Source organism: Ambystoma mexicanum, chromosome 6q, assembly GCF_040938575.1.
Source record: "Ambystoma mexicanum isolate Mex_15411 chromosome 6q, UKY_AmexF1_1, whole genome shotgun sequence".
Taxonomy (NCBI): Eukaryota; Metazoa; Chordata; class Amphibia; order Caudata; family Ambystomatidae; genus Ambystoma; species Ambystoma mexicanum.
The window spans coordinates 378896788-379816906 of record NC_090937.1 but is presented as its reverse complement, the minus strand read 5'-3'; the positions used below and the strand labels follow the sequence as shown (position 1 = coordinate 379816906).

Here is a 920119-nt window from a genome sequence, read left to right as displayed (position 1 = left end):
TCCTAATGCCACATCTTTTTTTTTGTTTTGGCGGGGCGGGAAGACTAACTTCAACTATGGAGGAGGCACAGGAGGAGGCACAGGTGGCACTTTTGCCAAAGCCTGGTAAGGATCAGACCAACTGCGGCTCATACAGACCGATCGCATTAATCAATACAGACACAAAGTTATATGCAAAGATTTTAGGACTCGGCTTGACCAGCTCCTCCCAAAGCTTGTTAGTACAGATCAATCAGGTTTTATCCGTAGCAGACAAACGGGTGATAACACTAGAAGAATTGCACACCTAATCGAAAAAGTGAATAAGAAGAACATCCCGTCTCTACTTATCACTTGGACGCTGAAAAAGCTTTTGATAGGGTAGAGTGGCAGTTTTAGTTTTACACCTCGGAAAAAATGGGGTTTGGGAATACATTTATCTCAATGATAAGGGCGAACTACTCTAATCTGTCACTCAGATTAATGATTAATGGGCAATTATCAGGGTCAATTAGTGTGGCAAGAGGGACAAAACTGGGTTGCCTGTTATCTCCACTATTATATGCGATCCATCTGGAACCACTGCTGGCCACAGTGAGGGCAACCAGGAAAATATCAGGAATCTCTTTCGGGGGAAGGGAGCATAAGGTTGCTTACAAATCCAGAACAGTCCCTTAACATACTGGATAGGGTGCTAAGCCAATTTGGGGCAGTGGCAGGATTAAAAATGTATATGCATAAATCAGAGGTATTACATTTGACTATTCCCAAAAAAAAGGAACAGGAACTTAGAGGAGCCCATCCGTATCGTTGGGCAGACAACTCTATACAATATCTAGGAGTCAAAATCACTAACACTATGGACTCCTTGTTATTAAAAAGATGTTAAGCAAATGGGGCACATTGACAATATCTTGGCTGGGACGTATAAATGTTTTGAAGATGGTCTTTCCCCCCAAAGCTTCTGTATCAGTTTGACGCTCCCAACGACAGTGCCCAAATCCTTTTTTCGTTCAATCCAGAGATACACAGGGGCTTTTACTTGGAACCACAAACATCCAGAATATCAAGGCACCTGATGATGACGCCAAAACAAAAGGGTCTGGGAGAGCCTGATTTTAGGGCATATTATCTAGCTATACAGGTTAAAGTAATCAAGGACTGGCTAAAGGATGATCGCGATAGGATTTGGAGCAATATGGACAAAGTTGTGGTCGGGGATCAACTGGAGGAGGTCCTTTGGAAGCCAAAGAGGGATAGACCACGGAACATGTACTGTAGTAAACTTGGGTCCTTGGTGGGTGATCCTGGGATGAAATGGTAGAACGAGCAACCTCCTTAACGTCACTGTGCACTCCCATATTTGGGAATCCCCAATTCTCCCCGGATGTTGGCATTAGGTCAGATTTTAGCAAATGGCAGAAGAGTGGATGCCATAGGATACATGACATGTTTAATGGGAATGAGATTAGATCCTTCCCTCAATGCAAAATTGACTTTGGAGTGGAAGAAGGGGAAAGGTTCTGCTACACACAATTAAGACATTGGCTACAAAATCATAAAATTAGCAAGGCTGCCACGAAGGTTTTAATGACCCGGGAGAAATTGCTCACCTCAAACGCAGGGGACAAACATCTGGTGGGGACAATTTATGGATTCATTAAAGAAGGGGAGGAGCTAGCGTCAAGGCGATATATGGTGAAATGGGAAGACTCAGTGGGTCAGCCGATTGATGAGGAATGCTGGTCACAATTGTGAGTGAATATACCCAAGCTTACTAGCTCTATACAGATACAGGAGATATGTGTTAAGATGATGGTCCAGTGGCACCACACGCCTATAAAGCTCCATAAGATGTTTAATACCATCCCCATCACATGTTGGTGGGAGGGCCGAGCAGAAGGCTCATGGATTCACATTTGATGGGATTGTCCGTTGGTCCGCCCTTTATGGTCTCAGGTTCAAAAAGCATTTAGTGAGATACTGAGGGTAAAGATAAAGGGAAATATAGGCCTCTCGATCTTGGGACTGGGAGGGTTTACCGTTGAAAGCCCAACGCAAGTTTTGTGATACTAATGATAGCAGGAGCTCTGGTGGTGGCACAAATGAAAGCACTTGAGTGGGTAACCTACATGATACAAGAGGACTACCATGGTTTCTTAGCAGACTGGGACTTGGTAATGAAGATTCTCCAGAAGGACTACAGAGGAACCTGGTGCCTGAGGACAATGTGACTTTTGTGATTGGCATAATACCAGCAAGGCATGCTTTCAAAAGACTTGTGAACAAAGCTCTCGAATGGAGGAAGGCTCAATAGAGGGGAGGAGAGGTGGCTAGTAAAGGGAGGTCATAAGAGGGGACAAGTAAGGAAAGAGGGTGGAGGGAGATGGGAAGTGAAACCGAGTTTTAATACTGGATCCTGGTTGAGAAAAGAGGGAGTTGGGGAAAGGGGAAGGGGGAGGGATGTTTAAACATGTTTATGTTCATGAAAATGCCAATAGAAATGTACATGGAAAAAGACCAGAATAAGTAAATGCGGGCTGGGAAGTTAACTAATCAATATCCTTATTGCAACAACAACAAAAATGAAAAGACCATTATGTGCGTGAACCATGCCTTTCTGCAAGCCTCCTTTCAATGTTATGCAACAGTCTCTTTGCTTCTTAATGTTTAAGATCATGCTCCTTACCAACTTAAAATATGAAGCTGTGGGTATCCTGTTCCTAAAAAGAAAAGCCCACTTTGTGGTTGCATGCTTAAGGTGTTTACCGATGTTGACTTTACAGTGATCATTCCCTTCAAGGATAACACTGTTTTATTTCCTTCTTACAGTAATGCCACATTTTATAAACATATATTCTCATTTAGATGCATAGTAAAAGTCCTTGCATGAAAATAACGAACAGGTAATCCCATTCCAGTTACTTGTTTAAATTAGCACAGTACTATGGAAACCTATCATCTCACAACGAAGGGCAAACACCATCTGCCCTAAACGGTGTTAGAAAACAGACCTTAACACACTGCTCCCCAGAAGTTCAACCTAGAGTCAAAGCGCAGGCAAAGCCGTGGGTATGAGCATGCTCTAAATAACACAGAAGTTATTTATTTGCCCTCAGTGCTTGATGAAAGCGTGTGGGGACATTAAAGCTTCACCAACACCCACCCACACATACTCACAAACCATATCCCCCGCCTCCACACCAAATACACCTTGAGAGCCGCCTGTCTTGGGTTGAAAAATACTAGAGGGGTCATTCCGAGGTTGGTGCTAAGGGAACAACAATGCCGGTAAAGGAATACCGGCATCGTTTTCTGCTATGGACTATTCTGACCAGGCCGACCACTATTAGCGGCATCGTAAAGTACAGTGCCATTAATAGCGGTCTGTGGGCGGGCACGGGACCCACCATGCCGGCAATAGCGGCATTCTGTAAACTGGAGTAGATCACAAGTGAAGCGGACTTGCAAATAATGGCTTCATGAAGGCAGAAAAAGTGGTTACCGGCATGCCGTAAATACCGGCATCACCGACCTACCGTAAAATGCCTTGAGCAATGTTCCCAACTGCCACAGCAGGTGCACACAATCAGCACAGGTGGAAGCAATGGAGTCTGGACTAGTACAAAAGGAGCACTCCCACACACCACACCCCCTCCCACACCAAGAATATTCCAATAATAGTAGCATAACTGGAGCTGGAGGACATGCTTGCATTGCCACAACATCAACAACAACAACAGCCGGTACCACAGAGGAGACGCAGGAGGAGAAGGAGGGTGAGACAGGCCCAGCATGCCCCACCAGTGCAGCCACCGTTACCACGCCAGCAGCCCCCAATCCCTCGCATCAGAGCCAGTCCTTTCAACCTAACCCCTGAGCAGATCCACACCCTGTACTGTCTGGACCGGGACACCATCACTACCATAGTGGACCTGATACACGACGACATTGTCAGCCTCATTGAAATACGCACCACCATCCCCACTCTACTGAAGGTATTGTCTGTGCTCCACTTCCTTGCCACAGGCATCTACCAGCACACAGTGGGGCACATGCATGTCATATCACAACCCTTATTTTTTCAGATTCTGAACCAAGTGCTGGATGCCCTCCTCAAGCACACAAGGGACTACATATCCCTACCACAGACTCCCCAGGAGATATTTGATACAAAAGTTGCCTTCCATGCACTGGCAGGCATGCCAAATTCTTTAGGTGCCCTCGACTGCACCCATGTAGAGTTGGTGGTCCCGCATGCCATGGAGGTGGTGTACCGCAACCACAAGCAATACCACCCCATCAATGTGCAGATGGTATGCGACGCCAGCAAGATCATCACACATTGTTGTGCCCGTTTTCCCAGATCAACTCATGACTCTATGGTCCTGCGGAACTCCACGCTACCAAGCCTCATGGAGCGACATGCTGGACGATGTGCCTGGCTGCTTGGTAAGTTGCAGGACTGGCTCATGGCATTGAAATGGGGGTAGAGATGCACACACCACCATGCTGCCAATGTAGATGTGACGCACAATGTGCACATCACCAAACACTGTGCCCCAAAGCATCAGAAACGGTATATGACACCCAAATACCATAGGAATGAAGTAAGGTTGACCTCTATCACTACATGACTAACAGGAAACCACCCCACATCCCACAACATGTGCACCACTCATCAGCGGCCCTCACCCTCCCTTACGCCATCCAGCACCATGCAGTGCATATGCACTATGTTGCTGTCTCCAGCATATCACCACACAGGACAAGCATCCCTGTGAGTGCATCAAACTGAACCTACTACGGAATCCACTGTCTGTCATGATGCCTGCCCCCGGGAAACCAGATCAGGCCCAGCAACCCCGAAAGCAGGCATCATGCCATTTTGAGCGCGCCCAAAGACCCCAGCTAGGGGCTGTTTGGGTGCAGTCCTGGCGCCTATGGCACCAGGCTCATAGTAGAAAAACCCACCTGATGCAGACCATGCTGCAAAAGGCCTCAAGCCAATTGAGGCTTAGGAGGGACTATTTTACCTGAGGGACTACTTTTCACTCGGGTGGGGCTATGGAAGGATACTTACCTGGGAGCATCTCCCGGCCGCTCGCCGACACCTAGGGAGACAAGAACAACAAGGTGAGCTAAGGGAAAACAAAAGGACAAGTAAGCAAGCTACCCCCCAAAGACTTACCTGATTACCACATGGGGTGCTTAGCTCATCTCGGGTCGGCTCAGCTTGCACAGCATCTTCGCCGTACCCCGGCCCCTAAGGGGAAACAAAAGGACAATAAGGCAAGCTACTCCCCCAAGACTTATCTGATTTACCACAGGGGGGAAATTGGCTCATCTCGGGTCGGCACAGCTTACACTGCATCTTCTCCACAATAGACTTACCTAAATCTTACCGGTTGCCACGTGGAACTCTTCCTGACGGCAAACCGGCAACCTGCAAGGAATCGGACAGAGTTAAGATCAGACATTTTGAACTCTTTCTACCTACCGTCTCACGGTGCCTTGCCTGGATTCTTAGAGTCAATACCGCTCTGGAACTCGCCATTTCCTCCACACCAGTGAAGTAACTGGTCATCTACGCGCCCCTGCGTTTGATGCAGGATGGAGAGCTCATCCTTCCAATCCATCAGGTGAGACTAAAGAGGAGATATCAAGAGTGATCTGTGGGAAGACAACGGGGGGTGGGGAAGGTGGGTTAAGGCTCAATTCCACGGGTGGTTAATCCCCTTTCTCCTTTGCAGAAGGATATTCCTGCGAGCCAGACAAACTAGGCTGAGTGGGCCAGTCCAGTCAGTCATCTCGGCGCTACGCGTCACGCTGGTGGAAACAACAGCGGCCCAGTTCCGATCGACGCCCCCGTGGGAGCCAGGTGAGCGTAACAGAACGCGAAGCCTACCCACAAACACCCACCTGGGTGTCATGGAGACTTCTGAAACTGATCGGTTGTCCCAATTATTAGGGGAATTAAGGGCCGAAGTGCACTCCGCCCGCCAAGAAACTAATGCCCTCAGAAGAGAACTGATTGTCTCAAAAGAACGAACAGATGATTTGGCCAGACAACTATTGCAAGCCCAGGCTGGGCAAACACCTCTACCAGGACTCCGGGCAAGTACCATCGAGTAACCCAGTGCACATAAACCTACCTGGAACCGCTACATTGGCTCCGCCCGAACGTTTTGCCGGAGACCCTAAAAGGTTCGCCGTATTTATGAATCAATGCCGCTTGCACTTTTTATGCAAACCTGGAGCCTTCCCAAGCGATCAAGCCAAGGTAGCCTTTGTACTGTCATATCTCAGCGGCAGTGCGGCGGATTGGTCTATTCCACTAGTCAATCAGGATGACCCGATTCTTCGGGATTTCCAGGGTTTTCAAACAAGCATGGAAACGACCACGCCCGACAAGCGTAGAGGTCCGCTTGCCGAGCTTAAAGAAGGACACTCAGACCTCGCATTTCACCATACCCATGGTCCTTGTAGATCCAGAGCAACCGTCACGCATGCACGGGTTAAAAGCATACGTTGATAGCGGAGCCATAGGAAACTATATGGACTATGAATTGGCTTCCAGGATGAATCTACCTCTCACCCGAAGGACCACCTCTGATGTTATCACCACAGTAGATGGAACGGAAATTGCCTCTGGGCCCGTAACTCATTCCACCACTGAGATGACATTGCTGGGTCAGGATAGGCACCGAGAGGCTATGGTGTTTGATTTAATCAAGGCCCCAGAGTTTCAAGTAATACTGGGGATACCTTGGTTGGAAAAACATAATCCCTGTATTGATTGGCGAGAGAAGAGGATATCCTTCCCAGAATGTGCGCACACCTGTTATCCAAAGAAAACTTTAAACGCAGTCCTGGCCCCAGTAACTCCATCTGCCGTGCAACTACCTGCTGAATACCAAGATTTTCCGGACATCTTCCAAAAGGAACAGGCAAACACTTTACCCCCTCACAGATCGTATGATTGTCAAATAGATCTCATACCCGGCGCACAACCTCCTTGCAGCAGGATCTATGCCCTTACGAAGCCTGAAAACCTTCACCTGCGCCAATACTTAGACCAATACCTTGCTAATGGCTTCATTCGCCGGTCCAAGTCCCCTGCATCTTCAGCTTTGTTCTTCGTGCCCAAAAAGGAAGGTGACCTCAGAACATGCATAGACTACCGCGTTCTGAACCAGATAACCATTAAGAATCGATACCCATTGCCTTTGATCCCTGAACTACTAGACCAGGTAAAGGACGCTTGCATATACACTAAACTAGACCTTCGGGGGGCATATCATCTGGTACGTGTCAAAGAGGGCGATGAATGGAAGACTGCTTTTCGCACCAAGTACGGGTTATTTGAGTATCAAGTGATGCCTTTCGGACTATGTAATGCACCAGCAGCCTTCCAATTCTTCATGAATGATGTCCTCCGAGAACTTATCGACGTTTGTGTTGTCGTTTACATCGATGATATCCTAGTATACTCCTTGTCAGAATCTGATCATGTAAAACATGTCCGAGCAGTTCTGGAAAAGTTACGCCAGCACAAACTATATGCTAAACTAGAAAAGTGCACCTTTCACACTACCGAAGTGGAATTCCTAGGGTTTATTCTGACCCCAAATGGAATCAGGATGGATACGCGTAAGGTGGACGCTATTCTTAAATGGCCTTCACCAAGCTCAGTCAAAGGAGTACAAAGTATGCTTGGCTTTGGCAATTTCTACCGCAGGGTTATCCCAGACTTCTCTCACGTTGTACATCCTATTACAACGCTTCTGCGAAAAAACAAACGCTTTGTGTGGACAAAAGAAGCCGTAAACGCCTTCCAGGAGTTAAAAGCAAAATTCACTTCTGCCCCTATTTTAAGACACCCACGTCCAGAACTTCCATACATAGTGGAAACAGATGCATCTAGTCTAGCCATAGGAGCTGTCCTCTCTCAAAAGGATCACGAAACTAACCAGCTTCACCCAGTGGCATTCTGGTCTAGAAAGTTTTCGGCTCCCGAATTAAACTATGCCATTACCGACAAGGAGCTGCTAGCCATCAAGTCCGCCTTCAAGGCTTGGCGGCATTACCTACTGGGTGCCAGACATACCATTACGGTCATCACCGATCACTGAAACTTCAAATATCTGAAGACCGCCAAGGCCCAATCTTCGCGCCAACTCCGTTGGGCATTGTTTTTCGCCGAGTTCGATTTTGTGATAACCTAGGTTGTAAGAACGGAAAAGCAGACGCCTTGTCCCGAATTGGAATGGGAGAAACGGACACAACCCAAGAACCCGTACCCATAATACCTGCACAGAGAGTTCTCGGCCTGACAACAGTACAGACACTGGAGGACATTCAAGAGAAGATCCAGCAACTCTTTGATCCAAATGCCTTACAGTACTGGGCAAAGAAAGGCCCAGAGTACTCTATCACCAATGATTTACCTTATTACCAAGGCCGGCTTTTTCTGCCACAAAAGGAACTACAAGAACTAGTAATTTCCCGTTACCATGATACCTTACTGGAAGGTCATCCTGGTATTGCAAAAACTGAAGCTAAAATTAAGAAACAATTCTGGTGGCCCACCTGGCGAAAAGACATTAAATTATTTGTCATGTCTTGTGGCATTTGCGCCCAAAATAAAAGTCAAAAGAAAAGACCCGCTGGACTATTACAACCTTTGGACATCCCACCTTGTCATTAGACTTTATCACGGATCTACCCCCGTGCAATGGCTTTAACACCATTTTAGTTATTGTGGACCTTTTTTCCAAAATGGCCCACTTTATTCCTTTAAAAGGGATACCTTCAGCTTTAGTCCTGGCCAAAGAGTTCCTTGAAAACATTGTTCACCTACACGGCTTTCCATCCGTGTTGATTTCGGACCGGGGTAGTCAATTCATTTCGCATTTTTGGAGAAAACGTTGCCAACTGGCGCAGATAGATGTTAGGCTTTCCACCAGTCACCACCCTCAGACCGACGGTCAAACAGAGAGGACCAACCAGACTCTTGAGCAGTACTTGCGTTGTGTGCTACATCAGTCAGAGGGTACTTGGAAAGACATTCTTTGGATTGCCGAGTCTGCGTACAATAATTCCGTACACTCGGGAACTGGACAAAGTCCTTTTTTTACCATCTATGGACACCAACCTCGGACCTTGATTCGTCCCAACACTTAGAGATGCCTGTGGTGGACCATCTCCACGCTGTTATTACACAAGCCTTTAAAGAAGCAACTGCACATTTGTGAAAGGCTAAGGAAAAATACAAGAAAGATGCGGATCTGCACAGGAGTGAAGCACCGCAATACCAGATAGGGGACCAAGTATGGTTAGCCATTAAGCACATCCCACTCAAGGGAACACGGACCTTTAACCCTAGGTATTTAGGACCTTACTCCATCAAGGCCATCATTAACCCTGTGGCTGTCAAGTTGGACCTACCTGCTCATATGCGGATTCATCCCGTCTTTCACGTGTCCCTTTTGAAGCCAGTACAACCAGGAACAAGACTAACCAAACCACCAGATCCCGTCCTCATAGACAGAGAGCCCAAATTTGAGGTTAAAAACATCTTGGACTCAAAAAGAGTGAGATCAAAACTCTTTTATCTAATCGACTGGAAAGGTTACGGACCACAGGAAAGGTCTTGGGAACCTAGTGACCATGTGCATGCACCGCAATTGGTGAAGACATTCCACTGAGAATTTCCAAACAGACCAAAGCCAAGGGGAAGAATGACTTTAGGAGGGGCCTTGAGGGGGAGTGCTGTCATGATGCTTGCCCCCGGGAAACCAGATCAGGCCCAGCAACCCCAAAAGCAGGCATCATGCCATTTTGAGCACGCCCAAAGACCCCAGCTAGGGGCTGTTTGGGTGCAGTCCTGGCGCCTATGGCGTCAGGCTCATAAATATAGAGTCAGTCCTGGTGCCATGGGTGCCAGGCTCATAGTAGAAAAACCCACCTGATGCAGACCATGCTGCATACTTACCTGATGCAGACCATGCTGCATACTTACCTGGTGCAGACCATGCTGCAAAAGGCCTCAAGCCAAATGAGGCTTAGGAGGGACTATTTTACCTGAGGGACTACTTTTTTACTCGGGTGGGGCTATGGAAGGATACTTACCTGGGACTTCTTCCAAGGCTATTTAAACCACGCCCAAACAGCAGCACACGCTTCGCGTTATTCTGCATCCAGCAGCGTAACGCTCACCGTGCCTGCAGCAGCTTCCAGTCTTCTGCCACGCCCGCTTCAAGCCCAGAGCTCCTAGAAATAAGAAGAAAGAAGGAGAAGAGGTTAGAACAGGAGCATCACAGTAATCCTTACCTGAATCCTTGATCCATCACGCACTCGAGCTGGAAGCAAGAAGTCACACGTGCGTCGCCTCGCATCTCGTGGCGCCGCGCTGAACTCACCGGCCTTCGCTGCATCTCCGCATTCCATCGCGATCTTCAGCATCTCCCGGCCGCTCGCCGACACCTAGGGAGACAAGAACAACAAGGTGAGCTAAGGGAAAACAAAAGCACAAGTAAGCAAGCTACCCCCCAAAGACTTACCTGATTACCACAGGGGGTGCTTAGCTCATCTCGGGTCGGCGCAGCTTACACTGCATCTTCGCCGTACCCCGGCCCCTAAGGGGAAAACAAAGGACTATAGGGAAAAACCTATTCCACAATAGACTTACCTAAATCTTACCGGTTGCCACGTGGAACTCTTCGTGATGGCAAACCGGCAACCTGCAAGGAATCGGAAAGAGTGAAGATCAGACATTTTGAACTCTTTCCACCTACCGTCTCACGGCGCCTTGCCTGGATTCTTAGAGTCAATACCGCTCTGGAACTCGCCAATTCCTCCACACCAGTGAAGTAACTGGTCATCTACGCACCCCTGCGTTCGATGCAGGATGGAGAGCTCATCCTTCCAAACCATCAGGTGAGACTAAAGAGGAGATATCAAGAGTGATCTGTGGGAAGACAACGGGGGGTGGGGAAGGTGTGTTAACGCTCAATTTCACGGGTGGTTAATCCCCTTTCTCCTTTGCAGAAGGATATTCCTGTGAGCCAGACGAACTAGGCTGAGTGGGCCAGTCCAGTCAGTCATCTCGGCGCTACGCGGCATGCTGGTGGAAACAACAGTGGCCCAGTTCCGATCGACGCCCCCGTGGGAGCCAGGTGAGCGTAACACTGTCACAGGGCCAGCACACCCACAGGAGTGCTGCATGTCACCATGGGAAAGGTCAGTGCTGATTGCCTAATATTGCACAGACTACTGCCAACGCTCCCTCTAAGTAAATCTCACAGAACACAACACCTCACTAATTTGACACTAACACAGCTGTATGTGTACGCGATGCATGTGCAACAAGACGTCAGTGCACACCACGTATCATCTTGAAGATACAACCCACACCATTAGTCCATGGCACTGGACACATTGAGGGACTGAAAATGGCGTCAATACATCCAGGGACATGTGCATGTGGGCAACAATAATCTGCAGGCATGTGTGACTAGTACAGCTGTCGATCATGAATCGCCTAACATTTACCTTCAATTGCCTCTCATGCAGGTGATAGTGGCTATCCCTTGAAGACGTGGCTCGTCACTCCTGTCCGAAAACCACAGAACAGGCACGAGGAGGACTTACAATCGCTCCCATACCCGTACCCGTGTGGTCATTGAGCAGACCTTTGGCCTGTTGAAGGCACGATTTCGCTGCCTCAGCTGGTCGGGTGGGGCACTCTTCTACAGGCTGAGAAGGTGGCCAAGAGCATCATGGCATGTGTCATGCTGCACAAAATGTGCATCCCCTGGAACGTGCCCCTGCCACCTGACATTGAACTGCTACCACCTGGTGATGATGAAGGGGAAGAAGAAGATGTGGCTGCATATCATCGTGGTGCCGATGCACAGGAGGGACGTGCTGTGCGCCAGTCAGTGATGCACAAAATTTCTGACACACATGGCAGCAGAGTGTGACATGATGGTTGTACAGAGGGCACTGGGTGCGGGGGTACATTTACACTATGCACTGTAAATGAATTAATGACACATGCACAATGATGAATGTCCACTCAGGTTTTGTTTTTCACACAACGGGTGTATTAATGTAAACGTAAGTGCAAAAACCCTCCACCACCCTCACCCCACTCCCCTCCCACCACAACTCCCCCACACACCCTTACCCCCCTCCACAACTCCCCCACACACCTTCACCCCCCTCCCAATCCCCCCACAACTCCCCCACACGTGTCCCATCGAGTCTCAAATGCCTACATGAGGCTGCCCTGACGCTCAATTGGCACTCCCTGGTCCAGGGGGCGGCATGTCTTTCCGGCACAGGGTACATGGCGACCTGCAGAGCGGGCTTGTCTGTGTAGAACTGGAGGAAGACGGTGTGGCCGCCTGCTGTGATTGTGTAGCGAGATACCCTGCCTCCATGGCATCTTCTATGCGGCCTAAGACCTGCCGGAGGGCCAAGACCTCCTCGCAGAGGCGGCTGGTGTTGTCAGCGAATGATTTGGCCATGGAGGCAGTGTTGTTCGTGATGGACCTGCCTAGAAAGGCTAAGTCCTGACGACACTCCTGTCTGGCCAGTCTGTTGTCCTCGACAAACTCCCGCACAAGGGCAGTAAGCACGTCAGACCGCTGTGGCCCTGCGGGTGCACCTGTGGAGGTAGTCGGCCCCTGGCTGTCCTGCCCAGCCTACTCAGCCTCCCTAGTTGTGAAAATTGGACTGAAGTGTCCCTCCGTCTGCTCCTGACCAGGCTGCTCTGGGGTGGTGGCGTGCTCTGTATCGAGGGACGATACTTGGGGGGATGCCGGTGGAGTTGGGGTACGGACCACTTCAGAAACATCGTCCTCCAAGGCCACCCATATGTCGTCCTGTGTGTCCTCCCCAGCCAAACTCGACTCCTCGGATTGTGGTGCCTCGCATGACTCCTCAGGATGGGCAATGGGTGGTGGTGGTGCATCGCCCTCTACGGGCCTTGGTGGCACCAGTGTGATGGGTACCTGGGGTGGCTTGCCTGTTGGTGCACGGCTCCCCCTGGGTTGTCCACTCGAGGTGGAAGGCCGGTTGATGTCATCCTGGGACCTCTTCCGGGGTGTGGACTGTGCAGGGGTTGCGGTCATGGTCAGTACCTGTGGGGGTCGAAGAGAGGGACGGCATGAGTGATGTTTTGATAGGCATCATACATACATTAGGACAATAGCTCATCCACACGATTGGGGGTAATAGGCATTTGTGATTGGATGAGCACGTTCTTTGATACATGGGTGGTTTATGCAGGCCTACGTCAGCGTCACTCATGTTGCCCAAGAGCAGTGCTATCTGACATGCATAGTAATTTGGCCCTGCACACTGTGTGACTCATGGCATTTACATCTTTGTGTGGTATGTGTCATGTACGATATTGCCTTGCAGCAGGCATCTGCATGTGTCTGTAATGCGTCCACCTACTTTGCTGGGAGTGTGTGGGTGGGACCATGGCTTGACTCTTTGAATTGACATATTGGTTGACTTTCATCAGATTTGGCATTGCAATGTTTACTTTGGACACTCACCTCCATCGCCCGATGTTGTGGCGCCACACTCCATCTCGCCAACACCTTCGATACCCTGCATCCCTATCATGCTGGCGCAGATGTCCTCCCATAGGGTGAGCTTGATTGGGGAACTGGGCCCTCCTCCTGTTCCCATGGCCTGGCTGCGGTTCACTGAGAGGATGTTTCGTACCCTCAGTCGCAGGTCGTCCCAGCGCTTGCAACCGTCTTTTATCATGCATGGGGTGTTCCCCACAGCACTGAAATTCTGAGCAACAAGTGCCCAGCTCTCCTTCATTACTGCCTCTCTCTTCATGTTATTAGAGAACACTATGGCAGCATGCTCCTGCAGTGTGTCTACCAGCATCTGCAGCTCATCCTCATTGAACCTTTCTTTCCGCTGGCGGGCAGCTCCCTTCTTCAGGGCCTTGGGCATAGTGGTGTTATTGGTGGATCTTTTCCAAGAAACAGCAGAGTCCGAGGGGTCCTGTGTGGTGAGGCTGGCAATGGATTGTGTTTTTAAAGATGGCCACCGTGCTCCTTCCCGCTCCTGTGCGATGACGTTACTTCCAGTTCCGCTTATTAGCAGTGACCGTAAATAGCAGTGACCGTTATTAGCGGTCACCGCTATTTACGGTCACCGCTAATGCCGCTTTGGAACTTGTTCCGCTTATTAGCGGTGACCGTAAATAGCAGTGACCGTTATTAGCGGTCACCGCTATTTACGGTCACCGCTAATGCCGCTTTGGAACTTGTCGGTAGTGTTATCTGCGCTATGCTTGATGCCGCTAAGGGCATTTTAGGATCCTTTAACGGCATGGTGCTAATGACCTTATCGGCATGGCGTAAAGCTTGTCCCCGCAAATTCGTAATAGTACTCTATTAGTGGACTGGTGACTGCCCGGACACGCTATTTACGCCATGCCGGTAAGGAGCATTCCTTACCTCTAGACTCGGAATGAGGGCCTATGTATAAAATGGTTCTCCGGTGTAATTCGACTTCCTTTTGAAAATGTTCATTTCGGTCGACCTATTTTTTTTATCTTTTTATGGGGAAAACTTTCAAAAAGACAACAGCATACTATATACAATGGCACTATCCTGTAGACAAAGTCATTTTCTTGGAGCAAAGGCTTGATATTACCCAACTGGCTCTGAACTTGAAATTAACTACCTATTCTCTAGTGGCTACTGGGTGGTGCTGTGTTGTGGGACTTTGCTGAAATGGCTAATTCCGCTTTCACATCTTTGAACGCTTTTTTTACAAGCCTTTTAAATCCAATATAACTTTGCTGGTGTATATATATATATATATATATATATATATATTACATGGCTAGCGGTAGCGGCTGTGTAGTTATGGTTAAGTTACTAAACTCATAGGAAGAAGAGCACTTTTTCTAGGAAGAGCACTTTTTCGGTGGCATATAACTTTGTTCCCCCTGGACCAATTCTCCCCAAACTTTGCAAAAAAAAGTATATGGCCAGCTCTGAATTTCTTTGTAAAGTTGGAAAAGGTGTTGTGCGGGGTGGGGGAAGGGCCACGGGGGGGGAGGGGCGAAGTTATAGGGGGGAGACACATTTTGTTTTTCCCATAGACTGAATGGGGAAAAACTTTGCGCATGGCTACAGCCTGAACGGCTGGAAGGATATTTACCAAATATGCGGCAGGAGCGGGGGCTTGGGCTGGAAAGCGTGCTTTTGTGTTTTTGGTGGAAATCCGACCAGTACTTTTGTTGCAAATCACAGAAATGTATGTCCCAAAAAATGTGTGACAACTGGGTCCGCTACACTGTCCCATTTCCCGGTTCGCTCCGCTGACCGCAGTCTGATTGGCGTGCGGCACACTGTGATGTCGGCGAAAATTGGACGTGCCCGGTGGTTGGCTGGAGGGAATAATGCTGTGCGTCAAAGTTTTCGGGAAACGCTGCCATGGTGTATCAAAGGATAGTGTTGTGGTGTGTGTGGCAAGACTGTAAGGCATTGTGAGCATGGCTGGGAGTGTTGTACGTATTGGTGTGCACACTCAAAGGGGTCTGATGAGGCTCCGCTTCGGCATTCCATTTACCTGTTCGCTGAGCGGAGAAAGGTTTGAGTGCAGTGCAGTGTGCGGTCACGGGATGTCTGTTAAAGGTGTTCAATGACGGCGGCATGTAGTATGGGAGGACAATGCAGCGGAGAAAGGGATGGAGAAACATAATGGACGTTATTTGGTGGTGGGAAGAAGGGATAGAAAAGGTGCGGGAGTGAGAAATGGTTCATGTGATATACCTCATTTGAAGAAGACGCTGCCTTGCCAGCGGTAGTAGTTCGTACTGCGCCAATGTGCAGTTACGTGAACAGACAACACTGTTGCATGGTGATTGCAGGCAGCGTTCGTAATGACATGGCAGCTGCAGAGTAAATGTGTTTCTGTGATGAGTGGTGGCAGGCACACTTGCAGAAGGGCAATGCATTGCAGGACACTTGCGTAGTATGGTGTGTTGTGTGAGGTAAGTCTGTATCCCTTTCGATGCACGGCTGCAGCCCTAGCACAGAAAAGTGTGTCCACTGGTTGGAAGTAGGTACTACATTGTGACTTTGTGTGTGCTTTGGCTGAAGTGCACATAATGTTGGTAGCATGGGTGTGGCGATTGGTAGAACAGTGTACACTTGTCAGTGTATGGGTGGACATGCAGCAGTGACGAGTCGTGTAGTGTGTTGCATGGCTGCAGTAACGGAATGGTGTACATATGGAAAAGGTCACGGTGCACCTGGATCTTATATGTGCTTGCCTAGTGGGTAGTGCCGAGATTAGTAAGTGTCGCAGTGCACTACAAATCATTGGTTGTAAGTACGTAGTAGTGTTGAGAGCAGGTGGAATGCAGTGACGCTTGTATTCTTTGGTTGGGATGCTTATAGTGCTTAGTGATAGGAAGTGGGTACCGGTGCCAAACACAGCGATCTGTGGCTGCATTACGGTAAGTGGAACACGTGTGCCTGCCTCCCTGCTTTATGGTGTGGTGAATGGGTGGAAGTGGTGGTGCGTATGTTGCATTTCTGATGTCTGCTATATGACTATATGTTCGACTGCATGGCTCTGTTACGTTGTGGTGGGTGTGGCCTAGGCCTAGACTGTTGGGTACATGGCCGAAGGCCGTAGGCCATGCACCCAACAGGCTAGGCCTGCATGTGAGCCACCAGAACATAATGCACTGATGCAGTTGTTACTCTGCATGCCTTTCAAGTTGGTGGGTATTACACAGTGGTTGAGGAGGACATTGAACAACTGGTAGAACAGTAGAAGTGAGTTGGTATGTGTACATTAGCGTACAGTGTTAATGATGGGCCTTGTTGCACAATAGGGAGGACATGTGACCATTTGTGTTTCATTTGCTTAGGCCCTTGTAAGACCCTTGCTGTAGGAAATGTTGTTACACATTGCGCCATGCAAGGAAGTCTTCAGCATGACAAATTTGCTATATGGAGAATGTACCCAGCCGCTCACATGCCGTTCTGCACAGGCAACACAATGGCATAGAGCCGTAAGAGGTGACAGTGCACCTGGTTCTTGTATGTGCTTGTGTTGTGTGTATTGCCCAGATTAGTGAGTGCTGCAGTGCCCTACGCAGCATTGTGTGTATGCACGTAGTAGAGTGTTGGGAGCAGGGTAAATGTTGTGAAGAGTGTCTTGTTTGGGTGATATGTTTATAATGCTTTGCAATCGGAAGTGGGTTGCGGTGGCAAACATAGTGATATGTTTCTGCATTATGAGAAGTGCAACACGTGTGTATGCCTCGCTGATTTATGATGTGGTGGTTGGGTGGAAGTGCTGGTGCGTATGTTGCCTTTCTGATCTATGGTATATGGCTATGTGTTCGCCTGCATGGCTGTGTTATGTTGTGCAGGTAGCAGAGTGATGGGAGTAGGCCCAATGTTGTGAAGATTGTATTCTTTGGTTGGTATGCTTATAATGCTTTGTGATAGGAAGTGGGTAGCGGTGTCAAACACAGTGATATGTGTCCATATTTAGGTAAGTGGAACAAGTGTTCCTGCATCCCTGCTTTATGGTGTGGCGTTTGGGTGGAAGTGCTGGTGCGTATGTTGTCTTTCTGATGTCTGGTATATGCATACATGGTCGCCTGTATGGCTCTGTTATGTTGTGGTGGGTGTGGCATAGGCCTAGAGTGTTTGGTACAAGACCGAAGGCTGCAGGCCGTAGGCCATGCACCCAACAGGCTAGGCCTGCATGACAGCCACCAGAAAATAATGCAGTGATGCAGTTGTTAGTCTGCATGCGTTTGAAGTTGGTGAGTAGCACACAATGGTTGTGGACAAAATTGTACACTTAATAGAACAGCAGAAGTGAGGTTCTATGCGTACATTAACATATGGTGTTTATTAGTGGCCCTGTTGCACAACAGGGAGGCACACGTCACCTTTTTAGTTTCTTTTGGTTGGGGCCTACTATGACGCTTGCTTGCGGAAGTGTTGTTACAAATTGCGCAGTGGAAGGAAGCCTTGTGGATTACAAATGTGCAATATGGATAATGTATACAGCTAATTACATACCCTTTAGCACAGGCAACACAATGTCATGGATGCATGCATGTGAAGATGAGGACAGGGTGGAAGTTGGCATGCACTATTGGCGATGGGGAGTGCATTACACATGACATGAGGAGTAGAAGATGGGTTGTAGTAGAGTGTGTTGTCAGGGCCAAGCGGTCAGTGCCGGTACAGCAATGGTAGAAGGGGAGTTCAATGAAGACATGAAAATTGAAACTTACACTGTAGTACGGCGTGTTGCATGTGCTACGCCTGTAGCTTCTTTGATGAATGGGTGGGTACAATGCATCGCAAAATATGTGCCCTGGAGTGCATTAGATTTGACATTATTGCCTTTGATGTGGTATTTGTGATTATTGCATAACATATTGGATTCCTGGGCATAGGGATTGGTTGCAATTTTTTACACTGCATACTGGATGCCTGGACCTCAGGGAGTAACAACTTGTGTAGTGTGTCCTGGCTACTTGTTCACTTGGATGACTGTGTATTGTAGTATTGGGTGTGGCCCAGGTGTATACTGTTGGGTGTATGGCTAAAAGGCCACAGGGTGAGGCGAGGTCTCAAAGAGCCTAGGCATGCACTGTAGTACGCCACCATAACACAGACATCTACTTTTAAGTATGTATGTGTCAAATGGTGGTGACGTTCAATAAATGGTTGTGCAGGAGCTTGTAGATGTGGTAGAACACCACCAGTGACCTCAAATGCGTGCAATTCTATATGGTGTACATTATTGCACCACCGTTGACATTAGGGAGCCACATGGCTCTATTACAGTTTGTCATAAGTTGCCTTTTCAAGCACCCACTGTATGTTACGTTTGTGAATTGTGGTTTGTGGTAAATGTTCCCCTTAATGAGATTTGTGTTGTGGTGGATGTGGGTAAGGACTAGACTATTTGGTACATGGCCAAAGGCCGTAAGCTATGCATCCAAGAGCGTATCCCTTGATGGCACCGGCATACCATAATGCAGCCCTGCTGAGTTGCCTTGGTATCTCTCAGAGGATGGTGACCTTCAAATAATGTGTGCTGAGAGCATTTGACACTTGGTTGAGCACCTGAAGTGAGGTGCTATGTGTTCACAAGCACATGGTGTAGGCAACTGCACGTGTTGCATTTTAGGGAGCCATATGTCAGCATGTGCTTTTAAAATGGGATTCCCTCTACATGACCATTGACTGAGGAAGTGTGTTATCGTATTGCACTATGAAAGGAAGTGTTTACCATCGCAAAGTTGCATAATGGAATCAGGCAGCAGGGAACGTCCATTTTGTGCTAATCTTATCCGTTGCCGCATCGCACTAAGCTCAAGTGCCCTTTTGGCACTAAATGATAGTCCCCACCCCTGAATCTGACATCACTCGACGCGTACGGCCCATTTCACAATGCAAATGTATGTCTCGTGTCAACGTTCTCTGCTAATGGCGTGTCTTCATGGAAATGGCAGGATGCCTCTTTCCTCAAGAAGTATAAACAGACCGCTTCCCATCAGACATCAGAATTGCTTGTTCGGTCGGTTCACGGTCTTTTTTCGAATAAACTGTGACTCGTTTCTTGCTCGTAGCCCGTGTGAACAGATACTAGTGCCAGCTTTACTATCGATTTTAATTTTGTCGTATCATGGCATCAATAATGCCCTGATACGAGCCTGAGTATTCCGAGGCTAAATTAGTGGAAAGAGAAACATGCGGAAACAATGGGGCTTCGGACGACAGTTGGGAAGACGAATCCCCCGATCAAGAGCCTGAGTCTAGTCGCATGGACGACGTCTCCACCTGGTGTACCTGCAATCGGTGCAAGGTCATGCCAACCGAGGTGAACTGCTGCTGCCGAGAAAACTCTGGATGCTTGGCCTACATATCGGAAGAAGACACACCACTGCTATGTGTTACCGAGCTGCATGACTTCAGGGCAGCCTGCCTCACAAGGTCCATCTTGAGGATTATGATGGTGCTTATGCACGAACTTCGAGCAACAGTTTGCTCTCGCAATCCAAGTAACAAGTAAGTGTGCTCTAGATGTGATTTAACGTAGGACATGGATGTCTCCTATATTATTGTAACTTTTTTACTATCGCTACCAAATTAATGTAGTCTGGCAATTCAATATTTCTCTCACGCTCTGTTCAAATCATAGTGGTCATCTTATGTGTCTTTCATGTAGAACCAAGAAACAATATTTCTATGTCCCCCAAACGTTATGGATTGCATGGGTGTTCACTTATGTGATGTGTCTACACTTTAACGCCCATGTTCATTGATCCATGAAGTAACATTTGTTCTGGCTACTATGCCATACAATACAAGTTTGCATGTTCAACTAAGGTTTGTACACTTATCATGTTCATATAAAGTTACAGCTTGTATGTTTCTCTTCCACAGGTGGTACAGGCTGGTGGCCTATCGTTCGTTTACATGTTGGCTTTTTGGTAGGCTTGGACACCGCGTTCAACGAGTCTGTGTCGTTGGAGCCATTCACACCAAATTCCCTAGTGACAGCAGACAGTACAGGGGATTCCCCCACACTGTGCAGCAACCAGAAGTGTACAATGTTTAGTACATATTTGACTTCAACATCAGCAACCGAATAAAATCAAATTTGAAATTTTAATGAATAGTTGTTTCAATTTTTCTGTGAATCAAGGACACGCTAACTTGTCCTGGCAGGGCTGGTGAGTGTACATAGTCCCCAAAATACAAATAAAAGCTTTAGTAAATGGACACATCCAGAAGGGAATGAGACTGGGAGAGTGGTTGAGGGAAGTATAAAGGCTTTATGTAAAGTCAGCACACAGAGAACTCTGCTGCATGTCGGTCGGCCGCGCTCATCTGGCCGTTGTGAAGGCCAGATCAATTCCACGGGTGTTGGTCAGTCCTGACTTTCCAAACTACATAACATTTTTTTACACGCAATGAATAATGCAAATCGTGTACAACCCCTAGAATGTGGGGATACCTATAAATAGAAACTACATATAAACACGTTTCATTTCAAGGCCTTTGTGGGCGTAAGGGGTGCAATGGTCTTACTCTCCTGGTGCATGATTAGAGGATTACATTCGAGATTTATTTATTTGTCCTGGTGCCATCAGACAAGAATGAGTGAAGCGACACGTGTTGGTCTTAGCAAAAAATATGAGGATAGGTTATATTGGGGGCACTCTAGGGCGGCCAGTGGATAAGGCTCACGCTTCTTCTACATCAAAGTGAGAATGTATGGGCACATGGGGCAACAATGCGAAAACTTCCACAGGACGGGGTGAAAGGCTCAAGAGCAGTTTTGTGGAGATGGATGAGGGCAGCATTTCACACACATGGCAGATGAGCTCGGTGGAATACACTGTTTGCTAGCAGCAATTCAAGCCAGTACATCTGTGTGAAATGAGTTTGTCTGGCACATGCTCAGGGGGAGGAAAAGGTGGAGGCCGGCTGTGTTCGTGGCGCTGCAAAATGAGAGAGGACGCTTCACATTCATCTGAACGTGGCCTACTCCAAAATTGAGTCAGAGGTTTATACAAAATGGATTCGGCTGTGTCCTGCAGTAGGCCCTCTTCTATTGTTGCCAGGATTTCTCTTCTGGCACCAGTGATGAGGCAAAACAACTCCTCCTTCCTTACACTGGCAGGATGTCCTCATAAGTGTAGATTCAAGGAGTTTGGAGTTTTATGTGGGACAGCCGGTCCCCTGCGCACAGATTCAGTCTATGGTTTGAGTATTGCCTGCAGCCTGGCACATGGTTTGTCTAAGAACCAAAACTCCAGAGTTCCCAAGAGGTTAGGTACTGGGTGGAGTGACAAAACCTTGTTTGGTGTGAGCGCCCACACCAAACAATGTTTTGTCACCCCACCCTGTCCTCATAAGTGTGTCGCCTCCATTCAGCAGTTTTTTCCGGCCAGTTTCCCCATGCCTCTTGGGCATCCAGCCCCCCTCCAGTATCAATGGCAGTTCGCACCTGTGGCCCTGCCCTCTCAGGGGTACTGGCAGGATGGAAATGTCTGAGCTGCCCTACACCTTCCACACTTCAAAGTTTTCTTCTGCAAAGTGACCATTTTACTTAGGACATCCCGAGACCCAGTGTCTGCAGGACTGTTGCCTTGATGCAGACCGCACACTTCAACCCACATAAGTGTGTCGCCTCCATTCAGCAGTTTTTCCAGCCCCTTTCCCCATGCCTCTTGGGTATCCATCCCCCCTCCAGTATCAATGGCAGTTCGCACCTGCGGCCCTGCCCTCCCGAGGATGCTGGCAGGATGGGAACATCAGAGCTGTGCTACACCTTCCACACTTGAAAGTTATCTTCCGTAAATAGCGGCCATTGTACTCAGGGCATCCCGAGACCCAGTGTCTGCAGGCCGGTTGCCTTGATGCAGACTGCGCCTCTTCAATCCACAAAAGTGTGTCGCCTCCATTCAGCAGGTTTTTCCGGCCCTTTTCCCCATGCCTCTTGGGCATCCATCCCTCCTCCAGTATCAATGGCTGTTCGCACCTGTGTCCCTGCCCTCCCGAGGGTGCTGGCAGGATGGGAATGTTCGAGCTGCGCTACACCCTCCACACTTCAAAGTTATCTTCTGCAAAGCGGCCATTGTACTCAGGGCATCCCGAGACCCAGTGTCTGCAGGCCTTTTGCCTTGATGCAGACCGCGCCCCTTCAATCCACGTAAGACCATGCCATAAACACGTCACTCATTCACATACACAGCCCCTTTTTTAAATTCTTTTTAAACCCCTAGATATTTACCCTGACAACATCTGTGAGCACTGGAAGTCAACTCGTGATAGTGCTACCTGTGATCATCTGTGAGCACTGGAAGTCAACTCCAGATCGTGCTACCTTTTCTCCTGCTACTAACTACCCGGCTTGCTGAATCTCATTGAGTGATAGTCAAGGTAAGTCCGGTCACCTGATCGTCTCTCTTTGATCTCTGTAAAATTCTATCTATTTCAAAGGAATGTACCCAGTAGTGTAATGTTCATTCATCTCATTGCCTTTACCATTGTCTTCTATTTAATTGGTTCTGTCCACAGTATATAGCAAGTGTCAACATTGTCATTTGGGATAGAATTGCATCCTTAGCGGACCATGTATATAAGCATTTTCCCGTTTAGATGCAAGAAAGTACATTCAACGGATGACTAACACGTTACGATTTGCGTCATCTCCATCAATTCTGTATGAAAGTTACCCTATTGTATAGTCGACTACGCCAAACAGGTTTTGCTTCTGTGACCAAAGCAAACATTGCATAGAAACATTATGATATAATTCCATCACAATCAACCGTTCGTGTAAAACATTATTCTAACCATATGTCCTTTATTTTAACCGTTTTTTAAAACAGATTTTTCAAGAATGCCTGCGTGTATGGTTGCCAATTGCCGTTCTAAGACCCATTTCAAACCTGAGGGCACAATAATGCATACATTCCCGAGGAATATAGATCTAATAAGAGAATTGGTCAGATATTGTGGATTTGCGCCAGACGAGCTGAAAATTAGAACCCTGGCAGTCTCGATGGACTTGAAGGGCAATAAATACTGCATATGCAGCAAGCACTTTGCCCTGGATATGTACAACCCATCGCAGTACACAAAGAAGCGTTGACTCAGAACCTCTCGTAAATTGCTTCCGAATGCAATTCTAACTCTATTAATGTACACACGGTACCAGATGAGTTCACGATGTTGAATTAGCTGTAGATGATGAATTAGCTGTAGGCCTTGGGGTACCGAACAGATAACTACATGAACAGATTTGTGCTTTCGGTGTAATTGTTTCTTACTAAACTTTGCATATTTAATAGATTGTATTACTTTAGAACTATACCACATTTTGCTACACATCTGTCCCTGGTTTTATGAGCATCGGAGATGACTATGCAATAGTGCACTTAGAAATAAGCATAATCTTATCGTAATCGGTTGTTTCACATTTCAATTCTTTTAGGCGAGCCTGTTGACTGAAGCACAGACCCTCGATACTGGCGACAACACCAAAAATTCAAGTATACCAATAATGAGCCATACAGACTTGCAGAGGTTCATATTATTGACAGTTGGATCTTCCCACACATCTAATGCAAATCCAAATTTCACTTTATCACTTTGTGGCAATTCACTGAAAATGAAGGAACTAGATTCTGCATCCTTTTCTTTCCCGGAGTCGACAACCACTTTGAGCGCTTATCAGGTAGTTTTATGATAACACGAATGTATTATACATGGAATTCTAAATAATATGAACGTTTATGTATCCCGCCGTTTCTTTACATAAGAGTATCAATTTTGCGTTTTCATATATATGTACCAAATGTCTGCATCCAATAGTCTCTGTTCAATTTCGCTGTTTTCATCCATTCTAAAACAAGTACTGTGCTACAGGGTGATGATGGTACCTCGACTACAGTTACATCATCCTTTGGAGCTGTTCCCGAGTCTGAGGTATGCAGAATGCAATGCCAAATGCTTCAGTGCAACATTAGAATAAGTTAGTTTTGCTTGGTGATCTCCGATCGAGTGCACTAGCCATCAATCAGGCAAAAATTCAAAATGTCCATTTAGCCTAAATGACGGATACGGTTTACGACTGTATGTATGTAAGCGACTTGTGGGTTGAAAGAATTTGATTCCAAATAGGTTTTTTGTTTGTTTTTTAAACATGAATATTCGAAGGGATGTATACAAGGAGGTGAATTAGAAGAGGAGGCACAAGGATCAGAGATGGTGGACCAGCTTGCAGGTGCGGTCACACCGAAAAAGATGCTTGCACAGACAATGAAGATGATAGCACAGAAATACAAGAAAACAAGGGTAAGTTACAGAGATATTCGTTTGGGGAAAGTGTTATATACTGCATGTTGGATTTACATTGAACATATTTTTACAACCCATCTCCTAGAGGCCCAGAAGCATAAGAACTATGAGCACACAGACAACATATAAAAACCAAGGATGCTGCTTGCCAAACAGATCTCACCATGGATCAACTATTATTTGAGGTGCAGCGTGTTCCAGTCAATAAGCAGACTAGAGATGCTTGTGCCCAATGGCCATAAAATGAATGGAATGTGACCGGCGAAGCAAGCAAAGTGTTGTTGGACCATTGCTACAATGTGAGAACTGGACAAGATGAAGATGACACTGAATATAGGGAAGATGCTCTTGAATTACTCACTGACCCCATCACACAATCTACACCCGCAAAAAAAGGGCCAACCAATAAACCATCGACATTGGTGGTTTCTCCAATTCGTGAAAAATTAACACAAGATGATATAACAGAGGCTGAAGCTTCAACTGAATTGACAGAGGACCTTGCCAAAGATCTGGACTTCAGTGTGGGCAGTTCGCCGGATAGGTCCACCACAGTTTAGTCAGAAACCACATTGACGCAGGACGATAATCTGGTAAAGGAGCACAAATACATTGTATTCGACAGTTGCCTAGTACAGTTTATACTGATGATGAAATGTGTCCATCCAATGAGGGGGGTAGAATGCTGGAAGCCATTGGTGAATGTTACTCGTATATCACCAGGCACAAACCTGAAAATCAAAGCCACCTGTGCCCTGCTCCATTTTCATGGTCTGCTCAACCGATGCTGGGCAAAGTGCCAGCTGATAATCTAGTGTGTGCAGCAGCTTTGCTTTTCAGTGGTTCAAGCTTTAGTAAGTTGTCCAGTTTCTGTACATTTGTGGGACTTCAGTTCCTCACTAAAACGCAGTATTTCAAATTTCAACATGGATTTTTATTCCCTGCAATCAGTGAAGCTTGGAAAATTGAACAAACATTCTCTGGCAAATGGTTCAGGCTAGCTGGCGATGGACAGTGCGACAGCCCTGGTTTTTCAGCAAAGTACTGCACATACCACTTTCAGGACATGGACACTAAAAAAATAGTGAGTTCTGTGGTCGTGCAAGTGTCCGAATATAAATCCTTAGTGGCCATGGAGAAACATGGTTTTGTAAAATCCCTGCAAGATCTCCAATCGAGGGGAATGCAAATAGACCTCATAGCAACCGACAGACATGTTTCAATTGCAGAGGTCATGCGCGAGCAATTTCCAAACATTCGCCATCAATTTGATGTCTGGCACGTAGCTAAATCAATCAATAAAAAAATCACAGCTGCTGGTAAAAAAAAGGGTTCTGAAAATATTTTGCAGTGGTCCCAGTCTTTCAGCAACCATCTTTGGCAGAGCTCCAAAACTTGTGATGGGTCTGTGGAAATTATAATTGAAAAATTGGGCTCATTAATGCACCACTGCTCCAACGTTCACTCATGGACAGAATACCAACATTTTCACAAATGTGAACATGGACCTTTATCGAAGGAGCAGGAACGCAAGAAGTGGTTGGTTCCATCTTCACCTGCACACAAAGCTCTTGAGAAGATCGTGTTTGATAAAACTCTATTAAGAGATCTGAAGGGACTCACAGAATTCTGTCACACAGGAGATTTGGAGGTGTTCCACAATGTTTGTTTGTTTTATTACTTGTATTGTGCTCCAGACCCTTAAGTATCAGGGATCATTGCATAGGATCACTTGTAGCTAGGTTACACATAATAATCACACACAGAATACAGTTTAGTTACACAGCAAAGCAAATTATATACATACATGTTGTTCAGGATAAGTCATGGGTATGGTCAGGGGCAATGCATTACTTGTCAGAGTCTTTGAGCCACCTTATAAGGTTCTGATGGAATTTGAGGTAGGGTTGATCCTCTCGCAAAGGAAGGGGTAGTGAATTCCAAAGTTGAGTTGCCTTGACCTGGAAACTAAGTCCTCCGACTCTAGCGAGTTTGAATCTTGAGGCTAAAAGGCAATTCGTACTGGATGATCTGGTAGGTCTTGTAGGAATTATATTGGTGAGTCTCTCTGAGAGATAGTGAGGTGCAGCGTTGTTTAGACATTTATATGTGAGTGACGCAACTTTTAATTGGAATATTTTGTGAATTGCAAGCCAGTTATTAGATTTTCTAGTTTCAGAGATGTGCTCTCTCCTCGAAATTCCAAGTGCTGCTCTAAGAGCATTATTCTGGAGGAGCTGGATTCTCTTGATGGTTGCCTTGTTAGCCCCAATGTATAGGGCATTACAATAATCCAGCTTCGAGTGCTCTAGCCAGGGTGATGCAGCTATTGTTGGAGAGGAAGGGTTTACCTGCTCGGATCAATTTGCAAGTATATGCAGTGGCAGAGGCCATCGCAATAACCTGCTTATTAAAGGTGAGGGTGGAATCCAAATAGACACCCAGGGTTTTACCTCATTGACGGCCGTGATAGGGTTGTTGTCAATGTTGAAGGTGGAATAGCTAGGTTCAATTTTCTGAGAGTAGAGGAGGTGCCCAGGATGATAATCTCTGTCTTATCATCATTCAGGCATAGTCCATGGTTGGCCATCATGCCTGGATGATGAGATACACACTGTTCACCAAGGCCAAATCCTTGTCATAATCCCCAGTAAGTGGTTATCATCTGCATAATTAGTGTAGGTGATACCAAGATGGTCCAGATCATCAAAAGGGTCTTTGTGAAAATGTTATATAGTGTGGGAGAGACGCATGAACCCCGGGGCACTCTGCAGGTGATGGGGATGGGGTCTGCGGCTGCAGTGGGGGAGAAGACCCTCATAGTCCTGTTATTGAGAAAGGATTGTATCCATACTATAGCTTCTTCAGAGAAATAAGCAGCCGAGTCCAAGTGGCTGCAAAGGACCTTGTGGTCCACAAGGTCGAAAGTAGCTGATAGGTCCAAGAGGAGGAGTAGGGCTGGTTTCCCTTTTATCCATGAGCTCGTCGATCTGGGCCTTTAGGTCCATTAAAGCTGTTTCAGTTCCATGCTGAGGCCGAAAACCAGACTGGCATGCTCCTAGCAAGTGGTAGGATTCCAAGTGTTTCTGTATTTGTGAATATCCCATCTTGTCTATGATTTTCAAAAGAAATTGCACTATTGTGATCGGTCGGTAATTGGTGGATATGGCAGGGTCTAGCCTCTGTTTTTTGAGTAAGGTAAGTACCCAAGATTCTTTGAGGTTGCTTTGTATATATCCTGTGGAAAATGAAGCGTTGATAAGTTTCGAGATAAAGGGAGTCCGGTCTCTGGCTGCATCCTTTATCAGTTGGGCAGGGCATTGATCTCCCTGGCAGTTGGATGGTTTGAGCGATAGAATCATTTTTTCAGTCTCGATGATGGAGACTTTAGAGAACTTAAAGCGAGGGGGGCATGTGGTATTTTTGGGAAGTGTGGAAGAGATTTTGTGAGGGGGAGTTACGGTAAGTGATGCTTTTTTCTTGGCAATTTTATCTTGTAGAGTGGCAACTTTGTTGGCAAGTGCTTGCTGTATGTTAGAGCACCAGGATTTATCTTTTACATAGTTGTCTGGCATTGGGGTGGGGGCTTCTAACTCTTTCAGGATAACAAAGAGTTCCTTTGTGCTTGAATTGGCTTGAGACATTCTAGTGTTGTAAGTTTCACGTTTGGCCAACCGTATTTCACTTTTATAGAGAACCGTTATATTGCTAAGCTTAGTTTTATTTTCATCGGAGAGTAGTAGTCTCCAAGATACCTCACATTGTCTTTTTTTAGTGCGTAATGATTTGAGGTGTGGTGTGTACCAGGAATTGAGGTGAGCTTTAGGTTTACTTTGTCTCATTTTAAGTGGTGCGATTAAGTCAAGTGAAGTGGACATGGTTTTGTTATACTCATTCACCCAGGGCTCAGGTTCTCTGGCAGAGAGTTGAGTTTAGGGAGAATCAGGGGAAGTAGATTGTCCAAGGTAATGTTCTTTTTGTTCCTTGGTGGAATGGACGGGGCCATCTGAGTGGGAATGGAGGTCGGTCTTTTAGTTGCTAGAGAGAATGCCACAAGGTGATGGTCTGTCCAGATCTGGCGGGAGATTGACGCAATAGCAATGTTACAATTGTAATCTGCCACCCAGTCGAATATTCTTCCTTTATTTTGTGTAGGGTGGAGCACTCTTTGGGTGAGGCCAAGTTCTGTCACAATTTTGGCAATGCTAGTTGCATGTGAGTCTTTAGGGTCATTGAAGCCTAGGTTAAAGTCCCCTAGTAGGATGATTTGGGAGGAATGTTTTAAGTCATTGGAGGGGATAGTACATATATCCTCCTCAAAGGTGTCCATGGGGCCGGGAGGTTCATATATCAGGTGGATAGTGAGAGTCTGAGAGTTGTTAGCAGATAGCTTAGCTATGAGACTTTCACAGGATTTGATGTCGAGGGATGGAACAAATATGATAGAGAGATTAGATTTGATAATAAGGGCTAAATAAGGGCTATGTCTCCTCCCCGTGCTTCACTTTTGTCAGATCTTAATATGGTGTATTCCTTGGGAATAACTAGCATTAGGGCAGGGCCAGCAGCGGCATGAAGCCAGGATTCAATAATAGCCAAGAAATCAAGGTTTTCAATCTGGATAAGATCGGCTATCTCAATAGCATGGGCTACCAACAATCTGGCATTTATTAAAGCACCCTTGAGGTGAAGGCTGGTAGATATTGGGGTTTCAGGGATTCCTGTGGGTAGGGTACTGGATGTAGAATGGGTGTTTGGCGCATAAGCCTTTGGCGTGCTGTGTGGGCTTTTTGCGCTAATATTGGAAGTTTCAGTGGGTGGGGTGGTCTTTGCCTTCCTGCGGTTTGTGGTGGGAAGAGTTCTAGTTAGTGGCTCATATAGTTTAGCTAGTCTAGAACTAAGTCTTTCGTTTCTAGCAGTAATGTTACATGATTGAGTGTCGTGTGTGGGAGCTTGCTGTGATCTCACAAAGTTGTTCGGCGTGCTGTGTGGGCTTGTTGCGCTAATATTGGAAGTTTCAGTGGGATGGGTGGCCTTCCTACAGTTTGTGGTGGGAAGAGTTCTACTTAGTGGCTCATATAGTTTAGCTAGTCTAGAACAAAGTCTTTAGTTTCTAGCAGTAATGTTACATGATTGGGTGTCGTGTGTGGGAGGTTGCTATGATCTCCCAAGGTTGTTAAGGTTGATCAGCGGTTGGGAGTTTGGCAGGATAGTCTGGGTCATTGTGGCATTTGGACCCGAGAGATAGTAGGGAGCTAGAGGGGTCCTATATTTGCCGGCTAGAGCTGAGAGTATTGTAGTGGGGAGGAGTAAGAGAAGCTCTGCAACACGCATCTTGTAATTGACGCAGTGGTTAAATGTGAGCTTAAGGTGCCAGCGGTCAATGGGCTAAATACAGTGAAGCGGGCTAGTTCGATTTAAGGATATGCAGGGCAGGCTAATTAGTACTAGAAGATGCACGGTAGGCTAGTTCAAATTACCAAAGGTACAATCAAATATGCTAATTCAGTTCATAGGAAATACAAAAATGCGGAATAGGCTAATCCAGTAATAACGGCAACATATAGGCTAATTCAAATTATAAGAGATGCAGTAGAATACGCTAATTCCATTTGGTAAGTAGTCATTAAAATAGGCTGAGGCGGTGTGCGAAGAGAGCATAATGGACTGAATCAATTATCTGAAGCGAGTAAAGCAGAGTAGGCTAATTCAATACTGGTGGCAGCAAGGTAGGCTGGTTCCAGTTACAGGCGATGCAGTAAAGTAGGCCGATTCAATTATCTAAGGCAACAGGTAGGCTGGTACCGTTTGTACAGGCGCGGCCGGATAGTTAAGTCTATTAGCAAGCAACACAACTGGAAAAACGATTTTGATCTACCAAGACATATATATATAACATAAAGAGGCTGTTCACTTTGATTGATGCATAATATTTGTTTGCAGAAGTCGCATGTGGCGCAGTCTGTATGTTACGATCGTAGTTAGATTGATGGCATGAGGTGCTACATGTAGACACAGTTCGAGTGCAGAGTGCTGGATTAGCCCAGCGAACAGCGTTGCACAAATAGTTAGATTAGGCAGTGCCTTTTAGGCTCTTAAAGTGCCTAAAGTACCGGCCCAAGAGATTGTATTTCGGTATACACGGTATGGAGTCTCGCACACTACTTGCGTTATTAGCGCATAACGAGAACATAGGCAGACAACAATCTAGAACTGCTGGGAAATTTGGGATGCTTCGATACGAAATGGCCTTTGGAAAAAGAACCAAAAAGTGGGTGGTCAAGCCAATATACCAGGAAATGGAATTCGATTTCGTGAAAGATCTGATTTTGACTGTGTTGGATATGCATACTCATGGAATTGTTCCTGGTTTGGTTCCTAGGACCCATACATTGCCACAAAACATTGCAAATGTGCCCTGTCCACCGAAAGCAGAACTGGTAGAACAGTTCGCTTCCCTATACAAATGATTATCAGCTATTTATATGTTCAACAATTTTGATACATTGTACATGACCAATGGAAAACATATGTAACTTGAATTTCAAAGCTATCAAAAATATAAATTGTCCAAATAAAGCGTACAAAAAAATGTCTTTCCAGATGTACCCTGTTTGTCAATTTGTTTTGCAAGAGGTGCCTGTTTGAGCACTCCATATTAGTTATATGGGAGGTGAATTTGAGGTGGTGCGGGGGTAGGGTCTGAAGGTGCAGGGTCCCCAAAGTACAAAATATAATAATAATAATTGTACACATCCATAAGAGAATGAGACCAGGAGAGTGGCATTGAGAAGAATAACGTCTTCATAGAGATTCAGCATACCGATAACCCTGCCGCCCTGTAAAATATTACATCAAACTCATTCCATTTCCAAATGATTGCAGGGGTGGGGGTACAGGGGTACTGCTCTTCCAAGACCTTATGAGTGGAAGCAAAACCAATACACTGTTTGAATTATAACACTTCGCATTGGACCAGCCGTGACAAATAGGCCAGTCTGACACAGACGCCGGAGGATAAAGGTGGAAGGCAGTCACTGTTCACAGCATTTGCAAAGGTCGGGCTGTTGGTGCTCCCTGTGCGCGGAGCTCGCTAGCAGAAAACTGGAGACGTGCTCAGCTGACAGGTGGATAATGAATTCCGAGTGTTTTCATAAAATTAGCAAATCTCTGGAAATTTCACGCTGCATTGGTGTATGCTAGCAAACAATTTGTTTTTCATAAATATTCCTAATGCTGCAGTGGTGCACGTGGGAATCAATGCCGTGGGCTACAAGGTCAATGCCTTGAGCTGTCTACTCCCTCGCGTCCTGCCACGTTTTTTTGTCGCTTCCATTTACCAAAAGCTAGCTAGGCATAAGCCCTATTGTTTTTTGTCCTTGGAAATAAAGGGAGGATTTGTAAGGAAAAGAAAGGAATGGGATGAGGTATGTAAAAATGTCAAACATGATAAGGGTCAGCATTCCAAAACTGGACAAAGTAACATTTCATTTTATGAAAAATTGCTGATCTGAAAAGTCACTCCGCGTTATGCCAAGAGAATACTGATTATTATGTAAGTTTTACTGTAGACAAAGGGGTCAAGGTTTCATTTTATGACCGGTACAGCTGGCTGGCTAACATTGCAATGGCTTATTTTTGCCAATTGGTGAGGAGACTCAGAAACAACCAGTGTGTACTTGTATTTGTCCCAGGCACGTGGGAAGTCCAGCACCAAAATGCATGGAGTCCACGTCTGTGTTCGCACAGGTTCCACGAATGCCCAATTCTAGGCTAATGTTACGTTAAAATGCCATCTATGTGTTATTCGAATGCTTCCGTCAACTTCTGCATCAGCCTCCCATTGCGAGCTAAACACACTGCATAGCACTAACCTCTCAATCACATCGTTGACTCCAACATTGCACGTTATTTTCTGTGTTTGTATTGTTTCTCGTTTGTGTTCATCCTTAGTTTTCACATGGTGCATAAGTAATGGATCGATTTGAATAAAATAAAGAATGGCTACTGAGACACATTTCTGTCATGTTTTCTACACAGCCGCATCCTGGCCTATTGCAAATTTCATAATTTCCAGATACCAATTAATGGCTTCTTCAGCCGGCAGTTGATGATACACCTCAATGGTTAGATGAACATCACGCAGTTTTGGGATGATCGCCCCGGCCAATATGCCCTTTCGACGTACCGGCAATAAAGGAGTACCTTGACAACGTTTACGGTGGTGTAGCAAAAAGCTGATGCCGAAGCCTTGCAAATCACAGTGCCTCCATCCAATGCGCTTATACCCAAAGGAACACTGTGTGACTCATGATAAACATTTGTGTATTGAGAACAAAAACAAAACATTTGGTTGAATATTGAAATCGGCGGATGTTCTCGGAGAGTTTATTGTGAAATAAAAGCACATTCTAAATTGCAGAGTATTGCGGTTTCCTTTAAAGATAGTGGGCCTCGTTACGAGCATGGAGGTAGCCGTGCCTGTATGTCAGGCACAGCTGCCGCCATGCTCGCTACCGGCTCCGCCTCCCGCGATTGGGCAATAACCGGCCCATTACGAGATGAAGGTGCCGGTAATTGCCCATTCGCGGGAGGTGATTATGCCGGGCTCCCGATCCCCATTCTGCCCCATAGGGCACAATGGGGGTCGGGATCATGGTTGCACCGGCACCGTTTATAACGGTGCCAGTGCAATCACGAGTTCTGCTTGCGGGTGTCGCACAGCCCGCCAGGTCAGACCTGGCGGGCTGTCAGGAACCCGCGAGGGAAACTCGGAATAAGGCGGTACGGTGTGGATGGTGCTGTTGCAATGCCGGCACCGTCCATACCATACCGCCAGGGTCGTAATGAGGCCCAGTGTTTTGTATTCAGTATAGGGACGCGCTGTGCTGTGAAAGGATGTGTGTTGATAGGTGATGATTGGCTGCGTTTGGCTATCCTGCACAGTAGCGTCACGGAGATAGGCGGAGGACCCGCCCCTGGAAGGAGATGTCAGAGAGACAACGCCGAACTAAGGTCGGGCTGACACACAAGCTACACACCACGGGAACTAACATGAGCACCCCAGGTGGACTCTGGTTCTAGAAAGGCCAGATGAACTCAGCAGAATCCATTAACTCGTAGCACGGATACCGCAGAAAGCAAACACCTGATCACGTGTACTCCCCGTATGAGACTCGAATAACGCAAGCTATGATAAAACAGTAATTAATCACCTGGCTGACAAACCTACACAAGGTAATCTTTTAACCATCAGAGCTGCCGAAAAAAGAAAGGAAAGCAAATAAGCTTTGGGACCTCAATAGAAGGGGCTGAAACACAAATTCCCCCAATTTCTGCAAGGCTGGTGTGAGCACAACATACTGCCGCAAACGGGGTTAAGATTATCTGGAGAGACTAAACCTATGGCTACGAGATTCCCTTTCTCCTCACTCGATCGACAACAGGACTGCACAGACCTAGAAAGGACTGGATGACACAAAGCTGGGATTCGCCATGTCACAGGACTGGAGAGACTCTAATTCCGGTACACTGACCACAGGACACTTTGAACCCATGGACTAAGGACACAATTGCGATCAAGAAAAAAAGACTGATAAAATATGCAGTTGTGATTTATCACTAATACCAATAAGTGATGCATGATATACTTACCTCGGATTTTAGCCCCTGAAGAATTTCCAAGTTCTAAACACATGATAAAATGATGGGAGAGAAACATGTCGGGCACACTATATGTTTGATGTTTCGAAAGTGGATGAAAACTGAATGAATGGAATGTGAGTTGGAGTGGGATGTGTACATTGAGGTATGCCCTAGTGTGGATAGGTGTACAGCACATGGCACTTTAAATGAACAAGTAATTGAACAAATAGGGTTACTTGTAAATGAGGTGAAGTTTATGTTTGTATTTGATTATGCCAATACTGACTCTGATACTAAAATTGCCACAGAACTACACCAATTGGTGTTCTTAATTTGTGTGCGATTAACAATAAAATATGTATATTATTTTATAAAATCGTTCTTTGAGAATGTTTTCTGAATGTCCAAAGTAAATAGGACATGACAATAAGCATCTCTCACATAGAGAAGCAACCAAAATCACAAGCTTTGTGTTCAAGGCATTAAGGGTTAATCCCTTTACATAGAGGGTATGCCTGTTGGTTTTCCCTCAACCTCTTTCTGTTGTTAATGTTGGAGAGTATCGCTAGGAATGGTGATGTCAGCTTCAGGGGCGGGGACTATGATTTAGTGCCGAAAGGGCACTTGAGCTTAGGGCGATGCAGCAACGGATAAGATTAGCACAAAATGGCCGTGTCCTGCTGCCTGATTTCGCATATGTAAAAGTGAGGAAAACCACGGTAAGGTGCATAGGAAAATTTTTTACGATCAATCAACGTCCGCTTAAATACACATGCCCGAACGCTTGGGACAATAATATGTTTGAGCGCACTACTCCTTTAAGTGTGCAGTGTGATTGAAAGCCAGTGCATGGTTCGCGTGGTGGGGGTAGGTGACATGGGGCCGACATACCAGAGTTCCTAGGTAACTAGTGCAGAATGGGTGCACGTCAGGCAGTTAGCCGGGGAGCAGGGAATAAACAGCAGACACTAAGAGAAATGGTTTGAGGTGCTTTTTGAACTGCCGATGATACCCCTGAACTGTCAGGGAGCTAGGGAGGCTGTTACAGAGGGAGGATACAGGCGAAGAAGCATACCTACCACAAACTTGTTATTTGTAGAAGTGCGTGGCCCTAAGGGAGTGGAGGCGCATGAGGGAAGCTCTCACGCATGCAAATATACAGGAAGTCACAGTTGGAGGTATTGCAGTCCCAGGGCCCAGAAGGCCTTTTTGCATAATGCAGAGTCTTCTCACTTTATTTTTACCACCCACTGGGAGTTATTGGTGATATTTTAGTGCAGGCCATATAGCATCCTAAATCGCATACTTCTCTTCTGGATTAGTTACAGAGGGCCGACGGTAGAAGGGGGCAGATTTAAAAGAAGAATGTGGCAATAGTGGTGCCTAGACATAATTGCAGCTGTGCACATAGTGATTTTTGGGAAAGCTCTTTTCGCCTAGTGCGATACATTCGATGCTGCTATTGGTGCTGTTTTTTTTATGATTTATGTAGGAGGTGGGTTAGTGGGAAATACATTTCGTAGAATTGTTGGAAGGAAACCAAAGAGTTCCAGTTTCAATATTACATTGTATGATGTGGGCAAGCACATATCGCTGAAGTGCTACTTTGCTTGTAAAGAACGTAATGGCCGCTCAGTGGCAGATACTGTGCGCAGAGGTGTTCCTTAACAGAGTTGTACACATACTGTGGGAGAAGTTAGCATACCTACATTTTGTCATGCTGGGTGCTCATGTGAGTGAACGTGGATGCAAAAAGTTTGCACTCTGTCACTTAACTTACTACTACAAGTGTTTTCCAATGACTGGATACTTGCAGGCTGATTTAGTAATGTTACTTTTGAAGTGTTGCGTAGATCCCACAGTGTTACATGCTAAGGTCTTGGATGCCATTGGTGGATGCGTGTGTGACTGTTTACACATAATTAATAAGGTACTGGTGGAGAAAGTAATAATGGAAACTGAGGAAAGACTGTTACTGTACTGGGACGTGGCCCTGCACGCAATTTGGGAACCGCATGTGCCACATTGTGTGCTTCTCAACATGCGGCCCAATAGAAATATGATTATGGAGATTATCCAATCAGGTATTTAGGGAGTGGTTCAGTGAACTGGACGGTCATACAGTGTTCCATTAATCTGCGTAGTGAGGGTGGCTGAGATGGAGAAATGCATTGTGTTGATTTTGGGTGATGCGTTTGTGCTCGATCTACACAAGTATGCTTCGGAAAGACACTTTGATGGCAATTTTGGTTTGGAAGGAGTGCACGCCTTGTGGAACGGTGTCAATGAGCGCAGTTTCGCCGATATGCATACACTTTGCAGAGACTTCGCCACCTTTGGGACTATGGATGTCGTCGTCCTTCAATATGGTGGTATGCATATGGGTTACGTGCCTTGTTTAGGTTTGTTCCGTCGAATCAGAATGTTGCAGAATGCATTGAGGCGCTGTTTTCCATCTGCCCAGGTGCTCGTTTCATCTATACTACCAAGAAGAGTATGGGTGACGGGTGATGAATGTTGTTCCGAACCAGACGCTGGGAGGTGTCTCATCAACAGAAGCCTGTCAGATTGTGTGCACTCGCGTGGGATGTTCTTCTGCAACAATGACCACATTAGTTGTGGAAATGCAGAGTTTCTTTTATGGAAATGGCCTTTCCTTGTCGCCCATTGGTAATGTGGTTTTGTTTGCCAATCTACAGTATGCAGTGAAGAGATTACTGTAATATTGTGACTGCAAGAACACAGAAAACTAATAAAAACAGAAGAAAAGGTGTCTCGCATCAAGCATCTAAAACGAGAAATTAAAAAATAAGAAAGCCTTTGGACAGCCTTCCTTAAAAACGAAATTGAAATGGTTACGTCCACAGCGTCACACAGCACGAAAACCTCATTTGTGCTACATATGCATAAGTATGCCCAGGAAAGACACTTTGATGGCCACTGAGATTTGGAAGGAGTGCACGCATTGTGGTGCGCTGTGTATGACAGCCTTTTTGCTGATATGCATGCCCTTTGGAGAGACATGGCCCCTTTTAATACTGGCGATGTTATCGTCATGAAGTACGGCGCCATGTATATGGGTTACCTGCCTTGTTTACGCATCCTCCGTCCACTGAAGAGGTTGCTAAATGTCGTGCAGATGCTTTGTCGCACTACCAAGGTGCTTTTCTGGTGCCTAATAGTAATAAGAGTGTGGGACAATGGTCATGTGAGTTGTTACGAGCCAGAGGTTGGAAGGTGTCCTTTGAACAGAAGCATGTAATAAAAATGTGTCCGCTGGTAGGATATTTCTCAGCAACAATGAACCCAGTCGTTGTGCAAATGCAGAGTCTTTGCAAGCAGAAGGTATTTCGTTGTACAACATTGGTAATGCCGTTTTGTTTGCCCGCCTACGGGATGTCGTATAAGTATATGCTGAAATGTATGATGCCAGGTGACTAAAATTTGATGGCAGTGCTATTTGTGAAGAGTTAATAAAAGCACAGGAAATGAACCTTCACATCTGGTGTGATCATTGATAGGCCACTGCAAGCGGCTATTGCAATTTAGGGTGTGGGTTACAGGAAGGGCAGATAATACTTTTCATAATTACAGTACGTACTGAGCTGGGTAGGCATTAATTGCAAAGAAAATGCAGCACAGCAGACCTTTTTATTAATTGCGGTCTTTGCAATGAGGACTGTGTGCCGCTGAGTCACAACCCCATTTCAGGAGAAAAAAAAACAGCACACAAACCCTCAGCAACTTTTACAATATTACTGTTTACTTGTAGACAACCATACGCATTATTGGGAAAGGGAAGGGGTAGCAGAAGTGGCTGCTTATTATGGCGAAATGGGGACTTACAGAACTTGGTTGTGAGGGGAGGAAGAGCTTGATGTATTACCATAACATCTCCCATGACATGGTTTTTGAGGGGATGGTGGCCTGTGACATGGAAAAGGAGTACACATGCAGGTGTGCCACTGCTGTTTTATTTTGTTCAAAATATATCCTTGTATGCAAACTTTATGGCAGTCCATTTGTTCACTACTTTTTCCACTTTCATCTCCAGGCTGTCCATTTCCGTATGTACAGAGTTTCTTTCCTTTCCTATGCCTGTATGCTGTTGTGCAAGGATTACCGCTTGTACTGCCTTGCTTTTCTTTGCAATATGTTCTCTTACCGAAAAGAGAATGTGTTTGGTGTACATGCAGAAACATATATTACATCATTTACGGTTCACTGTTCTGTGCGTACCAATGGGGTTACTATGGAAACTGTTTGCGTCATGAGGGACATTTTCGTCCTGCCACTCTAAGGTGCTTGCTATTGCTGCATTACACAAAAACACGTTATTGTTATGTTCTATTGCATACTGCAGCAGATGTGTAATTAATACATAAAGTTTAGTGTCCATACTACATTGTAGTGACTTTGAGGTCTTAGCACTTTCCACTCGTTACTGTGGCACTTCGTTCTTTGTTCACATTTACAGTAGCAGTGCGGTACATTGTTGAAGGTGGGCGTCACTTCTGTTGTTCATGCATTCCGTTATGGTGTGCTCCCTATGCCTTTGTCCTGTTTGCTTCATAAGTACACAATTTGCAAACCTACTCTTTTTTCACTTGCAATTCTTGCACATGGTGCGGTTTGTATATGTTCTTTGCGTTTGGTACCACTATGTAAAAGAGCACCTGCCTTCCTCAGCAGGTTGGATGCCACGCAATCTGTGCAAACAAACGCACAGTCCGCAAAAGCTGTCTGCATTAACATGGTGCCAGCAGTTTCACTAGCTGTCTGCATTAACATGGTGCCAGCAGTTTCACTATGTTGCACAGTTCTTCATTACAAACTACGGGTATCCTGCTAAAAACCAATGAAATTCACTAACAATAAACCTTGTTAACAGGACGTTATGGTTAAGTTGTACTACTAAAAAACCTATGAAATTCAATGGAACAACGTTGCCACAGGGACGTTATGGTTACAGGTAAAAACCTAAAAAACACACAAATTCGCTAGTTATGGTACGGTACACAACCATAACTCACGCTACCACTTTGCACGGCAAGGGCTACCACCGATGACATCAAAGATGACATCACAAATGTCATTGATGACATCACTGATGACATCACAGGTCTGACTCCCTCTTTTTTTGCTTCGTAACATATGTACAGTAGGTGCTTTTCTTCACTAACAATGAGGAACTACAAAGTGAAAAGGAGCTATATTTGTACACCGTACCCTTCTCATAGGTTCTTACACTGCTTTCCTTAGGGTTCACTCACATCACATGGTACATATAGATATAGGAAAAAGGCAAGCCTTAAATACAGCAATCATTTCTGTGCAGGAAGATAATCAGTTAGCTTATTAATATATTCTGGTCGCACTGCTACTATTTTGCTTGGTTTACTTTCTTTGTATATGCTGCTATTGGCATGCGTTATGGTGTCTTTTTGTTTTGTGTGCACTAGTACATTTATGTTGTAAGTGAGGGATTTGTAGGTACTTACTACACGTTTAACAGTCCACAAAAGTCTAAAAGGAAAGCATTCATAATTTGACTATGTAACATGGGAAGAATTGGATATTGCACCTGTATTATGCATGCTTCACACATTGCCTATGTTTGACTTCAGTTATGTAATGGAAATAAATGTGTAATCCAACACTGTTTATACCAATGTATTACCTAATCACCTATTTATGTAACTATAGTTCTCCCAATGACCTCTAATAGTTTTCTGCCAACATTACAATGACAATTCCTTCTGGAGACTTTCCATGACAACTAAATGCACATGTGATGTCATCAGTCATGTCATCAATGACATTTGTGATGTCATCTTTGATGTCATGAGTTTTAGTCCTTGCAGTGCACAGTGGTAGCACGGGTTATGGTTGTGTACAATAACTTGCGAATTTGGGGGGGGGTTTAGGTTTTTACCTGTAACCATAACGTCCCTGTAGCAACGTTTTTCCATTGAATTTCATAGGTTGTATAGTAGTACAACTTAACCATAACGTCCCGTTAACAAGGTTTTTTGTTAGTGAATATATATATATATATACACACACTATTGGGAAGAGGGGGGCGGACACAGAGCTCCCTGCAGCAGATGCATTAACCAACTGTGCTGTGCTAGCATGTTTCAAACCTGTGATTTGTATGTTACATTGGTTTTTATAGCAGATACATAAACTGAGTTCTTAGCAGAGCTAAGATGGCCTGCCAACTGGGGGTGGTGTGTGGCCAATTTCAGGCTTTTGTAGATAGCAAGACACTACTAGATGAACTTCAGTCCGGATTTAGACCCAAACATGGGAGAGACTGCTCTACTGGCCGTTCAGGATGACCTACTGGAGGCAGCGGATAGAGGGAAATCTACAGTATTATTAACGCTGGACCTATCCACGGACTTCGACATGGTGGATCATCTTCCGTGATCGGGAACCGGCACCGCAGGGTCCTTTTCTTTTTTCTCCGGAGGCTGCAGGGATTTCCTCCACAACCCCCGCTCACTATACTGTCAAGTATAGTGAGCAGGCTGTTGCGATGGACACCCCTGCATTTTTTTTCTCGGGTGTGCTGCAGGGGTGTCTCCCGCAACACCCCGCTCACTATACTGTATAGCATAGTGAGCGGGGTATTGCGGGGGACACCCCCGCAGCACCCAACTTTTATTTTTTCTTCATTTGGCAGGGGGCTGGTGGATTGCCCCCCACAACCCTCGCTCACTGTAGTGAGCGGGGTGTTGCGGGAGACCACCCCCCCAGCCCCAAGTCCGGCCCCACCGAAACATCTAAACAAACACCACAAAAAGTTTGGACTTTTGGTAGTCCAAACTTTTCGTCGTGTTTTAGGTCTTTTGGTGGGGTCGGACTTTTATAGTCGGTCAAATCGTACAATACCAGGAAAAGGGACCATGTGTTGGCCCTACATAGATCTTTACACTGGTTGAAAGTGGAAGATCATATTAATTTCATAATAGCCTGCCTTATGTACAGATGCGTCAATGAAATGCCACTGGAATATCTTACCGCCAGAGTGTGCTGCTATCACCCAACAAGAGATCTACGGTCTGGAAACAAAAGGTTGATGTGCGTACCTCAAGCTAAAAGGGTCTCTAAAGGCGATAGGAGATTTGGGGTATTTGGCCCCAAATTGTGGAATCAGTTACCAGGAGAGATCCGGGCATGTCAATCTATGGAGGTGTTTAAAAAGAGGCTAAAAACCTTTTTATTCAAATAATTGAAGTAAGCCGCAAGCCAGATGCAATAGCTACACACTCTACTTCTTTTGCATAGTTAACATCAACGCCCGAATGCAGTGGAGTTGTTTGGTGCGCGTAAGAAATGTGCAAAATCAAAATCAATTATAATTAGATATTGTTGGGAAAAGAAACTGAAGTCGTTTTTGAGGGTGACTCTTTCATACAAATCAGTGAAAACTTGGAGAGGGAGAGAGTTCACATATTGGCAATTCATTTTCTCGAGAACTTTGTTAATCCTGATATCTCCCCTAATATTACTTAATGGGGGTAATGGATCACCAGATATTCAGCCAGAAGCATCTCCCATAATGGATTCAAAGACACCATCTGGTTCTGCACCTGCTGGCCTAAGTTCACCCTTAGCCCCAACTCTGGTTTTGCACTCGCTAGTGCGACTACATTGAAACATGCGCTACGAGACCAAGATGCACACCCTCTAAATGACAGAAATTGTATGTATGCCTTCATGAACTTAAGAGCCATCTCTTAAGCAAACACCAATACCCCAAACGGAATTACCTTGCACCACAAGAGAAACATCCTGATGACGTCTTGGATCTTAATGTCCAGTCCATTATGCAATGAACCTCTGATTTAACTGCGACTAAAGAAACTGACGTCGTACAGTGCATTGATCTGGATGAGATGTCACTAGCAAGGGTGGCTGAAAGCAACAAGGCCCTTTGATCTGCAGAATCACGGTTGCAACCGCATAAAAGGTTGCATGATAAACAGTGCCACACACCCATGTTGTAGCTAACTTAATAGCAAAGGAAAAAAGAAAGGCTCAATTAATAATTGTCTTAGGAAACGCAGTTCCCGAATACTTTTGAGATCCTTGAACGTTGATACGAATGCCATCATAGTTATACCTGGAGAATCTCTGACTAATACCCAGATTGTTAATGGCCATGATGAAAAGAAGTCAAAGAAATCTAGGAAAAAAATTAAAAGGCAGTAACGTTGCTCCCTTGCAGTCTGCATCCCTGGCCAAAACAACAACAAAGGCCAACCCTAATTTTCCTTCGATTGTGCCATTTTTGCAAAATATTCACAAAGACAATTTGGGGCATAAGGATGGTTCAACAAATAGACCTCCTCATCCCCCCTTGAACTAATCAAATATGTCCTTGCATATTAATGATACTCTTAATTGGTGTGGCTCAGCTTCAGTTACCTCCAACCAAAACTTATGTAATACTGCAAAGCCATCTGACTAGGATTGCTCTTTTGTAAACCCGGCTAAACACTCACCACTGGACATTCGTTCACTAGATCAATGTTACCAAAAGAAAACAGCCATTCTCCAATCAATGATTGGTCAACTATTGACAGGGACTGCACTTACATCTGAACGATTATCTTTAACTATTGGTTTTGAATATATCTCTGGCGACTCAGACTTTACAGTTCTGAATCAGTCAATGATGCTTTCCCTACTTGGACTCAAGAAGCCGGAGTTGAGGCAGAGACATTGTACACATAGAATTTGTAGTTTAGACTAGAGTACATTTTATTGCTTTCCATTTTAACTCTAGACTACTCTATAATATAAATCATTAACTAGATGGAAGCCTTTCTATCAATGGGAACCAATGTTTTTCCTTTCCGCAAGACTTTGATGGCAAACACTTCGGAAAAGGGATGGTGGCCCAGATCAATGGGAGACCCCAAGACATAGTTCCAATTAAATGCACACAAAATGGTAATCGCCAGGTGCATATGTAACACCAAGATAACTTGGGTAGAGGCACCTCTACAAACCTTTCTGATTGGTCTTGGTTACATCAGCTTTTATCTTCCAAGGGAAAAGGTTATGTAGGGTGCCTGTGTTAGTAATACCGGTAAGCAAAGAATCCTATCATGAAACACCGGGGGGTAAAACAGTTTTATGAATTATGAAAGTATTTATCTTAATCCTGGTAACTATCCCATTTTTTATTGCAGGAGGTATGGCTCATTGAAATGCCCTCGCTCGACAGTAACACTCTATGTGTAGACAAATCTTACAAAGGTTCTTGAGTCCCACTTTGGTGGTTTACTCATGGGTTTTGAAAATGTACTCTTCTCAATTATGTGAATGGACAACGAATTGTGATGCTGTAAGAGCAGTGATTATTCATTGGGATAACGCATTTCATTTGAAAATCTCTATTGGACTCCTGCTAAAACTCAGCAAGAATTTGTATTTTCCATAATTAATATACTTTTACCCGAAAGGCATAGTACCTCTGGATCCAACTGGATTGTCCAAGCGGGGGACATGAACTGTACCTGTAGGGAGGACCACGATTCACTGAATACCAGTTCTAAGATTTTCGATACTGCATCGTGTTTACAAAGTTGCACGGATTAATCCAATATGATGACAGCCCGGGACCTTCATAAAGCTAGTAGCAATCTAAACGGTGACTATTCGGGTCACACTGAGTGGCACACAGGGAACAGTATTAGTACAATCAACTACATATATATTTTCCTAGAACTGTTCCTAAAAGCACAAATTCTGTATATTGGTAAACGATTGTAGTGTTCATGCTTGCTTAATGCTCACCCTACAAATGTGCCCGCAAGAACTGCCTAAGGTGCCTAGTGTATCAAATATTTTGGTCAATAACTCGAAAAATAGATTATGCTATCTTTCCGGTACTCTTTACTAGAGAATGGAAATGTAAAGCTTGTAATTTGGAATAACAATTTAGTCATTGCACACATTTGCAATGGCTATGTAAACATTCTACAATATATACTCCTAAAATTAAGATAAGTAATTTGTATTGTTGGGAAAACATGGGGCAAAATGCACAATCAATTTTATTGGGGTAAACGCTCTCTAATCGTGCAATATAAAAGTTGGGTTAGACAGCATACAATTGTCATGCTATCTAGGTACAGTGAATTGCTGCTTACCACCATTCTAATGAAAAAGGTTTTGGCTCCGGATCAATAATATGGGACAGTCCCAAATGTCAGTCCAGCTCAAACCAATGTCGGAGGAAACTTGGTGCTCTTTTTACACAGCTAAATTCAGCAGTTGTGGACTTTCTAAACAGATGATCGACATGCGGTCTTAACCCTGTTGGAATTGAAATATTTTTCCTGTTGAGAAAGAAAGGATCATAACCAAGTCAACACATTCCAGAGAAATGGGGCCTGATGGCATATGCAATCTATCCCTAAAAGCAAACTCGCATCTTTGGTACTTTATTATATTCAATCTATTTAAATAAATTAACAGTATCTGCACCAGTTCTTCCTCTTGGTGCCAAAGTTTTATCGTTCCCATCTTCAAAAAAAGGCAAAAGGGGTCATCCTCAAAATTATTGACCAATTACATTGCTGGACTCATCAAGTAAAAGCTTTGCCACATGAAGTCCTTCAAGATTTGGAAAAATGGGCATCTAATGAGAATGTAATGTCTACAAGCCAAACCAGTTTTCAGAAAGGAGTTGGTTGTTCATTAAATGGCCTAATTGTAAACATCCTACAACACCAGGCTTTCATTAAAGGAAGAACTACTTTATACATGACCTTCGACTGTGTTGATAGAACACATTTGTAAATAAACTAATAGAATGGGGCCTTCCCAGAGAGCTGCTGAGAATTGTAAAGCATGCTGACACTATGGTACAGGTGCACATTAATATGTCTGCACAATTTGTAAGGACATTCTTACTCTGACCAGTTTGAGGTATGGTTGCATTTTGGCTCCCTGCCTATTTAATCTGTACCAGTCAGATATATTTAACCACCTTCCCACGACCCAACACTTTCCGCCCAGGATTGGTAATCTTTTAATCGATTCATTCGGCTTCGCAGAGGATATTATGATCTTCGATCAGACCCCTTCTGGGTTACAGTGAACTCTATATAGATTAGAGACTTACATGGATGAAAATAACCTACTTGATTAACACCAATAACCTACTTTATTAACACCAAGACATCGTCTTTCATGATTTGTGAAAATGATAAGAAAAAATGTTTACCATGCTTGGTTTTTATACAATACTCCATAACAAATGTATGAACGTTTGATTTACTTAAGCTTTCTGTTGATTCCACACCTAGGGCGACTGATGTTATAAATAGATTTCAAAAAATAAGCTCACTCCTCTATCAGCCCAAATGTGGAAAATTCACATTAAATAGTGTGCTTTTTCTATGCACCCCTTCATAAAATTTTACAAGGGTAAGATCATTTTGACTCTGTCATATGGCTTAGCCGTGATAAATAGTCTGCAGTCAAGATTTAGATAAATTGAAAGGCCTTTTATGGAAGAAATCATTACACCTCCCACCTTGTCTATTTCAATAATTTGTGCAGAAATGGTCTCGCAATCTCTTCACTTTATTAGTGCCTATAAAAAAAAATGTATGATACTCAACAAAATACAAAATCCTCCCAATACATTCTTGTACGAGGACCTACGAGAAATCAATTTGAATAATTGTTTGCTCTCAGATTGTCTTATCTATCTAGACATAATTCATTAAAGTTCTGAGGAACTAATGAGTAATCCCAATAAGGTAAAGCTGAAAATATCCCAATCGGATTGGTCCGAGCAACATGGCACTTTAAGGAAATACAAGGTTCATATACACAAGCCCATAATAAGGAAACCTAACATTCTTTACCACATACTTACATTTTCGTTTCAATATCTTATGTACACTTGACACCATGCGTTCTCGCAGAGGCATTCCTTGACTTAATTGGACTTGTCGCCCCTACAACCTCCCCAAGGTTCTTGAAATCTGGAAACATCTTATTTTAGAATGTGAGGAACTTATCTACTCAGACAGCATTGGTTAGAACAGTTTGTTTTTGATACTTTTAATAATGAAATGTTGTGGGAGTCTTTTTGGCAGGTAACCGCAAATCAATCATCTTTGCTCTTATTAGAGTAATTAAATCAGTGTATGCTATGTTGGGTGAGACTTTAATTATGAATGACTAGTTCAATTGGAATCGTTATCTGACTACCTTGAATGAATTTGATTATCATATGGATACTATAATTTCTATTGTCTTCCTTTTTCCCTTTTCTATTTCTTCTTTTCCTTCTATAATCCTTGAGAGATCTACCTTGCCATACTGCTTGGAAAAAATGTATTTGAGTTATTTAGATGCTTGACATATTATGTAATTGTATGTGTAAAGTTTTATAAACTAATTTTCAATGAAAACAAAATAGCTTTTTATATAGAAAACACTACACATTAAATTGTCTTGTCGAAATACACAAAGTATCATTATTACATGCATCAAGGGTACTAATATTATCGCCCTTTAAAGAGTAGAATAATTAGTAAACCCCAGAGGAAGAAGGAGGTTATGATCAGCATGAAGCCACTTTGCTATTTTAACATGATTCAGATGTGTGGCATGCAAACTGCAGGTACAGCTCTGCAATAGGCACTCATCTTGCTGACCTATTTGTCTTCCCTGCAATGTAGTTTGGTTCTGATTCAAGACCATCTACCGTTCATTAATAGCATGGCAATCACAAAGGAGCAAGCATGGTTAACAGCATTCAAAAGTAAAGACCAATCAAAAACAGATTAGGAAGGCTGGTACGGTAAAAGAAGTCTTGTGGCACCAAGTCTCGATTCAATTTATGGTGGAGATAACATTTCCAGTGGCAGCCAGTGTCACAACAGATAGAGAAGAATAGAGGAAGGGCGCTAACTTCCAGTTACCAGCCGAAATTACACTGAAGGCTCAGGCTCCTAGTTGCACCCTCCTAAATCGGTGGCAGAACTGAATTGCTTCAGCAATAGGGACCCATTTGGGAACGTGTTCCAAGATCTTGTTTGGTCCAGGACTTGGGAGTGCTGACACAGCCCACTAAAAGAATTAAAAGGTGTCAACCTCAAGCCATGCCGAAATGCTTCTGTGACTGTTTCCTCTCATGACCAATGCCCTTGCTTGGAGAAACAAAAACATCAAAAGGACACCTCTCAGTGAAAACAGCATGCCAGCTTCTTCCAGTTGTGATGTGATAAAGGGTGTCTGAGAAACACGTAGGTGGGGAAATTGGGACATGTGGAGGTGGGCGGCGGTGGCATGGTGATCTGTAGTTGACACTGTTGAAGTTTCTTTTCCATTGTCAGCAACCAAGTGCACAAGATCCGGATTTTGAAACACTAAAAGAGCACACACTTCACACATCTCATCTGTGGTCTGATAACGTAAGGCCACGTGTTAGCATTAAAAACAGTAACATTAAATAATTGCACTTTGTAGCTCTAGGAAATAATTCCTTAAATGCAAAAATATTTAAATCTTGAGCTATTTGGGGAGAGCAAGTTAAAATGTACAATATTAAAAAAAATATACATTTGAACTCGATCAAATTTCATTTTTCCATTTTCACCCAATGAGTCTTTTATCTCGGAGTGATTTTTATCTTATACGGATAGGGGGCCAAAGTTAAGCCAAATCTTCCTTCCATCGCTGGTTTTTCCGAGTCATCAGCCAAGGCAAAAGAGAAGCTCTGCAAGAGATTCACAAACATCAAGAATAGTTCCATTTTGGCCAGCTGTTCCCCCATGCACACTCGACGACCTGGAAAAGACAAATATATATATTATGTATTTCTTGACATAAGCACACAATGCAGTCAGGTATGGGTTCACGTTTTCAAACACAAAAGACTGCATTCACGTTGGTCCAACCAGAGCCCTTTGTTTATTTCTTGAGAAAGATGGTGCTTCTGTACCACTTCATTCCTACACAACATTCTCTGGTGACCAGAGTGCACCTATTTTCGTCATGTAATCCTTTTTGCCCAGAAACATCTGAAATCGATAAAAGAGTGGACGCCATTTGTGCCACAGCGGTCCACGATGCCTGCCGCTAAAGCATTATGAATAATTGAAGATGTGGGTTGAGACCATAAAAGCAAGTTAACAATTTGTGATCTGCATTACAGAAACTTTGCACCAGGGCCAACATTGCAGTGGCGCAAAAATGCATTGCTGCAATTCATTTTTCGAGTGGCACAACTATTCCCCACTGTTAAGAATTACACCAAATTAGTGAAATATAGGTCACAGCTTTAAAGGCACCCATAGTTCATTAGATGCAAACTCAAAGTGAATATATTGGCATTACTTGTAAGAAGCAGAATAAAAAAGAATTATCGGCTATTGTTACTCAAATAGTACTTTTTTATGGATTTCCTCAAGGAGAAGAGGATCACTTTTGTACAGATGCGTAGGTAGTTGATTATACAGCATATTTCTTTTGTGTTTTTAATCTTAATCTGAGAAGCACAAGAGTTGCAAGAGGGGGGGCAGTGTTGGAGGGTAGTGATCGCTTTATGAGTCACAAGGAAACGCGAACAAATTGCTTGTCAGGGGAGCATTCCAGAATGTAGCCAGATGTAGTGAGAGCAGGTTCATAAAAAATGGGCCTGTGCAGCGTTCCACCACTACAACACTTTCGATTCAGCGTGTTTTGGGAAGTCCACCCTACTCATCCAGCGGGCTAACAGCAAAGGTGCATTGTACTGAGGCTGTCTAATCATGTGCCATAGTGCAACCCATGTCTACCCACCCCTTGCGCAGTCAATAAGCACAGAAACCGATTTGGTTAAAAAAAGGCACAAGTTTTATGTAACAAAGTACATGCTAAGAAGGTAACTTGCAGGTTGTCAACTATGGAGACTGAGGTATGCGGTTATACATTTAGCAAAAACACAAAAATGTGATGGGACAAGGCCAGTGTCTATATTCTCCCAACCCCCATGCCGACTGCAACAAATAGAACAACTCCTCCATCTGCTCAGTGTGGCCAGATGATCTCTAGTTTGGAGTTGCCAATAGAGGGCATCTCAACAGAACATGGTATAGAATCTCACCGTACCATGGGGCAATCTTAGGTGCGCCAGTTTGTCCAATACCATTTACCATTTTTGTAGCAATAAAGCCGGTCAACTTGCAACTGCCACAACCTTGCAGAAGGTTCCTCGCACTTCAATGAAGGTGTCCACCTTATTCCTTAGGAAAATCCCACCTTTTCTTGAGCAGTTTGTAACCTTTGTAGCCATAGATCATTACCTACACCTGACAAGTGTATCCAGTACTGTAAGAAGTATCCCAATTGCCAGTCAACTATCACAGCGTGCCTCCAAAACCAAACCATGCCTTTTTGAACTTTTCCATTGTTGCCTTTGCCTTCTACTGTGATTTATCTATTGCTTGTGCAAAAACTGCCTCATGACACTTCTCTCAGACCATCCTATGTGTCTCAGGATCCTCAATAGTAAAAGGTTGACGAGGCTAGAAAGCATAGCTGGAGCAATTTGCCTCGGTCCACTGATGTCAAATCATTATCTCACACATATTGGGCTACGCAGCTGCTGTTGTTTTGATAGCTTCTTTGGCGAAAACCTGTCAAAAAGGGCCAAACACAGGCCATGTTTTTTTCCGCACCACTCATGTTGTTCGGGCTAAATCCTTTGTCCCAACCACCTTCCCTTGCGCTCATCACCATTGGTTGTTATAAAGAAAAAGAAAAGTCCCATAATTCTTACTATCAGATATTCTGAGAAAAAAATGTTTGTTTTAAATAATTATTCATACATTGGCTACGTTTACGTCTATACAACAGTAAGTGGCACTTGCAGATCCCCAAACTAATACCTCCTGATATCAGAATGTGTCTAGGCCCCCTTTCTATGTGTGTCTGATGTACCCGTCCATCCGACATGGATTTGCACAAGTGGTTACTGCGGAGGAAGCCCCTGCTAACAGGGTCCCCATTTTATTTAATAAATCAGTGCATTATACAGAGCAGAAAACACCTGAAGGGTCGATAAGTAACCAGACACCACATTTTAGTAACCACTTCACTAAGACAACTATTGTACTAGAGCTAGCCCACTCACCTCACAGAAGGACAGCAGGGAATTACAAAAACTCGGGTACATATCTTAATTGGGTGTCCTTGGCCAGGGACTTACTAGCCCATTAAGCGGTTCTGTGAGAACCTGTAGAGTTCAAATACACCCTGTACGGATTTTGGACGAGCCACTATTTAACCTTGTTGTTACTGTGTGAGACTATGCAACACTTATCTGTTTGGTATTAGGTAACCCAGCTTTTGGTATAGGTCTGTACTACACACGTTGGTAGTGTGACTGAGCAGCCAGGCCTGTCTCAAGAGGGGTACATGTGAGCTGTACAATTGAAATTCGTAAATACAAGTAGCCAAGTAACACACTCAAGGTTTCAGTTATGGATATTTATTTATTATCAGTTTTATATAAGCATTATTTCAAAAGGCAATTTGTTGTAACAATTCAAAGACACTTTAAAATTACTTCTCAGAGTCAAAGCCAGTGCATAATCTTTGGATATGCTTCATACACTACTCCCACACTCTAAGGTGACTTCAATCACAAAGATACTATTTGCATTAATATATCACACCAATATACTTTTGTAGACTTGTAGAAAGGAAAGGGTTAGAGAAGTAAAAAGGCTAGAACAATTTCTCAGCAATTGTGAGGACTACTGAATCCTCCAATGAAGTCTAGATAAGTCTTTCCCAGCAGTACCAGTACACAACAAGCTACCACCTACGAGGGGCAAACAATATCAAAGTCAATGGATTTAGAAGAGTTCTTTTAGGGAGCCAGGACAGCCAAAGTCATTTGGACACAGTCTATGTATCTGATGCACTTCTTGGACAAAAGTCTTGCACAAAGTTAGAGAGTTCAGCAAAATCACTTGTAGGGTCACAAGCTGTTAAACTTGTGAGAAGGGAGTTGAAATCAACTCGAAAAAGGTAAGCCAATGCAATTCCCCAGTGAGAAAAGCGTGGTTAAAGGCAATAAGGTAAGTACCCCAAACCTAAACAGTACCTCTGGTTAGAAGAAGAGTGGTCGAGCTGGATTCTGTCTTGCTACAGCGGTGCAGACCCTGGTTCCTGAGCCTCAGTCATGGGGACAAGAGGGAGGACGTCTGGAGGACTCCTGCTGCAGTACTTGGGAGGTGGTTGGCAGCTACAGGCTCTTTTCGGTTCAGCTGCACTTTGCGGTTTCAGCGCTTAGCAAACAGCACTGATACAGATCTCGGACACCAGTTGGACTTCCTTCACTTTCTCAGTCCTGCACTCTGGTGAGGGGACTCTGGATCTGGAGGTCCTGCTTCTGGAGTGTCCATAGGAGGCTCCTGGAGCTTCTAGCCAGATTCGTTCCGCGGCAGATGTTGCTCTCAACTACGGACACTCAACCCCTGGCATTGGGCTCCCGTGGCAATAGAGGCACAGTAAATCGGGGATGGTGGTCCAGTGGAGTTTGTCTCAGCGTTAGTTGGTCCCACTAACCCAAGGGGAGAAGTCGTTCCATTCTGAGCTTCTCTGTCGAGGTGAAAAAGGAGGTCAGCACAGCAGCAGGGCTTCACCGGGCAATTGAAAGGTCCAACAGGTTGCAGCAAGCTTTGTTCATGGTTTCTTCATCTGGTGTTTCTGCCAGTGGTCGACTATGCCTCTAGTCCCAAGTCCTCGCTTTTTAAGCAGGTTTCTCCCATTCATGCACAGTCTAGGCTGTCAATCACACAGCAGGGTGCCAGCCAATCAGGACTAGTTGCATTCAGGCATTCCTAGACACAAAGGACAGGGGAGTTTCGGGACCCTCCCTTACATCCGGTCCTTCCAGACACACTGGATCCAGGGGTGGACTTGAGGGCTGAAGCCTGCCAAAGGCAAGACAAACAAAGGGCTCAAACCTGTCTCAACCTGTCAAAGACCTCACAAACAGAAAATGGAAAAAAAGTAGATTGGCCATTTTGACAAAATGGTCACCCATGGGTGCTGTACTGCAGCTGAGGGTTCAGCCTGTGGTAGAAATGCACAATGGTAGGAAAAAGTAAACCACTTCCACCAGCCATTTAAAGTAGTGAGGGTAACATAGAAATGTTAGATGAGAATGTAGGATAAGGGGCTACTAAGTAACCCCCCCCCCCAGCACTCCACATAAAATGGTGTGTGCTGGACCCACAAAGAGAAAAAGTCAATTTCACTTTACACTTCTTGGGAACGGTAGTTCACCCAAGAAAAGGTATTTAAACCTTAAGAGAAATCTAAAGTATTTCCCAGTGACACTGCACTGAAGGTGCTGTGTGTCACCATGCAGCCTCCAAAAACAGTGAAAACACAAAATCCAAATCAGGTAAAAGCACATGAGAGAGTGAGAAAAAGGTCTCATTCACTCCAGGGTTAAAATTAAAAAGTCCTAAGTCCAGCAAAAGAGCTGGCGTTCTCTAAGGTTGAAGGGAATTAGCACAGAAATGAAAATTCTCCCTAACAAACCTTTCCTTATTATTCATCTGCTCTTATCTTGATTGGAAATAGATATTATGGGACAATTGTGCCCCACCAAGGAGGGGAACTGATAGATACTAGCAGTCGTGGATTACGCCAAAATACCACTCAACAGATCTTAACGTTTTTGGTCCCATATTTTTTCTAGGATGGTGGTCCAAAATGGATATAGACTAACCAGAGCTCAACTTTCAGGACACCCGATGAGGTGCAGACACGTTTGCAAATGAAAACCCTCATCTCCAGACGCCCAAAGCCAGCACCCAGCTATTTTCCTTTCAGGAATCCACCTGAAGGTCTCCCAAGCAGCAGCCTTTGTAGACCAGAAAGACTCCCCTAGGCCGGCCTGCTGACTACCTGGAGCTGCCAGAAGAGCCACAACAAAAAGCCAACCAAGGATTAGCAAGCATCCTCATCTCTTGAAACTTGTGGCCTCATTTGAGGTTGGTGCTTTGTGTAGCACCTGGCCCAAATTGGGCCTGGCTAATGAGAGCTATATGGTTTGTCCACAGAGGGAAATCAATACATACAGATACAGAAACCAGGATGGGATAGTATTTTATTTATTGTTAATGTGTTTGTGTGGTTAATTATGGAACCTTAACCAAAAGTGATGGGTGGATAGTTTTGAATTCATCTGAATCGCTGGCACTGCTCTGGGCAACCTTCCACATGACTGTTTTTTTAGCCCATCTGTACCACTGCAAAAGGGGTCCAGTCATATGCAAATCAGTCAGGTACTGTCGCCAATTGGAGCAGCCCAGCCTAAATTGCTAGGACAGGTCCCCTCAGCATGGAAACAAGCAACCCCAGACATGTTTCAGGCCACACGTGGGTCCCGAGCCTGCTGGGCCTAGAGACCCAAGCTACTCCTCACTGATGACACCTAACAAGGGGAATGCTTGTGGTCTCGTCCAGAAGGGTTGTGACCTAGCAGTTTGGGTGGGACTGCCCCTTTTGGGGTGGGACCAAGTCCGATTTGCAAATGGTCTTTCCCCTTCTTTAATGGCTTGGCAGGTGAAAAACGATGGTCTGGAGGGTTGCCTATGGTTATGATTTATTCAAAATCTTCTAGCCATCAACTTTTCGTTTTGCGTTATTTATGGAACTTACCTGTTGTGTTGGAGAGGACTAAACCATTCAACCCACCATGTGGCTGGATGAAATGTTAGAGAAGGAAAAAGAAAATAAAATGGACATAACATCTCCTGCCAAGGAGTGGACTGGGCAGGGGAGTTCATGTTAAAGAAGAAAAACGTTGGGAATAACGGTTTTGGTGGAAGTTGAGAGAAGGAGTATGAGGAAGCACCTACATTCCCTTGAGGCTGTGGCCTCAAACAACCCCCTGGAGCTTAAGTGAATGTAAAGCCGGGCCATGTTGTCAGAAACAGCTCAGCTAATCAATGGGCTCCAGGCTGCATGCCCAGTGCAGCCCAAGCATCACAGAGCCAGCCTCCAAGACAGCCTGTCGGATTGCCATGCCGTGAAGGCCCAGAAGAAAAACCCTGGGCTGCATGTGCAGAGCGCCCCCAGAGAACATTGGGCCACCAAACACCGAGCCAGAATGGACGGGCCCTGGAGAAAAACACACCCCAGGACCTTGTGGAGGCCCAACGCAATGCTAGCCCAGTATCAGGTGGGCAGGGAAGTGTAGTGGGTAAGCCATGAGCGGCGTTACGGCCTGGGTGAGAAGTTCTCGAGACTGTACCAGAGCATGATGAAAAATGTGAAGGCTCGTGCACGCTTGTGCCGCACACACACCCAAGGGTTGGGCTCTTCCCTCTGAACTCCTCGGCAGGATTTTTCTGTAGGTACCAGACCGTGATTGCGGCCTCCCCATGGGAACAGGATGCTGTTGGAAGAAGAAAAAACATGTGCTGGGGCGCAGTGGTGGGTGTGGCGGCCCCACAGGGTACAGCGATGCCACGACAAAAGAATGAGGTGTGTGTGCATCAGGCCCCCAGGGTACAGGCCCACCGTGAGACAGTTGGAAACTGCACAGGCCATGCAGCAGCGATTGCGCTACCCCATGTTGTAAACGGGGCCAAGTAAATGAAAAGAACTGTGCATGAGGGGCAGCCTAGCCCCTGGGAGAGCAGCCCAAGGTGCTGGCTCTGCCATGCAATGGCAGTGTGTCAGCCCAAGATCAACCAAAGTGCCATTAAGGTGTGACTTGCTGCTGCAGTCACACCCTTTTATATAATCATGAAAATGCATACAGCTGTCATGTATTTACTTGTATAGATTTATTCATGGGTATAGTTATTTATGTATTTATTTAAATAGATCTAGGTCACTGGAGAGATAAAGTACCATGGTGTAATGGGGTTGGTTGACTCGGCGTCCTGCCAGAGGCCACCTGGGGGAAGGTGCTACCCACAGGGGGCAACCCATGGGCCCTATTCCTGGGTGGGTAGCACCCGGAAAGTTAGGAGTAATTTCCGAATGTCCCCCCTAAGCGCCCCTCCATGATCCCAATCAGGGAGGCTGGGCAGTCTAAGCTGCCCCTAGAGAGTAACTCTTGCCAGGGTAAGGAAGGGGCATTTAGATATTTAAAGTTTACAAGGTTCAGTTTGGTTTATGGTTATGTCAAAATAAAAAAGAGGTCCCCTATGGGAACCATTGTTTATTGGAAGGGTGTCAACGGTAAGGTAAGAACTTAGAGGGTAGCCCATCTCCTGTTGCAGGAAGGATTCAACATCAATTTTATTTTACAGGTTGCCTAGCGTCCCTTTGCTTGCAGCTGGTCAAGGATGACATGTGGACCATCCCTGGGCTGGGGGGGTTAAGGAATGTGCGCTCCCCCAGGCCAGGACACGAAACACTAAGGCTGCAACCATCATGGAGAGGTGGCCATGTTCTGTGGTTACATCTTCCTAGGCAGCTTATAGCTAGCATACCAGTAAAGGGCTTAATTGACAAGGGCAAGGGGACGGTCTGTTTGGTCCTGTTCAGACCTAGGGACCTCGCCCCCTTACTACTGCACTGACCAAGCAACTTACCACAACAGTACCTGGTAGAAAAACTACTACCAATTTGTAAAGACTGGAGGAGGGTATATGTACTGTCCTATATATGCCAGAGTAGAAGCACAGAGCACCCCAGCCACGATTCTCTATATCGTAGAATGGACGAGCAACCAAGACTTAAGCCCTCGGAAGGTGATGCAGGCTGGTACAGTGTAGTCCCGAAGCCCCTCACAAAGGAATGTCCACACACTATGTTATGTGCTAACACAGTTTTTTTATATAAAAATAAGGTTCAAGATATATACATCAATTAACAGCACACTTTATACTTTGGTAAATCTAATATGGCAAATATATACAATGTCTATGTGGTACACACTTCACTATTGACTCCTTTAAAATGCACCAACTGCTGACAGTTCTAATGACATACAAATCAAACAGTAATGTGTATCAGCATAGGAAATAGGAAGGAAGACAAGTCAGCTTAATCAATGGCAGAATAGTGATCTTACTACTAAGACACAGTTCTGTGTGAGGATCCCCCACCTGGGCAACCTGTAATAAAGTGTATTAAGAAGCCCCGCCCATATATGTTAAAATAGTCTTGTTTCCGGGTCAAAAATGTTCCACTACCCCAATGTACCTGGGTTTAGCAGAGTTTCGTCGACGGCTCATCGACTGATTCCTCGTGAGCGGACTCCCTTTAAAGCAGGAGCCACTGATGTCTAGTTGCCGTGAAGAAAATGTAAACACTGATGTCGGGACAGCAGCTTTCGAATTCTGCGGTGCTCATCGATGTACCTCAGTGACACAGTTAGGTGCCGCAAAGAGGACTCAGTGATGAGCGTAGGCCCGGCAGTGGGCGCCAGGGTTGGTGTCGACGGTCGAGACTCGACCATGGCTGGAGCTTCACTCATCAGTGTCTTTGTGAACTTCAGGTGGTGGGAAAACCACTGGTGGATTGTCCTCTGCGACCTCGACCTTCTCCGGCAGGAAAAAGCGGTTGACAGTGATGGCAACAGAGTCCTTGGTTTAAATGTACCTAGGCAATGGAGTGTTGCGGCTCTGGTCGTCAAGGTTACAGCGATCCTCCGCACCCCGGTTGACAGTGATGGACGTCGACGGCCTCGACGTCCTGGTGCTTTAGTTCAATGTTTTTGGCGGATCCCATCTCCAGTCAACAGCTGTTTGGGACAGACTTCCAGGGTGCCTTGATGAAGATCAGTTTCTGCACGATGTTCCCTCGTAGCTCGGGGAATAGGTCTCCTAAACAAGTTCTCTCTTGGATCAGTCCTTGACAGACACAGCAGCTTTCAGGTTCCGTCGACGGTGAGCGGCAGCAAACCTTCTTCAGGTGGGCTTCAGGGATAAGCAGCTTCAAGTTTCAACTTCAGCTTCTGAACAATTCTGGTGAGTGAGAGGTCCTCAGATATACAGATTTGTCCCTCATTCACACTGCTGAGCCAAGCTCAGTCAGCCAATCAGTCAGAAGGGCATTCAAGCAGGCAGGCAGCCAATCAGGCTCACTGTGCATTCAGGCCCTTCACTTTCATCCAGACACCCATAACAAGGAATGTGGATTGGGGCAAGCACCCAGCCTTTCAGCACACCACACTGCATTCATGTCAGTTTCAGGCAGGGCTGTCTCATTCATTGTGTCACACACACAGAAACCAGACACCCTTAACATGAAGTGCATATTGGTCACACACTCTGTTCAAACAGGTCCCATCCCAAGGGTGTACCAACAACATACAGTCACTGAGAAGGCTCCAGCCAATCTGGCCTGGACTTCCCCACAATACCATATATGGCTCTTCCACCCAACAGCCAGTCAGGGGAAGGGACATATTTTTAAACATGTTGTCAATCTGCGCAGCGACACCAAATTAATTCAATTGCACCAGTCTGAAAATGTTCATTTAATTACTGTCCACTCTACTCATTTCCAAGAGTGATTTATTGAACAATTCTATACATCTACAGTCTGTTTTGACCAATGGGTCGTTTTCAAGGCTGTTATATAACATATCCATTCATATTCACAGAAGATAAAATGTTTTGTGACAAACACCCAAGATAAGCGTTGTAACATTAAAGTCATTTGGCACACATGAAATTAAAATATAGTACATACCAAGTTAGCAGTTCATGGCAGGAGTGAATACATTTAAGAAGACACCAATTATTAGAGAATTAGATCTATTAAATTAACTGGTTACGGACAACTCATATTAGAATCGTCAAATAACACAAGAGCGCCCGATTAGTGAATCATCAAAACAGTAGATGCATTTTAATTCAATTACGACACTTTCTGCAAGTGTGATATGCCAGCTTCAAGCATGCCTGGAAGTTAATGAAAACTTCATAGTGAATTGTCTGAAAAAATCGTGTAATACGGATAGTCATGTTTCCGGAACAACTGATCATAAGTGAAGGTGTGGCCAAGTGTAAGCTGCCCGATTTACAGGCCGATTCATGGAATAATTAGCGCGGCGCAAGTGGCCAAAAACGTGCGAATCGCAGTGGAATAGCGAAAATCGCAGTGCAAGTGCGAAAATCGCACGAAAAGCAGCGCACATCGATTCATGGAAGGCCGTGCGCGAGAAAACCAGTGGATGTGCGATAAAAAAGTGCGCGGCGCACAGGCCATCTAACTGCGTGCGCCAGGTCACAGTGAAAATCACACAGGCCACAGCGAAAATCGCACATAGCGCGGCACACGCAACAAAAGTAGGCGGAACACGGGCGTAACACTCGGAATGGGGAACAACTTGCCAAAATGTGGGCATCACGGGGGAAGTACAGGGCACAAGTGCGCGGAACGCCCACACGCTCGCCTACAACACGTATTCATGGAATAGAATAGGGCAAAAAAGCGCACGCTCAAACCAGCGCACAGGCACAAACATGACCGCCACAAGAAAGCAGGCGGTAGCGTCTCTGCGGCTGTAAGAAATGTGCGCCAAAAGGTGCGCCAACAAATAGCACCTATATACTGCCATGATGAATGTCCTATACTGTGGCCCTCCAGGACAAATGACGTGCAAAGGGGTACCCACAAACACGGACACCCGCTGACAAAAAATACGTGTGCGTGTATACCGGGGTGCGCGGGAAGTCTCACACGCGATTTGTCAGGGTACGTGGATTACAGGGGTGCGCGGGAAGTTCCACACGCGATTTGCCCGGGTACGTGGATTTCAGGGGTGCGCGGGAAGTTCCACACGCGATTGGCCCCGTGCAAGCAGGGTACGTGTATTTCAGGGGTGCGCGGGAAGTTCCACACGCGATTGGCCCCGTGCAAGCAGGGTACGTGTATTTCAGGGGTGCGCGGGAAGTTCCACACGCGATTTCAGCAGGGTATGTGTATTTCAGGGGTGCGCGGGAAGTTCCACACGCGATTTCATCAGGGTACGTGTATTTCAGGGGTGCGTGGGAAGTTCCACACGCGATTGGCCCAGTGCAAGCAGGGTACGTGTATTTCAGGGGTGCGCAGGAAGTTCCACACGCGATTGGCCCCGTGCAAGCAGGGTACGTGTATTTCAGGGGTACGCGGGAAGTTCCACACGCGATTTCAGCAGGGTATGTGTATTTCAGGGGTGCGCGGGAAGTTCCACACGCGATTTCATCAGGGTACGTGTATTTCAGGGGTGCGCGGGAAGTTCCACAAGCGATTGGCCCAGTGCGAGCAGGGTACGTGTATTTCAGGGGTGCGCGGGAAGTTCCACACGCGATTGGCCCCGTGCAAGCAGGGTACGTGTATTTCAGGGGTGCGCGGGAAGTTCCACACACGATTGGCCCCGTGCAAGCAGGGTACGTGTATTTCAGGGGTGCGCGGGAAGTTCCACATGCGATTTCAGCAGGGTATGTGTATTTCAGGGGTGCGCGGGAAGTTCCACACGCGATTTCATCAGGGTACGTGTATTTCAGGGGTGCGCGGGAAGTTCCACACGCGATTGGCCCCGTGCAAGCAGGGTACGTGTATTTCAGGGGTGCGCGGGAAGTTCCACACACGATTGGCCCCGTGCAAGCAGGGTACGTGTATTTCAGGGGTGCGCGGGAAGTTCCACACGCGATTTCAGCAGGGTATGTGTATTTCAGGGGTGCGCGGGAAGTTCCACACGCGATTTCATCAGGGTACGTGTATTTCAGGGGTGCGCGGGAAGTTCCACACGCGATTGGCCCAGTGCGAGCAGGGTACGTGTATTTCCGGGGTGCGCTGGAATTTCCACACACGATTTCAGCAGGGTATGTGTATTTCAGGGGTGCGCGGGAAGCTCCACAAGCGATTTCATCAGGGTACGTGTATTTCAGGGGTGCGCGGGAAGTTCCACACGCGATTGGTCCAGTGCGAGCAGGGTACGTGTATTTCAGGGGTGCGCGGGAAGTTCCACACGCGATTTCAGCAGGGTATGTGTATTTCAGGGGTTCTGGGGAGTACCACACGTGAATTGGCCGTGTGGGTCCTCCCAGGTGTACGCTCCACAACCTCCACGGCCCCTGCAGGCAGCCCACACCACGGGGGACTACCCTGCACCCCTGCTCATGTCCCGCAGGCAGCCCATCCACCATGGGCATGCCCCCCAGCCAACCCACATGTCACCTTGCACTACTGATCAACAATGCATGTCTCCCACCACCCCCACCCCCCAGCCACCAGGGGCACCCTCCACCAGGACCCCACTCATGTCTCCCACCACCCCCACCCCCCAGCCACCAGGGGCAGCCTCCACCAGGCAACCACCCATGTCTCCCCCCCCCACCCCCCAGGGGCACCCTCCACCAGGTCCCCACTCATGTCTCCCACCACCCCCACCCCCCAGCAGTGCAGGGGCACCCTCCACCAGGCCCCCACTCATGTCTCCCACCACCACCACCCCCACCCCCCAGCAGTGCAGGGGCACCCTCCACCAGGCCCCCAATCATGTCTACCACCACCCCCACCCCCCAGCCACCAGGGGCACCCTCCACCAGGCCCCCACTCATGTCTCCCACCACCCCTACCCCCCAGCAGTGCAGGGGCACCCTCCACCAGGCCCCCACTCATGTCTCCCACCACCCCCACCCCCCAGCCACCAGGGGCACCCTCCACCAGGCCCCCACTCATGTCTCCCACCACCCCCACCCCCCAGCAGTGCAGGGGCAGCCTCCACCAGGCCCCCACCCATGTCTCCCACCACCCCCACCCCCCAGCCACCATGGCCAGCCCCCACCAGGCCCCCACTCATGTCTCCCACCACCCCCACCCCCCAGCAGTGCAGGGGCACCCTCCACCAGGCCCCCACTCATGTCTACCACCACCCCCACCCCCCAGCACGGTGGGGCACCTGCCAGCAGGCCCCCACTCATGTCCAACTCATGTACCCCTGCACCCCCACCCCCCAGCACTGTGGGGCACCTGCCAGCAGGCACCCACCCATGTCCAACTCATGTTCCCCACCACCCCCACCCCCCAGCACTGTGGGGCACCTGCCAGCAGGCCCCCACTCATGTCCAACTCATGTTCCCCACCACCCCCACCCCCCTGCACTGTGGGGCACCTGCCAGCAGGCCCCCACCCATGTCCAACTCATGTACCCCTGCACCCCCACCCCCCAGCATTGTGGGGCACCCTCCACCAAGCCCCCACTCATGTCTCCCACCACCCCCACCCCCCAGCCACCATGGCCAGCCCCCACCAGGCCCCCACTCATGTCTCCCACCACCCCCACCCCCCAGCAGTGCAGGGGCACCCTCCACCAGGTCCCCACTCATGTCTCCCACCACCCCCACCCCCCAGCCACCAGGGGCACCCTCCACCAGGCCCCCACTCATGTCTCCCACCACCCCCACCCCCCAGCAGTGCAGGGGCACCCTCCACCAGGCCCCCACTCATGTCTACCACCACCCCACCCCACAGCCACCAGGGGCTCCCTCCACCAGGCACCCACTCATGTCTCCCACCACCCCCACCCCCCAGCAGTGCAGGGGCAGCCTCCACCAGGCCCCCACCCATGTCTCCCACCACCCCCACCCCCCAGCCACCATGGCCAGCCCCCAACAGGCCCCCACTCATGTCTCCCACCACCCCCACCCCCCAGCAGGCCCCTACCCATGTCCAACTCATGTACCCCTGCACCCCCACCCCCAGCATCCAGGGGCACCCTCCACCAGGCCCCCACTCATGTCTCCCACCACCCCCACAGCAGTGCAGAGGCACCCTCCACCAGGCCCCCACTCATGTCTACCACCACCCCCACCCCCCAGCACTGTGGGGCACCTGTCAGCAGGCCCCCACCCATGTCCAACTCATGTTCCCCACCACCCCCATCCCCCAGCACTGTGGGGCACCTGCCAGCAGGCCCCCACGCATGTCCAACTCAAGTACCCCTGCACCCCCACCCCCCAGCACTGTGGGGCACCTGCCAGCAGGCACCCACTCATGTCTCCCACCACCCCCACCCCCCTGCCACCATGGGCAGCCCCCACCAGGCCCCCACTCATGTCTCCCACCACCCCCACCCCCCTGCCACCATGGGCAGCCCCCACCAGGCCCCCACTCATGTCTCCCACCACCCCCACCCCCCAGCAGTGCAGGGGCAGCCTCCACCAGGCCCCCACCCATGTCTCCCACCACCCCCACCCCCCAGCCACCAGGGGCACCCTCCACCAGGCCCCCACTCATGTCCCCCTGCACCCCCACCCCCCAGCATCCAGGGGCACCCTCCACCAGGCCCCCACTCATGTCTCCCACCACCCCCACCCCCCAGCAGTGCAGGGGCACCCTCCACCAGGCCCCCACTGGAAATGGAAATTACATGTTACACCCCCAATGTTCATGAAGCTAATGAACCCATGTCCGTCACACACAATGGTTGCAATTGAATGGGAAAACACCCAACATGACATGCATGAAACCAATGAGATGATACCACACAGTGAAGTATGAAAACAAAATTGTATTGAAAAAAATAAAGAATGCTAAAGAAACGAAACAAACTACAATGGGAATGAGAAAAAATAAGCTGCATGTCCGTATAAAAAAAAAAAACAGCAAATCAGAATCCAAAAAAATGTCGTCCAAAGTGAAATGTAAAAAAATATCTATGCAATCAAGAACTATGTAAAAAACTACCAAGGGTCCATGAGCCCAACTGAACAAAGGAAACCTACAAAAAAACCTAACTAAAATGCAACTATATACAAAAAGTGGAGCAGTGTCCGTCGACTCCAAATCATAATAAGAAACAAAGGAAACCTAAAACTAAAGAACTATATACAAAGGCGGCGGGCAAGTCCAGCGGCTCACTCCGTGGTGTTCCGGGCCAGGGCATCATCGAACTCCTGTTCGATGTCCCGGAGGCGGTCCAGTTCCATGGCCCCGAGGGTCCGCAGGGACGACGCCGTGTCCTCCTCCAACCCCCTGCGGATTGCCTCGAGGCACTCGGCCCGCCTCAGGGCCCTCCGCATGGAGTTCTCCGCCCTGACCATTGTGAGCCGCGCCTCTTCCGCCCGCCGCCGCTCCGCACCTATGGCATGGCCCAACCGCTGCCACACGGAAGACACTCTCTGTCCTGGGTCCCCCTGCCCTCCGGCCGATGCCTGCCCCTCCGATGTCGAAGGCCCCGAGCCTTCATGGCTCCCACCATGTTGCTGCTGCTGCTCTGCCTCTGCCCGTGCACTGCCTCCTGCTGCCTGCACATCCTCCGCCGGCTGGGGTGCAGTTGTTGATGTGGCCACCCCTGCTGGACCTCCGACTCCCGACTGTGGCAGGGATGCCTCCTCCACCAGCCTGGCCGCACCGTCAGAGGCAGCTCCACAGGGCACCCAGGTGACTGATGGGTGGGAAGATGGCACAGAGGACGACTGGCGCGTAGGGGGTCCAGTTGAGGAGGGGGTCGGAGCAAGCCCCATCAGACGGAGGAATCCGGTCTGGGTGACCTGTCCCAGCAGGCTGACGTGGTCAACGAGCCATTCGAGATGACGTGCAGTCTCTCCATGAAAAGACTGCAGGTCACCTCGCATGGCCCGTTGACGCAACGCCACACCAGCCAGGACAGGCTCAACCCGGACCTGGATGGCCACGTCCGCAGGCAGAGGAAGGCCAGTTGACGTCAGCTCATCCCCTGCCTGAAAACGGGTCTGGACGTAGGCATCCCTGCTGGTGCAAGATGATGCAGGGACAGGATCGGGGACAGGATTGCACACAGGCACCTCCGCGGCGGCCTGTGCTGCCTCCTGTCCCTGGTCCTGCACTGCACCACTAGCACCAGTGGGATCCCCACCTCCAGACCACGTCTCTGGTTCTTGCACGGCATCCTCCTCTACCAATCCCCCCATCAACCTGGATGACTCCGTGCCATCTTCCCCTGTTGGGCCCTGTGGGGTCCCAGCTGCCCCTTCTGCTGCCGAGGAGTCCAACTGCAACCTCCGCCTCTTGGACCTACCCCCGGCAGCTGCGGCCTGGGACGCGGCACCGGACTCCTCACTCCCCGACGAGATGACAACACGGGAGGGGAGCCGGGCCTTGCGTCTCCGGCTGGCGGTCGGATCCCCGCCGCTGTGCTCCACAGCACCTTCTCTGCCCTCTTCATCAGTTGACGTTGCAGACAGGGAGAAACAAAACACAGGCATCAGGGCACTGTACAATGGACACATACACACATGACAGTTGCACATGAGTGGCATTGGCAAACCTCAGACATGTCATCACAATCCCCAACACACATGTCAATGCAACTCGCACACATGAGCCATACCACAGCCATATCGCAACTGCCAGCACCATCCCTACACATACAACAGCATGAGCAGCCAAAGGGGAGCCAGACATCACATGCAACACAGGAAGTGCACCACACATGTACACACACCACCACACTTGCATGCATGTGTACACCTCTGCCAAGAGTCGCACTGTTCAGACGGGCATCCATGTCACATCTGCCAATCAGGCTTCCACATACCGCTGTCACATGCATCCATGTTGCATCACTGTTGCACCCTTGTCAAATACACACACATGCACATGTACACAGTGCTCATACATGCAGCCGAAAACAACATACATGCGTGACATCACGGACATGTCTACTTACATACACATTCATCCAAACATGTGTGCACGCACAACTGCATTTGCCATGCAAGCCTACACACACAAGCACCATCCATGTCTCACACATTACAGCCCTCGCATGTGTCAGCCCCACGGCCCTGTACACCCCCACCCATACTCGACCCCATACAAACAGATGTGCAACCTGCACAATACCGAATAATCACCACACGCACTGCTCACAATCAGGATGCATGTACACTCACCGCTCGACTCCAGACGGGTCTGCTTCTCCAGGACCTGGACGTGGAGCGCTGGGGATATGCGTTCCAGGACCCTCATCTGCTCTTCCGACAAGTGGCCCCGGCGCCCCTTGGCATCCGCTGCCTTCAAGAGGCGCCGGGCCTTGTTCAGGGTCCTGGACCTGAAGTCCTCCCAGCGCTTCCTGACATGTTGTAATTCCCGGACTGCCACCCCCTCCTCGTTGATGGCAGTCACAATGTCAGTCCAGATCCGAGTCCGTCCTTCCTTGTCGGCGCGGGAACCTCCGAAGAGGGCATCATACTGCCCCAGGACTTGCTCTACCAGGACACCAACTTCGGTGGCACTGAAGCTGGTGCCCCTCTGCCTCTCTGGCCGGGGGTTGTCAGTGGTCACAGATGGTGTTTGCCCTGACATGACAACCCCAGAGGCAGGAGTGGGTGGGCAACTGGGTCCTGGGGCTGGGCTGTGGAGCGATGGAATCCCAGTCGGGAGTCTTCGGTTCCAGCAGGGGTGGTCACAGCAACAGCACCCCTGGCTGATGTGCAGGCAGCAAATGGCAGTGCATGTGGGCAGCAGGCAGTCAGGCAGCAGCAGATGACAGGTGGGAGCGTGCTCGGGGCTCTGGGGGGCAGTAGTTCGGCCTTCTGGGCAGGAGCGTGGTCTTCCGTGTGCATACGCGTGGCCAGCTCGATACGGAGTGATTTGGCACGTGAAAAGTCTGCATGTCAGCGTGAAATTCGAGGAAAGGCCCTTATACGCGATTCTATTGGACCAAAGGCCCTCCGCACGGGTGTTTCCCACACAGCACGTGATGACAGAGCACACGTGGAAAGACTGCACGTCAGAGTGTCATCGCGTGTAATTGGAGAGCACGTCAGAGTCTCATCGCGTGTGATTGGTGGGAATGGGCCTAGCGCGTACACGCGGCAGTGACAAAGCGTGTGATTGGTGGAAATGGCCCTACACGCAGAAGTGACAAAGCGTGTAATTGGTGGAAATGGCCCTACACGCATAAGTGACAAAGCGTGTAATTGGTGGAAATGGCCCTAGCGCGTACACGCCGCGTAAGTGACGCTGGACGTGTGGACCTGTATAAAAGGTACGTGTAGAACACCATTTCCTTGTACGTGCTTTTCGTGGAGAGCGAGTGGGTGAATTCTGTACTTCTTGTCGTTTCACACGCAATTTACTTCACAGCGTTTCAAGTTCGTATTCCCTGTTACCTCTGACAGCTTTTTCTCTTTTACTGGTTTACCTGGGCCTGTTCCCTCAAACAGTGTTCCCTTCTACTGTTTCCTGTCTCCTCAGACAGCGTACAAATCTTCTTTTGGCGGGGGTGTTGCAATCAAACGCGCTCCTTTTTCACGCTCTTTTACCTGGCAGACGGTGAGTCACGCACGTATCTAACATCTGTGTTTGCCCCGTGTGTAGCCTACCCCTTCAGAGGTCATTCTAGGCTGCGTGTGACACGCATACGTTCAATTCTTGTGTTACTGGGTGCCACAGCGTAGTGCAGGTTTTTCTTTCTGCACACGTGGTCTAGGAGGTGTTGCGTGCACGTCATCTCCCTTTTTTGGGGCTCCTGTGCATAGCGTGACCCGTAATCTTTCCCCAGGGGTTACATTCAGCCTTGCAAGAGCACTAGGGTACAATTACCATCTGGTACCCAACCCCTTTGACCCCCAATTGCCCAGGACAATAGTTTACAGCCACTCCCATACGCACATTTACATCAGTGCCATGGCTGGGAGGCGAGGATTCCGTAAGGGTGGCAAAGGTGGAAGAGCCACAAGTGGTGGCCGTGGTGGATCCGGTAGGGGACGTGGTCGTTACTTGCAGGGTGAGCCTGTCCCCCCATTTGTGGAGGACCAGTCAAGGGCACCCATAATCCCCCCCCCTCCCGTTGAGGCTGATGTGGCTGACACCATCCATGCTCAGCCCTTGTTGGACCAGCCCATTGTGGCACCAGACCTGGCTGACTCCATGGCTGACTTCCAGGTCAGCAGGCCTATGACACGTGCGCTGGTGCACGTTGATGTCACCATGCCACGTGCATCTGGGGCAGCAAGGTCATCTGCTGCACCAAGTAGGCAGGGCGGAGCGGCTGCAGGGGCAGCTGCGGCTCCATCCACCCCAGCCCTCACACACCCAGCCAGGACAGTGTCGGTCCTAGTCCATCCTGCTGACATTCCCCCTGACACCATCACACTTGAGCCAATGCCTGCACCAACTCCCATGCTGAGTGTCCAATCCCACACTCCTCATACAGAGTCCACCAGGGCTCCTGCCCCTAGTGTCCAGAGCGGCGCAGGACACTCAGGATCACCACCACCTTCCAAGCGGAAGAGGAAGAGTGCTCGTCCGGCACAGGCTGATGCCCCAGACACGGCTACACAGTCCGGCCCGTCGAGGAAGCCCAGCTTCACGGATGACGAACTGAATGCACTTGTCGAGTATGTGTCCGCACATGACAACGAGATGGTCATTGTTGCAGGATCCAAGACCACACCTGCACAACGCCAGGCACACTGGCAGACCGTTGCGGACATCGTAAGTGCCCTTGGAATCGTGAGGCGCACAGCCAATGATTGCTATAAGCGCTGGAATGACCTAAAGCGCAGGGCAAAGAGTAAGCTGGCCTCAAGTCATGCCGCAACTCTAGTGACTGGAGGTGGGTCTCCAGTAGTAGACATGGAACTCACTCCACATGAGTCAGTCGCTGGGACCTACGTCACGGAGGAACAGATCCAAGGCGTGGGAGATCTGGCTGATTACGAGGCATTGTCCGGTGAGTGCACATGCATGTGTGTGTCATCCATGTGCATGGTGTGTGTGAGGGCTTCTGTTTGTGTGCCAGGTGAGAGTGTGTGCGCCTGAGTCGTATGGGTCAGCCATGTGCTTCATGCAATACATCCTGCGCAGCTGCATTTGGCCATAGCAGTATCCCTTCTGCCAACAGTAGACATCTAGCCCAACTGCACGCCAGTTGCCCTTGAAGTGTCACCTTGCCACAACATTGTTGCTTATTTTTCACTGTTCATTCAGTCAGATTGTTTGCATTCCACCACTTTCACTAGGCATGTCGCAGTCCTCTAGTCACATGTCTGACATGGCTATGGTAAAGTGGAGTGACTTTGTTACCTGGATATCATTTGTTCACACATGTCCCTGTGCAATTGGACCATTTCGGACTGGCAGCTCCAGGTGAAAAATCTGACCTGTTTGAATTAGAAAAGCTATTACATGCGGGAACTGGACTGAATGAATAGGTGCTGCCCTCCTCTCCATCTTCACTCAATAGCAATGGTACATGCCATCTGTGTGATGGCATGTGTGTTTCACCTGGCAATCACAGGCCAATGTGTGATGCCACTGCCAGGCAGCATGCAGAAAATGTGTTCATCTTCCATCTTGGTGTCATCAGTGTGTGCCATTTGCCTGCCCTTCATATGCAGTGAGGGTGCATGCATGGGAGGGTTTTAGTCATGTGGGACATGTGTCAATCAAGTACTGGTTCTCTTGCTTCTCAGCCCTCATTGTGTGCCATGGTGCTAATGCCTGTTTCCATTTCTTTGTTTTTATGTCTTTGCAGGGGAAGACGCACCCGATACTGCTGGGGTTGTGGAGATGGTGCAGACCCAGGAGGGGTCCGAGGGCCGACCAACCACCAGTGAGGGACGTGGTGTGGTGGTAGGTGAGAACCCACAAGTGCTGCAGGTCGTGCTCTCAAGGGGTGTCTCTGGCTGCACCTCCCCCGAGCTGTACTCAGGTGTTGATTCGGATGAGACCTACGTGCCGTCGCAGGTGAGTGTTCCAGGGAGGGATTCTGTTCTGTCCCACCCACCTGCACCAGGGTCAGAACCCTCAATGGGGATGTCAGTGTTGGCAGCTACGCCTTTGGTGGTTACGGATGCAGGGTCACACTCCGCAACATCTGATCCTGTTCCTGGGCCAGCAGATCAGAGGGGGAATGCCGTCCTGCAGCCTCAAGCAGTGCCGGCACAGCAAGGCGCAGTTCGCCTTGCCCCAGACAGGTGTGGTGCCCGCCGACGTGGTGGCCGTACGCCACTTGGCAATACCGCATGGGAGCAATCCATTTACGGTATGGCAACACAACAGGCAGCATCATCCGAGATGATGGCTCAGGCCATGGATAGGGTGGCCACTTCCATTGCCCCCCCTCAAAGGCTGATGGAGCGACTACAGCAGGCAACCGACTCCATCTGCCAGTCACACAGGGAGGACATGTTGGGGTCCAAAAGGGACAGGCGGGCGGCACTGGTGACTCTGCAGGAGGCCATCTCCATTGAGTCCCAGGGCCACAGGGAAGCCCTGAGGCAGGAGCTCCTTCACCTCAGGACGACTCTTGTTGAGCCTGAGGCTTCAACACACCAAAGGACAGAACAGCAGCTGGAGCGTCTCACCCGTACGCTCTCAGCTGAGATGCAGGCAACGAGGGCGGAGGTCCGGGCATCCCGTGAGTTGTTGCATGGGGACCTCCGCACACTCATCCTCCAGAACCAGACCTACCACACCCGCATGCTTGCAGCCATGGAGGAGCAGACTAGGGCCTTGCGTGGGCTGCCTCCCATAGTGCAACCACCTCCGGATGCAGCTGGACAGGGTGATAATAGCGATAGCAGTGATACTCCCACAATAGGGTAGCCGTGTGGGCCATGAGCCCATGGGGGTGTTTTTTTTTCCCAGGATCCACACAGGTGGGTTTTGGTGTGCACCCTGTCCTCGGACCTCCTGGGTGGCCTCCCAAACCCCCCCGGGCCCATCAATGGCCATTTTTGATTTTTATTTTTATTTTTTATTTTTATTTTTAATTTCTAATTAATTTTTCCCAATTTTTTTGGGACAATTTGTTGCCTTCCGTGGTTCCTGTGGGCATACGCTGCATTGTGGCTGGGCACATGCAGGCTTGTCATGTATTTGGTTCAGATGCTTGGGTTTGAGTCACACACACCCCTCCTGCTTCCCGTTTCCATGGGCTTGCAAAGGGTGTGCCCAAGTGACATTGACGTACATGGTGACATTGGACTCCCACTACATGTGTGGGTAGTCTAGTCAATACTGTGTATACATTCCTAGTGCATATTGCTGTTGTATTGTACACTGCATGTTGCATTGATGTGTAACTCATCATCTGTGTCTACCCAGGGACCCAGGACAGAGAGTGTCTTCCGTGTGGCAGCGGTTGGGCCACGCCATAGGTGCGGAGCGGCGGCGGGCGGAAGAGGCGCGGCTCACAATGGTCAGGGCGGAGAACTCCATGCGGAGGGCCCTGAGGCGGGCCGAGTGCCTCGAGGCAATCCGCAGGGGGTTGGAGGAGGACACGGCGTCGTCCCTGCGGACCCTCTGGGCCATGGAACTGGACCGCCTCCGGGACATCGAACAGGAGTTCGATGATGCCCTGGCCCGGAACACCACGGAGTGAGCCGCTGGACTTGCCCGCCGCCTTTGTATATAGTTCTTTAGTTTTAGGTTTCCTTTGTTTCTTATTATGATTTGGAGTCGACGGACACTGCTCCACTTTTTGTATATAGTTGCATTTTAGTTAGGTTTTTTTGTAGGTTTCCTTTGTTCAGTTGGGCTCATGGACCCTTGGTAGTTTTTTACATAGTTCTTGATTGCATAGATATTTTTTTACATTTCACTTTGGACGACATTTTTTTGGATTCTGATTTGCTGTTTTTTTTTTTATACGGACATGCAGCTTATTTTTTCTCATTCCCATTGTAGTTTGTTTCGTTTCTTTAGCATTCTTTATTTTTTTCAATACAATTTTGTTTTCATACTTCACTGTGTGGTATCATCTCATTGGTTTCATGCATGTCATGTTGGGTGTTTTCCAATTCAATTGCAACCATTGTGTGTGACGGACATGGGTTCATTAGCTTCATGAACATTGGGGGTGTAACATGTAATTTCCATTTCCATGTGGGTGAATGGGTTACTTGGTAGGGCTTTTTGGCTGTGGAGGCTGACCATAACGCACATGATTGGGGATTGTGAGGACCTGGTGGAGGGTGCCCCTGGATGCTGGGGGGTGGGGGTGCAGGGGGACATGAGTGGGGGCCTGGTGGAGGCTGCCCCTGCACTGCTGGGGGGTGGGGGTGGTGGGAGACATGAGTGGGGGCCTGGTGGAGGCTGCCCCTGCACTGCTGGGGGGTGGGGGTGGTGGTAGATATGAGTGGGGGCCTGGTGGAGGGTGCCCCTGGTGGCTGGGGGGTGGGGGTGGTGGGAGACATGGGTGGGGGCCTGGTGGAGGGTGCCCCTGCACTGCTGGGGGGTGGGGGTGGTGGGAGACATGAGTGGGGGCCTGGTGGAGGGTGCCCCTGGTGGCTGGGGGGTTGGGGTGGTGGGAGACATGGGTGGGGGCCTGGTGGAGGGTGCCCCTGCACTGCTGGAGGGTGGGGGTGGTGGGAGATTTAGTGGGGGCCTGGTGGAGGCTGCCCATGGTGGCAGGGGGGTGGGGGTGGTGGGAGACATGGGTGGGGGCCTGGTGGAGGGTGCCCCTGCACTGCTGGGGGGTGGGGGTGGTGGGAGACATGAGTGGGGGCCTGGTGGAGGGTGCCCCTGCACTGCTGGGGGGTGGGGGTGGTGGGAGACATGAGTGGGGGCCTGGTGGAGGGTGCCCCTGGTGGCTGGGGGGTGGGGGTGGTGGGAGACATCGGTGGGGGCCTGGTGGAGGGTGCCCCTGCACTGCTGGGGGGTGAGGGTGGTGGGAGACATGAGTGGGGGCCTGGTGGAGGGTGCCCCTGCACTGCTGGGGGGGTGGGGGTGGTGGGAGACATGAGTGGGGGCCTGGTGGAGGCTGCCCATGGTGGCAGGGGGGTGGGGGTGGTGGGAGACATGAGTGGGGGCCTGGTGGAGGGTGCCCCTGGATGCTGGGGGGTGGGGGTGGTGGGAGACATGGGTGGGGGCCTGGTGGAGGGTGCCCCTGCACTGCTGGGGGGTGGGGGTGGTGGGAGACATGAGTGGGGGCCTGGTGGAGGGTGCCCCTGCACTGCTGGGGGGTGGGGGTGGTGGGAGACATGAGTGGGGGCCTGGTGGAGGCTGCCCATGGTGGCAGGGGGGTGGGGGTGGTGGGAGACATGAGTGGGGGCCTGGTGGAGGGTGCCCCTGGATGCTGGGGGGTGGTGGTGGTGGGAGACATGGGTGGGGGCCTGGTGGAGGCTGCCCCTGCACTGCTGGGGGGTGGGGGTGGAGGGAGACATGAGTGGGGGCCTGGTGGGGGCTGCCCATGGTGGCAGGGGGGTGGGGGTGGTGGGAGACATGAGTGGGGGCCTGGTGGAGGGTGCCCCTGGTGGCTGAGGGGTGGGGGTGGTGGGAGACATGGGTGGGGGCCTGGTGGAGGCTGCCCCTGCACTGCTGGGGGGTGGGGGTGGTGGGAGACATGAGTGGGGGCCTGGTGGAGGGTGCCCCTGGTGGCTGGGGGGTGGGGGTGGTGGTAGACATGAGTGGGGGCCTGGTGGAGGGTGCCCCTGCACTGCTGGGGGGTGGGGGTGGTTTTTAGACATGAGTGGGGGCCTGGTGGAGGCTGCCCCTGCACTGCTGGGGGGTGGGGGTGGTGGGAGACATGAGTGGGGGCCTGGTGGAGGGTGCCCCTGGTGGCTGCGGGGTGGTGGGAGACATGAGTGGGGGCCTGGTGGAGGGTGCCCCTGGATGCTGGGGGGTGGGGGTGCAGGGGGACATGAGTGGGGGCCTGGTGGAGGGTGGCCATGGTGGCTGGGGGTGGTGGGAGACATGAGTGGGGGCCTGGTGGAGGGTGGCCATGGTGGCTGGGGGGTGGGTGGGAGACATGAGTGGGGGCCTGGTGGAGGGTGCCCCTGCACTGCTGGGGGGTGAGGGTGGTGGGAGACATGAGTGGGGGCCTGGTGGAGGGTGCCCCTGGTGGCTGGGGGGTGGGGGTGGTGGGAGACATGGGTGGGGGCCTGGTGGCGGGTGCCCCTGCACTGCTGGGGGGTGGGGGTGGTGGGAGACATGAGTGGGGGCCTGGTGGAGGGTGCCCCTGCACTGCTGGGGGGTGGGGGTGGTGGGAGACATGAGTGGGGGCCTGGTGGAGGCTGCCCCTGGTGGCTGGGGGGTTGGGGTGGTGGGAGACATGGGTGGGGGCCTGGTGGAGGGTGCCCCTGCACTGCTGGGGGGTGGGGGTGGTGCGAGACATGAGTGGGGGCCTGGTGGAGGGTGCCCCTGCACTGCTGGGGGGTGGGGTGGTGGGAGACATGAGTGGGGGCCTGGTGGAGGGTGCCCCTGGTGGCTGGGGGGGTGGGGGTGGTGGGAGACATGGGTGGGGGCCTGGTGGAGGGTGCCCCTGCACTGCTGGGGGGTGGGGGTGGTGGGAGACATGAGTGGGGGCCTGGTGGAGGGTGCCCCTGCACTGCTGGGGGGGTGGGGTGGTGGGAGACATGAGTGGGGGCCTGGTGGGGGCTGGCCATGGTGGCTGGGGGGTGGTGGGAGACATGGGTGGGGGCCTGGTGGAGGGTGCCCCTGGTGGCTGGGGGGTGGGGGTGGTGGGAGACATGGGTGGGGGCCTGGTGGAGGCTGCCCCTGCACTGCTGGGGGGTGGGGGTGGTGGGAGACATGAGTGGGGGCCTGGTGGGGGCTGCCCATGGTGGCTGGGGGGTGGGGGTGGTGGAAGACATGGGTGGGGGCCTAGTGGAGGGTGCCCCTGGTGGCTGGGGGGTGGGGGTGGTGGGAGACATGGGTGGGGGCCTGGTGGGGGCTGCCCATGGTGGCAGGGGGGTGGGAGACATGAGTGGGGGCCTGGTGGGGGCTGCCCATGGTGGCAGGAGGGTGGGGGTGGTGGGAGACATGAGTGGGGGCCTGGTGGAGGGTGCCCCTGGTGGCTGGGGGGTGGGGGTGGTGGGAGACATGGGTGGGGGCCTGGTGGAGGCTGCACCTGCACTGCTGGGGGGTGGGGGTGATGGGAGACATGAGTGGGGGCCTGGTGGTGGGTGCCCCTGGATGCTGAGGGTGGGGGTGCAGGGGGACATGAGTGGGGGCCTGGTGGAGGGTGGCCATGGTGGCTGGGGGGTGGGGGTGGTGGGAGACATGAGTGGGGGCCTGGTGGAGGCTGCCCCTGCACTGCTGGGGGGTGGGGGTGGTGGGAGACATGAGTGGGGGCCTGGTGAAGGCTGCCCCTGCACTGCTGGGGGGTGGGGGTGGTGGTAGACATGAGTGGGGGCCTGGTGGAGGCTGCCCCTGCACTGCTGGGGGGTGGGGGTGGTGGGAGACATGGGTGGGGGCCTGGTGGAGGCTGCCCATGGTGGCAGGGGGTGGTGGGAGACATGAGTGGGGGCCTGGTGGAGGGTGCCCCTGGTGGCTGGGGGGTGGGGGTGGTGGGAGACATGAGTGGGGGCCTGGTGGAGGGTGCCCCTGGTGGCTGGGGGGTTGGGGTGGTGGGAGACATGGGTGGGGGCCTGGTGGAGGGTGCCCCTGCACTGCTGGGTGTGGGGGTGGTGGGAGACATGAGTGGGGGCCTGGTGGAGGGTGCCCCTGCACTGCTGGGGGGTGGGGTGGTGGGAGACATGAGTGGGGGCCTGGTGGGGGCTGCCCGTGGTGGCAGGGGGGTGGGGGTGGTGGGAGACATGAGTGGGGGCCTGGTGGAGGGTGCCCCTGGTGGCTGGGGGGTGGGGGTGGTGGGAGACATGAGTGGGGGCCCGGTGGAGGCTGCCCCTGCACTGTTGGGGGGTAGGGGTGGTGGGAGACATGAGTGGGGGCCTGGTAGGGCCTGCCCATGGTGGCAGGGGGTGGGGGTGGTGGGAGACATGAGTGGGGGCCTGGTGGAGGGTGCCCCACAATGCTGGGGGGTGGGGGTGCAGGGGTACATGAGTTGGACATGGGTGGAGGTCTGCTGGCAGGTGCCCCACAGTGCAGGGGGGTGGGGGTGGTGGGAAACATGAGTTGGACATGAGTGGGGGCCTGCAGGCAGGTGCCCCACAGTGCTGGGGGGTGGGGGTGGTGGGAGACATGCATTGTTGATCAATAGTGCAAGGTGACAAGTGGGTTGGCTGGGGGGCATGCCTATGGTGGATGGGCTGCCTGCGGGACATGAGCAGGGGTGCAGGGTAGTCCCCCGTGGTGTGGGCTGCCTGCAGGGGCCGTGGAGGTTGTGGAGCGTACACCTGGGAGGACCCACACGGCCAATTCACGTGTAGTACTCCCCAGAACCCCTGAAATACACATTCCCTGCTGAAATCGCGTGTGCAACTTCCCGCACACCCCTGAAATACACGTACCCTGCTGAATTCGCGTGTGGAACTTCCCGCGCCCCCCTGGAATACACGTACCCTGCTGAATTCGCGTGTGGAACTTCCCGCGCACCCCTGAAATACACGTACCCTGCTTGCACGGGGCCAATCGCGTGTGGAACTTCCCGCGCACCCCTGAAATACACGTACCCTGCTTGCACGGGGCCAATCGCGTGTGGAACTTCCCGCGCACCCCTGAAATACACGTACCCTGCTCGCACTGGGACAATCGCGTGTGGAACTTCCCGCGCACCCCTGAAATACACGTACCCTGATGAAATCGCGTGTGGAACTTCCCGCGCACCCATGGAATACACGTACCCTGCTCGCACTGGCCCATTCGCGTGTGGAACTTCCCGCGCACCCCTGAAATACACGTACCCTGATGGAATCGCATGTGGAACTTCCCGCGCACCCATGGAATACACGTACCCTGCTTGCACTGGCCCATTCGCGTGTGGAACTTCCCGTGCACCCCTGAAATGCACGTACCCTGCTGAAATCGCGTGTGGAACTTCCCGCGCACCCCTGAAATACACGTACCCTGCTGAAATCGCGTGTGGAACTTCCCGCGCACCCCTGAAATACACGTACCCTGCTTGCACGGGGCCAATCGCGTGTGGAACTTCCCGCGCACCCCTGAAAAACACGTTCCCCGCTTCGCGTTTGCTTTTTGCCAGCCTGGTGAACTGGTCCAGGGTTAGCGCAGCCCTTTGCGATGATTTAGCGATTTTGATGGCTTTTCCTTGCGCGAGGGCGTTCTTGGGGGCGTTACTGGCGCTGCTGCAGGGTCGCTGCGATTCTCTGCGCCACGGCTGGTTTGGAAGCCTAAAATCCATGAATACGCTGTGCGCGGAAATCAGTTTTAGCGCACGTGCCTGGCGCAGTCAATCGCACGCGGAAACTCTGCGCCAGCCGCTTGCGACACTTTTCTGCAAAATTCTATGAATTACCCTGTTAGTCTTGACCCAACTGTGCCCATAATGCTGCATGCGTGACCTTTGAAATTTGTCATGCGTCCGGTAATCACCAATTCTATCCTGCACCAGACTCTAGAAAGTAATAAGATAGCAATCATATAATAACTTATTAGAACTCCACCAGCTATCACAGGCTATGAGTTAGTCACACAAGTGATACTACCCTTACCATATATGTTGCAGAATTTTCTGTTATCAGATAGTGTGTCCTCAATGGAAAACCTCCCAGAGTCAAAGTGAGTCGTAGTGCCCAAAGCACGGTCAATCGTCTTGAATATTAAGGTTTGATGCAGTGATCTGCAGTCAAGAGAGATATATGGGACCTCAATGTCAATGGTCGGACAATGCAGCATAATAGAGCACTAATATATGTGTGTGGACTGATTCTTACCAATACAGGATAGGACATATCCAGTCTTGCTTGTTTCAGGAGACTTCAAACACTTGTCTCGAACTTCACCCAAACTTGGGATAGAATTAGTAAGGCGTGCCTGGTAAAATGCGATTTAGATATTCATGTGACCTCAATCCTAGCTCTTTGGTTGCCCTAGCACCATAAGACCTCCACTAATCAATTGAGATCTTCACCCTGCCTGCCTGCCTGTACCTCACATTGCTTTTTGGTTGATTTTATGTGTACCTGTGCCCTCCATGGATTAATAGAAGGACTACATCCTGCCTGCACACAACTTTGGTTGCCTTCATCTGGATTGTACATTTTCGTTCTCAAACAGATTATTTCCTTTTATTCTCAGCAAAATGTTCTTGCTCCTCCTACTGTTAGTACTCTCCCTCTCTCTACTTTTCTCTTATTCCCTCAGAACACCTTCCATCCCTTGCTAATCCCACTAATCCTGTCTTCAGTTGTACACCCTTCTGCAATGAATCATCAAGTTTTGCCCCACTTACAGATGGCCTGCTCCCCACCTTACTGATAACTTTGGATTTTCACAACCCCACTCTAGTGGTGTATTAGTGAGGGATGGAATTCTGATTCTGCAACCCATCCGTGCTGCCATACATATTGACTGTGCTACATTATTTTACTCGTACAGAAAAGGCGGAGGCATTGGCCTTATGATCAACAAAGCCCACGCCTCTAATTCCCTTCCACCTCAGACATTCTGCGCCACTCCCTTTCAAATTTACTGCCAACATTAACTGTAGGAAGGACACCGTTGAACACCTGCAGCAAACTGCTGCCTTTCAGTGGGCTATAGATTTGTTAAAATACCTGGGCATATGGGTGACACCACACAACTTGAGGTTGTATCAAGCCAAGTACCCAGGGTTGTTCGCAGCGGTTTGTTCTGATTTATGGTCATGGGGTCGCAGGCGATCTCTTAGTTTGGGATGATTGCCACAGTAAAGTAAAGGCTGCTGTACAATTGCCATACCCTTCTGCTAGCGATTCCCTTTCTTCTGACAAAATGAGAGGGCCAGGTTAGTGAGGGCAACTCTCTAAGGGCTAGGCATAAGGGAGGCCTGGCACTGCCAAACATTATACACTATTATCAGGCTGCCCAGCTATGCACCATCCACAAATGGTTCAACCCGAACACAACCAGAGAGTGTACCCGCCTGGAGGAGGTGGCAGGGGAGCCTCTTAGATACATGATATGGCTACAGAGGGCGGGGAGACACCCGAGTATGTACGATTTCCCAACCAGTAAAACAACCATGCAGGCGCGGGATGGAGGGTGGCCAGGCAGGGCCTCTCGATGTTCCCCTTCCCCAGTGACCCCAATTCATTTTGATGCAGATTTCCGGGCCTTTGCCAGATGGCGAGCGGGGGGTGAGGGGATTAGTTCTAAGTACATCTTTTCGAAGGGGGCCAGATTCGCTCCTTTGAATCCTGTAAACCTATTTTTAGTGTGGGGGAGAGGGAGAGATTCCAGTATTGGCACCTACAGCATTGGGCAATGCAGCCGCATAACAAGATGACCGCCACCAGGACACTTAGCTAATTTGAAAAGATCACATTCTACTCTAGTGTATCTGAGGGGATGATATTCCCTCTGCATGCCAGACTAGTTGCCAAGCATAGTGGATACTTGTTGAAGATGAAGCAACAGACTGCATTACTTTTATTTTGTTGTAAAAGATTAATAAAAAGATTTAAATACAATTTGTTTTTACTGCTAGCCAACTTCTCTCAGCATCCCCTGTTACCATCTGCCTCACCTACCAACCACCAGTCCCTCTCAACTCCTTAACTAACCTTGAACTGCTTCTGGATTCCCTTCCCATTGAAATCCCCAGAGGACTCATGGGTGACTAACTTACCATAAAGTTATTCCAAACAACAACTTGAACTCTACCCTCTCCTCCGACTACTCCCTCACCTACCACCAGCATTTAACCATTTGCACAGTAACTCTTGAGCTAGTGTTCCTCTACCCCTACTTCCAACCTCACTATCAAACCCTCCCTTTCTGGCAACTCACTCTAGCCTCCACTTTAATATTAATGTCCCCCCTCACTTCCACCGCTACCCATGCCTACTATCTCTAAACATACATTTAAACCTGACTTGCTACCTCCTTACCTAGGTGAAGTCAGATCCTCCCTGCTCTCTGGCTCCTCTTCCATTTAATTTTAATCTGACCCGCCAGCAACCCTTGCACCTCAATTATGTTTCTCGTACCTTCAGCGCCTCTTCCCCCAGCCCAGACCCACCTCATAGGAACAGAAGAGCATCATCACCTCTGTACATGACGCAAATACTGGACCCCTCTTTTCTCCCTATCCATAGGAATGTCTGTGCCTCCTTCAACATAACTCTTGAATCTGTCAAAGCATTATATTTAATCAATCTAATCACATCCTTACACTCATCTACACAAACACACCTCTACACTTCAAGCCATGACTATCCACCCCAGGACAAACACTTCCTCCCTCTCCAAGTTTGCGTACTACTACTCTACTAAAATCAAGCACACCCGCAACACCAATACCACTCTCTCTCCACCCTACTTCCTTTTCCTCCTCTTCACTCTACCAGGTCCTCATTATGCACTTCCCTCTGCTTCTCTTGATCAGTCCCATTCTCAGGAGTGCCATCCTCTTCTGTGCCCTTGTTGAACAGTTTGCCCCACAAAAAGGCTTGGATATTGTACACCTCACATGCACCCACCTCTACCCCTTAGCAACACATCTCTCCCCCTCGGTGCTTTTCCATCCTAGTTCAATGTGGAAATTGCCCTGCTCTGAAAACAAGGTTTCAACGGACCCTGACAATTCCAGCAACTATCACACTATATCCCTGTTTCCTCACTACTCAAAAATGCTTCCAGATTTCATTTTCAACAGGTGCACTTCCTACCTGGACTCTTAATCCCAGGGAGCCTCTCCAATTTGGCTTTTGAGAACACCATTCCACGGAATTGGTGCTCACACATGTTTGGCACCCCTGCTACAACTCCAAACTATCCTCATACTAATCCTACTCAGTCTCCTTTGATACAGAGGACCACTCCTCTCTTTGGACGACAACCAGGTAAATGTTCTTGACTAGATTAATGCTTACCTCTTGCAATAGTCCTTTTCCATCTCTTGGGACAAAGATCCCTCTGACACAACCCCACTCCCTATTAGTGTCCGTCAAGGTTCCTTCCTTGGCCCCTTTCTAGTCACCCTCTACACCTCCTCCCTTAGACAACTAATCTCCTCTGGGCACTTCTACCACCACTTTATGGAAGTTAGCTAATTCATTATTCCCGTTGCTACATCTACTCCTTACCTTTCTAACCTTATTTCTGATGGTCTTACTGCACCCAACATTGGATGGCACTTTACGGTCTTATGCTGAATTTCACCAAAAACGAAGTACTCTGCATTCCTGCTTCCAATACCCTCCTGTCCTTTCTTCACCAATCTCATTTCTCCAGCATTGTATCTTTCATAGATTCACATGCTGTGAATATTCCCCGTCGTCAGGCTGGGAATCCCTAGTTACTTTAATTTAGTACTTTTGCTATGGAAAAATGTTTGACGCCTTGAGTGTCCCATCCACATCGTTATGGGTGCTTTTGGTTGGTCCCTACCAATAGGACGTCGAGGGTGTAGCTCTGCCCCAGCAGCTTCCGCACAGATTTAAACTGTCTTTTTAGCTGGTGGGATTCCTCAAGTTCTTCTCTTCACAGAGACATCTTCTTTATAATCAAAAAATATATTTTTCGACAAGACAGTTAATCCCGAAACAACCAATGACCCATTCGGCGGCATCGACAACAAACACTGAGACCGCCGGATCCCAAAAATCCTTGATCAGGGTCTGTGGTACGTGCGGCCTAAAAACATTTGAGGTCGACAGGCAGGTAGACTGTATATACTGCCTATACCCTAATCATTCCTCAGAAGGCCTCAAGGACAGAAAACATTGACTGATTTGCTTGTGCGCCCCGAGGCCTGCAGGCATGTTGGCACGTTACAAAAATTAAAATAAATAAATAAAATGAGGAGGCGTACCCGGCGTCAAAGGCAGGCTTGTCAAGGAATGGGAGCGCTACCACTCCCTCTGAAAAGCAATCGCCATCAAGCCATAGATCTAGGTTGGAAGACCGACCTATGGAAAAACAGAAAACGCAAACACAAGGTGAGACGAAATCGTCGACGAGCCACAACAAGGCGGCCAAACAACCCCGGTCTCCTTCTCAAAAGAAACCAGTAGGTCACAAAGGCTCGCAATCCGTGAATAAACAGTCGTAGAAAAACCCATAGACAACAGCGATGACGACCAAAACGGGACCATCGTCCTCAAAGTCTCATACGAGCAAGGGCTCACGCTCGTCAACAAAGTGACAAAAGGTCCACGAATACTCCACCTTCATCGGCGAAGAAGAATTACCACTCGTCGTCAGAATCCTGTTCTTCCAGAGAGGGGCATATATCCTCTTCCAAACAAGAGTCGTCGACGGCACATCCTTCGACGATGAAATCGGGGCATCACTCGTTGACGGTCCACTAGACGACGAAAAAATGAAAAATGAAAATACCAAGCAGTGAGAAAACACCAAGCGAGTACCCTAAAACTGTACACACACACCTGCCAACGAGTTCTACCGCGGTCCCACCCACAGAACATCCCGAACAACCTATCTCATAGCTGTAGGAGTAAAGTGTACTATCCTGTTCTAAAGGGATACTAAGAACCAACAGAAGAACCAACAGAGTCTAGGCAACTCTCTCTAGGTGTATCACCCATAACATACACCAAAATCATGCCTGATGAAATTCTGCAACATGAGATAATGTCAGATTTCGAGCCTCCTAGGAAGGTGTGCCCAGGAGTCACAGATTCAGATTCCAAAGAATGCAGAGTGATCCAATCTCAGTCACAGGACAGACCTACCATTGACCCCCAATCAAGAGGGGAAAGAACACCAGTAAAACAGCAAAGCGTACCCCTCAGGTTTCCCTCTACACCCTCAGGAACAGGGGGATGATGCCAACATACCCACCTATAAACCCACAGTCTCTTCTATCCCTGCAAGTACTTTCAACTCTGCAAAGTCTATTGGGGCAACTCAACGCTAGGCTTCCACCTCCTCAACCTCAGGTTTTCCCTCAATACAGAGGAGACCAGTAGCGCCAAACGCTCAGCACACAGGTCTCAATCTCCACCCAAGCCTCCTCCTCCTCCACATAGAGGTAGTCCGCTAGTAGGTGAACAAGAGGAAGGTGAACTAGTGGACACGGACCAGGACACTGATCCAAGGGACACAAGCTCTTCCACCAAATCTAACTCCCCTCATCAAGATGATACCTGTGATACACGCAGAGTAGTCCAGCACAGCCTTCCCCACCAGATGACATTGGTGTTTTCCACACCATGGTCTCAAAGGCGTGCCAAGAATTTGGGTTGACGCCAGCAGAGTAAAAGAAAGACTGTTGTCTTTTTGATCATATGGGTAAGCGCCAAAAAGCTGTGTTTGCAATACCCATAATGAACGTGTGGCAAGAGGGATTACGAACCCTGAAACACCCTTTCACTGAACCTGCAGTAAAAGGAAAACTAAACAAAAAGTTCAAGGCACCGGACACAACCCCAAATGTCTAACCTCTCAGCCCTCCTCGAAATCGGTAGTGTCAGCCGCGGCAAGGTGCAAGGCACGTGCGCAACACAAATGTGCCACACCCCTAGAAAACAAAGGCAGAAAAATAGATGCTTTTGGCAAAACTACTAACCATCGGGGCAACAACAGTTAAATCCATAGTGGCCCGCTATGACCGCGAAATGTGGCAGTGGCTGGCTCCCATCTTAGAGCATTTGCCTGAACAGCAACAAAAGTAGACCATGACAATTGTATGTGAGGGCAAAGAGGCCTCGAACCATAGTATAAATATCACAGTGGACTTTGCAGGGACGGGGTTCAAGCAGATTGGTAATGGGGTCGTCCTGAGAAGGTAAGGGTGGCTACACTGCACCGACTTTAAGCAGGAGGTGCAACATAAGGTCATGGACATGCCATTCAAAGGCAAAAACGTTTTTGGTGACAAAATCGACGAGGCTCTTAAGGCCATGAAGGCGGACTATGACTAGACTCGATCACTGACTGCCTTACAAGGCAGAAGGTCTTTCGGCCCTTTTCGGGGAGCCTCAGGTCAAACCAGGTTGTCCTTAACAAGAGACTTAGCAAGATCTGGCTATTTCTCCCAGGGATATAGAACGAACTACCAGTCTTCCTAACGCACCTGGCACTACCGCTAACTGCAATGCAAACGCAGCGCAGCCACCTCACAGAGAGGTAGGCAGAACAAATCCCAGCAATCACTGCCCCAAAGATACAACCAGAGGGAGGAAATGTGGTGCTTCATGTCGACAGGTGGCGATCAATAAAGGACAGATGGGTGCAAGATGCCATCCAACACGGCCATCTGTTAGAATTCAAGCGCAAACAGCAACCCTTACCATCTGTAACAGTGTCACATCCACACAGTTGAATCCTCCAGCAAGAAGTGCATCAAATGTTAGCAAAAAGGGTATCCCCGCACTCGAGGGGAAAAGGAGTATATTCAAGATAGTTCGTAGTAAGAAAACCAGACCAAAAGTGGTGTCCGATCATGGACTTCAGAAAATTAAACAAAAACATCAAGAAACAAAAGTTCAAAATGGTCACGCTATAAGACGTCATAAAGGCGGTACAGCCTCACAAGCATCTAGCAGGTTTAGACTTAAAAGACGCCTACTTTTACATCCCAATACATCCAAGACAACAACAGTATCTCAGATTCAATGTCAGGGAAAGTCGTTACCAATTCAGAGTCAAATCAGCCCCCAGGACTTTAACCAAATTCCTAGCTCCAGTGGCCGCTTTCCTCAGAAAACAGGGCCACCACATCTATCCATACCTAGACGACTGGTTGGTCAGGGGCCCAACGCACCAAGAAACAACGACTTCACTGACGCAAATGGAGACTCTACTCCAACAATTCAGATGTGCAATCAACTACACCAAATCCTGCGTAGTGCCATTGAAAAGTTTGGTGTTCCTGGGTGCACACTTCTTCATGGCACAAGGCCTAGTCACGAGTACACAGATTGATGACTCTGGCACACTCATTCACCCCAACCATGTTACGGTGCGCAGATACATGACTCTGCTAGGAACCATGTCATTCTACATTCCACTGATACCCAATTGCAGACTACACATGCGACTGGTGCAGTAGTTCCTGGCAACCCTGTGGTCGCAAACCCAACGTTCCTGGGGAGACAAGATAACCATCACTCCTGCGCTCTCAAGGTCACTGAAATGGTGGACAGTGCGCGACAACATCTCGAAAGGGATGCCACTGGTAGAACCGACCCACCAACTCACGATCGTGACAGATGCCTCCTTGGTGGGTTGGTGAGCCCACCTGGGCCATCACCAGATCAAAGGCATATGGATGTCTGAAGAATCAGCCCTGCACATACATTTCCTGGAACTGCGAGCGGCACATTGGGCCCTAAAGTCTTTCCTTCCACTGATCCAAAACTCAGTAGTGCGGTTCCTCAGGGACAATACCACCACAATGTTTTACCTGCGCAAGCAGGGAGGAACAAGATCAAGCACTCTGTTTCAGGAAGCTCCAACCATCTGGCACTGGGCTGTTTGCAACAACATCGCTCTGCAAGTATTCCACCTGCCAGGGATACACAACCAACGTGCAGACACCCTCAGCAGGGACATGGCACAATCCCACGAATGGTGCCTTCACAGCAACCAAACAAACTTTGCAGCGTGGGGCCAACCTCCACTGGACCTCTTCGCCAAAATGTCCAACAAGCAATGGAAGAATTTGCAAGCAGGTTACTGCACCCAAGCTTGCAGGGAGACGCGTTCACCTTCCCATGGATCGAGGTCTTAGCATATGCGTTCCAGCCAATTCCTCTCATCAGGAAGAGAATCCAGATGATCCGCAGATACCTTTGCAAAATAATTCTGGTGGCACCATACTCGCCCAGACAAACCTGGTTGTCGGACAACCCCTCTAGCTATTGGCAGACAGCCCAATCCATCTGGGAGCCCCCGCCAATCTCCTGTCACAGAACAACGATGCAATCCTGCATCACGACCCACGCTCCCTCAAGCTGACAGTGTGGCTCCTGATCATGCCCAATTCGGCCGCCTAGACATGCCGCAGGAATGCCAGTGCATGCTGATGGCAGCTAGGGACCCTTCCACTAACAGCTCGTACAACCAAAAGTGGAAAAGGTTCTATACATGGTGTTCGCAGCAGCCCAACCTAGAACCACTGACCATACAACCGCAACAGGTTCTTCCTTACTTGCTGAAGCTGGCAAAGGAAGGTCTTGCTATCTCCTCCATAAAGGTACTGTCACGATCCATGCCCCTGAACCCCTCAGGTATAACAGCCCCCTGGCAGCAGTGGGGCTAAAGCCCTTCACACTGGCCCCAAGGGCCTTAAAACTCCATCAGAAACATACATGGAGTCAGTCCTGGCGCCTTTGGCGGCAGGCTCATTATCAGGAATAGAGCAATACCCGTTTTGGACCTTAATCCAACATGGAGGCCTATTACACAGCTCAGTTCTTTAGAACCAAGCCATGCGGTCTAGTGTTTTGGGTGTGGCTGGCCTGGAACTACTTGGCCTGGAACAACTTTACCTAGGCTAATTAAACCACACCCAAACAGCAGTACACGCTTCGCGTTATTCTGCACTCCTGCAGCGTAACGCTCACTGTGTCCAGCTCCTGCTCATCTGCTTCTCCGGCGGCCCGATCCTGAAGCCCTAGATCCGGATTCCATTAATAACCTGGAAGAACAAGAACAGCATTAGCGAGCATGAACACTTACCTTTGAAGTAACCGGCCCTGAATCCATCCTGTGCTTCGCTTACCTCGCCCAGGTTAGCAATTAACACCAATAAACAGCGCAGCGCTCCGCGCATCAATAACTCACCATGGTCTTCGCCATCGGCACGGCAACTCTGAGATCGCAACCATCCCTGTGGAAAAAGAGACATTGTTGTTAGGGAACAGCGCAGTGGAGCAAGACGCCGAGAAGAAAGAGAAAACGGAGGGAAAGAAAGAGACAGAATAAAGACGGAAAAGACATTATAACTCACCTGGAAGACAGCAAGCAGAGTCGGAGTCACAGCCGGTCTGGACCCGACATAAGGGAACACAGACCAGTGAAGCAACTAGGTCTACGGAACGCCCGCACCAACCACGCGCCCCTGCACAGAAACGCAGGACGGAGAGTTCAATGCACAAAAACCTAAGACGCTACCCAACGTCTGGCACATAACCAAGCAGAGAGGGGTCCGGGATAGCGCTTAGACCTCCATCTAGTATTGTGTGGCGCCCCTGTCGATACCAGGTGAGTGTAACAGGTAAACCTGGTAGCAACCTCCAGCTTCACCAGAAGAAGAGGGAAACGTCCTCTGTACAGCGACAGACTCCTCAAGCATTTTATAAAGGGGCTTTTTTGTGCTTTTCCACCAAAGCAAAGAATACCACCGGTATGGAGCCTAAATCTGGTCCTAGCCGGCCTCATGAAGCCCCCTTTTGAACTTCTCTCTTTGGTGCACATCAAGTTTGTGACCTGTAAAGTGGCGTTCCTGATCGTTATTATGTCCTCAAGGCGAGTCTCAGAACTATAGGTGTTGGTGGTGGACCCTCCGTACCTCAGATTTGGAAGGGACAAAGTAACTCTCTCCACCAATCCCCACTTTATCCCGAAAGTGCCATCTGAATTCCACAAGAATGCAACTATCACGTTACCTATATTCTTCCAGAACGCGAGCTCACCAGTGGAGAGAACATTACACTCCCAGGACGTTAAAAGGGTGTTAAAATACTACCTGGACCGGACAAACTCCTTCAGAGCAGCAAGACAGCTCTTTATCGGTTTCCGACCCTTAAACAAAGGGAAAGCTATCACAAAGCAGGGTATCGCAAGGTGGATATCCTCTGCTATTTCCTTCTGCCACGCAAAGGCCAACAGGCCACTGCAGACTACAGCCAGGGCACATTGTACAAGGGCTACAGCAGCTTCGGCAGCTCTCTGGTCGGGAGTGCCCATCAAAGACATTTGCCAGGCAGCAACATGGGCAGTGCCCCACACATTCACTAGGCACTACTGCCTGCCACAACAGCACGCAGAAGACATGCAGATGGGATGAACAGTCTTTCAAGGGCTGTTCCAGTAAGGTAATCCCTGCAGCTTCCGGGGTTTTTTCTTGTAGTTAAGTATGTACACTTCTGGCATGGGCATAGAATGCAGAGGTTTTCAAATCTTTGTTTGCCTGGTTTTTCTCCTCCAATCATGTATACTGCTATAAAATCTATTCACAGCATATTGGAGAAGGGAGTAGTTTCTTACCTGTAACTCCATTTCTCCAGCATTGATAACTTTCATAGATTCACATGCGCCCTCCAGTCTTCCCTCCAGGCAAACATCCTCTTCAGGGGGTTATCCTCCATTTTGAGTGGTTAATATTTGAGGGGAAGCTGGTGGGGCAGAGCTACACACTCGACGTCCTATTGGTAGCGACCAAAAGCACCCACAACAATGTGGATGGGACACTGAAGGTGTCGAACGTTTTTCCATAAGAAAAGCACTAAATTAAAGTAACCGGGATTCCCAGCCTGACGACCGGGAATATTTGCGCCTTGAAACACTTGTGTATGGGCGCGTTATAAATGCCATATCATATCAGGTGACTCTATGAAAGATACCAACGCTGGAGAAATTGAGTGACAGGTAAGAAACTACTCCCTTCTGTCTTACCTACTCTCTGGGTTTGGGTTTCTCTCTCCATCCCAAGACTCTTTGCACTCCCACTCCTTCTCCTGCTTCACTGAAACTCCCTTCTCCTACACTTTAAAAATATTGTGTGCAAGCAGTGTGTCTGGTGTCCGGAGTTCACGAGAAGCGAAAAGCGGCCAGTCTTTTTACCAGGAGGTAAGAAATTAAAGCAAAATCGCTGAACATTTTCCACATAATTGATAAACTGGCCTTCTGATAACCTGTAGAGGAATTATTGAAGGCAATTGATCCACGAACAGGCAGTACAGTATATATTCATTGAGCAATCTACTTTGCGTTTTCTGACCCGCGTCTCCTGATCCTCAGCAGACTGTCTATACTTGCCTCTACAAGTGAAACACCCCGGCAACCAGTGGAGCCGTGCACTGAGGGGTGAGTAGAATTCTAGCAGTCTGTCAGAGAGCTAGGGGAGGATGGCCCCACTTTCTCCGTGCACCGGCCAGTGTTCAACGACAGAAGCAGATTCAGGAAAAGGCAGCTTAAGGAGCAGCCGACCAGTGACCAAGGACCCGTCCGGAAGGGGTAAGACGTCCGCGTCAACCATCTATCTGAACTCCCCCCGCCAGGAAGTCACGGAAACAGATCAGTTCCCGGCCCCGGACGTGCCTCCCGTACATCCACCAGCACCACCCCCTTTCAGAGTGTGAAGTCCACTCGCTCTGAGGCGGGCACGGGCCCGGCGGGGGTCACGTTAAAAACCAATGTCAGATCAACCAAAGACAGTTATCGGACTGGATCCGCTTACACTGCCTCGAACCTCGGCCCGTCTACCGCCATGGCGAGTGGCTCCCTGCCTGAGGCTGTCGGAGGACAGACTCGGCGGGGGCCTGACAGGGCAGGGCGATCCGAGCCTATCGAGGCAATGGAGGATTGCAGCCCTCCTCTTCTAGGCGCTGACCACCCGGTCAAAATAATCCACCGCCCACTCCATTATGAGGGGGAACACACGCCAAACATACTCTGCCCACAGAGAAGAGGCCGTACTCTCCTCTCAGTACGGGCGCGTCCGACCAGTCAAGGTCCCTCCAAAACAACAGCTTCTCTATGGCACACAAGACAACAGCGCAGATCCACAGCGGACCACATTTAACATCACGTCGTTCATCACCAAAAACCATTGCAGACCTTTCGATAAGGATCGACTCTACGGACTCAGGGGCTGAAGAGGAATCCGCAATACTGGACTCATCAAACTCAGAAGATGACGTATTTAGAACCAACGCAGACAGGAAGACAGTGACGCTACCGCAGTCATCCTGGAAATTGATAGAGAGCCTATAAAGGCTCCCTCCACGACTGTGTCCAACCATTCACCTCTAAATTCGACTTCACCTGTTCTGCTGCCCAATGAAAAAACTAAAACAAAAAATAGCAAAGACGTGGCAAGCCCCAACGTAAAGGGAATTAAGTCAAAAGTCAACCTGAAAGTAACAAAGTCAATAGCAAACAAAATCTACGCAAAAAAACATTGTTAGGGGGGCAACAAACCCTCTGGAGGGAATAAGTGCCTGTCAACACCGCTGATTTCATCCTCCCTAAAAGAATATTTCATCAAGCAACATAAAAGGAAATTTGACCGAGACAGATACTGAACTGTCAGATGCAGAGATTCTGGAGGCGATCCAAGAGACTCCCCCAGTGAACAAATCACGTAAAAAAGATATAACTGGGAGCACATCTCTTCCTAATCAAGAAATTCCATCCGCCAATGTCCAAGCTCAAATCAAGTCCCTGGAAATTGAGACCCTGGACAAGCAAATCATTGTAACCAGCGGGAAACTGACGCCAAAACAACTCTGTCTAATAGATACCTCAGAACTCAACGTCAAACATGAAGAAGACTGTGCACTACCTTGCTTAGGTTCGAGAAAAAACACCCCGACCGGAGCTATTGCAACGACGACCACCCCAGCCAAGCCAGTAAAAGACTGGGAGATAAGTGAAGCCGGACTGGCTTGGACGAAACCGCATATACAGGGGGGGGGGACCGAGAGAAACCAGTGGGCCAATCCATAGAGTTCCGTGATCCTCAGACAATCGGGACACTGGTCAGTGCAGTTCAAGACTCCATTAGCTCACCGGTGATAATACTCCCGGACCGACACCAATCACATCTTGGGATATCTTCCACGCATACTCTGGTTAAAAACAGACGACTTAGTGAAATCCCATCGTCAGTCCAAAAGGACTCCCCCAGCAAAAAACCGGACCTACTCTCACTCATGTCAGCAGTAGCAATTGCATTAGCCCCTTTTGGAAAACTTTCTGAGGCAATCAATTACTCTTTAAAAGACAATACTACAATGATTGCTACAATGACTTCTAAATTGACCTTTGTCGAAGAATACATAACATCCCTCGAAACCAAAACCATTAAGCACCATAGCTTGCTCAAATCCAAAATTACTACACTCGAAGAAAAGCTTAATAACAAAAACCAGACACCCCGGAACCTAGCAAACTTAATCTCGAAGGACACCCAAACTTCTACAGACCACACACAGTGTGAACTGGCCTTTATTTTCACTAAAACCAACACACGGTTGTCCGTGTCAAAACTTTCCTCCTCGACAAAGAGGCCGTCAACAAGTGATGCACAAGATAAACAACAAGCAAATAAAAAACAGTCTCAGAGGAAACAACCGAGAGAGGCAAACGAAGTGAAACAAATATGTGAAAAGTCGACACATGTCCTTCTCCAATTGAGGCACGACGACTCTCTATCCAAAACAGCAACTACAGCTGAAAGACTTAACAAGTCAAGTACTCCATCCAAAATCCTCTCCAAGCCAGATCGTTCACCTCGATCAATAGAAGAATTTCAGTCTACCAGCAAACTGATGAATTTGTCTCAACATTGGGACTCCCCTGAGGTTCTCCCAAATACACCTGATAAACTGAACCACAATGATAATGAGTGCCCCTCTTCCTCTGACCCTCAATCTACCGCACGGCAAGAACCAAATCTGATTCAAACTGACGCATCTGACACATCAGCCCAACGAAGGCATTCTCCGAGTGAGGCCAGAGGAGAAAACTCTGATAAAAAGACGACTAAGCGAATTCGCTCGTCGATGCAAATGAGGGAATTTGCTAAAACAGCTGACCATAGCAAAGCCCACCCACTACCTAAACACCTGGTCAATACAGTAGTAACCAATAACAAAGAAAAGTTAACCCTGAACACGATTGACGAGAAATTGAAAGAAATCCACATTTTCAAGCTTGAACAAATTTCGAGTAAAGAGGGCTACATAGTACAAAATAGAAAAAAAACGTCCTAAAAACTCTTGAGCAAAGTAACCACTCTTCGACATCTGAAAACAGAGGATTTCCTATTGATTGAACCATATCACAGGGAACACAAAGCCAAGGCCTATCTGCACATCAAGGATAAAGCTCTTTGTGAAATACCAAAAGAAGTCTTCCAAGACCTACAGCTTCTGGGTCTCAATTTGCGGGAAATACAGGAGAAATACACCAGTCAAACCGGGAGTGAAGAAGAGGAAACCGTCATCAAATCTGCATTATGTATCTCAAACTGAAGACCTTTACAAACAGAACCGACGGGAATACAGTCCTACCCGCCCAGAAAACCGTCACCATAAAACAAACACACACCATGAAGAACGTGGAAGGTGCTATAGTGTTCGTGGAGAGGCCAATACTGAAAACAGAAGAGATGACCGCCACGGATTTCATCAGAGCCCAATAGGTACAAGAACGCAAATGACCAGGTTCCAATCGCCAGATCTTCCCCAGAACTATGTTCAAAAAGAATCAGCAACAGAGATTAAAAAACTCTCCATTGAGAAAAAATCTGAAAAGACGACATACTGAAAACGCCTGCAAAGGCCCCTGGAAGTGGCTTCAAGATGCCTTCGGTACCAAACTAAGGAGATAACAACAATCATTAAGATCCCTCAGTCCCATTGAACGACTCCAACTACCGTCTACAAAAGCCCTTAAGAAACCGATGACGATGGGGTCCTGGAACACTAGAGGGCATACACACCTGACCCGTCCTAGCGATGTGAACGTAGGGACCTTTGACATTCTATGCCTCCAAGGAACTAGGCTAGTCAACAAACCCTTCTTGGATGGGTTTTGCGTAGCACTTTCACCGGCAACCAGGGCATTGATTGGCAGGACATCATCGGGCCTCTTGACAGCGATTTGCACAGGCTCAGGCCTAACCATAAGAAGCAAGCTAATGGAATCCTACGAAATGCTTGCTATCTCAACCTCATGGCACCACCAAGTTCCAGGGTCCAATGCTTGGACCACCTCTGACCTGGTTATCATCAACCTATACTGGAACCCCCAAAGAACAACTACCAAAACATTCTGTATGTCAGTCGCCAACGCCATCGATACAATCTACATGGATCACGACGTTGCAAACATAATCATCTGTGGCGATCTGAATGCAAAATGCACAAATTCTGATATACCTCCAAACACCTTTCCACTGCGTTCATCAGCCGACGAAAGGGGTCAGGCATGGTCCAAACTAATGAAATCTAGAAACTTCCACAACGTGGCCTCCCTTCAAGCCAGCGAACCGGTTATTCCTACATGGGAAAGGCAGGAGTCAAAAGCAACTCTGGACTACATATTCATAACGCAGACTCTGATACCGTATATAGCCTCCTTCGAGGTCTAGAGAACCAGTGAAAGTGACCATAATCTACTAACGATGTCTTGGGTGGGGACCTGTCTAGAAATAAAAATCTATGAGCCGACAGTGGAACCAAATAAACAGCAAACCCGCCTTCGCTTAACATCAGGAAATGTTTGAGAAATAAAGAAAAAATGTATCTTGTTATCAGTAACAGTATCAGTAAGGCATCTATCCACAGACCAGACTACCTACCCCTATCGACGGCTCATAGGGTCAGTTTTTCTGGAACCAATCAGAAATCAGCCTCAAACAAACACACTTTCAATTTAAAGGTTGTTCTCCATCGTCGACATCTGAGAAAACTGAAAAGAACTGCACTGGCCTGGAGAACAGAAGATGCATGGTTGACATACCATAAGGAAGTAATGATCTATAAATCCTGGAACAAGCACCGTAGATTCATTCTCTACCAGAATGATGCCGAAGCTATGCTGAAAACTCTTGCCACCAAAAAATCAAGAGATTTCTGGAGCCTGCTCAAAAGTGCCAATGGCCAGAAAGTGGATACATCCTTTAACTCAGTCTCTGAATCAAACTGGGTCAGTTACTTCACGGAATTGTTCCGGTCTCCATCGCCCCCGCAAAACATTTCCACCCAGTCTGTGCAAACAGCTTGGGTTTCCTTGACGGACGAAGAAGACATCAAAACAGTTATATCAAAACTCAAGTCCTCGAGAGCCCCAGACCCGCACGGCCTTACGAACACTGATCTAAAAATGCATCCAGAATAGTGGGCGTCGGTGATTAGTAAAACCTTTGCACAGTTTGAAAAAACAAAGCTAATCCCCATGTCATGGACAGAAGCCGTAGTTGTCCCTATATACAAAAAAGGATGCAGAGAAAACCCGGCTAATTATAGGCCAATAGCGCTCCTTGACATTTATCGGCAAATTTTTCACAACCCTCCTGGTCTCACACTTCCAGAAATGGGCAAGAAGATCCCCAAGCGCTGATCTTTTCCATACAGGATTCATAAAAGAGGCCAGTACTGCGGTAAATCTACTGCTTTTGAACATAATAAAATCTAACATCAAGTCTGGCGCTCCCAAGGTATACCTAGCGCTCGTAGACCTGTCGCAGGCATTTGATTAGGTCGACCGTAGCCAACTGTGGTCCAAACTAAAAACCTGGAAATGCTCCCCAGCAATACTTGAACCAAAAACGGCACTCCACACAAAAACAACTATGCGTGTCCACCTAAACCAACAGGGCCTGCTCTCAGATAAAATCCCCTCAGAGCGATGGGTAAAACAAGGCTGTCTGCTTGCCCCGGCACTTTTTATTGCCTTCTTGGGAGACAAAATTAGATCCTTCCCTCCCAAAGTTGGCAAGATTAGTGTGTCAAGACTGATGTATGCATACAATCTGATATTATTAGATCAGACCCAAATTGGGCTCCAACGCCAACTGACCAACCTGGCAGACTACATGAAAATTAACAACTTGGAAGTCAATAAATCAAAGACTAAAGTCTTGGGGCCTCATTACGGGTCGGGTGGTCCAGAAATAACAGTGGCGGTAAACCCGCCGCCACTGTTAATTCCGGACTGCCTGATCCCGAGTCCTGCAGGCGGGAGGTGGCGTTTCTACCAGGTCTGACCTGGCGGGTTTAACACAGCTGGCTGCAGGCGGACGTGGAAACACCGGCACCATCAAGAGATGGTGCCGGTGTTTCCACTTCCCCGTTCCCATTGAGTCCCATGGGACTCAATGGGAATGGGGATTTACCGAATTCCGCCTCCGGAATTCCCAGGACACCAGGGTCGTAATGCCCTGGTAATTCCAGGAGTCACAGAGGCGGAATGGTAATACGAGTCAAGCGGTAACCGAGCCGGGAAAAACGGCTGGTTGCCGCCGGACTCGTAATGAGGCCCTTGGTGTTTTCAAAAATTCAACAAAATGTAATGTTTCGTGATGATGAAATGCATATGCTGCCCCACTATCTCAACGGTGGTGGAAAAACGTCTATGAATAGGTATTGCCGCTCTTCCTTTGTCGTCCTAGGAGAAAGAAAACCTGAAGACGGGCCAAGGAGGATGATACGGAGACCGGGAACGAAGATCCAATGGGCCCAGTGGACCGCCCAATATTCCCATCAGGACCGGCGAGGAGAACTGATCGATCAGTACCGGATGGAGGAAAAGATGCTGAACTGTGCCATCTATTGGAAGAAGAGGAGGAAACATCCCAGATCTTGCGAGTCCCATCAGTGAAACTGAATGGCCATCGCAAGAGGGGGGCTTGTGGGATGTATTTACCCATGCATCCTAGCCCTACCTCAAAACTGTGCAGTACTGACATGAAAACATCATGATGGCCAGAGCTTCCCAGAAAATGCACAGGGAAATGCAGGAAGAATAGGCTGCCACCCATTTTTGCCGATGTTATGGGCACAGAAGGACACTGCCTAAAACCACCATTGGACTACCCGCACAGTAGTCTGAAACCATTGGGAATGGCAATGCTGATTGCCAAATGCAACCTAGAATTGTGGGGAATTCATTTCTTAAATCCCAAAAATGGGTGCAGTACCAGTACTCACCACTATCCAAAAGCCGGCGTTTTAAAACCACTCTGTTTCCCTGAAGGCAAGTCAAAATGCCTATTTTCAAACATTGCAATATGTGCAAAATATTCACTGAACACCAGCAGACATTTGGTAGAATGGAGTTTTGTGTGCCTACAAAATCTGGGAAATGAAGATCATAAGACAAGGTTTATAACAAGACTGGCTGAGCTGTGGATTGCAGCAGTTTAAGTTGCACTGGATTTAAAGACACTAAAATCGAAAATGTTAAATTAAATGAGTGACCTATGTTTGGTGTCACATGCCTTTGTAACTGTTGAAATGTCATAGTTTTGCACTTAGAATCAGCATTCTAGCTGCATGTGTAAAATTACAAGTTATTTTAAAAGCAACAAAAAGTTAGCTGAAGGTCCGGCTTAAGGAATTGAATTCTGCCTGGCAACTACCCCAGCAGCAGTGAAACTTGAGTCACCACTGTGTTCCCAGGCCATCTGCCCTTTTGCTGCTCACACAAAGGATATGCCATCTATCTGATAATTGAATTATCTGTGCTCTGCAGAGAGTGAACAAAGCCCTCTCCACTCAGGCAAGGGTTTTTTATTACAGACGTCGTAAAAAGTGGCTTCCTCCTGGAGAAGCTGGGAGGAGCACTGCCTGTGAGAAGCAAGCTGGCTTGGCAGAAACTGGAAAGACTGGTTTCTGTACCATGTGACCTGAAAAGACACACCCCTGCAGCAAGGATATGGTTTTATAAAAAGGGGGATAATTCATAGAGCGGACATGTGAAAATTTTATAAATGATACCATAATTCTTGTGATTTTTCTGCCCACAGTTTAAGACGTGGTAGGAACCGGTGGTATGTTCAGGGGGGTTTTAGCGGAAAAGTGGATATTACTCTAAATGTGTGCATGTTAAAAATCTGAAACTTCATCAGTTAATGTCCCTACCCCCTGCACACATGTATGTAAAGTTGGGTCCATGTCGGAAATTGAAAAAGCAGTTAAAAAGTGAAATATGTGCCAGTTCTGAATGCAAGCTCCCAGGAAGAGCAGAGTTTGAACAGGGGATACCTCCTGTAATGCATGATGGGTGCATATGATTTTAAAACAATATGTACCTCTGCAAATATGTATTTGTTTCAAATCTAGATTTGTGTGTAAGTTGACAGGAGGAGTGGACTTTCTGCAGGCTGTAAAATGACATCAATCTGACTCACAGTTCAGTTTGCCAATCAAGCGGAGGAATGGAAGTTTGACCAATTAGAAGCTGAGAGAGAGGTAGGGTCAGTGATGCTAGAACACACCCACATTCTAAACACATAAAAGCAGACAGACAGGACAGATAGAGAGATTCATTTTTCATCTGCCGCTGAAAGCTCTGCCGGAAAAATCCATACTTACCTCCATCAAACTCCAGAAAGCCAAACTAGAGACTTCAATCTATCCAGAGCAGAGAGACCCAAAGAACCGGTGCCTAGCAGAGACCAGACCCCTGTGAGCAGTTCCAGAGGCCAGGCGCTGTGAGCAGAACCCGGAAAGACCTGACCAGACTGAAGTCCGTGACCAAGTCGCTTTCCTGTTCAAAATCTCTTGTGAGTACTTAGCAAAACTCAGAACACATCTCTTAGTTTAAATTCATCTAATTCAATCTATTTAACCTAAGTAGAACTGCCTCCTAGCTGTCACCTGTCATTCTAGCTGCAAAAATTTGTCACTTGTCATTTTGAAAAAGTGTGCGTTTAAAATTTACAAAACCAAAAACGACCTTTACTAAATTACTCATATCTCCGCAACCGTTTGGGCTAGAGACTTGCAATAACTTTCATTTGGAAGCTGAGATCCCAGGCTTTTCTAGGACCCCAAAACGGTAGAGATAGTCCTTGCGGTTCCTTGGTAATAGCGCTCGGCGCATCCGCGAATTTTACCGCGATTTGCAATTTCTTCACATGTAAAAAAAAACTGCTGATGCCTGCTTTCCATTGGCCAGAAATTCGTTTAACCTGCTAACTATCCCTGCATCATTGCTAGTGTGAGCCTGGACTAATATTAACTAGATACCACTCACCCTGAACCTCTATAAGGGAATTAAAAGCAAATTTAGCATATTTCTCATTCATTGCCAGCACATATCCAAGCATTGCCTGTGTTTTCAAAACTCCTATCTGTTTTCTGTAAGCTTGGGGGGGATTGAACTGATTACATTGATTGCATTTCTGAGAACTGTGTGTTTTCCTCCCATTTCCTTGCATTGCATAAAGAGGGGGGGAGTGAATAGCCAGAGAAAAGTGATTACATTGTTTGGTTGAAATCATATTGCGTATTTTCTGTACTGCATTCATTGAATATTGCATCCACCTGAGCTTACATAAAGCATCCTCTACCACATTATACTTTTGTTCCTATTTACCAGTGTGTTACCTTATCCATTCATGTCAACTCATTAGTGATTATAAGAAGAGTGCTAGTGCCAGATTCTCCGTTGTTGATCTTTATCATATCAGATTAAGTGTGCTATTCAATTATTAATTTATTATAAAGTGGGATATATATACCTATTGTTTAAATTATCAAATAAACCTTTTAAACTTGCAAAACAGAACTACTTCTTGGCTCAGTGGGGTCAGGGGGATTCCAAGAGAGGGGTGTTATACAAGGGTAGTCATCCAGGACGCATGAACTGGACCTAAAGATATATCAATAAGGGTTTTCATTCAGTATTCTAGACTAGGCGTTAACTTGGCTGTAGTGCTGAATTGAATCCTCTTACAAAGTGGGGGCTCGAGCCGAGACGTTGGGTTAGATTTACCATTTGTGCAGCTTAACACAGTGTGCGAACTGACGGGATACATACATCCGGTTGGATCACCACGCTGCATTACGCTGTGAAGCATTCCTCAAAAGGGACACTCCAAGAAAAGTTCTGTTCTGCAAAAATAAAATACAAACTTCTGTAAGTCAGGACAGAGACCAATCTCTAGAATGACGACCTTAGTAGACATGAAAATAGCCAGAGAGCACCTCTTGCATAAGCTATTTGTGAGAGGTGAATGGACCGAACAGGGCCAGGATGTGTGGTTGCAGGCCATCACACAACAGGTCACTGAAACAGGGTCAGATATATATAGAGATCAGGGTCCCTTACATGTGGCCCTGAGTGAACTATATATGGCTCCTAAAGCCAAAGAGGAACACAATAAGATTGCCAGGATAGCAGCATACCTGTACCTATACGTTGGAGACATGCAGGATAGATGTGCGGAAAGCCAAAATCTGGCAAATAGGCAACAGATGGCATTACAGAAGGCCCAATCTGATCTGGACTCTTCTGAGCAGAGGCTGCAGAGGAGCCAGGAGTCAGAAAATGACAGCAGACGGTACATCACTAAAATAAAGGAGGATATGGATGTGCTGCAAAAGGAAAAGTCAGAACAGGATACCAGATTTCTGGCCCTACAGAAGGAGCACCAAGACAGTTTGGACTCCTTACTGCAGAGCCAGAAAAAGCTGGAGCAACAATTAGACTTTAACAGGGCATGCACGGAGCAGGTAGCCACCCTGCAAAGTCATCTAGATAGAGTGAAGGTAGAGAGCAACAAGCTGATCTTGAAAGACCTGGATACCCAGGCAGAGTTTGATGAAGAACGCCAGAAAGCTGGTGCCTTTCAAAGGCAGAGGGACGACCTGGCGGCACAAATGCAGGCTCTTAGTCAGGAAAGAGACGCCTTAGGCCAGGAAGTCTGCCATTTAAAAAGGAAAATGGAAGAAAATCACCTGGCCCACCAGGGGCTGGGTGACCTCCAAAAAGAAAACCAGAACTTGGTAGAGCACACCAGAAGGGTGGAGGATGCTCTAGCAAGAAAGGAGCAGGCCAATAGGGACACAGCTCAGGAGGTAACCCTCCTGCAGCAAAGACTGGCCCAGTTCTCCAGGACCAACCAGGAAGCACAGAGGGAAAATGAGGCCCTCTGTCAACACAATGATAGGCTCCAACAGCAGGTAGCGATGCAGGAGAAACTGATAGAGTCGAGTAAGGCCTTAACAGAGGAACTGAAAGCACAAATGCAGGCTCTTGCATTGCAACAGGGAGCAGGGGCGGATAGAGATGAGGTCCGCTGGGAAAGAGAGACTCCTGACCATAACCGCAGGAGCCCTAACACCAGGGGCCTTCATCTTCCCCAGTCCCTGGACTCTACCACCCCCGTGTCCCCTGGCGCACATGAGCACAGGGCCACAGGGATGGCAGATTACTATCCAGCTAAGAGTATGGGGCTCATAGGCCAGTACCATCCAGGAATGGAGGGGTGGGCATCCGGGTATGGGCACCCAAGTACAATACAGTTCAGTGGGGAACCCCAGGAGAGTAGGCCCATTAAGGGCATCCTGAAAACCTCTGCCCAGTTAGGTCAGTGGAGGGGGTACCCATCAAATCCTGACAGCAAGGAGGAATCTGAAGACTCCTCTGAACTGCGCAGGACACAGGAGACCAGGTCCCCACATTCTGCCAGCCATTCCCAGGCTCGCAGAATCCGGGAAAACCTGGAAGAACAGACGGGAACCTCTGGGAGCAGTGCCTCTGAGTCCGACGAAGAATGGACAAGGGTTACCCGAACCAAAAAGGCCAATAAGGCAAAAAGGGCCTTGCTCAAGGACCCCTTAAAGCAGATTAAGGCGATCAGGAGCGTCATCACGCCTTACCATAAGAACGCTAAGTATTCTGTTTGGGAGCACTTAGAGTTGTTTGAACAAATGATGGAGACTTTCCATTTGAAGGACAGCCAAAGCTGCATTCAATATGTAAAGTGGACCTTCTCCCCGGAATACTCCAGTTTCTTTGCGGGGCTGGAGGACCAAAATCATTTAAGATGGTCCACCTATAAGGCGGCCATCCTGAAACATTTTTCTGTTCACAGAAATCCTCAAGAGGCTCGCAAGGCAGCCTACAATTTGCAATGTGGGGAGGATCAGGCCCCACAAGAATTTGTGCAGGAGTTAAAGCGGGCTTTTGCACAGACCACAAGAAGGGTGCGCACGGATAGCCGTGAATTTATAAACACGCTTTTCCATGCCTTGCCCAAATATATCATGACCCAGCTCGTGAGGGATTTTCACGAGAAAAGATCTTTAGACTGGGTCATTGAACAGGCTACCCGCATCTATGAGGTGCAGAAGCCCATAGAAAATAAAAGCAATGCCCAGAAAAACCCCAAAGCCAACAGCACCCCTGCTGCTGCCAAGGTGGCAGAGGTAAAGGTCACCCCCGTTTTGGATTTGGAGATGGGGGGGCCTAAAAACCTACCTGCACCTAATAATGCTAGGCCCAGAAGGTCCTCGGGCCAGTCGCAGACAGGGAGCCAGGGAGGCAGCCCCACAAATGGGGTCCCTCGCTCTCCTGATTATGTAAGTCCACGTTACAAGGGAAATCGACCCATCCTGGGTTATGTGTGGACTCCTCCAGCCCAAGGGGGGGGATCCAGCCAAGCACCTAACCCAGGGAACTTCCCTCCAAACTTCCCACAGGAGGGCAGAAATTTACCAAACCCTGGGCAGAACTTTTTCCCCAGATATCCACCCGACTTCCAACCCCAAAATCATCCATCCTTCTTTCCCCAATTCCCTGAGCCCAGACCACTGAATCCGGGAGAGGGGAGGCCAAGGGTGGAGGGGTACCCAAATCTTCCCAACCCGGGGTATTACCAGAGGAGGGACAGCTACCCTTCCCGGGATCAGCCCAGGGGAGAAAACAGGGCCCCGTATCAGCCTGAGCGGGTTTCCCAGTTAGAGCGCCAGGTTCAAAACATGGCGCGGGATCTGGGTCACATACTGAGGGCTCAGCAGAACCCTCAGATGGGCGTGCCGGCGCAGAACGCACCCAACTCTGGACCTGGTGCTCCAGAACAATGACGGGGGCAGCACCCCGATAACACACCGGTTCCCAGGGAGGAGGCACAAAGGGAAGGGGGGTGTAAAGCCTTGGAGGAAGCTTCCTTCCTCACTTGTAAACAGCCCCTGGAAACCCCGGAACCGGAAACAAAATCTCTTGCCCCTGAAAGTCTGCCTCCTAAGGAGCAGAGGGGGGGTCGGAGAAACAAAAGACCCAAACAGACTCAATTTGAGGAGGAGGTACAGATCTTCCAATTTGAGGGAGAGGGATCCTCAGAGGATCCTGGAAAAAGGATCTTCTCCTTCAGAGAGGGGGGAACTCCTCCCAAAGAAAAATGGGTCCCTAGGGTTGCAAATCCAGACTGGGGAGATGTGGAGACTGAGCTACCGCCGCCCACCATCTCATCCCAGAACCAACAGCAAGAAAATCCCCTGGTTCAAACCCATCCTGGCGACTGCCTCCAAAAAAGGGGGGGCGGCCCAGAAACTGAGCCAGGGGAACCCACAATGGCTCTGATCTCCAGTTGCAAATTTTTTCTTTCAGATTCCCAAGACTCTCCACAGAATTCTGCCCAAATCTCCTCGCTAGCGATGTCCAAAACCAGAAAATTAGCCCACCAGTTGTCCAAAAATGTACATTATCTGTGCCCCCTTGAGGAGAAGGAGGGAAGATATTATGCCCCGGTACAAGTACAGGGGCAGGGTACAATCTCAGCACTGGTGGACACTGGATCTCAAGCTACCCTTCTGTCCAGAAGGGCCTTTGACGAACTGAATGCAGGAAGGGGAGAGAATTACCAAATTCCTCTCACCTCTCTTCCTGGACAACTGCAGAACTTTGACGGGAAGGAAATTCCCGTCGAGGGGACGGCAGACTTGGACATTAAGATCGGGCGACACAAGTTGAAACACCCGGTCATAGTTGTGACCCCAGAGGGCACCCCTTGTTTACTAGGGAATGACCTCCTGAGAAGGTTGTCACCCCTAATAGATTGTGTAAACAAGGTCCTCTGGACCCAGACTAGCCGACCAATAAAATTAAAACAGAGTGTCAACCATGTTAGTTTAAACGGCACCTGCCACATGGTTGAACAAAAATCTGACCAAGTAGAATTTCACTTCCAGAATAGCCAAATTCCAGACGTGACAGTAATAGCAGTAGGACAACAGACTGGTGATGGGGGGTCCTCTCTATTTCTGAAAATCAACCTTCCTTCCAGTCTAAAGTGGTATTCCACGCTGGAAGGAAACACTTTGAAATTCTATACCAATCCACAATCTGAAACTCCCACTCCTATAGTCCAGAAAGATGTGAAATCAGCTCAAAGCCTGGCTGATATTCAGCAAATTGGAGAGCAGTTGTTCATCCCTGTTCAGTTAAATGATGGGAAGGACTCTGTTCTCGCTCGAGTGTGTGTGAACAACGGTAAGAGCTTCATCAGTGAAGCCATGTTTCGCCAACTCCCAAAAGATCCAGCCATTCCCACCTTCAAACTGATAGACAAATGGGAAATGGACCTGGAAGCACCTGACTCCAAACATCTCCTGCCAAGCAGGTGTATGCTCAAAATCTCCATTGGCAACAAGAGCATAGTCCATAATTGTTGGGTCGTGCGAGACGTCACTGCCGCCTTTTACTTAGGCAGTGACATTCTCAATCGCTTTGCCATTAGTTTGGACCTAATAAACTTCAAAGCTTGGTCCCGATTAGCGGATAATCCCATGGGCTTTGATGATCCAGAAAAAGCATTTAGGTCAGCTCAATTGCTACCTTATGCAGTTGAAATTCAGGTTAAAGAGGAAGTCACCATCCCAGAAAGGACCCGACAATTCTCCCTGGAAGTGAAAGTTAAAAGGGGACAAGAGTTGAAAAACCCTGATGCTTACATACATCTAAATGCTTCTCTCCAACAGCAAGGGTTGGGGGTAAACCCGACTCCATTAGTCAACATAGAACATGACCCCATTCTAATAGAGGTGGATAACAGCGACTTAAAGAGTATTACTCTAGCCGCAGGCACCATTATTGGAATGGCGGTTGATGACCGACATTTCTCCATTGATCTTGTAAATGAACTGTTAGGACCCATCCCCAAGGACTGTTTTGACAGTGACAGTGATGACAACGCAACACCAGACAGGATTTTTACCCGGCATGGGGGGAACTTCCTGGTGTACACTTCCTGCCCCTATGGTAAGGAAGATGTGACCTGTGACTTCAGGAGGGATGAGGTGATTTTCCAGGTCCATGAGGGCTGCCTTTCCCACCTGAAGCCTCCGGTCCAAATCAGCACTCTGACCAGGGACTTCTCCACCCAGCTGGAGGAGGCCGCGGAGATAGCCAAACCAGAAGTCTTTCCAGGCTTCAGGCAGATGGTGGAAGAGAGAGTCAACCTAGCTGATGCCTGTGTGACTCTGGAACAAAAGCAAAAGTTGAAACAAGTTTTCTTGGATTTCCAAGATCTCTTTGCGGTAGACTCATATGACTGTGGTCGCACCGACATCCACACCACAACAATCCCCACGGACCCTGGCATGACTCCAGTGTTTGTGAAGCAATATCGCTTGCCTCTCGCATCAATGGAGTCCCTTACTGAAATAATTAAGAACCTTGAGTCCCGGGGAATAATCCGTCCCGTCCACAGCACCTTCAATAATCCGGTGCTGGGAATATTGAAGCCAAACGGCCAGTGGAGACTCTGCGCCGACCTCAGGGAGCTCAACAAACGGGTCCATACTTCCCGATGGCCTCTGCCCTACATTGACCAAGGGCTGGCCCAGATCCAGGGGTCACAGGTATTCACTGCAATAGACCTGACCAATGGGTACTGGACCGTGCCTGTCAGTAGGGAGGACCAATACAAACTGGCTTTTACCTTTGGGGGCCAGCAGTACACATGGACCCGGACTCCCTTCGGATACCTCAACTCCGGCAATGAATTCAACATTTTTCTACACAAGGCCATGCCCGACTTGGGTGCAAGGGGTAACCTGGCTTATGTAGATGATGTCCTCATCAAAAGCTCAACTGTTGAGGAACACATAGCGGAGATCCGTTATGTTCTGACACAGTTGAGGGCCGCCGGAGCAAAACTTTCCTTTCAGAAAGCACAGTGGTGTAGAACCCGTGTTAATTTCTTGGGGCATGAGATTACTCCTCAGGGTCTCTGTCCCCAGGAAAAGAAAGTGGAAGCACTTCAGAAACTGAAAGACCCCACAACTCTGCGGGAACTAAGGAGCCTCCTTGGACTGACTAATTACAGCAGAAAGTTCATTGAGGGCTACGCAGAGATCACCAGACCCCTGATTCATCTCCTGAAGGGGGGGGTCAAGTGGGAATGGGGTCCAGAACAATCCGAGGCAGTAAGACAACTCAAAAGAAGCCTCTCACAAGCGCCTTGCCTAGCTTACCCTATCAGAAACAAGGAGTTCTTCCTGGAGACGGGGTTCTCTAATACGTGCTTGACGGCAGTATTATACCAAAAGCATGACAAGGTCAATAAAGTAATCTCCTATGCGAGCAAAACTTTATCCTCTGTGGAGGAAAAATTCAACGATTGTGAGAAGGCACTCCTGGCAACGGTGTGGGCATTGAAGAATTACCGCCCGTTTATCCAGGGGGAACACATCATAGTGGAGACTCCACACCAGCCTCTGCAATATCTCCAAAGTGACAGAATCCGGGCCGGAAATGTGAGTAATTCCCGAATTACTTCCTGGATTCTGTCAATGCAAGGCTTTCCTGTGGAGGTCAGATATGGCCAAAACAAGAAGAGTCCACTCGCGCAAGGTCTGGCTGACTTGCATGATTGTGCCAGAGAAAACTGTCTCGAGGACGAAAGTCTAAAAATAAAGGACAACATGGAGGCATACCTTAATTCCCCCCACAAAGTCTTTGAAGAGGACAAGTGTGAGGGAATGCCCACTGTGTATGTGGATGGATGCTCTTACCATGTTGACAACAACGGGGAGAAAGAACTGGTGGCTGGCGTAGGGAATGCATGGGTGAATGAGTCCCCAGAACCCTCCGCTGGATACAAAATTGGTCCCCGAAGTAGTCAGGTGGCAGAATTGATGGCTGTGCATCAGGCCATCCTCACTGCTATCCAGCATCAACTCCACGAACTGGTCATGATCACAGATTCGGATTATGTACGGAACGGGTTCGTGGAGCACCTGGTTAATTGGAAAACCAGAGGCATGTTATGTGCTAACAACAAACCCTTGAAACATGGGAAGTTGATCCAAAACATTGATGATCTGGTCACCTCGAATGAGATGACCATCTATTGGAAGAAGATCAAGGGTCATTCCAAAGTAGAGGGACCAGACAAAACTGGAAATGACTTAGCTGATCAGCTGGCCAAAACCGGGGCCATCCAAGGGGATCTAATTGAGATTGAGTCCCTGTTGGGGGAAATCCAGGTCACTGCCATCACTAGGTCCCAGACAAATGCTCACAACGACCTCTCAATTGCACAATGGAGTAAGGAGACCCCTGATGCTGATTTGATTACTGCTCAGAAGGGGGATCCAATAATTGGTAAATTTTACCAGCACCTTGAGGACCCTGAGAACTTTCCCCTGACGGATACCGATTACATTGGGAAAGAGGACCTAAGAGTGTTGATGAAATGTCCCAAAATGTTCCGGATCCAAGACGGTTTGTTGGTAAGGAAATCCAAAGCTGGCCACGATCAGTGGGTGGTTCCTACCTCATTCCGAAGCCTGATGTTAAGTCACGCCCATGATGCGGCCACTGCCGGTCATAGGGGGTTTCACACAACATTGGAAATCTTAAGAGAGGTTGCATACTGGCCACACATGGGGCAGGACCTCGACCAATACTTGAAGGGGTGTCTTGTGTGTGCACAATTTCAGCCATCATCCCTCACGCACCGGGCGCCTTTACAAAAGAGGGGAATGACACTGCCATGGTCAGATTTACAAATCGACTTTGTAGGCACTGTGATTCGCTCGGCTAGGGGGAATAAGTACATGTTGACCGTGACATGCTTGTTTACCAAGTGGGTGGAATGTCTCCCAGCCCCAAATTGCAAGGCAGAAACTGCAGCGGCCTTGATGATTAACCACATCTTTTCCCGTTTTGGTCTACCTCAAAGGATTGAGTCAGACAGAGGTAGCCACTTCACCAGTGAAGTAATGACAAAGATGTGGGAGATACTGGGGGTCAAGAGAAAGCTGCATATTGCTTATAGACCAGCTTCTTCTGGGGCAGTAGAGAGATATAACCGGACAATTGTGAGCATATTAAAGAAGTTTGTGGCAGATTCTGGGCCAAGTTGGGATATCCGATTACCTCTGGTCCTAATGGCTATCAGATCTACCCCTTCATCTGCAACCAAAATGTCACCATTTGAGTTGATGACTGGGCGCAAGATGGTGCTTCCTCAGCATTTGCTCTATAGGACCCAAGAGCAGACACTGATAAATGCCTCCACTACTCATGAGTATGTAGAGAATTTAAGGAAACACCTCCAACATGCTTTTGCTTATGCTCATCGGAATCTAGAAAGATCAGCTGATAGCATGAAGACCCATTATGACCTGAAAACTTCCAGGAAGGAATATCAGGTGGGAGACCGGGTCTATCTATACAACTTCCAAAGGAACCAGGCCAAGCAGCGCAAATTTTTGCCTACATGGAAGGGACCCTTTGAGATCGTCGATAAGATCTCCCCTGTGGCCTACAAGATCCGCATCCCCAAAGGCGGTTCGGCAGCGGGGGAAGACAAGTGGGTCCACATAAACCAGTTGAAATGTTGCCATCCCAGGCACACTCTGCAACAACTGGAGGAATCCTCTGGAATCCTAGCGGGTACTGTCTCAGACTAATTCAGTTCCAATCATAAAACATACCACATCTAGTCTCTAAAATATTGTGATTTGCATGAAACTGTCTCTTAGTTATACTGTTTTTTTTCAAAATAAGAATGTAATGTTTCGTGATGATGAAATGCATATGCTGCCCCACTATCTCAACGGTGGTGGAAAAACGTCTATGAATAGGTATTGCCGCTCTTCCTTTGTCGTCCTAGGAGAAAGAAAACCTGAAGACGGGCCAAGGAGGATGATACGGAGACCGGGAACGAAGATCCAATGGGCCCAGTGGACCGCCCAATATTCCCATCAGGACCGGCGAGGAGAACTGATCGATCAGTACCGGATGGAGGAAAAGATGCTGAACTGTGCCATCTATTGGAAGAAGAGGAGGAAACATCCCAGATCTTGCGAGTCCCATCAGTGAAACTGAATGGCCATCGCAAGAGGGGGGCTTGTGGGATGTATTTACCCATGCATCCTAGCCCTACCTCAAAACTGTGCAGTACTGACATGAAAACATCATGATGGCCAGAGCTTCCCAGAAAATGCACAGGGAAATGCAGGAAGAATAGGCTGCCACCCATTTTTGCCGATGTTATGGGCACAGAAGGACACTGCCTAAAACCACCATTGGACTACCCGCACAGTAGTCTGAAACCATTGGGAATGGCAATGCTGATTGCCAAATGCAACCTAGAATTGTGGGGAATTCATTTCTTAAATCCCAAAAATGGGTGCAGTACCAGTACTCACCACTATCCAAAAGCCGGCGTTTTAAAACCACTCTGTTTCCCTGAAGGCAAGTCAAAATGCCTATTTTCAAACATTGCAATATGTGCAAAATATTCACTGAACACCAGCAGACATTTGGTAGAATGGAGTTTTGTGTGCCTACAAAATCTGGGAAATGAAGATCATAAGACAAGGTTTATAACAAGACTGGCTGAGCTGTGGATTGCAGCAGTTTAAGTTGCACTGGATTTAAAGACACTAAAATCGAAAATGTTAAATTAAATGAGTGACCTATGTTTGGTGTCACATGCCTTTGTAACTGTTGAAATGTCATAGTTTTGCACTTAGAATCAGCATTCTAGCTGCATGTGTAAAATTACAAGTTATTTTAAAAGCAACAAAAAGTTAGCTGAAGGTCCGGCTTAAGGAATTGAATTCTGCCTGGCAACTACCCCAGCAGCAGTGAAACTTGAGTCACCACTGTGTTCCCAGGCCATCTGCCCTTTTGCTGCTCACACAAAGGATATGCCATCTATCTGATAATTGAATTATCTGTGCTCTGCAGAGAGTGAACAAAGCCCTCTCCACTCAGGCAAGGGTTTTTTATTACAGACGTCGTAAAAAGTGGCTTCCTCCTGGAGAAGCTGGGAGGAGCACTGCCTGTGAGAAGCAAGCTGGCTTGGCAGAAACTGGAAAGACTGGTTTCTGTACCATGTGACCTGAAAAGACACACCCCTGCAGCAAGGATATGGTTTTATAAAAAGGGGGATAATTCATAGAGCGGACATGTGAAAATTTTATAAATGATACCATAATTCTTGTGATTTTTCTGCCCACAGTTTAAGACGTGGTAGGAACCGGTGGTATGTTCAGGGGGGTTTTAGCGGAAAAGTGGATATTACTCTAAATGTGTGCATGTTAAAAATCTGAAACTTCATCAGTTAATGTCCCTACCCCCTGCACACATGTATGTAAAGTTGGGTCCATGTCGGAAATTGAAAAAGCAGTTAAAAAGTGAAATATGTGCCAGTTCTGAATGCAAGCTCCCAGGAAGAGCAGAGTTTGAACAGGGGATACCTCCTGTAATGCATGATGGGTGCATATGATTTTAAAACAATATGTACCTCTGCAAATATGTATTTGTTTCAAATCTAGATTTGTGTGTAAGTTGACAGGAGGAGTGGACTTTCTGCAGGCTGTAAAATGACATCAATCTGACTCACAGTTCAGTTTGCCAATCAAGCGGAGGAATGGAAGTTTGACCAATTAGAAGCTGAGAGAGAGGTAGGGTCAGTGATGCTAGAACACACCCACATTCTAAACACATAAAAGCAGACAGACAGGACAGATAGAGAGATTCATTTTTCATCTGCCGCTGAAAGCTCTGCCGGAAAAATCCATACTTACCTCCATCAAACTCCAGAAAGCCAAACTAGAGACTTCAATCTATCCAGAGCAGAGAGACCCAAAGAACCGGTGCCTAGCAGAGACCAGACCCCTGTGAGCAGTTCCAGAGGCCAGGCGCTGTGAGCAGAACCCGGAAAGACCTGACCAGACTGAAGTCCGTGACCAAGTCGCTTTCCTGTTCAAAATCTCTTGTGAGTACTTAGCAAAACTCAGAACACATCTCTTAGTTTAAATTCATCTAATTCAATCTATTTAACCTAAGTAGAACTGCCTCCTAGCTGTCACCTGTCATTCTAGCTGCAAAAATTTGTCACTTGTCATTTTGAAAAAGTGTGCGTTTAAAATTTACAAAACCAAAAACGACCTTTACTAAATTACTCATATCTCCGCAACCGTTTGGGCTAGAGACTTGCAATAACTTTCATTTGGAAGCTGAGATCCCAGGCTTTTCTAGGACCCCAAAACGGTAGAGATAGTCCTTGCGGTTCCTTGGTAATAGCGCTCGGCGCATCCGCGAATTTTACCGCGATTTGCAATTTCTTCACATGTAAAAAAAAACTGCTGATGCCTGCTTTCCATTGGCCAGAAATTCGTTTAACCTGCTAACTATCCCTGCATCATTGCTAGTGTGAGCCTGGACTAATATTAACTAGATACCACTCACCCTGAACCTCTATAAGGGAATTAAAAGCAAATTTAGCATATTTCTCATTCATTGCCAGCACATATCCAAGCATTGCCTGTGTTTTCAAAACTCCTATCTGTTTTCTGTAAGCTTGGGGGGGATTGAACTGATTACATTGATTGCATTTCTGAGAACTGTGTGTTTTCCTCCCATTTCCTTGCATTGCATAAAGAGGGGGGGAGTGAATAGCCAGAGAAAAGTGATTACATTGTTTGGTTGAAATCATATTGCGTATTTTCTGTACTGCATTCATTGAATATTGCATCCACCTGAGCTTACATAAAGCATCCTCTACCACATTATACTTTTGTTCCTATTTACCAGTGTGTTACCTTATCCATTCATGTCAACTCATTAGTGATTATAAGAAGAGTGCTAGTGCCAGATTCTCCGTTGTTGATCTTTATCATATCAGATTAAGTGTGCTATTCAATTATTAATTTATTATAAAGTGGGATATATATACCTATTGTTTAAATTATCAAATAAACCTTTTAAACTTGCAAAACAGAACTACTTCTTGGCTCAGTGGGGTCAGGGGGATTCCAAGAGAGGGGTGTTATACAAGGGTAGTCATCCAGGACGCATGAACTGGACCTAAAGATATATCAATAAGGGTTTTCATTCAGTATTCTAGACTAGGCGTTAACTTGGCTGTAGTGCTGAATTGAATCCTCTTACAAAAACAAGGAAAGAAAAAAAAAAGACCACCTAGCCTGGTATCTGGACAACACTAAAATCTAAGTTGTTAAGGAATACAAATACCTTGGCATATTGATCGATAGCTCGTTAAGAGAAAACACTATGCAGAAATCGCTGTGGGACAAAATAAGAACCCTCACGGCCCAAACCATAGAAGTGGACAAAAAATGTGGCTAATTCTCGTTAAACCCGGCCATTCATTTCTAGAAGTCCAAAGTTGTCCCGACACTGACCTATGGAATGAACGCAAGTCTAACCATGCCTATATCAATTTGGCTGCAATTGGAAGGCTTCCTGTGGAAGTCGTTCCTTGGGCTCCCAAAGTCAATCTCCATGGTAGCAATTAGGTGGGAATTGGGCTTGTTGTCTTTAGCAGCAGTGGTGGTGGAACAGAGCTCAGTGCAACTCTACAGGAAGATTCTGCAGACTGATTCCCTTCCAGTATATCGGGTGGTAGCAGCAGAAATTAAGAGCGGTGGCTGTAAGCCTCTCAACGCTTGGGTAAAAAACCTGCAAGGAAAACTATATGATCTAGCCTGCTCCGAAGATTCACTCATCAGCAACCCTCAACGAGTGAATTCCAAAATAGAGATGCAAGACTGGATCACTACTAATGACAAAGCCATAGACACTAAGCTCCTAAAGCATCTTCCACCTTTGTTCAACAAATTAAAAACCCCTCTGAAGTACTGTGAATAATTCCCAGACAAAACACTGAGGAAACTCTTCATGAGAGCCCGTTTAAACCTACTTCCTACCCGGGAAGTTTTGGTTATCAGACTATTGGCTGCCTCAAGTGAGTGTCAATTATGTGGAAATCCTGAACGACCAGAAACCATAAGACACCTACTCATGGCATGCTCCCAAATGAGCAAGGAGAGAGAGGCGCACTTATCACCACTTATAGCAAACTTGACCACCATAGATGAAGAAGTCTGCTGGAGTCGCCTAATGGCTGGTGAAAGTGCCAGATGGACTATGACGACCGCAAATCTTCTGGACTTGGCCCTCAAAAAGACCAAACAGCAAATGCTAGTACCAGATTCATCATAACTGCAATCGTTTCTTCGTCACTTTGTCCCTCTTCTTTCCTCTTGACCACTCTTACTCTGTACTTCTATGTCTGGAACGACTGCATAAAGAGACCGTGTTTTTCTTCTAAACAAGTGGTGCCTTAAGCACAAAATAGCAATTCTATTTCTTCAATGATACTTGTAAAAATCTAAAATGATTCAACACAAGAATAAAAAAAATAATAATGATAATAATAATTACTACATTCTACTTGTTTAAGTTCTCACATTAGCCCCTCCTCATTAACAAGGAAATCAATCCCTCTACTATCACTTTACTCCTCCTCCCTGATAGTTTTGCTCACCACAGTACTATAGTTTCTGTCCTTTGCATAGCTTGTTCTGTATCATGCATTTGTCCTTTTGCTGCTGTAAAACATTTATCTCACATCATCCACCAGCAACCTATCATCTCTCATTCCCTATATTGTATGGATGTGACTCTCAATGGCCCTGCTGGCCCTTGAATCCCTTTGTACATTTTTGTAAAAATACTGATATCTTCTATATATAAAAATGTCTCTGTATATAGTCCTTAAACTGCTGGCAAAGTGGAAAGGTTTAATCACATGTTCAAATATTTGATTATAAAGCTTGTGAATGAAGAACTGCAATGAATTATTTATTACCATGGGCAGTGTTTGCTGTTTGGGAAAACTCTGATGCTTTCTCAAAGCGGTCCCTCACCCTTTGAGCTGGAGTATGGCAGGGAGCCCAGAGTAATACGGGCATATTAAACTACAGTTGGAAAAGAAAGGATGCTGGCCGCAACACCTACCTGTTTGTACAGCAAACCAAGAGGAGGAGGACCCTTGCACTGGAATTAGTCACAAAGCACGAGAGAAACACAGGACAAACAGAAACGGATAGATGATTGCCAGGCCAAACTTTGAAAATTCCAGTTGGGAGAAAAGGTCCTGGTACGGTTGTCTACGTCTGACAAAGGCGTGACCACCGATTCACTCAGATGTGTGTCAGAAAATGCCTATTGAATATTCAAAGCAATACCATAATGCAGATCTGGGTACATTTTTGAATAATTTCAAATGTCTTTACTTAAAAAAAGAAAATAGTTACAGTAGGTAAAAGTATTCTTGCATTCAGACTCCATCAGACCATTTGGCTACCAGAAAATTAATGCCAGATTTTGCATGAGAAAGTTCAGAAGATGTTGGACTTGGAAAACGTTCCACATCTTTATTTTATTGAGCTATGAAAACAAGATAATGATCAACAGAACTTCACAGAATTACAAGTGCCCAACACATTTTCACTGATTTTCTTCCCATAACACAATGAACATGCCCACCCTCAAATAACTGAAATCCCAGCAAAATAGGATACATGCACCTTAGGAAAACACTTCTTTCAACATTTCGATAGACAACACAGTGTTAAACACATCACATTTCAAACATGTTCAAGGCTCTCACTCTGTTAGGACAAGTTAGTATCCACAGCTCTCTCATCACATAGTCAAGACAGGTGACCAGATGTTAAAAACTGGTTCCTATAGTCTCTAAGACTTGCTGTATCTTCTCCATCACTACTGCATGCCAGACTCTCAATAACGATGAGAGGGCTGATGGGGGTCCAGCTTCATCAATAATGCCATTATGGCCTCTTTCGCTGCCAGTAGCAATTGAGTTAGTAGACGACCTCCCTATGAATGAATGAGAGGTATTCGCTCCAAATTAGATAAGCAGTTGCTCTTCAGGAACCTTCCTGCCTCATATGGTCTTACTCTTAGAACACACCTCCAAAAGTTACTGAGCTGGGGGCTAGACAAATATATATATGTAGCCGTGTCCCCTCTTGACCACATCCTTTCCAACATCTGTGTTCACACTTGACTGAAAGTGGGAGGGAGGGGTTGATGTCAGGTACAACTGATATATTCCCTAGCAAGAAGAGCAACACAGGTCAAGTCCATAACTAGGTTCATGTGCCCACGATTATACATCCCCCCGCCCCCCTTCAAACTTAGAGGGCACTCCAAGAAAAGAAAGCATACATTGATTCAGATTACTGCTAGGAGCACAGAAGGAAGCAAACATAATTTTGAGATTTTAGAGTGCCACTTACCACAATATGTCTTCCCTGAGTCGCTCTTCTGCTTTTTCAACTTCAAACAGGAAATCTTATGGAATCATTAACCCACTGCTGCCATCTTTCTTATGCATGACAAGTGGTATTGTGTTTGGCAGCATTTTTGTTTAAGCATTTGATGATTTTGTGCATGGAGGCATGTCTCTTGGAGTGCCAGAACTTGGAACAGTTTCTTCAACACCTCCTTCCATACTAGGATCCTGTTATTCGAAGAGTGTAAGCCTCCAACGTTCAACTCCCACATTTGATAAGGCAGCAGTTTTGTCAACCATCCCGCCCTTAGTCGTGCATGCATTGCATGTCCAACTTATGTAGTCACCGAAGTGCGTGCCTTGCCTTTTACTGCATGCCCATCAGATAACTTCCCCAGTAGACATTTCCAAGGTGTCAGTCCACATAAAAAGTAAAATAAACCATACTTCTGCCAAACTCTTTACAATGTATTGTATAATCCTCTTAGGAATCTCTCCCCTCCCCACAGCAGTGGTTAAGCAGTCACACGTAGCCTGTAATATCCTACCTTCATTCTGCCCTGCGCATTCTTCTCCCTGTCCCCGTAGACATTATGACCCCACTTGGACGTAAATTGGGTTTTCCCTGTTATGCAACAGACATCCATATGAGCCTAATATCCAAATAGCCTGCACCTCAAATCCAGTCTTGGTGAACTCCTTAGCGAGTGCCCACCGCTCACCTTGACCCCAGAGCCTTACCATCAACCATACAAATTGAAACCCACCTGCTATACCTCTCTCCATGGTCAATATGGGTTTACATGTTACTTGCAGCCTTTTTCTTCTTTTGACTTGCCATTGGCACTTTGCCGTGAATATGGGTGCATCTCCTCTTGCTGGGAAAGTAATGTTCAAAAGCCTGACTTCATGCAAATTGAAGACCATCTTCACCACCCTATCCAACTTGAGCTGCAGTCCTAAAGGCTGAGTCCATTTGTATTACATGTCTCACCTAATCAGTTAATGGGGGACCAATCTCATATGTGTCTTCTTGCAAGAGTCACCGGCGCCAGATCCTGTAAGATTTAGACTGTGCTGTCCATAAATTCAATGCTCCTGCGTCTATGGGCAGCCCCTGGGACCTCTTTCCTTGGTCAAGAAATCATGGACGTTAACCACAAGTCCAAACAGGTAGGGGCGTTATTATTGTCCCGTCTCAGCATGCCAATTCTGTGTGCTCTGCCGATCACCAAATCTTGGTACTGCCTCACCTACAGAACAAGGCCAACCAGGACTTGCATGCATTTCATAATGATATTTAGCTCTTATCCTGCCTTCAGGAATCACACTCTGTTTTCCAGGACTTCCATTTTGAGTTGATCAGCAGCTAGGGATAGGTCCTGGAGTGCCCCAACTGCTTTCATCCGTGCTGGGAGTCTATCTTCAATGGTAGTGACCACAGTTTCAACCAGGTTAACTCACTGCCCCCCACAGTGCATATCTCCCTACTGTTCTCTGCCACCAGAAGTTCAGATTGCAAATAAGCCAGCTTCAATCTGATTGTTTATTGATATCCTCCTTGAAGAAGATGAGAGTTTAGAAGAGTAGGTCCTTAGTCAGGAGTGAGCCTTCAGAGGGAACAGATTGCTGGTTGTAGGTTGGCCTGGTCGATAAAAAGGTCTCCATACCAGTAGCTTTTGCCTGTTTTTGAAATCTAGTCATCCTTTGTTTGGAATCTTCTGCCCACTGATCATTGTGGCAGGGGGTAGCTCTCATGATCATGCAGGTCCCCCTAGATATTACTTTCTTTTTTATGTAGGCTTTTCAAAGCCATGTACTCGCTAGACTTAAATAGGCTGAGCATGTGGCTAAATATCAGAGAGGGGCTCCAGGGTAGACATGCACAGTTGGAAGGATAGCAGTGCACCTCACCCATCGTCCTGCCACTGCCACCAAATGGCTTTTAAACCCTAGAGGGCCCCTTTATTACATTGCTCCCAGCATCCACTCATGCAAGATACCACACGCAGATGCAGTGCCTGGCCGCAGCATGTTGTTGGAGCCTGTGACCACTCACTGCCCTGTCCAGGTTCTTGGGCTGCTCATGTGAGGCCCACCCCTTCTTCAAGGAGTGCAAGCTAAGAGCAGGACCCTTAAACCTACTGCCAACCGGGCCTCCAGCAATGCTGTGTACTCTGGTCTTCTTCCCTTCTCCTCTGACAGCACCTTTACCTGTGCATGACATCCCCCACCGCCGCAAGGCTGCCGGCCACTATGTTAAAGAACTCTGCACAGAGCGCTCTGTGGTTCAGCCCTGCTCAACTCATGGGGACCCGATCTCAATTATAGCTCCAGAGTTAGCAGAATCTTCTCGTCCATCTTCTCCTTTACTTTTCTTCAGGGAGGCCAGCGACCGGTTCGTAGTGGTCTGGGGGCCAGGTACAGAGTGTTCTAAGAGCACATCTGCCTGGTCAGCCAACTTGGCCATTACCCCCTATATATTTAAACTTTTGATTGAACTAAAATGATATTGGCAGATGCCGTTGGCACCCGACAAAAAAAACTGTTTATGAACGGAATAATCTATTTCCATACACAGTACTTCCGTTGGGACTTCATTGTATTCCTGCTGCATTTTTCGTTGCTGTATGGAACCAGTTTTGTGACCCCCATCAAGCATATGCAGGGGCATAGTTAGATGACATGATCTATAGTCGTACCTGGAGTGAACTCATGTTTCATCAATACTTAGTAACCCAGATGATTTGTAACGCTGTACTAAAAGTCAACCCCAACATATGCCATTTGGCCCATGCCACCATGCAATACTTGGGCTTTGTCACAGAGGCAGACAGAGTGGTATTATTAAAGACAGAGTGGTATTATTAAAGAAGGTTTATTAAGGGTATTTGCAGGATAAGACGAAATAAACAATAAGTAACTTAAAGTAATATTCAACAATAAAAAAAGGATCTCCTTGAAATCAAAAGGTCTTAATTCAGTAAACTCAATCTGGGTTCTGTGACAAATCCAGGGAATTTGTCCCTTCTTCCCAGGGGGAAGCCACCGCCTTTGGGACTAGCGAGGTGAGCCTGCTACGCAAAACACTCCCTGGGGAGAGGGCATGCAGGGTCCCACAGGTCACTTTTACTGTGTACCGGGCTACATATAATGTGCCCATTGACATAGTATGTGAGAACATTATCAACTATTGTGAATGTCAACCAACACAGGTCAAGAGGAGCTATCATTTTCACTGAGGGCAATACATCCCGAGAGACGGGGTAGGTGTTGAACTGTTTGAACTTACTTAAAGAGATTTTTTTGACACAAGGAAAACCAAGAGCCCTTTATTTTTTTGTGTGTTTAAATTAACATTTGGTTATAACAGTACATTTGGTTTAATCTCCTCAGTGCATAAGAAACAAGGCTAAAGTCATTTTCCATCTCAAGCCACATTATCTACCCCCCTTTCTCCTCCCATGTATTCCCCTGTCCGTTTCAATGTTATCTGTTCTCGTTCCCCTCCTTGCAAGCCCCCCAATCTCCATGTTACATCCCCCTCTGTCCCCCAGTTCTGTGTCAAACATATAAATCCCCCTTACCCTATGGTCCCTTTCCTCCAAGATCAAGGTGGTTTTAAATCTGTGTTGATGTTAAATCATTAAGCATCTGACCCCAGTCCATCCCCACATCCTCCCTCTCCTCGATATCACCTGTTTCCTTAATATTGTCATCTCTGCAAAGCCCCATCTTTGCACATCTCTGACCCATGCTTGTACCATTGGGCCCGTGGGACTTTTCTAAGATATTGCGATTTGTATTTTGGCTAGAATAAACAGAAACTGTGTCATTTTCCAATTGGTCCTGTCCCTCTTTTTTTCCTGGTATCAGTCCCAATAAACAGACAGACTGTGTACACCCATAGGTTTCTGCACCAGTGTATTGATCTTATCCACCACTGTTTCCCAGAATGCTGTTACCACTGGACATTGCCATAGCATGTGTCGAAACCCTGCCAAATTTCCTCCACATCTAGGGCAGTTATGGTGTATTCCATGATTCATGGCATGAAGCCTCGATGGGGTCATATGAACCCGATGTAGAAAATTATATTGAATCAATCGGAATCGTACATTCCTGGATACTTTTTTACCTGCTTCCATATCTGGGTCCTTGTGTCTTCCACTATCTCTTCCCCTAGGTTCCTCTCCCACTTCTCCTTGACCTTCAAGTCCCGTCTTGGTTTACTAACCCGAAATCCCCCCTATAGGCGCGTGACGGCTCCCCTGCTTCCTCCCAGATTTAATATGGTGTGTAATCCTGGGTCTGTATCTGGTTCCTACGGGATCCCCTCCCATATATACGCTATCCTTTTCACCGACTCTGCATATAACAGAAAGGAAACCCCATGCATACTATGTTTATTCTTCCATTGTTTGAACGTGAGCAGCCGTCCCTGTCAAAAACTTCTCCTATCCTGCGACATCCCCCACTTTACAAATTGGTGAGACCAATGTTTTTCACTAACTCCCACAATCTGCTGTCGGACCCCAAGGGGAGTTCCGGGCTATACAACCCATCAACTCGAAAATTGCATTGGAGTCTGCCCCATACTTCTCTCAGAACCTTATATATGCTTTCCCATCCGACCGATCCTATCGGATCCCATAACAACTCAATGCCCTGTCTATGCTTCAGGAGGGTCCGCAGTAGTAGTCGCACTTCCCCCCTCGCTCGAATCATCCCAGCTTCTAGTGGCCTACAATTGCGCCTATATAAAGTACAATTCATAATCTGGAAAGGACAACCCCCCATCCTGATGTGGCTTCCTCAACATCACTAGGGACAACCTGCATCTTTCAGTGCCCCATAACAATTCCCTCAATTTGCCATCTAGGATTTTAAAGACAATGTTCTTGATTATATATGGGATATTGATGAAATAATACAATAAGCAGGGAAGAACCACCATGTTGCATAAGGTTTTCCTCCCCATCAGGGAAATTGGCAAGGTTTTCCAGAAGTCAATTGCGTCTTCAACACCTGCTAGTCTCCTACCAGTGTTGTATACAAATGTTTTCTCTATGTCGTGAAATATTTGTATCCCAAGGTAGCAGAAGGACATGAGTTCCCACTTAATGCCCCAGTCCGGGAGCTCCTCTATTCCCCTCCACCATAGAGATGCTAGCGGGAACAGTATGGATTTCTCTGCATTTATGAGGAATCCTGATAGCTTTTGAAAGTTCCCTAACACTTCCAACAGGATTGGTGCGTTTACGAGAGGGTTACCCACAAATAACAGGGTATCATCCATGTATAGAGATACGGTATGCTAGATGCCCCAGATCTCGATCCCTGTTTCCCGTATGCACTTCCTGAAATAACAGGTCAGTGGTTCTAGTGCCATATCAAATAAGATCGGTGATCCCGGGAAGCCTTGTCTCCATCGCCTAGACCAAATGCCTCCAGGATCCTGAACAGCCACTTCCACTCCACCGAATCAAAGGCCTTGGCGGCATCTAGGGACATTATCCACTTCTCTGAGACGTACGTGTTCCATAACGTAGTGTAGTCGCCTAAGGTTCATAGAGGTATTTCTGCCACAAACCCACATTGGTCTGGGTGTATCAGGCCCGGGACCACCTTTGATAGTCTGGTTACTAAACCCTTCCCCAATATCTCTGCATCCACATTAATCACTGAGATAACAAGGGTCTTTCTCCCTCTTCAATAGGACCGTAACCAGTGTCTCCCGCATCGATTCTGGGAGGATCCCCTTCTCAAACGCTGGATCGTACACCTTTTTCAGTTGGGGAATCAACAATTCCACATACCTGTGGTAGAATTCTACCGAGAAGATGTTGGTCCCTGGAGATTTATTCTTTTGCATAGGTACTCCTGGATTTCCCCCTCTTTTATGGGCACATTAAGGGCCTCATTTTGTTCCCCCGTCACCAGCAGTAGATGCACTTCGTTCAATATGTTGATCGCCTCCTCCTCTACATATAGGCCCTTGCTGCTGTACAACAACCGATAATATTCCTGAAATACCCTATTTACATTCTCCTGCTAAGTTACCAGAGTGGCCCCACAGTCATAGATCTGGATAATAGCAGTTATTCCTTCCTTCCTTATGAACCACGGCAATAAGTGACCCGCTTTGTCTGCTTTGTCCTCTACCACATGTATCTTGATAGTATATTAATTGCACTCAAATCCGAGGAGCACTTCCACCCGCTGCCCCTGCATCTTCTGAGCCTCTAGGTGTTTAATATTCTGTTCGCCCCCCCTCAAGGATTCATTCAGGGTCCTGCGTAGCCCTGCCATTTTTTATATGCATAGCGATCTCGGGGTCACTTTAAATGTGTCCCACACAACTCCCACATCTGTCACTGATCCCTCATTGACTCAAAACTGAACAATATCTTCCTTCAATGCGTCCCTGAAGGCCATATCCTCTCCAATGCATCCACCTTCAGACGCCAAAGTGGTATCACCGGCCGCCTCACCAACCAGCAGTGCATGGTCTGATAGTATCCACCTAAGATACTCAATTCTTGAAAACCATCAATCATGCCCCCTCCCAACAAAAATATAATCTAACTGAGAGTATGTGGCATGTACCAGGGAGAACAAAGAAAATCCCCACTCTTCCCCATGAGATTCCCCCCATATTTCCACTAAATCTAGATTCTGTATGACCATGCGAAGTGAATCCTACTGATTTTGACAGTTTTCCCTGACCTGTCCATATCTGGATCCAACCAACAATTAAAATCCCCATCCCAAAAAACCCACATCCTATCCTCGCACACCTTCTCTTGTACCGATCTAAAAAAGGTCTCTGTGTCAGTGTTCGGTGCGGATGGGTTTAATATGCAGAGGGACTGTCCCTCCAATGTACCTTGAAGTACCAAGGTCCCACCTTCTGTGTCTCCTCATGTGTCCGTAAATGTGTACCGGGGTATCCCTTCTTATCCAGATCAAAACTCCCATAGCATAGGAGGAGTACATATACCCAAATACTCTGCCTCCACATTTACGACATAGCTCCGCTAGATCCGGGCTCAACAAATGTGCCTCCTAGAGCTCCCACTTTTACCCTTTTCACCAGTTTCCCCAAGCCTTGGACATTCCAAGTTGGCCTCATTACGAGGTGGGAGGAAAGGGATTACCAGCACCGGTAAGGGCACCAGTGCCGGTAATCCTTTACCTCCCTACTACGAGTTACCTTTGTGGGTCCTTCCTTAATGCCTGGATTTTGCAGGCGTTAAGGACGGGACCCACAAAGGGACTCTAGAGCTAATAACGGTACCGCAATTTGCGGTACCGTTATTAGTGCCTTCCCCATTCCCATTGAGCCCTATGGGGGCTCAAATGGGAATGGGGAATGGCCCTGGTGAATGGGGAATTACCGGTCCCTCCGACCTCGGAATGGACCGGTAATTGCTCCATTCACCAGGGCGGAGTCGGAAGGGTTTTGGAGGCAGCCATGCAGCTAATAGCTCCATGGCTACCTCCAACCTCGTAATGAGGCCCCCTATCTTAAGTGTTGTGGCACCCAATTTCCAACATGTCTCGGCTTTGGGTTCCCAACCTCATGCACCATTCAAGCTCAGCCTGTCCCATGTGTCTCACCATTGGTCTCAAAGGGCCTCATCACTAGATGGGCGGAAGCCCTTAAATGCGGCAGTAACAGCATTACCGCCGTATTTAAGGGCTGGCCCTATCACGAGTTGGGCGCTAAATGGGCTGTTTTACCTCCAGCTTTTTTCTGGAGTTGAAAATCTCATTTAGCACCCTGTTTTCGGCACAACTACTGCCGGCTGCATTAGAGCTCAGTATTTGCGCCAAAAATGGACTCAATGGGGAATGGGGATTTACTGTTAACGCCCAATGCATGATCTGGGGCTAACAGCGCCGGACCGGTTGGCGCTAACGCGATTACAGCTGAGCAGTATTACAGCCAGGATACCGGCCAACTCGTGATGAGGCCCAAAATAGTTTCCCTGTAACCCAATGATAAAAATCTTGTTAACTGCAATCACCCAACCAATCCCTCTCCCAGTATTTCCCCCATCCCACCCAACTTCCCTCCATTGATAGCAACTCGTCTGCCCATCCATTTCATTCCTCTCATTGGTTGATCCCTATCAACCACTTTCCCTCCCCCCATAAATCTCCCCCCCCATATATCACAACTCAACTCTTTAACCTTCCAAAACTCAAACAGCACCCCTCTCCCCTGCTGGTCTTGCATAACGCCCTAGACTTAATAACCATTGGTGCCCTGTCGTCCCACCCAGGGTTCCCCCTTCAGAGCAGATGACCCAGTGGTCTCGGGTGATTGGCCACAGCTCGTGGCTCCACCGACTCCTCAACTTCACCAGTTTGTTTATACATTCTCCACTCCCTTCTCCCTATGTTGCCCAGGGTCTTACACCATTCACAACCAGGCCGAACTGCATTTCCCACTGTTCATCTGTTCATTTTCTATCATTGCCCTCCCTATTTTGCGACTCTCCTGTCTCCTCCTTGGCTACCAGCCAGGTCCACACTTCCGCGGCCACCAGGAAAAAAATGACTGTCAGCTAGCCTCTTTAATTTTGCGGGGAAGACCATGATGTAGCGCAAGTTGTTGTCATTCAGCTTCCTCTTGATCGCGTCAAAGGATCTCCTCTGCTTCTGGACCTCATGACTGAAGTCCGTAAAAATTAGGATTCACGTACTATCCCTTGGGAAGTGTCTCACTGTCTGGCTTCCTGCGAAATGGTGTCCCTATCTCTAACAGTTTAGCTACAATCACCCGTGGAGGCGCTTCTGGTGGCTGTGCGCTCGCGGGACCCTCTGTGCCCTTTAAACCATGAATAGCTTGGACAGACCCTTCAGCTTGAATTCCTCCAGTAAATGTCTCTCCAGGAATAACTATATGCATTGGCCTTCTTCTACCTCCGGCACCTCGATCAGGTGGATGTTACACTTCCTGGAGCGACCCTCTGCATCTTCAGCCCTGTCTTCCAATGTTCTGGTCGCCCCTACCAGGCGTGGTGTTCAACAAAGTCAGTTTCCTTGCCATTACTCACTCTTTGTTCCATGCGTGTCACCCTTTTTGGGCCTGGCATCGGCTGCATCTATCCTTAGTGCCGGCTCGGACTCCTCACCACGGCCCTCCTTACTTGGCACCTCTGCGCCTATGTAACGTCTGTGGGGCTGCTTTGTTTCCACGCCCAAGTGTCACCAGGCTAGTCTCTACCTCCCGACAAGCTGACACTGTCGCCCCTACTTCTTCGCCACCTCTGAAACCAGCAGGGCACCCTTGCCGAATCTCCCTCTCACAGGCTGCTGTTCACCCCGCCGGTGCAACCCGCTGTCTCCAGTCCTCCGTTAACCGGGAAGGCATGTCCTAATATCAAGCTCCAAGTCGCAACCCGATTGCAGGGTCTTCTCCGCAGGCCCCCTCCTTTCTGTACCTGCCCCTGCCACATCACCGCCAATGCTCCTCTCCACATTGGGACCGTTGTGCAACTTTCCCCCTATCTGCCTGGTCGGCCGCCTCTCAGGCTTACAATATTAGCTGCTCCCTCTTGCGCAGCAGTCCGCAGTCTACGCCGTGTGTACACCACTCGTCATGGGGAAACCCATGTCCTGACGATCTCCACCCGCTCTGGGAGCTGCTCTCCCACTGATATTCAGTCTGTTCAGTGATTTTGACCGATTTCAAACAGGAAATGCGCCGGCGGGCCACAGAGCTCCCGAGCTTCACAGCCTCATCGCTCGGCCCTTGGGCACGCCCACAAGCCTTTTCTTTCTTTTGAACTACAAAGACTGGCCCAGGGCCAGGAAAGACACTGAGAAATATTTTGGGTGGTGGCAGGAAACCAGCCACCAGAAGCCCAAATATAGTGCAAGTGAAACTTACTTAGGCCAATTTATATTGTTTAATTTTAGTGGTAGGGCGACCATAGGATAGACTTGGTTTTGGACACAGGTCAGAATTTATGTGAGACATCCTGATGAGCACCTCTATATTTTAGAAATTAGGGAACCTCTATCATAGCTTCACAAGGGATTGAGACTGGGGTTTGGAAGGACCAAGCAAACCCCACCCCCTCCACCAGGGATTGAGTAATCTACACATTCTTCCTATCCATTCTGTCCCCGAAAAACCAAGACTACTTCTTCCCCCTTGATTATTAGCAACAGTATTTTTTTTACTAAGGTAGCCTCTGTATTCTCTCTGCTCACCACTTCTCCTGTCCCTCCTCATGCTCCCTATTGGTTTTATCTCCAAACGTTCTTCTTCTGGTTTCCTCCAGCCTCTTGTACTCTTCTCCTAATCACTCCTGATGTTCTATCAAAACTCCACCATAATGATATCTCATCCATCCACATGATTTCTTCCACCACCCTGCTCACAACTCCTGCAAATCAGCTCATCACATTTTCTACACTCCTTCTCACAACCTTGGGCCCACTTCCTCCTCCCAGAATCTGCCAGTTTCCTTTGTTTTCCCTCCAACCTTCCTTCTTGTAGTGTCTCCATCCTCTTTGCACTTTCTGCAGCTCGCTGCCTGCAACCAGCCTCCTTCAGTCATCAGCTCCTCTATGCCAGAGCCTCTACGCCTTTTTCAAATGCTCCTAACACTCAAACCTGACCAAATGGTCAGCAACAATTATTGAGCTCTCATAACCTCCCTCTGGTTTACGTGCACCCTTAATGAATGCACCAGTAAACCATAATAGGCCCATGATTGGTTTACTAAACTGGCTGCACCGTGCACACCTGAAAAGTCCCCAACCCACAGCATAACACAGACCAAGCAATCAAGAGGCCGATCTGCCGGGCAGTTGGTCTTCGCACAGTGTTCTTTAACTAGACTGTTGCAGTGTTTGTGCTGTCCTGCACACTCCAAAACTAGACCCCAATAATCATATAGCTACAGTAAGTCTGGCACTCCTATTTATCAAAGGGCCGATAAGCATACTTAGTGGTAATATATATCCCATCAGAACCGCACTGCATAATACCGACCCTGGCATCTTGTCAAGGGGCATGCTTCATGTGTCACAGAGCTGGGGCATGGTGGGGTGGTTCAGAGGAACTCCTATTTACCATCCCCAGGCCCACAAGATGCGGCGTATGATGGCATCTGACACCACGTCATGCAATAGCCCAAAAAACAGCCACAGGATTTTGTCATAGCTTCAAGGTGTGGAAGAGACTGGGTCAGCTACAAGACGGGGAGGCTGACAGAGAAACCAGGCTCGTGCATCAGTTTTGAGTTATGGCAAACAGCTTTATTGTTGTCTTGCAAGACAAGCACATGACATGACCGCTCCAACCTCACTGCCCTCCTGCCCTTTTTAGGTCACTACATACCCGACACATTCAAAACCTAGGAACCTTCTGGAAACTCTTCATGCCTTCCAGCAGGAGTATCCCACCTCTCGCAAACACAATACATATTTTCATTCAATTCTAGTCCTTTGATTTCAAATTCTGGTTACCATGTCATTTGCCAAGTCCTCCTGGAATGTGTTCTACGGAGGGGTACTTATTCAATCATATCATCATTTGCACTCTGAAAGATCCTTTGTTCATAACGGACACCACCCGTTTATGCAGTCACATGGATACAAAACCATTGGCTCTAATTCCCTCAAGACAACACTTTTCCGTCCTACCTGGTGCCCATTCTCAACAGTAGGAGAAACAAGCATTGGCCTAAACCAACCAATTAAATCACATTATAATGCAGGAATCCGGTAATCTGTCAAATAAAGCAGATAAGGGTGCACTAAGGACATTTTTACATTCCACACTCGTCCTTTTTGCACCATGATGCAACATATATAAGTATTGGGCTTGTTATTGGTAGATTTCTATTCAGAGTTCCAGCAGTTCCTCACCCGGTTATGGATAATAAAGGTTTCATGGGAACCAGGTCTACGAAAACAGAGCCCTAAATTGCAATCTAAATTTCAATATTTATGAGGGCATCATTCTCTCTATTTGATCAAATATATCATTGTCAATTCTTACACTAGATTACAAATTTTACTTTCTGATGTTTGTGGGGTCTCTTCAATTTTCTTCACATGTGGCAACAGTTCTAGCAGGTTCTCAAATGCATGCAGAATCAATTGGTTCCAATTTTGCTCAAAGTCAGGGTGTAGACCACCAACTTGGGACCTTTCGGCAGGCCAGAAAACATTGTGAGTTCAGATACTAGTTTTGAGCACGAGGTGAGCATCAACTGAAGACAATGCAATAATCTGTATGCAACTAGAATTAACCTGAAACAAGACTCACCCTGAAAACTAGTACTGTTGGCGAATCCCCCCCCAACATATTTGATTTCCCACAAAGAGGATCTGAACTCTAGCTAGCTTGCTAAGACATTGCAGCTGAATTGGCCACAATAACCAATTGGTGCCTAGTCCTATCCACAAAACAGGGTTTGCTCCTGGGGTCTCATCAAACATCAAGCTGTATTTCCAGGTGGTTTCACCTCCTACACTGCACCGTGGGTTACCCAGTCCCCACTGCAGTCCGCCCATGGACCCTTTATGATATAACTTGTGGGGGCCCACACGCCATAAACTCGGCCTTTAGTTTGAAAGGAGCACAGCAGGCCTCTGCATTTCCAGCTGTTATACTTTCACATTTTCCTCAAAGGTCTGAGATCTTCTGGGATACCAGGCTCATTGCTGAGTTCCCGTAGCCAGGCTTGATGTTGCATGTCTTTGCAGATGCTTACAAGTTGGCTTTTTAGGAAGTCTTGCACCTCGGCACAGGCAAAGTACCACTCCAGTGATGACCCTGAAGCTGTGATGTTCCAAACTAACCGGATTAGATTTCTCATGTAGTTGAATTGAGGTCAGAAATGATGCAAAGCTCTACTATGTTGGTGTCAGTGTTTGTGAGCTGTGCTCCGGTAACAAGCCCTTTGGCTTGTTGAAGCTAACCTAACTGGTCACTATGAGACTGGCCCCTATACACAAAGTCCATGCTGCAAGGGCTGTGTTTGCTACATCCCACACTTTCGGAGAGAGCTTCCTCTTCCCCTTTCCAGACAGTAATACTTGCCACAGCAGCACTAACCCAATCGCTGCTCCCCTCAAGCAATTAGAGATCTGGGACGTCAACAGGAAGGCAGATAGATCAATTGAAAACGGTGATGGTACTAAATAATGCATTCACAATATCTCACAAACTGAATCTCACGAGACGGATGGAGATGATACACTAGTCAACCTATGAAATTCAGACATGTTAATTATCTGAGACACTGCGGATTTAATAATCAAACATGAATAGTCCCCCTCGCCTAACAGTGACAAAGTAGATACAATTCATGTACACATACTCTGTTCATTAATGTCCCGTTCTTTAAATTCATATAGGTTACCAATTAACAATTGTCATTATAGTGGTTTAGGTCACCACTAGTCTCTACCACCACCAACCTATATCATATATTCTGGTTGCTGCCACCATGACCGCCCCTCTCTGGGAGATTCCCATTCCTCGAGATCATCTTTCTACTCGCTCGGTGTACTATCATGTCCCACACGTTTACCCGTACCGTGCCATTTGTGAACCAAGCCTATTCTCTAACTATGTGCTAATCGCTATGAACAAAATACAGGTTACAAAGATAATAAAGAAGAAAGTTAAACAAGTGTGACAGTTTCGGCTAGCTCATCTCATTCAGGGCAGTTGGTACATGGACAGACAATGTTCTAGTTTGTGCTATGCAAGCTAAATTAATGGAGGGTTTGTGGCTGGCAGTGCTTTAGCCTAGTCGTAGTCCCTCTCAATTTGGAAGAGCATGACCGGGTTAGACAATCTGCCCAGATTGGCATTTAGCTGATTATGGAAGGAAATCCAAATGCAAGTCCACTGAACTGTCCCAGGACACTCCGAAGTCATAGGTCCTGCCTGGCCAAATCATGATGTACCATCAGCAGTGCCACTGCCATAACTCCACCTCTGAAGCAGTCACTAAGTCTGGAAGGTTAACCTTTCTACTAGGTCTAAATTCAAGTGTTGACAGTTCCTGCCCATGCAAGAGAACTGAATCATGTGTGCTGAACAGTACATAATAAAAAGCCATCAGCACATAGATCAGGTAACTCTTAGGCCTCGATTCCTGGTGCAATGCTTCTCTTAGAGGAGGAGGCATGCAACCAAACAGATTTCCTTTATTTTAATAGCCATTCCAGTGACTAACAGTACCTGAAGGGTCCCACTTTTGTGCCAAGGCTGTATTCTGGTGGAACTGGAACACCATCACTAATTCTCTTGGATGAAGAAAGTGGCAGGCCTCCTCTGGCTCTTTTGGTAAGGCTTCCCGCCCCTGCACAAGAATGCGCTAAACAGTAGCAATCAGTGTTTGCAGTAATTTAGGAGCAATTTATCAGCAAGATGAATGTTAACATGTGCATCCTACTCAGGCGAGAAGGGATAACACACTGGCCATCAACAAATCATTTCATGGGGGCTTAGTCCTGTCTTTCTCTTTGTGCTGCTCCTCATGCTGATCAATACTAGCGAAAACACCTTCAGCCACTTGAGGCCAGTCTTGCACACAATTTATTATTAATTATCTCTACCCTACCCAGGCACAGTGAGGATGGCGAGTGCAGTATATTTAAAGCTGAGCAAAGGTCCTTAATAAGATGGTTAACAAAGTGGTTACCTCTATGACTTAGTAATCGGAATGCCACATCTCTGTATAAAGTCCTTCAATAACACTGTGGCAATTGCGATAGTATATCCTCCCCTGCATGGATATGTTTCCATCCAGACAGAGAAAACATTGAGAACTAACATATACTGCAGATTGTTACATTCGGTGAGCTAAATAAAGTCCACCAGGAGCTTAATGGGAGGTCCATTCACTGGTGGATGTGCTCCTTGTGTGGTGAACACTGTTTTCCAAATGTTCTTCTGTCATATAACACACTGTATACAATAGATCTAAGCCATGGCTAGAAAGTCTATTGTCTACCAATCTTGGTTTATAGTGGAGATCATAAAGAGTTTTGACACAGGCTGTGGTATATTCTAGTCAAGTAAGATAAGAGAATTTTCAGTGTGACAAGGTGGCGATGTTTGTCCCACCACAAGCAGTCTTTATTTAGTTGGCAACCCTTTCTAGCCCACAAGTATATTGCAGGAGCTGCTTCCTGGATTGTGGCTAATTTGTCAAGCATTTGGAAGGGAGGTGACGCTAAGGCTCCTTTCAGTTTTTATAAATACTATGCATGAGAGCTGGATATGGCATCCAGCCAGTTTAGCAGCTGAGCCTTCAAAATCATTTGTACAAGCAATGTCACTATCAAAGGGTAGATTTGCTGCACACTTGATTATAGTTATCTGCATGGGCAGCATGATAGCTTGCAACAAAGCTTCTACATAAGTGTGATTATTTATGGGTGAAACAAACTAAGTTAGGAAGCTTCATTGCTTCCACAATTGTGTGCAACCCCTCATGCTTAGCTAGAATCAGTGTATACATTTACAGTTCGCTGATCTGCTAATTAACGGGCACGAGTCAGTGAGACCAGTTCTGCTACCTGAGATGATGTCACGCTGGACAGTTTTCCACTTTCCACTACTCCCTAAACATCTTCGTCCCTAGAACGAGTACATCCACAAAGTTTAGTAAGCGTTGTGTATTGGTGTATCAGGCATAGTCCTTCAAGGTGTCAAAGGGTAAATTGGTAATGGGCACACAGTTATGTGGTTCTCCATCAGCAGGAATTGGCAATAAAGATGGTGGGGTCCAGCAGAGGACAACTGGTCAGGGTAATGTTGGAGGAGTTTAGAAGCAACACGAGATACTTGTTCTATCGAGGCACAGATATGCGTTGTGTTTTGGTTTTCAACAATGATGTCACCACTGAATGGAGAACTGCTATTTCTAAAGAGGAGCCCTGAGCTATGTTTTTACAAAGGAGGCATGGCGGCTTTTCTGCTGCTACTGGGTCTAGCGCTTTGCTATAGTGTGCAATGGTTCTCTCATACTCACTGTGTGTTTGTGTTAGCACTGCTGATGCAAGCCCATTCCTCTCTTGGTAGCACAGGGTGAGTGTCTTCATAATCGGTGAGGCCTAACACAGGTGCACTAGCTAAAGTTTTTTTTTATAGTATTGAATTCCTTTTCTGCTTCTGATGTTCACTGACGCAGTTCTGGTGTATTGGCTTTGTATAGTCACGTAATGGTTTGACAAGCTCTGCATAACTTAAAACCCACTGCCTAAAGCATCCAACCATGTCCAGAAATGCTCTAAGGTGGCCTAGGAATTTTATATACAGTCTCCTTTTGGGATTCCGCTATGAATCTGTAACGCAACATATGTCCCAGATATTGTACCGTTTCCCTGCATAACTGCAATTTCTACTTAGAGGCCTTGTGCCCCTTCATTGCTAATGCAGTGAATAAAGCTTGGATATTGTGACGAATCGCGTGATCCAGACCCTTCCGCCCAGGGGGGAGTCTTTCATTTGACAAATTGGAGGGAGAAATAACAAAAAGGGTTAATTGAGTGTTTACCGATATATCCCTCACTTCCCTACTAACCTCACTTTTGTGATGTTTACATTTGATTTAGAAATCCACTTGTGTTTATTGCCCTATGTACTCAGGGCTTTTTTGATTGTCAGACCATGCATTGTTGTTTTAGGTTTTTTATACTTATATGTTTTATGTTTCGTAAATAATGATTAAAATATGCTGAATTTGTGCATTTTTGTCTAAATAAAATATGACAGCTCTCTAAGTGGTGTTGTATGTGGATCATCACAGCCTTGTGCGTGTGAAGGTGGGTAGCTTGTTTTGTGGAACCCCCTTTGTATATCGTGTATAACTGGTTCTCCTCCACACAGCCCCCGAAAAAAGAGGACCACCCATCTCTGTAGTTGTACATTCCACCATATATTTCGTCGCCAAAGGCTTTTGTATGGGGACATTATGTATGGGGACTTTTATTACCTTATACCACCAGGAGAGACTCCCCTCTTGGGGAGAAGGACTCCCGTTCTGACGAGGAACTCCCTGTCCAGTTCACCCAACAACCAAGCTTAGTGACACCTTCTGGAAGAAAACAGGAAAAATCACTATACATTTGCTACTGTGATATCAAACCTGAAAGAAAGTACCTGTCTGGTACTGCGAGAAAGGAAACCAATAGACCAATAATGAATATCAATCCAACACAAAAGACAGACCAATGTTACAAAGGGGAAGCCCCAGCACAGCATCATAAGTATTGGAGGAGGAGACACCAGAGAGCGAGAGAAGCCCCAGAGATTCATATCTGCTGTTGCAGCAAAGCTGAACAAGAGGAGGAGACGTGGCTTCCCACGCTGGGAGGAAGCTCGAGCAGGTGCCCGAGTCACACCTACAGAGAGTGAGGTTCTGGAGAGCTGAGAGAACAAATACAGGTCTCTGGAGAGACCCACTGAGATGTTGTAAGGCAAGGAGACGGAGAAGCATCTCCTAGATGCCAAGGCCACATATGCAACGGCACCACTGAGAGTGTTGGAATGAGAAGAAGAGAAAACGAGAGTTGCCGTCCTGACAAACAGAGAAGATAGAGCGGAGCCACAAACGCGATCCCTACACGAAGAGGGTAACAGGGAGAGTGGGAGACCCGGGAAGTGCAGCAAGTATAACGAATGGTGTATTCATATTTGTCCCAGTGAAAAGTAAAGTGATAAGAAGAGTGAGAATCATCACTGGGTTAATCATACTCATAACAAAACACTATTGGAGGGAGGGCCAAGGAGCAGCAACCTCCACCTGATGCTCACAATTCTTTCACACAACGCAGACAGACTTTTTTTTCAGACTCAATTTGTCACTTCTCAACTACAATACCAAACGCATAAGATAATCATAGATGCTGAGGGCAGAAACACAAAGATAAAGAGGTAAAAAAAAACTCTAACCCAACTCTAAAACCTCAAATTTCTGCATACACAACCACTTCTCTGCACAGCAATCCGCATGTATTTCACCACACTGCAACAACAGGCGAACAACACATAACCTGGCACAACAGCACATGGGAATTTGCACCGACCCAAAAAACGCAGTTCAGCTTAGTGAACGGTGCAAACCGAACTGAAGCTGCCAACAGTACATCACAACTCTCACTGCCCTATTCCCTCTTCACCCTACTAACCCCTTTACCTCCCTTTTTTCAGATTCTCCAGAGCGCTTGGGGACCACTCCGGTGGTCACGGTGCGCGGTACAAATACATGTAACATTAACAGTAGGTGGCCTGCAGCTCACTAAATCTCACTAAAGGAAAGTCTAACTATCCCTCAATATAATTGCTTGTATATCCCTAGTTGGTGCGGACGTGCCGCCATTCTATCTGCCGCCTTTCCTAGATAGGCGGCACTTCAGCACCGACTAGGGATATACAAGCAACTATATTGAGGGATAGTTCAACTTTCCTTTAGGGAGATTTAGTGAGCTGCAGGCCACCTACTGTTGAGAAGTGACAAATAGAGTCTCAAAAATAACGTCTGTCTGGGTTGTGTGAATTAATCATACTCATCCCAGTGAAAGGCAAAGTGATAAGAAGAATGAAAATCATCACTGGGTTAATCATACTTGTCCCAGTGAAATACAAAGGGCTGAAAAGAGTGAGAAACATCAAAGGACTACTTATGCTGGTCCCCATGAGATACAAGTTTGGAGGAAGAATGAAAAACACAAGCAATTGTTGATCGACCCAAAGAAGAGTGAGAGTTCTGATTGGAATAAGACTGTTTTATATTATTCAAGATGCAAATTGGATCTCGGGTAAAGAGAGACTTTCAAGTTTGAATAATAAACCCAGAGTGAAAGAACCTCAAGTAAAAAAAGGGAACCCCTCTTAAGAGGATGTCGAAAGACCAAAAGAAGAGAGACCTATGGAAGTGGTAAAGTCCACTAATTGAACTGGATGAACTGATACAAGTGATAATAACCAAGATCCATCTAAAGATTATAGATGAACAGAAACTTGCTGATAAAGCAGCCCCAGGAGAAGGGAGTGATTCTCCTGGATTTTAGTTGTTTTGTATTTATGGTAGGGTTAGAGTAGATTCGTTTTGACGGCAGACAGAATTTTCCTTTTTACTTTACATCTGAATGATGAGGAACCTAGTTAGTTTTGTTAGGTAGGGAAACCCATAGTTTAGGGAAAGTTAGGCATTACTCATATCATTTAAATAAAGCCAAGTTAAGAATGGAAAACCCTTGGCTGTCTCCTTCTGATCCGCCACACTATCTTCTTTGCGTACATCATATAATGGAGAGGCAAACAAGTTATCTACCTACTGTACCAGAATGGATTATCCAGGGTTCTTAATGCCATCTAAATCCTTCCTTCCTAGGCTGTTGTGAAAAGAGTGGGTGCCTCTGTGTAAACCTGGTGAAGCCTTGTCCATTTATACTGAATTCCGAGATAGGAAAATGTGAATATAAAATGGTTTTCTGGGTGTATGGAAAAGGAAGAACACAGGTCTACCACAGTAAAGTGCAAGGTAGTCGATGCAGGATGTGATCATAGCTGTTTTGGATAATACGAGGAAAGCAAGAATAACTACTGCGTTTACAGCTCTTAATTCTTGAACAAATATATTGGTGCTCCTTTCTAGCTTTCTGGCCGGCGTAATCTTAGTATTACAGGGATAAGATATAGGAACTATGATCCCTTGTTTTAACAAGGACTATCAATAGCGCCATCTCCACTTCAGCTTTGTTTTGCAAAGGGTACTGGGGAATATGTTTCGTGATATCCGAGTGCTGATTGAACACTACTTCCAGTTGGTCTAAATAATTGTGCAGAGATTCTCCCTTATTTTGTTCGCAGTTACTTATCTTCCCCCAATCTCTTTCTAGGGTACAACTCAGGGATAGCAGTAATGATTCTCTTTCAGGATCGTTCTAATTTTCTCTATTCCGGGATCTGCTACTGGCTATTGGGCCTGTAGTGTGAACCTCCTCTGACATTCCCTCTCAGATCCAAAGCCATCGTTGAATCCATACCTTCCCACTGGGGCACTGATGTCCCTGTAAATTCTGTAGCTGCAGCACCATGAGGTTGCTTTCAATATTCTGTCTTCTGTTCCTGGCACACAACACGTTGTTTCGCAACTGTCATCAATATGTACAGATAGCGGCTGAGTTGCCCTGTCCAGGAGAGGGAAGAGTATAGTTACACTGCAGCCTGTATGGACATTCATTCTTGCCCCACCTGTTTGCAATAATGACATGCCATACAATCTAGCTATTCCCCAGGTTGTCCCTGTTGGTACCTCCAATCCTCTTACCTCCAAAGCCACCCCTGAATTCGAACCTTCCCACTGGGGGATCTGAGTCACCTCCCGTCGCCCCGGGAGCTTGTCTTGGGAGTGGGGAGGAGGGGCTGAAAGGTTATACTCTCTCATCCATAATTTGCACTACTTCTAGTCAGGGGCGCAATGAATAGGGAATCAACGGTATATGTGAATCCTGGGGGCAGTCGACCTACCTGAACCTGGGTACAGAGTGATATAATATGATAGGTGCAAGTGCAATCAGGGCAGCATGGCTCTGGGTAAGTGCAATGAGGCAGGGAACTGTAGGGTTCCAGATACAGCCCCTAAGTGCGTGTTAGGCCCGGAAGCAATGCAGGGGCTATTGGTCGTGGAGGAGCCGGGTACACTGTCAGACTCTCAGGGTTGCCAGGCAACCACTGAGCGCAGCAGACAAGTAGGTCAGCAGGGGAGAGAGAGAGAGAAAGAAGAAGCAAAATGGAAGGTCTTGAGCTGTTTCCGGAACTTCAGGTGGTCCGGCTGAGGTTTGAGAGAGAGGCAGGGAGGCCATTCCAGAGGCAGGCACCTGCAGAGGAGACCTAACCCCACTCTTTGCCTAGAGAAGCATCAGACCCTCAGAGAGTTGGAGGTAGCTGAGTGAAGGGCTTGAGAAGGAAGGTATTTCGGAAGATAGAGTTGGATGTAGTATGGGCCCTGGCCACAGATAGCCTTGTGGATGATGCAGCGGGTCTTGAACTTGATTCTTGCAGCCACCGGGAGAGAATTCAGGGCTGGAGAGATACGGTCCCTGGGCATGAGGCCAAGGACAAGTCTCGCAGTTCTGTTCTGGATTAGTTGCAGAGGAAGGAGAGTAGAGGAAGGCAAATTGAGAAAGAGGCTCTTGCAGTAGTCCAGCCTAGAGAGAACCAGGGCTCTGGGGACAATTAGCTTTTGGGGGAAAGTGAGAAAAGGAAGAATACCTCTGAGGGGGGGCAGCTGGTAGTGGGCCTTCTTGGCAAGGTCAGTGATGTGAGGAGAGAAGGAGAGAGCGGAGTCAAAAATGACACCAAGTTTTTTTGCTTCACAGGAAGGCCAAGGAAGAGGACCCAAGGAGGGTGGCCAGAGTGAGAGAGGGAAAGCGGGAGCAGGGGTCCGAATGAAAAGGATCTCAGTCTTACTGGCATTAAGGCAGAGATCGTTGGAGGCGCACCACTCCTGAATGGCGGATGGACAGCCAGGAATGAGCGAGAGATGAGAGGAGGCTGAGGGGAACCTGAAGGAAAGCTGAGTGTCATCCGCATAACTGAAAGTTAGAGGAGAAGGTACAGATAAGGTGGGCCAAAGGGGCCAAGTAGAGAGTGACTAGAGCGTGAGAGGTTAGAGTCCTGAGGAACACCACATGTGGAGAGAGAGTTGGTGGAAAGGACCCAAGTTAGACCTGCAAGGGTTGGTCCAGGAGGAAGGAGGTCAGCCAAGCAAGGGCCTGATCGTGATGTCAAAGTTCTTACGGAGACAGTTGATCGGGATGGCGTGATTGACCGTGTCAAAAGCAGAGGAGAGATCTAGGAGGATGAGGACAGAAGGAAGGCCAGAATCGAGATTAGTGAGAAGATCTTAGCAGGTGTTCAGGAGAGCAGTTTAGTGCCTCTGGCTGCTCTGAAGCCAGACCGATGGTCATGGAGACAACCACCAGATTCAGTGAGGAGAGTAAGCTGGGAGATGGCCAGCTTTTCCTGGAGTTTGCCCAGGAAAGGAGTGATAGAGATCGGGTGGTAGTTTGCCGGACAGGAAGGATCAGCAGAAGGCTTTTTCAGGAGGGGTGCACAATGGAGTGCATGAGGTGAGAGGGGAAAGTTCCAGTGGCAAATGAGTGATTGCAGAAATCGGCTAAGTCTGGAGCAAGGGTGTCAATGTGATCCTTAATGGTTCTGGAGGAGCAGGTGAGCACCCGCTTGGACGACACTCTCATAGATTGGACTTGTCTAGAAACATCATCAGGTGTGGTCAGAGAGAAAGAGGAGAAAGGAGGAGGAGAGGGAGAGGCAGCTAGAGAAAGGCCAGAGGTAGACAAAGAGGAAGAGGCGATAGAGGACAGGGTGTCCTGAATTTTAGTGCTGAATTGGGAAGCAAGAGCCATACAGAGGGCCTAAGCAGGGAACAGGAGAGGTGGAGACTACAGAAGGATTGGCCAGCTCCTTACAGATTTGAAAGAGTTTGGCTGTGTTGTTAGAGGCCGCAGAGATGCGGGCTTGGATGTGGGCTCTCTTCTTGGACTGGACAGAGAGTTTGAATTGCCTTTGGAGCAGGTGACAAGCCAGTTTGTCAGAGGATGCACCCGATGCGCTCCACTTCCTCTCAGCCACCCTACACTTGCATTTCAGGGTGGCGAGGTCACAGTCACACCAAGAGTTTCACTTGGAGGTAGGTTTCAGCCAGATTCTCATGACAGGGGCAAGGACATCCAGAGTGTTGGAGATAGAAAGATGCAGGTTAGAGAGGGCTGTGTCAGAGTGCGAGTCAGCTGCAGGCGTAGGATGTGCATAGAAAGTGGCAGCAAAGGCATCCACTGACAAAGGCTTCATAGGCCGAATGGCCGAGAAGGTAGGTGGCAGTGCTGGGGTCGGCTTCGCCTGGGGCACAGAGAGCGTCATGTGAGAGGAGAGCAGAAAGTGGTCAGTCCATGAGAGAGGAGTAGTGAGAGGGTTTGAGAGGGAGATGTCTGAAGAGATTAGAGCATCGAAGGTGTGCCCGGCTGAGTGTGTTGGACCAGAGGGTAGACTGGAAAGTCTAGAGAGTGTTGCAGAGGTTGCAGAAGAGCCCTGAGGAGGGATTAGAAGCAGCCAGGTGGATGCTGAAGTCTCTGAGGAAAAGTTAAGAGGTAGAGGCAAGGAGAGAAGAGGAGAGGTCAGCTCACTCAGAGGAAGAGGGCAACCTGGTAAGGTGGCCTGTAAATGGTGGCCACAGTAAGAGAGAGGTCAGGAGAGATATAGAGCCTGCAGACCAGGCATCCAAAAAAGGAGTATGCCTGCGTAGGAATGACAGAAGCAGGGACCCACTCTGGATAGATCAGGGCTGCTCCAAGTCTGGGGCACTTGGTTCTGGGTTCGGAGAGCACCTTGTAGCCATCAGGGAGGAGAGTGTCAAAACTCCTGACAGAGCTGGCCGTGAAGCATGTCTCGGTGAGAGTGAGGATATCTAGGTCAAGTTCTTCAAGGAGGTGGCATATGTCAGAGGAGTATTTGACAGCAGAGCAAGAGTTGAGAGTAGCGATGTGAAGCAGGTTGCTACATTTGAAAGACTTCCGTGGTGGGGTACAGGCTTGAGGTACGCCCTGCAGAGGTGGTGGAGGGGCCTGAGAGAGGGTAGAGGAGGTAGAAGGAGATGGAAAGTTAGCCAGAGAAGATGAGGAGGGTGCAGGAGAGAGGTGTCGGAAGAACGATGTGACGGAGAAGCCAGAGAGGTGCAGGTAGGAGTAGCAGGAGAATGAAGGAAGTTGATAAGAAGTGGGAGACACCTACCGAAAAGGAGGAGATTGGGCTGAGGGCTCCGGACAAGATGGTGCCATTCAGATAGACAATAACGGTGGTCTTGGAGGAGTGGAAAGAGGCCAAAAGGACCTCCCACCAAGTTCCACCATTAATAGTAGAGGAGTACAAAGGAGAGAGAACAGAGACCATATGAAGGGTCCATGGGTCTGGAGAGGGAACGACAAAGAGGATGTCGGTAAGAGTCTGTCTGGAGGAAGCACTGATATAGTTATCAGCGATAGGGAGGCCTGGGTTGGAGACCAGGATGTGCCTCTTGAACCTCTTCCTTCCTGACAAGGGAGAGGGATAGGTTAGGAGATCGAGTACCAGTTAGAGAAGATAGGGGAGACGGAAATCACCATAGAGGGTGCAAAGAGGAGGGAGCGGAAGAGAGAGCGAGGAGAGATGAGCAGCATGAACCGCGCAGCACAGGATGCAGAGAGGGGTTGGGGATGTCACACAGTAGGGAGCACACAGAAGGGGCAGATGGGAACAATCAACAGTAAAAACGATACCCCCAGCGGGTTGGGGTCCTAGAGAGAGGTGAGAGCCTAAAGGACACAGATCACAGTACAACAGTAGCCACCGTTGGGGAGGCCTAGAGAGTGGGAGAGAGCCTTAAGGCACAGATAACAGTACAATAGGAACCACAGTTAGGGGGCAGACGGGAACAATCAACAGTAAAAACAGTAACCCCAGCAGGTTGGGATCCTAGAGAGAGGAGAGAGCCTAAAGGTCATAGGTCTCAGTACAATAGCCACAGTTGTGGGGCGGGGGGTGTTTAGAGAGTGGGCTAGAGCCTAAGGGCACAGATCACAGTACAATAGGAACCACAGTTAGGTGTGGGGGGGGCGGCTGGAGAGTGGGCGAAAGCCTAAGGGCACAGATCACAGTACAATAGGAACCGCAAGTGAGGGGACCTAGAGAAAGACAAAACACAAAGTATGGCTAACCGCTGAAAGGGGCGAGCCTAGGGTTGTGCAGAGAACAGAGTAGGCTATGTGCTGTGTGTGTGCCATGGGTTGGCAGACAACCGGTACCAGCAGCTGTTGAATAGGTACGTATAGCAGTAGGAGCAAACGCAGGGATGAGGCAGCCGCAGCACCCGCCTGCACCCTCTGAGGAGCTACATACATATAATGGTAAAGAAAAGTTATTAAATCTACTGCGGTTTCTTTGTCCTGCTTCCTGTTTCTCATCTAGAATTTGTTGGCAGATAGCGAGGAGTTACCCTGTCTAGGAGGGGAAGAGGATAGTTACGTTGCGACCTGTATGGACATTCATTCTTCCAGTCCCCACCAGTTTGCAATAATTGTATGTCATACAATCTGGATATTCCCCAGGTTATCCCCTACCAAAGCTGCCCAAGAATCCATACCTTCCCACTGGGGGGGCCCGATGATCCCCCAGGCCGAGATATTTGGCCTCATCACGGGTTGTGCGGTAACCCTTAAATGTGGCGGTAGCGCTATTACCGACGCATTTAAGGGTCCGCCAGATCATGGTCTTGGCGGATTTCTCCCCAGCTCTGAGCTGGGGGGAAATCCGCCAAAATTTTGCGCTCTTACCGCCGGCGGGAAATCCGCCGGCGGTACGAGCGCGAAATTTCCCCATTGAGCCCAATGGGGAATGGGGAATTCCCGAATGGGCTCGATGGGGAACGGGCAATACCCGTTCCGCCGAACCCGTGATCCGGCGCTATTAGCGTCGGGGAGTTCAGCAGTAGGACGCATTTCCCGCCGGCGGTAAGAGCGCGAAATTTCGGCGGATTTCCCCCCAGCTCAGAGCTGGGGAGAAATCCGCCAAGGCCATGATCTGGCAGACCCTTAAATGCGGCGGTAATAGCGCTACCGCCATATTTAAGGGTTACCGCCAGACTCGTGATGAGGCCCATAGTATTATACCAGGGAAGAAGGCGAGGAGGATGAAGTCCCTGAAGCTTTGGTAGGCTGTTTGAAATCTACCTCCCTTCCACCCAATGAATCTCCCTTACCTGTACCCTCCAACCCCTCTGCATCTGTAAGCATATTCGCAACGTAAACCCTGTTACAGTGGGAAACTACATCTCCCAGAGTCCCTGCTTTCCTGTTACCTACCAGAGTACTCCCAGTATTTCTTCTCCACGTCCCTCTGATTATTATTTCCCAAACTCCCAATCTGTTTTTACAAAACCCTACAAATCTCACCTTTCCGAATTCACCAACAACCCCACCCGCCCAGGACGAAGAATATAATTCCTTATAAAGCCTGCCAGGGTGTCCTAGTTTTGAAACCAGGCAGACTAGCACCGGAACCGTATACCTGACATGTCCCAACACAAGGGTCAGGCAGAGTCAGGCAATTGCCGATAACCACACACACCTGACTGCCCTTTCTCTCCCCGTAGGGATAAAAGGCAGAGCACGAGAGCACACTTTAAGGAAGCCCAAACCCACGAAGAAGCAGCTATTCCAGGACAGCAGTTCACATGGAGGAGTAAGGCGGCAAGACCCGAAAGGACGACAAGGAGGGAAGTGCCCTTGCCCTTTTCAACCAATACTTGCGAAGCCTCAGTGAAAGGAATCATAAGACCGGGAACCATAGCTGGCGTGTGGTGTGTCAGATGTCAACGGTGCACAGGGTCCTCCGGCACTGATAGCCAAGGCAGGGAGAAGCGCTTGCCGCCGTGGTACTGTCCTTGATTCCAGAGGCAAGAACCACCAACGGGTTCAGCACAGCCAGTGAGTCAGAGAGAGCTGATAGTAAACTGGACTGTGTTGAGCCCAAGGTTGCAAACGTCAACATAATATGAACAAATAACTTGTCTGTGATTGAACTTTTAAGAAAACCCAGTGAAGGACCAGCTGCAGAGTGATCTGGCACCACGTGGGCACTCATTTGAAGGACTCTGGCTGGTCCCCTTTGCTAAAACTACAAGAACCAAGAGGTCTTAGGCAAGGCCGACGTGAGGTGTCAAAGTGGTCATACAAGGGTACGCAAAATCCCTTGTACAGTCAAAATTCTTTGACACTTTAAGGAAACAAAGTGAACTGTGTTACTGGGGCAAATGTGAACCCGACTGAGGGATGCTTACGAATAAGGGTGACCAGTAACACACCCAAGAACATTGTATTAATAGAATTGTGTAAAGCATGACTGGGAGCTGAGACCCAGACTTAGGTAAGAAGAGAACTTAAGGGGTCTAGAGTGACTTTCTTGTGAACTGTGGCAAATGTGAACCCGACAGAGGGATGCCAAGAGAAAGCTAGGGGAAGGGAACCCCGCTTTCTGATGAGATTGTGGAATTGCAAACAAAGGCCAGTTTGAAGCCGACGGAGGGATGCCGAAAGAAATCTAAGGGAAGGGAACCCCGCTTTTCTGATGAGATGATAGAATCATGAACTGTGTTAGTATGGCTATGTGAACCCGACGGAGGGATCCCAAGGGAAAAGGGAAGGGAACTGAATCCTGCATTGTGTTAAAGCAAAGTGAACTGCGTATTTGGCAAATGTGAATCCGGCTGAGGGATGCCTGAGAATCGGGATGAACCATAATAGCCACGTGAACATTGTGTCGACAAGAGTGAACCCGACTGATGGATGTCAGTCGGATGTCATGATTGTTTAAAAAGACATTGGGCCTCATTACGAGTCCGGTGGTAACCGCGGTGGTAAAACCGCCTGGTTACCGCCGGACTCGTATTACCATTCCGCCTCCGTGACTCCCGGAAATACCAGGGCATTACGACCCTGGTGTCCTAGGAATCCCGGAGGCGGAATGGTGTAAATCCCCATTACCATTGAGTCCGTGGGACTCAATGGGAATGGGGAAGTGGAAACACCGGCACCATCTCGTGATGGTGCTGGTGTTTCCACGTCTGCCTGCAGGCGGGAGGTGTTCAACCCGCCAGGTCAGACCTGGCGGGAAGATCACCTCCTGCCTGCAGGACTCAGGATCGGGCGGTCCGGAATTAACAGTGGCGCCACTGTTAATTCCGGACCGCCCGACCTGTAATGAGGCCCATTGAGACTCTTGAATATTACAGATGATGATATTTTGAATGAAAGGCTGTAGTGAACCCGACTGAGGGAGGCTATTGTTGAAAGAAGGATCAGGCCTGGCTGAGGGGGATCCAGGGGTGAGGAGTATGTGAAGAGTAACCAAAGGAACTTTTTATTTGTTGTATATCGTCCATCGGGCCCTTTGAGGCAAGATGCTTTGCATAAAAGAGATTTGGACACAGAAGGTCCTGATATCGTTGAAAGGAACTGTAAGCTTGTGCTGGAGAAGCACAGGAGTATGCTGTGCTCGAGAGTCCCGCCTTGTCCCATGCTAAAAACGTGGGGAAGGGAGACCCAGGCTGTAACATCCTGACTTATTATTTTGAGAATACTTGTTTCTTTTCTTGAGAACATTTTTCCACAATATTTTGTAGCACAGCGGTAAGGATAGGTAATAGTTTTTATTTTAGTATAGACCCTTTATATTTGACTAGACTCCGCTTGGACTGTATTATTATTTGATGGTCGTAGCTTGCTCCCATCTTAGATTTAGATTAGGCGTTTATCTCACCCATAATACAGTTTAATAAACACCCTTGAACTGTGATCACTTGTGTCTATCTTTATAATACCATGCCTTCCTTACAGCTCCCTCGTCCAGTTTTGTGATACCAGAGTGCTGGTTGAACACTACCTTCAGTCGGTCTAAATAATAGGCCACGGCTTCTCCCTTATTTTGTTTGCAGTTGCCTATCTTCCTCCAATCTGTCTTTCTGAGGCACATCTTAGGGATAGCAGTTATGATTCTATTTCGCGCTTGTTCTAATGTTCCCTATACCAGCTGGCCCCAGGGCCTTCAGTGTGAACCTGCCTAACCTCCAGAGGCATAATTATGCTCATGCGGTAATTCATGCCAGCCAGGCAGGATTGTAGCATTGGATGACAGTTTGGAGCTCCTCAATGAAATGTTGAGGCCCCTCCTGGATCTTAGGGAAATGAGACATGGACTGTCACAAATATATTGTTGTCGGAGTCACCTCCTGTCACCATAGGAGTCTGCGTTAGAGGTGCATGAAAACTCATACGCTCCAAGTCTGAATTTATACCACTTCTAGGTAGGGATGCAGTGAACAGGGAAGCAAGGGTGCAAACCTGGGGGTAGTAGACCCACCTGAACCTTGCTTTTATTTAATTTATTTCTATGGCGCTGAAACAAGAATCCCTGAGGCATGAGAGCGCTGAGACTGACAAACAACAGAAAACATATAAAAACAGAGGAGTGATCCGCGGACAGGTACAACATGGTAGTGTTCAAGTTCATTCAAAGAGGACCGTTTTCAAATTGCGTTTAAAGCTGGGAAGACTAGGTCACAAACTCAGGTCAGGGCGAAGGGTGTTCCATAATTGTGGTGTCGAAATTAGAAAGCATCCATCTTTTACATGTGACACTTTTACCTTGGGGAGTTGTAGTAGATCAGTGTTGTTGGATCTGAGGCTGCGTTGGTACGGTTGCAAGTTGAGCAGTGCTACCAAGTAAGCCAGACTTTTTCCATGAAGGCAAGAGTGTGAAATCCATAGGGTACGAAAAATAACCCTTTTTCTATAGGAAGCCAGTGTAGGGATCTCCTTGCTGCCGACATATGTTCAGTTTTGCGCAGACCAATCACAACCCTCACTGTGTTGTCCTGAACAACTTGTAGGTGGTTGATTTCTCCTTTCTGAACGCATAGTAGGATACTGGCACAATAGTCCAGGCGGCTACTTATGATAGCCCTAGCCAAAGTGGCACAGCTGGACGCTTCAAGATACGGTCTGAGCTTGATGTAGTACAAGTTAGACACTAAGCAGCTGATGTGGGCCCTCATTGAGAGCTCTTGATAAATGGTAACTCCCACAGTCTTCACTTTCTTGAGGGTAGGGAGAAGGCAGTCTGCAATTTGGAAGGAAGAATAGGCTTGATCTAAATAACGCAATGTAGAACCAATGCCCAAGATTATGATCTCTGTTTTGGAGTTGTTCAAGGCAAGGCCATTATGCAACATCCAGAGATGAATTCGGTTGTACGTGGCGTTGATAACCTCAGTGTCTTTGATGTAATCGCCTGAGAGTGGGAAGAGACACTGAGTATCGTCCGCATAGTTGGCATAACAGGTACCTTCAGCATCTAACTGATCAAACAGTGTGAGCATACATATATTAAAGAGGGTGGGAGATAGACAAGAGCCCTATGGCACTCCACAGTTTAAAGCATATCCCTCTGACATAGCATCCTCATGGAAGACCTTGGCAATCCGGTCTGATAGGAAAGAGAGCACCCACCTGATTGCTTCCTTAGAGAATGAGGCCTGCTCAAGTAGTCTGCTGGCTAAGATGGAATGATCAACCAAATCAAAAGCGGCCATAAAATCTAGCAGCATCAGCAATGTAGCTTTGCCCTTATCCATATATTGTAAAATATTGGTCTTAAGGTCCAGCAGGGTAGATTCAGTGCTATGAGCGCCCCGAAAACCTGATCGCTTGAGGGTTAGTAAGCTACGTGCACTCAGGAACGTTTGAATCTCTCCATTTGCAATCTTGTCCAGAACCTTCAGAATAAAGGGGGAGTTTGTAATCAACCTATAAATACCGGCCACACAAGGATCCAATGATGGCTTCTTCAGACGAGGGGTGATCCATGCTTGCTTGACATCTGTTGGAACTAACATTTTTCTAACCAACGCATTTACAAACTTTGTAATGAAAGGGCAAGGAACAAGGCACAAGTTTTGACTATTTGGCAGGGCAGGGCAGATATCCCCCTTACAACTAGTAGGTTTTCTGCTGATTAATATACCCAGAACCTCTGCTTCAGTCACCTCTACAAATTTAAAGGGCTTAGGCAGGTCTGGTCGGTGCTGGACATAAAACAGTAGTAGATGGGGTATTCAATTAGGCTAACCTGGATTCAATGTCCCCTTTGATCATGGAAATCTTGCTGGACATAGCCTTTTCGATTTGGGTACACCAGTCTGAGTCTTTCACGACTGTGCCGTTAATCGGACAAGGGTCTTCGACTTCGATACTCTTTTAGTATCTTAAAAAGTACCTGTGATCCTCAATGGCCTAGATATGTGTCTCAATGATCTGGGCAACCTGCTTAACATCATACAGGGCAAGTTGTGGAAGAAGGTTCTGGGCCTATCTTTGGCTATACCTAACGCAGTCATTAGCTACGAACTATACTAATCCTCTCTGAAGGCCTGTTGTATGTGGAAACAACTAACGACATACAAAACAATCCTTGACCCTCACGAGAAATTCTCTCTACGAGGACAAACAAAATCATGAAGGAGGAATCTGTTACCTCAGTAAATTCCTTAAGAGTGAGGATGCATAACACACTATGCTCTATTGGGGTGTCCAAGTTAGAGCTGATACAGCGACCAGGGGTCATTAAAAGGTGTCTGTTTAGGGTGGATTGGGCCGAGACTATTGATAGCATTGGGACCTATGCCACTTATGCAGATTACTCACATTACACTCATTCTATGTATTCCACAGTACCTGCAACGCTTTCCCTGAGATAAGATACCTGTGAACTATATGCGTTTTAGGTTGAACTTGTTTCACTCGAGGGAAAGGACTAAGCACTGGAAGGACTATCTTCTTAGTAGACATCCATCTCTAAATTGTAGATTCTGTGGTAATTCTGACACAGTAGAAACATTGGGTCACTGCATGTCCACACTTTGTCATTACTAGGCCGTCCTGTTTTAAGGGAAAAGGTGGTGACTACTCTGAAGTGTCAATTAACTTGTTTTGGTGCAGACTAATGTGGGGGACAAATGTTTCTTTAATTTTAGCTTTGAATAATTTCTTGATTATTATTTTAGATGAATTGAAAGCTAGTGTATGATTTTATCTTTAATTGCATGTACTTTGTGAATTGTATGTAATCTGTTTTTTTGCTGTAGTTTTTACATATATGTTTCTGTTGAGTAAGGTTTCTTGTAAACCAAAAATGCAACAATACATTTTAAAGTTCCTTTGTGTCTGATTCAGCAGTCTCATAGGAGCACTTTTTTGCAGTACAGATGGCCTCTTTGTGCTCCTTGGCTGCACAAGCGTAGTTGGCTTTGTCATCAAGAGACCATGTTTTTTGCTATTTCCGGAAAGCCTTACTTTTCTTATGTTTCAGGTTTTGGATTTCTGATCAGTACCAGCTTTTGGATGGTATGGTCTTTTCTAGTCTTAGCTTCTGAGGAGCTAAGATCTTCACAGCTTTGGTCATTATCTCGTTATATTCTGATGACAAGTCAGTTGCTGACTTATACTGAGCAAGGTTATTCACATAAGGGGTAAAGAAAGGAGCTAAGGCCCCTTGAGTGAGTTTTCGTAAATTATGACAGAGCACTTTCCCTTGTGATGGTTTAACTCTCTTTTTGGTTGAGATCAGTGGTATTTCAAATTTTATGAAGCTATAATCCGACCATGGGCATGGTTTCACTTATATCTTATCAAGCCCAATTCCATGTGACACCACCCAATCAAGTATTCTGCCACCTGAATGGGTTGGTTGCAAGACGCGTTGAGTGAAACCCAGATTTTCCAATGCAATCAAAGTTGTTTTTGCCAAAGAGTCTAATGTGTCACGAAAGCCCAGATTGACATCCCCAACCATGACCACTTTTGGTTTAAGCGTGGAAGAGATCATTTCACATAAGTTGTCTACAAAGTCCGGCATAGGAGTGGGCGGACGATCCAAAATATATATATAGTGACGGAGTCTTGCACCATGGGTTTGCAGACCACTGGTACCAGCATCTGTCTAATAGGTGTGTGTTGCGAGATAGCGGTAAGAGCAACCGCCGGGGGTGGGGCGGCTGCATCATCCACCTATGCCCTCTGAGGAGATAGCATACGGTGAGAAACCAGAAGGTGTCTCACCCACTAGACCCTGTGAATCTGTCATCCAGGTGGCTAGGACACAGCCATCGCTTTTGCATCCAGTTCATGGGGGTGGACCAGAGTGGGAGGATCACCTGGGTGAGGGGTCTTTGGGGAGTGGGACACTGGATGGTGAGATGCGGTAGCCCCTTCCCTGTAACACCTTTACCCCATCCTACCAAGTAGGATACTTAGGAACTCAATCCCCCGCCCCCTTTCACAACACAAACACGTTCTCATGGACAGCTTGCTATGAGAGAAAATGGACTAACACCTGAGCCGTATACCTGACATGTCCCAATACAATGGTCAGGCACGGACAGGCAATTACTGACCACCACGCACACCTGATTTCCATTACACTTCCCCACATGGATAAAAGGCGGAGCATGAGAGCACACTCTCAACGAGGCAAAGCACACAAGGAAACAGCAGGTCCAAGATGGCCATTTAACACAAGGAGAAAGACGGCAAAACCGAAGCGGATCACAAGGAGGGAAGTTCCTTGACCTTTTCGTCAAGGAACTGTTACTTTCATGAAGCCTCGAGAATAGAAAGTAGGCGGAGGAATCCTGCAGTGTGTGTCGGAGGTACCTGGGGCCCTCGTGCATCTATAATCAAGGTGGGGAGAATCGCTAGCTGCCGTGGTACTGTCCTTGGCTCCAACAACAAAGCAGCATCAGTGAAGTCAACACAGCCAGTGAGTTGGGGAGACAGATAAAAGACCGGTCTGTGTTGAAGCCAAGGTTGCAAGCGGAAACATTGTATGGCGAGGCCTCGAACGAACATTTTATGAAACGTGTGTGATAACCAACACGAGTAAAGTTGAACTGCAGATGAGTGATTGGACTTTGAAACCAAGGTATACGACACCGCTGACAGGGTGGTCCAGCACCGCGTGCATGCTCAATCGAAGTTCTCTGTAAGGTGTCTAGCTGAGAGTTGACAAAAGCGAAAGAGTGGCAATGGATTGTGAATCGAATTGGTCCTGCAAACGGGTTAAGCCAAATCCCACGCACAATCGAAAGTCTTCGATGTTGATACAGTAAAGAAAGTTGATGGCAAAGTAGACAAAGTTGATCCGAGCCCGACAGAGGGAGATCATTTGAAAGATTTGTGTTAAAGCAAGTTTGTGTTACAATAGATAAATTGGTCTGAGCCCGGCAGAGGGAGACCGATTCAAGATTTTGTGTTAGAACGAATCGGAGCCCGGCAGAGGGGGATCCGGGGTGAACCGTGAATCCCCCGAGAAATTGGATACGTGGAAACCCTAAGAAAATTGTGTATATGTGAAAATACGAACTTTGTGTTAAAGTGGATCTGAGCCCGGCGCAGGGGGATCCTAGGTGAACAGTTAATCACCTGAGAAAAGCGTGTGTAGGAGAATCCTGGAAGGAAAGGAACTTTATTATTTGTTTGTTGCATCAGGCCCTCTGAAAGAAGAGACTTTGAACTGCAAAGAGACTTTAGCACAGAAGGCCATGATGTTGAAGTTTTGAACTCCACCTTCATGCTAGAGAAGCCAGAGACTGTGCTAAGCTCGAGTGTGCCGCCGTATCCCGTGCTGAAAACATGGGAAAGGGAAGCCACCGGCTTGAACATCCTGACATATCATTTCTTGAACACTTTTCTTTTGCATAACATTGTTTCCCACACTATTTGTATTTAGAGGTAAGGATTAGCAATAGGTGTATTAGAATAGGCCATTTTATTTTGACAAGACACCACCAGGACAGCGTTTTTATTATTTGATGGTCATAGCTTGCTCCCATCTTTAGATTTAGGATTAGATAGGAGTTTTTGAAACCCAATTGTAGTTCAATAAACACCCTTGAACTGTGGTCACTTGTGTCTGCCTTACTGTTGATACCATGCCTTCCTTACAATACATATAGTGGTAATAAATGCCTATTAAATCTTCTGCAGTTTCTTCATTCTGCTTTTCCTCTATAATTTGTGGACAGCTAGCTAGCTTGGAGTCTTGGCCTTTTTTTTAATCGCTCCCCGATTCCTTAAATGTCTAATTTGGCCACGCAATTATTTTTGTTCAAATCCTTCATCTTGCTCATTTTAGATGAGCTTTGCCTCTCCGAAGCTTCGTCAAACCAAGTTGCTTAAACCCACCATTGCCTCTGGCTCATTTTCCTGTTCTTTGATTCTAATGCACACTTTATGGTACATAACAGTTTCAAGTGGAAGGCAATTTTAAACAAAAAAATATTTGAGTTTATTATACTGCATTAGATGGTGCCAGGCCACCATATACTCACTCGTGGCAACACTGTACTATTCAGTGAACATGAAAATAGCAGATGTACCAATTGGTGGTATAGACATCTGCTTTAACTGACTGACGCTTGCCAAGGATGGTCATTTTTGCACTACTCATTCAAATCTTAACTCACGCCCGTTTCTTTTCAAAACACAATTTTGTACTATTTCATTATAATACAAACATTGCAACTAAATTTCTTGCATTTCCATTAGCCTTTACGATATCTAAAATAAGTCACAATCTTGTGTATCCTCCTCCCCCTTTGCCTCCAGAGAAGCAGGTCTTTCTCTCCCTTCTGCCTTGATAGGTTGTCTTTTTTTCTTATCAACGCACCTCATAAAGGTGGTGTTTCATAGCTTGAGGTTACGATAACTCGCTTGGTTGCTTGTTCCTAAATAAAAAAGTCGATCAATGGTTGCCAAGTTCTCGTAAATCTGTATATATTATCGTTCAGGTCTGCCATCAATTTCTCCACCACCCATACTGTCCATATCTCCTTCCACCATACGTTAACCGTTGGGGTATCCTTTTTACGCCAGACGCTGGCTATAACCAGTCTTGCTGTCAACATCATGGCCATCATCCACTTTTCCTTGAGGGAGTATAGTGGGTATGTCTACTTGATGGGTAATACCTAGCAACAAGATGCCTGGGTCCCAAGGTATTTCCCTCCCCACTGCTTCTCCCATTTGCCTCCACACTTCCCTCCAGTAAGGGTTTATTTTCGGGCATGTCCACCATATATGGTAAAAGGGCCCTGCTTCCCTCCAGCAAGATTGTGATATGGTTTTGTTCATTTTATGTAGTTTCTATGGGTCTAAATGCCATCTATGAAGGAGTTTGAATGCTATGTTCTTATACTGTAAGCATTTTGAGAAGATTTCTGCCTGGGGAGGCAGAATCCCTTCCCACTGTTTCCCTGTTAAGGCACAACCTATGTCTTGCTCCCATTCCTGTTTTTGTCTCGACATTGTGGTTGGTCCCACCTCTACAATGATCTTGTGAATGCTTTATATGAGGCCCCTAGTTCCTTCAAACCACTGGAGAAATCCTTCTAATCTAGTTAATGCTCCTTTAGCTTCTTCCCATACCTCCTTGTGCATTACCCAGTGTCTAGGTTGTAGGTATTCCAGCCGGTTTGACTTATTAAGGGCGAATTCTGCTTTACAATCTTTAAATGATTTAATCATGTTCTCCTGAAATAGGTCTTTTAAGCATATGCACCAGCTTTCCCTCCATCTAATGAAGCCATTTGGTACCGTGCGCGAAGTGTGGGTTGTTGAATAGTGGTGTGAGAGGGCATGGGAGGATCCCCAATTTTCCTTCTTTAGTTGCTCTGTCCTATCCATCTAGCACTGATGCAGTCACTGGGCTTATATAAATAGAGGGTGGCCCATGCTGCCTAGGTATCCAGATAAACTTCCAAAGCTTTATCCCTGCCACAGCTTTGTCCATCTCAGACCAATGTTTCCATAAGCTATATTTGGTCCATTCCCTGAATAGTCTAAGTTGGAAATTCATGTAGTAGCGGTTTAGATTAGGACAGCCCAACCCTCTCCTGGCAGTACTGCTAGTGAGTAGTCTCCTTTGCACCCAAGGTTTTTTCCCTTTCCACCGGATTATTAGGATTTTTTTTCCACCCTCAGTAGGTCTTTGTGTGAGACGGGAGTGGGGATGAGTTCTTGGAATAAATATAACATATGCAGCGGCACGTTCATTTTTGCCACATTGATTCTGCCGAACAACAATATTGACTGTTTGCACCTCTCCATGTCTAAGGCTATCAGGTTGAATACCCGTGGATAGTTCAATTTATGTAAGTGTGATACCTTCTTAGTTAACCTGACTACTAGGTACTTTATGGCTTTTGAGGTCCATCTTCTATTAGCACGAATATCAAGGTTGGAGTCTCCCTGGTAGCGTTCACGTTTAATAACTTTGATTTCGAAGCATTAACCTTGAATTTCTAGTCGTTCTGAGAAAGCTTGAACCTCTTTCATACCTTTCAGAAGGATCAGTAGGGGGTTCCAAGGCTGAAAAGAGCACCTTGTATTGAAAAGTCATATTTTGTACTCTCTGCTTCCAAATTTTATTCCTTTGATGACTTGGTTCTCTCTCATACGCCTGGCAAAGGGCTCTATGATCAGTATAAATAGGAGCAGCGAAAGGGGGCATCCCTGTTTGATCCCTCTTTTCATCTCTACCGATTCTGAACTGGATCCATTAACCCTGATCCTCGTTGTTTATTATAAGCATGCATCAACCAATGTTATACAATTCTCCCTGAATCTGACTCTCTCCAATCTGTATTTCATAAAATCCCAGTCAAATGCTTTTTCAGCATCCAATACCAACAGGGTGACCGAGCTAGCCCGGAAACATGTAGTTTCATCTTGGAGGTAGATGACCTTGCGGCTATTGTCAAATGTTTATCTGTCTTTAACAAAACGGGCTTGGTCTCCATTGAATATTTCCTGCAATATTTCTTCCAGCCTTGTTGCCCAGATTTTAGTGGGTATCTTAATATTGGTATTTAGCAAGGCAAAAGGTCTTGTGACAAATCGAGGGATTCAGTCACTTTCTCCAAGGGACGAGCCTCTTCCTGTGAGGCTAGGTAGGTGAGCCCACTAAGCAACATTCGCCCTAGGGGTGGCGTATGCGGGCCCTCATAGGGAGAGACTCCCCTCTTAGGGGAGTCCCTTTCCCATGAGGAACTCCATTCTTACTATGCTCCAAAAACCAGTACAACGCTATTAACTAGCAGACAACTAAACTCCTCTTACATCTATTATTGTAATGTAATATCAAAATAACAGTATCAACCTGGTATTGTGAAGAGTAGGAACGTAAGAGTAATGAAGAATGCTTGTCTGTCAAGTACTGAAACGATGAAGCCAACAGGAGTCATAGTTAATATGGCCACAACACAAAGGAAGGACATTCCTTGAAAGCCGGAGAAGCCCCAGCAGTGCATCAGAAAAAGAGGAGGGCCAAGAGAACAAGAGGGTGAGACCTGGGAGTTTCAAACAGGCCGTATCGAGAAGGCTGGGAAACTGAGGGAGACGCTGCCTTAGTTGCTAAAAAGCAGCTACGGTGAAGGGTCAACACCACACTGCTGGACCAGCAAACAGGAGGAAATCCACAATAGTCTCTGGAAGGACACTAACAGGGCCAGCAAACAGCCCTACTGTATGCGTGCTGGATAGGCGTTACACCAATATCAGACCCGAGGAGGTCTGTTCATGGGAGGAGAACCTGACGAGAGAACCGAAGGAGGAAGGTGGTGGTGTGGAACGGAACCAAACGAAAAACCCTTTCACTGCTGAAACTGCCAAAGAAGAACAAAGCGTGCTGGTAAAGGGACACGGGAGAATCCAGAGAATAATCGTGACGGACCACAGAGAAGGGAAAGAGAACGCAGACCCCTTTCAATACAGGTACTGGGGAGAGTGGGAGACCTGGGGATCGAGGCATAAAGAGTCACTCAGGGACCCTGCATCCTCGTCCCAGTGATTGGCAAACATATAGAAAGAGTGAAGGTCACTCAGGGACCCTGCATCCTCGTCCCAGTGATTGGCAAATGTATAAGAGCTACTCAGGGACTCACTATACTTGTTCCTGTGAGTGGCAGGTTTGTTAGCGAAACAAGAGTCAGACAGAGGCGTTGGCTACACAGCTCAGTAAGAAGAACATGATTCTGAAGAGTATAGGAAACAAATACACCAGGGTATGAGAAGACCCACTGAAAGAACTGAGGGAATTGTTGAAAGGAATAGCAAGGGGTTATTTGAGGATACTATATTGGAGAGACTCGTGCTGAGAAGCATCCCATCGAGATGGGAATCATTCTCCTGTTATTTTGTTATGTATTAATAGTGGTAGGGTTAGCTTAGGCTAGTTTCTGACAGAGGACTGACTATTGAGTTTGGACTTCATATCTGACGTCGAGCACCCTAGTTTAGTTTTATTAGATAGGGTACCCTACAGACTAGGGTTAATGAGGCATTTTCTTTATTATTAGAATAAAACATGTTGAACATGGCACATAATAGTCTGTCTCCTCCTTCTGACCTACCACAGCCTGTATGAGCCACATTCTTTCAAGACTTTTCCCTGTGATGGTAAGCCAGTTATTGTTGATTCCTTCATGGAACCAATTACCTCTCCCATCTCTAGAAAGGAGTTAAAAAAGCTTACTTAGGAACCTTATCAACTCGCTTTTGAAGATTTTGCACAAAAGGCTTATCAGTCCTTCTGGGCCGAGGGCCTTGTTTCCTGTGAGGGAGTTTATCACGTTCAGCAACTCCTCAATTGTTAACAGTGCCACCAGCATGACTTTCTGCATGCTGGATATTCTTGGTGTTGTGCCTTTTCAATGTATTCTTTTTCCCCCCTCTGTTGCTCTCTAGCTCATTTGTGTATAAGGTATGGTAGAACTGAGCAAATTCTCTTGTTTTACTTGCCTCCCTCACATGTCTTGTACCTGTTGTGTCTTTGATAATGGGGATACATCTCCTCCCCGTTTGGTTTTGAGCATGCCTACTAGGATTCTACAAGGCATACATCTGCTTTCAAAACTAGATTATCAGAGTTGGCTAATTACAATTTTCTTCATTAGCAATCAAGGTTATTTGATAAGCAATTGTGTACCAATATATTTAATGTCGCCAGAAGTTATTTGTACCTAAGACAAAAGGAGCATCAATACAGCATTTCTGTGTAACTCTGAAGACAGCGAGACGAGTGCCTGTAAAATTTAAAGGTTAGCTGCATGAATGGACACAAGTAAATACATATGATAAAATGGGTCTGAAAACTGTTTTCGGTGCAATGGTCTGTGTTTATGGGTGCAGTCAATGTTGCACAGGGCAGTGTCCCATATATTGTATGCTTGCCTCATCATTTGCTTTGTCAAGAGAAGTTCAAAAGGTTTCATAGATCAACAACTTCGCAATGTTAAAGGAAAGTCATAGCTGGAGCTTACGTACATAGCATGGTGTTGCGGTAGGCAGGATAACTGTCAACTTCCGGTGGACAAGATGGCACTTGCCTATCATTGAGGGTAAGATAGGCCCAAGTGCAGCATTCCAGCCCAAGCACTCATGAAAGAGGTGTTTATCGCTACTAGGACTCTGAGAAGCCATCTGTAGTGCACATGCTTTTTTTTTAACAGAACCAGGCTTTGCACAATTCATGCTTCCCTTTATTGAAATTACACATATGTCTGTGATTGGAAATAACTATTGAGTGGGCCTTGGGCTTGCGGTGTGGCACCCCGGTGGAGACTCGGCCTGGTGCACTGCCTCCAAGGACAGGGTGAAGTCTGGGCTGTGGCACAGCGGGCCACCATGAAATGTGGGCGGCTACTTGCGGATTCCATTTGCGTTCCTGGCATCCGGATTGGCCAGCTCTCTTCCCGCAGGTGCTAATATATAATGCAATCATAATTACACAGCAAAGTCAGCTCTAGGGGCTAACAACAGTGTACACTATTACAATAGGTCTGTAGATGCACAGCCTGGGTGGAACTATTGATCACTACTTTGCATAAAAATGTAGCTTATTTTGTGTATTCATTATGTAAGAGACTAAGCAGAGTAGATGGCGTAGCAGGCAGAGAACTTAGAAAACTAGGTGGAATATTGTGGTTTGCAGACATCTCATGTTCAGGGTAGATGAATTGCAGCAACAGAGTGATAATATACAATGGCCCTCATTAGGACCTTGGCGGAGGACCATGGTGCAATTTGCACCATGGTCCATGGCGCAAAGCTGCCAACTCCGCCAAGGTGGTTGGCGGACTTACCGCCCCATGCCGACCTTGGCGGGGCGGTAAGTCCCCAATCCCCATTTTACCCTTCCCCATTCCCATTCTTGCCCCATAGGGTATAATGGGAGTGGGGAAGGCGTTAATTACGCCACCGTAAATTACGGTGGCGTAATTAACAACGAGTCCCGTAGCGCCATGGATTTTTCCGCCTGCAAAAAGCAGGCGTAAAAATCCTTCCATGGCGCTACGGGAACTCGTAGTCTGGCGGAGAGGTACGCCATGCACTACGCCGGCGTAATACCCTCTCCGCCAGGGTCCTAATGAGGGCCAATGTCATTTAGCTTGGGATCAGCTCATGGGTTGAGCACCAGTTGCAAAGATGTATGATATCAGAAGCATTTGACAGAGTGATCATGTACATTTTCAAAAGTGTTCACTCGTCAATATGATGCACCTCCCCTACAAAATGAAATATAGTTGACACAGAGATTTAGATACACTATCCTCAACTTTACTGAAAAACATGGAGACAATGCAGTGTTTTACAGTAGCAATACTGTAATTATCCATTATTTAACAATGGAACAACTTTACTTTTTTTAAAGGCAGTTCTGCATTGTCATTCTCAACAAAATACACTCATACTGACTGGTATTTTCATAACAGAATATAGTTAGCTTAATAAAAGTGTCATCCAGATTATTTCTGGTTTGCAATTATTTCAAAACGAACACACTTTTCTTGGCTAGCACTGCAACACATGACTTTGGCCCTTTTAAGAGTAAAGGAGATTAATTTCTCTCTCTCTCTCTCTCTTTCTCTCTCTCTCTCTCTCTCTATCTCTCCCTCTCTCTCCCTCTCTCTCCCTCTCTCAACAACAACAACAACAACAGGGCAATAGAGGAATACAGGGTGAGCTGCGCCTTTCATTGAACATGGTAATTTAAATAGCTATCGGGTGCTACACAAGTGTCAACTTAATTAGCAATCCTACAAAATTACATAGCAAATTGCTATGCGACACTGATTATTTTATGCTTTGTCCTGTCTGGTTTGTTGCCCTTCTCATGAAAGGTTATTTTTAGTCCAGTGAACATCTCTCTGACCTGCTAGTTTGAAGCATAAACAGATGTCTGCAAGCCTACTGCGTTCTCCTAAATGCCTTACTTGATAACGTTGATCTATAAAGCTCCTCCCCTTCTTTCATTTCTGTTTGCAGATTTTCAGCTGTTTTTTCACTTATTCTAGCTAGTTTAGTGTCTTCGGCCAGGATGCGACCCCTAGGTTGAACACATCCCATGTGATATTGAATGATGTGTCCTCCAGACGGTTTATTTGGAAACATTCTTCAATGCACTGGGCTATTTCCTACCTGCTTCCTTGTCTCTTAGTACATACTGTGGGATTTCTCAGAGTTTCCGGGGCCTTCTCTCTCTACTATCAAATCTACTGAGCATGGTCTGAGAGCGCTCTTGTGGTTATGTTCACTTCCCTAGATCTTGAGAGGAACGTGTTGATGATCAATTAATAGTTTATCCTTGTAATGTTTCTATGTGTGTGGGAAAGAAAGGTGTAGTCTCTGGACTGTGCGTTATGGACTCTACATGCATCCTTCAAGGCTATTTCCTGAAAATGGTTGTGCATGATTGTGGGCCCTTTGCTGTTCAAGCTCGGCACCCCCTTTGAGTGATCCACAGAGGCTGACATTATCATATTGAAGTTTCCCACAAATATGATTTCAGTACCTGCATCTTCGCAGAGCTTGTCTAGGATTTTGAGCAAGAAATCCCCTGGATTTGTATTTGATGTGTACAATGAGGCTAGTGCTACTTGTGCTCCGAGTAGGTATCCTTGCAGGATTACAAATCAGCTCGCCCCATCGTGGCTTTCATTTTCTATGTGTATTGGCAGGTTCTTGCTTTTCATTATCGCCAACACCTCCTTTTCCTCCTTGTTTCTGATGCTAGATATATATGTGGGAACATTGACTGTCTAAACCTAGCTTGATTATTTTTTAATAGCTTGGTTTCTTGTATCAATGCTATATTTATATCATCTCCTTTTAGTAAATTGGACAAGCATTTTCTTTTATTTGGGAAATTCAATCACCTAATAGTTTATGTTAAGCATTTGAAAATAGCGTTATTGTAACTTTTGTATCCGTTTTATCAAATTTTGACTTGTGTCGCTGTGTGGGTATTGCCTGCTTGCGTGTGTCCCTTCTTTGCCTAGAAATTGATCCCCCCTCACTGAATGTCATCTCCCCACATTTCCCTGTGGTGCCCATGCTTTTCCCTGGTAAGACCCGCCCCACCTTCACTCCAGCTCTGTGCTACATTCATTCCCTGCCTCTTGCCGTTTAGCCCCTTTTGCTGGGAAATTCAGGCTAGCGGTCTAGTGGTGTCCCTGGCCCTTTTATTTTTTTAACCAATTTTATTTATGTTCGGCTGCAGGTACAGGGTGCAAACACTGAGAATAAAATAAAACAGGTACATTCAAATTGATTCCATTCCCCCTCCTCAGGCAAGGTTCTCGCCCCCTTCCCAGCTTGAGAACTCCCCCCTTCACCTATGAGGCAGCAGGTAGCGTGTTATAAATTGTAGTTTATGTGACTGCGCCAGAACCTTTTGATCATAATCAAGTACTGGCGCCCAGACATCAGCAAATCCATGGAGCATCTGTGACTTTCTCAGCCACTAAGATATCTCAAACATTTGCCCACCACAACATGAGCGACTCTCTGCCATTTTGCAACTCCTGGCTATTAGAATTTCAGCTGTCACCTATAAGTGAGTGATTTACTTGGCGGTTGCTGCCGAGTAGGAGAAGCGGCCGGATCCATGGAAGCCGGATCCTTGCTATTGCTACAATGGCGTCCACTCCCAAGTTTGAACCGTCGGCCGGCAGTCCCACCACATATGAAAGTAAGAGGCTTGCGGCCCGCATCCCCGCCAACTGTTAGGATCTAAAGTGTGTTTGATTTCATGTAAGGTAGCCAGGGGATAATATCTGTATTTTAACTTGAAAGCACATGCTTTATTTGTGACACATCTCGAGGAAGAGTAGTTCCTCATCCATCTATCTATCCAGGTTTGGTCTTCCACCGGCTGACCCAAATCCGCTTCTCAGTTCACTTGGTCATGTACTGGGGTTTAAGTGATCACATGGCTAATTGTAGGATCTTGTATGATTTGGAGATCCTGCCTCTTACTGCTCCCTCTGTAATCGCAAACTCTAAGGCACCCCTATCTCTTGGCGCTGCTTGTTTGACCAGGGGGTTCACTATCCAATGTCTGATTTGTGTATATCTGAATTGTTCCTTTTCTGCAAGCCCTAATTTCTCTTTACACTCTATGAACACCATCTGCCTCCCCCCTCAAACATCTGCGAGATATGTTGGAGTCCCCCTCATAACCAGGAATTGAAGTCACCCCCAGCATGTGGGGTGAAATCAGGGTTATGGAGCAATGTGTTAAGGGGCCAAAGCCCACTGGGAGACCCTTGGTTCTCATCACTGTATCCCAGTATCCCAATGTAGTTCTGGTTGCTGTTAGTAATCAGGACCAATGCTTTTGCGTTGATGGTGCTGTGTATGGTAGGGAGCAGAGGGACATGGGTGTTTGGGACTGCTCCAAGTCTACCCATTTCGTGGTGGAGGCTGCGTCATTCCACTATATTATGTGTACTATCTGGGCAGCAATGTTATAGTTTAGTAGATTTGTGACTCCCATCCCTCCCAAACGCACATTACCCATCATCACCATTCTGGGGATCATGGGTTTTTTCGCCACACCAATCTGAAGATTCTCTGTTTCAACCCCCTTAGGGCCTTCCATGGGATTTCCGCGTGGATTGGCGCAGAGTAATAAAGGCATCTTGGGAGCAGGTTCATCTTCACTGCTGTGATACAGCCCATTAATGATATCTCCTGGGCGTTCCAACGCTCCAAATCCACCTCCAGGGTCTTAAATAGCTCCAGGGAGTTAGAAGCGCAGATCGCCTGTGGGCTTGCTGGAATCCGCACCCCCAAGTATAACACTGCATATTTTTCCTGCGAGATCGGGCACGATGGACGGAGCAAATGTACTCTCCCCCGCCCCCACCGTCATTCCCACCCCCAATGCTGCTGATTTATAAAAGCTAATGACAAACCCGATGCTTGTTGGGATGACTCAAGTTCCGACATGGTTGCCCACAAGGATGACTGTACATTCGTAAGAGTCAACATGATGTCATCCGCATACAGTGAGATTTTATATAGTTTGCTTCCTACACTCAAACCTTCTATGGGGGGGGGGGGGGGTTGTCACTAATGCAGTTGGCAAAAGGCTCCAATTAGAAGTCAAAAATTAACAGGGGAAAGGGGGCATCCCTGCCTTGTGCCACAAGTAAGCGCTATTGAAGAGGAACACTCCAGATTCATACATACCATAGTTTTGGGTGTTCTATATTTAGCTGGGACCATTTGCTGGAATGCCGTCCCGAAGTGGAATGCCTGCGCAGTCATATGCTGGAAGGACCCGTCTACTTTGTCGAACACATTTGTGGCGTCAAGTGTTAAAAGGGTCATTTTACTATGTTAGGTTGTTGGTCGATGCTACCTCAAGAAGGTCAAGCACCTGCTGGATATCATCAACTGAAGTTATCCCTTGGATGAACCCTGTTTAGCCTGCGTCAACAAGTCCCGGCATTACCTCAGCTAATCTGTTTGCTAAAATCTTCGAATAGATATTTGCATCAATATTTAACAGTAATATTGGCCTATAGGCAGCGCAATCCCAGGGGTCTTTACCTGGCTTTAATATTAATATGGTGGCCGATGCTTCGATGGAATCTGTCACTTTACCCGACTACTGGAAGGAGCTGAATAATCTAGTGAGGGGATTAAAGAGTTTTATTAAACTGCGGGGTGAACACGTCAGGGACTAGGGCTCTGGGTTTCAATGTTTTGATCACTGCATCAACCTCCTCCAAACTAATTGGGTGATCTCACTGCTCTCTGTTCGTGTCTGAAAGGCGTGGCAATTTGGCCCCTTGTACTTATTGCCTTTGTGCCTCAGGGGTACGGGAACCAGCCATTATAGTCTTTCTGCGAAGGTTTACTGCTCTGTGCAGTTTGGCATCCTCTGCTTATTGTACTACCCCCTTGTGATCTCTCAATCCCACCACAAAGTTTCTCTGTTATAATCTTGCCAATTTCCTCACCAGGAACTTATTAGCCTTATTACCCTTTGCGTAGTACCCCTGCTTTGTATTTCAGGCCCGTTGCAGGCATCTATGCGTTTTCGGGGACCATTTCTTTTTATGTGCTAATTCCACCTCTGACACTGTGCTTTCTAACTCCTCTTTTGCCGCTTCACTTCTCTTATGATACGCTGCGGAGTGGGCTATCAGCTCCCCCCAGATAACCGTCGTCATTGCATCCAATAGCGTTGCTACCACTATTTGCTCCTCCTCATTTTCCCTGAAGTAATTAACTATTGCCTTTGCGAGATCATGCCGGAGGGCCATGTCTTAAAGCATTGGGTCATATAATTTCCACCGGGTTTGGAGGGAGGGGTAGGGATACCGATCCGGACGTCCATTACCACTGCTGCATGATCCGATAGTGTCCTGGTACCCAGGATTAACCTGCCTACGCACAGCACTATCTGGGGGGAGTTCAACAAAAGGTCAATCCTACAGAAGGTGTGGTGCACATGCGAGAAATTATTATAGTCTTGCTCTCCCGGTTGTACATGTCTCCACCACCTTCAAGGATCTAAAGAGGGGCAGCAGCTCCAGAGCTGTCCTAAAATCTTTCTGTGATGGGCAAGCGTTTTATCAATGCTAGGGTCCGGAACCACATTGAAATCTCTCCCAGTTACTAAATGACCTTCCACAAATAGGGTAATTTCTGACACCAAGCCTTTCAGAAATTCGTCTTGCTTCTCGTTTGGTGCATATATGTATAGGAGAGTGTAGATTTGGGTATGCAGTTTTTATATCGAACATTTTATATTGAAAGAACATATATTGAATATTTTATATAAAAAAATGTTATAGTGAATGCATTTAGGGGTGGGGTATAGGGTTAAATATTTTTGGGAAACGGTTGGGGTGGGTTTTTAGGGGTCGGAAAAAAATTTTCATTATAAAAGTTTCGATAAAGAATGATTCTTTATATAACAGTTCGATATGTAGTTTTGCCCACACAGTGTGCACTTGACCAGTTCCTAGTGATTGCATCAAATGCAAAAGCATCGAATGCAAAAGTTTCAAAAAAATATGCATTGAACAAATGATTTTTTTTTTATTTTTACTTTTAATGGGCGGGTCCTCCAACCCCTGTTTTTTACCCCTTAAAACCTATTATGCATTTTTTTGATGCATTTTTTTTTAAACCTTTGCATTCGATACTATGTATTCGATGCAATGCCTGGATACCCACTTGTCCCCTATATATCTGCCTCCCAAGCCATGTTTAACTTCCAATTCCGTGAATGGGACGTCTTCCAGAATAAGAATGGCTGTCCCTCCTTTTTTTTGACCCACTGGACGATATGTTCTGCATCAGGACCGCTTGTTTCCAAGTCTGGCAATATCTTGGGGAGCCAGATGTGGTCTCTGCGGTCCATCATGCTGGTAATCTATGGCTGCCAAGTTCAGTCACCCAGCTCGGTTTACTTGCGTTTTGAGGGACCCCCCGGTTTACAGGGCTTCCCCGCAGTTGACCACGGGGTGCATTGGGGCTTGAGTTTCAGCAACTCTGAAGGGGGGGGGGGGTTGTTGGCAGCCTGTCTTCCTCCCTGAGATGTGGCTGTTCCGCACCCAATAGATCTTCTACTTCCTCCAGCTGTGAAACCAGATTGTATGGAGAAGCCTGGTTTGTTATCATTAGAGAATCATTACCCATTTAGGGATTTAGTTATCCATCATTCATTCTGATTAGTAGTGATTAGATTATCCATTATCCACACATTATGTATGCATTTGTATTTGCTATAGAATGAGGCCTGTTATATTTGAAGTGCCTTGGTCGAGATTTGTAGAGACATGTAGAGATATGTTATATGTATTATGTATGCACTTAGAGACACGCATGAGTGTACATTGAGACATTATGTATAGCGCTTGCCATTGTGAGAGAGAGAGTAAACGCTAGAAAGCATGAGAGCCCTATGGCATTTTGAAGCCATCCTGAATGAGACAGACAGAAGAGAAGCGCCACTTGGTTCTGCGGGGAAGTTGTTTTGAGTTACAGGGGTATGAGGAATGCGTAAACAGTTTGGTTGTTCAGACACAGACAACGTGACTCTTGCCTTAGTAGAGAACGGAGAAGGGATGCTGGCATATCAAGCCTGCCTGGCTGATGTTCGCAGACAGAGATGGTGGGGGCCAGAGAGCGAGGAGCTTTGCCTCAGACAGTGTAACGCTCACCTGGTATCCACGGGGACGTCACTCAGCCTGTTCTGACCTCTTACGACCTCGAACCCTTCCCTGGAGTCTACTCGACTGGAGACTGGGCCTGAAACAAAGGATTGGTAGAGTTTAACTCCCTGTTGTCTCTGTGTGCTTGAACCCCTTCTCTCTGGGGTCCAACCCTTCCCTTTGATCCACAGCTCACCTTGTTTTCTTGGAAAGTGTGCTCTCCGTCCTGCTTTCAGCACAGAGGCGCGTTGATTGATGCAGGCTCGTTGCTGCCTAGTTACTTCACTGGCAAGAGTCCGACAGGTAAGTATGAGTCTTTTGAACAGAACTTCGTTCCTTTCCTTCCTTAGATGATGGCCGGCATCCGGGGATGGCGACGTGCTGCTAAGATGAGTAGAGATGAAGGTGAGTGAGAGCGCGATGCGACCCTTTTGTATTTGTATTGAACTGAGTTCTTTTTCTGTGTCTTTTAAGTGCCGCAACGTTTTCAGCGTGGATGCCGGTTATGAAGAAGAAATGCGGTGAGTAAGCACGGTATGCGGCGCCTCTAGATGCTTCCACGCTAACGTGGAGTGTCTTTTCCCTCTTGTAGATGGATGAGAAGTTCCGGAGACAGAGTTTCCCCAGAGCGGCTGGGATTCAGGTAAGCGTTTGAAGCTCGTACAGTCTTTAAAAATAAGCGAAGATTTGCTACTAATGCCTTTTTTCTGTTCTTTTCCCTTTTCCTTAGGAAGCGGCGTGCTGGGGTGGGAATGACACCGCCGAAGATGCCCGCAGAACAGACGAAGCGATGAATGATGGGCAGAAGTGCTGCAAGGTAAGGCTGTTCCTAACAGTGTTCTTGCTCTTGCAGGAGCTGAGTGCAGAAGAAAGATGCAGGCCTACTCGAGACCGATCCGAACACAGTGAGTGTCACGCTGCAGGTGCAGAAAACACAAAGCATGTTTCTCAGCCTGGGCGTGGCTTAAATAGTCTCTGGGTATCCCAGGTGTCTCTGGGCTGAACCACACCCAAAAGACTAGAATGCACATGCAGTTCTGGGAAACGAAATATGTGGGGGCATCCATCTTGTCCCCTTCAATGCACTACAAGTCCAATCCTCAATGTTATCCTATGGGAGTGAGTGAGTCTGGTGCCACAAGCGCCAAGTCTGACTCCAAGTGGGTCTTTGGAGGGATGGATAGGCTCTTGAGGGCCATGTAGGTGATCATGGCCTTGCTCCAGCCTGTCATCTTGGAGGGCTGGGGACATGAGGGGCAGGAATCATGACAGAGACATGCAAGAAGAGAGGGATTTCAATGTAGTGAATAGAGGAATATGATGTTAGGATGGTATGGTAACACGTAACACAGATAGCATGTGCAAGATGGGCTGAAATGTCACGATGACAAGAACATGCAGTGCATCACAGACTTTCAGGCACTGCTCAGATTTAGAAAGGTTGACAGATAGAAAGAGAGTGCATTTTAGCTTAGAGAGAGACATGTAACCATAGAGATTTATGTACGTCATTGAATAGTATAACCAGCGGTGAGGCTTTGGGAGTTGCTAGATGTAGATGTGGATGGAGCTGACTCTGAGATTGAGAGAGGCGTTTGGTGTGGCGTTGATGGAGGCATTGGCATGCAGCCTTGGCAGATCAGCTTGAGAGAGTTCGAGAGCTTTGCAGAAGCATTGAGGCAGTTAGAGTGACCAGACTGGCAGAGAGAGTTGGCAGGAAGACCAGACCACTGAGAGGCCAAGGAGAGGCCCTGACTAACTGGCTGGTTGCAGAGTGGGAAGCTTGCACATGGCAAGAGGGGAGTATTGATCTGAATAAGACACGTGCCACGGATTGTCTTAGAGAGAGAGTGAAGTGTGGTGTGGATTGGAGAGGAATGGTGTGGATTGGCGAGGAATGCTGAATGTTGATACTTGCCATATGTATGAATACACTGGATAAGTTGCTATTAGATTTCTTGCATTAGAAGCCTGTCAGGCTTACAGTTATTGCATTGCATTGTAGATTTGCACCAAGAGCAGAAAAGGTGCAAATTCGAGATTTGCATTATAGTAGTGTTTGCATCATGCATTGCTGTGTATGAATAAAAGTGTTTTTATTGTTGAATCGATTCATGTGTTTTCTTTGTGTCTTATATTTGTGTGTCCATAGTATAGTAACTTAGGAGTAACACAGTGCACAATTGCCCTGAGGGATAAGAGCAGGTGGGGGCATAGTGATCCACACCCCCCCCGAGGTAGATTTGGAGAACTAACACAGCGACCCGACAGTTCTTGTCTTACTCCCTATTGTAAATTGTAATGCGACTGGCAAGATCCATTGCTACCGGATCTGTTTGTCCTGAAGGTGGACCGTCAGTGGTTTGAGGGCTTTCCTTGATAAATCTGAATGGACGCGTTTCGAAATGTTATCTCCGTTTTTGCACGTAGTGCGTTCATGATGTCTTGCTTTGTCTTACAAATATGAACTCTTGTTATGACTTCAGGCAGGGGGGCCTGTAGATGCCCCCCTCGTTCCACGCAATCGATGGGTGTAATGCAGCAGCAGCCTTACCTTGTCATGGGTTGATAAGAGCATGCAGAAAACAGCGCCCACGTACTCCGGAAGGTCCTTGTCTAGTACCGTGGATGGGTTCCCTCTTAACTGTAAGTTATTCCGCAATGTTCTCTTTTCAAGATCTTCTTTTTTTGCTGCTAAGGCTTCAACGTTGCAATCTAAGGCCAGGACCCGTTGTGAGGGGTCGGCTATTGTCACCGTCTGGTCGGCTGCTGAGTCCTTGATCTCCCCAATCCTTTGTGCCGCTGCCGTTACCCAGCCATCCAGTCGGTCAAGCTTTGTCGAGAGCTCTGTCATGCAGTTTCTGAATTCCTGCTTGATATCCCCCATGAACATTTGGAAGTCTGCTCTGGTAGCCAATTGGCCTGGAGGATCATTCAGGTGTTACGGGGAGTGAATCATGGCAGCCACCACTTCAGTTTTCTTTCCTTTCTCTTGGGATTGGAGCATGGTGGCCATGTCTGATATTTTTGCCATTGTGTGCTGAAGTATGCCGCAGGCCTCGCACGCGTGAGCCCCAGCCCGTCGCCTCTCTCATCGTTTCTGGGCGCTGTTGTTCCCTTCGCCTCCCCTCACTCCCCGGTTTCCATCTGAACTCCTCTCTCCTGCTGTGTGACAAATCCTTGGATGCCGTCCCTTCTCCCATGGGGGAGGACCCTTCTCCTGTGGCCATGGCGGCACGGCCACAGTCCAATAATCCCCCTGGGGGTGGTGCACCGGCGGGGGTATAACAGAGGAAGGGAAACCACTCATGAGATGAGGGATTCCATCCTAGGAGACACACGCTACATTTCTGCCACTGTCCCAGCTCCTTCACCCTCTTACCCTCTCCAGAGTCCTAGAATTTCCCATACTTCTATGTATGTAAGCAGAATAGAAGTTCATCCTCCCCTACACAATACTGAAGCGTAAAAGAACGGTCATGACATTTTAGGAAAATATACTGAGACGAAGAAGATGCGCGCGGACTGTGGAAGAGCACCCTGTGGAACCACAGGGAGCATATCAGCCTATTCAATCTAGCCGAACCCAGCTATAGAATAAAAAGGAAAGAAGGACATGCAACAAGGACCAGTCCTCCCTGGAGTAGCCACGAGGGAAGGCACAGTGTCTGCAGTGCACAGGAAGTAAGTCGGGACGCCCAGGAAGAAAACGAGAGCTCCAGAGCCTGTCCCGAGATACAGGCAGGGACAGCAGGCTAGTGAATGCAGATGAAAGGTGGCCCTGAGGCTTTGGAAACGCAACGGTTTCCTGAAGGACGTTTGGTGCTGTGGGGCCACCACAGACCAAACAAAGCCCTCCCAAGCTCCATGAGTCCCGCAGCTGACTGAGGAAGATGGGAGAAGGCGCATACCCTCGTGAAACATAGAAACATGTACGAGAAGGAGCAGGGAGACGCTGGGAACCCGGAGAGGGGTGGCGAGTGGAAAAGGGAAAGACAAAACCTGAACCTTGGGTCTGGGACCCTGACAAGCTAAGAAAGTCATGGCAAGTAGAAAAGGGGGAGAGATACCCTGAACCTAGGGTCTAGGACCCTGACAAGTTGAAACATTTGTGGCAAGTAGAAAAGGGGGAGAAATACCCTGAACCTAGGGCCTGGGACCCTAAATGTATTATTGAAGAAACTTTTACACCTATGGTCATATATGGTAGTGTTTGGGGGGCGTGGCTAGAGGTCCATGGAGTAGGACGTGTCTTCCGAGCTGCTCCCGACGATCCTATATGATTCTGCATGAAAATAAGCTAAAAAAGGCATGATCATGCTCAGAAATACTCTATTGGACGTGTAAAGGCGCTGGGCAAGTTTGATGGAAAGCCGAGTCCTTGATTACTACAGGAAGATTGGCAAGATCAACTGGACGTTTGTGGCCGCGGTGCGACACCCCAGACAAAACGGCCGGCACGCTAGAACAAAGGAGGCAGAGGTAGGCCCAGCAGACCCACAGCGGACGAAGGCTGGCAGGAAGAGCGCAGCGGGTTGAATGTGAAGCGGAAAGCAACTGCGGCTGAGAGAACTGCACTGGGAATATTGACCCAGTGTAACACACCGTTACACTGCACGCCTGGTACCGAAGAGGCCCAGCCACGGGACGAAGGAAGAAAGGGCCGGAATAGCCCCATGAACAGGGCGAATAGCTGAGGGGTTCGCTCAAGCACTTGGCATGGAGGACCTGTAGAGACTTGGAAGGAGAAGAGGACCACAGCGCAGTGCACAAGCTGCTCACGACGCGCGTGAGCTGCAACAGACTACCCTCGAGAGCGAGAGGTGTAACCCCCAAAAAGCGGACCGGGATAAGGCGCAAGAGACATATGGGCCTGGCGGTGCCGCAGTGCGTCACAACCACGGAGAAGGAGGATCGGGGAAGCAGGACCAGCACGCTACTGAAATGCTGGGCTCTGGCACATAGACAGGACCGTACAATGTCGGTGAGAGGAGGCAAGACCAAGAGCAAGCAGCCCACTATGGGCATTTTTGCCAAGCCGCACCAGACTCCAACCACCCGGTACAGGCTGCGGCAGCCGCACCTGCAGAACTATCCCCGACAAAAGAGGATCACTTGATCCTAACAGCCATTACGGAGTTGAAAGCCTCGTGGGGGACAGTGATGGCTGACCTAAGAACCACTTTGGAAACCAAAAGTGGATGCGGTTTGGCTTGAGGTCAACCTGCTGCGACAGGATGTGAGGGCGCTGGCTGAAAGGACAAGCGGCCTAGAGATTGCGGTGAAATCCAACACGGAAACCAGCACAAGCAACGCAAAGGAAGTCCACATACTGAAGCAACAGGTCGCCAACTTGGAGAACCGTGTGAAGGAGGCTGAGGGGAGAGCGAGACGGAACAACATACGGGTGGTCGGCCTACCGGAGGGAGAGGAAGGACAGGACCCCACGGACTACATGGAGAATTTGATCCTGCAAGAAATAGGAGCCGACAAACTTTCACAAGGATTTGCCGTCGAGCGGGCGCACAGGGCCCTGATGAGGAAACCACGAACTGGAGCCCCCCCTCGGGCAATAATAGCAAAGATCTTGAACTATAAAGACAGAGAGAGGATCCTGGATTACTTTCGCAAAGGTGGAACGATCGAAAAGGCTTCTGCAACCATCACAGCATAGCTTGACTACACCATGTTGGTGCAGAGACAGCGTTATAGCTATGATGCGATCAAGAGGAGATTGCGTACGGCTGGAATCAAGTACATGCTTTTGTATCCCGCAAAGCTCAAGGTCCTGCACAAAATAAGGGCGTACTTCTTTGACAACCGGGAGGACGCGACGGCATGGCTGGATATCCAGGGTTGTCCGGAACAAAGCGAGAAGCAAGATCACTAGGATCACGATAAGTGAGGAGGTCACATTATGTAGGATGTGAGGATGGATAAGGGGGGGCCCCGGGGGAGAAACAAAAGGATTGTCGCATGGGTAACAGGGGCGAGGCAAGGACAGATAACATTGAAAATTGCAATAAGAGACATTTGGACTTGTTGGACTAGAATATAAAATGTGATTGTATATTGGGTAGCATTAAGCGCGCTCACATGGAAGCAAACGGGAGTAGCAGGATGGAAGCGACCTACCCCCAGGAGTTAGAGTAGTAGGGCCGCCATTAGGGCGACTTCACCCTGCTGAGCCGTGAGTACAGGAAATTACCAGAAAAGGGCTAGATGCTGGGGTGCCTGAGATCCAGGGATGGAGCTGGGCAACAGTTGGGTAGGGTGTTGGGTCGGGAGGGAACAGAGGGGAGTGCGTTGGAGCAGGGAAGGGGAGATGGAGGGAGGGAGGTTGGGAAGTTTGGAGTGTTTGTTGTTTGGGAATCTTAAGTTGGGATACGAGCCTGGGATACGAGCCTGTAGTCTTCATGACCATCAATCTGGCTTCAGAGCTGCCAGAAGCACGGAAACTGCTCTCCTGAACATCCGTGAAGACCTGCTCTTGAACCTTGATTCCAACACTCCGTGTGTTCTCATTCTGCTCGATCTCTCCTCTGCCTTTGACACTGTCAACCATGCCATCCTGCTCAACCGTCTCCGTGAAAACCTGGGTATCACTGGTCAGGCTCTGGCGTGGCTGACCTCTTTCCTTTCAAATCGACCCTCCCAGGTCCAACTGGGGTCCTTCCTCTCCGACATCTTTTTCTCCACCTGTGGTGTCCCCCAGGGATCTAATCTCTCTCCCTGGCTGTTCAACCTGTATCTGGCACCCCTTGCCCACCGCATCGCCGCTCTCTGCCCTAATTTCCAGTGCTATGCGGACGATACCCAGCTCATTTTCAGGCTACCCTCAGCCTCCCCCTCTCCTTCCCTCATCTCTGACTGTCTGTCTGCTATCCAGGAATGGTGTGCCGCCAATGACCTCTGCCTTAATGCCAGTAAGACTGAGATTCTACTCATCGGTACACCCACTCCCTCCTTCCCTGCAGCTCTCTGGCCTGCCTCCCTTGGCCCCCTCCCTGCTCCTACCTGCAAGGCAAAAAACCTTGGGGTCATCTTCGACTCCACACTCTCCTTCTCTCCTCATATTTCTGACGTCGCTAAGAAGTCACACTACCAGCTGCACCTCCTCAGAGGTATTCTTCCCTTCCTTTCCTTCCCCCAGAAGCTCACTGTCTCCCGAGCCCTGGTTCTCTCGAAGCTGGATTACTGTAACAGCCTCTATCTTAATCTGCCTGCCTCCACTCTCCGCCCTCTGCAACTCATCCAGAACAGAACTGCGAGACTTGTCCTTGGCCTCAAGCCCAGGGACCGTATCTCTCCAGGACTGAAATCTCTACACTGGCTCCCAGTGGCTGCGAGGATAAAGTTCAAAACCCTCTGCATTGTCCACAAGGCCTTCTGGGGCCTGGGTCCTAAATACCTTCAACTCTCTCTTCCCAAATATCTTCCTTCCCGAGCCCTTCGCTCATCCGCCTCCAACTCCCTCAGGGTCAGCCGCTTCTCGAAGCAACGAGCTGGCGGTAGATCTGTCTCCGCGGCAGGGGCCTCCCTCTGGAACAGCCTTCCTGCCTCCCTGAAACTTGAGGAGAACCATCTCCGGTTCCGGAAGCACCTCAAAACCTTCCTCTTTGCTTCTGCTTTCTCTCTCCCTCTCCCCTGCTGAACAGCTAATAGTCCTCACTGAAACTGCACTGATTCTGCAACTGGACCACTCTTACGGCCTCGGTCCTGGGCCCAGCCACTCTCCACTTGCACTGATGCCTTGGAACCCCTCTGTACTGCGGGACTGTCTCTGTATCCCTACAGCCCCCCCCTTTCCCAGCACTTGTTCTGCACCTACCTTGCACTTGCCAGCAGCTGGCCCTATTTATTTATTACTTTACGCCACTTACCTTGTACTGCACTTCCCCCCCTCCCCTTCCCCTTGCACTTTTTCCCCCTCCCCCACCCCTGCACTTGCGCGATCTGAATGACACCTGGCCTAGTAGGATCGTTGTCTGTCTCCCCTTGTTCCTCCCCTCCCTGCCTCGTCGCGCCTTGAAACACCTGTGTATAGGCGCGTTACAAATGCCATATCATATCATATCATATCATATCATAGTATGGAAATGTACTTGGTCATGGACTGCGCTTGTGGGGGGAGGAGAGGGACCCTGATATGCCATGGGGGATCTTAAAATAATTACTTGGAACGCCAGAGGGCTCAATAGTTATCTAAAGAGAAATAAGGTCATGCTATACCTACGCAGACAGAAAGTAGACATAGCCCTGCTGCAGGAGACTCATCTTACTCAAGACAAGATGGAGATGATCTGGAAAAAGTGGAAGGGGACTGTGGTGGGGGCATCATATTCGGCCTATGCCAGGGGCGTGATCATTTGGGTGGCGCCACATGTCCCGTTCCAACTGCTACAGTCCACAGTGGAGGCAGATGGGAGGATGGTCATGATGACAGGACTGGTAGAAAACAGGGAGATAAGCATCATAAACATGTACGCCCCGAACCAAAACACGGCGGCATAGTTTAGAACCCTATGCAACAAACTCAGTACATGCTTGGGAGGGGCAGTGATCTGGGGAGGAGATTTCAGCTGTGTGTTAAACCCTGGGGTATATAGGTCAGATGGTAAAATGGATAGACCCACCCCAGCTGCTAGAGCACTGCACACGCTGTTGGATGATTTCGGGTTTGTGGATGTATGGAGGTCACACCACCCCCAGGAGAAGCAGTACTTGCACTACTCAGCCCCACAAAACCTGCATACTAGATTGGATTATATGTTTGCCACACAAGAGCTAATGATTGAGATAACGCAAACGGAATATAAAGCGAGGGTCCTCTCAGACCACTCGCTGCTAATCCTGAGGTGGCAATACTGACCCCCGAGGGCAAAGATCCCGACATGGTGCCTCAGAGCAGAGGCGCTGAAAGACACCATCTTCAGAGAGGATATGAGGGAGGAAATAATAAACTACTTTGAGATAAATACTGGCAGTGTAGAGACAGCGGGTATGCTTTGGGAGGCCTTTAAAGTTGTAATGAGGGGAGTAGCCATAGCTAGGTCCAAAGGGCTACAAGGAGGGATCCAGGCTGAACTGCGAGATGTGGAGAGGGAACTAGAAAGGGCACTAAGGGAGGGAGGTAACACCAAGGAAGATGATGAAGTAATACGTAAGCTGCAGCAGAAATGTGCGGGGCACTGAGAGAGATTGTGTAATCTTAACTATAAGAAGTATATAGAGAGACAGCATGCAGGGGTGGGGGGATAAACCAGGGAGGGTCTTGGCATGGCTATACAAGAGTGAGACCCACAGGCCCACAATCAGAACAATAACGAGGGAGGATGGGAGTGTAGTGGACACCCAGGAGGGAGTTAACCAGGAATTTGTGGAGTACTATCGACTCCTGCACGGGGATGATGAGGACAGAGATTGTACAGAAATAGTAGAAACACTGGAAGATATAGGACTGTCACAGATCAGTGCCGAAGAGCGGGAGGAGCTGGATGCCCCGATTACCTTGGAGGAGTTGGAAGAAGTAGTGAGACAGTTGCTTACTAGCAAGATTCCGGGGACTGACGGACTCCCAAGTGAATTTTATAAAACATATAAGGATGAAGTGCTTCCTCCGCTTTTAGAAATGCTGAACGAAGCGTATGAAGTGGGTAGGCTGCCAGAGTCCCTTAGAGAAGCGACAATCATACCGCTGCCCAAACTGAATAAACCCGGTCACAACTGTGGATCATACAGACCCCTGTCAATGCTCAATCAAGACAGTAAAATATTGACAGCTGTTCTGGCAAATAGAATGAGGAGGGTTATTGCTAAACTAATACATCCCGACCAGACTGGCTATGTTCCAAACAGGAACATATCCAACAATCTTAGGCGACTCCATTGAGTTGTTGAGCATGCAAATGAGGACTAAGGCGAACTGGCAATTGTATCGCTAGATGCAATAAAGGCCTTTGATTTGGTCAAATGGCCGTGGCTGATGGCGGCCCTGGCTGGCTATGGGATAGGACCTGGGTACTTACAGTGGGTCAAAATGCTATATAGCGTGCCGTTGGCTAGAGTTAAAACTGGAGCGGTTATATCAGAGAGGTAGCAACTTCGTAGAGGTACTAGGCAAGGCTGCCTGTGGTCTCCTTTGTTGTATATGCATCCCTGGAACCCTTGGCCATATACCTGAGGCAACAGTACAACCCGATAGGCATTACTGTAGGAGGGGAACCGCACCTAATCTCTTTGTATGCGGATGACATGTTGTTGTATTTAAGGCACCGAGAAGAAAACCTCCAGTACATTCTGGAAGTGATGGAGAGATATGCAAGACTATCTGGCATAGCTGTGAACCCCCAAAAATCTAGTATATTTCCACTTGGCAGGTACAAGGGGATCAAGTTAGAACAGGTACCGGTGCTACAGATACCATGGGAGGTGCGCACGTTCCGATATCTTGGAATAGATATATACCACACGGTAGAAGAGGAGCACCAGTATAACACAGAGGAGGTGATCAGGAAAATAGGAAATAGCATGAAGTTTTGGGTTAAGCTACCCTTAGCGATGATGGGGCGAGGGGCAATGGTTAAAATGGTGGTCCTACCGAGACTCTTCCATTATTTCGGAAATATCTCACACCTTATAACAAGGCGGACCTTTGCTAAGATAGAAAGCATGTGCAGGGATTTCCTCTGGCATGGGACGAGGAATAGAGTAGCCCTCTGGAAGCTACAAAACTCATATGAAAAAGGGGGCATAAAACTGCTAAACTACAAAATGTACTACATAGCAAGCCAGCTGCAATACATAGCTAAATGGCTCTCTGAAGAGTCAACCTCGGAGTCCAGGCTGTTCCGACGGGACTGTGCCCCATACATCTTAAAGGAAATGATGTGGCTGCCTAAGGCAGATATGGAAGGGCGCCTAAGGATGATGATACTTGGGTGGAAGATCTGGCACAGGGCCTGCCAGCTGATGGTGAATTCCTTCCCCTGCTCCCTTCAGGTACCACTAGTGGCGCTGGCGGGCGAAGACAAGCAATTACGATTGATGATTAGGAAACACTGGGAACCGGTGTGGATAGCAACCATGGGTAACATATGGCAGGAGGGGAACATAAGGGACTTTGCGGTGTTAGAGGAAGAAACTGAGTTACATACGGCCAGTATATTACATACCATAGGGTGGTGCGGAAAATCAAGGAGACATGGTCCGAACTAGTACTAGAAGAGGAACCGGACACTACTATAGACACAATATATGACATCGCAGAGGGGGGACATGAGATATCCAGAATATATTAGTTGCTGATGTCCAAGGTGGGGAAGGAGTTGGCACAACTGAGACAGGACTTGGAAGAGGAAGTGGGAGCCCCAATGAGGGTTGGGATGTGGGAACGAGCCCAAGGGTACCACAAAAAAGTGTCAAGGAATGCAAGATTGCAACATTTACAATTGTATGTAACCCATAGTGCGTATATGACGCCCCAGAGAATAGCCAAATTTAAAAATGTAGGACGACAAGCATGCCCCAAATGTGACGAGGAAAACGCCGGAATGGTACATATGTTCTGGTCATGCCCAGTCATTGAGTGTTTTTGGGGTGAGGTGGCGCACAGGTTGGCTGAAAAAGGAGTCAAGATTGTGGTAGATATGGTGTGGGCCTGTTTGATGGGAGGGTTTCCGAAACCACGTAAACTCAAGCATGTGAGTAAATTAAAGGATTTAGCGTATGCACTTGCAAAGAGGAGAATTGCCATAGGGTGGAAGGCATGCCAAAGACCACAAATAGAAGTATGGTGGAAAGATCTACAGAAATGGGCCGAAGCGGAAACTGCGGTATGGCAAGATGCAAGTAATGTCTGGGGGGGGGCTGAGACCCTGATAGTCTGGAAACAATTAATAGCGGAGTTATTTGGGTTACTACAAGACCCAACGGAAAACATGGAGGAGGAATCCTTATCACAAGATGCAGAAACAGAACACGGAAGGGAATAGGCTCGTAAGGGGGGGATGGAGGGGGAGAAGCAGTGAACATGTTGAAGTGATGTATGCTTATAATGTTATTGTATGCACTGCAAGTTTGGTTTGTATTGTTTGTTGAAATAAAATTAATCACATTTAAAAAAAAGAAAAGAAATATATGGTAGTGCTTGGCAGGAGAGCAAACCAAGTATACCAAGAAAGAAAAGTGCTGAAGATAGGAGAGTCTTGGACTCGCACCCATAAGAGAGAAATACATCAGTTGCTCATCTTCACAGTCGCATTACCTGGGAGGAAGGTGAACCAGGTTGGCTGTGCAATAGGTAGTACTTGGTAGGAGAGTACACCAAGTCTACCTAGAAGGAGCATGGGTATGTTTCTTACCTGTAACTCCATTTATCCAGCATTGAAATCTTTCATAGATTCACATGCTATGAACAATTACCCGTTGTCAGGCTGGGAATCTTCGGTTAACTTTACGGTAGTAATGAAAAGAAACCTTTTGGGTGCTTTTGGTGGCCACCAATGGGAGGTCGAGTAAGTAGCTCTGCCCCTGCAGCCTCCCTTCTGATTCTAACCAGTACATGCTGAATTTTGAGTATCTGAAGGATGCTTTTCACTGAGACCCTTCTCACTGATGGAATGGCTATGAGGAATGCCACTTTCCAAAAAAGGCATTTTAGGTGCGTTGTTGCTAATGGCTCGACTGGGGCTCTCACGAGTCCCGCCAGGACACTATTGAGACTCCATTGTGGTGGAAACCTTTTTACTGGGGAAAAGTTTCTGAACAACCCCTTGAGAAAATGCTTGACCAGTCGATCACAGAAGAGGGACGCATTGGTACTGAGACAAGTTTTCTGACTAATGTAATAATAGTTTGTTGCTTTCCCGTGTGTCCCCGGTTGCCCATTACCTTTTTTATGACTAGGGACCATCCCTGGGCACCGTTCGTTCTTCTCCTTCGATTCCCTGTCACACTGCTGATGCGTCTTTCGCGGCGTCTGTTGGGCGTTCTTCACTCTTCCTCTCGGTTACTTGTCTTCCGAATGAGGAGCCATGCCACTTACGACTTCCCGGTGGAGGGATCGGTGCTGGTCTGAGGGTGGGAGTGAATTTGGGTTGAAGAACCGGTATCACCCGGGCACTGGTTTGTTGAAGAAATTACTCTTTGTATGATTGTATACAGATTTCACAAAGAATTGGAGCAGTCTTGTTGCTTTATATTTGTTGGTGATTTATTAATACACTCAGCCGGCACGTGTTTCGACCCAACATGGGTCTTAGTCAAGGCATGTGTGGTGATCAAAAAGCATATATTACGTTTGATGAGCTCTGTCAATAGGCTCTTGTTGTATAAACCCATGGGCCAGTGGGCCATTGCATCAAGATGGCTGGTGTTCTGAGGGCGGACTTTCAGCGTTCCCTTAGCTGCTTCCCAGCAACTCTGTATTTCGTGGGCTCCACGTCTTGCTGCAAATCCACCTCCTCTCAGCTTTGAGTTCTCAGGAGACATCCCTGCTTTGACAAACATTCCTCTCGCACTCCTTCTCCTCCTCTTCCTGACGAGTCTTTGACTCTTAATCCACTCGTCTCAGTGAAGGATTCATTTTCAATTAAAGGAACAGTGTCTCTTGCTTCAGCATGCTAATGTCGGTTTCCATCTTCTTCAGCCCAGTCTTGGTACTTGACATTATTTAATAAGTTTGACAATCCCATGTTGGCCTATCATGGTTTCTGGTTCAGGGAGTTCCTCACAGGATCGTAAGTCCTTGTCCCCAAAGGGGGAGCCTCTCCCAGTGTGGTCCCACTTACCTCGAACACAAGGGAGAGGTGTTGCAGAGTGGGCTCACTCCCCTAGCCTCACAGGGCGTGGGGCTCCCCCTTGGGAAAAAGAGACTATTTCCCTCAATTCGCCCCAACACACACAAATCTGGCCTTTGAATGGTAACTGGGCCTACTGGAATCTTTGTTGACAAGGCCTCCTGGACAGAATGATAACTGGCTTCACTGTGATAACTATGAATATTGGAATTTGGTCTTACAGTACTAACTGGGCATAATGGAATCTGGCACTGCTGTTAAACAAGGGCATAATAGTATCTGGCTTTTATAAACTAAGGGGGTAAAGTATAACATGTCAGTGGTTTCCTAATCACAGATATAGTAAACATTTCACCATGGTTCGGAGCAAGCCTGTACCATGGCCTGATGAGGATCCGTTTGATGATATATGTTCTAGCACGGTCATTTTGCCATCTCGTCCTTTGGTAATCTTCCTGCCTTCTCAGGTCAGAAAATAAATACCATACATGGGAAGCCCTTCCCCAGGCAAAACCTCAGCAGTGTGTATGTCCAGGACTATATAGCCCATGTCGGTTTAATTAGTGCAGATCCATGCCATTGTTTATCTTGGGCAGCCCCAGATCAAATTTGGCATAAAAAGGAGGAGTCCTGCAGCCGTTCTTCACATTGAGGTTTGGGGCAAAGACTCCTATGAAGAACATCAGCCAGTTGAAGACAACTGTTGAAGAAAACTATCTTTGCCCCATCAAATCCCTAACACTCTGCATTAATCTCCAGAAGACCCTCATCTGTGCTTTGAAACTTGAGCTTGCAGAATGAACCAGTGTGGGCCCCTGCAGGATGATCCTGCCATCAGAAGCTTTCGGAATTGTCACAACCATCTTGTGACTAACCAGCTTCTTGCAAGACATCTCCAATGCATTGGTTCTTGTTCCAAATTGCAACCTGCAACTCTGCAAGTACTCTACTTGTGACCCAAGATCTGTGTTCCTGCAGCTGCTGCTACCCTACTCGAAAAGGGGCCTTCCTAGAGTTGCGGCTTCATTGCCAAGAGCATCGACTGATGCCCCTGATTTGGGTGATCTTCGCTGCTACTCGTCTTAGTCATGCCCTGGCGTTTTCCTGTCATCGTGGGAACTACGGCGCCTGGACAGTCCTGTTTTAGGACCTCTGCAACCATCTTGCTGGAACAATAAACCACATTCTACCCAGACTTCATCCCAAATCCAAAGCTGAAAATTACCAGTGCAACCCCTCTTCCCTCTGAAACAGGACCAACTATTAAAGTAAGTAAGCCCAGAAATCCCGAGGACCCTAGGAGTGGTCTCTTAGAAAATCGGAGTAAGTGGTGGGAGACTGCATACCCATTTCCACCCCATCCCAACTCCAGGGATTGTATGGGCGTAAAGACCACTCCCCAACTCTCTCTTGCCTGGGTCAAGAGCATGTCCCTTAAAAGAAAAGTCCTGCCTCCAAGCACTGTAGTTGATTCCTCAAAATGTAAATAACCCAGCATTGAGGGCTTGAATACCTGGTTTCTCTGTGTCCCACGTACTAATAGTTGTAAAACTGTATTCTATAAATGTGTTAGCAAGTTGTTAGCTAAAATCAAAAAATCAAACTGTGGAGACCGAAGATCCACTTTTCTGTTACACACGTTACATTACTAAGTATGACACTCAAAAACCTCTCCGTAGGATAGCATACTGGGTAGATTGTGCAATAGACAACAGATGGAGGAGGCCAGAAACTGTTGTTTTTCTTTTTTTATGCTTAGGATAATCCTGGTGGCAGCACTTTCCAATAAACCGGCACTCAGAAGTAAGCAAAGATTGAATTGGCAGCCAAGCAAATGCAAACTGAATAATTCAAAGGGTGAGTGTCTGAACAAAATGTACTGTCAAAGAAGAAAGATTCAGAGATCAGGACCAACAACTCGTGAAAGCAGGTAAGAAGTAGCGCGCTGTATAGCTAGATGTCTGGTGGCTCTGTGAGATGTCAGTGGAGTTGGCATCTTTGTTCATTACTGGCATATTTACAGGTGCTACAAATTAAAAAAATAGTATATTATCTTACCTATTCCAAAAGGAATAAATGATTCTTTTTTCAGTATCTGCCCATATTCATCCAAGAATCGACTAGGGTTAAACGTGTTTGGTTGTTCCCATATTTTAGGATCTCTGTGCACCGACCACAAATTGGGTATTATCACACTGCCTTTCGGGATAGTATATCCCTGGAAAACTGCATATGTACACAGAAAAAAAGCAGAGCATACGTTATACACTGAAAGCAGAAGAAAATCACTTATTTTACACTGATGGTCAAACATTTACTTTACTATAGTGAAAATGTGTTGGACCTTTTTTGCGTTTTAAATTGGGGTTTACTAGTTAAGATCCAATCATTCACATTGTAAACTTACACTAATACTTTCCCTCCCTCCTCTCACTCACACTGTCCCCCCACCACAAAACATAAAAATCTGAGAAAATATGTTACTAGTCTGTTACTTAACGTAGAAAATCTGTATCCACAAGGCACTGGAAATCAACACTATTCAGCTTAAAATTCAGAGTTTATAAGCCGGTATCATTGAGGGCAACGACTGCAACAGAGAAGGACTGCTATTACTCAATTTAGACCTCCATTACCAAGCTCTATGTAGAAACTTGGCAAAAAAGTGTACTACTGTCAATTCAGAAGTGTTCTTATAGTAAGCAGTTGCAACTTCGACTTGGCGAATACCTGCCAACCTCAAAATTGGCCCTACATATTTTACCCTTCACAAAAGAATAAGAAGTGGGTAGAAGACTCTTCTTGGGTCCCGCAAAAAATACAAACTGTATTTTTGGGCCCATCTCAGTTCTGTGTAAATGTTGCCAGTTTGAGAGTACCAAAACAGAATTCTAGATATAAAGAGCATGCATAACAGGGCCTTATCAAATCCATATAGACTTCAAAACCAAAATCTGGCTTAACTGTCAAGTAAAGCCGACTAGTATTCAGATTGTCACAGGCCACCTGCATGGACTGTCGAGATGATACAACACTAGCTCACTTGATCAAACCCTTGGTTTCCCTGGTCATAGTTTCAGGTGACCTCCATAAGTGGCCATAGTTCGAATCTAAGAGCCAGGATTTCACGTGTTTAAGCCAGGGAAGTCACCATGATCCTTTGAAGGATATGACATACATGAAGGCTTCTCTATAACAATCCAGACTTGGCGAAGTCCAAAGTCTCAACCAGAATGAAATAGGTTTCAACTTGATAAAATCAGCAACCGGATGCAGGTCACATTCCATATGCAAACTAGCATTGGGGGTAGACAATGGTAGCATGAGTAGGGATTTCAAAAATGTATTTTCCTCTATACTCAAGGACTGAGTACCAACATATCCCCAAATCTCAACTCCATAAGAGCATGAAGTAAGTGCCTGTAATCGATACAACTGGAGGGATGGGGTGACAGCACCACTACAGTGACTATGATGAACGCCTAATGCCTCCTCTATATTTTTCTAGGGCAGCAGTGACTTTAACAACATGACAACAGGCCATTTTCACAAGACCTTGTACCTAGGTAATCATATGTCCTTAAGGGCTGTGCCATCCACTTCAATATTGAGCTTCACTGGTTTTGCCAACCTAGGCCTGAATGCCATTAGTTTAGTTTTCCCCTTATTTAGTACAAGGCATAGCTCCCTGCACATTTCAGTAAAAATTGCCAACGTGTGTTTAAGTCCCATGGGTGTTGTAGCCAACAACACTGCATCCTCAGCAGAAAAAAATGCAACCTCACCATGCCCAACCTAAGTGGATCCAGGCCGCGTGCCTCCAGCTCCTCAATTACTTCATTTACATATACGCAAAAGAGGAGCGGGCCAGCACGGACCTGTGCCTCACACCTCTATGAACATCAAAGGGCTCAGTGAGCTCTCCGCCTAGGCCCCAGCGTACTGATGCTTGGTTGCTGGTATACAGTAACTGAATTGAGGTCAACAGGGATATTCCTCTTGACCAGGGCCTGCCATAGTTGATTCCTTGGAACGCAGTCAAACGTGGTTAAGTCCACGAATACCACGTAAACCGTAACCACACTCAGTTTAATGTACTTTTCCAACAAAAAAAAAAAAAACAGCCGGAAGCTCTGCTCAATCGTACTGATCCCTTTCTGAAAACCTGCTTGGAGAAAACTCAGTATTCCAGATGTCTCTGCCCACCCTGGCAGACGTTCTAATAGTAGTACCGTGGCGAACATCTTTGCTGCCCCATCAAGTAGGGAAATTGGTTGGTAGTTCCCGGGCACATCCCTATCTCTCTTTTTAAAAATTGGAACAATTTCCACTTGGTGCCATGTTTGAGGGACTGATCTATGATTAATCGCAGCATTGAAAACTTAGGAAAGAATTGGGGCCCAGATCAGTTGTTCATCCTTATAAACTATTAGCACATGGTGGCAAGACAAACTGTGGTTTAGAAGTTGAAAAACACATTTTGATGTTTTGCGATTCAGAACATCCTTCCTATTAGTCCAGTGTCACAGGAGTAATTTTGTCCACTGCCAGGCATGTTGTACAGCTGTAGCATAAACAGTTGTTTGCTAGTAAAGGTCATTGCCATAAATATGCAGAATGGTGTGGTAATGGAAAAAGATCGAAGTTACACGTACGCCTACTTCTTCATCATGGGTATCGTCATTCAACTCATACAGTGACTAGCTGTCTATAAAGGGAAAGCTCTGTTAAAGAACATTAATTAGTTCCGCGATAAAAATATTGTCACAGTCAAGGGAGCAATAGACAACTCAAAGCCAAGGTTTAAGGGTCTTTATTAAACATTAAACATTAGGATGATCTGAGGTAATGTTGTGGTACATCAAAGAAAACAAGAACATCAGGCTATCTAATGGACCGTAATCTGTTAGACCTTTCCTCTCTCCTTTAGTCTCTGCTACCTTGTGGTCAAAAAAGTCACTCAGTCTTTTAGGGTGCCTCAGCACTGCTTTATTGGCTTTTGCAGATAGATGCTTGGCTTTCATATAAGATGCCAGGATGTGGTTCTTCCCTTGATGTGGAACTGGCACTACTACCCCTGGCGTTCCATGTCGTTTTATTTTAGGCTGGGCATGACACTATGTTCTAAAGATCACAATGGGTCCTAAGATTGTCTGGCTGCACACCATTGCCAGTTGTTGCAGATCCTGTCACAGCCTCTCCATCTACTTGGGCCTACACTACCCTATTAACTAATTAGAAGTTGGTCCCAGGACAAGCTGTCTCCTCTTCCTTCGGTTACATTTTCTCCCTCTTTCCTTCCTCGCCATCAATTTCCCTCCTCAGTATCTGCCTCCTCAATGCCTTGGCACGCTCTGCTCTTTCACTCTTCTCCCCCTTGGCTTTCTTCCTTTTGAACATATGGTCCTGGCCGGTAACCTGTCATACAGCGGATGGGAGGCAGAGTAAACTCTTACACCAAATATGCATGTACATTTTCCCCACACATTTGTTGCATTAGAGTAAGGGCTGGAAATAGGTTTTGTTAGCATAGGCCATTTTGTTTCGACAGACACCACTAGGACTGTGTTATTTATTATTGGATGTTCAAGCGTGCTCCCATCTTAGAAGTAGGGCAAGATAGCCATTCTTCCAACCCCTTTTCGAGAACTATAAAGGTTTTCCAAACGTATCTTTTGTGTCTGTCTTGCTTTTGATAATATGGGGTCCTCACAGGGGCCATAAGAAGTCTCTAATTTTCTAGGGGTGTGCTTCCAGACCTTCTAAATAAGTCCAGTAATTACCTAGATTGTCCCTTCCCCTTGTGTAATGGCTTGGCAGCCGAAGAACGATGGTCTGGAGGCATGCCCAGAGCAATGCCAGAGGTTATTATTAATTCTAAATCTTCCAGCCATTAGCTCTTGTGTTTTGCTACAGTCACCCCGAGTTGGACAGGTATGCCCAGATGTTGTGTCACATGCCTGCTGGGCCTAGAGACCCAAGCTACTCCTCATTGATGAGGCCCAACAAGGCCGAAACATCTCTGGAGATGCTTGTGGTCTCGTGCAGTTGGGGCTGCTACGTTTGGGGTAGGACCAAGCCTGGTTTGCATACGGTCTTTCCCTTTATGTAATGGCTTGGCAGGCGAAGAATGATGGGCTGGAGGGCTGCCCAGAGCAATGCCGCAGGTTAAGATTAATTCTAAATCTTCCAGCCTTCCATCTCTTGTGTTTTGCTATAAAGGTAGCAAAATGGGATTGCGGGCGCTGCGCGTGGAAGTGTTGTGAGTGAACACTGTCACTGCTTAAACCAAGGACCAAAAAGGATACATTTTTAAGCAAAAGACATCCTATCACACTTGCTCTATAAGGATGACCTATAATAGACAAAATAAATGTCGTACAAAAACAGCCAAACTGAGTGACCCTTCAGTTTCGAATTTTGTATAGAAACACCCAAATCTGAGCAGATCCAACAGACTTATTATAGGAGGCAATATAGGGTAGATCCTTAGACATTCCTCCTCTCAAGAACAGCAGATTTACTGGCTAAGAACAGACAGCACAATCAGCAGCCAGGGAGCAGAATTCCTACAACAGAAAATAACCATCTACAAGCCAACAAGACTCCGCAGATCAAGCAATGAAATCTGCCTGGAACCGAAGCCATATGCCAAGAAAAAACTAGGGGGCTCCTCCTATTCCCACCTGGCGGCAAAAACCTGGAACAACCTCCGGAAAGGAATAAGAAACACCAAAGACCATCTAAAATTCAGAAAACGACTAAAAACTTGGCTCTTCAACACCTCGGAACCAGATGGAAACAACTGAAACAATAAAATCGAAAAGCCAAAGAGAACCAGCTGACAGAACCCATGATGGTACAGACAACACCTAGAACTGACAGAGAGGAACACCCACAAGAACAAGAGAGACAATGCTAGGTGGAACTGACCGCGAGCGACAACCCAATCTGGAAAGAAAAATAGATAACACAGCTTACACAAACAGGCACAACTATCAACCTTACCTACTACCAAGCATCCCCCTGACAGACATGACTAAATGTACCTTGCATAAACCCCAAAGCAACTGTGCATCCACACTCACAAAACACCCATCCTCAAACCAAACCAAGCCATTTACCTAAATGAGACCACTATCATCACACTAAGAAACCCACAAGCAAGCTAGTAAGTAGAAGACCGAATGCACTAGACCGACATACACGATACCCTAGCAGCCTTCCTGGAGATGTACTGACTTCCTAACGCTTAACCCATCACACACAACAAATCATCTTAGACATAGGTATGGTGATTCACCTGCGCCAATCCAGACATCCTGGTACCGACTGAACTGTACCGTGTCACACTCGAATAGAGAGATGGATATGGACAGAGGCTGCAAGCAGATAGTTCCGCTGGGACCAGTTTGCATCAACCACAGACTAGGATTTAGTGGCTGGCCTGAGTAAGAACAAAGATAGAATTGTAGAGATTAACTAACGCAACATATCGACAGAGAGATGAGAGACAGCCTTGTCATGCTGAAACTAGATCACTGTGAGGAAGGCTTTTTTTGTCTAACTCTCAAAAGACCCACCAATGAATGTGCGTTTTCGCCAGGCTACAATGCTATTTAACCTAACCCTCACCCCTCTTCACACATCTCTTAAACCCTAACCAAACACAACCATACCTCTTAAACAACAGCAACCCGCACTTCACCACGCCGCAACAAAAAACACACCACACAGAACCCCACACAAAAGCACACAACGGATCCCGACTGGATACCACACCCAAAAGCTCAGCGAACAGTATTAACCAAACTGAAGCTGCCAACAGCACATCACAGTTCCCTTGCTCTCTCCAAACTTTACCCTACTAACGCGCTCTGACCCTCCTGCCTTTCTTTCAGATCCACCAGAGCACCAGGGGACCACTACAGTGGTGATAGTGTGCGGTATAAATATCCTCTAACATTAACAATAGAAACCTGAATTAAGTGATATAATGGCATAAACTGGCAGTGTTAAATAGCAGAGACAGGACAAACTGGTGATATTAGTTAAGATCAATGAGAGGACAATCTATTGCATTTGGAGAGCAGGAGCCCTACCAATTTGGTCCAATACCATCTAAGGGACTAATGCTATTCGATTGATGATGTGGAAATATCTAGCACATGCAACTGAAAGCAGGTTTATGCCGTTTATCTCACTTTCAAGATTTCCTTATTTTTTAAATGTTTGTGTATATGTATATATATATTAGCTATTCCCAGCGTTACCTATGCCGTTCTAGCAGATCTTAAAGGTCAATATCGGTCAGTAATTCATAGGGTAACTTCTGTCCCCCTTCTTAAATTTCGGAATTACCACTGATCACTTCCAGGAAGGGGGCGTAGGTTTAATGGTCACTGAAAAGGCTAAACGTATAGGAAGCTGTCTAAGTTTAATCAATCGATTACACAGGCCTCTATGATGTGCCTTTGTAGATGCATAATTATCAACCTTGTTCCATTGCAGAGAAACTGTGATGGCATAAAATTGCGTAGTAGCATAATTACAGCACAATTTTAGCTCGTGAAGAGGCATTCGTCCTACAGCGTTTCACTAGACTGAAACGTTGAGATGGTAATGGTAATTAACTGTTCATTGACACTGGAACCGCCATGCCCTGTGTGAAGAGAAGTGGGGGTGGAAAGAAGTAACTTGAAATTATTCAGAATGTTTGAGGTGCGCTTCGCTATTTGGACAGCACAGGGTAACCTAACACTAATAAATTGCATCAGCTGCGTAATGGAAACATACCTAAGCGGTATATATATATACCCTTCATGAAACTATGCTAAATGAGAACCTTATGCAAATTTGCACTTTGAGAATGGTTACGCGAAGCTAAGCACTATGCACTTTATTGACTAGCATTCAATGTATATTGATTCATGCACTTTATGACCTGTTTACAATCCATAAGCACTATGCACTTTATTGTTAAGGCTCAGATTTCCTTTTGGTCCATGAAGGTTGACATACCATTTGCCTTTAAAAACCTTTGCAACTGAAGTGGTTGCATTGTCTATTCACGTTAGTTTTGCCTCAGGCAACACTTTAATATGAGCAGAATGATTTGGCAAGGTTGCCATAAATAACAATGCACGACTGAACGCATATAAGAATGTGTCAAAAAGGCTGGGAATTACAATTACATTCCCGTGGTTATGTCTGTCCTGATAAAGGCGTGTTAGCAATTTAGTATATATGATAGCTGTCGTAATAGCCATTACAAAATGGCAACCATGCCCATTAGCTCAAATAGGCTGAGCTTTGGGTAGCAATGAAAACTAAAAAGGGACCACCACTGGTTGTAGAACCATAGAGTTGGGTAATGGTGGGTATATCTACACAATGTCACTGAGCACTCATTTGTACGTGATCGAGCAGTGAGGAAGCTGTGAAACGCGTTGTACCGTGTGATTTTCTACTTTGGCTGATGCTGCAATAAAACTGGATATTTTTAAAGGAAAACCCATTGCTTTTTGTGTTCAATAACGGACAAAGCTTTACTCTGGCGAGTATTTCAAAAATGAACTGCACTCTCCGCGGCCGATTAAAAGGCCATGGTCATGGAGAAAGGAAGCACAGCTCACAGCAAAATGTAGGTCTGAAAGTAATTTAATGTGCCATACAAAAAAAGACATCAATAAAAGATACGGCTGGAAGGCTGTAGAAAAAAACAGAGGTAGGACACCCGTAAGCGCGACCCACACACAACGCGTTTCACACTCAACTGAGTGCTTGATCACGTGAAGAAACAAAAGACCTGGGCACTTTAGTAGTTGAATAGATGCAGTCCTTTTGCTATTTCAATGGAACTAAAAGGGTGCTTGGGAAGATGGAATGGGCGGCGGCCATGATGGAGTGAAAAGGCAAGAATGGCCGGCAATGTAAATAAATGAGCGCAATGGTGGAAGTGGCACTAGAAACCAGATAAGACAAAGTGTCCATAACATATTGACCAAAGCACCCATTCCATGGCACCCAGACCCATGGTTTCATAATTCCACCAATGTGATGTGCAATATTAAAACACAATTTGCAGATCATAATATGTACACAGTTGAATGAATGAAGTTGACCACCACAATTGAAAAAGCAAACGAAACCCATCTATGAGGATCGACCATGCCATATCATAACCCCATATTACAAGGAAAACATATCATAGATATGTAAGTCATGGCTGGACATGGTAAAGGCTTTCTAATACCACCAGAACGAAGTAAAGTGCAAGCGAATGTAGCAGAAAAGTAATGTGCAAAAATGCACGACCAAAGTGACAATATCCACATATGCAAAAATGCAAAATACAACATTCTGATAAATTGAATAAAGTGCAAGTGCGGGCAATAGTAGCAGCATAATGGAGCACAAATGTGCAAGAGCAAGGCTGCAATATATAGATATAAAAAAGTTTTTTTAGCATGATACAACATTCTGGCCACAATAAAAAATTGAATAAAGTGCAAGTGCATGGCAGCATAATAATGTGCAAATGTACCATGCCAGAATGTTAAAATCTATGAGGGCAAAATTGCAGAGTATCACCGTTATAAAAACAGTATATAGCAACCTCGGAATGTGCAAACTAGCAAAGCCAGGATGGTAGCATTGACATGTATAGAATCACATGGTCTATGGCTAGCCAACAAGAAAAGGGGCGTGGGGGGAGTAGAGAGAATAACAGGTTGTAATTCTAACATAGACGGGAGAAGTAAAAGATAACAAATATACAGGGGGAAATGGCAACGATTGTGAGTACAAGTATACAAATCAAAGGGGAGCAACTGTGTAACAGCATAGAAAAGAAGGTGGAATAAACAGAACTTAGAAAAGCAAAAAGGACTGCACAAAAGATGATCAAACAAAACAATAAAGAATTCAGGTCCCATAAAGACGTGCTGCAGCAGCTAAAAAAATAGACAGAGATAAGTCTAAAGCAAAAAGACAAAAACACCAATTAAATAAGGTGTACAATAATCCAATACAGGACAAGGGTACAACAAATAGAGAAGAATGCCAACGGAGAACACCTAAAACAAAAGGAGATCAAGATGTGGCACAGCAAGAAAGAGCATAGCAGGAATGGGGCAGATCAGCCAGTCTTAGGTGCCCAGAAACGTGTAGAGCTCCTCATCGAGATTATGTCCATTAGGAAACTTGGTATCAAAGTCCAAGATAAATCGAGTTTTCAATTGTCTTAACTTTAAAACACGGTCTCCACACACCCAAAAGAAGGAAAGCAAACCGCACTCCAGGCGAACAAAATAGTCTCCACAATTAAGGGTCAGAAAGATGAAAGATCCGACTCAGCTCGCAGTAAATAACGTACTGTTTATTGTTAAAAAAAAGGCATAATGTCAAGCAGTAGGTCTGTGACAAAAAATCAACATATATTCAATGAAAAAAATGTTAAAGGACAGTTAAGTTAAATAACCTATTGTAACGAAACCCTAGTAATTCAACTAAAGCCACCTTAACTTCGCTCCCCCTGTTGCGCAGCAGATGGCCACACTGATGACATCACAGACAACTTAACTGATGATATTACTGGTTACATCACTGGTACTATCATGTATGATAACAAATATTATTTAACTGATGACATCAGACATAAGATCACTCTAGGTATTTGCACATATTTAGACCACCCTTACATTTCTACATATGTGATTTTAGCGTTTTAGCATTTTAGAATAATTCATAAAAATGACCACATTGTGAAAAATAGTCAACAGCTACAATCACTACTTGTGAAGCTTTCATTTGTAGGAGTTTGGTACAAGATGATATCTGAATTATAAGTACGAAAGAGTGAGAAATAGAGGAGACCCACTGCCCTCAGGAGTCATATCCCACCAACCGGGACGAGATTAAAGGGAGTAGGAGAGTTAAATGGCAATAGTGGACAAAGTGAGTCCCACAGCAGGGGCCGAAGCAGGGCATAGCAGGGCCACAGAGAGAAGCATACAGTCCAGCATAGAGGCAGCACTGGCTGCCCAAGGACAGGGTGTGTGATCATTAACTAAAGATTTTCATTGAATTTCAAGGGTTTTGTTATTCGATAGATTTCTTCCGCCCCACTGGCCATGGCCTTTTGCCATGCCCACTATATATTTTAGAACACTACCAGACCGCTAGCCATGGCCTTCGGCCATTGGCCGTGCCCACTGTCCATTTTAAAACACTAGCATTGGCCTTTGTCCATGGAAAGTCGGTACGGCAGTGCCCACTGTGCTTTTTAAATCACTCCCAGATCACTAGCAATGGCCTTTGGCATGTCCATTGGGCACAGTCAGTGGCCCACTGTGCATTTTAGAACACTACCAGACCACTTGCCATGGCCTTTGGTCAAGGCCAGTGGGCACTATTTTTTAAATCACTCCCAGACCGCTAGCCATGGCCTTCTACATTTAAGAACACGTGTGAGTTCCCATTGATCTTCCCTATAATACTTTATCTCCCACAACGCCATTTTCCATGGCATTGTGAATCCCTTCTCTTTCAATAAATATGTCATCTTGGGCTTTGCAACTGGAACGCGTCGAGTTAAGCCGGTCCTGAGTTCCTCAATGCGTTGAATTTCAGAGGGTTTGTTGCAATACGTTTCTTACCTTAGTTGATCATTAACTAAAGTTTTTTTATTGAATTTCAAGGGTCTTGTTATAGCCATGGCCAGAGGGCACGGCTGCACTGTGCATTTTAATTTTAAAACACTACCAGGCCACTAGCCATGGCCTTCAGCCATGGCCAGTCCGTGCCCACTCTATATTTTAAAACACGTGCATCCCATCGCTCAAAGGTGTTCATCAATCACAGACTGATTTTGACCTGTTTTGACAGTGTTATTGTTATGCAAACAAGATTGCAGGCTTTGAGAACTCACCATTTTTTAGGCAATGCGCATTGACATTACATTATTTGCCAAGGATCACACACTTTGGTTAAGCAGCGTGCTACAAACCCCTTGTTTTATGGCCGGTCTCTTGGTGACTGTTGTGATACATCGCATGGCCCCAACTAACTAACCACATTTAAGCAGCATGGAAAAGGGAACAAAATGACTGGTTGTAACAATAACATATGCCCAGGTACTTTTGCCCACATAGCGAAAATCAAAAGCTGGCATCCCTGAATTATTATTTAATTTTTTGTAAGGCGCAACACGCCCGTAGGCCTCAGTGCGCACAAAAGAAAAGAACAGAAACAGAGAGGAAGGAGGGAATCCATCAGGTAGAGAAGGAGCCCTAATCATTAGAATTAAACATGTGTGTTTTCAGCGCTTTCTTGAAGCTGGTGAGACAGGGGATAGCACTGATAGAGAAGGTAAGGGAGTTCTAAGGGCCTCCAAAGTTCTTTAGCTTGTGCCTGGTGTGAGAAACCTGAAGGTGTCTCCCTAGCTAGTCCCAGAGGATCTGTCATCCAGGTGGCCAGGACACGGCCATCACTATTGGATCCAGTTCCTGGGGGGGGACCAGTGAGGGAGGATCACTTGGATGGGGGGTCATTGGGGAGTGGGACACTGACGGGTGAGATGCGGTATCCCCCATCCTTCAACACCTTTCCCCCATCCTACCACATAGGACATTCAAAACCACTGCCCCCCCTCTTTTCCGACACAAACACTTTTACATGATACACCAGAGAGCGGACTAACACCACAGCCGTTTATCTGACATGTCCCAATACAATGGTCAGGCAAAGTCAGGCAATTGATCAGAATCACACACATCTGACGGCCCTTTCTCTTCCGAACAGGGATAAAAGGTGGAGCAAGAGAGTACAGTACGAGCAAGGCAGACAGCACAACGAGACGGCTAACCCGGCACAGCAGTTCAAGAGAAGGAGAAAGGCGGTGGGAATCGAGAGGGTGGCAAGGAGAGAAGCAACCTTGCCCTTTTCATTCCAGGCCCGCGTACCCTTCGTGGAGGAGAGCATAAGACCGCAAACAATAGTTCAAGTGTCATGCAGCAGATGTTAACGGTACATAGGGCAAGCCTATGCCGATAAGCAAGAGCGAGGGAAACACCCGCAACCGTCTTACCGGCCTTGACTCCAGTGAAGCCGAAAGACAAGCGGTACAGCACGGCCGGTGAGACGAGGGGAGAACCAATAAGAACCGGGCTGTGTTGAATGAGAATTGCAAAGTGGCAAGTCTGAACCAAGTTTAATGAACTGTGAAAGAACTGTAGAAAGAGTTAAGGGGAGACGAGCTGTAGAGGGAAACCAGCACCACATGGGTGCTAACACAAAAGACTCTGGTGGATCCCCATATGAGCAAAACTACAGGTACCAGAAGGCCGCAGGAGAGCAGCCGAGTTAGATCAAAGTGGTCCTACAGGAGGTCAGGCAAAATCCATTTACAGTTGAAAGTCTTTGATCTACGAACACGAGAAAGCAAGGGAAGTGAATCCCGCAAATACAAGTGAATGGGAAGTTGGCAAGAATTACCCCGATTGAGGGATGCTGACGAGAGGGGCAACGTCTAAAGTCCCGAGAAACAGTGTGTTCACAGATGCGAACCCGGCCGAGGGATGTCCACTATGAACTGTTTAAAAAGACTAAGATTTGTGAGCGAAGGAAAAGCCGTAGTGAAACCAGAGAAGGGAGGCTGAAAGTAAAGAAGCGTCAGGGGTGAATCCATCACCCCAAAGAAAATGTGAAGAGGAACTTTGTATTTGTTTGTTATTTTACTGACCCTCGAAGGCAAGAGATTTTTTTTAAAAAGAGATTTGGCCGTCAAGGCTTTTGAGAAGTTGAAACCGGAACTGTTGTCTCGTGCTGCAGAAAGCTTGAGAACTGTGCTGTGCTCCAAGATCCTACCTTTCTCCGTGCTCAAAACGTGGGGAAAGGAAACCCAAGCCCCTGCATTCTGACAATTTATTTGAGAACTCTTCATTCTTTTCTTAAAAACTATCCCACCCCTTTTTGCATTAGTTGTAAGGTTTGGCAATATGTTTCGTAGTATAGGCCCTTTTTATTTGACACAATGCCACTAGGACTGCCTTATTTTCATTTTATGGTCGACGCTTGCTCCCATCTCAGATTTAGGTTTAGATTAGGTGTTTTTCCAACCTGCATACAGTTTAATAAACACCCTTGAACTGTGATCACTTGTGTCTGTCTTTACTGTTGCCACCATGAGTTCCTCACATTGGGTATAGCTAATTTACTAGACCCACTGGAGCAGAGGGGTCGCAGAACAAGGGCCTTTGATATTCTGTTAGTTAGATACCGTGGTGCCTTATTGGCAAGGCATTTAAGGGTGAGGGTAAGTAATTGATGCAGAATTTGATGGTGTACAGGAAGCCAGTGCAGATACCTTCTTGATTCAGTGACATGATCCCGTGGGCCCAGGTTACAGATTGCTCTGACAGACCCATTCTGAGCTGTTTGAAGGATTTATAGATAGTTTTTTGATGTGCCCGCCAGTAGGCTGTTACAATAATCAAGCCGGGAATTCACTAGTGCAGTGGCCAGAGATGAAAGATGCTTGGATCATAGATAGATAGGGCTTGATATGTCTTAGGAGTTTATTGACATAGGCGCTGGAGGCTTTCACATGCAGTACGTGTTGTTTCATCGACAGCCCAGGGTCTAAAACAACTCCTAGCTTTTTGACAGAGGAGCCAACTGGGATGGTACAGCTTGAAATTGTGAAACAAATGTATTTGGGGGTCAAGCTTTTTTAACCGCTCTTGGAGCTGACAATCATCAGCTCTGTTTTTTCATTATTCAGCGCAAGGGGGTTGACGGTCACCCAGCCCTCAAGTTGTAGGTTCCATCAACAAGTGCAGAGTGAGAGTTGTAATCACCAGAGAATTCAAAGATCAGCTGGGTATCGTCGGCGTAGTTGGTATATTTCACGTCGGCGGTATCCTGCAGGTCAATCAAGAGATGCGTGTATACATTAAACAAAGATAGCGAAAGGCTGGAGCTTTGTGGGGCTCCACAAGAGAGGGATTCCAGAAGGGCCTGAATATAGACAGAGTCTGTGAACATATATCTTAAAGTGAAATATATAAATGTAGTTCAACTGACCTTCCCCTTAGAAGAGAGTGAGTGCACAAGACAAAATAGCATTGGACTTTAAAAAAAAGTAATGAACACCTGAACAATAACTTGAGAGAGGAAATGTTCCAATAAATATGATGGCAAACTATAAAAGGTACTCACCTTTTAAACCCGGCAATATGTAGTGAAATATTCTCTGGAAAATAAAATCCCAATACGAGACATGTGTTTGTGGTCTTTTGGGGGAGCGTCTGCACTGGGAACATGACAACCCAAGTAAAATCCCGGTAGACAAATACTTGAGAAAGCTTGCCAACCTCAAAAAAACTTGGGGTTTGCGCCGCCCTCTGAAAAAAAGTTATGCTGTCCACCCACGTGTCCTTTACTTGTGCCCTGAAAAGCAGCCACAATCAGGGGAAAATAACTGAACCAGTGTCCAGAATTTCTTGCCACATTCTGGGCAAATACTCATTACTTACTTGCCCTCTCATCATTTCCCCTCCTCACCTCCATGTCTGGCTTTCAACAATACTCTATAAAGATAATTTGAAAAGGGTTATTCTAGTTTGCCTCACATGTACAAGCTGGATTTGCAATTCTCCATGTATTACCCAGAGATAGCTGCTCTTTTCATATGGGTCTCATGGCACATTATCCTTTAGAGTGCAATACTTTAAAGGACTGACAGTAGCAAGGTTTTAAAAATTTAATGCGGATGCCATGTGTTTTCTTAGTGTGTTATGAGATATTTAAAACTAAGAAAACACACGGCATAGAGGAGTGTGGACTTTCTCCCATGTGTGCAGTTACCGGGAGCGACCCTGCTTAGTTTCAAAGTGGCTCAGGCCATGTTGCTCTAAAAGGTCTTGTAACTTGTGCTCATTTATTTGGCAACATGGCCTAAGGGGGCCGGCCCCTTCCTCGCTTTGAAGCTAAACAGGGTCTGTTAGAACTGAATTTCTATACTCTCTCCTGGTGGACAGATGTTGAGCAGGCCAACATATATTGTGACAGGAACAACTCTGGGAAGTTGTAGCCAAACCAGTTTAGGTAGCAGTGACAGGCGGCCTAGGCTAAGTTCTTGAGAAGGGGTGAGCTTGTAAAGACTCCACAAAGAGGTCACACAACTGGAATCACAGATTACATTTGGACAGGATATATAAAATATAGTTATTTAAACTATAGAAAAATGACTACAAGCAGGTAGACATATCACACAACACTAACAAACTAAGGATCAAGTTACTTAGCTGTAACTGTTGTTCTCAAGCATGGGTCTGGCATGGATTCACATGCTCATGAATATTCCCTGTCGTCAATCCTCGGTAACAGAAAAAATCAGTTTCAGTTTCATTTCTGAACTGTATTTCACCTAACAACCAATCACTGATCTCTGGGTCATACTGCCCCCAGCCAATGAATGCCCTCTACCTAAGCCTCTCCTCTGGCAGCCATCTTCAGATTTGGTATCACGTAAAGTGGCAGTTGGACCAAGAGAAGAGCCGCAGAGGGGTAGGCGGGAGGGTTCGCATGTGAATCCATGCCAGAACCATGCTGGAGAACAAAGAACAATTTACACTTGTTCTTTCTCCAGGATGGGGTCTGGTATGGATTCACATGCTCATGGAAAAAGAATACATATCAGTACAAACATGTACAACCACGGGATGTGGCATGGCTCAACATAAGCATCTCTTACCTCCTCACCAGGCTCACCTTCAAGCGAACGGGTTGCGCAGCACTGCTTGGCTGACTCTGGACTCCTCCATGGAATCTGTGTCGACGCAGTAGAATTTTTTGAAGGTGTGCGTCGACCTCCATGTAGCAGCCCTGCAGATGTCCAGCAGGGGAACACCAGACAGGAACGACGTGGAGGCAGTGATCGCTCTGGTAAAATGGGCTCTCGGACGGCCAGGCAACGGTTGGTTTGCCAACCGATGACAATGGGTGATGCAGCCGGAGAGCCACCTGGAAATGGAAGCCTTTGACAGGGCCTTCCCACGGTTCACAGGGCCAAAGTTCACAAAGAGCTGAGACGTCTTCTGGAAACTCTTTGTGTGGTCCACGTAGAACTTCAGCACTTTAGCCACATCCAGCGAGTGCAAAGTCCTCTCAGCCGGCGACGCAGGTGTCGGAAAAAACACAGGTAACACCAAGGGCTCATTTAGATGAAAGTGTGACGGCACCTTGGGCATGAAGGAGGGGTGCGTCTGCAGCACTACCCTCATCTCGTGAAAGGTTAAGTAAGGTGGTTTATAGGACAGGGCCTGAACATCACCGACCCATCGTGCAGAGGTGATGGCAACGAGGAACGCCGTCTTGCACAACATAAACTTCAGCAGAACTGTCTGCATAGGTTGGAATGGACGGCCCATGAGCCTAGTCAGTACCACATTGAGCTCCCACGTCGGGGCCGGAGCCTTCACCGGCGGGTACAGACAGAATAGTCCTTTGACAAACTCCTTAACCAGACGGTGAGACCACAACGATGACCGTCCTGGAGATCTGTTGTAGCGGGAGATAGCAGCCAGATGAACCTTGATGGAGGTGTGAGCCAACCCCGCCTTGGCCAACGACAGCAAATACGGTAGCACCTGAGGAGCTGTGACCCTCAGAGGGTATACCCACAGAACTCTAACGCTACAGGAGCCAGGCCTTCAGGTTCAGCGATCCTGGGTCGTGGTGCAGTATTGCGCCTCCTTCCCTGGCGAGAAGATCCGTGATCACTGGAAGCTTGACTGGAGGGAGCGCTGACAAGCTGAGAAGGTCCGGGTACCAGATCTGCCTCCGCCACGCTGGCGCGACGAGGATCATCCTGCACCGGGACTGTCAGAGTTGATTGATGACTCGAATAAGCAATAGCAATGGAGGGAACGCATGCAGAAACAGGCCGTCCCAGGGGAATGAGAATGCGTCCCTCATGTTCCCCGGCTGGGGAAACCTGCTGGCAAACCTACGGCACTTGGTGTTCATCGCCGTCGGTAATAGATCGATCAGGGGATTGCCCCATCTGTAGAACAGGTGATCCACTTGGTCCTGACGAAGCTCCCACTCGTGGCAAGAGCGAAGCTCCCTGCTGAGAGAGTCGGCAACAGTGTTTTTTACTCCTGCCAGATGAAACGGAACAAGGAACATCCCCTGGGCGACGGCCTAGTGCCATAGGTCCTGCGCCTCTTTGGAGAGGAGAGCGCTGGCGATCTGGTGCCCACCTGCTTCTGGATGTAGAACATCGTGGTGGTATTGTCGGTGAAGACCCGCACCACCTTGCCCTGGAGGGACAGAAGGAACGATTTGAGGGCCCAAAAAACTGCCCGCAACTCCAGAACGTTGATGTGCAATGTCTTCTCCTCGGGTAGCCACAGTCCTCTGACGTGAAGATTTCTGGTGTGAGCTGTCCCATCCTTCCAGGGAGGCGTCGGTCGTGAACGTCGCCCAGTGTGGTGGGGTCTGGAAATCCGTGCCTCCGGAAAGATGAGAGCGCACGCCCCACCACCTTATCACTTGACGGAAGCTCTTGTCGAGCGCAATCTTGTCCTGGAAGCTTCCTGACACTTGGATCCAACGGGCATCGAGGAACTCCTGTAGTGGGCACATCCATAACCTGCAGAGACGGACGAGATAGATGCCCAACGACATCGTGCCGAGCAGAGACTTGATGGTCCTCACCGTGGCGATCTTCAGTGCCAGCAGCTGCTGCACCTTGCCCAGGATGGCCGCTATCCTCTCCTCCGACGGTGATGCCAGGCATGACACAGTGTTGAGTAGGGATCCCAGGAACAGCGCGTCCTGCGATGGAGTTAAGCAGGACTTTGCATAGTTCACTGAGAACCCCAGATCTGTCAGAAGGCGAACGGTCTTCACCGTGTGGTCGACGGCAACTTCTCTTGATCTGGCCCGGATGAGCCAGTTGTCCAAGTAAGGGTAGAAGTGGATCCTTGCAGTCGCAGATGGGCCCTAGGCGGCAGCAGGCACTTGGTGAAGATTCTGGGTCCCATCTTCAGTCCGAAGGGAAGGGCATTGAATTGGTAATGCTTCCCTTGAACGACAAAGCGCAGAAACTTGCGGTGTCTCTTGTGAATGGGGATGTGGAAGTACGCATCCTCCAGGTCCAATGACGGCAGAAAGTCTCCCAATTCCAGCTGCCTAAGCACGTGTTGAAGAGTGACCATTCGGAACCTCTGGGACTTTATGTATTTGTTCAGTCGTCACAGATAGAGAATGGGCCTCCAGCCCTCGGTCCTCTTTCGTACGAGGCAGTACCTGGAGTCGGAGCCCCGGAGTCGCTTTGGAATCAACTCTATCGCCCTTTTCTTTAACATGGCCCGAACTTCCAGCAGCAGCTCAGGGACGTAGTTTTTCTGCCGGGCCACCGAAGGTATTCATGAACACTTTCGATGGAACTCCAGGGTGTGTCCGTGGGCGAGAGCGTCCAGCACCCAATGGTCGGTGGAGATCGTCTTCGACGCACTGACGAAGTTCACCAGCCGGCCTCCCATGGGGGTGTACGGCTGGGGGCCCGACTTCCTGGCTGGTTTATTCCTGCTTGGAGGTCGACGGGCCACCTCACGGTCCCTGACGACGATGGCGTCCTCCTCCGAAGATCTTGGAACGGCCTCTGTTGTTCTCCTGGGCCGAGGAGCGGGGGGTTGGGGATAAGAGGAAAAAGAGCCCCCGCTGACACCTCTAGAAGAGCGGGAAGACTTGCCTCCTGAGGACCGAAAGGACGGCAGCTGCTGCTGTAGCGTGCCAAGGGCACGTGCCGTCTCCGTGTCTGCCTTGATGGCCTGAAGGGACTCATCCACAGCTTTCCTGAAGAGGTTGTCGCCGTCAAAGGGCATTTTCAAAACCCTGGTCTGGACGTCCTGCAGAAGATTGGTGGCCTTGAGCCAACCACGGCGGCGAAGGCAAATGCTGTTGCCCATCTGGAGGAAACCCGAATCCGCGATGTCTGTGGCCACCGTATTGGCGTGGTCCAACTCCACTTCGCCCTCCTGCAAAATCTCCAAAGCTTCGGCCCTCTTATCATTGGGGAGGATGTCCAGTAAGGGGGCAAGCTTAAACCAAAGCTCCCGGTAGTATCGTGCCAGGATAGCGAGGGCATTGGCAACCTTAATGGTCGTCGCTGCAGAGGAGATCACTCACCGTCCTATCGCATTCAACTTCTTCCCCTCGTTGTCAGGAGGGGTGGACGCTGCCGAAGACGTAGACCCCGATGACTTCTTCTTGGCCGCCGCAGAGACCACCGAGTCTGGCGACGGTTGGGCCAGCAAGCACTTAGGCGCAGAGTCCGGCATCCTGTACTTCTTCTCCAGGTGGTCCCTCTTCACTGGGGGCCGTAGAAGGGTTCTTCATGAGCGCCAGCCCTTCATCCCAAATGTCATGCAAGAGAGGAATTGAAAGGATGGTCTTCCTCTTCGCCTCACGGCGTTGGTATAAGAAGCCCTCCTTCTTCTTCTCCTCCGGCGTGAGCTGGAAAAGCTCAGATGCTCTGGAGATCATTGCATGGAACGTTCCTATCTCATCTGGCAGGGAAGATATGGGCGGAGGCAACGGGAGGTCCCCTATCCCGCCGTTGTCATCCGTGCCCGTCGGCGTTGTTGCCCTGTCCGGCTCCATCTCATCTCGGGGTGGGGGAGACGGTGGTAAAGGATGGCAAGGAGGCAAGGGGTGCCTCTTCCTCTTCTTGGCTGGTGGTTCTCTTGTCGCCAGCAGGTCGGCCGTGAGCGAGCCATGGGTGGGGCCGTCAGCGTAACCGGCATCCTCCTCTGTATCTCAGAGACCAGAGTATGCAGCGTAGCAGCGTAGAGAGAATGTCCACTGAGAGGTGTCTCTGGGGCGGCTGAGGCACAGGGAATATAGGAAGCTTGAGCGCAGGGGCCGAGCCGAGGCCCTAGTCATCCTGAGGCCCTCCGTCGTCATCCTCAACGGTATCTTTGTTGTTGTCGCCCTCATCGTCGCCCTCATCGTAGGGCGCGACTCCGACGTTTCCCTCGTCGCCATAACCTTCCTGGATGGTCTGTAGGTAGACAAGCTTCTCCTCTGAGGATATATCTGTGGCCTGGGGGGCTTCCGTGCCCCCTCCCTTTCTTCGCATCCAGCGGAGACGGTCTAGGGGAGATGATCAGCATCCCTTTCTCCGCGGTCTTCTGAATGGGGTGGAACATGGTCTCTCTCCTGAGAGCGAGGGACACTCTTGCCTTAGGAAGGGCGCCCTACAGGTCCGCCCCCGCGGCCTTCGAAAGGGACGCTACCACCAGCTCGATGGAAGGCCGAGCCTTCGGAGGGTGCACCTGGGCCTTCACGGTCAGGAAAGGTCCCTTGTCCTGCTTGGCCTTCGTGGTCGTCCCGGACACCTTGTCCTACTTGCCCTTCTCCTTAGGGGATGGAATGGAAACTCGCTCCCCTTTGGCTTTCTTTGACAAGGGTAGGCTGGACACTGTACCCTGTTTGGTCTTCTCTCTGGTCACCTCCGGAAGGACCTTGAGCTTGCCCAGGTGGTCCGACTTCCTCTTGGATGAAGATAAGGAGTGTTGACTGGCAACTGAAGCAGCTGGAGATGTCGAACGCGCCCTGGCTGTCGAGGAGCCTCAAAAGACTTAGAAGCCCGCTCAGCTTTCCCAGATCTGGGTGAGGGATGCCCCAGGGTGCCACCAGGGGTAGAGGCCTTGGCCTGCAGCCACTCTTCCAGCTGTTTACGCCGATCCCTCAACGTGCGCTTCGAGAGCTCACGGCAAAACGCACACTCTTCCTCCTTGTGCGCGGGGTGCAGGCAGTAGATGCACTGGGAATGCTTATCGTCCATATAAACATTCTGAAAACCGCAGTCGGTACAGAGCTTGAAAAGAGAGGGGGAATCCTTCTCGTCTGCCATGATCCATGCGGTGTAGGCCTTGAAGAATCTTCTGGAAGCCTCCACAAAGAAACTCAACGAAATCCGCCCTTGAGGGGCGCTGAAGAATCAGAAAAACGGGTCCCTGTTAATTGGAAGGTTGATCGATGGAGCACAAGCTCGAATGACTGAAAAATAGAGTAAAACGCTTCCAAAAAGTGAAAAACGCAGTAAAAGCTTGAGAGCTAAGCACGAGGACTCCCAACACTTGAATGTGTGGTAACAATCTGAAGATGGCTGCCAGAGGAGGGGCTTAGGTAGAAGGCAGTATGATATAGAGATCAGTGATTGGATGTTAGGTTAAATACAGTTCAGAAATTAAATTTATTTTTTTCTGTTACCGAGGATTCCCAGCCTGACGATGGGGTATATTCATGAGCATTGAATCCATGCCAGACCCCATGCTATAGAAATACATATATACATTCACTTGATTATAAGGCATAATACAAATCAGAAACTTCTGCAAAGGAAAGGTTAGACAAGTATTATACACAAAAAGGTCCAAAGAGATGATCCCCATCTACAATTGTCTAGCCCTAAATTGCCTGGGGCCTTGTGCCAAATAGTTCAGGATACAATTCCACAGAAACTAGGATGCAGGAAAAAATGCAGGTAGGGTCTCTGGGGTCCAGTGAAGAGTTCTTAGGATTAGGGTTCAAGTTAGACTAATGCCCAAAAGTAGCCCCAACAGTCAGATGTTTTGCACAAGCAAGCAATGGCAAAGCCAAAAGTGTTATACATAAGCTTTATTATAGGCCCATTGACTTATAATGGGAGTATAGGGGTAGGTTAGAAACTCTGTAACTTACCTCTGTACTCTGACTCTTTCCCATACTTGGCAGAACAAAGAAAGGGTGTCTGACGTTGCTTTTCCAGCCGAAAGCCGCAGTCCTCGATTCCCAGGATCGAGCTGATCTACGGTTGGTGTCTTTTACTGTAGCAAGGACTCTCGGTCAAAGAATGCAGAAAAACTCGATGCAGCACCCCTCTCAGGACTGGACTCGGGTCAGGTAAGGAATTTTCGGACGGTGGTCACCACGCATGGCGATGCAAAAGGACTCTGCAGCCGCGGTCAGACATTCCCTTCTATCTTGGGTCCCCTTGATGCTAAGATGCCAAAATTTCGCTAGAGGTCGTTTTGCAGGGTCAATTGAGGATCCCCCAAGTTCCAGGCCGAAACTCGGTACAGTGACGCCAGCAGCACGGTAGCCCAAAAACAAAGCTGGTCAGCCACAGGACGGTTCCAGGGCACTTCCATAGGCCTTCTTTGGCAGGACACACAGGAGATGTTTGGAATGGATGGTTCCTCCACTCCAAGGGTCGTAGCTCCTTTGCAGGACTACTAAAGATCAAGAGCAAGACAGGGATCCTCCAGGACAGCAGCAGAAGTTGGTTGCTAGGCCTCCTTCACTCGGGTCTCAGGTTTCGCGAGTCTCACAGATGGATAGGATACTTGGCTCCTTCAGGTTTCTCCAGGATCTCTGAAAAATGGATGCAGGGGTCCTCTTCTTATCCTAAAAGCCAGGTAAGAGCTGAAACCCCCACTAGCCAATAGCAGGACTAGCCCACACAGGTTTGGGGGTGTTTGATTGTGTGAGAAGTGATCGCAGCAAACTGTTAAATAAAATACAGGCTGCATTCGATCACTTCTCAGATGATCAAACGCGCACACACCAATCCACCCCCCCCACCCACTATCTCCCCTCCCTACTTAACTCTTTGTTCACTGCCTTGTCCACTTCAGACCTGCAGCGGCAGATCCGTCCCTCTAAGGAGGGATCTGATCCGACGCCGCAGGGTCCCTTTTTCTTTTTTTTTTTTTGGTCGCCCACCTCCAATATGGAGGAAGCGGGGAGTACCCCGCAAACCCCCAAGCCTAATACATAGTGAACATAGGGAGCAGGGGACACCCCCTCGCGCCTTGAAACACTTGTGTATAGGCGCGTTACAATTGCCATATCAGATCATAACCCCGGCTCCACATGTTCGGTATGTATTAGCCTAATTATTCGGTTTTATCCGATCGAATGTTACTGGCCAAATTCGGTCAAATGTAACATTCGATCAAATAAAAACAAACAATTATACTAATATCCCCACACACAAACCCCAGCAGTGGTCCAATCAGGACCACTAGCAGGAACATTCATGCATACCACTCAGACACACTGAAACCAGTTTGTTCATTGGAGTCAGACTGACCCAGCCCTCATCCTGCCAGCAAACACACGCAGCCCTCCAGTAGCCCGCCAAAAGATCCTGCATTCCAGGGCACTGCAAGTCTTTATAAGGATTTTCCTGGCCTCTGAGGCCAGAAAGAAGGCTAAAGAACAAGATGGCAAAAGAACAGGTTAAAAATCTCGTGGCACGGCCATGTTTGACCATTAGCCATAGTTAGTAGCCAAACGCAATAAACAAGGTAAAGCTACAACGAAAATCCCCAAAAAGTGTTAGTCTAGGGCAAAACAAAAATGCACACCATTGTACAACAGTGTAAGCTGCACTGTACAATGATTAAAAGTTACCACATGTGATACACAAGTAACCAAAAATAGTAACACAGTAACACGACTAAGGGAAACAAAGTTTCCCAGTACTGACAGCCTGAAGGACATATCAGTTTCCCCATAACATATGAGCAAAGGCCAGTGTAGTGAAGTGTAAGGCTCCACTGCACTGTAAAAAGTACAGGTCAGATAAAAAAATAAAAGCAAAAAGTTTGGGGGTTCCATAAAGATGGAAGGAAAGGTGCAGTAACGAGAAATCTTTCCTAACAGGGTCGGTCCCAGTTACTGAATGCATGGAAGTCCTGCATGCCTATCGTGTCAATGGCCATGGCCCTTCGCCAGTAAAATCATATATTTTTATTTTCTTCACTTTTTCCTATAACAGCGGTTATGAACTACAAATACCCTTGGATATTATTTTGTTGTCCTTTCTACCCGCAAAACCCAAATATGCTTCCCTGCCCTCCCAAACCCACACCAAGTGCCCCCCTCATTCGTGCCTGCTCCCCACTACCTGTGAGGAACCTGAGGGTTCCCCAACATATTCTCGCCCCAGGTGGCCAGGGAAAGGCCGTCGCTTTCGGATCCTGACCCTGGGAGTGGATATGCGAGGGAGGATCACATGGGTAGAGGAGACCTCGGGAGTGGGGATGAGACACCCTTGGACGAGACATGGTATCCCCCATTTCCCTTTTCTAAAGAACCTAATATTCCTCAGGTCTTTGTAGGGTATTATCAGTGCCTTCCCTATTTTCCTAGACAACCTCCACCCAACATACACCACTTAGGTACTGAGACGAGGAGGCCACCATTGAAACAGAGGAAAGACTGCATGAAGAAACAGGAGCGGTCCAATTGCTGGCCTCATTTCCATGGAGCCGGGAACTTTAAAACAGGCTCAGTTGAGAGGTAAGAGGGGAAGCATGGCAAGTGTGAAGGGGAGTTCCAGGGCAGAAGCTATAGCAGCGAGCAGGCCCCTTGCCCAAACGCTGGGAAGTTTATGGAACCCGTTCCGGTGCAACAAGCAAGAGGGGCTTGTTGGCAGTATGAGGCAGAGCAGAGGAAGCAGTGCGGTGCAGAGCAAAGGTATCGGGAGCATTGGAGAGGCTCCCAAACGATCACCGGTGAAGGGTCGCTGATTGCCACTGGCCGGAGCTCCGCATTAAGCAGCAGGGAAGTGAGGAAGCTGTGGAGGAGGCCGAATGCCAGAAGGAACCAGAGCGAGCAGACCTTGAATGGAGACAAGATTTTGGAGAGCCGCCGAAAGGGAAAATCCAACCATAAGGAAGTCGGTGAGTCAACCTGGGTGAAAAGGGGGCCCGGAAATGGTGGACGGGTGGTTGTGAAGCCAGAGACATTTGGTTTTGAATATCTGAACTGAACATAATGAAAAAGTGAATGGAAAACAAGAATTGACACAAGTCAAATAAGCCAGCATTACTAATAAGCTAATATTTTTAAGAGTTCAATGATCCAGCATTTCCAAGAACCAAGAATAATTAAGCAAGCAAACTAAAATAGTAGCAAAGCTGGTATGCAAGAGAACAAGCTTCCTAGCAGGAGAGTGTACTGGAAAGCTTATGATGGATTGTGCAACTCTATAACAGAAGTCGCGATTCCTAGCAGGAGAGAGTACAGCCTCTGTTGGTTTTGTAAGTGAAAGCTACTGGGAAAGTGAATGCTAACAAAATCTTTGAGAAAAAAGCTTCAAAGGCCATTGAAAGGACATTGAGTCAAACCTCATTGGGAAGCAAAAAACAATGGCAAGAAACCTATGAACCAGAACCAAGCAAGGTGTGTCGATTGCATGACCGGTAATGGTGGACCATGTGGTCTGACAACTGCGCCTAGACTGAATACACCCACCTAAGGAAAAGCCACACTGTGAATAAATAAAGAAAGCATATGTGAACTCAGATTGATGAGCTGAACTCTATAAATTGGTGACAAGTAACCAAACTCGAAGAGCTGGGGAAATATCCCAAGGAACTGTGTTATGTTGAACCCTTAAAGATCCCAAGGAACTGTGCTATGTTTGTACCTGAATTACGCAAGGAATTGTGTTGTTTTGAAACATTGGAATACTTGAAAGCCAGGGGAAGGGAACTCCTTTGTGGTAAAGTGTACTATTTGAATCATGAGGTAGGGAAAACCCTTTTCCACTTAAAAGCTGGAAGAAGTTCTGAACTATTATTTGGAACACGTATCATTTGATGCTGACATCCCTACACAGTCTATTCAATTAGATGTGAGGGCAAGTATAGGGTTTGGACACAGACAGACATCTGTTTTAAACTTACTGACGCAGACTATCATTAGTTTCATTTAAATATGGAAATCTCACCTTAGCTTAGGGCAAGTTAGGCATTTTCCCAACCCCTCTTTTTAGTTAATAAAAGTTCATACGTTAAACTTGTATCTCCTTGTCTGTGTCTCATTCCTGATGCCTTCACATACCCGGATAGCCTCCTCACATTCCCTTCCCTCACCTATTCCCCCCCACAGCACTGCTGTTTCTGTGACGCAGTTTCCTATGAAATGCTGGCTATTCGCGGCTATTCTGCCCGATAACCGAGGTTACAGAAAAGCTTTGTGTTGCAAACTCAGTTCATACACCTCCTCCAACTCCCAAATTTAACTCTGTTTCCCATTACCTCCCCTCCACCTCCACCTAAAAGGCATTTCTCTGGCCTTTCCCCCTTTTTTTTCATTTTCGGCTAACCCAAGGATATAGCCGCGGCCATCTCTCCCATTGAGAAAAAAAAAAAGATAGCGGCTGTTTCATTTATAAACACTCAGATTCTTCTCAATTTACCAGAGGTATAGCTATTTATTTTGGAGAAGGGGGCACTCCCCTTCTCCTTCAAATATTTTAAAAAGTACAGGACGGAATAACCCCAAACCACAAAAGGATCGCGAGCCAACGCTTCTTGCCCAAGTTGTTTCAAACTTGGTCCAAATCTGTCCAGCAGTTGTGGCTGTGCGGTCTTTTGTCTATGGGAAAGTGAATGGGGACTAGGCCGAAACTGCGTTTTTTTAATTTCCTTAATAACCTTTTTATTTTTCAAGAATCTTTCCGAAACGTGAGAAAACTGAATTGCTAATAACCATTGACTCGGCATGACGGATTTGGCTGAAATTTTGCAAACCTATGTGCAGAGCTTGAATGATTTCGTATATATCCGAGGTTATTCGGCGGATAACCGCAGCTATATGATCAGCAATGAAAATATGCCACACGAAAAGAACCGTGGTTATTTGTAGGCGCTTGCGGGTAACCGGGGTTATTTGTAGTACATTGCCAATATAACCGTGGTTATAGGAAAACATTTTTTTTTAAAGAGTTTAAAAAAATGTGATTAATACAAAAATAAGTCTAATTTTACAGCTAAACTGAAGTGGGGGTGGGGGGTAATGAGCGTGGCCGAAGGATATGGCTACTGGGTTACTTGAGGGAACCGAACGGTGCAATATGGAAAGTGGACACGGCCGAAGCCTGTGGCAACTTAGTGGGACCAAAAGAAACATATTGGGGGAAAATGAACAGTGGACACGGCCAAAGGCCATGGTTGGAGGCACGTACAAAACTATGATATAACAAAACCTTTGAAATTCACGGAATAAACCTTAGTTAGCGGTTTTGATGGATTAAATCTAGTCAACTTAACTGCACCTTAACTAAGGTTTTTCCAGTGAATATATATGTATTATATGAATTATAGTGCAGTGGTCACCGCACTATAGTTAAGTTGAGTATCAAGTTCCATAGGAAACATGAACATTTAATTGCTAATAACTTTTGATTGCATGATGGCTTATATTTTGTAAACAGAAGGCTTGTCACGGGCCCCCCAGACTGGACATTTTGGGAAAGATTTGTTAAAATAAATGAAAACGGCATTAGGAAAGTAAATAAAATGCAGTTTTCAGCCTACTCCCATTCATTTTCCTATGGAGAAAAAGTCAAAATTTCTAAGCGGATGTGGGCAGTCATGATCATCTGAACTGTGCATCCCCCTGGATCTAATGATATGTTATTTACATAGCGCTTACGCCTAAGTGCCTTACATCGAACACATATACAGGGATTCAAACATGTGACCTGCAGGTCACACAAAAAATATTGCATCAGCGAGCGCTCAACCCACTGAGCCATCTTTCCGGACTCTTATTGTGTATGTCATTGTGAATCCCAGCTGCTATGTATGTGCTCATGGGCTTTGCAACAGGGGGGATGCCGAGTTAAGATGATCAACACTTCCCACATCCGCTGAATTTCAAGGGTTTTGTTGCGTTAAATCTGATCACATTAACTTTCCATTAACTGAAGTTTGTTCAGTGAATTTCAAGGGTTTTGTTATACCATTGTTTATTCAAGGCCTTTGGTCGTGGCCACTGTACATGTTCCACCTATATGTTTCCTTGGGGACCAATAGCCACGAACGTGCGCCCTGGCAAGTGATCACTGCCTTTGGCCATGCCCACAGTATTTTCTTACAACATTAGGCTTCTTTTAAGAGAACTAGCCATGGCCTTTGGTCATTGCCCGTGGCCACGGCACATATTGCACCACTAGGTTTCTTTGGGACCCACTAGCAATGGCCTTTGGCCTTGTCCACTGTACATATTGCACCAATAAGCTTTATTGCACCAATAGGCTTCTTTGGGGCCCACTAGCCATGCCCTTTTGGCTGTGGCGACTGTACATTTTGCACCAATAGATTTCTTTGGGGCCCACTAGCCATGGATGAACATGTTGCACCAATAGGTTTCTTTGGGGCCCACTAGCCATGCCCTTCTGCCGTGGCCATTGTACATGTTGCATCAAAAGGTTCCTTTGGACCCACAAGGGATAACATTTCTTTTTTTTCCCTTTACTCTTCCGATTCCTGTGGGTTTCCCCCGATAATGTTAATGAACTACAGATAGAGCGGTAATGAACTACTCATGCCTGTGGGAATACGCTTAAAAATGTATAACCTCTTCCTTGCCCTCACAGGCACTCACCAAGTGCTCCCGTCCTCTTTCCATGGTCCCTTATGTCCCTCACCTGCTTTTTCCCTCTCTGGCCCTCTCCCATTACCCCCCTTTCACTCTTTTGTTAGTCTTACGCCTTTTCTTTTCCGACCATGTCTTGTGTTATTACTGCGATAATCTTGCAAGATTCCCTCTGTATTCCCCCAATAATCCAATTCTAACTGTAACTGGCTCTCCAGACCACCTCCAACGCTCCAGCTACACATGTTATCCTCTTTTCCCCTCCCCACTTCTAGCGTGATGCAGTGTCCTTCTTTTTCCTCCAAATAGCTTTTTTTCACTTTTTGTTTTTACATTCCCCCGGTATTACTGCGGTAATCGCTCGCATTGAGAAAAACAAAATGGCTGCTTTTCATTTGTGAAATGCTCTTTGCTGCAAAGCGCAGTGGGCGATATAGATGTTTTTGGGAGAAGGGGGCACCTCTGCCCTGTAAAATATATTTTTTAAACGACTGGACGGAATAACCTTAAATCTGTAATGGAAATGATGTCAACGCTTCGTGCCCAAATTGTTTCTTTTTGGGTTCAATTCCCTCCAGTTTTTTTTGCGCGTCAGCTTGATTTGGACTTTGTGTGGGAAAAAGAATGGGAGTCGGCTGAAAAAGCTTTTCTGACTTTCTTAATAACTTAATAATGTATTCATTTTTTACAAATCTTTCCCATTATTTCCGGTATGGGGGGGCCCATGACAAATTCTTTGTTTGGAAAATATCAGCCTAATCCATCATGCAAGTCAAAAGTTATTAGCAATAGAATTTTCATATTTCTTATGGCTCATGTCACACACCTTAACTATAATGTGGTGACTGCTGCACTATAACATATCTACATTTCAAAAATATATTTACACAGACATTTAAGGCAATATTTAAGGTCAGTAGAAGACTACGAGAACCTTTAGGTTAAAAGTTAAACAATTGCTTATCATTGGTCAGTGTAAAGAGTATTAATGAGTGAACCTTTTCACAACTGAATGTTAACTGTGGATCACAGTGGCGATATTACAGGCATGTCTACTCTTAGATGCGCAAAGTCCTGATGACGTTGTGCACAATGGAACATGTTGAATACAGCGTTTATTCAGAAACTGTGTTGAGACCATGATTACAACTGTACATAGTCGTCTCAAACCTGCAACATCATTACACATTGTTATGGTCAATTGCAACGTGACTGAGCCACTCTAAATACTTATGGTGAAATAGAGGGGCCCAGTTAGCAACAGGTGGTACGCCATCAGATTAATGAAGAATGGAAGTCTGTTCAGATGTCTAGTAGAGCTTGCTAGAACCTCTATAGTTGTAGATTTAAAAAGCTAACTTTATATTGGACATCTACAGTTTTCTGAAATTGGGACACCCCATTCAGATAGATACCCTCATGGTGGTCTTGTTGCAGGTTGCAATAGATGCCAGGAGAACACAATCAAATTCTTTTTTTGTAATGACAATTTAACAACTTTTTGGGAAGTCAATTATTTTCCTTCTCAAAAGATTGAGGCAGACCCAAGATAATGTCTACATTACTGAAGTTCCTAAATACTATTCTATTGCTTCACTAATGAGGATTGAAAAGACTTAATGAAAAAAGAGGCAGAATGGTGATTCTTGAAAAGTAGAAATAAGATGTTCTTCAATGGAAGACAAAGTAAGAAGTGGAATTAAAAGTCCTTAATCTTTAAAGAAAAATGATTGAAGTTGGAAAGAATGTTGCAATAATGCTTGCATACTTAGAGAGACACACAGAGTAATGTGGTTCCCTTTCTCCTTTTGTTTTTAGAGCCCATCTTCACCAGTTTTAAAGGATGGGAAAGAATGTGTATTTTGATCTGTTATTTATATAGTGCCTTACGCCAAGGCGCTGTACATATGTAAATTTACAGTACAATATTTATGAATACACAATGAAAAAATCCATCAAAGAATAAAAATAGTAAGAATTAATATTAGAATGGAAAGGGGAAGAAAATAAAGGGCACCATTAAGATTGGAGAAGATAGTCCAACGAGGAGCGAAATAGAGAATAAGAATCAAGAGGAAAAGGAAGAGCCTTCCAGTGGAGCGGAGCAAGCAAGGAAAAGGAACAAAAATCGATTGAGCACAGGGAGGATGAGGAATAGATCATATATATTGAGATTGTGAACAGAGGACAACAGAAGGAACATAGAAAGAAACAAGTGATGTGAGCTGAGTAGGAGAAAAACCATAAAGAGATTTAAACACAAAACCAAGGAAATTAAATTTAAGCCGAGAATGAAAAGATAGCCAACCAAGAGAGGATAGGGTGGCCGAAGTAGAATCATGAGGAGAGCAAATACAAAAGACAAATTGAAGTATTCAAAACAGACTTTAAGGGGGCAAGACGAGAAACGGAAAGACCAAGAAGTAAAACAGAGCAATAAAATAACTGAAAAAATAAACAAATAGATCAAGAGTTTGGTAACACTAAAAGTAAGAAAAGACCTAACTATACATATGTTAAAAGAGATCTATGTGATTATAATGAATAAACTAAACTTTTAAAACAAAAAAATGCCAAATATTTTATTTTTTTATTTGCGGGGGTCCCCGAAACAACGCGTTTCCCTATGTCTGTAACCCCAACCCCCTCCCCATCTGTTTTAACCCTTTACCCGAGCCCCCATATAAATATTGAATAGAAATTTGGTATTTTTTCATTGTAAAAGTTTTCGTTATTAAATACCTCTTTTTTTATTCGATATAATCACTGGATACAGTTAAAGATAAGTGTGAGTCAAGATAGAGACCAAGATTACGAGCAATGGAGGAAATAGGAAGCCGAGAGGGAGGACACAGGACAAAGGATGGAGGGGAAGGGGATGAATAGTGCAAGCTGGCATACAAAAAACTTCAGGTGTGAAAAAAGAAAAGGACAAAAAGAGCTGGTTATCATCAACATAGAAGTGATGAGATAACCCAAAAGAGGAAATAATGGCAGGAGGAATGAGGGAGGAGTGTGGCTTGTTAAAAGGACGAACAACAGAACCTTGAGGAACACCATGAAGAAGAGGGGAAGCATCACAACAGGTCCCAGTCCATGAGACAGAATAAGAGTGGTTAGATAAATAGGAACAAAACCAAGATAGCACAGATCCAGAAAACCCAAAAGAAGAAAGCAACTGTAAGAGTAATGTATGTGGTCCACTGTGTCGAAAGAAGCAGATATATCCAAAAGTATGAGAATAGAGGAGTGCTTAGAATAGCGAGCTGAGAGCAAAGAATCACAGAGAGAGAAGAGCAGTTTCACTAGAGTAAAGAGGACGAGACCCAGATTGAAAACAAGGAAGAATAGAGTTAACAGTAACAAAGGAAGAAAACCTGATAGTAGACAAGCCGGTCCAGAAACTTTGAAAGATAAGGAAGAAGAGAAATAGGTTGGAAATTTGAGGCAGAAGAAGGATCTAGAGAAGATCTTTTCATAATGGGAAGAATAGTGGCATGCTTGAATGGAAGAGGAAAAATAGAAGTGCAGAGGAAAATATTAAACAGACTAGGAAGATCAGAATTAAGAGAAGGGTAGAAGAGGGTATAGGGTCATGTTAGGCAGAAACCTGTGTAGTTCCCTCTGGGACCAGGGCAAAAGATTTAAGACTACAGGTGTTTGGCAGTAAACCCACTTGGTAGCAGCCTGTACCACACAGATTCACTTGGTAGCTGTGGCTGAGCAGTCAGGCTTCCCTCAAGAAGAGTTAGGCAGTATACAGAGTATTCACAATAGGTCAAGAGCACACAATAGAACAAATAAACACTGACCAGGGCTTGGTGTAAAAGAGATATAATTATTTATTTAAAACCACATCTAGAAAAACACACAGGCACTAATAGTAAGCAATTCAAAAACACGGTCACTAAAAGATATACACTCCCTTAAAAGAATATTAGACAAGTCTTAAGTAAAGCCCCACTTATTTTCAGACAGCAGTGAGCGCTTAACGTAAATGGCACTCTAATAGTTCGTTTTAAAAAGGGAGAGAAAAGCAGAGAACAATTTGAAACAGAGCTCAACACTTTTACAAGAACAGAACAAGAGAGGAAGGCAAAGTCAAACTGTGAATTCAGAGTCAGTAGGCCGGATCCACTTTAAGGGAATCGAAACAAAATGTGTCCAAGGTCACACGGTTGCAGTGCACAAAAGTCTTGTAATGATCCAAAAAGGAGTTGGACCAAAGAAAGGGACCAGTTAGAGGGTCAAGGCGGCCAGCCCAGTCCAGAAGGTTAAGGAGTTATTATTACCTTGTTGCAATCTTTAGAACGGGAGGCCTGGCGGACACGGTACCTTAAAGTGGTGAGAACGCTCCAGCGGGGGAAGTTGTTCCTGGCAGCGGATGCAAGTCAGTGCTTCGTCCGGGGGAAGAGAGGATCTCGTCGTGGAGGAAGACAGGGGTCCGTTGCACTGCCAGGGAAGAAACCAGCCGCGGAGTTTCTCAGGTACAAGGAGCGGTCCGGTGATTCGCAGTTTAGTGGTGAGTGGCTATCCGGCTGCCGGGGTGCTTGGCACGGGCAGTTCGACCACAAACCGGGCTGGGGTGAGAAGAAAGAAAGGTAAACTGGTTGTGCCCACCAGTCAGGGGAAGAAGCCTCTCCAGCCGGGAGATCTTCTCTGACGTCGGGAAGTGGCGAGTCGGTTCCGCAGGGCTCCACGGGTGGCGTCGTCGTTGTAGGTCGGCTCAGCTTCTCCCTCGTCGGATTCTCAGGTCCTGTGGCGACTTCTGAAGTTCCAGTCCCCAAAGCCCTGCTTTTATGCAGAAAAACCCCCATTCACTCAGCCTAGCTGTCACTCAAACATGCTAAGTGGTGAGCCGGCCGGCTCACCACTTGGGCCAATCACACAAGAGTGCGACTTGAGTTACCAAGGTAACTCAGTCCAGGGTGCCTAAACCCCCTTCCACACCCCCTGTGCTTCCCAGACAGAGTGGCACCACTTTTGGAGGCTTCTGTGGAGAAGCCCGCCAAAAAGTGGAACAAAGGGCTCGACTTGGGTTGGAGTCACAGAAGAGAACACAAACGCCATTTTAGAATCGAGTCTTGGCAAAAAATATCAACCGGAGAATTAATATTAATTAAATAAACCGGCGGTATGTTCGAGGGTATAAGAAACAAATAATTAAAGTTGGTAGCCTCGAACAATGGGAAAATCCCATAGGGAAATATTCGCGGTCGAATATAAAAAGTAGTTTCCACTGCCACCAGCCAAAACTCGATCAGGGGTGATGGAGATGTGCCTCCTCGACTAACAGACTCCGGGGCAATCGAATTGCCTCGACCAGTACGTCCACAATATGATGCTTTGTGCTGGTTTCTGTTAATAATTTGGGACTAGTAAAGCCAATGGTGACTTTACATGCCCTGGGAGACAGTAGTCAGTCCCAGGGTATGGAGTCTATGGTGGTGTGTCACTATGACACCCCTGTGTTACTGCACGGAGGGTGCTGTGTAACACACATAGGAAAAACACATGAGACCCTATGGAGTAAAGGACCCCATAGCCCATAAAACACATTACCAATCAAAGGAATATCATAAATCATGTCCAAGAGTGGGAGAAAAAGAGTCTCACTCTTGGCAGGAGGAAAAAAACAAGCTCCAGAAATCCAGCAAAGCTGCTGGGGGACTCACTAGCTTAGGAAATTCAGCGTAAAGAGAGAATTCTCCCTAACAGGTCATTAGGAGAAGCAGTGGGATGGGTACGTTATAGCAGCAAAGAAATATCAGAGTTGGAAATCGAAGAAAAGGAACAAGTTACTTACCTGTAACTGTTGTTCTCCAGCATGGGTCTGGCATGGATTCACATGCTCATGAATATTCCCCGTCGTCAGGCTGGGAATCCTCGGTAAAGAAAAAAACAGTATCAGTTTCGTTTCTGATCTGTCTTTCGTAGTAATAACCAATCACTGATCTCTGCGTCATACTGAGCACAGCCAATGACTGCCCTCTACCTAAGCCCCGCCTCTGGCAGCCATCTTCAGATTTGGAAGCACGTGAAGTGGCAGTATGACCAAGTGAAGAGCCGCAGAGGGGTAGGCGGGAGGGTTCGCATGTGAATCCATGCCAGACCCATGCTGGAGAACAACAGTTACAGGTAAGTAACTTGTTCCTTCTCCAGCATGGGGTCTGGCATGGATTCACATGCTCATGAATAAAGAATACATAGCAGTACACACATGCACAACCACGGGAGGTGGCAAAGGCTCAACATTAAGCATTACATCAAACTCAACATTAAGCATCTTACCTCCTCACCAGGCTCACCTCAGGCGAACAGGTTGCGCAGCACTGCTTGGCCGACCCTGGACTCCTCCCTGGAATCCCGGTCGACGCAGTAGAATTTCGTGAAGGTGTGCGTCGACCTCCACGTAGCAGCCCTGCATTTGTCCAGCAGGGGCACACCAGATAGGAACGCCGTGGTAGCTGCGATCGCTCTGGTGGAATGGGCTCTCGGACGGCCAGGCAGCGGTCGGTTTGCCAACCGGTGACAGTACATGATACAGCCGGAGAACCATCTGGAAATGGAAGCCTTCGAGAGAGCCTTCCCCTGATTGACAAGTCCAAAGTTCACAAAGAGTTGTGACGTCTTCCGAAAACACTTCGTGCGGTCCACGTAGAACTTCAGCGCTCTAGCCACATCCAGCGAGTGCAAAGTCCTCTCAGCCGGCGACGAAGGCGACGGGAAGAACACAGGCAACACCAAGGGTTCGTTGAGATGGAAGTCCGACGGAACCTTGGGCATGAAGGAGGGGTGCGTCCTGAGCACTACCCTCGTGTCGTGAAAAGTCAAGTACGGGGCCTTGCAGGAAAGGGCCTGGATCTCTCCCACTCGTCGTGCGGAGGTGATGGCCACAAGAAACGCTGTTTTCCACGACAGAAATTTCAACGGAGCCGAGTGCAGAGGCTCGAACGGAGGTCCCATGAGCTTGGTCAGCACCACGTTGAGCTCCCACGCCGGGGCGGGAGCCTTCACTGGCGGGAACGATCTGAACAGTCCCTTCATGAACTCTTTCACCAGACGATGAGACCACAAGGACGTCCGCCCCGTGGTTCTGGTGTATCGGGAGATCGCAGCAAGAGGAATCTTGATGGACGCGTGTGCCAGTCCAGCTTTGGCCAGCGTCAGCAGGTACGGCAGTACTTGGGGAGCCGTAATCCGTAGAGGGTTAATCTTCTGTGCGTGGCACCAGACAGAGAACCTCTTCCATTTGTGTCCGTAGCATTTAAGAGTCGAGGACGCCCTGGCCTTTGCAAGAACCTCTCTGCAGTCGGCCGGTATGTCGTATCCTCCAAACTCTAGCGCTGCAGGAGCCAGGCCTGCAAGTTCAGCGATTTCGGGTCGTGGTGGAGGATGGCGCCTCCTTCCCTGGAGAGTAGATCCGCGTCCACCGGCAGCTTGATCGGCGGGGACGCTGACAAGTCCATAAGGTCCGGGAACCATATCTGCCTCGGCCACGCAGGTGCGACGAGGATCATCCTGCACCGTGACCTCTTGAGCTGGTTGACGAGCCGGATTAGCAGTGGCAAAGGAGGGAACGCGTAGAGGAACAGGCCCTCCCAGGGGAACGAGAAAGCATCGCCCATGCTCCTCGCCTGGGGAAACCTGCTGGCGAACCTCCGGCACTTGGAGTTCGTCGCCGTCGCGAACAGGTCAATCTGGGGTGTGCCCCACCGTCGGAAGAGGCGATCCACTAGATCCTGCCGTAGCTCCCACTCGTGGCACGAGCGCAGCTCCCTGCTGAGTGAGTCGGCGATGGTGTTTTTCATCCCTGCCAGATGAAACTGCACCAGAAATATTCTTTGGGCGACGGCCCAATGCCACAGGTCCTGCGCCTCCTTGGACAGTGCTGGGGACCTGGTTCCGCCCTGTTTCCTGATGTAAAACATGGTGGTGGTGTTGTCGGTGAAGATCCTCACCACCTTGCCCTTGAGGGACGGAAGGAAGGACCTGAGGGCCCAAAACACTGCACGGAGCTCCAGGACGTTGATATGTAGGGATTTCTCCGTCGGGAGCCAAAGGCCTCTTGCGTGCAGATTTTCGGTGTGCGCTCCCCACCCTTCCAGGGAGGCATCCGTGGTCACTGTCTCCTGGTGGGCTGGGGTCTGGAAGTCCATGCCCGCCGTCAGATGCGCGCGGGTGCCCCACCACCGGATCGCTCGTCGGAAACTCTCGTCGAGTGTGATCCTTTCCTCGAAGCTGCCCGTCGTTTGGATCCAGCGCGCGTCCAGGAACTCCTGCAACGGGCGCATCCGGAGCCTGCACATGGGAATGAGGTAGATGCAGGAAGACATCATTCCGAGGAGGGACTTGATGGACCTCACCTTGGCCGCGTCGGCCACCAACATCCGCTGCACCTTGCCCAGGATGGTCCTGGTCCTCTCCTCCGACGGGGAGGCCAGAAGGGACACTGTGTTGAGCCTCGCTCCCAGAAACAGAGCGTCTTGCGCGGGTACCAGGTGGGATTTGGCGTAGTTCACGGAGAATCCCAGGTCCGTGAGAAGTTGGACGGTCCTTGCCGTGTGAACCACGGCAAGCTCCCTCGTCCTGGCTCGGATGAGCCAGTCGTCCAGGTAGGGGTAGACGTGGACCCCCTCGCGGCGCAGCTGCGCCGCCACCAGTGCGAGGCACTTGGTGAATACCCTGGGTGCCGACCGTAGTCCGAAGGGGAGGGCTTTGAACTGGTAATGACGCCCTTGGACCACAAACCTGAGGAATTTTCGGTGCCCCTTTAGGATGGGAATATGGAAGTAGGCATCCTCCAAATCCAACGACGACAGGAAGTCTCCTTCCTCCAGCTGACCCAGGACATGCTGGAGGGTGACCATCCGGAACTTCTGCGCCTTGATGAACTTGTTCAGACGTCGCAGGTCCAGGATGGGGCGCCATCCCCCCGTCTTCTTCTTCACAAGGAAGTATCTAGAGTAAACTCCGGAGCCCCGAAGCCTCTTTGGGACGAGTTCGATGGCGCCCTTCCTGAGCATCGCCTTTACCTCCAGGAGAAGTTGAGGGACGTGAAGTTCTTTCCTGGCCACGGGGGGGACGCGCGGACACCTTCTTTGAAACTCGAGCGCGTGGCCCCGGGCCAAGGCGTCCAGCACCCAACGGTCGGTGGAGATGGACTCCCACACGCTGACGAAGCTCGCCAGCCGGCCTCCCACCGGGGTGCTTCGGTGGGGGCCCGACCCCACGGCCGGTTCAATCCTGCTTCGACGAGGCTTTGCCGCCTTGACCTCCTTGGCGACGACGGCGGGGTCCGCTAGACTTGCCTCGTCCTCTGTAGGCCTCCTGAGACGACGAGCGGGCCGCTTGACGGTAGGTGGAGAAACCGCCGCCGGAACCTTTGGAGGCGCCCTTGCCTCCGCTGCTCCGAAAGGGCGTCCGTCGTTGTTGCAGAACTCCAAGGGCCCGGGCCGTCTCAGTGTCCGCTTTAATGGCCTGAAGGGAATCGTCCACTGTTTTCCCAAACAGGTTGTTCCCATCGAAGGGCATGTCCAGGACTCTGGTCTGAACGTCTTGACGGAAGTCCATAGCCTTGAGCCATCCACGCCGCCTAAGGCAAACGCCGTTGCCCAACTGGCGGAACCCAGTGTCGGCGATGTCCGTCGCAACGGTAATGGCGTGGTTCGAAGCCACCTCACCTTCCTGCAGGATCTCCAGGGCCTCTGCCCTCTTGTCATCCGGCAGGAAGTCCAGCAGGGGAGCCAATTTGTACCAGAGTTCCCTGTCGTAGCGGGCCACGATAGCCAAGGCGTTGGCCGCTTTAATCGTCGTCGCTGCAGACGAGATGACTCTGCGTCCCATAGCGTCCAATTTCTTTCCCTCGTCGTCCGGTGGGGAAGTCGATGTGGAGGCCGCACCCCCGCCCTGCTTTCTTCCTGGCCGCCGCGGAGACGACGGAGTCCGGGGTAGGCTGCGCCCGGAGGCACAGGGGGGCCGTGTCCGGGACCCGGTATTTCTTCTCGTACCGGTCTCTTCTAGCTGGCGTCGTGGAAGGGTTCTTGAGGAGGGTGAGGCCCTCATCCCAAATGTCGTCCAATAGAGGCACTGCGAGGACCGTCTTCCTCTTGGCCTTGCGCCGTTGATAAAGGAATCCTTCCTTTTTCTTCTCCTCAGGGCAGAGTTGGAAAAGCTCGGATGCTCTGGCGATCATGGAGTGGAACGATCCAATCTCGTCGGGCGGAGAAGCCCTGGTGGGAGGTGACGACGGCAGATCCTCGTCGTATACCTCGTCGTCCGTACCCGTCGCTGCCGTGTCAGTCCCCGTATCATCCCCTCGGGTGGACGGGGAGGAGGGCTGGACGGGGCGCGACGGCTGAAAAGGAGGTGGAGGGTGGATCCTTCTTTTCTTGGTAGGGGGGAACACCAGAAGGTCCCGGTTCTGGGTCCCCCGACGGGAGAGGTTCCTCCGTCGGCAACGGTAGTCTCGTCCTTATCTCTGAGCATAAGGACTGTATAGCCAACAAAATGGCCGCCGAGTTGTCTTGCGGCGCTGGCAGAGGGGAATCCGACGGGCGATCAGGGGCCCCGTCGGTACCTGCGTCGGGATCCATCCCGACGGGCCGGTCTTCTTCCACGCCGAGGCCGTGGCTTAAGACCTCGACCAGCTCCTCCTCCGAGGTTGAAGCCGAATCTACGACGACGCCCTGCCCCCCCTTTTTCTTCCCCACGGGGGATTTCACAGGGGTCCTATCGATGGACACAAAAGAGGACTCCCTCCGAGGTGGCAGGGACACTCTGAGCCCCGAAGTCGCCACCACTGGTGTAGCCTCCACAGGCTGAGCCAGGGCCGCCGCGACAGTTTCGATAGAGGGCTTGGCCGGATGGATTAAGGCCTTCACCACCTTAGGTGCGCTCACTGCCTTATCCTTGAGGGGGGGACACTGCCTCGCTCCCCCTCCGCCTTCGAGCTCGACCGGGGCCTCTCCAGGAGCTTCGCCGGGTGCTCGGCCTTCCTCTTACCCGACCCAGAGCGTTGGCTCGTGGTTGATGGTACCGGGGAGGGTGCGCCCTGCCTGGCGCCCGTAGAGCCCGACCGTTCGGCGCTCCCGGTGCCAGCGGACTCGCGGTGCTTGGCCTTATGTTGGACCCCCGTCGCCGGGGCGTCCTCAAAGGTCTTAGAAGACCGCTCGGATTTCTTCCTCTTCTTCTCGCCGGACGGGCTCTTCCCTTCTAGCCAGTTGGCGAGACGTTGATGGCGGTCCTTCATGGTCCGCTCTGACATGTTGCCGCAAAACGCACAGTCCTTCTCCACGTGCGTCTTGTCCTCATGTAGGCAGTAAAGACAAAAAGAGTGTTCGTCCTCCTTGAAGACGTTCTGCAGCTGGCATCCAGGGCAGACCCTGAACAGCTTTCCGGGCGTCGAGCTTCCCTTCTCCTGGGCCATGACCGGGCCTGAGAAACTTCTGGAGTCCTCCAAAAGCGTAGCTCGACGAAATCTTCACCCTTGAGGGGCGCAGACGAATCCGACACGGGTCCCCGTTGATCGGATGGAGAGTCGGTGGAGCTTGAGGCTCTTTTGACCGAAAAAACGAAGTTTTTGAGAAAAAACGTGAAAAAAATAGCACTAACGCTCGAGAGCAATAGCACGAGGATCCCAACACATGAACGTGCGGTAAAAATCTGAAGATGGCTGCCAGAGGCGGGGCTTAGGTAGAGGGCAGTCATTGGCTGTGGTCAGTATGACGCAGAGATCAGTGATTGGTTATTACTACGAAAGACAGATCAGAAACGAAACTGATACTGGTTTTTTCTTTACCGAGGATTCCCAGCCTGACGACGGGGAATATTCATGAGCATGTGAATCCATGCCAGACCCCATGCTGGAGAAAGAAGAAATAACCATAGGTGATGAAGAAGGTACAGGAAAAGATGGGGAAGAAAGAGATAGAGAATGAATGGCCTCATTACATGTTCACTGCATTACCACTCCACCAAATTACGGGTTTGGAGGTAAGGTGGAGGAAAACCCTCCAGCAGAATGCTGTAGGTAATTCCTCCTCCTTAACATAAAGAAACTGCCAAATTGGCAGAATTACTGCTGATGGCAATTCCGCCAAAATCCCCATCGAGTCCTATGAGCTCCAATAAACAAGGACCAACAGCGCCTACCACCACTTGTAATATAGTGATAATTTTGGCAGACCAAGTGGCGGTAAAGGTAAATCCGTTTGGTGATATTCCGGCAGATTTACTGCCAAAATACCACCGAACTTGTAATGAGGCCCCATGACTCTGATCCTGACAAACTAAATGGCTAGGAAGGATGGATCCAAAAAAGGGATCTTTTGCTTCTGATGAATGCAACAAGTCTGCATACAGAAACTAGTCAACACGTAACTAGGAAAACATCTGGGAATTATTATGGGATCTCTCACAATTATTAATTAGAAAACTATACACATACGGTAGTTGAATAAAACAGAATACAATCTCCCTTTGAATGTATAGGAGTATTTTGTTCATTTGGTCCCTTGTTGGTGATCTCTATTTGGACATGATTGGGTAAGGCTGCACCCCACCTTTTTTAGATAGAGGTCCCATACAACATCCTATAAGGATAGAGATTACAAATAGAGACAGCTGACTTATTTTAAAGTCTGTGATAGGACATCTTTTGTTAAATAACATATGTTCCTTTTTGGAGTTACACATTTCAAAACCTATATAGGGGTTATAGTAACTCTTCAATTGGCCCTTAGTAAGTGGGCATCTGCTTAATTTTATTTTCAAATTTCTTTATTGGAATTTGTGTAATAAAACAGTGCCTCACTGGATCATACAGTCGCAGTAGTAATAGTCAGGACTACACAAAATAGGCCATTTGTGAATTAACGATTAAATAGAAATAACGAAACAATAACAATGTTAACAACATGAACAAGTCTCCGTGTGGTCGATGATCCAAGCAACAAGGGGGGGTCAAGCAGCAGAAGAGCACAGGTTAGGTACCGTGCTAGTGATCCGTTTCAGGTATCGTGTGTCAACAGGGGTCAGTAGCTCAAGGGGGTTTATCGTCATTGGAGGGGTTGAGTAAGGCCCAAGTAAGAGTTTTCCAGGCAGCGAGTCCCAAGCTCGTGTTTTCAGGGGATGTGGTGAGGCCGTTCTCCCAAGCTGTGGTTTCTGCCCCTATCCATCGCTCCAGTTCGTTGTGCCATACCTGATATTGTGGGCCTCCGGGTCGCTTCCAAGCCATAGCAATGGTCCTTTTGACCAGAATGCATGCCAGGTCCATGAGCTTGACTGAGTGTTTAAACTTGGCCAGTCTGGGGTATGTTCCAAGAAGGCACTCCTTCGGGGTCCATTCATATCTGGTTATGCCTGCCTCTCTGCATAGGAGTTCCACTCTCGCCCATAGTCGCCGGACCTGGACACATCCCCAGAACATGTGTAAGAGATTTGCTTCATCTCTGCCACACCATGGGCAGTTATGGTGGGGTAGCTTATATATTTTGGCTATTCTGAGTGGTGTCAAGTAAGATCGGTATAACATGTTGAGTTGTATCAGTTTAAATCTAGAATTTCTGGATACCGCATTAGGGAACGCTAGTGCTCTACCCCATTCGGTTTCAGACAGTTCGTGACCCAGGTCCCTCTCCCATTTGGTTTTGAGGTCCTGACTGCGGGGGTTGGGCCTGTCTATTAGGTGACTATATATGCGGGACACAGGCCTCCATCCATCCGCCAAGCTGTATAGGTGTGTTATGAAGGTGTCGGTTTCGGGCTCCTCGGGCCATGTGTCCCATTTAGTCCTAGCCAATTTGCGGATCCTTATGTACCAAAGGAATTGACCAGCCGGGACGCCAACATCTGATTGCAAGGAGGGGAAATCCCGGAAGGTGCCCTCATTGTATAGATCCCCCCAAGTGTATACTCCCAGCCTTTCCCAGTGTCGGATGGAGGGGAGGTCCACCGAGTTCTGGCATAGGTCGGCTAAGAGTGGTATGTCCGGGTTGTAACTGTGTTTCAGGTGGAGAAGGCTCATAACCCTTTGCCATACCTGACGACCCAGGGTAGCTAAGAAAGGAATCCCGTCCATAAGACGTTGAGGGGCCCAAATGAGTTCATTTAACCGGATTGGAGCAATCGGGTGCTGTAAAAGCAGGGTTTCGGGGGTAACATCATCGGCTAGCCATTTAGCCACAAAGCTTAGTTGGGCAGCCAGGTAGTAACGTTCCAGGTCAGGGAGCCGAATGCCTCCTTGTTCGTAGGGGAGGGTCAGCGTGGATAATGCAAATTTGTGCCTACTAGTTCCCCACAGGAAGTCTTTAAGTATCCTCCCTAAGAGACGGAAGAAGGGAGTTCTAATGTAGTAGAAAATATTTTGAAACCCATAGAGAAATCTGGGGAGAACAATCATCTTAATGATGGAAGCCCTACCCATCATGGATAGGGGGAGGCGAGCCCAAAACCCAATTGACTTGCGCAAGGGAGGCAGCGCCGCTACCGTGTTGTTGGCATGTATGAGTTCAGGCGTATGATAAATATTGATGCCCAGATAGCGGAACGTGGTGGGGCACCAACCTATGCCTAGTGAGGGGAGGTCATCTATGTGTGTATTCCGGAGGGCACCCAACGGAAACAGACAAGACTTGTGTCTGCTAAAGTGTATGCCTGATACCTTGGCAAAGTTGCCGAGGACCTCCAACATGGTTGGGACATTCAACAGTGGGTCCCTCACATAAAGGAGGACATCGTCCGCATATAGGGAAATTATGTGATCCACCCCGTCAATCCTTATGCCAGCGTCAAAGAGTTGTTTTCTAAAGAAAATGGCAATGGGTTCAAGCCCGATTATATATAGCATGGGGGAGAGCGGGCAGCCCTGCCTTGTGCCCCTTTGTATGTCCCATTCCGTGGAGATGAGCCGACCAGTTTTCACCCGAGCTCGCGGCTTGGTGTAGAGGACTGTGATCCATCGAATGAATCGTTCTCCGAAACCAAACTCCCTAAGTACCGCAATCAGCCATTCCCAGAAAATTGAATCGAACGCTTTGATGGCGTCCAAAGAAAGCAAAGCGTGGGATTTCCCTGTATGAGTGGGATGTGACAGTATGTGTTGTAATCTACGTAGATTGGCAGTGGTGTTACGGCCCGGCACAAAGCCGCTTTGGTCGGGGTGCACCACCTCACCAATCACCCTGGACAGCCGCTTGGCCAGAATGGTTGTGAGGATTTTAACATCATAATTGAGCATAGCGAGAGGGCGATAGGAGTCACAGTCATCTGCAGGCTTACCAGGCTTGAGGAGCGGAACCACCAAGGTCTCACGCATGCTCCCGGGCAGGATGCCCGATTCATAGGCTTCTAGGAACACCTCGTGTAGTAGCGGGGACAGTTCCGGCTCGTAGGTTTTGTAAAATTCGGCAGGTAGCCCATCACTACCCGGAGCCTTGCAGGTGGCCAGGGACTCGATGGCGTCTTTTATGTCATCTATGTTGATTTCAGCATCTAGAGCCTCCTTGCATGGCAACGGGAGTGGGGGCAGTCCAATTTCGTCCAGGGTGTTTGAGATTTCCTCGGAGGGCACCACATCAGTATGGGAGTATAGTCGGGTATAGAACTGCCCGAAGGTGTTATTAATTCCCTGTTGGGACCGTTGTAGCGTGCCATCAGCATCTCTTAGGGCTGTGGTCGAGTGCTTAGGGTGTTCTTTCCTGCACAGCCAGGCGAGTAGTCTACCAGGTTTGTCAGCGTGGGCGTGTGTTTTGTTGGTTCTGGTAATGTAATCAAATTTGGCAAGTCTGTCCCAGGCTTCCTTGCAGGCGGCCCTGGTACTGGCCAGCTTGTCCTCCTGTGGTTGGGGGTCCAGGGTGTTGGATTCTAGCTGTTCTATTTCAGATTCTAGTAGTTCGAGTTCGGTTCTTAGGTGTTTCCTCATGCCTCCAGCCTTTGCTATGACCTCTCCCCTTACAACCACTTTGAGAGCGTCCCAGACCGTGCTTAGGTGGTCAACACTGTCCTTGTTCTCACAGATGTAGTTCACTAGAGATTCTCTGAGGCTTTCCCTGAACTCTGAGTCTTTAAGTGCCTCAGTGGGCATCCTCCATGTGGGTATGGGAGAACTGGGTCCAGTGATGTTCCATTCAATTATCAGGGGAGAGTGGTCGGAGATGGTGCGACCCAGGTAGTTAGAAGAGTCAATCTGGGGGAAGCTCTCTTTGCCGGTGAAGAGATAATCGATTCTGGTGTGAAGATTGTGTGGCGAGGAGTAAAAGGAGTAGCCCCGGTCCCCGGGGTGTTGTTCCCGCCAGATGTCTACCAGGTCTAGACGATTTAGCATGGTGTTCATGGCGGTGGTAGCGGTTGACGTGTCCGCCAAGGGGGGAGCCGACCTGTCAAGCACAGGGTCGCTGACGCAATTAAAGTCGCCACCCCAAATAAGGAATGCATCTCTATAGGGTGCAATCTTTGTGTATAACATGGTGAGGTGCGCGGGGATGTTGTTGTTGGGGAGGTATGAATTGACAATACATATCTCTGTTTGTTCGATGTGGCCCAAGAGTATAACATACCTTCCATCAGGGTCTATTTCAGCTTTGGTAAGCTGGAAGGGGATGTGGGGACTGATCCAGGTGAATACCCCTCTAGCGAATTTGGAGTATGTGGACCCGAACCCCTGTCCACCCCAATATGATTTGAGTGCCGCCATGGATTCCTTGGTTAAGTGGGTTTCTTGTAATAGGGCCAACTCTATCCTTTTTCTGTGCAGATAGGATTTTATTCTGTTCCGGCGTGGATAAGTACCCAGACCCCTCACATTCCAGGTGGCGACCTTAAGGCGTGTGGGCATGATGGTGGCGAAGGGGCCGGGGCGATGGGCCCGAGGCAGTTTCAACCCTCCACGAGCCAGCTTCATGTGCTGAGCGGCTGCCCCCTGGGTCTGTACACCGCAATCTCCCTGCTGACCTTGATTGTTGCGTTGATGTGTTAATCGGAGACTTGTGAACAATTTTAACTTCCACTCGAACAGGTGGATTGAACAAGAAAGTTAACTGTGTGTTGCCCCCAGCAGCTGTTCTGGGAGGACAACGCTCGGGGGCTTCCGCTACCCATCGGCCTGTCCAGGTCATGTGGTGCGGTTGTGGTGTTGGCCTTGGGCCAGCCATGCTTGGGGTGGGGTGGGTTGTGACGATATCCGTGGGGTGGTCCGTAGGGCTCCCGTCCTTAAAAGAGCCAATCAATCGTTGCTGTATGAAGATCTATTTGGGTTCAGCCGTTGGGTGTCAAGATGTGATCCTCTCCCTCAGCCAAATTGTTGTGCTCCATCCACATAGTGGCTGCTGCCGGGGTCTCCATGTAGACGGCTTTGCCTTTGTATAGTATTTTGAGGCGCGAGGGATACAGGAGCATGTATTTGAGGGCGAGCTTCCGCAGTTGGGCTTTGACAGGTATGAATGAGTTCCTGGCTCGCTGCACTTGTGGGGTATAGTCGGGATAGATTACGATCTTGGAGCCATCGCGTCTGATCTCGCCTCCGTCCCTCGAGAATTTGAGGATCGTCTCTCTGTCGCGAAAGTTTAAGATCTTGGCGATCATCGGGCGAGGGTGTGATCCCGGAGGGGGTCGCTTTTGTAGGGCGCGGTGGGCTCTCTCGACAGAGAAGCCCTGTGTGAGCTTGCCAGCTCCGATTTCCTGTATTAGTAAGGACTCAATAAATTCTGTGGGGTCGATGCCTTCCATCCCCTCAGGAACGCCGAGGACTCTGATGTTATTGCGGCGAGCCCTCCCCTCTGCTTCCTCTGATCTCGCTTCAAGATGAGCCACTTGTCTCTCAAGTGTGATGACTTTTTGCTTTAAGTCCTTGGCAGTGTCCGTGGTGTCCTGTAGGTTTGTTTCCACCTTATCTATTCTTTCTGCTAGGTTGCGGGCGTCCTGACGGATGAGCTGTATGTCCACCTTGAGTTCATCTATCCTAGTCTCCATGCACGTCTGGAGTGCTGCGATAGCCTGTAGCACTTGGGTGTTGCTGGGGTCGGCAGCGTTTGTTGGGGGTTCTGTCTGTGTGGGGATCTCGTGTTGGCCGGGCTGTTTGGATTTAGCCCCCGAGAACGAGTCCATGATTGATGTACCCCTGTTCTTGTTGCGTGAGGTAGACATTTGTCCTTCCTGGTATTGTGACAGCAGGGATGAGCCACCAAACGGTCCCTAGGCAGTGTAAAAACAATGTGAGCCACACCGAACTGCGCGTTTCAGATTTCGGTGGTATCCTTTGGTAGCGCCGGTGGGCGCAAGGGGGTGTAGGTAGTTGCGTGGCCCAATGCAGGATATTCCCTCAGCAGGACAACGGGGTGCACAGCGATCCCCTGGCACACCGGGCCGCTATCCCGCAGCCCCACTGGGCCCTGCCGTCCGTGACTCAGGCGTGTTCCGGCTCTCAAGCGTTGGGTCAGGGTTTACAGTCTTACCGGTGCTTCTGTGCCTGTGCTGTTCGCTCACCAGCCGCCCGGTTATCTGTTCAGGATGGGAGGAGGAGGGACCTGCGCAGCTCGCCGCGGCGACAGGGGCCTGCTTAGGTCTCCGCCGCCCCAACACGCGGAGCTCCTCGCCGACGGGGTCTCCCACGTGGTGGCCGCTGCCCGTTCGCACTCCGTGTCTCCTCCGCGGCGATCGCGGAGCCGGGAATATGGCTCCGTCCGCTCCCCCGGGCAATGCGGAGGTTCTTTCAGGTGCTTGAGGGCCCCCAGCAGCAGGGTGCAAAGGCGTCCGGTCTTTCCACTCCGAGACAGGGGGGGCGGCGCCCGATGGATTATCTCCCCGCTGCCTCGCTGCCTCGCTGCCAGCTTGGCCCGTCCTCCGTCAAGCCTCGCCGCCGTCCGCCATCTTGTTTCGCCTGGGGGCAGCAGTACGAAGGCCGCGTTTTCGGGAACGCCGGTTCCGATTCCTCTCGTTCCAGCGCCGATCGGGGTCGGAATCGCCTCCCCCTCCTGGGTGTGAGTTTGGCTCTTGGTTGGGTCGGGAATATAGGTCGAGTAAAGGATCTGGGCCAGGATCGGGACGGGAGCTCCACACAGTCACGTCTTTACGCCATCAGCGCTGGCCACCTGGGCATCTGCTTAAACCATGTCATGTTCACATTGTCCTGCTCACAGGGACCCGTTGCAGCAGCCCCGCCAGCAGAGATATCTGGACAGATATCAGGCTTGTCAAACGTATTTCTGTTCATTGAAAAGTCTGTCCTCTTTTGTTGTGGACTGCCACTCATAGTTTTTGCTGGCATTTCAGCAGGTTCCAGGTGTAAGAATATGTTACTTACCATTAACTCCTGTTCTCAAGCATTGGTATCTTTCATAGGTTCACATAAGGTTGGAATATTCCCTGTAAGGCTGGTTTAATTTAGAAGATGATAGAAACTACATTCACTTTAGTATTCTCTCAGTGTTGACTTGGGTAGTTTCCCTTCAGACAATAGGCAGTGCCTCACATAGCTCCACCGCTGGAGACTATCTTCAGATTCGTAGAACGCATGTAATAGGGCCAAGATGAGCAACATGTGGGGCAGGCGGGTGGGTTGCATGTGAATCTATGAAAGATACCAATGCTGGAGAACAGGAGTTACAGGTAAGTAACATATTCCTTCTCCATCATGGGATCTTTCATAGATTCAGAAGCTGTCTGAATAGATTAACTAGGGTAAAAAAATATATGTAATGGGAAGCCCTAAAACTTAGCGCAAGCAGAACAGACAGGCTGGGAAATCCTGCGCCCAATAACGGAAATAGTCAAAGTTAATGGCAAAAACAAATCTTTGTTCCAAAAAAACAACAGCATATATTCCTTCAGAACAAACTGTCACGCACTTAGAGGATACGGTCAACCTCATGAATTAACTAGAAGAAAATGATCCATATACAGTACAATCCATATCGGACAATATCAACATCATAATGGATCTATCAGAAGAAGCCAAACTTAGACCAAAATCTAAATTCACTCCCCACCTCATGTCAGATAATGCTATAGACATTTTCCACAAGGTAACCACTAAAGACCTCAGAAACAACTATCTTGCACGCAAAAATCTAACATAATTTTACTCTGAAAGAAAAATCGGAACTGGTACAACTGAGCAAAAATCCAGAAATCACCATAAAGAAAGCAGATAAAGGAGGCAATATAGTCCTAATGAAAACATCAGATTACCTTAAATCAGCAAATGAACATCTGCAACAAACAGAATGCTATGAAAAACTACCAAATAACCCACTCAAAAAACATGTGGAGAACTGGAGAGTAATGACAACACACTGGCTGGAAAAAGGACTTCTATTATCTGTTCAATCCACATCCGATATTGGGCACCATTTATTTCATACCAAAAATACATAAACCATACGACAAATTTCCATTATGCAGACCTATAATTAATAGCATCAGCTCAATAACGGAACCCATATCCCAATATATTGATACAGATTTACATCCACCAGTCACAGGACTAGCATCATATATCAAAGACACAAAGCATGTCATCCAACAGCTGTAATAGGTTACCTGGGAAGATTTTAGAATAGTAATATTAGATGTATCATCCTTGTATACCAGCATATTACACAAAAAAGGACTGGAAACCACCAACTATTTCTTGAAAACCAGGTCTGTTTCTTATCTAAAACAAAACAAAATGCTACTTGAAATGCTACAATTCACACTTCACAATAAATATATTCACCTTTGATGGACAATTATACAGGCAAAATCAGGGCACAGCAATGGGTGCTAAATATGCTCCCTCATATGCAAATCTATATATGGGACATTTCAAAATAGAGCATGCCTGGCAACACATAGTATTCACCATAGACAACAGAGTTATATATTGGGGTTGTTATATTGACAATGTGCTCATTATTTGGAGACGAGGCAAAAAAGAATTGGAAGACTACTACAACTACTTGAATCAGAATCAATACAACCTAAAATTCACCCTCACAGAGAGCACATCATCCACCAACTTTCTGGATCTTAATCTTTACATCAAAAATGATTGCATTCATGCTACACTTTTTGTCAAACCTACGGCAGTCAATTCAATACTCCATGCAACCAGCAAGCATCCAACTCATGTAATTCAGATTATTCCATTTGGGGAACTTCTACGTATCAAGAGGAATTGCACGGAAGAAGAAGAATTTGAAAAACATGCGCAAAATTCCATCAAGAAATCTATGCAAGAGGATATTCTTATTCACATCTTAAGAAAATCTATCAAAAGACAAAATTAAGAACAAGAGCGGAACTACTCAATAAAAAATCAATTCCGAGCTCTAGAATGCATTCAAACAAAGTGAGGTTTATAACAATGTATAGTTCTAATACTAAATCCATGAGAAAGATATTGACAAAAAATTGGCATATCCTCAAGTCAGATGAAGACATTTCAGGATTCTTAGACGATACAGCATGTTTTACCTTCTGCAAAGCCAGCAATCTCAATGACTTAGTCATTCACATTTTACAAGAAAGAGCAAAGAAACAGTACTGCCACAACTCTGGAACAAACCAACATTAAAAAGCAATTATAAATGCGGCAAATGCATAGCATGTCCTCATTCTATAAATGGCAAAAAGAAAATACAATTGCCAAATGGAACCAAGAAAAAACAAATCAATTCATCAATTGCAATTCTAAGAACGTAACATATGCCATACAATGCATATGTCTGAAAACATATGTGGGAAGCACCACAAGACCTTTAAAAAACAGAATTCGAGAAAATCTACGTACTATGGAGAAAGAAGACACAAAAAGTCTATTAGGCTACCATGCCCAACAACACCACCACGGAGAGGCAAAAGATATGATTACATTCTGTGGAAATGAAAAAAATCAATCCCCCACCACGAGGTGGCAACATGGTAAAACTATTGAGATCAAAAGAAGCTAAATGGATTTGTTTAATGGACTGCTGCTAGACAGGATTAAATGAAGATTTGGAAATTACTAATTTACTTTAAATCCATTTAGGACTGAACCAAAAACAAAGAAATTTAAATATGATGATATATAAGATGCTAATTATAATAACTGCATGTACATTCCTAATGGGACATGCTATATAATTTTGCCAGTTTGGCCCCTTAAAATACATAGTGTATACATATTCATAAACGCACTGTTCTTACATTTCCAAAAAAAAGGTACAACATGCTCCGCCAAGAATTTAGATGCACACAAACATTCTTTAAGTCCAGAGTAATATTTGGGAAGCTAATTATGCAATTGAATTCAAGGGAAGGCGATCATAAAGTCAGCTAAATATAAAAAGATAAGAACAAAATCTTGTCATGACCCACAGGACACGCCCCTTTTGGTCTTCCTGGTCCTTATCGCAACGGGCCTTGCATTCCTTGACATTCCCAACATGGCCGTCCAGCGTTACACGCCTTCTGTGGTCTATACGTTGGACGTAACGTATTCTACTAATAGACCGCACCCCCGCGGCTCCGCACGTCTCAATGCTATTGCCAAGTAGCGATCAGACGTGTGCTCCGTAGTTTGCTGTATTGCTTTCCTGGTTCCTAGCTTTTCTTCTTCCATTCCTTGCCCCCTTCCCTTTCCTCTTGCTTCCTGGACTCGTGCGTCATCAGCACGTCTTCTTCGTTTCCCGGATCCCCGGATTGCTGCATCTCGGAATCTTAAACGCACGCTGGAGTCGGAAGAGACTCGCTCAGCCTTATTCAAGTCCAGGTCTGTCCGCAAGAAGACACCGCCCACGGAATCCAGCAAGGATCGGTCTCAGGTGAGAAGGGTGGAACTCCGTGACAGTTTGAGACGCCTACCGACCGCACTCGAAGTCGACATGGAAGCGGCCGTCCAGGACCTGATGCAAGGTATGCAAGAATTAACCACTGAGGTGCAGAATTTAAAGGCGGAAAACGCTGCTCTCAAGCAATTAGTTCTATCCCGTGATTCAGCTGCAAAAGAAAGTGTGTTACTGGGCGGCATTGTTGACAAATACGATGGGTTGGCAAAACCCTTCGTGGATTCCTGGACTCATGTTTGGTTCACTTTACATTTAAGCCCTATTACTTTTCCACTCCCAGGGCTAAGGTGGGTTTCATAATCTCTCACCTTTCCGGAAATGCTTTAACCTGGGCTACACCCCTAGTTAACTCCGGCGACGCTCTCCTAGATGACTACGATGGTTTCATACGGGCCCTAAAGACCATGTTCGATCGCCCAGAGCAGGTCTTTAGTGCCCAAGAACGCCTCTTAGACTTTCAGCAGGGATCCCAGGATGTGCTCACGTATGTAACCTGATTCAAGCAATTGGTCAAGGAAGCTGATTGGTCTCCAGAGGCAGGTTTTACCCTTTTAGGAGAGGACTAAGTGAGGAGATTAAAGATGAGTTAGCCAGAGTGGCCCGGCCAAACTCATTCCAGGCTCTTATGGACCTTGCCATGCAAATAGACTTTCACATCCAGGAAAGGAAGGCAGAGAAGAAAAAGTCTAGAGGAAACCCTCCGAAGGTGTCCTTTGAGAATACCTCCAAATCTGACACAAACCCAGAATCAGTCACCGAACCAGAACCCATGCAGATAGGAGCCTTCTGTGGACCCATATCCCCGCAAGAAAGGATGAGAAGGTGTCATCTGCCGTCAGGGCCATAGCCGAAATTGGCGGATGTTTCCGCGTTGGAGCTAGAGACACAGAGGTAGGGTGTTTTACTCCTTTCTCTGTGTTCTTGCTACCAGCCCCAGTTACGTGACGCAGCGCCGCTGGGAGTATTTAACTCCCCGCCTCCTGGTAGACGCTGCGTTGCAACCCACTTTGGACGCTTCCTGTTTCCGGGTTTTCTCGCTCCGATCCTCTGCCATCCACTTTTCGGATCTGCCAGAGGGTTTTCCTGTCCACCTGTGTTCCTGCTTCTTTCCTCGGAATGCTACTCCTCGCTTCTATTTCCTTCCTGTCCTCCGGCGGTACTCCGGTGTGCTTTATCCGTTTCTCTCCCTCCGATTTCTGATTTCGGGAATCCTTTCCGTACTCTCTTTCTGCTGGGCTCCTCTGAGCTGTGCTTGTCGCATACCCTTGATTTCATCTTCCTGGAACCAGTGCCATATCTTCAAACTTCTACAAGGAGCTTCCGTCTTCCCAGACTCTGCTACTCCTTGGTTTAGACTGTTGGAGATCTTCTACTCTGCCATCCGCCTCGCTCCATTGCTCTCATCAGCGATTATCCTGTCATCCGGATTAGAAGAGTCAACACTACACCTCAGGGTTTTTTCCCTTTCGGGTTTTTCCCTGATTCCTAGCTTGGTTCCGGAAAGGGAGTCACGGGACAGCTGTTTATCCAGCAGTCACTGTGGCTTCCCTCCGTGACAAGCACATTCATCTTAAGAAGGGAAGAGACTACCTTGCACGACGATGCCTACAAGAGACCGACAACTCAAGTGAGGAGAGTGTGCTTGCGGGGGAGAAAGAGTTTGAATTGCACCACTCATCACAAATTGCAACGCCAAAAGCTTCAAAGATGTCTGCTGAGGATCAGGTTCAAGAGCTGTGGAAAGCTTTTCAAGCAATGTCTCAGGAGCTACAAGGAGTAAAGACCGAGAATGCTCTTCTTAAACAGATGGTATCAGCTAGAGAACTCTCATCAAAGAAGGATTAATACAGGGTTGTGCATGTATTGTGCCTCAGACAAACACTTAGTTAGAGAATGCCCTCTGGCCCCTCCTCAGCGTTCGGGAAATGCCAACTCCCGATCCTAGATGGAGCAGGGCTTCGGGAGAGAGATGTTTGCTCCACATCAATTCCATCCTTGAACTCTCCTGGACAAAACAATCTAGTGATAGTACAGGCCTTCCTATCAACCTCCGGGAATAAGATGTATCCTGTTTTGGCCTTGGTAGACTGCGGGGCTATGGGAATATTCATTGATCAAGATTGGGTTTTTAGTCACCACATCCCATACGAAACACGAAGCATCATGCAGCCGGTGGAAGCGATCGATGGAATACCCCTCACTTCGGGGCCCATAAGCCTGCAGACCAAAGAGATCCAGCTTTCAATTAACCACCACCAAGAGCGGATTCGATTCGACATTATTAAGTCAGCTCATTACCCCATGGTACTGGGCATGCCCTATGTTAGGGAGAATTCTCTGTTTAGGCTGAATTTCCTAACGTATTGAGTCCCCCAGCAGCTTTGCTGGATTTTTGGGGTTTATTTTTTTCTCCTGCCAAGAGTGAGACTCTTTACCCTCACTCTTGGACATGATTTGAGTGTATTCCTTTGACTCTAGATGTGTTTAATGGGCTATGGGGTCTTTTACTACATAGGACTGTGTGTGTTTACACAGCACTCTCAGTGCAGTAACACAGGGGTTTCATAGTGACCCCCCAGTATAGACTCCATACCCTGGGACTAACTACTGTCTCCCAGGGCATGTAAAGTCACCATTGACTTTACTAGTCTTGAATTCTGAACAGAACCAGTACAAACCATCATATTGTGGACGTACTGGCTGGGGCAATTCGATTGCCCCGGGGTCTGTTAGTCGAGGGGGCACGTCTCCACCCCCCCTGATCGAGTTTTGGCTGGTGGCAGTGGATACTACTTTTTATATTCAACCGCAAATATTTCTCTATGGGATTTTCCCATTGTTCGAGGCTACTATCTTTATTATTTAATTAAGATAGCCTCGAACATACCGCCGGTTTATTTAATTATTACTAATTCTCCGGTTGGTATTTCTTGCCAAAACTAGGTTCTAAAATGGCATTTGTGCTCTCTTCTGTGACTCCAACCCAAGTCGAGCCCTTTGTTCCACTTTTTTGGCGGGCTTCTCCACAGAAGCCCTCCAAAGTGGTGCCACTCTGTCTGGGGTGCTTAGGGGGTGTGGAGGGGGATTTAGGCACCCTGGACTGAGTTGCCTAGACAACTCAAGTCGCACTCCGTCCTGATTGGCCCAAGTGGTGAGCCAGCCGGCTCACCACTTAGCATGTTTGAGTGACAGCTAGGCTGAGTGAATGGGGGTTTTCTGCATAAAAGCAGGGCTTTGGGGACTGGAACTTCAGAAGTCGCCACAGGACCTAAGAATCTGACGAGGGAGAAGCTGAGCCGACCTGCTACAACGACACCACCGGTGGAGCCCTGCGGAACCGTCTCACCACTTTTCCCAACGACAGATCTCCCGCCGGAGAGTCTTCTTCCTTTGACTGGTGGGGATAACCATTTTCACCGTCTTTTCGCCTTCCCGACGCATCTCGTGGCCGCCTTGCCTGTGCCAAGCACCCCGGCAACCGGAATACCACGTTTTACCACGACCGCAAAATAAAGGGTAATACCTTTAACCGGAAAACTCCACGGCTGGTCTCTTCCCTGGCAGTGCAACGACCTTCATCTTTCCTCCAAGTCGAGATCTTCTCTTCCTCTGGACGACGCAGAGACGTGCACCCACTGCCAGGAACAACTGCCACCGCTGGGGGATCCTTCCCACTTAAGGTACCGTGTTCTGCCTGGCTTCCCTTGCCACCGACTGTACGGGGTAGATTTAGCCCCCGGCTTTCGAACCTGGGTTAGCCTGGGACATCCTGGCTAAACTTTTCTGAGCCTCTCTACACTCTTTTCAAACTCTCTGCAAGACTTCCAAAGCCTAGTGTAACTGTGTGATCTTGGGTGCCTTTGTGCTCTGCTCTCTCTAAGAGTGGGCCCAGCCTATGGACTTTGGCTCACCAGTGACTTTTTGCTCTTCTGCCTTGCTAAAAGTGTTCCTATATCTTAGAGTGGTGTATCTTCACATATTCTGCCTTTTTCCCTCCCTTTTTCATGAACTTCTTGGAGTGCCATCTATAGTTAAGCACTCACCTCTGTCTGGAAGTAAGTGGTGTTAACTAAGACTTGTCTGATAAGGAATACGGGTTGTATATATCATAATAGTAACTGTGTTTAGAGTGTTTTACAATACGAGTGCTGGAGTGTTTCAAACAGTGTGTTTTTAAATAAATAATTATATACTTTGATACCAAAGCTCTGGTCAGTGTTTGCTTGTGCTATTGTGTCTGAGTGCCTATTGTGTATACTTTGCATACTGCCTACCTCTTCTTGAGGGAAGTCACACTGCTGAGCCACAGCTACCAGGTAAATCTGGGTGATGCAGACTGCTACCAAGTGGGTTTACTGCTAACACCTGTAGTCATAAATCTTTTGCAGTGTTCCCAAAGGGAACTGCACAGGTTTCTGCCTAACACCCTGGTTACTGAAACACAATCCGTATATCAATTGGACAGCAGGATCACTATTCCTTGGCTCAGAGTTTTGTATGTCTCTCTGTCTAATCCTGGACCCCTCATTTACCCCTTGCAAAGAACCACCAATAGACCATCAAGCACCTCTCATGGTTTCCAATATCGTGCAGGTTCCTAAGGCCTATCAGGGATTTGTTGATGTGTTCTCAACTGCCATAGTCCAGGCCTTACCCCCTCACAGGCCTGAAGACTGCGCCATAGACACGGATCCCTCAGCAGTGATTCGCTTTGGCAGGATGTTCATCCTTTCCGAACCTGAGAAAAAGGCCCTCCGAGAATACTTGGATACCAACCTTGAGAATGGCACCATAAGACCTTCAAAATCTCCAGCCGGAGCTTCATTGTTCTTTGTTCCTAAGAAGGACACGAAGGAACTCAGACCCTGCCTCGATTATCGTGGATTAAATCAATGCACCCTCAAGGACCGCTACCCTTTACCCTTAATCTCGGATATCCTGGAAGCAGTCAGAGGCGCTGTGATTTTCACGAAACTGGACCTCCGGGATGCCTATCATTTGATTTGTATTCGGGAAGGAGGTGAATGGAAAACAGCATTCAAAACACCCTTTGGTCACTTTGAATATCTGGACATGCCCTTTGGATTAGCTAATTCCCCAGCAGTCTTTCAACGTTTTATGGACAGGGTGTTCTCTGACATGCTATTCTTCTTCGTCATCGTCTACCTGGACGACATTTTGATCTACTCCAAGGACCTTCTAAAGCATGAAGAGCATGTAAAGGCAGTACTACAACGACTCCGTGAACATAAACTCTTGGCCAAACACGAGAAATGTCTGTTTCACGTTGCTTCTGTTCATTACCTAGGATTTATCCTTACTCCAGAGGGAATTGGCATGGACCTTTCAAAGGTAAAGACTATATTATCCTGGCCTGCTCCCACGTCCGTGAAACAAGTTCAAGCCTTCCTCGGGCTTGCCAATTTCTACCAGAAGTTTATACCAACCTTCTCTGAGATTGTTCAACCGATTGTTGCTCTCCTGAAGAAAGACACCCCCTTTGTCTGGTCTAAACCACAAGATAAGGCATTCCAACTCTTGAAGACAAGATTTACTCAATCCCCCATTCTGGCCCAACCCGACATTGATCGACCATTCCTTGTGGAAACGGATGCCTCTAACTACGCCATTGGAGCGGTGTTGAAGCAAGAATTTGAGGATAAACTAGAACACCCCATTGCTTACCTTTCACGAACCCTGACTCCCAGTGAGACACACTACTCAGTCCTGGAAAAAGAACTTTTAGCCAACCACCAAGCCTTCACTTAGTGGCGACATCTACTCCTGGGAGCTAGATATCCAGTCCAGGTCCGCATGGACCACCGAAATCTTCAAATTCTACAGTCATTAGAGTGTCGGAACAGTCGTCAGGCTCGTTGGGCTTTCTTCTTTGCCCAGTACCAGTTCCACATCACTCATGTTCCTGGATCACAAAACTTGATTGCTGACGTCTTATCTCGACGGCCTGACAATGAAACTACCGAAGATAAGGCCTATCCTAAGATGTTTCCCCACACGATTTTTGTAGCTCAAGCAGTCAATCTCCTGGAAGAAATCCGAGTACAAACCCAATCCTCTGAACTCTGGAATAATATTTCAAGAAAGAATCAATGGAACTTGAGAGCCAAGGAAGGATATTTGTTCAAGAACAACGCTCTGCTCATTCCTACACAAAAATTACAACAAAGAATAATAAACCTCTGTCATGATACCCTTCACTCCAGACATCGTGGCATCACCAACACCCTCCACCTCATACAAAGACAATTTTGGTGGCCTAAAATAAAGACTGACGTACAACTATACGTCCGAGCCTGTGCAATCTGTAGTCAGAATGAACATGACAAGAGGCCGGCGGGCCAACAAGGCCATGGGAATTTCTCGCTACAGACTTCATTGTGGAATTACCGCCTTCCAGAGGGTACACCACCATCATGGTCACCATTGACTTGTTCACTCATATGGATCATTTCACACCCCTCAGTAAACTACCATCCTCATCTGAACTGGCTGGAATCTTCCTGGAGCACATATTCCGCCTTCATGGACTTCCTTCCAAGATAATTTCTGATCGAGGACCTCAATACGTCTCAGAATTCTGGAAACACCTCTGTCAAATATTAGGAATCCAACGCGCTCTTTCATCAGGTTATCACCCTCAAACCAACGGGGCCACAGAACGTGCTAATCAGACTCTGGAACAATATCTTCGATGTTTTGCCACTAAGGTTCAGGATGACTGGTCGCTCCTGATACCCGTGGCTGAATTCGCCTATAACAATTCCGATCATTCAGCAGTTAAGACCAGTCCCTTTTATTGCAGCCAAGGATTCCATCCATCAGTTCTGCCCTCTGTTCTTCCACAACCCACACCGGTACCTACTGTCGACTCCTGGATTGAAACAATCATCAACATACATAAGGAGACCAAAGAGCACTTAGAGAAGGCCAGAACACAGACCAAGAGATATGCGGATTCCAAAAGAAGACCTGGGCCTTCTTATTCAGTTGGAGATCAAGTCTGGTTGTCCTCGAAATTACTACCCCGACATCTACGGCCAAACAAATTGGCCCCCCGGTATTATGGTCTGTTTTCCATCAAGGAAATTATAAACCAAGTCTCATACCGGCTCAAGCTACCAGAATCCTGGAAAAAGATTCACCCAGTTTTTCACACTTCCCTATTAAAACCTTACATTCAATCCTCCCGGAAATCCTGCAGACCCACTCCTGCGGTGGTGGACAATCAACTGGAATATGAAGTGTCCCGGATATGCGACTCCAGGTATAAACGGGGTCAGCTTCAATACCTGGTTTAATGGAAAGGATATCCCCCCAGTGAAAGATCTTGGGAACCACTTTCGAATCTGAATACCCCTCGATTGCTCAGAAGATACCACCGCATACACCCAGGTAAACCTGTAGGAACAGGTTTTCGGAGGAGGCATGCTGTCATGACCCACAGGACGCGCCCCTTTTGGTCTTCCTGGTCCTTATCACAACGGGCCTCGCATTCCCTGACACTCCCAACATGGCCGTCCAGCGTGACCTTCCGCGGTCTATACGTTGGACGTAACGTATTCTACTAATAGACCGCACCGCCGCAGCTCCGCGCGTCTCAATGCCATTGCCAAGTAGCGATCAGACGTGTGCTCCGTAGTTCGCTGTATTGCTTTCCTGGTTCCTAGCTTTTCTACTTCCATTCCTTGCCCCCTTCCCTTCCTCTTGCTTCCTAGACTGGTGCGCCATCAGCACGTCTTCTTCGTTTCCCGGATCCCCGGATTGCTGCATCCCGGAATCTTAAACGCACGCTGGAGTCGGAAGAGACTCACTCAGCCTTATTCAAGTCCAGGTCTGTCCGCAAGAAGACACTGCCCACGGAGTCCAGCAAGGATCGGTCTCAGGTGAGAAGGGGGGAACTCTGTGACAAATATATTAAGTTTAGATTTAGTAATCATTGTTATCTATATCTCAATTTAAAATGCAAGTTCGTATCAAACATCGGGGTCATTCAATTCAATCTGTATCCCGATCCAAAATGGCAGTTATGCAATGACATCATCGCACATAACTAGCGCGATTGAGGCATTGCGTAACTATAAAAAGGCGGCCAGCTTAAGTTAATGTGGTTATCATGCCGTGAACACCGTAATGAAAGACAAAACCACTCCAAACTCACAGGTAAGATGCAAGGAATTGTTAAATCAACCTTCCTTTAGAAATCTTAGTAAAGTCTGCAAAATTATTATGCATAGCAATATGTAATTTATACAATCTTTCTTTACCTTGTAGGAATCTAAATTTACTCACAGAGGATTATACACAATGTGGCACACACTAGCCCTAAACCTAACAAAGACCTGTTCAGATCACTACAAGAGAAGTAAGTAAGAGAAAATTATTTTGGCGCAGACAGAACTTAAGACATAAGTTACAAATGTTTGTAAATTGAGCATTTTCTGCAAATTAATTTTGGGGTCACTTTAACGTAGTCATACATTTTGTTACAGATTTAAAGTCAGAAATGACTAAATCCTCCTGAAGAACCGCTGTCATTTTCGAGTGGGGAAACACGTGCCGAGGAAAATGTATTATTTTTGAGAACTCCCATCTATGATATACTAATAGAGGCCAACATCTCAGAATTAAAGCGCAAAACTGAGCAATTGGGTATGAGGATCTTTTTCAATACAGTATTTATAAGAACCTGCAAAGGATAAATGACACATTACTTTGGCAACCAAGCCCAATTGAAATTGAAGAAAATAGATTATTAATTTTGGGAACACACCTCTATGATATACTAATAGAGGTCAACATTTCAGAATTATAAGCGCAAAACTGAGCAATTTATTTTGAAGACCTGTTTATATACAGTACATATAAGAGCCGGCAAAGGATCTATCTCACATTACCTTGGCAACCAAGCCTAATTGAAATGTAAGAGTTAAAAGAGTACATCAGAAAATGTCAACAAAGAAATGAACTGTGGCAACAAATAAACTAACAAAAGTGGCGCAATCTATCTGATCTCAATTGATTTATTACAAAGGTTAATGGCAAATTCTATTTATCAACAAACCATATAAAGTATGGACAGCTATGAGCACACAAGTCTCAAAAGCTCTCTGATCCTGCAATATGAAACATCAGGTTTTAACCACGAAATACTTCATCAATGAGGTCGCATCAGAAACTTAGTTGCAGAAACCTACGGAATTGAGGGATTGGTTAGGGGAATTTTCTACATACAGTTTATATATGGGTTAGTCTTTTCATTGGACATAACTATCTAATGGCCCAACCTTGGACCATCCCAAATTTGAGAACGGCAAGAAAGAGATCATCTTAGCAACAGGTAATTGGCTACTGCAACAGTAACAGGGCGGCATAATTTTGAGAGTTGTGATTGGATGGCATTGGTTTTACCAGCCTTGAACACTTGGCAGGTCATCAGCACATGAGCAATAAATAGTGGTAAAGGGAGCGTCATCAAGAACCTGCTTCTTCCAATTAAATACGATACCATCCCTTATTTCCTAGGCCACAGGCCAGGATAACTAGCTTTGAACTTGGCCTTGTCTGGCATCTCTTTTCTGAAAAAGTGTGGGGAAGGAAGGGAACCCATCAGTGTTTTGAGTTAATGAATGGACACAGTTCTCCAATTATAAGTCCTGTGTGAGACCATGTTCTGAATTATTCTGCTTAGGATTTTAGCTCACATTAATACAGGTGTCATTACTCTCTTTGGCCACTTGAGATTTGGTCGATCCATTCCTAATGCTGTATTAAGCTTTTAATTAATGGGCACCAGGCTTTCAAAGAATGTTTGTTCTCTACTTAATCTAAGAGAAATATGCCTCACGCTTGGGAATTATTATCTTCTGTTCTCTATTGTAACCATGCAGACATCCCTTTTCTAAAACAACCTTGGAAGGGGACATCGCAGTCTTCTTGATTGGCTTATGGCTATTCTCGGAGTGAAGAATTCCAATAGCACTAATACTAGTATGGCTGTTCAGAATTTCTTCCACCTCCTGTCATTTTAGTTTGTAGATCTGTTAACAATGTTATGGGCTCTGTCAGGGTCCCAATTTCCTCATCGTGGGCAAGTTGTATGTGCAGCAAGATGGGCCAGTTTTTGCACACATGCCACCCTCAATGGCCGTTATCAGATCAAGGACATACCATTTTGGAGCGTCATATGTCTTATTGCGCTCAGCTCCTCCTTTATGGCATTGAAGCTCTTCACTGTTGTGTTAATTATTTGGAACAGCGCCTATCTTGTAATTTGGAGCCATTTCGCATTTACAGCTGTCTGTATTCCAGGGAGGAAAATAGCTGAGAAATTCACTGCTGTTTTGCTGAACATTTTAAGCTCATCTGGTATGTCGTCGTAAGCATCCTCCGATTTTGCTGAAGAATAGTTTTCTCTTTTGTTGCAGGTAAGGGTGGTAGACCTTTCCCTTCTCAAATTTGCATCTATTTTAGGGAAGTTGGCAATTTGTAGGTCACTGTGGGGAACTATAAGAGCAAGGGTGTGCCTACTGTTACGAAGGAACAAAGCCCTCCCCAATTAGGAGGCAATTTCATATAGGCACTCAACCCACAATCCCAATAGTGGTCCATTTGTACAGCTGTTCCTACTTTCATTCCAGGAAAATCATACATTTTCATACACCCCTTGTTTTCTCCTACTTTTACTCTTCCCATATTTTCTTATGCATAGTGACACGTTTTCCACCAAGAGTATGTGTAGCAGACTTGCTTCACCCACATTAACATTCTGACATATTTGTCCCAATGCTTATGACAGTCGCCATTTATCTTGCGTACAATGACTCGTGGTTACTCTGTAAGCACTTCGGCCTTACAGAGCTGACCAGTCTGCCGATCCTACCTTCTTGCGTAAATATTTTACCTTTTATGTGAAGTTGACTTCTCTCCCAACACCAAAGGACGACTTTTCCCCTCTCATTATTGCAATTTAAAAATTGGTGTTCTTCAGTTATTATATCCCCGCTTCTCGGGCCCGATAATATACATTGTATTACTTAATTGTTTTGATTAGCATTGCTTGTGGTGGATACTGATTTTATAAAATGAATCTTTCATTTATTTCATTTTCACAGAGAATCTTTCTTTGTCACCCAAAGCATTGAGGCCTTCCACCCGTGAAACTGTCCTCTTGTCATCCATGTCGGCAAGTTATGTCAGGCAGTGTGCTAGGTGCACAGGCAATTCTGTGGCTACACACGTTCTGGAAACTCGCATGGAGTATGGAATGAGGGAAAACACATAGCAGCTCTCATCAGATATTCCTCTCCCCACCGTGCTCATGTGCTTATACCACAAGTTATTAGTCAGTGATAACCATATGGCATATAGCTACTCACATCTATAGAGTTTTCTATTATATTGCGTCTCACTCTTTTCATCTGGACATTCATTATAGGAGGGTTTCCTGCTCCCATATCATCCTCTTTTTTGCTTCTAGATACATTTTGATAATCTGCCTTAGGGACAGTGGAACATATCACTTCTCTCGTAACCAGGAAGACAATAAAACATAAAATATAAAAAATATTGCAATAAGCATAACAGCTAATTTGTCTACTCTTTGTAAATACAGAGTATTATTGTTTCTGAAAGATGAAAGCAAATATCTCACTGAGTTGAAAAGCCCCATTTTCTTTTTCTGGTAAGTCTCTACGCTGTCTCTGAAATGTTAATATCGACAAGAAACACTGCACAATTATCGCAAAAAGAACTCTTTTTCGGTCACCAAAAAGAGGGGCGAGAGGGAAGTTTCTGGTCTGCAAAGCAGGATAGGTATTGACTATGTAAGAGAAGACTGCAAATAATACCGTGTGTAAGGGCAACATTGAATGTCAGTATTTCCTCTCCTTGGGAAATTGCTATTTCTTTATTTGTACAGGTAAAATCCTTAGGAAAAATGTTTTTATTCAACTTTTTGCATTTGCTGATTGGAAATGATTAGTGAATTGTCTGTCTCAATCTGCTGGTTGCTGTTTGTTCCTTGTGGCTGATCGTGTCTGCATCCACGTCACCTCTTCTTCACCTTCAGATTGCAGGACTGGCGGCAGGGGGATCTGTCCTTTGTAGGATTTCACGTTTCTGAGGTGGAGCCAGCCTCGGCTTCCTTGGACTCATACTTCAGTGGGCGAGACCTCCTCAACGAGGTACAGTCCTTCAAAGCGTGGCTTGTGCCAGCGCCTTACAACATTTTTGATTAGAATGTTGTCGTCAGGATACAGGGCGGGGGGGTATGTAGTCATGCATTTCACTACCAAGCACATCAGCAGCATTACATGCGTCAGTTTGCGTTCGAGTGGGAAGAGCCAGAGGTATATGCATATGGCGTCCCGTCACCAGCTCGTGAGGAGTCAGGTGATGGTCCGAGTCAGGCTGATTGCGTAATGCAAATAGGGCTAAGGGTAGGCAATGGAGCCATCCTTTCTTCAGAGTCACTTTTAACTTCGCAATACGTTTTTTGAGAAGGCTGTTGAAGCACTCACAAATCCGGTTTGCCTGCGGGTGATAAGCGGAAGAGAATATATGCTTAATGCCCAATAGGATTGTGATGGGCTCAAAGACTTAATTTACAAAATGCGGTCCATTGTCAAAACGAAGGACTTCGCACACTCCCCATCTCGGGAAGACCTCACTGTTATAACGGTGCTCCAATCTACATAATGCTTGGTAGCGCGATCAAGAACACATTCATAACTTTTCCCGCGACTGCCCTTCCTCCTCGGAGGACGTTGCAGCATTTATTCCACACGCCACGTAGATGTGGTGTCATCAACAAAACATTACTCTTCTTCCCCATGAAACAAACAAATACATTCTACTCATGGTACAGTATTCAAGTCCTTACTCGCGCACATAGTCACTTAGCTTGTCTGGCAGCCTCAGAGCTGTTCTCGGGTGGTATAGGATGGGCAGCCATCTGGTCAGGCTCTGGAAGGGCTAGATGGCTGCGGTTTGGCTGATCGCTGTCCTGGGCTGCTACCAGGATGGATTCCAAGGGTTCCCTGCTCCCCCTCGTCCTCATCAGGGGGCCCCCTATCATAAAAACTGCCAGTCTGGTGCCAGCTCGCCATTTGTTCTTGCTCCCTTGTTGTCGGCCCTTTTTCAAGTCTGTCCCTGTCCCTTCCCAAGTCACTGCCTTCTTTCTACAATGTCTTGGGTACTTGTTTGAACCATGAGGCATTCCGGGTGAGTAGCTTCCCGTTTTTACTTGCTGTGACCATGGTTCCTTTTCGTTGCATCATAGTCCAGGGCACGGTCTCAAAGGTACTTGCTAGGTTTGTCCTCGATGGGTTGCTGAGGACTAGCACTTGGTCTCCTGCTTTGGTGTGTGACTTCCTGGCTCATCGCTTGAGACTCGTGTTCATTCCTCCTCATTCTCCTCTCACATGTTTTCCTCTTGTCTATCGACTTGGCTTTGTTCCGGCTGTGGTGTGGTATAGAGGATCGTAGCATGGCCCGAAACATATCAGCTGGGGGTGTGTTTGTTGATGCATGGGGTGTCAGGCAATGATTGCGGAGGGATCTAAATAGCTCCCATGGGGCGATTGGGACTTTGCGATCCTCGGGACTTTGTTCAGAGTTCTCATGAAACGTTTGACGTTCCTGTTTGCCTGTGGCCATCTTGGCATGATGAGGTGGTGCCCAATCTGGAGGTACTCCATGTATTTGGTGAATTCAGCTCCCTAGAAAGGTTCTCTGTTGTCGCGCTTCAGCTCCGTCGGTCGCAAACAACTTTTCTAGTGCCGGTATGAGGACTTCTGCTGCTGTGGAGCGAACAATCTCGACCTCTAGGTAGCGAGAGTGTTCCTCAATAACGACTAGAAGGTAGATCCCTTCGTGTACTGTGCAGAAGTCGGCCCACACCGACTCCCAGCCTTAGCGGGGCTCCAGTGGATAGGCAGTGGAGTCGATGTGGGTGAACCATACCCGGTCCCTGATTCTTGCTTTTGTCCGCACCATCCCTTGATGGCCCTCATGTGCCATTGCAATTATCCTCCCTTTTAGTGATGGTGGGTTCAATAAGCTTTGGTATGCTTACTGCCATGGGTTTTGCTGTGTTCACAATGGAGCAGATGTGTTCCTCTGTCTCGTGTGAATCTGTTATTTCGGACTCTGTGGCAGCTCATGGATGTCTTGACAAGAAATCCGCTAGGTTATGTGCTCCAGGTTTGTATACAAGGTCAAAGTCATATTGTTGTAGTTCTTGCCCACTCGTGCTGGAGGGTGTGGCACTGAGCCCGTGAAGATGGGGATTAACGGCTTGTGGTCTGTAAATGTTTTGAATTTTCACCCGCATAAGTAGAGGTGAAAATGTCTGCACCCCCACAGAACGGCGTTGGGCTCCATTTCAATGTGCAAGTAGCATTGTTCTGTGGGGGTGAAGGCTTTGGATGCGTATGCTACGAGCCGTGTTTCTCCCGCTGGAGATGTTTGCACTAGTTCTGCCTCCAACCCTACCGGGCTTGCGTCGATGTGCAATTCTGTGTGTAGGTTAGCGTCATAGTAGGCCATCATGGTGCTGGTCGACAGGGCTTCCTTGATGTTGTTAAAAGCATCTTGGTATTTTGCATCCCAGTCTCATTTTACACCTGCTTTGCTTAGGGCTCGTAGTGGCTCAGATAGGTGGCCAGGTTGTTTATAAACCTCCCATAATAGGTTGCCATTCTGAGGAAGCTGCGGATTCCGGTTGGTTTCGTGGGAGGCGTTGCTTCCTTGATGTCGGCCACCTTTAACGGGTCCGTTGATATGCCCCGGCTATTGAAGATGTATCCAAAAAACTCACATTTGTCCCTGTGTAATGTTAGGCCCGCTCTTTGCAGCCTGTCAAAAACTGCCACCAATCACAACATGTGTTCCTCCTGATCTTTGGCATGTACAAGAATATCTTCAGTGACATTCAGGGCCCCAGGAAGGTCTTGCAGGACAGTGTGAATAGTTTGCTGAAAAACCTCGGCTGCAGATGATATTCCAAAGTTTAGGCATTTGTATCGCTTCAGCCCGAGGTGCGTTGAAAATGTGGTGATGTACCTTGAGTCTTTGTGCAGCTTGAGCTCATGGTAACCTGCCTTTAAGTACATTTTTGAGAACGTCTTGGACCCTGTGAGGTCCGTGATGATCTCAGCAAGGGTCGGCGTGATGTGCCTCTCCTATGCTATGTGTGCGTTAGGAAGGCGCATGTCGATGCAGATTTTGATCTTGCCGGGTTGTTTCGGCTTCTTTGGGATGACCATCGGGGAGACCCATGGTGTTGGTCCGGTCATTTCCTCGATGATCCCTGCTTTTTCCAGTTCATGTAGCTCCTTGGCATCCAGGTCTCTCATGTGAAACAGGGTCTGCCTATTTCGTACTGCCTTTGGTTGTATGGTTAGATCGATGTGCAATTTTATCACTCTGCCTTGAGACATCCGATCCTTTCAAATAGATTGGGGTGTTGGGCTAGGAGGTAGCAGACTTCGTCGTCGCTCGGGATGTCACAGTTGAATTTAATGAGGCCCAGATCCTCTGTGGAGTCCCAGCTGAGCAAGCATTCGATACCTGCATCCACCACGTAGATTTACGAATGGATCGTCAGCCCGACGTCCTGCTGAGTGTGGTTTGGAATCGTCCGACCACGGATAGCAGCTTCCGGCTCATGCATGCGGACAGCTGTCTGTTTGTAGGGTTCTGAGGGGCATGACGTTAACCGAGGCTCCGGTATCAATAATTGTTCTTTTATAATGCACTGGAACCAGTGTTGCGCGTTTCTTGCTTCCAAGACAAACGTGTTTCACCTGAGCTATCCTTTCACATCGCAACCTCTTGCTCCCCTACCATGATGTTCCTTCAGGGCCTCTTTTTCTTCCTTCTGTCTTTCTGGTTTCCCCGCATCAGCACTGAGATTAGGTGTACTTTCCCCTTCTTTTTCCTGGTTTGGCGGGCTGCAATGGTCGCTATCGTCTAGCTTTCTTCACCTTCCAATTCTGTCGATGAGGAGTCGTTACCCACCTCGAACTGGCGTGCTTTAGCTTGCTTCCTGTCCCTGGGGGTCAGCCTACCTATGGGGGGCAGTGCTGGCCCATCGGGTTGTTAGAGGACCGCAGACCTTGGCGTAGTGGTACATGTGGCCGCATGCCTACACGTGGTGCCCTGTGCCGGACAGTTCCTTTTCCGGTGTCGCTGCCCACCACATCACCCACAGTCGTTGGGTCCAGGTATGCAATGTCTTCCGCCCAGCATGCGGGCAGGGCCTTGGTCCTCTCCTCGTGGCAGTAGTCGATCAGTGATGGCTGCTACCATTGTGATGGGTGGTATTTGTAGCCTCTGGAGCATGGTGCTCATGTGTGCAGCTCGAGATTGAGAAAGTTCCCTCTGTCTGCCATATTCTAGAATGAAAGATAGGGAAATTCCCTTTTCACTTAGTTTGATCGTCTGTAATGTTTCAGAGGACATCCCATTTATGAATTGCCGCCTAATCTCTATGTCAACGTTGTCAAATTCACATGACAGGGCGAGTCGTCGTAAACGAGTATGGTATGAGTCAAGTGTCTCTGCCTCGCCTTGCACCGTCATGCAAAAATTGAAGATCTCATAGTGTGGGTTGAGTTGGGGCATTAAATGATGCGTCAGGCCGTCCTTTGCTGATTTGTATGCATCATCTGTGTGTGGGGCCAGTGGCAGTGAGTTAAAGATGTGCAGTGTGTCATCACCTACGCTCAGTAGCAGGTGTAAGCGCATCGTTCCAGGTTTGGCGATGTCTTTGCAATCCATCGCCATCTCAAATTTTTCTAACCACAGGGCCTATCTGGTATAGGTCAAATGGGGCTATGGGAACCCTCCATGTCCCCCATAGCCTTGAGCGTGTGGCGTGGGGGCTGAAGTTTGGTGCCAACCTAGCAGGGGTCGCTGGCGTGGCAGCCATTTTTGTACGGCCTTGCGGTGTGGGTGCCTAAATGTGGCCGGCAGCGTGGAATTTTTCGGCACCTCTCCTCACTGCTGCACTGAGTAGTGCGCACCTTCACTCACATGATTCCGGTGCTGAGGCAATTGTTGTCTACTTTGCCCATTAACTGGTGAGTCACCAGGGCCACAAATTCTGTGGAGATGTCTGTGCTGCGTTGGCCTCCTATCGTGCTGCTCAGCCCTTGTGAGGTGTGGAGGGAAGTGGAGGGAGAGAAGGCGTGTTTTCCTCCTCACGTGTGCCGTGCCTTTGATCGTGCAGGGCGCGGATCACTTCGGCCTCATCGGCAGTGTTATAATGGTGCTCCCATCTATATAAGGCTCGGGAGCCGGGCCGCTGTGCACACTTATGGCAGCGCAATCAAGAACACATCTCACTTGTTCATAACTTTGCCCACGAATGCCCTTCCTCCCTTCCTTCCTCCTCTACATACTGGATCACTACACTGTCAAGATGTACGTTTCCAAGGTCCATCTGGAGTACTCGATTGAATATTGAAGGAGACTCACAGTACCCTTGAGATAAACAAGTGTGTTTCCACTTTTGATTTCTATGCAAAATCAAGTCTTGTGACTCCTTATGAAGGGGAATTGAAAAAAAAGCATTTTTAAAGTCGATCACTAAAATATTTAGCTTCAGACGGAATATTACACAATAGTGTGGCTGGATTCGGGACCAATGGAAATTCTGCTTCAACAATATTGTTTAGGGGGCGTAAGTCCTGAATAAATCTCCATGACCCCCCCATTGATTTCTTCAATGGCTACACCACAGTGTCACATGGGGATTCTTATGGCACTAATATTCCCTGTTGCACCAGAGCAGAAATTGTGTCATAAATGCCCTCATCTGCTTCTTTTGACATTGGGTACTGTCTCACTCGTGGGAAAATTGCTGCTGGCTTCTGTTTGATTTTAACTGCACCTACTCCCTTCAATAGACCAACATCATATGGACTGCTGGTCCACAGTATGCTTGGTACTTGTGCCAAATCGTCTCAAAAAAATGATGGTGTCCTTTTTTATCAATGCCATTCTCTGTGGCACTTCTCTGCTCTCAATTTTCATCCAATAGGTGAGGCTTATGAAAAACACTACCTCATCAGCTGAATCATCATCTCTAAACAGTTCCTTGCCTGTCAAATCAGTCAGTCTGTGTCCTTCATCAAGAGCTATCACTGCTCTCCATGCTTTTTCCTTGTCACTAGTCCCATCAATAATCACTCTCTCTCGCTATGACTGCTTCTAGTTCTATGAGAATCGCCTGTCCTTCCTCATCGTCCATAGGTACTTCTGGTCTGAACATGAATTCTGCAGGTAGTCACAATGTTTGCCCCTTATACCCGGAAGCCATGCTAACAGGATGTGCACTCCCGAAAGGAATACCACTGAGTCTAGTGGTATGCCCGCTGTGATTTCTTGTTAGAAAATGCAGATATAAATTCTTGTGCATTTATATAGTGAATTCCTGGAGTGGACCATATTATCCCCTGGTCAGTGAAGGATATGGCCATGTTGAGTTTGATCATCAGGTCCCCCCGCCCCCCAATATCTTAACTGGTGTCTTGCGGGATTACAGTAGTGGCATAGAAATTACACGTTCTCTTACAGTAATAGGTAAGTCGTCAGTTAAAGGAACCAAACTTGTAGTTACAGAAAAACCCTGTGCATTCATGGCAATGCCTGACAGTACTCCCCCCTCCCTAACACAGAACATACAAGGAAGAAAAATGTCTTGTCACCTATGATCACCCGACCCTGTGGTTCCTCTTGTGGCTCTCGTGTAATGGATAAGATTGAACACATCAATTAAGTCTGTGGGCTGTCCTATTGTAGGTATAGGTTCATCCCTGTCCCAGCGAAAGGATATCCTCCCACCGTGGTCACACTCCCTATTCTGGGTGTAGGCGTCTGTGATCCTGCACATGCGTTCCATGTTGCCATGGTGTTCTGTTGTACAGGTGTTTGAGGTTGCATCTGTGTTTGCATGGGGACTTGCTGTGTTTGCATAGGTGCATGTTGTGGCATTGGTGCCTGTTGTGCTTGTATTGATGACTGTTGTACAGGTTGTATTTGCGGCTCGTATGTCTGATACTGTGTGTGATCTTGGGCACAATATTCAGGTGGCTCGGCACTGTATGGTTGAGGATATTCTATCCCCCTCTTGGATCTTACGAATTTTGCAGCATCCCTCATCTGCTTCTACATACTCGAGAGACGTGCCTCAGTTTCCCACGCTTCACACACTGTTGAGGCTGTCCTCCAGATCTAGGTTGTCCCCTGTTAAACCTGCCTCCTTGTGGACCTTGAAATCCAACCCCTCTTCCTCTGGGTGCACCCCCCTATTCCACATGGTCAATAATTGTATTCTCTCCTTCCTGCAAAATTCCCTCCAGCCATTGGCTGTACCTGTTTTGTGTCTTGTGTAACCACTCCTTCTCAACTCGTCAAGATGGCTACTTCCAATGAAAACATCGACAACTTTTTCTGAACAAACTTCGCTTCATCCAGCTTTCTTTCCTCAAGTTTCTTTCTCCTGCAGTAATCGACAATGATGAACTATAGTTTATTGAATCTCTGGCCATAGTTTTGCTTCCATTCCCACTAATTTGTTCAATTGTCTCTACAATGGTTCTGGTAACCCCTGACACAATATTTGGTAAAACATAGCTATTGTCTTATTCCTCGGCTCCCTCATCTCAAGATGCCATCTCTCTTTAATCTCTTGAAAGTAAGCAAATGGGTCTTCGTCATCATGCATTTTGCACGTCATGATTGTATTCATGTTTGACGTATCAGGATATTGCACTCTGAGCGCTTGCCATACTACTGCTCTACCATTGTTAAATGGTGCTCCGTCATGAGTCGTATTCTGAGCTGTCACCCCGGGATAGCCCGCTGGCTTCCAAATGTTGTCAGCTCTCTCTCTGCAATAGTGGCAGTGAGCAAGCTTTTTATATCACCCACTGCTAGCGTCATCCCTGCAGTCATTTGTTCCAATTAATAAATCCACATGCCCTCTTGCGATGTCAAAGTTGGCAACTTGCACGTTAAATTATACTTATCCATTTGTAGCCATGGTATATATTGCATTATAAATTGTTGTCTGGGTTGAGGTTACTCAGACATCTGGAAGGACCTTGAGTGAGTATCACATGTTTTCATTTTAATTTCTTAATTTTTTTACTCATTTGCAAAATTTCAACCATTTGTATAGTCTTTCAAGTCATCAATCCTTTTTCATAAAAAATTAAGCATTTATTCCATTGACATAGGCATTTTTGTGAAGTCCAATGCATTTCAGTCTTTCTACACCACCTTCAAGGACCCATTTCTACAAAAGATATGACCAAATATATTCTGTAAGTAGATGGGAGGGTATTGTTAGTCCGTTAGTACATACTGTTTACTGGTCTATTGTCCTGCCTTTATTTCTGCTTCATATTTCCATGTGGTTTCTGGAGCTGCTTTGCTATGGTCAGGTCTTAGTTATAGACCTGTGTTGCTCTTATGTGACCTACAAAAGTGAAATGTAAATTTTTGCTATTGTGTTCATACTGATAAAACCCTTTAAAGATGGGCTATTTATGTATATAACGTACCTTGTATTCACATGGTTTTCTCCAATGTCAGCTGCCTATTCCCGTTGTCCTGTAAGAATATTTTTAAGAAAAAGGGATGGTGCATTTATCTGTCTCACCCACCAATGATGGGTGGGCTGCCGGGGGGGTTTGGTTATGTCCCTATTAGGGATTAGCAACTAACTTGGTTAAAATGGATGTTTTCTTGCTTTCCTGACGGTTTACCTTAGTATCTGTGTAGATCCCTTCTCCGGATAACAGGATCCGTCTGTTCAGAATCTCTGTCTGGAGAAAGGTTTTAAGTATGGAGATGGCGCCGGCAATTGTGTGCGCGATGACGTCACCGTGACGGCGATGTCATCGTGTGCAGGCTGCCATTTTGTTCGTTTTCATTGCCGCAAGCATGTGCAACAAGGCATGTGCATGGGCGTGTAAAAAAAAGTAGAGTACATACGCTTAGTATGTATTAGGTACCACGTGTCCTTAATTGTGAACCCTTTCAAATGTGACTTTGTGAAGGAAGTTACATTCATATTATTAATTGGTAATACTATGTTCCCTCGCAGAAGTTCATATACTCGGGAAGAAACAGAATATAATTGCTTAACACTGGAGGAAATGTATGTGTAATTGTTTTACATGGTGATAAATCCTGTGCTGGTATGTGTTCTGTATACCATAGTCATCTATAAATAGAATACAGTATATAATTGAACAGAGTGGCAATTCTTAATGATTTTCTTACATTCAACACCTAATACAAGTGTATGTTCTCTGTGTGTTTGATAGAAATTTCAAAATGTACTCTCCAAACTATACATAGTGTAACAGTCGCTTGTGAATGAGAATCAATTCAAAAGTATATACTACATCCGTTACAAGTATGCGTTCCATAAACGCTTAGTGAACATTTGAAAATATACCATTTCAAGATATATAATATGAAGGCTAATCAATTCAAAAGTCCATGTTACGTCCCTGTTACAAGTATGCATTCTATACTGTGAGAAACCTGCAGGTGTTCTGCCAAGTAGATCCCGGGAACCCCTTAATCAGGTGGTCACGAAAGGACTGACCCTCTCTTATCCCAACCCTGAAGACAAACGTGCAGGGAAAGACCACCTGGGTAGGGGAACCCGGGGTTATGCTCAGGAGAATGCCCATAGGGAGGCAAGGTATGTTACAGAGGAAGGAGAAGAGGAGCTTGAAATCTTTGAGACCTTTATGGGCTGTGCCACATCTGCCCCCTTGCTCCCATTAAATCTCTCTTACACAAACCCATCAACCCCCTCCGTACCGAACCAATCCCCTAGGATCCCAAACCCCTGTCATGCTTTCTTCTACCCGATTACTCCCATTCATTCTTCTCCACATCCTTCAGGTTATTCTGTCCCGAACACCCACTCTATTTGGGTTAGACTCTACCATTCCCATAATCCCTCTGGTTTATTTCACGATCCCAGTTATTTCCGTCTGCTTCAAGAACCCTACCAATGCTGTCCCTCTGATTGTCACTTTCCGAAATTCCCACAATCCCCCATATTCAGGTCACGATAAGAACTCTGGTCATTCTCGTTTGTTTCGAAAACCCCCCAAAAACCACCCCAAACCCAAATACGAAAGCTATAATTCCATGCAACACCTCTTTCCCTTCCGACCCTGTAAGATACTTTGACACTCCAACCATCCCCTTTTCCGACACAAACACTTTCGCAAACCACCAACAATGGACAAATAAAACTGTGTACCTGACATGTCCCACCCCGAGGGTCAGACAAAGTCAGGCAATTAACCTAAATCGCACACACCTGACAACCCTTGCCTTTCCCCACAGGGATAAAAGGCGGAGCCTATGAGCAAGGCGAGCAAGGCAGACAGCAAGACGAGACGGATAACCTGGCACGGCAGTTCAAGAGAAGGAGAAGGGCGGCGGGAATCTAGAGGGTGGTGAGGAGAGAAGCAACCTTGCCCGTTTCATCCCAGGCCCGCTGACCCTTCATGGAAGAGAGCATAAGAACGCGAACAATAGCTCAGGTGTCATGCAGCAGATGTCAACGTTACACGAGGCAAGCCTACGCCAATAAGCAGTAGCGAGGGAAGCTCCTGCGACCGTGGCACCGGCCTTGACTCCACTGAAGCCGAAAGACAAGCGGTTCGGCACAGCAGGTCGGTCGAGGGGAGACCCGATAAGAACCGGGCTGTGTTGAGTGAGAATCACAAAGTGGCAAGTTTGAACCAAGTTTAATGAACTGTGAAATAACTGTAAAATGTATTAAGGGGAGATCAGCTGCAGAGGAAAACCAGCACAACGTGGGTGCTAACTCAAGACACTCAGGTTGACCCCCATATGAGCTAAACTACAGGTACCAGAAGGCCGTAGGAGAGCTGCCAAGTTAGGTCAAAGTGATCATACAGGAGGTCAAGTAAAATCCCTGTACAGTCGAAAGTCTTTTATCTACGAACACGAGAAAGCAAGGGAAGTGAATCCCGCAAATACAAGTGAATGTGAAGTTGGCAAGAATGACCCCGACTGAGGGATGCTGACGAGAAGGGGGCAAGTCTAAAGTCCCAGGAAACTGTGTGTTGACATATATGAACCCGGCCGAGGGATGTCCACTATGAACTATTTGAAAAGACATTAAGAAACAAAAAGAAGAGAGGGGTCCGAGCCCGACCGAGGGAGATCCAGGGGTGAAGCCATCACCCAAGCACTGGCAGTCAAGAGGGGTCTGAGCCTTACCGAGGGAGATTCAGGGGTGAAGCGATCACCCAAAGTTCATTAAGAAAAGAACAGATTTATAAATAAGGAATAAGATACATGAAGGGTCAGCGCCCAGAAGAGGGAGACCCAAGGGTGAACACATCACACTATGTGAAGTGTGGATAACAATTGAGAAGAGTCAGCACCCAGAAGAGGGGGAACCAGGGGTGAACCCATCACCCAGCGCTCATTGGAAACTGAAGTTCATTTGTTGGTTAAAGGAACTTTTGCTTTTGTTATTTGAACAGAGCAGGCCCTCGAAGGCAAGAGACTTTCATAGGAAACCAGACTTGGCCATCAACGGTCCTGAGAGCTGCCATTGGAACTGTCATCTCGTGCTGGAGAGGCCCGAGAGTGTACTGTGCTCCAAGCTCCCATCTTACCCCATGCGAAAAACATGGGGAAGAGAGACCCAGGCTATCGCATCCTGACATATCATTTGAGAACACTTCTTTCTTTTCTTGAGAACAATCCCGCACCCCTTTTTGTATTAGTTGTAAGGTTTGGCAATAGGTTTCTTAGTATATGTCCTTTTTATTTGACACACGCCACTAGGACTGCCTTATTTTCAGTAGATGGTCGACACTTGCTCCCATCTTAGATTTAGGGTTAGATTAGGCGTTTTTCCAACCTGCACATATCATTCATTGTTCAATAAACACCCTTGAACTGTGATCACTTGTGTCTGTCTTACTTGTTGCCACCATGAGTTCCTTACAATACACGCTTAGTGAGCATTTCAAAATAACCATTTAAAGATATATAATATGGTGAGGACTTGTGAATGTATATTTAAAGGTGCACGCAGGTGTGCGATAGTGGTGATATTGTTTTACAAATGGGCTGCATTTAATTCACAGCAGACCTTGATTGGGTTGCAACTTAAATTCGGTTTCTGGCTCTACCCTATTATGTTGTATGTCATTGCTTTAAGAATGCTTATGAGGTTGTCCATTTTGTTGTTCATAGGAAACATGCACAATTGCACTCTTCGTTCATCCCTCCCGGGTGAGGGGAGTTTAACCTTTCTATCAAGAAGATTTTTCTACGGTCAAGTAGTTTGGCAGTGTTGAATCCTCCTTCTCTTATCTCGATGATCTCTAGTATCTGAAATTGTATTCGCGATATCTGATGTCGTGCTTCTTGGAAATGTCGAGTGACTGGTGATTTCATGTTCCCTGTCCGGATGTTGGACCGGTGATCATTCCACCGTAGTTTGGCTTTTCTTGTTCTTTGTCCAACGTAGTACTTGCCATTTAATGCTGTAGATTATGTTGCTACTATCACAAGTAGCTTAGCATTTCAAGAACATTTTCTTCCCCGTGTCACGGTGAAATATTATGTTCCCCTTCTGTACTAAACTGCAGTTGGTGCACCGGATGCACAGGAAAGTCTTGTATATCTGGGTTTTCTTGGCTGGTCTGTTGCTCCATATTAGCTTGTCTTTTATATTTCTCCTTCTTGTGTAGGCGAACATGGAGGTGATTCATTAAATTTTCATAATGTCCTATCTTGGCCCGGTTATGCCAGTGTTTAATGACAATTTTCTTGATTCTGTTACTTTGTAATGAGTATTTTTTAATGTAAATCAATTGTGGTTGAGTTTTGGTATTATTCTTCCTTAGGATTGCTTCTCTTGTGACACTCTCTAATTTGTCTTGCAAGTTTGAAATGTCCTCCTCTGGATAGCACCTGGCTTTTTATCAATTGGCCAAATCTCTTAGGTGCCTCTCGCAGTCAGTCTCATCTTGGACGATCTTTGTACCCCTGAGGAATTGGCTGTATGGCAGATTCTTTAATGTGTTTGGTAGGTGAAAACTCAGTCTGTGTAGAAGGTTATTGCGGTCGGTGGGTTTGCGGAAAAGTGTAGTTTATAGTTTGTCCTCTTTGTGTTGAACGGTCACGTCTAAAAAGTCTACTGTCTCCTTGCTATGTTCTGTGGTAAACTGTATGCTTTCGTCTATACTGTTTAAGTATCCACTAAATAGTTTAAATTCCCCTTCAGTGCCTGACCATAGTCCTAAGACTTCAATGTATCTGCCCCAATACTTGACGTAATTGTGCCAGATGGGATGTTCAAGGATATGTTCAGTTTCAAATTTGAACATGAAGGTATTTGCGTAACTAGGTGCCATGCTGGCACCCATAGATGTTCCTGATACCTGGATGTATTGCTGTTTCTTATATATTAAGTAAGAATTATCTGATATGAAGATAAGTAACATCATGAGGAATTCCTTCGATGCTTTTAGATCCCCGGCTTTAAGAAGAAGCCATTCAATGGCTTCTTGACCCTGGCCATGTGGTATAGAAGTGTAGTGGTTCCGGACATCTGCTGTAAATAAAATGTTGTGACTGTTGGCATTCAAGATGTTCAATATATTAATGTAAATGCGTGAAGTCTTTTATGTATGTACTGGTAGCTTGTATGAGTGGTTGGATGAATGAGTCTCGGCATGTACCTAGTGGATGTACAATGCTGTAAGTAGCTGACACCATGGGGTGCCCCGGTGGTATTTCTGGAAGTTTATGGATCTTGGGCAGAGTGTAGGAAATGAGTCCTCTTGGGTGTGGTGCGATGAGGTAGTTACTTGTCCTGTCTGAGATCCAGCCTTTTTCTTCTGCTTTGGCTGATAGCTTATCCAGATTAGATCTAATTTCAGATGTGGGGTCTTGATCTACGGGGGTATATATGCTCCTGCTTAGTAAATGAGTTTCACATTCTTTGTTGTAATCGTTGTTATATCATATGTATCTGTCTGAATTTACAGTTTCTTATTTTCTAATTCTGTGCAAATCTGCTAGATTCTTATTAATATCCTCTGGTATCTTTTCTAGGTCCATGGGTTAGAGTGCATTTGTGAGTTCGGTCTGTATCTCTGCAATTTCTTTAGTCAAATTGTCTAGTTCCTTTGATAATTATTATACTGTAAGGAGAATTAGTTCTAGGGAACATTTGTTAAGTATTTGCTGCCATTTGCAAACAAAGTCGCGGCTTTCTTGGCAAAGTTTGGGTCTGAGGGGATACGTAGTACTCGAGGGATGCGATGAGCGCAATAATATTTGGTGAGGGTGATGCTGGGTAACTTACTATGTATTTCACTGAGAATTCATCTTTCTAGATTTTTGATCTTGCTACTCAAATGTGTTGTGGTATTCGAAATGCCAGTGTCTCTGATGAGGTTTAATATGGCGTCTGCTCACAGGCATCGTGGCGCTGTTACAGCAGTAAGTAGGCTCCTTAGTTACAGTGCATACAAGAGAATTAAGAAATAACAAAGATATGTGAATAGGTTACAGGGCACACAGGAATTAGTTACAGTGGTGCAGGCCATTACATATGAAGTGTACACAGTTCAGTTGGTTACAGGGAACATGGGTATGCAGGCGTGAGGCAACAAAAGCGGGGGTGCAAAGGTTGGTTAAACAGCCAGGTTTCGAGTGCTTTGCAGAAAGCAGGGTGTGAGGATTCGTTTCTGAGGCTGAGTGGCAAGGAATTCCATTGGCTGGCAGCAATGAAAGGGAAGCTAGGACCACCTGCTTTGGCTCGTTTGACTCTGGGGATTATGAGTCGGTTTGAGTATGGTGTCTAGTGGGTCTGGAAGAGGCCGTTCTCACTACTTTCGAAGAAAGGTAGGGGGGTGCTGTGCAAGTGATGCACTTGTGAGTGATGGCAAGAGTTTTAAATAGGATACATTTTTTGATGTGGAGCCAGTGGACTTCGAGTCTGGCGCCAGATATGTGTTCTCTTTTGGGAATGTTGAGAGCAGCTCAAAAGGCGTTGTTTTGGATTATTTGGAGTTTCTTTATGTTTTTGGATCTAGTGCCAGCAAATAGGGTGTTGCAGTAATCAAGTCTTGAGCGCATTATGGCTCTGGCGATGGAGAGGCAGTACTCAGTGAAGAAAAATGGCTTGGCTGCGTTAATCAATTTAGTGTAATAGGCAGCTGAGGAGGCGATGGCCCCGACTTGACGTGACATGGAGAGGGTGGCATCAAGGTAGACTCCTAGAGCTTTGACTGAGCAGGAGAGAGGGATCTGTATATTGTCAATTGTGAAGATGGTGTATTGGCTAGTAAGTTTGTTTAGGTTTTTTGCGCAATGGGGGCCAGTAATATGGAGGTAACAAAGAGTTACAATGGCGACGGGCTCTCAACCCGGAGTCAGGTGAATTAACATCCATACAAGGCACAGCATATTTTCAAGAAGCCCGCTCAACAATCTGCCTGCCTTACCGGCTAGATCGGGTACATATTTACTTGCTAGCACGGCACCGGGTTTGTTAGCAAGAGGATTATATACTCCACTATGAGAAGAATAACAACCTTTACCATGTGAATCAGGTATTTAGACCAATTGTTTTGATTTATTCCAGTAACCATTATGCCAATCTACAATCTAATCTCTGAAAAAGAGTGACCAAACACAAATATCCATTTGAGAACACATTTTATTCCTCTCCCTACAGAAAGTTTAGCAATATCGAGCAGCCCGGACCCTCAGTATGCTGCGCCCACTGTACTGAAGACTCCACCACCGGAACACCCACACTTCTCCCTTCTAATTTTTAGGTGAAGTTTCTACTTGGGGCATTGCCAAATCTTGGGCAGTGTCTAACATGTTTAGTACCCCAAACCTGAACATACTCACGTTTCCTGACTGGGTTTCTGATTGATTGATATTTTATTTCTATCGCGCTCGTACACAAGTGTTTCAGAGCGCGACAATTCAAGGGAGGGGAACAGGGGAGAACAAAACAGCGATCTTACTAGGTCCAGTGACATTGAGAACGCGCAAGTGCATGGGGTAGGGGAAAAGTGCATGGAAGGAGGGAGAAGTGGAAAGTGCGAAGCAGAGGAGAAACAGATAAATAACAATAAATAAATAATAAAGGCAACAAACAGTGGTAATGCAGCCAGCAATTTGCAAGTGCAAGGTTTAAGGCAGCAGACAGGGTAGGTCTGATAAGTGCAGGAAGAAAAAGGGGGGGCTGTATGGGTACAGATACAGACCCCAGTGCAAGGGGTGGCTCGGAAGCAGTGCGGGAGGGTGGCAGGGTGAGCAGGTACCTGGGCCCGAAGGACAGAGGGTGGCCAGGTGCACAGTGCCAAGAGAGAACAGATCAGCAGGGGGGAAGGGGAGCGAAGGCAGAAGAAAAGAGGAAGGTCTTGAGGTGCTTCCGGAACCAGAGATGGTTCTCCTCAAGTTTTAGAGTGGCAGGGAGGCTATTCCAGAGGGAGGCCCCAGCCGAAGGTAGAGATCTACCCCCAGATCGTTTCTTTGAAAAACGACTGACCCTGAGGGAGTTGGAGGTAGAGGAGCGAAGACTGAGCAAGTTGTCTGCTTCCCTCTAGGATCCAGTACACATTGCCTTGAAGAAACCTATACTATTTGCCAAGCAGTTGGCACAACGACGAAATGTGTAAATGTGCCATACTGACATGTAGGGGCACCGCTGTGTAGCCAGGATGTGTACATACACGTAGGCAGACCCATACATGGATATCTATCTACCATGTTTGATAGAGGGACTTCAACTACTTTTGGATGTTATTAGTCGTACCTCTGTCAATTTAAGCATTGATGACGGAAATTAAGATTTGTTTACCCTTTACATAGAGATTGAGATTTGTTTCCTTTTCTCTATGAAATTAAGATTTATTCTCTCTCCTTATGGAAATCTGGATTTTTTCTTGATTCTTTTCCACTCTTTCACCAATTCCACTTTTTCAAATGTTTTTAAGTTTTGAAAGTGCAGATTTTGTTTTGTTTTATTTTCTTGGAACTCCAGCACTGAATAATTGTATTTCTTCCAAATGCGTCAATGCATTACAAGTTTCTTTGCCTTTTGAGCATTCCCACTATCTGTTTTTCTCAACTTTTTTGAATAAAATACTCCAGTTTGAGAATGTATGTGACTTGTGTTCCATTTGGTTTTGGGATACCATAACGTGATATATGCATCTGATAAAAATAACCACTAATTTACCTAATTTAATGAGGAATTATCCGATTTGCAGCGTGGACTATACACCCTTTTTGAGTAGGGTTTCCTCAGAACTTACTAGGAAGATTTCAGTCTTATTGCAGCTGATCCAGAGACGGTTGGCTGACATCCAGGCGTGAATAGTGGAATAGGCTGTGTTGAGGGCCTTGGCGTCAGTATCGTAGTTACCGCAGAGTGGGAGTAGGACTCAGGTGTCATCAGCATAGTTAGTATAAGCTATGCCAATGGTTCCATGTAATAATATCGCCACAAAAATCTCGCAATGCAAAAATATTGCCGAAAAATGGCCGTTTTTTGTGGCGACATTATTGCATGGAACATGCGGGGGACACCCCCGCAACCACCAAACTTTTTTTTTGTCTTTTTTTTTTCTTTTTTTTGCCCCTTTCCCCATATATATGGTCACCCAAATAATATCGCCACGGCCTTTTTTCCGGCGATATTATTTACGGCGACCATATATACATGGGGATAATATTACCTGATACCATGCCAATGGAGTCTAGGATGTCAAATAGAGACTTAGTGAAAATGTTGTAGAGAGTGGAAGAGGTACAGGATCCCTCAGGGACTCTGCAGTGGATGGTGGCGGGAGCTGCACAGGCCTGATCAGAGAACACTCTCATCTCTCTGCCTTGCAAGAATGAGGTGATCCACGCTGTGGCATTGGGTGAGAAGTGGGCTGAGGAGGTGAGGTGATGACACAGAATGTCCACTAGGTCAAAAGCAGCTGATAAATCCAGGAGGAGGAGTTGGGCAGGCTTGCCTGTATCCATTATATCATCAAGTTAATTTTTTAGGTGAAGCAGAGCATTTTCAGTGCCGGGACCAGGGCAAATGCCAGATTGACATAGGCCCAAGCTCTGGTTGGCTTCAAGTAAGTGTTGGACCTTAGTGTGGGCAGCTTTATCGAGGATTTTTAAAAGGAAGGGGACTGTAGTTATGCGCCTGTAGTTGTTGGGGGAGGCCGGGTCAAGTGAAGGCTTTTTTAGAAGTGGTCGTACCCAGGCTTCCTTAAGGCTAGGAAGTACCAGTCCTGAGGCAAAGGAGGCATTGATAAATGCTGTGAGAAATGGGACCAGTGTGACAGCACAGTCTTTGATGATCATGGCTGGGCAGTCATCACCTTTGCAGTTTGATGGTTTGAGGTGTTTCAGGAGGGTGAGGACTTTGGGTTCCGTGACCTCTCTGATAGAGAATAGGGGGAAGTCCTGGGCGGAGGGATTGGTGGTGGGTGTAGCTGAAGGTGAGGAAAGTGAGTTCTGGATGGTAAGGATTCTGCTCTGCAGAAGGTGAAGTTTGTTGAGCATGGCGGTTTGGGTGTTGGAATACCACGATTAGTCTTTAGAGATGACCTGCATGGCACGAGCTGGTGATACTAGTTCCCTGAAGATGGCGAAGATCTCCTTGGTTCCAGAATTCACAATGGTAATCCTTCTGTTGAAGGAGGCGGATTTGGCTGAGATTATTGCTTTTTTGTATTGCGCGGCTATCTTGTTCAATTTTAGTTTTGTGGATTCAAGTGGGTTAGTTTGCCAGGTGGAGAGGGCGGCGCATTTCATGGGGCAAAGTTTCAGTAGCTCTGGGGTGAATCAGGCATTTGCATTTCTGACAGTTTTAGCTTTCCTGGCTGACAGTGGGGCTATAGCATTGACTGCATTCTTTAGTGCAGTGTTGTATAGATCAGCCAGGATGGTGGGGTCACTGGAGAAAAGCGGTCTGAATGTGCAGTTTCTAGATAGGGCAGTAGCCTCTCTTTGGTTAGTTTCCTTGAGCTGCGAGCTGGAGCGGGCGGTAAAAGAGTGGTGAGGGGTTTTTGTTTAGTAGGCATGGGGATGCAGAAGTGGATGACATTGTGATCTGTCCAGGTTCAGGGGGCGTTTGAGCATATAGATGGGAAGCAGTTGTGGTCGGCTATCCAGTCCAGGATGCAGCCTTTAGTATGGGTGGGGTTTGTGATCGATTGTCTGGCTAGAGATTTGGCTTGTGAATCCTCTGGGTCATTGAATCCCAGGTTCATTCTCCTAGTAGAATGGAGTTAGAGGAGAGTTTTAGGTTGTCGAAATGTAGATGTAGGAGGGTCTCGTGGAAGTCAGCCAAGGGCTTGGAAGGAGGGGTTCCTTGGCTACGAGGGCCACTCCACCACCTTTGGTATGTAGGTGGTCCTGACGGTAGATGTTGTAGCCTTGAGGTAGGGCTACGGAGAGGGCCGGGCCAGAGGTTTCATGTAGCCAAGATTCAGAGATGGCAAAGAGGTCCAGGTTGTGTGCAGTGATCAGGTCACAGATTTCGAGAGGATGTGCTGGGAGGGAGGGGGCATTAATGAGAGCACATTGGAGAGAGGCAAGGGGTTTGGTGGGGGGAGGTTGCTGATTACGCCCGGGGTGGTAGTTGCAGAGGGGCTGGCTGGGTGAGCTTTGCTTCGCTTGCATCCAATGTGGGTGGAAGTATTAAAGCTATGGTTCGGCCTAACAGGTGACAGGTCAGTGTCGGCCTTCGAGTGCAGAGGTGTAGCAGGAGTAACATGCAGGAGAGACGGGGATGCAGTTGGATTAACCAAGTTGGGAGTTGGGTCATAGGCAGTTGGCATGAGGTCAGCAGAATCCGGGGAGGGTATATCTGTATTGGTGTGTGCAGTTAAAGTTGTGCATGGATGGCAGGCAAGCAAGGTGGTCAGGTATGATGGAGATCTAGTGATGTGATTAGAGGCAGTGGTGGTTTGTCGAGTGGTTTTCAGGAAAGTCAGGTGTATTTTGGGTGGTCTGGGGGTGGCTTTGGCAGGTGCAGCGCAGGGTAGTTGGCTGGAGGGGATGGCGAATGAGAATGTGGGGTTGCCTAGGTTCATAAGTGTGCTGTATTCTTTCTTTAGTTTAAGCAGGGAGACAATTCTTTTTGGGTGGGTGGGGCAGAGCAGCGACTAGGGTGGGTGGGCTCTCTGTGTCCTGATGACGTGAGTTGTGGGTGTGTAGTTGGGCATGTTTTAAGTTTGCTGCTGTGGGGAGTCAGGCACGTGTGGCTGTGATTAGGTGGGGGTGTGGGTGCACAAACCGAGTAGGCAATTTCTTGCGGCCGTGCATCTTGGGCAAGAGGGGCAGGGAGTTGATAATGTACGGGCACACAGCATTGTTAGACTGCGGTTGTGCGGAGTCTATGTGGGGAGGGGGAATGCATAGATGGCTGAGTGAGTAACTAAGGGTGTGATGGAAGAGGAAGATAGGCAGGAGTTGGCAGCTGCAGAGGTATCAGGATTAGCGGGTTAAGGTGGTATAAGGAAGCAGGATGTGTAGCATGGGCTGGCCATGAGGGCGAGGATTTGAATGGGCGGAAGAGAACTGTATTGCCCTTTTGGGGTGGTGTGGGATGGTTGTTGTGGGCACTGAGTTGTGGGCTTCATCGTGTGTGGACAATGGGGAGCGGGTGGGAGGGCAGGGAGCAGGACAGTGATGGTGGTTACATTGTTAGGCTGGGAGGAAGGTAGGAGCCAAGTAGGTGGGGGGTCAGCAGTGTTTAGATTGTAGTGCAGTTTGACATACAGATTGGTGTTCTTGGGTAGCAGGCAGGAGTCGTGCATCATGACAGGCGGCGTAACTTTGCAAGTTGCCAGGTGAACAGAGAGGCGCGGCAGGGAGCTTGTACTCTTTGGCTTAGTTTCCTATTGTACTGGTTCCCCAACCGGTGGGTGTGTGGATATAGGTTGGGCGCATATATGCACAGGGTTTGAGCCTGGATGGGTTAAGGTGTGAAGTGAGAGGTATGTCAGAGGGCCTAGGTTTTTGCAACCGAGAAGGTCAGGTGTGCAAGTGAGTGTAGCTGGAGACAGTTTGTGGGGCAAATCAAGGTAAATTGGGTTGAACACAGCTAGAAGCGATATAGTGGGGCATATCTGAGACTATTGGCAGCAGGTGTATGCCTGTTGGTAGCTGAGCATGAGTATGATCAGTATTCATTGATGTAATGGTGCATGTGAGGCATGGCAAAAAGTGGAGACAAAACACACATAGAACCAATAAAAAACACACCTAGAATCAATTAAAAACACACCTGGAATCAATTAAGAAACACACGTAGCATCACTTAAAAAACACCTAGAATCAATTAAAAACACACCTGGAATCAATTAAGAAACACACCTAGAATCAATTAAAAATCACCTAGAATCAATTGTAAATACACGTTGCATCACTTAAAAAACACATCTGAATCAATTAAAAAACACACCTAGAATCAATTGAAAATACACGTAGCATCACTTAAAAGGCACACCTAGAATCAACTAAAAACACACCTAGAATCAATTGAAAATACACATAGCCTCACTTAAAAAGCACACCTAGAATCAATTAAAAACACATCTAGAATCAGTAAAAAAACACAGCTAGAGTCAATTGAAAACACAAGTAGAATCAATCAGAACAGTGCTTGTGAGGCATGACAATGAGTTAGTACAAGGCACATCTGAGTGTAGGGAGAAAGAGCAGATTTATGACAATGTTTTTCGTGCGCAACAGGTTTACTCTGTGGAAGTAGGCAAAGGCAGTTTGTGGTGGTGCAGCCCACTTTAATTTGTAAGGTGGAGGAATCGTGAGAGCTCATGGGTAGCGGGTTTGTTCTCAATGTGTACAGCATAGGGGGTTAGGGCATGGGGCGAAATGAGGAACAGGGTAGAGGTTGGCCTGTGATGTAAGGTGGGAAGGCAAAGTCTTAACGGTGTAAGGAGCGTCAGTTTCGGCTTTCATTGAGGAAGAGAGAAGGGTCAGTTTGTGGCTCATCCGATCTCAGACAGGCTCAGACAGGAGCCTTAGGAGTCGGACCTTGGGATGTGGGCCGGCTTAGCCTGCCGGCGATGCGATTGGCCTGCAAGAAGCAGGCCTTGCCCAATCCGCGTGCTGTTTCTCCGGGGCAGGAAGCACTGGAGTGAATGCGAATTGGGCGTCCATCTTTAAATTACTTCTTGTGCCTGCAAGCTCGTGCAAGGCAGCTTGTGTACGAGGATCCCATGGGGGAGAAATACACGGCGTATCAGCAGTCGGAAAGTGGTGCAGGAAACAATGAATAATGCTGGATACTTTTCTTTATAAATGGAAAATCGGCGGTGCAGTGATCGACCATGCTGAAGTAGTCTCAGGGGGCTTACCTTTGTTGTCAATGCTGTATTACTTTGCAGACTTCTTGTGGGGAGGGGAGGTCACTGGCTGGCCTTTTCCTTTAGTCTCCTTCTCCTCGATGTGCTGGGTGAAAGTAAATATAACATGCTTTCGTTGTGTGTGCGTGCCTCCACTCATATTGTGCAACAACGGGATAAAATAGAAAATTCTGATTGAGTGGGCACAGCTAATTAATAATGTTTACAATTCTTTTCACTTTCAGAGTTGAACAAGTAACATACCCCTAGTAACGTTCTTTCAACTGAATGTTCCTCCCACGTATTCCTCATCTTTTGATATCTCCAATATCCAGCTTCAGCTGCTTCAGAAACAAATTAATTTTGGCAGAGGGCGCTGTGCGTCGATGTAGTCGACTCGATGTCCCTCATGGGTCTCCATCTCGAGGATGATGTCATTGAAGGTGTATATAGCACACGCAGTCCCCGTTGGCTTCAGTTCTGTTTTTCGTGTTATTCTTAAGTAGAACTACCTGCATTAAAGCGGATTTGACCATACTAGACTCTAAAGGAGCGTAAGCTGTAATAACATGGAAATTCTACGGCAGGGTGGGAGGGGCAATGAGGAATACGTGGGAGGAACATCCAGTTGAAAGAACGACACCAATCGAATACCAAGACTTCCAAGATGTTTTCCAGAAGGAGCAGGCTAATACCTTACCCCTTCACAGGCCATATGACTGTCAGATCGACCTTGTACCTGGAGCACAAATCATATGTAGTCGCATTTATGCACTCACGGAACTGGAAAACCTCCATCTGAATACCTGGACCAATATCTGGCAAACGGATTAATCCGCCCGTCTAAATCCCCGGCAGCTTCACCCCTATTCTTCTTACCCAAGAAGGAGGGAGACTTGAGAACGTGCATCGATTACCACTCACTAAATCAAGTAACAGTAAAAAACTGCTACCCTCTACCCCTGATCCCGGAACTGCTGGCCTAAGTCAAGGATGTCCAAATTTACACCAAATTGGACCTCAGGGGGGCATACCATCTCGTAAGGGTAAAGAAAGGAGATGAATGGAAGACCGCCTTTCGTATCCAGTATGGGCTGTATGAATATCAGGTGATGCCCTTCGGGCTTTGCAACGCTCCCGGCGCATTCCAGTACTTCATGAACGATGTGCTGCGAGAGTTGATCGACGTATGTGCCCTAGTGTACATTGATGACATCTTGGTGTATTCCTCTTCCAAACAGCATCATGTTAGGGAAGTATGCTCCGTCCTTGCAAAACTCTGTCAGCAGCAACTATACGCTAAACTTGAGAAATGCTCCTTTCATGTCACCAAAGTCGAGTTCTTGGGTTTCATCCTCACTCCAAGAGGCGTCCGGATGGATATGCACAAAGTAGATGCCATTCTTAATTGGCCATCCCCGTCTTCAGTGAAAGGTGTCCACAGTATGCTCGGTTTAGCAAACTTTTACCGCTGACTCATTCCGGGTTTCTCACAGATTGTACACCCGATCACTTCTTTGTTACGAAAGAAAAACAAGCATTTCCAATGGACTGAAGAGACAGAAAAGGCCTTTCAGGAACTGAAGAGGAGGTTTACCTTAGCCCCAGTTTTACAACACCCTCGCCCAGACCTCCCGTATATAGTGGAAACAGACGCCTCCAGCATGGCAATGGGGGCAGTTCTTACCCAAAGAGATCCCGGAACCGGCCAATTACATCCTGTGGCCTTTTGGTCACGTACATTTTCCACACCTGAACTTAATTACGCAATTACGGACAAAGAACTCCTAGCAATTAAAGGAGCCTTTAATGCTTGGAGACATTACCTCTTGGCTGCCAGACATACCATCACTGTAATCACCAACCATCGGAACCTTCAATACCTCAAGTCGGCCAAGGCTCAATCATCTCACCAACTCAGGTGGGCTTCATTTTTTGCGGAGTATGATTACATAATCACCTATCGACCCAGACTTCAGAATGGTAAGGCAGATGCATTATCTCGCCTGGGAGTTGATGAAAATGCCTACTCAACCCCAGACCCTGTAGCCATCATTCCGCGTGACAGACTACTTGGTCTCACCGCCACATTGTCTTTGGGTGAGCGCATTAAGAAATTCAGCTCCTAATGAACACTGAGGTATTACAGGACTGGGCCGCTCAAGGTGAACATTGCACAATCAAGGATCAACTCCTGTATTTTAGGGGACGTTTATATCTACCAAGTAAGGCATTACAAGAACAAGTCATTTCAGGTTATCATGACTCTCTGATGGAAGGGCACCCTGGGATAGCCAAAACTTTAGCCAAGGTGAAAAGACATTATTGGTGGCCAACCTGGCGAAAGGACATTGTACAGTTTATTCTATCGTGTGGCATCTGTGTGCAGAATAAATCCCTAAAGCAAAGACCTGCAGGCCCTCTGCAGCCTTTGGAGGTTCCACCTGCACCCTGGCACACACACTCGATTTCATCACCGACCTGCCACCCTGCCAAGGATTCAACACTATTCTAGTGGTAGTGGACCTCTTTTCAAAAATGGCCCATTTTACACCACTTAGGGGTCTACCAAATGCATCCAGTCTGGCGAAGGTATTCTTGGAACAAATCGTGCGACTACACAGGTTTCCCTCCACCCTCATTTCAGACCGAGGCAGTCAATTTGTGTCTAATTTCTGGAGGAAGAGTTGTGCAATGGGCCAAATTGATATCCGTCTGTCCACCAGTCACCATCCACAAACTGATGGCCAAACAGAACGGACAAATCAGACATTAGAGCAATACCTAAGGTAAATGTTACATCAGGTTGAAGAGGGTTGGAAGGATGTGCTATGGATAGCCGAATATGCCTACAACAATTCATTACACTCCAGTACAGGACAGGGTCCGTTCTATACCATGAATGGAAGAAAACCACGTACTTTGGAGTTGGACGTCCCTACGACCTTGGAAATGCCAGCGGTAAAAACTTTGCATACAACTATCACTCAGGCTTTCAAGAAGGTGGCAGAACACCTGATTCAAGCCAAAGAAAGACAGATAAGGTTTGCAGACCAACACCGACGAAGAGCCCCAACCTACCAAGTTGGAGATGAAGTCTGGTAAGCGTCTCGACATGTGCCCATAAGAGGATCCCGAACATTTTGTCCCAGGTACCTAGGACCTTACACCATCAAGGCTATCATAAACCCTGTGGTGGTAAAACTAGCTTTACCTTCGAACATGCAGACCCATCCTGTGTTCCACGTCTCACTTCTAAAGCCAGTTCAACCTGGAACCCGGATTAAGACACCACCAAATCCGATATTGGTTAATGGAGAGCCTGAATTCCAAGTTAAAGACATCCTAGACTCAAAAATCACCAAGTCCAAGTTATATTATTTAGTGGACTGGAAAGGGTACGGCCCTCAGGGCAGGACATGGTAGCCGAGTGAGCATCTCCACGCACCACGCCTGGTTAAACGTTTTCATCAGAGTCACTCAACCAAACCTGGGCCAGTTGGAAGGGGTACCTTGAGAGGGGCCTTAGGGGGGAGTGCTGTCATGACCCCTATCCCTGACCCCCTCAGTCGCAACAGCCCCCTGGCAGCAGTGAGGTTACAGCCCCCCACAGTGACTCCAAGGGGCTTAAGAACCCATCAACAGCAGACCTGGAGACAGTCTTTGCGCCTTTGGCGCCAGGCTCATTATCAAGGATAAGGCAAGCCCACTTTGGGCCTTATTCCAACATGGAGACCCTTCCTGCAGCTCTGTTCCATGAACTGAAGCATGCAGGCTAGTGTTTTGGTGTGGTTGAATCTTCAGGTGTGGCTGGATATATAAGCCACGCCGAACTGGGAATCACGCTTCGCGTTATTCTGCACTCCTGCAGCATAACGCTCACTGTGTCCAGCTCTAGCTTATCTGCTTCTCCGGCGGCTTGAACCTGCAGCATCACCCCTGGATTCCACCGGCAACTTGCAAGAACAGCATTATCAAGAAACACTTACCTGTGAGTAGCAGCTCCAACATCCATCCGCGCATCAGTTTGCGCTCAGTGGCTCACCCATCTCCGGAGCACTCTGCGGCCTGCAAGAACAAGAGCAGCATTAGCGAGGAACAATTACCTGTGAGTAACAGCTTCTTCATCCGTCCGCGCTCGGTGGCTTCACCATCTCCGGAGTACTCTGCAACCTGCAAAGTAAAGGACAACATTAACAGCAGGTTCTAACATCGCGTTGCGCTAATCTGCTACAGTGACGGAAAAAACACGCAAAAAACCATTAACCACTTACCTGCATACCCGATCACCGAACTAACTGAATTCCGGGTCATCAGTGCACTGTCTCCTGCGTGAAGGAGAGAAAAGGATACAGGTTAGCAAACTGGCTCACGTTGTGCAGTGCCGCACTTCGCGCTAAACTACTTATCTCAGCCTTAACCATCCGGCGCTGCGGCTCCGTGACAGCAACAATCTCTGTGAAGACAGAAAGAGACATAAAAGCAAAGAAGGGGAAAAGAACACCGAAAAGCACAGGGACGAAAAGAAGACAGGAGAAGTAACAAAGACTAAAAACACTCAACTGAGCACATTAAACAGGTCGGTGTCAGAGCCGGACTGGACCCGACACATGGGCACAGGACCAGTGAAGTAACTAGGCCCTCAGAACCCCTCAACTAACACGCGCCCCTGCACTGAGACGCAGGACGGAGAGCTTCACGCACAAGAAAATAAGGTGAGGCATAACCCATAGGGAAGGGACTTGGTCAGTGGGAGGTGGGAACCCCATCACAGGCTCAGTATCTAAACCCCCCATTCTCCTGTCATAGGACCTGTCCACCAGCCAACATACAACCAAGCAGAAAGGTGTCCAGGAGAGCGCACAGCCTCCATCCAGCATCGTGTGGCGTCCCCGTGGATATCAGGTGAGCGTAAAACACATGGCTCTGCTAATGCTGTCAGCAGAATCCGAACCTGACTCAAGAGACTCACATATGGCCCCTTTGCTAAGAAACCTTCTCTTTCCTCCCCTTCGTGAATATGTTCAGCCGCCATGGCTATACAGTCCCATGGAGTGTAAGTGTATTTCGCAAGGGCACATGTAGAGTTGGCTGATTTCCCAGCAGAAAAGACTTTCCTAGACCAGACGCCTATACGTTTATCATCCTGATATGGGGGATGGTCGGATACGCAGCCTGCTTGGAGGTAGTGGATGCTGCTTGCACCACCAGACTTCCTGGGGTATGTAAGGAACTAATGGTGGCAACAGTAAAGACAGACACAAGTGATCACAGTTCAAGGGTGTTTATTAAACTGGAAATGCAGGGTGGAAAACGCCTACTCTAAACCTAAATCTAAGATGGGAGCAAGAGTCGACCATCAAATGAAAAATAAGGCAGTGCTTGTGGCGTCTTGTCAAAGTAAATGGCCTAAAAAACCTTTTGCCAAATCCTTATAACTAATTATAGAAATAGTGTGGGATAGGGGTTCCAATAAAGAAAGACGTGTTCTCAAATAATAAGTCAGGATGTGATTGCCAGAGGTCTCCCTACCCCACGTTTTAAGCATGGGACAAGGTGGGTCTCCTGAGCACAGAACACACTCAAGCTTTCCCAGTAAGAGCCAGGGTCTTGGATGGTTCACTGTCTGTTCAGAAAAAAGTCTCTTGCCTTCGAGGGCCTGATATTTCCAACAAAAGTTCCGTTCCATGTGTGGCTTTGGGTGAGGCCTTCACCACTGGGTCTCCCTCTTCCGGGCGCAGACCCCTCGCAAGTCTTATTCAACAAAACATTCAAACAGTTCCTTTCTCAGCAAATCTTGGGTGACAACTTTCCACCCCTGGATCTCCCTCGGTCGGGCTCGGACCCTAAATAAGAAGGGGGACACTTCACTTCGCCTTGTCTATACCTCTTGCTTTCGTAAATCTTAATGTCTTTTTTTTAACCAATTCCTCAGGAGTCACCCTGGTTTATCGGCCTACCTCTGCCGGGTTCACTCTGGCCACCCTTTCCCCTAAAACAGTTCACCATGAACCTCCCTCGGTAGGGTTCACTTCTGTCAACACATTCTTCATCTGGGCTTCATGCTTTACCCCTTCTTGTTAGCATCTCTCTGCCAGGTTCACTCTTGCTAACCTTTGTCAGCCTCCCTCCTTCGAGTTCACAATGACTTTTCTCTCATTCACGACTCACAATGCCTTTTCAAGCATTTCACTGTGAACATCCCTCGGACGGGTTCACTCTTGTCAACACACCGTTCACGTTTCATTTCACCATGCAGGACTCATTCCCCTTTGCTTCACAATTGTCTGCTGGTCAAAGACTTACGACTGTAGAGAAGATTTTACAGGACCCCTGTATGACCACTTTGACCCCTCTTCTTGCCTTTCTCCCAAGGCCTTCTGGTACCTGTAGTTCCACAACAGGGTAATCGGCTGGAGCGCGCACCCACGTGGTAACTGATTCTGCAATGCTGGTTTTCCCCTTTCCTGATATCAACAGTTCTTGGTTTTTAACGTTCAATTAGCATCTTGCTACTTTCGTTCAGCACAGTTCGGTTTCTTTATCGGCTCTCCCCTCAACTCACCGATTGTGATGAACTGCTTTCCTTTCTTGTATGTAGAGTCAAGGCCGGTACCATTGGGCCATGCGTCTCTCCCCAGCTTGGCTGTCAGTGAATCAGGCACCTGGGTACCGCTGACACTGCAACACATGCTGGCTATTGTTCGCAATGTTACGATTCCTTCTCTTGAGGCTTCAGGGGACTCTGTCAATAAGCGCAATGTCACTTCTCCCCTTGGTATCCTCTTGACTCGCGCCGTCTTTCACCTCTCACATTGTGCGGTCTGCCTCGCTAGTCTTGTGCTCTCGTGCTCAACCTTTTATCCCTGTGGGGAAGGGAAAGGGCAGTCAGGTCTGTGCGATTCTGGTCAATTTTCTGACCCCTCTATTGGGACATGTCAGGTAAACGGCTCCGGTGTTAGTCCATGGTCTTTCTTGTTGTGCAAAAGTGTTCGTGTTAGAAAAAGGGGGGGCAGTGTTTTGGAACATCCTCTTGAGTATCCTACGGGATAGGATGGGGAAAAGGTGTTATAGGAAAGGATAGCCTTCGAATAAGGGGGTTTGGTAAATTCAGAGGGGCCAGATTTGTAGGGTTTGTGGAATAAACCAGAATGACTGGGATTATTGTCGGAAAATAAATAGGAGGGATTGTGGGAACGGCAGTGTTTGTTCCAAATAAACTGGGAGTGGGACAAACCATACTCACGAGGGGCAAGAAAATCAATTATAACGACTGCAGGAGGTAAGTCGAAACTGTCTGGTCATGCGATGATCCTCGGCATGCACAGCAGTCCATTGCTGTTTAATGCCCCTGAAGTCGTTTTTACACCATAAGTATGTACTAGCTTTTATTAACCACCTATTGTTACTTTGTAAGCACAGCACATTCTGCGCTGTTGCATCAAGGCCGCTACTCCCGGACAGTTGTCTGGGACCCAAGGAGGTAACCATTGGTGCCACCCACCACGGCTATAATGCATGTTTTTTTGAATTTCCACAGTGGTATTTACACAGAGTACTTTACCTCACCGATATGTTTTACATCTACATTATTTTTTTATATCCATGATTTGCCTAATTTGCCTTTGTTTATGTCTTCTTTTATTGTTTTCCTATTCATTAGTATTTCTTCAAAGTCTATGTTTTTTTACTTTTTTGTTTGCATTCTTTACTTTCCTACAATTCCTGACTTACCTCCTGCAGTGCTTATAATTGATTTTCTTGCCCCTCTGATGCCCCATGATCACACATGCTGCCTTCTTATGTATGTGCTGCATCGCGCCTTCCCCAACGCGATGCGGTCACGTGTCTATATCTTTCACTGTTCCCTTGGCAACGCTTGCACCCGCCGATGCACAACGGCATTCCTCCAGCCGCCGCAGCTACTGCTTCTAATGCTCAGGTATACTAGCACACTGCCTCTGACTTGCCCTTTTCTTGGCTCATATGTCTTTTACTAAATTTGGCCTCACTCCTACAGATCGGCAACTGGATTAAGTCCAGCATACGATCGCGAGTTATACATTGAATTCTCTTGAAGACTACTCGTCTGACACAGATTTTGAACCTTTTACCTCGTTTGGCTACACACTGTACGCGAGGTAACCTTTTTTATTTTTTCTAGCACTGCCGGTCAATTTATCACCCGATACCACACCTCTTTACTCATTATTCTTTTTCTTTTCTTTTCTACCTCGATATTTCAACCCGATCCGAATTCTTCCTCTCGTTGGTATGTGGTTATTTATTTTCATGTATTTATTTAATGACTGTGGTTTTGTTAATTATTTTATGTTACGCACTGGATGTTCTCTTACCATTATGCCATATTCCATGTTTTGTTGCCATCATTCTCCCACATTAGTATAGACTTGCCCTGACAAAGGAGTTTAACGCTCAGAAATGCATTGGCACATTAAGTCTACTCAAATTATGAGATGTGTCAGCCATGTCCTCACTAAGATTGTATTAGTGATCATTTTGTTAAATATTTTTTTTATATTTCTTTGATAAACACATATTACTCTAACCAAGACTTCGAATTTATTTGAACTTATACACAATTGATAAAGCGGAAGAAGTGAAATATTACTGTTTGGAACAGCTTGTTTTGAATCACATGACCCAGGTTGGGTTTAAACGGAGAGCGGCTGTGTGACTAGTTTTTTTATCTAGTCTACTGCTTTACAGGTCTTAGGTATAGACCTGTGTTGCTCTTATGTGACCTACAAAAGTGAAATGTAAATTTTTGCTATTGTGTTCATACTGATAAAACCCTTTAAAGATCAGCTATTTATGTATGTAACGTACCTTGTATTCCCAAGGTGTCCTCCAATCTCAGCTGCCTATTCCGGTTGTCCTGTAAGAAGATGTTTAAGAAAAAGGGGATGGTAAATGTATCAGTCTCACCCACCAATGAGGGGTGGGGGGAGTTTGGTTCTGTCCCTGGTAGGGAATAGCAACTAACTTGGTTAAAATGGAGGTTCCCACTAGTGCTTGACCGAGTGCTTACCTTAGTATCTGTGTAGATCCCTTCTCTGGACAACAGAATCTGTCTGCTCAGGATCTCTATGTCCGGAGAAAGGTTTTAAGTATGGCGGTGGCGCCGGCAATTGCATGCGTGATGACGTCACGTGACGGCAACGTCATTCTGTGCCGGCCGCCATTTTGTTTTTTTCATTGCTGCGTGCATGTGCAAAAATGCACGTGCACTGGCATGTATTAGGTACCACGTGTCAAATGGTGAACCCTTTAAAATGTGAATTTGTGAAGGAAGTTACATTCATAATAGTAATTGTTAATACTCTGTTCACTTGCAGAAGTTCATATACTCGGGAAGAAACGGAACGCAATCTCTTTACACTGGAGAAAAAGAATGTGTAATTGTTTTACATGGTGATAAATCCTGTTCTGCTATGTGTTCTGTATACCATAGTCACCCATTAATAGAATACAGTATATAATCGTACAGAGTGGCAATTCTTAATGATTTTCTTACATTCAACACCTAATAGAAGTGTATGTTCTCCATGTGTTTGATAGACATTTCAAAATGTACTCTCCAAACTATACATAGCTTAACAATCGCTTGTGAATGTGAAACAATTCAAAAGTACATACTACATCCCTGTTACAAATATGCGTTCTATACACACTTAGTGAACAGGCCCGAAGACCCAAAACACCGTCCCTCCACCTCTGGTGCAAAAAGCAAACCCCCACAGCAGCCAAATTCCCACAGCACATCACAGGCCTTGGCACTGATGTGCAGCAAGTCAAGCACTACGGCACCACCGACTACAACCATCTGCCCAGTGGTGTCTACTGTCTACTGAAGGCACTGGGTCCGCAGGAAGCAGCACCATTGGTGAGACTGCTGCCGCCGCAGCTAGCTCAGACAATGATGAAGGGGATGTCGATGTTGTCCTGGCTCCCCCCACTGGCTCCCTGCATTCCCCCTACCTGTCCCCATGCAGCCAGCATGACAATGGCATACAGGAGCAATCTCCTGAAAATTCCTGGCCGGCCACTCCATGCCCAGTGGCAGATGTGCAGGAGGGGAGCAGCACAATGGACACGCCAGAGCCATCATCAACAGGCCACAAAACCCAGGAGTCGATGCATGAAATTATCACGCGGCAACAACAGCTAAGCTCCCTCTTGACACAGCATGTCGCAGAATGCGCCTGCGCAAGGGGGGAAATGCGCGAATGTGCTGAAACTGTAAATGCTGCCATAGAGTCCACCTCTAAGGACATTTGTGCTGAACTGGCCGCGGTGCGGCACATACTTTCTGAGCTTGTCCAGACAATGAGGGACATGCGTCCCTGTGAGCAGCCCAGTTCCTTCTCGGCTGCCAATTCTACCCGAACCAGCCCCGTCCGCAGATCGGGCAGGAACCTGCGGCGTACAGACAGGGGAGCACCGGGTGCCGGGAGAGGGGGGGTGCCAATAGAGACGGCCACGTGGACCAATGCCACATGATGCACTTGAGCACAGACATCCACACCATGTTATGGGGAGTTGAGGGGGGAGTGGGTGTGTTGGGGAGTTGAGGGGGGAGTGGGTGTGTTGAGGGGGGCGGGGGAGTGGGTGTGTTGGGGAGTTGAGGGGGGAGCGGGGAGGGGGGAGTGGGTGTGTTCACTTATATTTACTATTTCAATACACATTTTGGTTATGCACGAATCACTTGTGTGGACATTCCTCATTGCATAAGTGTGTTTAATTGGTGAACAGTGTACAGTGTGCATGTCCCAGACACAACCAGTGCCCCAAGTGCCATCTCCATGTGACATCCCCCATACTTGTGTGCTAGTAGATTATTTTGATCAGCGTCTGACGCATGTCACGTCCCTCCTGTCCATTGCGTACTTCCTGGGGTGATGTACCATCCCCACCCTCCCCATCTTCTTCGTCAGGTGGTTGCTGTTCTGCGTCAGGGGGCAGGGGCACATTCCGTCTGATGCACATATTGTTTAGCATCACACATGCCATGACAATCTTTGCCACCTTCTCATGGCGGTACAGGAGTGACCCACCAGACCTGCTGAGGCTGCGAAACCGTGTCTTCCAGAGGGCAAATGTCTGCTCAAACACCACACGGGTTCGTCTATGGCCACGATTATAGTCCTCCTCTAGCCTGTTCTGTGGGTTCCGGACTGGGGTAAGGAGACACTGCTTCAAAGGTTAGCCTGCATCACCTGCATGTGGGCAACAATGTATGTGTAAGTTAACTCATCATGTTTAACCTTATTGAGTGATACCATAGCATGCATGTGTTTCTTCATCTCAAGCCCATTTCCATGCATGGATGGAGTCACACGATGTGAGTGCTATGTGTGTATTCCTCATATGGACTGTTTTACATGCCAGCGACTAGTGTGCGCTGGGGGGTCCAGTTACTTGTGAGTGCACATGCACTGTGTTAGTCCACGACGGTTATTTTTGTGATCGTGCAGATGTCCACTAATTTGTATGCTTTCATCCTGGCAATTGTGATGTCAGCCTCATGATGCTATCACTACGCACAACAAATGGTGTCATGCAATGTAGTTGGGCATCTGTGTCAGTGTAGTGGTGTATTGATGTATTTGACCATCATGTGACTCCTGTATGCGCAGTGATGGGGGACTGGCCTTTCAGTTCATGGTGTTTTATGGTGTGTATTGGCTATAGCCGTTGCTTGTAGCTGCATTTTGTTGAGGAAGATGCGGTCTGATTTCGTACAGTGCACATGGAGATGTCTGTGGGATGGTTGGAACACCGCTTCATTCGCATGGTAGGGCTGCTTACATCTTGCATTATGTGGTCAGGTGTCAAGTCCAGTCTGAGCTGCTTTTGGGGTATGAGCTTGCTCCATTTACTCTGGCACTCGCAGCTAGGTGAAGTATGCATCTCTCCCCCCCATCTCAGCCAGGTGAAGTATGCATGTATGCCTCAATCACCTACCCACATCACATTTCCATGAGCCTAACATGCGACTCACCGAGTAGCCAGGATCTCTGCCCTGCATGTCGCTCCATGTAGCGTTGAATCGTGAAGTTCCGCAGGACCATTGAATCATGGGTTGATCTGGGGAATAGGGCACAACATTGTGTGATGATGTAGTTCGAGTCACATACCATTTGCACGTTGATTGAGTGGTATAGCTTACGGTTGCGGTAAGCTACCTCCATGGCATGTGGAACCACAAATTCAACATGGGTGCAGTCAATGGCGCCAATGTAACCAGGTATGCCGGCCAGTGAATGGAAACCAACTTTGGTGTTCGAGATCTCCTGGACAGACCGTGGTAAGGAAATGTGTTTGTCTGTGTGCTTTAGGAGGGAATCAGGCACTTGGTTCAGCGTAAGTGAGGGTAATGGTTGTGAAATGCCATGCAGTTGCCCGAATGTGTGTTGGTAGGTGCCTGTGGCCAGGAAGTGGAGCACAGACACTACCTTCAGTAGGGGTGGGATGGCGGTGCGTGTTTCAATGAGGCTGACTATGTTGTCATGTATCATTTCCACAATGGTGGTGATGGTGTCCCGGTCCAGGGGGGATAGGGTGTGGATCTGGTCAGCGGTTAGGTTGAATGGACTGGCACAGATGCGTGGTATTGAGGGGTGCCTGCATGGTGGCACTGGCTGTGCTGGTGGGGCATGCTGGCCCTGCCTTGCCCTCCTTCTCCTCCTGCGTCTCCTCTCTGCTGCCTGTTGTTGTACTTCTTGTAGTTGTTGTTGTGGCACTTCCACTGCAATCAGGTCCTGCATCCCCAGCATTGCTAGTGGTGTTGGAATCATTGTGGAGTGTAACTGTATGTGGGAAGGGGTGGGGTGTGCTCCTTTCGTGCTTGCCCAGTCTGTATTGACTCCACCTGTGCTGATTGTGTGCACCTGTTGCAGCTGGGAACACTGCACATGGCCATTTACGGTTGGTCCGCGATGGCGTTATTAACGCTATGGCGGTAAGGTACTTTACGGCCTTCACAAGGGCGTTATTTCCATGTCCGCGTGACTCGTAATGTTCACACCTTAGCACCATGGCGGTATTTCCGGCACAGGAGTCGCGTGCCCGTGGCGCTTTTAACGGCACCGTTGATTACGGTGCCGCTATTAGCGCTATCTCGGGTCATAATCGGCCCTAGTGGTAAGCGATGCCGTAATCCTTTACCGGCATCCTCTTTCACTTACCGCCAGGGTCGTAATGAGGGCCTATAAGTTCAAAGGTGCACACTGGTGTGCAATAGTGGTGACATTGTTTACATATGGGCTGCATTTAATTCACAGCAGACCGTGATAAGGTTGCAACTTTAATTCGGTGCCTGGCTCTACCCTATTATGTTGTATGTCATTGCTTTAAGAATGCTGATGAGGTTGTCCATTTTTTTTTAAAAACGATTTTATTAATTTTCCAAAAACAAACAAACCAAACCCAACTTACAGTGGTAACATAATGTCAATCATCCCATAAATTGTTATATTCCAGCCCACTGTATCTCCCCGTCCCTCCCCACTCCCAAGCCTACTCCCCCACATTTCCACCGTCCCTCCCCACTCCCAAGCCTACTCCCCCACATTTCCAGTCTCCCACCTCTTGCTGTGGGGATTCCACTTCGGCAGAGCTCATTGAGTCTCCATCACTTGATCCATCATGCGAGGGCCCAAATAGTTCAGCTATCAATTGCCTCCAACCCGCTAGGGCTCCGGCTACTTCTCCTGTCTCCCTTTTACACACTTCCTGCCATACCACTGTTTCCGCCTCTGCCCACTTCTACAAATCCATATTGGGCCTATGACATGCTTTCCAGCCCATCGCAATCCTTCTCTTTGCCAGGACATACGCTAGATCTTTCAATTTGCTTACATGTTTCATCTTACGCTGTCTGGGGAACCCCCCTAGCAAACAGGCCCACGCAGTATCCACCTTCATGCGGATCCCCTTGTCTTCCAATTTCTGTGCTATTTCGCCCCAGTATCTCTCTATCAGTGGGCATGCCCAGAACATATGTACCATTCCCGCGTTTTCCTCATTACATTTTGGGCACACTTGGCATCCGGCGTTTTTAAATTTAGCTATCTTTTTTGGCTTCAGGTATGCCCTGTGGGTTATATTCAACTGTATCTGCTGCAGTCTAGCATTTCTCAATACTTTTTTATGATATCCTTGCGCTCTCTCCCACATCCCATCACTCATCGGGCCCCTACTTCCTCTTCCCAGTCCAGTCTAAGTTGCACCACCTCCCTGCCCACTTGGGACATTATCATTTCATACACTCTAGATGTTTCGTGTCCTCCTTCTGCTAAGTCATATATCATATCCAAAGTAGTGTCCGGTTCCTCCGCCAGTTCCACCTCAGACCAGGTGTCTTTAATTCGTTGCACTACTCCATGATGCGTGAGTGATATATTGCCCCGCACTAAACCCCATTAGTTCCACCAGCTCCTCAAATTCCAGTACCTTACCCTCCTGCCACACATCTCCCATCACTGCTATCCCCACCGGTTCCCAATGCTTCCTAATCATTAGCCTCAGTTGCTTTTCTTTTCCTACCACTGTGACCAGTGGGATCTGTGGAGAGCACGGGGACGCCTTGTCCATTAATCGGCATGCCCTTTGCCACATTCCCCACCCAAGACCCAACATCCCCGGGCGACCACCCAATTCCGATTTGGGCAACCATATCATTTCTCTCAGAAAGTATGGGGCGCAGTCCCTCTGAAGCAACCTGTGTTCTAAGGTAGGCTCCTCAACACATACCATCCAGCCTGACAAAGAATTTCCTGGGTATTGAGTATGGGATGTTCGCAAAGCAGTGCAACAATCTGGGCAGCGCCACCATCTTGAGCATCGCCCCTCGTCCCATCATCGCCAAGGGGAGTTTTGTCCAAAATGTCATACTACTCTCCAATTTCTCAACTGCTCTCTCCGTGTTATGCCTATGTTCAGCTTCTACCATATGGTATAGGTCTACCCCAAGAAATATGAATGTTGTAACCTCCCATGGTATCTGCAGGATCTGGAGATTCTCTAACGGGAGCCCTCTATATCTGCCCAACGGGAACACGCAGGACTTACTAGGGTTCACAGCTATGCCTGAAAGTTCTGCAAACCTCTCCATCACTTCCAGTATATATTGGAGGTTCTCTTCTGGGTAGCGCAGGTACAGTAACATATCATCTGCATATAATGAAATGAGATGTGGTTTCTCTCCGACGACTATACCTATTGCATCATATTGCTGCCTTAAATAAATCGCCTGGGGTTCTAAAACTAATATATACAGCATAGGGGGCCATGGGCAACCCTGTCTGGTGCCTCTGCTGAGTTGCCATCTTTCAGAAACCACAGCTCCTGTCTTCACTCTGGCTAGTGGCGCACTGTACAACAGTTCGACCCATTTAAGATATCCCGGTCCCATACCATAATTGGCCAGGGCCGCTGTTAACCAGGGCCATTTTACCGAGTCAAATGCCTTGATCGCGTCCAATGATACTATTGCCATCTCGCCTTCATCCCCATTAGCATGTTCAACCACTCGGTGGAGTCGCCTAAGATTATTTGAGATGTTCCTGTTCGGGACATATCCTGTCTGATTGGGGTGTATATATTTTACTGATGACCTTCGTCAATCTATTCGCCAAGACCGCTGTTAGGATCTTACTGTCTTGGTTCAACATCTACAGAGGCCTATAAGAGCCACAGTCGCTACCAGGCTTATTGGGTTTGGGGAGTGGTATAATGATCGCTTCCCGTAAGGATTCTGGTAATTTCCCAGCTTCATATGCTTCGTTGAGCATCTCCAGCAGTGGAGGGAGTACCTCTGTTTTATATGCCTTGTAAAATTTGCTTGGGAGTCCATCCGTTCCCAGGGTTTTGCACGTGGGAAGCTGCCCTACTACTCGCTCTAGGGTGATCGGGGCATCTAGCTCCTCCCTCTCCTCTGCACTAATATCTTCCAATATCTTCCAACGTGTCCCCTATCTCCTCCCTATTACTTCCTGTCTCATCCCCATACAAACGTCTATAATATTCTGCGAATTCCTGATTAACCCCCTCTTGCGTATCCACTGTGCCGCCATCTTCTCTCACTATCGTTCTGATTGGCGGCCTAGGGGTCTCATTTTTATAGAGCCATGCCAGGACTCTCCCTGGTTTGTCCCCTTCTGCATGTTGCCTCTCTATATATTTCTTATAATTGAGGTTGCATAATCTTTCCCGGTATACTGCACATTTCTGCTGTAGGCTGAGTGCCATTTCTGCATCTTCCTTAGTGTTACCACCCCGTTCCAATACCCTTTCTAGCTCTTTTTCAGCGTCCTGCAACTCGGCCAGGATCCCATTCTGCAGCCCCCTGCACTTGGCTATGGCAATTCCCCTCACTGCCAGTATTTATTTCAAAATAACGTATTATTTCTTTGCGCATGTCTTCCCTAAATACATTGTCTTTAAGTGTCTCTGCCAGCAAGCGCCATGTTGGTATTCTCCCCCTCGGGGGCCGGTACTGCCACACTACCATCAGTGGCGAGTGGGCCGAGAGGACTCTTGATTTGTATTCCGCCTTCGGTATTTCAATCATTAATTCGTGTGTGACAAACACATAGGGCCTGATCACGACTTTGGCGGTAACGCCGGCGGTTTTTCTGCCAGCGGTATTAGCCCTACCGCCGAACTCCCCAGCGCTAATAACGCCGGATCACGGGTTTGGCGGTAATGTAATTCCCCATTCCCCATTGAGCCCATACGGGAATGCCCCATTCCCCATTGGGCTCAATGGGGAAAATGTGCGCTCTTACCAACGGCGGATTTCCCGCCGGCGGTAATAGCGCACATTTTTGGCGGATTTCCCCCCAGCCGAGACCTAGGGCGAAATCCGCCGAAGTCCTGATTTGGCAGACCCTTAATTCTGGTGGTAAAAGGGCGACCGCCAGATTTAAGGGTTACCGCCAAAGTCGTGATGAGGCCCATAGTCTAATCTAGTATACAGGCCCTGTGGGGCTGCATAGTGTGAATATTGCCTATCCTGTGGATGGCGTGCCCTCCATGCATCGACCAGCCCAAAATCTGCCAACAGTGACTGCAGCGCCTTTGCAGCCGGAGTGGGTCTGTCCACTTTGGTATCTGATCTATCTATTGCAGGGTTTAGCACACAATTAAAGTCACCCCCCCACAACACAGCCCTCCCCCACACACTTTCACTGAGTTTACCATACAGGGTCCTAAAGTACAAAGCCGTATCCTGATTTGGAGCATAAGTGTTTACAATACAGATCTCTCTATTTTCCACCAGCCCTCTCATAACCACCATCCTGCCACCTCTCTCCGCTGCAGAATCCAGCAGCTGGAACGGGACATGTGGGGCCACCCATGTGATTACGCCTCTTGCATAAACTGAGTATGCTGCTCCTACCACCGTCCCCTTCCATTTCTTCTGTATCACTTCCAATTTTGTTTGCGTTAAATTAGTTTCTTGTAACAAGGCTATGTCCACTCTCTGCCTGCGCAGGTACATCATAACCTTGTTTCTTTTCAAATAGCTGTTGAGCCCCCTCACATTCCAAGTGACTATCTTAAGGTCTCCCATGAGTCATCTCATTTTCCCGGAGTGTAGGCGTCCCCCCAACTGAACACCCTCCCCAACTACAACAAACCACAGCACACAATCCCTCCCCCCCCTCTCCTACCCCAATCCCAACAACTGCCCAGCTCCATCCCTGGATCTCAGGCGTTCCCGCGTTTGGTCCTACCTTGGAATCCCAAGCTAAGAACCCAGCAGGGTGTCACTGCACCCATCAGTGGTCATCAGTGACCTAACTAAACTCTAAATGGGGATATAAAGACTAGCTCCCAGAGGCTTCCTTACCAAGCAATAGTCTCAGTGCTCACGGATCATGTTTCCTTCCAACCTATGCATGCCCGCCTTCAAGCTGCGTCCATGACTATAATCATGTCCCATAGTCTTAAGTCCCGACACCTTCAGGCGCTCCCTCTATACATTACTTATCTCTTCTTCCTCCATCTCTCACCTGGATGTCCGACTCCTGGAGGCAGCTTTGCGTGTCGAGCCATCCCATGGCGTCTTCCGGAGTATCGAAGAACAAGGTTCTGTTTTTATGAAAAACTTTCAGCTTCGGCGGGTAGAGCAACATGTACTTGTGGCCTGCTTCTCGCAATCTCCTCTTGACAGACCCAAAGTTCATACGGCTCTGTTGCACCAGCAGGGCATAATCCGGGTAGGCAGTTATGTTCGCTGTCCCTCGTTGTATTGTTCCGCCCTTGCGGAAGTGTTCAAGGATTCTTTCTCGATCCCAATAGTTAAGGATCTTGGTGATCATTGGCCTAGGCGGATTACCCGGCGGCGGCCTCCTCGTTAGGGCTCTATGCGCACTTTCCACCGCAAATCCCTGGGACAAGGCTCCCCCAGTGATCTCCTGCATCAGCATGGTCTCAATAAACTCTGTAGGGTTTAGACCTTCAGCTCCCTCAGGCAATCCAACGATACGGATATTATTTCTCCGGGCACGTCCTTCCGCCTCCTCCGCCCTGCATCCAGATTGCCCACACGTTGCACCAGGGCATGAAGCTCCAATTTGTGCGTAGCACAGTCCGCTGCGGTCGGGCCCACCTCTTTCTCAAGGTGCTCCGTGCGCTCCGCCAGTGTCCTGACATCTTGCCTAAGAAGGTTCACGTCCTCCTGCACCGCCCCAACCCTGAGCTCCAGCGCTGTTTTCAATTCCGCCACAGCCAGTTTAAGCTTGGTCTCCCAAGCCACCTTCAAATCGGCAATCGCTGCAAGGACCTCCTGGTTCGTACCCATAGCAGCCAAACCCCCTGGCTAGTGCTTTGTCTTTGCTCCTGGCTCCTTCCGGGCCAGGCGGTATCCTGGAGTATTTGTTTAGTGTAGGCTGTTTGCTCTTCAGTCTCGGAGGCTTGTTGGACATTTCGCTGCAGCAGGATTTTGTGGGTGAGTCCCCTCACTTATGGTTCCCAGCCCCGTCGGAGGCAGACTTCTGTCAGCGCTTGAGCCCAGGGGGAGTCGCCCCAATTGCGTCCCAGCACTATTTCTTAGCCGCAGGAATGGGTTGTGCTCTCCCAAGTGATCATATAGGTCCCCTCTTTGACTCCGCTAGGCCTCGGGTGCGTTAGCTGTGTGTGCTCCTCTCGTTACCCACACTTCCGTGCCCACAGCACTGTGGGCATCTGATGTTATTTGTGGTGCTGGACCTCAAGGATCAGGCCATGCCCTTGTCGCCACAACAGCCTTCATTATCTTAGGCTCACCGCCTCATGGGCTCATCTGCAATCCACTGTGCTCACAATCCTGCCACAATGTGGGGGAGTGCACAATGTATTGTGGTGTCGCCAGTATAGTTTACCTGAGGGAGCGCCAGTAACATGCAGCTTCTATAGTCCACCTCACGGACCCACTAATGGCCGTCTGAATGCAGCTTGTCCTAGTTGTTACATGCCAGCATGCATTTATTCCGTTCGGTGCTCCTCTGTTAACATTTGCCTCTGCAGCTTCGTACGGCCAGATCGCCCCACCCTCCTACTCACGATATGGGGCGCTATGGCCACTCCGTCGTCCAGCTGCTTAATCTTGCCCCACACGCAGGCTCCGCACCATCCAGCTGGGCCGATGCCCGTCACGGTCCATTACGCCACCCAAACTCCAGTACATGGGCTGGAGAGAGCCTGCGGGAGGGCGCTTCAATCCCAGCGCTGCAGTCCTGGCTCCCAGCGGTCTGCTTAGAATCGGAGCCTGTCTCTCCCCCTCACCCACCAGATAGTTCAAAGCGCTTCTACTGTTCGGACCGCGGGGTCGGCTTTGTTCTCCACGACTCCGGCGCGGTCCTAGCGCCGGCCGCCCCTCCGCCTCACGCTGTCTCCAGGGCTTTTTCACCTCACTCAGGGCTGACCGGAGCACATGTGCGCGTCGGTGGCACGCCGCAGGGTGCACGTTCACCAGGCTCTGCTTGCCCTACAGTCAATCACACACTAGGTGCCTCAGGTAATCTGCCCATTTCTCCTTCTTTGTCTCGGGAGGTCGCCATTTTAATTCTTCAGATTATCGTCTCCCCAGAATTTCATTCACCTCTATCTGCTGTTTCCAAAGTCATGTGGGCTCCAGAATGACAACAAGTGTTCCGTTTGTTTTCACAAGCTGATGCTTATGTTTCCTTTTTCGCCAGGCCAGTGCAACTGCACTTTTTCAACTGATGATTGTAGGATCCCCAGTAGCCCCACCAATAGCACGTCTGTTCACATGGCCGTGTAGCCACGCCCCCGTTGTCCATTTTGTGGTTCATAGGAAACGCACAAAATCACCACCACCGTGCACTGCTAAGACGAACACCCAGGACATGAAAAATGACATCACAAATGTCATTGAATAATTCAGAAAACAAGGAAGAGGACCAGGAAGATGAGGTAGCGGAAATTCCTACATCTAGCACCCAGAGAGAATCATGGGTGTGACAGCTGTTTACTACTGTTGGGGGTGTACCAAAGGCTAAGGCCCCAAAGTAAAATGCACTGCGATCGGGGACAAACCGGACAGTACTCCTATGTGACTACCTCCACCGGGATGCTCTCAGAAAGTCTGTTCCGTTCTCAGGAAATAGTAGGCTGTCTTCCTTTACCTCATCTTCCTCAACCAATACTGCAACCACACAGGATACTTCTGTGGGGCACGAAGTTCCACCAGCTACCTTGCAAGCCATAAAAGAAGCTGTTGATCCATATTTATTTAAGACAACAGTACTCTGTATATACTGCAACACACTACTGTGCAGGGGGGAGCAGTTTTGAAGTGCTTTCGAGGCTGTAATCAAGGAGCATGAGAAACACTGGCCCCTACCTTACATGGAATGCACACCCAACATCTTCCCCTGTTCACCTGCCTCTGCCCCTCCATAGCTGCACTTACTTCCCTCCCCACCTACTTCCTGGCCTCTCCTGAAAAAACAACATTTAAATTTAATTTTAAACATTTAAATAAAAAAACACCAACAAAAAGGTTCCTTAAGGAACCACCTTTCACAGTTAAAAAATAGAAGTAAAATAAAATAAGCTTATAGACTCCATATCCTTGCATTTTTCAGTAAAGTGGTTAGACTCAATAAGATTCTTCAACATTCCCATTAGCATTTTCTACTATGCTAATGGTCATAATGGACAATTGTATATTAGAGAAAAAGAAAAAAGCACAGAAACAATGTTCCGTCCCAAATACTTTTCTCTAGCATACAATAAGGACCATAATCCATGGCCCTTCCTGACTATCCGCAGTCTCCACAGTCCCCTCTCTAGACCATGCATTATTAAAAAACCTGGATTGCATGTGCACACCATCGCACAAGACAGCCCTTCGCCCCTTTTTACTGCTATGTTTGTAGCACTCCCTCATTGCCTGCTTCGAAGCAGTCACACATATATCTTACCAATCAGTTGAAACTCTACATATAACCCTATCAACATATTAAACTTCCACACAACAGCTAACACTTAAAAACGTTCTACGAATCTTTTGCATGTGCATTTCACTTGCTTATCCAAATAAATTGTACACACCGCTGCTATAAATGCACATATTGAGCAGTAAAGGAAGTGCATGAATGGCAAGAGAAATAGGGATTACCAAGCGCTAATACAAGCCCACAAGGAAAGTGCCAAGACATGAAAATCTGGGAGGCCACTTGCTACATGCTGGGGCAGAGGATTCCCAAGGGTGGGGTATACATATCCGCCAGAACCGCAAGGGCAGTGCTGAAGCAGGGGTTTAGGGGGGTGTACTTGTGTCGACTAGATATAGGGCCTGGGACCTGTGAGGTTCATGAGGGACTAGGCCACCAGTATTGGAGTATTGTATTATATAGGAGTATTGGAGTTACAACGGCAGAGGGCTCTAGCAGGGCAGTATTTAGGGAACCAAAGTTGGACATAATGTAGTCCTTACAATTAGCAGGCCAATGTACACATTTGAAGGCTTCAGCGATACAATCCCTCGGCTTGAGACCAAGAATAAGTCTTGCAGACCCATTCTAGATTAGCCGAAGGAGGCATAGACAACAAAGGGGGCGGTTAAGGAAGAGGCTGTTGCAGTAGTCCAGCCTACACAGGACCAGGGCTCTATAGACGTTGAGTTTCTGGGTGAAGGTGAGGTACAGCACATTGCCTGTAAGGAGGTAAAGCTGAAAGCATGGCCTTTCTTTACAGCTCCAAAATGTAAGGATTAAAGGAGAGAGAGGACTTAAAGATAACCCCAAGGTTTTTGGCCTCACAGGATGGTGAGAGTTGAAGGCCCAAAGACAGCGGCCAGAGGGGCACAGGTGTCACAGCAAAAAATATCTCCATGTTACTGGCATTGAGAAACAGACTGTTAGCCACACACAATGCTCGATGGCTGCTAGACAATTAGATAAAAAACAAGGACAACAAATGGGAAGTTTAAGGAAACCTATACATCATTAACATAACACTGGAAATGAGAAAAGAAGAAGGACATCAGGTGAGCCAGAGGGACGAAATAGATATGAAAGATCCACAATTATAGGATAGAACCCTTGGTTACTCTGCAGGTACACAATAAGGTGGTGGAGTACAAACAGACCAATGCAGCTGGTAAGGGCGGTTAGTGAAGAAAATAAATAGGCCAGTTCAGCGCTCGCTCCATGATGCTAATGGTATCATGTAACCGTTTAATAAGGATACAATTGCTGACTGTGTGAAAGGTGGAGGAGACATCAAGAAGCACTGTCCCCAATAGTACTACAACAATCATAAATACCACATACACTTTAATTATATCATTCCTCCACTACATTACCTATAATTACTATACGCACATTACTACTGTGGTGGTTGTGGTCAGTGGAGCTGATTCTTGGGGGCATGGCCTATGGCCATATCCCCAAGAATCAGGCCACCGGCTACCACCACTACAATAAAATTAAACTATATAACAAGTACGTACAATACACCTTCAAATAATAAAACTCGCCCTGAACCTCCAGCAATTGAAATGATGTCTGTGGACATCAATATTGACCGCAGACTCGGCTGCATCTGCACATCCTTTTTACACCTACAAAAACAGCTCCACATAATATTTATTCCACTCCCCGGACCTTTCTATGCCCTCTTTCAGTATTCAAATAGCCCCAAATGTGTTTCCCAAGCTGTTCACCCACAGCACTGTCCGCGGACTACCGCATTGTCCGCGGACTGGGCGGCACCTGCGCCCTCTTTTTTCACTTATAAAAACAGCTCTATATCATATTTATTCCACCCCCACTCTCTACAGACGCTCTTTCAACCACCAAATAACCCCAAATGTGTTTTCCAGAATTTTTCCCCACAGCGCTATCCGCGGACACCGGCAGCTGCTGCAGATATGATATATGATAGGTTATTTATAACGCACTTAATACCCAGAGGTTTCTAAGCGCGGTCCCGGGGATCGAACCTGTATTGCTCTGTGTCGTCCTGCTTCCAAGGCGAGCACGTTGCCACTGAGCTATCCTCCCGAGATAACATGGTTAGGATTGGTGCAGGAGGGTGTCAGTGGACCGAATAGGGAACTGAGTCAGCGGACCGGACCCAGATATCACACATTTGTTTCGTACATATTTTTTGGCCGTTTAAAAAAAAAAAACACCTGCCTGAATTAACACCAAATTAAAAAAAGAATGCTTTTGGGACCAAGCCGCTGCTCGTACTGCAAATTTTGTGAAAATCCATCCAGCGGTTTGGGCTGCAGGAGCGGGCAAAAACCTTTTTCCATTGCATAAATTGCGACCGCCCTATAAACGTGCCCCCCCTGGCTGAGATGAAACCACACCGATCTTCGCAGAATCATTCAGAGAAGGCCATACCCTTTTCTGCAAAGTTTCGTGAGGATTCATCCAGGGGGGCAACGTTATAAGCCACCCAAAAAGTGCTCTTTCTAGGAGGTCAGCAACTTAACCATAACTACATGGCTGCTACCGCAGGCCGTATTATATATATATATACATATATATATATATATATATTCCACTGGTAGCACTATTCTACTCTCCTTTTGGATTTATCCCTTGCATATATATGCTAGCTTCTAACATGCATGTAGAAATAAGGCCATTTGGCCCTAATATCTTTAGTATGGCGCCTTAAATTGATGTAAACACCAATAGCGAATAGATAATAAATGTGCATTCCCAAGTTAAAAGTTTAAAAGTATGCATTGCATGAAACAAAATGACACATTTAGGTGTGAATGTATAGTGGCTATTGGTCTCATATAATAGGAAACACTGTGCAAATGTTATAAGATGGTTGACCGTTTTGCATGATAAAATCAACCTGTTTTCAAAAATATGTTTTGAAGGAAATGGACTATAGTTTGTTTCCAAAATGTTGTAAGCACGCGTAAAAGTAGCTCAGTAAGACTAATTTGTAACATCCAGTGACCAAGTTCCGAGTCGGCAGCGAAAAAAAAGCGCCAGGCTTTGCATACTGATGCCATGCTGAAATAAGACCATATAGGTTGGAAAAGCTTTGGAGTGATTTTGTGGTTTCTTTATGGCAGATATATTAAGTGGAAATTGGTGATGCTGGTCTTACATGGCCTGCGGTAGCGGCCATGTAGTATGGTTAAGTTGCTCAACTCCTAAAAAGAGCACTTTTTGGGTGGCAAAATTATAGGGGGTTCCCACATTTTTTGAAATCCTCAAAGACACAAAGGAAAACATGTTTTGCTCGTGCATATAGCCCAAACCGCTGGACGGATTTTCACCAAACTTGCGTGAGGAGCAGTGGCTTGGTCCTGAAAGCGTGCATTTGCAAAGATGCTGTAAATCCGTCCAGTAGTCTTTTATAAAATGGGCAAAAAAGTAGGTAAAAAAACAATTAGTGATATCTGGGTCCGGTCTGCGGACTCATTTCCTGATTTGGAGTCTGCGGACGCCTCTGGACCAACCAGAGGGTGGCTTAGTGCCTGCAGACACCAATAACGCATGCGGATTGGATGTTGGAAAACGTGAGCTGTGTCATATGTTTTGAAAGGGTCGCCATATTGGATCTGCGGACAGCCGTTGTTGTCCACGGACAACACAGTGAGCAACAAGTCTGGAAAACAGATTTGGGGTTATTCGGTGGCCGAAAGAGGGCCTGGAAAGGATTGGGGGGGAGGGGTGCAAAAAAGTTGATAGGGAGCTGCTTTTATAGGTGAATAAAATCGTTGCAGGTGCCGCCGAGTCCACAGTCAATTTTACTGTTTCTCGCACTACATTGGAAGTCGGGCGGTTTAGGGTGATTCTTGTTATTTGAAGGTGTATTTTATGTATTTGTTAAATGGTTCAATTCTATTGTGGTTGTGGCCAGTGTAGGTTGAAGGGCTGCCCGGTGTGACGGTGTCCGCGGATGTCCGTGGACCCGCACATGCCATCTGTCTGGCATGGAAAGAGGACATTGGGGGACTAGCCAATAAAGTTTTGGGGGTTTGGAGGAAGAGTGGAAGTATACAGGAGTACAGGGTAGGAAGTGTTTTCTTTGTTGTGTGTAATGAAGATGGCTTTGGCTATGAAGAAGCAGAGTGTGTGGACGGTAGGAGATTCTTGGATCCATTCAATAAAGGTTTCTACTGAATCTCCTGGCATCTTTGCTATTATTGTATTGGCGAGGTGGAAGTTTCATGGTATGCAGATTGTGGCTTAAACTGGGTAACTTTATTACCATTCTGTGAGAGTATGGCTCACTTTAAACGTACAGATATTATTATTGTGCATTGTGGAGGCAACAGTTTGGGCTATGTGACTGCAGGATCTTTGCAGTTTGCTATGAAGGATATGTTCAAAAGCCTAATGAACTGTTTCCTACGAAGATTATTTTTTCTGAAAGCAATCAAAGACAAATATGGAGACGCTTATTTCCTCAAATGGAAGAAGCTAGACAGCATGTCAATAAATGTGTATGTGCCTTTTTATTTGCTTTAGAAATGGCATCATTTGCCAACGAAAATATCAAGTTGGATGGCGTAAATATTTTTCGAGGAGATGGAGTCCATTTGTGTGATGTCGGAAATCAGATTTTTCTTTTGAATATCCAAACATTTTTGTAGTTGAAGTAAATTTAAAAAAACAAAAAACATTTTTTTAAAAAAAAGCAGTTTTTGCGAAGGTTATAAAAAATAGTTAAGTTCAGTAGAACATTTGTTAGTTCAGTATATAATCTCCCCAAATTTATTTTTAAAAAGGCTCTTTTAAGAGCCATACATTTTAACGAAAAACAAGTTAATTGCTTTGAATTCCCCCACCCCACGCCTGGAATTTTCCAGGTGTCCGTGGATTATCGTACTGTCCGCAGACTATGCAAACTGCAAAAGGTCCTGTGGTTTTTATTTTTAGTTCTATTTTTTAACTCTGAAAGGTGGCTCCTACAGGAACCCTTTTTGTGTCTTTCTGGCTTTTATATTTTTGGTGGGATTTTGTTTTTTTGTAGGAGAGGCAAGGAGGTAAGGTGGGGAGGGAAGGGAGGGATGGGGCACCAACAACAGATACAGAGGGGCAGGTGCGCGGGGAAGATGTTAGGCGTGCCTTAAATCTAAGGTTGTGGCAGTGTTTCTCGTGCTCCTTGACTGTGGCCTCGAAAGCACTCTGAAACTGCTCCACCCTGCAGAGCGGTGTGTTGCAGTACAGAGTATTGTGATCCTCGAACGGTAACGGTCAACAGCATTCTGTATGGCCTGCGAGGCTGCCGTTGGCATCCTATGCCCCACAGGAGTAGCTTGTGTGGTGGCAGGAGCGGTTGAGGAAGATGGGATAGAGGAAGATAACCTACTTCTCCCTGAAAAAGGAACAGCCTTTCTCAGAGCACCCGGGTGGTTGGACCGAATGTGTCGTTGCATGGAGGTGGTCCCAAAAGAGTACTGGCCAGGTTGTCTGCAAGTGAGTACCACCCCGCAATCAATGCATTTAACCTTGGCAGCCCAAGCTTTTGGTACACCCCCCCCAACGGTCTTAAAGAACCACCACACCCATAACTCTCTCTGGGTGCGGGAGGTAGGAACTTCCTCTACCTCATCTTCCTGTTGCTCATCATCCTACTCTGCATCACTGCGCCAATTCTCCTGTCCAGGCCCTCCACATGGTGATGGTGGTAGTCCCTGGGAAGATGGGATGGCCATGACAGATGCTATTCTTAAACTCCTGGAAGTAGCTGTCAAACGATGCTCTCTCCTGGTGTGCCAAATTGAGAATGAATAAAAGTAATGGGTGGGTCCCTTCAAGTCCCCATTCAAGGGGTATACGCTGGGCGCATGGATGTAGGCAAATGAGTGCGTTGTCTTTCGACTAATTCAAAGTGCGTCATGCAAGACCTGACATGCGCAGACAGGACGCAGTGTCTGCGGACGCCCTATTGCGTAAATTGACCTTCTAAACCGTTGTCATGACTGCAGACTATTAATTGGGATTTCAAATAAAAAAATAAGAATTTATTATACAATAATGGGATTCTATGTGATTTTAACGAAAACATTTCAGAGAGGGATTTTTTACCGAAAACCAAAACAGCGAAAAATATATTTTCTTTCTATTTGGGGGGGTTCCCCCCAAGCTCCCTGTTCCCCTATGATTTAAAGCCCATCCCAGCCCCCTCCCCATCAGTTTTAACCCCTTACCCCACCCCCATAAATAAAAAAAACTAAACAATTTGGTGGTTTTTTGTTATTATTGTTTTGTTAAAAAATACCTCTCTGAAAAGGAATTCGTCAAAATCACTGGATACTAATAATATACACGATATTTATAGAAGAAAACCTAAATGTATTTATAAAAGGGATGGGGTATCAGAATGGGAAACATAAATGGGAGAGTTTGGAATTTCAATGAAATCATCTGGGGAGGGAGGGAGAGAAGTTTCATCAAAGCGTCTTTGATTCATGTTTTGTAAAATTGATTGGGGCGATTGCTGGGGACAAAGGGCACTGGTACATGTAGGACAGTGATCAACATTTCTAATAATATGATGTTTAACATAATTTAAAAGTCATTGCTAAGTTCATCCAATTTTGAAGACAAGATTTTTTTTTATTCTGTACAGTTGGGTTTTGGGATTGTATTTCAGATTGTTGGTATTTTGCATCATTAATGTGTAGTATAGTTTCTTCATGTAAAGTATGTAGCATAAGAAAAAAGAAATTATTTTAATGAGCTCTGTATAAATGATTTTTAAATTTTTTTTTTTTATTAAGTGTATTTGGTTTATTACAAACCTTTCACAATCAGCGAAAAGAATTTTGTTTCATAAAGAGATCTATCATAACGAAATCAACATCAGGCAAGTACAAAAACAGAGGTCATATGCAGGGAAAAACCAGAAAATCCTTAATAGGCTACTTAAAACAAGTTTTTGTTTTTAAACAATAATAATAAGTTTAGTCCAAACTAGACAGTGAAAAATAAACACTAAGCACTAAAATAACGCATCCTTTTAACCATATCAATTCACTATTTACAATGCATTTTCTACATCGATATGGTGTAGCCTTTTAAGGGTTTTTTCTAGAAATTTGACTGTTACAAAATTTATTTTTGGAATTTGGCAAGCATAAATTAGACTCCATCATTTCTCCGCGTCTAGGCCACATAGGTCAGCAATGTTGCTGGTTAAATACAAATTTCGAAGATCTCTTAGTTTTGTGCAGAATAACACTAAGTGATTTAGTGATTCTTCACTTCTTTTACACAATCTGCACTTTGTGCATATCTTTTCTTTGGTGTATCTTGCCTTTGTTGTTTTGTTTTGAAGGATATTCAATCTGAAGCGAAGTAGCAGATCTCTTTGTTTGCAATTTGGGAATTTTCTCAGATAGTCCGGTATGATGGACATCACACCACAATTGGTTTTCAAGAGTGTATGAGTTTTTGACAGAGCTCTTTTCATTTCGGTGTTTGACCAGTCCTCGGCCCAAAGCACTCTTTTTACAGCTATTGGAGTTTCTGCTAATGTTTGGGTTTTGAGGGCAGATTCTGTCAGAGTTTGTTCATTTTCTCTTTTCCAGTCTTCGACTACTTTTTCTTCGAAGTTATTATTTTTACAAAATATTTCAAATTGGGGAGGCTCAGGTTGCTCATTGTTTTTCTGTACGACATCAGCTTATTGTAGCGGATGTGTACGTATAGAGCTGTCAAACCAAGTTCATGTCGAATTACCATCATTGGTGTTGCTTTCGGTATCGGTAAGATGTTTTTCCAGAAGAGTCCATCCAAAGTGTTCCAGAACTTCTCTGAGATATTCATACAAGTCTCTGCTCCGTATGTTAGTCTTGGTATTACTTTGAGTCTGTAGAATGTTATCACCGGTCGGAGGGAGCATTATATTATTTATTTATATTGAAAGATGTATTGTTTACATAAAAGATTTCATCATCGCTCATTTCTTCTTTGGGAAAGTGTTCTTCTAGCCACTTAAGTATGTTTGCCATTTCTGTCAAAATAAAACAAACAGTGATATTTGCTTATGAGAAATGATTGCTCAACTTACAGAAAGAGTACTTGTTCGTCACTTTATAACTTTGGCGTTGTTCGACGAAAGGTCACCAAACTTTGCAGAGAGATGCACGCTGATTGGATGTTTGAAAACGTGAGGTGCGTCATATTGGATGGGTGGATCACGGCTTTTGTCCGCGGAGAGCGCAGTGAAGAAAAAAGTCTGGAAAATACATTTGGGGTTATTTTGTGGACAAAAGAGGGCCTGGAAAGGGTGGGGGAGTGGAAAAAAGTTTATATAGAGCTATCTCTATAGGTGAAAGAAAGCTGTGCCGGTGCTGCCGTGAATTTTTCTGTTCACTGACATTTTTGGGTTTTGGGGGGGCGGGCGGGTCTGAGTGTGTTTTGTTATTGGATGGTGTATTGTACATACTTGTTACATGGTTTAATTTTATTGTGGTCAAGAATCTGGCCACTGGCCACACACACTACAGTAATATGTGTATAATTATTATAGGTACTGTAGGGGGGAGTATATCGTATTTGCAATATGGTGGAATGATTGAATTGAATTGTTTGTTTACGATATTTATGATTGTGGTACAATTAAGGACAATATTCCTCAATCTCTCCTCCGCCTTTGACACAGTCAACCATTCTATGCTCATTAAACAGCTCCATGATACACTTGGCATCACAGACTGGGCACTGGACTGGCTGACCTCTTTCCTCACTACCCACCTGCAACTGGTCCGTTTCTCCTCCACCACCTCACCCTCTACCTGCAGCTTCCCCCATGGTTCTACCCTATAGCCGTGGCTCTTTCAATATCTATATTGCCACTCTGGCTTGCCTGACCTCCTCCTTTTTTCTTGATTTCCAGTGTTATGCCAATGACAAACAGCTTTACTAGAAACTTTCCTCTACTACTTCCTCCTCCCCTTCTCCCATCCCAGATTGTCTGACCGCCATCCAGGCATGGTGTGCGGCTAACAATCTCTGTCTCAATGCCAGTAAGATAGAGATGATTCTTATTAGGATACCTGTGCCCGGTTTCCTTTCTACCCTCTGGCTACCCTCCTTGGGCCTCTACCCTCACTATCTTGTGAGGCCACAAACCTTGGGGTCATCTTCGACTCCTCTGTCTCCTTCACTCCTCACATCTTGGATCTTGCCAAGAAGGCCCACTTTCAGCTTCACCTCTTTACAAGCATTTTACCTTTCCTCACCTTCCCCAGAAGCTCAAAGTCTCCAGAGCCCTGGTCCTCTCTAGGCTGGACTACTACCGCAGCTTCTTCCTCAACCTGCCCGTTTGTTCCCCATGTCCCCTTCAGCTGATGCAGAATAGGGCTGAAAGACATATCCTTGACCTCAAGCCCAGGGACTATCTCTTCAGCCCTAAAATCTCTACACTGACTCCCAGTGGCTGCAAGAATCAAATTCAAGACCCTCTGCATCATCAACAAGGCTTTCTGGGGTCTGGGACCATGCTATCTCCAATTCCTTCTCCATAAACACTCCCCTGCTAGAGCCCTCTGCTCCTCTAACTCCAATTTTCTGCTTGTGAAATGTTTCTCCAAACAGAGAGCGGGAAGCAGGTCTGTCTCTTTAGCTAGTGCCTATATTTGGAAGAGCCTGCTTGCCTCTCTCAGACTTGAGTCGGATTTCCTTAAGTTCTGGAAACTTCTCAAAACTCTGCTTTTCTTTTCCTCTTTCCCTCTCTCCCTTCCCTGCTAACTCATCCCACTGCCACTGGGACTAGCGTCCTGGTCCCTCATGAACCTGACAGTTTCCCAGTCTTATACCTAGTCGACACCAGTACCTGGCGCCCTTCAGCACTGTCCTTGTAGGCCCACCCCCTGGCAGCCAGTGGCCTCCCACCTTGGCACTGCTTGGCACTTCCCTCCCGGATTCCCAACAGCACTCGCCCCTTCCTACTCCCCCTTCAATTCATGCACTTCTCTCACTGCACTTGCAAGTCTGAATGCCACAAGGCCTAGTAGGACTACAATTGTTTATCTACTGTTTTTTGCCACTGTTTACTCCCCTTGCTACCTCCCCACTTGTGCCTTGTGGCGCCTGGAAACACTATCTTGTTGTGTAGGTGCCTAACAAATGCTGAATAAATAAAACAATAAATACCTGGACTATGTTTTGTTAGATGTAGATACTGTTTAATCTGCAAATGGAAATCCTGGAGAGTTTCACAGTAGTTTTTGATGGAGGTGGCTGTGGCTAGCAGGAGATATATAGTTGGAGAGTTCAACCTTTACATCTGAAGTGTTGAACTGAGATGACAGGGTTACATGTAGAATCTTTGTATGTGATTGGTGGATTGATGTGTGACATTGTCCAAAGTAGCCAATGAGGGAGTGTAAATGTAAAAAGGGTAGAAGGAGTGCCCTGGGCGATGGTGTCCACGTTCCATCTGGGTCTTTTAAAGATGCCCGGCATGGAAAGGGCACTGTGGAGATTGCAGATAGTCACGAAGGTTTGTAGATTACAGTCGTTATTATCTGCTAGAGAAACGTATTTGAGGCGGAGAATAGTTTCTGTTCTTTTTTCTTTTTCTCTGGTATATCCATTAACATAGTACAAAATGCTAATGGAAAATGACTGGAGAATCTTATTGAGTCTAACTACTTTATTGAAAAGCAGATGGACTCTATAAGATTATTTATTTTAGTTCTATTTTTTAACCGTGAAAGATGCTCTCCAAATGGAACCTTTATTTGGTGTTTTTTTATTTTGTATTTTGAAAAAATTGCAGGAGAGGCCAGGAAGTAAGGTGGGGGAGGGAAATGAGGGAAGGGGCACCAATCACAGATACAGAGGGGCAGGTGGACAGGGAAGATGTTGGGCGGGCCTGAAATTTAAAGTAGGGGCAGTGTTTCTCAGGCTCCTTGATTACAGACTCGAAAGCACTTCAAAACTGCTCACCCCTGCAGAGTGGTGTGTTGCAGCAAATACAGAGTACAGTTGTTTTGGAAAGATATGGATCAACAGCCTCTTTTATGGCTTGCAAGGTAGCTGGTGGGATCTTCTGCCCCACAGGAGTAGCATGTGTGGTGGTATTAACGGTTGAGGAAGATGAAGTAGCAGAAGACAGCCTACTACTTCCTGAGAAAGGAATAGCCTTTCTCAGAGCACCTGGGTGGTGTGAACCGAGTGTGGCAGCACATGGAGGTGGTACCAAAAGAGTACTACCCATATTGTCTGCAAATACTCAATGTATTCAACATGGGTAGCCCAAGCCTTTGTTACCCCTCGTACGGTCTTAAAGAACTGCCACACCCATGATTCTTTCTGGGTGTTGGAGGTAGCCATTTCCTCCATCTTATCTTCCTGGTCCTCTTGATCCTCCTCTGCATCATTGCGCCTTTTCCCTTGTCCAGGTTCTCCAGCTGGTTGTGGTGGCCCCTGGGGAGGAAGGATGGCCATGCAGGAGGCCATTTTTTAAGTTAAATAGCAGGTGTGCTAATAATCTTCCAAGCAGGTGCTCTCTCATGGATTGCAAATGATAAATGAGTAGGAATGGGCCTAAGAGCTGTGGAAGGGTAAACTTTCAGCTTGAGAATTCCTAGATCGGCTGAAATAGCAGTTGTGAAAAGTTCGCGAAGCACAGACCCGTCCGCGGACATGTCATCACGCTGCGCGTACGGTCACGTGATGCTGTTCGGGAAGTCTGCCATGATGTCAGACGCTCGAGAACGTCAGCGAACAAAAAAACTGTAAAAAGTTGTAGAAAGTTGATAGAAGTGTTTAGAATGTTACTAGGAGGTGGAGAATGGCACAGTTTTCACTTCAAACCTCCTAGATTGGCTGAACATGCTGCTATATGGGGGTGATTATGATATTATGAAGTTATGAAATTAGGGTGCACTGGTAAAAACCTATGAAATTCAGTGAAGAAAGTTGTTAAATGGACATTCTGGTTAAGTTGCACAAATAAAAACCTATAAAATTGGTATGTAGTGAAACAATTGATTTAAAAAGAACTAAATAAAAAAAAATCGATTTAGAAAGACCGCTCTGTGACCACACAGAGCGGTGTTTCTAAATCAAACTGTCACGCTCCTGCCGCACTCGAGTGTGCGCAGGGGCTGATAGGCACGTCGGGACCAGGAAAAGCTGTGCGGGAGAACATTTGTCCCCTTGTTTTGTATTAATGTCATTTATTTTTTAGCTCTCTCTTGTTTTTTTTAACTTTTTTCCCATATCAACAGTTATATTACCAATTTAGGATTAAGTATGCACTAGATACCAATCCAATCAACACGCTCTGTGCCATACAAGGATAACAGGGAAAGTATATACTTATAATGAAACCTTCCCTAAGAAGGTTTCCATGTTCCCGAGGGTAACATTTTATGTTGGAAAATTGCTTACCATCCGCACACACTAACAACTGTTTAAAATCACAAATACATCTTTCTCGATATGCATCAATGTCTATTGTGAGTGCTGTTTACCAAATAAGCATGGAAAGCAGTGTTCAGAGTCAGAAAACTACCTAGCTATCACGAGCATACGAGCTACAGTTTACTCAGTTCACACTATAAAATGCAAATGTGAAAACTAACCCATAGTGGACATCCACATACACCGACTTTTGACCTGCAGATTTAACCCACACCTTGCAAAATAAAAAATGTGGCTATAATACCTTTAGAAATACTCACTATTAACATATCAGGTCCCCAAATCTAATAGTCTCTAGAAATTCCATCAGCAATGCTTCAATGCATTGCATTTACACCACAGCTCACTAAAACATTTCTATTTCAAAGAACAGAAATAAAGCGCTACTTTCAATTACAGTGCTGCCTTGTTCTGTTGCACACAAATCATCCAGCATGTGTGCTCAAATGTATTAGCATTATTACGTATACAACTAAAGGACACTGCAGCCTACACCTTTTCATATGTTCTAAACTACTACACCATTAAGCCCTCACCATACCAGCTGAAACTGTTAGAAATATGACACCAAAACATATCTAAAAAATACCTGCAGCTCCAGGGAATGGCAGCTTGAGAGCTGAGCTCCTGAGCCCTGTGCTTATCTCTCTTTAAAATGGCTGAGAAAACACCTGAGAAACTACAACCATCTAAGAGACAGAAGGGAGAAGGTGACAAAATAGATGGTGAAAGCAGAGAAGATAAAGTATTGAACATGCTGACCATAATGACTGCTGATATTGCTGAAATCAATGCAAAACTGTTTGCTTCAGAAGAGAAATATGGTGAACTTACTTCCAAAGTTACCTCTGTAGAAACCCATTTAACTGTAATGGATGAAGATTCACGGAGGATGGCTGAACAGATAAGGGAGTTGCAGATGCTGACAGAGAGGTTGAACTTGAAATGCTCTGAACGAGATAATTTCTCACGTAGAAACAATCTGCGTATTGCAGGATTTCCAGAAAATATTGAACAAGGATGCCCTGCAGAGTTTCTGGAAAATGCATTATTTAAGATGCTCAAATTGGATCCAAAGACCCCACTGGAAATTGAGAGGGCACACAGATCCTTGGGGCCCAAACTTGCTGTTAGACAGAGACCAAGACATTTTATTGTTAAATTTTTGTGGTGTCCAGTGCGTGAATTAATCTTAAGAAGAGCTTGTGAACTGAAAGACAAACTGGGGAGGTAATAAAATTATGATCTTTGGAGACGTTAGTAAGGACGTTGTGGAGAAGAGGAGAGCGTTTAATGTGGCCAACTATAAAGCTAGAAGTAAGCATTTGAAATATTATATGCTCTACCCAGCAGTGTTGAGAGTGGTTTTAAATGGACAGACATTCCTGCACTGACTTTCGCAGTGCAGAAGCCTTTCTTACTGATCTGGACGTTGAACCTATGGAGGATTCAAGCACACAGAGAAATGGATTTCATGGAAAGAAGAAAAGATGAAACCTTTGGAGTGTGATTTGCTACTGTTGACTTCATTTTGTTTGTTTTGTTCATTTATTTCTTTGTTGTTAGCTAGTTTCATAGTTTTCATCTGTTTAAAATTATAGCTTAATCAAATCAAATGCAAATACCGTTGGAACTTGTATTTGTATTTGTTTGGATTCGTATTTCATTGCACGGGACTTTTCAACTGATATGCTGTAGTAAAGGACCTGCTCATTGGGAAACAACGTGAGGTACGTGACGTGCCGTACATGCGGAGGATGGCTCGCAAGGATCGGAACGTATTGTTATTCTACGTACGTTCTCTGGCTTGGCAAGCGGAGTATGGGTGCGGCAAGGGAAGTCCTTATGTCGAGTGCAGCGCTGCGGTTGATGTAGCTGTTGTCTTTGGCTGACAATGGACGACTGTGCTGCTTTGTATCTATACGCTGACCGTTTACCTTTCCATGCAGCAGTCACGTCTCCCTCTTCACATGTGGCGCTGAGGTGAGGTGTGGTTGCGGGGTTGGGGTCCTTGTAGCCATGAACATATAATTCTATTTGAACTATGTACCCCGGCAGCAGCATTCAATGATCGTGACGCTCAACTAGTGACTGGCAACGGAGATACTGTGTGCTCTCCTTGAGTCAACCAGAGCCATAATAATTACTTCTACATACGCTATTTGGTGAGCACTTAATCATTCGATTCACTCCTGAAACTCCCGTAGTACCACCTGCCTTTGGGATCTGCTAATGTGCCTTAAATGGGGGTCTACTGTCCTGTTTGGAGGGATTTATCCATCAATTGCAGTGGTCGAACAGTGAGAACAATGTGGAAGGGGCATTCACGAGTCCTGCATCGTTAACGATACTGTACGCAGTGTTTTTGTCCTCTGCAATATTATTACTGGCTGTCATGTCAGTGGGTGTGCGGTGCTGATAGGGATTGGTCTAAGCTTTACTTTACCAGCAGTCACTGGGGTCTTGATGAGATTGTCATGGCTTGCATGTGTTATTTTATTTTTAGCACCGATTTGAGAACGGATTGGGGCAGTCACCTGTCGGGAAGAATGGGAGCAACAGTCGTTTGACACTTATGGTGCTCTTTTTGCACGTTCGCTCATTTTCTTTCCAGTCACCTTGCTATAAGCAGTCATCTTTTCCATATTTATTGCTCCTCATGCATTTCGGCCTTCGAGGCAAAAGCATGGGAAGGAGCTTCGGATTGGTGACTTGGAGGGAGAGAGCTTTCTGCCATTGGAGGTGGTACTGTATAACGAAATAGGCATGGAAAACGTTTGCTTTCTGGAATTGCATAAGTCTTTTATGTGGAGTTCCTTTGGGAGTAAAGATGAGTTTTGTGGAGATCTGTGGCAGACGAATGTCTTGAGTATTTCCTTACATTCAGAACTGATTGATGCAACGGTGGTGCATGACCATTTTTTGGAATTTGTTGGTGACTGTGTGCATCCATCATTATTTATGTAACAGGAGGGATAGATCCTGCAGCTGCTCTTTCATTTTTGCTGCACTGCTTTTTCTGTTTGCGTATTACCAGTCCCTGCTTGGTTGCTACTCTGTTCTGCTTGTGTTGCTTTCTGTATGCCTTCCTCTTCCACAATGTTCTTTGCTTGAGTTGCTTCCATTAATTGACTGTTTTTTAACATGTAATTACATCTTGGAGTGCTGACGATGACTCTTTTGGGGAAGTTGTTGAGTGGGTTGGTGTAACCCTGCCTCCATGCATTCTTTCTGTTACATTATGGGTTTCGTGAGTGTACATTCTAACTGCTTGCCTTCATACCACATAACCTGGCATGTTGGAATGCCTACAGACTCTACAACTTGTTTTTTTAGGGACTGTAATACCTATGTGCCTTGCGCTCCAGGTGGATTTTGGAACGTTATCCCCAGACTGTACATTCAGTTTGATGGTTGAGGCTTTGAAATTGAGGTGCTCTAAACTGCTAGACGTCGCACAACCTGTGGTTTTCTAATGAATGTGCTGTAAGCCGACATGTTAGTAGGGGGTAGTGGTTGTATTACTTATTAAGGGATCTTACTAATTAGAATCTTGTTGTTGATGGCTCCTTCCTATGGTGCAAAAGATATGGGTGCAGTGTACGGGCAGTGTCTGAATGGGGGGTGTGGATTTGAGTGGGAGGTTAGCATTTTGCCATGATGCCCCAGCCTAGGTGGCAGGAAGTGGTGAGGATTCATTGATGCAACTTTGGGCTGTGAGTTATGTGCTGTAAATATATATTGAGTGGTTTTGCGTGCAAGTTATTGCTGTATTTCGGTATTCGCTATTTTTAATTGTTGTGTGGTCTCGATCGGTTATCTCATGTATTGGGATGGCGGTGGATCTTGGTGATTGGGTGGGTGTGGAAATTGTTCAGGAGTTTTGGTTTTGGATGGTATTGTTTTGACATATGCTTACAATATTCTTGTAAATTTGCATTTGTTAAGTAATTAACATGGCCGAGTTCTGCCTTGATGTGGTGGGGAGTTTGTTTACTATAGTGTGGGGTAGCACCACTGTTTTGTCCCTTTTGATGCTGTAAATTACATGTAGCATTTTGGTAACATTTCTGCCTCTATGTGGATGCACTATGTAGGAGGGGTTTTGTGGGTTTACTTGGAGAGTTCCATATGTTAGTTGGGTTAGAAGGTTTGTTTGTTGAGAAGGAACTTAATGATGATACTGATTTTACGGGCTCGGATCCTGGAGGAGATGGGTTGGACTGTGCTATATGCGGGTGGGGGGTGCACTCATGTGCTATATGGAGGTTTCATCCAGATACTAGTGTGGTTCTATTTATTGATAGTTTGTGTTTGTATGTTTGTCTTGTTTTGTCCTTGTGAATTGTTTGTCTCTGGAGATCCTCAGTTGAATAATATGGTGACTCGGATTGTTGGAAGTTTAGGTATATGTATCACTGTTCATTTCAGTGCTGCTTGGAGTTCAATTGGTGGTGATACTGTTTCGGATTGTTTGATTTTTTGAGTAGGTTACTATCGGGAGATGGGTTCGCTGTCAGTGGTGACTTGGAATGTTAAGGGTTTGAATTGCCCACGTAAACGTAGCAATGTTTTGGCGTGACTGTGGAGGGCCAGAGCGGATGTTGTGTTCTTGCAAGACACTCACCTGATGGATGAGGATAATCATTTTACTTAATTTGAGATTTCGTAGGCATTTCTCTAATTGTTATTTGTCTAAATCGAGAGGGGTCAGCATCTTATTTAGGAAAGGTTTGCAATTCAGTGTTAATAAACTGGTAATGGATGGGGAGGGTCGAATGATTTTTGTTGATATCCAGTGTTGTGGAAAGAAGATCACGTTAGGGTGTATATATGGGCCGTGTTCTCCAAACAAGTGCTTTTTTGAGGATATTTCATGTTTACTTAGTGAAATGCATGGTGAGATGGTTATTTTAGGGGGGGACTTTAATTGCGTTAGGGATTATAAAATTGACCTAACTAGTCAATGTAGGTATACTAATTTTGGTATTTGTAAGGAATTGATTTCTTCCTGCAGAAGTTTGGGTTAGTGGACATCTGGAGGGAAGTCCATCCGTCTTCAAGGGAATTTACATTCTATTCTCCAGTGCATGATACGTTTTCTAGGATAGATTATATTTTGGTGTCTGATTCATTGTTAGATAAAACGATTGCTGTGAACATTAGGGAAAGAGAGAACTCGGACCATGCTCTTCTGGACTTGCAGGTGGTTATGGATCGGGAGGTATCCACATGTATTAGGTGGCGTCTTTAAGTAGGGGTTTTGGAAGATAGGGAGGTTTGTGAAAGCATCCAGACGATTATGGAGAGATATTTTGAAAAAAATGAAGGGTCGACAGACTTCAGGATGGTGTGGGATAGTTTTAAGGCTGTATTAAGAGGGGAATTTATAAGTAAGATTGCACATTTGAAGATTAAGCATTTGAATGAATTGAAATGTATGGAAAATAGGCTTTCGGATTTGCAACAAATATATGTACAATCAAAGATGGTTAAGAAAAAAGAGGAGATGTTACAGGCTCAGAGATTGTTGGCTAGTAAGAAGGACCTATTGACTGAGATGGGTATTTTCTATACGAAACAAAAATTCTGGGAGTGTGTAGATAAGAGTGGGAAAATGCTTGCAAGTAGGTTGAAGGGTATGACGGAGAAGCCTTTTGTTCAAAGTCTTGTTGATGAACATGGCGATGTGGTAATGAAAAATGGTGATATTTGTAAATGTTTGAAAGGTTTTTCTGTGAAATTGTATTCAGAGGATGTGTTCCCATCTCAGGTGGAATTGGAAAGTTTATTTGTGAATTTGGATCTTCCTAGGTTGTCGTTGGAGGAAATCAGGGATTTAGAAACGGATATTGAGGTGGATGATGTTTTACTGGCTATTAAGCAACTAGTAGTGGGTAAATCTCTGGGACTGGATGGTATTCCTGTGGAATTTTACAGGAAATTTGAGACTTATTTCGCTCCTGTTTTATGTAGGTTGTTTAATCTGTTTATACGTGAAGGTGGTTTGTGCCAGTTGATGTGTGAAGCAATGATTACCTTATTACCGAAAGAGGGGAAGGATCGGAAGAGTTGTAGCAATTATCGTCCCATCTCATTACTGAATGTGGATGTGAAGATATTTGCTAAGATCATGGCTAATAGATTGGAAACATTTATGGGGAAATTGATTCATACATCCCAAGTGGTGTTTTTGCAGAATAGATTTGGTTATGATAATATCAGGACTTTGATGGATATCATGAGTTTGAAACAGGATGATCTATCGGATGCGGCCTTGATTTTTATGGATGTTGAGAAAGCGTTTGATAGGGTGAGTTGGAGATTTTTGCAGTTTACATTGAGGCAGATGGGGTTTGGGAATGGATTCCTAGGGATAATCAGTTGTCTTCAGAGTGGTGCCAAGGCTAGGGTTTGGGTTAATGGTGTTTTGTCTGAGGCATTTGGATTGACTAGGAGAACTAGGCAGGGATACCCGTTGTCACCCTACTTGTTTAATCTTGCTTTGGAGCCATTGTTGGCATATATACGTGGGAAGCGAAGAATTAGGGCCCTGGAATTTGGTAATATGGAAGTTAAAGTACTTTCGTATGCGGATGACATGGTGGTGGTTCTTGCGGATCCTGAGCAGGGTAGTGTAGTACTGAAAGATATCTTTGATAGGATGAGTGGGTTGTCGGGGCATAAAATTAATTGGGACAAAACTGAGGTGTTTCCAATTTCTAGTACTTGTGTGCGTGGTTTCTTTTTGGATTGGCATTGTAAGTGGACTACGTCCCATGTGAAATATTTGGGTGTTTATCTGACTAAGGATGTAAAAAAAATAGTAGAATTTAATGTGGGTAAATTAGTGGCTGCCTTGAGTAAGGATATTAGAACATGGGAACGATTGCCGATGGGGATTTGGGGTAAAGTCAACGCTATTAAGATGACACTTTTGCCAAAGATACTTTATGTTGTGCAATCTTTGCCTCTGAAATTTTCAAAAAAGATGCTGGCTAGTATAGACCATGTTCTTCAGAACTTTCTGTGGGGAGATAAAAAGAGACCTAAAATTCCTAAGTTTATTTTGACGCGTAGTACTAAAAATGGGGGTTTTGGATAACCGGATTTGGAACGATACTATAGAGGGTTTATTTTGAAAAAGCCTGCGTATTATTTTTCAGTGGGGAATGGACCAGAACCCTTGTGAGTGCTTATTGAAAGGTGTAAATTGAATGGTTTCCCGTTGCATGCTGTCACCTCAATGGGATGTCTGCCTGGGAGGGGTACTCGACTTCCGACTATTGCGGTGGCTAAAGAGGTTTTGGTGTGGTGGTTGAGTCTCTTTCAAGGGAACGGGAACTTGAACTTACACTATGGAGTGTCTATTTGGCTTAATCCGAGTTTACAATTTGCCAATAAAACCTTTTGTTGGAGAAGTTGGGTCTCGAAAGGGATTTTATGTATCAGAGATGTGGTGCGTGATGGTCGAATATTATCATTCGAGGAGTTGCAGAGGACGTTTCATTTGCCAGGGAGAGAGCTGAATAGGTTTATGAGATTGAAAGTTCTATTGAGTGAAAGGTTGGCAATGCTGTCTGGTCCCTTGGAGGTGGTATCGCCGGGTGGCAAGATTCTTGTGTCATCGCCGCTAATAATATGCACTTATACCAGCTTGATGCCGATATGTTCTAAGGATGTTGATGCTGACAGGAAAGCATTGGAGAGGTGGAAACAGGAGTTGGGCTGTGATATTACGGAAAAGGAGTGGGAATTTATGTGGAATGTAGGTTATAGAAGTAGGTTGGATCTCAGGTTGAGATTGATTCATTTGAAAGTGTTAGGGCATCTGTACTGGACCCCATTGCGTATGTATAAATTAGGATTGATTGCTGATGATTTGTGTTGGGGGTGTGGGAAGGGGAAGGGAACGTTGATCCATATGTTATGGTATTGTCCTCGGGTTTTAGACTTTTGGGTGGAAGGTGATCTTGTCCATACTTTTTCCCAGGATGCCTATGCAAGTGTTGCTGCTGTTGGGTAGGGGGCGTTGTGTGGTTACTCGTCAGTATGGACAATTGGTGGATAAAGCACTTGTGGTTGCAGTGAAACAAATACTGATGGTGTAGAAGACGAGGCAGAAGCCCAGAGTGGAGGATTGGATTAATAATTTTTTGGTATTGTCAAAACTTTGAGCCGGTGATGTTTGTTAAGACGGATTTCTGAACTCTGTCCTGGTGGCGCAGAAGTTCAGAAGGCCAACCTAATTACTTGGAACAGGGTAACCTCTGGACGAGCCAGACCAATCAAGGTAGCGATCGTGGCGGTCAAGACTAGGTCTCAAGAGGGGTGAGGGTGACTGAAAGCCCGCAATGAGCACACAAAGCAAGGACTCTTACAAACTACTCCAAACAGTTGTTATATTAAAAATATATACACATTTATTTCAAGGCCTTTAAAACAATGACCGTAGCGAGAAAATCACAATATAACTATATTAAACCAACACATACCATATCAACACAATATATATACAAATACGACAGTCGCAAGCGTTATATGCACGAAATGTGTAGTCCACCTAAAAGGGAGGGAAAACAGGCAGTGCGAAATAATGCTTAGACCCAGTTCACCTTCAGAGGCACCTAACTAGATGGAAGTCCGAGCCCTGCGAAGAGTGGAGCCTTGTGCTCAAAAGTACCTGCACGCGCTGCTGCCAACGGGCAAAAGGAGAAGCTCTTCGAGGAAAATCAGGCAGTTCAGTTTAGTGCACAAAAGAAGAAGAACAAGTTCCGCCACTCAAGCGCAGCCTCCACAGTGGGCAGAAGCAGAGCGTGAGTACGGACAAGGGTGCTGCTTTACACAGCGGGGAAAAGCAATGGGCTCCTGCAGGAGGGCGACCAGATCCTAGCTATGCTACTCACCGGTCCCCGATGCAAGCAGGCCCAGGCTTCTCCGCGTCCGTTTCAGCAGCTGGCAGGTTCAGAAGAGCAGGGAACGCCTCGTCGTCATGTCGAGTACAAAGACGTCCCAATCGAAGAAACCCGCACAGTTTGTTACCACAGCAGGGCAACAGAGCGGCCGTGTGTATCTGAGCCAAATGTACACTACTCACTCAGACTTGGGAATGCCAAGTGTACGAAGCGTGTGAGAGTGACAAGGACTCGAAATACTACACAACCTGGCGGCGGTTACAGAGCAAGACTCCCGTGTAAGCTAGTCAGTCAGCTGGATGGCCCAGAGACACTTCCGAAGGCTTACTGGCAGGAGATGGTGAAGATGCCGAGAATAGCTGTTCCCGCTATTCCAAAGGTCGAAGAACCAGTACAGGCCTTCTGGTTCGATCAAAGGCGAAAAGGGTTTCACAAGGCGACAGCAGTGCAGAGGAGAAGTCCTTCAGCGGGTCACCAGCGATTCCTCGGTCCAGCCTCTTGGTTGCAGGATACTTGGCTCCTGTATTCCTTCGTTCGTGAGAACTCAGGAGATCGACATGGTAGTGGTGTTTCCAGCCCCCTCTTATCCACGGTTCCCTTCGCGCCAAAACGGAGGGGACCCAATGGGAGATCCGCTCATCAACACTCACACCATTCGTGGACCAATCACGGACCACGGTGGTCCCAGGCATTCACACCACCCTAGACTCTCTGGCACCCAGGATGTGTATTGGGACCAGACATCCCAGCCCACATCCTGGAGGCGCACACAAGACATGTAGAAGCCCGCGAAAGCATCCGTGTTTCGCGGGAAAGTACATGCCCAAATAAGGAAGGCCCCGGGTCGGCTCGACCTGGGGAAGGTGAAGGGAGCAAGACGGTCAGCGGACAGGACAAAGGAGCCTCGTGGTCTGGCCATTTTGGGAGCCAGGCCACCATTTTGGGTTAAGCGCGAGAAACGCGCTTAGAACGGCAAAAGGAGCTCAAAACACAAGAAACGATTGCTGCCACCATTCCTGTCCCTGAATCACTTGCACCGATCAGATACAATCCTAAGCGAGTATCTAGGGCCTGTAGAAGGCTAGAGACCCAAGAGAGCTGTAACTTAGCTTACAGTGCCCTCTTGTGTCATGTTGCACGAAAGCCGCAACATGATAAAAGAAACTACGGGAAACAGCGTTCCCCGGTACTGACTGTCTTAAGGACATGTCAGTTTCCCCTTAAGAAAGGAGCGAAAGCCCAGAGGAGTGCGGCAGAAGGCTGCACTTCTCTGGCAAAGTCAAGAACAAGGTGAAAAACAACAGCAAAAAGTTTAGGGGTTGCCACAAGGAAGGAAAATTACCTACAATTACGAAATCTTTCCTAACACTCGCCCCTCCCAGACTATGGACAGGGGGAACTAATCCACCCCTGGATGAGTCTCTTGTTCAGGTCGGTTAAACATTCTGGACAACCCATCAGCATTGCTATGTTGGACACCTGGCCTATGCTCAATAGTGAAGTCGAAGCCTTGTAGACTTATGGACCACCTAAGCAACTTTGGATTCTCCCCCTTCATGTTCATTAGCCACTTTAAAGGCTTATGGTCAGTTTGCACAGTGAAGTGGGTCCCATAGAGGTAGGGCCTCAGCTTCCTTAGGGCCCACACAACAGAGAAACATTCCTTCTCTACCGTGGACCATCTGAGCTCTCTGTCCTTAAGCTGGCGGCTAATAAAACCAATAGGTGTTCCTTACCCTTCTCATCTACTTGTGATAGTACAGCTCCTATCCCAGTGTCAGAGGCGTCCGTCTGCACGATAAAAGGTCTTTGATAATCAGGGGCCCTGAAGACAGGGGCCTGGCACAAGGAGTCTTAAGCCATTGAAGGCCTTCTCACACTCGTCGGCCCAAGTTACCTTCTTGGGTTTCTTCGGAGTTGTGAGGGCAGTCAGAGGGGCAGCTATGGTGCCATAGTCTGCCACAAAATTGCGGTAATACCCCGTGAGTCCTAAGAAGGCTCTCACTTGGGTTTGCGTAGTGGGGGTAGGCCAGTCTTGTACTGCTTGTACTTTACTGGGAAGAGGCTGTATCCTCCCTCCACCTACTTCATGTCCAAGGTAAACCACTGAGCCTTGTCCAATCTGGCATTTACTAGCCTTTATGGTCAGGTGTGCTTTCTGAAGAGCCTGGAGCACAATCCCGAGGTGTTTCACATGGTCCTCCCAGGTGGCACTGAAAACTGCTATATCGTCCAGATATGCAAGACAGAATTCGTCCAACCCATTCAACACATGATTCACAAGCCTCTGGAAAGTGGCAGGTGCATTCTTCAACCCGAACGGCATTACCCGGAATTGGTAAAGACCGTCTGGAGTAGAAAATGCTGTCTTCTCCTTGGCATGCTCTGCTAAAGCTATTTGCCAATAGCCAGCAGTGAGGTCAAACGTGCTGAGGTACTTGGAGGCACCCAAAGTATCCACCAGCTCATCTGTTCGAGGCAAGGGGTGTGCATCTGTCTTGGTGACAGCATTCAGAGCCCTGTAATCCACGCAGAACCTCAATTCAGAAGTGCCTGCCTTTGGAACCAAAACCACTGGGCTGGAACAAGGACTACTAGAGGGTTCAATCACCCCAAGGTCTAACATCTTGTTGACCTCGGTCTTAATATAAGACCGTACTTTATCTGACATCCTGTATCCCCTACTTTTGGTAGGTACACTGTCTCCTGTGTCAATGTCATGTTTGCACCAAGGTGTCAAACCAGGTGACTGTGAGAACAGGGGGGAAAACTGCCTAAGCAAACTTTTCACCTCAGCCTGCTGATCAGAAGTCAGGTGAGGGGCCACTCGGACACCCTCAAAGGAGCTATCTGAAGGACCGCTTTGGAACAGGTCGGGGAGAGGTTCCGACTCCTCTTCCTCAACATCTGAAGCCAGTAGCAGTGCTGCGATTTCGACTCTTGGGACGAAAGCCTTCAGCCTATTCACGTGAAACACTTTTGGAGCCTGTCCAGGCCGTCCAAGGACCACTAAATAGTTAACCTCACCCAGGGGCTCCACCACTGTGTAAGGGCCTGACCATTTGTCCTGTAAAGCTCGAGGCCTTATGGGATTCATGATCAGGACTTGCTGACCAGGTGTAAAGTTGATGAGGGAAGCTTTCTGGTCGTACCAATGTTTCACCAGCGCTTGTCCTGCCTTCAATTTATCACTAGCCAAGCCCATCAGAAGTACCATCCGTTTTCTGAGCCCTAGCACATAATCAACTACGTTGGTAGTAACAGGGGGAGTGGGCATCTCCCATCCCTCTTTGACGATGGCTAAGGGTCCCCGTACGGGATGACCGAACAGAAGTTCGAAGGGGCTGAAGCCAACACCCTCCTGTGGTACCTCTCGGTAGGCAAAAAGTATGCATGGTAAAAGAAGATCCCATTTTCTTCTCTGAGGTTCCTCCAGAGCCCCAATCATGCTCTTTAACGTTCTGTTGAAACGTTCCACCAGACCATTGGTCTGGGGGTGGTATGCAGAAGAGAACTTGTAGGTGACCCCACATTCTTTCCAAATAGCCTGCATATACTTCGACATAAAGTTGCTGCCACGATCCGACACAACTTCTTTAGGGAAGCCAACCCTAGTAAATATGCCAAGTAAAGCTTTTGCAATTGACTTGGCAGTTACAGTTTTCAATGGGAATGGCCTCAGGATATCTGGTTGCATGGTCGACCAGCACCAGGATAAACCTATTGCCCGAGGATGTTTGCGGGTCAAGGGGACCAACGATGTCGATCCCTACCCTTTCACATGGTACCCCCACAACTGGGAGCGGTACCAACGGAGCTTGGATTGTCGCGCCAACCTTACCAGACAACTGGCAGGAGGCACAACTCCTGCAGTGACTTTCTACTTGCACCCCCATCTTGGGCCAGTAGAAGTGCATGGATAACCTTTGCTTGGTCCTCTTCATACCAAGGTGACCAGCAAGGGGAACTTCATGCGCCAACTGCAGGAGGAACGGCCTAACAGCAAGGGGAACCACCAACCTCCTATGGTCTCCTTCTGTAGACTCTGTGGGCTCACTATACAGGAGTCTACCTTCCCAATAAATCCTATGCGTCCCAGGAGGTTCACCCTCAAGCTGGGAGCAGGCCTGTCTCCTTAGGCCTTCCAGAGATGGGCACTCACGTTGGCCTTTACTGAATTTGTCCCTATCAGGACCCCCTTCAACTAACAAGTCTTTTAGTTCAGGATGATCGTTGGGGTCAAATACTTCGGGCATCGCCACCTCCTCGTCAGGCCCGGGCGATTGACCAACTTCCTCCACCGCAGTGGTAGGCGAGCTCGGGGGAATATTCTCTTTCCCTCGTCTTGACTTGTCGACTCCTTTCGCCTTGGGTTTCCCCTTCGGCTGGGGCAGCGTATTGGTCTTGGCCAATGCTGCCCGTGCTTGAGACCGTGTGTAGGGTCTTTCGGCAGTGTCTCCTACGAGCCCTAAAGCTCTGAGATCATTACCTAACAAGACCTTTCCCGGGACGTTTCTCTGAATGCTCACGGGAATCCTGACTGCTGTACCATTTAAAGTAAGATTTACAGGTATTACTGGGAACATACGGAGTGGGCCGTCAGCCAACTTAGTGGGCATCAGAGTAGCTCGGGCAACTTCCTCTGAGTCTACCAAGGTAGAATCCACTACAGTGCGACTGCACCCACTACCCCTAAGAGCTGGAGTATCTACCCCATTGATCAGCACACTGTCTTTAAAGTAGTGCTTGGTATTATCCGGAATCCTAGCATAAGCCTCTGCGACTTTAGGCTCCCAGGAACCCAGGGACACTAAAACTACCTCAGCCTCTATCCCGCTGGCAAATGAGTCTGAGGAGAAGGATGCTCCTGTAATCTCTTCTTCCTCGTAGGAGGAGAAGGCCAGATTAGCGGAGTGGACCTCCAAAGGTCTAACCTTACACCGGGGATCCCCCTTCACGTGGTCAGTTGCTCCACAAGCAAAACAATATCCATTGGGTCTGTTTACATAGGGAGGCTTATTGTAACCAGAGTTCTGTTTCGGAGGCTGACCTCCACTACCCTGCGAGTTCTCTTGTGTCTTACCCTTATTTTTCTTTTTGTGGCCCTTATGAGAAGAAGATTTATCAGATTCTCCACCCTCCATATCTTTGGACTTTTTCCCTTCCTCCTGCTTACCAGGATGAGTTTTGTCCTTATGGGACACTCGATGTGACACCCATAAGTCTGCTGCAATGGTCAGCTTCTTAGGATCTATCTCCTTCGAATCGGCCAAATGCTGCTTAAGCTCCGGGGAAGAAGATGCAAAAATGTGTTCCAGCATGACAAGATTTATCATGCCTTCGAAGGTAGAAACCTTATAACCTTCGACCCAGCCAGTTAAGTTTTTCAAGGATTCAGTGACATAAGATACCCAAGTGCCACCTTCCTTTTTCTTATACTCTCTGAAACGTTTCAAATATTGGGCCGGAGTCTTCCCAAACTTTAAAATGAGAGTTTGCTTTAACATTGCGAAATCAGCTCGCTCAGCCTTCGACATTTCCATAATGGCACTACAGCCAGAATGGGGCAGTCTGCTGAGTAACCAGGCAATCTTATCAGCATTGTCAACTTGTTGAACTTCGCATGCAAACTCAAACGCATTCAGCCAGTCCTAATGTCATTCCTTTCCTCATACACACTGAGCAGATCCTTCGGAAACCGTGGATGAGAGGAAGCCCCAGACCCATGTCCAGGACCCTTGGACCCATTTGCAAACTGAAGCTTGGCCAGTTCCAACTGGTGATCCCTGTCTTTTTGTTTTTCTGCCTGTTCGATTTTTAGTTTGGCTATGCTGAATTCAAGCTCCTGCTGCCTAAACCGCAGCTCTTGCTTCTTGAATTCAAGCATAGCCTCCCCATCAGCACTGGCAGAGGAAACATTAGACATCTCGTCCTCCCTGTCCTCGTGGTCGCGATGGATCAGTGCAGCGGCAGAACCGTCGGTTCTACCAGTGAGAGCAGCCCCACCACCTTCCGCACTGTCCTCAGAAGTTATAGCGTCAAGCTGCGCTTCTTGCCACGCCACGATTCTTTGGATCATTTCCAATTTCGTGCCTTGAGAGGAAACACCTCTCTCCGCACACATCTTTTTCAATGTTTCTGATTTGGAAGCATTTAAAGTTAACAAGGTATTTGTTTCCATACTGTTAGATAGGACTATGGCCTTTTTAAAGTTATACTACAACAATTCACTACGTGTCCTGGTTGGAATAACCTGAAATGCCTTAGTTCGTGCGCAACACTGGATACCTTCAGTCGTATCCCACCGCTGCCACCAATTTGTTAAGACAGATTTCTGAACTCTGTCCTGGTGGCGCAGAAGTTCAGAAGGCCAACCTAATTACTTGGAACAACCTCTGGACGAGCCAGACCAATCAAGGTAGCGATCGCGGCAGTCAAGACTAGATCTCAAGAGGGGTGAGGGTGACTGAAAGCCCGCAATGAGCACACAAAGCAAGGACACTTACAAACTACTCCAAACAGTTGTTATATTAAAAATATATACACATTTATTTCAAGGCCTTTAAAACAATGACCGTAGCGAGAAAATCACAATATAACTATATTAAACCAACACATACCATATCAACACAATATATATACAAATACGACAGTCGCAAGCGTTATATGCACGAAATGTGTAGTCCACCTAAAAGGGAGGGAAAACAGGCAGTGCGAAATAATGCTTAGACCCAGTTCACCTTCAGAGGCACCTAACTAGATGGAAGTTCGAGCCCTGCGAAGAGTGGAGCCTTGTGCTCAAAAGTACCTGCACGCGCTGGTGCCAACGGGCAAAAGGAGAAGCTCTTCGAGGAAAATCAGGCAGTTCAGTTTAGTGCACAAAAGAAGAAGAACAAGTTCAGCGACTCAAGCGCAGCCTCCACAGTGGGCAGAAGCAGAGCGTGAGTACGGACAAGGGTGCTGTTTTACACAGCGGGGAAAAGCAATGGGCTCCTGCAGGAGGGCGACCAGATCCTAGCTATGCTACTCACCGGTCCCCGATGCAAGCAGACCCAGGCTTCTCCGCGTCCGTTTCAGCAGCTGGCAGGTTCAGAAGAGCAGGGAACGCCTCGTCGTCGTTTCGAGTAAAAAGACGTCCCAATCGAAGAAACCCGCACAGTTTGTTACCACAGCAGGGCAACGGAGCGGCCGTGTGTATCTGAGCCAAATGTACACTACTCACTCAGACTTGGGAACGCCAAGGGTACGAAGCCTGTGAGAGTGACAAGGACTCGAAATACTACACAACCTGGCGGCGGTTACAGAGCAAGACTCCCGTGTAAGCTAGTCAGTCAGCTGGATGGCCCAGAGACACTTCCGAAGGCTTACTGGCAGGAGATGGTGAAGATGCCGAGAATAGCTGTTCCCGCTATTCCAAAGGTCGAAGAACCAGTACAGGCCTTCTGGTTCGATCAAAGGCGAAAAGGGTTTCACAAGGCGACAGCAGTGCAGAGGAGAAGTCCTTCAGCGGGTCACCAGCGATTCCTCGGTCCAGCCTCTTGGTTGCAGGATACTTGGCTCCTGTATTCCTTCGTTCGTGAGAACTCAGGAGATCGACATGGTAGTGGTGTTTCCAGCCCCCTCTTATCCACGGTTCCCTTCGCGCCAAAACGGAGGGGACCCAATGGGAGATCCGCTCATCAACACTCACACCATTCGTGGACCAATCACGGACCACGGTGGTCCCAGGCATTCACACCACCCTAGACTCTCTGGCACCCAGGATGTGTATTGGGACCAGACATCCCAGCCCACATCCTGGAGGCACACACAAGACATGTAGAAGCCCGCGAAAGCATCCGTGTTTCGCGGGAAAGTACATGCCCAAATAAGGAAGGCCCCGGGTCGGCTCGACCTGGGGAAGGTGAAGGGAGCAAGACGGTCAGCGAACAGGACAAAGGAGCCTCGTGGTCTGGCCATTTTGGGAGCCAGGCCACCATTTTGGGTTAAGCGCGAGAAACGCGCTTAGAACGCCAAAAGGAGCTCAAAACACAAGAAACGATCGCTGCCACCATTCCTGTCCCTGAATCACTTGCACCGATCAGATACAATCCTAAGCGAGTATCTAGGGCCTGTAGAAGGCTAGAGACCCAAGAGAGCTGTAACTTAGCTTACAGTGCCCTCTTGTGTCATGTTGCACGAAAGCCGCAACACGATAAAAGAAACTACAGGAAACAGCGTTCCCCGGTACTGACTGTTTTAAGGGCATGTCAGTTTCCCCATAAGAAAGGAGCGAAAGCCCAGAGGAGTGCGGCAGAAGGCTGCACTTCTCTGGCAAAGTCAAGAATAAGGTGAAAAACAACAGCAAAAAGTTTAGGGGTTGCCACAAGGAAGGAAAATTACCTACAATTACGAAATCTTTCCTAACAATGTTTTTGAGGCAAGGTAAGGAAAATAAGTATCAAGATCTTTGGAAGCCATTTACTGATCTATATGGTGATTCTGTATCTGAGGATTAGTTGTTTCTATTAGATCCGACTATCCGATGTTGTTTGTGTGCATCAGTTGAGGATTCTCCCTCGTTTTGTTTTTGTTTTGTTTTATGTAGTCTATGTGTGGTCTTTATGTTTTTGTATTGTTTTATGTTGCGTTTTTTGAAAATGGTACAAAATGGGTCTTGTATTATCTGAAATGTTTCAATTTTTATCCATGATTTGGACTTTTATTGCTTCTGTATCTATGAAACACTGAGAGTTATGTTTAATAATCTGTTTAAACTCTTAGTGAAATGTTTTGTTTTTTGAAAATCTTGAAAATACATTTTAAAAAAAAGACTTGCACAACCTTAAACTCTTTTTTTTTTATGCATTTGTTTATATAGTGCCGAACAGCCACAGGCTTCGGGGCGCACAAGAACCCAATGGTACGAACATTAAAGACAGGATAAGAGGAAAAAGACTAAGGATCCGAATTCAAGCCGCTTTAGGTAAAAAGCAAGGTTTTTAGTGATTTCCGGAAAAGAGGGCGATTCACCTCCTGTCGTAGTTCCACAGCTAAATAGTTCCAGGTACGAGCCGGCATGATTGGAATGGACCTGCCTTGGCCGTTTACCAGCTTAAATATGGGGCAGCAAACAAGGGCCAAATTACCTGAGCGTAAGGTTCTTTTGGGTTCGTAGATGACCAGTCTGGTCTTCAAGTAGGTTGGAGCTGTACCATAGCAGCCTTGAATTGGATACGGGCTGTAACTGGGAGCCAGTGCATAGCTTGCCTACTAGTGGAGATGTGATCTCTCTGAGAGATCCCTTTTATGATGCGAAGAGCATCATTTTTGCAGAACTTGGAGTTTATTATGGCATCCTTTGTTCGCACCAATTAAGAGGGCATTACTATAGTCTTGACAATATTATTGCATGTGCTATAGTTGTGCAGTCTGCCTTTGGAGATTAATGGTTTTATGTTCTCAAGTAATCTAAGATAGTATTGGCAATTTTTGGCAGTCTGGTTAACATGTGCTTCTGCACAGAGGATTCTCGGTGGGTGCCTAAGGTTTTAACTTTCCCTAATGTGTGGATGTTACTGTCCTTGATGTTAAAGCTAGAGTAACTGGCATCCAATTTAGCCAGAGCCTGACGAGATCCAATGATCAAGAGCTCTTTCTTCCCGCTGTTAAGACACATCCAATTGATAGTCATGCAGGGTTCGATCATGTTGTATGTATGTAAAAGGTTGGCTGTATCAGTATCATACTCAATATAATATAAAGGATACCTGGTATGATCTCTGTCTCCCAGGTAGACAACAGTTATAAACAGGAGAATGGACTGAGAGCAGGAGGATGGCAGACAACAATTTTGCAAATTTCAAACAACATATATTTATTTTCATACACTGTAAATATCCAATAGTGGTAAACAAATCAATACATTAAAAACCCAACTTTTCAATGTATCCGTAATGGCTCACACGCCATTCGCTCTACTTCATCAGGTGTACTTATTCCTACATACATCCGCAAAATTCATTCACTGTACAGTTCATATATCGGCCTTGTAACATACATGGCCTCTTTACACTTATTCACCAATTTCCCTACACCCATATTTATACTGGTGTGTCTCTCTATTATGCAACAAATGTCAGATGTTGTTGACACGTGTTTCTGTTGGAATCGGCGGGCATCAATACTATGGCCCTTAATTTTCACCAACCTTCTTCAGGACCGAAGTGGGTGTCTTGCTGTGCACCACTTCTACGCTTATGGAGTTGGTGTCACAATCCCCTGGGGAATCTGGATGGAAGTTCAGGACGTTGGGATCTCTCCCCAATAAACACAATCCATGTGCATCAATCATTAAGGTTTGAGTTTCTCCGGCAGTCTACCATCCGAAAACCAACCTAGTCTGATCCTGCTTAGCTTCACAGGGCAGGGCAGGATTGGCAAATGATTAGTAGCATTCAGGGTTCTAGGAAGCAGCACTGTTCATATTCTGCTTTACAGCCGTCACGGGCTCAACGCTGCCACCTCATGAAGCTAAGCAGGATACACCTTGGTTGGTTTGTGGATGGGAGACAAGACGTGCAATGGTCTTGTGACAAGGGGCGTAAGCTCCCAATATCAGCTCTAGGGGCGGGTTTTATGATTTACTGCCGCAGGGGCACTTGAATTTAGGGCGATGGATCAATGGATAAAATTAGCACAAGATGGCGGCTTCGAGATCGTGAGTTTCGCATGTGTAGAGTTGAGAAAATCAAAAGGTAAGATGCATAGGAAAGTTTTTCCGGATCGATCGAAATATGCTAAAAAAATACATGCCCCATCCACTCGGCCAATACAATTTCTGAGCGAACTACTGCTTTAAACACATACCTCTTCTTTCAAATACTGAGTCTAAAGTGATGTTGTAAAACCAGATAAATGTAGTTAGCCAATGCTTTTCATAAAGTTGACCTATATCTTCCACATCCCATTCTCAAAATTATATATTCTTCCACATTCTTCTGAAAATTCAGATTCATCACCTGACAAAATGAGTTGTTAACATCTGCTTCCGAACTTGTCTCAATTTTTCCATCACTAAAAAATATTTCAACAATGTCTACCAATGACAGTATTTATGCACTCTTCAACTCCACATCTGCCAATAACACACCTCTCCCGCAAGTCAATGTAAAAGAAATACCATCTTCCAATACCATAACATCTTACAAAATGTACCTTGTATCAACCAATTACACATTGTTTTCAAACTCATAATCTCATTGGTGTAAAACGTCCACCTTTACCTGTATAATCACGGTTACAATAGTGCCAGATAGAATCAAATAACCGCGGCTACCAAAACAACAGTTATAGCTGCAGGAATGGCATGCTGTCAAAATACACAACTTCCTATTGGCCGCTTCATAGCCACGGCTATGATAAGCACAGTTTAACTACAGCTATTTTGCCAGCCTGAAACACAGCTTAAAATACAATTTTTCAAAGAAACAAACCCAGGACAAACCACAATCAAACATATCCTAGTCATTGAAATCGTTAAAACAAAGGTTTTCTCACTATTATCCATGTACATTTTTTAGTTTCCACGGCCTATAACTGTGGCTACAATGGGCACTGTATAGCCGTGGTTACAATGTGGGGCAAAATCACCCGACGGCCATTTGCTAACAAAATAACTGCGGTTACGACCGCGCCTATAAGGCCGAGCTTGCAGTACCCACGACTATCCGGGTGGGATTACTTCCATATGGCTGTTTTGAAACAAGACTTAAAATGGTGTTTTTAGTACAACTATATCTTACATCCAAATGAATAGTTTCAGCACCATTGAGACTGAGAACAGTCGCAATCCTGCAATTTCTCTTTTTATTGTTTCCTGTGTTCCGTAATCGCGGTTATGAAACCATGGCCACCGCGTAAAGGCGATGATGCTTATCGCGGCTATGCAATGTTGCTTCTGACTGGTTTTCTGGAATAACCAGAGTTATTCTATCAAACCCACAGGAAACTTGTAGGATTCTCTCATTGCTTTTTGGTTTTCCTTGGAGACAGTTCCTGTGCAACCAGAAAGAGCTTTTTTAACAACAAAAACACCTATTTTTTCCTATCCCTGTTTACCTTCACTTACTCATAAAACTCTCTCCCTTGTCTTGTCATCTGTAAGTAGTGTGTATTATTTTAATTTTTTTTTAGCTTTTTGTTTTATTATTTCTTTACAAATTTTTTCTTTTAGGTGGAATTGTCTTTTATCCTGTATTTTTTCTGTACTTTAAACATTTTCCTCCCTTTCCAACACAAACCAACATGTCAGGACACGGTAGTGACAGCAGCGACATCGAGGAAGTCATTGGGGTTTTACCAGGCGCCCTTAGCGGGTCCTGCGAGCAGACCAGGGTGCTAACAACGAGCCTGTTAATAACTGGGCCGTTGTTAGCACCCTCCCAATTCCCATTGAGCACTATGGTGGCTCGAATGGGAATGGGGATGTTCAGGGTCTGGGTTCCCTGAATGGGGAATTACCGGGCCCTCCAAGGTCGGAATGGCCCTGTAATTCCTCATTCAAGGAACCCGGACCCGGTATCCGGTAAGGGGGTAGCCATGCCGCTAATAGCGGCATGGGTACCTCCTACCGTGTATTGACCCCCATTGTCCCTGTGCAACCCGAAGTTGTCAGCTGGTTCACCACCATCTTACCTCCCACCCACCACAAGAAGAGCTGCAGCATGCTGATGGAATCGGACAGCTTGGAGGTACTGCCTGCTGTCGGAGCACGAAAGCTTGAAATAGGTGGGGGAGGTCTGATGCACCTTATGTTGCAAGGTCCTGCGGCTGGAGCCGTCCGATGCGGCATTCCAGATCCTGGGCACCTCAGTCCCAATTCAACATCTCATAAGCGTGCACTGGAATGAGGTGGATGAGCCCTATTGGCAAGTCCACTTCAGACAGAAGGTAAAGGCCCACGGACCTCAAGTGGCACACTGTTACACTAGTGTTGCACCCACCTCATCACCTACTGAACCATCAACTCCGACCACATCTCCTCCAGCAACACCTGGTGGGGCTGCAACTGCAGCACCTTCCACCAGCAAGGCAACGGCGGCCGTTCCACCTGCAACCCAACCTGCTGTACTACGCCCGCCGGTGAACCTAAGCGAGTGCATGATCCTGTGCCACCACAGGAATGCCATGTAAGGTACCACCTTTGAAGAGTGGGAAATTGTTATTTCAAACCAGCACTGCCACTGCTAGGCTTTTTTCTTTAAGTGGCAATCCCCTCACCCCCTATTTTGTTCCAACCCTAATGTTCTTCCCTTCCAAGTTCCACACTCTTCATTGCAACCCCAAAAGGTTCATTTTAGAACCACGCTTCAAGAGATAAAAATAGAAAAGAAGGACATACCCAGTGTACAAATCGATCATTAACCCTTATATGATCCATTTTATACAGCGTGTGTGTGAGTAGACGCCCATCTTTGCATTTATTTTCCAATAACCGCAGTTATGAAAATGCACCAAAATGCACCGGGATGCTCCATTTTCACGTTTTATTTATTTGACGAAAATTGTAGATGTGCCTTTTTCAGTGTTTGAGCTCCCCAGATATCCTTAAATGCTCCCCGTTACCCTCCTGACACCCAAAACACTCTCCCTCCTTCCATTTGATATCCCAGCACTCCCTCTTCATGTATACTCAATATTTGATGTGACGCACTGTCAAGATCACGCCTTATATTGACGTTTGAGGTTGGCTTCTTCAAAGGAATATGGCGTCCAACCCCCTGGTCAGCCACCATAACCCAGGAGTTGGACACTGGTTCTTGGCCTGCCCAGGGGATGCAGAGCCAATTACATGTCAAAACCAATTTTTCAGGGAAAAAAACTGCACGTAGAATTCACTCAAGGTCCCCACAGCTCTTCCCAGGTACCAGTACAAGGAAGAGTACCAGCAGGCATGAAGAGCGAGGTGTAGAATCAGTAAGTACCAGGATGACAAAGAACATAGCAGGAATGAAGAGCGAGTAGCAACACGCAGAACCAGGAACGAAGATGAACAAGGATGGAGGCTGGAAGGCGAGGAACTAACAGAGTAGCAGAGTATCAGGAAAAGCAGGGTGCAAGCAAGGGAACAAGGCAGGAGGGAGAACAAGCGTCGGGGCAACAGGGAACAGTTGTGATGCACCGATCCGGGGATTAAACCAAGACTAAATAGGACAATAGTATTTCCAAACAGTCTTCTGGAAGCGTGACATCATTGTGCACTGGTCTGTGTATAGTCCATGGAATCAGCCATATTGGAATAGAGAAAAGGTTCGCCAGCGGCGCCATAGTGATCAAGATGAGGCACCAGGGTTGCGACAGTGAATCATGACATGCACTTACATTTCACATATTTAACGTTATGGTCTTATAGTTGCGGTTAGATGCGATTATAGCTCTGGTTATTGTAAAATTCCTTTGTGGCAATATCATTATTTCCTGGGTCCTGTACTCCACAATTTCACATACTGTTCTCTTCCCCCCAACCTCCACCTTTTGTCTGATGTAATTTTATCTCTTTCCCCCTCCAAATCACTTTTCCCAACTTTTTATTCGCGGCTAACCCCGCTACAGATCCGTATGTCGCATATGGACGCTGTTATTCCGTTGATGCTCCGGGCCTTTAACAAAAATTTGGTTAGCAAAATTTCAGCCAAATCCATCATGCGACGATGCAGAGGTGATTAGCAATTAATTTACATTTTTCGGGTTTCCTATGTATAGCGATACTCACCCTAACTTTAGCGCGGCAACCGCTGCACTATAATACTTTTTTTTGCCAAAAATGTTAGATTTGTTCTAGGGCACAGTATGAGTTGCTTTAGGTACTAAGTTTCTGATTTGACAGTTTACAGATGTATGTGAAAGTGGCATCTAGATCCCTGGATTACTCCCCTTCAAATCATGCTGCAAAGTTCTGGCCAAATTCCCTTGTCCCCCTTTTTTCACACTAATTAGTATACAGCCATTTCAGGTTAAGCAATGTTTTTATTCGGTTACATTAGGTATGTAGTTGTTTGTGGATTAAGTCAAATAGGGGAACCATGCAGAAGTTGCAGGGGAGAGAGACTGCAACCCTGTGGGATGCTGTATGTGATGTTCTGCATGGTTGCTTTGAAGTGAGGCCGGATAGTTTCTGTTCCAAGAGAAACAAGGGAATCCACATTAAAGCTGCAAGTTTCAACCCCTGCTTCAGCTAATCTGTTGATAATAATGTTGGGAACAATTATGTCTAAGGCAGTTGCTATGTCCAGAAGGATGAGAGCCCTGAGGGTGACGGAGCCTATGTTTTTTTAAGGTATCCCCAGATAGCTGGAAGGGTAGTTTCTGGTAGGCTCCTAGGTATGACCCTAACTGCAAATGGTGTAGAATTTCATTTGTGCAGGATGGTTTTGTAGATTTATGGTAGGCATAGGTGTTCTGGTGATCCTGCTGGATTGCTTGCGTTTATCCATATGAACAAGCAGTCCTCGTGATTGGTGGAAATGCTGTCATTCTTTACCATTGTGGCGTGGATCATATGGATACTGGGGTTTTCCCATCAAGGTCAGGCATCAAGGTCAGGCAAGGTGCAGTTTTGATCCAGATGCTCATCTATTTGGGATACTTCATTGGAGAAAGGGGATGAGATTGTGTCAGATGCTGAATGTTTGTTCATGCAGATAAATGGATTCCTGATTTTCATGACCAGTTTGAACATTAGCTTATGTGGGTATTTTGCTTGCTCAATTCTGCAGCCTAGTAAGCCTTTTTTTCGCTGATAAGGTTTCTCTATTGTAGATCTGGTTATAGACAAGTTGATCGAGGTTACAGTCGTTTTTTTCAGTAATTGTTGCTTTTTTTGACGTCTGAGACAACTGGTAATCGGAGAACCATCTTACTGCATGCTTTCTCAGTCCATTAGAAGAGTTTCTGCAAAGTGTTTGACATCCATTTGTGAACTGTTTGGGTTCCTTCTTCGATGTTACTGAGGTGCCGTAGAGATTTCTAGGGCTGCAAGTAAGCCCTTTGACAAATACTTTTACATCATTGCTTGGTCGTGGGACGGAGGGGTGCCTTACATTTATGGAGAGCAACACTTGGGGTGAGGATTTAGAATGGAATATCCAGTCAAGTATATGTCCAGGTGTGTGGATGTGTCCTCTCACTAGCTGTTTGAGTATGAATTTGAGGTTTGCTGATTGGCAATTTGCCAAGGAGCTTGATTGCCTCTCCAGCCACATATTAAAGCCACCTACGATGCTTAGATAGTCCCAGTTTACGGAGAGGTTTGCCACTGTGTGAGGATTTTGTTTGAGAATAGGGTTAGGGAGTAGGGAAAAGATGTAGGGTTTTAAAAGGGGACCGAGGGGAAAGATATGTGTAACTGTCCGGATTCACATTCTGGAATTGAGTTGGATATGTGACTAAGTCCCACTGACACAGCTCCATGATGTGACAACACTGGAGGTGGTGGATCGAGCAAGCCCTAGGGTCTCTCCTTCTTCCCAGCCTCATGTGTGACCATGGACCACCAGAGAGGGACAGAATAAGGATCCATGACAACGGTCATAGGTACATGGACTGCAGTAGTGAAGAAGGGAAGAACAATGACAAAATCCCTGCTTGTGAATCCGCTGAGCTCAAACCATGAAATCTCACAATCTAACTTCAAATTGTTTTCAATGGTCACCATGAGGAAGAGGGTAATAAAAAGTCTAGGACATCACTCATGCTTCAGAGCACAAGGGATTTCACTGCAGGAGAAACAGGTAGCTGGCTTGAGGACCCACATAGGCACCTGTGACTGGCCCCAATATGGTGGCAAGCCTTGGGTTAATCAGGCAACTAAGGAACAGAGCATTCTTGCACAAGCCACAACAAATAAAGGGAATGTTGAGGAGAGTTGAAACACTGGAGAGGGAGGTGGGAGCATGAAGCTCCAGACAATCTGTTGCTCTTGAATGTGACATGGCCGACGGGAATGCACAACTACTGACAGTGTCACAGGATTATATTAAGCAAAAGTAAAACATACCACCATGCATGGAAATGGTGTCAGGATGGCTGTAACAAAGGTTCTTGGGAAACGTAGTCCTTGAAAGCAGGATTACGTAAGAAGGATGGCAAATAAAAAGACATACAGAAAATTCCAGACAGGAAAGCCTCTTTTGTGATTTCTAGAGCACAGTTGTTATCTTTCTTTTGGGGACCCACAAGGCCTGTCCCTCACTCAGGATTTTAGGGATTCCTCCCTTTGCGAAATGTCCCAAAGGTCCTCCCCATCTAGGGGGTCTCCTTCACTCCATTATTTTAGATCTCCTCCTCTGTTATACACCCCCTCTTCCGGCTATTAAAGTCACTCTCTCTCACTACTTTTCAATCCCCTTCTCATGGGTCAGGGGTCTCTTTCTACGAGTCTCAGGGTGCTCCCGCTCCTTCACTGGAGCATCCACCCTCTTCAGGAGGTTCAAGGGACTCTCATCACTAGCACACACCCCTCTTTTGGGGTTCAAATAGCTCATTTTGCCCCAATTGAGCTGTGCTCCAGTGAGTGGGAGAATTAGCCCACCTCTCTTCTGGGCTCAAGGGGTCCCCTTTCTCTGGTGCTCTCCAGCTTTCTCAACAGACTGCTCTCCCCACTCCCCCAGCTCAGAGACACTGTTTGTGGATACCTCTTACCACCCTCCCATTGGCTGAGGCACATTTGAATTGCATGGTTAATATGCCTCCTATTCCAAGCAAGGGGATGAAGTCTTTTTGGATTTCTTTCAGTTTGTTTTCCAGTGCAGGAGCTGATGTTTGTCTGTTGTGCTAATCCTGCCTTGCATCCTGGCTTTCCCCTGTGCAGACGTTCATTTGTAGGTTTCTGGTGTTTAAAATGTAATCAGAAGGGACAGAAAAACCTCTAGTAAGTTCCTCCCTTTGCAGAATATTTTCCTTTGGGAAGGTGGAAGTAGTATTTCTCTTTAAAATCTGCAGCTGAGAGAGAAGACTGGTCACCTTCGCAAGCACTGCTGTTGGGAGGGCAGGAGTTGGGATCAGTTGTTTTTTCCCTTCAAGGATCCATAACAGTTGACCAAGAGCTCCCTCTGAATATGCTAGTGTTTCCCCAAAACATCTTTCTGAATCACTGGAAGGCATTATGGAATCCGCTACAAGTTTAGGATTTCTAAACCTAATGCATCTTGGGAAATGCAGTCCATAATGCGCGGTTTCTCGGGGACCTAGTAGTTCCTAACAAATTGTTCTCAAGGGGGTTGGGATTAGTTCAGGGCTGGTCCTGTAAGTCCTACTCTGAGGCAGATCGTTGGGTGAATGCGATCTTGGCACCGGGACTTAGTTGCAGAAGATAACAAGAGAGACTGGTGCAGCCAATCACACAAATTATAAAGGCAATTTGAACCAGAATCACAGTATAAAAGGAGGATAAATTGGGTAAAGAAGGACCAAAGTGTCATGATGCCTACCCCCGGGCATCAGGACCAAGGCCCTCAGCTCCGGGAGCAGGCATCCAGACATTTGTTTAAACCTCACTAGCCCCGGCTAGGGGCTGTCTGGGTTCAGTCCTGGCGCCTTAGACGCCAGGCTCATCATAGAAATCAGTGCAGACCATGCTGCAAAAGAGTCCAAGCCTACATGAGGTCTGGATGGGACTATTTTGTTACAGGGACTATTTTTTACTCAGGCGTGGCTCTAGGGAACTTCTTACCTGGAACTACTTTGGAGGCTATTTAAACCTCACCCGAACAGCAGCGCATGCTTTGCGTTATTCTGCATCCAGCAGCGTGACGCTCACCGTGCCTGCAGCCAGCATCCAGTCTTCTGCAACACCGGCGTGCCTGCAGTCAGCATCCAGTCTTCTGCCACGCCTGCCTCGAATCCGGAGCTCCTAGAATAAAGAAGAAGAAAAGTACAAGGTTAGAAAACGAACTTATTTCAAATTCCTCACCTAATTCCGGAACCTTTTCATCTCCGGACCTCGAAAATGTACATCAGTCCTGCACGCGTCGCTTCGCCAGCTCCAGCACGGCACCATACACAGCATCACAGCATCTTTCAATCCAGCACTGTCTCCATCATTTCTTCACCGTAATCCGGCACCTAGGCGACACAAGAAAAAACAAGGTGAGCCAAGAGAATCAACAAATACAACCTCTTACCACCATAGACTTACCACCAGCGGTATTATTCCATAACTCTCCACATTTTCATATGCCGCATCTGTAAAGAGGGAGAAAAAACAACACGTTAACGCATGCAATAGTTACCGGACAGCGTTGGGTAACCCAGACTCTTACCTGAACGCCAGCAGCAGCTACGAGACCTTCTTCTCACGAACTCAGTTGCAACTTAAGGAAGGAAGGGGACAAGAGTGAACATCGGGCACATTGAACTCTTTGAACTTGATACTTACCAATCCCGCCAGGGACTTCAGAGTCAATACTTACCGGAACTCTCCCAACGCCTTCAAACCAGTGAAGTAACTGGTATCTACGTGCCCCTGCAAGACACGCAGGATGGAGAGCTCATCTTTTACGAACATAAGGTGAGGTTACTAAGGGGATATATATGGTGCTTAGTGGGGGAGAGCGAGAACAGTTGGGAGGCCATCACTAAAACCCACAGGTGGTTAATCCCTGTCTCCATTTGCAGGAAAATACTTCTTCGGGTCCAGCAGACAAGACTAGGCGGGCCAGTCCAGACAGTGACTCTGCACTACGCATCACGTTGAAGGAGACCGCAGCTGTCCGGGTCCGATCGACACCCCTGTGGGGTCCAGGTGAGCGTAACACAAAGGCAACTTTGCGCATGCAGTGTTTTTCAAAGGTTTTCCCCCCCCGTGTTTTATTCATCAATCGTTGCTAGTGCATTCCATATTTACAATTCAGTTATACCATCTGAGAGGATCGGCCTGTGCTGATGGCAGGACATATTTGCAATTTGTACAATTAATCAATCAGCAGCATTAAAGGGCAGAACAGCCAACACGTGTTTTGATCAAGAGGGGTCTTTGTCAAGGTGTGGGGGTGTGGCTTATAAGGTGCACTGGTTGGACTGGTCCTGGGGTTAAGGGACCACTTGTAATGTAAGAAAATGGTGCACACAATGGTCTCAAAATCATTAGTGGCTTGGTTCTTAGGGTCTTTGAAACATTGGAGTAAATACTGGAGTCTGCTGCAGGTGCAGCACATTTTTCTGATATCACCTGTTGGTTAGTGCATTATTTGCATGTCGAGGAGAAGTAGCTCCTGGACCGACGCTCATTCAGTAGGGGAATCCAAAGATGTCATATCTGCCTAACACACCAATGGGCTTGGATTATCAAATAATGCACTAACCAATCGGTGATATAAGAAAAGTTTGCTGCACCTGCAGCAGCCTCCAGTATTTACTCTAATGTTTCAAAGTACTGGTGTTGCCCCAGACCCAGGCACATGCAGCCGGCATGCAAGCAGGCATAGCAACCAACATCAGACTAAAGCCAAGCCCAGAGCAGGTGATAAACCAGTTCATCTAGCTTTGAAGGATTTAGGTGAGGTAGCAAGCTGATCCTTGGAAAGAGAGTGGCAGAATAAGCAAGTGAAGCAGCTTCCTGGCCAGTATAGCTCAGACCTGTAGGCACTTTGGCAAGTGCCTACTCAGGGTTACAACTCTGATCCTGGAGGGGGGGGGGGGCAGATGATCTTTAAGTAGCTAATTGCAAGTCTGATGAGGGCTTTAACCCAGAGTCTAGCAAGAGCCAGAGATTTACCGCTCTGAAACACTTGTGGACCTGTTTCACGCTCTGAAACACTTGTGTACGAGCGCGATAGAAATAAAATATCAATATCAATACCAAGATAAGCAGAACAGAACCAGTAGTGGGCTCAGCCAAGGTGCCAAACAGAGTACCTCTAAAGCAAAGCAGACGATAGGATGTACTTGTTTCCACACTACAAGGATGACTGGTGCCTTATAATTACTTCCGTCTGAAAGAATCCCTGATCTGGAAGAGTGGGCAGGGGAGAAGATTCCTGTCAGTAAATGTATTTGTATCCCTGGCCTAGGGCAAGTGGAATCCTAAGTTCTTTCCTAATAGGCGTTTTGGCTGGTCTACATTTGCGGAGTCCAGAAATTACTCAAGGAGCGCTTCCAAACCAAGGAGCATCAAAAAAGGAATGATGGGGCACTAGAACCCCCTGTGACTAGAGAAATTGTTGATGGGGATTTGGACCACAGAGTAGGACATTAGGTCTTTATAGATTAGACCCTTGCACCCATTCTGTTTCCAATTCAATCCTGATATTGTTAGAACCCGGTTATCCCAATTTTATATGTGCTAGCAATCACAGTTTATAATTTCTCTAGGCCTTCATCCAACCTGTCCTGTGAGGTAAACAAAAGAGTGTTCAATCTCATTGTGGGTGTCGAGTGTTATGTTGCCCCCATTGACAAACAGTGTTTTTGTATGGATGAATTCTTTGTGTAAGATGGCAGTCCTTCCTCCTTTGTTCTTTGTTGGGTTCCGGGACATCTGATCTCTTGGGTCATGTTGCTGTATTAGTCGCATTGATTTGTTTTGTGGGGTTAGGGCGCTGGCCTCACATATGCACTCAATCTCCACCACACCCCTACTCATCCTGACACCAGCCTATTTTATTTTATTAAAAAAAGGGCCCTTACCCTGACCGCCAACAAAAAAAAAGGATGATGGAATTGCCTTTTGTAGGACAGGAGCATAATCTTCTCTCAGCCAAGTCTTTGTAACAAAGATGTTACAGAGGACTGCCACAAGGATTCCATAGATGCCTGAACAATGTTTGAAAAACAATCTCGAATTGATAAGGATGCAGGTTGTGTGTTGGGTTTCATTTTGGTTGGGCCATCTTTTTGGAGGCCATGTTGCCTCTAGGTCTCTTCATTACACCAACCAGTTCTTTCCATCTGTTCCCCCCCCCCGTGCACAATCTCGTTTCCACTCTTTTTCTTTGTTGGCTCCTAAGCTCTGACCTCTCTTCCCCATGATATTCGATCTTCCCCATCTCTAAATTATTTCTGCACAAACCTCAAATCTTTCTTGCTTAGCTCTGATCTTTAGTAGTTATCTTTAACTCTTTCTCATACTTTTACCTTGTCTTTGCTTATTCATGGATTTGTATACTGCCGTGTTTGTGCAACGCTTTGGTGAAAGTGCTTTATAAATTTAATAAAACACTAATATTCTGCAATTGTTGCCCCACTTTGAGAGACAGGGGAGTGCCTGAAAGTGACATTCACAAAGGAAAATAAATGTCTAAATGCAGCTTTGTAACATATTTAGATAAAAAAAGGACTCCTACCAAAACATTTGTCAGTCTACCACAAAATAAAAATCACAAAGTACCAAATAACATAGTAGGTCTATGTATCCTTCTCCTAAGCAATGCCATCTTCTTACTTACATTTTTCGAGGTGGGAGAACATGTTTTCTGCTTATTCCTGGGACACCTCATAAGATCGTATTTTATTCTCTAAAACTCGAGTGCTCAAAACCAAAGTATACTGTCAGTGAGTCAACAACGTAGCCTTTAACAGATGCACTGGGTAGACATCACATGCATCTGTACTTAACATTCAGGGCAACTACAGTAGCACACGTTAAGGAACTGTGGGTGCGCCGCAGCCCATCAGGTTGCTTGGAATACTGGCAGTAACCGCTAGTATAACCGAGAAGTTTCAGAAACCTGACTGTGTTGTCCAGTACTTGTCTGTTGAGCTGTGGGTGAGGGGTGACTTATGCATGCCCTCTGGGTTCTGACTCACCTGTTCTAAGGATGTCCCGATGGTCCTCAAAGGGGTCCCGGTGTGCCCATGTTTTCGTTGATTCACAGTGGCCCCCTTAGCTCTTATCAAGCACATTATTGTGCTCAGTAGCTCAGTAGTACTCCCAACCTTTTGATTATGGTGGACAACTTGCGGAGGTTTCTATTTTTTATGTACAGTCAGTCTAGGAAACATGTTCACGCTCCAAATGTATTGCATTCGGAACTCAAACATGTTTTCCTGGTCAGACATATCAGCTCGATGACAACAGCCTTGAGCTGCCTCATATATAGGCTTCTTAATGCAGTATTGCCGTCAAATAATGGGTACATAGCTAGTAGGTACCTTAATGACCTCTTAAAGTGCAGGAAGAAATTACACCTCAGTACTTAAAATTCAAGAAGGTTAATCTAGCTAGATGTCAGAATGCTTTGCAGATCCAAGGGATTATTGATCCACATTGGCCACAATGCGGACAGGCGAAGAGGAAATTACTAAATTTTCTGCAATCACAATACATACCAGTTGTTTCAGAAGCCATGTGAGGAACGGAAAAAGGTACAACCACTGTCATTCTCTGCACTTCCATGATTGTTGCTTCTGTGAAGGGCATTGAAGGTTTGTCTATTAGAGAAGGAGGACGGTCACGGCCGATGACTGCATCCACTTCTGACTGCACCTTTTCTGCATTTAGAAGGAATAACAAAGAGATGAGCGCAATCAGAGGAACAGTGTAGTGGACAGGTTTCGAACAATATTTAGATTGTTGCTGTTCACACCCATTAACAGCAGATCATATATGGTATTCATTACTCAGTCCTTGCGGTTCGTCACATTCCTTACTTATTGAAGACTGTATTTTCCAGAGTTTACCACCATTTTATTTTTTCCTTTATTCCTAAGAGTCCCATACTCCCCTGCCTCTTACTGTGTTTTCCTCCTTAATAAGAAAGTCTGATACCAGGCAGGAAGAAGAGTGAGGTAAGGAACGTTACCAGTCGTGCATGCCAAGAGAAATGATTAAGATACGTAATCTGCCTTTACCTCCCTTTGCTGCTTCCTCATCACATTTCTTATCTCTTCAAGATGTACCAAACAGTAATATGATCTGCCAGAATTGTAACCCAAACACCACCCGTACCCAGAAAAACTGATCCTTAGTGATATCATACAGAATCTATTAGTTCACCTGAATGATAACCTTGTGTGTTTGTTCTGGGACACGGCCTGCTCTCAGGCCCTGTCACGAGGGAGGAGGGAACCTGCCCCGCCCAAACATCCAGACCAGTGCCGGAGTGAGTACGGACTCCCTCGCACCCTTCCTACCTGAGTGAAGAATGAAGGCGGCGGGGCCAGGAAGGACCCCTCTGCAGCCAGAGCAGCGCTGCAGCGAGAGGAGACACCAGACACCGCACAGCGACGTTCCACATCCCTGCCAAGGAGGGTGGTGAGTCCGGAAACATCGACTGCAGGACGCAGCAATGATGCTGGCATCAGCAAGGGGTGCCACATCAATAACAACACCAGCGAGGCTCCAATGCACAATCTACTGGAGCCTGCGCCCACAGGGAGCCTCCACTAGTCCACCAGGGAATTTGTATTAATTAAATAAAGGCCAGGAAGCAGGGGTGTAGGAGAAACATGAAATCTGGGGAGGACAGGGGACACCTTGGAGACTTTGCTACAGACACAAACCATTTTTTGCGCGCTCTGTATGCATGATAAATTCTGTTGCTATTGTTTGTATGTCAACGAGATCCATTATATCTTTGTGTATATTGCACACACAAACATGAATGGGTCTAATGTGTAATGTGAATATTGGCGAGGTGGCTCAAGATGGACACCCTGCTCATCTGTGCAATTTCGGATGTAAGCGATACAAAAGACAGACAAATGACAGTTTTAACATAATACCCACAGCAGAAACACAGGTGTTTCGAGTGCCAAAGGTTAATCACGTTTGCAACAGCGGGGTGTTTTTAATCAGAGCACATGCAAATTGCACATGGGATAAAGTATACTGCAGTCACCGACCGAGGAGAGCCATGACCACATACGAAGCTGAAGCTCGAATCAAGGTCAAGAAACATACACTATACTATACTTTTGTGTGTTGTAGCAGAGTAACGACCGCTTAAAATGCATGGTCACCCCACTATCTGCTTTAAAATTTGCAAGCAAATTCGAATGGTGGCAGAAATCTGGCAGAGAGAGCCAGAGCACATTGGGGGGTATGGGGGAGCAGGGGTGGGTGCAGATCTGTCCTGCCTTGTTTAGTCCAGTCTGCATGAACACCCAAAACTGTGAGAGGTAATATAGGCAGACAAAGGGAGAGCCTCAACAGGAATGTAGGGTAATACACAGAGAGTGAATGTTACACAGCATGAGAACCTACCTATGTAGCCCCCAGAGGCGACTTCCCCACATCAAGACACTCAGGTGAAAACTGTACTTGTGAAAGAGGCTGCAATGAGAGCACCCGAAGCTGCTTCATGTCATTACAGAAAATAGGAGCATGTAATTAATTAACTATTGCTTTCAAGCAAACACATATTCTTTCAGTAGAGGTGACAAACCCAGCACATGCTGAACCGCAAAAGCAGAGGAATGCCAGCGTTCTAAGGATTGGCTTAGTCTGGGCTAGATGTGGGTAGCACTGTGAGGGCACTCCTAGAATCTTCCATTCAGGCAAAGAATGGTTAAGTGCCACTGTCAGGGATTAGTCCATAGAGCAATTCCTTACTACTGTCGAGAAGGTGTGGGGTAACCTGGGAAAGCTTACATGCTACTTTGAAACAATGTCCAGCGTAGCGCAGTAAGCTTCGGATTAAGGGTGGTAGTTCTGCCAGGTTGCAGAACACACGTGCCTCTGTTCAATTTCCCCATTTAAGATACTTAAAAATAGTTCCTAGTCCTAAAATGTTTTCTTTTCAACATTGCTCCAGCTAGAAGTTCCCTTCCACCAATGTGCTCTGATTACAAAGGTGGGTAACCTCCAATTCTCTCCCAAATTTCCACCATTGACGATTCCCACTGTTGACCATTAATGGTTAGAAGAAGAGACATGGGCGGTTCTGAGCCTTCGGAGCCTGGACATTTTCTAGGCCCTCTTCATGCATACACATCAGTTAGGGGCTGGTGGCAGCCTTTTGACAGGTGGTGCACGTGCACACCAACAAATGTAGGGGTGCAAACCAGTGGGCTGCTGTGAGATTACCAGCTGGCTTCTTTGCCTTGGCAGTTTGATGGGTGTTGAAAAGACACACAGAGCAACTCTTAAGCCAGTGGCCAGTGCTAAGATTTTCAGTAATCATCAGAATAACCCCCCCCCCCCCACTAATGCCCCTGTGCTGCAGTTCCCCTATTGCGTTTCAGGGCAGCTGCAGGGTGATGTGGCATAGGGCCAGGGTGGGTTACGGTAGGAGTATGACTGTTCTGCTTTCAGGCAGCCAACCCGACCCGTTACCCCACCCATAAGCAGAGGGACATGAGAACAAGAGGCAGGATAGAAAAAAACTGGTACAGAGAAGGCCGGGAGACACATAGGCAAATGTGGAAGAAATAAAAAGCAGTTTCTATATTTTTTATATTTTTTAAGGTAGATCCAAATTAAATACCTATCCAATGAACAACCACTGACCTCTGCCCACACCCGAATCCCTGATGCAGGGATACCTCGGTCCACACCAGACTCCCCGCTGCAGGACTACCTCCGCCCACACCAGATTCCCTGCTGGAGGCCTACCTCTGCCCACATCAGAATCTCTGCTGAAGGCCCACCTCTGCCCACACCAGACTCTCTGCTACAGGGCTATCTCTACCCATATTTACCAGCCTAGAACCGCCAGGCCTAACTCTTCCCATATCTGTTCAGCCTCCAACCTACGCAGCATAGCTTTGACTGAATGGCATATTTCCAGTCCATCCAGAGCACCATGCTCCCCACCTACCCATTTCTGAGTATCCATAGTGCACCTTTTGTCCACCTTGCACAATACTTGCCATCCCATTCCTGAGGGCCCTTGCCTTCTGTCTCTTTTCGCATACTACCTGCCCATTCCTGAAAGACACCCATGGCAACCTCCATGCTCCTGTCTCCACAGGCCCATCCATTCCTGACAACAGTTCACTTATATATATTACACGGCCACGGTAGTGCACGTGTAGTTATGGTTAAGTTGCTCATCTCATAGGAAGAACACTTTTTGGGTGGCTTATAACTTCGCTCCCCCTGGACGAATCCTCACCAAACTTTGCAGTATATGGCCCACTCTGAATTCTTTTGCAAAGTTTGGTGAGGTTTGGTTAAGGGGGGGGGGGCAAAGTTATAGTGCAAGCGTGATTTTGCAAATTTGGTGGAAATCCATCAAGTAGTTTTTTTTTAAAACGACCAAAAAGTAGGTCTCAAAAAATTAGTGATATCTATGTCCGCTCCGCGGACACATTTCCTGTTCGCTCCGCGGACAGGACACCTATTGGTTAATCGGCTTACGTCATGTCCGCGGACAAGGGACGTGTTCGCTGATTGGCTGGGGTGAGGCGTGAGGGGAGTGTGTTGGTGTGTAGGAGTGCTTGGGGAGAGTGGGGGAGTAAGAGATGGGTCAAATGCTGTATTTGTTTAGGTAGCAGGTGCACCTGATGTGTTCGCGATGTCCGCGGTCACTGCGGCTGTCCGTTGACATACTAAATGCTGGACGCACTACTAGCTATTTTACTTTAGTATGATGTTGGTTTTGGGTTGTAAGTAGAGCATTGATTGTAATTAATATCCCCTATAAGCAGACCACATACGACAGTCATGCACCCAAGACTCTAGGCCCTGGCAACAACTACCGCAGCAGAACACACCCATGCTACCAAACATTTTGACTGTGGTATGTGGGCTGCTTATAGGGGATATATGTTTTCAAAACTTTGTGTATGTTTCATTTGTAGAGTCTGTATGTGAAGTTTTGGCTAGGCTATGGAGTTAAGATTTTAGAGTTTGTAACAGGCACTGCGGCATAAGATATCCATAAAGGAAATATTTTGGATTGTGGTGTATGGTTAGATGTTTGCTTGAATGGGTGTGTTATGCAGCAGTGTTTCTGAGTCCATTTATTATATACTTACTGGTTGACTTTTTTGCGGTTGTATGCAGTTTTTTCATGACATGGGTAATTGGAGCAGACATTCTTTTTCGATCTCTGTGATAAAAGAAAAGATCATATGTTAGTGTAGGTAGTTCATAATGAGGTATTGCATTGCATAATAGACATTTCTGTCTTTTTTCGACCTTCATATTTAGTACTTTAGAAGTACTATAGTTCAAACCAGTGTACTGCGCAATTTGCTCAGTTTCTGTGTTTGTTTTTTAAATCATTGGGTCTGTGGGAAAACAATCCATGCTGGATAAAAAAAAACTTCTATGTTGTGGTACAATATATTTCTTTTATTGTTTTAGTGTTTATTTCTTGCTTCTTGCTAATCTTCTATCTGTTGGCTTGTTGCCGATTTTTGGGGCAGTTAGATACCAGTTGGCGCATTCTAATTATTTATTTCTACTTTTATGCTATTCATCTATCTGTTGGGTTGTTGCAGATTTTTTGGGGCAGTTAGATACCTGTTGGTGTATTCTAACTTTATTTCTTGTTACATTTTAATGGTATTTATTTATCTGTTTGCTTGTTGCGGAATCTTGGGGAAGTTAGATACCCGTTGGCGTATTCTAACTGTTTATAGTTTTGAAATTGAAGTTTTATTAATGTTTATGCAGAGATTAGCTATTAAATTTTGGTTTTAAGAATGTTAAATAAGCGTTTACAAGATTTGCCGGTACTCTCTGGTTTAGAGTAACGGTAGTATCATTACATTCAAACCATCCACATTTCTTTTTTTATGTATGCAGTGTAGTGACCTGCATTGGTTGTGGCTCCTGTGTGGTAGATTATACCTATTGTTGTGAAGGTTTTCTTACCAAGTGATACTTGACCATGTGTGAATCCAGTCAGCTTGCAGTTGTTTTTAGTACCATCTGCATGTAACGTAAAAGCATTAGTATTACATATTTACTATATGTCTGTATTTGTAAGTTGGAGCGATTATCTGAATTGCAGGTAGTACATAATCTGCCATGGTTGGCAATCTGAGGTGAATCAAAGCCAACATTAGGTTGGAGACCATGCTCACCTCATCTATTAGTAGTTTTCATTTGTTTCAAAACTCTGCATAGTTCCATTGCAGCTTCTGTAGAAAGTTTGTAATAAATTGATAGTTTGTTGTTTGTCAATTGTTGGAGGAACTTGCTGATGATTTTGATTAACAATGTTTTGCCTGTACCAGCTTGACCACTGATGTATAACAGTATAGGTTTGTAGTCTTCGCAGGTACAGTTTTTATTTTCATGTTGCACACCATATTTAATTTGTTTTGTTACTTCTTGGAAAATGCTACGCTGCTCATTGTTCAGTTGTGATTTCAGTACAGCAAAGTCTTCTGTAGCTTGTTCATACTGACACATGGTGTTTTCTACTTCTGTCATGGCTAATTCTGCCTCATTTGCCATTACTGGCTGTCCAAGTGGTTATTGGCTCCTGTTGCAGAAAGTTGACTACTGTCGGGAGTGTCCACTTCTAGCTGGGCCTGGAGTTCTTCTTTGTGTTGCTGTTCATTGTGCAAAATTGTTTGGTACTGTGTAAAGTTTACGTCTGTTATAGTGCTTTCATTTGCTTTGAAAGCGTCTTCATAGGAGTCATACGTATCCAGTAACTCTTCTTCTTTTCTCCATGGTTTAAAAAGCTGTATGTCATGATGCCTACCCCCGGGCAGCTGGACCAAGCCCATCCGCCCCGGAAGCAGGCATCCGGACATCTGTTTAAACCTCAGAAGCCCCGGCTAGGGGCTATCTGGGTTCAGTCCTGGCACCTTAGGCACCAGGCTCATAGTAGAAATCAGTCCTGGCGCCTAAGGCTAAGGCGCCAGGCTCATAGTAGAAATCAGTCCTGGCGCCTAAGGCTAAGGCGCCAGGCTCATAGTCATCACTTACCTCAGGCAGACCATGTTGCACATGCATCCAGGCCAATGTGAGACCTGGAGGGACTATTTTTCCACAAGGACTACTTTTCATTCGAGTGTGGTTCTAGGGACTTCTTACCTGGGACTACTTTCAAAGCTATTTAAACCACGCCCAATCTTCAACACACGCTTCACGTTATTCTGCATTTAGCAGTGAACGCTCACCGTGTCTGCAAAACTGCATCCAGCCTTCTGTCACGCCCGCCTCGAACATGGAGCCCCTAGGAGAGAAAGGAAAATAGAAGAAGAGGTTAGATTACAGACTTTAATCTGATTCCTCACCTGATTTCGGATCCTGCATCACTCCGAGCCTGAAGGGACATTCTTCCGGCATGCGTCGCATCCCAGCTGCAGCGCCGCTTCATTTTCACCAGCCCACAGCATCTCGGACTCGGCGCTGCCTCCGTGATTTTTCGGTGATTTTCAACACCTGGGGAAAAGACAAGAAAAAGCAAGGTGAGCCTAAAGAGACTAAAAAGACAATCACTTATATTACAAGACTTACCCGATTATCACCGGAGGCTTAATTCTTCAATACGCCGCATCTAGGAAAAAAGGAAAAGACAGTGAGCTAATCTCACACACCTTTAGAGGATAGTTTGGGTAATACAGACTCTTACCTGAATGCCGCCAGCAACCTCCAGACAGAATTTGCCGCCGCAAATCAACAGGGGAGTGCAAGAGTGAACATTGGACATTTTGAACTCTTTAAAAACTTGGCAGACTCCGGACTCAATAATCGTCCAGAACCCCAACAACTAAAACCAGTGAAGTAACTGGTATCTACGTGCCCCTGCATGCCACGCAGGATGGAGAGCTCACCAATCAAAAACATAAGGTGAGGACACTGACTGGGAATATCGGAGGTGGCAAGTGGGGAGAACGGGAGCAGGAAGGGGGGTCTGCATTCACACCCACGGGGCTAAATACCTTTCTCCATCTACAGGAGAATATTTCTACGAGTCAAGCTTACAAGACTGAGGGGGTCCGTCCAGACGGTCATCTTTGCCCTACGCTTCACGCTGGTGGAGGCCGCAGCTGTCCGGGTTCGATCTACGCCCCTGTGGGAACCAGGTGAGCGTAACATTGTAGCAGGGACATGTAATACAGTTCTTTATGTTGAGGAGTTTTTAATGACAATTTGATATGATTAATTAAGCTGCGTTTGGTAGGTTTCACTAAGCTGCCTTCACAATTTGCTACTCTATATCTACCTTTCTTTTCATCTGGTTTAATATTATTTTTGTATGTGAAGTTTTGGGCTATGTGGTAGAGACACATGGTTTCCAAAGTGGTACTTCTGTTTGGGTAGTATGTGTCTAGTAAATTTCAAAATGTCTTGGCTGTTGCGATCATTTTTGGCTATTGTTTCTATGTCCTCATATGATTTGAGAACTCTTTTTCTAGATTTAGCAGGACCAAGACTTAGCCATACTATATTGTCAGATTTTCCATACAAGGCAGTACTGGTTAAACGGTTTGCAGCTTCATAGCAGCCACATTCTCTGTGAGAGAGCATTTTTATGCCTAAGCTGTACAATTTCTGTTATAGTGTTTTGTCAGATGATATATCATCCCAGAGGTCCTGAAACTCTGTTTGCTCTGCTTTGGTTAAGTAGGCTGTGACATATCGTGCAACTCCAATGGAATTGTCTGCAATGTACTGCACATCTATGTTTGCATTCCATAGGAGGGCAAAGATTGCATTGTAATCATTGATGTATTTTGATTCATCTGTTCTTTTTATGTAATATGTGTTCTTAGGTGATTTACCTTTGATACCATGTCCAATTGAAGACATCAAGTTGTTTACTTGACTTGTTGTTGAAACTGGTCTAGGGAAACCAAAGCAGCATTTTAGGCCTCATCACGAGTCTGGCGGTAACCCTTAAATGCGGCAGTAGTGCTATTACCACTGCATTTAAGGGTCCAGCAGATCATGGCCATGGCTCTGAGCTGGGGGAAATCTGCGGCAAAATTGCCGATTTTTGGCGCTATTACCACCGGCGGGAAATCCGCCGGCGGTATTAGCGCAAATTTTCCCCATTGGGCCCATTGGGGAATGAGGAATTCCTGAATGGGCCCAATGGGGAATGGGCAATAACCCTTCCGCCAAACCGGTGATCCAGTGCTAATAGCGTCGGGGGGTTTGGCGGTATAATAGCGCCGGCGTTACCGCCCAACTCGTGATGAGGACCTTGGTGTAGTATTTTCCTTTGTTTTTATATTTGCAACAATATTTCCCACATTTGTGTCTTTGAAATTGTAAAATTTGTGCATGAAGGTCATTATGTGTTGTTTGTGAAGGGATTTCACAAGTGACATATTTGTGGATGACTGCAAAACAGTGGCATCACTGTCCTGACCAAATTTAGGAGCCTCTTTAATCCATAATAGCATGTGGATGTGCGGTGTTCCTCTGGCTTGGTATTCTTTTCTATAAAAGTGTTGCACTTCTCCGAGGGTAGGCACAGTCTTATTACAAATAAAGTATAGCATAGCAATGAAGCGATGATGGAAATATCCTGATACATTTACAGGATATAGAGAGCAGAGTTCTCCTGGTGTTTTTATATCTATGTTTGTTTTTGTTTGCTATGCGTAGGAAATCGTGTAAATCTTACCATGCATATTCTTCACAACTTAATGTAACAAACCTAGTTGGTGGGCCAAGGTTTCTTATCATACAGTGAACATCTCCATGACGTCGGAACCAGTATTCTTTTGTACCACGCATGTTTGCTAAAAGATTTGTAATACTTGACTGTAAAACCTCATATTTTTCTTGCACTTTTTGTAATAATTGCGTAGCTGACATATTTTGAAAATGGGTACCTGATTTTAATGTGTGTGCAACTCTGTAGCATAGGGTTGCTAGTTCACTTTCAAAGAGAAGGTGGTATTCCACGTTTTGTCTGAATATGGGGTCGTCAGAATACATTCGTAAAGAGCGATATTCTGATCCTCTTATCTGTGTGGGTCTATCATGGTACCTTCCTCCTTTTCCAGTAGGAAAGAGTAGAGGAAAGGCCTGTGCTTCTATACTTTTTTCCTGATTGCTGATTGGAGATCCTTTGGCTTGTCGCATTTGGTATGTTTCCAGTGCATCATCTATAATGGCTTTAGTGTGTAAAGGATGACTTGTATAATGGTCTAAAATATTGGATTCTGTAGCAGGATTAGAAGTTGAAATTGACCAGTTTCTGGTGACTCTTGAATTATTTCAATGGTTTCTCTCAGGTTTTCTTCAATATTAATTTCTTTGTAGTATTCATTGTTGTCCTTTAGCTATTGCAGGGCTTGTCTAACTTTATGTGAGTCCACGAGTTGTTGAGAAATATTTTTGTCTTTTGTAGGTACGCCATTTACTAAGACAATTAAAGATTGATCTATTGGATGTTGGACTCCCAGAGTGTGTACATTTTCTTTAAGATACAATGGTAAATAAACTACTTTGCCACAAATGCCTTTCACTAATTCAGAGGGAGGTCATTTTTCTGTTTTTGGTTGAAGGCGTATTATTGCTTGAAATGGGTGCAATGTTTGAATTATGATGCTCTCAAATAAATTGAGTTGTTGCAGGGGTTTTGGTAATGGGAATAATTCCAAGATATTTGTGATGGCATGTGAAGGAGTTTGGTTGTTGTCAAGTTTTGCAGTACAGTAACTGCAAAGTATTAAGGGAATCAGTAATTTCGTATTTGTTTTCTGCTATAAGGTAGCGAGCTAATTGGAACCATTTGGAATCTTCATTGTCTTCTATTTTGTACATTATGTCTACAGTTTTTGTGCTACTTTTACAGAAAGTTCTGCGGCAACACACACACACATGGTTTGGTACTTCAGCGGATGTAGTTTTAAACTTCAGTATTTCTTTTTTGTATGTGTGTAATACAAGGTTGCTATTTGTACAGTAGTTGCTAGTTTGTTTTAAAGCTATTGCATTTTGTAAGTGGCTTTCACTTCCAAAATATTTTCTCTGGATATGCTCTATTTCTTCGAGTAGTTGTTTGGCTGTACCATGTAGAAGATTGTTATTTAAAATGGCTGGTGCTAAAGCAGGACTTTTAGCATAGTAGAGTTTGTGGACCAGATTTCTTATAGTTGAATGATGTGTTGATATCATTTTGATATGATGGAAGGTGCTTTTGCAAATAGGTCCTAAAATGCAGGCTAATGAATGTCCTTGTAGTCCTGTGTATTTGCGCACTGGACAGGCATTCATATTTTGTAGTAGTTTTATTTTGAATTTGTCTTTGCTTTCAACATACTGATAGAGGAACTGGCGTAAAGATTTGAAAGATTTTTTTGGCAATGTTACACATTGATGTGCACGGCCATTTGTACACTAGACGTTTTGGTTCAGTGGAATGGAGAGGTGATACTGAGTTTTCTGGGGATATTTTTGTGAGCAGAGTTGCTTGTTCCATAATGGTGTTATTAAGTTTTACATACCCTTGTCCACTGCTATGTATGGCAAATGGGTTTGTTTGCTTTTTTTATATGCTTCTCCATTAAAATATGGTTCTGTGCTCGTGGTGTGACTCCATTCACCTCCACAGATGTTTAAGAAGCTATTGTTGTTGATATTCCGTTTATTGAGAAGTCTTTTTTGTAGTTTAGTAGTTTGTTTTGTTAGTGGTTTCCTTCTGTTTAAAACTAAAACAAATAACTTCCTTTTGAGAAGGATTGCACTGTCTATGAGAGCTTCTAGGATTCATTTTCTACGGTAGGTTTTAAGGGTTGTGCATGATTACTCTCCTGTTTTTATAAGGTTCTGAAGGACTATGTAGCGGAACATTTTTTGTAAAATATTTTTTTTGGTATGGTTACTTGCCACTACATCAAGGTGCACTGTTAGCAGCAGTGGTAGCTGAAGTCTTGTTAATCACTTTCTGTTTCGTTTTACATTTTGATAGAGGAGGCAAAGTTTCTGTACTGGAAGCTTGTTTTGTTTCGCTTAATGACTGTATTAGCTGTTTTGTTTGAATTCTTTGTACAAAATCTGCTAGAGATGGATGCTTATTATGGACACTTATTTGGATTTGCTCTACTTCTGCGTTGCTTTCTACGGAGTTGCTTTTTGGTAAGCATTCTTTGGGGTCTGTTGGAGAAAAAAAGAAAGTATGGATTGGGCTGTTGTGCAGTGTATGCGTGCTTTGTGCATGAGTGTCTGAGTATGATGGTAAGGATGTTTGTGGAGGTGTGTGATTGTGCAATGGGCAGGTACATCAAGTTGGGAAGGCTATTCTTGTATTTGTGCGTTACTAAACTAGGCTTCAGATGACAATAAAAAGTATGCAGCTCGTGAGGGGAAGCACTAATACTAAATCTAATGGTAGAGGGTTAATACACATGTTTGTTCTACAATACTAAAATGCTAGTGTGTTTGAGTAACAGTTAGAACATTATGGTAGTATTTTACTTACATTTTGTATGGAAAGAGTAGGTTTTTTCTAAGTCCTTGTTCGTACTTCAGACGCTGCTGCTTTTCAGGGGAGTGGCCTTCACTGCAATTGTAAAAGAAAGAAGTTAGTGAATATGTGTGTTTATAGCACTTTTGTTAATGTAGAAATTGTTTTTTTTGTTTTTGTAGTTGTAGTGTTTTCTGATAACTGAGCATAGTATGCACATGCACTTTTCTTTGCCTATGTGCATCCTGTATATTTTATTTAGAATCTGTTAGTTGAACACGTTTTACAAATGAGTATAACAGTAAACGTATAGAGCACACTTGGCTTTTTAAGGCTATGTTATTGGATGTTAGGAGATTGAAGAAATAATCATATGCATTTTTTGCAATGTTTACAGGGTAAATGGCAGAAATTGTACAGAAAAGCATGCAATGTGTGCATTTGCGAAGGTGTGGGAAATAAAGCAGAAATATTTGATGTAGAGGCAGTGGTGTTGTTTTAACTTGGAGCCTTTCTAATGATATTGTTTGTCTGTGTGCATGAATGAAGATGCATGTACTCATCCTGGCTGCGTGTAATTTTATAATTCACTAGAAAGCCGTTTTCCATAATTATACTGTTATTTCTCCCATCTCTTAATATGAAATAACACTTTTTAAGATGGCTCTGTGTGTAAACAAAAATTTGGAGAACAGAAAGGTTTGCAAGTTACACTTGATCATAGCAGATCGGAGAAATGACAGTAAGTTCATTTTACAGTTTATACAGAGTAAGTGGCAGTTACTCTGTTTATATGCATTCAAAGAAGAGCTGTACATGTACTGTGTAGAAAATATTCATACCTGTAGTCTGTGTTCCTGCATGTGGATGTGCATGAATCTGCCAGTAGAAATCTTGGGGAATTTTATAGTAGTTGTTGCTGTAGGTCCTTTGCAGCCACAGCCCAATGGTACTGAGAGTGACCGATAGTACATCTAAAGTGCTGATCTGTGATGATGGAGTTAGATGTAGAGTTCTTGGATGTGATTGGTGGATGGTTGGGTGACTGCTTAACAGTAGCCAATGAGGAAATGGTGCAGAGAGTAAGTGTAAAGGGTAGAGGTAGAAGGGCTGTCTGCGGACAGGGCGTGCCACATACGGGACTTCTCAACATATCTGGCATGGAAATAGGACTCTAGGGATCAGCCAGTCAGGTGTTGAGGTTGTGGTTTGTGTTGAAAGAGGCTGTGTGTAGTGAATATAGCAGAAGTGGAGAAAGTCAGGGTTTTGGTGGTTGGAGATATGTTTGTGCATGGTTTGGAGCAGTATGCTAAATTCAGGAATGTGGCCAACAATTTTGATGTTAAAGAAGTGGAGGTGGTGTGGAGCACTGTGCCTGGTTTCAATGTGCAGGGAATTGTACAAGTTTGTGGAGATATGGGCAGGGTGAACAGTCCACATTTAGTTGTTTTGCACTGTGGTGCTTTGCATTTGGGCTATGCCCGTGCCCCTACTTTGTTGGAAGATCTGGAACACTTGGTTCAGGCAATAATGAAAGTACTTCCAAATGCCAAGATTATTTTTTCTTGTTTAGTACCTAGGGCAATATGGGACAATAGTTCTGTTTTTTGTCCTTAACAAAATATTGCTAGGTGTGCAATCAACCAAGGCATGTTTGCTTTCATGCTTAGAGCTGGCTTGTTCTTTTGTAATAATGAGAACATTGATTCTGGTAATGTTGTTTATTTTAAAGAAGATGGCATGTCTATCCTTTATGGGAAATTATATGCTCTTTTGGAACATAAGGATTGCTTTGGAGAAGCTGATGTGAAGATTTTTGGAGGAAAATAAGAAAAGAGAAAACAAAAAAAGTACAAAATAAAAGGTGTTTCTGAAGCATCTTAAAAAAAAAAGCCAACCAGAAAGGGGAAATGGGGCACACTATTTAAATTTCCATTCCCCACTCTCAGATTTTACGATTTGTCCGCGGACACAGCGGTTGTCCGCGGACAGCACGTATTACATACAGGGATTTTGGGGTTGAGAGGCATGCAAATGAGACTGAGCAGAGCAAGGGATTGGTCAATACGGTTTACTGGATGTGTTGTGTAAGGAGAGAGTTTGTCAGAAAGTCTTTTTCATGAGATGATAGCTATGGCTGTGTGTTTCAGAAAGCAGATTGTTTGGATTTTGGGAGATTTGTGGATACATTGGTTGGAGGAGCATGCAGATCGCTGTGGAGTGGCTGCATGTCTTGGATTCACTCATGTGGAAATGCACTGGCATGGAGTGCATGGAATGAAGTGGCTGGATTTGGTACCTCTCAGTGCTACTTTGGTGATGACACAGCGGCATCCAGACATTATTATTATTCATTGTGGAGGGAACAGTTTAGGACATGTGTCTGGAATCTCTTTGCAATTTGCAATGAAAGAAGGACTTGGGAAAGTCATAGGGCCTCATTACGAGGTTGGCAGTAAGGGGTTAACAGCAACGGTAAGGGTGCCGGTGCCGTTAACCCCTTACTGCCACATTACGAGGTCCTTTAGCGGGTCCCGCTAAAGGCGGCTGGTTTTACCAGGCGCCCTTAGTGGGAGCCGCTAAAGGACCAGGTTATTAACGGGCCCGTTGTTAGCTCCCTCACTATTCCCATTGAGCCCTATGGGGGCTCAAATGGGAATGGGGATGGGTAAATTGAATGAGGAATTACTGGGTCCTCCAAGGTTGGAATGGCCCGGTAATTCCTCATTCAAGGAACTCGGAGCCGAGTTTGGAGGCAGCCATGCCGCAAATAGCGGCATGGCTGCCTCCAAACTCGTAATGACCCCCATGGACATGTATCCAAGCTCCAGAGTTATTTTTCCCGTATTGCGCTGAGACAAATGTGGCTGCGTTGTTTTTCATGTGGTCCACGAATGGAGAAAGCAAGGCGCAATTTGTTTATTTATTTATTTATTCACATTTGTTAAGCGCACAGCATACCGAAGACATTGTGGCGCTAGTTACAGTGTTGCTTATACTTAGTTGCATACAGTTCGTGTCCATACGGTTACATTGGACGAGATATACTTTTTTTTACAGAAATTCAAGAGCAGCAGGAGCACATGAGAACGGGGTTAGCTGAATAGGGCAGTTTTGAGCTTTTTCGGAAGGAGAAGAGGGATGTGTCAGTTCTGAGGTCAGTAGGTAGGGAATTCCAGAGTTTGGGTGCGAGGAAGGGGAAGCCTATGCCCCCTGCTTTAGTTCTGTTGATGCGAGGTATTACTAGTTGATTCGTGTATTGTGCTCTTCTACGTCTAGTGGACTGATATGTACCTATCGTGTCAGATAAATAAGGGGGAGCTGTGAGGTTGATGCATTTATGGGTGGTTGTGAGAATTTTGAAAGAGATACGGTCTTTGACTGGGAGCCAGTGAGCTGCCTTTCTAGCTAGTGCGATGTGTTCTTTCTTAGGTATGCTGAGGGCTGCTCTGAGTTGGGTTGTTTGGAGCCTAGATACGTTTTTTTTGGAGGTGCCGGCTAGGAGCGCATTACAGTAGTCTAATTTGGCTCCTACGGTTGCTCGGGCGATCGATAGGCAGTTATCCGTGGTTAGGAATGGTTTTATTGCATTAATTAGTTTGGTACTCAGTACTGAGGCCGAGACTATGGCGCTAACCTGTTTGTCCATGGATAGCGTGGCGTCTATGTGAACCCCTAGAGTTTGACTGAAGATAGGACTGGGATGATACAATTGTCTATGTTGAAATTAATGTACAGTGGGTTGAGGTTGGAGAGGGTGGATTTCTGTCCTAGAATGAGGATTTCGGTCTTATCCCCGTTCAAGCAGAGGCGGTTGGTAGCCATCCAAGCTTGTATGGTAGAGTAGATTTCCTGTAGGGTGGCGGTGTCTTGGTGGTAATTCCCTATCAGTGGGAGAAGAACCTGGGTGTCGTCGGCTTAGTTTGTGTAGGTGATCCACAGTGCGTCTAGTTTATCAAATAGTGGCTTGGTAAAAAGATTATAGAGCGTGGGGGCAGTGCAAGAGCCTTGTGGCACCCCACAGTGAATGATGGAGGGTGCTACATGTGCTGTGTTAGAGAACACTTTCATAGCTCTTCCCTCTAGGAAAGATGTTACCCAGGATGCTGCGTCATTAGAGAAGTGTGCAGCGTGTGTCAGGTGACTGGTAAGAGTAGTGTGGTCTACCAAATCAAACGTAGCTGAGAGGTCAAGGAGAAGGAGGAGGGCAGGCTTGCCTTTATCTAGGATGCTGGTGATTTTGTTTTTTTAAGTCTAGAAGGGCGGTTCCAGTTCCGTGTCCCTTGCGGAATCCAGATTGTCTTTTTCCTAGGATTGCGTTAGATTCAAGGTAAAGTTGAATCTGTTTGTGGGCGGCCTTGTCAAGTAGTTTCAGGAGGAATGGGACTGTGGTTATGGGTCGGTAGTTGTTAGGGTTAGCAGGGTCTAATGTCGTTTTTTTTAAGAGGGGGCGTACCCAGGCCTCTTTAAGGCTGTCTGGGACTATGCTTGTTTTGAAGGATGTATTGATGAAGGCAGTGAGAAGAGGGGTGAATGGTTCTGCGCAGTCTTTGATGATTTTGGAGATTTCGGTAAATGCAAATTTGGGCACGTTTCTTACTTTTACCTTAGGTTTTGTCTGTGCATGTGCACTTTGCTTTGGTAGAGTGTTGAAGTGGTGGGATATTTTATTTTGGAGGAGGTTTATTTTTGAGAGCATAGCCGATTGAATGCCTGTACACCAAGCATCGTCTTTGACGATCTCATCGGGGCATGTAGGTGGAACGGTTAGTTCTTTGAATATATTGAAGAGTTCTTTGGAGTGGGAGTTAGCATTGGAGATGCAGTGATTGTAGGCTTCAGATTTAGCAATGAAGATTGCGCCTTTGTATTTTTTTGCTATGGATTTGAAGATAGCTTTTGTGTTATCGCAGGGGTTAAGCTGCCAATTTTTGAACGCTAAGCGTTTGTCTTTGCGCAAGGTCTGGAGTTCCTCTGTGAACCAGGAATTGGAGTGGAAGGATTTTTTTTCTTTTTTGTTTTCCAATGGAGCAACCGTGTTGACAGCCATTGTGATGGTATCTTTGAATATTTCTGCGAGGATGTCAGGGTCAGCGGAGAACGGAGGCGCTAGGCATGGCAGATTGAGGAGTGCACTGATGTTGTCAGCGGTAAGTTTTTGGCACTCCTAGTTTGGGTCGCCGGTGCTTTAGTAGGCACTTTAGCGCTTAGTGAGACAGGGATGTCAAATAGGAGAAGAATGTTTACAAGGCCGCCTGTACCTTTTTGAGAGATGTTGGTATGTCCTCTTTTCAGAATGAAAACATTATGTTTCGTAGTACACACATTTTTCGCAGAGATGGAGTACATCTTACTTATGCCAGCAATCAGATTTTTCTGCGAAATATAAAAATGCATTGCAACCTTTTTTGGAATTACAGCAATCCATTTTGCAGTAGGTGTTGACCATTTAAAGTTTTTGAAACACAAAAAAACACCACAAAAAGGCTCTTTTCAGAGCCACCACTTCCTCCCAGAGAAAAGTGCAATGGTTCCAATAGGGCAGTACCCCCAAAAACTTAAATGTCTGCGGACTTCTAAAAAATGCACAGGGCCTTGCACTATTTATTTGTCACTTCTATTTTTCAACTGTGAAAGGCGGTTCTGAAAAGAGCCTTTTTTTTGGTTTTTGTTGTGTTATATTTTTTTGGTTTTTTAAACACGACACACAAGGAAAGGAGGGTAAGGAAGGGACACCAAACAAGGGGATAAGGAAGGTCAGGTGGAGAGAGGAAGATGTAGGGAGGGGCTTATTAAGGTAGTGGGCAGTCCTTCTCGTGCTCCTTGACCGCAGTTTCAAAAGCACTCCTAAGGTTCTCCCCCTGCAGAGTACTACGTCGCAGTACATGCACAATATTGTTACCCTCAAAAGGTAAGGGTCAACAGCGTCATGAATGGCCTGCGAGGGAGGTGGAGGGATGCTCTGTCCCACAGGAGTGTCTCTTGTGGGGGCAGGAGCGGAAACGGAAGATGATGCAGAGGAACTCAACCTACTACGTTTATCGCAAGGTACAACCTTACGAATAGCCCAAATGTGGAACAACTTTAGGTGTCGCTTCATAGATATCGTAGCATAGCTATACGAACCAGGCTTGCCATGACTCAGCACCATGTGGCACTGAGTGCAGATCACCTTGTTTGCACAAGCTTTTGGCAAACCATCAAGAGTGGTAAATAACCGTCACACCCAAGACTCACGATGAGTGCTAGTAGTAGGGACTTCCACTATCTCATCCTCCTCATCCTTTTCATCCTCCTCTGCATCCTCACGCCTGTTCCCCTTTGCAGGCCCTTGGGGAGGTGGTGGTGGTGGAGGGGGTGGTGCTGAGACAGCAGTAGCAACAACAGCAGCCATGGATGCCATCAGGTTAGCTGAAGCAAAAGCAGCAAAAGCAGATCAATCTGCAGTAGTAGAAAGACAGAATGAGGATGAGCTCTGGGGTGTGGCCTTTTATAGGGGTGCAGGTACACGCTCGGTGAACACCCGTGCTGTCCGCGGACATGTCGAACACCAAGAAAGGGCTCAAAAAGTTCCAAAAAGTATGCAGATCGCCAGGGACATTGTCTGGGACGTGCAAATACCTTGGATTGCTCAAAAAAGCACTTTTTAAATGTTCGGGGGCCCGGACAGTGTCCACAAATAAGGACACACGCTCAGCGTGGGTGCGGTCACATGATGACATCGTGGACACGTTCGCGAATGGGACGGCTGTCCGTAGGACACCAAATGCGCGGGGTCGGTTGTGCACATGCATGCGGATGTTCTACAGACAGTGTTCGGGTCCCCGAACTAATTAAAAGTGCGACACAGGTGCGGCGGACAGTTATGGACAGGCGCAATGTTCGTAGGACCTAAGGGTGTGGTGCGCATGTGCGCGGGTGTTCTACGAACAGTGTTGAAGTCCCTGAATAAAATAAATGTGCATCAAAACTTTGCGGGTAAGCGGACGGGATATGTGTTCTACGGACATATTCATTCTGGTTGCGGACATTGCGAACAGGGTGGGTGTTCGTAGGATACCTTAATTTGAATAGTTACGGACATGCGGACGGATTTAGTGTCCTGCGGAAACCTTCATTTTAACTACGAACAGTGCGAACAGCTATAGTGTTCTTAGGATACCCCCATTTTGGTTAATTGCGGACAGGCGGACATTTTGTGTGTTCTAAGGACACCTCCATTTTGATTGCGGATAGTACGAACAGGTATAGTGTTGTACTCAGGAGACCCCCGGTCGGCCATAGAGCCGAGGTTTGCTCCAAAGTACTTTAAGACGAGATAGCTGCACCCTTGAGATGGATGGGGGTGCAGATTTATTACTCCAACACCAATCAAGAAGGACAACTCAATGGTTTGGCAAAGGGAGTTCGTTTAATGACAAGTACAAAAAATGGGGAGTCATGGAAATCAGCAGTGATGCGATCGTCCTTCTCACTTTAACTCCAACGAACTTCACACAAGTTGTAACTTTTATACTCAAAACTCGTCATAATTGACGTGTAACACTCAAAAGTTAACATGCAATTCTATTGGTTAGGAAAAGGTAACTTTAATATAGGTACTATATCTGTATATGGTAACGGAGTGAGGGGATTGGGTAAACACTGCCAGGTGGGCATCTAAGCCCTACTTTCAAAAATGACTACTAAAAACGTCACTAAAAGTACAAAGTCTCATTGGTTCTACTAACTATAGGACCCTAGATTATTTGGTCTGTTGTGATTGGGTTGGTACCAACCCCATGCATATTCTTCCACTTCGCTTAGCAGCACGGTCAGCCAGGTGCGGGGTGCCCCTTAGTTACCCAGCATTTCTCCAATTAAGGTTACAATCAATCATCGCTTCAGCAACTATTTGTCAATTATTTCACTGTGGTTGGTCTCAAAACTGCATCTTCTGTCTGGAAAAGTTCCGATATCTCTGCCTGGGCAGATGCCAAGTGTAGGTGTGAACCCGTGCTTCTTCTCGCTCGGCTGGTCACGTGCTTCTCACACCGTGAATTTGTCTAGTTTCTCTCAATTTGTGTATTTGATTCTTATTTAGCTTTCCACCTGCCTACGCCTCCTTATCTTGACCTTTCAGAGACAGGATATTCTGATCTTAAGTTTCAATTATATGTAGCTACTGTTCGTTCCTTCTATTGATATGACCTTGGCTCTCCTGGCACGGGTTGCATCTGCCGAGTTTTCGATTCAACCGTCTCTTCTCGTTTTGCTAGAATAGGAATCTCTGCTCATTCGGCCTTTAGTAACCCAAGTTGATTCTGCTTCGTTTGCAAAGTGGAATATACTTATACTAAAGTACTTTGTTTTGAGGTAGATTATGTATAATGGTGCTTGCCGCACTATTCTTCTACTTAGCATAGCAAGCTGCACTATTTTCGTAGCTTTCTTGCGGTTCCAAGCATATTTACAGGTGTAAACTGATGGAATATCTTCATCTTGCTTACAGCTTGAACTTCTTCGCATTTCAACATCGTTCTTCCACTTTAGGTTCACAATATCTTTATTCATGGTGCTTCGTCTCTTTGTGTCATTTTCGGGTCATTTCTTCTTTCTGTGAGTCTGTCCGGGTCCTCGTGATGTCACCATTCGTCTTCCATTAAGACTTTTTTGGTTTCTTCTGGGACAGTACTTAGGCGGTCTTCGTTTCGTCTCATTTGCTGGTAGGGTTTTCTTAATGGATACCTTACTGTCCATGGTTGTCTGCGGCTCTCTGCTGGTTTATTTGCTCGTCATACATCACATCTTTTGGTGTGAACGTTCCTGGTACTTCAAAATGGGCGACTGGAGTGCAGGTTTTATTTGGGACCTCCTCTACCCTCCCCCCTCTGGGCGATTCATCAACCACTTTCACCTCCGTCTTTGGATTCATCTTACTCGGTTCTTCTGTATTTATCTTCACTCTGTCGCCTGGGTTCATTCCTTCTTCATCTTCTGGGTCTATACATGATGGTTTGAAGAAGTGTCTTTTTGGAGTCCATATTTTTATTACACCTTTCAGGCTTCCCGCTGTTCTTACATGTTCGTCTTTATTCCATGTCATTAGTTGACATTGGCCATTTGGGCTACAGAAAATCCATCTTCCCACATAATTTCTGTGCTTTCTGGGGAGAGAAACTTTGTTCCTTCTGGTGCGTGAATGCTGGCCTTCACAAAGCCTCTCATTTCTTCATCAGTCAGGTCTTTGGGCTTCCATCCTGGCTTTACATCAATCATGATCTTCATACCTATGGCTATTTTCAAAGTTTTCTGGCATTGTGAAATTATTATCTTGATAACACAATATCCTAGCAATATCATCACTAACAGGGCTCCCAAGAACTTGAATGCATCTGCCATCCATTGCGGGACCCATGAGAATTGTGATCCAAACCAGCTGCCGTCATCACCTTCGTCAGTTTCATTGATCATCTGGTTCTGCAGGTTTGTCAGCAGACTTATGGCTTCTGTTAGGGTTCCATTCTCCTCATTGGGAGAAGGTATACATGTGCAACATGATTCTCCAATTTTTGCACAAACTCCTCCATCCATAGCTGTGATCATGTCAAGGACATATCTGTTCTGGAGAGTCATCAGTCTGATGGCTCTGAATTCTTCCTTGATTACATTAAATCATTTTATGGTTGTGTTGATGGTCTGCAGTAACTCCCACCTGGTTATCTGCAACCATTTAGTATTTACTCCAACTTGGATCCTCAGCATGAAGATTGTCGTGAACACTGATGAGGTGAGGCTGAACAGCCTGTGCTCATATGTGATTGCATGAAAGGCTTCTTCTGATTTGGCAGAGAAATCATTTTCTCTATTTATTTGATTCATCAGTTCCACAGATCTCTTCTTCCTCAGGTGAGCATCTGATTTCAGGAAACTGTCAATATTTAGGTCATTTTTCGGGATCACCAATGCTGGAACATGGACATTCACTATTGTGCATATGCCTCCCCAGTCTCTTGGCAGTCTGATGAATGCTTTGGATCTGCATGCCCAATAATGATCCATAATTACTGCAGTTCCATGCACCATTTCTGTGGCGTCAAAAACTTATCCACAGTTCTTATTCTCTCCCATCTTTCTAGTGCCGTTATTCCTGAAGCAGAATTTTGGGCTTTCTAGTGGCACTAGCTGTAAAGGTCCTCCTCTGTCTTCGACCCATGTCAAAAGTTTTGCAAGCTTTGGCCACAAGGGCTTGCAGCCATTCTTCACGATGTCAACAGTTTCTTTGTAGAGTCCAGTGATCACCCAGGCTCTGCAAATCACCACTCCTTTCTCCCATCCATCTGGTTAAAGCACTATTCCCCAAATCTGCATTTGGTCTCTAGTCTTCCTCTTTCGAGCTTCCTCTGGAGTTTTTCCTTGGACATTTAGTGTCGGGTTCACTTCCCATTTTATTCCTGCTCCTTTAACTCCAGGCTTCTGGTACCTGATCACACAATTCCTAGTATGAGATCTGTTTCTTGTCTTAATGTCTTCAACATAATCATCTTCGTCGGGATAGGCTGTTTCAATTGCCCATAAAAAGGACGTGTCACTTCTCATGAACTGGCCTCTGGTCTTGCACATTGCTACGTGTGACAGTGTGCTGTCTGGACATCGATTTCTACAGCTACAAAGATCTTGGACTTCCCCATGCTGTATGGTAGGAGTGCACAAACAAAGCACTCCCCTTCTGAACTTCGTCTTCCAACTTCCTTCATGTGCTGGTACCAAATGTTGTTTCCAGATGTGCTGTGCTATCCAGGTACTCGTTTAGTTCATTGTCGTCTCTATGTATGTTTCTCTTGATTCTTAGTGTTTTCCTGTAGTTTGCTATAACTACATCCCTAAAAACATCTGTATGGCTTTTTCTTGCTGGAGGATTCTCAGGTATCTCGGTCCATGTTGCAGGCTTCCTCATCTGCGCCATTTGAGTGGACAAGAGTCTGGCAGCTCTTTCCCTCACTGCAAACATCCTTCTCCTGCTGGTTACAAATGCCGATACCAACCAGCCTGACACTGGTCCGGTGTATGGTTGTATCATAGAACTGGTATGTGTCCCTTGTGTTGGAACATATATGCTTGGCAATATAGTTTCTGCGGTTTTATTCTTTAGTTCCTCTTGTATTTTCCTTGCTTTGGCGTGAACGGCCATAATGAGGCTACTATCAGTTGTGTTCATGCAGAGAGCTTCTCCGAGTTGACTCTTGTTTTCTTAAGAGCTTCAGACGTGGCTGCTACTGTTGGCCTTCTTCCCAACTCTCCTTGTCTCTCCATAGCCTCTGCTGTGGAGTTTCTTATGGCAAGCGGTCTCGTCTTCTCTACTGTTTTGGCTTGTGGTTCTGCAGTCATTGACACTAGGCCTGCTTCGTGTGCATTCAGTGTTTGCATGTGTGTGGTTGTCAGTAATCTTTCTTCATTCATTCTTTGCCGACCCTGTCTGCGCCTTTTCTGTTTGGTTGTTACCACAAGTGTGTGTGAGTCATTGCCAATCACATCCATTTCAAGTTCATTCATTCCTCCATCAGATCTTCTAGGGACTGGAATGACTATGTAAGGTCTGGGTGCTTTTGTGGGTTTCATGCGTGCATCATTAGGTGGTTGCACTGGAATTGGAACGCTTTGTGCACCAATAATAAATGCAGTTCTGATCGTTAGTGACAGCAAAACAATGATGAATATGATACACAAATATATTATGCCCCTGTACGTCAGGCGGCAGCATTTACTTCCAGAGAAGCGTGGATGTCTCCCCTCCTGCGGGAGGACCAGATAGCTGCTCTGGACCCCCATCTCGATCATTCGCCAATTGTCTACCTTTATTGTAATCTTTTGTAATCTTTTGTCATGTGCGCCGGTTAATGTAACTGCTCCAGTGCTATTTTTAATAGGGCTACAGGCATCACCGGTTTACCAGTGCTGTCTTGTGGCCACAAGCTGTCAGAGGGGTTAAAAGAACACCCTCAACGTTTCCAAAGGTTCTTTTCTTCCTGTGGTGCCTCCCCTTGCAGTTCCATTAGCTGTGTCTGCCTCAAATTACTGTAACTCCCAGGTGCAATTCGTGCAACCATCATTCGCTCGTTGGCATGGATAACTTACACTTCCATGATAGTTTCACTTTTGGATGCCATACGCTTGGCTTCTGTGTCTGCTGCTTGATTTCCGCGTGAGATCAAATCTGTCCCCTTCGTGTGGGCAGCGCATTTCACGACCGCTATGCCCACTGGGAGCTGTAGTGCCTTGATCAGCCTGTCCAGTAAGGCTGCGTTCTGCACTGGCGTGCCGTCTGCTCGGAGGTAGCCCCTCCTTTTCCAGCACGCTAAGCCTGCCGATGTCAAATAGGCGGAGTCACTGTACACCGTTACTTCCTGGTCTGCGTGATTCTCAATGGCAAGTATCAATGCCAATAATTCTGCATCCTGTGCTGAATTGTGAGATGGTATTCATGCTCTAATAAGTACTCGGAATTCTCCATTTGCTGTGTGCTTCATTACAGCAACGCCTGTATATCTTTGTCCGTCACTTTGATCAATCCTCGAAGAACCGTCAATAAAGACGATCTCTCCTTCTGCCAAGGCATTTTCTTTCACCTTGTGAATTTCATCATAGAATTCTTCATAGTTCGCACAGTCATGTATTGGCTCTCCTTCAGTGAATGGCTCAGCTATAAACGTAGCTGGGTTTACTATCTTACATCGGACTACCTTAATCGAGGGATTTGATATAATCACTTCATAAGCAGAAGCCCTCTGAGATGTTAATGTGCCCTTTGGTTCTCTAGAATGGCAAATAGCGAGTGCTCGACGTACAACGTCATGGAGCATCCCATCACAATGGTTGTAACCTTCTCTATGGCGAACGCTGCAGCAGCTAAACTTTGTTCACACAGGAAATGACCTCTCATTACTGGGTCCAAATTTTCACTGTAGTAAGCCAGGGACTTGTACCCCAATGTGGTTCTCTGCGTGATTACTGCCATCATAACGCTGCCATTCGTGTGTGAAAACAGGTAAAATTCCTCTGCATAATTGGGAATCCCTAGAACTGGTGCTGTGTAAATGCCTTTTTTGAGTTCAGCAAATCCCTTCTCCATGGTCTCAGACCATTCGATCTTTTCTTTCGTTACTTGGGCCATCTTTAGGGCTTAGTGTAAGAGCTATAGTCGAAGACCCATGCTCTGACATAGTTGCATAGGCCTAAAAAGCTCTGCATCTGTTTTATCGTGTGTGGCTTAGCCGTGTTCAGTATGGCTTCAGCCCTTTCTGGGGTCACTCTCTTTCCCTCATGTGCGATCAGCTGGCCTATGTACAGCACTTCTTGTTTGACAATGTTGTAACTTCTCCTTGTCAACCTTATATCCTTTCTGAGCCAGTATAGTCAGTAGCTGAACAGAATCGTGTCTGCATTGCTCTTCTGCTGTACTGCAAATCAAGATGTCATCCACGTATTGCAGGACGACACTTTTTAGTGCAATATTGCTCAAGTCCATCTGCAGGACTCTGTTAAAACTTGATGGAGACTCACAATACCTCGTGCTTTTCAGATGCATTTGTCTGAATGTAAATGACGTCAGATCTTGTGAGTCACGGTGCAACGGGATTGAGAAAAATGCATTTTTCAAGTCAATCACCGTGAAATATTTTGCCTCAACGGGTTTATTATATAGAATTGTAGCCAGGTTAGGGACTAGAGGGAACACCACCTCAACAATATCATTTATTGGCCTTAGATCTTGGATCAAATGCCAAGACCCTCCCTTTGATTTTTTGATCGGATAAACCACGGTATTGCATGACGATTCTGACATCACTAAGATGCTTTGTTCCATCATTGCGGAAATTGTCTTAAAAATCCCCTCATCTGCCTCTCGGGACATGGGACATTGTCGGGCTTTTGGTAGACTTGCTCCTGGATTCAGTTTAATTTTCCCTTCTCCAACCCCTTTCAAGAGGCCTACATCATAGGGGCCTGTGGTCCATACTGAGACAGGCACCTGGGCCATATCGTCATCAAAATATTCAGGACGGTTTCGTGCCAACATCATTCTCTGAGGCACTTCTCTTTTGATCATTTTTACCCAGAAGTTGAGACTCACTTCCATCATTGTCTCTCCCATATATGTTTGCTCTTCAAACAGGTCGTCATCGGTGACGTCAGTCAATCGATATCCTTCTTCAATGGCGATTACTGAGCACCATTTTTGGCTCTCGTCACCATAACCATCAATCATGGCCATTCTCCCTCGTACTGTAGCTGTGTGTATCATCAAGGGAAATATTTGTCCCTTTTCCTTGTGCATCGGTATTCTTGGCCTAAATAGGAATTCATCAGGGGTTCTCATGATTCTGTCTGCAAGGACTGGCAGTCCTGCCATAAGCACACGCATACCATATGAAAATATTTCTGGCTCTAATGGTATAGCCTTCATGGCTGTGTGTCCCGCGTATGCTCGGATTATTTTGCATACTTTTGAATAGTGCATTCCTGGAGTTGCGCATACTATGCCCTCCTCTGTGAACAAGATTGTCATGTTTAACTTTGTCATTAAATCTCTACCCAAAATGTTTACTGGGGTCTGACGAGAATATAATATAGGCACATTCATTTCACATTCTCCTATAGAGACTGGAAGTGCATTTGTGAAGGGAACACGACTTGTAGCTCCTGTAAAACTCTGAGTATCTATGGCCTCGCCAAACAAGGAAAACTTGCCTTCACGTATGCACAAGTGTGTTGCACCTGTGTCAACTAGGAAGGAATATTCTTTATCCCCTATAACGACATCCACCCTAGGTTCCCTTTGAGGGTCTGGTGTCACTGATAGGATAGAACATATCAGGGTTCCCAGTGAGCTGTCCTAGTCCATATACAAATTTGGCCCAGTGTGTGCTGGTGGATTTCCCCCATTCCCCTTGTTACTTCCCATTCCAGGGTTCGTGGTCTGCCCTGTGCCAATCGTCTGCGATAGTTGCATCGGTGCCTGTTGGGATTGTCCTTGTGGAAAATTCCCCATATTCTGAGGTTGCACGCCTTGTTGCGCTCCTGGCGCTCGTTGCACTGTGTGATTTTGTGCAACACCCTGCTGTAAAACTGCAGGTAGATACGCCATGCCGGCTCCTGTCCCTTGGCCGTTCTGCATCATGCCTTGGTTTCTGCATGTGCACGCTAAGTGCCCTGCCATTCCACAAAACCAACATACTGGCGGTGGTCGGATCATTTGCCCATTTGACAAATCTTGATTGCTATTTTGCATATTCTGGAAACTTCCTTGATTACTCTGGAAACCTCCCTGATTACTCTGCCATCCTCTTCCCCTAAATCCTCTCCCCAGTGGGTAAAACCCACTAATGCCCCGATTATTCCACTGTGGATTAGTCACCTGATGCATGCTCGATTCAGCTACGCTGGTTATCATGGCTCCCCCTCAAGAGCATATTTTGACATTTTCTTCTGCACCAATTTCGCTTCCTCACCCTTTTGTGCAGCTTCCTTTTTGCGATTCTTTTCTTGCAGCAGTCTGCAATAGTGTGCGATGGTCAGCTGTATCTCTGCCCAAGGTTTAGCCTCAATTCCTACCAATTTCTTGAGCTGTTTCTGTACCGGCTCTGGCAGCCCTTGGCACAATATATGGTAGAACACAGGTATAGATATCGTAGAAGATTGATGAGTTTCGAAGACCCATGCGTCTTGAAAATTCTGTATGTAAATAACGGATCCTCAGACTCCTTCATTTTTTGTGTCATTATAGCTCCCATATCGGAAGGTGCTGGGTAAGGCACTCGTAGCGCTTTCCATACTGCGGCTCTGCAGTTGTTAAATGGAGCTCCGTCATGCGCGGTATTAATTGTGGTTACATCAGGTTAGCCTTCCCGTGTCCACACATCGTCTGCTCTCTCATCAAGTATGGCGATTAAGAGACCTTTGTTGTCCCCTATAGCTGGCGTGTTTCCTCCTGTCATTTTATCTAACTCGTGTATCCACTTTCCGGCTCCCGATGTCAGCATTGGAAGCTTGTTCAAATTTTCTCGATCCATGTGTGGCCATGGAGTATATTGTGGTCTTATTTCCCCTTTCCCGAGCAACGGAAATTGGGATGCATAGCCCTCTCTCTCTTCTCTCATTGTTCTCCTGTATATTGCATGGGGTAATATTCCCGTATCGCCATCTGCCTGGCAATGTCCTGAGCCTGTCCACGTAGGGCGATGATGACACCCCCCTCTGACCGTGAGATACTTCTTCATGTAGGTCTGACTGCATGGCTGACTCTGATGCCCTTGGTACAGACTTGTTAGTGTCTGACCATCTTATTCCTTTTTCCCTCGGGAGTCGTCTTTCGCTCCGTCTCTTCCTCATTTTCCTTGCGCTCCTCCCTTTCTGAGTCGGACATTGTCTGTGCCCAATTCGTGCCACCTCTCGTCTCGTTGATCCTACTTATTTCTAGCCTATCCAGGGATAGCTCTCTATTCCCACTACTTCGGGAGACATCCTCAGTGTCGTACAGCTGAGTGCTCTCCAGGCGCTCATCTTCCCCCTCCCTTTGGGGTATTTGTTCTAGCCCCATTTCATCATATATTCTATCGATTGTTTCTCCGATGCTTTTAGTGTCGAAGTCATCTTCCATATTAGCCCTAGACGTGCCTTGTACTGAATCGTATGTAGGAAAGAATTCTTCTATATCTTCCCAATCTACTACAGGATCAGGTTTTTTAACCTCCCCAGATATTCAAGATTGCGTGCTCTCTGTCTTCACTTACGTTCTACATCGTCATCGAATTCTTTGCGTTTCCTCGCCTCTTCTCTGACTATCTTCTTACTTTTTCTTTTCATTCCTACATTCATCTGCCCTTCGGATTTCCTCATCTCTTCGTCTCTTTATTCTTTTCTCTCGTATTCTTTGTTCTTCCTCTGACCTTTGCTGTTCCTGTCTGTCTTGATCATTGGCTGCTCTTGGTTTGCGATCAAGCTGTCTTTCTTGGCTTCACGATATAGCTGTTCTCGCCTTTGTCTGTCTTTCTTTCTTATTCTTTCGTCGCTTAACTCCTTCTCTTTCCCCTTTCTCTGTACATCATCTAACCTCTCCTTTTGTTTTGCATCATCAATGCCTTTGCCATCAAGTTTCAATAAAATGTGCCCTCCCATCCATTTGTCTTTTGCGAATGCTATCCCATCAGTTCTATCTTCGTTTCCCTTCCATCTTTTCCCTTCTCTCTCTTTGTCGAGAGATGCGCTTGTCTGTGCTTGATCCCTTCTTTCGTCATCGCGTCTCCCCTGGTCCCTTGGGACTGTGGAGGTAATATCCTTATCCTTATCTTTCCCTTGATTTTCGTCACTATTTTTCGTAGGTGACTCATATGCGGGGTTGCTATACCCCGTGGCTGCTTTAAGTTCTCTCACCGGGTATAATCCCTCGTATTTACTTTCTTCAACTTTTGTTTCGGATGGGGCGGGAGGCGCGGTAGGCGTCGCACTCCCCTCTGTGCATACGTTAATTATCCAATCTATTGGCGGCTCCTCTCCCTTCTCTTGTTCATACATTTTCCAAAATTCTAAAATAGCTAGGCGTTTGTCTAACTTTTTGCCCGTGTAGGTGGCATGCAAATATGTCGTCATATGTTGCAAGACAGCTTTCAATAAGGACCCACCTTGTGGCCATGGCATAAACATGTTGTGGGCGGTTCCCTTAACTCACTCTGTACTGTATTTCTTCATTTTGGGTGCGTGTTTTGGCAACTGTTTGCATAAGTGTGTCAATGGAGTTATGTCTTCAATGCTTAAATCTGTTCCCTTTCCTCTTATATAACACTTGCCGACACTTTTGCGTGACTTAAACAGTTCCAACAATATGAGCGAGCATCAAACACTGCAAACTCCAATCCAGGAGTTTCACAAAATTTTATACCTTCTATTTTACTCAAAAAACATCAATTCATATGCGATATTATCTCAGCTATTCAATCACGTAAAATGTAAATCAGTTTTCTCAAGGAAAATGTTTTGATGTATGACATCACAACAAAAAACATTTAAGACAGACGCTTAACAGACTAGACGAACACCAGCTGGTCACAGGTATTTCTGCCTCTAATCATTACCCCTTCATGGAGTCTAAAAGTACCCCTTTCACAGCGTCTTTAATTGTCGTGGTAGTCTATTTCTTCTCCTTTCTTTGGGACTATGGGTACACGTTTCTTCTAGCCGCTTGTATTAAAAGCGTAGGAATAAGGCGAATCCTCTCACTTCTCAGGCGTCTTCCCCGGTAACCTCTCTCTTCTCGGGTGTCCTCCCCGGTAACCTTTATTTACTTAATTATCCTCGAGTCATTATCCCTATATATATATATATATATATATATATATATATATATATATATATATATATACATTCTTCTCCACTTCTAAGTATATTTGGTTCTCCCACCTCCCTCCGTTACCTTTTCCCTTTACGTGTTCTAAAGCATGCACTTTTGCCAAAACACTCAATGTTCTTTACTCACCGTTCGCATGTTTCCTCTCTGGACGCTCGGGATCACTGCCTTCGTTACCGCCTTCTTCAGCATTTCACCCGCTCAGCTTCCCATAGGAATGGGAAGGGATAATGTGGGGTTACAGGTCCCTTCAGACCCTGGTCTGAAGTTTTTTCTTACACTACCACAGTCTACGGGGAGCTTCACGGTCTACTCGGCCGAATGGCAAAGGACTTGTGATATTGCTGAAGACCTAGAGTTACTTGATGTTGACGGTTAATGGGTGTCTTATTCTAATCAATAATCGATAATCAAAAACCATCAATCTCTGCTACCAAGTGTACTCCGGAGACCCCTGGCCGGCCCATAGAGCCAAGGTTTGCTCCGAAGTACTTTAAGACGAGATAGCTGCACACTTGAGATGGATGGGGGTGCAGATTTATTACTCCAACACCAATCAAGAAGGACAACTCAATGGTTTGGCAAAGGGAGTCCGTTTAATGACAAGTACAAAAAAGGGGAGTCATGGAAATCAGCAGTGATGTGATTGTCCTTCTCGCAAAGAACTTCACACAAGTTGTAACTTTTATACTCAAAACTCGTCAAAATTGATGTGTAACACTCAAAAATTAACATGCAATTCTATTGATTAGGAAAAGGTAACTTTAATATAGGCACTATATCTGTATATGGTAACGGAGTGAGGGGATTGGGTAAACACTGTGTGGACATCTAAGCCCTACCTTCAAAAATGACTACTAAAATCGTCACTAAAAGTATGACGTCTCATTGGTTCTACTAACTGTAGGACCCTAGATTATTTGGTCTGTTGTGATTGGGTTGGCACCAACCCCATGCATATTCTTCCACTTCGCTTAGCAGCACGCAGAACGGTCAGCCAGGTTCGGGGTGCCCCTTAGTTACCCGGCCTTTCTCCAATTAAGGTTACAATCAATCATCGCTTCAGCAACTAAATGTATTTCACTGTGGTTGGCCTCAAAACTGCATCTTCTGTCTGGAAAAGTTCTGATATCTCTGCCTGGGCAGATGCCAAGCGTAGGTGTGAACCAGTGCTTCTTCTCGCTCGGCTGGTCACGTGCTTCCCACACCGTGAATTTGTCTAGTTTCTCTCAATTTGTGTATTTGATTCTTATTTAGCTTGCCATCTGCCTACGCCTCCTTATCTTGACCTTTCAGAGACAGGATATTCTGTTCTTAAGTTTCAATTATATGTAGCTACTGTTCGTTCCTTTAATTGGTATGACCTTGGCTCTCCTGGCACGAGTTGCATCTGCCGAGTTTCGATTCAGCCGTCTCTTCTCATTTTGCTAGAATAGGAATCTCTGCTCATTCGGCCGTTAGTAACCTGAGTTGATTCTGCTTCGTTTGCAAAGTGGAATATACTTATACTAAAGTACTTCATTTTGAGGTAGATTATGTATAATGGCGCTTGCCGCACTATTCTTCTACTTAGCATAGCAAGCCGCACCGTTTTCTTAGCTTTCTTGCGGTTCCAAGCATATGTACAGGTGTAAACTGACTGAAAATCTTCATCTTGCTTACAGCTTGAACTTCTTTGCATTTCAACATCGTTCTTCCACTTTAGGTTCACAATATCTTTATTCATGGCGCTTCATCTCTTTGTGTCATTTTCGGGTCGTAATTTCTTCTATCTGTGAGTCTGCCCGGGTCCTCGTGACATCACCATTCGTCTTCTGTTAAGATATTTTTGTTTTTTTCCGGGACAGTACTTAGGAGATCTTCGTTTCGTCTCATCTGCTGGTAGGGTTTTCTTAATGGATACCTTACTGTTCATGGTTGTCTGGGTATCAGTACTTCATTAGGCATTGCTCTTCTAATAGGTACTGGGCAGAGCCCTACTGCGGCTCTCTGCTGGTTTATATGATCGTCATACGTCACATATTTTGGTGTGAACGTTCCTGGTACTTCAAAATGGGCGACTGGAGTGCAGGTTTTATTTGGGTCCTCCTCTACAGTGTCCTTACGACACCCCCATTTTGGTTAATTGCGGACAGGCAGACATCTTGTGTGTTCTAAGGACACCACCATTTTAATTACGAACAGTTATAGTGTCCTTAGGACACCCCATTTTGGTTAGTTGCCGACACCCCTGACACCCGCGCTGTCCACGGACACCCTAACTGCCTTTAAAAAAAAAATAAGACACAGGCATATACTAAGAACACACTTAAAATGTTATTGTATAACAGTATAAAAATTATGAAAGAGAGCGGGAAGCAGAAACTGAAACAAATACAGGTGAATTAGAGGTTTGGACATGATGTATGGGAGGAAGGGATGGACATGATGTATGGGAGGGAAGGAAGGGATGGAGGTTTCATTGTAACATTTTTCTTGCTGTGGAGGGTTTGGGGAATAGTTGGCTGGGACATGGAGAGGGGGAACAGGTACATGTGGGTCAGTGATATTTTATGTTTTCTTTAATGTGGTCCTCCACAAAGTGTTTTATAAGAATGACATTTTTCATTAACATATCAATTTTAAGTTCCATTCACTGCAGATTATTTTCTAATGTCTCTCTTGGTATATTATTTTTAGTTTCTGTATGGTCTGTTAAAAGAAAATGTGTTAAATACACATAAAGTACTGGTTATTAATTGGCTTACATAGAGAAATGTTGTGTCTACCATTAGTATCACTGTCTTCACTCATTTCATCCCGTGGGAAATTTTCTTGCAGCCATTCCAAAGTACTGGACATTTCTGTGTAAAAAAATATATATATATTAGTTTTAGTGTACCTAATACAGAAAGTTTATAAATATATGAAATAAATGTAGTGTACTTACTAGTTTCTTACAAACTTTTGGTGTTACTGCTGTGTAAGTGTGCTCTTGCTTTTTGCTGTGCATTTTCTGTGAGGTAATTCTGTTGGTGGCATATTTATTTTGTTTTGGTATATTCCATTATATTGCAAATGCGATTTCAGTGGATGGTTGGTGTCTTACATATACAGTTTCCACTTCTTATTTATTATTAAATGTAATGTATTTATGTACTGCTTTTTGAACATGTTCAGTGTTTTTATTGTATGATACAATAATGTAAGATACCCCCTGAGTTTTTGGATAGTGTTGATGGTGACCTCATCCATCCGCGGACCTGCGCACGGTCCGCGGACATCAAAATCACTAGCGGGTGCAGGGGGTTCAGTATTTTATATGTTATATGTATGTAAACTAGGGAATCCTAGTAAACATTTATCAAATTTATGTTATCTATATCTATGTTCAGCCAGAAAGCTTTTTTTAAGGGGTGTTATGGTTAGGTTGAGCTACCAAAAACCTATGAAATTCAGTAAAAAAAACTTTGTTAAAGGGACGTTATGGTTCCAAGTAAAAACAAAAAACCCTTGAAATTCACCAGTTATGGTAAGCTAAGCAACCATAACTCACGCCACCACGGTGCACTGCTAAGACTAACACCCAGGACATCAAAGATGACATCACAAATGTCATTGATGACATCACTGATGACATCACATGGCTGGCACCCTCTTTTTTCCTTTATTGACATATCTAGGCCAGTAACAGTCAGGAACTAAAAATTCAAAAATTACTATATTTGTAGACTTATAGTTCAAATATGTTCTTACAGTAATTCACTTGTGGTTCACTCACAGCATTTGAAACATATACATAGGGGAAAACACAGATTTGGAAGACAGCAATGCTTTCTATGTATGAAGATGATCAGTAAAGTTATCAACACATTCTTATAGTTGTGCTTTGTTTTTAATTACATTATTTTCCCTGGATATGCTCATATTTGTATACATTGTATGCACACTACTTTCCTTAGGGTCCTTAGGGTCCAGTCACATTACATGATAGTTATACATAGCGAAGTAGTAGCTTTGAAGCAGAGCAATCATTTCTGTGCATAAAGTTAATCAGTTAGGGTATGAAGATTGGCTGGTAATACTGTTTTTTTTGTTTACTTCATTTTCCCTGTATATGCTAATATTTGTATGTGCTGTTGTCTATTTGTGTTTTGTTTCCAATAATCCCATTATGTAGTAAGTGGGTTTTAATAGCTAGTTATTAAATGTTTCACAGTAGGCAAAACTGTAATAAGAAAGCATGTATCATTTTACTAGTCAGCATGGTAAGATTATTAATATTGCACCTCCATCATGTATGTTGCACACAATGCCTATGTTTCTATATCAGTAGCTTAGTATACTGGAAAGAACCTGATAATAGAATGGAATTAGTATCAATGCATTACTTAATGCACTACTTACCTCATATTTATCCCAATAATCCTTCACACATGTTTATCAACATTACTATAATAATCCCTTGTACAGACTTTTCATGAAAAGTAAATGCACATGTGATGTCATCAGTGATGTCATCAATGACATTCATTTGTGATGTCAACTTTGATGTCCTGGGTGTTAGTCTTAGCAGTGCACTGTGGTGGCGCAAGTTATGGTTGCTTAGCTTACCATAACTGGCGAATTTCAAGGGTTTTTCGGTTTTACTTGGAACCATAATGTCCCTTTAACAACGTTTTTTTCACTTATATATATTACACGGCCACGGCAGTGGCCGTGTAGTTATGGTTAAATTGCTGTCTCCATAGGAAGAGCACTTTTTGGGTGGCTTATAACTCCGCTCCCCCTGGATGAATCCTCACCAAACTTTGCAAAAAATGTATATTGGCCACTCTGAATTCTTTTTAAAGCTCTTTTCACGTCCAATGTACGGAGAGTCTTCTCCGCAACCGACGAAGGTGTTGGAAAAACCGTCGGCAGCACTATAGAAGAGTGCTTATGGAACATGGTAGGTACTTTAGGAATGAAATGAGGATTAGTAGCCAACACGACTATTATTGAAAAATCTCAAGTACGGTGGATCGATCACTAAAGCTTGTATTTCCGACAGTCGTCGAGCCGAAGTAATAGCCACCAGAAAAGCCAATTTCCAAGACAAAAATGTCAATGATGACGATGACATCGGCTCAAAAGGGGCCTTCATCAGCGCTGCCAGAACCAGGTTAAGACTCCAGTTTGTAGGAAACTTTTTCACGGGAGGAAAGGTTCGGAACAATCCTTTAAGGAAATGTTTAATCAGCTGGTCACTAAATAACGTAGTTGAATGTCTCTTCCGAGTAAATCTCGAAATGGCAGCCAGATGCACTTATGGATGAAACAGACAAGTCTTTTTGAGCTAGGAGTAGCAAGTATGGTAGAAGCTGTTCCGGTGTGATATTAAGCGGGACCAAACCTGGTTGACCTTCGCACCATATGCAGAATCTCTTCCATTTGTATGAATATGAAGCGTTCGTGGACGGCGCCCTCGCCGCTTGCAAAATGCGACGACAGTCCGCTGGAATCTCTAACGTACCAAACTCGGAGAAATCAGGAGCCAGGCTGTCAGACTGAGGCTGTCGGGGTCGTGATGCCAAACAACCCATTTCTCCTGAGACAGAAGGTTCGGGATTTTCTGGAACCTCATTGGTTCTGCCGCTGAAAGATGGAGTAGATCGGAGAACCTCACTTGTCTGGCCCAGTACGGAGCCACCAGGATCACCCGACATGGATTTCTGTGGATCCATTGCAGCGTCCAACGTATGAGCGGAAACGGGGGAAAGGCATACAGAAACTTGTCCGTCCACGGGAAAGAGAACGCTTCCCCTAGTGAGTCTTGCTGTGGCCACCTGCTCGCGTATTGTGGGCATTTCCTGTTGTCTCTTGTCGCAAAGAGATCGAGGGCCAGACGACCCCATTTCTCGAAGACAGGGTGTAGTTGTTGGTCGTTCAGTTCCCATTCGTGTAGTCGATTCATCTCCCTGCTGAGAGAGTCTGCTTGCACGTTTCTGACTCCTGGCAAGTGGAACGCCAATAGATATATCTTCTGCTGAAGGGCCCAATGCCAGATCTCCTGGGCTTCGGTCGACAGAGTTCTGGAGCGAGTTCCTCCCTGTTTCCTTAGATAAAACATTGTTGTTGTGTTGTCTGTCATAATCCGTACAACTGATCCCTTTATCCGTGGAAGAAAGGATTTCAGGGCCCAACGCACCGCCCTTAAATCCAGCACATTGATATGAAGGCCGGACTCCTCCGATGACCAACGACCCTGAACCTGTACGGAATCCAGATGAGCTTCCCATCCAGTTAGAGAAGCATCCGTCACCACTGTCATCTGGAACACCGGTTCCAGCAAGGGCATTCCCTTTGTCAGATTTATGGAAACTCTCCACCATTGAAGCGCATGCACGAGTTTGCTGTTGATCGTCAATTTGTCCTACCAACGCCCTTGACTCTGTGCCCATCGATCCGCCAAGAATTCCTGAATCGGTCTCATGAAGTGACGACAATTGTTGATTAAGGGTATGCAGGAGGACATGGTCCCCAGTAGGGACATGTACCTTCGCACTGAAACTCTGGTGTCGACTTTCCAATCCGATGCTTTTTGCTGCAGTTTCAGAATCCTTTCGACGGATGGCTTTACCAGTCCTGACTGCGTCTGGAACTCCGACCCCAGAAAGACCAAGGTCCTTGATGGCAATATGGAGGACTTTTCGAAGTTTATTGCGAAGCCCAAGCGTTGTAGGAGGCACATGGTGGCATTCAGACTTTCCTGTGCCCTTTCCGGAGACAAACCCCTCACTAGCCAATCGTCCAGATAAGGGTACACATGATGACCTTCTTTCCTTAACCAGGCTGCTACTGGAGCCAGACATTTCGTGAACGGTCTGGGTGATGATTTCAGTCCGAATGGGAGGACCTTGAACTGATAGTGGGTTCGTCCGACGACGAACCGTAGAAATCTTTTGTGTCGTCGACGCATCGGGATATGGAAGTATGCGTCCTGAAGGTCTAGCGACGACAAATAATCTTCCGGTTGTATCGAAGGGATCACTTCTTGGAGTGTAAGCATCTTGAATTTTAGATTCTTGAGCAGTTTGTTGAGAGCTTGTAGATCTAGAATGGGACGCCATTTTCCATTGGGTTTCTTGACGACAAAGTAACGGGAGTACACTCCCTGTCCTCTTTCTGCCACCGGGACCAGTTCTATAGCCCCTTTCTGCAGCATAAGCGCCACATCTTGCATTAGTATTTGAAGGTGGGGCTGCGTCAAGAACACCGGTGGAATGCGTGGTGGCTTGCCCTTGAACTGTAGAGAATGGCCCAGATGTATCGTGTCCAAAACCCATTGGTCTGTTGTTATGCGCGCCCACTCGTCGACGTGACGAGACACTCTGCCCCCCAGGACGTTCTGTAAGTTGTCATTGCTGGCTTTTTGGCCTGTTTATCTTTCGTCGACGAGGAGTAGGCGCCTCGTCGTCTGGAGGTTTGGTAATCTCTGCCTTTACGAGTAGCTTGGGCTGCACGTCTGTAGCCTTAGGAAGAGTAGGAGGGTCTGCTGAAACCTCTGTCTTTAGATGATTCAAACCGGGAGTTACCTGATGGTCCTCTGAAGGGACGAAAGGGACGAAAATTCCTACCACTCTGGAGGGCTCCAAGGGAAGGAGGCGTGTCAGAATCTTCTTTCATGCCCTTCAAGGCTTCATCCACTTTCTCCCCAAACAGGTGTTCTCCTTCGCACGGCATATCCATTACCTTATATTGTACCTCTGGTCTGAACGTCGTGCACTTAAGCCAGGCTTGCCTTCGTAACACTACGCCATTGTTGATTTGCTTAAAGCCTGATTCTGCCAGGTCGACAACAATGTTAATGGAATGATTGGAAGCCTCTTCTCCCTCACGTACGAGCAGCATGGCAGACTTCCTGTGTTCCTCCGGCAGATGGTCCAAGATAGGAGCTAGCCGATGCCACATCTCCCTATCATACCTGGCCATAATAGCCAGGGAGTTGGCTGCTTTAACTGTAGTCGCTCCAACCGATAGCACTTTCTTCCCAAAAGCATCTGGTCTTCTGGCTTCGTTGTCTGGCGGGGTCGTGCATTTGTGTTGCGACCTTGCCTTTCTGGCCGCGGCGGCGGATATCACTGATTCCGGCGAAGGTTGAGACGTCAAGCACTTGGGAGTTGATTCCGGAGCCTTAAATTTCTTTTCCAATTGACCTTTTACTGCCGGTTCTGAAAAAGGGTGACGCATGGTTTTTAGTCCCTCCTGCCAGACATGGTCTAAAATGCGGATAGCAAATATCGCCTTTCTTCTCTTGCCCATATGATCGAACAGAAAACAATCTTTTTTCTCTTCTTCTGGGACTAGGCCAAACTCTGCACATGCCTTACCCATCATGGCAAGCACCCACATCATCAGGTGATGATGGCTGCGCCGGACTCTTCGGAGTTTCCATCTCCGCTTCATAGTTCCATGCAGGGTCCCTTGAGGGGGATAACGAGATGTCTGAACCCGACCCTTCACGTTCCGACTCTGACAGTTCTCCTTCTTCCTGTAGACGAGAACGATCTTCCTCAACCGGGTAAGCGGTAGGAATTCTGGATGGAGGGCGCGGAGCCGGGCCTGGCTCGTCGACGACTGGCGAGGCCTGTAACACTGTCGGGACAAGCTGAGGTAACCGAGCGTCCAACCGCTCCAACAGCTTCTGTAATGTGTTCAACACCTCCAGGGACAGAACAGCCTGGGGATTCAGTAAGGAAGAGGTAACTGGAATGGCATTTCCACTAAAGAGCGAACCTGTTGGTTGTAATCCCAGATCGGTTGGATGTGCGACCGGATCATGGTCATTCTCCGCCGACAAGATGGAGAAAGATGCTTCTGGTTGCAGCAAGGCCTCAGGCGGGATCGGATCAACAACCTCCGGTTGCCATCCCACCGACGGGGCCACCGTCGACGATGACATCTTTTCCATAGGCGCTGTTTGATTCGACGAAATAGCCGTTGGAAGAGCCGCCGCCGAAGACAAAGCAGGCGTCGACGACCGGATCGTCGTCAATGAAGTCTGTGGAGCAGGGCCTTGAGGCGTTCCCGCCGTTTTTGACCTCGACTTGTGGGACGATAACTCTCGACTCGAGGGAGACTTATGACGGTCTCCTGAGGAGGATTTCGATGAGTCTTTTCTCCCCTTTTTAGATGAGGAGGAAGAACACGTAGCCTTATGTGAAGAGGAGGACTTCGCAGGATGTTTCTCCGAGGGGCGTTTTTCAGATGAGCGCGATTTCTTCGCCGGAGGCTCCGCCGACACTGATCGACGAGGGGGGGACAGGAGACTTAGATCTCGAGGCTGACAGCCTACCTCCGATGCCGGGTACGCACCCGCTCCGTCATTGAGCCAAGTAACCAGGCGTCTGTTGCGGTCTTTTAGGGTCTTTTGTGAGAAGCCCTGACAGATCTCACACGTGTCCGCCGTATGATGAGGGTGAAGGCAGTAAATACAGTCCATATGCCCGTCTCCTTCATATACTTTCTTATGACCGCATGTAGCACACAGACGAAATAACACCTTTCCAGACATTCTTCGAAAGAAACAGTCGAAGAAGAACGCACAACCTAATAAAATAGTAGACACTCTAGGTAATCCTACTACTTTGGAAGACGGTTGAAATCTGAGGGAGCCGCGGGGGCGGGGCTACTTATACCTCTACGTCCTAGTGGCGCTGCCGTACGCGGCCCAAAACGACATAGATAGGACACAAAAGTGTCGGAAGTTTTCCTATGGAAAAGGTCTATATAACTTACAGAGGATTCCCAGCCTGACGACGGGGAATATTCTAAGCATGTGAATCCATGAAAGATCCAATGCTGGAGAATGTATTAAACCCATCGCAGGGTGGCAGATCGGTGATGAAGTCCATGGATAATGTATGCCACGGTATTGGTGGCACTTCCAGTGGTCTCAACAACCCTGCAGGGTTTTGTTTTTGGGATTTATTTTGTGCACAGACACCGCACATGGTAATGAACTAGCGTCATCCTTCCTCCAAGAGGGCCACCAATAGTTCTTATGGATCTTGGCCCTGGTCTTGGCGATACCTGGGTGCCCTTCTACCAACGACTCATGGTAATTCGCTATAATCTTGGTACGTAATTCTTTGTCCTGAACATATAATCTCTCCTGGAAGTACGGCAGATTATTTCTGAGGGAGTATTGTTCTCCCTTACTTAACCACTCCTTTTGGGCGGTCGGGTCCATTTGAGCTTGGAGGTCAGTCTTTAGTTCTTCCCAGCAGGCAGTAACGGCTATCTGGTGTTGAATCCGCTCTTCGGGGATTATGGCTATGTGGTTGGAGGGGTTGAAGGCGTCCTGGTCCTCTCCCATTTTTGATAGAGCGTCATCTTTTCCATTGCGCACTCCTGGCAGGTAGGTTATTACAAAATCGTACTCAGCAAAGAATAATGCCCAGCGGAGTTGGCATGAGGATTCAGCCTTGGCAGTTTTCAAATATTGTAGATTACATTGATCGGTAATAACAGTAACAATGTGTTTAGCTCCCAAAAGGTAATGTCTCCAAGTCTTGAAGGCTCCTTTGATTGCCAGGAGCTCCTTGTCTGTTACTGCGTAGTTTTGTTCAGGTGCAGAAAACTTGCGGGACCAGTATGCTATAGGATGAAGCTGCCCTGTCTCAGGGTCTCTTTGTGATAACACTGCCCCCATGGCAATATTGGAGGCGTCAGTTTCCACTACACAAGGTAGATCAGGCCGAGGGTGTCGAAGTATAGGCGCTGAGGTAAATGCTTGTTTTAATTCCTGGAAGGCCTGTTCGGCCTCCGCTGACCAAAATAATTTCCTGTTCTTTTTTAGAAGAGACGCGATTGGGTGGACGATTTGCAAGAATTGTGGTATAAATAGTCTATAAAAATTAGCAAAGCTCAGTACACGTTGTACTCCTTTGGTAGATGTTGGGGAAGGCAATCGAAGAATAGCTTCAACCTTGCCATTGTCCATATGAACTCCTCATGGAGTAAGCATGAAGCCCAAAAACTCAACCTCTGTGACGTGGAAGGAGCATTTTTCTAGTTTAGCAAACAGTCGGTGCTGACAGAGTTTTTCCAACACTGCTCTTACGTGGCCAACATGTTCTTCCTTGGACTGCGAAAAGATTAAGATATCGTCAATGTAAACGAGAACACAGACATCCAGTAGTTCATGGAGCATCATTCATAAAGAACTGGAATGCCGCTGGCGCATTGCATAGCCCAAAGGACAACACCTGATACTCGAAAAGTCCGTATTTGGTCCAGAAGGCTGTTTTCCACTCGTCACCACTTTTAACTCGTATGAGGTGATAGGCGCCCCGTAGGTCCAGTTTAGTGTAGACTTGAGCACTCTTTACCCGGTCGAGTAATTCTGGGATGAGTGGCAGAGGGTATCTGTTCTTGACCGTTATTTGGTTCAATGCCCTGTAGTCGACGCACATTCTGAGGTCACCTTCCTTCTTGGGTACAAAGAAGAGCGCTGAGGAAGCAGGGGACTTAGACGGGCAAATAAACCCATTGGCTAGGTACTGGTCAAGATATGTTCGTAAGTGTTGATTTTCTTGTTCCGTCAAGGCATATATTCTGCTACACAGGATTTGAGCTCCGGTTATCAGGTCGATCTGGCAGTCATAGGGCCTATGTGGAGGCAGGGTATTTGCCTGTTCTTTCTGAAATACGTCTTGATAGTCCAAATATTCCGGGGGCAGGGCACCAGCAAGGGCCAGAAGAGGTTTTGCCTTGCTTTTGGATTGTTGCAGATGACAGGTTTTGATGCACTCTTGTGGAAAGGTCAGGACTCGTGTCTTCCAATCAATTCTGGGGTTATGGGTCTCTAGCCACCACATCCCTAAGATCATTTGGAACTGTGGTGCCCCGATAAGATCAAAAGAGATGTCTTCTCGATGACCATCCTGACATATCAGCGTAACCTTTCGGTGTGATGCATTACTGGTCCAGATGATAGTTGTGAGCCATCTACTACAGTTATGTTCTCCGCCTGTGGTTTATGCCAAAGAGGGAGGCCTATTCGTGCGGCTAGGGCCCGATCAATATAGTTACCAACTGCTCCACTGTCTATATATGCCTCCAAGGCGTGTACCTTTGACGGATGTTGGTGGTGAACTATGAGTACCGGAATGACTAGATGTGAGGTCTGAACTACTTTTTGCCGGAGCCGTATCTTGTTACTTATCGGTTTGGTTTGTTGCACCAACAGTTTTCATGGGAGGTTTAGTGGGGCAATCTTGAAGAAAATGTCCTGCCTTGCCACAGTATAAGCATAGTTGTTCCTGCCTCCGTTTCTCTCTCTCCGCCTTAGATATAGGGGCTCGTAATCCTCCAATTTGCATAGGTTCAGTGGTTTTCATGGGTCTTGCTTGGATTGTCCCTGGATCTCATATAGACTGATCTCCCTTCTGCCCTGGTGCGATCCATTTTTCTGTCTTGTAACCTGTGATCCAGTTGCAACGTTAGGTTGATGTATTCAGCACAGGCTTCAGGAGGGTTGACCACCTGGGCTAACACATCCTTTAGTTCCCCACGTAATCCTCGATAAAATAATATGGTCCTTTTCTCCTCAGGCCAGTTGGTTTGTGCAATCAAGCGATTGAAAGTGGCTATATAAGTCAATAAATCCTGACTCCCCTGACTTAAGAGCAATAGTTTATTATCTAGGGCCTGTCCTTGGGTGTGTCATGCAAACAACTTCTCCAATTCCCGTTGGAATTCCCCAAAGTTATGGAGCACAGGGTCATCCTGGTTGACCAAGGGTATTGACCAGCCGATGCACTGCCTCCTAGATACGAAAGTACAAAAGCCACCCTAGAGCCCCAAATGGGAAAGCAGATTTAGGCAGACAACGCAGCATTTAGCATTTCCCATTTGGGTCTCTCGGGCTCCCCACGGGGAGCCCGGGAGCCCCAAATGGGAAATCAGCTGCAGGTAGAAACACTACGCGGCATGTAAACATAACCGCGTGTGTTTCTGCCTGCTGTGGCTTTCACTTTGGGTCTCCGGTGCTCCCCGCAGTTGTTTTCCGCAATGCCGCGTTGTTTCTGCCTGAATCTGCTTTCCCATTTGGGGCTCTCGGGCTCCCCGTGGAGAGCCCCAAATGGGAAAGCAGATTCAGGCAGAAACAACGCGGTTGTTTTCCGCAATGCCGCGTTGTTTCTGCCTGAATCTGCTTTCCCATTTGGGGCTCTCGGGCTCCCCACGGGGAGCCCGAGAGCCCCAAATGGGAAAGCAGATTCAGGCAGAAACAACGCGGTTGTGTTGGAAAACGCTGCGGTTTTTCTTTCCGAGTTTCTCAGGCTCCTCTGAGCCGGAGGAGCCTGAGAAACTTGGAAAGAAAAACCGCAGCGTTTTCCAACACAATAACCTTCTATTTTTGTTTGCGGTCGCTTCAAAAGCGACCGTAAACATAAATACAACGTTTTTAAAGCTGCGGTTTTATTTTTAAGTTTTCCGCGCTCCTCCAGCCCGGAAAACTTAGAAAACAAAACGCAGCTAGTGCTTATTTAAAAATAAATAAATAAATAGCACTTACCGAGATTCAGCTGCAGCTTTCCTGCTCTGGTCTCCGGTCCCCGTCCTCCGCCTACAGCACTAATGAAGGGAAAGCCACCCAGCGGTAGCCTTTGTTTACTACAGCTGGCTGGCTTTTCCTTCATTAGTGCGGCAAAAGCAAAAGCCAGCACAGGCGGGGCATCCATTTCACAAAATGGATGCACCCATGTGCTTGCTTTTGCGAATTTTGAGCTTGAATAGCTCAAAACTTTACATAGGAAGTTTTAAAACGGAGAATGCTAGTATTTTTTTTTTTATGTTGCCTATCTATTTTTTAAATAAACATTTTTACTAGACCATCCCTTTAAGTCCCTTCTTAAAGGGTTTGTCTCTTGTCTGGAGGCCTGCACTTCAGCCCGTAAATCCCCAAGCAATTGGGCCAACTGGTCGGTCACAGAGGTATTCATAACGCCCAGGAAGAGATTCAGAGAGGCTTTGTATTCTGTTACGCTCACCTGGTCTCTGCAGGGATGTTGGAGCTGGCTCCCTCAGGTCACTTCTCTCCCCCAACCGTTGTCTTTCTGTGAATCCGGAAGGCTGGGCTTGATCCTGTGATAAGGTGAGAGGCAATAAGGATAGCGTGGTGGAGTCGCAGTTCCCCTCCGCCCTTTTCTGCCAAAATGTAGTGCGTAGCAGTTTACCCATGCAGGCTGACCTGCTTGTACGTAAGGATGAGCTCTCCGTCCTGCTTTTCTTCAGCAGGGGTGCTGCGGATGGACCTAGTTGCGTCACTAGTCCAAATTGTGGAGGTCCAGACCAGCTGCAACCATTCTGTCTTGACGGTAAGTTTTTATAAATAATGGTTCTTGTAACAATACTGTTTCAAGGAAGATTGTTCGTAATGGTATATTGTTCTCTCTCTCCCCTGTAGTGATGAAGATGACCCAGGAGCGTGTGATGGACAAAAGAGTCTGCTCCGGATGAACCCACCACTGGTAAGTAGGTAGTTTTTAGGAATTGCACCAAGTTTGTGAGTAGTGCTGCCTTAGCGAGTTAAAGTCTATGTGACCGCTCACCTTGTGTCTTTTATTCCCTTGCAGGCGCGGCAGATCGGCGATGGCTGGTGAGCGGTGACCGACTCCTTCTGGTTGCCGGAGATGAAGATCCGCGTGGAGACTGCGCCTTGATGAAGGCCCCGTGTTGGTGGAATTCGGGACAGGTAAGGATGCTGGGCGGTACCTGCAGAGGATTCCGGAAGGCAGGTAAAATGGATGCGGCTGTGGCAGAGTCGGGAGCAGATGGCAGCGCTTCCAGAGATGGTGTGGCCTCAGGTAAGGCTTGCGCAGCGACTGCAGAGTGGAAAGCAGGAAGCAGAATCCTAGTAACATGGTCGAGGTATCCGGAGACTGGAGATGCGCGTGTAGAACCAGATAGGTGTTGAAGGGTTCCGGAGACAGAAGGCGCACATGCTGAATCAGGTAAGAGTCCTCTGAACGGTGTTAAGCGTTACGCTGCTCTCAGCAAACTAACGCGAAGCGCCAGTATGCGGGTGGGGCCGGCTTATATAGCCTGGACCCAGCCACTCCGCTTAGGCCCTGCCTTGTGGCCCCACCTAGCTCCTCCTTCTGTCTTCTGCATGTGCCTTCCCTCCGATAACAGGGCCCCGCCCGGCCTTGCTTCACATGCCTTTGTTGTTCTGTGTGCCATGCACACTTTGAAATGAGCTTGGTACCATAGGCGCCAAGACTGTGTCCATTAGGACCCTGCATGAAGTGAAGCACTGGGCTCCTGCCCAGTGGCCATGACATTCACAAAGGTTTCAGGATCAGGAGAAGAGTGCTATTAAAGGCCCTTAATTTTAATAACACCTTGACTAAGGCCATCATAGTAAATCGTAAGTGTGAGGAAATTACTAGTGCTACGCAGGAGTACATGGGTGAGTAGTAACTAAAACACCCACTCACCCCACATTACTACTAATTCTGCAGGGATCCCAATCATAAATGTGAAACAGGCACAGCCCGACAGGTAACACCTCTTGGTATCGTGGTCTGAGGGCAGGCTATATCTTCAGGAACGTTTTGAGCACATAAAAGTAGCAAAACAAACAACTTTGTGCAATTATTCCAAAATAATATAATGTCCAACCAAGCTTCCCAAAAATATAGCTGTTTTTAAGCAAACAATTATAAACAATCAATCAATTACGAAACACTGGGACAACCTGCCCCTGCAAAGAAACAGAGAATGTTGACTTGTGAAAGGGTACTCTGGGTAGATGAGCAGAGGTATTCAGGCAATCAGAATGGGCAACAATGTAAATGTTCAAAGCTACGTTTACGAAGAAAAAAAAGGTAGAAAATGGGTACTTAAAAGTCACCATGGTTCCAGAAAGTGGCCCTTGTGATGGGACCACTTCACATTACCTTTATTCTTGTCTTGGGGTGCTCAACAGCATCAAGCTGGGTTTCCAGGCACAAATCTGCGGGACTCATGATTGGTTGAGTCAGCATTTGAGATGGCAAGCTAATGGCTTTCAGTGGTTCGGTTTAGCGGTTGAGTCGGCAGAGAGACGATGGCTGTGCTGGGTGGATTCAGCATTTTAGACTGGGAAGTTCAATGGCTTTCACCAGTGTAGTCGGTACTTGGGTCTGCTGCTCCCGTGATGTTGAGCCAGCAATCCGATTGCTCAAAAACGGTACCTGCAATGGTGCAAGCAGGCTTCCTGGCGGCTCAAAATGCAGCAAGCAGTTTGAAGGTTGCATACAGTGCCAAAAGCAGCAGTGTGGGCCCTGTGATGGCTCAACAATGTATTGAAGTGGCGAAAACAGTATTCCAGCTGCTTCTGGGTTTCTTGGTTGCTGGGAGGCCCCATCCAGGTACTACAGGATACGGTAAGTGTGTCCTGGGAGCATTGGATGGCACCTGTGGGGATGCTTCACCTCCAGTGAACAGGAGTCGGATTCCAGTGCAGCCAGCGGAAAGGCAGAACTTGTCCACAGTAGATCGCCACAATTTTTCCTTGGAGATGGTTAGGGGACAGAACTCTCCTCTGCTCTGAATTGGATACCTTCAGCGTTCTCATCCATGACAAAGGACTTGGAGATAGACTGAAGCCTGGGGTAAGGGGCTGTGATGAATCCTTAAGGATTCATCACTGATTCCCCGGCGATGATCTCCTCCCACATAGCTAAGGGAGGGCAGCTGCTACCTGATCCTGACCCTGTGGGTGGTATTAGTAGGGAGAATCATGTGGCAGTGGAAATACCGGGAGGAGGAGATGACTCCATTAGGAAAGAAGCAGTATTCTCCCCCCACCTTCCTTCTGAAGAAAACCCTATGACACTTAGAATTCTGATGGCATACTGTCATTCTGAGCAGAATACCATTCATACCTCATATACATATAACACACACCTAACATCTCCTGTCTCTAATATTTTTGTGCTATCCAAAAACCCTACGGACTCAACTCCCATAAAGTCTCAGGTACTGAGACGAGGACAAAGGAGTTAGTATGGATCAAAGGAACGCTAAGCTGAACATACAGGCTAGTTGTTATAATGAGGCCCAAGGGTGCGGCACATTTATAAATGGTGACAGCATTGCAGGAAAAGAGCGAAGCAGAAAGGAAGAAGAAGGAAGCCGAACCGAGCAAGAAGGCAGCAGCTCGGGAACAAACCGTGCTGAAGAAAGCAGGTGCTTTAATTCTGCTGCTCGCCAGCAGTACCTACCGGAGTGGCGTGAGGTCACAGGAGACACCGCAGGCACTGTGGGAGAACCGCTGGGGAGCCGGCAGCAATGGCAAAGCTGCCGGGAGTGCAATCTTGTCCATAAGCAGCAGGCTCACCGGCAGGTAAACGCGGAACAGACAGGAACGCTGGGAGAAGGTCTGCAGAGTGGGAAACGCCATTCCAGAGTGAAAGCTTCACTGCAGCAGCAGGCCATGGGTCGGTAACGCTCCGAGTCTGCCCAGAGATTTTGGGGACCCTGCGGCATACCTACAGGCACGTGAGCCATTAAGACATTATTTTCAATACCGACCAAGAGGAATACAAAGACAACATTTGCCCAAGTCTCCACACTTGTGATGTCAATATGGGGAAAGTTGGAGCAAGTGTTGCCAAAAGCAATGAACACTACTGAAGAAGTTAAAAGTCCGAACTGGAACAAGTCTCCATATATGAGATATCAATGTGGGGAAAGTTGGAACAAGTAGCGCCTCAAGCCAAGGAAGTATAGACAGTGAAGGACTACAACTGTGATATACTGGAAGACAGTGAGAATATTAAAAGAATCCCTAGTGAAAGAAGCACAATAGGCAGAGAGAATTTTGCGGAGCAAGATACCTGGCAGAGAAGCATGCCAGGGGATCTGTAAGCCCCAGAAAGGGATTCCTGGCAGGGGAGTACACCAGGCAATCCATTTGAAATACACAGAGTAATAAGACATTGTGGGCAGATACCTGGCAGGAGAGTATACCAGGGTATCTGAGGAACTAAAGGCTTCCTGGCAGCTGAGTATAGCAGGAGGTCATTCTACAGAAGTGGTTGCTTAAAAGAGACATTGCTGCCATCCTTAAGACATGGTTGCTTGAAGAAGGCACTTTTTCCATCCATAAGAAGTGGTTGCTTGAAAGAGACACTTTTGCCATCTTCAAAGAGTTATTAATAAGAGACTCTTGCTATCCTACCTGAAACATCCAGGGAAGGAAAACACCCTCTGGATGCAAGGATTATTTTGTTGGATTCATCTGCGTGTTTTTTAACACTTTTTACCAAACCTACATTAGAGACACTTTCCTTACACCCTTAGTTGTTCACTACTAGTGTGAGGGTTAGATTAGTATGTTTTGGACACACAGACAGTATATATAAATTTGATGACGAGATACAGACTGATTTTTAGTGTTAGTTTCCTAGGTAGGGAAACTGGATGTATGTGATTATTTAGTATCCGAAAAGTCGAATTCAAAAATCATAAATCAGACATGACCGTATAGAAATAATCACGTACATGACCCCCGCCTGCATTCCCCCCACACCTCTACCCTTAAAAATGTGCCTCTTGCTCCTCATTTACATCTGTATGGCCACGGCTCCACCACTGTGACGCGAGTTCCGCCTCCCCATAGAGAGGCGGAAATTCCACTGAAGGGTCCGCTTTTTAAAAAAAATAAATCTTTCTTCTTCCCCAACTGTCCTTGTTATGGAAACGGGGACACCGCTGAACCCCCCTAATTCCCACAATGTCAAAGAAGTGGAGCGGGGTACACCCCCGCAACCCCTGATCCCCTTCTTCAACATTTTGAGTCTTCATTTTTGTTTTCACTGCCGAATTCAGCATTTTTATTCTTGCTTTTTTTTCAAGAGCTTTTCCCCCCCGATACCAGGGAAACTCTCTTTAGGATAGGGACAGAGAGGCCTTTATCCAACCCTTTTATTGTAATAAAGATGTCTGATGTTGAAAACACTGCCACTTTGTGTCGCCTCGCATTTCTGACCCCTCACATAGTCCAATCCAGGCTGTCATAGGAAGTGCCTTTTGCCTTATGATATCACACCCAGCGAGCCTTATCTGCAGGAAATTGGATGAGGGTAGGAAGAGATAGAGTGTCCTAACATATATCAAGATTATGGAACCACTCTCTAAAGCTCCCTTTTCTCTCCTGGCTACTACGACCCCTTCCCATGCCTGCTGACTTGAAAGGGGCTCCAGTGGTCAGCGGCATGGTGTGAGAGTAGTTTTATGTCATGTCAGCGCTGCGTTTGAAGCACTGATTCCAAGGAGACCCTGGCAGAAGTTCCAGTGCCCTGGAGGAATGTGTTGGCCTCCCTCAGGGGAATCAAAGAGGCAGCATCCTAGTCATTGTTACACATGGCAAAAGGGGAGACAGACCAGGCACCAAGTCACACCAGTCTTGTCACAGCCGGCCTGTATCACATAGCCGATACTAGCTGGTCAGATAGCGCAGCGAGCTGAGTGGTCACTTCTGACATCTTTGCGTAGCCTGCTGATGCAGGTTCGAATCCCGACGGGGCCAACTCAGCCTTTCATCCTTCAGAGGTCGATAAATTGAGTACCATGCAGTCGGTAATAACATCAACTGTTAATACAGCGCTTTGATGCCCTTGGGTGAGCTAGCGCTATATAAAAACTGGTATTATTATTGTTATTAGTATGATATCAAAATAGCTGTGGTTGTGTAATTATGTGCTCTTATCGGTCACCATGAGTGAAGGAGTCAGGTGGGCACCACTAAATAGGTAAGTCAAATTAAGTTCCAGTTGAAAAGGTAAATTAAATCTTCAAGGAGCTGTTTAGCAAAAGGATCAAGTGGCACAAAGATCCGTAATCCAAAGTAACAAGAACAACTGGGGCGAACACAGTTATCCAGATGTTCTCACTCGCCTCTCTTAAAGGAGCTGCAATAATGATTCAAAGTATTACTGGCAGTGAGTGCCCGCCTGATACGAGACTGCTGTGTGTGAAACGGCCAACTCAGAGTTCTGGTGACTGGAGAGCCCTCCCAGGTTTGGGATTGCTGTGCTGCTGTAGGGTAGGGCTGCCTGGACAATCCTCTACAAGAACAGCTGACGCCCGATACATCGAGGTGGAGACACCCCCCTATCATCTCCCTCTGGGCCTGGACACGGACCGACGACCGGTGGCACGTGGCTGGGAGCCCGCTTGCCGCCGAAGGAACGTGGGGCTACTACCCCCTGATAGAGGCACAGCAGGCAGACCTGCTTACTTCTGCTGCCGGCTCGCCTACATCGCTGAGGGGTTGGACCTCTCCCTCCGCTGCACTCGTCCACGCGGCGGACTGCCTGGGGGGGTGAGGAGGCCTCCTGGAACCCACGACTAGATATTTGAACCGAGCCGGCGAGCTCAGCTCTACACTGTGAGCTCTGAAGATTCCCTCCACGCGGTCTGGGGACCGCTCGGTTCTGCCTCCTGGACCGGACCATGGGTGGCGGCCTCTGGTCGCCGGTGGGATCAACTGTGTGGGGCCGGTGTGGATGCCACAGCCCACTCTTATCTACACGTGGTGGCTGACGCCTGGGGCCTCTCTTGTTGGGGCGCCGCTGGAACTAGGGTTGGGGCATACGCCGCTTTAAGGCATGCTTCGAGCCATACATTGCCATAGCTGCTGCAACGCATGGCCAGTGACTGCTGTGACCTGCACAATCCAAGTAAGTGTAGTGGGGTTGGGACATTCATCTTGGAACATTAAGGCATGAACAGTACACCTGACGACCCAGGTACTCAGCACTGTGTCGCAATTCTCCATGAGCCCCCATGGGTCTCTCCCTGGTGGCGCTTCAGCCCATACTTGTCCACTAAAACCACAGGCGGAAACCTCACGGTTTAATGGCCGATATTGGATCGCCTAAACCACCACTCGTGCAACACTGCGGGGAACAGTGACAACTGTACAACCGGGATCGGCATTTACCTCAGGGGGGCTAAACATAAGAGACATGCTCCCCCACGGGGGTGACACTTAGCCCATCATTAATTTCTGCGCCATTGCTCATAAGCAGGTACCAGGCAAATCCTCCTTGCACGCCCCTGGAGCTGTTGGGGGTCCGTCCTAGAGCCTTGCAACCCTGGCCCCACTGGGGTTCCATACACCCACACCTATCACTATTATACCTGCTACCTCGTTGGGACCTACAACTGAATACAGTCCCCATAGTTGTATGAGCCGACAGAGACCATAAACTGAACAGCCTGCCCAGGAGAATGTCCACCAGGTCCCGGGTTGCTAACAAAGTCGGAGCCATGGTCAAATTCACCAAGGCGACGCCCAGGCCCGAATAGGAACAATCCTCACCAAGTCAAGACGGCAACGCAGCCTGCAACTGCGACCGCCCCAGACCTAACAAGTATGATGGAGTCCATGGCCAAAAATTTCACGTCCTTCCACTAGAAGCTGGACGACATAAATGCAAATGTTGCGTCACTCAAAACACAGCTTGACCACGCTGGCACTAGGATTACAGAGGCCGAAACCAGAATTGGGGCAAATGAGGATGGTATACAGGCGCTCCAGGTCACTGTGGCCTCGCTCACCCATGACATGAAAATCATCAAGACGAAATGCGACGACTTGGAATCCCGATCATGCAGGAACAACATTTGCATAATCGGGGTACCCGAGGACGTGCTTAAGGGGAAGATGGAACTAGCGACTGAGAACCCGCTCAAAGACCTGCTGGGCAACCTGGATCTGTCCCTCTTCTTCACGGTGGAGAAAGCCCAGCACCCTAAACCTGGGGACTTCCCTAGGCCCATAATTGAAAAATCTTAAGCTACCGGGACAGGGCCCACATCCTCCGCCTCGCACGAGAGAAGAAGGAATTGAGGCTGGGCTCACAGACCATCAGGATTTTACCTGACCTTTCCACAGGCGTGCAGCAGGAGAGACGCCAATTCCTTGGAGTGAAGAAAATGCTAAGGGAAAGAAATGTCCAATATGCTATACTATTCCTGGCACGCCTCAAGTTCACTTTCAGGGACAAACTATTTCTTCACTGTCCCGGATGAGGCGGTGAAGTTTATAGAGGCACACATCCCACTGCCTAACCCTGCTGAGGAATTAATGGAAAACAACTGAGGAAGGAAGACAACTTACTCAAGAGATCGTACCCTTGTACCCTTTATCCTACTGGTAATGTGTTGTTAGTGGCATAAGCAAATGTTAACCACCCTTCATTTCTTGCATTATGTGGTGGTATGCGCTCTGTTTCATTGTTCTGCTTTTGAGTTCCACTATCCTACTTGCAATGAGTTGATAATGTTATCAGAAATATTAACCGCCCATTATATGTAAAAATATCTGGTGCTTCACCACGGTTCCTAAGGTATTGGTAGTGTGGCAGCAGCGCACCCCTCTGAGGCTGCAATGGTCGTCTTGGAGGTTCTGTTCGGCCCGTGACACGGGTGGGCCAAGTTGGGGGCGGCTCACCGTTAATTGTTCTAAGGGAGGGGGAATTTACACTGCTTGTGGGGAAGGGGCAGTGAGGGAGGGGGTGGACACGTTGGGGAATGTTATATCAAAAATGCAGAGGCGGAGTGGCATTGCACATATCAGGTGAGCAATATGGTGACACTGCTGACACAATACCTTATACACAGAGGCGTGATAGCTGGGATGTCCCCTGAAAATATGATATGGCTACACGACTAATGTCGTGGAATGTGTGCGGGATAGGTAATTTCTCGAAGGCCCATAGGATCATTGCATATGCCCAAAGACATGGAGTGAAGATACTCCTTTTGCAGGAAACCCAGGCCTAGCACCCTCCTGGGGATCAAACAGATTCTACATGGCCTACTCCACACAGGCTAGGGGAGTGATGACGCTAATTCATAAGTCGGTTAAATTTATACTGAAAAAGAGCTATATAGACTCTGAGGGCAGATACATTATCCTGCATTCTACAATAACGAACGGGGAGTACTTGGTTGTGAAAACGTATGGACCCAATGTGGATACTCCCCAGTTCTTTGACACTGTAGCTTCTATACTCATGGGATATGTTGGGGTGCATATCATATGTAGAGGGTACATGAATTTGATACTAGATAATGATCTTGATAGAACAGGAGCTGCACCTAGGAACCTTTCATAAGCAGCTTGGAGATTACATTTGCACAGGACATCACTTGGTTTGTGGGACACTTGGAGAGGCCTTAATCCCTGGGAGCGGGAGTACACGTACTATTTGTCGGTGCATGATAGCTCGTCTAGGATAGACCTTTTTTTAACATCAGGCGATCTAACTGGCAAAGTCAAAAATGCTCAGATACTTACTCGTACATTATCGGACCATGCCCCAGTGACATTGTCCATGGTGCTGGGATCATCTCCGTCCGCCCGCACCGCTTGGCGCTTTAAGTTGGCAGCTCTATTGGATATAGTATTCGAAGCTGAGATCTGCTCTAATATTGAGACCTTTTTTGAATGCAATACACAACACGATACGACAGCGGGGGCGCGCTGGGAAGCCTTTAAGGTGTACATTAGGGGCATGTCTATCTCAAGAGAGGCGGGAATACTAAAAGTAATCAGAAATGACCTTCACCGCTCTGAGGCCAAACTTAAAGACCTGGAACAAGAATGTGCAACGGCAGCTACCCCTACCAAACTAGCGCAAATAAGGGAGAAACTGGAGGTTTTTGAGTCCTACGTCCTGCGAGAAATACGCTACTTCACTCGCCCACGGGCAGCGAGGAAATATGGGGAAGGCGAAAGACCGGGTAGAACACTGGCTAGATTGGTCCGGACGGAGGGGGGGTCAGTCTCAGATAGAATTTATCAGTAATGCACAGGGCGCCTTGCAATGGACGGACAGCAGATACTTGAGGTCTTCTCCAAGTTCTACACTGATTTGTACACACCATGCCAATCACACAATATACACGACATACAAGAGTTACTTGATCATATCCCTATGACGCACATTACCCAATCGACCAGGGATCAGGTCGATACCCCGATCACACTGGATAAAATAGTCAGGGCCTTAACTGATCTACCGAAGGGTAAGGCCCCTGGGCCGGATGGACTCACTTCGGAATTCTATCAGGAGCACATAGCGCTCCTTGCACCAAAAACTGCTGGAAGTTTGAGCCGAATCACTTCGCGAATCCACTCTCGCTCCTTCTCTACGAGAAGCAATCATAACTGTCCTTCTAAAACCTGGCAAGCCTAGCAACGAATGTGGATCCTACAGGCCGCTGTCACTCATGAATATAGACACAAAGATATTTGCCAAAACAATAGCGAACAGATTTCTGCCAATCATGATACATCTGGTACATGAGGACCAAGGTGGTTTTGTTCCTGGGCGATCGACAGCTCTTAACATCAGAAGGCTCTTTAATGTGATGTCCAGGATTGATCAAAATGTAGAGGCTGTAGCGGTCACGCTGAACGCCCAAAAGGCCTTTGACAAGGTCTCATGGCAGTATATGTGGGAAGTCCTGGGGAAAATGGGTATGGGTCCGAATATGATTAACTATATCAAACTATTGTACACAACCCCCACAGCGAGAGTCCTGGTTAACTCCCTAACCTCAACATCCTTCGCACTATTCAGGGGCACCCGCCAGGGTTGCCCGTTCTCCCCCATCTTTTTCGCGCTGGTCATTGAACCAATGGTAGATTATATTGGAGCGCAGCATGCTCGCAGGGAAATACGCCTAAAAGATACCCCTGAGATAATATCGCTATAAGCGGGCGACGTGTTGTTATACATCAAGAACCCAACCACAAATCTGGACTCCATTTTAAGGGGTGTAACTGGAATAGGCACCTTCTCCGGCTTCACGATCAACTACTCCAAATCTGAGATCCTTCCGCTCACCACAATAACTCAACAACCCACATGCGAGTACCCCCTCCGGTGGTCGCCGGGAGGGATCCGGTACCTAGGGGTCCAGGTGTCACTGTCTAAATCGACCCTGCTAATTGATCATTATGCTGCCGCGGCACAATACACCGAATTTTAAATAATGAGATGGCACTCCCTCCCGCTCTCGCTGTTTGGGAATTTGTCATTGATTAAAATGATCCTGGTCCCTAAACTTCTATAGTTTTGCGAACGTGCCGGTCTGGCCGGGAAAACAATACTTTGATAGACTACATTAAGCGTGCGCACAGTTTCTATGGCATGCCGGTGCGGTTCCCAAAAAGTGGGTACACATGACTTTATCATATGAGAGGGGGGGCTTCACCGCCCCCAATCTGATACTATATTTGGTTGCTGCACAAGCTCAACACGCCACACACTGGTACACAAATTCAGCTGCTCCACCCCATGTTAAACTGGAAAGGATTGCAGTGGCCAAAGTGAACATTATGTCACTAATCCTCCATCGCACCTACGAGGATGACTCTCCATCAGACCCCATTGCGACCACACTGCTAGCATGGGATCGACTACTACGCCCAATGTCAGAACTGCGCCCTTACTACAAATGGCTTTCTATCTGGGGATTCCCTGGGCTCGAACCCACGCAAGACAGACTCCTCTCCCAACGCTGGCAAATGCTGGGGTACCAAGCGCTGACTGATCTGTTCCCTGAGGGGAAGTTCATTACCCCACAAACATGGCGTCCTGGACATTCTGGATCGGCACTGGAAATGTTGCAATACTACTGACTCCGTGCTGCTGTCCGCACTATGGGGTCGTGCTATCCAGACGAACCCCCTGATACACTCGCATTACATTACATTGCTAATTCAAACGGTGCTCGTGGGGTGGTCTCCTCTCTATAAAATATGCAACTAGCAAAATCCCCAGATCAACCCCGTACAGCACGCAATGAATGGGCTGATGAACTTGACCTGGAGATCTCGGATGACATGTGGGAAAAATTGTGCTCTCACACAAGTAGGGTCTCCCTTAACTTTATGTTCCGCTGCATGCAATACAAACTACTGAATAGACTATACTACACCCCCTATAAACTTACCAAGTTCACCCGGAATCGAATACACACCGGCCCGAGATGCCGAGCAGAGAGAGCTGATCACATGCACATGTTTTCGTCATGCAGCGGACTCAAGGGTTTTTGGGATGAGGTCTTGCATGCTCTCTCCGAAATCATAGGTTCCACTGTAGGCCCTGACCCGTCTGGGGTGCTGTTTGGGATATGGAACAATGCCAGTGTCAAGAACATGTCTAGGTTTTTTAATGTAAGCTGTATGGTGGCCAAGCAATGTATTGTTCAGTGTTTGAAATGCTCTTCCCCCTCCACCTTTAAAATGTGGCTGAATGCACTTACCTGGACTCAGACCTGCAAGGAGGAGTACATTAACTCCTACCCGACGCAGTCTCGCCCGCCAAATGTATGGATTGCATTCTGTAGTTCCCTTATGAGGCAAACTGAAAGCGATCCGGGATCGCCCATACCTGGCGCTCCCATAGGAATGACCCAGGACACAAGGTAATGATGGAACTCTATGCTGTGTTAAAACATTCTTCAATGTATCATCTGCGCTTGTGAAATGCGAACTGTGTCTATGTTATTGAATAACGAAAGTTTTACTGATTGTCTGTGCGGTAAAAGTACGGCAATAAATACAAGTTAAAAAAAAAAGAATGGGCTCCTTAGCCGATGCATTTCGGAGTATGACTCCATCTTCAGGGCTGAGCGTTAATCAATTCACATGGAAATAGTGTCCCAGCACATATACAATGTTCACAGGTACATATGGTTTACCATCATATTTAAACAGTTTACAAAACGAAGTTCATACATACCATGGCAATCATTTGAATATTTGTGTTAAAGTGCCAGTCAGAGTAAAAGAAAAAGAAAAAGAATCAGGTAATGTTTCATATAGGTTAACTCGGGAAGATCAAAATGAAAGTAAGCATGTGCAGTACCTTGATGTGGGGACCTTCTTGATCTTAAGTTCAATATGCGTGCATTAGAACTATAAAGAGATTAGTGAGATTGTGCTAGATGACCCGAAAAGCAAGGATTACCTTGTTGCCAATTTCAAGCGATCCTAAAGTGCGGGATCTGTGGAAGATCCAAGTAAGAAGGCGTGAGAAAATACTCACGTTATTGCATCTTGTAAATAACATCCAGTGAATTAATGACCTGCAAAAAAGCGGGTGGAAGAAATTCTGCAGAGATGGCGCGATCGAGTGCACGGCTTCTCTTTGAGTACTGATGTTGTCCCGGTAACCGCAGGTGTCGTGACGTCGCGTTGCCAAGGGGCATGGCTACGTCCCTGGCGCCTTGCGACCGGGACCTTCTGTGAGTGCACAGAACGGCCGGGAAGGCGGGACTAGGGCGGTACTAAATTTCATCTCACGTTATATCATCAAGTAAATGAAACCACTGACCTGCCCAAAGAAGGTGTAAAAAGTTCTGCAGAGATGGTGCTGTGCATGGCCTCTCTTTGTGTGCTAATATTGTCCCGGTAACCGTGGGCGTCGTGATTTCGCGTTGCCAAGGGGCATAGCTACGTCACTGGCGCCTTGCGTCCGGGACCTTCTGTGAGTGCACAGAACGGCCGGGAAGGCGGGACTAAATTTCATCTCACGTTATATTATCAAGTAAATGAAACCACTGACCTGCCCAAAGAAGGTGTAAAAAGTTCTGCAGAGGTGGTGCTGTGCATGGCCTCTCTTTGTGTGCTAATATTGTCCCGGTAACCGTGGGCGTCGTGATTTCGCGTTGCCAAGGGTTGTGGCCAGGTCACTGGCGCCTCGCGTCTCAGTCCTTCTGTGAGTGCCGGGAAGGTGGGACTTGGGCAGAACTAAATTTAAGCGAATAGATAATGGGATAATATGTGCATGGAAACCATGTATGTAAAGGGAAACCAACAGATCCCCAAACAGGATAAACATAAGGAATTGTAAAAGATCATTCTAAACACGATCGGGCTAACAGGTAGAAAATACCCTGCAGTAGATAAAGTAAAAAGTAAAGCACCACTCTGCACCATACAGTGCAGGGATTGCAATACACAAGAGGCAATAGTAAATGTACAACACTGTTATGCATATACATTTCTGAAGAATACACAGTTGATAACAGTTCTATGCATATGCAGTTCTACAGAATAACAGTTAACAGTCAGAGGGGGTGCATATATCCAAATGGAGTCAGATGTAGCATAGATAGTGTATCTCTTCATTAATTCCATTTGGTGTAAGTGTTCGAGGCGATCGATCCAATAGGTTTCTATCTTATCTAGTTTCATGTTCATATTCTCATGTGGATTTGATCTCGTCACAGTTTCCAAAATTTGAAATCTAATTTGTGATATATTATGCCTTTTTTCAAGCCAATGTCTTGCAACCGCAGAATTGGGGTTTTGATTCCTAATGCAGGACCTATGTTAATTCCACTTGAGTTCGGCTGAACGTTTCGACTGACCAATGTAGTAGAGTCCACATGGGCATTTAATGGAAAAAATAATGTTTGAGGTATCACAAGTAGCATAGTTCTTCAATTACATTTTCTTTCCTGTACGTGGGTGATTGATGTCGTCTCCTTTGGTAACAAATCCACAATTGCAACAGTGTAGGCAGTGAAATGTACCAGTACGTGTCGTTGTTTGTACTTGAGTCGTTGGTCTGGTGGAGACCAATTTGTCTCTCAAATTCCTGCTCCTCTGATATGCAAACACTGGAAATTCCTTGAAAAGATGTTCGATCCTAAGGTCACAAGTTAGGGTCCTCCAGTTTTTCTTAATGATGTTCTTTATTCTATTACTCTGAATAGAAAATGTCGATACTTACACAAGAGGAGGTGCCCATTTTGTCTTGTTCTACTCTGTAAGTAGGGTGTTATGTTCTATATGATCAATCTTGGTGGTGGCTTCTTCTACTTCTTTTGTTTTATACCCATGGGCAATTCATTTCTTCCCCATTTTAGTAAGTTACTGTGTGTAGTCTTCTGGGTCACTTACAATGCGTTTGACACACAACATTTGGGTGAATGGTAAGTTTCTTATGAGGCTAGGTTGATGGAAACTCAATCTGTGTAAAAGGTTTGTACAGAAACTTCGGGCTGAAGCCGAAGTGCTTCAATGTTTCTTCTATGTATCCCCAGTCAAGAATGTCGAAAGCTTTGTGTGCGTCGAATGACAGGACAGCCATACCTGCCCCCCATTCTGTTAGCTGATTCGATGACATCTAGGGTGCGCCTGGTGTTATCCAGAGTGTTGAGGCCTGTGTTAAATCCCGTCTGGTCCGGGTGGATCATATCTGGGAGGATTCCCGCTACCCTGTGTGCAGTAGTTTTGAGAAGATTTCCGCGTCGACGTTCATCAGCGTGATGGGCCTATATGACAAACAGAGTTCTGGGTTCTTCCCAGGCTTCAGTATCAATACTGTGAGGGATTCCTCCATTGAGGAGGCGGTGCTGCCTGTCGATAGAAAGGTTTTATACAGAGATGCCAGGTGGGAAGCCAAGATATGGACGTATTTTTATGTTCCTGTGGTGTTCTGTAATGATTTCCAGCTTTTCCGCTTCCGTGCAGCAGGGCTTGCCGCTTTGGTCTTGGAGGACCAGAATGTTGTTCCTGGGGTGCAGTTTCTTAAGTTTATGCACTAGTAGTCGATTGGCCTGGTTGCTGTTGAGATAATAGTATTGCTTTGTGTACGCTAGGGCCTTGGCCGTTCAATCTGCCAGGTGCATTTCGAGGGCTGCTTTAGCTTTTTTGAGGTCTCTCCCAGCTTTCGCCGTCTGGCGTTCTTTGAAGCTCGCCTCCCGTTCCGCAACCTCTTCCTCTAGTTTGGAGAGCTGGAGTTGGTGTCAGCGTTTGTGTGCTGCTGTGCAGTCGATAGCTATTCCCCGGATCACCGGCTTCATAGCATCCAAGACCATGGCCTCGGAGGTGCCCTTTGCTGCGTTTTCCTCAAAGCAGTTTGTAAGGGAGTCCGATAGTTCAGTGTTACGCTCACCTGGACCCCACAGGGGTGTCGATCGGACCCGGACAGCTGCGGTCTCCTTCAACGTGATGCATAGTGCAGAGATGACTGTCTGGACTGGCCCGCCTAGTCTTGTCTGCTGGACCCGAAGAAGTATTTTCCTGCAAGTGGAGACAGGGATTAACCACCTGTGGGTTTTAGTGATGGCCTCCCAACTGTTCTCGCTCTCCCCCACTAATCACCTCCGATATCCCCTTAGCAACCTCACCTTATGTTCGTAAAAGATGAGCTCTCCATCCTGCGTGTCTTGCAGGGGCGCGTAGATACCAGTTACTTCACTGGTTTGAAGGCGTTGGGAGAGTTCCGGTAAGTATTGACTCTGAAGTCCCTGGCGGGATTGGTAAGTATCAAGTTCAAAGAGTTCAATGTGCCCGATGTTCATTCTTGTCCCCTTCCTTCCTTATGTTGCTACTGAGTTCGTGAGAAGAAGGTCTCGTAGCTGCTGCTGGCGTTCAGGTAAGAGTCTGTGTTACCAACGCTGTCCGGTAACTATTGCATGCGTTAACGTGTTGTTTTTCTCCCTCTTTACAGATGCGGCATATGAAAATGTGGAGAGTTATGGAATAATGCCGCCGGTGATAAATCAGGTAAGTCTATAGTGGTAAGAGGTTGTATTTGTTGATTCCCTTGGCTCACCTTGTTTTTTCTTGTGTCCCCTGGGTGCCGGATTACAGCGAAGAAATGATGGAGACAGTGCCAGATCGAAAGATGCTGTGAGAACTGGTGAGTATGGCGCCGTGCTGAAGCTGGCGAAGCGACGCGTGCAGGACTGATGTACTTTCCAGGTCCGGAGATGAAATGGTTCCGGAATTAGGTGAGGAATTTGAAATGCGTTAGTTTTCTAACCTTGTCCTTTTCTTCTTCTTTATTCTAGGAGCTCCGGCGGGCGTGGCAGAATACTGGATGCTGGCTGCAGGCCCGAGGGCGTGGCAGAAGACTGGATGCATGTACGGTGAGCGTCACGCTGCTGGATGCAGAATAACGCGAAGCATGTGTTGCTGTTCGGGTGTGGTTTAAATAGCCTCCAAAGTAGTTCCAGGTAAGAAGTTCCCTAGAGCCATGCCCAAGTAAAAAATAGTCCCTGTAACAAAATAGTCCCATCCAGGCCTCATGTAGGCTTGGACTCTTTTGCAGCATGGTCTGCATCAGGTAAGTAAAGTCTATGAGCCTGGCGCCTGTCGCAACCAGGACTGATTTCTATGATGAGCCTGGCGCCTAAGGCCGGGGCTGCTGAGGTTTAAACAAATGTATGGATGCCTGCTCCCGGAGCTGAGGGCCTTGGTCCTGATGCCCGGGGGTAGGTATCATGACACACGGCTGGATGCCACGTCTGACAGGATGTAATCCTGTAATTTCCATGACCTCTGCGGGAGGGGCCAGTAGGCCTTCTGTGTGTAGTCGGGCTATTACTGGTTCCAGTGTACCGTCAGACCGATGTGTATGTCCTCAATGCATGGGAATAGAACGCTGGACATCAGCAGTAGAAATATTCTCAAAAATCCCCCGTGGACGTGCAAGAAAAATATGTAATCTCAGGCTTTTGTATTAGCTAGTCTCTATGCATCAATTGTTCCGGTTTCCCTTAGGAACTCTGCCATCCCCAAGGCTCGGGCGAAGTCGGACCTGGTCGGCAGCAGGGTTTTATCGATGCTGGGATCCGGGGTGAGATTGAAGTCTCCTCCGATCAGCAGTCGGCCTTCGGTGAAGGTGGTTTCCGTTGGGAGGACAGTGCATAAGAAGCAGTCCTGGGCATCGTTAAGGCAATATATTGCTGCAATAGTGATTGGGAGTTCGATTAGTAGTCCTTTGAGCAGTAGGTATCTCCCCGCTGGGTCGCATTTGATGATAACATTCATTAGGGGGACCTGGCAGCTGAGTAGTATGGCAACGCTGCATTTCTTCTGGCCTGAGGAGGCAAAGAACCGCCTGGGGTAGCGTTGAAATCTGATTCATTTCTCATCGGAGGACAGCAGATGTGTCTCTTGCATGCACACGATGTTTGCTGCGAGTTGGGCTAGTCGGTGTTCGACCAATTTACATTTTCTTGGCGAGTTCAGCCCTTGGACATTCCATTTGATCATGGTAAGATCCGTAACGTTGTCCGTCATCTGGGTAGGCCATGTTTGTAGACTCCTTTAGTTGCCCTTTCCAGCAAGCCGTTGTAGGTCCAGCGTGGTTGTTGGTCGATTTGCTCCTCATTGAAATTGCCCGATTAACTTCCCATTCCCCCACCATTAAAACAAAACCAGGTTGTCAGGGCCAGCCTTCAACCAACAGGGCATCCGGCTGGACTAACGCACCCAATTTATGCAGAGACAACTATTCCTCTTCTGCTGATCGGTGAAATGTGGGCATCTAGTGAACCTGTATTGCGGGTCTCAAGCTGAAGAGCCCCCTGACATGTTGGCTGAGCATATGGGTTTGGTTCCGTTCTGTCAATCTTTGCTGTACCGCTTGCCCTTAGATGAGGGGCCTCTGATCCTGCGGCATCTCTCCGTTCGGGTCCAGGAATGTTTGGGATCCTGTGAAGCGGCTTGTCTGGAGGGCGAGTCTCTGTGGGGGTCCCCTTCCTCTGGGTTCAGCTGTTTCTCGGCTTCTAAGTTGCGTATGTGGCGGGGGTTGCCTTCCCAGGTGAAGGTCAGGGATGTAGGGTATCCCCAGCGATAAGGGATCTTCTTTTCTCTGAGCCACTCCGTGACCGGTCTCAGGACCTTCCTTTTCATTAGCGTGATGGCCGCAAGGTCCTGATATAGGGAGATGGAGGCGTCTCTGAAGAGTATGCAGGGGGGAGCTCCTAGCTTCTTACATTATTTCTTCTTTCACTTTGTAATAGTGTATCCTTGCTAGAACGTCGGGCGGGGTAGACGTGTTCAATCTTGTTCTGTGAACTCTACCGAGCACCAGGGGTGGGTGGGGATGGGAGTCGTCTGGTAACATCAGAATGAAGCGGAAGAGGTCATTAACATATTGCTCCAAGTCTGCGTCTAGTAGAGCAGTCGGAATCCCTCTCAGACAGATGTTATTGCGCCGGGAGCGATTCTCTACGTCCTGCTGCTTGAGCTCGAGGGCTTCCCATCTGGCTTCCAGTGCTGTAAGTCTGCCCGTGCCCATGTCAATCTCATAGCTGTGTTTGCAGGTCTCCTCTTCCGCTGTTCTCACCTCCATCTCCTGAACTCGCTTGTCTAGAACTGATCTTGCTCGTGACCTCCTCTGTCCCCTTCTGATACTCCTTTGTGATAGCTGATAGTAGTTCCTGTATATCAGATTTCGTAACCACCTGCGTCGAGGATCCAGGGTCCGTTTCAGTGCAGGTTTCTATAGCTATAGCTTCAGTGGCTTCAGTGCGGTCCCCCCTTTTGGACCTCTCCGTGGCTGGCGTCTACAGTAGCACAGCAATCTCTGTCTGTTTGGTTGTTTTTAGGTGCTTCGCCATTTTGAGCGAGATGCTTACGACCTGGTCAGGCAAATCAGGGGCCCTCTGTATTACCGGGGCCAAAGACCAGCTGTGTGAGACGGACCTCAGAGGTGGGCGATCTCACTATTGGGCACCTGGGGTGGGCTTGCCAAACCTTCACTTGTGTGCCCCCTTGTCTTAATGTTCAGAGTTTTTCGCCTAAGCCCCTGTATAGAGGGCACTGTTGCTGAAAGGGTTTTATAACCCTTTAGCGAGACTGGTTCCGTCTGTGTGCCGTCAGCACCTTCGTGATGCAGAGGACATGCTGCGCTGCTTTGCGCGTGGGCTATTTGTGGGTCAGGCCAGCGGGCCCATAGGTATGCTGCCGTAGCCCTTATCAGGCGGGGGCTCAGTTGTAGAGCAAGTGCTGAAGGAGCCGGGGCAGGGCAGGAGGAGCAGATTGCTGCGATCACTCCCAGGACGTTGTTGAGAAAGTCTTTAATATCTCTCAACCCAACCCTAGGCTAGCGTGGTTGTTGAGTCACAGGCCTGGCTGCAGTTGAGATGCCGCAAGGTTGCGGGGGCAGAGGGCTGTGGCTGTAGGCGGTTGGTTTCCCCCAGCTGCAAAGCGTCCTTGGGAAGCAGGGGTCCCATGTGGTAGAGCCCTCCAGGCTATCGACCACGGTAAGGGGTGCAAGGAGCGACCGCTGGCCCGTACAGCAAATGCCACCTTACCTCTGACGATGTACTCAAGGGAAGGATGTGAGGCGTGTGCTGGAGACTGCTGCGGAGTCCAGAGGCTGCTGTAGGGGCATGGGGGGTGGCTCCAGCTGGCTCCCCGGGCTGCAGATGAGTGCGCAGAGATGGCCCAGATTCACGCCAAGTCCGGGGGCTCTGGGAGCGCAGGAGGGCCTCCAAAATGTGTAGAAGAGTGGATCTTGGGAGAAGAGGTTACGGTAGTCCTGACTGATGCAGGTAGCGAGGTACCTGTTGCCGTTGGTCTCGACCCGCTCCGATCAAGGGTCAGTTGGGCTAGCAGTAGCTGTTCCAGGGCCATCAGAGAGGTGGATCGGAGCAGAGCGGAGCTCCGCTGCTGCGTTGCCTCCGCCCTTGGTCAGCCTCGGTACGAGCTGCACCCGCAGTCCGGGGTGGGCACTATTGGAGAAGCTGGGAGACGGCGGGTAGATTCCTGAGCCCGTTTATGCCCAGTAGGGTCTCAGCCGGGCCACTCTGTGTGATGCTGGTGAGGTAGGGGTATGAATGCTCCCTCGGACCGGCTGCGGCTTAGCCTGCTGTGTGCGTGTAGTCCTAGGGGTGAGGCGGAGGGTGTACCTCGGGCAGGTAGCCGACCAGGCCAGCATTAATGATCAGAGCGATTTTAGCCGTGAAGCGGAGGAAAGGCACTCGGAGGCAGAGTGGAGTGAGTTTGTTAATGTGTGCTCCAGAAGCACGGGTCCACAACTGCATTTGGAGCCTCTACCACATTCAGCGCAAGACTTTGCGCGCCATTTTGCTGCGTGTTACTTCGCCCCGCGCTGTGGGTAGGCAGAAGTCAGGCAGAATGTGCCTCGGGTCGTGGGCTACCACTCAAGCTGCTTTTGTGTTTCAAGAGTGTAGTTTCACCAGCGAATTCCCGTTGGATGCGTGGCACCAATCGGGAGCGCTTACGGAGCCGATCCGACAGCCATGGCTCCAAGCCACGCCCCTAACACTTTAAGTTTTAACTTCCTAACTAAGCGGCATAGTTCAACCTTGGTGTCAAATAGGGTACTACTAAAGGTAGACACACAACTGAGACCTTTCTGCAAAGTTTCTCTTTCTGGTTCAGTGAGAACCCTACTCGATATGTTGATAACTAGGTTTTCTTTTGTTCTCTCTCGGATTCGTCCTTCCCTTTGGTTTCCTCTTCCCCCTCCTTCTTTTTGTCTTGCTCCTAAAAAAGGCACAGGTTGCGGAAGCAGCTGCATCTGCTCTTCTATTATCTCCACTTAGAGTAGGTGATGTGCCTTGTCGATCCGTTGGTTCTCTCGTTGGTTCAGATTCAGAACTGGATGTGTTGCTACAGTTGTCTTGGTGAGGTTTCCTTTGTGGTGGTCTGTATTTATCCATCCATGTATAGACTTCCTCGTTCAGGTAGTCGTAGGTATCTCTCTTGAACTTTCTTAATTTCTTAACTTCCAATTCTGTCTTATAACTTTCTGCCTGTTAGCCCGATCGTGGTTAGAATTATCTTTTACTATTCCTTATGTCTATGCTGTTTGGGGATCTGTTGGTTTCCATTTACATGGATTACATGCACGTATTACCACATTATTTATTTGCTTAAATTTAGTTCCGCCCAAGTCCTGCGTTCCCGGCCGTTCTGTGCACTCACAGAAGGACCGGGACACGAGGCGCCAGTGACGTAGTCACGCCCCTTGGCAACGCAACGTCACGACGCCTGCAGTTACCGGGACAACGTCAGTACACAAAGAGAGGCCGCGCACTCACGCGCGCCATCTCTGCAGAACTTCTTCCACCAGTTTCTGCAGGTCAGTGATTCACTGGATTTTTTTACGAGATGCAATAACGTGAGCATTTTCTCACACCTTCTTACTTGGATCTTCTACAGATCCAAAAGTGCTGTAAAGTGCAGGATCATTTGAAATTGGCATCAAGGTAATCCTTCCTTTTCGGGTCGTCTAGCACAATAGTTCTAATGCACGCATATTGCACTTGAAGATAAAAAGGTCCTCACATCAAGGTACTGCACATGCGTACTTTCATTTTGATCTTCCCGAGTTAACCTATATGAAACATTACTGGATTATTTTTCTTTTTCTCAGTCTAGCTCTTTTAAACAAATATTCAAATGACTGCCATGGTATGTATGAACTTCATTTTGTGAACTGTTTAAATATGATGGTAAACCATATGTACCTGTGAATCTTGTATATGTGAGTGGACACTATTTCCATGTGAATTGATTAGCGCTCAGCCCTGAAGATGAAGTTATACTCTGAAATGCATCGGCTAAGGAGCCCATTCTGATGAGGATTCTGTTTGCCTCTATTTTTGTCATTTTATCGTTACTTTTGTGCTATTTTAATTCATCTTTTCAGATATGTTTAAGCTTCGGTGAATACTACCCTTATTTCTGGACTATTGCAGCTCCATGAAGAGAGCAGAATGAGAGCGTCTGGATAACTGTGTGTCCACAGCCAGTTTTTCTTGTTACTTATCAGTCACCATGCCACAACTAAGCATGGTTTCTATTTAAAGATGTATGTGCCAACAGACGAACACAGGAGTACAATTATTAGAATTTAGATCAGAGGTGCAGACATTTAAAAAGACTCCTCTGCTTGCTAGTGGTGCTGGAACAATTTTCAGAGTAGGGGTGCTGGGCAGTCACATTGCAACACCAACATTATAAGCTTGTTATCTATGCTGGTGCTAGCGATCTGCAGAGAGCAGTAAATAAGCGAAGCGTTTTCAACTAAAGCATGTGTTCAAAGATTCCCCTCATTAAGTTTTTGAAAAAGGGACTGGTGTGTTTTAAACCACCTTTTTTTCTTATTCCAATGGGTAAAAACATGATATGGTATAGTAGTGTCTATTATAGAGAGCATGAAATCTATTGAAATGGACTCTTAGGCCCTAATTCACAGAGCGTTTTCCAATTGGGGGGCGGGGGGTTGCCATTATATAACGCTTCTGTGAATTAGGCCCTTAGTGTTGAGAATTCAACAGAAACATCGAATGAACAACTAACAAGTATTTAAAGAATGAGGAGTTAATCACTTTTTTTCAGTTTTCGATGTTCTGTTTTTAAATACAGATCTGATTAGGATCTCATATATTAATACAATATCTCCCAATTTTCAGTACTTCTTTTGATGCAATAGCATTCTGCAGTGCTCAACATGTTTTGAAACCTCTTAATTGTGTTGCAGTTATAACTCTGGATGAAAGGCAGGAATAATGTGTGGTCAGTAAAAATATAGCCCCAAAGCAGAACTTTGCAATGGGATTATGTCATTCAGAATACCTTGCTGGGACAATACCCACAAAATATTCTGCCAAGAGCATTGTGCAGTAGAACAAGTACGTAAATATCAAAGGTATCTGCCCAAATAAAGACGGTTTAACAGTACTTGGAGCATAAATCACAAAAGAGCACCACTATCACCTTAATGTTCTAAGAGTAATACTGAATTGAATGCCTTTTTTCAATGGTAAAGGTTTTATTTTAAGTATTATGGATTTTAAGGGGTAAAAACGGTGGTTGAGGGGTGACCCCCCCATAAAAGAAATGAAAAAAAATGCATTTGATGCTTTTTTTAATTGCTTTTTTTTTAGATGCTAAGGCATTCGATGCTTTGGCATTCGATGCATTCACTATAAACCGAATGTTGGCATATTCTATGGGATGCTGAACAAAACTGTACTGTAAAGCTGCATATTCTATGTAGGTTATTTAAAATAGCCAACCCCGTCAAGGTTCTTTATGAGGGATGTAATTGCTTTAGTCTAAATAATACACAGAGTTACTCGGAGCTATGCTAATAACGCCAAGACCTATTCAAAACTCTGCTCTAAAAAAAGAATCACTAATATCTGTGTTCTTGAAAATATCCAAAGTCAACTGAACCTTTTTCATTGTAATGTCATATGACTTAAGGCCACCTTCACTGGATAACAGCCACATTGTTTCAAAGTTCGAAGCATGAGCACACACAAATACACCCAGAGCTATGCTCCTGATAACAGACACTTAATTTTCTGCAAGCTTGCTCAGAGCTATTTTCTGTATATCACTCACATGCTCTAGGAGGTAATAATGTCCAAAACTCACACTCAGCGCTGCCCTTGATCCCACCTACAATAAGCCACTAAGACCTCTATTAGTTATAATGTACACAATCATTCATAGCTCTGATCTTCACAACTACCAAATGCTCTGCTACTGACAATACCTATGGTCTATATAATAAAATGAATCTAATGTTTCAAATTTGGATGGGGAACTTTAACTTGGTTGTCAAAATGTAATCACTCGTATTTGTGACGTAAGGACATTTGCTAATGCATACACTTTTTCCAGAGTTTACCCCATATGCTTCTCGTAAAATATTTGGCCAATGGGGCACTATGTTAGTTACTGGAATGGAATACCCACTGTAGGCACAGATTTAGAAGGGAGAGCTATGCAACATCACCCATGTGTTTTAAAAGCACAGACCTGTGATAACAAAAAGAAAATTATTCTGGGTGTTTATCCAGCATGCTCAGAGAAATATGCTACTCCCCTTTTATTGCAATCACATGAGAGCAAAAATAGTACAGCATCAATATACTGAAACAAAGTTATTTTCTGAATGGCTTGGATAATTGGGAAGTGTTCGCCACCATACTAGTGTGCATTAAGCCTGCTCTAGACAAAAAGGAGATTTTGGAGTCCACTGCCATCCAGTCCTTGGCCAAGATGCTGAAACTGTCAATTATTAATGAGATTGCGACTTTCCAGAGAAAGCATAACATGACCCTTTCAAGCATTGCAGCCCTACTAAGATGTGCAGCTACTGCACATGAACGGAATACCAACTCTGCTGAAAGGTGCTGGCACTGTCTAATGACAATTGTTTGTTTGTTTGTTTATTTTATTTATATAGCGCTCCAGACCCGGGAGCTAAAGGGCACTTAAGGATAGGTTACAAGGCACAGTAATAGAAATTGCAATAATACATTTGTAAGAATATGTACAATATATACAGTCAGAGGTAATTAGATATACAGTTGTGGCGTTTATGTATGTACAATATATACAATTTGTGGTAGGCTAAATCAAACTATGGTTGGTGTTTTGTTCAGTAACCATCCAATGGCAAGTTTCCTAAATAGTTGGAAGGATTTGGTCAGCTTGATGTTCAGAGGCAGTGTGTTCTAGAGTTGAGAGGCGAGGACCGTGAAGCTCGAGCCGACAGCTCTTTTGGAGGTGAATCTGGGCACTGTGAGGCATAGAGTGTTGGAGGATCTGGTGATTCTGGTGGCTGGCTTCATGGTGAATTTGCTCGTTGGGGGGGGGGGCTAGGTGGTTTAAGGCTTTGTAGGTAAGGCACAGGGTTTTTAAGTCCATTTTTTGTTGAATGGAGAGCCATTTGCAAGAGATTCTAGTGGCAGAGTTATGCTCGCACCTAGAGAAGTTTAATGCTGCCCGTAGCACATTATTTTGGAGAACCTGTAGTTTGTTGATGATGGATTGGTTGGCACCTAGGTAACGGCTGTTGCAGTAGTCTAACTTGGATTGTATGAGAGCCCTAGCCAGCGTGAGGCAGCTGGTGGTGGATAAGAAAGGTCTGCAGGCTCTAATTAGTTTCCCGGTGTAGTCGGTGGCTGAACCGATCGTGTTTACTTGTTTAGTGAGGTTAGTATTGGCGTCAAGATAAAAGCCGAGGGTTTTCACATTTTTAGTGGTGGGGATAGTGTTGCCATCGATAATGATGTTGGGGTAGTCCGGGCTAAGTTTCTGTAGGTTGTTAGGTGATCCGACAAGGAGAAGTTCGGTCTTCTCATCATTCAGGCAGAGGCCATGTGTGGCCATCCATGCCTGACTGATGGAAAAGATTTTGTTAATCCTAATGACGTCAACACTGTAGTTGCCAGAGATGGTGAGGAGTATCTGGGTGTCATCTGCGTAGTTGGTGTAGGTGACACCCAGATGGTCCAGTTTGTCAAAGAGAGGCTTTGTAAAGATGTTGTAGAGGGTGGGGGATACACAGGATCCTTGTGGGACGCCACAGGTGATTGGGATGGGGTCTGCTGCTGCCTCTAATGAAAAAACCCTCATGGTTCTGTTGGCCAGGAAGGACTGTATCCACGTGACAGCGGAGGGGGAGAAGTGGGCGGCGGAAGAGAGGTGGTTGCAGAGTATTTTATGGTCGACCAGGTCAAAGGCTGCTGAAAGGTCTAGGAGGAGTAAGATGGCAGCCTTGCCTTTGTCTTTTATGTCATCAATCTGACTTCTGAGGTCAACAAGGGCAGTTTCTGTCCCATGTTGAGGTCGAAAGCCAGATTGGCGCAATCCTAACAATTGGTTGGTCTCTAAGTAATCCTGAATTTGCAGGTAGGCAACTCTATCAAGGATTTTTAACAAGAACGGAACCGTAGTGATTGGCCTGTAGTTAGTGGGAATGGCTGGGGCTAGAGTTTGTTTTTTTAGGAGAGGGAGAACCCATGATGGTTTCAGGTTGTTGGGTACTGAGTTGGTGGAGAAGGATAGGTTGATAAGCTTGGAGATGAATGAGGATAGGTCTCTTGCTGCATCTTTGATGATCTGAACAGGGCAGCTGTCTCCTTTGCAGTTAGATGGTTTGAGGGATGTTATAATTTTTTGGACTTCTGGTATGGTTACCTTTTTGAAGTTGAAACCCGTGGTAGTGTTAGAGGTGGTAGGTGTGCTCGGGGTGGGGGGGTTACTGTTAGAAAGTTGAAGTCTCTTGGCTTCAATTTTTGTTTGCAGGCCAGTAATTTTGTTGGCCAGGGCATTTTGGATACTTGTGCACCAAGGTTTGTCTTTCATAGACATATCCGTCGTTGGGTTGGGATTTTCTAACTCCTTTAGGATGGTGAAGAGTTCTTTAGTGCAGGAGGCTGCATTGTTTATTCTGACGTTGTAGGCTTCCTTCTTGGTACGGATTATCTCCTTTTTGTAGAGGGAGGAAATGGTCATGAGATTGGATTTATTTTCCGCTGATGGAGTTGTTTTCCATAGGGTTTCCATCTTGGCTTTCTGTTTTCTAAGTGATTTAAGTTCAGGTGTGTACCAAGAGTTCAGATGAGCTCTAGGTTTGCCGTTGCGTAGCTTTAGTGGGGCAACAGTGTCAACGGCTTTGGCCATGGCGTCATTATAGGTGCTGACTAGTAGGTTGAGGTCAGTGGTGGCAGGGATCATATTTGGGATTGGGAGAACCAGTGGTGTAAGGGTTTCCACGGTAATGTTGCGCTTGTTTCTGGTCAGACAGGCTGGTGCAAGGGGGCGCTGTTTGGGGTTCTGGTTGTTAATGCTAATGTCAAATGATATGAGGAAGTGGTCTGTCCATAAGAGAGGTTTGGGGGCTTTGCAGGTAATATTGCAATTGTGGGCAACAAGCCAGTCGATGGTTCTGCCTTTCTGATGAGTGGGTAGAGTAATGAGTTGAGTAAAGTCATGTTCAGAAACGGCAGTAGCAAGGGAGGACGCTGACGTGTCGCTGGGGTCGTTGTACCCCAGATTGAAATCGCCTAAGATGATTTTTTGTGAGTGAGGCTTGGAATTCTCGGCTATGAGAGATGTGATGTCTTCCTCAAAGGTACCTGTGGGACCCAGGGGTCTATATATTAGTTCCAAAGTGATACTACTCTGCGGGGTGGTTTGTATTTTAATGGTGAGGTGCTCGCATGATTTAAGTGGAATGGAGGTAGCAGATCTGATATCGAGTGAGGATTTAAATATAATAGCTATACCTCCTCTGCAAGCATTAGGTCTGTCAGCCCTGTCGGGCCAATTACAGCTGGTGTAATGCTGAGACGCTCCATTACCGTCTCATAAAAAGACTAAAATGCACATTGAAAAATGCAGAACATTCTTATAAAGAACAGTCGGATAGCACAACATTTGAGCCCCCCCCTCCCTGCGAGCCAACAAAGCATAGGCCGCGCCATACACCAGGCCAGCCTGGTCCACCACGCATGCGTAATGCCCATGATGACCATGCTGCTGCGGGGGAATGCCACGCACTGCACTAGGTGAAAGATGCAAGTATATTTTGAATCAAAGCGTAAACCTTTCACCTAGCATAGTAAAAAGGGGACGGGGCCTGGCACCAGGCACCCAAATGCACCAGCCCCAGTGGCAGCTGGTACATTATTTAATTGGGGGGTGTAGGGGCTAAATATTTGCCACAAATGATTGCCCCAAAATTATTTTTGTTTTTTTTACTAATGAGTTAAAATGGTGCATTATACATCACTCTTTTTGTGAAACATTTGGTAAAAAGACAGACAATTTGCTATCGGTTTTGAAGAGTAACTGATGAAAAAATCCAATAGATGCAAGTCAACAACAGTGCAAGGGGCATTACCGCACTCACTTTCATGATGCCTTTTTCCACAATATATTCCAGTATAAAAACATTTTCATGCTGGCTGTGCCCATATTTTTTCATGCTGGCTGCACCACTATATGGCAATATTCCCATATAACAACATACTCACGTTTGCACATAATGCCAATATTAATACTATAAGAAAACATGTCCAAGTTGTCTCTGCCAATGTATGTCAGGACCCCCACATAGGAATATACTCATGTTGGTTTTGCCATTAAAGGTTCCCCGCCACAATATGAAAACATGTCCAAACTAGCTGATCCAATGTAGGCCGGTCTAGACACATATTAATGCGTATATATTTGCTTTATCAAAGATGCACAGTAAAAAATGGCATGCCATAGTGTGATGAATCAGAGCTGATTTACAAAGAAAACCTGGCCTGGGACACCTCTCATGTGACCCGGAAAAGGCAGACGCTTCCTGATCCCAACACTGGGGGTTGTGCTCTGTGAGAGGATCACATAGGGGGTGGGGAGCAGGTCAGGACAAATGGGAAAACCACTTCAACAAATTTCCCTGAGACCCAACAAAACTAATGACTTAGTGTAAGATTGAAATTGTGGGAAAAGGTGACTTGAACATTGTGGATTTCAAGTCCCATAATGCTAAATGTACTGGGACGAAGAAGAGGAATGCAGCGGCCCTAGATTGCAAGTTGCAGCTTAATAGGGTTAATGACCCACACCTGAGGGAAACTGGGAGGCATAAAAGGCCCCCTTAGGTGCAGGCAATAGAGAAGAGTATTAATTAAAGGTGGAGTGGTTGCAGTATCTCCACATTGCAGTTGCAGCTGAAGGAGAGTAGAGACGCCAGAATCGCCATGGTTTGCAGTACGGATGCCGGTTCCGAGAGGGTCTCTTCCTTCAGAGACCTGAGGTGCAGAGATTGTGCAGCAGGAAGCGTTATTTGTACAAGCTTTCTCCCTGAAGATCATGGTTGCAGCCAGAAGCGTTATTTTTACAAACTTGCCCCCTGAAGATCATGGTTGCATAGGTAGTGCTGCGGGAAGCGTGAAGCTAAGAAGATGTCCCCCAAACAAGGCAAACTCTGGTGGCAGGCGAGCAACAGAGAGCCTTTGAAGCATAGAATGCTCCTGTTTTGCTCAGCGCGGGCCAAGAAAAACCAAGCAAGGCTGTTTTCCATGCCGCCCAGCGCAGGACAACCCGGGAACCCGAAGGCAGAGAGGCGAGTGGATGTGCACCTCAAACCCGGTGAGTTCACTTGAGTGTTGTGACCCCAGAGCGCTCCGTAACCGCCAGCTGGCCCGAAATGGGTATTTTAAATATCGAACTAATGGAAAAAGAGCAAAGTGGCAGAAACCAAAGTATGAAGTATGTAGAACTGATGTAAAGCAGAAAGATAATTATTTTGCATACCAAACAAACACAAAGTGGAGAAAGTGGCAGTATTTTATTTTTTTAAACCTTTATTTTTGCATTTTACAAGAACATACACGACTGCCCAACTGTGGGCTAGTAAACTTCCACCAAATACATTCTCCCCACCCTCTCCCCCACCCACTAATGTGCATGGCGTAGCCTTTGTCACTTCTACTCTCTGTTTGTGCTGGTTCCTATTCGTCCTGGTTATTTGATTGTGTTGGGGTTGACGGAATGAGGAGGTTCCGCCTTGGAGAGCAGATATGACACGTATGGTCCCCAAAGGTCCGGAGGTCTCGCATGTAGAGGCAGTGATTTTATTAATTCTGATTCCACCTCCTGGCAATAGAGAATGTCCTTCTGCCAAATTGTTAGCGTGGGGGTCGGGCCTCGGGCCCATGACATGCTATTCTTCTGCGTGCTAGTACTAGTAAGACGTTTGCCAATTTCCTCGTTGGAGGCGAAAGGTGTTTCGTCATCCCTAGTAATGCTACTGTAGGAATGGGCCTCAGTTCTTCTCCTATTATTGCTTCAGTCTCTCGGAGTACACTTGACCAGAACTGGGCCACTGTTGGGCAGCTCCAGGCGAGATGTAGGAAATCAGCCGCTGGCGATCCGCATCTGTCACATATGGATTCTGTCTCCAGGTGATGCATGCTTTTTTTCACTTGCGTGTAATATGTTTGATGCAAATAATTAAAATGGATTTGCTTGAAGCGTGAATTCAGTGCCACTTTTTGCGTCTGTTGTAGTATGTACTCCCACTCTTTGTCTGGGATGGGAGATTGTAGGGCTTTTTCCCACCTCTCTTTTATTCTTGGGTTTACTGGCACTGTGTCCGTCAGGAGAGATTTATATATTGTTGAAACCAGCTTTCCCTCCCCCTGCGCCTGTATCTTGGACGAATAGGTCTCCCATTTTACTTATTTTAGTTTTGTCTGCCCACTGGAGGAACACTTTTTCTGCAGTGAGGGGTATCCCTGGTATGACTTTAATGGGCAGGAGAGGAGAGTATCTGATTTGCACGTTGTACTTTTGGGCTATCTTCCTTCAAATTGCATAAGTGGACTGTACTATATTCAGTGTGGCATGGGGCACTGATTGCTGACTTATGACCACTGCTCTTAGTAAATTTGGTGAGGCCAGGGCTCATTCGATTTGGACATGTGGTCTAATGAACTAGGTAGAGTACCAATAGCTCAGGAACTGTGCTTGGGCCGCCCAGTAATATCCCTCCAGATCGGGGAGTGCAAGGCCACCTTTGGCCACCGGTAGCGTGAGAGATGTGTAGCCACCCTCGCCGGTTTACCCGGCCAAATCAACTCCAGCACCAGACTCCTCACATTCCCCAGGAAGTGTTGTGGCAACAGAATCGGTATGTTAGAGAACGGATATAAAAATTTGGGGAGAAGTACCATTTTCACCAGTGACGCCCTCCCCCATAGGGTTAGTGGGAGCGATTGCCATCTATTCACTTTTTCCTGTAGCGTTTTAGTACGATTCCATAATTATCTCTGAAAATATCGTGGTAGTTCAGGGACATTAGGATTCCCAGGTACCGTACGCAGGCGTTCTCCCACTTAAAGTTGTAATCGTCTGCACATTTTCTGGTGTTGGTAGTCAGTGGGAAGATGATCGATTTGGAGTGATTGATTTTTAAACCGGAAACTAGACCAAATTTTACTATTTCATGCATGATGGGATTTAGATTTTCACTGGAGTTTTGGACGAAAAGCACTACGTCGTCAGCGTAGAGGGATATTATCAATTTGTGGGGCCCTATGCTGAGCCCTCTTTGAAGTTGCTGACCACGTAGGCTTGACGCCAGAGGATCCATTATTAATGCAAAAATTAAAGCGTATAGTGGGCATCCCTGTGTGGTTCCACGTTCTAATTTTATGCTTGTGTACTTTGTTGTCCCTAGAGTGATAGTCGATTGAGGTTGATTATATAGAAGGGAGACCAGTTTAATAAATTGGTTCCCAAGTCCGAGTTGCCTTAGTACTGTGAACAGGAAGTGCCATTCGACAAAGTCGAAGGCCTTACCTGCGTCTAATAGCACTGCGATCGCCTGGTGATCGGGATCAAGTGCTGCCATTACCCCGAACATTCTCCTTATGCCGAATGTTTTGTTGCAACCGGGCACAAAGCCTGCCTGGTCAGCAAGTACCAGCGTTGGCATTAGGGGAAGCAACCTGTTGGATAAAATCTTGGCTAGGATTTTATTGTCGAGGTTTATTAATGAAATTGGCCTGTAGGACGTACATTCTACGGGGGGTTTGTCTTTTTTGTGTAGGCGAATTACGTTGGCTTCTCTTAGTGTTTGGGGGAGAATTCCGGACTCGTCGCTTCTTCGTAGACTTTTAGGAGGATGGGGGCTAAGATATGGGCAAAGGTTTTATAAAATTCTCCTATTAGCCCATCAGGCCTGGGAGCTTTGGTGTTGGGTAAGCTCTTTATTGCTTGTTGGATCTCCTCTAGTGCGATGGGGTCGTTTAGGGGCTCCCGGAGTTCTCTTTCCACCCAGTACAGCTCAGTGTCATTAAGGTAGTTAAGCAGGGCTTCTGTATCTGTGGGATGCCTGGCACTGTAAAGGTCTTGGTAGAAGGCGCGAAACACTTCTACTATGTCTTCCTCTCTGTGCACCAGTCTCCCCTGTGGGGAGCGGACTCTTTCTACTCGTGTTGGTTTCCTATCTGCAACAATTAAGCATGCGAGGAGGGCTCCAGGTTTTTGGCCTTCACCGTATTGGTGTATATGGTGTCCGTGCCCCAGAAATTTCAGTTCTCGTTCTGCTATTGATCTGAATTTCAGAAGTTCCTTCTTAAGTTCTGCTTGGGTTTGTGTTCCATTTGCGGTGAGCTGCTGATTTTCTAAGGACTTCAGACGATTCTTGCTAGTGGTCAGTTCACGGCGTATTAGTTTTAGTATTCCATTTTCTTTGGCTATGCACACCCTCCTTATGAAACATTTTAGTGCTTCCCAAAGCGTACATGCTGAGGTGACTGTGCCCAGGTTGGTTTCGATAAAAGAAGTGATTTTGTCTCGTAGCTCTGTTGCAAATACTTGGTCCGCCAGTGCTCCTGGTTTAAATCGCCAGTGGGGTGTTCTTGTTCTGGTGTCCGGGGGGATGCATTCCAGCGTTACTGTGGCATGGTCAGAGAAGGTTTTGGGAAGGATTTGACATTGACCCCATTGCCACTTGCGTGAGGAGAAGAGGAGATAGTCTATGCGTGAGCTCGTATTGTGGACGCTTGAGCGAAAAGTGTAGTCTCGATTCTCCCAGTTCTGGTGTCTCCAAATGTCTATTAGGTCGTATGCTTTGCAAATCTCCTGCACCTGGAGGCTGGCTTTGGACGGTTGTGCTGTTGCCGACTGTGTTTTGTCTTTTTGTGGATCAAGGTGTGTGTTTAAGTCGCCACCCCAGATTATGGTTGCATTGCCAATTTGTGCTAGGCGAGAGAGCACCCAGTCAAAGTTGGTTGCGCCGTCTGTGTTGAGGACATAGGAGGACACAAATAGCACCTCTTCCCCCGCTACGGCCCCCTGCACCAGGAGAGCTCTGCCTTCTGCATCTTTTTCTGTTTTTATCAGACGGAAGCATGTTGTTGGATGAATAAGGATCGCTACTCCTCTGGCGTATGATGAGTAGGAAGAGAAATAACGGTGGCAGCCCCAATTTCGAGCCCAAAGATGTTTGTTATGAGGTAGAAGATAGATCATTGCCACCTCCACCCTGTGGCGTTTGAGGAGTTGCAGGATCTTCCTCGTTTTGGCTGGGTGATTGCCTCCTCTAATATTCCATGTTGCTATCTTGAACTGGACTGGCGATACATTTGTTTAGAGCCCGTTGGAAACGAGCCGATTTCTAGTGACCAATGCCCATGCGGGCGGTACGCCAGGGGTGTGTGTGAGCCTTTCTTCATCGTGTAGAAGATTTGGTATGAACTTTGGGGTTGGAGGACTGAGGCGGCAATGAGGGAGGGACGGGCGGCGCGCATTCCCAACAACTCTGATGAACTTTTCCTTACATGGACAACCCCCAACTTGTCCGTTTGGAACCCCCCCAACTTGAAAACAACCTTGCTGCGCATGGGGCGCTGGTGTCCTCCCGAGATTTAAGGCTCCTTCTTCTGGATAACTTATATTGCCCTGGTGTTAGATTACGACTTAGTTTCGGCCGGCTTGATGTGTCTTCTTCATGTCGGATTTCTTCCTGCCCGTTCTCTCCTCGGCGGCCCGGGGACGTTGATTGGGGGTTTGCATCCCTGCCTATCAAGAAACAGAGTGGTCTCTTCTGGTGAGTTCAAAAATTGCATTCTCCCTTCATGTTGGATGCGCAGTTTAGCAGGGAAGAGCATTGAGTAAGCGATTTGGTTGTCGCGTAATCTGCGTTTGATGTGAGCAAAGGACCTTCTTTGGGCCAGTACTGTTGGAGAGGAGTCCGGATAGAATTGTTTGTCGTCAGCGTTGTATTGGAGGCTGCCCTTCTCTCTAGCCATTCTCAGAATTGTGTCTCTATCCTTATAGCTTAGGAGCTTGGCTATAATCGGCAAGGAGGTGCCCCAGGAATGGGCCTCGTGCTGGATCCTTTGGGCTCTCTCTACCACGAATAATTGTGATAGTTCTGTGGGTCCGAAGAGGTCCCTGCATATTTTCTCGATGTGATCCTTCATTTTGGTTTGTAATTGTTGTTCCCTGATTCCGACCACTCTTATATTGTTACGCCTGGAGCGCCCTTCGAGATCTTCATTTTTTGGTCAGTACTGCTTTCATTTGGCCTTCCAGTGTGGCTACCCTCGATGTCAGTGACGTCGCTCCATCATCTAGATCTGAGACTCTTTGTTTGACTTTATCTAGCCTATCGCTATGTTTGTCAAGGCGGTGTTGGAGTAGGTCCACCTTAGATGACAACGTGTCGATCTTGCTGTCTAGGTTGCCTATCCCAGCCTTCGGGTCCATTAGGATCTCACAAATATCCATAGGTTGGGAGTGCTCTTCCTTTGGATTTGTATGGCTTAGTGGAGATTCTGGGTGACTTTCAGGTCTGGGAGTCTTGGACGCTGGGCCTTCGTCAAAGTTGAGCTTCCTTTGTGACTTATCAGTTTTTCCCATTGTAGCGCTGTTGGAGACGCTTCTCTCACTTTGCGTTGGAGGCCGTGTTGCGTGGGGACTGGGATGATTACTCCGGAGTGTCACGTTGCGTTACTCTCTAGGTTGAATGGGGCCGTCTAGTGTTGATTTGCCAAAGGCATGTCAGATCCGCGGTCATGTGGGTTCGGTAGAATGTTGCCCTTCTAGTACTGCGGGGGGTGGGAGGGACGTGCCCGGGTGAGGTATTGCCAAGTCGAGTGCACCAGTGCGGTATCTAGGGCGGAGTAGGTGCTGTCTCAGTGAGAACTTGCGTGGGATGTGTTGGTGCTCTTCTTCGCTTTTGCGTGCGTGCGCCTTTGGGATTCCCTTATGGTCGCTGCACACTCTGATTGCGTGGTGGTTGGAGACTTTTGGGGTGCTTTGTGCAGGATTGTCTGCTTCCCAGGACATTCGGGAACATTTGGCCTAATTGAATAAACGGGAATCGAAATACCCATTAGCGCTGCACTGGCAGACATCACATCAACTTGATGAGATTAAGGATTTACGTTTTATTGGTTTAGCTCAGATATGTCCCTCTAAGAGAGGAGGCAATATGGAACTCAGACTTAGGCAATTGGAAGCAAGACTTATTTGTAAACACAGATTGGTTACTCGAGGACTCAATTTGGATCATGAATTTCATGTTTTCCTATGACTTAATCTGCAACTCAGCGCAAATTATTGTCTAAATTGGCCTTGACTAAGTATTATGTAACAATTATATTAAAAAAATGGTAAAACTGTGTTCCAATTGATGTTCTTTAATGGCTTTTAAAGTATAGTGTCAAACTGTTAAACAATGGTATATAAATACTACTGATCCACTCTACTAATGACTGCAATTATGTTAATAGGTTCATTGACTTTATACACAGTCATTTATTTCCCCCATTCAATTTTATTATTTTATTTTTTGGTTGGAAGTCCCACTGGCTCTGGGGATGCAAGCACATTACTCCTGTGTTATGTTTGGGAGGTACACTCCCCGTGATTTGATTGTTTCCACGATACCAATAGCATTAGTGATGCGGCAGGTTATACAGCCGTGGTAATTTTAGTTGATAGGGCTTTGATGTAATTGACAACACAATATTGTGCATTTAAATTGCACTGGTAATTGACCTATCTGCGGTGGGAGTTGGTCCCACCGTTTTATCTGCTTTTAGTATCCTGTTGCTAACCGTGGGGTGAGAACATGCTTTCATTGTGATGGGTTATGGTGGCCAGGACAATTCCCTAACCCAAAATGGCGGCCGCGATTAGATTGACTGTCTTCCTTGGTTCGGCGGTTCAGTTTCCTTTAATAAACACGAGACAGTGCTCACGCGTGCTCTCCCTTGAATCAGTCCGATGCTGGAAGGCTGGTGAGTAGGACGCGTGTTACTTTGACACAGTCCCTGCCTCTTAACTATGTCCAATCATTATTAATTAACAATTGCCTAATTCAGGCTTCTCTCTCCTTTCTTGTATCGGCTGGCAATTTGTGCTACGGGGATTATTTGTGCTCTACGGAATGGATTGATTGTGGTATCAATTATCTCCACCCACGGCAGCAACATGGGACTGATACAGTTACATATAATTGTTCACTTGCATTTGTAATTGGAACTCAGGTAATCTTTAATCTTTAATTACCTGAATTGGCAATTTGACATCCGTCCTTTCTATCATATACTAATAAACAGCCACATATTATATATTTTTTCTCCGTTTTAGCACTGTGATTCTTTTTTTCGTAATTTAAGCAAGTTATTGGTAAGTGTTGACCCTTGATAAACTATTGCTCAAGTACCTGTGTCTATCGCTATACTTTTGTTATACATAGAATGGTTGATTTGGTTATAAATTTCTGTCTTGCACAGCATATCCAATTGGACAAGCACTCGTGGGTAAATATTACAATTCAAATTACCATTTAGAGTATGGGCTAATTAGCCATTAATTTTATCCATGGCTGTCTAATCTCCGCACCACACTAATTCTCTTTGTCGCTTTTATTTTCTCTCCTGAACCTGGAATTACTTTCATGCCATCACTGATATGGTAACTGCTTACATGCATTTCCTTTCGCTTATGATTGTTCATTTTACTCATTGTTATGCTAACCTGCAATTAATTTATCTTATGATGCCATGCAATTTGCACAAATAAATTGGCAACAACTCCCCTCTCTCCCCCTTCTTTGTTCTAGCTGGTTTGGCCGTTATTATATGTATGTAACAATTAACTGCACATGTCATTTTTCAATCAATTGACAATGTATGTACAGCCTCAGAGTAAGAGCTTTGCTCGAAACACGTGTCAGGCTGTAGAACGGAATTAAAAATACATTACAACTGTTTTGATGTATTGTCTGTAACTTGGCGCAGTTCACTGGTTAAATTCACTCTGTTTTCTACTGAGGGTTCTTGGTCTAAGCACCCTCAAACTAACAGTTGAACGCTGCCGTCGTTACAACCCTACTAGTAGGCATTAGCGCTGGTGTTACTAGTGGCCTTTTTGACCGCCCCCCCTTTTCTGCTTCCCAGGAGGTTACTTACCGCAGGCCAAGTGAGGTCTGTGGTCTGGGTTTGCTTCTTCACCACCCCGGGGCCTGCCGGAGACAAAGCCAGCTTCAGTGTGGCGAGTTCGTATCACTAAGGCGGCTTCTCTCACATATGGCCTGTATGTCTTTAGTTGCACAGCCTGTGCCTCCGTGTGTGCCACCAGGCAGCGAGCTATGGTGCGCAGCGACCCCCCCAAGTTAGTGGGGGCTTGTTTGCAGCCAAGCGCGGCGTGCACTTGTGATCCCCGGTTATGTCCGGCGTGTGGAGGGGCGGAAACTGCCACGGGGCGGTCGGACCGCATGGCCCCTCACACCGGCCGTCCCCACCCTCCTGTTTTCGGACTGTGCCTCCCAGGCCTCCCCTGCTGTGCCGCTCACCTGCTCAAGAGCATCTCACTGCTGCGGAGTTCCAAACGAGTCTGGCGCTGCCCTCCTTTCAGCCTCGTTGGTGCCGCAGGCACTGCTGCTCTTCCCACTGTGCTTCTGCGACACTATTTCCGTGTGTCTAGTCCCGTATCTGCTGTCTGGTTTGCCGGCTGTTAGGGTCCCGCTGCAACGAAGTCCAGCCCTCACGGGGGTTTGTGTGAGCTACGGGGGGCAAGGTCCGCACCCAGCCGGCTGCACGCTCCCCCCTCTCTGCCCATTGTCTCTGCCACTCGATTACTGGATAAGGCGTGCGTTTCTTTCCGGGTCTGCGGTCTTGCCCTCCGACCAGCAGGTATCCGCTGCAGCGTGGCACCGAGCTCCAAAGGCCTGAGTGGATTGTGGAGGCGGGGCCCGCTCTGCGTCGGCCGCCTGTGTCGCGGTGGTCTGGTGCGCAGAACCATTTTTTCAAAAAAATTTGGTGGAAATGTGGGTTTAATGCTCGTTTGTTTCTTTGCCTGCACTTCAGGGTCAGTGTTCTTCAGGGATGCCGTGATGAGTCAGGATTTATTCAGGAGCTCAGCGGGAGCTCACAGAGGAGCCGCCATCTTGGTTGGCCCTTTAGCGCCCTCTCCGAGAAAGTGACAGTATAAGAACTTGGCAAGCAGTCCAGCAGAATATCATTGTGAATTTAAAGGTCAGAACACTTGTGCAAGGGGGCACTATTGCTAGAAACAAACAACCATTGCCAAAGCCAAGAAGGAAAAATTAGGAAACAAGTTGTTTGTAAACCCTATTCTCAGAGGAAGCAGCAATAGGAAAATCAATGTGTTCGGGGGAGGCGCTGCTGCGCTCGATTAAGATGGCTGCTGGCGTGTGAGGGTTCGCAGCCGAGCATCGCAGTGCTTTATATATCCTTCATTCCAGGTACAGAAGAATACGTGAGATTGCTGCCTAATCGGGGGAACTCACGCAGGACAAGTTTGCCATGTTTGGCACCCAGCTGCGGTGCCGTGACACTGTGATAGCCTTCGCCCCAGGGTGCGTGCGGCAGCCTGGGCGTCCACCCCGCCGCCATCGAGGATATTCGGCGCCTGCCTCTTTGAGGCTTCAATTACACTGCCTGGGGCTAAGCCAATCTCGGCCGCCGGCGCCAATTCAGAACCGGAGCCCAGGGCGGACAATACAGATAATGAGAGGGTCCCTCTGCCGCTCCCAACCTGCATCATCCACTCCGCCCGGAGCAGCCACTTGGCCACCGACATACCGGTCCTGCAGGCTGCAACAGCAATTATCCGCCCCAACAGTGAGTGTGCTGCTGCCTGCGCGGCAAGCCCACCTTCGGGCTGCGCCCGTGATCTTCAGTCCTCATTGTCCGCCACGGCCCGGGGTGGAGACTCATCCTGCGCACTGCGGGGGCTGCGCTATATCATCCACCAGCCGACCCCCAGGCTTTGCCAATATCGTCCACATCCTGCCATGCACACTCTCATTCCACCAGCTGCGGGCTGCAGAGCGTCAGCGGGCGACCAACGTGAAAAGTTCAGTGCGAGATCCGGTCCGTTAAACCGAGCCACATTAGCAACCTCTCTACACCACAGAGACCAGCAGATTAGTTGATCCAGGTGGGCTCAATCCCGGGACAGCCTCGGTTTTGGTATGCTGGGGTAGCAGAGAGACACGTCGCAAGTAGTTCACCCCCACCAAATAAATTACAATCCTGTTTCAGGCGCGGGGCTGCGCCAGGTGCACCACCATCCAGACATAACGCCCTACATGGTCAACTACAGGCGCGGAACTGCGATACCCTCCTCCCCTGGGACTGCCCTTACCAGACAACATTGCGCACCTACTGCTCTGTAAGGCATTTGTAGGGGCAGCAGTGATATCCATACAGTGGTATGCGAAACTACACTTCTGCCCGGATGCTCCAGACGATGCAGGTCATTACCCCCTCCAGCAGAAATCGACCACACACCTCTGCACTGTAACCAAAGGCAGAGTCTACAACATTGAAGCAGGATACTGTGCACTCTGCCCAGAACCGCCATCAGCCCTACAGTAAACCACACTCTGATACCGTTGGTCACCACGGTGCACCATAACTTTGGGAAAGACACTGGACAAGCCATCACAGCAACCCTCTCGGTTGCAAGTACTGTAGACTACCAGGCAGGTGCAGGTAGTGATACGTGCATCCCAAGTTGCGGCTCGGGAGCCGCAAGCAATAAATCCTCTGGTCATTCCATGAGACACTAGCCAATAGCAAAGGCGACCCCTTTGTGAGCCCCGGTTTTACTATAATACAATGCAAAAAAGTGCTGGGAAAAAGCAAAGTACAATCAACATGTTTGCGAAGCTGTCGCCCATGGCTGTTGGTGAGGGTTCCGGCACCGAAGGTGTACCCGGTTGCGTGGCCGAGGCATGCAAAACTAGCGAACAGCAACAGATGATGGACTATATGTGCTAGGGGTTCACTGCCTTACACACCAAGCTGGATGATATGAGCAGCACCATCAGCGTGATAAAAGCATGCATGGACAAATCTGATGCACGGGTGACATAGGTAGAGTCCAGAGTGGGCACAGCTGAGGATGAGGTCCAGGCCTTAAGAGCAGGCATTACCTCACTTGCAGGTGCCATTGATCGGCAAGAAAAACGACGATCTAGAATACAGGTCCCGGCGCAACAATCTGCAAATAATAGGAAAACCGGAAGATAATGTGGCAGGTCCTATGGAAGAATATGTGGTGCGCACTCTCATATCCCTACTAGACAACACGAAATTATTGCCACATTTCACCATTGAGCGGTCTCACCGTACGCTTACACCCAAACCCAAGCCTGTTGCTTCACCTCTCCCAATTAGAGCTTGGGTATTGAACTACCGGGACAGGGTTGCACTGCTGTGGGCAGCAAGAACCAAGAGAGAACTATTAATGGGCTCCAATAGGATCCACCTGTACCCGGATTTTTCAGTATCGGTGCAAAAGGAACATAAGACCTTCATGGCCACCAAGAAGAGTCTCCAAGACCATAATATGAAGAACGCCAGGCTTTACCCGGCCAAATTAAGAATAGGCAGAAGAATGGAGAATGAGGCCGATTACCTCTCTGTATCCGCTATATTTGACCGAACAGTCCTTTACATTTGTGTTATTCGCTATATTAGTCAAAACACAATTACCATGTCATGCCAGTTTTATGTAACTTAAAACAAATTTTATTTATACATCAATACATCACAATTAATAAAAGCATTTAAGATGGCTCATGTGCACTTTCCACAAGGAAACTTAATTGTCAATGATTTGTTAAATCAAAATGTAGCCTATAGTGGGGGTAGTAAGTGACACATACTTATATGTACACAAATTGACTTTTTAATTTTTCAAAATGTCATTATTTGTCAATTATTTTATTTCAGTTATTAGACAGAGGGACAGCTAATACCGTCTCTCATAAACTAGGGTTGTTGTTATGTATCCACAGGATATGTCTACATATTTTTCGGCTAAGGGGATGTATCAGAAACTATCCCTAGTGTCTATTCCCTTTGTTCTAGCCGTCTTCAGGACGAGTATATTTCTTGGAATAAGTGAAGTAATCACAAAGGCCCCATTGGTTCTTGCATCACAGTCACTACAATCAAAAGATACAAAATAAGTTTTAAAAACCAAAACTGGAAAGGAATCATTGCAAGTCATATGGCCCTAATGTTGTAAAGGACTGACCTGATCTACGTTTTCAGTCGGATTTGAGCTTTTTTATGTCAGGGGAAATAGAGTTCTTCCTTTCATATAGTGGGAGACTACTTCATTCATACTGCAGCTTTAATTAATTCCCGGATGGAAGGTGGCATCCTTTTCTTCCCATCTGTGGCACATGTAAATTGTATGTGTCATTATCTGTGCAATTTTTATTTTTTGCACAAGAACCGGTTTTCGATATATTACTAACCTTAGTCGGTTGTAATTCCACAAGTTCTTTTCATGGAGACAGGCTTCTCTTGTTGTAATCACCTGGTGATTTTTTCAACGGCGTCTCTAATATTTCCATCATTCAAAGAGAGACAAGTGGTTGTTACGGTGGAATTAACGGTTTTCAATGCAGGAAGTCCTTGATTATGACCACGAGGCTGTCCACATCAAGAATAAATTAGATTTTTTTGACATAGGGCCTCATTACACGGACGGCGGTAAGGGTTTACCGGTACCGGTAAGGGCACCGGTACCGGTAAACCCTTACCGCCTTACTACGAGGTCCCTTTGCGGGTAGGTACTTTAACGCCTGCTAAACAGCCCACAAAGGGACCAGGGTGCTAATTACGGTACCGCAAATTGCGGCACCGTAATTAGCGCCTTTCCCATTCCCATAGAGCCCTATGGGGCAAAAATGGGAATGGGGAAGGGCAATGGGGGAAGGGGGAATTACCGCCCCGCCAACCTTGGAATAGGGCGGTAATTCCCCTTTCCATCAAGGCGGTGCCGGTATTTTACCGGCATGGACCAAGGTACTAATAGCACCTTGGTCCTCCGCCTACCGTGTAATGAGGCCCATAATTTGTGATCATTTGAATGAATCATCTTGACTAGAAAAGTCTTGTTCAATTCACATGGATACTCATTAACCAGAGCGCGAGTCACCTTCTTCAGACCTATATTCACTATTAGACTCTGTTTTTGCGATTGAACTGGGTAAGCGAGTCGAGGAATACTTCGAGAAAAACACAGGCTCTGTTGACAGTTACGCATCCCTGTGGGAAGCCTTGAAGGCATAAATACGCGCCATTGCACTGGCGACAAAATCGAAGAGGAAGAGGAAGATGGATGAGGAAGAGGATACTATAGACCCATACCATTATTCGATATTTTTTATTTGATATTTTGTCCAAGATTTTTGGTGGATTTTGGATGAGGTTACAAGCATGGACGGACCTACAATATTTTTTCGCACACCCAGTTCGGTTTTAAAGCGGGTCCCAGAGAGAGATTCAGGATCAGAATTTTCATTTGTTTGCAGACAAATCCATAGTTGCCAACGGTGAAAACCTAACTGTGGCTTTTATCTTTTTTTCTGTGGCTTTTGACTCATTGGATTGCTGTAAATTGTGGGAAACTGCTCACTATAGGCATTCTCAGAAATGATTACATATTATAGCGGCAGTGCACGAAAATAATACTGCTGTGGTTAGATACAGCATTAGTGGCAAAGTGACTTCTCGAATACCCATAACATAGGGAGTGAGAAAAGGCTATTTTCCAGGCCACCTTAGGCTTAATTTGTTCATAAATTCCTGGTATTATCTTTGTGGGAGAGGAGCAGCTGTCCTTCAAATTGCAGATTTTAAGATTACGGTATTGTCCTACACAGAGGATAATGTCTTGTTAGTAAGAACACAAAATTCATCAAAAAAACGAATAAGCGCTTATGGAACATACATGAGCAATGTAGGCTTAACAGTAAATCAACAGTAAATCAAGAAAATAAAACAGTGGTCCTAGTTTTTGGCAGAGTTTTTTTAAGGTCTGGAGTCCAAAGCTGGAGAAGGTCAACACCTTTAACTATCCAGGTATTTGCTTTTGGGAAAATCTGAGTAACAGCAGTCATGTGGATAAGCAAATGAGGTCACTAGAGATAAATGGAGTATTTTAGTTTGACATGAATTTTAAATTGCAGTCACTCACCTGCATAAGGGTGTATTTGACCAAGGCTGAGTTATAGGCAATGGGCCTCATTACGACCCTGGCGGTAAGGGGTTTACGCCAGCGTTAGCTGCGCCGACCCCTTACCGCCAATTACGAGGTCCCCTAGCGCCATGGTGCTTTTAACACCTGCTTTTAGCAGGTGTTAAAATCCATGGCGCTAAGGGACCATGGAGTTAATTACGCCACCGTAATTTACGGTGGCGTAATTAACGCCTTCCCCACTCCCATTATGCCCTATGGGGCAAAAATGGGAATGGGGAAGGGTAAATGGGGATTGGGGACTTACCGCCCCGCCAAGGTCGGAATGGGGCGGTAAGTCCGCCAACCACCATGGCGTAAACGTAGTTTACGCCATGGTGGTAAAGTCACGGCCCAGGCGGTAACTTACCGCCTGGGTCGTAATGAGGCCCAATGTATGGAATCTGGGCCTCAGGGGTGATGTTAAAATCCAAATTGTACAGAATAAGTTCTGTAAAAGACTACTGGACCTGCCTAATTCGCAGTGCGCAGAGATTGACATATCCTATTTAGAAGATAATATCAGATTATCTCCAATCGTATTGTTTCCAAAAATGTTATCGAGCAATAGCACCTTGTTATCCAACTTGTATGTTAGCAAATTAATTCTAATGCTGTTGCTGCATTATTTAACCACAAGGTCAAGTGTTGAAGCTGGTGGCAGCATCTAGTGCCATAACAAAAGCTGTGCAATAGAATATTATTTCGAACTTCGCCAACAAGCTCAAGATGGCAAGACAAACAAATGTGTTGGAAAAGCCTTTCAATCACACTATACAATAACAATATCAACTAACTCTGGTCCACGATTGTTTTTAACCCAGAGCCCTCACACAATAAGTGCCTATTAACTAGGCTCAGATTTAATTGTATGGACATTAATATTGTGAATTTTAAACGCCAGCCTGAAACTGATAAAAAGCCACCATTCTTTTTGCCCGTTCTGTCCTAATGTTCCTGGAACAGCTTTCCATATGTTATTTATTTGTAGGAAATATACAGATTTTAGGAAAATATACTTAATCCCTGTATTGAGATGCAGAATTCTTAGACAGTGAAGCCCAGCATTTATCTGTTTCCTTTTGACTAATACATGGTCCCTTACTCAATTCGTGATGAGAGCAATGAAAACTAGAATGATGATTTCGTAAGGGATGTTTTATTGCATGATTTTAAAGATTTTAAAATATCAATTTATTTGAATGTATTTTGCCTGATTGTAATCAATATATATTTTGAATTGTTATATTGTGTATATTGTAAATTCTGTACTTTCATGATATTGATATTTCAAAAAAAGTATTATTTTCCTACCAAGAGATCCCATGAAGGAATAAGACATCTGTGAGGGTTTCCGATGCTCAACTGTGGAACAATCACAGCACAAGGGTTGTAATTCGATTATCCTGGATGCTTGATTAGGATACAACTTGATAGGTACCATTGCATTCAGAAATGGGAAGAGCAAGACTTTTTGCAACAAACCAGGAGTGGAAAATGTCCAGTGGCGTGCCCATGTGTTCCTTCTCAAGTCTGCAGACAATTCCTATCTGTAGCACTTTGTCCACTCCAAAGCAGTCAGTCAAAGGTGCATGATGGATGTTGCTGAAATGCAGGGGGATTTCAGCAAAGGGGAAAACAGACATGTGATATGAACCGCCTAATGCTGGAGAGAGCATGGAGGAAACCAGACTGCATTGAAGGCAGTTGTTAGAATCAAGCAGTTGTTAGAATCACGTTGACGTTCCTTTGAATGATATTTCAGAAGAGTTGAAGTACACTAGGGAAAAAAGGGAAGAAGGACATTTGTTTGGTCAAGGGCCTGAGGATGCTTCCCTGTGCCATACTGAGATCTCAGGGTGAAGAGAATCAGACCAGAAATTACTCTCTGTTGCAATTAGTCCTGCCCAAGGTAAGCACTATTGTTCCAACTGAGTGTGTAAAGACAATCCTGCTCATGTTGTCTTGTGGAGTGGTAAATGGTAATATTTGTGTTGCCTTATAACCTCAAATCTTGTGAAGCGCTGTGTTTCTTCAAAATGCCAGATTACATATGAGAATCATTACTCATGGTCCTTCAAATTTCGTCCTGGGAGTTCGGTGGGTGCGAAGGTTCCACCTCTTTGACATGCACTTTGTACACTTTATTTTCTAGGGTTTTCTGGAGACAAAGTTGTGGTCTCCATTGTAGGCAGATGTGGACTTTGGTAACCAGATTTTCCATACTGACCAAAGTGAGAAGACCTTGCACTGTTGTTCGGAAGTGCGGTAAGGCTCTGAAGGTGGCCCATAGCTCCCTCTAGTTGGAGGTCCTTGTGTTGTTTAGGGCCCAGTGGGCTTGCACAGATGGGAGTATCAGGGATCCAAACTATCCCTGCAAATTTTCATCAGTGGCGCCTCTAGAAATAGTTATGAGGGGGGGTAAAATCAAGGCGCACAAACAAGGAAATATATATATTGCCATGTGGTTTTAATTTATTACAAACTTGACATTATGTAAGTTTAGAGTTGGGTTAAGACAATAAAAAGGTTAGCATCAAGTGAATGTATACCCTAATAAAGTAATATGTTCAATGGTTGTAAAAAGGCCCCCAAAATATCTTCTAAAGACATTTGGTCTTATAAGTTATTTTACAGTGTGATTTTTTTAACACATTTTAATCATACTTTGTTGCTGTAGCTTAAAATCAATTAATGAAACAAAATACACAAAAAAGTGATTAATAGTCTGCAAGCACCCTCACCCCCCGCCCCCTTCATGAAGGATTTTCAAAGTCCAACCCATGGCACCCTGAATTGCCCCTCATCCATGACTACAACTTACAACTCCAACATGACATTTCCGCAGTCTTCCTTAAAGTGCCTTCTCAGTGCTTTAAACGGACATCCATAACAATGTTCCACCTAACCCATCTCCATCATTTCAAGTTTGGCATAACAATAAAATTGCGTTTTTATCTAGCGCTTCATGGCTTGAACTGTAAAGAGATTCTGTATAGCGCATCTCTGATATTTATGGTGGCTTTGTGGCGTTCTGCAAATAAAAAGAGATGAGTGGTTATAAGCAAGAAGAGAGTTGTGAAACATGGTGTTTCTGAGCGCAGGCCAGAAGTAAGAGTGTGCCAATATGGTTCTATGTAGTTTGCTGCATTGATACGTCCAGAGAGAAAAAATGAAAAATCTGTTAGATGACAGTGCTGTGTGATGGAGCCTTGGATGTAACAGGCCATGAGATGAGCTTGGAGACACCTGCTCCCCAAACAATTTCTGTTGTGGGATGATGTTAGTAGGCACAAATAAGCCATTTGTGTTTTGGTCCATGAGAGTAGTTTAATGGGCTAGTAGAGTGAAAGGTTAGTCAATCAGTTGGGAAAGGAGGAGGTGGTTAGGGGTGCCTGAGGAGTCCTATTATTGGAATTGTAGGGCTAGCCTAAAGTAGAGATCAAGTCACTTTACTATCCATAGAGATGCATAATTGTTACTGTTCTGGGTTCCATCTCATGAGGATTGTGGGATGGTGCTAGTGTCTTATGTCTGATGGGGAGAAAAAGTTGGGGAGACTGACCCGAACGGGTTCAGACCTCCAAGGTGTTATTCATGGAAACGTTGTGCACAAACGTATTGAATGTCAGAGAGGCTGACCCGAACGGGTTGGTCTCTATTTCATCCTGATTTTAGAGGTTAGTGCTCTGGTTGTTGTTTTTGTCCAGATTTGTGATCATTATGCTACAATCTGAGCTGTCCATCCCTTGGTTGATGCAGGGCCATGCTCGGTCATAGGAATTGTGCTGGTGGGTCTTACAGTCCCAGCTTGGGGTGGGTAGAGGTTGAAAATTCTAGTTGGTGTGGTCTTTGGATGGTGGCATACTAGTTTTTGTTGTCTAGTGAGAAGTAAATTTTTGAGAGATTTTTCCAAATACTAGGTGATCGTCCTCTGTGCAGAAGCGATACCTGGTGCATTGGGCTCCATAGTGTGGATGATAGGAAAAAGAAGGATTTTCAGGTACCTCAATTTATAAACTTCTGAAGGATGAAGGGCTACGTCAACCCAGCGAGAAGTCAAATGTGTGACTGCAGGTTGCACATAGAAGTCAAAAGTAAGTGCTTGGTCAGTAATCATAGAGCCGGGCATCCTTAGTCTAAAAATATCTGCTTGCGTTACTCCTGCACTGCAGTCCCTATCATGGCTCCTGACAGACAGTGAAGAGACAGCTTTTAAACTTTGGGCTCCACTCACCTGCAGGGAATACTGGGTTCAGAGCCCCAAATACCTATGGAAACTGCAACCTGCCCCAGAGTCTGAGGTCCACCATAAAAAAGGCATCATTCAGGCATACACGTTTAAGAGGATCAGTCTTGAATGTAGGTGGGTTATCTGCATGGAAATAGAGAAACTTTGCCAAATATTAAAATTATAATAGAGGTGAGTGAGTTGAGTGAAGTCAGTGGGGAGAAGAAAGAGAGTGAGAGTAGGCAAGATGTAGCTTTGTGTGTAGCTTGCAATTTCTGAACCTACTTCTGCTGCCTAAGCAGTCATGCTGCCTATGTTGCACCTAACCTCATTTATTTTCTATCAGAGCATGGGGGCAGGGGGTTGGCTTACCTTTTGTTATCCAAGCCGTGCCATACTCAGACTACCCATAAAGGTTTTAACTCACTTTTTATGTGAGCATTGATTGCAATAATATGTTGGTAGCTGTATGTCAGCAGGGAGGGGCTGGGGAAAATCGACAAATCGCTGAAAGCCATGGAGAGATCTTTTTTCCAGTCCCATTTCAGCCCTGGAAACATCCAAACAGTATGGGGGATGGCTATGAAGCAAAGGACTAACCCACTTTTGCTTATTGGTCCTAGATTTTAATAATATGCAGAAATAAAGTCCTTGAGAGGGGGTGTAAGGGCTTAGATGTTCAAGCACTTGCTTTAACCACACCTTAGTCAGTATTCATGCACAATACAGAGGGCCTCATCACGAGTTGGGCTGTATTCCTGGCTGTAATACCGTCGGCTGTAATAGCCCTAGCACCGACCGGCCCAGTGGTATTACCACCGAATCACATGTTAGGCCTTAACAGTAAATCCCCATTCCTGATTGGGTCCATTGGATCCAACGGGGAATTTTAGGTGCTAATACTGCGGGTTAATACAGCCAGCTGTAATACCGCGGAAAACAGGGATTTTCACCTCCAGAAAAAAGCTGGAGGTAAAACAGCCGATTTAGCGCCAAACTCGTGATAGGGCCAGCCCTTAAATGCGGCGGAAGTACCATTACCACCGCATTTCATGGCTACAGCCCAACTCGTGATGAGGCACAGAAACCTTTAGTCACCGTAGTGACTACTGGACTCCTTAGTCCAGTCCATAGTTCATAATCCATAGTCCTCTTTCCTCCATACATTTTGGACATCCATTCTACAGGATGGGACCGGAGCGTTTGATAGCACCACACAAAAACTGAAGTCCTTTTTTCATTTTTATATGTGCCCGGTACATGTGCGGGCACAGGCTCTGCCTCCCCAGGTGCCGCCTCTGGGTCCTGCTCTTCAGTACTTTTCGAACCGCCAATGTCAGCTCCTAACTCAAAGCTAATGGGATGGTGGGTGGGCATATGGAGGAAATGGGACTTTGGGCTAGGAGTACAGTAGTCACTATGGTGAGTACATTTTCTTACTCCTATGTCCAGTCCCCTTACCGCCATACAGTTTATTTATGTATTAATTCAAATTCTTATATAACGTGCCTCATGCACGCAGGCATCAGGGCACACAAAGACAAAACATACCGAGGTCAGAGGTGCAGTATCAGCAACAAAATCAATCATATCAGACAGAAGAAGCATAGTGTTTAGTCAGGAGGGTTGTTGACTAGCAGTGTCTTCAGTCCTTTATTTAAATCAGGCATCACAGTGATGGATCTCAAGGCAAGTGGGAGAGAATTCCAAGCAGTCGGGCCTCGCACATCAAAGATAAGACCGCCTGCGATGGCCAGGTTGAAACTGGGCTGTAACAGTCTGAGTTGGTTTTTTGCTTTTAAGGTTCGAGAGGGGATATAGTGCTTGAGTCGGGTGGAGAGATATTTGAGTGCTGTGTAAGAAATGCACCGATGTGTCAGAGTGAGAATCTTATGGGTCACTCTGAGCTTGACAGGGAGCCAGTGCAAATCTCGTCTTGCCAGTGTGTGCGATTAGACATGCCAGTAATGTCACAAACTGCGCTGTTCTGGGTGACCTGAAGGGAAGTCAGAATAGCCTGAGAACAGCCGCTCAAGAGACTGTTGCAGTAGTCTAAGCGTACATTTATAAGAGCAGTGGTAAGGATGGCAGCATTTTCGTGGGACACAAAAGGTCGGATGTTACCGAGCAACTTATTCACAAGGCCACAAGAGCTCTGGATTTGTGCCGCATGTTGTTTCATGATAAGTTCAAAAAGAGTCAAAAGTTACACCAGTTTTCACCTTTTTTGCCACAGCAATAGCTCCGATTTTGCCACTGGAGTTTAAGCAAACACAAATAAACGCTCACTGTATCATTAGACTATGTAATTGCAAAACATATCTATCAGAGCTAGGTGCATACCTCAATTCATGTGAACAACATTTCTCAATATCAAATGCAGTGGTAAAATGCTTGCTTTTGCTCACGGTTAATCCTCAGCATCCTAAATGGGATCTGCATGTAGTTCTCGCCACGCTGTGTCAAACCATTCGAACCAATGGCGACATCGGATTTAAGACTGGTTTCCTGGAAAACTGCTTTCTTGGTGACAGTTATGTCCGCCAGAAGGGTAGGGGAGCTCAAGGCTCTAGTGACTGATGAGCCGTTTACTGTCTTCCATCGTGACAATGTGGTTCTTTGCACTCACCCAACCTTCCTCTCAAAGGTAGTGTCCGAGTTCCACATTAACCAGGAGATATCTCTTCTGGTATTTTTTTCAAACCTGGATTCTGAGCCTGAAAAAAGCCTTCCCTCATTTGACGTACTATTGTCTTGACATGAGTTTGAGGATGGATGCTCATTTTGGCCAAGCAGTCCTTATGAACCACGTCAGCTAAGTTGGGAATAGCACCTTCCACCTATAGGGAGACATGTGCTTACGAATCTCCAAATGACTTGTAATTTTATTTCATTTCAGCTGTTGTGCATTTTTTTATGTGTTGTTACTTCATTTGTGCTGCCTAATGTCAGTCTTTTTAGCCTTTCTTTACCACTATCAAGTGCGAGTTAAAGCAGAGCTTCTATTAGCCTCTGCACGCACTTTTCCCTTTGGAACTACAGTTTCCTGTCGTCCTGTTGCGCATTTAATTTGATCACAGGTGCACCCGCGCCAGGCGCGAACAGGCTGGTTTTGTGCGGGTTTGGGTCCGATGCGGGTTCGAGCGGCGTGTGGCATTCGTGGACTAATGAAGCCACATGGCACGTAAATTCCCTGCTCACTCTGTAAGTGTTTCATTGGTTTTTCTTGGCACAAGTCGGCATGTCTCGCTTTGACCTAGTTGCATGTATTCACACAAACAGGAGAGCTAGACTGGCCGTGCAACTTGGAGACAACCTTTGCATGTGCTCTCTACCTTGAAAGAGGGCAGCGAGGCATCCTATCCTCATTAATCAAGGATATTGGTCGATATGATCCGCAATACCGTCCTTCTTTCTCTGGCTTCAATATCGGCACTAGAATGGATTCTTCCATACTGGGGGGCATTTGTCATTTTTCATATGCTTCCTCGAAGGTTTGTAACAGCCTTACAGCCAATTCATCAGCAAATTCTTTATAATATTCGGAAGGCCGTCCCCCCTAGCGTTTTGCCAGAGGACAACACCCCAATCACTGCCTGTAGTTTCTCTATTGTAAGTGATGGGCCCAGCACTTCTACCTGCTCTGTTCTGAGTGTGGGTAGATCGATATCCAACACTGTCTCCTCAATTTCCCGATTTCCATGTTCCCCTCTCACATCATAAAGTTTTATCAAACTGGCGAAACACTCAATTTCCCTCTGCGACCGCCATAGCTCCCCAAATCCATCTACTATTTCAGTAATCCTGCCCCAGTTCTCTGTGCATATCTTTAACCTGGCCAGGGGAACCCATGTACAGAGGGTGTCAATAGAACCAACAGTCTCTGAAACCACCAGGCACTGCTGCTGTCAGAGATGAAGAACAGCGAACACATGCTCTGAATGTTTATGATTCTTTACATAGTCTGGAACATCCTGGCTAGTAGTGTATGCCAGATAAATCCTATAAGGATTGGGTGTTGTGAGGCCGTCAAAGAGGATTTCTCCCAGTTTACTGATAGACCCAGATCATATAGCAACTCCAGGAGATAGCAGCGATGTGCATCCACTACCCCTGGGGACAAGACCCTCATCAGCCAGTCATCCAGTATGGGTATACAAGGATGCGCTGGAGGCAGAAGAAGGGTGCACCTGCTACCCTCATTTTTGTGAACCTCCCTGGGTGTCAAACTGAAGCCAAATGGGAGGACACAATCGTGATAATGGGTTTCTCCCACTGAAAATCTCAGGAATTTTCAATGAGGATGTGAAATCGGGATATGTAGGTATGTATCCTTCATATCCACTGCACAGATACAATCTCCCTGCTGAAGAGCAGAATTGATCTGTGCCAGAGTGATTATCTTGAATTATTTTTATAAGGGTAAAGACAGGTTAAAGTCTGCCAGATCCAGGATGGTGTGTAGGCCTTACTGGACTGATTTTGGCACCGTGAAAAGTCACGAGTCGGACCACTGGCCAATCTCTGAATTTGGGGCTCCTCTTCATCTTGATGAGCTTTCCTGTTTCAGGGAGGGAGACCCCAAAGCAAAATAGCTGGTGGTAGAAGCGGGGAGACTTGGAGAAAGAGGAGGAGGTTGGTCTCGAGAATATGGTTGCATGTGCAACTACCAAAGAGGATGGCTCAGGACAGGAGGACAATGCTACTTCCTCTTACTGTAGTAACCTGTACCTTACATTAATCGTCTTGTTCATGGGGGGTATAAAATGAGGTTTAGCCCAAATGTTCATGGCTTCAGCCTAGACTTGCCAACCCACACCAGATGTGATGTTTTTATGGAGTGAGCTCCTGCCAGAACTCCAGCTTCAGATGATGGAGGCTCCGGGATAGGAATTTCCAGAAAACCCAGTAGGTCCATAAGCTCTTCAAGCCAGTCGTGAAATGCTCTTGTTGAGGACAGAATCTCCTTATCCTCGCCTTCCATTGACGGCTTGTCAGGGTTTGTGGGATCCCTGCGGGTGCCGTTTTATTTGGTGTAGTATCTGGTGGAGGTGGCTTAGAGGCTGGGGCACTGTTTCACAACCACCAACACACAGCTCTTCACCATCCTGCAGCCATCACACCTTCGCGTCTGCTTTTTTAGGCCATGATGCTAATATTTATTAAGGAATCTGCACTCCATCTTCCATCTTTCTTGCTCCATGTTATTGTGACGAATCGCCTATAAGGTTGCAGCATCACTGATACTGAAGGCCTAGTGCAACGTCAAAACCTGGTGAGTTGTGGCTATTGGTGGTGGGGGCCGGGGGGTAATATTTCTGTGTGAGAAGATTTGGAGCTTGTGGGCGATCGCAGGGTAGACCTCTGGGTGTAATGAGCTGGGATTCCGGCTTTGCAGTTTGAGGCATCTCTCAGCACACTAACCAGCATACTAAGGAAGCTAAAATGGGTGACTGCAGTGCTCATATCTTAAGCTGCAGTGCCACTGAACCTTTGGTTCTTCCCTCCCATAAGCCTTACCAGGTTATGATAATGTTTGACTTTCCAGAAAGCCCCTTTCTATCATCTGGTTTTGTTCCTCATGCAGTAGAATAAGTGCTCCAGATAATATTTGGATGTGGGAATATTTTACTCCCCGTTTCTTAAAGTTGGGAGTAAAATATTTTTTTGTGTAAAGAAGGCATGGTATCACAAGTATGACACTGACACAAGAATTACAAGTTTCAAAACCTTCATTTGATTCTTGGGGTTTGGAGAAACTCCTACCTTGCCCTATAGCTATGACGGGAGTAGTCTCTACCATCAAATAATAAAGTAAAAACAGCCCTAGTCAGTCTATGTCAAATCAAAATGGCCTATACTAACAGAACCTAATGCCTGCCCCATTTCCCATACAAAAAGTGTCTAAAGGGGAATATGTATGCAAAGGGAAATCAGTGTCATAACAAAAGATCAATGTGGCTGAGTCAGCTCTCCTCCCCACATTGGACAGCACGCATTAAAGGGGCCCCTGTAGACAGCATGACACACTCTGGCTCAGGCTCTCAAAACAAAAGGCAGAACAAAACGTGGATCGCGGCCCATCAGGCCTTCCACATTAAAGTCACTTATTCCAGCATTCCAAAAGTTCTTTCACAGTTCAACAAAAACCTTCACGTAGGTCTCTCTCCGTCAGGCTCGGACCTCTCAAAGCTTTAACAGTTCACATAGGTCTCCCTCAGCCGGGCCCCGACCTCGCAATCACAGCACTTGCAGGGGTTCCCTTCCCCAAGCTTAATTCACACTCATTAGGGGTTCCCTTCCTTTAACTTATTACACTTCCGGTCTCCCTCAGTTGGGCTCAGTCCTTTTACCGATGTCGAAGACTTTCGAATGTGCAAGGTTTTCACCATAGTGCTCCGCAGGACCACTTCGCCTTTCTCTTCAGCTCACACTCTTATGTTTTTTCCCTCAGTGTCTCTTGGTCTTGGTAGTTCAATACCATAAGCACAACCGTTCAAAGAAATCTTTCTCTTCAAGCATTCACCTTTTTGACTTCCCCTTCTGCCAGGGTTAATCTTGACCATTTCGCATTTCACGTTGGAGGATCCTATAAAATAGGATGGGGCATGGGTACGGGAATGGGGGGAATACCGAGTCTCACCATCATTTGCCTCACCCCCACTCTCCGAAGACCCCTCACCCAGGTCATCGTTCTGCACTGGTCCACCCCCAGGGTCTGGATCCAAAGGCAATGGCCGTGCCCTGGCCACCCGAGATAGAGATACCCTTTGGTTTCTCACATTAGGGAGTAAAAATATAAATCCAATTCCCAGTTAAATATGTTTTAACTGGAAAACGGAAATGTTTTTGTAATTATTATTTATTTGCACCTAGTTATTCATACACATTAAAAGATATATGTTTACTTCTTTCAATTAGGCAATTATAACAGTAGTTTCTTCCTGAGGTACTGCGTGCACTACTGGTCCAAACATATCCATAGAGCTGTGTGAGTGAAAACAGGGGCACAAGATCCTATGTGTCAGTTTCCTATTTTTTGTTGGGAGTATTTTTACTCCCTATTTTTATTTTTGTCGAGTATTTGCCTATTTTAAGCAGTAAAAGTAGCCAATACACCCTTACCTGTAAGGCCGGGTAGAATGCATTTATTTGAGACAGAGAGACAGATAAAAGTGGCATTGGGAGCTAGAGAAATGGGTTCCGTCTGCAAATGTCATGGGGTAGGAATGCAGGGTTGCAAGTTGGGTGCCTTGTGAGACCTACTCCAGCCATGCCCTACTCAACAACCCCTCGCTAAGATCTCCTTATACTACACACTACATACATACCTCCATAGAGGCTCCCACACGCCTAGCCGTTAGCCATCAATACAAACCGAGCCACAACTAAGCTCCCCTCTTTAGTCTTGCCGCACTCTCCTATATACGTGACTAACCAGACCAAAAGCGCTGTAGTCTTATAAGCCCTTGGCCTCTTCCCCATGAATAACATACGCCCATGTTTCTCTGCCAAGCCCATGGAAAGCAGATTGGCGCACAAGAACCAGATACTTCCGAACCTGCACCCAACTCCACCACTGGTTTCGAATCTGTATTTCCCACTGTCCACTAATGAACGCCCCCCTACAACCTTTTTTCTTTAAGAGGCAAGCGCAGCGAGGCCACCAATAGTGGCAGACACGCGACATACAAGAACACTAACATACAATCTATCTAGAGCATCTACTCTGGACTTCGACCTACGAGGAAATATTGTAAGGAATATACTTTTGCTCTCCTTTGTAAATCCATGTCAGTTTTTTTCTTGTTTCTTGTGTTCTGTTTCTTCCCCAGTGATATCGCTATATCTCATTGGGAACTGGACTCAATTGGGAGACCCTTCCTCCCCCTAAAGATGGGAGTCATGACAAGGTACTGTGACGAATCCAGGGAGTTTATCCGCTACACAAAACTCTCCCTAGCGGACAGGGCAAGCAAGATCTCACTGGGGGTGACAGGGAAGTTTGTAACATCTCCCTTGACATCAGCGTCCCAAGTGTTTGTTGGATACATGAGGGATAATCACAATACTAACGTGCAGGGACCTTGAAATGTACTTGGTTTGGCTGCCCTTCCTTGATGCTGAAACTATGAAATCAATGGTGTTCTACCCCTCGTTGCAGAGAGGATTATAAAACCCTTACCTGTAGAGGAGTCGCTGTGGAACGAGCCAGCCGCAGTGAGCGCCAGTCCGAACAAGGCTGCATGCAGCGGAAGCCTACGCTGTAACGCCGAGACAGCACATCCTGGAGGCAGGGCCACGTCAAAAAACATAGTCTAATACGTAGTGGGCAGAGAGGGCTCTGAGCCCGCAGAACGCTGCCGAGCCCAGGAGGGCCGATAGCCACAGGCACCGAGGTCTCTGACAAAGAGAGACGACGACGCCACCGACGTGGCACACCAGGGTGCCTGAACCACGGCACCCGGACGGAAAAGCGAAACAAAGGAACTGATGATCCGAGAAGCGCATCTCCACGGCTACCAGAGTTATTGCCTCCCCAATGAAGAGCCCAGTGGACAAGCAGGCACGAAGTCCATGCAATGGAGGACAGAGCAACAGGGAGGCCCAGCATCGAAGCACTTAGAAAAAGGAGTGAAGAACCAGACTGAAATGTCTGAGGGTCCCTGCAGGGGCTACGAGAAACCAGAGAGTAATATAAACATGGGTGAAAACAGGCAGCGAGCCAAAAGCCCAGTCTGGAATGAAAGCCAAAGCCACTCATGGAAGTTGGAAATGCATGACATACTAAAACTATCAGTAGAGGCCAAAGGTCCATGCTAGACCAAGAGAACGTTTTACTTGAAAGTCTCTGGAACGTCCTGGAGGAGTGAAACAGAGCAGCTGCAAGCATGAAAGAACTACAAACCCAAGTGTCCCATTTGAGGAATAAACTTTTTCAGGTAGCCAGACTCTGTTGAGGGGCACAGGAGTTCCCCCTTTGCTTTGTGTTGAAAACCAAAGAGCTGTTTTGGAACTGTGCGATCAGGCCACGGCCAGCACATACCAAGAAGGGCGAAGGAAGAATACTCTTCCCTACACTAGGTTTTGTTTCCTTTATTAGTTGTAGAATCAGCCAGCAGCCTTGCACAGGTTTGGACAGAGGACCCTAGAGCTTTGGCGCTATACAAATAAAGTAACATAACATAACAGTTTATTTTTAGTAAGACATCCTGACAAGCACCTTTTTTTATTTTACAGTGTAGGGAACTTTCATCTTAGAAGTAGGGCTAGGTGAGTCATTTTTTTAACTTTAATAAAGCTGGAATATGTTGAAACATGACTTCCTGTCCACCTCCTATGTCTGACCTACCACCTACCCCTTTGACTCCCTGGGTCCAGACCCAGACTGTTGAACTGGTCCTGGTCTGTGGCAGCTTACCTTATTACAGTAGCTCCAAGAGTAGCCTCTCTTCTAGCCAACAAGAAGCAGTTGGTTTCTGAAGGCTCCCAAAATGGAGGCTTTAGTGCTATATAATCCAGAATCCAGACAACCATACTCTGTTGCCCATGTTTGTGTTAAGGCGAGACCGGAAAGCATCATGCAAGATAATTCTTCTGACATGGGCTCCAGCTGGTAGACCAAAGGAATATATGGGGTTGGTTGTGGGTGAGGGATTCCTATGGAATCCACATCCTGCGAGTTTGCCGGGGACAATACCTGCAAATGTTTTTGTGTGTGGTGGCTAGCAATGGTTACCTGCCAGCCCAAGGAATGAATTGTTCATGTGCGTTTGATTGGATGATCGGTTAACCTCTTCCCTACAGCTTGGCATAAAGAAGGACACTGTCCACTGCTGTGACTTGATCTCAAGCACCCACTGTTCTTGGTAAAGGGAGATGAAGGACCCACGGATGATGGCCATGGAACGCCTGAACCAGCATTTATAGGACTCTTTAAATTCTGGTGCCAAAACACTTCCTCTTTCCTGACCAGATGGAACGATTTCTGGTACTCCTTTCCCTTGATCCAATAGGAACAGCTGGATCCATTCTTAAGGATGCATTTTTATACTTCCACAACTCAAGAGTCGCCTGTGCTGCTTGACCTCTGAAACCGGCACCACATCATCCCTATGTCCCGGAGTGGCTGTTACCTCTGCTTGACTGTTTGTTTGATGATTCATCTGTGTAGAAATACCTGGTACCATTCTCCTGGTTTGGAGACAGCCAGTGACATGTCCTGCTTTACTTTATGAACCACAACCTGTGCCCCTGACATTGCTGTATATTCTTTCTTCTGTCAATGAGTCACTGATGACCTGCGCATATTTAGGAGATCCCTCTGACCTTGTGTGGGCACTCTGCTTCATTCCTCCAAGTTTGAGGTCTTCTGCTGCCGCCAGTGCCTATGCGGTTGTCAACTGAGACTATCCCTGCATCTACCACAAGGGCCCCACACTTTTCCTTAGAACGACTCATAATTCACTTCTACATCTGGATCTCCGGTTGGTTGGCGATTCCTACTCAGGTGTGGGTGTTTGTTGTGGTTTTTCAAAGGCTATAGGCTACTGTACTGAGCTAATCCATCCAAAGCTAATCCATCCAGAATTGAACCTTGAACTGCCCTGTGAGTGACATCACTCACCTGTGCGATCGTCTGTGCTGGGACTGGTGAATAAAACTTGACTGCCTGGGGAGGTTTTTCTGATCCTTCGTTTAGTTGAGTCTTCTTTGAATCTTTACTGCTTTCTGAGCCACATGTGCAGACCCCATACTTTCCTTGATAGGAGATCAATGTCCTATTGTTTCCTAAATGGTCCAAAGACTTTACAGCGGGACTTAGGTTAGCTGTGTTTAAGGCCTGTTTGCTATCCCAAAAAGTCCATTTGAACTTCGCAGACTTGAGTGAACAGTCTATGAGAGCACCATTTTTTTAACCATATATATTCTGAAGAGTTATTTTACTGTGCACTTAACTGTAAATTTTGTAGGAAAATCCTATTAAAATTGGTCTAATGAATATATATTTTACAGATATGTTGTGTTTCATCTTCCCTTATTGTGTACTTCTCAAAATTATTTCCCGTTTTAAACTAGATCTTCTGAAGCTTTGCCACGACTGCCTCAGTCATTATACCACTTGAAGAGCTAGGAACTCAAAGGAAACACTCTGAAAAACATGCAGGTTTCTCAGAGCCCTAAAAAAAAGAGCTTAAGAAAAATACCCCTAAAGCTATTATTGTTATCTTTACATTGTTAATAGGTCTTCATGGTTCGGTCATTATTTGGGTTTGTTTCGGTCTACGTTTACCGAAACGGTAATTGTGATTTTGACTCACCTCTTCCTCTCCATCAATAGAAATTGCTCTACTGGACAGTTACTCTCTTACTCGCTGCTTCATTATCATTGTTTTCACTCCTGGCCAGGCACGCAAGGCTGGCCTACCCTTCGGTAAATCCCTACAAAGATGTTATCATAGTGAACTTTGCAAATGTTTCATGTATCCAGCTCTTACCATCAAATGGGAACCTTGGCCCTCTCCACAGTCCCTGGCCCACTTTAGAATGTACTTCCTAATTATTTGGAGGGTATCGCTAGTATGCCTGTATCGCTTTTAAAAACAACAAAAAAGAATAAATGATCATATTTAATATTGTGTTCTACACCATTGGCTTTTACATTATTGCTTGTGTAACCAGCAGGCACTGGCTGACACTAACTTGTCTGAACTACACCAATGTGGATGATAGACATAAGCATTAATGTGAAAAGGAATCAGGATGAGAGATCCAAGTCCAGCTGTGTTTTTGAGTCCTTAGTTGAATGCAGGACTGTAGAGTGCTCAATGCACTGAGATGGACCGTGCGTTCTTGAGTCAGTGATTTGCTTCAGGGTCCCGGAGGCTGGATGTTGGCCTTGGTAGGTCTCTAGTCTGTTAAAGGGAAGACCAATATGTGTCAGTCTAACCAAGTACAGATGGTGATAGCAGCAACGGATAGTGCTCGTGCAGGTTGGTGAATGGCAGCATGTGTCTCTGATCCATGTGGAGGGAGGCAGTGAGTGTCAAAAAGAGCCTTACATCAACAGTTTGTGGTGTCAGGTAGTGATGGAGGTGCCCTGAGGCGTGTACCACAATAAACTTGTGTCAGGTGGATCTGGGTGTCTAGACATGCGTACGTGAAAGAGGACTCTTAACTATAGTGAAAACAGATTATACGTGGTTAAAAACGAAAAATCAATTCCGTGGGCGCGTGATCCAGTACAAGTGCTGACCTGGAGGCGCATCACGCAGTGCTGAAAAAAGATGACGGCACATGCTAGTATTGCGGGTAGCATGACATGCAAAAATTGCAGAATAAGCAAGAATAACACTGATGGCATGAGGCTCAGCGCGTTAGTCAGTGTGACCCAAGACAATCGATCTCTAAAAGTGGAAAGCGAGGTGTAGATGTTGGGAGAACCTAGGCAATCACAGGCACTTACCGGTTTGTGAATCCGACACAATCTCGAAACTCACAGCATGAAATGGTTGCTGTGGAGCTCGGGACGCTGGGGGTTCCTGAATCCGCCCACGAAGGAGTCGCGGACCAATAGAGCCAGGGGTGTGCGCGTCGGCTGACGTGTCACTGCTACAGGACCCAAGTAATTGGCTTGAGAGGTACCCAATCGCTGTGGGTTGGAACCACGTGACCAACAGTGTGTCCAATCACGGAATGGCCGTAAACAGAAAGTAAAAGTAGGTTTGCGGACTCGCAGCTCTGTCAATGGGCCCTGTGTGGGGATAGGGTGGTGCAGCCTGAATGCAAAAGGACTCCGGAATGCAATAGGAGTTCTGGGAAACGTAGTGCTTAACACATATAGTTACTGCTGCCAAAGTCCATAGATCCTATGGAAGAAACTGTGTTGTTGCATAAAAGATTGCAAGACCATGACACATGTACAGATCCTAATTAGTCACAGTGAAAGAGCACTATGGAATGTAACAGGTATTGTGTGAAACGTAGTAATTTCTAAAAGCAGTTGGTGATGTTATCAAAATAGTTTACATGAATCTGCGGTATGCTAAGGTGGCATATAGGTGACAGTGCTAGCCAATAGTGAAAACCAGTGTATTAGGGCTCTCTGTTCTGTGGAGTGGCGGGTAAAGTGGTAAAGTGGCCACAGTACCTGAGCAACTGTTTGTTTGCCATAATGTAAAGGTTTTCAAAAAGAAGAGAGTCAGGCAAAAAGTTAAAAGTACCAATATGTTTTAATACTCTTATTTATAATTCTAATGCAAAGGTTAGCAGGGTTATGAAATGGCTCCAAAATATAAAGTGTGAAGCGAAGAAGTTACTGTCTCAAGCTGTCAAGAGAATAAAGTGAAAGACCAGGCCCTCACACAACAAGATTCTCCCCCTTGCTCTTCCAAACAATAGTCAATTTCAAGGTTGCAAAAAAATGTAAAATAAAAAATAATCCAAGTAGAGTGAGCAGACAAATCAAAGTGTTCATAGTTCATATCAGCCTCACAGGATCACAAATCCTAGCAAAAGGTCCAGTTCTCAGAGGGGGTTGTCACTCCTCCCAGGATCCGTTCACTGGAGCAAATCCTCACCTTTGACCATTAATGCTTGGTACAGATGTCCGCAGTCACTACACCACAGTTCTCAGGCAGACTGGTACTGTCTCCCGGCAGGTCTCCTCTGCAGTTCGGCTGTTTCCCTAGCTCACCTGAGCCTGGCACGTTTCTCGGCAGCCGATACCATTTCCAAAGCGAAGACGAAGACACCATCCTTCTCTTCCCTCTCCAACTTTGAATGGCAGCTGGCCAAAGAAATTGCTTGAAAGACTAGAGTGTGTGAATTCGTTCTGGTCAGACATCCTCATTACTTGCTGCCTCTTCCTTGTCCCAGTGGTTTCTACTTGGGGTGTATTACAGACGTACATCAGGGCATTATGGAATGAGGATTTTGAGGGGTTTTGAGTAAAGGTGGGAGGGCCCAAGGGATATTGTGTTCTTCCAAGATGGTCACTACTCTCAATGGGGTCTTCCCTCCCCATGAGATCCTCCGTTGAGCACCACTCCCAGGGAGATTGTCAGGTAGCAGGCTCACCTCCCTGGCCACATGGAAAGGGGCTTCCCCATCTAAAGTAGTGACAACACCTCAGGATTTGTCACACCCTCCTAATCCATAACAATCTTTTGCCATGTTATTGGTGTAGAGCTGCCTCATTGCCTTTAGAAGATCAGGGGGCACATTTATCATTCATATTGTATGCCACAAAACACATCTGATCCAGTGCCACTGCCGAAAGGCCATTTTGCGATCAATAAAACTTTAAAGAAGCATAACTTTTATTTTTATTTATAAATTTAACAATAAGCAAAAACAGCCTAAAATCTGATCGATTGTGACGGCCCCCTTTTGGAAACCGGCCTATAGAGTGAAAATATTAGTGTTGGTCCCCATCCAGTCCTCTGGGTGTTTTAGGAGGACTTTCCCAAAAGTTTTTCCTGCTGTTTGCACAAGGTTGATTGGGCAGTAATTTGCGGGATCATCTCTCCTTACTTTCTAAAAGGGATTATTTCTGTGTTTCGCCAAGCGGGTGGAATTTTATTGGTATCAAGTATTGTATTAAATAAACAATTTCATTAAAAACAGGGCTCAGATAACAAATGTATTCGTAAGGAGGTCAATGGGTATACCATCTAGCAGGTTGCCTTACCAGATTTTTGGGCAATTATGCCTAATTTAACCTACTTAAATGCACAGAAAGCATTTAAGGTGGTTGCCACTATGTTTTTCTATTAGAGCAATCTTTCCTGAAATTCTGCTCTATATTCCTGGTAGACATTAGCAAAATAGTAGTATCAGGCACCTTTGTGGATACAACCCTTTAAGGGAGTTTTATTTCTTTTAGCCGTTTATTAACCTACTCCCAGAACCCTTTTGGAGTTATTAGACTCGATTGTTAATTTGAGCTTTTCCAAGTTTGTAATGGCGTGGACCTTTTTTTCTTCCATACAAGCTAATTGTATTCTCGGCATGATACTAGAATCAAATATTTATTGTACAAATCAGTTGCCTTACCCAGTGCCATTAACTTGTGCTTACACAATCAACACTACTCGTCATACCAGAACTCTCTACAGATTAAGAGGTGCTTAATCTCAGTATGTGGCTTGAACAATGTTAGGTACTTTGGCTAAAGAATTGATAATTATTTCTACATCATCCTGTTCACTGGTCAATCGCAATTCTACAATTGGTAATTACAGTTCTGAGAGGATAATGTTCAGGTCTGAGTTGTGCCACCCATCTACCCTATGGTTTTTGGCAAGCCGTAGAGGAATTTAGTTTGAGTTTGCCCCAGCAGGACACTGCATGTCAGGAATATTTAATAAGGTCAAAAGAGGATCATGCCCACTCTTCACACGACTTAAGTGACCTGACATAATGCCTTGAGGAAGTATTGATCAGGACATAGTTGACATAACTAGAGTGCCCTAGTCCTTTATCGGTTTGCCTAGCTAGATTATCATCCCTATGTCTACCAATTGGGGCTCTCAGACCCACTCTAAGCCATAACTGGGCTACTTCTAGGGCTAGGTGATGCTCTTTTGGGGGTTTTAGTGTCAGTAATATTTAAAGCAAGATCATCTTCATAAAAGATATTGATCATAACAACTAGTGTTTCAAATTGTACATTTAAGTTACCCATCACAAGACATGTTACTTCACCTCTTTGCTTCTAAATTGGAATCCATCTGCTGACAATTCTCCCAAGAGCATACAGAACATTCATTTCTGGTACCTTCAATGGTCTATTATAAATGCTAATAAGCAGAAGGTATGCCCCAATAGCACATCCATGACAACGGCTAGGACATCCGGGGACTCACTTTCCAATTGTTGCATTTTTGGTGTTAAGTCTGGACTTATCCAAGTTACAAGACCCCCAATAATTCAGCCAATGGGGCCTTTAGTTGATAAAGAATGAAATTGTATGTAGTCTTCGATGAGGGCTTCTTCACCTGCAGGCATTCTATGTTCTACAATCTAATGAAGTCAAAAAAGCAGTTATCTTCCATCTTATTTGCCAAACCTGCAACATTCCATGAAACAATGCAAAGGTTTTTCGAATTTAACGAAGAGCCTGCTGCAGAGTTTAAGTGTGAAAAATGATGTGTCCCAAGAGGGGTTCTCATATGTCAGTCCACAGCACAAAGGATAGGAGTAGCAATATCTGCGTATGAGTCTTGGGCAGAGCAAACATCACGGTTCCAGACCGGTACTCTGATGAACGGCTGATGGAAGCATAGCAGATTTACAAGCTGTGGGGTTTAAGCCTCTGGTACGCCATCCATTGCCCTGGTCTGTGTTCGTTATGTAATGAATTGTATCATAAGGGTTTTTCTGAGTTGGAGGAAAAGATTTGACCTGAACGGCAGAGCCATTTGGCAGGTAGGTTCTCACGTCTATGGAAAGGAGGCCATCAGCCGTATATCTATTAGTTAAATCCAAACTTACCAAATACTTACTCTTGCTGTATGGATCAAAATGCAGAACTGCACTCATAATTTCTTCCCTTATGACTGAACAACAACCTTTTGCACCAATGTATTGAGTGAATACATTTATTTTTAAGAGCATCCCCTCGCTCATAGGCACCAGCCACCAGCCACCAATTTAGGTACTCTGGCCACAAATACCAATCTGCCTCCCTTAGGATCATCCCTTTAATGGAATTAATTGATTGGGTATAACAGATTGGCAATATTTCTCGTTTGATAATCATTTGGCTGACATCCATAATTAGGGTCAGGGAAAGCAGGGAGTGGAATGTCTTAGATTATTTTCTGTGAGCAAATGACCGCCCTGACTTATCAGTGGCACTAACAGCAGCGGCCATAGGATCAGTGGCCCTAACAGCAGCGGCCATAAAATGGATTGATTGTGACATCACATGCCAATTGGGTGGTAGGACTGTATTCATACAATGTGGTCAGGCAACATGCAATCAGTCACCACTTTTGCCTCCACATTCTTTGTCTGAATCTTTGGAGCCATTGATTTCACCAAATTTCATCAACCTGATTTCATGTGAGAGAGTGGCTAACTCCTCGATTAGGAATTGTAAAACCGCAGATGTAGGTTCACTAAACGGCAGAGTCTGTGTTTGTGTACTTTGATCGCAATGGCCTTGAGACAACACATCTGCAGAAATAGATTAGATGTATCGATTGAGTCATGGTACACAATACGCTCCTTAGATAATATAGTGCTGTCTTTATCTTGAGCCGAAACAATGAAGAGGAGGAGGATGAAATTCTTGGGGCATCATATCATTCTTCTGTCCAGCTTTAACAGCTGCTCTTGGTTGCGCATACCAAACCAACAGTACCTCATTGATTTTAAAGGACGTTCTGGCCTTTCAGTTTACATGCTACCCGGCGGTCGGAATGATTTTTTTAACTGGTGAGGGTTCTATTTGGATCACCTCTGTAAGGCCAATCAGGTGGCTAGATGTTTGGTAACAGGGTAAGAGTAGGACCTTTTTTTGGTTCTCGAATAACATTTTAATATGGGTTGCTTTTGCGTGTTGATTCCACCCAGAGGTCCTCAATCTCAGCAATATGTTTTTTTTGCCCCTTAAATTGGGGTTGCGATGAGTGACAATTTCTTAGGTAAGTGAAAGTCTTTTTTAGGAGAAAAGCACCGTACAAAATTAAATAGACAAATTAATAATTAATTAGATCAATGATAATTATTCCACATTAGAAAAGCAGAAACAAACTTCAGAACTTGGTTAAGTAAATTCAAATGAATGTCTCTAAAGGGTCTTTCTGTAGAATCAAATTGAGTAGCATTCTTTTCTTAAATGAATGAAGTCAACAAACCTTACCATAACTTGATAAAAGCTAGGCAAAGTGCTTAATGTATAAAAATAGATTCATCTAAAAGTCCTTTCAGATCCCATAGTTAAGTGCTGCAAAAAATGGGTGATACAAATTACATATAAATGAATCATGTATGCAAAATGCTAGAAATCAGGATGAGAGATCCGTAGACAGCTGTCCAGTTTTGAAGCTATTTTATTTTGCCTTCAAAACGATTTTGCACAGATAAATAGAATTAAACATTTACAAGACTTTCGATAAGGACGAAAGTATGGACAGACGTTCATTTTTTCAAGGGAAATACAGGTGAGTATCGTCCTCTTCAATTAACGAGAGACAATTTCCACAGTGGTGCATAACTATACAATACAGGTAAGTAGTGACATAGAACTTGTGCAGGGTGCGACCCAGGACTGTGGTAGGTACGGGGGTATACAACAAAATAATGTACACAACACTATCGATCAACACCCTGCACAAGTTCTATGTCACTACTTACCTGTATTGTATATTTATGCACCACTGTGGAAATTGTCTCTCGATAAGTGAAGAGGACGATACTCACCTGTATTTCCCTTGAAAAAACAAACGTCTGTCCATACTTTCGTACTTATCGAAAGTCTTGTAAATGTTTAATTCTATTTATCTGTGCAAAATCGTTTTGAAGGCAAAATAAAATAGCTTCAAAACTGGACAGCTGTCTACGGATCTCTCATCCTGATGTCTAGCATTTTGCATACATGTACCCTCCGGGGCATATCAGGACTCCGCCAGGTGCCCTTTATTTAATCTTGATATAAATTAATCAGACAAGATCCTTGAAATCACTGTGTTCCTTAGGCTTGTAGTTCTCTAGTGCTTGGCGGCTTCTCCGGATGGTTTCCATACAGTCAAGATTATTAAAAGTAAGGTTCTGTGCCTAAGGTATACCTTAGATTAGTTATTTTAATGTTATTTCTTTTTATAGATTTTACAACAAACTATACTTTCCCCATCCAACTCCGCCCACCCACTGTCCCCGTTCCCCTAGCTTTCACGAGGGAACACCCGACTGGCTTAGGGGGCTTGCTCAAGTCCATCTCCCCCCAGCTTCCACACCAAGCTTTAGATCGAAACAATAGTGCAGTAAATAGTTAACGCATCACAAATATGACAGCCATGTAATTCTATGTCGAGACAGGAGGCGAGCATTATGCTTTTCTTTCTGTATTACTGCATATACAGCAATTTCAAATGTAAAAATGTTAACACATTTCCAAACAGATCAACACATTTTTTGACGTTTTGCTCTTTCCACTAAAAAGGGGTTGTTAGTTATGTCCACTTTAAAATGTTTCCTGGGAACTACAAACTCATAAAACTCTGTTTTCTTGTAGTCCAGCCTTGGTCCAAGTATACAAGCAGACCATGCTCTCTGCTATATGTAGTCATCTTTCCTAACACTCCTCCTCTTTCTTTGTTGCTGCATGAGGAGATAAGGACCTTTTCATATCACGTTATAAAAGTGTGGCATATGGTGTTTAGAATACAGTTAGCATGCAAGTGTTGTGAGAACGCTAAGTTTAGCAAACAGTATTTTGGCAGATTTATTGACACGCGCTTAATACAGTTTCATTGTTTTCGTGGCGTTTTCCAGAGCAAAGTATCGGAGGTTGGGGCCAGAGCCGTGGGCGAACGCACCCGCATTAGGCAGCCAGCCCCACCTTCTCCTTTAGAACTTTGACATTAAAGCATGGCGCGCGAAGGTCTCTAGGACCTCACGGACGCCAGCGAGCGAGGAGGTTTTCCCTCCCGACTCGCTTTGCACGACAGAGCTCTTCTGAGAGAGTTCCTTCGCGCCTATGAACGCGAACTGACTTCCCTTACACCCGAAAGCAGCAAGAGAGCGATATATACATTAAAAAAAAATGTTTTAAAAAAGAAGAAAGATATCAAAGTGTAACACTCCGTGTGGCTCATCAGCTGGGTTCCCTCCAACAGCTCTTAGCAGCTCATTGATCAAATGGCACATTATAAAGAGCACACACTATCACAGAGCACATCCCCAGAATGGAGTGCTGAAGAATGGGAGAACAACCTGCTGCAGAGGAGGAAGACCTCTCCCTCAGCTTTAAGAGGGTTCTGGGAAACTCCTTATCACAGGCAGTTACTGAGGGTATGATGCCCCTAGCCCAAAGGCTAGACCACCTGGAGGCCCTGCTTTATAAGCAAAAGGTAGAAGGTGAGAAACCCAAGAGAAAAAGGGCACTGAGCACGGGGGAGGGAACTTTAGCGAGACACCCTGAGTCTAGGGTCAACCAGGGCTGTAAGAAGGCTCGGAAGAGGACTACCTCTTTAATGCCCCGAGCACCAAAGAAGGGGTAGACGTACCGCCCCAAGAGTCAGCCGACCCCGTAAGTAGGCTGAAGAAAGCCTTTATGATGAGGGCAGCAGTGCCGGACTCTCGACCTGCTGCCCCAGGGGTGGATAATGAGGGGGAGTGGGAGGATGCTACCAGATTACGAGTGCGAGGAGGACATTGTTATGCCTAAACCCAGGAGTACGAGGAAACCTCAAGACGAAGAGGAAGAAAATGTTCTAGACATGTTTGACCATGAGGCAATAGCGCATCCGAGCTCCTAAGAATGGGTGCCATCGCCTAGAGTGGCCCAATATATGGCACAGCACCTGCGAAAGCCGCTAGACAGGGAAGTCAGAACGAAAATGAAGGCAGAATGCCCCAGACCTCTACTTCCGGGGAAAGTTACAGATAGCCCAGAATTGGACCCGATAACGGTGAAATTCGTCACAAAGGCCACAAAAGATATAAGAAAAGGTGTAGATAGAGCGTGGCGAGGGCGTCAGGACAGACTCCTAGGCCTGGCAGGCCAGATCGCCAAAGTAATGGACCTGGCAGAAAAGGCAGCAGATACAGGTGAACCAGTGGACGCTGTGGCCCTAGGAAGTTGAGCCCAATGGGCGGTGTCTATTGGGCAATGCTAACTGGGGCCAGTCGGCTGAGAGGAGGCGAGGAGTATTGCTCAAGATCGATGGCAAGCTGATTGGTCTGGCCTCTTACGAGGCAGGCGGAGAAGCAAAGGGCCTATTGTTTGGAGACACCTTTGCTAAAGAAATGTGCCAATTTGTGGGGACATATTCAGCACTTGAGAAAGTGCAAAGCTCCATCCAGCAAATTTTCCCGGGTCGGGTTTATGCGGGGACCGGACAGCAAAGAGGTCGGGCGTCCGGTCGTTTTGGGAAGTACAGAAGACCTCAAGGACACAGTGCCCAATACTGGGAAAATCACCAACAAGACAATTATTTCCCCCGACTAGAGCTTGCTTCCCCAGGAATCGCAGGGGGAGAGGCGCCTACCGGCAGTCGAACACGCCAAGCGATGAGTAACTAGCGAACAGTCCTTCCAAAAGTGGGGGGCAGGACGCATTGGTTCTTTAATGCATGGTGAGAATTGTCCGGCGATGCATGGGTATTGCAAGCAGTTTCAGGCATGCTGTTAGAATTTGTAGGCAACCCTGCGCAAGTGTGAGAGCCAGCAGAGATACGTATAGCCTCAGAAGAGCAACAGCTGTTATACAGCAAGCTGGGCAGCCTAGCGGACAAGGAAGAGAGACAGAGAGAGAGACAGAGAGAGAGAGAGAGAGAGAGAGAGAGAGAGAGAGAGAGAGAGAGAGAGAGAGAGAGGGACAAAGGGTTCCTCAGCAACATGTTCTTAGTACACAGGGGATAAAAGGTCAGGCCGGTGATCAACATGAAGAGTTTGAACGAGTGGGTGGTATACCGTCATTTCAAAATGACCAGCGAAACCTGCTCAGGACAGGAGACTGGCTGATCAGATTAGATCTCAAGGACGCTTATCTTACCATCCCGATAGCAGTGCAACATCGGAGATATCTCCGGTTCTGATGGGGGACAGACATTTGGAGATTCAAATGTCTCCCTTTCGGGCTGGCATCGGCGCCGTGGGCGTTTACCAAGATTATGCGCCCAGTAGCGGCAGTCATTCGAGAGAGGGGGATCAGGATTATCTTGTATCTAGACGATATCTTCATCATAGGGCAGAGCGCCGTAAGCCTATGAGTACAGGCGACTTGGGTGTGCAGACTAGTATCTTTGCTCGGATTCGTCGTGAACGAAAGAAAAATCCGACCTACACCCATTGCAGAGGATGGAGTTTCTGGGGTTCGTGGTAGACACCAGGAAAGTGTCGCTAGAGCTAACGATGGCAAAGATAAAGTCCATAAAGAAATAACTGACGGCCGTAGTAGCGAAGAAAGTTGTGTTGCTTCGCAGTCTAGCCCGGATAGTTGGGTTACTATGGCTTCCATACAAGCCATTTTTCTAGGCCCACTACATTACAGAGCTCTTCAGAAACTGAAAATAAGACACCTCAGGGGAGGTCTAGGGTATCATCAGTTAGTGACTTTGGACCAGGAAGCCACCACTGAGCTTCACTGGTGGCTGAAAAACATGGAAGCCTGGAATGGCACATCCATTTTCAGAGACACCCCGGACGCCGTGATAGAGTCAGACGTGAGCAGAGCCGGGTGGGGAGCGCGATGCGGCTCCTCGGAAACGGGGGGGGGGGTGGGGGAAGAGCTGTCGCTTCACATAAACTGCTTGGAGCTCCTTGCAGGTTCTTTCGCAATGCAGGCCTTCACCAAGGACCGAGCCAAATGCTGGGTACTTCTCAAGATGGGCAATATTTCGGCGGTCCGATATATCAACAAGTTAGGATGGACCTCCTCCAGGATGTCAGCCGAGCTGGTGAAGGATCTTTGGCATTATTGTCTGCGACAACAGATATCAGTGTCAGCAGAATACTTGCCAGGGATTCAGACTACAATAGCGGACTCGAATTTGCGATATTTTGTAGACTCCAGCGACTGGAGGCTCCCTTCAGACGTTTTCGAACGATTTCAAGAGTTATGGGGTCGTCTAGATATCAACCTTTTCGCATCCAGGCTGAATGCTCAGATCACCAAGTTTTTCAGCTGGAAGATAGACCCAACGGCAGCAGGGATGGATGCATTTTTGCAACAGTGGAAGGGGCAGTTCACTACTCCTTTCCCCCATTCGTAATGCTGACGAGAGTACTAGCGAAGGTCCGCAGGGAGCAGGTGGAGCTAGTGCTGGTAGTTCCGATATGGAAGTCGCAGCCGTGGTTTCCAGAACTGATGGAACTTTCTATGGATTTCCCGAGAGTGATTCCTCACAGGGTTGACATCCTTCGGGTCCTAGCAGGCAGCTTCATCCCCTGGTACTGGGAGACACACTGCACCTGATGGCATGCAGGGTTTCGGGCAAAGATGCCAGCTGCCAGGAATTTTGCAACTCGCTGCCGAGTGTATTAGAGACTCCGCAGCACCGTCTACCATCAGGAGCTGTGGTGCTGCTTGGAAGCGATGGAGCAGATACTGCTTAGGAGTTAGTAATGATACCGTTTCAGCCCCTGTAGTGCAGATACTGAACTCCCTAGCATAACAGTTTGCAGAAGGTGCCGCATACACGACAATTGGCGTGTACAGGTCCGCTATTTAGGCGGGGCAGGAGAGAGTAGACAATACACCAGTGGGAGAACACCCAGCTTTTTACAGCTCCTGAAAGGTATTAAGATGCGTAAGCCGCCGGTACTCAAGTATTCCTGTCTTTGGGACGTTCAAGCGGTTTTTCAGCTATTTCTATCGTGGCCAGAGAATAGGGACCTTTCCAGATCGCAACTGTCAAGGAAGCTAGCCATGCTTTTTTGCCTCATAGCTTGCAGAAGGGTCTCAGACGTGAAAGCCTTAGAGGTGGACAGAAAGATATTTTACCTGGAAGGATTGGTCTTTAATGTGGCGAATAGGACAAAATCAGATTTGGACATTAATTTCTTACCCATATTTTCCCAATAATAGCAAGTTATGCATAGCGCAATGCATTAAAGACTACGAGATAGCAAGGGAGCAGATTAGGGCGAGAGGAGTTTACGCAGCTTTTAATTACACGTAGGAAACCATTTCACACAATAGCGACAGCCACAATAGCCAGATGAGTTTGAGAAGTAATGCACTGGGCTGGCATTGATTTATCGATGTTTGGTGTGCATTCAGTAAGGGGCGCGATGGCTTCTAGAGCATTTTCCGCAGGTGTTCTATTGCAAGAGATCATGAAAGCTGCTGATTGGTCGAATGAGTCCACATTCAAAACCTTTCATTTCAAACCTATCTCCCAGATAGCGAATACAGTGATTGACAGCTTTGAACAAGCATAATGCTCGCCTCCTGTCTCGACATAGAATGAAGATTGCGCATGCTGAGAGCGCTGGACAGTCTCGATTCTATTAAAGACAAGGAGTCGAGCATTATATCCCGCCCAGGGATGTATAGTAATAATAATAATTATAATGAAAAATGTTTTGTAAACTGTTTCATCGCATATTTTAAGTAGAACCCACCCTGATGATTATGTCTCCATTGGTTTCAGGAGAAGACCAGAAGCAAACTTGAGAGTAACAGATTAGAAAGTGCCGGTGTGCAGTTCTAAAGATCCGTTGGATTGTTGGGAGTTCAGATGAGAAGCTCCAGTTCCGTTGGTTAAAAGTTCACAGTTGATGTTGAATGTTGGATGGACATTGGCTTCCAAAGAAAGAGGAGTGTTAGGAAAGAGGACTACATATAGCAGAGGGCACGGTCTGATTGGACACTGGGGTCAAGGCTGGAGTACAAGAAAACAGAGAGTTGTGGGAGTTTGTAGTTCCTAGGGAACATTTTAAAGTGGACAGAACTAACAACCCCTTTTTAGAGGAAAGCGCAAAATGAACAAAAAATGTGTTGATCATTTTGGAAATGTGCTAAAATGTTTAAATTTTAAATTGATGTATATGCAGTAATAAAGAAAGAAAAGGATAATGCTTGCCTCCTTGACTTTAATAGAATCAAGACTGTCCAGCGCTCTCAGCATGGGCAAACTAGATTGTACAGGATTACTTTAGAAAGTCGTCCAATTGGATTGATGGTGGTGGGGAACTATTAACAAGCCTTCTATTTGTGTCCTTTGGCAGGTAGGGCATACCTTTGGATTCTCCACCCGCAAGGGATTGTTCTCTTCTCTTCTGGTAACACCTCTTTGGGATAGCACAGGATCTTTTAAAATGAGGGGATAAACAACTATATAAAAAAGCCCTGGAATCGGGGGCTCCAAACTCAAATTCATTTGAGCTCCAGCTGCAGGAACTCCAGCAGCGAACTGCGGAAAACAGCACGCAACACAGATCGCTCTGCTCGATTGATTTTAGAAGGAGCCCGGGAGTGTAAGTGCTTAGGAGCGCTGAGATGAACGGCGCACACCACTCCATTCGATAAATAAGAAAATCATGCAAGTAATTCCATCTCGGAAAGGGTGGGCTGTTAACCAGACTCCCATATCATTAAACTCCATGCCAAAAACATAGTGCACACTTGTGCCCTGCTGCATTGGTCTCCTGATTTGCAGCTGCTGCTCTCCAGAGGCACAGAGCAGGTTGAGGTCACAGGTGTTCTGTTTGCATTTCAGTGGCATTGCTCTCAAAGGCTGCATTTACGTTTGCACCTCTCCTCCGAAATCATGAGCTATTATGGTACACCATCACCTGTTGGCAGGATGGCAGGATAATCTGTAGCTGATGTTTCACATAACTAAATCAACATCTGATTAATAGAATACCAGCGTCATCAATGTAACCAGCTATGGGATGCCATGTGGATTTCATGCACCTGCCTGTATGCAATCAGTGAATGAAATGAAGGTTAGGCTGCATACCTCGGTTTGCTCTATACCTCGGTTTGCTCTCTGGGAGGAAGGGAACCCCAAGCTCCATTGCCAGTCTTGGGATCTCCCAGCTGAAGATCTCCTGAAAGCCTGGGATCAAAGAGGCCATTTCATAACAGAGGCCTGCCTTACACTAGGGGCAGCGTACTAGAGAAACTTTGAAGAACTGGGCTTGGAAAGGTTCAGAGTTATGACAGCCAGAGAGCACAAGTGAGTTTGAGGAAGTATCCGTGCTTTGCTCTTCTTCCTGTTCCCTCCATGTGTTCACAAGGCACTCTTGGTTTGACATTGGGAGGGAAGTGTCACTCATCTCAATGATGGTGATTGGACCACTTGGAGCAGGCTTGCTTTCCTCCAATCCCCTGCAGCCGTTTACCTATAAAAGAGGTGGTCTCCCACTCCTTTCATTCGTTATGGACTTTTAATACTTCAAGTACAATTAATCTGGAACCTGTTCGGAGAGCAATCTCCATTCTAGAGCCCTCTGCCAGAGGCAAAGGCCGGTGCTCCAAGGCAGAGGAAAGCTCTGATCCCCATCAATTCCTAGGGACCATTGCAGAGGATATTTGCTGAGGGCTGGCCTTGCCCTACGGCCCCCTAGAGTAGGATTCACGGCATAGTGGGCCAAAACAACCAGGTCCCTCGTTTTCTATTCCAAACCAACTTGAACTGCATTAGAACCGTGTTGGCCGCGTTTGAACATCTAAGGCCTGAGGTGCTGCTTTGGCGCTCGCAGGCAAATTTCAAACCGTTGTTGGCAGTGCTCCAGATAAGATTTTGAGGTGGGAGTATTTTAAGCATGATTTTTCAAATTACAGCATAAATGCAAATTCAAGAGAGTACAAATGAGTTTTCTCCACTGCAAGCGTGCAAAACGTATCCAACATACACACATTGCATATGTAAAATCAGACCCGTAGCCCACAAGAGTTGTAGATCGAAGTCGTCTGGCTTGGCTTTAAACATTTTATTACACTTGTGGAAAATATTCTGCCATAAAATAACTTACAAGTACTTGGTACTTACACAGCTTCATTTTCAAAATTCTAGAGCCTAGAAACTCTGTTAAGAACTACTATAGATTGAGACTGATGTATTGCCTGCAGAGGGAGTGTGAGTAAGCAATTGTTGGCATATGATTTACTTACAGGAACTTGCACACATAATCTTAGCAAAAGCCACAAACTGCTAATCTACCTTTCCCGCTGTCTGCTGCAGGGAATTAATGTGGATCGCCAGACACTAGTTAGCAATATCACTTCAAATAACTACAAAGTGCACGCAAGCTGAACTGCATTATGGTTGGCATATTTAGAGTTTTACTGGTTTATTGTTTGTGTACAAAGCCAACAACCATAATTCTGGCAATTACAGTTAGGAAGAAATGCAGGCAAGTGTATAAGTTGAAGACTGGTCCCAAAGCCCTACTTCAACACTAAAGTGTGTGATCCTGGACAAATACTTTTGCCACTGTGCCTTTTTAGCAAAAATAGAAATTGCTAATACAAGTGATTTATTTCCAGCTAATTACTACTAAAAAAGCCTGACTGGCCTCTGTTCCACTGTTCCACCTGTAGCATTAATAGTTGTGACCATTTATATAATGCACATGACAAAGTTTATGTCTCTTAACTTACTCCTTGCTGCTTGTTTAATATAACTTCATATGAACTCCTCGAGTATTAAAGACTTGTCTGTACCTTCCCCCATCTTCTACTTCCATCCTAGGAGAGCAGTCTTGATTGCCCGATAGGTTTCCTCCTAGATATCCAAGAATCTGCATCTCGGACAGAACACGCATCACAGCAAATTCAGCTCATGACCGCTAATCACATCAGTGGTGGAAGTAGAAAAAAGGAACTGGTGGTCTTCTGGTTGCATCCAAAAAGGAGGGAGTATGATGGCCGGACAGATGGGGTGCAAGGCAGGGTGGAGTATGGGGAGTGGGGACCAGGATCACAAACCTTGGCTGAACAGTGAAGCAGGGATTTTAATCCACTCTGCAAATTTGACCACATACCTTCCAAGCGTTACTCAGTACAAATAGTTTGGATTTCAAGTTTACTTCCAAAAACAAAAATTGCATAATAACACCACATGGCAACATGTAAATCCTTACATCAACATGTTAAGCCTGAATGGTAAACTAGAAGTCCCAAAAATCTAGTTAACCCCACTGTACTTTCAGTGATTTAATAAAAGAAGTTGTGTAATACACTCAGATATGGAGATTATTGCCCTCTGCTGCCATCTAGTGGAGGAAAGTATGCTTTTTAATGAAAATAAATTCAGCGTAAACGGTACGCAGAAGAAAATTAAATGCTCCGTAATGGCTTTAATTACATGTGTATAAAGCCAAGATACGCACCTTATCTGTAGGGATGGTTGTTGGTACATCATCCTACTGGCCAGATGCTCGATCAGCTGAGCAAAGCTGCGTCATCTCAAGCAATCAAGCACCAGTGCACAGTGCAGACAACTTCGAACAGCTGCATCAAAACAAGCATTGGACCACCAGAACTTTGCGTGACAGCTCAACTTGAACCTCTGCATCAATGCATTACTCGACCCGAACTGCTCCTGGTGTCCCATCGACCTGCATTGCTGGATGCCGCCTTCAAACCGCATGGAGCACTGCTTGAACCGGCTTGATGCCGACCCACCGCCTGGGATTAATGAAATTTGCTGCACTCCAACCGAGTTCAACCCGCATCTACAGCAGCTTGGTGCCTGGTTCGACACAAAATGCCTGAGCATTAGAATCAGGTAATGTTAAGAGAGCCTGTCCACTTTTGTTTATGTCCCTTTTGCATTTTTCCTGGATGTGATGCTAGAAATGCATTGGAGGAACAGGGCATCCATGACCTTGCCCTGTACTCATTTATAATGTGTGTTCTGTGGTGTTTTCTGCACCGGACTCCATGTGGGACTCCTGGCAGTGCAGCTCTTCCTCTTTTTGGTTGTGGTGAACCGAGACCTTTGGGATATTCTTATGTCACCCATGGGTGGTGTTACAATCCTGTACCACTAGTGTATGTTTTTGGGCACCCGTGTGTGGCCCATAGAGCAAGGTATGGGCTGGTGGCAGCTCCCTGCTGAATTTGACAGGTGCTCTGAGTATCCTCCATTTTGGTATACCCAGGCCCTGCCACAGGTATCCGTGGATTCCTGGTAGAAGGGAAGATGGCTCCTGTTACCTTTTTTTCACAAAGTCCTGGGAAGCCCCGTCTCTGTCTCTTCCCCTGACTGGCTGTTGGGTGGAAGAACCATATATGGTGTTGTAGGGAAGCCCAGGCCAGACTGTCTGGAGCCTTCCGAGTGACTGTATGTTGTGATTACACCCTTGGGGTAGGAACTGCGTGAATGAAGTGTGTGATGAATTTGCATCCCATGTTATGGGTGTCTGGTTTCTGTGTGTGACACAATGAATGAGACAGCCCTGCCCGAAACTGACAAGAATGCAGTGTGGTGTGCTGAAAGGCAGGGTGCTTGCCCCAATCCACATTCCTTGTTATGGGTGTCTGGGTGTAAGTGAATGGCCTGAATGCACTCTGAGCCTGATTGGCTGCCGGCCTGCATGAATGCCCTTCTGACTGATTGGCTGACTAAGCTTGGCTCAGCAGTGTGAATGAGGGACCAATGTGTGTTTATCTGGGGACCTCTCACTTACCAATTTGTTCATAAGCTTAAGTTGAAACTTGAAGCTGCTTCTCCTTGAAGCCCAGCTGGAAGAAGAAGAATTGCTGCTGCTTTCCTTCAACGAAATCCGAAAGCTGTTGAGTCTGTCGAGGACTGATCCGAGTGAGGACCTGGCTAGGAGACCTCTTCCCCGAGCTACGAGGGAACATCTGCAGAAGCTGAGCTTCATCGAGGCACGCTGGAAGCCAGGCCCGAAAGGCTGTTGACGGGAGACGGGGTCTGCCAAGAAATCGTAAAGCACCAGGACATCGAGACCATCTAAGTCCATCGTTGTCGACCGGGGTTCAGAGGATTTCCGTGACCGCTGGAAGCCAGTCGAGTTGTGTTGCCCAGAAGCGGGGACAACTTGACGCTGTGCTGCTCGATGACCAGAGCCGCAAAGCCTCACCTTTATCTAAGAACATTGAAAGAAGGGCTCCCTTGCTATCAGCGTCGACCGCTTTGTCCCGCCGCAGACGGCCGAGGAAAGTCCGCCGGTGGGATTCCCGCCACCTGAAATCCACAAAGACGCTGATGAGTGAAGATCTGAAAACCAGCTGTGGCAGAGTCCCGGTCGTCGATGCCGACACCCGACAGCCACTGCTGGGCCAATGTTCTTCCCCAAGTCTTCTTTGTGGCACAAAACTCTTTACATCGAGGTGCACTGCACGCCTCGTCTTCGCAGGACGTCCAGGCTCCATCGTCGACGAGCACCGCAAAGGTCAAAGCTGCTGTCTCGATGAGAGTGTTCGCATTTTCTATGAGGAATCTCGACGCCCCGTGGCTCCTGCTTTAAAGGGAGTCCGCTCATGAGGGATCCGTCGACAACCCATCAAAGAAACTCTTCTAACTCAGGTACATTGGGGTATAGCTTTCCCCTGTCCCATGCAACCACCAAAATCCAAGGATGTACATCTCCTGACTGTCCCCTTTTGCATTGGATCACTGTTGGTTTCTAGAAGTGTGAGGGATGAGTAAGCAGATGATATGATTCATTTCACTCTCACAGGTGGTATCCACTTTTCTTCTAACATACTATTACTATCACTTTCTATCTTTGGCTTGTACTCAGAATTCAGTTCAGACTCTTTCATCATACTTCTGTTTCCGTCTTGAAAAAGGTTCCCCTCCTCAAAGCTCAGTATGTCTCTCTGGACAAACCCCAGTTCTATATGTTCCTTCCAATCACAACGTCTCTGAATAACTTTGTATCGATTCTATCTTTCACATTTCCTGCTTCACACTATATTACATGCAAAATGTCCTCTGCGTGTGTAACCCATTAGGTGGTCTCCTCAGCATTCTAATTCATGTTACTCCCACATTTCAAAGTTATATTAGTGTTAAGAATCGAGAAATGGGAATGTCTGCTGAGGTTACCCATGTAGAGTTTCTACCAGAAGCACAGTCTGATCTCAAATGAAAAAAAAATTCAAATAGAAAAGTCAGCTGTTAATATTTTAATGGAAAAGCTCTGCTGCCTTTCCACCATGCAACAGTCAGACATTAGCATTTGTGATCTTAGAGAGCTCGCTGTGCTGGCTTAGCATGGTTGCAAAGCCTTAGCGCATTTGGGTCACATTGTGTTAAAAGTCGTCTCAAAACATTTACAGACATGTTATCAGAGTAAAGTTGAAGACCAGCCAAAAAGAGGTTTAGCACAAAACGAAGATGTAAGATTACAATTTAAGGGCGTTACCTTGTATATCAGGATGGAGGGCCATGTACAGAACGCACCAAAGTAGCGTGTTGGTAGTGGTATCAGTGCCTGCGATAAAGAGGTCACCAATAATATAGAAGAGGTAATCTTCACTGAAGATGGTGGCACTGTTAATCTTCTTCTCATCTGCCACGTGAAGCAGATACATGTCAACGAAGTCTCTGGGGTTCTCTGGATCTAAAGTGTCTCTGTGCTGAACAATAATTCTCTTCAGGAACGCTGTAACGTCATTTACAATTTGGCGCAGTTCTTTAAAAGGCCCGAATGGAAGATAATAAAACCACGAGCATAGGTTGCTGAGAATAGCCTGGCTGTTGATAGAGATCTCAAGCCCACGGGACGCGAAGCACAGCATGGTTGTAAACTCTTTGTCAGTGTAGTCGAAGCGTCGCCCAAAGGCTACAGAACAGATTATGTTAGAGACTGCGTTGTTGATGATTGGTAAAGGGTCAAATGCCTCCGTCCCATGTGTAAGCATTTCTTTCTTCACATACTTAAATTCTTCGATTACTTTATGTTCCAGGCTGAGCTTTCCCAAGCCAAAATGGCGGAGGGTTGAGTGAGCAAATTTCCGTTGTTGCCTCCACACTGAGCCATAAGGTGCAAATACAATACCTGCGAAAGAGAAAGGAGGGTATCAAAGTTAGCTTATAAACTATTCTGTTCCTGCACAACCAAGTCCATGAGTCATGTATCACCACACAAGCCTTACTTTATATTTTATTCTTACATTTCTAAACCAGGGAAAAACAGGAATGATCTATGGTGCATGCTCGCGGAGAACACCTTGCATTACCCCACTTGGCACTTAAAAAAGCAAGAAACAGTTAACAAGCTATTTGGCCCAAAACATTTCTCACTGGATAAGAACACAACCTAAAGCTATTCTATAAGAACAACTTATTTTTTTTATTTTTATTTTTATTGTGTACGGTTTACAAAAGAAACCTTTACAAACGAAATCCTTAAATACAGAAAAAGAAGAAGCAAAAGAAAAGGAATCATACATTACTGTTACGTTGCATATTGATTTCATTTCATTACCAAGATAATAAAAAAAAACACATACAGATCCACATATCCTTCTATCAGTAAGTAAAATATAAAAGACAGTTAAAAAAATTCAGTGCACATAAAAATTTTCGACACAAATTTAGTGGTTAAAAGGGAAGAAAAATGTTTTCCCTTTACGTAATAAGAACACATTTAGCAGCAGTATCAGTTAAAATTCCAAGGTTTGTATACATACATGATAGACTTGGTAGTATATAAAAGTGGAATTCATCAAACAAATTGGTCAAATGGGAGGGGGATAGAGATCAAGAAACTCAATAAAACCCGCCACAGCGAGACCATCTTTAATTTTAGAAATTGAAAGAGACTGGGACCAAATAACATTCTCTGCCCCCAGAAGACCCAGGGTATTGAATCTGCCTAAGTAAATATCACTAAATCCTTTCAGAGCAGTACATTCTAAAAAAAAGATGGCGTGTAGATTCAATTACCCTGGGGGTGTGACAAAATCGACATAAAAGGTCCAAATCACTAATCTCCTTCCTTCCATAAAGAACTTCTTTAGTAGGTAGGAGATTCCATCTGAGTTTGAGAAGAGGTGAACGGTAATAGCGGTTGGGAAATTGAGTTAAGATAAAAGACAGGCAGCCTCTTTTCTTATGGTCAAATTGCAAATCACTGAGAGATGGGTAAGAATGCAATTTTTCCAGCGTATTACTCCAATCGCTAGTGAAAAGACATTCTTTGACTTTGTTGGTGTTAGTTAATAGGGTATCCCTGTCAGTGGAAAGGTCTGATAGAGTCTTGTCGCAGAGGACACTAAATCTCGAAAGAAATAAGTTTCGGTCTGGTGATCCCCGTGAGAAGAGCATTTTACCAAAATCAACATAAAGGGTATCCTGTTTCGGGGAGAGCAAAGCAGAGAAAAGTGTCAGAACTCTCCATAGAATTCTAGCTCGCAGAGAGACTAGACCCAATTCATACCTTATGGAAACTATTGGAACAAAATTAGGCAGCTTCATAACTTTTCTCCAGAAGATACCCTCAAGGGTGTCCCAGAAGGTCAGAAGAACAAGATAATGCAGTTCCATTCCGTATATTAGTTTTGGAATCACCTTTCCCTTGAAAAAATCCACTACAGGTTTGAAGGAGAACATGCCATATTTACTATCCAGCTTAATAGATTGAGAAATAAGCAGAATTATTTTGTGTCTAAGAGAACGTCTTAATTCAATGGCCGATGGTTGGGCCAGAATGAGGAATCCCAAATAGACAATTTTGTGTGCTCTAATGATATTTTCACCATCAATTTTACATACTTTTTTATTACCCTCTCTCCCTCTAGAGAAGACCATTGTTCGAGTTTTACTTGGGTTAATTTTTAACCCATTAGTTAAGGCATATTCTTCAAATTTACAGATAAGCCTCTGTAAGCTGACTTTGGTGTGATCAAAAAGGAGAAAATCGTCGGCGTAAGCCAGCCATGAGAGCCTGAGATCGCCCAATTTTGCATTTACCATGCCTGTACTTTCAAGGAATTCCCCTACGTCTGCCATGTAGAGGATATAAAGGCATGGACCTAGCGAGCAGCCTTGTCTAACCCCGATACGAGTCCTTATCCTTCTAGTGAGGGTACCTTTGAGATCGATCCTAATATGGACCCCCAAATTCTCATACATTGCCATAATTAAAGTGAGTCGACCTGCCAGAATCCCCCATTTAGTTAGTTTTTCCCAGAGTCTCGACCTAATTACTAAATCAAAAGCATTTGATAGGTCGATTGAAGCCACATAGAGAGAGCCACTCTATTTTGCCCATGTTGAACTTTGAAGGGCAGTTAGAATAAATCCATTAAGATTAGTTGAGTGTCTAACCCTAAAGCCTGTTTGTTGCTTTGGAAGAATATTATTTTCCTTAATCCAAACATTAAGGTGCGAGAGGAGCATAGCAGCGAAAAGCTTGAAGTCCGCATCAGTAAGGGAGATTGGTCTATAATTCTTGACCAATGTCCGTAGACCTCTCTTAAAAATGGGAACAATATGGGCGGTCTGCCAGCTAGATGGAACATTACCGGAATTAACTACATCTTGTAATAAGAGACAGAGGAGTTTAGCCCAAATTTCAGGTTCCGTTTTAAGTGTGTTATTTGTTAAGCTGTTAGGGCCGGGGGCCCTTGATTTCTTAGCTTTGACAATAAAGCCTAGTATTGTCTCATAGTCAATGTCAGGCTTCCAAGTATCGTTAAGCGCATACTCCCTTTTGTTGCAAAGCTCTGGGCCCTCTCCGTCCATATCAAAAAGTTCAGTGTAATGCGCGACCCATTTGGCATCAGGAATAGCATTCAACTGGTCGGCCACCCCCCATAATCCTGGCCAGAAAAAATAGCCCAAAAAGCCCTAAAATCTCTTTTGACAAGGACTTTAAGCATAAACTCTGCGTCATTTTGTAACAGACTAGATTTTCTGCATTTGCAGTAATTTTTATATTTTTGACGGAGAGCTCTAATTTTTGTTTTTTTGTTATCCCACGGGGGGTAAAATCACTTTGCCTTGTGAAATGTTGTATACTGTTCAGGTGCTGCTAGCGCTTGAAATTTCACTAATTCTTCTTGCCGATGTTAATGCCACTATCAGAATTGACTTTAGTGTCACAAATGTATTGTCTATTGAGGACATCGGCTCAAATGGTGTATGAGCCAGAGCTGCTAAAACAATATAGAGATCCCAGGAGGGGCAAGGCCTTCTCACTGGGGAAAATAATCCTTTTAACCCTTCCAGGAGTCTTTTTATGATAGAGTTAGCGAAAGTAAAAAAAAAGTAGTCTGCTCTGAATTCCTGACACCCCAAAGGCAGCTAGATGCATGTGTCTACCTGAACTCCTGAACGAGCTATCTGAAAAAGATATGTTATCCAGGGGACAATTCAGGGGGGCAATAGCATTCTATTGAGACCAGTGACAAAATAGTGTCGACTTGCTCTTGTATTGGGACCAGGTCCTTTCTAGCTCTTTGAATAATGTCGATATGCTCATCAGATAGCTTCCGATGGGGCACCAGGCTGCCAGGGCCATTGCTTGTGGGTTAGGGTGAAGCAGTGAGCCTCCTTGTTCAGACAACATCCAAGTGGATACTTACAGTGTGAGTGGTCCCCGCTAGGCAAACCGTGTGAGGTCCGAGTACCATACCCTGGAGGGCCACAGAGGGGCTATTAGAATTAATTTGCAATTCTTGGCTGTCTTGAATTAGTTGACAACCTTCTGCATGAGAATTAATGGCAAAAATGCATAACAGGTAATCTCCAACCAATCTATCTGAAAAGCATGTCCTTTAGAATTCTCTCCCTGGCATCGCCAGGATGCAAACTTGTTGTATTTGCCATTGCGGCTTGTTGCAAAGAGGTCTATCTCTTGGTGACCCCACATTAAGAACAACTCTTGAAGAATGCACTCCGCTAATTCCCATTTGTAGAAGTGCACTATAAGTCTGCTGAGCCTGTTTGCTTCTGCATTGTTTTGACCTGGTAAATGAGCTGCTTGAAGCCATAGTTCATGTTCTATTTATTGCCCATTGACACATCTGGAGAGCTAACTAACATAGAATTGGGGATTTGGCCCCACCCCGTTTGTTTATATAAAACATTGCGGTACTACTGTCAGTTAGAATGAGCACAACATTGTTCTGTAACTGGAATGAAGTACTCCAGTTAGTTTATATGTCTTTGGGGGTCATAACCCGTGTGTTGTGTGAGAACTTAATGTTGCACCCATACCTCTAGGTAAAAGTCTGTCACTATTGTCGCATGTGGTAGAGGGCGACAGGTTGGAGTGTGTTTTCTTTCATAGGAGATCCTCCTTGAGCATTGCAGAGATTGTTATTGTGTCCGATTGAGACCCTGTTTCCTGATCCTAAGACGTTGCTAAGTGAAGTTGTATCCTCCTCATTTTGAGACTTGCTAGTGGTACTGAGGAAATGCAAGCTGCAAGTCAACCCAACAGGTGTTGATACCACCACACTGTTGGGCACACCTTTGATAAGAAATGCTTCACTGCTGCCAAGAGGCCTTGCCGGAATGGGAAATAATCTGGCGTCCACTGTGTCCCATTGGAAAACTATGATGGTAATCCTCCAAGTGGGCGTCAGCTCTGGTATTGATTGAGAATTCCAGATAGAAACGTATGTTGATTAGGGCTTGTTGGGTCTGTGCCGCTTCTTGGGGAGACTCAGCCCTGATAAGCCAAATGTCAAGATAGGGGTAGACATGCTGACCCATGTTCCTGAATGGGCTGGTTATCGCATTCATAATCTTTGCGAAGACTCTTGGGGCTGAATTTAGAACAAACTGGAAAACTTTGTATTGGAAACACTTCCCCATGACAGAAAATCTGAGGCATTGTCAATGAAGATGCCATATAGGTATATGCAGGTAAGTGTCCCTCAGGTCCATGGCACATAACCAGTCTCCTGCGCAGAGAGATTCTGCAATCTGAGCAGGAGTCACCATCTTGACATTTTCTAGGGGTAAATAGAGGTTGAGGAAAGATAGGTCTAACACATTCTAAGCGTACTGGATTACTGTAACTCACTTTATCTGGCGCAGCCCGGCTATCTGATCAGGCGGTTACAACTACTCCAAAATGCCACGGCTAGATCTATTCTGCGCCCCCCCCTTTCAGAGCCCAATTGACCTCTCTACTGAGGCAACTTCATTGGCTCCCTATTGCCGATCGGATCATGTTTAAATCCATGTGTATGGCACATCGGGCCTTCTATGGCATGGGAGCGGACTATCTGCAGGCCAAATTCGTCCATTACATGCCTGCTAGTCCTCTCCGATCTCAGGCGGCTCTTTGGGTAGCGGTTCCCCTGTTCAGGCTAGCTCGAAAAGGGGGGGCTGGAATGACCTTCCTCTTGCTCTGCAGGGGACCGCAGACCACTTTGCCTTTCGTCGGCAACTGAAAACAAAGCTATTCCAGAAGAACAAGTTACTTACCAACTGTAACGTTTTTTCGACTGGATGTTCCTCCCACGTATTCCTCATCTTATGATAATTCGTTATCTCCAGCTTCGCTGCTTCGGAAAAAAATATTCTCGGCAGAGGGCGCTGTGCTCGAGGTTGTGGCGTCGATTGTCCCTCGACGGTCTCCGTACCGTGTCGACGTCACTGATGGTATAAGTAGCTCGAGCCGCGCCCGTTGCTCCAGCTGTTTTTTCGATGAAAACATATAGGAGGAACACCCAGGCGTGCCCCATGACTGATGCACACTTCGTGAGAGGAAAGTGTAAGAAAACGTAAACTGTACTGCGGGGTAGGATGGGTGGTTCGATGAGGAATACGTGGGAAGAACATCCAGTCGAAAGAACGTTACAGTTGGTAAGTAACTTGTTCTTCGAATGGATTGTGTCCTCCCACGTATTCCTCATCTTATGATAGACTCCCATAGCAGTAGTAATTTTGGAGATGGGAGTATTAGTTTTCAGTTTTCATGGACAGAATGCAGAACTGCCTTGGCAAATAAACCCTCATTAGAGGAGGCAGTATCCAAACAGTAATGTTTTACAAAAGTGTGTATTGTTTTCCAAGTAGCAGCTGAACAAATATCTGCTGCCGGGACTCCCCTCTTTAGAGCCGTAGAAGTAGCCATACCCCTTGTAGAATGGGCACGAAGCCCATCTGGTGGGTCTTTTCCTGCTAACCTGTAGCATTCAGTTATGGCTAAGATGATCCAGCGGGATATGGTCTGTTTTGTTACAGATAATCCTAGTTTATGACCAGTATAACTAGTTTATGACCAGTATAACCCACAAATAGTTGGTCATCTTGCCTCAATTTAGCCATTCTTGAGATATAGAAAGTGAGAGCCCTCTTGAGATCTTGTCTGTGCAATCTCTCCTCTTCCTTTCCCAAATGAGGAGGAGGATAAAAAGTTGGTAATATTATCTTTTGCGACAAATGGAAGTCTGAAACTACCTTTGATAAAAAGGAAAGTTTAACTTTAAGACTTATCCTTATAAAAAGTAGTAAATGGCGGTTTGCATGAGAGAGCCTGAAGTTCGCTAACCCTGCGGGCTGATGACAAGGCCACAAGAAGTACAGTTTTTAATGTTAAGAGCCTCAATGGGCAGGAGTGAATAGGCTCAAAAGGTATACAAGTCAATTTTAGTACTAAATTTAAGTTCCAAGTTGGGACATGAAAAGGTACTCGGGGGTATACATTAGTAAGCCCCTTTAAGAATTGAATGATCAATGGAATTTTGAAATATGAAACCTCTTCTGAGGTGCGCTTGAAAATAGACAGCGCAGCAAAGTATCCTTTAATTGTCCCTATCTGGAGCCCCAGATTGGCTAGATGCAGTAGGAAAGAAAGCACCATTGGGGTGCCACCTTGAGAAGGGTCCACATTCTTATCTTTGCACCAGTTACTGAACTTGTTCCAGCGACATCGGTATAAAGATTTTGTTGCTGGCCTTCTGGCCGAAAGCAAGATCTCCATTACGTCATCCGGAAGATCCCAATCCTTGTATCTCAACCTCTCAGAAACCATGCGTGAAGGTTGAGTGTCTTGACCTCTGGATGGAGAACCCGACCTTCCTCTTGCGAGAGAAGATCCTCTCTTTGCGGAAGACGTATTGGAGGGCAGATGGACATGTCTAGAAGGTCCGGGTACCACGTCCTCCTGGCCCAATCCGGGGCAATTAGTATCATGGTTTTCCTTAACTTTCTCAACCTCCTGATTACTTGAGGAATCACGGGGACTGGGGGAAACGCGTACAGCAGTGTAAACTTCCACTCCACTACGAATGCGTCTCCCAGAGCTCCTCTTTGAGGAGATTTCCTTGAGCAGTACTGCTCGCACTTCCGATTGATCACAGTGGCGAACAGATCCACTTGAGGGGTTCAGCAAAGGGCGACGATCTCTTGAAGGACTTCCTGAGCTAGCTCCCACTCGTGGGAGACTGTGCTCTGCCTGCTCAGAGCGTCTGTCGCCGTGTTTTGCTCTCCAGCTAGGTGATTTGCCGATAGAGAGATTCCTTCTCGTATTGCCCAGGACCAAAGCTGCACTGCCTCTCTGCACAGTGGTAGTGACCCTACTCCTCCTCTCTTGTTGAGGTAGTACATGGCCACTGTGTTGTCTGTCATTATCAGGACATTGTTTCCCTGTACAGAGGGCAGAAAGGCCTTCAGCGCTAGTATGATTGCCCTCAGCTCCAATAGGTTGATGTGTAGTTTGGACTCCGATGGAGACCAACGACCGCTGATTGTCAGATCTTTGGTGTGTGCTCCCCACCCCGTGAGTGAGGCGTCCGTCACTACTGTTATCTCCGGCCATGGTTGCCAAAAGGATTCTCCCTTGAGAATGTTGTCGTTGCAAGCCCACTATAGTAGATCCTGAGAAACTGCGCTCGGGACTTGCAGAAGATCCGACATATTCCCTGAGAACTGGGACCACTGAGTTCTGAGTGCCCATTGAAGGGATCTCATTCTCAACCTGGCCTCTGGTACTAGGAAAATGCAGGATGCCATGAGGCCCAGCAACCTGAGAAAATCGAAGACCGGTAGATGTTGGGCATTCTGAAACTTCGTTACCATCTGCTGGATGTGGAGAGCTCTACCTTCGGGAGGTGAGGCTTTTCCCGATGAAGTGTCCAAGACTGCTCCGATAAACTGGAGTTTCTGGGTTGGTATCATGTGGGACCTCTTGAAATTGAGGGAGAAGCCCAGTTTGTGGAGGAAGTGGCAGGTGATCGAAAGATGTTCCTGAGCTTGTTCTGGAGAACTTGCTCTGATCAACCAGTCCAGGTAGGGATATATGTGAATACCTCCTCTCCTGAGACTTGCTGCCACAACCGCCAACAGTTTGGTGAAAACCCTCGGGGCGGAGGTCAACCTGAATGGCAGAACTCGAAACTGATGAGAATTGCCAATCGCGAACCTCAGGTACTTTCTGTGCCCTGGATATATTGGCACATGAAAGTAAGCATCCTGAAGGTCCAATGATACCAACCAGTCTTGGAGTTGTAGAGCCTGAAGGATCTGAGAAAGGGTCACCATCTTGAACTTGTCCTTCCTGAGGAACTTGTTCAAGTTTCTTAAGTCCAAGATGGGTCTCAATCCTCCGACCTTTTTTGGGATGAGAAAGTATGGGGCGTACCAACCCCTGTTCCTCTCCGCTACAGGTACCTGTTCTATGGCACCTTTCTCATTCAGGGTTAAAGTTTCCTGCAACACGAGCGGGTCTGGAATTTTTACGGAGTTGGCTCCCGGTGGATGATTCTGAGGCCTTTTTAGAAAGGGGAGACAGTAACCTTGAGCTACTGTTTCCAGTGCCCAAACATCTGAGGTAATGCCTCGCCATTCCTTCAGATGTTGAGAGATCCTGCCTCCCACTGGTGTCTTGTGGAGCAAGCTCTCAGAGAGATTTGGAGGCGGCTGCAGGAGTGGCTGAGGGCAAAGATGCCGCTCCTGAGGCTGATTTCGCACCTCTTCCTCGTCCACCACGAGGGAAGTTTTTTCTGCCTCTTTGAGAAGCCTGTCCTCTTCCTCTACCAAATGAGGAGTAGTAGCGAAAAGAACGACCTCTCCAGGAAGATGATCCTGAATAGGTTTTCCGAGGCTGGCGCATGGAGGCACTAAGGGATTTAGCTGCCGCTTTCGAGGTCTGGAGTTTTTCTAGGCTTTCGTCAGCCTTACTGCCAAATAGCCTCGAGCCATCAAAGAGCATGTTAAGGAGTCTGGATTGCACATCCTGTGCAAACCCCGACTTCCTCAACCACGCAAATCTGCGCAACACAGTGCTTGTAGCCATGGATCTGCTGATACTATCAGCAGTATCCAGTCCAGACTGGAGACATTCCCCCATTGCCTCCTTTCCGTCTTTGACTATATTCAGGAAGCCTTCCCTTTCCTCGCCTTCCGGGATATGCTCAGCCACTGCCGAAATACAGTTCCACAGGGCATGGGTAAACCTGGCCAGGGTAAGGTGACATTTGTCGATTTCAGGGCCATGCTACCTGAAGTGAAAACTTTACGGGCCCAGGCATCAACTTTCTTGTCCTCTCTATCCGGATGGATAGTGGGATATGCAGTTTGTTTTGCTGTGGATGCAGCCTGAATAACCAGACCTTCTGGAGTCGGATGCCTGTTTAAATATTCAGGATCCGTACCAGCTGGTCTGTATTTCTTTGGGAAATTACTATTTGTAGCAGGAATGCTATCAGGATTTTCCCAATTTTTTTCTACTGTTCTCTGAAGAACCCTATGAAAGGGGAGAACTGGGTCTTTTTGGGGACCTTTGACAATTATATCTGTCATGTCGTCCTGTTCAAACACGGGTGAAGTGTTACCCCAACCCATGTTTTCTACTACCCTGTTCATAAGACCTCTGTACCCTGAGTCTGCATGTTCTGCAGGGTCAGGTTTGGCAAATTCTAACTCTGGGGAGGTGTCAATTCCACTAGCAGAGTGTAGAGTATCACTCAGGTCTCTCATTCTAGATTCCTGATCAATGAGTTCCTCAGGAACTTGTCTTGTGCCATATGAAACTCCAAAGGGAGTGACTTTGTCTTCCTCTGAGCCAGATTCCTCATAAATTGAGGACATAGCTTTAAAAAAGTCTGTTCTGGGCAACAGAGTAAATCTCCTTTCTTCCTCAACAATTTCCTTCGAAGGAATAGAAAAATCCTTCGAGGTTGTCGACGGGAACTTCGAAGACTTCGAAGAAGACTTCGATACAGGTGTCGAAGACGCTCTTGGCTTCGATGCTGAAGCAGTCGACGCCGATGGCGTTGATGAAGCCATCGAAGCCTTCGATGAATAGAGCTTTTTATGAGGCACCGGAGATGTGCTCGACTCTCGAGGAGTCTTCGACTCACGAGGAGCCTTCGACGACTTGGCGTCGACGACTTGGCGTCGACTCAAGTATCTTTGATACTACTGGCTTTTACCAAGGTAGTTCTCGACTTCTCTTTATCGTCCAATGGAGCGACCTTAGAGGAATGGCTCTTCCGAGGTTCTTTCGAGGGGGTCGGGGCCGCATTCTCGAAAACCTCCATCATCTTTTTACGGAATTCCTCCCATTTTCTGGGAGAATCCGATTTTGTCGGACATCGAATTTCTTCGGTCCACTCAGAAGATGATGACGATGAGGGAGATCTATGTCTCCTCTTCAGTTTTTTTGATGAGGAAGAAGAGTGTCTCGATCTATTCCTAGATCGAGATCTCTTGGAGTGTCTATGTCGATCAGATTCTTTCGAATCGGTCGATTTCTTATGCTTTTTGGACACAGCCTTCTTAGAGGCTTCCCTGCCCACCGACAGTTTACCTCTCCTCTCACGAAGGGCCTTCTCGGTCATGGACTGGCAGGAACCACAGTCGACGGTTCGGTGACTAGAACCGAGACACCAGAGACAAACTCGGTGAGGATCCGTGATCGACATTTTCGATCCACAATCGATACACTTCTTGAACCCAGTCTTGGGTGTCGAAGGAGTCGAAGAAGATGACATTTTCACGAAGAAAATCTCGGAGCGCGCCGTTCACGATAGCAAAGCGATCGGAAAAACGGAACTGCAGCAACGGGCACGGCTCGAGCTACTTATACCATCAGTGACGTCGACACGGTACGGAGACCGTCGAGGGACAATCGACGCCACGACCTCGAGCACAGCGCCCTCTGCCGAGAATGTCTTTTTCCGAAGCAGCGAAGCTGGAGATAATGAATTATCATAAGATGAGGAATACGTGGGAGGACACAATCCATTCGAAACAGTGATATAAGTATTTGTCCTCACGTCTCCAGCGCCATGGTGCCTCCGGGCGGAACGCACGCTTCAATAAATTCAGTTAACATAACATAACTCTCAGGCCAGTCTCGATTTTATTGTGTATAGTGAAGATCCTAGAACATAATCCAGTGTTCGGAATTGAGAGGAAATGGGAGCTATTTAGCTCCTGCTAATAGCCAACAAGAGCCTGGTGAGCTTCACAGCAGCAGCTACCAGGAGCTACATTTGGATCCCCAGGACAACTGATGCTGAACAAGCGTTCCCATGTGAATTTAACTCAGTGTATTTGGAACAATCGATAAATAATTATTAGGACCTATCTTTACAACATTTAAAGCTTAAGAGATCATAAATAATTGACAAAATGATTAGTTTGCATGTTATGTGGAAGTTAGATTTGCGGAGCGCTATGTACTAGCTCCTCGTTCCCCAGTAACAAGTAACTCCTGGTCACAAGTTAATGCTGGATACCCAGGAGCTGCTTTCAGCTCCTGCGCATCCAATGTTAATTTTGATCCCTGTAATCGCTAGCCTCAGTGTTGCACAGGGACTCTTTCTACCGTTTGAGATTCCAGTAAAGGGAAGCCAAGTTTTCAAGGTATAATCACATGGTTTTCTTAAACACATGAACTGATTGTATGGCCAACATTGGAACAATTGCTAACCTAGCTGCTGTTTATTTTTTCTTTCTACTTATTGGATCGGTGTAAATTGGAAAAATACATTCCACATCGATCATATATCCTTTTTCAAAACTTTCTTAAATCGTCAAAATGCAATTTATATGCACAATTATGATGACAACCTGTGACTTCAATTGATTTGTCTTATTGGTCTGAATGAACCACCGCATTTGCCTTGTTCTTTGTGTTTGGGCTTTTAACATCCTATATGTCTCAATTATTTGCATTATTTGTACTTTATAATTGTAATTATACAACCAACATGTAGCCTCAGTAGAAGAGCCCGTTGCTCGAAACACGTGTCAGGCTGCATCATCTGTTGTTTAAATTGAAAACCAACTGGTTTAAATTCTTGTTTGTGTGCGCAGTGTGATTGCAAACAACCCTCTTGTGCGAGATTCCGTCAGGCTCTCCACTTCCTTGGGAAGTGTTGGAGATCCTAACTGTATGAGTGGCTGGGATGCTGGGAGAGGAAAAGCCACAGGGAGATGAAAACCTTTGGAAACCACTGAAATTAACCAGCAGTATACAAAATGGTGACACCACTAATCTTTGTGCAGAGCCACTCTGCCACCCACAGGAGATTGATGGACCCGGACGATTATATCATTGTTTCTTTGGCTCCGAGGCTGATGCTGAGGAGGGGTGGGTGGGGCTGGGCAACCCCTTCAGGGTTAGTACTCTGCGGTGATCGGTCTGGTTTTCTAGTCCTCCTTTCTTGGAAGCCTCTAAAACCCCCAAATGATCTTGAACGGCCTTCAGGCCTGGTATGCACCTGTGAAAAATACTAATGATTTAGCAGTTTGCATGTAGGTCTTTTTCTTGGTCAATCTGTCATCAGTTGACGAGTGAAAGATCATTACCTTCAAAAAGAAGGTCTAAAATCCTGTCCTGCACATCGTAGGTGGGTTTAGTAGCTTGCAGCCAGGCTGACCTTCCCATGTCAACCCCTAACCACATGCCTCTACTGGCAGGGTCTCTGTGATCTAAAGAAGATTCAAGCAAATTTTGTAAGACCATCTTTGCCTCAATTAGACCAGATTGAAACGCTGCTTGCCTGTCAACCGGGCGGTCCTGGGCAAAATCAGCAATTTCCCTACAAAGCCACCGATTAGCACCTTCCAATAATGCACCCGCATTTGTTTTGTGTAAATGCAGCGATTCATTTAAGTATACTTTCTTTCCAAATGACTCCAAGAGCTTGTCCTCTGTTAAGGACAGCTGAAGAAGTTGCAGCTTGAATGGATGAGCCCACAGCAGCAGTCTTGACATATAGTGAGGGCGCTGCAACAACCGATTAATACAGTTGGGGATGCAAGGCAAGTAAAGGTCCTTCTGAGCGAAGTTGTCTGTACCAGGCATCCAACATTTTGCTGACCTGGCAAGAGTGTGGCTTTGCCCATACGGTTTTTTTCACCTCCAAGACATGCTTCTGCATTGGAATGCCAGACCTGGATGATGTTTGTAGAGCTAGAACCTCTGCTAAAACTCCTGATTCAGGTTGCTTTTGGGGGAAGTATAGGAAATCCTAAAATGTCTGTTAACCCTTCTAGCCTTTTAGTGAAAAGCTTTGGCAGAAGAGGGAAAATCCGCTTTCTCTTCATCCTCATCAGTATCCTGGTTCCTGCATCCTAAACTTGATCTTCTGCTTCCTGACTTCTCCTTGGGGAGCTCTCTAGGAACATTGTCCGTCCAGTCTGAGGGTTGAAACTCGACATTTTGTACATCCCTGGAAACCACATTTGGAGATGAAGACGGAAGAGGCAGCACTGAAGGGGACTGTGGTGCCGGAGCCAGCCCATGTGGTATTTCTTGAGGAAGAACTTCCTTAATGAGCCCTTTAAGTATATCTGACATTTGAAGTGATCTAATCAAATTCAGAAACCTCTCAAAAATAAATCTTTCCTTGCATGCTGGTGAACTTTGTACTGAAGAGCGAGGAACCCCTGATGAAGGCGTCCAAGTAAATGTGACTAAAACCCAAGGACCTTGCCTGGCCTGCTGCATCCATGTCTCTGAGTACCTAAAAGTGCTAGAAGAGGTTGGGTATTAGTTGTACCAGGGAACTTCACCACTTAACCAATCTACCCTTACCACCGGCTGCCTTGCGAAGCTCCCCCCAAAGAACTTTGAGTTTGGGGCCTTAAAGAGTTATCAGTAGCTCTCTCTGAGGGAGCGTAGTTCACAGAAGATGACGCCTTTTCAGAAGAGGCTGAGCGCACAGGGCACTTTCCCGCCTTGGTGCAATTTTGTGTACCTCAGAATGCTGTGGTAAATCTAGAGTATGCAGGGGAGCCGTGCCCGGCATGACACTCTTTAGAACAGGTTTTACTGGACCCTCGGTAGCTGTACCGTTTCTCATTTGGAAATCGGAGCAAGCTCAGGTAGGCTTGGTGCTCTCAGCCGAAGTGCTGGCATCGAGGCGCCCCATCAGGCCAAGCCCTGTCACAGAGCCAGCGAGCCCTTTGGACAAACGTCCAGTAGTAGACCTTTTATGCCACTGGGTAGGAGGCCCGGTAGCATCCATGGACCCCTTGGTGCGTACACTGGTATCTGCTTGAGCCTTGGGCCCGTTAGCGGTGATAGGATCTTTCTGACCCCTCCTAATCAGAGAACTCACAGGAAAGGAGTCCCCCTTTGAAAATAAAGGCGCCCTTAAATTTTCACAAGATATTCAGTGCGCAAAGTTCTTTCAGGTGCACTGATGGGTATTTAGGAAATCCTTCTCTCCACCTCACAAGCCTAAGCCTGTTCTTGATCGATCTAGGTGTCAATGCATTGTACGCCGCACACGAGTCCCACCGGTGGTCGGGCCCCAAACACGCTAAACAGGTTGAAGGTGGATCGGAGACCAGGAATGGACTGTCGCACACCTACCAAAACCAGGAGGTACCGACATGTGCCAGGGGCGCTGAAGGCCGTGGCAAATAGAAAAAAGAAAATAAAGTGCAGCAGCAACAAAGGAAAATGTCAAAAATACACTGATACAGTGCAGGCATCCATTCCCGTTGTGCGGAAAAAGGGACACCCTTTCAGTATTGAAGAATGGGGACGGGATGTAGGGGTAACATGTACCATCTAATGTGTTGCATTTCAAACTGCTTAAATATATAGTAGGGGATATTTTTACCAGGTTACTCACCGTAGTGACCACCTTACTCCTAGTCCATAGTCCCCTTTCCTCCATACTTATGGGGGCATCTCTCCGTCCTGTGGGACGGGACCGGAGCACTTTTGTAAAAAGCATCCACATTTTTTTCAAAAATTTGCCCCTCCTCTCTTTCCTGCACGGGGCCCGGCACGCTGCCGTAACCCCGCCCACCTTGGCTCCGCCCCGCGCATCGCCCATCAGTCCTTTTCTATCGCAGGGTCCAAGACCCATTAGCAATAACAGAGGAACCTTATTAGAGGGGACGGCGGGCGGGCGTATGGAGGAAAGGGGACTATGGAATAGGAGTAAGGTGGTCACTACGGTGAGTAACCTGGTAATACTCCTACGTCCCGTCCCCTTTCCTCCATACTTATGGGAGATTCCCAAGCACTCCTTACAGGAACTATGGGTGGATGGAAATACCCCTTACTGAAACAGGTTCTTCAGCACAGCCTGGCCGAACTGAGCGCCAGCCCTAGAGCTCATATCGAGGCAGTAATGCTTACAGAAAGCAGATGGGGAGGCCCAAGTAGCCGCTCTAACGATGGACTCCAGGGAACATACTTCTGAAAAGCAACCGCAGCAGCCTTGCCTCGCACCTGATGTGCATGGATACCCTTAGGAGGTTTCAGCTTTTGGACGGTGAAAGATTCCGTGATACAGGCAGCAATCCATCTGGAAATGGATGCCTTAGACGCCCGCCTGCCCTGGGGTTTACCGAAGGTCACAAACAGTTGGGAAGAACTCCGAAGCTCGGCAGTCCTGTCCAGGTAGAACTTAAGAGCTCTTCGGACATCCAGGCAGTGTAGAACCCTTTCCGCCTCCGAGGCAGGGTTCGGAAAAAAGACCGGAAGGGAAATCGACTGATTCAGATGGAATTCGGTCACTACCTTTGGTAGGAAAGCTGGGTTTGTCCTAAAGACTACCTTGTCCTTGTGGAAGACCAAGAAAGGATGCTCCACCGACAATGCCTGGAGCTCACTCACTCTCCTCGCTGACGTAACGGCTACCAGAAAGGAAACTTTCCAGGACACGTACTTGAGGTCAACCGTAGCCATTGGCTCAAAAGGTTTATGGCACTGCGCCGTCAGGACTACATTTAGGTCCCAAGGTGGGTGCGGACTACGAACCGGAGGGTAGAGTCGTGTCAAACCAGCAAAATGTCTCTTCACCACCGGGTTAGTTAACGAATAAGAACACCCGTCTGAAGAGAGGTAGGCGGAAATCGCCGAGAGATAAGTCCTGCAGGACAAGACATGAACCCCTGACTCTGCTAGGGATGAGACAAAGGACAGCACCGTGTCAATCGTCGCCACCCTCGGGTCCAATTCTTTCTCCAAACACCAATGACAGAACCTGAGCCATTTACTCTTGTATTGGGATCTGGTCGAGGGTTTCCTGGCTGCCTGGATAATGCGCATGTTATCCGCAGACAAACCCAAAGGCTCTAGAGCCGTGAACTCAGGCACCAAGCTGAGCGATTGTGGGGAGGGGTGCCACATCTGCTGTCGATTTCCCTTCCGGTCTTTTTTCCGAACCCTGCCTCGGAGGCGGAAAGGGTTCTACACTGCCTGGATGTCCGAAGAGCTCTTAAGTTCTACCTGGACAGGACTGCCGAGCTTCGGAGTTCTTCCCAACTGTTTGTGACCTTCGGTAAACCCCAGGGCAGGCCGGCGTCTAAGGCATCCATTTCCAGATGGATTGCTGCCTGTATCACAGAATCTTTCACCGTCCAAAAGCTGAAACCTCCTAAGGGTATCCATGGTGAAAAAGATCGGGAGTTACTGGTAACCTGATCGGCGAACACACCGACAGGTGTTGAAGTTCTGAGAACCAAAACCTGGCCGGCCACCACAGAGCTATCAGTAGAAGAGAACAGTTGACAGAACTCTTCAACTTCCAAATTGCTCGATGAACCGGCGGGAAGGCGTAAGCTCTCTCATGGGATCTCGAGTGCGTCCCCCAGAGAGGAGGCTCCCAGCCCCCCTCTGGAGGCGTACTGAGGAAGCTTCTTGTTTATCGCCGTTGCGAAGAGGTCCACCTCCGGTGTGCCCCAACGCAAGAAAATCCATGATAGGATCTCCGCCTTCAACTCCCACTCGTAGCTGACCACTGCCCACCGGCTGAGGGCATCCGCAGTGACATTCAGCTGGCCCGGGATATGCACTGCAAGCAGCCAGACCCCATGAAGCACGGCCCACTGCCAAATCTGGATGGACAGATCCACGAGAGGGGGAGACTTTGTTTGTTGACACCGCATTGTCCATTCTTATGCGGACCACCTCATCCATTCTTAAAATCGGCAGAAGCTCCAATTGATTTATGTGCAGGAGCTTGTCCTGAGGTGACCATAGGTCCGAGACCTGAAGAAGATCTAACGTCGCACCCCACCCGAAAAGGGAGGAGTCTGTCGTGATCGTCACCATGGGGCTTGGGTCCTGGAACCCGACACCCACTGACAGGTTGCTGAGAGAAGACCACCAGTCCAGGTCCACTCTCATGGAATCCGGAATCATTATCCGTTTGGAATCCGGGTCCACAGCCTGACGCCAGGAACTCCGAAGAGCCATCTGGGTCCGTCTCATTTTGAGACAAGCAAGATGAAGAGCCAGCACACACGAGGCCATGAGGCCCAGAAGCCTCTGTAACCACCAGGCCGACATGCTCTCCGACTGCGTAAACATCTGACACGTGGCCAACAGATCCGCCATTCTGTCCCCGGTCAGATACACTGGGCAGTCTATCGTGTTCCAACGAAAACCCAGGAAAGTCAGGTCCAGTGAGACCGTCATGGAGGATTTCCGCCAGTTCACCGAAAGCCCAAGATGGAACAGGAGCTGAAGGAGAGACTGGAGGTTGCCCGCTGCTGCCAATGGGCAAGGGCTGCATAGGAGCCAGTCGTCCAAATAGGGATACACATGGATACCCTGGTGACGAAGATGGGCCGCGATCACCGACATCATCTTCGTGAAGACACGCAGCGCCGAACTGAGGCCAAAAGGAAGCACCCGAAACTGGAAGTGCTCCTCTCCCAAAGAGAAACAGAGGTATCTCCTGTGTGGGTTCCAAATCAGGATATGCATGTACGCATCCTGAAGATCCACCACGCTGAGCCAATCGCCCGCCTGCAAAGAGGAGCGAATCTGGCCGGGCGTGATCATCTTGAATTTCTCTTGGGGTAGGGAAAGATTGAACTGGGAAAGGTCTAGGATGGTGCGCAGGTCAGCCTGGTTGGGTTTGGGCACCGTAAACGGCCGGAAGTAGAATCCCTCCCCTCGTCCCCCAAGGGGAACGGATTCCACAGCTCTGAGGAGCAGAAGATTCTGAACCTCGGCCTTGAGGGAGGGTGAGCCCGACAGCTGAAAAGGAGGGTTGAGGGGTGGGGTAGGGGGTAAAGGTAAGCGGAAGCCCGCTCGAGCGACTGACAAGACCCATCTGTCTTCTGTGATGGTCTGCCACGCCTCCCAATGAGACGCAATGCGTCCTCCCGCCGGGGTCTCGTGCGAGCGCGGAAAACCCTCATTTGGCAGGTTTATCGGTGGCGGTGCCACCTGAACCTGATGAGGAGGCTGAGGAGCGGGAGAAATACTGCGTATGCTGTTGTCTAAGGCGGTTATTCCCCGCCGGAGTATCCACTCTGCGATTTTTGCGGTCGAGGAAGCCCCTAAAACCAGAGGAAGGTCGACCTTGCGACAACGGCCTTTGAGTCTTGAAGGGAGGTTTAACCAGAACAGACAATGATTTGGCCGTCTGGGTGCTGTCTTTGGTTTTGGTGAGCTCTACATCAGTAGAAGGGTGAAAAAGCTCCTTACCATCAAATGGAAGGTCCAGAACCTTGTCTTGCACCTCCTTCGAGAACTTAGTGGCATGTAGCCATGCTTGCCGCGAGGTATCAACCCCCAGCATCAGACCCCGAGCCGAGGTGTCTACGTGGTGAGCCGCAGCCTCCAGGAGATCATGGGCAAAGACCCTGGCATCGGGAAGGCCTCCTCTGAAATCCTCCAGCTTCTCGATTGGAATGTGCTCCTCAAACTCCGACAGACCTCTCCACATCCGCATGTTAGCTCCGGCCAAAATCAATTCTGCATTGGCCTGCCTGAGCTGCAAGGCCGAATTGGCAAAGATTTTCCTCCCTAGGGAGTCCAGGAGCTTGTCCTCCTTTCCCAAGACCTGAGTCGCCGTCGCGGAGGAGGAAGCTGCAGGTCTGGATTGCAACGTGGCCGCAGCCACCACTGTGGAGGAGGGAGGCAGACAAGACGACAAGGCCACTTCTTCCGAGGAATGTAGCCTGTACCTCGCGTCAATCTTTTTATTGACAAAAAGTCCAGAGTGTGGCTTTTCCCAAACTCTCGGACCTCGGCGAGAACGTCCTTCTGTAAGAACAGGCCGGTACGCTCCAAAGGAGACAAGGTGAACGCCCCAGAAAGCACGCCCTCCTGCGGAGCAGGTGCCTCGGGCACCGGAACATCTAAGAAGCACATCATGTCCAGTACCCTGTCATGGAAAGCTCTGGTAGAGCGGGGCAGGTCCTCATTGTCCTGATGGCCTTGAGGGTCATCTGACAGGTCCGGCTCGTGCTGAGCCGAGTCAGGCACTGCCTTGTCCACTGGGGACAATGGTGGCACAGGCGGAAGTGCAGGGGGAGGCACCACGGGCAAGGGAGGCGCCGGCGGAACCACCGACGGGACGGTTGGAGCCGGAGGCGCGGGTGGACATATCGCCTTGAAAAGCCCATTGAAATATTCCCTCATCGGGTCGGTACGCATAAGCGCTTGAAATTTACTGAAAAAGGCGTCCTCAGGAGATTGCTTCGGAACCTGAGGAGGCCTCTCATTAGGTGGACAAATCCAGGGACGCAACCGGCAAGGGTGCCACACAGGCCCCTGCGCCGATGTAGCCACATAAATCAAGGGAGCCGCCCCTGCGGGCAACGAAATATTGTGCGGAAGAGGCATCCGGGCGTTCCAATCATAAACTGGCCGGAAAGGATGCGCACAAGGCACCTTAGGTTCGCCCGAAGAACCGAACCCTACACCAGGGGCCAATGGCGTAGTTGTAGGGGTAGTACCTAAAATGGGCGCTGTGGTCGTGGCGGAAACGGGTGCCATTTTGTCCTCATCTGAGGGGAACTACGGCACGTGAGGAAGTGAGGCAGGGGTCCCTGTCGATGGATCAGGGGTCTTAATTTTAGCCTTAACGTAAGGAACCTCGGCAGAGCCGGTACTATGAGGCCTGGAATGTTTCTGCGACATACCAACTGCCAACTCACCCTTCGAAGGAAGAGCCTCGGCACTGCCGGCAAAAGAAGAAACTTTCTTCTTTGCCCCCTCAACAGATCTGGTGTCACCACAAGAGCGGGAACGGTGCGCTGTCACCTACAGGGCCTTGCCCGGCCCCTCAGAACTGTTGGTAGCCTTAGCCTCTGTACGAGGGACCTCGGACCTAGGCCTGGTAGAAGCCTTATCAGCACGGGCCTCGAACATGCGTTCGGTAACCTCAAGCCCAGTCAAGACCTCGGGGCGTACCCCGGTTTTGTTGTTGAGGGAAGCTGAAAGAACGACCTCAGAGCAAGCTCCGGTACCCCACGACTCAGTAGAACTGGGTCTACACACAGCCCCCACAGGAGGGGCCTCAGAGTGTAGTCTGGTGATCACCGGCCCCTTACTTACCCTCGGAGAAAACTCTGGTAGAATTATTAGGCCCGACAGGCACCTCAGGGCGAACCCCGGTAAAAGAGCGATCAACGCCCCTCCCGGCTCGAGAGGAACCCGGGAAGGTATCCACCGGCTGGGGTGCTCTGAAAATCAAAGAACTTACCAGGTGTTTTTTCTTCTCGTCGATGAACGCCTGAAAATGCGAAGGAGGAGTCCATCCGAACACCTCCTCCCACCGCTCCAACTGACGTTGAAGAGCCCGGACCGAAAGGGAGTCACAGTAAAAACAGGAGTCCCAACGGTGTTCCGGACCCAAACACTCTAAACAAAGAGGATGGGGATCCGCCCTCGCAAAGCGACGGTGACACGATGAACAGTCTGGAAAAATCTAGTTTAAAAGACATAGACAGACTAGTAAACGAACGCTAGCGAGAGCCAGAGAGGGAAAAACGGAAGAAAATCTTCCGAGGATGCAAGTGCGTCAGGCCCCGATCGTGCAGAGAAAAGGACTGATGGGCGATGCGCACGGCGGAGCCAAGGTGGCCGGGGTTACTGCCGCGTGCCGGGCCCCACGCAGGAAAGAGAGGAGGGACACATTTTTGAAATAAATGTGGATGCTTTTTACAAAAGTGCTCCGGTCCCGTCCCACAGGACGGAGAGATGTCCCCATAAGTATGGAGGAAACGGGACGGGACGTAGGAGTATAGTTCTTATAATTCATGGCCATACACAGACACCCCCTTTAATATCTGTTACCTTGCTTAATGCATTGTAAAACATCATCCAGTTGATGATACAATTAATGTAGAATCTCGGTTGAAAAAAAAACATGCAGCTTTTAATATTTTGCAGAAAAAAGAATTTAAGGAGTTTAAAATGCAACAATGTTTTCGTTTTGTTCCTTAAAATGGGAAACGTGCAGATTCTTACTCATGTTTATTTTGTGCACTGCTGGAGTTGAACACATACGACCATAAACAGTTAATCAGTTCATGGCTGTAAGGTGTCACACAAAGGAATTTTTAAAGCTTGCTATAGGTGCAACTGGAATTCTGCTCTGTGAAGCCTCAATCAGAAGTGATGCAATTTTCCTATTTTTGTATTAGAGTTCCGTAGTGTTTTCGTATCTTCCCTGTAAAAATAATTATTTACATGCCGATGAACAAGTTACTTACCAACTGTAACGTTCTTAAGACTGGATGTTCCTTGCACGTATTCCTTATCTCTGATAAATCCACTTCGAGCTTGCTGGCCTCGGAATTTTGTTTTCAGTAGAGGGCGCTGCGCGTCGACGTCCCTCGAGTCTGTGTCCCTCAAAGGCATCCGTATCGCCACCAACGTCACCACAGATATAAATAGTCTTGCGCAGCGTCGGTTGCTCCGTTCCATTTTGAATAGCTGTGATTGTACTGTATGAGATGGTTAGTACCCTTGAAGGAGCGTAGGCTGCAACTACAAGGGAAGTTTTACTGCTGGGAAGGATGGGAGGGGTGATAAGGAATACGTGGGAGGAACATCCAGTTGAAAGAACGTTACAGTTGGTAAGTAACTTGTTCTTAGAATGGATTGTCTCCTCCCAAGTATTCCTTATCTTTGATAGACTCCCAAAGAAGTAATGTGTACAGGAGGTGGGAGTAAAATTTAGTAAGGTTTTAAGAATGCACAGAGTGCAATACAGCTTTCCCAAATTTAGTCTCCGGGCTAGTGGAGGAATCTAGACTGTAGAATTTGGTGAAAGTATGTGCAGACGACCATGTGGCAGCCTCACAGATGTCTTTTATTGGAACTCCTCTTTGGAGAGCTGACGAGGCTGAGATACCCCTGGTTGAATGATTCTTGAGGTGTTGAGGAGGGTCTTTTCCTGCCAATTTATAGCACTCTATGGTAGTTAGAATTATCCATCTTGAGATGGTTTGTTTCGTGATGGGTAAACCTAGTTTATGTCCTGCTTACCCCACAAACAACTGGTCAACTTGCCTAATCTTTGCAAGTCTTTTGATGTAAAAAGTCAAGGCACGCTTTGTATTCAGCCTGTGCAATCTCTCTTACTCTTTCCCTGGGGGAGGAGGAGGGTAAAACGAAGGCATGGTTATTTGTTGTGTGATATGGAATTCTGAGACAACCTTTGGGAGGAAATTCGGCTTCACTTGAAGAACCACTTTATCTTTGTGAAAAATAGTATGTGGAGGTTTGCAAGAAACAGCTTGTAGTTCGCTCACTCTTCTGGCAGAAGTGAAAGCTACTAGGAAAAAACTGTTTTTAGAGTATGAAACCTTAATGGGCAGGAATGAAGAGGTTCAAAAGGAGTGCCCATTAGACATTTTAAGACTAGATTTAAATCCCACAGGGGAACCTGAAAAGGAGTTGGGGGGAAGACATTAGTCAACCCTTTCAGAAACTGAATGACTAGAGGCAATTTGAAATATGAAGGTTCCTCAGCCGTGCATTTAAAGATTGATAGCGCGGCAAGGTAACCCTTGATTGTGCCAACTTGAAGTCCTGAATTTGCCAAGTATAGCAGGAAAGATAACACAATCGGTGTACTGCATGAAAAAGGGTCAATATCCTTATCTCTACACCAGCTGCAGAATTTGTTCCAACGGCAGCGGTATAAGATTTAGTTGCTGGCCTTCTGGCCAAAAGCAACACCTCCATCACATCATCCGGGGGGTACAAATCTTTGTATCTCAACTTTTCAGAAACCAAGCGTGAAGGTTAAGAGTCCTGATATCCGGATGTAGAATATGACCTTCCTTTTGCGAGAGAAGATCCTCTCTTTGTGGAAGACGAATTGGAGGACAGATGGACATGTCTAGAAGATCCGGGTACCATCTTCTCCTGGCCCAATCCGGGGCAATTAGAATCATGGGTTTCCGGAATCTTCTGAGCCTCCTTATTACGTGAGGAATGAAGGGAACTGGAGGAAACACGTACAGAAGTGGAAACTCCCAGTCCACCCCAAACCCATCTCCTCGAGCTCCTCCCGGGGGAAATTCCCTTGAGCAGTATCGTTTGCATTTCTTGTTGACACTCGTTGCGAACAGATCTACCTGAGGGGTTCCCCAAAAGGTGAAGATCTCTTGAAGGACTTCCTGAGCTAGTTTTTTTTTTTTTTTTAATAAATTGTATTGGTTTTTACAACAAACAAAACAGAACGATCACACCCGACATTTTTGGTTACAAGCTTCTTAGCATACATTTACATATTATTTGTTACTGTCTTCTCCCCTCCCCCCACTTTAACTCGAGCTTCCACCTCCGTTCTTCGGAATGCCCCTCTCTTGGGGTTAATCCCCTTCACCATTCTCGGACATGTCATATTCACTTAAATTGGCATGGGAGGATCCCGACAATGTGGCTACCATTTGTCTCCATGCTATCAGAGGTCCCACTTCATTATCCTCCGCTCTACTGGCTGTCTCGTACCATACTGTTGTCTCAGCTTCTGCCCATTTCAAAGGATCGCTCCACCATACCTCTAATCTGGGTCTATGGTCTGCTTTCCAGCTCATGGCTATTCTCCTTTTGGCCAGAATGTACATCAGGTCCCCGAGTTTACTGACATGTTTCAGGTTGCATGGTCTGGTAAATACCCCCAACATGCACGCCCACACGGATTCCACATTTAACTTGATTCCCTTTTCACATAGTTGGTACTTAACTTCTTCCCAGAATTTCCCCACCTCTAGCCACGCCAAGAACATATGGATCATCCCAGCCTCCACCTCCCCACACATGGGGCATTTTTGTACTTATGTACCCCCAAAACTGGCAATCTTACGGGGGGTCATGTATGCCCTATGGGTAACATATAACTAGATCTGCTGCAACCTCGCATTCCTAGACACCTTTTTATGATATCTCTGAGCTCTCTCCCACTGCCCGTCTTGCATAGGTTCTCCTGCTTCCTCCTCCCAGTCCCGTCTCAATTGAGGGAATTCCTTTCCCACTCTAGACCTCACCAGTTCATATATCCGAGATACTTCGTGCCCTCCCTCCGAGATATTGTACATCGTTTCTATGGCATTATTCGGTTGTTCTGCTAATGCTATTTTGGATCACGTTTCCTTCACCCGTAGTATATGTGATATATTGCCCCATGTGTATCCCAGTTTCGTCCACTATCTTTTGGAAGTCCAGTGCCTTCCCCTCTTGCCATATATCTCCCTGGGTCGCTAGGCCTACCGGCTCCCACTGTTTGCGGATCCCTTTCCTCAGCTGCTCATCCACCCCACATAGCGCCACAAGTGGTGCCTGGGGGGGGAGCATGGGGTTAGGTTTCCCATAGCTCGACATGCTTTGTGCCATGTCTTCCAACCCAGTTCCAGCAATCTCGATCGCCCATGCAACTCTGGTTTGGGTAGCCATATCAGTTATTTTAGGAAATACAGGTTGCTTTCGCCTCTCAGTTATCGAGATTCTGCTGTCTCGTCTTCCGATAGCCACCTCGTGACATATTCTAACTGCACTGCCAAGTGGTATATCTCGAAGTTCGGTAGATTTATTCCCCCTCTGTCATACGTATTCTGTAATTTCCATAGGGCCACTCTGTTTCTGGAGTTGTGCCACAGGAAACCTCTACATAAACTCTGGAGTTTAATGAAAAAGCGTTTAGGCAACATGTATGGGATATTTACAAAGAAGTGTAGTAGCCTGGGTAGGCCCACCATCTTGAGCAAGGCCGCCCTTCCTACCATGGCTAGGGGGAGCTTTGCCCAGAACCCCATGCTGTTCTTAATACCTTCTACTGCCCTTTCCGTGTTAGATTTGTGCTCGTCTCCAATCATGTGGTATATGTTAATCCCCAGGTATCTGAATGTTCTGGTCTGCCCGGCTATCTGCAAAATAGGTAAGTTCTCCCGTGGGACTCCTTTGTACCTCCCCAAGGGGAACATGCACGATTTTTTGGGGTTCACCGCTATTACCGAGAGAGTCACGTAGCGCTCCAACTCCAAGATATATTGCAAGTTTTCCTCTGGGTACCGCAGGTATAGCAACATATCATCCGCATACAACGATTTCAAGTGTGGTGCCCCCTTAGTGTGGACTCCCATTTCTTCATACTTCTGGCTCAGACAGATCGCTAATGGTTCTAGTGCAAGGATGTACAGCATCGGGGACCATGGACAGCCCTGTCTCGTGCCTCTACTGAGCTGCCATTTATATGAAATTTTCGCTCCCGTTTTTAACCTGCCTGTTGGGGTGCTGTACACCATTTTCACCCACTGCAGGTACCCTAGTCCCATCCCGTATTCTTTCAAGGCTGCCATCATCCAAGGGCACCTCACAGAGTCGAAGGCTTTCACTGCATCTAACAAGACTATTGCTATTTCACTTGGGTCGCTCTCCGCCTGTTCTATGATATGGTGGAGCCTCCTGTGGTTATCGGATATGCTTCTACCCGGGAAATATCCGGTTTGGTCGGGATGTATGAGTTTATTACTCTCTTCAGTCTGTTTGCTAGCACCACCGTGAGAATTTTGCTGTCCTGGTTTAGCATAGAGAGTGGTCTGTACGACCCACAATCTGTGCTTGGCTTGTCAGGTTTGAGGAGTGGAATAATTGCCACCTCCCTCAGAGATTCTGGCAGTCTCCCTTTCTCGAAGGCCTCGTTTCGCATGGCCAGTAGTGGGGGGGAGTAACTCTTGTGTATAGGTTTTATAGAATTCGCTAGGGAGCCTGCCTGTCCCAGGGGCTTTGCTCGTGGGCAGATGTATCACCACTGTCTCTAATTCCTCTATTGTGATTGGGGCATCAAGGTTCTCCCTGTCTTCCTCACTCAATTCTCCCGTTATCTCTCTAATTGCTGCTCTTGGTGTCTCGTTTTTGTATAGCAATGCGGTTTGTCTCCCCCTGCATGTTGTCTTTCAATGTATTTTTTATAGTTCAGGTTGCACAACCTCTCCCAGAGCCCCCCACAAGCCTGTTGTGATTGACTCACCTGTTTGGCGTCCTCCTGTGAGTTGCCCCCTCTTTTCATGATTACTTCTAGTTTCTTCCCTGTCTCCTGTAACTCTCGCACTATGCCCCCTTGGAGCCCTCTAGATTTGGATATGGCCGCTCCCCTCACTACCACCTTAAAGGCCTCCCATACTCTGACTCCACGCCTTCTGTATTATTTTCAAAATACGCAATTATCTCCTCCCTTAGGTCCTCTCGGAATGCGGTATCCCTCAATGCCTCAGCTCTAAGCTTCCATATTGGAATTCTGGCTCTAGGGGGCTGATGTCTCCAAGTCAGGACCAGAGGGGAGTGGTCCGATAATATACTCGCCTTATATTCTGAACCCGTCATTTCCCCCGCCAGTTCCTGAGTGGCGAACATGTAATCCAGTCTTGTATACAGGTTGTGTGGGGCGGCATAGTGTGAGTAGTGCCTATCATTCGGGTGTTGCTGCCTCCATATGTCCTCCAGCCTAAAGTCTCTCAGCAGGGCTTGTAGCATTTTCGCTGCGGGGGTGCGCTTCTCTAGTTTGGTGCCTGACCTTTCCATTTTGTGGTTCAGTGTACAATTGAAGTCCCCGCCCCATATAACCGCGCCTCCTATGTGGGGACTGATCTTACTGTATAGTGTCTTAAAATAGGCTACTGTGTCTTGGTTAGGGGCATATGTATTCATGATGCACAGTTCTCTGTTCTCTAGCAGCCCCTGAAGCACTACCATCCTCCCATCTGGCTCCACCGTGGACTGCAGTATCTGGAAGGGAAAATGTGGCGCCACCCAAGTGATTACCCCTCTGGCATATGCCGAGTACGTTGCTCCTTTGGTGGTCCCTCTCCACTTTTTCTTTACCACCTCTTGTTTTTCTTTGGTGAGGTGGGTTTCTTGCAATAGGGCTATGTCCACTTTTTGCCTTCTCAGGTACATCATTACCTTATTTCTCTCCAGATAACTGTTAAGTCCTCTGACGTTCCAGGTTACTATTCAAAGGTCTTCCATTATCATCCGTGTCTCGTCCCTTCTTTCTCCCTCCTTGTCCTTCTTTCCGAGTGTGCTTGGCGTGGATGTAAGCTCGTTCCCTGTCTAACTTCATCACCAACCCTCTTAGTAGCCCCCGTCCCTGCTTTCCCCAACTAAATTCACTGCACACCTCCCAACTGCCTCCTCTCCCCCCACCCTTCCTGTTCCCAACTGTTGCCCAACTCCATCCCTGGATCTCAGGCTATCCCACATTTGGTCCTTTCTCGGTGATGCCGATGTTAGGTACCCAGCAGGAGGTTGCCGATCTATCAGCAAACTAACTAAACTATCTATAGCGGTGTGGGAGCGAGTCCACCAGGTCTCCTGCAATTTAGCACTATTGTGCCATGCCTGTTGACATCTATTTGCTCAACCCACCTCATGTCTATCCCGGCTGGCTTGCCCTAGCTTATATTCAAGTCCCAGTGTCACGTTTTCCAGCACCTCGATAAATGCGGTTGCTTTCTTACTTCTCTGTTCAGTCTTCTTTCTGGTTGTCTGTTTCCGACGGGCAGTTCTGGGCATCCAACCACTCTGTCGCGTCCTCGGGGGTATCAAACAACAGGGTTCTGTTCCTGTGGTACACCTTCAATTTCGCTGGGTACATCAGCATATATTTGAAGCCCGCCTCTCGAAGTCTTTTCTTCACTGACCCATAGTTCATTCGTCGTCTCTGCACCAAGAGTGTGTATGCTGTAATGTTCGCAGATGCGCTTTGTATCGTGCCACCTTTTCAGAAGTGTTCTAGAATCTTCTCCCTGTCTCGATAATTCAGGATTTTGGAGATTAGAGGTCTAGGGGGGGCTCCTGGAGGTGGCCTCCTTGTTAAGGCTCTATGCGCTCTTTCCACTGGAAATCCTTGACTGAGCGCCCCTCCCCCAATTTCTTGCAGCAACATCGTCTCGACATTGTCCATGGGGTGTAATCCCTCTGCACCTTCCCGTAGTCCCGCGATGCGTATATTGTTTCTCCAGGCGCGTCCTTCTGCTTCTTCCGCTCTATTTTCCAGGTTGCTCATGTGTTTCAGGATGTGGATCTCTGATGTGTGGGACGCACATGCAGCTGTATTTGGGGTCACTTCTTTTTCTAGTTCGCCTGTGCGTTCTGCTATCGCTCTGACATCTTGTCTGAGTAGGTTCACTTCCTCCTGGACTGCGCCAACTCTGAGTTCCAATACTGCCTTGAGTTCGACCCTGGCTGACTCCAGTTTAGTTTCCCACGTTAGTTTCAGATCCGCAATCGCTTCCAGGATTTGTTGGTCTTTGCGTTCTGGGGTGGTACCTATGGGGGTCGGGGGCTTTTCCTTACTACTTGACCCTTCTGTCTGCTGCAGAGTTCTTGCATATTCCTCCAGCGTGGGTTGTTTCCCTTTTGTCTTGGTCTGTTTGCTCGCCATCACTATGTTGTTGTGTGCCTCAATTCAGGCTGTCGAGGGTGTGGTCTCCGGCACTTCAAGTCTGTTGTGTGGTTAACTGTGGTTCATGAGTGAGGCTTTGGTTGAAGTCCACGTATGCTCTTTATGTTGTCCCGCGAGTGGGTTGTGCTCTCCCCAGTCTACTGACTGCAGCCCCTCCTATTGCCTTCATGTACCGGCTTTTGTTGGGCTGTATCACCACCTCCCCTCCTTGGGGTTCGTGGTCATATGCCGACCTTGTGCCTGACCCGTCTCTTCTTTGTGTGCTGTTAGGCCTCTTGGCTGCGCCCCTTGATCCTGCTGCAATATGTCTGCCAGTACCTTGCATTAGCACCCTTATGTCCGTGCATTTGAGTCCGCTTCCAGCCTCAGCCCACCATGCTCCGTTATTGTTATGTGCAGTTCGGTTTGTATGCATTCACTGGCTGCTCTCTTCTGGCCATCCCAGGTTGTTTACGGGACGTGCTGTATGTCCGCTTTGTCTGGTTTTTATAATAGGTCTCCGGGCAGCGGGTACTTTGCCTGTGTTCATGTGCGATTTATCCCGCACAGCATTCCAGGGCTTTATTTCTTCCTTTTCTCGCTTGGCTGTGCCCTTTGCACCCACTTCTGCTTCTCAATTAAGCTACAGTGTCTGGGCTCTCCCCTGTACAGTTTTCTTCCCTTCTGCAGCATACTGCGGCTATGTGCGCCTTAGCCGTAGGGTCTGAGGGCCTGCATTATGCGCTTTTCAGTTGTTTCCCCTCCTATGTGCACATGCCTTATTTATTGGGAGGATGTCCAGGGGAGTCAGTTCACTCTTCCTCTTACTGTCGGAATTACCGTTCCAATCAGTTTGTCTGGGGAACATAGGGCTCCCCACAGGGTCTCGTCTCACTGTAGACGGGTGCACTCTTAGGCTGATGAGGCCTCGCTGGTGTCTATCCTCGTGGAGCTTCAATATTTGTTGTCATGCAGGTGAGCTGGGGTCGCTTCAGTGGTGTCGGCTTCTGCCGGCACTGTGTTAACCTGGACGGTTTCTATGCACGCCACAACGAGCTCTGTCCAGCCCTTACCGTTATGTGCGACATCGACCCTCCTCTCTAAACTTCTTATGGACCGCTTGTGGGCTGTTCCGCTGGTTCGCCTGGGTCTAGGGGACTAGTTGGCATTTGTCTATTGTCCTTACTTGTGCAGTGCTTTTCGTCGCCCTTCCGGGGCTGCTCCTCTCTCCCGCCGGGGGCTCTCGCGCAGGAGTCCTCGGTTTATTTCTTCACCGGGGCTGGCAGTGTGCTTGATCCTCACCGCAGGCTAGGCACTTGTGGGTCACTTTTCCGTAATCTTTACTTGGCTTCCTTTCCTGATATCGCAGCAGCCTCTGTGTCGGGCCGACTCGTGTGCTGCCGTTAGTGGCACCCCCTCAGTCCGACCCCTCTACGTTTCTCAGCCAGGGTCTGCCTTTGCTTGACTGCGGCGCGGCTCGGCTTCTTCTTTCGTTTCTGCTGTCTCACAGTGTATCCCTTTGTTCTCCAGTAGCCGCCATCTTGTGTATTACGCCGATCGACCGCTGTAGACTTCTGCAGCCTGCGGTTCACATCCCACGCTGAGATTTCCTCAGAAGTTACGCCCGCAGTGTGCTCTGTAACTTCATGCTTCTGTGGATCTTAATTTCCCCTTAGTAGCAGCCTCAGAGCATGTGCATATTCAAGGATCAGGAGCGGATCAGCAGGAGCCCCTCGGGACCACGTCCTACTCTGTGGCCATGTAGCCACACTCCCACTTCCTGAGCTAGTTCCCACTCATGGGAGACTGTTGTCTGCCTGCTCAGAGCGTCCACTGCCGTGTTCTTCTCACCGGCTAGGTCAACTGCCGATAGAGAGATTCCTTCTTGAATTGCCTAGAACCAGAGCTGCATTGTCTCTCTGCACAGTGGCAGTGACGCTACGCCTCCTCTTTTGTTGAGGTAGTGCATGGCCACTGTTTTGTGCGTCATTATCAGAATATTTTTTCCCTGCACTGATGGCAGAAAAGCTTTCGGTGCTAGCCTGATTGCCCTCAGCTCTAATAGGTTGATGTGTAGTCTGGACTCCGATGGAGACCAATGACCGCTGATGGTTAAGTCGTTGCTACGAGCTCCCCACCCTGTGAGTGAGGCGTCTGTGACTATTGTTATCTCCGGCCATGGTTGCCAAAACGGATCTCCTTTCAAGATGGTCCTTAGCGCCCACTGGAGAGATCTCATTCTTCTTCATAGAAAAATGCAGGATGCCATGAGGCAGAGCAACCTCAAAAATAAATAAATCCAAGGCTGGTAGACGCTGGACATTTTGAAATCTGATCACCATATGTAGAATATCTTGATCCCTCACCTCTGGTGGCGAGGCTTTTCCCAGGGATGTGTCCAGGACTGCTCCAATGAACTGGAGTTTTTGTGATGGTATCATATGTAACTTCTTTAAGTTGAAGGAGAAGCCCAGCTTGTAGAGGAAGTGGCGAACATAATCTAGATGGATCTGAGCTTGTTCCGGGGACACTGCTCTGATCAACCAGTCATCCAGGTAGGGGTAGAAATGAATCCCTCCCCTCCTTAGACTTGCTGCCATGACCGCCATTAACTTGGTGAAGACCCTCGGGCGGAGGTCAGCCCAAATGGCAGAACCCGAAATTGATAGTGAGAGCTGCCAATGGCGAACCTCAGGTACTTTCTGTGCTTGAGATGGATAGGCACATGAAAGTAAGCATCCTGAAGGTCCAGAGATACCAACCAACCCTGAAACTGGAGGGCCTGAAGGATCTGAGAAAGGGTTACCATCTTGAACCTTTCCTTCCTGAGGAATTTGTTCAATTCTCGTAAGTCCAAGATGGGTCTCAATCCTCTGTCCTTTTTTGGTATTAGGAAGTATGGGGAGTACCAACCCTTGTTTCTCTCCGCTACAGGTACCGGTTCTATGGCACCTTTCTCTAGCAGGTCTAAAATCTCCTGCATAAGGAGCGGGTCTGGAAACTTCAAAGAGTTGCTCCCCGGTGAATGACTCTGAGGAGTGTGTAGGAAAGGCAGGCAGTAACCTTGGGCAATGGTCTCCAATGCCCAGGCATCTGACGTAATAGCCTGCCATTCTGTCAGATGTTGAGTTAACCTGCCTCCTACTGGTATTTTGTGTGGAGAGACCTCAGAGGGGTTTTGGAGCGGATGACGCAGATGCTGAGTGTAAGGCAGCACCTGCTGATGCGGACTTGGTACCTTTGACCCGTCCACCACAGGTAAATCATCACTGGCCCCTTTGAGCTGGCTGCCCTCTGCCTTTTCCGAATGGGGAGTAAAAACGAAAGGGCTTTCCCCTCCAGGATGTACCTGTGGGGCGGTTTGGAGTTTGACAAATTGCAGCCACAAGGGATTTGGCTGCTGCTTTGGAGGTTTGCAATTCCTCCAAACTGTCATCAGCTTACTTGCCAAATAGAGAGGTGCTGCCAAAGGGCATATTTAGAAGTCTTGGCTTGTACATCAGGAGCAAAACCAGATTTCCGCAACCATGCAAATCTGCAGATTGTGGTACTGCCTGTCATGGCTCTGCTGATGCGGTCAGCAGAGTCGAGACCTGTTTGGAGGGACTCACACATTGCATCCTTCCCGTCCTTGATGATATTCAAGAATGCGTCTCGTTCCTCCCCTTCTGGGAGACGGTCAGATGCCGATGAAGCACCAAAGGGTGTGGCTGAATCTCGCTAGCGTGCAAATGGCGTTAACTGACTTAAGTGCCATGCTGCATGCCGTGAATACCTTTTTGGCCATGGCGTCGAATTTCTTGTCGTCCCTATCTTGTGGTATTGTGGGGTACGCCGATTGCCTGCCTGACGAAGTCGCAGCCTGTACTACCAAGCTCTCTGGGGTCGGATGCTTAGTTAGGTACAGAGGATCTGAGGCCAATGTTCTGTATTTCGCAGAGAGCTTTTTGTTTACTGCAGGGGTAACCTCTGGTGTTTTCCAATTTTCATTTATCTTTCTCTGTAATGCTGCATGAAAAGGAACTATAGGGTCTTCTTGAGGACCCTTATGTAAGATGTCTGTTAAGTCATCTTGGTGAAAAGAGGGTGCAGCTGCTGACCACCCCATAAACTCCATAATCCTAGCCATGAGAGATCTATAAGAGGTCTCTGCATGCTCCCCTGGTTCTGGTTTGCTGAAGTCTGCCCCTTGGGGGGTATCTATGCCACTGGCATCGTGTAAAGACTCCTGAAGATCTTTCAATCTGATTTCCTCTGATATTAGCTCCTCTGGAATATGAATTCTTGTAGATTGTAAGCCAAAAGGCCTGTCATTATCAGAGTCTTCCCCTTCCTCATAAATAGAGGACAAAGCTCTGAAGTAGTCAGAGCGTGGGTAAAGAGTAAAACCAATTTCAACCGATGAGGGAGCCAAATTGGTCGACACTGCTTGAAATAGGATAGGGTTGTGGTCGTCGATGTAGACATTATAGGTCTTGACAAACTCACAAACGGCTTAGACATACTCGAGTATGGCCTCGATGTCGTCGAAAGAATCGGAATTCTACTCGATGTCGTTGATAGGGCCGAAGCCTTTTTCAACTCCTTCGAATGATCCTTCGATGCCTCAGGTGCAGATGGTGCGGTCGGGGCATGAGGTTCTGATGATTTCTCCTTCATTGGGGTCAACAATGGCGTCGTCTTATGTGTCGAAGGCGTTTTCGACGACAGCGTCGATGACGCAGTCTTGTGTGAAGGGCGCTTGTCTTTACTCAAGGGTTCATGACGCTCTTTAGGGTTTTTATTCGCTGAGGTTGACGACTCTTTTTCGGGTCTTTCACCTGGGGTATCACCTCTAGGCATCTCTGAGGGTGACAAGGCCGCGTTCTCGAAGACCCCTAGCATTTCTTTGTAAAATTCCTCCCACTTAGAGCTGTGTTTAGTGGGGCAGGTGACCCTTTCTGGTAAATTGGAAGATGAAGAGGAAGGTGATCTATAGCACCTCTTCTTGGTATGTCTCGATCTGGATGAGTGGTGAGAAACACTACAAGATCTCGAGCGGGAATGTTTTCTCCGATGACGAGGAGACGAATGGCTCGACTCGGCCGAGGACAATTTCGAAGGGGTAGAAGATTTAACGGCCTTACCCTTTTCCAGCTTCCCCCTATGCTCCCTCAAGGCTTTCGCCGTCATGGACATACATTCCTCACACTCTGAGCATGGGTGCTCTGGGCCCAGGCACCACAGGCAGATCCTTTGAGGATTGGTTAACATTTTTTTCCACAATTCTGGCATTTTTTTAAACCGGATCGTTGCGTCGATGAAGCAGATGAAGATGCCATCGTAGATTTGAAGATTTCTTCAAGAAAATCAAAGTTTTAAAAAGATTCACTGAGGAACCGAGCGTTGCGTTTCCGAGGCTTACGAAGCGCAGAAAAACAGACCGGAGCAACGGATGCTGCGCAAGACTATTTTTAACTGTGGTGACGTCGGTGTCGACACGATGTCTTCGAGGGACACTGACTCGAGGGACGTCGACGCGCAGCGCCCTCTACTGAAAAAAAATTCCAAGCTGGAAGTGGATTTATCAAATATAAGGGATACGTGGGAGGACACAATCCATTTGACATAATTTTGGTTATATGTTTTTTCCAAACTTTGACAAAACCATTTAAATACCTAATTTTCACATAAAATAATTATCACATTTGCACACAATATATCACAATCCCAATAAGATAGTAAATTCATATTACCTCAGTAATAAAAACAAGGAAAGAAAATTAATGTATTTCAAAATATACAACACAACTTTATGTGCTCATCCATAAAACTCTTTAGATGAATCTAATAGCAGCAATTTTAAGAGCAGAAGCGTTTAAATTTAAAGATCTTCTCCTGAACTCATTGGTATGAATGTTACGAACTGCATGGACAAATCTGGCAACGTATTGTTCTCGTATTATCGCTAGATAAGGGCATTCTATGAAAAGATGTTTCAAAGTTTGACCCCTGGGTGTTTTACACTAAGTCTTAGTTACTGACCTGTAACTGTATTTGTCCAGCATTGGTATCTTTCATAGATTCACATGCTTGAATATTCCCCGTCTCTTTCTCATTCACTTCAGCAACTGTTATAAAGTACAGCTTCTTTATCTTTGCTTTCCTTAGCTCTTTTGAAGCATGGGTCACTCGGTCTAGGCGCAGTTGTCGGACCACAGACCCATCACAGGTCACACACCCGTTAACCCCTGCTTCTGTATTCTGTATTCTTCAGGCTTTCTTGCCAACACAGGTTTCTCTTTCTGGACCTGTGTCCAGCCTTCCAGTTAACGTGCGTATCTTGCCCTTTTACGCATTAAATATGGCAAATACGGACCATTTAATTTTGTACTGCGTACCGTGTACGCTTTGATTTATTCATTAAAAAAACATACTCTCCACCACTAGATGGCAATGTAGCATTTCTTTTGTCAGCAGCATAGCCTTCTTATGCATGATGGTGAATTTCCAACTGAAAGAGCAAGGGCCTCATTGCGAGGTATGCCGGTAAGGGAAAAATGATGCCGGTATGTAAATACCGGCATCATTTAACGTTCCGTAGCATTCTGACCCACAAACCCGGTATTAACGGCACCGTTATTTACTGTGCCGCAAATAGCGGCATAGGTGCGTACACGCGCCTCTTCAGGCAGGAAATACCGGCATGCCGGTAATAGGTGCCAATTACAACCCATGCAAACATGCAAATACCGGCATCGCAAACCCGGTAATAACGGGCTGCATGATGCCGGCAAAACAGGCATCGCGGACCACCCGCAAACAGTAACCAAGATACAAGGCAGCTGCCACAGGTGCACACAATCCCCACAGGTGGATTCAAAGGAGGCTGTGTCAGTATGAACTGAGCACACCCACACACCACAGCCCCCCCCACAGGTGTAGGCAATGTAGAGTGGCCCAGTACAAAAGGAGCACACCTACACACCACACCCCTTCCTACACCAAAATGCTACCACTAGCATTTGCAATCAGGGCGCAGGAGGACATGCCTATACTGCTACAACTACAGCAACAACAACAACTACAGCAGCAAGAACAGGCAGCACAGAGGAGACGCAGGAGGAGAAGGAGGGTGAGACAGGGCCAGCAATTACCACCAGCGCAGCCACCAGCGCCTCGTAGGCAGCCACCAATCCCTCGCACTAGACCCAGCCCATTCAACCTAACCCCTGAGCAGATCCACACCCTGTACCGGTTGGACCGTGACACCATCACCACCATAGTGGACATGATACAGAACGACATTGCCAGCCACATACAAATACGCACTGCCATTCCCCCACTACTAAAGGTGGTGTCTGTGCTACACTTCCTGGCCACAGGCACCTACCAACACACAGTGGGCCAGCTGCATGGCATTTCACAACCACTATTCTCACGCATGCTGAACCAAGTACTGGATGCCCTCCTGAAGTACGCAAGCACCTACATATCCCTACCACGGACTGCCCAGGAGATAGCCGAAACCAAAGTAGGCTTCTATGCACTGGCAGGCATGCCCAATTGTGTTGGTGCCATCGACTGCACCCATGTGGAATTGGTAGTCCCCATGCCATAGAGGCAGTGTACCGCAATCGCAAGCAATACCACTACATCAATGTGCAAATGGTATGTGACTCCAGCAAGATCATCACCCATTGCTGCACCTGATTTCCTGGATCCACACATCATGCCATGGTACTGCGCAACTCCACGCTACCCCGTCACATGGAGCGACATGCTGGACCACGTGCCTGGCTGCTCGGTGAGTTGCACAACAGGCCCATGGCCATGCTGTGGGGTACTCATGTGTGCGGATGCAGAAGGGGGGGGCTACTGCACCCGGGTGGGAAAGAGGGGGGGTACTTCACCAGGGTGGGAAAGGTGGGGGGATACTTCACCAGGGTGGGAAAGGTGGGGTTAATAGTACACCTGGGTGGAAATAGCATGTGAGTGGAGAATGAATGTAGAGCTAAACACTCCTCACCTGACCCAGCCAAACGTAAAATGACACATCACTGGGCCACATATCACAAATAATGCATATGGATGACAACAAGTATGAGGCACAACCGGGGCACCATGGTGATGGCAAGCAATGCATGACTGAATAGGATGGCAACTGTAGCAATGCGGCTAGTGTGACCATGCATAGTGAAGAGTATACAGCATGAATTGGAGGCTAAACATTGTCGCACTGCCACAGCACATCTGCCTCAGCATGCATGATTACACCCTGCATCATCTATTCAACCCCATCCAGTGTTCCACACCTCTTTACAGTATACATTCCATATAGGTGACTATTTGGTACACGTACAGGGACATGTGCATGCCCACACCAAATAGCTGCTGCCATGACCGTGCTCCCTGAAGGTGGCAGTTCAGAGTGACACACACCTATTTGTATCTGCTTGCAGGTGATGGGGGATATCCCTTGAGGCCGTGGCTACTTACCCCTGTGCGGAACCCGCAGAACAGCCATGAAGAGGAGTACAATCGTGTGCACACTCGTACCCGTGTTGTGATTGAGCAGACCTTTGGCATGTTGAAGGCGCGGTTCCACTGCCTAAGCAGGTCTGGTGGGGCACTCCTATATAGGCCTGAGAAGGTGGCAAAGATCACCATGGCCTGTGTCATGCTGCACAACATGTGCGTCTGAAGGAATGTACCACTGCCACCTGACATTGACATGCATGGGCCGGGTGAGGATGAAGGGGATGGAGACGGAGGCGAAGGAGCCCTCCTGCCAGTACGTGATGCACGAGACGGCCATGCTGTACGCCAAGCACTAATTGACGAATACTTTTGAAACACAGGGACGATGAATGACTTGTGTCAGTCAGACACTGGGCCAATGTGAACATGCACAAAGGGAATGTTGGTGGTTGGGCACTGAACACTAACACATTAAATGGATGAACACGAAAAATAAAAATGTCCAGACATGGATTTTTCTCATCACAACTTGTGTATTATTTGTAACAGCAAAACTGTGCCCACTCCCCCCTCGCAGAACCCCCCCAACAAACTCCCTCACCCACCCCACATACCCCAGTGAATAGGCCAACAAACTCCCTCACCCACCCCACATACCCCAGTGAATAGGCCAACAAACTCCCTCACCCACCCCACAGATGCCAGTGAATAGGCCAACAAACCCCCTCACCCACCCCACATACCCCAGTGAATAGGCCAACAAACTCCCTCACCCTCCCCACAGATGCCAAATGTCCCCATGTGTGCAACAAACAGTGTTGCCTTCACCATTTTAGTTCCTCACATTTTGTCATTTCCCATAATGTCATTTCTTTGCGACTTTGGGTCTGGGGGTGCCATGGCCGTGCGCTCCTGTGGGTTAAGCGCACAGGGCTTGATTGCACCGAGGTGGAAGGGGATGACGTGGTGGAGGTCTCTATTATCAGTCCCCTGGCTGGGCCATGGTGTGGCTGCTGCACTTGCATGATGTTCGCAAGAAGGGCCTGGGTCAGAGACCCCATGCACTCCCGGAATGCACACGTGGACGCCTCCACGGCAGCTGTATTGGCAGCAATGGCCGTGGCTATGGCCTTCATGGCCTCATCACCAGCGACGACCTCTTGTCGCATTATCTGGAGCATTTCTTCTTGGCGGGCCTCTACCCTTGCCAGACGGACCTCAAAGGGGGTTTCAGCCGCAGGTGTACTGGTGGCTGGCGGGGTGGTGGAAGGCAGGGTGGTGGCTGGCGGGGTGGTGGAAGGCAGGGTGGTGGCTGGCGGGGTGGTGGAAGGCACCTGCGTGGGGTCCTCGTCCTGGGCAGTGTCCTCCTCGAAGATGCCAATGTCCGATTCTCCAAGGTCAGAGTCATGCAGACATGGGTCATCCTGGCTCTCATTCTCCGCAGGTGGGGGGGGTGCTGGCAATGGGCGTTGGGCTGGGCGTTCCGGACATTACCTCTGCCTCTTCAGCCACCTCTGTGGACACGACGTCTGTGGTGGCCGGCGGGACAGCTACCACAGTCGCAGCTGGTGCCCCCTGCAAGGTTGATGCCTTGCGTGGCACACTGGGTGTGGCTGCAGGCAATTTCTTGGACGAGGGGGTGGCGGTGGCCCTGGTCCCCTTGCGTGCACTGGATGTGCTCGCACCCCTGTTCCTCTGTTCCACCTTCCTCATCGGTGCCTGGGAGATAGAAGAGATGCAGGTCATCAGTGATGTTGCCAAATGGCAGCTGTGATGTTTTGCAGTGTGATATTTTCATACATTCAGGTACAATTTAATTTCTGTTGTGTGGCATTTGGTGTTCTGAGGGGACATGTTGGCAATCATTGCATGGCTGGTGGCTTTGGATTGTTTTGGTGTCTGTGGGTGCCATTATGCCCGCTCCCGGGGAGCCGGTTCAAGCCCGGCGTCCCAAAAGCGGACATCCAGTCCCCAAGGAAGGACCCAGCAACCCCATATAGGGGCCCTTTGGACTGATGTCTTTTATGACAGTGGCTCATAAAAGACATCAGTCCTGGCGCCAAAAGCGCCAGGCTCATTATGGGAATGCTTGGGTGTACTTACCTGATGCAGACCATGCTGCAGGATCCCAGCCTCCTTGAGGCCTGAAAGGAACTACTTTACCTGTGGGACTAATTTACCATCCGGGCGTGGTCGGGGAAGGATACATACCTGATTGGAGGAAGGATACATACCTGGAACTTCTTCCAAGGCTATTTAAACCCCACCCGAACAGCCACACGTGCTTCGCGATGTTCTGCATCTAGCAGCTGGACGCTCACCGTGTCTGCTCCTGCATCCTGACTTCTGCCACGCCTGCCAGCATCCTGGATCACCTGCAAAGGAAGAGAAGAAGAGAACAGAAGAAGGAAAAGTCCTTACCTGCTAAATCCGCATCCCGGAGACATCTCGCCGAAAATCCTGAAAAGGAAGACTTTAATTTAAAAGCTCATTGCGTCGATCGCTGCAGCGCCGCATTCCACTCACCTTTACAGAGCGCCTCCATGTTCAGCAGCGATCATCCGGATTCGCAGTCACGCCCCAGCGCCTAGGGAGAAAAAGACCATAACAAAAGGTGAGAGAGGGAAGGGAATAAGGAAAGCTAAATCTCCATGTTAAGACTTACCTGTTGATTCATTCCCTCTTCATTTCGGGTCCGCGCCGCATCCTGGCATTTCCGGACCCCGGCCCCTAAGGGGAAAAAGAGACATCAGCGTTAATGAGCGAATGAAAAGACATTACCAAAAAACGCTCATTAAAGACTTACCTGATTTCTACAAGGATTTCACCTCTCATCTCGGGTCGGTGCCTGTTCCCCGGCATTCCGTACCCCGGCCCCTATGGGGAAAAAGACACTAGCATTAGTACATTAATGCATGGACACAAGGGGAACCTCTTATCAAAAAACTTACCTGGAAGCCAAGCAAGTTTGGTTCTCACCAATCCGAAAATCCAGTGAAGTAACTGGACACAAACGCGCCCCTGCATCAGAAGCAGGATGGAGAGCTCGTCCTTCCAGACCCTAAGGTGAGACGCTACGAGAAATCACAGAAGGGTTTCAAGGAGGGTGAGAGGGGAAAGTGGGAGGCTGATTGCATTACCCCGCAGACAGTTAATCCCCTATTTTCGCCTACAGAAGGATACTTCTGCGAGCCAGACAACCCAGATTTGGGGGCCCGGTCCAGTCCGTCTTCCGAAACCCTGCGCATCAACTTAGAAGAGGTCACAGCAGCGGGAACCAGGCCAGCGCCTCCGTGGGAGTCAGGTGAGCGTAACAGAACGCAAAGCCTTCCTACAAATTCCCACCCAGGCGCTATGGAAAGTTCTGAGACTGATCAGTTGGCCCAATTACTGGGGGAATTACGGGCCGAAGTACATGCTGCTCGTCAAGAGACTAATGCCCTCAGGAGGGAATTAATAATATCAAAGGAGAGAACTGATGACCTGGCCAGACAGCTTTTGCAAGGTCAAGCTGGGCAAACTCCTCTACCCGGTTCAGGAGGGAACCCCGCTCCTGTGGTTTCCAGTAGCCCTGTGCAGATTAATCTACCTGGAAACTTGCTGCTGGCCCCACCCGAACGCTTTGCTGGGGACCCCACAGGATTCGCTGTATTCATGAATCAGTATCGTTTACACTTCCTATGCAGACCAGATGCCTTCCCTAATGATCAGACCAAGGTAGCCTTTGTATTGTCATATCTCAGCGGCTGCGCTGCCGATTGGTCAGTTCCACTGGTTACTCAAGATGACCCGATTCTCCGTGATTTTCAAAGGTTTCAAGCAAGCATGGAAAGGTTATTTGCTCGACACTCTCAGGGGCAGGCTCTGGATGACGAACTTCTATCCCTGCGACAGGGCAATCAGGACCTCCTATCCTATATTGCAACCTTTAATAGACTAATTGTGGAAACGGGATGGCCAGAGGATAAAAGAGTCACGTTGTTTTATCGAGGCCTTCGCGGAGAACTTAAAGATGTCTTGGCCCAAGTTGTAAATCCCCCCCAAGAATGCACAGAGTATATAGACTTAGTGGTCCAATTGGATCACAGACTTCAAAACGGAAAAGCAGATCGGTCCAGGTTTGAGACCGGTGTGTTGGTCAAGACCCATGCTAATCCCAAGGGAGTTGATGTCTCTGAGGCTATGCAAATTGGAGGGGTTAAAGGACCCTTAACTCAAAAGGAACGTGAAAGGAGGCAGCAGTTAAAATGATGTCTTTATTGTGGGAATTCTGGACACTTTCTACGAGATTGCCTGGCAAAACCGCCCCGAAAGGCGGTAGGAGCCGCTGATAAAAACCATGAAGACTCTGTTTTGGGAAACGACTCTGCCCGACAAGTGTAGGGGTCCGCTTGCCGAGCTTGAAAACTAACTCTCAGACCTCGCATTTCATTGTGCCAATGGTTCTCGTAGATCCAGAACAGCCTAAGCGGTTGCATGCAATAAAGGCATACATCGATAGTGGGGCTATTGGAAACAATGTGGATCGTGAATTGGTCTCTAGGATTAACCTCACTCTCCGTCCTAAAACCAGCAAAGATGTCATCACCACAGTTGATGGAACTGAAATTGCCTCTGGACCGGTAACACATTCCACTACTGAGGTGACTCTTATTGGTCCTGACGGACATCGGGAGGGTGTTGTATTCGATGTAATCAACACTCCACAGTTTCAGGTTATTCTTGGAATCCCTTGGTTAGAGACACATAATCCTCGAATTGATTGGCGAACTAAGAGAATAACCTTCCCGGATTGTACACAAACCTGCTACCCAGAAAACCTGAAGATTAATCTAGCATCTGTAACCTCTGCCTCCATGCAACTACCTCCGGAATACCAAGACTTTCAGGACGTCTTCCAAAAGGAACAGGCCAACACGTTACCTCCTCACAGATCGTACGATTGCCAAATCGATCTGGTGCCCGGTGCACAACCCCCTTGTAGCAGGATTTATGCCCTTACCGAACCTGAGAATCTGCATTTGAGACAATATTTGGATCAATACCTAGCTAATGGTTTTATTCGCCTGTCAAAGTCCCCGGCATCCTCGGCTTTGTTCTTCGTGCCCAAAAAAGAAGGCGACCTTAGAACTTGTATCGATTACCGCGCATTGAACCAGATAACGGTTAAAAACCGTTATCCTCTGCCTCTGATCCCTGAACTCCTTGACCAGGTGAAGGACGCTTGCATATACACCAAGTTAGATCTCCGGGGGGCTTATCATCTGGTACGAGTTAAAGAAGGCGACGAATGGAAAACTGCCTTCCGTACTAAATACGGATTATTCGAGTACCAGGTGATGCCTTTCGAATTGTGTAACGCGCCGGCTGCCTTCCAATACTTCATGAATGATGTCCTTCGGGAACTCATCGATGTTTGTGTTGTCGTATATATCGATGACATTCTGGTGTACTCATCTTCGGAATCTGATCACAGAAAACACGTCAGGGCAGTACTTGAAAAACTGCACCAACACAAACCATTTGCTAAATTGGAGAAATGTGTTTTCCATACCACAGAAGTCGAGTTTCTAGGTTTCATCCTGACACCCAAAGGAGTCCGAATGGACTCAAGAAAAGTGGATGCCATCCTCAAATGGCCATCACCTAGCTCTGTAAAAGGGGTTCAAAGCATGCTCGGCTTTGCCAATTTCTATCGCAGGTTTATCCCGGAATTTTCACGCGTGGTACAACCCATTACTGCACTCTTGAGGAAAAATAAACGTTTTGAATGGTCTGAAGAAGCCGAGCAGGCCTTTCAGGATTTAAAATCTAAGTTTACCTCCGCACCTATCGACCTGGCTGCAAGAATGGCAAAGCAGACGCCTTATCCCGAATTGGAATGGGAGAATCTGATACAAGCTCAGAACCAGTACCAATAATTCCCGAACAGAGGATTCTAGGCATGACTTCGTTACAGACGCTTGAAGACATTCAAGCCAGAGTGAAACAACTCCTGGACCCTACAACCTTACAGGAATGGATACAAAAGGGATCAGACTTTACCACAGATAAAGGTTTACCTTATTTCCAAGGATGCTTATTCCTGCCACATAAGGAATTACACGAACTAGTTATTTCCGGTTATCATGATACATTAATAGAGGGACACCCCGGTATTGCCAAGACAGAGGAAAAGGTGAAACGACAATTTTGGTGGCCCTCTTGGCGAAAAGATGTTAAATCTTTTGTGATGTCCTGTGGTGTTTGCGCCCAAAATAAAAGTCAAAAGAAAAGACCAGCCGGTCTCCTTCAACCTCTAGACATACCACCAGCACCCTGGCACACCCTATCAATGGATTTTATTACGGACCTGCCTCCTTGTTCGGGGTACAATACTATTCTGGTAATTGTGGATTTGTTTTCCAAAATGGCCCACTTTATTCCTATGAAAGGTTTACCTTCAGCTTCTGTCCTAGCCAAAGAATTCCTCGAAAATATTGTTCGGCTACATGGATTCCCATCTATACTAATCTCTGACCGGGGAAGCCAATTCATTTCCCACTTCTGGCGCAAATGTTGTCAAATGGCGCAGATCGACGTAAGATTATCGACCAGTCACCACCCTCAGACTGATGGTCAGACCGAGAGGACAAATCAGACCCTTGAACAGTACTTACGGTGTATGTTACAGCAATCGGAAAGCAACTGGAAAGACATTCTTTGGATAGCCGAATATGCAAATAATAATTCGGTACACTCTGGAACTGGCCACAGTCCTTTTTACACTTTGTTTGGGCATCACCCTCGAACCTCAAACCTTGACTCACCTCAGAACCTCGGAATGCCTGCAGTAGAACATCTGCATTCTACAATTACCCAAGCCTTCAAAGAGGCAACTACACATTTACAACAAGCCAAGGGAAAGTACAAGGAGAATGCTGATCTACATCGGAGTGAAGCACCTCCGTATCAGATTGGGGATCAAGTGTGGTTAGCTACCAGACATTTACCACTCAAAGGGCCTCGAACTTTTAACCCAAAATATCTGGGACCTTATTCTATTACGGCAATAATGAACCCAGTGGCTGTTAAACTTGATTTACCAGCTAGTATCCGAATTCACCCTGTTTTTCATGTGTCACTTCTGAAACCAGTGGTACCCAGAACCCGACTACTCAAACCTCCAGAACCTATTCTAATAGATGGGGAGCCCGAATTCGAAGTGAAGAACATTTTAGACTCAAAAATGTTTAGGTCAAAACTGTTCTACCTAATTGATTGGAAGGGGTACAGACCTCAGGAGAGGTCGTGGGAACCCAGCGACCATGTGCATGCACCTCGATTAGTCAGGAAATTCCACCGACTCTTCCCAGACAAACCAAAACCCCCGGAGGGAACAACCTTGGGAGGGGCCTTGGGGGGGGAGTGCTGTCATGATGCCCGCTCCCGGGGAGCTGGTTCAAGCCTGGCGTCCCCAAAAGCGGACATCCAGTCCCCAAGGAAGGACCCAGCTGCCCCATATAGGGGCCCTTTGGACAGTGTCCTGGCGCCTATGGCGCCAGGCTCATAAAAGACATCAGCCCTGGCGCCATAGGGAATGCTTGGGTGCACTTACCTGATGCAGACCATGCTGCAGGATCCCAGCCTCCTTGAGGCCTGAAAGGAACTACTTTACCTGTGGGACTAATTTACCATCCGGGCGTGGTCGGGGAAGGATACATACCTGATTGGAGGAAGGATACATACCTGGAACTTCTTCCAAGGATATTTAAACCCCACCCGAACAGCCACACGTGCTTCGCATTGTTCTGCATCTAGCAGCTGGACGCTCACCGTGTCTGCTCCTGCATCCTGACTTCTGCCACGCCTGCCAGCATCCTGGATCACCTGCAAAGGAAGAGAAGAAGAGAACAGAAGAAGGAAAAGTCCTTACCTGCTAAATCCGCATCCCGGAGACATCTCGCCGACAATCCTGAAAAGGAAGACTTTAATTTAAAAGCTCATTGCGTCGATCGCTGCAGCGCCGCATTCCACTCACCTTTACAGAGCGCCTCCATGTTCAGCAGCGATCATCCGGATTCGCAGTCACGCCCCAACGCCTAGGGAGAAAAAGACCATAACAAAAGGTGAGAGAGGGAAGGGAAAAAGGAAAGCTAAATCTCCATGTTAAGACTTACCTGTTGATTCATTCCCTCTTCATTTCGGGCCCGCGCCGCATCCTGGAATTTCCGGACCCCGGCCCCTAAGGGGAAAAAGAGACATCAGCGTTAATGAGCGAATGAAAAGACATTACCAAAAAACGCTCATTAAAGACTTACCTGATTTCTACAAGGATTTCACCTCTCATCTCGGGTCGGTGCCTGTTCCCCGGCATTCCGTACCCTGGCCCCTATGGGGAAAAAGACACTAGCATTAGTACATTAATGCATGGACACAAGGGAACCTCTTATCAAAAAACTTACCTGGAAGCCAAGCAAGTTTGGTTCTCACCAATCCGAAAATCCAGTGAAGTAACTGGACACCAACGCGCCCCTGCATCAGAAGCAGGATGGAGAGCTCGTGCTTCCAGACCATAAGGTGAGACGCTATGAGAAATCACAGAAGGGTTTCAAGGAGGGTGAGAGGGGAAAGTGGGAGGCCGATTGCATTACCCTGCAGACAGTTAATCCCCTATTTTCGCCTACAGAAGGATACTTCTGCGAGCCAGACAAGCCAGATTTGGGGGCCCGGTCCAGTCCGTCTTCCGAACCCTGCGCATCACCTTAGAAGAGGTCACAGCAGCGCGAACCAGGGCAGCGCCTCCGTGGGAGTCAGGTGAGCGTAACAGTGAGGGGGGGGGGGGCCATGGGCAAGGTTGGGTCATGTTGCACCTCTGTTGGGATTGGAATTTTCACTCATCATGCGTGTGGTGCAGGGGGCGGCCCTCATTATTCTATTGATTTGTTGATGTCGCCTTGGGACATGCATTGGCGTGCCTAATCTGACTTCAACATCACTTGTGTCACATCATGTTTTGTTATGCGTGGATGTGATGGTTCACTCACCTTCCTCTGTTGTAGTTGCTGCGCCAAACTCCTGGTCTCCTATCCCCTCTATGGATTCCGGGTCAATAAATCCACTTGCGGTCTCCTCCCATGTGGTGAGCTTTACAGGGGAGTGTGTGCCACTGCCTGTCGCCATTGCGGCCCTCCGGTTCTCTGCCAGGATCTTCCGGACCTGGAGGCGGAGGTCGTCCCAGCGCTTTCGGCAATCCCGTACGCTGCTTGGGGTGCTCCCCACTGCCGACACCATCGTAGCAACCTCCTGCCACACCTCTTTATTTTGGGTTTGGGCTGCATGCTTAAGGTCTGTGCTTCTGATGATGTCAGCATGCTGTTTGAGGGTGTTTGCCAGCATTGTCAGTTCAGCATCACAAAAACGCTGCTTCCTCTTCCTTTGGGTGCTTTTTCTGGTGGCCTTCGACATCCTGATTGAGTTGTGGCACTCAACAACACGGGTGTAGTGGTGGTTATGGAGGATGGCAATGGATTGTGTTTTTAAAGATGGCCGGCGGCCCATTTCCCGTTCCTGTGCGATGACGTAATTTCCGGATCCGTGCCGGTATCCAGGTGTTGGTATGAAGCGGTAACGCTATGGGCGGGCCGCGCGATGCCGGTATAAGGGGGTTGGTGGCACTTTACCGGCATGGCGGGATTGCCACTACCGACATGGGGGAACGCGCATGCTTGCGCACTCGTAATCACCCGCTGTTAGCGGGTTCATACGTGCACGGACACGCTCATTCCGGCATGCCGAAAATGGACCCGCTATTACCGGGCAACTCGTAATGAGGCTCCAAATCTGTGACAGCTAAGCGAGCAACACAATAAAGCACGCACCCTTTTAAAATGTGTTCATACCCATAACGTAAGTGTTGGATAGGTTTTACTCTCTTGCAGAGGAGAAAACTAATTTTTACTCTCTTGAAATTGCATTTAGGCTCTAATTTGAAAAATCATGCGTAAAATACTCACACCTCAAAATCTTATCTGGAGCACTGCCTGTGTCATCAGTCAAAACTCATTTCTAATTCTCCTTAGCAGTTTTTTGACATTGCCACAATGGCCCTCATTACGACCCTGGCGGAAAGCGACTGACCGGAGCGCCACAGCGTAAATAGCGTTTCCGCCATTGCACGAAGGAGCAAAGTGCGGCCCATTCCGACCCATCGGGCACGAGCACCACGGCATGGCGGAAGTGCAAAGTCCACGACGGCGGAAATGACCCCAAAACGGCCCACACCGCCGCCGTACGGCGCCCCAGGTGCAATACCACCACCCCTCTTAGCGGTCACCGCAGTGTGCGCCTACCGGAAAGTACGGTGGCCGGAAATATACGGAAACGGAAGTTAAAACATGGGCCCGGAACGGGAAACATCCCGGCGTACACCTATAAATACACTAAAACCACACAACCACTAAAATCACTACCCTGAAACACACCCCAACCCGTCAACCACCCTAGCGAAACCAAGAATAATGGGAAAAGCAGCGAAGAAAGCGTGCGACCGCAAGCGGCAGGTCCACTTCTCCCGTGAGGAACTCACCGTGCTAACAGAGACCCTCCAGGAGAATGCTGCCGTCGTCTTCTGCACGCAAATGACCAGGACGGCACTTGCAAACAAGAAGGCCATATGGGCTCTGGTGGCACAGCGGGTAAGTGCGGTGGGGACCGCACCCCGCACCCCACAGCAATGCCGCAAGCGATGGGACGACCTGCGGATACGCGTCCGCAGCATACTCTCTGCCAACCGCAACATTGCCACAGCCACCGGGGGAGGTCCTGAATCACCCATCAAGTTGACCCCCTGGGAAGAAATCTGTGCCTCCACCATCGGAATGGAGAGCATAGAGGGAGTCGGAGGGATGGAGAAAGGAGTGCAGACATCCGAAGATACAGGTAGGTGGGCCAGGAAAAACAATGCCAAATCCACACAGTCCATCCATGTGAAGTACCATGCGTCCACATAGTGCAACAGAAACACATGTCCAGGAGAACGTCCACACACATCGGCCTGATAGCGCACGTTAAAACCCACAATAAATACATAAATAATTAAAAACCCCTAATACACGCACTACACGTGCAGCAGGCACACCCTAACTGCAGGCTGCCAAACAACTGCACCCTCACTCCACACACAAATCAAAGCACCTCCAAGGGCCCGGCCCAAATCACCCTCAGGTACCACCCCAATGCATGTGACACAATGCAATTCCAATTCCCACAGACCCACCAATAACCCTCGCCCTCCTCTACTCCACCACAGGTTCCGATCCAAACGACGAGCTACAGGACACCCCTACCAGCACACCTGCAAAGAGGGCCAAGACCAACGGCCAGAGACCCTCCACCTCAGCTGCACGCATCAAGACACGGCAGCAGCACAAATCAGGTGGCAGCAAAGAGGAGGGAACATCAACAGGCACCCCAGCAGCCAGCATGCCCACAACACCACCACCACAGGTCCCCCCAATGGATGCCACAGAAGGCACTGCCTCCGGTGGCAGCAGCACCATAGGTGACACCCCATTGATGGCAGCATGCTCCGACACAGAAAACGGGGATGCCGAAGTCAGATCCATCCATGACCTGTCCCAATCCCCCTGTCTGTCCCATCCCGTACAACATGAGGATACCACGCAGGGGCACCCACAAGACGACGACTGGCCATCCCCCACAAGCCCTGTGGCAATGCAACATGAGGACAACAGCCCCTCTCTGACACCCCCGCAAATGGCCTTGGCCCAGCAGAGGCAACAGTCCCTCGACCAGTTGATCGAACAACAGCAGCAACTGGCCACGCTCCTCAAGGACCATGCTGATGAATGTGGGGGCACTAAGGCAGACATAGAAACATCAACTGAGACACTTAGGGCACAAATCGAGAGTAGCACCGAGAGCCTGAGATTCCAAATGGAGAGAAGCACCGAGAGCCTCAGGGGGGAACTGCATGCGACGGCCAAGGACGTATGTGCCGAACTTGCCGCAGTGCGCCGTGTGCTCACTGAGCTCTCGCAAACCCTTAGGGACATGCATGGACGTGAGCAGGCAGACACATCATCCGTTGCAAGCTCCGTCCAGGGCAGCCCCCAACGTAGATCTGGAAGGAACCTGCGCTCCACAGGCAGGGGTGCCCCTGATACCCGCAGAGGGGGCTTGCAATAGCGACAGCCCACTGACAATGAGCATCTTTGGACACTGGTGTTCGGGGGGGAGGTAGGGGGGTGGAGGGGGTGTGTTGGGCTCACTTGGGTGGCGGATCGATAGGGTGTTCAACATGACATCACATATGCCATAAAAAGTGCACGATCAACCAATGAGATGTGTGGACATTGATCTTTGTGTACTAGGCCATCATAGGCGTACAGTCCATATTGTGCATGTCCCAGACACACGCAGTGCCACGAGTCCCGTGTCCATGTATCAGCCACCAGGCGTGAGTGCTAGAAGCATACATCAATGAGATGCTGACGAATGTCACGGGCCTCCGGTGCCTCGCAGACTCCATGAGGTGCTGCCACATCCCCACCCTCATCATGACCATCATCAGGTGCTTGCAGTTCTGCGTCAGGGGGCATGGGCACATTTCTACGTACGCACATGTTGTGGAGCATGACACATGCCATCACCATCTTTGCAACCTTCTCATGGCGGTACAGGAGTGCCCCGCCAGACCTGCTGAGGCAGCGGAAACGGCCCTTCAGTAGGCCGAATGCCTGTTCTATGACTACACGGGTACGTGAGTGGGCATGGTTGTAGTCCTCCTCATGCTGGTCCCGTGGGTTCCGGACTGGTGTGAGGAGCCATCTCTTCAGTGGATATCCAGCATCACCTGTATGTGGACGAGAAACGTATGATGTGGAATGCCATTGATACGTACGCACACCCCCCCCCTTCCTGCCAGGTCATTGCCAATTCACATACCCCACATCATCATGCATGTAATGAGACTCACCGAGTAGCCAGGATCTGTTCCCTGCGTGTCGCTCCATGTAGCGTGGTATTGTAGAGTTCCTCAAGACCATAGAATCATGGGTTGATCCAGGGAATCGGGCACAACAATGTGTAATGATCCTGTTGGAGTCACACACCATTTGTACATTCAGGGAATGAAATTGTTTTCGGTTGCGGTACTGGGCCTCCATGGCATGTGGGACGACCAATTCCACATGGGTGCAGTCGATGGCACCAATGCAACCCGGTATGCCGCCAAGTGCATGGAATCCCACTTTCGTGTTTGTAATTTCCTGCTCCGAGCGTGGTAGGGAGATGTAGTCGTCTGCGTGCTGCAGGAGGGCATCGAGCACTTGCAATAGTGTCCGTGAGAACAGTGGCTGAGAAATGCCATGCAACTGTCCGACTGTGTGCTGGTAGGTGCCTGTGGCCAGGAAGTGGAGTACAGACACCACCTTCAGTAGGGGTGGGATGGCGGTTGGGCTACCTATCATGCTGACAAGGTCAGCCTGTGTCATGTCCACAATGGCGGCTATGGTGTCCCGGTCCAAACGGTAGAGGGTGTGGATCTGCTCATCAGTGAGGTTGAACGGATGTGCTCGGAGGCGTGGGATTGCGGGCTGCCTGCGTGGTGGTAGTGGCTGTGCTGGTGGGCCTTGCTGGCCCTGCCTTGCCCTCCTCCTCCTCCTGCGTCTCCTCCGTGCGGCCGGTTGTAGTTGGTGTTCGTCTTCCTCTTGGAGTTGGAGCACTTGCAGTGCTATCAGGTCCCCCAGGGCCAACATCGCGAGTCCTGCCGGTAGCATTTCGGTGTGGTTGTGGGAGGAGACTGGCTGTGCAATTCATGTGTTTTCAGGCTGTATGGCCTCCACCTGTGGTGATTCATTCCACCTGTGCAAACTGCTCTCCCCTTTGGCCGAGCACGTCACGCGCACAACGCTGCAATTCGGGGAATGGTATCTTGCTATTGCTATCATGTATTTGTACCCGATGGGCGTGTTGGATTGGTTGTTATGTTCATTCGGCTATGGTCCCATTGTTTCCCATTCTATCTGTGCAGTCGCGAACAGACTTGTGAAGGGTCAGTGGAACGTAGTACTCGAGTAACGGTGCGCCCTCATGCATCACTGTACCGAGTTGCAACGACGGGCGGGGCGTCCCATTCGTGGGTGAAGGCAGTTGCCATTTTCACACACAGCCGCACTCGATGGAATAATTAGTGATTTCAAACGGCCACAGATGCCTTTTCGACGTGATGTTGCAAATGAGGAATTCGAAGGGCGGCGCTTTCGGTTATCAGCTGGCGGCGAGGAGATGCCCACAGGTCTGACTGCAAATATAACGTTCTATTGTTCAATGTCCTTGAGACAGGGCCCATGGCGAGGGAGCAATGATTGATATGAATAGTTTGGGATGCGCATTAGCTACGTGGGCGATGAGGCCGGCCGTTCCCAAATACATGTTACTTCACAACACTGGAATTACGGGCTGGGGCACTGTGGATTTTGCAGGCTGCATAACGCACAGACTCAATGGATGTTTCTAATGTCATGTGAGTAAATATTCAGGCGTTTTGATCCCGGGATGAGGGAATGATGAATGGATGCATGGGCAGGTGATTTGATACAGAGTTTGCCATGTACAGGGCTTCTTGGGATCTATCCGTCTCCCCTACGCTATGTGATGCAGGCCTGCCATAGTGGGACCATCGTCTATCTGGCCTTGTTGAGCCCTCCCTGTCTCGAGGCGCCCTCAGACACTTGTGTCCATGCACGTTGACATTCCCATCTGATGGATTCTGTTTTGACAGACGCATGCACAGGTACACTCGTTTGTGATGGTGTTTGCACCTCGATATAGATGGTTATGAGTCGCAAGTGGTTTTGGGGTGGTGATGATCCTTTTGAGTGGGCTAGCATGCATATGGCTGTGGATTTCGTGTGATCATTGAAGTGAGTTGTTCGAATGTAGTTCTGATGGCCATTCTGTTCTTTTTCTTTTCTTTTGGTTGACAGGTATCTCCTCCCCTTTTGCCACTGCCATCTGTATGCCACTCCTGCAGATGGATTTTACTCCCGACACCTGCTGCTTCGTGTTAATCGGTGGAGCAGCATTACGATCTTATGGGACGATCGCCAATGGCCCACATGCCCTTACGCAGTACTGGTGTCTCGGAGCAACATTTCGGCCTTTCAGCTGGACTAGTGCCTCCCCATTGGGACAGCCCTGCGGTTCTGTGCGCTTCCATGTTGCCTTTTCGTACGTGAATGTGGCTCTGTGTACCATGGGGGTACAGGGCGACACACAAGTAGTGGCTGGTCATTTCTTGCGGATGCAGCCCACAATGGTGGTTAGTGTTTTGGAGTTCATGGCCTGATGGCTGTATGGGCTTGGTGTCTTTGATGTGCATAAATTGCTATTCTGATTTGGCCCGTGTAGCGTTTTTCTTTGCAAGTGATGTGGCATATGCCTATTTGGGGGGCGATGTATTGTGAGGAGATCTGCATTGGGTTCCAGCTTCGGGGTTTAGTTGCGTGGTACTGTGCTGGGCACGTTTGCCTACTAAGCCCGTGGGGTCAGGGATGGGGGCTGCCTATGTGACAGTTTGAATGTTGTCATGCTCAGGGGCGGGGGATTGGGTTTTGTGTAACAGATGCCGGTCAGCCAGGTGGACTGGTGGAATGATGTGATTTTCGGAATGTTGCTGGGCACAGGTGCCTGTGTTTGCGTGCGTTTCTTGGTGGGGGACTGTGGTCATGTCCATTGGGATGGCTTCTGTATTGGTGCCATCTGTGACCTGCAGCTCCCATTGGCCCCTCTTGTGTTGCTTTTGTTCGTTGGCATGCATGGGTGCTTTGTACATTTCAATGGTTGCATTGTGACTTCATTGCACCTACCGGGAGTTGTACTTTGTGGGCAGGGAGCGGTGTACAGGCACTCAGTGGGGCCGTTTACGGTTGATTCGCGATGCCGTACTTCTCGCCATGGCGGAATGGTACATTCCGCCATGCCTGATGGCGTTAGGTGCATGTCCGCTAGGGTCGGAATTGGCGTACCGTTGCACCATGGTGGTGTTTGCGGTTTGGCATGGCGCGCGCGCGCGTGCTTGGTGCAGTTAGCGTTGGCGTTCACTACGGTGTCGCTAATGGCTTCGTACTTTGCGGTGACGGGTCATAGTCGCACCGAGCGCTATTCGATGGCGGTATTGCATTTCCGCCATCGTTTTTCGATTTCCGCCAGGGTCGTAATGAGGGCCAATGTGTTTTCCACACTTTTGTACCTGTGAGCTCATAATCATTGCATATTGTTCTTGGTAGCCTTTTTGGCTAAAATAACTTGTATCTCATACAACCGGGTTCTCATTGGCAGTCTTTTGACTTTGCCTCAACTGGTATCTCCCCCAAACTCACTTGGTGGTGTTCACCCCTTTTCCACCACCTTGTTTTCACATTATTCATTAGTGCTCATCACTTGCTTTTTCACTTAAGTGCCTATCTTTTCTTCAGTTCGGTATTGAATATTACTTTTTTGCTGCACTCTTAAAAGTGTCAATAACACTTTGCAGCTTGTTCGGCATTCATAAAGCCTCAATTTGGTTTCCAAAACAAACAGTTATAGTTTCAGTTCGTTCTACACTCACCGGTATGCGGCCACTCCTTCGGGGGCGTCTTCTTTCTGCTCCCCGGTTTCCTGTTGCTGCCCCAGCGCTTCTCGGGAGCCTTGGTGAGAAGCGCTCGCCGTCTTTGAACCTTGCTGCTTGTTGCGCGTAGCTCTGCTCTTCCTTCGCGGAAGCTACCAGTGGCCTGCAGAGCTTGGCAGCCTTCAGTGTGCCACAGCTCAGGCTGTGGACAGAAGGCAAAGGGTACTGCAGGTGCCTCAACCCTCTCACAGGCTGCTCAGGCCCTAGTGTCTCTTTCACCCTTCTGCTGCAGACGGCATCCGTCCTGCCAGCCACTCTCCCGCCAGCTCCATGTCTGCCAGCCGTGTCTTGCCCTACAGACAGGTTTCTCCCTTCTCCGTCTCTCTTTTAATGCACCTGGAGCCTGTTAAATGGTTGCAGGTGCAAGTCCTTGTCTTCAGTTGCCTGACCATAGTTAAGCCTATTAGCTGGACATGCCTGGCTACTGCAATGGTATTGCTCAACAGTCCTCTTCCTCGTCTCAGTACCAAAATGGTGTGAATGAATGGAAGAATGCATTTCTCCCTGTTGTTTCTTCCTTGTTTTGGCATTGATCGGATATTTTTCTGAGATGATCAGAGGAGGCTGATATGTGTTTAACCTGCCCAAATAAGGAGGTGTCCCCCCAGTATAATAATGACATTTCCGAGGGTCATTTTGAAAGGCGGGGAAGGGTTGGCAATAACCTATAAAGGCAGCAGGGACTGAAGGTTCATTGTAAAAATGTTTCACCCAAGGACGACCTCTCCCCACTCCCCAAATCTCCTTCACCCAGGTGATCCTCCCTCGCATATCCACCCCTAGGGTCGGGATCCAAAAGGGATGGCCTTACCTTGGCAACCTGAGTAGAGGAGCCCGTTTGTGCCGGAAAGAGATAGGAAGAGTGTTCAAAAGATGTTAGTCATCAATGACAGAGATCACGGCAGAAGGTCTATCGAGTCATTGGATTGAACCAAACGGTCTATAATCAAGGCTTCCATAGAGCCAGCTCTTTCCTGCATTTTCAGTGAATCATCTTTGTATATGTGTCATGCCTGTGCCACTGGCGCACACATTGGCAACCATCATGAACTATTTGGAACGCATTTATCTTCATAATACTCTTTGAACAACCCCTATTCACACTTTGGTCGTTAATTTCCATTTGCACGACTTTGGTACTTTCTTATTTAATTCAGCTAACTACATGTACCATAATGCACCTTGCCACAGTTATCAATTCCTGGCTATTCCCATTCATCAGTATTGGAACCACAATCCCCAGAAGCCCTAGCGATCAGTGCTGCTTCCACCTTCTCAGGACCAGAGAGGGAGGAAGCATATTAACTTCAGGTGGGCTGCTCCAGGTGCTGCCAATTAGCCTGCCTCAGTACAGGGCAGGGCTATATTTAAGCAGCTGCCTGCAGGAGCTCAGTCTCTTGCATTGAGTCCTTCCAGCACCTTTTTGCCTTGAGCCACGATTTGAATGCTGTTCCTGTTGCCGTTTCATCCTGCTTCTGATTCCAGCGCTCCTTGCTGCCCTGCTTCCCTGGGCTCCCTGCCTTGCAGCCTACTACACTCCGCTGCCTTCAGCCCTAGTCCTCTGGGCTCACTGCCTTGCAGCCTGCTACACTCCGCTGACTTCAGCCTTAGTCCTCTAGGCTCCCTACCTTGCAGCCTGCTACACTCCGCTGCCTTCAGCCTAGTCCTCTGGGCTCCCTGCCTTCAGCCCTGCTCCTCTGGGCTCCCTGCCTTGCAGCCTGCTACACTCCACTGCCTTCAGCCCTAGTCCTCTTGGCTCCCTGCCTTGCAGCCCAGTGGTCCCACTGTGTTGATGAAAACATATTGTAATTTCTGTGTCCCACTGATAACGTTTTAGGACAATGAAAATATTACACTAATAAAATATGACCATTTAATAAACATACATGAACATAAATTCATTTGATTAAGCACCATTTCTCTAATATCACGCACTTTGGCCCTTGTACACAGGCTTATACAATAGTATATATACACATACATACAAACATGTATTTTCGCTCATTACTTTTCACAGCCAGATCAGTCAGCAACTAGGGTTCAGACATCTTCACTCAAAGGAATCAATGACCCTAAAGGATGTGGATTTGATTCTTAACGATGACTCATTTGAACAGAGAATCCACACGTCTCCAAACGTTGTCTTTCTAGGAAGAATGTTCCACCTAAGCCGGTGGCCAGGCATGCCTTGCCCACTCAACCAACTGATTGCAGTCAGTTTTCCCATCCTAGTAACAGTGCTTCAAGATGAAAGCATGGTGGTTTTTCAATTGCTTCATTTGTGGGTTTATGATCATGTTGTACAAACCAAGACAAAAATTAGAGCCCATCTATCAATTTGTACAAGCGTAGTTCAACTTCAGCTTGTGACTGGCATAACCACATCTCTGCAGTGAATGTAAACTTGGCCCTCTTGCGTTCCTTCACTTACATTTTGGAGCGAAACTGGTTGATTTACTGTATATAGAATATTTTCTGCAATTAGTAAGAGACAAGGGCACATTAACTCTAGCACCTGACAGACCTTCGTATGACAGCCAACAAAATATTGTGGTATGCACATGCCATCTTAAATTAGGTTATGTTTTTGGGTCCTGTATAGTGTAGGTACAGTCATTTGCATGGCCTCTTAATGCTTCGGGCGGTGCTTCAAAAAGGAGTGGGATGGTTAATGTAATAGCAAGCGGGCATGGATGCCATTTCCAAAAGAGTGGTGTGAAGCAGGGCAGAGAAACTGCTCTGTCGCAGGGGATACTAAAATGGTATATTGTGGGTGGGTGCATTCTTTGTTGTTGTAGGGTGACGGCTCTGGATGGCTGGGCTGCATCATGCGGTTGAGAGTCTAGAGGATCATCCCAACATGCATGAAAGAGCTGGATGCAAGTGGTGCGATGAGAAGAATAATTTTCAATGTTGTCTGAGGGCAACACGGCTCAAAATAGTAAAATGTTTTCTAAGTTGATAATCTCAACAGTCCTAGGGAGGCTTCATAAAGAATTAGCTTTGCAGACAGAAGAAATGGGCATACCAGGAAGATGGTGCTCTCAAGGGAACCGGACCATCAACCTGGCTGGGACACAAACTCCACTTTGTGCCCCCATTCCAAGAGAGGATTGGGATGGCTAGGGGCAAATTGACTCTTTAATAGTCAAAGGACACAGTTTCAAGCTATATTTGTGGCTTTGGCCACCACCCAAGATCCAAAAGGCTCTGGAAATGCTCGGGATGGGCTCCAAGAACTACATGTCCCAGAGTCCTTGGGGTGGTGGCCATCTTTTTAGCTCCTTATAACAAGCCCCGCTTTGCTGCCTATGATTAGCAACCGTGAGCACACGAAAGTGCAACTCCTCCCTCTGGTCTACCCATCTCCTCAGAATCTGACTGTTCTGCACTCATGAGCCGTAGACCGGCACAGACACATACCGAGAGAGCAGGTGACTTCACATTTTGATACAAGGAGACCACGTCGGACTTATTAACTCTGGAGCTCCAGTCGGGAGTTTGAAGGTCACATAGAAGTAGGAATTGGGGGTTACTAGAGTCCAGATTATTGTGCAATACAGCATTCTGTTCAGCATAAGGCTAAGCTAGTACACAGAATAATCTAGTTTTTCACCTTTTAGGATATGGATGGCACCTTGGGAGGAAATCGGGCTACTACAGAAATTGGGAAAGACTGACAGGCTAATCTTTGGGCATCTAACCAGGGGAGCCAAGTGGCACTAAAATATGAACAACAACTTTCATGTGTATGATACATGAAAGTGTTAACATAGCTATCACTATATGTGCTTAAACATAACTCTTTAATGCCGTGGTTGCTGAGTCCATGGTACCACCAACCTGGACTAGCGCGGACATCGCAAAACTTTAGAAAGAAAAGTACACGGAGAGGACCCCTCTAATTATTGCCTTATCTGTGCTTGATGCGGTTGGGAAAATCTTATGCAAAGGTAGTGTTGTCCCACTTGTCCAACTGGATTTGGGAGGAGCAGGCTCCGAGTAATCTGCAGGCAGGGTTTCAGTCAGGCATGAGTACAGTCGATCAGGTGTTTAGGCTGTTTGTGTTGGTTGAAATGTACACAGTATTAGAAAAGGTCAACTTGTATGTGGCCTTTATAGACCTCAAGACAGCCTTTGATAGGGTACCCAGAGTCAAACTATGGGAAGCACTTAGTAGCGAGGAGTTCCATCTGACATTCTTAGGGCAATTCAAATCTTATATTCAAACAATACTGCTGCCATCAGATGGAGTCTCTCAGGTGATATTACTGCTCACTTTGACAATTAAACAGTTGTTAGACAGGGTTGTATGCCTGCACCAACCCTGTTTTGTATCTATATCAATAGATTGATTGTATTACATTCATACCCCGACTCAGGAGGAGCAGGAGCTCCCTAGCCCTGCTGGAGCAGCTGGTGGACACCGTGCTGCCTGCACCAGCCGACTAAGGTAAGCCTCCTGGCTTCACCTGGGCTCCGGTGGCCCTTCCCGCAATCTGCCCCTGATATTCAAGATCGCCCCCAATTTCATCTGCAGTACGGCAACAGCGCACTACAGCCATTGGCATCCTAAGATTGGACTGAGGCACCATCCCGACGCCTGTGATACGAAGCGACATACTACAAAGGGAGGTTGGCTCCATTCGAAAATGGCCGTCTCGTATTATTGAATCTCATTTCCTTATTTCCTTTCCTCGATGCTCACTGCCGCTTCACACCGATTGGCTACACCACCATTGAAATGCACAATCAGCTGCCGGAATGGCGGAAGCCGGCCATCACTTCGAAGGCACACAGTTCTAAGGCTGTTACCTGTCCACGCCTGTCCAAAGCCGTACGAGCCTTCGGCCAGGACCCCTGCATCTATTAACCTGTACCCGCCGAACTGTAAGTACTTTACACCTATTGGCCACCATTAAGAGACTACCCCTACCTAGTCGAGTTTAGCAGATCATGCCTGCTCTGAACATCCGCCCCACGTCCCGATATTTCCGGCACTGTGTCCAGCTGTATTTACATGCACAACGGCTCCTGTGATTAGTACCGCTCACCACAAACAATGTATCTGGTCCACTACGATGATTGGTTTGATACCAAATGTTAAAAATACATCAAAGGAAGCAGTGATTTCTGTGATGCTAAAAGCCTTGGCATGCCCTCACTGAGATCTCTCGATTGTGCCATAGAAATATAACTTGTTTTGTACCTGGCTGCACTTTGGCCAAAACCCTCTCCTCAAATGCTAATCTGAACTTCATACTACTCTGCAAATAACAATGCTTGCCTTATCCCTACTGTTCTAATACTATGTTTGTGATCCGTTGTACAAACACACGCAACCATCCCCACTGCTCTGGCTAGCGAATAGCACACTAGCCGAATCTGCTATGGTCATCGCTCTGAACTAGCCCATACCAATATCTGACTATTTGCCTCAGCTAGCACTATTTTAAGATTACTGTAGTAGTACAGCCTGTTATGTTACTATTGCTTTCACTAGTCTACCTTGCTATCACATTTGTCCTTCACTAAAACTACTCTGTGATCCCCAACGTGGTTATCAGTATGGACTGTTGGCTCTAGCCTATTCCACTTTCACCACTGTATGCCTATTGCTATTGCACCAGCCTAATCTGCTAGCCCTATTGCTCTTGCACCGGCCTAATCTGCTAGCCCTATTGCTATTGTACCAGCCTACTTTGCGGATCCTACTGCTCTCTATAGCCCACCGTATTAGCCTCCTCACTCTAAACTAACTTACTCCATCGTCCCACCGTTCTAGCCACCTATCCTCACTATGAACAGCGACACCAGCCCAACGTCGCTATCCACATTAAAATAATCCCAAAATACACATGCCATTCTATCAATATATACAATAGATAGATGACACACCATGATCAGCTTACTCTGTATCATTCCACTCATGCTCACCTACTTCAGGCCTGAAACTAGACTACCCAACCACATCAAGATGGCACACCTTAGGGACTCTAGCCAACCCACTACCACACACCCTGCGATCCCGCCCACGCTATTCCTTCCAGCACTTAATCCTACCAACTGGGACTTTAGAATTAAGCCCACCACATTTCTACCAACATTACTCCCATTCACTTCCAGCGCTAGACATGACACGTCAGTCTCACATGACACACCTAACGCTGTCATGACACCCCACCTTCTAGCAGGCATATCTACCACCAACCTTGACATAACAGAGCGTAATAATAGACTAGGTAGTAGATCACATATGACCCTGCACACACTAGCCAAACATAACTCTAGGACCACCCGTAAATCACCCTCAGTTCTCTCCAATGACAAATTTACGCTTTAAAAAACCCTCAATATCTCAATAAACAGCTTAGCTGCTATTAATCCTAGCTTGAGTAAGAAGGGCATACAGAAGCAGCCTATAAAAGGGGCACTTCTTAATGCCAGGTCCCTCGTTGCCCATTCAACGGAGATTGCAGACACCTTACTGAACAACAACCTTGATTTCCTTGCTGGGACAGAAACCTGGCTGCACGACGCAGCAGGCCCATCCATAAGCTTAACTGTCCCTGACAATTATTCCATCCTCAGAGCTGACAGACCTAATGCTCGAGGAGGAGGAACAGCTTTTATCTTCAAATCCACCCTTAACATGAGACTAGCTACCTCTTCTCCCCTAGCGTCCTGTGAACTTCTCTCAGTTAAGCTCCTAACTTCACCAAAAAATACCATTACCATCCACCTAATCAACAGGCCTCCAGGGCCACTTGGATCCTTCGAAGAAGACATTATGTCTCTAGCAGCCGACACTGCCAAACCCACGGTGCAAAAAATCATCCTAGGCGATTTCAACCTTGGCTATAATGACAGTAATGACCTACACGCCACCTCTCTAGCCAACATACTATGAACAAGGCTTCACACAAATCAGCACTAAACCTACCCATGAGAAGGGCAGGGTACTTGACTGGGTAGGAGCCCTCAATTGCAATATTACCCTAAAGGGTTCCACACAACTCGTGTGGTCCGACCACTACCTCATCTCTTTAGAAATTAACGTCAATAACCAAGAGTTGCAAAAGCCCTCTATTGCTCCACCCTGTCTCACCAGGAACAAAAGCAATATTACAGTGGAGTCTAGTATACCTTTAGCAGTCCCCATACTCAACGCATTACTTGCCACCAACAACCCTGACCTGTTGGTCAACACATACAATGACTCAATGTACAAAGCCATAGACACGATTGCCCCATTAAAACTGTGCAAAAGTAAATCGAGAGCACATTTGAACTCCTGGTTCACTCCTGAACTTAAAGTACTACGTACTGAAAAAAGAAAACTGGAAACACTCTGGAAATCCAACCCCTCATCTGAAAACGGAACTAACCTGTCCGTCATCACGGCCACCTACAAAAATGAGATAATCCGTACTAAAAAAGAAACTTTCAATGGCGGAATAAACCAAGCACAATCTAGTACTACAGAATTATTTAACATCCTGAGAGAGATAGAAAACCCCAACCCACCTGCAGACACCTGCACCAAGGATAAACCTTGGTGCGCTAGCATTCAAAATGCTCTCTCCAACAAAATCAATGGGCTCCAGACCAAAATAGCCAACAAAAAACTCCAACTTACCATAGGCAATACTATAACTCCGACCCTACCATCCACCGCTTACCTGAACTCAGGTTTCAAATTTAACAAGGTATCCACACCCGAAGTTCAAAAAATTATAGCATCTCTCAAACTATCGAATTGTAAAGGTAACAGCTGCCCTGCCCAGATCATAAAAGATGCAGCTAGAGATCTAGCACCCTTCATAACAAAACTAATATACTCCTCCTTTGCCAGTAATTAAGTCCCAACTAACCTGAAATAGTCCTGGGTCCTCCCTTTACTCAAAAAGCAAACATTAGACCCGGCCATACCTACTAATTATAGACCGATCACCACAGTCCCCTTCTTATTCAAAATCTTGGATAGAGTTGCATACTTGCAAATTCAAGACTATCTAGAAAAGAATCAACTGCTCGGAACCCGTCAATCTGGCTTCAGACCTCAGCACGGAACTGAAACAGCCCGTCAGATTGACGAGTTAAAAGACAAAGGCAAAGTTGCAATCCTACTTCTATTAGACCTATCAGCTGCCTTTGATCTGGTAGATCATAAAATATTATGCGATCACCTATCATCGGCAGCACACTTCTCCAAATCTGCAGTCACATGGATCCAATCTTTACTTGCAAATAGAACAATGCACGTCTTCTCTCCTACTGCTGCGGCTGACCCGATCCCTATCACTTGCGGAGTACCACAAGGTTCTTGCATATCGCCCACTTTGTACAATATTTTTACAAAGCCACTATACGACAAACTGGATCGTCTGGGTGTCACCTACACTAATTATGCAGATGACACCCAGATACTCGTATCACTATCAGGCTCCTATGATAGAGATGTCTGCAGGATAAACAAGGTCTACACCATCATTCAGGCATGGATGGCCACACATGGCTTCTGCATGAATGATGATAAGACTGAGCTACTCCTAGTCGGATCACTCAACAACCTTCTAAAACTCAGTCCCAACTACACAAATATCCTCATCGATGGGAACAATATACCCATCGCCAAAAATATAAAACATTTAGGTTTTTATCTTGATGCCCACTCCAATCTATCCAAACAGGTAAACATGACCCCCTCTTCCAATCCCTACACTGGCAAGCTGATTAGAGCATGTAGACCCCTACTATCCTCAAACAGCTGCCTCACACTGGCCAGAGCACTGATACAGTCCAAACTGAATTATTGTAATGGCTTATTACTTAGGTGCCAACAAATCCATAACAAATAAATTGCAGATATTGCAAAATAATAGAGCAGCATTAAACATCCCTAGAAGAGAGCATATATCAGCAACAAGAAAACACCACAAATGGCTCGCTATACAAGAAATAAAATCGACCTTAAAACCATCTGCCTCACACGTAAAGCACTCCACCACCAAGCCCCACCTTATCTTACTGACAAATTCACATGGAAACTGTCTACCAGAACCACAAAATCTTCCAATACCTCCTGCCTGTTGGTGCCCAGTTACAACATCAAAAGAGCTGGGGGTACCAGCTTCCCGGTACTAGCCACACAGCTACGGAACGCACTCCTACAGGACATCAAAATCATCCAAACATTTGACAAATTTCGTAGTCAGGTTATTACATGGCTACTCAACAAAAACGAACTATACCTTACCAACGTTATGCCAACGAATCCTCACCGCTTTGTGTTTTACCTCCATGCTCTACTGACCATCCTTTCACTTTTGAATCCTCAAAACTGTATCGTCATTGAACTCTTATCTGTAAAATGTATATCATCTGTATAAATGTATTTCGTCTGTTAAAACTCACCATGAAACCATGATCACGATTATCCAAGCGCCCAGATACCCCTGGGTCAGGAGCGCTATATAAATAAAATAAACAAACAAACAAACAAACAGCCCTCGAAACTGAATCCCCAAAATTGGTAGAGGATAGCATCCGGCTTCCACTTTCTCGGACGATGCTGTTGTGATATCTTTAACGCCAGTTGGCATCAGGAAACAACTTATTTCATTGGACAAGGAATGTAAACATAGTTTGGCTGGTAACTCTAGATGTAGTAGCACTGTATACATCGATTGAGCATGAATTTGCGTTAGAGGCAATAGAATACAATCTTAAATTAGCTACATACTTTCATGAGAAAAATATGTTATTAGATCTCACGAATCTGGTAAACACAAACAGTTTTTTCATGTTCAATGGAAATATATATCAACAACTATCAGTTGAGGCAATTTGCTCTAAATGTTCGCCTTCAATAGCCAATTTATGCATGGGCTATTTAGAACAAGAATATATTTACCAACAACACACTACGTCACAAGATGGTGGCAATACAATGATGATGTTTTAGTGATATGGGCAGGCACTGAGCGGGACTTAATCGAATACATCACATTTCTTAACAATAACACAAGTCATCAAACTCGCAGCTACAAATAATCAAACAGCAATCTCCTTCCTAGATCTTAAAATCTCCATACAGAACAACAGTATTGAAACACAAACCTATAGAAAACCCAATGAAGCAAATACCACTCTGCATGCTGACCATTGTCATAGAAATCTCCCATATGGAGAATTCATTAGGGCCAAAAGAAATTGCAGTTCTAGTGAATCCTTTGGTAAACAAAGTGAGATCTTGACCAATATATTCCAGCAAAGAGGTTACGACCAAGTAGTCTTTTCAAAGGCATTGTACAAAGCCAAACACAGACCCAGACAAGAACTACTAATGCCTAAGGCACAAAATATAGATACTTGGGACAGGTGTAGGTTCATTACTAAATATTCGACTCAGAGCCATAGAATCTATAACATAGTGAAAAAACATTGGAACATCTTAATGTTAGACAAAAATGTACGACAGTTCATTGACACAATGCCAAAAATTGTATATAGGAAGGTTGCAATGATTGGGAACAGAGGCGTACATGGGGTAAATTACAAAACTGCTTTTCTTTTACGATTAATTAACTCTTTGATAGCAATTGAATTTCAGAAAACGTGTTGCATTTGGCTGGAAATTTACAATCCCACATTTAAAAAATCCTTTTGATTTGTATTTTAACTACTGTTGTCCCTGATGATTGGTAGATCCCTCTCTTCATGGATTCCTAATTTGGAAGAAGGTGGGTGAAATAAGTAACCATTTTTGTTTTCACGCAATGAAAAGGAGGTCAAACTGTCATTTGCGCGCAATTGCATTTGTAACAATTTGAGAAATTAAATAATACACAACACAGTTAAAGAAGGAGAAATTTGTTCTAATTTGACATGAAGAATTGGGTGAACAGACATTGGAATATGGCGCCTGCTATTACCAGTCACGATGCGGGGTGCTGTATTTTGTGCAAGTCCTTTCTCTTGTATTTGTATTGTATTGTATTGCATTGTATTTATTGTGTTTAAACAACCGAATACATAGAACATTATAACAGTAGAAGCAATTTACATCATAATGATCAAACCAATAAAACAGTATGTAGAGCAATTAATCTGTGAGGGAAGAGGGAAGGGGTATGGAAGGGAAGAAGGAGGGAAACAAAAGGGGTATAAGGGTGAAAATGAGGGATGGTAAGGGGAAGGGGTTGGGTAGAGAGAGGTTCATAGGGAAGATGCAAGGGAAGGAGAGAATGAGAGGTGGGGAGGGTTTCATGGTGGGGAATGGAGAAGGAGAGATTTCAGGGAAGTGCGGAAGGAGGAAAAGGTAGGTATAGAATGGATTGAGAGAGGTGAGGAGTTCCAGTGCAGGGGGGCTAGGAGCTGAAAGGAGCAGAAACGGGAGGAGGCGCATTGGGGAGGAGGGATGGTGAGAAGGAAGTGGTCAGCGGAACAAAGGGAGCGGGAATGAGTGTAGAAAGAGGAGAGATAAGGGGGAGCAAGGTCATGGAGAGATTTAAAGCCTAGACAGAGGAAATTAAATTTAAGTTGGGAGTGAAAGGGAAGCCAGCCAAGGAAGGAAAGCGAAGATGAAATTGAGTCATGAGGGGCAAGGAGACAGAGGGTACGGACGGCTGAGTGGTAGATGGATTTGAGTGGGGAAAGATGATAAGCAGGTAGTCCAAAGAGTAAAGAGGAGCAATAGAAGATGCGAGAGAAGATAAGGGAGGAAATTAAAGGTTTAGTAACACGTACAGTGATTTTACTAAAAACTGCGTTTAGAGAGGACTGGCATTTTCTGAATAGAAATAGTAATTGAAGTAATTTAGTTATTGGTGCACAATATTGCAAATAACGTAAGAGGATAATTTGTCTATGAGCATGATAAAAAAAATGAAATAATTTATTGTACAGCATCAATGAATTACAAATAGTGTAGTAAGTGATTTGTCGTTCCAAACTTCATGTGCCTGTATATATAGAGTTCAGTCCTTTAGCATCACAGCTTGAAAAGTGAACTGGAAAGAAGGAAGTCAATAAATGAATAGTGAATATGCCTCACTGCCAGAAGAATTACATTGCGGTTGAGGTAGGTGGCTTTGGTATTCCTTACTTTGGGAGTGTATGTATTCCAAGCACCATTAACACAATTAGAGGCTAATCCCTAATCTTTCGTTATGTTGTTTCAGGGTTTGGTTTCCTGCTTTTTAATGGAGGATGGAGGGGTTTCCCATACTCTTTCTTTTGATTAATGGGAGTAGTAATGTAGCACACTGGTTTATGAACTATTCTCCCCCCTATTCCTCATGGATCCTCTGCGCAGGTGGCCAGGGAAAGTCCATTGCTTTTGGATCCCGACCCTGGGGGTGGACAAGCGAGGGAGGATCACCTGGGAGGAGGGTCTGTAGGGACTGGGAGTAAGGTACCCTTGCGAGAGACATGGTATCCCCCTTTCCCTAACAATGTTCAAACCACCCCAACCCCCGTCTTCATGGGGTATTACAAACCAATTCCCCTGACTCCTTCATACATGACTGTGAAAAGTACTGAGAAAAGGAAGAGGCACCTAAGAGCAGTAAAGACTAGTTGCTTTCACCACTTAGGTACTGAGACTAAGAAGAGAGCTGTGGTGGTCAGGCATGTCCCCTTAACAATGGTCAGACAGGGCTAATTATGAATTCGCACCTGCAGCCTTTTAAAGGGCTGAGGTGTATAAAAAGCCCCACTGAATGAGAGTTAGAGAGGACGTTTGAACCAGAGCAGTGACACTGAATTTGCAGCAGCATAGAGGCCAAGAAGTACAGCAGGTGCTGTGCGTACTCCATGAGATTTACAATACTTAACAAATTAAACAAGCCCAATCCGGTCACTGATACTTAAACCTTATACAAATTACGGATGTGCCGAACGGCAGAGAATATTTTATTTAGAAAACTGCATCATTTTGAATACTGCATTGAAGAAAAACTTTTATTTATGAAGAAATCAAGAGAAGGGAAGATTTATCAATATAATTACATACATCAGATGAAAACACCTAAAGTGACAGAAACATTACATTGCAACTAACTTTCAACTATGTTATTTCTACAACAGCATGTATATAAATATAAAGAGGCCAATGACTGTTGAACTACAAAGTGAATGCCAAGATCATGAACCCAATGTTTATTATTTCTCAAAGTGAAGGGAACTTTGGTTAGTTAACTTTAAAAAGGTGAACTCAACTGATTTATCAGTTTCAACCTAAACCTTTTTGTGCTACAAAGACCAGTAATATACAGATGGCCCCAGGGTGGCAGAAAACACTAAAGAAATTGGGAAACATCCTCATATGATTACACTACTGAAATGATGTCTTGGGGAAGGGATCCCTGAGGTTGGAATTGTTTCTTTGTCTTGAGGACAGAGACTCAGGATATTTTCTGTTTGAATCGTGTTTTGAAACTTGGGAAAGGGCACCCTGAGTATTGCTCAACTTTATATCACTTTGAAACTCAAGACAATCTTCAATCTTTTATAAGAACTGCTTTATTCTTGGGGAACGGAACTGAAAGAATGCTAACCGCTGAACCAAGCTCTAAACTTTATATTGAACACTATTTTCTGGTTAGTGACATCCCTACACATTGTATAAGATTAGTTGTGAGGGCAGGTATAGGTTTTGAGCACAGACAAATTCTTAAATTGAACTTGACTTTGACTGTCCTTAGTTTTGATTTGGTAGGGAAATCCCACCATAGCATAGGGCAAGATAGGCGTTTTACATCCTAACATTTAAATTAAAAAACGTGTTTGCTTTTTATCTGTTCTCTGTGTCTCACTTCATGATGTCCTCACATATGGTGTCCGAAGTGGGATGGGGCTCAACTGATATAAGTTGGGGAACCCTTCAATTTGAGAAGTTGAGTGCCAGAGCGATTGTCCCCTCAGTAGCCACCAAAGGCTCCATCAGGTTCGATATCTGTAGAAGTAGGGATGAAACAATTCCCCCAAGATAAAGAAAATACCTACTGACTTGATATGGATTCCACCCCCTAATACATATATCAGACTGGCACCCAGGCCTGGGCTGGCATGGCAATTTGGGATTGATGTCTTGGTAGGAATATTAGACCCACATTTCAGAGGTAAATTTAAAGTATTGCTATAAAACCGTGGGAAGAGGGTCTTTCATGTTTACCAACAGCGCAGTCAAGTGTTCTGTGCTGCTGTTACATTTATTTAATTGCTTTTTTTATAACGCACTTAATACCGAGTTCGGTTTCTAAGCGCAGATCTGGGATTCAAACCCATGTTGCTCTGCGTGGTTTTGCTTCCAAGACCAGCAAATTCCTTAGTTCACAATGTACATTGTTACATTGCAGGATTTTCTATTCCCGGTGGCCGTGCAAGTCTGCTTTCGCTTTCAATTGGCACCTGGATCATGTGTGTTAGTACATAAACCCCATTCAAAGCGGAGCGGAGTGCAGTCAAGTGTTATGTGCTGCTGTTAGATTGCAGGATTTTCTTTTCTGCGGCGGCTGTGCAAGTCTGCTTTCGCTTTCAATTGGAACTTGGATCAAATGTGTTACTAGATAAACCGCATTCAAAGCAGAGCGTAGCGGAGTGCAGTCGAGTGTTCTGTGCTGCTGTTACTTTGCTGGATTTCTTTTCCCCGACGGCTGTGCAAGTCTGCTTTCGCTTTCAATTGGAACATGGATTACGTGCGTTACTACATAAACCCCATTCAAATCAGAGCATAGCGGAGTGCATTCAAGTGTTCTGTGTTCTCATGGCCGCTGGGGCTCAGGTCTAGCTATCATTGATCGCTCATTCTACCCTCCACCTAATTACATTCCCCAGAAGTCCACAGTAGTGCCCTATGTGCGTTGGTCCTTAATTGTGTGTAGCCGTGTGGATTTGCTCCTGAGTCTGCTGTGCTGCGTTGGAGGTTGTTCCAACAAGTAACTTTCATTCCTGAAATATTGTGAAGCGCTGCGCTGGGTGGGTTGGCATTACATTGCACAGAGTTTGCTTTCTAGTGCCTGCGTATTGTTGGGTCGCCCATCCCCGGTGGCTGTAATTGGAATGTTCTTTCGGATTGAACATATCTGCAAGTAATCTCCATATTTACATACTCATTAACTTCATCTGACAGCATTACTATGAACACCTTTAAGCAGCATAAATATACACTTCGTAGATCCGGTAACAGTAAATGACAATGCAAATGGCCTTCCATGGCCAAAAAAAGATAAGCAAGATATAGAGATGCAACCCAGAATTACAGGTTTCTTTGCATCCGCTAAAGTAGGGGCTTTGGAAGGAACTAATCTAATTGATCTACCACCTACCTCTATTAGCCCTGATGTCGTGCTGGAAAAATCGTTCCTGAGGTCGTCTACTTAAGACAATGATAATTCCCTACTGAACATGTTTTTGGGTCTGCAGAGGAATTCCATAGGTGAAGTTCCATCTCAATTTAATGTATCTGAGAAATATGACAATCTTATTGGTAGCAATCTCTCTGCGAGGCTGGATTTTCAAAGGCTGATTTCTACTCCTGACTCATCAGATTCGATCAGTGATGATGAGAGTACATTATTATCGGATGCTGCTTGCTTTTTGGAGGTGAAAAAAGATGCACCTTCGTCATCAGTCATAAACACTTTGTCTGCCATAATCAATTCATTAATGATCTTGTGCTCGGGAATGGCAGAAGAGCAACATGAACTTAAGCTGATCCTGGCTAAAATTGTGGATGTTGTCCTTGCCGGTTATCCCGATCAGCAACCAAATCTCTTTGAGCCTGTGGTAACCAATATTATTGATACCACACCAGAGGCAAATATCCCTCAGTTGGATTTGCCTAATCCTCATCCTTTTTGGGGAATGAGAGCAGATGGATTCACATGTAATAGTGTGTAGTAATTTACCTGAACCCGTGATTGAAAATGTTTCTGCCGATGAAGATGGGGGGGATGTTTGTTGCACCATTACAACCACGCAGCATCCGCAGAAAGCACGCCATGCGCATTATTAACAGAATGGATAGGCACGCTAAATGTAGGGTAGATTCTACAGAAGGCATTACAGACTTTATACAAACTTGTATTCCATTTGATCCTATACACTTGCCTGTAATGAAAACTACAATTGCCAGGGCTCAGGGTGATGGTACGGTGAGGCAAGTGTTTTTACAGGGGCCCCTTAACACATGGCTGCAACCGGGCGCTGAGTCTGTGCCTTTGACTAGTCTGCCCACAACATCAACAACATTGTTGCATACAAATAAACGGTCGAATTTAAGTTTCCACGTGCCGGTCACATCTAATCTGCAAACCCATTCTAATGTGCTGGCCTATGTCACCAATTTGGCACAATACGCTATTATAACCATGACTAATAACAGGCCTTTGGGCCTCATCACAAGTTGGGCGGATTACCACTCTGCCCAACTACGAGTGCAGCTGAAGCCTTACTTCAGCTGCACGGAAAAACGCTTAAACATTTGCTACAAAATGTCAAAAATCACTGCTTTAAAAGAAATTTTAGCTTTCTGTGCACATGGAGACCTTTGCCTTGTACAGACAGCTGCGTACAAGAAACTAACTAGGGCTGCAAAACAATATTGGGAAGTGAAATGGAAAAAACAGAATTTGAAAGGAAAATGCTAGCAGCTGTCACCACATGTGTCAAAAATGGGCTTTTGCAAACCAAAGAAGAAAATGCCTGTTTTAAAAGTATTATGTTGAACAAAAACGTATCCTTGCCTAGCAATGTGAAAGGGGATTGTGCTGTGAAATACATGTATGAGATGGTTTTATTCAGCAGGTTTTCTTCTAATTCAGAACAAAAATAAATAAAATCAATTAAACTGCATTGGCAACCTGGGAGAAATCAGCCCAAGACAGGTTTCTGCTTGGGGGGGAATGCTACTTACAGAAGGCCATTCACAGTAGCACACAAGTGATAATTGCTACCTCTACAGACTTTGGTCTGCGCTCCAGTCTCTTACAATGGAACTTCTGGGACACCAACCTGTGAAGTCATAAACCTTCAATCAAACTGGGAAACCCCCTCCACATTGGGCTGAACTGACAGTTGGGGGGTAGCTGAAGAGAAAAAAATGGTTCCAGTGAAGGGCAAAGGATGCCCATTTGTCTCCAAAGACTATTTTATAAACAAACGTTTAAGACTTTTATCTTTGCAACAGGACCTCGCAAAATTGTAAAAGTTATACAGATTAAATATGATTTTCGTGGCTTTCAAATAAGATATCGTGGCTCTCAATAGCATCTATGGGACACGAACGCCAGAAGAATGTGAGCCATGGGGGAAAGACATATGAATGAATGTTACAAAATTCACAGAAATAGGCCCCATGATTGTAGGTACACACACCTAAAGTTATAGAAATTTAGGCCGAATGTTTCACATTAAAAATGACCAAAGGTTATTAGAAGGGCGAAACAATGTTTTACAGACTGCAGAGTTGGACTGGCATGTTCTGCAGAAAATATGTAACCTGCTTATGTAATTTGTTAAGATGCCCCAACTATAAAAATTTGCCATTTATGGCAAAACTGGATTTTGGCAAAAAGGACTGTGGGATGGCTTTTTACCTCATAAAATGCAACCTCATAAACTGGGACTCCTCTTCGAGGAGGCGATTAACTTAGGCTGTCCTATCAGCTTTTTGGGGGTAGGCCTAACTCCGTTCTGCCCACCAATAAGTCTGTGATGTCACCTAGCTCTATATAAGGGGTGGTTGACAGAACTCTGAAAGGACTCTTTCCTGAATTTCCTGCACCTGCGTTACTGATCTATCCACATCCATCCTGCTAGACTCCAGGCCCCATTGAAAAGCCAAAGCATAGCAGATTGCAGATCCCTCTGCAAAGCCAAAGCCTAACTGATTCCACTGCAAGGCCAAAGCATTGCTGATCCTATCCCCAGCAAGGCCTCAATCAAGAGAATCCCTCAAAAAAGAATCTCATTAACAAAAGGGAAAAGCTGTAGTATTCTTTGGGAAGCATCCTGAAGCCAGTCTGGCCTTTGCCCACTAGCTGCAAGCCCACTGCCACCCTGCCATCCAGTGACCCGAATTGCCCAGCTGTACTTGCTATCTACTGACCATAATTGCTTAGCTGTTTGCTCTAAGGCGCGCCCGCAGTGTGGTGACCAGACCCAGTTGGCTGTTCCAAAATTCCAAACCCAAGCGTAGAATTTGAGTATCTCCTCATCCCAGAGAAACACATAGTCTTCCCATCTTGACCCTTTTGTCTTTATTCCACTCACTAAGCAATCCTATCCATACCCTGGTAACTTGTTAAAACTGTTAGAATTATCCGTGCACCATGCCCTTGACTTTCTAAGTGTGAGCGCCATCTCTCTTTTCATTTCTGTCTGGTGTAAATCATAAGCCCGTAGCCATATTTTGAGTAATCAAACTAATGTCCAGTTAAAGTTGAGCGCCGGGCTGACAAGGTTGACTTCGCGAATCAACATTGGAGCTTACTGTGTCCCTCTTTAAGAATTATCGGGGTAATTCATAGATTCCCGCGCAGAAGTAGCACACGGGGCTGGCGCAGAGAGGGAGTGTGCGCCAGCCGCGTGCTCTAAATCCCATTTCCACGCACTGCGTATTCATGGATTACAACTTCCATATCCAGCTGTGGCGCAGCGACCATCCAGCAGCGCCAGTTACACCCCCAACCTCATGCCTGCGCCAAAAACAGCCGCACAAATACCCAATATGGCGCAAAGGCCAGTGGACCAGCATGCACCCCCCAACAACGTAATTGCGCCAAAAACGCGAAATCACCCCTCTCGCGCCAACCAAATCACGTGTAAACCTCCTCGCACACCCCTCGGAATACATGTACCCTGCTTGCACCAGCCAAATCGCCTGAAAAAGTCCTTGCGCACCCCTCAGAATCCGTGTACCCCGCTCACGCCAGCCAAATCGCATGTAAAACACCTTGGGCACCCCTCGGAATACGCTTACCCCGCTGGCGCCAGCCAAATCGCATGTAAAACACCTTGCGCACCCCTCGGAATAGGCATATCCCGCTCGTGCGAGCCAAATCGCATGAAAAAGTCTGCACGTGCTTGGAATACCTGCAAACGCACCTCGCAAGCAGCCCACACCATAACAGAGCCCCCCCATCACCCGTGAGCATGCCAGCAGGCAGCCCACACCACAACAGAGCACACCATCACCTGTGAGCATGCCAGCAGGCAGCCCACACCACAACTGAGCCCCCCCATCACCTGTGAGCATGCCAGCAGGCAGCCCACACCACAACAGAGCCCCCCCCATCACCCGTGCACATGCCAGCAGGTAGCCCACACCACAACGGAGCCCACCATCACCTGTGCGCATGCCAGCAGGCAGCCCACACCACAATGGAGACCCCCATCACCCGTGAGCATGTCAGCAGGCAGCCCACACCACAACCGAGCCCTCCACCCCATCACCCGTGAGCATGCCAGCAGGCAGCGCACACCACAACGGAGCCCCCCCATCGACAGCAACCTGTCAGCAGGCCCGAATCATGTCCCCCCAGCCCCACCAGTGACGGCAACCTGCCAGCAGGCCCCGACTCATGTCCCCCCACCCCATCAGTGACGGCAACCTGCCAGCAGGCCCCAACTCATTTCCCCCCACCCCGGTGATGGCAACACAGACCACAGCATTGTTCCCACTCCTCAGCACATGCCTGTTAGGCAGAATCATATGCATACAATTAAGACTACAAGTGATAGTACAATTTGACCTTTGGTACAAGCTTGTACTACACAGTAAAGTGGTAGCGATGGCTGAGCAGCCAGACTTATCTCAAGAGTAAAGTGAGCAGTAATAGGGATTACACAAAGGACTACAATTACTGTGACTCAAGCAAACACTGACTCAAGGTTTCTGGTTAAAAAATATAAGTACATTTATTTTTAAACCATCTGTTCACAAAACACTTCACTTCTATTAAATAGAACCACACTCTAAATATACTACACACAACCTATTCCTCTTTTTCAGGTCAATTTAAGGTAAGTACATTAGGATTTGACAGACCAGTGTTTCGAAACAAAGACGTTACCGTGGGTTAATACGCGATCACTTTTTGACAGTAATGACAGTTCGGTCTTACGAAATATAAGCGTACCCGCGAGAAGAAATGCACCCGAAGTCAAACACACTTAGCACATAGAATTAAAACAAGGGAATAGTGGATAAAAATCATAGGCAATACTTTTGTCAAGGCAATAGAATCAGAGGACGTTTTCTAAGAGGCAGATAAAAGTCAATAGGCCTGCGCCAGTGTCAAATGGAGCAGGGGCTCTGGTGTCGAGGATCACTTGGTTAGAATAGTTCAAGATTAAAGTTGCCAGGAGTACTGGATATTGTCAAAGGGAAGCAAAAGTTATAAGACGGAAGGAAGAAAGGACAAGCCTTCGGAAAGGAAAAGGGTTCACCCCGATTCCCCAAGGTCGGACGGAGAGAATGACCAAATGGACACAGTACCTTATTCGGATGAAGAAAGCTGGTGCTACGGCAGTTGTTCCTGGTAGTTCCTGCAGACTCACGGTTCCAGAAGCTTCAGTAGTGGGGACAAGAAGGAGGACGTCTGGAGCGATCTGCACTACCCAGGGATGAAGCCAGCAGCAGCAAAGCAACGATGAATAAAAGGTGCGCTCCTTAAAAACAGGAGAGGGCTCTTCTGATGGCTATCCGGACCACTACAGCTCAGTGCAGCGATTTCGACCCAGAAGAGGATTCTCTGGCTGTAGAAGGTGAGCTGGTTGATCCCACCAGGCTCAAGGGAAGAACACTCCAGATTGGTTCTTCTCTGTCGTTGAAGGGTAGATAGCTCAGGACTGCAGCAGGGCTTCACCGGGATCCAGGAGTTGCAGCAGCCGTCTTCTCCACTTCTCTTCGGTTCTTGTAGTTCCAGTGGCGACTCTGACTTCCAGCCCAAGAGTCCTGCCTTTTATGCCAAAATCCCCCATTCACACAGCCTGGCTGTCAATCACACAGCAGGGTGGTTGTCCAGCCCGGACAACCACCTCAGCCAATCGACACAAAGGGCCTCATTACACGGTAGGCGGTAAACCATGGTGCTGTTAGCACCATGGTTGCCGCCGGTACCATACCGGTACCACCATGGAGGAAAGGGGAATTACCACCCCATTCCAAGGTTGGCGGGGCGGTAATTCCCCCATTCTCCATGGCCCTTCCCCATTCCCATTTTTGCCCCATAGGGCATAATGGGAATGGGGAAGGAGCTAATTACGGTACCGCAAATTGCGGTACCGTAATTAGCGCCAAGGTCCCTTTGTGGGTCCCAACTTTAACGGCTGGTCTACACCAGCTGTTAAAGTCCGGTCCCGTAAAGGAACCTCGTAGTAAGGCGGTAAAGGTTAACTGTCACCGTTACCCTTACCGGTGACCGTTAACCCTTACTGCCTTCCGTGTAATGAGGCCCAAAGTGCGACCTGGGTCTCCAAGGAGACCCTGTGCAGGGGGTTACTAAACCCCTCCCTCACATTCAGCCCACCCAGACACCCAGATGCCAAAGGAGGGCTTCTTTGCAGAAGCCCGCCAAAGGACGTCGAACAAGGAAACCAAACCTGGTTTGGCACGAAAAACCACGCTAGGACCCACGATAAAAACGATAAGGGGTAGCGGGTTTTATGTTCAGTCTGTCACCACATCCAGAACACTAACACATGAATCAGTGTAAAATTATAGTTACCACTGCCACCAGCCATGTTGAGTCGGGAAGGGGGACACAAGGTGTCCCTTGAGTTACAGAAGGACAGGGTAAAGATATTCCACTCCAGTACTCCATTGTAAGATGGCTTGTACTGGATCTGTACTTTAAAAGGAGTAGTAAAGCCAATGGTGACTTTACATGTTTCTAGGGGGCAGTAGTCATCCCCAGAAATTGAGTTCACAAGGGAAGTCTAAAAGACATCCCTGTGTCACTGCACTAAAGGTGCTGTGTGACACACAAGTAAAAAGATGATGCCTAGGGAGTTGGTGACACTCCATAGCCCATGAGCAGAAAAAGTACAACATACCCAAAATAAATACACTGTAAGAGAGGGAAAAAGGCTCACACTCTTACCATGTGGAAAAAATAAACCCAGAAATTCAGCAAAGCTGCTGAGGGACTCCCTAGGTAAGGGAAATTAGCCATAAATTTGAATTCTCCCTAACAATGCCCCATCCCACGTCAATCACAGAAGCACACGTGCATGCACCACTAGACATATGCAACATAGGCACACAGCAGTGACACATGACTGAGCCAATAACAACTGAAACATGCATCAAGCAAATAATAGCAGATCACACTGGACATGAATGAAATGTATTAAATATTAAAAAATAAGACAAAATTAAAAAGAATCACGACTATGAATGAACAAATAATGAAAATGTAAATGAAAACAACATCAGAAAGTGAAAATAAATCCATGAAAAACATGACAAAGAAAAATATGGTCCATTGTCCTTCACCACTTCCGCATATCCACAAGGAAAAAATAAATAAAAAAACCATTACCTCATGGCAAAAATAAAAATGAAATCCACTGAACATCCAACTATGTACAGGTAATGTCCACAAGGGACCGTGATCCCCAAAAAAATTAACAATCCAGGAACAAGGTCCAGCAAAAATCCAACTGTTTACAAAACGTGGAGCAATATCCAATAACTCCAAAATAAAAAAAGGAAAGGAAACTTTTACCTAAAGAATTATTTACAACGGCGGCAGGCTAGTCCTACGGCTCACTTCTGTTGTTAATTTCTCTGGCCAGGGCATCATCAAACTCCATGTTGATGTCCCGGAGTCGGGCCTGGGCTCTGTCCTTGAGGGCTCGCAGGGATGTCACCATGGCCTCCACCTACTCCCTGCGAGTCTCCTCAAGGAGCGCTGCCCGCCTCAATGCTCGGTGCATAGAGTTCTCCGCCTTGACCATCGTGAGTGGTGCCCTCTCCGCCCGCCGCCGCTCTGCACCTACCTGCTGGCCCAACCACTGCCACACGGAAGACACTTAGTCCAGGGCCCTCCGGCCCATCGGCCGATGCCTGTCCCCATGATGTAGATGGCCCGAGGCCTGACGCCTCCCACGTCGAGCCTGCTGCCGCTTTGATGCCAACTGCCTCTGCCACCACGACTGCCCCCGGGAAGATGGAAACACCCGGGCCGTGGTGCACGTGCCCTTCTTGATGGTGCCTGCACAACCTCTGTTGCCAGGAGTCCAGTTGCTTGGGTGACCACCTCTGCTGGACCTCCGACTCCCAACTGTGGCAGGGATGGGATCTCCTCCAACTTGGCCCTGGTGGCATGTGGGCCGGAAGACGGCATGGAGTACGACTGCCGCATAGTGTGTAAAGAGGAGGAGAGGGTCGCAAGAGCACCCTGCACATGGAGGAAACCCCTGACCATGAGCCCTCCCAGCCAGTTCACGTTGGCACACATCTGTTCGTGATGACATGCATGATCCCTCCAGGAAGCACACACCATCATGAATGTCACGTGTGCGCAACGCGATACCGATTAGGAAGGGCTCAATCCTGTCATGGATCACCACGTCCGCAGGTAGAGGAGTGCCAGTTGACGTGGGCCTCCCCCCTACCTGTGGACGGGCCTGGCACAGGGCATCCCTACTGGTGCATGGTGATGCAGTCTCAGTATCAAGGGCAGGATCATGCACAGGTCTCTCTGCGGCGACCTGTGCTGCCTCCTGCCCCTGCCCCTGGACTGCACCACTTGCACCAGTGGAACCACCCCCACCAGGCCCCATGTTTGGGTCTGATGCGGCCTCCTCCTCCTCATCCACCACCAACCTGGATGCCTCTGCACCGTGTTCCGCTGTGGAAAGCCCCTGTTTGGGCTCACCTGCCCCTACCACTGCCGAGGAGCGCACTTCCAACCTCCGCCTCTTGGGAATCCCCTCGGCAGGCCCGGCCTTGGATGCGGCACCAGTCCCCTCGCTCCCGGAAGATGACATGTCCTGGGAGGGTGACTGGGCCCTGTCTGGTGGAGGAATCCCCACTGCTCTGCTCCACAGCACCGTATCTGCCCACTTCCTCAGTCGCCGCTGTAGACAGTGAGAAATTGAACACAAGCATCAGGGTACTGAACAATAGTCTCCTAGACACAAAGCAATTGCACATGAGTGGCACTGTCAAACGTAACTTCCATCATCACCCTCCACAACACATGGGTCAGTGCAAGCAACACACATGCAGAAACAGGCATGGCACATTCAACAGACATTTGCATCCATGTCCAAGGCGCAGTTGGAACATCCGATGGGGGGGCTGAACCTCACATGCATCATGGGACATGCTAATCACATGCACACACACCACCGGACAGTCATGCATCTGGCCATGTCTACCTCCCGACACAGTGGATTCATGGTGAACTAGGCCCCATCAGTGAATTCACACATCGTGATGGACATGTGTCATGCATCAATGGTGTTTCCCTGTCACACACACACTACTCAGATACATGCACATGTACACCATGTTCTCTCCCATCCCTTTTATGTTGTAAAACCAATAAAAAGAAGTTAAAAAAAAAAAAAAAGAACATGACAGTGACAGCAGCATCCATGTCTCACACCCCAAACATGGCCAAGTGCAGACACAGGCATGCAAACATTTCTGCATCGTCACATGCTGGTGCACATCATGCATTGCAACACAGACACCATTGACGTGGAACAGGCTTGAGTGGACTCACATGCAGCACCATCATGTCCCTGCACACACACATCCATACATGGCCCATGTCACACATTCAACCAAGTTGCAAACTCCTCCCACACTGCAACATGCACTGTGTTGTACAAGAATGCATGGGCACTTACTGCTCGACTCCAGACGGGCCTGCATCTCGAGGACCTGGTGGTGAAGCACTGGCCGAATGCGGTCCATGACCCTCATCTGGTGGATGGTGAGCTGGCCCCGGCGCCCCACTGCATCCTCTGCATCCAAGAGGCGCCGGGCCTTCTTGAGGGTCCTGGACTTGAAGTCCTCCCAGTGCTTCAGGACATGTTTCAAGTCGCGGGGTGCCATCCCCTCCGCGTTGATGGCACCCACAATGTCCTCCCAGATCCTCCTCCGTCCTTCCTTGTCTACGCGCGATGGTGTGAAGAGGGCATCATAATGCTCCAGGACTTGCTCCACCAGGATACCAACTTCATTTGCACTGAAGCTGGCAGCCATCTGCTGGGGGGTTGCCACTGGTCCCAGATGGTGTTGTCGGACATGGCAACCCCCGAGGCAGGTGTGGGTGGGCAACTGGGTCCTGGGGCTGGTCTGTGGAGCGGTGGAACACCAGTCGGGAGTCTTCTGTTCTGTTCCAGCAGGGGTGGTCACAGCAACTGGACCCCTGGCGATGGCTGATGTGCAGGCACCAAATAGCTGGGCACGTTGGCAGCAGACAGGCAGGCAGGCAGCAGCAGATGGCTCATAGGAGGCTCCCCGGGGCTCGTGGTCTGTAAGTGACGTGAGGCGCGTGGGCGTTTCCCTCGGAATGGGTTAAAGGTAAGCGTGGGCCAGCTGTACGTGCTTTTTGTGGAGGCCGACGCGTGTGTTTCTTCTTGTGGTTTCACACATGATTACTTCACAGCGGATAGAGTTTGTACTTTTGGTGGGGGTGCTGCCTACGCGCACAAGCGCATGTGTTTTCCTTTTCCACGCAAGGCAAACGGTGGGTCGTGCATGCTATTTTTCCCCACTGTGGTTGCTCCTGTGTATCGCGTACCTGTTTTCAAGGTCATAGTAGCCTGCGTGTTCCATGCGTATGTGTTTTTTGTGTCCCTGGGTGCCACAGCTTACTACATTAGGTTTATTCCACACATGTGGGCTACCGGGGGTTGCGTGCATGTTTTTATTGTAGTTTTGGGGTGCCTGAGCGTTGCGTGACCCGTCATTTTACACCAGGGGTCACAGACAGCCTTGCAGGAGCACAGGGGTGCGTTTAACATCACATACCCTGCCCCCTTCACCCCAATTGCCCAGGACAGTGGTTGTGTGCACCCCCCATTGGCATTAGCACATCCGTGCCATGGTTGGGAGGCCACCAAAGGTAAAGGGCGGCAAAGTTGGGCGTCCTCCCAGTGTTGTGCATGGTCGGGCACGTGGCCGGGTGACCAGGGAGTACAGGGAGTCCAGGGTAGCCAGGGTGGCCAGAGAGGGGGAAGAATCAGGGGTGCACCACTGGGGCAGGATGTCCAGCCACGTGCTGGTGCAGCCATGCCACCACCCCCTGCGGCTCCGGGAGATGCAGCTGCTGCATCTGACCCAGTCTCCCATATGACCTGACAGTCAGTTACATCTGCTGTCATGGGCCCACCAGTAGTGGAAGGTGCAGTGGCAACCACCACCCAGGATCAGGGTCGGCCAGTGCATGATGTGTTGACACCTGAGGACTCCCAGTCAGAATTCAGGTGGTCAGGAAGCACAAGCCACGTGTGACTAGGGTTGCTGTGATCGAGGCCCATGTATCTGGGGCAGTGGTGACATCTGCTGCCCCAACCAGCCAGGTGGTGGTAACTGCATGGGCAGATGCAGCCAACACCACCCGGCTGCGAGTGTGCCAGCCAGTACTGTGTCGGTCACAGACCTTGGCACTGCAGCGGATGTGGGGCTGGGTCCTGGCAACAGCACCCAGCAGCCACTGGCTCAAGTCAGGCCTCCCGTCCTGGTTCTGCCAACCACTCCCTTGGTCCAGTCCACCACCGCCACTGCCCCTACTGATCAGGGCCACATTGGTCACTCAGGAACCGTACCACCGCCCAAGAGGAGGAAGGGTGCTTCTGCGCAAGAGGCTGGGACCCCGGACACGGCTCCGGCCTCCGGCACATCGAGGAACAAGCCTTTCAACAAGCAGGAACTGGACTTCCTTGTGGGCTACATGTCGGCACACGAAAGAGATATACTGGTGGGCCCACAGTGCCATACTACGTCTGCCCAGCATTGGGTCCACTGGCAACATATTGCGGATGGTATGAATGCCATGGGATTTCAGGTGCGCACAACTCAAGACTGCTACAAGCGTTGGAATGACCTCCGACGCTGTGCAAAAAAAAGCGTGCCTCCAATTATGTCACGACTCAGGTGACTGGCAGTGGGCCAGCACCAGAGGAGGATGCACTCACTCCGCACAAGGAGATCGCTGCAGAGTTCATCAAGTCAGAACTAATGCATGGAGTGGGAGAGATGATGGATTATGATGCATCGTCTGGTGATTGTTGATGCGTGTTTGTCCAGGACATGTGTGTTTTGCTTGTGTGATGTGTTGTGCTTCACTGCCACTACATGCTATGTACACATGGTTGTCATGTGTGAGTCATGCAATGCTTCACTGATGCATGCCTGTTGTGATGCATGCAGGATATGTGATGCACACAGGGACTGTCCTCATCACCACACATGCACCCTACTCACATGCAAGTCACTCGGCTGCCCATCCGGTACATGTTCCTGCTCACTCACATGTCTGCATGTAGCCTGTGGTGTTGTTGCACTCAGCCTATCTCATCACATGACTGCTGTGTATGTGTGGACATCCTGCAAGGTTGCCCTCCTCACCGGCACGCTTCCTTGACTCTCAAACCCCTGGCAGCTCATTTTCAACATGGCACTGGTGAGTCACATGTTGGACTACTGCAATTGCCTGTTCCCCGTTTCTGTGTACATGCATACTTCCCTCTGCAAACCTGCAAAACACGTACTGTGGTGTACATCCTTTGTCCTTGGTGCAGTGTGTCTCACTCGGACTGTGCGGATGGCAGTGGCTCCCCGTGGACATGAGTGCCCATTCATGCTCCATGTGCATTCCATGTATGCCCCTATGGGTCCTCGACAGGCTGATCATCCTAGTACGTCTCCAGGATTGTTGAAGTGTCATGGTATTTGGTCATCCGTTTAATGCTCACTCTGGGTCAGACGCTCATCACGCACAAGTTTAGGGTCTCCTCGTCTGTGTCCTGCACAGGCCTCACCCTGTTACAGGCCCCCTTCTGTTCAACTGGTGTTGTGGCTTCTGCATGCATGGGTGTACTACTGATGGTTCCTCATGTGTCCTGCTTAATGTCCACTTCTCATCTGCTGTAGTGTCATTTGACTGACGAGATGCAATTGACGCATGCCAACACTGTCTGCCAATGCACAGTTCTCTGCTCAACCTTTCATTGCCATGCACTGCCTCCCTGCAATTCCCCAAAGGGTGGGTGGTTCACTGCATCCTTGCAACCCAGTGCATGCACTTTGCACATGATGGCTGCACTTGCCCTTACACTGCCGTCATGTTAAGAGACTGACATCACTACCTACGTGTTAATGTTGGAAGTTAAGACGGTACACATGCACTGCACTGCACGCACCCACTTCTGTACCATGTTCCGCCCTTCAACATGCCAACGCAATGCTGCTTTGTCAAAGTGACCTGGCATGTATGTTCCCATGTTCGTCCCTTCACTATATTGGAACGCACTAGCGTAGGTGCATCCTGTGACACATGTACTCTGTATTGGTGATGGTTGTTCAGTGCTGCATGTTAACATGCATATTACATGTGTCATGGTGTGTTTGGTTTCATTTGCAGCTGTAGCTATTTGGGTGTTCTGCGATGCTTATGCTACGTGCCATCTCTTTGTTGCCATCTCTCATTTCTGCCTTGGATCTGTGCCTGCCAGAGGTTGTGTGTGATGCAGGTGATATGCAACATGCAGTACATGGGTAGGCCTCACATTTTACACACATCCATTTCTGCTTTCGGGATACCCTTGCATTGCAATGCCACTGGATGCATGTCAGATTTTGAGTTTTGTGTGACATGTCTGCTTCATGTGTTGGCTGTCGATGTTGCGATGTCTATGTGTGTGGTATGTGCTGCTGACATGTGTGCTCATGTTTGTTTTGTTTACATTACAGGTGATGAGGCACTGGAGGCAGAGGATGAGGATGTGATTACAGACACAATGGTGGGTTTACGTCAACAACCTAGAACCAGTGGTGGTCGTGGGGTGGTAGACCACAAAAACCCATTGTTGCTCCAGACCATCGTGTCCAGGGCTGACTATGAGTCAAGCTCTGATGAACTCTCTGACCACAATGTTGAATTGGATGTGCATCATGGCGTGTCGTCCCCGGTGAGTGATCCTGCAGTGGATGATCTTCTGTCCACGACACCTGCAGTGAGGGAAGTGCCTTCAAGGGGCCAGGCAGTGTTGGAATGTCTGCATGTGGTGGTTACGGGTGCAGGGGCACACTCCACAACAGTTGCTCATGTTCCTGGGGCATCAGGTCGATGGAGGGATGCAGTCCTGCAGCCACGGGCAGTCCATGTACCGCTCACTCAGGCTGCGCATGGTGGCCTCCGACAGGGCACGCTGGGCTGAAATGGTAGCTCTGCGCGGAGCACTTGCTGCTCAGGCAGAGGCACACAGGGAGGCCCTGAAGGAAGAATACCAATCCCTCAGATCTACTCTGGGTGGGCTCATGATGACCCAGAAGACGCCGTTAGAAGAGACGATGGAGCAGCTTGAAAACACCATCTCGGCTGAACTCCATGCAAGCCGGGAGGTACTCCTTATGTCATGTGAGGCCATGCAGGCACAACTCCGTCATACACATGAGACCTTGCAGGAGGAAGCACGTGTATCACGTGTTGTGCTGCATGCAGACCTACGTGCCATAGCCATGCAGGAATGGGTTTACCAGACCTGCATGCTTGCTGCCGTGGACGGGCTTGCTGCGGATAGGCGTGGTCAGGCAACTGTACCACATCCACCTTCTGATTTACATCCAGAGGATGACGACAACTTATCTCTCACACAGGTCGGGCCGTGCAGGCGTTGAGCTCATGGAGGATTTTTTTTTTTTTACTCAACATCAACACATGTGGGTGTTGAGGTGGACCCTGTACCTCCCCCCTCCCAGGTGCACCCCCCCTCCCCGGGTCGTATGTGGCCATTTTTATTTTAGTTTTCTATTATTGTTTGTCTATTGTGCATTCATGTTGCAGTGTGGTGCTTTGTGCCATTTGAAAGCATCCACTGTGTGTTCCACCTGGGCCCATACAGGCTTTTCTCATGTTTGTGTTTGTGGCTTGGGGTCCTGACACATATGCCACTCCTGCTTCTCCTTTCCATGGGCTCGCAAGGATGGCTCGGTGTGACAGCATCTCACACAGGGGCATTGGGCTTCCGCCATATCTGTGGCCAGTCTGCAGTCCTACTTGTGTATACACCCCAAGTGGGGATTCTGGATGGTTTCTCCTATGCATGTCTGTACTTCATTTCGGTGAGTATTTTGTTGACTGTGCATTTTATCATGTTGCTTGTGATGTTTTTTATGACTTGCCTGTCTATGTTGTTGATGCACTTCCTGCTGTAGGCTGTACCGTACACCTTTTGGCTGTGAAACACACACTGATGATGGGAGGGGTCCGTGTGGTGACAATGTCACATTGGGAGACTTGGGCTACAGTGATTGGTCACTGTGACATTGTCGATGTGGGGTACTCCGTACATGATATGTTCTGTTGCTCAATGGATGGCCCTGTGTTGGGTTTGCTTTTGAGGTGTCAGGGGATTGGTGTGGTTAAACACACTTGGGGGTCCACGAGGGCAATGGTCACATGTGATGTGTACAGAACACTGAGGGTCACTTCATTTCACATGCATGTATTCAGTGCATGTCCATACTGACACATACACTTAGACAATGCACCCCCACACTAACAGCGACATGCACACATGTGCACCCAGATTGCCTTCTCAGGCATGCTGTGTCCCTGCAGTGCATGATCACTTTCAATTCCTTGATCGAGTACATACTTTTTGTTGATTGTACTTATTTTTCATGATGTTCAAGGGGTTTCCCCAACGCAAAGCACACTCACTGTGCTGTCTGGTGAGCAGTGTGTTGCAAGGGGCACACACGCAGCACACAGTGTTTCTATTGGCAAATTTCTATTGCCCGATGTGCATGGCAACAGGCATTTTGACCTTTGTTGCTTGTACCGCTGGTGGCATGCATTTGTGCCACACTTTTTATGAGTGGGAGGTTTTGGTCAGTCATTTCATCAGATTCCATGTCAGGTGTAATTGTCTCGTGCCCGTTTACATTTCTCACATGGCACTTCATGACGATTGTGTCATGTGTTGTTCTTTTGGTTTGCTGTTTTGCCGTTGCATGCCATGGCACGGTGTGGCGGACGGGGGTCATGGGGGTTGGGAGGGTTTAGGTGACATACCAGTATTTTTATATCCTGTTTTGCAGGGGGGAGGGTGGGATATGCACCATATGCACCTTGCATGTGTTCCTTTTGGTCACACAGAATTGGTTATGTTTAAGGAGCTAGGGATGCACACATTGTAGTACTTCCGTGGACACATTCTCAGGGTAGTAAGGTTGTGACAGTGACTGTCCCTTTGTCATCATCGATTGTCACCTGGTATGTGCCAGGCCTGTGTGCACTCCGCATGGGTGGGAGTTTAGGTGAAGAATGTGGCCACAAGCTGGGTACGGGCTGCATCGCCACGTGCCCTTTCCCCTCCCATGCGCAGCGCCTGTGTGTGTGGTTGGGGATGTGGGGGCACCACCATGTCCACCGGTACGCCCTGCCATGTTGCAACGTTGTGCAGGACACATGCTGCCACAATGATTCTGCACACTACTGGTGGTGCATATAGTAGCTGCCCGCCAGAGCGGTCAAGGGAGCGAAAGCGTGACTTGAGCACTCCGAATGTGCGCTCCACTATGGCCCTGGTTGCAATATGTCCTGCGTTGTATCTTACCTGGGGTGGGTTTCCGTATTGGCGTCATCATGTAGGTGCATGTAGGCACTGTCCCCTGGGGAGGTGATAATGGTTGTCATTAGTTGGGCTGGTGTATTTGTCTGCGTGTGACATGCATGCATGTGCACAGGCATTTGTACTCACCAATGAGCCATGTGTTGCCATGCTTCCCAGCATCCAGGTCCCGGCTCTGGGCAGACATTCTATATATGAAACTGTCATGGGTGGACCCTGAATAGTTTGCATAGACAAAGGCGATGATTCCCTTGGCATCGCATACAACCTGCACATTGATGGAATGCCAGTGCCTGCGGTTGCGGTAGATGTTCTCAGTGGCCCTAGGGTCACATGGGTGCAATCTATGGCGCAGAGCACTTTGGGGAAGTGTGCCACCCTTTAGAAATCCTGGACCACGGCCTGCCTTTCTGCCGTGTTCTTGGCATGTATATGTGCCTGCGGACTGAGGGGCGCCCAGTCATGATTGCCAACACTTGGTGTAGGCAGCGTGACTGCGTGGGCTGTGAAACGCCCCCCGACTATAGCAGTTGTCCGCTGAAATGACCCAGTGGCCAAAAAATGCAGTACATTGAGCGCCTTTTCCAAGGGGCTCAGTGCTTGGAAGCACAAGGTGGGTGATGTGAGGTCATCCTCCCACTCATTGACCAGGTCCAGGATGATATGATATGGCAACCTATACCTGCCATAGACCTGGTCATTAGGCATGCCAAAAAGGCTAGTCCTGGGCAATAAAATGCAGGGCCTGGCTATTTTCCTCCTCCTGCGGTGTCCCACGATCACTGCTGCTGGTAGAAATGGGACATTCATCGTAGCTGTATATGCTTGTTTGTTGTTTGTGCACACTTTTATACTGCGCGGGGGCGCTTCTGCCTGCTTTCGTGTGGCAGGCGTATTTGTGCGTGCGAGTGTCTTTTTTCGAGCACAGGTTTTCCCTATTCGATTCCATGAATGCGTGTTGTTCGCGAGCGTGTGGAAGTTGCGTGTATTTCCCAACGGTACTTCCCCCGTTACGCCCACATTTTCACGCGTTGTTCCCCATTCCGCGTGTTCCGCCCCCTTTTTAGGTGTGTGCGCTAGTAGTTGTGCGCTTTTGCTGTGCGTGTTGCGCACAGCGTTTGGAAAGACGCAGTGACGTGTAAGGTAAGTGCAGATTTGGCACAGCTCCCGGGAAAGCCATTCGCAGAGCCTTCCATGAATCGCTTGCGTGCGAATCGCACGCGTGAGCTGGCTTTTTCACTCTTGTGCCACACATTTCGGCGCACAATCATTCCATGAATCACCCCGAGAGTCTAGATAATTTAGTTTAAGTCAAATTTGCCTTTCTTTCAAAACCGATTTTCTTACTGATCTATTTTCCTAAAACTGAACCCCATTCCACACCGAAAATCTCATCCAAACCTTCAGCTACTACCATCCTTTCACTTTGATATTGTCCCTGTGATATACATCTGTTCCCCAGCCAAAAACCGCATTCAAATTCAGTGTTTTTCACGCGTCTTAAAAAAAAAAACGTTTTTGCATTCAAAACTGCTTCTTTGTAAAAATGCAACTTTCCAACGTATGATTTGACTGCATTGGGTTGTCAATTTGAAATCTGTTTTGTGAACAGTATTCTTTTGTGATACCTTACCTTATGGTTGCTAGTGATAGAACATCCCTGATACTGTGCTAAAAAATATGCACAGCATTATTTCAAAACACATATAATTAATTATTTATCAAAATCCGAGTGTCATTTTAGGCCTTTTGTGAGGGAAGGTCGGATTTGGGTTCTGTTTGCTGCCTCTTATCCCTGACTACTTGCTGCTTCTTTCTATCCACTCAGAATTCGATTATTTGTGGTTGAAGGAACATTGCAAGGGGAAACCTTAACTTGGGTGCTATCTATCCTAATTCAAAAGTGCTCCTATCCAATTGTGCTTTGGATATGTTCTACTAGAAGGTTAACCAAGTGCATTGCTTCCATTCCCATTGTAATTATCACCCCATTGGTGATTGCTGCCCAATATTAAAATGCGTGTGATTTTTGTGACTAAATATTGTATTTTTCACCAACCGGCATGGTTCCTGGTCCAGTGTGACCAAGGGTATTTGTAAAAGGGGGTGTGAGATGGGTCGGGTATCGGCTCAATTTGAATTAATTGAAAGTAAAGAAAAAGCAGTCCTATTGAGCGCCACATCACAGGATAAGACCAAGTGTCCAGGTCCGGTGTGTGTGACGCCCCATTGGTATCCTTAAATTGGGGTCTCGTCCGTGATTGAGTTTGTTTATTCACCCGTGACAGCCTAACACAGCAGACTAACCTTCAAGGTAGGAATACTTTGTGTGTCTGGAACACTGTTACGCTGTAGAAGCACCTCCCAAAACAAAAATCCTAAGTACCAGGCCTGTGTATAAAATTAAAGTTAAATCAACCCCAAAAATAGCCAAAAAGCCATAGAATACAGATTACCCTTCTATAAAATAAATGAATAAAGAAAGAACACTTTCCAAAATGGCCACGGTAGAAATCAAAGTAACTGACAGTGATGTGCATCGGCTTGTGCTTGCTGTTTTTATATTTATACTCGAGTGTATCCTTCTCTCGTCAGAAGAGACGTTGATATTCACACTTTTTTTACAGGATCCCAAGAATGGCCCTGTAATACGAATACTCCTAATTGCGATTATCGAACAGATTTTACAATTACAAGCATAAAAATGAGAAATGTGGAAGCTGGCACACTTCTAGAGATTGAACAAGGGCCACAAGTATCAGAATGGCGAAACAAATGGATGCCAATGTTTTGGTGCTTATTATATGCCTATACGATTACACTCTGCCTTTCGGTTGCTCACTTTTCACAGTTTCTATCCCATTAGAGGCCACTCTGGTTCCCCCATTACGGGAACCACTTTTGATTTGCTTACTTCTACTGATGTAGAGGCCCTTATGGTTCCCCCCACTAGGAGAACTGCTTTTGATCTGCTTCATGAGTATTACACAACCTTTACATTTGGGAGACATCAGAGAAATGCAGAGGAGGAAGGAGGATAATGAGGGAATAAATACCTAACTAGACAATGCAGCACACTTGGGTAATAACATGTGGTATCAGCACATGAGAAAGTTGGTAGAGAACATCTAAGGAGAGTTCCTATGTTTGTGCTCTAGTACCCTATGCCATGAACACAGTACAAACTTAGATTTCCAGGGAAGTTCCAGAACACGATGCCAGGTGTCTCATTCATCTTGCAGCATGTACGACTCAAGGACAATTCCAGGGAAGTTGGACCACTTTGCGATGGAGGTTGAAATGGTTGTTTTCATTCCAGGATGATTATATAAAGACTTTACAGATGGAAAAGCAACCTGGATGGGAAAGCAGGATGCTTGTGTATCCTGCAGACGGGCAGGAAAAGGTGGTTGTGAAGGATATGAAGAGAATGGAATGCCCTGAGATAGCTGGATCACCTGGATGTTGGGAACAAATTCACGTCTTAGTCTATGGACAGGTGAATTCTAAGGGATGGGAAGGAGGACTGATATCCTGTGCAGCTCATCTACTAAAGTCAGAATATGTGCAAAAGGTACAGAGAGTAAACAATGGGTGTTTGAAGTCATGGGCTAAGCATGCCAAACTGTTGACATGGGTAGAAGATGAATCAGGTCCAATGGTTGTGATTCCACTGGTGAATGCGACACTGTGCTTCCGAAAAGAAGGAAAGAAGCATGTGGGAGATAATATAGGCTGCAAAAGTACAGTTGACGTTTCCAGAATGGGAGCAGGGACAGCCGTCCTGATTGATCGAAATAGGGCTTGTGGGCCTATGGCCTAGATGAAGCTGCCCAAGAATTGGGGAGGGACGTGCTCCTTGGTGCTCATTCATGTTCCAGCATTAGTGGTTCCTCGGAGTGACTGGAATATTGGAGAATTTCCAAAGGTAGATGCTCATTTGAGAAAGAGAAGAGCGCTTGAATTTCTTAATCGAACCAGAAGAGAGAATTACTTCTCAGCCAAATGTTTAGAAGCGTATGAATCCATCCCGTACAAGCATAGGTTGTTCAGTAAGACTGTCAATATTTACAACTATATTCATGTCTGAGATCCAGACGATGGCCAATGCCAAATGGTTGCAAATTACCAGATGGAAGCTTCTGCAGACAATCAACACCACCATAAAGGGATTCAATGCTATCAAGGAAGAGTTGTGGGCCATACGACTGATGACTTTTCAGAATAGATATGTCCTTCACATGATCACAGCGATGGAAGGAGGAGTTTGCGCCAAAATCGGGCCATGATGTTGCACATTCATACGTTAATACAAAAAGATAGGGGCGTCGGGGGCACTAGCGAGTTCAAATCGTATTCCATGATTCACAATTTGTGTGGTTAAGAAAAAGAATTACTGACTAAATGGAATATATAAGATTATTTCAGGCGCAAAGGGGTACAAAAGTCCCAAGACCAGTCGAGACTTTGGAGGAAAAGTCATTAAAAAAAACCTGTTGTATGCCAAAAGGTAACCCCACTATGCACTCTTGTGGGATTAAAGAATCCCTAAGTGATTCTGCAAATGGATGGGGGGACATCGACCTATATGCTCGGGTCACACATTTGCATTTGCAATATTAAAATATTCAAAGCGTATTCAATTTCCAGCCTGAGTTGGACTGAAAGTTCCAACACATATTTTCATGATTCATGTCAAACTTTAAATAAAACAAATCAGTTAGATACTCATTAAACAAGGTAAATCAATACACTCAAATTGTTTACAAAGATATAATCTTCAAGGTGTCATTTTAAAATAATTTTCATGAAGGAAAAGGAAATTCTTCAGATAAAGTTAAACCAAAGTAAACAAACTTAACATATGTATACCAATGCTCCAGTTTTACAATGATTAGTTGTGTTATATCATGACACAACATAATGTCATAACTTCAAAAACTTTTTCCAAATTTCTGATAACAATAGTAAACATGTGTCCCAATCAGCTCCACTGGTGTTAGTTTATGTTTGCCAACGCGTTTCAGATTCAGCTCGAATCCTTCTTTAGGGCGTTAGAGCCTATGATTTCTTGATCATGTGGTCCAGATTTCCAGCTTAGTTGTGTACCTGTAAGGTAACACGAAAAGCTGGGCAATAGTTGACTGTGTAAATCTTATACCCGGTGCACATACCAGTACGTAAGGTAACTAAAAGGAGAGAAAACTAACCTCCAAAATCCTATTGTGTTCTCCAAAACTGTCCTCCTCGAAGTCATATGCGACCAGGGCAGGACTAAGTATTCATTCTCGCTGTCAAAAAGTGTCCGACTGCACTGTTGCACATTACTACCTTCTCATGATGACGAGAATGGGACCTTGACAGAGACCATAACACTGTTGACAAACCTGCATACCCAGATGGAAGATGAGACAGAGGACATTGTATATGACAGTTGGTTTGCGTCCATATGCTCATGGATTCCGTAGTGGAAGGCAAACATCTTCAAAGTTCTTGGCGCATTATTGCTCATGGTGATGTTTGGATTCTGTATAATCAAGATAATAATTGCCCAATGTAAGAAGACAGCAAAGAAGGCAGTATGAATGAAGATCATGATCGATGTCGAATCAGGGTTTAGACCCAAAGAATGGACTGATGAAGATGTCTGAAAATACATAGAGGCCAGCATCGTAGCACCTGAAGGAACAAAGTTCCTATATCAAAAGAATCATAAGCAGTACGAGGGACGATGAGTCTGTTGTAAACCAAATGGCCAGTGCAGCTATATGACCTGGAGTGTGGATGAACATGTGAAGTCAGCCGGCACCTTGAAGGGGGTGATGAAAATCTGGACTCTGAAGAAGCATTTCTTCAAGAGAAAATATCAAGATGCGGAGACCATTGTTGAAGAGGTGGTTGATGAATCGCCCAGAGGGGGGAGTGTAGAGGAGCAGATGAATGCCTCTGCAAGAAGCCCCACCCCCTACCTCCTGTATGTTGGAAGCCTGAGATTGTGCCATGCTTGACATCGGCAGCTGTGACCATACCACAGAGAAGATTCGAAAGAAGATACCCTCTGAGAAAGCCCTAGCAAATGTATTCCCAAACAGACAACAATCTGAGGGAGGAACTCCCTGAAGGAATATGAGAAAGAGCGAAAGAGGAGCTGGTGACATGACAAGAGACGAGCGTGACGCACTAAAAAGACTGGCTGAAGAAAATGCATGGACCCTATAGAAACTTATGACGAAGTTAAGAATCAAGGAAAAGTTCATATGTGAGAAGATTGCATGTGTGACGCACTGCAGAAAATGCAAGCCGTTCAATAACTGTACAGATGCAGCAACGCAAGTAGATTAAGTAATCTTAGAAGCTGGCTATACGTAGTGAATAGAATGCAGGCGGAGCCGCCATTGTATAGAAGCTGGACATCAGTGTCACGAATTTAGTAAGCCCAGACCCATGTAGAGGAAAGGCCGAGAATTAGCTGAGATTGTGGACCCGAGTGGCAAGGCTGTCTGGCCTGGTACCAAAGCTCAAGGCAGCCATGGCCGATTATCTATTCTCAAAGACAGTGAACGTAAGAAGCTGAATCATCCCTTGTTAAGGTGCAAAGAAAGAACACCATGCGTGCCAAGTTTTATTCATTTAAGACGTTTAATGTTGAAAAATGGTCCAAATCGTGGTGTCCTGTCACGTGAGCCAAGGATGAAAATAGAGTTGGGCATTAAGTTCCATAACTAAGATAGTGCGTGCCCACACTTCCTTATATGACCAGAGACAAGAATACTCTGCAAGGCCAAGTTCAAAGACAATCTTCATGGAAGAAGGCATTGGTGTTGAGAGGTGTTGTGCTAATTGGGTGGGGAGGTAAAGTCAAGTCTACCTCCTCGCACCTGGGTCTGAGCTCACGTGCTGCTAAGTGAACCGAATGTTCCAGACACGGCACGAGCGTGCCAAACGATTGTAGAGGGCCGTATAACGAAGAGCCTTATAGTTTGAGAGCCAATGATGTACTATGTACTTAATAGTATTGAAGATGACACATTTTAGGAGGTAGCTATAAATTGTCCACCTGACAGTAGATATCCAATCACAACCTCACCCCTTATAGAAAGTATACTTAGATGTTCCCCTTGATCCTATCGCAACCCCTCTTATGTTTTTCTCATTTGCCACGTAGCATGACATCACTAATGACACATTTTTTGTATATAAATGTGTTTGTTATGCAAAATGTTAGGAGATAACTGAGTGAACTTCCGTTGATGTCCGTTGTAACTCCCTCTTTTAGACAATTGATATTAACACAGTAAACTTTGCAATCTTCCGGAGTTGGTTCGATTATTGGGTGTCAGAGTTATTCTGCATCCAATCCACTGCATGCGTGTTACCCAAAAGGCTCTAAGCTCATGTGTGTGTACATGAATGAGTGTATGATGTATGGGGGTGCTAGGTGCATGTAAATGAGCGAGTTAGAGTGTATTGAGCGAATGTGATGTTTAAATGAGGGAGTGAATGTGTAATTGCGTGTGCGCGCGCTTAGGTGTTATGCTGGGCAGAGGAGTTGATTCTGGTTGGTAGAAGGTGGGCGTGTAGTGTTTGGTGGGAGAGGGACGGGTGGGGAAAGGGGAATTTCGCTAAACAGAACATTTAAGTGGACATCCATTATAAAGTAAGCATGATGTGTTATATGGCTAGAATAGCATTTTAGTGCAGCTAGTCTAGTCATTTATCACTGTAGCTTGAAATGTTTTACTGGGATAGACGTGTTTTATTATAGTATCATTACCGGCATTATACGCAAAGCAAACATGAGTATGTTCATATATGGGAATATTGGCATATTTTGGTGCAGCCAGAATGGAAATATAAGGGCACAGCCAGCGTGTAAATGTTTTTATACTGGCGAATAATGGTATAATGAACAGAAATGTATGATTTGTAACATGTTGAAGTTGGATGGTTATATGTGATATAATCGCTAAGAAAAACATTGAGGGCGACTTGATATTTTTTTTTAGAGGCACTAAACACCCTTCCCAACATATTTTAGGACTCCAGTCTGGCAATATTTGGGGAAAGTGTTGGAAAATGCCCTTAAAAAAATATCGAGTCACTTTCAATGTTTTTCTCCAGCAATTAAATCACTGGATAGCAAGATGGATTAGTGGCACACTGTACTTCTGCCTGGTCCCCTTTACTTTACTTTCATTTATGTGTATCGTGCACCACTGACCCTGAGGCTTAAGGGCGCCGACAGAAACAAACAAACATTGATGACAAATCCCAAAAACTGAGCACAACAACTGCAACACCAAACAGAGGGAGATGGAGCCCTTACTTTTATATGGCAAGTAGAAAGAGGTTATATAAACAGCAAGGTCTTCAGCCTCTTTCTAAACATTACAGTGGATCTCAACTCCCCAAGATCTGGCGGAATGGCAATCCTAGCCCTAAGGGCCGCCACACAAAAGCACATTTCTTGACCTGGATCAGTTTGCAGGCTGGTATTATTAAGCTGGTTGGTGTTATTTGATCTAAGAGTATGAGTATTTGATTCACTCAGATATAATGGTCTAGTTCCTCATCATACATTTGTGTATAATAAGCAAGAGCCGAAAGTCAATTCTTTCCTCTATAGGTAGAGAGCGCAAACTATGCCTGGCTTCAGGCACATGATCTCTCCTATTTTGCACTGTTTTGTATGAATTATTTTATTTATTTAGTGTTTGCTTTTTGAAATCGGTTACACTTCGATTTAGCTTTACCCACCAACAGACTGCTGCAATAGTCGATTTTGGACCCAATTATAGCTCTTGCTATAGCCTCACAATTAAATCTGGAGATATAGTGACACAACTGCACCAGCAGCTTGATATAATATGCAGAGGATAAATCCAGACTGCTCACATGGGCCTGCATATTTAAATTTTGATCAAAGTAGACACCCAGTGATTTTACTTTTTCTTTAGTTTTAATATTGCATCCTGCAACTCGGAAATGGGTGTAATCAGTTTGTATGTATGCCTCTGTTTCAATCACCATTCACCATTAGCTCTGTTTTTTCTGTGTTAAGTGCTAGACCGTTATTGGCCATTCAAGATTGAATCAGTCCATATATCTTATTAACGGTTTTAACATCCTCTAGATTCAGCTTCTGCAACCTTACTACTAACTCTGCACCAGCAGTTACTCAGAAAATACTTAATCCAGACGGCAGCATCCTCCAAAAAACCAGCCACTTCCCTTAACCTGAAGACCAACAAAGTGTGGTCCACCAGGTCAAAGGCAGCAGAAAGATCCAACAGCGTCAACACAGCCGTCTGCCCTTTGTCCATGATCTGAGCAATCTATACTTAAGATCAAACAAAGCTGTTTCAGTGCCATGATTTTCCCTTAAGCTCAATTGCCACTTATTCAGAATCCTTTTAATCTTCAAGTGTGTCACAACTTGCAGATATGCTACACGATCCAGGATCTTCAATAAAAGGTGTTTTGTTAACGGGCTGATAGTTCCATTGTGTAATTGGGCACAGGCTAGACTTTTTAATTAAGCAAAGGAGTAGTCCAAGCTATCTTAATGCACCTTGGAACATGATTTTCACTCAAGGAAGCATTTACAAATGTACACAAAGTGCATATCAATAGGGGAGAGCATGTTTTTATCACCATTGCAGGGCACACATCCCCCTTGCAGGTGTGAGGTTTTTAATGATCAGTGGCAATTCAGATTCCAGAATAGTTTTAAAATTAAACTGCTTTTACAATGACAAAGGTATATCGCAGAAGCTGATTTCACTATAACGGGATCGATAGACTTCTTAGCGATTTCCATATTAAGTTTAACCCGATTGAGCTTTCCAAATATTGCTTCCTGTAGAGATGTGCACCAGGCAGCATCTTTAGTAATACTATCTGCTCTGACACGGATTTTCTAAATCTTTCAAAGTTTTGAAGAGTTCTTTAGACTCTGATGGTGCATTATCAATCCTATCATCAAAAACATGTTTGTTTGCTGCTATAACTGCTTCTTTAAATTTGTTGGCTGCCAACCTATATGCCTCCTTATCATACTCAGCCTGTGAAGACTTCCATGTGTGAAGGCACTTCGTTTTGGTGCTCTTAAGCGTTTGTAGGTCTGGAGTAAACCAGGCATTAGCCTGTCTCTCTGCCACCTGCTTAGTTCTTAGTGGTGCTAAGGTATTAATAGCCTTTTGCATGGTTTGCTGGTAGTATTCTGTGATGATATTGTTGATGCCTAAGTCCTTGGGCCTCATTACGGGTCCAGCAGTAACCCTGTCGGTGCTACTGGCGGGTTGCCGCTGGACCCATAAAAATGTACTGTTGCCTGACTTCCCGGTACCACAATCTCATTACGAGTCCAGCGGCCGGGAAGTCAGTCGCTGGTTTATTTGTTAATCCGCATTCCTGTAGAGTCCCATAGGACTCTATGGAAGTGGGGACATGGAAGCACCGGCACTGTTGCTAACAGTGCCGGTGCTACCATGAAGGGTTTGCCTACTGTGACTGCTGTTAGACCTGTTGGGCACAGTGGCTCTGACATTCAAACACGTAGTTTGCCGTTCCGGAAACAAGGGTGCCAGTAACCTCACTGGCACCCTTGTTTCCGGACCGGCAACAATCTAATGAGCCTACGGGGGTAAAGAGTGGGTTCTAGAACCTGAACACTCCTGTGTTGAGCTCTGTGTATTTCTAGGGTGTTTTCAATTGTTATTTTGCAAGGTCACAGGGTGGAAGAAGCAAACCCAATGCTTCTTACAGAATATTTTGCAGAAAGGTCCTGGTTACCTTGCAGTTAGAAAAAGTATTTGACCCTTGTAGATAAAAATGATCTTACGCAGATTGCTGCGTTTCATTGTGTGGTTTTATTATCCATGTTATAGAAACTTGGTCTAGAGACGATGGTCAGTTGACACATATTTCAACCCCGAAGGGTCTTTATCAAGGCAGATGGGTTTGATCTATGGGAAGAATCCCAAGTTGTTCAAATATGCCGCATGGCAATTTCTAAGATCCTCGATGGAGGTCTTAAGGCTTTTGCCTGGTATGCGGGTTCGCTGTGTGTGATGTAATGAGGCCCCTTGATTTTCTCAGCTAGAGGTTATAGCCAAGGTCTCAGTATCTCTGGCGTAGGTTTCCCAAAATTCCTTGATTCAATAGTAATTCTTTTCACCTCCCTTTTCCTGGGTACCTTTTCACAAAAATTGCAAAGTGTATAAAAAAGTGATCCGAGCAGGGACACAGGGTGTTCAGCACATCAGTGGTATTGGCATTGTGTATGGCCACCCAATCCAAGGTGTTCCTGTTGATATGCGTAGGCACTTTAACAAGTTGTTTGAGGCCCAGGTCTCCCAAAGCATTCTCAAGAGATCTGGCATGTGAATCATTCACATTGCCCAACCAAACGTTAAAGTCGACCAGGGCCTTGGTGTTAGATTTAATGTTAGGGAGTAGGAGGTTACACAATTGAGTTGAAAATTCTGACATAGAAGAAGGCGGTCTATAAACCAGAATCAGGTTATATGTCATTTTGGCGTTAGTTCTTATTTTTACATCTAATAATTCACTGCCCTCGATATCCGGACATTCAGTCCACCATACATCGAGAATACTTTTAAAAATAAAAGCAACCCCACCTCCTTTTCCATCCAGTCTATCCTGATACAGAATATCATAGCCTGGAGGAATACCAAGCGCTAACACAGGGCCTGCTGCAGAACGACACCATCTTTCAGTAAGAGCACATACATCAAAATCGTGATGAGCAATGTAAGTGGCTATGTCTCGCACATGTTTCAGTAGGGACCCAGTATTAAGTAGTAATATTTTTAAGCGAACACTACAAGTCATTTGTAGTTGTAAATCATTGCCCTGAGACAGATTAGTCACATTAAATGTTATCCCGTGTGGTTATTATGACTGATTGCTCAGCATCATTTACAACATTTTCTTGTTGAGTAATTGTCTATGTCCCGAAGGGTGCTTTTATAAGAGATTAAGCTGTTGTCATTGCTGGGGCTGACATACTCCCATATGCTAATGCTGCAGATTTTAGGGGTCCCATAATATCAACTGGATGCGTTAAGCTAGCTACTGCCTCATCTAGATAACGCTTTACTATAGCAGAGGAGAGCGCACTAAGCAGTAAGTGATCCCCCTGCAGGTCTTGCACAGCTGACTTAGCTTTTGTGGCCTTAATCAGGGCTAACAAATGCATAATATGTCAATTTAAACCTATGATGGTTATAGAGAACAGGTATAATCACTGCTGCAACCACAGACTGCCACAGACCGGCTGGTCCCTCTCACGACTGAAATGCAAATAAGTATTGCACCAGAGAACTACAATGCTAGTGGGGGACTGTAGTTAAATCAGCAGAGTAAACACAGTAAAGAATCATTTTGCCTCGAACTAGGAGTGCAAAGTAGCAAGTTAACTGCATAAGGTAGGAAAGCTACACACTCAAATGAAGGTAATCACGGATTCTATGTCAAGACCGGAGGCAAAGGATTATGTTTTCTCTCTTTACTTTAAACTAGAGCAGCATTGAAACTATTACAACCATATAAAAAATGGTACACATTAAAAACTACATTTCACAAGGAATAGTCTTTTTATGTGTAGTCTATTTTGATATGTCTAACTAGAACACGTGACACCTTTTAACCAATCCTGACACTCATAGTCCATTATATTATTTTCCATTCCTCTGTCCTTCCTCTTTATTTGCTGCTCGGGCAGCCAGTTAAGTGATTTACCTCATTATACGATCTTGTATCGATATATGGTGTGTGGACTGTGCGAATCATTTAGATTACATAGCCTAGGGCGGACAGGCAGTGTGATGCACCGACAAAGAGATTGGCAGAGCTTATCCACAGGCAGAGAAATTAGATTTAATTACCTAATGAGCGCGACGGGACCAATAAAGGTTCCGGGGTTCAATGATCACATTTCGGGGCAATAAGAAAGAGAGATAGAACGCTTCAGTGAGCAACAGAGTGAAGAAATATCTCAGAAGAGGTATTTCCACACGCGCAATAACGTGAGCACAGGTAAGGTGCCGTTCATTGCGCCGTCAAGAGAACACTTCAGCTCAGCAACAACAGAGCGCCACCCGGTGGCTTAGAATAATACCGACAGAGAACAGTGTCGGTCGAGACTAAAATTAACCTGCAGTCAGGCTGGGAAGGCAGCAGCTGTTTTTAGACAGGTGCTATGCACAAGAGACAGGCACAAACCCAAGACAAACTGCAACAATAAGAGGACCCAGACCCACAAAATCTGCATTTTGAATGGGTGCAAACCCAGTAAACCTGCAGAGACCCACCAGCATTATAAAATGCACAGCTCCAGCGAAGAGTTTGGGGAACCCTATAGTACTAGACAAAGGACAGCGTCCAACAAGGGACAAGCAATACAATGTGTACTGGGTACAGGATTGGGTGCACTGTCCCAGGGGAGGAGCTTGGTGGAAGACCTAATTACTTTGAACCAGGGGATGGAGGCCCCAAGAGGGGAAGCCCCAGAGAGATACTGGAGGGGAAAGAAAAAAGCCTCAAAGGCCCACAGCAGCCAACCCCCGCGCGCCACCCAGGCACACCACGCAGGAGAACGAATGAGAAAAGAGTGAGGTCCTGGGCGAGGAGAGGCAAGATATACACGAATGAGGAGTCCTAGTCAGAAGACTTGGATGAGGAAGAGTGGGACGAGAAGTCAAAAGAAAGCTCAGAAGAGCGAGACATTCTTCCCCAAGCCCTCCTAACAAGAGCAAGGCTGCCAAGAAAAGGAAAAGACAAAGGGAGGAGGAAGAGATGGGCGAAGTATTCGACATGGATTCTCTTAACCATCCCAGGTCGGCGGAGTGGGAGCCCCCCGGTAAGATTGCAAATTATATAAAAAGGAGGATTTGTAACCCCCTGTCAAAAGAGGCCAGATGCAAGCTCTGGGTGGAATGACCCAGGCCTCAAGTGCCGGAGGGTATGGCGGAAACGCCAGAAGTAGATGAGATGTTATCCTTGATGTGGCGTTACGGTAGGGACATCAAGAAGGAGATAGATAGATCCTGGCGATCATGCCAGAATAAACTCCTGGATGTCCTAGGTCCAATAACAAAAATCTGGCAGATGGCAGAAGAAGCAAGACAGCCAGTACAGAGGGTAGACCCGGAGATTCTAGCGCGATGGGCGCAGAGGGAAATATGCCTGTTCGGTAATGCTAATGACGCCCTAATAACGGAAAGACGAAGGTCCATCTTAGTCAAAATAGACCCCAAAAGGAGATGGCGAAGGTCGCGAATACTTACGCCGCGATAGACAAGGCATAGGCATCCTTAAGAATCTTTGGGCATAAGATTTTCGGAAGGGCTGGCAGAGGAAGGGGCCGCTCGCCAGCCGCTACTCCCCATAGAGGCCCAACTACAATAGCAGAAACGACTGGAGAAATCAAGGAGTGCAGACACAACCCCTTCTTTCAGTCGAGAGGAAGGGGTAGAGGCAGAGGCTGGAGAGGCAGCAACAGAGGTCAACAAACACAGGTGAGACTGATCACAGTATTACACAATCGACCAGTAGATACAGGGACCCCAGTAATAGGGAGGAGGACTGCACAGTTCTTAGAAAGCTGGCAAGAGTTATCAGGAGATACATGGGTAGAAGAGACGGTGCAGGGTTTCCAGCTCGAATTTTGGCAAGATCCAGTACAGATAGAATACCCGAGACCCATAAGGTTCAGCAAGGAAGACAAAATGTTATTAGACAAGGAAATAATAAGGTGCCATTGCACTAGTGTCCGATTCCTCGAACGAGTTTGTAAGCAATATGTTCTTCGTAAAGTGCAAAAAGAAACAGAGTGTAGTGATAAACTTAAGAAGTTTAAAAGTATTCATAGTATAGAGACATTTCAAGATGCAAGGCATCCATCTCTTGAGATACATGTTACAGACAGAGGATTGGCTGGTCACGATAGACCTCAAAGATGCCTACTTGACGATCCCAATAGCGAAGGAACATCAGAGGCTCCTCTGATTCTGGTGGGGAGGCCAGAAGTGGGAATTCACATGCCTCCCATTCGGTCTAGCGTCAGTGCCTTGGGCATTTAGAAAATTGACGAGGACAGTGGTTAGTCACCTGAGAGAACAGGGCATCAGACTGATAGTGTATCTAGACGACTTTTGTCTGAGGGGCAGGACAGGTTGACGCTGGAGCAACAAACTGAGGTAACAATTCATCTATTGCAGAATCTGAGATTTCCCATAAATTGGGAGAAATACGCTTTAAAACCAGTACAGACAATAGAGTTCCTAGGATTTGTGATAGACACGAGAACAGCCATGCTCAGCCTACCTATAGCCAAAGTAAACATGATCAAGAAAGAGATCAGCCCAATAATAGCAAGAGAGGAGTTATCGCTCAGATAGCTAGCCAGATTGGTAGGGAGACTAGCATCATCCATCCAGGGGCCAGTACACTACATAGCTCTGCAGCCCCATGAAGATCCAACACTTGCGAAAGTGGTTATCGTACAGAGAGTCCTGATCTCCTCTGAGGCAAGGACAGAACTATGGTGGTGATTCAGGCACATGGAGGTCTGGAATGGCAGATCGATATTTCGCTCATCCCCATACCTCATCATAGAGTCAGATGCCAGCCGTTGGGGCTGTAGGACCGGTGCAGAGAGATGACAACAGGAGGCAGGTGGTCAGGGAAGGAGCTATAGCTCCATATCAATTGTCTGGAACTGATGACGGGGTCCTTCGCAGTAAGGTGCTGGACCCAAGACAAGGTGAACTGTTGCGTATTACTGAAAATGGACAATGTCTCTGCAGTGCGCTACATAAACAGGCTGGGCGGGACGAAGTCCAGCATGCTGGCGGAACTGGCAAAGGATTTCTGGAACATGTGCCTAGAGAACAAGATAAGCATTACAGCAGAATATCTTCCAGGTCTGCAGAACGAGGTTGCAGACTGGAACTCGAGACATGATGCCAGCGATTGGCCACTAGACACTACAAGGTTTCTGTCACTAATGGAAATGAGGGGACAATGCAGGGCCAACTTTTTGCATCCAGGCTGAACGCGCAACTGAGTCACTTCTTCTGCTGGAGGTCGGATCCAGCAGCAGAGGCAACAGATGCATTTCTAGAGAAGTAGGGACCAGACAAGTAATACGTTTTCCCCCCATTCGCAATGATTCAGAGAGCGGTAGCACAGGTCAGGAGACAACAGGCGACGCTAATAATAGTAACGCCAGACTGGAGAAGTCAGGTATGGTTCCCGGACCTTCTCGAATTGTCAATTGACAAACCACTGATACTGCGCCAGTTCATGGAACTGATACGGAATCCAGTGGGAGAGAGTCATACGCTGAACCAGGAAGGGGACTTGAGACTGATTGTGTGGGCGATTTCCTGGAAGCCTGGCAAAAGCCAGGACTTTGGGGAGCCGCTGAAAAATTCATTGAGGAAGCTTGGGCTCCGGGTACCAGAAAGCCCCACAGATTGGCCTGGACACCGTGGAGTAGCTGGCGCGTGCAAAGGCATATACATCCCACTAGAGCAGATGTAACTCAGATAGTGAATTTTCTAGCGGCTTTGGCAGCACAAGGCAAGCATGCAGAACCGTAAACACATGTAGATCAGCCATATCTGCTGGCCACCCCAAGATACAGAATGTGGCGGTAGGAGAACACCCACTTGTATGTAAACTCCTCAGAGGAGTGAGACTTTACCACTGTTACCCAAATAGTCACAGACATGGGACGTGAATACAGTGCTGAATGTGTTTATTAACACAAGAACTAAGACAGGTATCAGAACAGTTTTCTACTCTGCTTTTCCGGAACAAGCTAAACTATGCCTGGTCCAGTGTCTGAAAATTTACGAAGAAATACAGGTACACTTAAAGCAACTGGGGTAACCCAATTGTTCATCTCACTAAGGAAAACTTTCAAGGCCGTAGCAGGGGTGACCCTAGCGAGATGGGTTAGATGGTGTATGCTCCAGGCGGGCATTGACATTGGAATCTACGGGGCACATTCCAATGGAGGAGCTATGGCGTCTAAAGCATAAAACGCAGGATCTAGGTTGGAGGACATCCTAAAGGCAGCAGACTGGTCAAGGGAGCCAACGTTAAAACTATTTTACTTTAGACCAATAAATGAGATGCCTGCGTTGGTGGTAAATAAGCTTTGAACAAGCATAATCTGAGCCTTCGGTCTTGACATAGAATACTGATTTTCCATACCAACATTATAGAAAGTCAAGATTCTATTAAAGACACGAAGACAAAGGTTTGTCCCACCCGTTCAATCATTATATGGAATTTATTAAATAGATGTTATGCATATGGAATACTAATGTTGTGAAAGATTGCTGTTTCATAATGATTGCCCACCCTATTATAACTAGCCTCAGCTTCCTATTTGCTTACAGAAATGCAGGTGAAGACAACAGAATGATGATGAGGTGAACTGTTGCGTATTACTGAAAATGGACAATGTCTCCGCAGTGCGCTACATAAACAGGCTGGGCGGGACGAAGTCCAGGATGCTGGAGGAACTGGCAAAGGATTTCTGGCACATCTGCCTAGAGAACAAGATAAGCATTACAGCAGAATATCTCCCAGGTCTGCAGAACGAGGTGGCAGACTGGAATTCGAGACATGATGCCAGCGATTGGCCACTAGACAGTACAGGGTTTCTGTCACTAATGGAAATGAGGGGACAATGCAGGACAATATTTTTGCATCCAGGCTGAACGTGCAACTGAGTCACTTCTTCTGCTGGAGGTCGGATCCAGCAGCAGAGGCAACAGATGCAATTCTACGGAAGTAGGGACCAGACAAGTAATATGTTTTCCCCCCATTCGCAATGATTCTGAGAGCGGTAGCACAGGTCAGGAGACAACAGGCGACGCTAATAATAGTAACGCCAGTCTCGAGAAGTCAGGTATGGTTCCCGGACCTTCTCGAATCGTCAATTGACAAACCACTGATACTGCCCTAGTCCATGGAACTGATACGGAATCCAGTGGGAGAGAGTCATACGCTGAACCAGAAAGGGGACTTGAGACTGATTGCGTGGGCGATTTCCTGGAAGCCTGGCAGAAGCCAGGACTTTCGGGAGCCGCTGAAAAAATTCATTGAGGAAGCTTGGGCTGCGGGTACCAGAAAGGCCCACAGATTGGCCTGGACACCGTGGAGTAGCTGGCGCGTGCAAAGGCATATACATCCCACTAAAACAGATGTAACTCAGATAGAAAATTCACTGGCGGCTTTGGCAGCACAAGGCAAGGCATACAGAACCGTAAACACATGTAGATCAGCCATATCTGTTGGCCACCCCAAGATACAGAATGTGGCGGTAGGAGAACACCCACTTGTATGTAGATGTTAGGGAGAATTCTCTGTTTAGGCTGAATTTCCTAACCTAGTGAGTCCCCTAGCAGCTTTGCTGGATTTCTGGAGTTTGTTTTTTTCCATCCTGCCAAGAGTGAGACTCTTTTCCCCCACTCTTGGACATTAATGGGGTTGATTCTTGTGCATGTCAATGTGTTCTATGGGCTATGGGGTCTTTTACTCCATAGGGTATCACGTGTTTTACTATGTGTGTTACACCGCACCCTCCGTGCCATAACACTGGGGCGTCCTAGAGGACCCCCACCATAGACTCCATACCCTGGGACTGACTACTGTCTCCCAGGGCATGTAAAGTCACCATTGGCTTTACTAGACCTAACTTTACTAACAGAACTAGTACAAACCATCCTATTGTGGACGTACTAGTAGGGGTAATTCGATTACCCCTGGGTCTGTTATTCGAGGGGGCACTGTACCGTCCCCCCTCGTCGAGTTTTGGCTGGTGGCAGTGGAAACTACTTGTTATATTCGACCCCAAATATAACACTATGGGATTCTTCCCATTGTTGGAGGCTAATACTTTTTCCCGTTAGTCTCTAACATACCATCGATTTATTTGTCTTAAATAAATCTACCGGTCGGTATTTTCTGCCAGAACTCGGCTTTTAAAATGGCGTCTGTGTTCACCTCGGTAACTCCGAACCAAAGGTTGAGCCCTTTGTTCCACTTTTGACGGGCTTCTACACAGAAGCCCTCCAGAGTGGTGCCATTCTGTCTGGGTACCACAGGGGGTGTGGGATGGGGTTTAGGCACCCTGGACTGAGTTGCCTTGCCAACTCAAGTCGCACTCTGGTGTGATTGGCCCAAGAGGTGAGCCACCCGGCTCACCACTTAGCGTGTTTTGATTGACAGCTAGGCTGAATGAATGGGGGTTTGCTGCATAAAAGCAGGGCTTTTGGGACTGGATCTTCAGAAGTCGCCACAGGACCTAAGAATCCGACGAGGGTAAAGCTGAGCCGACCTGCAACGACGACACCTCCGGTGGAGCCCTGCTGAACCGACTCAACACTTCCCAACGACAGAGGAGATCTCCCCGCTGGAGAGTCTTCTCACCCTGACTGGTGGGAACAACACGTCCCTTTGCTTTTTCTTCGCTTCCAGGGTGTAGTGGTCGAATTGCCTGTGCTGAGCACCCCGGCAACCGGATAGCCACTAGCCCATACCGCGACCAAAAGGTGGTGCCTTGTGACCGAGCACTCCGCGGCTGGTCTCTTCCCTGGTGGTGCAACGATCTTCAACTTTCCTTCGACGACGAGATCATCTCATCTCTTGGCAAAGCCCCAACTTGTATCCACCACCAGGAACAACTGTCCCGCCGGAGCTGTCTCTGCACTTACAAGGTACCGTGTCCGCTTGGCTTCCCTTGTGACGGTTAGCGTGAGGTGTCTTAAATCCTTACCTTCCCATTGGGTCGCCTCCAGACCTTCTTAACTTTTTGTTCTAAACTGGTCCAACCTTCCTGTGACAATTTGCTACAAAGACTCGAAGTGCGTTTCCACTGTGATACTTGTTGGGACATATCGCCTTGCCTCTCTCCGAGTGGGCCTGGCCTCTGAACTTTGTAATCCACAGTAGACCCTGCCTTGCATTTGCTTCGTAAAAGTGTTGGTACCGAGTTGGTTTCATACCCTGCCTTTTCTCTCCCGTTCTAACGAATATTAGAGTGCCATCTAGGTTAAAGCATTCACCTCTGTCTGCAAATAAGTGGTGCCGTTGAACCTAGACTTGTCGAAATATTGTTAGGGGATTGATATACTTATAGTAATTGAAGTTGTTTGCCGTATTAGTGCCAGTGTGTTTTCATAGATGTGTCCTTAAAATACATAATTATATATCTTTACACACAAGCTCTTTTCCGTGTCTGCTTGTTCTACTGTGTAAATTGCCCTATCTTGTATACTCCACATACTGCCTAACTCTTCTTGAGGGAAGTCTGACTGCTCAGCCACAGCTACCAGGTGAACCTGTGTGGTACAGACTGCAACCAAGTAGGTTTACTGCCAAATACCTGTAAGCCTAAATCTTTTGCAGTGGTCCCAGAGGGAACTGCACAGGTTTCTGCTTAACAGTAGACTCCTCAGAGGAGTGAGACTTTACTACTGTTACCCAAATAGACACAGACATGGGACGTGAATACAGTGCTGAATGTGTTTATTAACACGAGAACTAAGACAGGTATCAGAACAGTTTCCTACTCTGCTTTTCCGGAACAACCTAAATTATGCCTGGTCCAGTGTCTGAAAATTTACGCAGAAATACAGGTACTCTTAGAGCAACTGGGGTAACCCAATTGTTCATCTCACTAAGGAAAACTTTCAAGGCCGTAGCAGGGGTGACCCTAGCGAGATGGGTTAGATGGTGTATGCTCCAGGCGGGCATTGGCATTGGAATCTACGGGGCACATTCCAATGGAGGAGGCATTACGTCTAAAGCATATAACGCAGGATCTAGGTTGGAGGACATCCTAAAGGCAGCAGACTGGTCAAGGGAGCCAACGTTAAAACTATTTTACTTTAGACCAATAAATGAGATGTCTACGTTGGTGGTAAGTAAGCTTTGAACAAGCATAATCCGAGCCTTCGGTCTTGACATAGAATACTGATTTTCCATACCAACATTATAGAAAGTCTAGATTCTATTAAAGACACAAAGGCGAAGGATTATCCCACCCGTTCAATCATTATATGGAATTTATTAAATAGTTGTTATGCATATGGAATACTAATGTTGTGAAAGATTGCTGTTTCATAATGATTGCCCACCCTATTACAGCTAGCCTCAGCTTCTTATTTGATTACAGAAATGGAGATGATGACAACAGGATGATGATGAGCAAGGAAAGAGAAGGCCACGGCATAATGTAGTCTCTTCCGGTTGGGGTGCAAGTCTTAAAGTTGGATACAAAGAAAGAGAAAGGACAGAGGAATAGAAAGGAAGATAATGGACTAGGAGTGTCAGGATTGGTTGAAATGTCACGTGTTCTAGTTGGAAATATCAAAAATGAACTACACACAAAAAGACTATTCACTGGGAAATGTAGTTTTTAATGTGTACATTTGTATATGGTTGTAATAGTTTTAATGCTGCTCGAGTTTAAAGTGAAGAGAGAAAGCATAATCCTTCGCCTCCATGTTTTTAATAGAATACTGACTTTCTATAATGTTGGTATGGAAAATAAGTATTCAATGGCATTCACATTTTTGTGAGAAATAAACGGAGCCTGCACCTGGACTTTGGATATAAAAATTATCAAAGCAACTAAATGTGTAGGTTATCTTTGAATCCAATCACTTTGCCATTCTCACAGGCACATTGCGCTTTACTTGGGCCCCACGCCAGGCAACTACCCAGTTTGCCCCACCCAGTTGCAACTACCGAGTTTGCCCCCACACAGTTTCTGAAGTCACCCCCATCGAAATGTAGGTTTATATATATTTTTTTTATCAATAGTTGTTTTAGCTGATTTATCAACTTTACAACACATAAAAAAGAATTATCCTTACATAAATTTGTACATTTTTCTTATTAAAAAGTCTTTACAATTAGAAAACAAAAAAGAGAAAAAGGAACAAATTTGCATAACCTTTACGAATACAAATAGGCTCTCATCTGTGAACATTTCCCACATCCGGCATTATACCGTGAACAGTGCTTCCAAAAATCTTTTTATGGCTACATATACAGATGTTCGATTTATTGAGAAAAATGTAGGTTTATATTGTACACACGATCCCTTCGTCATGTCAATGAACACGTCTCCTCACCTTTCCTCTTGGTGATGAAGTTGACCATGGGCACGCTGGGCCTGTCTGAGAACACATCGGCGTGGTTGACCATGGCGTCGCGCACCGTGGGGAAGTCACCAAGAAAGACCAACATGCGAGTGCCAATGTACACGCAGAAGATGTTTCCGTACAGTTTCGTCAAACTAGTGAAAAAAAGGTGAGGGGGCACAACGGACCCATTGACGGGAAACCCCAGACCGCGCTTCACCTTTTTTCCGCCGGCGATGCCACTAAGCTTGGACAGCAGCCAGCTCGGAGCCAAAATGGCACCCACGTTACCCACCAGGGGCAATGGACGAGGGCCTGGGGGTGCTTTGGTGAAGAGTAGGCGGCCATAATTCCACAGGCTGGAGAGGAGCCAGCGCAGCACCAGCAGCACCGCGGCCAGCGTCAGCAGTTTGGCCCATGAGGTGCCTTCCGTCTCAGCAGCGGGAAATACGGCCCCGGGCAGCAGCCAGGCTAGCCACTGCCAAGGTGTGACGGGCTCCTCCGCCCGCGCCGCCTCCATGCTGATGTGGGGTTTGAACACACTCGGGGGTTGGGTGAAGTTGTGGGGAAGAACACGCTATATACCTCGGCGAGCCTTCTCTGAAAGTTCGAGCGGTCCCGGTCCACACTATATACTCCTCCTCTGGCTATCTGTTTACAAACACTGCCAGGCCCCGCCCTTCCTGATGCATCGACGAGCACTGATTGGTTGGGACTTTGACAGGGGGTCGGGTCGTTCCTTTTGGTGAGGCCGTGGTTGGCTAGAGCCTCTTTCTTCCTGGACTTAGTAACACGCGTAGAAAAGGCCGTTGCGTGTGTTATGTGTTACCAAACGGTAAACTCAAGCTGCATCTGATAGGAGGCAAGACACACGGTGCCGTAATAAAGACACGAAAGACGGAGCCATTGCAAAGAGGACCTCTCTTTATTCCGTGCTTATCCTTACTGACACGTACCCCGCACACGTGACTTGTAGCCACGCTGGGACTGGGGGACATAGACAGGGGACAGGGGAGGAACAGATATAGGAACAGGACACTACAGCTGAGCTCACTCCTATATAAATCACTACATGTCATAATCATTCCCTTTCCTCGATCCATCTTGACGGTTTGTCATCATTCATTTGGATGGACTCTGACAGACGGCCGCTACAATGTCTCCACCACTGCAGCTGTCATCAGTGTCTTCCTCAGCCTCTAACTAGTCAGAGCAACTTTCTTGAGCGCTCCCTATGTCAGCTGACTCCTCATGAGGTCCAGTACATACAATTCAACCCTCCTGATTTAAGCGGGAGACCAATGCAACCCGCCTAAAATAATTATAACCCCAATGCAATCCTATGGGAAGAATAGATTCTCCCAATTGCTGTGGTGAAATCTCCCTCTTAGGGGCTTCTGAATATTGGCATGTCTGCCAGTATCATCTGCCAGTTTCTTGAAGAACCCGAATTTCGGGTGATGGAACGACCAGGACCTTCAACTGATACCATGGACCCTTGCAATGCCGTCACACACAACTCTCAACTCACACGCTTTTGGCGGGTGTCATCCGTCTTGTAAACAGCGGACTCACCCGCCAAGCCTCCTGCACGCCCATTCGCTTCAATGGGCTCTCACCCGCCAAAAACAAAATTGGGTGTTTTCACCCGCGGTGTGCGACACAAATGGTTAAGAGCTATGTGTCACAATCAATGGACCTGGATCGAAGGCGATACATCCTTCTTCCCATGAGGCTGCCGTACCAGAACGGAATCGCCCACGTGTAAATTTGACTCCTTTCTGATCTTCTCTGATCTGCATACATCTTCATTTTCTTTTTATTTGCGACATCGCTTGTCCTGACTTGTGATCAAGCTGTGGGCAGCTTACTGCATCCCTTACTTGCGCAAGCCGTGTTAGAACCATCCTACCAAACATCAGTTCTGACGGACATACTCCCGTCAAACTATGCAGCGTGTTTCTATAATCTTGCAGTAGTGTGCAGATGGCTTGTGGGACCAACCCACGTGTGATGGAGTATACTTGTAGGGTGCGCTTTATGTTGCCCATGAATCTTTCAACCATACCGTTGGCCTGAGGCCATGTAGGGGTGATCCTTCTATGCTGGAACCCCAAGTATTAAGCAAACATGGGAAAATCCTGTCCAATGAACGGCAGACCATTGTCCGATTTTACTGTTGATGGAATGCCATAGTCTGCAAACATCTTTTCAAGAGCTGGAATCAGTGAATGGGCATTGTTAAAGGAGATCAGATGTATCTCCGGAAAGCAAGACATTTCATCAATTGCTACTAAAGTATATTTGCCATTTGTCAGTGGGACAAATGTGTCAATGGCCACATCATACCATACCTTCAGAGGTATCTGTGTCATTTTGAGTGGTTCTGGCAAAGTACGCGGGGCTTTACAGATAGTACATGTTTCAAGTGTTCTTTGTATTTTGTCATCCATACCTGGGAACCACACCTTGGTTCTGAGTTGTCTTTTGGTGGAGATGATCTCTCTGTGTCTTACGTGCACCAAACCGATGATTCGATCCTGCAGAGACACAGGGATGACAATCCTGTTTTCCTTTAACAGTAGCCCTTGAGAGGAGGTAGACAGCACGTCTTTCACAAGATAAAATGACTTCAGCAGTTTCTGCTCACTTTCTGACAATAATTCGTCACTGCTGCATGAGTCACGCTATTTTCCTGACCTCACCTTCTCTTTGACCTTTGTTAGAACTATGTCTTGTAGAAGTGCCTTGGCAATTTCAGGAATGGTCACTGACTTCGGGAGGGAACTTTTTACAATATAATTGACGTATTGATCCGCCTTGGATGACTGGTCTTTTTCCTTCGCTGCCAACGGATATCTGGACAGGAAGTCCGCTGGGTTGTTGTCTTTTCCATGCCCGTGTATGATATCAAAACAATACTCTTGCAAGCTTAGACGCCAGGGTGCGATTCGCATGGGAATTTTGGCACTGGGCTTGCGACAGATGGTTGTGAGCGCCTGATGGTCAGTGATGATGGTGAACCTTCTTCCATACAAAAACGGTTGATAATCTTTGCATGCCCAAACTACAGCCAAATTCTCTTTCTCTGGCCGAGAATAGGCACATTCAGTGGATGACAAGCTTTGGCTGGCATACGCAACAATACGTCAGGGCGAAGAGAAGCATGGTTTGAATTGAGCTAGTATGGCTCCCAGACCTACTGGACTTGCATCAACAGTCAGCCCCATTTCCAGATAGGGGTCATAATATGCCATGCAGGAGGCTGATGAGATGCGTGATTTGTTTTCCTTGAAGGCTCCCTCACACTCTGGTGACCATGCAAATTCTTGACCTTTGCCAATAAGAAGTCAATAGGAAGTCGTAGTGGCCTGCTGACTGATACAAAACCCTGAATCTATCTCGTGCAGTAACTGGCCATGCCCAGAAAAGACTGCACTGCTGACGTTGATGTGGGAGTTGGCGTGGCAATTAACGCCTGCACTTTAGATTTATTTTAATTTATTTTATTTATTACATTTGTTATACGCCCAGACCCTGAGGTATCACGGCGTAGTTACAGACAAAATCAAGTACAATTGTTCGTGTTGATCAATGCAATAGGATAATACAGATTTGGTTACATTTATACATTATATACAGTTATGTACTTTTATATACAGTGCAGAAGCATAGCAGGTCTGGGATACAAGTATCTGGGATCAACTTAGAACTGGTTGAATAACCATGTTTTGAGCAATTTTTTAAATTGTGAGAAGGACGTTTTATTCTTAATGTTGATGGGTAAGGCGTTCCAGCGCTTAGGAGCGAGTACTTTGAAGCTACTGCCCCCTGCCTTTTCTCTTTTGTATCGTGGGATTTCAAGGTTTTTGCTCTTATTCTGAGATCTGAGGAGTCTGGTCTGGGTTTTCTTGGTGACTGCGTTGAGGAGGTATTTGGGAGCTTTGTTGGTGACGCATTTATGGGTGATGCTAATAGCTTTAAAGAGTATTATAGCTTTGATGGGAAGCCAATGATTTTGTATCCTGATGTTTGAAATATGCTCAGATTTTTTCATGCCTAATACAGCTCGGAGGGCTTTTTTCTGCATGAGTTGGAGTTTGGAAAGATTTGTGTTAGAAGTGCCTAGGAAAAGGAAGTTACAACAGTCAAGCTTAGATAGTATGAGCGCTCTAGCTAGTTTAATGCAGTTTTCTGGTGTCAGGAATTTGTGACTAAGAGAAATAAGTTTGGCTGTGTAGGAGGTAGAGGAGGCTAGGGTGTTTACTTGCTTCAACATGGTGAGTGTCGCATCACCCCGAGTATTTTAACTTGTTTAAGTACTGGGATTGTGGTGCCGTCAATGATGAAGGATGAGTAAACAGGCTGAAGGGAGGCCATTTTGGATGATGATCCTAGTATGAGTAGCTCTGTTTTGTCATCGTTGAGACATAAGCTATTGTTGGCTATCCAGTTTTGGATTAGTGAGTAGATAGAATTGATAAGCAAGGAGTCTTGTTCATGGTTGCCTGTTGGTGGGATGAGGATCTGGGTGTCATCTGCAAAATTAGTGTAGATGACACCCATAGCTTCCAGTGCTGCGAAGAGCAGCTTGGTGTAGGCGTTGTACAGGGTGGGGGATAGGCAAGATCCTTGAGGGACGCCCTTTGGGACTGGTATGGGATCTGCTGATTCTTTCCCAATGGCAACTCTTGAGGTCCTATCTGCGAGGAATGATTTAATCCAGTCTGTGGCGTTGTTGGATAGATTGAAGTTGTTTAGCGTGGCACAGAGTTTGTCGTGGTTGACCAGGTCGAAAGCCTCAGCATTAGGAGGCAGAGTTTTCCTGATTCTCTCGTGGCATCCATTTGGATCTTCAGGTCGAGAAGGGCTGTTTCTGTACTATGGTTAGGGCAGAACCCTGACTGTCTGTCACCTAGTAATTGATGGTGTTCTAAGTGGGTTTCAATTTGGGAGTAGGCTATTTTGTCAATGATTTTCAGTAGGAATGTGATGGTAGTTATGGGTCGGTAATTGGTGGGGATGGAAGGGTCCAGGGATGATTTTTTAAGGAGGGGTGTTACCCAGGCTTTCTTGATGCTAGTGGGAACTGTGTTTGAGTAAAAGGATGCGTTAACAAACTCAGTGATTACTCGTGCTAAGATGTGGGTGCACATTTTGACTAGATGAGAGGGGAATTGGTCTTCTTTGCAGTTGGAGGCTTTGAGTTTCATTATGGTATCTAGTAATTCTTTATTGGTGACTGGGGGAAATGAAAAGGGGTACAGAAGGAGGTAGTGGGAGAGTTGGAGGCTATGTTAGGAAGCCTTTTTCCGGCAAGGATAGTTTTTGTGCTGTCCATTTTCTTTTGCAGTAGCATCATTTTAGAGGCTAATGCATCTTGTATTGTGGTGCACCAAATTTTGCTAGAATTGTAGGGTGCTATCACTTGGCATGGGTTCTCAAGTTCTCTAAGGATGGAGAACAGTTCTTTACTGTCAGAGTTGGCGTTGGTTATGCGCTTATTAAGGGCGTTAGCTTTACGAGAAATTATGGCCGATTTGTACTTTTTATTGGCTATTTGGAAGGCCTTTGCTGATTGGCTGGTGTAAGATTTCCTATGTAGGTGCTCGAGTGCTCTTTTAGTATGTCTGAGGGAGACTAGTTCTTTGTCAAACGAGAAGCAGGAGCGTTTATGAGGTTTGCGAGTTTTGGTCATGACAGGAGCGAGTGAGTCAATGGTGCGGGTGAGACTTTGTTGATAACAGTCTGCTAGGTAGTCGGGGTTGTTTGTATTGAGGCTGACATTGGCAAGAGCCAGATGTAGGATGGGAGAGAGGTTGTCTACTGTAAGTTTTTTAATATTTTTAAATTCAAAGGTGTCGGGTGCCTTGTGGTTGGTGGGGTCCGAGCTTTTGTGTTCCAGGGTGAAGGAGATGGTGAAGTGGTCAGACCAATCTACGGGTAGGATGGAATCTATGGTGACTTGAGAGTTGAGGGATAGGATCCAGTCCAGCGTTCTGCCTTTTGAGTGAGTGGGTTCATTAATCAACTGGGTAAAGTTAATATCTGACATGGCTGTGTGAAAGGCGGCAGTGTCCTTGTCGAGGGGGTCGCTGAAGCCTAGGTTGATATCCCCTAGGATGATGCATTTAGTCTTTGGCTTGATGAAAGGCATAAGCAGTAGGGGGATGTTTAGGTTAGAGTGGCTAGTTTTATTGGGTGATCTGTAGACTACTAAGAAGTAGGAGTTTGTATCCCTGTACTTCTTCCAGTGGGCAGGCTCTGAGTTGCAGTGTGGTTCTAGCTATTAGGGCAACTCAACCTCCTTGGATGTTGTTCCTATCTGTTCTAAGGATGGTGTATCCTATGGGGATGGCGATAGCTAGTAAGGAGCCTGCGGCTGGATGTAGCCAGGTTTCAGCGACTGCTAGCATATCGAGTTGTTGATCTATGATGAGGTTGTGGATTTCTATGGCATGTGCAACGAGAGATCGAGCATTGATGAGTGTTCCTCTGATCATATGGGTGGGCACAAGGGGAGGTGTGATTGCTGGGTTGGGAAGCTGAGTCATATTTTTTGTTCCTGTGAGTGGCTTGGTTTGTTTTGTGGTGAGTGGTCTATTGGTAGGTGAGGGTGCTGTTTTGGTAGCGGTATCTTTGGTTTTGGTGGGTCTAGGCGCTTGATGGTTGGAGCTGGTTGTAGTTCTGAGTTTATTAAGTCTGTTGAGCCCCAAGGAAGGTATAGTTTTGTATTTGGTCTTGGTGCAAAGGGAGGGTAGTGATGCATTTCCGATGGGAATGGTTGGAGCATCTGGGTTGGTGGTGTTAGTGTTGGCTATGTTATTGGGTACACTTGTAACGGAGAATGGGGCGAGGGATGGAAGGAATGGGGTGGGACAGGGAATAGGGTGATGGCGCTGGCAGCCTAGTCTCGCAAGGCCGTCTTTGAACACAGTGAAGTGTCCTCCTGTGCAGGGCACGGATTGGGGCATTATACAAAACAGGAACATTATGGAGGTTAAAAGTGTTAACATTGTTGGACGTGGTTAGTTTATTCAATGCTGGTGGTTTACCGAGCAGCGATGAAACAGATCTGCTTAGTTCACTTAGCTGGCATGAATCGTGGCTATTGATTAACTCAATTTCACTTGTTTGGATTGCAGGTGGGCACAAGTGTTAGGATGACAATGTATGCATTTTAGACCAGATCAAAGTACATTGAGGCAACAGTAGTTATCAAATCAGCTTCCACAGTTGAGGAAAAAGCGAGAATTGACTGATTTCACAGTTTGGACGAGTTAATGAAAAATGGCAACATTAATTGGCAGATTCTGAATTGGGCAAAATCAGCTAATAGGTATCAATACTTGTCTAAGTGGTAGGGTATAGGTGGGCCTATCTAACTGTGGCAACATATGTTATAGGCATTCATTGGTAAATTGAGGCATTTTAGACATTCTAAGTGCAGGGATTAAAATATCATAAATACTAATGCAGTGCAATAAACTGAAAGGCAGCAGTAGTCGTGATACAAAATTTAACATACACGGGTGCAGGAATATGCTAGATAGTGGGAGTGCAGTATGTGTACATACTAGTAATGCAGGCGATGGGCAGTAATATCGATATAAGAATACAGTGGTACAGTAGTGAAGGGTATACAAGGAATCACATGCAGTTATGATGGCGCATGTAGGCATTGAGAGGGAGCGGTGAGACAAACTCATGGGTGAGAGCGGAGGTGAAATAAATGGAGTGACCATAAATTACAATGTGACATGCTGCGAAGCTTCGTAGGACGGAATACTCTCAGGGCAGAAGGCAGGATAGCAAATTAGAGCGAATAAATTATCAGCCGAAGGGTTAAGCAATGCAATGGTAATGTCACAGTAGCGAGCCAAAGGGGCTTACCAGGCAGTACGTGTCCAGGCAATAGAGTAGGTAGGTAGTGGAGTAGGTCCACTTTAGGTGAGGGGATGATCAAGCAGCGATCCTGGCCCTGGGCTCTGACAGCTCTGGACAGGTTCAGGACAGGAAAGAGCCTTAGATGGTGAGCCTTTGAGGGGTGGGCTGGTTTACACCTGCCGGTAGAGGATTGGTGCATATGATGCACTAGGCAGCCAATCTGTGGGTCAGGATGCAGGTCTTGGTGCTCGCTAGCATGTAGGTGTCGCTTCGTGGGCAGGAGCGGCCATCTTTGCCTATTCCATTCCTCGTGGCGGCTAATGGTGGATAAATGCTCAAAATGCACTCCGGTGCACAAAACAAGCACCCAGCATTTAAATCGGATGCCAATGCAGTCGTCGGCCAATCGGCCCGTGGCCGATGCAAAATCATGGCCGGAGACCTGGGGGCCGGTTCCTGAAGCCCACGTGGGCCGGTTTCAGCCCAGGCGTGGGCTTCACACTTCAAGAACCAGCCCCAGGCCTCGGCCTCGCCGGGCGGATGCAAGTTGCAAAGGATCTGTAAGTAAATAACTTACAGATCCTTTGCAATTGCAGCCCCGCCGCCGGCCCGTCGCAGATGCAGAGAAAGGTAACACTGAAGTGTTACCTTTCTTTGATAAATGCGGCGGGCCGGTGGCTAACTGCCTTGGCCCACGACACCCTGGCGCCAGCAGCAGTCAGTGCTACAAAACACTGGGAGGGAGCGGCGGCAGGGCTGGGCGGGACTGCCGCAGCCCCGCCCGGCCTGCTCCCTCCCAGTGATTTGTAACAGACTCACTCTGCTCGCCTCTCCGCCGCTGCCCCGCAGACCAAATACTTTCAAATCAAGTACAATAAAATAGTAAGTGTTCCACGTCATTGTCTCATGACTTTTCCAGTTGGTCGTTTCTCGTGTTTAAACTTGGTTGAGCATGTCATGGCCACTAATTTGCAATTATGCACTTTTTACTAGCACCGACTTGTACCTGGGTTATCCGTAAACGTCACCGTTGACTTTTGTCCTGACGAATGGCGTTATTATTATGACTGCGTCCGCATACACTGCAAGGTAAGACTCGTTATCAGTTATTCTGAATGCCACTTGCCGATAACGCATTGAAAATGAAAAACAAAGCCATACTTTCATTGCCGGAAAGGTTATTAAAGAGCTTTAGCTCGGACTCAGAGTTAAAACTCTGCAGCACTATGTAGCGGTCCTCGATATCAATCAAGGGCTCTGCATGCGGCAGGGTACGCATTGGTGAAAGCTCTGTTATAGTCTCAAACATTTTGTAGACACTAGTGCAACTGTACACTTTGGGTATTGAACTGTTAATGTCCCTTTTAAGATCTTTTGTATCCGTGCTTTTGAGTGCTGCATTCCTTTTTTGTTTGTTTAATTGTTATTGGAAATAACACTGCACACGCTTCTTGTTATTGGAAATTGGCTGTAATGTATGTATGGATGCTACTTTTAGCCAGGTTAAAGGATATAAAATGAAGCCCCCCTCAGTAAGCAATCAATTGTTCCATGATGCAGTGAGTGCCCGGCTATTGGCTCATTTCATCTTAACTGATTTTCAGTGCACCATCTTGGAGTGGCAGATGGTATCCACACTCCAGAATAATTGCTCATTTTACTCTAGCTGATTTGATAGCTCAGTGGGTTGAGTGCTCGCTGCTGCGATGTGTGTGTGATCTGCAGGTTGCAGGTTCGAACCATCTCAGCCTTTCATCCTTCTGAGGTCGATACATGAGTACCAACACAGGTTAGGTGATATTCTATGCATATTGGTTCTATAAAAAAGAGCTTAAGCGTAAGTGCTATACAATAACATATTATCATTTGGCCTTGGACGTCTGCTTGCTTTCACAGTAATTTGACAATATGGATCTATACAGACAGATATTAATGGTACATATGGTGATCCATTCTTGTATGAAATGTATATCACATTAGTGAAATCATAACCATATTTTTCGTAGTGTACTTAGAAGCAATGCTATTTGATGCCACTTCCTGTTTTGTCAAGGGGTGAAAGGTCGTGTTCATGCTACTCCTGCTCGGAGCTGTGGACCCTGTCACAGAACTGTATGCAAAGTTATGTTATTTTATGTGTTGTAATGTAACAGACACATGAACCCTCCATAAGTAGCATTTTCTGTAAAGTCATGAATTGACGCAATTCACGGATGATGGTTTGAGGGCCACTTTTTTTGAGGCGAGGGGTGGGCCACTTTTTTGAAATGAGGGGTGGGCCACTTTTTCTTGGGTGTCCGGGCCTATTTCTTGTCCCAGTCCGACCCTGCCGCTGTGTGCGAATGCTAAAACAGCCGTGAATCAGCTGTAGGTCGGGTGAAGCCCTCAGGCTTGGGTCCCAGCAGTAAAATGTATGGAAGTCTCCTCAGAGTGAGGGGCACTGCTCCTGCAATGTTTGGGAGCTCCTGCTCCTCCGAGGGGCTGGCATGCTGGGGATGAAACTCGGGACAGGCAAGAGCCTTAGATGGTGAGCCTTTGAGGGGTGGGCCGGTTTACACCTGCCGGTGGAGGATTGGTGCATATGATGCACTAGGCAGCCAATCCGTGGGTCAGGATGGGAGTTTCCTCAGAGTCGGGGGCACTGCTCCTGCAGTGTTTGGGAGCTACTGCTCCTCCGAGGGGCTGGCGTGTTGGGGATGCCAGATGGGTCGGGTGGTAGCCCTTCACTTGAAAATATATGTCAAAAGAATTTTAAAGTCGATTTTCTGAATTCACACTTAACATTTTCCAGTGCAATGCACACTCGTCGTGGTATGTCGTCGTGTGCTTCTTGTGTGGCCCCAAATATTAAAATGTCATCACTGTAATTGAGGCACTGAGGGATGTGCCTGATGACTTGATAGATTTAATTTTGAAATATCTCATCAGCAGATGAGACTCCAAAGCTGAACCTTTTATATATGAATAATCCCAAATGGGGCATGAAGGTAGTAATATATCGGGACTCCAGGTGCAGTTATAGTTGATGGTACCCTTTGTTCAGGTCCAATTTTGAAAACACCTTTGACCCATGCCGCAAGTGCATCATGTCTGTTATTCTTGGAGACGGATGTCTTTCTCTTTCAATGGCCAGATTTGGTGCTCGTATGTCTACACAAATCCGAATGAATCTATGTGATCACTGCGCTGCCCGTAACTGCGCCAACAAAAATGTCGAAGCCAATTACGGCACAGTGCAGTGATCAAATAGATCACTTTTGCCGACATGCCCTACAAAACTCCAACCTCCACCCTTCACCCCACCTAACTGTACTTCGGCGCACTTCTGTGTGCACCACTGACTGTCCAGTACCCCTGCAGCATCAGTTCCTCCAACTAACGTGGACCGGTGCTGACGCCGCTGGGTCTTTTTTAAAAACATTTTTTGTTCTTTCCTATCCCCCCTTATTGTGATGGTAAGCGGGGACACCCCTGCAACCTCCAACTCCTGTTACAGCAACCAAGGAGAGTGGGGGACACTCCCGTAACCCCTGCTCCACTTGGGCGCAGTAATGGGAGTCGCCATGTTCTAAAATGTCGACAGCACAGTAAAAGCACAGTCAGTATTTTAGAGTTGCAGTGATGGGCCGGTTCCATGCACATTTTTCCCCCATTTTCCTTCTTGGGTACTGGAACGATTGGAGAGACCCATGACGTGGGCCCGGTTGCATGTTCAATGAGGTCTTGAGGTTCCATGTAATAATGTCCCCTCAGAACTAATGCCATGCAAACAAATCTCAGAAAAAATTGCAGTTTTTTGAGGGGACATTATTACATGGAACATGCAGGGGACACCTCCGCACTCCCCCCAATCTTTTTTTTGTTCAAGTGGAGTGGGGGACACCCCTGCTCCCCTGTCCATATATATATGGTCACCTATATAATGTCGCCAATACCTTTTCCCGGTGACATCATTTACAGCGACCATATATATATATAGGGATATTATTACCTGATACCGGTCTTGATCTAATAATGATTGTAATTTGTCTTCTACTTGCTTTTGGATATTCAGCGGTATTCCCCAATAATGCTGGGCAACTGGTTTCACTCTGGGGTTGATGTGCAATCTGATTTGCTTCTCTTTTAACTTTCCTAGGTCAGTGAATAGCGATGGAAACATTTTTATTGTCATGTCTTTAAGATTCATGGTGTATGCTGACATGATTTGGCACAATATGTGCAACAACCCCATTTGCATGGCTGATTTGAAGCTGTGGATGCTGCCTCCTGGCACCTCGCCCTTCACGACATAAATGACCAGCTTTGCCGATTTTCCTTGTAGGAGCAGGTTGTAGTGAACATTTGCTTACTGCCAAGTGGTTTGTTGGAACCATATGGATATATGTTAATGTCAGGAGCCCTATATTTCTTGGCATGTTTGAGTCCTAGGTACGTGCCTTCGTTTATCACATTAACTGTGGCACCTGTGTTGATTGGCCATTCTTTTGTACTTCCATTCAGTTGAACCAGAGGGGTGGACTGTATTCTACCGCCATCTTGTTTCTGATGGCATGGACATAGCCTGTCTTGCGATCTCCACTTGATGGTGTCACTGCTTATGTCAGTGTGCCATTCTCTCCATCATTGGCAGGTGCGAATGTGCAACAGGAACTTCCCATTTTTGCACACATTCCTCCTTCCATTGCCTTGAGGAGATCTCGAATGTATCTGTTCTGGAGTGTCATCAACCTCACTGCTCAGAGCTCTTCTTTTATTGCATTGAAGCCATTTATTGTAGAGTTTACTGTCAGCATCGACTCCCACCTGGTTATTTTGAGCCATTTTGCGTTTGTATATGTCTGGACAACTGGAAACACTGACACGAAAAACATTCCTGGGGGTGCTGTGGAGCAGCCGCCAAGATGGCTGCTTAAGCCTTGAGCTCCGTGCCCAGTAATCCTCCATCGATTCGCATCGGCAGTGAAATGCCAATACCTGTTGTGGAAGTACGATCTTTATGTAGCGCTGATCGCGGGCTACAATGATACCCAATCTGGTCCTGACATCCGGGCCGTGTGCACGCTGGGGGGCCCGACCGGGCCGCGTTCTGCCCTGTGGTGCGGCTCCCTTCCTGATGACGTGTCGTGCAGGCTTCCTGTGGCGGGCCAGCTGGGGGGCCAGAGCTGAGCCCTCCCTTCCCTCCTCTGCCCTGGAAACGCTGTGGCTGCTTGCCAGGACCTCCTCGCTGCCCAGGGGGCCGTGGTGCACTCTCCTGCGATCCTCCTGCGGGCCTGGCCCGCCCTGGCGCTGCCGGCAGCGGACACCTCTGGGCCGCGGACTCGCCGTGCCCCACGCGGCTGGAACGCAGCATTCGCCGCGCCTGCGGGGGAGGGCTCGTCATGCGGGCGCCCCGGCCACTGAAGTTTGTAGATCGAGGTGAGGAGCTGGGGGGTTGCTGAAACATATAAATAAGTCGCATCCATTGGGCACGCGGCCCCCAGCTCCTACGCCTAGCTATTGGGGCTGCATTTTTGACCCTACATTCCCGCGGCACGCTGCTGTGCTCTCTCGGCCACCCTGCTCCACAAGGCTGCCTTCATCCTCTGCTGGGCCCTGCACGGAAAACGCGGCCCAAGTGGCTGAGCCTAACCAGCAGGCAAAAATATACTGATAAAGGGGGACCTTCCCCCTGGTACTGCCATAGTTGGAGTGTGGACACCAACGGTCACCCATACCAAAGCATCACCATGCTGGTGGGGCTCTGCTCTGGATCCTCGTGCCCGGCCCCCCACTGACACTGAGAATCATACCATCTGCTTGCGGGGCTGGAGCCTTCCCCGCCACTGATTGCTGCACCCCGACACCTAAGGCCTGCTTGACCCACACCTGAGGAGGGATTTGTTCTGGTGTCCGCCTACCACTACGCTTGGGGGGCCCCGTGATCTCTCGCTGCTTTGCGGCGCCGTGCGCTGTTCCTGGATCCCAACCTCGTGGCCCCCGCTTGAACACCAGAGAAGAACTCCCACTAATGGTATCCTGACGCTCCTGCTCTCCTTCGGTGGGTCCGGCCCTGCGCCATCTTGATCTGCCGCCCCCCCCAGCCTACCGGACCCTGTTCTTAAATTGTGGCAGCGGCAGCTTCCTATATCTATACATATTATCATCTACCCTCGTAATGCCCAACAATCTCTTGGGGTGACCAGGACGGGAGCCATGGACAAGTTTACCAAGCTAGCGCCCAGGCTGGAGCAGGCTGCCACCACTTCTTCCGACACCGACATGGAGGCTCCAATCGACCCCCTGCAGCCCAACCTGGCGACAATGATGGAATCCATGGCTAAGAATTTCTCCACATTCCACGAGAAACTGGACGATATAAATGCAAACGTGGCCTCACTTAGGTCGAAATTAGAACAACATAGCACTAGGATCACCAAGGCTGAAACTAGAGTTGGGACAAATGAAAACAATATACTTACCCTACAAAATACTGTTTCAGTGCTAGTGCGTGACATGAAAAGCGTCAAGGCCAAGTGTGATGATCTAGAATCAAGGTTACGCAGAAATAACATCCGCATTGTTGGGGTCCCGGAGTCGGCACTCAACGACTGCATGGAACTGGCGGTCGAGACCCTTCTCAAAGATCTTCTTGGCGACCCTACGCTCTCGCCATTCTTCACAATCGAGCGAGCTCACCGTTCACTCGCTCCCCGCCCTAAGCCGGGTGACTTCCCGAGGCCGATAATGGCGAAAATCCCTAGCCATAGAGACAGAGACCACATACTGCGACTGGCACGAGAAAAGGGTGAGCTAAGAATGGACTCTCAAGTCATCAGAATCTTCCCGGACTTTTCGGTGGGGGTCCAAGCGGAGTGCAAACAATTTAATGGGGTTATAAAAATGCTCAGGGAATGGAAAATCGAATATGTAATGCTATTCCCGGCATGCCTGAAACTCACCTACCAGAATAAACTATACTTCTTCACAGTCCCAGATGAAGCTGTCAAATTCATTGAATCACAGATCCCGCTGGCAGCGCCGGTAAATGACTTGATCAACAACGACTGAGATCTCCTATACTTCATATGTAGTAATCGGAACGACATCCCTCCTTGCCTGCTACCATCTGTTATTATTTCTGCAATGTAACACAGCACATGGTAACCTTAATGCTGCCCTAGAGGTGCCTTTCACGCCAAACTACTTGCTTAATTGGGTACACGGCATTAACGACCCCCATTGCAATTGCACAACCAATTTCTTTGTTCTGTTTTCAAGTTTGCCCCCGTTGGGCAAATGGTGGCCAGGTTTGTTACGACACCCCAACACCCCTGTTATGGGTAAGGGAAACCGTGCGCTGCCAAGTTGGGGACGGCATGCAGACGGTCACTTCACGGGAGGGTGCTATTACACTGCTAGTTCGCACCGGGCGGTGAGGGTGGGGGGAGGCGCAGTTGGGGTATGTTCTATAAAAATTGGCAGAGAGGAAAAGACTGGTTTGAAAGGGAGGCAGGCTTGGGCCTCCACAGCATATGTAGTGATATTCAGAGATGGATCCTTCCATTGGGATGTACCATAAATGGCTAGCATGTCCCCATGCCACCACCGCACACATAGGTGCAGACAAAGACAAATCCTCGATTTGGGATGTCCCATAAAGTGTAATCATGTCTATTAAAATGTTGACGTGGAATGTTCGGGGATTGACAAATTTCACAAAATTCCGTAGGATCACAGCATATGCACAAAGACATGGGATCAAAGTACTCCTATTGCAGGAGACACATGCTCTGAAACTCCTATCCGCCAACCTTGCACAGTCTTGGGGCCCCAACAGATTCTATACCCAATTCTCCACCCAATCCAGGGGAGTCCTAACTCTCATCCACAAGTCAGTGAAGTTCACGCTCCACACATCCCACATTGACACAGAGGGCAGGTATGTAATCCTCCACTGCACGCTGGCTAACGACGAATGCTTGCTGGTGAACTCATATGGCCCCATTACTGATTCCCCTGAGTTTATAGATACTGTGGCCACCATCCTTATGAGATATGTGGATGTTCCTATCATATGGGGGGGAGGCATGAATCTGATACTTGATAATGCCCTGGACAGAACGACTACCACTCGCAGGGTCACGTCTCGAGCTGCCAAACGACTCCTTACACACATGAACTCCCTAAACGTACACGATGTGTGGAGAACGCTCCATCCCCAGGATAGAGATTACACTTTTTACTCAACAGTTCATGACAGCTCTTCAAGGATAGACATGTTCCTACTGTTGGGATGCCGGGTGGGTAGGGTGTCTGATGTCAAGATCCTTGCACGCACGCTCTTTGACCACTCCCCCGTGTTGCTACAGATCCATATGGGTAACACTCCAGCCGCCCGCCCCTCCTGGAGCTTTAAATCTGAGGCTCTATCTGATATTGTCTTTAAAGCTGAGATCCTAGCGGATATAAAAACATTTTTCGAGAGCAATAACTTGCAAGACACACCCGAGGGGACCCGCTGGGAGGCATTTAAAGTTTGCATAAGAGGGATGTGCATCTCGAGGGAGGCCGGGGTCCTCAAAACCATTAGGCAGGCCCTCAATAGCTCTGAAACTAAGCTTAAATCCCTAGAGCAAGAGTATGCCTCCGCGCCAGATCCAGCAACCCTAGCCAAAATTAGAACGGAACTGGAACTTTTTGAATCTCACACTCTGAGCGAGGTGCGATACTATGCTCGCCCTGTGGCTGCCCGAAGGTATGGGCAGGGCGACAGGCCTGGTAGAACTCTAGCCAAGTTAGTGCGCGTGGAGAGAGGCAGGACCCTCATAGATAGTATTGTAGACGAGAGCGGCCTACGGCACTGGTCTGACCAAGCCATCATTGACACCTTCGCCAGTTTTTACGCCAAGCTATATGGCCCCCAGCCTGAACACACAGCCCAAGACTTGGATGACCTGCTAGAAAGTATCCCCATGACCCTCATCTCCCAAACCACTAAGGAACAATTGGAAGCCCCATTCACCCTAGATGAGATTGTCAAGGTAATCTCAGACCTGCCAAAGAACAAAACCCCGGGTCCTGATGGACTCACATCTGAGTTCTACCAGGAGCACGTTGCCATTCTTGCTCCCATACTATACGGGGTCTGGACAGAATCACTCCGGTTAGCCACCCTCCCCCCTTCCCTCAGGGAAGCCCTCACCACCGTCCTCCCTAAACCAGGGAAACCCGCAGACGAATGTGGTTCATATAGGCCCCTATCGCTTATCAATACAGATATGAAAATATTTGCCAAAATAATAGCGAACAGGTTCCTTCCGTTCATGCCCCACCTGGTCCACGCAGACCAAAGTGGATTTGTTCCTGGCCACTCTACTGCACCTAATATTCGTCGTCTCTTTAATATTATGTCCAGAATTGACCCCAAGACGGACGCAGTGGCGGTCACGCTAGATGCCCAGAAGGCTTTTGATATGGTTTCATGGCAATACCTATGGGCTGTGCTGGAAAAAATGGGAGTAGGGCCAAATATGATTTCCTATATAAAACTGCTATATACAAGCCCAATGGCCAGCATGCTGGTCAACTCCATTGTTTCCTCTCCCTTTGCGCTACACAGGGGTACCCACCAAGGATGTCCGTTCTCCCCCATCCTTTTTGCGCTCGCCATTGAACCCATGGCAGACTATATCAGGGATAGACACACCCGTAAAGGTATTCGATTACAAGATACGCCAGAAATCATCTCACTGTACGTGGATGATGTACTCCTATATGTTAGAAACCCCTCCACATATCTAGACCCGATCATCCGTGACATAACCAAAATTGGCACATACTCTGGCTTTACCATCAACTACTCTAAATCTGAAATATTTCCCCTCACTGCGGCAACCCCACAACCGTCCTGTGAATTTCTCCTGCGCTGGTCCCCAGGGGGCATCAAGTACCTAGGGGTACAAATGTCATTAACCAAATCCTCCCTATTGATGGATAAACTACGAGACAGCAGCACAGCTCATCGAATCCAAGATGCTCAGATGGCGCAACCTCCCATTGTCCCTGGCGGGCAGATTGTCCCTGGTGAAAATGATAGCGGTCCCCAAGCTTCTTTATATCTTTGCTAATGTCCCGGTGTGGCCGGGAACCAATACTTCAAGAGGCTCCACTCAGCGTGCGCTCAATTTCTCTGGCATTTGGGTGCTGTCCGCAAAAAGTGGCAACACATGACCCTACCGTACGAGAAAGGGGGGGGCTTCTCAGCCCCAGACCTAACATTATACTGGATCGCAGCACAGGCCCAACATGCCACGCACTGGTACGCACACTCAAACCCACCCCCTCATGTCAAATTAGAGAAACAGGCATGCAATGGGATCAATCTCATGACCTTAATATTACACCGCACATTCCAGGCGGACACCCCGGCAGACCCTGTAGCTACCACGATTAGAGCATGGAATAGGATTCTAAACTCCAAACAAGAGCATCGTCCATATTATAAATGGCTTCCCATGTGGCAATTCCCAGGACTCTCCCCCACGCATGACCAGAATTTCCTTTGACACTGGGAAAACCTGGGATATCATGCACTAACTGATCTATACCCTGAAGGCAAATTCATTACCCTCCAGACGTGGCGGCCCGAACTTTCCAACTCAGCGCTTGAACTGCTACAGTACTTCAGGCTGAGAGCGGCGGTCCATGCAATGTGGCCCTCATACCCAGACGAGCCTCCTGACTCACCTGAACTTCAATACATAGCAAACTCTGTAGGTGGCAGGGGCATAGTTTCTTCTCTGTATAAAAAGCAGCTAGAAAAACCAGAGAATACATCCCTTAAACCACGAGAGGCATGGGCTAGGGAGCTGGGGCTGGAAATCACTGCTGAAATTTGGAACAAAATGTGTGCTCACACGCGCAGATCTCCCTCAGCGCTCGATTTCGTTGCATACAGTATAAACTCCTCAACAGACTGTATTATACACCGCAAAGAGTGGCAGAATTCACACACACCCCGACTCACACATGTCCGAAATGTAAATCTGAAGAAGCAGATCATATACATATGTTTTGGTCCTGCACTGCGCTGAGTGCGTTCTGGACGGAGGTAGCGAGAACGCTTGCAGAGATAATTGGGTCTCCAGTGGACCGTGATCCACTGGCTCTATTATTTGGGATATGGGTTGGAGAAAATGCAAAGAAAATGTCAAGGTTTTTAAATGTAAGTGCTATTGTCGCTAAAAGATGTATATTACAATGTTGGAAGCGCCGCTCCCCCCCACCCTTGAGATGTGGTTGAGAGCTCTCACCTGGGTACAAATGTGTGAAGGAGAGTGTATTGGATCCTTACCTATGTCCTCCCACCCCAAAAATGTGTGGACCGAATTCTGTAGCTATCTAACAACAAAGACGAGGTAGAGTGGAGCTCCACCCCCCCGCCGGGCCCACCCGACCCATCATGAGTATAGAGCAACTTTCGCTCCTTCGTGTTATCAATACTCACTCTCCCCCTCCTCATTTAGTGCAATCCTGGGAAAATGTATGATGTAATGCCTAAATGTGATGTTACTGGTTTTGTTTATCTCTATGCAATATGTGCTATACCTGTCTTAACTTTCTGCCAATAAATAAAAAAATTTAAAAAAATAAAAACATTCCTGTCCTGTTATATAACCCATGTTCAGGTGGCACACCATCCAGGGATGCTTCTGATTCTGATGAGCAATAGTTTCCTCTCTTTACTCTACTCACTTCCACAGACCATTTCTTTCTTCCCTTTTCTTCTTCTCCCACTGACCTCTTTTTTCTCGTGTCAGTATCCATTTTCAGAAAGTCATCTATCTTTATGTCTTTCTGTGGCACTCCCAGTGATGGCATATTGATGTGTAAAAATTTGCAAACTTCTCCCCAGTTGGGTGGCAGCTTCTTCTATGCCTTGGAACAACACACACAATAATGATCCATTAGGACTGCAGTGCCGACCTTCATGGCTCGATGCTTCTCTGTGTACCGACATCCTATGCTATCTCCAACTCATACTGCTACTTCATTTTTGTAGCACAACACTGGCTTCTTCAGAGGTATTATGGGCATCGGTCCAGCTTCATTGTCTACCCATGTGATCTACTTGGCACTTGCATCCCACTCCTACAGGCACTTGTCTTGCACCATGTTCACTGACCATGTTCACTGGGGATTGTTCTAGGGTGTGTGCTTTGCTTCCTCACTCCGTCTTTCCATCTTTCTGCTGTGTATACTTGGCCATACACAAGCATCTGTGGTCTTTCCCAACATCCTGTTTCTCCTTCTATTTCTCTCACCCGCTGTTCGGGCAGTGGAGTATCTTCAGGGCTATTGTTTTTGTCTCTCTTTTCTGTGGGCCTTCAGTTATGTACTGTATAGCTTGGTCTAACTGCCAATAGTTGTTCATTATGTCAAGAGTCTTTAGTTAATTATCTTCATAGGGGAATGTTGTTTGAGACATCCATCTCAATGTTGCTGTTTTTCCTTGTAATCTTCCTCGGGTTCTAACCATGGATAGGTACATGAGGCTTTGTGCTCTTTTTGCTGGTATTTCAGTTGCTATGAACGTTCTGGAGGCACTCATGGCATAGGGGATTAGTGAGCAGACAAAACAGCTCCCCCCGGTGGTTCCCTTACCTACTTTGGTCATGTGTTTATACCACATGTTATTAGACACTCGAGCAGTGTCGTGAGATATTGGTCCACCTGGCTGCATGTCTATGTCAGCACTCCACTTATCTCTCCTTACCGTGCTTACATTGCTCTCCTGTCCACCTGACATAGTTGTTCCACCTGCTGGGATGTTAATGTTAGTAGAGGATACTGCAGTTTCAGTAGTCAGAAGAGATATTTGCCAGAAGATAAATGCAAAAACCCCATTCGGGAATAAAAGACACAACAAAATAAGCCTATTTTTAATTATTTCACCCATTTACCTGTGCTGCTGGATCCTTGTACAGCTTGACGATATCAGTTGCCCACCGGAAATGCGCAAAGGTGAGCATTATTTGGTTAGTGTTAAGTTAGTTTGAAGCCCCGTGGATCATACAGTCAGACATAGCAAAGACAAATAGCTGTTCCCACACAGTTCGGATTCAGGGTCTCTGAGCACTGCGAGGAGAGATGGGTTTCTTCGTTCAAGTTGTGGGTAAGCATGGGCCAAATATGCTATGAACACATGCTAGTATATACTAGGAGGACGTGCTTGAAATCTTTTGGACCTTCTGATAAAATGGATAAATTGGCCTGAGAAAGTATCCGGTTGTAAATCCTTGAGCAACATGAACACTCATACAATAAGACAGTTGCACTTTCTCGAAGAATGTGTGTAGAGAGGAAAATAACAAACAGACAGTGTACCCTCACTCTGGATGTGTCGGAAGTCCTTGCCCTAACTCTGCTGCCCATGAGTGAGTAACCCTTGGCTGTCCTCCACTCGGAAGTGCTAGTTCCAAATGATCTCCTTGTTCCTCTTGCTGATGATGGTTGGCCTTGTCGATCTCGTTGCCAGGTGGGGCCACAGCTTTGTAGGGCTTGGCGTCATTCAGATGATTCCAAACAGTCCTCCCCTGGAGTTTTACTGCTCTCTCAGTCACTGCTTCTAGGAGGTGGGCACCCGTAAATTTGGATGCGTCCCAACGCCGGACAAAGTTTATCAAAAGCACTCTATCCCCAGGAAATATAGGCGGCTGTCTAAGTAGTCCCCCCAGTCGTTGACAGTGCTGTATTATCCATTGACTTCAGGGCCTCCCTGGTGTTGTTGTATCTGGCAAGAGATCAAAGTGGCACTATCAATCAAGGAAGTAACATACTTATACATTGCTTGACCCAAGACACTACTCTGCACAACTTTGATAGCCCTAGTGGGAGGAGCCAGGGGAAGTTGCATACCCTGTCCTGTAACCACCTCGTGTGGGGATAAATGGTGGTCAGACCCGGGCTTACTGCACAATGCGAACAAGGCCAAAGGCAAACAATGCAGCCAATTCTTATTGGTACCCTTTTTTGTTTCGGCTATCGCTTCTTTCAAAAGGCCATTGAGGCGTTCACACATCCTGTTTGCTTGTGGGTGATAAGCACAGGAGAATTTGTGTTGGATGCCCAGCAACGTTGTAATGTGCTTGAACATCTCATTGGCGAAGTGAGGGCCGTTGTCAGACTGCAGGACCTCACACACACCCCATCGTGGGAATACTTCCCGGACCAGAAATGTTGCAGCTATAAGGGCATCAGGATGAGAACAGGGGCCTGCCTCAATACTCGGGAAAATGGACATAGAACCACTATCATGTAGTGGTACCCTTGGCAGACTTGGATCATGTCAACGTGGAGGTGTTTGAATAGACTGACTGGTTGAGGTATGGCTCCTCTCACAACTCTCAATGTATGTCCTGCAGTGAATTGCTTGCAAGTCAAGCAGTTACTCATACATTCAGCCACGTGTTCACCAAATTAGGACAGAACCATGTTTCTCTAATATGGGCGACAAGCACCTCCTTCCCTGTATGTGTTGGATAGTGTAGCTGTGTCAATGCTGTATGCAACAATGTGAGTGGCATAAGCCCTTTCCATGTGTTATCTTGCTGCCATAGGGCATCTGTTGGAGACGCTGTGCATCCCCTCGTAGTCCACAGGTCCTTTTCCTCCCTGGCTGCAGCACATTGCAGCTCCATAATGTGTGCTGCTGGTAATACATTGTACCCTTCCTTGAGTATCATTGTCTTTGCATAATCACAGGCATGTGACGAGGCCTCCATTTCTAGGAGCTCTCCAAAATATGCTGCACATTTTGCTTCCGCTTCTGCTGCTTCATTTTCTCTAGAGACAGGGTCTTCACCTCGTGTATGTGCTTGGCATTTCACTATTGCTAGCTGCTCAGGATAATGTATGGCATCCACTAGCCTGTCCAGTAATAGTGCCTGCTGCACTGGAGAGCTGTCAGCCCGTCTGAAACCCTGTTTCATACATTGTGACAGCCCAGAATGCACTGTGGTTTCACATAGCCTGAATCCGAGTAAATCGTCACCTCTTTTTGCCTTCTGTGCTCCAATGCCAATATTAAGGCAACTAGTTCTTCTGCCTTTGCTGACTAATGTGAGACAATTGTGTGCTGGCCACTACCTCACTGGTTCCGTCCTTCATTAGCCTCCCACTGCTGTTCCCTTATGTCTGACCCCATCTGTCTGATCAATGGTTGATGATCCATCAATGTAAAGCACGTCTCCACCTCAAATGGGTCCTTCTGTACCTTGCGAGTGTCACTAAATTATTGCAAATTTGCTGTGCAGTCATGTGCATATTCACCTTCTTGTAGCACGTCAGCAAGAAAGGTCACTGGGTTGACAAGTTTGCATCTCAGTACCTTGAGAGCTGGATTGGATAGTAACACTTCATACCGTGATGCTCTTTGTATTGTCATTGTGCTCTTTGGTCTTTCCAGTATTGCAAAGAGGGCATGCTCCACCTAAAGAGTGGTGCTGCGCCCCATGGTTATACTCGCTGATTTGTCCACTCCAAATGATGCTGCAGCCAAAGCTTGTTCGCACGGATAGTGTCCTCTCATTAAAGGGTCTAACTTTCCACTGTAGTATGCTAGTAGCTTGTGCCCCAGGCTTGTCGTCTGTGTCAGTATTGCTGTCATCACCACCCCATCGAAGTGAGAGAACAGGAAGAGTTCCTTCTTGTAGTCGGGGATCCCTAACACTGGAGCTGTGCATATCGCTTCCGTAAGCTCATTAATGCCTCAGTCATTTCTGTTGACTATCATATTGTCTTGTCCCCTTTTTGTGCTTCCTTCAGTGTACTCAGTAGAGGTCTGGTGTAAGTGCTGTAGTCGAAAACCCATGCTCTACAGTAATTGCATAATCCCAGGAATTGCTACATTTCCCTGACCGTTGTGGGTTTCTCTGTCCTGCTTATTGCCTTCGCCCTTTCCGGCGTCACCTGTCGGCCATTTTGGGAGATCATCTGCCCAATGTATAGCACTTTTGTCTGACAGTTCTGTAATTTGGATTTGTCCACCTTGTACCCTTTGTCTGCTAACATTGTCAGCATGTGTACAATCATATTTACATTGTTCTTCTGTTATGCTGAAAATCAAAATGTCATCTACGTACTGTATATCCGTGCTCTCCATCTGTACATTGCCTAGGTCCATCTGGAGGACTCTATTGAATATGGAGGGTGACTCACAGTGCTCTAGAGGAAGTCTTGTATGTTTCCACTTTTTATTTCTATATAGAAATTAAGTCAAATCTTGTAAGTCTGGGTGTAGTGGTATAGAGAAGAAAGCATTCTTCAAGTCTATGTCCGTAAAACAGGCAGTTTGCGCCAGAAATGCTGCACACAATTGTAGCTGGATTCGGAACCAAAGGATATTCTGCTTCTACAATATGGTTCAGAGGTCGCAGGTCCTGTATCAAATGCCATGACACTCCTGTCGCTTTCTTAACAGGGTACGCAGCCATGTTGAATCGTGATTCTGATGGTACTAGAATGCCTTGCTTCACTAGGGCTGCAATGGTTTCATAGATGCCCTTGTCTGCCTCTCTTGAAAGTGGATATTGTTTTACTCATTGTAAAATCGCTCCTGGCTTCAGCTTGAACTTCACAGCTTCCACCCCTTTGAAAAGCCCCACATCATAGGGACTGGTGGTCCATAGGATGCTGGGAACCTTGGCCAGGCTTCCTTGAGAAAAGTCGGTGGTGCCTTCAGTGCCATCACCATTCTCTGTGGTACCTCTCTGTAGTCTGACCTATTGGCCCTGAACAATTCTTCGTCTGTCACTGTAGTCAACCTCTATCCCTCAGCCATGGCAATCACTGCTCTTCATGGTCGGCCTGTGTCATCTGTCTCATGCACTGCTATCCACTCGTCTCTCACGATCACTGTCTCTAGCTCTAGTGGCACTACTGTCCATTCTGCTTCACCCAATGATATCTCTGGTCTGAACAAATACTCATTTGGAATACGCCACATCTTTCCTTGAATCCCTTTAAGACATGCTATTGCAATCTCATTCCCGCATTGGAACAGCACCTCGTCCACTGGTACCCCCTCTGTACTCTTCGTCCACAGTAGGTTGAATGATTTCCCGCACATTGTGAAAGTGTATCACTGGTGTGGAGCACACTATCCCCTTGTCTGTAAATGATATGGTCATGTTGAGTCTGCTCATAATGTCTCTCCCCAGAATGTTTACAGGCGTCTGTCGAGAGTAAAGCAGGGGTAAAGATAGATCATGTTCCCCTATAGAGAGTGCAATGTCGTCTGTAAAAGGAACCACTTCTTTAGCCACAGGGAATCCCTGAGTATTCATGGCATTGCCTGACAACCTGTATTTCCCCTCCCGTATGCAAGACTCAGTCGCCCCTGTGTCTAGAAGAAAGGAAAAGGTTTTGTCACCTTTTGTCACCCCTATGCATGGTTCCTATGCAGGGTTGCATGCAACTGACAGATAGAACACATCAAGTCCATCTGTGGGCTGTCCTATTGAGGATATAAGGACATCCCGTTCCCCAAAAATGGGTTGTTCCTACCATGGTGACCCCCCAGTTCCTAATGGGGCCGTGGCTATGGAGTCTGTGTGTGCCACTGTCCCGTCATTTGCTTGTGTTCCATTCTGTCTCTGCGGCACCTGCCTTGCCATGTATGTGTGCTGTGCGTTACCTTGAGTCTGGGGCATCTGTGGTGACTGCAAATACTGTGGTGTAGACGCCTGCATCTGTGGTGTCTGAGTCATGGGTTGGTGTGGCTCTGGGTATGCGTTTGGTGCCTGTCCGTGTTTGTCATGATCCCAGTCAGTGGGCATAGGCCTCATTCAGGCTTTCAGGCTTGGCAGAGAACATGAGATACAATAGCAGGTCCAAGGTGGGTGTTAGCCTGGCACACATGGCATTTATATCATTCTCAGCATACACTTACATAGACTTTTGAGATGTTTTACAGTAATTCCATACACTTAATATGGCCGCCGGAAGGTCCTTTTATGAATTGCAGCACGTTCTATTCATATTGCAGAGGGAGCTATTTAAGCACCGCCTCCGCTGGAACTCACGCTTCGCGTCTGCTTCGCTGACAGCAGGTAATGCTACCGGCGTTTCTCCTTACAGAATCTGTTAAAGGAGATAATAGAGACATTAGGTTTACAGCAAACTACAGAGTTTAATAAGTTAATAGAAAACACTTACCTTTCTAAGGTTATCTCTGAAGCAACTAGCTTCCGTCAGAAGTTTCACTCACAGCCACAGCACTTCACTTCAGTCAGCAGTCTTCGCTCATTGTTGCAGCATCTTCCGTCAGAAGTTTCACTCACCGCTGCAGCATCTTCAGTCAGTAGTCTTCGTTCACAGTCGCAGTAACTTCCGTCAGAAGGTTCACTCCCCGCTGCAGCATATTCAGTCAACAGTTTTTGTTTGTAGTCGCAGCAATTTCAGTCAGAAGTTTCTTCCGCAGCCACAGCATCTTCCAAAGTTATTTTTCCTCAGCGTTCTGAAAACCGGCAGACATGACAAGAGGTATTTAAAATAACAATAAACAAATTTAATAGTTAAAAAAAGAAGACGTTTAATAAGCATTTTACAAACCTGAAAGTACTTCAAGTTTTCACCTCACAGTTGTTTCCGCGTGCTTCCCTGAAGGCTGCAGTTGCTCCGTATAAGCAAACTTATGTTTTAAAACGTTTTCTCATCCTGAGTAACTCTGCAGCCCTCCGCAGCCATAATTCCTTTTCCTAAATTCAGAGAACTTGCAAAAGAAAGAAAAAAGAGCAAGTTATTAGAAAGAGAGATCTCTTCAATGTAGGAATTAATCCAAGCCCAAAAGATTACAGTATTTTCACCAGTTACTTACCCCAAGACTCATTCTTAAAAAAGTCAAGACATTTTGTGACAAGAGACTATAGAATACTTCAGCTACCCAAGTTACTATCGTTTCTTCATCTCAACGCGCCCCTGTAGAAAAGCAGGATGGAGAGATCCACAAAAAATAAACACAAGTGAGAAGGGAGGGATTAAAAGAGTACACTACTAATGCAGTAGTATCTTATTCAGTAGATGTTATAGTGTTCTATCATTGTTACTGTTGTTTAAACAGAAAGAGAATCCAAAAAGTATCAAGCACCAGGTCCACAGGCTGAGAAGGCATTAGGCTCCCGAGGAGTCCAGGTAAGCGTTACAGAACGCGAAGCCCTACTTAAAATACTCCACCTAAGCATAATGGAAGGCACAGAAGTAGACAATGTATCTCAGATTCTGGGAGATTTAAGGGCAGAAGTCCATGCAGCTAGGTCAGAAACCAATTCTCTCAGGAGAGAGTTGATGGTTAACAGATAATGCACTGATGAATTGGGACACCAATTATTACAATCCCAAGTAGGACAAGCACCACTTCCAGGTGGTGCTCCACAGGGTGACATTTCTGCTCCCAGTCCACCTCTACAGGTAGTTTTACCCGGGACCATTCCACTAGCAGCCCCAGAAAGGTTTACGAGGGATCCAAGGCATTTTCCAGTTTTTATGAACCAATGTAATTTACACTTTCTGTGTAGACGAGGGGTCGTTCCTTCAGATCAGGCTAAGGTGGCATTTGTGTTATCATATCTGGGTGGACATGCTGCTGACTGGTCCGTAACCTTGTCAATCGTGATGATCCATTATTGAGAAACTTCCCTGGTTTTAGGTGGGATTTGGAGAAACTCTTTGCCCATCATGCTTAGGGACAGGCCTTAGATAATGAGCTGCTCTCCTTACGCCAAGGTAACCAAAACCTATTAGCTTACATACTCAAAGACATATTGGCGCAAGTAGTGAACCCTCAAACAAGTTGTGCCAAATTCATTGATCTAACTATACAATTGGATCACCGACTGCAGGACCAGCGCTCTGACCGGGCCAGATCGGAGACTAGATCAATCTATGTTTGCTCAAAAGACAGCGGAACCCGTCAAGTGACTGAAAGTCATTCTGAACCAATGCAGATAGGAGGTGTTTCGGGTCCCATTTCTAAATAAGAAAGAAACAAAAGAAGACAACAGAATGTATGCCTCAATTGTGGGTCAGCCGGTCATCATTTGTGTAATTGTCCAGTAAAACCGCTGTGGAAACCAGTGGGAGCCGTACACAAAGCGGACAGGAATATAATAAAAGATGAACCGATGGAAAACTCCAACACCCGACAAGTGTAGAGGTCGACTTTTCAAGCCAGAAGAATGAAATTCAGATCTCTCATTTCGTTGTTCCTGCTATCTTAAGTAGTGACCTTCAACCTTCCAAGATATATGCTTTGGAAGCATATGTGGGCAGTGGTGCGATTGGGAACTACATGGATTATGAACTAGCAGACAAGATGGGTATTGCTATGCACCCAAAGGCTGTGGTGGAAAATGTCACTGCAGTGGATGGTACTCAACTGATATCCGGACCAGTGACGAAGTGTACTGAATTTTGCACCTGGCTTTGCCAGGAGGGACATCGGGAAAAGATCTCGTTTGACCTAATTAGTGCCCCACAATTTAAAGTAATCTTAGGAATTCCATGGCTAGGGAAACATAATCCACAGATTGAGTGGCGTGCCAGAACCTTTGTATTTGCTGAAGGATGCAAACACTTCTGCTATGTTCAAGGCGGAACCCCTGGAAAAGAAGTTCAAGCGATTTCAAGAGAAGAACCCACTTTAGGATTAATAGGAACTGTTCCACCAGAATATCAAGATTTTCAAGAAGTATTTGAAGAAGAACAGGCCAACGTGTTGCCTCCACATTGGCCATATGATTGTCAAATTGATTTAATCCCTGGCTCAAAAACGCCATGCAGTAGAATTTATGCCTTAACCGAACAAGAAAATATTAATTTGAAGACATATTTGGATAACTACCTCGCCAATGGTTTTATTCGGCCCTCTAAGTCCCCCATGGCCACTCCTCTGTTCTTCGTGCCCAAGAAGGAAGGGGACCTTCGTACTTGCATGGACTATCACTCCCTAAACCAGATCACAGTTAAGAACAAGTACCCCCTTCCACTCAACCCAGTCTTAATGGACCAAGTTAAGGATGCCAAAGTTTTTACCAAAGTAGATCTTCGAGGAGCTTACCACTTAGTGAGAATCAAAGAAGGGGATGAATGGAAAACTGCCTTCCGAACAAAATACAGCTTCTATGAGTACCAAGTAATGCCTTTCGGCTTATGCAACGCTCCAGCAGATTTTCAGAACTTCATGAATGATGTCTTGTGCGAATTGCTAGATGTCTGTGCCGTAGTGTACCTCAATGACATTCTAATTTATTTAAACTCAATCCGAGAGCACCTAACTCATGTAATGGCAGTACTGATGAAACTACTGCAACACAAGTTATTTGTCAAGCTGGAGAAATGCTCCTTTCATGCGACCTCAGTGGAATTTCGGGGATTCATCCTGTCACCAATGGGAATTCAAATGGATAATCGGAAAGTTGAAGTCGTTTTGAATTTGCTTTCCCCTACGTCAGTGAAAGGAGTCCAATGTTTTTTAGGATTCGCAAATTTCTATAGACGCTTTATTGCAGGATTTTCCCAACTAGTCCATCCAATAACTTCATTATTGTGAAAGCACAAGACATTCTCCTGGACCAAAGAAGCAGAAGAGGCTTTCCAAAATTTGAAAAAAACATTTACTACAGCCCCCGTTTTGAGACACCCACAACCTGAGCTACAGTTCATAGTAGAAACTGATGCGTCCAGTGCAGCAATGGGAGCTGTATTATCTCAGAAAGATACCGAAACGTGACAACTGCATCCAGTGGCCTTCTGGTCTAAAAAGTTTTAAACTACAGAATTAAATTACCGAATCACAGATAAGGAATTACTAGCAATAAAAAACACTATCAAGGAATGGAGACACCATTTATTGGGGGCCTGGCATACCGTCACAGTTTTCACTGACCACCGAAATCTGCAGTATTGCGCAATGCAAAGGCTCGATCATCCTGACAACTCTGCTGGGCATTGTTTTTGTGGAATACGACTTTGTTGTAACATACCGCCCAGGAGTAAAAAATGGTAAAGCGGATGCCTTGTCACGGATTGGAGAGAATGAAGAGATACAAGCTGCTTCAGATCCAGTAAATATAATTCCGGAAGAGAAGGTGCTGGGAGTCACTGGTTCTTCCGAAGAAGATCTAAAGTCACAGATTCAATTCAGCATGACCCCTTCAGAATTAGAGGCCTGGAAGTCAAAAGGACCCACGTTTTGCATTCAAGAAGGTTTACCTTATTTCCAGCGTCTTCTTTACCTGCCAAATCAGGAGCTACAGAGGAAGGTCATGGCAGATTACCATGGGGCCCCACTAGAAGGCCAACCTGGAATCGCAAAGACCACAGCCAAGATCAAAAGACATTTTTGGTGGCCAAAATGGTGCAAGGATATCATAGATTTCATCCAAACTTGTGGAATTTGTGCCCAAAACAATAGCTCAAAGCAGAGACCAGCAGGACTTCTTCAAACGTTACCTGTTCCACCAGCGCCTTGGCATACTATTTCTATGGATTGTATTACTGAGTTGCCCCCTTGTTCAGGTTATAACACAATCCTTGTAGTGGTGGGCTTGTTTTCCAAAATGGCCCATTTCATTGACCTCAAGGGGCTTCCTACATCATCAGTTTTAGCAAAGGTGTTCCTAGAACAAATTGTGTGTCTTCATGGATTTCCATCTGCGGTGATCTCTGATAGAGGGAGTCAGTTTGTCTCTCAATTCAGGAGGAAATTTTGTGAGTTGGCTAAAATTGACGTATGTTTATCTACTAGCCACCATCCACAAACTGACGGTCAAACTGAAAGAACCAATCAAACTCTAAAACAATACCTTTGATGTCTTCTCCACCAGATAGATAGTTCTTGGGTGGATGTCCTTTGGGTAGCAGAGTATGCTTATAATAACTCGGAACACACTTCCACAGATTACACCCCTTTTACCGTCCTCAACGGTTCACATCCTTGAACCTCTACCTTTGGTCCAACAGAATCCTTAGAAATGCCAGCAGTGCATAATCTTCATGAGAACATCGCCCAGGTACAAAAAGAGGTTCTGAGACATTTGACTACAGAAAAGGAAAGCTAAAAGAAATTTGCAGATAAACAGAAGAAAATCTCCAGAGTATAAAGTGAGAGACAAGGTATGGTTGTCTTCTAAACACATTGCACTTAAGGTCCCATGTAAATTCCAGCCTATATTTCTGGGTCTATTCTCTGTGGAAGCCATTGTTAACCCTGTAGTGGTAAGATTGAACCTACCCTCTCACATGCAAATTCATCCTGTATTACATATTTCCCTGTTAAAACCAATAAATCCGGGGACCAGACTACAACCATCCCCAAAACCCCTGATCATAGAAAGTGAACCAGAATTCTTAGTGAAAGAAATCTTAGATGCCAAAATTGTTAAAAGGAAATTAGTCTAACTTGTGGATTGGAAAGGGTTTGGCCCACATGACAGGACTTGGGAACCTAGTTCAAATATGCATGCTCCCAAATTGCTTCAGAAGTTTCATCAGAATCACCCCACTAAGCCAGGGCCAGAGGGTCCATCCTTGGGAGGGGTCTTGGGGGGAAAACTGTCATGATCCCAGTCAGTGGGCATAGCCCTCATTCAGGCTTTCAGGCTAGGCAGAGAACATTAGATACAACAGCAGGTCAAAGGTGGGTGTTAGCCTGGCACATATGGCATTTACATCATTCTCAGCATACACTCCCATAGACTTTTCAGATGTTTTACAGTAATTCCATACACTTAACATGGCTGCCGCAAGGTCCTTTTATAAGTTGCAGCACGTTCTATTCATATTGCAGAGGGAGCTATTTAAGCCCTGCCTCCACTGGAACGCGCGCTTCGCGGGTAACATTACCGGCGTTTCTCCTCACAGAACCTGTAAAAGGAGATAATAGAAACAATAGTTTTACAGCAAGCTACAAAGTTCAATAAGTCAATATAAAAGACTTACCTGTCTAAGGTTATCTCTGAAGTAACTAGCTTACGTCAGAAGTTTCACTCACAGCCGCAACATCTTCAGTCAGCAGTCTTTGCTTGTAGTCGCAGCATCTTCCATCAGAAGTTTCACTCACCGCTGCAGCATCTTCAGTCAGCAGTCTTTGCTCATAATCACAGTATCTTCCGTCAGAAGATTCACTCACCGCCACAGCATCTTCAGTCAACAGTTTTCATTTGTAGTCGCAGCAATTTCAGTCAGAAGTTTCTTCCGTAGCCACCGCATCGTCCGAAGTTATTTTTCCTCAGCTTTCCGAAAACCTGCAGACAAGACAAGAGGTATTTAAAATAACAATAAACACATTTAATAGTTAAAGAAAGAAGACGTTTAATAAGCATTTTACGTACCTGAAGGTTCTTCAGGTTTTCACCTCACAGTTGTTTCCACGCACTTCCCTGAAGGCTGCAGTTGCTCCATATAAGCGAACTTACGTTTTAAAACGTTTTCTCATCCTGAGTAACTCCGCAGCCCTCCACAGCCATAATTCCTTTTCCTAAATTCAGAGAACCTGCAAAAGAAAGTAAAAAGAGCAAGTTATTATAAAGAGAGATCTCTCCAACGTATGAATTAATCCAAGCCCAAAAGATTACAGTATTTTCACCAGTTACTTACCCCAAGACTCATTCTTAAAAAAGTCAAGACATTTTGTGACAAGAGACTATAGAATACTTCAGCTACCCAAGTTACTATTGTTTCTTCATCTCAACGTGCCCCTTTAGAAAAGCAGGGTGGAGGGCTCCATAAAAAATAAACACAGGTGAGAAGGGAGGGATTAAAAGAGTACACATTTAATGCAGTAGTATCTTAGTCAGTAGATGTTATAGTGTTTTATTATTGTTATTGTTGTTTAAACAGAAAGAGAATCCAAAAAGTATCAAGCGCCAGGTCCACAGGCTGAGAAGGCATTACGCTCCCGAGGAGTCCAGATAAGCGTTGCAGTGTTGCTGTGTTTGGTCCTGTGTATAGTACTCATCCAGTTCCCCCTGATATGCTGTTTGGTATTGCATTCCCCCATTCTGTTGCACCCCCCTGCTCCTTCCCACTCTTGAAATGTGCCCTATCTGCCCACACACACAGCACTGTGGTGGCTCCTTCCCCTGGCCCTGGAAACCCCCTGAAAAGTCCCCTGGGTTCTGCTGCACTTGCTGCCCATATCCTCGAGATCCTGTAAATCCCACTTGCTTGTGGTGTATCTGTGGCCCAAACACGCACCCCCTAGGTGGTCCCCCTCTTCCTCGAAACATTTACTGCATGTTCCCCCGTCCCATGCATCCTACCCCCGCGGGCTGCTGTGCATTCTGCGGCTATGATGTCCTTTGCCCTCCCGTGCTTGTTAGCACCACCCCTTCCATGGCATATTTAGATAACTTCCTCTACACTAACTTTGCTTCCTCTTGTTTTCTTTCCTCACACTTTTTCCCTCATGTTTTCTTGCAATAGCCTGCAGTGAGGTACTATCATGAGCTGTATCTCTGCCCATGATTTTGCCTCCATACCCACTAATTCCTTAAGCTGCTTCTGTACCGGCTCTGGTAGTCATTGGCACAATATATGGTAAAATAATCCTACTGTTTTGTCCTACGGTTCTCACATTTCAAGGCGCCAAGGCTCTCAAATTGTCTGAATGTAGTGTAAGGAGTCTTTGTTTTCCCCCATTTTGCAGGCCATAATCGCACAAATGTCTGATGTGTCTGGGTATTGGGTCCTGAGCGCTTGCCATACGGCTGCTCAGCAGTTTTCAAATGGCGAATCATGCACCGTGTCCTGGGTGGTTACTCCTGGGAAACCTGCCCTTCTCCAAACATTATCAGCGGCCTCCCCAAGGATTGCCAATAGTAGTCCTTTTACGTCCCCTGCTGCCAACCTCTGTCCCGCTGTCATTCTTTCTATTTCGTATATCCATTTCCCCACACCAGCGGTTAACAAAGGTAGCCTACACTTCAAGTTTTCCTTGTCTGTGTGTTTCCATGGTATATATTGAGGACGCCCCCTCCTTTTTCCAGCAGGGGCAACTACATAAACCCCTATCTCCCCATTTACTCCTCGGGTCAGTCTAATGTGCTTGTCAGCGTTTCTAATGTAAGTGTATGCTTTTACTGGATCCCCTTTCTGCCACTCTGATAGATCTCAAAGCCTTTGTACATATGGGACTAGGTCATCTAGGTTGCATAAGTCATATAGCAACCGCAGTGTTCGGTCATCCTTGACTCGTTTAGATCCCCCTGTACTTTTCCCCATTGTCTAGTGCTGGAGTTGCCCGCTTCCCTCATCCCCACTACCTTTTGCAGAGTCCATATTGCTCAAAAATCGTCCATGAAGCTCAGTCTCCTAGAAGTTGTGTCTTTATTGGGTTTCATGGTAAAGTCAATGTCACGCAAGTCGTGCCTGCTTCTTTCCTTGCAAGACCCCATCTCTGTCTTTTCTGGCACAGTGGTGGTCCTGCCCTGCATGGTCATGCTGTCCGTCTCCGCTTGCCTACCCCCTCCGCTTGTGTCATCGCCCATGCTCATTGCCCATTGTGCCCTTATGTCTCTGATCGCGTGCTCCTCCTCCTCCTTCCACTTGCGTTCTCTCATAAGCTGCTTTACCTGCCACTTCCTCTGGTCCCTAACTACTAACATTCGCTTTTCCTTCTCATCTGCTTCTCTTTATCTCTCTATTTCTTCTTGCTCCTTCTCCTCCTCTCCTTCTGCTCTTTCTCTTCCTCCTTTTTCCTTTCTCTGCTCTCCCTCTTGCATCTATCTTCTGCTTCCCTCTCCCTTCTGTCTACTTCCTCCATTATCTCTGCCCAGTCTGTCGCTTCACTACTCCTCTTAGGACCCTCCATTTCTTTGGACACCCCTCCTGTTGTCTTCCCATCTAGCTTTAAAAGAATCTGTCCCACTAGCCACTCATTCGTGGCTATGACTTCTGGCCCCTCCTTCAGGTTCCTCGGCACCTCACTGTTCGTTCCCTTTCCGCCGGTCGCTTGCTCGATCCCTTTCTGCCCCTCCTCCTTGGTATATGGCAGAGGTTGAAATATTGAATTTGAATACCCTTCTGCTGCTTTGAGCTCCAGTAGTGGGCATATCCCTTGTTCATCATCTGTGTCCCCTGCAGTTTTGCTTGCAGGAGAGGGTGGGGGAGCAGAGTGTGGTATGAGAAACCTGAAGATGTCTCACTTACTAGTCCCCGGGGATCTGTCATCCAGGTGGTCAGGAAATGGCCATCGCTATTGGAGCCAGTTCCTGGAGGTGGACAAGTGCGGGAGGATCACCTGGATGGGGGGGTCTTCGGGGAGTGGAAGTGGGACACCGAAGGGTGAGATGCAGTATTCCCTTCCTTATAACACCTTTTCCCCATCCTACCCCGTAGGATATTTAGAAACTATACCCCCTCTTTTCCGACACAAAAACTTTCTCACACCATGAAAGACAACTGACTAACACCAGAGCCATTTACCTGACATGTCCCAACACAAGGGTCAGGCAGAGTCAGGCAATTGCCGATAACTACACACACCTGACTGTCCTTTCCCTTCCCCAAAGGGATAAAAGGCAGAGCAGGAGAGCACACTTTGTGTCATAGCCACTTGCCCAGGATCACAGGAGCTGTACCATCAGGTTGTGGGAGCAAGGGGCAGCATGTTTCACGCACGTCCCTTTGGGACGTTTATACACAGGGGGCCCGGTTGGACTCATCTCATGGAGAAACATAAGCAAGACTCTTTATTATGGGCAGGAGTGCATTTCAGGAACTTTCCACGTGAGTGCAGTCAGTCCGGGTGTGGCTTTCCATCTTGAGCTGCACGTGCAACTTTCCATCTATAAGCTGCACATGCAACTTCAAGGAGTGGCAGGGTGTGGCAAGCAGAACAGAACTAGTGGGCGTGGCCTTAAGAGCTCAGCTATAAAAGCCAACCCAACCCCAAGGCGCATGCTTCATGTTAATCTGCATTCGCATGCAGCCTAACGCTCACCGCCGCCTGGGATAAAGCAGCACTTACCTTTGGGAATCCAGTCTCCTCCCCATACGCTTACCTCCTGGAGTCAGCATTCACCTGCATTCTTCACCACTGAGCCTGGTGTCCATTCTTCATCCTCTGGAACGCAGGACTTCAGCTCTGGGTACCGCAGCACGACATCTTCATCCTCCGGCATGCAGGACTTCAGCTCTGGGCACCGCAGCACGACATCTTCTTCATCCACGAAGGTGGACCCTGTAAAAGGACAAAAGGCAAGATTAGACATTACGAACTTTCCGTTTGAGGTCGCGCTTGCAAAATTCTTCACGCTTATCCTTAACAGCTCACTTACCTGCTGCCGGACCGCCGCGGGATCCTCCGCTCCTCATCTGGAGCCACCCCGCACTCTGTAGCTCAGCTGGGCCGCAATCACACCTATTTGGGAGAAAGACAGACATTATTACAGAGCTGACAACAGGCTGTGAGAAAGACAATACAAATACTTCAAGATGAAGAGAAAACTGAAATACACTTAACAGAAGGGCGTGGAATAGTCGCAGCTGGACTGGACACCAAGTATGAAGGACCAGTGAAGGAACTCGGTCATCATTCTAAAAGCGCCCCTGCCAGAAGTAGCAGGACGGAGAGCTCACCATTAATAATCTACAGGTGAGCCTTAATGGGTCGATGCATGCACAAGGAAACCACGCTATGGGAAGAAGGGTTTGAGAGGGAATTCACTCACAGGCCAGCAAACTTACGTCCTCTCATATCTACGCAGGAGCAGTGTTCCAATTAATCGCAGCAGCCCACAGCCTATTTGCAGCAGGAGAAAGCAGACAGGGGGGGATCTACTTCCTGGGAGGGCTGCAACCGTGCCCCAACATCCCCAAAGAGGCCAGGTGAGCTTCTTTCTTTTCTTGTGAACATTATCCCACACTATTTTGTAGCATAGCGATAAGGATTGGCAATAGGTTTTTTAGTATAGGCCCTTTTTATTTTTTATTATTTTTTGATGGTCATGGCTTGCTCCCATCTTAGAATTAGGTTTAGATTAGGCATTTATCTCACCCTTTGACGCAGTTTAATAAACACTCTTGGAATGTGATCACTTGTGTCTGTCTTACTTTGATACCACGCCTTCCTTACATATGGTGTCAGATCAATTGTGTCTCTCTTACTTTGATACCATGCCTTCCTTACATATGGTGTCAGGAGTGGGATGCCACTCAATTGAAACTAATTGGGGAACCCTACAATTTCAAAAATGTAGTCATAGAACTTCTAGCCCCTCTGTTGCCATGAAAGAATCAATAGGTTTTGATATCTGTAGCAGTAAGGAAGCTGTTATCCCCCCTGGGAAAAGAGGAATGATCCCTACAGATCTGGTTTTGATATCCCCTGCGGGGTGTTACATAAGGTTGGCCCCAAAATCTCGCCTAGCATGGAAGAGCCGTGTAGACGTTTTAGCAGGCATCATCGATCCCGACTTCCGGGGAAACGTAAAGGTTCTCTCACAGAATCATGGTGAAATCCCATTTGAAGTACGTCGTGGGGACCAAATTGTTCAAGGAATTTTGGAAAGGGCTCTATTTCCTCACTTTCAAGAAAATGAACCAGACACCACAGAAAGAGGTACATTAGGCTTTGGGGAAGGTGATAAAACTTTTAATATCGAAGAAAGGAAGGGAGAAGAGCCTACCATCTATCCCGACCTAACCTTTGCGTAGCGAAAAGATACAGCTCTCGCTGAAGCTTTTCTACAAGCTATTCCGGAAGGAGAAGGTAGAGAGAACGGGAGCCCCTTTTTCTTCTTAAAGCAGGGGTTGTTATATAGAAGAGAAGCATCTACAAAAGGCTTGGCAAAGATGCAATTAGTAAGACCCACTGAAATGTGGTACTGGAAATTGTGCATGCCCATTTTACTGGGGGACACTTTGGACAATCCAAAACCCAGGCACATATCAGTTGCAAGTTTTACTGGCCAGGTATCCACACTGATATAAATACCTTTATTCAAACGTGTGAAATATGTCAGAAAACCAGCACGCACATCCTATTACCTGCCCATCTGAATCCTTTACCAATCATAGAAGTCCCTTTTTCAAGAATCCGGATGGACTTCATTGGGCCTCTAAAAACATCCAGATTAGGCAACAAATATGTACTCATGATTGGTGATTATGCAACTAGATACCCCAAAGCATTCCCAATGCGAACAAATACCACCCAGCAAATCCTTAAACAACTCCTACTGTATTTTTCCAGGGTCGGCTTTCCCAAGGAAATACTAACCGATCAAGTTTCAAATTTTATGAGCAAGCTTACTGAAGAAGTCAAACAGCTACTGCATATTACCACCTTTCAAACTTCTGTGTATCATTCCCAAACCAAAGGCTTGGTAGAAAGATTCAATAAAACTCTGAAATGTATCCTGCGAAAATTGGTATATAAGGAATGGGATCGAATGATTCCTTGGGCACTATTTGCAGTAAGGAAAACTCCTCTGGCCTCTACAACATTTTCTCCCTTTGAACTGCTTTATGGTAGAGAGCCTAGAGATGTCCTGGACATCATCTGGAAAACCTCGGAAGAACAAGAAGAGGTACCCATTCCCATCTCGCAAACCAGTACTAGAACGCAAGAGCATATGAGACTTGTTTGAGATATAGTCTGCACTCATATGGATAAAGCCCAGAGCCAATGAAAATCCACTTAAAAAAGAAAGGTGAGCTTAAGATCGTGCTCCATAGGACAGAAAGTACGGGTCCTCTTACCCATCTCAAAGAACAACTTGTCTGTAAGTGGCATGGGCCCTATGAAATACTGGAATGAGCAGGAACCTGTATTTATAAAGTAGCCCAACCGGACAGGAAACAGAAGGCCCATTTATATCACGTAAATCTCTTAAAAGGGTGGAGAGAGAACCCGTCAGCCACCCATACCAAAGTACTATCAACAACAAGAAGATCTAAAACATGTAGTTACATAATTTCCTGATGTATTTTCAGAAAGACCAGGCAGAGTAAAAGGCACAGACCACTATATTAGAACACCTAAGAATTAAGTAGTTCAATTAAAACTGTATACACTCCCGGAAGCTCGTAAACAAACATTGTTTGAGGAAATTTAAAATTATGAAAGGAAATATTATCAATACTTCTTCAAGCCGATGGTCCTCTTGTTGCGGTTTATTACGCAGTCACACTCAACTCAGGGAGTTCCTTTCCCCCCAATGAATGAGGCGCACAATAAATCACTATGGACCTCATTAGGACCCTGGCGGTAAGGGGTTAATGGCGCCGGTAAAGGTGCCAGCACCGTTAACCCCTTACCGCCCTATTACGAGGTCTCCTCGTGGGACCCGCTCTGGACACCTGGTTTTACGCGAACAGGCCAGCATGCTAACAATGGGCCTGTCATTAACGGGCCCTTTGTTAGTATGCTCCCCATTCCAATTGAGCCCTATGGGGGCTTGAATGGGAATGGGGATGTACCAGGTCGGGGTTCCCCGGATGGGGAAATACCGGGCCCTCCAAGGTCGGAATGGCCTGGTATTTCCCCATTCAGGGAACCCGGTCCCGGACCGAGTTTGGAGGCAGCCATGCCCTTAATTTTTAAGGGCATGGCTGCCTCCAAACTCGTAATGAGGCCCTATGACTTTGATTCAGGTTCCGTTTGGTAAGGCCTCCAACCTGTCTCTCACCCAACCTCAACAAATAACCGGTGCCACAATGGACTAGGAACCAGGCCAGTGTGTAGTAAGACTATACATTTATTCATTTATTTATACCAAATTTGGCAAAGAGACTAACATCAGCCACCAGTGCTGTGGCAACACAAGAACAAAAATGACTTCTGTATAGGCACCATCAATACATAAAATAACAATTCAAGACACACAGTGATTGCTGATTTGGTTATAATACTTTTCTCCCAGCAACCCTCAAAGGTAGGCCATACTTGTACCCCTTAAATAGATTGGGGTACCCCCTGATCAGGTTCCCCTCTAGGGAATTAAGGCCATGAGTCTATCTTGCAAGGATAATAAACTTTAATCTGTACAAAGATGAGGATTGGGAGGAATGGCAGAGGACTCTGCCCTTCCGACCAGCAGTCTGTCTTCCTTGGCTGGCTCCTCCAGACTAATGGCAAGCAGGCGCCTTTATATACTCTTCAACTTGGTCACTGGATACCGGCAGAGCTCATCCAAAACTGTTCTTCTTGCCATACAAAGGATGCTGTAGTTTCCAGTGTTGCATGGCCAGGTTTACATCTAGACCAACCTGCTTAACATACTGCTGCCTCTGCAGGAATACATTGTAGCTCTTACTTAGCATCATTTGCTATGTTATAAACATTCATACATAAACACACCTTCCCACCATTCTCTCAACACTTCACTCAATATAATTATATTAGATCTGGTCCAGTAATTTCTACAAAAAGCCCTGTTTTCCCATAGTACTCTGTCGTGCATTGAATCTTTTTTAGTCTCCACTGGCTTGTGATGGACAGGGAACAGCTGCTGAGCTACCACGTACTCTCTGCAAGCCTTAGCCTCAGTGACGCAACACCGCATGAGTTCTGTGATCCATTTTTTGCGCAGGCCACATTCCTTTTTGGCAGAGAGCCTGCTTTGAGATTTTAAAACTACACAGAATACCATTTACCCATATTTTCAACTAATGGTTATTTGCACCTTATATTTAACACTAGCTTCATTTAGTGTCTGGCCACGCCCGTATGTGATTATTTTTTCATGAAAAAAGCTTTCTTAGTGCTATAGTGCCTTGCGAAGTCTTGCCTAATTGTAAAGTGCTTGGGGGTGCAGGAAGGTGCTAGCTCCTCCCCAACAACCCCCACCCTCCAAACATCAATTACACTTGGGCGCTCTGAATTGAAGGCCAGTGGCAGAGAGTGGGAACACAATGGGAAAATCGTTTTGGGATTCTGATGAAATGCACGCTGTGGAAAGAAGGATTCAAGTGGGAAAAATCGTCTTTCTACTTCTGACCACAGATGCAATATGAGGGGGAAAAAAAGAGAACATTTGTTTTGCCACAATTAAAAAGAACAGGGGATCAATGGGGAATCGCGTTTTGCACCCTGCACACTCACGTGGAAACAGGGTTTTGGGATTCATTCTTTTGACAAATCTTTATGTCTATACCGGCTCAAAACACACTGGGAAGAGCTTGTTTGTTTTGAATGCCAACAAAACACATCCTGTGATTTCCATAGGGGAATTCATTGATTTACTTTAATTAAATATGCTAAGGATCTACACAAACAAACAGGATATTTTGCTGTGGGGAAATAACTAAAACAGTGCTTGAAAATGCAGGACCTACACAATCTATGGCTTTGGGGATAGTTTTACTTCCAGGAGAGGCCTTGTAAAGGACATCAGGGAACAGCAGGGCACCTCTGGGACAGCAAGGGTGTCAGTCAAGGATAGTCTCCTCTGAATCCTGCAAGGGGTGCCAGTCAGCTTCTATGTCTCCTGGTTCCTGTCTCCAATGTGAGATTTGAGCCTCTCTGCTTGGATGTTTCTCGCAAGAGTTCAGTAGCAGGTTGCCTCCCGAAATAAGTGAAAAAGCTCTGTTCTAATGCCAACTGGTCTACTTATAGGGCAAATGACATCACCAAACTTGTCATGTTTCCAGCAAAAGGGATTGGTTGGTTTTCTCTTCCCACCTGTGGGTTAATAGGACAAGGAGATGAGGGGTGTGAGCTAGGCCAGCTGTGGGAGGAGAAAGCTTTGTCATCCCAAACTAACACGTGGGCTTGGCATGGACAAAACTCTATTAACATGGCAAGTATCCTACTTTTTCAAATATTCACATGTATGAATATATTTTTAAGAACTACATTTTAATGCAAATCAGATGATGCTAGTCTGAAGTCAGCACAATCTTCCTATGCAGAGATACGTTTTTTTCTTTATTTTACTCAGGAGCCATATCAGTGAAAAATATGCCACTTCATAGTTCCCTTGTTAATTATTTCCTTCACTCTCACACCAACTTTCAGATCTCTCGGAATCCAGGGAAGGCCCAAATCAAATTTATATTAATAACTTTAGTTAGTGTCACATAAAAACCGTTTTAGCATGGGTCAAAGGGGGTTACTGTCACCTTTAATAAAAGCCTGGAATGGCCCCTGTGACATATACTCTACCCCTTTTATGCAACAATATGTACATTTCTAACTAAACTGCAATTTATTTTATTTATTCACTTTCAGTTTCATTTCCCCTTGAGCATGGGATCAGCCAAGAGGCTGGCTCATGTTTATGTTTGCCCCTCCCTTCATGGCCTAGAATGGCCCTGGCTGCAACAGTAATGGAAATGTTATGGGGTTTGTGACCTCAATGTCACTTTTGCTGAAAGAACAGGCATGCCCTTATCTGTCTCCACCGTGGTTTAAATCTAAGCAGTGTATTTATTTCTATATTTTTAAGTAATGGCCCTGATTGCTGGTTGACAACCAGACCTCTCTCTCCAGGACAGCAGAGGAAAGGTCTTGGAGGTTAGGTTTCATCTTTAGGAGAAATGATCGGCTGCATGTAAACATTCTGCAAGCAATGGCTTTTAAACTCACACACAATGTCTTTTACATTACATTTTATAAGGCACCTGGGCCTTATATCCAGGTGTAATGTACTTCTTTAATCTCACAGTTGCAAAATACATGAATATTACTTGTGGATTGTCCATGTGTATAGGGAAGTTATATGAGAAAACCATGTTCAAGCTCTGAAAGTCTAGTGAGCACTTCTCTTAGAAACTGTCATTTGGATGTGGAAAAACAAAAAGGAAATTCTTGTATTTCTTGTAAATACAAGAAGCTTGGTTTCAATTACAATTTCGGGATCACAGTCTTATGTTGCATTAAGATATTGTACACGCTGCCGTCTGTCTCTTTAAGTAAAAGCGTAGCTCTCCATGAATTTAGTAAAACAGCATTGTCAGCCACATGCCTTTCTTTTCCTTACTGAAATGCATTGCGCATATCTTTGCACTTTTGATATTCAATCCCACTTTCTTTCCTTTGAGATTTAGGCCTGTTTTTGGTTCCATAGGCCTCATGTCTGCCATCACCATTTATGTGCTGGCCTTATTCTTCAATGGGCATTTACAAATCACTCTGGCCTCTTTATTTCTGGCATTCAGGGGCTATATTTCACCAAATAGGTCCCCCCTCCTGGATATTTGATTCCAGTGAGACAGAAAAAAGAGCAAGGAGAGAGTGGGGTTTCCGTTTTCCTTGTGGCCTGGGTTCATTCCAGGAATCTCTGTTGGAGCACGTCTGCTCTTTTCCCCGTCCTGAGGGAGGGCGCTCTGGTCTGCACTCCACTCTTTTCGGATATTGGGTTTTTGGTCCGGGACCCGTCCCTTTCCTACCGTACTAATTTCCCTGGTATTATTAATGGACGAATTGACAACAAAACAACAAGATACACATTACTTTTCACTTGGCATCTATTCAGAAAATGGCAATTACTCTTGGTGCATTCCTGATAAGTATAAGTTGTTCTACTCCCTGTAAATGTGTGATTTTCTCCATCCGGGTTCCCATTCTTTACTTTTATTCTTCAGATGTTTCCTTGTCTACCCTCACTGGGTTCTTGAATCAGTCACAAGTTCTGTTTGAGATGACAGCTTTTCAACTGATTCATATGAACCCATTTCTCTTCCGTCTGTTCTCCTTTTTGGGATGCAGATCTTAAAAGCGACAGGGGAGATTTTATCAACAATTTTGAAAGCAGTGCGGCAAGAGGTCTGGTTCCTTTGGAAATTTTACACGTAGACTGGGTCTCCTACTTCGTACTCTTTCTTGGTGGTCTTTAAGTCGTAGTGAGTGTTCATCCCCTCTGCTGACTATTCTAAGTTTCACTGAGAATAAGCAAAAGCGTGCTGCAGGTGTTTTCGTACATTTTCAATGTACTCATGAGTTGTGGACGCATTGATCAGGGTCTGCTCTTGAGTTCTGTAGAGCAGATGCTGAGGTAACACCATTTTTCGACCAGTCATGAGCTTGAATGGGGACATTGTTGTTGCAGAAGATGGTGTAGGCCTGATGGCCATTAGGACAAGCGGTAATCGAATGTCCAAACTAGGTCCAGAGTCCACCACAAACTTCTTCAAGATGCCCACAGTTGTTTTATTGTACCTATCAAATCCCCTGCTCGAGGCTGGGTGGTAGGCAATATGGAGTTTTCTCTTTACCCCTAGTATCGGCCACATCTTTGTCATCACCTCACTGTTAAAATGACTTCCTCGGTCCAACTCAATCCTTTGGGGAAGGCCGAAATGAGAGAGCATGTGATTGATCATTAGGGCGGCAGCTGTCTCTGCCCTGCAATTTGGGGGCGGAAGACATTCCACCCACTTGGTAAACAAGCATGTCACGGTCAACCTATACTTGTTTCCTCTACAGGAGCAAATCACTGGCCCGATTAAATCGACTTGCAAATCTGACCAAGGCAGTGTCATTCCCCTTTTCTGTAGGGGATCTCTGTGTGTGAGGGAATTTGGCTGAAACTGAGCACACACAAGGCACCCCTTTAAGTATAGGTCGAGGTCCTGACCTATGTGTGGCCAGTATGCGACCTCTTACAAGATTTCTAAGGTTGTATGAAACCCCATATGACCAGCAGACTTAACATCAGGCTTCAGAATGAGGTAGGTACCTCCCACTGGTCACATCCAGATAGGTATCTCTGTACCAACAAACTGTCTTGGATTCAGAACATTTTGGAAAACTTCATCAATACCCGGAGATCCTCTTTCCAGATATATACAGATTCTGTCAGAGGAAAATTCACAGGCTCTTCAATATGTTCACTTTTCCCAATAATCGGGTCCTCTTTTTGTGCCGTAATCAAATCAGCATCTGGGATTTCTTTACTCCACTAGACAGTTGAGAGTTCATTTTTGCCATGGCTTTGGGACCTGGTGACAGCAGCGACCTGGATTTCCCCCAACAGGGATTCGGTTTCTATGAGATCCCTGCGGATGGCTCCAGTTTGGCCAACTGGTCAGCCAAGTCATTTCCAGTTTTGTCTGGTCCCTCTATTTTGGAGTGACCTCTGATCTTTTTCCAATAGATGGTCATTTCATTAGAGGTGACCAGATCATCAATTGCTTGGATTCATTTCCCAAGCTTGAGCGGTTTATTTGCACACAGCATGCCTTGATTTTTCCAATTAATCAGGTGCTGCACGAACCCATTCCTGACATAATCTGAATCAGTGATTATGACCAGTTCTTTGAGTTGGTGTTGCAAGGCAGTGAGGGTGGCTTGATGTACCGCCATCAACTCTGCCACCTGACTACTTCGGGACCTATTTTGTACCCATCAGAGGGCTCTGGAGCATCATTCACCCAGGCATTCTCAATGCGAGCCACACGTTCTTTTTCCCCGTGATTATCAACATGGAAGGGGCACCCATCCACATAAACTGTGGGTATCCCCTTACACGTGTCTACCTCATAGACTTTGTGCAGGGAAGTAAGCTATGCCTATATATGGTCTTTGGTCTTTAGACTTTAGACTTTCATCCTCGAGACATTTTTCTTGAGCACAATCATGCAAGTCAGCCAAACCTTTGCCCATATCTGACCTCCACAGGAAAGCCTTGCACGGACAGAATCCAGGAAGTAATTCTGGAATTACTCATGTTCACTGTTCGGATTCAGTCACTTTGGAGATATTACAAGCACTGGTGAGGAGTCTCGACAATGGTGTGCTCCCCCTGGATGAACGGGCGGTAATTCTTCAACAACCACACCATTGCCAGGAGTGTCTTTTCTCAATCATTGAATCTTTCCTCCACAGAGGACAAAATCTTGCTCGCGTACGAGATAACTTTGTTGACCTTGTCCTGCTTTTGGTATAATACCGCTGTTAAGCAATTATTTGAAAACTCTGTCTCCAAGAAGAACTCTTTGTTCTTTATCGGGTAAGCCAAACAAGGTGCTTGGGAAAGGCTTCTCTTTAATTGTTTTATTGCCTCAGATTATCAACTCCCACTTGACCCCGGCCTTTACTAAATGGACCAAGGGTCGTGTGACCTCTGCGTAGTCCTCAATGAACGTCCTACTATAATTAGTGAGTCCAAGAAGGCTTCTTAGTTCATGCAGAATAGTAGGGTCTTTCAATTTAGAAAATGCTTCCACCTTTTTCACCTGGGGACTGAGACCCGCAGGGGTGATTTCTTGCCCTAAGAAGTTCACGCGGGTCTTACACCACTGTGCCTTCTGAGAGGACAGTTTCACTCCGGCTTTCTGCAACTGGGTCAGAACATAGCGTATTTCAGCTATATGTTCCTCCACAGTTGAGCTCTTGATTAAGACATCATCTACATAGGCTAGGTTTCCCCTTTTGCCCAAGTCGGGCATCACCTTATGTAGGAAGATATTAAATTCATTGCCAGAGTTTATGTATCCAAAGGGGGTTCGGCACCATGTGTACTGCTGCCCCCTCAAGGTAAAGGCAAGCTTGTACTGGTCTTCCCTACTCACGGGTACAGTCCAGTAACCGTTGGTCAGGTCAATGGCAGTATACACCTTTGACCCTTGGATCTGGGCCAGTACCTGATCAATGAAGGGAAAGGGCCATCTTGACATGTGGACCCGTTTATTTAACTCCCTAAGGTCTGCGCAAAGTCTCCATTGGCCATTGCGTTTGTGTATCCCCAGTACCGGGTTATTAAAGGTACTGTGGACTGGACAAATGATCCCATGGGATTCTACGTTTTTAAAAATCTCTATGAGTGACTCCATAGATGCGAGAGGCAACCGGTATTGCTTCACAAACACTGGAGCCATCTCATGGTCCCTAGGTATGGAGATTGAATGTATCTCTGTGCGTCCATAGTCATACGAATCCACAGCAAAGATATCCTGAAAATACAAACAAACCTGTGCCAGCTTTTGCTTTTGCGCCTCGGTCTCACAGGCATCAGTGAGATTGATTTGTTCTTCAACCATCTTAATAAAGCCTGGAAAGAGCTCAAGTTTGGCAATTTCGGCGGTATCCTCCAGTTGGGTGGAGAGATCTCTTGTTATGGTGTTGGCCTGGGCATGAGGTTTCAAGGATGGGAGGTAGTCACTGTTGACTTGAAATACCACCTCATCCTTCGTGATGTGATCGGTCACTTCTTCCCCACCCCAAAGGCAGGAAGAGTACACCAAGAAATTCCCCCCTTGCCGGGGGAAAATCTTTTCCAGAGGGATATCGTTGTCAAAATTGTGACAGTCATTGGGAATTAGTCCAATGATCTTGTTACCTAAGTCAATAGAATAATGTTGGGCATCAACCGCCATTCCAATAAAGGTTTCTACGCCCAAAGTGATATTTCCAGGGTCGCTGTTATCCACAAATATTCAAATGGTGTCATGTTCTAGGTCAATTTGGGGTGTCGGATATAAATACAAACCTTGCTGTTGGAGGTGATAATTCAAATTTATATAAGCGTTCTTGTTTTTGAGGTTCTGCCCTCACTTAACTGTTAGGGGAATTGTAAATTGTCATACCTGTCCTGGGATGGTGACCTCTTCTCCCATTTGAACTTCAACCACACACGGCAGCGATTGAGCTGACCAAAATGCTTTCCCAGTGTTTTCAAAGCCCATGGGGTTACCCCCAGTGGGGACCAGGCTTAGTAATTAATTAGGTCCAAATTAGTTGCAAATCGATTGAGAATGTCACTGCATAAGTAAAAGGTAGAGGGGACATCTCTCACAACCAAACAATTATGTTGTATGCTTTTGTCGCCAATGGACATTTTTAGCATGCACCTGCTAGGCAGGAGATGTTTGGAATTTGGAGTTTCCAAGCCCGTTTCCCACTTACCAATCAACATAAATGTGGGAATGGTCCGATCCTTTGGGAGTTTCCTGAATAATGGTTGCTGATAAAGCTTCTTCCGTCATTCAGGCATACTCTGGCGAGAACAGGCACCCTCCTCATTTACCTGAATGGGGAAAAACAGCTGTTTACCCTTTATCTGGATTTCGGTCAAACTTTGAGCTGGTTTTTCATCATCTTTTATCATGGGATTTGGGTTTTCTTCTGATTGTGGATTGGTATACATTTTCAGAGTTTTCCTTCCAGTGTGGAATGCCACTTAAAACTGGGAGGAAGGTTAATTTTCACCAGTTTGCTCTCCTGGCGAGATGACAGTGATGTCTGGGACTTGATTGTTCTTAAAGTTGAATTATATTTGGTTGGACCATTGTTCTGCTGAGCCCTCAACATGCGACCTAGGTCGTGTGTCAAATGTTGGACCTGGTGCCCCAGTTGAGAAATTGTTTCTCGTTGGTAGGGGGGTCTGGATTCATACCTTTGCTGCTCCTGGAAAGGGTAGCTGTCCCTTCTCCCAGAGTAGCTCGAGTATTGAGAGTTTCCCTGATAACTGTCATGATTCCTGCCCCTCATGTCCCCAGCCCTCCAAGATGTCAGGCTGAAGCCAGGCCACGATCACCTACATGGCCCTCAAGGGCCTCTCCATCCCTCCAAAGACCCACTTGGATTCAGACTTGGCGCTTGTGGCACCAGACACACTCACTCCCATAGGATAACATTGGGGATTGGACTTGTAGTACATTGATGGGGACAAGATGGATGCCCCCACATATTTTGTTTCCCAGAACTGCATGTGCGGTCTAGTATTTTGGGTGTAGTTCAGCCCAGAGACACCTGGGATATCCAGAGACTATTTAAGCCACACCCAGGCTGAGAAACAAGCTTTGCATTTTCTGCACCTGCTTCGTGACACTCACTGTGTTCAGATCGGTCTCCAGTAGGTCTGCATCTTTCTTTTGCGCTCAGCTCCTGCAAGAACAAGAACACCATTAGGAACAGCCTTACCTTGCGGCGCTTCTGCCCATCATTCATCGCTCCTTCTGTTCTGCGGGCATCTTCGGCGGTGTCATTCCCATCCCGGCACGCCGCTTCCTAAGGAAAAGGGAAAAGAACAGAAAAAAGGCATTAGTAGGCATTCTGCAAATCTTCGCTTATTTTTAAATACTGTATGAGCTTCAAACGCTTACCTGTATCCCAGCCGCTCTGGGGGAACTCTGTCTCTGGAACTTCTCATCCATCTGCAAGAGGGAAAATACACTCCAGGTTAGCGTGGAAACATCTAGAGGCGCCGCATACCGTGCTTACTCACCGCATTTGTTCTTCATAACCGGCATCCACGCTGAAAACGGTGCGGCACCTAAAAGACACCGAAAAAGAACTCAGCAGCACGCCGCCATCCCCGGACGCCGGCCATCATCTAAGGAAGGAAAGGAACGAAGTTAGAGAACTGTTCAAAAGACTCATTATACTTACCTGTCAGACTCTTGCCAGTGAAGTAACTAGGCAGCAACGAGCCTGCATCAATCAACATGGAAATTGGGGTTTGAAGGGTATCTGGGAAAGAAACTTAGGTTGGGGGGTGTAGTATTTCTTTCCTCCTGAGGAAAGTTCTGAGGGAAGTTTTGAGGGAGGTTTTCTGGGGCAGTACTTACCTGATTGGGCCCCCCTTGTGTCAGTGGAGTCCATACATACCCCAAGATGGGTCTGTTACTCTTGTATCTAGGGCTGATATAAGTGGCAGGGTCAGATGGAGCATTGGTCGATACCCTGCCTGGCTACCACTCGATTAGGGTTGAATCAGAGGGTCTCCTAAACCTCTCATTCTGCTTATTAGTGTTGGCGGGAGGAGTATTTTTATGCCCCCCCATTTCCAAGTCCAATATGAGGGTATTTTTCACCTTTGCCACCTTTGCGGCAGCGAGCGTGGTTGATGGTTTGGGTTTTTAGGATTATTTTTGTTTTCAGAGGGCTTTTGTACTTCATAAATCCAGGTGGACTGTTCTATCACCCAATCCAGGGTCATACGCTCATGGAAGTCCCTTACCAGTTGGGTCATAATGTATTTCAGGAGCGCATGGAAGTAAGTGTTAATGAACTCCCAGTTATTGGTGTTCACCCACATAGAGGTCTGGGCAAATGCCCGCTTCAGCTCTTGCACAAACTCTTTAGGTGCTTGGTCTGCTCCACACTGCAGGTTGTAGGTCGCCTTGCGGGCCTACTGAGGGTTCCTGTGAACGGAGAAATGCTTTAAGATAGCCGCCTTATAGGTGGACCATATTTGGTGAATTTGATCCTCCAGCCCTGAAAAGAAGCTGGAGTATTCCGGGGAGAATGTCCATTTGACATACTCCATGGTATTTTTATAATTCTTGATACCAAATGACATCATCATTTGGTCATAGAGTTCTAGATGCTCCCATACTGAGTATTTGGCATTCTTGTGGTAGGGAGTTATAAAGCTCTTTATGGCCTTAATTTGCCAAATTGGGTCTTTCACAAGACTTCTCTCTTGTTTGGCAGACTTTCCTTTCTGCTGCACTTGAGTCCACTCGCCCTCTGACTCAGAGCTGCTATTAATGGTGGTCTACTGCGTGTCCTCTAGGTGCTCCCTACCTCTCTGAGACTGGGAATCCCTCCCAGGATGATGGGGTCTTGTCTCTTCTCCCCTGTGGTACTGTGGGCTCTCAGGGACACTTCCCTTGGACTCCCCTTTTCGCACAGTGGAGTACTCATCTTCCTCGTCCTTTCTTCCGGGTAAGGTGGAGAGCTCCCCCTACCTCCCTGAATGTATGAAGGTTTTTAAAATACTCTTTTGAGGCCTGGACTCTGGTTCCTTTCCGTCTGCGAACCAGGTGGTCCCTTTGTAACTTTAGTTTCTGCCAGTCAAACTCCCTGATCTTCTCATCATAGGAGCCCTCTTGGTCAGAAGTACATGCTAGGGTATTTTTAAATCTGGGTATAGATTAATACCTGTCAGTGTCTGATAAGGACTGGCCTTCCGGCTCAGTTGGACTAGGTCTGGTTGAGTCCACCTGCCTCATGTTTCCCTGTTCTTGCAAACTGGCAGGCATGAAGTTAGCAGCACCGTTTGCATATAATGTGGTGCGTTGGCTTGAGGTCCCTCGTAAGGAAGTCATCACTCTGTGTTCGGAGGGTACCTTTCCATACTCTAACTGGTTGGGGTGCCTCAAAGCCTGTTTGTATTTGGCTATTTCCTTTTTCAATCTCTCAGATTTGTTTTTCTCAGACCCTTTTTCTTGGCGATGTATAGAGGCCTGAGATTTCAACTCTGATACCAGTGCTTGAGTAGCTTCTAGTACTTTATTTTGTGCCAATACGTGGTCATTGAGTCCCTTGTTCTCCTCACAAAAGGACTCATTTTCCTTCTGTGAGGCTTGTATTGTCTGGGCATATTCAGACCTCTTCTCTTGCAGGAGACTAATCTCCTCCCTTTGTGCACTTTTGGCCTGTGTTGCCTGCTCTATGTCAAATTGTGCACGCCTCACATGTTCCATTAAGTTTTCAATTTCTGTCCTCATGTCAGTCAGTTCCTGAGAACATAACTCACTTTTCTTCATGTCCGTCCTTAACCGACACGCTTCCTGAAACAGGGCTTTTTTCTCCTGACACAATTTACTATTCTCTTCCCTGAGCTGCTCACTCTGTTGTATTAGAGTGTTCAGATTTTGGCACATCTGATCGAATTCCGCCTGGGAATTGACATACCTAATGATCATCTGGCTATTTTCATCTTTCAGTTGTTTAATCTGCGTTTGAAATGCAAAAATGTCCTCTGAGCAGGCTCTATTGTGCGCAACATGCTCACTTAATTTTGGTTGACTCACTCTCAGGTTTTCAACACCATCTTGATACCCCTCTTTCAGTGCAGAAAATTTAGCCTCACACTCTAAATTCGCTTGCTGTTGTGTCACTATATCATCCTTTAGCTGCTGAATAATGTCTTCTAATTTCAACTCTGAATTTTGGCTCTGTTGTGCTTTTTCCTCTAATTGTTTCAACTCTCTCTGTGCTTGAGCCAAAAGCTCAGATTGCTTTTGCACAGAGGCTACACTAGCCTTGTATGTTTCTTCCATAATCATCATATGGAAGTACATATATGCTGTTGGCTGAGCCATTTTAATTTGCTCATCTCTGCTGGTCTGTGCCATATAAAAGTCTGTCAGGGTCTGATGTAACAGGCTATTATCCTGCCACATATCAACATTTGAAGAGGTAACTTCCTGCATCATTGTAGCTTGGCACATTTCATGCTCCTGTTCTACCCATCCACCTTTAATAAACAATTTAGTTAGAAGGTGCTTCCTGGCCATATTGATTTCTACGGTGCGCATTCTGAAATGTGTTTTGCACCTAATATGCTCTCTATGCAAGGGCAAAATCTTAACCCTGTTCCTGCTTGGATTGTACTCACACTGACAACTTGAATCAGCACTATTTTATGTACACACCGCCCTGAAACCCAGGGTACAGGTCTGAATGGCGCCTTCACAATGCAACACAACATTCTATCCACTGAAATGAAATTACACCTAAATTAATAGTCTGCTGCTACTGCACTGTCACAAGTGGAAACTCTCTACCAATCCTGGCATGAGCCCCCAGTTTTGTCAGGGTTTATTACGTGGTCACACTCAACTCAGGGAGTTCCTTTCCCCCATTGAATGAGGCGCACAATAAATCACCATGATTTTGATTCAGGTTCAGTTTGGTAAGGCCTCCAACCCATCTTGCACCCAACATCAACAAATACCCGGTGCCACAATGGACTAGCAACCAGGCAGGTGTGTAGTAAGAATATACATTTATTAATTTATTTAAACCAAATTTGACAAACAGACTAACATCAACCATCAGTGCTGTGGCAACACAAGAACAAAAATGACTTCTGTAAAGGCACCACCAATACAGAAAAAGAACAATTCAAGACACACAGTGATTGCTGATTTGGTTATAATACTTTTCTCCCAGCAACCCCCACCCTCTAAACATCAATTAGACGTTGCCCCTCTAAACTGAAGGCCAGTGCCAGAGAGCGGGAACACAATGGGAAAATCATTTTGGGATTCTGATAAAATCTTTGTAAAGAAGGATTCAACGGGAAAATCGCCTTTCTACTTCTGACCACAGGTGCAATGTGAGGGAAAGAAAAGCAATGGGAAAATGTGTTTTGCCACACCTAAACAGAACAGGCAGGGCTTTGTGATTTTGGTCAGAGCACAATGGGAACACACGGGCAATTTCATTTCTTTTACCACACATGCAAAGGAAATACCAGGCTTCACACTTCTGATTTAACAAGAAGGGGATCAATGGGGAATTTTATTTTGCACCCTGCACACTCACATGGAACAGGGTTTTGGGATTAATTCTTTTGACACATCTTTATGTCTATACTGGGTCAAAACACACTGTGAAGAGCTTGTTGGTTTTGAATGCCAACAAAACACATCCTGTGATTTCTACAGGGGAATTAATTGATTTAATTTAAATAAATATGCTAAGGATCTACACAGACAAACAGGATATTTTGCTATGGGGAAATAAGTAAAACAATGCTTGAAAATGCAGGGCCTATACAATCTATGGCTTTGGGGATCGTTTTACCTACAGGAGAGGCCTTGTGGGGGACATCAGGGAACAGCAGGGCACCACTGGGACAGCAAGGTTATCAGTCAGAGATAGTCTCCTCTGAATCCTCCAAGGGGTCCCAGTCAGCTTTTATGTCCCCTGGTTCCTGTCTCCAACGCAAGATTTGCGCCTCTGCTTGGATGTTTCTCGCAAGAGTTCAGCAGCAGGTTGCCTCCCGGAATAAGTGAAAAAGCCCAGTTCTAATGTAAACTGGTCTACTTATAGGGCAAACTTGTCATGATTCCTGTGAAAAGGATTGGTTGGTTTTCTCTACCCTCCTCCCACCTGTGTGCTAATAGGACAAGGAGATGAGGGGTGTAAATTAGGACAGCTGTGGGAGGAGAAAGCTTGGTCACCCCAAACTGACACGTGGGCTCAGCATGGACAAAACTCTAAAAACCTATCAACATGGCAAGTACCCTACTTTTTCAGATCTTTACATGTATGAATATATTTTTAAGAACTACATTTTAAGGCAAATCAGATGATGCTAATCTGAAGTCGGCACGCCCTTCCTATGCAGAGATACGTTTTTTCTTTATTTAATCTGGAGCCATATCAGTGAAAAATATGCCACTTCATAGTTCCCTTGTTAATTATTTCCTTCACCCTCACACCAACTTTCAAATCTCTCGGAATCAATGGAAGGCCCAAATCAAATTTATATTAATAACCTTAGTTATGTTTATCACACAAACTTTGTTTTAGCATGGTTCAAAGGTGGTTACTGTCTGGAATGGCTGTTGTGACTGGGGCAAATCACAGACTAATACTTTCTTTCTATTTTTTTCTTCACTCATAGTATGGCTGAAAGTCAAACATTTAGTTTTACTGAGGAACAGATCTCAGAAATATTCAGTGGTCCATCTATTTTTGACCCGGCAGGAACCAACCCTAATCCAGCTCATTGCACTGACAGTGATGAATTACTCAAACTAAAAAAGAAAACTTTAGGACTGAATTACATGGTCATTTCTTGCGCGAATATTTAAAATCAAACACGATTCCTTCTGGCCTAATTGTAAGAAATGAGCCCTGTCTCTTCTTGTCTGACAAACAATATACGACTACTTTTAGTCAAATCGCCATTAAATGCAGTCGCGACTTTATGGTTCTAACAATCACCACAGCACAAAGAATCGGTCTGGAAATTCAAAAAATGTTGGAGCAAGAAGAAGCTAAATTCCTATCTAGTACAATTATCTCTGATGCAAAAGACTAATTAGACTCGGTCAATAAATTATTTGCAGAATTTAGAGCTACTACGATTGGCAAAAAAACTAAGAAACTTGCGAAGGATATCCGCAAGTTCAAAATAGAATTTTTTTCCCGTACACCACTGAAGCTTATGCAGAAGTGGCCAACAAACAATCAGCATCGAAACGAGGACCAGGGAACAAAAATAGAGGTGTCTCCTTTTCAAGTTCTAGTAGCAGTGGGTCTGACAATCAGTCAGCACATAATCCACAACAACCTTTTGGTAATGTTCAACCAAATAACCCTTTTTTAGGCAGAGGAGGATTTGGCATACCACAATGGGGCCCTCCGTGGTTCCAACCATATGTACCAATGCGGAGACCCTGGGGCAGGCGTCATCGCGCCCGTTGAATCAGGCAGAACCACAAATACCCATCTTTAATCTAGCAAACTTGTGTCTTACTCCATCACAAACCTCTGTTTTATCTAGAGGCCTATCATTTGTCCCCACGAGAGGAATTGATTGGTTCTCTACGGAAATCAAGTTCGGAGATTCCTACGAACAATTAGGCTTAAATCTTTCTTCAAAGACGCTCAGGAGAGAGTACAGGAGCAGGACTCCGGGCTTCGTTGTCCCTCCACATTTACTCCTCAGGACAATCAAATGTCTAAACAAATTGTAACCTTTGAGAAGAGCGTACTTAAGGATCTAAACAATTTAAATACTAGTAATACTAGATTACACATAAGCAAGCTATAAAAAACTGAAAAAGGACCCTACGAAAGATATTAAAGCGGAAATTGACCAAGTAGTGAAATATGCATTTGATCGCAACTGGGTCACGGAGAATGAACATGATTTCTTAACTACTAGCCAGGGTCATATTCCGACCCTACACGCGTTACCTAAGGTGCATAAAAACATAACAAACCCACCTGGTCGTCCCATAGTCTCAGGTTGTGGCACTATTCTCGAACCATTATGCAAATTTATTGATACATTTCTAAAATCTTTGAGTATGAAAACAAGGACCTATCTGCAAGACACCATGAACACTATTTAAATTTTTGAACATCTAGAATTTGATCCGAGTAAACATATCCTAGTGACAATGGATATAACTTCTCTATACACTTGTATCCCTCAGACACAAGCCTTAGAATGCATGCTAGAACTCTTGACAGAATCAAACACATAACAGAGGGTGCCAATCAATTTCATCATGGAATTGTTGGAATTGGCATTATGCAAAAACTACTTCGAGTTTAATGGGAATTTCTTCTTATAAACAAGAGCTTTTGCACCAAGTTTGGCAATTCTCTTCATGGCTAATTTTGAAAATGAACATATTTTTTGTGAATCCAAAAATCGGTTTCAAATTGGAAGCGCAACATAGACGACATTATTTTTATTTGGGAAGGACCAGAAAATGAACTCCTCGAGTTCTTCTCTTGGCTGAACCACATTGATACTAATAATCAATTCACACTTGAATATTCCAAGAATCAAGTCATTTTTCTGGATCTTATTATCAAGCATCAAGATGGAGAGCTTAAATGTTGCCTTCATAGAAAATCTAGTGCCAGGAACACATTGTTACATTATACGAGTGACCACCCCCGGCATCTTAAGGACAATCTCCCATATGGGCAGTACTTACGTATCAGAAGAAACTGCACTGACATCCATGACTTTAATCAACAAGCGGATGAGTTAGACATTAGACTCCTAGAGAGAGGTTATCCTAAATCACTCATTAAAAGGTCTCGTAAATGGGCACGCTTTACGGACCGTGCTCTTTTACTCACCACGAAAGCCCAACAATCAGTGAATGATAACATGACGTGTGTTTTCACACATGGCATCAAAGCTTTTCAAATTAAGAAAATTATCCTGAAACATTGGGACATTATCAGACTGGACTTACCTGAGGAACCTTTACCTAGTTTTGCCTTCACAAGGGCTTCTAATATTCGAGACAAACTGATTCATTCAAGCTTCTGCAAAAATGCACCAAAAACTGGACTATGGGATCTGCGTTCAGTCAAGGGTCACTACCCATGTGGTTCCTGCAGTGCTTGTATCTTCACCAGAAAAATGAAAGATTTCAAAATAAATGAACGAATATGGACTCTGCACAACCTTACCAATTGCAAAACCAAAAATGTGGTTTATTGTATTGAATGTCCGTGTGGACTAAGATATGTCGGACAAACTAGCAGAGCAGCACATGTTAGAATTGCGGAACATCGATCACGCATAAGATGCAAAATTGTGACGGTACCTCTAGTCAATCATTATTTGACTTTGAAACACTCATCAGATAACATACTGTGGTGGGTTTTTGGAAACAGTTAAATACTCTACTAATACACATAAAAGTTTGTTGGACAGAGAGGCAAGGTGGATTTTTCGATTAGGTACTCACACCCATGGATTAAATGAGGTATTCATTCCACCTCTTTAACTTTGCCACATTTCTTAATCACACTCCCCTTTCGATAAGCCAGTATTCAGACCTTGCAGAGTCACTTACATTTTCTTTACAGTCATTTTTCTTTAGGCGCCTTCTTATGTGCCTTTTCAATCATCATTTTCAATTAATATTCTTTATCAATATTTTTTATGTTTCCAAAAACAAGTGGCTACATACAAGGTTATGCATACCAGTTGATGCCTTTCCCGCCTGCTGTTTTGATACCGTAGGGTTTGGTCCAGCCGTTTTCGGCTGGCAGCACACCTCCGGATTTTTGTTGTCCCATTGATGCGACTGCTGAGTACGAGGCGTTGGACACTCCCCCTCCTACAGGGTGCGTTTCCGACAGCCCCTCTGGGATTGGACTAGCTTTGCGAACCAATCGTCAGGGAGGAGTGCCAGCCTCACTCCAATATGTTACAGCTGAATGAGGATTCCCACTAGGTACACGGCCTCGTTTCACGTGACTGAGAGGTCCAGGTTTCGGACACTCCCACCCCCACAGGGTGTGTGTCCGATGGCCCCGTTGTGATTGGATTCGCTTCGCGCACCAATTGAAACAAGGAGGTGTGTCAGCGCCGCACTAATGCGTTAGAATTTTCACTAGGTACGCTCACGGACCCAACGTCATCACGCTGGCCGTTTTACATTAGGGTAGCCTGCAACTCACCCTCCGCTGTCAGACTTCTGCTGGCACCGGCACTGTCTACATCAGCTCGAGCATTTTTCCAATTGGTTTTGCTATTATTCCAGTTGACATATTCTAACTGGTCATACATCATTTTTGTTTCTAAATAGCTTTGAAGTGCACATTTACCCACTTCTAGAAAGTATGCACGACATTTTTAGAAAGGGATTGTGAATTTTTAAAGAATTTTTAAAGTCTTTAAATGCACACTCATCAGTGCATTCCTTCTTTTTATACACATACCTGGTTCCCCATTTGAAACGGATCATAACAGGATTCTTCCTGTCTCTCTTTTTCTCTTTTTTCTTTTTTTCTGTCTGTGTTGGCAGGTATTCATTACCGCACTAGTGGTTGTCCATTGGATACCCTCTGTAATTTCCACGAACAACTTGGGGCTTCCATCTTTTCCCTTGAAGACGGTTATGATTAATGGTCTTGATTTATCCAAGACTTTTTGCCGCGACTGGAGATGAGGACACTACATTCTTTTATATTCAGGTATTTCTTCTTTTCCTTTTTTCTCTCTCTGTGTTGCCACTACACATTTTTTGTAGACCTTGTAGACTTTACATTCACCAATGTCTATCTTCACAATTTATTTCATTTCAGTGATTCTCTCTAGTTATTTATGCCCACGCTCTACACCAAGGTCGTATTGACGTCTTGGCCCCCTGCCTTTGAAGGATTTCCCCCCCACATTTTCTTTGGGTAAGGTTCCCCTTCCAGGCAGGATTAATGAGTAGTCCTTATTAAATAAAAAATGCTCTGCCTAAAAGATTAAGGCCATTAATACTTGGCAACCCAGGATTTGCACTTGAGAAGTATGCAGCAAGTCACAGTGTGTGTTTCTATGTACATATTCATTGTGTGATGGATTGTTTTGTCTGCTTCCATGCAGGGATTTTCACTACTTGCTCTGCCCCGAGGAAGGCGGTTCTTTAACGTCATTGGCTCCACAGGTGGCCCGCCGAAACGTAAATGTGGTCTCTCTTCTTGCTGGAATTCATTTTTGTTTCCAATTACATCATTTTTCGCTTAGAGACCCATTCTTTTCAAATCTGAATAATGTGAAAAGTTTACGTTGGCAGACCTGTACAAATGTATCTGTATTTATATTTTGCTTCACATTTTACTTAATTGATTGAACTGAATAGTTCTCTTTGTTTCTTAAAACATTTCTTGTTTTTCATTTAAACTATTAACCAGCACATTCATTAAAGAAATTGATCTTTATTGATTTTTGTTATTTCCATGTATTTGTTAAAAGCAATGAATTTTATGTGTTTGTTAAATGTACTCATTTTTGCGAAATAAAAATTAGTGAGAAGAAATCTTGGAAAAAGATTTTCAGTGTGGTGTTACATTGCTCTATACTTCTCATGGCTACCTTGGGCTGCTCTAAGTAAGAATAATTAGGATATCCCGTGCTGGATACCATGTGATTTGCAACTATAGCTTTCTAAATGTATTTTTTACAGCTTTTGGAACCTTGTTGTGTGAACATTTGAGACCCCCTCATTAGCTGTACCACGTTTGGGGCGATCCCCTTTCATGTTTATGGAATGGCCGTTGTGGCATATACACTAACCCTTTTATGCAATAATATGTATTTTTCTATTAACTAAACTGCAATTATTTTCTTTATTCACTTTCAGTTTCATTGTCCCTTGAGCATGGGATCAGCCAGAGGCTGGCTCATGTTTATGTTTGCCCCTCCCTTCATGGCCTAAAATGCCCCTGGCTGCAGCACTAATGGGCATTTTATGGGAATTGTGACCTCAAGGTCACTTCTGCTGAAAGAACAGGCATGGCCTCATCTGTCTCCACTGTGGTTTAAGTCTAAGCAGTGTATTTATGTCTATATTTTTAGGTAATGGCCCTGATTGATGGTTGACAACCAGACCTCTCTCTCCAGGACAGCAGAGGAAATTTCTTGGAGGTTAGATTTCATCTTTAGGAGAAATGACTGGCTGCATGTAAAAATTCTGCAAGTAATGGCTTTTAAACTCACACACAATGCATTTAACATTACATTTTATAAGGCACCTGGGCCTTACATCCAGGTGTAATGTACTTCTTTAATCTCACATTTGCATGAGAAAACCATGTTAAAACTCAGAAAGTCTAGTGAGCACTTCTGTAAGTATACTGTCATTTGGATGAGGAAAAACAAAAAGGAAATTCTTTTTATTTCTTGTAAATGCAAGAAGCTTGGTTTCAATTATGATTTTGGGATCACAGTCTCATGTTGTATAAAGATATTGTACACGCTGCCATCTGCTTCTTTAAGTAAAAGTGCAGCTCTCCATGGATTTAGTAAAACAGCATTGTCAGCCACATGCCTTTTTTTACTTGTTGAAAAGCATTGCGCATATCTTTGCACTTTTGAGATTCAATGTCCACTTTATTTCCTTTGAGATTTAGGCCTGTTTTTGGTTCCATAGGCCTGATGTCTGACATCACTAATACTGTGCTGGCCTTATGCTTTCATGGGCATTTACAAATCACTCTGGCCTCTTTATTTCTGGCATTCAGGGGCTATATTTCACGCCAAAATCTCCTATCATGTTGGTCACTAAACCTGACCGTTCCTAGAGGTTTTGCATAGATTTCCATCAAGTTAATGCTATTCATGATTTTGATGCGTACCCTATGCCGTGCATCGATTACCACAATGATAAACTCGGACCAGCCACCTTTCTATCCACCCTAGGCTTAACAAAAGGGTACTGGCAAGTCCCAGTGTATGGGCCAGATAAAGAAAAGACAGCGTTTTCAACATCCCTAGGACTGTTTCAATTCAAACTCCTCCCTTTTGGCTTGCACGCTATGCCAACCACTTTCCAATGCCTCATGGATAAAATATTGCAACCCTATTCTGATTTCTGTGGAGCTTATATTGACGATATCGTCATTTATAGTAAAACCTAGGAAGATCATCTTTTCCATCTGTAACTATTATGAAAGTCCTCAGAGAGGCCGGCCTAACTGCCAACCCATCTAAATGCAGACTGCCCCAATCAGCCGTGAAATACCTCGGCTTCTTTGTAGGGAATGGGAACGTACAACCTGAACATGAGAAAGTGAAAGCCGTCTTAGACACACCTACCCCCAAAACTAATAGAGATCTTAGAGCCTTTCTAGGATATTACTGTAGGTTTAGCCCCAACCTTTCAGACAAAACAGCTAGGCTAACAGATAAACCCCAGAATCCAGAACCCCAGAAACTTCATTGGGCTGACGGGGATGGTATATGTTATAACACCTTAAATCAAACCCTGTGCCAGAACCTGATCTTAAAGGTAGTAGATTTCTCTAAACATTTTATATTGGAAAATGACACCTCCCTTAGGGTTAGGAGTAGTCGTATCTCAAGTTTGTGACAGATTAGAACATCCCATCTTGTTAACAAGCCGCAAGTTTCTTGCTACGTGAAAAAAATACTCTCTGCTGGACTTAGAGGCCCTGGCAATCAAGTGGGCCATTATTCACGTTAGATACTACCTCTTAGGAAGGAAATTCACACTCGTCACAGACCATTCTCCCCTAGTTTGAATTAACCAACGCAAAGAATCCAACCCTCGTGTCATGCAATAGTTTCTAGACCTGCAACCCTACTGTTTTACTGTGGAACACCAAAAAGTTAAAGACCAGGAGGAACTTTGTGTTTTGTTGAATTTGGCATATCAGGCCCTCTGAAGCAAGAGACTTTGCATAAGAAGAGAGTTGGGCACAGAAGGCCGTGATATTGAGAAAAGCAACTGTAAGCCCAGGAGTGTCTTGTGCTCAAGAGTCCCTCCTTGTCCTGTGTTAAAAACTTGGGGAACTGAGACCCAGCCATATCATCCTTATTTATCATTTTGTGAACACTTTTTCTTGTCTTGTGAACATTATCCCACACTATTTTGTAGCATAACGGTAAAGATTGGCAATAGGTTGTTTAGTATGGGCCCTTTTTATTTGACCGGAGTCAACTTGAACGGTATTATTATTGTCTGATGGAAGTAGCTTGCTCCCCTCTTAGATTTAGGTTTATCTCACCCATTTATGCAGTGTAATAAACACCCTCGGGCTGTGATCACTTGTGTCCGTCTTACTTTGATACCATGCCTTCCTTACACATGGCAAAGCTGATTTACCCTTGGTACTTTTAGTCCATTCTGTGCTATATTCAAAAATCTTGTCCTTATATGGTGGAAGGGTCTTACACAGGTGCTGTAGGGGCGTGTCACCCCCACACAAACCTTGATACATTGCGTTTACTCTTTCCTGACCTCAAATCGAAGTTTTTGACACTCTGCTGTTAGGGAAAAACACAGTGCAATTGTAATTCTTTTTTTTTTTTTTTACTTTTTTTTATTTGAATTGACAGCGTACGAGAAAACAGAGGGAGCCACACGGCACTCGCATCAAAACACAAGCAATGTACATATTAGACAATATATCTCGAGCAGACTGAAACCATGGAAAAGAAAGAAAAAACAGGCAACCCAAAGAGCACTAACAGCTGAACAAAAGGAGTATGCATCTATGGGGAGCCCCCCAAAGAGGAGGGTGGGGAGCTTGATGTTGAAGCCATGGTGGTTATATATTGCCGGAATCTACACCAAATATCCCTCGGCCTGGAATGCGGGTGTTTTATTGCGTTCCTGGACTGCTCGGTGTCGTGAGCCCATGTGACTGATCTGAGCCACTGTGTATAGGTAGGCGCCCTAGGGCGAAGCCAACATAGTAATATGCAGCGAACTGCCAGCAGCATGCAGAGGCCCGCTAGTTTCTTAGAGTCGCGGGGCAATTGAGGGAGGTCGTGGAACAAGCAATGCAGTGGGGTGGGGTCAATAGTGTGTTCCAGAATGTCAGACAGTGTGGAGCAAATGTCCAGCCAGAATTGGGTTAGGTGGGGACAGTACCGTAGCATATGGATATAGGAAGCTTGATCCATGCCACACCTGGGGCAAGTGGGAGGGACGGTACCAAACATACGATGAAGTCTCATTGGTGTATGGTGGAACCTGTGCAGAACCTTGAATTGAATAAGTTTAAATTTGGTGTTATAGGACACATCATGAGTTCGAGCACACATTCGCAACCATCTTTCATCAGTAATTTCGACTCCGAGATCCTCCTCCCACCTGTGCCTCAGCTTGGTGAAGTGGGGGGCTGTTCTAGTCTGCAGTAAGGAGTAGAGTCTCGACACCTTGCCCCTAAAGGAGAGATAGGAACAAAGCTCAGCCACTATAGGTTCGTCGGGGGGCAAGGCAGGGAAATCGGGATACTTGGATTTGAGACTCTCCTGGAGTGAAGAGTATTGCAGCCACACCGAGGGCTGGCGTTTGAGTAAAAGAGGGAGATCAGGCCACTCGATAAAGCCTCCTTGTTCAAATGCATCGCGAAGCATCTGATAACCGGTGTCCGCCCAGTGGTTTTACCGTTGATCGTGGGATGAGTGGGATATCGGGAAGGAAGTTCCATAATGGTAGATCTCCGTGAAATGATTGCGGAGTGTGGACCATTGCCCATAGTTTGGTTAATGCCAAGGATGTGCTAGCGACACGGTCTGCCGAATTTGAGTCAGGGGGGATTGGCTTGAGGATCAGAGATCCAATCACTCGGTCATTGACCGCCAGCTTCTCCAGGCGAACATGTGGGGGGTGGTCGGTAGTGTTGAACCAATATGCAGCGAATTGAGATTGGGCCACCACCCAGTACCCGACAAAGTCCGGCGCGTTGAATCCGCCCAGCAACTTGGGAGCGGTTTGAGGCGGACTGCGCCCGAGTGCCATAGGAAGGTGTTGGTGATGGAGCGCAGTGTTTGGAAAAAGGCATCACCCGGCCACACAGGCAGATTGGTAAATCGATAAAGTAATTGGGGTAATACAAGCATTTTAAGGATTCCAATTCTGCCTGCTAGCGAGATGGGGAGCCGGGTCCAGTAAGAGGTTTTTGTCTCCAGGTTAGTAAGGTAACTCTGCGCTGTGTGTCGGGAGACCACCACCCCCAGGTAAGTGAAACCCAACGGAGACCAGCTGTAGATCCGGGGTGGGGGTAACGTTGAGTCGTGAGCGGGAATAAGGTTGACTTGGAACAATTTACTATCAGACCAGATATGTCACCAAAAAGGGCCACATCAGCCAGTATGGGGGCAAGGTTGGTTTCAGGGGAGCGGATGTATAGGAGGGCGTCATCCGCATAGAGGGAGATTATATCGGATTGGCCGTCAGTGCGCAATCCCCTGTGCAAGTGTGAATTCCGCATCATGTCGGCAAAGGGCTCCATGGCTATGGCAAAGATAAGTGGGGAAAAGGGGCATCCTTGGCGTGTGCCTCTGGATATCCGGAAGGAAACGGAGCATCTATCTTCCGTGCGGAATCTGGCCGACGGGGCGGTGTAGAGTAGCTTAATCCAGGATCGGAAGTTGGGACCGAACTTGCATTTCTCGAGAACTCGCCATAGATATTTCCACAAGACCGAGTCAAATGCCTTCTGCATGTCCAGCGTGGCCGCAACCGCCTGTGTAGATGGACAAAACCGGACTGGTCGGGGTGGAGGTTGAAATATTGAATTTGAATACTATTCTGCTGCTTTGAGCTCCAGTAGTGGGCATATCCCTGGTTCATCATCTGTGTCCCCTGCAGTTTTGCTTGCAATAGCCTGCAGTGATGTACTATCATGAGCTGTATCTCTGGCCATGGTTTTGCCTCCATACCCACTAATTCCTTAAGCTACTTCTGTACCGGCTCTGGTAGTCATTGGCACAATATATGGTAAAATAATCCTACTGTTTTGTCCTACGGTTCTCACATTTCAAGGCGCCAAGGCTCTCAAATTGTCTGAATGTAGTGTAAGGGGTCTTTGTCTTCCCCCATTTTGCAGGCCATAATCGCATGAATGTCTGATGTGTCTGGGTATTGGGTCCTGAGCGCTTGCCATACGGCTGCTCAGCAGTTTTCAAATGGCGAATCATGCACCGTGTCCTGGGTGGTTACTCCTGGGAAACCTGCCCTTCTCCAAACATCATCAGCGGCCTCCCCAAGGATTGCCAATAGTAGTCCTTTTACGTCCCCTGCTGCCAACCTCTGTCCCGCTGTCATTCTTTCTATTTCATATATCCATTTCCCCACACCAGGTTGCCTCCCGGAATAAGTGAAAAAGCCCAGTTCTAATGTAAACTGGTCTACTTATAGGGCAAACTTGTCATGATTCCCGTGAAAAGGATTGGTTGGTTTTCTCTACCCTCTTCCCACCTGTCTGCTAATAGGACAAGGAGATGAGGGGTGTAAGTTAGGACAGCTGTGGGAGGAGAAAGCTTGGTCATCCCAAACTGACACATGGGCTCAGCATGGACAAAACTCTAAAAATCTATCAACATGGCAAGTACCCTACTTTTTCAGATCTTTACATGTATGAATATATTTTTAAGAACTACATTCAAATCAGATGATGCTAATCTGAAGTCGGCACGCCCTTCCTATGCAGAGATACGTTTTTTCTTTATTTAATCCAGAGCCATATTAGTGAAAAATATGCCACTTCATAGTTCCCTTGTTAATTATTTCCTTCACCCTCACACCAACTTTCAAATCTCTCGGAATCAATGGAAGGCCCAAATCAAATTTATATTAATAACCTTAGTTATGTTTAGCACACAAACATTGTTTTAGCATGGTTCAAAGGTGGTTACTGTCCGGAATGGCCGTTGTGACCAATGTTCCCTCTAAGCTGTGCGCATGTGCGCTTTCCCAGCTTCCTTCTGGGTGCCCCTCAGAAGATTTTTAGCAGCGCACGCAGACAATTCTGACCTATTCAAAATGTTTTAATAAGGCACAAGCCACATCAATTACCTGCAATTATCTTTCTTTTGAATTAACCAACTAGTCTTGATATCCTGCTGATTTGCATTACACTACTATGCAAAGGTGACAGTAAACACCTAAAACCCCTAACAGCAAAATACACACACACAAGCTTAAAAACGAATATGAAAAACTGGCTCCATGAACAGAATAAACTAACCAAGATTTGCCTGCACACATTAACCAAATAATGTTACCTCCCCACCCATGACTCCTAAACAGGACTCTACCACACTGTTACCTTATGACTCTAATTTCGGCCCCAGAACACATTAAGATACTACCAGACAACCTTGACTCTTTCTCTCTTGGCTCTATGAAACGTTAGACTTGAACCTACATCCACTTGTTTTATGTTTGTTGTAGCATGAATAATGGCCATGTGCCACCATTTGTTACTCATGGCGCCTCACCAAAAGCATCACACCCACACTATATAATCGAAATACCAGCTCAAATAATGGATACTGACTGTAGATATGCAGGCTACTTGGATGTGTAACCTTATCCCATACTTCCTCTTTTTATTTTACATATGTCACGCAAGTGCTATGAAGTGGCCCCCTTGCAAGTTGATGCATTCTGACATTCTAAAAATCAAATACTAATTTGCCCTCTAAAGATTTTGAGAGGACAAATGTGATGCTCAGCGTCTCCTATTTTAGCATTACCAACATTACCCTATAAGTGTGGAGAGCAACATTGCAATTTCATTTACTTAGCCTACAAGGGATAATGGGTATGGACTGTGCCTGGGATTACTCGTCCCTAGTATCAGAGCACCAGATATTCAGACAGGAGAATGCTTTTCACACAATCTGCATCGTTTCCAAGTGTCCAGAGTTCCTTTAGGCATAGACCATCACACATTAAATGGTAACTCGCGTCTATACAAAAACGGTTTCACTGAGCACTTGTGTAATCCTATACAATGAAAAAAGGGTGTAGTATGTTGACAACAATCTTATATGCACTGCGAAAGAATTGTGTACATGCAGAGTCATGACATTCTTGAAATGCACATAATATGTTGAGGCATTGTATATGCCTTGCTTGCAAAGTATTGTGGGTCTGCAAATATCCCAGTGAGTGTTTACTGCTAAAATCCATCACTTTTTACAGTGCTCTATCAACTAGTATTGGAGGCTAGCACAAGGGCCGGGGGATGGGTGGAAGAGCACAGACTATCGCATCTTGCGGGCGATGAACAAAGCAGCACATTTCAAAAACCAAGGCAAACGTTTCGGCAGTACACTGAAGGAAATGTGTTGCTTATTGGCCAAAGGATAGGAAATTCTAGTACTGGTCTAGACAACAGCACCTTTGTTTTCTTTCTATGCTAAGCTGCTGAGGGCTTTTCAATATAACCATGTGTTCTGTGTGTATCTTCTCGAGCAGCTCCATGTATCTTACTTAACTGATCACAAAGAATTACAGAAGAGGGATCCATAATTACAGAAGAAAGCACTTGATCAATTGCATCTCTGATGAATTGATGCTATTAACTTAAAAGGCATATATAAGTGATTTTCTTCAGTAACGTTCTTGTTTAATTGTCTCTAGGCTGTGATGAGGAAGGGTGGGCCAAACTATACACTTTATTACGCGCCGTGTCATTTCACCTCCTATGTAGGGATACAAGCAGGACTCTAACCAGATTCTACTCCCTACTTGGAGTCAAATGATTTTTCAGGGAGTAAAAAAGTAATTAGCTCTGCCAATAGGGATACTGTCTGCTCATTAAAAGATGCGCTGTCCCCTTAATTCATCTTGAGATCGGCATTAATATTGTTAGAGTTCCTTCCTATGCCACTGCTCTACTCGTCACTAATTCGAAAACATATCAGTGGAGATTTGTGGCTTTAAGCATGATATGGTCATTGTTTCTCATTTTTGTTAGGCACATTTTCCTTTTTTTAGGGTGTAAAAATTGATGGTCCATATGTCTCTTAGCTGTAAGGTTGGTGTTATTACTACCCACAGGAGAACGTAATGTGGATAGTAAGCAGAGGCACAGGAATCTTTGATCCTCATATTCTAAGGGGCAGTTATTTTGATGCAATTATCATCCTTACACAAATTATTATAATCATGGTCATTTGGCCCTTGAATTACTTCATTAAAGTGGCACTTGAACTCCTATCAACATGTTTTTTGACACATTGCTTTTAATTGCCATTAATCCATCAGCAAATGTTGTATTCTGTCTGAATTTCTTGACAGTCACATCAGTTATGCCAACAGATATTTGTGTTTTGTAATACACATGAGTGATTTTCCAGTGACGTAAAACATACATTTTTCTCTGGACATGACTATGTTTGCAAAGTACGCTCGCAGATGTTGAAGTCTTGGAATGGTTGATAGGTTTTCTCTATAATCACATATAACATTTTATTTTAGCCTGTCTGTTTGGAAAAAGTATTTTAAGATTTATAAAGAATTGCATTAGCTGGGAAGAGGAAATTCCTTTCTAATCTCTCTTCTGCAATGGTAGCTCACAAAGTGGCTTAAGTCATTAGGCAGTTGCGCACATGGAAAATAATGTGCACACAATAGCCAACCAGTTCCGCACATAGAGAAAAATAATTAGAGGGAACATTGGTTGTGACTGGGGCAAATCACAGACTAATACTTTCTTTCTATTTTTTTCTTCACTCATAGTATGGCTGAAAGTCAAACATTTAGTTTTACTGAGGAACAGATCTCAGAAATACTCAGTGGTCCATCTATTTTTGAACCGGCAGGAACCAACCCTAATCCAGCTCATTCCACTGACAGTGATGAATTACTCAAACTAAAAAAGAAAAACTTTAGGACTGAATTACATGGTCATTTCTTGCGCGAATATTTAAAATCAAACACGATTCCTTCTGGCCTAATTGTAAGAAATGAGCCCTGTCTCTTCTTGTCTGACAAACAATATATGACTACCTTTAGTGAAATCGCCATTAAATGCAGTCGCGACTTTATGGTTCTAACAATCACCACAGCACAAAGAATCGGTCTGGAAATTCAAAAAATGTTGGAACAAGAAGAAGCTAAATTCCTATCTAGTACAATTATCTCTGATGCAAAAGACCAATTAGACTCGGTCAATAAATTATTTGCAGAATTTAGAGCCACTACGATTGGCAAAAAAACAAAGAAACTTGCAAAGGATATCCGCGAGTTCAAAATAGAATTTTTTTCCCGTACACCACTGAAGCTTATGTAGAAGCGGCCAACAAACAATCGGCATCGAAACGAGGACCAGGGAACAAAAATAGAGGTGTCTCCTTTTCAAGTTCTGGTAGCAGTGGGTCTGATAATCAGTCAGCACATAATCCACAACAACCTTTTGGTAATTTTCAACCAAATAACTCTTTTGTAGGCAGAGGAGGATTTGGCATACCACAATGGGGCCCTCCGTGGTTCCAACCATATGTACCAATGCGGAGACCCTGGGGCAGGCGTCATCGCGCCCGTTGAATCAGGCAGAACCACAAATACCCATCTTTAATCTAGCAAACTTGTGTCTTACTCCATCACAAACCTCTGTTTTATCTAGAGGCCTATCATTTGTCCCCACGAGAGGAATTGATTGGTTCTCTACGGAAATCAAGTTCGGAGATTCCTACGAACAATTAGGCTTAAATCTTTCTTCAAAGACGCTCAGGAGAGAGTACAGGAGCAGGACTCCGGGCTTCGTTGTCCCTCCACATTTACTCCTCAGGACAATCAAATGTCTAAACAAATTGTAACCTTTGAGAAGAGCGTACTTAAGGATCTAAACAATTTAAATACTAGTAATACTAGATTACACATAAGCAAGCTATAAAAAACTGAAAAAGGACCCTACGAAAGATATTAAAGCGGAAATTGACCAAGTAGTGAAATATGCATTTGATCGCAACTGGGTCACGGAGAATGAACATGATTTCTTAACTACTAGCCAGGGTCATATTCCGACCCTACACGCGTTACCTAAGGTGCATAAAAACATAACAAACCCACCTGGTCGTCCCATAGTCTCAGGTTGTGGCACTATTCTCGAACCATTATGCAAATTTATTGATACATTTCTAAAATCTTTGAGTATGAAAACAAGGACCTATCTGCAAGACACCATGAACACTATTTAAATTTTTGAACATCTAGAATTTGATCCGAGTAAACATATCCTAGTGACAATGGATATAACTTCTCTATACACTTGTATCCCTCAGACACAAGCCTTAGAATGCATGCTAGAACTCTTGACAGAATCAAACACATAACAGAGGGTGCCAATCAATTTCATCATGGAATTGTTGGAATTGGCATTATGCAAAAACTACTTCGAGTTTAATGGGAATTTCTTCTTATAAACAAGAGCTTTTGCACCAAGTTTGGCAATTCTCTTCATGGCTAATTTTGAAAATGAACATATTTTTTGTGAATCCAAAAATCGGTTTCAAATTGGAAGCGCAACATAGACGACATTATTTTTATTTGGGAAGGACCAGAAAATGAACTCCTCGAGTTCTTCTCTTGGCTGAACCACATTGATACTAATAATCAATTCACACTTGAATATTCCAAGAATCAAGTCATTTTTCTGGATCTTATTATCAAGCATCAAGATGGAGAGCTTAAATGTTGCCTTCATAGAAAATCTAGTGCCAGGAACACATTGTTACATTATACGAGTGACCACCCCCGGCATCTTAAGGACAATCTCCCATATGGGCAGTACTTACGTATCAGAAGAAACTGCACTGACATCCATGACTTTAATCAACAAGCGGATGAGTTAGACATTAGACTCCTAGAGAGAGGTTATCCTAAATCACTCATTAAAAGGTCTCGTAAATGGGCACGCTTTACGGACCGTGCTCTTTTACTCACCACGAAAGCCCAACAATCAGTGAATGATAACATGACGTGTGTTTTCACACATGGCATCAAAGCTTTTCAAATTAAGAAAATTATCCTGAAACATTGGGACATTATCAGACTGGACTTACCTGAGGAACCTTTACCTAGTTTTGCCTTCACAAGGGCTTCTAATATTCGAGACAAACTGATTCATTCAAGCTTCTGCAAAAATGCACCAAAAACTGGACTATGGGATCTGCGTTCAGTCAAGGGTCACTACCCATGTGGTTCCTGCAGTGCTTGTATCTTCACCAGAAAAATGAAAGATTTCAAAATAAATGAACGAATATGGACTCTGCACAACCTTACCAATTGCAAAACCAAAAATGTGGTTTATTGTATTGAATGTCCGTGTGGACTAAGATATGTCGGACAAACTAGCAGAGCAGCACATGTTAGAATTGCGGAACATCGATCACGCATAAGATGCAAAATTGTGACGGTACCTCTAGTCAATCATTATTTGACTTTGAAACACTCATCAGATAACATACTGTGGTGGGTTTTTGGAAACAGTTAAATACTCTACTAATACACATAAAAGTTTGTTGGACAGAGAGGCAAGGTGGATTTTTCGATTAGGTACTCACACCCATGGATTAAATGAGGTATTCATTCCACCTCTTTAACTTTGCCACATTTCTTAATCACACTCCCCTTTCGATAAGCCAGTATTCAGACCTTGCAGAGTCACTTACATTTTCTTTACAGTCATTTTTCTTTAGGCGCCTTCTTATGTGCCTTTTCAATCATCATTTTCAATTAATATTCTTTATCAATATTTTTTATGTTTCCAAAAACAAGTGGCTACATACAAGGTTATGCATACCAGTTGATGCCTTTCCCGCCTGCTGTTTTGATACCGTAGGGTTTGGTCCAGCCGTTTTCGGCTGGCAGCACACCTCCGGATTTTTGTTGTCCCATTGATGCGACTGCTGAGTACGAGGCGTTGGACACTCCCCCTCCTACAGGGTGCGTTTCCGACAGCCCCTCTGGGATTGGACTAGCTTTGCGAACCAATCGTCAGGGAGGAGTGCCAGCCTCACTCCAATATGTTACAGCTGAATGAGGATTCCCACTAGGTACACGGCCTCGTTTCACGTGACTGAGAGGTCCAGGTTTCGGACACTCCCACCCCCACAGGGTGTGTGTCCGATGGCCCCGTTGTGATTGGATTCGCTTCGCGCACCAATTGAAACAAGGAGGTGTGTCAGCGCCGCACTAATGCGTTAGAATTTTCACTAGGTACGCTCACGGACCCAACGTCATCACGCTGGCCGTTTTACATTAGGGTAGCCTGCAACTCACCCTCCGCTGTCAGACTTCTGCTGGCACCGGCACTGTCTACATCAGCTCGAGCATTTTTCCAATTGGTTTTGCTATTATTCCAGTTGACATATTCTAACTGGTCATACATCATTTTTGTTTCTAAATAGCTTTGAAGTGCACATTTACCCACTTCTAGAAAGTATGCACGACATTTTTAGAAAGGGATTGTGAATTTTTAAAGAATTTTTAAAGTCTTTAAATGCACACTCATCAGTGCATTCCTTCTTTTTATACACATACCTGGTTCCCCATTTGAAACGGATCATAACAGGATTCTTCCTGTCTCTCTTTTTCTCTTTTTTCTTTTTTTCTGTCTGTGTTGGCAGGTATTCATTACCGCACTAGTGGTTGTCCATTGGATACCCTCTGTAATTTCCACGAACAACTTGGGGCTTCCATCTTTTCCCTTGAAGACGGTTATGATTAATGGTCTTGATTTATCCAAGACTTTTTGCCGCGACTGGAGATGAGGACACTACATTCTTTTATATTCAGGTATTTCTTCTTTTCCTTTTTTCTCTCTCTGTGTTGCCACTACACATTTTTTGTAGACCTTGTAGACTTTACATTCACCAATGTCTATCTTCACAATTTATTTCATTTCAGTGATTCTCTCTAGTTATTTATGCCCACGCTCTACACCAAGGTCGTATTGACGTCTTGGCCCCCTGCCTTTGAAGGATTTCCCCCCCACATTTTCTTTGGGTAAGGTTCCCCTTCCAGGCAGGATTAATGAGTAGTCCTTATTAAATAAAAAATGCTCTGCCTAAAAGATTAAGGCCATTAATACTTGGCAACCCAGGATTTGCACTTGAGAAGTATGCAGCAAGTCACAGTGTGTGTTTCTATGTACATATTCATTGTGTGATGGATTGTTTTGTCTGCTTCCATGCAGGGATTTTCACTACTTGCTCTGCCCCGAGGAAGGCGGTTCTTTAACGTCATTGGCTCCACAGGTGGCCCGCCGAAACGTAAATGTGGTCTCTCTTCTTGCTGGAATTCATTTTTGTTTCCAATTACATCATTTTTCGCTTAGAGACCCATTCTTTTCAAATCTGAATAATGTGAAAAGTTTACGTTGGCAGACCTGTACAAATGTATCTGTATTTATATTTTGCTTCACATTTTACTTAATTGATTGAACTGAATAGTTCTCTTTGTTTCTTAAAACATTTCTTGTTTTTCATTTAAACTATTAACCAGCACATTCATTAAAGAAATTGATCTTTATTGATTTTTGTTATTTCCATGTATTTGTTAAAAGCAATGAATTTTATGTGTTTGTTAAATGTACTCATTTTTGCGAAATAAAAATTAGTGAGAAGAAATCTTGGAAAAAGATTTTCAGTGTGGTGTTACATTGCTCTATACTTCTCATGGCTACCTTGGGCTGCTCTAAGTAAGAATAATTAGGATATCCCGTGCTGGATACCATGTGATTTGCAACTATAGCTTTCTAAATGTATTTTTTACAGCTTTTGGAACCTTGTTGTGTGAACATTTGAGACCCCCTCATTAGCTGTACCACGTTTGGGGCGATCCCCTTTCATGTTTATGGAATGGCCGTTGTGGCATATACACTAACCCTTTTATGCAATAATATGTATTTTTCTATTAACTAAACTGCAATTATTTTCTTTATTCACTTTCAGTTTCATTGTCCCTTGAGCATGGGATCAGCCAGAGGCTGGCTCATGTTTATGTTTGCCCCTCCCTTCATGGCCTAAAATGCCCCTGGCTGCAGCACTAATGGGCATTTTATGGGAATTGTGACCTCAAGGTCACTTCTGCTGAAAGAACAGGCATGGCCTCATCTGTCTCCACTGTGGTTTAAGTCTAAGCAGTGTATTTATGTCTATATTTTTAGGTAATGGCCCTGATTGATGGTTGACAACCAGACCTCTCTCTCCAGGACAGCAGAGGAAATTTCTTGGAGGTTAGATTTCATCTTTAGGAGAAATGACTGGCTGCATGTAAAAATTCTGCAAGTAATGGCTTTTAAACTCACACACAATGCATTTAACATTACATTTTATAAGGCACCTGGGCCTTACATCCAGGTGTAATGTACTTCTTTAATCTCACATTTGCATGAGAAAACCATGTTAAAACTCAGAAAGTCTAGTGAGCACTTCTGTAAGTATACTGTCATTTGGATGAGGAAAAACAAAAAGGAAATTCTTTTTATTTCTTGTAAATGCAAGAAGCTTGGTTTCAATTATGATTTTGGGATCACAGTCTCATGTTGTATAAAGATATTGTACACGCTGCCATCTGCTTCTTTAAGTAAAAGTGCAGCTCTCCATGGATTTAGTAAAACAGCATTGTCAGCCACATGCCTTTTTTTACTTGTTGAAAAGCATTGCGCATATCTTTGCACTTTTGAGATTCAATGTCCACTTTATTTCCTTTGAGATTTAGGCCTGTTTTTGGTTCCATAGGCCTGATGTCTGACATCACTAATACTGTGCTGGCCTTATGCTTTCATGGGCATTTACAAATCACTCTGGCCTCTTTATTTCTGGCATTCAGGGGCTATATTTCACGCCAAAATCTCCTATCATGTTGGTCACTAAACCTGACCGTTCCTAGAGGTTTTGCATAGATTTCCATCAAGTTAATGCTATTCATGATTTTGATGCGTACCCTATGCCGTGCATCGATTACCACAATGATAAACTCGGACCAGCCACCTTTCTATCCACCCTAGGCTTAACAAAAGGGTACTGGCAAGTCCCAGTGTATGGGCCAGATAAAGAAAAGACAGCGTTTTCAACATCCCTAGGACTGTTTCAATTCAAAGTCCTCCCTTTTGGCTTGCACGCTATGCCAACCACTTTCCAATGCCTCATGGATAAAATATTGCAACCCTATTCTGATTTCTGTGGAGCTTATATTGACGATATCGTCATTTATAGTAAAACCTAGGAAGATCATCTTTTCCATCTGTAACTATTATGAAAGTCCTCAGAGAGGCCGGCCTAACTGCCAACCCATCTAAATGCAGACTGCCCCAATCAGCCGTGAAATACCTCGGCTTCTTTGTAGGGAATGGGAACGTACAACCTGAACATGAGAAAGTGAAAGCCGTCTTAGACACACCTACCCCCAAAACTAATAGAGATCTTAGAGCCTTTCTAGGATATTACTGTAGGTTTAGCCCCAACCTTTCAGACAAAACAGCTAGGCTAACAGATAAACCCCAGAATCCAGAACCCCAGAAACTTCATTGGGCTGACGGGGATGGTATATGTTATAACACCTTAAATCAAACCCTGTGCCAGAACCTGATCTTAAAGGTAGTAGATTTCTCTAAACATTTTATATTGGAAAATGACACCTCCCTTAGGGTTAGGAGTAGTCGTATCTCAAGTTTGTGACAGATTAGAACATCCCATCTTGTTAACAAGCCGCAAGTTTCTTGCTACGTGAAAAAAATACTCTCTGCTGGACTTAGAGGCCCTGGCAATCAAGTGGGCCATTATTCACGTTAGATACTACCTCTTAGGAAGGAAATTCACACTCGTCACAGACCATTCTCCCCTAGTTTGAATTAACCAACGCAAAGAATCCAACCCTCGTGTCATGCAATAGTTTCTAGACCTGCAACCCTACTGTTTTACTGTGGAACACCAAAAAGTTAAAGACCAGGAGGAACTTTGTGTTTTGTTGAATTTGGCATATCAGGCCCTCTGAAGCAAGAGACTTTGCATAAGAAGAGAGTTGGGCACAGAAGGCCGTGATATTGAGAAAAGCAACTGTAAGCCCAGGAGTGTCTTGTGCTCAAGAGTCCCTCCTTGTCCTGTGTTAAAAACTTGGGGAACTGAGACCCAGCCATATCATCCTTATTTATCATTTTGTGAACACTTTTTCTTGTCTTGTGAACATTATCCCACACTATTTTGTAGCATAACGGTAAAGATTGGCAATAGGTTGTTTAGTATGGGCCCTTTTTATTTGACCGGAGTCAACTTGAACGGTATTATTATTGTCTGATGGAAGTAGCTTGCTCCCCTCTTAGATTTAGGTTTATCTCACCCATTTATGCAGTGTAATAAACACCCTCGGGCTGTGATCACTTGTGTCCGTCTTACTTTGATACCATGCCTTCCTTACACATGGCAAAGCTGATTTACCCTTGGTACTTTTAGTCCATTCTGTGCTATATTCAAAAATCTTGTCCTTATATGGTGGAAGGGTCTTACACAGGTGCTGTAGGGGCGTGTCACCCCCACACAAACCTTGATACATTGCGTTTACTCTTTCCTGACCTCAAATCGAAGTTTTTGACACTCTGCTGTTAGGGAAAAACACAGTGCAATTGTAATTCTTTTTTTTTTTTTTTTACTTTTTTTTATTTGAATTGACAGCGTACGAGAAAACAGAGGGAGCCACACGGCACTCGCATCAAAACACAAGCAATGTACATATTAGACAATATATCTCGAGCAGACTGAAACCATGGAAAAGAAAGAAAAAACAGGCAACCCAAAGAGCACTAACAGCTGAACAAAAGGAGTATGCATCTATGGGGAGCCCCCCAAAGAGGAGGGTGGGGAGCTTGATGTTGAAGCCATGGTGGTTATATATTGCCGGAATCTACACCAAATATCCCTCGGCCTGGAATGCGGGTGTTTTATTGCGTTCCTGGACTGCTCGGTGTCGTGAGCCCATGTGACTGATCTGAGCCACTGTGTATAGGTAGGCGCCCTAGGGCGAAGCCAACATAGTAATATGCAGCGAACTGCCAGCAGCATGCAGAGGCCCGCTAGTTTCTTAGAGTCGCGGGGCAATTGAGGGAGGTCGTGGAACAAGCAATGCAGTGGGGTGGGGTCAATAGTGTGTTCCAGAATGTCAGACAGTGTGGAGCAAATGTCCAGCCAGAATTGGGTTAGGTGGGGACAGTACCGTAGCATATGGATATAGGAAGCTTGATCCATGCCACACCTGGGGCAAGTGGGAGGGACGGTACCAAACATACGATGAAGTCTCATTGGTGTATGGTGGAACCTGTGCAGAACCTTGAATTGAATAAGTTTAAATTTGGTGTTATAGGACACATCATGAGTTCGAGCACACATTCGCAACCATCTTTCATCAGTAATTTCGACTCCGAGATCCTCCTCCCACCTGTGCCTCAGCTTGGTGAAGTGGGGGGCTGTTCTAGTCTGCAGTAAGGAGTAGAGTCTCGACACCTTGCCCCTAAAGGAGAGATAGGAACAAAGCTCAGCCACTATAGGTTCGTCGGGGGGCAAGGCAGGGAAATCGGGATACTTGGATTTGAGACTCTCCTGGAGTGAAGAGTATTGCAGCCACACCGAGGGCTGGCGTTTGAGTAAAAGAGGGAGATCAGGCCACTCGATAAAGCCTCCTTGTTCAAATGCATCGCGAAGCATCTGATAACCGGTGTCCGCCCAGTGGTTTTACCGTTGATCGTGGGATGAGTGGGATATCGGGAAGGAAGTTCCATAATGGTAGATCTCCGTGAAATGATTGCGGAGTGTGGACCATTGCCCATAGTTTGGTTAATGCCAAGGATGTGCTAGCGACACGGTCTGCCGAATTTGAGTCAGGGGGGATTGGCTTGAGGATCAGAGATCCAATCACTCGGTCATTGACCGCCAGCTTCTCCAGGCGAACATGTGGGGGGTGGTCGGTAGTGTTGAACCAATATGCAGCGAATTGAGATTGGGCCACCACCCAGTACCCGACAAAGTCCGGCGCGTTGAATCCGCCCAGCAACTTGGGAGCGGTTTGAGGCGGACTGCGCCCGAGTGCCATAGGAAGGTGTTGGTGATGGAGCGCAGTGTTTGGAAAAAGGCATCACCCGGCCACACAGGCAGATTGGTAAATCGATAAAGTAATTGGGGTAATACAAGCATTTTAAGGATTCCAATTCTGCCTGCTAGCGAGATGGGGAGCCGGGTCCAGTAAGAGGTTTTTGTCTCCAGGTTAGTAAGGTAACTCTGCGCTGTGTGTCGGGAGACCACCACCCCCAGGTAAGTGAAACCCAACGGAGACCAGCTGTAGATCCGGGGTGGGGGTAACGTTGAGTCGTGAGCGGGAATAAGGTTGACTTGGAACAATTTACTATCAGACCAGATATGTCACCAAAAAGGGCCACATCAGCCAGTATGGGGGCAAGGTTGGTTTCAGGGGAGCGGATGTATAGGAGGGCGTCATCCGCATAGAGGGAGATTATATCGGATTGGCCGTCAGTGCGCAATCCCCTGTGCAAGTGTGAATTCCGCATCATGTCGGCAAAGGGCTCCATGGCTATGGCAAAGATAAGTGGGGAAAAGGGGCATCCTTGGCGTGTGCCTCTGGATATCCGGAAGGAAACGGAGCATCTATCTTCCGTGCGGAATCTGGCCGACGGGGCGGTGTAGAGTAGCTTAATCCAGGATCGGAAGTTGGGACCGAACTTGCATTTCTCGAGAACTCGCCATAGATATTTCCACAAGACCGAGTCAAATGCCTTCTGCATGTCCAGCGTGGCCGCAACCGCCTGTGTAGATGGACAAAACCGGACTGGTCGGGGTGGAGGTTGAAATATTGAATTTGAATACTATTCTGCTGCTTTGAGCTCCAGTAGTGGGCATATCCCTGGTTCATCATCTGTGTCCCCTGCAGTTTTGCTTGCAATAGCCTGCAGTGATGTACTATCATGAGCTGTATCTCTGGCCATGGTTTTGCCTCCATACCCACTAATTCCTTAAGCTACTTCTGTACCGGCTCTGGTAGTCATTGGCACAATATATGGTAAAATAATCCTACTGTTTTGTCCTACGGTTCTCACATTTCAAGGCGCCAAGGCTCTCAAATTGTCTGAATGTAGTGTAAGGGGTCTTTGTCTTCCCCCATTTTGCAGGCCATAATCGCATGAATGTCTGATGTGTCTGGGTATTGGGTCCTGAGCGCTTGCCATACGGCTGCTCAGCAGTTTTCAAATGGCGAATCATGCACCGTGTCCTGGGTGGTTACTCCTGGGAAACCTGCCCTTCTCCAAACATCATCAGCGGCCTCCCCAAGGATTGCCAATAGTAGTCCTTTTACGTCCCCTGCTGCCAACCTCTGTCCCGCTGTCATTCTTTCTATTTCATATATCCATTTCCCCACACCAGGTTGCCTCCCGGAATAAGTGAAAAAGCCCAGTTCTAATGTAAACTGGTCTACTTATAGGGCAAACTTGTCATGATTCCCGTGAAAAGGATTGGTTGGTTTTCTCTACCCTCTTCCCACCTGTCTGCTAATAGGACAAGGAGATGAGGGGTGTAAGTTAGGACAGCTGTGGGAGGAGAAAGCTTGGTCATCCCAAACTGACACATGGGCTCAGCATGGACAAAACTCTAAAAATCTATCAACATGGCAAGTACCCTACTTTTTCAGATCTTTACATGTATGAATATATTTTTAAGAACTACATTCAAATCAGATGATGCTAATCTGAAGTCGGCACGCCCTTCCTATGCAGAGATACGTTTTTTCTTTATTTAATCCAGAGCCATATTAGTGAAAAATATGCCACTTCATAGTTCCCTTGTTAATTATTTCCTTCACCCTCACACCAACTTTCAAATCTCTCGGAATCAATGGAAGGCCCAAATCAAATTTATATTAATAACCTTAGTTATGTTTAGCACACAAACATTGTTTTAGCATGGTTCAAAGGTGGTTACTGTCCGGAATGGCCGTTGTGACCAATGTTCCCTCTAAGCTGTGCGCATGTGCGCTTTCCCAGCTTCCTTCTGGGTGCCCCTCAGAAGATTTTTAGCAGCGCACGCAGACAATTCTGACCTATTCAAAATGTTTTAATAAGGCACAAGCCACATCAATTACCTGCAATTATCTTTCTTTTGAATTAACCAACTAGTCTTGATATCCTGCTGATTTGCATTACACTACTATGCAAAGGTGACAGTAAACACCTAAAACCCCTAACAGCAAAATACACACACACAAGCTTAAAAACGAATATGAAAAACTGGCTCCATGAACAGAATAAACTAACCAAGATTTGCCTGCACACATTAACCAAATAATGTTACCTCCCCACCCATGACTCCTAAACAGGACTCTACCACACTGTTACCTTATGACTCTAATTTCGGCCCCAGAACACATTAAGATACTACCAGACAACCTTGACTCTTTCTCTCTTGGCTCTATGAAACGTTAGACTTGAACCTACATCCACTTGTTTTATGTTTGTTGTAGCATGAATAATGGCCATGTGCCACCATTTGTTACTCATGGCGCCTCACCAAAAGCATCACACCCACACTATATAATCGAAATACCAGCTCAAATAATGGATACTGACTGTAGATATGCAGGCTACTTGGATGTGTAACCTTATCCCATACTTCCTCTTTTTATTTTACATATGTCACGCAAGTGCTATGAAGTGGCCCCCTTGCAAGTTGATGCATTCTGACATTCTAAAAATCAAATACTAATTTGCCCTCTAAAGATTTTGAGAGGACAAATGTGATGCTCAGCGTCTCCTATTTTAGCATTACCAACATTACCCTATAAGTGTGGAGAGCAACATTGCAATTTCATTTACTTAGCCTACAAGGGATAATGGGTATGGACTGTGCCTGGGATTACTCGTCCCTAGTATCAGAGCACCAGATATTCAGACAGGAGAATGCTTTTCACACAATCTGCATCGTTTCCAAGTGTCCAGAGTTCCTTTAGGCATAGACCATCACACATTAAATGGTAACTCGCGTCTATACAAAAACGGTTTCACTGAGCACTTGTGTAATCCTATACAATGAAAAAAGGGTGTAGTATGTTGACAACAATCTTATATGCACTGCGAAAGAATTGTGTACATGCAGAGTCATGACATTCTTGAAATGCACATAATATGTTGAGGCATTGTATATGCCTTGCTTGCAAAGTATTGTGGGTCTGCAAATATCCCAGTGAGTGTTTACTGCTAAAATCCATCACTTTTTACAGTGCTCTATCAACTAGTATTGGAGGCTAGCACAAGGGCCGGGGGATGGGTGGAAGAGCACAGACTATCGCATCTTGCGGGCGATGAACAAAGCAGCACATTTCAAAAACCAAGGCAAACGTTTCGGCAGTACACTGAAGGAAATGTGTTGCTTATTGGCCAAAGGATAGGAAATTCTAGTACTGGTCTAGACAACAGCACCTTTGTTTTCTTTCTATGCTAAGCTGCTGAGGGCTTTTCAATATAACCATGTGTTCTGTGTGTATCTTCTCGAGCAGCTCCATGTATCTTACTTAACTGATCACAAAGAATTACAGAAGAGGGATCCATAATTACAGAAGAAAGCACTTGATCAATTGCATCTCTGATGAATTGATGCTATTAACTTAAAAGGCATATATAAGTGATTTTCTTCAGTAACGTTCTTGTTTAATTGTCTCTAGGCTGTGATGAGGAAGGGTGGGCCAAACTATACACTTTATTACGCGCCGTGTCATTTCACCTCCTATGTAGGGATACAAGCAGGACTCTAACCAGATTCTACTCCCTACTTGGAGTCAAATGATTTTTCAGGGAGTAAAAAAGTAATTAGCTCTGCCAATAGGGATACTGTCTGCTCATTAAAAGATGCGCTGTCCCCTTAATTCATCTTGAGATCGGCATTAATATTGTTAGAGTTCCTTCCTATGCCACTGCTCTACTCGTCACTAATTCGAAAACATATCAGTGGAGATTTGTGGCTTTAAGCATGATATGGTCATTGTTTCTCATTTTTGTTAGGCACATTTTCCTTTTTTTAGGGTGTAAAAATTGATGGTCCATATGTCTCTTAGCTGTAAGGTTGGTGTTATTACTACCCACAGGAGAACGTAATGTGGATAGTAAGCAGAGGCACAGGAATCTTTGATCCTCATATTCTAAGGGGCAGTTATTTTGATGCAATTATCATCCTTACACAAATTATTATAATCATGGTCATTTGGCCCTTGAATTACTTCATTAAAGTGGCACTTGAACTCCTATCAACATGTTTTTTGACACATTGCTTTTAATTGCCATTAATCCATCAGCAAATGTTGTATTCTGTCTGAATTTCTTGACAGTCACATCAGTTATGCCAACAGATATTTGTGTTTTGTAATACACATGAGTGATTTTCCAGTGACGTAAAACATACATTTTTCTCTGGACATGACTATGTTTGCAAAGTACGCTCGCAGATGTTGAAGTCTTGGAATGGTTGATAGGTTTTCTCTATAATCACATATAACATTTTATTTTAGCCTGTCTGTTTGGAAAAAGTATTTTAAGATTTATAAAGAATTGCATTAGCTGGGAAGAGGAAATTCCTTTCTAATCTCTCTTCTGCAATGGTAGCTCACAAAGTGGCTTAAGTCATTAGGCAGTTGCGCACATGGAAAATAATGTGCACACAATAGCCAACCAGTTCCGCACATAGAGAAAAATAATTAGAGGGAACATTGGTTGTGACTGGGGCAAATCACAGACTAATACTTTCTTTCTATTTTTTTCTTCACTCATAGTATGGCTGAAAGTCAAACATTTAGTTTTACTGAGGAACAGATCTCAGAAATACTCAGTGGTCCATCTATTTTTGAACCGGCAGGAACCAACCCTAATCCAGCTCATTCCACTGACAGTGATGAATTACTCAAACTAAAAAAGAAAAACTTTAGGACTGAATTACATGGTCATTTCTTGCGCGAATATTTAAAATCAAACACGATTCCTTCTGGCCTAATTGTAAGAAATGAGCCCTGTCTCTTCTTGTCTGACAAACAATATATGACTACCTTTAGTGAAATCGCCATTAAATGCAGTCGCGACTTTATGGTTCTAACAATCACCACAGCACAAAGAATCGGTCTGGAAATTCAAAAAATGTTGGAACAAGAAGAAGCTAAATTCCTATCTAGTACAATTATCTCTGATGCAAAAGACCAATTAGACTCGGTCAATAAATTATTTGCAGAATTTAGAGCCACTACGATTGGCAAAAAAACAAAGAAACTTGCAAAGGATATCCGCGAGTTCAAAATAGAATTTTTTTCCCGTACACCACTGAAGCTTATGTAGAAGCGGCCAACAAACAATCGGCATCGAAACGAGGACCAGGGAACAAAAATAGAGGTGTCTCCTTTTCAAGTTCTGGTAGCAGTGGGTCTGATAATCAGTCAGCACATAATCCACAACAACCTTTTGGTAATTTTCAACCAAATAACTCTTTTGTAGGCAGAGGAGGATTTGGCATACCACAATGGGGCCCTCCGTGGTTCCAACCATATGTACCAATGCGGAGACCCTGGGGCAGGCGTCATCGCGCCTGTTGAATCAGGCAGAACCACAAATACCCATCTTTAATCTAGCAAACTTGTGTCTTACTCCATCACAAACCTCTTATTTATCTAGAGGCCTATCATTTGTCCCCACGAGAGGAATTGATTGGTTCTCTACGGAAATCAAGTTCGGAGATTCCTACAAAAAATAAGCTTAAATCTTTCTTCAAAGACGTTCAGGAGAGAGTACAGGAGCAGGACTCCGGGCTTCGTTGTCCCTCCACATTTACTCCTCAGGACAATCAAATGTCTAAACAAATTTTAACCTTCGAGAAGAGCGTACTTAAGGATCTAAACAATTTAAATACTAGTAATACTAGATTACACATAAGCAAGCTATAAAAAACTGAAAAAGGACCCTACGAAAGATATTAAAGCGGAAATTGACCAAGTAGTGAAATATGCATTTGATCGCAACTGGGTCACGGAGAATGAACATGATTTCTTAACTACTAGCCAGGGTCATATTCCGACCCTACGCGCGTTACCTAAGGTGCATAAAAACATAACAAACCCACCTGGTCGTCCCATAGTCTCAGGTTGTGGCACTATTCTCGAACCATTATGCAAATTTATTGAAATATATTATATATTTATTGATACATTTCTAAAACCTTTGAGTATGAAAACAAGGACCTATCTGCGAGACACCATGAACACTATTCAACACTATTCAAATTTTTGAACATCTAGAATTTGATCCGAGTAAACATATCCTAGTGACAATGGATATAACCTCTCTGTACACTTGTATCCCTCAGACACAAGCCTTAGAATGCATGCTAGAACTCTTGAATCAAACACATAACAGAGGGTGCCAATCAATTTCATCATGGAATTGATGAAATTGGCATTATGCAAAAACTACTTCGAGTTTAATGGGAATTTCTTCTTACAAACAAGAGTCACCACGATGGGTGCTGCTTTTGCACCAAGGTTGGCAATTCTCTTCATGGCTTATTTTGAAAATGAACATATTTTTTGTGAATCCAAAAATCGGTTTCAAATTGGAAGCGCTACATAGACGACATTATTTTTATTTGGGAAGGACCAGAAAATGAACTCCTCGAGTTCTTCTCTTGGCTGAACCACATTGATACTAATAATCAATTCACACTTGAATATTCCAAGAATCAAGTCATTTTTCTGGATCTTATTATCAAGCATCAAGATGGAGTGCTTAACTGTTGCCTTCATAGAAAATCTAGTGCCAGGAACACATTTTTACATTATACGAGTGACCACCCCCGGCATCTTAAGGACAATCTCCCATATGAGCAGTACTTACGTATCAGAAGAAACTGTACTGACATCCATGACTTTAATCAACAAGAGGATGAGTTAGACATTAGACTCAGAGAGAGAGGTTATCCTAAATCACTCATTAAAAGGTCTCGTAAACGGGCACGCTTTACGGACCGTACTCTTTTACTCCCCACGAAAGCCCAACAATCAGTGAATGATAACATGACGTGTGTTCTCACACATGGCATCAAAGCTTTTCAAATTAAGAAAATTATCCTGAAACATTGGGACATTATCAGACTGGATTTACCTGAGGAACCTTTACCTAGTTTTGCCTTCACAAGGGCTTCTAATATTCGAGACAAACTGATTCATTCAAGCTTCCGCAAAAATGCACAAAAAACTGGACTATGGGATCTGCGTTCAGTCAAGGGTCACTACCCATGTGTTTCCTGCAGTGCTTGTATCTTCACCAGAAAAATGAAAGATTTCAAAATAAATGAAAGAATATGGACTCTGCACAACCTTACCAATTGCAAAACCAAAAATGTGGTTTATTGTATTGAATGTCCGTGTGGACTAAGATATGCCGGACAAACTAGCAGAGCAGCACATGTTAGAATTGCGGAACATCGATCACGCATAAGATGCAAAATTGTGACGGCACCTCTAGTCAATCATTATTTGACTTTGAAACACTCACCAGATAACATACTATGGTGGGTTTTGGAAACAGTTAAATACTCTACTAATACACATAAAAGTTTGTTGGACAGAGAGGCAAGGTGGATTTTTCGATTAGGTACTCACACCCATGGATTAAATGAGGAATTCATTCCACCTCTTTAACTTTGTCACATTTCTTAATCACACTCCCCTTTCGATAAGCCAGTATTCAGACCTTGCAGAGTCACTTACATTTTCTTGACAGTCATTTTTCTTTAGGCGCCTTCTTATGTGCCTTTTCAATCATCATTTTCAATTATTATTCTTAATCAATATTTTTTATGTTTCCAAAAACAAGTGGCTACATACTAGGTTATGCATACCAGTTGATGCCTTTCCCGCCTGCTGTTTTGATACCATAGGTTTTGGTCCAGCCATTTTCAGCTGGCAGCACACCTCCGGATTTTTGTTGTCCCATTGATGCGACTGCTGAGTATGAGGCGTCGGACACTCCCCCTCCTACAGGGTGCGTTTCCGACAGCCCCTCTGGGATTGGACTCGCTTTGCGAACCAATCGTCAGGGAGGAGTGCCAGCCTCACTCCAATATGTTACAGCTGAATGAGGATTGCCACCAGGAACACGGCCTCGTTTCACGTGACTGAGAGGTCCAGGTTTACCACAGGGTGTGTGTCCGATGGCCCCTTTGTGATTGGATTCGCTTCGCGAACCAATCGAAACAGGGAGGTGTGTCAGCGCCGCACTAATGCGTTAGAATTTTCACTACGTACGCTCACGGACCCAATGTCATCACGCTGGCCATTTTACATTAGGGTAGCCTGCAACTCACCCTCCGCTGTCAGACTTCTGCTGGCACCGGCACTGTCTACATCAGCTCGAGCATTGCCCCGTTTACTCCAAGGATACTGGTAAGCACATCTGCCTCTGCAGATTAGGTCTCTCTACTTATCTGGCGCTTTTTCCAATTGGTTTTGCTATTATTCCAGTTGACATATTCTAACTGGTCATACATCATTTTTGTTTCTAAATAGCTTTGAAGTGCACATTTACCCACTTCTAGAAAGTATGCACGACATTTTTAGAAAGGGATTGTGAATTTTTAAAGAATTTTTAAAGTCTTTAAATGCACACTATTCAGTGCATTCCTTCTTTTTATACACATACCTGGTTCCCCATTTGAAACGGATCATAACAGGATTCTTCCTGTCTCTCTTTTTCTCTTTTTTCTTTTTTTCTGTCTGTGTTGGCAGGTATTCATTACCACACTAGTGGTTGTCCATTGGATACCCTCTGTAATTTCCACAAACAACTTGGGGCTTCCATCTTTTCCCTTGAAGACGGTTATGATGAATGGTCTTGATTTATCCAAGACTTTTTGCAGCGACTGGAGATGAGGACACTTCATTCTTTTATATACAGGTATTTCTTCTTTTCCTTTTTTCTCTCTCTGTGTTGCCACTACACATTTTTTGTAGACCTTGTAGACTTTACATTCACTAATGTCTATCTTCACAATTTATTTGATTTCAGTGATTTATGCCCACGCTCTACACCAAGGTCGTATTGACGTCTTGACCCCCTGCCTTTGAAGGATTTCCCCCCCACATTTTCTTTGGGTTAGGTTCCCCTTCCAGGCAGGATTAATGAGTCCTTATTAAATAAAAAATGCTCTGCCTAAATGATTAAGGCCATGAATACTTGGCAACCCAGGATTTGCACTTGATAAGTATGCAGCAAGTCACAGTGTGTGTTTCTATGTACATATTCATTGTGTGATGGATTGTTTTGTCTGCTTCCCTCCAGGGATTTTCACTACTTACTCTGCCCCGAGGAAGGCGGTTCTTTAACGTCATTGGGCCCACAGGTGGCCCGCCGAAACGTAAATGTGGTCTCTCTTCTTGCTGGAATTCATTTTTGTTTCCAATTACATCATTTTTCGCTTAGAGACCCATTCTTTTCAAATCTGAATAATGTGAAAAGTTTTCGTTGGCAGACCTGTACAAATGTATCTGTATTTATATTTTGCTTCACATTTTACTTAATTGATTGAATTGAATAGTTCTCTTTATTTCTTACAACATTTCTTTTAAACTGTTAACCAGCACATTCATTAATGAAATTGATCTTAATTGATTTTTGTTATTTCCATGTATTTGTTAAAAGCAATGAATTTTATGTGTTTGTTAAATGTACTCATTTTTGCGAAATAAAAATTAGTGAGAAGAAATCTTGGAAAAAGATTTTCAGTGTGGCGTTACATTGCTCTATACTTCTCATGACTACCTTGGGCTGCTTTAAGTAAGAATAATTAGGATATCCCGTGCTGGATACCATGTGAATTGCAACTATAGCTTTCTAAATTAATTTTTTACAGCTTTTGGAACCTTGTTGTGTGAACATTTGAGACCCCCTGATTAGCTGTACCACGTTTGGGGCGATCCCCTTTCATGTTTATGGAATGGCCGTTGTGGCATATACACTAACCCTTTTATGCAATAATATGTATTTTTCTATTAACTAAACTGCAATTATTTTCTTTATTGACTTTCAGTTTCATTGTCCCTTGAGCATGGGATCAGCCAGAGGCTGGCTCATGTTTATGTTTGCCCCTCCCTTCATGGCCTATAATGGTCCTGGCTGCAGCACTAATGGACATTTTATGGGAATTGTGACCTCAAGGTCACTTCTCCTCAGTGCTTAAAGTGGGCCGGGGCCTGCCGGGGCCGGGCCCCGGCAGTCTCCAAAAAGTGGGACTGAGCCGGGGCCCTGCCGGGGCCCCCCATCCCACACAACATTGGCGGGATGCATTATCCCGCCGCGGCCACAGCCGCGACAGAAGATGCGCCCGCCAGTTTAATTTCAGGTGAGCTGACAGAAGTGCCAGCCAGGCACAGCGTCGCTGAGGCTGGCTGGCACTTCTGTCAGTCATTGTAACTTCCCTGATGACCCTTCAACTGAGGGGTCATTAGGAAGGTTACAGTTCCTTTGTTTGCCCTCGCCAGGTCACTGACCCTCAGCGAACCTGCAGGCTCCATGATCTAATAAGCAGATTAGATCACGGAGCCTGCGGGTTCGCAGAGGGTGAAAGACGCCTCGGGCTCTGTGATCTATCTGCTCAGAGCAGATAGATCACAGAGCCCGAGGCGTATATCTCCGTTGGCAAAGCTTTATAAAAGATGCCTTGAATTGTATACGTTTCAAGCCATCTTTTATAAACGTAGAAATATTTCTATGTTTATAAAAGACCGCTTGAAACGTGCACAATTCAAGGCATCTTTTATAAAGCTTTGTCGATGGACAAAGCCACCTCGGGTTTTGTCCGTCCTCAACGCTTTATAAAAGATGCCTTGAATTGTTTACGTTTCAAGCCGTCTTTTAGAAACATAGAAATATGTTAGAAATGTCTATGCTTATAAAAGGTGGCTTGAAAAGTGCACAAACCATAGTAAGGTAAGCACACAAGTGTGCATAAATTACTATGGTTTGTGCACTTTTCAAGCCACCTTTTTATAAACCTAGAAATACGTAACATTGGTATGTTTATAAGGCTTGAAAGGTACACAAACCATAGTAGTGCGCATACAAATATATAAATGCTCACATACATTTATATATTTGTTTGCGCACCTTACAATGATTTGTGCACATTTTAGGCCACGCCCACAATGGAAGCCACGCCCCCAAACGAGTGCCCCCCCTCAATTTCTTACCCCACTTAAAGCACTGCTTCTGCTGAAAGAACAGACATGGCCTCATCTGTCTCCACTGTGGTTTAAATCTAAGCAGTGTATTTATTTCTATATTTTTAGGTAATGGCCCTAATTGATGGTTGACAACCAGATCTCTCTCTCCAGGACAGCAGAGGAAAGTTCTTGGAGGTTAGATTTCATCTTTAGGAGAAATGACTGGCTGCATGTAAAAATTCTGCAAGTAATGGCTTTTAAACTCACACACAATGCATTTAACATTACATTTTATAAGGCACCTGGGCCTTACATCCAGGTGTAATGTACTTCTTTAATCTCACATTTGCATGAGAAAACCATGTTCAAACTCAGAAAGTCTAGTGAGCACTTCTGTAAGCATACTGTCATTTGGATGAGGAAAAACAAAAAGGAAATTCTTTTTATTTCTTGTAAATGCAAGAAGCTTGGTTTCAATTATGATTTTGGGATCACAGTCTCATGTTGTATAAAGATATTGTACACGCTGCCATCTGCTTCTTTAAGTAAAAGTGCAGCTCTCCATGGATTTAGTAAAACAGCATTGTCAGCCACATGCCTTTTTTTACTTGCTGAAAAGCATTGCGCATATCTTTACACTTTTGAGACTCAATGTCCACTTTCTTTCCTTTGAGATTTAGGCCTGTTTTTGGTTCCATAGGCCTCATGTCTGTCATCACTAATACTGTGCTGGCCTTATGCTTTCATGGGCATTTACAAATCACTCTGGCCTCTTTATTTCTGGCATTCAGTGGCTATATTTCACGCCAAAATCTCCTATCATGTTGGTCACTAAACCTGACCGTTCCTAGAGGTTTTGCATAGATTTCCATCAAGTTAATGCCATTTCTGATTTTGATGCGTACCCCATGCCGTGCATCGATTACCACATTGATAAACTCGGACCAGCCACCTTTCTATCCACCCTAGGCTTAACAAAAGGGTACTGGCAAGTCCCAGTGTATGGGCCAGATAAAGAAAAGACAGCGTTTTCAACATCCCTAGGACTGTTTCAATTCAAAGTCCTCCCTTTTGGCTTACACGCTATGCCAACCACTTTCCAATGCCTCATGGATAAAATATTGCAACCCTATTCTGATTTCTGTGGAGCTTATATTGACGATATCGTCATTTATAGTAAAACCTAGGAAGACCATCTTTTCCATCTGTATACTATTATGAAAGTCCTCAGAGAGACCGACCTAACTGCCAACCCATCTAAATGCAGACTGCCCCAATCAGCCGTGAAATACCTCGGCTTCTTTGTAGGGAATGGGAACGTACAACCTGAACATGAGAAAGTGAAAGCCGTCTTAGACACACCTATCCCCAAAACTAATAGAGATCTTAGAGCCTTTCTAGGATATTACTGTAGGTTTAGCCCCAACCTTTCAGACAAAACAGCTAGGCTAACAGATAAACTCCAGAATCCAGAACCCCAGAAACTTCATTGGGCTGACGGGGATGGTATATGTTATAACACCTTAAATCAAACCCTGTGCCAGAACCTGATCTTAAAGGTAGTAGATTTCTCTAAACATTTTATATTGGAAAATGACACCTCCCTTAGGGTTAGGAGTAGTCGTATCTCACGTTTGTGACAGATTAGAACATCCCATCTTGTTAACAAGCCGCAAGTTTTTGCTATGTGAAAAAAATACTCTGTGCTGGACTTAGAGGCCCTGGCAATCAAGTGGGCCATTATTCACGTTAGATACTACCTCTTAGGAAGGAAATTCACACTCGTCACAGACCATTCTCCCCTAGTTTGAATTAACCAACGCAAAGAATCCAACCCTTGTGTCATGCAATGGTTTCTAGACCTGCAACCCTACTGTTTTACTGTGGAACACCAAAAAGTTAAAGACCAGGAGGAACTGTGTGTTTTGTTGTATTTGGCATATCAGGCCCTCTGAAGCAAGAGACATTGCATAAGAAGAGAGTTGGGCACAGAAGGCCCTGATATTGAGAAAAGCAACTGTAAGCCCAGGAGTGTGCTGTGCTCAAGAGTCCCTCCTTGTCCTGTGTTAAAAACTTGGGAGACTGAGACCCGGCCATATCATCCTTATTTATCATTTTGTGAACACTTTTTCTTGTCTTGCGAACATTATCCCACACTATTTTGTAGCATAACGGTAAAGATTGGCAATAGGTTGTTTAGTATAGGCCCTTTTTATTTGACTGGAGTACACTTGAACGGTATTATTATTGTTTGATGGTAGTAGCTTGCTCCCATCTTAGATTTAGGTTTATCTCACCCATTTATGCAGTTTCATAAACACCCTCGGGCTGTGATCACTTGTGTCTGTCTTACTTTGATACCATGCCTTCCTTACACATGGCAAAGCTGATTTACCCTTGGTACTTTTAGTCCATTCCGTGCTATATTCAAAAATCTTGTCCTTATATGGTGGAAGGGTCTTACACAGGTGCTGTAGGGGTGTGCTACCCCCGCACAAACCTTGATACATTGCGTTTACTCTTTCCTGACCTCAAATCGAAGTTTTTGACACTCCGCTGTTAGGGAAAAACACAGTGCAATTGTAATTCTTTTTTTTTTTTTACTTTTTTTTATTTGAATTGACAGCGTACGAGAAAACAGAGGGAGCCACACGGCACCTGCATCAAAACACAAGCAATGTACATATTAGACAATATATCTCGAGCAGACTGAAACCATGGAAAAGAAAGAAAAAACAGGCAACCCAAAGAGCACTAACAGCTGAACAAAAGGAGTATGCATCTATGGGGAGCCCCCCGAAGAGGAGGGTGGGGAGCTTGATGGTGAAGCCATGGCGGTTATATATTGCCGGAATCTACACCAAATATCCCTCGGCCTGGAATGCGGGTGTTGTATTGCGTTCCAGGACTGCTCGGTGTCGTGAGCCCATGTGACTGATCTGAGCCACTGTGTATAGGTAGGCGCCCTAGGGCGAAGCCAACATAGTAATATGCAGCGAACTGCCAGCAGCATGCAGAGGCCCGCTAGTTTCTTAGAGTCGCGGGGCAATTGAGGGAGGTCGTGGACAAGCAATGCAGTGGGGTGGGGTCAATAGTGTGTTCCAGAATGTCAGACAGTGTGGAGCAAATGTCCAGCCAGAATTGGGTTAGGCGGGGACAGTACTGTAGCATATGGATTTAGGAAGCTTGATCCATGTCACACCTGGGGCAAGTGGGAGGGACGGTACCAAACATACAATGAAGTCTCATTGGTGTATGGTGGAACCTGTGCAGAACCTTGAATTGAATACGTTTAAATTTGGTGTTATAGGACACATCATGAGTTCGAGCACACATTTGCGACCATCTTTCATCAGTAATTTCGACCCCGAGATCCTCCTCCCACCTGCGCCTCAGCTTGGTGAAGTGGGGGCTGTTCTAGTCTGCAGTAAGGAGTAGAGTTTCGACACCTTGCCCCTAAAGGAGAGATAGGAACAAAGCTCAGCCACTATAGGTTCGTCGGAGGGCAAGGCAGGGAAATCGGGATACTTGGATTTGAGACTCTCCCGGAGTGAAGAGTATTGCAGCCACACCGAGGGCCGGCGTTTGAGTAAAAGAGGGAGATCAGGCCACTCGATAAAGCCTCCTTGTTCAAATGCATCGCGAAGCATCTGATAACCGGTGTCCGCCCAGTGGTTTACCGTTGATCGTGGGATGAGTGGGATATCGGGAAGGAAGTTCCATAATGGTAGATCTCCGTGAAATGGTTGCGGAGTGTGGACCATTGCCCATAGTTTGGTTAATGCCAAGGATGTGCTAGCGACACGGTCTGCTGAGTTTGAGTCTGGGGGCATCGGCTTGAGGATCAGAGATCCAATCACTCGGTCACTAACCGCCAGCTTCTCCAGGAGAACATGTGGGGGGGGGGTCGGTAGTGTTGAACCAATATGCAGCGAATTGAGATTGGGCCACCACCCAGTACCCGACAAAGTCCGCCGCGTTAAATCCGCCCAGCATCTTGGGAGCGGTAAGCGTAGACAGTTTGAGGGGGACTGCGCCCGAGTGCCATAGGAAGGTGTTGGTGATGGAGCGCAGTGTTTGGAAAAAAGCATCACCCGGCCACACAGGCAGATTGGTAAATCGATAAAGTATTTGGACTAATACAACCATTTTAAGTATTCCAATTCTGCCTGCTAGCGAGATGGGGAGCCGGGTCCAGTAAGAGGTTTTTGTCGCCAGGTTAGTAAGGTAACTCTGGTAGTTGTTGTCACGTAGCTGCGCTGTGTGTTGGGAGACCACCACCCCCAGGTAAGTGAAACCCAACGGAGACCAGCTGAACCCATGTAGATCCGGGGTGTGGGGGGGGTAACGTTGAGTCTGTGAGCGGGAATAAGGTTGACTTGGAACAATTTACTATCAGACCATATATGTCACCAAAAAGGGCCACATCAGCCAGTATGGGGGCAAGGTTGGTTTCAGGGGAGCGGATGTATAGGAGGGCGTCATCCGCATAGAGGGAGACTATATCGGATTGGCCGTCAGTGCGCAATCCCCTGTGCAAGTGTGAATTCTGCATCATGTCGACAAAGGGCTCCATGGCTATGGCAAAGATAAGTGGGGAAAAGGGGCATCCTTGGCGTGTGCCTCTGGATATCCGGAAAGAAACAGAGCATCTATCTTCCGTGCGGACTCTGGCCGACGGGGCGGTGTAGAGTAGCTTAATCCAGGATCGGAAGTTGGGACCGAACTTGCATTTCTCGAGAACTCGCCATAGATATTTCCACAAGATCGAGTCAAATGCCTTCTGCATGTCCAGCGTGGCCGCAACCGCCTGTGTAGACGGAAAAACCGGACTGGTAGGGGTGGATGATGTTCGGCTTGTATGGGGCAAGACGGTTGGCTAGCAGTTTCGCATATATTTTAACATCACTGTTAATCAGTGAGAGTGGTCGGTACGAACCGCACTGAGTAGGGGGTTTACCAGGTTTAAGAAGCACTGTGATCAGTGCCTCACAAAGCGATGGTGGTAGTATTTCATTGTCGCATGATTCCTCCCACAGAGCTAGTAGGTGTGGTGCTAGGAGAGATTTGTATTGTTTATAGAAGTCCATAGGGAGTCCATCAGGACCGGGGGCCTTCCCAGCTGATAGTGACTCAATGGCTTCGACTAGTTCCTCCAACGTAAAGAGTCTCTCAAGGAAGCCGACAGCATCGACTGAGAGTACTGAGATGGGAAGGCCATCTAAGTAAGAGTCAATTTCAGGGACTTGGGGTCCATCAGTCTCTGAGTATAAGGAGGTGCAGAATGAGAGGAACTCGGAATTGATGTCTTGTGGAGAGGTAGCGAGTGAGCCATCAGGTCTAGTTATGGCCGGGATATTTGGGGCACCAAGTTCGCGGCGCAGTAATCTAGCTAGTATTCAACCAGGTCGTTCCCCTTCCCTGTATCTCCTTGCGGATTTGGGGGAGTCTAGGAACTTAACCTCACGCTCAGTTAGGGCACGGAACCTGCCAGTTCAGCTCCCAACGCCGCTAGGGTGGCCGGGGAGTGATCTGCGGCATATTGGGATTCGTGGACAGCAAGGGCCGATTCGCTAACGGCAATATCGGCGCGGATGCCCTTCAGGATTCCGCAGCTTTTGGAGATGGCGATGCCTCTAGTGTGTTCCTTAAAGGCTTCCCAGAGCACAGCTTGTGTGGCCACAGAGTTTGTATTAATCTCAAAGTACTCCGCAATGGAGGACCCCAGCTCGGATGCAAAGACTTGGTCAAGAAGCGAATGGGGGCCCATCCTCCACTGCCTGGTTTTATTTGCATCCGGTCCCCAGTTTAAATAAATAAGTACGGGTGAATGATCTGAGAGTGTCCTAGGGAGTATAGCCAGGTGAGATAGGCATCGGACCAACATGTCTGTAATGAGCCATCTGTCAATTCGGGAATGGGAATCATGAACAGAGGAGTAAAAGGAGTATGTACGAGAATCAGGGTGTATCAGACGCCAGGCATCTACCAATGTCAGACAGGGAAGTGTGGTAAGGATGGCATATCACGCCCTAGACAGTTGGCGGGGTCGAGAGCCCGATCTATCCAGGGTAACATCAAGTATCGTATTAAAATCCCGCCCTATAAAATAGGGATCAGGGGGTAACTTTCAAGTAGTGTGGCCAAGTGTAAATAAAAATCAGGGTCGTCAACATTGGGACCATATACATTCAGGATAACCACCTCCTGATGCTTTAGTATGCTAGTGATTAACACATACCTACCAAGTGGATCGACGTGGGAGTGGTGAAGGGTGAATTTCAGACTCTTGTGAATTAAGGTAAGGGCACCACGGCTTGGGTGGAATAGTTGGTATAGTATCTCTGGGGTCCCCATTGTTTAGCGAAACGCTCGCATTGCTCGGAGCGAGCGTGGGTTTCCTGCAGACATAGGATTTTAACTCAGTGACGCTCGGCATGGAGCTGAATCTGCCGCATCTTTTTATAGTTGCCTAACCCGCGGACATTCCAGCTCATAAAGGTCAAATCAGTGCTAGCCATAGCTCAGGGGGGGGTAATGCTTGAATCACAGTGAAGGGATTATCAGTTAATGGAAAGTGTACAGTCTGAATGCATGTGGCCTCATGTCTGCAAGCAGAAGATGTTACGTAGTGGCGCGTGTGGCGCCTCTGGTGGCTGTCAAATTTTTTTTTAACCAAAACGTCCCCCTTTCCCACCCACATCCCTCCCCCAACCAGAGGGATGAAACCCAACCCATAACCAAGCATCAACAAACATTTTCGGCATCAGCGCCTGGGGGCCTGTTAGCAGTCCTAGCCGTGGCACGACAGACTGTACGAGGGCAAGTAGAGTGCAAATACAGCAAGGGTAACAAGTGTATTAATTTCAGGTTACACACGTAAAGGATTATGGTGGAGACAGCTGGATTGTAGTATCCTATTCATGCATTTTTGTGGCTACCAGCCCCAAGACATCTCAATTATAGATATTACATCTCCACCAGTTCTCAATAGGGAAGAACCGGCCAAAACAGGGAAACCCACAAAACCAGAACAGTTGCAAAGTATTACTAATAGTCAAACAGAGCAAAAAACCCACTCCGCAGTAGAACCTGAAGACAGAGGACAAAGCAACAAGGAGAGGAACAAGATGGATAACCATAGGCGATTCACATGTCAAGAAAACATCGTAAATAGGGCTAGAAGCAGAGCATCATTGATTAACAACAATATATTTGGTATCATGGCAGACCAGGTCCGCGGCCGCCCAGGGTCAGCCAGGGAAGCGCTCATCAAGGAACTTGGAGGCCTCCTCCGGGATCGTAAAAAAGAAAGTTTTATTGGAATGTTCAATGCGAAGTTTCGCAGGGAATAGCATGGAGTACTTGACCCCCAGGTCACGGAGTCTCCTCTTCACAGCCGTGAAGGATTGGCGCTCTCGTTGTACTGCTACAGAGTATTCCGGATAAAGGTGGATTCTATTTGCTCCAAGGAGAAGTTCTCCCTTGAGTCTGGCCACCCGCAGGAGGGCATCTCGGTCCCGGAAATTTAGGATTCTGGCAATGATAGGTCGCGGTGGAGCACCCGGCCTGGGCTTTGCGGTCAAGGCACGGTGTGCCCTCTCAAAAGCGAACTGTGAGGAGAGTTTAGGGGCATCCAGGAGTGTCATGAGAATGCGCTCCACATAGTCCTCCATTGGTTCAGTAATATTATCCTCGGGAATACCAATAATGCGCAAGTTGTTCCGCCTCGAGCGGGATTCGAGATCATCGTTTTTTTTCTCCACCGCTGCCACCCAGTTAGTGAGCGTGGAGACCGCAGCCTCCAGCGAGCCCAGGTCATCCGCAGCGACCCCCAGTCTGGTTTCAACCTCAGCAACTCTACCATCCGTCCTTTCGATATGGGCTTTTATGGAGGAGATTGTCCCATTCATATCGTCCAATTTAGTGTGAAGCGTGGTAAAACCATCGCGTATGTATTCCAGCATCCTCTGCAATTCGTCAGCAGTTGGTGGAGCAGAAGTGGCAGGCTGCTCTTCGGGTTCATTAGGGGTGGGCTTGGACGGAGTTTTGGCAAACATATTTAGTGAGCTTTGTTTTTTCCCAGCTCCACCACCCTTGGTCATGGAGAAGGTTGGGCACGGGGACCGGGGTCTCGGAAAAAAGTTGGTATTCAAAAATGGAGAGATTCTCTAAACTCCAATCACTGTACAGAGACACCTAGGGATGTTGTATGTAGTACTCTGAATCAGTAGGATGGTATCTGAAATTGCACCCAGGTCGTGTTCTGCACCCGCAATTTAGGTGAGTTGTGCTCCCTCAGATGGACAGAGTCAGTCCGCACGGCGGTTGTAATGCATATACACCCCCCAGGAGAGAGACTGCGGGGTTTAGGGTATCAGTGGTATATTGCCACAGGTTCACTATAACACGGAATAAGTGTTAGAGCCCACACCCACCCATCAGGTTTATAGCAAAATCCAAGTGGAGAACTGTAGAAGTTCAACAGGGTTGGGTTAGATGACAAGGTAGACACACAATACTGAGGGGCACCCTCAACGCAGAACCAACAAGAGGGGGCTCTCTGCCGCTTACAACGCTTCCAACAGCGCAGGGAATGCAAGAACAATGGGACCTGGGTACGTGTGTGAGGGCCCTGGGCCAAAAATTTGGCGTTTAAAGGTGGTGCAGCCCCCCAGGTAGTGGCTGCAAACCAAGAGTTCCCGAGTTTAAGGTTGCCTGGTCATTCGCAGCAGTAGGCAGTGGGTAATTTGCAGGCAGGGTATGCTTCAAGCCCACCTACAGGCATGTCAGTGCTGCCATGTACAGGGATCACAGATGGTGCCAGCATCGGTGTGGAGATGATGGGGGTGAAGAGCGGTAACAGCACAGTCACAGCAGGATCGGCGCGTTGTTGAGCGGGAGCTGGGCCCAGGCGCGAGCGAGCTGTGTGGCGCAGACAAATTTGCTCAGGTGTTCAAGATAAGTCCGCTGGCCTGCTAGCTGTAAGAACTCGTGGGGGGGGGGTTCCTGCAGGGCTATCTCAGTGTCAATGTGGCAACACGGAGTTCAGGGTGCTCTAGAGAGATCAGGCAGAGCGTAACAACGGGTTCCCACGTTGGTCCTGCCGGAGGACATCCATATACACAGTAGGTTGGGATGGGAGGGGGTGGAGAGGCCTCAAACGCGTTTCAGGTGGTGCGGGCCCCAGAGCTAGAGCAGCAGTACGGGGCGCACGGAGGACGTGCTCAATCCGCCACGGGGTGTGGGAGTCAAACGCTGCAAGAGGAACCGCTCTCCAGCAGGGGAGAGAGGACTCTAGGTCAGTCCGCAACCTCAATGGTTGGGTTTCTGCAGCGGGGGAGATCAGCCCGCTCCCCACCCCCCGGCCTCCTACCTTAGGTCAGCTGCAAGCGGAGAGACACTGGAAGGGGAGCAAGGGAGACGGGCAGGCGTCCGGCCGCGTCGCGCTGAGACAGCCGCGGCAGCACCAGTCCAAGGGCTCCGCTCACGAGTGGCGAAGAGGCAGCCACAGGACCCCGTCGCTAGACCGCATAGGATAATGCGGGTGAGACCGCTGGCGGCCAGACCCACAGCGGGGCCGCGGTCCGGCACACGCACCTCCGTGCACCTCCCCCACGCAGGCCGACTGCGCCGGGGTGTCAGGTGGCTTCAGCAATCCAGGCCACACGGAGCTACGGCACAGGGCGGGCCAGCAGCATGCACGCCGCACAGCAAGTGATGAAAAGTGGGCCACACAGGGGGTCCTCAGATCCCAAAGTCGGCCCGGGCGTAGCCTGCAGCTCGATCCCAAGGTTGCTTCAGCGTCGGGTGAACCAGCTGCATTTGGAAGGTGAAAAAAAGGATGGTATTCGCCCTCGTAGTCCGGAGCCTCAGACTCAGGCGGCCATCTTGTTTCGGCGCAACAGCACCCCTATGCAATTGTAATTCTTTCACTTTTCTCTGGGCTTCTTTGGCCCCACAACAATCCATCATGTGTGCTCTGCGCACCGCCCCTCCACAATTCTCTGGCCCCTCAGCTACACCCACGACTCGTGCGCAATGCTCCTTCCGCACACCACCACTGGACGACCTCCTCTGTCACTCTCAAGTTTGTAAACACTGTTTCTACACCACCTCGTGTTCTCCAAGTCCTATGCACAAACCTCAGGGGTGATGACACCAGCTCACTAAAGGTAATGCTAAAATGCTAAAAAAAAATCACTTGTAGGCGTGCACAATGCTATAATCCCGTTGCACCAGAATAGCTGTCTTCCTGCCTCACAGGAGATACCAACATTCTCTTTGGCGTTCGATCTGTACCTATAGCGTCGCCTTATAGATAAAACGCCTCAGCAAGACTTAACCAGACAAATCACCTTCCACAATCTAGGCCAGCAGCCTTTGCTAAACCTTACTGGAATACTGTTATCTGTGACCCAAGCTAAAACGCCCAACCCACAGGAAATCCAGTATTTACATAACTTCTGTCATCCGTGCCCTCAAGTCAATAGTCTAGGTTATCCATCAGAACCTTTTACCTAAAGACCAAATACACCCTTACCACAAAAATGACATCTACCTCCACTCCTGTCCCTACTAAATTTGACAGTACTACACATACTAGACAATACTTGACCATACTCCAAAAAATACTCAACAATACTCAATACCACCCTTGTCCCAGGTGTTACTTTTTGCCTCCCCTTAATTGCTATGTGGCTGAGTCAATACTTACACTCCGTGATCTACTGACGCTGCTTGGCTGCCGCGTCTCCCAAAACTGCCACACCACCTTTCTAGTCTGCAGGACCCCTCACGCCCGCAGGCAGGATATTTCCCAGGCTCGCTCCTGACAGCCTTTACACGGGGCACACGTTTCCTGCCTTCTTGAAACCCGCAAGGGATCCCGCAGTCCTCAAGGCACTACGGCGGGAGAGTTGGCTTTGTGCCGGCCTATCGTAGCTCAACCATCACCTCTGCTACCAACTTGTTGGTGCGGACCATAGTCTTTGGGGTTTGCACCCTTGAGGGCCCAACAATCCTCCCACCAAAATAACAGAGGACTCAGCCAAGGCCAAGTTCAACTGTCGTTTATTAAAAAGAAACGACAGGGATCAAACAGGACAATCTCAATTGTCCCAAATTCTCAGCTCCCCTAGACGCGCTGCCCAGTTTTGTACACAAATGACATCATCACCTGCAGCCTCCCCCAAAAACCTATCTCTCGTACGGATTGGATGCTGAGAGTGGTATTACCTATATCTTTCCCCTATAGAAGTTATTCTACTGGCCCTCGCTTGTCACGTGGCTGACCTGCCCCATCCCCACAAAACTATCTATTACATTGTTGCAGGATTGTGGACTTACCATTGGCCCTTGCCCTTTGCCATCCACTCCTGGAGTTCTGTCTCTTGATTGGTTAGATCTGGTCTTCCCAGGCCTGGGACCCAGTTCGGTTCTCAGCCCTCTGTGCGCCTCTTCAAGGTGATGCGAAATTACTATGTGTCCCGATTGTATCTGGTAGTGGACCACCTTTGCCTATGAGGGTGCGTTGCCACATTGCAACACTTTTTTCACTTCTCGTCTGGGTGGCTGGGAACAGCGCATCTTCCCACCACGGGTAAATGCCCATTGTCTAGTTTGGCTGCATCACGTGGTTATAGACCACAAAATTGAGCTCTTTGGGTCTGCATGTATGAGGATCTATTCTGTTTTCCTGTAGCTGGTCCCTTGTCACTTGAAGCTTGGAATGTGAATGTTTATCTCTGACCTTGGCTGTGTGCTCGGTCTTCACTTTGTGCAGCCTGAGCTGGCTCCTCTCGTCTGGTGTCCTGTGGCTTGAGGCCTTCTGTAATTTTCCTTAGACTTATAATGTGATTTTTACATGCTCCTACTGTGCTATGTTACCTATAAGTTAATAATGCGTGGTCCTGCCAGGCTCCATGTATACTCTTGTAGCCCCATAGAGTTGATTGCCATAAGCATATGCACGCTTGTTCAGATCTCTTGTTGCCTTGCAGTTCAGCGTTACTACATTTGGCTAATGAAAAAACAATAAAAGCTTTGTCAGAATGTATATGTATCTGTCCTCTACCTACAGGACTGCATAAGCATGTTCTTCGAGTATGCAAATGTGTGTTTGTGTAATGCGGTGCAGGGCTGCGAGCGTTCTTCATGACTAATCCTACTACGTCATGGTGTCACTAGTGACGTCAGCTCTGCGTTTTCTCAATAGTTCATCAATACAGTCCATTAGGGTGTTTCCATCCACGATCTCCGTTGAGTCCCCTGTCTCTGAAAGGATATGCACTGGATTGGGTCTGAATGTCTGGCTGGCTATACCTCTCAGTACATGTGACCATTGGTGGTGCACTTGGGGTCTGTCCAAAGAATGATGAGTGACTTTGAGCATTCTTAACTCTTCGGCCTGTCATGTTCATGGGGGTGAGGACGGTCATTCTTGGGACCCTCTCTTCAGTTTTGCAGAGTAGGCTCACCTATACAGCCCAAACCGCTGGACTGATTTTCACCAAATTTGCGACAGGAGCGGCAGCTCGGTCCCGAAAGCGTGCTTTTGTAAATTTGGTGAAAATCCATCCATTTGTTTTTTTAAAAACAGGTAAAATGTAGGTCCAAATAAATTAGTGATATCTGGCTCCGCTGACCCATTTCCCTGTTCGGTGCGCGGACAGTTATCTGATTGGCCCATAAGGCGATGTGAAGTCTGCGGACATCGGGTGCACCTGCTGATTGCATGGGGAAAAGCGTGAAATGCGTCGGTTTTCTTTAAACGCCCGCCATGTTGGATTTGCAGACTTCGTCGGTGTCTGCAGACACCGCAGTAGAACAAAATAAAAAAACGCAATATTGCACGTGTCAAACTCCCCAAACAATCTGTAGGGAGGTGGGGGGTGATGAGGATGGGATGGGATATGGCCATAAGAAGCAAAAAAACAGGTGCTTTTCACCGTAAAAGTCTGCGAACGGCCCGGATGTTCGCAAACAGTCCTGTGAAGTTCGCAAACATCTGTGCCTATTTCTGTAATGCAGGGTTCGTGAAAAGCAGTTCTTGGATGGCTTATAACCTTGGCACCACTCAATGAAACTGCATGACATTCTGGAATTCTATTCTAGAACTGGTTCCGAAAGGTCTGGCAAGGTTTGGTGGGATTCTGTCAAGAGTGGGCAAAATTAGAGGGCAGTCCCAAAATATTGTAAAGGCTTATAAATGCTGTGCCGTTTGACAAATCTACACAAACATTGTCAAAATGATTATATATCCAGAGCTAAATGTTTGTGCAAAGTTTGGTGGGATTATGTCAAGAGGGGGCAAAATTAGAAGGGGGGTCCCAAAATATTGTAAAGGCTTATAAATGTGGTGCAATTTGATGAATCTACACAAATGTTTGCAAAAAGATTTTAGTTCTAGATGTAAATGTTTTTGTAAACTTTGGTGGGATTTTGTCAAGAGGGGGCCAAATTAGAGGTGAGACTCAACATTTTTAGATGGCTTATAACTTTGTTGCTGTTTGTCGAATGTGGACAAATGTTTATAGATCCAACCTTGAATGTTTGTGTAAAGTCTGAATGGATTTTGTCAAGTGGGGGCTAAGTTATATAACTATTGTATGTGCATACATTTGACCCTTTTTTTTTAAACCTTTATTTTAAGATTTGACAAGTGCATTTCAGATACACGACATACATTGAATGTATCCAGATTCAACATGCTTTAGAATATATAATATCGATTTAGGGTCTGTATTGTTTGTCCAGGTGACTAGTTACATATTCTCTGTTTGACGTCAATGGTGTTTATGTGGGCCTTTCGCCGGGTCATTGGCGGAACAGTTTGATTCATTGTCTGACGTGTTGGGGGATAACTCCAGATATCTCCTAAGCGGGGCCCATATATCTTTTGGTCTACAGGTGGGCACAACACTTTGAACGTATACTTCCTCAGTTTCCTGTACATGTATTAGGTCTCTTAACCAAGCTTGCCGGGTGGGAGGAGTTCTTGCCTTCCAGGCTCGAGGGATGCACCTTTTGGTGACCGCTCCTGCGATGTTTTGATTGAAACCTTCCCGATGTCGCCAAGCAGGTATTTAAATGGGGTTGCTGGGATTTGGAGGTCGATGATGTCACTCACTGTCTCGGCCACTTCGCACCAGAACTTTTTGATTGGGGACAGTCCCAGCACACGTGGAATGAATTTGCCCCTTGGGCCTCGTATTTAGGGCATTCTGGCTTCGACGTTGGATTGAATTTGGCGATTGTACTGGGTGTAATATACAAGTGGTTCAGTATTTTGAATTGAATCAATCTAAAATGAGTGCACAGAGAGACAGACTTAGTGAATTGGCAATATTTCGACCGTTGGGCGTCCTCAATAGAAATCCCTAGGTCCCTCTCCCATTTGGCTTTCATTGTGTTCTTGAAGGGGGTGTGTCATTGGGTTGCTTTGTAGAGGGTAGAAATACCACCTGTGAAGCCCTCGGGTGTCATGTGTCCATTAAGAATTGGTGAGTAAGTGGAACTTCCGGAAAGGAGGGCCATTGCTTATTGCACGCCGACTTTAACCTGTAGTATTGTAGTGATGTGACCAGCCCGGTCCCAACTTTCAGCTGGACGACCCCCAGAGACGTAAACCTCCCATCCGGATACAAATTCTCTGAGACACATTTCCTTCCCTGGGTCCCACTTTTTCTGGAGGGTCGTGTCGAGGGTGGGCTCGAGATTTGGATAGTGCCAAAGCGGGGTGTGTGGCCAGTATGGGTTGTCACACCCCATCCTTTCTAGTAGACCGGACCAGGCTTGCAATGTAGTACGCACCAGGTCGACCTCACCCTGGTCTCTCAGCACCTTGGAAAAGGGCATTGCCCGTAAATTGAGTGGGGCCGCAGCAAACTTTTCGGCCTTTATGTGTGCGTATGCTTCCGTCGAGTCTGACCAATATTTTGCAAAGTGAGCTTGGGCTACTTGAAAATACAATATCTCTCGCACATCTTGGGCCATTGGAGTCTTGCGGTTCCCCCTCGCGGTTCCCCCTCCCCATACAAAATTTGATGCCATTCTCTGTAGTTTTTGAAATAACTTCCTGCCTGGCCAGATAGGGATGTTACAGAACAGGTACAACAATTTTGGCACTATAACCATTTTGAGCAGCGATATCCGTCTTTATAGCGATATTGGGAGTTTGCCCCAGACCTTGAGTTTGTGTTCTAGGAGTACTAGGTATGGTTCGTAGTTGTTAATATATAGGGTCTGTTTGTGTGTGGCCATTATGATTCCCAGATATCGGGCGGTGGTGGGTGACCATTTGAATTGTGCGGTGGCCGGGGATTGCACTGTGGAGGGTGTAAGCGGGATAATTTCTGATTTAGCCTGATTATCTCGGTATCCAGAGTGTTTGGCAAAGGTCGTGATTTCCTGCATTACTGGCGGTAGGTTGGTTTCGGGGTCTCTGATATATAGCATTGTATCATCAGCATAGAGTGAGATGAACTGGGGAGGTCCCCTAATTCAAATGCCCCTCCGTGCATGTTCATGTCTAAGTTTGGCTGCCATGCCCTCTATGGTGAGTGCAAATATGAGGGGGGATAGCGGGCAGCCTTGTCTGGTGCCTCTCCCGACTGCGAAGCTTGGGGATAAGGATTTGTTTGTTCTAACCATTGCCCTGGGATCGGAGATTAGGACCTGTATGTATCTAATGAATACCAAGCCGAACTCCATCTTGTCTAGTATGGCTTACATATAGTTCCAGGATACGGAATCAAATGCTTTTTCAGCATCTTGAGTGACCGCGATTGTCTTGGCTTTCGGGTCCAATTGAGATGTGATGGCGAAGAACCTCCTGAGGTTCAACACCATAGATGTGGTGGGAATGAATCCCGATTGGTCGGGGTGGATCAGTTCATTCATGTTTTTTATAAGGCGGTTTGCAATTGCTTTGGCATAAATCTTAGCATCCGAATTGATTAGGGATAGAGGTCGATAGGACGTGGGGTCTTGAGGCAGTTTGTGAGGCTTGAGGAGTACTGTTATTATTGCTTCTTTCTTGGTATTTGGTAGTGCCCCTCTTCCTAGAGCCTCCTCCCATACCTCCAATAGTATAGGGGCCAATTCTACTTTAAATGTTTTGTATAGGTCAACTGGGATACCATTGGATCCAGGGGCTTTGCCCGCCCGTAGGTCCGCTATGGCTTGTTCTATTTCTTCGACGGTCAGAGGGAGGTCCAGGGCTGCTTTTTCGGTTTCCCTCAGTTTGGGCAGGGGATCGAATATAAGTATTCTCGTAATTCTCCAGGGGATGCCTGGTCTTTGTTAGAGTATAGATCGTTGTAGATCTTCCGGAATACCTTGTTAATTTTGGCTGCTTTAGTCTGTACATTCCCATCCGCATCAGTGATGCTGGTTATGTGTCTCATTCCTTGCTCAGCTTTAATGAGGTTGGCAAGTGTTCGGCTAGCTTTGTTCCCTTCACCGTATCTCGTGGCTCTCGTGGGTTGTGTCACGTAGAAGAGTTCTCGGTCGGCCAATGACCTAAATTTCATCAGGTGTTCTGAGATTTTTTGTAGAAGGGCTTCACTATTGCAGAGAGCGTATGCATTTTCCAGGTCTTTCAGTGCTCGTTCTGAGTGGTCTAGTTCCCTCCTTATTGTTTTTAGCGCTCCGTATGTCTGTGCCATCAGATGCCCACATAGCCAGACCTTGAAGGCTTGCCAGATCATTGCCTTAGACTTGACGGAGTCTGAGTTGCGTGTGTGGAAGTCTATTATTTCCATCCTGAGGGGTGCTATCAATGCATCGTCCCTCAGTAGTGCGGGGGGCATCCTCCAGTTCCGGGAGGTATATTCTGCGGTATATGGTGTCAGTTCAAGAAGTACCGTGGAGTGGTCTAACATTGTGCGAGGGTGTATCATGCACAAGTTCACTTCTGAATTGAGGACTGGAGTGCACAGCCAGTGGTCTATATGTGAGCAGGAGCCATGTACAGAGGAGTAGAAGGTGTATTCCCTCTCCTGTGGGTGCAGTTCTCTCCACGCATCTACGTGGACATAGCCTGGAGTATGGTCAGGGCATATATGGAGTGGTTCCTGCTGCCGTCCGATGTTCAGTCTAGGTCCAGGTCCAGAATCGTGTTGAGATCCCCGTCCCATAGTACATTGGCGTGGCCTGCCGGGGATATCAATGTAAGGATCTTTAGGTAGAAATTCAGAGAGTCAGTATTAGGGCCGTAGGTGTTGATTATAATTGTTTCTTTGTTGTACAGTGTACCCCAGATGATAACATAATGGCCCTCCTCATCCGTTTCGGACCTAGTGAGTTGAAAGTTGATTTGCTTGTGTATTACTGTGAGCACTTGTGAGGGCTTGTGTAGAATCGTTTGTAGCCACTTTAGTGGGGCTCCAAGTTAGGGCGAATGCATCAGTCACTTTCCTCATTGCATGGGTCTCTTGTAGTTTAAGGGTCTCAATTTTGTGTCTATTTGCGTAGCTTAATAGTTTTCTCGCCTTGATCTGGTGAGCAAGGCCTCTAACGTTCCATGTTAGGAGTCTCACCCCCTGTGGTTTCCCTGGTGTGGCCATTGGTGATATGATGTCCCTGTTTTCTCTGTGCTGTACATCGGATCTGGTGTCGTGTAGTCTTAGCACTTGTCCGTTTTTCTTTTTTCTCCCAACTTGTCAATACTCTTGAGGCCTTCATTGTAGGTCTGGCAACATGGGTATTTTGTTTGAGTATTGTGGTATGGTTTTCCCCCATTTATAATAAGGCAACTGGCCTTTATGCCCCCATTTCCCCCCTCCCTCACCATCCCCCCAACTGGGCAGTGTGACCCCTTGGAACAAAGTCAACAATTGAAATCTTGGGTGGCTCGTTATGGGCGCCACCAATTTAATTCAAACAGACCGCCCGAGGGCCGTAACGCAGCTTAGGAGTTGAGCGGAAATTGCTTTGGGTGATGTGGTATCATCGGCCTTGTTGGTACAATCAGGTTTTTGAACTTTCCGGGTGATTGCCTTTGTCCGGTGGTATCGGAATATTGCATTCGATGTAGCCCATAGCTTCTTCAGGAGTGTCAAAGAAGTGTGATTTACCGGAGAACTGCAGGCGGAGCTTGGTGGGGAAAAGCATGGCATATGGTATTGAACTTGCCCTGAGCGCTCTTTTCACCTGATCGAATGACCGTCGGGCCGCCTGCACCCCGCTGGAAAAGTCGGGGTATATATGAAGCCTAGTGGAGTCATAGGTTAATGTCCCCTTCTCTCTGAATAGTCTCAGAATAAGGCCTCTGTCCCGGTAGTTGAGTATGCGGGCTATTACCCTCCGTGGCTGGGCACCTGGTTCCGGGGGAGGAGCACTTCCTCAAGGAAAATTTCCATTGTGACATTCAGGGGTTTTTCCACCAGTCCGACAACCCTAATGTTGTTCCGGCGTGATCTCGATTCTAGGTTGTCGCATTTGGTCTGGACTAGTTTCAGGTTTCTCTTGATTTCTTCAATGTCCTTGCCGTGCTTGGTCGAATTGTCTTCTAGTTCCCCTATCCTGGTTTCTGCCTCAGTGACCCTGGTGTTTACGTGTTGCAGATCTGATTTGATGGAGGATATTGTGTTTCCAATGTCATCTAGTCTGCTGTTGACCACAGCGAAACCAGCCTGGAGTGCCTTCATGTATGGGTACGAGGCATTGGCGGTGGGGGTCTGCCCTTCTGAGGATGGTACCTGTGTATAGTCTTCCTCTCTCTCTTCTATGTTTGAGCTGGTATAGGTGTCCTTAGGGCCTTTTCTGCCACTCTTGTTGGTCCTGGGCATGTCTATGTAGAGGGGTTGGAGCAACAGATTATGTGTCTTTCTAGCCTGATTTGGATGCAAGTCTGCGGTATAAGGTGTGTTGTATTGTGCGGCCCGTCACAGGGTTATTGAGAGGTTCAGGTGGGTATCCAGAGCAGTGGGTTTATATAAGCATTTTGCTCTCTGGTCCCCCTTTTAGGTGAATGCCGCGTGTTGGTGTGCTGTTTCAGGGAAGCGGTTGTATGGGTGGATGGTCGCCTTTCTGTGCCTGGGGAAATGTGCAAGTCTCCTCTGATTGTGCTGTCGTTTCCGAGTGCCAACAGGACCGGTCAGCCAGGCTGTCCCAAGGAGGGGTTGTGTGGGGCTTCTAGCATTGTTCCCGGTCCCGTTGGTGTGAAGATTACAGTCTCGGATACAACTGCGGTGAGGTTGATCTGGTTGGTCGGCGGGGTGTGTGCTCCCGCTTGAATGTTGCTGTCGTGGCCAGCAGTTCTCCGCCGGTGTCTGAGAGAGATTCTGGGAAAATTATGAGGGAGCACGTAAAGAGGGGTAGTAATCATGCAGAGTAACAGGACCTGTGAGCCAGAGGGGCTGCAGCACCGCGTGAGGGTCGGCGTTAGTATTTGAGTCCTCCTTGTTCGGGTGTCTCTAGGCAATGATCAGTGATCAATTGGTATGGTGACAGATTGTGGGGAGTCGGGGTTCCCAGTAAAGGGGTGCTGTTCAACTTGCCAGGTTGCGGGCTCCCAATCGCGTCCGCCACCCGTCCCTGCCACCAGTATCAGTGTGGCTGCGCTGTGCCTGCTGCGATCCTATGTTCGGGATGCAGCGTACTCTGTTTTCTTTATGTCCCTGGGTGGTTTTTGTAGCCCGCACCCTCCTGCGGATCCGAAGTGTCGGCCGGGGGGCCTCCTTCTACCCGAGCACCTGGACCGCTCGCTCACAGCGCACACGGTGGGTGCTGGGGAGGGGAGGCTCGCGTGCGCCCAATGGTTGGGGGTCGGGGCAGTGCACCGCGTACCTGTGTCTTTGTCGCCGGCGGCTGCTCCCAGTATTCAATCGCTGGTTGGGACAGGGGCCACCGTCGCCTATATGCCGGGTCTCTGCCTGGCCGTGTCGCAGGTGGGGGATGCGCAGCACAGCAAGTGCACTCTCCATCTGCGAACGTTGTGTATCTCAGGGATTCCGGCTCTGTTTGGGGTGCAAGAGGTATCAATCGATGCAGGAGATCAATAGCTACCAGATTCCGGGAAGTCTGCCTTTCCAGGCTATACAGTTCCGCAGGATGGGATAGAAAGGATTAAGTGCCGCTGCGCAGCTACAAACTCAGGCGGCCATGCTTGTTGGCGTCCCACAGCGCCCCCCACATTTTACACTTTTGAAAAAATAAAACATGGGTGGATTTCCAGCAAACTCGTGTAAGGAGCATTGGCAAGGACCTCAAAGCATGGTTTTGCAAATGTGGCCGTGTTTTATTTTTTGACAAGTGTCATAATGTAGGTACAAAAAATAGTGATATACTTTTGTTTACTGAGGTATAGTCTGTGGCCATGGGCAGTGGCCAGATTGTCCGGGTCATGACCTGGGCAATCTGGCTACTGGCCATGACCACGAGGGACAACAAATGGGGTTAAAGTGGCCATGTCCACCTGGGACCGGCTTTGTGGTAAAGTTATTCGAAGGTGGGATAGGTTTGAAAGAGAAGAAACATGTGCTTGTGGTAATATGGTCATAGGGTTCTCTATTTACCTTCTGCAGGCTGCCATGGAAAGCAAAGAAGGGTCCTGTATGGAGCCCTGCCTTCCCTTTCCATGGTGGTCATCTTAGAAAAGGATTGTCCTTCCGCTGAAGGCATCCCGGTGTAGGAAGAAATATATATATATTTTTTTTGCATGCCGGGTTCCCGCTTTGGGAAACCGGGGTACTAATGACCTTCATCCCCCATTGCAGGGGCTGGAATGGGGGATAATGGTCCGAAGACCTTGTTATCCATCCTCGCTTCGCTTGGGCTGATAACTTGGGCTGCCGGGCTGTTATCCACTGTTCCAGTCCCTGGAACGGGGAATGAACGCCACAATATTCCCATTAGCATAACACAAAATACTAATGGAAATGTTGGAAAATTTGATTGAGTTTATGTACTTTACTAAGAAATGTAATGTAGATGGAGTCTACATGTTTTTTTTTAAGTTCTATTTTTTAACTGTGAAACGTGGTTCCTAAAGGTACATTTCTTTTGTTGTTTTTTGATGTATTATTTTTGCAGGAGAGCTTAGAACAAAAGGTGGGGGGGGGAAATGAGGGAGAGGCACCAAGCACTAGCATGGAGGGGCAGGTGGACAGGGGAAGATGTTGTGCATGTGTTACTTGTAAGGTAGGGGGCAGTGTTTCTCATGCTCCTTGATTACAGCTTCAAAAGCACTTCGAAATTGCTTCCGTCTGCAGAATGTTGTGATGTAGTATATACAGAGGACTGTTGTCTTCGAAAAATATGGCTCAACAGCCTCTTTTATTGCCTGCAAGGTAGCTGATGGGATGTTGTGTCCCAAAGAAGTAGGCTGTGTGGTTACAGTATTGATTGAGGAAGATGAGGTGGAGGAACACAGCCTCCACAACCTTTCTGAGAGCATTGTGGTTGTTGGATTTGGTGTGGCAGCATATGGAGGCGGTCCCGTAGGAGTACTGTCCAGGTAGTCCGCGACTGAGTACAAAGTTGCACTCAGTGCATTTCACTTTGGTAGCTTTAGCCTTTGGTACATTCCCAACAGTGGTAAAGAACTGCCACACCCATGATTCTCTCTGGGTGCTAGAGGTAGGTACTTCCTCTACCTCATCTTCCTGGTCCTCTTCATTGTCTTTGGAAGTACTGCGCTTTTATTGTTGTGAAGGTCTTCCAGCTGGTTGTGGTGGTGGCTCTTGGGGAGGAGGGATGGCAATAATTTTTAAGATAAATAGCTGTTTTGCTAAAATTCTTCCATGAATGTACTGTGTACTAGATTGTTAATGGATAATGAGTAAGAATAGGTGTAGGAGCTGTGCAAGGGACATTTTGAAGTTCAAAGTTCCTAGATCAGTAGAAAATGCAGTTCTGAACTGTCTTCGAAGTAAGGATCCGATCGCGAAGTGTGGCGGCATTTGCAAACACATCATCATGCCGCATGCGAGCGTATGGTCATGTGGCACTGTCCGGAAGGTCCGCAATGAAGTCAGACGTTCCTGGACATCTACGGATGCAAAATTAGTTGAAAAAGTTACAAGTGTAAATAAGTGTTTAAAATGAGGTTAGAAGGTGGGAAATGGCAGAGTTTTAAGGTGAAACTTTGTAAATTGGACAAAAATATTACTATATTGGGTAGGTATGATATTAGTTAGTTGTAGGAAAATAGCATGCACTGGTAAAAAACCCATGAAAAAACGTTGTTAGAGGGAGGTTATGGTAAAGTTGCACTAATAAAAACCTCTGATATTCAATGAAAAAACTTTGTTAAAGGGACCGTTATGGTTAAATTGCACTAATAAAAACCTATGAAATTCAATTAAAAAACTTTGTTAAAGGGGCGTTATGGTTACAAGTCAAACCGGAAAACCCCAGAAATGTGCCATTTATGGTAAGCTAAGCAACCATAACTTGCGCCACCACTGTGCACTGCTAAGACTAACACCCAGGACATCAAAGATGACAACACAAATGTCATTGACGACATCACTGATGACATAGCATGTGAAATTAATTTTGATGAAAAGTCCCTACAAGGGGTTGTGTTTATATTGTTGGTAACAAGATGTCAGGGGTGATCGGGAGACCTATCATGAACTACTTAATCTATTAAAGAATATACTCATCTAAAATCATTGTATTGGAGTTCTGTTGTTAATACAGAAACCTAATCATATATAAACACAGGCAATGACTGCAGCATGCACCATAGAAGTATAATATTTATAATCTTGTAATTTTGGATAGTGCAATCATGAATGCTACCTTATCAGAGTTTTGAGTAATGTTAAACATGTAATAAGTAGCTAACAATTCAAGACTTACTACACTTGTGCTAGTACAAACAATACATATGAAGAACCACAATCCATACAAATCAGAGGCACATACAGGAAAACTAAAGTAAGGAAGAAAGAAACAGCATCATGAGAAAACGTTAATAACATGAAAGTTTATCTTCATGTATACAAATGAATTGTGTGTTTGAGGCCTGCTTATTTCCCTATGTATATGCACCATGAGCTGATACCAAACCCTAAGGAAAGTAATTTAAGAACATATGACAAGGTTAACGTCTAGTTATATAGCACCTTTTCAATTTTAATATTCTGACTGTCAGTGAACAAAACCACGTGGCGTAGATATGTCAGTGAACAAAAACAAGTGGCCCAGATATGTGATTTCATCAGTGATGTTATCAATGACATTTGTGATGTCATCTTTGATGTACTGGGTGTTAGTCCTAGTAGTGCACAGTGGTGGCGCGAGTTATGGTTGCTTGGTTTACTATAACTGGCGAATTTCTGGGGTTTTTCGGTTTTACTTGTAACCGTAACGTCACTTTAACAACATTTTTTGATTGAATTTCATAGGTTTTTATTAGTGCAAGTTAACAATTTTTTTTAAAACAATTTTTATTTATTTCAACAACAAAAAAAAATAAAGAACAAACCAAACAGTGAACAACAATTATACATTCCATGTCTCGTGTTCAATTTCGTGATGTGTCCGCCGCCTTCTGTTACCCCCCTCCCCTATCCCGAGCCTACCCCTCATCCCCATCACCCACCACCCTTCCTTAGGATTTTTACCAATGACAGGGATGGCTGTTGGCGTCTGACCTCAACCCTATGTCTCTTTGACTATGTTTACAGTTTCAGTCATACAGTTTGTGTCGTGTTGGGATGCCATCCCGGGACTCCAACCCAGGCTCTTTCCCACACTGCCAATTCTATTTTCTCAGACTTGTCTCCCTTCGAGGACACTTTCATCTTTTCTTGCTCCTTCCCCAATCTGGGGTCCACTCAGTCTCTTCCTCAATCTAGGGCTCTGTTCTTTTTCACTCCGGATTCTGGGGTTCATTACTCCTTACTCCACTCTGGGGCTCTCCTCTTTCTCATTACCCAGTATAGGACTTCTCTGTGCTCGTCTCACTCAGGGGTTTCCTCTTTCTCCCTCCCCACTCAGGGGCTTTACAGTGCTCTCCTCACTCTGGGGTTCACCTCTTTCTCTTGCTCCAATCGGGTGCTTCTTTCTTTCGCACCTCCCCCTCACTAGTTCTTTCAGTCTCCCCACTCTCTGGGGCTTTCCTCCTTCCTTTTCTCTTCCTGTGAGTTCTGTCAGCCTCCGCCCACTCTGGCCATTCTCTTTCTGCTTTTCCCCACTCAGTGGCTCTCCTCTTTCTCACCCCCCACTCTGGGGTTTCTCCACACTCTCAGGCTTGTTTTTTTCTCTCTCTCCACTCTGGGCCTTCTCTGTTCACTCCCCACTCCTGGTTTTGTCTCTGTCTCTCCCCACTCTGGGGCTTGTCCATTCTTTCCCCACTCTCGGGTTTCTCTTTCTCTCTCCTGTGAGGTGTCAGCAATGCGAGGAGGACAACTGTTTGATGATTTATCGAAACATGCCATTTAATTCCCAAAAGAATGTGGCAGCAAGGATCAAGTTTAAGACCCTCTGCATTGTCCACAAGCCCTTCTGGGGCCTGGCACCCCAATCGGTCCAACTCTCTCTTCGGAAGTACCTTCCAACTCAAGCTCTTCATTGCTCCACCTCCTTGAGGGTCAGTCGTTTCTCCAAGCAATGAGTTGGGGGCAGATCTCTTTCTTCGGCTGGCACCTCCCTCTGGAACAGCCTCCCTGCCTTTCTGAAACTTAAGCAGAACCATCTCCGGTCCCGGAAGCACCTCAAGACCTTCCTCTTTGTTTCTGCCTTCTCTCTTCCTCTCCCCTGCTGATCTCTTGTCTGATACTGCACTGGTAACCTGGCTACCCTCTGAACTCGGGCCCAGGTCCCTACCCACCCAGTTGCACTCCCGCACTGCCTCCTGGCATCCCCTTCACTTGTTTTCTGTATCTGCAACCCAACAGTTCCCTCACCTGCACTTATTGCCACCTGTTGGCTGCACTACTTGTTTTGTGATCCTGTGTCTGGCACTTGCCCACCCTCGCCCCCACCCTCCCCCCAGGCACTTCTCCTATCCCCTTTCCCCTGCACTTGCACAATCTCAATGTCACTAGGCCTAGTAAGATCATTGTTTTTGTCCTCCCTCTGTTTCCCCTCCCTTGCCTCGTCGCTCCTTGACATACTTGTTTATAGGCGCGTTATAAATGCTATATCATATATCATATCGTACTACGCTATACAGTATATAATAATGAGGTGGTCTGTAAAGGATGTTAAGCGAACATATCCCAGTAGTGGACAGGGCTGTTGAGCCTTGTTTCATTTACTGTGTTGTATGTATACCATCTGATGACACAAAGCACTGTAGTCTATCAAATGTTGGCCTTTTCACCAGAGATAACATTTTGAATAGTTTCTAGATCAAACACACAGAAAGCAGAGTGGAACTCAGAAATTGAATATTCACTAACCACCCTTTCGACAATACAGTTTTTGCATCAGCATCTTCAACAGTGCCACTAATTAACCCTACCTCCTTCATTTCTTCCAGAGCCACGTGCAGCGAGACCACCTATAGTTACAGAAGGGTGCTTTACAATATTACTTGCCTCACATTTGAAAGGTGATATGAAGCTAATGAGACCATAGATGCCCAGTGGCATCCTATAAATATATTTATTTATGCAATGAAAGTCCCTGGGAATATAGAGATAACATTTAAGCAGTGGCATTTATTTACATGCATCACGTATCATGTTCCTAATGTCCAAAAATGTGTATGATACGAATCACAGCATGGTCTCTCAATATGGAAGAAATAACATTTCTTTCATGGCATTTATGTACATAGAGCATATTTATGAAAATATATAATATTGGATAAAAAACATAGATATTGATTCGTTCAGTTGTGTCATTTAGGTGAATACAACACTGTATTTCTCATCTTGTTCTCTAATGGATCTTTGGATTTAAAAAGTTGTAAACTGACATGCATATGATAACATACCTATGGTGGCCCCTTTTTGACAGATACATTTTGTGATCAATTGTGGACCTTTGGCACATTATCTCAAAATTTTCCCCCTAATTATTTTAATTTTTAGCATATAAGATTTTTGCATCCAACCATAGACTACGATCTTGCCCCAGACAAAAGAGGATTTTCATGCAAAATTTGGTAGATGTGGGTTCAACGATGTGAATTTGTATAGCCGGACAAACATACACAGATCCATACATTCAGCTTTATATGTAAAGATTTCCATACGTCATCGCTTTTTAACTGTCCATGCTACAAAAACTTTGATCGCTTCCCTTGTTTTTTCTTGTTTAGATTACTGCTCTGCACTCTTGGTAGGTCTTTCTTCATATGCTTTCGTTCCTCTTCAATCTATTTTTAAGGCTTCCATTGGTCTGCTCTTCTTTCTTCCACCCTGTTCTCCCATCTCATTTTGCTGGCTTGCTCACGTTTCACTATTGTATCCTTTTTCATTTCTTATATATCATGTATACATGTTTACATGGTCTTGCATCCCCTTTTTTATCTTCTCTTTGTTCCTTGTATAATCCTTGCTGCTGTCTTCCCTCTGCCAGCCTTTTTCTTCTGTCTGTACCCCAGCCGCCTCGTGCCCAGATGCGTTTTTAAGCAGTCTCCCTGTAAGCTTCTAAACACTGGAACACTCTCCCACTGCACATTCGCTCTGCCTCTTCTTTGTCAATCTTCTGCAGTCTTCCCAAGGACCATTTTCGTTCTCTTTCTACCTCTTCTTGATTGTGTACATTTTGCTGTTGGTTATTTTGTTGTATTGTACATATTTTTGTACCATTTGTTTACCATGTCACAACACTTTGGCGAAAGCACTTAATAAATGCAAATAAAATGCTAAAATATGAAATACAAATAATTGTATAACAGTGTAAGAAGCATCACCTTGAGTTATCACATTATTCTTTCTTTGTTTTAAAAAATCATGAGTTCACAGCAGAATGGCAGTGCACACATCACTTGTACACAATGTAGTGGTATATGGGCAATATATTGGAATCAGTAATAATGGGAAAAACAACTATGATTTTCATATAAGAAAACAATAAGATTTTACATTTTTTTTATTTCACATGGTCAAAGTGATCAAAAAAATGAAATTGAAACTAATGTTTAGATTTTGAAACAAGAAACAGAAACCCATATGTTATATGCTGCTTGATTGGCCTGTATGGACATAAACCCTCTGTATTCACCATTCACACTTGAAAACTCCTCCTGGATGGCTCGTACAACACATGCTGGTATAACTCTATGGGCTCTGACTCCCAGTCTTCTGTGAATACACCAAGTTTAGGCTCTATAGATCACAAGCCTGTACCATATGTTGAACAAATGAAAATTGCTAACTTGACGGAAGATAACTATAGTTTAATTTTTTGGAATGTCTTTTTTAATGTTGAATTCTGCTAGAACTAGCCAATGCAAAAGTACTGAACATCAGGGTTTGACAAAAAATGTATATAAAATAAGAAATATAAAATTTAAATGCATTGACATATAATTCAGTGGGGACAGTACAAAAAGAAATATCTTTTTCAGAAACTGATCTTTTGTTGGGATTTTGTTTGTGAACAGAAACTTTGTAGACTAATTGTAAAAAAGGTAACAGGCGAACAATGAGTTGTAGAGTGTTATAAACAAAAAAATAATTATTAGATACCAATAATAGATAACACATAAGATTGTTGGACATGTCGATTGTAAAGTTATTTGAAACAAATCACAGGTCGGTTAACCAGTAAAATAAATAGACACCATATTCACTTATTGCTGGGAATATTTGGGCAAAAATGCCAAAGTTCATGCATAACGACCATCAGCATTCCAAAGACTGAACGTGTAAGGCGTGCTGCTCTGAAGTCACCTTGCAGACGATCATCTTCATATAGGGCCTGAATGTGGATTTTTTAGGCAACTTGTATTTTCTTCAGATGTTGCATTAATTAACAATGATGGCAGCCACACCAAGTAAAAACGCCTTCCATTCTTCTAGGTTCTGGATTGGTAGAACAGACCTATGCATCAGCCATCTTCTCCATTTCCTCCAGGCGTTCCTTGGAATCGTACAAAAACGTCGCCCTGGGAATTGCGACGGCCGAAAATGGCGACTTTTTTTAACTGCCCTTTACACCACATATATATGTGGGGGGGTTTAGAGTATAATATTAATATGGGCGGGGAAGCGGGGGTCTCCCCCGCATATATATGTGGTGTAAAGGGTTAAAAAAGTCAGCATTTTCGGCCGTCACAATAATCACAGTTTCCTTGATTCCATTTCCTTGCCTGTGTATTCCAGTTCATACCGGCAGTGCTTCTTGACCACACCCACAAGAAAAAAAACTGTTGAAAAATAAAAATAAAACGGTTTTAAATTTAAAATCAACATGAAATTCACAATCTGCTTAAAATAAAATGAAGTAAAGCCAATCATGCATTTAAAAACAGGCTGAGTTAGAAAGAGAGAAAGTAAGAGAAACTGATAAAAAAATCCATTTGACAGCAATAAACTTTGAACTTGTCAATGGGTTCATGTTGCAAAATAAAACACCAGTGGAGATGTATTGGGATGACTAGCTAATTCACAAGGTATAATCGAATCATTATATGCCCATGGCGGCAAGCAGTTTTCAGTTCACGAAACACAAAGATCAACGTACTTGTTTCAGAGTACATGGTGTTGGCATTTATCAGAGTTTGCCACAAATTAAGATTCTGGTCGATGAGTAAAAAATGCAAGGAACGCTGAGCTGTAGAAGCCTCTAATAATGGCATGGGACCGAAGCGTTGCTGATATTTATAGAGCACTAGTGCATCTTGCGCTTTTCCATGGCGACACGTGAAGGCATCGCGCTGACAGGATGTTTGGCTGCTTCGTCCGCTGGCATCCTGACAAGGGGCATGTTTCTGAGGCTGCAGCAGCGGATGGTCATCTGGGGCGTGACCTATACATGATTGCTGCCAGGGCACTTGCCTTTAGGTTGATAGCACAGCAGATTACATTACCAGAAGATGGCAGATGGGAACAGCTGTGGGTCACAAATATAAATCGCTTGAAATGTAAATTATACTCCACGAAAAAGAAGTTTAATATATCGATATATGGGGCGATCTTGACATCATTACGATTAGTTTAATTTAATAAGTGGGTGAACCTTGCCTTTAGGTATTGTACATCTCTTATTTTCAGCAGCATTGCACACATGGCCGCCACATTCTGCAAGCTAAGTTACAGTCTAGTTCTGCCTAACAGATGCATGAGCTCACCCTGAAATGATAAGAATAACAATACATCTGTAGATATCCCTTCATCCTGAATCCCTCGTGCTTCCAAGTACTGTAATGTTAGGTTTGGGATTCTAAAGATCTATCAGTAGAACTAACAGAGTTCAAAGATTACCGTCAGGAATTTATATCATTTAATTCAGGTAATATTGTCATAGAAAATGTATTTATTTTGTCAAATACTTATGCGAGACACCTCCGTTAAGTCATCATTTTCCTGATTGTGAGCACTAATGACTATGAGTAATATGCAAACATATTTTAGGAAAACGTTTGTGCAGATTGTTACAATGAAGGGTAGGGCTCTCTTGATTAGCACACAGACCAGCTGTGGAGTGGAGCCATGTAGACTGAACCAGGATACTTTATTATACATAGGTACTTAGGTACATATGTACAACTCCAGTTACTTGCAGGTATGTACATGGCAGGTAGACATCAATGGACAGATGGTGACAGATGAGGGACAGAACGACCGGCCATGCTCTCACATCCAGCTCAGGCCCCCAACTCACATTCATGGAACACTCACACACAACACTCACTGAACATTCTCCTGAGCTGTCTATCATACATATACCAACATTCTATCAGCATGCATTCCTGGCCAGTGACACAGAACAAGACTAACTCACATTACAACATCTCCCTTCCTATAAACAGTCAATACCACAACATCTCCCTTCCATACAGAAAGTCACACACACCATACCCAACTAAGCACCTCAGACACACACAGCATTCCTCTGCCACAATCACCAACCTTCCAACTGGAGCTGCCACTGCCGGAATACAGAGTCTGCCATACTCTGGGGAACATGCAAGGAACAAACTACACACTAAGAAGTGGGGAAGCAGATGGGCGAGGGATCACAGATTGCCAAACACTGTACCCGGATGCAACGCAAAACATCGATGCAGAACCACAGCGGGACACTACTGCCAAAATCCAACAAACTACACTCAGGGAAGCTGGTGCTGCCCATAACAAGAAGGAGGGGTAGAGGTGGGCACTACTTCTTCACATTCTAAGAAATTCGGTTGTGTTGTGTTTCACACTTCCTATTTCACTGTGACAGTACTAGGAGCTACCAGGAAAATGTGGTATCATGACACAAGTTCCACAACAGACAATGGACAGAGGAAATCAGGTGAAAATCACCTAATTATGTGTGATGCTCTCAATTTGCTCAATTTATTAGCTCAATCATTCCTTTGTACTTCAAATAAACAGATTCGATTATCATTCCGTTTTGCAGTTTTCAAAATTTTTCATAATTTCATCTTCTCCACAATATGCCAACAATCTTCAGTTTATCACAAAAAAACAGAGGAAATCCTTAGTTAAAAAGTCTCAAGCTGTGTTTAATTCACACAGTTCTCCAGGCAATAAGACTCTATGGTCTCCATATAACACATTTCAGCCAATGCATTTTGGTGTCTTGCACCATCGTCAGGGCTATAAAGTAACATATGTATATACCAATTGGATTCACCAAAATAATTCACATTTTCCAGTATGCACAAGAATGTTAACAAAAGTACAAATAAAGATACATATCAAAAGGTGTTTTCAAGCGTATCTCATATATGAAAGATAACATGCAATTGTAGAAATAAGAAGAAAGGGAACACATCAATATTCTGGCTGCAACTCGTTAAAACTTACAGTGTCTGTTAGAATGCGGTCTTAAATGTACCTTTGTGCCAGAGTTTCGAGTTTAGGGTTCTACTAGCGTAGTTTTCCTGTGATCAGTATCTCGTCAGTGGCGAAGTAACCTAAAATAAATATTATATTGAATGTTCTGTCTAGTTCCTAAACAGATTCTGTAGACACCTTTCCCAAAATCTCCAGTTTACCAGAGCTGCGTCTGTGTCTTGTGTAGCTCTCTGAGGACACCCGCGAGAACGTGCTGCCCATAACAGGATCACCAAACACAGAAGGGATACATAATCCTCCAACTTTCACCCTCACATTCCAGACACAAAACAATTGCAATCAGCTCTCAAACATTACCCAAATCAGACAGTCCCAACAAGAGTATAAACCAACAAAGTACTTACCAAACACTCAATCATCACTTCATAACATCTGTGCATTGCAATCGTCACCAAACATCACCACACACCATACACAGACACAACAACATATCTCTGCATGCACTAACAACACTCAACATACACAAGCGGAATAAATGGAATGAGGTAGCAAAACAACACATGCAAGCGCATACCTCTCACACAGGTGGTGTCATGTCACACCCAACATGTCAACTCGGAAGCAAACCATATTCATTCATCGTCCACCCACGCTACATACGACCAAGTGTAATCACACTCACGTGCATGCACACATAACTGCCAAGCATACACAACACACATACCACCACAATATAGCACACTCATCATTGCAAAACATATAACATATTGAACAGATGAGGTGCTCCTGGTAGCATTCAGGAACTAACTATAAATAACAAAATAGTGAGTAAGTAATAGGAAAACCTGGCCAACATTTGTACAATATAACTATATTTGAAATGTATCAACTTAAACTCTTTTAGAATGCCTATGTAGAGGCAGACAACATATAACTATACTGTTTTTTTCCTTTTCTGGTCTGTGCACCATTAACTCCTCTTTTCACCTTTTCCAGTCCGTGCACAATTAATTCCTTTTTTGACTTTTCCCAGTTAGTGTACCTTTTACACCTTTTTACTTTTTGTGTCCACATGGAAGACAGTCCAGGGGGTTGCAATAATCTGCTGGTGCGGCTATATACACCAAGACAGCGAGAAGGCATCTATCAAGAAAACATCTTTTGTTGTACAAATGTAGTACTCTAAACACAGGTGCATAACCAATACTTGAAGCATTTACTCTAAATGCAAAAATAATCACTGTGAGCCTACATTTCCTGAGCAGGCCAAGCACCAACAAAACAATGTGGCACCAGGTAAAACGATGACACAATGTGATAGGTCTGTTGGGCCACAAAACTTAAACACCAAGACATGACAACGGCCCAACACCGAAGTAAAGAATGGTTACTTTCATACATCACTTAAACCATTTCGAGACTGCATCAGTTGAACAGTACTTTACTTCTACCTCTACAACTCCTGCTCCCACCCTCATAGCAGAGGCGTAGATGTTGTATCCTTTTTTAACACAACCTTTTTTTGTCTGAATGTGCTTTAAAACAACTCTTAATGCATTGTTGCTATGTGTATCAATATTTATATTAACATTCAGAAACTCGTGGTGAAACTTTTCTGCTTAGAATGACTGATAATGCATTTTTCTATGTATGTCAACATATTCATTCATTACTTAATCCATTTTTGAAATTCATAGTGTGACTGGCTGGTGCTGCAAACACCCGGTTTAAACTCTGACACTGTGTGTGTTGGCGTGATCTGGGCCACACACCTCAAAGGTGTAAATCAAATGCAGCAATTGAACACTCGATGCAAATATCCTATTCAAAGTAATAATAAAACAATACCATATGGTGATGAGCAACGTTTCCATACGTGCTGCCAAAAGTCAAACTTGATCATGAAAATACCTGAAACTCCTTCGTTCACTTATCAAGAAACGCTTCACAGGTTCAGTCAATTCGTTAGTTCTTTTGGTGTCCTTGCCAATCTCTCGTGATCCGAATTTCTCAATTATGATCCTTGTGCATACGAAGTCAGTGTTTGTGGGTCGGTCGCAGCATTTTCTGACCCTCAAGACATCTCAGTATATAGAAAAAAACTAAAGCAGGAAGCAAATAATCCTAATGTGAATCAATCATGGTGGGGCACGTACAGTGTGCCTTTCCTCTAATCACCCTTCTTCATATTGCTTACAAGCGCTGTGTCCAACGGCAATGGAACGCGACACAGTTAGGCAGACCTCCAACGTCATCAGTGCAGAATGGGCACCAAGGAGGAAGGAGTTCTCCTGTGTCTCCAGTTACCAAACAAAGTTATGCCGCCCACACACTCTAAGCCTTCGCCAGCTCGCTGCAGAGGCTCTCTCATCCAGAGTTTAGCCCCTGCCCCTATTTCCACCCTTGTACACGCTGTATACCCGCTCGGAGCAGCGAACCATGGTGCAAGTGGGGGGGCTGGTAGCAGATTGTGCGGAGCGCCACGCAACATGGTAGGTAAGGCAAACCCTCCGACGCTCGTGTATGTGGTGTGGCAAGCTACTGTTCAATTGAAAAATGCAATGCGCAGGCACTGCGCCGATTTCCACATTCTTCCTGGGGGAGCCGGTACTCCCTGGCTGGGGATACTCTGGGACCTTTCACTGGTGGGGTCCTTTCACCCAGAGAACCCCGGGGCACCAGTAACGCTGGGAGAGGATGGTTCTATATATACTGGATGGAGGAACAGTGGGTTCTGTCTTATGTCTGCTTCTCCCCTCACTCCCACAGCTCTTCTTCATTTAGTTGCTGCTGTCTCTCCTGTAGCAGATGATGTCTCTTCCTGGCGTGGGTTCTTTAGGGGTGTAGGGCTCTCTTGGGTAATACACAGACCAGCTGTGGAGCCATGTTGATTGAACCAGGATACATTATTATACATAGGTAGATATGTTCAACTCCAGTTACTTGCAGGTACGTACACGACAGGTAGACAGGTAGACATCAATGGACAAATGGTGACAGATAATGGACAGGCCCAACTGTCATCCTCTCACATCCAGCTCAGGCCCCCAACTGACATTCATGGAACACTCACACAACACTCACTCAACATTCTCCTGAGCTGTCTATCATACATACACCAACATTCTATCAGCATGCATTCCTGGCTAGTGATACAGAACAAGACTAACTCACATTACAACACAGATTCTTACTAAAAAATAAATGTTACTCTTGGCAGCGAAGGCAACTGCTTTTTCTTTCCTTTGTTTATTGGTGTTTTTACTGACAAAAGAGTCAGTCAAAGATGACCACTGATGATGAGCTAGTGGATCATCTATGTTTTCCACTTCCTATCTCTGTGACCCTCTCTTTCTCCAATCTCTAATAAAAATGAAAGATATTTTGTGGGATCTTTTTTAACAAGATTGGAAGTAAGGACATGATTCAGCTGCAGAAGAGTCTGCGGACTGGTCTTGCCTCATCCGCAAAGACTACTGTTGTAACCGTGGTACAGCAGATGTGCGATTCTTCAATAAATTATCAATTTCTGTAAATACATGCAGCTTTATTTATGATGCATGGACTCATTCTGAGACATCAGTGTTATGAGCCAATTACCTCTCGTTCCTGCTCTCTGCTGTACTCCCTCAGAATGCCCGCGTTCACCCATGCTTCCCTTTTACACAGCTGCAGTTCTTGCAAGACTCAGTCGTCCTCCCAGTTCCTCTTGTGAGAATCACATTTCCCCATAACTCTTATCGTTTGAGGGAAAAAAGAAGTGGTTAGTGCCCTTGCTCACTACTCTTATGTGGGCAGTGAACCTGGATCTGGTAGCTTGATCCTTGGATGGAAGTTTGACTTTCACAGTGTCCCCTTCCTGTAGGTCAACTCTACACTGCTGGTCTTTCACCATACTAGGATTTCTGCCTATCCTTTGCCTTTTTTTAACCTGCACACTATGGGCCTCATTACACGGTAGGCGGTGAGCCATGGCGCTATTAGCGCCATGGCTCATGCCGGTAAAATACCGGCACCGCCTTGGCGGTAAGGGGATTTACCGCCCCATCCCAAGGTTGGAGGGGCGGTAAATCCCCCTTCCGCCATTGCCCTTCCCCATTCCCATTTCTGCCCCATAGGGCTCTATGGGAATGGGGAAGGCGCTAATTACGGCACCGCAATTTAGCGGTGCCGTAATTAGCTCCGAGGTCCCTTAGCGGGTTGGTATTTAACGCCTGCAAAAAGCAGGCGTTAAAACTCCAACCCGCTAAGGGACCTCGTAGTAAGGCGGCAGGGATTTACCGGCACCGGTATTTTACCGGTACCGGTAAATCCCTACCGCCTACCGTGTAATGAGGCCCTATGTCTGTTATATCAAAATAGTAGTGTTCTCTCTTACTTTGGGAATTCAGAACTAACGTAGATGCAGCCTGCCTACCCCTTATTAAATGGAAGCGAGACGCTAAGGAGATGGAGTTGAGGGTCAAGTGATGTGCCGCCACTACTTCCATCATAGTGTTGTTTCAACAACAAATTTTTATTAGGTGGATTTCCAGGAAAAGGATTGGATAAACTGCTATATGTACTACGGTTTTTCCTACAACTAATAAGGATTGATGTAAAGAAAACAGTGTAAAGAATGGGTCAACACACTGCATGGTTTTCTTCAAGGAGTTCAACACCTCAGCAGGCTCTCCTCCAAAATACAATTTAAACCTATTCTTACAAGTTCTTGTTTCTCCTTGTGATACCCTATGCTATACATGTTATGCAAAGAGATGGCCAACGAAACATTCCAAAATCATAAGCTTAGCAAGTCTTTAGACTCCAACCCTACTCTACGGAATAACACATTTGTCACAAGGCTTGGCTAGCACAACGTTGTCAAAACGTGATCTTCAGAAGTGCCGCTCTAATCTACTATTATACAAATTAAAAGGAAGTTCCCCATGAAAGGCTTTTTCAGAAGTACTCAGAGGCTAGACCTCTCTGGGTCTCCTTCCTGTCTTGGGATCTCAGAAGACATCTCCAATGTCGTAGGCTTCTCGGGTTCTTTCTCCCTGGCTTTAACTAGCCTTTTGATTTCACTTTCACTAACAGAAGGTCTACTTAGACGTTGTCTACCTTGTGAATCACAAGGAATCTCTGTTTTTGTATGTTTCTAATTAGCTTTCAGTCAGACCTTGGGTTAACAGGGGTCTCTTCTAGGCCATCACATTTCTCAGGTTTCATGGCTGTTGTCACAGATGGCCTCAGGAGTACACCAACTCCCAGATGTAGTTCAAGGGTTTATATTGGTAAGTCAGAAAAGGGCCCAAGGGCCATCCTTCTCTCTCTAACATATGGATTGGCAGCCCCACCTTAACCCAGGTGTCCCTTCAACCAGATGGGTACTAGCGTTCGGTAACTCTAAAAGCTATGTACCTTCTCGTGATGGCCTAAATACAAACACCTTATCTGTCTAGACTTCCACTGGTAAAAGCTAGCTGACACCTATCAGAGACCCCAGTTGGATACTGCCTTTCGCGGCTAGACTTCCAAGGCCTTCTACTCCTTTCCCTGATAGTATACTCTCTCTCTCTCTCTTCCTCCCTTACTGTTCTCCTCCCTTCCCCTACCTCCCTCTCGTCTTCCTCTCTCCCTCTCTCTAACTGCCTTCCAATGGTATCCTTCCTTCCTACTACTCTATCTCCTACTCCACAATTACTCCCTCCTCACCACCATTACTACTCCCACTTTCACACCACTACTCCCTACCTTTTTCTCAGTCGGCCTCCTTTTACTCACACAGTCACCATTTCCTTACTTCCCTACTCTCCCAATAACAATTTCACGCACTTTGCAAATATACTCACACCACAGTGCCATTTTACTCACCAACCAATACCTCATCTTTACTATGAACTGTGCTGACGCTCTACTACACTGTCCTTCCTCAATCTGGTCTCCTGGTCCACTTCCACCTTCTCTGACCTTACTCGAACAACCCACACCTTCCTGTTTCCTGTGACCACTTTTATCCTTCCCTCCTTCCTCCACTGGTACTCCCCTTCTGGTTTCCTAAGACAATTAATCATTGTCTTCCTCTCCCGAGAGGTGTTACAACCACCAAAATGCATACAATGGCTATGAGCCCCATCACTTTCTGGTGTGCAGACTTGCTGAAGTTTGTCAATAGCGGTCCACTGAAGAAAATGTTCCAGTGCGTGTAAGGTTTTCCAAAGTCTGTGGGATTGCAGTTCTTGTCAAGGAGCCAGTCCATGGTTCTATTACAGTTTAGTATTGTCCCGTGGAGGGTGGAGCGGGGTATAGTCTTTGTCAGGGAGCCGCTATGCAGCTCTTTTATAGGTGAGTGTTGCTTCATTATGGAGTGGTTTGAAGTTTTCCGCGTATGCTCTGATACTTGTTGTGACCGCTGTACAGGTTTGCTTAGCAGTTTCCCTTCATCTCACTTCCGGTTGGGATGCACTGTTATGCCTTCTATTTTCGGAGGCTTGGGTTGTACCACGGGTGGAGATGCTGGTATTTGTAGTTTTCTAGGGAAAGCAGAGATAAAGTGGCCATAAACCTGCAACAAAGATATCGGATGATAAACAGTGGTACTCCTAACAAGCACATTGGCACATAACAAATGGACTGGGACTAGGGCCCTCTCAACTGCCACCTTCCCTCTCTGGGGTAGGACTGACTCTGGCTTCCACCCTGGAAGGCCTGCTGCCCAGATGGCGACGGGTCCCCAATCCCTCTTGCGAGATCAGTTTTTTGACGCTGTCTCACTGGTCAGTTCTTCCGGGCTTTAGGTTCCACAGGTTTCACAATAGGTTTCTTCCAGACCTTTTGTTTCTCAGTTTCATAAATGGTTCGTCTAGACCTTAGGTTTCTCATGCTTCCCCAGAGGTCTCTTCCAGACCTTAGACATGTCAGGTTTGACATCCACAGTAAGGCATATTTTTCTATACCTCTTTATGGTCCTTTTCAGGCCCTTGATATTGTGTCAGCCAGTGTTGGAAATCCTTAGGCTTTGGCCTTCTAATTCCCCAAGGTTTTACGAGATGTGCCTCCACTAGTCTTATACAATTCTCTCTTCAGAGCCTCCAGGACTGAATGGTTCCCAGTTTGACTCCTTTGATTTTCTGCCACCTGTGTACTGCCTCTTTCCAGACAGCTTCCATCTCACGTTCCCTTGTGTCAATAGAGTGCCTGTTTGCACATCAGTTTACTCTGGGTTCCTTCCTTCTACTGAACCCGCCTTTCCCTATTTACAGCGCCTAGCCTGGGGCGGGGTTCTCATGTTGATCATGATAGGTTGTTCTGTATCCGTTTTTGAATTCTTGGAGCTAAATAGTTACTCCATGGGGATCCCTTAATCCCTCTCGTTATTGGATTATTAACACAGATTTTGGATGGGATTATCTGATGGTCTTTATCACCGTTAATGAGGGTTGGCGAGGCTACAATGATATCTGCCTTGTGTGGCACCACCTTGGATTTTTCCATATGTCATGGATCCCCTGATCTGCTGGGCAACATGCTGCGGTATGTGTGCTGGAGCGCGAGTGCGATCCTTCCCTCTTTCTCTCAAGAAGGATATGGACATTCTTTCTCCATGACTTGCAAACCTGGCACATGGCAGGCGGAGTTTGCAATGGATTCCCATGGAGTCAGCTGCTTGATTTTTGCTGGTGGAAAATGAAAGGGAACTGCATAGGAATCCACAGTACTTTCGCCAGCATGAAAATAGATAGCGGCGTGAATGAGTATTTGAATGGCGGAGCAGAAGGGGAATGGGGTATCGTCACTACGGTCCTCCTCTCCAGCATGCAAACGAATGAAAATGAGCTGGGATACATTTTATTTACGTTACAGCTCCTTCAAAATGAGCTCCCTAGGGGATAATTTTGTAATCGTCAGAATGGTGACGCAAGTCACAAAAGCTAGGCATAATGATGCATTTACACCTCGGTTTACCATCCGGGACATTTTCAATCTCTTTGAAGTCGAAGACTGGGCACAAAGCAGAATAAACGCTTCCATCTTGTATCCTGCTCCGTTTTCTAAATGCACTTAGATTCATGCCTGCATGCAATTCACAGAATCTGCTTCCATTTAGCAACTCCTCAAAGCAGACGACTCCAGTGGAATCCATTGGAAAGGCCGTCTGCAAAGCATAATTTGTAAGTGCTACTTGCATTTTTTACAAAACGGAGAGTAAAAGCAAAGAGTAAAGTTGATTCCGCCCGTTTTTCCACTTTAGAAAATTGCACGCAGGGGACCCGGTAGCAGATGAATGCTAATGGTATTGGTCTCCTGCATGCAATCGCCATTTTGACCAAAATGAACCCACGGATTGCATAGCACATGCTTCACAAGCAAATGGCAGCGAATAGAGAAAACACATGTAATGCTTTGCTTCTAGTTAACTCATTTAGTTTGCTGTTTTTCTCCCTGACAAAGTGGATCATTTATGGAGTTTGGCATGTCAGTGAGTTCCAGAGTCCACATTTGAAAGTGTCCTTTATCTGGAGAATCCATCGCAGAACGGGAGTTCACCTGGCAAAGGAGGCAGTAGCCAAAGCAAACGTGTACTTGGAAACTGGAATAACTCCACTATCTTTGCCCTGACCTGACTGAACCACTGGCCACGATCATAAACCAAATACATTGGTAATGGAGTGTGTGTTGGATTATAACGCAATACTGACAGACACTTCATTCAAAAGTACATTCCTAGCGACTTCATTTCAGTCATGTTCACACTGAAGAATTGTTTTCAGCTTGCCCACGACACCGTCTGACGTATCTCAATTCGTGTCGTCATTGTTATTAGCTGATGCTGATGAATGGCGCAAGGGAGCGTGGCTTTCCCAACGCCGGGTGCACCGGATATATGAACAGAAATATAAATACAAACATATGTCAGCATTTCCCAGTAATAATTTGTCTAGCAGTCACTGTCCAGAATATGGGAGGATTACAATCCCAAATGTGATTGCTGGCACCGATCCGACTTCTGAGGCCTATTCCACCTTCCCTGCTGTCCCCTCTGCACCTTCTCTGGTTTGGGACCCCTTTACCCCACAGAGGATATTGGAGAGACGCGCCCCCCACACACTCACACGCCCCCGGCCTTACATGTATGTACACATTCACATAAAACCCACATTTCTTTCACGTATTCACTCCACCCACCCTCTCACCGTTTCAGGACTCCATGCACCGATGGGTTGCCAGGACGCTGTCTTCTATCAGGAAGCAGAGAGAGAAGCCAATCAACACCTCTTCCGGGGTCCTGCTTCCAGCACCCGTCGGCATGCCGAAATCGGTTACCTGCAGCAAGGCCCATCCACAGCGATTTGCAGGAGGACCCTCTTTACAGATATTGCATGATATAGCGCCTATTCACAATGTGTTTCAAAGCCCTTCAAGGCAAGGGAGGGAACAAGGGAAAATACAATCACATTCTTACAGGCCATGAACAGTAAAGATCTGAAATTAACTATCGTACTCGGCCTGACAACATTTCAGATAGTGCAAGAGCTAAGACATAGATAAGGAAGGGAGGGGGAGAGTGGGAAGGAAATGGAAACAGACAGGCAACTACCGTACTAGGCCTGACAACATTTCTGGTAGAGACGGAGAAAAACAAAAGGTGAGGGAGATGGGTGCAGAAAGGGAAGGAAGTAACAAAACAAGCGACTATCGTACTATGCCTGACGACATTTCAGATAGTGCTGGAGGGAGGGAGGGGGACACATAAGGGGAGGGAGCAGGAGACAGACGAGGTTGCTATCATACTAGGTTCAGGGACAATTCCGATAGAGTAAGTGCATAGAAGAAAGTAAGAGGAGGAGGGGAGAGGAGGAGAGAACAGAGAGTTAGCAGTCAAAAAGAGTGGAGAAGCAAGAGGGGAGAGCAAATACAATTGCAGAAGTCTGTAGTAACACATAAGGCCTCATTACACGGACGGCGGTAACCATGACGCTATTAGCGCCATGGTTGCCGCCGGTATTTTACCGAGTCCGCCTTGGTGAATGGGGGAATTACCGCCCCATTCCAAGGTTGGCGGGCGGTAATTCCCCATTCACCAAGGCCCTTCCCCATTCCCATTTGAGCCCCCATAGGGCTCAATGGGAATGGGGAAGGAGCAAATAACGGTACCGCTATTAGCGGTACCGTTATTTGCCCTGAAGTCCCTCAGCGGGTTCTTCCTTAACGTGTGGTCTGGCCACACGTTAAGGACGGGATCCGCTGAGGGACCTCGTAGTATGGCGCTAAGGGATTACCGGCACCGGTGCCCTTACCAGTGCCGGTAATCCCTTAGCGCCATCCGTGTAATGAGGCCCATAATGTTGCAAGACAGGATACAAGATGAAGATGGGAACAGCATGATTCAGGGCCACCATGAGTACAAGATGAAAGGGAAGTCCAGCAGAAGAGTTGAGAAAGGATGATGCACTGTGAAACAATGAAGTCCATAAAAGTCAAGTCCAGCATTGGCCACAAGACAGTGATGGTAAAACCAGAATGTATCAGGACAGACTTCTGCCGAAGTAGGCTGGAGGGGGACGGAGGGTGAGCAGGGTAGAAGAATCAAGCAAAACAGGCAAGACCTGTGTGCAAGAAGGGTGGGGCGCAAGGGAACATCCTGGGGGGACCAGAGGGAAGATGGCCTGAGGGGACAGAGGGAGTAAACACATGTTGGTGCATGCTTACCTGATGTCTGAGCAGGGGTTCGGGCCCTGGGTCCTCCTGGTCTGGACAGGTCCAAACAGGAATTGCCCTTTTCTTTGTCTGCCCTTCACTTTGGACGCCTGGGCGAGAGAAGCCCTTGATCTAAGAGTTAAGAGCATGAAGGAAGAGGCAGGGCTTAAAAGGTGGGTGGTGCTTAGGCCAGGTGACCTAGATCCACATGCATCTGCTCCCCATCTGCAAAGGAAAAGAGGCTGGAGGGCTCCTTAAGTAGGGAAAAGGAGCGGCAACCAGGAAGGCACCAGGCAGACGGGGCTTGTTAAGTGGGGAAAAAGAGCGGCAACCTGGAAGGTGCTAGGTGGGTGGGGCTTAGGCCAGGTGACCTAGATCCACTTGCACCTGCTCCCCATCTGCCCCTTGTAGTTCGCCAGCCAGTATGTCCAAAGGGCCTAGTGAGGATGGGGAAGCAAAACACCCCAGCCTTGAGTGGCCCATTGGGCACACACTAACTTGGGTAGTAAATGAAATGGGAAAGTTAACACTGGCACAGAGTTTTCCGTCAGCTGTTTTCTGCAGCTGACGGTGTGTTCAGCCTTTCACTGGGCATTTCCACCTCTGAAAATGCCTGGAGGGAACTGCCCTGTCTCCCCTTATTTGTGAGCCACCTCTTAATTTACATGACCTCAAGACACTCCAAATAAGTATGAGATGGGGTACTGTAGTGGCTGCTAACTACTTCGTATTGTTTTCCTGATCAGGGCTGTAGTGTAATTGAGGAGGACGCCCTGAGGGGTATTCTATTTGCACTAAATCAGATCTACATAAAAAAGGAACTAGGTGTATCTGTCACCCCATGATTGTGGGCTTTAGGTTACTCTTGACAGTATTGTATTCTGTGTTAGAGTAGCCACATGGTGTCAGGATTCACCCCTGGAAGTTATGGAGTTCTTGGCGATTGTAGCCGGCTCATCCCTCGAGTCGGTCTAGTCCTCACCCAAGATGGAGGCTCACTCCTTAAAGCCAGGCCACACCCACAGCCCAGTGCGTTGTATCTGTTTCTCTGTGTGTCTAACGCTGCTGTGACTCGGCTCAGTGAACTACCCAACGCATATTTGTTTGCTTTTCTGGCCGCTGGTTCCGTTGCCTTTCGCGTCTCTACCCTCCGTAGAGAGCGTGTTCCTCCTTTACTACTTCCCGGTAGTACTTTCACTTTCTGATTCCCCTTCGTCTCATTCTATCTATATTTCTGTTTCTAACCGCTTACGGTATTATTCTACTTCTTCCTTTCTGTCTCTTCTTACACTTTCTTCTGCCTTACTTTATTTCCGAACTGCACCCAGGTTGGTATCTATAGTTTACTCGGCTTTCTTTAATTTGTTTGTTTCCTTTCACGGTTGTGGATCCGCAGTAACTCTCTCAGTGTTAGCGGTTCAGCTTCCGACACACCCGGTGACATTTATTCTTGGGTAAGTAGCTTTCCTAGAAACTACCTCTCTAATCATTATCCCTTTCCTTCCACTCAGATATTCAACACGTACCTTCAGTGTTTCTTATCTTCCTCTTCCCTGAAGGCACTTTCTTTACGTTTCATTTTTCTTCCTTATCTTCTTCCATTTTTTCACGCTCTGTTGAGCTCATTGCCAAAGACCCTTGCCATCTACTGCTAAATCAGCAGAGGAAATATTGATTGCTGAGATACTTACTGAACTAAAGAAGTCCATCTACATCTTCCGTTCCTCATCCTCCAGAGCTGTTGCATTTGGACAACCAGGGGTTTTTCTGCCAACGGCTTTTTACCTGAGATTTGGGGTTTGGTTCCTCGGGGTCCTCCTTGGGCAGGTTTACTTCCCTGTCAAGGTGACCTCTGGGGAAGCCAGACCCTGCTTACGCGAAAAGAAGGAGAAATCAACCAAAGAGAAGCCGATCACAGACCACAAGAAGGTCAAGAAGAAGCCTGCTACAAGTTCTTCCAAGGAAATATCATCTGAAGGTTCAGGTGAGGAGGAGTTGGGGGAGGAAAGTGTCCAATCTGACAGAATACAACGCCTACAGATTCCTATGGCGTCCTTGGAGCAGTATCAGGAACTGGTTGCAGCAATGCAGAACCTCACGGTAGAAGTCCAAGCACTGAGAACCGAGAATGTGGCTCTACGGTAGGTGTCTTTCATAGGGATGACCGAGGTGACCTCCCACCCATGGCCTTATCTTTTGGAAAGTATGATGGCCACCCAGGTGTCCTTAAGGATTTCATAGATGCGTGTCAAGTCTACTTTACCTTCCGTCCGCACGCATATGAGACAGCCAGAGCCAGAGTGGGTTACATAATATTCAATCTAATAGGTAACGCTTTAGCATGGGCCACCCCTTTTGTGACTCACAACGACCCGGCTTTGAACGATTACGACCGATTTATTGGGTCATTCAAGGAGAGATTTGATCAACCCGAGGTACTGTACACTTCGTATGAAGCTATTTTGGATGTGAAACAGGGCACTACGGGTGTGCAGACCTATATCTCTCGATTCCTACGACTAGCCACCAAGGCAGATTGGCCAGATTCGGCCAAACAGACCATCTTCAGGAGAGGCTTGCATGATGACATTAAGGATGAGTTGGCTCGTATAGCTCGACCTACTTCTTTTCAAGAACTAATGACGATATCGCTGCAGATTGAGTTCCGCCTGAATGAACGACGCAAAGAAAGAAGAAGACCTCAACCTTTTCCCTCCTCAGCACCACCTGCTCAGCCTTCAAGAGAAGGTCATGGAAGTGACGAACCCATGCAGATAGGAACCACCCGGGGTCCTTTAACCCCAGAGAAACGTAAGAGACACAGAGATGCGGGACTTTGTATGTATTGTGGATCGTCGAAACATCTTCTTCGGAACTGTCCTGAAGTTCCACCACGGCGGAAGGAAAACGCCAGCCCCCGAACCTATGCAAGGGAAGTATCGGGGGAACAACCTACAACCCTTGCTACAGCACAAGATCAATAGAGGAAGGCGAAGATAGCCGACTAATGGTCTTCAAAGTACAAATATGGCTATCAGATTCCAACCCTATCGAGGTCTTGGCTATGTTGGATTGCGGAGCAGCAGGGAATTTCCTTGATGTTGACAGGGCCAGAGAAAATAAAGTGCCTGAACGCACTAAACAACAACCTATTCCAGTTGAAGGGGTGGACGGTTTTCCTCTATCATCAGGTCCGATTATCAAGGAATCTGTTCCCTTACACATGAAGCTGGGCCAACATACAGAATTCATGGTGTTCGACATCATCAGAGCAGCACATTTTCCATTGGTCATTGGCATACCCTGGCTTAGGAAGCATAACCCTTTGATAGACTGGGCATCCAATAAAGTAAGCTTTAATTCATCATATTGTCAATCACATTGTATGGAGGGAGCCTGTTACAACACTCAGACAGCAGAGACAGAGATTCCTAAAAGGAGGACAGTGTCCGCCATACCTCTCCAGTAACAAGAGTTTGCGGAAGTATTCAAGGACAGGTTGCCTCGAAACCTACCCCCTCACCGACCGGAACACTGTGCAATAGACCTGGTACCCGCTGCCCCTGTACCCTTCGGGCGCATGTATCCGCTATCCTGCACCGAGAAGGAGGCTTTGAGAGAATACCTTGACGCCCACCTTCAAAATGGATTAATTCAAGAATCCAGATCCTCCTGTGGAGCCTCATTGTTCGTCATACCGAAGAAGGAATCATTTGAACTCAGGCCTTGCATCGACTATCGTGGTCTCAACCAGATCACCATCCGTGACCGTTATCCGATGCCATTGATCAGAGACATTTTGGAAGCAGTCCAAGGGGCACGTTATTTCACCAAACTGGACCTCAGGGGAGCCTACCATCTCCTGAGGATCCGCGAGGGTGATGAATGGAAGACAGCCTTCCAGACCCCTTTGGGCCTTTTTGAATATAAGGTCATGCCTTTTGGACTAGTCAATGCCCCTGCCATTTTTCAACGGTTTACTGACAAGCTTTTCTCTGATTTATTGTTTATCTCGGTTGTAGTCTATCTGGACTATATTCTGGTGTACTCCTGTAATCTTCCGGAACATAGGAAGCAGGTCAAGGAAGTACTGCTCCATCTTCAAACTAACCAATTACTGGTCAAACCAGAGAAATGCACATTTGAAGTCAGTTCTGTAGTTTACTTGGGTTTCATTATTTCAAGAGAAGGTGTTCAGATGGACCCTAGAAAGATCCAAGCCATCCTTGATTGGAAGGAACCTCAGAACGTCAAGGAGATTCAGAGGTTTCTAGGATTGGCAAATTTTTGCAGACAGTTCATCCCCAATTTTTCAAGGCTAGTACAACCAATAACAAATCTCCTCAAAAAGGGAGTTAAGTTTGAGTTCAATCAAGAACAAAAGGAGGCATTCCGCATTTTTAAGGGACATTTCACTTCCGCCCCCATTCTGGTGCAACCAGATCAAGACAAGCCAGTCTTGCTGCAAAAGCCAAAGACGGTTTAGAACGTCCAGTGGCGTACCACTCAAAAACTCTGACCAGTAGTGAGCTGAACTACTCGGTTCTCTAGAAGGAATTACTGGCAATGAAACTGGCTTACCAAAAATGGCGTCATCTCTTACAAGGAGCCAAACATAAGTTTCTCATTCGCACGGACCACAGAAACCTAAGAGTACTGCAACAGATGGAATGTACCAATGCCCATCATGCGCGTTGGGCTTACTTTTTCTTACAGTATGATTTCCACATCACTTACATCCCTGGCACAGAAAACCAATTGGCAGATGCCCTGTCCCGAAGCCTAGGAGACAAATGTACTATCTATCAAGGCCACGACCTAGTTCTCCCAGGTATGCAAAGAGTGCCATCTGTGATTCCTTTTTTACAAGATCTCTTGGTACAATACCAGCAAGAAGAAGATCGTCCACACGTAGTCATTCAAGGCCCTGACGGTTTGTATTATCATGAGAAGACCCTGTACATCCCATCTAAGACCCTTCAAGATCGAGTCCTCAAATTGTGTCACGATACTCCATTGTCTGGTCATCCAGGCATATGCAAGACTCAAGAACTTATCCATCGTCAGTTCTGGTGGCCGACCATTCTACAAGATGCCAACAAATACGTCTCGTCTTGTCTGGTTTGTGCCCTTAGTAAAAATCCTATGGGCAAACCAATCGGCTTGCTACAACAACCCAAACTACCAAATCGACCGTGGGAACACATCTCTACTGATTTCATAGTGGAACTATCCATCTCCCACGGCATGAATACAGTTATGGTGACCATAGATTCGTTCAGCAAGTTGGCACATTTCTCTGTCATTTCCCACCTACCTTCTGCTCCAGAGACAGCAGCAATCTTTCTACGTGACATTGTCCGTTTACATGGATTACCAAGAACAATAGTATCGGACAGAGGATCACAGTTTACCTCTAGATTCTGGTCTATGTTATGCAAACAACTGGGTATTGACCCTCAAAGCAACGGTTAGACTGAGAGACTCAACTCCAATCTTGAACAATACCTAAGGTGTTTCTGTAGTAATAAACAGGAAGATTGGTTTACATTCATTTCTCAAGCAGAATTTGCCTACAATAATGCTCTTCACACGACCATTCAGATGAGTCCTTTCTTCTGCACTTATGGTTACCACCCCCAGCCGCTGCCATGGACTCATACCGCTTCCACCAGCACACCTGCCATTCATAGCCTTTTGACGGAACTTCTAGAGGTTCAAAGGGCCGCCAAGAAGACAATGGAAATCAGCAAACAGTCCCATAAAAGGTGGGCTGATCGGAAGAGAGGTACCAATCCAGACTGGAAGCCAAGACAGATGGTTTGGTTGTCCACAAAGTTTTTGCCTAGATGGGTACATACTGGAAAATGTGCTCCTCGTTTTATAGGACCATTCCCCATCGAAACCCAGATCAATCCAGTAGCATACAGAGTCAAGTTACCTCAATACCTCCAAAGGGTACACCCAGTCTTTCATACCTCCCTACTCAAAGAACACAAGACTGACCCATATTTTCAGATGACCTCTATCCAGAATCCTTCAATCCCTCCCAGTCAGGAGGAATATGAGGTGGCATATTTGGTGGACTCTCGGTACAGAAAGGGTAGTGTTCAATATCTTGTGCATTGGAAGGGCTATTCTCAAGAAGAAAGAACATGGGAACCCAAGAGACACATACATGCCCCCCGACTTATAAAGTGTTTCCATCTGCTTCATCCGGGGAAAACCAGAGGGCTCCCGAGAGGGAAGGGGTATACTGTCAGGATTCGCCCCTGGAAGTTATGGATTTCTTGGCGATTGTAGCCAACTCATCCCTCAAGTCAGTCTAGTCCTCACCCAAGATGGAGGCTCACTCCTTAAAGCCAGGCCACGCCCACAGCCCAGCGCGTTGTATCTGTTTCTCTGTGTGTCCAACGCTGCTGTGCCTTGGCTCAGTGAACTACCCAACAGATATTTGTTTGCCTTTCTGGCCGCTGGTTCCGCTGCCTTTCGCGTCCCTACCCTCCATAGAGAGCATGTTCCTCCTTTACTACTTCCCGGTAGTACTTTCACTTTCTGATTCCCCTTCGTCTCATTCTATCTATATTTCTGTTTCTAACCGCTTACGGTATTATTCTACTTCTTCCTTTCTGTCTCTTCTTACGCTTTCTTCTGCCTTACTTTATTTCCGAACTGCACCCAGGTTGGTATCTATATCTTACTCAGCTTTCTTTAATTTGTTTGTTTCTTTTCACGGTCGCGGAGCCACGGTAACTCTCTCAATGTTAGCGGTTCAGCTTCCGACACACCCGGTGACATTTATTCTTGGGTAGGTAGCTTTCCTAGAAACTACCTCTCTAATCATTATTACGTTCCTTCCGCTCAGATATTCAACATGCACCTTCAGTGTTTCTTATCTTCCTCTTCCGTGAAGGCGCTTTCTTTACGTTTCATTTTTCTTCCTTATCTTCTTCCATTTTTTCACACTCTGTTGAGCTCATTGTCAAAGACCCTTGCCATCTACTGCTAAATCAGTAGAGGAAATATTGATTGCTGAGATACTTACTGAACTAAAGAAGTCCATCTACATCTTCTGTTCCTCATCTTCCAGAGCTGTTGCATTTGGACAACCAGGGTTTTTTCTACTAAAGGCTTTTTCCCTGGGATTTGGGGTTTGGCTCCTCTGGGTCCCCCTTGGCAGGTTTTCTTCCCTGTCAAGGTGGCCTCTGGGGAAACCAGACCCTACTTACGCGAAAGGAAGAAGAAATCAACCAAAGAGAAGCTGATCACAGACCACAAGAAGGTCAAGAAGAAGCCTGCTACAAGTTCTTCCAAGGACATATCATCTGAAGGCTCAGGTTAGGAGGAGTTGGGGGAGGAAAGTGTCCAATCTGACACATGGGCTGCTGGTGTTGCATGTTGTTTTCAGGAATATCCATATGGTTATTTCAGCGTTCAAGCAGTATTGGTGAGCACAGAGGGAAGAAATGTAAACTGCTTACTTTGGCTGGAATGGCATGACCAACTAAAGACACTGTTTGACCAGCTCCTTTGTTTCCCCATCTCCTGCCATCTTGCCATTCAGCCAACAAGGCCAAGGTTCCTCATGCCTCCCTCTGTCCTCCACCCTTCATACTCCATTGGTATTATTAACCCCATGTACCCCTCTCTTAGGATCTTCTTCTACTATAAACACCTTGCACCATGCCAGACCATGGTTGCTCCTCTCGCTGCATCCAGCTGCTGCCTCATTTTCCACTCTGACTATTCACTTCTCAGAGCAATCCCATCACTATCACGTGCACCCTTCCAGCTGGGCCACTAAAGCTAGCCCATATAAACATCTCCCTGGGGCTTCAACAGTCCCCGCTTAACACACCCTGGCGGGAAGTGCCTGTGTCCACCCCCAAAAGTGGCACACTCTTCTTCCCAATGAGGATGAGTTGATACTTACTTCTTCAGGCCCCAAACTACTTGCATCTGGCAGGGTACAACCAAGGTCCAGCCCTTTCTTTAAGATGGTTCATATGAGTGCTTCCTTGTTGCAGACCAACTCATGTTACTCTTCTCATTGCACTCACCAGCTGCTCCAGTCTCACTCTTTCAATGAAACTTCTTGAAGAAACTTTCATCCGAGAACCCTCCAACCTGCAGTCACTCTTGGTCATCTTTCCTCTTGCAGTTAATTCTGTGTCCCTCTTCCTCAGCCCAATGTCCCACTCCCTCTCCCTTCTGAAAAACACAACACAAACCTCCTTCAGGCTGCAACATGCCCCTAAGTTCCAGACTCCCACCATTGTCCTTCTGGGTCCCGCCTACTGCTGCACTGGGATTCCTGTGGATAGACTCAGCTGCTCTCCTATGACATTGGAAACACTATTAACCACCCAGCTCTTTGGATTTATCTGTCTAGGAGCCCATTCTGCATATTTTCACTCCTGTGCCGCTCACTCTGAAGGCCCTTTTGTCTCCCTGTTAACCCCTCAACGGCATTATACTCCTTTCTGAGGGCCTTACTGCATGCTTTCTGTTGGCCGCCATTCCTTGCTGTGACTGGGCTACCTTTCCGTTTGCCACTTTTCCCATATGGCACTGTCCATCCTTTTCCCCACAAGCATGCACACTGGGCAGCTGTGCTTGAGACAGTAATCTTGGGTCAGCCATTACTACACTCCCCCTGAGAATCCCTTCTCCTTAAACTCCTCATCACTACTGCCCTTCTGCTCATTTTGGTCAGCGTAAGCACTCCAGAAATGGTTCCTCCACAATCTAATTTTCTTTTTACATCCCTTGCCCCCTTTCCATTCTGCCTCCCTTATATGTTGTAGTTGTTAGATGTGTGTCCTGTGGGGGCCCACGTATAGACATAGCGGAGGAGCAGAAGGATGACGAAGAGGGAAGTCGTGGTGCATCTGCATGTCAGAGGAAGACTCATTGACACCACTGCAGATGCAGAGCTGTGTGCCTCCCTCACCAGGCATTACCTTTCCACCACGTCTCTCAAATCCACCAGCCCCTGACAATCTTGTTATGGAGAGCGTCCCTCTGAGCGCCTCTACTGATGTTGTGACCAACGTAATTTAAAATGGCATGCCACAATGAACGCAATGTATGTGCTTTAAATGGTCCCGAGTTTATTGCAAGGAAGATCCCAAAACTCCCCGAACAGCGCTTTGGTCATATCAACCCCCAAATCAAGAAAATATTGAGAATTGTTTCCATAGATCAAACATAGCCCTTGTATTCACAATTAAACATTGTCCCTGTTCTCTAATAGTTATCCTATAACATCTGACCCCATTAACCACAAATCGTTCCTCCCCCCCCCCCACTATGGTACATGGTGCCACCCACCCAAATTCTTCTGAGGGAGATTCGTCAAACTTTGAAACAGCTGTGGCAAAAATATAGATGCCCGGATTTTGAGCCTAGCCCATCAGAGAGGTGTTTTGTGGGAAGGGGGAGATTTTCTTGCAAAGAATTTTTTCATTTTGTTTTTATTTTTTATTTAATTGTACCTTGGCTTGAAATTCAAATCTTTCACAATATCGACAAATATACAAAAAAGTGGCAAACAAATATAGAGTAAGAAGAAAAACAAAAGTCCCATGCATTACATCTAAAAATTACATCGTCAATTCATTTAATCAATTTAAATTCATCTAGAGATTAAAATGCTTATTAAAAATAGAGAATAGCAGGATTGTGTAAAGAGGGCCTGAGCTATGGGCATAAAGTGGCAATAGTGCATCTCATGTCCAAGAAATCAGTTCCCGCCAAGTTCATGACTAAAAATGACATACAATCAATTTATTTTCATCAAAACAATTTCATCTAAAAGTTAAAATACTTATTAAATAAAAAAGGGATAGCATTATATCAGGGCACGTTACATCAAGTGACGTTAGTGCATCTCATATCCATGGAGTCTGTACCCTCCATGTTCGATACCAAAAATTCCACATAGCAGTAATAAGACATATGTGTGAAAATAGGAAAGGTAACAGACTATTGTAGGGCTTTACCAACAGTATACTGAGTTAGTAATGCTTTCTAATTTGGAGCATGATTGAGTTGTAGGTGGAAAGATGTGCATTACTAATCTGATCAATACAAGTTTCAGGGATACCCCCAAGCATCATGTGCCAAAATTCCACCAGAGTAGTGGATCCAACATCCTCTAAAAAATGTACCCAGATATAGATGTCTGTAGGTTGCAAGGCCACTACATTCCACTACAAGAAATGCAAGTGTTTCCACTTGAGTGGAGATCTTACAAAATCTGCATGACCTATTGCACCGTTTAAATTTAGATCGTGCTCCCAGAATCTCATTGGTGGGGATTAAGTTAAAATGGGCTCTAAGGAAATGACCTATCCAATAAGCGTTAGGGAATTTTTCAAGTATTCTAGTACTATATTAAAGGGGTTCTTCCCAAAAATTATGTATGAGAATAATCTGTACTTTTTGCTATTGTTAATTGTTTTTATCCAATTTAATCACCAGAGTTTGGCATTAAGATTGGAGGGGGATAGTAACATGTTGATAGTTGCTTCTATGGAGTTAAAAATATAGTGGCAGTTCTTGAACCATGAATTCAAAATTGCATCGTTCATATTTCTGTACAACGTTTTCAAAAGGTCAAATAGAGAACCACCTTGTGTCGATATGATCTTTCTAAAAAAAAGAGGATTTCCAATCCACAAAAGCCTGTAGTGAAATAAGGACTAATTCAAATCGAATAATTGGTGTAGGAACTCCTATCAGCAATTGCAAATGTTTTTTCCAAAAGAGACCCTCAATACGGGACCATGAGATCACTGTATATGTCAGCAGAATATACCCTCCACAGGTTAGGATTGGAACCACTTTAGATTTATAGAATTTTAACACCTGTAGCAAAGACAACCGCCCAAATCTGAAATGAATCCGACTGGCTTGAGATGTCAGCGCCACAGCTTTCTGCTTCACGATAGTAAATACCTTCAAATTGTTTCCCTCACCTGACAAATGAAACCTTAAATAATCAATTTCATTTCCACTTACAATTAATCTTGATTCTGTTTTTGGGAAATCTCATGACCAGCACCTTAGTTTTAACAATAATAATGGTTAAATCGTTGTCTTTAACATATTGCTCTAAATTGCCTACGAAGCGCAATGAGTGTCTCGTCTAGAATCATGAGATCATCCGAGTAGGCTAGCAAGTTCACGTGAGAAGATCCCAATTTAGGGGGAAAGGATCTGGTTTCCAATAAAGCATCACCAACATCAGATATAAATAAATTAAAAAGAATAGGGGCCACAACACAGCCTTGTTTCAGGCCACGCTCAGTGGAACTAAGGGAGGATAAAAGACCCTCTCTATTTAGTTTGAACTGGGTGGTTTTGTCAGCATATAAAGATCTTAAAATGCCCACACGATAGGGAGGCCATTCCCATTTGAACAATTTATACGAAAGAAGGGAGAGGTTAACGCTATCGAACGTCATGGGAAGGTCCACAAAAGCTACCTATTGACCTGCGTTTAGTGATAGCACTGTCTCTAAAAGATGAAATAAAAAAACATTAATTGAGATCCATATTCCTTTCATGAAGCCAGATTGATGGATGTCAAATGTCCTCTTTTATACGGCCCATTTGGTAAAGTTGTTTTAACACCAGGGAAGTGAATATTTTACTGGGAACATCACGAAGGGCAATGGGTCGAAAATTCTGAGGGTTAGATCTACCTTCCTTTTCGTAAATGGGAACAACAAAAGAATGTTTCCATGTTATAGGAGGTGTACATATATTCAATATGTGTTTGAAAATTGCAGACAGGATGGCTGCCCATAAAAGTGGGTGACCCTTCAAAGTCACGTTCGAGAGTGTTAGAATGGATTTCTGAACTCTGTTCTAGTGAACAGATGTTCAGAAGGCCACTCCTGTTAAGTGAAACAAGGAACACTTCTGCAAAGTTAGCCAGGACAATTCAAGGTAGTTTGGAGACCAGTCAAGGCTAAGTCTCAGGAGTAGTGGGGGTGATCTAAGGTCTTGGATGAGCACACAGAGTAGGACACAAGAATTACCCTTAGACAGTAGTATATTAAAAATATACAATGTATTAGGCCTTTAACAAACACAGGTGAATAATGATGAACACAGTAACACTACTACTTAACAGATGCTATATAACACATATGTATAATCAATTTTCGGTCAATGCAGTAAAGTGCAGCTTCCCGACAAAACTTGTAAGGAGGGAAGGCACACACACTTTATCACAATAGCCAACTCCACAAATGGGTATCTCTAATTTAAGAAGTCCAGCCCTAAGAAGATTGGAGCCTTGTGGTCAATATTATGTTTGTGCATAAAAGCGCTCGTTGGTGGGTAAAGCTCACAAGGGACAAACTTCAATGGGAAGGAAAAGTTAGAAAAGGACACTGGTGTGTGGAAAATGAGGTTCCAAGAGTCAGAGGCGGTTCTGCTACAGAGAACAAAGCTGTCCCCAACTTTCAGACGACTGTAGGGTGCAGGAGCCACTCAAATCAAGACAAGGACCACAAGGGATCCTTTGTGTGTAAAAAGGTATTGGATGAACTAGGGGCAACTGGTAAGTGGTATGACTACTCACCGCCCTTAGTTCACTCTGGGTTCAAACTTGAAAGGTTTGAAGAAGGTAGCCAGGACTACGAAATCCCCTCCTCGGTTACGCTTTAAAGTGCTCAGATGCTGCGGGTGCAGATGCAGGTCAGATGTACATAAGGAGCTGTACCTCGTCTAGATTGCAGGACAAAGATAACACTGATAAAACTCGTCTCAGGACACTTGAAGAGTGGTGGGAAAGTTGCCAGCAGTGACCGCCACTGTCGCACAGAGATACAGTAGCAACCGAGTCTCATGGATTGACGCACCCTTCTCTCTAGCAGCCCAAAGCAGTAGGCATGATGAGATTTGGCAAGAAGGTGCCTTAAGTACGAATGAGGGTTCTCCCAAAGCTCAAGCCGAAACTCGATGTAGCAACGCTCCAGCATGGGTGCCAAGGGACACGCTGATTAGTCCACTGTAGGGCCCAGGGACACTTCCGAGAAGGCTCATTTGCATGGCCCCAAGGAGACGTTGAGAGTGATTGGTCCCACCACTCAAAAGGGTTGAAGCACCTTTGCAGGTCTTTGGAGGTTGAGTGCAAAGCATGGCTCCACCAGGACAACAGCGGGCCCGGGGTACAAAACCTTCTCTGAGCAGTTCCGGACAGTCCTTGGATCTGCTTTACTTGTCTCGAAACTTGGCTCCGTGTGTAGGTCGATTAGGACCTCAGGGTGATCTGTAGGTATTCACTCAGAGCCCCTCCTCATATCCCAAAGTCCAGTGAGGGCTTGCACCCCAGCTGGCCAATGAGGAGATCTGCCCCACTCATGCATGCTAGCAGTGGTCCAATCAGGGACCACTGCAGCTCTCCTGCTCTCATGCACACCAGACATCCTGGCACCAGGGGTGTGAATTGGGACCAAACAGTCCCAGCCCACTCCTGGGTACCTACACACCTGACATGCATTAGCCCACGAAAAATGCCGGCTTTGCCGGGTGAATACATGCCTAAATAAGGGCTCCCCGGTTCACAAAGAGCAAGGGGAAGGCCAAATGATACAATGGCCAAAGGAGAAGACTAAAGACCTCGTGGAACGGCCATGACGGACACTAGCCACAGTCATGAGCCAAACGCAGAAGCGCTGTATGGCTCGGTAAAAGTTAATAAAAATACACAAAAAGCTTCTGCTGCCACCAGTCTATTTCTAGGCACATTGTCCAGTTACCAAAAAATCCTTGCGTCTACGGCCCGAAAGCGCAAGGACTCCAGTGCACCATAAAGTAATGTACTTTGCGCACTGAATTACAGTTGTCAAAAGTAGCAACAAAGTCATATGACTAAGGGAAACAATGTGGCCCAGTACTGACTGTCAGAAGGACAAGTCAGTTCCCCAGAACGATGAGTGAAAGCCCAGTGGAGCGCAGCTGAAGGCTGTTCTGCACTGGGAGAAAGTCAGGTCAGGACGCTGAAACGAAAGCAAAAAGTTGGGCGGTCCACAAATATAGAGGTAAAACAGCAGTAAGTGACATTTTACCTAACAGAGTGGCCATCTGGGCCAAGGGAGTACTCGTTTTTACTTTTGATAATTGGGATGTGCATATCCTCAAAGTCAAAAGGAAATACCCAAAGTGACACTTGTGGAAAAACGATATTATACAGCGAGACGTTGCCCATGTAGTAAATGGTCTGCAAGTGATTAATCCACACGTTTTAGTATTTATTTGTGAGGAGGCTTAGAGGTTGGCGTTTAAGTCAAGGGGTCTGATTCATGGAACGTTTTCCTATGGGATTGTGCCATTATAAAACACTTCAATGAATCGGGCCCAAGGAGTTTTAAAAAATCAGGAGTTCCTAGGATTGAGGGCCATTTGCATATTTTCAGAGTCCCTTTGTACAAGAGAGCTTCTATGGTTTTGTAACCAAATTGTAAAGCAGAGCTTAAGCTTTTTAATTTCCTGCTTAACCATCAATTAAGAGCAGGGGCCCAGAGCTCGCAAATTGGACTGTAGGGCTCTCTTTTCCCTCTGAACTTCCCTATCAAATATATGCTCATTTTTATTCATAGCTTTAGAGGTTAAATTGGGTGACATATAACATTCGATCAAAACACCTGTATAGTTAAAGGAGAAGAGAAGATACAAAAATATGTTAGATACGCCCTCGGATACATTTTCCAAGTGTGCGTTGAACCTCTAGTGTTCCACTTTAGCCTATTAGCCCCTGTGTTTATATCTAGATCACTAACACAGAATCTTTTAATTTGATCATGCCCTGAAATTGCCCATTCTATATGTAAGGCCAAATGATCGCTGGCATTAGTGTTACACATTTTTAATGTAGCACACCTTTGGAAAATGTCATGGAGAATTGGCCAATATCTCCCCCGGGACCATATGTACCAGGCAGGTATGTCTCGACTGATGTTTTCATTAAGTTTCTGGAAACCCCAGATTTGAATTAGGGCCATGCAAGAGTTGCAGTGATTAAGAACTTCAGACCAGCCCTTCGAAGGGAATTAAGGGACCTTGTTTGGATTCAGGCAAGTAGAGTTAAGGTCGCTGCAAATCAATATACTGTTTGAGTTGCATGCAATCTGCCACTTATCGAATATTTCTTCAATGGCGTCAAGAAAAGTGTCATGAGAGATACTCCTGGGGTTCCAATACACATAAATCGAAAGGAAGAACCTTGAGCCCGGATTGCAGTCCTTATCCCAAATAATTCCAACTGCTTGAATGTAAGGGCTCGCATGTGACCAACTCGATGCAGAGAACAAAATACCATTTCAAACACCCACAAAGAGGCATCCAAAAGGACGACCAAGGGGACGTTTTGTGGCAGTATTTAGAAATAGGGTGTAACCATAAGGAGGGTTTTCTCTAGGAGCCAAACATCTTGAAATAAAAATATGTCGTATGCATTTAGAGTAAAATTACCCAAATGAAACAGTTGCAAGAAACCCCTAGTGTTCCATGAGGCAATTTGAACATGCCAGGTACTAAACATGCAGTTTTTCCATCCCTTTGTATGTGAAATTTGGTTGCAGCATTCCCACCAACCAAGACCAGTTTGCTACATTATTGGAGAGATTCGGAGCCACAGAGCTTTCAAGCAGAGCTTTTCTACAATTTGCGCTCTCTTTAGCGCAGGTAATCAGTAGCAGGACAACCCTTATGGGTTGATTAATGGAGTCATTATAAAACACCCTTTTCTCAGGCTAACGTCTTGGAATTGTGCTTCCTGTTTTCTCGGTTAGATTGTAACCAAAAAGCCAATAATTGGGAAGCAGACGCTAATAGTGCTTCCACTATAAGTCTTGAATGCACATGAACTATAACAACTATAACACAGTATAAAGTGTAATCATTAACAATTTCACTAGAGACTATAGACCTGAGACAAGAAGTGGAGTTAGACAGAGCTGCAATGTTTGATCTATTGAGGATGATTTCCTCTGAAGATACAGGAAGTCTTTCCAGCAGTAAAAAGTTCAACTGAGACTCGTTAGTGGGAGGACTAAAAGTTCCACAGACGTTGCTGATCTTCTTTGTTCCAATGTAGAACAAGTTAATTCACAAGAATCAGATGACTCTTTTATCAGGCAGACCTTAGCGGTAGTAGGAATAGGGGCCTTGTTGGTCAACGTTGGCAGTGCTGTGTTACATGAGGAGCGAGTAGCCACTGAGTGCATTCAAGGAGCTTGAGGGAAGGACCCCAGACCGACTCCAGTGCACACTCCTCGTTAGAATAAACTGAGATATCACATAAAAAGTCTGTAATCTCATTGTGCAGGCTCCTTGTACCATTAAGATTAGCCAGCGCTTCCTCTTAGTATATTTGAGATGCGTGACAAGGATTTGATGAAGCACCAGAATAGTTTTTACTCGGACAAGAACCTTTCTGTTTTTCACCTTTTTCCTTTTTCCGATCGGTGAGGCTCTCGACCGCCACTGCAGGGAACGGGATGTTACGAAGAAATGTCCTAGATCCACAGTTGTGGTTAGCCCTGCTGGATTTCATATTCTTAGACTTTTTCTTCTGTACAGTGGAAGGTTTGCAAGGGAGTTTCCTTTTCCGTACCTGGTAAAAGATAGAGTAGTTAAAAATGTCAGTCGCAGCAGACACAGCCTCTGGCTCTTCTTTACGTTGCGCCTCATATTGCTCTTCCGTTGTCATGGCAATCATCATTTCATGAATGAGTGGAGAGGAGGGGCACGCTGGAGGTAAAACAGGTGAGTATTGCATGTCTTGTTGAGCGTCTTTCAAGACACAGGCCGGATTTGGATCATCAAACTATTTTTTTAGCAAGTATATAACCCTCGAAAAAATTGATTTTCGAGTTCATCATAGTAAGAACTGTCTGGTCGTTTATGTTGGTATTAATGTTTTCGTACAGTCCAACCAGCGAGTTCAAAACAAAGTTTAATGCTGATATTGTTGCACGAAGGGGTGGCTGCGAATTAGAACCATTCATAAGCTGAGGTGAGAAAGGGGGGTTAAACCAAAGAGTGCTTATCTTCTTGTGATCGAATAAATAAAACTGGGGAGTGCTGCAAGCCAATCGAGGGGTTACAAGTGCATATCTTATAGGTGAATCTAAAGTTACAGCCAAGCAGGAGTCAGTCTGACAGTTATTTAGAAGTTCATTGTCTGAAATGTCAACAGAGACCAGTGGCACTGCCATATTAGACGGTAAAATTGTAGGAGCTATAGGCTCGTCCAATGATTCTGCTCCCTTGTTGGGAAAGAACGTGATGATTTTAGCATAATTTCCCGGTTGTTGCACAAGGAGCTGGGGAGCTTACGGAAATCTGGGCATGACAGTGAGGCTTCTCTGAGATGAGCTTTGAGGAGGTAGCATGGTTCGTAACCAATTCGGGAGGTGGGCCGAGGGCAAATTTATGCTATCTGGACCCATGTCTCTGTCCCAGAGGAGCTCCCTTCTGGCAATTCAAGGTTACGGGAAGAGGTAGAGGCTTTGCTCCTTAGTTCGTACATAGAAGTCATGTTTAAAAAAAGAATAGACTCACCGAATTTCCATGTCAGTGAGGAAAAGTGAAAGCACCTTCAGCAACAGACAGAGGCAGGCTGAAGCTGACTGCACTCAACACTGCACTCCCGCGGCACGCTCCACGCTGGGAGAGGTTTTCAAAGCAGGTATGTGCCACGCAGTTGGCGGTCCCCCAACAAACAGACTCCTGACAAAGAAAGTTCAGTGTAGCTGACTGCACTCCCGCTGAATGTTTTTAAAATATTCGAAATGAGCACCTCACATCACACTGGTTAGAAGAAACTGGATCTAAAGACATGGACAGGGATTTCCGAAGGGTAAACCATAAGAACTTCATATTCGAGTTGTGCAACTGTACACGTGTACATTTCAATGCACAAAACCAATGTGTCCATCAGAACATTTTCTTTCTTTTATAAATATAGAATTCAGTGTAGACAATTATTTGTGCCACATCGTTGAAGGACTGCCTGGTATATTGTACCACTGTAACTCTCGGAGACCTGCCCTTCAGACATTGTATGGCAGTAAAAACCATATCAGTTTTATATATCAGGGCAGGTGATATAAGGCACAACATTGTTTGAGTGCAAGTAAATAACATACAAATCAGAATTGCCCGATAATCAAATGTTATCAGAGTTGTTAGTGAAGGTGATGCAGCCATCTGCCAGGTTACTTCCAAAGTTCATCCTAGTATTGATCCAATTATCCAAGGTTTTCAATGATTTCAGGGTGTTACAACTGACACGACCTGCTACAGGAATTGTTTAGGTAACCCACATCACTCTCGAAAAGGCCAGCATTGAGCTCAATATGCCAGCCTGTTGTTTGAAACACTGACACTTTCACAATAGACCCGCGAAATTACAATGGACTTTTCAACAGTGACAAGTGCGTTTTAGCTCTATCATTTACTTATTAATATCACACTTAATGCCAGGCTCCTCCTGCCTTCAAGCACTGGACCAGGTCTTCAATCCATGTTGCACAGCATTGTCTTCACATCATTTTATTCCCAAGGCGAGCACCTTGCCCTGCCTTAACCTATCTTCCTACCAGTCTGTTTAGGCACATTTCCATGCAGTTTCTCCGTTGTTCCCAGAAAATGACTACCCCATTGCCTCAGAAAAGTTGCTACTCTTGTTTTTAATAGTGTCATGCCACGATGCCCTTGGGCTGATGTGCGCTTTAAACATACAAATAAAAAAATAAATAAATAAATAAATAACTGTTGGCCCAGGTAAGCACATTGCCAAGCTAGTGTCCACATTGTTTCTGTAAATGACCATGTGAGTTTCACATTACCATGACCAAAAACAATCGAGGCCACCTTGCCTCCAGATGTTTGCCATATGCCATTTTATTTTGGTGCCAGAACCGTCCAATACCACTCCAAATTGCCCCAGAACTGCTCAGTGGCCATGCATATTGCCTGGGAATTTCCCCATGACATTGTCCACTGAATTGCTTCATGGCATGTCACATTTTGCCCACCTTTGCCTCAGAACTGTCTCATGCTACTATACTTCGCTCAAAGGTGTGCCAATACAACTACATATTTCTTCATGAACTGTCGGTTATAGGTGAAAGGATCGAAAGGATCGAATCAAAAGGATTGAAATGCAATAGTTTCGAGTCAAAAGGACCTGAAAAAAAGGTCGAATTTTTTTGTCTTTTTTGGGGGGGGGGGGTCCCCCCAAAACGCCCCCAAACCCTGTTTTTGGTATAAAAACCACTTTTTTTCGTAAACGGAAACCAAAAAATATATATATATTTTACAAAAGGTATTCAACCTTTTTTTTCAGTCCTTTTGACTCTCAACTATTGTATTAGATCCTTTTGTTTTCGATCCTTTGACCGGACACCTGAACTGTCCTATACCACATCACATTGCCTCAAGAATTGCTTGCATCGTTCACATTGCCCCATGTCCTGTCACATTGCCCACAGAAGTGCCCCATGTTTGCCCTAGTCTGTCCCCATAGCACTCACATTCTCCCTCATGTGTCCATTGCCCTATGAAACTGACCCCACAATTGCCACAAGTCGCTTACATTGTCCCAGAGTCACATCACATTGCCCACACATTTACCCCATGGCACACACTTCACCCTAGGATGTTATGCCCTTACCATCTTTACATTGCCTCCAGATTTCCCCTGTTCCACTCTGCATTACCCTTGAGGGACCATGCCTCAGTGTGATTCAGCAATACTGCTGAAGACAGAATAGCCTGCTTTTCTGCGTCTTGTGTATGATGAGCAGTCCAGTACTGCACCACTGGTTGTTACGGGCAAACGGTCACTATGTACTAGAATAATTCCACAGGCTAAACAAGCTGGCACCATCTTATCCAATGGGTAAAGCTGATGCTTCATGCTCATTCGTGCAGAAAACATGAAAATCAGCCTAGAAGGGTCCTAAAGGTCACATAATTGTTATAACACTATGACGCTGAGCATGAGCACGGGTGCTCAGGCGGACATGGCGTGCATCTTTAATTTTAAAAAAGGGACTGTGCAGATGGTGTCAAGCGGCATGCACGCCCATGTGTCCTTCACTCATGGAGGCACCAGTGAGGGCGATGACCCCCTGGCAAGCAGTGAGCATGAATTTTGGGACAAGTCATCACAACAACCACTTTGTGGAACCGCTAGATGAGTAGTCTGTACCCTGAGGTATTTTTCACCGCCCCACCAGCTGAAGCTGTTATTCATGTTCTATCAGAACTGTTCGCAACTCATGGGCTTCCACAGTCATTGCAGAATGAAAATGGTCCTCCATTTTAGAGCAAAGACCTTGAAGAATGTATGAGGATGTAAGTAATCAAACATCACTGTATCACCCTGTGCCGGTCAAGGGTCAACGGTGACGTAGAACGCTTCATGCAAACATTCAACAAAGCCTTCCGCATCACCCATGATGCTAAAGGACAATACAACGTAACATTTCTAATGGCGTACAGAACATCGCCACACACCACCACTAGTGTGGTCGCTGGCAGAAGCATTTGTTAATAGGAAATTCAGATCCTTGATATCAGGACATGGATCTAGCCAACAACTGGCCATCAACATGGCTGTAACTAGACACAAAGAACTCTTAGAAAATTAGAAGGAATCGGTACAACGATAGTTGACACCATCCAGCGTTCAAGTGGGTGAAGCACCACTACGCAACCGATGGCCTATTCATAAGCTATGCCATCCCCATGAATCATCATCTTGCAGTGGTGACTGGGAACCAAAAGAGCCCCTCGAAATAATTTTCAAAGTGGCCTCATATTACACATTTTCAGCAAGCCTAACCCTTTTTCAATGAGAATATTTTGAAATAAGATAGGTTACCACACAAAAGAGGCCTACCAGGAAATCTCCAGAGTTCCACATAGACCGGTACACCCGTAACAAGGACAAAGCAGCCAATGGCCACTGGAACAAGAAATTGCAGCTGGTTTCCGGAGGTTGTTACCACAGGACAGTGAACAAGAGACAACGGAAAAACCAACAGAAGTGATGCAGAATCCTGGAGATGAAAATGATGACGGGATGAGCGTCAATGCACCAATCCCTAAACGAGAACACACCGAGGATATTCCCCTGGCCAGCTATCCCAGGAGAGCGAACCGGAATTTGCCCGCAAGCCTTAATGATTACGTCATAGAGATGTGAACAGGGGGTGTAAAGTATCACCCGGTCGATCATAGAAAAGAGTGTGAGAAGAGTTCTAAGTACCAGTTATAATAGTTAAGGTTTGTTCATGTTCCTGGGGCAGCTCTAGTTAGAACACAGCGTTCTGCGCATGTATATTAATTTGGAGCGCTGGGATCTCCAGTAGAAATCCCAGCCAAAAATTATGACTTTTTGCCTTTTTTCTGAAAACGTTTGTGCGAAAGGTTGCCGTTAGAAATGGGGACACAGTATCAGCCATTTTGAGATGCCAGAGTCTTTGAAATGTGCAAGCCACCCTTTCCCCCAAATCTGATACACAGCCCAGGCCTCAGCACACGCCTTGGCTCTAATATATTCATTGGCTGCCAGCACCCACGTGACTACCGGAAGTGCAATTTATCATGACAGGTCTTAAAAGGACCATTAGGCTTAAATGTGCCAATACCAGAAAATACATTTCTCAGAAAGGGGAATAAAAGTAATGCTTGGTCGAGCTGAAAAAATGCAGGAGGCTCAGAAATTGCCTTCCTGCGTATGGCAGATCTACGCTTTCATTGCGCGTTGTACTTATGGTGAATCAAGGGTGTGTATTAAAACGTATGTACATACCTTCCACAGACAAGGTTTGTATACATTCCCACTGGAGGAGAAAGGGACATCTGAATCTGTATGTATCATGCACCCATTCAGATTCCCCTCCTGCATCCTGGTCATTGTACTGTTTTACAAAGGCCTTTTTGCTGAAGGGGGACACATTTTGTTGTACCTTTGGATCTCGAGAGTAGTCAATTGAGGGCCTGAAGTGTCAAATTTAACCCAAATAAAGCAGTCATGTTTTTCAGAAATGTCAATTCACCAAAATGGCAATGGTAGTGGAAGGCATATCAAACATTAGAAGACATTGCATGAAGTGACATCAAGTGACCTTTGTCCCTGATTACAATACTGCAAGTGACATCATGAATGTATTAATTGTATTGCTATTTTTTTTAGTTGGGAGTTTCTTAAAGCACCACATAACCCTAAAGCATCGCAGCGTTGTACACATGCAAACAGAAATCAATATTCTCAATTAAATAAGGACATAATACTGCAGCCAAACTAGAAGCGATTATAAAGAACATAAAAACCAAGGTGACAGTAAAAGCAGCAGACCACGAAATGTGGGCATACGCATATCTAGAGCGAACCCAAAGACCCCATTACCCAAAGACAGATACAAAGAGCCCCGGATTAAGACCCTAACTGATCATTATAGGGGATTGTTCAAGGGGTAGACGAATTGGAAAAGCATTTCAGGTGCGTGGCTAGACCACTAAAAGACTTATGAATCTTGCTTTTTCTAAAACATGTGCGTTTCCTTTCCAATCTGAGAACAATGCTGCTCTTAGTTTCTGATGAACACCCAGATGCCACTAACTCTTGGGCATGGTAACCTGCACTGCCACTGTGAATGGCTTTGCGGGTAAGGCACGCGGGCTCGGACTGGTTTATAGGAGAATAGGGCAATGCTCGAAAGGCAGGCCCAACCTACCAGTGTGGGCCAGGTTTTTTGGTCAAAATGGGTGTTTGTTTTTTTACCAAAGTGGGCCATTTTGATGAGTTACTTCTCTGCGAGGCTTGTAGTTTAGACAAGTGTTACTGAATATGGCTTTCATGCCTGCTCAGGAGGGCGGACATGGCCCGTAACGGCCTGCCTGCCCGAGCTAAGGCAGGCCCGAGAAAAGTGAAGGCCTCAGCTTGGGCTGTGGGCCTTTACCAGCCATGTCTGCCCTTTTGAGCAGGCATGAAAGAAATTCGCACCCAGGGTTCCTCTGGGGTGCGAATGGCTTTCATTATTTTTCCTCGAGAAATTTGCAAAAGGAAAACAAGATGCCCACCGCCATATGGAAAAGGAACATCTATGGCGGAGGCCGGGAGACTGGAGGAGCACCGGGACTGGAGCACAGGGCTCTGGTCCTGCCGGTAAGTGGTGATGGAGGGATGGGCAGAGTAAGGGGGTCGGGGGATTTTGGGGGGAGGATGGGGTGCGGAGGAAACAGGAAGAGGGTCCCTGTTGCCTCCCACATTAACAAAAAAGAATGTAAATGGTACCCCTCCACCCCCCGCAGAAGTTCTATTCTTGCCCGCTGTTCCAGCCACTTGATTGGGCGAGTGCCCTTCCCCGGGTGTGAATACATATTTTTTCAAATGTGCAATTTCTCAGCACATTGTACCATAAAACCTCCCCTTGGAAAGTACTGAAATAGTAGATGACAAAAGCAATGAATTGTCATTTGCTACTGTGAGCCACTTTTCCCATTTTGTGTCGTCGAGTCCAACCCTGGAGGCACGTGATTTTATAAGACAGCCATTTAGCCACTGCAGAGCCCAGGGGATGGGTGTGATCTGGTCCTATTTCAGGCAGCAGAATTGATAACCACTTTAAAAAGGGGTCAATAAGACTTTTACGAAGGGCAGCTAGCACAGCATTTCTTAAATATAGGGAAAACATCTGCAGGCACTAGAGAACTGTGCAAATATTTGGCTCTGGAATTAGATGGCAAATCTAGCAGAGCAAAAATAGTTAGACGTAAACTGACTTGACAACAAAATCAAACGAGGTTTAGGTTAGCAATTTTTATTCAGCCGATAGCCATTACCATAAAACATATGCAACATACATTATCTGAGACATTGAAAACATACATAAACACAATCCATATAAAACATCAGAATGCTCTGGATATTCGTCTAAATGCCGATTCAACAAAATGTAAAACCTCACACATAAAATCTTCGTCGCTATGATTCATAATGAGATTGCCTCTCTATATCACCTAATATTATTTTTGATAAAATGAGGCCTAAGCCATCTCCTTTGAAAATGTATAAAAAGCGTACAAAATAATAACATATCGTCTTCTTTGCCGCTATGGCCGGAACACAGTTTGTCAGAACCGAACCAACCCATTCAGGTTTTAAAGGGGAACACGTTTAAACTTTAAGTGAGGGCTATTCTTCGGATGTACGTTAAACAAACGTATCCCAAAAGATCGAAGTACAAAATCACGGATGCCACTTCCCCGTATTTTGTGATTTGATCTTTTGGGATTTCGCCCGTTTGACCCCTGGACTGCCTTTAATGTATGCGGGGCACACCCCCACAACACCCACAGCTCATAATACCGAACTGAGGGAGTGGGGGACACCCCCGCAACCCCTTCTCCACTGTTCAGTATTGTGGGCAGAAGATCTAATCTACTATGACAAATGCACACTAAACGTGCATTCATCATTTTAGATTTGATCTTTTCATTCATTACCCTATTCTTCTACACTCAAGACACTTAATTTTGCTTATAAAATTTTATTTAGCATTAGTTAACCCTAAACCTTCACACACTTTACTGTACAGCTCTAAAGACTGTCGTTTTGTATTCTAAACAGAATCCTACCCCATTCCACTTCTGCTGTTCGTTTTTTAAGAAGGGCCTTGCCTTCCCATTTAGGTATGTTGCTAAACACGCTGACCTCCCCAAATCCCTAACTATTCATCAAATCAATCCCGCTTGAATATCAACAAAACCTTTGCTGTGTGGGCAAAGACACAGAGTCCAGAGGCAAGCCTAATGACTTTGCCCTTGCAGCCAAGATTAGGCACGTAAGGGGAAAGCAACGCAAACAAAAATCCTCGCACAATTGTAAAGAATCAGTGCATCGCTATTTAGAAAACCATTTGATTGTGGAATAAATCATTATTTAATTGAAGAACACATTTAAGGACCAAAGAACGTAGATATATATTAATACCTTTGAGACTCCTAAAATTCATGTTGAAGTGACAATACATGTAGCTTAACTAACATATGCAAATGCATACATCATAAAGTGCAAATGCTATTACCCCTATTAGTGACAACCAACCATGCATTTAACAACACTATTCACACAAGACATAGACAATCAATATGCACAACTGTGCACAATTAAAAATTCAGAAAAGGACCGAACAAATAACCCGTGTGCCGATTTTCACTTCAAAATGCACTTATGTATTTTTTTCAAAGCCTAGGAGCGAATGTTTTCTGCTAATCAGGCCGTGAATTAATAATTTCGAATATTGGTCAAATGAACATTGAATCGCAATGGCCAGATCGAGTTTCGGCTTTAGGGTCCCTTCATTTAGTTGACCCAGCCTTCCTCAGGGCGATATCCTTTTCGTCAGGCAGGGGAAATTACCATCAATTTTTGCTATGAGTTGAGGACATGTTCTTCTGTGGATGCAGATGCCTGCCCAATTTCTGTCATGGGTTGTGCACCCATAGATCCATATCTCTGATTCCGAGGGGTCTCACTACTGAATAATTTGAGAAAGCACGTCAAGGTAGTGAAAAGCGGGTTAACTGGGACCCCGAGCACTGCTTCTCGGCTGGTTGTATGCTTTGGAGGATGTGTTTCTAACAGACTTGTAGCAGTTGATGCACCATGAACAGAATTGTATTTTGTTATTGGGTACCATTCAGGATTATGTGGAGATAGGATGCCTTTCATGAAACGCAAGCACTACACTGTGTGCTTCCTCGAATGATTCAGCTGTGAGACCCATACATCATTAAATCAGCCTATAATCACAACATGTATATTTCTTCCACCCTTGGGTAAGTCCATGATTAGCACCCTCTCGAATTCTGATAACATTTCACTCTTAGAACCTGCTTCATTGTACATTTTAGTAAGTGATGGTATCACAATAGTGTCAGAAATCAGGGACGTCATTTAGGGGTCGCCAGAGGTCGCAACTGCGACCTCTGAGGTCTCCCTTGCGACCTCTACAAAAAAAAGCACTTGTTTATTTTTGTAATGCAAGCTCCTGGGCTGTGGCTGGCACCATGTGGCTCTTTACTTCTGAAGGGAGTGGCTGGCTTTCTTGTTCAGGCGCCTTAAAAAAATAAGAAAAATAAGAACAGGAGTGCCACAAGTCTAACACTTTCAGCACTGAATGCTATGCGATGCCACTTCCTGTTTTGTCAACGGGGGAAAGGTCGTGTTCCATCGCTTCTGCGATATCACTTCGGGGCGGATTCAAATGACATCACTTCCTGTGATGTCATCAGGGGATCAAGGGTCGTGTGATGTCTCTTCCGCTACCCCAGGCATTTTGGTGAAATGACATCTCTGTCAGAAATGTTGTAAAACTCAAGTAGAAATCGTCTCCTGGTTATTTTCCTGTTGCCATGGTTTTGATGGTCTCTTTGCCCTCACTTTCTCTTGTGGAGCCTCCCAAGAATTCCCTATCAAAGTTTTTATGAGTTGGAAATTGTAATTTCTCCATAAATCCTTTTCATAGTGAGATCATTCTTAGCTGCTGCGCTATACAACTGTTAATAAAAAGTGGCCAAGGCATTGGATATATCGGAACATTCGAGATAATGGAGCGGTTTGGATCAACTAAAAAAGGAATTGCACTTAAAATTGTTATTCTTTTAAGTTAGAAAGTTAACATCTTTCCCCGCTTTTCTCACTGCTCATAACTTGTTTGTTTTAGGCGATACAGTGCATATTCTGCCTTTTTATTAAAGTGAGCATTAAGGTCATATTTTGTTCAGTCACTCTATTTAACATTAACTCTGTCGAGGAGTATATATACACCATGTGGTAAGGTTTTGATATTATTTTCTAATGCTTTTCTATTCTTTTGCTTCTCTTCTTTTGGCAGTGGATGAACATTTCAGCAAAAGGCTTCTAATATAGGTCTTTGCCGAAGCTCAGGAAAGCCATCAATTACAACAGACAAGGCTGACTCAAATATAACTTGTAAAATGATTTATGTGGCAATTGTGCATAGGTTGGGACCACAATAAGAAATGTGGGGTGGATAACAGGAAACTTGTATGCCTCTCCTCAATTTCTTGTGCTGACCCCTCCTGGAGTCAATGCCCACTCTAATCATGTTCTTGGTGAGGTCCCAAAGCCCGAATCTATAGGGTCACTACACTGTTCCTGCATGTCCAATGCAAGACTCATTTGGGTGTAAGGCTTACTCCCTTCCGACCCCTCTCAGGCCATGATGGGCTTCATAGGGAGCAAGGATTCTGTTACAACAGGAGGAAGGAGTGGTCTACAGGCCATGATGGGCTTCTTAGGGAGCAATGATTCTGTTACAACAGGAGGATGGAGTGGTCTACATGCCCTACCCTACCAAATAGGTCTGTCCCACCCTCCTCACCACCATACCTCATGCCGTACCTCCTCCAACCTTGGCAATCACACCTTCAAACTGGGGCCTCTCCCCTACCCACAACCTTGCTGCTGAAGGACCCCCCTTCTCTCAGGCACTTCTAGACCCTCCCCTGTCCTCCTCCTTAACCACACATTTCCAAACTTCTCCTTCCTTCTAACCCTCTTTTTCACTTGCACCAGCTTCCTAATCTATTCCAACCTCCTCCTTGCTCTCCTTTGTAGTCTATTCTTCCCTACTCTGGGGATCAGCTCTCCATCTTAACTTCCTTACTCCCTGTGCCCAACAATAGTTCAACCACTTCCTCTCCATAATTGATGTGTGCCAGCCCTCTCTCCAAATACCTCTTCCGTCTTCTGGCTCCTTACCTCCTTTTCATACTCCCTAGCAATCACCCTCATCAAGCGCCTCTGAACCTCATCTTCAAATATCTCTTCAGCCCCTGCTCTTAATGTCCCCTGTCAGCCTTTTGCTGTTTCTCCACCTCCTGAACTCATCTTCTTTCATGTCTCCTCTAACCTCCCTTCCAACAACTTCTCAACAACCCTTTTCATATTTCTCATCTCTGCCAAGAACTCCTGTATCTCCTCTTTGCACCCGACCTGGCTCACGGAGCAAGCCCCTACCTTTCTCCTTTACAGTTCCAACCTCCTCCAATAACTCCTGTACCTCATGCCTTTATCTTGTCAACTCCTCCAGAAATTCTCCTTCCACTTCCTCTGATGACTTCCCACCTTGTACCTTCAACTCTTAACTGCCCTTCTTATATACCTCCCCTCCAATCACTTTCTAGGTATGTAATGTCCTTCTCACTTTTCATGGATATAGTGCCATGCTCACTCAATCTCTTACCCTCCTCCTGATGACATCCACACTTCCACTGCTCTTCCTGTCTTCTGCTCTGGGATCCACTCCAGGCTCTCCAGCTCTCAGCCAACACTGTGTTCAGAGCTGCTCTTTTAGTACAGTCTTAACCTCTCCCCTGAACTGGCTTCCAGAGTAACAGCCTGCATCTGTGTCTGAAGGGAAGGGCTCAGTTTGGATTGGTTGTTGCAGCTTCCTTCCTGCAGGTCCTCTGAGGGTGGGCTAAAGGAGGTAGAGGCTTTAAGAGCCTGCCAGCCATCTTGGTTCTCACTCTCCTTCCCTGCCCCTTTCTGCTTGCCTGCAGATTGCACGCCCTGCCTGCTTCCAGAACGTTCTCTCCCCCTGAAGTTGTGGTTGACCTTCTCCAGTTATTACCAGCTCCTTTGGAGAAAGAGAGAGAAGCTGTAATGCTCTTTACCTTTGTTATTAAGGAGGTGGCGTGGTGTGGGTGCTCCTCGGCTGTCTCCCCCGAGGTTTACAGACAGCCTCTGTGGCTTGGCCTAGCTCCCCCCGGCCCCCTGCTCGCCTGTCCCTGTGGCAGTGATTGTGGTATCTCGGTCAATGTCTTCCTTTAACCCACAAAGTGAGTTATGATAGATGTAGTCCTCCTGCATCTTTTCTGTGGACACACCAGGGGTGTCCTGGGTTGGGGGAGGCATTATCTGATGTTCTCTTGTGTTTTCTGCACCTGGCATGAAATTCCCTATGGCGGTCTCCCTCTTAAATCTTCAGTGGTCCTTTGTTGATCCGGTCTGGGCTTTCACCCTGACCCTTTGGGGAAATCTGGGAAATTGTTGTGGTCTGACTAATCAAAAATAGGTTTTGTTCAGGTGGACTCATTGCTATCAAGTAAGCCATGTGACTGTTCTCTTCTATGAGGAAGATGTGCTACAGAGGTACCCCAGGGGATTTTTAGGGTCAACCTGCTAGTCACCCCTGAATCGGGGACCTTGTCACAAAACCTATATTTATCTTTCATATGAAAGAGACAAATCAATCTGTGAATACTTCAACTTGCAAAGAGATAGATGCATGGGCTGAGGGCCCTTTTGGGAGAAGATCAAAATCCAATATTTTAATACAGAATCCTGCAAATATTATGAAAATGCCAATTTCTTCACTTGTTCCATTTGAAGTGTGGGTGTGTGTGTGTGTGTGTAAACTCCAACATTTGGGTGTTGAATTCTCATGGTTCAACTAAATTGTGGTCCAGCATTATGTCTTTCAGAATGAAGGTGCCTCTGTCACTTTCTGTCACAAAATCAGGTTTGCCAGAACAATCTATAACTGGATCGAATCCCATATTCCAGTCTCAACTTGATATCAGGGGGGGGGGTTTCTAAAAGTAGTCTATTTAAATGGATTAACAATCTGCCTTACAACCATTCAAAGCATACAAGGAGTCTACAATCCGTTTGACAGTAGCCACGTTTATTTTTGCTAAACTAATTCTTCCTTCCCCATTAGGGCATCTATTAAGCAAAATGCTTTATGAAATAAAATAGCCACGTCACATTTCCTCCCTTCACTCTAATTTCTACCAATAAAAAGCATGCTCCCCACCCAGTCTGTTGGCAATTGTACAGCTTCCTTCACTGAGAGGTGTGCCTCCAGAAAAAGCGTCACCTTCGGCCTTTCTGATTTCAGGCATTGTAAAATTGTCTTCCTCTTCAAAAAGCTGCTAACGTTTATGGAAATAATTTCAAGTCGTCTAATCATCAAGAAAACACTGTAAACGTAAATATGTCATATGAAGGTGTGATTTAGAAAGACAAATACATGTTCACTATCTTGGTAAAAGTAGATACCATGATTGAAGCAATCATTATTATATACAATAAGCACATAATGTTAACAACAGTGATAACCCAATATAGACTTATCATAAAGGATAATAGTTTTGATAAGTGTTCTAAGAGAATGCCTTGCAATATCTTAACCATCCAACCATAAGCATGGGGCCTACGAATTAACCTAATTGAAGTCCTGGGCGTAGTATTGACCTGGCGGTAGTGGCTGCTATTGATGACACGCATAGTATGGTGGATGCCAGCAGGTCAGGGGCCTTGATTGTGCTGGACCGGTCGGCTGCCTTCGAGAATGTCCGCTATTCCTTCTTACTGTCCCAATGCCACAACTTTGGTGTGAGCGATAGGGTGCTGGCTTGGATTTCTTCATTTTTGTTCGGTAGACACCATTCAGCTGTGTTGCCTCTGTTTGAATCTATCAAATTCCCTATTACTTGCAGAGTTCCACAAGGTTCCTCACTTAGCCCGTTGCTTTTTAATTTGTATATGAGACCTTTTGCAGATCTCATTCAATCTTTTGAGGCCACTTTATATATTTATACAGATGATACCCATCGGATCTTTCATTTGGGCCTTTCAAGCTGGAATATGATTGACTGCTTCAAAGAGTGTTTTGGGCAGGTCAATCTCTGGATCAATACCAATCGTCTGAAATGTATTCTCAAAAAACAGAGATATTGCTGTGTTCGACTTCTGCCTTTATGCTCACTAATGGGTGGAGGAATTCTGGCCTAACACTCTTGCCCCTTGTCCTAGTCCATCCCAACAGTGAGGGATCTGGGGTTCTGGCTGGATCCCTTGCTTTCATAACACCATCAAATCAGCAAGGAGACTAGTACCTGCTTCAATCATTTGCAGAACTTGACATGATTTTTGGACCACTTTTCGTTTCCGCACAGAGTCCAGCTAGTTAATGCTTTCAGTCAGTTGTGTGGATTTCCGTAATGTAGCATATCTGTGGTTGCCCAAAACGGCCTTACGCAAGATTCAGTTTGTGCAGTCTCTTGCCACTCTAATGGTCATCCGCTCAGGCAGGAGGGCACATTTCTCTGCAGCACTGGAATCACTGCATTGGTTGTCAGCGAAGAAATGTTTTCAATTTAAATCGTTGTGCTTAGGGCACACGTTCATCTATAGTTTGACTCCTTTTTCAGAGAGTGGTTCCAATATTACAAGCCATTACACCTGTTACGTTCAACTTCCACTGGCATTTTATATGTACCTAGACTGGCCAGATGGGGAGGTCAGGCCTTTTCTTTTTTGGCTGTGAAACTTTGGAATGTTGTGTCAGCTAATTTACGTCTCACAAGCTAGAATCTGGAGTTCAGGTGCAAATCAAAATGTTATTATTTCCATGGAATTTGTTTTTCTTTTTCTGCTTTGTGTGGCATGTTGTTCTTTATTCCTTCTAATGCATGGGTGCCTTTTTACGATCAATGTGTGCTTTATAAGCATCTGTGTTACCATACCATACCAAGGCTAGACTTATTCTGCGACCCCAAAGAAACAAACACATCTCCCCAGCCCTCTGGACACCCCAGTAGCTCCTGGTGAAATGGAGGGTTCACTTCAAAACTAGCTGTTGCCCAATTTGCCTTCCACAACCTGGGTCCAGAATCCACCACAAGGAAATGTATTCCCTTTGCTCTCCAACTGCACTTTTCTTTCATGCAGTCTTTTCTTGACTGGGCAACAGTCGGCTTGTAGGATTAGAATTTCTATTCAGAGTTTTTCCTCTGGGAAATAATTAATGGTAATCCCAAGCAACAAGCTGCCAGACTTGAAGGGTCCACTCGAGCAGATCTTAAACCTATCACTCAGCAATACACTGTCACTGCCTAAAGACCTATTGCTTTTGAAAGCTGCCACACATTCTCTGCACAGCCTTTTCATGCCACAGGATGGGTGATGGATGTTTCGGATGAACATCATTCCCCCAGTAGCATTTACTTTTTACATGTGCATGAATTTTCTGCTACTTCTTGCACTTCTTGGTGGTTTGCGACACTCTACAAATTAAGGACCTAGTGAAACCCCATGGTTTAGAATTAGCAGAGGTTGCATCTAATGCACCAACCCTAACTAAAGCGCTTTACAACATGTTCATGATGTCTGCGGCAATAACATAGGCCAGCATTGCCACTGAAAGTTACCTTCATACAGCTGCTCAATAACATAGGCCATCATTGCCACTGTAAATTACCTTCATACAGCTGCTCAATAACATAGGCCAGCATTGCCACTGAAAGTTACCTTCATATAGCTGATCAATAACATAGGCCAGCATTGCCACTGTAAGTTACCTTCATACAGCTGCTCAATAACATAGGCCAGCATTGCCACTGAAAGTTACCTTCATACAGCTATTCAATAACATAGGCCAGCATTGCCACTGAAAGTTACCTTCATACAGCTGCTCAATAACATAGGCCAGCATTGCCACTGAAAGTTACCTTCATACAGCTGCTCAATAACATAGGCCATCATTGCCACTGTAAATTACCTTCATACAGCTGCTCAATAACATAGGCCAGCATTGCCACTGAAAGTTACCTTCATATAGCTGATCAATAACATAGGCCAGCATTGCCACTGTAAGTTACCTTCATACAGCTGCTCAATAACATAGGCCAGCATTGCCACTGAAAGTTACCTTCATACAGCTATTCAATAACATAGGCCAGCATTGCCACTGAAAGTTACCTTCATATAACTGATCAATAACATAGGCCAGCATTGCCACTGTAAGCTACCTTCATACAGCTGCACCCAGAATATATATCATCATTCCCATTATAAGTCACATTTATGTTATGGATCCAAACTATGGCAACTGTAAATCACTTTCATGAATCTGATGCCACAACCTATGTCGGTTTGGTAACTATAAATCACGTTCTTGAAGATGCAGCTACTGTCTATGCCAGTAGGGTAAATGACATTCTGAAGCTGCTGCCACAATCTATGCTAGTATAACACCTGCAAATAATTTCCTAACAAGCTGTAACCACAATTTACGCCAGTATGGTCACTGAAATTTCTTTTCACAAAGCTTTAGCCACATTCTATGCTATCAGGGTCACTGTAACTCACTTCCATCAAGTCATAAAGCTTCAGCCACAAAATCAATACCAGATTTCCCAATATAGCATGTTGATGAAGTGGCACAAAGTCAGCAGCATTGGCCCTCTAAATTATTATCATGAGTCAGCCCTGTCACTAGAGTGCTGGTCTGCAGGAGTATGAGGATAAGTAGTGGTTAAACCACCCGTTGAGCCCTCACAATCCTACAAGCCAACAGTGATCTCAATCATAAAGGTAAAACAGACACCATGAAGACATATACAACCTTTACCTTCTGTGGTAAAGTGGCTGAGGGTTGACTCTTAGAAGGGGTGTATATGTGATCCAGTAGTGACCCAAAATAAAGGAATGTCCAATAAAGATTCTATCAATATATATATAACTTTAAACGGACCAGTGTACAAATAACTTTTAAAACACTTTACTACCCCACATTTGTAACAAAGAAAACAAAACATGCAATAAATAGAAAGATGTAGCACTCTTGCTAATGAAAACAGGGGCAGAAAGGCAATAAGCAACCAAAGAGTTCAAAAGGGGTATGTTGTTCAGTGAAAACGGTGCAAACAGTGACCTAACCAGTCCGTAGGAGCCAGAGACAGACCAAGGCATCAGTTATGGGCCAATAGTACCTTTCCACTGTTTTTGACTTCTGCTAGGTGCAATGACAGCCATGTCATTGCAGGGCTGAGGCTGTATTTATGATATGTACCCCTGTTCCTAAAACCATACAACTATGACAGTTACTATCCTGTTGGCAGTTGTAAACTTTAAATATAAGCCATACCTGTGTTAGGGTATGGTGGCTAACATCTCTCATACCTTCATACAGCTGCTCTCTCATACCTATTACAGCCACATCAATTTGATGTCCCCCCCCCCCCCAAAAAATCCTCTCTTTGCCTTTGTTGTTGGTTTAAAAGGGTTTCAGTTCTCTTTTTGCCGAAATTAGGGCTACGTTTCTCCTTTTTGTGGAAGCAGGGTCAAAACACATGCACGTAAAGGATGCTACATGGTGGCGTAACAGTGTCCCTTGGTGCCGGGGGTTTGATGACCATGATCAAGTGGCCCCCCTTGCACCATAGCCCCCTCTCCCCGCACCTCGCACCAAAGATGGTGAGGGTGGGGGACACTGGGGGGGACTGCTACTCCAGTGCCTCTCTGATTATCCTGCAACTAACCTCACTGTATGCAATATGTATGTATTCAGTCCCTTCGGAATAATGCAATATGTCTGTCCTATCCCTGGTCTATGTTCCATATATTTCCCACCATAGGTGCTCATTGTGGAAACACCCTGCAGCCGCAATAATAGATACAATAAAAGAAAGAACCGCCATTAACTGATATGATAAGCAGAGATGTTTACAACTCTGGAACAACACTCCTGAAACAAAAGGACCCCATTAACTTATCCCTTCCTCCTCTAACCAAATGTCACATTCATCCCCATCCACCTTACACGAGTCCCAGAAGCGACACTTACACACAGCAGCAACAGGGACTCAGGACTGAGCTAGGAATGTATGACCGTGGGCCGTAGGCTCCGCTAGGAATATATATATAACTAGTTTAATTAGTAAGGCATTTTCTTTTCAAAGTAGGAGCAGGGTGGTGCATTCTAAGGCACATGTGCACTGCTATATTGATTGCCAGAGCAAAATATATTTTAGAAAAAAAACCACTGTATGCAGATTCTCCATATGTTGGACCAATCAGCGACGGAATACCAATGTGATACATTTGAAGCACCACGGTCGGAATATCCAAAAAGTGCACCTTATTTCTGATGGCTAATATGTCCTTTGCAGATTCCTTATCTTTGAAAGCTTCAGTCGCCCGGCTGCAAAGTCTAAAATGTGCGAATCACCTCAGCTACCTGTGCTGTCAGAAAAGGATCTGTTGGGCTAGGCGAGGCAGCAACCCTTCTACTCGGGACACTGACTTCCGGCGGAGGCCACAAAGGTGCCCTCTCAGAAATACGGGTATAGGTTCTGCCACCTTGCACAGTGAGAGTGTGATTTAAAATGTTACACGCTCCAATTCTGCAGGCTGGATATTTCAAAGATAAGAAACTTGCAGAGGAGAACCCACCGATTCGTAGCCGTCAGCACTAATGTCACTAGTGAGGCATGTGCGGTTATATGCGATTTTACCCAAGTAAAATTCAGAGTGGTGCGTTTCTTTTATTTTTCCACCCAAGCCCCCGTTTTCCTATCTTCTTAACTCCATCCCCACCCATTTTAACCCCTTAACCCACTACCATATATATGTTTATTTGACATTTTCTGTATTTTTTCAGTATTTTCTACTTCGGTAAAACCTCCCACTTGTTTCGGTAAAATGACTGGATAACGGCATGTACCTTATTCTTGTTGCTCGCTCACGCAATCCACTGCACTGTCATACACTGTCCCGCCTCCTGCTACCTGCATCGGATACACATTGTTCACTCTGGATGCAGGTTGGCAGATCCTGATACCAGTAAGAAGTTGATTTTATTAAATGGAATGACCAAGCGGCGGAAGCAAAAGCCGAATTGGTGACAGTGGAGCTCACACAATGCGCTGCTGGGTCTATCCGCCTTCTCCACGGGCCCTCCCTCTGCTGCGGCGGGGGAATCTGTTCCCATTCTCTTGAGCCTCTGAGCGGGGTGGGACTGTGATTCGAAAGCAGCAGTGGGAACATTTTTCGTAGCAGCCCTACCATGTCATTGAGCAAGCATGAGTAAGGGATGTGCCAGGCCTTCTCCATCAGGACTTGATATGGTTTACCATCCAAGAAAATATGAATGCAAATTGGGTCAACCAGTGCACTATTCAACTCAATTTGCCAAATACGTTGGATAAAAGGATACAGAACCTACAGGGGTTGGCTAAGATGACTAAACATTCCAATATTCCAAGGTTTCGCTCAGTCGCGAGGAGCAAGATTTATTTGTTGCAGAAAATGGTTATGCCTGTAAGAAAATGGTGTGGTAAATACCGAACACCAGCGGTGTGGGCGGCAAATGCGTGTGTCTATTTGGTATAGTGTGCCCAGTGCAAACAATATCCATTGAAAGTGTTATTTCAGAAGAAATATGAATAAGTGTGAGATATTGTGCCAGTACGTATAATGCCCATCAAGGTTCCTGCCAGTTAATATTCCACCAAAATGCATGCGGAATCAAAACAATTAAACCATCATGAACGTTTTTATGTGCCTGGGTATTGCTTAATTATTCCAGGATGCTGCCATTATTATGGTACTCAGTGTGCCAATTAGCCAGATTCACCAATTATACAATCAGAGGGAAATTTAACACTGTATATTATTTCTTTGTTGGCAAAATAACTAAAAATGAGGACCCACATTGTCTGTAATAAGACACTCAAACCATCTCCACCACCAGTCTCTCGAAGAAAATACATGTATGGCCCAGCCTTATCTCAACACCCAAATTCACAGGCATTGTCACATTCCACAACCACCACCGCCACTTCACTTACCAAGATAATAGCCTCCCCTAATCCATCAATAAATCTATTAAAAGTCGAGAGCTCTCCCTGTTCAGATCATCCTGCCCTTCCCACAAGAGACCTTCTGCAGAAAGCAAATCTAGATCTGAAAGACCTTGCAGAGTAACGCCTGGTCACAATCCTCACCTTCCTGTGGAAAATCATAGAGGCCTACAGCAACAGAAAAACATAGATTAAAATAAGCTTCTGCAGGACAACCAATCCGGGTTTCCCTACGGGTGGTCGAAAATGCTTGTATGCCATAGAGGAGGAGCTATGTGTCCTGAACCTACTCAGTATTTCCACGGCTTTTAACACTATCAACCATTAAATTCTACTTACGCTTTTGTCGGCGTGGATAGGCTTTACAGTAGCAACATTGGGCTGGTTTACCTCCTACATATCGGACAGACATCAAATGGTTCAGATGGGAAATGTCAGATCATCCCACTGTCCAGGCAGATAGAGTCCCAAAGGGGTTCCTCCTGACACTGGTCATATCTCACCTATACAGGAAGTCTGCAACCTGTGGCACTCCAGATGTTTTGGTCTACTCCCATCAGCACTAGCCAGCATAGAAAATGGTAAGTGATCATGGGAGTTTGTAGTCCACATCATCCGGTGAGCCAAAGGTTGCAGACCCCTGCTCTAGGAGCTCTACTCTCTAACCCCAATATCTTCATGCACCAATATGCTGATGATACAAAGCTGTACCTGGAGGTCCACCACGGTGGAGACATGCTTGACTAAAACACTGCTTAATCCGTATCCAATCCTGGATGGCAAGCACATATCAAACTCAAATCTACAAAAACAAAATTTGTGCTCCACAGCAACCCAGCCAACAATCGATCATCCAAATAATGGCTATCCGCCTATCATCCTGATGGGTTCATGCCAGCTCTATTGCAGAATGCCAGATTTCAGGGCTATAGCATTGATTGCAACATCATTTAATCAACCCGTTGCAGTGAGAACTAACACAGTTTGGCTTAAACTATTACTACACTCCAAAATAAAACCTGTGCTCCCGCCTCTGGACTTTAGGACAGCCATCCAGTCACTTGTACTTTCCCGCTGTATGGGTAATCATATGACTAATCGCTGCTATCACGTAGTTTGAGCAAATCTCTCCCGCACTCAGTGATCTCCATTGGTTGTTGATACTACCATGGATCATCTTCAAAACGACCTACATCACATTCAAAGCAATCTCAGCACAAGCACCACCGTGCCTATCTAAAAAGCGAATCATTTCTAGGCATCAACGTAAACCCCCACATTTTCAAGATCACAAAAGTGGAAAGTAAAAATGGCCAGAAACAAAAATAACAGGAAGCAGGCCATATCCTATTACACACCGGCACATTCCTGACTGTCTGTCTGCAATTCAGGAGTGGTGCGACTCCAATGATCACTGCCTTAATGCCAGTAAGACAGACATCCTTCTCATTGGGACCCCTGCCCCTGCTTTCCTCTCTCACTCTGGCCGTCCACTTTGGGCCCTCTTACTTCGCCTTCCTGCGAGGCAAAAAACTTTGGTGTCATCTTCGACTCCACTCTCTCTTTCTCTCCTCACATCTCGGACATCACCAAGAAGTCTCACTACCTCAAAGGGACTCTTCCCTTGCTCACTTTCCCCCAGAAGCTCACTGTCTCCAGAGCCCTGGTTCTATCTAGGCTGGACTACTGCAACAGCATATTTCTCAATCTGCCTTCCTCTACTCTGCGCAGATAATTCAGAACAGGGCTGCAAGACATATCCTTGGCCTCAAACCCAAGGACTGTGTCTGTTGTAACTTGAGTGTCGTGTAGATATGTGAGACCTCCATCCCCAAGTGCCGCACAGGGAGAATGACAGATTCACTCTCTATGCAACCTTTGAGGCCACAGGTGGAGAAAAATCCGGAACTGCGAAGTACTGGAAGCCCCACGGAAGCTGTGAAGGAAAACAGCGTTAAGTACCAAGCAAGCAGGGTAATGCACAGGTGGCCAAAAAAACAGGAAGGATCTTACCAGGAATTGACAGAAGGAGGAATTCCGGGGCTCACGTAGGCAAGGTCCCGAATAGGAGACACTTACTGGTAGTCACACCAGACCCCACCTGGGGGAGACCTGCAGGCAGGACTGAACCAGATTGTAGGCGAGGGTGATGGTGAGTAGTAGTTCATACAATGCTCCAGACTCTGTGAAGAGGGGTAATCCACAAGATGTCCGTGACAACAATCCAGGGTCGAGAGCCAAGGGTAGCAGTCCAAGCTGACAGAACAATGAAAAGGCGTGATCCAAAAGGAAGTCCGTGACGACGATCCGAGATCAAGAGCCAAATGTATCAGTCCAATCCGGTAAAGCACAGATAGAGCGTAATCCAAAAGGAGTTCCGAGAAGAGTTAGCCGGGTCCAAGATCAACCATGAAGCAGGGTAAGAATCACAGGCCAAACAGGGTCTCCGAGAAAACAGCTGTGAAGCGCGGTACTGAAGCACTTCACTTCTTAAGTACCGTTCGCTTCCTGGCCACGTGATCGCGAGTTCAGGTCACGTGATCGCGAGTTCAGGTCACGTGATTGCGAGTTCAGGTCACGTGATCGGATAGGCCCAGCAACGTGATGTGAGGAAGCGACCTTGATCTTCTGATGGCCCAATCTCCACGGCAACTGCCAATGGAGGAACGGTCGCAGTTGTGACTGTGGAGTGGTAGCGTGAAGCTGCTGCTGTAGCTGTGTGCGAGACGGCCTGCAACGCCAACGTGAGCCCCGGAAGGTGAGTGGGGGGTGTATTCAGGACGAGGGGGACCTGGGATCACTGGTGGGTCGGATGGAGGGCATGACAGAGCCCCCCTGCAAAGGCCCACAACCGCGTGGGCAGGAAGGATGCTCCTGATGGAACCGAGCAACCAACCGGGGGGCCTGGACATCCGAAGCCGAGACCCAAGACCGCTCCTCCGACCATAGCCCAACCAGTCTACCAGATACTGCAACTTGCCCCTATGGAGGCGGGAACCCAGAATACTGGAAACTTCAAAGACATCAGGGGCATCTAGGGACACCGGGGCAACCGGGGAACAGAGGCGGGAGGAGGCAGGACAAGGTTTGAGGAGAGATGTGCGGAAAACAGGGTGAATCCGCCAAGAAGACGGAAGTACAAGGCGATAGGCCACTGGACTGATGACTCGGGAAACCACATAAGGGCCCACAAAACGAGGCAGAAGTTTCTGGCAACCCGCTAAACGGAGATGCCAGGTGGACAACCAGACCCGGGAACCCACAGCATATAACGGGGCAGAACTACGTTTCGAGTCAGCGAAAGCTTTCATGGATGGCCGGGCCTCCTGGAGGTGAACCACGGTCTGGGCATGAATAGAGGACATATCTCTAACACAGGCAGCTGCTGCTGGGTTGACAGAAGAAGAAAAGTCAGGAACGGGGAGAACACGGGGGTGTTGGCCATGCAAAGCGTAAAAGGGGGAAGAACCGGTGGAGGAATGCACAGCATTATTGTAGGCGAATTCAGCAAAGTGGACAACCTGCAACCAGGTTGCTTGTTGTTGCAGCGTCAAACAACGCAGGTATTGTTCCATGGATTGGTTGGTTCTCTCAGTTTGACCGTCGGTCTCAGGATGGTAAGCCGAGGAAAACCGTACATCAATACCAAGCAACCTGGTCAAGGCACGCCAGAACCGGGACGTAAACTGGGACCCCCTATCAGAAATGAGCACAGAAGGTAGAGCAAAGAGACAGAAGACAGATTCAAAGAACAGCTTGGCCAACATAGGGGCAGACGGAATACCCCAGCAGGGGATGAAACGGGCCATTTTGGTGAAAGTATCAACCACCACCCAGATCGTGTCGTAACCCTGGACCCTAGGTAAATCAGTCACAAAATCCATGGTCAATGTGTGCCAGGGCTTGGGTGGTATAGGTAGTGGTTGTAAGAGGCCAAGCGGACGACCCCTGCGGTGTTTATTTTGAGCACATACTGCGCATGTGTTTACATAGCAGACAACGTCTTGTTTCATGGATGGCCACCAACACCAGCGTTTCAGTAGGTCCAGGGTACGGACCTGGCCTGGGTGGCCGTTGAAGGGTGTGTCATGGGACCATTCCAAAGCCAGATTTCTGGTATCAGTGGTAGGCAGAACTAGGCGATTCTGTACATATGGTAGCCCGTCACAGTACACTGGGTCCCATTCGGATAGCTGCTCGGGATGTTGCTGGACCCAAGTACGGATTGCGTCTAGCAATGCTAAGGGAGGTGTACATGTGCATACAACGTTCTCATGAGACAAGAGAGTGTCGGGAAAGATAGGTAGCGAAACACCCCTGGGGGAACGAGACAGCGCATCGGCTTTACCGTGCGTTCAGACGAGAACAGTGTTTAATTTGAAAGTCGATGGCTGCAAAAAACAGGTGCCACCTGACCTGCCTGCTGTTCACACATTTCAGGGAGGCCAGGTGCTGTAAATTCCGGTGATCTGTAAACACAGTGATCTTGTGTTTGGCCCCCAACAGATGGTGTCGCCAAGTGCGAAAGGCACCCATCACTGCCAGAAGCTCCTTCTTGGTTACAGTATAGTGGGCTTCCGCGGAGTTGAATTTGCGGGAATGGAAGGCCACAGGGTGTAGGCGTCCAGTAGCGGAGCAGACTTGTGACAAAACTGCCCCTAGCGCAAAAGAGGAGGCACCAATGGAGGGCCAGCACTACGGCTGGCGTGGTCCATAAGGCTTGATGCCGGAAGGCATTTCAGCTTTGGACCATGCCAGCCGTAGTACGATTCCAGCGTTCCAGTTTACCTGCCTTCCAGCCTTCCAGCACGTCTCCGGTAAGTGCTCTGTTTGTGTTTGTGTGTCGGGTTTGTTTTGCTTTATTTGGGGGGGGGGTGTTTGAATGTATTTTGTGTGTATGTTGAGATGCGGGGGTGGGGGGGTGTCGGATGTGTATGAATGTTTGTGTTTGAATGTATTTTGTGTGTATGTTGAGATGCGGGGGTGGGGGGGTGTGTCGGATGTGTATGAATGTTTGTGTTTGAATGTATTTTGTGTGTATGTTGAGATGCGTGGGTGGGGGGGTGTGTCGGATGTGTATGAATGTTTGTATTTGAATGTATTTTGTGTGTAAGTTGAAATGCGGGGGTGGGGGGGTGTGTCGGATGTGTATGAATGTTTGTGTTTGAATGTATTTTGTGTGTATGTTGAGATGCGGGGGTGGGGGGTGTGTCGGATGTGTATGAATGTTTGTGTTTGAATGTATTTTGTGTGTATGTTGAGACGCGGGGGTGGGGGGGCTGTGTCGGATGTGTATGAATGTTTGTATTTGAATGTATTTTGTGTGTATGTTGAGATGCGGGGGTGGAGGGGTGTGTCGGATGTGTATGAATGTTTGTGTTTGAATGTATTTTGTGTGTATGTTGAGATGTGGGGGGGTGTGTCGGATGTGTATGAATGTTTGTGTTTAAATGTATTTTGTGTGTATGTTGAGATGCGGGGGTGGGGGGGTGTGTCGGATGTGTATGAATGTTTGTGTTTGAATGTATTTTGTGTGTATGTTGAGATGCGGGGGTGGGGGGGTGTCTGATGTTTATGAATGTTTGTGTTTAAATGTATTTTGTGTGTATGTTGAGATGCGGGGGTGGGGGGGGTGTGTCGGATGTGTATGAATGTTTGTGTTTAAATGTATTTTGTGTGTATGTTGAGATGCGGGGGTGGGGGGGTGTTTCGGATGTGTATGAATGTTTGTATTTGAATGTATTTTGTGTGTATGTTGAGATGCGGGGGTGGGGGGGTGTGTCGGATGTGTATGAATGTTTGTGTTTGAATGTATTTTGTGTGTATGTTGAGATGCGGGGGTGGGGGTGTGTGTCGGATGTGTATGAATGTATTTGAATGTATTTTGTGTGTATGTTGAGATGTGGGGGTGTGTGTGAATGTTTGTATTTGAATGTATTTTGTGTGTATGTTGAGATGTGGGGGGGTGTGTGAATGTTTGTATTTGAATGTATTTTGTGTGTATGTTGAGATGCAGGGGTGGGGGGTTGTCGGATGTGTATGAATGTTTTGATTTGAATGTTTTTTGTGTGCTGAGTTGGGGGGTGGGGGTTCGGGTCTGTATGGGTGCTTTTTTGAGAGTTTGCTGATTTGGGGGGGGTGGGGTGTTCGGGTCTGTATGGGTGCATGTTTGTGTGTGTGCTGAGTTGGGAGGGGTGGGGGGTTCGGGTCTGTATGGGTGCATGCTTGAGTGTGTGTGTGCTGAGTTGGGGGTGGGGGTTTGGAGTTGGGGGGGTGGGGGGTTCGGGTCTGTATGGGTGCATGTTTGTGTGTGCTGATTTGGGGGGTGGGAGGTTCGGGTCTGTATGGGTGCATGTTTGTGTGTGTGCTGAGTTGGGGGGTGGGAGTTCGGGTCTGTATGGGTGCATGTTTGTGTGTGTGCTGAGTTGGGGGGTGGGGGGTTCGGGTCTGTATGGGTGCATGTTTGTGTGTGTGCTGAGTTGGGGGGTGGGGTGTTCGGGTCTGTATGGGTGCATGTTTGTGTGCTGGGGTGGGGGGTTCGGGCCTGTATGGGTGCATGTTTGTGTGTGTGCTGAGTTGGGGGGTGGGGGTTCGGGTCTGTATTGGTGCATGTTTGTGTGTGTGCTGAGTTGGGGGGTTTGGTTGGGGGTGAGGGGGCCATGGGGCATAGTGTTTGGTTGGGGGTGAGGAGGCCATGGGGCATAGTGTTTGGTTGGGGGTGAGGGGGCCATGGGGCATAGTGTTTGGTTGGGGGTGAGGGACATGGGGCATATTGTTTGGTTGGGGGTGAGGGACATGGGGCATAGTGTTTGGTTGGGGGTGAGGGGGCCATGGAGCATAGTGTTTGGTTGGGGGTGAGGGGGCCATGGGGCATAGTGTTTGGTTGGGGGTGAGGGACATGGGGCATAGTGTTTGGTTGGGGGTGAGGGACATGGGGCATAGTGTTTGGTTGGGGTGAGGGGGCCATGGGGCATAGTGTATCTAAGGTCAATAAAATATATATAAGCTAATTAAACAGGCGAGATACAATAACTAAATAGAAATAAATTATAACAATGGAAAATGTGTAGTACAAAATGTAAGTTTGAAATGCAAATAAAAATCGTTACCCCTCAAAAACATTCTTTTTCCATGCGTTTAGTACAAATTGGGGGTTTAAAAAGCCTCCTGCCACGCCACGCCTACCGCCCCGCCCACATTTACTTTTCGGCCCACTATAGCCCTCATGTAAGGTACTTTCGGCCCTCTGTCAAAATCAGTTGTGCACCCCTGTTCTAGGGTATGGGAAAAGACGAGGATATCGTCAAGATATACAACCACGTATATGTCCAATATGTCACAGAACACATCATTCATGAAGTGCTGGAAGGTGGCTGGGGCGTTGCATAGTCCGAAAGGCATGACCGTATACTCATAAAGGCCGTATCGTGTACAGAATGCGGTATTCCATTCGTCCCCCTTTCGAATGCGGACAAGGTTGCAGGTGCCTCTCAAATCCAACTTGGAGTAGATAGAGGCATGGGTCACCGGTCCAATAGCGGAGTGATAAGCGGTATTGGATACCGATTCTTAATGGTAATGGCATTGAGACGGCGGTAGTCCACACACGGACGTAGATCGCCTTCTTTTTTAGGCACGAAAACGATCGGGCTGGCAGCTGAAGACGTGGAAGGGCGTATGTGACCCAGGCACAAAGACTTTTCTATGTATTCTTTGAGGGCTTGGTCTTTGGACTGTGACAAGGAATAGATACCACCCGAGGGTATAGAAGCCCCAGGGGTCAGATCAATCGGGCAATCATAGGGACGGTGCGGGGGTAGGGTTTCAGAAGAGCCTTGATTGAACACCGGAGCATAGTCCTGGTACTCCGCAGGGATCTTTGCGGTGACTAAACCCACTACATGCGGATCAGAGGGAGCAGTGTTTTCCGTGATACTGAGTCGGGCAATAGCGCCCAACGCTGATGCAGGCGTGTTCTCCTCTCCATTCATGAGGAGACAAAAATTCTGGCACAGTTCGGATTCAAAATGCACGTGACCCGTACCCCAATCAATTTGCGGATTGTGATCCCGCAACCATGGCATTCCTAATATAACACTGAACTGAGGCATGGCTATCAAATCGAAATGTATGGTTTCCTTGTGGACGGACTGAATCGTCAGTATGACTGGGGCTGTTTGTCCAGACGCGAGTTCTGTCCCATCAACTGCTTGTACCAGTTTGGGTCAATTCTTGTTTACCAAGGGCAGGTTTAAGGCTCGGGCTAAGGTAATATCAATGTAGTTCCCGGAGGCCCCTGAATCAAGAGTGATCACTACGGGGTGGATGATGCCAGGGGTGGGCTGCAGAGTGGCTTGTACTTGGATGGGTCTAATTCTGCAAACATCGGATCTGGATCCGGGGAGGAACATGAGGAGCTCGACCCTCCCCCCGTGTCTAGGGTCGAGCTGTGTGAAAAACCTGGTTCTTGGGTTTCGGTCTCCAGGGACATTCTTTAACGAAATGGCCACCCAACCCGCAGTAGAAGCAGGCATTCTCTGCTCTTCTACGTTCCCTTTCCCTAGATGTGATGGGACTCCTGATACCTCCAATCTGCATAGGCTCCCCGGTGGTGTCTGAGGCGGACGAAGAGATGGCAGGGCCTGTGGAATGGGGAAACCCAGCCTCCGCTCTCCGTTCAGAACGCCGTGCATCTACTTGAAGGGTCAGATCCACAAGGGCCGGGAATTGGACGGGCAGGGACGGAACCACAGCTAATGCATCCTTCATGGGATTGCTTAACCCTCTGTAGAAGACCACTGCCTTCTTGCTTTCTGGCCATGATGTTTCGGCTCCTAGTTGGTTAAATCGAGTGATGTAATCGATGAGGGACCCCCTACCCTGGGTAATCTCCAGTAGATCTAAATCATGAGACTGCGCCTTGTAACTGGTGTCAAATACTCGTGACATCTCCGATACCAGTTGGTCGAAATCATAGAGAGCGGGGTGGTCATTTTCTAATAGGGGGTTTGCCCATGCCGCAGCTGTACCCGCCAGATGTGATAGAGTGAAGGCCGCCTTAGTGGTGGGATCAGGGAAAGCAAGAGGCCGGCATAGAAAGTGTAGTTTGCATTGGTTAAGGAAGGTCCTGAACTTTCTGGGGTCTCCATGGAACCTTTCTGGGGCTGCCAAGGGAAAAGGAGAGGGCAGAACGACGGGAACAGGAGTAGGGGCAGCAGGAGCCGGGGTTACAGGAGGAGGTGGCACTGGTACTGGAGCAGCGTCCCCGAGCTCCGGGTCCGTGGGCAAGGGATGTTGGGCACTCTGCAATAAATCAAGGTGTTGATGGATTGCTGTGTTGGCAGTGACCATGTCGGCCCGTAATACCGTGATTGCTTGGATTATAGCAGCCATGGGGTCCTCCGCGGTACCCTCCATACCTGACACGACAAGGCTTCACAGACTGTTGTAACTTGAGTGTCATGTAGATATGTGAGACCTCCGTCCCCAAGTGCCGCACAGGAAGAATGACAGATTCACTCTCTATGCAACCTTTGAGGCCACAGGTGGGGAAAAATCCGGAACTGCGAAGTACTGGAAGCCCCACGGAAGCTGTGAAGGAAAACAGCGTTAAGTACCAAGCAAGCAGGGTAATGCACAGGTAGCCAAAAAAACAGGAAGGATCTTACCAGGAATTGACAGAAGGAGGAATTCCGGGGCTCACGTAGGCAAGGTCCCGAATAGGAGACACTTACTGGTAGTCACACCAGACCCCACCTGGGGGAGACCTGCAGGCAGGACTGAACCAGATTGTAGGCGAGGGTGATGGTGAGTAGTAGTTCATACAATGCTCCAGACTCTGTGAAGAGGGGTAATCCACAAGAAGTCCGTGACAACAATCCAGGGGCGAGAGCCAAGGGTAGCAGTCCAAGCTGACAGAACAATGAAAAGGCGTGATCCAAAAGGAAGTCCGTGACGACGATCCGAGATCAAGAGCCAAATGTATCAGTCCAATCCGGTAAAGCACAGATAGAGCGTAATCCAAAAGGAGTTCCGAGAAGAGTTAGCCGGGTCCAAGATCAACCATGAAGCAGGGTAAGAATCGCAGGCCAAACAGGGTCTCCGAGAAAACAGCTGTGAAGCGCGATACTGAAGCACTTCACTACTTAAGTACCGTTCGCTTCCTGGTCACGTGATCGCGAGTTCAGGTCACGTGATTGCGAGTTCAGGTCACGTGATTGCGAGTTCAGGTCACGTGATCGCGAGTTCAGGTCACGTGATCGGATAGGCCCAGCAACGCGATGTGAGGAAGCGACCTTGATCTTCTGATGGCCCAATCTCCACGGCAACTGCCAATGGAGGAACGGTCGCAGTCGTGACTGTGGAGTGGTAGCGTGAAGCTGCTGCTGTAGCTGTGTGCGAGACGGCCTGCAACGCCAACGTGAGCCCCGGAAGGTAAGTGGGGGGTGTATTCGGGCCGAGGGGGACCTGGGATCACTGGTGGGTCGGATGGAGGGCATGACAGTGTCTCTCCAGCCCTGAAGTCTCTCCACTAACTCCGGGTGGCTGCAAGGATCAAGTTCAAGACCGTTTGCATTGTCCACAAGGCTTTCTGGGGCTGAGGCCCGCACTTCATCCAATGCTCTCTCCCAAAATACCTTCCTCTCATGCCCTTCGCTCAGCTATTTCCAACTCTCTAAGGGTTAGACACATTTCCAAGCAGAGATTGGGGGGTTGATCCCTATCCTCTGCAGGTGCCTTCCTCTGGAATGGTCTCCCTGTCCCTCTCAAACTTGAGCTGGACCACCTGAAGTTCTGTAAGCAGCTGAAAACTATCCTCTTCTCCTCTGCTTTCTCTCTCTCCTCCCCTGCTGACCTACCTGACCTTGCACTTCCCCCCTCCCTTTCCCCTTGCACTTCTCGTTCTCACAGTTTCACAATCTGAATGACACAAGGCCTAGTAAGATTGTTTTTCTTGTCCTCCCTCTGTCTTCCCTCTCCTGTCTTGTCGCGCCTAGAAACATGTGTGTACAGGCACGTTATAAATGACTTATCATATAATATCATATCATTTTATCACAGATGCAAAGAGAAATATACAATGCCGCAATAAGAAACGGCTAGACTGGCAGCACCCAAATGCCAGTCTAGCCAGGTAATTACACTTAGCAGGACTGCTTTATCGGAAATGCTCAGTTAAAAAAAGTCATACCAAATTGAGGAATGACTAGACTGGCTGCACCAAAATGCCTCTCTAGCCACTAATACCACATATCATTACTGCTTAGCCTGGACATGGATGACCATTATGGTTTGTCGCACAATCGTATCCCCGCCACACATCCTCTCTCCCTCCCACCCCCTACCCCAACCTCCAAAATCAGCTCCTTCGCCCAGAATTACCTCCATGTCCCTCTTCCTTGTCCCAGTGCTTGCGTATGAGGCTCCTTGCCTCATAGGTAAGTACTGGGATGAGGAAGAGTGGGACTAGGAGTAATGAAGATTAGAGGTAGCTAAGTTAGGCATTACCTCCATGTACCTCTACCTCATCCCAGTAAATGCCTCATATACAAGTACTGCTTCATACACGGGGACAAGGAAGAATGGGGCTAGGAGTAATGAAGATTACCAATAAGTAGTCAAGGCATTAAACACAATTAGTGGCACAGCACCACAGAGCTGACTGGGCTTCAGCAACCCCACGCCCCTGAAACTTTGGACTATGTTGACTCAACCTGGCTGCCCTACAGAGCAGTTGCTGGACACAACAAGACACAGATGTTAAACAGCACCTGGGTTTCACTGTTAACAAGGGCCCAGCAATTAGTAACGTAAAGCATTTCACTGTTAGTACCTGCATTCAAATGCCAAATTTTTTAGACAATTGAAATCGTGATGTGGGTTTAGTACTTGCATGCCAGTGGAGTGATTGGAAGGGTAGAGAGGGAACAGGAGACCGCTCATTCTCACAGCAGACCATAAGTGGGTGCTTTCAGACTTCAAGGAGAGAGTTAAATGCTTGTAACATTGAAGGTGCACTAGAATAGTCTCAATAAAATGCGTAAAGAAGTTAGATGCCCGCACACAAATAATGTTGGGCCGCCCGTGAAGTTAGCGCTTCTCCCAACATTTAAAGAGTTAGCCCCCAAAATGTAGGTGTTGTTGCACCCCTGAACACACGCCATTCACCATATACATATATGCACATCCAGTCACCTATACATTTAAGTGTGCACTCTTTCACCATACAGGCACACCCAGGCAGCCATAATTGTGCACCCTTTCACCATACAGCACACCCAGGTAGCCACCCGTACGTTTAAGTGTGCACCCTTTTACCATACAGACACACACACCCAGGCACCCACCCATACATTTAAATGTGCACCCTTTCACCATACACTCACATAGGTAGCCACCTATACATTTAAGTGTGCATCCTTTCACCATACAGGCACACCCAGGCAGCCACCTTGGAGAAGGTGTGTTCCTTACATACCCTGCTATAAGCCATTGGGTGCACTTCTGTGTTCATTTTCTTCGCCTGGATGCATATACCTCTGTTTTCTGGATGTAGCTGCGTCCGTTCCTTTGCAGAATTGCCACCGTTATTTGGTGGTATTTCAGCAGCAGTTACTCTTGTGATGCGGTGAAATTAACATTGGATTTTTGGCAGGAGTTCCGTTGGAGCATTTAAGGCTTGCAGAATTAAGGCCTGTTTTGGGTGCTAATTCCACAAGCACTAATCCCGTCAGTCGGATTTAACACTGCAGGTGTCACTGCCAGTGTCTGTGGGCCTCATTACACGGTAGGCGGTAAGGGTTTACCGGTGCCGGTATTTTACCGGTACCGGTAAATCCTTACCGCCTTACTACGAGGTCCCTTTGCGGGTTGGGGAATTTAACGCCTGCTTTTTGCAGGCGTTAAAAACCAACCCGCAAAGGGACCAGTGGAGCTAATTATGGTACCGCAATTTGCGGTACCGTAATTAGCGCCTTCCCCGTTCCCATAGAGCCCTATGGGGAAAAAATGGGAATGTGGAAGGGCAATGGTGGAAGGGGGAATTACCGCCCCACCAACCTTGGAATGGGGCGGTAATTCCCCTTTACTCCAAGGCGGTACCGGTAAATTACCGGCATGAACCATGGCACTAAAAGCGCCATGGTTTACCGCCTACCGTGTAATGAGGCCCTGTATCTTGTAATTTAGCAGAGCAGTAAAAGTGGCAGTTATTGGGTTACCTCCACTTTTTACCATTGCCGCCCAACTTGTAATGAGGCCCAGTTGCTTACAGTATGTACACGTTAATACAATTTGCAGTATCTGCAATTGCTCCCAGCCTGTAATGCGGCATACCCACCAGCCACTACTGGTTCCACTATGTAAAGCACAGTATGCATACCATCATCCGCAACTGCCCACAAGCTTTTGAAGCTTCACAGCCAGTCCATTGACCACAAATGTTCCCAGCATGCATAGCGCCAGAGCCGTAATCACTGTTGCAACAGGCCCACAGAACACCAATCCAGTTCACCATTAACGATTGTTCCAAGCATGTAAACCCAGCCTACTGGACACAATGGAGCACAGCATTGCACAGCAACACAGCATTAATCACTACTGCGCCCGGCATGCAAAGCGCCACAGCAATTCGCAATTAACAATTGTTCCGTGCATGCAAAGCACCATAGTCAAACCATTATCCACAGCTGCCTGCTTCAAGCATGTACAACAGTGTATCCATTCTGGAAACTGGCCACAGTGTGCACAGCACTACAGTCACCCCTAATGGCCACCAGGTGTCGCTCTGCAGCTCCCCACCACCCACAATTGCCCCACGAATCATTAGCATTCCAGAACCCTGAACAGCTTCCAGCGTGCACAGCATGGTAGCCACCCCAGTAACCATAGCTGTGCATCGCATTTAAAGCACAAAACAAACAATACTGCTCCTATTGCTCCCAGCGTGTAAAGCGCCAGAGCCAGTTCAGTAATCCTCGATGCCTGCTAATGGTTTAACTTTACTGGAGCTTAAGGGAGTAATTCATAGAAATTCGCACAAAAGTGCCGCACACGGCTGGCGCACAGTGTTCCGTGCGAATGTCTGCGCCAGCCGCATGCGCTAAAATCAATTTCCGCGCACAGCGTATTCATGGATTTTAGCCTCCAAAAGCAGCCGTGGCGCAGAGTGGTGCAGCGACCCTGCAGCAGCGCCAGTTACGCCCCCAAGAACGCCCTCGCGCAAGGAAAATCCATCAAAATCCCCAATCCAGTGTAAAGGGCTGCGCCAACCCTGGACCAGTTTACCGGACTGCCAAACAGCAAACGCCAAGCGGGGAACGTGTATTATGGGTTTCGCGGTAACTTCCACACGCGAAAGGGCCTGTGTGAGTGGGGTACGTGTATAACTGTTGTTTGCGTGAATTTTTACACGCGATTGGCCTGGGTACGTGTGTTCCAGGGGTGCATGGGAAGTTTCACACGCGATCGGGCCTGGGGGAGTGGGGTACGTGTATTTCAGGGGAGCGCGGCAAGTTTTACACGCGATTGGCCTGGGTACGTGTATTTCAGGGGCTCGCGGGTAGTTTCCCACACGATTGGGCCTGGGGGAGCGGGGTACGTGTATTTCAGGGGCTCGAGGGTAGTTTCACACGCGATTGGCCTGGGTATGTGTATTTCAGGGGTGCACGGGAAGTTTCACACGCGATTGGCCTGGGTATGTGTATTTCAGGGGTGCGGGTAGTTTCACATGCGATTGGTCTGGGTACGTGTATTTCAGGGGTGCGCGGGTAGTTTCACACGCGATTGGCCTGGGTACGTGTATTTCAGGGGTGCGCGTGAAGTTTCACACGCGATTGGCCTGGGTACGTGTATTTCACGGTGCGCATGAAGTTTCACAAGCGATTGGCCTGGGTACGTGTGTTCCAGGGGTGCGCGGGAAGTTTCACACGCGATCGGGCCTGGGGGAGCAGGGTACGTGTATTTCAGGGGAGCGCGGCAAGTTTTACACGCGATTGGCCTGGGTACGTGTATTTCAGGGGCTTGCGGGTAGTTTCCCATGTGGTTGGGCCTGGGGGAGCGGGGTACCTGTATTTGAGGGGCTTGCGGGTAGTTTCACACGCGATTGGGCATGGGGCAGCGGGGTACGTGTATTTCAGGGGAGCGCGGCAAGTTTTACACGCGATTGGCCTGGGTATGTGTATTTCAGGGGCTCGCGGGTAGTTTCCCACGCGATTGGGCCTGGGGGAGCGGGGTATGTGTATTTCAGGGGCTCGAGGGTAGTTTCACATGCGATTGGCCTGGGTACGTGTATTTCAGGGGTGCATGGGAAGTTTCACACGCGATTGGCCTGGGTATGTGTATTTCAGGGGTGCGCGGAAGTTTCACACGCGATTGGCCTGGGTACGTGTATTTCAGGGGTGTGCGGGTAGTTTCACATGCGATTGGTCTGGGTACGTGTATTTCAGGGGTGCGCGGGTAGTTTCACACGCGATTGGCCTGGGTACGTGTATTTCAGGGGTGCGCGTGAAGTTTCACACGCGATTGGCCTGGGTACGTGTATTTCACGGTGCGCATGAAGTTTCACAAGCGATTGGCCTGGGTACGTGTGTTCCAGGGGTGCGCGGGAAGTTTCACACGCGATCGGGCCTGGGGGAGCAGGGTACGTGTATTTCAGGGGAGCGCGGCAAGTTTTACACGCGATTGGCCTGGGTACGTGTATTTCAGGGGCTTGCGGGTAGTTTCCCATGTGGTTGGGCCTGGGGGAGCGGGGTACCTGTATTTGAGGGGCTTGCGGGTAGTTTCACACGCAATTGGGCCTGGGGCAGCGGGGTACATGTATTTCAGGGGAGCGCGGCAAGTTTTACACGCGATTGGCCTGGGTATGTGTATTTCAGGGGCTCGCGGGTAGTTTCCCACGCGATTGGGCCTGGGGGAGCGGAGTATGTGTATTTCAGGGGCTCGAGGGTAGTTTCACATGCGATTGCCCTGGGTACGTGTATTTCAGGGGTGCACGGGAAGTTTCACACGCGATTGGCCTGGGTACGTGTATTTCAGGGGTGCGTGGAAGTTTCACACGCGATTGGCCTGGGTACGTGTATTTCAGGGGTGCGCGGGTAGTTTCACACGCGATTGGCCTGGGTACGTGTATTTCAGGGGTGCGCGTGAAATTTCACACGCGATTGGCCTGGGTACGTGTATTTCACGGTGCGCGTGAAGTTTCACAAGCGATTGGCCTGGGTACGTGTGTTCCAGGGGTGCGTGGGAAGTTTCACACGAGATCGGGCCTGGGGGAGCGGGGTAGGTGTATTTCAGGGGAGCGCGCAAGTTTTACACGCGATTGGCCTGGGTACGTGTATTTCAGGGGCTTGCGGGTAGTTTCCCACGTGATTGGGCCTGGGGGAGCGGGGTACCTGTATTTGAGGGGCTTGCGGGTAGTTTCACACACGATTGGGCCTGGGGGAGCGGGGTACGTGTATTTCAGGGGAGTGCGGCAAGTTTTACACGCGATTGGCCTGGGTACGTGTATTTCAGGGGCTCGCGGGTAGTTTCCCACGCGATTGGGCCTGGGGGAGCGGGGTACGTGTATTTCAGGGGCTCGCGGGTAGTTTCACACGCGATTGTCTGGGTACGTGTATTTCAGGGGTGCGCGGGAAGTTTCACACGCGATTGGCCTGGGTACGTGTATTTCAGGGGTGCGTGGGAAGTTTCACACGGGATTGGCCTGGGTACGTGTATTTCAGGGGTGTGCGGGTAGTTTCACACGCGATTGGCCTGGGTACGTGTATTTCAGGGGTGCGCGGGTAGTTTCACACGCGATTGGCCTGGGTACGTGTATTTCAGGGGTGCGCGGGAAGTTTCACACGCGATTGGCCTGGGTATGTGTATTTCAGGGGTGCTCGGGAAGTTTTACCCGCGATTGGCCTGGGTACGTGTATTTCAGGGGTGTGCGGGAAGTTTTACTCGTGAATTGGCAGTGTGGGTCCTCCCATGTGTTCCCTCTACCCCCTCCACGGCCCCTGCAGGCAGCCCACACCACAGGAGTCTACCCTGCACCCCTGGTCATGTCCCGCAGGCAGCCCATCCACCATGGGCATGCCACTCAGCCAAGCCACATGTCACGTTGCAATATGATCACCAACTCATTTCTCCCAGCACCCCCACCCCCCAGCAGTCAGGGGCACCTGCCAGCAGGCCCCCACTCATGTCCCCCAGCACCCACTCCCCCAGCAGTCAGGGGCACCTGCCAGCAGGCCCCCACTCATGTCCCCCAGCACCCCCACCCCCCAGCAGTCAGGGGCACCTGCCAGCAGGCCCCCACTCATGTTTCACTCATGTCCCCCGCCCAACATGCAAACATGACCCACAATCATGGCCCTCATGTCCACCAAAATCCCATGGCACGCCACCCCTGCCCAACTAACCAACCAAGCATAACATACAACCCACATTGAAATGCCCATTACATGAAACAACCCAAATGGCATGTATGTACATCAGCACATGTCCGTCACACACACACAATGGGTGCCAGTGAATGTGAACACCCACATCATGACATGCATGGAACCAATGAGAGAATACCACACATTGAAGTACGGGAACAAATGTCTTGGACAAAGAAAGTGGTGAAAGAAAATCAAATACCAAACAATGGACATAAGGAAAACAATGCAGAATGTCACATAATGATAAAAAAAGGAAATCAGAATCCAAAATATATGAAATCAAAAATGTCTCCAAAGTCTCCTTCCAACAAAGCAAATCCAAACCGAAATGAAAAAGTGAAATCCATTGCTCCATGGAAAATCAAAAAACAAAAAGTCGACAAATGCACACTCCAACTATTTACAAGGATGAAATCCTGGGTCCATGAGCCCAACTGTCCAAAGGAAACCTACAAAAAAGCCTACAGAATAAACAACTATATACAAAAATGTGGGGCATAGTCCATGCGCCCCAAAGGGAAGAAAAAAAGAAAGGAAACTTAACACTAATGAACTATATACAATGGCGGCGGGCAAGTCCAACGGCTCACTGGTTGATGTCATGGACAACTCCTGTTCAATGGCTTGGAGGCGGGCATGTTCACTGGCCCCGAGGTCTCGCAGGGATAATGCGGTGTCCAGCTCCAACTCCCTGCGAATACCCTCGAGGCACTCAGCCCGCCTCAGCGCCCTGCGCATGGAGTTCTCCGCCCTGACCATTCTGAGCCGTTCCTTCTCCGCCCGCCGCCGCTCCGCACCTATCTGCTGGCCCAACCGCTGCCACACGGAAGACACTCGCATTCCAGGGTTCTCCTGCCCTCCGGCCGATGCTGCCCCTCTGATGTAGATGGCCCCGAGCCATGATGCCTCCCACGTCGAGCCTACCGCTGCCTCCGACGCAACTGCCTCTGCCAGCACGACGGCATCCAGGCTGATGGAATCCACCGACGCCGTCGTGCCCTGCCCGATGATGCTGGCACATCCTCCATCTGCTGGGGTCCAGTTGCTGGTGTGTCCACCCCTGCTGGACCTCCGACTCCCGACTGTGGCAGGGATGGGAGCCCCACCGAGCTGGCTGCGTTGGTTGGGGCAGGTCCACAGGGGGCCCTGGTGGCATCTGGGCTGGAAGACGGCATGGAGAACGACTGGCGCATAGCCTCCAAAGAGGAGGAGAGGGTCGCCAGAGTGGCCGACACATGTACGAAACCCCCGACCATGGTCGCTCCCAACTGGGCTACGTTGGCACGCTGCTCTTCGTGATGACGTGCGTGCTCCCCCCGGAAAGCACGCACGTCATCACGAATGACACCCGTGCGCAACACGACACCAATCAGGACCTTCTCCATACGGCCAGGGGTCCCCTCGTCCGCAGGTAGAGAAGTGTCAGATGACATGGACATCCCCCCTACCTGCGGACGGGCCTGGGATGGGGCATCCCTGCTGGTGCATGGTGGTGCAGTCACAGTGTCAGGGACAGTGACATGCACAGGCCCCTCCACGGCGACCTGTGCTGCCTCCTGCCCCTACCCCTGGACTGCACCACTTGCACCAGTGGTACCACCCCCACCAGGCCCCATGTGCAACTCTGTAGCGGCCTCCTCCTCCTCTGTGGAAACCACCAACCTGGATGGCTCCACACCGTCATCTGCCATTGCAAGCCCCTGTGGGGGCTTACCCACCCCTTCCGCTGCAGCCGTGGGGCATCCCCGCCGCTTTGCTCCACAGCGCCGTCTCCGCCCTCTTCTTCACTTGCCGCTGTGTAGAGGGAGACATAGAACACAAGCATCAGAGTACTGTACAATGGTCCCCTAGACAGGAAGCAATGGCAGATGAGTGGCACTGTCAAACATCACTTCCATCATGTTCCTCCACAACACATGGGTCAGTGCAGGCAAAACACATTCAGTAACAGGCATGGCGCATGCTATGGACATTAGCATACATGTTCAAGGGACTCTTGAAACATACAATGTTGGTTTGAAACTCACATGCATCATGGGTCATGCCTATCACATGCACACACTTCACTGTAGTTTCATACATCTGGCCTCGTACACCCCAGACACAGTGGATACAAGGATGACTAGGCTGCATCAGTGAATCTGAACATTGTCACAGACATGTGTCATGCATCCATGGCATTCACAAGTCACAGACACGCAGGTCAGACACACAGACATGGACACCATACATGTACATGGCATCAGCACCCATCCCTTACCCCCACCCATGTCCAGGAACAAAGCCTGGCATGCTCTCATGTGTCCATTCCGCGAAGAGCTCCCCATGTTGCATTTAAACACATGCACCAACCATGTGGTTCACACATTACTGGTCTCACATGCATGTTCATGATGTCCCTGCACACACACATACGTACATGGCCTATGTCACACATACAGGCAAGTATCAGACAACCAGCACACTGCAACATGCCCTGTCTCACACAGCAATGCTTGGCCACTTACCGCTCAACTCCAGACTGGTCTGCCTCTCAAGGATCTGGGCGTGGAGTGCTGGGCGTACGCGTTCCAGGACCCTTAGCTGGATGGTATTCATGCGGCCCCGGCCCCCCTCCACGAGGCGCCGGGCCTTTAAGAGGATCCTGGACCTCAAGTCCTCCCAGCGCTTCTTGACTTGCTTGATGTTGCGGGTTGCCATCCCCTCCGCGTTGATGGCAACCACAATGTCATCCCAGATCCTGTCCCGTCCTTCCTTGTTGGCGCGTGATGATCCGAAGAGGGCATCATAATGCCCCAGGACAAGCTCCACCAGGATACCAACTTCCTTCTGACTGAAGCTGGTGGCCCTCTGCCCCTCTGGCTGGGGGTCGCCAGTGGTCTCAGATGGTGTTTGCCCCAACATGGCGACCCCCGAGGCAGGCGTGGGTGGGCAACTGGGTCATGGGGCTGGGCTGTGGAGCGATAGTATACCAGTCGGGAGTCTTCTGTTCCAGCAGGGGTGGACACAGCAACTGGACCCCTGCAGATGGCAGATGTGCAGGCACAAAATGGCAGGGCACGATGGCAGCAGGCAGCAGCAGATGGCTCGTGGGAGGCTGGTCGGGGCTCTGGGGGGCAGTAATTCGGCCTTTTGGGCAGGAGCGTGGTCTTCCGTGTGTTTTCGCGTGGCCAGCTTGATACGGAGTGATTTGGCACGTGAAATTCTTGCACGTCAGCATGTAATTCGAGGAAAGTCCCTTAGCGCGTATGCGCGTCAGCACGCATATGCGATTTCATTGGACCAAAGGCCCTCAGCGTGTAAGCGCGTCTGTGACGTATCGCACACAGGCCTGTACGTGCTTTTCGTGGGGTGTGGTGCATGTGTTTTCCAAGCGTTGGGGTTCACACGCTATTACTTCACAGCGGGTGGGTGTTGGTTACGTGTTCTTCTACACGCAAAGCAGACGGTGAGTGGTACCCCGCTCGCCCAGGCCCAATCGCGTGTGAAACTTCACGCGCACCCGTTAAATACACGTACCCAGGCCAATCGCGTGTGAAACTTCACGCGCACCCCTGAAATACACGGTGTGAAACTTCACGCGCACCCCTGAAATACACGTACCCAGGCCTATCGCATGTGAAACTTCACGCGAACCCCTGGAATACACGTACCCCGCTCCACCAGGGCAAATAGCGTGTAGAACTTCCCGCGCACCCCCGAAATACACGCACATGCTATTTTTCACACAGCGGGTGTCTGTGTTTGTCGCGTACCCCTTTGCACGTCATTTGTTCTAGAGGCCTACAGTATGGGACATTCTAAATAGCTGTATATACCTGCTTTTTGTGGGCGCACATTTTTTTCATGCACAGGGACGCGACCGCCTGCCTTCGTGTGGTGGACGTGCTGAGGCCTGTGCGCGTCTTTGCCCGTGCGCTGTTTTGCCCTATTCGATTCCATGAATACGTGTTGTAGGCGAGCGTGTGGGCGTTCCGCGCACTTACCTCCTGTACTTCCCCTGTGACGCCCACATTTTCACGAGTTGTTCCCCATTCCGCATATCACGCCCCGTGTTCCGCCTACTTTTGTTATGTGCGCCGCGCTATGTGCGCTTTCGCTGTGGCCTTAGCGCACGCCGTTAGATGACCTGTGCGCCGGCGTGCGCCATGCACTTTTTCAGCGCACATCCCAGATTTTACTCACGCACGGACTTCCGTGAATAGATGTGCGCTGCTTTCCCTGCAATATTCGCACTTGCACTGTGATTTTCACTCTTTCACTGCGAATCGCACATTTTCGCACGCTTGCGCCGATATTTTAAGCGCACATTAATTCCATGAATAGGCCTGTAAATATGCTTGGAGCTCTCCTGCTTCACCGCAGGCTGCCTAATACATTTAATAAATGTTGCCAGGGCTTGATAGTGGAGCGAAAGGAAATACTGCGGTAAGTGCATAGGTAAATACATTATTTCGCCTAGCGCGTAAAAAAACCTTACATACTAAAATCCACCGCAGATCACACAGAGAAATGTAAGGCTGCAGGCGATGCAGAGTTTACACAGTAAATAGCTTGCTTCACTTGTAAACATGAATTACATGTGAATATTCATTCGGGTTGTGAAATTGTAATGTCATCAGCATTTTCTAGAAACGCTCTAGTGCTTCTTGCAGAGACAGAAATTCATAGCAAGTAGGATTTGAGGAGTACTATTAGCACAGCACCACTATTATGGAAAACCATACAAGAGGGTGGCAGTAGGGAGGCCCAAAACACACACACGTGAATGCACGCACATGCACACCCAAAGACTGCAGTGCAAATGTTCATCAAATACACAGAGCAGGCACGTTAGAGGCGGTAAGTATCCTTAGTGCAGGCACGGCTGCAGTGCAAGCTTCACCAAACACTAAAAGCAGGACCGGTGCAATGTGGGGTTTCCTCAAGCATACAGAGCACGTGCAGCAAGGTTCGCTCATAAACAGAACCGGCCCAGTAGGGGCAGCTTCGGTGAAAGCACCGCTGACGCAGCAAGGGCAAGCTTCTGGAAATGTACAGGTCGTGGATGCCCCAGGAAGAAACTGCGTCATAATAAGTAAGCGCGAAGCATGCTGGGAAACTCGTAGTGTCGCATGGGCCATTCCACATCTGTGAGGAAAACAGCTGGCATGAAAGTGAACGGGTCCAGACACCCATGCTGATAGGCTTGTACGCCACAAGCAATCGCGTTATACATCAAAGCCTGTTCCCTTTCACGCCAGCTCAGGCCTCAGGCCCTGTCGAGAAGAGAGAGCAGTTGGAGGGATCTGGGCATTGATTTGGGGAAGCACTGCTACCTCTAAATAAGGACTACCATATCCCCGATTCTTCCTCATACCCTGGCAGGCAAGGTAAGCGGCACATCGAGATACGTGACTTGGCGAGGATCACACCGTGCTCATGCGGGTGCCAAGATTTGGAGCGATGCTGCAGTGAACTTCACTCCCTTATCACAGCACTCGTCTGCCCTGTTGCCTTCGCAGGAAGGTTTCTGCCTGTCTCCCACCTTTGATCGTGCAATAGTAAGCAGGAGGACGTGGCACTGCATTTGCCTGGGTCAGGGAAGGAGGATTGGGCTGGTGCTGGGAGGGAGCATTATAGGGGGCAGAGGCTGAACTTTGTATCCGTCCATTCCTAGGCATTGTGCCCACGGTGCTACCTCCACTCGGGCGCCAGCCTCGCGCTTTTTCACTTCACAAAGCTGCTACCAGCGTCTCCAGGCAGTAGCCATCTCGGATGCTCAATGGGTCAACTTGCAAAAAGAAGGGCGCGTTGGTTCAAATAGACCCTACCATGTTGTTCATGTTCGTTATACTTTCGCCTATTTCGGGAATGGCTTTGTAAAAGTGTATCATTGTGTTGCTCCAGGAGCTTTGAGGTCTGCACAAATAAAACCATTTTAGTCTGTATCAAACCTTTCAAGCATAAGAAGAAGCACATTTTAGCCAACACAGTTTAGCATCACATTTCATCCTTTGTTTGATTGGGCCTCATTACAAGTTGCTGGTACCATTGTTTCCGGACCGGCAAACTACGAGTTCTGCTCGCGGGTGCATTTCTGGCTGCCAGGTCTGACCTACTGGCTGGACCGGTACCAGCGAGAAGACCGTCATTAACGGTGCTGCTGCTACCGGCCTCCCCATTCCCATTAGTAATTCTTACCGTCACATAGCGAAGGGGAATTACCGGGTCCGCCGGGGCTGGAATGCCCCGGTACATCCCCATTGCTGGGTGCTGGTAAAAAAATGACTCCGGTGGCAGCCGTGCCTGAAATGACCCCCATTGTCTTCGGGCCAGGTCCCCTTCTTCGACCTGATTGCCCTGGTCGAGCTTTAGTACAGTTTCTTCCATAAGTTTCATTGCGGCCAGTGTCAAAGGCATGTTTCCTCCGAGACAGAGCAGCTCCCACCATTCTAGAGCAGATAAGGATTTTTTTTTCACTAGCTCTGCTAGGTGCTTTGTTCTGCTGTCTCGCAGCTGTTTGCATTCTGCAGTCACGCGAAATAAGGATTCTATGGCAGGTCCATTGTTGCAAAATCGACACCACAGTGTTTGCGTTCTCTGTTGGCTTCTGTGTTGGAGAACTTCAGCCCTAGGCAAAATGTTGAGTCGAAATCGCAGAAATAGATCTCTGTAGCGTCATGACTGAAATGTGGACAGATAGGAAGGTACGGTATTAAGCAAACGCCTTTCCAGGTTGTGAGTGATGGGCAATTTGTATTTGAGTCTCTGCTCTTGAGTTGATATCCAGTTTTGTTCTTTTAGTCTCTTTTTAACTGCATCAGGATTAGTGATCAGCATATAGAGGGCTGTTCCATTCGTCTCTAGCCAAAGGGCACAGATCTGTTTCCATTCTTGGTGGTCAGTGCTCGATTTCCCTGAGTTTATGATGATTTCCATTGCTGGAACATCGTTGGCCATCATGACTTTCCAGTAGAGGGATATTGCTTTCCACCGTACAGTAGAGTCCATCGATTGGAGTCCAAGCTCATATCTGAGCGAGGCTATACCCAAATGGTTTGGCAGCTTTAACACCCCTCTCCAGAATGTGCCTTCTAAAATGTCCCAGGTTTGCCATGGTAAAGCTAGTGCAGTCTCGACAATGACATCCGGATCCATTTCAGTGTGATGTGTGTCCCTAAAGCGGTGTTATACAAATTTAGCACCCCCTTAAATTCAGGGAGGCTAGTGCAGGGACTGTTTTTTTGTAAACAATATAATTACTCCATCCTTAGCCCTGTCAATCGAGAAATTCCCGCAGCTTAGCTCATATTCATGGTAGGTTCCCAAAGTACACTGTTTCCATTTCCAGCTTTGTCTGGGGGATATGAAATGAATACTGGTGGAGGGGGAGGGGCAGGCTTTTTTAGCAAGACACTGTTATGTGGCTGACATTCCCGGGTCCTGTGGAGAAGGTTTCCTCTTCTGCACCAGTATTCCAAACTCTCACACAGGGACCCCTGGACTGAAGCGGGGGCTCTTGCGAGAGGATCGGCATGGTGTTAGGAGTTGAAAGAGGGCTGTGATGAGCTGTCCAGGTTGAGAACTGTCAAATTGGATAATAACACTTTTCATTACAGCCCCGAAAATTGTGAGAAATCCAAACCTAAGCACTATATCAGAATGTGATATTTATTGTTATTCAGTTCATTTTGGGTTCACTTCATTAGGATCTTGAAAAAATCCATGAAACATTACAAATAGAAACGATTGCTGAAACACGATACCATATGATAAAATCATCAAAGAGCATACACATTCAGTCAGCGTCTACTAAAACTGCATCCGTATCACCATAACAATGCAACTATTGTCTTTGATCTTCTGCTAACAAGGGTTTTGTCATTACACAAGGGACATGCAGGGTACTGGTTAAATTACAAAGTACCATTTAATCAGCAATTGATCGTACATCAAAATTGTGTAGGATGGGTTTTATCAAGCACTTTCCAGAATTCCTATATAATGGGACAAGAAGCATAACACATTTACCATATCATTTCGACAAGGAAAGCAGTAGCAAGATGGACCTAGCAAGCAAAGAATGCCCGAAGCATGATTCAGGATAACCCGAATACATTTAATCCTGCCATGGTCCTTTGTATATTGAACAGCATGGCAGTAAACATCCCCCCATGGCTAACGGATGCCAGCAGATCACTCAGCAACGGATCTACGTGATCCGACCACGGCTGAATGTACCGCGGCCGGAAAGTTCGCATGAGAAAGGTGCGATCTACCAAAGGTTTGCACCTTTCTCATGCGATCACACGTACATACCCACATCCCCACCCACACCCACAATACACCCACAACACCCTCCACCCACACCCTCAACACACCCCCACTCACACCCCCAACATAAACAAACCCCACTTACCTTCTTCTTCTCGCTGGGTCTCTGCGGCGCCAGTTCCCTTTCACTTCAGTGATCGGGAACTGCCGCCACAGGGTCCTTTTATTTTTTTTTCGGAAGGCTGCTGGGGTTCCCCTCGCAACCCCCGCTCACTATACTATAAAGTGTCTTTCCCTCAGGAACTATTCTTCTATAGCAGACATCACCGCACAGGCAATCAGGGATATCTGGCCGTGTTGGCCTTTTTGCTGCATTTTTCACAACTTTTTTTATAGGGGCAGGCTCCCCATGCCCTCGTTCCCCTTTCCCACTCCCCCAAAGAGTAATATTACATCTAGCATACACCGCTCCCGCAAACAAAATGCGACGAAAAATTCAGCAAAATTGCTGTTTCACCAAAAGCACTGAAACGGCCATGGCCAAGTAGGTGGGTCTCTTTGTGGAAGGTTTTACAAAACTAAAGAAGGGACGGTCTGTGGTGGCCCATTTTCCAGGTAATTCTATGAGCCCTCGTCTATAAATCTATAGCCAAGGGGCAGACTAAATCTTAGTCGAATACAGGATGACCTTGAGCTTGAGATGAAGGGTTACACCTAGATGACCAGTTCCAAAAGCAGTTGCGCTGTGTGGGTGCTCACTGCAAGGATTAACAAAAACGTTTAAAATTAGATTTCTACACCCACCAAAATAGGCATCGAAACACCTGAAGGTGAGCAAATGCCTAGTTCAAGTGAAAGTGCTTTTGGCTACTTGATCATGCCAGGTGGCTTTACTGTTCATTCTGACACCTAAATAGCCAAATGACTCAACCAGTTCTATTGATTCTGTTAGTTACAGCTTGATCCTGTATTCTTATGCCGGTAATTTAGGCCAGACATTTGGTTTTATCTAAATTCAATTGAAGGCCTTTCGCCTTGCAGCGATCATTAAATAAATATGGCTGAATTTGAAACCCCACCGATGTATTCGAGATGTGGATCGCATCCTCTCCAAAGCAAATTGTCCCTGGCTTGTCCTGGCCCAATGAGGGAGCAATGCATCTGCCTCCAAACTAACAATTGAGTTAGTACTGGTACTGATCACCAGGCCGAGAGATGTTGCCGCGTTCTCAGAGAAGGCCCCGCAGTGGATCGCTTCATTTCTGAATGAAAGGCAGGGGAGCGTCGCCAGCAGGGAACCGTCTTCTCAACATTTCTCTCACCACCTCATTGTTAAGATGGATTTCCAAAAGTAACCCGGGGTGGATTTTGGGAGCCCAACCTATTATGGTGAACAGGGAGTCACTGAGATCTAGCCAAACCCAATCAAGGTAAGGTAGCAGAGCAGCAAGGCTTAGGGCCTCATTACGGGTCCGGCGGTAACCCCGCCGGTGCTACCGGCGGGTTGTCGCCAGACCTGTAAAAAATTACTAGCGCCGTATGTCCCGGTGCCACTGGGCTACTACAAATCCAGCGGCCAGGAAGTCAGGTGCCGGTCATATGGGAGTGGGGACACAGAATCACCGACACCGTTTTTAATGGTGCCGGTGCTTCTGTGACGGCTTTGCCTACCGTGACCGCTGTGCCCAGCGGGCACAGCAGCTCCGGCAGGCAAACCCATAGTTTGCCGGTCCGGAAACAAGGGTGCCGGTGAGCTTACTGGTACCCTTATCTCTGAACTGGCAAACTTGTAATGAAGCCCTTAGTCTCAGGAGGGCTGTGAGAGTGGTCTAGGGCTACAACAAGTCCACACAGAACAACACCAACAATTCCAGTTAGCCATGTAAGTGCAAAAATATACAATGATTTATTAGGCCTTCAAAATGCACACTAAGCAAGTAAAACTTCTAAGAAAATATTTTCACACAGTTGCTATAAAACAGATACATGCATTCACCTTTAGGAGAAGAAAGTATTTGAGTCAATAACAAGTGTAATAAAGGTAAGTAGTCAGATGCATGAAATTCAGTAAATATGATTTAGGATACGCACAGGACAGTTAACATAATACTTAGTGACTCCTGCACTAACATGGTTTGGGGCCTTATGCCCTAAAATCATCAGTTCTAAAATTATATTTTTCAGGTAGGTTTGCTAAGAGAATGGACGATGGCAGTGGTTATGATACAAACGTCAAAAAGGTAAGTAAAGTTCAGGTAAGTAAACTCACTCAATCCTAGATACTAGGATATGCCTAGGAATGGATCCTTGACCAGGCTGCCACCAATCAAAGTCAGGAAAGAGTGATTTAGGGCCAGGACTTCAAGTCCATGTGACCCTATGGAGAACAGGGTGGAAAAGGAACAGGTATGTTAACTCACTCCCCTGACTCTGGTTTCTCCAGAGACCACTGCTGAGGATTCCAAATCTGTTGGGGCCATAGTAGACTGTCCTTGGTCTGGTCGAAGAGGGCCCATGGGTTGTGAGTGCAGAGATCACTTTTTGGTGACGGATTTAGTTTTGGTTGGCCGTGGTTTCAGGCACCTTCCAGCTAACCAGCCAAAAGCAGAAAAGACTAAGACTTCTGCAAGGCAGGCGGCCTTAGGTCACCTCTAAGATGCAAAGAATAGAGATTGCAATGGCAGTGAACACGATCAGGTGGCAACATGTGATCCTCCAGGGACAATAAAGGAGTAGGTCCTGCATGGCTTCTGTTGATGCAAGAAGGCTGAACATACAGATGCAGGTGTCTTGTCCTCCAGGTTCCAAGGATGTACTTAGAATGGTGATGGCTGCAGCCAGGTAGCCCAGGAGAGAGCTTGTCAGTCCACCGGTTGATTCAGGGAGACATCCGAAGGCTCAAAAGGCATGGATTCTCGACCAGGGATCGAGACTGGTTGTTTGTTCCCACTAGTTCAGGAATCAAAGCACCAACAAGGGTCTTCTTGAGATCAGGCAGAGGAGCAGGGCTTCACTGTGTCTTCACTGGAGTTGGAGTTGGTCACCCTTGACTCATCAATGGCATGCTCTGCTCTTCTTGGGGGAGGATGTGGCACCAATGATATGAAGAACGGCTGCAGTCCTCCTTGTATAAAAGTTCTAGACTGGAAGCTCGCCCAGGTCCACAGTGGTAAGGATCTGCACCATTCAAACTCGCAGTGGCTTTCCAATCATGGGTAGACACTGGCCACAACATCTGCCCAGCAACAGACATTCAGGCACCAGGATGTGTACTGGGAACAGACATTCCAAACACCCATATTCAGGCTCTCACACAAATGTTTTCTTTGAAAGGGAATGCAATAGCTTTGCCCCAAGAAAGAGCTTCCCATACATGGCAATTCCAGAGCCAAGAAGGCATGAAGAAGGCCAAAGAACAAGATGGCCAAATGAGAAGCAAAAGCCTTGTGGCATGGGCATTGCAAAGTGCTAACCACCGTTAGTAACCATTTGCATTAATTGCAAAAGTGCACGAGTAAAAAGTATAAAACTCTAGCTCGGGTACCCAGTGTTTCCCGTGTCCTGATCGAGTGGTGTCTCATGTGCCCTGGAGGATGTTGCTCGTGTCAACCGTCTTGCTTCAGTTTGCTCTGGTGTCTCATGTGCCCTGGAGGATGTTGCTGTTGTCCTCATGTGAGCAAGTCTTGCTTCAGTTTGCTCTGGCATCTCATTTGCCCTGGAGAAAGTTGCTCTTGTCCTCTGGTCGGCAAGTCGTGTGCTGTTTGTTGTTGTGTTTCAGAAGCTCTTGATATTCATTTTCGCTTTGCATCAGATGTTCGTTTTTTTGTGCGGCATGTTCCAGTCACTCAATGGCTTCAGCACATTGAGAAGATGTGCAAGAAAGATTGATTGATTGTTCTCTCTTTTTGTGAATGAACTTAAGTAAACTGTAACCATGCCATTTCCCATATTTGGAGTGGAGCGATAAAACAAAAAGTTAAATGTTTTGATTTTGTTCCCAAATATTTTTTGCATATAAAAATAGACTACGATCTTGCCCCGGACAAAAGAGCAATCCATGCAACATTTGTTAGACGTGAGTTCAACAGTGTGGATTTGTATAGCCGGACAAACATACACACATACATACATTCAGCTTTATATATAAAGATGGTAGAAAAATATCCACTGTCACCAGCTCATCCTAGTCACATTCTAAATGTAACCAAAAAGCCACAACAGAAAATGTTATGAGGATACAAAGTATCTTAACCTCACTTCAGTTTAGGGTGATGTGTGCAATTGTAACAATATAAGATATTCACTAAGAGAGATATATGGGCCTCATTACGAGGTCGGCGGTAACACTGTTTCCTCCACCTAATATCCCGGTGCCACCAGGATATTACAAGTCCTGGCGGCCCGGGATGTTAGGCGGCGGAACTGTAAGTCCCCATTCCTGTGGGGATACGGAAGCACCCACGCTGTTGCTAATGGTGCCAGTGCTTCCGTGAAAACCATGCCTGAAGAGGCTGGTACTCCCGGCAGGTGAGAACTGCTGGGAGCTCCGGTCCATGCAGGCATTCTCGTAGTGTGGTGGTCTGGAAAGTGTGCCGATATGTTGCTACCGGCACACTTATTTCCGGACTGACAGACTTGTAATGAGGCCCATTGTCTGTCAGTACTGATAGTCCTATGGACTGTTCAGTTCCCCCATAAGAATGAATAAAAAGAAAAGTGAAGTAAGGCAAGAAGCTTTACTTACCCCCCGAAATTGAGGGCAGGAGTAAAAAAAAGCAAAAAAGAAAGGGTGTCCCATAAAAGTCTATGGAAGGAAATCAGCAAAAACGAAATCTTTCCTAACCCTCATGCTTCTCGTCCTCTTTCAAGCATCCAGTGGTTATTCCCATACTAAAAAACCCCACCCTTGACCCCACTCTTCCTGGACATATCTCTCTTCTTCCTTTTCTTTCTAAACTATTAGGGACTGCTATTTATTCCAAAGTCTCTTCTAATTTCTTATTGCATTGATTAATTAATTCCTCTCTTCCAGTGTGGCTTTCAACCCTCCTATTCAATGTGAGCCCACTCTTCTTCATGTACCTAGTGCTCTCCTTTCTGCTCGTCACATTAAACATTCCATTGTCCCGATTGTCCTTGACTTTACCGAGCTGCAGCCTTTGATATTGGCAATCCCTCTATTCTTCTTTCCTTACGTGACTCACTTGTATTATCCGGTTTCTGTCATATAGTGTGTTTGCTCCTATCTTTCTGATCAAACATTTTTCCATTTCTTGGGCTGAGCACACCTCTCCCTCTCGTCCCCTTCTTTGTGGTGTCCCTCAAGGCTTAGTGCTTGGCCACTTGCTATTCTCTCTCTACATTATACCTCTCTCTGCTCTTATCTCACCCTTCAACTTATCATGTCATTTTTATGCCGATGACACGCATATCTTTCCCTTTCTTCCTTTACTGTGTCTCACTGCCTCATGGCCACCCAGTATCGAATGTCCTCTCACTATCTTCACAAAGACTGAGGCTATTATTCTTCCCTGCAACAACTCTTCCCACTCCTCTGCCCCCACCTGCTCTTTCTACTCCACCACCTTTGCTTTCCTTATCTTCCTCGGCTCACAATCTCTCGGTTCCTTTTGGCTCCTCTCTACCCTTTCTTGCACATCTCAAGTACTGCTGACCCTTGCCACTTCTTCCTCTTTAACATTCGTTGTGCTGGCCCATTCCTAACCTTTCAGGACACCAAACTCCTTATGATACCCCTCATCTTCTCTCGCATTGATTACTTCTCTGCCTTGGCCATATTGCGTCTCATCTTACCACCTTCACTTGGTTTAGAACTCTGCTTTCGGCCCCCGCCTCCGCTCTTCTATCATGACCTTGCTTTTCTTTCCTCTCTTGTCTCCTTCTACAATCACTGAAGTTCCCTTGACTCACAATCCCCATTCCTTCTTACTGACCCTAAACCTCCCTGTTCTCCGTCCAACTTCCCGTTCTTTTTCCCTAATCACCAAATGACTGGAACACACTCTATGTATTTATCTACTCTTCTCTTTCTCTTCATTTATTTCATAATCGACGCAAAAGCTGCCTTCTATCTGCTCTTTCTCAAGTCAATAATGCTCCACTCTTTTTGCTGTTTTATTTACCCTTTGTTATTATTCCTTAGTATTTGTAGCATTCATTCATTATTGCAAAGCGCTGTGGTAAAAGCACTAAATGAATCCAAATAAATACATTCAGCCAGCCTCCTCTGGGGTTCTTCTTTCATTTCTTTTGCAGTTCCGTGTTAGGTAGAGGCTGGGTCGGACTGCGCCTTAAAATTGTCTCAGGCGCCAATGAAAAAGTGGCCCTCAGTTGCAAATGGCAATTCATTCCTTTTGTGACACTGTTTGAATAGTACCCAAGGGGGAGTTTTTTAATTAAACGTGATGCAAATTGTGCATTTTAAAGAATATTTACTCAGCAACACTTGTTACGCTCACCTGGTATCCACGGGGACGCCCGTATGCCCTGGTGGCTGGATTCCCCACAGATGTGCTCAATTCGGGATGATGTCTTCTATGGCAGGTGGGCCTGAAAACGCAGGAGGACTGGATTTAGGCACAGATTTCGTTTCCTCCCATCAGCCCCTTGGACTCGACTTGATGGCCCCCTCCTCACCTTGTTATGATGTCTGGCGTGCTCTCCATCCTGCTTTCTGCGCAGGGGCACGTAGTTTTCTGCGGGTTGAAGCGACCAAGTTAACTTCACTGGTACCAACCCATTCAAGTGTTTTTAAGGAAGTTAGTCCGATTATAGCAGTCTCTGAAGGCCTTTGCTTTTCTTTCGGGCGATTTATGTATTTCCCCGATTGTTTCCCCCTTAGGTGTGTGGAGGTTTGCTGGGTGCGGTGCTTGGGTCAGGCTCCTGCCGGGATTTATGGACGCGGAGCGTATGAAGAAAGGTAGGTGCGGCGCGCTAATGTCTTTTGGGCTAACCTGTATTCTTTATTCCTTTTCAGGTCGCAATGGTCTTTCTGGGCGTGCAGTGATTTCCGGAGTGGAACCGGCCAAGATATGCCCAGCCAGGTGAGGAGGTTATGGTTACTGCTGTGATTGCCGTGAGTAACCTGTTTAACGTTGTCCCTTTTTCTCTCTCCCCTCCAGGTGCTTCATTCCGGTGCGTGCGTGATGTCCTGAAGATGCTGCCAACCGGATGGAAGACCGCAAGCAGTCGAGATCGAAGGATGGAAAGCTGCAGGTAAGCTGGGACTGCTAATGATGTTCTTTTGTCTCCTCTGCAGGTCTGCGATTCCAGGAACGCCGGGTGCTGGTCTCTGAACACACAAAGAGTGTCACGCTGCTGGCTGCAGAATAACGCAAAGCAGGTTCTTTAGCTTGGGTGTGGTTTATATAGCCTACCCCTGTAAAGTAGTCCAGGTAAAGTAATCCGGGCTACCACACCCTAAAACACTGCACCGCACAGTCTGGTTCTTAGGGACTAGACTGTGTGGGTGTCTCCATGTTGGCTGCAGGCTTCCACACAAAAAGTAGTCCCCTCAAGTCCCATTCCAAATATGAGCCGAGCGCCAAAGGCACCAGGACTGACTCCAGGAGAGTCCCTGGTGATAATGTAAGGCCCTTGGGGCCTCAAATGAACCCTGAGTCCTAACCCTACTTGCCATGTGACCATGCCAGCGGGGATCTGGGTCACGGGTCGTGACACACTGGTCAAAACTACTAGCCGCATAGTGAAGTAACTCATCAAACTGCCCCACATTGACCAGAAAAAGTGTGCCACCTTGACCAAAAAAACTGGCACACGCCAGCATTTCGTGTTTTTGGTTCGGCCCTGGGCCTATTGCCCTATAGGCCAATTTGACCCTGGATAGAGGCCAACTAGAGATAATAAACTGTGGTAGTTAAACTAGTTATGTGTCCAGTGTTGAGACGGTTTTGGGGAAATTCAGACAACAGTAGCAAAAGGTCCTCATATAGCAAAGGAGTGTTAGTCAATGGATCCAAATTTCACTAGCGAACCCTTCTTTTGGTGGAAGACCCTACCACTACCGTTGTGCATTGGCTATTGCGGGCACGATCTTGCGGCTCCCAAGATATCCTAGTAGACAGGAGCAGATGGTTGTCATCACTCTCCAGTCTTTCTATCACTTTTCCACCATGTGCCTGTTAGATTTATCAAAGTATGGTAAAAAATATGATAATTTGTCACAGGTTGTAGTTTGTGTTAACGGTAATAGTAGGTGGGAATGTACCATTGTGTACCAGAAAACCCTAATTGTAAAGGGCTGAAGTTAACCTTTCTGCTTTTGCATACGATTTCTTGATCTCTTAGCGAGCCGAACCACAGACTCCCCAAAAACGTAGCTAAAAAGGGTGATCAACTCCTGGTGCAAGTCTAAAATAGATATCAAATAGAAATATCATGGAGGGTCATTTGTAAATCCTGGATGTCTAGAGAATCTACAAGGTTTTCATGAATTTGATTAAAAACATCCTCCGAAAACCAGCATGATAAGCTCCCCATCTGGCTCACCCCCTCTGATGTCTGGTAGCAGGGTTGGCAAAAGTCACACATCCATTTTTAAAGTCTTTGTCCTGCCCTAGGGTAGTCCTGCACCGAAATGCTAGGCAATTCTCCTTTGAACAAGAGTACCAACAGAAACCCTAGACACGTGTTTCAATCTGGTTGGACCTCATCAGTAGGGCGGATCTGTGCCTCTCTAAGAATAGTGAGCAAGGGGTCCACGTCTGGATTCCCCTAGTAAGTTGGGGTGAGACCCAAAGTTACTTAAATATGCAAATTAACAAGGGGGGTCCGGGGAGTCCCTCTGCCAGACATTAGTCCTGGTTACGAGAGACTTGCCCAGAATCTTTAGCTCACTATCTTTCACAGAGAAGAAATATCCTAAACATATCAGTCTTTGTCCTGCCCTGGCGTAGTCCAGCACCTGAAATGCTAGGCAATTCCCCTTTGAACAAGAGTACCAACAGAAACCCCAGACACCTGTTTCAATCTGGTTGGACCTCATCAGTAGGATGGATTTGTGCCTCTCTAAGAATAGTGAGCAAGGGGTCCACGTCTGGATTCCCCTAGTAACTTGGGGTGAGACCCAAAGTTACTTAAATATGCAAATTAACGAGACGGGTCCTGGGAGTCCCTCTGCCAATGGAGTAATGTCTGGCAGAGGAACTCCCAGGACCCCCTGTGTCAATTTGCATATTTAAGTAACTTTGGGTCTCACCCTAAGTAACTAGGGGAATCCAGACGTTGACCCTTTGCTCACTATTTTTACAGAGGCACAGCTCCTCCCTACTGATGAGGTCCAACCACACTGAAATGTGTCTGGGGATGCTTTTGGTACTCTTGTTCAGAGGAGAATTGCCTAGCATTTCGGTGCTGGACTGCCCCCAAGGCAGGACAAAGACTGATATGTTTGGGATATTTCTTCTCTGTGAAAGATAGTGAGCTAAAGACTCTGGGTAAGTCCCTAGTAACCAGCACTAATGTCTGGCAGAGGGACTCCCAGGACTCCCTGTGTCAGTTTGCATACTTAAGTAACTTTGGATGTCACCCTAAATTACTAGGGGAATCCAGACGTGGACCCCTTGCTCACTATTCTTAGAGAGGCACAGCTCCTCCCTACTGATGAGGTCCAACCACACCGAAACACATGTCTTGGGATGCTGTTGGTACTCTTGTTCAGAGTTGAATTACCTAGCATTTCAGTGCTGGACTGCCCGAGGGCAGGACAAAGACTGATATGTTTGGGATATTTCTTCTCTGTGAAGGATAGTGAGCTAAAGACTCTGGGTAAGTCCCTTGTAACCAGGACTAATGTCTGGCAGAGGGACTCCCAGGACCCCCTGTGTCAATTTGCATATTTAAGTAACTTTGGGTCTCACCCTAAATTACTAGGGGAATCCAGACAGTGGACCCCTTGCTCACTATTCTTAGAGAAGCACAGCTCCTCCCTACTGATGAGGTCCAACCAGACCGAAACACATGTCTGGGGATGCTGTTGGTACTCTTGTTCAGAGGAGAATTGCCTAGCATTTCGGTGCTGGACTGCCCCAGGGCAGGACAAAGACTGATATGTTTGGGATATTTCTTCTCTGTGAAAGATAGTGAGCTAAAGATTCTGGGTAAGTCGCTCATAACCAGGACTAATGTCTGGCAGAGGGACTCCGAGGACTCCCTGTGTCAATTAAGATATAAGGCATGGACTAATATGCCATTTGTGGTATAGAATGGAGATAGGCAGACAAGTGGCACACATGGTTGTCATGTCTTGATGTTTTGTTTTATTGACATTGAGGATATTGTGGGAATATTTGTTTTTTGGGATTGTTTTTAAACAAATTACGGTAAATAAAATTGGTTTTTATCAGATTACTTGCAGATTCAGTGAAAGATTGCAGATATTAAGGTGCGGATACATGTACCCAGGTGAATCCGTTTTGTGGTAGTCCAGCATTTTGTTAGCCATGCCTGCTAAATTCCATGACAAACTGACATTGCATTAAGAGCTGCTACCAACGGATTCATCTGTAACTCTGATGTGAGTCGTTTCGAGTTCAGGAATTCAGCCAGGAGGGGGTCCTGTCAAGTTAATCTCAATGAGATCCCCAATTGGACACAAAGTCACAAGGGGCGGGGCTATTTGCGTCAACGTACTCAGAGTATATTCCCTGCTGCAGCTACAGATTCTAATCCTTTCCAACAGGCCAGAAGGCCAGATGTCAAATGTCGGCGACTGGAAATATTTGAAACTGTAAGGGGCCCAGTTCTATGTTTAATAGCAGCAACAACTGCAACCAGTTCACTGTGAGCCAAAGTCAGTGTGATAACATCTAAGAGTGGATTATCACCGTCTCCCATATGTTGAGCCTTAAGGATGTCACCTCGAATTATTCAGAGGCAACCTTTTTTCTGACTCAACCAGTACACAGACTTGATAATGACAGAGTCCCTTCTCTTATAAATGCCCTTGACTAATTTAGGGACACCCATAAAACGTTTAACGTGTCCCTAGTCTTCCTTGGTAAGCATGAGCCTATTAATAAATTATCTATTTTTTCAACTGTTTTTGCTCAGATTGCAATGATCTGCCAATGTGACGTGGTGGTTGGCTCTTTTGTTCTTGATGAGCAATGACTTCCAAAATGTTGTTAGTCTGGGGCTGGACGCACCCATTGTTATTACAAACTTTCCCTGCTTTCACCAATCGGCCAATACTTAAACCCTTTCCACAATGCAAACCAACATTTGTAGAAGCGTGCTCAACCCGCAGGCACTGGTTACAGAACAAAGCTAGTAGGGATGTGGGGGAGTGGAGGTGGGGAATGGCAATTGAACAGCGGGGTTTTGTCTGAACGGCCAATAAGATGGTCCAGAGCGAAGGTTGAGGGGAAATGAGTTGCAGAGTCAAGTGGCTATAACTGGGAAGCTAGAGCCCCCTGCTAGGGGGCGCTTTCATTTTGGTGTGGCCCGGATGCTGTAGTTCGTACGCAATGGCCTGTTCGAGGTGGTCTTGTTCAATCTTTGCGAAAGGTAGGGCGGAGCAGAGTTACCTCTAGAGTAAGCAGTGTGTCCTCAGAGGATACAGGAGACGTACAGATTATCAGCGTCTTTGCATTGTCACTCAAAGAGTTCTGAAGATTCTGGTCACTTTACGAAATCTATCATTTAATCTTCTCTCCCTTGTGATCTGCACACAAGAGAATATGACTACACAAGTTATATTGTGCTCATGTTTTTCCTGTCTCGAATAGCCCTAGCTCATCCACCCTGCCCCCTTTAATTTCAGCCACAAAGGCCAGCTTGCGGGTTGACATAGGGCAGGTGGATTATTGTCATGTAATTTCGTCCTGCCTTCTGCTGGTCTTCTCTAGGGTATAATTGAACCACATCTTTGGCATTTCATCACCATCGCAGTATGCCAATATGTTTCCCAGTTCACTGTTGGGTGGTAAGTATTACAGGGCAGTTTAGCAGTTATCAATGAGGATTTCTGTAACCTTCTCATCAGCTGCCTTAACTCCTCGCCATGACTGTTGTCTTTTTGTGGACAATTTGCTCTTGCACGGAAAAAGCCCCTTCCCTCCATCCAATTCATATTTCAACTCCTTATAGGTTACAAAGTTATCCTAAATATCGCCCAACAAATTCTCAATTTCAATGAACAATTCATTGGCTTCTGTTAAGGGTTTATTGATAAACAATGATTCCTTGATAGCTGGCGCCACGTACAGAACAGAAATTGCTTAGGGGCACCGACAAGGTTGTCCTTTGTCCCCCCAGTTATTTAATTTGGTGTTAGAGCCTTTACTGGCATATATTCGACAGCATATGGGGATCAGAGGTTTATGTGTGGGGGACGGAGAACTTAAAGTGTTGGCTTATGCTGACGATGTGGTGGTTCTATTGAGTAATCCTGCTGAGGGAGGTGCCTTATTGAAGGGTATTTTTGAAGAGGTAGGTAAATTGTTGTTGTATCGGATTAACTGGGGGAAGACTGTGGTGTTTCCTGTACGGTATTCACCCCTGCAGGAGCAGCTACTGGGTTGGGATTGTAAATGGGAGACTGTGAGTGTCAAAAACTTGGTAATACACCTTATTCATGATATCAATAAATTGGTTAATCATAATGTAGATAAGATCGTAGAGACTCTTCATAGAGATATTAGGAAATGGGAGCAATTTACGTTGACTGTTTGGGCTAAAGTTAATGCAATCAAAATGATTCTATTGCCGAAGGTCCTGTATATTATCCAGTCGTTGCCTTTGCTTTTCACCAGGAAGGTGTTGCGACGGTTGGATAGGGTATTTCAAGATTTTCTTTGGGGAGTAGGGAAAAGGGCCAAAATTCCACGTTATATTATGATTCGCGGTATTAAGGAAGGGGGCTTTGGTTATCCGATTCTGAAGAATTACTGTGATGGTTTTCTCTTAAAAAAAGTGTCTAGCTATTTTGTTGGTGATTTGCCGCAGGCGCCTTGGTGGGTGCAGATTGAGACGCAGAAACTACTACCTTTTGACATTACATGTTTGTATTCATTTGGAAAGTTGCCTGTGAGATTGAGGTCACTGAAAACAATTCTGGCGACAAAGGCGGCACTGACATCGCTAATAGTGGGAAATGATCAGGGATTATTTGTATACAAAGGGGCCTCTCTTTGGCTCAACCCAGGTCTCCAGATTAATAATAGACCTTTGAATTGGAGAGGCTGGATTAGTAGAGGCATTTTGAAGGTTGGAGACGTTTGGGGTGAGACTGGAATAGTTTCATTTGAGAGGCTGGTGGAAAGTTTGGTTTGCAAAATAGAGAGCTGAGGAGATATAATATATTGGTGGATTTGGTATCGGAAAGGGTTCGAATGTTGGAAGTGCCGATATTGCAGGAGCCTGAGGTTCTTAACCTATTACTCTGTGGACTGCGTAACGTGTCTGACATTTTGAAATTTATGAAGTTAGATGTGCGGTGGACTGATTCGTGGGATAAATTGAGGTTGGCATGGACAGAGGAACTGGGTAGAGAATTGACCCCAGTTGAATGGGAAAGGGTTTGGAAGATCCCGATTAGGGCTAAAGTAGATATGCAACTGCGATATATTCATCAGAGGATTTTGGGTAGAATCTATTGGACTCCGTCTCGTATGTGTACTCAAGGTATGACTGATAATGATAGTTGTTGGGGTTGTGGGAAGGAGAAGGGTACGTTAATCCATATGTTATGGAGCTGTGAGAGAGTCAAGAACTTTTGGTGTGATGTGGTTGATAGGATTGATCGGGTCTGGGACATTACTTATCCAAGGAACTCATCCGCAATTATTTTGCAATTATTGACCGCGGGTTATAAAATTGATTGGGTAACATCGAGTTGGATCGCCAAGGTTTTGTTGGTGGCTACAAAACAGATATTGAAAGTCTGGAAGACGAGGAAGAAACCTTCGGTAGAGGACTGGATTTTTGATGTGCAAGTTCTTTCTGCCTACGAAAAGACTATGTTCTGTAAATTGCACAAGGAAACATGTTATGATGAACAATGGGGGAAATTTAATGATCTTTATGGGTGAAAGTTGTTTGGTTTGATGGGGTCTATAGGTGTTGTATCTTGTCTCAAGAATGATATTGTGAGGGTGGGTGTTTGTGTTTTGTTCTGTGTGGTTGTGAATGTGGGGTTGTTATTTGTGAATAGGGTTTAACGGATATGTGATTGTTTCTTTGATCGAAGCTTTAATGACATGTATTTGACAGTATATTACTGATTCATCTGCTGTTTATACATATGTCATATTTTCATTATTGTTGAAAATGGAAATGAAGTTAATTAAAAAAAAAGAAAAAAAAGAAATTACTTTCTTTTTCCTCATTATAATATACTATTATGTCCACTATCAAATTAAAACCAACTAAAAAGTAAATACAGTAAAGCAAAACAAAACAGAAATTGATTTTATGTAAACAATACTGTCCAAATGTACATATAAACTGACACTGCCCTATATCATCATTTCCTCAATCAAGTTCTAGGTGACAAGATGGGCATAATAAACAGTTCAATAATTGTAGCATGGAGCCATAATCCAGATTGCAGTTCAGGGCCCGATTCTCAAGTGGGTGTTAATTACCGAAAATGTCGTAAAAAGTGGTAACAACTTTTTCAGTAATTAACACCTATTCTGAAGGTGGTGCATTCTTCTGAAGTCGAACTGAATGCACCACTTTCGGAATATGAGTTCCGGGTTGCTAGGAAGGGTTGAAAACCGACCTAGCAACCGACAGTTTTGTTATCTCTCCTTTTGCATGGGTATTCTTGTGGCACTCCTGCAATTTTGGAACTGCCTGAAATTGGCGCCGAAGTGCGGTACCAAATTGGTGTCGTACAGGATGAGTGCCACAAGAAGCACACATACAGGATGAGTGCCACAAGAAGCACACGGTTGTTTGGTTGTTCAGATGGTGACAGGTGGATCCTGCACTGCATTTGTTTATCTTTGTTTGCAGAAGAGTGCATACTGCCATCCATGGTTCTACTATGGATGGCAGTATGCACTCTTCTGCAAACAAAAATAAACAAATCCAGTGCAGGACCCACCTGTCACCATCTTGCTTCCCACTTGCCGGATTCAGTCAGCACCTGCTTTTTGTTTTCATCTTGGCAGCATTTTCGTTAAACAGGCGGATTACAGCGAAAGCACTGTTGTGCTTTACAAAGACGCAGAGGCCTACTTCAGAATTGTCGTGGTGCCTGGGTGTCAAGATATGGCGCAGTAAGGGCCCAATTCTCATAATGGCCCAGTGAGCCTATTAATAAGCACGTATCACTGGCCCATATCTTGACGCTCAGGCACCACGACTATTCTGAAGTGGGCCTGGGCGCCTTCGTACAGCAGGACATTTTTAACATATTTAACAAAAATGCTGCCGAGATGAAGCTGACTGCAGACGGCAGTGGGAAGCAAGATGGTGACAGGTGGTTCCTGCACTGGATTTGTTTATCTTTGTTTGCAAAAGAGTGCATACTGCCATCCATAGTAGAACCATGGATGGCAGTATGCACTCTTCTGCAAACAAAGATAATCAAATGCAGTGCAGGACCCACCTGTCACCATCTGCACAACCAAACAACTGTGTGCTTCTTGTGTCACTCCTGTAGGAGTGCCACAAGAAAACCCATGCAAAGGGAGAGATAATGAAAGTGCCGGTTGCTTGGTCGGTTTTCAGACCTTCCTAGCAACCGGCACCCATATTCCGAAAGTGGCACATTCAGTCCAACTTCGGAAGAATGCGCCACCTTCAGAATAGGTGTCAATTACCGAAAATGTTGTTACCACTTTTTACGACATTTTCGGTAATTAACACCCACTTGAGAATCGGGCCCTGAGACTAGCTAATTAACACGCTCACTGAGCCATCATGAGAATCTGGCCTTCAGTTGCCAAAATTTTCAAGCTGCACAAAGCCACCTTCTAAAATATCCTTAGGGAACACGCATGGTCTTGTTGTCAATAGTATCTACGAACAAAATGGCTTTGCACAGCCTCTGTGAAAGAAGAAAAGCAGCAGAACTGGGCCAGGATATGGTGGTCAAAGAAAGTATGCGTTCCTAGGATGCTCAGGCCTGGTGGGGGGGGGGGGATTGCAGGGGGCGTCTCAACATCAGGTGACCTGGACCCTTCTTTATGGATTTGCACCATTCCCTTTCATTTACATGGGTCTGAAGAAAAAAGCAATGGAGCAGGTCGAGCTGATATTGATAACAATGCGCTGGTCCAGAAGGATGCAGTAGCCCCTACGCCTGGAACTATTAGTGACTCTGGCTCTGCCTCTGACAAGCACGGGGATTATATCTCCCCTCAGGCATGCAAAGACCACCCTCTTCACACTGTTGGGGCTACGTGGGAGTCAGGGTGTGGTCTTGTCACTGGAAGTGACTGAGGCAGTCAAAAAATCAAGGGATCCTTCCACCAGCCGTGCAGATCCTCACAAGAGGGCATGTTTTCAAGTGCACGGTGGGCCGTGTGACATATATCCCCTTTGCTGTGAACCTCACAACATATTAGATTTTTGTGCTGGAAAGATTCCACGAAGGTCTGTGTTGTGGCCTTGAAGGACGACAGGACGCTGTAGTGAGTCTACTCTACTTTATTAAATAACAACTGGTGTGGACTGATATATGTCCAAGTTCTCATCAAGCACGTACTTACAGTTCAGTTAAGTTCAGGACTTCCCCAGTTGAATTCACTGAGGGAAATGGGGGCACTAGGATGGCACGCTGTAAGCTTCTAGGGCCCCCAGGTAGCCTCCTGTGGCTCTGGTGTTACACCCTAGAAGCTGTGATGTACGGCTGCTGTAAGTTCTCCCTTTCTTGGCTCCTCATCAGGAGCAGCGCTGTGGTGCGACCGCTTCATCTGGCGGGCTGCCAGCTCTGAAGCGGGAAACGTTTTCCCGCGGAGCGTGGGCTCACGAGATCACGTTACGTGCGATCTCGCGAGAACACGCTCCCGCGATCGTGTGATATCCCCACAGTCTGCCAATCACCGTGATTAAAGCACAGTGGCAGCCACTTTGGGGAGTTTCAGTTGTGATTGAAGAATTGGTCCCTAAACCTATTATGTATTTTTGTTTTTAATTCACAGAGGAAAAAGTAAGTGCCCTCGTCGGATTGGCCTTAAAACCCACTGTACTCAATCCACCCCACGAGCCCAGAGAGGAGGTCAGCTTGGAGTGGTGGACAGGGAAAGCTTTGTTTCTAGTGGTGGCTGCAGCATCTGCCAGATGTTTGGGGGATAGTGGAGCATTGCGATGCCAATCTCCTTTTTGGAGGCTTCTGCCCGACACCCTAGTTTTAGGTCTGGACCCGGGATTTTTGCTTGGGCATCGCTTCATCTGCGTGAACACGCCATTCTTCCAGCCGCGGGCTTCCAGCCCCGGGAGATGTGGAAGGCTCTGGTCAGGAGTGCGATCTGGCATTATTACATGTGAGAAGATCAGTGTTAATTCGTGTCAGTTGGAATAGCACATTCGATGCCTATGACAATGCCTTTGTAACCAATGGTAAATGTAAGTTGGGGTGGGGGCGTGGTCTGCCACTGTGAGCGATGGCTGCCTGATGTGCCACTCTCCCGCCCGTATCTGCTTCATAAGATCTGTTGACATTATTTGATATTTTAAAAAGTTGCGGTAAAGTTACCGGAATTCTCCGTGACAGCGCGTGTGCTGTTTTATTGTGATTCCGCTGCGTTTTGTTTTCCCTTTTAGCTGCAACAGCTGTTTGGAACAGGAGCGGTGTGATGCTCTATGACGGTGGATGTCCGTGAAGCGAGGAGCAGGTCAGTATTTCTCACATGCGCCATCTACTGGACATATTGAAATATACATAAGGCAGGATATATTAGAATGTATACTTATTTCTCACATCTATCGTCGTTTTATTGATTGATAATTATAATGCGCCTATACACAAGTGTTTCAAGGCACAACCAGGCCAAGGGGGCAAGGGGGGGGGCAGTGGTGTGGGGGGCAGCAGTGGGGATGGGGGGCAAGACAAACAATCCTACTTGGCCTAGTATCATTTAGATCGTGCAAGTGTGCAGACAAGCAGTGCAGGGGAAGGGTATGGGGAGTAGTGTACCCAGAGCAGCAGGACCCTGAATTAAGTGCAGGAGGGCAGGACCTCCCAAGGAAATCACCCCCAGGCAGTGCAGGTAGGCCAGGCAGCAGTGCAAGAAGCCAGCAGGCAAGTGCAGTTGGACTGGACGTGGGGGGTGGGGTGGCTCTTGTCCTGTATGACTCAGAGGAACAACAAACACCCTGTCAGAATAACGGTGCAGGAGGAAGGGAGGAGAGGCAGAGAGAAGGAGGAGAAAATAAAGGTCTTGAGGAGCCTCTGGAACTTAAGGAGTTCCGGCTCAAGGCGGTGAGAGGCAGGGAGGCCGTTCCAGAGGGAGGCACCTGCAGAGGAGAGAGATCTACCACCCAGTCTTTGTTTGGTGAAGCGACTCACACGCAAGGAATTTGAGTAGATGAGTCGAGGTGTCTTAGAAGGAAGGTACTTACGAGGAGAGCGTTGAAGATAGTAAGGGCCCCGGCCCCAGAAAGCCTTGTGGCTGATGCAGAAGGTCTTCAACTTGATCCTTGCAGCCACCGGGAGCCTTTGGAGGGATTTCAGAGCCACAGAGATGCGGTCCCTGGGCTTGAGGCCAAGGATAAGTCTTGCACTCCTGTTCTGAATGAGTTGTAGAGGGCGAAGGGTAGAGTGACGTAGACTGAAAAAGAGGCTGTTGCAGTAATCCAGTTTAGAGAGAACCAGGGTTCTGCAGACAGTGAGTTTCTGGGAGAAGGTGAGAAAAGGAAGAATACCTCTAAGGAGGTGTAGCTGGAAATGGGACTTTCTGGCAATGTCCGTGATGTGTGGAGAGGAGAGAGTGGAGTCGAAAATAACCTCAAGGTTTTTTGCCTCACAAGAGGGTGAAGGTAGAGGGCCCAGGGAGGCAGGCCAGAGTGAGAGGGGAAAGGCGTGAGCAGGGGCCCCAATGTCTTACTGGCATTAAGGCAGAGATCATGAGGCGCACCATGCCTGAATAGTGGATAGACAGGGAGGAGGAGGAGGCTGAGGGTAGCCTGGAAGAGAGCTGCGTGTCATCCGCATAACACTGAAAGTTAGAGGAAAAGGTTGAGATCAGGAGGGCCAACGGGGCCAGATACACATTGAAAACCCAGGGAGAGAGGATAGAGCCCTGGGGAACACCACATGTGGAGATCGTGGTGGTGGAGAGGAAGGACCCAAGTTGAACATGGGGGGGTCGGTCTAAGAGGAAATAGGTTAGCCACGGCAGTGCCTGACCGGCGATGTCCAGGGTCTTGCTGAGTCGACTGATCAGGATGTTGTGGTTCACTGTGTCAAAAGCAGACGAAAGGTCAAGGAGAATGAAGACAGAGCGAGAGTTCTAGTCAAGGTTAGACAGCAGATCTTCACAGGTATTCAGGAGGGCAGTTTCCGTGCCTCTGGCTGCTCTGAAGCCAGACTGGTGGTCATGGAGACAACCAACAGCTTCTGTGTGGAGGGTCTCCAGGAGTTTGCCTAGGAAAGGAGTGATAGAGATCGGGTGATAGTTTGCCGAATGGAGGGGTCTGCCAAAGGCTTTTTTTAGAAGGGGGTGCACAAGGGAGTGCCTTAGAGAAGTGGGGAATACTCCAGTGGCAAAAGAGTGGTTGCAGAGATTGGCCAAGGCTGGAGCGAGTAAACCAATGTTGTCCTTAATGTTTCTGAAGGGGCAGGGGTCACATGTTTAGATGAGACTTTCATAGACTGGACTTGTCTGGAAACCTCATCAGGTGTGACAGGAGAGAGGGAGAAGAGAAGGAGAGGAGAGGGGGCAGTCAAGGAAGGTCTGAGAGATGTAGAGGGTGGGAGGGAAGAAGAGGGGAATGAGGACAGGATGTCCTGGGTTTTAGTGGTGACATGAGAGGCTAGGGCCAGGCAGAGGGCCTGGGTAGGTGTAGAGGATGAAGATACTGCAATACGATTGGCCAGCTCCTTGCAGATTTTGAAAAGTTTGGCTGTGTTGTTAGAGAGCGCTGAGATGTGGCCTTGTGTATAGACCCTATTTTTAGAGAGGATAGAGAGTCTGTATTGCCTTTGACGTAGGTGTGAGGCCAGTTTGTCTGATGGTGTACCTGAAGCTCCCCATTTCTATTCAGCTGCTCTGCACTTGAGTTTCAGAGCAGTCAACTCGGAGTATGATCAGTATGAGCCGTATGATACGAAGGAAGTTATTACAATAGCACTCACTTACGGTGTATTCTACTTGTGTGGTTTTAACATAATGTATATGTTTTATGTATTATGATCATTTTTATGATGAAATATATTGAATCTTAATACAATTTTGTGATATTGAGTTTCCACTTTTTATGTGGGAAGAGTGTTTAGCGACACCTGTTGAATTCCGGACTTTCTTTTTGTAGATAAAAGTGACTGAAGTCAGAGCAGTTAGGGAGCATGAACCAGAGCACGTAACAAAGGGAGAATAGAGTTGCAAGCAGGGCACTCCCTGCACTGGTGCACAGAGAAGCTGGGGGACTGTGGAGCTCCCAACACCCCCCCATAACTCCCCACTCCCCGGGCCACACAGGAGACGGAACATGAGCTCTTACCTCTCAGGTTGGTGGGGGCCTGAAGTGAGAGGAGGGCCACTCAGAGCGGCAAGCAAAGCAGGGGACCCAGGGGGCACCAAATGTTAAAATAAGCAGGAGAGCAGCTCGGTGCTCACACATGGCATGGGAGGTAGGAGGGCCACTCACTCCTAGGGGGGTTGGCTGAAACATCACTGCCTGGTGGAGGTCGCTGTCTGGGAAGGACTGGATTCTGCGACACTTGGGTCTCATAATTGGTACTTGGCTGGAGTCTTGGCTACAAGAGACATAACTGCAGGATTGGGACACAGCGGTACACCCAGCCCCCCCCCAGAAAAGGATGATGGCAAAACAAGCTAAAAAACAAAAGGGGCCAGCCTCTGGGGATATTAAACCCCTCATGCAAAGTGTAGAAACGCAAAAACGCGGCCAGCAACAAACGGCCACCCAGATTCACTCACTCCCCCACCAGCACCCTCAGGAGGAGGAAGATCCACCGATAAGAAGGTCAGATCTGACTGTGATGCTGATGTAGTTGAAAAAATACATTAAAGAGAGTGTTTCCGACCTGGCTAAATCAATTACAGACCTTAACAGAAATGTCCTGGCAATTGAGAGAAGAGTGGACGAGGTGGATACTACAGTGGCAGAACAGGGGCACGAACTTGATGAGCTCCCCAGGACAGTGCAAGCATTGGAGCAACAGATGCACCAGGTCCAGTGCAAACAAGAGGAATGCCGAAAACAGGTCAAGGCGTAACGATATAATCATCAGGGAGATTCCCAAATTCGTTCCAGGCGCAGACCTGCAGCAATATGCGTTGGACTTGTTTTGCCATATCCTGGACACGGCAGAGGATAAAGAAATCATCCTGGATCGCACCAACAGAGTATATTCCTCGTACCAGTTAAGCAAAAACCTGACCCCGGACGTGACTAGGGTTCATCTGTTTCAATTGAAAGAAGAAATTATGAGGGCAGCCCGGAAATCGGAACCTATCTGCTTCCATGCACCGTCTATTTCACTTTATCAAGACCTAACCCAGGCAACCCTACTGAAAAGGAAGCGCCTAAGGCTGGCTACAGACTGGCTAAGATCCAAAGAGGTGCAATATCATTGGATGCTTCCGAGTGGGCTCCGATTTGAATGCAAGGGTCAGCGTTACACAATCTCTAAGGAGGAAGAAATGACAGAGCTAATGAGGGACGATGGAGAAACAGGAATCAGGAAGAGAACCCGAGAGACAGCCCGTCGGTGACACAGTCAGGGAAGGAGAAATGGAAGCTGGGTCGTCCCCATCTAAAAAGAAAACGCAAAGAGGCTAATAACTCTGACCCCACATGGGCAGACTGAGTGGGGGATAAGTTCAAAGCAAGCTTGTAACCAACTCAATACAAACACTGTCCCGACTTTAGAGAAAAGAACCAAAGTAAAGGGGGAAGGTTGCTGAGAATCTGAACCGTTCCTAACAATGGGTTTAATATGAAAAACCTGGTCAAAACAAAGTTAATGAGAAAGGGGGGATTTGGGGGTACAGGGAAGGGGGGGAATCGGACCCTACATATCCCGGGTGGGAATTAATACCCGGTGGAATACTATTGTTCATTTATTTGTTCTAATGTGGTAGTTTAAAGTTGGGGAAGGGGGAAGGAGGAGGGGATAAGCTATCAAAAGGTTGAGGAGGTGCATAATGCACTTTTACAGCGCAAGGGAATGGAAGAGGTCAGGGTATGCAGTGATAAAATTGCGGCAAAAATGTCACATGTACAAAAAATCGCAGCAGAACTGCACCCCATTACACCATTTGTAAGGGGAGCGGAGGTTGCAGGGGTGTCCCCCGCTCCCCTTAAATGGTATAATGGGTCCAGGGGTTGCAGGGGTGTCCCCCGCATCCTTAACATGGATTGCGGTGGCAAAACCACTGCCTTTTTTCCGCGATATTTTGTATCCACAGCCATTTTTGCCGCAGTTTTAACACATGGAACCGAGGTCAGAGTGTCAATAGGTTGGATGATAAGAAACCCAGACTATGGCTGAACTGACATTTTTTTCTTTGAATGTACAGGGTTTAAACTCACCAATAAAAGGAAAGTCGATTATGAGGAGATTGTCAGAGTTGCAGGCCTCAGTGGTATGGGTACAGGAGACGCATTTGCTCCTGGGGGACGAACATCAGTTAAAACATAAGGCCTTCCCCACGCAATACTTGGCCTCAAGTGGTACTAAGAGGAAGGGAGTGGGTATACTATTTGCAAAGGGAATATGGTTTGAGAAACAATTTATATGTCGGGATCCCAAGGGTCGGTACTTGGGAAGAGAAACTGATGGGCCAGCAAGTAACCTTGATTGCGGTATATGCTCCTAACGAAAAACAGGATCAGTTATTGATGAGTTTGCTGGCTAAGGTGGCAGGGAGGTGTGTAGGACAGGTTCTAGTTGGGCAGACTTCAACTGTGTGATGGACACTTCAATGGACAAGACGCCCCTTGGGACCCCCAACGATAACAAATGTAGGCAGGCCTTAGCCCGTTTCCTTAAGGAATTGCACCTTATAGAGACCTGGCAGTTTTACCGTCCACAGGATAAATCATACACACACTACTCTGCTGCATACAGGGGCTTCTTGCGGATAGATATGATCTTGATCTCAGACACACTGGTTCCACAAGTCACGGGACTGGGATACCTGTCAGACCACGCGCCGTTTTCCCTTACGGTGATTCGGATAGTGTTGCACGCACGGGTTTGCAAACCATGGCGATTAAATGAGGATCAAGTCCTTAGGTCACACATAGAAACAAACTTGCGGAACTACTTTAAAGAAAATAATTCATCAGGTCTAGATTGGGGCACAATATGGGACGGTAGTAAGGTAGTAATAAGGGGAGAATGTATTGCTCAAACCGCAAACTCCCTGAGGGAGAAAGAAAGTGTAAGACAAAAGCTAGAGGTGGAGGTTGGGAATGCTGAGGCACAACATACTGCAAAGGGATCACAAAAGGCCTTGCAGGAAATTATGAAAGCAAGGGCAAAATTAGAGGCACACCTCACAGCCAAATACGCGCAACTCCTTCTGCAAACAAAATAAACATATTATATAAAAAGGGATAAGGCTAATCGGTTTCGGTGGCTAAACTGCGAAAACAGAAGTCCGAAAGCAATATTAGCCAACTCAAAAACTTGGGGGTAAATTGAAAAGAGGGGAAGTGGAAATTGTTGAAATGATGTGCTCATTTTTCACACAAAACATAGAGGGAGAAAATTTAGAGAGGGAGGCACAGCAGGAATTTCTGGGGAGGGTAGACCTGCCACAGATATCGGACACTGAAAAGGTTGAAGCTTGAGACCCTGATAACAGAGGAGGAGGTGGGGTGCAGCTTAAATTCCATGAAAGGAAATAAATCCCCGGGCCCGGATGGGTTTGGAAATGCCTATTATAAGACATTCTGTGTCATGCTGGTGGACCCCATGACCAAACTTTTCAGCTACATAAGGTACACAGGGTTAACCGCTAAGGATATGGGTCCCTCCACCACAGTGTTACTATTAAAACTGGGTAAAGACCCGACTGAATGTGCAACCTATCGTTCCATCTCATGACTTAATGGAGACGCAAAACTGTACACAAAGATACTGGCACAGAGATTGGCGAGAGTCCTACCGGTGATTACCCACCCGGACCAGGCTGGTTTTGTGATGGGGCGCCATACATATGATAATATTTGAAGAGCTATAAATGTCATTGAATGGGGCTGAAAGACAGGACAATGCATGTCCGTATTGGCATTGGACGCCACTCGGGCTTTTGATAGCTTAGATCGGAACTTCTTACAGCTAACACTGGAAAAGTTCAGGTGTGGGCCGATTTTCTTTTGCATGGTTTTAGCCAATTATGGTAACCCGACTACTAGACTAATGGTTAACGGGAAGCTCACAGAGAGCATTCCCATACACAAGGGGACCCATCAGGGGTACCCATTATCCCGCTAATATTTGCCAAGGCCATGGAGACATTGGCACAAGCGATCAGGGCAGATCAAAGTATTCAAGGGATATCCACGGTAGCAAGTGGCACACAAAAAGTAGCTTTTTATGCGGATGATGTCCTATTGTTTCTAAAGGATATGTCACGTTCCCTCCCAAGGGTAATCACATTGCTGAATAGCTTTGCAAGGGTCTCAGCCTTTCATGTTAACTATGCTAAATCCAAAGCACTTAACATCACAGAAGATCCAGAGCAGATAGGGGAGTGGGGTAAACGCTACCCATTAAAATAGGAACAGAAAACAATAGAATATCTGGGGCTGAACCTAACACCTACATATGGGAGGCTATATGGAGCTACCATTCTGTGATTATTAAAAGTCTTGATCGTGGACCTCTAAAGGTGGGACATGCAGGAGCTGTCTTGGTTTGCACAAATAACGGCTATAAAAATGTCTCTACTACCAAAGTTCCTGTACGTGGTGGGTGCCCTCTCAATTCGGACCCATACTTAGCGATCAAAAATCTGCAGAGGAAAATGATGTCCTTTATCTGGAAGGGGAAGAAGCCTGGGGTTCCCAGAAAGGTCTTGCTCCGCCCCCAAGCACTGATATCTAATGGCTGCACAGGTGGCCCTGATGTTCCAATGGGCTCCAAGAGAAAACTTGAATGGGTGTCCAAATATAGAAAGAGACGTGATGAACATACCGCTGGAGAACTCAAGCTTCCTGACACCAAAACACAAGGGGATGGGCAGTACGCTAGTGGACACCACGAAAGCCACCCTCTGATACTGGGACAAAGCATTGCGGGGGAAGAAAATAAAACTGGGGGGGAGGGCAACTAACACCAATAGCTTATAACCCAGACTTCACACCCGGAATACAGCTAGTTTTTGAACGCAGTGGGGGACTGGACTACACCCCTGATATTGGGGGACTTTTACTCGAGTGGGAACACACTTTTCAAATACCAGAACGCGAACGCTTTCGCTACACCCAAGTAAGACACTGGATTTCAAATAAAAAAGTAAAAGAGAGCGCTAATAGAACCACAACTGGGCTGAAACTCACAGTACTAGAGGGGGTAATCGAGAAAGGGGTTTCGAGGCTGTATCGACTGATAGACGGGCAATTCCAGAAGAGGTCCTACGATACATGTCAAAATGGGAGCAAGACTTTGGAGAACCTAACAGAGGATATGTGGCGCCGTGCAATGAAAAGCTCCAAATGTATGCTAATTAAGGAATTGGCATATAAACATTGTCTTAGGTGGTATATGGTGCCACAACGCATGCACTCTATTAATACAGGCTATCCCTCTACATGCTGGCGGGGTTGTGGGCAGGTTGGTGACCTGATACACATGGAGAACGTGATGGCTATGGTGAATGGAGCTCATCAAAAGTTTCTGGCTACCTGGCTTCCATTTCATGAGTTTATGGCAGATAGAGAGCGGTTTTACTTTAAGCCAACAGTGCTTCGTAACTTTTCTATTCTCTAACAATAAACTTGGCTCAGGAGCGGTGTCGGTAAGAACAATGAAAGTGCACCTCAACCTTAATTTGGAGAGTTAAATGGAGAGGGGTGAGGAAAGGGGAGAGGAGGGAAGTTGAGGGGGGGTTACATAAGATGTTATGAGCACCAAAACCAGTTATTGCAAGAAATGTAATTGGAAATAAGGAAACTGCATGTGTATCAATGTATGCTCCTGAAATGTATTTGTGGCTCATTTGTAATAAATAAAGTTTCTTTAAAAAAAGCAGATAAAAAAGGGAGGAGGATCCAGAGGAGTCCAAGAGGCTCTGGCTGGTGAGGGAGCCAGAGAGTGTGATCGGGAGGCGAGGGTGGCAAGGGAGCCAGGAGAGAGGCAACTGGCAAGGGATCCAAGAAGGTGGACGGTGGAGGAGCCTGAGAGGTAAAGAGATGATGAGCAGGGTCAGACTGGGACAAGAAATAGGCCCTGACACCCAAAAAAAAGTGGCCCAACCCTCGCTTCAAAAAAGTGGCCCACCCTGCGCCTCAAAAAAAAGTGGCCCTCAAACCATCATCCGCTTCTCACTGCGCAAACATGGATGTTCCTACAGTATCAGTGCCATTAATGAAACACAACCTTTCACCCCTTGACAAAACAAGAAGTGGCATCAAAAGTAGACTAATATGGTTATGATTTCACTAATGTGATATGCATTTCATACAAGAATGGATCACCATATGTATCATTAATATCTGTGTGTATAAATCCATATTGTCAAATTACTGTGAATACCAGCAGACGTCCGAGACGTCCAAGGTCAAATGATAATATGTTATTTTACAGCACTTACGCTTAAACTCTTTTTTATAGAACAAATATGCATACAATATCACCCAACCTGTGTTGGTACTCATTTATCGACCTTAGAAGGATGAAAGGCTGAGATGGTTTGAACCTGCAACCTGCAGATCACACACTCATCGCAGCAGCAAGTGCTCAACCCACTGAGCTATCATATCGGCTATAGTAAAATAGAGCAATTATTCTGTAGTGTGGATACCATTAATCTGGTAACTGAGACACACTGGCTTTCAAAAGGAGATGGGGATTTACACAGACCGTGAGAACCTTTCCAAGGCCAGAGACTCAAACATCCAAAGGCACAGGCTGTACGCCCATAAAGTTAAGCAGTTGCCAACAGACCAGGACACAGGCAGCGTTATCCGACACAATACCAAATGCGTCTTAATGAAATGTCCTCTAGGATTGAGGTTGATATTTTTTTTAACATAAAATGGTTATGTCTGAAATATTCAGAGACCTTTATTGCATTAACAGTTCCATCAAAATATTACCAAGGAGTGTCCACTGTGGCACGCGTCCAACTGCTGTCTGGTGCAATGCTACAACAAAGTTTCAACCCCAGAGGTTTCCTACACTAAAAAAATGCAGCACCAAAATGCACGTTGGTGCATGTTTCGTAGTCGAATGACAGACAGCTTCTGAACATAAGTAGTACACCTTGCCCCGAATCACTAGAGACACACCTCCAAAGGCTACGTACGCCAAGCCTCCTGAATCAAAACACAACACAACCAGAGAACGCACCAGAGATATTAACACAACAAGGAGATGGCTAAGCACTTGGTGGCCGTCTTAAATGCTCAGGGTGCCCACATTCACTGACATCGAAGACAGATGCTAAGGGACTTTCGACCAGCTGCAGAGTTTTTCAAATGCCACCTATATGGTCCTGCAAACGAAGATTACCCGCTGTCATTCCGGTATTGTGTATATGTAGCCGGCCTTATCACGGAGGGCTAAGCAGGTGCCTGGAAGTACTGATCTTCTGCAAGGGCCTGGAGCTGGGTGAAGAGGAGAGTGGGTGCTGAACGTCGCCAAACCCGAGGAAACGGGGATCATGGCTGGAGGTATGAGGGGCAGGAGCTGGAGAGCAGAGTCTGTGTAATACAAAACACTGGGAGGGAGCAGGCCTGCCGCTCCCTCCCAGTGTTTTGTAACACTGACTGCTGCTGGCACCAGGGTGTCGCGGGTCGCGGCAGTTGGCCGCCGACCCGCCGCATTTATCAAAGAAAGGTAACACTGAAGTGTTACCTTTCTCAGCATCTGCGGCGAGCCGGCGGTAGCAGGCGCGGGGCTGCAATTGCAAAGGATCTGAAAGTTACTTACTTACAGATCCTTTGCAACTTGCATCCGTCCGGCGAGGCCGAGGCCCTGGGGGCTAGTTCCTGAAGTGTGAAGCCCACGCCTGGGCCAAAACCGGCCCACGTGGGCTTCAGGAACCAGCCCCCAGGTTTCCGGCCATGATTATGCATCGCCCACGGGCCGATTGGCCAACATCCCAATCCAACCCTGATGATGAGGCAGAGTAGCCCAAGCGGTTGAGGATGGCATGGAGCCAGAGATGTGGAGACCGAGAGTGGCAAGGTAGCCAGGGTAGAGGCCACTAAATGAAAAAATCGATCGTAGGTCAATTGTTTATTAAGGCCTGGAAGCAAGTGTAGTGGTGTTATAACTGCACATCCTATTACACCATTTCTACATGTGTAATCCTAATTGGCTTCAAAACAGCTAAAATGTCCTCATTGAGAGGTGGTCAAAAAAACTCTGTTGTTAAGGATGTTCCAGACCCAACTCGCTCTGCTGCGCTTAAAGTAAAGTATTGTCACTTAAACCATTTATGGATGCCATGAATCACAAACCTCAACAACTGGATGACAGATGGACCACTTTTGAAGTAAGGATGAAGGAAATGCAGCACAGGATAAGTGCAGCAGAGGCTGTTCACCCAGAGTGGCAGACTTTTAAACGGCTGTGAAAGACTTGCAAAAATATAATGTAGAGCTGAAAAACAGGGGCAGGCGTAATAACCAACGCATTTCAGGCTTCCTTGAGGGCTGTGGGGGGAAGGGCGCTATACTCTTCCTACAAACTATAGTACCCACGTACCTCAATATTCCACCAGAAATGATTTTGAACATCCAGAGGGCACATCTTATCGGGACTAAGGATTTCTCTCAGCTTTCACGCTCCTCTCTGCGCATGATTTTTCTACTGCTTGAATATACACAACTGCAATTAATCATGAAAAAGCCAGAGGAAAACAACAATCTCTCCTGGAATGATAATAGAATCTTCATATCCCAAGATGCTGCAAAGAAAACAGCACAACACAGAAAGGAATGTTTGTCCTACCTGCTGTGCTTAAACATATGAATGTCAGATAGGGCCTCTATCATCCATGATCCTTAAAGGTGACTTCAAATAGAAGAAAGTCAATATTTGAGGAACCGGCTGATATTAAGTATTTTTTCAGGGTGCTTAAAATGGAGAATATGGACACATCCATACCATCATCCTCTCAACTGCCGCCCTTCTGAAGTCCCTACATAGCTGTATTTTCCATTCTATGGAATTGCTTTTGATGTTACAGATCTTCAATATTATTATAGTTATAAGGGGCAGAGTAGGTGGTTTGGTGCATGCTCTCTCTAGGGTCCTCCTAGGCTCCTAAGGTGCCACCTTGCCCTACGATATTTTTCTTCACTTTCTATGTAACATTGAATAAACTTTGGTTATCTTACTTCCCTATTGCGATTATACTCAAGTTAGTCCTTGTCATAGTTTTACGAATATATCTTTATATGTGTCAAACGTTACAGCACCCCTATCCTTCTGTGTTTCCCCCTATGTGTCTTACTACAGGAATCTATATGTGACACTCGCAAAATGATAATTTCTCCTCCTATGTTTATTCATTGATTTCCCACATGTGCCATTACACTGTGCCTTTTATGTCATATATTATGAATAACCTAATGGATTAATATCTAACGGTTTTTAAATGTGTTTCATGGAACATTAAAGGTCTTAACAATCCAGTTAAAAGACAAAAAGTTGTATTCCATTTTAGGAAATGTAACCCCTCCGCTACATGTATTCAGCAAACTCTCTCCAAGAAACAATGAAACTGAAAACCTTAAGGATACGAGAGGTTATAGCTAGCCAAGCTGATAGCAAGACGAATGGTATAGCAATAATAATTAACAAAAATCTGCCCCATAAGATTTTACACAAATATATGGATGATAAAGGGAGAACTTCAAGTAAGCTCTGAAAGTGTATCTATCATGGATACCTATGGCCCAACAACCATTGATCCTGAATTCTGTATTAACATCAAACATATCATTTTGCATTCTGATCTTACAAATCAAATTGTTTGTAGCGACTTCAATAATGTCATTGACACTTTTATGGACATAAGTTCTGAATGTTTCTTTAAGAGTTCTAGAACACATAAAGCGTTTTTAAATTGCCTCTGAGAGGTGGTATTGCTGGACACATGGCGCTTGGCCCATTTCACAGATTTTGATTTTACCTTCCATTCCTTACCCCATAATACTCTTTCCCACTTAGATTACATACGTGTCACAAAAACCCTACTGGGCGCTACAATTGAATCTGAAATTGCCAAACATAATTATATCTGATCATGACCCAGTAAGCACAACCTTTGTCCTTACTGATATTAAAAAGCACTAAAATAGATGGAGAGTTAACAACTTCCTACTACAAGATAAAGAATTTGAACAATCGTTCCTCTCTTTCCACCAGGAGTTTTTTTTTCCTAACAATCATGATGAGGACACCTTCACGCTTAATAATTGAAATGCCTATAAAGCAGCACTGAGAGGTCATATTGTCACATACATAAGCAAAACGAAAAAAAGAGAGGAAGAGGGAACTAGATCCGCTGTATCAACAACTCAATAATTACGAGAAAAAGTATGATAAAAATCCTATAGATCAGGGGTTTCTCATGTAGTTCCAATCTAAGTGGCTTAAGAGTCCCAGCGGTCAATGACAGTAATTCTCCTCACATAAACACTTTGAACGCTTCCCACACCATGGAAGAGAGTGCAACCGAACCCACGGTATTACAAAAGAATTCTTACATTTTAGCATCCAACGACTCTATAAGGTTTGACTCAAGCAGCACTGAGAGAGAAATGCACCAAAGAGGCCAAGGTTTGTGACACCGAGCAAAGCCCAGAGATAATACAATCGGAGAGTTATATGAACATGTGCACGGAAGGATCATGCATTTCAGTACCCTCCCCACCAGGTCAGCAGATAAAAGCCAATAATCAATCTTAGACATTGAATCATGAACTGTAGAATAGTAAATGTACTCCCTAGTCTCAGGATTTAGACACAGCTAGACATCAGTCAGATGGAGTTGCAACATAATTTTCAATAGGGTTTGCGCTGCAAGTGATAGTGACCGGGGAGTGTTAGAGGAATGGTCCATATCAACATCTAAAATTGTACTGAGACATCCCCAAACCACTGGTACGCTCATATTTTCAATAAGTATATTGGCCCAATGCCAGTAAAATTTGGGATCATCTATATTTGGGCCATACATGTTAACCAACACTATCTCGTCTCCATCCAATGTACCCCTCAATAACTCATATCTCCCCAGAGGGTCAATATACAGCTTTTGTCTTCAATGAATAGAACAGTAAAGTGTATTAGCAGCATCACACCATGTGACTGCGAGGAGTATGTCGTGTAGAATCTCTCCTGACCCCATTTACGGGTGTAAGACTTGTGCACAGATGCCAACTCATGAGTCTCCTGCTACAGGTGGACCTTAGTGGCGTGCCTCTCGAGATAAGTCAGTAACCTCTTGGCCGTGGCCGGGTTGTTAAGCCTATGCCCATTCCAGGAAATTAATGTCAATGCCCCAACAATTCCATGCTCATTCCCACTAGGCGTTGCCATCTATCACACCTACAGGAATATGCAGCTGTAAAGCCAGGCCATTAATGTAGTGCAATAGACTGTCTGCTCAAACATTTAAACCAAACCTAATACTCAACTCGTCCTCCTCCCTCACCGTCCTCCCCATGATGAGAGCGAATCCCCAGACCAAAGTCTATTGAAAAGTCATGGAGTACAGTGCGAATAGCAACTATTCTCATAAATGCCTCGAGTCTCCGGCATTGCTTAAGTGAAAAAGCATTGAGCCTCAAGTGGAATGCTAATGTCAGAATGAAAAGCAGACACAAGGATGTATAGTTAGTCATTCCTGAATGCTGAGGGCAATATTGGCAGACTCTGAACGGACCGTACCCTTACAGGACTTCCAGTAGTCAGCAACAGTATCAGAGTCTCAATGAAGGTGCGAGCCTCTCCGGGATTCTAACAAAAATCGCCCTACCACCATGTTCTATATGAAGTTTCAATGGAAAAAGGATTGAGGACCTGTCGTTAACACAGTAGGCTCTTGATAGGATCATAGGACCGTCTAGCAGACTTGGCCACCGTTGAAAAGTCAGGGTAAATTGAGATTCTGCTCTCTTCAAACTGTAATAGACCTCGCTCTCTTGACAATTTCATAATTTGATCACGGTCCCTGTAATTCAATAACCCCACAATGATGGTACGAGGAAGAGCACTGGGTTTTGGAACAAGACCCAGTGCTCTGTGTGCTCTCTCAACAATAAAATGAGCCAAAAGTTGTGAATCACCCAGTAATAATTTTTAACAATCCTCCCACAAATGGTTCTATGGGGCCCTGTTCCATGGGGCCCTTGACTGCACATCCAGAAACTCCAACAATACGAATATTATTACAGCGGGACTGCGATGCACAGTCTTTACTCTTCATCTGTATCGCCGCAAGATCCTTTTTCATCCCGGTAATCTCTCGATCGTGATGCTCAACCCTGCCATCCAAATCACTAATACATGTTTTGGCCATAGTGATCCGTCCACTCTCTTTATCCAGTTTTACTTGCAATGAACTGATATTGGCCACAATGTCATCTTGCTTCAAATTGACAGATGTGAAGCTCATCTGCATCACAGCCAACAGTGGATCAGTGTGTGCTGGAATTTCACCAGTGGAGTCAGTGTCAACAGTATCTCCACCATCTTGTCTTTGGCAGGTGTACTCGTAAATTAGTCCATCAGCCCGCATTTCTTCCCATCTCCGCTGGTTATTGTCTTCATCTCATATGCAGCCTTTACGGACAAAGCAGGACGTACCAATGTTCTCAAGGAAAGGCAGGCCCAGGTATTCGAATGGTAGAGAGATCGCAGGTAACCTGAACACTATACGAGCTACTGAAAAGAGGCAAAACTGCAATGGTGAGGATCCTTGGTCCTGAAGTATCTGAGGTGCTTAATACCAGCTTTACTCAGGCCATTCTGGAGCCCCAGTGCACCAACATGGTATCACAATACCTCTGTGCCATCAGAGGCCATGAAATCCAGGCAGACAATCCTCCACTTCCCGCCAGCACTGCAGGCACCTTCAGTCATAAGCCCCAGAGGCACTGGGAGACCCTCCCCCAGCCAGAGCACAGGGTGTCTCTGGGCCAAGTATGTGTGGACGATGGTAGTATGTATGCCCGCCAACCCTCAGAGCGGGGGCAGGCTCTCTGGTTAAAGTGGGAGTTAAGGCTGCCAAAGGCACCAAAAATCCCCAGACACCATACCTCTTGCAAATGCTTTCTGTAGCTTTACCCGCCTCAACTTTGAAGTCCATAAATTCTTTTTTGTTGAACTTTTATAGGTACATGGAAAATTAAAAGAATTGGGATAAGTAAATTGAAAGCCCACCATGACAGTGGGGGGTGTGTTTTCCTGACTTCAAATATTATCATAGTGCATTCTTATTGAAACAAGCTCGAGCCTGGTTCTCCTATGAGGTCATGATGGATACACCCAGATGGCTCTTGGTAGAAAACGAGCTTGCGTCTCCAGTTAGTACATGCAATTTATTTAACATCTTTGGTCATATTACCACCAGACTTTACAGCCCTATAAAAGCGACCTCCAGTAAGTTTAAGGAATTTCTATTTACTTCTACAAATGATTCTTCAAAACTGTTTTCACCTTTTTTTATGGTATAATAAAAACATTACTATCAAAGGAAGATCGGTTCTATGAAAGCAAATTCTGAACAAAGTGATTATAGTTGTATATCAACTGTTCCCGGGGTCAAAACAAATGTCTTTCGTTTGTGTCACAGGTTGAGGAAGACTAATTGACTTAGTTTTTTGACAAAATTGAAGTTCCCTGTTTATCTAAAGAAGGTAGAGAAGCACTTGATGCTCAGATTTCAGAAAGTGAAATAGAGGATGCTATTCGTCAACACAATTTGGGTAAGTCTCCGGGTTCGGGCGGATTGCCTGTGGAGTTTTACATGTCCTTTGGTTCGGTTTTAGTGCCCAGGTTATGTCATTATTTAATTGGTTTATTTCTGAGGGGAAATTGTGTACCTCGATGCAGGAGGCGATTATTACTTTGATTCCTAAACAAGGGAAAGATTCTTCAAAATGTGCGAATTAGTTGGACTTGGAAAAAGTTGGACTGGATTGGTTTCGCAGATGATCTGTTATTTTTTGACCGAACTCCGTTTGGCCTGCAAAAAAAACTTTATTTGTTTGATGAATTTGCAACGGCCCATAATCTTACAGTTAATCCTGCGAAATCGTTTATTCTAACATTCTTTCAAGGGCGGTGTAAAGTAAACAAATATTCTTGGTCTTTACATGGAGTTGCTCTTACTTACTCCTCTTCCATCCGTTACTTAGGTTATCCTTTGACTGATACTTACTCCATATGCATGTGGAAAACGTATCTTAATAATAAAGCGAAACTGCTATCTTCTCAAATGAAAATCATTAATCACAAATACTGCTTATTTTCATTATTGCCTCTCATACAGTTTTATTTGCTTAAAGTGGAACCGATTCTTTTATATCTTCTTGACATGTGCTTGTACGATATTGATACCTTCCTTGATGTACACCAGGGTAGATTGTGGAAGTCCGTATTGGGCTTAGCCCAGTCCATTCCAAACGTCATCATATGCCACAAAATTAATTTGCTTCCACTATCTGCTAAAAGAAACTGGCGTAATATAAAAAACTATATAAAAATGATTGATCCACCTAAAAACACTTTATATGCTGAGCTCAATAAAATTCTGGATAACCCATGTATCCATTCTTTGAAAACAACAACCGATAAATTGAACTCCATATTGGAATCAATTAATGAAACTCCAAAAACTATGGCCATGCTTCTTCCTGCTCAAAAGAAGAAATACGACCTTTATCATTGGTGTATTATGTGTGATGCGATGGGAACCTACTCTTCATATTCAGAATATAATATGTTTCGAAGGAAATGGGGAGACCGACCTACTTACCTAATTCAATTTCCCTCTTCTTTGGGTAGAAAAACCTTTCTTCGTTTCCGATTAAACCAGCTTCCGACACTTGCAAAAACCAAAAACTGGAATCGAATGAATGCAATTAATAGCTCTGCTTCTTGTCGCTTCTGCGTTGTTGCAGAGTCAAAGGAAACACTTAAACATTTAGTAATATATTGTTCATACTTAACAATAGTGCGATCTAGAATTTTCGAACTTGATGTCCAGAGTCAGACATCCATTATTATGGAATCGCTCTGGAAACGATGTATGGGTGGCGCAAGCCTACGTCTTACGTTAAAGTTGATTGAACTTTTGACAATAATCAAATTAAAATTAAATTAATTTTTATCATGCACGATATGAATAATTTTGTAAGGAGAATTGATAGTATTTATGAATTATTTGTTGTCTTTATATGTAAGTGTTTTGAATGTGCTTCAAAAAATTTGGTTATTTTTTAAATCCCTGCTTTGTTATGAATAAGCTTAAAATTGTTTTTTTTCCCAACTCGTTTGATTTATTTATTGTATAAATCTAAGATTATTTATGTTGTTGCATTGTTTTTAACCAATTGGCTTTTGTAAAGGATTTTTTTTCTTTATATAAATAAACCAAACACAATAAAAAAATCTTTTTTAAAAAAAATGTGCGCATTATCAGCCCATTTCACTGTTAAATGTAGATGTGAACATTTTTGCAAAGGTTATGGCTGTGCGGTTACAAAAATATATAGGAGAATTGATAGGTGGTTCTCAAGTGGGATTAATGGACAATAGACATGGATATGATAACATTAGGACACTATTGAATATAATAGGTTTGTCCCGTGAGAAGGTGGAAGAAGTACTTCTTATTTTCTTTGATGCTGAAAAAGCGTTTGATTGCGTGAATTGGTCATTTCTTAATTTTACATTACTTAGAATGGGCTTTGGTCCGCAATTCCTAAATGCAATAGGAGCATTACAGTATAATATTTCAGCTAAAATCTGGGTTAATGATGTTTTGTCTCAAGCTTTTCGATTGAATAGGGGAAGTAGACAGGGTTGTCCACTTTCACCGTTGTTATTTAATTTAGTTCTTGAGCCATTGTTGATTTACTTTAGACAGGAACAGAATATTAATGGATGGAAATTAAGGGATGCAGAGGTGAAAGTTCTGGCTCATGCTGATGATCTGACTATGGTGCTGACAAATCCAGAGATAGGGGGACCATTGCTAAGAGATATGTTACGGGAGTAGGGGAACTGTCTGGGTATAAGGTAAATTGGAGAAAACTGTGATCTTTCCGCTTAAAATAAATCCATTACATAGAAGATTGCTAGATTGGGGTTGTCATTGGGCCGAGGTTTCGGTGAAATATTTGGGTATTTATTTGGTACGAGATATTAGAAGAATGGTTGAATTTAATGTGGATAAATTAAAAGAAGTTCTGGTCAAGGATATACAACAATGATATAGATTGCCTTTGGGCATTTGGGCTAAAATGAATGCGATAAAAATGATGTTATTACCCAAGGTTTTATATTACATTCAGTCTCTCCCTCTCCGGTTCACCAAGAAGATGCTCAAAAGTATTGATAGGCTTTTAATGGATTTTTTATGGGGGAAGGGAAATAGGCCAAAGATTCCACAATTTATTATGACTCGTAGAATTAAGGATGGGGGTTTTGGTTACCCAGAGTAGGAAAATGATTATAAGGGTTTCTTATTAAAAAAAGCATCCTATTACTTTGGGGAAAGAGAGAATTCAGATCCTTTTTGGCTTTTGATGGAACGGGAAAGATTGTACCCCTTTTCTGTGAATTGTTTATATTCCTATGGAAGGATACCAAACTCTGGGACAAAATTAGAACCAATGGTAGTTTCAAAATATGCTTTAGTTTCTTGGATTGAAGGATGTGGACAGTCTTTGTTTTTTTTATGATTCGGCATCAATTTGGTTGAATCCAGGTCTGCAAATTGAAAAAATAAAATGCTTAATTGGAGAGCATGGGCCAATAAGGGTATTTTAAAGATAGGAGATGTCTGGAGTGAAGGATTGATGGTTCCATTTGACGATCTGGTTAGCTGTTATGGGCTGCACAATAGGGAGATTAGGAGATATAGAACTTTAGAGCAGTTGCTGAGGGAGAGATTACAGATGTTGGATACACCCTTAGATTTTAGACATCAAATCTGTGAATTGTTCACTACACCACCAGGGCTGGTTTCGACCTTTATTAAGCTGATGCCTCTACAGGAATGTGTTTTGAATTCTTGGGAAAAATTGAGATTGGAATGGGAGGCAGAATTGGAAGTGGAGTTGTCTGAGGAATTGTGGAATTATGCGTGGAAAGCAGCTGTGAAAGCTAAAGTTGATTTAAACCTGAGGTACATTCATCAGCGCGTTTTAGGACGTGTTTATTGGACGCCTGTGAGGATGAATAGGAGACGTTTGGCAGATACAGATTTGTGTTGGGGGTGTAATTACTCAAGAGGGACCTTCAAACACATGCTTTGGGAATGTAATAGGGTGTTAGATTTTTGGAAGGATGTTTTGGACCAGGTTGATTTGGTGGTAAATGATTCATTCCCTCGAACTTTTATATCAGTAATATTTCTGTCAAATGATAACATAGAAGTGGAGATATTTGTGAATCCCTAGAATGGATTAATAGAGCATTGTTGATGGCTATTAAAAATACAATGAAGTTGTGGAAATCTAGAGAAAAAAAAAACACATTATGAAAATTGGCTGTCAGACATGCGAACGCTTTCATGGTATGAAAAGACTCAAGCTCAGAAACGTGATCGGGAGTCCGAATATGTTGAGATGTGGGGATCATTCAATGACTTGTTTGATTAAAGTGTAGGATTTGCTTTAAAGGTGTGTAAATAATATCGGGAATTGGGTGGTGGGAGGGTGTTTGTTTGGTCTTTTGTATTGTCTTCATGATGTCTTGTAATTTTTTTTATTTTTTTTTTAAAAATGATTTTATTGATTTATTCAAACAAAACAATACAAACCAAACACGCAGTGCGAATATCAACAGCTCAATTGTTCCCTGCTTAATTTCGGTCACTGCTTCCCTTATCCCACCCTCCCTTACAAGCCTATTTATTCTGTGCTCTCTGTATCTGCCTCACGTGGTCGGGTCTCACATTCCGTGGTTTCTGTCAGATCATGTATTGTTCCAAACAATTCCGCTATTAATGATTTCCATGCCATCAGGGTTCCCACCTCTTCCTCTCCCCCTACAGCGCTAGCCTCTTGCCATACCATGGTTTCTGCCTCCGCCCATTTCTGCAACTCCTTCCACCACACCTCCACCCATGGCCTGTGGCATGTCTTCCATCCCATGGCAATCCTTCTTTTTGCAAGCACATACGCTAAATCCTTCAATTTGCCAATGTGCTTAAGTTTCTGCGATCTAGGGAGCCCCCCAGCAAGCATGCCCAAGCTGTATCAATAACAATTGTGACCCCCTTTTCTGCTAGTTTCTGTGCTACTTCGCCCCAGAAGCGCTCAATTACTGGGCATGACCAAAACATGTGTATCATGCCGGCATTTTCTTCATCGCATTTAGGACATGCTTGTCTTCCAGCATTTTCAAACCTAGATATCCTCTGGGGTGTCATATATGCCCTGTGCGTGATATATAGTTGTATCTGTTTCAGTCTCGCATTTCTAGACACCTTCTTGTGGTACCCCAGGGCACGTTCCCACATCCCGTCCTCTATTGCAGTTCCCACCTCCGCTTCCCAATCTAGTCTTAGTTGTATTAATTCCTTCCCAACCTTAAACATCATCATCTCGTACAGTCTAGAGATCTCATGCCCCCCCCTCCGTTATATCATAAATTGTGTCTATGCTAGCCTCTGGTTCTTCTCCCAGTACCGTTTCGGGCCATGTATTCCTGATTCTCTGCACCATTCTGTGATACGTTATATATTGGCCCGAGTGTAACCCCATCTCCTCCCCTAGCACTCCAAACTCTATAATGGTCCCCTCTCGCCAGATATCTCCCATCGTCACTAACCCCACCGACTCCCAGTGGTTCCTGATTGTCATCCTCAGCTGCTTATCTCCCCCGGCCAATGCAACTAGCGGTACCTGGGTGGAGCATGGGGATGGATTGTCCATCATCTGGCATGCCCGGCGCCACATCTTCCACCCCAACAACATCATCTTAGGGCACTCTTCCATTTCTGTCTTGGGCAGCCAGATCATTTCTTTTAGATAAAACGGGGCACAGTCCTGTCCAAACAACCTAGATTTGGGGGTCTGTTCATCTGAAGCCATTTGGCAACATACTGCAGCTGGCTCGCTATATAATAAACCTCATAGTTAGGCAGTTTTATCCCCCTCTTTCATACCAGTTCTGCAGTTTCCATAGCGCCACCCTATTCCAAGTACCATGCCACAGGAAATCTCTACACATGCTATTCAGTTTGGTGAAAAACTTCTTAGGTATCAGGTATGGAATATTCCCAAAATAATGTAGGAGCCTAGGTAGGACCACCATCTTAAGCATTGCCCACCGTCCCATCATTGCTAAGGGCAACTTCACCCAAAAGTGCATACATTTCCTGATTTTTCCAATGGGTACCTCGGTATTGTGCTTATGCTCTTCTTCCACTGTGTGGTACACATCTATCCCAAGATACTGGAAAGTACTGACTGCCCACGGCGTTTGTAGCACCAGCAACCGTCCCATAGGGATTCCCTTATAACTACCTAGCGGGAAAATGCTGGATTTTTGAGGATTCACCGCTATACCAGACAGCCCCGCGTATCTCTCCATCACCTCCAGGATGTACTGGAGATTTTCTTCCGGGTGCCTCAACTACAGCAGTAAGTCATCTGCATATAAGGAAATCAAGTGTCGCTCTCCTCCTATCTCGATGCCTATAGTATCGTATTGTTGTCGAAGGTATATTGCTAGGGGTTCCAGAGCCAGTATATAGAGCATTGGGGACCATGGGCACCCCTGTCTGGTGCCTCTACTAAGTTGCCATCTTTCGGATATCACTGATCCTGTTTTGACCCTGGCCAGCGGTTCACTGTATAGCATCTTTGCCCACCTTATGTATCCACGCCCCATACTATAGCCCGCCAGGCCGCCAGCAGCCATGGCCACTTGACCGAATCGAAGGCTTTTATCGCGTCTAAGGACACAATTGCCATTTCGCCTTTGTTCTTATTTCCCCATTCAACAACCCGTTGGAGCCGTCTGTGATTGTGGGTTATATTTCTATTCGGGACATAGCCCGTCTGGTCGGGGTGTATTAGTTTACTAATAACTCTCCGCAGCCTGTTTGCCAGGACATCCGTCAATATCTTGCTATCTTGGTTCAACATCGACAAAGGTCTGTAGGAACCACAGCTATGCCCAGGCTTGTTGGGTTTGGGAAGCAGCATGATAATCGCCTCTCTAAGCGACTCCGGCAGCCGTCCCACCTCAAATGCTTCATTCAGCATGTCCAACATTGGGGGGAGCACTTCCTCACTATATACTTTATAAAATTCACTTGGGAGCCCGTCCGCCCCTTGAGTCTTACTAGTAGGCAGCTGCCTCACCACTTCTCCCAACTCCTCCAAAGTAATCGGTGCATCTAGCCCCTCTCTTTCCTCATCACTTATCGTTGGCAGTCCTATGTCCTCTAGTGTTTCGGTTATCTCCCCATGACTACTCCCCTCCTTATCTCCATATAGTAACCTATAATAATCTGCAAACTCCTGATTAACTCCCTCCTGGGTGTCCGCTACACTCCCATCTTCTCGTATTACCGTTCTAATCGTGGGTCTAGGGGTCTCGCTCTTGTACAACCATGCCAGAAGCCTTCCTGTTTTATCCCCTCCTTCATGCTGCCTCTCTATATACTTTTTATAGTTGAGGTTGCACAGTCTTTCCCATTGCTCGGCACATTTTTGCTGCAGTTTAAGTATCAGCTCCATATCGCTTCCCGCATCACCTCCCCCCTTCAATGCAATTTCAAATTCCTTTTCTGTATCTTGTAGGTCAGCCAAGATCCCACCTTGCAGGCCCTTTGATTTCGCTATGGCTGCACCTCGCACCACCACCTTAAAGGCTTCCCATAATGTGCTCGCCGAGTCCACACTACCCGTATTTATCTCAAAGTAGTTTATAATCTCCTCCCTTATATCTTCCCTAAACCAGGGATCCTTAAGCGCCTCTGCCTGGAGGCGCCATGTCGGAATCCTCGCTCTTGGGTGGCAGTATTTCCATCTGAGCGCCAGGGGCGAGTGGTCCGAGAGGACCCTCGCTTTATATTCTGCCTGAGTAATCTCAGTTATTACTTCCGACGTAGCAAAGACATAATCCAATCTCGTATGTAATTGCTGCGGGGCAGAATAGTGCGAATATTGCCTGTCTTCGGGGTGTCTCGTTCTCCACACATCTACCAGACCAAAGTCGTCTAGTAATGTCTGCAACGCTTTAGCCGCTGGGGCAGGTCTATCAATCTTTCCATCCGATCTATCTATCCTAGGGTCTAATACACAGTTAAAATCCCCACCCCAGATCACTGCACTCCCCATACACATGTTGAGGTTAGTGCACAGGGTCCTGAAATATTCTGCCGTATTCTGATTAGAGTGTATGTATTTACAATGTTTACCTCCCTATTCTCCACCAATCCCCTCAGTATGACCATCCTCCCATCTGATTCCGTTTTTTCCCACAACAGTTTGAATGGGACATGTGGCACCACCCAAATGAGCACTCCTCTAGCATAAGCAGAGTATGTCGAGCCCACCATCACCCCTTTCCATTTCTTCGCAACCATCTCCATCTTTTCCCGTGTCAGGTGAGTCTCCTGCAATAAAGCAATGTCTATTTTTTGTCTGCGCAGGTACAACATGACCTTGTTCCTCTTTAGATAACTATTAAGTCCCCTGACATTCCATGTGATTATTTTAAGATCTCCCATGGCTCATCAAAATTCATACCCCCCCACAGGTGCAGCCCAAATTACACTTCCATCTACGTCTACATAGGCTCGTTCTCCCTTTCAAACTTCCCCTAACTACACACACCCCAAACACCCCTTCACCTCTCCCTCCCCTCTCCCTTCCCTTCCCCAACTTTACCCCCCCCCCCCCAACTGTTGCCCAGCTCCATCCCTGGATCTCAGGCACCCCCGCATCTAGCTCTTTCTGGCAATAGCCTGTACTTGAGCTCAGCAGGGTGAGGTCGCCCTAATGGCTATCCTGCTATTCTTACTACCACTCGGGGAATAAGGTGCCTGTGTCCTGCCGCTCCTATGTGCTACAATTCCTCTCCATGCTACTATCTAGTTTGCTCGTATATTTAATGTTCTATATTCCAGTCCATTATACACCAGCAGAATCAGGGACGTCTCAACCTGGCTGCAACACCTCCCATCCCTGCATCTCTATCAATGTCTCCATCAAGTCTCTACTAGGATGCCTTGCCGTGTGATATGCCAGCATATATAGAGTGTCTAAGTCACTTATCTCGTTCTCCTTGGGCCCGTTCCGCACCTTGTTCCGGGCAGCCCTGTAGGTCCAGCCATGCAACAGTTTCCTCTGGGGTATCAAAGAAGTACATTTTGCTTTTGTACAACACTTTCAATCTTGCGGGGTACAGAAGCATATATTTGATGCCAGCCGTGCGCAGCCTCCTCTTCACCGCAACATAGCTATACCTCTACCTTTGGACCAGCATTGTATAGTCCGGATAAGCTGTGATAGTAGCCGAGGCTCTTTCAATCATTCCCCCTTTTCTGAAGTACTCCAAGATCTTCTCACAATCTTTATAGTTCAATATCTTGGCAATTATTGCGCGGGGAGGGGCTCCAGGCTTTGGCTTCCTCGTGAGGGCTCTGTGCGCTCGCTCCACTGTGAACCCCTGCGAGAGTTTATCAGCCCCTATTTCCTGCAGGATCATATTCTCCACGTAATCCGTAGGGTCCTGGCCTTCTTCTCCTTATGGCAAGCCGACCACGCGAATATTATCCCGTCGCGCCCTTCCTTCGGCTTCCTCTGCGCGATTTTCCAGGTAAGCCACTTGCTGCTTTAGTATGTGGACTTCCTTTGCGTTGGCAGTGCTGGTGGTCGTGTTAGTTTTGACCGTACTTTCCAGGCTACTCGTTCTGTCTGCCAACGCCCTGACGTCCTGTCGCAGCAGATTGACTTCTATCCCCACCACGTCGATCTTGGCCTCCAGGGAGGTTCTTAGATCCGCCATTGCAATACCCCAAGAGTCTCTTAGTTCCTTTATGGCCGTCAATATCTGGTGGTTTTCAGTCCCCCGGGTGCTTTATGTGGGTGCACTTGCACCCGTGTGCGCCAACAACGTTGGAGACTGCTGTGACTTGGCAAATGCATCCATCGTGGGTTGTTTGCTCTTACCCTTGATCACTCTTCCCGCCATCTCGTAGTCTGAATTGAATGTCCCTGGCCGCTCTGTTCGTGGCGCAGCAGTTCTAGCACCCCGCTGCGCCGTGATGTCAGCAAGTCGCCACCGGCCTTGGCAGTTATTGGTGCCTCGCGTAGGTTCATGTGCGTTGAGCTGCGTGCTCGAGTGGGTTATGTCCTCCCACGTTTTCAATTGACTTGTCTGCCACTCAGCGCAGCGTGGTACTATGTGCTTGTCTATGTCAACATTTGATGCGCAACATGTGCCCTCTCCAGGCTATCTGCCTTAGCTTGGTTCTTCTGGGATCGTGGCGCAGTGTCCACGCCGACACGTGCTTCAGACAGAGCGGGAGGTCTTCCTCTCTCCGTCGGTCTCCGGCACTGGTATATTATAGGCACAGTGGTATTGTTCCGTTTGCAGTAGGTGCCTTGAGGGCACTCTCCACAGCGGGTTCCTGTCACCATCAATACCAGCCTCAGGTCCCGGGTCCCATATGTGCCTATTGGCCAAAGGTATTTCCAGTGGGCCTCGCAGGTTTCCACCCTCAGCTCAGCTCCAGCGCCGCTTCACTCAGCAAATCCCCATCTTGCTTTTGAATGGCCACTTCTATGCACCACGCACGCCACTGGCCCTCCGGTGTGGCAGTCTTTACACACAGCTGTCCGTCAGTGCGTGCTCCTCTTCACCCCAATAATTCCGGCACATAGTGTTGGGTGCACAAGGAGAATCTTCATATGCCTCGTGTCCCCAAGCCCTCACCTTTATGCTGGCCACCTTTGTTATGGCTGTTTCAGTCTGATCCTGCTTTTCTCATGGGAGAAATGCCCAGCCAGCAGCGCCGTGCAATATTTAATTATATCTGGTCCCTCGAGGCAGCAAGCCTCTTTTCCTGGTCCCAAACGCACAGGCGCTTCGTTCTTGTGTAGCGCCTATGCGTGAACATGGGGTTACTGTGCCCCGCTGTCCCCGCGACTTGCGGCCGCACTCGATCAGGTCGGCCACTCACCCCCGCTCTTCATGTGCCGCACTCTTATCCCGCGGCTCGCCTACCCGCGGACGGCGGGGAGCCACGGGCCCGATGATCCCGCACAGCCGGGGGGCCGCTCGGTCCTCCGGCGCTGATTTTCCCGTAGCCGCAGCCCGGATTCACTCTTGTCGTGGAGCCCTTTACAGTGGCTCTGCGTCCTGGCCAGCAGTCCACACCCTGCCCCAGGCGCACAGACCCACACAAAATCCGAGGAGCAGCGCTCTTGTATCTGCGCATCGATCAGGGCTGCAACATAGTTTCCGTTGCCGCGGCCGCTTTCCCTTTGTTCTCTGCCATCTTGGGCATTTCTTCACAGCGCAGCTAGATACTTTAGAGATGATTTCGTTGCATTTGTGCGACCCGATTTGCTTGAATTGTTCAGATGTGGCAGGGGTCCCTTTCCGACACCCGTGCCTTTATTTCAGAGGCAGCTAGTCCATTTTCAGTGCATGTTCCGAACAAATCATTGTCGGATCACAGGAGCAGCTCTCTCGGGCACGTCTTATTCCATGGCAAGTTGGCCATGCCCCCCGCCATGATGTCTTGTAATTGAGATGAAAAGTAGGAGTGGGTAACTTGTAGTATTATAAGATGATAATTGTTGTGGCATATGTTATGTAGATACTGATTCTGTGGATTAGCTGTGAATACACACCCACCTATATGTATGTTTGTTTTTCTTCTGTTTTGTGATTTCATGTAATAATAATAAAAAACGTGGGGTTTAAAGATACATTGTCATTGTCAAATACAGACTATAAGTCATACAATGAGCTTGTAAATGTATGTTTAGACAAATGTAACGTCTACAATATGAACAGCTTAGTTCCTGATGCATCTGGAGTTCTTTGCTCAAACCCATTGCTTAATGTAGCCAAAATATACACATTGATAACACATAAAAGAGTTTCTGGTTTCAAATGGACATTTGAATCACAATGGGAACTAGACTGTAATGTGGTATTTGATGAATGTTATGATCTTCAATTTGGAAGAACGTTAACATAATTTTTTCGTTACTCAGAATGTCTTTTTCTTTATTCAGAGAGAGAATTTAAATTACCTAAAGCCAAATATACGGATGATGGAAACTGCTGGTCTTGTAAAGACAACGCTGGCTCTTTCAAACATATGTTTCTTTATTGTATAGATGTTAAAAAATTCTGGAAAGATGTATGAAAATATCTGGAAAATATCTTTAGAGTGAATATTCCATTATCCTTGATGAAGATCTTACTTGGAAGTATGGCATTTAATGGTTGTGAAATAAACTATTTGTTTATTGTATATGATCTTTTTATTTCTATTGCTATAAGAATGATAACGTCTAAATGGAAACACTACCAAAAATTACCATTACAGGTTGGTGGAATAATATTTGCCATATACATAGATTAGAACATTGTATTGCCAGCTCGTATAACCTTCTTGCTAAATATGAAGCAAAATGATTTATGTTAATTGATTTCCTAACATATCAGATTATATGTTTGCACATGCCTCTTGATTACTTAGAGTACACAGAATATATTTTTTTGGAGGCATTATTAATATAAATTGAATTTCAGTGTGTTGCTTTGCTTGATTATTAATCATATAGTTTCCTCTTGTTTTTAGCCTCCCACCACCCACCTCCCCCTGCAGTGTTACGTATTTTGTGTTATATCTTCTTATGCATCATTGTGTTCATATTGTATTTCAAGACAACACATGTCAGTGTAAATAAAAAATGCACGTTAGAGGTTTTTTGGGGGCGTTTTTCTCATTCAATGGAATTTGCCTTTATTTATGCTGATCCTCTGCTATTGTAAGCCATTTGGTTTGATGGATAATTCATAGTATTGACCTTTCTTAACGTTGACATTTGATATTGGCAAATTCTTGTAGGCTTACTGCATATTTGTTGACTGATATGTCTACCATACTACCATGCATGACTAGTGAATGGTTGCCTGATGTGCTGTCTTGGTATATATGCTATTGTTTATATGTTCAAAATAATGAAACACAGTTAACTTAAACAAATATATGTTAGACTAGAAGCTTGCTGTCCCACCCCTTAATAGGTGGAGTGGGTGTGTCATTTTTGAGGCTTATGAATCAGAAGTTGCAGTTGCCTCCCATATTTCAAGGAAGGTCTATGAGGGGTGTGGCACTGCATGGGTTCAAGGTTCATGGAGTGGCGTTCACAGATATATGCAGAGCATCTACCCGGGCTACCCATTCTATTTTTATCAGTCATTACAAAATCCATGTACAGGGCTCTACAATCAACAAGGCTGAGCTGGCACATTTGGTTTGGCGTGTAGTGAATTTAGCCTAATCACAATGGGTATGTGCTGTTGTGAGCCACTGAATAAAGTGCACAATGAGTCATGAAGAGGCTGATTGTGTTATTTTTCAGACCTGTTGTTGTGGGTAGTCTATGCTATGTCCTCGTAACTAAGTTAGGTGATGAGGTAAGGGACTTGCTGGGTAATGCCTTGATTCTGTATGGCAATCACCATTACTGCAGTTCCCTCCCTTGTCACCTTGCACACATCTTTTTCGACCACTTGAGGTGATACTACAGTTGAAGTATATCCGTTGTATGGCAGGAAGTGGCAAAGGAATAAGGCTAGCTTATTTGTCTTGTAGTTTAGGGCTTCTAGGGAGAGGCCATGATAGGGTGGGTGAAGTGAGTCTTAGAAAAACGTTTCTGACGAGGTGGGTTAATTTATCTCATGATTATGTACAGTGACTAGGATGGGGGGCTGCAGTAATGGGGATTACTACACACAATCTTGTCATTTATTACCAGTATAACAATTGGGGGCGACTAATTGATCGGTATGGAAACTGATTCCACACAGAATTATGTGCAAAACGTGTGTCTTGAACCCAGCACGAGCGCCGAAAAGTGAGTTTCTTTCATAGTAAAAACTTGTTTGAAGATCCTCTGCATCAGCCAATGAGCTATTGTAGCCGGGCCACAATACGGCTCGTTGCGCCCAAATTCGGGCTCCTTAATACTGCAACATTGGAGATGGGCAGAGTATGAATATCAGTTAACAGAACAGAACCTATATATGGGGTCAAGTCTAAAAAGCTACAAAACGTAATTCAATATTTGTTCTGCCCACTGTGCTCAGATTGTATTAAAAAAAAGCCTCGTTTCACTGGAACTCTCTGCCCTCCTCCCACTCATGCGAGGAAACAAACTACAACTATTTTAGACTGAAAATCTCATCTATTGTGCCAGGCCTAGTGAACTCAATTAATCTATTCTCTCCCGGTTCTTGTCCACTTTTCCACCTCTGCCTCCTTCCTCTCCCCCAATTCTGCTGTGCAGTTCCTTCTGTGCAATGGCATGTCAGGTCTTCGTGAGCGCATCACAAATCACCAGTAAATATGCCAGGTATTATCATAATATGCAAGGTACATTCTTACAGAGACAGGTGCTGCCATCATGTGCCCATGGGTGTAATTATAGGGGGGCACAGGGGGTTTTGTCCCCCCCCAACTTCTGTGGCATGCCTTTTTGTCCCCCCATCTTTTGGAGGGAGGGCAGGGGGGCCGCAATCATCAATTATGAAATTGGACAGCGCAAGCCCGGCTGGGGTGCTCAGCAAGGCTTGCGCTGTCTCATTACATAATGCAGGGATGCCTGGCAGCCGCGCTGCAACACATTCAGGGCTGGGATGCTCTGCGTGGCTCAGTCCCTCACCCTGGCTGCCCTGACTCAAAGTCAGCAGCCAGGGTGCTGAACTGGGTGTTGCAGGGCCTGGCGCCTGTGCTATCACACAAGCAGCAGCACTTCCGGGGGCCAGCAGCACAGAGCATCGCTTTCCAGCTTCATGTTCGTACGACGCACAGACAGGAACTAGGAAGCTCATTCAGCTTCCTGGTTTCTGTCTGGAGGCGCGTGAGTGCGAAGAGGTCAGGTCGGTGTAACATGAGACGTGGGACGGGCGGCATTTGAAAGCCAAGCAGAGGTACTTTAAAAAAAAAATGTTATTGTGTTTGTGTATGTTTGTTGGGGAGCTCTGTCCAAGCCCTCTGAGGCAAAATACATGCACACTTCCCAATTAGCATATGGATTGCACCAACAGAAGTGACTACACAGAAAAGGACATTGCAAGGCGCATTATCAGTCTTTGATAAGTTGCCATAAATAAGCCAAGTGACAAAAATAACTTTGTGGTGCAAAATACCTAAATTGCACTATTGTTATATGTGGAGCAATCCTATAGTCATTAGGCTTGTCCATTGTAATAGCATGATGCATTAACATGAGCTTTGAAGTGAATCAGAATCACCCACAGAGCTGCAGATAAGGTACAATGCGATTAAATCATTTTCTCAGGATCACACACTTGGTTACATGCTGAAACTGGAATGTGGACAATTTAAGCGGCTGTGCACATCTTTCCAGGCTTACTTAGTTGATATAGATATTTATTAAGGTTTTGCTTTACATTTAATGCGCTTATTATTTATATAATACATATAACATATAAATCATTTATTGCAATACATTGTAAGCAAACAGCATTACATAATAAACTAGCCTTTCATAGTAAACTAACCATACACTATACACATTATCATAGAAATATGATGAGCAATGGGAGTATGGCTTTAGTTTCATTCTCCCCATTCTGCATGCAAAGTCACACTAGCATCATGCAGATTAATGTTAGCGTAACAAATCCTCCTTGGGTTTTAAAGCCATAGTCATTATTTCATAAAGCATGCAACATTATGAACCCTTCTTACTTCTGAGCACTCCCTCCCATTGACATTTCTAAAGGGACAAACGTCCCTTCTAATAGTACCCCCCTCCCTCCTGTCACTGCCTAATGGCTGACATTGTAATACTCTGTTGATACAGAGCAACGTGAGGACCCTCTGCTGCCAGGCGCTCCTTGGGACATTGTCTTGGCTGAGGGTCACCTCTACCATTAAGGTAGAGGTGACCGGGTAAGGTGTCCTTCTGCCAGCACAATAAGCGTGCTGAGCAGGAATTGTTCAGCACACATTGCCCTGCCAGCGGGACACTTTTGCCGTTGGGCACCCTCTTTGAGGTGCCGAATGGGAGAGGTGTCCCAATGACAAATGTCCCGGTCTGGCTCTTAAAAGAGCTACGGGGGGCAGCTTGACCACCCCCTTGCGACTCTCCCACTCAGTACTCCACTGCTTGGAGCCATTTGAACATAGGAAAACATACCTTAATTTGAATCAGTCAGAATATTGTGGAAATAATCTATCAGCACGTACACATATAAGGTGCTGTGCAGAGCCCAAGTTTGGAGATATATGGCATTTAAAAATCTATACCAATTATACTTGGTCACCCACTGCACTGCATTAACCAATGGTTTCTGTCTTTGAATGAAAGGAAAAATCAGGCAAATTGCTGACATTCCAGTGAATCTGGTCCATTCGGCCATGGCTTTATAGTTCAGCTAGGTCTAGTCAACATAGCCCAAAATTTCAGGTATCAGGGGTTGATAAACTCTGGTCTGCTCAATGGACATCGCACCAATGTTTCCATGTGTTATTGCAAATGTGCATATAAAAGTTGTGTGCACACAGTGTATGTCAGTGGAGGTGCTGGGTGCATTTGTGTGTGAGTGAGAGTGTGTGCAAGCATATGTGTGTTGACTTTTGTGTCTGAATGAATGATTGTCCCGGGAGGATAGCTCAGCGGCAACATGTGCGCCTTGGAAGCAAGATGACACGAAGCAACACAGGTTCGATCCCTGGGTCCGCGCTCAGAATCCTCTGGGTGTTTAAGCGTGTTATAAATATGTAACTAAGAAAAAAAAACAATTACACAACTAAAAAACAAACAATTCCTGTAACAGCGCCTCGATGCCCGCGGGCTGTGTGAGCACTTTACAAATGCAAAATAAATAAATAAATGATGCATTCTTTGTAATTAAGTTTGTGAATGGTATGTTGTGTTACTGGGTACATGGGGGCCCAATTGAATTTTAAATATGCGCCACCAGTCTTATGAAAGTTATAACAGAGCATCAGCAATGGACTCTTGTGGTGTAGTAGTTAAGTGTTATCCCTCAGGGATTTAGGTTGTTTGACCGAAGTACAAATTCATGGCGGAATTAACCGTAGTCATTTTTGCTGCAAATACATTTTTACCTCAGTACAAAAAACCAAACCCATATCCCCTTAAACCGCAAGTACACCCATAAACCCCCAACTTACCTTTTCTCCATCCGCTACCTCCCCTGTAACCGGCAGCATCAGATCATTCCCTTTAACGTGGGTCGGATCTGACGCTGCAGCGTCCCTTTTCTTCTTTTTTTGTTGTTGGGTCCCCTGACCCCAATCCAATGCTGAGGAAGCGGGCGACACCCCGCAACCATCAAAGCCAAAAATACCAAACATGGGCTGAGGGGACCACCCCTGCTCTTCATGTTCGGTATCTTCGGCTTTGAACTAATGGTGGTGACCGATACAATCCCTCAGAGCCACCATCTGCCCATCCTACACCCCGCCCCTTTCCTTCAGTTGTCATGTCCCCCCCAACATTTACAGCAAAGTTACTCCACTGCATGTGTCACGTAAAACCTTATATCTCATGTAACTTCATTATAATAAAGGTACAACTTTATAACAGGTACACAAATCGATGAGCTGAGAGACCAAGGGAAAACATCATTATTACTGCTACTCGATCTCTCAGCTGCATTCGACTTGGTTGATCATAAGGTCCTCTGTAGGCATCTTAATACAGCAGCCCACTTTTCTAGAGGCGCTGTTAAATGAATAGAATCCTTCTTGAGCGACAGAACCAGCAGAGTATTCTCTCCCTCTGCAGCTGCGGACCCTAACCCTATCATGTGTGGAGTCCCTCAGGGTTCTTGTGTGACCCCCACTCGCTACAATATATTCACCAAGCCACTGTTCGATGATCTGGACCTTCTGGGTGTCACCTACACTAACTACGCAGATGACACTCAGATTCTCCTCCCGCTTTCCGGGGATCATGGCAAGGACCTGGCGCTGGTGAATAGAATTTATCTCATCATTCAGGCATGGATGGCCACTCACGGCCTATGCCTGAATGATGACAAGACAGAGCTGATAATCCTTGGCTCCCCATCCAACATCTCCAAACTAGGACTTGAATATGCCTCTTTCATCATTGACGGTAATAATACCATCGTCTCCAAGGAGGTAAAAACTCTTGGTTTCTATCTGGATGCAACAATGTCCTTTACCAAACAACTAAATTCTCTGGCCTCTACCACAGCCTATACCTGTAAGCTGATCAGAGCAGGCAGCGCCTTCCTTTCCAACGACAGTTGCCTTATACTGGCCAGAGCATTAATTCTATCAAGATTAGATTACTGCAACGCCCTCTAAAGCAGTGCTAATAAACCCATTATCCAAAAACTCCAAATATTACAAAACAATGCCATTAGAGCTGCACTAGGCATCAACAAAAGAGTGCATATCTCTGCCATCAGACGTCATCATAAATGGCTATCGACCCACAATAAAATACAACTAAAAATCGCCTCTTTAAAACATCAAGCGCTACACAACGTGGCACCAAGCTACCTTACTGACAGAATATCCAGAAGAACTTCTAGTAGATCTTCCAGAACCATTAATACTAATTGTCTGGTAGTACCCAGATACAAATTGTCTAAGATTGGCGGCATCAGCTTCCTCGTGAAGGCCGCCAAACTTTGGAACTCCCTGCCACAACAGCTGAGAGCCGACCTCCCCTACTCTCTCTTCAGACAGAACCTCATATTAACCTCAACCTGACTGAGAATTAGTTCGCCCTGAAACTATGGTACGTCAGCACGACCTACTGCTAGATTGTAAATTGTGTATAGTTCCAACTACCTAGATGTAAATTACTCTGCCTCTACGTGCAACTTAAGTCTTGTACATTGTATTATATTGTATTATTTCAGATGTAATGTCGACATATCGTATTTTGCCTGTATGTTTGTAACATATGTAAGCTTCGCATATCCGCCTGCGCCCTGCTACTCCTGGGTCTGGTGCGCCGCATAAATGCAATAAACAAACAAACAAACAAACAACTTTATGGGCCCATTTTCTCCCATTATATGTGGGGTGAAACCTAAAATCCTCAAGTAGTCTAATTTACACCAGTCCTGTACGCCATCCTCCCCTTATCTCACCCCTGTCCCAGCCCCACTCTAAGCATGAGGTTTTTTTGGTGTTGCCTTATGGGAGGTGGAGGGCAGAATAAATGGCCTGTTGGGAGGTTGAACATGCCACTCGTGATGAAAGCCAAAGGTGCAGCCTTGCTCTTGGATCCTGTGCCTCTGGTTTTAGTGCTTGAGGTAATGAGGAGCCTACGGCACAGAGCTCACGTGTGGGAAGTGCTGTCCCTCTAGCTGCTAGCAACACTGGGGGTGGGGATCAAAGGGTACTGAGGTCTGCCCTGCCGTGCCATCTTTTCATGGTGGTAGGGCACCGATAGTATCTCCATTTGGCTTCTCATTTCCTCCACACTGTGCAGAGGGAGGAAACGTTCCCACCCTTTATACCTGCTCTGCCAGCATTAAAAAGGAGGCTCCTGGGAGGCTTGTATAGGGCAAGGAGTGGATTTTCATTTACCCCCTTCAACAGCCTTTGACCCGCTACTGGGGATAGGTAAAAGGTGGATACAACGTTCATTGATCCCCCTTTTCTTTCCGCTGAGTTTTTAGGTGAAAAAATATGGGGGGTGGGTAAGGACATATAAGGGGTAGGGGTTATCTGAGGATAGAGAATAAATAAAAGGGAAGGGGGTTGTGGGAGGGTTTAACACCCAAAATTAAAAAAAAGAAATTCAATGAATTTTTTCAATGAAAAAAAGTCAACAAAAAACTCTCTGAGGATGAATGAACATAGAACCAAAAGGTAACTCAGTGGCTGACCGGCCCCCGGAAGGGGCACTAGAGGGACAGCCTACATAGCGGCTGCCCCTCTGGCCGCCCCACCCTGGGGTTAGTCAAACTCGACTCTTGCCTCCCATGGAAATTGAAGGGGCGTCCCGCAGGGCCTGACACATCTGCTTTCAGGCACTTGGGGGTCGCTTACAAGGCAGGGGGCTGCAGCAGTACTGTCTCTTTTTCATCAGCCCCCTTGCGTTGTAATTCCCATCCTCCCTCTCCCTTCATTATGTTAGAATTGGTTGAAAATGTCTGTATAAGTGGCATTAACGTTTTTATTTCAGGTTGTTTCATTGGGTTGGGGATTTGTTTGTATGACCAAGCGATTTGTATCCATCTTTTAGTTTAATATTAGGTGTCGTAAATATGTACAGCAGAATTGATCATTATGTGTTATTATGGTTATGTTTTTCCAACAGTTTGTAATTGTATTTTTCGGTCGTAGGCGGAGTAGCGGGGCAGTCCTAGCCATAGATAATTTTTACGCTGCGACTTTCGGCCGTGAGCGGTTTAGGAATGGCTGGGCTCGAGCCAAATCCAAGTGACAAGCACTGACTCCCCTCCAAAACAGTTAAGGCTACAGACTCTGATGTCAGTGGTCCCGAGAATGTTTACTGACTGGCAGTACAGAACCAGAAGTGTATGTCCGATTATGGCCGAGTGCAAACAGGGAATGACACGGGTCATCCTGGAATTGTACACTACTTTGTTATGTGGCTGGGACCACACTATTTTGTTTTGCTCCAAATAAACTGTGACCTTGTGTTTCCAAATACTTTACAATGGTTTCTGTGGGTTATTATAAATAAAATAACATGTTGTTCTGCTGTGTCCACTAAGAGGGGGGAGGGGGCGGTCAATAGGGCATCGCACTGCTATCAGGGAGCCTTGTTTGCTTTCTTTCACTGGCCCGGCAACTCTAACACAGGGACGGGAGGACAGCACCAGGGTTGGCAAAAGGGGATTCTCGTGTGTAGCAGCTGCTGTACTTGACAAGCTCCAACTAGGAATGTAGTTTAATCAAGAATCTCGTCTGACTTTCTTTCATCTCACCTTTTGAAAGTCAAACATGCTGATTCAAAATAACGCCAGCTGCTTTTGCAGATGTGTTAACACGAGCTCTGTTGCACGACTGATGTTTCATTCTCTGGCCATGCCATTGCTTCTGCTGATATGTTGCTCATAATTTGTTTTCCATGTTTAGCACCCATGGCTTGTGGCTACTAGAAAAGGTGAGTTCCTGGGGTTTTCATGAATTAGGAGACATGTTTTTGCTACATTAGTCAAAGGGAAATGTGTATACTCCGCCAGACTGAAATATTGGACTGAAGGGACAGGGAGGGTGGCTCTGAGAAGTTGTTTATTTAGATTGGCGCTATTGCTATGTATGACTATCAATAAGAAAGCAAAATACTGATTACGTAAAGTCTGAGCCTTGGACTAACGGTTACATTATTCTTTAAATAGCATACCTTGATATATGCAGGAATTGTGCAAGTGAAATGGGATATTTAGCAGTGGTAATCCCTACTTCCTCCTTGTCTGGGACTAGAACCCTGGCCGATGAGCAAAAGCCGCCAAAGGCATACCATTGACGCAGGGGTGGACTGGGAACCAAAAAAGGCCTTGGAAATAATTTTCTCATTGGCCCCATATTATGCATTTTCAGCAAGCCCAAGCCTTTTCCTATGAGAACATTTGGAAATAAAACACAAAAGAGGCCCACGGTGCAGAGGCCTACAGGGACGTCATTTCACCAAAATGCCTGGGGTGGCGGAAGTGACATCACATGACCCTTGACCTCTCATGACATCACAGGAAGTGATGTCATTTGACCCCACACCTAAGTGATATCACGGGAAGCGATGGAACACGACCTTTCACCCCTTGACAAAACAGGAAGTGGCATCACATAGCATTGTTCCTAAGTTCACTACGAAAAATGGTTTCGATATCACCATAATGTGATATAAATTTCATACAAAAATGGATTGCCATATATATATATCGTTCAGATCAGTGTGTATAGGCCCATATTACCAAATTAGTGTGAATGCAAGCAGGCATCCATGGTCAAATTATAATGAAGTCTTATTATATAATACATTTACGCTTAAGCGCTTTATATAGGACAAATATACATAAAATATCACCCAACCTGTGTTGGTACTCATTTATCGACCTCAGAAGGATGAAAGGCTGAGATGAGGTGTTTAAGAACAGACCACCACCTGAAGTGTACCTGAAATAAGCCTTTAATGAGTCTAGCAATTATTGTATAGAATTCCAGAAAGACAAATGATTTGTAATTCTTATTCTTTCAAATTTTGGGTCACTGCTGAAAGTGTTAGACTTGTGGAACTCCTTTTTTTAAAAATATGCCTGAACAAGAATTTCAGCCACTCCAGAAGCAGAGAGCCACATGGGGCTGGGCACAGGAGCTTTCATTAAAAAAAAGAAAAAAAAAGTGTTTTTCTTTTTTTCCAGGGGTAGCAAGGGAGACCACAGGGGTAGCAAAGAAGACCTCAGGGGTCGCAGTTGCGACCCCTGGCGACCCCCAAATGACGTCCAGGCCTACTGGAACATCTCCATAGTCCCCTGTAGGCCAGTAGACCCCTGCATTGACACCACCATACAGACAGAGCAGGGATAGAAAATATCACTAGATGATAGAATCACCAGAAATCTTCTGGAACGTTGGAGGACTGGTTCAAACCAGCCAAACGAGAGATGCATTCTGGTTACATCATGGAACAAAAGGAAGGAGCCTAGACCCTGATGGGGGGGGGGTTTCGTCTGTTTTCTTGGGGTTCCAGAGACAGACACTGGCAGACCCATTCACACAGACACACCCAAGAAACATAACCATGCAGGAGCACTCTGGCGGTGGTGTGCTTGAAGATGGTCCACACAAGTCGCGCGGACTGAATCCTGAGATCACTGCGCAATTGGTGTGCTGGAATGAGAACAGTGTTGCACAAGATCAACACTCAGTATGGAATAGTCTGGCATACCTAGACCTAGCTCGAGGGCGTATATGTTCTGGACCTACACAATACTGAGGCGCTGTACTCGGGTGCAGGGATGGAGGAGATGGGAGCGGCCTGCCAAACATCTACATGCGTTGCCTTGGCCATGCATGGCTTCAGTGATCCTGCCAAACCCCAAGAGAGTTACCATGCCTGTTAGCTTGGCACCGAATCTTTTAAGGTGAACTTTGCTCAGAGAGACACTTACTTAGACTGGCAAGTATTTATTTAGTACACAGACTACATCATCGAGGGTCTGTGCAGCCTAGTGTGGGGCGTTAGGGCCCAGCCAGGTCACCTGTGGCATTCGTGCGTGCTTACTCACAAAGGTTTGCATGCTGCTTACATGTGGGACTCTCAACGGGGACCCGTCTAGATGGAGACCAGGAGACTCTGCATGGTTCAGACTCACTAATGAGGGAGCACGTGTCCACCATCTTTGCTATAGATGTGGGAGTTTTCACACAGTGCTAAGAATGCTGAAAGCTGGGGAAAGTCAGGCAGAAAGGAAACAAAGGTGAGAAGAAAAGGAAGGAAAATCTCGAGCACACAGAGAGAAATAAACATGTATTAAAACGTGCAAAACAATTCTGTACCTGACTCAAACACCCAGATGTACTAAGCAGAAATTCAAGAGGGGAGAAATAAAAAAACGGAGTTTCATTGTAATGTTGTAGCAGTTATTATGTGAAGGGTGTATGTAATATAGGGTGTAATTAACTGCACCACCGATACTGGATTTATATTTCCCATGTCTGTAGAGGAACTCTTAGCCTTGGGTGGGGGCATTACATCCAGTAACAACCAAGTGAAGGATGTTGTAATGAAAGGTGTGACCCCACGATGGTATAGGTACAGTGGCGCACCCAGACATTTTTCATAGGGGTGGCCTGATGAGGCCACAGGAAATCATGGGGTGGCACACAGCGTGCCACACAGGGGCTGATCCAGTCTCAACATTTTGGCAGGGCGGATTGGCATTTTTGAAAACTGTTAGCGAGACGGGACATTAAACCTATTGCCCTACTGAACCCCCTCTTCCTAATACCCCCCTCGCCCAAGCCCATGAGGCTGAGTAGATATCTCGCCTTCCTTTGGCCCATTAGATCCATCTTTCACCCCAACTCACCACAGGCATGGCCATGGTGCTGTAACAAGTGGGGCCTGGAGCTAATGTCGTAGGGCCCACATTAAGAAGAGCTCACAGAAGGAAGGGCACTTGTTCTGCCCCCAGCCAAATGCACAGGAGTGACAGAGAGTAGTGAGGTGGGGGGCAACCAATCAAGGGGGGGTTGTCCCCTTGAGAAAAGGTTTTAAATAATGGGTTAAAATAGGGCTTTTTACAGTACACTTTGTGATAAATTAGGTAAAAAGCCACAAAGTTTACAATCGGTTTTGTAGGGTAAGACATAAAAAGTATGTTACATGTCAAGCCACCAACAATGCACAGGAGCATTTTCAAACACATTTTCATAATGCCTTTGTCCGCTATATGCCAGTACTCTGCAAGTGTAAAAAAGCACTTTCATATTGATTGTGCTCACACATGTCCATTCTGGTACACCTACATATGCCACTATTCCCACATAGGAAAATACTCATGTTTGCTTTGTCGATAATGCCAGTAATGATGCTATAACAAAGCATGTTTATGCTAGCTCTCCCAATACGTGCCAGTATCCCCATGTAAGAACATACTCCTGTTGGCTTTGCCAGTGAAAAAAAGCCATGCCACAGTAAGAAAATATATCCTTGCTGGCTACACAAATCCCCCACTCCACATATAAGAACACTCATCATGTTGTAATCATGTTGTATATGCTCCCTAACGGCAGTAAAACATGTCATGCCACAGTAAAAAAAACATAGGCTTGCAGGCAGCACGAATGCCCCCACCCCAATGTAAGAATACTTATGTTGCCTTTGGCCTTAACACCAGTAATAAACTGCAATGCCACAGAAAGAAAACCTGCTCTTGCTAACTAGCCGGTAAGATAGCTCAGCGGGTTGGGCACAGCTTTTGTAAACAGAGTGTGATTTGCAGGTTCAAATCCTGGCAAAGCCAACTTGGCCTTTCATACTTCAAAGTGACCACTCTGATATCTACTCTCCTCCACCGACCTCGTACTATTATCTTGCTTTTGCACCTTGTTACTTCTCTTACTCTGTACTGTAGTGTTTTCCCTGCTCACCAAGTTGTACCACTGCCGTGATACTTACGGGTGTGGGCGATGTCAATAAATGCAATAAATAAATAAAGCTCATTAAATGAGTGCAAACTTCAGCTGGGTGATACATTTGATGTGAATATGTTCTCTGTACATTGCTTTGGTGAAAGCGGATTATAAATAGCATATCATCACACAAATCCCCCCATATAAGAACACTTATGTTCCATGCACCATGTTATATTCCCCCATGTAAGGATATGTATGTTGCCTTTGACCTTAAACACTAGTAAAATAAAGACCCAAGTCAAAATAAGTAAACATGCGCTCCCCATGTAAGAACACTCATCGTGTTCCCTTTGACCTTAATGCGAGTACAACATTCCATGCCACAGTAAGACCCAGCCAGGCCAGCACCACTGTAGTATTCTCCCCCACCCCACCCCCACTGTAACCCCACCATCACATAGAAACACTCAAGTTGCCGTTCCTTTCCCCAAAAACGGCAGTAAAACATGCCATGCTCTTGTCAAAAAAATGTCATTCTCCAAAGCCCCTCCCCAGATACACAGAGATATGGATACATTCAGACACATACACCCACAAAGCTTATCTGTCATTCACAAGCATTAGCACACACAGTCACACCATTCACACAGTCACACTGCATTCATTCATAGGTGTGCACTTGCAGACACCGCTTAGCATACAAACATACTACCATTTACACACTCCCTCGCATGCATGCATACATTCATACATGCATGCATACATACATACAATCCCTGCATGCACACAAATGTACTTTTCTTTTGTTAATGGTAATTATTGAAAGCATGGGCCATGTAAAAGCTGAGCCAGGAGTTAAGATTCAAGGTGCAACATGGGGGTGGTGGGAGTCCTACTGATGGGCGGACAGGCTTTTGTCCTCAGCCTCTACCCTTCACTTTAATGCCCGTTTTCTCACCTCGGAGAGCAGTGTATTTGTTTAAGTAAATACACCGCTCACTGAGGTGTAAAATAAGACAGGTTCTTGCCTGCTGGCCCAGGGCTGGGCATAACAGCAATGATGCCTGCTGCTAGTGATAGCGCCGGAACTGGCAGATCCTATTCTAAGCTTCTAAATGTGATTTGAAAACTCTACACCTGTAATGTAGTGTTTGTTTATGACATCAGAACTGGCCGATGGCATGGCTCTCCTCGAATCTTCATATCACATGTAATCTTTAAAGTGTGAACACTTATGGACACATGGGAGAAGTAGCTCCTTTATGTAGTGTTTGGCTCCGAATTTTACCTGCTCTGTATTCTAAAGGCCTAATTCACAGAAGCATTTTATAATAGGAAAACCCCATTGGAAAACGCTTTGGAAGGATATAATAACCCAGCTCAGGTACTCATTTTATAGACATTGGAGCGTTCTTGGCCGGCCCTGTTGGGATTTAAACCAATGGCTGCAGGTTGCAATCGAATCTCCGAGGCGAGTTGGCTGAACATGTTTAGGAGAGCCATAGGGGACCTCTTGCCCCCCTCCTCTGGAGTTTCTGAGCAATGTCTTTAAAAGCAACATGTGCACGTGTCAAGAGGAAATCTATGGTCTACTTCATATACACATGTAATTTTTCCGTCTCCAATGTTGTAAAATAGAAAATTGACTTTATTCATGCAACATATTAATATAGACTTGTAGCCGTACAGCCTCCTTTAATATATCTATATATTGCCCGTACAAAAATCCACTCACTCCTCGGCTATTGCTACCCATAGGGAATAGTCTGGGAGCAGCATTGGGGATAACGCACGCCCACTGTGCATTAAAATCAGTGTAAGTGGCGGAGATATGAAAATCAAGTGTGCTGGGTACGTGTGGGCATTATTCTTTATAAAGCCAAACTACACATTGCTATTCATTTGAAGCAGTCAGTGGTAGCATTGAAGTTAGGGACATGGAGAAGCTCATTACACTATACCTGCAGGTAGTAAGGTGGTTCGTATAGTTTTCTATCCAGCCACAAAACCTCCACCAATCGCAGTTATAAAGCCTTTGCTTCTCTGCAAACTTCCACGATGTTACTGTTTGGCACAGCTCATCTACATCGCAGTAATACATACCATGTCCCAACAGCTGTTTAGGGTTATGTAAAAAAGAATCCTGATTTGAAAACCAGTTTGTAATCTTGCTCAGAGAGAGTATTCATGCAAAATCCAGTGCCCTGTGCACTGCCGGCGCCTGGGTGGAACACAGCCTGAACCAGCACGAGCCAAAGCAGAAATGCACGCGCTCAGGCTGTGTTTATTTCTGGGTCGATCGACTGGCACTGTGCGATCATCAATAGGGGGCAGGGCCAACATTGCTCTTTGACTCTCCAGTCCAGTCCATTGCGGGCTGAGCCTGCGGCAAGAAAAAATCACACCAAAAAATACTTTTTTTCCGCACTGAACTGGGCATATTATTACTGTACATGCACAGTTCAGTGCGAAAAAGTCTTTTTTCTTTGCTTTTTTCACAGGGTGGCCACTGGGGGGGGGCAGCATTTTTATAAGGGTGGCCATGGCCCCCCTTGGCCACCCCTTGGAGGCGCTTCTGTATAGGTAGACGCCATATGTGGGGGGGCAGTTGGGGGGTGTGGGGTGATGCGTCCACAAGTGTGAAAGCAAAAGCAATAAACAAGAGGCTTGGGGCTGTGCACACTCCATTAAACTACCACCGGGAGTCAGTGGGCCAGATGCTGCAAACTTTTTTGAGCGCATGTGATGAGATGGACAAGCGCATTTGATAACTTGTGCCAAGAAATATTACACTCAGATGCCCTTTCCACCGCCTTTGCGCAAATACGTGGGCATTTCTGTGCGTTTCTATGTGCATCCCAAATTCACAAATTGGATGCGCATAGAAATGTGCAGAAATGAGGCATATTCCCCTGCGCGTGTTGCACAAATCATGATATTTCTGAATCTCATGTATTCTTCTTGCATTGTAAGACCAGGACGGTGGGGATTGGCGCAGTATAAATACCTAATGACATAACATAACATTTCCAAGCCCAAATAAGAATGGACATTCTATTTATTTGTTTCTGCTTTACAGTGACGGGCCCCAGTAACATTTAAGACCACACTTTATACCTCAAAGACTGCAGACCCCTGTTCTTCAATATCCAGAGTGCCTTTTCATCCAATGTCTTCGTTCTCTGTGTATGTCACTGCAGGGGTGGGTTGCTAGTGTTCTTAATGGTTTGTCCTTTTATTTGAATTAAAGTCTTATTGCTATAGTATCTTGATTAGACTTTTGTTTTGGTAATTTCCGTACTACTGGAGTTTTCAATGCTTCCATGCCGTGCTGGCTTACAGCCCATTGAAGAGTATAGCCTCTCCTTGGCCCCTGCTACCTTAAAGCGTAAAGGAGGCATAGGCTTTGCAGGGCTCGCGGTGACCTAGGCTGCAGATGGTGAACTAAGATGCTGGCTGGCTAAGCTCCCTCAGGGACTTCCTAACTGTCCCTACACTATCCAAAGGTAAGTGTTCTAACAGGAATTTGGACAGTGCCTTGCACTTACTCTGGTTGGACTCAGGCTATCTCGCACGGTGTCTAGTCAAAAACAAACAAAAAAATGGACTCGAAAGTATTGTCATTCGATCCTTTGTATTCGCTCCTTTCACCTGCAACCATCTTGCACGTCAACAATCCTTTCTGAAATACCCTCAGTGGTTCACTGCTCCTGATCTTACCTCCACCCTTTGATGTTACTTCTCCTCCAACTCCACTCTACTTCTTCCCCTTCCTTACATGACTCCCCTCTTCCACACTACTACTCCCACCCTCTATCCTGCTTCTACCCTCCTCCACATCACTAGTACCCTCCTTCACAGTACTGCTCCTCCCACCAATTACTCAACCACCCTCCTTTCAGCCTGTACCATTGACATTCACGTGCATACCTTACACTAACCTCTCTTCTCACTTTCCACACAAATAAGCACACTCACAATGTAAAACCACTTCCACTCCTAAGCCAATCCTTGACCTGTTCCACGAATATCCTTCACAAGCGACTTCTCCCTCCTTCCTCCTGCTGGTCTCTGGACCGTGCTCCAACTCTGATCTTACCCATAAAACCCACACTTCCTGATTCCTGTTCCTTACCTTTATTGCCCCTCCTCTATGGAGAGGGTTCTCCTTTCCCTACCCAGTCCTGTTTCCCCCTCCTGGGGTGCGTATGTGTAAGGGCATACAAAGTGAGTTAAGCCCTGCCACTTCTTCCGTGCCATGGAACTTCTTTTGTTGCCTGGGAGGCGGTTTGTGTCTTTGAGCTGCGTCTCATGGCCCTCATAGGTAAGTTTGTTGGTGGGGCGGTTCACAACCCACTTTAATTGTCCCTATTGGTCTAGAGTGGGTGGTGTTCGCTGCACAGGAATGGGTCGCCTTGCTGTGTCTATGCATGGCTTCATCGGGTGTCTCTACATAAGCTGAGCGCTGCTGCGGTCGGGTCTCAGCAGAGCTGTGGTTTCTCTTCTTGGCTTTTTTCCTCCCGTGCCTCTTCTGGTCTCTCATCTTGCACTCTGTGTTTAGGTTGCAGAAGCTGATTTCTTGCTTGCTTTTCTCCGTTCACTTGCTGATCAGGGCTGGTAGTCCCTGAAAATCCAAACATACATTCGCCAGTATCTGAGGCATGATTTAAGGCTGGAGATAAGGGTCTGCAAACAAACATACCGGCATTAAGGCTGGGAGGCGGGCACATGAATTGGGGCACACCTGCTGCCACTGTCCACCTAGGGGCAGGCTCTGGAATGCTCCATGGGAGGCCTCGCCCTCCCCCCCATTGAGAGGTGTTCCAGTCCCCTCTTGACAAGGTCAGGTCACTGGCCTTGTCACAATATTCAAGTCAAAGACTAAAGTTAACAAGGCAAGCAAGAAATGTTGTTAACACATGCGACCACCCTTCCACATACAATTAAACTCACGTTGATTCGAAACAATGTGGCAACCATATTGCTGTAATTTACATTGGCTCATATCCCTTCACAAAAGCCACAAACTCATTCTTAAATCAGTCAATATCAAAACACATCTGGTTTGAGGTGCCATTCATGGGAAATGGAGGCCATCATTAGCCCCCTACCCCCCCACGAACAGTTTGATTCTTGAAAAGAGGATGCATCACAGGACATCTAACCTCCTTTAATTAAGGGGAAAAAAAACAGAAGATATTTCGATTTCAAATGAACGTTACACAACCAACAAATGCCGTTAATACTTGATGACTAAATATACCCCACCATCGAAAATGAGGTGAGAAGAACCAGACCAAACCAGAATTGCATGAACCCTCTGCGAGTTTTTCTAGTCATTGAGCCTAGTACGTAATGATGAGGGAAGAGAAGTGATGCCGGGGAAGCGAACTGATGAAACGAGGGCAGGGCTGCCACATGTGTTGTGGCTCCATGCAACTTAAGCATGTTTTACCAATGAAGAGCATTGCCTATATTCGTGAAGAACCTCATCACTGGGAGGACTGAGGACCCCGACATTAGTAGCCTCACAGTTGCTGCTCTTGGCATAAGCCTGCAAGAATTTCCCAGCAGGTGATCTCAAATCCCTGGGGAGAAAGTAAATAAGAAGGCAATGATGGAACTAGTAAAAGAGCTAATCTGAGATGGGTAGACTCCAACTGTACAACAGATGAATGATCGGCGGATCGGCGCTGATGTAAGCCGGCTATCCCAGTGAAACCCTCGGCTTGCGCAATGAGGCGTCACGGGAGCGGCTGGGCCTAGCGAAAGGGCATGTCAGGGGAGAATATGGTTAGCAGCCCTCACAGGCCACCAGTGCTGCCATTCCTCATTACAGCAGCCTCTTCCCTTTAAATATAAAAGTGGGAGAAAACATTCGTAAATGTCCAAATACAAGTCCTGTCAGGAGACAGGAGAGGATAAAGGAGAGAATCAACTGGGTGCACTGAGAACCCCCCTACTAAAACTGAGCGATAAAGCCTCCATGGGAGGAATAGACCACATCCCGCTGCACCCATGTGAAACATAAGTGACCAGGAAGAAGAAGATGGGGTGTTATCATCTACAGCAAGCAATCTCCCATTAGGAGTCCTTATCAGCAGGCTGAGGTGCATCAACAGCTGGAGCCATCTATACACAAGCCATTCCATGGATGCACAATCCCAGAATTTGATGTCCATTGATCGTCCGCCACAACAGAACGCCTCTGGAAATTGTGGACTAAAAGACTGGAGATGTACTTCACAGGCATACGGGAAACTGATGTCTCAGCAAGATAGTCAAAGCTCCTGTTTTATGCGGGCGCAGTTCAAAAAGTATTCAAGACTCTGCCAGGGAATGACAGATCATACAAGGGTGCCAAGAATGCCTGGCACACATATTTCAGCCCTATGGCAAACAAAGATTATGGATGTTTTAAACTGCTTGAAATATGCTAAGGGCCATCCAAAACCCTGGATGCCTTCCATGCTCGTGTAAATCGTTAGCAATGTAAATGTGCCCTGGCAGACGCGGAAGACAAAGTAAGGGCGGACATAATTCAGCACAGCTACCCGTCCCAAATAAGGGAGACCCTTCCCATTCTAAGAGAGACCAACATCTCGCTACACATAATCATGGACATAGGAAGGTCCCAGGAAACTGCAGCAGTGAGACCGTCTCATATGGAAGAAGCCATGAAAGGACTACACACTAAAGAGGTACATGCCACAAGGGGCCAACCCGCCCAAAGACACAGAGTAAGTGGAGGTAAGTCGTAGGGAAAAACCCAGTAAACACAGAAATACCCAAAGGAGCCTGCAACTCCTTTGGTGGCCTCCTTCCCCGGGCCCAAGGCAGCACAACCATGTGGACGACGTGGTAGACAAAACCACTTTGCCAAAGTGCGTCAAGCCCCCTGGCCTATCCCGAATCAGAGAAAACCTGTGACTGGCAACCGACCAAAACAAAGGGGAGGGGCAACAGTAACCAAAGTAGATGAAGAATCGATGGTGGTTCAAGAACAGGGAGAAGATGTTGACATCTCGGCTGTGTGTCAACACATAACTAGAAAATGAAAGCAACCACAATGTGTTGTTACCATCGCATCTGAAAATTTACCCATGCTCATGAACACAGGAGCACCATTGAATGGCATGCCACTGCACTAATTCTGACACCTTTGTCTCACACCTTGTCTCGTGTCCCCGAAAATACATATTTTCACTCACGGAGGGCCAAAACAGCTCCCCCTTGAAGGGGCATGCAACACCCAAGTAACATACTATCAATAGTCAACACCGGCCACATTTTAGGTAATTGCAAAGACCATGGACACTCTCTTGGGTGTTATACAGCAGAAGAGCTAGGCTTTGTTCATTTTCGGGCTGGGGGTATGAAGAGGAGGTGGAATCCTTCCTTCATTCCTATCACTAGCTCTTTGAAGGAGAAGGCTCTTTGAAAGGACAAGAAGTTCCAATGTATGCCAAATAAACAGTGCAACCTATGGAACTAAGACATCAAAAGATTCCCTTTTCACATGCGGAAAAAGGTCGAGGCAACCCTTAAACAACTCAAGGAGGAAGATATCATTGAAAAGGTGCAGGGCCCTACTCCTTGGGTGTCCCCAATAGTAGTTTGAATAAACTGAAGCAACGGAAAGAGAGGAGGGCGTGTGTACACATGAGAGTACCTAACCGAGCAATCAGGAGAGAGAGGCACCCAACACTCACATTTAGATGACATAATTGCAGACCTGCAAAGATCTACAGTATGCTCCCCCAGAGGCTACAAGTCAGGCTACCACAAAGTTCCCCTACATATCAGTCATATACAGATAACCATATTTTCATTTCACGTTGGCCTGTCTAGATATAAAAGGCCAAGCTTTGGAGTCTCATCAGTGGCAGAAGTATTCCAACACACAATAAGAGGAGTGCTGACGGGACTCCCAGGTGTCATCAACATGAGTGATGATACTGATATACTCAACCTCTGAAAAGGCCATGTGAAGCAGCTGACTGAAGTGTTTGGAAGACTACAACAACAGGGTCTAACACTTAACAAAAATAAGTACAAGTTCATGCCATGCAGAAAAAAGGTCAGCTTTTTTCTTCAGATTCATATTTAAGAGCAAGGGCTTTTGGCAGGCCCAAAAAAGGGGAGGGAGATCAAAGAATCAAAGCAGCCTGATAATCCATCTGAGGTGCACAGCTTTCTGGGTATGGTCAATTTCTGTGGCTGCTTCATCCCAAACCTGGTCACACTGACAAACCCTTTCAAGGCACTAACCAAGAAAGATCACCCATGGCTCTGGGGCCCTAAGGGAGGTGCAACGTTTGAAAACACGAAAGACATGCCCTAGTTATCAAGACCACTATGACCTTCTTCAATCTCACCAAAGAAACAGAGATCCTAGTTGACGCAAGCCCTGCGGACCTCAGTGCTGCGGAACAAGCCAATAACATATGCTAGCAAGACATTGACATGCACAGAGCAGCCGTACTCAAGAATGGAGATGAAGGCCCTAGCCGTACTCTGGGGCTGAAAGCACTTGCATCTATATATCTTCCTTTCATCGATATATCTCTGGCAGACTTGTTACAGTGGTCACAGACCACAAACTGCCCCTGCCAATCATGCTGGGCTCAGCACCTCAACTCCATATCCGATTGGAGAGATGGTTGCTCCACTTTCAGGATTATGGAGCCTCTTTGCAATTCAGAGCACGAGCAGATAACCCAACTGGTTATTTTTTGAGACATCCTATCCCTGACCTGGGGCAAGAATGGCCAGTGGATGAAGATATTGAGGCACATGTCCAAGTCATCGCGAGGATGGTAATCCACAAAACGATGTCCCTAACAGACATTGCAGAAGCTAAAAACAAACACTACGGTATGAAAATGGTGCTGGGGCAATTAAAAACAGAACAGTGGCGTAACTTCCTGTCAGAAAACAGAAAACCAGCATCACAAGCATTTCTCCAGGGTCTATAGAGGGTAAGGACAGAATTGTTCTGAACGACTCCCACCTAGTCATATACTAATTTCTCGAGGCATAGGACTGGCCCACACAGGCCAACCGGGGGCCACAAATATTGAAGCCGGACTCAGAGAAAAGATCTGGTTCCTTGATCTGGACATGGAAGTGGACTTCTTGCTAGAAGAATGTAAATGGTGCCAAGCATCTGGTACCCAAGAAAAGACACCCCCATCAAATCACCAGTGGAAGGACCTGAGCGTCAACTTTGGAACTGTCCTGCAATCCAGGCATTTCTTAGTGGTCCTGAACGAATTTGCCAGGTACCCAGAGGTGAAGTAGATCTTCTCCACTACGGCAGAGGAAATGTTACCAGTACAAGAAGACTTATTTGCAGCGCACAGCATATCAGAAACAATCCAATCAGACAAGGGACTACTGTTCCAGGGGAGGGAGTTTGAAGCACCCATAAGAGAAAAACCCAGTGCTGGCCTTGGGCAAAGACACTGAAAATGTTATAAGTACCCTCAATAATTAATTCCGCATAGCACATGAACAAGGGGAAGTTCTCGAAACTGCCCTGACATCTTTCCTAATGGCGTATCAAACCTCACAACACACAGGGAGCCAAAGGAACATTACAGCATACCAGAACACGAACCAAGGTCAAGAGCAGCACAGATTCACACAAACTGCGTGAGGCAGAAACAAATGGAGGAAAAAAGTAAATAAGCCAACAGGCGAGGACTCAAAGAAACACCATTGACAGTGGGAGACCATGAGTTGGTCCACAATTGTGATCAGAGGCATAAACTCTGTCTCCTCTACGAAGTCAAACCCTGGGTGATTACTTAGAAACAGGGGTCGATGGTGACAGCTTCCGATCCATAGTTGAGAGTTACCCAGAAATGCAGTTGGTTTAAAAGGATAAAGAGACAGAGGGTTGAACCATTTGAGGATGAAAGCCAGGGAGAAAAAGAGCTGGAGGAGCTGAACACTGACCCGACACCTGGTGAGGATGAGACTCCTCACTTCAGCGAAGGTATCCCTCAAAGGTTGGAACAACATAGAAAAGAATGAACTACCTTCCTTTGACAACTACCTAGCTATGCTCGTACAAACAGGTGGTTCCTTCACCAACTTTTACCAACGAGGCACACCACGCACACACTTTCAGCTCAGAAAAAAAGAAAAAGGCACGCTCAGAAGGATCAGATGGAATTGAATAAAAGTCATGGAAACCGAGGGGAAGGGAATGAAGCATGAATAGGTTCGAGTTCTGAGGTAAATTAATTAGCGAAGCTTTCGCAGAGTGAACGGATGGAAGGATTTGGTGTAGAAGAAATTAGGAGTATTTCTTGCCAAGCACCACACAACAGCAGGGCAACACTGCATCCAGAACTTGCAAATGTCCCCATGGTCACATTTTTTGCAGATCTTTGTCGTTCACGCAGGGATTTCCTTTGGCGCCTTCCCATGCCTCACTGAACTGCACTTCATCTGCTGCGCTATGTTGCATTAGATTATGGAACATTTATACGCTGCCCATCACCACCAGATTAGATTAATTTTCAGGGCTTTGAAGCATAAGTTCGAAAGGGGCGTAGTGTGCCCACACCAGGGGTGAACCAGAACTTGGAGGAAGAGGAATTCTTGGGAAAAGAGAAGGAAACAAGGTTAGAGGAGAACACAAACAAAACTAATAGAACGATGGGACAGTGACAAGGGGTGAAGAGTGATATAGGTGTGGAAGAAGAAGTGCATGAGTAGTAAAGTAAGAGGATCAAATGAAGGACTAATCAGAAAAGAGGCAACTAAGCCTGGCTCACAAAGTAGAGTATTATCAGTGGCAAGAGTTCCCGAATATTGCCAACTGGTACCAAAAAAGGATCAATGCATAGTTGTGTGATAAACCCAAGATGTGCTAGAGTGTTCTCTTGAAGTATACAGGTTTTCCACCAGGTGGACCTTTGTGAAACATTCAGATTTTAAAAGGGAAGAGTCTCTGGGGGTGCCGAGCCAACTGAAAGAAGTGGCAGGACCAAGGAATGAGCATGTATAGATGAATGCCAGGGACACAAAAGGAAAGAGGGACTAGGGACAATAATGATCCCCTTCAAAGGGTAAATCAGCTGGCCTCCTTGGTGCGGGAATCATGTTAGGAGGACATTGTAGATGGAAACATTTGTGACTTGAGTGGATAAGTAGTTCTCTTCAAATATACTATGTACTTTGGAGAGTTATATCCCACAGATTATTGGCTGTATCTAAGGATATGGGGTATTGCCCAGGATTTAAATGTATAAGTTGAAGACCACGCCAATCAAACACAGGGAAGACTTTTTTTAAAGCAAAAAGCTAGAGAAATCAAGTGAGGAGCACCAGAAGTGCATGCGTTTTGTGTTTTGGCCGGTTAGAAGGTATCTATAAACTATTGTGTGATTAAAGATAACATATATTTGGTCCTGGAGGTTATCCAGCTTGGTAGAGATGAAGTTAAACAAGAGGAAAATAGATAGGAGTCTATAAGATGAATGATAGAAGATGGTGGTCTTGGTGGGCTGGAGCATTTGCATAACATGCACAATGAAACTGACTAGAGCCCCTCCCTCCATTCCCGTGTACCTCTCCAAAGCTGTTCCACCACTTCATCACACAGCTTGCCTAATCGTCTGCCCAGTGCCCAGGCTCTGCTTCCCAGAGTACAGCTCCCACCTACCAGTTTACTGAAACCCACGTGACATGCTAAACTGTAGTGTTTGAAAAGCCCAAGAAATCCTAGATCTCACCCTAGATCTCACATTATTAGGACCACAGGTAGGATCAAACTAGTGAACCACGAAAGGTACTACAGCCTCTAAGTGAGTGGCTTTAGTGCCTATTGTTTAATATTAGGGAGTTGGGTAGTTACCTTCATGGTTTCAGTAGGTTTCTGGGACTGGGGTTCCTGGGAGTGGGTGTCTCAATTGAACAGTTGCTTGGAGTGTGGGTATCCCATTGAGAATGTTTTCATCAGGGGGTGTATATTACTCCCTGTGAGAGCAATTATCTGTAGGGGTCTGTGTACTCCCCGATAATACTGTGTTAAATAAATTAAGATCACACATCAGTTTAGAGTAGTGGCAAACCAGAAACAGCTTTATTTGCCATGCAAGACAAAGTACTAGATACCTACCATATCACAGTACCAGATCACCCAATGGGAACTGACTGCAACAATCAGACTTGCCCTCGAAACATCCTTCCTTTATAGGTAATTTGTCAGCTGTCTAATTCAAAACGTAGCAGAAGAACATTCCAGACCCACAAGGGCTCAGTCTATCTCCAAACAATCACATTGCAAACCCTCACGCCATGGGTGCGTGGCTGATGTGCATATCCGGGTGATGTATCACCTGACTAGTTTCTTCTGTGCACTTCTCACCAAGAGGATTCTTCAACCCATCCCGCTGAAGCAAATCTTCATACTCCTTCAACTGATCCTTTTGTACAAGAAGGACAAATTCATTGTCATCAGTTGCATGGTCCTAGACAACCTTGACACAAAAAATTGCCAGACACCAGTTTTATTAATGTGTTCTGCGCATGTCCAAGAAACGAGTGCAAGGGAAACAAGCAATGCCATGAACAAAAAGTCAATAATACCATATTCGAATTAGCTCTTCAGCAAAAGAACAATTGGCAAAAAATAGAGAAGATTGTAAAGGAGCAGCAGTGGCACTCTTAGCAGCTATCCAGATTATCAGCAAGACGATACTTGGGTCCCAACAAAATCCCAGCCACAAGAATGGAAGACTCAAGCATAGGGCAACATCTACTGTCTTTATTATCCAACAAATTGACAGGGATCACACCAGTACAGCATGTCCTTTCCAGAGCTCTCGTCCTCCAAATGTGTGTCACACCGTTTTAACCATAAGTGACGTCACAAATACATATCTCATCCCCAAAACCTATTAGAGATGAGGATTGGTCACTTTAGGCAAACTACATATACAATACATACGGGTTAGTTTGGTTGCTTGATCGCCGTATCTGGTGGATCCCCCTAGGACCATCTGTACATGTAACAAATATAGAGTTGCAGGTTAATAGGAAAACTACCAGTCACTGCAGCATAATATTCCTTAATGTGAAAGGTAGCTAAGGATTGGATAAAACGTGCCTTTTCAGCCTTGGGACCTTGGACAGTTACCAGGCTGAGTGGATTTTTTCAAGGCAATGGGAACAATCACAAAGGTGCTGTGCGTTCCCATCATGTTGCCACCTCTGATCGCCTAAGCCCTGAAAGAGTGCATCCAGTTTTTAACCTGTGCAGTAATTGTATCTTTCCACCTCTGGTCCAATGGGAACATCTTTCCTCCATCTACCTCGAGTAAATTGTGGGATATTTTGACCCATTCCAATGTGCACCACTGGGGAAAGAAACAGCCCAAAATGGATGCGCTGACTCCTGTATGCGTCAATATCTGCAACACTGCGTTTGGGTCACAACCACAAAAAGCTGCACACCCTGGTGGGGTGAAAACAGAGTTCTCACTGCAGGAGCATGCCAGTGGGTTATGTTACATTCAACATGGAGCAAAGCAGCAGAATTGTGCTGAAAACCGAAAATGCCTTTTAAAATGTTAGCTTTGCAACCTAAAGAAGTGCATTTTTTGGTGCTAGATCTATTTATGTCCATTGAATCAATGAGATTAAAAAGGGTACTGAAATGTCAGGATCATTTAGTATGGCTCAGTGGAACAGGGCCTCATTGACTGACAGCAGTTCTGAAATGTATCTAAGGAAAAGGCAGTCCAGGAACATTTGTTTTCAGTTCCATGGGGGAAAATTTGGCTAACATTTCACCATGTAACAAAATCAGCTGTGCAGACAGAAACTTTAAACAAAGGCTGGATACATGTATCCAGACTGCAAACAATCCCAGCACTCAAGGAAAGAAATAATGCTGAATTAAATGTGTATATGCTGCATAGGAAAATCGGATTCAAAAGAACTCTGTTTAATGTGTTCTTCCATGAAAAAAATGCAAAATCGCCTGTTTTAAAAGCATGTTTTTGTTGAAAGACTTAAATCTTGAAGAATGTCAAAGGATTGCTAAGGTTAAAAATCTACCTATAAACTGTGTTCATTTTATATGTTTAAATGAAAGATGTAGGTGAATCTGAACATTAAACCCAGTCTTGAGTTAATTAACTATTGACAGCCTCAGCCTTGGAAAGGTTGGTAAATGTGACCCACGAAATATGTAATTTATGTGTCCCATTTTATTAGAGGGCATAAGTATATAAATGTGTATTTGTGGGAAAGTTAAATTTTGGACCCAATAATTATGGGAGTCACATCATAAAATATGACAACCCTTTCTGTCGTCCAACCAGCAAAACCCAAGGCAGAAACTGTGCCTCTGACCAATCATGGCCTTGTGGGTGTGGGTTGTAAGTCTGCCTCTACCATAAACTGAGTGATGTCATTTGGCAGGATAAATAAGGGAAATTCACAACACATACAGACACTGATTCCTGACTCCAGCCTGATTTCCGCGTGACGCTCTGTTCCTGAATCCGCCATCTTGTTCCTGATTCCAGATTTCTTTACCAAGCCAATTCCTCAGCATTGCTGAACTCTTCTTCAGCTAGGCCCAAATCCCGAACCCATCCCAAAACTTAAGGGAACTCATTCTGATCCAGTCTGAGTTTGCTACGATTCATGCTTGCTTGCTGAAACTCGCCATCCCGCTGATCTACAGTGTCCAGCAACCAGAAGGGCCAATCTAATACAATCCAGTCTGAGGTGACAGTCCAATTGACCAGAACCGCCCAGCTAACCTATCCCGCCAGAAGTGCCCTGCTGCCTGTAGACCCGATCCGGATGACCAGAACCCTGACGGTCCAAATCTTAAATTAAAGCAGACTGTAAGTATCAATAGGAATCATATTGAACCATAGCATATATTGCCTTGTCCTGGCCCAACCTATAACCTATCCCATCTTTAACTTAAGAACCATAATATTGTCAGAAACATTCTTAGTACTCTGTAATTCTTAGTGTTAGCACCGACTTTACCTCATTTTTGCTTTTCTTGAACATAAGTCATTAGTGATTTAGGTCAATAAAGTAATTCCCATAAAGAACGGGGTATCCACCACGTGAAGGGTTACAGGCGACCAAGTAACTGTGGAGATTCACGGGTGACATTCTCTTTTTCTTAGCCATTAATCTACTTTAAGTAAAATCAATTTGTCATTTTTAAACCGATTTTCTGTTTTTCTCTGTTCTATTTTTCTAAAAATGCCTCTCATTCAAACTTGCAAAACTTCCTTAATATTATAGCCAGAGACTTAATTACATCTCTGACTTAAACCTAAGACCTGTAGCTACATCCCTGCATACATAAACAGTGTATTTGACCTGTTTTCCTTAAAATCTGCATAGGAAAATATAGGGAGAATTCGCAACTTTGCTAAAGTTTTACACGTGTGTTTTCCCATTCAAAATATTTCCAAACTTCAATTCTGATTCAAAGTGTGTACTGTTGTTCATCTTGTAGCTTATGTTTGTTAGGACCTTTTTAGTGTTGCTCCCATAGGAATTTATATCAATTTAAGGATTTTTGCACACTTTTCATTGTTTCACTCAGCCATTTTCAAATGTCATTTTAAAAAGTGTAAATTCCCAAAATGTTTTTCTCTCTTGTTTGGGGAGGGAAGATTGCATTTAAACCCTGTACATCGTTCTTCATTCCTGAATACCTGCTGCTTCCTTACATCTTTATAGAATTGCTTATTTGTGAGTTGATAGATTAGCAGGGGGGCAAATCTTAATCTAAGCGCTATCTTTTCAACAAGCCAAAACTGTTCTTTTCTCTGTGTTTTATATTCTGTGTTGCTAAAAAGTGAATTCAACTGCATTACCTACTTTCTCAATTGTATTGTCACCACATTGGTGGTTGCTGCCCCATATATTAAAACATGTGTTTGCTTTGAATTTAAAAAATAAATAAATATTACCTTTACCAACCAGCCTGATTCCTGGTCCACTGTGACCTGGGGTTATTTTAAAAAGGGGTGTGATATTAGTGGTATATCACTCAGAACTTTGAACCTATAGACACAATAAATAAGTATTTCATTTGCGCACTACATACTAGGCTGAGACCAGGGTGTATTGCCTGATTGAAATCCTTAACAAAATAAGCATTGTCCTGTTCTTCCAGGTCACGTGTCTAGAGACCACAAAATGGAACTCTCCTCCTTGTAGTTATGTGGATTTTAAACTATATTCCTTGCAGGTTTCTTATCACCTTTGTAAACTGTAAACTTTCCATCTCTGCTCGTCCTTTGATAGGATGTGCACTGTGGCTGTGGTGGAAGCTCTGCCTGTATGCCTTTAGCTGAATCAGGCTGTCAGCCTTTCCATGTATTTGAAGTTTGTCTCATCTTCCCCATTCACTCCAGTACACCTATGCCTTCCATCTTTGTTCTTATGACTTTCCATGTTAGTCGCAATTAAACATGTGCAAGCTGGATTCTTGGCATCTTGCTGTTTGCACTTTAGCAAAAGATGTCAGTCATCTAGCTGCATGAGTCATAAGCATTTGTTTTGTGTCTATCTGCAATAAACTAGTGTACGTTCGTGTAGCTTTGTGTATGGATGCCTATATGCTTCATGTCTATGTACACCTATGTCGTGATATCAGTAATGACATTGATGTCATTGATGACATCATTAGATTTCAAGGTTGTAGTCAGTCAACTTGTTCGATTGATGACAACTCTATCTCCTCCATTTCGTCAGTTGGGTATGGTTTGAATGGCTGTCTGAGCGAGTAACGTTTCTCACATCTGCAATACATCGACGATGGTGATGAAGGGCCTAAGAGTGATGTACCTCTATCAATTCTATACATTCGGGCTGCGAGTCGGGTGGAGGTCACAAGGGCCACACTTGGACCTCCGACTTCAATCTCCCCTCTGGTCGACAAGTCAACCAGACTACCCAGACGAGACTCTCTATTCATGTACAGTTTCAGGAGCCAGACCTTTGTTATTCCCCCGAGGTGTCCATGATACTTTGCGTGGTCGTCCAAACTACAGGTCAAATAACTGCAATCTCCACTAGGGTTGCTGTTATGCTCACCTGGTCTCTGCGGAGGCATTGGGGCATGGTTGCAGCCCTCCCTGAACTTGAATCACCCCCTTCAGGCCTCTCCCCCAGTAGAAAAGCTGTGAGTGGTGGTATGTGGTGATACTGCTCCTGCGTGGAGATAAGAGTGTGTGAGTACGCCAATCTGTGATTGTTGTACCTCTCGAACCCTTCACCCCAAAGTACAGTGTCTGTGAGCATACGCCGGCCCATAAAGCTCACCTGTGAATTATGGAAGATAAGCTCTCCGTCCTGCTACTTCTGGCAGGGGCGCATCAAATGGGATCTAGTTCCTTCACTGATCCCCGATAAAGATTAGTCCAATCCAGCTGTGATTATGCTTCTCCTTATGATTGGTAAGTCTTTCTTGAGCTCTTGTGATGCTGTTCGTTCTCTTTAATGTCTGTATATGTTGCTCCTATTTATACCCACAATAATGTCGCTCTTCTGTTTTCTTCCCTTAGATAGAAATGCGGCCTCAATGAAGCTATGAGACGCGAGACACGGCTGGATGGAAGATGGATGCAACCGCAATGCTCGACAGCAGGTAAGTGATGGTTTAAGGGAAAGCGCGAAGTATGGTGAAGCGCAACCTTAAATTAACTCTTTTTTCGATGTCTAACCTTGTCTTCTGTTTTTCCTTGCAGGCGCTGCTGTCGACGATGGAGCGTGTCGTGCTGCGGTGCCAAGATGAAGATTTCGGTGTTCCGGAAAGTGTAAAGAGGAATACTTTGTTCGCCGAAGAGATGTACAGGTAAGAACAGCTTTCCCTAGTTGGTAAGTATGCTGGCAGGAAGCAGGATGTCCAGGAAGCAGGTTCTTCAAATGTAAGTCTGACCTCAGGCGACAGTGAGCGTTACACTGCTTGCAAGTGCAGAAAACGTGAAGCATCTGTCTTGAGGATCGGGCCAGCTTATATAGCTGAGATCGTGGGCATGCCCATTAGGGCTGGCTTACCAGCTACACCCTGCCACTCCTAGAGAGTGAGCATGTGAGAAGGCAATCCATTAGCAGCCACACCCAAGAATACACCTGGGGCTGCTTAATGGATTGAATGTTCAAGGTTAATGCATCTGAAGTGCTATGTCAATAATAAAAGTCTTTTGATGTTAAATGTATGTTCTTGTTTACTCTTGTTCATGAGCCTGGTGCCAAAGGAGCCAGGACAGTGTCCACCCTGGTCTCCTGTGCATGCGACCCTTGCATGCATCTGTCCCTGACTTCATGACCATGACAGCACTCCCCCTCAAGGCACCTCTCAAGGGTGGTTGTCCTCCCAGTCCTGGCTTGGTGGGATTATTGCGATGGAACTGTCTGATTAAACACGGAGCATGGACGTGTTCACTAGGTTCCCAAGTTCGGTCTTGAGGTCCGTAACCTTTCCAGTCAATTAAGTAATACAATTTTGATCGAACCACCTTGGAGTCCAGGGTGGATTTGACATCATATTCTGGTTCTCCATCTATTACTTCGAGCTCTGGCGGAGAACTAAGCCGTGTATTGGATTTCACTGATTTGAGGAGAGAGACATGAAATACGGGGTGAATTTTCATGTGAGATGGTAACTCCAATTTCATGGCGACAGGATTGATTATGGACTTTATAAGCTCTTGGCCCCTTCAGGGGAATATATTTGGTCGCTAACCACACCTTTTCTCCAATCTGGTAGGCGGGACCTTCCTTCCGATGTCGATCAGCAAACAGTTTTTGTCTTTCCTTAGCCTTGGTCAGATGCTCTGTCGCCTCCTTAAGAACCTGAGTGATGGTTTTATGCAAGTTTTTTTATGGCTGACATTTCCAGGGTATCAGGTGGATCAAATACTGATGTCCTCAGATGTCTTCCGTGTACAGTGTAGAATGGAGTTTGCCCTGTGCTTGTATGAACTGAGTTGTTGTATGCAGACTCAGCTATCCAGAGTATATTTTTCCAAGAATCCTCAGACTGTTGCAACATACACCTGAGATATTGCTCTAAAGTTTGGTTGGCTCGTTCAGTTTGTCCATCAGTCCGAGGGGGATGGCTTGTGGACAAGCGGAGATCAATTTCGGCAATCGTATAATACTTTCTCCAAAAGGCAGAAACAAATTGAGTCCCGCAATCAGATACTAATATTGATGGAAATCCATGCAATCGAACAATTTGCTCTAGGAAAAAAGAAGCGAGAGTTGACACAGTTCGGAGTCCCTTCAGAGGGATGAAATGGGCCATTTTGGAGAATAAATCCACAACGACTAATATGGTGTTGTATCCATTGCAGGGTGGAAGATCCGTGATGAAGTCTATCGACAGGGTATGCCAAGGTGCTGGTGGTACTGTTAGGGGATGTAGTAAGCCAGCGGGGTTCTGTTTCTGAGACTTGTGTTGTGAAGAGACACCACAGCTTTCAATAAATTGGGCAATGTCTTTTCGCCAGGTTGGCCACCAGTAGTTTTGTTTTACCTTAGCCTGAGTTTTGGCTATTCCTGGGTGGCCTTCCACTAATGAATCATGGTAATTTGTGATGATTTGCTTTTGCAGTTCTTGGTCTTGGACATATAATCATCCTTGGAAATACGGTAGATTGTCTTTGATGGTGCACTGGTCACATTTTAACAGCCATTCCTGTTGTGTTGATTGATACATCCGGGATTGCAAACTGGTTCTTTGGTCATCCACACACGTGGTAGCAGCTATTATGGTTTGAATCATTTCCTCAGGAATTATGGCTACGGGATCGGATGCTGTAAAAGCCTCTTTTTCTTCACTCATGCGTGACAGAGCGTCTGCTTTCTCAATGCGTACTCCAGGTCTATAAGTGATTATAAAATCGTATTCCGTGAAAAGGAGAGCCCAACGAAGTTGACGTGAGGATTGTGCTTTGGCAGTTTTTAAGTATTGCAAGTTACGGTGGTTCATGATGACAGTGACCGTGTGTCTCGCCCCAAGAAGGTAATGTCTCCAGGCCTTGAATGCTGCTTTAATCGCCAGTAATTCCTTATCTGTGATGGCGTAGTTCAACTCAGTGGCTGAAAATTTGCGGGACCAGAATGCGACAGGGTGTAGTTGTCCTGTTTCATGGTCTCGTTGTGACAATACTGCTCCCATGGATATTTTTGAAGCATCTGTCTCAACTATGTAAGGTAGGTCTGGTTGTGGGTGTTGAAGGACTTTTGCTGTAGTGAATGCTAGTTTCAACTTCTGGAAGGCTTCTTCAGCTTCTGTCAACCAATGGAACTTTAGATTTTTCTTTAACACGGAGGTAATTGGATGTACAATTTGTGAAAACCCAGGTATAAACCGACGATAAAAGTTGGTGAATCTGAGCACGCTTTGCACTCCTTTCGTGGATGTTGGTGAGGGCCATTGGAGGAGTGCATCCACCTTTCATGTATCCATATGTACGCCTTGTGGTGTGAGCATGAAACCGAGAAACTTGACCTCGGTTACATGGAAAAAACATTTTTCCAACTTGGCATACAATTGGTGTTATCGAAGCTCCTCTAAGACTGCCCGAACATGGCCTACATGTTCTTCCATGGAATTTGAGTAGATAAGAATGTCGTCAATGTAAGCAAGAGCGCAAACGTCCATTAGTTCACAGAGTACATCATTCATAAAGAATTGTAACGCCGAAGGGGCATTGCATAGCCCGGAGGGCATGACCTGTTATTCAAAGAGGCCATACTTCGTGTGGAAGGCCGTTTTCGACTCATCTCCCTCTTTTATTCTTACAAGATGGTATGCTCCTCTTAAATCCAATTTTGTGTAGATTTGAGCATGTTTCACTTGGTCCAGGAGCTCTGGTATAAGTGGTAAATGATATTGATTTTTTACTGTGATCTGATTGATGGCTCTATAGTCGATGCAAGTTCTTAAGTCCCCCTTCTTTTTAGGCACAAAGAATAAGGGCGAGGAAGCAGGTGACTTGGACTGGCGAATGAAACCGTTCGCCAGGTACTGATCCAGGTAAGTTCTAAAATGCTGATTTTCCTGTTCTTTCAGAGTGTAAATTTGGCTGCAAGGGATATGGGCTCCGGGTACAAGATCCATTTAACAATCGTAGGGTCTGTGCGGGGGCAGAACGTTGGCTTGCTCTATTTTGAAGACATCCTAGTGGTCTTGGTATTCAAGCAGTAAGGAGCTGATGATGTCAGTCTAGAAATACGGATACCTCTAATTTGAGACCGCAAACGCATTTTGGTGGCCGTGGACCAACCGTCTCATGCACGATACAACAGAATATAGGTTTTCAAGTTTGCCAATGAACGGCCACACATCTGATCCCTGATCGACGTGCCTGGCTAGAGAACAAGGAGGCGAGGGTCCCGAAACGAGGCGGAAGCCAAGAAACGCAGACACGACGTCCTTTGGTGCGTCAGTATACAGACGACTTGATTTATCAGGTGAGTCATTCCCCGATTAAAAGTATCTTGATATTGGTTGAGAGTTGACTTTGCAAAATCATACGCCCTAGGTAAGGTTGATTAACCAGGGGGAAGGTTGAAACATGCCTGGGGTATTGTCCACCTTAGCAGGGTTTTTCCGCTGTAGTAGACAATCTTTGGAAAATTAATGGTAGTTTTGAGATGGCGAGGATAGATAACTTGGAAAGGGTGTTGATAAGAAAAAAAGCGCGTCTTGCAGCATTTGAAACTATTAAAGACTGGAGAAAGGAAGCAATGCTCCGATTTAAAAGCAGGGCAAAGCATGCGCGCAGGCATAAATCAAAAGTTGAGGTAGCGGAAGAAAAAGAAGAGGAGGAGTGGACTGAGAGTCTAAGAAGGGCAGGCAGGCGTGACCAGTTGAATATTGTCATGATCTCTGCTTACAAAAGGTCAGGGTTTTCCCAACTCCCTTGGAACCAGATCCATAACCCAGGTTCCGAGTGCCAACCAGTCCCAATTGGGACCTTTTGGACCCAGTCCTGGCGCCAGTGGCACCAGGCTCATAAATATGCCCAGTCCCAGCGCTGGAAGCGCCGGGCTCATAATGCTTGGGTGGACTTACCTGCAGCAGACCATGCTGCTTACTTGCCTGCCAGTTGAGCCTCTGATCCTCTTCTATTTGGAACTACTTTTCCTGTTGGGTGGGGCAGGAGCCACTCCCTAGATTCAGAACACTGGAACTCTTCTGGAAAGCAGGAACTCTTTTCTTACCTAGACGTGGCTGTGGAAGGAGACATCTAAGCACTACAGGAGGCTATTTAAACCACACCCGATGGATGAATCTTGCTTTGCGTTATTCTGCATCCCCTGCAGCAGAACGCTCATTGTGTCTTCTGCATCTGACCCTGGGCCTAAGGAAAAAGGCTTACCATCCTGAATCCAGTCTTCAGCAACATCTATAAAGACAAGAAAGAACAGGTTAGCATTACGGTCTTCAGTGACAGCTCTTCACTTAACTGGTCCATCGGCTGTCACCAACGCCTCGCGCTGCATTCCGGCATCTGAAAGACAAAGGCTTACCTACTCTTCGTGCGCTCCAGAGGTCTTCACACTGCATTCCGGCTTCTGAAAGACAAAAGCTTACCAACTCTTCGCACGCTCCGGAGGCCTTCGGCGCTGCATCCCGCATCTGAAAGACAAAACAAGGTGCGTTTAAAGACATTGGGGAACTTTAATACTCACGTGCCATTACTCCTTTCCACATCTAGCCTAGTGGGTATTCCGGCACCCTGCAGCCGCTCCGAACTTGTACCTGCAAAATAAAAAGACAGTTAGAGCGCATCGTGAAGCAGGCAACAAGCGCTTACTTACGTGCTTCCAGGCGCTTCTATTCATCACATGGGCTCCATCTTCAACTCACTTCAGCCCGTCATCCGCCATCGCCGGAACCCTGCAAAAAAAAAAACATCATTACTAAAGACTTTAAAGACATTAGAATTACTCGAAACTTACCGTTCGTGCAGTAAACGACGGTCAGCAGTCCTCTGAAGTCAAGAGGCCTGCTCCCCTTATCCAGTGAAGAAACTGGTTACAGCACCCTGCCCCGAGGCAGATGGAGAGCACGGCGTTCACTTACCTAAGGTGAGAGCGTTAACCTTTGGGGTTCTACAGGAGAAGAGAAAGGGAAGAAGAGAGAGACATTCAATAACCCAGTTCCTTAATCCCATATTTTCTATCTGCAGACATCTTACCCTTCGAGTCAGACATACAGTGCACAGAGGTCCAGCCCAAAGAGCCAGCCGTGTGTTACACATCACCTTTGAAGATACGGTATACGCCCAGTCAAGACCGGCGCCTCTACGGGAATCAGGTGAGCGTTACAGAACGCAAAGCCTACCACAAAACTCCCGTCCAGGCGCTATGGAAACCTCGGATACCGACCAGCTAGCCCAGTTACTTGGGGAACTAAGGGCAGAAGTGCATGCAGCCCGTCAGGAAACGAACGCTCTAAGAAGGGAACTGATTATTTCCAAGGAGCGAACAGATGATCTCGCTAGACAATTGCTACAGTCACAAGCCGGACAGACCCCGTTACCCGCATCTGGGGGAAATCTTCCTTCTACATCCTCTATGAATCCAGTGTAGACCTGATACCTGGATCTACTCCTCCTTGTAGTAGAATTTATGCCCTCACCAAGCCTGAGAACCTTCACCTTCGACAATACCTGGATCAATACCTGGCAGATGGGTTTATTCGTCCTTCCAAGTCCCCTGCTTCTTCAGCTTTGTTCTTCGTTCCAAAAAAGGAAGGAGACCTTAGAACTTGTATAGATTATCGCTCCCTGAACCAGATCACCGTTAAGAATAGATATCCGTTACCTTTGATCCCTGAACGCCTGGACCAAGTCAGAAAAGCATGCATATATACAAAGCTGGATCTTAGAGGAGCTTACCACTTGGTACGAGTAAAAGAGGGCGATGAATGGAAGACGGCCTTCCGCAGCAAGTATGGGCTATTTGATTTTCAGGTCATGCCCTTCGGACTTTGCAATGCCCCGGCCGCCTTTCAATATTTTATGAACGATGTCCTCAGAGAGCTCATAGATGTGTGTGTTGTTGTTTACATTGACGACATCCTCGTTTATTCTTCATCGGAATCTGAACATCGGAAACACGTGAAAATGGTCCTCGAAAGATTGCATCAACACAAACTTTTCGCTAAGTTGGAAAAATGTGTTTTCAACGTGACTGAAGTTGAATTCTTGGGATTCATATTATCACCTGGCGGAGTGCGTATGGATTCAAAGAAGGTCGATGCAGTTCTCAAATGGCCATCACCATCCTCCGTAAAAGGTGTGCAAAGCATGTTAGGCTTCGCTAACTTTTACCGCAGGTTTATCCCCGAATTCTCTCGAATAGTCCAGCCCATCACTGCCTTGTTAAAGAAAAATAAACGTTTTGAATGGTCTACCGAGGCGGAACAAGCTTTTCAGGATTTGAAGACTAAATTTATCTCTGCACCAATCTTAAAACACCCTCGCCCCGAACTCCCCTACATCGTGGAAACTGATGCTTCAAGCCTTGCCATGGGGGCAGTTCTATCACAAAAGGACCCGGTAACCAATCAGTTGCATCCCGTGGCATTTTGGTCCCGCAAATTCTCGCCTCCTGAAATCAATTACACGATTACTGACAAGGAACTTCTGGCTATCAAGTCTGCCTTTAAGGCTTGGCGGCATTATCTGCTGGGGGCCCGACACACCGTTACTGTGATTACGGATCACCGAAACCTGCAATATTTGAAAACCGCAAAAGCCCAATCCTCTAGACAACTCCGTTGGGCATTATTCTTTGCCGAGTTTGACTTCATAATTACCTATCGACCTGGTACAAAGAACGGTAAAGCTGATGCCCTTTCTCGGATGGGAGTGGAAGAACACTTGATCAACCCTAAACCTGTACAAATCATTCCCGAACAAAGAATTCTGGGTGTAATCGCCACAGAATCCATAGAGGAAGTTAAGGATAAAGCCAGGCAACTTGTAACTCCAGCAGACATACAGAATTGGCATCTGCAGGGAAAGGACTTTGCAGTAAAGGACAACTTATTGTATTTCCAAGAACGATTATACCTACCCAGCACAGATTTACAGAAAAAAGTAATCTCTTGTTATCACGATTCTTTAATGGAAGGACATCCCGGTATGGCCAAGACCTCAGAAAAGATCAAGCGCTACTTCTGGTGGCCGTCTTGGAAAAAAGATATCAGAGACTTTATAATGTCCTGTGGAGTATGCGCCCAAAACAAGAGTCAAAAGGAAAGACCAGCAGGCCTCTTACGCCCTATTGACATCCCACCTCGCCCTTGGCATACGCTTTCTATGGACTTCATCACCGATCTACCTCCATGCTCCGGATACAATACGATTCTAGTAATCGTGGACTTATTCTCCAAGATGGCGCATTTCATTCCGCTCAAAGGCTTGCCAACAGCAGCAACTCTGGCCCGAGAATTTCTCGAAAACATCGTCCGACTGCACGGTTTTCCTTCGGTTCTAATTTCGGATCGAGGTAGTCAATTTATTTCTCATTTTTGGCGAAGTTGCTGTCGGTCGGCTCAAATTGATGTGAGGCTATCGACCAGTCACCACCCTCAGACCGACGGACAAACCGAGAGGACCAATCAAACTCTGGAACAGTATTTACGCTGCATGCTGCAACAAACTGAAAAAACTTGGAAAGACATCCTTTGGATAGCCGAATATGCCTACAATAACTCTGTCCATTCGGGAACTGGGAAAACCCCGTTTTTTCTTTTGTACGGCAGTCACCCTCGAACCTCGGAGTTGGATCCCCTCCAAGATCTTGAAACACCAGCAGTAGACTACCTGCATTGTACAATCACCCAAGACTTTAAGGAAGCTGTTTCTCACCTTCAAAGGGCTAAAGAACAATACAAGAAAGGAGCAGATCAACATCGGAAGGAAGCCCCTCAATATCAAGTAGGGGATCAAGTCTGGTTATCCACCAAATATCTACCTCTAAAAGGGCCACGCACATTCAACCCAAGATACCTTGGTCCCTATTCCATCACTACCATAGTAAACCCAGTAGCGGTCAAGTTGGACTTGCCCCCGCACATGAAGATACATCCGGTCTTCCACGTCTCTCTATTAAAACCTGTGCAACCTCAAACCCGACTAACTAAATCTCCAAAACCTATCCTAGTTGATGGAGAACTCGAGTTTGAAGTCAAAAGCATTCTGGACTCCAAGATCTCCAAATGTAAACTATTTTACCTAATTGACTGGAAAGGCTACGGCCCCCAAGAGAGATCCTGGGAACCTGCTGAATATGTCCACGCTCCTCGCCTAATCAAAAGATTTCACCGAACATTTCCTGACAAGCCAAAACCCCCGGAGAAGCCCGGTTTGGGAGGGGCCTTGAGGGGGGGTACTGTCATGATCTCTGCTTCCAAAAGGTCAGGGTTTTCCCAACTCCCTTGGAAGCAGATCCATAACCCAGGTTCCGAGTGCCAACCAGTCCCAATTGGGACCTTTTGGACCCAGTCCTGGCGCCAGTGGCACCAGGCTCATAAATATGCCCAGTCCCAGCGCTGGAAGCGCCGGGCTCATAATGCTTGGGTGGACTTACCTGCAGCAGACCATGCTGCTTACTTGCCTGCCAGTTGAGCCTCTGATCCTCTTCTGTTTGGAACTACTTTTCCTGTTGGGTGGGGCAGGAGCCACTCCCTAGATTCAGAACACTGGAACTCTTCTGGAAAGCAGGAACTCTTTTCTTACCTAGGCGTGGCTGTGGAAGGAGACACCTAAGCACTACAGGAGGCTATTTAAACCACACCCGATGGATGAATCTTGCTTTGCGTTATTCTGCATCCTCTGCAGCAGAACGCTCATCGTGTCTTCTGTATCTGATCCTGGGCCTAAGGAAAAAGGCTTACCATCCTGAATCCAGTCTTCAGCAACACCTATAAAGACAAGAAAGAACAGGTTAGCATTACGGTCTTCAGTGACAGCTCTTCACTTACCTGGTCCATCGGCTGTCACCAACGCCTCGCGCTGCATTCCGGCATCTGAAAGACAAAGGCTTACCTACTCTTCGTGCGCTCCGGAGGTCTTCACACTGCATTCCGGCATCTGAAAGACAAAAGCTTACCAACTCTTTGCACGCTCCGGAGGCCTTCGGCGCTGCATCCCGCATCTGAAAGACAAAACAAGGTGCGTTTAAAGACATTGGGGAACTTTAATACTCACGTGCCATTACTCCTTTCCACATCTAACCCAGTGGGTATTCCGGCACCCTGCAGCCGCTCCGAACTTGTACCTGCAAAATAAAAAGACAGTTAGAGCGCATCGTGAAGCAGGCAACAAGCGCTTACTTACGTGCTTCCAGGCGCTTCTATTCATCACACGGGCTCCATCTTCAACTCACTTCAGCCCGTCATCCGCCATCGCCGGAACCCTGCAAAAAAAGAAACATCATTACTAAAGACTTTAAAGACATTAGAATTACTCGAAACTTACCGTTCGTGCAGTAAACGACGGACAGCAGTCCTCTGAAGTCAAGAGGCCTGCTCCCCTTATCCAGTGAAGAAACTGGTTACAGCACCCTGCCCCGAGGCAGATGGAGAGCACGGCGTTCACTTACCTAAGGTGAGAGTGTAACCTTTGGGGTTCTACAGGAGAAGAGAAAGGGAAGAAGAGAGAGACATTCAATAACCCAGTTCCTTAATCCCATATTTTCTATCTGCAGACATCTTACCCTTCGAGTCAGACATACAGTGCACAGAGGTCCAGCCCAAAGAGCCAGCCGTGCGTTACACATCACCTTTGAAGATACGGTATACGCCCAGTCAAGACCGGCGCCTCTACGGGAATCAGGTGAGCGTTACAAATATAGAAAAGATATACCCACAACGAGAATTACACATGACAGATGAATTGATAGAAAATATATTGACCTATACGAAGCAAGGCCCAAGATCAGAAGTAAGACCAGATACGTCAGTAGCTATTGCCCAGACCCCGCCCGTAGCCCAAGCTCCCCCTCCGGTAGCTCAAGCCCTCCCACAGACACAGACCGCGCACGTAACACTTCCTACTAGCCAACCAGGCCCACAACAGACACTTGCTGTTCCCATTGTCCCATCCGCACCTCCCGCCTTAGACACAGACTCGGTACCGTCCGTTCCCCCCGGAGTTGAAGTTGAAACCACGGGACAAGAGGCGGGACTGACCAACGGGAGTGCATGAGGGTAACCCGCAGCGCAATCAGCAAGGAAAGGAAGGTGGAATTGCAGCAACAGGCAGAGATGTATGTAGACGGGAATAATGGGACGGCAACATTGGCTTCGATATATGACTTTCTTAGAAGCAACGAAAGATAGGTAGTGTTGGAATGCATGGGTGAATATTTGGTGGAGAGATGGAAACAGCTAATTGGGAAATTACCACCGCAGCGATTGTTAGATTTGAATGCATTAACACGCTGTAGGGAGAGGGATGAAGAAGTGAGAGAACATGTGTATAGACTTTTTGAGCTTAAAGATGAATTAGATAATGACTATGCCGAAATGTTTACTGCACCTGGGTACAGGAGTAAAGATATCGGGAAAAATAGAAAGGAAAATGTAGAGCCATATATACAGCGACGACATTCGATGTCATCAGTACAAAGGGGCGACAAGTTAAAAGTATGTATGCGAGAAGCGTTTAGATGGATGTCAGATCCTAGTATTCCCACAATGGAGATACACGAGATATTTGATGAGTATTCCATGCCTATGAAAAGAAAAGTGCTACAATCGATGGTTGAACATTTATTAGATAAAGATATAAAAAACGATAAGGCCAGCCCACCTGAAATAATGGCAGTATATAGAAGAGCATTAGAGCGAGGGACAGGAGAAACAGCCCTATCATTGGATCTGGGAATATTGTTACATCTAAGAGAAGGGGGAGGGACGGTAAGTGGGGCATTTCCTATGAGAGAGGTCCCACCTACCTTTGTACCCAAAGTGGAGGTTCCCGCAGTGGGCAATGTAGCGGCGCAGGTAACACCAACCCATTACACCGCCCAATATGTACATGTCCCCTTTTCCAGACAGGAGGTGAACAACATAAAGCAGACAATTCCTGATATAAGAAAGAATCCTGCAGGGTTTTACAAGGAAGTAGAGTCCTGCCTACAGTCATCCGTGCTTACCATGGGTGATATAGACCTAATATTCCCGGTGATCCTGCCAGCAGACATATGGAAACAAATAAGGAAGGTAGATGACACAACTGCCTTTGGCGCCACATGGGCGGACTTGATAATAGAAGATAGAAATAAAGCGGCTGGAGGAACACCAGGACCGAACCTGGTGGCATTACCAGCACGTATAGTACAGAAGTTAAAAACAATTGTACCAGAGAAATGAATCCAATGGGACAAATTGACTGCATGTGTACAAGGCAAAGATGAGTTGGCTACAGATTATTTTAAGAGATTTGAAGAAGTATTCACAGGCTTCAGCGGACAGGATGTGGGTTCAGAAGCAGGAAAGAGGTTATTTGTTGACAAATATATGAGGGGTTAAAACTTCCAATTCAGGATCTAATAATGACATCAGAGAGTGCATGGCAAGCAAAAACGTTGGGCGAAGTACTGCAGATGGCCCAATATTATGAGCGCAGAGTGACTGCAGGAAAAGAAAAAGAAGAGAGGGATAGGATAAATCTAAAGACACGAGTATTAATGCAGCAAGTAGTAGGACATAATAGAGGGCGAGGGAACGCACAAGGAAGGAGTAGTTTGAATATGCATGGGGGAACAGTGGGGCCGAATCAGTGTGCATATTGTAAAGAGGAAGGACATTGGCGAGCGCAATGCCCGCATCTACAGAATAGAAATGGGTCTGGTCAGAGGAGACAGCATAGAGGACACCCAGGAGCGAATGGACCAAATAGGAATAGCATGCAGCAGCATCATAATAACGGAGGTAATCAAAACCAAGGCCAAAACCAAAATGCCCCAAACCAGAGTCAGGGACAGCAAAATCAACAATATGGAAATCAGAGTGGGGGAAATAGAGGGAAGAGTGGAAATGTTTTTGATACACAGCCAAACACGTATTACAGTAATAGTAATGATTACTCATCGGACGATGTGTTATTTCCCCAATAGGACAGCCCAGGACAGGGGTCGGAACCAGTGTCTATTCCCGTGAATCAGAGAGGACCCTACGTAGAAATGAGAGTCGGGAATGAGGCGCACAGCTTTCTTGTAGATACAGGAGCACAGAAGTGTTCAATAGACCATCACTTGGTTCCGAATATACCACTGTCTAGGCAAAAGAATATTTCCGTAGGGTTTGCAGGTACACCAGTCATAAACCCAGTGTCCAAACCAGTCCCAGTTACCATAGGACCATTTACCGAACATTGTCCTTTCCTTCTAACAGAAAATTGTGGAGAAAATTTGTTGGGATTAAATTTGTTGAAAAAACTAGGTTCTGCTATACATTGCACGGCAGACGGAGTGTTTCTAACGATATGGCCACACGATGCCCCTGTGTCAGAATTCATGTCCGAAGCGTTACCAGGGGAACTAAGTAAGTACCAACCTCTATATGGGCAATGCATGACAACGATGTGGGATGTTGTAACCTCACCTGATTCCCGCAGAGGCGCCGGTCTTGACTGGGTGAATGCCGTATCTTCAAAGGTGATGTGTAACACACGGTTGGCTCTTTGGGCTGGACCTCTGTGCACTGTATGTCTGACTCGAAGAGTAAGATGTCTGCAGATAGAAAATATGGGATTAATGAACTGGGGTTATTGGGTGCCTCTCTCCTCTTCCCTTTCTCTTCTCCTGTAGAACCCCAAAGGTTAAGGCCCTCACCTTAGGTAAGTGAACGCCGAGCTCTCCATCTGCCTCGGGGCAGGGTGCCGTAACCAGTTTCTTCACTGGATAAGGGTGCAGGCCTCTTGACCTCAGAGGACTGCTGTCCGTCGTTAACTGCACGAACGGTAAGTTCCGGGCACTTCAAATGTCTTAAAAGTCTTTTGTAATGATATCTCTTGTTTTGCAGGGTTCCGGCGATGGCGGATGGCGGGCTGATGAGAGTTGAGGATCGAACCCGCGTGAGGAATAGAAGCGCCTGGAAGCACGTAAGTAAGCGCTTGTAGCCTGCTTCACGATGCGCACTAACTGGCCCTTTTATCTTGCAGGTACAAGTTCAGAGCTTTAGAGAAGCTGAAGGGTGCTGGAATACCCACTGGATTCGGCGTGGGAAGGAGTAATGGCACGTGAGTAATAAAGTTGCCCAATGTCTTTAAACGCACCTTCTTTCGTCTTTCAGATGCGGGATGCAGCGCCGAAGGCCTCCGGAGCGTGCGAAGAGCTGGTAAGATTTTGTCTTTCAGATGCCGGAATGCAGTGCGAAGACCTCCGGAGCATGCGAAGAGTAGGTAAGCCTTTGTCTTTCAGATGCCGGAATGCAGCGCGAGGCGTTGGTGACAGCCGATGGACCAGGTAAGAGACGCGCTGCCACTGAAGACCGTAGTGCTAACCTGTTCTTTCTTTGTCTTTACATGTGCTGCTGAAGACTGGATTCCAGGATGGTAAGCCTTTGTTCCCTTAGGCCCAGGATCAGAAGCAGAAGACACGATGAGCGTTCTGCTGCAGAGAATGCAAAGCAAGATTCATCCATCGGGTGTGATTTAAATAGCCTCCTGTAGTGCTTAGGTGTCTCCTTCCACAGCCACGCCTAGGTAAGAAAAGAGTTCCTGCTTCCAGAAGAGTTCCAGTGTTCTGAACCTAGGGAGTGGCTCCTGCCCCACCCAACAGGAAAAGTAGTCCCAAACAGAAGAGGATCAGGGGTTCAACTGGCAGGTAAGTAAGCAGCATGGTCTGCTGCAGGTAAGTCCACCCAAGCATTATGAGCCCGGCGCTTCCAGCGCTGGGACTGGGCATCTTTATGAGCCTGGTGCCACTGGCGCCAGGACAGGGTCCAAAAGGTCCCAATTGGGACTGTCTGGCACTCGGAACCGGGGTTATGGGTCTGCTTCCAAGGGAGTCGGGCAAGTCCTGATCTTTTGGAAGCAGAGATCATGACAGCACCCCCCCTCAAGGCCCCTCCCAAACCGGGCTTCTCCGGGGGTTTGGGCTTGTTAGGAAATGTTTGATGAAATCTTTTGATTAGGCGAGGCGCGTGGACATATTCTGCAGGTTCCCAGGATCTTTCTTGGGGACCGTAGCCTTTCCAGTCAATCAGGTAAAATAGTTTAGATTTGGAGATCTTGGAATCCAGGATGCTTTTGACTTCAAACTCGAGTTCTCCATCAACTAGAATAGGTTTTGGAGATGTAGTTAGTCGGGTTTGAGGTTGCACGGGTTTTAATAGAGAGACGTGGAAGACCGGATGTATCTTCATGTGAGGGGGCAAGTCCAACTTGACCGCTACTGGATTTACTATGGTAGTGATGGAATAGGGACCAAGGTATCTTGGGTTGAATGTGCGTGGTCCTTTTAGAGGTAGATATCTGGTGGATAACCAGACTTGATCTCCTACTTGATATTGGGGGGCTTCCTTCCGATGTTGGTCTGCTCCTTTCTTGTATTGTTCTTTTGCCCTTTGAAGGTGAGAAACGGCTTCCTTAAAGGCTTGGGTGATTGTAGAATGCAGGTGGTCTACTGCTGGTGTTCCAAGATCTTGGAGTGGATCCAACTCCGAGGTTCGAGGGTGACTACCGTATAAAAGAAAAAACGGGGTCTTCCCAGTTCCCGAGTGGACAGAGTTATTGTAGGCATATTCGGCTATCCAAAGGATATCTTTCCAAGCTTTTTCAGTTTGTTGTAGCATGCAGCGCAAATACTGTTCCAGAGTTTGATTGGTCCTCTCCGTTTGTCCGTTGGTTTGAGGGTGGTGGCTGGTCGAAAGTCTCACATCAATTTGAGCCGACCGACAGCAACTTCGCCAAAAATGAGAAATAAATTGACTACATCAATCCGAAATTAGAACTGAAGGAAAACCGTGCAGTCGGATGATGTTTTGGAGAAATTCTCGGGCCAGAGTTGCTGCTGTTGGTAAGCCTTTGAGTGGAATGAAATGCGCCATCTTGGAGAATAGGTCCACGATAACTAGGATCGTATTGTATCCGGAGCATGGAGGTAGATCGGTGATGAAGTCCATAGAAAGCGTATGCCAAGGGCGAGGCGGGATGTCAATAGGGCGTAAGAGGCCGGCTGGTTTTTCCTTTTGACTCTTGTTTTGGGCGCATACTCCACAGAACATTATAAAGTCTCTGATATCTTTTTTCCAAGACGGCCACCAGAAGTAGCGCTTGATCTTTTCCGAGGTCTTGGTCATACCGGGATGTCCTTCCATTAAAGAATCGTGATAACAAGAGATTACCTTTTTCTGTAAATCTGTGCTGGGCAGGTATAACCGTTCTTGGAAATATAATAGGTTGTCCTTCACCGTAAGTCCTTTCCCTGCAGATGCTAATTCTGTATGTCTGCTGGAGTTACCAGTAGCCTGGCTTTATCCTTAACTTCCTCTATGGATTGTGTGGCGATTACACCTAGAATTCTTTGTTCAGGAATGATAGGTACAGGTTTAGGATTGATCAAATGTTCTTCCACTCCCATCCGAGAAAGGGCATCAGCTTTACCGTTTTTTGTACCAGGTCGATAGGTAATTATGAAGTCCAACTCGGCAAAGAATAGTGCCCAACGGAGTTGCCTAGAGGATTGAGCTTTTGCAGTTTTCAAATATTGCAGGTTTCGGTGATCTGTAATCACAGTAACGGTGTGCCGGGCCCCCAGAAGATAATGCCGCCAAGCCTTGAAGGCGGACTTGATAGCTAGAAGTTCCTTATCAGTAATAGTGTAATTGATTTCAGGAGGCGAGAATTTGCGGGACCAAAATGCCACGGGATGCAACTGATTGGTTACTGGGTCCTTTTGTGATAGAACTGCCCCCATGGCAAGGCTCGAAGCATCAGTTTCAACGATGTAGGGGAGTTCTGGGCGAGGATGTTTTAAGATCGGTGCAGAGATAAATCTAGTCTTCAAATTCTGGAAAGCTTGTTCCGCCTCGGTAGACCATTCAAAACGTTTGTTTTTCTTTAACAAGGCGGTGATGGGCTGGACTATTCGAGAGAATTCGGGGATAAACCTGCGGTAAAAGTTAGCGAAGCCTAACATGCTTTGAACACCTTTTACGGAGGATGGCGATGGCCATTTGAGAATTGCATCGACCTTCTTTGAATCCATACGCACTCCGCTAGGTGATAATATGAATCCCAAGAATTCAACTTCAGTCACGTTGAAAACACATTTTTCCAACTTAGCGAAAAGTTTGTGTTGACGCAATCTCTCGAGGACCATTTTCACGTGTTTCCGATGTTCAGTTTCCGATGAAGAATAAACGAGGATGTCGTCAATGTAAACAACAACACACACACATCTATGAGCTCTCTGAGGACATCGTTCATAAAATATTGAAAGGCGGCCGGGGCATTGCAAAGTCCGAAGGGCATGACCTGATATTCAAATAGCCCATACTTGGTTCGGAAGGCCGTCTTCCATTCATCGCCCTCTTTTACTCGTACCAAGTGGTAGGCTCCTCTAAGATCCAGCTTTGTATATATACATGCTTTTCTGACTTGGTCCAGGAGTTCAGGGATCAAAGGTAACGGATATCTATTCTTAACGGTGATCTGGTTCAGGGCGCGATAATCTATACAAGTTCTAAGGTCCCCTTCTTTTTTTGGAACGAAGAACAAAGCTGAGGAAGCAGGGGACTTGGAAGGACGAATAAACCCATTTGCTAGGTATTGATCCAGGTATTGTCGGAGGTGAAGATTCTCAGGCTCGGTGAGGGCATAAATTCTACTACAAGGAGGAGTAGATCCAGGTATCAGGTCTATCTGGCAGTCATAAGACCTATGAGGAGGTAGAGAGTTAGCCTGATCCTTCCGGAAAACATCTTGGAATTCTAGGTATTCAGGAGGTAACTGGGGACCCTCTGAGGAAATTGCTGCCAGTGCAACACCAGGTCGAGGGTGACAAGTAGAGACACATTCTGGAAACTGAACCGTTCTTGCTCGCCAATCGATCTAAGGATTGTGCTTCTCTAACCAAGGAATTCCTAGAATAATCTGGAACTGAGGGGCCTTGATCACATCGAACACGATCTTCTCATGGTGTCCATCTTGACTTACTAGCGTCACTTCTTGGGTGGTATGCGTTACTGGTCCGGAGGCTATCTCCGTACCATCCACCGTAGTAATGACGTCCTTTACAGCCTTTGTACAAAGAGTCAGATTCATCCTCAAAACCATTTCATGATCCACATAATTGCCGATGGCACCGCTGTCGACGTAAGCTTCAATCGCATGTAATCGATCCGGATGTTCAGGGCTAATGAGGACCATAGGTATCACGAAATGCGAGGTCACGGAACTGGTTTTAACGCTCGGCAAGAGGACCTCTATTCTTGTCGGGCGAGGTCGTTTCCCTGCTCAGAGTTTGTGACCCTGGTAACTGCAGCTCCTACTGCCTTTTTGGCTGGTTTCACCGGACAGTCTCGAAGAAAGTGCCCCGAGTTTCCTTAATAGAGGCATAATTGCAGCTGTTTTCTCCTTTCCCGCTCCTTTTGTGTTAGTGGTCCTTTCAGGCCCCCTATTTGCATGGGTTCCCCGGAGTCTACTCCTTTGGTAGGAGTTGGTGGTTTGGAAAATACTCGAGCATCAAACTTGGAACGATCGGCCTTCCTGTTCTGCAGTCTGTGGTCAATTTGAACGACTAAGTCAATATAGTCCGAACAGTCTTGCGGGGGATTCACTACTTGGGCTAACACATCTTTGAGCTCTCCACGTAGACCTCTATAAAACAGCGTAATCCTTTTGTCCTCAGGCCATCGAGTTTCCACTATCAGTCTGTTGAAAGACGCAATATAAGCCAAAAGGTCTTGATTACCCTGTCGCAATGAAAGGAGCTCATTGTCCAAGGCCTGCCCCTGTGAATGTCTTGCAAACAGTTTTTCCATACTGAGCTGAAAAGCTTGAAAATCATGGAGAACCGGATCATCTTGATTAACTAGAGGGATCGACCAGTCTGCCGCATTGCCACTAAGGTACGAAAGCACGAAAGCTACCTTAGCTTGATCAGTTGGAAAGGCTGCTGGCCGGCATAAGAAGTGCAACCGGCACTGATTAATAAATACTGCAAACCTCTTTGGGTCACCAGAAAATCGTTCGGGCGGAGCCAGAGGTACATTCCCAGGTAGGTTGATCTGCACTGGGTACGTAGAGGATGTTGAAGGAAGATTTGCCCCTGATGCGGGTAACGGAGTTTGTCCGGCTTGTGACTGTAGCAATTGTCTAGCGAGATCGTCTGTTCGCTCCTTGGAAATAATCAGTTCCCTTCTTAGAGCATTCGTTTCCTGACGGGCTGCATGCACTTCTGCTCTTAGTTCCCCAAGTAACTGGGCTAGCTGGTCGGCATCCGAGGTTTCCATAGCGCCTGGGTGGGAGTTTTGCGGTAGGCTTTGCGTTCTGTAACGCTCACCTGATTCCCGCAGAGGCCGTATCTTCAAAGGTGATGTGTAACACACGGTTGGCTCTTTGGGCTGGACCTCTGTGCACTGTATGTCTGACTCGAAGGGTAAGATGTCTGCAGATAGAAAATATGGGATTAATGAACTGGGGTTATTGGGTGCCTCTCTCCTCTTCCCTTTCTCTTCTCCTGTAGAACCCCAAAGGTTAACGCCCTCACCTTAGGTAAGTGAACGCCGAGCTCTCCATCTGCCTCGGGGCAGGGTGCCGTAACCAGTTTCTTCACTGGATAAGGGTGCAGGCCTCTTGACCTCAGAGGACTGCTGTCCGTCGTTAACTGCACGAAGTTCCGGTTACTTCAAATGTCTTAAAAGTCTTTTGTAATGATATCTCTTGTTTTGCAGGGTTCCGGCGATGGCGGATGGCGGGCTGATGAGAGTTGAGGATGAATCTTGCTTTGCGTTATTCTGCATCCTCTGCAGCAGAACGCTCATCGTGTCTTCTGCGTCTGATCCTGGGCCTAAGGAAAAAGGCTTACCATCCTGAATCCAGTCTTCAGCAACACCTATAAAGACAAGAAAGAACAGGTTAGCATTACGGTCTTCAGTGACAGCTCTTCACTTACCTGGGCCATCGGCTGTCACCAACGCCTCGCGCTGCATTCTGAAAGACAAAGGCTTACCTACTCTTCGTGCGCTCCGGAGGTCTTCACTCTGCATTCCGGCATCGGAAAGACAAAAGCTTACCAACTCTTCGCACGCTCCGGAGGCCTTCGGCGCTGCATCCCGCATCTGAAAGACAAAACAAGGTGCGTTTAAAGACATTGGGAAACTTTAATACTCACGTGCCATTACTCCTTTCCACATCTAACCCAGTGGGTATTCCGGCACCCTGCAGCCGCTCCGAACTTGTACCTGCAAAATAAAAAGACAGTTAGAGCGCATCGTGAAGCAGGCAACAAGCGCTTACTTACGTGCTTCCAGGCGCTTCTATTCCTCACACGGGCTCCATCTTCAACTCACTTCAGCCGTCCACCATCGCCGGAACCCTGCAAAACAAGAGACATCATTACTAAAGACTTTAAAGAAATTAGAATTACTCGAAACTTACCGTTCGTGCAGTAAACGACGGACAGCAGTCCTCTGAAGTCAAGAGGCCTGCTCCCCTTATCCAGTGAAGAAACTGGGTACAGCGCTCTGCCCCGAGGCAGATGGAGAGCACGGCGTTCACTTACCTAAGGTGAGAGCGTTAACCTTCGGGGTTCTACAGGAGAAGAGAAAGGGAAGAAGAGAGAGACATTCAATAACCCAGTTCATTAATCCCATATTTTCTATCTGCAGACATCTTACCCTTCGAGTCAAACATACAGTGCACAGAGATCCAGCCCAAAGAGCCAGCCGTGTGTTACACATCACCTTTGAAGATACGGTATACGCCCAGTCAAGACAGGCGCCTCTACGGGAATCAGGTGAGCGTTACAGTAACCACCACAATGAGGCAGGTCAGTTATAAAGTCCATTGACAAGGTGTGCCAAGGTACTGGTGGAATGTCCAAAGGTTGAAGTAGGCCGGCTGGCCTTTTCTTTTGACTCTTATTTTGGGCACAGATTCCGCAAGACAACACAAATGACTTTATGTCTTTTCTCCAAGAAGGCCACCAGAAGTGGCGTTTGATCTTTTCTTCTGTTTTCGCGATACCGGGGTGTCCTTCCATTAATGATTCATGATGACGGGTAATGACAAGTTCCTGCAATTCTTTACTTGGCAGAAATAACCGCTCTTGGAAGTAGGGTAAATCATCCTTAACGGTGTAGTGAGGACCCTTTTGACTCCATTCCAGTAAGGCAGAAGAGTCAAAAAGCTGTTTTACTTGAGCGTGGATGTCCTCAATGGTTTGCAATGAAGTCAAGCCCAGAATTCTTTGTTCCGGTATGATTGGCACAGGTTCTAAACTCGAATTGGGTTCTTCCATGCCTATCCGGGATAAGGCATCTGCCTTACCATTCTTGCAGCCAGGGCGATAGGTAATTACAAAATCAAATTCCGCAAAGAATAAAGCCCATCGGAGTTGTCGCGAAGATTGAGCTTTGGCTGTCTTTAAATACTGCAAATTTCTGTGGTCCGTAATTACGGTGATGGTGTGTCTTGCACCGAGAAGATAGTGACGCCAAGCCTTGAAAGCTGATTTAATAGCCAGTAGTTCTTTGTCGGTAATTGCGTAATTGAGTTCAGGTGGAGAGAATTTTCTGGACCAAAAGGCTACAGGGTGTAGTTGGTTAGTTTCTGGATCTCTTTGCGAGAGGACAGCTCCCATGGCCGAACTGGATGCATCGGTTTCCACGATGTAAGGGAGATCTGAGCGCGGGTGCTTCAATACAGGTGCAGAGGTGAATTTGGTTTTCAGGTCCTGAAAGGCTTGTTCAGCCTCAAGAGTCCATTCAAAGCGTTTATTTTTCTTTAGGAGAGCTGTGATGGGTTGAACAGTTTGAGAAAATTCCGGGATGAACCTTCGACAGAAATTGGCAAAGCCAAGCATGCTTTGCACTCCCTTCACAGAGCTAGGAGATGGCCATTTGAGAATGGCGTCCACTTTCCGCGAGTCCATTCGGATTTCTTGAGGTGTCAGGATGAATCTGAGAAACTCCACTTCTGTGGTATGAAAAACGCATTTTTCGAGCTTAGCAAATAATTTGTGCTGGCGCAATTTCTCAAGAACTGCCCTAACATGGTTTCTGTGATCAGATTCTGAGGAGGAATACACCAGGATGTCGTCAATATAAACGATGACACAAACATCGATAAGTTCCCGAAGAACATCATTCATGAAGTACTGAAAGGCGGCAGGTGCGTTGCACAAACCGAAGGGCATTACTTGATATTCGAAGAGCTCAAATTTGGTGCGGAATGCAGTCTTCCACTCGTCGCCCTCTTTTATACGTACCAGGTGGTAAGCTCCTCGGAGATCTAGCTTGGTGTACACACGAGCATCTTTTACTTGGTCGATAAGCTCAGGTATCAGGGGCAAAGGGTAACGATTCTTAATCGTTATCTGATTTAGGGCACGGTAGTCAATACAGGCCCTAAGGTCTCCTTCCTTTTTAGGTACGAAGAACAAAGCGGAAGAGACTGGTGACTTTGATGGGCGAATGAAACCATTGGCCAGGTATTGATCCAAATACTGGCGCAAATGCAGGTTCTCAGGTTCAGTAAGAGCACAAATCCTACTACAAGGTAGTTGTGCATTGGGTACCAAGTCGATTTGGCAATCGTAAGATCGATGGGGAGGTAAGGTGTTAGCCTGCTCTTTCTGAAAAACGTCTTGGTATTCAGATGGTAGCTGTACAGGGGTGGAAGTTACAGAGGCTAGACCCATAGCTGGATTCCTTGGGTAACAGGTTGGTTCACAATCAGGAAAAGTTATCTTCTTTGCTCGCCAGTCTATTCTCGGATTATGTGTTTCTAACCAAGGGATTCCAAGAAGTACTTGAAATTGTGGGGCCTTGATCACATCAAACACGATTGCTTCCCGATGTCCGTCCTGAACCACCAGAGTGATTTCAACTGTGGAATGCGTTACAGGCCCTGAGGCTATTTCGGGTTCATCAACTGTAGTAATTACATCTTGGGTTACTTTCGGGCGGAGAGGAAGCTTAATCCTGGAAGCCAATTCATGGTCTATGTAATTTCCAATAGCTCCACTGTCTATGTATGCTTTTATAGCATGCAACTGCTGAGGCTGTTTTGGGTTCACAAGCACCATTGGCATGACAAAATGCGAGGTGAAAGAGTTTGTTTTCAAGCTCGGCAAGCGGACCCCTACGCTTGTCGGGCTAGGTCGTTTCCCGAACCAGGTGTCAATAACTCGTTATCAGTGGCTCCAACCACCTTCTTGGGTGGTTTAACAGGACAACTTTGAAGAAAGTGACCGGAAGTTCCGCAATACAGACAAAGTTGCATTTGTCGCCTTCTCTCTCGTTCCTTCTGCGTTAATGGTCCTTTAACACTGCCAATTTGCATAGGTCCGGAAACGTCAGTACTCTTGGAGTTAACGTGGGTCTTGATAGGTACTCTGGTTTCATACTTGAGCCGATCTGCTTTTCTATTTTGAAGTCTGTGATCAAGTTGAACCACTAAGTCTATGTAGTCTGCGCAGGCCTGGGGTGGATCTACTATCTGAGCTATAACATCTTTAAGCTCTCCGCGCAGGCCTCGATGAAACAATGTGATCCTTTTATTTTTAGGCCATCCGGTTTCCACAACTAGTCTATTAAAGGTGGTGATATAGGACAAAAGATCCTGATTACCTTGTCGTAAGGATAGCAGTTCGTTGTCAAGGGCCTGTCCCTGCGAGTGTCGAGCGAACAATCTTTCCATGCTGGCCTGGAAGCCCTGGAAATCCCGGAGAATGGGATCATCCTGATTTACCAATGGAATAGACCAATCGGCAGCACAGCCACTAAGGTAAGATAGTACAAAGGCTACTTTGGTCTGGTCGTTGGGGAAGGCCCCGGGCCTGCATAAAAAGTGTAAACGGCATTGGTTCATAAAAACGGCATATTTCTTGGGATCCCCCGCAAAACGTTCCGGCGGGGCCAAAGGCATGTGTCCAGGTAGATTGATTTGTACCGGGTTATTCGAACCCATTGTTGTAGAAATATCTCCGGAAACAGGTAAAGGAGTGTGCTCTGCCTGGCCCTGCAATAACCTTTTGGCCAGATCATCAGTTCTTTCCTTGGATAGGATTAGTTCCCTTCTGAGAGCATTAGTCTCCTGGCGGGCTGAGTGCACTTCTGCCCGTAATTCCCCTAAAAGATGGGCCAGCTGATCTGTCTCGGAAGTCTCCATAGCGCCCAGGTGGGAAATTGTGGTAAGGCTTCGCGTTCTGTAACGCTCACCTGGTTCCCATGGAGGCGCGGCGTCGAAGGCGCAGAACTCTGAAGATGGACAGGAAGGGCCCCTCTATTCTGGCTTCCCTGGCTCGTTGGATACCCTCCTGTGCGTGAAAAAGGAGTATTACCAACTGTGGAACAATGCTCAAGCCTCCCACTCCCTTCCAACCCTCCACGATACCTCCTCCACGATTCCCCGTGAAGCCTCACCTTAGGGTTTGGAAGGATGAGCTCTCCATCCTGCTTCTGATGCAGTGGCGCCTTGAAACCCAGTTACTTCACTGGATTGAGGATTGATGGGAGTTCAGGTAAGCTTGACTGTTCAGGTAAGGCGCTGTAAAAGTTCTGTTCAAAAGTTCAAGCTTAATAATAATGTCTAATTGCAGCAAGTGCTAATGCTTATGTCTTTTTCCCCTTAGGGGCCGGGGTTCGGAGTGCCGGAGGTATGGCGCCGACCCGAAGTGAAACAGTTCTGGATGAGCGCTCAGGTAATGTCTTTGCATTCGCTCATTCAATGTCTTTGTCTTTTTTCCCCATAGGGGCCGGGGTCCGGAGATGCCAGGAAGCGGCAGGACCCGAAATGCAGTGGGAATAATCCAACAGGTAAGACTTAAAAGGAAACTGAGCTTTCCTTATTCCTTTTCTCCCTCTCACCCTTGTTCTTGTCTTTTTTCCTCTAGGCGCCGGGGCGTAGCTGAATCCGGAAGATCGCTGCTGAAGATGGAAGCGCCTTGCAAAGGTGAGAAAAATGCAGCGCTGCAGCGATCGAAACGAAATGCCTTTAAAATGATGTCTTCCTTTTCAGGGCCATTGGAGAAATGACTCCGGGATGCAGATTTAGCAGGTAAGGGCTTTTCTTCTCCTATTCTCTTCCTTTCTCCCGTTGCAGGTGTTCCAGGGTGCTGGCAGGCGTGGCTGAAGTCAGGATGCTGGAGCTGACACGGTGAGCGTCCAGCTGCTAGGTGCAGAACAACGCGAAGCATGTATGGCTGTTCGGGTGGGGTTTAAATAGCCTTGGAAGAAGTTCCTGGTATGTATCCTTCCACCAATCAGGTATGTATCCTTCCCCGACCACACCCGGGTGGTGAAGTAGTCCTACAGGTTAAGTAGTCCCATTCAGGCCTCAAGAGGGCCTGGATGAAGCAGCAAGGTCTGCATCAGGTAAGTGTGCACCCAAGCACTTAAACACATATCCTCTTCTATGAGCCTGGCGTCTAAGGCGCCAGGACTGGGGTCCGCTATGAGCCTGGCGCCTAAGGCACCAGGACTGAGTCCAAAGGGCCCCGACTTGGGCCCGCTGAGACTTCCCTGGGGAAAATGATGTCTGCCTCTGGGGTTGCTGGGCCCGGCCTGGCTCCTTAGAGGTAGGCATCATGACAACAGCCCTACGCACATCTGTGCCAAGAAAATGATACAGCACCTTTCTACAGTATGGCAGAATGTAAACATAAAAAAGAATGCAGAGAGGTTGGTGCAGAACTGTATCACGTTTTACAACGCAATGTAGGAAAGGGAACAGTGACACCAACAGGCAGTTTTGGCCCGCCCTCCATGCCGTTTGAGGTAGTTCATTTTGATTTCATAGAGATGGAGAGGTGCCAAAACTTTACGTCTTGGTGGTAATCTGTGCATTCAGTAAGTGGGTGGAGGCATATCCTTTAAAAGATTGCACAGCAATGACTACGGCAAAAGTAATGTTGAAGGAGTATTTTTTCAGATTTGGCTTGCCCCGTGTCCTCTGGTCCGATAATGGACCACATTTTGTGGGTGCAGTGGTGTCACAGATATGTGCAGGTCTTCAAATTGATAAGAGATTCCATAGTTCAAGGCATTCGAGTTCTGCCGGTCTTGTGGAGAGGCACAACGGGATTCTTAAATCAAAGATTAGCAAGATTTGTGCGGGAAGCAAGTTGAGTTGGGTGGATGCATTACCAATAGCACTATTATGCATGCGTACGTCTGTACAGGCTAAAACTGGGCTCTCCCCGTACAAGATCGTGATGGGGAGGCCGGCAAATGTTTGGTGCGCACCTTAGCCAAAACGACTTAGTGAGATAGAACATCCTGTGCTTAATACTTATTGTGGCCTTTTAATGCAGAAATTGCGTTTGATTCATCAGCAGGTGCAGGAGGCATTACCCGTACGGTATACCGGTCCGGGGCACGCGCTCGAGCCAGGAGACTGGGTGCTGCTAAAAAACTTTGAAAGAAAGTCATCATTGGCGCCCAGGTGGCGTGGGCCCATCAAGTACTTTTGGCGACGTAGACGGCAATACAGGTGGATGGAAGGAAGTCGTGGATCCATGCCACCCATGCCAAAAAGATTCCAACTGCACTGAAAGTCTGCTGACCGGAAAGAGACAGCGGTCCCAGAAACGAAAGAAACTGTTGCCAGTGAGCAGCCACCTAATCTGCCAAAACGTGAAGTGAAACTTGAAACAAAGCCTGAGACGATTGCCAAAAAGGGGGAAGGGCAAAGAGTGCCCCAACGTTGCCCAGCAGAATCGACATCACTGCTGACCGATGTGAAATCTGCCTTGCAGATACCAGCAAAACCAAATAGTGTACCCCTTTGGCGCCCACCAGCACTTGCCAGCATGCCAAAAAAATGGATTTGCATCATTGGCGCGGCGCACACCAGCACCTGCAGTAGCACCACAGGCTGACTTCAAGCCTGAATCTGAAAGTGCACCGGCACTGTTCACGGATCATACGATACCAGGAGCAAGACGATACAACCTGCGGCCTCGGAAGGCAAAGTGATCCGCATTCTTTTTTTTTTTGTTTGGTGTTTATGTCAACCTCTGGTTCAGCTCATGGACGGAGAAGGAACCAGGGGTGTAGAGGAGAGAAGCGTGAGAATTGTGCAAGTCAGACAATTCAAGACTCGCGGCTCCTCGGTGCGATCATAAAAAGTACATTTGTCCTGAACCAGAGCGGACAAGCTGGGCGCACATGATACTGAGGCGATAACTGATCAAAGGTCCTCTGAGCAGTATAAGAAGGGACAAGTGATCTCGCCTAAAAAACGAATAATAGAATCCAGGCTAAAAAGGACAGGTAAAACTGAATTGTGAGATTTCCATTGAACTTATAGACATCAGAGCAAGCGCGACGAAGAGAGATATCCACAACAAACTGTGATAAGGAAGAAGAAGGACGATGAGAAACATGCTGGGACCAGTTCCAGCCTCCTCCTGCACTACAACCGCTGAGAATGAGTCAGTTATAAAGACTATGGCCCTCATTACGACCCTGGCGGAAATCGGAAAACGATGGCGGAGATGCAATACCGCCATCAAATAGCGCCCGGTGCGACTATGACCCGCCACCGCAAAGTACGAAGCCATTAGCGACACCGCAGTGAACGGCAACGCTAACTGCACCAAGTACGCACGCGCGCGCCATGCCAAACCGTAAATACCACCATGGCGCAAGGGTACGCGAATTCCGACCCTAGCGGACATGTACCTAACGCCATCAAGCATGGCGGAAAGCACCATTCCGCCATGGTGAGAAGTACGGCATCGCGAATCAACCGTAAACGGCCCCACTGAGTGCCTGTACACCGCTCCCTGCCCACAAAGTACAACTCCCCGTAGGTGCAATGAAGTCACAATGCAACCATTGAAATGTACAAGTCACCCATGCATGCCAACGAACAAAAGACTCACAAGAGGGGCCAATGGGAGCGGCAGGGCACAGATGGCACGAATACAGAAGCCATTCCTATGGACATGACCACAGTCCCCCCCCCCGAAACGCACGCAAACACAGGCACCTGTGACCAGCAATATTCTGAAAATCACAACATTCCACCAGTCCACCTGGCTGACCGGCGTCTGTTACACAAAACCCAATCCCCCGCCCCCGCCCCTGAGCATGACAACATGCAGCCCCCATCCCTGACCTCACTGGGCTCCGTAGGCAAACGCGCCCAGCACAGTACCACGCGACTATACTCCGAAACCGGAACCCAATGCAGATCTCCTCACAATACATCGCACCCCAAATAGGAATATGCCACATCACTCGCAAAGAAGAACGCTACACGGCCCATATCAGAATAGAAATTTAATGCACAACTAAATCACCAAGCTCATACAGCCATTAGTCCATGAACTCCAAAACACATATCACCATTGTGGGCTGCATCCGCAAGGAATGACCAGCTACTACTTGTGTGACGCCCTGTTCCATCATGGTACACAGAGCCACATTCACGTACGAAAAGGCAACATGGAAGCGCACAGACCCGCAGGCCCGTCCCAATGGGGAGGCACTAGTCCAACTGAAAGGCCGAAATGTTGCTCCGAGCCACTAGTACTGCGTAAGGGCATGTGGCCCATTGGCGATCGTCCCATAAGATCGTAATGCTGCTCCACTGATTAACACGAAGCAGCAGGTATCGTGAGTAAACGCCATCTGCAGGAGTGGCATACAGATGGCAGTGGCAAAAGGGGAGGAGATACCTGTCAACCAAAAGAAAAGAAAAAGAACAGAATGGCCATCAGAACTACATTCGAACAACTCACTCCAATGATCACACTAAATCCACAGCCATATGCATGCTAGCCCACTCCAAAGGATCATCACCACCCCAAAACCACTTGCGACTCATAACCATCTATATCGAGGTGTAAACACCATCACAAACGAGTGTACCTCTGCATGCGACTGTCAAAACAGATTCCATCAGATGGGAATGTTAACGTGCATGGACACAAGTGTCTGAAGGCGCGTCGAGACAGGGAGGGCTCAACAAGGCCAGATAGACGATGGTCCCACTATGGCAGCCCTGCATCACATAGCGCAGGGGAGGCGGATAGATTCCAAGAAGCACTGTACATGGCAAACCCTGTATCAAATCACCTGCCCATGCATCCATTCATCATTCCCTCATCCTGTTATAAAAACGCCTGAAAATTTACTCACAAAACATTCGATTTTTCCATTGAGTCTGTGCGTTATGCAGCCTGCAAAATCCACAGTGCCCCAGCCCGTAATTCCAGTGTTGTGAAGTTACATGTATTTGGGAACGTCCGGCCTCATCGGCCACGTCACTATTGCGCATCCCAAACTATTCATATCAATCATTGCTTCCTCGCCATGGCCTCTGTCTCAAGGACATCGAACAATAGAACGTTATATTTGCAGTCAGACCTGTGGGCACCTCCTCTCCGCTAGCCGAAAACCGAAAGCGCCGGCCTTCGAATTCCTCATTTGCAACATCAAGTCGAAAAGGCATCTGTGGCCGTTTGAACTCACAAATTAATCCATCTAGTGCGGCTGTGTGTGAAAATGGCAACTGCCATCACCCACTAATGGGACGCCCCGCCCGTCGTTGCAACTCGGTACAGTGATGCATGAGGGCCCACCGTTACTCGAGTACTACGTTCCACTGACCCATCACAAGTCTGTTCGCGACTGCAAAGATTGTATGTGAAACAATGGGACCATAGCCGAATGTACATATCAACAAATGTTACACGGCCATCGGGTACAAATACATGATTGCAATAGCAAGATGCCATTCCTCGAATAGCAGCGTTGTGTGCGGGACGTGCTCGGCCAAAGGGGAGAGCAGCTTGCACAGGTGGAATGAATCACCACAGGTGGAGGCCATACAGCCTGAAAACACATAAAGTGCACACCCAGTCTCCTCCCACAACCACACCCACTCCGAAATGCTACCGGCAGGACTCGCGATGTTGGCCCTGGGGGACCTGATAGCACTGCAAGTACTCCAACTCCAAGAAGAAGACGAACACCAACTACAACCGGCCGCACGGAGGAGACGCAGGAGGAGGAGGAGGCCAAGGCAGGGCCCGCAAGGGCCGCCAGCACAGCCACTACCACCACGCAGGCAGCCCGCAATCCCACGCCTCCGAGCACATCCGTTCAACCTCACTGATGAGCAGATCCACACCCTCTACCGTTTGGACCGGGACACCATAGCCGCAATAGTGGACATGACACAGGCTGACCTTGTCAGCATGATAGATAGCCCAACCGCCATCCTACCCCTACTGAAGGTGGTGTCTGTACTCCACTTCCTGGCCACAGGCACCTACCAGCACACAGTCGGACAGTTGCATGGCATTTCTCAGCCACTGTTCTCACGGACACTAATGCAAGTGCTCGATGCCCTCCTGAAGCACGCAGACGACTACATCTCTCTACCACGCTCGGAGCAGGAAATTACCAACACCAAAGTGGGATTCCATGCACTTGCCGGCATACCGGGTTGCATTGGTGCCATCGACTGCACCCATGTGGAATTGGTCGTCCCACATGCCATGGAGGCCCAGTACCGCAACCGAAAACAATTTCATTCCCTGAATGTACAGATGGTGTGTGACTCCAACAGGATCATTACACATTGTTGTGCCAGATTCCCTGGATCAACCCATGATTCTATGGTCTTGAGGAACTCTACTATACCACGCTACATGGAGCGACATGCAGGGAACAGATCCTGGCTACTCGGTGAGTCTCTTTTCATGCATGATGATGTGGGGTATGTGATGCGGCAATGACCTGGCAGGAAGGGGGGGGGGGTGTGCGTACGTAGCAATGGCATTCCACATCATACGTTTATCGTCCACATACAGGTGATGCTGGGTATCCACTGAAGAGATGGCTCCTCACACCAGTCCGGAACCCACGGGACCAGCAAGAGGAGGACTACAACCATGCCCACTCACGTACCCGTGTGGTCATTGAACAGGCATTCGGCCTACTGAAGACTCGTTTCCGCTGCCTCAGCAGGTCTGGCGGGGCACTCCTGTACCGCCATGAGAAGGTTGCAAAGATGGTGATGGCATGTGTCATGCTCCACAACATGTGCGTACGTAGAAATGTGCCCATGCCCCCTGACGCAGAACTGCAAGCACCTGATGATGGTCATGATGAGGGGGGGGATGTGGCAGCACCTCAAGGAGTCTGCGAGGCACCGGAGGGCCGTGACATTCGTCAGCATCTCATTGATGCATGCTTCTAGCACTCACGCCTGGTGGCTGATACATGGACACGGGACTCGTGGAACTGTGTGTGTCTGGTACCTGCACAGTATGGACTGTACGCCTATGATGGCCTAGTACATAATGATCATTGTCGACACATCTCATTGGTTGATCGTGCACTTGTTTATGGCATATGTGATATCATGTTGAACACCCTATCGACCCGCCACCCAAGTGAGCCCAACACACCCCCTCCACCCTCCTACCTCCCCCCCGAACACCAGTGTCCAAAGATGCTCATTGTCAGTGGGCTGTCGCTATTGCAAGCCCCCTCTGCGGGTATCAGGGGCACCCCTGCCTGTGGAGCGCAGGTTCCTCCCAGATCTACGTTGGGGGCTGCCCTGGACGGAACTTGCAACGGATGATGTCTCTGCCTGCTCACGTCCATGCATGTCCCTAAGGGTTTGTGAGAGCTCAGTGAGCACACGGCGCACTGCGGCAAGTTCGGCACATACGTCTTTGGACGTCGCATGCAGTTCCCCCCTCAGGCTCTCGGTGCTTCTCTCCATTTGGACTCTCAGGCTCTCGGTGCTACTCTCCATTTGGACTCTCAGGCTCTCGGTGCTACTCTCCATTTGTGCCCTTAGTGTCTCTGTACCTCTCTCCATTTCTGCCCTAAGTGTCTCAGTTGATGTTTCTATGTCTGCCTTAGTGCCCCCACATTCATCGGCATGGTCCTTGAGGAGCGTGGCCAGTTGCTGCTGTTGCACGATTAACTGGTCGAGGGACTGTTGCCTCTGCTGGGCCATGGCCATTTGCGGGGGTGTCACAGAGGGGCTGTTGACCTCATGTTGCCTTGCCACAGGGCTTGGGGGGGATGGCCAGTCGTCGTCTTGTGGGTGCCCCTGCGTGGTATTCTCATGTTGTACGGGATGGGACAGACAGGGGGATTGGGACAGGTCATGGATGGATCTGACTTCGACATCCCCGTCTTCTGTGTCGGAGCATGCTGCCATCAATGGGGTGTCACCTATGGTGCTGCTGCCACCAGAGGCAGTGCCTTCTGTGGCATCCGTTGGGGGGACCTGTGGTGGTGGTGTTGTGGGCATGCTGGCTGCTGGGGTGCCTGTTGATGTTCCCTCCTCTGTGCTGCCACCTGATTTGTGCTGCTGCCGTGTCTTGATGCGTGCAGCTGAGGTGGAGGGTCTTTGGCCGTTGGTCTTGGCCCTCTTTGCAGGTGTGCTGGTAGGGGTGTCCTGATGCTCGTCGTTTGGATCGGACCCTGTGGTGGAGTAAAGGAGGGCGAGGGTTAATAATGGGTCTGTGGGTATTGGAATGGCATTGTATCACATGCATTGGGGTGGTACATGAGGGTGATTTGGGTCGGGGCCTTGGAGGTGCTTTCATTTGTGTGTGGGGTGAGGGTGCAGTTGTTTGGCAGCCTGCAGTTAGGGTGTGCCTGCTGGACGTGTGGTGGGTGTTTTAGGGGTTTTTAATTATTTATGTATTTAATGTGGTTTTAAAGTGCGCTATAAGGGCGATGTGTGTGTACGTTCTCCTGGACATGTGTTTCTGTTGCACTATGTGGACACATGGTACTTCACATGATTGGACATAGTGGATTTAGCATTGTTTTATCTGGCCCACCTACCTGATTCTTCTGATGTCTGCACTCCTTTCTCCATCCCTCCGACTCCCTCAATGCTCTCCATTCCGATGGTGGAGGCACAGATTTCTTCCCAGGGGGTCAACTTGATGGGTGATTCAGGACCTCCCCCGGTGGCTGTGGCAATGTTGCGGTTGGCAGAGAGTATGCTGCGGACGCGTATCCGCAGGTCGTCCCACCGCTTTCTGCATTGCTGTGGGTTGCGGGGTGCGGTCCCCACCGCGCTTACCCGCTGTGCCACCAGAGCCCATATGGCCTTCTTGTTCGCAAGTGCCGTCCTGGTCATTTGCGTGGAGAAGACGACGGCAGCATTCTCCTGGAGGGTCTCTGTTAGCACGGTGAGTTCCTCACGGGAGAAGTGGACCTGCCGCTTGCGGTCGCACGCTTTCTTCGCTACTTTTCCCATTTGTCTTGGTTTCGCTAGGGTGGATGACGGGTTGGGGTGTGTCTCGGGGTAGTGTTTTTAGTGGTTGTGTGGTTTCAGTGGTTTTATAGGTGTACGGCGGGATGTTTCCCGTTCCGGGCCCATGTTTTTACTTCCGTTTCCGTATATTTCCGGTCACCGTACTTTCCGGTAGGCGCACTCTGCGGTGTCCGCTGTGTTGGGTGGCGGTATGGCACCTAGGGCGACGTACGGCGGCGGTGTGGGCCGTTTTGGGGTCATTTCCGCCATCGCGGACTTTGCACTTCCGCCATGGCGTGGTGCTCGTGCCCGATGGGTCGGAATGGACCGCTCTTTGCTCCTTCGTGCAATGGCGGAAACGCTATTTACGCTGTTGCGGTCCGGTCAGTCACTTTCCGCCAGGGTCGTAATGAGGGCCTATAAGTTTAAGAAAAAAAACGCATGGTAAAACAAATTGTATGCTGACGCTAACGATAATAATGTGCTTTATGAGCGTGGTAGCACCAATATCGACAGCCCTAATATTATGGTGGGTAGAAACAATACACCCATTAGAAATGTTTTTAGCAATAATTAATATATCCATATATAGATGTTTGAAGGTGTCCTAGTGGTCGGAGATGTCCATCATCACACCAAGTTCAAAGAAACTCAATAAAGAGGGGTGTTAAACATGTCATAGCTGATTGTTTGATATGCATTTTGTATATATGTAACTGATGTACGTAATTCACTCTCTTGCGTCCCTCGAGGTCTAGAGATAAACGTTGCGGTGCGTGAGACCGAGTTGGCCAACTGAGACTTTTGCTTTGCAATAAAACCCTAGCTTTGGGAATACAACTTCGTGTCTGGCGTCTCTATCGTGTGTGGTGACCCGCCTTGTTTCCATAGACGTCAGGGTCCCCTGGCCGGGACCCAACACGATTCCTTTCTTCTGTTTCAGATTGGTGTCATCTTTTTTGTAACATGTGTTGGCACTATCATGAGGAAATGTCAGAACTCGTTTTTGCCAGTCAATCCTAGGATTGTGGGTCTCCAGCCAGGGCATTCCCAATATCATCTGGAACTGAGGAGCACCAATGAGATTAAAAGTAATGTCCTCTTGATGCCCGTCCTGACACAGAAGCCTGACTTTCTCGGTGTATTGTGTCACCGGGCCGGATGGTAGCTGAGAACCATCCACAGCAGTGATGTTTTCAGATTTTTGTTTCTGTCGGGGAGGAAGGCCTATTCGGAGAGCCAAATCTTGGTCAATGTAGTTACTCACTGCTCCACAATCAATATATGCCTCCAAGGCATGTATTTTTGATGATTGCTTGTGATTCACCAAAAGCACTGGAAGGACTAGATGTGAGGTCTGACGGATTCCTTTTTCATGCTCGACAAGCGGGCCCCTACACTTGCTGGGCCTTGGCGTTACCCGATTCTGTTCTTCTTCATCAGTTTTGTCTGTTGCCCCAACCGTTTTCTTGGGTGGTTTTACCGGGCAGTCACGGAGGAAGTGACCTGCTTGTCCACAATATAAGGAAAGCTGTTTTTGTATAATTTTTTCCCTTTCTGCTTTGCTAAGGGGACTTCGTAATCCACCAATTTGCATTGGCTTAGACTGTTCATGTGATTTAGTCTGATTCTCACGAGGTCGTACGTAAACTGACCATCCCTCTGATCTAGCTCGATCCATTTTCCGATTCTGCAACCTATGATCGAGTTGTACCATCAGGTCTATGCAGTCCGCACACCTCTCAGGGGAATTCACCACTTGCGCCAACACATCCTTAAATTCTCCACATAACCCTCGGTAAAAGAGTGTAGTCCTCTTCTCTTCTGGCCAGTTGGTCTGGGCTATGAGATGATTGAAGGTTGCAATATAGGTTAATAGATCTTGACTCCCTTGTCTGAGTGACAACAACTCGTTGTCCAGAGCTTGTCCATGAGTATGACGGGCAAACAATTTCTCCATCTCATGTTGGAAATTCCCAAAGTTCCGGAGTAAAGGGTCATCTTGATTTACCAAAGGTATAGACCAGTCCGCCGCACTACCTCCTAAATACGAGAGTACAAACAACACTTTGGTCTGGTTATTAAGAAAGGCTCCAGGTCTGCACAAGAAATGAAGGCGACATTGGTTCATAAATACAGCAAACTTGTTTAAGTCGCTGATGAAGCGTTCAGGAGGGGCTAGAGGCACTGCTCCTGGAAGAACCACCCAAACTGGTGTTGATTGTTGTGGTGTGGAAGAATGAGAAGAATAGGTCACTCCAGGCAGTGGAACCTGTCCTGCTTGTGCTTGTAGCATTTGTCTTGCTAATTCGCCAGTTCTTTCTCGAGTTACAATAAGATCCCTGCGTATTGCATTGGTTTCCTGTCTTGAAGCATGTACTTCAGCCCATAATTCCCCTATTAAGAGGGCTAACTGATCTGTTTCTGATGTTTCCATAACGCCCAGGCAGAGAGTATTAGAGGCTTCGCATTCTGTTACGCTCACCTGGTCTCTGTGGAGGCGTTGGGGCACAGGTGCAGCCCTCCGTGAACTTGAATCACCCCCTTCAGGCCTCTCCCCCAGTAGAAAAGCTGTGAGTGGTGGTACATGGTGATACTGCTCATGCATGGAGATAAGAGTGTGTGAGTGCACCAATCTGTGATTGTTGTACCTCTCGAACCCTTCACCCCAAAGTACGGTTTCTGTGAGCACAAGCCATCATATAAAGCTCACCTGTGAAATATGGAAGATAAGATCTCCGTCCTGCTACTTCTGGCAGGGGCGCGTTGAATGCGATCTAGTTCCTTCACTGATCCCCGATAAGGATTAGTCCAGTCCAGCTGTGACTATGCTTCTCCTTATGATTGGTAAGTCTTTCCTGAGCTCTTGTGATGCTGTTCGTTCTCTTTAATGTCTGTATGTTGCTCCTTTTTATGCCCGCAATAATGTCTCTGTTCTGTTTTCTTCCCTTAGATGGAAATGCGGCCTCAAAGCAGCTGTGAGACGCGAGACGCGAGACGCGGCCGGATGGAAGATGGATGCAACCGCAATGCTCGACAGCAGGTAAGTGATGGTTTAAGGGAAAGCGCAAAGTATGGCGAAGCGCAACCTTAATCTAACTGTTTTTTCAATGTCTAACCTTGTCTTCTGTTTTTCCTTGCAGGTGCTGCTGTCGACGATGGAGCATGTCGTGCTGCGGTGCCAAGATGAAGATTTCGGCGTTCCGGAAAGTGTAAAGATGAATACTTGGTTCGCCGAAGAGATGTACAGGTAAGAACAGCTTCCCCAACTTGGTAAGTGTGCTGGCAGGAAGCAGGTTGTCCTGGAAGCAGGATCTTCAAAGTTAAGTCTAACCCCAGGCGACGGTGAGTGTTACGCTGCTTACAAGTACAGAATAACGCAAAGCGTCTGTCTTGAGGATCGGGGCAGCTTATATAGCTGAGATCGTGGGCATGCCCATTAGGGCCGGCTTACCAGCCACACCCTGCCACTCCAGAGAGTGAGCATGTGCGAAGGCAACCCATTAGCAGCCACACCCTAGAATACACTTGGGGCTGCTTAATGGATGGAATATTCAAGGTTAATCTATCCTGCTTAATGGATGGAATGTTCAAGGTTAATGCATCTGAAGTGCTATGTCCATAATAAAAGTTTTTTGGTGTTAAATGGATGTTCTTGTTTACTTTTGTCCATGAGCCTGGCGCCTTTGTCCACACAGGTCTCCTGTGCATGCGACCCCTGCATGCCTGTACCCCTCCTGACTTCATGACCATGACAGCTGCACCACACCCATTTTCCCCAATAGTCACGAGTGTTGAAGGGAAACTCGAACACTGTTCCTGCCAGGGACAGAGGACATTGTGTCAGCTGCAAGAAAAACACATTACGTTTCTTTGTTTCTTCATCTTCTTCGGTCTTTAAGTCTAGTAATACTTTCATCCCTATAGTCTTTTCAGTAGTCTGCCGGCATTGTGATATGGCTACTCTGATGACACAGAAGGCGAATAACACTTGTACCAATGCTGCTACCAGTACTGTCAGTCCATTGGCCATCCATGATGGTATCCAGGAGAAGATGTATGACAACCAGTCATCATCCTTTCCTATGGCATTTGTCTCTGCCTCCATTTTAGCGTGTAGTTCTGATAGTTGGGTGATAGCCTCTGTTAGGGTCCCATTCTCTTCATCGATCCTCAGCAGCCTTTGACACCATTAACCTTTCTATCCTCCTCGACCGCCTCCACTCCCTAGGAATCTGTGGCACAGCACTCAAATGGATTGCCTCCTGCCTCAGCAACAGGAAACAAATTGCTTTCCTCTCCCCTTTTGTCTCAACTGCTTGTGCTGTGAACACTGGAGTACTCCAAGGCGCTTGACTCTCTGCTCTCCTTTTCAACCTCTATCTGACCACTCTACCAGGAATCATCCATGCGCACAACCTCTCCTATTACAATTACGCCGACGATACCCAAATTATCCTAAGAATTCCCAAAACACGCGCCAACCCACGTCCCGACCTTGAAGCCTGCCTGTTAGGATGTACAATATGTTATTTATGTTCCACTGTATCATTCTGTAAAGTACATATTGTGGTGTAACTAACTCCACATATAACATCTGTTCCCTGCAGCTTAACAGTGCATCTTACAACTCTTGGTTACAGTAGAACCCAGGTGATGTCCACTGTTAGAGGCTCAGGGTTCTGGAGTGTGGAGAGAGGCACTGGAGAGAACGGAGGAGGACGGTTGTGCTGCTCCTGCTGGGGGCCATTTCCTTTGGATACTGAACCTGAAGTAATAAAAGGTTTTGACATACACACAGCGTCCTACGTGCGTTTGTTCAAGGTTTTAACAGTTGGCGACGAGGTGGAGCTACAGGGAGACGGCCCCCGGAATTTATATGGAGAATGTGGTGCTCGGCGAGTGGAACCTGCCTGGTAATCGTTTAGCAATGGAGAAGTTATGGACAATGATTTGAAGGGCTAGTGGTGAAGTTGGGACCAACTATCAACCGAATGAGGAGTGGATCGACAGAACGGGACACCGGTTAGTCTCCTGCACTGTTACTGGTGCTTCTAAGTGATGGTAATGTAATTTGACGTTTCGGCGCCGCAGTTCAACAAAAGCGTTGGCTTTGCACATCGTTTATTCTCTACTCAGTGGATGCAATGGATTTGACACTTCGGCGCAGCTGTTACATGGAAGCGTCGGCTATTCGCTTTGTTTGTTTTCGGGGCTAGCCGCTCCAGCGGGAGGACCTCGCGTCACCAGTGATTGTTTACCTTTAATCCCGGCGACTCGAGCGGGAGGCGTCTGTGGCTCTGCAGACAATTCGGAGCAGCTCACGTGAGGAAAGGACCTAACGACGTGGCAGCCATATTGGTTGTTTATTCTGTTCATTGAGCTGCCGCGCGTCTTCACGGTCCAAAGGAAAGGACCTGCAGCGTGGCGCCCATTTTAAAAAAAAATGTTTTTTTCGTTTCTAACCTCCTTGTCCGGAGCTCTTCGACAGAGCAATATCTATTGACAAAGGATTGCCAGCGGTGCTAGACACGGATGATATAGTATAGTGCCACAACAGGGGTGAGTGACTGGCAGGTGGTTAAACTCGCAGACATTGAGATACACTTTGTGGGAGGCATTTGTTATTCAGTGCAATTACTCTTATAGTGGAAGTGCCATTGTATTGAGGAGCAGTCATAGCTATGGCCAACGTTTTTTTTCCAATTTTTTTCTTGGCCACACCAGGCGAGCCCAAGGTGAGCTGGGCAGACTGGAAAGAGGGCTTTCATAAATATGTTCTCGCTGTATTTGGTAGCAACCTTTCCAATGAGCGCAAGGAAGTGTTATTATTTCACTGTTTGGGGACTGCTGGACAAGAGGTTTAAAAAAAATTGCCTGAACCCGCTGACATGCCTGATGCAGGTCCCTATGAGAGATTGTTGGCGAAGTTGGATAGCCACTACAGCTTAGAGGAGAACATTATTCTGGAAAGGTATACATTTGCTACGAGAGGCCAAAAGAGTGGAGAGGGTATTGAGGATTTTATCACAGCTTTGAGAGGCTTGGCAGTTAAAGTGCAGATTTGATCATTGTCAGGATGAGCACCTAAGAGATCAGTTAATGATCAAATGTTCCAATGATAGTATCAGGAAGGAGCTATGGAAAGAAAGGAACCCCATTCTGGATAAGGCTATTGAAATTTCAAAAACTGTGGAGCACACAGACAAGTTATAAAACTACTCCAAGCTGACATTGCAATTAATGAGAGGCCCAAATCAGAAGATAGTGAAGTAGCAATCCAAAAAGTGTCGAAGGCTACTCAAAGACAAGGCGCAGGGCCTTCCAGGTGTGCTGTGCATGTGCAGAGGAGATTTGAGGATCGCCAGGAAAATACATTTTCGGCTGGCAGAGGCTGGGGTTGTCAATCGGCACCAGCAAAAGAAGTCAGAGGAATGTTTAAGGAGACTAATTCCTACAGAAACTTTAGGGAGTGTGGGCCGTCCAGGGTCTTTCAGGGAAGGAGGTGTTTTAGATGTGGGAGTATGTCACATCTCACATCTGATAAGAATGTTTTGCTATACATATCATATGCAATGACTGTGGTATGAGGGGGCATATTGCTCGTTGTTGTAGACATTTTAACAGTAACTCAGGTCAATTGCATGAGGTCAGTGTGGATAATGAGGATGATTCTTACAGTGAACATGGAAAAGAAGTAGTATTCTCTGTGAATGCTGTTGATGGCAAGATAAAAAAGAAAAAGCCTTATGCCACTGTACTAGTCCGAGGTGTGCCAATATCAATGCTCATAGATAGTGGAGCAGACTACACACTAATAAGTGTACAAGTGTGGAAGGAGAAGTTTGATTTTTGTACGCTGCGTGAGAGCTCGGTCAGAGCGAATGAATATGGGGATGTTCCTATAGAGATCATAGGAAGTTTTGAAGCTGAGCTGCAATTTAAAGACAGGAAATATTTGGGGACTGTATATGTCACCAATAGAGGGGGAGAGCTGCTTTCATGGAGCGACCAAGCGGAATTGAAGATAAGGCTCGAGGCGAACCATCCAGAACAAGTATTGCTGGTGAAGAGCGAAGGCATCACTGAGGTACATGCAGATTTGGTCTCTAGTAAATTGGAGTGCTTGAAGGGGTTTGTTCACAAAATTTGTTTGAAAAAGGGAGCCATTCCCAAAATTTCAAAATTACGCACCGTACCCTTAGCTCTCAGAGAGGATGTAGAAAAGGAATTGAAAAGTATGGAATGTGATGGAGTGATTGAACGGGTTGATGCGTCTGAATGGGTTAGTCCCATAGTGGTGGTCAGAAAAAACAATGGGAAATTGAGGTTATGCATCGATCTAAGACATTTGAATAGTATGGTGGTAGCGGATAGATTTCCCTTGCCCAGAATAGATGACCTATTGGGGGGGTTATCTGGCTCTAAAGTGTTTTCCATCCTAGATTTAAAGTCATCTTACCATCAAGTGGAGCTACATGCTAATTCTAGGGATCTCACGGCCTTTATTACACCTATTGGGCTATTTAGGTGTGTTTGCATGCCATTTGGATTGGTATCGGCAGCCAATGTCTTTCAGAGTATAATGCACAGGTTGCTTGGTGGAGAGAGAGGTGTCATGTGCTATCAAGATGATGTTCTTGTGTGTGGAACCAATGAAGTCGAACATGATGAACGACTAAAGAAAGTATTAGGCATTCTGAAGGAAGCAGGGCTCACAGTGGCCTTAGAAAAGTGTATTTTCAAAGCAGATAAAGTGGTTTATTTGGGCCATGAGATCACAGCTGAGGGTGTTAAGCCCAAAGAGGAAGCCATAGAAGCAATAAGGAGGATGGAAGCACCCAAGTCTAAGAGTGATGTTTTATGGTAAATTTATCAGAGGGCTGTCGGAAATGTCAAAGAACATGGGAATGCTTACACGCAAGGGAGTTGCCTTTAAATGGGATGATCGTTGCAAGGAAGAATTTGAAAAAATAAAGTTGTCCATTGTTAATGCACCCATACTGAGGATCTTTGAGGAAGGGAAACGCACTTTGCTCTTTGTGGATGCAGGTGATTATGGCATTGGTGCTGTGCTCATGAGGGAGAATCGGGATCGTTTACATACAGTGGTGTTTGCATCCAGATCACTTAAGGGACCAGAGAGTAGATACTCTGTCGTAGAAAAGGAAGTTCTAGCATGTGTAAGGGGGGGTGGAGAAGTTCAGAAGGTTCTTGTGGGGCAGAGAGTTTACGATTTGTACGGATCATAAACCGTTAGTCGGAATCTTCACTAAAGGTGGTTTGGAAAGTGTATTGAGGCGCATTATGAAATGGGTAACGGCTCTTCAGGTTTTACAGTTTACCATGTTTCATGTCAAGGGTGAGACCAATGTGGTTGCTGATGCCTTATCCAGATCAGTGGAAAGGGAGACATGAACCAGCGACAACAATGTGGGTTCTGAAGAGAATGTGGAGATTTTTCAGGTACATGAGACATTGAAAAAGGATGAGTAGGATATAGCATGTAGTGAAGATACTGTTCATCAGAGACTATTGGCTTTGGTGATGGATGGGAAATTGAGAGGTTACAAGGGTGGTGATTTGTGTGGATTTTCTAAAGTGAAGGAAGAATTGTGGGCTCAGAATGGATACTTACATAGGGGACACCAGATGGTTGCACCGGTCAGCATGAGAAAAGTGATAATAGGTTTGGCCCATGTTGGTCACCTGGGTCTTGCCAGAACTAAAGGTTTGGTGAGATCAGAGTTTTGGTGGCCGGGACTTGACAAAGATACAGAGGAACAGGTCAAAGATTGCACAGATTGTGTTGAAGGTAATAAAGGGCTCAGAATACAAAAGTTGCCCATGACAGTGAGGGAATGCCCTCGTGTGCCGTGGGATGAGATTGCTTTAGATCTTTTGGGACCATTCAACATAGGAGGTGAAAGAGACAGTTACTTGTTAGTGGTCATGGATTTATTGTCCAAATGGCCCGAAGTCTGTGTATTAAAAGACATTTCTAGTAGCAACATCATAAAATGTATGGAACAGTTATTCTGGAGAGAAGGATTTCCCAGCAATGTCTATCTGACAATGGTTCTCAATTAGTGTCCAGAGAATTTAAGGAGTTTCTGAGTAGACATGGGATAGTACAAGTCAACACGGCCTTATATCACCCCCAGAGTAATGGGTGTGTGGAACGCTTCAACAGGATGCTTATGGAAGCCATTAAGATTGCGGTGGCCACTGGGGGAGACTGGATAAGGACAGTGATGGAAAGAACATTCCAATATAGGTTAGCTCCCCACAGTGTCACAGGGTTATCCCCCTTTGAGGTGTTACGAGGAAGGAAGCCCAACTCCCACATATGTCCGGGATGGATGGGAAGGTCTAAGTTGGTTGGAGTAAATTTAGAGAATGTGAGAAGGAAGATTAATGAATCTGGGACCAGATCTAAAGAGTGGTATGATCAGAAGCATTGTTGTAGAGAATTCCGAGTTGAGGAGGGTGACTGGATCAAAGTTAAACTTCCCAACAAAGTACGCAAAGGGGCCTCGTTGTTTTCAGAGCCCAAACAGGTTTTTAAAGACCTGGATCCTTCAGTGTTAGTCAAAGGAGGTGGCATTTGGAACAAGGAGAGAGTGGCCCTTTTGAAGTCAGCCAAGGAAAGGTGAAAGGTAGTGGGAGAATATGAGTGACACCTATCCAAATCTAATTTTATAGAATCTTATTCAAGTGTTCTAGCATAGGCTTAACATTCACATTTAGAGTGTTGTTGCAGGCATGTTATATGTTTTGTTCAATTTTTGATATCATTTTAAATTGTATATTTTTTGGCATTTTTTGTTAAGGAGAGGAGGTGTTAGGATGTACAATATGTTATTTATGTTCCACTGTATCATTCTGTAAAGTACATATTGTGGTGTAACTAACTTCACATATAACATCTGTTACCTGCAGCTTAACAGTGCATCTTACAACTCTTGGTTACAGTAGAACCCAGGTGATGTCCACTGTTAGAGGCTCAGGGTTCTGGAGTGTGGAGGAGGCATTTGAGAGAAGGGAGGAGGATGGTTGTGCTGCTCCTGCTGGGGGCCATTTCCTTTGGATACTGAACCTTAACTAATAAAAGGTTTTGATATACACACAACGTCCTACGTGTGTTTGTTCAAGGTCTTAACACTGCCTCAGTGATATTGACCGATGGATGACAAGAAACCACCTCCTTCTGGACCCAGATAAAACTAAATACTGGCCTTCTCCTGCAGCCACTCCCATGGCCCCCTCTCTTGGCACCCCCACCTCCCTCCAAAATAGTCATAAACCTTGGCTGCACTATGGACTCAGACCTAACCCTCTCCCTTCAGATCAATAACGTATCGAAATCCTATCACTTCCACCTCAAACTCCTGAGACACATTTTCCCTTACCCCACCTACCCCAACAGACTTGCTGTTGTTATGTCCATTGTTATGTCGAGACTGGACTATGCTAACTCCTTATACCTGGGAGCACAGGCATACCAACTGAACAAACTGCAAAGAACCTAAGACGCTGCTGCCAAACTCCTTCTAGCCCTAACACACAGAGACTACATCTCCCCCGCTCTACACACCCTTCACTGGATCCCTGTAGGACGAAGGGCCATCTTCAAAACCCTATGTATTACATACCAAGCAGTGCAAAAGACTGGCCCAACGTACCTACAAGAGAAGATTAAACCCTACCTCCCATTGTGCACCCTAAAATCAAGAACTGCCCTCTTACTAGTGATTCCAACCTCCAATTCAGCTAAGATTGGAGGATCCGCCTTCTCCACCTTGGCTCCAACTCTGTGGAACTCACTCCTCCCACACATTCGACACACCCAAGACTACATGGCCTTCTCAAAGCTCTAAAAACCTGTGTCTTTCCATAAACCTGATTAAGACCATCTAGGGCCACTGAAACCCTGCAACACCATAGTCCGTGACTTCAATGACACTACCGTAGAAAATAATTACAGCCTGCGGCCAAATGTTGGGGAAGCTACTGAGCAATGACACCACTGAAAGCGACTAACAAGTCACCAAGACAGTATCACGAAACGGTTACCATAGATGACAAGCTTAGCATTGTGCAAGTGCTAGATATATAACTACTGACTAGCCATTTCCTAAAACCACCATACACGCATAGCTGCCTCCTGCAACATATCCCTCTGAGTACAGCTACCACAAAATGCGTGAATGTAATCCAGAACAGTGGCCTTGTGAGAATAAAACATCCACTCTAGACACTCACCCCTCCTGTCACTAGGCCCACTCTCTACTCTACACCAACACACAATAGAGCGCAGCTACACCCCGCAATCAATTTTGGCCTAGCTACTCACATATTAACAATACTCCATGAAACCCTCAACATCCTGCTAGAACGCAGCCATAACCCACGAAAAAATTGCCCTAGCTGCACACATAAGTGTCCTACACAGGCCTAATGCCGCTAGAATGCAGTCTCGGAGACCAACCACCAGACTGCATACATTCAACTGATCTCTCAATACCACCACACCTAATGTTAGGATGCAGTTACCATCAAGCAATTGCATCAGCTGCTCACATATTGAGTTCACCCAAGCACCCTATAACACTCCACTCTCTCGACTGACCTGGACTACGGTCCTGAGGGTGAAAAACCCACAAGCGCTTTGAGCTCATACCAATGATATATAGAGCACTATATAAATGCCAAATAGCATAACATAACATCGTGGGCAGGTTTGAATGTACAGCAAGAAGGCCCAATATTGGGGCAAACGCCTCCTTCCATTGCTGTGAGAAGGTCTAGAATGTATTGGCTCTGTAAAGCAATTACACTGACAGCTCTCAATTCTTCTTTTATGGATTTGAACCCTTTAACGGTTGAATGTATTGTCTGCATCAGTTCCCATCACATGCTCCAGAGCTATTTGGCATTCACATTCGCTTGAATTGCCAGAACGATCGATGAGAAGAACATCTCAGTCCTGCTGTACAGCCTATGTTCTGGCGGTATTGCATCCAGTGCATCTTCCATTTTTATTGGCTCTTAGTTCCCTCTCTTCACTCTTGTCAGTTCTACAGATTTCTGTTTCCTTTGATGAGCATACATCTTAGGGAATCCATCTACTTGTATGTCTTTCCGGGGTACTACTAGCGCTGGTGTGTTTAGCTGTACGAGAGAACATATCCCTCCCCAGTTAGGTGGCAATTGCATGTATGGCTTTGATCCTCAGACCCAGTAGTGATTCATTAGTATGGTGGTGCCAACCTTCATGCCTGGTGTAACGCTTACCTGAGCTCCGTGGGGGCGTCTGGCTCTGGCGCGGGATTCCTCAAGTAAAAGGTATTTTTCTTCTTAGAGGAGCATTGATTAGTAACTGCAAAAATGGGTAAACAACCTTTTTTCACCACAGGAGCTTAATCATGTACACAGAAGTCTCAAGAGAGGATAATCCAATTAATTCACTGTGAAGAATGTACTACTGCTCACCCTTGTCTTGATTTTGTTGAGCTCTCCATCCTGCTCTGGTGCAGGGGCGCAAGTCCTGAAGTATTATGAATCTTGTAGTAGACGATAAAAAAACTGGAGCAAAAAGGAGGAATTGGAATTCTCAGGGAGAAAAAATTGGAAAGGGAGTGTACTAATTGCCTGCTATAAATATATGTATAATTGGACTCTACTCTGAGGTGATAAATTGGACACACAACATGTATGGACTGTGAGAGCTAAGAGGAGTACTCGCTATTATGTGTTTCCCTGAAAACGATGGTGTTACTATGGAATCTCAGAAACAGCGTGACGTACTTGAATAAATATGGGGAAACATCCATGCACAATGCGGCCGTTAGTGCAACAGTGTAGCACACACTGAAGGATATTGTAACCAAGCGTTCGCAATGGCAACAGCCTCTAACTGTGTTCCAAAACTCGCAACGCTTATTCCTATAATAATATAACTGCAAAAATATCTTGAGGCAAGTTCACCTGAACGAACGTCGTAAGAAGCAAGAACAAAATAATTCAACAACAGCCATTCGTTACTTGAGGTTTTGTAGAAGTTCTGTGAAAATCTTTACACACAGAATGTAGCAGAAGCTTGAACGGGAATCTGAAGTGGAAGTTAGCATCTGACAAGAAACGCCTTAGGATAAGGACACGTAACGGTAGACAGACAGGAGGCAAACTGAAGCGGCAGGGACGGAATAGCAAGGAGAAAAAATGGGGTAACTAATACTGAAAGAAACTAAGATAAATGGACCAAAAAACTGTAAATTACTGAGGCTGAAGAGTTAACTGTGACAGGAACCGCGGTAAGCATTGCGCTGCAACAGCAGTAACAACGCCAAGTGCGGAACTCCAGGAGGGCGGCGCTTATAAAAGCAGAGGTGAAGAAAGGCATAGGCTAACACTGCTAAACCAGGGGAGAGCAGAATGGCAGACATATTAGATGACCAGGAGGTAGGTTACTCATGCGCTACAGAGCCCATCTTATGTGTAGCCCAAGTGCGGCAAGCTAATGACCAACTCATTTGGGGAACTAAAGTGGGTAACTTGCCCGTGAACATGACACCTGGTACCATCGAGATTTTCTTGCATCCTTTGTTCTTCATAACCTTCACTGCACCATCATTCTGGAAACACAATGAAGCCCTCTCGAGTAGGAGAATTGGCATAGGACCTACTTCATTTTCTACCCATGTGAGCAACTTTGCACTTGCTTCCCATTCATTGCGGCAGTTGTCATTTTCTCTTTGCACTATTTCTTCTGGAACTGTTAGGAGTGCATGTGCTTTGCTCCTATCCATACCCTATTTCCACTGTTCTGCTGGGTAGATTTGTCCATATACCAATAGCTGTGGTCTTCCTCAGCATCCTGACATTCTTCCTACCTCCTTTTGTCCTGTCTTGGGGCATTGTAATTCCTTTTGTGTCACTATCTTTGCTTCTCCTTTGTGTGGGTCATCAGGGGTGTATTCTATTGTCTTGTCAGTGCTCCAGTAAACATCTATCATGTCTTTTGTCTTGTTGTAACTATCTTCATACAGGAACGTCTTCCGCAACATCCATCATAATGTAGTCCATCTCCCTTGAAATCAGCCTCTGGTGGTGCAGAGCGACAAATGCATAGGTATTGTGCTCTGGCAGTTGGAATTTCAGTTGCTACAAATGTTCTGGATGCACTCATGACATAGGGGATGAGAGAGCATACATAACAGCTCTGTAGTTTTTTTTCCCACCTTGGTCATGTGCTTGTACCATATGTTATTAGTGATAAGGGCCAAATCAGTTAGATACAAATTTACCTGGTCAAAGTCTTTTTACCTTTTTGACAGCACTTGTCATCTGCCCAGATATGGCTTCTGTAAAAACATGGATAGGGGTGCGGTAGAACGGGCCAAAGCTTGTACATGCGAAAGTAAAATCCTTTGTAATGCAAGGAGGGTAAAGAGGTAGAGACAACAGAAGGCCCAAAACATCAAAACAGCAGTTCAAATTACAGTTTCCATTTTTGTAATAGTGAATGTCCTCTTGTGTTGTTCCGAAGATCCGCAAGAATCACCTGAAAAGCCTAAAAAATGCGTGATTATTGTTTAGTGTGTTAGGTTAAGCTCTTCGTCTAAAGTATTGGGAGAGCGCGGCATAGAACAACTGCTCCCACACTAAACAGATCCTAGCACTACTTAGTAATGTTCTGACAGATGGTAGGTTTGTGCCACGTAAGGTAGAAAAGCATGACGGAACAATCTATGCAGGATCAAGTCTTTCTCACAGGTTGTGTGCAGGTATGGAATCATGAATTTAAAGCAGTCCTTTTATTTTCATGATGAATACCTAGTGTGAAGAAATTATAGTGTGCCTAATCTAATTGTGCCTTTAGTCCTTCCCTAACTCTAGCCATAGACCTAGTCAGTCTTTGTTGTGGTGTCTCTCCTTTGTCTTGTTCTTCTTGCATCAAATCGTCTTCGTCGTGTGTTCATTGGAGTATCAAACTCATTTATTACTGCAAAATATGCTGCATGGTTCGCTTCTGCGGCTTCGTTGCTACAGAAGACTCTGTCTTTCCCCTTTATGTGTGCTTGGCACTTCACGATCGCTATGGCTGATGGGAGTCATGGTGCGTCTATGAGTCTGCACAATAGGGGTGCGTGCTGCTCTGGTGTGCCGTCAGCATGCCCGAAGCCCCTCCTCTGCCATTGTGACGGTCCAGCATGTACTGTAGATGTCACATAGGCCGTATCCGAATACATTGTAACCTCCTTGTCCTTCCGCGGATCTCATGCCATTATGAGAGCTGCTAATTCGACAGCTTGCGCTGAAAAATGTACAGCAATCTTGCACTTGCTACTACTTTGGCTGTCCTATCTGATTTCATTTTCACCACTGCTGTCCCAGTAGACCTTTCTCCCGTCGCCTGGTCTATCGCCATGGACCCGTCAATATAAAGTACTTCTTCCCCCTCAAGGACATTCTCCCCCACTTTTTAGAATGTCGTCATACTGTTCCATGTACGTGGTACAGTCGTGTACATAGTCTTCCTCTTGCACTGGTTCAGTTAAAATTCTGCATCTTACTACCTTTATTGCTGGATTTGAGGTAATTACCTCGTATCCAGATGCTCTCTCAGTGATCAACGTGCTTTTGTTTTTTTTCGAGGATCGCAAAGAGGGCCTGCTCCACGTAAAGTGTGGTGCTGCACCCCATTGTGTTACTTGCTGACTTCTCTACTGCGAATGCAGCAGCATCCAAAGCTTGTTCAGACAGGTAATGTCCTCTCATCACTGGGTCTAAACGCCCATTATAGTAAGCCATTGGTTTATGTACGAAGGTTGTCTTTTGCATGAGCACTGCAGTGTTGGCTACTCTATTGGAGTGTGAGAACAGGTAAAATTTGTCATGGTAATTGGGAATCCTGAACACTGGAGCTGTGCATATTGCCTTCTTGAGCTCCACAAATGCTTCGGTTATTTTGTGTGTGCATAATAGGTTACCGTCCCCTCTCTGTGCCTTACGAAGCCCGCTTAATAGGGGTCTCATATATGTGCTGTAGTCAAATACCCAGACTCTGCAATAATTAGAGGCCCAAGAATTGCTGCATTTCACTCACTGTCTTTGGCATTGGTGTTCTGAAGCTCGCCTTCACTCTTTCTGGAGTTACCTTTCGGCCTTCCTGCAATATCAACTGTCCAATGTACAACCTTTCCTTCTAGCAATATTGTAGTTTCGCCTTGTCTACCCTGTAACATTTCTCTGCTAATACTGTCAATAAGTGTACTGAATTATTTTGACACTGCTCTTCAGATTTGCTGCAAATCAAAATGTCGTCTACATACTGAATGACGGTACTCTCCATCTGTATTTTGCTAAGGTCCATTTGTAGGACCCTATTAAAGATAGAGGGTGACTCACAGTAACCCTGTGGTAATCTCATGTTGCACTTCCGGTTTCTATATAGTAAAGAAGTCAAGTCCTGTGACTCTTCATGGAGTGGTATAGAGAAGAAGGCGTTCTTCAAATCTATTACTGTGAAATGGGTAACTTCCGGCAGAATGCTGCATACAATTGTCGCTGGGTTGGGAACTGTGGTTCAAATGATGTAAATGTTGACTAAAACACCATGATTCCCCTGTTGCCTTCTTCACCAGGTACACAGCTGTGTTCCACTCTAACTCAGAAGGGACTAAAATGCCTTGCTTTACCAAATCAGTGATCATCTCATAAATGCCTTTGTCTGTCTCCCTTGCTAGGGGATATTCACTTGCCTTCGGTTAAATAGCCCCTGGATTGAGCTTTATCTTGACAACTCCTATCCCTTTTAACAAGCCCACGTCATATGGACTGCTAGTCCATCGGACACTGCGTACTCGGCCCAAGTCTTCCTCCAGAAACAGTGGTGGTGCCTTTTGCAGCAAAGAACAAATTACTTACCCCTTGTAACGCTCTTTCGACTGGATGTTCCTCCCACATATTCCTCATCTTTAGATATCTTCCCTCCAAGCTTTACTTGTTTTAGAAAAAGAAATTCGGCAGAGGGTGCTGTGCGTTGATGCAGTCGATTCGATGTTCCTCGAGGGCTTCCATCTCAGGGTCGATGTCCTTGTAGCTATATATAGCACGCGCAGCACCCGTTAGATTCAGTTCTGTTTGTACTCCTTCCTTTTGCAGAAATAGCAGCATCAGTGACTCACAGACAGTACCAGACTTTGAAAGAGTGTAAAGTGTAATAACTGGAAATTCTACAGTGGGGTAGGCTGGGAGGGGTCGATGAGGAAGGTCAGGTCCTCATATGGTTCATAGCTTTTCTGACTGGTTGATCTCAGTCAGTCTCTCTTCTTCCTTTTTGTTCTGCCCCTGCCTCTCTCTCTTGTGGTGTCCCTCAGGGCTCGGCACTCTCCCCTAGTTTGTTCAATATCTACATAAGATATCTACTGTTTCTGATTGAATCTCATGGGTTTCGCTTCTACTCATAGGCCGATGATACCCAGATACTGGTCGTTTTGGACCTAACTAAACTGGAAACACCTAACAGGCAAAAAAATTCCCTGGAGGAACTTGGAATTTGGATGACGATGAACGGGCACAAGTTAAACGGTACTAAGACCGACCATGGTTGTGGGTACTTCTATCCCTCATGTGTTCTGGACGGCTGATTTTTGGCACCCATAACTAGCCCCTCTCCCTACACCTGTTCTAGCTGTCAGGAATTTGGGAGTATGTTTCTCGGCCACTCTGACCATGGATGAGCAGGTTGGAGCAGTTTGCACATCGGGTCACTTTAAACTCAGGTTTCTCTGGAAAGTTCTCCCTTTTATTCCCACTATTAGTCAGGCACCTGTGGTGGGAGCCCTGGTTCTTAGTGTCCTGGACTACTGTAACTCATTATATCTGGCCCAACCCAGCTACCTTATTGGGCGTCTGCAGCTACTCCAGAATGCTGCTGCCCGTTCTATCATCCGCCCGGCTTTTGGAGCCCACATGACTCCCATACTGAGACAACTATACTGGTTCCCTGTTGCCCAGTGGATCCTGTTCAATCCCATGTGTATAGTTCACCGGGCCTTCTATGGAATGGGAGCAGAATATCTGCAAAGAAACTTCACTCCCTACCAACCCACCTGTACTCTTTGCTCTCTAACCACCCAGCGGGTGGCTGTGCCTCAGTTTAAGCTGGCCGTAAGGGTGGTCATGCCTTCTCAGTTGCTGCTGCAAGAGCGTGGAACCACCTTCCTATTCCTTTGAGTGACATCTCTGACCACCTTGCTTTCCGGTGAAGATTAAAAACCTTGCTTTTTTAGCTCCGCTACGACTTCATGCCTCACCTCCTCAGCGCCAAGATGCCCTCGGGTGTACGTGCACTTACATAAATGCACATAACATAACATAACATAACATTACAGGAATTCGTGGGAGGAATATCCAGTCGAAAGAATGTTACCAGGGGTAAGTAAATTGTTCTTCAAGTGGATTGTGTCCTCACATGTATTCCTCATCTTTAGATAGATTTCCAAAGCAGTGTTAGGCCTTGGAGGAGGGAGTAAGAATTTTCAGATTTAAGATGTCTCATAGATTGAATGTAGGACAGCTTTCCAAAATCCTCTTTCCTGGCCAGAGGATGATTCCAGATAGTAATGCTTTGTAAATGTATGAATGGTAGACCAAGTGGCTGCTGCACAAATGTCCTTTATAGGCACCCTTCTTTGTGAGCACAAGAGGTCGTCATGCCCCTTGTGGAATGAGCTGTCAGGCCTTCTGGGGGACCTTTCCCGACCAATCTGTAGCATTCCGTAATGGCAAGAATTATCCATCTGGACAATGTTTGTTTTGTAACGGGAAGTCCCAGTTTGTTTCCAGTGTAACCTATGAAAAGTTGGTCATGTTGACGTATCCTGGCCATCCGTGAAATGTAAAAGCTCAGAGCCCTTCTGGGATCAAGCCTATGCAACCTTTCCTCTTCCTTGCCAGGATGAGGGGGCGGATAAAAGGTTGGTAGTACAATTTTCTGGGATAAGTGAACATCTGATACGATTTTTGGAAAAAAAGAAGGTTTAACCTTAAGGACAACCTTGTCCTTGTAGAAAATAGTAAATGGAGGTTTACTAGATAAAGCCTGCCACTCACTCACTCACTCTGCGGGCTGATGTCAAAGCTACTAACATAATGGTTATACACTTTAGTAGTCTTAGTGGGCATGAATGTAGAGGCTCAAATGGAGCACACAGTAGACATTTTTAGACAAGATTCAGGTCCCAAATAGGTACTTGTAAAGGTATAGGAGGGAACACATTAGTGAGCCCTTTAAGAAATTGTATAATTATTGGCATCTTAAAATATGATACCTACTCCGATGTGACTTGAAGATTGAAAGCGCTGCCAAACAGCTTTAAAAAATACCCATCTGGAGCCCCAGATTTGCTAAATGCAGCAAAAAAGATAACACAATAGATGTATTGCACTGAAAAGGGTCCACATCCTTTTCACTTCTCCAGCTGCAGAATTTATTCCAACGGCAGTGATACAAGGATTTTGTTGCTGACTTTCTGGCTGAAAGCAAAATCTCCATAACGTCATCTGGGTGGTCCCAATCCTTATATCTCAACCTCTTAGAAACCATGTGTGAAGGTTGTGTCTCTTCACCTCTAGATGGAGAATCCAATGCTCCTCTCGTGAGAGAAGGTTGTCTCTTTGTGAAAGACACATGGGAGGGCAGATGGACATGTCCAGAAGGTCCGGGCGCCACGTCCTCCTGGCCCAATCTGGAGCAATTAGCATCATGGATTTCCCAACTTTCGCAACCTTCTGGTCATATGAGGATTGACGGGGACTGGAGGAAATGCTCATAGGAGTGAGTACTCCCAGTCCACTACGAATCTGTCTTCTAGAGCTCCTCTTGGGGGTAATTCCCTGGAACAGAACAGTTTGCACTTCTGGTTGACACTGGTCACAAACAGATCCACTTGAAGGGTTCCCCAAAGGGCAAGATCTCTTGGAAGAACTTCCTGTGCTAGTTTCCACTCGTGGTAGACTTTGCTCTGTCTGCTCAGAGTGTTCGCCGCTGCGTTCTTCTCTCTGGCTAGCTGAGATTCCCTCTTAAATTGCCTAGAACCAGAGCTGCATTGCCTTTCGGCACAGTGGTAGTGATTGAATCTACGCCTCCTCCTTTGTTGGGGTAGTACATGGCCACTGTGTTGTCTGTCATTCTCAGGACATTCTTTCCTTGTACAGAGTGCAGAAAGGCTTTCAGCACTAGTTTGATTGCCCTCAGCTCCAAAGGATTGATGTGTAGTTTGGACTCTGATGCAGACCAACGACTGATGACTGTCAGATAGTTGGCATGAGCTTCCCACCCCGTGAGTGAGACATCCCTCACTACTGTTATCACCAGCCATGCTTGCCAAAAAGGCGAATGTTGTCCTTGCAGGCCCACCACAGGAGATCCTGTGTAACTCGATCGGAAAATGAAGAAGGTCTGGCGTCTTGCCTGAAAATTAAGACCACTGAGTCCTGAGGGCCCATTGAAGGGATCTTATTCTCAGATGAGCCATAAGAACCAGAAAAATGCAGGATGCCATGAGGTCAAGCAAACTCAATAAGTGGAAGGCCAGAAGACGCTGGGCACTCTTGAACCTGGAGACCATTTGCAGAATGTGCTGATTCCTCACCTCGGCTAGCAAGGCTTTTCCCAAGGATGCATCCAGGACTGCGCCGATGAACTGGAGTCTTTGAGATGTCTGAGAAACCTGAAGGTGTCTCCCTGACTGGTGCCCAGGAATCTGTCATCCGGGTGGCCAGGACACGACCATCGCTATTGGACACAGTTCCTGGGGATGGACCAGTGAGCGACGATCACCTGGCTGGAGGGTCCTCGGGGAGTGGAAATGGGACACCGACGGGTAAGACGTGGTATCCCCCTTTTTTGTAACACTGTTACCCAACATACCAAGTAGGATACTCAAACACTCTACCCTCTCTCCCCTCTTTTCTGACTCGAAAATCTTTGCACACCATGAAAGAGGACGGCAAACACCAAAGCCGTTTACCTGACACGTCCTAACGTAAGGGTCATGCAATTGACCAGGATCACACACACCTGACGGCCCTTTCCCTTCCCCACAGAGATAAAAGGTGGAACAGGACAAGAAAGCTATCCAACCACAGCAGTTCAAGAGGAGGAAAAAGGTGGTGAGAACCGAAAGGCTGACAAGGAGAGAAGAGACCCTGCCCTTTCCGACCCAGAACCGCGAGACCTCCGTGTAAGGATTTGTAAGACTGCGAACAATAGCTCAAGTGTGTTGCAGCAGATGTCAACGGTACACAGAGCATGCCTACGCTGATAAGCAAGACAGAGCAAGACACCTGCTACCATGGTACTGGCCTTGACTCCAGATATACTGAAAAGCCAAGTGGTTCATCACAGCCGGTGAGTCGAAGGGAAACCGATAAAGAAACCTAACTGTGTTGAATGAAAGTCGCAAAGTGGCAAAGAACTGTAAATTGTTAAGGGAAAGCCAGCTACAGAGGGGTCCGGCACCACGTGGGTGCTCATTTGAGAGACTGGTTTAATCCCACGTTTTGTAGAAACTACTGATACCAGAAGGCTGTGGAAAAGTCGCGAAATAGGTCAAAGTGGTCATACATGGGCCTTACAAAATCCTATGTACAGTCGAAAATCTTTGACTGGCAAACGACTAGAAACAAAAGGAAATGAAGGAACTGTAAAATTGGCAAGAGTGAACCCAACAGAGGGATGTCTACAGAACAGGACAAAGTCTAAAGTACCAATGAGCAGTGTGTTGACAAAGGTGAACCCGACATAGGGATATCCACGGTGAACTGTTTCAAAAGACATTAAGATTTGTGAATAAGAAAGGTGAAAATATCTTTGCAAAAAGGCCATAGTGAACCCGTTGGAGGGAGGCAAACATTCAAGAAAGGGTCTGAGCCCGGAAGAGGGGATTCCAAGGGTGAGAAGCCATCACCCCCAACAACACGTGAATGCAACCAAGAAATCGTTTTGAATACAAGCTAGAGAGAACCCGACTGAAGGAGGCGGATATTCGAGATGGGTCTGAGCCAGGAAGAGGGGGACCCAGGGGTAAAGAATCATCACCTCAAGTGTAACACAAAATGAACTTTTTGTTTGTTATTTTGAATCTATAAGACTATCAGAAGAAAGAAAGCTAACCCTCGAAGGTCCTGATATTGCAAAGAACTGTTTGCGGATCTGAGCCCGGAAGAGGGGGATGTAGAGTGAAAAGTCATCACCCCACGTACATACAAAAAAGGACTTCTGTTTGTTATTTTGACCACATCAGTTCCTCGGAGACAAGAGACTTTTGTAGAAAAGAGACTTAACCACCGACGGCCCTGATAACTAAAGCAGGCTGTCATCTCATGCTGGTAAAGCGCAAGCATATGCTGTGCTCAGGAGTCCCACCTTGTCCCGTGCTCAAAACGTGGGCAAGGGAGACCCCTGGCTACCACATCCTGACTTATCATTTGTGAACACTTCTTTCTTTCTCGTGAATCCTACCCCACACTCTTTTTGGTATTTAGTTGTAAGGATTGGCAATATATTATTTTAGTATTGGCCCTTTTAATATGACAAGACGCTACTAGGACTGCCTTATTTTGATTTGATGGTTGTAGCTTGCTCCCATCTTAGATTTAGGCTTTGATTAGGTTTTTACCACCCTACCTATGCAGTTTAATATACAGATTGGCACTGTGATCACTTGTGTCTGTCTATTCTTTATACCGTGCCTTTCTTACAGATGGTATCATGTGGGACTTCTTGTAATTGAGGGAGAAACCGAGTCTGTGGGGAGAGTGGCAGGTTCTGCTGAGACGTTCCAGGGCTTCTTCGGGAGAGCAAGCCCTAATCAGCCAATTGTGTAGGTAGGGGTAGACGTGAATCCCCCCTCTCCTGAGACTTTCTGCCACCACCACCATTAGAGGGTGCTTCGACAAGTAGTCAGGGTCGCTACTCGAAGGTCTTTACTTTTTGGGGAGATTCTTATTCAACGCAGGACTTGACTCAGCCTCCCAATCCGTCTCGACCCTTTTTTTCGAGGGCGACATGAAAAGGAAGTACAGAATCCTTCTATGGACCTTTGTCGAGAATGTCTGTCAGGTCATCTTGTTGAATGGAGGAGCAGGTCTGCACCATCCCAGAAAATCCATGACTCGGGTCATAAATTGCCTATGGGAGGCATCTGCATGATCTGCGGGGTCTGGTCTGCCAAACACAAGTTCTGGAGAGGTATCAATACCACTTGCAGACTGAAGGTTTTCATATGTCTCTTAGCCTAGATTCTTCTGAAATAAGGGCTGCAGAGACATTGGGAGTGCCAAACTCCAGACCAAAAGGTGGGGTGCATTGGTTTGATGGCTTGTACTCCTCATATATAGAGGATAAGGATTCAAAGAAATCCTTTCTAGGCAAGCGTTTATAGGATTTTTCCACTTCTTTAGCGGGTAAGGGCAAAGATGGTTCAGAGCCCAAAGGCATTGATGATGTCGATGTCGGTGCCGATGGCCTAGTCGGTTTGGACACCAAAGGCGTTGATGGCTTTGACTCCGACCGCATTGATGACTTCCACGTCAATGGCGTTGATTTCTTCTAAGATTTATGCACCGCCTGAGCCCTCGAAGGACTTGAACCTCGACTCAATGGTGCCGTTGATGATTTTTCGTCAAGTCGAGACCTCAAATGTTCTCGATGGTCCTCAAGCATGCGCCTGAGCCAGAGGGCCTGCAGGATTTAGCCTTAACCCTTTCCTTGCTGGCTTTATGCAGCACGACAGGAGCATGACTTTCTTCTTTTTCTTTCGAGGGGGTCGAGCCTCCTTCTTGAGAATTTGTTTTAGCATTTTTTGCCTGAATTCCTCCCACTGTGTAGGCATCGAAGATTTTGTTGGACAGGCTATACCCTTGGAGAAGAATTGGAGGAGGTTGAAGGCGACTTATAGCACCTTTTCTTCATCTTTTTGGAAAAAGACAAGGAATGGTGAGACCCGCTCCTAGAGCATGACTGCTTTTTCAACCTTTTCCTTCGTCGGATGATCGTTTCTTCAATGATGGCATCGAAGGGGATTAAGTGGGGGCCTAACCGCCGTCAATTTCCCTTTACGCTCGGTCATGGACCGACGGGACCCACAGTCCACGTTTCTGTGCTTGACGCCAAGGCATCACAGACACACCAGATGAGGGTCCATGAGTGCTATTTTGGCACCGTAGTCGTGACACTTTTTGAACCCGGTCTTCGGGTGTGATGGTGTTGATGATGAGGCCATCGATCTTGATGATGTTGCAGTTTTAATGTAAAAAATGAAGCATGCTGTATTTCTCGAAGCTAACGTGCTAAAACAGAGCTGAAGCCAACGGGCACTGCGCATGCTATATATACTTATGATGACATCGACTATGAGATGGAAGCCCTCGAGGGACATCGAATCCTCGATGCACAGCACCTTCTGCCAAAATATTTTGCCCGACGACGCTAAAGTTGGAAGGGAAGATGTCTAAAGATGAGGAATACGTGGGAGTACAAAATCCACTTGAAACCATTCTCTGTGGTACTTCCTTGTAATGTATCCTCACCCAATGTGTAATGCTCATGAAAAACACCATCTCATGATCTGAGCGATCGTCTCGAAACAGTTACTCATCTGTCAAGTCAGTCACCCTATGCCCTTCCCCTACTGTGATTACTGTCCTCCATGATTGTCCTGTGTCGTCAGTTCTATGCAATACTACCCTCTCATCCTTTACTATAACTGCTTCTAGTAGTATCAGTATCAGTTGTCCTTCCTTCTCATCTAGGGGAACCTCTGATCTGAACAAGAAATTGTTGGGTATGTGTAATAATTTGCTTTGTATCCCTGGAAGCCATGTTATCAGCACTTCCATTCCATATTGTAAAAGCTTGAGATTCGCTTGCACCCCCTCTGTAGAGCCTGCCTGCAAAATGCCTGGATGAATTCCCTCATGTTCATGTAGTGAATTCTTAGTGTCACACGCACTATCCCTTGGCCAGTGAATTAAATCGTCAAATTGAGTCGGCTCATCCTGTCCCTATCCATTTTGTTTACTGGTGTTTGCTGGGAATATAACAATGAGATAGTCAGGTTGTGTTCTCCTATGGAATATGAGAAGTTCGTCAGTGAAAGGAACCAAATCTGTAGCCCCAGAGAATCCCTGTGAATTCATGTCAATGCCTGACATCGGGTATCTTCCCTCCCTAATACAGGACCGAGTCGCCTCTGTATTTACGAGAAAGGAGAAAGTCTTGTCACCTATTGTCTCCCCTATTTGTGGTTCTTCATTCAGGTTGGGTGTAACAGATAGGATTGAACATATCAGGTCTGTCTGTGGGCTGTCCTATTGTCGATATAATGACATTTCTGTCCCAGTAAACAGATTGCCCCCCACTATGGTCACCCCTCCCAGTTTTCATATGGGGGTCTGCATCGTGGAGCCTGTGTGTGTCATTGCTACGATTTTCTGCTGTGTCGGTGCTTGCTGTGCTGGTTGAGCTGGCTGCATGTGTTCCTGTGCTTGCGGAGCATGTGTCATGGGCTGATAGGGCTATACTTGCATGTTTTGTGTGTGCGCCGGTTGTGGCACATATGCCTGCGCTTCTGTGTGATCCTGGACATAATCGTTGCTTTGCTCTGTCTTATAAGTTGGCTGATGCGCCATTCCCCCATTCTGTTCCATTCCGCCCCTGCTTCTGCACATTTGAGCTATGTGATCTAGCCATCCACATAGCCAGCATTGTATTAGTCCCCCATTAAATCCATCTACATCCTGCTGCATCAGGTATGCGAACCCTCTTCCCCGGGGCACTCCTCCCTGTCCACTTGGCCAGTAGTTTGCGTCACCCCTACCTATAAAACCTCCTCCTACTGCCTGTGGTCGGTTTTTTATGTTCCGAGTAATTACTCTCTCTCCACTCGTCAGCATTGCCCCTTCCATTGTATATTTCAATAACTTCTTCTGCATTAACTATACTTCTTCCTGCTTTCTCTCCCTCATGTTTCTTTCTCGCATTCTCTTGCATTAACCTACAATAGTGCACTATAGTTAATTGAATTTCCGACCATGCCTTAGACTCTTTTCCCACTAACCTCTTCAGCTTTTTCTGTACCTATTCTGGAAACCCATGACATAATATATGATAAAATAAGCCCACTGTTTTATCCCACGGCTCTCTCGTCTCAAGACGCCAACATGCTTGAATCTCCTGAATATATTGAAGTGGGTCTTCATCCTCTTGAATTTTGCGTGCCATGATTGCGCTTATGTCAGATGTGTCTGGGTGCTGTACTCTTAGAACCTGCCAAATGGCTGCTCGGCAGTTATTGAATGGTGCGCCATCATCCACTGTGTTTTGTGCTGTCACTCTGGGATATCCTGCTCTTTTCCAAACATTGTCCGCTACCTCCCAGAGAATGACCAAAATTAGGCTCTTTATGTTGCCCACTGCCCTGGTTGTCCCTGCTGTCAGTCTTTCAATCTTGTAAATCTATTTTCCAGCCCCTGCAGTCAACGAGGATAGCTTGCACCTTAAATTCTCCTTGTCCATCTGTTGCTACGGTATATACTGGGGTTGTCCACCACCCTTCTCTAGTAACGGAAACTGTGTCAGTATCATTCTTCCGTTGCATCTCCCTATGTCTTCAGTTGCTGTAAACGCCTTTGTCATCTCTGCCAGTTTCCATCCTGGCAGTACTCTGAGCCTCTATGCATAAGGGGTAATTTCATCTGCACTGTGTGGTCTGTCGCTAGGACGCTCCCTTTGCCCCTCGGGTTCTCCCTCTTCTCTTCCCATGTCTTCCCCTTCTCCTTCAATGTGTCTTTGTCAGGGCTTGTTTCCATGGAGTGGCAGTGAGGCCTCGCCCCCTTGTCATCGTCACTTTCCTGTTGACCTTCATCTGACCCCATGGTCCCAATGCTATCGTCACTGTCTTCTCTTTCATCTTCGAAACTAAGCCCCCTTAACATTGGTTTCTCACGCTGTGTCCCCTTTGCTTGATCTAAAAAACCATGCTCCCCCCTCAACAAAGGGCCCTGTTGTCCCCCTACTCCTCTTTCGGGCAACAGAACTGTCTCTTCTTCTCCTGTAAAGATCCCCTACTTTTCTTTGTATCCCTTCCCTGTCATCGTCATTCAGACATGTCAAGTCCGTTTTAATGTCCATTGCTTTCTTAGAATGTCTCCCCCTGCTTTCTTCTTCTTCCTGCTCAGGTCTCCTATCCTCCTCTTCTCTGCGTCAGCGCTGTATAGCAAGTCGCTTGACTCCCAACCTTCTTTTCTCCCTCTGTATTTGCAATTGTCTCTCTGCTCTTCTTCAGCCTTCCTTCTCGCTGTCTCCTCTAGCTCTCTCTGCTTTTTCTTCTCTCTCTCTCCTCTCTCCCTTTCTTTTGCTTACTTTCATTCTCTTCTCAACCTGTCATATTCCTCCTTCTCTTCCCTTTCTCTTCTATGTACTTCCTCCATTATCTCTGTCCATTCTTTAGCTTCTTCATCTGTATCTTTACGATTTGGAGCTTCGTCTCCTGTACGTCCCATCACGCCTGTGGTCTTCCCGTCCAGTTTAAGCAATATCTGTCCACCTACCCATTAATTTGTCGGGATTATTGCCCCATGATCCCCATTATGTCCTGTCTGTCCCTCCTTGTCTTTTTTCAGTTTCTCTTGCTAGTCGCTACTCTCTTTTTGCTCTGCACTATTAACCTGATCCTTTTTATTCACCTTCTTCGCGCCACTAAGTGTGCCTTTGCTGCTATAGAGTGGAGGTGCAAAAATAGGATTGGTATATCCTGCTGCTGCTTTCAACTCTCTTAAGGGGTAAAATCCCTGACTTTCTGCTGTTGGGTCTACGTCTTTAGTTTGAGGAGGAAGAGGGAGCCAAAGGTGGTTCACCTTCTGTATCGCATTGACTCAGCATCCATTGGTTTTGGATCGAGTCCCCTTCCTCGTCCTGAAACACCTTCCATAGCTCTAATATAGCCAACGGGTTACTTAATTTATTCCCCTTATAAACTGCATGTAAGTATGTCGTCATATGTTACTGCACACATTTGGAAAAGCTTCCGTCTTTGGGCCATGGCTTTGCCATAATATACGGATGCTAGCTGCACATCATACTAAAATGAGATACCTTCTAGTTAAACTGTATGAGAGTAAAACACCAAGTATGTCTCTTGCAGTTTTAAATCAAATACTTTTGACTGGAACTGTAGAAAATTTAGTTTCTACAATGCAAATGATAAATATGATGCATTTAAAAGAGCGTGTGTACGTTGATGAAACACATGAAGTGGGAATGAGGATTCTATGCTTTCAAAGGATCAGATTTTTCAACAAAATCAAACATACTGTAGAAGATGTTTGGAAAGAACTTTATCTGTATTTGTTTGTACAAGAACTATTTGACGCAAGTGAGGCACTTTATGTTTATAGACACTGTGTTGGATTTTATAATCAAACATGTATTGCTTGAAGCAGCGTCTTAAACGACATGGTAGTGCCTGATATTCCTGTTGTGCTTCAAAAATTGAACATGTTTGAGGTGCTTGCATTGTTAGATTGCAAACAAAGATGTCACACTCTGCCTCTTGTCTCACCTGTTCGTCCTTTGAAATCTTCTTTCTCAGAGGTCTTTCTTTCTTTCTGGACATTGGGGACTTGTACAGGTATGGACGGGTATCCTCTGTCTCCAGTGTTTAGACCGGACCCCAGCCACGGAGAGATGGTAAGCGTTCAGTATTCCAGGAAGATCAGTTGAGTAATAGTCTAATGTCCGGGATGGGTCTAGGAACCAAGGAGGAGTCGAGGTGCTCGCATAGTGCAGGAGGCAGAATGCGAGTACGGAAAGGAGCAGGACCGAAGGCCCGGGAAGGAAGAGGGATGAGCGGTTCCTCAGGCGGAAGCGCGAGGAGCAGCACAAATTTGATACCAGGACGGAAATTTAGGAAACCGCCAACTAGAAAGGAAGTAGCACGGGAGTAGAGGGTAAATGGTGTTGCCACTAAAGATAAGAACATTTGGCAATGGCCTATCGATATTGGAAAAGTGAAAAACGGATTGGCGCTTCTATTGGAGCCCAATGATTTTAACAAAGGAAGTGTGACTGTATCAGATTTGTGTATGCTTGATGTTGAGTCAACAAACAAATGCAGTGAAGGTCAGTTTCAGCATCTATCTGTTGCAGAAGGGAATAGTTTGTATGACCATTACACTATTTATCCTCTACACTCAAGTGAAGTCATGGGCGACAGTTTAGATTTGTGTCAAATGAAAGAAATGAAAGATGCACCAATTAGTATCTGGGAAAATACATTAGAAGCCTGTTGTTTCTCTATGCTTTTTCCAACTGGTACTGGAGGGAGATTGGATGATCGGAATGTGCGAATCTCTGCTTCAGAATATTGGTGTACAAAAATGTATTCAGAAGATTCACGATTCCGCACCAATGTTGAACATATTTTTCACTTATTGTATGAAAGTGAATTTTCAATATTATGTTATGTTGTTGCTCATACACTTCAGACCGGAACTAGATTTCAAAATCTTTATGCATGTGAGATGCTGCAACAGGTGAAAGAAAAAAATCAAGTTATAGAGGGCAAACTTAGCAATATTTTTGCTACAACGAGAGGAACTAAAGAATATTGTTATAGGAGACACATCTGAGGTTAGATGGATGATCAGAAACTTGGAATCTCTAACCTGGTTTGTGACTATAAGTTACGCTGACTATGGTTGGGATGATCTTGCAGAGTGGATTCGGGAATCTAGTGCAGAGAAAGAAAACATAGAACACATGACAACAGGAGAATTCATCACAGATTGTTAGGCATGTTACACTTCATATGTAATAAAGAGCATTGTCCACTAGGCCCTGTGGAACATTTCTTTTGGAGGAAAGAGGACCAGGCACGTTGGGCTCCACATATACATATGCTGTTGTGGATTAAAGATGCTCCTCAGTTTGGTAAGGAAAGTGATGGCTGTGTGATGGAGTTTGTTGAAAAATATGTTACTTGTTCTATTCCAGCTCAGCACATGAATGCTGATCTACGGAACAAGTTGGAAAGGGTTCAAAAGCATTAATGTGGAAAGCAGTGTCATAGAAAATAAAAAAAGCAAAGACAAGTACTATACTCTGGGCCTCATCACGACTTTGGCGGTAACCCTTAAATCCGGCGGTAGCGCTATTACCGTGGGATTTAAGGGTCTGCCAAATCAGGACTTCGGCGGATTTCGCCCCAGCTCTGAGCTGGGGGGAAATCCGGCGAAAATTCGCGCTCATGCTGCCGGCGGGAAATCCGCCGGCTGTATTAGCGCAGAATTTCCCCATTGAGCCCAATGGGGAATGGGGCATTCCCGAATGGGCTCAATGGGGAATGGGGATTAACTTTACCGCCGAACTCGTGATCCGGCGCTATTAGCACCGGGGAGTTCGGCAGTAGGGCAGATAGCGCCGGCGCTAATAGCGCCGGCGTTACTGCCCAAGTCGTGATGACGCCCTCAATGCGGATTTGGCTTCCCAATGCCTATGACACCAGTTGGTCAAGTTAATTAATATCATTTGTTCGACAGCATGTTACTGATAAGTCACCAATAAATATCTATAATTTAAAAAGAGATACAGAATGCCAATTCATTAATGATTACAATTCTGTCACTGTGGACTAAATCAGCTGTCCCAGCCCTGCCCAGCTGTATGCCGGAGACCGTGTCCTGGACACTTTTCTACCCGACGCAGAGATAGGAGCTCCTATGGCATTTGGATATTCCCATCAATCTTCTCAATTGATTTGACAAATTACTCAAGGTTTTCACAAATAAAAGAAAAAAGAAAAAACCAAAGAAGAATTTCAAATTTACTTTGCTGCCCTCTATCCGGCATGGTCCTAGCACACGTGGTAGTGTGGTGCCTATCCCTGTCTCCCCTCCACCTGCCCCCCATCCTAGCCAGCACCTCCCATTGGCTCGTAGGTCATGCTAACACTACCTACACTGGTCTGAGTCCCCCATTGCTGCTCTTTATCCGGTGTGGTCCTAGCACACGCGGTAGTGCAGTGTTGTTTCTCGACCCCTTTTGGAGCCTCTCTACACTACCAGTTGCTGCGTGGTAGGTGAAACCTCCCCCGACCCGCTCCTGTGTTTGTTTTGTTTGTTTTTCTCATATTTCCCATTTCATCCTCGTCCCTCCAATCCCCTCTCTCTGAACCCCCTCCACCCGCCTCCCAACCCACCCAGCACCTCTCATTGGCCGGTTGAGCCCTCTTAAGGAGCCCATCAATGAAGCGTGTGTCAGTTGAGGCTTTCGTTGCCACTTTCTCACCCCCCCCTTCGCTGACGCACACCCTGACACAGCCCTCTCCATGCTCCACTCTGCTATAGCTGATATTCTCGATGTTCTTGCCCCTGTCATGAGAATCCGCTTGAAGCCCAAAGCCAAGTGCAACTCCCGGCACGACCCAGACCTTGCCACCCTTAAACGCAAGTGCAGGGTGGCTGAGAGGAAAATGGCGTGCTTCCGGTACATCCTCTGACAAACTAGCCTGTCGCCTGCTTCAAAGGCAATCCCGGTTCTCTGTCCGCACCAAGAAGGGGGCCCAGATCCAAGCCCGCGTCTCTGCGCATCTAACAACTCGGCCGAACTCTTTAAAATCTTCAAGAAGCTGGCCAATCCTGCTGCAGTCTCCACCTCTCCTGTCCCCTTCCAGGCCCTCGGCACGGCCCTGGCTTCTCATTTCATCTCTAAAACTCAGGACATCCTGTTCTCTCTTTCATCCTCTTCCCTTGCCCCCTCTACTCCCTGCTCTTCCTCTGGCCCCTCTTCGGCCACCTCTCTTCCCTCTTTCTCTGCTTTCTCCTGTTCTCCCCAGATGCGGTTTCTAGACAAGTCTGATCTATGAAAGTCTCATCAAAACAGGTTCACCCCTGTTCCTCCAAAACCATCAAGGACCACATTGAAACCTTGGCCCCTGATCTAGCTGACTTCTTCAAACACTCCTATGCCACAGGAGTCTTCCCTTCCCCCCTGAAGCACTCCCTTGTGCACCCTCTTCTTAAGAAACCCTCTGCTGACCCATCCTGCCCGGCTAACTATCATCTAATCTCCATCACTCCTGTCCTGGGCAAACTCCTGGAAAAGCTGGCCATCTCCCAGCTTAATCTTAACACTGAATCTGTTGGTTGTCTCCATGATCATCAGTCTGGCTTCAGAGCTGCCAGAAGCATGGAAACTGCTCTTCTGAACATCCGTGAAGACCTGCTCTCCAACCTCGATTCCAACACCCCCTGTGTCCTCATTTTACTTGATCTCTCTTCTGCCTTTGACACGATCAACCATGCCATCCTGCTCAAACATCTCTGTGATAACCTGGGTACCACCCATCTGCCCCTTGCTTGGCTGACCTCTTTCCTCTCCGATCGACCCTCTCAGGTCCAACTTGGGTCCTTCCTCACCTCTATATCTACCTCTACCAGCGGTGTTCCCCAGGGCTCTAACCCCTCTCCCTGGCCTTTCAACCAATACCTGGCACTTCTTGTCCACCGCATTACTGCTCTCTGCCCCAACTTTCAGTGCTATGCGGATGACACTTAACTCATTTTCAGGCTCCCTTCCGCCACCTCTTCTCCTTCTCTCATTTCTGATTGTCTGTCTGCTATCCAGGAGTGCTGTGCCACCAATGATCTCTGCCTTAATGCCAGTAAGACTGAGATTCTCCTCATCCGTACACCTGCTCCCTCTTTTCCTATCACTTTCTGGCTCTGTTACGCTCACCTGGCTCCCACAGGGGCGTCCACCGGACCCGGACAGCTGCGGTCTCCACCAACGTGATGCGTAGTGAAGAGATGACAGTCTGGACTGGCCCGCCTAATCTTGTCTGCTGGACTCGTAGAAGTATTCTCCTGCAAGTGGAGAAAGGGATTTAGCCACCCGTGGACTTTAGTGATGGCCCCCCAACTGTTCTCGTTCTCCCCACTAATCACCTCCGATATCCCCTCTTGGTAACCTCAACTTATGTTTTTAAATGATGAGCTCTCCATCCTGCATGGCATGCAGGAGCGCGTAGATACCAGTTACTTCACTGGTTTGAAGGTACTGGAGGAGTTCCGGAGGAATATTGACTCCAGTGTCTATAAAGTTCAAAGAGTTCAATATGTCCGATGTTCACTCTTGTTCCATTCCCTCGTTAGGTTGCAGCTGGGTCCAAAAGAATATTGCCTGGAGGCAGCTGATGGCCTTCAGGTAAGAGTCTATATTACCAAACACTGTCCGGTAAAAGTTGCATGAGTTTAATTTGCTGTTTTCTCTCCCTTTATAGGTGCGGCATAGAAAGATGCAGCGAATTAAAGGATAATACCTTCCGGTGGTAAAGCAGGTAAGCCTATGGTGGCAAAGAGATTGTCTTTGTCGGTTTTCTCGGCTCACCTTGTTATTCCTTTTGTTTTCCCCCCAGGTGCTGGGTTTCGACGAAGAAAATGATGGAGGCAGCGCCGAGTTGAAAGATGCGGTAGACTGGTGAGTATAACGCGGCGCTGCTGCTGGCGAAGCGACGCGTGCTGAAATAATGTCCTTTCCAGGGTCGGAGATGTGCTGGGTCCGGAATCAGGTAAGGAATCAAATAATGTCCGTGATCTAACCGCTTCTCCTTTCTTTTCCTTTTGTCTAGGAGCTCCGGATTCGAGGCGGGCGTGGCAGAAGACTGGATGCTGACTTGCAGACACGGTGAGCGTTACGCTGCTGGATGCAGAATAACACAAAGCATGAGCTGCTGTTCGGGCGTGGTTTAAATAGCCTGCAAAGTAGTCCCAGGTACGAAGTTCCCCAGAACCACACCCGAAGAAAAAATAGTCCCTGTAATAAAATAGTCCCATCCAGGCCTCACGTTGGCTTGGACTCATTTGCAGCATGGTCTGCATAAGGTAAGTAAAGTCTATGAGCCTGGCGCCTATGGCACCAGGACTGATTTCTATGATGAGCCTGGCACCTAAGGGCTGTTGGGGTTTTAATTAGTATCTGGATGCCTGCTCCCGGGGCTGATGGACTCGATCCGGATGCCCGGGGGTAGGCATCATGACAGCACTCCCCCCCCAAGGCCCCTCCTAAAGTTGGTCTTCCCCTTGGCCCTGGCTTGTCTGGGAAGTACCAATGGAAATTTTCACCAATCGAGGAGAATGAACGTGGTCACTAGGTTCCCATGACCTTTCTTGTGGTCCGTAACCCTTCCAGTCGATTAAATAAAAAAGTCTTGATTTAACCATTTTAGAGTCTAGGATGTTTTTTACCTCAAATTCAGGTTCTCCATCTATTAGGATGGGGTCAGGTGGTTTGGTTAATCTTGTCCCGGGTTGAACTGGTTTTAGAAGTGAAACATGAAAGACAGGATGAATCTGCATATTAGAGGGTAATTCTAATTTGACGGCCATCGGGTTGATAATGGCCTTAATGGTGTAAGGTCCCAAATATCTAGGATTCAAAGTCTGAGTTCCTTTCAAAGGTATATGTCTTGTAGCCAGCCAAGCGTGGTCTCCGATTCGATATGGTGGGGTCTCACTTCTATGTTGATCAGCATTTTTCTTGTATTTCTCTTTTGCTTGTTTCAAATGTTTTGTTGCCTCTTTAAAAGCTTGTGTAATAGTAGAATGCAGATGAGTTACTGCCGGCATTTCTAAATGCTGGGGCGAATCGAGTTCTGAGGTTCGAGGATGATGTCCATCTATGGTATAAAAGGGGCTTTGTCCGGTTCCTGAATGTACAGAGTTATTGTATGCGTATTCAGAAATCCATAAAATGTCCTTCCAATTACTTTCGGTTTGGTGGAGCATACAACGTAGGTATTGTTCAAGAGTCTGGTTGGTTCTCTCCGTCTGACCATAGATAACCTTATGTCGATTTGTGCCAATTGACAACACTTCTGCCAAAATTGCGAAATGAACTGACTACCTCGGTCAGAGATCAATACGGAAGGAAATCCATGTATTCGAACAATATTTTCGAGAAATTCCTTGGCCAAGATTGAAGCAGAAGGTAATCCTTTTAAAGGAATAAAGTGGGCCATCTTGGAAAAAAGATCCACAATAACTAGAATGGTGTTGAAACCATTACATGGCTGTAGATCTGTAATAAAGTCTAAAGACAAAGTGTGCCATGGTGTGGGTGGAATATCTAAAGGCTTTTAAAAGACCAGCTGGTTTCTTCTTTTGACTTTTGTTCTGGGCACAGATGCCACAAGACAGTACAAATGACTTTACATCTTTTCGCCAGGTGGGCCACCAGAATTGTCTTTTAATTTTAGCTTCAGTTTTTGCAATACCTGGGTGCCCTTCCATCAGAGCTTCATGGTAATTGGAGATGACTTGTTCTTGTAGTTCCTTGTATGGTAGAAATAGTTGCCCTTGATAGTAAGGTAGGTCATTGACAACTGAATAATCTGGGCCCTTTTTAACCCAGTCTTGCAGGGCTGCTGAATCGAAAAGTTGTTGGATCTTTAAATTAATATCTTCTAAGGTCTGTAGAGTAGTTATCCCAAGAATTCTTTGTTCAGGAATTATAGGCACCGGTTCTGGGTTCAAATATGCTTCTCCCGTCCCAATTTGGGATAAAGCGTCTGCCTTACCATTCTTACAACCTGGTCGATAAGTGATCACGAAATCGAATTTGGCAAGGAATAAGGCCCTTCGAAGTTGGCCCGATGATTGGGCTTTGGCTGTTTTTAAATACTGCATGTTCCTGTGATCGGTGATTACAGTAATGGTATGCCTGGCACCGAGAAGATAATGCTTCCAAGCCTTGAAGGCAGATTTGATGGCTAACAACTCTTTATCGGTAACCGCATAGTTTAATTCGGGGGCCGAGAATTTTATGGACCAAAATGCTACTGGATGAAGTTGACCGGTTTCCGGATCCTTCTGGGACAGGACAGCCCCCATGGCTAAACTGGATGCATCGGTCTCAACTATGTATGGGAGCTCGGGGCGTGGATGCTTTAAGACAGGTGCCGACGTGAATTTCAATTTCAGTTCTTGGAAGGCTTTTTCAGCCTCTTCGGTCCACAAGAAGCGTTTGTTTTTTCACAAAAGTGCTGTGATGGGGTGTACAACATATGAGAAGTCAGGAATAAATCTGCGGTAGAAATTAGCAAATCCAAGCATGTTTTGCACCCTTTAACTGAACTGGGTGATGGCCACTTGAGAATTGCATCCACCTATCGAGAGTCCATTCAGACTCCTTTTGGAGTCAGGATAAATCCAAGGAATTCAACTTCTGTAGCATGAAAAACACATGTTTCCAATTTTGCATATAACTTGTGCTGGCGTAGTTTCTCAAGGACTGCACGAACGTGCTTAACATGGTCTGAATCTGAGGAGGAGTACACTAGAATATCGTCTATGTATACGACAACACAGACGTCAATGAGTTCACGAAAGACATCGTTCATAAAATACTGTAAGGCTGCTGGTGTATTGCACAACCCGAAGGGCATCACCTGATATTTGAATAATCCGTACTTGGTGCGAAAAGCAGTCTTCCATTCGTCGCCCTTCTTTACACGTACCAGATGATATGCCCCTCGGAGATCTAATTTAGTGTAGATGCAAGCATCCTTTACTTGGTCTAGTAGTTCGGGGATCAGAGGCAATGGATATCGGTTCTTCACCGTGATCTGCTTTAATGCGCGGTAGTCTATGCACGTTCTGAGGTCACCTTCCTTTTTCGGCACGAAGAATAAAGCTGAAGATGCGGGGGACTTAGATGGACGAATGAAGCCATTAGCAAAGTATTGGTCCAAGTATTGTCATAGGTGACGGTTTTCGGGTTCTGTAAGGGCGTAGATCCTACTGCATGGAGGTTGTGCACCGGGTATGAGGTCGATTTGACAATCGTATGATCTATAAGGTGGTAAGGTGTTTGCCTGTTCTTTTTGGAAAACATCCTGGAATTCTTGATATTCCTGAGGTAACTGCATGACTGGATTAGCGACTGTGGCCAGGCTTTTGTTCAAGGTTTTTTCCAGGTATCAGGTGTGTGCACACTACGGGAAGGTTACTCTCTTCTCTCGCCAATCAATACAAGGATTATGTGTTTCCAACCAAGGTATCCCCAGTATTATTTGGAACTGCGGGGCTTTGATTACGTCAAACACAATAGTCTCTCGATGCCCATCTTGACCCAACAGTGTCATCTCTGTGCTGGAATCAGTTACAGGCCCAGAGGCAATTTCAGTTCCATCGACTGTAGTGATAACATCCGAAGTGGTCTTTTTGCAGAGAGGTAGATTCCTCCAAGAAGCCAATTCGTGGTCCACATAGTTTCCTACGGCCCCGCTATCAATGTATTCCCTAACTGCGTGCATACGTGATGGCTGCCTTGGATCAATAAGGACCATTGGTATGATTAGGTGCGAGGTCTGAGTGTCCTTCTTTAAGCTCGGCAAGCGGACCTCTACGCTTGTCGGGCGTGGTCATTTCCCGAATCAGGCTCTGTTTGATTTCTATCAGCAACTCTGACTACTTTCTTGGATGGTTTTATAGGGCAATCCCGTAGAAAATGTCCTGAGGCCCCACAGTACAGACACAACTGCATCTGTCGTCTCCTTTCTCTTTCTTTTTGAGTTAAGGGTCCCTTAACCCCCCCGATCTGCATTGGTTCTGATGCATCTGTTCCTTTGGGAGTAACATTGGGTTTAACCAATACCCGATTCTCAAACTTAGCTCGATCAGCTTTTCTTTTGTGAAGTCGGTGGTCTAGCTGGACCACTAAGTCTATATATTCTGCGCAATCCTGAGGTGGGTTCACAACTTGGGCCAAAACATCTTTGAGTTTACCCCGAAGTCCACAATGAAATTATGTAATTCGCTTTACCTGTGGCCATCCGGTTTCCACCACCGACCTATTGAAGGTTGCGATATAAGTTAGCAGGTCCTGGTTTCCTTGTCGTAGGGATAGAAGTTCGTTATTCAGGGCCTGTCCCTGTGAATGTCTGGCGAATAGTCTTTCCATGCTCAATTGAAAACCCTGAAAATCCCGAAGAAGAGGGTCATCCTGGTTGACTAATGTAATTGACCAATCTGCTGCGCTGCCACTAAGGTATGACAGTACAAAGGCTACTTTGGCTTGGTCGTTTGGAAAAGCTCCTGGTCTGCATAAAAAGTGCAAGCGGCATTGGTTCATGAAGACAGCAAACCTTTTTGGGTCCCCAGCAAAGGTTCGGGTGGAGCTGAAGGAATGCTCCCTGGTAGAACCACTTGCACAGGCCTGCTCGATGAAATGGAGGTTGAATTCCCCCCAAGTGCAGGTAGTGGTGTTTGCCCGGCTTGGTTTTGCAGCAGATGTCTGGCAAGATCATCAGTGCGCTCCTTTGACACAATCAGTTCTCTCCTGAGGGCATTAGTTTCTTGGCGCGCGGAGTTCACTTCTGCCCTAGGTTCTCCTAACAATTGGGCTAGTTGGTCGGTTTCTGAGGTCTCCATTACGCCCCGGTGGGGATTTGTAGATAGGCTTTGTGTTCTGTTACGCTCACCTGGTTCCCACAGGGGCGTCGATCGGACCCAGACAGTTGCGGTCTCCACCAACGTGATGCGTAGTGAAAATATGACAGTCTGGACTGGCCCGCCTAATCTTGTCTGCTGGACTCGTAGAAGTATTCTCCTGCAAGTGGAGAAAGGGATTTAGCCACCCGTGGACTTTAGTGATGGCACCCCCCAACTGTTCTCGTTCTCCCCACTAATCACCTCCGATATCCCCTCTTGGTAACCTCACCTTATGTTTTTAAATGATGAGCTCTCCATCCTGCATGGCATGCAGGGGCGCGTAGATACCAGTTACTTCACTGGTTTGAAGGTACTGGAGGAGTTCTGGAGGAATGATGACTCCAGTGTCTATAAAGTTCAATATGTCCGATGTTCACTCTTGTTCCATTTCCTCATTAGGTTGCAGCTGGGTCCAAAAGAATATTGCCTGGAGGCAGCTGATGGCCTTCAGGTAAGAGTCTGTATTACCAAACACTGTCCGGTAAAAGTTGCATGAGTTTAATTTGCTGTTTTCTCTCCCTTTATAGGTGCGGCATAGAAAGATGCAGCAAATTAAAGGATAATACCTTCCGGTGGTAAAGCAGGTAAGCCTATGGTGGCAAAGAGATTGTCTTTGTCGGTTTTCTCGGCTCACCTTGTTATTCCTTTTGTTTTCCCCCCAGGTGCTGGGTTTCGACGAAGAAAATGATGGAGGCAGCGCCGAGTTGAAAGATGCGGTAGACTGGTGAGTATAACGCGGCGCTGCTGCTGGCGAAGCGACGCTTGCTGAAATAATGTCCTTTCCAGGGTCGGAGATGTGCTGGGTCCGGAATCAGGTAAGGAATCAAAAAATGTCCGTGATCTAAGCTCTTCTCCTTTCTTTTCCTTTTGTCTAGGAGCTCCGGATTCGAGGCAGGCGTGGCAGAAGACTGGATGCTGACTTGCAGACACAGTGAGTGTTACGCTGCTGGATGCAGAATAAAACGAAGCATGAGCAGCTGCTCGGGCGTGGTTTAAATAGCCTGCAAAGTAGTCCCAGGTAAGAAGTTCCCCAGAACCACACCCGAGTAAAAAATAGTCCCTGTAATAAAATAGCCCCAACCAGGCCTCACGTTGGCTTGGACTCATTTGCAGCATGGTCTGCATAAGGTAAGTAAAGTCTATGAGCCTGGCGCCTACGGCGCCAGGACTGATTTCTATGATGAGCCTGCACCAGGACTGAATCCAAACAGCCCCCAGCCAGGGCTGTTGGGGTTTTAATGAGTATCTGGATGCCTGCTCCCTGGGCTGATGGACTCGATCCGGATGCCCGGGGGTAGGCATCATGACAGGCTCACCTCTCTTGGCCCTCTTCCAGCTCCTACCTGTAAGGCTAAAAACGTCGGGGTCATCTTTGACTCCACACTCTCATTCTCTCCTCACATCTTTGACGTCTCTAAGAAGTCACACTACCAGCTGCACCTCCTTAGAAGTATTCTTCCTTTCCTCTCCTTCCCCCAGTAGCTCACTGTCTCCAGAGCTCTGGTTCTCTCTAGGCTGGACTACTACAACAGCCTCTTTCTAAATCTGCCTGCTTCTACTCTACGCCCTCTGTAACTCACCCAGAACAGGACTGCAAGACTTGTCCTTGGCCTCAAGTCCAGGGATTGTATCTCTGCAGGGCTGAAATCTCTTCACTGGCTCCCAGTGGCTGCGAGGATTAAGTTCAAAACCCTCTGCATTGTCCACAAGGCCTTCTGGTGCCTGGGGCCTCAATACCTTCAACTCTCTCTTCCTAAATATCTTCCTTCTCAAGCTCTTCCATCTCATCCATCTCAAACTCCCTCAGGGTCAATCGCTTCTCCAAGCAACAAGTTAGTGGTAGATCTCTTTCTTCGGCTGGGGCCTTCCTCTGGAACACCCTCCCTGTCGCTCTGAAACTTGAGGAGAACCATCTCCAGTTCCGGACGCACCTCAAGACCTTCCTCTTTGCTTCTGCTTTCTCTCCTTCTCTCCCCTGCTGATCGACTGGGTGAAACTGAAACTGCACTGGTTACCTGGCTACCCCCCTGATTTCGGGCCCAGGTCCTCTCCCCGCCAGTTGCACACCTGCACAGTCCCCCCCCTCCGGCAACTCTGCCCTCAGGGGCTATTTTTCTGTACCCATACAGCCCCCTTCCAGTACTTGACACCTAATGTCTGCACTTACCTTTGCACTTGCCACCAGCTGGCCGCACTTTTCATTTGTTGTTTTATTTATTTTTACTGTTATCCTATGTACTGCAGTGCCCCCGCCTTCTTTACCCCTGCACTTCCCCCTCTCCAGCACTTGAGCAATCTCAATGTCACCTGGCCTAGTAAGATCGTTGTCTGTCTTTCTACCTCCCTTGCTTTGTCGCACCTTGAAACACTTGTGTATAGGCGCGTTATAAGTGCCATATCATATCATGTCATATCATAACTGCTCCTGGGTTCATGGCGTGGTTTTTCTTGCGCCATTGATCCCTACTGCCACGTGTGTTGGGGATATGTGGTAGGCTTGCCCCTGGTGCAATTCTTTTTCGCCCACCTTGCGGCAATTCCATCATGGCCGTCACATTAGCCTTGAGTTAGGGGCTGTCCCTCTGGGCCTCTCCACCTGCCCCTGCATGCTCATTGACCATCAGGCCCAGCAAAGCGTCCAACAGGGAACCGGCAGGCTTCTTCAAAGCCCTTTACACAGCTACATTCTCAGTCCTTCATCTCATCTCGCACTGCGGACCAAATCAGCTGTCCCAGCCTAGCCCAGATGTATGCCATAGGCCATGTCCTGGCCACTTTTCTACCCGCCGCAGAGGTAGGAGCTCCTATGCCACTGGGTTATTCCCATCAATCTTCTCAATTGATATGACGAATTACTCGAGCTTCTCACAAAAAAGAAAAAAAGAAAAAAAGAAAGAAGAATTTCAAATTTACTTTGCAACTACTCTTGGTTTCATGGCGTGTTTTTCCTTGTGCCATTGATCCCTACTGGCCACGTGTGTTGGGGATATGTGGTAGGCTTGCCCCGGGTGCAATTTTTTTTAACCCACCTCGCGGCTATTCCATCATGCCGCTGCATTAGCCGTGAGTTAGGGGCTGTCCTCCTGGGCCTCTCCATCAGCCCCTGCGTGTTCATTGGCCATCAAGCCCAGCAAAGTGTCCAACAGGGGACCGGCAGGCTTTAACAGTTTTAAGCCCTTTACACAGCTACATTCTCAGTCCTCCATCTCATCTCGCACTGCGGACCAAATCAGCTGTCCCAGCACTGCCCAGATGTATGCTGGAGGCCATGTCCTTGCCACTTTTCTACCCTACGCAGAGGTAGGAGCTCCTATGTCATTGGGTTATTCCCATCAATCTTCTCAATTGATTTGACAAATTACTCAAGCTTCTCACAAAAAAAGAAAAAACAAAAAAAAAGAAAGAATTTCATATTTACTTTGCAACTACTCTTGGGTTCATGGCGTGTTTTTCCTTGTGCCATTGATCCCTACTGGCCACGTGTGTTGGGGATATGTGGTAGGCTTGCCCCCGGTGGAATTCTTTTTCGCCCACGTTGTGGAAATTCCATCTTGGCCACTGCATTAGTCGTGTACCCCTGGGCCTCTCCACCAGCCCCTGCGTGTTCATTGGCCATCAAGCCCAGCACTCAGCAAAGTGTCCAACAGGGCACCAGCAGGCTTTAGCCAGTCCCCTTCTTCCAAGGCCCACTTTCTAAAGCCATGTCTGCTCCCTGTCTGCTAACAGAATGCTACTTGGCTAATTTCTGCACCCCGGCACCTGATCCTACATGATGCTGCAACCTCACTTCTCATTGAAATCTGGACTACCATGAGTCCCACCTCCTGCACTATGGGTTAGATCCCTTGTTCTGACTACCCCTACCCTCTTTGACTTCACCTTCCTTCTCTGCTTGTTCTCCCATGTTAATGCTCTCAAATGCATTGCGATTCTGCACCCACCACTAGCATCTGGATCCAACTGTAATTTTCAATTCTTGTTGTGCTTTTTGCATTCTATTTGAAAGTCAAACTTAGCTGTGCTTTTGCATTCTATTTGAAAGTCAAACTTAGCTGTGCTTTTGCATTCTATCTGAAAGTCAAATTTAGCTGTGCTTTTTGCATTCTATTTGAAAGTCAAACTTAGCTGTTATTTTGCATTCTATTTGAAAGTCATACTTAGCTGTGGTTTTGCATTCTATTTGAAAGTCAAATTTAGCTGTATTATTTGCATTCTATTTGAAAGTCAGACTTAGCTGTGATTTAGCATTCTATTTGAAAGTCAAACTTAGCTGTGCTTTTGCATTCTATTTGAAAGTAAAATGTAGCTGTGCTGTTTGCATTTTTGCTTCAGGTTTAAACTAACTGTGTTCTTGTGTAGACATGGTGTGCCCTTTGCTTGAATTGAATGCTTCTCTACTTTCCCTGCTGCCCCTTTCTGTACGCACCTACGGCACTTTCTATTTCTCCTATCTTATCCAACTGCTTCTCCATCAACTATCATTCCCTTCTCACTAAGTCTGGTAGGAAGAAGTTTAAAAGGATATCTTGGCTGCCAACCCTGGTCTCCCCATCGCTGATACCTATTCCAGCGCTTCCTCCAGACAGACCACACTGACATCCTCTTTGTCGTTCCTTCGCCAGAACTATGGACTCTTCATATGATCCCTGTGCTCTGTCCTCTCTCCTCCTCTCCCATTAATGGTGGCACCCGCTGGGAAGACCTTATTTCCCCCCTTCAGCTCCTCTAAGGTCATCATTAATGTCTACCTAAGCTGCACCATCATGGTCCAAGGCCCTCAGGCCAATCTCCTCCTCTTTGATAGGCGATTCCCTCGCCTCATCAATTTCCTTTAATCTCCTGTTGTCCCCCCGCCCGGCTACCTTGCCATCTCTTCCCTCCTCTCCTGCACCACCTTGGGCTCCTTGCTCACCTCCACAGGGCCTACCTCTGATTTGTACCCCTCCCCGGAAGGCCTTTAAGGCTGGCAACCTTCTTCATCTTGCCACTCTCACCGCTCGCTCTGCTGTCAAACACTCCTCTGACATCTGCCACCTCATGGAAGAACTTGACATTGATGTCCTCAGTCTTACTGAGACATAGTTCACAGCCAGCTCTGTCACATGCTTTGACACTCTCCTCCCTGATGGCTACAAGATCATCTCTGTACCCAAATCCACCCAGTCCGTAGGGGGTGTGGCCCTGATCTTTCCTGAGTGGATTCCTGCCTCTATCATTTCCACACATACTCCTCTTTCGAATGCCTTGTCTGCAGGCTTTCTCTCTCCTAGCCACTCTCTTACCATGGCTAGTCTCCACTGGCCCCCTGGTCAGATCACCTCTCCTCCTCCCTCCTGGCATCTACCACTCAACTCCTCTTTCTTGGTGACCTCAATATCCATCTAGACTCTCCTTGTTCCACCTATGTACTCTTCCCTGACCTTTGTGATTATGTCTCCCTTCCTATCCTCCCCTCTGGCCTGACTCACTCTGCAGGGCACACACTTGATGTCTTGATTCCCTCTGACCACTCCTCTCTACTGGAGCGATCACTCCCTCCTCTTCTCCCATCTCTCCATCTCTACCCCCAGGCCAAACCAACCCCATCACTGCCACCTAACGTCCCAGACATCCGGCACATGAAGCGTGTGTCAGTTGAGGCTTTGGCCACCACCTTCTCCTCTCCCCAAACCCCTCCACCTCTGGCTGAATCACATCCTGACACAGCCCTGTCCATGCTCTACTCTTCCATTTCCGATACTCATGAAGCTCTTGCCCCTGTCATGAGGATCCGTTTGAAGCCCAAAGCCAAAAGCAATTCTTGGTATGATTCTGACCTAGCTACACTTAAACGTAAGTGTAGGGTGACTAGGAGGAAATGGAGGGCTTCTTGTTCATCCTCTAACAAACTGGCCTTTCTCCTGCTCCAAAGGCAATACCGACTCTTTCCACACTAAGAAGAGAGCCCACATCCAAGCCTGTATCTCTGCAGCCTCTAACAACTCGGCTGAACTCTTTAAAATCTGCAATGAGCTGGCCAACCCTGCTGCAGTCTCTACCTCGCCTGTCGCCTCCCAGGCCCTTCGCACGGGCTTGCCTCTCACTTCATCTAAAAAACCCAGAACATCCTGTCCATCCTCTCACGCCCTACCCCTCTTCTCCACTTTCCTTCTGTGAACTCTGGCCCTCCGATAGCCACCCCCCACCCTCTTCCTCGACCTTTCCTCTTTTCTCCCCCAATGAGGTCTCTGGACAAGTGAAATCTATGAAAGTCTCGTCAAAACAGGTTCCTCCCTGTTCTTCCAAAACCATTAAGGACCACATTGACACCCTTGTTCCTGCCCTGGCTGATTTCTTCAACCACTCCTTCACCTCAGGAGCCTTACCCTCCCCTCTGAAGCACTTTCTTGTGCACCCTTTTCTCAAGAAACCCACAGCTGACTCTTCTTGCCCGATTATCACCCAATCTCCATCACTACTTTTCTGGGCACACTCCTGGAAAAGCTGGCCATCTCGCAGCTTAACCTTCACTCTGATTCTGTTGGTTGTCTCCATGACCATCAGTCCGGCTTTAGAGTGGCCAGAAGCATGGAAACTGCTCTCCTGAACATCCATGAAGATCTGCTCTCCAACCTTGACTCTAACATCCCCTCTGTCCTCATCCTACTCGATCTCTCTTCTGCCTGCAACACGTCAACTGTACCATCCTGCACAATGGTCTCCGTGACAACCTGGGTATCACCTATCGGACTCTGGCCTGGCTGATTTCTTTCCTCTCTAATCGATGCTCCCAGGTCCAACTTGGATCCTTCCTTTCATCTATCTCCCTTTCTACTAATGGTGTTCTCCATGGGTCTAACCTCTCACCCTGGCTTTTCAACCAATACCTGGAAACTCTCGCCCACCGCATTGCCATTTTCTGCTCCAATTTTCAGTGCTATGCTGATGACACTCAACTAATTTTCAGGCTTCACTCAACCACCTCTTTGCCTTCTCTCATCTCAGATTGCCTAGCTGCCATTCAGGATTGGTGTGCCGTCAATGATCTCTGCCCGAAAGCCAGCAAGATGGAGAGCCTCCTCATCCGCACCCCTTCACCCTCCTTTCCTGTCACTCTTTGTTCAGCCTACCTTGGCCCTCCTCCTGCCCCCACGTGTGAGGCTAAGAACCTCTGGGTCATCTTTGACTCTGTGCTTTCCTTCTCTGCCCACATCTCTGATGTCTCTAAAAAGTCAAACTTCCTACTGCACCTCCTCAGAGGTATTCTGCCTTTCCTCTCCTTGCCCCAGAAGCTCACTGTCTCTTAAGGGTTCCATGTCATTTCATTGCGGAGATTTATTTTTTGGCGTTATTTACTGCACATTTTTTAATGAAAAAACCCATCAAATTATGTTTACATTTATTTTGGGGGGGGGGGTCCTCCCCAACCCCCATTACCTTTCAGTTTTAATCTATTCCCAAACACCCACATACCACATATGCATTTTTCTAACCCCCCCCCCAAAAAAATAATTTGATGGGTTTTTTCATTAAAAGAATTTCGGTAAAAAAACCAGTGAAAAAAACGTCACACAATGAAAGGACGTTGTAACCTCTCAAGCCCTGGTTCTCTCTAGGTTGGATTATTGCAACAGCCTCTTTATAAATCTACCTGCTTCTACTCTCTGCCTTTTACAACTTGTCCAGAACAGGACTGCAAGACTTGTCCTTGGCCTCAAGCCCTGGGATCGTATCTCTCCAGCCCTGAAATCTCTCCACTGGCTCCCAGGATTAAATTCAAGACCCTTTGCATTGTCCACAAGGCTTTCTGGGCCTGGGCCCAAAATACCTTCAGCTGTCCGTCTGTAAATACCTTCTCTCCTGAGCTCTTTGCTTTTCCACCTCTAATTTCCTCAGGGTCAATCATTTTTCAAAGAAACAAGCTCGTAGTAGATCTCTGTCTTCAGCTGGAACAGCCTCCCTGCCAATCTGAAATTTGAGAACCATCTCCGGAAGCACCTCAAGACCTTCCCCTTTGCTTCTGCCTCCTCTCAACTTAACATCCACCTGGATGCCTCCTGTCCTCCCTCTGGACTCTTCTGTGACCTCTGCACTCTCTCTCACTCTCTATTCTCCCCTCTGGTCCAACTCACTCTGCAGGGTATACTCTGGATGTTCTGATCGCCTCAGACCTTCCCCTTTCCGCCCCTCTCACCACTCCTCTCTCTGGAATGATCACTTTCTCCTTTCCTCGCATCTCACCCTCTCTACCCCTCAGGTCAAGCTACTACCATCATTGTCCACTAACCTTCTTGGTCATCCAACCCATGAAGCGTGTGTGTCAGTTGAGGCTTTTGCCACCACTTTCTCACCCCCCAGCCCCTTTGGCTGACTTTCACCCTGACACAGACCTTTCCTTGCTCCACTCTGCTATATCCGATACACCGGATATTCTTGTCCCTGTCATGAGAATCCGCCTGAAGCCCAAAGCCAAGTGCAACTCCTGGTACGACTCAGGCCTTGTCACCCTAAAACACAAGTGCAGGGTGGCCGAGAGGAAATGGCTTGCTTCACGTACATCCTCTGACTAACTGGCCTGCCGCCTGCTCCAAAGGCAATACTGCCTCTCTGTCCTCACCAAAAGGAGAGCTCTTATCCAAAGCCCGCATCACTGCAGCTTCTAACAACTCGGCTGAACTCTTTAAAATCTGCAAGGAACCGGCCAATCCCGCCGCAGTCTCTACCTCTCCTGTCCCTTCCCAGGCCCTCTGCACGGCACTGGCTTCTAACTTCATCTCCAAAACTCATGACATCCTGTCCTCACTCTCCTCCTCTCTTCTACCCCCCTCTACTCCCTGCTCTTCCTCTGGCCCTTCTGCAGCCACCTCTCCTCCATCCTTCTCTGTCTTTCCCCTGTTCTCCGCAGACAAAGTTTCGAGACAAGTCTGATCTATGAAAGTCTCATCAAAACAGGTACTCCCCTATTCCTCCAAAACCATCAAGGACCACATTGACTCCATGGCTCCTGCCCTGGCTGACTTCTGCAACCACTCCTTTGCCACTGGAGTCTTCCCATCCCCCCTGAAGCACTCCCTTTTGCACCCTCTTCTTAAGAAGCCCTCTGCCGACCCCTCCAGACCGACTAACTATCTCCCAATCTCCATCACTCCCTTCCTGGGCAAACTCCTAGAAAAACTGGCCATCTCCCAGCTTAATCTCCACACTGAATCTGTCGGTTGTCTACATGAACATCAGTCTGGCTTCAGAGCTGCCAGAAGCATGGAAACTGCTCCCCTGAACATCTGTGAAGACCTGCTCGCCAACCTGGATTCTAACACCCTCTGTGTCCTCATCTTGCTTGATATCTCTTCTGCCTTTGACACTGTCAACTATGCCATCCTGCTCAAATGTCTCTGTGATAACCTTTGTATCACCGGTCAGGCCCTGGCTTGGCTGACATTTTTCCTCTCCGATCGACCCTCCCAGGTCCAACTTGGGCCCTTCCTCTCCGCTACCCTTTTCTCTACCTGTGGTTTCCCCAGGGGTCTAACCTCTCTCCCTGGCTGTTCAACCTATAGCTGGCACTTCTTGCCCACCACATTGCCGCTCTCTGCCCTAACTTTCAGTGCTATGCGGAAGACACTCAGCTCATTTTCAGGCTACCTTCGGTCACCTCTTCTCCGTCTCTCATCTCTGACTGTCTGTTAGCTATCCAGGAGTGGTGTGCCGCCAATTACCTCTGTCTTAATGCCAGTAAGACTGAGATTCTCCTCGTCGGCACACCCGCTCCCTCCTTTCCTGTCACTTTCTGGCCTGCTTCTCTTGTTCCTCCTCCTGTTCCAACTTGTGAGGCTAAAAACCTCAGGGTCATCTTTGACTCCTCACTCTCCTCACATATCTGACGTCTCTAAGAAGTCACACTACCAGCTGCACCTCCTCAGAGGTATTCTACCTTTCCACTCCTTCCCGCAGAAGCTTACTGTCTCCAGAGCTCTGGTTCTCTCTAGGCTGGACTACTGCAACAGCCTCTTTCTAAATCTGCCTTCCTCTGCAACTCATCCAGAACAGGACTGCGAGACTTGTCCTTGGGCTCAAGCCCATGGATCGTATTTCTCCAGGACTGAAATCTCTGCACTGGCTCCCAGTGGCTGTGAGGATCAAGTTCAAAAGCCTCTGCATTGTCCACAAGGTCTTCTGGGGCCTGGGTCCTCAATACCTCAACTCTCTCTTACTAAATATCTTGCTTCTCGATCTCTTCGCTCATCCGCCTCCAACTCCCTCAGGGTCAGTCGCTTCTCCAAGCAACGAGGTGGTGTTAGATCTCTTTCCTCGGCTGGGGCTTCCCTCTGGAATAGCTACCCTGAAACTTGAGGAGAACCATCTCTGGTTCCGCAAGCACCTCAAAGTCTTTCTCTTTACTTCTGCCTTTTCTCTTCCTCTCCCCTGCTGACACCCTGGCTGAAACGGAATCTGCACTGGTTACCTGGCCACCCTCTGATCCGGTCCCTGGTCCCTTCCCCGCCAGCCACACACTCCTGCACTGCCTGCCTGGCATCCCCCCCGCACTTGGGGACTGTTTCTGTATCCCTTCGGTCCCACTACCAGCACTTGACACCTGATGTCTGCACTTACCTCTGCACTTGCCCTCTGCTGGCCATTACTTTTCTTTATTGTTATTATTCTATTTCCATGTACTGCACTGTTCCTTCCCCCACCCCCAGCACTTTTCCCTTTCCCCCATCCCATGCACTTGCACGATCTGAATGACACCTCGCCTAGTATGATCGTTGTCTGTCCTCCCCTTGCTCCCCCTCCCTTGCCTTGTCACGCCTGGAAACACTTGTGTATAGGTGCATTATAAATGCCATATCATATACTCTCCTCCTCTCCCCTGCTGATCTATTCTGTCTCGGCATCGTGCACCTAGTCACCCTCTGACTTCGGGCCCAGGTACCTGCTCACCCTGCAACCCACCCGCACTGCCTCCTGGCAATCCTTTGCACTGGCATCTGTATCTGTAGCCCTACAGTCCCCACCCCTTTTTTTCTGCACTTATCAGACACACCCTGTCTGTTGCCTTAAACCTAGCACTCGCCACTTGCTGACTGCACTACCACTGTTTGTTGCTTTTATCATTTATTTATTTATGTTTTATTTCTTTTTATTCCTTTTGCTCAGCACTTTCCACCTTCCCCCTCCCATGCACTTTCCCCTTCCCCTTTCCCATGCACTTGCGCATTCTCAATGTCACTGGGCCTAGTAAGATCGTTGTTTTGTTCTCCCTTGTTCCCCTCCCTTGCATCGCCACGCTCTGAAGCACATGTGTACGAGCGCGATACAAATAAAATATCAATATCAATTGCTCAGCTATGGAATGCAAATACTGATGTACAGTTTACTGCTGATGATTCAACAGCTGTTGATCATTATGTTACAGCATACATGACAAAAGCAGAAAAGAGCAATGCTGCTGAAGTATGGACAGATTTATCAGCAGATAAAAGTCTCAGTCAGAAACATATAAGCCTTGGTTTGAATGTGGTTTCAGATAGAGTGTGTGATAGCTACCAAGCTGCAGATTGGCTAATGAGTTTGGCTCTGAATGGACATAGCATTAATGTAGTTTGGTTAAGTCTTGGACCGGCTAGCACTAGAAATCGGGTATTGAAGCCTTTGACTGAAATTGAGCAGTAAGCTGAAGCAGCACCTGACAGTACAGAGATTTTGAAAAACAACTTGATTGATACATATTATCCAAATCGATCTGAAATGTTGGAGGATCTTTGTTTATATGAAGTAGCACGATGCTACTCATATCGAAATATTGAAGCAAACAGTGACCGAGGACGGTTTAAAGTACATGGATGTACTGGTTGTCTAAAGAGACATGAGAAGGCAAGTGTCATTAACCACATGAAACTGTCTTGCCAAACTGCAGAGAAAAAGGAATTATTTTATTGTTGTCTTTTGCAGTTGTTCTTCATACGGCATGCAGAGAGTGATTTACTTGGAGGTTTTGAAACTTTTGAAAAATATGTTTTTGTTAATAAAATGCTTAATTACATATGCAAAATTTGAGCAGTACTTGGAGTTACTGGAGAAAGAACTATGTCAAGAAGAACTTTTGGCAGCTGAATTGGCAAAAGAGACTCCTGAAGGCAGTCAGGATTCTGCAGCAGGAAGTCAAAATCTCCTTGGTGAGCCAATTATTCATACTGATGTTGAGCTTGCTATGGAGGAAGTAGAAATTGCAATGCAACAAAGAAAAGGTGCAGATGTGAATTGTGATAAAGTCGTTAGTAAACTTAATATAGAGCAAAAATAAGTTTAGTATCAAATTAAATATAGGCTCTTACATGGTTTACTGCATGACAAGCGTGGATGCTCTTGTGTGCAATATAAACCTGTATTGTTGTATGTTAGTGGACAAGCAGGAACAGGGAAATCTTTTTTAATGCATGCAATAAGAGCTACGATCCAAAATGTAACAGATTCCTCTTTGTCATGTATTATAACTGCTCCAACAGGTTTAGCAACATTTTATGTATGAGGTGTTGCTTTGCATCGCCTGTTGATGTTACCAGTGGAGCATTACAACAAACTAGAGTATCAAAAACTTATATCAAGTGCAGCGCAAGAAGTAGGAAATGTTCTTAGAAAATTAAATACCTTGATTGTAGATTAAGTAAGTATGGTGCTGGGGGGGGGGCGTAGAGAGCCCACAACCAAGATGGCGGGGTCTGTGTGAGCTCTCTGTAGAGGAGGACAAAATCTGACCCTCCGGGGCCAAAAACTGCAGCAGTCTAGTGGGAAGAGCTGCGGGAGGTCCGAGGCAGCAGTAGATGCAGTTTGGATGTCTGGTGCGTCTGTATCGGGGCAGAAGTGGGAGCGGCCTGCGGGACCAGGGAGAGGCTGGGAAGTGGTAGCACGGCTGGAGGACCAGGTCCAGTGGCGCGGCTTGGCTCTGCTCTGGCCTGAGTGCTCGTGCATCGCCGGAGCAGTGGAGCCTGAGGGATCGTACGTCAGTGGTGCGAGGAGGCGAAGAGGCGGCCACAACCAGCAGCCTTGTGTAGAAAGCCAGTGGTGCGGAGGAAGAGCGAGTTTGACGCGGGCAGAGACCTGCCTTGATGGCAAGGAGAAGGAGCGCCACAGGTCTTGGGAAAAGCTCCCCCTCACCTCCTGCCCTCTGGTGCGGAAGGTGGCCAGTGCGGGCCCCGATAGAATTCAGGGGCGCGGAGCACCTTTCCAGCGGACAGAACCCCGAGGCCGGAATGGCGGCGGCCGGAGTAATTGAAGCGGCTGCTGGGCAGTGGTGGCGCAGTTGGAAGACTGGGTCCGGCGGTGCGGCTCGGCTCTGTTTTGGCCTGAGTGCTCATGCGCCGCCAGACCAGCTGTGATGGCGGGGCAGTGTGGCTGCCGAGAAGGCAGGTGAGGAGGAGGCCGTGGCCAGAAGGTCGGTGTGGAAAGCCGGCAGTGCGGGGGAGAGCGAGTGGAGCTCCGCACGAGTTCTTGCCTGGCGGTGTGGAGGAGGAGGGCTGCGGGGCCTGCGAGAAGCACCCTCTCCCCCCCCACCCTCTGGTACTGAAGGTGGCCAGATACGGGCCTCGAAGGAGCACGGGGGTGCGGTGCTCCATACCGGTAGAGGAGTAGCAAAGGGCTGGCCAGCCTCGGGCCAGTGAAGAGGCGGAGCGAGGAGGCCTCAGGTACTGGAGACGGCAGTGGCCAATGTGCCAGAGGAGGTCAGGAGGACTCTGACAGCAGGGGGGCTGGGGTGGGAGGGCCCGCTGGCTCTGGGATATCTCTAGCTGGAGCGGAGCAAAGGTCCCCTGCATGTGATCATACAGCCACTCTGAGGTCTAGAAACTTACTGTGCTTGGCGGGGCAGCCTGCTGACGCCGGCAGTGCAGCGCCTAGAAGGGGGTGGGGGCAGGCGGACGCGGGAGGCCCTCTGAAGTCACGGGGCACTGTGGCTGCTACACCCGGGGGAAAGGTGGCACGTAATCAACACCGGAATTGTACTGCGTGCTGGAGAGCGCGAGGGGCCCGCAGCCCAGGATAGCAGGCCCGAGGGGCCGCAGATTAGGGGGGTCAGGCGGCTGTTGAATGATAGGGGCCTGGAAGAACCTGCTGGTTGAGCGGAATGCAGGAGCATGATCCTATATGCACGGAGGGACTGGAAGTAGTGTGCTGGGCTTCTTGGATACTGTGCCCACTTGGTTGAAGTAGTGGTTGGGATCCTGGACTAATCTCAAGGAAGGGGTACGGTTGGAGGACCCGGGATCTGGAAGAGTGCATGGCGGCCGGCAACCCGGAAGACATTGTTGTCGATGGGTGGCAAGAAGCAAACTCGTCTGTCGTTCACTCATAAGGAGGGATCTCGGAGGGATCGAGAAGCACTTGAGCTGGGGACAGTTCCGGCCAACATGGTGCAAGCAGTGCACCTCGCGGAACCATCAAAGGGGCTGAGTGAGGAACCCCCTCCTCAAAATTGAGTATGATCCTGGCAGAGGTGAGGTCAGGGTTCACTGCTATTAACTCCAAGTTGGATGGACTGACCTATACGGTGGACAGGATGCAAGAAAGGATCGACAAGGAAAGCAGCAGAACCTCGGAGGTGGAGACAAGGGTGGGGGTGCTAGAAGATACAAACAATGAGACAGCCCAGGCGGTGCAAGAACTGGGAAGAGAGGTGAAGGCCATTAGGGATAAAAATTAGGATCTCAAAGTGAGGTCACGTAGGAACAAAATAAGAGTGGTCGGAATCCCGGAAACTGTTCGCCAGCAGAACCTGGAGGTGTTCATGGAGACTTTTATGAAGGATGTACTGCAGGGACCTGCTTTGTCCTCACAATTCTTAGTAGAGAGAGCACATAGGATAACGCAGGTGGTGCCAAGTCCAGGTCAAAACCTGCGGCCGGTCATTGCTAAGGTACTCAATTATCGTGACGGGATGCCATGCTAAGACGGGCTAGGGAGCATGGGGACCTCATGTATGAGAACAGCAGAGTCTCCTTCCATCCTGACTTTACCCCGGCAGTCCAGAAGGCCCGTATGTCATTTGCAGCTGTGAAGAGAAGGCTGCGTGAGAAGGGCTTGCAGTATTCCATGCAGTACCCATCCAGACTCAGGGTGCAGCACAATGGGAGAGCGTATTTTTTTTACAGATGTGCCAGCTGCAGATGAATTTATTGAGAATCTGCCGAACCGAGAAGATAAGTGACTAGGAGATGGTCCGTCAGGCTGCGCTTGAGGATTTATGTAACCAGGCGTATCTATGTCAAGGGAAGGAGGTCAACGGGAAGCAGGCTTAATCGGGACTCCTGCTCCGGATAGTCAAGCTGGGATATAGCTAGTTATGTACCTAGTCAGTCCTGCAACATGCATGGATGCTTTTATCTAATTTTATTTTTTTGGTTGACTCTCCTGTGCTGTTAAAGTGCGGTTGGCTGCTTGGAAAGTGGTCTCCGGCGCCCCCGGGCAGTGGCCCATGCTATTGTTTGTGCAGAATTGTTGGGGGGAGGGGTTATCACTGCAAGTTGGGGTTGGGCAGTGTGGGCGGGGAGTGTAGGGAGAGGGGTCGGTGGGATTGGGGGGAGTATAAACTTCCCGGTTGGCAGAGTTGGGGTTCATGAAAAGGGTTCACATCGCATCGGAAAGACCATGGTGTATGACTGGGCATGGCCACCTGGGCAAGGTATATTGACACTCGGTGCTGCACTGGCTTGAGCCAATGTGTATAAGGTGTTGAGTTGGAATGTGCGGGGCATGAACGACCCGCTCAAAGCCAGGAAAGTCGTCCAGTACTGTGAGAGGCATGGCGCTAAGATTGTATTGTTGCAAGAAACACATCTTAAGGGACAGGGGAATGATTGGGTTACTTGAGGGTGGGGTAAATGCAGGTACTTTACCACATAGTCTTCATATTTGGTGGGAGTAATGACTTTGATACACAAATCGTTGGGATTCATGGTCAGTGGGACCGAGATAGAGCCAGCTGGAAGGTATGTCATTGTCTCAGGGTGTCTGGGCTAATCAAAATTAACGCTGGTCAACATGTATGGCCCCAATGTGGATGATCCAAGCTTTTTTGAGGGTCTCCTGGAAAAATGCTTAAAGTATCGAGACACGTATGTTTTGTGGGCGGGGGATCTGAATGTTATCGTGGACCCATTGCTGGACACTACTGGGGAGAGAAAGAGGCGCTCAAGGGCAGCGGAAGTGGTGTTGGGGGCTAAGGAAGTTCTGGAGCTGGGGGATGTGTGGAGGGTGCCGCATCCGAAATTGGCAGGCTATTCGCATCATTCTACAGCATACAATACGTCAACCAGGATAGATTATATATTGGGCTGTCCTCACTTTATTCGCTACACAGTAGGTTGTGAGACGCTACCTAGGACTCTGTCCGATCACACTCTGGGTTTTGTGGTCAGTGGGTTTGGGAGAATCATTGCCTCAGCCTAGGTGGAGGTTTAACCCAGCAGCCTTGCTAGATATTGCCCTTAAAGTGATGTACATAGCTTGCTTATGCATTACTTCCAGGAAAACGAAGGCTCGGTGCTGAGCAAGGAAATGATCTGGGAGGCCTTTAAAGTGGTGTTGAGAGGGGGGTGTTTATCTGCAGAGTTCGGGGTGTTGAGGACAATACGGAGAGAACTTAATGCAGTGGAATTGGAGATAAAGCAGTGGGAAGGGGAGTGGAGAGACTGGGTTCATCAAAGTTGCTTGCCAATTTAAAGGAAGGGTTGGATAGGTTTAGGGCGCTAGGGGAGAGGGAGGTGCAGTACTTTGCGAGACCCGCAAGAGCTCGTAAATACAGTGAGGAGGGGAGGCCAGGCAGATACCTAGCGGTTCTGCTAAGGGGAGAGTGGGGATTTGGGGAAATAATGGGAGAGAGATCCAGCAGCGGAGAGATCCTGGTGAAACCATGTGAGATAGCAGGGGAGTTCCGCAGGTTCTGCGAATCATTGTATGTCGCAAGGGTACACCTTCGGGTCCTGCATTGAGGGATTACATTTAGGGTGCGGCGCTCCCCAGCTTTAATGTGGAGGCGGTGCAGTCACTTGCCAGGCCCTACCCACCGCGAAGGCACCAGGAACTGACGGCATAACGGCCGAGTTTTACAAAGAATGGGGTCCGGAGGTGGCTAGCCAAATGTTGGGGATGTGTCCATTCCCTCTAAATGGGTAGAGGCGATGGACAGGGGTCTACTCCCCCCGACGCTCCGGGAAGCTGTTATCATGCTGATTCCAAAGCCAGGAAAGGACCCACTTGATTGCTCGTCGTACTGGCCAATATCTTTGATAAACCTTGATACAAAGATCTTTGCTAAGGTCTTGGCGGATCGACTCCTCCTGCATGTTCGGCAAATAGTGCACAGGGACCAATCTGGGTTTATTCCAGGGAGGTCGACGTCTTTGAATCTTAGGCGACTATTCGCAATCTTGGCACAAATAGACCCGGGTATGCAGGCAGTGGCTGCGCTGTTAGATATGGAGAAGGCCTTTGACTCCGTTGAGTGGGAGTATCTGTTTGAGGTGCTAGCGTGTGTGGTGACCCCTCTATATTTTATGAAGGCTGTGAGGTTGGTGTACTTGGGGTGTAGTTCTCAGATAAGAGTGGGTGGTTTTTGGGCAGAATTGTTTTTGCTCGGGGGGGCTTTTCGCAGTGGCTATAGAGGTACTGGCAGGCAGACTCTGTAAACTGCATGGACATAGGGGACTGGGCATGGGCAGGCCGAGAGACCTGATCTCATTGTACTCAGATAATGCCATTATTTATATAAGGAACCCTGAGGCTAACCTGAAGCCCCTCGCACAGGAAGTAGCTGAGTTCGGTGAATTCTCTGGTCTCCGCTTGAATCGGGCCAAGTCCTCCCTTTTCCCCTTGAATGAGGTAACGACTGCTCCGACCAGCATGGAGGGGTTTGGGCGGGAACAGGATAAGGTTACATACCTGGGGTGGTGGTTAGTAGGAATGCCCAGTCCCTGCTGGATAAGAAGCATGGGGAGTATTTAAGGTCACTGAGAGCAAAGATAGACAGATGGTGT

At 46.5% G+C, this 920119-nt stretch overlaps 1 protein-coding gene across 2 annotated transcripts; it reads right to left on the bottom strand.

The window, feature by feature from the left end:
- Positions 1–46130: 46130 nt before the first annotated feature.
- CYP2U1 (cytochrome P450 family 2 subfamily U member 1) lies at positions 46131–562101 on the bottom strand. Of its 2 annotated transcripts, XM_069630862.1 has the most exons (5): positions 561442–562101; positions 452628–453263; positions 329392–329553; positions 177593–177760; positions 46131–48371 (listed from the first exon to the last, which is right to left on the bottom strand). In XM_069630862.1, exons 1-5 carry the CDS (start codon positions 561968–561970, stop codon positions 48193–48195), a joined length of 1674 nt encoding a protein of 557 aa, XP_069486963.1. In that variant the 5' UTR covers positions 561971–562101; the 3' UTR covers positions 46131–48192. The 2 variants fall into 2 exon arrangements, with proteins under 2 accessions (XP_069486963.1, XP_069486964.1); XM_069630863.1 differs by lacking the exon at positions 177593–177760 and having other exon boundaries at positions 48050–48371.
- Positions 562102–920119: the final 358018 nt, after the last annotated feature.

What these genes read in the sequence shown, in the direction of transcription:
- CYP2U1 (XM_069630862.1), bottom strand. Translation starts at nt 561,970, where the DNA reads ATGGAGGCGGCGCGGGCGGAGGAGCCCGTCACACCTTGGCAGTGGCTA. An exon ending in CTTCATCACCAAGAGGAAAG is followed by an intron (nt 453,264 to 561,441) that starts GTGAGGAGACGT and finishes TCTCTTTCGCAG; the next exon opens with GTATTGTATTTGCACCTTAT. An exon ending in ATTTATTCCTTTTGGAATAG is followed by an intron (nt 48,372 to 177,592) that starts GTAAGATAATAT and finishes TGTCTTTTCCAG; the next exon opens with GTCGTCGAGTGTGCATGGGG.